Here is a 917,075-nt window from a genome sequence, read left to right as displayed (position 1 = left end):
TCCACTTGTAGAGTTATTGCCAGAAGGTTCTTTTTAATTTGATAATTCTGTGTGGTTGAACAGAACTGAGAGCCTGTTGTCAAAAGATAAAAGGAAAAGGAAATCAGGAAACAGGAAACAAAAAACACAAATAAATGTTATTTGTGCTAATGATTCCTCATACTATAACACACAATGGTCAAATAATCACAAGAAAAGCACGTGATCAATAGGTACTCAACAGATAAAGAAAAAAGCATTTGATAAACAGCACCCACTGATGATCACAAAACAACTCTTAAAGCTAAAAATAAAAGAGTAGAAGAGAGTGTCCTTCATGTGATAGTTGATATTTACCCCCAAAAAATTTAAAAGCAATCTTATTAATTAATGGTAAAAAGTTCAAAGCATTTTCTTTAAAGGTAGGAACAAAGCCAGGAGGCCAGCTATGACTGCTTCTATTCAACATTTTGCAAAAGAGCCAAGCTAAAGGGAAAAACCAAAATTATCTTAATCATAGACAATATGATAGTTTACATAAACAAGCTAAGAGAATTAACAGAAAAATCATTAGAACTAATAAGAGAGTTCAGCTACATTGCTGGACATAAGATATGCATGCAAAAATCAGTAGTGTTCCTATACATTTAGGGTCAGTAAATTTTTTCTGTAAAGAGCCAAGTAGTAAATATTTTAGATTTTGAAGGCATATGGTCTCCGTCTTAGCTAATCAAATCTGCCACTAACGTGCAAAAGCAGTCACATATGATATGTGAACAAATGGGTGTGGCTTTGTTCTTCTTTACAAAAGAAGGCTGTGGGCTGGATTTGGTCCACCGGCTATAGAGTTTGCAACTCCCATTATATACCATTGATGAAAAATTAGAAAACATTATTTAAAAAGAAAAGATACCATTTACTATATCAGCCCAAACTGGAAGGCAGCCCTTCTAGCAGCCCAAACTAGAAGGCACTTATGAATAAATCTAACAAAATACCTTAACAGATGTCAAGATTTATTGTGAAATAATAGAAACTATAGTAATATAGTATTAATAAAGAGACAGATAAATTGATCCACACAGTAAAACAGGGACCCCAGGAACAGACCCTTTGACAAAGGTGGCACTGCAGCTCAGTGGGGTAAAGACTGATTATTCAATAAATGGCACTGGAATAAATGGTTACTATATGGTAAAAAAAAAAAAAAAAACCCTGAATTTATATCCTTTCCTCACACCACACAGAAAAATCAATTCCAGGTTGATAAAGTATCTAAGTAGAAAAATCAAAGCTAAAACCAATTAGAGAGCAATATAGGAGAATATCTTTAAGACTGTGAGAAAAGGAAAGATTTCTAAAACAAGACACAAAAAGCCCAAAACATAAATGAAAAAAATTAAAATATTTAACTACGTTAAAATAGAAAATTTCAGTACCTCAAATATGAATAATGTTAAAAGATAAGTTGTATTAGTAAAGATATTTGCATACACATAACTAAAAAAGGTTTCATATCCAAAATAAAATATAAAAATAAGAAAAATAACCCAATAAAATAGTATTTTTAAAACTGTAGTTGACCCACTAGTGAGCCCTGAAATCCATCTCATGGGTTGTAGACTAGCATTTAATAATATAAAGTAGATTAGAATAGAAAACATCAGAGTACATACCATACATTAAAGAAAAATATTACTTTGTGAAATTTCTGCTTCAGTTATATATCTAAGTGTGTGTATGCATGTGAACATGAGTCACAATGTAAAAGTTCTTACAGTGGTAACAGTTTTAAACACACTAAAACAGAAAATTAATAAAATATATAGGGTTGTGCAAAAGTGTGAATGTGATTAGTGCCACTGATTTGTACCTTAAAAATGGTTTAAATGGTAAAATTTTGTTATATATATTTGATCGCAACATATATAAACAGGTAATTCATGAAAGAGGAAATCTTGAATGATCAAAAACACTTCTAAAAAATGCTTGATACCTGTAATCATCAGAGAAATGCAATTTTAAATCCTAATGAGTTACTCTTCACACTCATCAGATGAGCAAATAATTTAAAAGTCTAGCAATGCCAAGTGTTGCTAAGAATGTGAAGCAACAGAAACTGTCTTACTTGTATCTGGGATTATAAACTTATTATTTAGTAACGTCTAGTAAATTCAGCAAGCAATTCCACCAAGGAGAAATGCTCATTGCAGCACTGTTCATAATAGTGAAAAAAAATGAATACAATCTAAATATTGACTAACAAGAAAATGGATTTAAAAAAAACAATAAATACTGTACAACAATGATAATGAATGAGTCTCATGCATCAACATGGATAAATTCCCAAAATATAACTTTATGCCAACAAAGCTGTAAAAGCATATACAACAGCATGATTTATATTAAGTTTGAAATATTCAGAGGACTACTGCATAGTATTAAAAATAGAAATATTTTCAATGGATTGATAAATATCAAATGGAGGGCAAGGACCACCTTTGGGAAAGGAGGGAGGGAGATGTGATTATGGAGGGTACACAGAATCTTGAATTTCATCTCTAAAATTTTATTTCTTGAGTTGGGTGCTGGGTACACAGACCATTATTTGTGATCCTTCAATTTTTTTTTCTTGCATGCTTAAATGTTTCATTTATTTAAAAACAATCAGTCAACAAGAGATCCTTGACAGTTAATTCTATGCCAAGCATTGTGCTTAGGCAATGAGATATATAATCCAGGATAATAGAATGCCCAGTGATGGGCACTCAATAAATACTCAGTTCATCCATGAAATGAATCACTACAAGACACAGTCAATTCCTAATTGTAAAAACTAGAATAATAGGCATGGGCCAAACAGAGACATGCACATGATTCTCAGCAGTCACTGAGAGTGATTCAGGAAAAAGGACAGGTTTAGGGATGGAGATGATGAGCTTGGTTGAGCCTGAGGTGCCTTTGGGGCATCCAAGCTGAGAAATATGTAGATGGAGTTGGATATATAAGAGGAGGTTTAGATTTGAGATTTGTCAGCACATGGTTGATTACAAAAGCCATGGAATCAACTAAGATAATAAAGGGAACAGGAAAAGAATGAAAAGAAATAAGCCCTGGGGAAAACTAAGGGTTAAGGATGGAGAACAAGCTGGAAAAGGGATTCAGTCCAATATTCCAGCTCCTTGAAAAATAATACTAAGGTGACACCCATCTGAAATGCTGCTGAAGGATATAAACAACGTTCTTAAATTTTATTGTTGTGACTACCAAGAAGAATTCTCCCAACCTCTGCCTCGCGATCTCTCATGTTAAAAATTTCAGATGGATGCTTTTGGTCAGGTGAAGCTAGGTCACATGCCTGTGTTCTAGCTGTCACAGAGCTGGGAAAGTGATTGTCTGATATGTTAGTTCATTATGGGAGGAGGACTCTATTTCCAATATTTCAGTCACACAAGGGAGGCACTTCCCTAAACAGAGGAAGAGGGTTCACATACAGACAGCCCCCCATTTGTAGTGACAAATGTCCACTATAGAAATCTTTTCAGCCTCACTCCTGCTCATCATGACCACAAAAGCCAATGAGTTTTCAGTGAGTTACAACCAACTGAGGACCAAATTATATTTCCAACAATGATTGTGATATGGCTTCTTGTGTAATTGTTTCACTGTACTTTTCAGTGAAAGACTGAAGACTATAAGAACTCATTTAGAAGACTATAAAAATCCTAATGAGATCATTTAAAAAAAAACTTCGTGGTAAATTTTAAACAAACACTGAAATAGAATAGCAATATAAACCCCCACCTACCCATCACCTGGGTTCAATAATTATCAACTCGTGGATAACTTTATTTTTTCTTTACTCCCATCTGCTACATCACCCCTTACTATTCTGAAGAAATCCCAGAAATCCTATTATTTCATTCATAAACATTTCAGTGTGGCTTCCTAAAAGGTAATGACTCTCTTTAAATATAACCACAGTACTGATTATCATACCTTTAAAAATCAACAGTAGTTCTTCAATATCATCAAATATTCAGTAGCTGTTCAAATTTCCAATCATTTCATAAGAGTCATAAATTTGTTTTATAATTTATTTGATTAGGATCTTACGTATTGCCATTGGGTGATAATGTCTTTCAAAACCGCATCCACTCACCCATCATCTGTCTCTTTTTTTTCTTGCAACTTTAAACTGCAATTTAAAATTCCAACGGAAATAGATCAGGGCAATAAAGAGGTCACCCAGGTTTTCCCTGGAGAGCCATTTTGGTGGAAAATGCTTGGTGAGATGTCCAAGCTCATTTTTTTAGCTGAAATTGGAACTCGGGTTTGTTTATACTGTGGTTGCACAGAGCACCATTGCATTGCATTGTCAAAAGCTCTAATTTTGTTGGACTATCATGAAACATCCAGAAGTGCTATGGGATATCTTCCATCACTACACTTACCTCTTCTGAAAAATTAAGGACCAATCATCAAACACTTTTTTAAGGAACAGAAGAGATTGACTTTGGAGGTGCCCTTTTATAGTGACAGATTTCCTGAGGATTTATCTTCCCTAAATGAAGTAGCCACAAGTCAATTTGACTTTAGATAGTTGTCTCAGTAAAAACTGTTAACCTAACAATAAACTCAAAATCATTTTGAATTACTTTCTGAACTGTGGACAGAAATCCAGCCCCACAAAGTAGTCCTTAACACACACTTGATGTTTTTGGCTTATAAGACAATAATGAAATTTTACTTTTAGCATTTTTTAGTTTTCTTTTTTAAGATGCTTAAACATATGTTTATTTTAGCAAGTTTCCATGAGTCCTTAGAAGTGTTTTACTACACAACTACCATGGGTTTCCTCATTGATTCTGAATTCTGGTTTTTCATACATGGAGTCAATATCTTTAAAATTCTTATTGTTTATGCTATATATAAAATGGATAAACAACAAGGTCCTACTGTGTAGCACAGGGAACTATAGTCAATATCCTGTAATAAATCATAATAGAAAAGAATATGAAATAGTATATTTATATAACTGAATAACTTTGCTGTACACGAGACACTAATATGACGTTGTAAATCAACTATACTTCAATGTAAAAAAAAGGAAGAAAGGGAACGAAAATCCTGACGAGAAAAAAATTCTTGTTTAAAATTAAATTTCTTTGTAATGCACCTTTTTGAATATGAACTTTTTCTTCTTGTGCCTCTGAGGGCTTTCAGTGTTGCTGCACACTGAACCCATTTTACCTTGTTATCCATGGCAGCTGCTTTGTGATTGTAATGGAATCTAAACTGAGATTATATAATAAGGTGGTCAGTCCTCACAGGGAGCCCTGGCAGCTTGGACAACGGTGGAGCCCCCCCTCAAGTAACTTATAGACTGGAAACCATTCCTAGGGACTGGAGCGGGAGGATGTAAGAGGCCTCGTCAGGAGCATGTGTATATGAGACACCTGGAGAAACAGCTGAGGGGAGCTGGGACGAGGGAGGGGACGTTGCCAAGATCCTATGATTATGAGGTGAGGGAAATAGGCTGTCAACTCCCAAAGGTCACTGAGGCCTGCTCGTTTGATTTCCAGCAGCTCTAGTGATGAGGGCTTCCTTGGTTGCAGGTCCAACTTCCAAGAATCAAACTCACATTGGCCTAAGCAAAAAAGGAAAATCATTGGGTCACTTAATAGAAAAGCCCAGGAACTCAAACAATGTCACCAGGCCTGTTTTTTCCCCTCTCTCCACATCCTTCTTGGTACTTTCCTGTTCTGACTTCTTAGCCTGACATTCTACAGGCCTGAGAAGCTCCAGCCTTGTGTCAGCCTGACACTGGCAATCTCGGCAGAAGGAATAAATTTCTTTCCATTTAGTTACAGTAAAGGTCCTAGGGTTGGAACTCATTGGCTCAAATTGCGTCACTGAAGCAAAGCTGGTTAGGAGGAAGGAAGACCAGCCAGGCCTGGAACACAAAGAATGGGGTCTACTCTGTTCACATGCCTGAACTGAGCGTAATAGTGAGGCAATTCCTCCTAGGCAATCAGGACGCCGCTACCCAGAGAGGCAGGGGATAAGTGATGAGTAGACAACAACAACATACGTATGCGTGCAATAGCCGTGCTGTGTAAAATATGTGTTGTTTTAAGCCCTTGACAAGTGATCAGTAGAGTATAGAGTGAGGGTAGAAGACAGGTTCTCCCCAGGAACAATGGGGCTGGTTCCTAGTGCAATAGGGAAGGTTTAAATGTGGGAGGAGAAATGCATTGCAGAGCAGAGAGCTAGAAATGATGTGATCTGGAGGTATCAACTAGGCCACCCAGGCATTCTGTGGAAGGACTATCAACTAGAAGGAAGTTGTCTGACAAAGAGCTGAAGGAGGCAGAGGCAGATTCAGAAAGTGTATCAGTTAATACGGTTTTGGCTGCATGTGACAGGACACATGACACATTCCAGAACAAATGGTAACACTCCATTATTCTATTAGGAGATTCCAGAGTTGGTAGATGCAATGGTCTAATGACATCAGGTCACTGGGCCAGCTTTTGTGAGCTTCTCTTGGCTTTCTCCTCATGGTTGCAAGATGACTGCCACAGCGCCAAGCATCACATTCTCACACATCAATGTTCAAAGACAGAAAGAAAGTGATGGGGTGGGTTCTCTCCCTACTTATCTCTCTTTTATCAGAGAAAAAAATCTTTCCTAAGTACTCAACTAATTTCCTTTTATATCTTACATATCCAGGTTTTCATTACAAGAGAGACAAAGGAAAATCTATAGATAGCTTTTCTTCTGATAAATCCAAGTAAAATTAAGCTCAATAACAGTTTTTGTTGAATGGTAAAAATATAGTACCATCCCACTTTTAGAAAACAACTTGACCTGTCCATTCATTGAGCAAACATGTCAGTGCCCATTACACACCAGACACTGTTCTAAGTGTGAGGACAAGCGGTGAACAGAACACATGTAAATCCCTGCCCTGTCTCTCCATCCAGCCAGCTGCCCAACTATTCTACATCTGCTTACGTGCACTAACAGAAGTGTTCCACAGTAAGACTTAGTTTGATTTATTCTTTTCTCCGTTGTATTTCTCTGAACAGCTTTATTGCTTAATATAACTGTTATTTACATCCTCCAGGAAGCAGATATCAAAACGAAGATAAAGGGGCTAGAGTTGTGTCATGGTTAATGCCTGTGAAAAGTAGAGGTGAGAGGGAGCAGGAGTGGGCAGGGAAAACCTTCTGACCACAGTGTCGGTCTGACACCTGCAAAAGAGAGGGAAGGAAGGAAGCTTGGGAGAAAGAGCTGCAGACTGCAGTGCAGCTCCGAGAAGTTTCACACAATCCAACAGGCTGGTCTAGCCCCTGGGCTGCTCGTAGAGCAATCTGCCGGTGTGGGCAGAAAGGCCAGGCCTAGTCCCCCTGCCGTGCTCAGAACTGGCCAGGAGCTGCCTGGGAACAGAGTGGTCTCAGCTCAAACTGTGGCAGCCCCCAAGGGTGTGGCAGCTGGAGAGAGTGCCCACCGTGCTCCTCACAGCTGAAAGGCGAGCTCCTTCTTGAAGTGAGGTCTGAGCAAGGCTTCCAGAGCTGCCACACTCACCATGCGAGACTTCTGGTTTAAAAAGTCATTTCTTAAAAAAAAAATTTTGTAGCCATCATATAAAGACAAAAGAGCAGAAAATAGTCTGGTTTATTTTCTGCTAAATTGAAGAACTGTGAAAGAAAACACAAACTTAACTGCATAACATTTTATAATTTCTATAACTTAAAAAGAACAATAAACAGAATTAAGGGCAAGCAACTAAACTACGGAAAACATTTGAAATAAATATGACAGGCAAGTTAACAGTCTTTAGCTGAAGAGAATTAATAAAAATTGATTAAAAAAAAACCATTTGAACCCCAATAAAGATAATAGGTAAAAGATATTAGACAATTTGCCCAAAAAAGGTATAAAACAAATAGAATTGGAATATTTTTAACTTCACCGGTAATTAAAAATCTGTAATTTTATACAAGATTTTTTTTAACCTAAGAAATTCACAAAGGCTTAAAAAATTGTATTACTCAATACTTGTAAGAGTAGGTGAAACAAGTTATTCTTGTGCATTTCTGGAGATGGTATAATTTCGTGATAATTTTGGACCTATTATTTTCCCTTAATAGAATATATGCCAAGGAAATAATTTAAAATAGGGAAAAAAGCTTTAGGCACAAGAATGTTATTCCAGTCAGGAATCTTGATTATGAGAAACTCAACTCAAGCGGCTTAAGCCAAAAAGGGGAAATTATATGTTCATATAAACAAACCATCAAACCATGGAAAGTAGGGTTTAGAGCAAGCCTGGGGGTAGACTGGATGCAGGAACTCCACAGCAAGTCATGCGCACACGCTCTCTCTCTCTGTCTCTCACACACACAAACACACACACATAGACTCCATGCCCCTCGGCATCTGATGTTTGTTGGCCTCATTCTCACAGCTCCAGGAGAAAAACAAAACAAAAACAATGGTATGTTAATTAGTAGGTATTGAAAGACTGTTTCTCTCAACAACAGTCGGAGTTTTAAAAGGAGCTCAGGTACAGTACATGATGGAGAACAAGGCAGCCACGAGCTTTAGGGGCACATCCTTACAGCTGGAATGCCAAGGGAGTAAGACTCTGCGCTACTCAGCCCAGCAGGGTCATAAGCCCATCACTGAGCCAGTTCACGGCCGGCTTTTCCCCGTCAGATCTCTCTCTCAGTAACCCCTGCCTATTAGTCTTATTCTAGATCCTCACAGTCTGTCACCTGGACTGTCCATATTTGCTCCCAAGAGGTCTCACACTTTCCATAACAACCCCCTACCTCGCCCTCACATGCCACATCAGCCCCCATTAATCCATCCTGTGCACTGTGAGCAGTGTTAGCTTTTTTCCTAAAACACAAATCCGACTGGGTCACTCTTTTGCACCACCTTTTCACCAGACCCCACTGCTCTTAGGATGAAGTCCATGTCCTCATGGAGAAGTCCATAAGGCGACACAATCTCCCCTCCCACTGTTCTCCTTGACACACACGCTCCAGGCCCACACCCTGCCCTTGAGCTTGCTCTGTTTTACCAGTGCTCGGGCAACCAGTTCCAGGCAGACTGTGACCAGCTCTGAGCAAGTCCAGCCATGGCCACCTTGTCTCCGTTCCACACCAGGGGCCTCTGGCTAGATTCTCTGGGGCTCCTTTAACCTCATGAAGTAGGATGTTCACGAGAACCTTCTGTTAAATTAATCAAACACGGAGGCCACTAGATTAACATGGCACTAATGCCATGGCAGCCTACTAAGCAAACCCAAATCTCAGCCTACAAAGACTCAAGGTCACAAAATCAAAACCTAAGGACAACTAATCACAGCCAACCAGGCTTCAAGCTACAGCCAATCAAGCAATTGCTTTGTTTCTGCAGCTTCTCTATAAATGTCTCCCCTCGGCTCCTGTTGGCAGAGTGCTCCTGACTACTTCCAGTTTGGTGCTGCCTGATTCTAATCAGTTTTTCTGCAGATAAACTCCTAAAATTTTTAACACACCGTGGTTTATCTTTTAACACTGCTCAACTCTCAGGCAGGCACCAGCCAAAGGCCCTGAACAACTGAAGCCTACGAGGCCATCCTTGACCAATATCAAAGCCAGTGGATAAATGTCTTCCTCTTTTGTTCCTCAAGAGGACAGTTTTAAGATGTTTCATAAAGCTCCTTGGAAGGCTCCACAGGATGGAGCACCAGTCACCCACGCTAGTGCCGGACTCAGTGGCCACGTGCATGTGTTGGTGCTTCTTCCCCATTTCATGTCCCCTGAGATCACATTCCCAGAAAGTCTACCTGAACCCAAATCTCTGCCTCAGGATCTGCTCTGGGAGACCTCAGGCTAGGACACTAAGTTTTTCCAGGCCAACAACTTCCCTGGAAGGTCATAATCTGACCACCTTGGGCAGGAAGATCCAAAACCTGAGAAAAGAAGGAGGACTACTCAGTGAGAAGACAACTGCCTTAATCCAAAACCTAATTCTAACTCAGGTAGAACTGGGGATCCAAGAAGCCCAGTCTCAGAGCAGTTTGGCATTCAAAGCAGCAATCCAGCAACCAAACTAATGTGAGTAAAATCATTACCATCATTCCTATCAGAAAACATCAGGCATAGGGAAGTGTATTTTAATACACATGTATTTTTTTAATCCTCTCTCTTACCTCCACCACTCTCACTGTCCTCTACATGGAAAAGAACTGCCCGTCAAGTCTATATTCTCTCTCCTTGACCTCCAACTTTCAACTTCAAAACTCCTTAGAGAATGACAAAGTCTTCATAGTTCTAGACTTTCTTCTCCTTTCTTTTCCCCCTTTATCGTCCCTCTCTTTTGCTCTTGGGAGTAAATCTTGGCCTTTTTCTTTGAAAATACCCCAATCCATCTATTCTGTGTTATGTTTTCTACTACTGTCCCAATTCAGCATCACAGAGCCTAGAAACCAACCTAGCAAAGACTGAATCCTCTGCAGCTCTTGGAGAGGAAGAAGAAGTGGTAGCCCCAAGACTCAGAATTCTCTTTAGTGGGATAAAAGAGGCTGCGAACGCTCAAATAATTTGTTCTTAGTCACGCGATATGTAAGTTAAACACAAAGGCAAGTGCACCTCGAGTTTCCTCGTTCCTCTGCAAGGAAAAGAAGAAAAGAGGAGTGAAGGGAACAGCCTTTAAATATTGACATTAACCCAGGAATTCTCGTAGCCCATGTGCTGTCTACCTCTACTTTTGAAGCATATGTTATACAATATATTTTATATTTGTTAAATCCCTGAACGTACTTCTGTCACTGAGTAGTCACTGGTAGCTCAGATATTCACAGGCTGCGGGAAGTAGGGACTAACTCACACAGAAATATGCTAATGACACTAAATGGGCAGCAGGGGGAATTAACAGAAGGTTACCTGGATCACAGTGCTACAAACACTGGAAATCAGATTATAATCACATGCTATTTATGAGCCTGAACTCAGGGCCACAGGAGCTCATGACATCATGGAGCTATGATCGCTGGACACTTCCAACTCACCTCTAGAGCTGGACCTGCCACATAGGTGAGCTGGATGTGCTCCCAGGTTAGGGTGTAAGCTGTGCAGGAGAGAACTTGCCAGGGTCTCTCTCCCTACCTCTCCCTTTTACAAAGCTCTTCCTTTGGACAGCTTAACATCCTTGGTCAAGCCTGGTCCCATTGTGGGGTGATGGTGGTCAGGAGAGGATGTGGCTTGCGCATCACTTTCACAAAGGGTCTCAGGCGGAGGAGACAACTCACTGAACCAAGAGATACAATAATGGGGTTGAAGAAAGATGTGCGCCATATGCCATACGCTTAAACTCAAATCTAGTCCACACTGCCTGAGTGCTTGTGAAAGGATAATTTAATAAATCCTATAATTATCTTGTGAGCAGTGCAATTATATTGTATTATTTGTTAAATGTGTTAAACAGTTAATTGCCTCAATGTAAACATTCAAAACAGCACAGTTTTTCAAGTCATTTTGCATTTCTTCCTCTTTTTTAATAAATGGGAATAACTTAGGCCTGTCAAATTCTGAGCACTCCCAAGTCAAGTAGCTTTTGTCTGGACATTATGCTTCTATGGGCTTCGACTTTGTAGATCTCTACAACATTCATCTATGTGTTGACTAGTTAGCAAATAAGAGAAAATTAAATAACTGGTACCTGAGTGCATACTCTTTGTAAGTCACTGGCACAAATGAAAAAATAGTAGACATAGTTCTTGCCCCCAAGTTTATATTCCAGAGAGGGAGATGGGCACTCATCATGGAATCATGTCATTAATCTAAAATTACACTCATGATAAGTTGCAATAGAAGAATTTGACCTTCTTTGGTGGGAATCAGAAAAGTATTCATGAAAAAAGGACAGAGGTTAAACAAAAAGACAACCTATGGAATGGGAGAAAATATTTGCAAATGATGTGACTGACAAGGGCTTAATTTCCAGAATACAAACAGCTCATACAACTTAATAACAAAAAAACAAACAACCCAATAAAAAAAATGGGCAGAAGACCTAATCAAGCAATTCTCCAATGAAGACATACAAATGGCCAATACACACATGAAAAAATGTTCAATATCACTAATTATCAGAGAAATGCAAATCAAAACTACAATGAGGTATCACCTCACATCAGTCAGAATGGCCATCATTGAAAAGTCCACAAGCAATAAATGCTGGAGAGGCTGTGGAGAAAAGGAAACCCTCCTACATTGTTAGTAGGAGTGTAGTTTGGTGCAGCCACTATGGAAAACAGTAAGGAGATTCCTCAAAAAACTAAAAATAGACTTACCATATATGATCCAGATTCCACTTCTGGGCATATATCTGGAGGAAACTAATTCAAAAAGATCCATGCTCCCCAGTGTTCATAGCAGCACCATTTACAACAGCCAAGACATGGAAACAGCCTAAATGTCCATCAACAGATGACTGGGTAAAGGAGTTGTAATACACACACACACACACACACACACACACACGAATACTGCTCAGCCATAAAAAAGAATAAAATTATGTCTTTTGCAGCTACATGGATGGACCTGGAGATCATCATTCTCAGAGAAGCAAGCCAGAAAAAGAAAAATACCATATGATATCACTCACACATGGAATCTTAAAAAAAGACACAAATGAACTTCTTTACAAAACAGAAACAGACTCAAGAGACATAGAAAACAAACTTATGGTTACCAGCAGGGGAAGGGGGTGGGAAGGGATAAATTGGGGGTTTGAGATTTGGAGATACAAACTGCTGTATATAAACTAAATAAACAACAAGTTTATACTGTATAGCATGGGGAACTGTATTCAACATCTTGTAGTAAAATATAATGAAAAAGAATATGAAAATGAATATAAGTATGTATACGTATGACTGAAACATTATTCTGTACACCAGAAATTGACACAACTTCGCATGCTGAATATATTTCAACTAAAAATTTTTTTAATTAAAAAAAAATTTTTTTAAGAAAGGACAGAGGTTAAACAGCTATCTGAAAAGGGAATAGAAACAAAGTAGGAAAATGTGGCAGGGTTGGGGGAGAGAGTCCAAGGCAGGGGGAAGAGCAAGGTTAAAGGCCCTGTGGTGAGAGGGAGCAGCATAGATTAGAGACTTTGAAGGATGCCCTGAGCCTCTAAGGTACAGAGAACTGGAGAAAACAGAGTCGGGATGAGGCTGGTTGAGGAGATTACTTTGAATCCCCAGGATTTTTTTTTCTTTTGAGGAGGATCATCTCACCGCTGCCCACACACACCACCTTCAAGCCCTGCCCGGAACACCGCTGGCCCCCATCCCATAACCAAAGTCTAATTACCTTTCGGAGCTCAACTTGAGCCTGCGCTCTCTAGAATAAATCTGCTAAGTACTTACTGCTCTTAAAGCAGGACTTTCTTACTGCGCTGCAGATTTTGAACAGTAGTAAAACCATGAGGGAACAAACCCGTAATAGCGAAAGTGTTGTCCACAGGAAGAGGATCAAGCAACAGCATTAAAATGAGTTTAAAGAAGTAGACCAAAAAAAAAGGGAAATATGCCCACACAGGAATTTTTTAGTTTTTACAGATAAGGGCAATTTTTACGTATTCAGAACAACAGCTTTGACTTATTAGGAGAGTTTTCACATCAAAATACTGCAAGGCATGCCAAGGGGTGTGGTGTAAAAACGGGTTAGAACGAAGCTGAAGAGAGAATCCACGGAGCCAAAATTTGCCTCTTTAAAAGACTTTCGAAAAAGTAGACAAAACTCTGGCAAATTGGTAAAGAAATCAAAAGAAGCATAAATAGACAATATTAGGAGTGATAAGCGAGCATTACTAAAGACGCCACAAAGAGTTTTTAAAATAAGAGAACATTTTGGGGAGGATATAACTCCGTGGTGGAGTGCGTGTTTAGCATGCACGAGGTCCTGGGTTCAATCCCCAGTACCTCCATTAAAATAAACAAACAAACCTAATTATTCCCTCCCCCAAAAAAGAACAAACCAACCGAAGAGAACACTAAGAACAATGTTTTGGCGTAAAGCTGTAAACAGATTAAGTAAATAATTGACTACAAAAATATATCTCGTCAAAATTAATTCAGTAAGAAAGTAAGTTAGACAATATATAACTGGAATTAGACAGGTAAGGTAGACTTAACCTCAAATAATTCAGGGCCAGTTTACGGCAAAGGAGAGAAAAGGCCCTCAGGAATTCCCACAGCAGCAAAATGGGTCTTTCCCCCACGCTCCTCCCAACTGCCTACCTGTGATGTACAAGGAGGACACCGAATAACTGAGACTATCAATGAGGCAGATTTTCTTCTCACACTGACATCATGTTGGCCTGCAGGTTTTCCTGAAATTTGCATCAGCAACACTATCCTTAAGGGTCTCTTTTAAGCAGGTGTGTGCGACGAAACCGGCCTAAAGCATCATGCCGGCAGTCCTAAGCCTCTTTGGTTGGTAGGACATTTTTGAACACCAGTGGCACACTTGAAAGGCCTTCAGACAATACCAAACAAGTCAGCAAGAATTATAATAGGATCGTGCTACAGTGGAATGAGGCACTGTGACTGTCAAAGCAGCGCGGTCACGGCTGTCACCCTGCAGCACCATGTCAGTGTTTGAGCAGACCCTTTGCTACCTGACCAGGCTGTACCATACATTGTGAAGGCAAAGACCTGACATCTCACATCCAAGAACAGAAGACCTCTCTCTGGCACCAGCTTGCACTTTTCCTTAAATCTCTTATGTCTTAACCCATAGCAAGTTCTATGCATTGTGTCACACAGCCCTGGTTGAGTTACTCCATCAGAATTGTAACAGTGAGACTCTGTAAACACAGGACTTGCCCCAAGACTGGAAGAGTAATGAAGGCCCGAATCAATTAGCATATTTGATTGGAATTATGGTGTCATGTATGACACCGCCTTATTCACTCATTTCTCTACTGTCTTGGTCCTGGTTTCCCAGAAGTTGGCCCTGAGACGAGGATTTGTGTGCAAGTGACTTATTAAGGAAAGGCTCCCAGGAGAAAGCAGTAAGAGGGTGGGAAAGCAGGTCAGAGAAGGGAAACAGCCAGGCCAGGCTCTTCACGCCCCAGCCTCAGCCTGATCCCACGGGAAACTCTGGAGGGTCAGTTGCAGCACAGAATCTGTCCTGCCTCAAGGCAAAGGAGCCAGCTTTCTACTCGTGTATCAGTCAGTCATTGCCTTTCAGCTGCCCTGAGGGCATGAAAATTCCCATTAACTTTGAGCTCTGGGAAGTGTCCAGTTCAGGCTGCTTCGTTAGCCCTAGGGTAGTTCTCCAAAGTGCAGGTTTAAGCTATTAAGAGCGGAAACCCCCAGAAGCTGTGGATGGGAACACAGCACTGGTAAATGTTGCCAAGGGGACAGGAGGTCTGAGACCTAAAAGTGCTTAACTGCTCTGAGTCTCAGCCTTTGCATCTGCGAAGTTCAATGGATTTACCTCCAACAAGGTGACCTTTAATCAGTTCTAAGATGCATGTATTTTCAAATTTCAAATCTTTGAAATCAGGATACATTTTATAATCACTGCTGGCCAGGCAGTAACCACGACAGAGTTGTTCCTGCCTGTGCTTTAGAGAACTTGGGCCTTGCTGCTCACATTAATGTCACCTTAATTGAGTGATATGCACTGTTAACAGTTTATATATTTTAATCACCATTTTAAAGGTCCGCAGAATGACTCCATTATGATTCAACATTGATATGAAAAGTTTCAACAGAAACACACAGCAGAAAGTGGAAAAAGCAGTAGAACATGTGAATTTGGTATTAAAGATACAAATGTTCCTCTTAGGAGGAATGACTATGTTTACATATTTTTAGCAAGGCAATAAACCAAACACAGCCTTTTTATAGACCCTTAGGAAGGAAGACACTCACAAGTAGATGAATTTTGTTACAGAGAAATGTGCAGAAAGCTTGCCTCTCGTGGCAGAGAACTTGCCCAATCCTTCAGAACAGAAGAAAGAAATTTCAAAGCAGTAAGGGGCTAGTGTGGCCGACTCATGGCAGACACTGGCATGTGTCACAGTCAGCTGGCAGGTTTTTTTCTTATTTCCTGATACATAAAATAATGGTGAACCAGACAGCCAGTGATGCCTGAGACTGAATGAAATTCCCCCAAACTCCAAAAGTCACAATCACATTTGGCTGTGCCCTGGAGCTGACAGTGCAAAGCAGAATGTGAGGAAACAGTGCCACCAGGTAAGAAGAGGCCAGACCTTATGGGTGTGGCCCTGGCTGGCAGCAACAACATGGGATCGACTTATAACGGATGGGAAGGAAACCTTTAACGTCTAAGAGAGAGTAGCTAGAGATGGCTCATGACGAACCAAGTGGTACCTTCTGGAGCTGCTCTGCCTCTGTTCTCTCCCCATGAGAGACTCCTTCTCCTCACCATGATACGCAGAGACTTCATAATCCTCACACGGCCCTAACAGCAGGCCCACTGAAGCCCTGGCTGGGCTGGCTGTGGCCCCTCTTGTTGCTTCCTGTGGGGGTCCCGGGGTCTCACAGGAGGAAGTGGAAGAGCCCTGGGGGCAGGGAGGGAACAAGGGCAGTAGCTACTTACCAGTGTGGAAATCCTTTAATGTTTAGAAAATCATTGCGGCCACATGGGTGTTTACCAGCTGAATGTCAGCCCCGCTGTGACCCTTCCTTCTACGTCTCTCCCTCCCCGTACGACTTGGAGAGGCCAGACAATGTAGAAAGCGTGGGTCAGGGTAGAGTCTGCCATGGGCCTGAATCCCTGCTGGATGACCTTAAGCAAGCCATGAACTTCTCACACTCTCAACTTTTTCATTTATATAATGCAGAAAACATGCAATCCTATAGGTTTCTTAAAATTAAATGCAATAAGGTGGATGGAGTGCTTACTCATGGGACTCAACACATAGCAAGTTCTTCACAAACAGAAGCTGCTACGACATTTATGTTTCTCATGCACAGTTGTCCTGCGGTATCTGAGGGGACTGGTTCCAGGGCCCCCGCAGGTAGCAAAATCCTCAAATGCTCAAGTCTCTTATAAAAATGGCGTGGTGTTTGTGTATAGCCTACGCACACCTCCCGTATACTTTAAATCATCTCTGGATTACTGATTAATACCTAGTACAACGTAATGCAATGTAAATAGTTGTTATACTGTGTGGTTTAAGGAATCATGACAAGGAAAAAAGTCTGTACACATTCAATACAGACGGGAGGATAGAAGACCTAACGTCGGAGTGTAAGTCAGCAGCAACGTCACATTTTCTAATCCCCAGTTGGTTGAATCCGCGGATGCCGAGCCCTGGATGTGGAGGGCGGTGCTAATTTGTCCAGTCACTCGTGGATGACTCACACTAGCCAGGCCATGTTGAAGATGTGGGTTTTAGGGTCTGACTGCTGATAACCATTACAGCACACCCACAACGAGAACATCTGGTTTCATGGCAATTCTAGTCCCTGTGTTCTTTGAATCGGTTTAGGATTTCCTTTTCCACCTCCAAAACAAATAAAAGCTTTGTGCTAAATTTACCATTTCTGAGAGGGTTGAAAACATTCTTTATTAAAAAAAAAAAAAAACAAAAACAAACAAACAAGCTCCAGGACGCTATGGGAGAGAGTTATCTATTTTGGCAAGTTGTGTTTCCACTAAGTGCACATTACAGAGTCAACTCACCCTGGTAAAGCAGTTGAGATATTTCTCACTGACCTTTCTGGCCCCAATTATCTAATGCTCAGCAAAGCTTTTATGGAAAATATCATCACAATTTATAGCTAATGAGTGAGCTGAGCACTCTCTGTGTCTTTAAAATGTGCCTCCTCATCCTATATTAATGCTCATTTAGTACTGTTTTTCATGTTATACATACTATCACAGTGAACATGCTTGTAGTTACATCTTTGTGCCTTCCTCTAATCACTTCCTGAGAAATTCCTAGAAATAGAATGGCTGGGAAATATGCTATACAGATTTTTTTTAACTGAACATGTATTGCCCTCCAGAAAGTTTGTTACCAATTTATGATTTAAGCAGTAGTGTATATAAGTGTCCTCACTCATATTCTCATCAACATCTAACTCTTTACGAGTCTGGTAGGTGAAAATACCACCGTATTGTTTTATTTTGCATTCCTTCAGTTACTCGTTCGTTAAGCATCTTTTTGTTTGCTTATTAACCACATGGATAACTCACTCTGCTTGAGTCTTTTGCTCATTTTTCTATGGGCTCCTGGAATTTTTATTGTTACAAACATTTTAAAATATATAATAAATAAATGTTATTTATATAAATGCAAATACAAATGAAGAACTCATGACTATATACAGAGGGTATTTGAAGGTTTTAGCTATTACAATCTGGCCTGGTAAAAAGGAGTTCGAGTCATTCTTTTTTTTAACGGAGGTACTGGGGATTGAACCCAGGACCTTGTGCATGCACACACTCTACCACTGAGCTATACCTTCCCCTCCAGAGTCACTCTTAGGTTTTAGTTTCAAATATAGTGCTTAGAGTAGATTCGAGATAATTTCGTGCTAGTCAACAAGACCTAGCCACAATATTCTGATTACTACTTTAGAAATCAAGATAAGCCAATGTGATTAGTAATAAATCTTGGCTCCTCTGAGCAGACCTAATAAATAGGCCCTGCTCTTAATGTAACAACCCTGGGGAAGAGAGATGGAAAATCACCTGTGAAGGGCAGACCTTACTGGTATTTCTCTGCTCCTAGTTGATGATGGCATAAAATTAGCAACAACTATTTCTCGGCATGAGACCTTTCAGCTCTTGGCAGTAGGAGGCACAGGGGCACTCTCCACACATTGACCTGCCCTGAGGGAGGATGGAGGGGTAAGGCTGGGGGAGGGATACAGCAGGCAGGATCCTCTTGGGAGAGAGAGGAGCGCTAAAGGTGAGCATCCTACAGGCCAGGCCAGCTCCGTCCAGGTGTGTGGTGGGGAAGGGGCTGGCTGGCAGAGGACAGTCAACCTGTGGGATGGCCATCCGCCCCAGAACGTCAAAGCTTTGGGAGGGCTGGTGGGGCCCCAGTGTTAGTGGTGGAAAATGTGCCCCTTCTCTGTTCATTAAGTTGCCTCAGGAGTAAATCTGTGTGTGTGCTAAGACCATGGTCCTTCCCTGGTTTCTGTGCAGTGATGGAATGCATGATTTTGGTTTTCTTTTTATCACTCATTATTTTTATTCATGAGTGTATACATGAATCTCCTTTCCTTTCCAACTGGGTTATAAACTCTTTGAAGGTAGTATTTCTTTGTAGAATTCTTAATGTTTAGCAAAGTTTTAAGTACGCAATAAATACTCAAATGTTTATCTCTACCAACATACAACCTACTAATAAATAACAGAATTTTTAAAGATTAAATAATACTATATAAAATAAATATTTTATTACTGAACTATTATTTATTTCCAAGATCTGTAAAATGGGAAGGAAGAAGAGAGAATACATAGGAAGGCAAATGGAAAAGAGGGTATGCTTTCTAGGTCACAGAATTTTATAACCAGAGGGGGTCATAAACATCATTAATCTAATACTTCTATTTTACAGAAGGAGAAAATGATATCAGAAAGAATGACTAATCTTTTTGTTTGTTTTTCTTTTTTAAAAAAATAAGATCACAGATAGCAGCTTTTTTTTCACTTATAAAACATGAACAATCTCCCCACATCATTAGATATTGTTCTATGGCATCATTTTTAATAACTTTGTGGTATTTTAATGTAAGAATATGCCACATTTATTTACTCATTCCTGGGAAGGCACTCTAACCTACAATAGAAGTACTACCAGGAGGGATAAACTGGGAGTTCGGGATTTGCAGATACTAACTACTATATATAAAATAGATAAACAACAAAGTCCTACTGTATAGCACAGGGAACCGTATTTGATACCTTGTAATGACCTAGAATGAAAAAAGAATATGAAAAGGAATATATATATGTATAAATAAATCACTATGCTGTACATCAGAAACTAATACAACATTGTAAATCAACTATACATCAATTAAAAAATATTTTTTGCTGCAAAAAATAAATTATCAATTATCCATAGTAAAAACAAAAACAAAAAGACTAGGAGTCATGGAAGCCTCTTTTCAAGAAAATGAAAATTTTGTTATCTTGGTATAAATATTTTAAGCTAGGCCCACAGGTGTTGCCTGGCAGGGGCCACCAGAATTTTGCTTTGACAGCAGATGGTCAGTATCTAGGAGATGATTATCTGTGTCTAAAAGGAAACCATGGGGCTCCCCAGGCTTCCCTCTTTTGCCTTCTCATTTCTTAGTCCCTCTATAATCTTATTTACTCCTACTGCTTGATTTACCTTCACACACACAAAAAGAAAAAAAGAATATTAATTCGCTGTTATTGGTATCATGTAAGACCCTTCCTCACCTGGCCAGGCCCACCTCTCACCCTCACCTGTTGCCTCACAGACCCTACAGGGTCCTGCACTCCAGCCCCTCCCCACTTACTCTCCAGCTCACTTTACATGTGCTGATTGCTTTGCTAAGAAGCCTTTCCTCTAAACCTCATATACCTGTTTTTCAAAACACAGCTCTGAGCTGACTTCACCTGAAGGCCTTCCATCAACCCCCACCTGGAGTGGGGCTAACCCCACCCAACGCCTGTCTGCATTTTGTGCAGCCTGTGCTCTCTCTCTCTCCAGGACTTACTACATAGAATGATAATGCTGCTTCCTTGGCCTTCTCACGCACTAAATTGTAAATCCTTGAGGGGACTGGGATCCTCAGCATCTTGTATATGCCTGGTGTGAAGTAAAGTGCTCAGTGAATGTCTAGTGAATGAAGTAGAAACTGCTTTTTTAAATTTCTCACATTATTTCATTCTTTGGCTCCCCACTGCACCGAGCACAAACCTCCCTGCCAGGTTTTCAATGTCACATCCAATAATCCTATCCCATCCACTCCTGACACACCCCTCCCTCAACTGGACAATCAGTGTGTTGTCCCTGAGCCTTCGGTCCTCAGTCCCACCTCTACCCTGCTCTCCAGCCTGCAGTGTCGTCCTCACACCAACATTCAAGGACGAATTCAGATCTTCCTGCTACTTGAAGTTGTCTCTGATGACTCTTTTCAATTTGTTTGTTTCCTTATTCTACAGATCTCCTTTTTCTAACAGCCTGATTTCAAATACTTAGTCATCTTTGATTTGTGTTCTGATATTTTGTTTGTAAACCATGCTCACGATATTCACCTGGCCACCTCTTACTCTTAATGAGCTTTCCTGACAATTACCACATGATGATTTTCTAATTTCACCTGATTTTGTAAATGTAGATTATAAACAAGTATAATTTCAGGTTCACTTACTGCTTCACGCGGTTACCAGGTCTTCCCGTATAACCGTATCTTCCCCGGGGAAATGTATTTTCCTTCTACATTCTCTTGCTGCTTCCTAAGACCCCTGGAATAGTGTCATATACATAACCAACAATAAATTCTCACCTTATTAGCTGACTTTAGATGGTTAAAGTTTTTCTAAATATTAGAAAATAATAACTAATGATGTAAAATGTTATAAAGGAAAAATTCATCCCACCCCAGTAACAGGATTTAGACTAATTCTAAATCAATGAAGGCCAAAATAATGGGATTTTACTTTATTTCATAGAGTCAGAATCTCTTACAGGAGGAAGGAAACTTCAGAATTACTTAGTCCTTACCCCAACACACCAATCAGCAGTCAGAGCCCCTCCTGCAGCTCCACCATGAAGCTTTGAGGCAGAGCTTCCGGTGACAGCAGGCCCCGCTGTCTGAAAGCAGCTCAGTGAGCAAGTGTGTCCTTGTGCTGACACACAGATCTGTTTCCCTGCAGCTCCTCTCACTTGTCCTACTACTGCCCGTTTGAGGCCAAACAGAACAAATCTAATTCTTCCACATGACACTCCTTCTAGTATTTGAGACAGTTACGATGGCCTCTCTCCTCCTTTCCCTGCCCCATCTTCTCTATACTAAATCTCCAAACTCCGCACATGGTGGCCATTGTTCCTGTTCCCTTGCTACCTGTGTGTGTGTGTGTGTGTGTGCGCACACGCGCGCGTTTCCTGACCAAGATCCATGTTGTCCACGTTCCTCAAAGAGTGGGCCCACAATACTCTTGATTAGGGGCTGCAAATTCAGATACTCCCAGGGGCCAGACCCTACTAAAGGCAAATGCGTGGCTATGGCTCAGTGTAAAGAGATAAGGAGTGATGGGAGCTGACTTTACCCCTGACTCTCCTATGTGAAATCTTAAACCCGTGTGCTGGCCAAATAATATTGGAGCGTGTGAACCATATATGCCATTTTGAGCCACGAGTTATGTGACTAAAGCAAAGCTGACTATCATCTCCCTGATACAAAAGAGGCAGCTGACATTATATTATACCAGCTACTACATGTGTTTGTGCATATATATATACATACATGTATATATAATATTATGTTATATGCATTATATATTTTTGTGTTTTTGTATTTTATATATAATAGTTTTATACTATAATTATAATTTGTATATTATACATTATATAATTTATATATTGTACAAATGTTGATTTTACCTGAGCCCTGTGACCTCAAAAACAACAATGTTAAACCTCAGTTCCCCTCTTTGAGAAAGTCCTCTTATCAGATGAATTTTTTCTTTGATGGGACACCCCATTACTTTTGGCTGGTCAAGGCATCGTAGGATTCTAATTCTCTGACACCACTGAGGTAAGTGGTTCCATAGCATTTACTAACCTGGCCAAAAAGCCTTCAATACTTTTATTTGTGTCATCAATAAAACATGTTCGTGATACAGGGCTGAAAACTGAGTCCTCAGGAACATTTAGAAACCTTTGTCCTAGTCCCTTTTATTGTTAGTTAATGTAGAGTTAACTCTATAGGAAAATAGAGGTAATGAATTAAATATGAAAAATCATTGGCACTTCCTTAAGGCAGAGGCACAAAATAAATATTTGTTGAATTAATGGTCCAAGAAAGAACCACATTTCAATGTAATATTCTTTGATCTAATTGAGCATTTTTATTAAGTTTTATGTTTGTGAATAAAATAATATACTAGTATAGTCATGGGGGAAAAAAGCTGCCCAATTAGCTCTGATCCACTCATTAGTCTTCTGAATATGTGATAGTAGAACCAGTTTTTAAAAATTTTTATTCATTCATCCAACAAATATTTATTAGTATTTATTGCACAACCAGATACCATTTTAGGCACTGAGGATAAAGAAGTAAATCAAACCAAGTTCCTAAACCAAACAGAGTTCCTAAACCAAGCCGAGTTCCTAAACCAAGCCAAGTTCCTATCTTGTTGAGCTCACATTCTAGCAGGGAACACGTAACGAGTAAGTCAACCAATAAATATATAATGTCAGCTTATAATAAGGGCCTCGTAGAAAAATAAAGCAGGTTAGGGGATAGAGAGTGATGGTGGGAGGGGATACTTTAGACAGCATGGTCAGGAAAGGTAGGCGCAAGCAGCACACATACCCGAGAAGAGAGACTCCCAGGCCAAGAAAGGCAAGCGCAGAGAGAGGCCTGGGATGGAGACACAGTTGGCTTATCTGAGGGACAAAAAAAGAAGGCCAGTGCAGAGTGAGGAGGGGTGGAAAATGTGAGTGACAGGCAGGGCCCAGGTTATACAAAGCCCAGAAAAACATGGTAAGGACTTCGGATTTTGTCAAAGATGACTGGAAGCCACTGGCGGACTGAGCCCAGGAGCATGACATGGCCCAATTTTCCTTTTGCAGGCTCACTCTGGCTGTTGTGTAGAGAGTAGACTGGATGTTCTACAAGGGACCAGAGAAGACATGAGTTTTTTCCTTTGTGCCTTTCTTGTATCTCTTTTACAACTCCAGTAAGGACCTTTTTAGAGTTTTTAAATATTTTAGCACCAATGAAATGGATGGGATTAGCCAAGTGGCCAATCAAAGATTCATGAGCTTTAGAATAGTTGCTTCAAAAGTTATTGTAAAGTTCACCCATCCATGAAATGTGAAATGCTTAGGTTGAAAACTACTTCCAGCTGTTCATGAAGATATACGTACCAGGACACTAATGCAGTTCTGTGCATGTCAGAACCCTGGAGGCAAATAGCTGGGGTTTCGCTCAACGATGCTTCTTTTAAGAAAGTGGATGTCAGTGGCCATTTCAAAGAAAACTGTATGGAAACTATAAGGCTATCAAGACAGAGGTAACTAATAATAATAATGAGGAAATAATATAGTAAAACTCTCTGCATTTTAAATATGTTTTGTGTGCTATTAAAAATTACGCTTGTAAATGTAATAAATTAGAACTCCATCTGATGACACTTCCTGCTGGTGATGACTCAAAACCTACCCATCCTCCACCTGATTTGGTTCAGAGAAGCAATGTACCCCATCTCAGGTGGATCAAAACTGGCCTAATCATGACCATGGTTTCTTCCTCTTCCACCTTCCCATGCAAGTGGAGGTGGCCATATGACCCACTTCTGGCCAGTGAGGCATAGGCAGAATCTGCTTGGGAGCATGATCTAAGGAAGCTTTAGCTTTCCTGATAAAAACGGTTGGACACAGCTGACCTCCCCTTTCCCTGCTTCCGCCTGCCTTGTGTTTGGGCATGTCGGCTACTACTCTATGTACTGCAACCATGAGGGAAAGCCAAGAGCTCTACCAAGATGCTGACCACCATCTTTAGCCACCAAACCAACACCATCAGACTCCTACTTCCAGACTTCTTATTAAGTAAGAAATTGAAACTCCTGTGTTTAAACCTCTGTAAACTGGGTTTTCTGTTACTTGTGGCCAAAGAAATTTTTAATTGAGACCTTTGAAGTCACCATTATTCTAGGGAAATGAAATAGCCATCATTATGACTTATAATCTAAAGAACAAGATATGCTGTGCAAGTTCAATGATTGGGAGATATCACGCTAAAGAAATCCCTACAGGATATCATCAACCAGCATCTATCCTGGTCTTTCAGGATTCTCTCAGATTTGTCTGGTATAATAGTTTTAAAATGCCTTTTGGGAAAGATAGCTAACTCTCTTTCCCTCTAAACATAGGGAAATTTACTGCCAGGCTGAATAGGGAATGAGTATCTGGGATAAAGAGATGGACAAACTCAAGAATGGACTCGCTTCTGCTTTGATTAGGCTGGCAAGTTCAAGTCCTAGTACTCTGACAGCAGCTCATCACACACCAGCCCCTCTCTGTGCTTGGAGTTCCACGTCTGATTCTAGATTCGTGAAGAAAGAACCTCCAAGACACAAACGTCCACTTTGATTAGCTCATAACTAGGATGAAGCAGCACGGAAATCTGAATACAAAACATGTGTTACATATAGTCTACTGTCACTTGTGCCAAGTGAATAAATACGCAGGAAGGATTGTAATGGACGTGTGATTTACTAGCATTTGATTGCTTTCACCTGGCTGATGTAGACGGTAAAGAGGTACCCCCGGTTCAAGACTGCCTTTTCCTCTTTGTTTTCATTCCCTTTTTTCTTTTTCTTTCTTTCTTTCTTTTTTTTTTTTTTTTTCCCTTTGGTGGCATCTGTAAAGCATTTCGCTTTCTAATTGTGGATCGCACAGTGCTTTCATGGCTCATGTTACTGTCTTTCAACTTCAAGCCCCTCTTTCCACCCCCACTCTTAAATGAGACATAAAACAAAATGAAAAAGGAGGCCAGTTGGAATTTATTTTCCTCTCTCTGGAGCAGATGTTAAACTCAAACTTTTTAAACAAGGGGTTATTAAAAGAGTCTTCTTTTCATGCCAGAGCAACTGCCCCCGCATCCTAAGTCGCAGCCTCAGGAGGAAGCCCCGCTGACCTTTTCATCTAGGGAGAGGGCAGAGGACGGGACGCCATGCTGGCTCCCAGCTTTTCCTACCGTGGGCCTTGGGCAAAACTTTGAATCTCTCTGGGTCTCAGTTTACTTACCTGAAGAGGGGTTGAATGAAGGAATCTTTGAAATTATTCCAGCTCCTAAGAGTCAATGAATTTTCTCAAAAATTCGAATGTAAAACCACTGACCATTTTTACGAGAAAAGTCACTTTCCCTCTTCCAATTCCTTTTCTCAGTAACCAGGGATCATCTCCTTAGTTTGATTTTATATGGGGTTTGATGCTAATCTCAGTCACTTGGTGTGAAAGCTTTCTAGTAAAGTAGATGTTGGAGAAGCTGCTCCTTTAATTCAGAGACGTAGGTTTAATCTGTTTAGAGAGCCTCACCTGACAAACAGCAGCACTTCTCTGCTTCAGGACTTTTGACATGAGAGCTATTTACTGTTCACGCCTGACCAAAGCAACTGTGTGTTATTAAACTCTCTGTCTCTCCTCTTTCTCTCCCCTACCCCGCTACACATGCACACGAGTGTTACGATCCTTCTAGCTAGTTCAGTTTTCCCCAAATTGAGGTCAAGAATCTTTTGACTTCCGCCCTCCCTGGTAGCTCCCTCCAATTCACGAGTGTCCATCCTGTTTTCTTTATTCACGGTCTGATAAACATCGTTACCCCATAATCCTCAGACGACAGGTACTCATGGATGGAACCTCTTGAGTGTCCCTTTCTAGACAAGCTAACCGGATGCTTCCTATAACAGTGGGTTAGAGAGAAAATGATGGGTTAAAAGGAACTTTCTTTGCTCTTTCTCCGGAAAGGCTTCTAGACTCGTATGCCTGGGCACTGTCACTGTAGTCACGGCCACGACAGTGGTGGTGAGAAAAAGCAAGATCCTCGCTCCCACAATTCCCCTTGTTTTTAACTCAGGAAAATGCCTGAGGCCAGTTCACTTAAGACTGATTTAAATTTTATGGCTCATTTTTACAGCATCCTGAGCCTCTGATTCCACTCAATTTTGTCCTGTTTCAACAAATGAAAAGTGGTTTTGCTGCCAAGCAGCCTGAAGAACAGAAGCATTTGCTCAGGAGAAACGCAAGCCAAGGGACGCAAGAAGCCAAGGGATTTCTCATCGTTATCACCCAGGAACATCTAGCATGCTTTTTTTTCTTCTTCCTTGTTGGGGAAGCTTGAAGCTTCAAGGCCCGACTCAGAGCCACATGGTTTTCATTTCCTGGCCTCCTCCCTGGGCCTCTGCAACACCCGCAGAACACACAAAGGCCCCATCCTCTGTTTGTAGACTCAAGACATCGTCACTGGTACATTTTCCACAGAAGCAAATGAGGCATTAAAAAGTCCATACTCTGCATACGTATCAGCCCAAATAACAAATGGCTGCCTGCTGGCCCCATTCGTTCCCTTGATTTGTAGGAACGCTCATGCTGGTTCAGACTTGAACAGCTTACAAAGCACTTTTACGTTCATTAATCCGAGTCCTTGCTGTAAGCCTGAGAGAAGGGTACACCTTTCGCTTCATGTTACAGACAGGCAGATGACTGTGTGAAGAGGTGAGGTGACTGGCCGAGGTTACACAAGTCAGGGCAGAGCCGCGACTCAGCCCCAAGTCTCTGAATCTGAGTCCAGAGATCATTTTTCTCCCCCACAACTCTAACCTGTGCAATGTCTTCTCTTGTTAGATTGGAGACGTAACATAAATCAGAGCCTGACTGGGCAATGCTGGGTTCCAGAAAAGTTGTCTTGGAAAATACAGTATGAAAAGGTGCTAAGATCCTGGTTGTGGAGTCAAACAGCTTGGGTTGAATGTGAGTGCTGCCTGCTAATGGCTGTGTGCTATTGCATACTTGCAGGGGGCTTCGTTCACATGGTACATCATGAGAATGGGGTCCCTAGAGGTCTCCAGTGCAACTGTCTTGGGAATTACTTGACGTCCCTGTGACTCAGTAGTCCCAGCTGAGAAATGGGCATAATGAGTCCTACTTCCAAGGCTGTTGTGGCAACTGAATAAAATAAAGCATGACCTGGCCCAGTAAAAGACGCTCCAAAATGCTCTGTCCCCCTTGATTCCCCTGATCCTCACCTCCTTGGGTATGTCTCCACTCATACCCCTTCCTGTGGAAATGTTTGCCTCTAGTGAGAGTCTTCCCCTTGTATCCTATACATTTGCTACTATTCCTGTGGCTGGGCCACCCCGACCCCCATCCTGGCAGTCTACCTGGCGCACTGAAGACAGCACTGAGTCAGGCACTGTGCTAAGCCTGAACGTGTATGCCCTCCCTTCATCCCGTGTTCCAGGATCTGCCCCGCCCCATCACTGAACCAGGTCCCCCTGATGAATGAGCAGCATAAGGTGCTCCAGGGGAATCTGGATAAGAAGATTCCCATCCAGGTGACAAACAGGGCTGGGACATCCCCTCTCTGAGTCTCATCTAACTCATCTGCTAGGAGAGGTTTCCTAATACCTGCCCTGTCCCTGAAGAGAACTGCTGTCCCTACAAACACAATGAACCAAGAAAACCAGTGTAAGAGGCTCTGAGTGATTATTAAAAGAAAGGGCCAGGCTCTCATTATTTGCCAAGAGCCCAGTTTTAAAATCTGCCTCCAAGAAGTATAAACAGAACCTAACAGACAGGGAGTGGGTAGAAGTCTAACCACCAACATAATAAAAAGACAGAAAGCTCCATGTAGCAAAGGTACTGCAATGCTGGAGAGACATGAGGAAATTAGAGCTGAACTACCTAGGATTTCTAAGCTAAGAAGGAAAAGGACATCAGAGAACCCTAGAATGCCCTGCCAATTTCTTTTGTATTCCTAGTTTCAGGCTGATCATGTGGGCTGAGGGTCAACATCCCATCAACCAGACCCAGCTCACCTGCGTGTGTCTGAACTGCGCGCACCCAACAGGCAACCACGTGGAGTCTTGCCACTTTTTTTTTTTTGCCACTTTTTCTTTTTGCCACTCTGCCTTGCGTGATTGTAAATAAGAGAACATTAAGAGAGTCCCTGAAGTTAGACCTGGGATAGTGTTTCTAAATGCAGAGTCCTCACCTGTGTGTATTTATGGGACAATTAGATGCACGATACAACTCAGAAACTCTTCCGGGAAACTCACATGTGATCAGAGCAGTGGTATTTGTTTGTTCAATTCCCCACATATTTGCTGGGCACCTGCCTGTCATGCCAGGCCCTGCACTGGGCACTAGATGTAGAAAGGTGTGTAAGGATCAGAGTGGCCCCCAAAGACTCAGGCCATGACAGGTGGGGGAGGGACAATTAGGCTCCAGCTACTTGCTGCCATTGCTTGTTTGTTTTCTTCTTTGCTGTGTGTCTTTTTTCCCCAAAGCAGGTAAAGGGAGGGTAGCCCAAGCATCTGGTAAGAATTTGCAAATCTCAACACACTCCCTAAGACCCGCTGGAAATTCCTCATCCCCCAGCATCATTTTATAAGTTGCTGGCAAAAAAATAAGCACTCATCTTTTTTAATATTTGTAACTGTGAAATAATAGAAAATATATATTGACCCTTGCTCCCAGTTCCTAACACAGAGCTCCTAAATGTCTTGGAATTTCCTTGGTATAGGAGCAGTGTTTGGTTCTAAGGAGGCAAAGCTTGGTGGGCCCCTGGATGGGTGATGGTCACCAGAAAGACCAGCCAAGTTCCAAGTTGGGAGCTTGGAACTTTAAGCACCTTCCCCTATCCTCCGGGGAGGGGAGACTGGAAATGGAGTTAATGGTCGATCATGTCCGTGTGATGAAGCCTCCATAAAAATCCCAAATGTATATGGGGTTGGGGAGCTTCCAGGCTGGTGGCACGTGGCAGGGCTGGAAGCTCTGTGCCCCTTCCCACATGCCTTGCCCTGTGCATGTGTCTCTTCCACCTGGATGTTCATCTAGATCCTTTATCATATCCTTTCATAACAAACCAGTAAACGTAAGTGTTTCCTGAATTCTGTGAGCCATTCTACCAAATTATGTAACCCAAGGAGGGAGTAGTGGAACCTCATATTTACAGCCAGTCGGTCAGAAGTACTGGTGACAACATGGAACTTGAGATCGACATCTGCAGTTGGGGGCCTGGGGGCAGTCATGTGGGGGCTGAGCTCTTAGCCTGTGGGATCTGATGCATCTCTAGGTAGACAGTGTCAGAACTGAATTACAGGACACCCAGTTGGTGTCGGAGAGAACTGCTTTGTCAGAGGAAAAAAACCCACACATTTGGTGACCAAAAGTGTCAGCAGTGAAGTGCTCTGTGTGAGTAGTAAAGGGAAAACATACAGGAGGAAGAGTGAGTTTTTCCTGCCCTAACAAAATGAGGGAGATGATTATTTGCATTAAAAGTTATTTTTCCTTTAAAAAATAATCCTATAAATTATTTATAGTGCCTTCAAAGAATATTAAATTCATAAAATCCAGCATTTACCTTAAAGTCTTTATTCCACAGTGAGGTTTGCCGGATATCAAAGGCTAGTTTCTGCTAAAAATTGTTAAAGGTCTGGCTCCAAAGCTTTGCAAACTACCAGTTAAAGGGTCAACCTTGTTTTCATGGGCTCTGCTGCCCCCTATCAGAAGCTAAGGATGTTACAGGAAATCGAATTTTTTGAACAAAGCTTTTCCTCAGTCACCTGATGAAACAGATTATGCTCACACCTTGTGAATTAAGACCAAAGAACTATTTGCTTTAAAATGTGCCTGCTTGTGGAATCTAAAAAAAAAAAAAAAAGAGAGAAGAAGAACATAAATACAAAACAGAAACACACTCAGACATAGAATACAAACTTGTGGTTGCCAAGGGGAAGTGGGGTGGGAAAGGACAGACTTGGACTTCGAAATTTATAGATACTGACAGGCATATGTAGAATAGATAAACAAAATTATACTGTATAGCACAGGGAAATGTAGCTCACAGCAAAAAAGAAAGCGACAGTGAATGTATGTATATTCACATATAACTGAAAAAAATGTGCTCTACACTGGAAATTGACACAACATTGTAAACTGACTATAACTCAATTCTTTTTAAATGTTAAAATAAAAAAAAATAAAATACAATGTGTCTGCTTGCTTTGCTGCCTAGAAGTTTTGTACAACAGTAATAATAATCACAGCAGGAATAATCTGTCTGAAATAATTTGGGGCAGTTGCCACTCATGGAGTCCGTCAGCCCATGGGCACTGAGCAGCAGGCAGGGGCTGGGCCCAGGCCACAGGCTCAAGCCTTTCCCAGACCGCTGGGCAAGAACACATGAGTGAATGGGTGACTTCAACACGGAGTGAGGAGAGGTGTGTGGGTATCAGGTACTAGGGGAGCACACAGACGCAGCACTTTGACCAGTGGGTTCCAAACAAAGTAAGAGAAGCCCATTCTCAATGAAAGAGCAGGAGCCAGCCAAGAGAAGAGGGAAGCAAAGGGCTCTCCCACATAGTGGCAACTGTGTCTGCCAGGGCAGGGAAGCCCAGAAGAGGGTGGCAAGTGCAGGCCACAGCAAGAGGGGAACTGAATTAACTGAATTAAGTGGTGGGCTGACTCCCAGCAGCCCAGCTGCCACTCCTCCGCCTGACGACTGCTGGCTTTGAGGTCACTTCATCCCATTGCCTCAGAGTCTGCCTGGGTCAGAGGTCTAGACAAAGGAGAGCAAGAGGGATTCAGCAGAGCAGCGAGTCCAGCCAGCAGTTGCCCTGTGTTCCGCAAGCATTCCACTTACATACACAGGAGGTGAAATACTTTGTTAGCTAACTAAGGACACTGTCTCAAGACTTGAATCAGGAAAGGGAGCCATTAAATTGCCAATAAAGATTTGCACATAATCAGAGATACTGTTCACAAGACAACAGAAAGAAACACCAAGGGGTGAGGGGTGGTGCGGGGGAAAACCCTGTGATTTGTAAACTCAACCCATGAGAGAAACTGAAAATTTAGTGCTCACTTCCCTCATTTCCCTTCAGTGTTGGACATACTGCTTCACCTTGTGAAAGCAGTTTTGTCCTTTTTAGAGTACGCACGCACCGAGGCATTAATCATTTACAGTTGTCCATTATTTATCTCATTTCCATTTATGCATCATCTTTCAGTGAGTCATACGTTTTCCCTTTGAATAGCCTTTTGGCAAATTTTTTCCATTATTCTTTCCCTTCTCTTTAGTTCACTCTTTATTAAACATTAAATACACATTTATTTCTATACTCTGTAATAAGATTTTCCATTCTCCTGGTCTCCTAGTGACTTATTTGATTTTATTGGCCCTAAAGGATTTCAGTAAAAAAATGATACCCCTCCAAAAAAAAAATGTATTTATCATTAGTCTAGAAGAATAGGGTCAAAAAACTAATTTCAATATTTAAAATAGTTTCAAATGGCACTGAATACACACACCAGTGGAAAGAGCATCAGCTTGGAGCCAGCCCGGCCATGGTTCAAATAATAACACTACCACTTAACCTGTCTAACTCTTAATTTTCTTCTCTGTACAATGGGCATACTAAATGTCTTCTTCACAAGCCTATTGTGAGGAACGAAGAAGGAAATTGATGATAAAGCACTTTGGAAATTATAAAGCACTAATCAAATGTAAAGCATATTGTTTAATTGCTTCCTGAATGAATATAGGTTTCATAATCTTTCCTTTGAACACAAAGGTTCTAATCATGAAAACATTCTTTACTTGCCTTATCTCACTGTTTTAGGACCTTGCCAAGGTCAGGAATGATTCCCTTCCCCCAGCGAGGCCTCAATTAAGTGATTCTTGTTAAAACCAGCGAGACAAAAATTTCAGCACATAAATAAGAAAACAGCATTGCATTAGGATTTTCCTTCATGTCCTTTTATTTTTTTATGCAAGATAATATTATGTGGTAATTAGCTATTATCCATCCCTTTTCAGGCCTTTTTTTTTTTTCTTTTTGTTCCCCAGAAGTCCAAATCACCTGGGACCCTTTAAGATGAGAGAGAGCGCTGGCAGGCCATGGAAAACCTCCATGGACTGGACCCAGTAACTGCGTCAGAGGGACCAGGTAGTTTGATCTCCTTTAATAACACTTCTTGGGCAGAGGTGATTGATATCACTAACATCTAATTACAACCTTCTTTATCATACTAGAGCAAGAGGAGGTTATTTTTCTTCTCTAAGAAAAATATCAAAACATAGGATCCATGTATAATTTTGAGTGGAGACAGAAATATCATTAAAGTTTGCAGCACATTAACTGCTTCTGCTTCCTTACCTTGTTATGACATGTGTCCATGATCTCTTGGGGTGGCTGGCCAGCGCGCTGTAGTGCCATGCTCCAGGAACAACACTGACAGCTCATCCATCCCAACTCCCATGTGGAAAATGTCCAGGAAGCCACTTAGTCTGCAAGTGAAATTTGCCATGGTCTTTTGAAAGGTTCACTAGTAACCATTTTCCCCTGAAAAGCACAGAATATTCTAGATACTGTGTGGTATAAAAAATCATTTTTCTAACACCCTCCAGACTCTGAAAGATTGGACCTTTAGAGAAAGTAGCAAACAAGTAAGTAATCTGAAGAACATGAAACCAGCTTGATATCAATTCCTTCCCCAATTGGCCCCTGTTCTTCTGCAGTGGTTGGCCAGGTTGAGGCAGTGACCAGCAAGGCCAGTGTCACAGTGAAGGAGGAGGGAGAAAGGTGTTGGGTGGGGTCTCTGATTTAGTCAATCTGAGGGTCTTCTTTGAACTAGTTCTGCTCCGAGGACACTTGCTAGACACACTCTTTATATACATCTAAATGCTGTAGGTAAGGAAATGAACAAGGAATACTGATCCTCCTACAGCATGGTTCAATTCATGCCATTTCCCTGCTTGAAAACCTTCGATAAATATTTGTTGAATAAATGAATGTTGAATGGCCAGTGGTTACTCATTACCTACAAAGATCAAAGAATGGCCTTGGAGGCTTTCCATAAACTGAAGCACAAATACATACACCTCATTCATTCATTTATTCAATAAACATGTATTGGGTACCTAGTAAGGAAAGAATTATACTTGGTGCTGGAGATTCAGGTTGAGCAGACATATGATACTGGTGCGAACTTCTTGGGGCTACATCTGATCTTCCACTATTTCTTATCACTAGGGCTGCCCCCTGGCTCATGCCTTCTTCAACACCACCCAAACTTCCATTACTTTGTCAAAGTTTTTCCTCCTTCCCTTCTAATACCGTGTGTGCAATTCAAACTTCTCCTCAAATACAAGCTCAAGTGCACCCTCCTCAAGCTGCCTTCTAACCACACTTTCTCTCCTCCCTCTCCCACATGAAGCTCTGTCCTCTGAACTCACTGAGAACTTGACCCACAGCTTTGTTTTGGCATTATCTCCTCTTACCATATTTCCTTCAGCAGGAAATACTTCAGTATTTCCTTCACCATCTTTCAGGGAAGGATCTTTTCAATTGTATTTAGAGCAGCTGGCCTTGCAATAGTTGGCACTTGTTAAACATTTGTCAAATGAATTAATAAATGAACGAACTCCTCGTGACTTAAGTTGTAGATGCTTCATTTACACAATTGAGAATGCATTTCCAAAATCCCCTTAAAGCTATGATTTCATGAACGTAAAAGCCAAATAGGTCATTTGTTCAAGATTATTCAGTGCAATGAAAACGTAAAAATGCCCATCAGAAAATGAAAATATGTTGCACTGCATATCTCATTAGTTAAGTACCTGAGGCAGAATCTGTCATTATCTCCAAAGAAGTAAAATTTGAGGAGTGAAGTGTGCTTCTAACCACTGTGTGACACTAGTTCTACTAAATGATGTGAAGATTTGAACAGTAAACCTATGCTTGCAAGTCTTCAATTGCACTCAGCCCGGTCCCCTAATCCTCATCCTCCTTCTGCTGCACCTGAGATCAATCCAACCAAATACCTTCTCCATCCACCCGGGCTGTTGAGCAATACTAGAGAACACCCTGCAATTCCGTGGGACTATCAGGCAATCCTAAAGGTCCCTGATGAGTTCCTTCTCATTCTCCCCCAAGAGTTGTTTCCAAAGTCTTCTCCTCAAGCCACCTACCAGTCTCCATCCCCTCAAATTTCAGCAATAACAAAAGAGATCTCCTCCCTCATGATAATAAAAATAGTAAGCTATATCAACATCAACCACTGTTACATGTGTTAAGCACTATGCTTTGGCATTTTATCACAGAGGCATTATCTCAGAGAATCTTCACAAGGACCACCATTATTATTGAAGCACTGCTATTACCCTCAGTCTACAAATTAGGAAACTGAATCTGGGAAACTGAAGCACAGAGAGGCCGAATAACTTGCCCAAAGTCATAAAGCCACTAAGTGTCTTACCCAAGTTATAAATCCAAGTCCCAGTAAACTCCAGAGCCAATTGGTAAACCGGTGCTATGTTGATTCCCTGTTCCACTTTTCCCTCAGGATATGATACAGGTAGGGAGAAGATTCTCAACAGCCTGTCTGGCTCTTGTCCCATACCAGCTCATACGGGCCTCTAGAGAGTGAGCCTCTATCTGTTCAGCCCAAGGTTCTCCTACAACCAATGTCGACCACAAGTAGGAGAAGCAATGTGGATAATGCACCTATGAGGTTTACTAATGACACTGACTGAACCAGCTTGTCTCAGCTCATGCTGCTCTAACAGAATACCACAGATGGGCTGGGGAGGGGGATGCTTAAACAGTTAACATTTTTCCCTCATGGTTCTGGAGGCTGGGAAGTTAAGATCAAGGTGCCAGCAGGCGCTACTGTCTGGGGAGGGCATGCATGCTGCCTAGTTTGCAGGTGGCCATCTTCTCATTGCATCCTGACAAAGCGGAGAATGAGAGAGGGTTAGCTCTCATATCCCTTCTCAGGACACTAATCCCATTCATGAGGGCTCCACCCTCATAAGCTATTTATCTCCTAAAGGCCCATCTAATACCATCACGTTAGGGATTAGGGTTTCAGCACATGAATTTTGGGGGACACATTCAGTCCATAGCACAGCCTTATTGGAAAAAGCAATTGATTCTACATTAAAAAACAAAAACAAAAAACATTTTTCCTTCTCTTGTTCCCTCCCTATTGATTTTCCCCAGATTTCAGCAAGGTACCATCCTCAGGGGTTTCTGACCACACCTTGGCTATCTGTGTCTATGGAACAACCTGCTTTCACACCTATAATAGGAACTCTTGCCCTTTCATTACCATATCACTACCACATTAAGAATTGAGTAGACCCTAGACTATGGCTTCTCAAGCTTTAATGTACATATAGATTACCTAAGGATCTTATTAAAATGCAGATCCTAATTCAGCAGGTCTGGGGTACAGTATATCTAAAAAGCTCCAAACAGCATTGATACTTCTGATCTCCAGGCCACACTTTCAGTAGCAACAACCTAGACGTTTGGCATCTGAATTTCTTCCCTGGTGATCATATTGGAGCTAAGTGATTTTATTCCCAAATGTGTATATTCTGCTTTGGTGATCCAAATATGCAGAGCATCCAGCTACATATTACACATTGTATACATATTACACATTGTATGCATATTACATACTACAGACACCAGTTGTTAAACTGCATCAGGTTTCAAAACTTTTTGGTTTGAGTATTTTTGTACGTCTAATTTTCCTCACTTGTTTCTAAAGCAGCAATAAAACCATTTGTATATTTTGATGCTGCCATGACATGGACAAACTTTCCATGCCTACAATCTCACATCGTCTTCCTTATGGACTCAGGGAAAATGTTTCTCTTCCTGTCCAAGAAACTTCCTCCGTCTGTGCCGACTTCCACCTCCTCAGAAGCACATTGTTACCTGTTTCCTTTTGCTCATCAGCCTCCTTTTCTATTTTATCTAGTCCAAATTTCTTTTAAGTAATACTGATAGAAAATTACTTCATGAAATTATATTAGAGAGGGCAAAGGCAGCAAAATCTTAATTGTTGAATGTAGGTGGATGATAGATGGGTGTGCACTGTACTATTCTTTCAACTTTTCTCAGTATTTGAAAATTTTTAAGTTTGGGAGCAGTTAAGATAAAGAAACAATGAACAATTTATGCTACTTTTTTCTTTCTAGCACATACTCCGGGATAACATAAATCCCCTCCAGCACCTCTCACTCGTTAAAAACTTCCCCCCAAATTTAACAAAGTTGTATTTGTCCAACATGACATGCAAGCATGCCTTTTATAATCTTTGGATTATAAAATGATAAACTATTAAGAATAAACTTTGAAATCTCAGCTTTTCTAGCATAAGCACTAACCTACCTCTTCTAGAGTTTACTGAGTCTTAAATTGAGTCACCTTAAATTCTACATTCTACAGCTTCCTATCCACATTTTTTTAATAGGGAAAAACCAAGGGTGTGTGTGTCCTGCCTGCCCTCCTCCTCCAGCCACACTACACACCCCACCTCACAAGTGACAACCAGGGCCCTAAAAACTGCAAAGTGGCACACCAAGCAGCTGCAGCTCCTGTCCGTGTTGTGCACCTGGCTCCAACTGTCACAAGCTACTTAGAGGACCAGAGAGCAGTCAACAACTTACGTGTTTTCAGTGCGCTTTTCCCAGGACCAACGCAGAGATTTACCCAATGTAGGTGTTTAAATATTTGTGTAAAGGTATTTCTACTTACTTCCAAGGTAACTGCTGCCTAAAATGTTTTTTATACCACACTTTATCAGCCATATGTGAGCCCTACTTAAATTAAACAAGTCTCAAAATGGTTCTCAAGCTAGGGAGACTCTGCCCTAAGGTACATGAGACAGCATCTGGAGGTGTATTTGGTTGTCACAACTAGGGTGGGGTGCTACTGGCATCTACTGGGTACTCAGGGATGCTGCCCAACAGCCTACAACGCCCAGGACAGGAACCCACAATGATGTCTGGTCCCAAATGTCAACAATGCCAAGGCTGAAAAATACTGTGACAGCTGCAGTTTCTGCTTCATCCAACCTTGCGGGATTTAAGCACTAAACATCAAAGAACCAAACGATTGAACCTATGTCGCTGCAGCTGTCTTTTTCAGCTTCTTTTAAAGAAAAAGCTTTTTGGTTTTTCAACATTAAGTTCTCTTGTTTGGAAAACAACACAAGCTCATTATCAAAGTGGCATAACCACAACATAGTATGATAACAATACAAAGTCAACTAAGATTAAAAACTGGTCTAAGACTTTAGATATAATAAGTTTTATTCATCTGGTAGTACCTGATGCTCACAGGGCACCGTACAACAAATTTAAAAAATACAATATGAAAAAAATTGAACAGCCAAAGAGATCAATTCCATTAGAGGGCCCACAGAAAAACCAACAAAAGCCCACAGAAAAACCCACCCACTATCACCTTAAGAACAATAATTTCTTCCTGCTTAGGTTTGGCTTTAAGAAACACCAAAGAAAACGCGAAAGAAAGTCTTTGAAAGATAGTTAAAATTTCACATAGCGTCTTTCACATGAGTATATCACAAAATGCTTTCTTTATTCAATAAGCATATAAAATAACCCAAACATCTGTGAGCCTCTATTTGGTCCCAACTTTTAAGATCGTAAGCAAGCTTCAGTATTGGCCTCACCTCTCTGTTCTCAAATTTTTTATCAGTAAAAAGTCACTTACGGTGTAGTCTCCTTGCTCCACACTGCCACTACAAAGCATGGATGTTTTATATAAAGAGCAAGGGCCCAAACAAATTGAAGTTATACAACTACCTGAAGTGAAAATGTAACTAAATTTTCCCAAGACTGGTTTAAAATCAAATTTTGGCTTTGAAATCTAATTGTATTCTTCAATTTTCGTGATTAGTAATTACTGAAGCACATTTGGCAACAAGTATAGAGAACGGCCAAGATTTAAAGTTGCATGAGGGTTACTGTTACAAAAAATTAAGATTAATTTTGGAAATTTAAGTACACACTGATATGTGACATGTTACGTCACACAAGAAACAATAACGAGTTACCAACTCTGCCTGGACAATCAACTAATGATCAGTATCCATTTTGTACAAGTCAGTGAATTACAAGCCGTTTCTCAAGTAAGCCTCCAAAACAGGAAGCCCCAAGTATTAACAGTTCAAGGAACAGACCTCCCAGTCTCGGAACACTGCTCTTACTGCGGCAGAGGCATCCCCTGTTTAGGATGCTGCAGAAGCTCATTTCCCATTAGAGTTCAGAGAAGTGCTATTTCATAAGGAGACAAAATTAAAACAGCTATGGAAAGTAAAATGACTAAGACTAAGAAATTTTTGGCCAGAAAATTAGGAAAAACTGAAAATATACTTTATTATACAAAAAACGGTAAGCACTGCCTTAAAGCTTGGTTCCTCTAGAATTAAATGGCATCTCAGTTTATGCTTGACCACTATACATCAACCTATCTGATTACTAACTGTAAAACTACGCAAACCTAGACATTTCAGCTGTGCCCACTGGGTAATGTAAGTACGTTAAGTAACCTGTAGCTAGATGTCTCTTCCTTTCCATCATACGGCATTTCTAAAGGGCGAGGGGGCAGGTCAAAAGCACCTTTGCATCCCCTACAACTGAACACAATGGTTGGTATACATACAGTAGGTGCTCAACAGGTATTTACTAAATACACTGTTGAGGAGTGGCTTATGACATGGGAAAAGAGCCCAAAGATTGTCTTATTCTATTAGCATTACTTAGGTAGCAAGCGGTTTTAAAGATACCTTCCCCACGTTCTAAACAGAATCAAGAGTTGGACATGACATGAATCACTTTCCTTAAACATGTTCATAAAGCATTTTGAGAAATCAAGCGATGAAAGGCGCTACGTAAGTGCAAAATAATATTTCAAGACAGTTCGGCAAAGGTGCTATATCTTCTATGGTGATGGAAGGGTTGTGCTAGTTTGAGGTGAACACCCCAAAGCTACTCTTCTCAGTATCAGTATTAACAGAAAATGGAATTTTGACAAGGATGCCATCACTTTATATAGTTTGCATTCTGCTAACTACTTTCTATAAACCAAGTGACAGAAAATGATATTGAGCCACTTATTCTACACAAACCAATACTTTATCAAAGTTCCGCATTTTACAAGTCATGTTCAAAAAACACACACAAGTTAGCATTTTGTACACAAATGTTTATTTCTCAATTAAACATTCCCTTTAAACAGAAGGAATGAATTCTAAATCTTCATAATGATGAATTAAAAATGAAATCCCTCCAGTATAGTGTGTGTAATCACTGTGTTCTTGGTCACTACTGGCATTTACTGTTTAACATCAAAAACAAACACAGGTTATTTAAAAATCATGCTACTGGATTTCTAGCTCTTCCTCTATTGACCAGTTCTACGCTGATCTGCAATGTTTAAAAGTTTACATCACCAAATCGAAGCAAGTTTAAGGTGTGAAACAGCTGTGCATTAAACACAACATAAACAATAAAGTTATAAGATATAATCAAGTTCATAACGAATATAGGTGTTCTTATCATCATTGTAGATTCTTGGGTAATGTGCTATGAGAGCATCCTGTGAACCAATGTAGATGGAATTGTAAATTTTCCAATATACATCTCTGACTTTCCGGGCTGGATGAAACAAACCCTAGAATAATTAAAAGGTTACATTATTTCAAGAAATACATAACCTTAACACAACAAACAAAAAACCATAAAGATATGGTTCGAAACATTTAAGAGGAAAAAAACCTGACAATTGCACAAAACTGCAATGGGCAAAGACAAAATCTAATCCTCCCTCCCCCTCCACGACTGTCTTCCCATACAGCACAAATATACCCTCCTGATAACCAGAACAGAGACATAATTCAACTAAGTTACTTTGTTCAGTGAGTATCTTTTAAAAATCTTGAACCTACCTGTAAACAATACTGAAGCATTCTGCATGGTCCAATAGCAACTCTCAGACCCTCCAGGGCCCCCATAACTGCCTGAATTACATGGGGAGATGTCTCAAACACATTGGGCCATACATAGTTCAACAAGTGATTCAGCGAATCTTCACAACCGAATCCATAAACCCCAAGTGACATGTGCTGCACCACCGCACTAGCCGTCTGTCTGTGTACAAGGTCCCTGGAACAGGGAGGGGGAAAAAGCTCTTTGTCAAGATACAGTCTCTGTTTCACAGAAAATACTTGCCTGTCCATTAGAAACTAAATCACAAATTCAATGCATGGAATGGATGCAGGGTATCTTTACACCTTATGTATCTGATATAGAATGCTTTTAGAACGACTGATAATTCTACTTGAGAACTTGTTTTAATGACTCAAACCTCACCATGGCTCAGAAACAAGCCATATTCTCCTTTGAAAGTAGTATGAGTAAGAGAGCCCTGAACAGTGTATTTCTGTATGCTTCTAAAAGGGGGATACATGGTCTTACATGTAAATGATTAACAGTAATATCTCATTTTAAACCCTGTAAATTTAAAATCTTAAAGTAATTAAATACTAGTATACAATAAACAAACTGAGATTAAATCCATTCTCTTGTAGATTTTTAAAGTTTCATTCAAGAACTCAATCTGGGGAAAGGAAGAGAAGGACCAATAATTTCTCAAACCTACAGAAGTAAGAACTCTTATCACCTCTCATGGTTTAACTAAATTTGTTTATGACTAACCATCAAGTTATCCATTCCACAATTATTCAACTGAGTACAAACACCATGTGAGTTGGTAGTGGGTATAAAAACAAGCTCACACTCTTTACTCTCAAAGGCAGAAGAATATCTTAAAGGTACAAAAGGAAAAAAACAACAACAAAAAAAAAACCAGAACACCTGAACTTACCACACCCTTATTTCTGTTATTTTATTATAATAATCTACTAGGCATCGTAGTGAAGCTATAATCCTCCTTAATAAATACATTTTCCAACTGAAGTAATGTTTTCATTTAGTAATTTTTGATGGAGTTACTACCTCAACTACTTGGTACATGCAACATAATTTTTTAATGTTTTTTTTTTTAAGTGAAAGTGAGTTTACTTGGAGAGATATACATTCCATAGGCAGAATGAGGGCCATCTGAGGTCAGACAGCACATAACCTTTAACTGCAGGCCATATACATCAATGACTCCACTATGAAGCTCAGGCACACCTCACTGAATATGGAGCAAGTATGAGTTACTCCCACTTTAATGGACCCCAGATGGTCAGACTTTCAGAGAGCATGATTCTTATTCTGTCTCCATGTCTTCCATATAGACCTTGTGGTAACTTGCTGAGTCCTGTTAAGTCTCCCTTTTGGAAGGTCAATAATAAGTAACTTTAATATGCACCTAAGAGTAATTGAGTAATTGAATGAGCTCTAAGTTGAATAACTTATCCTTCCTGAAAAATAAAGAGCCAATGAAACAGTCCTTTCCCTTACTACTTGGACCTTGAACTTTCTCTTACATGTTCTTCAGTAGCTTTTGTGTTTAAAGTTATTATGTCTGCCTAGATGGTTAAAGGTATCAGAACTCTATCAATTCTATCAAGCCATACTTTATTAATGGCCACCATCTGAATAAGTAGGGGCCTGCAATGGGAATAGGGTGGCTTGGGCAGGACGGGCAGGCTATGTTCCATAGTTTAAAAGCCTAACAGAAATCTCTACTTCACCTGCCATAAAAGATCAGGTCTCTCTGGCACACCAATAAGCGCATGCTCATCAATTACATGATATAAATTAATTTTTAAAACAAAATTTGATCAATTGCCGCTTTTCAAAATGTATTCAGCCTAATAGATATAAGAGGGGATTAAAAAGGGGAGGGGACACTTGGAAAAGAAAATTTGGGGAACCACTATAGTATATATAATCATATTTAGTTTCATAAAAATCCAAGCTAGCAGTCCCTTCTTTAAGTGCATGACAACAAACAGGTCATTACTTCAGTAAGTTCTAAAATAAAAGAATTAGTATAACTTTCTTGCATTTAGTTCAAGTCACTTACCTATCCATTAAAGCATCTTCAAGTAGTGGTGTTACAGCATAAATGTAGTCCTTTCCCATTTCGCCAATATATTCAAACAAGAAGGAAAGTGACTTTAACACTCCATTTTGAACATTCAGTTCAGGAACTCTGTATTCATTCATTAAGGCAGGCAGTACTGTGAAGGGTGAACACGTTTCAGCGACAATAGCTATTGCTACAGTGGTACAAACTCTGTTCTGCCTTTCCTGAACTTTGAGGTTGTTTAAAAGTGTAGCCAATACATCATGAGGGCTGGAAAAAAATAAATTTGTCAGCAAACTGTTAGATTACAAGTCAAAAAAAATTTTGGAGGGAAGAAAAAATACAAAAGAATGAAACTTTATGCTAAGTAATTAATTACTGGGAGCTTAGTAATTTTATGATAAAATACACTACTTTTAAGTCACTGGCATTATTGCTTCTACTTAAAAACTTCATTTAAATTAAAATGTTCACTTTCATGAAAAAGTTCAAATGGATTCATTCATTCTCAAATGTCATTTATGGTCTTTAGTAAATTTCCTGAAATACAAAAAAAATTTCATTGAATGTTTAGACTGAGTAATTCGAGTGGCCAGAACACAGCCATTAGAGCTAGGCAACCTTACAGTAGTATCCAAACTGTGGTCTCCCATGCCACAACCTGTTTTCCTTTATTTTCACTCCCACACACCTTTACTACATTTCTTCTTCTTCTTTAAGCATTTATTTTACCACAAACTTAGAGGGACACAGGAGATAAAAAGTTAGCACAACAGCTATTCATTGCAAATTTCTTGACTACATCACGGATGAAATAAATATTACAGCTACCAAAAGAAGGGTAGGGAGACTCTAATATGATTTTTGTTAACGTTGCACTGCTTGAAAATATTTTGTTATTAAGCCACACACATACATGAAATGAAGTATCTCATTTCCTACAATGACTTTCTTCTAGTTTGGCTGTGGTGGAGTGGAAGCAAATAACCACAAATTATCTAACAAAATAGCTGTTAATTCAGTTGTCTGTTGATTAATTTTTAAAAAAAAGTTTTTAAAACACATAAAGCAGAGTAACATGAGAACTGAATTATGTTACTTGTTATTAAGAACTGGCCTTAATATTTTAAGAGGACCAACAAAATTTGAGATTATTCTGAAATGGTACTGTTTCCCTCTCTAAAAATAATGAGGTATGATGAAATGAAATCCGAAACCCTTCCACTATTTTAATTCAATTTAAAATTTAAGAAACCATTTCAAAAATTGAAGTTCAGTGGTAAAAGTCCATTCTGATTTTGCCTTACTCACATGCCTTATAAGAGATTTCTACAGAAATAGAAGCATCAACACTACAACAGGTTTATTGTAAAGTAAAAACACACAAACAAAAAAAACACAGAAGTAAATAATACTCACCCAATGGCCTTTGCAATATAACCAAATGTGTTGACTGTGGCTCTACGAATAGCTTTCTTATGAGCTTTTAAGAGCTCTAAAAGCTCAAAACAAATCCTCATCCATTCTCTTGCAGACACATATTCAGCTCCCCTAATTTTAAAAAAAAAGTTAAATTTTTGGTGACAAGAAGTTTTAAAAGGTAAACCTGCAAATTCAGTTCTCAAAACATGATTACCAATCCATTTAAGCATTAAACATAAATATTACTATTGTTCAGAAAGGATGGTTTAGTTTTAAAAATATACTGCCGTTCCCTCATTACCATCCAAACTGAAATTTCACTGAAAGTATTAATACTGGATAGACTGACCATATATACTTACACTAGCAACATTAAGCAGATTTGCAAAGTGAATAAAAAGTTGCTAAATGTGAAAACCAATACTGCTTAAAAAATATTTAGGTAATCTGCTTACCTATCAGCAATACGTCCAACAAGATCAATACAATTCTCTTGTACTTTTTCATGCCTATTCTTTAAGATGGGGGTGAGTCTAGGCAGCAGATCTTTAATTGGTGGGGTCATCTTATGCATACCTATTTAATAGAAGTCAACACACTATCAATTAACATTTGAACTACAACCTCGGTTCACTATACCTTTTATTCAGCAAGTAATATACATGACTAGACATAAATATAAACTTACAGCTGCCTATGGAAAGAAAAAGCCCCAAATTCTGACCAAATGCAGAATTGTTTTTAACTCTTTATTAACAACTTCTGATTATGCAAAGAAATGAAAGAAATTAGTGAAGTGATTTAAAGAATGATGGATACTCAACAACAAAAAAAAGTTTTATTTGGTTCTGAAATGTATTTGTACACTGACATTTAAATATGGGGACAGCTTATGTTCCGGCCATACACAACAATATAAGCCAGAGGGAGACATGTAAATTAAAGCAAAATTTTCCAGAAAGGGCCCCCTTACCCTTTAACTGCAAAACAAACAGATCTCCAGTCTCCCTGCAATGCAGGGCATACTTGGATGGTATTTACACCTATGAAGAGAGAAAAAAGGAGGCAGCTGGCAGGGGCTCTTGCTCTAACTAGAACTGCTTGCTCTGACCAATAATATGGTTTACAACTCCCTGCAAACCAGAGCCCTCAAGTGGCCCAGTAACTAATTTTTGGCAAGTATCTCCAAGTATAGAAGACAGGGCTGAACTAGTGATTATATGTAAATGCAATGGTTCAAAGATCTCCTATACTGCATAAAAACCTCTTACCAAAATGAGAAAAACAGTGGCTATCACAGCCAGCTATTTTGACCTCCTGATAGGTTATTTCTGCCCTTCCAACCTCTGCACAAGTTATTTTTGCAATAATTACATTCAATGATAATGACGGATAAAACAGGAGACCATTTGTTTGCTCCATCATAAGGACCTTAAAGAATAAAAGCTTTGTTCATGCACTCCCGACAGCATTTGTAATAAAACTGTGTTTTAACTTTGGATTAAGAAACTGAACGGATAGTTTTAAAGAACTGGAACTAAATAAAAATGAGATTATTTGATCAAGTCACTTTTCTCCCTGGTTATTGTTCCTTGAGTTTGATAACAAGCAGGAAAACCTAACATAATCAAGTTTGAATTAAATATATATTTGATCCTAAAGCTAAATTAAAACTTCAGAGTTCTCTCTGTCCCCTCCATCTCCCTTCCCACATATTTTAGGTGAGACACTATTTTTACTAGGGTCCCCTAACCCATGACTTTTTTTAAAAGAGTTTTCTGAGTTGTGACTATTCCCTCCTCTCTTGCAGGTCCTCATCTTGCCCTCTTTTCTCTTTTAAAGTGAAAGATAAATGGGTTTTGGGAGGTAAGATTCTTATGACATTCCCAACTGAAACTTTCAGTGGTTAAAAAAGGTATCAGAGACTCAACTCCTAAGTAGGATTCTGTACTTTACTTTCAAAAAGCCAAAGAAAGTTAAAAAAAAAAACAAAATTAAAAAATTCTTACATGACCAGCAAATTCCATACCTATTACATTTACAATGGCCTTCAGTGCTCCAAGAATGCTGCCCAAGACTTCAGGGTACTCTTCACCCAAATACTCATACAAAACAACACCCAAGTGCCCCATCAGTTTTTCCTGTAATAAAAAAAAAATGTTAAAAATGTTACTGCTTACATTACTCCTTTTGGTGAAGAAATAAGAATCTGATACAAAAGCTTACCTCTTGACAAGTCTTCATAACAACAGCAGTTCGAGAGATCAAGTCAGCTGCCTGTTGCCGAACTTTTGCTGACTTATTATTTAAACGCCACAAAACTGTACCACAGATCTGAGGCAAATAAGGTTTGACTCGTTTGCCAAGAGCATTGACCACTGTGCCAAAGCCGTTCAACATTACTGAGTCCTAAAATACAAACAAAAAGTTAAATTAAAAAACTACATTCAGGGGGGAGGGTATGGCTCAGTGGTTAGAGCACATACTTAGTATTTATGCATGAGGTCCTTGGTTCAATCCCCAGTGCCTCCATTAAAATAACTAACTAAATAAACCTAATTACCTCCCCCCTTAAAAAAAAAAACTACATTCAAAGTGAACAAGAATTCAGTGTGACTAAACAACTGAAATACATTAATATTGTTTTTAAAAATCTAACCTAAAATTCTGAGGTAAAAGAATACTTCTTTGTAGCCAACTAAATGAGAACATGAGCATTTAAAAAATTATTTCAAATTTAATTACTTTAGTGATAACAGTTGCTTGAAAATATGTTTTACAAATATGAAAGTCAGTAGCAACTTGCCATTAATAATTAGTATCATTACCTCTGTAGTCTGTTCTTGGAAAGCATAAAGAATACCATCAATCAGTTGTTCTTCAAGTTTATGATCAATATCTGCTGCTCCCAAGTTGCCCATAATTTTCTCAATTGTTTCCATCACCATTTTTCTGTACTGCTCAGCTTCATCTTTCAGATCATCCACAATCCTGGAGATAATTTCTGCTGCACCTACTTTGTTTGCCAACTCCACAGTAGTATCAACTAACTAAAAAGAGAAGGAAAAATATCATTTAATTTATTGCTTTTCCAAGGAAATAGAGACATCATGAAAATGGAATATTCTAAAGATACTATTCAGCTGGTAAGCACGCTGACAACAGTTGACTCCTATTATAAACTTTAAGAGAAAGGTGACCAAAAAAATTTAAATGAGTCCAAATCTAAGTGATTTAAGGTTAAGACTGTATTCATGCTTCACCTAGCCAGATTAAGAGTTCATTTACTAGATAAAAATGTCAACTCATAGTTAGCTATTTATCCTAGAATGCAAAATCAAAATGGAAGTTAACTGGCTGACTAAAATCCATCTCCTTTCACAACCAAGCACAAACAACCCGTGAGGTTCCCAGAGCAAAAAATAATTTGTATAATATGCATTCTAACTGACTAAAGGATTAGCTGGAAGGATTTTTTTAATTTAAACTTTTCTTTTTAATGAAAGACCACCATTAAAAGTACCCATAGTTTCACTGGACAGTGGTTCCCAAACTCAGCTAATTAATCGCAATTACTGGAGGAGCTTTTTAAAAAACACGTATTCTTGATTCCATCCCCCAGAGCATTACTTCTTAAACTTTAATGTGAAAACGAATCACTAGGGGATCTTATTAAAATACAGATTCTGATTCATAAGTCTAGGATGAGCAGCTCTTGATATTCTGCATTTCTAACAAGCTCCCACGTGATCACATTTTGAGTAGTCATTCCCCAGAACTTCTCATTCAGTAGCTGTAGGTTGGGCCCTATAGTAAAAATGCCCTAGTTAATCTCTCTAATGAATCAGGTTTCAATGGCATATTCTCTAATCAATGCTATAATGTAATAATGCCTAGGGATGAAAGGATTTTTGAAAATACTTAATTTTTTACAGTAAAAGCTTACCTGTCGGTAATTTCTTCTATCCAAAGCCATTCTATGTTGCCAGAAGTGTTTGAAAAAAGGAGGAAGGATCTCTGTTTTAATGTAGTTTGCTTCTACACCATCTGTTCCACAACACTGCTTTACAACCTAAAACATTAAAAAATAATATAAGTAACCAGAGTCCTGGTTTAATATATAGTATTTTTTTAATGATATAAAATTCTCTTTGAACCATGACACACACCCCAAATTAGACTAACAAATCTTGAACAATTAATAATTTGGAACAATTACCTTCAGCACAATTTTCTTCATTTCTTCATCAGGAGACTGGAATTCTCGAATAAGAATTAACATCACTTCTCTAGTATAGTAGTTGGCATATTCTGCATCCATGAGAGGAATAAGATATCCAATAGCTTTTAAGAAAGCAGCCAGACCCTGTTTTAATGTTAAAAAATACATATATACTTAGTAAATTACATTTAAATCACTTTAACTTCAATGAATAGAAATAAAAAGAAAAAAGAAATCAAATTGGTGGATCTACCTTTCCTCTGTGTTGGCGGATACCCTTCCATAGAGGCTTTAACACAGAATCAAAAGATTCAATACCATAGGGAGTTGCTGCTTCAGCCAAGGCAGCAATGGCCAAAGCACTAATGGTCCGAACTTTCTGCTGCTCATCCACGAGACCTATAAAAAAACCAAACACAGGTTTTAACTAAGCAATATTACCTAATTCATATCATTATCAAGATTCTAGCAATGTATCTAACCATTTAGTCAAACTGCAGAATCTGTTCACATTAGACAAAACTAGGCAAAAGCCAGTATAAACCACAGCTTATTAGCAGCTCATATTACAAATTCCATCATAAACTATATGGTGTTTATGTAGTTCACTTCTATTTCTCACTCCAAAAATCAAGAGCCTAATTTTCAGGAAACCTGTCTTATAAGATAGACAAAGTTATATTACAACTCACCATGCTCAATGATTTCAACTAAACTTCTGAGATGTGGCAAGATGGCACAGCCCATAAGAATAGCTATTTGCTGTACAATCTTAATACCAGTGTGTCTCGCTTGCCAGGACTTCTTGCTTTTGCACACAGCTTTTAAGAAGGGCAATAATGAAGGAATCCCCAGGGCAGAGGCGACAACAGCAAAAGCTCTAGCTGTTGTGTTACGGACATACTCATCCATGTTATCTATATCAGGTCTCATGGTAGAGATCATAGTAGCCAGACCAGCAGCCTAGAAGTGCAAGAAAAAAGGTAACATTAACCCTCAACTATTTCCTTCTATAGTCAAATAATCTAATCAACAAATATAAAACTGGGAGGAGGGTATAGCTCAGTGGTAAAGCGCATGCTTAATGTGCATGAAGTCCTGGGTTCAATCCCCAGTATGTATGTATGTATGTATGTATGTATAAATATAAATCTAATTCTCCCCTCAAAAACAATTAAAAAGAAAAAAAACCCAAATATAAAATGTTCTTTTCCAGAAATATAAATACCTTTGCCAAATTAGAAATAATCTCTCGACCTTCCACCCTGGCATAGTAATCTTCATCAATCAACAATGGTTCAATGACCACTAAGATCTGAAAAAGAGAAGGAGCTACATTTTCACACCAATTACTGACACAACGTTCATGTAGCAGACTACATATAGAAATTTATGGGGACTATGTTAGTCAAGGGACAAATTAAGAATTTTAATCACACAATTTCAAACTCCATATAAAGGTATTTGGGAGAATTGTTAACCACACAGACTATTAAATACACACACACACACTACCCTGTAACTGGATTTTATAATTCTAAGCCATAATTACCATCAGTAAAAAGATGGTCCTTAGTACTAAATGGCATGGTATAGAAAACATACATTTTCTCATCCTAATATCAACAAAAGCAAATTTTAAAATATGAATAATATGAACCCATTCTATAAGATGGCAAAAAGTTAAATCTATTTATATATGTATTTATTTATATGTGTGATAACACACTTGTGCAAAGAAAAAGATCTGGGAGGGCATATAAATTTAACATTGGTTAAACAAGTATCTTGAAAGGGGTTGAAATTTCCCTTTTCATTAGAAATGTATAGCTTCAGCTATTACTTTTTTAGAATGTTAAAATTTCACAAATACACCTAATAATAAGCTGGGAGGGGAGAAATCCATGAATTCCTTTTATTTTTAAAAATATCAAATCATTAGAAACACAAATTGATAACAACAAACCTTGTGCACATATGGTCGAACTAAGTCATCAAGTTTGTATAATATTCTATCAATAACTTTCACAAGTAAATGACGTTCTTGATCCTCAAGTGTAGGAGACATCAGTAGAGGAAGAATCTGATTAAACAAAGGACCAGCTCCAAATTCACGAGCTTTATCAGTAATCTGACGCAACGCAGCCTGAATGAAAAGAGTAAAAGGTTGTTTCTTTATAAGTGTTCTGAATGAGCAAATTAATTACTTCATGGTTTTCTGTAACTGAGTATTTTAATGTAAACTTCCCAGACATTTTACATAGGGTAATAGCAGGAATTCAAATAGTAGGAATTCAAAATTACTGAGGTATGAATTCCTATGAAAAGGCTCAATGTTTTCAATTAATTCAAAAGGATAATAGAGCAAGAGTCACACGGGTGTAATACAAAATTCCTTAACCTTCCCTAAAGGATCACCCATCTTCAAGCCACATATGATTCTAATACAATTCCCCACATAATTCCACTAATTAGACCTTAGAATCTTCAGCATGTTTAAAAGGTTTTGAGGATAATATGGAGGATCTCTTTTTTTCAATATCCTTATTAGCATAAAATCTCTGATGAAAAAGCTAAATCCTTCACACACCTTTCTCTCGCCTATACTCTGCCATTGGTAAAGATGAAGAAGTTAATTAGAAATTTCTAAACATATAATTATAATGAACATGATGATTTAATAAACTGGTACTTACCTTTCTCATTGGAGGTGTTCCATTCTTAATCTTTAAAAGCAACTTCATTATTTTTCTCTCTTTTTGCTCTTCTGGACTAAGTGTTGATTCATCAACATCAACCTAACAGTAAAAAGTAAAAAAATTTAAAGGTAGGTGTAGATACTATGATTTGCAGCTGCTAAATAAAAATATTTTATTTCTGCTGTCACTTACCAAAAGTTTATCAAAGTACTGAATATCATCAGGTTTTAAAAATGGAAGATTTCCCGATGGCTGGTCATTAACACTTTTCATAGTTCTATCTTCAGTTTGCATGTGGAAACCGGTCATACCACCCAAAGGTGTTGGAGTTGCTGTCAGTTTTCGAGCTGGAGTTCGAATAGGAACATAACCAGCTGGAGGAGGAAGTACCTAATACAGTTAAAAAACAGTTTAGGATTTTCTTAACTTTATATAGTAAAGAATTGCATAAATGAGTAATATTTGCACTTACGCTTTCTGCTTAGAGACAAAAATTAACATCGATTCAGTTTTTCTATCTTAATTATAAATTTAAAATATATGACAAATATTAATATATCTCATCAAATTTAAATTTAAATTAACTGTATTAGGAGTGTGGGGAAATGAGGAGATACACAAAATGGGCTTATAAAATTCTGATCAAATATTACTCTATATAAACATGTTGGTGAACCAATGTCACGTAAATGGAAATAAGCTCACAAAGTGCACATAATATGTGAAAGATTATATTTTAGTAATAAAAACAAAGATTCTTCACATAAATTTCTGCACTGTAAAAGGAAACCTTAATATTTAAGTCACTCAACAAAAATGAGTTAAATGCATAAAAACTAAAACCAAAATATTTACCAAAGCCCTGTAGAATACACACCATTTGACTAAAACAAAAAAATTCACTAAAGATTCACAAAGATGATTTTTCCCTCCTATTAATAAAGAAATCAATGATTACAACTGAGACAGACACGCAGGCAGTCAAGAGCAGGTTGTAAAGTGACTATACCCACAGCATTACATGGAGGCTGTAAGAAGTTATTAAGCAGTAATTCGTGCATACTTGAAACAAATACTCTAACACAAACCTAATGAGGGGGCAAGGGGAAATACAAACAAGCATACAAACTGTTAAAAAGTAATAGGCCTTGGCAGAAAAGGTTCTTTATATAAAGGCCACCAAATGATTTAGTTTCCAACTTTGGTTATAACATCAGATATGACCCACTTCAGATCAGCAAACGGTCCCTGAGTCCCAGGTACCTACAAGATTTTATAGTTTAAAACAAACTTCAAGTTGTTACGGTAAAGAAAGAACACTGTTTGTGTTCACTGGCAACCCATGAACTTAAATACACAAGATCTTGTGAGGCACCAAGTAAAATAACCGTGATTTAATATGAGCTTAATCTTGGGGCTGCTGATAAACTGAAGCAGCAAGCTATTCTATACCCCTAAGGGAGCAGTTCTTAAATATGGTCCTAGAAGTCCTTGAGAGTTCTCATCTTCCATAAGTAATAAAAGCTTCATGTCTTTCATTTCTTTTCATCTCTATGACTTTTTGGAAATGAAATATACTTGGAAATAGCTAAAGAATGAAATAGTAGTAGTAAATTTGGAAAAGGCCAATGCAAACTTGATCAGTTAATATTTTTCAAAGAATATTTAAAATAAAATTCACATCCTAAAAACCACATTTGTATTCACTGTTATTACCTTATATCCTTCTGGGAACATAGCATCTAATTCTTCGTCAGACAGTGGGCGATTTCTCTCATCAATTTCTCTCTCCCACCGCCAAGCCTGAAGTTGTTCAGGAGTCATACTCATTATGTGACCTACCAAAAAAGCAAATTTCTGTAACAATCTACACAGTGTACTTCATCATACATAGGTCCTTGGGATGTAAGACAGTTAAGATCATTCTAACATTTAATAGTTTTTATATTATAAACTCAAACCAAGACTTCTTTTTATATCCTGTTATTCTTGCTAAAAATTAGGCATTAATTAAGAAAAAACCACAAAGAAAAAATTCAAAATATTAACGGGGGGAAAAAATTATTTATGATAAAGTTCATACCTGGAGTAGGGGTAGCCATGTTCATGGCTGGTGTGCCAATTGGTGTTTTTCCAGGGGTCAGAACAGGAGTGCTTCCACCCATCTGACTAGCTGGTGTTTCATCCCAACGTGACTTTCTTTTACTGGCTCCAGGAGTTGGTGTTTCACCAATGGAATCTCCACCTCGATCTGTTCGAGGAGTCTCAGCCCATCCACTTCCATGCCCAGGGGTATCTTTAAAGAAAAAGAGTGAATAAGCCTACAATTTTAACCACTGTCAAAAAATTACTGTTTATTCTCAAACTGATTAGGTTCATAAACAGGATATTCCTAAAGTGGAGATCCATTTAAGTTTTAATGTTTCCTTTACTATTTTTTGGTTCTTTCCCACTGATGACAAAAACAATAAACAGTAACCACTGAGGAATAGGAAAACAGAGCAAGTAATTTTTTTTTTTTTTTTTACCATCTATAGTATCACAACCCAGAGACTGCCACTTTATGTATCTTGAGCCACTCTTTATTTCTCCTTAAAGTGAGATTACTCCACATGCACAATTCTATACTGCTTCTCCGGTCCATTATATTTTAAACACTCTGCCTTATCATTAGAAATTTCGTAATAAAATTTTAATACAGCAGATGTATTACTAAATCTTAACTTCTCAAAGCTAATCTCAAAACTGTTAACGAAATACAATTTTAGAGAGTTTACACAAAAAAAGAAATTTAGGCAAATTTACACAGAAAGAAAGTACACTAAAGGTTACCAGGGTCTGGGAAGAGGAATGGAGAGTTACTGCTTAATGGGTACAGTTTTTGTTTGGGGGTAATGAAACAGTTCTAGAAATGAACAGTGGTAATGGCTGCACAACACTGTGAAAATACATGCCACTAACTGCACACTTAAAATGGTTACAATGGTAAATTTTATGTTATGTATATTTTACAACAATAAAAAAACAGGTTATGGTATACAAACTTTATTTTCTCCTAATGTTCTTCCTAAAACGAATCTTAAACTTCTTCAAGAAGGGAAAAGAATTAGGCACATAATCTCCTCAGTTTTTTATCTGTCCAGAAAGCAGTTATTTATCCACCCAGGACTAGAGAGAACAGATTTTGACCTGTAAACATACTACTCATCAAATCAACATTTCTCCTTAACATAAACCCAGACTCCAGTAGAAGTACCTCTTTCTGTTTTGGGGGTCTCATCCCATCTGTTTTTACGAGCACTGGAAGTTGCACCTCCGTGGCCTGGTGTTGCGTGCCCTGGTGTATCACCTCGTCCAGGAGTAGCAGCCCCCGCAGGTGTGTGACTAGGTGTAGGATCCCATATTTTTGAGCCTGGGGTTGCTCCAGGAGTCTCACTTCCCTTTGCACGACCTGGTGTCTCATCCCATCTTAAGGAAGGGGTATGTCCAGGGGTCTTAACAGAGCAAAAAAAAAAAAAAATTATTTCATACACCCACATAAAAACAACTAGAAAACTTCTGTTTAAGTAAACAGAAAAACTAAATAAATGTTTCAGTTCATAATTAAGAAAGATTATCCTTCTGCTTAAGATATGTACTTTCTAACAATATGTTTACAACTAAAAGCAATTCAAAGGTTTAATTTGGGGCAATGAAAAAGTCCTAGGTTAAAAAAACCAATGTATTTTGGGTAATATTCTTGGTTTTGCCACTACTAGCTCCATAACTTTGGGAAAATATTAGGGCTTCTGTCTGGATCAGCAAAGAATTTCAGCTTTAATTTTATCAGCACTGCTCAAACTGGAGCTTAGAGACACAGACAGACTCAGGAGTTCCCACTAAGAATATTTTTGTGTTTTTGTTCAATTTTGTGTGTATTTAATTAATATAGGCATGTTCTGGATCACCTGGGTAATTATAACTAGATCCTGCCACATAATTTCAATCTTCAAGATGAGTTTATATCTATAACCACATTTATAAAAATATTACTCTAACTGATGCTGGCAAGATTAGTGAAAAAGATTAGAATTAGACTTAAGTAATCAAAAGTTCCATGGTAGTTCAAATAGAGACAAGTAGTGAGCAACGTAGGGCATCAGAAAGTGTGTGATAGCAAACAGTGCGAACAATACTATATCAAGAACAGTAAGTAATTTAGCGGAAGCAAAATAAATTCTGTATTTAAATTCTGTTAAGTTTTGTAGTATACTTTTATATATTTCCTTTGAAGTTGGATGCTCCAACACAAGAGTCCTACTTTACTTTGTTTGCAAATTTGCCTATATACCATAACAAATATAAGACTCAGTATTTTTCCTTTCAAAAGATTCTACTACTTAGCGGTGAGACAATTCTGAATTAGGTGAGTAAAGCACATAAATTGTTGAAAATTTTGGTAACTGCTCCTCCTGCTGAATCAGGAAGGAAATAAATTCTTCCTAGTATCCATTCTAATTCCCACAGTCATGCTTAGGATGGAGTTATGTTAAATGAGAAGTGCGAAAGAAAAACATGGTCTGAATTTCTTTAGTTTTTATAAGACAGACACCGACTCCTGTGTCTACTTTTCAGTTAAACATGACAGAAGGACAAGTTTCTTTTTTTCAGTTTTTAAAATTTGCAATGAATGTCAGCAACAGAATTTAAGTTAGTAATAATTTATATTCTGCAGAATCAAAGCCTCTCATATATCAAGCAAGCAAATGGGAAGTCCCCAAGATCTAAAACTGAACAGTTCGGGAATTATGTATTAGGTTTAGCATATTTAAATTCTGGATTTGGGGAAACACTGCTGTGGTCTGACAGGTTTTCCCTAATTTGTAAAAAAAAAAAAAAAAAATCTGCAGTAGTCTATGTTAGCATCAACAGTGACTTAGACTAGAGAGGTGGGGACAGAGATCATAAAAACTGGCTAGATCCTGAATATATTTAAAGGTGGGGCCAAGAAAATTTATTTATGAATAGGTGTCAGGTAAGAGAATAAGAGGCGTATAGGATGACCCTGAAACGATTCCTAAGGGTTTTGTTTGTGCCAACAGAGCAGGCTGGAGGGAGTGAACACGGAAAACACCTATTAAACATCAACTATGTCAGGTCAGAGAAGTAGGGATGGATTTGTAAGTTAGGGAGCTGTCTGATACGGACAGTACATAAAGACAGCAGTGAGATCCTAGGGAATAACTTTAGATGGAAAAGAGGACCAAGGATGGAGCACTGAGTACCCCGAAGTTAAGGAAACTGAGGAAGATACAACAAACAAGATTTAAGAGCAGCAGCCAGTGAGGGACGTACTATCAGAATCAAGAAAGACTGAAGCCCAGAGGCTGAGAAAGAGAAGAGTACCAACAAATGCCGAATGCTACTGATATGCTGAGTACTATGAGGACTGAGATCTGCTCTTCGGATTTAACAATGAGGAAGTCAAGTCACCTTGACAAAAGAGCTGGTGCGGTGGTGCACGTAAAAGCACAGAGCACAAGTATAGACAGACAACTCATTTAAAGCATTTTGTGGTAAAAAGAGATAGAAAAAGGATGATAGATGGGAGAGGATGTCAGGGTCAACAGAAGATTTCTTGTAGTTTTTTGTTGTCTTTTTTAAAGATGAAGATGGGTAAAATGTGTTTGCTGGTGATAATAACCTAGAGACAACTGGTGTTACATGAGAGTCCTTGAGTAATAGGAGATAGGAAATGGCACATAAGCATATGGGCTAGCTTTAGATGGCCAACCTGTACCAACAGTTCATATTATAACAGAAGGAAAAGCAAAGGAGATGAGAACATACACAGGCCTACCAGTAGATTTCACAGCAGGAACATGTATACTTTTCTCTTTTAATTGTTTCTATCTGGGGTAAGGGGAAATAGGAAGCAAAGTCATCAACTAAATAGGAAGCAGCTAAGGAGGTACTACAGGTTTGACATAGCATAAAGAAGTCCTCTGAAGGGGAGGGGAACAGAGTTATTGCTTAATTATTACAGAGTTTGCTTGAAGTGATGAAAAAGTTTTGGAAATAAATCATGCTAATGGTTGTACAACATTGTGAGTGTAATCAGTACCATCAAATTGTACACTTAAAAACGGTTAGAACGGCAAATTTTATACATATTTTACCATACACACATAAAAAAGTTTTAGGTAAGTAAATGAATGAAGGAAACACACTTAAATTCTTCTTCCAGAAAATGAGGAAGACCACTATGTTATACTCAACCTCCACATAATGTGACATATTGCATTTCTATATTTAATATTCCAAAAGGAACATTCCTTTACTCCATGTTATGAACTGAATTGTGTCTGCCCCAAAAGTCATGTTGAAGCCCAAACCCCCACTGTGACTGTATGTGGAGATTAGATCTTTAGTGAGATAATTAGGTTAAATGAGGTCACAAAGCTGGACCCTAATGTGATAGGACTGGTGTCCTTATACAAAGAAACACCAGAGCTCACTCTCTTTCCATGTGCAGAGTGAGGATACAGCAAGAAGGCAGACATCTGCAAGCCAGAAAGAGAGCTCTCACCAGACACCAACCCTGTTGGCACCTTGATCTTTAAGCCTCCAGAATTGTGAGAAAATAAATGTCTTTTGTTTAAGCTACCCAGTCTGTGGTTATCTTTTTATGTCAACAAAACCAGACTAACATACAACATGAGAGAAAAAAATTTTTAAATAATAAATAAAAAGAAATTACCTCTGCTTGATCCCAACTTGATAGCTTTTTTGGAGTGGCACCAGGAGTCTGATCAGCTGTTTGATCCCAACGCCGTTTTCGTTTTGAAGGAGGCTGGGATGCTGCTGCTCCATTGACGACTTTTAGTTCTCCAGCTTTAGCTTTTTCTGCTAGCTGTTGCCTAATTTCTCTCTGAAAAATATTTAAATAAGCAGTGAGCATGTTTAAAACATTTTCAATAGACTTCTATATCATTAGTACAGTCATTTCTATTTAATGCCATTTTATTCTTCACTCAGTCTCCTTTCTATGCTACTGGTAGTCCCATTCCTTACTTTTCCCCTCCCATATTTTCAAGTTTTATACACTGTCTTTCTGCACAATAGACAAGCAAATATAGAATTTATAACAGAGTATGCTTATTTATATATAGTTCATGAAGTAAAATCTTCAGTCACTGGTAGTGAACTAAAATGTTTCCAGTGAAAAACAGTTTTACTTGAAACAAATATAAATAGCATTATGTTAGAAAAGTGATAAAGTAAAAATTTCAAAATTATGTTACAATAACTAAATATTATATATATATAGTCACAAAAAATGCACACTTAATGACTTTAAAGTGAGTTCCATTACCCCACTTAATCCATTCAACAAACAAATCTATTATATATTCATAAAAGTTATGGAAATTAACTATTAAAACAAAATGAAGCAATCTTTGCAGGCCAGCAGGATTCTTGAGAATTTTCCACCCACATTCAAACTGAATTTTTTGGAAGAATTAGAGGCTTTTCAGAGAATGACTGTACTATACTGACTTTTCCCTTACACACTGACTTCAGGCACACATCATCAATCCTCCCCACAGATATATCCACTATAAGATATGTGTGTGTGTGTGTGTGTGTGTGTGTGTCTGTCTGTCTGTCTGTCTGTCTGTCTGTCTGTCTCTCCAAGGAGCAAGGAGTCAGGCACTAGAAAAGCATAGAAATATGAAAAGTTTAATTGGGGAGGTGATAGAATTTGGGGTAAGGTTCTTTATTAACTTAATTTTTATTAATATTGTTAAAATACTACTTGTGGAGCAAATAAAAAGGAAATACAAAAGTTTCTCAATCTCAACTTTTTTTTTTACATTCTTTCACAATCATTAAAATAAAGCAGGTTCACGGACCTCTTCTTTAGTTAAATGCTGTTCTCGCATTACATCCATGTAAGTCCTAGCATTCATTTTAGGATCAGGGGTCTTCCCTCCTGCAGAAAAGAACAGCAACAGGACAAGAGTACAATAAATAAAAGATAATGAGGTTCAATTGATTTATCTGCCCTGCTCTACTATTACATTATTTCATAATCATTTAATTTATTTTTTGATGGAAAACTTTAATAATTATACATCTTACTTTTTATTGAGTTTGCTGATCAATTTAACCTGTTTGAACACAAACATATCTACAGCAGTTTAAAACAAATATTTTAATGCATATAAAAACAAAATGACAGCACAGTTTAGAGTCTTCAGAAGTGATGGGTTCCTGGGTTGCTAATCCGGAATACGTACACTTTCGTGCCTTTGTCTCCATCAGCAGTTCTGACTTCAAGCAGCAGAATAGAAGCCTAGAAAATTATCTCTTTACCATTAGTAACACTTTGGAAAGATATTTATATTCAAAACATTACCTGTTGCAAGCTGTTAAAATCCTGACTACAAGTAACTATGACTAGACAAATTCTTCATACAATGTTCTAGAACAGTTAAAGTTTAGAAAATGATTTTCAAAAATATACCTCTAATCTTATTCTGATGTCATGTTACTAAAAAGGGCTTCATGCTTTTTACATTTTGTTGAAGCAGAAACATTTTATTTTCTTAGAAAGTATAAGTAACAACTGGAAACATATTACTTGAGATATATTACTTCTACCAGTTATTATGATGCATACAGAAAAAAAGTGGTGTACAAAGAGATGTGTTAGTCTCTTGGTTAAAGTTTCAGCATTTGCTTTTCAAACTTCAAAATATCTTAAAGAAGCCCAAACAGTATATAACAAGATTCACAGAGGCACACTACGTTTTAGAAATGTGATAATTAGCTATACAAGTAGTATAGCATCACAATTTAGGAAAAAAATAATAAAATTCTAAGACATTTCCTATGCTGAAGATCATGCCCAATTGGTAGTGTCATTCTTTCTGACACTAGCTCTGATAAGACTTCCTTTGGAATACTTTTTCACCATAATCTAGAGAGGATGTGTTGAACTGCACCCTTAAGAATGCAGACAGGACTGGCATATAGCAGTACTGCTGTAGGAAAGAAATTAAGGACAGTTAGTATGGGCCTGTGAATTCTGACATACATGTTTAAATCAATTACAATTATGCAAGTAAAAAAAGAATATCCCTACTAATTCATGCAGGCTGAAAGTCTAATTTGTAAACCTGCAGCAGAATCTAATTTTAAGAAACAGGCACCTAATTTTGATTTTGAAACTCACTCACCTGAGGAAAGCTTCCATCAGGCTCACTATGTCCCTTGTGCTGACCTGCACACTAAAATTAGCAAAACAGACTCCAACTATTAAAAATATCAAAGTCTCTGTATACATACTTCTGTTTTAACTTTAAGTATGCTTAAAGCAAAGTAGGTGCAATTACTAAACTATATTTAGAGCAATATGGGGGGGCTCTAATGTGGAAACAGATTCTCAAAAGTAACAATCCTAAAAATCTAAGATTTGGAATGAAAACTTTCAATAATTTGAAAGTATTCTGAGCAGAAAAACACATTTGTTCAAAGTAAAGAAAGCGTACCCAAAACAAAAGTAAAAGAAAAACCTTTAACCCTTTGCGTTTCTATGGCATTGGCTCATTATTTTCTTGTCCTTCTACCTGGAAAGAAAACTGGCATTATAAAGATGAAGAATATGGCATCTGTGACTTCAACCAAATCTATACAAATCTCTAACGGGGGGATTTTTAAAAAGAAAAGCAAATTCATAAGCATGCCAAAAAAAATCAAAGGGCTAAAGACAACTTAACACAAATAAATTTCTGAACACTTATAGAAAAATGGGAAAGAATTACCATCTGCAAAAGGATCAAGACGCTCCGGGGAAATTATCATGGTCCGCCTATGTTTTTTGTATTCATCTTCCCGGTCTGCAATCTTCGGAGGTCGGTGCTCAGCAAATGGATCATACTGAAAAGGGGTATGTCTCATTTAATACCCACTTATTAAATAACCAAACAGAATATTACAAACAAAAATCAAAACATTATAAAACACATAAAAATGTTTAATAAATGCCTATTAATGTTTCTGTATTTTATGAAAATATGCTCATGTGAAAAAAACAGGGCATATGGAAATGAGATAATTTCCACAGTTCAATTCTTCATGAAATGATTACCCTAATAAGATAAACTGGGGATTATTACTAATTCTCCCAAATCAAGTCTTCTCCATACATTCTAATAACCTGATTGCTAAAACATGTGAGTTTCCATGGGAATTAAGACAGTTTTATCTGAATAAACTCTGGCTTTAATTAAAAGCAAAAACAAAAAAAAAGGCACCTGTTCTGTTGACTGTGGTATGTCATTAAGCAGTGCCACAGGGGCGTGGTATCCTGGCTTCTTTTGCCCGAGCAGACTTGTAGATGATGAGTAGTCGTCGTCATCCTGCAATGAAACACCCCCAAAAGCCACAGACAAAAATGTCAGCACTTAAAAACTAGAACGAACATACAAAGAGATTCAACATAAAATCAAAAGACAGTATGATGAAACTTGTTAACACTTAGGTTTTCTTTTCAACTTGAAAAGCTATTAAGGAAATTCAGTTCACCACATTCTTTTTAAAAATAGTAAACAAGGAATGCTTTCTGTGGAAGTCAATTAAAGTAGGTAGAGACTAGGAAAACCTAAGAATTTCCTTTTCTCAGAGGGCACAATGAAATTTGCTTTGGGAACTACAAACAGCTTCATATTTAGAACTATCCAGCTTCCTTGTCTTTTTAATTTTTTTTCCTAAACATGATTTAACCACAGAAACAAGTAAAATGTAACTAATTTTAAATGTATTATTCCTCTGGTAGTAAGTTTAAACAGAACAATGTTATATTATTACTTTACTAGTGTAAGAAGTGCAACAATGGGTAACTCTCCTGAAGATCTTAACATCTCATTTATTCTATTTAAAAATGAAATGACAGGCTGATCACACTTTCCTAGATGACCTCATGCTCTGGGGCTGCCTCTGGCCTTTTGAGATGGCCTGCACTCTGTCTATGGAGCGTGTATCTGTTTGAATAAACTTGCTCTCATTTAAAAAAAAGAAAAAGCAATGACAATTTCCCCCTCAGCTTCTGGAACATACAGCCATCACAGTCTCTTACCATTAAGGTATGATAGTGCAAATAGACTCTTGATTGGCTTCTAGAAATTTTGCCTTTGGAACTTTTGAATTTTTCTTAAAAGAAAAAAGTGCTAACTATAAAATACGACTTGAATTTCATAAAAATAACAAGTTTCATAAACTACATACAAAAAATGTTACTGAATCACACAAAAATGATTAGCTACTTCACCAAATTTGGATGTTCGGGATGGTCTGACAAAATATAAGCTATGTGTAATATATAAAAACACTTGAAGAGATGTATTTCAAAGTGAGAGGTGGTCATCCTCCAGAGTAACTGAAATAGGCACACAATGCCCATTAGTATCAGTAACAAGAAACAGTCCATTCATATTAAGATACCAAAAGGGAAAAAACAGCATCAAGCACAAGTCAGAAATCAAAAGTCACAAGGACAGAAAGAAGTCACCTCATACTCTAGATAAAGCTCAGCAGGTAAAGATTACTTCACAATTGTTAATGATTTGCAGGTATTCTTCTGGATGAACAAACTAGTTCTAACATAAAAGATTCAGAATTGAGCACTTTCAGAAGTTTCTAAGAGAAGGACACCTTCAACAGTTTTACCCTCCCAAAGAAAGATCTCCCAATCTCCAAAATGTCCTCCCAGATTACACCAGATGACTCAAACAGAAGATTCCTTTATATATCTTGCTCTCCATCAAAACATGCTTGGACTCTTCATATAGTTTGAGACTTACATCTTCAAGTTCAGTCGCAGCAATCGATGTCACGTATCCAGCAAATCTGCTGTCACTTCCACCATAAATTTCCTGGTCATAATAACCTGTAGAATCAAGGCCCACTCCTTGAGCTTCGTCAAGAGCTGCCTTCTTGCCTTGAATTTCTCGAATCTGTGCTTCAATGTCTGTAAGAAAATTAATACAGATTTCTTAATTTCATTTTCCAGAGGGTACTCAATACAACACATTTCTCTACTAGGCATTATCAAAAAAACTCTTCTAAAGAGGGTGGAGGGAGAAATTGAGAGTTTGGGATTTGCAGATACTAAATACTATACATAATAATAACAGAAAGGTCCTACTGTATAGCACAGAGAAGTACATTCAGTGCTTTGTAACAGCTTATAATGAAAAAGAATAGAAAAGGAATATATATATAAAACTGAATCACTATGCTGTACACCAGAAATTGATACAACATTGTAAACTGACTACATTTCAATTTAAAAAAAGTTTAACACTACCAGAAAGGTAAAAACAGTACAATAGAGAGTGGTTCTCAAAATTCAATGTGCAACAAATCATCTACAGATTTTTATTTTGTTCAAATGCAGCAGGCCCAGATCAGACCTAAGTTTCTGCACTCCTAACAAGCTCTCTCGTGATGTCCTAAACATCTTCAACAGTCAAACAATAAAGGATGAAGTCTAAATTCTTAAGCATAGAATGCAGAGCCACAGAGTTTGGCTGTAACCACCATCATACTAGTTTTATAATTTAGAGTGTGAGTTTTAGAATCAAAATGTCTGCCTTCAAATAAAGGCTCTTTCTCTACTAATTAATACATTATTTAACTTATGTGTGTTTCCTACAACATAAAGTTTTAAGGATTAAATGAGACAATGAGCATGAAAAACTTGAGCATTCAATGACTAAATTAACTCTTGCCATATATCACTCCCCAAGCACTGTGTCTATTCATAGGTCTGACAATCAAAACATGCACATTTGGGGGGTAGTGAAGCATCAACTCTTCTTAACTGCTGTTTGAATTTTGAATTTTTTCAAGACTGAAAAACATTAAAACAGTACAATGAACACCCACATACTCCTCACCTATGTTCATCAACTGTTTATGTATATAAGAAATAAATATAGGTGTGTGCATATAACTTTTCTAAACCATTTAAAACCCCTAATATTTCAGCATATATTTCCAGATCTAGTACACTCTCCTACATAACCACAACAGTATTAACATGCTCAAAAAATTAAACCTTGATGTGACATCTAACATACAATCCAGTTTCAAGTCTCCCTAATCATCCTAATAACATTCTTCATAGACGTTCTCTCCTTTGGTCCATGATCCAATCAAGAACCATGCACTGAACTTAGCTGTCACATCTCTTCAGTCTTCTTTAAATATAAACTAGTTTTCCAACCTTTTAAAGTCTTTACTGACACCAGCTAACTTTAAATTACAAACTAACGTTTCATTAGTTTGTAATATAAAATCTGATTAATATATAGATATGTAAACAGTTTTCTACTGCCAGTGGTCTGTGGCCTAATAAATAGATGTTTCAGTTCTTGCCTGCTCATCACCTTCAAATGAACTAAGCCCTTTGACACTAGGCACTTTTAAAATTAAGTTCATGTACTAATTTGCAAGGACCAAAAGGAAAAAAATTCAGTGGCGTAATGCAAGTGCCCAACCTCCAACCCCAGCTGAGGGAGAAAACCCTCCGTAGTTTCTCAAGACGGGGTTGGTTTAAAGCAGAAAATGTAATAACACTACCAAGTCCAAGGCACAGCTTGTGGGAGAGGATCTGAGAAGTTCAAAATAATCCAATAGGTTTAATATTGAAATTAACAGCCCCAGTCTGTAAATACACCTCAAAATTTTTTTAGTGTGTCACAGTCCCACCATCTCCAGTTGCTCATTTTTCTTGCATTTCTTCCCTCAAAGCTGTTACAGCAGCCCAGGCAGCCAGGAGTCTCCACTGTGAGTAACCACAAATATTCTCATCTGAACTGGGTGATGCATTTTATTATTCTCTTTTGTTTCTGTCACAAGTATTAAATACGTACATATAAAGTTTTAACCCACATTTGCTGCCTTCCCCCCACCCCCCAGGAACACTTCTTCTCCTGGAACACAGAAGAAACCTCTCCGGGGTTAGTAAGACTGGCTAAAGGATGATTGAAGGTCTACTCTTCATTTTTCCTTTCTGCACATTTCCATTTCTGAAATGTTTGAGATTTTTTTTTAAACTACTAAGTGTACATATCACTCTTAAGTAAATAGGTTCTTTTAAAGAACCACAAATGGTACTGCCATCAGGATCCAGGCACAAAACACAAATGGGTCAATCAGGCCAAATAGTCTGCAATCTCTCCTCTACAGCATCAGTGTGGCCCGACCACTTGTATTTGAAATCACTTGGGGCACCTGCTACAATCACAAACTCCTAGGCCTCATTCACATTAAATGAGAACCTCCAACTTACGAGCTCAGGTTTCCACATTATTAACGAACACCCCAAGAAACTCATACCTGGCCCATCACTCCTCCACTTCCAGCCCCAGCCCACTCTTACCAAAATCATCTATTTTATACTTTCTTCTAGGTCACATGCAACTAAAAAACCAGGAAAGGGGTACTGTTTCACAAAAATTGCATCATAGGATACCTATCACTGTGCAGCTTGCTTCCCCCCACCCCCATCTCACTTAACACATCACAGCTTTATTTTCCCACTGAAGAACTTTTCCATCCTAAGTTTTCAGGAGCTATTATCCTTTATTTGGATAATATATTTATTCAGAAACTACTTTCATCTACTGAGTCTCCCCTACTGATTTTATGTACTTACTGATAAAACAACAGTTTTCTTACAAAGGTACACAAATATGGAATTAGAATTAGTGTTTATTTAAGCCTGTATGTATTGTGACTGAATATCCATTAAACCAAAATTCAGCAACAAAATTACCTAGCTCAAGGTCTTATGAGGCTAGGCAGCTGTTTATAGTTCATTCTGAGGGGAGTTCATTACTAAATTTCTATAGGTTGTATATTATAGTTTAACCAGGTAATGTTTCTGTATCTTTATGTACAGATTAAAAAGTCCAAAAAGCTAATTGGTCTTGTTCTGCATTGTGAACTGCAGCACATTTACACAAATCATGTTACCTACAATATTACAACAGATCCCACAAAACCCAGCAGTTAAGCAAGTGACAATAATTAAAAACGAGAAAACTCAGTAATTATTTCCAAATAAACCTCATGCCAAAATACCAAACATAATACAAATATTTACAAGCAAACAAATTTTATCAATACATTCATGAACAATGTAGCTGTTTTGTTTCCAAAATAAGTAAGATTTGTGGAACAATTATAGCAAAATATTAAGAACTGGTAAAGCTGAGCAATGGGTTACACTGTGTTCATTATATTTTTTCCCTATACTTCTCTATGTTACATTTCATAATAAAAATGTAATTTTCCATCTATAGAAGTTATTAAAAATAATTTTCAAAATTTTTCTCTCCAGCAAAGTTTGTAAATTTCCACAGCTTCAAACTTTATAAACATTTTACATCTCTACAAAAGGCAAAAAGTTGTCTTTAACTCTTTATTTTCAAAGCTCTCTAACTAAATTATAGCTATTGGTATGTAGATATTCCTGTACTTTCTTAAAAATGAACTGACTAAAAATAAGATAATTTCTGACAACAAATGATAAATACGTAAGACTCATTAGTAAGTAAGAAAACAAAACGAGAGGGAACATACCCAAAATAATAACCAGAGGTCTAAAATATTAAATAAAAGACTTGATGTGGCAGCGAAAGGAAATGTTTATGCTAATCTCCCTCTAGTTCAATCATGAACAACATGAGCAAATCCTCTGTTCCTAATCCCTTTCCAAATTAGAATCCCTGTAATCCCTGTAATGTCCCAAGACATTCGGATGTGAAAATAAAGAAAAATGGATACCGTCTGCTAGAAACTGGGTAAGAGCCTAGGATTGCCATACATGATTACCTGGAGCTGGCACTCTAATCCACCCACCCCATAAATGATTCCAGTCTTCATGCTGTGCGTACCAAGTTTGTGCCTTTTTATTACTAAGTAGCATTCTATTGTACTTCAGTGTGTTTATCCATTCTCTATTTGAGTGGCATTCAAGTTGTTTGCAGTTTGTAGATACAAATACCATAAACATCAGTGTACAGGTTTTTGTGTCAAAATAGGTTTTAGTATCACTTGGGTAAAAACCAGGAGTAGGACTGCTGGGTCTTAAAATAAGCACACATTTAATTTTATCAGAAACTTCTGGAGTCTTTTTGGTGGGTTTACTTATGCAAGTTTAAGGACAGAGGAGAGTTGAATTATTCTGTGCAATAGAAGAATTTTGAGAAACGAAAAGGAGGACAGAAATTAAGGGAATATATAAAATGAAGAAAAACTGGGTTAAGTGAGATTATAAAATTCCACAGCCTTATGATGTTAAAGGGTAACAGAAGGTAGAAATATCTAACATGAATTTCTGAATTATCTGATTATCTGGATCAAACCCTCACTTCTGTTCTCCACTTAATCTTACCCCCATCTTCAGTAAATCTATTGAGGGGGAGGAGAGTTTCTATGGCAGGACTCTTGGTAACTGATGCTGAACACTTAAAAAGAGAGCAGGGATTCCCTATTTTGACAGGAGATTCGGAATCCTAAAATTGAAATTATGGGTAGTCCTCCAAATCCCGAGTTGGTATAGTCTGGAAGTGGTAAAAAAAAAAAAAAAAAAGCCTTAGACAAGAAACCAAAGTACTAGTTAAGTATCAGACTTGTATTTACCAAAGAGCCTAAAAGAGCCTCACTAAAGGAGGATTCTTAAGGGTAAACTGTCAAGGGTGGGGTTTTTCTTAAGTTGGTATTCCTATTTTAAGATATGTGTTATCAGTGGGACTCATTAAAAAAAAATTATTCCAAGTAGCAGTTAAGCTTATTAGAAACCTGTGAAGAGTATATTCCTTGCCATTAAAATTACAGTGGGAAAGGCACCTGAATTTGCAAGTCCTTTATTAGATTTCCTTGCCACGGCCAGTCCAACCTTAATCTTAAGTATGATTTCAGAAATGTGCTCATTCCAAAACCCAATAATTTTCTTGGAGCATCCCATGCTGTGGGCCTCCTGACATCTTGATTTCAGCAGTACTGGTGGGAGAATCTCAGAGGAAGTTGTGGGTTTTATTGCCATTTTCTTTCCCTCCAGACTGTGAGAAACTCTACAGGACAAAGGTACCCCAACAAATTAATTGCAAGGAAAAAGAAAAAGACATGAAACATAAAAATTTAAGACTAATCATGTATGGACTTAATTGGAATGATTCAAACTGAAAAAGTGTTTACAAGGCAATCAGCAAAAATGAACACTTACTGAATATTTTATTATATTAATTTTAGGTTTAATAATGGTATTTTTTTTAAGTCCTTACACTTTAGAGATACACACTGAAAAATGTATGGATAAAATGGTATGTCTGGGATTTGCTTCAAAGTAACAGGAAAGGTGAAACAGGCCAGTGAAGAGATTAAGAGTGGCCAGAGTTTATAACTGTTTAGCTAGATGATGGGTGCAACATGGGGGTTCATCTCACTATTCTTTGTGTATGTTTTCAGTTTTCAATAAAAAGTTTTAAAACTTTTAAAACCTTTTAAGTTCCTCCCTTTTTTCCCCCTCATTCTTGGTAGTTCTTTCTCCTAGCCCTTTTGAAACCATGGAATCTGACCCCATGAAACAGAAAAGCTCTCTCTTCTGAAATAGAGTTCTCTGCTATACACAATTTTTTCCCAGCTCTTTTATGTAATATCTTTAACCTTAAAAGTTTCAATTCTTCTGTCATGTTTTTCTTTTCCAGCTTTACTGACCTTGCAAATGATGTTAATGTAAAATTTAAATGTTAAGATGTAAAAATATTTATTTTAAAAACTAAATTTGCTTCTATGATCTATAAAGAAAAAATGTTATTATTCAATTGAAACCCCCCCCCCCTTTTTCGGAGGGGAATTCTGATCCTAGGAATATTTTCAACTACCAGAGAACAAATCCCTTACCTAAAAGGTGGAGGTTAATGAAGTGTGAATTAATGAATAAATTTATGAACTGATCCACTTGAAATCTCAGTTCATATTCAATAAAAAGATTTCCATTTTTCATTTATGTATAAATTATTGTATTATTTTATAATTCAAAAAATGGGATAACTTAAAATTACAGACATTTTTCTGACATTAATACATTCAATGTCTTCTCTGAGATTTGAGTTTGACATCAAAAGATAGTACTACTAGAACCAGAGGTCTTTTAAAAGATGGGCAACATCTAACCTACTGTTTGTATTTTTAACTAAGACCTAAATATTAAACTGAGATAAACCACCCCTCGTCACATCTGATACACCTATTTAATAACTGTCCTGCTGGTTTCCCCTCCTGTGTCTTCTTTTTCCTATGCCTCAGACAGTCTAAGTCCAGCTTGTAGCACTTCCTCTTCCTTGATGCATCTTTATTCCTCATTTTTAATTTGTATTATTTGCAACTTTCTAACCACTGTTCACTGTGTTACAGAGACACAGCCTCTGGATGTTAATCACTCACTGACACTTTCAGTCTGGTCCACATTTACTCTCCACCAGTCAGAAGCAAGTGGTAAGCAAGGATTTCTCAAAAAGACTCCTAAAAGACATCCAGAAAAATAGAAAGTATATTCTGTATACCAACTTTCAGTCTTAAAACAAAATCCAAGCAGGACAACTAACTACAGTGGTAAATTATTTTACTGAACATTACAGATATCAGTTCCTAAATGATTATTTCCTAGCTAATATCAATTAAATTAATTCCTAAATATTCTACAGAAAAGAATTTTTTCAAAATCTTTAAGCAATTTTTTTTTTCATTTTTATTTTGACTAGCAACATTCATACTGGACATCTACAAAACCAACACAATAACTATTCTGAACACAGGAAAATAAAAATCTCAGAAGATGAAGAGTAAAAAAATAACTATTCCAGCCATTCTACAAGCAAAGAATTAGGGAGAAAACTTTTTCAGCCTTGTGATGCCCCCAAAAATCCATTCAAAGGATGGCGGCAAAACAAGCCAATATATGGGATTTGGGGATAATTCATTTTTCTCTTTTCCGTAACACAAAAGTGTGTGTTCCCTCACTGGCCAAAATCACCAATACATGAAAAACTGATGGATGGCAAGATTATGCACATGAATTACTGTATACACTTGACATAATTTAACATCAAAAAGGGGTTTTTAAGAGACTTATCATATTTAATTATCTCCTAAATAATAGACACTTAGGTAATTTCCAATCCTGTTATTACAAATAGTACAGCAAAAAAAAAATCACTGTTGATAAATGATTTTCCATGTGTGAACATTTGTAGAAGTAAAAGCGGAATTGCTGGATCATGATATATGCATTTAGCAGTTGAAGATATTTGCTATTTGATCTATTCTTCTTTTAACTTTATGTATTTATTTTATAATATTGTATTTTTAAAATTGAAGTATAGTTGATGTATAATATTATATGTTACAGGTATACAATATAGTGATTCACAATTTCTAAAGGTTATACTCCATTTAGTTATTATAAAATATTGACTATATTCCCCATGTTGTACAATTGTAGCTCATTTTATACCTAAAAGTTTGAACCTCTTAATCCTCCACCTCTTTCTTATCTCTTCCCCTTCCCCCTCCCCAGTGGTAATCACTAGTTCCTTATCTACATCTGTGAGTCTGTTTCTTTTCTGTTATATTCACTAGTTTGTTGCATTTTTTTAGATTCCACATGTAAGTGGTATCTTACAGTATTTGTCTTTCTTTGTCTGATTCACTTCACCCAGCATAAAAAAAGGGATTATTTTTGATTTGAAAAGTCCAGCTTCTTCTATATTTCACTCCTGGAAAGCATAAGCCATACTGACCAGGGATTTAAAATTAAAAAACAAAAACAAAAAACTGGGTGGTTAAGGAGGATGTTAAGGGCTGTTCCTAACAGAAGAAACATTTGAAAGAAATAACAGCAAGAAAGAAAAAGTTAGAAGTTTGGTTCAATGAAGGGAAGTAACAGCCTGTGAAAAAAACCATATTAGAAGGTACAACAATAACCTACTGCAGTTTGAATACAGTATCATCTACCTAAGACTCAATTACGAAGTACAGATGCAGCCATTACCTTAATAATAAATTACAAGTTACAACAAAGAAATGTCTTTACCAGGACATTATTTAGGATGAAAAGTTTATATAATCTTCTTAACTTAAAAAGCAACATGATAGAAAACTCTAAGACAAAAATTAAACAACTATTACACATTTTTAAAAGCTGCTCCAGTGAGATTCAAATTCAAGACCTCCTGTCAACTACTTCAACAGCCTAAAAACAGTTGTTCTTACTCCCTCTAGGTCACCCTTCACTCTGCCCACCAATGACTTTCCTAAATCACAGAAGTAATTTGTTACCTGAGAGAATGAGAAGGGCACTTTATCCTGTAGATATTGCAAAGCCAAAATCAAAACCTAGCTCAGCATTCAAAGCCTTCCCTAATCTTATGCTAACCTAACATTTCTTCTTCTGAGCTCAGGAAGTTCCGAAAATAAAGCCCTACTTCCCACGTATCTTACCCAAACAGATGTACCCAAACCTATCTAATCGTTCAAAGATGTGTTTAAATGCCCCCTTTCTTTGAAACTCTTTAATACTTCCAGTATAAATTAATCTCTCAGTTAAGTGTTGGTAAAATATTCAGCACTCATCATGTGCCAGGGTACTAGCGATACCAAAGCAGTTTCTGCACACAACCACCTCAAGTATAAGAGAAAATCAACACGATAGCATATTCCCAGCAATAAAGGTTTGCAGAGTACTGCAGTAGCACAAAAACAGAAACAAACAAACCCACACACACACACAAAAAAAACCCAACCTAAGAAACTAATTCTGCTCCATGTTATCAGAAATGGCTTAACAAGTGAAAACTGAGATGGACATAAAGGACTAGCATTCTCCAAGAAAACGCCACGCGGAAGGAGTTGGAAACTATGTAAATACTAGAAGTACTTCTACTAAACATTTATCACCCTGTCTTATACTCCAAAGTGATGGACAAATAGAGTTCAGATGCGAAACTGAATGTGCCAATACTTTCTTTATGGCATCAGTTAATTTGTACTGATGGAGAGCATATTCTGAAATAAAAAAAGCTGTTTTGGTAAATGAACTGCAATCTTCTATAAACCCAAACTTTCAACTGGGTTTCTAAAACACAGGAAAACTGATCATAACTTTGATTTTCTTATCCAAAAATATTTTACGATAAAGATATCATAAACAAGTAATCAAAAACATAAAATGCCCCCAAATGAATAATCTACTACTGAATGAACAAAAATAGCAACATCTTTACATTTTCCAATTATGTTGCAAAAGATGTTTGAGATAGTCTACAGACAGAAGAGTAAGTGCCTAGAAAACATTTGTGTTTGAAGTGTTTCAATCCCAAATACCTATCAAAAATAGTAAGATTAAAGTTATTGCCAATTTATAAGTTGCAGAAAGCTGGACTTCAGTTCTTAGGGGTGACACAACTATTTATGGTCCCAACCAACATTTCCAGACCCATCTACTTTTTCCCTCCTTGAGCTCTTGCACTCTTCCTGCCACAGCCAACTACTCAAACACATCTTTAACGACTCACTGCCTGGTTACAAGATGTTCTCTCAGGCTCGAACGTCCTCCCCTAATTTAAAACCGATTGATTCTTGCAGACCAGGGACACGTCATCTCCAGGAAATAGCCCTAAGCATAAATTAATCACTCCGTTACCCAGGTTCCCAGAACAAGTTGCTTCTACTTCTGTTAAACATTCATTTGCCTCATAAAAGAATGAAGATGTATACACATCTGTTTCCCCCCTAGACTGTAAAGCTTGATGGCCTTAGTCTTTGTTAACTCTCAGACTAACTGAGCCAGGTACCTAGAAACGACGTGTGAAATAAAAGTGACACTCTTCGAAGCTCCTGTTTGATGAAAATTTCGGATTCCAGGTCAGAAATCAAGGAATGCAGCTCCAACTCCCCATGTCTTATCTTTTCTCAAAAGTAACCCTGTTTCCTGTCATTTCTAAATACTCCTTAACGGATTCCAGCTTATTCCCAACATTTTCCTAATTTTGCATACTCTGTATTCCACAAAATGACCAACTACTTTTAAAATTTTAGCCATTAATTAATGTGCCTTTCCCTCTTCCACCAAAAATCAGTCTCCAAAGAACAATTCTATACTAAAAATAATCGAGAGAGAAAAACTACCAGTTTATGCCCAACTCATTGCGAACAACAACAACAAAAACCAAGAATATATCTCAGACACCAGAAGATACACAAACTAATGAAGGTTAAGAGTAATGGGCCTATTTGACTGAATTCGATTTAGGGCTGCCCGAAAATCGGCTGCTGTGTCTCAGGGCTTTTCTGACCGTCCTAAGCACTAACTATGCCAACGACAGTTCCGAGAGGCAAGAGACTGTTCCCACGCCCGTCTTTCCGATCCCTTCCCCAGGAATCCTCCTTAGCGAGCTGTTTAAAAGAGGCCCTCTGATAAAAGAAGAAAAGCAACTCCTACGTAGCAACATCCAAACACGGAACAAAGCGCCAGTCGGGGGTGTACGAGTAGGACGCCATTACGCGGGGCAGTGGCCTGCGCCGCGAGCGCCGAGCAGACGACCCGGGCCCCGAAGCGCGGCCTCGGGCCCCACAAAAGAAACCACAAAAAGAGGCAGAAACCTAAGAAGACAAACTCTTGGCATGTTGGGTAGCGGAGAACACACGTAACTAGGAGAAAACCGTTTACCTTCGTGAGTCTTGGCGATCTTCGCCATTTTGTCCACCCGAACACACAGACGGAACTGGCGCTCCCAAGAACTTCCGCTCGTCGCCGCGGCCACGGAGAAAAATAGCTGCGGGCTGTTCTCTGCGCATGCACCGGGCGGGAGCGCGCGCACCGTCGGGTAACACGTGACAGAGCAGCCACCTAGGTGGAACAAAGAGGTGCATTGTGGGTGGAGGGAGGATCGGGGCCGGAGGCGGCTTTCGTGGCAAACCCGTAAAGAACTAGGTGAGCCTTAGTGCTTTAAAGTGAGTAACTTTGCCCTGGGGGGAAAGTAGATTCCCCCAGGACAGTTAAAAACCATCATTGTGAGAAACGTTAAGGTTTCAGGCCTGGAAGAAGCCTCAAACCTTCAATCACCTTTCTCCAAACTCACCGGAAGGCGTTTGGGGACCAGACAAAAGCTTTCTTTAGCGTGTCTCAGCTGTTGCAGTGCTTAGTTACGGAAACGATTGTAAGTTTCATCTCTCGCACTGTAGTTCAAGGTCATTTTTCATTCTTTTTAAATAATTAGCTACCATTTGAGTAGGAGTTTGGTATACAGCATATGTTCCCAAGCACTATTGAAATTTACATAAAATGGGTAAATTGTTGCTAATCTCACGAAATGAGAGAAAAACTAGGACGGGGGTATACATAAATTGTGCAAGGTCAGACGGTTATTAAGTTACACAGCAGGAACTCTGCCACTCTTAAAGCTTTTTAACTTTAGATTCTTAGAAAAGCCCAGATCGTTAGCATTAATACTGATTTAATGCCTCTCTTAATCCTAAACATCATTCCTAAACCAGGAATTTTTAAAAGATAAGAATACTGCGGTCTTTCTTCCCCTAAGCATCAGCCATAGGAGCATTACCTTGTACTGGCCCTTGGACTTTAAAGAACGGAACTTAGAGAAGTTCTTTAGAAGCAGTTTAGGAAAGCAGGTAAGGGTCAAGGTTATAGCCATCACGAAGAAAACGATTTACCTCGATGTGTGATAGAGAAATACTTAGTAGAAACCTTAGTAACAAAAAAGTGAGATTTTTGTTAGCATCGATGAAATCATTTTGATGAGCTAAAATTTTCAGGTGTTTGATTTAATTGTTTTAATTTAAGTTAAACTAGCTAGGGGAGGAGGAGGATGAGACAAGAGAAGAACATGTAGATTATTATGCCAATTATTGATAAATTCTAGTTCTTGAATTGGCAGAGGGTCCACAGATATTCCTTAAATGGTTTATAACCTAGACATAGATTACATGTATTCTTTTAGATATACAAAATACCATATTTTAAAATAATAAAAGGAAAAAAGAATGAATGAGAAATAATGAATTAGAGAAAGGTGTTATTATCATCCATCAATAGCAAACAGGGAGAGGGTGTAGCTGGGTGGTACAGTGCATGTCTGGCATGCATGAGATCCTGGGTTCAAGCCCCAGTACCTCCATTAAATAAATAGATGAATAAACCTAGTTACCTCCCTCCAAAAGTTTTTTTAACAACCCAACAAACTAAAAATTCATCCATGTTGACATAAAGAATTGCAAGGGTGTTGCATTTCTTGATTCGTGATTTTTTTAAAAAAGATAAATTCATAAATACAACTCAATCGCAGTCATATAAAAATATATGAAAATTCACCAAAATGTTAATAGTAGATGTTTGTGAATGATCAAATTATGAGTGGTTTTTTTCTTTGTAATTTTTAGTATTTTCCAGATACTCTGCTAGGAGCATATATAATTTTTACAAACAGGAAAAAAAATGAAATAGAAAGCATTTGTAAAGTAGGGAATCACATCTTTTGTTTTTCCAAGATAGACAAGCTGTGCCTGCTGACCACTGTGTACTATGTGCATATTTCTCTAGGTTCCTAAGCATTAAGTTACTTTTGTAGGGCAAGTGCACATATGGGGTAGTGAGATTTAAGAGACTTTGCCAAAGATCAAGGGAGACTCCCTTCTTTTAATTGTCTTCTAAAGATGAACTGTCTTTAATAAAATAGTGACTTAGATATTCAGACAGAAATAAGGAGTTTTCAATAAGTACCCTTTAGTTTCCATTTTCAATATTAAATAATAATCAGGTATTACTTAAAGTGGATTTCCCACCCTTTTCTGGAGAGGTTTTTTATTTCAAAAGTCAGAAGAGGTGACCTTCTCCCCGCTTTGTATAACCTAGACAACTGAGAGTGATGACACCCAATTAATTAAAAGGAAAATCCATTCCTTTTCTTATCAGGGCATTTGGAGGCTTGCTTTTCCTCAAAAAATACACCAAAGTAGCAAACATACATAATTTTTCTAGACAAAAAACAAGATATAATAATTTTCAGGATGTTAATTGCTAGTTGTAACTTGCACAAATTACCTTTGGGGATGAAGCTATAAAGGCCGTGAAACTCCATGCTATTGGAAAACCACTGACAGTTTATCAATCCCATCTTTTCAAAGGTAAAGGGACTGAATGGACCACAGTCTTGATGCATAATGTTAAGCTTTCCAGAAATCTCCTATATCAAAGGGACATTACACTCTACCTTCCCTAGGCCAAGACTCTATTTCCATCTGCCTTTCAGTTACACCTAAATTTCCAAAACTAGAGTTTTCTTTCTGAAAATTTGAAGCATTACTCGGTTAAATAAAAGATAACCCTGAGACAATGTTTTGAGTATGTCAGTCAATGTGCCTAACTTTTCCTTCTAGCTTCAATTGACCTGACCAAACTCTCTGTTCAGGGGAACAGCACTGGTTATTCTCCTGGAAGAGATAGGCACCTGACCAGCTATCTAGAACCTGGCCTCAAATATGCGCATAAACAAAGGAAGTTATTGGCTAAGCCAAGATACCTTCTCTTGGAAATTTTAACTGGAAGTATGAAAGGAACCTGCCAGTTGCTATTGAAACAGAAAGAGTCAGAGGAAAATGTCACTTTAATGACATAAGAGTGAAGAATCACTAACCCCTATTGCTTGAGTCCCCACAGCTACGTTGAGTCCAGAACCACCTCCAGTTCCAAGCATCCAAAGGACCATTCTTGAAATAATACAGCTTTTCTTGGACTACCTTGGGTGATTTCTCTTTCGGCTATACCAGGCCTAACTAGAAGAGAAGAGCAGTATATTAACATATTTGTGTGACTTTATTAACTAGCTTCTTTTTCTAGCTAAAAGTCAGCAAGGAGCTGTCTTTAATTCATATTGGTGAAATATCTAGATTCAGAGCACATGTAAGTAAAGTAGGTGTCCCAGATAGCTAAGGGGATTGGGTCTCAGAAACATTAGATGCCTGTAATGCTGTGATGGACTTCTAATATGTGTCAACTTAGCTAAGCTATAGTCCCCAGTAATTCAAACAAATACTAATCTAGGTGTTGCTATAGAAGGTCTTGTGGTTGTGCTTTAAGTCTATAATAACTGACTTTAAGAAGATTGTCCTAGATAATCTGGTTAGGTCTAATTCAATCAGTTGAAAAGTCTTCAGAACTGAGGTTTCCCTGATGAAGAAATTCCACCTGTGGACAGCAACCTCAGCCTGTGCTGGAGATTTCCAGCCTGCCTTTGCTGACAGCCTGCCATATAGATTTTGGACTTGCTTGTTAGCCAGTGCCCCCAGTTGTATAAACCAATTCCTTGCAATAAATGCCTTGTTTGTTCTTGAATTAATGTCTTAATATGTATCTCATACTGGTCTGTTTCTCCAGTTGAACCCTCATCAAAACAAAAGTTAAAGTTAAATTTCATCACTCATTTATTAAAAAAAATTTGAGAACCTCAATGAGGACCTATCATATACCAGACATTGCTTTAGATGCTGGAAATACAATGTTGAACAAGATACTGCCCTCACAGAGATCTGATTCTTAGAGAGATTAAAAATCTATTTGTATGTTTGTATAATTTCAGGTACTATCAAGTGCTATGTAAAAAATCAGGTGGAGTAAGGGGAGAGCGAGCAGGATGGCAGGGTGGGATAGAAACAATGAGGTGTCTGAGAGGACGACATCTGAGAAAATACCTAAATGAAGTAAGGGAATGAGGCTGGTACCAGAGTGAACTTACATATGTTGGCAATAATAACAACAACAATAGCTATAGTACAAAACTGGCAGTTTTTGATGCCACCCAAAACCCAAAGAAACCTACTAGGCAGTGGGAGGAACAAGATGCAACAGTTTGTCCTTTACTTTGGAGGGGCTGTGCAGGCATGCCCCAGGCCACTATGCTCTAAAACAGTGCTTCTCAACTGGGAGTGATTTTTGTCATCCAGGGAATACTTCGCAATGTCTACAGACTTTTTTGGTAATCACAACTTAATCCTCTTTAGGTTCCTAGAATGTTTGCCTTCCCGTTTCCACCCGCATCTCCCGTACTCTCTTTCACCTGGCTTACTCCTTCTCACCCCATAGGACTGACCAGGTGTCATCCAACCCAGGAAATCTCCCCTGAGGAGTGATAGCTAGCATGCCTTGATATTGCCATGCTCCTGAAATACCAGAAACATCTCTAACTTCTCTAGCCACTTCATATGATAATTGTTTCCATGTGTCTTTCTCTCTGACCTGAACTGTAACACCTAAAGCAACTTCAAGGGAGGAATTACTTGCATCTGGAGGCCAGGGATGCTGCTCAACATCCTATGTTCCACAGGAAATCTCCCCACAACAGAATGTCAGCAGTGTCACCATTGAGGAATCCTGCCCTAAAATATCACTAATGGAGCAGACCCTTAATTTGCATTGGGTTTACCCCCACCCTCTAGAAAATACGTGTCTTTCCAAGCCTCCAACATACCTATCATTTCCTGATCATTTAGTCTGATTAACATGGTTACCACAATGCCATCCATACGGTGGATTAATACGTTTTGCTGTATGTCCAGATGTCTAGGTCCTTTAAGACTGTATTGTGATACCAGTACCTCCATTAAAATATAGAAGTAAATAAATAAACCTAGTTACCTCCCCCCTTTTAATAAAATTTTTTTAAAGACTATATATTGATAATTATTATGATAGACTATATTATGGGAGAGTTAACAAAATTCAGGAGTAAAACTCAATGTATACTCTTGTCCAGCTCAAGAAAATGAATACTATTTTAAATCCTTATTATTAGGGATGGAAAACAACTCTTTCATCAAATCAATTGCTGCTTACCTGAGGTCACGTTGATCTGCTCTGGCTACCACATCTGGCACAGCAAATGCAATGTGGGGCTACCACCTGGTTGAATTTGTGATAGTTTACTGTTACCCACCAGGGTGTGTATAGCCCCTGTAAGGGCCAGACTTCAATTTAGACATGATGGGGACCACCACCCTTCCATTCTTCAGGTTTTTAAGGCACTAATCTATGCCATATTTTCTAGAATATGGTAATATTTTTATTTACTATCTTGGCAGAGAGTGTTTCATTAGCCTTCCCTACTACATTCTTATTCCACAGGCCAAGGACTCATTATAGCATCTGTAGGATTTTCTGTGTATAGTATCATCTCAGCTGAAAACAGTGGCAGTTTTACTACTTCTTTTCCAATTTGGGTTTCTTTTATTTCTTTTTTTCTCTGATTGCTGTGGCTAGGACTTCCAAAACTACGTTGAATAAAAGTGGCAAGAGTGGGCATCCTTTTCTTGTTCCTGATCTTAAAGGAAATGATTTCAGATTTTTACTGTTGAGTATGATGTGAGCTGTGGGTCTGTTATATATGGACTTTATTATGTAGAGGTATGTTCCTTTATTATGTAGAGGTATGTTCCTTCTGGAGAGTTTTTATCATAAATGGATGTTGAATTTTATCAAAAGCTTTTTCTGCATCTATTGAGATGATCATATGGTTTTTATTCTTCAGTTCATGTGGTGTTATCACACTGATTGATTTGCAGATATTGAAAAATCTTTGCATCACTGGGATAAATCCCACTTGATCATGGTGTATGATCCTTTTAATGTATTGCTGGAGTTGACTTGCTAGTATTCTGTTGAGGATTTTTGTATCTCTGTTCATCAGTGATATTGGCCTGTAATCTTTTTTTGTGATGTCTTTGTCTAGTTTTGGTATCAGGTGACCTCATAGAACGAGTTCGGAAGTGTTCCTTTCCTTGTGAGTTCCTAAGTGATAAGAGCACTAGGAGCATCTTTTATTCTATTGAGGCAACTCTGGGTGGGCTCCTGGATGGAATTTCCAGCACCCCCTCCACACTTCCCCAAAGAGGGTAGAGGGGCTGGAAATGGAGCTAACAATTGATTATGCCTTTGTGATGAAGCCTCCAAAAAAAATCCCAATAGTATGGGGTTCAGAGAGCTCCCAGGTTGGCAAACACATCTACACTGGGAAGGTGACGCATACCAACTCCATGGGTACAGAGACTCCTGTGCTTGGGACTCTCTCATACCTCACCTTATGTATCTCTTCACCTGGCTGCTGTGCTCATCTGTATCCCTTATCATATCCTTTAATAAACTGGTTAACATAAATGTTTCCCTGAGTTCTGTGAACCTCAAAAAAATTAACTGAACCTGAGTAGAGGGTCATGGGAACTTCTGATTTGTAGCCAAGCTGGACAGAAGTTGTGGGTAACATGGGATCCTACTCCTTGCGATTGGCATCTGAAATAGGGTTGAAGCAGTCTTGTGGGACTGAGCCCTTAACCTGTGGGATCTGACACTATCTCCAGGTAGATAATGTTAGAATTAAGTCATAATGACACCCAGCTGGTGTCACAGAGAATTGGTGTGAGAAAATCCTCCGCACATTTGGTGATAAGAAGTGAATTGTTTTGTGTGAGTAGCAAAAGAGACACACAGGAGGAATACACAGGTGGAAAACTGAGTTCTTCTAATTCACTGTGTGTTGACTTTTGCTCTGTTGATAGTGTCCTTTGATGTATAAATTTTTAATTTTGATGAAGTCCAATTTATATTTTCTTCTGTTGCTTGTGCATTTGTTGTCATATCCAAGAAATCACTGCCAAATCCAATATCATGAATAATTTAGTTTTCATTCCAGAAAATAATGTATATTACAAGTTATTCAAGTAGTACCTCCCAAAAAGATACAAAATGAAAAGTAAAAGCTCTTCCTCACGTCTCATTCCCCAAAGGTTTTATATATATTTTTTTTTCAAACATCCACAAGAATTAGATACAACACTATTATAAACTCTCCATTACCCATATTCAGTTCAATAATTATCAACAAATGATCAATTTTGTTTCATACACTCTATTCCTCCGCCCTCCAGTGGATTATTTGAAAGCAAACCACAACCATCATATTCTATTTGTAAAATCTTCAGTTTGAATCTCTACTGAAGTAGAGGTTTCAGTTGAATTTGTGTATGTCTTCTTATATTTTGTATATGTCTTCTTATATTTTGTATAGATCTTGTATGACTTCTTATATTCTGTTCAAAACAAAATCCAAATAATGCCTCTTAAATCTTGTAAATTTCTAACAATCCTCCCACCCTGCTAGTCCCCCTTCTTTATTTGACCTTTATTTGTTGAAGAAATTGGGTCATTTGTCCTATAGAATTTCTCATATTCTGTATTTGGCAGATTATATCCCCCTGGTGTCATTTAACATGTTCTTCTATCCCCTGTTTAAACTGGCATATCTAAAAGCTTGACCAGATTCAGATTCAATTATTTTGGCAATAATATTTAATAGGGATGTTGTGTCAAATATATTTTTGGCAGCATCATTGGTTTGGACTCTAAGATACTGCTTCCCACAGGTATCTACTCAGTTTTAAGTTACTATCAATCTTTTCCTATTGCATAGACAGATTTTTAGCCCCCAATTTATGGAAGCGCTGCTGCCTACTAAAACTGAACCAGAGTTTTTTTTTTAATCACCTTTAAGCTTACAGCATATTATTCTTTCCTTTGCTAAGAAGTTTAATGAGTACCATGCACTGTCATTTATTACAAAGATTCCTTTATTTGCCTTAAAATCTGGGGTGGGGAGAATATTCAATTGGGTGACCCAGTTTAGTGGATATTTTCTTATGTCTAGAAAGAGTTCAATGAGAAAATGTTTGGTAGATGTAATTAAAAGAAGGCCTTATATTAAGTTCACAAACACATCAGGAGGTGGGGGTATAGCTCAGTGGTAGAGTGCATGCTTAGCATGCACGAGGTCCTAAGTTTAATACCCAGTACCTCCATTAAAATTTTTTAACTAAAAAAAAAGTACATCATGTATTGTACTGAAAAATATGTTCAACAGGGCTTCTAGTTAACAATACCAATGGTGTGAAATAAAACTTTGTAGAATGTGGCAACATGATGGCTATTATTTTGTAGGCAACTGGTAACCACTGTGGTGTTGAGCAGGGGAGTAAAATGGTGAAAATGTGTTTTAAAGAAAGATACTATGGGCAATATTTAAGGTTTAAGGCAAGAAGGGCAGCGGTTGTGTATTTGAAGGTAATCTGATATAGAATTGTTTGGATGCAGCTACAGGACCACCTCAATTTGACAAGTACATCCTGTATTGTATTGAAAAGTGCTTAACATACTTTGTAGCTGGGGATTTCAACTCACTCCACAAAGCATCTAGTAAGGGATGGCTGCAAAGAACAAAGCAAGAGTAGAAAATAATAATCATACATACACACAGAAGCTGAAATATTTATGTAAATGTAAATCAGATCCAGTCACCTCAAATGACTTCCCCTTACATTTAGAATAAAATCCAAAGTTCGAACCATGGCCTCCCATGTACTATGAAAAAGCCTTCACTACCTCTGACCTCACTCACTGTGAGCCAAAGCCCTGCTCCTCATAAAACAGGATCTTGGTCTGCAGCCTTTGCACTTGTTCCCTCCACCTAAAGACATTCCTCACCCAAATATTCACAGAGTTCACCTCCTCACTTCATTTAGGCCTTTGTTCATTATCACTTCCTCAGAGGCCCACCTGACCACCCCATATAAAATAGTACCCCACTTTACCCCCCTCCATGCTTTACTTTTTTCCTACAACACGTGATTATCTGACATTGTATTATATACTAATTGATTCCCCCCACTCTAGAATATGAGCTCTATGATTGTGAAGAGTTTTGTTCACTTATCCAGCACCTAAAACAGCAGAGTGAGTGCTCAATAAATATTTGTTGACTGCATTTAATCATCTACTTCATTTACTCCTCAAAATGGAATGCAGTAGGTAGTGTTGAGGGACACAACAGGTGGCAGGTTGGTGAACCAGTGACATGCAGACTGATAAAAGAATTTACCAGAGGTAAAGCATGAGAATAGAAAAGGAGTTTATTAGGCACGCTGCCATAGACAACGACGGGCCATGCAGACAAGAGGTGCCTGCGTGAGCACCAGGGGCCAGTTGATGGGGTGTTTCATAAGGTAGGGCCACAGGGTGCCCGATCAGCGGAAGTCTGATTGGTTGCAGATGAGGTAAGAGGTTTAAGGTCCGTGAAAGCCAGTAGGGTTTATGACTGATAAGGTGGGCTGAAAGGAAGAAGCCTGAGCTATTCTGAGATTAGTCATCACCTAGGACTATTAGTTTATGAGGGCAAACACGCTCAGTAAAGAATGCACTTCATCTGTTGAGGGATCACAGACAGACAACTGAGAGTACAGAAATGGGGGTGGATGGACTTTGAAGGACATCAGTTGGCCCCACAGGTAGTATGGCGATCCCCACTCTACAGTTTACAGGGAACTATGACATACAAAGGGGTACAATGTCAAGACTTCTTGACTGACTGATTCCTGAAATGGGTGAACTGAAGCAAAGTCTGGTTTGTTGGGAGTAAGGGACACCCAAGCCATACACGGAAACCAATTAAAATGGCCACACTGTAAGAAAGCAAATAGAACGGAGTCTCTTCCTAAGGACACGACCTGATACTGCCCTCACCTCAACCTCACGGGTAAGCACGGAAAATACTGTGTTAGACAATCATTAACAGCAACACTGACGGCCAGACTTCGCAGCCAGCAGTGACGGCGACGCTGGCCCAGCCCTCACGGATACGTAATTAACACCCAGAACCCCGACTTCCTCCCGCCCCTGGGCTGGGCTCACGTGGAGGTCCTCGCGTCGGTAAGCAGCACATACGAGAACTGCGGCGGTTGGCGAATTGGGAGAAGAGGTCCAGCGCGGGAGGTGTGGTGAGCGGACACCAAGGGTCTTACGTAAGGCGCCCGAGCGCCAGGCGGGAACTGAATCCCCGCCCGCAGGGAGGGGGTGCGCCCAGGCGCCCTGCGCTCCCTCTGATTGGCCAGCGGGATGACGAGCGCATTTACAGGCAGCTGTGGGCGCTGGGAACGTGCGTCAGCTTTGCGCAATCGGAGAGGGAGAAGGGGCGTGTCTGGCGGCTCAGGAAGCCCGCCGATTGGCTGGAAGGCGCCGGCCCCAGGCGGCCCAGGCCTGCCAGCCGAGGGCGGCGCCGTGGGAGGTGGCGACCGGCTTCAGTGAGATGATCATGGCAGCTCGGACCGGTCAGAGGGCCCTGAAAAAGGTGGTCTCGGGATGCCGTCTGAAGTCGGCGGCGGCGACCAGAGCCCTAGCTCCTGCGCAGGGGCTTGCGCGGAACGTCAGGTAATGAACAACGGGGTCGCCGCGGCGAGGGTAGTTTTCCGCCCGGGCCTGCTGAGCAGGGGGACCGGGGGCATTTGGGGTGAGGCTGAGCCGGACCGGATGAGTTTCCGCGTCTCTGGAGAGAAAGGGTCTCCTGCCTTCCGCATTTGAGGGACTGGGGCCCCGCGCATCCCCCCTTGGCCGAGGTTCGCCGGCCTGTCCCGGACCCCCGGTTTTGTGGGCTCTGCCCTCGCGAGAGGCGGTGAATCATCGGCGAAGCTACTTTGGAAGCAGCTGATAAAGCAGTTCGGCGGGGGTGCCTTTGGGCTCTTCCGGTCTCCTCCCCTATGGCCTACTGCTGGGGCTCTCGGAAAGTTTTAATTTCTCCGCTGAAGGGCTGTGAGCTGATGGGCGTGTGGGAGTTCATGGTTTGGCGGTGAGCCCCCTTCGGTTCCCCCAGCGTGCCAAATGCTCTCCCAGTTTTCTGGTAGCGGTCTTTGCCCCCGCCCTTTGTGGCTTGCTAAACTAAACGTAGCCGAAGTCGGAGACTTGGATTTTTCCCCATGCCCCTGTTACTTAGAGGTCCTGTAACCTTGAACCAGTCTTCGATTTTCCTGGTTGGTTTTGTTTGTTTGTTTTTTGGTAGATGATGGAAGTGGAGACAGGAAAGATTCCATAATTTCACCATTTAGTGTACTTTTATTAGTGACATTTTAATAAATTATACTAGAAAATTAAAGTTAACGTTTAACATGAATTCAGTTGTAAATAGCACGTGATGGAAGGCGAAAACACACATCTGGTTGAGCTCCAGGACATTTAGATTCAACGAAGAATTTTTTAAATACCAACATTCCAACCAACCCCAAATCCTTTTAGATATTTATTGGTTGAAATTAAAGTAAAATCATCTCATATCGTTCACTCTTGCTTTAGGAAAAAACCTGAAAAAGTAGTTTCAAGCAGAACATACCTTATTGTCCTTTAGAGCTACTTGTATTACTCTTAAAAAGTGTTGGCTTGCAAATAAAACTGTTACTTTTGGTTAAAAGAATTGCTTTAGTGATCAAATTAAGGCTTAAAATCCTTGATAAGTATTTATTGTTTATGATAATAAAGAATAAGGGAGTTTATGAGGTCATTGCAAGGCTGAAACATTAACAGAGAGTCTGGCCTTTATTTTAATAGAGTATTTGAGATGCAGTATTGGAAGATTAGTGACAAAAAAAAAACTCCTTCATCTGGTCCAGTTTTCATATCATGGTTTAACCATACTTATGAGTGTATGGCTCTCATACTGTAGTTGAAGACATTATTCTTGATAGTGTGTGAAAATGGATGTACTGTCCAGGGCATTGTAACCATGGTATGCAAGCTGATCTCAACAACAACTATTAGCTTGCTTTAAATAGGCATTTTTCTTGTGATTGTAATCAAATTGTGTAAGGGTTTCTTTTGGGGGGGTAGGGGGATGGTATTATATGAACTTGGTACAAAATTCAAAACTGTATACAGTGAAAAGTAAGCTTCCCAGACACCCAGTTCACCTCTTCAGAAGCAAGGATCTCGTTCTTTTTTTTTTTTTTAAATAAAGATTTATCTCAGAGATGCCTTTTCTGGTACTGATTTATCAGAAAATTATTAATAATTGTACATAATGTCTGCTACATAATTGGCTTCCAATAATAGATAACAAGGTATCTATACAAAAAGTGAGAAAAATGGGTAAAACTTACAATAGTTAAAGACATCTAAAGAATGTCTCAGAAGGGCATTTTTTACACTGTTTGCTTTCTGTAATCAATATGACTACCAGAGATCCTAAATTATTTTTTGTGACTTCTTTTTAAAGGGGGAAGCTAAATTAACTGCCTGATTATTTTGTTTCCACTGTTCTGCTTCATTTAGCAGAGTAACTCATTCACTTTCATTGTTATGATCCCACTTTAAAGCAAACTATAGGTTTACTAAAAAAAAAAAAATCACCATAGGCTTTAAAAAATGTTATCACTGCCTTTAAAATAAGACTCACAGGGGAAGGGTGTAGCTCAGTGGTGGAGTGTTTGCCTAGTATACACAAAGTCCTGGGTTCAATCCCCAGTAGTTCCACCAAAAATAAATAAATATAAGCCTAATTATCTCCCTACCCTCCCCCAAATAAGATTCACATTACAAGTCATAGTTTTAAAGATTTTCAGGAACACATAACACACTTATTCTCTCTAGGAGGTGAATCTATCCAAAATCTCTTTTGACTGAAAAAGAATATCATACATCTGTTTGAAATACGCTCTTACCATCATTATAAAATCAAATACTACTTTTGATTCCCTAGAAAACTTAGAATTCACAAAGCCATCTTGTTTTACCATCATTTACCCATTATTCCATCCTTGAAGTGCTGTTAACAGCTGGGTACGTAAGAATTCTAAAATCTTAAAAAGGGGCCAGTAAGTTCATTCGTACATTTCATATGTTTGAGTTTTTCCCATTGTCATGCAGCATTTAGCTTAACTATTTTCACTGACCTTTCTTTCATCATCTCTGTAATGAGCCCATCCAATTTTTATAAACAGCCTTAATTGTTCAAAAGTCCTTTCTTGTGTTTTTATAGCCATATTCTTAAGTATCACCCCTTATCTTCTGGCTGAATGTTCCCAGTTTCTTCAGCAGCTCTTAACTTGATTTTCTCTTCCTCCTCAGCCAGACATTAAGGTATTAGTATTAATATCCTTAAGGAAATTTTATTTATATGTAAATCATATTTTCTATAAATCACGTTTTATATATAACTTAAGGAGATTTCACTAGGTCACTCCAATTCCCTTTAAAAAAAAACTTGAAAGACTTGATTTAATGAAATATCACTGTCTTACCTGGAACTCTTCAACAGCTTCTCATTGAGAATAGATTCCAGATTTCTTTATCCTGGCTAATAATCCCCAGTATGATCGAGCTTCAGCTTCTCTCTAACGTTATTTCATGGTGCTCTCCCCCTGGCTTGCTATATTGCTTTATATATATATATAAAGTCTTTATATATAGTCTTTCTCAGTGTCTGGGTGCTGCCAGGCTTTTTCCTGTATCTACCTCTTCTCTTCCCGTAGACATACACACATACATGTGTGAGAGAGAGATTATATATATGTGCGCACATAGTTATTATGTGCATACATACCTATTTCTCTTTGCGTGGCTAACTCCTTATCCATTATGTCTCAGCTGAAATATAACCTCAGAGGACTTGCTCGACCACCCTGTCTAAAGGAAGTCCTAATTACATGTCCCTTCACCCATTTCTATTTTAGCACTTTTTTTGGATCATCAACTAGAATGTTTCATGTTTGCCTTATTCACCATTATATCCTTACTGCCTGGCACAAAATAGGAGCTCAGTAAGTATGTGAACTAACATATGAATAGTAGTGTAAAATAGTTGTGCAGTAATTTTATTAAAGGCTAAAAATGTTTAGGTGAACAGGAGCATATCAGGCATCTGTATTTAGAAGTACCCTAAACAATTAACATTCTAATTACCTCGGCATGTTTTTACACATACACACTGAAATGGAGATTAGAAGGTAAAGGATAACAGAGCGGCAGTTCTCACGGGGCCATCAGATATCCAATCAGAGAGTGAGATCTAGTTTCAAGTTTCATAGAGTAAATCAAGAATTACAGAACCCCTATGGATCCAGCTGGGAAAACAACCTGGGTAGATGAGTTGAAAATTGGATGATAAATATTCTAGCAAACCAAGGGCAAGAGTATGTTGTAACACATGACTACAGAATAAAAGCAAGCTTCTGGGAGAGATAACCTTTTGTGCTAGAAGTTTCTAATCTTAACTCTAAGGTTATTTTTAGTTTTCTTTATGGTGTTTAAAAAGCTTATTTGTGTGTGTGTTTCAGGACTCTTCTAAGGTTGTAAAGCCTTCTAAGGTGTGATTGTTACTTTACGATCTCATTTGTGTTTCCTCTTAATTGTCAGTGTTACTCTAAATCAGATAATTTTTGTCTTTTTAGATATTTAGCTTCCTGTGGTATACTGATGAGCAGAACTCTTCCACTGCATACCTCAGTTTTGCCTAAGGAGATACATGCAAGAACTTTCTTCAGAATTGCTGCACCGTTAATAAACAAAAGAAAAGAATATTCAGAGAGGAGAATTATAGGGTTTGTATATAATAATTGTTCTATTAAAAGAGCATGGCCACAATTTTCCATAGACTGTCATGCCTCTTTTTCGGGATTCTCTTCTTACTAAGATCTTATTTTTCTAGCTCTTTCTGTTTTATAAGTGTTTGTTGAATGAATATAATTATATGATAACTTTATAGGACATATTTAAATATCAACATTTAAAGGAAATAATTAAACTGTTTATGACCTGCATTTTTGTACACTATTCTTTTTTATACTGGAAACATTACTGATATGTTGGGCCAAATATGTTTGTATAGCCCCCTCACATACACACATACATAGGTAAGGACATATAAACACGCTGAGAGGCCCCTACCAGCTACAGCGGAAATTAGCAAACTTTCTGTAAAGTGCCAGTTAGTAAATAGGTTTGTGGACCACACTGTCTTTGTTGCAACTACTTAATTCTGTCATTGTAGCCCAAACATAGCCATAGACAATATGTAATAAATGAGTATGGCTGCGTTCTAATAAAACTTCATTTGCAAAACTAGACAGCGGGCCAGGTTTGGCTCCTCATCTAGGGATATACACAACAGAGTATAGAGACTGTAGTTCTGCTAAACCCGAAATACAGCAGTCCTTCATGTGGGGAGTTTCTTAATTCCCACCAAGCTGTCAAGTATTACATGAATTCTTGTAAAAGTGCGTTTCATTCATTTTATTCAATTGCTTTTTCCCTTCTGATTTTTCTGTAGTAAAGGAATTTCATCAGACTCATAACTTTTGTCACTAAACTTATCTTTATTATTGGCTAGTCACTGTATTAGTTAAGGTAGTGCTATTAGCTATATAGGTAAAACCCAGAAGTATTTTTCTTTCTCATGAAAAATTGAAGTGAGTGTTCCCAGTACATGGGCAGCAATCCTCAAGTAGTGATTCAGGAACCCAGGCTCCATCCAACTTGTGACTTTTGTAATTCCTTAGTCTTCAGAGTCTCTTAGGAAGAGACTTAATCATATTGGTTTGGAAGTGACGCAGTGTTTACTCTCAGATATTGTTGTCAAGAACTAGAGGGGAGGGTATAGATCAGTGGAGGTCCTGGATTCAATCCCCAGTATTTCCATTAAAATAAATCTAATTACCTCCCCTAGTCATGCTTTAACCTTAGGAATTGTAGCCTCCTGATGGCCAGCAATAATGCCACATAAAGTGAGTCTAAATAGGTAGACATCTTTGCCACAACTGGTGTCTTAAGAGAAATGGCAACAAAAAGATGAGAAATCAGATAGTGAATTGGTCTGCTTTACTTTTGAATCACTAGTAATAGCTTCCTTTTACTGAGTACCTGCCATTTGACAGGACTGCTGGGTGCTGCATATTTGTTGTTTCATTTAATTCTCACAATCACCATGTGAACTAGGTATTATTCCCATTTTAGAGATGATGAAACAAGTTCAGAGAGATAATGTGTGTTGTGACCCCAAAGCTTACTTTTTCGCATCATGTTTACTTCTTACTTGCTTCCTTCTTCCTCATGCTAAAATTCTTATTACAAATGGTCTTATCTAATGATCTTCATCTTCCCCCATATTTGACATAAACACATTATAATGGGTACCATTTGCTAAGTGCTTAGTAAGCATTGTGCATTATGCCAAAACTATTTAACCCTTAAAAGAACACTTTGAAGGCATTTTTCAATTATGAGTGAAGAAAATGAAGTTGAGAGATTAATCGATCTACCCAGGTCACATGACTTACTATGTTTTAGAGTTGATATTTGAACACAGTCCTTTGTGACCACAAAGATCATCCCTTGACCATTGTGCTATATTGCTTTCTTAGTCATTGTAGACTGCTTTTATGGCAATTAGCTTCCAGGCTACGAGGAAGCCTTCTTCATGGGACCTATTTTGACATTTATTTCCAAGTGTCTGAGAACTTGGGGAGGGTAGATTTATTTTCTCCCTCTTTGCTGTGGGCCTCATTTCATGATCATAAAGTTCATAAACATACATATACTCATTCTGTCATATTCCAAAAATACCCTTTTGAATTTAGATTGTGATTGTTTACTATATCAATTTGAGGTGAATTATGTTTTAACAGTGTTGAGTCTTTATATCAAGAGTAGTATGTGTCTGGCTCTCGTTATTCAGTTGTCTTTTACACATATCCACAGTGGGTTTTTGTTGTTTGTTTTTTTTATTTAAACCCTGAATTTTTTTTTGTTGAATTTATTTCTAGGTATTTTGCATTTCTGTGCTAATGTTTTCTACTTGTTCTTGTTAGTATAGGAACAGTATTAATTTTTACACACTTTATAACAGGCTGTCTTACTGAATTCTGAATTGATTCTCTACCAAATTGATAATCATATCACCTGCCAAATGATAATTTTGCCTAATTCTTGTCCACACATGTGCCTCATAGTTCATGTGCTAATTTAACGACTACTTTCAGAACAGTGTTAAGTAACAATGATAGTCAGCATCTTTGTTTTATTTCTAACTCTAATGGAAATGCTTCTGGTATTTTACCGTCCATGAAGGGAACCATATAATTTTTTTATATAGGCTAATTAATATGGTTATAATAATATAATTATTAGTGTTAAACCATTCATATATCCTTAAATGAGTTGTATTTCATTGTTGTTGGTTTTTATCAATATATTGCTGGATTATATTTGCTAATATTTAACTTAAAACTCTGTACTCACAGGTTATGTGGGTCTATAGATTTTGTAATATGTAGTTTGTGAGGTTTGGGTTGGCAGGATGTTAGGCTGGCTCATAAAAAGAATAAAAGGTTTCCTTTGTGTTCTAGAAGTTTCTTTCCCTTAATTACAAAATTATTACATGCTTGTATAAAAAGTAACAATATAGAAATATACCACAAGAGTTAGTCTATTTTAACTCCTACTTCTTTTTCCTGAATTAACAACTGGTAATTGTTTAATCTGTATTCTTCTAGGAGTTTTTAAATGTATTTTCATTACATTCATAATAATTATTTTTAGGAAAAAATCAAATGTTTAAAATTGAGGAAATAGAGTATATACTTATAATTTTTCTCAAATAGATAATAGAATTGTATATATCCTGTCTGCTTTAGTGTGCCTTTTTTCATATAACAGTATATTGTAGTAAAAACTATTAAGTGTAAAATAAGCTACAAGGATATATTGTACAACACAGGGAATATAGCAAATATTTAATAATAACTATAAATGGAATATAACCTTTAAAAATTGTGAATCACTATATTGTACATTTGTACCTTATATAATATTATATGTCAAGTATACTACTTCTTAAAGTATACAATTGACCCTTGAAAAATGGGAGAGGTTAAGTGTGTAGACCCCCTATGCATTAAAAAGTCTGCATACTACTGTTTCTGTCTCAAAAACAAAGGAATTGATAAATCACTTACCCAAGGGCAGGAAGCTGAAACAATTTGGATAGAATCAGGACTCAAACCCTAGCTTCTTCGATTCTGCGTATTGTAATCTCTAATAGAACTTTTCCTCACACATAATTTAAACATCTGTAAATGAAAATACAGGTACTATATTTACTGAAAAAAATTTACTTATAAGTGGACCCACACAGTTTAAAGCTCTGTTGTTCAAGGGTCAACTGTATATTTGATCTTAATCCTTTAAATAACTAATAGAGTTCCACAGTGTGAGTGTACCCTAATTTATCAATCATTTATCATTATATTAAGCAATATTAATGTTTATCATCTAATAAACATTTAGGTTGCTTCCAGTTATTTTTCCTCTTAAACTCTCAATTTTTAAATGCTGGTCATTAATTAAAATTTTAAAAACCACATCTTCAAGCCAGATCCAACCAGTGGTCTGCCCCTTTGCAATCTCTGCTAAACATAAATATTTAGCTCCATTTTATTTTCTTTGTTGCCTTGAAGTCATTTATCCCAGAGGTGGTGGTTTATCCTATTTGAGCCAAATGATTTATTGCTTTATACACAATAAGTTTTATTCATATTCAGTTTAAAGTGTACATATACCATATAACTAGGTGTGGTTAATATCTCTCTCTCTCTTTTTGGTGGGGGGAAGATATTCTATGCAGGAAATGTATGATGTAGTATCAGGAATGGAGGATTACAAGCATTTTGTTCCTTGGTGCAAAAAATCAGATGTAATATCAAGGAGATCCGGATACTGCAAAACACGACTAGAGATTGGATTTCCGCCTGTATTGGAGCGCTATACATCAGTAGTAACCTTGGTGAAACCACATTTGGTAAAGGTAATGGTTTTGTTATATGACATTTTAAAATATTCCCTGAATATTGATTATATCAAGTGAGCTAAAGGTATAATAGCTTAGAAAGATTTCTCTAAACTCATAGGAGGGAAAAAACAAACCATTTATTTTATCTTCTAATCATGTTATTTTATACAATATTAGCATTATTCTTTCCAAGTAGAAATTTAACTGGAACGTGGAAATGAAAAGCTTTTCTTTTGTCCCTCTATTGACTACTGAACCACAGGAAAGATTCAGCCACACAAGTGAGAAATGTTTTAATTTAATCCTTACACTATTTTTTTTTTAAGTTAAGGAAGGAAAAATGGTGAGAGGATGAAGAAAGGTAGAAAGGCTATACATGTGGAGAACATAAACATTGTTGAGGTCATCCTGCCATGTACCAGGTACTGAAATGCCAGGTACTGTTGCATGCATTATCTTAATCATCTTACCTTCTCAGAGGAAAAGTTACCCAGACTTAAACACACAAAAAGGCAGAATTCCACAGAGTAATAGCCATTTCTTTTGAGTTCCTAGAGTGGTAACCAAAGACTTTCAAAGCTGAGTTGCCCACAAGATTTAGTGGCAGTGTCATTTCTTGGTAATTGGCCAGAGCTAAGTGCTTTCATCATCTCTTCATCAGGTGTTGAAGGAGATGAAACTTTCATACTGGGAAGTGTACACTGTCCAGTGAAGCTAAGAACTTGGAGTCCACTCTAGTCTCACTCTCAAAACTTAAACTCCACTTAAAAGCCATGCTCTGCCCCACCCTGGGACTTGGAGATTATTATGACTGTTTCCACCTGTTTGTCTCATAGTTTTTTGGAGTTTTTACCTTCTATGCTGCACTGCTTCTCTCGCAATGACTAACATAGACTGAGCTCTTTATAGTGCTTTACTTGAATTAATTCATTTAATCTTCACAACAGCCCTTTGAGGTTCAAAATTTATTATTCTCTGTCTTATGGTTGAGCACACTAAGGCTTAGAAGAGTTAGATAACTTGTCCAAGGTCACACAGCCAAGACTAGCTCCATCTGACACTAGCGAATAGCTCTATAATCTTAAATTTTTTTTTCTATTCCCTGACATCAGTCTTTGTACCATTCAAATTCTTATAACTTAGATCTTAACATTTTGCTGCATCTAACAGTCTTCGTACCATTCAAATTCTTATAACTTAGATCTTAACATTTTGCTGCATCTAACTAAAAGAACTCTTAAAAAAAAAAAAATCTCATTTTCTCCTCCTAGCTTTCTTCCCTCCCCTGGCTCCTTGACATATACAAGATAAAGTTAGTCACTTTATCATTGCTCATGGGCTCATCTGCCCACTCTCCCCCACCCCTCAAAACACTCTGCACTTAATGTTCAGTCAGTACCATACATCTTAAAAGTCCCATAAATGTACGTGTAGTACTTACACCACAGCCCTGGGCCTTTGCATATTGTTCTCTCTTCTACCTGTAATGAACTCAACTCCTTGCCTATTAATCCTTCAAGTTCCAGCCTGCTTTCTCCCTTTTCCTTTCATATAGGTAATCAGTCCTGCCTGAGTGATTCCTCTAGGCCTTGTACATGCTTTATTTCTTTCTTTTACCACTCTGTAGTATAATTTCTTTCTTCATTTGGATTTCCACTTGACAGAATTGAGCTACTTGAGGGAATGGGAGATCCCTTTTCATCCGTGTTTCCTTAGCACCAGTACTACAGTGACGGGAGTCATGAGAGCTCTTTGTTTATGAAGGTCTCAGCCTCATGTTCTTGGGTTATTGTAGATCCAGAGATGTTCATAATAACAAAGTTATTTCGGTAACTTTCAACACTGCTGAGGAGGGATGAAACTACTAAGAAAAAGAAAATCTTCAAAACAGTGTGTACTAGATGGTGATTACTATCTCAATTTTATGATGCTTAGGGAAATTAAGAGCCTTATACGAATTCATACTGTGTGTGTCTAATTCCAAAACTATTTTACCATTAAAATAAGCTGCCTCAATTAATGTGTTAATTTATTGTTTAAAAACATATTTGAGAATAACACACAACTGTACATATTCAGCTTTCAGTCGTCCCTGCTTTCAGGTTCTGCATGTTAATACCCAGTACACATGTATGACGTACAATAAAAATCACGGTAACCAAGGGAGCAGCAGAAGCTATGTGACGTTTTCTGTGAATTACTAGCTACCCTAAATGTGCCTGTGACTTACTGTGTCCGTGATTCTAATCTATACACATCTGTAATGGCCAGAAGCCTTCCTACTGTTTTCAGTGTCTCTGCTGGTAGGAATGAGGTCTTTGGCAGTATTGTCCTTATCAAAACATACTATTAAAAATCTCTGGGTCCTTTGCCTAGATTATTGATATGAGTATAGCACTGCCACATTTTGTGAAAAAGTAGTCAGAGGAAGGTGCTATATCGTGGTAAGTATTCTCAACAGCTTTTTCTCTTTCATTGTTGAATTTCCTGTAAGCTTCTTATGTGATTATTAAGGGTAGAATGCATTATCTTACAGTTGGATAACTGAAATAATAAGATTTTATTTTGGACTTTTTATATATTTAAAAATTTGATGGCCATTATTGAACTGTGTGTAAAACTGAGCCTTTGAAGAAAAATTTCACTTCTCCCCAGTGATTTAGCATAATGTGACTTAATTCAGCTATTAAAGTAGTTAGTATTTTAATAACTATTATTTTATCATGACTAAACAAGTTTTAAAACATTCACTGGTTTCCATTTTTTTAATTAAAATAATATTTTTTTAATAAACATGTAAATAGAGCATTTCTTTGTAAATGCTTCTTAACATGGATGCATTTGATCTTTATAATAATTCTACTGTGTTACTGTCTGGTTATCCATTCAGAAGGGTTTTAGATGAAGAGGAAGTGAGGAATACACTGCAGATAACTTCTTGGCCCCCAAGTTTGAACTGTCTGTGGAGATATCCAGATACAGTCAGAGAAATAATCCTACATTCTGTGTTTAGGAAGGCTGTAGCTTAGAAGAAAAAGTGACTCCATTCACTTTAGGGAAACAGAGTTTACCCATGCAGGTTCTTATTTTGCAAGTCTATAGTGTATAGCCTGAGAGGGGCAGTCCAAACCCTTGAGGGGGATAAATTATCAAAGAGAAAGGGGGTAGAGAGACTTGATCATTTATTGGCCCCAGGATATGACAGAATTGCTGCACACTTAAGGCTTAATTGAGGAGGAGGGTGTAGACTTTGAAACAATCATTTAAAAAATCATCTGCTGCTGAGAGAAGGTGATATGTACTCCTGAGGTCAGTTGTCTACTGCCATAATAAGACCCAGATAGCATCTTAGGACAGAAAATAAAGAAGCTGAACTTCATTCATGGTCCTTACAGTTCTAACAATGGACTAGTGGCTGTGGTTCTGGCCACCATTTTTCACACTGGCAACTCTTTAGTGGGCCTCAGTCAACACTTTTTAATGATACAGAAGGAAATACCAAAATGCACTGCACATAGTATCACTATGTATTGTGTTCTGGTGTGTACACACACGTAAAATAAATATGGATGCTGATGAGATTAGAGGTCAGAAAGCAGTGGGTCAGGGACAAGGGTCAGAGCCAGACTTTCAGAAAACTGAAACCATAGAGGCCTCTAGAAATAAAGAATAATGAGTGAAAGAAAGACTAAATGTGATTGACAAGAGAAAAATCTTTGGGTAGGAAAGAATTAGAGAATTGTGCTAGGAATCTGTGCCAGATGCCTTACAAATGGTTTAGCCATCTCAGCGATGTATCAAACAGGCATTATACTCATTTTAAAGATTCAGGAACTATGGTAACAGGGAATTAACTTGTTCAGGATCACTTATAAGAGGCAGAGGTAGAAATAAACTTCCAGAAAATCACTCCCTGTTTTGCTGTGAGAGAACTCTAAGTAGCACAGCGGGTGATAGCAGTGGGAGGGAGAACAAGTGGCAGTCTTGGGGATCCCAGGAGAAAAGAAGATGACTTACATTGGCAACAGATCACTTCCTGGTACCAAGCTAACAATAAGCTGTTTTTGTCAACTGTGGTCTGACCTATAAAAATATTTACCTTTTGAAGAAATCATCCTCAGTTGTAGATTCTGGACAATCTAAATGGTATTTTACTGTGGTTTTATCTTTTTCTTTTTTTCATTTTGTTCTAGGCGTCCTGTACGGATGGGAAGCTCTTCAAACATTTGGAGACTGTTTGGCGTTTTAGCCCAGGTCTTCCTGGCTACCCAAGAACTTGTACTTTGGATTTTTCAGTAAGTATCTCATTAAGCCCTTAATTTGTTCCAAATATCAGGTAAAGCTGGTAAAGAAGGAGTAATCTATTTTTATTAGAACTCACATGCCATAATAAATAACCTATATGCATAGCAATTACTGAAAGACATTTTTTTAAATCTCAAATTTCTGAGTATTGAATACCTTTTTCTGCACTAATTTTATAAGAAAGAATGTTAATGAACCTTTCTCTTTCTCTATTCTATTTCTTGAAACTTTGCATAGTCATTCCTTATCTATAGATTAGAAGACACAAACACCAAATGAAATCTCCACATTGACCTGCATCTTATGATTTGCAGAAATAAAGTGCAAAGGAAAAAAATATATTTTTAAATTTAGGGGCTATGGTATTTTCTTGTTCATATCACCTTAGCTATAGAAAACTTAGAGCCATTTGTGTGGCTTTTTCTTTGCCAACAGATAACATGAGATGTTCTGTTTTTGCAACTCAGGCTTACATTTTAAGAAATGGTCATAATTTTGAGTAAATTACATTGTTCTCAGCTCTTAAGTTGCTTTCATTAAAAAATTAGTGGGCATTAATGAGACAGTTGGGGAAATTTGAATGAAGTCTCTATAGATTAGGTAATAGCGTTATTATCTAATAATATTTTCTCTTAATTTCCTGGTTTTAATTGCACTGTGGTTATATAAGGCATTAAAATAGGGGAATCGGGGTGATAGGTGTATGAGAAATCTTAGTACTATTTCTGCAACTTTTTAATAAATAAAATTATTATAAAATAAAAATTGAAAGTTTTAGAAGTTAGTGGATATTTGTTCCTTAAAATCTTTCTCCAACCAGTTGCCTTGAATTCTGTCTCGAGGGGAATATAAATAAAGTTCTAAATCATTGTCTACTTTAAGATTGACCCACCTTCCCCATCTATTTTGTGGATCAGTCTCTTCTTTCTGTTACTACTTCCCATGGGAATATCCTATCAGAAAGATCACTTACCTTTCTCATTTCCTTTTGGGAGGTAGAGTAGCTCTAAAAGGGGCACATGAATAAGAAGCCAAGTGATAAACATGGTATTTAGCAAAGCTTTTTTTCTTGTTTTCTGTAACTTAATAAAAGCAGACTCTTTGCCCTGAAATGAGATTCATTGACCTTGTTTACTTAAGCTGGTTGTGCAGCCATCGTTGTATTTACTGCAGTAAGACTCCCTCTTTTGAGGGATGTTAAGAATCTCATCCAGATAGACCCGTATTGCTATGCCTTAGCTATATGGCTGGGTGGACCAAGTAGCCCATTTCGCAGTGTGAACACCATAATCCTAAGTAGAGATCGAGTAAAAGAAAGATCTTTCTAAAATAGTTATTAACATTTTCCTACAGGTTTCTTTTGAATTTCGCTCCCTTCTACACTCTCAGCTTGCCACATTGTTTTTTGATGAAGTTGTAAAGCAGATGGTAGCTGCCTTTGAAAGAAGAGCTTGTAAGCTGTATGGTCCAGAAACAAATATACCTCGGGAATTAATGCTTCATGAAGTTCATCACACATAAAGGGAAAAAGGAACTGGTCACCTGCTTGTAACTAGTTTATTCACTTTTAGGAAGTGCTTTCATCATTTGCTTTCAGAAGCCGGAAAGCATTTGTTAAACACAGCTTTGATTATAAACCTGTACCATTGAAAATTTGCACTTGGAATATGGAACCACATGTACATAGAATTCAATCAAGTGTAATTCAGAGTAATATGTATATTAGCATATTTGTATTGTATATTTACAGTAATGGGATGTCATCACTTGCTAGAATACTGACATCACTCTTCTGAGCAGAAATTGAACCTGTAAATTTAAACCTTTTTAATATCTCCTGATCTGAAAGAGGTTGGTTGAGATAACTCATGCAGTGTATATTATATTAACCATGTCATGTTTAAGTTATTAAATTGAGACTATTTATAACTTTTTGTCATAGGGCCTGCCTTGTGGCTTAGGATATTTGAGTAATCATCAGATGCTTTAAGTAAAAATTTTGACTTAAAAATACTGTTTGTGAAGGTTCCCTGGCATTTTTCTTATTTTTAAATTGTTCTTATGGGTAGTAGAAGATAATTCTGTGCTATACTGAGGTTAGCTTCCAGAAAAAGTGAAAAAAAAATTTTTTTTTTTTTGGTGCATGGTCCAGAGTTTTAAATTACTTTCCTCATAGTTAGCAACCCTCTCCCAGACACTTTGACTGCTGTTTCAATAATGCTGATTGCTTGTCAAATTTTGTCTACAACAGTGGGCAATAGATGAAGATAAATTGGTTGGTGTGTCTCCAGCACTGTGCATCCCTATTTTTTATTTATTGCGTGTACTCACTTTCAATAATGTATTTCAAACCGGTATTTTTGTAAACAAATCAATGTAAGGACTGAAGTAATAACTTAATAAAGTTAATTTGTTTATTTTTTGTACAGTTATTTTGGTTATTGAAATCCTCCTGGATTGTTTCAATGTGTATTTACATAGACACAGTAAAATTGGTTATTGTATTTTATGTCTTAAAACACTTTCATAGAAACAAATGTGAGCAAAATTCAGTCTTCCTTTAATCAATATTGATCCCCTTCTCTCTTGTCACTTCATACCCAACAACCCTCTTGCATTAGTTACCCTGACAGTCACAGTGCTATTAACTTTGTTTCATCAGATCAAGAAGGGACTCCAATAATTAGTTCCCTACATAAATGCATGTTTGCATCAACTTGTGCAGTAAATGTTTTGAGTAGCTGCTCTCTGCCAGACAGTGGGTATACGGTGGTGAATGATTGCTTGGTTGTTCCTTCACACAGGTAAAGTATCTTTCCACTTACAAATAAGCTATTTTTCCAGAGCATAGTTTGTATATAATTATGTACCTTTTAAATAACGAAGTTTTTTTTTTTTTTAAGTGGCAAAGATAAGACATTTTCTTTTTTCCCTGTACAGTACTACTTCTCTTTTGATGGAAATAAGAACCTATACTTTACCACTATTCCTACAAATGCCACAGGTAAACCCTTAGGTTCAGAATCTAACTTAGTGATTGGACGTAACTGAGCTGATACTATGATACTGTATGTACATGGTATTTTGGTGAGGGAACCCAGGAATACCCAAATATTTCCTTGATCTAGCCATCCCTGTGACCTGTGAGGTTTCCCAAGTACGGTCAGAATGCAAGGTACTAAACAGTTTATAGGAATTAAAATGAGGCATAGTGACTGGTGAGTTTCACTGTAAGGAGATCAGGTGAGCCAGACTTTCTATTGGGGGATTCCTCAAATGGCAGAATCTAGAGGTCTTTTCTCACAGTTTTCCTACACAAGTATTCTCCTATCTGCTGCCCTGGAGAAATACAGGGGTGGGAATAGAAAGGGGGACAGATGGAGTAGAAATAATGCCTGGCTGTTGGCATTTTGTAAGATTAGTAAGGGACTGAGGGCCCCATAGTTAGGAATGTAGGCTTTCCCTTAATCTATTTTTAGCTCCCTCTCTCAGCCTATCTCTGTTCTCTCTGGTGTCTCAGGCTGAGAATCATTCCTATTCAATTTCTACAGAGAATTAACCTCTAGGCATCGGTCCCCTAGTGGTGCGGGAAAGGGGAGGAGATGGGAGTCCAATATCCCAGTAATCCTTCAGCTGATTTCACCCTCATTTCCACTGCCACACCTGGCCTTACCTCACTCCCTAGACCCCCAGTATCCAGCGAGTCCAAATACTACATCTCTGGGGGAGTTCTGTGGGACTAAGTACTTTGCTTCTTGTATTCCTTCAGGTTCTTGGGTTGTAACTATATCAAGTCTAAGTCACATCACTTTTCCATCAATTTTCAAACTTCCTATAGATCTACTGACATCCCTCATCTGCAGTTGTCTCCTTGTCTTTTCTTTGTAATTTATTTCACCACTGTTTAGTGGGATTTTGAAAAGAATAAGAATGGTGAATACACTAGCTTATATAGAGAGATTTAATATGCATTCTTACTTGCATTTTTTCAAACTTAATTTTCATCTTTTGACAGATTAGACTTGTCACTAATTCTCGAGTGTAAATACTGCACATTGAGGAGAGAGAGCTCTTCAAGGCAAGTTTATGGGCCACTGTCATTACCTAGAATCCTAATCTCTTTCTTCCTCCAAGTACTAGTCATTTTTTATCCTATCCATTCATTCATATCCATTGGATGTTACTCCTTCCCCTCAGTTGCCCTGGAATTCCTTACGTATTCCTGAGGACAATTTGGGGAGTTTTTTGTTGTTGTATTTTTAATCAGAGGGGCTCTGCAGCAGTGGGTAAATACTTTTATTTGTCCCTTGTTTAATGTGTGATTTATTAATCTATGAATTTATTAAATAATTAAAATTTTAAAAAATTAAACAGCATGTCTAAGGGGAGGGTATAGCTTAGTGGTAGAGCATGTGCTGAGTATGCATGAGGTCCTGGGTTCAATCCCCAGGAACCCCATTAAAAAAATAAAAATAAATTGAATAAATAAACCTAATTACCTCCCCCCCACCAAAAAAGGTAAAATTAAGTAGCATTTCTTTAGATACTCACATACTGCTTATATAAATAACCAACCTAAGTATATGAAATTTAAATAAATTTCCCTGAATATTTAAATATTGCAGATTTAATCAAGGGCTTCTAAACATTTAACTAAAATTGCAAATTCAATATATCAGATTCTCTTTAATGTCTTAATATGTTATGAGACAGAAAGAGCCCACAATGTTATAATGATACAGTAACAGTTACACATAAATAGGATATGAGTGTTACTATTTCAGCTTCTTGTATTATTATTTCTATTTCTTCTGATGTTGCCTGTGTGAGTAGTTTTTATATCTTTCTGGACACTCAGTATATTAATTAGACTCAAACACTCAAGAAGAGACAGCATCTTAGACCAGCTGAGGTTGCAGGATGTTGGTAACCAACTGTTAAGAGCCTTGAGCCTTAGGATGAGTCCCTGTTTTTCGTTTTTGTATCAACACTTGTTACAACACGAGGGTCTTATATCCTTTGTGTTTCAGAGATTTTAATGCTTAGACACTTGATATCTTTCCTAGAAATGAAGTGCTCTTCAAGTTTTGTGTGGTTGTCAGAACCTAACTCTTGTTATTTATGGTATATTGACCTGATTTGTCAGTATAAAAAGAAAACATGTTGTCTCATGAATATATCAATATTCACGAGGTTCATGAGTTCAGCTCCAATGTTTCATTCCCTTGGGAAGTTAACTTCAAATTTCAAATTCTGGGGAATTTGGGAAATTTATTATCGTAGAACCCATTACTGGACGTTCTTTAATTATTCGTGACCTATGCTAGTTGGCTGCCGTACTCCCTTTCTACGTGATTATTTTATGAGACTCCCAGTCCCCCTCACTCTGCCGTTGGTTCAGTTCCTAGTCTCTATTTGGTTTTCTACTTTATTTTACTCCTTCCTATTTTAACTTGAATGGAAACATGAATATAATCTATACTTTATAAACAGATACATACTTATATGTCTGTACTCTGGCTTTTTTTTTTTAACATTTTTTTATTGATTTATAATCATTTTACAATGTTGTGTCAAATCCCAGTGTTCAGCACAATTTTTCAGTTATTCATGGACATATACACACTCATTGTCACATTTTTTTCTCTGTGAGTTATCGTAACATTTTGTGTATATTTCCCTGTGGCTTCTTAACGTCAGTAAGGCATTAAACATATACCATTTACTAGTTTATGTTGGAAATATCTTTTTCTAGTCTTCACATTCACTTCCTTCTTTTGAGTATTATCATGAACTCTTGGCTTCGTTCTAATTCACTATAATTATTTGTTATTATTGTTACTCAAAATATCCTAACTTGGCCAGTAGACATCCCTTGGGTTAGTTCTAGGGAAAAAAAAAAAAACCACTCTTGATATCCTTGAAAGTATTCTGTCAGGCAGCAAGTTGTGTTTCAGACCCATCCTGACTGTTTTTTCTGTCCCAAGGCAAGGACTTAACTGCTATCCAAGGAATCCTGTTCCCTTTTAGTGGAAATTAGTATTAGAGATGAAAATCTGGTTCTAGGGACATACACAAGAATTGGTGATGGGCACAAATTCTGTTGCTGCTGCCAATGATACCGTTAGGCCATTTTTTTGGTGACAGAGTCAGAGATTTTTCAAGATTACTAAATTCACAATGATTATTTTCAATTTGGTAGTTTTTCTTGTAATTTTTTATTTCACCAGCCACTTACTCCAACAGACAGCCCCTTATATTCAATCCAGTTTGAGAATCATCAGTTTGGCACTGCTGTTTGTGACGAACAGGGATATCCCTCATTACATGCCCCAAAATGTGCTTTTTAGGTTTGAGATTCTCCAAGTCCTGAGCCTAGCTGAGGCTGCCTGAGTTGCAGTAGAAACATTCTATTTTCTCAACTCTTTTCCTAAAACAGCAACATCTGACTTCATAGTGTCATTCCTTTTTCCTTGGTTATTCCTCTATCCATCTTTAAAGCAGATCCAGCTGCCTTTTATTAAAGGTTCACCTTGATGGTCAGGGCTAAATATTGGATCAGTGGCTTGTGTCCCCTCAAATGCCCCTTTTCTCACTCAGGCTCATACATTTGTTCTCCTAACACTCCTGCAAAAATTTCTGCCTTGAAAAGGCCCTCCGTGGGTCTGTACTGTTCAAATGAATCCTACTTGCTTTCAAGTATGGCATTTAGGGCCTGGACATTATATTTTGTGTGGTTTCCCAAGAGATTTCCATGAAGGAAGGCCCTGAGCAGGTTTCCTCAGAGATCTACCATTCCTGCTTCCTCATCTAGTCACCACCATCTTTAGCCTTGACCAAATAAATGGTGTTTGAAGGAACCACCTTGTTTCTGGATACTCCTGCTTCTCGCTAGAATCTCTCCAATACTGGAATCACCTTGTGCAGTTCTAGTGAAGAAAGGAAAAAGGAATTTCCCCAACCACCTGTATTGACTTCTCTGGCTGCAGCTTTCAGTTTTCTTAAAATTGCCTAGATCCTGGCTTATGGGTTCATTCCAGGCTTGCTCTTTGGTTTGAATTTGAGCTCTTCAATCAAACCGTGATTCAAATCTGGGGTCTACCACTTAAATAGCTCTGAGACTTTGATAAAGTACTTAACCTTTCAGAGCCTGCTTACTAACTGTAGTATAGGTGTAGTAAGTAATCCCTAATTGAAGATTGTTCTAAGGGTTAAAATGATGCAAGTACTTAGTCCAGTGTCTAGCACATATAACTTTATATAATTTTTTTCCTCCGTCTCATTGGGCTCATCATTCTCTGAACTAATTAATAACTAGAAATCTTCAAAGAAAACTAGAAAGCAACTAGAAATCTCTAAAAATCCCAGGTATTTCTCACTTTCTTTTCTTCTATTCATGTAGGTTGGCCTTTAAGATACTAATTATATAAAACCGTTTCCCTATAGTTCCTTTTCCTCTAACCCTTGATAGTATTAGCTCTTTTGCTTTCTGCCATGTGAATAGCCAAAGCTATGTTCTAGGCAAGTTTTGTTTGCTTAAAATGCCTTTTATTCATTCAGTCCCCTCTAATCTGTCATTGTTTCTAACCCAACGAAGTTGAACAATGCAGAGGTATTTCTAGGTGCAGAATTTCAAGTGACTTCGGCTTTTGATCTGTGATGAACTTTATTTTTCCTTCTATTTCTGTCCAAACTATTCATACTAGGTAAGGAAAGCAGAAACATTTGCCTCAATGCCTACCTTACATCAAACCTCTTAGCAGCAACCCAAGAGCCAAACTGACCAACAGACTGTTGTTCCTTCCCCGGCAGGTCCAGATTCCATAGCTCTGAGGTAAGACTACATTCTTGGCACAGGTCAGAGTAAAAACTTAGATATGGCAGTTACAGAACTTGCACCTTATAGTCAATCTAGAAAGCAGTGATCTATTTTGCAAATCAGTGTTTGTCCCCAACACACTCACACACACAACCCTCCCCCCAGCTACTATATTAAAAATAAGCCATACCTCTATACTGTGTTATCTAATAAAGACAGTGCACTGAGACAGAAAACCATTTCAAGGTAAGAAACAAAGGTGATCACACTGGGCTGTGCCTGTCAAGTTGTGGATGCCCTTCCCCCACTATACATTATGCTGGCACACACCTCTTTTTCACTGAACACATTTCATCCTACAAACCCCACCCTCCTCACTTGTGAGTACCTAGCAGGGAAACCACTGCTTCTCTGTTATGCTGAAGCTCTAGAACAATAACTGTAATTCTTGTAAGAAACAAGTTGCTCTTTTCTTTATGGTCAAACCCTAAGATACACAATATTCAGAGTTACCACTTTTAAAAATTCCCCCCCATTACCAATGTAATAATGTAATCCAGTCTGCAGCAAAGAGAAATACTATAGGTGGAATAACTTTATAAACTTGTGCGAAACCCCACCCCTCCTCCTTAAATTGGCTTTCATTCCTTGTATCTCTGGATCATGGAAAGGCTAACACAATTAACTTTAAACAATTTTTATTACACAAAGGTTGTCACATAATTGGATATTTCTCTACTCTGTACACAATTATTCTTACTCTCCACAGAAAGGCTGCTTCTTAACTTCTCATCTGGTGATGGCAAGTACTAAAATCCTGACTTTAACAGAATAGTAGTAAAAATGCCTCAGTGATTTAAGTTGAAAGCAGTACATTGGTACATGGCTCTTATTCTCATTTATCAGGAATGTACAAATGTCTTTATTCAAAAAATACAAAATAAATTATCTGTAGGTGTGGACAATGACAGCAGTAAACCATTCCATGTTGTCAACTGAAACCAGTAACTGATGGTTATAGTGATTTTCTTAAACATCAGCCAGCCTTTTCTTCAGTCATCTCCTTCAACCGACCCCTCTTGAAGTTATTGGTGAGGAATGCTGCCTCGAGCCTCCTCTCACAGTTCACTAATGGTAAAGCACTATTCTAGGAATTAGAACATGCCGCCTCCCATACCACCTCCCATTCCACCCATTCCACCCATGGCAGGATCCTTCTCTTCCTTAGGAATTTCTGTGACTACAACTTCTGCTGTAGTTAACAGAGAGGCCACTCCAGCAGCATCCAGCAATGCCGTTCTTACAACCTAGGGGAAGTTTGATAAAATATTACTTTTCCTTAGTAAAAAATAAACTAGACCTAATGAAGAGTTCTTGAAAGTATTCCTGACAGTGGTCAAACTATTTACTATATAGTTTATAGTCACTATTTGATAGTGGCCAATTACTTACCTTAGTTGGATCAATGATTCCTTTTTCCACCATATTCACAAAATCTCCAAGCATAGCATCATAACCAACTTCTGAAGAACTCTGCAAAATTTTCTCAACTATCAATGATCCTTCAACACCGGCATTCTTAGCAATTGTCATTGCAGGAATTTTGAGTGTTCTTTTAATAATTTCTATTCCTATAAAGAAAATAATTTTTAGCAAATTAATTTTAGTTCTTTTGTATTAAAGCACAATTCTACTCGTAAGAGTACGGATATTGAAAAATTCCAACTAGGAAGATGCCACAGATCAAATCATTCCTCCTGAAAGACGTGACGCATCTTTCGTCTCTCCCTGACATCAGCACTATTCTACTTCCGTTATTCTGGAAATTGCTTTGTGACTTCTTGTTCCACTTAGTGGGCAGCAACAACATAATTCTAACAGAGTCTAAAACCTGGCTGCAAATAAACTAATTTCTAAGGTAACTTTTTACCAATTTTTTGATCTTCATTAGCTGGAGTTATTGAATCCAAGGCTGGAATGCACCGAAGCAAGGCACAGCCCCCTCCTAGAACGATGCCTTCTTCAACAGCAGCTCGTGTAGCATTAAGGGCATCAGTAACTCTGTCTTTCTTTTCATTTACTTCAACATCACTTGTTCCACCAACCTGAAGATTAAGAAAGAATTCCAGTTAGTATGGCCTCTGCCATTCAAGATGCTGACTGCCAGGAGTCATTAAAAAGCATCTGGTTTACTTAAAAAGCAATTTTACAAAGGCTGCCTATTAAACAGTTAACAGAGTGAGTTTAGTGTCAGACTCCAGAATGATCATTGAACATCTTCTCCCACACAATCCCCCCACTACAAGTTCAATTCTGGTTTTAAGAATATTTCAGTAAAGAAATTTTATAAATAAGTATCTCCACAAGAAAGTGGATTCCCTAAACATTTTGGTTACATGGCATTATTGGGGAATACCACTGAAACAATCATTCTTGGGCTAGAACCCAAGCAGCTTATAAAATACAACAATGAATCTTACCTTCAGCACAGCTACACCATCTGAGAGTTTTGCCAGACGTTCATTCAGTTTTTCCTTTTCATATTCACTGGTTGTGATATCTAACTGCTCAATGATTTCTTGAATACGCTTTTCAATTTGAGCCTTGTCACCTTTCCCTTTCAAGAGCATGGCATCATCTTTGGTCACAATGACCTCTCCAACTTTTCCTAAGTCATGGGGCTGAACATCTTCAAGATTTAGAGTCAGTCCCTCTTCTCCAAATACCTACAAAAACATTAAAAAAAAAAAAAAAAAAAGGAACCAATTACAGATTATACTTTTTTCATTATATCAAGTTTATTAATATATCACACAGGTGTTTTGAAGAGAGAAACATCTTATAATACTATGTTTCTTTGAAACATGAGATTTCAAGACCATAGCTAGTCCAGACAAAACTGAGTATTGTCTTTCATTACATTTCCAACTGCTCACTTAATCCTCAATTAATATTAGCTTTTTTGAGAAAAGTATAAACTCATCTAAGGCTATACTTTTAGTGGAACAAAGACTAGAACCTAGGCTTAAACTCTGAAGTCCTGTCTTTCTAGTACATTCCTGAAAACATGGTAGTCAATAAGCCCATTCTTGTGCCAGAGTCCTGGCAAGTTAAACAAAGGGACCTTCGCAGTACTATTTAACCCAACCTCCTCCTCCCCACATCCAGCAGAAACACAGATTAGGTGAGCTGACAGTAGTATCTGACTGTGAAAATGTGAATTCTCCTCATAAACCTCAGACCTGGATGTGTGACTAACATGCAGTAAATCAAAATCACATTTATTTTACTTACTGCTCCACCAGTAGCAATAGCCATGTCTTTAAGCTGGTTCTTTCTATTGTCACCAAAACCTGGAGCTTTGACTGCTACAACCTGGAGACCAACTTTCAGCCTGTTAAGAACAGTTATTAAGAAGATTTAAATTTTACAAAAAATACCTGTCTAGTTCTTCAAGTTCTGACTAAGGTTACTTAGGAAGCTGAACTTCTAAAGATTTTTTTTTTTTTTTTGCCACCTGGCAACTTTTAGATAAACTGAGACAGGAAAGAACAATTTATCCACATTTGCTAGTGTCTGCTTACCTTCTTAATATAAACTGCTGACCTTACATCCCTGTTGAAAATGTGTAAGTTAAATATAGTGATAACTATTTTATAGATTGTGAGGATCAGAATTACTCTATACTAAATTTGGGGGTCATCTAGTCAGCAATTACCCCTACTGGATGGGTTCCATTTAGTATTAAGCTCCTATTAAAGTCAAGCTTGAGCAGCTCTTTCTTTTTTATTGAGATATAGTTGATTTACAGTAAGTTTTATGTGTATCACATAATGATTCATAATTTTAAAGGTTATACACTTCATTTACAGTTATAAAATACTAGCTATATCCTGAGCAAGCAGTTTTTAATTCAGTTCCTTTATAAATGTAAAATACTGCTGATAATAACATTAAGTTTATATACAATTTTTATCAGGTAATGAACTTAGAACATAAAATTTATAAAATGCCCAGTTGAGACTAGGCTGTGAAATGGAAGGAATATACAAACGTTTAAGACAGAAATGATCAATTTTATTAAGAAGTCAAAATAAAAATCAGATTTAAACTGATGGTATGCCAAGTAAATTGGAGATCCAACTTTACAGCTACCAGTAAAATGGCTCCATGAAAACTCCTTAGGCCTGCTTTTTCTTTTTTTTTTTTTTTTTACTTCGGTTTCAAATCCCACAACTCTAGGGCTTTTTCATAACCCAAAAAGCAAATCCAGGCTACAAACATTCCAGGATAATTCACTTAGGTCAGGTCAAGGTGTGCAATTCTCTAACATATACCTGCTATTTCATTTGTGTCCTTCCATTATAATAAAATTGGAGAATCTCATTTCTAATATACCTCAGTTCTAAGACTAGGAAGAATGTGTATTTTAATAATGCCCTAAGATAACTGTTTGCAGCATTAATATTACCTGTCTTACACTAGAAAATACATTAAATTATAGATTTAAAAAATTAAGTGAACAGACCTCAGCTTACTTCAGGTAGAGGCCCAATCTCTATTTCAGACTATACATTAACATTTTCTTTTTAACATATTACGTAAAATACCAATGGCTAAATACACTTAGGTTAGAATGGTAGTTGTTTATTTATCTCTTCCCATGCAAAATTATAATTGGGAAAATATTTTTCTCTGGAAGTCTTTTTTTAAAAACAGAAGAAAACACAAGTCAGTCACCTTCAAAACAACTGTAAACTCTTAGGCTATCTTATGAAAGAGTTGCACAAAACATTAGGGCTCTGGGACCCCACTCAAAAAGACAGAAACATGACTGGACTAAGGGTTCATGAAGCACACCTACACAGCTCTAGATACAAACACAAGTGGTTTGGTGTGGAGGTACATACTGGAGATTTCAATCAATACAAATAACTGCCTTTCAACTGGAAATGTAAACCAAATACCACTGCCTATTACCTATTCAAAACGAGTGTACTCAGAGCTTCTCCATCCACATCTTCAGCAATTATGACCAAGGGTTTACGGTGAGCATTGGCAATTTCAAGAGCAGGAACAATGGATTGGACACTAGAAATTTTCTTTTCACTCAATAAAACATAGGCATCTTGGAATTCACATTTCTGACCTGCAAAAAACAAAGACTATTTCTAACCAACTTCAGAACATTATTCTGAAAATGACTACAATTTATTTAAGTGAAAAAGCTCTAAACCAAAGTACCAGTACACTTTATGTTAAAAAAAAATTTTTGGGTTATTCCTGGGTTCTATCCCCGGTACCTCCCTTTAGAGAAAAACAAAAATCAGTTACTGATTTACTTACCTTTTGATGTATTAATAAAGTATGGAGAAATATAACCTCTATCAAACTTCATGCCTTCAATAATTTCTAATTCATCATTCAGTGTTTTTCCATCCTATGAAAATCAAAGAATTCGTTATATGAATTTCACTTAAGAAACACTAAGGTTCCAATTACAGACTAATTTTTATCAGGTCCTCACTTCTCATAAGGAATCCAGGTAGGACTACCAATGCCCCAGGGCATCCAACTCCATATCTGCAAAAGTTTCAAGAATGCATATTTGAACTAATTTTTACATCTATCATTTATTTATTTTTTTTTCTTTTTATATTTTTACAGTATCATTTAAGTCAGGATGGATTTACTCCTAAAGGCAAAGTTTAATAGTTCACACAAAACACAGTAAGCACTCTATTCTATATAGGTGCCTATTATACCCATGAAAAATGAAATATACTTTTGGAAACACATATAGATCAAAATTTTTTTCATTTTGGGGAGAGGAAATTAGATTTATTCATTCATTTTTTAAAATGGAGGTACTGGGCATTGAACCCAGGACCTCATAGATGCTAAGCACACACTCTACATCACTGAGCTATACCCTCCCCCCAGATCAAATTTTTGTATTTGTAAAACTCAGATTTCATTACCAAACACCTCATTCCAATCCATCATTAAAAACACACTTGCCTTTACTGTGATAACGCCCTTTCTTCCAACCTTTTTCATTGCATCAGAAATGATGTTACCAATTTCTTTGTCTCCATTTGCAGAAATCGTAGCAACCTGAAATAATGAAATAACTCTTCCAAATAAGGCTAGTGTCCTCAATCAACTCCCTTACCCTCTCCCAGTTTCCAAATTGATACATCCTTGGTGGGAAGCTAGAAGGACAGTGACAGTGGTGAGACGGGGGAGGGGATTTTATGGCATAATTCTAATGGTTGTTTTCAACTTTTAAAATTCATTATTTACCCTCATTATTTTTGAAAGATATGAAATAAACACACAATTATTCTTTTAAACAGAAACAGAAGAGAAAAGGGAGGCTGACGCTTATTTTTACCCCTTGACAAATGTGGCAGTATTACAAATTATGCAACTTTGATAAATGGACAAGGAACATTTTCCACACATACAAATGAGTTTTTATTTGGAGCCATTTAGAACTAAAATGACAACCCATTTAAGATTCAAATTATGGTCACTGCATTACTTTCAAATGCTTCAGGAGCAAGAAAAATGCTTCCAATGCTGGTGACTGGGAAGTATTGTTATTCTGACACTAGTTGGTAATTATGGAACAAAATCATGTTACTAAAACTTTAAAAAAAAATTTATCATAAAATATTACCAAAAATTTTTGTACCTGGGCGATCTCTTCAGGGGTTGTGACAGGTTTAGACTGCTTCTTAAGTTCAGCAATTACAGCATCAACAGCTAGCATCACACCTGGTTGAAGAACAAATATTACAGTGCTCATTCTCTCATGGCTCCATATCAAGTAAAATTTCTGGTTCACATTACATGTTGCAATGCCTTAATGCTTATGCACTGCTCCTGAGTCAGCACTTCTCACGTGGAGGAAGATGGCATGCACTGGAACGGGAACTTTAATAAATGAAGTCCCACAGTGCCAAAATTATTATGAAAATTGTATTTTAAAAAACCCAAGGTGTACAACTTCAAGAATTTCACCATCCAACTCATTCTGTGTAAATCTTCCCCATAATATGTCGTATATTTCTATGAGGGTCATCCAACACATTTCCCCTCAACTGAATGACACAAAAAGCACCCAAATGGATTACAGTCCATTATTTTAAACAAGTGTAACTCTCAAGGATAAGGACTTTCTTGTGGCTGTGCCCTTGGGTTTTTAAGTGCCTGAAACTTTCTCACTTAAAAAATATGTAACTATGAATAAAACATCTTTAACATACAGCATCCCGATGTGGATTTGAGAAGCCCATTTTGTTTGAACAGGACTAGCTCTTCCCTTCTTTGAGAAATGTTACTTCAAAAAAAAAGCAAGTTGTGTGAAAACAATGACTTTATTTGGGAAGTATCCTTAATAACCTCAATTCAACTTGCGAGTGGTTAATGCAACACACTCATTTGGATCTCAAACACTGAAATAGATGAGATTATGATACCTCAGAACACTAGAGATGCCAGTTCTCACAAAGTTATTAATGGCATCCCCCTTTACTATCCTGGTTTAAGTTTCCTAATTTGGATGATAACAAACCCTAGAGATACATAGCAATTCCATGCCAAGGAGAGATCTTTAAATTGTGGCCCAGCTCCCTAAAACAAGCAAAAATAAACAAAATGCAGACGAATACACAATATGTGCTGTTAAGAGGCAAGGGAAAAAAAAGCAAACTCATTCTGACACCCTGGGTGACATGGTTTCTTGTTTAGCCCTACTTTCCACATAACTAAAGTAAAACATCAAAACTGTATAGTCTCTTTCTGTTCTGATTCTCATTAAATTTACTATTTTCAAGGTACACAATATATGCTGTAACTTCCAATATAAGCTGTTGGTTTAAGGGAGAAGTGGGGGACAGGGGATGACAGGGATGGATGACTGTGGAAAACAGGACTGTCTTAGTCACATTTCCCCCTTTGATACCTAGCACAGAACCCACCACATAGCCAAACGTAAGATCACTACTCAAGAGATTTTTTTTTAAGGATTTTTAAAGATTTTTCAGGAAAGAGGAAAAACAACAAAGAATCAACTAATATAATTTAACTGATAGTTTAAAACACTGTGATGACAATAAAGAAACACTCCTACCTCTCCTGATTTCCACTGGATTAGCACCTTTGCTAATCTTCTCGAACCCTTCCTTGGCAATAGAACGTGCTAGTACAGTTGCAGTAGTGGTGCCATCCCCAGCCTCTTCGTTTGTGTTATTGGCAACATCTTGAACAAGTTTAGCGCCAATATTTTTATATTTATCCTTTAAGTCAATGGACTTTGCAACAGTCACACCATCTTTTGTCACTTTGGGACTTCCCCAACTCTGTTCAATAATCACTGTCCTTCCCTATAATTGCAGAGGAAAAAAAAGTCACAGACTCACGATTTAACTTAAAATAGGAGCAGTTTTTATAATAGGCAATTACTTGAAAGCCTCAGTTCAACACCTGACAGCATGAACCTCAAGGGCAAGCTCATCAATGTTCTTAGTTTACAAAGTGACCTCTTTGTTGCAAAGTACATTTCCTTGGATGAGATGTTATAGGAGATAAAAGTCCTAGAGACCCATGTCATCTTATAAAATAAGAACACAAGATAAACTAATAGCAATTTCGTGGATTATACTGAAATTCTAGAAGTCTTCACATAATTTATACTTAAGTTTTGTCCCGTGCCTGCTATCTCTAATAGTACTGTGAAAACTTTAAAACTTGCTTTAAAATTTACTTTCTAAAATATTAACAGCAAGATAAGTACAGCATACCCTTCCTGAGTTGTTCAACATTAAATCTCAAATATAGTGCAAATAGTATTGTGGCTTTGAATTTGAACCAAAGCTGCTTCTTGTGAGGCACGCAAATACCTTATTTTACAGGTTTGATCACTTCGATATTTGTAATGTCTTCAATCTGAAATGCACTCGACCATGCATGACCCTCAGAAAGGTTTCTTCAAATTACTCATTACCCTTTATTTCCCAATCTATTTGTTAAATGAGACTTAAACTTTTAAATGTGCTTTGGAACACAAGGGACAACAGGAAAACGTTAGGTTAAACTAGAACCTACAAGCACATGAGGTATTATGGAAGTTACTCTCTTCCCTCTATGCTTGGTACTAAGCACTGGGAAAGAAATCAAAATCTAACTCAAGCAGGCAAGCAAAATTAATTCTACCCTGAGTTTAACAATCTATCTTGAGCTAGGAGTTAACAATTTGATTACGTCACATCGTACAAAATAAGGTTTTGCAAATTCGGCAGATACTGTTTAAAGTCACCAAAGCACTGTTCAATAGCTTTGTATGACTACTCGCCATCAACAAAATGTTATTCTTTAACAATATCATAAATAACAACAAAATAACGATACTGATACCTTTGGCCCCATAGTAACGGCTACAGCATCGGCTAAAAGGTCTACACCTTGAAGCATTAAGGCTCGGGCATCTGCACCAAATTTTACATCTTTGGCATAAGCCCGAGTGAGATGAGGGGCCAGTGCTCTGGACACTGGCCTAATCTGGCGAAGGACTGCGGGTAATCGAAGCATTTCTGGAGGAGAAACAAGCAGATTATCAATATAATACTAGCACTACCCGTGGTGTGTTACAACGCGATCACCTGTGCAACAGAACAGGAACTGTTAGAAGCGAGCTGGGCTGACCTCTGCCAGCCACTGCACCTGGGCCTCGGAACGCTCCACAGCCCCGAACACCAGCAAATAGCGCAAGCTTTAAGAAACAGGCCGCCCCACGCCTCATCTAAAGCACGAGCACAAAACATATCCTTCCCCATGGCCACCTACCCCGGACGCTAAAAACGAGTTAATCTTTCACCGCTAAAATGGCCTTGTGAGCAAAACCGCTCCAAATGCCCCTGAAAACCCAAGTCAACAGGGAAGAGGCAGGCTATAAACCCAAATGACCAAGGGAGTAAAAATTCTCCCGAAGGTGCAAACATCCGCTGAGTAAAATGTGTCCTCATGTATCCACTCGGGGATACTGTATCAGGGCGGCATGCAAGGCCGCGATGCTGGGGGCGGCGGCACGGCCCACTCTGAGCGGCCCCACGTGTTTTTCCATCAGGACACCCAAGCAAGGTCAAAGGTGGAGGCGATGTACCCCAGCTGTCCGCGGGGCCAAGGGCGGTTCCCACGCGCAACGACCACCCTCCCCGGCACTCTACACCCGGCCAGAAACGGGCTGCATCGGAGGACCCATGTGAACACACTTCCCCGATTCCACACACACTCCCGGGTAAGCCCTCCCTGCTGCGCCCTGACCGGGCGGGAGACCCGGGAACTCCACTGCGCACGTGATGGGTCCCCTCATGGACCCACGAGGCCTGGCTCTGCGGGCCTGGGCCTGCAGCGCCCCGGGGAAGCTCTGGCTGTCGCCGGCCCGCCAACTCAGGACAGCGGGGGAAGGCCGGCTCAGGGTTCCGAAGCGCAAGGGTAAGGCGGCGCGGGGCGGCCGCGTACCTGCGGGGCAGCGGCACGATGTGCGAGCGGAGAGACAGGCCGACGGCGGCGAGTGAGGGACAGAGCGCAGGGCGCACACGGCAATGAGCTTGTGTCCCCTCCCTCCGCGGCTCCCCCCGCCCCTCCGCAGCGCGCGTGCGGGCGGCGCCCACCCCTTCCCGTCGGCTCGGGCCCGGCAATCTGCACGCGCCGCGCGCCAGCCCCGCCCCTCCCTACCCGCGCTAGGCCAGGCCGGCGAGCTCAGCTCTCTCCGGCCGGCTTAGGCTAGTTCCCGGGCGGCGCGCCGTTCCAGAACTTTCTGGGAAGCGCCGCGCTGTGTGGGTCAAGGGTCAAGTCGCGTCATTTCCGGGAGGGGGGGCGAAGGGCTAGTACTTTCACCTCGGCCGACGGCCTAGAAAAGCCTAGAAGGAGCTCCTCTTTTCTTCCGCCTCCCGGTCGGCGCGTCAGGGGCCTGCGCAGAGCTCAGGAGACGAATCGCGGGGCGCGCTGCTGCGGCCGCCCCCTCTCGCGGGGAGGGGCCGGGGCGGGAGCGAGCGCGCTTGCGCGTTGCATGGCCTTTTCCCCAGTTCACGTGGCCGGAGGGCTGGACTGCGGGTTTCTCTTTGCGGCAGCGGCGGGAGGGGAGAGTACGAACTGCGGGGACCGGAGTCATGGTGAGTACCGCGTCGGCCGGTGGCCCGAGGGCCAGGGTTGGCCTGGGGTGCACGCGGAGCCCGGACGGCTCCCTTTGGGCCTGTTGAGAGGGGTAGGCGGTCACTCAGTGACCGGGCGCTGCGCTAACCCTGAATAGGAGAGGCTCCACTGACCTTTTTCTCAGCCGAGAGCTCTTTGCACGCGCGTGGAGGCAACGTGTGGCGCAGGGGGTGGGAACCCCGACTCCAGCGCGGCGGCCGACCCAAGTGCAGTTCCGCAGGGCCTTAGCAGGTGTGCAGTCGTCTTGAAAAAAGCATGATTCCAGACGGAGGAAGTTTAATGTTTGCTGACAATTTCTAGGAAAATCCGAGGAAGAAGAGTGCTTGACCTTGGATTGAACTAAGGTTGTTCTTAAAGCTGCTCTGGCTACTGACCAGAGGAGCCACAACGACCCCTAACACACATAGGGAATGGAAAATTAAGCTTGGAATGTAGAGTTGAACGTTCTAAGGGATTTTCTTTTAGTAATCTGAATTTTGGCGTTATCTTTGAACGCCACATGTGGTCTGTTTAGCATATATTGTTTTTGTTTCAAGTTTAACATTTCTCTCTCTCCAGGCAGGACAGGCATTTAGAAAGTTTCTCCCCCTCTTTGACCGCGTATTAGTTGAAAGGAGTGCAGCCGAAACTGTAACCAAAGGAGGCATTATGCTTCCAGAAAAATCTCAAGGGAAAGTATTGCAGGCAACAGTAGTAGCTGTTGGATCGGGCTCTAAAGGAAAGGTAAGGGACGACTAAAATGAAACTAATGTTTATGTGATGTGAAATGGAGAGAGAAAAAACCTTGGTTATTATTAAAAGTAGCCTTTTAGATAGCTTTTTTTTTCTATTTATAATAGCTTGTTATCTTAAAGATCATTTCTTTGGGGATTCACATCTACTCTCACACTAGCAAAAATGATTGTGAAATGAAATAGCTTATTTTATATGATGGAGGGTTGCAGAGTGTTAAAATCAGTAGGAATAATTATGCTTAAAGATAACCCGTGGGGGCTTTTTAAGAATTGAAGGGAAATTTGAACTCTTGGTCTAATCTCTAACACTAAAATTGCCCTAATCCTTTAACCACTTTGGGCCTTGGTTGGCATACCTTTGAAAGGAACTGAAATATGCTTCCACGCGTTCTTCAATTACTGTTTAGACCTCAGACTTACAAAAGTGTCAGCTGGATTACACATATGCCCTTTGGGACAAATATGTTAATTGCATTGTTTCAGTTGCCTCTAAGAAAGTTCTAGCAGGGAGTTACCTTATCCTGGAGTTAGGAATAGGAAGGCTTTGGGCACTCTGCTTCTACCCTCTCTGCAAATCTGCCTTGGAGGAAAGGAAATTGAATCACAAATGTATATGTTCCAGAGCCAGAAAACTTTTCATAAGGAAGTTGAATATGCCCATTGTACCTATGGTAGAGTTGAGTTTATGTTACTGTTTAACGGTTAAAAACTAGTTTAGTTTTCCCAGTATAGCACTTTGAACTTTTACACTGAAATCAGGTTTTACTTTAAGCCACTGTGTGTGCATTATTTCAAAATGTAACTCTCTAGTGGTGTTTTTGAGTGAAAGTCTATGATTGTATAAATTATATCACTTGGCCACCAAGTTCTTTTTTAACATTTGATTTGAGTGAGCACACTTATTAAAGAGTTAAGTGTAAATACTTGATCAACTAGATGTCTTTGCTAATAAACATCCTTATTTTCTGAAGGGTGGAGAGATTCAACCAGTTAGTGTGAAAGTTGGAGATAAAGTACTTCTCCCAGAATACGGAGGCACCAAAGTAGTTCTAGATGACAAGGTATGTAAATTTCATAATTTTAAGAGGAAGTTAAGTATTTGCTATTAGTTTTCTTAACTAATGGTTTCTCTATTTGCAGGATTATTTCTTATTTAGAGATGGTGACATTCTTGGAAAATATGTAGACTGAAATGTCACTATTGAAATGGCATCACGTGAAGCTGCCCATTCCACTGAAGTTCTGAAATCTTTTCATCATGTAAATAATTTCCACATCTCTCTTTTATAATAAACTAATGATATCCAAACTAATGACATCCAGTGTCTCTCAAATTTAGTTTCACTGTACTGATAGAAACATTTCCAAATAAAAATATATAAATGAATGGTTAATCTTTATTTAGTGATTTAAGATGGTTTTTAGGGTTCTTAGTTTGGTGGGGGTTTTTGTTTTTTTTTTTCAAGTAACCTGTAGAGAATTCTGGGAAACAAGGTTTTCAATTTTCAAATTGAGTTTAGCTTTTATATATATATATATATATATATATATATATATATATATATATATACTTGATGCTGATACAAAGCCACAGATTGACACTTAAGAAAGACAAGTAGTGACATTCTAATTTCATACATAACAAACATTTAAGTATAGTTCTTCATTTATGAAATCTATATTTTGAAAAACTTAATGAACATTTCCAGTTTTTAAAACAATATTACTACTTAGTCTACTTAACAAAAAATCCAAGGCAGAGTATATAGTAGGTCCCATTGGCTGAGTGCCTTCTGTATGCCAGCTAGGCACTGTGATAGTATTTACAGCTAACACTTCAGGAGGGTTTTCCAGGTGTTGGCAACTGTTGTGGGTATTTTTGCATGTATCAGTTGGTTTAATTTTTAAACATAAGATGTAGGTACTATAATTCCCATCTGGAAGATGAGGCACAGAGGAGTTAAGTAATAACTGGAAATACTCAGTAGGAAGTGACAAAGCCAGGATTTGGACATGTCCACCTGCAGATGCTAAAACTTCATCTTATATGGTCTCTGCTACTTTGTCAGCTAATTCTAAGCACTTGATAGTTGTAATTTCAACCTTGGTGATAACCACTGTGGGGGTGGGGGTGGTACCTAAAGTGTCTGCCAATTAGTAGGTATCAAGTATAAAATTTGTTGAATTTAACATATAGGAAACTGAATCACAGAACTGGATAAAATAGCTTGATTGAGCTATAGCAGCTAGGGAGAATTAAGATTTGAATGTAGAGAGTCCTACACGAGAGTCGATTGCCAGACCCTAAACTTGACTACTTGGCTACCAGCTATTTTCTGCCTTGGCAGTCAAAATTTATTTCCTAGTTTTGGTTCCTTACAAGCTAGTTGATGATCATGTCTTAAAAGTTGTTTCCCATATTTAAATTGTGTAATTGAACTCTAAATGAAATTTTAAGTGGCATGGAATAAAAGTCTCCATTTTTGGCTATGTCCCCATCAGTAAAGTAGTATTTATGTGTACTTATATGTTAGTGCCATTTGGTAAACTAAGGTTTTTGTTATATTTAGATAAAAGATTAAAAGCTCTATTTTCACAGATCCAGAGTTGGTCATCAGTTTCTTACTGTGCCCCAGGCACGTCATAACCTTGTAAGCACAATTTACCCTCTATTTCACCAGTGAGAAAACTGACTCAGAGATGAGGAAACTTGTTCAAGGCCATGTGGCTGGTAAATTGCAGTTAGGAATCCAGTCCAAAGGCCATGATTATGTTTTCCCAAAACCCCAAAAAATAAGTGAGTTTTGAGATCTAAAATGACAGTTTGTGAATCTTGGTTTGTCCTTGGAATTACTTGGTATACTTGAAACTTCAGGACTCCATCCACAATGTAAGTCAGAGGGATGGGAGAATTTTTTGTATCACAGAAGTCCTGTGATGCTTGTCTAGAAGAATTGCTAAAGATACAATTTTAGAGTGAGTCTTGCCTAATATGGGCAAGAGTTTTGGCATGAGATAATTTGGGCCAAAAATGAGGAATTTAGGGGTGTGGAACCATATGTTTTTGAAAAGCATGTCATTCACCTCAACAGAAAAATAGTAAGGAAAACAAAATAGATAAAATTCTGACTGGAATTTTCATGATAACATTACCATTTTTTGAGCACTTGCCAGGCATTGTTTTAAACACTTACCATATAATCTTGCTAAACTGTAGTCATAGCAATCCTTTGAGGCAGATGTTCTTTGCTTTATAGGTGAATGATGCACAGAGAAGTCGAATAACTTGCTCAAGCTGACACAAACTTTAAGTCATAGGTTGGAATTGAACTTAGGTTTGTCTGACTTCCAAGTCTGCCTTCCACTATTCTACACAAAAAATTTGGGAAATTGAGACTAAAAATTACCAGGGAGCTATTCTATCTACTATAGATAAGTGTTGTACAGTAGATACCTGGAACTTTTTCATCTTGCTTAACTGAAACTTTATGCCTGTTGATTAGCAATTCCCAATGTACCCTTCCTCCAGTCCCTGACCTCCACCCTTCTACTCTTCTCCTTCCACAAGTTTGACTATTTTAGATACTTCATGTAAGTGGAATGCAGGATTTGACCTTCTGTGATTGGTTTATTTCACTTAGCATAGTGTCCTCAAGGTTCATCCATGTTGCCAAATATTGCAGGATTGCCTTTTTTAAGGCTGAATAATATTCCATTGTATGTGTACACCACATTTTCTCTAACCAGTAGATGGACATTTAGGCATCCACATCTTGGCTATTGTGAATAGTGCTGCAGTTTACACAAAAGTGCTAGTATCCCTTTGAGATTCTGATTTCAATTCTTTTAGATAAATACCCAGAAGTGGAATTGCTGAATTCCACTACTATGGTAGTTCTATTAACTTTCTGAGGATCCTCTATACTGCTTTGCATGGTGGCTACGCCATTTTGCTTTCCCACCAACATGGATCATAAGGTTTTATGTAACAGAGATATGAACTTGTCACATTTGTTTCCTAATTTGATGTGCAGTTTTTGTTTATTGCTAGTCAAATCTCATTCTTTTGAAAATTTAAGTTATTCATTGATCCATAATTTTAGTGTATAGTATATGTCTCACTTTGGTTTTTTAAACCAATGATTATCTTTTCTCAACTTTATTGGAGTATCCATTCTTCCCTACCACCACTCCCCTGCTCCAAAATTTGAGATGTCACTTTTATCATACATTAAATTTTTAAATAAACATATTTCTGGATTTTGTAGTCTGTTCCATTGATCTCTATTCCACACTGTTTTCAATATAAATAATAAAATTTTTAAGTTTTATATGGCATTTCTTCCCCATACTTTTTCAACAATACACTTAGATGGCTGTGAGCACTTAAGCTTCTCAGTATGGACTGCCAGATTGCTCTCCAGCATTATACTAAGTCATGCCTTATCCAGCAAGTTAATTGCTGTTTTCCCTGCACCCACACCAAAATGAATTTTGAACTTTTGATTTATTTACATAAAGAGTATTTAAATGTTTTCCTTCACTCTTAAGCAATCTGTATGAGAGAGCCCACTCAAACCTAGGATCTGGATCCTGTGTTGCTTACATACTGGTTTTGTGACATTTGACAAATCCTAACCCCTCTTAGTTTAAGTATTAGCTGTAATAGGAGGGCTGTAGATGTCCCTAACATTTTTAGTGAAGTCTGTTATTTTCTTCCCAAACTTTAATTTTACTTAGATAACATGTATGTAGTTAAAAATTCAAAAGGATATACACTGAAAGAGGCCTTCCCATCTCTGTGCCCCAGCCACACAGTTCCATCTCTGGAGGCAAATAATGTAACAGTTTATATTCTTCCTTTCAGGGGTGTTTTATGTATACATAAGTATTTGTGTGTATATGTATTCTATGTATATAAAAAATACATTTTTTCCTTTTAAGAATAAAATAACATTTCATACACTCCATTTGGCACCTGGCTTTTTTTGTATTAACAATTTGTTTTTAGAATTAATCTATAAAGTACATAAAAAAGCTTTTTCATTCTCTTTATAGCTGTATGATGTTTCATTATATGGATAAGCCAAAATTTATTTAGGTGTTTCCCATTGATGGATATTTAAATTCTATTCTTATGCTAATAGAAATACTTCTGCAATAAATAAAATTTTTCATAAATTTTTTGCACATGTGAACAAGTATATCTGTAAGATAAATTGTTAGGCATGTAACTGCTATGTCAAAGTGTTTGTGGACTTTTATCACATACGTACACACATTTCTCCAAGTTGCACATTTGTATTAGTTTTATCAATTAATAGTCCTATCAGCAAATGTAAGACTGCTGATTTCTTCCCACTCTCAATAATACAGGATATTATACAGTTTTTATTTTGCCAAACTGATAATTTGTCATTATGAATGAAGGTGAACAACTCGTGTTTTAAGAGCCATCTCTATTTCCTTTACTGTTAACTGACTGTTCCTATTGAGTGTTAATGTCTTTGGCTCATTTTTCTAGTGGGTGACTTGACTTTTATGATTTGTGTGATATCTTTATTTATCAGGGAAATTGGTCCTTTGTGATAAGCTTTTTCCTCCAGTTCATCATTTTGTCTTTGATTTTGTTTATGCTTTGAACTTGTAGAAGTCACTTTGGTATAACTGAATAAATAAATGTTTCCCTTTATAGCTTCTGGTTATTATGTCAAACTCTGAAAGGTCTTCTCCAGTACTTTAAGGTTCTTTCATGGTTTCTTTAGGTATTTTCATAGTTTGGGTTTTTATTTTCCAATCTTGGCTTTATCTGGAGATTTTCCTGTTATAAGAGACAAAGAATGGATCCAACCCCTCTTCCTTTTTACAGATTAAGTGTAGCTCTTTAAGACATGTTAAAATTTAGCCTAACTTCTTGATCTCCAGAATATGTAAGCAGCTCATACAACTTAATAAGAAAAAAACAAACAACCCAATCCAAAAATGGGCAAAAGACCTAAACAGCAATTCTCCAAGGAAGAAATACAAATGATCAATAGGCACATGAAAAAATGCTCAATATCACTAATTATCAGAGAAATGCAAATCAAAACTACAATGAGGTATCACCTCACACCAGTCAGAATGGCCATCATTCAAAAGTCCACAAACGACAAATGCTGGAGAGGCTGTGGAGTAAAGGGAACCCTCCTACACTGCTGGTGGGAATGCAGTTTGGTGCAGCCACTGTGGAAAACAGTATGGAGATTCCTCAGAAGACTAGGAATAGACTTACCATATGACCCAGGAATCCCGCTCCTGGGCATATATCCAGAAAGAACCCTACTTCAAAATGACACCTGCACCCCAATGTTCATAGCAGCACTATTTACAATAGCCAAGACATGGAAACAGCCTAAATGTCCATCAACAGATGACTGGATAAAGAAGTTGTGGTATATTTATACAATGGAATACTATTCAGCCATAAAAACCAACAACATAACGCCATTTGCAGCAACATGGATGTTCCTGGAGAATGTCTTTCTAAATGAAGTAAGCCAGAAAGAAAGAAAAATAACATATGAGATCGTTCATATGTGGAATCTAAAAAAAAAAAATCATAAATATAAAACAGAAACAGACTTATAGACATAGAATACAAACTTGTGGTTGCCAAGGGGGCGGAGGGTGGGAAGGGAGAGACTGGGATTTCAAAGTGTAGAATAGATAAACAAGATTATACTGTATAGCACAGGGAAATATATACAAGATCTCTGGTAGCTCACAGCAAAAAAAAAGTGATAATAAATACATGTATGTTCATGTATAACAAAAATTGTGCTCTACACTGAAATTTGACACAACATTGTAAAATGACTATAACTCAATAAAAAAATGTTAAAAAAAAATTTAGCCTAACTCTTACAAAATGCTCTTTTGGTCTTAGTTAGCCTGGAGACTTGACTTGGAAGAAACAGTAGTGGATACTTATCTGGCTTGTCACTTTAAAAGGCCAGTTTGTTATAGTATTTTTATGCCATTCATTTTTTTTTTAACATGTGTCAGGCACTGCCTTAGGCCCTGGAGATAAGGGATGAATAAATGGAGGAGGCAGAAGTAAACAACTAAATTAATAGCATAATTTTAGACAGGAGGAGGGGATAACTCAGAGGTAGAGTGCCTGCCTAGCATGCACAAGGTCATGGATTCAATCCCCAATCCCTCCACTTAAAAAATAAGTAAAGAAATAAACCTAATTACCCTCTCCCCTAAAAAAAATTGCGTAATTTTAGAGATTAGTGTCATCAAGAAAATAAAAGTCGAGAATGCTGCTAAGTTAATGAGAGTATCCTATTGAACAAGGAAACCATAATAGTCTGTTGTGACTTATCTCTTCTGATCACCTCTTCCCTTCCTGAAAATTCAGGAATTGCTGTATTAGTTATCCATTGCTGCATAACAAATCATCCCAAACTTAGTGGCTTAAAACAACAATAAGCGTCTCACACAGTATATGTAGTTCAGAAATCTGGGGGCAGCTTATTCGGGTGATCCTAGTTTGGGGTCTTTTGTGAGGCTGCCATCATCCAGAGGTTTGACTGGAGCTGGAGATTTTACTTACAAGATGGACACTTACGCTGGGAGGGCAATGCTTGCTTGGTGTGAGCTTCGGTTCCCCACCATGCAGATCCCTTACAGGCTGCTTGAGGGTCCTCACACATGACAGCTTTCTCACCCAGGGCAGGTAAGCTAAGAGGGTAAAGTAGAACCACAATGTCTTTTATGACAAGTCACACGACATCATTTTCACAGTGTTCTGTTGGTTAAACAGATCAACCCTATTCAATGTGAGAGAGAACCACACAAAGATGTAAATCCCAGGAGATAATGATCACTGGGGACATCCTGGCAGCTGGCTACAACAATCACCAATTGGTCAAATATTCTAGAATTCCAGAGAGGAGAATGAAGTGCTGTGGGAGTTCAGTATCTCACTTATTTGTAGTCAAAGTTGTCTTAGTTTGAACTTTGTAAATCCAAAAAAATTGTCCATAACAAGTTTCATAAAGAGAAGTTAATTTTCAAATAATATGTTGAAAACGTATATAACCACACATACAATGTAACTAATTTTTTCAGCTATGAACGTACATCTCCATACTTCACTGCTGCTTCAACTTTACTTGGAGGAATGAAATCTCCTGCATCTCAGATAAATGCTACTTTAAGGCACATTTCAACTACTTTATGCATCATTCAGTCTGTCAGCTTTGTTCTTAGGCTGCCTTCTTTCAAGTCAAGATGGTTGATGCAGCTTCAGACTTGACAAGGTTCACTGGCAGAAAAAAGAGGCTATCTCTATTAGTATTTCTTCAGGAGCAAGAAAACCTTTCCCCCAAATGCTCCAGGTGCCTTTTCTTATCTCTTTAGATTAAAATGGAGTCACATGCCCATCCTTTAAATGTTGGCTTAGGCCAATAAGGATTTAACCTCAGCTAGAAATGGTTTTACCTTTCCATAGTCATATAGGGAGAGATGGATACTGAGCAAGAGCAAAGTATTTTTGCAAAGAACATGTGTGAAGGGGAACGAATGGCAAGTAGGCAACCAACAGGGGCTGCTTAATACTTAAGACATTTTGTTTTGTAGTGTAGTAATCCATATATCTTCCTTTCCCCTTTATTTTTAAGCTTTTAAAGGAAAGGAGATTATACATCTTAGTCATGTCTCTCAGCACTTGCTCAGTGCCTTACACACAATGGGCATTCACTATTTTACTTGGATTTTAAAAGTCCCCAAAGAGATTTTCATACTGGATGCACATTTTTGAAATTATTTATGATACTTTGGGTTTACAAAGTATTTTCTGCCAAAACTTTAAAAGATTCCAGAAATATTTACCTTTATATTCGCTTTCATACTCTGTGAGGAGAAGGAAGGAAATGCCATGCACTATTTTCATTTAAAAAAAATCCTTTTATTTGATAGATTGTTCAAAGTCTTACAGTCAACAGGCACAAGAACTTAGATTTTCTGAATCTCAACCAGAGTTATTTCCACTTGTCTCTATTTCCTTTAAAAAGACTACTCCTTCTATCACCGAAATATTCAAGTAACCCATTATTACATGTAACAGTTATTACAGATCATGTTCTTTTTTTCTTCTCCTCCTCCTCCCTGCTAAATTAATCCTGGTTATAAAACTGTTTTTGTTTGGAGGTCACAATGTGCAGACTGACAGAGGCATTAAAATGTGAAGGTTATGAGCTAGAAACATTTCAACCATAAAAAGCAAAGTTCTTCCTGTAAACAAGGCCAAAATTGACATCACAGTACAACTTTGCTGGACTTTTCAAAGAGACAAATGCGTATTTTGTTCCTGAATTTAGTACCTCCTTAGGCACTTTTTCTCTTGTTCTTTTCAGGTGGGCTGAAACTTACAAACCTGGACTTACAGGAATATTTAAGATAAGCTCCTTCAACTATAGGTAACTGATTTTTACAGCTCCGGGACAGCACCACACAGTCTGCGACATTGTAACTTAATCATTGGAGTAAGTAAGGTGGGGGGGCCTACCTAGGACTCTGCTCTCCACAGACCCACCCATAACTCTCTTAGGGAGGGAACATTTAGGTACTACTTATCTTAGTTTCTCACTGTATTTAGTAAGAGAATTAGTGATTTGCATGACTGTCTCCATTACTAGACTCTAAGAAACTTATAGTTAAGGACGGGGCCTTTTCATACTTGTACCTCAGAGCCGAATAGGTAGTAGAGCTTAATAAATATTTGTTTAATGAATAAATCTTCTGATATCTAGGAGGTAGTGATGGGATTAAGTCCTTCCTCTTGAAAAGTTACCAGTTTCTACATCTTCTAGAAAGAGGGAATCTTAAAGGCAGGTAGACTTCCTATTGTTAAACACCTTTGAACAAAGTTCCAAGTCACTGACAGTTACTCAGTTTTGCACTCACTCATTTGAACCAACTTCTCCTTCACGCCTCCCTTCCATCTTTGGAGGCTATCTGTGACCGTAGCTCTACTCTTAGCATTTTCAATACACCGTTAACTGTATGTGATGGGATATCTGATAGTTTGCTCTCTTGGAAATCACCCTTCTGTATGTACTCTTTGCCCTTTGAACTGTCTTTCCATCCGGTAACCGAAAGCCTCCCTCATCCTAGTTCAAAGGTTTAAAGCTTCTAAGCAGGAAACAAAAATGTTTGCCAAAACGTCCGTTAGTTCATGACTTAAGAGAACAATTAAAACTTGCAACAGAAGAAATTTGGAAACTTGTGAGATGTACAACTCCCACCGTCTTTCAAGGGGCATTCATTTTCTCCTTCTGCTTCTGATTTGCAAAAATTACAAGCTAATTTTGTCTGCTTAACGCACAATATCAAGTGTCCACTCTAGCTCAGATAATTGGCATGTGGGTCTTTTATCTACATAAACTAACTTGTCATTGAAAAGGTCCTTGGCTTTGAAGTCAGCGGATGGCAGAAATATCATTTGACACTCTAAACTCCAGTCTGATTTGAGATTGGGTCGATTTCAGGCAGGGTCTGTGGAATCTTCCCAGACTGCTGGCCTGTTTCCCACTTTGCATGCCTAGGCGGACTTCGGAACAGAATTATGCTTCTCTATGTAGTCGCCTGCACAAGGGTTTACTGAAAGGGTCGCCATTGTGCAAACTCTGTCCTTCCAGAGTGACTAACAAAGCCCAAGGAGATGCGTCAACGCCGGCCTTGCACATTCATTCGGTAGCCCTCTGCGCCAGACTGCAGGCTTACTCGGCAGCCGCTCTTGGCCGCGGAGGCCAGATCTTTCCCTACCTCCAGCAGCCGCCCGTGAGGCGTCGGCTGTTCCTTCTCTTGTCCCCCTCCCTCCGTCAGCCGGCCCTTTCCCGGACTCCCCCCGGTCCTCCCGCCCTGCTCCGCGCGGGCTACGGCTGTGCCGTCAGCAGCCACCCCTCCCCGGCGCCCAGGCCACAAGCGCCGCTCCGCCCCGCCTCCCGCGCAGGCAGCCGTCCCCCTACATCCGGGTACCGACTCCAGCCGCCCAGATTCTGGCACTATGGTCATGGCGGAGGGGACGGCAGTGCTGAGGCGGAACAGGCCGGGCACCAAGGCTCAGGTACTGTCTCTGCACCTTTGCTGGAGGGGGGCCTCTTGGTGCCGAGCCGTGCCGCGCCGCGCCGTGCCGCTCCGCACCTGGACGGTGGATTCCTCTGGGAGGAGGTTGGGCCGGGGCGGCCGGCGGGCGGGGGCACTGGTGCCCGGCCTGCTCTTCCGGAGCCTCGGCCCCTCGGTTTGCCTGAGGCAGCGGCGGCACTGGCGGCCCGCGAGGCCTGCGGAGCCCTGACTTGAGGGTGGGCGTGAGCGGCGCGTGCGGGCCGCCGAGGCCGTGGGCTGGGATTGTGTCAGCAGCGACTGTTTGTTCTGGCTTCTCCTCGGATCCTCAGCTGACCAGCGTCGGAGGGGCGCGGACGGCCAGGTGGAGACCCCGGGGGTTCTGTGAGGGTTGAGGCTCCGGATGTGGGAGGGAGGGGTGTAAACACAGTCCACCTCGTCCTAGCTTCCAGTCCCTACCTGGCTTGTGACGTGCCCGACCTCTGCCATCCAACTTGTCTAGCCGGATCTGGGAGTCGATAATATACTTTATCCTCCTCCTCCTGCTGCTTCCTTTTGACCACTTCTCGCCGCGGCTGTTCTCTGGTCCAGCAGGTTTTATCATCAGGTTGTGACTTGTTAGATGTCATTCCTTATGAATTTCTTTGTTATTAGGTGTGAAGCATAGGAAATGAACTGAAGATAATCGTATAATCATATCAACTTTTAGTAGGGCTGTGCGTGGGGGTGAATTGGTGCTCGTTTAGGTACGTTTAGGTATTGAGTCGGGATTTGCGAAAGACGGGATGCCTCATTCTTTAAAATCAAATAGACGTTTAGACTTCCTTTTATTAATCTGCCAGGTGAAATGGCTTGCTGTTAGCTAGATGTTCTAAAGGCAGAAGAGGTGTGTTAAAATGTAATTTTAAAGAAAAAATGATCCTGTAAGTGAAAAAAAAAATAAGAAAGAGCCATGGAGCTATCACCGTATGCTAGAGAATAGATTTTAATATCTTGCACAGAATTTGGAAAGGGAGTCCTTTCAAAGGGGACTTTTAGATCCCAGACATCTTCCCATATCCATATTACACATAAGGAAACAAGCCCACAGATTAGACTGCGTTTGTAGTCTCCAAATTCTTAGTTCACTAGTGACCTTTTCTCTTTAACAAGTTACTTCTATTTCTGAATTTTAGAGTTTAGTCTGAAAGTCTTTATAGAGTCACCTATGTCATTTACTTACAGTGGCAGTTTTGTGGTAGTACTAAGAATTTATATATTATTATGCTTTCTTTTTAACTTTTCCAAAATTTCTTTCTTTATAAACTTTTCTCAGATAACTTTACTTCGTATTCTGTGGAAACATTGCTTCCGATTCTTTTAAGTGATCAACTTTATATTTTTGTATTCATAAATGGACTTCTGTACTCACATTCTGAGAGTTACCCATTTTTACTCAAAAGTTCTTAATTTTGAAAGGTTACAAAATCATGTATTTTAAGTCAGTATTGTTAACACATCTGTTTGCTCTGTTATGAATAAGTCACATATAAGAAAGCTCCTTTGCTTTTTTTCCACATTGTCATAGATTAATGTTGTTAAGTAAAATACAGCAGAAAAGGTTGGGACTAAAAAAAAAAAGAACTGCTTAAGTAGCATTCAGTCCTATCCCTTGTCTTTCACACTGATTTCCTTCAATGAAATGGGTCTATTCTAAAATGATTTATTTAGAACTAAAATAGAGTAAGTAGAATATCTTCCTACTTACTTTTTTAAATTGGTTAGATTGGGATATAGGCACATAGTTGGTTTTCAACAAATGTTTGAAATAGATGAGAATGTTCATTAAGCTGGAGTTTTGGCACCTGTTGTAAGTGTTTAAAGTATATCACAGTTATGAGGCAAAGCATTTAATTTCTAATTAACTTTTCAGACATCTTTTCTGTGTACTACTATATGTGTTTTCTAATATTTTGAAAACAAAATATTCTACAAACTATTTTGATTTTTTTAAAACAAAAAAATAGGCAAGCTATATTGATAGAAACATTTTTACTACAAACCAGAAAGGAAGAATTTTAAAACTACTTTTTAATAATATGTAGGTGATATCTAGGAAAAGACATCCTGGAACAATCTCTAGGAAGTTATTTTTATTTCCCAACATGTAAAAATAAAGGTAGTTCATTTTCATTCAGATAAGGCAACTATTAAAAAAAATAGATGTGAAATGTTTAAGACACTTGAAAACGTACATCATACCCATCACCTACCCTCGGAACTAAGACATTACTGATATAGTTGAATCCCTCTGTACGACATTCTTTTGTCTTCTATCCATTCTCAGCCAGTAATGGTGATTATCATTTCTTCTCTTTCCTTTATACTTTTATTGAAATATACATTATCATAAGTATGCTTTGCACTTTCTTAAATTTTTATTCATGTGGTATCATACACTGTATTCTCCAATTTGCTCCAGTTTTTGCTCTAGATATTTGTAGACTTACCCATGTTTATTGATACAGGGTTATAGATCATTGCCTTACTACTACCTTTTCCCCTAGTTTTCCCTTAGACATTTGTTGAATACTTACAATTGTTAAACATTGTGCACCTTTTAAGAATGTATAGGTAAACTGCTGAAAAATCAGTCAAATGTAAAGATTCTTAACCACTTAGGGGAATGCCTGTGAACTGAACTTTTTATAGAAGAATTTGGAACCAGTGCAAGGTGATCCACAAAAATATCTCTCTTAAAAGAAGATTGTTTGATTTGGATGGCTACTTTTTGATGGAGCTCATATTTTGATTTAAATATTTAAAATACCATTTGGAGTTGGAATTATAATTTATAATGTCTGTTTAAATAATACTGAAGGGATAGTAGCTATTTTTAACTCTAGCTGTTCTCTTTAGATAAAAACTGATTCAGTGTTTTGGTGCCTGGGGATTTTTTTTTATTTTATTTTATTTTTTTTTGCATTGTAACTTTTGGAAAGATATTTAACCACTGTGAACAAAAAAAGTGATAGACTTATTTCATCAGTTAAGTAATACATGAAAGGAGCCATATTTGAGGGATTTGTGGTTGAAAAAATGTAACTTGTTCAATTAAATGAAATCTTGGTGTTCATTTAAAAACATAGCATAAAATTCCTTTAATGTATTCATTAATAATCACATTGTTTATAATAGGAGAGCTTTTCTTCTCTTCTAGTATAACTTTGGATCTTTATTAAGAATTGAAGCTAATCATACTAGTATTGCATCTTCTTTGTAATTTGGTATGTGCTTTAACTATGAATTTTTTTTATAGGATTTCTATAATTGGCCTGATGAATCCTTTGATGAAATGGACAGTACACTAGCTGTTCAGCAGGTAATAACAACAGTTTCTTTCTCAACTCCAGTAACCTAAGCATTTTATCTCTCTTGGTATAGTTAAGTATTCATACCTTTTTTTGCACAGCCACAATCCATGGAATTAATGAGATGCCTGTTTAAAACTTTTATCAAACCTCATTTTGTTTTATGATGGCATATTAAACTATAATTAGACTTAAATACATTTTATTACCTGTTAATATGTACCAAATTAGGGTATAAAATTTGATTTTAGAATGAATTTAATTCAAACTGAAATGAAATGAAATGAATACTTAATTAGAATAACATAAGTAGAAAGAAATAGCATACTCATTTGGTGACTGAATACTTGAGAACACGTGTCTAAACTTTACATTTTAATGTTAGTTACTGCTGCTTCTCAAATTTCCATAGCTAATTATTAAAAATTGCATTAAAAGGTTGGTAAAAAGATGACTGAAGTTGGTGTGCACTAGTATATTGAACAAGGCTGTTTGGCTTCATTTTGATAGCCAGATAATAAAAATAGATAGCTATTTGGATATACTATGTTATTTGAAGATCTTGAAAAACAAAATAAAAATACAGTTGAATCCTTTGAGTTTTAAAAACTTAATTCATAATCTTAACAGAAACATTAAAAACCTTTAGAATGGATTCTGTAATATTTAGATATTTAGTACAGAAAATAGAATAGTACTGGTAAGTGAATGGCATTGCTCATTGCCTTTTAAGAATGTATTGTTCAATCAGCAAATATTTAATGGGCTAGCAAAGAGATAGATCTTGTGGAGGATACAGAAATATAAACATGGAGATCTATGCCTAGGAATTGGCAAAAATTAAGAGGAAAAATGTGCAGATATTTTTCCCTTTAAAAGCAGGGTTTTTGTCCTAATACTTTGTTGAATTTGTGTATTAGTTCTAACAATTTTTTTGTGGAATCTTTAGGGTTTTCTACATACGAGATTATTTCATTTGCAGATTTAACTTCTTTCTTTTCAATTTGGATGCCTTTTATTTTTCTTGCTAGTTGCTCTGGCTGAAAATTCCAATACTATTTTGAGTAGAAGCGGCAACAGCAGGCATCCTTATCTTGTTCCTAATCTTAGAGAAAAGCTTTCAGTCTTTTACATTGAGTATGATGTTTGCTGTGGGTTTTTCATATATGACCTTTATTATGTTGAGTTAGTTCCTTTTTATTTCTAGTTTGAGCTTGAGTGTTTTTAATCACAAAAAGATGTTGATTTTGTCAAATGTTCTTTCTGCACCAGTTGAGATGATCATGTATTTTTTTTCCTTCATGCTATTAACATGGTGTATTGATCAATTTTTGTATGTTGAACCATCCTTGCATTTTGGGAGTAAGTCCCACTTGATCATTGTGTATAGTCCCTGTAATTTGGTGCTAAATTTGGTTTGCTAAGATTTTTGCATCAATGTTCATAAATGATATTGTTTATAATTTTCTTAGAGTATCTTTGTCTGGCTTTGGTATCAGGAATGCTGCTCTCATAGAATCAGTTAGGAAGTATGCCCTTCTCTTCAATTTTGTGGAAGAGTTTGAGAAGGATTGGTGTTAGTTCTTTAAATATTTAGTAAAATTCACCAGTGAAGCCATGAGGTCCAAGGCTTTGCTTTGGTTACACAGCGTTGTGAATGTAATTAATGCCATTGAATGTACACTTAAAAATTGTTAAAATGACTATTCTTTCCTCACTGAATGGTTTTGTCATGGAAAGAAAAAAGATTAAAGAATATCATTTAACCTTATATGTATATGTGAGGGTTTATTTCTAGTTGCTGTATTCAATTCCATTGGTCTATATGTCTATCCTTATGTCAGTACTACACAGTTTTTTTATTACCATAGCTTTGTAGTAAGTCTTAAAATTGAGAAGTGTGCATCCTCCAACTTTTGTTTTCTTTTCAAGATTATTTTGGCTATTTGGTGCCCCTTGCAATTACATACACATTTGAGAATCAGCTTTCCCATTTATACAAAAAAGAGTTCTGGAAGCTTAATAGAGATTGTATAGAATCTGCAGATTGCTTTGAGTAGTATTGATATCTTAACAATGTTAAGTCTTCTATGGACATGAGATGTCTTTCATTTAGGTGTTCTTTAATTACTTTGAGCAGTGTTTTGTAGTTTTCAGGATACAAGTGTTTAATCTTATTTAAATTTATTCCTACTTATTTTATTCTTTCAGATACTATTATAGATGGAATTGATTTCTTAATTTTCTTTTTGAATTGTTAATTGATGGTGTTTAGAAACAACTGATTTTTATATATTGATCCTGCTACTTTGCTGAATCCTTTTAGTAGCTTTATTAGCTTCCCTGTGGATTCTTTAGGGTTTCTGCATATTGGATCATATCATCTGTGACTAGAGATAGTGTTTTATTTATTTTTTCTTACTTAATTGCTCTGGCTGGAAATTAAATACAGCGTTGAATAGCAGTGGGGAAAGCAGGCATCCTTTTCTCATTTCTGATTTTGGAAGGAAATCTTTCAATCTTTCACCATTGAGTATGATGTTATCTGTGGGTTTTTCCCAAATGCCCTTCATCATATTGAGGGAGTTCTCTTCTACACCTAGTTTTCTGTGTTTTTATCATGAAGGGTGTTGGATTTTGTCGGAAACTTTTTCTGCACTAATTAAGATGATTGTGTTTTTCCCTTTATATATTAATGTAGTGTTTTCGTTGGTTAATTTTTTTTTTTATGTTCAACTACCTTTCATTCCTTGCAGCTTTCTTTTGATACATGTTTGCGTGGTGTATCTTTTTCCATCCTTTTACTTTTAACCTACCTATAACATTATATTTGAAGTAAGTTTCTTGTAGACAGTGTAGTTGGGTCATATTTGTTCTTTCTCACGGTCCTTGTGTTTTAACTGGTGTATTTAGGCCATTTAATGTGAATGTAGTTATTGATAGATAGATTCAGATCTACCATTTTATTACTTGTTTTCAGTTTGTTTCCTCTTTTTTGTTTCTCTTTTCCCTCCTTTCTGCCTTTTTAACGGTTATTTGAGCATTCTTAGTATTCTATTTAACTCTAATTTTGACAATATTTATGTAATTTTTTTGATGATTTCTCTAGAGATTACTTAAGTACATGCTTAATTTTTCTATTTAGTAAATATTTTACTACTTTGATTGAAATGTAGAAACTATTGTCATTTAGACTCCTTTACCCTTCCCGTTTATGCTGTAGTTGTCTATATTACATCTACATACATTGAAAACCCCGTCAGACAGTATCATATTTTTTGCTTTTATCTGCCAAATATATTTTAAAAATCAAGAGGAGAATGGTTTATTATTTATATATATACCCATATACTTATAATTTCTGTTGCTCCTTCTAAGTTTCCTTGTGGTATTATTTTTTTCCTTCTCTCTGAAGAACTTCAGAATTTCCTTTGGCAGTTCTTTTAGAGCTGGCTAGGAATTCTCCTTAGTTCTCTTTCATCAGAAAACATTTTTAATTTTATCATCATTCCTGAAGGGTATTTTTGTTAGTTGTAGAGGTTTGGGCTGACAGTTCTTTTCTTTCAGCACTTTAAAAATGTTCCATTTCTTCCCGGCTTCTGTGATTTCTGATGAGAAAGCTGTACTTGTTTGAGTCTTTATTCTGTAGATCATGCATGTTTTCACTGGCTTCTGTATCTTTAGTTTTTTGGCAATTTGATTATGTATTTGAGCATGGATTTCTTTGGGTTTTTCTGTTTGGTGTTTACTCTACTTTTTTTTTTAATTGTAGTAAAAAATACATAACATAAAATGTGCCATTTTTAAGTGTACGGTTCTGTGGCATTAATTACATGCACAGTGTTATGCAACCATTACCGTCTCCATCTCCAGAACCTTTTTATCTTCTCCAGTTAAAACTCTGTGCCCTTTAAACAGTAATCACTGCCATAAGATTTACCATGTAATGTGATATTTTAATTAATTCTAAGAACTTCTTTGTTTATAGTATATACAACAGAACATAAGGGCAGATTGTTCCAATATTGACAAGATTCTTGAACCACCTGAAGGCCAAGATGAAGGTGTATGGAAGTATGAACATTTAAGGTAGGTCTTTAATGATACACAAAATAGTTATAGTACTTTTTAGTAATATAATATAATATAATAGTCATAAATAAAAATGGAGAGCACTTTAGTATAATACATCCTCTGCCTTATTTTAATCAACTTTAAAATTAACTACTTGCTTACCTATGGGATTGATGATGAAAATAAGCAAGGGTGGTTTTTTTCACTATAAGCATAATTCCTAAGAAGTAAGAGTTCATTTTAATTTACAAGTTTTTAATTTCAGATCTAAGAAAACCTTTTCCTCCCTATTTAACTTAGACTATGAAATATTTATTATACAAAACTTAAAAAATCTTTGTCATGCATATTCCATTTGTCCTGGTGCTATCATTAATACTTCTGTTATTATTTTCTGAATATTAGCCACTTTGATTTGTATAATTTATGTATTATACATCACATATATATATTCTTTTGTGTCTTTATTATAGTGTATATGTCTTTATAGTTGACCAGGAAGAGTTTTAAAAATAGTTTGGCTTTTTTTTTTTTTTTTTGGGTGCATGCTTAGTGTTACTGATTTGAGATTTAATACTTGCTGTTACTGGTTAACGTGGTTGATTATATTATGATTTTAATGGGAACTGGGTCATGACTTCAGTCATATCTCCTGTAATTAAGAAAAGATACCACTTCCTCTGAGTGGATGTAATTCCATGCCAGTATGCATAGCTTAGTGACCATAGATTGTAGACTAGAATTCAGCTTTGGCTTGTCTCTTCAGCTGCACAACTGTATGTGTTAGCCGTGTATTGAATTAACTTGAAGCTGTTACATTTGCACCATTTGCCACAGGTTGTACCCATAACACTACCAAATCAGTTAGCTTAATTTTGCTATTGGCCATAAGTAGATTGGACTAGACGAGAATCTTCTTTATCACCACCCATCTTTATTACAATTTAGTAGAAAATAACTCAAAAATACATAGCATACAGCTTATAGCTATGGGGCAATAGAGAATGGTGTGGTGATTCAGAAATAGTGTTAATTTTTATAATCTAAGAACAGCATTATTATTAGGCATCTGATTGAAAATTTGACTCTTCAGTTTGCTTTCTTCTATTTTAATGCACTGTAAATAAATAAGTAAATCTAGTTTTTCTTTCATATATATGCAGATTTTTTTCCTTTTGGAACTCTCTTTTATATTCTAGTTATGTAGGTTTTAGCTTTACATATTTATGGAACAAAAGTGTACTCATTTGTTTGATGAGGAAACATAATAGTGATTAACTATTTTGACACGATTTTTTAGAGAGAACACATTCATTATTCTGACAACATAAAGTCAGTTATTTTATGACATAAGGATTAATTGCCTTTTCATATAAATTAGCAAGTCTTTCTAAAAATGATCTAAAGGTCATATAATTTGCCCCATTTTTCATCTCTTCAAAAGTGTTTTTTGAGCCCTCACTATATTCCAAGCATCGTTCTATAATTCTCAGTTTGATAATTTTAGAGGGAAAGGATATTGTGAAAAAATGCCCAAGATCTATTAAGTGACAGTAAAGCAAGTTACAGAATTGTGTATGATATTACCCCAATATATTTTTAATCTGTGCATAGAAAATCAAATTTGCATGTAAACAATAATTATCTTTTGGGAAGAGGTAGTAGAATTATGGCAGACTTTTCCTGTTTTATATTCTATATTTGGTCATGTTTAGGGTTCTTAGATGAAGCATGTTTATAATCAGAACAAGGCTTATAAAATACATAGAAGTATAAAACATCTAGTCTTTTTTCTGTTTACCTGTTTGTATACAGATATATAAACACACATAAATTTTTATGTAACTGGAATCTTACTGTGAATATAAGCATATATCCTTTGTATGTTTGTGTAATACCAACATTTTACTACTTTCCAATTGCTAACACTTCAGAATGTTTCAAAATTTGTGTATATATATAGTTTGGGTGAACGTCTTTGTACATACATCTGCATGCAGTTCTGATTATTTCATTAGAATAGGTTGTTAGAACGACATAGTCAAAAAATATACACTTTGGCTTGGAGGGTATAACTCAAGCAGTAGAGCACATGCTTAGCATACACAAGGGATCAATCTCCAGTACCTCCTCCAAACATGAATAAACCTAATTACCTCCCCCTCATAAAACAAACAAAACAAGCAAAAACATGCACACTTTGTAAGGGTCTTGATAAATATTTCCAGATTACTTCTCAGAAAAATTTAACAATTTCCACTGGGTAACAGTGATCAACTCACTGAACTCTGATATTGAATATCATTAGGGTTGTTAGTTTTGGTAATCTATATGTCTTTGTAAGAAATATGCCACGTAAATTCAGATGGTGTTGATAATGGTGATGAGGGAGGAAGGGCAATATTGATGGCATTCTGTTTTTACAATTAATATTCTAAAAATGTGGAGAATAGATAAGAGTTTTCATTTATATATTTACATTTTTAGGCAATTCTGTCTTGAGCTAAATGGACTTGCTGTCAAACTTCAGGTAATATTTTCTTTAAGTTAAAGCTATAATTGAAAGTTCTGTTTTTTTTTTTCCTGATTTTGTATATTAATGTACTTACAAAGACTTATCCCAAATTTTTAATTATTCTAGAATTTTACATGAGAATGTAGCAACCCAAATGATAAGCTTTTTCATTATTATTTTACATATTAATAAAATAATACATTTTTAAACATTTTTATTGATTTATAATCATTTTACAATGTTGTGTCAAAATTCTAGTGTAGAGCACAATTTTTCAGTTATACATGAACATACATATATATATTCATTGTCACATTTTTTTCTCTGTGAGCTACCATAAGATCTTGTGTATATTTCCCTGTGCTATACAGTATAATCTTGTTTATCTATTCTACAATTTTGAAATCCCATCTATTTTTATTTATGTACAATAAAATTACATATTTTTAACAGAGTGAATGCCATCCAGATACATGCACTCAGATGACAGCAACTGAACAATGGATTTTTCTTTGTGCAGCTCACAAAACTCCAAAAGAGGTAAGAATTTATGAACTAGAATGACTAATAAAAATCACGATAACCTAAATCTCTTCAAGACAGTGATAGACAAATTTTTAGCGTCTTTAGGTCACTTATTTTGTCTTTTGATTTAGAGTTATTTGCTTTAAGTTTACTGCCACAGTGCTATTTTAGGATTTCTTATTGTTAGTATCTTTTTAAAAATTTTTAATTGCAGTATAATTGACCTACACTATGTTAGTTTCATATGCACTACATAGTGATTCAGTATTTCTATGCATCACAGAATGATCACCATAAGTCTAGTTACTGTCTGTCACCATACAAAGTCATTATAATATTGTTGACAATATTCCTCATGCTGTACATTTCATCCCTGTGACTCATTCATTTTGCAACTGGAAGTTTATAACTCTTAGTCATCCTTACCTATTTCACTCATCCCCACCACCCATGTCTCCTCTGGCAACCACCTTTGTTCTCTGTATCTGTGACTCTTTCTGTTTTATTGTTTGTTCATGTATTTTGTTTTTAGATTCCACATGTAAGTGAAATCACGTGGTATTTGTCTTTCTTTGTCTGACTTATTTCACTTAGTGTAATACCCTCGAAGTCCATACATGTTGTTGCAAATGATAAGGTTTTATTCCTTTTTATGATTGACTAGTATTCCATTGTGTGTGTGTGTGTGTGTGTGTGTGTTTATCTTGTTTATCCATTCATTTGTTGATAGACACTTAGGTTGCTTCCATATCTTGGCTATGATAAATAATGCTGCAGTGAACATAGGGATGCATAAAGCTTTTCAAATTAGTGTTTTTGTTTTCTTTGGAAGAATACCCAGGAGTGGAATTGCTGGATCCTATGGTAGTTCTATTTTTAATTTTTTGAGGAACCTCCATACCGTTTTCTAGTGGCTGCACCAGCTTACATTCCTTCAAACAGTGCATGAGGGTTCCCTTTTCTCCTCATCAACATTTACTTATTGTCTTTTTGATAATAGTCATTCTTAACAAGTGTGAGGTGGTATCTCATTGTGGTTTTGATTTGTATTTCTTTGATGATTAGTGATATTGAGCATCTTTTCATGTGTCTGTTGGCCATCTGTATGTCTTTGGTAGGGAAAACATATATTCAGGTCCTCTGGCCATTTTTTAATCTGGTTGTTTTTCTTTATATTGAGTTATATAAGTTCTTTGAATATTTTTGGATATTATCAGGTATGTCATTTGCACATTATCTTCTCCCATTCAGTAGGCTATCTTTTCATTTTATTGATTATTTCCTTTGCTGTACAGAAACTTTTTAGTTTGTTTTAGTCCCATTTGTTGATATTTGCTTTTGTCTTCCTTGCCTGAGGGGAGACATAATCAAAAAAGTATTGCTAAGACCAATACCAAAGAGCATACTACCTATGTTTTCTTCTGGGATTTTTATGGTTTCCTATCTTATATTTAAGTCTTAAATCCATTTTGAGTTTATTTTTGTACATTTTTAAATGGTTGAAGTGGCAAATTTTATGTTACTTATTTTACCACAATTTTTTTAATGGGAAAAAAGACACACCCCCATAATGGCATACACTTCTCCCACTAGAATGACTGAAATATAAAAGACAGATAATAACAAGTGTTGGCCAAGATGTGGAGAAAGTGGACCCCTTATACATTACTGATGGGTTTGTGAAATACTGTAGCCACTTTGGAAAGCAGTTTGAAAGTTCCTCAAAATGATAAGCACAGAGTTACTGCATAACTTACTGATTCCACTCCTAGGTATATATGGAGAAGAAATGAAAACATATATCTACACAAAACTTATGGACTGATGCTGACAGTCACATTATTCACACTAGCCAAAAATGGAAACAGCCAAATTTCCATCAGCTGATGAGTAAATTAAAAATATGTGGTATATGCATAGAATGGAATATTATTCAGCCTTAAAAAGGAATGAAGTCTATAGAGGGAGAAACATATTTTACAGTATTTAGTGTATATTAAAAACATTAAAGTCTATAAAGGTTCTGAATTTTTAAAAAAAGAAAGTGATGAAATACTGATTCTTGCTGCACTGTATCATTAAAATTAGTTTCAGCTGTTTCTTTTTACTTTTTTAATGGAGATACTAGAAAATTTTGAATTAAATGTGTAGCTTACATTATATTTCCATCGAGTGGCACTGATTTAAAGATTGTAAAACCGTCCCATGGCACACCTAAATGACCAATATGAGTGAGAAACACAGTGACATGTGATACTTGTTTTCGACCAAATCACATGTAATCATATATATGGAGAAAGATTTTTTTTTCAATAAATACTGCTCATGGTACTGTTTTAGGTAGTGAGTCCACTAGCCACATATTCCTATGGATATATGGTTAGAAAAGTGCATTTTTTTTTTGTTTTGATAATCTGTGTATTTATAGCCATGCACTAAGCTGTGTTTAGTAGTTAATAGGTTTTAAAATACCAGTTCATTCTCAACACTTGAAAAATACTCTGATTACTGGATTGAACTAGGATCATTTTTATTCCTTTCTCTGTTTTATTTTTCCTTTTTGGTTCCCTTGTTCATTCTTAGACTTCCTTTCCTTTGATGCTTCTCCCTCTCTGCCCTCAGAAGAACTGAATGAGGAGAATTACTTGGCAGTTTTATTTTCCTTCTAATAGGTTTACTGATTTGCCATGAGACAAATAGGTTTCGTTAGTTCTGATAAATAGAATAGGTTTATTTAAATGTAAAGAAACTTCATATTTCACGTTAAATTAAAGCAGATTCAAGGAGTAAGTTTTTTAGAAAGCTGCTAGATTAGTAACAAGATGCCAGTCGATGTAAGGGATGCTTTTTAGGATGTAAGAAGACAGTGATCTCTGGAAGTATTTGTGAAGAGAAAGAGGCTGCTGATCCAATTGGTAAAGTATAAATCAGTGGACTAGGAATCAGTATATCTGGGTTATGGTTTTTGAGTTCTTCTTCCTAACTGTATGAAGTTGCATAAGTCATAAACCATCAGTCAAGGGTAGTCTCTGCTCTGTGCATCATTCTCCGGAAGTCTCCCTCTCATGCTTTGGAGTTGGGATGTTTACATACTTGCTTACTTGAATCTCTGTGATACAGAGTCAGCCTCCTCTTAGCATGCCTAAAGAGCAGACTTTCCTAAGTTGGATTGCTTGTTTTTGAGGTGTTCTTTATCCTTGCCTATAGATTTTTAAGATCTGGGAGGAAACCTGTGCAAACTCTGCAAACTGACCAGCCTCAGTGTCCTCATTTGTAAAGCCAGAGGTTTAGATTAGATAATCAGGTGTTCTTCCCAGCTCTAAGCATTGTTCTCTTCTAGGTAGAATATTGAGAGTGAGAAATTGGGAGACTGATTCACTTATCTTCTAGAAGCTGCACAGCATAGTTCATGGGGATAAGAAAGCCTTATTTATTGAATTGCACAGTCATTCTGATATTGTAAGGCACTTTTTCTTAGCACATGCTCAGGTTTTGGGGATTAGACACCCATGTAATAAATATACCTGACTTCAGAGGTGGAGCTCTTTGTTGATGCATTTCTATATCCTTTCCTTTACAGTGTCCTGCCATAGACTATACTAGACACACTCTTGATGGTGCTGCATGTCTTCTGAATAGCAATAAATATTTTCCCAGCAGGTAAATAAAACTTTTAAACACGGTGCTAAACTTTTTTGGATTTAATTTTTAAAACTGATGTTTTTAAAACTAAAACTAGTTTGATTAATTCATTGAATTCTTTAAACTTACTTTTATCCTGTTGTATATTCAGCTTGTTCAAAATTATTCACATTTTGAAATTAGGGTTGTGGTTAAACTAAAAGCATCAAGACTCCTGAAGCTCACAGGTCAGTTCAGTCAAGAGTAGTCCTGTGCATACTGTAATATATTATATATTATTGGTGAGGTTTGTGACTGGACTTTTATTCTATTTAAGATATTTATTACCAGGTGGGTAGATTTGGAGACTCCGCCCCCCCCACCCCAAATATCACTAACTTCAAAGATCTCATGTAAAATATGTAAAAAAAAAAAATACTTTTTGCCTCAGTATCCTTTATACATTTTTAAAAATCAGTAATATGTAAGCAATTTTTATTTTTACACATACAAAAGAAATTCAGTTCTGTAGAATAAACTGATTCCTTTCAGTAGTTTTAATCAGCTCTAGTGGACAAAATATTAATGTAGTAAACAAATGTCTTAATAAGTTTTGATATGTCAGAATTTGTTTTAATTGCATTAAACCAAGTTTCAAAGCTATAATACTGAATTTCTTAGGCACTGTGGTTAGGTAGAAGGAGCACTGACCCAGGAGTTGATAATGGGTTTTAATCCTGCCTTCACCACTTACTAGCAGTATGACCTTGGACTGGTCACTTATTTTCCCTGGTGTCAGTTTCCACACTTGTGAATTGAGAAGATTGGTTTCTTTTTCCTGAGATCTGTTCAGCTCTATGAATCTGTGATTTCTTTTCTGTTTCTAGGGTTAGCATAAAGGAATCATCTGTAGCAAAACTAGGATCAGTATGCCGTAGGATTTACAGAATATTTTCACATGCTTATTTTCATCACCGGCAGATATTTGACGAATATGAAGTAAGTATATTTCACTAATTGTCCTGATATCTTATCAGAATGACAATAATTTATTTTGATATTATGTCTGGTCTATTTGATTTTGAATAATAAATTAAAATAACATTTTTTTCTTCCTCTACAGAATGAAACATTTTTGTGTCATCGGTTTACTAAATTTGTGATGAAATACAATTTGATGTCCAAGGATAACCTGATTGTACCAATTTTAGAAGAGGAAGTTCAGAATTCAGTTTCTGGAGAAAGTGAGGCATGAAGGGAATCATATAGAAAAAATGTACTGATCACATAATTAACATTAATTATGTACTGTATATATGTCATTTTAGACACATCAATCATGTATCCATATTATAGCTTCTTTGTTTAGTATAGGTTTTTGTATGCTAAGTGTTGCCTTTTAAAATGGGAAATACTTTTTAAGTTATTCATGAGCTGTATATTCACTGGTGTGGCACTCATGGTTTTTAAATAAGATTAGTATTATCTGTTTATAATGCCTGTTAATAAAAGAATTTACAGTTTGGTAAAATTGCTGCTAAACAATCATTGGATCACAATCCTCATCAAATCTATAAAAAGATGAGTGAGCTTGAGGTTTCACACAAGCCATTTACTAAAGAGATAGTAATGTTTTCTTTTGATTTTATCCCTGAGTTTAGATATTCTAGAAAATTCTGTAGTACATAGTTCAGTCTTAACTGTTAACTTTTCCAAATTGAAATAAGAGTGTTTTTAAATTCTGTTTATAGTTTTTGATATACATATATGATTGTGTGTATATCCAAATATAAATGCAAATGAAACATTAGTAGTAATTAAATACTCTTACTATGCTACATAAACTATATTCTAGACCAGCATACTTGGAAAGGATTTACCTTTCTGCATCAGTGGACTGTTACATACAAGATGATGATAAAGCATATAAATGATGTTCCACCGGAAACCTGCCCTGTCCTTCCCTTCTTTTCATTTCCCTTAACTCCCTCCCCAGGCTACATTAGCTGAGAAGCTTTTCACCAGACTGTGATTTAGTGGTGGCTTATACCTATTTATATTTGTATTAATTGCTTACAAATTATACCTCATATTAGCGATTTCATTACACTACAGGAAAAATGTACTGGTATAGGCTCTTGCTTATCTTTGCTTTGCGAAATTGTTCTAACTACTCAGAAAACAGTCTTTAAGATAGTTTGACTTCCTGTTAGTAATATTAATCTTTTCATCTAACCATCTCAGCAGCATTTAAATATTTACCTAGGGTTGAAAAATATTTAGTATTTATTTTACACTTTCTCTCCACAATGTTTACGTTTGAACTATATACACATGTGAAATGTTTTGCAATAATTCACAGTTTCCAAAGGTGTTGATGAACGCTCATACAGATTTTGGACTTAAAATTCAGCATCTTAAAAAGAATTCAACTGCAGATTTTACAGTCTTACCAACTGAATGCAATTTCAAACAAAGCACTGGAGGTCTTATTGCTAAACTGGTTGTAACAAGGCACTAAGGGTAAAAAAAATTGTACATGTAGTGAAGAAAATATTTAAATCTGTCTTTTGAATATAGTTAACAAACATGAGGAACTTCTTTTTCATTTAAATGGGTTTCTTTGAAATGAAGATAAATGTCTTCATTTTTTTTTTCAGATTGGAGGAAGTAATTTATACCACATGAGACAAGTATGTGCAGCAAAAATGTGGGAAATAGTACCGTCCTGAGAGTTTGTGTATATATTTATGCCTTCCCAATCCTGCCAGTACATCAGGCTACGAGCAGTGCTATCCCAGCAGCCAGTCATTACTTTACCCCAACCCACACCTATCTTTTGAGAAGTTTTATGTTCACAGTGAAAGGAATGTTGACTTTGAAATTATGCATTCATATTAATGTCACTATGAACCTATGGGAATAGTAATTTTTACACAAACTTGCTAAAACTTGAGAGACTAAAGTACTAAGGTAAACTATATAGCAGTGCAGCTGTTCTCTCTAGACGATGTCTCAGTGGATTTCTGTTGCTTGACTATTTTCGTAGTGAACATTTGAATTAAGGCAGTGGTTGGGATTGGTGATCTCACTAAGTATTTTGAAACACATTTTGAATAATATGGCTTGGTGTTAATGGGGAAATAAAATATGATTTTTTTCTTACTCATTTCATCTTCCCTGTACTGTGTGTTTGGAATTGATCATAAAAAAAAAAAGTCCCCCAAAGAAAACATCAGTTTGTAGTCTTGCTTTTGTATTCATATTGACATCTTATCCATACTTCTTGCACTATAAAGTTGACTCACATTATTTGGTAAGACCTAAATGAAACCGTTACTGTATTTCCTTAATACCGTTTACAGAATTTTGAAAACATACATGTGTATACCTAAGTGGCATTTTAAAAAACTAACGAGCCTGGCAAACCATTGTTTTGTAAAGTAAGTGTTCTAAGAAGAAAGGAATAGAAAACTCAGTTCTGTGCAGTAAGGAAGTTAGGCGCTACTTTTTGTTTGGATTATACAGTATAGATCCAGAAGTTAAAATTTTCTTTTCATAAAATTATTTTGACCATATAGTCAACTCGTTCTTTTTCTCCTATTGTATCTGGGAAAGTAGCTAATTTTTAATAATTTATGTTCCCATAAGTATCATAGTTCTCTTGTGTGTGTACATTTTCTTTTATCTGACTTGCAGTGTTAAATTTGCATTTCTGGAGCAGTTTCTCACTTAAATTTTTAACTAGTTAACACTTTTAATGTCAGAATAAAATTTTAAATCCATGATTAATTACATTGTTAGCAAGAACTGTGTTACAGTCTCAAACACGTTTACTGACCGATAGCAAATTAATTTTTTCCCTGGGTACTTTGCCCTCTTCGTTATGTGATGACTTCTTTTTGCCTGAAGGCTTCCTATAATTTTACTGCCCAGTTAAATTCTACATTTTATATACTTTATTTTTTAAATACCTCTTGAATGAGTTAAAAGGCTTCTGGGTGTAGTTCTCCCTTACTATGCAAATACTTCACTTTTTAGTAAAAGTAGTTGACTTTTGTATTTTGAATAGTTAATTCTTAACTAAGCAGACATTATGGATGTATGGATATAACATGTTTAGCAGTTTATTTGATACAGTGAAAACAAATGTATTTTCTGAAAAAAAAGTTATTACTGTAGGGTACACTATAAAACCAGATAACTACCAAGTTAATCCACTAGAGGGATAGATTACACATCTGAAAGTTTTAATTTAATGTTTGAGGATGCATAGATCTTTTCTGTGGGCTAAGAATCTAATTACAGTACTTTGATTTTTTTCTGCTATTTACATTTCTTTTTATAGTATACAAAGCTTCACATCAAATGTGAGAACCTAATGTAGTTAAACAGAGAATACTAAGTTTTCATAATAACCCACACTTCCAAAAGAGAAATACAACTGACATCCTGAACTTACATCCATGAAGATAGTATGTCAGTTAAGTGTTGATCTGATATTGATTCTAGGGTTAATTACAGCATCAACATTCAAAATTAGTAAGATACTCATTTTTTAATGAAATCAGCATTTTATCCTGATCTGAATTTCTGTTATAAACATTGGTAAAAGCAGATTATGATTCCATGAACAGTGTATTTACTACTTTATTTTGAGTGGACCTCATGAGAGCCATCTATATCTTGTATAATAATTAGAAATCTTCACTTAAAACATGTAGTTTGTCACAGATAATAGGGTTTTCTCTGCCCTTTTTTTGTTAACAATGTCAAAGGAACTCTCACAATATGATGCTTTATGTAAAAGAATTTTTTACATCTGTGTAATCATTTGCTGATTTAATATTTTTGGTTGTTTTAGTTACCAGTGTCAAGAAGAAAATGTTAGTTTCTTTTTAAAAAACGCTTTATATCTTGTTCTAAAAGTAAGGGATTAAATGAAATAGGAGTGATAGGATTTTGTCCTCGTATCTCCCCTACCTCCCTCAGAGATAGACTGAGGGAGTCAAAGGAGCAAGGCAACCCCAGAGATGTAGAAGCAGTGGGTAAGGTCATTATTGCACTGGCAATGAGATATCACTTCACCCAGTTCTAAAAATTCAACAGTGTCTTTTTGATTTTTTGAGGGTAATCTCTTATTTAACTACCCTAAAAATGTCATGGTTTTAAAATCAGGGGTGTATATAAATTGTTCTTCCCTTTATTTGAATCAATATTTAAGCCACTTTTTAAACTGGTGCGTTTGGGTTTTTAAACATTTTACAAAACAAATGCAGATCTTGGATTCTGATTTTTGAGATACCATGTTAGTGATTATATTAGTTTTCAGTGTCTGCTGTAGTAAATTACTACAGACTTAGCGGCTTAAAACAATACAACTTTATTCTCTTCTAGTTCTTTAGATCAGAAGCTTTAAGTAAGTTTTACTGGGCTAAAATTAGGTTCCCAGTTCTTTCCAGAGGCCCTGGGGAGAATCAGTTCCTTGCATCTTTTAGCTACCGGTGGCTGCTGGCATTATTTATCTTGTGGCTGCATCATTCCAGTCTCCACCTCTGTTGTCTCATTGCCTTCTCTTCAGTAGTGATAGCCTTCTCCACCTATCTTTTATAAGGATGCTTGTAAATGCATCTTTGGGCTCACCTGGATTTCCCTATCTCAAGATTGTTAACCACATTTGCAAAGTCCCTTTTGCCATATAAAGCAACATAGTCACAGATTCTAAAGATTAGGAAGGGGACGTCTTAGGGGGCCTTTATTCAGCCTACTACAGTGACCCTCAAATTCACATCGTTAATCTCAAAAAGTTCTCCATGCTATAGAATTAATTTTTGCTCTGATAGTGGTTTTTTTTTTTATTTCCTGCATGTTATCTAATTCATGCCAGCCAATCACACATGCTTCACTTAAATCTGATTGAAAAAGTTGGACTTGCGATCATTTTCTGCAGACTGCCGTTTACTACGCCCTCCTTGTATTGATCTGTTGATAGCTAAGTTCTTGGCATGATCATTTAGTTGACAGAACTGATCATTCTGCGGTTGAGAACTTGTTTACCAGTTTGTGAAAGACAGAGTAGGAGAGATGGAAGAAAATGGGATGGAAGAAGATTTCCCAAACTGCTTTGTATGTTAAAAAAAAAATGGGGGAGCATTTAAAACAACAGATTCCTAGGCTCCACCTTTGGAAACTGATTTAATAGATTCAGAATGGCAGGGCCTGAGTCTGGGTTTTAAAAGCTTCACAAGTGACTCTGATGTGCTCTCAGTTTGGGAAACCATCGGGGAAATTTAGGAGATGAGGTAAAAGTACAGTTCTTTCAAACCAGTAAGTAATTAATTGTAGCCATAGTTTTCTCAGGGGAGAGATGAATCTGGCAATAGCAGAAACATTCACCGCTAAGGTGTTTTCCGAGGGGAAGGGGTGTTTGGGGCATGCCATCTGCTCCTCCCAGGGTCACCGAGGATGAGGAAGGCTACACAGAGCAAAGTGGGGAGAGAGGGTGGCTCCTCAGCTGACCCTCTGCCTCCAATCAGCTTTGTTGCCAGAGTTGTCAACAACTGGGTTTTAAATGTGGAAGCCTTTTGAGACATGTTGAACCCCACAATTTGATGGAATTCAAAAGCCTTGTTTTATCATAAGACCAGTACTATTTGTGGGGACCTTTAACCATGACGTTGAGGGTAAACGTCCTGTATTTTGGTTTGATTTATTGAGGAAAATCAGGTCTGTAATGTTTTGGTTGCTTACAAGTGAGAATGCTGCTATTGCAGAATTTCCAGGTGCATCTCGGATACAGGTGGGTATAGAGGAAATTGCCACTTAAGTGTTTCTTTTCTGAAGAAGTAAGTATAACTCATACCAGCTGCCTGGAATCTTTAGGGCACTTCGTAGGGATAGTAATTTTTTGCCATCAGTTGTGTGCACTCTTGTTTAGCATATTCTAGACTGAGGAACGTATTTATCTGTGTGAAGGCAGTGTAGATACTGAACACAGCCTTTATATCACCACTCTTGAATCACTTGACTTTATTTTGGGAACCAAATCCTAAGCAAGAGTTGGCAACCTCTTCTTCGCACATCTAAAATGTCTCCATTGTGCTGGTATTATTTAGCAAATCCCAGGGAAAAGATAAGAAAAATACATTTAGAGCTAGAAAAGGGAACTTAGGGATCATTGAGTTGAGCCTCCCTCTTCTTGTCCTCTTGTTTTACAGATTGAAATACAAAGCAGAAACCCCAACAACAAACTAAGGCCTCAGGAACTGGTTGTCCAGAATTCCCGCAGATAGATAGTGCAGAGCTGGGGCCTCAAATCCCTGAACATTGTGAAAGTTAACGTAGAAGAGAAGAAAGGAGAAAAGTTCACCTGATGGGGTCTGGGAAACCAGCACCCCCTCCCATATGCCTTCTCAGTCCTGTATAGATGCACCATCAGGTAGTCTCCATTCTTAAAACACCCAAGTTAAGTTGCATTTTAGATGGGATTCTAAGTGCTTCTTGGGGCCAGAGCTAACAGCAGTCATATCTGAGTCTCCCAGAGTAGGCTAAAGTTGGGGGTTGTATGAAATCATTTCATCTAATAGAGCAGTTGGTACATCAGTGTGTAGTACACTAAGTGGTAGGGATGTTCAGGAACTTCCAAAACCCCTGATTAAGTTCCAGGGCATAACTGATTTTGGCTGATTATAAACAACCCTTCTCCTGTTTACAATTCCAGATTAGAAATAGGCCAATCATCAACTGGCTAAAATCCCATTTGCCTTTAGCTTTCACTAGCTAACTTACCAGTATGCCAGAAGCTTCACAGTGTACCCATTTTTTCCCAGAGCTTCCTATACAACCAAGTAGTAACCTGACGGATTTCTCAAGTTAGACCCAAGTGTGCTTCTTTGAGTCAGAATTGCACATTGCAGTTGTCACTTGGCCCCTAGCCTTCTCTGTTTATGTATCAACTGATTTAATATAAAATAAGAAATTTCAAATCATCACTCTATAAAAATTTAGCCTGTGATAACCTAGATCCACTGGAGTGAATAAATCAAGAAATTACAAGCTATTAATGCAGATGACATTATATGTCATGCATGGTTTCTCCTAAAAGAGGTCTTCCTCCTGATAAGAATACACTTGCATCTATCTAGTTCAGTAAGTGACTGAAGCATCTTAAGGCCTTTACTTACGATCTTGGAAGCAAATTAGAAAATAAACTTTAGGTAACAGCCATGTAAAGAGCAATACTTTCTAGAAGCTACAAATGAGATTACCAGAAAAGAAAGAAAATGTGATGTTTGTGAACTTGGGAGGAATAAGCTATGGAAAAGGATATCTTTAACTGTAGATTTTCAGTTCCTTTTTAAGTAAATGTAGAATATCTTACAATTTTTAGTTCTTCAATTCTACATTTTAATTTTTTTCTGTGAAAATTATCTCTAAAACGTTTTTTAAAAATTCACTGGATAACATACAAATTGTGTTTTATAAAAATGTCTTATTTTAATGTTTTAGGTCTAGTTAGACTAAGTCTTGGGAACAATCTATATTAAAACATTCTTTTTTCTTAATCACATTAATAAGTTTTTTCGAATCAATATTCACAAGTATTCCATTTAGTAATTAATGAAGGTTTTTGTTTGGTGTTATGTTTATATATAGTTATTTTGAATATCTGAACATAGTTAAATGTGTTAACACAACAGGAGTTAAAATAACTTGGTGGTTGATGATTGCTTGGGGCAGAGGAAATGTAGCATGGTGCATCCATAGCAAAATGAGCTTGTTAGTTGTTGTTGAGAGATTACGGCTAGAATGGATGGAGATTGCTCTTTCTTACTGAATAAGATGCCAACTTTTAGGGCAAGGGTAGAGATCAAGTCCTTGTTATTTTAGTTAAATACCAGTTCCCAGATGTAGAGCAGTTAGTGTGGGAAGAATCCATCAGTAGAGTGGAAAGCTCAGATTTAGCAGAATAATAGCAAGTAGAATGTGACCGTACTGATCGGTGTCACATTTCTGGGGCAATGGGAGAGGCCACAGTCAGTGAAGTGAGGTGTTAGGTGTCAGGAAGGGCCTCTTGACTGTGCCTTTCCGGCCATCAAGGCCTCCAAACCCAAGGCCTTGTTTCCCCCGCCACTCTTCAGACACCACTCTCTTGCAAGATTCAAGGGCTCATACAATGAGAAATAACAAGTAATAGACATCACTCGTGTAGAATCAGAATGAAGTGTGAAAGGGGCTCCAAGATAGTAGCTGGAAGTTCAGTGATGATGGTGAAATTGAGGGCAGGTGGAGAGTGACAGGTAGGATAGATTTCTCCTGATGCAAATGTTCTCTCGACCTACAGGAGGATTTTTCATCTTTGTGAGTTCCCTAGTGCCTACTCTCTCCCAACGCCCCTGACATCGTATATCGACTGATACCTCCCTACCTCAGGTCCTGGCATAGCCATTTGCTACTCTGTATGAGCTGAGATGTTCTGTTCTGAGGTCCCAAGACCTTAAAACTAGACAGTTTTCAGTTCTTTTAGGCACCAGATTTCACTAACATGAGATCAAATATATCACAATGTAGACCCATTTCACATTAAATATAATTTTTACATTTAAAAAATATAAATTTGAATAGCCTTTTGTAGTTGATTTTAAGAATTTGGCTATTAGTCACTTAGTTTACACATGGCCATAGTTTCTCATCAATCATCACATATGCCTTGGAATTGAGAAAAGCTACTCTACAAAGTATTTTCAAAATGAATGACATTTTTTATGAATATGAAAGGAAATAATGTTGATGTATATTATGCTTTATAGCTATTTAATTATTCGTTTTGTGGTTTTCATATGTTAGAGCCAACACTTTTTTTAAAAGATCTCAAACACTTTGGGGGACTCCTGAAAAATTCATAGGTCTTCATGTTCGAAATGATCTGCTTATAATTTTATAACACAAACACATGCTATTATTAGAATATTATTATTGTTTATCAAGTATCATTTGCTCAAAGAAGCCTTCCCTGACCTTGAATATGTTAGGTTTGTCTTTTACAGCCTCTCCTAGCAAACTTTGCTTCCTCTGAGTATTTCCATCAACTGTAATTACATAATTATTTCTATTACTATTCATCTACCATCTGTCTCCTCTGCTAGCCCATTGATTCCATAAGGGCAAGACTGTGTCTGTTGGCTCCCTCGTCCCTGGCATGGCATCTGATCAAGAGTTAAATATTTGTTAAAGGGATGAATGGGTGAGAGAGTGAACCTGCATTGAACACTGAAAACTAAAAAGCACTCTTAAAACATATCATCCCTCCTCTGTCTTTTATTAGGGATGTCTGCTTTTTATATTGTCTGTGCCGGTAGCGGAAGCAGCATGGCTTTCTGTAGATGTGATTTGTTCTTAGCTGCTTAGCATCCAGTCTTGGGGCTCTGGCTCTTTGGGAGACCTTGTGAACTGCCTAATACACTTGGCAAAGTAGTGATATATCTTTTTATTTACCACATACAAGTATAAAACTATATTTAAATGTTCAGATATTATATTCAAATTTAAAAGATGCCTTATGTTTATTCTGGAGTTTCTCCAGGCATAAAGTTATTCCCCACATTAAAAAGAACTTCTTTGCAAACTTAAAATGAGACCTTTTGAAGAAAAATAGTGTTTTCAATTTATTGAGCACCTAGCCAGGTGTCAGGAACGGTAGTACATTTCCCACATGATCTCACTAAACGTTCATATGATTAAATTTGTATGTTACTACCCCCATTTTACATACGAGTAAACTGAGCTGCAAGGTAGCTGTTCAGTGTCCACAGGAACGAGTAGCAGGGCCAGGGTCTGAGCTCAGTCCTGGCTCCAAGGCTCAGGCTTCTCTGTTTTGATATGCTACCTCGTATGTTTCTGAGCGTTGCTGCTACCTATCTTTGGAAGAATTAATTCTCATATTGAGTAGGATTGTGTTAGGCAGCATGTGTTGGAATGGAGTGGCTTAACCAAATAAGGTTTTGCTTCACTTTGTAGCAAGACCAGAGGTCAGCAGTCTTGGGCTTGTGCAGTGGCTCCAGGGTCCTGATGCATGGAGTCCCAGGCTCCTCCTGACTCTCCATCCCACCATCCCTGCCTCTCTCCTCCAGGCTCCTGCATGATTATAAGAAGGCTGCTCCCCTCCAGGCTCCATACCCTGGCCAACCCTGGGTATTAACAATTTTTTTAAAACTGCTAACTCAGTGGAAAAAAAAAGGCATCTTTTTTTGCTGTTTGTTTTGCAGTTTTTCATTAGGGAGTTGAAATTGTGGCATGTTTATTGGTTATTTATGTTTCTTTTTTAAGAAATTGCCTATTTGTGTCATTTGCAGTCTTTTCTACTCGATTGTTCATCTGTTTTTTATTAACATCTTTGGTGTACTTAGAATATTAGCCCTTTGTCACTTGATTGTTTCTTCATTCCAGTTTTTTATCTTTCGACGATGTTGATGGAGTGTTTTAAATGTGTAGTTTTAGTATTTACATAGTCTTTTTCTTTATCTCTTCTGAGTTTTGAATTATGCTCTAAATATTTGCTCATATATTACTTCAACATTTTTATATTTTTGTTTTTTACATTTGAGTCTCTAAGTCATCTGGAAGATGTTTTGGAATAAGGAATGAATCTCATTCACGTTAACTTGAGTCCATGGCAGTAGTTCTTTACATGAAGAGGTGGGAAGAAAGGGGAAGTACACATAGAATGTCACCTGTAGCTGCATCATAAAGCTGGAAGTTTTAAAAAATGGGATCCTAACACATACTTTTGGAGAATGTTTAAAAAGGAGAAAAATCTTGAGTCATATGGTTTCCCAAAAGAACAAATTCAAAAGACATGGGGTTGAATGAACTAACATTTACAGGAAAAAACATTGAAATGTTAAAACCTACTTTTTGTTTGCATGGTATAAACATTAAACGATGCCCGAGAAAGAAAAAAGTTAATCTAAATAAAATATCCAAACATAGTATCTTTCAGTTTCCTATTAATCACTGAAATTAGAAGACATGCTTCTTGTGTTAAATAAAAAGTTATGTTACTAACCACATCTATTGCAGTGATGTGAGTGGTTCTATTTTTGAAACTTTAACATATTGAAAACAACCCTGTCCCTGAGGATTAGTATCCCTATTAAGACACAGAGGAGATTAACCTGTGTCCTTGGTAGTTACATAACCAACGAAAGAAACTCTTACGTTAGAAAGCCTGGACTTCAGATTTCCCAGATGTCCATGTAGGTGGTTCTTGGCCAGCCCACCTGGGAGCCAGGTCGCCTGGCCACTCAGACACAGCAGTGATTAACTGGGAGGGCACAGAGCACACTCGATTGAAACTTGGAGGGTCAATTCAGACTTTCTTTTCATGCAGGCAAGTCTTCTAATTCCCAGCTGTTTTATTTAGTGATTCCATTTTTTATGAAAAAATAAGAATAACTCAATTTCCATTTTTTTATTGGTTTGCTTCATTGACTTTTTATGCCTTAATGCACCCTTCGGAACTTAATTTTCAGCAACTGAGAAAATATTTTGCAGGAAGGTGACTCAACAGGTGAAGGAAGTTAAAAAAAAAGTCCGTATGTTACTAGAACTGATTTTCCTTTGAAGCTGCTGTTTAGGGATGTAACAACAAAATGTGGCAGATGCTATATTTGTGCAATCTTCAGTAAAGCCCCCTGAAATCAATTCTATTATCATCCCCATTTTACAGATAAAAAATGTAAATCTCAGAAAGGTTAAGCAACTTGTCCAGGATCACACAGCTAGCAAAGAGCAGATGCACCGAAGATGAGGCCACCTGGTCTGTCATCACTTCTGAAGTGTGGTCCTAGGTGATGATCTCCTTTTAAATTTGTTTCTATGGCTATTTTTCATATTTTCTAAATGTGTATCATTCTTTTTCGTTTACTGCTAGGGAATGACCAACCTATTGTCCTTCTTGAATGTCTTCCTAACCGATCAACAGTGTTGAGTAGATTTTCGAGTGTGTTGACACCCTGGCAATCTCACTGATTGTTTGTGAAGGAGTTGGAAGGATTTGGGGTATGAAAGGAGCTTCTGGGTTCAGGTCTTCCTATTTCTTTCCTAATGCTTTCTAAACTTTCGTCTGTTTTAAGCACTTTCATAACTTCTTGTTGAAGTATGTTCATCATATGTGCTCTATAATCTTTTAAAGATAATTCTAACACCTCTTTTGCTGTGGACATTTATTTATTGTCTTTTTTTACTTAGTTTGGGATCTTTCTGGTTGTTGGTTTCATGAATAATTTTCTATTGAAACCTGGTCAGTTTCATATCATGTTATAAGACTCTGGATCTTATTCCTGCCTTCTGTGCTGATTGGCTTTTTCTGACACTATGCCAGCAGCAGAATGGGGGTACTGCCTAGTTACTGCCAGGTGGGAGTAGAAGACCGGGTACCCCACTCGACCTCTGCTGATTCCTGAGGGTGCTTTATTCACTTCTGCTGGGCAGGGGTGGGCGTTCCAGTTCCCTACGTGGTCTCCACTGAAACCTCAGTGGGAGTGTCCTCACTGATGCTTAGTGAAAGTCCTGACTCTCCACTAAGCCTCCTTTGACACCACCCCAGTGCGGAGGGAGAGAGATGCCTCATTACTACAGATGGAAGTGAACTTCCTACATGATCAACACTAAAACTATGTGGTGAGGGTTGTGGGGCTCTTACTGGCAAGTGGGGATGAACTTCCCGATTTCCTACGATCTGTCTCTGACATCACCCTGCCCAGGGTGTCAGCGCCCCTTGGTATAACTGTGTGAGGGTGGAAGTCTAGGCTTCCAGCTCGGTCCATGCTGGTGCAGCTCAGGGTGAGGTTGCAGGTTTTTCTGTGGTGTTTGGCTGGGGCGAAGCACTCATTGCCTAAATATGTGCTGCCTTGCTGGGCTTTCGTTAGGGTTGTTTGATCTGCAACGTTGGCATTTCTAGATTGCTAGTGTCTTCAGCTTCCAATTCTGAGAGGCAAAAATGAAACCAAGAAACTCACCACTGGTCATCTTATGTTTCTTTTATATATGATCGTCTGTCAGACCTGGCTCTGTAAACTTAGGCTATTGTACAAGGGAACTTCACTCGCAAGGTATGATAAATTGCCACAACAAACATTATTTAAATGGATGTGCTGCAAGTTCTGCTGGTTTGCATTTAGCTAGTTTTCCTTCTCCACCAGTAAATTTTGACTTAACTTGCTCAGCCGAGACTCTCCCCATTGCAAGCACTTGCTCCATCTGAGTCCTCACTCGAAATTTCATCTTTCCATACAGGGGGGGTCTCTGGAGCCCTGAGTTGCTTAGAGAAAGAAATCTTTTTTCAGTCTTAATGCAGAAAGAGCCATAGTCCGTCCAACCCAGAGGGAATGGTAGTGGGGAATCAAGGGGGTGAGGAAAGACCAGGAAAAAGAGGCAGTTCCTCAGCTCTTCCAGAACGAGAGACATGAAACTGCATCTGGTAGATTGATGTTCAAATATACAGACGTCTGCTCCTGATAAAGCAAATGGTTTGGAGATCGTGATTTGGACTGACTGGAGCTCTGCCTCCTGCTTCTATGGGTGTCTCCTGAAAGCCTGTGAAGTCTCTTAAAGAAAGTCTCTTAAAGAGAGTGACGTTTCTGTTCATCTTTAAGAGAACTGTAGTGACGTTGATAGAGTTGCTTCTCAGCTCAGTGTGATATCTCTGGTGAGCAGGTGTTAAATGAACGCTGTCCATGCAGGTAACAGGGTGACAATCAACCCAGATGGGATGGAACTAACAGGTGGTTATTGGAACCTGACACAGAAGTGCCACAGATGCTGTACCAAGGGGACTGACAGAACTTCACACCCACATCTATGGTTTCAATATTTTCTGTCATCATAACTTGTAGGTCTTAAAAATTCACATGCCAGAGCCCACAAGGAATTACATAGTGTTACGAAAAGAACTGATTTATGTGTGTCAGATAATGATAAGGTTAGTCACCTTTAACTCCTTAGGCATACAGAGTCCAAGTTTTGTTAATTTTCTTTTTTAAAAGATAGACTTGGAGTTACTTATATATATTTCGAATGCTCTAGAACCACTTGGTCATTATTTATTCACTATCATACAAATTTGCCACATAACTTAAGGGGAACTGTTAGTGTAAATGCTTATAAAATAGGTTTTGAGGATATAACTGCTTAGATTATTCTAATAAAAAGGTTTTTTTTAAATAAGAAGAAATAACCGATTAAAAACAAGCTGAAAAATTATTCTTCCACGAATCAAAAAAAAAAAAAAAAAAAAAGGGCTAGTCCTGAGTTTTCCTTTAGCCAATAAAATTTTCTATCTCTGTTTCTAACACTATAAATCCCTTCTGTGTCCTGGCAGATCATACTGGAGTCTTGGTCTCTTATAGATCCTGGTATTGGGGAAAACTGTCTGACCTTTGAGTTCATTACCTGTGTCTCATAACTCATGACGTTTTGTGGGCTCCAGAAGTAGTGCTTATTTCTACCAAAAATCCACCAACTCTTGAATATGGGACTCAATTTCATCTAAAAATCAAAACAACAACAACAACAAAAAATTTCTGCAGTATTGATAGCAATTTCCACAGAATAATACTGAACAGAATATTCTTAAGTTTCTTTATCCGTATAAAGGTAATGCTTCTGCCTGGCAGAAGTGGAATAACTCCACGTCAGTCTTATCAAGAATCCATGGAGATTGGCCTAGTTTAGTTACACTAATTGTTATATAATATATAACATGTGAAAATTATTAACATGTGATACGTATCTGTCATACATATAAAACATGTGAGCATTTGTGTTCAATAAAACAGCAGCCCAATAACAAATGAGATTTTATTATTTGAAGGATCTTATAATGTCAACACCAATGCTAATAAAATATATATAATAGGTTGAAATCCTCAATGGTACAGTCCGTTGTAACTCATTGAATTTTCCCACATTTCAAAGAAAGACTTTCATAGACAAATGAAAATCCTCTATTTTGTAAAATTTTGACCCTTACCTGCTAAGGGCTGGGCAAGTCTTAAGGCATCCCCACCAGCAGAGCGAGAACAGCAGAGATGGCACGATAGGTCACCAGACGCACGGCATGTGCTGTGAGCACCTCTGGATTCCTGCAGGACTGGGTTTCTACATTCTTCATGATTTAGCAATCAAAATAAAAGTATAACTCAAATCTAGACAGATGTAAAAGACTTCGGTCTCCATTTAAAGTTGATGTTACCCTTTTCAGACTATTTACAATTTAAAAGAAAGAAAATTAATTCTGTTGACTAAGGTTTTTAAATATTGAGATTGTGGGTTTTCTTATTGAGTTTTATGGGATGCTGCTTCGCTCCGTGTCTAGGCTGTTAGAAGCAACAATGTTTAAGCTCAACGAGTAAGTACAGAGTTGGTAACATGGTGACACTTTAAAACCGAAGACATACAAAAAGGACTTTTTCCCAAAGAATATTTTAACAAATAAGGGTTTGCTTTGTATATACATGCCATAGTTAGAGACAAAATTTGGATTAATTGTTATATTTAGGGAATAGGTATTTTATTAATTAGCCCTTTACGTGTGTGTGTGTATGTGTGTATCTGTGAAAGAGAGAATTTTCAGCTTAAGTAAGACTTTGACTTCCTGAGAATTTTCTAATTATTAGGTAAAAATACTGGTTGAGATGCTTAGTCGTCTTACCAGGAATTTTAAGAAAAGTACACCTTGCACATTCATGAGAAACTGAGTACATTTTCGGTTATTAACCTAATGAGACATCTGCTTAAACAGATGTTTTAGTTGTGAGAACTGTAAACATGATTCTAAATTTACAAATATGTTGGTTATTCTTCTTCGTCTTGGAAGTTGAGCCAAAGTTTATGCAGACTGAAGGAAAGCCTGAGTCCGGAAAAATTGAAAGCATTACATAAATGCAGATAAAATAATACAATAAAGCCACTTGGCAATTATTTTAATAATTATTTACAGGGCGTCTTGCTTTCCTTCACTGCTCACATACAAGTGACCTGAGTTACTCCATCCTCCTGGTCAAACTGTCCGTCGTCTAGTTCCCGAAGGACGCTGTCGCTGCTGCTGAACCCGGAGAGGCTGCCATGCTGGGCGGGCCCCTTCTCCTTCATCCAGCACTCCCGGGAGGGAGGGAGGAGGCGCCCCTTGGGCGGGCTTCTGCTCTCCGCAGGTTGGGACAGGGCCGTGTCCAGCCCGACGCTCCTGCTGGTGGCTTTGCCCCTGTCTTCGCCTTTCACGTGCCGGCTGCCTTTCCTCTGAAACAAGAGATTGGCGGCCAGGAGTTAAAAGGATGGGTGCTGTCCTGCCCCTCTGATGGAGCACATACCGCCCTCTCCCCGCTTCTCTTCCAAGTCCTGCTCTCTTCAAGGACCAGCTAGAGCCACCCTTCACGTCGCCTCCACCCCCAGGGGAAAGGGCACTCCCCTCTCTGTTCATGACCCTTATGGCTTCCTGGCACCTCATTCTCCTCATTGGCAGGTTGGCTGTATGCCGTCTGGGCCCTCAATGACGTCTCTGAGGAGAGAAGCCCGTTGAGATCATAGTTTGGGGAACAAAACAGGTAGAAACACAGTAAAGTTTCCATTTTTCTCCTTGGTGTTAGTTGGGATCTAAGCAGCAGAGAAAGTGCTTCAGAGACCATCTCACCCCTCTCACATAGGAAGAGGCTGCTCAGATAATTCAGACCCAGGTCAGATTGGAAGAAGGGGCCCTCTTCTGGGTAGAGGGGACCCTCTCCTCATCCTGCTGCAAACCGCTTCTGCCTGACACGCTCAGCAACGGGACCAGCTCATCTGCAGACAAAGGAGCTGCGAGTGTTTTCACTATGAAATATTCTGAGGCCTGACTATGTCCTTGGTATGGTTCAGAATAAAGAGGAAACTTTATTCTGCCAAAGATACTCAAGTCAAACTAAGATACCTAAGTCAATAGAAGGAGGGCTCAGGGAGAGAACTGCGGGTGTTCAGACTCCTGATGAGATTTCCTCAATATGGATAACACGACATGTATTAGATCATGATCCTATCCTCTGGCACAAGAACTGAGCAAGGAAGATAAAAAAAGATAAAGATAGAATAAAAAAGATAAATTAAAAAACATTTTAAAAAACCCCAGCAATTTCCCAGAGTACAAAGAGTTTATTTGTTTAAAGTTGATTTATATGTTAGGTGGGAGCTAGGATTACATTTTCTTAAATGTAAGAACTAAAATTACTCTCAAAGAAAAAACAAAACACAAAAACACAGATGTCAGATGCCTAGGCTAGTCTTAGAAAAGTTTGTTAAACCACAGGTTTGCTGAATTATAAAGTATAAAATATAAAAGTATTTTCTACTGGTTTTCATGGCAAATATACAGTGCAAACAAAAGAGCTTAATTACATTGGATTTTGTGGGCTACCACAGAATGCAGCCACAGCTGATTACACTGTTTGTATAGGAAGACACAGTCCTCAGTGTGTTGCATTGTTCTAGGGGGAAGGTAACTAGGTTTACTTATTTGTTTTAATGGAGGTCCTGGGGATTGAACCCAGGACCTCGTGCATGCTAAGCACACACCCTACCACTGAGCTACACCCTCCCTGCTCAGTGTGTTACATTGAAAGGAGTGTGTTGGCAGCTCATCTTTTTCTTGGCTGAGTTACCACAGTCCTCGGGCAAGTTTAAAGGACCGAGCCTGCAGTGGGTCCTGCCTTAATAAAGGCCCACCCTCATAGTCCCAAGTCAGACATAGCTTGATGGTGGTGACATTTTCCATTGGCCCCCTTGCATTCACCCAGTGCAAAAATCAGATCTCAAATCCTTTTCCTTTTTATTCTCATTCACCAAATGTATTATAATTTACTCTCTTAGGGAACAGAATTTGAGAATGGCACGTTCCCCCTGGCATGGGGACACTGGTCAGCGAGGATATAGCCTTTTGGCTGCAGGCAGGGCTGGTGGGTACTGCCAGACAGGGCTCCTTTCTCAAGCCTGGCTACTGGCTCTCTTTCCCACATGTATAAAGAATGTATTCACTCTTGAACAACCTCTCAGGTTGACTGAATGAAATGGGAAGGAGGGGTTGCCTGGGAGCACTTGGCAGCCTGGATTTTCCTTCCTCACCAGCATCGTGGCCAAAGGTGAATTTTGCAATAAATTCCTTATTGTATATGAGCCAACAGAGGCCAGCTCTCACATACTCAATGAGAACTTTCTAAATAAAAATTGGGTATTATTCAGAATAATAAGAGTCATAGTAATTCACTTTTAGATGAGTATTAATATGTAAACAGCTGCCAAATATAAATTTCAAATATTAGAAGATAACAAGTACCTAGTATGGTGACTCTAAACCAGATTTCAGAAGAAACACTTTTCTAGCACGTGACCCTTAGTAAATACATTTTCAGCAATGATGCTGCCTCCCCTACTCCACCCTCACTCCACACAAAATAATATCTTTTCCAACAAATCAAGTTGCAATGTTCTTACAACCTAAGAGTGTAGGAGTCTGGATCCTGAGCAGTCCTTGGAGATCATCTGCTTTAATCCCTATTTCTACAGAGGCAGGACCCAGGCCCAGAAAGTAGATGGAATTGGTCCAAGGTCACGGAGTAGCTGGCTTTGAACCTGAGCCTGAGTGTCTTACCTTATTCTTTTCACATTATTCACTCTGCAAAAATGTGAGTAGATTTGTGGTTGAAGACTTGTGTGTTTCTCAAATAAAAATTTCCAATTACAAAAATAATACACATTTAATTTAGAAAACCTGGCAAAAACAAAGGAAAAAGCAAAACCCACCCACAGTCCTATCTCACAGAGATACCACTGTTGAAATTTGGCGTGTTTTACTATGTATTTTCATATGCACACAGAGATGTATACAGCTCACTTTTGCCCTTAGCACTGACTATATTTTGAGTATTTCTCTATGTCAATTAGGAGATTTTTCCAGCTACATTGACAGGCTTATTCATATATCTTCTCACTTTCTTCTGATATTTTCACTATAAAATTGGGGGAGATTATACCAAGATTTGCATGCAGATCTAATATCACCCTTGATAAAATTGATCTACTTTTGAGAATCATTCTCATTTATTAAAAATGGGTGACCTATTCCAAATACATGAGACTCATTGACAAGTCAGGTGCATTTAGGGTGTCCTACCATTCTATCTTTTATTTTCCACTGTCGGTGTCTTAAAAACAAAAGCAAAAGAACAAAGTCAGAACTATACCAGCAATCATTAGACACTGTATTGTCTTGGACAGTGTTATGATGGACAGAGAGGAAGAGTAGCTAAAAAATACGGTTTATAAAACAATAAAAGCATGGAGTGGACATTCAGGATTTCTCTTCCTTGTGTGTCTCAGGCTTGGGGGAAGGATTAGGAAGCTGCTATAAACCTATGTGAAGTGTAGCTTTAGTACCAGTTAGAAGAGTCAAAGGTTTTGAATCATGCAGAGAAATCTCATCCCTGCTCACTCACAGAATATGTTCCTGTGTCACCCAAGCTTGGGGCTGTCAAAATCATTCTAATCTAGGAGGGGACAAGCTGTAGTGGACAATTGCCTTTCCAGCTAGCTTTCCTCTCCACCTTCTCCTCTGCTGCAGTGTGGCCACATGACCCTGTCAGATCCAATCAGAGTCCTTTCCTGGGATGGCTATATTGACTTTGGGATCAAGACGTTCTTTCTTTCTAGAAATTGAAGTATAGTTGCTTTATGATATTATATTAGTTTCAGGTGTACACCACAGTGATTCAATAATAAAATAGATTATACTCCATTTAAAGTCATTATAAAATATTGGCTATCTTCCCTGTGCTCTAGTAAGTAAGTAGGTCCTTATAGCTTATTTTATACATAGCACTTTGTCCCTCTTAGTTCCCTACCCCATCTTGTCCCTCCCCACTCCCAGCGGGTAACCACTAGTTTGTTCTCTATATTTGTGAGTCTGCTTCTGCTTTGTTATATTCATTTGCTTATTTTTTTAGACTCCACATATAAGTGATAACATAGAGTATTTGTCTTTCTCTGTCTGACTTATTTCAAGAAGTCCTCCCTTTCCAATGAGGTGGCCACACTCACCTCATAAGAAGCCCTCTGCACATAAGACACAGAAGCTGAAGCAAACAGAACGTTCTGGGGGTGTTGACTCTGGTGTCATTCCGTACCTGAGGCTCTGGTCTTTGTAGCTCTTTTTTTGATGTTATGAGCTATGCCAATATCCTTCCTATCTGGAAGCCAATAAATTGCCTTATGTACAGAGGCTAATCTGAGCAGGGTTTCTGTCCCTTACACCCCAAGGGGCACGAATAGGTCATACGGACACAAGTGTGGGTGGCCCAGGAGAGGGCTGCTCTCCACCCTGAACGTCGCCCACTGGCTACAGTGATCCCTTTTCCCTTCTGCCCACACCAGTAAAAAGCCCATTTGCTTTGAGTGAAAAGCATTCCTTAGATGAAGAACTTCTTTAATGATAAAAGCAAACCGCTTTCATCTTTGTTTTCACATGATGCTCTCTGAGGTACCCGACATCCTCTATTACACTGGCACCAGATTTGATTTTACATGGACTTCCACTGAGGACACCAACAGCTAATGAATGAAATATGACCTGCATGACTTTCACATAATTTCAAATGAACTTCAAATGACTGGAAACGTAAGAACAAAGCTTGATAAATAATTATCTCACTGTACAGTAAGGAAAGAAGTTAAGGTACACGTTAAATAGTTCTCAATATTCATATGACTTTATTACAGTTACCTTGGAAAAGATCTAATTCAGACCATTTCTCTGCTGCTCCTTCTCTTCTTGGTTTATATTAGAGAAATGGCTCAATAGATGTGATTTATCTCTTGAAATCATTCATTTTGAGGTATATTTAGAGACAGGAAAATTATTTGAATGCAAAATTGCTCTAAATAAGAAAAATAAATGTAAAATGGGAGCCATTTAAATGTGAACTCCTGTGTCCCAGGGCCTATTCTCTCCATCTTTCTTCTAATAACAGAACTCCGCCCCCGCCTCACCCCCAGTGCCTTGCAGTTTTTAGCTGGGCACATGCTATTTCACTGTGGTACCAGTACATGGTTGCCCCATGACATTTCCCAGCCTCCCTTGCTGACACTTGTAATGACATAAATAAGCTCAGGCCAATGGGATGTGCGAAGAAATATGTCCGTGACTTGGGAATCAGTGCCTTAGAAGCATGCCTGGAATTCTCCTTTCCTACCTCCTGCTTGCTGGACAGGGCAACAACTGCGGCCGCAGCCCTGGGTCCAGGGGCAGAAGCCAGATGTTGTGGGTGGCAGAGTGGACCAGTCATGCGGCAGAGCCTCGCCCACCCTACAGTGCCTGTCCATCTTTAGACTGTTAGGAGAGAGTCCTTTCTGTTGTATTTAAGTCATTCTATATCGGTCTTTATGGCATAGCATCTTAGTAACTAATTAGTGACTAATTAATAACTAACAGAGAAAAAGTTGCTGGCAATCAAGGCTTTTTAGTTTAATCTCCCCCCAACTTTCCAATTATGAAAGATTTCAAGTATACAGAAAGTTTAAAGGATAGTATAATGAATCCACTACCTAATTCAACACATTAATATTTTGCCGTATTTGCTTTACATATATATGTACCTGTGTGTTTTTTAGAACATCGAAAAGCATCAGTACACTACATTTCTACCTACTAGCTGAAGGTAATTTTTAGCTGGAGAAAATGGAGGGTCATTATGAGTTTCTGGATTTTAATTCAGTTTCTCCACAGAGTTAAGTATTGACAGAAAAACATTCCTATAAAAACAAAAGCAACATTCCATGTGCCCAGGCGCTGTGCCCGGCCCCCTACATGTTTTCTCACTGAACTGTCCTTACAACCCTGTGGTGGGCACTAACGTCCATATTTTACAGAGGAGGACACAGAGGCTTGGAGAGCGTGACACTGTGCGCGTGCACACACACACTCACATACATCCTGGAATCCCTTTCACGGCTTGTTGTCTACCCCTAAGAACACCACCGGATGGAAACCTTACTCTGAGTCAGTGGAAACTAAATACTTTTAAATGACCTTTTGTTTCTTGTAAATAATTATCAAAGGGAAACGGGCTGAAGAATTTAACTGAAATAGACTTTTAGGTAATAAAAAAAATCTGATGAGTTTTTATGCGAGTCTTCAAAGGAACAGAAAAGAAAGGAGATCTTGACAGAAAAATTGAGAACATATAATAGATGGAGGGAAAATCCTGGTCAGAGTCTCTTACCCTACTTAGCATAGCTAGCGCTTCCTTGAATCTAGTTAGAGGCCTCCCCACAAAATAAAGAAAAATTTAAAAAATAAAAATAGATAAAAGGAACTGCAAGATAAAAAGAACCTTGCTTTATTCCCCTGCACAGCCTTATGCAGAGGAAGGGGAAGTTAACAACCTCATTACACTTCATAAAAATCCCATTACCCACGGAGAGTCTTTACTGAAGGACCAAGATATAAAAAATATAGTCTACGTGGTTTATAAAGCAAACATGGAAAAAACATGGAAAAGTGTAAAGTTCTATGAATCTTAACACATATGTACAAATTTGTGTACCCACAGTTAGGACACAGAACAGTTCCATTATCCCCCGCAACCCCCCACCCCCCACCCAAGCTAGCCCTTTATCACACCTTACCTCAAACCCCTAAGCCCTGGCAACCATTGACCTGTTCTCCACACTACGGTTCCGTCTTTTTGAGGATGTCATATAAATAGAATAGTCCACTCTGGCTTCCTTTTAATCAGCATGCTTTTTGAGATTGATCCAAGTCATTGTGCATATGAAGAGTTCCTTTGTTTTTATTTCTGAGAAGTATTTCATTGTATGGAAGAACCACAGCTATTTACCCACACACCTGTTGAAGACATTTGGATTGTTTCCAGTTTTTGGAGATTATGAATAGAACATGTAAATATTTATGTGTAGCTTTTTGTGTGAACACAAGTTTTTATTTCTCAAGGGTAAATGCCTAAGAGTGGGATTGCTGGGTCATATGTAGTTGTATGTTTAACCCCATAAGAAGCTGCCAGACTGTTTTCCAGCGTGGTTGTACCATTTTGCATTCCTCTCAGCAGTGTTAGATAATTTCAATTGCTTCTCATTCTTGCCAGTTCTTAGTACTGTCAATTTTAAAACATTGTAGTCATTCTAGCAAACGTATGGTAGTATCTCATCATGGTTTTCATATGCATTTCCCTTAATGATTAACAGTTTAAATATTTTTCTACATGCTTATTTCTCATATACATATCTTCCTTGGTGAAATGTCCAAAACTTTTTAAAAAAATGTTGTTGTTGTTGTTGTTGTTGTAGGGGTAGGTAATTAGGTTTGTTTACTTTTAATGGAGGTACTAGGGATTGAATCAAACCTCATGCATGCTAGGCATGCACTCTACCACTGAGCTACACCTTCCCTCCAAGACTTTTCACTATGTTTTACCTGGGTTGTTTGTTTCTTATTTTTAAGTTTTGAGAGATCTTGATACATCCAGGATTTGAGTCCTTTGTCACGTATGTGATTGGCAAGGTTTTTGTTTTTGCTCTGAGTCTGTGGCTTGTCTATTACTTCCTTAGTGTTATTTGAAAAATAAAAGTTTTTAATTTTGACAAAGTCTAATTTATCATGTTTGAAAAAATGAACTATGCTTTTGGTGCCACGTCTAAGAACTCTTTGCTTAGCCCCAGTTCATGAAGATTTTATTTTCTTCTATTATTTTTTTCTATGAATGTTCTAATTTTCCTAAAACAAACTGTCTTTCAATAGCTAAAAGAAAATTGAGGCAGTAAAGGGGAATAGAAATATTTTGAATTGATATTTTCCATGTTTAAAAAATTCTCAAGAATATTATATAAATCATATCTGTGAAATATAAACAAATTCCAAAACTAAAGTTCATGATAACTTCAGGAGAAAAAATTCCAACAACATACTTTCTTCATTATGCAATTCTTAATTCCCTCCCCCATAACAGAGGCATGAAATGGATTTGCTTAATATAAAATTCTGTTCTATGTTGAGGTAACTGAATATGAAAAGTCTTGTAATCTTGACATTTGTCTCAGTAAAAGAAAGAGAGAAAATTCTTTTTAAGGGTTAAACTTTAGATCAGTTTCTACCAGCCCATGAAATTTATCATTTTATTGAAAACTCATTGACAATCCTAAGGCAACATTTGTAATATCTCAAATTTCCACTAACTGGTTTTTGGAAATAAACACCTTTGAAACAATTCTCTGAAAACCTTTATAAATGAAGCAATCCCCCCATCAATCCCTCACAAACAACAACTGATTTCAAGGTACAAACAAAGAATGGTGCCATTATGGACCTACAACTATAAACATTTTTTTCAAGGTGTTTTATAAATGTGTAACTTTCACAAAATACATATGAGATAGCTACATTAACTCTGTGGTGATATTCATAGTCTACTTTCCCAATACTACTGCTACCTTTTTTGAGATACAATAACAAATTCTTTCCATTAGAGAAAACTAAAAGAATTTACGAATTGGTTTTCTGTTATAGCTATTAGACTGAACCACCTACATGTTCTGTCCTGAAGTAATCTCAGTATTCCGAGATTTCCTGCTAGGAAAATTAAACATTTATTAAAGGAAGAAATAGCAAATCCATTTAAAATCCGTTTAAAAAAAGAATCCTGAGTTATAAAATACAGTACTTCTGGGCTTCTCATTGACACAAAGTGACTACTTGTATACTTCCTTACTACTGTATAAGTGAACCAGTAATTTTATATTTCAATGAATGTAAATATAAAGAATACCCAAAGAAAAGCTACCACTAGACTACTGAGTGGTATTTAAAATTAAACAAAAAGAGCTCAAATATTTTCAGGGAATCAGAACTGTAGCATGGTGAGAAGTTGCTTTGGGGCAGGAGAAAGAAGAATGAAAACCTTTTCTGGCCATTCATTACGTAGACCCCACTCATCTTGCTTCTTCTTGACAGAATATTTCTTGTGAACTAAATGAACTTGAGCCGTCGTCCTCCCCGGGGTTGGGAGGCACTGCTCACCTGCGGACTCTAATGCAGTCTTTCTGATAACTATGTGCTTGGCCGCTCTGCTCTCCTCCCTGGGGAGGCATCTTCCTACCTATCTTTCTACCTCTCTACCTATTTACCTATCGAACCAGTGAGAGTCCTTCCAAAATTAACGTGAGACAACTTGGCATGGCTGTATTATATACACTGTCAGTCTAAAAACAATATTTTCTTAACATACAAAAAAGAATCACTTTAAATAATTAAATATTAAATCACTAATAATTTTCTGGTACATTTGCAAATTTTTTGTTTTAAAAGTTATACTTTATTAATGCACAGATTGCTACATTCAATGATACTGTTCTGGGGGTGCTGGGGAACAGCTCAGTGGTACAGTGTGTGCTTAGCATGCCTGAATTCAATCCCCAGTACCTCCATTTTAAAAAAAAGTATTAAAAAAATGATACTATTCTAGCTGTGCATCTAGTAATGGTCTAGTAAGGATAAGGTGACTTGATACTCAGCATAGCCCTTTGCTGAAAAAATATGCCTTGAATGACAATACAAAGGTGCTGTCAGAGATCAAGACAGGACTGCACAGATCTGTTGTAATATCAGGTACATTCACTTATAAGGCTTATAACTGTAGGGGAGGAAAAAACTTTTCCTTTACCATCTTATGTTCAGTACCTTGGATCTGCAAATCAAACTGAAAAAGATTAACAGGAGAGAAGGAGGCAACTTCACAAGTGGAAATTTGTGTCACCTTTTAAGAAGAGCAATGTATGCCCTGTTTCTGTCAGAAAGGGAGAGGGTAGAGCGTTCCTCCCATGTCTGCTGTTTCCTAATTGCCTGTAGCTCAAAATATTAATCCTTGTGCTCAAGTGACATATTTTGGGGTAATCGTCTGATCCCTTTCAGAGCTGTCTCATGTGCCTGTTTGCTGGCACACTTCCCTTGTTATATGTTGGTTTGGAAGGTTGTTTCTGTATCAAGCCCACACTTCCTCATTTGTCCACCATTTAGAATTACAATGAGAGTTTAAGGATTAAATGCTCCTGTATAACATTTAGTTCATAAAGCACCAATTTTACTCACTTCTGGTGTCTGAGCAGCTGCATTCCACATAACTGGTCTCTGAAGGAACACAACCTGCTTTGTAGCCAAATTGCCTTCACTGCAAATTAAAACAGTAGCATTAGTATTAGTGAATTAGTAATTCTCTATATTTCACATTTGGCTAGAATGTTCCACAGGTATCCTTTAGTAAAATAATCTTCTCATCCAAAAAAAAAATTATGAAATAAGATTCTACGTTAAGTTGCAGCTGGAAAAACGAGAAAAAAAGAAATCCCCCAAAACTAAATACAGTCATTACAATAGAACATTTTAATGTTTAAAACTTGCAGTCTCACTGTGCCAACATCCCTATTTTCATCTCTTTGTGTCCCCTCCTACTCTTTATCAACAAATAGATTTCCCCATGTCTACAACCACTGCATATTTGCATTTCTGTGTTCTATGTTTATCCCATTTCTTGTTTGCACACTGTTATCATATTCTTAATAGCTACAAAGAATTAAGCTTAACAGCTGCAAAGAATTAAGATACCAAAATGTACTAAGCCTTTATTATTGGAAAATTAGGTTGTTTCCAGTTTTCTGCTGATTATAAATAATGCCGCTATAGAAATATGTATAGTCTTTCTTATTCTTTATGACTTATTTCCTTGAGATAAATTCTCAGGAGTAGGGTTATTAGGCCAAAAGAGGGTACAATTTAAGCTCCTTGGTGTGCACTGCCAGATTTGTCCTATAAAAAGAAGAGACCGCTCTGGACCGCTGCACGTGAGAAATTTCATATACATTTTCAGCTGCGGGACTTGAGCCCCCGTTAGTTTCATTTTCAGACGCTTCTTTGTAGTCAGCTACTCAGTATTCTCCTTGTTTAACTATCATCGTGGCAAATTACCCCTTGCCAAAGACTACTTGGGGTTTGGATTTCTCTGAAATGCTTTTCACAGAGTCTCCACGGATTTATGAGGAGGAGTGTCTGTAGCTAATGTTGCTCGGTTACGACTTTTATTATGCAAAAAACCCAAACAAAACCTCACTATTAGCTGCATTTTCTGCTGAGCTCTTTTTCTGGGAAACAAATGCAACATTGAAACTCTGGCCCTCGTGGTCAACCCCACACCACTTGAAAATCCCAAACTTACTGATACTGTTGAATTTTGAAAAACAGCAAATCCTCCCCCAAAGTGGTGGCTGCCTCTTTTCTATTTTATTTTTGAAAGGCTGCTCCTGGTCTAATCTCATTTTAGTTTGGCTTTATGTTTGATTAGAAGAAAAGACTTGAAATATAGCCTAACTTTGGGAACAACTTGAATCATCAGGAGACATCGACTTATGACATAGGTGTTCCAGGAAGGGACTAGCGGGCTACAGAGCAGGCTGGCCTGTTTGGGGGTGCATGGAGTTTACTGGAAAAGGTAGTAGCTTTGGAACCAGATGGGTCCTGGGTTCAAATCTCAACTCTGCTGTAAACAAAGAATGCTGCCCACCATCCCGTTCTGTAAGAATCAAGTCATTAGTCACTGGCCTACAATTCACCCTGAAAGGAATTCAGGCCAAGATAAGGGTGAGGCACTCCATGTTTTGGTAAAACAGGGGAAACAGGTAAAACAGGCCCTTCCATAGTTAGAAATATTTCAGGAGAAATTTCTTCCATGAACCCGGATTCTTGCATATTTAGAAAAGCACTAACAGCATTAACTGAGATATCTGTTCCTCATGACCAACCTTCTATCAAGATGTGTGCCTGACCACTCGTAACCCTTCTCTGAAATCACAGATATACTGACCTCCTGCCTTACCTCTTCGGAGCAGTTCCTCAGAGCTTTCTGAGAGACTGTATCCTGGGCTAGAGTCCTTAGGAAGTCCCCCCAAAAAACAAAACTCACAGCTCTCACGTTGTGTCCCCCTCGCCCCCGGTCGACACTACCATAGTAGGTGACAATACCCTGAATAGCGGAAGACTTTAGCAGAGTTTCAAAATTCTCTTTCGTTTCCTCTCAGGGACTTTGTGAGGAAAAACAAGCCAGTGTGTGTGAAGAGCCTCCGCCGTGCCTGCCGCCGGAGGAGCACAGCAATGTGATTTCCTTCCACGTCCTCCATTCATTCAGCAAAATGTGCAGAGCAGGGAAGTGGGAGGGAACTAGCTCAGAATCAAGAGTATCTTCCAGAGAGAAAAGTTGAGGGGAAGGGTACACAAGAACAGAGAAGAGGCTTCTGGATAGTGCTCGTGGGCTGTGCTCCAGGTAGCGAATCGTAGGAGGGAGCTGGGCCTACAACTATCCACAGATGACAAGGGAAGATAAGGGTAGAATTATTCTTCCTGAATAGAAAGCAGGAGAATGTCAGGGGAGGGATCGGGGTTGACCTGGAGCGATGATAGGATGGGGCGAGTCTGAACGCATCAGGATATGATGCTTGGTTCACAGCAGGCTTCTCAACCTTTTCTGATGGGGTCAAACAATAAGTGTGGAGATAGTTTCTCAAAGGCTGACTATCTTAGGACAGTCTCTGGATGCCGAGATAAGACTTCGGATGGTTGGCATCTTCCCATCTCTTCGGAGGTCCTTAGAGCCAGACTCAATCTGAAATATGTCTGAGATCTCCATCTCCCTGGTTTTCTAAGGGATGTTCTGATTTAAAATAGGTCCTCTTATTTTCAGAACATCTGTGAGATGTGGAATGCCTTTTGGTTTGGAGAATCTGATCGCGGTAGAACTGTAAGGGGAAGAGGTCTGAAGCCTTACAGAGGGACACCTGTCCACAGGGCAGGTGAGTCCCTCACAGTCTGCAGTAGCTCACAAGGGACCTCGTTTACAGAGTGTGGATAGAATATCTGCCCCTGGAGCACAGGTTTCTGAAAGGATTTGACTTTGCGATGGGACCAGAGAGAACTTTAACGCTCTCCTCGATGCTCCAGGAGGACATGGCCTACATCGCTTATTCCCCACGGAAATTTCCATCCAAAAATGTTGTTAGTTAACTGAGTGATTTAGTATCACCCTGAGAGGAAGTTAAGAACCTCTGGATGGGCAGAATGGGCAGTCATGCTTTGATGTCATAGGAAATAAATACAGCTTTTGAAAGATGCTCGATTTACACATAAGCTCTGAGAATGTTCTGGCACAGCCTGTGTTGGTTGAGATTTTAAGCTGCAGTATAAGCTGGTCAAGGGCACAGCCTGCAAAGAAGATGTGGAAATACCACTAGTCCGTCCTCTCTGAGGGCAACACGTCAGCACGAGGGCCAGGGCACATCAGCATGAGGGCCAGGGCAGCCTGAGGGGCTCAGTCCCTGTAGGCAACCGTGGAGAGCCGGGTGGAAGGACGTGAGGGCCTGAGTCAGGGTAGGGAAAGGAGTCATTAGTACAGGAGAAGGACCAGGAAAACACCGCGACTCCAGAGGCCACAGCCCTGGTGGGATCTAGGGCACTGGGCCAAACTGAAGGAGGAAAACCAAAGTCAAACCCCTGAGGCCTACTGGAGAAAAACGAGATCGGTGGGAGAAGCCAGGTCAGGTGCAGGCATCTGACAGACCAAACCAGTTGAAGCAGAGGGAAAGTATGAAGCTGAGTCAGCTACTGGATCACAGGGAGGATCAGGCAAAGCCCAGAGGGCAGGTACGGACCTGGAAGAGGAAAGAGAATCCACCAGCACTGCTGTGATTCCCTGGGACAAGTGGCTTCTGCTCTCTGCCCTGGTATTAAGCTCATCTTTCAATGCGGGCAGATCTGAGTGTGGGATCTGGGGAGAGTGAGCCAGCGGCTGTATTCACAGCACAGGCAGAGCAGCCAGGCCACAGATGGGGGAGGAAATGAGTTCAACCAGCTGTGTGGCTTTACGCTACAAAGTGTCAGCACACCTCGTTTCTCTGTGATGTATTTATCCGAGAGGCAGTCAGGTATGGGGAAACAGCATGGCTTTAGAGTCAATTAGACCCACCCTGGTTTTGCATCCCAGCTCAGTTTGCTAGTGATGAGACGCTGAGGTAGTTGCCCTATCTTTCTGAGCCTCCTGTTTCTCTTCTCTAAAACAGAGAAGGTTCTAGCAGTGCCAGTGAGACGGTGGAGGTAAAGTCCTTAGCCCTGGAGCACAGCAGATGCTCAGTAAATGTCTGCTTCTCCCTTCACTGCCTTCTTCCATGCATTCCATAAGGAAACAAAAAGAGGACTCTCTACTTCGTTGTTTTTAAGGGAGGGGGGTTTGCTGTGGCATCAACAGACAATCAAGAAGAAGACTGGCTTTCCAATAACAGAAGATCCAGTGGACTAAACTAAGAAAAATAACTTCCATGTGTGCAGTGCTTTCGGTGTACTGAGTACTTCCCACGTGCAATAGCACATTTGTTTCTTATGATAGTCCTTTCAGGTGGGCAGAGAAAATATTATTTTCCCCATTTTGTGAATAAGGAAATTGAAACCCAGAGTTTTCAAGAGTTTTGTCTTGAATCATCTCTGGTTCCCCCCTTTCCACAACACAATGGCATCTTGACAGCAAGTATAGATGAACTCAGGGGAGCCCTGACTACAGAGAGGAGGGGCCTCGTTTAATTCGATTCTGACCGGACAACTTTATAGTGAATGACTAAGTGTAAGCTATTTCGCAAAAGTCCAGATTTCTATGTTAGCATCTCCGCAATTTAGCATTTCAGCTTATAATGTTCAGGAGTTATAATGGACAAGAGTGAAGGAAATAAAAAGAAGGGTTCATCTTCCCTGGGTTAACTAGACTGTTGAAACAGAACACACAGATCGGTGTTAGTATGAGAAAAAGAAGAAGAGACAGGAGCAAGTTCATGACCTGTGGCATTTTAGTGACATTTTTATAAAAGATGAATCACTGAAAGCTTTGCCTTAAAAAATTCTCCCCATGAATTCAGTTTTACACAAGAGTGAGTAAGTGTTACTTATAAAAACGAACAAGCAACAAAAACAAAATAAAAAAGCAGTTCTATATTGGTTTGATGATATCTTTAGTGATATTTAAATTTTAAAATCATTTTTGCAGGAAGTTATGAGGACAACTTGAGCTTCCGCTTGATCCAATATTTGCTTCCATTTCAAACATCTTTGAAACAGAGCTGGAGACTTAGAATTTATGGATAGGTGGGAGAGAGGCTTTCTACACTCTTTAACATACAAAAACCAAGGTCACGTTGGATTGGCCTGTGGGAATGGCCCCCTCGACCCCCTGGCCCGCAGCTGAATGGCTGCTTGTGGCATTCTCATACCTGGAATGGCCACACCATCACCACTGCCACTTTCCAGCCCGCCTATCTTTTAAGGTTCATTTTCAAGTGTGACCTCCTTCTGAAAGCCTTCAATGATCCCTCAATGCAAGGGCCACACACCCTTTTTGGGGCTCCCTTTGGGTCCCTCGCATGCAGCTTAATCCCTTTCCCAAGGACTTCTGTGGCCACTGGTACAGTTTCCCTCCTACTAGATCTAAGCTCTCTGAAGGAAGGTCTCCTTAAGCACTACATCTTCCACACTAATTAGCAGACAGCCCCTTTTAAAATGGTTCTCAGTAGATATTTGAAGAATCAAAGACTTCATGAATAAGTGGTCATTTGGTTTCTGTGATAATGTACTGATGCCAGAGAGCACGCTTAAAAAAAACCATAACAAGTGAGCAAAGGCTTGCAGGAGAGAAAAAAGGCTTCCTAGGTCTTCTTACATCTATGAAGTTCATTAATTTTTAGCATGAATCTTTTTAAGATTTAGCTGTTCCTTCTCCTTTCACAAAATGTACTCCTCAGGCACACCAGCCTATAGTAACTGTAGCTTCCAGAATTTTATGTTAATTTAAAAAATTAAAATGTCTCATGTTATGCCCAAATTTAAAAATAATTCACTCCTTGCTTCCCCATATTACTTCAGGTAAGGGAGAGATTTCTTAAATACTCCAAAAGGGGTAAAGATGCATATATTTGCATATTAATCCAAAGGCAAATCTGTTCATCCAAAGGCATCATAAAGAGAGTAAAAAGATAAGCCACAGAATTAGGAAGATCATTGCAACACGTGTAACAAATAAAAAGTCTCACCCAATATATATTTTAAAACTCCTATAAATACAACTTTAAATGTGGACAAAAGATTTAAACAGGTAGGTACTTTACAAAAGAAAAATCCCACTGGTCAATAAACATACGAAAATGTGCTCAATTTCAGTAGTAATTAGGTAAATATAAACTAAAACCACACTGAGATCATACAATATATACACTTACCAGAATGATAATATTTAAAAGTATGACAATTTTTTGTTGTTGTTGGAGCAATGGGAACTTTCATATTCTGCTGGTGGGGGCATAAGCTACAACATTCCACTTGGAAAGAATTTGGCATTTATATCTGATAAAGCTAAAGAAATGCCCCCTGACCCAGCAATTCCTCTTCCAGGACTATGCTCTTAAGAAACACAGGCATGAGTACTCAGGTTCAGAACAGCATGCTTGTCATAGGCACACCTGGAGGCAACCAACCCGTCAGAAGCAGAATGGATAAGTAAATACACACAACATGGATACATCTTAAAATGTTAAGTGAAAGAAGCAACATGTGAAAGAATATACATAATTCCATTTTTACATAATTTAATACAGGCAAAACTAAACTTTGTTTAGGGGTGCAAATGTGAGTGGTAAGGCTATTAGGAGAAACAAAGAAATGATTATCCTAAAAGTTGGGGTAATATTCCTTCTGTGAGAAGGGAGGGGGTGTGATGGGGAAACACATGGGGCACTTCTAGGGTGTGAGCAATATTCTATTTCTTGTCCAGTGGTAATTACACAAGTGTTTATGTAACTAAAATCATGCACATTTGTGGTTTATGCACTTTCTATATGTGTTTTATTAACCAAATTGTTTTAAGAGTGTACGTAATGCTAATATGTAGGAGAATAGTTGTGGATTTATACGTGATAAAAATGCTCCCTCCCCTTTCATATTTATTGGTTTTGGTAAAGTAAGTCGTGAATTCTATGGTTTTTTTTTTTAATTGAGGTATAGTTGATGTACAATATTATGTAAGTTCCAGGTAAAAAACACAGTGATTCACAATTTTTAAAGGTTATACTCCGTTTATAGTTATTATAAACTATTGGCTATATTCCTTGTGTTGTACAGTATATCCTTGCAACTTACTTATTTTATGCATAGTAGTTTGTACCTCTTAATCCCCTACCCCTATCTTGTCCCTCCCCACTCCCTACTGGTAACCACTAGTTTGTTCTCAATGTATAAGTCTGTTTCTTTTTTGTTATACCTATGGGTTTTCAATTAGGAGAGGCCTTTAGGAATTCATTCACCTGTACTCACTTTTCCTTGAATATATCCTACACTTTCCTGATTGTGTTTTTTGCTTAAGAAAGAGGAAATACTTTGCAGGATTCATACTTCAACTTTCCACCTTCCATGCTTAATAGCAGACATCACTGATTCATCACCACATGCTTTTTTGCTCATCCTGGACTTAGAATCCCTGCTTTTATTGCATTTGGGCAGCCACTACCAACAGACCAGCGCTGCTACCTGAGATGAAACCTATTTACTATTCCCAGTTAGCCCTACCTGCCACCAGGTGGATAAATGGTCTCCTCCCTAAAACTACTTTTGGAAGTTCTGTTCTTTCATAACAATGCCCCTCAGACTTCACAAACTTCACAGACCTCCTCTCCTTTTTTACGGACATCCTCTATTCTGTGCACCAACCTCACACTCTCCCCATTTTTCATTATTGCTTCCCCAAGGAGCCTTCGTAGGAATTTTCTCCCCAATTCTTCCCCTTGCCCCATTAAATTTTAATACCAAAGATATGCTGTGTATTTGTTTATGTACTGTGACCTTGTGGAGTGCCACAAACTGTTGTAATAGCTAAGATTTTTTCACCTCTCTGGGGCAATACCTCCTTTATGGAGAACACATGGTCTAGATACCCATTGTGGGGCTTGTCAGGGTCTGTTCCGCATTAGTTACTTTTGACTGTGTCGTCTCTCCAAGTAGTTTATGAGTTCCTGGAAGCCAGGGTCTGCTCCTGGAGTGGGTAAAACATTGCCTTACACATACCAGGCACTCAGTAAATATTTGAGTTGAACTGAAAGAACATTCTGTTTAAAATAAAGCGCAAGAAATGTGAATCAGTCTGAGTACAAACTGAGCTGGTCCCTCAGATGAGTGGCTTATTTGCAACTACTTAGTCACTTGTGAGATAAAAATACTCTTATAAAAAGCTTTCATTCACGGTCCCAAAATCCATTAGACTGGAGAAAACAGAACTGTTAGGTTAATTTGTATCTTCTGACTCATTCTGCATCATCTTAAGCATTAATTAATTGCCATGGTTTAAAACTTGAGTTCCCTTACTGAGTTTATGATTAATCTCTCTATGCAAACTTTATTAGCTTGCTTGTCAGTATTAAAGAAAAGGGGGCGTTGAAACCAAGCAGGACCCTGTGGGGCCTGCTGGTACAAAAACTCCCTGAGTTCCAAAGAGCAAGTTCAAAGAGTTAAAGATTAGGACAGCCACAGGACTCCTAGCTCCTCCTAAAGGGGATATAGGTAACAATCTGATTCCTATGTGAGTTGTTCTATAGAAATAAGATCTCCACCCAGGTGGAGGATGGTGACTACATGCTGACCACAAGCACTGACCCCAGACTGGTTGGAACCAGAAGGTTGAGATTCCCAAACGTTGACCCAGAGGCTGCACAAAATGGACAAGTTGGGGCAGGGACAGTGAAAGTTTTCTCCTTTAGTTATCATATTTCGTCCTTTAGGACTAGACTTTTGAATATTCTCTGTACAGTATAACTTGATTTATTTTACCAAAAGTCCCCACCTTTAAGTTCTGTCTTCTGAGATTCAAATGAGGGTGTACATCTTTCTTCTATCTTGTGTTCTAAAATGCTTTCTCTGTCAATGTTAAGTTATAATTCAGTGTTTCTGCAAGTGCATCAGAATCACTTGGAATTCTTGTTAAAATGCGCACCCCCCTTCCCTGTCTGCCCCAGATTATTACTGAGGAGAGGGGAGCTGATCTGAGATAGCCAAACAGAGGGCACTCTGGCTCCTCCTTCCACTTTATTCCAGTGATTATTTAGAGGTCAGTAATATTAGCTGCTGGTTCAGCTAATTTGATCCTCTATCAGATTTACCCTGAAAAATTTAATGTAAATTTTTACCTTGTTTTTTGGAAAGGATAAGGACTGGGTCTATTTGTATAACTATATAGTGATAAGGATTAAAAAGGGATTCTGGCAAGTTTTCAGGGCTGACAACAATAACCCAGGAATAATGTAGTGATATCAGATTACCACATCATGATGTTTCCACAGTAATATAGCTTTAAACTTTGCTGGTATGATGATGCCTAAGTTAATGAAGCAACAACCTTAACCTAAGGACACTATGGAAAATAACTTATGTAACTGATTAACAGGATATATTTGTTTGTTTTTATTGAAGTAGAATTGCTTTACAATACTGTGTTAGTTTCAGATACACAGAATAGAGATTTAGTATTTTTGCAGATTATATTCCATTATATGTTATTACAAGATAATGAGTATGTAAGCAGATAGGGCAAGGGGTCCCCAGAGAAAGAGAACCAGGCATGGCTTTCTTGACACAAGAAAAGCCATTTTGGCCTAAGCCATTTTGTAATCTAACAGGTCTTGGTAATTAATGATCTTCAGGGAACAAAGGAATGAAGAAACAAAAGAAAAGTAATCAAGAAGCAAGAGTTCTGAGATAAAACAGAGTCCTAGTTTCTCCTCAAGGGACCTACAAAACAATCTGATACATATCTTTGAGGTCTGCAGGAAAACTAGGCCCCACCTGGTGAAGGATGGTAACCCTGTGCTATGTCCCCAGGCAGGTCAGAACCTAAGGAATGATGATTTTGACCTTGTCTGACCATGGTGACTTCAATCAACTAAAGCTTGGCTTCTGTCAACCTTTGCCCCAATTCTGTGCTAAGTTCTCTTCTGCTCAAACCCCTTCATGAATATTCATGTCTCCTTAGCTTAAAACTTCCCCAGTTTTGCTGTTGGGGAGACACTGCTTTGGGAAAGAGCCCTTGTGTTCTCCTTACTTGCTGCAAGTAGTAAGTCCTTCCTTCTCCTGGTCTTTGGCTAGGTTGTGTCTTTTGGCTTGATACTCATCAAGACGTAAACCTAGTTTTCGGGTAACAGGTACAATTCCCTGTACTATACAGTATACCCTTGCTGCTTATCTGTCTCTAGCAGTTTGCATCTGTTAATCCCATACCCCAATTTGTCTCCCCACTCCACCCTCTCCCCTTTGGTAACTACAAGTTTGTCTTCTATATAACAGGATGTATTTCAGTAATGAAAGAAATGAGGAGAAAATACCTTATGTATAGACCATTCAAGTTATGGTAAAGGTGACAGAAAAGTAGGAAAAAAATGAAATTTCTTAAGACACTTTGTTGTATATGAGTCAAAAATATTTAAGGAAGAAAGTTTTCACTGAGTTGTTTTCAGACATGTGGGTCCCAAAAGAAAGAGGATGACAAACATTCATTTTTCTGGGTGAGAGCATAACGTGTAAGCATATATCTTTATGGTGTCATTATTTCTGTCCCTTTTATTGGCTTGTAATACTCAGTGCTGATTTTGCATACAGTGAATTACAGTATTTACATTTTTTTGAAATATCCTGATTTAGGACAGGCCAAGCTATCATGCTTGCACAATTCGTTTTAGCTTCTTAGAGATTTTGGTTCTGCTAAAGGATTAGGTCCCATATTAATAGCTCTATTTTATTAGCCTAGTGTGCACAGGCCCTGCATGGGTACTTTGTATATATTATCTTGCTTAATTATTTTGATAATCCAGTAAAGTTGATATTATTGTACCATTTTCCAGATGAGGGAACTGAGACTTAAAGAGGTTCCCAAAGCATACAGCTGGCAAACAGTGAAGGTATAATTCAAATGAGATCTGTTTAGTTTAAAACCTGGACCACTCTTGTAGTTTCAGAAACTAAAAACTTTCAGGCTCTATTGTCTACCTGGACCAAAATGAACTGTATGTTATGTTTTTATTTATATTTAAAGATGACCTGGCTAAAGGTGAATACAACCTCTTGTGTACTGAAGCAGCTAAGACCGGCCTATGTCTTAGAGATAGCATACTTGGACAAAAATAAAAAGGCCCTGCCTTGTGCAGAGGCTGGGCCAGCCACCGGTGGGTGGGGCTGGGTCACACGGCTGCTGGCTGCGGGGCCTGGAGGGTCCTAGTAGCCCCTTTGCTGTTTTAATTACACATAATGATGAGCTTTCACAAGGAGGGCCTGAAAGGTCCACTCTGACTCCACAGTGTCTTGGTGGATGCTAGGAGTACAGGAGACGCTGGAATGGTGGTGAGGTAGCCGTGCTGCCTCTGCTCCAGAAACAACACACGCAGCCACTCCTTAGTGCAGAGGGCCTCCTAATCACTGCACCCGCCTGTGACCTTACGTATAGTCTGACATGCAGGACGAAGTGGTCAAGCCAAATATGGCTCTGGGCTCTGTCACCTCTCCCATCCAGTATAGTTGAGACCTCTTCCTTCCCACCTTTGGTGTCAGTCCTGTTCTCATTCCCAAACCAAGCAGGAGATACTCAAGGAGCTCCAGCCCATGTCCTAAGGCTCAGCACCCACATGTCAGTCTTGCCGTCTAAACTGGTGCCCAGTCAGTCACTCTTACCACTTTAGGAAATATTTAGACTCATGAGAACAGAAGCCCTGAGTGAACGGGAGGGAGGAATGATAAATACATTTTTCACTGGGGAAAAAGGAGCATGAAAGGTTCAGAACTCAGAGGACTTCTAGGAAGGACTAACTGTAATGGGCCAACAACACCCTAAATTATACACCTAGGACAACCACCAAAAAGAGGTGTGAAGGCCAAATACACAAGTTATTCCGAGGGAGGGTGGGGAGTGGGACAGACCAATGGCTTGGCGGATGGAAGGCGAGGGGTGGCAGGGAAGTGGAGTTTCCCTCTCGCTACCTCCTGCAAAGTTCCTCAAATGTTAATGAGCTTCAGGAGCTTGTGAAAATGCAGATTCATGGCTCCTGCTCTCAAGGCTTCTGACTGTGACACTGGGAAGAGCCACCCAGTACGTGTATGTTCACAGGTTCCCCAGGTGATTCATATTGCTTGGTCTGAAGACCAAATCTTGAGATACTGCTGTACTGTGATCTGACAGGTATGCCACAGATTTTTAAAAGCTGGGTAATAATTCAGAGAGTTGTCACTCACAATTTGAGAACAGTTACCAACAGATCTCTGAGAAGAAAAGCAAATTGCTTTGCTTACTTCTAATGCCTCTTTTTTAAAGCTTGAGTGTCTTTACTCTGTATTCACTTTTATCCCTCTCCCCACCTGAGGGAGGCGTGGCTTTATTAAAGGGCCATGTCAATCAAATGTTCTTAAAGTTTGTGGGGAGTTCGGGTTATGGGAAGGGGTAAGCTGGTAAACTGTAAAAACCAGAGGAGGCCGGAGTGGGGTAGATGTGACTGAGGAAGGAGGAACTGCCTCCTTTAGCTACAGACTGTTAACTGTAGTTGACTCTGCTTTTGGGGAGGCCAGTACTGTGCTGTCCTCTGCAGGTAGGACCAGCCCAGGCAGGACAGCCTTGGCAATCATTTCCTGGATGCCAAAGAGGGCGGGCGGAATGTTTCTGAGTCCAAGGGATAACAAAGCACTTTATACAGAAGGCTTAATTGGTCTCACTCTCTCTCCAAGCAAACAAGCAAAAAAATAACAACTCAATTTTTTCCTTCCCAGGAAAAGGAGAAAAGGCAAAGTTGGTATTTGTGAAGGGCTGGCATTTTGGTTCTAACATAGGTATTTATTTTAGTGGAAGTAGCTAACAAGTCCATACTGCAGCAGAAAATGAACCCCCTCCCCACTGGCCCTGGAGGAGAGGCACGGAGGCAGAGGGGCTGGTGCTCCTCCATCTGGCCCTCTCTGGGCCCCACTGTGGTCCTAGCCCTGCCCGTGTTCTGGGGGGAGGCCCGTTTCACACAGGCAGGGCAGAAGAGCAAGACAAAGAATCCTACACAGGGGGCTGTGTTTTCTGTTTGCAGATTCATATCGACTTAATCTTCGCTCTGGGGAAGAACAGACATCTCGAGTTGAGAAAAAGAAAGTATAGTAAAGTAGTCATTGAGTGGAGAGGCAGCATTCTGAGTGCTGGAAGCAGCACTGAATTGGGAGCTGGTCTGCTGTGCCCCTGCTCTGGCTGTGCCTTCAGGACCTCACACGCCCTTGGGAAGGAGATGTTATAGCTTGTACATACACAGTCGGCCTCTGATAGTGGATAGCAGTTCGGCATCGGAGGATTCAACCAATTGTTGATGGAAAACATTTGCAAAAAAACCCCCAGAAAATTCCAAAAAGCAAAACCTGAATTTGCCAGCAACATATTTACATAGAATTTACGTTGTATAGGTATTATACGTAACCTAGAGATGATTTAAAGTATAAGGGAAGGTGTGTGTAGGTTATATGCAAATACTGCACCATTTTATATAAGGGACTCGAGCATCTCCAGATTTTGGTACTCGCAGGGGTCCTGGAATCAGTCCCCCATGAATACTGAGGGATGAGTGTATGATGTGAAGGGGTTAGATTTGCTGATCTCCGAGGTCCATGAAATCAGATTAGTTCAGTGAAATGCTTTTTGTAGGCATTAAATAAGCAGATACGTTGGAGTTATCTTAACAGATGAGCTGTATTTCAGAATGCAACGAGGCTATGTCACGATACTTTGGCATTACCTGTCATGTCTCAGTATAGGTGTAGGCAGCACGCTTGTCAGGAGCCATCCAAACTCAGCCAGAGTGTGCAGCAGAGGGCCGTAATCTGTTTTGATTTCACAGCCCTGCGTGAATAAGCACAGAGCTCATAGTCTAATGACAAAGACACCCAGCTACACAAGTGATCACAGTGAAGGGTGATGAGTGTTAGGATCAGGGGACTTCACGCTCCATTAAGTGCCGTTTTACAGGCTGCAGTCGTCCTGGGCTTCATTTCTGCTCCCTGCTGCCTTCCTACCATTGAACTGAGTTAGAAACACCGGGGATCAGAGTGGAGCGAGGTTTCCGTCTGGTTCTCCAAGATTTGGGCCTTCCTTTTGTCTTACTCCCTTGGTCTCATTCTGGCATCAAACTTCAATGTTTGGGGCCCCAGGAAGCTCCCTGGGTGATTTGGATCTAAGCAGAGTCCACACTTTCAGAAAACTGGTCTCGGGACTGGGAAGCGAGGACGTGGTATAGAGTGAGGACTGGGGAGTGAAAGGTGAGAGACGCGGGGAGTGTCTGCACTTTTCACTCATTTGGAATTGATACTTACTGGGAGCTTTACCTCTTTTTCCAAATCCTTTTTTCCCCCTCAGTGGGATATCTAGTTTCTTTGAAAACAATCAAATGTGTCTCTCTAACCTTTCCAAGGCCAGAAAGGCAAACGTGTCCTTGAAAGAGGCTGTCAGCAGGGGCCTGGCGCACACAGGACAACCTCCCTGAATTCAGTCTATACACCTCAAGGACTGTCGGCTGGATGACATCTGAACTCGGAGCGCACACCATGATGCACTGTCATCTCTGACTAGGAAGGACAATGTTGTGTGTACATATCTGTTCTGGTGAGAGGGAGAACACCTTTGGATATTTTTACCTTTGAAAGTCAGTTCACAAGGTTAAAAAAAAGTCAGCCACAGGTTGCTTGAAGATAAAATACTAGTTATTGTTTTTTCACTTTCAGTCAGTTGTCATGGCATCGTGGAAAGGGAATCTCAGTGCCAGGGGACTTTGTTTAGGATTAGAATGCCAAATCTTTGGGAATCCTCTGCCATTTATGTATAGATAATTATTTTGCTATCTTACAACAAAGCTGAACAGGAAGTAAAGCAATCACCTTTTCACAAACCTGAAAGAAGTTTGTTCAAGCACTTGTGATGAAATTCTCAACATTGAATAAAACTGTTTGAGAGGGGAGGGTATAGCTCAACTGGTAGAGTGCGTGCTTGGTGTGCATGAGGCCCTGGGTTCAATCCCCTGTACCTCCAGTAAAAATAAACAAATAAATGAACTTCCCCACAAAAAAAAGAGAAAAAAAAAAAAAAAGAAAAGAAACATGTTTGAAGAATACTGAATGTGTTAGGCAATGAAGACCTTTAATGTGTAAGACGAAATACAAAATGGAAGCCAAATTTTCAGAAAACAGTAGTTTACCTCAATAACAGTCCATTGTTCGACTACAATGGCATCATTTCCTTTCCTGCTGGATCCTGGAACTCCAGAGCCTTCTTCTTCATAGATAAAGAATCCTTCCAAAGATTTGGGGGAATGGTCCCCTGTGAGGAAAAGGATACAATTAATAAGAGTAGTAAATGCTAAAAGATCATTGAAAACCTCGAATAACCTTGTAGGAAGCTGAAAGAAAAACATTAATTAATGAACACTTGTTTTGACAGCCTCCTTCTCTTTGAAGGTAATTTTTAATGCTTTTTTTTGCAAAGGTCAAGACAGTTTTATACTTAACTGAATTAAAATCAAACTGTAAATATGAAAACCACAATAAAAACAAGATAAAATAATATACAGTGAGAAGCAAGTGGATTTCCTAAGCCTAAAAAGCATCTGGAAATCACCTTCAACTTGAAATCAAATTTTGGTTTCTGATCTAAATGTTGTATGCATGTTAATTATGTCATTAAGAGAGACAACATCAGAAAGATTAATCCCTGAAATTACAGGTGTGATATTAAAATTAATGTGAAGTAAGATTACTTCAAAAAATATAAACACAGAACAATTCTTTACCTCAATAATGCTTGGAAAAAAAAAAAGAAAGAAAAAGAATGGTAACAGGAAGATCCTAAACAAGAAGTCATTGTCAGAAGAATTCCTGCTAGGAAGGAAGTTTTGAGGGAGGGCCTCTCTGACATTTTTTTGAATAGCTGACAATAACCAGCTGGCCAAAACTAAACTGATTTTTATGGAAGTTCTTTTGTCTCCTATTTTGCAATAAGAGACAATTTTCCCATGGTCATGTGCTGGTTAAACATTTTGGTTTTTGTACAGCTCATTGTCATATCAAAGTTTCCCTGGTTGACAGTTTTCTAAATAACAACCTACAAAGTTTTCAAAAGATCTATTTAACTTAAAGATAAAAAAGAAAAAAGTGATTTAAACATAATTTTCAGTATTTATTTTTATTAACAGGCTATAAACTTCATGAGAAAATCATTATTATTATTATTGTTAATAATAATATTTTATGTCATTTACAGTTAGGGCAGAATATCATGAAAGATTTACATTGTTCAGACTGGTTCCCAACAGCCCAGTAAGGTTTAATTTACTGGTTGGAATTGTTTTTCTAATTACAGTATATATTCCACTTCCTTTAAATGTACTTGTCCACTGTCACACCACAGAGATCAGTGGAATTAAATCTGTTTTTGATTCTAAGTTTAGAGCATCACAAGACTATCTTTAAAATTGTATATTTGCCTCAATTCCTTTTTTAGAATGGGGATATGAACCTTAAAATAATTAGCTATTCTGATAATTATGTAGTTAGTTATAATCTGCTTCTTATTTACTTTAGGATTATATAGTTGGAGACTATGTGTTGTGACTGTCTGTTTTCTTTTTCTCAATTTTGAGATTCCCCAGCACTTTTAAACCTCTTTTGATTTATCAGAATAAGGGTGCTAGACTCAAACCCTGCGATATGACACAAGAATAAAAGAAAAAAATCACTGCTATGCAACAACATGGATGCGTCTCAGAGATACTATGTTGAGCAAAAGTGAGATATGAGAGAGTACCTACTGTGCATTTCAACAGACATAAAGTTCAAGAACAGGCAACTTAATCTATGGTGCTGGAAGTCAGAATAATGCTTATCTCTGTGTGGGAGGATACTGACTGGGAAGAGTCATGAGGAGGGATTTTGGAAATGTTCTGTATTTTTTTTTTTTTTTTTTGCATTTTTCCCAGCTTTACTGAGATATAATTGACATACAAGGAAATGTTCTGTATCTTGAACATTTGTGTTCTGTTCAGCTGTACCCAAAAGACTAATGCACTTTACTATATGTATCTTCTACTTCAATTAAAAACAAAAGTCCTTCCTTCTCACTTAAGAGCTCCCCAGGCTCCCTGGCTGGCTTTTTTAGGGTCCATGCCAGTCAGCAGAGCCACAGAAGAATGATACTTCCTTCCACAGGAGAGAGTAAGTCTGTCTCTTCAGACATTCTCCCTGACAGAAGTGGCAGCTGGGGAGGGTGCCAGGGAAGGCCTCAAGGGGAGTGACCATTTGGGTGCTGGACGTGTTAAATCTTCCAGGCATGGGGGTAAGGTGATAATTCCGAACAACTACTTAATAATTGTCCTGAACTGAGTCATCTCCTAACATTACATATCTCAGAGCTTCCCACCCAGTGTGCCTTGGCCCGTTCGTGAGTTTAGAACAGTCATGGGTGTGCTAAGGCATGGGCGCCCCCTCCTGCCCAGAGCAGCTTTTCCGCATATCCCCATGTGCGCTGCAATGCTGCCATTTCTACGTGTGCATAGTATGAAAAAGTCACAAAGCGTTGGCCTGACCCAAGGCTTCTCATTTTTTTTTTGGTCAAATACCACCAAAAGCAAAGGAAAAAAGACTTGTATCATTGAAGGATAGTCTCCAGGTACAGTTTGAAGTGATTTGTGGCAAACAAAAGGTTTTTTATAAAGTCTAATGTTTTATCTTAAAAACCCACTCAATTTTTGCATTCTCTTCAAATATGTTCATATTATGCGAAAAAGCAATGTTCCTTCTTCTGCCCTGTCAACCCCCAATCCTAAAGCAACATTGACATTCTAGGAAGAGGTTTATCCAGTGAAATTGTGTACTCCCTGGCACAAAGCTGCATACCCCTCGGGTACTTGGACCCTGGTTTGAGAAGCACGAGCTTAAAAATTTTCAGGGAGTGGTTTACTTGTCTGGACATGTGATCATACCCATTCATTTCCGCTAGATATGACATTGACATTTTTGTAAACATGAGGAAATGGAACATTCCAATGGTCCCATTCCAGTGGAACATTTAGTATTTGGGGTCCATGTGTCATTTTTGGCATTAAACTGCCCAGAAGTGGTCCTGGGACCATCTCTGAGACGTGGGGGGCAGGCACATGTGGGAACTGTTATATCTGTATTTCATTCACGAACATTCTGTTTCTTGAATGCATCTCTGCCTGTTTACTCCTCTCCGTCTCTGCATCATCTTTCTGGGTCATTGCAACAGCCTTTTGACAGCCTCCCCACTTCCACACTTGCATTCAATGAGCCATTTCCCAAAGCGGGGCCAAGTAGGTTATTTTTAAAATGTAGGTCAGGTCATAATTCCCTCTTTAAATCTTCAGTGAGTGATTTGAAATAAAAATCCTGGTACGATGGCAAATTGGTTTAGAGCACACACTCCCTCTACCCTCACCTTCTAGTTGCATGAGCACATTACTTAATATTTCTGTGCCTCAGTTTCCTTATCTGTAAAAGGGGAATAATCATATCTGCCTCATAGGGCTGCTGTGGGGATTAAATGAGCTAGTAAATGTGAAGTACTCAGAGCAATGCTGGCATCGAGTAAGTGCAAGTACGTGTTAGTTCTCACTGCGTTATGTGTATTATAAGATCCGCACTGAGTGGCTGCTGCTCACCTCTTCCACCCTGACTGGAGCCATTCCTCTTGTAGACCCTGCTCCCAGCTCCTCCTTCCCACCCTAGGGTTTTCATACATTCGGGGACATTTCCTCTGGCTCTTGAATACCAACTCCTTTCCAGGCTTCCAGTCTCAGTGTACTTGTTACCCTGTCAGAAGGGATCCCCGGCCACTCCTCTAAGTTGGCTCTTCCCTGTTAATCTCATTACAATATTCTGTTGGGTAGCATCACAACACTTTTGTCAAGTTTGAAATTAGATATATGTTTTGATACCTGTTACTGCCTGGCTGCCGGATGCTGCCTGGCTAGCTTTTTGATGTTCATTTTGCTCATCCTTATAAACCCGTGCCTGGCCTAGGGCCTGGCACACACATATATGTGAACTGAACAGACATGTGTTTCACTGTCATCACTCTACCCTACTCCTCATTCTGATACATCTCCTCCACCAACTCCACACAAGTAATTTTATAGGGGTGAAAAGGTTAAAATGAGTATCAAGTGAAGTCTGAAAAGAACTCACAAAAAGTAGCCTTCCGATGTGGGTATACTAAAGGTGGGAAGAGGATGATGCTCTGAGGATGATGGGGACATTGGTAGGTAGTGAAGTGTGAGAACTTCAAGGCTCTGTGTGTGTATGTGTATGTGTGTGTGTGTTTTGTACCAGCTGGCAAGGCTGCCCATCTCATCCATGTCTGCTGCCTGCTGGTTCTCTACCCATTTTGGAAGAATGAAGTGTTTTGTCTCTGTTGGCTCAAAATGGGTAAGCCTCTTGCAGGCTCCCCTAGGTCATCTGGAGGTTCTGTAAGTGTGCAGTGAATCCAGCTGTGGACCAGATGGTGGAGGCCCAGCAATGCTGGAGAAGGTCAGGAACAGGAGGCCTTTGCAGTGAGAACTCTCAGGCTACAAGAACAGCAAGAGGGTCCCTGGGGGCCTCTGCCTATGGGACTTTTTAAGGTAGAAAAGTCTTTGAAAGTGGGTGGGAAAGGGCATTGAAGAGGAATTTCACAGACCAGACAACTTTTCCACCACGACTCTCCTGAAGGAGATGACTTCAAAAAAGTTTTTTTCCCCTCTCTCTCTGTTTTTGGAGACTTTTATAAAGTGAGATTTCTGAAATGAGATTTGTGGAGTAACATATTTAAAGTTCTGAGCAATGTCAGGTTTTGTACTTCTACTCCTCAAGGTGGGCTGACTTCTGACAATATTTTAGAAGAGGATGGAAGCAAGACAAAACAAAATCTACATTGTCCTCTGTGTGCTTTAGATGTCAGGCATCAGATATCCCAGAACAAAGCCATCAGTTCAGCCCTGCTTCCTCTGACTGGCTTCTCACAGTCACACAGGCATTGGTCACAATTTCCCCTCTGCAGCTTCCCTGTGTCCTCCCAGGAAAGTCCTGAGTGACACACCCAGTTGCCAGACCCCACTGACTGTGGTGGCTCTGGTGGCTTGTTAGGGTTTGGCATGGCCTGCAGTACAAAACATCTAACGAGACATTCCAGAGCTGCTGAGAGGCAGGGGGGAGAGCGGGGAGGGGGGCACCACCCCCCATCCCTAGCTCTCTAAATAGCTTCTGAGGCTTTAAGAAACAAAAGCTCTACAGAGCCCCTGGCTGGCATCTGCTGTGGCTAATTTTATTTTCATCAGGCAAAGCCCAAGGCAGGGGTGCCTAAAAGATACTGTGAAAGGAGTGTTTTTTGTATTTCCTTCAGCAGTTAGTCACAATCCAAAATTTGAAATGGCTCCAACTTAGACTCTCTGGAGGGGGGAGGGAGGGAGAGAGAGAGACAGAGACAGAGACAGAGACACAGAGAGAGACAGAGAGAAATATATGAAGTACAAATTGACCTCCAGATAGGTGGTTCATCCTAGAAGTACTGTAGCTGCATCTAGCAAGTAGCAGGAAAGGAAAACAACCCCAGAAAATGAACTGACAAGGGGCGAGGCGCTGAGGGGTTCACTTTGTACATACTATATCTTATTAAATTCTATAACAATTAGGAGTGTTTTTGTCCTCCTTTTAGGAAACTGAGGCTCGGTGAGCTCAACTACCTTCCCCAGGTCACACAGCTCTAAGTAGAGGACGTAGGATTTAAACCCTCGCCTGTCTGATCCTCAAGTCCATGCTCTTCAAATCAGGCCTGGCTGTTTCCATAAAAGATCAACTTGGAAGAAGTTGCTGATAGCAAAAAATGCTAATAAATATTTACTGAGCACCTGTTAAGTGCCAAGCACTGTGCAAGGTGCTGTATTCCTGGGTGCTCCAATGAGCTGGATTCTTAATCTTGGTTGCTAGTTAAAGGGACCTACTGGAACATGACTCGTTAATTTTAAATAGTCATCCAAAATCTTTAGCTGTATTGGTTAAGGTGTCACTAGGCTGATTTAATGATAATAAGGTATATTGAGATTTCCTCATATTTGCTTTCTCATTCCTTCCTGTAGCCTCATTGAGTTATGGTCCCTAGCTATCCTGAGCTTCATAACCTCCATCCTTCCTAATGCAGTTCCCAGTCTCCTTACTATCGATTTTTCTTTTCTTTTAGCACTAACTTCTTTTGAAAAACACTTTCCTTAGAAATCATTTATGGAAAATTTTGTTTATTTTTGTGATAGACATGAATGATTACATAATCCACTGTAACTAAAAGAAGAAGGCTAGAGAAAAATGAAAAATAGGGGGAAGGCTAAATAAATATAGGTTAGTATCATTTTCTGAACCAAAATTTATTTTTCTATACAAATTATAGAAAGAGTCAGGTATAGATTGGAGTACATGGCGGGTAGTGCCCCAAACTGGGCAAGTGTAATAAACTTGGATAGTCATTGTCAAATCCTGTCACAGGCCTCCTGACTGGCCTGCTGTAGTAAGTACACCTTCACTTGGAAAACCTTACTAGTTGATCACACAGTGGTTTGTCCATTCCTAATCGTTACAACCCAACAGCGAACATTACACTGTAATTCTACCGCACAGTATGGTTAAGCTTTTACATTAAAGCTACATAGCTGTGTAATAACTGGAATCTATTTCTTTAGGAATAATATCTGTCCTTTTAACCACAAAACTTGAGAGGCAAAGACATCTCCACCAACTCTGACATGAGGTCCAATTCTTTAGCTATTAATATATCATAATGTAAAACTTACCTTTAGATGTTTCCCAGCACACAAAAGAATCAATTAAAGACAAGCCTTGTTTATAATAAAATGTAGTTAACTCCAGCCAGTCGGCATCAAGCGTACTAACGACAGGGCCTTTTCTTGTCACTTTCATGGACAGGATGCCTTCCTGATAGGTCCAGCAGGTTGATTCATCATCAAAAACATTGAAGACTGTGTACAACTTGTTATCTGAGGACAGGCATTCAGAAGGAGGAAAAAGAGGGAAAACTGTAATTGTATTGAAAAGATTCCTAAAATCTTTTTTTGGTAGTATTCATAGGCTCTTTCAAGCAGTCAAACAAGCATACAGTATCATGAAATTACCCACACTTTATCAAATGTTAACATTGTGCCAAGTTTGCTTCAGATTTTTTTCAAGGAAATGAGAAATGGGTGTAGTTTTAGGCTCATGATTGTATCTCCCCAATCCTATCTCCAGAAATAGCTACTGTAATGAATTTGCTGTTTATCATTCTCGTGCAAGTTCTTTTAATGCACACTTCTATACCCAGAAATGGTGTTTTGCAGTTTAAAAACCATGTTTTGCATTTTTAAAAACTTTTTTAAAAAGGATATTATACTGTGTATATCAATCTATAAGTTGATTTTCTTGTTCAACATTATGCTTCTGAAATGTAATTAATACATTTAGATCTTACTCATTTAGTTTAACTACTACAGAGTATTCCGTTTCCTTTTCTACTGTTGATAGACATACACATTATTTCTAGATTTTTGTTATTACAAACACTATGTCTCTTTGGACACGTATGTGAGAGTGACTCTAGAATGCATACTTAAGACATGCAACTGCTGGGTCATATACTTTACTATAAGTTGGCAAATTCTTAACTTCAGGGTCTACGGACCCACATCTATGGTTGTGTTTTAGGAAGCATATGGGGTGGGGGTATAGCTCAGCTAGTGCATGCATGAGGTACTTGGTTCAATTCCCAGTATCTCCATTTGCAAAAGAAAAAACAAAACAAAACAAAACAAAAAAGGAAGAGTAACACCGCTTGTATCACAGACAGAAGTGTTAGGGATGTGCGTGTTATGTGCATTTTTCTGCGTTGAGCCTCCATGAACTGCACCAGATTCTTCAAGAGGTCTTTTGTATGTGTCTTCGCCCAGCCCCCACCATTATTGCTCTTACTTCCCCTGCACCCAAAGTTAAGAACCAACCACTGCCACAGAAATGTTATTGAAAAGTACAGAATTTTAAAATAAACGAAATAGAAAGCAGAATCTAAAGACTGCTGATTAAATTAAGTAGCACATTGGATTTGGTGGTGAGGTGATGAGAGGGTAAGTTGGGAAATTCTCTGGGTTCTTTCTTAAGGCGGTTGTGTTGACTGTGGCCCAGTGGGTCTCTGCCTTGTGTGAATATTGAGGAAAGTCACCCCAACCCAGAAAGCCGACACCACCAGTGTGTGTGGCCTTAGCACCAACACTGATCAAAGGACCAGTTAATAGTAGCTAACTTAATACAGACTTTATTCTGTGCCAGGCACTAGGCTAAGCACTTTGTAGACATCTCATGTCAACTTCTCACAAGCATCCTTTCTGTAAAGAATTCATCAAAGTAGTCTGACTCCAGACTCTTAACTCTAAGGCGTACATAGTCTTTGATTTTTCTCTATTAGTGCTTTTTAAAGAATGCCCTTAAAGATATCAGAAAACTTAAAAAGCCCAAAATACATTAAAAAATACTCCCAATTTCTTGGAAGATTTGCTAGTTGGCAAAGAAGAATAAAACTATTGTTTAAAGTTATTTAAGGATGCAGGCACTATTGTTATATTAATTGTTTCATCATGATGTGCATTTTCATAGTCTAATTGACGATCAAAGAAAGCCAATTAACTTCAAAGGTGAAAATCATCCTTGAAATGGGAAAGGCCAAAACTAAAATTCTCACACACTATTTATAGAGAAAAACATAAATCAGAACAGCTTTCTTTACATAATCACTTTTTTGGTACACATGCACAGCCTCCAATTTACAGAGGAACTGGTCTATGACTAAATGGAAACCAACTGTCAACACGAAGTTTCATTATGTGGATGGCATTGTATGGCCATGCCAGGGACAACTGTTTGAAAAACTGCCCTACCTTATTTCCAGTGGTAATAATTAAAAAAAAAATCAAGACAAGTTTATATTAGTTTATTCAGTCTTTATAATTTTTAGAGGCTTTTTATTTATTTATTTCTTTGGGGAGAGGTAGTTCGGTTATTTATCTATTTATTTACTTTTAGAAGAGGTACTAGGGATTGAACCCAGGACCTGGTACATGCTAAGCACACGCTCTACCACTTGAGTGTTTGGAGGTTTACTTTGCCTCATATTTGTAAAAAACCAAAAACCAAAAACCAAAAAAACCCTTAAAACCCCCCTCAAAAACTTATGTTTGCTAAATGTCAATACACATACTATTTCTACTCATCTGGACTATTACCTTCTCCCTTCCTTGATTTAGAGAAACTGGGGCTGCCATCTCGTTCCATTTGACACTGTCCACTTTCATGATGGAGTTCTTCCTCAATGCCACTTTCAGATGACTGTCCACTTAATGTCCCCTCATTCCAGCTCTTATAGTTTTCCTCTGAACTGTGTCTCAGGTGTAGTGTCAATTCTGCATCTCCATCCTGGTTGGTTCCATTGCAGAACTTAAGTGGTGGATAATGCTGTGATATGAATCCAACAAATTTCATTCCTCTTTTAGCATCTGCGTTAATCTGAGGTTTAAAAAGAGATGTAGAACAAAATGTAAACTTTGTTTGCATTGATTGCTTTTTCAATTAACTTTTAGGCTCCTTAAGGAAATTCATTAGAGAAGGAGTAAACTGACCAGTAATTAAACTCCCATTCATAAACAAATGAATAACTTCTAATATGGCACCACTCCTAAAACCATGTCACACTATTATCGTGATTACTTCAAATAGAATCAATACACTTTAGAAATTATGAAAACAGGAATCATATTTTCTCTGAAAGGTTACTATTTGGGAAGAACTAATAATTCTATAGCATGCTTTTGCAGCTCTGTTAATAATGGTTTTTTGACTTGGAGAAAAATTTAAAACTATTCCAAGAAATACTCAAAAATAGCATTACCAAATACATATTAATTAAAATAAAGAAGACATTAATTTAAAAACAAAAAACATACAGCCTTGTTTGCTTGATGTGGATAAAGAAAAATGCTAAAAAGACTAATTGCTAATTTTTTTATGACCTATATTATTTATTTTTTGGGGGGGAATTGAGTTTGTTTATTTGTTTTAATGGAGGTACTGGGGATCAAACCCAGGACCTTGTGCATGGTAAGCATGCACTCTACCACTGAGCCATATACCCTCCCCACAAATGATTAATTCTTGACAAATGTGTACATGTAATGCACAAGCGCAATTCATATTAGCACTCTTAAGAAGCTTTCTGATCTGTTTATCTCTTGACACTATTGTCTCCTTTCTGAGCTAAATACACATGATTAGATTCAATTCTATCAGTTAAAGAATAGGATGCAGAAGCACATGACATAATGCCAGTGAAATCATTAGTGACCTAAAGAGTGGCTATTTTCCTATCATCACTTTTCTCTTTCTCTGCTTTTGTGTCATTTCTTCATTCTTTTTGTTTCCATGTCTTTCTCCGGTGTTCAATTGGCAATTCTTTCAAGGGAAGGCACTGTGTCTTACTCATTTTTGTATTGCAATGTTTTGTACCTATAAGTGCTCTATAAGTACTTGTTAAATAGGTTAAAAGGAAGAAATAGCAACATCTTTTATATGGTCACTGTTTTAAACATTTAAATTAAATGTTTTAAATATTACCTGCAAGGGGGAGAAAGAGTTATGATGGAGGTTGCAAGTGCAAACATCTATAGTCAGAAATAGAATGGAATGAAAAAGGCCAGGAAGAAGTGGGACAAAACCAGATAGTAATGTCCAGTCAAAGGAGGCGACTGTAACTCAGCTCCAGCGGATGAGGAGGAGAATTCTGAGGACCAGAGGGTGTGGGTATGTGAGGCAAGGACAAACACTGCTGACACAGTATCACTTATGCCTATAAATGACCACATTAAGATTGTGACACTGCAAGAAGCCTCAAAAATAACCATAAATTGTCCTTTATATCAGGTGTCCCAGGAGAGGAGAAGGAGGTGGTAAGGAGGCAAGTGGAAACCGGTCAATTTATTGTCAGTGCTTTCTCTAGGTCTTATTCGTTGATTTTGGTGAAAAAGAAGGTTTTCTCTATTACTGAAAAGTATTATTTGGGAAAGTCTGGTAACGTATAAAGTATTATTGTCTTTTACATTTTTTAAGTTGGAAGATTGATATTTTTAATGCTTTTTAAATTAAAGTATAGTCAGTTTACAGTGTTGTGTCAACTTCTGGTGTGCAGCATAATGTTTCAGTCAAACCTATACACACATGTATTCATTTTCACATCCTTTTTCATTATAGGTTACTACAAGATATTGACTATAGTTCTCTGTGCTATACAGTTTCATGTTATTTTTATTTAAAAATCCTGGGGAAAACACTTGCAAATCTAATTTTAAAAGAGCAAACATTGACATAATGTTATAATGACTTAAAACCTAGCTGTTCAACAATCAACTTTTTATATAAAGCAGTCATTCAAGAATACTACTTGGCACTCATCTATTGTTCTTGTTCATAAACGAGGCAACGTCCACACATTTCATGTGCTATGTTTCCTGAAGCTTTTCTCTTCATGAAATAACCCCATTACTCTAATTGCTGAAATAACAGTGCTTTCCTGTTTAAACAGATCTTTTACTCAGTCCAGGAAGTCAAATGCAAAACAAGGGCTCTGATGATGATCTATTAAGACTAAATTAGTAGTTACTTTTTGTTTCTGGAGTGCATTTATTCCCAGAAAAAAAAAAAAAAAGAAATTTCCCAGAATAGTAGTAGTAAATAGTGTGTATACCTTGTTTATAAAAATCCAGTCTCAAAGACTGTTTCTGAAAAGTCTTACTGAATGGTGACTTTATATTTAAGTGGGAAATACCATTAGCAGCTATAACTGGCTACACACAAACCACAGATAATCTTACACACACTGTTATTTAGAGCTTGGGAACAATAAACAGTGAACAAATTTCATAGTTGCTTACTTGAAAGGAGACAGCTTAGGTTTTAGGCTGTATTCATTTAAACAAAGGCTAGACCTTACACATATGTCAATGCAACTAAAGTTAAAAAAAATTTTCACCATAATATCTCATCAATTTAGAATACTTATGAATGTACAGTTTTTTTTCTTGGTTTTAATCAATATATATTTGGTGCTCAGTGTTTCACTTAAGGTTCAATTAAGTTATATTGTATGGACTTTTTTCTCTCAACAGTCAATATAATTGTCATTTTTAATGAGCATAAAATATTCTATCATATTTGATATAAGATTGCCCCCTCAGTTTCCCAATTGTTGAGAATTTGGCCCCTGTTTACTGTTGATTAAAATATCTTTGCATAAACATGATTTTTCCCTTTTCAATTAATTTCTTGGAATAGATTCATAAAGAGGAAATTACTGGGTCACAAAATAAAACAAGACTTATGACTTTTATTACCAAATTAGTATTCAGAAACACTATACTAATTTATTACAATGCCAATTACAGTATATGCATGTTTCTTTAAAAGTCTTTCCAACACTGGATTTAATATTTTCAATTTAATTTCTCAGTTAACACTAGTGAGAAATTAATTCAGTTTTGATTTATATTAAAAATTATTAGTTGGGTTGAACTTTTTGCTGAATGTCTCTTTCTTATTTGTGTTTCTTTTTGTACTCTCTGTCCATAGATTCTGTCTACTCAAGACTGAATATACTTTCATGCATTCATTTCCTGTATATTCTGAAAATGAAGCTTCCATAGGACACATTTGTTGTGGATTTCCCCCTGCCTTGATTCTATTTTTTCCTAATAAATAACATGTTTATATACTCAAATTCCTCAATCTGTTTATAATTAAATATGTCCACTCTTTCATTTTCTTTAGGATTTTTTATACTTGAAACACTTCTCTCTTCATCCCATGTGAAATGTGTGGAATCTATTTTCTACAGAACAATTGCCCATTTTCCCAGCAGCACTTACTGAGTAATGGTTGCTCCCTTATTTTATTTCATCAGGTTTGTTATGAAACTCCTTTTATGTGTATAAATTTATTTCTGGCATTTCCTTTCTGTTTCACCGGCCTGCATTTCTGTTTTTAACTCTATGATTTGGTACATGTGCTTCAATATGTTTTAAATTCCGGTAGACTAAGTCACCTATCATTTTCCTGTTCTTTTTAAAATAAGAAAGGAAATTGATGAAGAAGAAATACCAAATATCTCTCAATATCCCATGAAAAAAATGTATACTTTTAGTACCTTTTCTATCAGTTCTTTTGCTACGTCATTTGTTTGTGTCTCATAAGTTAGAGGACATTCCTCAATCACAAGCCTTGGGCGTCTTTGTCCACTGGGTGCTGTCGAATGCTTCGTGCTGCAACAGAGAATATGTTCATGGTTGGAAGCCAACTGCTGATTTTCAGCTAATATGCTCATGTGAAAATGAGTGAGCAACTCACAAATAAGGTCAAGGAAATCCTTTTTCTTTGTTACTTCAACCCTAATGGTTGTCTTCTTATGTAAAACTATTGGAAAAACACAGTAACTTCTATTAATTTAAACCTCTATTAATTTAATTTCTAATTTAATATGGAAGAAAAGTTTCATGTCTGTTGTTCTGATAAAAGTTATGAGAAATGATTTTAGATCACTGTTATACCTCATTATTGTACAAAAGCACAAGTAAAAATCCTATTTAAGTGCAGATAAATACTGTCCTGTCTTTTTCCATTTTCTTCTTTTCTGATTTTCACCACTTGCCTATTCTTAGCCTTGGCAGGGCACTGCTAAATCTATCTGAAGTAGTGTTAAAAGAGAAAAAATAATTTATCCACGGTTTATAAGATTTGTAATTTGAACATATGTGTTGCTGCTGTGTGATAAATGACATACTTACTTAGCAATGCTTGGAGGTGTACATATCTGACGAGGCTCCGTGTCTTGGTGAAAGCTGAGAGCTGAACACACCCTCTAACACATGTGTAAGTGGGTCCCTTAAAAACACATCTGGGATTTTCTTAAAGCCCTTTTACTTTTTTTCAGTTTTCCTGTTTTCACACTTTTCCTCTTATTTCATTTTTCCTTCTCTGCTTGTCCCTTTCATAGTGAAAGTGATTGATTATTAACTAGTCCGTGGCTATAAACAGAAAACACAGTTCTTACCCTGGTCTTTGAGATGATTTTGATATAGTTGAAGAGTTGTGTAAAAAACAAAAATTAATGTGTTAATCGAAGACATTGGTCTGGTTATTTTCATTCTTCACTAGAAGGAGCAGCAGTATTTTGAATACTATCAAACATACAAGCTAAGCTGGCAAAAATGTTTGCAGTATTGTTTGGAAAAGCAGCTATTTTAAAAAGTTAAAAAAAAAACTAAAATGAGTGGCTTTTACATTCTGTTTTTTGGAAACAGCTGACAAGAGATCTATCCAGTTTGTGAGATCTTGGCATGTAGGCCTTTCTGCTGCAAAAGTTTTAGAAGGTAGAGATTGTTTCTGTTGCCATTATTAATAAAATAATATTGGACAGTTAAAAAAATGCTCAGTGAAAGTGGTCCTCGTTGGTCCGGTCAGCTCTTTTAGCCCAGTTATAGGATAGGAAGAATGCCACTAATGGCTACTCCTTCATCTGCTGAAGTTGCTACGGGAGCTTCCAGGTGCTTCTTGAGTCTATTTTCCTTTCTCTTTGTTCCCTGACATTCTTGCACAGGACCTGTGTTGTCTGCAAGGGGCTAAAATCTATGAGGAGTTTTAAAGAAGGAGATTTAAGTTTCCTTCTCTCAATCCAGGTTCAACTGCTGGGAAATGTGCCTCAAACCAAAACCCCTAATTTTCCTTTATTTGCCATTACTTTGTTCAAGCTTTCTTTTCTTTAGCCAAAGAAAACTGTCACTCTCAACAGCTTCTTAGTATGACAGTTTTTTTGAGCACCAGGCTTACCTTAACTTCAAGCGCGACAGGACCACCCTGTATAGGTAACTTGCAGGTAGGTGTTTTTGCTGCCCCACGGGTTGTATAACAGGATGAATAGCCCCAACAATATATCCTTTAAGATAGTAGTCTTCCACTTTTGTTACGATATCTGGAATTGAATTTATCTTGATGACTTCTGGGTTCGGTGAAGCTGCAAAGAGAATTGCACATTCATGTGTGCACGCTAAAATGCAAAGAGAAATTTACACATTCATAGAGATGAGTTATACATTATTTCTATCTATGTGTGATAAAACTAATGAATAGGAAACATATCCATATGATTTACTCTCAACTAAAGTTACACTAACATGTGTTATATATTTTCTAGATTAATTTCAGGAAAAAGCAAAAGTAACTTTGGGAGCTGGTCGATAGATAGTATTATCAATAATGTTTTAAAGTAGAAATACAAGGCCTTATATATATATTTTCAATTAAGGCAGCTTTATTTTTTAGGATTTCATTTGAGTGATGACATTTCCATTAATAGATATTGAAGACATACATAAGAGAAATAATATTATGTTGAAGAGCTAATTGTTTTAAAGATTCTGAACAATATGAGATGCATAATTTCTCAAGAATGATGTTCATACAAATCTAAAAATTAAAAATGGGAGAAATAGTACTTGTTAAGCAAGAAATGTCAAGTGCTTTTCTTCTTTCCAATTACATTTCAAAAACACTTTTTTTAAGTTTCTCTGGGAGAATAAAAATGATCCTTTTTTTACAGCACTTACATAAATACTTGAGTAAAGAAATTGAAAAAGTAAAGGTCCAGAAGTTCTTTTTAATAAGAAAAAATTCTAAATGTAGAGAAAATTTAAATGCAAAATTGATATGCTATTGAGCATCCCTCTGGAGAAAGGCAAATTTGTAGAAACTATAGAATAGTGCGATCTGTACAGCTTTTAGTAAAAGGGAGAAACGGGTGTGTTCTTTGGTTCTTAATGTTCCAGTAGTTTAAATTAATAATTTAAAAAAACAACTTTACTCTCTATAACAGAATTTCTCATTTTCTGGAAGACAACCAAGAATTAATATCTAGAAATAGACCTGCAGTTTGGTTATCTCTTGAGTAAGAAAACATATGAAATTAACTACAGGCATGGTCAGTGCTGACTGTTGGCCTTCTGTCAGCGTGGTCAGTGCTGTCAGAGCAAAAAGCTGCTGCTAATTGCCTGACCGCAGGAAGGAGGTTAAGAAGCAGACAAGGAAGACGAATCAGAGGAAATCCTCACCTCCTCTTAACATTAATATCCATGTGATAGAACAGAAATCCACTATGTGGATTCATGTGAGCTCATGCCAACTTCTTAAATGAAAATAAAGTACTGAAAGAAAAGTTATATAAATGAGGATGAATCCATTGACTCAAATTTTCATCCTCTTGGATTTAAACTAGTCTACTTGTAGTATATTTTCATCATGACAGATAGGAATAAAAAAAAAAAAAGAGAATGATCCTGGACTTGGAAGAAACAGCTGGGTTTCATTGCAAAACGACGCAGTTCTGCCTGGTTGTGTACCAATCACTCTGTGATTCATCTGGTTTTACTTTTTTTTTTTTTTTAGTATTTTAACTACCAACCCTGATTCCCAAACAAAGAAACTAAAAAACTATAAAATAGAATAAACTGTTAAGACTAAGGAATGAAACATAGCCTAAACTCATTTTTAGAACTATATACGAATCCTACAAAATTTTAAAGAAAATTTTGGCCTTCTAATGGATCTCACTGCTTATTGTAGAAAGTGGAAATGCTTAGCATGTTACAGAAGAACCTTCATAGTCTGGCCTCTGTCTACTTACTCAGCCTTTGCTCTTGTCATCCTTTTACTTGTGTGTCTTGCTGGGGCAGGACCGAGCTCCCAGAGTTCCTGAAGCTGGCACACTGTTTCATGCCACCGGGCCTTTGTTTCCCTTCCTGCTCCCAGGCCAGTTAACCACTCCTTCCTCTGTGCTATGTGTGTTTCCTCCTAGTCCCCTTGTCAGACTGTATTACAGTTCCTTGTATGTGTGTTTGTCTCTGCTGTCAGACTGAGAATTCCTTAAGGGCCAGGAACCTATCTTCTCTTTCTATGCCTAGCATTTTCCTTAGGTCACTATGTTAAGTTGGAAATAATTGTCCATAAGGGGAACAAAGAGGCAAAATTACTGCATAAAAAAGGAAAAGCTATCAAGATTAGCTAGTATAAATGTAAAAAGTAAGGTTAGTAAATTCAGGAACAGCTGCACTTATTCTAGGTTATTCCATGGCTTGTGAGAGAGAGACACAACAGAGAGAGACCACACAGGGAGAGTTGTGGGACAGTGACTCTTCTGATCACAGAAGTGAGGGTGGTCAAGAACACTGTGAGGAAGGTCGTATTCACTTCAGGAGGCTCTAGCTTCAGGCTGTACTTTATGTTCCTTAAGTTAATGATACTTTGGGGAGAAAAAAACACATTGCCATTGAGGTAAAAAGTAATGAGAGATGGAGCTACACTGGGTGTAATTACCTCTACCTTGGAGTGAAGTTTGGAGAGGAATTTGGGACAGGACTGCACTGCAGACAAGGAATGAGCTTGTGGACTTAGCAGATCTCTGGATCCTGCCTTGCTACTGTCACTGGTTTGGTTGGAGTCACCATTAGTTCCTATGCAGTCTTATCTGGTCTACTCTGGCATCATTGCTTGGAAGGAAATCCCAGAAATCAAGAACTCAGTGTTGGGAAAAGTCCTCTTTCCTGTAGCCCTGAGTTAAGAGTTCAGAGCGATTTAGGCAGCCTGATGCTCTGCTTACTCTCGGTGATCCTGCCACCATCCCAGAGAGCAGAACAGTGCAGGAGCCAATTCAGAAAAGGCACTTAATGAGCTCAAAGAGGCACTTAAGTTGTCATTAAACATAGAATATTTGAAAATATTTCAGTTATTCTGTATTATCATTAGATGCTCAGCAGTTAGTAATTAATATTGCTAGACTATTTTAGTTCTATCATACCACCTCCATCGTTAGAGATTGTCTATTATCTGGAGATGGATGGTGGTCATGGTTACACAACAATGTATGTGTACTTAATGCCACTTAAAATGGTTAATATGGTTAAATGGTTGATACAATAAATTTTATGTGTATTTTACCACAATAGAAACGTTGTATGTCAAAGATAATATATATTGTACATGTACCTATTCATATACATAATATATATTTATTTTAATTGTGTTAAAAACATAACAAATTTTACTATCATAACAATTTTTTGGGGGGAGGAGGAAATTAGGTTTATCTTATTTATTAATAATAATAATAAGGTACTGGGGATTGAACCCAGAACCCTGTGTATGCTAAGCATGCACTTTACCACTAAGCTATGCCCTCCCCCTCATAATCATTTTTAAGTGTACAGTTCAGTAGTGTTAAGTATATTCACATTGTTGTGCGATAGACCTCCAGAATGTTTCATCATGCAAAATTGAAACTCTATACCCATTAAATGACTCCTTATTTCTCCCTTCCCACAGTCCCTGGCTTAGAAATTCTCTAAGAGTTTGACTACTTTAGATACTTCATCTAAGTAGAATCATACAATATTTGTCTTTTTGTGTCTGGCTTATTTCACTTATTATAATGTCCTCACAATTCACTCATGTTGTAGCATGTGACAGGATTTCCTTCTTTTTTAAGACCGAATAAGATTCCATTGTATGTATATTCCACACTTTGTTTATCCATTTATCCATCAGTGGACATTAAGTTGTAAGAAAATTCAAAGCTTATTGAAAAAATACTACTTACTTGACAAAAGTAAAACACAGAAATATATAGATTATAGCTGATATCTTAAGAAATTTATGAGTGGAGATGAACATTTTATTTTTGTGAAAGCATGTCTTTGAAAATTGCTACATTTAATACAAGAATAAGGAATGTGCCTTGGCTTGGAAATCTTCCCTTTACCATTACTGAAGGCCAGGTGATAATTATAGTGGGTATCACTACCTGCATGAAGCTGGTTATTTTTCCAAACGGTATGACTAGATAATTCAGAGAGCTTGAGGTGTCAGTCAACAAACCACTTAAGGATCATTTGCGTAAAAAAATATGAGTCAGGTTGTTGCCTGCAAACTTTCCATTTGGTAATTTCTGGCAATATCAAGAAAGCCCCCTCTCAAACTTGCAGAATGGGTGTTAGGTACTTGGGAGAAAGCTCTAGCACTCTTTTAAGAAATGTGGCATTGCCAATACTCTTGACAGCTCAGAGGAGAGAAAACTAAGTGGAAAAATGGGGGCATGAGGATTCTTAGTTCATTCTTGATTCAGAAGAATTGGGTCCTGAGTATGAAGAAGTTTTAGGAATATCTTTATTTCACTTAGCTTTCCTTTTTTATATGTGTAAGAGAAAGACAGAAGGAAAAATTTATGTTTAAAAATGTCTAAAAGAGCTTTCGCCACTGGTAAAAAATAAAATTACTAAGTGATAAGGAAATAGTCATAGTTTAATTTTTTAATATGTGCATTTTTTTCCTAATTGGTACATAAAGTAATGGTGTGTTTTACAATCAACAGTGTCTTGGAGTCAGTGGAAAATGGTAAATTATATAGCAAAGAAGTGATTGCAAAGACATTGGCTAGAAGGATAAGAAACTGAAGAACTATTGGTTTGGTAGTATAGATGCCCTCAATTAAAACAAACATCTAACAGGAATAAATTCTTAGTTCTTTCCTTAAGTCTAAAGCTCACAATGAGAGAAATCTGATTTAATTATGTTCATTTGGTGGGGGAAAGGTGGAAACCCTGGAGTCTTCATCTGACCACAGACTAATTACAAATTAGGAGTTTATCTGATGTGATTATGGGCAGTAGGAAGGGGGCTCATGGAATTCTGTGCTGAGCAGACCATCTCTGGCATACTCCCTGCTTATTTTTTTCTTTTTCACATATATCCCTATCTAAATAATATCAGAATATACTAACGTTCACCTGGCTATCTTGTTTAATATCTTCCTCCCTCACCTGAATGAAAGCTCTGAGAAGGCAGGGTTCATCACCATATTTCTATACCTAGAACAGTGCCTACCAAATCAAGGTTCAATGAATATTGGTAGAATGAACAAGTGGATTGTGTTCAATTTAAGGGCCAAATTAGAGACAGGCAGTTTCAAGCTGGAGTATGTTCCAGAGAAAGTGTTCAGGAGAGCGAGAAGTCTGAAGACCCTGCCAGATGTCCTTATCCATGTGCCAAATAAATGAGGAACAGGATGCCATGTGGATATATCTAAAGGGCTGTCACAGAGGAGAGGCTGGCAGGTGTGACACTAACTGAGCAATGGAGGAGGCGGGTACACAGAGGAGGATTCCTCTGAACTGCAGAGGGGCAGGGCCAAACAGGACTCTGAAGAGCTCAGTTCTCTAAATATATGTATGGCAAAGAAATATGGCCAAAAATTAGAGGTGAGAGAGATTTTTGTCCCACCAAACTGGGAAACAGACTGCTAGCAACCTCAAAAATCTAGTACTCAAAATACCCCTCAGCTTACAAAAAAAGTTCTCACAAAGCCCATCCACTTTTTCCATAAGAGAGGCATGGAGCTATACCCCCCAGCTCCCTCTCTACCAAGCAGCCATTGGACTAGGGTGAAATGTTCCACACTAAGTCATTGAGCACAGTTACACAATTTTTTTCACCTCTGAGTACCACCTGGACTTCTATATCATTATATTTTTCCTTTTAATTTTTCATCCTAAACTTAAATTCATTTCAAAAAGAATTTATATCTCTTATATAGCCATAAAACAGACTCATAATCCATAAGTAGAAAGTTACCTACAAATGTATACAACAAAAAGAGAACACTCATCAGATTCTAGCTGGATACCATTATCTGCCAAAGACTCTGAGCCACAATTCTGCCCTCTCTTTGTTGAAAGGGAGAATTAGCCACTAGAGAGATGTTAAAGACAAACTGATTGGAAGGCTTAAAAAGAACTGAAAAGGGCACAGCTTTCTAAGAGATTCAATGTTATTTAATTCTGTGTTTGTGTGTACAACTTAAAAGGCTTGGAGACCCTACGGGGATGGAAGTAGCAAGGACACAGTGATGGTAGCAAGGGGAACAGATGACATCAGAGGGAATAAAATGAATTATAAAACCAGATAAAAGAACCGTAAAAACTTTACAGATTGAGGTCCCTTAAAGGGCTTTTCACATGTCATTGGCCCAGGTGATAAAGACAATGAAATCATCCCCTCCATTCTATTGTTTCAGAACAAAGTTTTCAAAGGCAGTGATACGCAACACTTAACAGCAATCACCAAGAAGACAGCTGTAGCAGAAGAACACTGGTGCTTAAAGAGGTTCCTGTTCAGGTGGAGAATGCATTTATTTCTAAGGAGCACCTTGTTCTCAGGTGATGTCAAAAAAATCTTCTTGCACTCTCAAGAAAGTAAGGTTATTGTCTTAAGTTTCAGTGTGGAAGAAATGTTAATGCACAAAAGACACACACACACAGATACACACACAGACACACACACACACACACGGAATTTTTGGGAAGAATCACAAATGAGAAATCCAGGAAAGTTATAAAGGAAGAAAAAAATTGTACATCAATACTAATAAGCCTATCTTAACCTAAGTTTTTGTAAAGATCATGTCATTTTGGGCCCAGTGCTTTATATTAATTATTCAACTGTCTCAAGTGTGCATGTTCTTCTGTCTGGAGGTCTGTGTCTTTTGATAAATGGCACTCAGCATAGACATGATAATTATGGTTAAGTGCTTCAAAATACTTATTAAAGCACCGACTGAATGAAAAATTGGTTGTAACATTAACATATTCAATAGACAGAGCTCCAGGATGCTCATGGAGCAGCAGTTTAGAGAATAGGACCAGGAGGTTTGGATGCAAATCCCAGCTCTGCCACTTACTAGCCTGGCAAGGTATTTTGCATGCATGTGCCTCAGTTTCTTCATATGCAGAGTGAGAATAATAACAACAGAGTTTACCCTATAGGGTTGTAAATAAATTTATAAATTATAAAGCATCTGGAAAGTAGCATTTGCTATACAACTGTTGGTTGCTTTGTTGAATTAGGGCCTCCCCTGTGGAAAGAGAGGCAGTGCACTCTTCTCACTAAGAGCATTAGGGTCTGGAAGCAAATCTTCTTGGCTCAAATCATGCCATTTACTAGATCTGGAACAAGTTACTTTGCCTTCTGAGACAGGGACAAACAATAGTATTAACTTCGTAGCGTTGCTTTGATATTAACTGTAAAACACGAGCCCAGGGCCTGGTACAAAGTAAACACTCAGACATGATGTGCCCGCTTGTTGCTGGCCCAGCTCAGAAAAGATAGTTTCGAATGAAGCTGTCCTCAGAGATAAGTCATTGTTGGCTTAAAAAATCTCCAGGAAGATCGCTGTAGAGATCTGGATTTATTCCAAAAGCCTGGCCTGGCTCCCCACCTTTAGAATTCTATGTCAGAGGCCTCTAACTCATGCTCTAGATCTTGGGTCCCTAACTCACATTGTAGATTAGGTGTCCCCAACTCAGGGCCCCTAACTCACACTGATCTACTACACTGAGTCCTGGACTCAAGTGTCAAAGGTACCAGGCTGATAAAACAAGGAAAGGGGCCTGTGCTGGAGGAGGGACTTGCAGAAGACTCAAAACCTCGTCCAAGAGTGCAGCAGCCCTGGCCCAGTGCTGCTGTGTGGGCATGTGGGCCTGATGTAACGGATCTTCTAATTTTTAAGAAAACTCCCAAATCCAGATTCTTAGGCAATATCTCCCAATTTTAAAAAGTGATAGTTAATTCAAATATCTTAACACTCTACACATCAAGTGTGACCTGTCTAAAGGCTGAATACAGCCCATGCCTTGTTGGTTTGCAGCTTCTGTTCTGGTCAACCCAGGGATTCTGCAGCCCAGAGCCTGCCCAGGTCCAGGCCAGGCCACCTAGACCATCTTAGACAGTGCTCAGCATCCTAGGACACAGAAAGTGATTCAATTCTTCTTCACTAGTGGGGATGATGGTGACAGGGGAGGGCTTCTTATCCTACTTTGGGACATTAAACATGCCAGCATCATTCAAGAAAGGTAAACCCAGGAGCAAGGAAAAGAGAAATAAACATGGGAACTTTGTTTAGAAAGTCTCTTCATGTAATCCCCTCGATTTTAAGTAATATTTTAAACTGTGCTGAAAGAGACTGGAAGCCTGAGTCAGCTGAGAGATGTGAGCGAGGGAGTGCTCTGCACGCAGAGAGGGATTATCGTCAGTGCCCTCCAGAGGGAATGACTGTGTCTCCACCATAGGCTCAGTGTTTGAAGCCAAGCCTTTGATTCGGTGTCCTTACACTGGGGCAGTAATATCAGAGACTCTTATTACTTTTTAAACACAGGAAATCATGGGGGAGGTGTGGTTGTTTTGGCTAGAATTTGAACAGCACAGGCAGTTAGCAGCAGCTGCAAGCCATCTCGCTCTTCTGAGCTCCCCAACCACCAAAGAACTGAGTTCTTTCTCAGTTCTTTGGGAGAAGGAACAAATGGTGCTGCTGACAGCATTAATGGGTGTGGTTGGTTGCTGTTCAGTTGATGCTACATATTTGCAAAAGCTTTATTATACCTTACAAGGGTCTTGTAAAGAACTGATGAAGGAAAGTATTTTGTAATTGCTTTGAAAACTATACACTTGTGGGGTGGATTTTTATGATTAAAATGGAAACATGCTGAGGGTTATGCAACATTCTATCATTTATCCTCACAGTTTCTAAAATAAAGTATCAATAATAGACTTTATTATGGTGCTTTGCTTAAAAGCTTCACAAAGATAAAATTTTAAACAGAAAAAGTCACATTCCACCATAAAGCTAAGAACTTGTTCAATGCCAAAAGCTTTGCTCTGATGATGCAACTCCGAAAATAGCCCAAGACATATATCTGTTCTTTCCACCAATTTACTTCTGAAGATCGGTATGTATTTTTGAACTATTTATGAAACATTATTTTCTCAGACAAAAATACCATGTACAAACACTGGCAAGTAATTTTTACCATGTTTTCAAAAGGGAACAGACGGTCAAACTCCATATTATATCTAGCAAATACAGTAAAAAAATAATAAGTAACATGTACCAAGTGCATACTTTGTGCCAGGCACTATGCGAAGTGATTTACGTGCCTAATCTTACAAAACTCTATAAGGTAGATATTATCATTATGCTCAGATGAGGAAATTCAGAGAGATTTGATAACTTGCCCAAATTGTCAGTGAGTGAGTGGTAAGTCTGTGATCGAATCAGAGAGAATGCCTCCAGAGCCAGTACATTCTAGTGCCTACAGGAAAGTAAAACTTCATTGATTTGCATCATTGTTAATTCAGAAGCTGTGAAAATTCAGACATAAGCTGGGTGAAAGCTTTTGACTACTATAAACTGTTAAGCAATTTAATGTAGGCATGTTAAAAGGAGGTATCGGGTTTACTTATCAAAATGTTTTAAATTACTTAGAAATATAAACTACTATGTAAACAACATCCAAATTATGTAACCTTTTATGTCTTCAGTAAAAGCTGCCATCTTTGTAGTCACTCGCTAGCATATTTTTAATTGAAATAATACAACTGTAGTTTTGAAATACACTCAAACCCCAATACAGGCAGATATGCAAAAGATCACACCATGACTGTTTAAAACTCCTGCAGCCTTGTGTTTGCTGCCTCCTTCATGTGTTTCTCTCCACCTATTCTGTTCTATTCCTAGTTCCCACACAGACCATCAAATTGTCTCTTGTCTCTGAGTCTGTACATTTTGTCTTTTAGCCTTGTTTGCCTTCCCCCTACTTCCTACTCAGTCTTATTTTTAACCTTTAAAAAAATCTTTCGTGGGGTAAGAAATGAAACATACCCAAAAATGCAAAAAACGTACTTGAAACTGCCAACATTTGGTAAAAACCATCCATTCAAAAATCAGAAAGTGGTGGGCACTCCAGCAGCCTTCCATGCCACCCTTTCCAATCACAGTCCCCCTCGCCTGCTGTGCGCTACCTTGATTTTTATGGGCCTCACTTCCTTGCTCTTTTTAGTTTGCTATGCAAGAATGCAAGTAAACACTACAGTTTAGTTTTGCCAATTTTTGGAGATTTCTGTAAATGGAATCATGCAGAATGTACTTTTTTCTGTCTTCTTTCACTGAACACTATGCTGGTGAGATTCACCCTGTGTAGCTTGTGTAGTTGTAGCTTGCTCGCTTTCATTGCAGTGTAGCAGAGACAGCAAAGCGCAGGGCCTGTTTTGTTGCATATGGCGTGTTGGCACCACAAGGGCTGAGTTGAGTAATTGTGAGAGACCACGTGGCTTGAAAAGCCTGAAATATTTACTATCCAGCCCTTTACAGAAAACGCTGGCTGACTTCTGCAGTATAGTTTTGCATTGTCTGAGCATACCACAATTTATTTTTCCCGTCTCTTGTTCTTGGATTCCTGAGTTGTTCACACTTTTGGGTTATTACAAATAACCTTCTATGAATGTTCTTGTATGTCCACATGGTACGCACAGGCACACTCTTCCACTGGGTATACGTGTCTTCAGCTAACTAGGTGATGCCAAAGCATTTTTTCCCCCAAATGGTTGTACCAATTTACCAACACCTGCGATTAGCAGTCTTTCTACATTTTAGCCATTTTGGATGATTTGTAGTGTTTTCTTACTGTGGTTTTAACATGCATTTTTCCTGATTACTAATGAGGTTGAGCACATTTCATACATCTATTAACTGTTTGGATTTCCTGTTTTACTAACTACTTGTCCAAGTTTCTTGACCATTTTTCTATTGGGTTGTTTGTCTTTTCCTTTTTGATTTTCAGTTGTATTTTATACATTCTGAATACAAATCTTTGTCTAAGTTCCACTCATTCTTTGACCTCAGATGAGGTGGCACTTCTTTTAAGGAGTCTTTTGGGTCCTACCACTCAGATGGAGGTGCTCTTCCTTCTGCTTCGCTAATCCTCATACTTCTGGCATAGCCGGTATCACAGCGTAGAGCACATGGGTTGTAACTGGATGAGTGTTTATCAGGGCCCACTGGTAGGATGCTCACTAGGATGCAGGTTCATAGACATCAAGGACTAGGCTTTATTTATCTCCATATCCTCACTCTTAGCTCAGTAGGTGCTCAGTAAGTGTTAGTTCAAAGAATGAATAAATGTCCACCCAGATGTAAGAAAAAAACCCTAGATTGCCAATAGAAATGTATTTTCTCCCAACATCAATATTTATTTAAGTGGGTCAACTGTATGCTATTATCAGAGATTCCCTACTCCCTCAGGTCAGAATGGGATCTTTCTCTCCCACAATAATCTAAAATTGAGTTTTTTTATTTTTCTAAACCAAAATATCTCACCATTTCAAACATAATAGAACTCCTCATATAGTTTTTTCACCTGGTAGGAATTTGGACTAGGCACCATGACAGGGATTATTATGTTGATGCTTGAGTAAATTTAGTCATTTTTATTATAAATTTCTTTCTACATATAGCACTTTACATTTGAAAATCTTTTGACTGCCTGAGGAAATACCCAAGAACTTATTAGATTCTGACAGATAAAGAAAATTTAGCTGGACTGGCCTTCCTTCCTTCTTTCTTTCCTCTCTCCCTGCCTCCCATCTATCCTTCTTTCCCTTATTTCTGATCCTTTATTCATCTCTTATTGATTTTTTTAGTTTTAATTTTATTTTTTTATTTTTAGGGGAGGAGATAATTAGGTTTGTTTATTTATGTATGCATTTATGTATGTATGTATTTATTTATATAATGGAGGTACTGGGGATTGAACCCAGGACCTCGTGCATGCTAGGCACGTGCTCTACCATTTGAGCTATACTCTTCCCCCTCTAGTTGATTTTTTTTAATGCATTCTCTTCAATGCCACGTCTTTATTCTTTTTGAAAGTTCTCTAGTATTTAAAATTACTGACCATTTCTTTTTTAAAATTCTTTTTATATTTCCTTTTGGGGAGTGATTAGGTTTACTTATTTATTTATTTTAATGGAGGTACTGGGGATTGAACCCAGGACCTCATGCATGCTAAGCACACACTCTACCACCGAGATATGCTCTCCTCTTCATTTCTTGCTTTTTGAAATCCTCCCTTTCCTTATGTTCTCTGGTGCTACCTAGTCCTACCTGTCCTCATTCTTTGTCATTTTCATTGAGTTCTCCCCACTATGGCTAAATATGCCTGATGACTCAGCCCAAGACACTTATGCTCTGCCCGTATTCCTTCTCTTTAAGACCTTATTTCAGTTCCTCCTGGAAGTCATCATCTCTAGCAGTGCACCTGCAACTCTTTCTTCCAGGATGCTCCACTGCCCCCTCACATGCAATGTGCCTGGAAGGGAACTGCGCTTTCACCACACACTGACCCTCTGTGGGACGCCCCTCCTACTGTAAAAGGCATTATTCCCAGTTACTTGGCTCAGAACCAGGAAGTCATCCTGGACTCCTCATTCTTTCTGTCCCTTCACATCCAGCCAGCCACAGGCCAAGTTCCTCCTTGGTAATGTCTGCTACATTCGCCCCCGGCATCCCACCCTTATTGCTGCCCCTCACAGGTAGTCAGTCTTCTAACTTTTCTCCTCACTTCCATCTGTCCCCACCGCAAGGTCACAATAATCTAAAAACACTTCTCTGTATCTATCAACTACTTGTTCAAAAGCCTTTACAGCTATTATTCCCTGAAGAATCAAGGAATCATTCCTCAGCCAAGTAAGAACATTCTGTACTCCATTTATTTCCAGCTTTACTTTCTGCTTCTATAAAATCTCCCTTAGCTCACTCCTCTATTCAATAGCCCTTGAAAGTACCTCAGCCTCTTGATCTTTTTCTAATTATTTAAGCCCATTTTTTCTTCAGGGTCAGTGAAAGTCTTAATTTGAGTTCCAACTGATCCTATTCAAAACTGATTTTTCCTTTTTCTGACACATCTTGTATCTTGCATTGTAATTTTTCATTCATGAATTCAACACAACTTATTGGCCATTGGTCATGTGCCAAACACTGTGCCAAACACAGTGCCAAACACAGTGATTCAAAGGTGGACGTAGCATGTTTCCTGACTTTGAGGAGCTCACAGTCTTGTCCGGTTTGACCAATTAGAATATAAAATACTTGAGGGCAGAAACTATGTCTTACTCCTTTTTGCATTTCCACTACTTATGAGCACCTTCTACAGAATACACACATCAAAGTATTTATTACCGTTAACAGTGATGATAGAAGACAATGAGAATTTCTTGTTCAATAATTAAGAAACAAGCTAGAGGCCAGCAACAGTTTATGCAATATATTTTACATAATTCTACTAGAAAGTCAAATAAGGAAACTACCATCCATCCTTCTGTTAGGTGTTTTTAGTACGGTAGAAACTCTTTTTAATCATAAAGCTATACATGCTCTAAACAATCCTTAAGGCTATGGTGATTCAGATTGTTTTCTGGGATTGCCCAAGGAGGTGGACCAAGGAGGTTTTGCATCATTTGCAGAGTTAATTTAACTTTTCACTAAGAAATTCTATAACATACTCAAATATATACTCATACATACTCATAAATACACACAAATAGATTACTATGCAATAATTCAGAAAATTTATCATAAGAATTGTGCTGAAATCTCACTAGTGTAGTTGATAGACCTGGCATGAAGCCAGAAGGGATAATAATAGTTTTATTAAGTGCTTACTAAGTGCCAGGTACCTTTTCGAGTAGATTATCTTGTATTATTGCCTTTAATCCTCAAAACAACTCTACATGTAAGCACTATCAGAATCCCCATCTTACAGACGAGGAAGCCAAGATCAGCAAAGTTTACAAACTTGCCAACTTAGTGAGTGAAAGAGCCTAGATTCAGAACCCAGGAACCTGACTCCAGAGTCTTATGTGCTTAATGATTAAGCTATTATTTCTCCCATTGAAATATATAAATAATGGCTCAAAGTACCCGCCTCAACGCCCTAAAAAAGTGTGGGAAAGGCAAACACACAGAGAATGGAACTAAATAGAAAACAGATATATAAATTATTCAAGATAATTATAGCCACCACAAAACAGGGCACTGGAAATTTCAAAGGGTCTCCTATTGCCCCACTGGGACTTGACTCTCTGTCCCATGCTCTCTGTTCGGAAAAACAGAGGAAAGCAAGGTAAGAGACAGGCTCTTCAGAGCACACACAGCTATCACCAGACCATCTTGTTTCCTGAAAGGTTGGCTCACTGCACATGGCCTCTGAGACGCAGGAGGTACCACTGTTCAGTACTCCTCACAGAAATCCCCAGCCAGAGGGCCAGTGTTGAACGAAGAGGGCTGGCATGCTTTAACTCCCCGCATGACTCACCCCTCTACACAGTGGAGGGGCAGGTGTGGGGCAGAGACAACTGAAGGGGGGAAGGTGTGGAGCTGGGCTGATAGAGTCTTCGCCTCTGAGGCAAAGGCAAAGGCAAAGGCAAGGACAAAAACAAAGCAAAACAAAAACCATGTGGAACAACTGGAGAGAAAAGGAGCACCACGAGACTAGGTGCCTGACGAAATAGGAACCATGTGCAACTTTAAAATGTGTGCCTGCTATCTATGTTTGCAGACTATGCCCTTACACTTTATAATGTAATACTCTAGCACCTCCTCCAAAAACCTGGAGTAGAAGGTAGAAATGTTACTCCTTTCACAGAGAGAAGGGCTTCTGATAATAACAAAACCAGAATGACTTCTGAAGAAAGCTTTAGATATTTCTGATTCAAGGATGGCTGTATTTAAACAAATTTGTTTGAAATAGCTAGCATTGTTGTGAAGAAATAAGTCAGAAAAAAAATTTTAATTACTTTAAAACCTATGGGGATGGTGCAGCAAATCTGAAAACGCAGATCAAAATGGCTCTGGCCTAAACTTTATGAATAGACAAGGTTTTGAGATTAAGGAAAGTATATGTTTGTGTCCTATGGATTTACAGAAACTAGTCCTAAAAATAATTGACAAGGACAATCAGTGGAGAAAACACAGCACCACATCACGAATATTTTCTCAAATGAAGGTTTTTTAAAACGTGTAGAAAAAATTAATATGCGTGGTTACTTCTGTGATTATCATTATCCAAATTCACTCTTAACTTTCATAATTAAAAAGAAAGCTAAGAATATTGACATTTTCCCCTTTGGTAGTCTTAGCCTTAAATAAAAATGGAAATGTGAATATGTTAAAAGTATATGTACAGATTTTGCATATGTCTCTGGAAGGGAGTTTGCTTGCTGGCTAGTTTAATTTTTGACAAAGAAAAATGGGCTGCTCTTGCTTCTTGCACAAAGATGCACTGTTCACAGAGCAAACCAAAAAATGGAGAATTTGTATTTAAGTTGAAAAGAAATTAAGATCATATCCAAAATAATTTACTTAGTAAAAACTTTTGATTAATTGGTAAAATGTGTGGTTTATTAGAATTAAAAGTAAAACTTTGTAATAAGAACTTAAAATACTGATATCTGGAAATTCTAACAGCAAGCAAGACACTCTAAATTTCATTGTTAATACCCTGAAATTAAAGATATAGTTCTGCTTTTTAAAAACTCAGTTTTATCAATGTGGTTGTACAATACTCTGAAGTTTCCACAAGAAGTGAGGCAAAGTGTTTGTGAAGTCCGTCTGCCTCTGTTCCTTGCACAGGGCTGCCATCTGGGCTTGTTTATTTGTGTTTCCAACTTTCTGGAACAGGGAGTTTCTCTGTTAGGGACAGGGCACCAAGCAAAGGAAGTGTCTTACAGAAGACTATCTCTTTTTTCCTTTTTTACTGTATTTTCAAACTTCAAGTTTAGTTTGGTCAAAAATATCAAATGACTAGCACAATCATAAAATTTAACAGAGTTGGAAGCCTCAGAATTGTCTTAGCAGACACTTCCACTTGATGCAAGTAATATTTCCTACATGCTACCTTTTTGTGCCTTTCAGATCTTTTTCAAAACACAAACTGTCATTAAGGCTATAGCTATTTGGCCTGGAAATCAAATATTTTTTTCACGTACCCTTCTACAAATAAGCATTTGGTTTAAAAATGAAAGAAATATTTCCAAGCAGTTTTTCTAATTTTATAAAGCACATATGAGCCAAATTTACAAAAACAAAGCAAACAAAAATCTTTCAGAATGTAATTAAGAAACAAAGCATTATTGTTAGATTGATTGTACAATCTGATTATGAAGAACAGTTTAAAAATTCACAAACCAACACTGAAAAAAAACTAGTAGTCCCTTATCTTTGAAATCTTTCATTTAACAAATAAAATAGAAACAAAAAGTACCTTGTAAAGTAAAATCCAGCAATACATATTCGTAAGCAAATTCTGTCTTTGTTTCCACTTGCGGTCTCTTCAGGGTAGAAAATATTTTTCCAGGGCTGCTATCATCAGAGTCTTCTAGCTTTCTAAGTCCGCACCCCATGGCAAAATCTGTAAGGAATTAAATTGCAGGATAGGGGAGGGAGAGCAGCAAATTCTGTTGTTTAAGCTGCAAAAAGAAAGTTACAGACTTAACTGCTTTGATTTTTTCAGCTAAACCATAGATACTCAAAAAGAAAACATTTGAGTCCAAAGAAAGGAGCTGAAGACTTTTTCTATCCATTTTTCTGTGAAGTCGTTGAACCCATGATGATTAAGCTACAGCTCCGGGAGGCTGGGCTTGATCTTAGGAGAAACATGCAAGCTGCTACAACTTAGCGGAGAATTTCCATGCCACGTCAATTTACAGCCAGCCCCCTACCAGAGTTCTGTCGCTCAGGGCACCAACAGGGCTTTGTCTATCCCAGTTGGCTGGATGATAAAGGAGGTGTACAAAAACGGAAATAAAAAGGCAAAAGTGCAAATCAGATGGAATAATCTACAAGTAGAGGATATATTCAGACATAATGGCATGCAATTTCTGATTCTGTTTTCTCTTTTCCCTCTTTCCTGTGCCCACCCCCTCCTTCCTCCCTGCTACTACCAAGAAAGCAAAAGGAGAGAGAGAGGGGGAGAGAGAGAGAGAGAGAGAATGAAAAAAAAAATGGATTCTCAATGTGGTTGGAAAGAAAAATCATTTCCAGAAAGGAAGTCAGCTTTATGAGGAAACTGCTTCTGGAGAGTAAAAGGAGAAAATTTAAAGTTAAAAAAACCCCACTTTAGTCTTTAGATAGCACTTTTGAGGGTTTCTTTCCACATGAAGTTTTGTTGTGCTGGAAAAAATCACATAGTAGTTAAAACTGCCACATATGAAATTTTTTATTAAGTATCATAATAAAAAGACTTCACAAAGGAGACACGGTAATATGGATAATTAGTTTCCCTAACATTCTTAAAGTTTAAAATACTCTACTGTTAGAAGGCTTATGATAATAGTAACACTTCCAGTTTCCAGAGTATCCTTAAAAAAAACAACTGACAACTTGATTCATTCCGTCTCATAAAATGCCATTTACCTGAAGTCAAAAACAATTTATAATGGACCAATTATAATGAGTGTTTATTGTATTTTACCATTTATCGTCCAGTAGTATGGTGTACTTATCAAAACTGTGAGCTTTGGCATCAGTCCGCCTGGGTTCAACTCCTGGTTCCAATGCGTACTAGAGACGTGATCTTGGGCAAGTTACTGGATCTCTTCAAGTTTCAATTTCCTCCTCTATAAAATGGAGTTAATAATAGTACTTACTTCATAGGCTTGTTATGAAGGTTGAATGAGATAATCTTATCTCATATCTTAACATCACGCCTGGCAAATAGCATAAAACAAATTTGTTAATGTGTTTACATTATAAAACAGGGTTGAGAGTAGTAACAGAAAGGAAGTGATTCTGCTACCACTCCCATTTACAAACTAAACCTGGATCACATTTCAGATTTTAGGGAACACAAACCTGGAAAGATTTTTCAATTACATTGAAGAGTACACATGAAAACTCTCAAAGGGAGCTGGATTATTTAGTTTGTAGATCCCTATGACCTCTTGTCTCTTCCTTTTGCTTGCTTGTCTTTAAATAGTTTACTTCTCAGAAATGTTTTTCACAGAGGAAAATTCCACAGTTATTCATTCTCAAGGATGAGCATGGTGGTAAGCAACTTCTGGGTAAACTTGGCTAAAAAGACAGCAGACTGACCTAGTGTGACTCATTTGACTATTCCCAGTGCTTTCAAGCCTGTCATTCTTCATGTCCTCTTTTGTAGGACGGGCTATGAGCTTCTGGATAGCAGACGTAGACTATCTGGAGTTCACTAGTCCCTACTGCAGTGGCTGGAAGATTATTAAGTACTCATTATATTTGTTAAGTGCCTGCTATATTCCTGGCACTAAATTAGATGCTCGCTGGGCACACAAGTTGACTAAACATGGCCTCTGCCCTAAAGAAACTTAAGGCTTAATGTGGAAGATAGACTTACAAACAGATAATTTCAATTTGATTTGGTAGCTGCTAAGTTAGAAGTATGCATAGGGTGCTTTAGAAACTCAAGAAGGGTGCTCTAACTCAGCTTTAGGGTGATTTCTGAGCTGTCTTGAAGGATGAATACGCGTAAGATAGAGAAAGGTGGGGAGCACGTGCCAGGAAAAGGGGAAAACATGGGCAATGTCACAGAATCATGAAACAGCATGGCATGGACTTGAAGAGACACGAAGCAATTGAGAATCACTAGAACATAAACTCTGAAAGAAGACTAAGCTGTAAGGGAGGCAAGAGCTAATTGTAACAGCTTTTATATGCCACACAAAGGGGATTTTGACTATTTCATAGGCAACAGAGGAGAATCAAATAATCAAAAGGAAAAATCAAAGGAGGAGTTTGAAATAGGTAAGTGACATTAGTTTGTGCCTTTGATGGATCACAATGGCTGCTTTAAGGAAGATGGTGATCCATCACTTAATCATTTTTCTCTCCCAAAGTCCAACAGAGTAAAATTTTATTTGATGCTTAATGATGTTTCAAAACACATTTGCATGTATCAATATGGCACACACTTCTGCTATTTTAACAATTAAATGGGATTTCACTGTATTAATACAGTGCTTTATATGTAGAATTTTGGCTATTTCCAAAGTTTTATGGTGAAGAATTTTGTAAAGATTACTTTTCCCCCTACTTTGGATTATTTCCTGAATACTTAGATTCTATTTCATAAATGGTCAAAGGAAGTAGTTTACATACAAGGAAATCAGAAAGTAATAAGCAAGAGAAAATGTATTCTAATGAGTAAATAATTCATTTATATTACTTATAGAAATATGTGGTTGGCTATAAACTGTTTAAGGTATTAACCTTAGATTTTTTTTTCTTTAAAACTGTATTTTGGTCAGTAAGGTTTTGTTGGTTATCACATATATTTGCTCCATACCTCTTTAATGCTTGTGCATTTTTTTGTTTGCTTTTGTCATTATTTTAAAACATATTTTTTAATCAAAGTATAGTCGGTTTACAATGTTGTGTTAATTTCTGGTGTATAGCATAGTGATTCAGCTATGCATATACATTCCTTCTCATATTTTCATTATAGGTTATTACAAGATATTGAATACAGTTCTCTGCGTTATACATAGGACCCTGTTGTTTATTTTTTTTATATAGTAGTTTGTATCTGGAAATCCCAAACTCCCAATTTATCTCTCCACCTTGGTAACCATGTTTGTTTTCTATTTCTATGAGTCTGTTTCTGTTTTGTAAATGAGTTCATTTGTGTCTTTTTTTTTTCAGATTCCCATGTTAAGTGATATATGATATTTTTCTCTCTTTCTGGTTTACTTAGAATGACAATTTCCAAGTCTATCCATGTTGCTGCAGATGGCATTATTTTATTCTTTTTTATGACTGAGTAGTATTCCACTGTAATGGGTTTTATATGCCACAACTTCTTTATCCAGTCATCTGTCAATGGACACTTAGGTTGCTTCCATGTCTTGGCTATTGGAAATAGTGCTGCTATGAATATTGAGGTGCATTTATCTTTTCAAATTAGAATCTTCTCTGGATATATGCCCAGGAGTGGGATTGCTGGATTATATGGTAAGTCTATTTTTAGTTTTTTAAGGAATCTCCATACTATTTTCCATACTGGCTGCACTAAAGTATATTCCCACCAACAGTGTAGGAGGGTTCCCTTTTCTCCACACCCTCTGCAGCATTTATCATTTGTGGACTCTTTAATGATGGCCATTCTGACTGGTGTGAGGTGATACCTCATTGTAGTTTTGATTTTCATTTCTCTGATAACTAGTGATATTGAGCTTTTTTTTCATGTGCCTATTGGCCATTTGTATGTCTTCATTGGAGAAATGTTTGTTTAGGGCTTCTGCCCATTTTCTGACTGGGTTTTTTTTTTTTTTGTTATTGAGTTGTATGAGCTTAAGCCTTTGTCAGTGGCATCATTTGCAAGTATTTTCTCCCAGTCCATACATTGTCTTATTTATAGTTTCCTTTGCTGTACAAAAGCTTGTAAGTTTAATTAGGTCCCATTTGTTTATTTTTGCTTTTATTGCTATTGCCTGGGTACACTGCCCTAGGAGAACATTGCTAAGATTTATGTTAGAGAATGTTTTGCCTATGTTTTCTTCTAGGAGGTTTATAGTTTCTTGTGTCATGTTTAAGTCTTTAAGCCATTTTGTTTATTTTTATGTATGTGAGGGAGTATTCTAACTTCATTGATTTACATGCAACTGTCCAGCTTTCCCAGCACCACTTGCTGAAGAAGAGGATGTCTTTTCTCCATGTGTATTCTTGCCTTCTTTGTCAAAGATTAATTGACCATAGGTGTGTGGGTTTATTTTGAGGTTCTCTATTCTATTCCATTGATTCATATGTCTGTTTTTGTGCCAATACCATGCTGTTTTGATTGCTATAGCTCTGTAATATTGTCTGAAGTCTGGGAGGGTTATTCCTCCAGCTTCATTCTTTTTCTTCAGTATTGCTTTGCAACTCTGGGTCTTTTGTGATTCCATATAAATTTCAGGACTATTTGTTTTAGCTCTGTGAAAAAAGTCCTGGGTAATTTGATAGGGGTTGCATTAAATCTGTAGATTGCTTTGGGTGGTATGGCCATTTAAACAATATTAATTCCTCCAATCTAAGAGCATGGGATATCTTTCCATTTCAATGCTTGTACATTTTTAGACAAACCCTTTTAGTCAAAAATTTTTTCCACATCTCCACTTTGTACTTAAGAAAAATGTACATTTCTTCAATAGTATATTTCTCCACTTGAGACACATGTTCTGTTTTCTGTTTTGTTTTTGTTTTTTAATAAATAAACTTGATATTTTGGAATAATATTAAGTTCACAGCAAAATTGAGCAGCACGTACAGAAAGTTCCCATATACCCCCTTGTCTCCCCACATGCACAACTTACCACTGACATCTAGCATCATCTTGTTGCATTTGTTACAATCAGTGAAACTGCACTGACACAACATTATCATCCAGAGTCCACAGTTTAGATTAGGGTTCATTCCTAATGTTGTGTATTCTATGGGTTTTGACATACACTGACATGTACCCACCATGATAGTATCATACAGAGTAGTTTTCACTGTCTTAAAAATCTGTGCTCCATCTATTCATCCCCCCTCCCTTACTTCTTGTTTAACTCTGATGTATCTGGAAATTGTAATACAAAGGGTAAAATACAGATCTAAGTCAATCCTTCCCACTCTGATACCCAATTGTCACAGCCACATTTATTTTCATAGATAAGCTTTTACCAATTGTGTGTCCCCAGGCTTGTCATATATTGAATACTTACAGTAATCAGGATACAGTTTTGAAATAAACATTTTCTAACATTGCTCATTTTTTCTGTATTGAATTATATTTGCAGCCAGTTGTAGATTTCAGGGATAGCTTTCAGTTCTGTATCATAAAGGGGGTTTTCCGAAGTGCAGACGCTTACGTGGCTGGATATGATGCAGATGTATTATCAGTTCTTATCTATGCTCTAGGATGGACTCACTTGGTCTTTGAATGAATGAATAAACCTTATGAAAACACTCTGCATAACTGGCAGCATATTAATCTCATAGTTACTACTCAAGTTTGGAACACTTGAGTTCACCAGTCTTAAAGCTTCTGAGAGATAATATGTATCATCCAACCCGTTTCCTACAGGGAAAAGTTTTTGCATAATAGTAATTTTGAAATCCAATCTATTTTATCTGGCCCTGATCCCCCCAAATAAATTCAATAGTTTTATGGAGTGCATACTATGTATGTAAGGCACTATGTGGACACAAAGATTAAAAAGCCAGTTTATGCTCTCCAGAGTTCACAAGCTAGCAGAATAACATTGAGTTTTAACTATTTAATATACTATTAGTTTCATAATATAATCAAACTTCCTAAGTCATTAGTGACTTTTTGAAAGTACTACTTATTGAAAAAGCCATTCTTTCTTTAATGATTAGAAATGCCACACTCATCACATATTTCATAGCTATATAGACTAAGAATTGTATTTTAACTTTTCACTTAGTTCTCTAGTCTGGCTTCTCAATATCACATATTAAAATTTTTTTATGGCTTTCTAATCTTTCAATATCCATCAGTTCACAATATTATTATTCTTTAAAACATACTGACTATTCTTAACTATTTATTCTTCTAGATGGGAAATTTTCAAACTATGTATACAGAGTCCTCTGGTTCCAAAGAGGTGCCAACTTTGGTGACAAGACTGGGCTTTGATCATGAGGGGAGGCCAAGCACTCTTCCTTTAAACAGAATATCTTAGTTTTATCAGTTTCATATACCAGTAACAAATAATTAAAAAAACATAATTTTCAGAAAAGGACACCATTTACATTATTGATAAACTATGCAGTTTCAGAAATAAATCTACCAAAATATAAGCCAAACTTGTATGTAGAAATTATAAAATTTTAACAGCATTTAAGGGGACTTAAGTAAATGGAGAGATATGCATAGACATTTTAAGGAACACTTAGTATTGTAAGTATATTTCCCCCCAACCCCTTAATACCTATTATTGAGCTATACATTTAATGCAATGGTGACCTTAATCCCAACAGGTTTTTTTTTTTTGCATAAAATTTGTCAAGTTGATTTTAATATTTATGTGGAAGACAAAAGGGCCTAGAATGTCCAAGATACTTCTGAAGAATGAGGAAAGATTAGTTCTTTATATATTAAGACTTATTATAAAGCTATAGTAATTAAAGCTATTTTTAGCAAGGCATAGACAAATTAACCAATGGAACAGCATAAAGAGTCTAGAAACATAAATATGCATATGTGGAAATTTAACATATGATGGAGGTGGCCTAGCGGATCAGTGGGAAAGTGGACTTGCAACAATTAGCTATCTATATGGATAAGAACTGGATCCCTGTCTCATATCATATATAAAAATTTCAATTCTACAGAAACAATTTGAACATCAAAAGCAAAAAGTTTATACTTTTATATGAAAATATGGATAAATATTTATCATGACATCAGAGTACTGTGTATTTTTAAGGCAAAAAAGATAATCATAAAATACTCCTAAATAATTAATTGTAAAATGACAATCATAAGATATATTTTAATAAATTCTACTATATTAAAATTAAGAACTTCTATTCATTAAGCCCCTTTAATGTGAAAGGACAAATTGATAGATGATATCTCAACCATTGAAGGAACAGTATCAAGAATATGTAAAGAACTCCTGCAAATAAATAAAAAGGCAAGCCAATAAAAATAGGCCCCAAATCTAAAAAGTTACTTCACAGGCAAAGAAACATACGTAATTAATAAATATATGAAGAGATTCTTGACTTTACTTCTATTTAGGGAAATGCAAATCAAGACCACAGTGAGATAACATCTTATTGGGGTAAAATACACATAATGTAAAATTTACCATTTTAACCATTTTAAACTATTCAGTGGCATTAAGTACAGCTGACCCTTGAACAACATCAGGGTTAAGGGCACAGACCCTCCGTATAGAGAAAAACCCAACCATAACTTTACAGTAGGCCCTCCATATCAGTGGTTCTACAGCTGTGAATTGTGTAGTGTGGGTTTATTGAAAAAAATTGCATACAACTGTATAAACCCATGTTGTTCAAGGGTCAGCTATACACTCACAATATTGTACAATGATCATCACTATCAAGTTCCACTATCAAGTTTTCATCACTTCCAGAAGAAAATTCATATCCTTTAAGCATTCCTTTACTCTCCATTCCAACTTTCTCCCAGCCCCTGGCAACCACTAATATCCTTTCTATCTCCATGCATTTGTCTGTTCTGAATGTTTCATATACTGGAATCTACAACATGTGGTCTTTTGTGCCTGGTTACTTTCGTTTAGCCTAATGTTTTAAAGATTTATCTGTGTGGTGGCATTTATTAGTACTTCATTCCTTTTTATGGCTGAATAGTATTCCACTGCATGGATATATCATATTTGTTTATCCAGTCATCTGAAGATACTAGCTATTTGGGTTGTTTCTACCTTTTGGCTATTGAGAATAGTGTTTCTATAAATATTAGTGAGATAACATTTTATACTTATTTGGCTGGAAAAAATTAAGAAGTAGATAATATCAAGTATTGGGGAGATGTCTTTAACGGTATGTTGTTGAGGGGAATGTAAATTTATTTAATCATGTTGGAAAATAGCATAACCTTGTGAAATCGAACTTTCACATCCTCTGTGATGGAGCAATAGCCCTCCTAGATATGTACCCATGAGAAATATTAGCATATAAGTACTGGGAGATATGAGAAAGTTAATAGTAGTATTGTTTCTGAGAGCCAAAAACTTGAACCTCTCAAATGAGCATTTCCAGCCATTTCTTTCAAGGAGTTCTGATATAAAGGGAAGAAAAGAAATGGAGCATTAGTGGAGGCTGAAAATTTTTTTCTTTTTAAAATGGGAGAAAAAAAAATAGCATGTATGTATGTAGAAGAGTTGATTCCCCAGACAAGGGAAAAAAGGAATTGGGGGCAGGGAAGAATTTCTGGAGAACCTGACTTCTCAGATATTTAGTCTGGATTTGCCTTCTGGTTCTGGAGGGTCCTGTACATACCATCCAGTTTTAAGTTTTACCTATCCTCTTGCCCTTCTTAAACTGCCGGATCAAATAGAGGACATCAACTAACCACCCAAAGGAAATTTGCTGTACCTACTGTAACTCCTACAGAGCATTTGATTGGTCTACTTTCTATATCACTACAGCAATTAGATCCAACTCACTACATGCCTCAATTAACAAATTATTATACAGCAGTCAAAATGAATTAATAAGAGTTATAGGCAAAACATGATCAATCAACTACATGTAGTATGATATCCTTTTTTAGAATGTTTAATGCAAGCAAAATTAAACAATATGTTACTTAGACATACTATGTACGTAATAACATAAATGCCAAAGTACAAAATTCAGGACAATGATTACCTCTGGGAGGAAGACAGGAAGACACGCAGAAAAGGAGCACATTGATCGAAATCATTGGTAATCTCCTAGTTCAGTGGTTCTCAAACGTTAGTGTGCATCAAAATCACCTAGAAAACTCATTAATACCTAGACTGCTAGGTGCTGCCCCCGAGTTTTTCATTCAGGAGGGGTGATGGGACTTAAGAATATTCCTTTCTTAAAAAAAAGATGGCCACTCACAGACCAAAGATGAGAGTATGTCATATTGCATTCCAGCTTTCTGGATCTCAGTAATCTTTTGCAAAGATTGGGCACATCACAAGTCTACCTCTTTCGTTGATTCAACAAAAATTGTGTTTGGAGGAAAGATTTCTCTTACTTTTTCAGTTCTTATTCTTCCGTCAAGTGCTTTAGGTCATTATTTTTCTTCCCTCCCTCCCCCTCTTCCTTCTGGATTTACTGTGCCAACTAGGTTCTGAGGTAAAATTTATATGCTATGTCAAATCCTTCCGTTGACCAGGGCATATGTAAAGGGTATACTGTTGCAATGTGCCACTGACTGCTGTTTGAGTAATACCTGAATACAACATTCTCGCCCACAAGCAACTCAGCCTGGAGAAAAAAGCCAGACTTATTAACATAAAATTACAACCCAAGGCAGGACACGCAGTACGTACAGAAAGGTAAAGATTTAACTGCTTTCGTAACCTGCCACACACCCGGTTCCTCTAAGCTACCTCTCTTGCGCGCTCCCACAATTCACAACCGCTGTACGGCGGCGGGCGGAGGGAGAGCGCGGGCGGGCCGGCGGCGGGCCGGCTCTCGGGCGGGACTTCATTGGCTTTCTGGCCGGAAGCGGCGGTGCTGCCCGGCTGCGCATGCGCCCCTCACACGTGCTTCTAGAACGCCCCCTCCGCTGCTTCAGTCCGCCGGAACCATGCTGCGAATTCCTGCTTTTCGGCTGTTAGGACGCGCGGGGGCGAGTAGGGTCTCGCTCTTGGAGGACTTTAGCTTACGCCACTACAGTTCGGGCGCTCTCTGTGTCCGCGACGATACAGGCGACGCGCGCGCCTACTTCACGACACCCATTTTCTACGTGAACGCGGCGCCACACATCGGGCACCTGTACTCGGCACTGCTGGCGGACGCTCTGTGCCGCCACCATCGCCTCCGAGTTCCCAGCGCCGCTGCTACGCGATTCTCCACTGGGACGGACGAGCACGGCCTGAAGATTCAGCAGGCAGCAGCTGCTGCGGGCCTGGCCCCGTCCGAGCTATGCGACCGAGTGTCTGCCCAGTTCCAGCAGCTTTTCCGGGAGGCTGACATCTCCTCCACCGACTTCATCCGCACCACTGAGGCCCGACACCGGGTGGCTGTGCAGCATTTCTGGAGGGTGCTGAAGGCTCGAGGTCTTCTCTACAAGGGGCTCTATGAAGGTTGGTATTGCGCCTCCGACGAGTGCTTCCTGCCTGAAGCCAAGGTCACCAGGCAGCCGGGCCCGTCGGGGGATTTGTGTCCTGTATCTCTGGAGAGCGGGCATCCAGTCTCCTGGACCAAGGAAGAAAACTATATTTTCAGGCTTTCCCAGTTCCGGGAGCCTCTCCAGAGGTGGCTGCGGGGCGACCCCCAGGCAATCACCCCGGAGCCATTCCACCACGCAGTCCTTCAGTGGCTGGAGGAGGAGCTGCCGGACCTATCCGTCTCTCGAAGGAGTAGCCACTTGCACTGGGGTATTCCAGTGCCCGGGGACGATTCGCAGACCATCTACGTGTGGCTGGATGCCTTGGTCAACTACCTTACTGTAATTGGCTACCCAAACGCTGAATTCAAATCTTGGTGGCCGACCACCTCTCATATCATAGGCAAGGACATTCTCAAATTCCATGCTATCTATTGGCCTGCCCTCCTCTTAGGGGCCGGTATAAACCCACCACACCGCATCTATGTCCACTCTCACTGGACGGTCTGTGGCCAAAAGATGTCTAAGAGCTTGGGCAATGTGGTGGATCCCAGGACTTGCCTTGATCGCTATACTGTGGATGGCTTTCGCTACTTTCTCCTTCGGCAGGGAGTCCCCAACTGGGACTGTGATTACTATGATGAAAAAGTTGTTAAGTTGTTGGATGCTGAGCTGGCAGACTCTTTAGGAGGGCTCTTGAACAGATGCACTGCCAACAGAATAAATCCTTCTGGGACCTATCCGGCTTTCTGCACTACCTGCTTCCCCAGTGAGCCAGGGTTGGGGGGGGCATCAGTTCGTGCTCAGGCAGAGGACTATGCTCTGGTGAGCGCAGTGACCACTTTGCCCAAGCAGGTAGCCGACCACTATGATAACTTTCAGATCTATAAGGCTCTGGAGGCAGTGTCCACCTGCGTCCGGCAAACTAATGGCTTTGTCCAAAGGCATGCACCATGGAAACTGAACTGGGAGAGCCCAGTAGATGCTCCCTGGCTGGGTACTGTGCTTCATGTGGCCTTGGAATGTTTGCGAATCTTTGGAACTTTGCTCCAGCCTGTCACCCCAAGCCTGGCTGACAAGCTTCTGTCTAGGTTAGGGGTCTCTGCCACAGAGAGGGGCCTTGGAGAGCTCTATTTCTTGCCTCGATTCTATGGACATCCATGCCCTTTTGAAGGGAGGAGGCTGGGACCTGAAACTGGGGTCTTGTTTCCAAGACTGGACCAGTCCAGGGCCTGGCTGGTGAAAGCCCATAAGACCTAGAAACTCAGTTCTTACTAGCTTGTGGTAAAAAAGCAAATGTATTATTTTCTTATTTTGCATTTTCAGGAAAGTTATACTAATGTCTTCTAAAGTGTTGTGTCAAACGAGCACATAAATAACGTCCCTGTGAAAAGAGGTTTGTAGCCTTTCAGGAGCCTACTCCCTACTCCTCAGTTCTCTGTATCCATTAACCACTGTCCTTTGTACCCCAGTGTCTCTAAGAGATCTCCAGGGGAAATATGGGTAAGAGACAACTTTGCTGATACTGTTCCTTCTCCTGGTGCCTCCTTCCAAACCACAGCTACGTTATTTGCCCAATACTACCTCTCATGGCTTGTTTTTCATTGGCCTGGCCTCTGCTGGGCAAATTAATGAGAGTGGGGGTTGGAGGCCCCCTACCTCAGCTTTTACTTTGTTATATATTTTGGGTCTCCTATTAAAAAGAGATTGTTTCATTAAACCGTTAAAAACCAGTGTCCTAGACTACGTGATTTTTGCCCATGTTTATATTTTCAGCTCTTAACTGTGACTCTCTTCTTTGCTAAAGTACAGTAGTTGTGCTTTGTAACATTACACTTCAACCAGTAGATGGCTCTAGTCTCACATATTTAATTACTTAACATTGAGGTTTCAGAATATTTAGAGTAAATTTTCTCCCTCCTAATTTTGCATAATTTAAATTTAAAGAAAAATTTTGTTCCTTTATTTAAAATAAGGATAACTGCAACCATGCTGTTTTACAGAAAGCTTTGAAAGAAGATCAGAATCCTCAGTTTTTATCAGACTACTGAAAAAGGGTATTTACTCTTAAATGTTTAGTAAGCTGATAAGTAAATGTATCAAGTTTGGACTATATGATAAATTATAAAGCTCTCTTGAGGTACTTGGTATGATAAAGTTTTTTTTTTATAACAACAGGTTTATAGGTATGATTTAAAAAAATTTGTAGATAGTTCAGAAAGGCAATATTTTCTCTATATTTCTTGGTCTTTTTTGTTATCCACATACATAATTTACCTTATATGATTTGTTTTGGTCAGTCAGGAACTATAACACAATATAGAAATTGTGGAATAGCTATTATAAATGTTAATACATTTACTTTCAAGTACTCTTTACTGATTATTTCTTTTGCTCCTTTAACTTATTAAAGTTTAAAAGTTTCTAAGTACCTTATTCAGATCTGTTCTGTTGCATTTGTTGAAGGTGGTGGTGAAGGGAGGAAGTGATCAGTGCTCCAGGAATCTCAAACTGGATTTAGGGATCTCTCCAAGTCTCCATAAGAGAATATCACAAAGAAGATGTTAAGGTATCATTTATACAATGACTACAACACAGTAAGCCAGCATTGTATCTTATAGGTGACTGGATAGCAAGGGCAAAGTTTAAAATGAGAACTTGCCTTGAGATATCCATTCTAAGCATGGTAGCAAAGCAGAGAGGGCTCACTATGAAGTAAACTATTAATGCTGGTAGTTCCCCCAGATTTATTCAGCTCATTTCTGTTTATTAATTGGTGTTGTGAGAGTTTTCTGGCTGCTTGGAAAATTGCTTAGAAAAGAATGCTTGAAGGCATTCTAAAGGTGGAAGGACCATTTCTACCAATGTTCCTTCATATCTTCCTTATTCTTCATAATGGAATCCTCGGCTTGCCATATGACATATTCCAGTTCCTGCTGGGATTACTAGGGCAGATTCCTGGGAACTAAGATGGAGTGTAATAATCTAGGGCTGGACAGCAGAGCAGGGAAAGAGATGGGATATGTTTACATGGATGAAGGAAGACAGACTTGGAAAACAAATGTTGATAACCTCTGCCTTAGAAGTGCCATTATAACGGTCTTACAGTCACTATCATGAATGAAGGGACAGTGTCTTCCTCTTGAATGATCTTCCCCATGGCCTAATGCCAGTCAGTACACTGGACCTTGGCTTGCTGGGTATTAATTCCTTTTGTGCAGTCTCATTTGTGCAGGCACTTAACTGCTACCAGAGTATTTGTGGTACTGGAGGACACAAGAAAACAGGGGAACCAAAGAGGAGAGGGCATAATTATTACAGAAGACAGGGTATTTTGAGTGAAGAAGTGAGGTAAGTTGGATGTGACTTACTCTGTGGTGATATGAAGGTGAACCAGTTGGATTCTCTAGGAGGCAAAATAGGTAAAGCAAATATTCTTTGGGTATTGAGTTGATATGTTTAGTTTGATCCAGCAGTTTAAGAATGGCAAGTGGAAGACAGGTGAAACTTAAAACTGGAGGGCATGCACTTCCAAGAGAAGGCATCCTAATCACTTGTGGGAGATGATGATAATAAACTTGAGACATCTAAGAATTCCCCTATTCCAGAAATGCTAACACCTTATCTGGCATCGTGTGGATTCCTTGACCAGAAAGGAAGTTTCTCCCAAATACGATCCTAAGGCTTTCAAATATTCATTTTGGAGTATTCTTGGAGGCAGTGTTGCAGGAGGTGACAGAGCACTGAGCAGGTGTTCATGGGATGTCAAAGTAAAGTAATAAGCTGTCAACCCAGTAGATTACAGCCTTATCTATGAAGTCATGCAAGAAATTGTAGGCAGTGTATATGTGGCACCATTGTATACTAGAGGGCTATTCCACAAGTGAACTCAAGGATTAGGCACCTCAGAAGACAGAAAGCCTATGGCTAAATGGAGGCCAAAAATAGGCAGCAATAATAAATAGTTTCATTTCAATGAAATCTCATACTTATTCTGGAAGTAGGCCTCATTATTTTTTTTAAACACCTGTGTGACTGTCAGGGCTGAGAAGAGCCTGATAAATTGAATATTAAGTTGAGAAACTCAAGAAGGCCTCTGCTGGGACATGGGCTCTGAGGCACAGGCCTTTGTTTCTTCCTCCCATAGTTGTACTTGTGATTGGCACGTAACTCTTTAGATCTGGGAATTTCTGAAACTGAAGTAAAGCCAGTAGTTGGTCAGGTTGTGGGCCTCCAACTAGGATGACTTACCATCACAAGTGGCTTGGGTAGCAGGTGGCAGTACCAACCATTTGACAGATTACTCCTTGGGCATTATGGTAGGGATGGTTTCCTGGACCTCTGATTGCTTCACCCCTAAGAGAGTGTATAGTTACAGTGTCGGCCTGCATTAATGTAACCTTGAGTTACGGTGGAGAGGCCAGGCCTCTTGACTAAGAGTTGGTCCATAAAGCTGCTGTCTGATAATCTGTAATTGCCTCTTGGAGGCAGTTCTCCCCTATCCATAGTTCTACCAGGTGTAGAACAACCGTTCTTCCTGCTGAGGTCTGGGATGCTGTAAACCTTGATGGGTCCTTGCCCTCATCTTTTGCCAGAATGAGTAATATAGTGGGCTTAAAAGGGTGTGGCAGTTAGGTGTCTGTTTTTGCTGAAAAAGTTTACTAGTTCAGAGAGCTTGAGGAGAGCTAGGGCACAGGCTGGGGTAACTAGGAGTACAGGTTAGGGGGATCAGTTCTAGAAAGCCTTGGAGTCCCTTGCAAAACTAAGACAGTATGAAGTATGTCATTTCAGCACAACACAGCTGGCCCTGCCCTTCCTCTTGCAGGAGCTTTGGATAGGATTGGTTAATTTCTATCAATAGGACACAATAAACTTGGAGGTTAATGTTGCTGGAAGGGCCAGAATAGTAACAACCAAGTTAATGGAAGTTAATTAGTGGGGACTTTCACCTTTAAAGGAGAGTGACTCTTTTTTTTGAGACAAGATAGGAGAAGTCCAGCTTAAGCTGATTTTTTTCTATCATCAAGAACTACTTTGAGTTTAGGGGAAGGGACTAACCAGTTTAGAGGTGAAATTGACTTCTTAGTTTTCAGGTAGTCCTAGGTTACCCATTATAGATCCTCTGAATTAAGCAGAACCATCTAATAGAATAGTTAACCATATTTAAAATACCCTGCTTAAGATTGTATCACATTAATCAGTTTCTACTTACATTTCCATGATGAGGAAAGGGGATTAGGAAGAGCTACACACCAAGAGGATCTTCCTATGGCCTTGACAACTAGAAATAATATACTCTGTACTGTACCTCCTTTCATGAATAGCTGTTGGCAGCTTCAGCTTTACTTGGATCTTCACCAAAGTAAGGCGAGACTATAGTATAGAAGTTCCACCCTTGGCTATGAACTGAGTTTCAATCCCATTTTGTCTATGACACAGTGTACTCACCATGGATTTTAAAGTCCACAGCTCTTCACTTAAGAACAGGATAGTATCAGATGTCAGGATGTTTCTGGAAACCGAACATACGATCTGCAAGAAGAAAATTATAGCTCCAAGGAGAGATGAGCCTTGCCTTCAAGTCATTAAGGATTTTTGAATGAAACATCTGCAGAGGCCTGAAAGACTCATTGGGTAAGCAGGACAGCTCTGGGAACAACTGTGGAAATGGATGATGCCAATTTTCTTAGTGTATGGTGTGGGTAAAGCAGTACTAACCTCCTCTAATAAGGCCATGCCTTGTATGTATACACTCTCCTTAGCTGACAGTCACTGTGCGATTTGTGGGATTGAACATGAAGATGAACTTTCAAAACCAGATTTATGACTGTTACAGATTGGAGTCATTGTCCTATTCTCTTAATACATTCAATTAAAATATGATTAATTATATATTTTCCTGATTAAAATATTTTTAAAAGGGTAATAACCTTTATTCTGGAACACATTAAATATGATAGTTCAGTAATCTGACTTCCTTTGAACTAATCTGGAAATGTCTATTGGTTAAAAGGCTATAAATACTAAAAATATAAAGTTATTAAGCATATTACACAATTTTAGTTGATCACTAAAATACTACAAATAGAATGTATTTCTTCCTAGCCAGATGAAATGTTAAAAAAAAAACTCAGTCTAGTAGAAGAGAGGAATGAGAAAAAAAGGCAAAGAAAAATGAAAAATATGGCAAAAGAAAACCCATAATAAGATGGCAGAAATAAATACAAATATATCAGTAATGATAATAAAACAAAATGTCATAGGATGAACTTTCTGTCAAAAGACAGCAATATTCAAGCTTAAATTTAAAAAGTTAGCTCTATGTCATTAAAAGGTATATACTTATCACAGAAAATGAGACATGAAGAAACACTAGGCATGTATTAACCAAAATAAATCTGGTATCATAATATTAATAGTAGATAATCTGTTTTGAGGGGAAAACCATTACTAAAGTGAGACTTAATATAAAAGGAGTAACGTACCAAAAAATTACAACAATTACAAACTTATATGATCCAATGATAGATAGCCTCAAAATGTAAAAAGTTAAAACTGAAAATAACAAGAAATGTTCAAGTTTGGGAAGAAATGAAACTGCCGATTGTGAGTTCGGAGAAACCAGGCAATGAGAAAGTAAAAATATTATAACACTAGACATTAGCATTTCAGTCTTCAGTGCTCACTATTAAGTGTATCATCACTGCTAAGTGTAGAAAAAAATGAAAAATTTATAGCAGTTAAAGTTTTGTGACTCTAGAACTCTGTCCTTTTCCATGCATGCCTCTGTGAAAATAATGACTTGCTTTTTGAATAGAAATATTGGTAAATATAGCTGTTCAGTAAGTCTTCTCTGGATTATTAAAAGGGGAGGATCCCACGGCCACAATTTTGCCAAATTCTCTTAATTATTAGTTCAGTAATAAGTGAAGGTGAAGGGAGGGAACCACCAGTTCTGTGTTCCTTATTTGTGTTCTCTCATTTACTTTTTCGTCAGCCCTATGATGTATTCTTCTAACTCCATTTAACTGGTAAGAAATTGAGACACAGATTAAGTAACTTGGCTAAGGTTATATGGCTTATAAAACAGGAGAGCCTAGACTCAAACTTGTTTTAGTGCCAAAGCTCAACACCATCCTTAGCACCACGACAGTGCCTGAGTGTGTACTGAGGGCGCTGTGTCGTGGGGAAGAGGAGGTAGTAAAATTAGTTCTTGACACTAGATTATGAAAGAGATGAGTGCCAGAATAGAAACTTAGGAAAAATACTTACCTTATGCTGAAATATGGTACATTTTCCTTTTGCTCAGTAGTTTCCTTTATACCTGAAGCCTGCTTATGTGTGCTGGTGTAAATTGTTAAAAGTGTTAATAGCTCTATAGTCTCTGTTTTTCTTTTCCCTTAAGATTATTTTGTTTCTTATTTTCAGAATAGGGTTCCAGGTTTTTGAATCCAACAGTTCTCTAAGTGAAAGTATGTTGTCATAAATTCATGAATCTAGTTATTTAAAAATAACATTTTACTAATTCTTTACACATTTATCTCTAAACATGAAAACATCAATATTCAAGTTTTATTTGAGTTAACTATTATAGCAACAAAGCCAGAGAATTTTATTAAAGGTCACAAACACTGAAACTTTTTCATTTCATACATACAGTTTAATACAAATGAACTTATTAAAAGACTCATCTATTTACTAACAATTTAAGTTCTGTGAATTTACTGAACATTTATTACTGTATTCTTATGACATCTTTCCTAACAAGCCTGCAGGAACCAGATTAAATGCCCTTGACTCCAGTTATTACCAAAGCAAATACCACCATGTTAGCAAAAATGCCACACATTGGATAATTCCTGGTAAATTGTATCTGCTATATGTCATATATGACAGTCAAGTTTTAACTTCTACAAGTTAGAGACTTTATTATGAATTGCATAAAGAATACGCTATTGTCATAGTTTACTTTTTTTTTTTTAATGAAATGTAGCTAAAGTTGGGCTACACCGTGAAGAAGTTCAGTGTGAAACCCATGGTATATAGGTCTTTTAGCTATCATCTAAGTTGTACTTCTAAAAATGTATCAAAAACTATTAAAGTCTTTGCTAACTTGAGAGCTAAGAACATCTACATTTTATTTTGTTTTAAATAATTTCTTCAGAACTGTTTAAATTCAAGCTACACAGTCCCATAGTTAGCAAGGCACGATGGGTACTTTTCCCGTGTTTTTTGCATGGTAGATTACGACTTGTTAATAGAATCAGACTGATGTATTATAAAAAAAACTCTACATAGCATTTTTAAGATTACCTTTGAAAATCACTTACGAAAGGAATTTATAAAGCCTTTCATAAAGCAGAGAATCCTCAGTCCTTGTAAATTGAAATTACTGCATTAACTTTTTGTATTTAAATTTCTATAAAAATTGTATTATGGAAACGCCCTACATTTTTAAAAAGCAAAACTTTTTAGTCCTGAGTTCAGTTTCATTTTACAACTCATTATTGGAATGTAATTAAATAAATCAAGTTACAATGTGTAAGAATCCTATTTTGGTATTATAGAAGAAAATTGTTAAGTACTAAAATAAAATTAATTATTGAAAATATGTGTGGTTAATTGCATGAAAGCTGATGGTAGGATTTTCACACCATTTTAAGACTGGGGAAGAGTATATTTTGCTGAATATAAAGGAAATATTTTTAACATTCATTATGACATTGTCTGACCTAGCTTTAAAAGTAACAATAATCAGTCCTCGAAGTATGAAGTTTTTTCTTATTAAAATTTTGTCCACATAAAAATCAGCTTCTAGAAGGTAGTTAATTCATAACAAGTTTTAAATAAAACATTTTTGGATGTAACTAATGTCATAAAATTAGCTTTCTAGCCTAACAAGACTATATAGCACTTCTTCCTTTTTTCCATAATCCATGGAGACCATCTAAAAGCGGAGCTATCAGTTCTGGGGCACAAAAACCAATATAAATGTATAACTGTGTATAGCTAAGTGTAAAAATTAGGAAATCAGCCTGATCTCAGAAAAACAAAGGAAAAATAGTGAAGACTTACTGCTTAACATCTAATGTAGTGTGAAGGGGACTAGCCAAGTTCAACTAAGTTATCAAGACCCATCATTGGTTAAGTTTGTAGAGGTAGATGTCTTAAATATTCAATATGTGAAGGTAGGTAAGTCTGAGCTCGAGTTTTAAACAAGTCATTCTTTAAAGATAGGCACATAGCTAGGACACAGGTGTAAAAATGTATTTGGTAAACACAGGATTGTTGATAAGCTTATTTTCATTTTTCCTTTGGCTTAGACATTAGGATATTAAATATGTTATTTTATTGAAAGCTAGTCTCACAAACAAACAGCTGGTACATCCTGAATAAAAGAATCCTAAGGTTGACTTTACTAATCAGTATTTGGGTATGTATAGGGTAGGGAAAATTTACATCTATTACATTGTTTAAAAAATAGTTCACATAATAGATCAGATACTAATAAGGATTTTAGGAAGTTTCTTTTAAGTGTTGCTAAAAATATGTTATGTAAGTGGATATTGTGTAGCTTTCTTTGTTTTGGTACCAAAGTTAGACATATTAAAAACAAAGATCCTAAAAATGATTAGCAAGAAACACACTGAAAGTTATTAAAAATCACCTTAAATTGTTAGTGTATACTTTAAAACTATTATCCTTTAGATGTTTTCTCCAAAACACCAAAGGAAAAAAAAAGATATGCTTTTTTAGGTAATTTTTTTATGTTAATTAAACATTTCCTTTATATACTGTCATTGGTTGTTTCAGAACTATATGCGGTTAAGCATGAGGGTTTAGTATCTATATCCTTGTTCATTTTTATATCATGACCTAGAATAAAAAGGACTTTGATAATTAAAAGTTAAAACATTGATCTTTTTATAGTTATTAAAGCTGTTTCTGCTATCATGGATATGTTATATTAGCTATAAAATAAGAGGAAAGTATCACAATTTAGGCAGAACAGGCTTTTTTTAGTACATTAGAATTAATGAACTTTCACATCACCTCTATTTTTTCTGTATTTTATATCTGGAGAGAAAAAGGAAGTAATATAATTTTTACAGAATTGAATGAATGTACTATGGAAGTACATCAGTACATTTTTGTAAAGAGCACAATTATCTACAATACCTTAGCTAAGAAAAACACTAACGTAAATTTTTTTGAAGCAAATGCAATTATTCTTGGACTCTTCAAATTTGTAAGTTTTAGAACAAGCCTGAATTATAAATATGGGATTAAAGTGTATACTGAAAACACCAGACAAGTGGAGTATTAGACTGTTTCATGATCTTTTTGACTAGAGCTTTAATTATAGAACACTGGAACATAACATACAGCATGCTACTTTCAAAATAAATGTAGCAAGTAAAATATTCTCAATAGACGGACTGGTCTTTGGATATATACTATTTAGTCTATAACTGTGCTATTACATTTTATTCCTCAACCTAATTATTTTAGCCCAGAAACATTTTGGTGATTATACTCCAAAAATATATACATCAATGGATAATTAATTCTTCTTTATGAGACAGGATAAAAAAATTAACTTATAACTGGGTTATATCTTTCTAATATTATAAGAAAGTTTTAATATATAATTCTTATTCTTTCCTAACAAGTGCAAACCAACTTTAGTTTTTGGAGTGGACATGAAATTAAAATAGTGAAAAAAGTAAGACTTCTAGTATTGTGCAATCAAATTTAAATAAATGCTTGAATAAATTTCCTTATAGTTAATTTAAATATTGCTTATTTATATAACAATTTTTATTCTTTTACTATTAGCCCAATCTTCTATAAAATGAATATAATGTTTTTGCAGAAGAAACTTGGGGTATATATTAAACAGGCAGCATTTAAAGAGAAGTTGGCATGGCTGTTTTAAAATTTAAAAAGTTCTATTAAGTGTGGTGTTTTTTAATGAAAAACTTTCAATTCTGTAAGAGCAGACAATCAAGCTTTGTATTTAGAACGTGAAATATAATGTTATGGTTAAGTTTTATTTAGTCAAAGTTAATGTTTTGAAAGTCTAGAAACCTTAAAAACTAAGACCTGAATGAAAGATAAAAAGCAGTATTAACAGTGTCACTGTGTGGACATGATAAATGCAGTGAATGCTTATACTTGCTAAGATGCTGTAAGAACCCTTATGCTTGCCTGAATAACAAGAGTGCCAGAAGTACATAAGGAGATAGAGATCTTTAAGTATATTTAAGAATAGTGTCAACTTTGGCCATTGTAATTGATATAAAATAAATGGTCATAATATCAGAGATTTCCAGATATTATATATACAAATTGTTCTTATATGTATTAATATCTGGCAAAATTTCTAATGTAAACCTAGAATTTGAAATGTTTTATCAAAAATATTGAAATAGGTAAAATATACACAAACCTAAATATAGTGAAAATAATGTGGAAGCTAGAATCTTCTACACATGCTATCTCCCCAACAAGATAGTGTTTTTTTTTTTTTTTTTAATTTACCTTATTACACCACATGGCTTGTTGCTATGTATGTTCTGTATATGCCATGCTATGTTTAAGAAATATAAAGCTTCCGGAATAAAACTGTAAAATCCAAACACTAAAGATGTTTTCAAGTGGTTGTATATGACATTATCATGTTGATAAGATAACCAGATGATGACCAAAATTTTCAAACTTTATCAAGATACTTGTTTTATAGATATGACCTTTATTTTATTTGTTACAGATTGTAAGTCTATGTTACTTAAGTGTGTTGAATTATTAAAGGAAACCATGATTTTATCCTGTACCTCCAATATTCTGGCTACTTAGATTTCTTTACTTCCCTTAAAAAAGCAAAAACATTTAACCTTAAGCATGTCCGAAACCCTCACATTTGTTACCAGACCACACATGGGGCCAGTTGTTTTCTATTATTGGATATAATAGTTATCCAAGTCTCTACTTAACAGAATCAGTAGAGGAAGATGCAGTAAGAACTGAATTCTCTGCTCTGAAATCTTTTCTAGGATGAAAATGTGGGCTTCGAGAATATCGAGGTTTCAAACCTACAGATGAAGGCTGAGAAAAGCTTCTTCTCACAGAATGTAACCTTGGTTCCTATTAAGAGATTTAGAGAAAATTAGGGTTTTAATGCACTTTAAATGGCTCTTATTTTATAATTACTTAATGGAAAGATTTAAAAAATAATATTAACTGGGCCTGGATTCTGAGGAGAGAAGGTGTACATTAGGAAATTCCCACTAGAAAGAGTAGGCTACCTTATAACCCACTGCTGGACAGGGAGGCGTCTTAGGGCTATAAAAAAGACTCATAGCAAAGGGTGTGAGAATAGCCACATCTAATAGTATTTCTGAATTATTAGGTTCTACTTCCTCCTTTGTGCCAGCCCTAAACTTTGGTAAAGAAAAAAAGATTTATGTATTTAGTGATATACAAAATTACAGGCAGATCCTATGGTTGAGAAAGTGTCTATCCAGAGAAAATCAGGGAATTATTAATAAACTTTGATGTTAATAGAGGAATATCCTACTATTAAATATCTAATGGATAGACTGTGTTCTAACAAATGATTTTTATTTGATCCACTGTTGAACATAAGGACTGCTGGAGATACTGCTTTGCTCAATATACTTGAGAATAGGAAAATTTTAGCTAAGGCATCTCTAATGACAAATACCTTACTTCAGAGCATCAGTGTTTAGCCAGATCCTTTTGTCTCATCATTTGCTCATCATCAAAAAAAATCTCGTCATTTGCTCTGTCTGCTTTAGATGACCTGAGTTTAAATATTGTGATTCAAGAAGAATGCAGGCATCAAGGAGCCTAAGGAGTCTCTCTTAAAGATGAATAAAACTTTGGAAGTAGCATGTAGGCTAAATCAATTACCCAGCTTGAATTGAACAACAGAAATGTATTATCAAGTGTTCTGGTAGTTCTTCTAAAAACTAGCAACTTCAATATAATTAAGGGAAATTAACTAAAGCTTCTAAGATAAAAAGCCCAATTTCCCTAAAGAGGCATGGTAGATTAGCTATTGTACTCTCCATGATTTGGGCATTGATACTATTCTGTTGACCTGCTAAGACTAAGCATGTCTACTAACAATGAAACAATTTGCCAATGCTAAAATAGTTATAAAAACAATGGGTAATTTTTTAATGGCATATCAGACCTAGATGCTTCTAGTTTTAAAAATGTTTTAAATTGTGCAAGTTACACAGACTTTATTCATATCACTTACGGATCCTTTGCGGAGGTACAAAATAGTCTTCTAACCAGAAAAGAAGCATTTATCAAACATTGTAAAATAATGTAAAAGATAGTTATCAAAATCAGTGTTGTGAAAAAATGCACTTCAGTGACATCAAGCTATATTTAACTGTAGGCACTGTTAGAATTTTTGAGCTAAGGAGGCTTAAGTAGGCAATTATGATAATGATCCATTATCTTGGAATCACACATTTATTAGTATAAAAAGTAGCAAGAGTTTGGTACTGTCATTAGGATGTAAAAAAAAAAAAGAAAGAATAACCCTTTCCCAAAATAGCAAACACTACATAGAAGGTCCATTCAAAGACTGGTAAATGTCTGTATTGCAGTTATAAGCAAGAAGAATGGAAATGAAGAAGAAAAGAAACCAAAGGTGCATTTGTTTTTGTTGGTAGACTTTATGTTTTCAAAAACATGCGGAAATGTGCCATGTTCCCCAAATACAGAGTAGATGGCAATGCCTGTAGGTATCTTGTGCTATCAGAGGTAATCAAGTTTTTCTGGGATAACTTAAAAGGCCTTTTTTCTCACCTTGTGTTCCTTCTATTTCTGAGTGCTGAACTGCACAACTGTCAACACTTCTAAAGAAAATTTTTGACTAACAATCTAAAAAATTCTAGTGTAATTCTATTTCCACTATTTTGGTTGGGAAACTGTTCATACTTAGGTTACTTGATCAAAGCATGATTAAACAGTTTCATGTTAACCACAACTTTTTAATTTTAGAATTGAAACACTTTTTTGACCCTGACTCCCAGATGCTTAAGGGATTATGTTTAGACATTTTATTTGTGTCTAAGACTTAATTTTAGTAATTCAATGAAAGATGATCTATAACTCTTGAATAAGACAAAAATTATTTCTGAAAAGTATCATGTTCTCTAAGGATCTTCCCTTCTCAACTCCCTTCTGCAAAACCACTCCCCATAACCACTTACCTCTTACAAGTGACAGTTTATCAGTGATCAGAAGTTCTAGGTTCAACCTCTTAATAGTAATGTCATCATCTCTGGCAATTCTCTTAACCTTTCTAAGCCTCACTTCTCTTATAAAACATTGTCTGATTATCTCACAAAAAATAGTGAGTGGATACAATGAGATAATCTATGTGAAGTGCCTGTAAGATTTACGGTGCTATATAAACACAAGGTATTATTCTTGTCCTGGAAAAATATAGTAAGCAAAAATGTGATATTCTAAGCATGACTTTAGCGCAGATTATCATCAATATCAACAAAGTTAATGTGGTTTTTATATGGCTTTATATAGTTTTTATAGACTTTAAATAATCTTCAATGACTAAACTGAAGCTTTTCTTTAGAACTACCTAGAAATCATATAGCAAATTTAGTTAACAGATTAATTTACTAATATTTTAAGACTAATATTGTAAGACTATTCCACAGTTATGGACCCTGTAGTCCTTAAGGTACATGATTCTATGATTTCATGTTTATAATATAGGGAAAGAGGCTTATACCTAAACATAATACATTTTTTTTATATAGCTGTATCAGTGGCTAAGCCAGAAAGCAATAAAGCATCAAGGGCTGAAGTAACAGGGGAGATCACACCTATTCCTTGTGGCTGCATGCCTTTCAGACTATACTTTTTGATCCTAGTTTAATGTTACATTCATTTTTTTAATGTCTTAATAGGGTTACCTACATCCCAGTTTCCCTGGGACAGTCTAGGTTTATGGCTTTTGTAATACTAGAATTTCATTTTTGAAAAATAGTCTTTGAATAGAATGATTTAATAGGTTTATTAATATGATAAACTTCTTTGTTGGTCAATAAGTACATATTTCAAAAATTATATAATTTTAATTATTTTTGGTGCCCATTTCAAGTGCCCTGATTTGAATGATAAATATATCATTTCGGCAGATGATGAGAACTGAGAACAGAGATCAGCAAAGTCAAGAACTTCCTGACTACTACAAGCAGCAGAAGTGAAAGCAGAACTTGATACGACTGATAAAATGTCAGAGGGCCTTGTCTATAGGTAAATACCTTTGATTTCTAATAAGAGAATCAAGTCAAGTCTGTTTGCTGCTCATCAATGAAGGTGGGAGTGAGATTCAAGAGGAAATAAATGCTGGAAAACAAGGACTTTTACTTCTGAATCCATATAATCCTATTTCCAAGAAGGTTAAGTTAATATTCATATTGGAACTTGGCAGGTCTCTGAGAATGTAATTATCTCTGAGAAAAGATGAAGTTACATTCTCACACATGACCCTACTTAAACAGACCCTAATGACAAGCTTGTTTTACTAGGATAAACTGTATTTATTAACAATAGAGACAAGACTCTTTTGAAATGGAATGACCTGAGATTAAATCATGTTAGTGAATACTATATTGTTGGCTACCTTTACCTAGAGTGTATAAAGATGTTTGGTTTGAAGGGTGTTTAATAAAGAAAGTAGATCAACTGGATGAAGAAATGATCTTTAGAAATAATTTTGGATATTTTCTCCAATAATTAATCAGTTAGAAGAAAATAAGGGAAGTTGAATTCTCTGTAATAGGTATACAAAATTTAAGCAAAGGTGATGATTTAAAAGTAATTTTCAAGAAGCAAGTGAATGGATTGAAAAGAAGCTTTTAACTTCAAAAATACAAATCTGTTCAAGTGCAAACCAAAATGTATTTCATTATCTAGGGTTGTACCTATGAGATCCTTTGAGGAAACAAGATAGCCTTTTTGAAATATAGTAAGATAAGATATACAAAAAGTATTAAATGACATATCCTTTCTAATTTCATCTGATCTTTAGGAATTAGACACAAAGATACTCTGTCCAATCATCATCTTTTAAAATTTCTTCTTATATAACACATAAAGCAAATGAAAGAAAAGGATATAACATTCCACATTCCAGCAAAAGTTACCCTGGTCCTCTCTCCCTTTTTTTCATACTTCCAAAATGCACTGTTATTAGGAGCCATTTGTGAAAAACATGGAGCTTCAAGAGCAACCAATAGGTTCAGAAACAGAAGAAGGAAAGAAGCTGTGAAATCCAAGAATGACACTCAGGTATGAATTAGGTACTTTTAAGCTGGATATCTTAAGCCAAAACATCTTTCCCCATATTGAGAAACATGATTTTTTTTTTCATGTTGCATTATACTACTGGAAATTCTACTAAATTGGATTGAGTGTTTGGGTTGATAGACATTCTCTTTAACCCTATTCTTAGGGCAGTCGAGGTGGGGAAAGATCCTTTGTTCTTTCTTTCATTCCCAAAATCTAGAATTCAAATTAGTTTTGTTAGATTATATATTTAGCCCAATACTGACATCTTTTCTGGGACTCTCCTGTGAATTTAAATATCATTGCTAATATGGTTGACATTTGGCAAAACTCTTCCCAAAATAAGTATGCTTGATTGCATTTTTTCTTTCAGTTTAGAGCCATATTTGCAAATGAAAGCAGAGGTGACAGTGCATATGTAATGGCTACATTATAAATATAAATAAGCCCTATTATTTTCAGTCAGTGAAAATTAATTGAATTGGGTGGATAAGAAGAGACTCAAGGGTCTCTAAAAATTTGGAGAAATTCTATCCAAAATAGAAAATGGAGGTCCTCAGAATGCTGAGAGCCATAAGGGGCAAAGCCAGATGGAGGGAGGTCTTCCTCATTGTCAGCACACTCAGGTGTTTTTTTGTTTTTGTTTTTAAACTGATTCAAACATCGAGGATACGGTATTTGGAAAACAAATTGGAATAGAGATATTCAGGTAAATAGACAGTGAATTCTTTCCAGACTGAAAGAAGACAACTGGTAGGCTTAGGGAATTCATGAGACAGGAAGAATATACAGTTGACCTTTGAACAACACACAGGTTTGAACTGTGTGGATCCACTTATAAGTGGATTTTTTTCAATAAATATGAACTACAGTACTTCACAATGTGCGGTTGGTTGAATTTGCAGATAAGGAACCAGAGAGGAACCAGAGAGGATACAGAATGGTGGATATGGAAGGTCAATTATGCATTATACTCAGATTTCTGACCGTGTGTGTGTGTGTGTGTGTGTGTGTGTGTGTGTGTGTGTGTGTGTGTGTGTGTGTGTGTGTTGGTGTCCCTAACCCCTGTGTTGTTTAAGTGTTAACTGTAGTTTGATTTTTCACTTGTAATTTTCCAACAGGGAAACTGCAAAAAGCACTGAAACCTGTTAAAGACAAAGATCTAGAGAAAATTCCACAAAACTTGTCAATGGTAAGTAATGGGAGGAAAATAAATGCTAAGAACTTTGAGACACTTACTTTGAAGCTTTTATACTTGACTCTTCTTATATAACAGAATAACACAAATACCATCTCCTCAAAAGCATTATTTTCCTCAGGAAAGAAAAACTCTCAGAGATCTATTTTACCCTCTCTACTCCATGAAGGAAGAAATTAAGAAAAAAGTAAGAGTCTAATAAAAAAAAACCTCCTTTTAGAAATTCTCTTTAGGCCTAAGAGCATACTGGAATCTTGTAGGTACATACATCCCAAAGAAGTATGAGGATCTAGAGTCCCTCAAATTTTCTCTGATGAGGAAAAAAACCAACAAGTAAGAGGGCTGAATTGAGGAAAGACTGTGGGAAGGGCTTTAGTCCCTACATATAGAGAGGCAGCTTCTTACACACCTTCTTTCCAAAGGGGAGAAAGTACACTAAGATGTATGACTCAGATCACCTTTAGAGAAATACTAAATGACCATTATACACCTTGAGAGAAATGCAAAACTGAGGTTAACACACTAGCTTCACTAATTATGCACCAAAATAGTAGTAAATAATCAAGTGTTGGCTTCTTTTAACTAAGAAATACATATCAAATGAAAACTGACAAATCAGTAGATGGAAAATGTAAAAATTTTATGTTTTAAAAATAAGTCAGATGTCAAAATGGTATCACTCACTAGCCTAAGTAAAATGTCTTAATGACTATTCATACTGTTATTGTGTATCTTTACTTTGATACAGTCAGGTCTGGCATTATATTAGTTGATACTATTTTAAGCACCATGCCTAAAAAGAATGACAAAATGAGAAATCCTTAATCTGTTATTTCACTAGTTCAAAATCTACACCTTCTATTTTATATTTGTGATTCTGATGGGTCAGAAAGTAGGTAACATCAAGATAACCATGAAACTAGTTTATAGAAAACCGAAGAAGGATTATGTCATGTGAAAAGGAGAAATAAAGACAATGTGAAATAATGTGATCTTGAATGGTACTTGATTTCTGAGAGGAACCAGGAATGTAGAAAACATTAGCAAACTTATGCAATACATAAAAGCAGAGACAGAAACACACAAAGCAGCTCTAACAACAGCAATAACTTCAGATGCTAATCAGAGAGTAGTACTCAAAATGTAAGTACAGAAGCTGATAGCATATTTTTAGGAATTTATGTAAAGAATTAACACACTGAATAGAGTTGAAAGAAACAGCACCAATTATGAATATTCTATCTATCTTTTGAAAAGAATTTGGCCCTTTCCCCCTGAAGTTTATAGAGATTTCAGAGTACATTTTACACAGGGTACAGGGTCTAGCAATTTATTACTATAACAATAGGGCATATTGACGCATGATATCAAAGTTGAATCAGGAAAAAAAAAGTTGAATTGGATGCCCTCCTAAAATTTTTTTCTAGTCCTTTGATTCTATATTTTAAATAGTATCCAGGCACTACTTTTGGGAAAAATACAATGACTTTTTGTGTATGACCCCAATTATTTTATAGTTAAATATAGCATAAATCCAGGAAATATACTTCCTTAATATATGAAAGTTATCATGTATAAACATGTCTGAAAATACTGTACTGCCATCATTGGCAAAAATTTATAAAGCAATGTTATAAACTAAATCATACCTCTTTTTCTAAGCTATCCTTCTGAAATCAGCTGACAGAGGAAGTTACAGACTTAATTTTCCAAGATGCTTTATCTTTTGCATGCTACCATCTTTCTATCTCTGACTGTATTAGAGATTCTGGGAAAACAGGTTGCAAAGTTACTACTTTGTGATTCTGGTATGGGTACTAATATATATATATATTATTCATTTCACTTTAAAACAGAGTGAACTGCAGATGTCTTAAGATTGGCCTTCCAAAATGGGTACTAAGTAAGTAAAAATTTCTTTTCAAAATTAATCTATAGAAGATATACTACAGAAAAGAAAAAATAAAAATGAACTTTACTTAGTATATGTAGGGAGAATTTTCAACCTCCAAATCTATTATCAGAGAAATATGTTTGAGCTATCAAGCTAGGCCATGAAGAAGGTTGAAGATGTCTTCCATGTATTAGGTTGCAATAAATGCCACCATTTTGATTAGCTTCTCAAAATAAAGCTAAATTGTAAGAAAGCCTATGTGTATGAATTATATACGCATGTATATTTATATAAACATGTACGTGTGTATGCATATTATGTATATATATTACATGTGTGCATACATATAATCTATATAGCTCTGTGGAAAAACACACTTTGGTATCCATAATTATCAAAATTCCTTATCCAACAATACATCATTAATTTTTATTAACAGGTCCGGGATTTGTTTAGCATCATGTTTAACATTTTGAAAATCAAAACATTAACTTTTTTGTCCTCAAAGATAGTACTATTAAAAGAAGATCTCTAACATCAGAGGTTAATAATTTTACTTACAGAACAAAAACTTCTGAAATTTCATTGTGGGCCTTTTAATTAGTCTTTTTACATTTCTAAAAACTGAGAATAATTAATGTACATGGGATCCTCATATGCTAGAGTATATTCATATGGTCCTACTGTTCTTAAGAAACCATTTGACTAGCAAGCTTATTCACTATGGTTTCAGAAGAAACACCCAGACTCACCAGGAAAAACTCGGGGGTCCAAGTCTTATTATTTCTGCTGCTGCTGAGCATGGAATATATTTGGGGATAGAATAAGAGAAGAAAGATATAGATTTATTAAGGTCATGCCAATATTTATGGGTTTTCTCCATCTCTCCTAAAATTAGGAGGTTAGTGAAAGAGTTGCAAATGGATTGAAGGATTTTTTCATACTACAAATAAATTTTAGTGATAAAAACACTTATGATTTGTTCTGTAACTTTTGAACAACAGCTTTTCTTTCCCCACCTATTTTCTAATTTTATAATAAGAACTGGCTTTAGAATAAGAATTTAAAGTTTTCCTTTGGTATAGAAATAGTTTTGCTTTTTATGGAAATAATTAATTGTCCTCTTAGGAATTGGTAACATATATAATTAAATATATCGGTAAAATATAAGATGAAAAGGTCAAAAGGTTAAAGCATTCATAGAACACCAAAATACAGTAGAATACCAGTCAATGTTATGGGATCATGGCAGAGGTGAGCCTTTCTTATAACAAAACAAGTCTACTAGGTGACCCATATTATATAAAATTTGGTACCAAATGGCTTATAGGTAAGCTAGATCAATATTAGAGAATAAAATTTAATATAGTAAAATTAATCACATGAAAAGGCAAGAATACTGATTATGTTGATAGTATTTCTATTTCTAATGTTTGGAAAATGTTATAAAGAAGTATAAATACTATTCAAGTTCTGAAAACCAATGTAGAAGCAACAGTAAATGAGGAATAGCAGTAACACATAAATAAAAAATTAGACAAAAAATGACAAAATAGCAAAGTAGTAGAACTGAGTCACTAAGATTAAACATAATATATACTAAAGGGCAAGAAAGTATTAAAAATTCTATTAGAACTAGAAATGACTCTTACCCTAAATATTAAAATAAATAACAAAGAATATGAAACATAACTTCTAAAAGACTGATAGAAAAAGAAATCACACAAAGCGGAGAAAATGAAGACACCTCACTATTCCCAATGTGGTTATTATTTATGGAATGGATAAAACATGTTGTAGAAAATGGCACTACAGTTAGATTAACACATTAAAACACCAACATGCCACATCTACCTAAATAATTTTCTAGAACAGCTGAAAAAGCAAATTTCATCAAATTTAGACAGCTTATAGTGGAATAAATAAGTATGGCGAGGTATTAACTAACCCTAAGTTTCACAACGGGCAGCTTCTAGCCGGTTCGTTGAAGCTGGATCTCGGCCACACAAGGATCGTTGGATAAGAAATCAGTTGAGCTGGACTAGAGCTGCCCAATTGTCTTAATAATGAATGCTCCACACTGTCTGTTAAGTAAAGAGAAAGAAAATACAGATCAGAAAGACTGAACTGAGGGGAAAAAGAATAAGTTAGAAGAGATGAGTGTAGGACATCAATGAACACTTACTAAATTCCTGCAGAACATGTGGTACTAATTTATTAAAGCGTTAAGAAGTGAAAGGATAGAGATGAGGAGGGGTCCGGAACTCAGGAAAGGCTTTCTCCCTGCTCTCGGAGAGCTTACAATCTATTTCACACAATCTCTAGTGTCACAGTATAAATGTTTCATACATATATAAATGAGTAACAGGTCAAAGAGAAACAAGTGAGTTACAACATTCCTTCTATTTTGAAAACATTATTATGCGTGTGTTAAACACATTTTTTATTTTTTAAAGAGAGTAGAGATTGGCAGAAGGCTATTTAGAAAGTTGTCTAGAACCCCTAAAATTCTCTTCAAGTTTGCATTGGTAGGACAGGTATTTAGGTAGGTGTGTCATATAATACAGAGTAGTTCCATGTATCTGTGTCATCCTGAGATTTTTTAAATGTTAGTATTAGTTTGGGACAAAGAAACACCCTAGTTTCTACTACCTTTTTGACACTTTGGGCATAGGTCAGCTTCTAATTTAGGGAACCAAGTTATCCTATGACATATTTTAAAATTTTGGATAGGCTCAAAATTTTCCATATTCCAATTTCTCTAGAGCAGTACTATCTGACAGAAATTTCTGTGTTGATGGAAACATTCTATATTTACACTGTCAAATATGGTAGTCACTAGCCACACAGGGCTATTTAGCACTTGAAATGTGGTTTTAACAAGCGGTGCTGGGAAAACTGGACAGCCACATGTGAAACAATGAGATTAGAACATTCTCTCACACCATAAACAAAAATAAACTCAAAATGGTTTAAAGGCCTAGATGTAAGACCAGAAACCATAAAACTCCTAGAAGAGAACATAGGTGAAACGGTCTTTGACATAAATCATAGCAATATTTTCTTCGATCAGTCTTTCAAGGCAAAAGAAATAAAAGCAAAAATAAACAAATAGGACCTAATTAAACTTAAAAACTTTCACAGCAAAGGAAACCATCAACAAAATGAAAAGACAACGTATGAGATGGGAAAAATATTTCCAAATGATGTGACTTACAAGGGGTTAATATCCAAAATATACCAACAGCTCATACAACTCAGTATCAAAAAAACAATCCAATCAAAAAGTGAGCAGAAGACTTTAAATAAACATTTTTCCAAAGAAGACATAGGATGGATACAGACACATAAAAAGATGCTCAGCATCACTAGAGAAATGCAAATCAAAACCACAATGGGGTATCACCTCACACCTGTCAGAATGGCTGTCATCAAAAAGTTTACAGAAAGCAAATGTTGGTGAGGATGTGGAGAAAAGGGAACCCCTGTACAGTGTTGGTGGGAATGTAGATTGTTGCAACCATTATGGAAAACAGTAAGGAGGTTCCTCAAAAAATAAAACATAGAACTACCACATGATCCAGCAATTCCACTCCTGGGTATACATCTAGAAAAAAATGAAAACACTAATTTGAAAAGATACATGCACCTCAAATATTCATAGCAGCCCTATTTACGATAGCCAAGACATGGAAACAACCTACATGTCCATCAACAGATGACTGGATAAAGATGTGGCATATATATATATACAATGGAAAACTACTCAGCCATAAAAAATAATGATATAATGCCATTTGCAGCAACATGGATGGACCTAGAGATTATCATACTTCATGAAAAAGAATATATATATGTATAACTGAATCACTATGCTGCACGCTAGAAACACTGTAAATCAACTATAATAAAAAATGTGATACACACACACACATACACAATGGAGTATTATTCAGCCATACAAAAGAATGAAGTACTGTTACTTGCAGCAACATGGATGGACCTAGAGAATATTATGCTTAGTGAAATGAGTCAGAGAAAGACAAATAAAATATATTATCACTTATATGTGGAATCTAAAAAAGAGGACACAAATGAACTTATATACAGAACAGAAACAGATTCACAGACATAGAAAACAAACTCATGGTTACCAAAGGGGAAAGGGGAGGGGCAGGGATAAATCAAAAGTTTAGTATTAGCTGATACAAACTACTATATATAAAATAGCTAAGCAACAAGGATTTATTGTATAGCACAGGGAATTATATCCATTATCTTATAACCTATAATGGAATATAATCTGCAAAAAAACTGAATCGCTATGCTTTATACCTGAAACTAACACAATATTGTAAATTAATTATACCTCAATTAAAAAGAATGTGGCTAGTTGCAGCTGAGGAACTGAATTTTAAGTTTCATTTAATTAATTTAAAATTGAAATTAACTAGCCTCATGTGGCTAGTGGTTACCATGTTGGGAACAGCGTGACTCTAGGGGTTCAAACTTACCTGGTTTGCTGAACTCCACAGACGGGCCAGGATTTCTCTGGGCTGTTCAGTACTGTCCAGTATCACTTAATATCATTCACTGCTGTGTTCTCAGTGTCTAGAATACTGGCTTGCACATGGAGGTGCTCAACAAATGTTTGGTAAATGAATTGAATCTACTGTGGTAATATACAGCTATTTATGCCTAATCAGCTACTCATAGCTTACTGGCAATATGCCCTGGTTCTCTCAGGAAAGATAAAGAAGTGAAGTTAAACTTGTTTCTGTACGTGGAATTGCTTGGTTAAAGACTCAGTATGCCTAGAGAGAACAGGAGCAGTGCTAGCTTCACCATAGCTCAAAAATATGAATAGTTATATGTGAGTAATTTAGGTTGATAATTATGGAAATATTGAAGGCAGAATATAATATGTAATGGCAAAGAATTTGGTAAGGATGTGGATAAGAGCTGCTGAGAGTGATAAGAGGGAAAAAAACTAACTTCAGATTAAAAACTGAATTCAGATTTTATGCATGACTAAAGGATGGAAACTGAAGATAGAAAAGTCTTAAATAAACATACAGTAATCTGGTTAAGCAATAAAAGAGCTTAGAAGAGGGATTTGGCAGTGGGAAGACAAATGAATATATTATTTTTAGTAAGTTAGTGAGCTGAAAAAGGGACACAAAACAGTATAAATAGACCATGTAACTTTAAGAGGTCAGAAAAATCACTGGTGTTTTGATTTCAGGGTATAAGGAGGATGGGCAAACTAACAAGAGGTGAGGAGTCTGAAAATAAAGTGTAAGATATTTTGTATTCAGTTTGAGGAGGTAGTGACCATCCATCCAGGTGTTGTTCTTTTAGTGTTAACACAGGAAGAAAATCAAAGCATTATGGTTAGACTCACTATTAAACACTACTAAAATGTAGAAGACTGGAAGACTCTAGAAGAAAAATTTGAGGGCAAAGAGAATCCATGATTAGTAGCTGGTAAAAGAGGAAGAAATCTATTTTTTTGAAAGAGAAAGATCAAACAGAGTATAAGGAAAGAAAGCCACATATGAGAATAAATAAAATTTGAGCACAGGCTAGTTGACAGTACTGAATTAAAGACAAGCTAAGAGGACAAGAAGTAGAACAAGACCCTTGGGGTTTGACTAATAAATCAAATCTTGGCAATAAATCTTAGGTAAGTAATCTGACTAAATCTCAGTACTGAAGGAACAATAATTTCATATGAGTGAAAAATACACCCCTATACTCCTCCTTCATGCCTTTCCAAAACATAAATTAAAAATATTATTAGTGTAGTGTGGAATACAAAATTCTATTGCTTATTATCCTGTGTCGTCAAAGTGGGGAAAGATATTATCCAAAGAATGTTCAGGAAACCATTCTGTAAGGTATTAAGGTTTGATGAGTTGAATCTTATGTCCTGAAAGTAAGGTGCTCATTCAAGTAGCATGAGTGCTAAGAGGAAAGAAAATAGATTGAGTAAAAGGAGGAAAAATGTTCAGTTAGAGGGAATGACAGACTCAGAATGCAAAGGAAGTAAGTGCTCAAACTAAGAATGGAAATACCTAATTGGTATGCAAATAAAATACATCAGAGAATGAGACAGATTCCCTTCCCCACCATAAAAGTACAAAATTTACTTAGAATACTATATCAGCCAATCCTTATCCTTACCCAGTAATGAACAAATATCCTTATTCACACTTACCCCACATTGATTACATATTTTGGCTGGTAAGAATTTATGGAAAATGTAAAATTAAAGCAGTCCAGATGCGAATGGTTAAATAATCCATGTAGGTTAAAAATAGATGAAAAACAAGTAATTAAAAATAGAAATAACCAAAGCATTTGTATTATATTGCACAGTATACTTTAAGAGGATATACGAACCTGACAATGGGTTTACCCAAATATTGTAAAACTATGGCCTTCAGGCCAAATCTGGCCAATCACCTGTTTTTGTAAATAAAATTTTACTGGAACACAGCCACAATCTTTATTTATACCTCATCCATAGTTGTTTTCAAGCTACAATAGCAGGGTTGAACAGTTGAGTTAGAGACATGTGGGCTACAAGCTTAAAATATTTACTATTGGGCCTTTTACAGAAAGTGCATTGACCCCTGGGGTTGAAACTATTCAGACGAAAAAAAGTTTCAGGCTGAGAACTTCTGAAAATCTTTGAAGGAAAACAATAAGACACTTTAAATTTGAAGAGTGTATAATACTCTATACTGTGGAAACAAATGATCAGCATCCTCAAATATATTGCATTCACCTTGATTAAAGTCAAAATCAGAAATTACAAGTTTAATAGGAACTTGAGAAAAACTAAGATGCTATTGATACTAATGCTTTTCAGACTACAAAGAACAGGGATTAACTAGGTTGTATGTTTAGATACATAAGATAAGTATTTGTGCACTAGTTACCACAGTGTTTAAGTTAAATCTATACAGTACTTATTCTATGTTTTACCATCAGGAAGTTGAGGTTCTAAGTCTACAGAAGCACAAAGAGCTCGCCTATAATATTAAGAAGTTTGTTTTTAATACTTCCAAGGCCTTGACTTTTTAACCTTGAGGTGTTTTTTCATAGAAAATTACATCTGTTATAATGTTTGTTGTAGGAATGTGTGTTTGCTTAATGTGGTAAACTGCATCTGCAGTTTCTGGTTGGTATTATTCCCCATCAGCCTGCTTCCTATGTCATTGTTTATCTAGTCTGAATAACCTCAGCTAGTATGGAAGACTCAAAAGCTCTCTTAGAATTAGGAACATGTAGCTAAAGACATTCCTCCTTATAAAAATTTATGTTACAGGTGAAATAAAGTGACTCTAACACAGAGGTTAACTGTTTTTATTAAAATTTCTTTTTGCTTTTTCTATATATTTATTACAGGTACAATAGAGGTCTTAATAAATAGTTGCAACAGGTTAATTGTTTTTGTGTATGTGTGCCATGGACTTTGGCAGTCTGCAGAGGCCTGTGAATCCTTCTCAGAAGCATGTTTTTAAACATATAAAATACGTAAGAGAAGGGAAACAAGGGAAACAAGTTATACTGTAGTACACTTATATCTGCGGACTCTTTAGGAGGGGACCTTGGGACCAGATTAACTTTAAAACTCAGTGCAGAATCTTACTATCTTTTTTCCTTGAACTCAAGATCAAATGTAAATGACTGGCATGGTGATTATTCTTTAATACCATTAAGAATCAGTGTGTTACTCTTTTTGCTACAAAGATACTCAATGTATCTTTGTAGCAAAGATAGACCCCATCTTGCATACTATCATCATTAACATTTCAGGTATAAAAGTGACAATATTCAGTGACCATCTTAAGGCAATCTTAGTTTAGATTTCAACATTTTAGGAACACCAAGGGCAACAAGATCCAGGTCTACATATTTTCTTAAGAGCAGCAACTGAATTCTGAACTTAATTAATTAAAAATGTAATTCCCTAATTGTTTTAGAAAGTTTGATTCAGTGAGGATATACTACCATTTAAATGTGTCATTAAGATAAAAAAGAAAAATGTGGTGATATAAATTGCCATTTATATGGAAAATAAAAACTCTCAATTATATATTACATATAAATATATATGTTGTGTATATATAAATATATATAATGTGTATATATATGGTAATATACAATTATATTACCTTTCTAGAAGACAGAAATATAAAGAAAAGATTGTCATAATTATAATAGCTGTGAGGGACTAATGGGAAACAATTATTGACCCTGTTTCAATGTTTTCTTTTATTTGGGCACATCCACAATCAACTGTAGTACTAAACATATAAAATCAATAGTTAAAGGTTCTAGGTTGGAACCTGGGTACCTTGATAATTTAAAAAAAAAACAAGACTTATTTTTTAGAGTAGTTTTAGGTTCACAGCAAAAATTGGGTAGGAAGTAGAGAGCTCCCGTTGACTCCTTACCCTCAGATATGCACAATGACCTCTACTCAAAACTGGTACCAGAATTGTGTATTTGTTACATCTGATGAACCCAACATTATCACCCAAAGTCCACAGTTACATGAGAGTTCACTCTTGGTGTCACACGTTCTATGGGTTTTGACAACTGTATGACATGTATCCATCATTATACTATCAAACAGAATAGTTTTACTGACCTAAAAATCCTCTGTGCTCTGCCTATTCATCTTTCCCTCCTCACAACCCCTGACTACCACTGATCTTTTTAGTGTCTCCATAGTTTTGCTTTTTCCAAAATGTCATATAGTTGAACCATACAGTATGAAGTGTTTTAATTTTTTTTTTATTTTTAACTGAGTAATATGCATTTAAGATTCCTCCATGTCTTTTCATGGCTTGATAGCTCATTTCTTCTTAGTGCTAAACTATATTCCATTGTCTGGATGCACTGTTTATCCATTCACGTACTGAAGGGCATCTTGGTTGCTTCCAAATTTTAGCAATCATGAATAAGGCTGCTATAAACATCCTTGTGCAGGGTTTTGTGTGGACATAAATTTTCAACTCATTTGGGTTAACAGCTGAGAGCACAGTTGCTAGATTCTACGGTATGAGTATTATGAGTATTATATATACTAACTATGAGTTAGTATAGTTAGTTTTGTAAGAAACCGACGAATTGCCTTCCAAAGTAACTGTACCATTTTGCATTATACCACAAATGATTTTCCCTGTTGCTCCACATCCCTGCTAGCATTTAGTGCTGTCAGTGTTCTGGATTTTGACCATTCTAATGGGGGTGTAGTGGTATCTCATCTGCGTTTTAATTTGCGATTCCTTAATGACATATGATACTAAGCGTCTTTTCAAATCCTTCTTTTGACAACTGTATATCTTTTTTGTGCACTATAAAATTTTATTTTTTAAATATATTTTTATTGAAGTACAGTTTACAACATTGTATCAAGTTCTGGTGTGCAGCACAATACTTCAGTCACATAGGAACATACATACACCTGTTCTCATATTCTTCTTCACCATAGTTTACTACAAGATATTAAATATAGTTCCCTGTGCTATACAGAAGAAACTTGTTTATCTATTTTATATATATTAGTTAGTATCTGCAAATCTCCAACTCCCAATTTATCCTTTCCCATCCCCTTCCCCCTCTGGTAACCATAAGTTTGTTTTCTATGTCTGTGAGTCTGTTTCTGTTTTGTAAATAAGTTTGTCTTTTTTTTATTTTTAGATTCCACATATAAGTGATATCATGTGGTATTTTTCTTTCTCTTTCTGGCTAATTTCACTTAGAATGATGATCTCCAGGTCAATCCATGTTGCTGCAAATGGCACTATTTTATTCTTTTTTTATGGCTGAGTTGTATTCCATTGTATAAATATACCACAACTTCTTTATCCAGTCATCCATTGAAGGACATTTAGGTTGTTTCCTTGTCTTGGCTATTCTAAATAGTGCTGCTATGAACACTGGGGTGCATATATATTTTTGAATTAAGGCTCCCTTTGGATATATGCACAGGAATGAGATTGCTGGATCATATGGTAAGTCTATTTTTAGCTTTTTGAGGAATCTCCATACTGTTTTCCATAACGGCTGCACAAAACTACTTTCCCACCAGCAGTAGGAGGGTTCCCTTTTCTCCACACCCTCTCCAGCATTTATTGTTTGTGTACTTTTGAATGATGGCCATTCTGACTGGTGTGAGGTGATACCTCATTGTAGTTTTGATTTTCATTTCTCTGATAACTAGCGATATTCAGCATTTTTTTCATGTGCCTACTGGCCATTTGTATCTCTTCCTTGGAGAACTGCTTGTTTAGGTCTTCTGCCTGTTTTTGGATTGGGTTGTTTGTTTTTTTGGTTATTAAGTTGTATGAGCTGTTTATTCTGGAAATTAAGCCCCTGTCAGTCTCATCTCTTGCAAATATTTTCTCCAATTCTGTAGGTTGTTGTTTTGTTTTGCTTATGGTTTCCTTTGGTGTGCAAAAGCTTGTAAGTTTAATTAGTTCCATTTGTTTATTTTTGCTTTCATTGCTACTTCCTGGGTACACTGCCCTAGGAGAACATTGCTAAGATTTATGTTAAAGAATGTTTTGCCTCTGTTTTCTTCTAAGAGGTTTCTAGTGTCTTGTCTTAAGTTTAAGTCTTTAAGCCATTTTGAGTTTATTTTTGTGTATGGTGTGATGGAGTGTTCTAACTTCATTGACTTACATGCAGCTGTCCAGTTGTCCCAACACCATTTGCTGAAGAGACTTTCTTTACTCCATTGTTATACAGTGTTTTCTTACACTAGCTAGCAACCATTTCATCTTTCCTGTTTTTCAGTTTGTAATTATTGGGAGAATGGGATATATTTTTAAAAACTCATTTAAATTCCTCTTATATATGTTCTAATACATAATACATATATATGCTATTTGTTTTTCACTTTTCAGCTTTATTAGGTAGAATTGTTGCAATTTGACTGCACATATACAATATATTTCATGTAAATATATATATACAATATGATTATGCTGTTTATTCTTATCCTCAATGTAGTTCCATATGCAAAAAAATTTTTACAGGACCCCATGCAGTGTATATTTTTCTGTATACTCATCATTGAATGGAGATCTATCCATGACAACTCTAAAACATTGGTTTCATGAGTCCTTGAGTCTCCTTACTGTTCTCTGTCCTCTCTTTTAGTTTCATAGCAAGAAGGAGGCTTGATACACATGGAACCAGTGCAATTACTGGTGCCTTCCTGGTTGAGCCTTTCTTTGCTCCTGCTGCCTAGTTCTCTGACTACTCAGTAAAATAATTTATTTTCTAGAATATGAGTCTATCTATAGTTTGACTATGCACAGTCCATGAAAATTTTTACCTCCACTGTGTGCTCAGAGCTGCTAAGCACAGGTCTTTCTTATTCCTGCTCTCCGGAATACAATGCTTTATACTTGTCCTCTACCCCAAGGACCTGTTGAATATAAGGGAATTTTAATCTCTAATTGCTTAATAAGAAGTGTTAATGATACTGAAATGAGGAAATAGTTAGGAAGAAGACAGTGGTGGAATTTTTATGTAGAGACAGTTGCTAATTTTTAGGCAAGAGCATATTATGGCTCTCTGAGCTAGAAATAAGACACAGTGGTAGTAGGTCATATCCTTTTCCAATATACTTTTGAATCATTCTGTCTTTCCGAAGGGTAAGGTGTAACAGGCCAACAGTTGTTTTTCATTCAAGTCCAATCAGTGCTTTAATTAGAAGAAATTTCTCATAGCCTGGCAAGTGGTTAAATATTATCCTTAATATCAAATATTTTCATGAATCACTAGTATACACTGGACTTAAATAAAAAGAACATTTAACTTAAAGGTGAATTTCAAATTATAATTTACTCAGTTTCCTGTATCTCAATTAATCTTTATAAGAATAAACTTACTAAACACTTACGTTAATGCACAAATGGAGAAACACTGTAAGGAAATGTAAATACTTTGTAATTCTCCATTTATACCTTTCTTACCTAGGGATTTGATATTCATCTTAAAATCATAATAGTTCAAGTGCCCAAACTGAACCAAGATTTTCCTTTTGTTCCTGCCTATAGTCTAGTTCAATGGGATACTTTTGACATTATTTGATTTTGCTTTAATGACTTTAAAAATTAATTCTATATAAGATATGACTCTGCTGAATTTGGGAATGATACCCTAATTAATATCATACTAACCTAGTAGTTTCTGTATTGGTCTGCTTTACAATATATTTGATTTGACAGAGTACAGTAGCCTGTGGCTTAAAGTCAGTGAGAAGTTTCCAGCCGTCATTTCCAGCAGTTACACCTGCGCTCTGAGCTCTGAATAAGGTCTCTAGTTTATTGATTAGATTTGTTGCTTCAAGATAGTTTTGACATCTGAAATTGCTACATACATTTAACATCCTTAAAATTATAACAGAGTCTTAAAAATGATTTACACTTATAAAAACAACAGGCTCAAATTCTTCCAAGGAATTATTCCTAACTTTCTGTATTTTAAGGCACCAAAGATTTTGGTATACAAGGGAAAATTTGCATAGGAAGAATAAAGGCTAATTTTTCAAATGTCAATATTTTAATATTAGTCTACTTAAATAAATTTTAGGAAAAGATCATCTCCTAGTGATCTAATAACATTTGTGTATTAATATTTCTATGTTATAATACAAATACACTATAAGCAAAAGTAGACAATTTTCCACACAGTAAAATGTGTATAGTAAAGCATTTCTACAAGCTGTATAGTTTTAGAAAACTATAGAACTGGTTTTGGATTTTCTGTTCCTGAGTAGGGCACCATTTCCTACTGAGTGCCATCAAATCACCTTAAGAAGAATACTGAGTATACAATACATAGAACATTCAACCTTGAAAAAGGCAAAAGATTTATACGATCTAAAGAGAAACCAGAGTATTAGAACGTTCAACCTTGAAAGATAAAACAGGAAATGTAAAACTCTATACAAAACCCCTGTGTTCCAGTTTTGACTTTGAAAGTTTATTTAATTAAATTTTCTTTTTTCTCCTCATCTCTAACAAAAAGAGAATTGTGGGTATTTTTCCTTCCCCTCTTAACTCAAGCTTTCTATGATCCTGCATCTCTAAATTAAAAATAAAAATGTCAAATCTCATTAATTCTGAGATATATATCTTTTTATGTTTCAAAAAATCTGAATCAGGATACATTCACAATTGATGGCAAGTTTTTTTTCTTTTGTAGTGATACATAAAATAATGGTGTGTCTTATAATCCATGATATCTCAGATTCAATGAAATGATATGACAGTTGTGTGAGACGTGGGCTTTGAAGTAAGCTAGTTAACCACAGTTAATAGCTCTTCAACTCCTCTCTAATCCTTAAATCTTAACTTCGGCAGGACCAAAATATTCCTTAGGATGTATCCCATGTGATAACCAGAATTATCATAAACCTTAACAAGACAGATTAAATATAAATAGAAACAAGTCAATGGTTTTGTTCCCGTTTAGCCTGGGCATAACAGAGCAAAGATTTATGTCAGGATAGAAAGGGTAAAGTTCCACTTTGAAGCATTTTTCTAGACATGCAAGAGGCAGGTTTCTGATTCCAGAAAAAGGAAATATATCTATTCATGCCTCTGTTATGACTTATATTCAACATATGTGTAATTTTTATATGACTAAATTAAATAAGATACCAACTTCTCTTACAATTTCTGCCATTTCATACTCACAGATCTGAGAAAATGTAGGAAACTGTGTAGTCTTAAACTAGAAAAATTAAACTTTAAATCAAGAATGTTTAACATTAATATTCTTTGGAAATTTCTCCTATCTGACTACCACTCTATCCTCTATTAGAATTATCCAAGGAGTACAACTTCAGTCATTTGTGTTTACAATGTCTATGTATGTATAATATATACAATCTGTAACTGATTATCTAGTATGGCATAGCTATTTCAGCTATTTCTAGAGAAGTGTATTTGGAGAAAATGTTAACATAAGAAGCAGTCTGTTTTAGAAGATTTTGATACTATAATAAAATCTCTACAAATAACATTTAGTAACACTTTAGGCTTTGATATTAGGTTGAAATTATGGTTTTACTCCATGTTTGCAGTGGCAACAGCAGTGAAGAAATGCAGTGAGTGGTGAAGGCGTGAGGTGATGAGAGAGTAGGGAGGCTCCTTAAAGTAGTTTAAAGTTACTGAAAGTTGGTATGGAGTTCCAACACATGGGTTGGATCAGAAGCAAAAACATGAGTGTGTAATAGCTAACCTCCATCATTTTGTTATACAGAATACACTGTAAGCAAGATTCATATTACCATTATAAGTTAATCAATCTGGGTTCTTTATTAGACATATAGTAACATTTCCCTAAGTGATGATGTAAGAGTTTCACTAAGAAACTAGGTCACATGGGAATAAGCAGAATTCTCTGCTATACAGTAGATAGTTGAAATATATTGAATATATAAGTGGATGTAACTAGACTATCACTCTTGGCCTGGATCTGATGTAGGATGCATGAGCACAATTCCTAAAGTGAAGAGTAGATCATTAACTGTCTTCATTTCCCCACATAATACTTAGCTACATGTCATTAACATAACATAATAAAAATATGAGTATATGAAATATCCAGGAAAATTCATAGAGACAGACAGTATATTAGAAGCTACCAGGGACTGGGGAGAGGAGAGAATGGGAAGTTATTGCTTAATGGGTACAGAGTTTCTATTTGGGGGTGACAAAAAGTTTGGAGATGGTGGTGATGGTTGCACAGAAATGTGAATATAATTAATACTATTTAGTTGTATATTTTAAAATGGCAGATTTTAAGTCATATATTTTATGACAGTAAATAAAAGTTTTGACCACCTGTGGTTTATAAATTGCTTAAAACTAATTAAAAGAAATTATAGCTAATTTAGAATTGTATTTCCTTCACATGAAAGGTTTCACTAATTCTGTACTTCTGATCACAAATGTGATATAAATAAATATCCAAAGTTGTTTCTTTTTGGAAGAGAAATTTGGAAAACTTGAAATATGACTGAAGAATGACAGAAAAAAAATCAAAACCAACTTCTTACTTTGATCGGTTCGGGCTGCATCACAGGTGCAGGCATAGCAATGGCACTTGGAGCATAAACCTGGTGATATGTTGCTTGAACTCCATGATCAGAATAAGGCTATTACAAAAACAAGGAAAAATGTTGTTTTTCATTTATTAATTAAAAATATTTATTCAGCATTATAACATACTAGGCATTTTGCTACACAATGGAGAAATGCAGATGAGAAGCACATTCCCTGTCTTTAATTAACTTAAAGACTGATATGGGACAGACTAGTCAAAATTACCCTAAGACCTATGAGACACACAGGAAAGCATGGGAGAAAAGAACAGAATTAGTTGATGTAACTTAAAGTTGGGGAGGTGGTCAGGGAAAGCTTTCTAGTGGAGTTGATGCTTGAATTTGAAGAATTCGGGAAAAAAAGTGGAACCAACATGTGAAAAAGCACAGAGGCAACTAAGAACACACCTCATCTGGGAGATCTGTGAGGTTGTTTGGTACAGCTGGAAGGAAGATTATACACTAAACGACAGCTGAAAGATGAGGCAGTGGAGTAACAGGCAGGGAATAGATCATGTAAAAGTAGATTTATGGCTTGTCCAACAGATCATGGTACCGTTCACTGAGATACGGAATACAAGAAACACAAGGTTGATGTTTATGTAATTGTGAGTGGGTTGGAGTTAGGTTTGTAACATGTAAAAGTTGAGGTATCTGCAGGACTTCTAGTAGAGGTATACTGTTGATAGAAAGCTAGATGGCTCTATAGAACAGCACTAATAGAAATATTATGTGAACTACATGTTAATTAAAATGAAGACAGTCAAAAGGTACAAACTTCTAGTTATGAGTAAGTAAGTACTAGGGATGTAATGCACAACACGATAAATAGAATTAACGCTGCTGTATGTTATATAGGAATGTTAAGAGAGTAAACCCTAAGAGTTCTTGTCATGCACAAATTTTTTTCCTAATTCTGTACTTTTGTATCTGTGAGATGATGGATGCTCACCCAAACTTACTGTGATAATCATCTCATGATGTATGTGAGTCAAATCATTATGCTGTAAACCTTAAACTTATACAGTGCTATATGTCAATTATATCTCAATAATACTGAAAGAAAAGAAAAATTTCCAGTAGCAATGTTAGAAAAGTAAAAAGAAACAAATAAAATAAATTTTTGGTAATACATTTATTTTAAACTGATATAGTCAAAATATATCAAAGTGTAATCAACATAAAATTAGTGATAAGTAAAAGTTTTACATTCCTTTTTCATACTATGTCATCAAAACTTGGTGTGTATTTTGCACTTACAACACTATTGAGACCAGCCACAGTTCAAGTGCTAAACAGCCACATGTGGTAGTGGCTATCGTTGTACTGGGCAGTGCAGGTCTAAAATTCAGGAGTGAGGCTCGGGCTAGAGACATGGGTATGGATGATAACCTCAGAATGAGTATGTAGGGTGAAAGAATGGAGAATCAAATATGAAATCATGGGGAGCAAAAGATCAGCTAACAAAGAAACATAAGGGGAGGAAAAAGAATTGCCAGAAGAAAGCAGTATCATGGGAACCAAAGGTAGGAAGAGTTTCAAGGAGTATGTCCAATGTCTCTGAGAGGTCAAGTAAGATTAAAAAGCAAGTATTTGGCAATTAGGGAGTCACTGATGACCTTTATCCAAGCAGCAGAAAGGTAATAAAGCAGACTTCAGCAGGCGAGGGGTGTATGGGTAGTGAGGCAGTAGAAACACTGAGTGTAGACTACTTTTTCAATCTTGGCTTTGAAAGGTATAAGAGAATTAGGGCATCAGTGGGGGTGTGTCACAGGATAATAATTTTTGTTCTACCAGGAGCTAGACACTATATCAAGAACTTCTGTATACAACTCTAATCTTTTCATCAATCCTGCAAAATAGATTTTTCTGATGTCTTTATTTTACAAATGTGGACATTATGAAGCCAACACTGTGAAGAGTTAAGTAATCATCCAAAGTGGCATACTAGTAAGTGGTGAAGCTATGAACCAATGGAGAGAAAATAAAATAAATAAGAAAAGAAGGATAATAGTGGAATGAGGTCTCTGAGGAAGAGGGAAGCGATAGTATCCAGAGCAAAGAGGCAGAAATAACCTTGGACAAGAAAGGTTACTTAAAAAAATACAAGATGCTAAGGATGAGTTATGATTCAGGTAAATTTGTATTTTGGGGGCTGGAAGCTGAGGTGGTTTCCACAAAGTGTTCCCTACCTACTCTGCAAGGTAGAAGGTGAAAGCTATATTCTAAGAGTGAAGGGGTAAATTAGCCACTGATACAAGTGAAAAATGATGCTAATTTATTTTTATATTTTAGGAAATCTAACTATAAAACTTGTAAGAATAAGCCCTATGTTTTTTAAATTTAGGGAAAAAACACTTAAAATATAAACTACCCCACCCTATTCATTAATTTATATATTAGACTTATATCTTCTACCAGAAATAATAATAAATTAAAAATATGCTTATATTATTTTGTATGGAAGTATCATAAAAATTAACAGTACAGTTATAACCTAACATAAACAATATTTCCAGAAAAATCTTATTAGATTCCACTAAATAGTGAACTATAACCTGGTAAGTTATCTGATGTAAGAAATTAAGAATGCAGTTTAGTGTCAAAATAGATTACGGCTAAAAATCTAATGTAAAAGCATTCTTACCTCACTGCTCCCCCAGCCCCCCAAAACCAGAAAACAACAAAAAGAACAAAAGACAGATTTTTTAAATGCCACCATCAAGTAAACAAGGAAGTGCCCATGATCCCCAAACTACAAACAATGCAGAATGTCTGTCAAATGCTATGCAACTTGGACCAATATAAAGGAGGATTCTGAAGCCTGAGGAAGGTTATGATTTCCCTGAAGGTCAATGTTCTGAAAGGTCTATTCAAAGATTCTTTATAGTCTCAAGTGAAGGGGTGTGTCAGGCCAAGGCATAAGCAGGAAAGATCACCACATAGATCTAATTTTACTTAATAGCAGAGGAGGCAGAACTGAAGGAGAAATCATGCTTTCAGTATTTCTGTGATCTGCTACCTTGCATTATGGCTGAGGGACACGCCGAAGGTGAAGCAGGGTGAAAGTGGAAAGTGAAGTAGCAATTACTGTAACCCAGCACAGAAAACCTGAGACAAAGGAGACTTTGCTAGGAGACAAGTGATCTCCAGAATGCTAAAAACTGGCAGAAGAGCATCTCAGGCAGGAGACGTGGCAGACTTGGTGGTAGGGTATTTGAGACAACAGCATGCTCCTCCCACCCTGTATTTCAACAAATAGCTGGTCTCATTTAAGAATTAGTAAAGACAGGAAGGAAAAGGAAGCAACCTGAGACTTCTCATCCTCTCCAACTCCATCAAGGGAAAAGCAGGAAGGGGGAAAGAAAAGAAAATAGTAGAACAGTTCAGATAAGTATAATTCTTTTGATCTCGAAAGAAATTATAATAACACGATCTCTAAAAAGAGCTTCAAAAAGAGATTTTAAGTTAAAAGACATTTATAGGCAATGATGTAAGCAAAGTATCAGAGTTTGGGATTAAAAAAAGCTAAAAATAAAATAGAGATGGAAGCTTCATTAGTCATAATAAAAAGCAGACTAAACACAATGAAAAATATAGTCATAGTTATCTTGAAAAAGCATATAAGACAACATTAAAAAAAAACCATGGTAAATTATATCAGAGATGACAGATATGAAAGACAAAAAGATCTAACATGTGCATCACTGGTGTTCCTGAAGAAGAAGGAATAGAACTGGAATAAAAAAATTTTTTTCAAACTTCTAACAGGAAAAAAGAAACCGTGAAATAAAAACTAGTCTAAAAATCAAAAGGGCAAACTGTGTCCCAGGAAAAATGTTATAAAGACTAATAAATTCCAAGACATATACTGGTGAAGTGATTTCAAATTAAGACAGACTTTTCAGACATGCAGGAAGAAAATGCAAATTATGTATAAGGGGGAAAATCAGGCTGGCTTCAATCTTCCTTATAGCTATACTCAACACCAGAAAAGAGTAGACTAGAAGTTCTAAACGAAAATCATATTTTTATGGGTTGAATTCTCTCAAAACTTTTGTGTTGAAGTCCTAACCTCCAGTATGTTAAGAGTGTGACCTTATTTGGAGAGAGGGTCTTTACAGAGGTAAGCAAATTGACATATGGTCATTAGAGTAGAATCTAATCCAGCATGACTGGTATCCTTTTAAAATTGGGAAATTTGTAAACAGAAACAGGAAAGACAATATGAAGACACAAGGTGATGATGGTCATCTTCAAGCCAAGAAGAGAGGCTTGGAATAGCCCCCAGATGGAACCAATTCTGCCAACACCTTGATTTTGAGCTTCTAGCCTCCAGAACTGTGAGACAATAAATTTCAGTTTTTTAAGGCATCCAGTTTACTGTACTTTGTTCCGGCAGTCTTGGAAATCTTGAAAGAGTATGATGCAGCTATTTTATAGCTAATCTTAATTTCTTTCAGATTTATAGACAACAAACATGTGGACCAAACAAGCCTGTAAGAACTCAGAGAATACAGCACCTATAAACCTTCTTCAACAAAGAGTACTTGCATATTTAGTCAACCAAGTGATAAATGGAGGCTGAGATGAAGAATGGAGAAATTCTAGTAAAACTACTGATAGTAAACATGAAGATTCAAAATTGTGGAAATTATTGTTTCAGAACAAAATTACAACGTTACAAACCTTAGCAATATAATAATAATAAGAAGGCTAAAACAATACACTCAAATTGGGTGGTGGGCATTAAATTCCAAATCTTTCACAACACATTTAAAACATGCTATGTACAGTTTCTGGCATATAGATGATAAGGTTATTAGTAATGGTCTGGGAATATAATTTAAACACATGGAAAATAATATTTACAATTTGTAGTTATAAAATAAATTTGATTTACATTTTTAAAGGAAGAATTTTTTAAAAGATTTTTTTCTTCTTTGACTTAACTTTTATATGCTTTTAATTGACAGAATGTTAGTAACAATACATATTAGCAGGCAAACCAGAAGAAGCATTTGACATCTTACTCTTTCAAGGGGATTGAGTCAGAGATTAGCCTAATAGAGTGAATGACTGAATTAAGAAATGGTTCAGAACTAGTTAAGAAGGCTAAGATGAAGCATTCTTAGATATAAAAATGTGAGTAAATCAAAGAATATACAAGATGTTCAACCTTAATGAAGGTCTTGAACAAATATCTTTAGGAAAGAAATAAATGTTAAGATGAAGTAGTTATAGATAAATTACTTTGAGACTAACACATACCTCTGGAACTGAAGCTTCCATCAGAGACAGTGGAGGAGGAACACATCCACTGTCTTGTGCAATTTCCACTGGTTGATAAATAACCTCTGAAGGTTGCAGGTATAAGAACGGAGCAGAAGAGGCAGGAGACTAAAATGCAAAATCGTATTTCTAATTAAAATAGGATTAGTTATTTCAATTAAACCAAATGACTTACCCAACACATGAAAGAAATATTGGTTTCTTATTTTCCTAAAGTTGTTTTTCAGGCACAGCACTAAAGTATCTTAGCAACAAACTAGTAACTCTGTATTGTTATAAATTCCAATTATGTGGATGTTACTAAAAAACGTTAACACTGACAAGTACTAAAAGTTCTTAGTACTTCAGAACCTCATATATAAATCAGATAATAATTAAGATCACAATTAAAGGTTGTAATAATATAACCTATGGTATTTAAATTGGCATAAATGTCTATTCTCAGCTTTCTGACTTCCCATGGAAATGGGAAATGTCATTAAACAATCTTTTCAGTGGTATACTATTTGTTATCAAAAGTTGGGAGATGGAATACTTATTTAGGAGCACAAATAAAACTGAAGTAAAATCTGAAGTAAAGCTAGAAAAATGCTATATTTTCTAATAATACTAATAGTAAAAAGTAAATTTTCATTTCAGTTTGTATAGCACTTATTTATAAAATGCTTTCACTTACAAAAATCATGTGAGGAAACTTTTAAAGGTATAGTATTACTACTTTCACTTTACAAATGAGGAGGCTGAGAAATAGTGATTAAATGAATTTCCAAAGGTTATCACAGTTAATAGAAGAAGGTCTCAAATCTAGTCCTCCTGTCTTAAATATTCATGCAGTCTTCACAAAAACCATGAAAAAAGTTAATACTTACCTGAGGAACACCCCACTGCCACTGACCTGGTAGACACTGTGCAGGGGCCTAAAATGAAAAAAAAAAAATCCATTCCAATTATAAACAAGGGTTAAAACTGGATATCTACATGCAAAAGTATGAAGTTGGACCCCTACATTTCAAATCATATTACAAAACATTAACTCAAAATGGGTCAAAGACCTAAATGTAAGAGCTAAAATTATAAAACTCTTAGAAGAAAACATAGGTGTAAATGTTTGTTTTTTTGAAATAGACAATTAAATATTATGATCTCAAAAGCACAAGTAACAAAGCAACAAAAGAAAAAAGATAAACTGGACTTCATCAAAATTAAAAATTTCCATGCTGCAAAAGATACCATCAAGGAAGTGAAAATAAACCCACAAGATGGGAGAAAATATTTACAAATTATATATCTGATAAGAAACTTGTATCTGGAATATATCAAGAACTTTTATAACTCAATAATAAAAGGCAAGTAACCCAATTTAAAAACTGGTAAACAACATGAATAGGACATTTTCCCGAAGACAATATACAAAAATGGCCAGTAAGCATATAAAAGACATTCAACACCATTAGCTTTGGGTTATGGAAATCAAAACTACAAATTATTATCACTTCACATTCACTAGGATATAATAAAAAAGGTAGATATTAAGTATTGGCAAGGATGTGGAGAAGTTAGAACTCTCATAAACTGCTGATGGGAGTGTAAAATGGTGCAGCCTTTTGGGAAAATACTGTAACACTTCCTTGAAAGGTTAAATATAGAGATGCCATATGACCCAGTGATTCCACTCCTAGGTATAAGACCTAAGAGAAATGAACACATGTCCACACAAAAATTTGTACACTATGTTCACAGCAGCATAATTTGTAAGAGCTAAAAAGTGGAAATAACCCAAATGTCCATCATCACATGAATAGATAAACAAAATGCGGTATATCTGTGTAATGCCCAAAACAGGAAAATCTATAGACAGAAGGTAGATTACTGGTTGTCTAGGACTGGGATTATGGGAAAGGGAAATGGCTGCTAGTGGGTAAGGTTTTTAAACTTTTTTGGTGGTACAGTTGCATAACTCTTGTGAATTTAGTAAAAAAATCACTCTATTGTACACTTTAAAAGGTGAATTGTATGGTATGTGAATTATATCTAAACAAAGCTGTTATTTAAAAAAAGGAGGGTCAAATTATTTAAGAGTATTTATTGTAAGATGACAATATAACAGACTATTTCTTAAATTAGTTGTATTATTTCTTAATAATAATTTTTTAGCTTATTTTCCACATTTGATAAAGTCTTTTTTTATTATTGAAATAAAAAAACAGAAAAAAAGAAGATCCCATGAATTTACCATCTAAACTTTTAATTTAGTTCTGACCACATCATCTGCTAATGGATGATAATCACTGTACTATAATGATGACCAAGATAAGGTGAGCTCTCTGATCTGTGTACCATGTTCAAAAAGGCAGGATAATGTATAATGTCTTAAGAAAATATTTTAATAAAAAATCTGATTTAAAGATTTCTATCTAGGTTTGTAGATAAACAAAATCATTATCTACTTAAGAAGTGAGAAATAAGGAGATAAATACTGACTGAACCATGCATTACCTGATTTTACTAACAAAAATTGGTAAAGCTGTCAATCTTAGAATTTGTAAAAAGAAGGAGCAAGAGAAGATGCTTATCAAAATAGCAATTTTAGGGGCAGAATGATGATAAATAAATTTATAACTGGAAAGAAATGTGTGAAGTGAAATTATTTCTTTTATTGCAAAATATTAGTATGTTACAAACTGGTACCAAAATCATTCCTGAGTATATCTCGGTAACATACTTCCAATTTTATAATTTGTGTCAAGTGGAAAACCAGAGTCAAAGTATAAAATTAAATTGTATTAGAAACTTTTCAGAACACATTTAGGTCATGTATGTATATATGTAATCAATTAATGAAGGAGGAGCTGGACTCCACAAGGTGTAAGCAGAAAGCAACTTTATTCTGTCTCACCCTTGGCACTGTAACAGCACTGTGTCGAAACTGGTGGTTACCAGTGGTGAGAGGGATGGTCGGTGGTAGGGGAGGGATATGATAAGGGTAGGAGATTAAAAGCTGCAAACTACTATGTATAAAATAAATAAGCTATAAGAATATATTGTACAGCACAGGGGATATAGCCAGTATTTTATAATAACTATAAATGAAGTATAACCTATAAAAATTTTGAATCACTATGTGGTATACCTGTAGCTAATATATATAATATTGTAAATCAACTATACCTTAATAAAAAATGAATAAATAAACTTTTCAAAGAGTAAAACAAACAAACAAAGGAAAAACACAATTCTGTGTTGAGCTGTTCTTCCTTGCCCCTGGATAAAAATTCAGATAGATCACTTCTAGGGGTGGGGCAGATTCCAAGTACTAACACTCCGGTTAGGTACTTTACCAGATTTTTTGGTGATTTCCCTGTTGAGAACTTCTGACTGCAATTCTAGACCTTGATTCTAGAGGTTCACTTCACATAGATTTTTTTCTCTCCTAGGGTAAGCTTAAAGTTTTTTGGAAAGAGTCTCTTCTGTGAGGTTCATATCTTGCTTTGGGAAATATAAACCTTCATTTGCTGTTAGGCATTTAACACTTTCCCACTGTACCCTTCTCGTCTGACTTTGCCTCCATAGACCACTCCAGCTTCTTCAGATACTTTTTAGGTGAGGTCTGGTCCAAGTGGTACTATCTCACAAATTTCAGGGGACAAATATTAAACTCTCATTCTCTGAAGTCATCTTTACTTGATTGAGGAGAATGGGAAATGCAACTCTCTCGTTAAAGAAAGCCTCATTACCAACCTCTCTTATTAACTGCGTCCTCATACGTGCTCAAGGTAGTCAATAAGCTAAGGGTCCCAAAACTGGTTTCACAAGTTTTGGTTTGTTATGCTAAATGGCCTGGTACCTAATGTTCTGTATTTGGGGTCCCTGTCAAAATTTTGAGGCACCTTAGGAAAAGTCATGCTTCATACATACTTTAAATAAATGTCATTTACTTACTTTCATTTTTACTAAGTGAAGAAAACACTCTAGATAATTTTATATTTAGCATAGTAATAGAATTTAAAAATAACTGACCTCCCCAAAACCTAGTCTAATACTAAAAATAATTCCAGTACTGTACTGTAATTTCATGTGGGTCTATTTAAAAAGTTCAAAAAGAAAAAAAAAACCCAGAAATAAATTCTCTTCCACTGTTCCAAAGGTATGAGACAATGTGACTTTATTTGTGAATGCTATTGATGACAAGTTGGCAAAATTTTTCTGTAAAGGGCCAGAGGATAAATAGTTTAAGCTTTGCAGGCCACAGAATCTCTGTCGCAGCTTCTCAATTCTGCCACTGCAGCACAAAGGAGCCACAGACATCATGTAAACGAATATGGCTGTATTTCAATTATGCTTTATTTACAAAACACCAAAGTGGTCTGGCATTACCGTTCACTTATCCCCAATTTCCCACAAGAATTAATGAAATAAAGAGGATTGTTTAACTAAATATATTACACAATATATTACTTATTTTAATATACATTTATTAAGCATAATAACTAGAAATTGACATAAGGTTAACAGTAACATTAAAAAAAATCAGCCTGTGGTCCAAAATCTTTATCTTCCTTTGGGAATTATTTCTAAAGTCTTTTTAGATTAAACGTTAGCCACAGGAGCAAAACTGACCTCATTACATTTGCTAAAAGGAAATAAACAGTCCATCTTCTTGTATGATATTGTTTAATTCCTTCATAAAAAAAGAAAAATACCACTGCTATCAAGGCTTAACTTTTTAATTACTAGAAAATTTGTATGAGAGGGAAGAAAATGAAAGTTACTCAAAAAGGACAAAGTATCAAAGAAGATTTTATAATTTAATGTTTACCTGGTAGTGATATGCAGGTTGCTGATAGACAGGCTGAGCTACCATCACAGGGGAACTAGATATAGAACGTGACTGTAAGAGGAAAAACAAAACAGAAAAATTATTTCAGGCAAAATTCTTTAAAATAGTTTATAATAAAATTTATCTCACACTGTGACCTAAACGCAGCCAACTTACGGTTTATGATGGAAATGTCATTTTTCTACCTCTTATTGATATTGTTACAATTCCATTTAGCTCTAATTTTATAAGTCTAAAATTATCACAGTATTTTTACTTCCACGTGGTTTCACTTCCACAGCAATGCTAAAACCACCACCAGAAAAGCTGCTTTTAGTCCAAAGATTATGAAAATACAGTTCTAAGAGACTATTTAGAAGAAAATGGCAGCTAGACTTAAGGTAACACTGCCTATTTCCACTGTAGAGATCAGCAGTAGAATAATGTTTACATAGCATTTAGAGCTGAATAAATAATCATTATCTGATTTTGCCACTGATTTCCCACTACTTATAAATAGTTAACATCCTATTTCCTTGTTATACATTTAATTAAAACAAATACTTTATTTACTGAAGCATTTGTTAAATTGTATTTATTAATCTGATATTTAAATGAGTTAATCATCCAATAAACTTAAGGTGATTTATTATGTTTGAAGAAAGTACATCTAACAGTTGGTTATTCAAAGTAATAGAGTGAACCCCAAAATTGGTCATTTAAAACTAGATCATTAATAAAATAGTGAAGTTGTATTACAAAATAGGTAAAATAGGCTTTAATGATAGAAATTAAAATTCAATTTCTAACATGGAATATAATTTACATTGTTTTAACGTTTACCCCCTCAAACTAAAGAAAAGTATCATAGTTTTGCATAATTTTCAGACTATCATGTGCTAATAAAATTGTGCCACAGATTAACATTAGAAAATAATAATGTAATTTACTGTACTTAGAATAATGGAGGAAAAAATGATAATCTCAGCAGATACAGAAAAAGCATTGTGAAAATTCAATACCCTTTCATAATAAAACCTCTTAAGTAATCCAAATAAAAAGTAACTTCCTTAATTGATTTAGGGCAATAAGTCACAACCTGGTGGGATTTTACCCTCCTAGGGAACAGTTGGTAATATTTTGGTTTTCATAGATGTGGGGAGGCTAGGATACTGCTAAAAATCCTGCAATGTATTGGACAGTCTCCCACAACAAAGAATTAGTCATTTGGCCCAAAATGTCACTAGTGCTAAGGTGAAGAAATCTTGGTTAAGGTTAAGAGTATCTTCTAAAACCTACATATAAAGCATGAAAGCACAACACTGATAGTGAATCACTGAACTTGTTTCCTTTTTTAAGAACAAGGTTATGGCATTATCACATAAATACTGTAGCAGAGACATTGCCAGTGCAATAACTTGTGAAAAAAAAAGAGAGAAACAAAAGAGCAGAAAGAGAAGAATACTGAGTCATAAATGATTGCCTATAGGAGAGTTTGGCAGGGTTACTGATAAAATATCAACATTTATGAATCAAAAGCATACTACACACCAGTCACAACCTACTGCGAAGTGTGATTAAAAAAAATATGCCATTCATAAAAGTAACAAAAACTACAGAGTACCTAAGAGTAAATCAAACAAATGATGTGTCAAATTTTTTTATGGAGAAAGCAAATTTTACTGATGGATGGAAAGACCTAAATAATGTTTATGAATGGGAAAATTCAGTATTATGCTTAAATGTCCCACATTAATGTATATATTTAATGCAATTCTAATAAAAACAAAGGCTTTTCACAGAGCTGAACAAGCTAAATTATGACATTTATATTTATAAAAGCAAAGACTTCAGGATAGATGAGAGACTCCTAAAGAACAGAGTGAGATTATTGCTCTATCAGTTTCTAAGACTTATTATAAAGCAACAGGAATTATAGCAGAATTAGGAAGGGCGAACAAATATACCAATGGAACGTAACAGGGAGCCCAGAAGGAAACTCCCACGCACAGAAATTAGGCATTTGACAGAAGATTCATTTCAAAACAGTGGAAGAAGATGAATTAGTCAATACATAAGCTTCAGATTTAAGATCTAGATGTGAACAACAGCAACACCATGGTATTTTTTTTTTTAAACAAGACACAAATCTGAAACCATGAAAGAAAAGATTAATACATCTCTCAACATTAAAATAAAAAACTTCTGTATGACAAAAAAATACTATAAACTTAATGGACAAGGCACAAACTAGAAGATATTTACAATGCACAAAATTCATATAATGAACTCAAGAAAAAGACAAACAATCCCAATAGAAAAAAATGGGCAAAAGATACGAAGAGGCAGCTCACAGGAAGAAACTTAAGTGGGCAATAAATAAAGGAAACTATGTTCAGTCTTACCACTGGCTCAGCAAATGAAAGGTAAAACAAGATACCATTTCATGATACTATTGGCAAATCTAGTAAATTAAAGGACTGGCAGATTATGGAGAAACTGAAGCTCTCATAAACAGTTAACTAACTTGTATACTGGTACACTTTAGAAAGGTATTTGGCAACATCTACTCAAAGATGTGTATACTCTAGAAATGTGAAATTCTGCTTCTACACATATATTGTAGCCCAGACCAAGGCAGGGGAACACAAAAATCTTCCAGTGCTACCTGGGCATGAACAGGTTTAAGAGTGCTAATTTTCAGGTATTTCATATGGCCTCCTTCCTGATTTGATCTGTGAATGTATCTGTGTAAAATGGATTCTTCTTTTCAAAATTCCCCTTTCACAATTACTCTTTCCCTTCATTATTAAAGGCACACTTATTCTGGATCTTGCTATAATGTGTTGTTCTGGAATGTAAACACTAACAGGGCATCAAACAAATAGACAATTCAAGAGAGCAATACCCTTCAGAAATAGGAGAGAGCAAAGAAAAGAGAGCTTATATAAGAAATATTAAGGGGGAGTTGGTACCTTATTTCATATCCAGGGAAGAAAATAAATTATGTGATGGTCACAGGAATACATATTAATTCATTTATTTGAACTTAAAAATAAAGCCATAATTTTCTAATAGAAACTAAATTTTATTTGATTGACTAATTTTATTTGGTTGACTGGTTTTGTTAACTGAGTTATAGAGCAGATTTTTCCATTTTTCTAAGGTATAATTGACACATGACATACTAGTTTCAGGAGTATAACATAATGATTATACATATATATATATATATATATATATATATATATATATATATATACATATATATATATACACATACAAAAAATGAAATGATAACCACAATGAGTCTAGTTAACATCCATCACTACACATAGGACATTTTCCTTAAATGAAATCTGTAGCTACAAAGTTTTATAAAAATATACCTAAAGCAAATCTATAATATTTAATATGTCCAAACTATTTTTAATTATGGTAAATTTCAGATATCAACTTAAAAATGAGTGACAGTATTCATAATTTTTCCAAAAAACTTTAGAGGATATATAAGCAGAAACTTTGAAGACCACTGTCCTAGATAAGCTCTCACGCAATATATACCAAATCTAGATGTTCAATGTGGTCTTGATTATAGAAAAAACTGAAAATGCCTATGAACAGGGGAATATATACTCATACAATGGAATATATAAAAAATTGAAGTAAGTGAACTAGATATACTAGGCTCAGCATGGTTTAATCTCAAAAATACAGTGCTGAATAGAAAAACTAGGTTATGTACATAGTATTTAAAAACCACCAAAAGGAACACTGTATATCTATTGTTTAAGGATATCTATCTACATTTGTAGTAAAAACATATACAATTTTTTTTTTAGGAAACAGGAAAGATACTCTGGTTACCTCTGAGGAGGAAAAAAGGGTAGGATAATGAGGGTAAAGAGGCTTTACTTGAATTTATCATATTTTACACCTGCCATTGAAAGAACTTAAGTAAACATGGCAAAATGTTAACATCTATTAAATCTGAGTGGTCGCTATATGGCTGTTATATTATTATTTGTATTTGTCTGTGGTTGAAATAGTTCAGAAATAAAAAATTTAACAGTAATAGATGGAAATCCTTCTAAAATGAAATAACTTACAGGCCAAGGTGGTGGAACAGAAGTTACTTCTGGAGTTTGAAAATAAGCAACACCATTATGGTAAGTGTAAGGATATCCAGTTGAAGTTGTTAGATACATTGTTCCAGCTGCTGGCATTATGCTAGAACCTAAAATGAAGATTAAATAGTAATAACTGAAATGTTCAGTTTAACATTTAAAAATATAATTTCTGAACACTGGAAAATGTTTCTCTTAATACATGTAATATAACTACAGTAAAAATGGAATGTTACAAGTTTTTAAAAAATTCCATATCTTAACACATCTTTGAAGTATATATTTTCAAACCTACTACCTTAGAGCTTTTATTAGCTTAAGGTGAGTAAAAGAAAAAGAAACAAGTTTAACAAGGAATGCTAAAAATTTACCAATTCAGATTTTAATACCGGTATAATGAAACATAACACTTAACTGAGATTATTATTAGCAAAGTCATTATTTTTACAAATATAAATTACATTTAATTTAAAGTTACATCAAGACTCCAGACACTGTAGTGAAGTTCCTAAGATCTTAGTAAGACCTTGACCTTTTATTTGTACAAGGTCAAAGATGATAGAGGCAGTGAAGTTGGACAAGTTCTACTTTCTTCAGGACACTTGTTCCACCCTACAGGTTCTTTGGATCTACTATCAGCAAGCATTCACTCATGCTATGACTAACTTTTATTCTCTAGTCTCCCTTTGCTATAACTGCTGCTGTTGCAAACATGACCACAGATCTTCATGTTGCTAATTTTGGGTCCTCATCTCTTTTCCCAGGTCATGTATACTCCTTTCCCCAAAATAAAAAAGAAATTTTTTATTAGGAGGAGACTAAAAATTTTATATGCCAAGCTAGAGTTAAGTACTTGACCAGCAAGGTTATATAAATTACTGAACTGGCAATTCTCCACCCACTATACTAGCATTTCTCAAAACTTAAAATACATTGTAATAACCTAGACAGTTTATTAAAATACAAATTCCAGGTCCCCATTTCAAGAGATTTTGATTCAGGATTCTAGGACAGGGTCTGAGGAATTGCGTTTTGACAGATTCCAAGTGAACTGTTGGTGTCTGCAAACCACACTATGAGCAGAATTGGCCTACCACTTTAAGTAGCACTATTACTTCTCAGCTTTTATATTTTCACTGCATTTCACCTAGTATTGTTACTGCATATTTTAATGGTTCTTAATTCAATGCTTTTGAGAATTTGATGAGAGTCACAGACCCTTTTCTCAGAAGTATGTACATTCAAACAAAATTTTATACACAATTCAGGAGATTCATGGATTTCTCTCCAAAGATCATTAAGGAACCACAGGTTTATCTGTTAAATAAATAAATTTTGAGTGATTATTATTACAAGGCATTGAACTAGGCTCTGGTGACACAGCCAAAAAGAGAAAAGAAAAAAGTTGAGCATGCCATGGCCTCTATCTTCATAGAAGTTAGGTTCTGGTGGGGAAGACAGTCATCAGCTAATTACACGATTAATTAAATACAGTTTTGACAAATACATGAAGAGGCAGTATAGGGTATTAACACTGGGTAGTATATGATACTATGCTGAACATTTCAAATATATACGTATGTATATATGTAGCATTTGTCAGGAAATGATGTTTGTTTTGGGCTGAGCTTTAAAGAATGAATGGGATGGCAAAAATCATTCTAGGTAAACAAAACAGTATATCAGGAGAATGGTTATGTTCTGAAACTGGAAGAAGGCTAGATGGTTAAAACATGGAAAGAAAAAGGAAGAACAACTCAAAATAAGCAGAGAATAACATAAGATGTGCAATTCTGAAAGATCACTCTGGCTGCTTTGTGTGTGATGGGTTGGAAGGTAGCAAGACTGAATTCAGAAAGACCAGTTAGGAGGTTTTTCTAGTAATTAAGGCAAGCAAAGTGAGTAGCTGGGACTCGAATGTTGGTAATGGAAATGGAAAAGAAATGACAGATTTGAAAAAAAGTGAAGATAAAAATCCTTTGTACTTTGTAAATGTACTTTTAATATTTATTATTTCTTCGTAGAAAAGTAAAAAGAGCTTTGGAGTCAAACTCTCCTGGATTTGAAGGCTAACGCTACCATTTGGTTAAGTTATTTAACCCCATACTTCTCAAATTTGGGCATGGGATGGTATGTCAGGAAATATGAAAAGGCATAAGCTGAACATGGTGATCTTCCTATACAATCAGTTTTATTAGAACAATTATTTTTAGGAAATATTTTTATATTATAAAAAACAATACAATGTTATGGAACAGACTGAAAATTGTGCATGAAGTTTTTACATAAACCATGAGACTTTAAAGAAAATTCATAATTCTGGTATGCTGCACTGGATTAAGACCCACAGCATGCCCAGATTAACTCTCCTCTACATTCAAGAGTATTTCAGCTGAAACGTTTCTAAAACAATGGTTTTACCTTTGTAAGACTATTTACAAAAATAAAGCAAACAATACCTTACAAGTTGCTGTAAAGATTAAATGAAATAAACGAAAACCCGTAACACTGACCCTTGCACCAAATAGTTCTTAAATAACTATTGGTCTGTTTGAAAGCATTCAGCATAGTGCTTATTTATGTTCTATTTTTAGCAACTTGTGGGTCATAATAGGAACAGTACTACTTGTTCCTACTGCTGGTGATAATGGGCTAAAGAACTGTTCCTTGTAGCTTAACTCTTGCAACTAATAATAGTAGTTTGAAGATATTTAGCATTCTGCCAGATTTGTGCATTCCATTTTGGAGTATCAATCTACTGAGGACACAGCAGTTATCTTCTAAATTAACAAATACTAAGCCAAAATTAAACTTGATATTTGTTGACTTCTAAGTCAAAAACAGAACAGTCCAAATGAGCACAATCAATTAGTTTGTTAACAGATATACAATAACTACCTAATGTTTTAAGCATCCCAGTAGACACTAGGACACTATGAAAATTTAGTTACAAATTTTATGTGAAGTTTCTCCTAATCAAAGACTCTGTTAAGAGATTTTAAAAAATAGTATAGGTAAAAAGTTAACTGTTAAGATGTCTAATTTAATAAATCAAAAGAATAAGAAAAAAAGAGTAGAGTTGAAAGCATTATGAAAATATGCGGAAGGCACCTAATTTAGCCAATTCCTAAAGCTTTAGGGACTGTTTCTTCTGATAATTATGCTACACGTGGTTGGGTTAGAGTACACACCATACAGAGTTCTGATATTTGTTCTTTATTTTTACTTTCAGTAGTTTTACTCTAATTTTAAATTACTTTGTTAATTAGAAAATTTTCTAAATAGTAATTCTTAATTATTTCTAATTACTTTTGTAACTTTATATTTTTATCATAAATGATTTTCCTTTAAAGATGTAACTATATGGAATATAGTTAAACATCATTATTTATATAAAATTTTCCTAGCCCCCACACCCCACAATCTAGTATGTATTAATTTGTGGTGAGAACTATTCATTTGACCATCAAATTCACTAAAATAACTTTATTAAATGAAAGAAACTTGATATTTTAATGAAATTCTATCAAAAGTCTAGTATTTCAAAAAAGAACAATGCAAAAATATTGAAAAATACATTAGTTCTCAATACATACGAGGGATCCCTACTTGTTGTTTTCTTATTGCTGGACCAATGTTCAGTTTCTTATCCTTATAATTAAGTTTTTCAGCCTAAAATAAGAAAAAATAAATTATTTTATTATCATTCTTTGAAAGCATCAGGGCATAATGGAAAGGGCAAAGTCTTTGGATTTAAACATCTGGGTGTGAATCTTGGTTCCAATGTTCTGACCCTAAGTTCTCATCTGGCAATTTACCAGTTATTAGTGTGAGCAGAGAGGTGAAAAATTTGAGTCACCTGACACAATGGTCCCAGCTAAGGTCAAACAGGGTGACACTACGTTTTCTTGTTTCAGCTTTTATACTGTAAACAAGTGTCGTTTTCATATTCTATTTAGTGCCATGTTTTTAACACTTTTGTACTTTATGCGGGTGTTTCTGCTATTTAAAATATCCCTCAAGTGTAGTGCTGAAGTGCCTGCCGGCTAGTGTTGCTAGTGCAAAGAGACTGTCATGAGCATTAATGGAGAAAAATCTGTTAGTTGGGTTTAATTCAGGTATGAGTTATAGTGCTGTTGGCCATGGGTTCAATGTTAATGAATCAGAAATACACATTAAATATAATGTCTTTAAACAGAAACACACATAAAACAAAGTTATGTATTGATTGGCTGATGAAGATATTGTGACCAGAAGCTTGCGGAGGCCTAGCCCTGATTTCTTCTAGAAGTACTTCAATATTTGCTACGTGGTGACTATAGAACACAACCACTACAAATAATGAGAATTGACTGCATATGACAATTAAATACAATTCAAGTAATATTTTTTCTTAAAAAATTAAATGTTATGCTTTCCAGATTTAAAGTTATTATACTGAACTGCAGGCTACAGACTTCTTCTAGGAATGCTCTTAGTTTATATGAAGTTTTTCATAGGTGGGAAATAATCTCAGCTAACTTCACTCTAGAAATCCACATTTGTAGTGGTTTTTCAGGAATTTAAAGTGCTATTAACAATTCAGAAAAGATACATCCCTAAATGCTTAGTTTAAGCAAATAAAGTGAAAAATTATATTACAGCTTCACAACCATACTTATATAATCATTTGGAATTTGTTTTTTTGCAGATAAAGTTTTGCTTTAATCTTTCTTTTATTCATTTTTTGGGAGATTAATGTCAATTTTAAGATGCAAAGAAGGTATATATATATATATATGTGTATATATATATATATATATATATATATATATATACACACACATATATTTAGCAATTGATCATTGTACTGGAACCCCACTATTAAATTCATACCTTAAAGGATTAGTTTTAAAGAAAGAAGTTCCAAAAATGAAATTAAATACACCAAAAGATCTTACCTCTTGTAAAATTTTTTGTGCATCTTCTTGTGTTTCAAAAGTGACGAAACCATACCTAAATAAATGCATTAATTATTTTCTTAGAATATTACATTGGAATTATATTAAGATTAAAAAAATTTTTTTTAAGAATAGGCCATGGTAGGAGTGAGCATTTTCTTATGGCACACCAGTATGCAAAACTTAGGTGAATCATTCACAGCTTAACACTATCACCCCCTCTTAAAGTGAGGGGACTAAAAGAGAAAAAAAAGACCCCAAGGATACTGTAACAGTTTCAGATCTGAGCTATATGTAAGGTAGGAAAGCATGAGAGTTTTGTGTTCTGGTTTACAAATTAGGATGCAATAAATTTCAGTCCAGAGCAATAGTCTCCTTTTAAAATGACAGAAGTTTGGCTTAAATAGAAATCAAAATAGAAAAAACCTTTAAAAAAATTAAAAATTTCAACATAATAAAATTTTTTATATTGGTAAGTGAGAATACAAGCATTATTTACTATTATCAGCATATATAAACTGATAATGCAACTATTAGTATATTTCCCAAATAAAATCAACTAAAATATGTACAACACACCCAGACTTTATATCTGCTTTTCATATATAATTGCTACCTTCAGAATATAAATCATATGATTAAGATAAAAATACACAATGTATGTCATGTCCAAAAAGCCAAAATAGCTTCCTATAAAAAGGAACAAAAGAAATAAAAAGTATATCTCCCAAAAAAGTAACCTCTATTTAGATAACTTAGTGCTAAACTACTATTTTCTTCAAATCATAATTACTATTATGTAATTAGTCAATATTTACTGTCTTCTTCAATTCATAATTTCTATATTATATATGAATTTTCTCTTTCCAGCAAAGAAATTTCTCTTTTTCTATTTGCCTAAACATTAAACAAGGGCTAAGGAAATATTTTGATGCTATTTTTTGTTTGGTAGAACACATATACCACCCAGTGGAAAAAGTATAAAATACAGTTTACATTTCTATGTATGCTTTTTAATGACAAAAAATGGACATTACAAATTCTATTAGCCAAATACAAGAGGTACAATCTCATTTCATCCCAATATTGTTTGTAAGTCTGAGGAAGTATTTAATTTGTTTAAAAATAACCTCTCTGCAGGATCCCATCTCTTCTAAAGTGTCCACCTGTCATACTTATATGTAGTTTCCCACTAATATAATTTTTAATCCTTATTGGTCCCTTCTTTTATGCCTATGAATATGTATATATTGCTTATTTTTCAAGAAAATAAACACAATCCTTCATTGACTTCCTTTCCTTAACTTTGCAGTCAAACTTCTTAAGCAAGCACACTATGTTAAATTACCTTTTTCTTCTCTGATATTTGGCTTTTGTATGTATTAATCCACTGAAATAGCTCTAAGGTCTCTAAACAAATCCTACTGCTTTTTCCTCAATTTTCATCCTCTTTGATTCAGCAATTAAAAATCATTCTCATTAGAGTTATATTTCTCAGATTAGTCCCTTAACTAGGTCTTTGAGACACAACCCACAGACATTATTTTGTGTCAGCCTTTTTAAAATAAAGTTCTCTTTAGTCTAAAGCAGGCATACAATTCCAAAAGTATCAGATTCCTTTAGCTTCTGGTTCCTTGGCTACTGGACATTAGCTACTCAATATTATGTGCTTACTTCCTAACAATGAACTGTCTCTCAGACTATGTAAGAATAACTTCCCAACGAATTAAGGAATATTATGGTGTCTCCCTCCAAAATACACATGTGTGCACACACACACACACACACACAAAACAGGAGATCAAAAGGTAGGAGGAAAGATGGCATGAAACTCTGTTTTTAACAATGGAACCAAAGTAAGTTAGCATGCAAAACCTAGTAATCCAATAAAAATACAATTGTTAGTTCTATGTACTTTCTATAGTAATACTAACCCTTTGGACACTCCGGCTCTGTCATTTACAATCTTCACTTCTTTTACAGACCCATATTGGGAAAAAAATTTTCTTAAATCATTTTCATTTGTCTAATGGCATAAAAAGAAAACATGAAAAAAATTTTAATGTATAAATGATGAAACAACTCTTATGCTTGTTTTGGAGATGAAAAAGGTAATAAATGATAATAATATGCATATAAGAATGCCTCTCATAAAAACAGTGCATGAAACCACTAGGTTATTAAAATCAATATGAGTATTTTGCTTTATGCAGTAGCTATGTTAAAGTGTAACATAGCAATAAAAATTTTAAGCTGAATTTGTAAAAAAACTACAAAGAAAGTTCATTATTTAAAGGAATTCTTGTTCTCTAGTTGGCCAGTTTTTAATAAAATTGAATTAGGCATGGCTGTAATTATAGTAAGGGTATATTACTATTGGTTCTTGTGGTTCAGAGAGGCCCACAGTCATGGTAGTGGAACTAGGTTACGCTGGACTACACCAGTCACTCCATTTTAATCAGCATAGTCTCCAGGAAAAGTAAGGTGTTAGGAAGGAAATATATTTCCAAAAGTACTTGAACTCAATTTGTGATAATAACAGAGAGGCTACAAGATTTAAAGTTTTAGATGCTTTATCTGTACTCAATACACATTTCAGCCTAATACAGACATTATGATGATATTCAAAATAAAAATGAGTCATAATTAGACTGTCACGTACAAGATATCTACAAAGATGGTTTGGCATATCTGGTTTTAACTGAAATAGTCTTATACTAGACTCTTATCACCTTTTCCTAGAGTATTCACACTAAATTCACTGTAACTTCAGTTTCTGGTTCAGCTATAAGTGTTTCTCCCAAGAGGAACTTTAAATATCCCTAGAAAAGATTTTCTTTATATATCTAGGAAAAAACACGCCTAACAGCAGAGAGCTATACCGCTTGAGCTCCACTGCTCCCTCACTACTTACTGGTTTCAAGCTAGTAACCTAAAGCGTGCTGAACTGGATGATGACAAATCCTGGGTTAATCAAAGAGTAACTAACTGCCTCTTATTTCAATAAACACAAAATGGAATCAACGCCAGAATAAAGATTTCTATTAGTGACTTGAAAACAAATTAATTCAAATTATTCTCTGATAGAAGAATCAGTAGTTCAATTTTGCAGCTCCACTTCTTTGTTGAAAAGTAAGGAGACAGAAACTCAAAATGATTAAATATTAAAAGGTATGGGCCGTAGGGTTTTAAAAAGAAGAGTTTTTAAAAGTTTGAGACTTCTTGCTACTATGGTAGACTATTTCCTTGCTAGAAATTACCTACAGTTTTGGGAAGGTAGAAGTATGATGGAGGGAAACCTAGCAGTTACCTTAAAGCTTTGACTGCATTGTAGCAATGTTTCCCAAGTTCATATTATAGCTGATAGGCTTCAGTAACCTACAATAACTTAGCCATACAAATTATTGCATTTATGGATGGTTTATTTAAAAAATTTAATAAGCTAATATAATAAATTCTTAACAAGAATATTCAACTTGAATATTTATGGGCCAGCTATTAATAATTTTCATAGAAAAAGAAAATATTTTTCTAAAAGAGCATTTCATACATTGTTTTCCTTAATTTATTTTTAGTGCACCAATCACATTCTTGCTTAAGACTCATAATTTTGACAAATACATTTAGGGTAACATTTCTCTTGAGCAGGATTCCATTCAAATTGTGAGAGACTGACTACGGGAAAACAGTGAATTATAAATGTCAAATATCATACCCTAATCACACAGGATTTTTTTTTCATTAAGACGATTCTTCAATAAATTTCAAATATGTAATATATAAGCTTGGAAATCCTTCTATATATCCACTTGGAAGTAAGAGTATTCCACTTAAAATATCCATGCTTTTCCTTCTTGCTTTTCCTATAGGTGTTTACTACCACCTTCCACATGGGGGTGCTGCATAACATCTCACAAACTGTGCCTCTCTGAAAGAGGGAAATTGGCTGATTACATTATTTAAACATATTACTGTTAAGATGCTTTATTCTGACAAGGACACAGGGCTTTTTGGGTGATCAAATTCTAAATTACGTTATAGAAAGAAATTTACAAAAAAGTTTTGAAGTTACTCAGGAACCTGAGATAAAAGTTGGGATAGAGAAACAGGATTTCATAAAACTGTTTTCTGTTTTTTTATTTTTCCTCTTAATTGAGACTTCTTTTGAAAATTATAATCACTCATTATTTGGGCTACTGGAGTACTATGTAAAAAAGTACAGTTAGTGTGGTATGGTAAAATAAAGAATGTGGAGCTATGAGTCAGAAATCTAGGATTCTAGTTTTCACTTTGTCATGAAGTAGCTATGAGCCTATAGAATACCAATGAATCTCAGTTTCCTTGTATGTGAAATTGGACAATTATATACACTCTACTTAACTGACATTGTTGTTGAAAAGATTCTTTATATTAAGACAATTTGAAACATCCTAAGCATTATGCAAATAGCAAATATGTTATTATTTTTATGGCCGCACAAAGAAACAACTTCTGAGAAAATAACTTCTAATACAAAAAAATACACGAGGTACCTTAAAGTCAATGCCTCCTACGAAGATGCGATTAGGGATCACTGTTCCATATCTTGGGGCACTTGTTGGGTTATTCAAAGGCACAGGTGACACAGGATTAGGGGATGAAGATAATGAATCTGTTTGCATTTGATTTGATGTTTGCTGTAAAATAAAATTCTTGTAAACTCTTAGCATAGGGTATAAGTTTTGATGCAGGCTGAAAGCATATATCCTTCAAAAAGATAAGTCATTGACAAAATGCAGTATTTTAGATTTCAATTTTATTCTATTATTAGGAAGATTATAACTAGAGCTAAAAACTTTTTGGGGAAACAAAAATATAGGAAATGTAGAATCTACTTCTCTACAGAGAATATCTTAAATCTTAAACATATTACTTAAACATGCATGAGTTAATCATTATTAAATATACTATTTAAATATTTTAAGTATTAAGGAGGAATATTAAACTTAAAAAGACGTCTGAGAAAGAGAAAAGCAGCCCTGGACAGCGAGGAACTGGCCTGGCACAACCAACTAGGCCCTGGTGTTGTTAGGAGTTGGCCAGAACTCACAGCTAGGCTGTGCTGTTCTCTTGCTAACGGAACACCAACATCAGGCAAGTCTACTCTGTGACTGTGACGGAGAGAGAAAAAATAAGACCATTCCATAATCATGTCTGTGTAGTGACAAAAACAAAAGCATTGTCCAAACCACAAGAATGACTAAACATCCTTCTATCCTAGCTGATAAGACTACTCCTTCTTTATCAATCACAGCTTTAGCCTCAATCTGTTTTTCTTGCCTTCTAGGTAAAGAATTAACATACCCAATCATAGAATCACTCCCACTTCCTAACAACACGAATTTCAGAGTAAAGCCTTCTTCCTTAAGCCCTCCCAAAAAAAAGTGCTTAACGTAAGTCTAAATTCTATAGTAAATTCTTTCCAACACCCTTTTAAAGCTGAGAGGCCCCATGGTGTATGTTTTTCCTTGTTGCAGCAATTCAAAAGATCCAACTTTATTAAGTTACAAGTGTGTTCACAATGGTTTTTAGCTAAAGGGCACTGACAAGTAAATAGGCTCTGACAAGTTCACCATTTTTCAACTCTAAAGTGAAATTTTTAAATGCACTTGTCAATTTGAAAAGTGGACTGATTTTGAAAAAAAAAAAAAAAGTACCTAAAACACATAGGTAGAAGTGAGTTCAGTACATATTCATATGTTCACAATTCTAAGTCAGGGGAACTAACTTAGATTTTAATCAGTATATATTAACATATAAGCCTTTGCACAATAGCAATATAGAAGACTCTTAGGGTACATCTGAAAAAAGAAAGACTTGAGAATAGAATTTTGAAGAGAAACCAATTTAAGAACTTGCTAATTATTTTCCTTCTGAGAATTCTAGACAGACTTCTAAGATAGTCTAATGCACTAAAAAGCTCCAAGTTTCAAAAAGGTTGATGTTCATAATTTAAATTCTCTGAGAAACAAATTTATGACAATGAATTTCCAACTTAGATAATGGATTTTTCTTTTTCACATTTGCTCTCCTTTCACTTCATTGGCCAATAAAACCATAATCCCTAAATTAATCTCTGCAAGATGTACAGAGAAATGACTAGGTCAGTGGTGACTATGGGGCTATAGGCTGCACCGTATGGGCTTATTCTCCACCTAGTCTTAAGGGCAAAAACCACTCCTCAGTAAGAGAGTTCATAAAAACATCTATTAAACCACAGAGTCATCATATTTAATAATTGCTATGTTGTAGTTGCTAATTAAAGAAATTGGGAATCCAAACGTAACAGCATCACATTTGGAAGTTATCTGCAACTTGTCACTTCACTTGTAAGACATGGTGCCCAGATTGGATGATTCTTGGATGCTCAGTTTTACTTTGCAACTGTGGATTTGTATTGCTAGAGATAACAGAACAGCTCTAGTAGATACAGTCTTTTCTCTCTGCCTGTTTGTTTAGAGAATGTAGAAACCACCTATTTGCAAAGCTTAAAAAAAATCAGTCTTCAAAAAATTCTCTTCTTAAAAACAAAATGAATTCAATGGATGAACTTATTTGTTCTCAGATTTGTTTAAATATAAGTCAACTCCATTATTTTTCATTGAGAGAGGAATGACATGAACAGAAGAGAACAGAGTGCTTTATTTCCAATCTTGAGAAATCAGTTAAACGATACAGAAGAAAGAAAATCATGAACTTTTTACATTCCACTCCCTTCATTCTCCAGTTTCTAAGGTTCCTGTTCTATTGTGGGTTCCAACTGCTTTATTTCTATCTTTACCACTAACCTCTTTCCAACATACTATATAATTTACTTATTATGTTTATTGTCTGTCTCTTTTCACTATAATGTAATAATGTTCACGAAGAGAGGGAGTTTTGCCTATTTCGTTCACTGCAGCATCTAAAGTAGTAACCATACTAGCAGGAATTCAGTAAATATTTACAAAACAAATGAACAAACGAATAATTTCTTCCTGCTCACAATATGACAACCATTAGATTGTGGGCTTAAGAACACAATATAAATAATGCCCTGAAAGTATTTAATCTTGGCAGTAACAAGGCTCAGGTAGAGGCAACATCCAAGTTCCTCAGAGGTCAGCGATTCACTGAGTTAGTAAAGAAAGCCTCAAATTCTGCTGGCAATAATTTTGCAAATGTATGAAAAGCACCTAGAAAAGTGCTGTTTTGAGGTAAGAGGTAAGGGACCTTAGCTTAGTAAAACTTCTAGCACTTAAGAGTTTATTCAGAATTTCCTCCAAAGTAATGTGTCCTCAGTGCCTCCTCCCCTCGAGAATTACCCTCGAAATCTATCAACTACTTTGCCAACGAGACCACGGGAAGAGGGCGGGCTAACCGTCGCTGTCACGGCCTCCGTGCTCCTTCCCCTCCGCGGCCAGCAAGTTGTCGCGCTGGGGGAAATGGCCGCGGCGACAACTTCCTCGGGTTCTCTCGGGTCATCGTGAACTTGAGCACTGACTCGAGGATCCACCCCCTCCCCACTAAAGTGCGGGAGGGAAAAGAAGGCTAGCCAGCGAGAAATTTTGCCCCGCAAACCCGCTAGCAGCAGTGGCGGGAACCCTCAACGGCACCGACCCGGACGCCGGCCTCGTGTGCAGCCGGCCCTCGGCCCTCGCGTGGCGCGCGCTGATTGGCTGCCGGAGGGGCGGGGCTGGGCGAGGCGCGGCGGCACGTTGCCCTCGGGCCTCCTCGGCCTCCCTTAGGCGCGCACCCGTGCTAGAGTGCCCAGGTACGACCTAGTCACAGGTGGCCCCCGCCCCTCCCTGGTCTCTCAGGCCTTCTGGTCTCAGCCGACCAGTAGGGGAGAGGAAGCATCCGCAGTTCGGGCAACTCCCCACGTGGGCAGCTGGGCTGAGTCCGGCTGGACTGAGCGTCGAAGAGGCAGCCAAGCCCGGTTTCGGCGGGAAAACTTTCTCTAGCTGGACCCCCTTGGTGCACAGGGTCCAGCCACCCACTGCCTCCCGAAACCTCCCGGCCGTTTCCGAGGTCCCCCAGCCCGTCTACACCCAGTCCAGGCCCGGGGGCCGCACCTTCCCCACCCCACGACACAACCCGATGGGGGCCTGGCGGCTCTTCCCAGCCGTCTATGGGGCTCCCTGTCCACGTTCCTTCTCGACAAAATAACGGGCTATAGACTCGCCCTTCCAGCCCCTCATGGACGGAGTCCACGTTGCTCCTTCTCCCGGCTCCGCTACCCTGGGGCGCAAGGCCCAAGGCCCTACCGCCGTACTCACCGCTCGGGACTCGGTCTCCATCTTCCTTTCCACTCCTCAAAATCCGGGGGAAAGGAACCGAAGCCTAAAATTTCAAAGTACCTTCACACCCAGGAAGCCACACCACGTTTCTCGACAGAGACTCCCCCTGGCGGCGACGGCGGCGGTGGCAGCTGCAGGGGCGCAGGCTCGGACCCGGGGCCTGAACCTGCCACTGGGGGTGGTGGGAGGGGCAGACGACGTCGCCTCGGGCCGCGGGCGGCGGTGCGGGCGGGCGCCGCAAGGCGGGGAGGGGCGCGGGCGGGCAAGTTTCGGCGGTGGCCCGTGGTCGTCAAGCTGAGCTGTCTCAGGGGCTGAGCGTGCGGCAGGTCGGGGCGTGCGTGGAGTGTGCGGATCGAGGACTCGGTTCTGGGGCCACTCTTGCCTGCTTTCAGACGGCTGGGGAGGAGAGAACGAACGGTTCTGCAAGGCTCCATGCACCGCACGCCTTTCCCTCCTCCCCGTTGGAGAAAAGTTGGCCTCGGGGTCTGGTGGGTTTCGAGAGGTGGAGGTGACCTCCGGCTTCACTAAGGTGCGAAAAGCCGGTTGAGGGGCGACTTCGGAAGGCTGGTGCGGGGCGGGGAGGTCAGTTTGCAGAGTCAAAGTCTGACCCCCGGGGCCTGACGCGCCAAACTCGGGGGCTCCTGAGAAGCCGCGGACGCGGCGCTGCACCTGTTGTCGCCGTCACTCATCCCCGCCGAGCGGGCGGGGCGGCGCGGGCGGCTTGGCTGGGACTCGCCGCCCGCCCCAGGCCCGCGCCCGCTGAGCACCGCCTGGCCGCCGCACAACCTCGGGAGCCGGCCCGCGACGGAGCCACCCGCGCGCCCGAGGGGTGAGGACTGCGCGGCGCGACTTGGCTGGAGTGGCTCCAGCCGCCAGCAGCCTTGGGATCTCCTTTGAAAGAAGACTGCTTTGCAAAAAATATTTCTAAAGGGTAGCTGCGATTTATATATATAATATATATTATATATATATCACCATTATCACATATTTTATTTATAATATATAAAAAATATATAACTGAGTATTAAATAATTACAACTAGGTAGACTTCTGTAATAATGATGATTATAGCTACCATTTATGAAGGGCACACTTTGTGCAAGGCACAGTGCTTCACAGTCAGTATCATCTAATTTCATTCACACAGAAGCCCTTCAGATAGATACTTCTATTATCTTCATATTACAGGTGAGAAACTGTACATTTGGAGGTTAAGTAATTAGGTCAAGATCTAAAGCTATGGATTTAACCAGGGGTCTCTCTGACAACACGTCATGATCTTAACCATTTTGACGTCTATTTTTAAAGAATTAGCAGCAACAGTTGTTAAAAGTTACATCAGTAATGACTTTTATATTCTCTATTGTAAAAGTTTGACTTTTGAGTTATTTTACTTTCATGATAGACTTAAAAATGATATTATATATCTAATTTTTAACTTGTTTAAAGATTAGATCTTCATATTATTTATCAAAAGTAAAATGGGAAACAATTTTTTTCACTGAATACAGTTCAGCTAAAATATCCTAAAAGTTATTGTACATGTGTGCATGCAATTTAGGCTCATTTTCTCATGTTTTAGTTTCTGTGGAAACAGAATACAAACCCGTTCAAACTAAAACTCATTCCAGAACAGAATAATTTTGCTGTTCAATAACACTAGAACTGATCTTTTGGCATTTTTTCCCCAGTAGTAATGATAGATTTGTGTAGTTATTACTATATAAAAGAATATTTTAAAACTTGGGTAGATCATGTAAAGTTATACAATTCAACTTGGTATGTGTTTATAGAGTTCCTATTAAGTTCAGTACATAATACTATATGCTATGAGATATCAGAAGATGAACTAGATCAAACCTCTGTCCTTGATGTGTTTTCAGTCTAGAAGGGGAGAAAAGGCTAATATCTCAAAATAATAATTATACCTAAATATGCTTATAATAAATGGGATGCGTGCAGAATAAGGTAAGTGGTATGAACTATGATCAAAGACCTGTGGGAGCACAGGAGACAGCTTTGTGGAGCACAGTGTCCTGGGCTGGGTAAGGGCACCATCAGAGCCGAAATGCTGATCTGGGGGGGAATGTGAGGAAAGAATTTGAGCCCCTGTTATGTACCCAGCACTGGGCCAGGCACATTCTTTTAAAATCTTAGTTATCATTCTTTGTTTTTCTGGCAATCGGAGCACTACAGAGGTAAGAGTGACGCATTTAGTTACATTTCTAGAAAGTGGTAAATGCAATTTTTTATTCTTATTTTTTATTGCAGTGTAGTTGAGTTTTACAGTTAGTTTCAGGTGTACAGCAAAGCAATTCAGTTATACGTATACATGCATATTAAATGCAGTTTTAAGTTTGATTCATATGCAGTGCACTGTGCCATGTTATTTATACCATGTATTAAGGACTTAGAATTTTATTCTGGAGGTCTTTGCAAAAAGGGGGCCATTGAAGGTTATCGAGTCAGGAATTTATATAATGAGAGTCAAAATTTAGAAGGATAGTCTCAGACCAGAAAACACTTTTTAAGGGACTGGAAACAGAATAGAATTAGGAAGATACTACTCTAGTATCTAGTAATGGGGACTTGAACAGAGGAGGCAGCAGTGAGAATAAAATACTGTGAAAGAGTTAAGGAGAAACTAGAGAGGATTGGAGACTGTTGGGCATGGACAGTGATAGACGGGATTGGTGAGGGACATTCAGAAGTCTCAAGTTTCAGATACTGGAGATGTCATTGACAAAGATAAATATTAGAGTCCAACGCGTAACAAATTGCAGACCTAAGTATCCCATTTCCTTATGTGTCATGCTGGCATCCCAGTGTCTCTCATCTTTTCTCTTCACAGTCTATCAGAGCATAGTTCTCGTTTCAAGGATTTACCTAAGCTTTACCCTCCCTCTTGTTTGCCTTCCCTTACTGGCAATTCTCCTGTTCCTGCCTCTTAAGTTTTCTAGCTACAGATCTAACTCCAGATGCCCATTTTCGGCATTCCTTTCCTTAATAACCCTTTGGATGCCTTCTTGAGCTTATAGACCTAGATGACCATTTGCGAACCTCCTTTGGACCAGCCTTTAAGGCAGGGATATGGCGGTGATTAAGACCTGGTTCTTGCCCTCCTTAGCCTGTGGTCTAGTGGGAAAATGAGCTAAGTAAAAAGAAAATTTATACACTTCTTGTGCTAAGTGGAAGCATAGAAGAGTTTCTAGGTGCAGAGATACCCCAGACCGAGGAGTGACTTAACTTGGTAGATAAAGCAACATGAAAAACCATGTTTAAAAGATTCCTCTGCTTCCATTTTCTTTCTTTTTTGTCCCAAGTTCTATTAACCTCTTGTTGTATTTTGGAGGATTATTAGGTGCTTTCTTTTTCTCCGTAATGGCTGGGTATTTGAAATAGGAGAGGTGAGGGATTGGAAAGAAATCTGCCGTAAGGAAGCCAAGAGGTCAGATTTCCTTTTCCTCTACAAGTAATACAGTATTTACATGTTGAGAGGATGTTACAGAAATAGTCTAGACTAAAGCAAAATCAGATTTATTGGAAAATTCCTCACAAAAATTAACTGGTTTATTTGATTATGCTGTTTACTTTGAGTAACTACTTAGTCACACGAATATACAATATAGAATCTATTGTGCAGCATAAGGTAGGAACTCAGTAAGTATTTATAGAATAAGAGGCCAAATGAACAGACAATTTTCACTCCACCCTCCACTTACTATTTTATTCTTCCTCTGGACTGAAAGTGAAGAACAATCAATCATTGCCAGAGAACCTTCATCTTGATTCACTCACAAAGTATGGTTTGATAATTATACACATTTTCAATTGCTTCTTAGGGGAAGACCTTATGTTTGGAACATCTCACTTGCAGAATCTTTTGAACATTCTCAGATATTTCTCTAAGAGCAAATAATACTACTGTATACAAAAATAAGACACACAAAGCAAGCCTTTAGTACAAGTATGGTTACCCAGAACTCATCGTTCGGTTGTAGCCTCGGTCCTACGGTGTTTGCCTTGGCTTGCCCCTTTATTTTATCCTAACCTGCTTTCACCTCCTGACCACTAACTTTGCTGGTTTTTATCCTCTTTTCATTCTTTTCTCATTCTTAGATTTGATCTGTAAGGGAGGAAAAAGTTTTCCTCAACCTTAGGATCCTTGGCTGGGCCTGAAAATTAAACTGACAAAGACATTAACAGGAGAAAAAGGATACAAATTTTATTGAATTGTCACATTAACATAGAAGCCTTCACAAAAGAATGAAGACCCGTAGAAGTAACTAGTACTGGAAGCTTTTACACCTTAGACAAAGAAACAATAGGTTTATGAAGAATTGACAAGACAAAAGGATTTGGGCTAGAGATAGTAAATGGTGAAAAATTAATGAGGAAGGTAAGGGTTGGTTTAACAAGGTTTGTTTGCAGATTCTTCTGGTACCGTCTCTGGACTAGAAAGAATCTGTCTCCAGTAAAAGGAGAATTAATTTCCTCCCTTTAGGCAGAAAAAGGGGGAGCTTGTTATACATTGACTGCTTCTTCATTGCTTTCAAATCTAAATAATTAGTATGTTGAAGAGGCATATTTTGGGTGACATTCTGATTTCCGTCAAATGCATGAGGTATTTTCACAGCTACAATCATGACACCTTTTAATGAATTTTTCTTATACCCTTAGGCTTCTTGGCAATACATCATATCATTCTCCTAGTGTTCTTTCTCCGTGATGTTTCAAACATCTATATATATAAACATGTGTTGAATTGTCACTTGCTCATTCTACTCCAGCAACCACACTGTGTCTGAGTAGTGGGCAGTTGCTGCCTTGGTGTACTCTGATATTTTGTACCTGATAGGCCACCATGTGCTGTTGTGTAGATTATTCAATGCATAACAGTATATGGTCAAAGGAGTGACTAGGCTGAAACCTGGCCCTTGCTGCTCAACTCACATTATCATATAGCCACCGGGTCCCATCCATTCAATGAAAGAACCTTTTTTCTAATTCATAAAAAGGTGCTCAATGGGCCAGTGGCAGCCCTGTCTAAATATAGCTCCTGTATTGTAAGAGGGTATCAAGAAACACTAGCTTATGTTTGTCATGTTTTACTATGGCATTCTCAGATGTAGGTAGGTAACTGCTTGACATTTGGAAAAATTTTCAACTGGGTGAGTGTTTCAAATTGAGTTCCTCAGGAAACAGACTCTGACATTTGCATGCAGGAGTTTTTTTGGGACCTGTACTTGGGAACAGCACCTGAGAAGAGTGAGGGAAACAGAACTGGGCCAAAGTTGAATTGTGATGTTGCATTAGAGTTTTCAGCAATCTTAGGATGACTTTCAGAGTTGTCTCTAGTGACCAGGATTCCCTGCTTCTCCCCCCACCCCCACCCAGTCTACAGTCTATAGTCACTGGATGCAGGCTGCTCTCAGGGAGTGAACCTGACTTTGGACAAGATGGTGCTCTTTGGCTGAGGGCAGTTTCTGAGACAACTCATACTCCCAGCATCTAGGGAGCAAGGGCTCAGTACTGAAGGTGGATTTGGGCACGCCACAGCATATGCTAAAGTAACTTCATAACCACTGAGTGATTTTTTCTCCACAATGGGATTAAGCAGGTTACTACTAATTGATTTTGGTTGAAGGAACACATGATAGAAACAGAAAAATTCCAGGAAAAATTCAAATTTTTTTTTCTTAGAGCACCTGAGAGATTGAAGATGGGTTGCATACCAGTAACATAGATCCAGTAACATAAGATTGTCTGAAAATCCAGGTTGCACGTTGTATTTAATGACTGCAGGCTTGAAAATGTCTTTCCATGAGTTTGTCCTCTGTTGGTCCCATGCTCAAGAAAATATCTACATTGATTATTATTGGGGAAATATAATTAAAAGACAAAATCTTTTTGTAACCCAGAAAACCTCTCCAAAAGGTGACAGAGACAGAGAACAGTTTCATTATTGAATAAGCATGAAACTTGTGGTATGTATGACAGGCAGTCCACTGAGAGACTGCAAAGACAGAAAGGAATCTTACCCTTTATACAGCCAAGTGGATACAAACTGTTACATCACACAGAATTCATCCCAACTTTACCTGATAATTGGGGTGACCATCTTATTGGCTTTATCCAGAGGAAAAACAAACTTCTCATATCTTTGTCACGGGAGGTAGTTTTGCAAATTAGAGCCAGGCAACCACCAAGGTTAGGCTGTTAACCTTTTTACTGAAACTGGGAGATAGGGGAGCTATAACCTTGGATGTTTGAATTTCCAAAAGATGCATTAAAAAAGATGGTTCTTGAGGAAATATTTCTGAGTTGTGAGACTGGTCAGAGATTTATTTAGCTGTTATAGGTTTGCATACATTTGAAAAGGACAGAGAAAGAAATTCTGAAAGAAAAAGGAGAGGGGGAGAAGTCTCTTCTCTTATTTTCTTTCTTTTTTTTTTAATTTTCTTTCTTTTTTAAAAAATATTTTATTTATTTATTTATTATTTAATTATTTTATTTTGGTAAGGGGAAGGTAATTAGATTTGTTTACTTTTAGAGGAGGTACTGGGGATTGGACCCACCACTTCGTGCATGTGAAGCATGCACCCTACCACTTGAGCTATACCTTCCCCCCTTCTTCCCTTGTTTTCAATAGGAAGAATTAAGCATCTTATTTTAGTTTGTATTTGCCCTTTCATTATATATCTGGATGTATTTAAGTTTGGCTCTCTCTGAAGCACTGAAAAATTTTAGAAGCAATTCAAAGACATTATTTAAGCATCTGGAGTAGCTTCACTGACTATTATGGTAATAAGCTTGGGAGAGGTCAAGTTTTGAGAGGTAGTGTTATAATGTAGTGATTCAGTGACAGGAGTGGTGGGGCTTTGGATTCTGAGTCTGCTGTGTACCCCAAAGGGAGTTGTATAACCTCTGTTTTCGATCCCCAAAATAAGGATGATAGCATTTACTACTTCGGGCTATTGATCAATTGAGATGATATGCACAAAAGCCCTAGCACAAAACCCACATTCAGTAGGTACTCACTGATGTTGTTTTACTGAGATCTGTTTCCACGTAATAGTAAGAATGTTGATTAACTTTATTTATAATACAAATATAGTCACACAAAAACTGCAGTTTAATTTAGTCTTTCTTATGGTACTAGTTACTTTGGATTTATTAGCTTGGTCTGGGTACAGCTTATTTGATTGTGAACTCAGAATGCAAGGTTTCCTTTAGCTTGTTCCTTTTCCCTTGGAGAAAGTGGACATGAACAATGTCCACTGTAGGAGAATGCCTTGGGAAATAACCTTGACAAGTCTGCATTGTTCTAATGGCTTGGATGCCTTGACTATTGTGCTGACACATCTCTATTTATATGTGTATATATACATAGATGAATGTAAACTGAAGTTGAAAAGATGCATACCTGGTTGTTAATTTGACTTGCAAGGAGTGGGAGGGTTGAGTGGATGGAAGAGTAGAGAAATGTGTAAGACAAGTAAAAGAGGATATGAAAAAATTTGTACAAAAATGCGTATGATCACATTCATGCTATTATTTCTAAATCTCATACGAAAGGCAAAATTGGGTTTATACAGCTTAGAGGAAAGAAATGAGAGAAATAATGTCACAGAAATGGAAATAACCATACACAATTTTATTGAATATACAACATTTTTTGGTTTTTACTGGTTTAATAGATGTCAAGAATGTTTATTTGCTATATAAATCAAGCAGTATCTGGTCATATGAACCAACAGCATGGTTGTGGAAAGAACTTAAACTTACACATCTGAATCAGTCAGGAGAGTTTAGATTCTGCTATAGCAGCAAATGACCTCCAAATCTCTGGGGCTTTCAACAAAGGTTGCTTTCTTGCTCATGTTACCTGTTCATTGCAGATTGACTGCAGCTCTGCTGGACCTCATTTTCAAGATCCAGCCTCTATCTGGTGAACAATTAATTTTGTGGCAAAGGAAAATGAGATCATGGTAAGTATATACTTGCTCTTAAAACTTCCGTCCACAAGGGGTTCTTCCATTCATCTTTTACTGGCCTAAGCAAGTCACATGTCTGAGCCTGCAGTCAATGGGACAAGGATGTATTAACTCTCTCACGGGAGAGGACTGGTAAACATATCCCAGAGTAGGAAGATCTGGTTTATGACAGAGTATTTATGAAGTATTTCTATGTAATCATAGTAATGAATATTGTTAATGATTGGTGAGTAAGGGGAACTAATGATGAGAAACAAGAGAAAATACTTTTTTTCTAAATTAGTAAGTGCTTTTTTCTCATCCACTGGGTGTACAGGTAAGAGACACTCCTTTTGATTTTAATTTAGTTTCAGTCACAGATCGTAGACCATTCTTTACATTTTCAGAATAGAAACAAAAACTTCTTTTAATCTATATTTTGCAGATAGGAAAAATTAAGGTAGATGGGAGGGTAAGATTCAATTTTATACACAGATTTAATTTTTCTGAAGTTTAGAATTCACAGCAATCTGTTGATGAGAAATGTAACATTTATCAAAAATCAGAAAAATATTCCTTCCTTTAGAAATGATAGTCTGAAAATAATAGTGTTTGGTACTTTTTGCTTAGAGTTTAAGTATTTGCTCATAAAGAATCTTCCAAATAAATTCTGTCTGCAGCTGTAAGCTTAGTTATTGAAAACTCATTTTGGTTCGGAGAAACTTTAAAGAAAGCTCTGTAACCTTTCATTACACTAATTATAGCATTATACCATGTTTGTTGCTTATTATCTCACTTCACAGTTTAAATTAAATTTTAGTCCTTTGCTGCTGCTCAGAATTTCAGATGACTCCTGCAACACGTTTTCCCCCCCTAATCTTTCAAAAACAATTGTGACATTATCTGAACAGTTTCACCAGTACATTTTATATAGAACAGAGAATGGCAAAATTCCCAAGTGTAGTTCAACAGCTGTTGCTCCTCCACTTGGGTTAAGGGTAGAGGCAGCTGTATCCATGGTGACCTGTCTGAGTCAGTGAGGGTGGGAACTGTGGGATTCTCACTGGGGTTAATGACAGAGCAAATGCAATCCAGCTTTCACTAGACATTTGGCCTCAAAAGGAATTTTTTAGAATAAAGGACTCACTTTTTACAGCTTCTCACTTTTGTAAAGCAGGTGAACTTGTGCTTAACCACAGAGCTACACCTGAAAACTTATTTGGAACTAAAAAAAGGCTTGCAAAAGGGACCATATTTCACTCATGTCTTATATTTGAATTTCAAACATACATTACGATTTTGTGCTTATTTAAATATCACACTCTGCTTCTTTCACCCAAAAGATTTGATGTAGAATGCAACAGAGGCATATTAATAAGGTTAACAAAACAGCTATAAGACTAATACACCATGACCAAAGGAAAGGAGTGCATCAGAGAAAGAAATATGACTCTCTATGTTCTTCCAGTGGGTCCTATGATGCTGAAAAGCATTGATAAACTTCATGTCTTGGCAAAATTGGAGGAAGAACCCCCACCACATGCAGATGAATTAGATTAGGGGTATGTACCTGGGATGGGGGAGGGGAGGAGGACCATACCTCATATTCACTCTTGCATCACAAGTGTCAGGCTTTGAGAGTATGTTTGATTTGAAGAAGTTTATATTATAAAATCATATCTGGGAAACACTCAAGTTGTTAAATAAAATAAATAAATAAGAGAAACACATTTTCATGGGGCCTCACAGGTGCCATTCCAGTGGTACTTTTCATATGTGCCTTTGTGGCTTCTGCATCACTGGGGAGCATAACCATAACATGAGCTCCAACTCCAGGATCTGTGTCAAAGTAAGTTAATACACAGAAAATAAATCAACACTTCACTGTCTATTTTTATAAGACCTTTGCCCTGCACATACAGACTGTTCCCAGATGATTGGCCAGGGGCTCCTGATAGTGTCTCTTAGCCTCAGGGTCGGTGTGGGGTGATTCCTGAGGGGTAGTGTTAATGGACAGACCCCCGAGCTTTCTGTTTTCCTGCAGATAGTACAGGTTTCCCAACACCTGGACAAAGCAGCAGCCATTTGACACTGAAGAACATTGACTGCAATTAGAGATTTCTTAAATTTATCGCCTTCCAGTACTTTGAAGTTTCATTAAACTGGTGAATCTAGATCTGTCCTAAACAATTTGTAACTTCGCATTCTTCTAGGACTGTTATCATGGAGTGGAGTGTACTGTACTTAGAAATAAAGTTAGTTGAGTTTTATGTTTTAGTTACTGAAATTTCCTACGTAATTGCTGATATAAGGGACAAAGGAATATCTGTCAAGAAAAGATAAATCTTGAATCTTAATAGGATGTATTAGGTTTTGCTTATCTTTAATTGACTTAGCATATATTTAGGATACTGTAATATTTATACTACAAATTACCCTGTAAATTGTTTTTTTCTTGAACTAACAAATAAAAATGATTACAATGTGTATTGGGGAGTTCTGTTACTGAATACAAAGATATATGTGACTCAACTGAAAATGCTGTACTGATGTTCAGTGAATCAGTCAGTTTGAATTTATCAGGAGAACTGGCTTTTAATATTAAAATATTCTTTCTTACATATATGTGGATGAGAGGATAAATGTATTTCCTCATGCACTAATAAATCAGTTAGCTGCATACTACATCGTGATGAAAGAAAGGTAATGCTGGTATTAAGAGAAGAGGTCGTTGTGCCTAATGTGAGTGGTCCCAGATCAGAAGGAGTGGTTCTTCAGAATACATGAAGTCTCCAGGACCATCACAGGACATGCTCCTTATGAGAGTCTTGTGTAGCAGGAAGAGTACAAGCTTCAGAGTCACTGACTGGGACTCAAATCCTGGTTCTGTCACTTCTGGTTGGCTCTGACTTTGAGCAAACTAATTGACCCTTTGAATCCTTAGTTTCCTTATCTGTAAAGTGAAGTCAGAGTTCTTTGTAGAGGATTATCTGGTACATAGAAAGCAGTTTTCAGTTCCCTTCCCCAACTGTGATTTCCTGGTAGTGTATGGGAAGTCTTAACATTCTCACTGGATTTTTCTTAGGCCCAGGGTTCTGGAGTGACTAACTCGGGCTGGGACTACATTGATGTATCTGATCTCTGATTCGGGGCTAGGTATTTTTAGTTTTGCTGGATCTGGCTAGGTTCTCATCAGTTGTTTTTCAATCCAATTCTAGATTTCATGTTACTCGAGTTTATAAGCATCCTTCTAATTTTGCAACTGTTTGCTTTGGGTCTTCTCTGATTTTTGCCCTGGGATGGAACTCTAGATTCCTTGACAATGAGAAGTCCTCAGTAACAGAGCCATTTTTCTTTATCAGAAGTGGTTGTTTTATTCAGTCAGAGGACTGAAAAAGTGCAGATTCTGCCCACAAATATTCATTGAGCACCTGCTCTGTGCTAGGCGTGATTCTGGGAGCTGAAGATACAGTAGTGAACAAAACAGACAAGGTCTTTATGCACATGGGGATTATGTTCTCCATTTCAGTGGGGCAGAGACAGGAGGTCAGCATGATAGAGTATATAAGTAAGCAATTCCATGGACAGGACAGTTTATTTACAGTCATAAAATCCTATAAGAAACAAAACAGAATAATATGAATAATATGGTGTGTGTGTCGGGGTGAAGGGGCAACTTGAGATTTGTGGTCAGAGAAGGACTCTCTGAGGTGGTGACATTTGAATTGACAATTTATGGTTCTTATTCACATCCTTTCCTTCTCTCCCCAACCCCCAACTCCATTTTGCCCATCAAGTGATTGCCACATTACTTGGTGAAAGATTGGGAGGCAGGAATTGTGGGTGATAGTAATTTGGAAAGAGGGGGTTGTTCATGGAGGGGTAGGAATGTGTCTATGGCTGCTGAACTAACTGAATCTGTCTAAACCTTTCTCTCAGTTTTGGGAATGGGGCCACAGAGCAGAATCTGTGCCTGGGAAGGAGCAGGTTCAATGGAAGGGTTTATTTTTTATTTTATTTTTAAAAATTATTTAACTGCAAACATGAATATCAGGAGAAGTCTTCTGAGCTTATGCTAGAAGACAACAGTATGAAAGACTATATTCTTAGAGTAGAATGAATTAGACAACAGCCTTAACGAACAGACACTTAGAGCAAAGATTCAGGTGTGTGTGTGTGTGTGTGTTTGCCTTCAGATGATGGTGAGAGAGAAGCCTGCTAAGGAAGAAAAGAGATAAATCCAACTGCCCATCATCTAATTGAAACACAAAAAATTTTATATACTATATGCTATACTTTCTGGCTTTGTGTGTGTGTGTGTGTGTGTGTGTGTGTGTGTGTGTGTGTGATGATCACTGACCTTAAATGTTAGTAAGGTGACACTGATTTTAATATTAAAAAATTATTATCAGGATGGTATACACAAGCCATTTACATGGGAAATCCCTGTAAATGATGCTAATATCATAGAACAAGATATTGAGTGAGATAACTGCAGTTTTAAATTTCTCTGAGGACACTCCAAGAATGGAATTTTTATTTGGGTAACCAAGAAAAATAAAGCTCTGAAAGCAACTGTAGAAGACAGAAATAAAACAGTATTAGTTGAATATCAAAGAAAAAAATGGTACTTTAAAATAGGTTATATTCGTGAATTTAGCAAGTAAAATTCTTCCTATTATGAGATAGATGGGAATTCCCTGAACTAATGGAGAAGAAGGACATGTATTGTTCTTTCAAGTCTAGGTGCCCTTTTATTTCCTTTTACTTCCTTCCATTTGTGGGTTATAAAGGCAGATTAGTTGAAAGGACATTTTTAATTGAGTTTCCCCTCCTCTCTCACATATGAGAAAGAAAGAAAAAGCATTGCTATTGTGGATGCAATTCTCAGGGTTTCACTAGAGGGTAGTGTTGGTTCTAAAACGAGAGGTTGCTAATCTGGTATGTTCATTACTAGGCTGCATTTATATTTAAAGAAAAGGTAAAAATCAGGCCTTTTCGGTCTTCCCTCAAAGTTGGTAAATGTCAAGTCTGAAAACTCCCAAGGGCCTCATCCAGTTCTGGCTGCTTGCAGCCCCAGAGGAGCGAGATAAAGTGAAGAGATTACTGGAGGAGTTAAGTGGCAAGTTCTAATTTCAGCTCCTGCACTAACTAGTAGACAAGAAACTGAAATTTTCTGGGCCTTTATCTCATCTGTACAATAAAAGGGCTGCATCAGATAATCCCTAAATCTCTTTGCATCTCTAAAAGTCTGATATTCTAACAAATTGTGAGTCAGAAAGCCTGAAGAATTTCTCATGTTCTTGGCTGAAGGAACAAATAACACCCCAAATTATAAAATTGTTAATAATTAAATTATAATTTAATGTATAAGCGAGGCTTAACATAGGTTCTAATATTAAAAAAGCCTTTAAATTAAAATGTCAAATCTTCTGTCCTACTAGGAGACATCAGAGCTATCCTTTTCTCATCTGAGTATTCTGCAGGTAATTTCAGTGCCTTAATGCCTCATTCAAGGATATCTCCCCTCTTGGTTGCTAACTTGCTGGAAATGAGCTAAATATGTTTATATAGGATTATCTAAAGAAAGGAAGTTGAACCACTTTCAAATAGGGGTGTTTTAGGATAGAGACTAAATCCCTCACCTCACCTTGTACTTAGCATCCATCACATCTGTGAGGAGTCACTCTCCAGAGGGGTTTAGTTGGTTCAGTTTCCTATCACCTTCACTTCTTTTATGTGATTCTCTTTTCATGTCACATTTTTTCACATTGCAGAGTGAACTGAAGATCTTTTCACGGAACTTGAAGCAGATTACCCAACTCTAGGATCCCAGTAAACCCTGGTTTATCTCAGCACGGACTTAACTTCTAAAGGTGAGAGTCTGCAGTTAACCCCTGATGGTGGGAAGCTGCACTCCGCGTCACCCCAAAGGCTTTGACACTGATACTCAGCATCCCGTTTCCTTGACATTGCTTTGCTTTAAAACGAAGTTTTTCTTTCCCCCTCCCCCATCCCCTGATTTTGTTGCGTCTTCAGGTTCGTTTCCAGCATCTAAACTTCCAAAATATACACCGAGCGCCTCCGGGTGCGCACACGCGCGCACGCGCTCACACCTCGCTCTAGTACACGAGCCCCGCTGGGCCGGCTCCCAGTGAGAGAACACATTCCATTCTTCGCGCTCGGGCACACCCCTCCGCAGTGGGGATTGGTCGGCCGACTCCCCCTCGGCGAGGCGAGGCTCCTAAGAGGCCCAGACGCCTGCCAATCCCCACGGGCTGTCAAAACAAGTCTTCCCTCCCTGTCACAACAGAGCGGAGTGGAGGTCGCCGCCGCCGCCGCCGCCGCCGCCGCCGCCGCTGCTCTTCCTGGGGCCGCTGCGTCGCCGTCCGCGGGCAGGTGGAGGGTGCGCCGGGCCGCGGTCTCCGGCCTTGTCTCCTTTCAGGCCGCGCGCGTCCCGGCCTCGGAAGCCGCCGGGCCAGGCGCCCGGTGCCTTTTGTCTGGCGCAGAGCGGGCGTTTGCATCACATTTCGGACACCTCCCTCTCCTGTTCGCCTCTTCTTCTCCCTCCCGCTCACATCTTTTCCCCACCGCCGCTGCCGTCCCCCAGTGGACTGCCGGCCTCCTGGACCAAAGCCCACGGACGTCTCGACCCGAGCAATGTCTCCTCTCTAGAAAGTTGCCGCCGCCGCCCGGCGGTGAAACAAAGTCTGGCGGGGCCGCCACCCGGTGCGTGAGCGCACCCGTGCCCAGCGGCTGGACTCCGCTGCCGGGCGTGCCGCCTCGCCCGGGGGAGCCCGAAACGCGCTCGGCCATGGCCGAGGGAGCAGCCGGCAGGGACGGTCCCGTGCCGCCAGACGTGGCCGGGGGCGAAGAGGACCCCCGAGTGGGCCCAGACGCCGCCTCCGGGGATGGCTTGGCGGCCGCCCCTGGGGGCCGGTGGAGGGACCGTCGCAGTGGGGTCGCGCTGCCCGGTGCTGCAGCGGCCCCGGCGGACTGCGAGGCCGGCCTCCTGGAGGCGGCGCGGGCGACCCCCCGGCGTAGCAGCATCATCAAGGTAAGCGAGGCCGCGCCGCCCCGGGAGCGTGGCTGTGGGTGGTGAGTGGGTCGGGATATACGGTGTCCGGAGGCATCTCAGGCTTGGCATTGTTTTCTCCCATCTCTTTCATTACTAATCCTTCCTTCCTCGTCCGGAGGTTCCCAGACTCAGCTCTTGGCGGTGGAAGCAGAAGTGACTTTTTTTCCTGATAGCGAAGGAAAAGTTCCGTTCTGCGTCTTTGTGTTTTAATGGATGCGTTTCCTCATTTTCCCTGAAAGCTTCGCTAAACCGTTGATGAGGAGGGAGAACTCAATATAAACGCAGACCCGCAGGATGGTTGTGCGCTGCTCTCCAATGAAAAGTTAGCTTTTCCCGCACAGTAAAGGAAATGCAGTTTACTCTCAAGTGAAAAAACAAAAACAAAAAAACACCAACAATAAAAACCCCAAACCCTCAGGACTCAAATGGTCCTGACATCTCTCGGAGTGTGAAATTTCCCCCCGTAGGCAGGCAGAGTTTTCTTTGGACGCTGCGGCAAAGTAAAGAGCGATGGTGAAGTCCAGAGTTTCCGCGCTGCGGAAATCGCAACCGGAAAACAGTCAATCTACCAAGCAACATTCCGGGTCATTGTGGTTACCACCACATCCAGGGAAAACGCTTCCCGACCCTTCAGCCACCAGTCACGGTTTCCCTCCATCCATTTGACAGGAAATTTGTAAGCCTCGCCCCTTTCCTATCTCTTCATGTTTTCCTTCCACTTGGGGCTTTTTTCCTATTTAGTATTTTATCTTGGGTGCATGACATTGGGATAAGGTCTCCTAGAAGTCAAAACCCTCCCACAGGCTTTGGGAAAGGGCCTCTTAGCATAAATGCATGTGGCTAATCTTGCGTATGTGACATTAAAATCTATCTTGGTAGAGCTATCGGTATGAAACTACTTATATATTAAAATAAGCCAAAGATGATAGTGAAAGGTGGACTTGGAACTGCTTAGGATTCAGCGTACTTGGTGTGCTAATACATTTAAAACGCTTGTTCAGGTTTAAATTGTATACACCACATAATACATATCTCTTTCTCAATCTCTAAATTGGAGCTCCTCCTGCCAGTGTGGGTAGACTGCTCCCACAGTCCATCCACCTAGTTCCAAGTATGGTCTAAGCTTTTCCCCAATCCTGACACACAGAAGTTTAAAACCGAACAGGGAGATTTCTATATTAAAAGAAGAGTGGGCGGTTGTTGCAAATGACTTATAGTAGTTTTGTTATTTTGTGACTTTAAGATTATGTGAAGAGGAGTGTTCTGTTCTGGGTGTGAATTTAGATAAAATGGAAATGATCGTTGTTTTTTCTTTTTAACCCACAGGTCAGAAAGTATATTGTTTTGAACCCCCCCCCCCAAAAAAAAATCACAGTTAGGCAATGTACATTTTGGATTCTAAGATATAGAGAGTACACATGTTGTGTGAAAACAAGAGCCACAAGAAAGTTTAAAATAGAGCATCATAAAAAGCAGTGGGCTTTTCATGTTGTAAAAATAAAAGTAACAGAGTGTAAAGAATATACAAATCCTTATAGCTAAATTTTCAGTTTTTAAATTTTAGTATGTGCTTTTTGATATTCTCAGAAGGGTCCTTACTGAGTAATGGTGACTTTTTTTTCTTGAACTATAATTGATTTGCAATATTGTTAGTTTTTGAAGTTTCTTTTTGTGACAAAAAGGAGGGAGGCAACAGAATAGCAACTTGATCCTTTGCCTATTTAATAGGAAAATAAACAGTTAATAAATGGTGTTTAAAATTAAAGATACAAGAAAATGAAGTCAGTTATTATTTTAGATTAGCTTTAATTGGAAAAGTAACATATGCACAGGATAAAAACAAATGTTGCAAAGGAGTATAAAGGTAAAACTCCCAGCCACTCCATATTCCCACTTACTTAGTCCACTCCCATAACTGCTAACACTTTCTTATGTATCCTTCTGGAAATATTCCAAGTATGTAAAAGCATGTGTATCTGTCCATATCTGTGGTGAACGATTGATGCGACTGATTTATGTAATAAAATTTGGCTAGAGTTTTACAGACCTCATAGCTTCAGATTTGCTCCAAACATTTTGATGCCTAGAAGGTTGTCTAAGGTCATTGTGATGAGTCAGTTAAATTTCAAGGACAACCTTGTAGGTCATTGATGGTCAGTGGTTCTTGGGGTCTATTCCCAGAGGTCTTCATTTTCTTCCATTTTCTTCATTTTCTTTCTTGGGGAAAGAGGCAGGTGGTGGGCTCTATTCTACTCCCTCTGTGAGTTCAAGGACCCTTCTGTTAACATCTTGAATCTGCCGCCCTGTGGTTTATTCACTGTAGCATAATAAAAATGAGAGTTTCTAAAAAAGTCTAGATCATATAAGGAATCAGTAGCATATGTTCTGTATTGAGAAAAAAGATGCATTCTTCATCGTTTTGCCAAGAGTTCTTTTTATTTGGCATTGAAACATATACGAAAAGAAAGGCTTTAGTACATTTTAAGTTAATCAAACTATTACATGTTGTTCCAAATAGCCTTAGTACAATGATAATTGATATTCATGATCATAACACTGAACCACTGAAAGATTGTGAATCATGAAATATTAAATTCCTTTCAGCTCAATTTTGGGTATTGTTTCCATTCTAATTTGACTGCTAATTCTCCATGAATTTGAATATTAGATAAAACAGAACAGTGCATTTCTCTTATCATGCCAGAAACCAGACTGTCTTGTATATTAATAAAATGAATGTTTTTAGTAAATTTGCCCTCCCTAATTTGTGAAAACATGTGTTTAATTGAGAAAATTTCCTTCTGAGCTGATGAAAACAATGGCAACATTTATCTTTATATATCTTTGGAAAGTCTTCATTCGACTATGATTGTTTCTTCCCTTATATGCCCAGTTCTAAGTTTTAAAAAATTTAATGTGAGAATTAAACTAAGTTCTCTTTAACCTGTCCATTTTTCCCTGTGTTTTTCTGTGTGATTATTTTTGACAGCATTGACATTGATAAATGTTGCATGTTTTTTGGTAAGTGCATTGTTGTATATACCACAATATTGCACTAGACTCCATCTTAATTGCTTCTTCATGACTAGTGGTTTAAAATGACAAATCAATTACATGCAAGATTGATACTATCTAACAATTATATACTATTCTCCATTCAAATATATTTCTACTTAAGAAATTAGACCATTTATCTATCTCATACTTAGTATCAAATTTATACATTTAAAATATTCAACGTTTTATAGTTTATAGCTCTGTAATAGAAATTTCTGGAAATAGAAAGGAGTGTAGCTTATTCCGTATACTAGATGGTAGGAATTGAGATACATACATGTTTTAAAAATAGCAGTTGATTTGTCTTCCAATATATATATATATATATCACATATAATCCTTTTTTCCATTTCCTTTTGATTCTACATAAGTGTGAATTCTCTAGAAGAAATTATCACTCAGATCCCGTGGACATAGGTGTGTGGGATGAGGATAGGAATTGGAAATAAGGTGCTGAGACGTGCACTGAAGCAGCTAAAGTAATGACTTCCGTGTTGTTTGTGTCTCTTATTTTATATCATGGCCAGTTATTCTGTCATGTTTATTGTGGGGCTGTTGTAGTGGGTTTCTGAGCTGTAGCCTCAAAGATGCACCTTGGGTACCTGTTGACCCAAATCAAAATTTTGGTACTCCTCAGAGGGGCAAAGGAAATTTTTTTCACTTCATGAAGTGCTGCCTACTATGAGTCAGGTACTATACTGAGAGCTTCCATTCATTATATCACTTAATCTTCATAGCAAACTCTCTACAGTAGAGAAGGGAGGCACAGAGAGCTACTAATGCTATGTGGAGTCAGGACTCATACCCATGTCTGTTTACCATGAGAACTTGTGGTCTCATGCTGATTCTCAGATGCAGGAAGCCCACAATCCATGACTACTTTTTAGATTAGAAACAACATGAACATCCAAGAAAGTGGCAGATTATTGGGACCCCCCAAACTATCCTTTCTCGGCTCCACCGTCTCCCCATTTCAGAACACCTGGATGTGGATGACTCTGGAAAGGGAATGCAAACTCTCCTGCCTTTTGTCATTGTGTTAGGCCTACACTGTATTTGAAAAGGCATAGCAGCTTGGCAGATGTTCGACTCATCAGTGTATGGAGGGCACATCTCCTCTCTTATACCAGGCCCACTTCTCCTGTTCCCATGCAGACAGTTGAGTTTGTGAAGGACTGTATTCTCTTTTAGATTGATGTAAATATCATAGGATATTTAGGGCATAGGAATATGAGTTATTCTAGAGGAGTGATTAAATAGGGTATCTTGAGTAGGAGCTTTGAAAACATTTTTTTATAGAGACAGCTATGAAGGGAATTAATTGTGATTGAAAAATAACTCAAAACTTTTAGACATTGGCCTGGGAGTTAATCAGCATTTATAGACTCTTTTGCCTGTAGAAATACATGTTAAAAGTTCCAAGTAAGCGACTCCTGGGTGAATTTTGGGTAAGCAACCCGATTGTACAGTGGAGCTGGCCAGCCTCTGCTGGGTACCATGAGCATGTCCTGGTGACTCCAGTTGTAGGTGCTCCTGAGGTTTGATTCATAAATAGCATTGAACTTCTTGTCTGGATTTGTTTTATTACCCAGTAACTTCAGTCAGAGTGTTTACTTTCCCTGAAATTGCCATAGAAACATGGTCACATTTCACCTTAGAAGTGGTTGCTTCTCATTGTAGTGCCTTTCTGATGTGATTTATTATAGCATCTCTCAAGAGAATTCAGAATAATATTTAGATAAGGAGCCTCGTCATATTTTGATGAAAGATTTTAGCAGTACGTGTTGATTAATGCTTGCTAATACTATCAGAATTTACACCAATTTTTTCCTTTTTGGAAAACATATTAAGGTTTAAAAAGTAGAAATTAATTGCATACCTACTGAGGAATCAAACATACATTGCAATTAAGACGGAAGAGTGGTTATCCTAGCCTTTACCTTTTCACAGTAAACAGGTGATTAAATTTTGTACAGTAAAATGTCAATTGAACATTTATTGCCAAATAACACCACAGGCACAACTTGGTGTAATGAAAAGACATCAAGAAACAGCTGACTTTACCTTTGGTGCTACTGAACTAACAATCCATTAATGCTTCTAGGTAATAATGCCAGAGTAACCGGTCAGGCAGTGGGCTGGGGAGTAATCAAAGAAAGAATTGCAGCAGGCTTCCCTGCCCACCCCTCCACCCCTGGCTCCCCACCCCAGTGACTTCTGTTCAACTTTAACAACTGAACATTAAACATAACTCCATTTTGGGGAGCAGTGTCTAAACTGAGATATGTATAAGATTGTACATCAAAACAAATTATCCAGCTTAAAATGACTAAACAGAAGTAAAAGGCAGGAGTAAAGTTATTTTTTGAGTTTCCCATTGGTATCTCAGTACCAGTAAATGACCCATTGGTTATTAAATGAGGAGGGAGAATAATCTGATTGCACTTCCAATCTAAATCTAGTAAACCTATCACAGCAGAACCTGTCAGTTTGACAAAATCTCGTATTTTGATGTGTTCTAATAATGTAAAAAGATTTGTTTGTAGTTTTATCAAATCTTATTTATTTTTACATGCCAGTTCATCTTTGTATCCCAGTTCCTATAAGGTTTATGATAGAATATATTGTAATTCATGAATTTACTAAATTGACAATAAAAAAACTGAATGGTTAGCTTCTATAACGACAACGTTCTGTCTTGTGTATTTCAGCTAACATTTGATGGCAGCAGAATTATAGTATGACAAAGTATTGGAATAGTCCCTTGGATTTACAATTGGATTTGATTTGTAGTTTAATCTGTAACATTTTATGTGGATGTGTTGAAAAAGGATATAATCTAGCATTTTCAATTTACCTCACTAATAATTAATCTAGCATCATTTTGAGATAAGTAAGATTGCACAGGTGAGTAGAAAAGAATCATTTTTTATATTATCATTATTGCTCTGGGAAGAAGAAAGGCAAGTTAATTTTGAAAAAAAAAAAAGAAAAAACAATCCATCCAAAACAAAACAACATTAACAACTAAACTACTTTAGTAAGTGTGCTTAGTTCTCAAAGATTTCTTAATTTGTACTTGTGAATTTAGGAAAGTGTGTACGTATTACTGGCAAGATTATTGTGTTTTTCCTTAACCATACAACTTTGTATTTAAAAGTTTAAAATACCTTTCAAAGATAATATTTGCTTTCTCAATTCCTTCACACTGACTTGTTCAAGAGCCTTTTAAAAGATGCTAAATCTGTACTAGACTAAGCACAGGCAGTATGTATAAGCAGGCAAACTTGTATTATTGCATTGTACCATGTAATGATTAGAAATGATGGTGAGATTATATTCAGAACACCTTCCTTGTGAGACTTTGAGGAAGATAAATGTATAAGGAAGGCGAAGAGACAAAAGAACCCTTGGTACTGTTAGCTAGGACCAAGATGGCAGGGCAGAATGCTAGAAATGGACCTGATTGTGTTATAGGTGCTTTTCTCTAAGGCTCAAGTGATTTCAAACCAAAGCAGTCCAAATAAGCCCACATCCCCCATCCCAGATCTGACCGCCAAAGATGAGCCGGATCCTTCGGGCTAGAGAATAAGGAGTCAGCGGGAGGAGAATGTGTATCCCCTCTAAGCCTTTCTTGGCCCAGGCTGGCTCAGGAAAAGGGCAACTGTGTCAGAAGATCAAGTGTAAACTGCCCTGCTCTGCTCCCTTCAGGTCAGCCCGTTGTTGGGTTGAGGGGAGAAAGAGGAAACCACACTGTGTGCACTCTGACTTTTACCTCCTTTGAAAACTTCATCTCCATAAAATAGAGTCTATCAATGTCCTTGAAGTTGCAGTCTCATAGTCATTATCATGACTAATTTTTGGAGGAGGCAGTAGGGGCAGAGGTGAGGGGTGGGAGGTTGGCAGAGTCTGTGCTCCCCCGGAAACTTGGATGCAAAGACATCATCAGCATTTGGTGAACTCCCCTTTTGAAATATTTTGGAATTATTGATTCCATGGTATAATTAAATATTATGTATTTAGAAATTTTATTAAAAGTGAAATGCTTTATTTTTATGTTTAATCTAATAGGTAAAACGCCCAGTACATCCTGAAGAGATATTCCTGTTGAGAAATGTCCTTTATAATAATAGCAAATGCTTATATAAGTTGTATTTTGGGTCTGGCATTGTTCTAAGCACTTCATGTGTATGAGCTTAGTATTTTCAATTGTTATTTCCATTTTTACAGATGCAGAGATGTTATATGACTTGCCCAATGTCACATAGTTAGTAAATGGTAGAGTCAGGAAAAGGACCCAGATAGTCCAGCTCCAGAGGTTGTTTTTAATCTTGTATATCCTCTTAGATAATATTGATTTAAACCTTAGCTAGTACACATGAAAGACAAGACATTATGTAGCTACCTTAAAAACCAAGTTTAGCTGACAAATCAAAAAGGAAATTCTGAAAACAATTTTGGGAAACTCTGTTAAGGATTCTTCGAATATATTTTTTATAATAATATACCAGTTTCATAACCTTTCTTGTAAAATTCCCATGACTTTACAATAATGTTGTACTTCATTTTCCCTTGAGGTGAGTTGAATTCCTGTTACTATATTTTTACTCTTTTACTAGAATTTGCATCTTTACCATGAAGCAAGAATTTATGATCCAACTTTGGTATAAATTATGCAGGCTAAGGATGGACTGTTAATCATTGCAACCTGATATGATTTATTTTATATTTGATAGCTTTGTCTTCCAGCATCAATAAATCAATAAATGTATCTGAGTTGCCAATCCAAGGAAGTTGCAATTTTGATAAGTGGTAGAGGATATGATGCTATATGATTAAGATTTCCACCTAATTACATTTGAGATGGGTATAGTTCATCACACATACAAGGAATATTTGAGGAATTCCATTAAACTGAAAGTCTATTTAATCATTTAGTTCCCTTTTTGGGGGAGAAATTCCAAAGTCAGTATGTGGGAAATTTAAATGCGTGATTATGTAATGAAATTATTGTGCTTGTGGCCACTTTATTGTGTTGAAGGTAATGAGTCCATTCTGCTATGCAGAGATACAGCACCACGCCAAATGGTACCCAGAGGTTTGTCCCCATCATTTGGATACTGGCCAGGTATTAAAGGCACAGTCAGCTCTCTTGTTGAAACACTCCTCATATGGCAGCTTTAATTATCTGTCTGTGGTTATGTTACATTATTGAAAAGGTAAAGGACGTTGGCTTTTTCTTTCTCTTCTCTCTCTCTCTTTTCTTTTATTGCAGCATTTGTACGATAAGGTGTTTGGTCACATTCTTTTTTTTTTTTTTTAACAATAAGTCTTTCCCTGAACTTCGGAAACTTATGAGAAATATTTTTCCTAACATCTTCTTATGTTCAGTTAGTATGGAATCAAGCTGGTTTTGTGATAAATGCAGTCGTGTGTACTTGGGTGTACACACACTAGACACATTGGAAGTCAGAAGCCTCAACATCAGGTGATCTTTTGGTTCCCAGCTTTCTGTCCTATAGCTGGGATGATAATCTTTATCTTTGTCACAAAAGTAATTGCATGGGCTGTGAGAAGTCACACTCAGAAGTATTAGCAGTTAAATTTGACCAGAAATTGAGATTTCTGTGGTTTGGGGAGAAGAGGAAGAAGGATGAATGTGTGTTAAAGAGAATGGAGTCAGATGGGATCATATTTATAAATGGACAGAGTAATAGCTCAACAGATGTCTCTACTTGGATCCTTCTGCCAGAAGTTGTTCATTTGGGAACTCAAATTTTTGGGATTTTCTTGGCTTTTTGGTTCTTGTGGAGATTCTTTTAACTTATTAACACCTCACACCTTAACATGCCCAACAGTAATTGCTCGGCACAGAGCCCTTTGGGCCTAGAGATTCCTGGGAAGGATCTAGCAAGGACTGGTCTAGGTTGGTGATGGGAATGCTTGGCATTAAAGACAAACCTTGTCTGCTTTTCTGTTTTTCTAGGCCTAGCCCTAGGAAAGTCCAAGGAAATTTTTCATAGTTGCACCTTCAGCATGACATGGTCACCAGCACAGAGAAATGGCTTCTGATAAACAAGTGGTCATAGAAGTTGGTGTAATAGGACAGAAGTAGTTGTGAGTGCTGGAATTAGTCATCACAGCTTAAAATAAAAGACAAAAGATTCCAGATTCAGGGGACCATGAACTGTTGTGTTCAACCATCACTTCCAGTCTTATAGAGAGGCAGCCTTCACTACTGCTCCTGCCTACCCTGCGTCTCTGAGTTAAATAAAAGGAGGACTTCAAGGGAGGAGGTAGCCTTGGAAGGGGGTTGTGATTCCTGAAGAGAGCCTGTTCCTTCTACTTTCCTCCTTTTGTGTGGAAGAGCTCATGACCCCTTCTGAAGTTGAGAGAGAAAGAACTCAAGAGAATCAAGTGAGAAGATTAGGCAGGTAATGGTGGTGGCATGCAGCAGTCCCCCTCTCCACAGAGTCTCCCTGGAAGTTGGGACTGATGCCCATCTCTTCTCTGTAAGGTACTGAGCTACCAGACTGTCAGAGCTCTGATGCCGTCCTGAGTGTGGAGAAAGGGAACACTTTAGAAGGTGGCCAGGCATCTTGCTGGTGCCCCTACCCAAAGAAGCCTTTTGAGCAGAGGAACTCTAGTAACAGAAGGCTGGGGCAGAGGCTGGGTAAGGGCTGGGAGGAAGTGGTCAGTGCCCAAGCCAGATCTCTAAAGTCAGTGTGATGAATGTGCTGGAAGAAGGGCACTGTGGAGAACCAGCAGCTCCACAGATGGTCAGCATTTGGATACCTGCCTCACAGAGAGAACCAACAGTCGGTTCAATGTTAGCCTGAGGAGCAGAGAAAACCAGCCCAGTGGGGCCTGCAACATCCCTATGATGCCATCTCTGGGGAGAGCGTGGCCCTTCCCATCCCTAGAAGGGAAGTATAGGGAGGAAGAGAAACAGAGAAGTGGTAGACCAGACCCACCCACAGCCGCAACCACCACCATCACCATCTACTTGCTTTGGGGGCTTTGGGGTAGAAAGAGGACCTTGAGTTGAACATGAGATTAAAGTTTTAAAATGAGTAGAAATGAGTTTTTAGGGACTTGAAAGAACCCTTCTAATAGCTGAAAGATACAGAAACACTGTGGAATCTTAGTGAACTCAGTTATTAGTAATAATTGGAGTACCCGGGGCAAGGGAAATCTGAGATGGCATAGTTGGGAGAGAGCAGTTGTGGGAAAAATAAAACTCACTTGCTTGTGCTCCAGCAGCTTGAGACTGCCCGATTATCCAATTATATTATTATAGAATTGGAGAGCTTAGAGATCACTCTCTAATTCTACCCTTTCATTTACTAAGCATGGCTGCCCACCATCTCTCCCCTTCTCCCCAGGAGCCATTAGGAGATCGTGTATGATACCATGAATAGGTAATGGAGGGTTCTTTTACAATTTCATGATATAGAGTAACAGGCACTAACGTTACCAGGATCTTACATTATTTTAAATTCTTATAACAATCTGGCAAGAAATGGCTAGGGTTATCATTTCAACCTTACAGATAAGGAAGTCAAGGCTCTGAGAGGTAGGGAGGCTTGTTCCGGGTCTCACAGATATTAAGTATGTGTGTGTATGGTAGGGTGGGGGTGGGAAAGGGCAGGATTTTTTTCTCTCTATTTTCTTTATCCCTCAAACCTGCAACCCCTAGTACTCTAAATTAAAAAAAAAAAAAAAAAAAAAACAACCCCAAAAAACCAAAAAACAAAAAAACCCCAAACAGTGATTTAGGAATATATTGATTTGGTTGCATGGGACCAGGGTTAAGACAGAGTTAAGGTGGCTCAGTCTTGCATTGTTCTGTAGTGAAAGCAGCCACCATTTATTGGGTTAGGTGCACATATTTCATTTAAGATGAAAGTCAGAGGGATCTGAGCAACAGCAATAGATTTGCGGGGACCGCTTAGGCATACCTTCTGGAGTGCAGGCTTGGGTGTCTTACTCTTCAAAACCTACCTTTTAGGTGCCCTAAATATTAGTTTTCTGTTCTCGCTTTAGCAAATTACCACAAACTTAGTGTCTTCAAGGAACGCAAATTTGTTATCTTACCATCTAGAGGTCTACAGTCTGAAATGTGTCTTACTGGGCTAAAATCAAGTTATTGACAGGGCTGTGTTCCTTTTTGGAGGTTCTAGGGGAAAATCCATTTTATTGCCCCTTTCAGCTTCTAGAATCTGCTGCATTCTGTGGATCATGGCACCTTCCATCTTCAAGGCTAGCAACTGCTGGTGGAGTCTTTCTTACATCACACCCACCTTTAACTTTTAGTTTTCACTGTGCCCCATTCTAACTTTTCTGTCTTCCTCTTCATATTTAAGGATCCTTGTGATTACACTGGGCTCACCCAGATAATCCAAGATAATCTTCTTATTTTAAAATCAGTTGATAAGTAATCTTAATTCCATCTGTAACCTTAATTCCCCTTTGCCATGGAACCTAACATATTCACAGGTTCTGGGGAAATGGACATAAAACTCTTTGGGGACCATTACTCTGTCATATCCTAGTTTCAGAACAAAGTCATTGTTGTAGTGATGATTTTTTCCCATTCTGGATGAATTTTATTAGATTCTTTAAATAAAAATGTAATTTGTTATCATTATGAACAGTTCATGGCATTAAATTTTAGGATTTTGATAGTAGTTTTAATGGAAAATAATTAATTTATGAATTTTAGGAACATTTCATTTCTAATTGCATTTGCATTTTTACATGATATACTTTTTATACTTTAATATATAGAGCTTTAATAGAAAATTAAACTAAAAGAATCCTTAGAGTTTACCTCATAATAGTTGAATCCACCTCTTTATAGATTTAGAAACTGAGACTTAGAGGGGTTATTGACTTCCTCAAGTCGTAAAGCAAATTGGTGGAGACCTGGTACTAACATCTTCCAACTTTTTATGATCTCATAAAATTTATGAAGAAAGGGATTCAGATTTTTGGATTTTATTCTTAATATGACCTTTACAAGAATTGAAGAATGGCTTTCAGGTTCTCACAACATTCTTATACATTTGATTTGGCTCTGAGTAGAATATACTTCTGAAAACTCTCCAGGAAAAAATTGATTCAACTGATCTATTTGGGCAGATGTCCTTTCTTCACTGTTAAAAGTATAAAACTTCATAATTTATAATTGGAATGAAGGGATGATGGTCCAGACAGAGGAATTTTTTGTGGTTAAAATGTGGGTCTTATGTTTCCTTTTAGAGGTATTTTGATGAGTCCTGGTGACTAGTGTGTGAAATCAGTTCTTTATTTTACCTCTTTCAACTATCTTGAATAAGTTTCCTCAGAAGATTCATATTTTAGAAGCTACTCATACAGCCATACACAAAGTACACACCTACCTGAGCCTCGAGTCATTATTGTGCTCCTGTGTATACTGTCAGAGGAAGGGGGTTTCCAGCCTGTAAGGCAATGCAAGGTGTTAAAATAAGAATAAACCCACATTTCCTCAGTGGTGTATATATTAAAGAGTAATTTCCAGGCAAGCTACATCATAGAGAACCAATTATTATCTGGTTTAATGGACAGACCAACCTATGGAATGTTTTCCATTGTATGAAGCCTGTTAAAAGCCAGAAGAGAACAATGGTATTCTCTGCTGACATTGGGATCAACTGAGGATAGGGTGGGTTTAGTGGCATTAAATAAAATTTAAAGAGTTGAAATCAAAATTTAAAAAAATCCTGGGTGTAAATAGTAGATATTTATTTATATAAAATGAAAACTCTGCACCAGGTATTTTTGTTGTTCTGAACCCCTTCAAGAAAAATGTGGAGGTAACTAAACTGTGACTTAAGTCCTTTAACAACTCTGCCTAATATCTGATTATCTTTTAAAAATCTACTTTCTTACAAGATATAAACCATTGCTCTGAAGCATCTTATGGACATAAAAGCTTAACTTTGTGTCACTCTGATTATGTCTTGAATCCTTCTGAATTCTTATTCATGATTTCAATTTTGATTTTTAGTTTTTACAGTTGAAAATTATTTGAGCACCTTAAAGGACAAGTAGATGACTAAGGTAGATTATTTGTCTCATTCCTATAAGGATCTTGGTGCTATTTCCTTTGAGGGACTATTTTTGTAGTTTTCTTCAAGTACTCTTTTTCTTTTATCATTTGGGTCTTTTCCTTCATAAACTAGTCTGTTTCCAGCTTCCAGAAAATGTATCATTGGTGAGACAAACAAAAGCATTGTTTGCTTTAAATGGCTGGCTCAAACTACATCAGAATTTTAAATTTCACTATTAAAAGTATTTATTAAAAGAGGAATTTAGCTGAGAATATTTATACATGAATCTCTGAGCCTTTGAAATGAGAGAGTTTACTTTCCATATTTATATAATACTTGCATTTATTGGGAGGCGAAGTTGCTCTAACAAACATATATTGGCTTAAACAGATAGAAGTTTATTCCTCTAGTAAGTAACATTTCATAACTAAGCAGATTATTCTGAATTAGGTAAGTGGTTCTGATCCTTAAAGTAATTCAGGTATCCAGTTTCCTTTTGTCTTCTTTTTGGGCATCCTATAAGATGTTGTTTTGTCCCTTTGATTAAGCTGGCCCACCAACATATCCCCCTTCTGTCCCATAAAAAAAGGGGAAAAAGAAAGTGGAGGGCAAGTAGCTTTCTTTTAAGGAAATTATCTGTAAGTTGCACTTATCACTTCTACTTTTATTGTACTGGCCTGTTAGTGATATGGCTACGCCCAGCTGGGAAATGTAATCTCTACCTAGGTAGTCATGTGCTCAGCTTAAAGTTTAGGAGATTCTTATTAGTAAAATGAAGAAAAAGAGACTGTAAATTTTGTTAAGATTAAAATAATTAATCATGGAATATATTCTTAACTTGGAAAAGGAATAAAAATATTCTGTGATATAAGGGAGTTAAACATTACTCTGATATGTTTTGGGCTTCACATTGTTTGAGCTGGGTCAGGCAACTGATGAGACCGCAGCTTATGTGCTACGAGGTCCTATTTCAATACCAGTATGAATCCATTAACTTCAAAATTATGTTTCACTGACATGAACTGCGCTTTTCATCTTGACTTGTAAATTCATACTATATGTGAAACACAAAAACAACCTCAAACAAGGACAATCCTGGATGTTTTGTGTGACTATGACGTGCCGCACATGGTGGGAAGAATCTGATGGACTGTCTTGGGTGAGCCTTGGGAGGGTGTCAGATGCAGTAACCACACCAGAGGAGGAGCCCCTGTAGAGGTGTGGGTATTGGCCTCCAGTCAGCAAGGAGCCCCCTTCTCTTACAAGGGAGCCAATTCCATTTTCAGGCTGCTTTCACTGTTTGAAAAAAATTCTTCTGTTGAGTCCAAATCAAAGTCTTCTCTGATACATTTTCTAGGCAGTCTGATTTCTACCTCAGGAGCTAGAAAGAGTAAGTTTAAGTGCTCATGTGACAACTCTTGATGCATTTGAAGGGAGTTATATGAATGTCTCCTTCCACATTCCCACTGCAATAATAACCCTTGACATTTACTGAGTGCTTACTGTCTTCCAGACAATCTTCCAAGCACTCTACGTATGTTAACTCATATAATTCTCACTAGGCTTATGAAGTGGGAAGGGGATGTCTACCCTACTTTCATAGATGAGGAGGCTGAGAGACAGACAGGTAAAATAACTTGCTCAGATTCACACAGCAAATAAATGATGTGTTCTGATTGTCAGTGTTTCGTTGAAATTGTTGTTCTTAGACTACAACATTGTTGTCACACTAGATGCACTGTGATCCACCGTAGTGGACTGTTTTACCTCCCTTTTTCTGGATGCTATGTTTCTATGAATATAATCATCAGGGGAATTTTCCTTCCAGAAAGAAAAAAACCTAACATGTTCCGCTGACAGCAGTTCAGCAAGTTGTCCTTGTATTCCAGATGCTATGCTTCTAAATTTGGGAGGATCTGATGCATTGATTGAAGGCAGGTTTGATATGGAAACTGTATTCAATTTAATGTGATATATAAAGCCACTGTATTTTTCTTAAATGGGAAGATAATTGGTAAAAAAAAATAGTAGTTAAGAAAGATTTTCCTAATTACTGTGTGAAACAATGGAGATAAATTAGGGATTAAGAGACTGGCTAGAAGTTTCCAGAATTAGGTTTCAAGTTCAAGAGGTAATGTAGCACTGCTGTTAAAAGAGTGGGCCCTGGAAATGAACTACCAGAATTGATTTTCAGAGCTGATTTTCAGTTTATTAGCTATATGACATCAGGCATGTTACTTAATCTCTTTGGCCCTCCCTCAGTTTCATTACTGTAGTAGAACCTACCTCATAGGGTGGTTGGGAGGATTAAATGAGAGGATTCATGTAGAATACTTAGCTAAGTAGTTGGCACATGGTAGACAATCAATAAATACTGGTTATTATGATTTGGAAATGGAAAAGATAAAATCTGAGACAAATGTTGAAATACAGATTGTCAGGACTTTTTAGAGACATAAAGGAATCATTAAGTAAAAATAATTCTTAAGATTTTGATCACAGAGGGCTTTGAAGAGACTGGAATCTTTGAGTCATGGAGCAAAACCTGTCTCCTGGCTGCTGTGTATAACCTGATTAGGGTTGGAGTGGTCACCTTTCTAAAGTGATGGGACTCCAATGTCTCTGCTCCTGGTCTTTGGAGTTGTAGAGGTCAGTTACCATTTTTTCTCTAATTTCTTGCAGCATTACAAAGAAAAATGCACAGATTTTAGTTGATATAGTCACTAATCATTAAAAAACAAAGATTCCCATCCCTACCAAAAAAGTTCTGTAAACCAACCAGCAGTGTATGTAATTACTACCCACTATACCCCTTCTTGACCAGACAATTGTACAGTTTTTGACAGAGGGTCAAGTTTGTGCAAATACGGGTTTCAACTTCCTCAAATTCTAGAGGAAAAGAATGAGCTATATATGAATTTAATGTAACTCTACTTAGTTCAGCAAATGACTGTTAAGTATTTACCACATTTGACATAGAGCTGTGTGCTCGGCTTTGATTATTCTCTTGTCTAAAAATCTTTTATTAATGAACAGTATGTAGTGGGTTCTTTTTTCTTGCTTCTAGTTGATTGAAATTTTAAAAAAAAGCTCCCATAACCTCCACCTTGGCACACACTCAGCCTTAAGGGACACCTAAAACTTAGTAAAGGCATCTATTAGAAATAGCTTCTTCATTAATTTAGATTAAACCTTTCAAATTTCAACTTCATCTTACAATTCAACTAAATCTTTGCTTTTATTAAACAAAAACCTCTCACAGCTAATTACTTCCAAGTTCTTTTTTTCTTCTGGAATTAGGCTCATATTTGGGAAAGTTTGTGAATATAAGCAAGATGTGAGTGAAAATTTGACTAAAAATATTTTTAAAAATCATGTCTGACTCAGACTCAGGTTTTCTATATGTTTAAGCTTCTGTTTTCCTTGTTAGATTGTAAATTCCTTAAAAGCAAGAACTCATTCAAACTGTTCGGTTTGTGGTCTCTAAAAGGAGAAGGTATGGGGGAGGGTGTAGCTTAGTGGTAGAGTGCGTGCTTAGCATGCGCAGGGTCCTAGGTTCAATACCTCGTACCTCCACTGAAAATAAATAAGTAAATAAACCTAATTACCTCCCCTCTGGAAAAAAAAAGTTAAAAAAATTAATAAAAGGAGAAGGCATAATGTTCTGTAAAAATGGGGGCCTTAAATAAATAATGACTAATATTAAAATAAATCCTTAACATTAAGGAAAGAAGTGAACCATAAAATTGGCAGCTATTACTCAATTTACTATGAGTAACAGTACAATAAAGGAGCAGTGCTATCTTTTTTTTTTTTTCTGCAGCCTTTCCGACCAAGGCTGCTGAGAATCTGAGGAGCTTCCTGCTAGTCTTCTTGCTTAGGGGTTGCCACTTGCCAAGCTCTTATGAGAGACGTGCTGGTCAGTGGATGGAAGAAGATATAAAAGATACATTTTCTACTTCTCTCTTTATACTCCTTAGACTTAAACACAGCTTCTGTCTTTTTTTTTTTTTTTAAATTGAGATATAATTGACACATAAGATTATACTAGTTTCAGGTGTACAACACAATGCTTTGATATATGCATATATTGTGAAATGATCACAACAATAAGTTTAGTTAACACTCATCGCCACGTATAGTTACAAATTTTCTTTTTCTTATCATAAGAACTTTTGAGATCTACTCTCAGCAACTTTCAAATATAACATTATTAACTATAGTCACCATTCTGTGCATTATATTCCCCTGACTTATTTAGTTTACAACTGGAAGTTTGTGCCTTTTAACCACCTTCACCCATTCTCTTCATTCCACATTCACAGACCACCCCCCGCCCCGCCTCTGGCAACCACCAATCTAATCTGTACTCCGTATCTATGAGTTCAGGTTTTTTGTTTGTTTTATTCCACATGTAAGTGAGATCATATGGTATTTGTCTTTCTCTGTCTGACTTATTTCACTTAGCGTAATACCCTCTAGATCCCTTCATGTTGTTATGAATGGCAGGAACTCCTTTTTATGGCTGAATAATATTCCATGGTATATATACCACAAATTCTCTGTCTGTTCATCCATCTGTGGGCACTTAGGTTGTTTCTATATCTTAGCTACTATAAATAATGCTGCAGTGGACATGAGGGTGTAGATATCTTTTCAAGTTAGTGTTTTGGTTTCCTTCAGATAAATATCCAGATGTGGAATTGCTGGATCTGTATTTTCCTTTATTAAGACATCCTGAAAGAATTGGAATTTTGGCTGAAATCCTTGTGCAAACCAATCATAGATTCCATCTGAACTAGAGATAATGTATTGCTGCTGAATGACACTGGGCCCAGTCATAACCTCCACTCCCAGTAAACTTAATTGAGGAGCCAGTATTCTTGGAAGTTTAAAGCTGTAAGTCTTTACAGTAGATCATATGGGCAATATTCTCTGAGCTTCTCAGCCATAACCTTGATTTTGACAAGAAGGAACTAAATTAGAAACTATCCTATAAACCCTGGGAAATAACAGCACCCTTTGTTTATTCTCACCAATTCTAAAGAGAGAGACCACATTTTAGACTTTACTGGTGTCTTCTGTAGCTCTAAGTGTTAGGCATATACTTGATTTATTTCTCTCCCAAAATTGAATCAAGATGACGTTTTCTTCCACATTCCTACAGGATCCTTTACCTGAGTTAATGCACCTACCATTACTAGGTTCACTTTCCTTAATAGGAACTTAAATCTTTGGGAGACAGCTTGGGCAGGGAAGGGGACACAGACTTGAGAATTTGATCTGGGACACTGGAAGCTCAGTTTTGCTACTTACTAACTTTGTGATCATGAGAAAGTATTAAAATTTTTCTGAGCATCAGTTTCTTTGTTGGTAAAGTGGGAGTTACAGTGATCTGCAAATTTGCTGTATGGCCTGGAGGTGAGGAATATAATAAATATACCTATATAGATATATCTAAGATATATATTAGGCTGTACCTAAAAAGAGAAGACTTGGCAATCCATTTAACTAGCAACATCTCTAACAAAAAATACTGCTTATTAGCCGGTAGTGAAACGTCTGTAACTACAGAAATTTTAAAGACATGGTTTATATACATTCCCAGTGGCAGTGGTCAATATTTCCTTCGTGGTTTTTCACCCAACCTCCCAACAGCAGTGTGCTAGTGTTATAATATGCAGTCCTATTGGCTGCCACAATCTCTTAATCAAGCCATGTATGACATTCATTCAGTCACATTATCTTTCTGTTATCTGAAAATGACTTGCCCACAATTGCTTAGGTTAATATGTGTGAATGTGGGCCATGTCTGGTGTCCTAGCCCTGTCATCTACCTGTACCTCATTCTGTGAGATACAACTAAAATAAAAGCAATGTTAATTCTTTAGGTAATTATATATAAAGGAATTTCTTAGTTATGACAGATTTTGACTGTTTTATTCAAATACTGAAAAATTGAGTTGATATATAGTAATACACATGCCAGGGCCAGGAAGATGTGGGCCGTGTATCTCATTATTCAATGTTTTATATTATTAAATCTTTAGTATGCTTAACGTCTCTGTTGCGGTGCCAAGGCCATTGAAATTTGACTCTAGTAACAGCCTTTTTGGCAAAGCTCATCAAAATTTTTTTCAAGCTGTAATACATTTGGCAAAGTTACTTTTAATGATTGATTCATTCATTTGTTCATTGATGCTTTTGTTATTTGTGACAAGATTATACTTTGTAATATAGAAATTCAAAAGTGAGGCAGATATAGTTTATACCCAATTTATTAAAATTATAATCTCAGATAGAAAGTAGTTGTTACAAAAATAGGGTATAGAACTGTGCTCCAGGCTAAATGCCTAAAAATACTTATTGAATAAATGAATCCCTCCAGGCCTGTACCTGTGTTTGCTGGGTATTTTCACACCCCAGATTTGTCCTTCTCCGTGTTCCCCATCTCAGGAATAGCACCACCGTGCCCTCAGTTGCCTCTGCTAGCAATCTGGATGTTGTCTTTGGCTCCCTCCTTCTCTCTCCCATCATCTCCAATCTATTCCCATGTTCTCTTGGTTCTACCTCCTCAATACTTCTCACGGCTGCTTTAGTTCTGGCTACTTCCATGCTTAGCGTCTATCACCATAGCATCTACCTTGCTGGCCTTCTGCCTCCTACCACCTTCTTTTTACTAATCTATTATCCAGAATAGAAGCTAGAGTCATATTCCTAAAAGGCAAATCCAATTGTACCATTTTCCTGCTTAAAACTTTGATCACTTCCCACTGCCCTATGAATAAAGTGCAAATTCCTTCATGTGGTTCAGGAGACCCTATACAATACAGACCCTTTTTACCTGTCTGGCTCCATCTCCCACCACTTCCTACTCTCACATTCCGTTCTATGAGATGACCCTATGTATAAAGCGTAGAGTCCTGCCCATTGCCGCTTGGTATATGTTACTGTTCTTATTCTCAATGTGCCTTCTCTGAAAGTGGCACAGCTGGAAAAAAAATATTTTCAGAAGCATTGAACAAGGGAGGTTGGAAGAGAAAGAAGCTCATAGTTGACAAGAGGATATAATAAAATAATCTAGGTGCTGGCAATTAAATGAATAATGGGTACCCCATGATATTAAGGCATTATTAAATCCATTAAACTTCGGAAAACCTTTTTTTGGGGGGGTTGGTTTTTAAAAAATTATTCAGTGTAGCATATGAAAAAGGACTCTGTTGGATCTTAAGTTTATTGTTTCTTCAGATTATGATCTAGTTTAGAAAAGTCGCCAGATATTCACTCTTCAAGAATTATATTGTTTTCTGAAGTTCCCGAAATGGTCATGGCACTGCTGTTAAGTGTTTAGTTGGCTACAGAATTTCCTTAAATTGTGATTTTTAGTCAATAGAATATGATGACTCACAGGGAATGTAACTGCTTTCTGTTTTAGCTTGCTGATCTTTGTGTAGCCAAATCTACATGTCTGTTACTCTCACAGATTAAGACGTGTGTTTGTGTATTAGGGAGGAAATAAAGCTTCATTTAGCTAATATTCTATATCTAGCATGACAAATATTATTAATAACTTGAGTTTGAATCATTTAGGTCATGCTTTAAAGGTGAATAGTGAAGTTTGTCACTACTATTTTTCTGTAATATTGTTATAACTGGGTTGGAAGATTTGTTCTCATTAGTTTGGAGTAAATAGACCTTTTGAAAATATCAGTAATTCAGTGATGTTGCTATTTTTAATGAAACTTTGTGTAAGAGATTGGTCGGTTTATCTGATGGCTGTTGTCAAATATCTTTGGAATAGTATAAATACTACATAAAAGATTTTTTTATGTTGTTACAATATTTTGATGACCAAAATTACCTCTGAACTCAAAACTTAAGAAAACTGACAGTTAAAAGCAAAACAAAACATTTTATTTTAATGGCTCTGAATTTTTAAATTAGATTCAAAGTTTTAATTTTTTGCTAACTTAATATATATGTTTGATTAAGTAGAATTATTATCTAGCATAGGATATAAAAATTCTTATGCCTGGATGATTATGATTTAGCAATCAAGTATGGATTTTGAAAAAACATTCAGTAATGGTAATTTGGATGTTTAGAATAAATCTTTTAAAACTTCTCACAGCTTTAACATGTTGAGGGAACCTTTGTTAAAGTGTCCGCATAGTGATGTGAAATACACTTGTATGGGCAGATGATTGATTGCCTTGATCAATTTTAATTATGTCCGTAAATCCATAATTGAATATTCTAGTCACTGCCATTTGGGTAAAAGCAAATACTAAGAGCTGTTATGCCTCTTTAAGAAGCATATCAAGAATGGCTGGAAACAGAGTGTCTTTAACTGTCCTAAAATAATTCTATAAATGGTTACTGCTTTCTTTCAAAAGTTAGGAATCCTGTTGAATCTATTACAGTTCTTTACATGAGCTGCCAGCTGATTGTGATAATTACATGCCATATAGCACAAAGTATGATCTATGATGTTATCATTACGGTGTGTTTGCTAAGTAGAAGAATGAAAAATAGAAAGTATAGTATTGGCAAAAGTACTGTATGTAAGATTGTCAGGCAACATACAGGATTCCCAGTTACATTTGCATTTCAACTGACTCAAAAAGATATATGCACCCACATGTTCATAGCAGCATTATTCATAATAGCCAAGAAATGGAAACAACCTAAATGTCCTTCAGTGGATGAATGGATAAATAAGTTGTGGTATTTTATATATGTTTCTATTATATATATATAGGAATATTGTTTAGCCATAAAAATGAGGAAATTTGCCATTTGTGACAACATGGATATAACTTGAAGGCATTATACTAAGTGAAATAAATCAGACAGAAAAAGACAGATACTGTATGGTCTCACTTACACGGGGAGTCTAGAAAAACAAACCCGTCCCCTAAAAAAAAAAAGCCAATGCAAATCAAACTCATAGAAAAAGAGATCAGACTTGTGGCTACCAGAGGTAGAAGGTAGAGGGATGGGAATTGAATGAAGGTGGTCAAAAAGTACAAACTGCAGTTATAAGATAAGTACTAGGGATGTAACATACACCATGGATGACCACAGCTAACACTGCTGCACGATATGTAGGCAAGTTAAGAGGAGAAATCCTTAGAGTTCTCATTACAAGGAACATATTTTTTCTTTTTTCTTTCTTTTCTTTTTATTGTGTATCTATATAAGAAGATTAATGTTAGCTGAACCTATTGTAATTATTCACAATATATGTAAATCAAACTATTATGCTGTATACCTTATACAGTGATGTGTACCAGTTATTTTTCAATAAAACAGAAAACTTGCATTTCAGGTAAGTAACTTTTTTTCAGTGTAAGTATGTCTTATGAAAAAATTATTTATTGTTTATATGATTTAACTGGGCATCTTATATTTTTATTTGTTAAAACTGGCAATCCTACCTGTAGGTGATTGGGTAAAATACAGGTAACAGTACAGGAACAGATTTTTCTTAAGGAACTGAATTTCTTCCTAAACTTTCTCCAGAATCAAACAAAGAATAGCTTGGTTACCAAGCTGGTAAGTCAATCTGGAGCCTGGATTTGAACCCAGGGAGTTAGCCTTAAGAACCATACTCTGTATCACTACCTGTCACATACTGGTGTTCATGGTGCTAAAATTAAAAGTAATTCTGGTATTCTGCATTATTTCATCCTGTATTATATTGAAGTTTTGCATTATTAAAGTCATTAAAATGCGTCTTTTATTTTACACTAAGAATTTAACTCAGTTAAACTGAGTTTTTTTCTTTTCTAGTTAGATGTTTTTGCCTTGAGAATTTTCAAAAAACATGTAGATTTTTGCTGTTCTATTTTAAGTGGTGCTTGTTAGTTTAACCAAATGTTTTTGTTCACTGCGTGATTAATAATGCTTTGCTTTTAATTTGCCTGTTAAGACTGAATTACTGTGTTTGCACCATGCAATTGGGAAGCAGCCATGATTTGGAGCTGCACACTGTTCTGCTTGTTTCTTTAGCTTGGCTGGCCTCTGTCTATTCTGCTATAGCCATCAATCATCTAGTGCTCTTTCCATGCTATAGGACACATTTTTTCCCCCCATAAGTGACAGTAGTTGCCCTTTATAACCTAGTCCTCATTAATAGTTAGGCAGGTACTACATATGAGATCTTAAAATAATTCATGGTCTGCATTCATTCATTTATAAATATTAAATATAAATTCATAAAACCTAACAGTGACAAAAAACTTGAAACTGGAACCTCTCAAATATGAAGATGAAAAACACTGCAAGCTACATTGGTTGGTTAAAAATAAGTTCTTGAGAATGGTTGAATTAACTTAGCTTGCTATTTTATTTTTTAATATCTTTTTGTCTTTTCTGCTCTGATGAAACCTTTCTTCATAGGAAAACCCGATAGTAATACCAATTTAGAATATTCAAGAATAAAGGAGATACTTTGATTAAATAATAAAAAACAGACCAGATGATAAAGGCTTATTTACTATTAACTAATTTAATTAAACATACTGATGTTGGACTATAGCAATAAATGGACTAATATCTTTCAGAGTTTTTCCTTAGTTTACATTTATAAACTATAAATAAAATTTATAAAATACAAAGAATTTTTAAAAATATATAAAATATAATTTTAAAAACAAACTCTGTGAAAGAATCTAATGAGATTCTAGTGAGTGGTATAAAAAAGTATCAGTTATGGTGATACAGTACTTGCATTTAAACATGTTTATCATATTTATCATTATTTCAAAATGCAGCTTCAGATAATCTTGAAATTTCCCACTATGACAATCATATAACGTGATTTAAAAGCCTTCTGAATTAAAATTATAAAATTTGTAGGATACCAACAAAATGGGTATGATGTTGAATGCTACTTTTTTATTGTGGTGAAATATACATGACATAAAGTTACCATTTTAGCCATTTTAAATGTACAGCTTAATGGCATTAAGTGCATTCACATTATTGTGAAACTGTACATCTCCAGAACTTTTTCATGATCCCAAACTAAAGCTCTTTACCCATTAAGCAGTAACTCCCCATTCTTTCCTCCCCCTGGCCTGTGGTAATCACCATTCTACCTTCTGTCTTTGTGAGTCTGTGAAGGACATTTTCAAATAGTGCTAAAAATTGATACCCACTATTTAAAGGAGCATCATGAGAAGGTGGAAAAAATTAGGGATTGAAGTCAAACCCTTTCTGCCATTCTCTAGTTAGTAATTTGGACCATTATTCTGTGAGCACTAAAATGGAACTAGTCATTTATTGTGCTTCTGGGAGGATAAGATGAGGTAATGTATGTAAAGCACCTGGCTTTAGTCTATTTTTATACATATAGAGTGTTCTCAAATATTAACTCATTTTTTCAATTAGAAGAAATGACTTCTGCAGGAGCCAGTAAAAAAATAGTTTAATATTAGGACAATGTGAATTCAATTCTACCTATTACCCAGATGGCTTACAATATGTTACAAATGACATCTTTTTTTTTTCTTCCCTTGAAAAGTAGAAATTGCAAATTACTGCATTTTATAAACTGAAGTTTTAAAGTGTTTTCATGTAACTACAGAAGTAAAATTTTTAGCTTCTACCAGTAGAAAACTAAATAGTTATTAAACTCATGAATTTTATATTTGGGTAGTGTTTTTTTTAAATCATTCTCTATTTCACCTACTCAAATTATCCTGTTTATAAACAATCCATATTCATTTGTCCAATTGACTAATTGTCACTTGCATCTTAGAGCATATGGAGGAAATAAAAGGTGGTTTAATTTAAGTTTGCCAAAATTTTGTTAGCTTTGATGAAGATTTATAAAACAGGTCTGTATTACAGGAATCAAAGAGTATGTTAAGCTACCCAAGTAATCAAGTTGTGAAAATTTAGCCAAATATTTATTTTAAGTTACATACTTAACTATTTTTTATTTGCTCATTGACAGATATTTACTAAACACTTTCTTAATGTCAAAGTACTAAGGATTAGTTTCTATGAGGGATTTAAAAAAAATCTAAATTATGGTTTCTTCCCTCAAAGAGTTTACAGTCAATCACCTTGGAGAGGGTTACTGCTTGTGCATTAAAGTTTAAGGTTGTAGTTCAATAAGTTCAGGGGCATGAGCTTTGAGAGAAAGATGACAGTTTAGGCTGAGACCATGTTGTATCTGTGGTGAAGGTGAGTTATACTAATGTAAATGAGGCTCTGGGTCTCAGACCAAAAGACTGGAGAGTTAGCTACGTAAAGAGTTCCATACACATTAACGAAGAAAGTAGAATGTTGACACAATTTGTAAATCTTGCTCCCTAAATACTAAGTACATTTTAAGTGTTCAATAAAGTGATCAAGTTTAATAATAATTTTCAGTTGTTTTTTTCTCTTCGTGGTCTCCTTTTGCTTAGCTCTTTTCTCCAAATCACTAGCTTCTTAAAGATTGAAGAATCTGTATTTGAAGGGCATCAGGAATATATTAAGATTGCACCTCAAGCTTAGTCCATCTCAGGCTGCACATCTTCACCACCTCCCCTCGACAGATGGACGCCAAAGATCCAATCTGGGTGCATTGAGGGTGGGAATTGGAGGACAGGAGATGGAGAGCCAGGGTTGAGTAGGGTGGATAGAAGGCTTCCAGTATGTCCAGGGGTTAAACCAATGACTCAGCTAAGTGAGTGAAGGGTTTCCATACACTCAGTCAGAGAATACCACTGTTTGCTAAAATTAGATTTCTAGGAAAAATTTTTGGGACTTTATTCCAAAGTCTTTGTCAGTCCTTAATTATCATGGGAGTCATTTGGTCCATATTGAAAGTGGAAGAAAACATTCATCCTAATTAGAAATACTATGCAGTTTAGCATCATCAGGGAAGGGAAACAGTAGCAATATTTCTGTTTGAAATTGAGGGCTGCTTCTTCCAGTTACATCTTTCAAAGATCAAAAAGTCATTAGTAAATTGAATTCAGCCATGCATTTAATAATTTTTATATTCTCAAATTTGTATGTGATGCATTAGATTTCTTTCCTCGGTAGCTGAAATTGGCTAGTCAGGTTAAAGATGAAAATACCTGGCATCTAAACTGGTCTTGAAGGACCAGCCTGTTTGTGAGGAAGCCCACCCCCGGGTCTGTGGATTTGTTTGAGTTCTGTTGCTACTTTTGATGCTGGCCAATCATCTTTCAGCATTTGAGTTACCCTTTGTCTATGTCAAGAGATCAAATTTGAAAAACTGGCTTTTGCTTTCCTCACTTAGAAGGGAGGGCCCATGTGATTCTACATTTGAAGAACTTTTAGTTTCTCCAAAGAAAAGTACTTGACTAATAAATCATAAAAAACTAATGCTTTTAATTGTTAATATTTAAATTTTGCTTGGTAGTGGCAGAAAAATCTAGGCAGTGGATACTTCTTCATTTTTAGGGTTGGGGAAGGATATAGCTGAGATTTTCAGGACATGAATGATTTTCTAACTTGGCAAATATTGGATCACAAAGAACACGAAAATGCTTTCAGTTTCTTTTAGGAAAAAACTCAAGAATTAAAAAAGTCTTTAAAAAGCCTTCTGTTTATACTAGGTACTTCCATACTGTTAGGACCTAAATCTGGAGACACTGTTCAAAGGAAATAGAAACATATGCATCCCAGAATGACTGAAATTTGACTTTAAGAGGGTAAGTGGCAGTGGAACTTCTGCTAGGTACCCTTTCTGTTTTGTTTCACTGGGGAGGATGGAAGTTGGCAGCAGAGGAGCTGACTTGATTTTACATGGATATGTCAGTAACGTGAGCCAGAGTTGGCGACATCCTGACCCACAGTAGGACCAGTGGCTCAGCTGTAATTGACCCATGAATGATTTTCTCCCTGATTAATCTGAATAGGCCACTTTGAGAATTTTTTTAGGAACCCACTTTATCTTGGAAATATGACAACTAGTAAAATTGTAAAGATGAACAATCCACCGTTTTAGTGCATAAGCATTTAAGTGGAAGACTATTCAGTGGAAAAGATATTGCCTTATATATTCACTCTATCCTGTTTTTGAATCCCTACTGCTGTTGTCAACTTTTATAAAAGAAAAATAAATACTCAAAAAATTTCACTAATGTAAGATTTATTAATTAATATCTCCCTGTCAAGCATGTATAGGGTAGTTTAATAAAAAACTTTGAAAATGACCTTTAGAAAAAGTCCAGACTCATAGTTCATGTCAAACTTATATTCTAATTAATAATTCTAACAAGCCGCCTTAATATGAAATGCAAGAATACAGTACATTACGAAGTAAAATGTTATTTAAGAAACAGTTTTTATATTTCTGTTTATTTAAAGAAACAGATTTTATATTTCATATCTCTAGTGAGTCCTTTAAGCCAGTTAGACTATTCAGAGAAATTACCTAAATATAATTTAAAATAATTGCATTAGTATATTCCAAAACTGCATTTTCATTTCTTTTGTCATTTTAACCTTTGGAAAGTACAACTAGAAATACCTATTAGGGATGAATTCTAGGAAAATAAATATAAACAGAAACTCAGGCTGAATTTATTTTTCTTCTCTACAAGAATTGTTTAAAACCTGGCAACAGAAGACTGTTTTCTTGTCTACAAAGTATATAGTGGAAAGTACAAGGTCATTTATAAATACAAAAGACTCAATTTCTAAGGGGAAGAAAAAATTTTAAGAAGTGTAATGAAATAGTTGGCTAGAGGGAAGGGAAATTTCCTTATTTCACCCTGAAACTTGGTAGAATTTCTGAAACAGAGCTTGAAACTTGGGGACAAATTAAAGATAGTTTGAACCACCTTCTTTGGAAGCTCTCCTGCACCCAATTTACTTTCCCCATATGAGGTCAGTAAGGTATTTCATCTTCAAAGATTTTGCAAAACTTCTCTGGTTGATTAAAATGCAAATAGCAACCTTTCGGTGAGAAAATAATTTCAATTTCGTCAATTCTGGAGTTCTGTCTGCATATGCCATAGGTGAAATAAAACGTTTTCAAATCTGAATTTTTTTATGTAGGTTTGTTCATTAACTTATGTTTGCTAACTGAAATCTACTCTTTCAAACTACTTTGCTTTGTGTGTAATGGGGAGACTGAGGGTGAGTCAATAAGAGATTTTGGCAGAGCTCAAGCTGCTCAATTCTATCTCAAACAGAACCTGATGAAAAGGGAGAGTTCTACTGTCAGCACCATCTTCTGTAGAAATAGGATGAATAAACTCTCCTAGAATGTATGCAAAGTAAAGAAGAACAGAATAGAGGCCATGGTCTCTGATTCTGGAGAGATACACATCTCCAGCTTATCTATCTATCGATCAATCTATTTATTGATCTATCGATCTATCTGTCAATCCATCTCTGCAGATCTACAGCTCTCTCTCTCTCTCTGCCCAAACAGTTCTGATTTGAATCATTTAATATTTGTAGAACTTTCGTAAGATAAAAAAATTAAGACATAGAGGAAACAATGACATAGGAGCCCTGAATTCCTGCCTTTGAGGAACATCATATAATATTATCAGGAGGATTACAAATGTGGATGAAATGGAATCCCCTAGAACTCAGGAAGCTGACAATTAAATTGAACAGAAAACTTAAGGTAGTTAGGATAAAAGATAAAACATTTTATAATGAGTACTCGGCAATTTACAAAATAATTGTTTCCTAATTTCATTTGACATAGGTAAGAAAGAGGTAGTGCAATATTTAGGGTAAGAAAGAAAAGTTGTGCAAATATAGTGGTTTGATGGTAAATGTTGGCAAGGCAGAGCCATACACAGACGATAGACCCTCAAGGATGTTTTATGGATTTAATATATTGATGATAGGAAATAGGTCCTGGTCTTTAGGGAAGGATCTAGGGAGTTGTGCAGTTGTACTGCTGGTACGAGACTTACGACTTCTTTTCCACATTTTATAACTATGAAGTAGTGGGCTAGGTCATTGAACAAATGTGTGTTCTTTGGTTTGCATGAATGGTATGTACTTTGAATTCTCAAAATAGAACTCCAGTTTATTTTCTCAGTAGTCCCAATGAGAAAAGCTATATTTCTTAAATATGGTCAGAAAGCACTTGGGGAGGAGTGTTTACTGTAGGAACCTGTGATTGTCTGCAGGCACCAGCATAAATATGTTTCCATTCCTGAACCCAGGGGAATAATCTGATTATTAAACCTGGGCAATGTTCAAGTAAGGTTTATTTCTTGGAGCTTGATTTAGTATTATAAAAGCAACAAGTGAACATGAAAAAAAGTTAAAAAAAGTATATTAGAGTATATAATGAATAGTAAGCCCCAGGTCCCCAACACCCCTGAGGCAATCACTGTTAACAGTTTCTAGTGGTCTTCCACACAAAGGATGTTTCATTTTTATGGTGAGAATGGTTTTTATTTTATCTGTGGAAGGCATAAAAGATAACTATAGTTCCCCAGCAATGCAGTCAAAGATGATCTTTAACTGCTCTTTCCAAAGCTGCTTTGAAACATGAGTTTTGATGAGCAGGATTAAGCACTCTAACCTAAGAGACATAGATATTTGGATTTTTGTGAAGCTGTGTCCCGACTGATACTGACATGTAGAAACCTGGAACTGATAGCTTTCCTCCTCCTGTTAGGACATGGACATTTAATGGTTTAGCTCTAATTATGCATTTATATTTTATTCTGAATGATGCACGGGAAAATATTTGACCATTTTGACCATCAGAACACTTTCCCCACTCAAGATTTTCTTCCCACTGTATGTGTGCTGAAATGACAAGCTGCATTTAAGACCGCGGAAATGTTGGCAGTATCTGTCTCAGAATAAGCTTTCGCATGCAGCTTCAAACACCTTTGTGGTTTGGGTTGTATTTTGACAGTTGCTAGGTAGCTTGAATCAGAGAGTACAGCTGTGCAATTTAAGATGATTTTTTCCTGTCCCAGCCTCTAAAGAGAGCTAAATGAAACAAAACTATAATTAGCCTTTTAAAATGTTAAAGTTGACCAAACTATTTGGATCTCATACAATAGAACAAAGTGGGTGAATTTTGACTGAAACACATATGTACTAAAATACACCAGTGAATTTAAGTCAGATGAAACTAGGTAGGCTCAGTGTAAACGGATGAACTTCTGACATTTCTGAACTATTTCTTTGAAAAGAAAACATTGGGTTTGCGAGCATGCAGACCTTTTGGCACAGGGGAGTGTTTGGCACTCATTAACTACTAAATTCCAACATGAACATGCTGTTTGTGATAAAAAGTTAGGGAGAGAGACTAAGGTTTCTGAAAGGACAGAGTAGAAGGAAATGTAGAAATCCACCTTTCTTGGTAAAGTGGAACACTCAGGATTTGAAATGTAGAAATGGGTTTTTGTAGAAGGAGAATTGAAGGTAGCTTATTAAAGGTTTCCTATTCTGAATGTATTTCTTGTGGATTTTCCTGGAGACAAGGACTAGGCTGAGGTGTGTTTGATGTGCACAGGGACAGTCATTTGTTACAGACTGTAATGGACTGCTGTTGGAGAGCAGTGTTCACAAAAGACACAGAGAAGGAAAATTAGCTAAAAACCTTGTGGAAAGTTGTCCAAGACGGATCTTGGAGAAGGGCTGATGAGATCAGCTGGAACAAATGGCAATGGAAATAGACAAGGTCAAGATTTTCCTAGGCAAAGCGGGACAGTCAGATCAGCTACACAGTGCTGTGCTGCCGCCTGGAGTGTGGTTTGGGCCTGATCCTGTGACAGTGTCTGGAAAGCCTGACTTTACTTGCAAAAATACAGGACTGTGGAGATGGGAGAAGAAGTGCTGTGTGCCCTGGGGCTAGAGCAGGAAATCGAGAGAAGGAAAATCCCTTTCTTGAACTAGAGGGGACGGTCCCTGCAGCCAACCTGTGTGTTTTCAGACCTGTATGTCTCTGTGTTCTGATACACCACAAGGTATTTTTTATGCTCTAGGTGCCTGGCTGAGTCGATGCTGAAGGTTTGGTATGGAGGGAATTAAGCAGGCAGGGCTCTGTTCCCAAGGCCACAGTCTGCAGAGTATAACCTGCCTCTCTGCCTCCTTTAGTCCCTGGGTGATGGTAGCAGGCAGGAGAAGAGCAAATGCAGAGAGCGGTAGGTCTGCAGTGCCATGGGCATTCTGCTTTTCCTTGCCTTGAAAACCATAAAAATAATGATACAAAAGAAAGTAGGTTTTTGTTTTTTTTTTTGGAGGGAAGGAGAGTCTTTCTTAAACTTTGGCTTGAATTTTAAAGAAACATTTACTCATCTATATAATCAAACTAATTATGAGCTATCCAGTTGATACAGAGTAAAGGAAATTTAAAGATGTATCAGTGTTGCCTTTTTTAAATTAAAAACTAGGTCCAAAGCAAGAAATTTGTAGAGATGTAAAAAGTAGATGAGTGGTATTTTAAAATAAAATAGTCTCAGAATATTTAATGGTGGGGTTGGGTAGGATGTGGGTAAGAAACGTCACAGACCTTGAGGCAATAAAAAGGGTTTTAGAGAGTGATGAGGGAGATGGGACATGCCTCCTTTCAGATGTGTGGACCTGGCCCTACAATTCGGTCAATTGTAGAAATGTCTACCCAAGCATGATCTCTCCAGGGAGATCGTTAAAGTGAGAATAGATTTTCATGTGATAAACTGGTTCAAGTTCACTCAGGTGCTCCTGAAGTGGCGCTGACTGTTGAAGCTTGTACTTGAAATTGCCTTCTTACCCAAATTTTCATTGCTTCCATTAAACACAAACGGCACGTGCTCAAGTACACACACCTCAACTACACACACACACACACACACACACACACACACACACACACACACACACAAACACACACACACACGGCAGCCAGAAAGCCTAGTTCACTTACCAGATAGTGCCGTGCCTTTGGGCAAATAATTTAGCCTTTCTGAGGTTTAGCAGGCCCTTCATTAGTGGCATGACACGATAGAATCTGATTTTCTCCAAGAGTCTGATTGGCTGAAACCCTTTTGTTCTAAGGCATTGATCTCATCCTCTCTTTCTCCTTCTGTCTCACTCCACCATTTCCTCTTGCCTTCAAAGTAATTAAACTATTCCCAGTTCAGACAGTGAGCTAAGTACTTTTCTGAGCATATGAACTCAAGGAATGCAGGAATGATACAAATAAAGGGTAAATTCTGCCTGGAATCCAGAAAATGTGACTGCCAAGTTGTCTTAATAAGCAGAAGTACGTGTTTGTGTGAGATAGAGAAAACATATAGGAGATGAGAAAAATGAGCAAGCTCACACTTTTTTAGTAGTATTTGGAATGAGGAAAATGAGGGTTGTGCGGTACTTGATGGGAATATGGGTTTCCTAGAGGGAGTAAACCTAAGGGTCATATTCACTCTGGGAGAGTTACTTTTTTGCTTATATTTTTACTTCCCTTCCAGGCTTGAAGAAGACAGGTCATACTGTCTGTACAACAGCTATTCCCAGCTACTCAAGATCTTCATCTTTGGTTGCATATGAATATAACTTTTGTTATACGGAGACAGGATTTCTGGAAACTTCAGACTTTGGGAGCAGTTCTGTGTATAGAAATACGCAGAACAAATAGAAAACTCAGTAACATGTTTTTTGGTATTGAAGTGGTTTATGAATATCAAGCAACCAGCAGCCTAGAACGTGAAGGTTTGTTCTACTGCACGGGGATGGAGGGTATTGATTAGCTGGTTGCAAAGGAGAGCAGGGTTAATGTTTGGCTGCAAGCATTTTTATTTGCAGAAGCATGTGAGGTACTTGGTGTTTATGAGACGGTGTAGTTCCCGAACCACCATGTTTACTGTCATTGTTCTGGGAAATGTTTTCCATAATCCAAATAACACAAGGAAGACTTTTCTAGTGATATGGAAAACCTGGGGACAAGTGAGAGAAGAGAGAGGAGATAGGAACTGGGGTAAGTGGGGGAAAAGCCGCAGAGACAACGGGGGGAGATTTCCTCTCTTTCTCCGGGAGAAGCGTCTTTACTTCTCTCACCCTCACCTGGAGGTCCTGGTTCAGAAAGAGGCCTGCACAGGAGACCTGGTTGGGAGGGTACAGCTTTGAATGAAGTTCAAGGGGCCTTTAATCCCACACAAGGTGAAAAAGAAGGAGAACTGGCTCCATTCACCTGACTCCCTCTCCTTCCAGCTCTGATGAGGGAAGTTCTGCATTGGTGTGAGGCCACATGAAAAATCGCTCGTGGCCTAGCATTTGGATTTGCCATTAGGAGTAAAAGGTGAATGTAGAACGATTTCCACATGACATTCCTCTCATGTATAAATAAGGATGGTTGGCATTTGATTTTGCTGTGTATTTGAAAGCTGCAGCAAGTGCAGTGAATGAATTCAGTGACAGGCTTTGGTCATGTTTTTATTGTACTGGGTGGTGATAGCTGGAGGTAGGAGGAACATAGCAGCATGCAAAATGAGGGCAAAAATGTCATTCAAGGCAATGTGCCTCTCAGTTCCTGGCAACCCCTGCTACACAGCTGCAAAGTGGCAGGATGGGGGAGGGAGCGGGGAGGATGACGGGGCGGGGGGATGGTACCACTGTGAGCAGCAGCAGCCTGCCCTGGCCTGCCCAGCTCTGGCACATCAGCTGGAGAGCACCAATCCTGGCTCTAGATTGTGATCTAATTACATATTACTTTGCACCTTTGTAACTGTTATCTGTTTACTCTGCCTTTTGAATAAATCTTTATGCACGTAGTGATTAAAAGATAGGCAGCACTTAATATGCTCATTCATCTGCATTTATGGGAGGTTAGAGAGGAAATAAAGTCTGTAGCTGTCCTTTTGCTTTCAGGATTAATGCATCACATTGCATCTTTTCATTTAAAATTTTAATCTTTGCACTGATTGATTTTTCTTCAATATTCAAATACATACAGAGATGTTGATAGGTGCCAGTCACTGATAATTAATATTACGATTCTACGGCGGTGGGGTTGTTGATAGCTTTGGACAAAACTCTTTATACCTCTCCTGGTTTGGCCCTCAGGATGAAACTAATTGGTTTCTCTAACCAATTCTCTAGGAAACAGAACTGGGCTTGAATCCCAGTGCAGCCACTAGGACAAATATTTTTAAAACATTTTTTTATTGTGGTAAAATATACATAACAAAATTTATCATTTTAACCATTGTAAATGAACAGTTCAGTGGCATTAAGTACATTCATATTGTGGTGTAACCATCATCTCCATCTATTTCCAGAAATCTTTCATCTTCCCCAGCTAAACCTCTATGCCCATTAAACAATAGCTTCCGTCCCTCCTTCCCCCCAGCCCCTGGTGACCACAGTTCTGTTTTCTGTCTCTATGAATTTGATTACTCTATACCTCATATAAGTGGAATTATACAATATTTGCCCTTTTGTGACTGCCCCATTTCACTTAGCATAATGTCTTCAGAGTTCATCCAAGTTCTAGCATACATCGGAATTGCCTTCTTTCTGAAGGCTGAATAATATTCCATCATATGTAGGTATCACATTTTATTTATCCATTCATCTGTTGATGGACATTTGGGTTGTTTCTGTCTTCTGGCTATTGTGAATAATGTTGCTATGAGCATGGGTGTGCAAATATCTGTTCAAGTCTCTGCTTTCAATTTTTTTGGGTATATATGCCCGGAAGAGAAATTGCTGAATCATATGGTAATTCTGTCTAGTTTGAGGAACTGCCTGTTTTAGTAAATTTGGGTTGCTGTAACAGAATATCGTAGACTAGGTAGTTTATAAACAACAAAAATTTCTCTCTCCCTGTTTTGGAGGCTGGAAGTTCAAGATCAGGGTGCCAGCATAGCTGGGTTCTGGTGAGGACCCTCCTTTTAGTTGCAGTTTGCCATCTTCTCCTGTGTCTTCACATGGCGGAAGGGGAGAGAACTCTCTGTGTTCTTTTTTATAAGGACACTATTCTCATGAGGGCTCCATCCTCATGACGTAATCATCTCCCAAAGGCCCCATCTCTAAATGCCATCACATTGGGGGTTAGGATTTCAACATTCAGATTTGGGGATGACACAAACATTCAGTCCATGATACTGCCATACTATTTCTTGGGACAGATTTTAATCTCTCTAAGTCTCACTTTCCTCATTTGTAAAATAGGAATAATAATCCCTGCTCTGAACTGGGTTGTGAGGGTAGGAGATAATGTGGGTGAAGCTTTTCTTGCCCCAAGAAACTGTAGCAACACAATATGTAGTTTTTGCCCAAACCTCGCTGTTTCTCACCTGTCTTCCTACTCTATAATACCTCCTCTTACCAGGCTCCCTCCTACTTACCCATAAGATTTGCCCAGGGGCTGCTTCCCTAGGAAGCTGTCCCTGCTTCTTCCCAGGCTGTGTTACATGCCCCCTTTTAGGCTTTTGTGGCGCCTCTATTATGGAACCCACTGTACTATTTGGGGATTATCTCTTCACTCTGTCTCTTGTAGGTTCACTCAGTACAAACACACTGAAATACTGACTGTTTGCCCAGTGCTGGGGATTCAGTGGTGACACCATACATGTGGAATCTATCTGCTGAGGGCTCCATCTGGACCAGTTCCTTAGGGTGTGGTCTGTAATCACTTGGCAGCTTTGGTGACCCTCTCTGGGCTCAGGCATCTGAACTGTTAACATTCATCTTGGGTGGCTCTTGTGCACATCAGTTAGGAGATTCTATAAGGGTGGGCCATGTGTCAGTCCAGCACTGCATCCCTAGTTGTGAGCATAATTCCTGGAGCAAGTAGGTATGTAGAAATTATTGTAGAAGTAGAGTGCTCTGAACTGAAATGAGGTTGGAGGGATGGGGTCCTTATGGGTCCTGTAGTAGGCGTGGCCAGCACTAGTATGAGTGGGGATTAACTCTATCTTTTCCCAGCAAAGGGAGTACCAAGACCATTCAGGGGTTCTAAACATTTATTGATTTTTGCTGAATGAGGCTTCTCTGCCCGAGTCTCATCTCTAGGAGATTTTTTGAAGGGAAGAGATGGGCCATTTTTACCTTAAATTACTTCAGATTCATGCTAGTCTTTTAAATGCTAATGCTTCTTTAGTTCTCAGGGAACTTTTCAATTTAGCTTTCGTCAAGGGTTACAATGATTGAAAAGGTGTATAGTGCAAGAATTTCAAATTAAGTTCTCTGGATGACATGATTTATATTAACATATATGCAGAAATAGTTTATATGCACATAATATAAACTTGTTTACTAGGATGACACTTGTATTCTAGGACTTGTAGACTATGCTTGCTTGCTAAAGTAAAGAGATGAGTTTATTTTTGAGTGTAAGTGTGAAGAAGAAAAGGTGGGTAGATATGAATTATTTAAGAGCCTGATAATTACTAGCAGTCAGAATCTACTTCAGATAATTGTGGAGTGGCTCAGTTGGATGGCTTGTCACTTTTTTTGGTATTAATAAAATGCCATTCTTTCTTCCGTCTTTTGGCTTTTTGGTTTAGAGCTTAAGTTAAATATCATTCTGAAAATTACTTGTGTTTAAGATAAAGACAGAGTTTTTGCAGCCAGTCCTGTAGTCATTGTGAATATTCTTTTGGATGACTGAATTGGTCAGGCACTAGGATAAATATCCCTATGGTTGCTGAGGCCCTATTCCAGCTAATATCCTGGAAACAAATATCTTAATAAAAGTCATAACTATTCAGGTCAGTAAACTCATTTAGTTTAAGGAAAATGTGGAAGGAATTCTGACAAACTGAGCACTGGACTGAGAGAATAAGATCTTTCCTTGCATCAGTGCTGGTGATTAGCACCTGGCACTAGTTTCTTTTCATCTGAAATGCTTACTGTTTCTTCTAGAACTAAATCCTCTCTTCATTTTAGCTTTGCCCTCTTTCCCAACACTGCTATTTTTTTCAGAGAGGAAGCCACCTAATCTCTACCTGTGGATTCTGCCCAGTTTTAGGTTTTGGTAACAATCCTTTTCGACAATAAACCTTTTTCTTGTTCCTTGTGACCAAACTTCTCTGTTTTTGTCTTCCTTCCACCTTGTCTGGTAGCCCAGTTATTCTGGGCCTGGGCTCCTATTTGGCTTCTGTAGTCTTCTCTGGAAGAGCCTGGTTGGCTGGGTTTTACTTTACCTGCTGCCATGTATTCCCAACGCCAAGAGCTTACTCCGACCTTTTTCTAGCTCTACTATTCGTGTGCTTGGGCTTGCCCGCTTGATGTCCTTCCCCTGTCTCAGAATGCCCCAGCTCTGTTTGGCTGAGTGTCTATTTCATCTTCGTGGCTACTTTTCCTTAATATGGCCCATCCTGCTTCAGCTGAGTTGGTTCTCCTTTCTGGAGAACCAAGCCCAACTCAGTGTCTAAATTATTAACATCTGTGTTTTTGATCACTGAAAGATAAATGTCCTGGTTAACCTCTGTGTCTCAACTAGTTGTTCAAATGTGCCATGTGAGCACAATAAAATATATCATTTCAGAATGTTACTCAGTATGAGCATCTGTTTTAGCTTGGCTGCTTCTTTTTGACCTAAAACAGAATTCAGCCATATCTAAGCAAAGGTCACCACCAATTTTCTCCCATTGCATAAGCCGTACTTTCTCAGGTGATTCTGCATTGACCTTTAAGAGCATAGCAGGCAATTTTGACTTGCTTGTTTAGTTGTGCTTTTAATTGTTTTGATCCTTGAGAAAACACACATATGTACAGTGTTTTGTATATAAATTCAGGAGTTCATGGATCCCTTACAGGTCTGTAGGTGTAGCCCCATAGACCATAGCAACACTGTGAGGAAACTTGCACTGCTTCTTGTGGTGATCATGTAAACCGTGTAAAGACAACCTATAAGTGAGATGGAAGTGAATTTTTCTGATTAAAGGTCTCTTTTGGGTGAAAAAAGGAGATGGAAGTTGGAGTAAAGTTATTTCTTTAGCATCATAGATTCTTGGATTCATGCTGTTTGGCTTGCTGTTATTACAGTGATGTTTTATAAAAGTTACTTCTAAAAGACAATCTATCAAAAGCTACATATGCATGAAGTAATTGTGAAAAAATAAGAAAAGTATTTTGAACAGAATGTTATTGTCAAAACATTTTTTATTTATTTTGTGTATGCAGTACAAATGACATAAAAATGAATTTTGGCTAGCAACCAGAGACTGTATTTTATTTGAATCATTTGGAATTTTATTAAAATTCAAATATGCCATATTTTAATTGAAAGTTTAGGAATTACAGCTAGCCTAGTGGTTTATATGATGTATAGGATATGAAAACTAGTTTAAAGGACATTTCACTGATTTGTTGCCAAGTTTCTATAACCAACTTATAAAGATAAAATTAACCCTTATTTTGCCATTATATGCCATATTTGCGACTTAGAATTTATCATCTACATATTCTATTGTTTAAACTACTTGTTGAAATACATTTTGTTGAGGCTGTTTGAAGGTTTTTCAAAGTGGTCCAACTTTGAGAAGATTGTGTATAGTATTTAGAATTCTCACACTTTAAAAATACTTGTTGAGAAATGAACACGTTAAAAAAAATCACTTTGATGAGAATAAAGGAGAAAGTTAGTAGATCCGTAGAATTTTATAGCTGAAGGGACCAAAAAGATCACCCAGGCCACTGTTTTAGATGGAGACCCAGAGATGACATGTGGCTAGTTGAGGTCTCTGATCCCTTCTTGCATTCTTTCCACTATACCTGGTTACCTGGCATGCTTTGAAGTCACCACCAGTACAACCTCTGCAGAGGGGTTTAGCTATTTTCCCCAGCAACTTAATTTTTCTCCCAAGGTTAAACCTTACACAGAAAGTTTGTTCTCTGATAGGAACAGGTACAAAGAATAAACTACTGCAGTAGATCAGGACTTCTGACCTTGAAACAGAGCTGCAAAACAGATGATCAGCTGATCGAATCAACTTAGTGAGGTGAAAAGCTAGGAATTCCTTGCACACTAACAGCCTATGTAAATGTTAAGTGAGAAGAAATCTGGTTTCCGTTCACCTGTTTTTTAGTGGAGGTCATTTGAAAGGAGAAGGAGCAGCAATGAATATAGCTGAACATAGAAACATTAGAAATTATGAAAATCTGACCTCACTTTGGACTTATTCTGCAGAGGCAAGTTTAGGTACGTGCTCGTAGGAACCTGATATAGAGACAGACCAGGCACAGGGAGTCCAGGCTAGGGAATGAACAGAAAAGTACAATGGCAGGGGCGTGTAACAGGCAGGAGAGCGAGAGAGCTGCATTCAGTGTTTCTGGCATTGTATAACCTTGCCTGTGAGGAAGCTGGCGTATGGTAAAAGGGGTCCTGAAAGAAAGGAGGCTAAAAGGGTCTCTGATTTAGGGCATTCGGTCTGCAGTTTCTTCATTTAATCAGAGAAACAGACAGGAAGCCAGGGCCTCTTGCCTCTGCTTCATAGGGCTGTGGAACATACCTCTTGAAATGCGAAATGCTTAGATGAGCTCCTTCAGAGAAATTCCATTTTCATGGAGATACATTTGGGGAAATTGAAGTAGAAGTGTTTTCAGTTGATGTAAAACGTGGTGTGGAGTAGATCACAAGGTAAAAATGAAAACATAAGAGTAGTACCAAGAGCACATGTTTTGGAAACAAAGAAATCTGAGCTCAATTGCTGGCTCTTTAGCTCACGGTCCATGTGCCCTAAGACAGGTGACAGCCACTCAGAGTTGTAGCTCCTCTTTGTAAGGTAGGAGTAGCAGTGTTAACTGCTGACGTGGATTTCCTGTGAAGTTAGTGAAGCTTAGTTAATGAAGGCCCCTGGGAAGGGCCCTAGTCCTGTGTTTCCATGCCATATGTTTTTATTATGTTTCTTTCCCTTCTGTTTCTCCTCTGTCACTTCCTCTTGTGTGAGGTGGCACTGGAGTGGCCATGGACATTTTTGGGTTTAGTGTTATATATGTATGCTCTCTGTATTTGTAATTTTGTATTATTATCTTATTTTTGTATTACATATACAATTTTTTCCTAAGGAGAACCCCCCAATTTGTATAAACTTTGTGCCTCACAAAACCTGGGTCTGCCCTGGTTCTTAGATGAAGCAAAATAACCATGTAAAGCACTGTATCAATTACTTCTTGCTAAAAACAGCCCACCTCCCAGATTTAGTGGCGTAGAACGAGAACAGAATTGCTCACAATTCTGTCTATCGGCACTTTGACCTGGGCTCAGCTTGGTGGTTATTCTGCTAGTCTCTCCTGGGCTCACTCCAACAGTAGCAGTCGGTGGGTGGCTTGGCAGGTACCAGATGGTCTAAGATGGCCTCACCCAAATATATGGCAGTTGTCAGGTTGCCAGCTGAATCTCATTGTTTCTCCTCCCTGGGGCTAGCTCAGAGCTGGTCACATGGCACAGCATTCCAAGAGGGAGAGCGTGAAAGTGGCAAGGCTTCCAGCTCCTCCAGGGCCACTTGGGCTGCGTTCTGCTTATGCAAGCACGTCGCAAGTTCAGCCCAGATGTAAGAAGTGCAGAAATAGACTCCACTCTTGATAGAATGACCTGTAAAGAATTTGTGGCCATTGTTAATCTACCACAAACTCTGTACCTAAAATAGAAGATGCTGATGTATGTTAGCTTTCTTCTCTTCTTCCTTTTCCCACCTTGCTTCTTATTTCTGCTGAAATTAAATAAATGTGGATTAAAGAGAGGCTTCCACAGAAGAGAAAAATAAGACTTCCATCAATGCTTCTGATATTTGATTTTGTAAATTCCTTTTTCCCCCCAGTTTTATTGGGATATGATTGACACACAGAACTGTGTAAGTTTAGGGTGTAGAGCATAATGATTTGACTTACACATATCATGAAATGATTACCAAAATAAGTTTATCAATCATCTCATACAGATTTTATACATATATATTTTCCCTGGTGATAAGAACTCTTAGGATTTGCTTTCTTAACAACTTTTATAAATATCTTACAGCAGTGTTAACTATAGTCATCATGTTGTACATTGTATTCCTAGTACTTATTTATCTTATAACTGAAAGTTTGTGCTTTTTGACCACCTTTATCCAGTTTCCCTCCCTGTAAATTCTTAATCTGTCATTTGAATTAGATTGAATTTTTAATCCATACATACCTTTTAAAAAATAAAATACTTAGAATTTTTCTGGTATTTTAATAAAATATGTATGAGGCATTAAATCTCTTATCTTTATTCAGTTTATATCAAGTAAAGAATTTACTAAAGACAATTTGGTTTGGTAATCAAAGTGAACTCATAACATAAAATACAGAAAAAAAGGATACATTGAACAGTTTATTAATAAAGGCTGTGTCATTCTTTTTTACTAGTTTAGTGGAATTGTATACATAGCATTAGGACAATAAAGTGAACTCCTAGAATTTTCCCCTCTAAGTGATAGTTAATTGTCTGCTTATTGAGTAATTAAATCAGTCAGTCTAATGATAGATGAGTTGCATGCTGTGTTTAATTATTTAGATAGCATCTAAAACTTTGAAAAGCCTGTTACCTAGTTGTAAGAGTCAACCGGCTCCTCTTAGTGATGCTGTGATCATAATAATGAGAATCACAACTGAAAACAATCATTTGGAAAATGAGTTTGAAACACTCATCCTTTATATAGTTAACAATAAATGTTTCTCTTATGAATACTAAATTGACTTTATTTCTATTGAAGATAATAATGAATGAAAAGAGATATGGAAAATAAAAGGGAAAGGAAGTATAAGCTGTTAGTTGTCTCTACTTTCTTTAGTTGCAAAGGACAGAAAATGAAAAATGGGAAATTGCTAGCTCATATAAAGGGAGAGTAAGAGGAAGATGTTAAGCACAGCTGGACACAGGGGCCCTAGAAGGAAATCAGGACCCAGTTTTTCTCTTTCGTTGAGTTGTGTCTCCTTCATCTGTGTTGATGTCAGTCTCAGACTTGATATGAGAACAATTTGGCTGTAGTAGTTTAGATCCCTATATCCTAAGAGGCTTAAGTCTGGTGGAAATGAGTGATTGTTTAGGAAAAGCCCCTGAGATTAGCTCTACTTAGTTGTGTAGGGTTTGGCGTGAGTCATGTGCCTGTCCATTCCTGGATGGTATGACCAGGAGGATGGAATACAGTAATTGTTTCAAGCCTCTCCTCTCATGCTTTTCTTCTGGAGCTAGGTCAGTTACCCTTATCCCAGCTCTACTGACTGAGGTGAAGTATTGGACAAATGTAGAAGAAAATATTTTCTCCATTAGGAAATTTTGTAAATTGTATTTAAAAGTACTCAAATTTGATAGCTGTATTTATTTTGTTTGCCCCAATCAATTTTTAAAGATAGTCTGTAACTGTTAGCCTGAGAGATAGATACATGTGCTGTATTCCTGCATGCCTTTGGGAAGCTTGTCATAGATACTATTTGTAGAATTTTGAGACACAACTAATGTATTATTTTAAAAACCAGAATAGATATTCTAATTTATTTTACCTGTTGGTAAAATTCAAGTCAGACATAAATTAACTCCTGCCAACTTGGCCTATTTAAGAAGTTTAGGGACTTTAATATTGTAAGGTATCATGAAATTGCCTTTTATTGTCATAGATTACTGTATAAATAGGTGATCGTATAATCAACTGTCCAAACTAGGACATTGTTGTGAAGGAGAGGGGAAAATTACAATGGGATATCATGTAATCTAGACAAATCAGTGCTTCTAGTCACCTTATGTATAAACAATATACCCTTTATTAACTGTAAACTTATTAAATTCTCTATATGAAGAGGTGTAGCAAGAGAAAAACAACTTCTTATATACAAGGGAACCCCCATAAGACTATCAGCAGATTTTTCAGCAGAAACTTTGCAGGCTAAAAGAGCGTGGTATGATATATTTGAAGTGCTGAAAGAAAAGAACTGCCAACCAAGAATATTCTACTCAGAAAAGTTTTAATTCAGAAGTGAAGGGGAGAGAAAGAGTTTTCCAGACAAGCAAAAGCTAAAGGAGTTTGTCGCCACAAAACTAGCCTTATGAGAAACATTAAAAGGACTTCTTTAAGCTGAAAAGAAAGGGTGCTGATTAGTAACAAGAACATATGTAAAGGAATAAATCTCACTGGACAGGTAAATATACAGAGAAAGTAGTGGATTAATCACTCACAAAGCTAGTAAAAAGGTTGAAAGATAAAAGTAGTAAAAATAACTATGATTACAATAATTGGTTAAGAGATACACAAGATAAAAAGATGTAAAATGTGATATCAAAACCAAAACATGGATGGGGGAGAGTAATAATACTGAGTTTTATAATGGAATCAAACTTAGGTTGTTATCAACTTAGAATAGACTTATAAATATAAGTTGTTATATTTATAACATTATGTTTATAAGCTGTATGGTAATCACAAAGCAAAAACCTATAGTAAATATATAAGAGAAAAAGAGAAAGGAATATAAACATACCACTAAAGAAAGTCATCAAACCACAAAGGAACAGAGCAAGAGAAGAAGAAAGGAGCAGAAAAAAACTACAAAAACAGCAAGAAAACACTAAACAAAGTGGCAATAAGCACATACCTATCAATAATTACTTTAAACGTAAGTGGACTGAATTCTCCAATCAAGAGATAGAGTGGCTGAATAGATTAAAAAAAAACCCCAAAACCCATCTGTATGCTGCCTACAACAGACTCGCTTTAGATGTAAGGACAGGCACAGTCTGAAAGTGAAGGGATGGAAAAAGATACTCCATTTGAATGGAAATGAAAAGAAAGCTGGAGTAGCTGTACTTATATCAGATAAAATATAACTTAAAACAATGACCATAATAAGAAACAAAAAAAGGCATTGCAAAATGGTAAAGTGATCAGTCCAATAAGAAGACACAACATTTGTAAATATTTATGCACCTAACATAGGAGCCCCTAGATATATAAAGCATATATTAACAGACATAAGAGGAAAATAAATAGCAATATAATAATAATAGAGGACTTCAATAGCCCACTTACATCAATGGATAAATCATCCAGATAGAAAATTAATAAGAAGACATCAACTTTAAATGACATATTTGACCAGATGGACTTAACAGATATTTACAGAATGTTTCCTTCAAAAGCAACAGAATACACATTCTTCTCAAGTGCATGTGGAATATTTTCCAAGATAGATCATATGTTAGGCCACAAAACAAGTCTTAATAAATTTATGAGAATTGAAATCATATCAAGCATCTATTCTGACCACAATGATATAAAACTTGAAATTAATTACATGAGGAAAACTGAAAAAATCACAAATTTGTAGAGATTAAACAACATGCTACCAGCAGGTCAAAGAAGAAATCAAAAGAGGAATAAAAAATACCTTAAGACAAACAAAAATGAAAATGTAACATACCAAAATTTATGGGATGCAGCAGAAGCAGTTCTAAGAGGGAAGTTCTTAGTGATAAATTGCTACCTCAAGAAATAAGAAAAGTTTCAAATAAACTAACTTTACACCTCTAGGAACTAGAAAAAGATGAATAAACAAAGCCCAAAGGTAGTAGAAGGAGGAAATAACAAAGATTACAACATAAATAAATGAAATAAAGAGACTTAAAAACAGTAGAAAAGATAATTGAAGCTAAGAACTGGTTTTTTGAAACAATAAGCAAACCTTTAAGCGAGACTTACAAAGGAAAAGAGAGGACTCAAATAAATAAAATCAGAAATCAAAGAGTGGATGTTACAACTGATACTACAGAAATACAAAGGATCATAAGAGATTACTATGAACAGTCATACACTAATAAATTGAACAACCTAGAAGAAATGGCTAAATTCCTAGAAACATACAGCCAACTAAGACTGAATCATGATCAAACAGAAAATCTTAACAGACCTATTACTACTAAGGAGATTGACTCAGTGATCAAAAACCTCCCCAAAATCAAAGTCCAGGATCAGACAGCTTCACTGGTAAATTCTATGAGGAATTTCAATGAAGAATTAATAGCACTCCTTAAACTCTTCCAAAAAATAGAAAAGGAGGGAATTCTTCCAAATGCATTTTATAAGGCTAGCACTACCCTGATACCAAAACCAGACACGGATGCTGCAAGAAAAGAAAATTACAGGCCAATATCTCTGAAAAACACAAATGCAGAAAACTTCAACAAAACATTAGCAAACTGAATTCAACAATATATTAAAAGAATCGTACACCATGATCAAGTGGGGTTTATTCTGAGGATGCGAGAATGATTTAACATCTGCAAATCATTCAGTGTGATAAACCACATTAACAAAATGAAGGATAAAAATCAGTAGATGCAGAAAAGACATTTGACAAAATTCAATATCCATTTATGATAAAAACTCTCAACAAGGCAAGTATAGAGGTAACATAATAAAGGTTGTATATGACAGACCCACCTAACATCATACTCAATGGTGAAAAGTTCAAAGTTTTTCCTCTAAGATTGAGAACAAGATAAGGGTACCCACTCTTGCCACTAGGAAGTCTTAACTAGAGTAATTAGGCAAGAAAAAGAAATAGAAGGCATCCAAATTGTAAAGGAAGAAGTAAAACTGTCATTATTTACTGATGACAACATATATATAGAAAACCCTAAAGACTTCACTGGAAAAATATTTGAACTAATAAATGGAGTCACTAAAGCTGCAGGATACAAAATCAATACACAAAAATTTACAATTGCATCAAAAAGAATAAAATACCAAGGAATAAATTTAACTAAGGAGGTAAATGAGCTATATATTGAAATGGCATTTTCACAGAAATAGAACAGTCTTAAAATTTGTATGGAACCATAGAAGATCCTAGGTTTTATTTATCAATGTGGTCAATTAATTTATTACAAAGAGCCAAGAATATACAATGGGGAGAGGACAGTTTCTATCATAAATAGTATTGGGAAAATCGGACAGGTACATGAAAAAGAATGAAGCTGGACCACTATCTTACACCATACACAAAAATTAACTCAAAATGGATTAAAGACTTTAACATAAAACCTGAAACCACAAAACTCTTGAAAGAAAACATAGACAGTAATACCTGATAAAGACATGTTGATGGCATAATTGATAATATCTCAATAAGGAAGTGGAGGTTGGGAAAACATTGAGAGGTCTGCTACAGTTGTCTCTCGTTGGCCCTACCAATTTCAATATATCACACGGAAGTTACCTTTCCCATATCTTTGTCTCTCAGGGTGGCATTTCAGATTAGAGTGTAATGGAAACAGGGGGCCAAAGAATAAAGGCAGCAAATCTCACGTTAACTCTTCCTTTTTGTTGTTGCTCTATTTCTGTTGTTTATTTTTATTTTTTTAAAGAATGAGCTCTGATTGTATTATGTATCATTTCTGTTCTAGTATAGTAATTTAATAAATATTTAACAGTGTGAATTCATACGTCAGTAGCTTATGTTGATAGTTCAGGCAGAGCGAATGGGAAGCACAAAGGACTGAGAAGGGAGTGGAAGTCAGTCCAAAGATGTTGGAGCGTAGAGAGTGAGAGAAAGAAACTTAGGAGACAGAATCAGAGAGACAGGCAGGGGCCAGATCATAGAACTTCCCAATATGGAGCCCTGTTCCCTTTCAATCTCCTCACCGACTTCTACCTACCATGCTTCCATAAATGCCTTTGCTCATGCTGTTTTCCCTTTAACTGAAATATTTTCTTTTCTCTTTTGTGTCTCCAAATTCTATCTATTCTTAAAAGCTCAGTGAAAGTCTCATGTTCTCTCACTTTGAATGAATTTGGCCCATATCAGTCTTATCCTCTCTGAGTTCCTGTTGCTCTTATGGCCATATCCATAGTTTTGTGTGTGGCTTCTCCCTGCTTCCCAGCTCTCCCACCTACTGGATTATTATCCTTGAAGGTAGAGGGTCTGGGTGTAGTACTTCTTTTGTGTCCCTCTTTGAATGTCTGGTATAGTATTGGATAGATACTGCTGTTCTAGATGGAAGCATAAGATCTGTGAATCCTCCTTGAGTTTACCCCATTATGAATCTTTAAAAACAATTTTGACTAAAAAAAGCCCAAATATAGATGGAAATATTAATTAGCACATTAAAATAAATGAAGCATGTCAATGGAATCAAACGTCATGCTTCAAATGATATATTTTAATATTTTAAATATTTAGTAGATAAAGTTGATAGCTAGGCAGAAATTTATGATAGCTTTTCTTAGATTGAACACTAAAAATATCTTGAACATTTGGATAGGTTGAAAATGTTCTGCGTATATAGTGAGAACAAAGCTTCATTTTTCATTATTTTTTTAAAAAAAGGATTAGTTATATTTCCTAGTACTTTCACATTGGGTTAGTTTGTCACTTACTCTGTGGACAAATAAAAATAGAACTAATTTACCTGCATGTCGATGTGCCAGATGCTGCCAGCACCCGTTCTTATTCCTGGAACCTTTCACTCTGCTCCAGTGGACTTCCAGCTGTTAGCACCTGCATCTGTGTGTCTGAGGGCTGCCCCTCAAAGGCCACTTTGTCCATGGTCAGCAGATCAGTTCTGGGGAATTAATATTCCTCTCTCCCCACCCAGCAGCAGGCCTCATTCAGTTACCCTCTAGGGCTGGTGTATAAAATACCACACCCAGCTCCTTCACCCTCAAATGCGGTAATCTTGTCACTATGTTTTGCACCATTTTCCAAAGTTTCTCCAGAGAATTTAACTCCAGGCACCCATCCTAGCTGTTTGAGAGCTCACCCTTTACTAGATGCCTTCCCCTCCTTTATCTCTCTTCCCCACTTTCCTGCCTTTATTCCCTACACCTCCTGAATAAACAGTTTGTTCTTGAAGTCTTTTCTTGGGGTCTGCTTCTAGAGAACCCAAACCAAATCACAACGTTATGCATTATTTTTATTACATTTCCAAGAAGCTACTAGGTTAACACTATGGAGATCATGGTTTAGGAATTCTCAAGTGTTTTACATAAAAGGCATTGTTTTTAAAGCTAAAGAAGGCCCTGCAGGCACACTAACAGATTGGAGGAGTTATCCAGCAAGGCCTGAGATGCATCACACAAGAAATCTGGTCTTTGGAGGAAGCCCCTGACCTGAGCCAGGAGAGTGAGACTCGAGTTAGAGTGATGAGTCTTCCCTACGCTGTATCAACATTGCGTGGGATTTGCTGCAGAGTTAGCAGTCCACGGAGGATTTCTATGACTTCTTTTACTCTTGCATTTCCTTCCTTGCCTGACTAATGTTGGCAATGATTTCATCTGATTCTGTATTCCTAGATCTTACCCAGTGCTATACACACAGAGAGTGAATACTTGTTGATTAATGGGCCACTGTGTGCTAAACACTGTGCTGTCAGGGACTATAGCAAATTCTACATCAGTTACTCTTAGCATCTGCAGGTCTCTTTTGAACCATAAGGCCCCTGGTCTTTGTAGCTATTATGTTATAGATAATTGTCAAATATTCCATTTTCTCTTCATCTTTGGCACGATCGGCTTCTAATTATTTATTTTTGAAGACTAGTGATAAAATAGTGGTGAAATAAGTACTGTTTCTTTCAGTACTTTTGTTTCAACTGTCATTGGTTCTGTGCAAGGTCTTGTGAATGGCAACTTTCATTTGCTAAGGACGTCTTCCAGTCTTGTCTGGCAGCAGTTTGGCCACCCAACTCTGCGCCTTGCTTTTCTGGCTGTGGTTTACTGGGATCCCCAGGTTAGTTGAAAACCATCATCACCTCCTCTAGTCTGCTCAAGAGTTTCCAGCATGGCTCACCTTCCCCAACCAGGGATCCTTATCTGCAGTTCTTTGGAGATGTCACTTTGTCCCTCTGATCTTGCAGAAATACTCATAAGTTTTGAGAATTGCTGTATGCCATGAATTGCTTTTCTCGATTTGGAGTTATACCTCTTGAACTGCTGTTAATCATTTCAGTGACAACTGCACGAGTGTACTGTATACTTGAAACATGACATTGATCGATCCTATAGGTAAAATATCAAATGATAATTGTAAACAAGGGGCAAGAATTTTTTATAATTGAGAGGCCTATTTACCCCATTACCACTGCAGTATTTATTAGAAATGGACATAATAGATATTATAACCTCCTTTGGAAGTTCTCTGAACCCTCTGTGTTGTCAAAACTGCATACTCTGCATATGTTTATGACTATTGCTTCAAGCTAAACAAATGTTCTTTTTTTTTTTTTTTTCCATTTAAGTACACTGCTAGGCATTTACTGGCAAGTGAGCTGATTACGGCAGCATCTTTCTTATCAGCTGTTGCTTATCTGGCAACCTAAACTAGGTGGAACCTTGCCAGGAAACAGGTAAGAAGCCGAATTTATCTCACAAGATGACCTAAGAGATATCCTAGTGTCTCTGTAGCGCCTATTCTCATGTACTTTATTCACTAAAGAGCCCCTTGAAGACCCCCATGCAAAATCTGTTCTTTTTTATTTTACATATGATTTTAACAGGTTTGGTTCAGTTAATGCGATTTCCTGGTTAGCAGCAAACCAGAAGGGGAGGAGAATAGACTACCAGAGAAAAATACCAAGAAATTATACTTTATTAGTATTTAAACTAGATAAACTTAGTGGAAGAGTGGGGTTTGGCTACATTTTATTTGAAAAACTGGTCACAGTTGTGTTAGAAGGCTTCAAACTGTTTATTCAGTGTCCGTTAACGTGCCAAGCAATGAAATGCATTCTTTACGATGTCCTCTTTTGTCCTTCCATCCTGTCTTTGAGATAGACATTAATATTGCCATTTAAAAAATAAGAAAACTGAAGCTCATATGAGTGAAATGATTTGCTCAAAGCCAAGTAGTAAGTGACTGAGTCAAAATTAAACCTGGGACTGTCTGGTTTAAAAGCCTCTGTTGTGGATGAATGGATAAAGGAGATGTGGTGTTGTATATATGTTGGAATACTACTCAGCCATAAAAATATGAAATTTTGCCATTTGCAATAACATGGATGGACTTTGAGGATGTTATGCTAAGTGAAATAAATCAGATGGAGAAGGACAAATACTGTATGATTTCACTCATATGTAGAATATTAAATAAATAACGAAACCAAACCAAACCATATCAGACACATAGATACAGAGAACAGAGTAGTTGTCACCAGGAGGGAAGGAGCAGGGGGAGGGCAAAATGGGTAAAGACGATCAAGTGTGTGGTAACAGATGGAAATTAAATTTTTGGTGGTGAGCATGCTGTGGTATAGACAGAAGTAGAAATATAATGTTGTACACATGAAACAAATACAATGTTATAAACTAATGTTACCTCAATTAAAAAAAAATAAAAGCCCCTGTTTTTTCTGTCATGGCAAATCACATCCATGTAGAACATTTCATAATGAACTTAGTGGAATTATTGTTTTAAGAGTCATACACTCCTTTGAGAGACTTAATAATAACCTCTTTTGACTCTCCTGAATTTACATTTTGTCTTTTTTGCTCCTGAAAGGATAGGTAGAAATATTGATTATTTTAGTTTTTGTTTATATAAATAACTTTCTCACTTTGTGTAGATTCAGTTTGTGACTCTGGTAATACTGTTTCTGGCCTCAAGACTGTTGCTGTTTGACTTGTGCAAGTCATATACCTGAGTTTTGAATGTTTGTGGTGAGGGAATTGTGCGAAGGAAGGGGCAGCAAGGAAAGCATCAGAACCCTTTCCAAGATAATCGTGGTACAGCAATTAAAGAGAACAGATAGTTATGTAAAAGTAATTTCTTTGCTAAACCCTCGCTGACACGGAGAGCAAAATAACAGGGACAGCTGTGACTGATAGAAGTTTTGATGTTATCCAAGTGTTTGGTTTTAATCCCTCCCCAGCCCTTAATACTGTTGATTTTTATATGTTGTGTAAAAATAGAGACAACAATCCCTTGTAGGTGTGCTGCAATAGTAAGTTTCATGGTGAGACTTCTTACATAATTCAGCGACTGCATGAAAGAAAACCACATTATTTTCTAGCTTCTTATCTGATTTAGTAAAACAATTTTGAGAATCCTTTTTTTCCCCATAGGTATTATTTATCAGAAATCATAGAAACCAAACTTTGTCAAACATGAAAGGTAATAAAAATCCCAGCGTGCCTGGGAGCCGACGAAACGCTATGGAGTTTTCGTTTTGTTTCTCTCTGGAGTTAACTCATTTCAGCACTTCTATTCAACTGTAGCTAAAATGAGTTAAAAAAACAAAACAAAACAAAATCCAACAACTAATTAGAGTTGGTTTATGCCAGAATTAGTGTCAGTAAAGCGTGAAGAAATTGGAGTAAACTCAAAGGGGTTGTCTTCATCTTTTTAGGGTGTTTGTTCTGTTGTGAATTCTGAGCTGGTCACTTGCTACCATCTGTTTGAGTCCAGAGGGATACCATGCAAGGAGCGCTCCGGCCCATGCAGGCTGCAGACCCCTATCTAGTTCTACATCTTGATGAGCCAGGCTGATCTTGTGTTTTGATTTTAGCATAAAATGTAGACTGGAGGCCTGTCTAAGTTATCTATTCTATATTTCCTTTTTTGGGAGTTAGAGCCCCACCCTGGACCTGCTGACTCAGAATCTCTTGGAGGGCCTAGAAGTGTCCTCCTTAAATCTAGTCCCCAGATGGGTCTCGTGAATGAATGTCTAGGAACCGCTGCATAGGCCTCCTGAGTGTGATGGCACCTCCCGGACCTGTGGCACATCTAGACTTCAGCGAGTGTTGCTGTATTTGTTGAGAGGGAGGGTTGAGAGAAAGGTGTCAGTCTTCAACAGTGGAGAACTTCGAACCTCTCTACTTCCCAAACCAACAAGCCCCAGTGCCTTGGCCTAACTGTGTTTCTTTAAAATCCGTATTTTCCTTGAGCTCTAATAGAACCCTTCTTCTCTGGTGTGGAATTGAGGTGAGGTAGATGGGAAGGACACTTTTCCCAGAGCAGGGATCTTAAACAATATTAAATAAAAATTAGACTAGGCTGCTCTCACTTCCCCTCACTCTTCTCATTCCCGATCACTATACCTGGTAACTGATTCAGATGCTCACTTTGGGAAAGAGAGTGTCTTAGTCCATTTGGGCTGCTCTAACAAGGCACCATAGACCGGGTGGCTTATAAACAGCAACGCGTTTCTCACGTTTCTGGAGGCTGGGAAGTTCAAGATCAAGGTGCCAGCAGATTCAGGTCTGATGAGAGCCCTTTTTCTGGTTTCCAAATAGCTCTTTTCTCTCTGTACCTTCACATGGCAGACAGAGATCAAGAGAACTCTCTGGGGTCCCTATTGTAAGGGTACCACTCCCACTTATGAGAGTTACGCCTTCATGACCTCCTATAATCCTAATTATCTCCCAAAGGTCCTGTCTTCTAATGCCATCACAAAGGTGGGTCGGGTTTCAACATATGAATTTGAAGGGGAGTGGGGCACAAATATTCAGTCCTTAAAGAGCTGTTTTTCTAGAGATTAGAATATGTTACCAAGAGTGAATATACTGTATTTGTGTAAAATTTTATGTTTGGGCTGGTGTTAGAGGTGGGGGCGTTTTCCTGGGCCTACTGTCAAACAAAGACTTTTGACATTTACCCTTAAGTGGGAGATACATTCAAGTCTCTAGGCCTTAATTTAGACTCCTTCTCCTGGAGAGTTATTGAGGGGCATGAAGGGCCTGCAGAGCTGCAGACTCACTGGCTTGATTCCAAACAGAACCTGTGCTGAGTCTGGGAAGAAGTCCCTGGTCTTCTCCATGGCGTCTGATGTCTCTTGGAGCCATGCTCATCTGGCTTCATATGTCCCTTGGACTCATTCACAGAATGAGGGTCATAGGAAGAGGAGCAGTGTGGCTTTCTCAGGTGAAAGGGAACAGGCTAGGACAGAGGTTCTCAGGTGTTCAGGTGCCAGAGTCACCTGACGTGCTTGGTGAAACGCATATTCCCGGACACTAACCTGGATCGCCTGCGCGTGGTGTGTGAGTTTCCTGTGGCTGCCATAACACAGTATCGCAGACTTGGTGGCGTAAAACAGAAATTTATTCTCTCACAGTTTTCAAGGTTGACGTCAAGGTGTCAGCAGAGCTAGTTCCCTTTGGAGGTGCTGAGGGAGAATCTGTTCTATGCCTCTCTCTTAGCTTCTGGGGCTGCCGGCAATCCTTGGCATTCCTTGGCTTGGAGACACCTCATTCCAATCTCTGCCTCCATTTTCCCATTCCCTTCTTCCCTGTGTGTCTCCAGCCTTCTTGTCTAAGGACAATAGTCATTGGATTTACTGATCCATCCTAATCCAGGATGATCTCATTTTGAGATTAGTAATTAACTGCGTCTGCAAAAGCCCTTTTCCCAATTCAGGTCACACAGATTCTGGGCAGACATATTTTGGGGTCATTATTCAACCGCCTACAGGTAGTGTTTAGGGACCTGCTTCTAAACAAATTCTTCGAGTGATTCTGATACAGATAGTCTTAGAACTGCATTTTACTAAACACTGGGGTGGGTGTATCAGTGTCTGGGGCTGCCCAGGAAGGATTCTTTTGCATTATAAACACTTGAAAAAGCAAATCATTGTTAGATTTTTCTGTAATAGTAGCTGCCAATTATTGAGCACCGTGTTAAGTGCTCTAATGTACAAGATTTTATTTAATATTCACAATATTCTGAGAAAGATACTATGAAGGACCTGCCAGTGTCACATAGTAAGGGGCAGTGTGGGGATTTGAACCCAGTTCTCTCTGATAGCCAAACCAGAACACTAAGCCACTTTGTTATGCAATCTCCAAACACTGGATTCATCTCAGGCATAACTTTCCCAGGAAACTTCTTTTAACAGCTACCTCCTCCAACCCCCACCGCCCAAACCCTCCACAAATCAATATAAAACAAAAACAACAAAATCTACAACCTAAAAGTTAGAAGTTAGTGGCCCCCTCCCCCAGTACTCTGCCTGCATTTCTAATCAGCCTGGTTGTAACCACGCAGCTGATAAAATAGTGGAGACCACAGTGCAGATGTGCCTGACAAGGAAATCTGTGCTTTCCCCTTTAGCACATCACCCACCACCCCACAAAGGTCCTGAGAAGCTTTTTAGCCAATCAACCCTGTGACCTTTCTAAGTGGCTTGACTTCAGTAGGTGAGGAGCTGGGATGGGTGCTTGACTGCTTTGACTTCTGGTTTGCTCAGCTGTGCCACAGCTTTATTGCTGTTGGTTCTAAATTCCAATCTAGGTTAAAAAGATTTTGTGAGCAACTCTTTGACTAATATTTACAGTGCAGGAAGACTTAAAAAAAGTCAATTGACCTGAAACACTCTGTTAGTATCCACCCCCCCCCCCAACTCCACCTCCCGCTTCCCAGCCAAACTCCTGGCCTAATCCAAGAGCTTTCTGCTTAATTCATCACATTCTCCGGTGACCTTCATTTAGTTTTAGGTAGCAAAGTTCCTGCTCCATGCAAGTAGAGGAAGTTCCTTGAGTTGAGTACAGCAAAATCAGCACAATATCAACCACCTATATAATTGATTTCTTTATACTAAGTCTGGAAGGCATTTAGGATTTTGAATTTCTTTGCCTGCCTGCTTCCTCCATCCCCCTTCATTTATATTCTCAATATCCCTTTCTCACCCTCCTTCTCCCCCTTCGTCTCCCTCCTTCTGCCTCTGTGTCTTCTCCTCCTCCTTCCCCTCCCCCTCCCTCTATCTCTGTTTTACCTCTTTAAACTGTTGGTAGATGTCAACGCCAACCATAAGTTTATACCAAACATACAATTGGAGCCCTTGCTGGGAAGCATTGTGTCCTAATGGTTAAGAGCTATGCATTAGATCCAAATTTGTATTCCAGCTCTACCATGCACTGTCTTGTGACCTTGGCCAAGTTATTCAATGCTTCCAAGCTTCAGGTTTCCCATTTGAAACAGGACAACAGTGATGATAGTGGTGATGATGATGATACCTATCTCCTAGGATGATTGGCAGGATTAGATGAGGTAATCCTTATAAAGTGCTTAGCACATAATAATTTCTCACTTTCTCACTAACTGTTAGGTACTTTTATGATTACTGTTAATATAATAATTTTTTTTTATTATTGTTGCTGTTGTCTAAATTCTGCTTTCTCTATTCTATTTTCTTTAAAATGTATTTAAAGATGGACTTGAGTAAAAGATGAGTTTTCATAATAGAAAAGAAGCCAACGACTACAGAAGGAGGCTGAAATACAATTATTTGATAATAATGAACGTTGATTAGGCTCTTAATAGATGTTAGCACTCTTCTAATGTTGTTTCATATGCATGATCTCATTGAATTATCATGTATGGTAAGAGTTACTACTATCACCCCATTTTTCTGATGAGAAAACTGAAAGCACAGAGAGATTAAGTAACTTGTTCAAAATTTCTACCATGCACCATGTTAGAGTCACTCCACTGGCTTCAGCAGAATACTGGAGGGAGCATTTCCAAATTACTTATTTTTGTTATAGAATTATTCAACATAAAGTTTGTATTTATTCAGTAAAAATCATCCACTACAAAATCATTCAAAAGAACTTTCCTATTGATACACACGTTGTAAACACAGGCGTAGGGGTAAAAAGCCTCAGAATGTAAACATCTAGGCATGCGCCTGTAGACACAGAGTGCTCTTTTTCTCTCTGGTGGTTTTCTCGACAGCATGATCAGCATGGAGTCCAGTGTCCATGGCTATTGGAGGAATAGCACGGAACCTGCTGTGAGACAGTGCCATCATGGCGTGTTGGTCAGGTTCCTAAACTTTGTGGTGGAGAACTCCCTTGCTTGGAGAGGCTCTTCTGGACTGTGGCTGCTCACAACCAGGCTGTAATTGGCTTCTGCTAAGTAACAAGCACATGGGCTCTGCTATCCCCACCTATCTGGCTGTGCGTTTTATGAATATGCAAATAATGGAACGCTTATTTGTGGCTGTCCCTGGGACTTATGCGTCACAACTCATGCATCCATATGGTTCACAGTGTCATACAGCCAGGGGAGGGAGTCGGGGGAATAGAGCGTTCTGATTCAGAAAGTCTGCCTTCATTACCTCTGCCTTGCCACAGGATCAGAGCACCTTCCTTGAATAGGAGAAGCTTAAAAAACAAACAAACAATAGATAAAAGACTGAAATTCATGTCTCAATCTTTGCTAGATTCTTGGCACACCACAATCAGACATTAAATTATGATGCAAAATATTCTGGAAAAGACTTCACTGGATTAAAAAAATGAAAACAAAACTTTGAAATTCAATGGCTCAGTGTTTCTAGTAGTTTTAGTTAATATGTTTGTTTATTTCTTGTTTCTCTCCCAGTGTAGTTCATCTTAACACTCAATTGTTAAGTGATGATAACATTTTCTTCTTCGGGGAAACAATTTTTGTATTTGCTAGAGTTGACATGAGTAACACAATAATTTCAGTATTTCTAGAATGGTTCTTTAACCAAAATGTAAGCATAATTTCAGGCAAGCTTATGAAATTTTATGTATAAATTTTTCTCCCTTTCAAAGATAAAACAAATGGATAAGCCATTTATTTGATGGTTTATCCAAACACTTATACTTTTTTCAGTTGGAAAGGAAACTAGGTAATTTTTGAATATTGCAATTTAATTATGAAATGGTTTTCATTAAGAAGAAAAAAACCTTTATAATAATTATAGTTAAAAATTTTAGAATATGGAGATCATGCATATGTGGAATCTAAAAAAAAAAAGAACATAAATACAAAACAGAAACAGACTCATAAATATAGAATACAAACTTGTGGTTGCCAAGGGGGTGGGTGGGAAGGGATAGACTGGGAGTTCAAAATTTGTAGATACTGATGGGCATATGTAGAATAGATAAATAAGATTATATGCTTTAGCACAGGGAAATATTTACAAGATCTTGTCATAGCTCACAGCAAAAAAAAAAATGTGACAATGAATATATGTATGTTCATGTATAACTGAAAAATTGTGCTCTACATTTGAATTTGACACAACATTGTAAAATGACTATAACTCAATAAAAAAAGTTTAAAAAATTTTAGAATATGTAGACAAGCAAAAAGAAGAAAGTAATAATTCCTTCACCCAGAGATAACCATTGTTAAAATTTGGTTTTTATAGTGAAATGAAATGATTATTAAAATTATTGTTTATTATGGGAAAATATATTAACAGAAAATGAAATGATCTGTTTAGAATAATCTTGAGAGATTTTTCATAAAAAGTCTGAGTCCTACAGACCATTACAAAAATAAGAAAAGCCTCATCTGAAATTTTAAGTGGCAAAATATTCAAATTAAAAATTAAATATTAAATGTTTCATACATAGCTGTTTTAAATTTACATGAAGTTCATGATTTGATGGTTGTATTTTTGTGTTATGTAGCATAATTTTGTGTTGAGATACAATTTGCATATGACACACTGAGGTTTCTTATATAGTGATAGTGTATAGTATATTTGTGCCTGTTTTCTAGGGTTTTAAGCATAATTTTATTGATTCAAATTTATAATAGTCAAAGCAACCAAAATATTCTTTAACATTAAAATAGATAACTAATGGTTTACATTATTATATGGAATACTACATAGCAGTGAAAATGAGTGAACTCCAGCCACATACAACCACAGGAATAAATCTCACAGGCATAAGATTGTCTGAAAGAAGCCAGACACAAACTAATACATGTGCTGTGTTACTGTATTTATATAAAGTTCAATAGTAGGTATACTACAGTATAGTTGGGATGATCAAGATAGTTAGGAAGTCAAGCAGAGTTAGGAAGTCAGGATACTTGTTACTTTTGGGAAGGTGAAAGGAGTGAGTGATTGGAAAGGCAGAGAGAATATCAGAATGATCTGTTTGTTCACCTGGGTGGTAGTTACATAGGTTTATTCACTTTTCAAAATAATTCATTGACCTTCATTTACATTTTGTGTACTCTGCTGTTATGTATGATATACTTCAATATAAAAATGCAAACAGTTATAAAGAAGTCATATTGATATCTACTGTTTGCTGGCCACATGACATTCAATCTTTATATCATTTGTTCAGGGAAATAAGATCTGCTTTACTGTCATTCATTCATGGTTTCCAAGAAGGCCTTGGGTTTTTAAAAAAAAAAAGGGTAAAACTGCTACCATTTGCTTTTCCTCTATTGTGATAAAATTTCCAACTCATTGAAGTATTTTCTAGATGGCTGATACATTTTATTATTTCTTGTGCCCAGCAGATTTGTGACAGGCTGGTACTGCCGTCTCCATTGTGGCGATAAGGGAAGTAGACACAGGGAGGTAAATGTTTGGTTGAGCCTGGAATTGGAATGCAGTTCTTTTGGCATTCCTCTGTGCTGTCTGATTATGGAGCTCTGCTACAGTCGTAGATATCTTAGAATTTTGAAATACCAAATCACCCCCCTGATAAAAAAAAAAAAAGAATTTCAAAATACCTTGGACTCTCAGGGAAAAAAAGATTTCCATGAGCACAGACTCCAACTATAAAAATATTTTTGTAGATTAAATTTACAGTTGTATCTAAGAACTGTGGATAAGCACATTATAGGGGTGGGGAGGGTATTCACTGATGCAAAAAACGTTTCTGAGCACTGTGTATTGTGTCCCACTTTGGGGGAAACAGATCCAGGAACATGACTATAATACAAATGTGATAAATGTAATGGTGAAGCTTTACACAGGTCTTTGTGAGACCACAGAGGAAGGGCCAGTAACCAGCTACATATGAAAGGAACATTTGGGAGGTCTTCTGAAGGAGAGGATGCCTGAGTCTAATCTAAAATATGTAAGGTTGTATTTAAAGCTAGATAGATCAGTTAGATTTTCTTCATTTTTCTCTTGTGATATTTCCACCTCCAAATTTTAGGAAACTTTAGATTCTCACAGAACATGTATCTTTCTGAATTTGAAATAGAAGACTGAATTTCCAGAGATGATGGATGGGAAGCTCCTTGAAGGTGGGGTGTGTTAATAATACCTTGTTGTTTTTTTTTTTTTACATAGGATCCTGCAGATTAGTAGCCAATTCATTAAGACCAACGTAGAGCTGTTTTGAAAGCAGGTTTTTTTTTTTTTTTAAGACAATTTTTTAGAGTGGTTTTAGGTCCGTAGCACGATTGAGAGGAATGTACAGGGATTTCCCATATACTTCCTTTCCCCAGGGATGCGTAGACTCCCCCTTAGCATCCGCTACCAGAGTAGTGCCTTTGTTACAACTGAGGAACCTATGTGGACACATCACATTTATACACAGTTCATAGTTGACCTTAGGGTTCACTCTTGGTGTTGATATTCTATGGATGCAGACAAATGTATAATGACATGTATTTATCATTATGGTATCTGACAGAGTATTTCCATTACCCTAAAAATCCTAAATAAAAATATTTTATTTAAGCCTAATTCTAACACCACTAAATAATGCATATCAAAATCCAATTGCAAATAAATTCAGTTGATCTGCATAGAGCCTTTTGATGGTAACAATTTTTAAAAATAGGCTATACTATGGATTTAATTTATAGGCATTTAAATGAACTTAAACCTCCCAGGAAGCAAAGTCTCAGGTGCATTACATAATACCAACACAGGCAACCTCCCTAAGTTGGTATTTTTGTTTTTCAAATCTGATATCTGCATCTACTCTTATTATTTTTGGTACATGATCTCTTGTTTGTAAACAGGCCTAACCAAGTTCTCACAATAAGATTCAGTTACAGGAGAATGTAGTAACATCGAAACCTCTATTCGGAAGTGTTATTTTTAATTTCTCAATAGACATTTCCTAGCATGTCTAATGACACTCACTAAGGTGGGTCTCTAAAATATTTTACAATCACTTTCAGAGTTATTAGGTAATAGACAGACAATTTCTTGAGTCCTGTTTCTTTTTTGTAGTAAGTGTACCTTGAAAATTCAAGTGAAAAAGAATAGGGAGTTAGTGGTACAGCAAAAGATGAAACTTGAGGGGCCTGTGTCTATTCATGGATTTTGAAAGCTGACTGACCATACCATTAAAAAAAATAGTAAAATGGAAAATATTGGCCCATCTTACATGGCAGCTGAGGGGAACATCTCTTGAAAGTGATACTCTCATCCTTTGCCTTTTTCCCAAGTCCCCTAAATATTTGTAACAACCTATTAATGGACACAAAAGAAGCACTTATGGTTCAGAAATAAAAGAGGCATACATTTTAGCAAGTGAGTGGTAATCTATTCTTAGCCAATACAGTAGCCTAATTTATTTGCCCAGGACTGATCGGTTTAAAAAAGATTATACTTCTCAAATATGAAAGATTCTTTAAATATATGTAAACAAGAAAGGAAATGCATGCAAATATACTACCTTAATTTCTTTTTTTATTGCTTGAATTTTTAATAACAATTACACAATCCCCTTATTAAAAATAAAAACTAAAATATAGACCAGCATAGAAAAAAGTTGATGTAGGCTCACATCAAATTGTTTAGAATTGTTACTTCTGGAGGGCAGCATTAAAGAGAAGGACTTTTGCATCTCTATAGATTTTGTATATTTAAAATTTTAAATGGTTGGATTATGGGCATATTTTCTTTTTTATATATAACATTGTGGTATTTTTATTTTTTTATGTTTTTAAAAATTTCAGTATAATTGACATACAATATCATGTTAGTTTCAGGTGCATGACATAGTGACCCAACAATCAAATACACTACAAAATGATCACATGACAAGTCCAGTAACCATCTATCACCATAAAAATTATTGCAGTATTATTAACTATATGCTTTTCTACCTTGATTTCATAGATCATATCCTGAAAAAATGTTTTTGGAAGGTTAGCATAAATGAAACCAAATGAAACTATAACTGTAGGGTTCTTAAATAAAGGCCCTTGAATGAGCTTCTTCAGGGTGTTCTTGAACCCCTTAAAATTGTGTACACCATGTGGTAAATCAAAGCTTTTTTTCAGGGGCAGGGTGGATTCCTCCACTTTTATCAGGTTCTTAAGAGAGTTAAAAACCACTGATTAAACCAATGTGACCAGGGAGTGTTTGTTAGAGAGGATAAATAGATGGAAAATATAATGAGCCTGTAAAATACATCCATGTATATGGTAACAAAGATGAAAGACACTTAACACTTCTGCGAATGCAATAAAATAATGCCTGTGTTATTAAGACATTTGCGTAGATTACTTTATTCTCTTGGTCGAGTTGCAAAACTTTAATTTCCTCTGCCATGTTTCCTTACTCTTAAACAGTGAGAAGTAACATTCGCCATTATCAGAGCTGTGTGTAATTCAGAAGTTGGGACTTTTTTCTCCTGTTTATTCTCCTCCTGTTACCAATTTGCTTATACCATATCACAGACTGAATTATGAATAAAGGAAGGGCGATCTGGTAGCAGCTAGCATTTGACTTGTCACTGAAAATGAGCTTATTGGATTTTGAATGGGCTACTTCATACCCCTGAGAACAATTTGCAGCTGTTAAGTATATTTTGCTTTTTGTTAAGAGCAAAGACAACTGTAATTAAGCTCAGCCTGTATTTCAGTATTTAAATGTGTTTTAATGGATTTCCATTTTCTTGGTACACACAAGCAAGAATCCCTTAACTCCGTGATGGAAGTGCTTCAGATTTGTAATCCTGGATCTGTGGAAAAACAAAATGTGTGTGTCTATGTGTGTATAAAATTCGTTGACAAAAGTATGGTAGAGAAGTAGTGTCTCCCTTAGGATCCATTTGAAGTTTCCAAAGCATCTTTAGTCCTCCTTTGACTAGACTCCCACAGTGATCTCCAAGACTGTGAATTACAAGTTGGTGGAGGGAGAGTCAAGGAAATATTTTACTTCTTTCTTTCTCCATAGTTTCCTTGCAATCTCAAGCTGGCAGCCAGCTGGCTGAATCTGCCCACAGACATGTTTTATTTGGCCCATGCAGTGCTTTAAAAATTTTTGTGCCAACATTTTAATAGGAAGATTTCACATAGTAGTCTGCATTTCTGGCTTGTCTTGAGAAATCAGAAGATAGGGGAACACTTGGCTGGAGCTGAGAGGCAGCTGTCCCCCTCCCCCTGGGCCACAGCTTCCTTTCTGTAGCTCATTCAATTGCCCACCCCTCAACTCTTCCCCCTCCCCGATGACTTTATACAGTTATTTACCTGCTGGATTTCTGGGGGCATCTGAGTTTGAGACTGATTTAAGGCTGGCTTTGAGACTATCTTAGTTTTCTGATTAATAACCAGGTTTTGTATAACAGCTGTCTTCTTGATCCTCCAGAGCCTTATTATTTATTGTTACATTGACATCTGGGCATCAAATCTAATAATTTTCAGGTTTAAAGGATTTAGAATTCCTAATTTGGGTCCAGGATAGGAAGGGAGTGCAGATAGAACATAAATGCCTAAAATGCTTATCTTTCCTAACACACATTCAGTTGTTATTATCTACCAAAATTGGTCTGGAGCTGTAACTTTAAAACATGTAGACTCCTAGGACATTATAGTTTCTTTATGCTTTGAAGTACAACGGGTAGAATCCTGAGTAAAATTTAGCAGATTTTGGGTTGTCTCTTTAATTCATGAGGCTGCAAATTTCTAATTTCTACACTGTCAGTTATTTGGTCAGGATGGAGAGAGAGGCAAATTCAGGCAGTGTTTCTTTCCAGTTCTTCCAAATAACCCTTACTGGTGAAGACAGGGAACTCTTGCCAAAACTCATACTCAACTTGTCTGAGGGCTAGTCTTATCTTGTTATCTGAGGTCTATGCAAACCATTTTTAATCCCAGTAAATTCTGCATTTAATATAGAGGGGCTGAAACATAAGGTGTTTGTTAATATCATGAATATGAAGATAATTTTTATCTAGCTTTTAAAAGAAAAGAATAACAACTTTTCAAATATGGTTACTGGGAGCAATTATATTCCCTTCAAAACAACTTAAGTTTTCATATACTGCTAGACTAATCATGCAATGGGAGCATAACAGCACAAAGGCTCAAGGGATTTGAATGTGGAAATGGGTAAATATTATATAATGAGAGAGAATTCTTGTCCAACTTTAGGAATAAAAGCTCCACAGAATTATGAATGTCCAAATCAATAGCCTTTTTTATATCTGTAAGTCGTATTTGGGAATGCTTGTTTATGAACAGAGAAATGATCTAATGGTTACAAAATTAAGTGTCTTCAGTTTTTCCATCTTTTTTTTTTCCCTCATAGAGGCAGCCAAGGGACTTTGAGTAAACTACTTTAACTTGCTAAATTTCCCCCAACAGTGAAATTTTGGGAAATACATTTGAATATTCTGAGTACAGATCATATTATTTCTGTGATTTTTTTTAACATTTTTTATTGATTTATAATCATTTTACAATGTTGTGTCAAATTCCAATGTTCAGCACAATTTTTCAGTCATTCATGGACATATACACACTCATTGTCACATTTTTTTCTCTCTGAGTTACCATAACATTTTGTGTATATTTCCCTGTGCTATACAGTGTAATCTTGTTTATCTATTCTACAATTTTGAAATCCCAGTCTATCCCTTCCCACCCTCCACCCCCCTGGCAACCACAAGTCTGTATTCTCTGTCTGTGAGTCTATTTCTGTCCTGTATTTATGCTTTGTTTTTGTTTGTTTGTTTGTTTGTTTTGTTTTTGTTTTTTAGATTCCACATATGAGCGATCTCATATGGTATTTTTCTTTCTCTTTCTGGCTTACTTCACTTAGAATGACATTCTCGAGGAGCATCCATGTTGCTGCAAATGGCATTATGTTGTCAGTTTTTATGGCTGAGTAGTATTCCATTGTATAAATATACCACCTCTTCTTTATCCAGTCACCTGTTGATGGACATTTAGGCTGTTTCCATGTTTTGGCTATTGTAAATAGTGCTGCTATGAACATTGGGGTGCAGGTGTCATCCTGAAGTAGGGTTCCTTCTGGATACAAGCCCAGGAGTGGGATTCCTGGGTCATATGGTACGTCTATTCCTAGTCTTTTGAGGAATCTCCACACTGTTTTCCATAGTGGCTGCACCAAACTGCATTCCCACCAGCAGTGTAGGAGGGTTCCCCTTTCTCCACAGCCTCTCCAGCATTTGTCATTTGTGGATTTTTGAATGACGGCCATTCTGACTGGTGTGAGGTGATACCTCATTGTAGTTTTGATTAGCATTTCTCTGATAATAGTGATATTGAGCATTTTTTCATGTGCTTTTTGATCATTTGTATGTCTTCCTTGGAGAATTGCTTGTTTAGGTCTTCTGCCCATTTTTGGATTGGGTTGTTTATTTTTTTCTTATTGAGTCATATGAGCTGTTTATATATTCTGGAGATCAAGCCTTTGTTGGTTTCACTTGCAAAAATTTTCTCCCATTCCGTAGATTTTCTTCTTGTTTTACTTCTGGTTTCCTTTGCTGTGCAGAAGCTTGTAAGTTTCATTAGGTCCCATTTGTTTATTCTTGCTTTTATTTCTTCTAGGAGAAAATTTTTGAAATGTATGTCAGATAATGTTTTGCCTATGTTTTCCTCTAGGAGGTTTATTGTATCTTGTCTTATGTTTAAGTCTTTGATCCATTTTGAGGTGATTTTTGTATATGGTTTAAGGGAGTGTTCTAGCTTCATTGTTTTACATGCTGCTGTCCAGTTTTCCCAACACCATTTGCTGAAGAGACTGTCTTATTTCTGTGGTTTTTGAGACTGATCAGAGGAGACATTTATTTTTATGTGAAAAGTAAAAACCTTAAGAAAGTAGAAATTTTTTATTGCTTTTCTACTTTTAAAGTTATATTATTGCTTTACTTGTCTTCAGATATCCTAAAATAAAATGGAAAACACAAGGAAAAAAATTGAATTAATTTCCTAGTCTATCAAGGGAAAGGCAATCTACTCCAAAAGAACTAGAGGAGAGAATATGCCTGGTTAAGATTTTATTTAGTACAGCTAGAGTTTAGGATGAAAAAAATTATCTATAGAAGGCAAGTGGAACATTTATAATCTATGCAGTTTGGTCTTGCTTTGTTCCTTCACTCATGAAATATTAAGTACGTTTATACTCTGTGCTAGTTTGTCCTAGTAGGTCTAAAACATAGACTGTCCTTAAGGAGCTTAAATCTCTTTGAAAGTCACTCGTATACCTCTCTTCTGGGAATATCACCTGGGAAAATAGTCAAATTATAGGCATCATGGTCAAAAGCAAACATTTACCAGGGCCTGACAGTTTTTTATCTTCTTGTAGGCAGTTGCCTTTACCTTATTAGTGCCTGATGATTTACTGGTTAGAATATAACTGTATCTGGTTTTTTAAATTTATGCTGATTTATTTCTTTAAAACTATGCACATCTGAACATGTCTAAATGTGCAGGGGTGTACCCTTTAAAGGCAAGTCAGTCTGAATCCAGAACAATAATAGGAAATTTAGATTTACCCCATGGTTCTCCTTCAGAATTACTTGATTAATAACTGTCAGCCCATGAGCTCCCTGAGGGCAGGGGCCGTGCTTATCTTTGCAGGATCTCCAGCTCCTAATACATTTCATGGCATTTGGTAAATGTTCGCTGTACGTTGTCTGACCGTCGAGTGATGGGTGATCAGCTGCTAGGGTTTCTGTTGCTCATGTGTGTAGGTCTCAAGCACCCTGTGAGGAAACTATGTGACTTCAGGAGAGAATTTAACTCAACAGTCATGCAAATAAACATAAAATTCTTGCCTCACTAATCAGAAGATTTTCTCTCTTTTATAAGGGGAACAGACCTCTGAGTTTTGCAGGCCAAGCACAATTTGTGATATAGCCCATGATTTGCAGTTCCAGGTGTTGTCTCTTTTGTCTGAATTCTTGTGCATCTAGTTTGGACTAGCTTCATAGCTTTGCCAGATACCACTCTGCATGGCAGCAGTCTGGAAGAAAGAGCAGTGCCTCTGTGTGTGTGTGACCCAGTCTTCCCTATCACTTCTGCCACCAACCGTGTGACCTTGGCAAGTCACTTAACCTCTAGACTTCAGAGTCACTCCTTTCTAGGTGTTGTCTTGATTTTAAAATGCCAGGGTTGGGATTCACAACTGCTCTGGCCCCTTTAAATTCCAATTAGCTATTTGAGTGCATATGTTAGTTTTTCTATTAGTCTGTATGCTCTTGGAGATCAGAAGCTGTCTGATACCTTGTGTGTGTGTGTGTGTGTGTGTGTGTGTGTGTTTAAACTTTTATTATAGATAATTTTTGAACACATGCAAAGCAGACAGATCAGCTTAATGAACCCCTTAGGATTTATTACCCAGCTCCAAAAATCAATCCATCAACGCAAGGCCAATCCTGTCCCATCATGCCCCCTTCTCTTACCCTCCTTAATTTGGAAGCTAATCTTAGATATATGTCATTTAATCTGTAAATATTTTATATTTACATTTTTTTGCCTCTTAGACATCTAATGTAGAACCTTGTATACATTACATTCGAGGAAGATAAATTTTGAATAAATGAATGAGAATGGGTTGGAAAAAGGTAAGAGGTTAGACACCCCAACACATACCCCAAATTATACATATCTTAATAAAATTTGTTAAGCTTTAATTTTTCAAAGTGGAGGAGGAGAGGAAGCCAAGTTTCCCAGCTATTGGGAATTCTTATGTGATTGGAATATTAACGCCTGTCTTTACCTATTACACTTACTCACCCCATCACTAGGGAGCCCATCATGCTCCGGAAGTTGAGTTACATGACAAAGATCAGCAAAAAGCCATCCAACTTTATGAGTGATCTTGAGGAGCTATCTTAGTGGTAGTAGGTGGCACAACCAAAGGCCACTCTGTGCTTTTCTAATTCATTGGGAACTTGAAAATTCTTGGGAAGGACTCGACCTAGCTACTGCTCTTTATTTTACATTTTCTATTACCTATTTCCTAAGCCCTCTAAAACGGGCTCTTTACCCACCTTTATTTTCTTTTCGTTACTTTTCTGACAATGCTCAATTCCTCAGGGGAGTTTGCTAAGAACATTGAGTTACACAGAATACATTTAGCCAAAGTATATGTGCTTGCTTTGGAGGTATTACTTCCAAATGTGTAGGCAAAGTAGTTTGTATAACTTCATGAATAAAATAAACAAAAATAAAAAGTAGAAAATTTCCCCACTGAAAAAGACTTGGACAACAAGGGTCATATCATTATTTATAATATCTAAAACTGCAAATAATTCAGATGTCTATTAAGAGAATGGATAAATGGAATACTGTGCAGTGATTAAAAAGAGTAAACTATGGCTATTTGGAAGAATATGGGTGATTTTTACAGACATAATGTTAAATGAACATTGTGTTGTTCCATTTCTATCAGGTTCAAAAACAGGCAAACGAATCTGTGGAATCTGAAGTCAGGACAGTAGTTAACTTTATCGGGGGGTGGGTGATGACTGGAGGAGTATGAGGGAGGATTCTAAGCGCTGCAAGTGTTCTGTAACCTGACCTGGGTTGTTAGCACACAGGTGTGCTCATTTTGTAAAGTTTCATCAAGCTCTCCAATTATGATCTGCATACTTCATAATGTGTATATTATACTTTAGTGAAAAAGTAAAAGAAAAACCTTCCTGTTTGACTACTTAGGAACACCTAAGTCTTAAGCCTTTAAGTGTTCTTGACTTTATAAGAGATAAGACTTGCTTCAGTAATCTGATTTTTTCTCTTTTATAGGACAGAACTGGTAGATTGAGGAAGGAGTGATAGATGTCTAATGTTTTTATTGTACAAAGCATTTGTTTCTCTGCTTCAAGAGATAATCATCAATACACATGAAACTGTGGTCAAGAGGAACTGCTTGTCAGATCTGTTGGTGCGGGAGCTCTGGAGAACTTATTATTACCCTACAAGGGGCATAATTAATGGGTCATGGAAGGGAAGGTCCTGGCTCAGTGTTGGAATACTTAATAGAATCCAGAATTACCTTAGTATGGCAAGATGAATTCAGAATGAAGTTCAGCATATATTTAGTTGCAAGAGAGTGCATAATATAAGTACCTAAATATAAGTAGCATTTAGTTAATTAATTGAATGCAGTTGATTTACAATATTATATTAGTGTCATGTGTAACATAGCATTTAACTACAATAAGAAAGAAAAAAAAATCTAGGGCTAAATGGATCAGGTGAATATAGTTAAAAATATATTGCTTTAAAAAAGGGTAAAGTAAACATGATTATAATACTGACATTTATATACATGTAAATAATAACACTTTAATATAGAAGATGATTCTTCCTTATATCAGACTGAGTAGAGCTATTTTGGGGTACCAGGTGCAAAACTGGTCCTAGACATGATTGTGCTATTGGAAACAGTTGACTCTGGTGCCTTCCTTCTGCTTTTCTTTTTTAGTACTGGGTAGTATAGTTTTAAAAAATGAACTTTGAAATCAGACTGCCTTCAGTTTAAATCTTGCCTCTATCTCAAGCTGACTGAATTTGCACAAATAACTTCTGTGACATTCAGCTTTCTCATCCTTAAAATGGGGGCTGTACCAGGTGGCATATTTAACAGGCATATTCATATCTTTCTTTGCATCGGGATTTATCAGTACATCTCCCTGGAATGTCAATTTTTTTAGGATTGTGAGAAAATATTTTCCTATCGAAAAAGTTTGGAGATATTTAAAGTTTGAGGATCTTCTGGATTCCTGAGGGACCGCTTTGACATTAGAGACAATTTAGTAGAAAGGCTTGAGTAGCACTGCTTAAAGGTATTAGCTCTTGGGTGGATATTTGCATTTTAATAGAGAATCCTTCAATCCATCCTGAAGTGTCGGTTGAGGAATTGTGCTTACTGAGTTTAGCCCAAAGCAATAGGTACTGGGGCAATAAAAAGTCTTCCTGAACGTTTGTCTATTCTCTTTAGTTTGCAAAGTGCTTTAACATACATTATTTTACCTAATTGAATTGTTATATCAGCCAAGTTGAGTATAAGCATGGGAGTTGCCTGCAGCCTACAAATAATCACCAGGCATGAAAAAGATTAAACTTTTCAAATAGTGTTAAATTTTAAAATAACTGAAATGTAAGCCCCCCTCCCAAATCGGACTCTCGAGTCCTCAGTTCCCTTCAGTTTCTTGGGTATCTATCCAGAAATATTTTAATATTCTGGCACTGAGCACTAGCTCAGATCTTAGGGTACGATCTCCTTGCATTCTTTTTCATATACAAATGAGGAGTGTACAATACTATTCTCCTTTTTTAAAAATAAAGTGTAGTGTTTTACATTGGACTGCAGCGTTCTATTGTTTATGAGGTACACAAAATTTGTTTGATTACTTCAGATGGGTGGACATTGGGGCTGTCTTCAGTATTTTGCTGCAGTAGCTGATGCTCTCAGGAATATCCTTTACATGATTAGCATTTTTTTTTCTTTGTCCACATAAATAAAATAAATAATAAATTTCTAGGTGTGGAATAGCTGTGTCAAGGCTAACATTTTCAGTTCTGCTCCATGTGTAAAATTGCCCTTCGAAGAGATTCTAAACAGTGGATTCTCCATGATGGTGTAGGAGAGTAACTTCTACCTTACACCGTGGTCAGTTCAGCACATAGCCAATTTTTAAAGTTTTGTTAATACGAGTGAGAAAATGAAGTTTATATTTACTTGCAGTTATTTAATTGACTGAGATTAAGCATTTTTATTTCAAGTATTTCAAAATCATTTGCACTGAATTCTTTGTAAACTCTGGTTATTGTTCTCCTAATTTTCTATTGAGTTGTTAGTCTTTTTCTTTTTCTTTTTTTAATTTGTAAGGACATAACATATATTAAAGATACAAAATTAACTCTTTACTGTCATACATGTTTTAAATATTTGTCCCCAAGTAATTGTTTCAGGTGTTTAGGAGCAACCATTGACTTCAGGTGAAAATGTGTGTCATTTGGAACATAAAGATTTATAAACTGGTGGAATGTCATAGAGAGACAGCAAGAGATTCAGAGGAAAAGATCAGGGGATTGAGTCATGAATCTGGTGCTTTCTAGACTTATGACCTTGGACAATTACTTAATGTCAGGGAGTCTCACTTTCCTCATAGAGTCGGGATAGTTACAATACTTCTTCATAGAGTCATGAAGGTTTGGGAACATAATGCTTGTGAAAGTGTTCCATAAGTAGTACTAAGTGAATATTAGTTTTTATTACTGATTTGATAAGTGAGCTTTTGCACTGAAATACAACATTTTGGGAAATTGAAATTTTGGCCTTCAGTTATTTCTTTCAGAAAACAAAACTAGTTATCACTGTATCTCATATATTTTTCTGCCTTTTGTTCATCTCATGATTTCTTCTAATTAAATAGTTAGGAAAAACAAATTTTTTTCTAGTCATGGAACTAGAGAAACAAAGGGTATGGTTTTATAGTGCTAATGAATAATAAAGAATGATACTAATAATGAAAAGTGAAATAATTATGTTGAAATGGTGGAATTATATCTTTTTCCCTTTTTCAAAATTTTAGTGGAAAAAAATCTGCAAAAATGCAGTTCTTTTATTTGTAGCTTTCACATATTATAAAAGGATGATATTTTGGGGTTGTATATGTCTGGAGAGAATGTGTAGAATTAGAGCTTAAAGGTTTTTTGATCTGGAAAGAACCTAAACATCATCTAGCCCAGTGCCTGTTTTTACAGAAAAGGAAGCCAGAAATTCTGAGAAGCAAAGTAACTAGCTTGAGTCATGTGGTCACTGCAGAACAAAAGGGAACTCATTGTGTCTCCTCCCTCCTAGCTTAGAGCCCCTTTCACCTACTGTGGCATTTTAGAAGCATAAGCTGCATGTTCCAGTTTTATGACAATAGCTACACTTCTAAACTTATCAAATGAGCAGCCATGTTTCTTGAACCTAGGGAGTAATAAGTTGTAGTCACATTTACCTTTTTGGAGGAATTATTTTGAGGTAGGTTAAACAGATGGGTTTAAAAATTCTTGTATTTTAATTTACTGAATTTTAATATTTTAGCAAGCCTTTTAAAGTTTCCCCCTCTATTTACTTTATGTTTTAATGTAGTAAGGATATTTTAGGAGAATCCAAGTAGGAAATGTGTTCAAGTTTTAGATCTATAACAATACATATTTTTCTGTTGCTACTATTTGAGAATACATAAAGCATTCAGAATTGATCCGAACTAATAAAATCTTACTGGTGACTAATGAAATTATTTCTATTGTTTGTCTCTTTGCAAATCTCTATTTTGCTTTTGCTTTAGGTTGAATGTTGAAATTAATGAGCAAAATACCACATTAGTTGACATTTTTCCTGTTGGAGGTATACTTTTAATTTGTTTTAATTATTTTTCTTCAGATCACCTTCTTTTCATGTAAAGTATTAATTGAAATAAATTTTGCTTGAAGTTTTCCCTTAGAGTAGAAGGAAAAAGTCTGGAGGGATCCCTTCATTCTTCTTAGTTACCCCTCTCATTGCAGAAGCAATGCCCCAATTTGGTGACAGTAACTGAAAGTCATTGACATCTGCTAGGACATCTATTTTTGGTATCATTCTAAATGAAGTAAAATTTAGTATTTGACAAATTCATCTTGGACAGTGAATTATGAAAAGTGAGAGAAAAAGCAACAGGGGAAATAAGATAAGGTTGGAAGCCGATTTTCACAACTGAAAAAATCGACAGTAGATAGTTCCTTTATGCTGAGGCTAACTGATGTTGTCAGAATTGTTTCTGCTGGAAGCCACAGTTTTTATTAGAAAACTGTTATGTAATAACATATTAAAGGACATTTAAATATTTTTCTAAATCCCAGACAATAGGAGGAACATTGGTGAGAGCCAGTTGCTAAGGACGGCCCATTTCCTACGTTCTTCTTCTTAGCAACAGCACTGCCAACCTTTGGATCATTGCCAACATTCGGATCATTGCCAGCTTTTGGGAATCCCTGCTCTTGGAAGCTGAATAAGTGAAGCTCTCATTTACTGTAACGACACTCATTCCATAAGCATTTAAAACAGGAATAGCTTTAAAATTTTAGTAAAAATAAATTATACATGCTTATTGTGAAAAATTCAAATAATAGAAAAGAAGAGAATAATGTCATTCACAATCTCAGCACTCGGAATAACTACTGTTAACATTTTGGTGTATATTCTTTAAGATTATACTATGTTTGTAATACGCTTTTTTGCTATAAAAAAGGAAGGATTGGGGTTTACTTCCAATCAATAAATAGTCAATGTCATCCATTTCACTGGATAATTACACTCCAGTTAATTTAGGTAGTTTTCAAATGATGGCGCTTAAGCTTGTTTCAATTTCTTTTTTCCTAGTTCAAACAATGCTGCAGTAAATCAGCAAATATTGAATACTCACTCTGCCAGACAATGTGGTAGATGTGGGGGATACAAGGATACATAGTACACATTTCCCATATTCAAGGACTCAGAGGGCATAGAAACAGGCATAGAAACATGTAATTACAATACTGTGTGAAGTGGACCACAGACGTGTGTATGGGGCTAGTGTTGGTACTAAGGATGGACTGATCCCCTCCTGCTTGAGTTCATCAGGAGGAACTTGACCAAGGATAAGAGATTTAGTCCTGAATGGATGGGCAATTGTTTCCCAAGAATCACATGGGAGAGCTGGTAAAGATCACTCCTTTCCAGTTTTATTCCCTAGAGAACATAATTCAGAGGGTCAAGGGTAGGGTCCCAGGTGGTTCTGTTGCACATGGTCTTCTCTTGACATTTTAGGAAATAGGTATAAGGCATGAGAAGGGGCTAGAGTGGAAAACCAAACTGGAAAAGGGGTTACTGCCAGATGAACAAGTACCTTGACTTTCTAACTAAGGACTTTAGGCTTTATGTGGTAGCTGATGGGAAATCACTGAAGATTGTGAGTGTCATTATTAGAACTGTGTTTTAGATCAATCAATCAGAAAGGTAAAATATTAAGTAAGAGTTTTACCGGTTTCTTGTGCAGAGGTAATTAACCCTTCTTGGTTTGCTGGTTATTTTTAACAACAATAAATCAGAACTAAATGCTGGCTGGGCAGGGAATAGTGCTTCTTAAACTTTAATGTGCCTATGAATCACCAAGGATCTTGCTGAAATACAGATTCGTATTCAGTAGATCTGGGCAGTGGGGAGAGCTGACCTTCTGCTTTTCTAACAAGCTTCCAGGTGATGTTGACAGCCATGATCTGTGGACTACACTGGCATACAAGATATGCTAGTAGAGAGTTTTGATTAAGTGAAGATTTCCTTTTTATTCTTTACATATGAATGTGCCCTGCAATCCTAGGACTTCAATAAGCTAACTTTGAAAATCTATTGTGCCAATACCCCTAACAAAATTGTTTTTCAGTTTCTCTGTGCAAGTAACATTTGTTTACTCATGATTTATTATGTAAAAGCTTAAAAGGGGAGTCATCCAATATATGTATGTAGCTCAGAGCCAGTTTTTGAGTTAAATCTTAAGCTTTTCAAAGAACTGTGAAACGCTATTGGGCTTTCACAGAATAAGAGGCTTGAAGTTGGTTAACAGTATTGAGTCGCAAGGCCACTGTTGCTTATTTCTTGGTATAGTTGTTCCTTAATCAAATTTCTCAATGAAATATAACCAACTAACTGATGAATTAAAAAGTAGGATTTAGAATATCTGTAACTTTAGAGTACCTCTTTTGTTTACCTTGACTATATTTATCTTGTCTCTCATTGGATTTAAACTCCTTTGGTGCATAGATCTTGTGTTGGCTAGAGAGTTAGCATAAATATCCTATAGGGAAGAACAATTAAAAGACCCATTAAGTAGTATCTTTTTAATGCTCTTCAGTAAATTCAGTGCCATAGTATATTTGCTGTAGGATTTGGGGGTGGGAGAGGTGGCAACTAAAGATATACAAGAAACATACAACTTTCACATTCATGATGCACTTTAGAGCTTATTCAGTCAAGTCCTTCACTTGGCCTCATAACAATCATGTGATGTAGGCAGGGCAGGCATCATTATTCTCATTTTACAAATGTGAGAAAACTGAGGCTCAGAGAGGTGAAATGATTTGCCTAAGGTCAAAAGCAATCATTGTCAATGTCTGGTTTAGAGTCCAGTGTGTTACCTTTCTCAGCATGCAAAACTCAAAGTCAAAGTAAGTTAGGTGCTTAAATGCTCTAGGTCAGCTAGACTTTAAATGGGTACTTACTACTGACATTGGTTTTTTTTTTTAATAAAAACAGGAGTTTTTATTCACATTTATTTGCATATAAGTACACATAGCAAATGCAATCACCAAGCAAAAGAAACATTTGTAAATGACAATGCTACTTAGCACCATCTTATATTCAGGTCACACTGTTTTTGATGCAGAGCTGCTTTTCAATCTGTTAGGGAAGTGTTCAACTTCAAGCAACAGAAAGCTTGACTTAAAGTGACAAACAAGTAGATGTCCAATGTTTTCATACGTTTAGAAGCCTGGAGGTAGGCAGTTGTTGGTGCTGGTTGTGCTGCTCAGTGACCTAGGCTCTTTCTGATGTTTCACTGTGTTGTTTTTGTACTCACTAACTTTCATCCTTATGCTTGTCTCTTCGTAGTTGCAAGATGGCTGCCCCAGCTTTCAGCAAAAAGGGATGGAGTGAGTGTGTGTGCAGTGAGGGGATGCTAGCTTTATCTGTCCCTCTTGTGAGGAAAACCAAAGGCTGCCCAGAAATTTCACCAGCTGACCTCCTTAAGTCCTGTTGGCCAGAGACTTAGCACACGTCCCTGAATCTCCCCTCCCCTGCCCACACCTTACAAAAGAGGCGGGGAAAGTCAATGTTAGCTCTGAGAGCCTTAAAAGTAGAGGTAGGCAAGGGAGAAAGGTGGTTGGCAATGGGTGTTGAATGAGCCAGCCTTCAGTGTCTGTCACAGTCTTAACTGCAATTCCATACAGAGCAAACAACATTGGATAAACATCGGTTGAACATCCCTTTACATTCCTGCCACTGTGTGCGGTTTGTGAGTATTGCTTCTGAGTGGTAGGCAGCTTTTTCCTGATCACCTCCTAAGAAATACAAGTTTAAATAACTCTTACAGCATTTATTTTGCTGTAATTATGTTGCGGGTAGTTGTGGGAGGCTGGGTTGTTTGTTTGTTTTGCTTAGTAGCTCTTTACGAGCACGTCTATTTCATGAGGTTATTTGTGAGATAGTTACATGTCTACTTTATCATCCTTTGTAAACGTTTGTTTTCTGCATGCTTATAAATTAGGAAAGAGTAGAATGAAAATGTGTTTGCTGTCCCTAAGAGTGATCGTGTAGGGTCAGTGGGTCGGGATTGTGCGCACATTTACCCAGAGCTGAGTGTTTTTGTGAACAAGCACAGGCCTATTCATAAAGCTAATTTAAGTTAGAGCAAAATGATGGCACGTATTACTTTTCCCAGTTTAGTGGAGCAGGAAGAGAAGTTCTGGAAACAGATGGACATGTGTTATAATCCTGGGTCAACTCCTGAACCAGTCTCCTTCTTTTTCGAGTAGAGTAGCGGTGCTTACCTCAGAGCTATGAGGATTCACGATGTGACCCTCATGCCCGGCAGCACTGCAGAGCTGGGGTTAGAGAAGGTGTTTGTTGAGTTTTTAGCTCCCCTTTCCTCTGCAGTTCCTTGCTTCCCCTACAACACCCTGGCTTGTCGATCTTGGAAGCAGTTTATCTATTTCCCTTGATAAAAAAGATTAGTTTTTGTTTCTTACAGAAAGGGGAAGTAATTTAGAAATTTTGGCCCAGTGGACTTCCCATCTGATTAAATACACAGCAATCCTGTCTCATGAAAGAAAGGCAAGTACCCAATTAAATTATCATTAAGTTATCACTTTGGAGAAAGGCCGTCTCTACTCATGTTGAAAGTGCTCCATCACAGTGGAATCCAGAACTGTCTTTCCCTGCTCTCCTTTCCTCTTCGTCCCACCCCAGTGAGCTCTCTTGAGTCAGAGAAAGTATGAAGAGTTCCATGGTAAGGTCAGTTTGAAAGGAAAACTCTTAATTTGGAGATGTGAATCTAAAATAAGAATACGGATAAATCAAAAATCATTTTAGTTTTTCTTTTTGTTGATAGTTTTAATATGTATGTGAAGTTTTTGTATATAGAAATTCATGTAGTTCTTAACGAAGTCAGTGAAGCTTAATTTCTGAGACAGGTAGTATTGTGATATTTAGAAAGCAGGTTGTAAAGTATAATTAAAAGCAACCATCCTTTTGGTTTGCTAATTTCAATGAACACTTTAGAAAATTTCATTATATTTAGTTTAAACGGTGTGCTTTGAAAGCTTTTTTGGGGAACAGATTTGGTCAAGAAACAAGAAGCACTTCAGTAATAAGTTGGATCTCACCACACAAAGGCCATTTGTACCCAGTAGAAGGGAACTCGGCAGTTTGGTGTTATAGAATGATTAGGAGAACCAAAATTAACATGTGAAATGTGGGCCTTGAGTGAGAGCCCTTGAGGGAGAATGAATCACATCAGTGGAAGTTCTAAGGCAAGGTGGTCTTAAAAGCTTAGTGGATTCCTATTGAATTGATCGCCTTTTGGTGATACTGTCACATGTAACGAAGTCTTTTATCTGTAATTGCCATTCTCATTCAAGGATTATATACCACTTTTTGTTTTTCAGGACAAAATTCATTTTTGAATTGGCTACTTGAGATTAGAATTATAAAGCTGAGGAACAGAAGAAATCAAACCAGGTCTTAAAAAAATGACACGTCTTTGACCTAGTTGTCTCAGGCTTCCACTGAACTCAGAGGCAGATGTAAACTGCACACTGTTTAGGGGAGGCATTTATATTCTTCTCATTCTCTGAATTTTGGATTGTTGGCAGAGATGATTTTATCTGGTGTGCAGATATATACCAAAAGAAACACAAGTGATAATACTTTAAAAAAAAACCTTAAACAGATTAAAAAAAACTTTCATTATCAGATGGGTCAGGTATATGCATAAATAAGTAGAATAGAATAAATAAAGCATAAAGAGAATCATATAGTGAGCTCTCATGTATCTATCCTCAGCTTCAACAATTTGCAACTCACGGCCACCTTGTTTCTTCTCTTCCTCCTTGCACTGCCCTCTTTTCCTAGTTGGATTGTTTTGAAGCAAATCATATCATTTCATCCACAGATACTTCAGTACTTGATTCTAACGATAAGGACTATTCCCAATATTAAGCAGTTTGGAGTGGCTTTTCTGTGTGGTGGAAGTGTAAAATGTGTGGATGGCGTTTAACACCAGGCATATTAAATTGCACATCCACGTGATTTTCACACATCTGCTTGCTTCCAAGCTCATTTTCTACAAACCAGTGCTTTTGCTGCTTAATGTTTAGTGGTCTTTGTTTACATGTAATTTAGTTAAAATGTTAAAACAGCTTTGAATTTATTTTCTTCTTTGGTGACTTTTTTTCCAGATGGAAATTTTTGTCCCTGCAGAGTAGCTCAGCTAGTTTTATATGGGAATATTATCTATGAGAAGTGTTCCACATGACCTCCGGTGACTTTCCACCAGTGCTCTTCTGTCTTGAAACCACTCCCTGTTTTTGAGAGCAGATGGAAAGAAGATAAAAGCCCCTAAATTTAAAATTTGGGACTTAAGACAGATATGTCCATTTCATTTGGAAAACTATACATTGCATTTAATATGTTCTGATTAAACTACAAAGTGCAGTCGAACATTTTCACAGTGACACTTTTAGGGTCAGGACTATGACCCTTTTTTGTTGTTGTTAATTCTGTTATATGTAGTGTCTAGTCATGCTAGATTGGAGGATTTGGTTTGACATGGATGGATTTGCAGGCTAATGTATAAGGACATATATTATAATGAAGCTTTATTTTTGTAGAATAAAATGGAGGCAATATAGAGTGTTTTTGGTTCAGATGGTGGTTTCTGCAATCAAACTGCCCAGGGTTTGAGTACCTACTCCACCAACTAATAGCCATGTGATTTTGGCTAAGTCACATAACTTCTCAAAATCTGAGTTTCCCTTATTTGTGATATCAGGATATTAAGATAACTTATCTCCTGTATTTTTAATATATAGATTAAATGAAGTAAAACACAAATACAAATTATTATTAATTTTGGCTTAAATTCAATAGAGGTATTTATTTGTTACTGAACTTTTTTTCTAGATGCTCTAATTACTTGTTTAGTGATCCAAAACATAAGGATTGTTGGTTTCTGGATGTCAGGTGAATGTGCATTATAAATTGAAAAGTATTAAGAGACAAATTTTTTACTCTGAGGTCTGATAGCTACAAAATATTTTATATGAGAAGTTTCATACTCTTCAGGGCTGTGATCTATTCAGTTCTGGTAATGCACATACCATGTTGCCTCAAGAAGCATTTGGAGGCTGAAACCGGTCTTCTTTGTCATTTTAGAAGTGACTCTAGTTTACCTTAAGTCCCATTTAGATTGAGAAGGTCTTGCCTATGTTGCTATTTTAGTGTGTGTCATGTGTTGTAGTGACAGGTTCAGCAGGCTCACATCTCCATGCAGAGTAGCCAGGCACACTGGCTGCAGAGCTTCTGTCCACTCTAAGGAGCCAAGCTTAGCTGCAGTGTCCTGGCATTTGCTTCTTGAGAACTAGGCCTGGCTGGGCTCTTACTAGTCCACAGGGCTTAATATCCTATCTTTAACAGTAAGGTTAAAATCAGGTTAAATTTCAGTCCTTGGCTGACTTGGTGGGTCCTTAGCTTTGCCATGGAACAGGTTACTAGGTCCAAAGGCCTCAACAGATCAGAGGACAGTGGGACACACTGAGCAGGGAAGCAGTACCAAAATGGAAATTGGAGAGACACCTACCCATTTCATGGAGTTGCCAGATCCCATTCTTGGGTCCTGTGAACTTAGAGCTTGTCACTCTCTAAGTATACTTTGTTTTATTTTTGTCAGGTTGGCATTTCACACCCTAGAGATGCTTAATGTGTCATTTGCAAAATTTGAAACATCATATTACTCAGTCTCTTCTAGTCCATTTATAAAATGTACAGTGAGGCTGATCTTGGCATCACTCCAAGAACACTGATGTTTGGCCCTTCTTCCATCTGAGAAGTACCTATTCATCCCTAAATTTGTGCTGCTTTCCTATTTCATGTTCCTGATGGAACATTTCCTATAATACCTATAATTTGTTAAAATGAGATTTTGTAAGTGTGTGTGTGTGTGTGTGTGTGTGTGTGTTTGTATGTTTCCTTGTTCTTTGACTCAAACATCCTGGGTTCAAATTTCAGTTCCTGCATTTACAAATTGGTTACAGCCTCTGTTCCCTCAACTGTAATTTAAGGATAATGATAGTACTTACTTCATAAAGTTGTGCATACTGCATATTGCACTGAAAAACATTCAGCACAGTGCATGCCATCCCTTAAGGACTCACAAAAGATTATTCATTTTGTCATTGTTATCGCTACACCAGCATATTGTCTCTTTGACCAAAATAACATAGCACATTTCCATCTCCTTTTTGTCATATTCCTATTTACTCTTCAATATGTATTGAGTGTCTAGTGGACAGTTTTCCTAGGCACTAGGAATAGAGGGTTGAGCAAAACAGAGTCTCCACTGTAATCAAGCTTTTGCTTCTACTACTTTGGTAAAATTAAAATGGCAAAGGTTTCCAGTGACCTTTTTGCCAAATCTAAAGAGTTCTTTGGTCCTGCTCTTATTTGATGCTTCATAAAATTTGAAACTGTTAATTATTTCCTTCTTTAAGTTCTCTCTTTCTTCGAGTGCTGTAATACTGCACTCTCTTTCTAATTTTCTGACTTTTCCCTCTGACCATTGACCTAATTTCTTTTTTTTTATTGACGTATAGTCAGTTTATAATGTTGTGTCAACTAATGATGTACAGCGTAATAGTTCAGCCATACATATACATACATATATTTGTTTTCCATTATAGGTTACTACAAGATATTGAATATAGTTTCTTGTGGTATCAAGTATAAACTTATTGTTTATCTATTTTATATACAGTAGTTAGTATCTGCAAATCTTGAACTCCCAATTTATCCCTTCCCTTCCCTTCCTCTTCCCCTCTGGTAACCTTAAGTTTGTTTTCTATGTCTATGAGTCTCTTTCTTTGTAAGTAAGTTCATTTGTCTTTTTTTGAGATTCCACATATAAATGATATCATAAGGTATCTTTCTTTCTCTTTCTGGCTTGCTTCATTTAGAATGATGATCTCCAGGTCCATCCATGCTGCTGCAAATGGCATTATTTTATTATTTTTTATGGCAGTAGTAGTATTCCATTGTAGATATATATCACAACTTCTTTATCCAGTCATCTGTTGATGGACGTTCAGGTTGCTTCCATGTCTTGGCTGTTGTATATAGTGCTGCTATGAATATTGGGGTGCAAACTCTAATATCTTTCAAATTAGAGTTCCTTCTGGATATATGCCCAGGAGTGGTATTTCTAGATCATATGGTAAGTCTATTTTTTGTTTTTTTGAGGAATCTCCATACTGTTTTCCATAATGGCTGCACAAAAGTGTAGGAGTGTTCCCTTTTCTCCACACCCTCTCCAGCATTTATTGTTTGTGTACTTTTGAATGATGGCCATCCTGACTGGTGTGAGGTGATACCTCATTGCAGTTTTGATTTTTATTTCTCTGATAACTAGTGACATTGGACATTTTTTCATGTGCCTATTGGTGTTTGTATGTCTTCATTGGAGAATTGCTTGTTTAGGCCTTCTGCCCATTTTTGGATTGAGTTGTTTGGTTTTTTTTTGTTATTAAGTTGTATGAGCTGTTTTTATGTTCTGGAAATTAAGCCCTTGTCAGTCTCATCTTTTGCAAGTATTTTTTTTGCATTCCATAGACTGTCTTTTTGTTTTGTTTATGGTTTACTTTGCTGCACAAAAGCTTGTAAGTTTAATTCAGTCCCATTTGTTAATTTTTGCTTTTAGTTCTGTCGCCTGGGTAGACTGTCCTAGGAGAACATTGCTAAGATTTATGTCAGAGAATGTTTTGCCTATGTTTTCTTCTGTGAGGTTTATAGTGTCTTTTGTCTTACGTTTAAGTCTTTAAGCCATTTGGAGTTTAGTTTTGTGCATGGTGTGAGGGAGTGTTCTAGCTTCATTGATGTACATGCAGCTCAGTTTCCCCAGCACTATTTGTTGAAGAGACTGTGAGCTTTTCTCTTGCTTGATGGTGCAAGAGAAGGTTGGTTAAAGTGGATATCCTGTCCTCACCCCAACGTTTCTACATTTACTGTGATTTTTTTCTCCAAAGATTGTAAACATTCTTTTTTTAACCCCTGTTGTCAACTGGTCTGGTACTCAACTTTACCAGCTGGGATATTGAAAAAAAGTCTCTAAACTAGGGAAACAGAAAAGTGGGCTAGGTACATATGCATTGAGAAAAGTGATGTCTTGAACCTGTGACTAGCAGGTAATTTGCTCAGTTCTAAAAATATGTGTTTCTAAAATGTACCCCTTTCATGGTGAGGATGACAGGCAATGGAAGTTAAGCTCTTACTAATCAGAATATGGAATTGGTGTATGAGGAGACTATTTTATCATTGTTACTCGGTACAGTTTGAATGATTATTATGTGTGACACACTGTAAGGTACACAAAGCTGAGTAAGAAATAAGAGTTTATAATCTAGCAGAAAGGATAAGGCAAGTATACAATGACTGCAATACAGGTAGCACTAGAATAAATGAAGAAAATAAAAGCTGATGAGGTGCACGAGGCAAAGGGATTGCTCAGAAAAGGCAAGAGGTGGTGTTTGTGGTGGAGCTTGAATAAGATTTTCTGATGAATGGAATGGCAATCCATGTGAGCAGAGGCAGAGGGGGAGAAGTGTGGGTCATGTTAAGGCAACAACATATGTTCTGGAAGAGGCAGAAGGAAATGAAGTCCAGATCTAGGGTGGAAAATTTACCTGTGATAAGAAGGAAGAATACTCCTACTTAGAGAGAGAAACAACGACCTACAGGGTGAATATTCAAAGTGATTTGAGTTGTAGCGGTAGAGGAGATCGTTTCATAGTTTCAATTTCATTAGATTAGGGGGCAAGGTCGTCTGTTGAGAAGGAGGGGTTGGGAAGTTATCTTCAGATCCACTTATTCCAAGAACTTTATTTCAGAGCTGTATGTCTTGAGAGGTTATGGCCTTGTCCAAGGTGACAGTTTGATACAGGAAACTGGAATCCAGGTCCTATGATTTCAACTCCAAGTGTTCTTTCTCGGCAAAAGTCAAAATTCCCCAAAGACCTATATACCAAAAATAATTTTCTAAGTTAAACATTTCTCATTAAGTAAGTAACTTTGATCTGTGAACGGGATAATGCAGGCTATAAAAGAAATAAGATGAACCCTTACAAACGTGTCTTTTCAGAGGAAAACAAAGGAGATTTATTGCTTTCAACTGAAAGAGCACTATGTGTTGAGACAAGGGTAGTGTCCTGGCTGTGGCTGAGGCACTGCTGGGGTCCCTGAGTAGCCCCTTTCCTTTACCACCACACTGTTTCCATAGGCCTGGTATCTAGCTATCCTGGTACGGCCAAAGGAGAGAACTCGGATCTGCTGCTCTTGTGGACCTGTAGACCCTGAAATGGATAGTTCCAAACAGTATCTTAGTTTCAGTTAGTTTCATGGGTTTTGCATAATTTAAAGTTGGACATTCAAAATGATTTCTGGTCAGGGGTGGATATAGCTTAGTGGTAGAATGCATGCTTAGCATGTATAAGGTCCTGGGTTCAATCCCTTGTAAAAAAAAAATAAAATGGTTTCTGGTCATTCATGCCACTTGATCATCCAAGGGTGGGGTGGTAACATCAGTAATTGTTGGACTTCAGGCAGCATTGCAAGTTTGGGGTTGTCAGCACTGTGGCTCAAGTGTGAACGCAGTGTTGCATCATTGGCATCACATGACAGTTTAGAAGAGAAGAAGAAGTTAAGGTTACAGAGAAGTTTCGGCAGACAATGTATCCCTGTTTTTGTTAACCTCTGACAGAGGCAGCTCCCCAGTAGTTTTGTGCTGAAGGATTATTTGCACAGATGTAAAAATGAACTTACTGGGACAAAGAGAAGGATGGACTTACCACCCTTGGCATTTAAAAATTCCAGGCTTTTCCATGTGCAAACATATGTGTGTTGAGACTGAAAATCTCAAGATAATCCTTGGGTCAGCATACGGGGAAACAGAAGATCAAGTCCTGGAAATAAACCTCTCTGATTCTAGTGAGTTGAGATCCTTCACAAAGGGCTGTTTTTGGTTCTGAGATTTCCCAACCTGGATTTCAGTTATGAGATATAGTTTCAGAGGCAGACCTTCCAGGGCAGGAGATTTCTAATTCTGTACTCATGATACTGTTGACCTAGAAGAAGCTACATTTTGCACAAAATTCATGTCTGAAATCTGTTGACATGATTCATGAGATTTTTTAGGTTGTGGGGCAGTTAACCTAAACAGACCATTTATGGAAAGTATCAAAAAGAAATTTTGGTCCATTAGTGGGCCAACTGGTGTTAGCATATTTGGATACATTTTTTCCCCTTCGTATCAGTCTTAGGAGATGTCCTAGCGATTCTCTGCCTCAGGGGTGGGAGTCTTTTCTTAAATGACCAGACAGCAAACTTTTTAGGATTTACAGGCCATATGGTCTTTATTGCAGGTACTTAAGGCTGGCTACTGTTTTAATGCATAAGCAACCACAGACAATATGCAAATGAATGGGCTTGGTTATGTTTCAGTAAATCTTTATTTATAAAAGCAGATGGTGAGCCATAGTTTGGTGACCCTTGCTCTACTCCAGTGTCTGTAGTTTTACTAAATCCCAGAAAAGCATTTGGGTTAAAGGTTACATAATGGCATGCTTGTGACAGAAATCTAGATCTTTTCCTTTTGACTCCATTTAAATTGTAAAAACATTTTAGTTATTAAATAATTACAAAAGAATATTTATTTGAGATGTAGAAGGTATAAAGAATAGCAAAGAATTGAACTTCTTTGTAACCATGATGAAGTCAGCTTAAGAAAGAGAACATTATCATTTCCATTGAAGTGCTGTGTGTGGTCCTCTCCAGTCCCTTCCATTTTTCTTTCCACACTGGAGGTATTCACCTGCCTGAATTTTGGGCTCTTTAGTCCTTCTTCTTCATGGTTTCACCCTATGTATTTCTATTCTTTTCGTAGAGTTCAAAAAGTTATTTTTAGATGCTTTCAATTCATCTCTCTAGTAGTATTAGAAAGTTTAGAAGAAGATAGCCAAACTTTGCTTGGTGAATAGTTGCAGATCTCTCTTTTGTTTACTCTTGGCACTATGCTGAGAAGGTTCAGGAAGCCAGGGTAGAGTGTCTACAGTGTCGGACTTTAATTCACTTCATGCTTATTCTTGGCTTTCTCATGCCAGAGCAGAGACCGTCATGGGCTGACAGACAAGTGTAGGTGTTTAGTGGCTTTCTACTCCCACACCCCTTCCTGAGGAAACTGCTGTGGTAAATCTGGGCTGCTTCTAGGAATGGCAAGGGCTGTTGGTCTGACAGTGATTTTATCTTTGAACTAAATGCATTTGATAGTACTGTACTTTCCCAAGTTATACTAATTGGAGAAAATTTTTTAAAGAAAAATTTTATTTGTGGCATATTGTAAACAAAAGGTCAATCTCAAGCATAATATTTGGTCAACAATCGAAAACATCTAGTGCTAATACTTGTGAATATTAGATATTAGAATATTATTTAGACAGATACATTTCTTAGCTTTCAAACCTTTTTTAGAATCTAATTTTTAGGGCATGCTTTTGGTAATTCTGTATGAAGAGCATTTTGTGATCTACTTACACAGATGCTCCAATTATTTTTCATATGTCTGTAGATAATTCGCCTGGCTCGTTATGGGTTGTTCCCCGGGGACAGTAAAAAGTTTGATCTGATCCATCCACATATCTCACCTAATTCCCTGTGAGACTGGTTGTGACTGGTTGGTGGGTTATAATCTCTGACCATACTTGGGATGAAAAAAACTGGAGTTTTGCCATAAAGGTTGGCAACCATGTTCAATATCTCTTGGAGCTGTCTCAAAATATTTTTCAAATTTATATCCCAACTGTACCTTTCCTAGTCTATAGTTTATTTCTATTACTTTGGTACCTTTCTATCTTGCCTGCTTGCCTCTTTTTCAGTGGTTCTCGGTGCTGGCTGCACATTAGAATCACCTGAGAGCTTCAAAAAATGCTGTCCGGTCTATCACACAAAGATTTTGACCTAATCGGCATGGGGTACTTCAGGTGAGTCTAATGAGCAGCTAAGCTGTGAGCCACTGCTGTAGTGTGAGAGGGTCATCTGTTTTAACCCATCACCTTAGGTAAGAGATATTTGAGAGGGACAGTGGATAGGAGTTGGAGAGTGATCACGTTTGGGATGAGGAAGAGGGACGTGTCTACGATGTTGCCTAGGTTTGGGGCTTGTTCGATGAATGGATGATGGTCCCATTTACTGAGATAGCAAAAATAGGCTGATGCTTAGGAGAGAACATATGATTTGGTTTTGGACTGAGAATTTGAGCAACCTGTGGGACATCCATTTGGAGATAAGAAAGAACATCTCAAATATTAGAATGGCCAAAATTGGAATAGGAGTTTATTCCTTATTGCTAAAAATATTGAAGAATCCTTGCCAGATGCTTATTGATTTTTGCTTAAATATTCCTAGCAATAGAGAATGAATTACCCATTCTATCTTTGAACAGCTAAAATAGGTTCAAAAGTTCTTCCTTATATTGACCCTGAATCTGCTTTGCTCTGTGCAGTGATCCTTTCTCTGCCTTTGGAGCTACCCATTACAAATCCACTTTCTCTTCTATGCCTCAGAAGAAATTTATTCTCAAATGTTTTCTTGGGATCAAGGTTACCAGTTCATCATTTAACATGTCTGCAATACCCATACTTTCTAAGGTATCTTCTTACCAAGCTACCTAAAACATAAATGTTGAACACCTTAAACTTGATAAAGGGAGTAATAAGCATTTCCAATTATGTCTTCATCTTACAACATTAAATAGCACAACACTTTTTAAAAACTCTGTATATGTTTGCAGTATAGAAGTGATATTCTCTGAAATCTTTCTTAGTTTATTTATTATTGTATTATTTAATTATTTTATTTTGGTAGGGGGAGGTAATTAGGTTTTATTTATTTTTAAAGGAGATACTGGGGGTTGAACCCAGGATGTCATGCATGCTAAGCATGTGTTCTGCCACTTGAGCTATGCCCTCCACCCTAGTTTATATACTCTATTACATTTAAAAAAAAAGATATAAAAACAGAACATTTATGTAAAATACACTACACTTTGTTGAGTGAAAGGTCACGTAATTACCTTAAGGATTTATCTTAGTGTGGAAAAATACTTGACTTCTTTTTTTCCAGAGAGAAGAAAGTGACCATTTAAAAGTCTGTAAAGTTATAGAAGAGCATTGTCACTTTAAAAAAGGCCAAACATGAGACTGTTGCTATTCTTTCTGTGGAAGATTTAATCTTCAGGGATAGATATGGCAGTTTCCCATTACTTCTATTCCAGAAGGTATGCACACATTTGGATAACTGATCTCTCTTTTCTTCCCTTGGAAACTGTTTTGCACTTGGAATTTGTTGCTTAAATCATCACTCATATGTCAGAGAAGAACTGGAGAGTCTCCTTTAGGTACTTGGCCTAGCCAGGACATGTTTCCATATATAGCTGGAAAAACCTTTGTTTCCCATTCTGGCTTGAGAGAATGTTATTAAAAGTTCATTCCTGAGTTCTTTTTGGCCTAGGAACAGTAGTGGGCACTGAAAATTCATGCTTGGAAGAACCAGGTTTTTCTCCAACATGGAGGACTGGCTGTGTGTCCTGAGAACCTTTCCTAGGTGTCCTCCGTCACTCCCTTCCCAGCACTTACGTGTACATCTGTGGGTGGCTGGGGTTGATTCCTTCCTGGCCCACTTCCCTCTCCTGCCCCTGGGAAGCCCCACAGACAGCCTCTGTAGAGATGAATCAAGGCAGCGCCTAATCTCCTGACTCATAGCTGGCAGCTCCTCAGTTACTCTCTGAGGATGGGATCTGTTTACCTCAGAGTTCCCTCTCTGAGAGGATATTTGGAATTTTGGATGGTGGCCTGGAATTTTGGAGTGTGGAGTTCTCGAGGGAAAAGTTATGCTGGTAGCAGTCAGCTTATAAAGTTTATACTGTCTGGCCTTTGATAAGGGTCATATGATGTAGTAAATGTTCTTTGGGAAAATGAAAAATCCAGTAGACCTTCAGTTCTGGCTTTGCACAGACTGGGCCCTCCAGGCAGCAGTATGGAGAAATGAGAAGGGAGCTCTCTCTGTACCTTTTCCTTTCCTCTCCGCCTGTTGCAGTTCTGTTCAGCTTTCAAGCTCATCTTCAAGTTGGAGTAAGACTGACCCATGTTTAAATCTTGGTCCTCACTCAAAGTATGAAACTTCGGTCACATTAATTTGCTTCTCTGGACTTGTTTTTCTTATTGGTAAATGAAGGTCAACAGGCCTATTGCACAGGGTGTTAGGCGGGGATTAAATGAGATTAGGTGAGTTAATGTATACAAAGAGGTTAGCACATCTATCTCCTTAGGGAAGCAAGTGTTTTTAGTCAAAAGAGCATGAACTTTGGAACCATTCACATTTGGCTTCTGCCTCGTTCTGTCTATTCTTGCCTAGCTGCATGATCTCTAATTAAAGATACCTGAGCCTTTTTGCTGTGCAGTGCTCAGTTTCATTCTATGTAAAACTGTATTATTCTCAGAGGGCTGTTTTAAGATTTAAGTGGGCCATTTTGTCCTACGTGGGCATCAGTTAGTAGGTGCTCCACATGTTAGCTCTGTTTCTCACTTCTGTTCTCCAAAAGCTTTTCCCAAGCCCCATCTCTACCCCACCACTCCTCAGAGACAATTATTTCTTTTCTTACCCTTCCAGTTTTTTTGTTGTTTTTGTTTGCAACCTTATCCCATAAATTATTTCATTCTGTTTCTCACTGCACGTCTGTCTCTTCTCCACTTGATGGCAATTACTTGGAAGCAGAGTCTTCATCTCTTTGTTCCAATAGGTCTCAGATACTGAACATTTCTTTCTTCCTAGCAATCTGGAAAAACCCCCTTAAATTCTCTTTAACTTGAACTCCAGTTTAATTAAGAGTTAGTTTCTTAATCTTTTCTGCCCAACTCAAATATCCTGCAGTAAATTACTGGAGAGGTAAAGAATTTTATGTTCAATGTAATGCATGTTACTTTTGGCTTTTATTTCAAAGTTCAATAACTTTGTGTCTTTGGTTTTGCTCTGAAAAGTTGCAAGAGAGAAGCTAGAATCAATAAAGACTATCCAGAAATAAAAGCTTTACACTTTGATATAAAATGAATGGACATGGTGTTCATTTAAAACAAATAAAGTTTGTGCACATTGTAAAATGAATCCTAATCCAGAAAGTTGATATTTTGGGTACAGTGTACTTAATTTAAAAGGATCACATATTTGTGACATTGATTTACTCAACTTTTAGTAATAGTTTAGTAATTTGGAAAAGAGAAACCTTTGAGAGAATATTCAAAAATCAGACTTTCTTCAAGAATAGGAAAAAAACAAATTTCCTTCAGAGATAATAATGATTTAAATACAAATTAGAACTGCATGGCACAGTTTATTTTATTTGTCTTTTGAAGATCATCCATTGCTTGCTGGTATGGTATTAGGAAGGCAGAATTCAGGAGTTCCTGATACTGTTAATCATTCCTCTCTTTTCCTTCTCTTCTTTTTCTAGCATCCTATTTAGTTTGTGTGGAATGCATATCATGAGTCTGGTACCTGAGCATGTTTAGAATATACTGTTGATTGGAACAACAGATCAAGAATGGTTTTCAGTAAAACATTGGGTGTTGGCTCAGTGACCTGTAACATAGCCTGTGCTTCTTGTCCCAGGCTCCACTATCTGCTGCCCCTGAGTCCCTGCCAGAACACACAGAGAAGCATTCCAGCCATCCCCCGCCCAACCCCAAATGCATTCCTTGCATGCATAGCAATCTCTGGAAAGTTATGCTTTTGAAGAAAATGGAGAGAGGTGCTGCAGCTTCATACATCTTAACATGTCCAGGGTTATTTCCTAATACCAGGTCCTTTAGGCCTCATTAAAAATAGATTTGAGTGGCTGCCTTGGACACTGCTACAGGGAATTTTGAAGCTATATTCACTGCCTTAGTTATCACACAAAGTCATGGTTGAGGAAGAGGGTGCTGGTTGTGAACCATTAACTTGGTTTTCTGACTAGGCAAGGGATATTAAAACCTTTCTCTTTGTTGCTAGACCTTCGGATTTTGGTTTGGGAAAGGTTCATTGACTTCAGTGATGTAATTCAACAGTGTAATTCAACAGTGAAAAGCTGAAATACTTTACTTTGAAGGTAGAGTGATGGGAGAAAAACTGAAACTGCATTTAATGTAAAGGATAGCTTTTCTGGTGGTGGGACTTCATGGGTGTTCCTCAGTCTTTCCTTCTGGAGGGAGAGGTGGCTTTAGTTACCAGGCAAAAAAATGCCTGTTTGAAAAGACTTGGACGGTTTTCATGTATGAGTTAATCATATTTGGTTTTCCAAGTGCCACTTTGCCAAGTTAAGTGTCCCATACCCTAATGAAATTGCTAATCGTGTTCTCCATCAGTGCTATTTAGCAATAGAAGGCTGCTTCTTAGTTAAAGCTTTCTTAGCATAAATTGCAAATAAAACAAAAGCAGCAATAAACAGCAACCAGTTTACAGGAGTATTGCAAGCTTACCTACGCTAATGTGTAATGTGGGACTGTTAGTTCTTTTTGGTAGATAACAGCTACCAGTAGGTAGGGGTGGGCAAAGGTTAGCTTCTCCACTACAATCCCCTACCAGGGTACAATGACATTAAGACTTGACCAAATTCCACTGCACAATAGATACATTACAGATGTTTTTAGATAAACATTAGACAACTTGTTCTATAAACTTGATGAAGTTAAGTTTTTCCTAGAATCTTCCAAACTTGTGATTGGACACAGGGTTGTTTAGCTCAGCCTTCGAGGACATCTTTGAGGGTGGAGGTGAAGAGTCTCCTAGGTTACCATGCCCTTTTCATGCAAGGGGGGGGGTGCCTCTGTGATATCTTCTAACCAATTCATGTATCTTGAATATCAATAATTTTGCCAGTGACAATCTATTTTTAATATCTATTGTACCAAATAATAAGCCATATTTCTTTCTTTCTTTTTTAAATTGAAGTATCGTTGATTTACAATATTATATTAGTTTCAGGCTTAGAGCATAGTGGTTTAGTGTATTTTCAGATTATACTCCATTAAAAGTTATTACAAGGTAATGGTTATAATACCTTGTGCTATACAGTATATTCTTATTGCTTGTCTGTTTTATATGTAGTAGTTCATATCTCTTAATCCTATACCCCTCACTTGCCCCCCTCCCCTAATAAGCCAATATTTTGACCTATGGAAACTCATTTCTAACATTCATATGCTAATTAGTAAAGCCTGTGATTATGACCAGAGATAAAGAGATTTGAAGCATTTGTAGTAGCCTCTGATAGTGTGGCCTTTCTGATGAAGTGTTAACTAACCATCCCAGGAAGATGAGTCCCTGATTAACGTAACTGAAACACTAGCTTAACTTAATTCACACTTTTATAATGTTAAAGCATTTGAGAGTAAATTACAAACATAGTGAAATTGTATGTAAAGAAAAAAGTGAATAAAAGCAAATATCTGATTTATATTTTCATGCAAATGCATAGGTTCCATTTGCTTTGTATTATATTTTTATGTTGAAACATGTCCCTAGCCCATGAGAGAGAAACTGTTAAACAGATTTATCAAATAAGAATCCTGTGTGTCTCAGGGTGGTTTATTAAGGCAGTTAACTCAAATATTTATTAAGCATCTAATCTGTGTAGGGGATATGAAGATGAAAGGGCACAGTTCTTGCTCTTGGCTCACTGTTACTGGTATGGATGGGGTCATGACATGAAGTAATGGCTTTGCAAATCTAGAAGGCACCACTTCTTACAAGTGAACAGCAGCCCAGCTGATGCCTAGAAAGGAGCAACACAGTGGCTGAGCAAGGCTTGTTGTTTCCTCCTAAAGTAACCTGGAACATGACTCATCTTGTTGGAATCAAGAATGGGATAAAGGAGCATTTGTTTAAAACATTGTTAGGGACATGGAACTCTTTCCAAGGAGCCAAAATGCCATTTAGAGTGCCAAAGATCCTGGATTCTTGTTTTGGCCTTGCTCCTTAGCTTGCAGTGCAGGTAAGAACAATCCCATCTTCCTAATGAGATTGAAGTGATTAATAAACTTGGAGCTCAGAAGGGGTTTAATCTTCAAATAATCTGTTTTTTTTTAATTAATGTTTGGAAGCAATAACAATTCACATGATTAAAGCTGATCTCAAGGATATAATCCATGAGAAGAAGTAATGGCAGCGTCAACCATGCAAAGTAAAGTAGAAGGATTTGTATGTACACAGTCCCATTTTAGAGGAAGCCAAGAAGTCCGCATCTTACTTCCTGCCCATGTTTAAATGGGGAATGAGTTTAGGAGGGATTTTAAGTGTCAGGTATGAAAGAAAGAAGTGAAATAGAAGAAATTCTTTCCAGGAACTCTGATGAAGAGAAGTTTTTGCCCAAACTTAAAGTCTTGCTTTTTAGAAGGAGATTAAAAGGAAAAAAAAAAAAAGTCCTGGTGACAGCTGGATATGAAGTTTCAAGCTGAGTGATGCTGAATCTTAAGCAGGGGAACGTAGAGCATCTCTCTTCTTAAAAGCACACGCCCCTTTCACAGAAGTGGCTGGTAACCCCTCAGGGAGGATTTCAGGTGTCCTAATGATGGTTTCTAGCCCAGCAGCGTTCACCCCCATGTGGCACTGACAATGTGACACCCCCATTTGTGTCTGATAAGGGGGTGGAGCTTGACGGTGGGGAGGCTGGGAGACATTGAGAGGTCATTCAGAATTTTGCCAGTGACACTTCCTAAGGTATCTTAGTTGCTGTGATTTCTATAATTAGCCTAGGATTCTTCAGAGGGCAGTGGGAGACATGGTTGAAGTAGCATCAAACAATACAGCAGCCTTAGTTGCTACCGTTGAAGAACCTGGTAGGCTTGGTTCTGTGCTGCTTGTGGTCATATAATTTCTATGACTTGGAGATGGCGAAACCTTCCTTTGTGCTAAGCATTATATCCTTGGGGCAAGGACTGTGCCTCTCTGTATCGTACTTCTTCTGGGTCTTGCTTGGCAGCAGTACATTTCTAGCATTAAGAAACGTTATTTTGACTACTCATCAGTTGTCATTTTGACTCATTTTGACTACTTCATCAGTTACAGAGACGGGTGATTGTTTCATTCCTGTTTCATAGTTAGTGATGATTTTTTTAATAGTTTCCAAAAATGACTAATCTGGCATCTCAAATGAAGTATTTTTAAGAACTGGGAAAGAATATAAACTGTTTTTAGCTTTTTAACCTTTAGTTTCTAGGCATCGTGTATATTCCATAGTGGTTAAAATCACAGGCTTCAAAGTCAACCTCCCTAGATGCGAATAATAGCCAGTTGCTTACTATTAACACAGGCAAGTTTCTTAATGTTCCCTAAGTATCAGTTTCCTAATTTATGAAACAGGGATGCTGATGGTACCTACCTTTTAGGGTTGTGAAGGGTAAATGAAGTAATCCATGCACTCAGGGTACTTGGCACATAGTTAGCACTCAAAGCATAGTAACATGATCGTCGTGATCATTGTCATCATCATTATCATCACCAGTTACAGCAGCTTAGAGGACAGGACGGAGTAAAAGTAAACAATGCAGGCTTTTAGAGGAAGCCAATTCAAATTGCATACCATGTGCTGCCCAAAAATTAGAGTGAAAGGAAAATGAAGAATGGACTCTGATACCCAGTGCCAAGGAAAATAATTTATAATAAAGAGTTACCACTAAACAGACACTACACTAAAGAAGATGTACGGAGAACAAATAAGCATATGAAAGGTGCTCAGAATCATTTGTCATAACGGAATTGCAAATTAAAACAATAATGTGATACCATTACACATCTTTTAGAATGGCAAAAATCTAAAAAAAACAAAACAAAACAAAAACCCCAACACCCCAGCAATACTAATTGCTGGCAAGGAAATGAAGCAAAAGGAACTTCCATTTATTCTGGTGAGATACTATGGCAGTTTTTTTTTCTTTTTAACAAAGCTAAAATTTATCTCACCATACCTATTCACCAATTGAAGGACCTCTTGGTTGACTCCAGTTTTTGGTGATTGTTAGTAAAGCTACCATACACATTCACAGGTAAGTTTTTATGTAGTCATAAGTTTTCACATCAATTTGGTAAATGCCCAGAGGTACAATTGCTGGATTGTATGGTGAGAATATTGAAATGAATGCTCAAATAGAGACAAAACTAACTTTTTACTGTGAGGGAGACAAGTCAATTTAACCTCTGTTGAACAAGACAGATTTGCGAGTCTATAGATAAGAATTATTTTGCATTGCATTCAGGTATCTATGAATACAGTGTTGTAAAATAACATCTGTAGAATGAGAATCTGGTAAGCCAGAAGGGATGCCTCCTAGACAATACGTAGTTTTCTACTGAAGCACAATTTTTTTCCTGTTCTATATTTTCCCCATGTATCATTTCCTAGGGTGATATTTCAATGTAACTAGAAAATATTGAGGTTGTTCTTGAAAGTTCCACCTACTTGCCAATTCTAATGTTGTTCCTTTTGTCTTTGAAAACCCCATTCACTGACTTCCTTTATGGCTGTCATTAGTTCTGTTCTGAAATATTTTGGTTCTCTGCCTTCTTGGCACATAGTAAGATTGCATTTCACCCCTCCTTTGAGGTTTGGCATAGCTACATGACTTGCAATGACCAATGAAATAGGAGAGGAAATGACATGTTTTTTCCTGGAAGAAATTTTAAGAGCTGCTGCAAGATTTGTCACATTTCTTTTTCTTGCCTTCTTGACTGAGGAAATATGTATGTGTCTTTCGTATACCTTCTGTGTGTCTAATTATCTGAGTGCTTATGAAGAGCAGAACCTCTCCCCTGCCCCACGACCTGTATTGGACTTGTAGCGTGATGAGAAATAAACTCACTTTGTTAAGTCACTGGGAAAAAAGTTACAAGACCTTAAGTCCGATTGCTTGGGGTTGGATCTTGGCTACATCATTTCCTAGTTTGTGATCTTAGGCAAGCCCCTTAATCCATGTTTTGATTTCCTCATTTGTAAAATAAGAATAATAATAATGCCTATGTCATAAGGTTGTGACGATTGAATAAAATATGTCATCCCTTGACACACATTAAATAACAATGGGATCTTTGTTTATCCTTTGGTCTTTTGGTTCTGTAACAAAATTTATCTGTGGTTTCTCAAATTATACTTTTGAATATAATATATTGAAGCACAGTGCTGCTCAGAATAGTATACAGGATACTGTCATAGGGACAGCTGTTCCACAGACTGCCTCAGAATGCTCCCTGGGAGGCTCATTTGATCATCTTTCTGTCTAGTGCTTTTGATGTTGAGTATTTTGTGAAACATAAGGAAACTGGACACCACACTAGAGTAGGAGATGCTACAGCAGTGACAGGCAGAGGACAGAGTGGCTGAGGAAGACAGATTTCTTTCTTGGAATTGGAAATTGTTAACTATTTTTTCTAGCTCCTGAAACGGTATCCTCATCTTCCCTTTGTTATTAACCAAATGGCTGCTTCATTTTATTGTAACATTTCTGCTAAGTGAAGTTAATGAAACGATTGCAAATTAGAGTAAGTGTACAATAAAGTACCTAAGGTTGCTCACACAGTTACTTGTATTCAAATTGTTATAGTTGTTATGGACAGTGTATAGTATAAAAAGTTACACTTGCTGTGGTTTTGTGCCTGCTAAAAGAGTATGTGTGTGTGTGTGTGTGTATATAACTAAGAATGGAATGAGTTGGTGTATTTTCTATAAATATATTGCAGCTGTTTTCCAAAAGTGCACAAATATCCAGCATTATTTGCAAGCCAGTTTAATGCTCATTGCAAACCAAAGTGCATAAGCCCTTTGTATTTTGATTTATGGGCAGTTTAATTTCCCAGCTCAATGAAAAAAAATATAGCAGTGAAGGTGTATTTATGTCTTTAGTATCTAGTGATTATATTTCTTTTGAAAAGTTGGTTTATATTAAATATTAGCAAATATCTTTATTCATTTGGGCTGCTATAACAGAATACCATAGAGGGGTGGCTTACGAACAACAGAAATTTACTTTTCACAGTTTTGGTGGCTGGGAAGTCCAACATCAAGGCACTGGCAGATCTGATGTCTAGTGAGAGCCTGCTTCCTGATTCATAGATGGTCATCTTCGTGCTATAACCTCACAAGGTGAAAGGAGTGAGGAAGGTCTTTGGGAACCCTTTTATAAGGGTAATAATCGCCTTTGTGAGGACTTTGCCTTCATGACCTAATTGCCTCCCAAAGGCTCCATCTTCAAATACCAGTACGTTGGGTGATAGGTTTCAATGTATGAATTTTGTGGGGATACAAATATTCTGTCTATAGCAACAAGCCATTCAGGTTATGTAAGGTGTCTATAATTTGCTGAATGTTACTTATAATGGCATGAAACCTATGAAATAGAAAAAATAAAAGGCACTTGTATTAACTGGGGTCTTTTCAAAGTTTGCGGGTGAAAAATTTTTAGATGTGGTGAGAATGTATGCTTTGATTATAAATATTGGCATGCAGAAAATGTACTCATATTTAATTCTGACAAATGTAAACTTCTAATAAAGGCAATGCAATTTAATTAAACAGATAAAAGTTGAAGATAAAAATATAAATAAAATTTTAATAAATAAACAAGTATTGTTTGAGTCTATGTTTGGAGAAAGACACTTATACTTACCCTCCAAGATCTCTTGCTTCGTCGCTCAATTTCTATGCATCTCCACTCTTGTTCCCACCTCTGTACCTTTGATTACACTGTCTCTCCACATGAAATGCACTTCTTTGAGATTAAGGTCCAGTAGAAATTGTATATCTTTACCAAAATATCAGCTGACTTCTCTGGCCCACATTGACCTTTCTCAGAATTTCTATGAATCTTGTGGTTGGTATCTTACAATCTAGTAGTTATGCAATCTTGTGTTATTATCTCTATATTTTGTGCTTCTGTATTTTTTCCCCTTTGCATTTGGTCTGTGATATTTAAGGAAAGCATCCTATATACAGAGTTCTGGGCACTGATAGAGATATCAAGTGCAGGTTGGTGGATGAATTCTTAATTGCGAGGAAATTGAAACCAGTTATATCGCAATACACAAACATCTTTTCACGTGACTCTTCCATTGGTATTGACAATGGAGGAAGGTCTGATAGATTCACTTTCAGATTTGAGTTAATTTTAATTGTTGTAAATTCTAACAACAACAATAGTGGTGGCTAAAATATAGTGCTTAATCTGCCATGCATTAGTATTTTACACATATCATTCTATTTAATCTTCACAACAACCCCATGAGCAATACTACTATTGTCAACACTTAACAGACAAGGAAAAGAAGCACAGAAGGCTTAAACTGTTTCCTGAAGGTCAAAGAGCTGAGGCTGACTCCAGAATAGAGGCCTCAAGCACCATGCTGACCTGCCCATCCGCATGGAGCGGGTGGCAGCTCAATTAAATATCCTTCTCATTTTGTGGGTTTTAAGTAGAAAAGCACACATTATATTCTGAGGACTTAAGTGGTTGACTGAAAATTCTAAGCACTTAAAGATTAAGCAATTAGGGTTTCCAGAATAATTTGGGATGATATAAAATTGAACATAGAATAAAGATAAGGGAATATAGATTTCTAGTTCTGGTTTTCCTACCAATTTATTGAATAAATTAGGTCAGCAGACCATCCTGCCATGAAGCATAAAATGGCTATTTTTAAGATGGGAAATAGTGGTTTATAAATCAAAAGATTAAGAATTCTTCTTGACTTTTTCTTATGAACTTTTGTGAATAGTGATGTAATCATTAATAATCTCCAATTTATGAATGTACTGGCTAGGAAATTATCAACAACATGTGCAGTTTCCCACACTGAAAGCATTTAAGTATTTAGAAAAAAATCTTTATATTTGGGTAATAAGGTAAAAAATATAAAATAAATTCTTTAGAGTTGTGGGGGATTTATTTATATGCTATAAAACTGTGTTGGGGAAGTTTTAAAAATCAGTTGGCTAAAAAGAAAAAATCAGTTAGGCTGAGTTTTGGGTAGGGTATCTCAGTTCTAGCCATTGGATTGCTTAATGAGTCATCAGTGTTCAGCTTCTGGGAAGAAATTTTGTCCAAGTGAATACAAGTAGACTCTTAGTTTTCTCAGATTTAACATTTTCAATTTCTAGTATTTGGGAATGGACCTTAAGCTCTGCAATGCAGTGATTTATAATTCTGTCAAATTATAAGTATGACATTGAGAATGCAAGGCTGGTTTGTTGGAGCCACTCACAGCCAAGGAGAAAGTTTATACCCACATCTTCTCGTGTGTGTATTTCATAGAGGAAATCATAATGCTGTTTTGGTAAATACAAAAGCCTGAGGACATCCATCACAAATGTTAATGGTCTATTAGTTGTACTTAAATTACATTTTTGCCATTTACTCACTCAGTCACTCACTGAGACCTTCTCTATGCCTGCAGAACGTCCTACCAAACCCTTCCCATATTTTTGTCATTAGCCTCTTCTCATTTTGATTTCTCTTCCAGCCAATGGCCTGATTTTTCTACTCACTTTCAAATTGCTTTTGAGCATAATGTTTAAAGTCACTTCTTTCACAGCACATTCATCTTCTTTTCTTCTGTATTCCAAACCTATTCTGAATCATACTCGATCTTAATTTGAAGGTCATCTTTCATTGTATTCAGTGTCATCTGCCTATTAATGGCGTTTGGCTTGTCTTTGCTTTCTCTTTCAATGTTATGAATCCTTCTTTGCTGCTCTAAATACGTGTGAACTTCCTGTTGACAGCATGTCAGCAAATAACTTGTCAAACTTCAGTGGGCTCTTGGTGATTTCTTTTAACCTCTGAAGTGTATATGGAGTAAACAATATCAGGACAGCAATGCTGCAGAGCCTCAAAACAACCCCTGTGGGAGAGGTCAGGGTTACCCTCAGATCTTGCAGTAGAAACTCAAGAATAAACAGTGACCTCTGAACATGAAAACGTGTCAAGTATAGGCTGAACCCTCTTCTCAATTTTTGCACTGTCATTTTACCTCTTTTACACAAAGTAGGAGAGTTCTGTTTCTTGATCCCAGTCTCTTCTTTTAGAACCTTTGCATGTTAACATTCTTTTCTCTTTGTGCAGTGTTTCCCAAATGTCACCCACTCACAATCACATTTTTGTTATAGGTTTTCAAACTCAAATGATAATTTCCTTGATAATTTAAAGATTTGTCAACCTAAATATATTCATATGAAAATTCTCTTTCTAATCATTACCATAAATTAAAAAAAAACCCACTACTGATTGCCACAAACATAAATAAGATGAAAAGAAAAGTCTTTTTACTTTTTGCTGTTGGCCTGTGCACTCACTGAACGTGAGCCCGTTCTTTTTCTTGGAAAGGGAGAGCAGGAAGTGTTCTGATGATCAGTTGCAAAACAAATCACCCTGAATTTGTGGCTTAAAATTACATTTTACTTCTATCTCTCACAGTATCATGGGTTGATTTGGGTCATCTGATGGTTCTCACTTGGGGTCTCATGTGGTTTCAGTCTGCAGCTGGAACAGAAGTCATATGAAGGCTCGTTTGGGCTGGATGTCACGATGACTCTCTCAGTTGGTTGGACAATAGATGCTGGCGGTTTGCTGTGACTTCCCTTGGGCCTTTACTGCCTGGACATTGCTGCTTCATGTGGTTTGTCCTTCTCACAAATGACAGCTGGGATCTAAGAGTAATTGTTCAAAGAGATATGGGTAGCCACTATGGGATTTCTTATGACCTAGCCTCTGCGGTCTCATAACATCTTTGTCACTTTCTGTCACTTGAGAAGTTACTAAGGCCAGTCTAGATTCAAGGAGAAGAATGGCAAAGAATTTGTGATCATCTTTAATCGACCACAGCTTACTGTTAGAGTGATGTTAAAAACTAGCACCAAACTTATTCTCTATGATGCAATCAGAGCTGAACTGAAAGGGAATGACTTTCTCACTATGTAAGTCAGTGTTATTTAGTTCTGTCTCCGTTCATCACCTAAACTTGTCTTGGTGCTGCCATTACCTCCTTAGTGTATTCACCCTCTTCTGTGTCTCTTGCCTTTGGGATTTCAAGTATTAATTTGGCTGGTATGTTCTCACATTTTCATTCGGAGGGTTATCTTCTTCCTTTTGCTGATGCTAGTAATACAAGGGAAAAAGGTAGAAAGCCAAGAGAAGCAGTGTAATAAACAGAATTAGCTTTTCCAAGGCAAACAGCCAGGTATTATATAAGTCAACTTGGAGGGCGTCTCTACTAAAATTCTGGAGAAATAGCTACACTGGTTTGCAGATTTAGCAGCTTCTCTGGGTCATTTGGAAGGACTCTTTGGGAGGACAGATTCTCAGTATACGTCTTTCTTCATGGGTCAGAGTTCTGATTCAAATGTGTGTGGGTGCGATTCTAGTATTTTCCCCAGATGTTAGATGATGTGGTTCTGTTCTTAAGATAAAATAATTTCAGTATGAACATCTGTGTGTATTATGGATAATTTTAAGGTTTTGCAGTTTTTTGGGAATAATCCACATAGATACTTACAATTAGCATTAGTGAACTTATGGCAAGCTCACATGAAAACTGATAAACAGATAGGGTGTAGTTTTTTTTCTATTTTAGGAAAAGCACAAAGAAGGACTTTTTTTTTGAGAAATACACAAAATACTAAGCTTAAATTTGTAACCAAATGTCATTTTTATTGAAATTTGATGGTATGAAATATTTTTGTATTGGTGTATTGCTTTATATCTAAATCTAGTTTTTATGTGCATATATTTCAACTAAAGGTATACAGTTTCAGAACCTTCCTTTCATACAAGTGTTAAAACATTGTATTGTGGATTAGCGTTTGGAATGATATATTAGCTCTTCATTTGGACAAGCAATTTCTTCTAATTTATATTATCACTCAGCATTAATGGCCTAGCTGTCAAGGTTAAATCTCCTTGGCTCTGTACTCAGCGGCATTAAGCAAGCAAATATTGTTTATTTGGTAGCAAGTCTTAACTGTGAAGAACTGTTAGGAGCTTCCAGGCTGTTACTTATACAAAAATTCTCTCTTGACCCATTCGATTTTTAAAGAAGCAACATAGATACTAGCTATTGCTTGGAATATGTTTTAGATAAATAAGGTTGAGATGTTCTGAGTGGAATCCATGTTAACATTATTGTCACTGGCAGTTTTTAGCTGTGAAGATTTCTGAAATGGATTCTGTTTTGAAAGTGTTGTGTGAAACATGGTTAGGGACCTGTCTGTCTCTGTCTTTGTCTCTCTTAAATTACACTAGATCCCACCATTTAAAAACTACTGATGAGAACAGTATGATGAAATGTTAATGATGGAAATATGTCTTTGAACTTTCTTTTTTTGTGTGTATTAAGTCACTCATGGGTCACTGCCTCTACTTTTGCTTACGTTCAGGGTTAAATTCAGTCATAAAGATGTTAATTAAGAGTTCTTAATTACTCAGGTGGTACAATATTAAATGCAATAACAGGATCACAATTATATACACATCTGGCCATAACAATGTGAAAATAAGGATGCCTAGAAAAATATCTGAAGAACATATATGAGCATGTCAATAATCATTGCCTTAATATGTTTGGATGATATTTTTTTCTTTGGTAATTTTTTCTTTATACTTTTATTTTAACTTTTCTAAAATGAGAACGTTTTAGCATAGACATGTGTCAAATAACCAAATGAAATCCTGCAATTACTAATGTTTATGCTTCAGCTGAATTGATAGTTTTTAAATTATGTTTATAAATAAACAAAGAAAAAGGTTCTAGGTCAGCCATTTTTTAGCTTCGTTTGTGCCATAGTGACATTTATTATTCACACCTCCCCCTTTTTAGTTTTATACACTTTTATTAGAGCTCTTATAAACACTCCAGGTGGAAACAGCTCTGCCTTCCAGGTGATGAGGCAGTATATTCCTCTGCTGGTGAATGAAAATACTTCCCTTCTTTCACTCTTTGTTCGGTGGCCAGGAAGGCCCCCATTCTTCACTTGGAAGAGACTGCAGTTCTGTCGTTAGCAGACCAGCAGGAGCGGCCTGGCCCGTTTCTGCGACTCACGGTGACTCATTGGGATCCTCTGTGAAATTCCTTTCCCTTGTCCTGTCAGCTTTCAGCAGCTTCAGAAGTGTAGGTAGAAGGGATGTGAGTGACTAAAGGGCATTTTATAGGAATAATTGAAAGCTGGGCATTTTATCTATTTTGATACTATCGAGGACAGGAAAGCTATGCATTCAGATTCTGGGCAGATATGAATCTTCAAGAATAACCATGTAAAAAGATAAAAAAGTGCTAGGTAACCAGCAAAATGAGTGATACAGAAGACTTTGTGCTTGTGCCTCCTCTGTCTTTGTTCCTCATTCTTTGACTTGTGTCATCTCTCATCCTTTCTCTATATTGTGAGGTTGTAAAATAATGGGAAAAAAGAGAAAAGAATATACTTAATATCAATCCATTTATCAAATCAAACTTCTTACCTAAAGTTGTTCTGTTGCATTTTTTTTCTCTTGTAATACACACACGTGTCATTGAGTGAGAGAGAAGAGGAACTCATTCCCATAGGTGAATCTGCATAGAAGAGTGTGTAGTAACTTGTGCAAATGACCGCCAGTCATAGGACTCCTGGAGTGAAGAAAAATCCATTACTATTGCTTTGTATAAGTATGAACAATCTAAAAGTTATTGGAATGGAATATGTGACATCTTTAACCAGTATCATGCTTTTACAAGAGATTATAGTGACCTTTTAGTATAAGACTTCCTGCATATCCCAATCTCCCATTTTAAAGAGGTGCTTTTGAAAATATCAGTCAAGGAGAATCTTCAATTATTACGTTACTTAAAGCAACAATACAGTTTTGGTCATTAGAAACACTACTCCATAAGATCTGTTCTTCACAAGATAGTGGAAGTCATCTTCGTTATATACTTGCCTATTACTTTACCCACTTCAAAGCAGCAGTCTGGAATTGGTGCTGTAATTTGAATTATGCTGAGAATATTTCACTTTTAAAAAAGAGAATAAAGTCATTGAATTGGCCTAGCACATGGGGCTCAGCTATTGCTGTAAGCAGTGTCTTATAAGGTTGGTCCTTTATTAAGTTACTAATTTCTCCATCCAAATTTCACCCATTCTTTTCTCTTTCACACAGAAGCTGCCAATATCTGTGCACAAATGGTCTTGGTGGGGTTTCTGCCTTCCTATTTAGAGATGGCCTTACTGAGTATGAGATCAAGGACATTAGGATGGACTTTGTGCCCTCCTCCAACCAGTATACCAACTAGCTCACCAACTGATCTTTTTACCATGGGGCAGAGCCCTTTATTCCCAGGTTTAAATTCAGTGTGAAGTATAAAAGACTATGATAAAATTCTTTCTTGAATGTTTTTATTACTACAAGGTCAGTTGAACACGAAGGGGAAAATGAAAAGTTTAAGGTGTTTGGGAGATTATTGAAACTGGAGGATTGTGGTCATTCTCCACACCGTATATATGTATTCCCAGTTTTGCTTAGACTAGACTATCAAATATCATCCATTGATCAGGACTGGGCTAGTAGAAATTCTCTTGAATGGTGAATGAGTAAGACACGATATAACTAAAGGACCCAAAGAATGACCAGTTTCTCTATTTTAGGCTCTGATGGTCCCTCACACACTTTCTCTTGTCGTTGCTGCTCTTCTTGCAGGGCCCTCTGCTACTTGGTCACCCATTCGACAGTAACCATCTGACGGGATATGGCCAGTTTTTGTGTGGATCCTGTGAAAGGAGGTTGTGTTGGGAACTTGGGTATTTTCTTCAGCTTGTGATTTGAGGAATTGCCATTCTCAGACGTCTCTTTACTGCATTAGACACAGTTATTCCCATTTCCAGGGACTTACAATGCTTTCTTGATAATTCACTATTCTGTGTGTGAGTGTGTGTGTGTGTGTAGAAAGGTGATGTCAATTTATTTTAATTCAAGCATCATTCTTTAGTCATCTAGTTTGAGTAAGACACTCTGCCAGGTGTTGCAGGGGTTCAAAGTGAGGCGTGGACTGCAGCTTCGAATTAATATTAAAGCTGGGGGGAGCTGCAGTTCAGAATGGAGAAGAAATAGAAGACAGCATTTTAAGCATCCCATTGTAGGTGTTAAAAGGAAAGGGAGATTACATCTAATAGGGAAGACATCCTGATTTGCTCAGGTCTGCTGGTTTGGGCTTTTTCCCCCTCCTCCTTTGGTGAGGTTTAGCATCAGTCTATAAAAAGTGAGAAACTTTTATTAAAGAAATATTTTAAAGGAAACAACACATGTATGAGGGGAGCAGTTACTGGCTCTCTGCTTTTTAAAGGCTTGTCCTTGACATAAGGCTGTGGAAAGAGAACTTGAAAAAATTTCAGCGAGTGGTGTGGACACCATTTCTCAGCTGATTCTTAATTATTCAGGAGCTCATTATCTAGTTGGAGTTACCTAAGTTGCCCTCTTTTTCTCCTTTTCTTTCTGCCTCTTATCTGATCTTTGTATCATTTCTATATATTCATTCCCCTATAGCTGGTAGAAAGGAAAATAAAAATATTAATTGCAAATCTTTAGAAAGAGTGGTTGAGGAAAAGGCTGTGATGTTTGGGCAAAATGGGAGTAGTTAGTAATTGGTGAGTTGGCTCTTTGTTCTGGCCCATCATCATCACCAGGGTAATGACTGATGCAAGTCAGTGGTACTGGGCCTGCTGAGTGACTTAAGATCAAGGTGTGTCTTGGACAAGAGTGGGAGGAAGGTTCTTGATGTTCATAGTTTTTCTTTATTTTGTATATTGTCCTGAACTATGGCCTACATGATATAATGATTTTGTAAAGTCTTTATGCTTTTTTTTTTTTTGATACAGTATTTTAAATTCTGAGCCTAAAATAGACTTCCTGGAAGAGGAAGCTGGGTTAAAAATGGTTATAGCTGCAGAGATACATGCTGTGAGATGCTTCCAGAAATCTGTAAGGCAGACGTAAGTGCATTTCGGCTTGATACACTTAACTCTAATGCACCTCAGCCAATTAGAGTTATGGCAACGATCATTCAGTATTAGCAGCTATAGTTAAAAGATGAGTACTTTAAAATGAATGTGTTTACGGTTTCTTCTCTTCTTAGAGAAAATGTTTTGGTTTGCCACCAAGTGGTGGGTTTTTTTTTTGTTTGTTTGTTTGTTTGTTTTTTAGGATCCCTTCTAGGTTGTAAATGGACAGGAAGCTGTCTTCCAAGGGATTTCTTTCTTCAGCACTCTTAAAAGTAGTGTGAGCTAGGGATAATATGATAAAATGCCTAATGGATTCCCGAACCCACTTTCGCTGAGTCCATGGACGTTCATAAATGTGCAGCTGTAGTGCGGGAGTGCTCGTTAGAGCTGAGAAGGAGATCACTGCTGGTGCTTCTGACATTGTGAAGGAAGTATATCCACATCCACAGTGCCTTCCCAGTGGCCACAGAAGTCACGTCAGGGTGTTTCTCTCCCTCTTTCGCTCTCATGTTGAGAAGCACTATTAGGATGATCAATACTGTTTGCATGAGTGTGTTCAGATAAGAGAGGCATAAGTTGACATGGATAAAATTTTGTAAAGCCCATTTCTCTCCTTGTCTCGTCTCTCTCACCAGCTCCTTCTATAGATTTTGTACAGTCCTGAGCACCCTATTGATGTTCTCTGCTATATCGGCCTCTAAATGTTGTAGGGATTGTTTGGACAAAGATATTTTACAAATAAACTTTAAGTGAAGAATTTTGAAAACAAACACAAACTATACACAGTTACAATGAAAGATTAAATAGAAATAAATCAGATGTTTGTTATAAGGATTGAAGAATTTACAGTCATTAATCTTGAAGAGAAAAGGCTGTAAAATAAACACAAGGGGATAATCAAAAGAATTATGAATTTTCCACATAGAGGAATGACTGACTTGGGACCCTGTACTGTTCCCTAAGCATTTAAGATGGTATTTGGCTGGCTGTGCTTCCTTTGCACTTTGTATTTGGGATGGGTCAGGCAATGATCCCACCTCACAAATTACCTCTGGAACAGACTTGTTTAAACTTCAGACTTTCACCTTCAACTCTGATGTGACAGCTCCAGGTTTGTGTCTCACAGCCATCTCAAGCTTTACATGGTTAAATTTCTGGATCTTCCCCTAGAAATATGCTTCTATCTTCATGTGTAAATAAATGCCTTTATCTTCTTAGAACCTTGGGAGCCATGTTTGACACATCCCTCTATATTCATTGTATCATCAGTTTGTGTTGATTGTACTTGCAAAGTGTACCTTTGCTCCACCAACATCCCAAGTCCACCTCCACTGCCACTCCACTTCCCAGGTCCAAGCCACCAACTCCTATGCCTGGATGTCTGCAGTAACCTAACTGATCTCTTAACTTCCACATTTTCCTTTCTTCAAGCTTTTCTCCATACAATGTGTAGTGTATGGGACAGGGTATGCTGCTGTAATCTAGTGTCCTCGAAATAGAGTGTTCCAGACAAAATAGACATTTAATTTTTTCTCGAGTAATACGTAAACTAGGTAGGGGTCTTCAGCTGCTTGGGCTGTTCTAATATTTCCAAGACACGGTTTCTGTTTTGGGCCCTAAACTCCACTTATTACTATCTTCCACCAGCAGGGAAGAGGGAAAAGGCCGGGGTAAGACATACCCAGAACTTCGAAGAGGACTGCCTAGAAGCTTGGAGAGTGTATGTAACTTCCCGAAGGTCACACAGCTCTTTGGTGGTAGAGCTGATTGGATCTGAGGTCTGTGTGACTCAAAAGCCATGAGGCCACTCACAGGGGAAAGAAAGAAAACGTATAGCTGTTGCACTCCAAATTAACACTGAACCTATTAAAATCCATATTTTGAAATAGTTATAAAAATGTTTCAATTATGTAGAGATAAAACGTGGCAGTATTAAGAGAGAAAAGTTAGAGAAATAGAAATAACGTTTGATAACTATATTGTGAATGATAGAAAAAAAAATACTCACCTTTCACTGATGGAGGTGGGAACAGAAATGAGACAGAGCCAAGGGCACCATTTGTTTTTTTTTTTTTTTTGGTGGGAGTTCTTCACTAGGTAGAGCAAAACCCTCAATAAAATAAAAAACTTTATTTTCTATCCAGTGTCTTGGTTATATTCATTTAATAGCTTCAGTAGGGAGATGTTACAGCTGCTCTCAAGTTAACATCAGGTAGAAAGCAGATGAAATCAGACTCCAGGACAGCTAAAGCAGTGGCTCGTAGCCGTGGACACACATGAAAATCACCTCAGAAGCATGTTTAAACTCCCTGATCTCTGCTGCGTCCATGCCTTTGAAGTCAGAATTCTGGCCATGTGACCTGTATTCATTTGCCAAGGCTGCCATGACAAAGTGCCACCATCTGCGTGGCCCATGATCGTTTATTTATTTGCTGTGATCTATTTTCCCACCGTTCTGGAGGCTGGAAGTCCGAAATAAAGGTGTCCTCAGGGTTGGTTTCTTCTGACGCCTCTCTTCTTGGCTTGTGGATGGCGGCCTCTTCACAGAGAACACATTCCCAAGGACAGTCACACTCTGAGGTACCAGGTGTCGGACTTCAACGTATGAATGTGGAGGGGGCACCATTCAGCCCCTAACAGGACCAAAGAGTGTTTTTAACCTCCACTCCCAAGTGATACCAATGTGCAGCCAATTTTGAGTCAGTGCCCTAAGTAGGATTCTCAAACCTTGCTGCATTAGAATCACCTGGGTAGCTTTAAAAAGTGAAAAACACTTGTTAGGCATCACCTTCAAATATTTCATTTGATCTATGTGGGATGGGATATTGTTCTTTTCCCAGATGATTTAAATGTGTACCCAGGTTTGAACACCACTGTTCTAAAATGTGTTTTTTTTTTTTTTTTGAGGGGGGGAAGGTAATTAGGTTTATTTATTATTTTATTTATTTTTAATGGAGATACTGGGGACTGCACCCAGGACCTCATGCATGCTAAGCATGGGCTCTACCACTGAACTATATCCTTCCCCACTGTGTTTCTTAACTGTATAAACAAAAGAATATTTCTTACCTGCCTCTAAGTTTTTTCTTTGAAAATTTGTTAAGAAATACAGCTCTTTTCTATGAAAGCTGTGTATCTAACAAAGTAAAATTCAGATATAAAAAAGAGCTAAATACTTCTAAGGTGGTATAGTTTCAAGTGTCAAACATGGGTTTGGATATTATTTTGTGTGTGACTTACAGCTTTTTTTCTGCTTAAAGAAAATAAATCAAAGGAACTTGGGCATGTCAATCAGAAAGCAAATGAAATGAAGTAACTGACACTTTAATGATTACGTTGACTAAAATGTCATAACTTCTAGTGAAATTTTTTGATTAAAGAAATTACATTTTTCAGCTTTCAGAAGGCGGCTAGATTTTCCTTTCCAGATGATATAAAAATCTGATAGAAATCCATTGATTTAATCAGGCCAGTTTCTGTGTTTTGCAGTAAAGCTACGTATCTGGCATTTTTCATTAAGGCTTCATGACAACTGGCTGCTTCCCAGAATACAGGACTGTGACAGAGATTATTATAAAGCCATGGACTAGCTGCCCTTGTAATTTGCCTGAATTATGTGTATATTTCTTCACTCTGTGGGCTTAAAAGAAGGCTGCACTTGGGTGAGGAAACAGTATTATTGTTTCAAAGACAAAAGACCATTTGTACTGTGCTATGTTAGATGGACACACTGTCTTTCCTATTGTGCCTTAATATTATTTTTGGTTTCAATTTTTTTCAGAAAGTTATTTTTAAATACTATGAATTATAAAGCTTTGATCAAGTGATTCAGACGTGGTATTAAAGATTAGAAAATACATCATTTAAACTACAAAATAATACACTTCCAGGAGAGTAGTTGATTTTTATTTGTCCTTTCTTTCTATTGATTTCTGACACAGAGATTTGGGAATGTGAGCTTTTACCTTAAGACAAAATAAAACTTTTATTTACATCTCTGCAGTAAGTAATCACTTTCTTAAGTTGTGGAGTATCCATGTCTTGCTGAAAGCTCTACAAGAAAGCTAAGGGCTGAGATTAAACTAGACTTAAATGTATCAATAAACTTAGATATCTTATTTAAAAACACTTAAGAATGTAGTCCTAGAAGTTTACTGGCAAAGTACCCAAAGGAGGAACCAAATTATGTGCTTTTCTTTTTTTTTTTAATTCAAACTAAGGACTGACCTACTGCCAGTGTGGACTGAGGTTATTATTTTCTCAGTGATGGGAGATGCTTTTGGTTAAAAACAGGCTGAATAAAAAAAGAATGAGAAATGAGGTTTTGTGTTTTGGTTTTAATTTTTTTTTTTCCACTGTGGAATCATAAGGTTAAGATTTGGTTAGCATCTCAGTGCCACTATAATTCCCAGTTACTGTGTGAATTATTAGCCCCTATAATTCTTTCTCTCTTTCTTCCATTGTTGTGAGAAAATAACAAAACCTCATAGATGTGCCTCATTGCAGATTATTACATTTTGGTCTCACTGGTGCCTTTAATACTGTTTGGAGTTCTTTCATTTGTACCCTGGGGACCCCTATCCAATGGCTTTCAGGTTTAGCTACTCATAGAGATCCCCTGGAGAGCCTGTTAAAAATGGATCCTCCAGTTTCATCCTGGACCTGTGGAATCAGTGTTCCTGAGGATGGGGCTGGGAATCTTTCTGTCTGACCACCTTTCTGGGTGATTCTTGGCGAGATCAGCCTTTCCCTGGTCCCGGGTATGGTCTTTGGGGACTCCTGGTGGTCCACTCTGGGAGAATGACTGTTCTCAATTCCTCTCACTCTTGAAAGTTCCCATTCCTAACTTCCCCCTTAGAAGACAACCGGTCCTTTCTTTCACTCAAAAACTAAGGCCATCCAGGAAATATCACTCATGTTCCCTTCCGTTTACCTCAGAAACATGTTTCTAGATATCATCTTCTTTGAGTTTCACAGGAAAGGATTTCTTGGTTGAAAGTAAACTTGGCTTTTGCTTTTCAGTTTATCCATTTCCACCTTTAGTTTCCCTCTGTACCACAATCTAGCAACTAACTTTTTTTTTTTTAATTACATCTTTTCCCCTTGAATTTGAACAGCTCAGATTTCTCCTATCTGGAAAATTTCTTCTCTCATGACCCTTACTACCACTGAATTTCTCAGTCTTTTTCCACCGAACTTCCAAATAGAATGATTTATTTCATCTGTACCACTAACTTCTAGCACTTTTCCTTACCACTGTAAACCTCCTGCCTCAGTAATTTCCTCTAATTATGGAATCAGTTTTCTTTTCTAGCAGTTGGACTGGCATTTCAAAGCAGAAAATAAAGAGTATGAAGAGAACTATGAAAAGGTTTTTCTTTGTCTTAATGAAATTAGGAATACACAAAGGGTACATGAATTTTATCTATTGTAAACATTTGATGAAGAAGTATGGTTGTCCCAGTAAAGATTCTGGTCTCTTGCAAAAGATAAGGTCAGAAGATAAATCTGTCCTAGTTTATCCTTGGCATGTTCATCACAAGCTCTCTTGTTTAACGGCTTGTAACTAAGTACAGCTTTGATCATGGAACTTGATGATGAATACTCACATAGTTTATTGCAAGATGTTTTAACCAGACCTCTCCTGATTTGGAATTTTTTTTTTTTCTGTTGCTACAAAGTGGGAATCCCTTTATTACTGGAATATCAGAATAACTCCCATATTCTCTAAAGGTGCCTATAACTTATAAACTATTTTATTTTTCTTTATATCTAAACTATCTAAATTTTTAAAATTATGAGGAAAGTATTACATGAAAATAAGTCAAATACTCCTATAAAGAATATTTTTAAAAAACCCAATATTCTTTTCTTTCTTCTCTCACTGCCTTGTTATACTTACTAGAAGAACCACTTCAATAGTTTTAGATGGTATTTACTTCCTTACTTGAAGAGAATATGCTTCTTGATTTATTAATATACTTACCTTAGGGTATGTTAGGATCTTCACACACTTGTGCTTCCTGTTCCTGTAAGTCCAAAATCGTGTCACAAACTGCTGTAATTTCTAAGCATGCCCTGATCTGAAATGTGTGTACTACAAAGCTGCACTAAGTAATTTGGTCTGTGTAGCAAAGTAAAAAAATTTGCTTCCTCCCTACATAATTTATTATGTCTAAATATGTGGTTACATCTTTTTCCAGTATCTTATTATGACGTATGCAAGTGCTTTCTACACTTGAGTAAACTGCTTGTGACTACATTTCTTTTCTTATTTTTGTGGTCATTTTTACCTGGAACAAGCAATTGCCTCATTTTTTCCTTTGTTTAATTTTCTTTGAATGATGTTTCTTCCAGCATCCTCAGTAGTCCTATAAAATGTCTCTCAGTACAGTGTTCCATGTGCTCAAGCAGTCAGATAATTTACCTGTTCCTTTTTTATTCCTTCTTCTTGGAGCCTCTGCCTCCTGCCCCAAGCCCCAATATGCATTGTGTTCACTAGACCTGAGGCATGGCTGTTCCTTTGGGAATGCCCATTGCTTCGCTCTTGTATTTCCTAAATTCACATCCTCTTCTTCTTGATTTGTTTCTTTGTTTTGGTGGGGCATATCCTGTAGTGACTTTTTGAAAAAGGTGCTTCGGAAAAGAATTTTTAGACTTTGCATGTCTGCATGTCACTGTAGGATGATTAGACAAGTTAGCTAGACTTTTCATTAAGACCCACCTTACCCCCACTCCACCCCCCACTGAAAATATTACTATTCATAAATCTTTTCTATGGGCAGTTTAGTTTCTCCAGAGAAGAATGCTCAGTCTCCTGCCAAGGGGGATGCAGTCTGAAGGCAGATGTTCTTGGGTTGAAAGAATGCAGTGATCAAAATACAGGTTTTCATATGTTATCAGCACCATACCTCTCATGTGCTGTCTTTTGTGTCTGTTGTGCTTGAGTCTGAAACCCCCATGGTTCAATTCTCTGGAGAATAAACCCAGATTTCCATTGGGTGGTAAAGATTAAGATTTGAGAGCTATGATATGCTAGTAAATGTTTAAGAATTAGCTCTCCGAAAAAAATAGAACAAACCACATTTCTAATTTGTAGCATTTGCCAATTCCTGTAATGTAAATATTCCCACAATGGTTGATTTCAGTCTGTCAGTGTAAGGTCACAGCACATTTGGCTCTTGCAAACTGGTACACACCAGCTGCAGCCCACCAATGATTGAGACTTAAAAATGTCTTCATTTTAGCAACTACCCTTACTTTCATCTTCCAGAGTACTCAGTGTGTCCATTTCCTTAAACATTTACAGGGACAAACTGGCTTCCTTCTTGGAGTCATTGACTCGACTTTTCTCCACTCTGCTTAAATGTTTCCTCTACCTGCTTTCCATCTTCAAATGTTAAATTATAGTTACTTCATTTCATTGAAGTTGGAGTTTGTGTTTTTGTTTCCTACTGTCTTTGTGGTTTTTAGAATTTTGAGAGCAGAAGGGAGTGAAACTATATTTTGCCATCATGAAAATTCTCATTTTTCTAAATAAAAACTAGAGTTACAAAATAACACCTGTCATTGTTAATAGCATTTTGAATAATCTTATCTAAATGTTTAAAATTTGCAGTATTTTGTGGTATAAGATGCCGAGAAATATTTTTTGACTTTGCTAGACCAAATTTTTCAGTGCTGCTCTGTATATTAGTATTTCAGATCAGGGCATGCTTGGAAACTTCAGCGGCTCATGGTTTTTAAACTTAAAAGATGTAAAGCATGAGTTAGTTGAGAGAGATATTAAATTTTGAGTCACCTTATATTGGACCTTCATAGATCCTTTATCAGTTATTGCAGCCAAAGGTATTATTGAATTTTGAGGTAGAATTTTTTTTTGAGGGGGAGGGGATTGGATGAGGGTGGGGATAGGGACATGATTATTCAATTTTCAGATTAGAAATACAGAATTAGAATACAGAATGTCCCAATAAAATAAGTATACCTTTTAGATGTTAATAGCAAAAAAACCTGTTGCTCCTTCTATTTTGTAGTCAATAATGATTTTTGAGACAGAATGACATAGTAGTTAAGCCGTGGGCTCCTCATTGCTTCTGTCCCAGAGTGTGACTCTGCCAGTTGCTAATCATGGGACCTTGAGCAAGTTTCTTCATCTCTTGGTGCCACCATATTCTCATCTGTAAAAGTAAGATAGGGTAGAAACTCCTCATAGGCTTGCTTTGAGGATTAAATGTGTTAATACGTTTTAGCATTTCTAGTGTGTGGAGCATAATAATATGCTCGATAAACAGTAGTTATTGTTATTGTTCCTTTTGTCCTTGGCACTAGTGATATCCAAATTGGTTTTGGGTAACACCTGTCCACTTTATTATTAAGATGTACATTAATATCTGTTAATGTTATGTTACTGTTATACCTGAACACACATTTTTTGGGCTGTGTTGTTGTGTGATCCATAGCTATTTTGTAGCTTCATCACCCTTCTGATAATTTAACAAACATAGAGTATCAACCCTGTGTATCATTTTACTATGCTAAATTCTGAGGTTACAGAGTTTCCCAAATGGACTTGTTATTTGGAAAAAAATACTAGAAACGTTTTTCAACCTTCACACCAAGTTGATGAACTCCAAATGGATCAGATTTAAACCTTAAAAAAAAAATAGAGCCATAGAAGTACTAGTAGGAGGTATGGGTGAATATTTTAATGTATTTGGAAAAGAGGAAGCTTTTCTGTTTATTGACATTAAAATCAGAAACCTTAAAGTGAAAGATTGGTACATTTGAATAAATAAAATTTTAACTTCTGACTGAGGGAAGAATCAAAACAAAGTCAAGAGTGAAACACAAACTGGGAAAAATAATGACAGAACATATGAGAGACAAAAGTAAACGTAGTTATCCAATCAATTGGAAAATGGCAAACAGCCTAAAAGAAAACCACAGGAACAGGCCATTCACAGAAAAAGAAGTTACAAATGGCAGGTGAAGATATGCAAAGGTCCTCATTATAATTTAAACAGATTTAAATCAAAGAAAAGAATTTTTCATTGATTGGGAAACGTGGTGTGGGTGGAAGGTGGGAAGAGACACATATGAACACACAGCCACTGCTTCCAGAGTCAAGGGAGAATGTCCTTTGAGGGTAGGATTATCTTGACCTCTGACCTGAGTCCCCAGCCTCCTCTTTATCTCTGCTTTCAAGATATCCTCTTGCATGCTCTTCCTCTGCAGGTTTGTTTCCTTGGAAAAACGTCTTGGCAGGTTACTTGAGATTTAATGAGGCCTTCCAGCTCTGCATTAATCACAGGTAGCAATTACTTCACATTCAAGTGAGCCAAGTATGTTCAACATTTTAAAAGGCTCCATTCTGAAAGAGCCGGGGTTGGCAGGGCTTGGTTTGTAGCTGTTCAGCTGGATTTTCATATTGTTTTCTGAGGATCCCTGTGCCCATCTTCTTCAGGGGCCCTATCTCTAGAGGAAAACAAAACAAAACAGAGCCATGAGGCTTCTGGTGGAGGAAGGGGCTAGACTGGTCTGTTTGTGGGTTCACATATTCAATAAATATTTATTGAGTACCTATTGTGTGTCACATACTATTCTAATCATTGAGCATAGGGGTGAACATGAGTTTCCATGGAGCTTATATTTTAGGGGGGTAGGAACAGACAATTAAAAAATGAATAAGAATTTCAGATGACTGATAAGAAGAAGATAAAATCAGGTAATAAAATATAGGGATGGAGATAGCCAGATAAATATATACATATGTACACACGTTATGTACAAACACATACACACTTACAGCAGTGCTCTCAAACTTTCATGTGCGTCAGAAACACCTGTAGGATTTATTATAGCTCAGACTGCCGAGCCCCCCCTCAGTGTTTCTGATTCAGTCAAGGCCTGGTGTGGGGCTGAGGAACTCAACATTTCCCGCAAGTTACTGGGTACTGTTGCTGCTGCTGCTCCAGAGACCACACTTTGGGAACCACTGGCTCAGGGTGTTGAGTGGCCCCTGAAAGCCTCTCCAAAGGGGCCTGAATGATGAAAAGGAACCAATGATGTGAAGAAGATTGGTGCTGGGAGTGGAGGGTGGGAATGAAGAAGACCTTTCCAGGTAAAGCAGAGAAACTGTGGACTGAAGGAAGCAAGGAGGCTAGTGAGGCTGCAGTGTAGCAAATGGAGGGGACAGTGAGAGCAGATGAACTCAGAAAGGGAGGTAGACAGCGGGCAGGCCAGGGAGAGCAGTGGTCTTCTATTCTGAAAGCAAACTTGAAAAACAGTGCCACAGCCCACCTCCAGAGACTCTGATTTAATTCATCTGTGTGGCACCTAGTTATTTTTGAACGCTCTTCAGGTGATTCTGATAAACAGTCAAGGCTGAGAATGATGGATACAGGCCCTTTGTAGCCATGTAAAGTTAAGATTTTGTTTCAAATGTGATGGAAAGCTATTGAGCTGTAGAGGACATAATTGGATTTAGTTTCTAGCTGCTAGAATGGATTTGTAAGAGGTTAAGAGTGAATGAGGAGACCAGTTAGAAAATGTTACAGTTGTTTAGGGTAAAAGTGATGTTGGCTTCATTTAAATGGTAGTGGGGGGATGGTGAGAAGTGGGATGCTGGATGGTGGATGGGGTTTTGGGTAAAACAGAGAGGACTTGCTGATGAATTGGCTGAATCAGATATGAGAAATGAGAGAGAGGAAGCAGACTCAAATATGACTCTAAACTCATCTCTCAACTGGGTGAAAGGTGACACCATTAACTGAAAACATTGGGGTAGAAACTGGTTTGGGGAGAAACTAAACAGTTTTTATTTTGCTTGTGTTAACTCTAAGATACCTTTTAGGAACACTTAAGAGCCAGATTGTTTTTAGGGAAAGGGAGTTGAACTGAGAGTGAACCAGTGCCTTGCTCTTTTGACAGGCACATTGTGATCGCTAGCTCAGATAGGATTATTTTTTTATTTGGATTTCACATGCATCTTGGAAAATGTAGCCTCTCCTATAATGTGTGCCTTTTTTAATGGGTGGATAGAGTCATGACAGGAGCCTTCAAGAGGCTTAAACCTTTGAGCTTAAGCTGGTGGGCATATGGTAGGCACTCAATATATATTTGCTGAATTAATCAATGAATGAATGAGTGAACTTACTTTTATATATGAAGCCCACTTATAATTTTGATAGACAGTGTGTCTTCTGATCACATTGTATAGGGGACACCACATATCCAGTGGTTAAAGACTATGTCTAGATTAGAGTATCATAAAGTATTTAACTGGCCAAATGAATCCACAGAATCCAAAAGGGCAAAGGGTTTTTGGTATAAACAGTGTTGTGTTCCTTATGTTACCAGAGTCTCCTAAGATCTGTCTGGGCTTCTAGTTTGGTGCCTCTGTCTTTTTGCTTATTCTCATGAGCCCGTGTTACCTGTAATTTCAGCAGAATCAGACAGGGTTTGAAACCTGACTTCGCAGAAAGCCCTCTTGCTTCTCTGTGTGTCAGGGCCTGCCAGGCAGAGGGGGGAGAGGGTTCAGGGGCAAGAGGTCCTACAGGCCAGCTTGATGCAGTATGGTATGTGGGGTGGGAGCTGATTTGCCTGAGATTTCGAAGATGATCAACATCTGCCTGTAAGTGCCTCATTTTCAATGAACCAAAAGTCAGAATTTGTTTCTGGAAAGGGGAGTCACTTCCACAACTAGAGAGATTGGAGAAGCAGCTGAGAGCTGTTCCCAGACTGGATTCAGATGCCTATACTTGGGAATGAACAGGAGCTGCTCCCTAGCCAGGCTGCCGTATCCCTAGATTATGGAGTGAAGAGCCACCCAAACTCATTTCTCCTTATTAGCTACATCCAGGGACCAGTGATTCCACTTCATTCTTGTGTAATGGGAGTTCAAAGTTATATCCAAGGTCTTAACAACTGTTACCCACGTTCCTCTGAAGGGAGAAAAACTCTATTTGTGAATGCCTTGATAATTCACTTAGGGGCATGAAGCAGAATTGGAGAGCATGTTTGGAGTCTTGACCCAAGATAGGAGAGGAGAATGGCTAAGTTGACACCCTGACCTAAGGAGGGGAATTCATTGTGCTCTTTCAAAGGGGATAAATAGAAAAAGGAGGGAGGAGAGAGAAGATTGCAGATACTGCAAAGCTGGGTGTAGTGACCTGAGGAAATAATCTGGTGTCAGGATGGCCAAAAGATAACTTAAGAAGAGAGATGTTCATTGTTCAATCTGAAATTATTTACTTTGTCATGTAAGCTCTTTTTACACCTCCCTTTCATTAACTGACAAAATCGCCTATGTTCCTGGATGCTTTATGTGATTGGGGAAGTGGATGGGGAGCTCAAGAAAGCTTGAACTTCATATTGGGTCTAATGCTGGAGAACAGAGGGGCTGTGAAGTAGGCACTGGGCTGACTTTGAGAAAATAAGATCTGCCCCTGTCCCTACCTTGTACACACCTAAGGAATCCTCAGAAATTTTGGGAATGGCTTTGGTGGGAGACCCAAACTCCAAGTGGCACTTGGGTCGTTAAATTTTGGGTAGCAAAGGTGATTTCTCTTGACAAAATTAAGGGTTCTAGCTCCTTTAAAGTGATTTGGGCCCTACTGTCTCTTTGTCAACTTTATTAGCTGTTTCATTAAACCTGCACTCCTGACTCACAGTGTCAGCTCTGCTTCTCCAACTGGTGTAGGTTCCTTGGTCTGATCTCCCTTTGGTTTGGACCGGGTTCTCGTTCCCTTGTTCCTGTGATCTTGGGGAATATCAGTTCTTCAATTCCACACCTGGGGGCCTATTTTACTCTGTTTAGCACCTGAACCCAGGAGACATCTGGACACCCAGGAAGAGCAGTCAGACATGACTAATATTCTGGGAGATTGTTTTCCTGAACATGAGTATGGGTGGAGCATTTGCTTTTCAAAGGTCATGTATTGTATGGTCATATGAATTTAAACTGGTAAGGATTTATGACTAATCAAATAATATTAATAGATTATTCCCTCGAGAAGAAGGCAATAAAAGATTCATTATATCAGCAATACTGTAAACCCCAGAACTAGCACCTTGAAAATATTTTGTATACAGCAAACAACAAAGTCAGTGTACATGTTTTTGGAGGAAATAATTATAAATGTTAATATAAGGTAATTAAAAATATTTAAATATTTTAAAGTCTACTTTGCTACCATAGACTTTGTTAAATATAAGTAGGCAGACTTGTAAGACAGGAATGTAGTTTATATGTGAATACTGACCTTTTGACTTCATTCTAACAGTTGCTTAATATTCTCCTATAACAAAATTGTTTCCAGTAATAAAATTACATTGCAAAAACTTCTTAGGTTATCAGAGGCCAAAATTAGATACCTAGAATAACAAAGAAAATACCTCTTGCCTGAGGGCTACTCTAGACAAGAGAAGGATGGTTGTGAAATCACTGTAAATGGAATCTCTCCTGTAGAAGTGGCTACTTAGGAGGTTTATTGTGTTCCAGCTAAGAGTGGAGATGGGAATGATAGAAATACTGAGCTGAGAAGGTCAGGGATACAATAGATTACCTGACTTGAGTGGCTATAGAATTTATGGCCCATGGTTAAGTTTGGTGAAGGTTTATTTACAAAATGAACAAACATACATATTTTCATACCATGCTGATCCTTGAAATAAAAATTGCATGTATATACCTGTAGTAGTCGGCCATTGTTTCTATCCAGCCCTCCCCTCAGCCTTTCCTCTGGGAACAGTGCCCCCTTTCCTTTGGGAATGGCTCAGGCTTCCAGTGGGCACTGCCTTGTTCTTTGTATCACCCTGCCACTCCCTTTTACCATCCTTTCTCTTACCAGGGCCACAGTGGGCTGGCTGGGTGTGGGCAAATGACTCAAACTGGTCCTTCTCCTGAAGTTTGCAAGTGAGTTAGGAAAGAGTCAGTTCCTTTTGGCTGGGGAATTTACAAGCTGTGAAACCCAGGAGCTTCTGATAGCTAGGTTTGCTGCCCAGAGAAGGAAGTCAGTCTACAGTGAGAGGGTCAGACTGTGGAGAGACGCACACTTCCTGCAGTTTGAGTGTTTAATCCCTTAATAATGTAGGACACTTCAGTGTGCTTCCTATATATCTTTTTGTTGCTTAAACTAATCTAAGCTGGGTTTCTGTCATTTAGCAAAAAGCATCCTGATGAACACATAAGCACACAGGAAAGATGTTTTATTAAAGGCTGGAAGGCTGTAATCCTGAGGTTTATATCACTCTAAACTGGCTGGTTGTTGGACACGACTAAGGAACATGGACTTGTGTTGGTAGAAATTCTATTGATTGAGTGACTAATTGTCTTTTGATAAATATTTAACATTCTACATGACTAGTCCAAAAACCTAAAGCCTAATCTGTCTCTTTTGGTTAGTCAGGACAGTTGTCCAAACTCATTTTGTGTGATGAGCATTCATGATTAATACACCAGAACTGATAGAACTCTGTCACTCTGTCCCCTAGCTGAGCAAATAGGTCCTTCCTGAAACTGAGTCCGGACAGCCTTGGAGGATACGATACATGTGAGGCCATTTATTGGCAATATAGCCAAGTAGTGAAAGCTTAAGTTCTGTCTTAAACCTTCTCAGCCCTAAGTTAATACTCTCCTGCTGATCAGCTAAAGAATTTGATAAACTACCCTGCTGAAGTGAAATTCATTGATAACGGCTTATTTTGTTGCCCTCTTCAGTTAGTGCTTACTTTTAATTCACTAGAGTAAGTTAGTTGTGGATTTAGGGTCCTATAGTAAGAAGAGGGGGAAATAACTTTTTGTGGAAGCAGCATCCAGTTATCAGTGGTTAAAAACCATTAAATGTATGGTTGCTGAAATTCTTCCTAGTGGTAAGCCTCCCATACATCATAACCATTCTTGGTAAATACTATTCTATATCATATATATAAAGCTGGAACAATCTTACTTTGTGTGTGCATGGCTGGATTTTTATTTTTCTGCCTTGACTGTGACCCAGTGTATAGTACTGGGGTTGACACCCCATCATTTGGGTACATGAATATTTAGAACTGCAGTCTTCTGGGAGACAATGTGGAGGGCAGTGGAAGGAACCTTACACTAGTGGTGAAAAGACTTTGCCATTCCAGCTGTGGGACCTTGATCCTCGTTTCTCTTGGCCTTAGAGGGAAGTAACTGAGAGAAATGATCTGCAGGTTTCATTTAAACCTTAAAGCTGGAATTCTGTTATGCCAGGTAATTGGAGATTTGTTTTCTGGTGTCTGATTACAAACCATTTTGGACATAGAAGAAAACAGCACAAATTATGTTGTTCACTGTGTTGGGATAGAAATTGAAGGCAGGAAGGCCTGCAGAGAGCCTCAGCTTAGTTTCTCAGATGGCTTGCCTCCTGTTTCCTTCAAAATAATGGAGAGAGATTTTAATCTCTATCGATTCAGCCTCTGTGGTTTCTTTCAAGAAAAAACATCATAGTGGGTGTCAAGAATCATGTGGTAATTTACAATTATTCTGCTGCATCATGTAATAGGTGTGTATTTGAGAATAATCGTTTTAGTGGTGCTCGTTTGCTGAAGTATGATTATATTCAGACAGGAGGAGCTTTGTAAGTGACAGAAACTCCAGACTTCCATGAATTTCATGTTTAAGCTCATTAATGGCAGAGGCTGTTTTTGGCATTCTGCTATCTGTGCTGTTCCTTGGCCCTTCCTCTACATGGCAGCTGTGGGAAAACCTCTGACAGGAGATAATGGTGATTTATTTTAATTTAGAGGCTAAAAAGTATTAAAAGAAATTATCTCTTTGGGAAGGAACATTTGAGGAATGTTTTAAGAATCTGAAGATGGTATGTTGGGAATTATCATACTGAAATTGGGAAGTTTCTAGTTCCAGTGGGGATAAACATATCCATTTTCTTGGCAGTGAATATGCTAATTAATATCAGAACATTCTACATTTTAGGAACAGGTACCACTTCCATTAATCTTTTCCTTCTCATAGCTATACTCAATAATTTAGTCATTAATTAGCACTCTTAGGGGTTATTGTAGGAGTCTCCTAGTTTTTCTCCCCTCTCACTTTTTTTCTAAATACAACCTTGTACTTTATCAGGTAGATCAAACCCAGCTAAGATCAGGTCACAGCCTTTAGTGGTTTCCTACTGTTTAGCAAATAGATCCCAAACACTGCTGCTTAGCACTGAAAGTCTGTGACAGTCAGGTGAGATTCCAGCCTTGTCCCCCATAACTCTCCAGCCAGTACTCTACATCCTGCTGGATTCAATATTTGCTCCAGTTGCTTGTTCTCTCTTCTTTCCTTCATAGACATCTGCCTGTGCCACTCATTATATATTGTTCTCTTCCCATCTTACAGTCAAGTCAAGCCTGACTGCTCAGGTCTTCTCAAAAGCCCTTAACTTCATTCATTCTTTCCAATTCACTTCTGTTAGAATAATCTTTACTTCCTTTAACTCTGCTGGAATCGTGAAACACACTTAAAGCATTATGATTGTTCCTTTGGGTTATTATTGTCTCCTTTATATATATTATATATATATATATCCTCTGTGTTTATATATATATATATATCCTTTATGTTTATATATAAATATATATATATTCTTTATGTTCTATCCTTTGCCTAGATTATCACTTTTGAGGACAGAGGCTATGTCTTTCTGCTGCTTTTATTTTTCCTGTGAATGGTACTTTGCACAGGGTTGGTCTTGGTAACTGCTAGGTGAATGGGCCAGTAAATGAGGGGTTTTTTTGAAACCTCTTCTCTTGCAGCTTCTTTATTTTTGCTTATTTCACTGAGTTAGAAATCTCTCACTAATGTGAATTTGGTGACTTTCATGGGATCCTGCGCCCATGTAGATGTTGTTAGTCTGCTGTCAGGCTGATAAATTGTAAACACTGGTATTCTTGTCCAGAATCTAGTTCTTGCACTGCTGATTCTCTCACATATTCTCAGACTATCCCCTCTCTAGGGCACAGCCACCCCACCCTTGGCCCATCTGCCTCTGCTCAATGAGGATGCTTCTTCCTGGAGAGCCCCTCCTCGCAATTCAAGGTCCAAATGGAATAATGATACTTTTCATGCCCAAAACCTCATTTTGCCCAATCCTTGTTTTCTTGAGCATATTCCCTCTGATTAGGTCAAATCCTGTAGTTGTTATTGATCTCCATTATTTTTATTTTTCACCTTCAAGCCCATAAGCATGCCTCATAGGATCTGCAAAATTTTCCCTAAGTTTTAAGCTGTCCTAAAGCAGACCCGTTCTACTTTTAACCTTCTCATATTCAAATGTAAATTCAAATGCATCTCTTTGCATTAGAACTAATTTACATCCAGTTCTAAATGATCCAAAAGCCAACCATATTTCTGGCCTCACTTAACTTTCTCTCGAATGGCTCCCCTTTAATTGTGTGTTAGCGCCTGTATTTGTGCAGGATCAGTTTATTAGCTGATAATTCCTCTCAGGTTGAGTTTGGTGGGTGGGATGAAAGATTGAAAGATGAGTGAATTGGGCTTTTTTCTGGTGGGGGAGATAAATACTCCATGTGTCCACATTATTTTTAGCGTCCTTTTGTGACTTCTGTATGCATATCCTTCTTTAGATATCATCATGAGAATTTGTGAAAGAATCTTGGATCAAAGCCATTATATTAGTGTGAAAATTTAATTCAACAAATATTTACATTTGAATGTCTGTTATGGGGACTGTCTGAGCTAATGGCTGGAGAGCTAAAACATAAATAAAATATAGCCTCCACCCTTATAAAAACAGAGAAAGAAGAGGCTCAGTGGACTGCAGAAAGACCATGCTATCTAAGAAAGTCTCTCTCACTGTCTTCACACTGCATGGTACACATACACAGAAAACTCTGTTACCTGTTACAGTCAAATGTTATATTCAGGCTTGACAAATGTTCTAATTTTTAGAAAGTTATTGTTGATGTTACAAGCAAATTACCAAGTTACAAAGAATTTGCAAAAAATGAAGCATATAACCACACTAATCTTTGCTTTAGCAAGTTTTTCAAGATTTTAAAGTGCCACTGTGATCATTACTATAATATCAATTAGCATGATACTGAAAATGTGCCAGGACACCTGTGATGAGAGAGGCTAGTAATAGCTACCGTTAATTAAATGCTAATTATGCATAAGTGTTTACAACCTTTCCTTCTTCAGAGCTGGCATCATCTCTGGGATGTGAGGTGTGAAATGGACTCTACTTTGAACCAGGGGAGAAGTAACTGGCCTAAGATCACTCATGTAACTGGCAAGTGGTGGAACCGGGCTTCAGACCCAGGCAGTCTGGCTCCAGAGTCTTGCTCTTAACTACTACTCTATTTCGCCTCTTAGTTACTCCAGTGACTTCACACTTTGATGTGCACAGGAGTCATCTGTGAGAGCTGCCGAGATGCTGACGCCTGGGCCCCAGTCCTACAGAGCTGGATTCAGCCCATCTGGAGCTAAACCTAGGAATCAGTATATAAATGAGCTTTTGCATGATTCTGTGGGCTGCAGCTGCACTCTGAGAAATACGCGTTGCATGTGGTGTTTCCAGGTGTTGTAATGCATATACACACACGAGGATGTGGCCCTAATCCTGTTGTCCCTCTCCACGAGGACTCCTGCTCCAGTACAGTACACTGGAACATAGTCTAGGGAAAGAGTTAGAACAATTTTTAAAAAATTTCCTTAAACTAGTTCTGTGACTTTGGCCAAATTAGCTGTATTAGGTTTACATATACAAAAAATATATTTAAATATTTATACACAAATAGAGAGAGAGGGAGAGAGAGAGATTTATTATAAATAATTGGCTTATACGATTATGGAGGCTGGTGAGTCCAAAATCTGTAGTGTGGGCCAGCAAGCTTGATACTAGAAGACCTGACAAAGTTCCAAAGCAGTCTTCTGGAGAATTCTCTCTTGCTCATGGAGGCCACTCTTTTTGTTCTATGCAGACCTTCAAATGAGTGGATGAGGGCCACTCACATTATGGAAAGCAATCTGCTTTACCCCAAATTCACAGATTTAAATGTTAATATCATCCAAAAACACCCTCCTAATTGACACAAAAAATTAGCCATCATATCACTTAATCCCTCTGGGTTCCGTAGGTTAAAATCCCCATTGGTAAAATCATCAGGGTTTGTGCTAGCTGATCTTAACTATATAACAGAGGCACCAAACAGGTGACCAATGGGACATACCTTGACAACTGATGGCTTTAGCTTGGCTCACCCAGAGTTACCCCATCTAGTGTTTTTAAACATTTGCATTACTAGTAGTTGCTAAAAAATTTCACATGAATATCTGTATTTTAGGTTTCTTTTTAAAAAAATTAGTGATCTGGCACCCTTGCATGGCCACAGTGTAGCTGAGTCACAGATGCCACCTGTTGGAGGGGTTTGCTGTCTCCCAGATCTCCACCACGCCTGCATCTCGCTTACTCTGTCCATGACATTTCTGTGAGCTTCTGAGTGCCTGTAGGCATTTGCGTTTTTGACCCTTGTCACCAGCTACCAAATGTCTGTGGCAGCTCCACCTTCCTGATTAAAAATGACAGCGGGAGAAGTAGGATCCTGACGCACATGAAAGCCTGTGCCTGGTTGGAAAACAGCTATTTCTTCATTGTGTGAGCAGCGTGGTTTATCACCCTTCCCAGGGTTGCCCTCTCTGGGCTCCTCAGATCACTACCTTATTTTGAATTAATAAAAGCGTTGCTTTTATTCTCCTGTATACTCTTTTTTGGTAGGTGATGATAGAAACTGTGAACTGGCTTCTTCAGAGATACAAAGATGAAGGAACGTTGATGTAAGAAGAGAACCTGCTAATTTTGCATGGGGTTGAATTAGTTCAATAAACAGTTTCAAATGTGAGAATTATCTTTCCTCTAGCCAGGCTGGCTTTATAGGAAAATAGAGTGGACAGTTATTTAAAGTAAGATGTCAAAGGTAACATAGCTTCGTAACTTCCCATTTGCTCTCTGAATGCTGAAATGACTTTGACCGGGACAAAGCCTTTTATTTCATAATGGGAAGGAAAGTTCAGCCTTTTATTCCATCATGAGAAAGGAAGCAGAGACCTCTGAGAGTAGCAATACACGGTCTAAATTGACACAGGAACAAAGTGGTGATATTAGATCCATATCACAAATACATTTTGATGGGGGACTAGGGAAAAGACGAAACCCAGGGGCCTTGCAGATCTGAAAATAGCAGAGGGAAAACGGATACAGTAAGGGGGAGGCTTGGAGGACCAGGATGTTCTTTACTAACAGCTTAGTATGGCTAACCCAGCCACATCCTTTTTTTTTCATGTTAACATGCATATAGTCAAGTTGTTTTTGTTTTTTTTTTTTGACAAAATATATACAAATTTTCTTCAGGGCCTTGAAAATTAATTCCATTAGTCATATGGCTTGCAAACAAGCTCTATTTTTCTGTGTTTAAAAATGTATTTCAGATGTATGGCATTGTGGTTTCTCTAAAAGTTGTTCTTCATAAAAATAATTCAGGAATGTTAGAATCTTTGTCAGTTTCTTGGCAAATGGTGTTCGATTATGTATTTATACTCCATAGGACACACAATTTTAGAAGTATTCTGGAATGTTTCCAGATTTTATTTTGGAATTCAACATTTGGGTACTCTATTAATCCCAATCAATAATAGTTTGTAATAGTCATTAATGTGTTAGCTCTAAATAGCTGCTGTATTCCATCTCATCAAGAATGTTTTCCTTTCCCAGAGTGTATATTTGAATTTTGTATACAGAGTTTTTCTCTTGATACTTGGATTCCTGTGGATAATTTGCATGAAGATTATCCAGAGAGAGAATGCATAGGTTTTAATGTCTAATGTAAGATTTTATGCTTGGGAGGCATGTGCTTGCCTCTAGATTTTCCATTCTTAGAACATTTCCTATTACTTTTTCTTTCTATTAATTTTGAACATATTAAGGCCATCATTAACTCTAACCATTTCATCTTGAATAGATTTGTAGCTTTCTTATGTTTCAATCCACCTAGTAGTTTATTTTTAAATCCCTTTTCCTTTAAATCATAGAAAAAGAAATATTATACTAAGCAAAAGTTTTATGCTTCCTATGCTGTCTTTTGGAGTAATTTTAGTAAATTACTGACTATAGCTCTGGAAGATTGCTTATTATGCCATTCTGTTAGGAACTGTAGTCTTGTTTGGCTCAGAGACAAAGTAAGCTTAGGTCCGAGGGCCATGGCGGTTAACATCTTTTTCCTTCAACCAGATAATAGATTCTATGTGAGAGGTAGTTTTGGAAATGAAACTTTAGACCTCAGAGGGTTATTTTTGATTGACAAGGATAGGTAATAATGGTGCTTTCTCTTGGCCCAAAGGCTAAGATACTTCCTGCCTCTCCATTCAGGTAACGGGTGGAAAGTAACAAGAAATACATTGTGTTTTAGAAAAATAAATAAATGGACTCGGAGGAAGACTGTGTCTGTTTAAAGTAGTAATTCTGCTATAATTAAAAACATAAATAATTTGTATTTGGGATAATAGAAGTGATTAAACCATCCTTGGAATTTACATGGCACAGTGTATAGTAAAGTTTTTCTTTCTAAATGAGAGAAAAATAAGTTGTAAAAGACTCTCTGTCCTCAGAATAGCTTGCAGATTTTGTTCTCAATGCCTTTATCTTCATTCTTGTCCTCCTTCTCCCATTAAAGATATATAGATGCAAAAGGAAAGATGGTTCACGTATGGATGGGTCAGTAGGGTATCAGTGGAAAGACCACCCATGAGCAGACTGCTGAGGCTCAGAGTTGCCATGTGCAGTTTGGGGCATTTAAAGAAGAGTGCAACACATATGGTAACACGTTTGTCTGTGTTACCACTGGACTAACCACAGGTGGATTATCCATGCTGCTTTTAAAATCTCTGGTTAGTTTTTTGCTTCAACTCACAGTTCTTCTGGACCACCCTTCTTTGTGTGCCGACTAATGCCAACTAATTTCTTATGCAGCCTTGGCCCTACAGTAGTGTTAGGATCTGGGGCAGAAGCAAACTTGGAAGAGGAGGTTGCTGCTTCAACTTGGAAATTCGAAGGGCAGGAAGCTGAGCAGGTGTTGACTCTGTGGAACCCCAGGGAGGACTTGTCCCTGCAGCCTTATGAAACCCTGCTTTTCTGTTGTGCAGGAGAGCACCATGTTATGTTAGAGGTTTTGTTCACTTTCTGCTCACTCATTGACAGCTGTCCTAAGTTTAGAAGTCACCTGGGTATCATTAGATACATGCCAGCAACTAGAATACAGTCTAACCTGAGTAATTAGACCTGAAGCTACTAGTCTGCTCAAAGATAGGAAAACCACTTTCCGTGTGGTTTGTTAATTTATTTTAGGGGTTTCTTTGGTGACTCTGATGACTTACATGTGTATTTATTACCTACTTGACAGTTAAAAAGTTGTTCAGAAAGGCTATGTCTCCCTCATGGTCCTAGATGAAAAGGTAAGAAACTTAGAGGGAAAATTACATCTTCTCTCTTGGTTTATTTTTAATATTAATAAAATGTCAAACCTCTTTAAATGCTGAATTTTATAATGCATGTGTACTTTGAATTATTTTGATATAATGCATTTGTACTTTGAAATACGTGTACTTCTGTCAATAGAGAGAAGCATGGGAAAAAAATTACATGGTCCCTCATGTAGCTCAAAGGGCCTGGTCCATCAAAGCTGGTATAGTTATCTTGGATGACTTTCAGTTTCTCCCTTTTCCTTGTAAGGCCCACTATCTTCCACATACTAATCTCTCACACCTTCCCATTGCTGATATGTGTCTGGCTGAGTAACTTCTAGTGAATGTAGCTTAAGTGTCTTTCACTTATCATTCCTGTGACATTCTGTTACCTCAAGATAACTTACAAGCCTTATTTACTTATGAGTGGATATATTGCTTTTGTGCATGACATTATGCTCTAGAATTTCTAGGCTTTGAAATTATTTTCTGTTGCTCAGGAGTCCAAAAATCAAACTGTTTTCTGTTATCTTTATCTTTTTTAACCTTCAAGTAAGTTGAATTAAGTTGGATGCACCTCTGGTCTTGGGAGAGCTTAAGCCCAAGTGGTCACATAAAATTCAGACCATGGAGGCCCCAAGAGGCCAGTCCAGACGTCCCAGCGAGGTGTATACACTGCAAAGAATGATTAGGGACCTCCTAATAATGATAATGACAAGAATAGCTATCATATTTTGGATACTTACTACGTTTTGGACTCTTCCTGACATATTATCCTAAAGCAATCAGCTGGGAAGGTAGCAATACAGTACAAACTCCTTTTCTTTGCATGGAAAGGCTGCCTGCACACCACAGGGGCGGCTTAGTTTTCCAGTTTCAGTTTCCATTCCTCACTATCAACATTACTTTGTCTGATCAGAATGGTCTATTTATGGTTCTCTATAAACACGCATGCATTTTTTTAAAAAGAACTGTTTTATTCTGATAAAATTCTCATAAACACACAATTCACCTATGTAAAGTGTACAACTCAGTCGTTTTTAGTGTATTTACAGAGTTGTGCAACCACCCACAATCATTTTTAGAACGTTCTCATCTCACCTCTCCAAGAAAATCATGCTCATTAGCAGTCGCTTCCCTTCTGCCCTCCACTCACCTTTCTGCAAGCCACTAATCTATTCTCTATTGCTATAGATTTGCCTATTCTGGACCTTTCAAATAAATAGAACCATACTGTGTATGGTCTTTTGTGACTAGCTTCTTTCACTTAGCATAATGTGTTTAAAGTTTATCCATGTTGTAGCAAGTATCAATACTTCATTTCTTTCTATTGCCAAATAATATTTTCTTGTATGAATATATCATATTTTTTATCCACTCATCAGTTGATGGAAATTTGGGTTGTTTCTAATTTGGGGCTATTATGAACATGCTGCTGTGAACATTCATATTCAAGTTTTTGTGTGGACCCAAGATTTCTCTTGTGTGTATACCTAGGAGTGGAATCGCTGGGTCATATGTTTATTCTATGTTTGACTTTTTGAGAAAGTACTAGATTGTTTTCCAAAGCAGCTGTACCATTTAATATTCTCACCAGCCACAGTGGCTTAGGGTACTAATTTCTCCACATCCTTGCCATTATTATCTTGCCTCATTATTATCTGTTTTTTGGTTATAGCCATGTGAAGTGGTATTGCATTGTGGTTTTGGTTTGGTTTCCCTGATGACTAATGATGTTGGGCATTTTTCCTTGAGCTTTCTGGTCATTTGTGTATCTTCTCTGGAGAAATTCGGGGAAAATTTATTCAGATTCTTTGCTCACATTTAAAATGGATTGTTTCTGTTACTGTGTTGTGAGAGTTCTTTATGTATTCCAGATAAACATTATATGAGTCAATATTTTCTCTCCTTTTGTGGGTTGTCATTTCACTTCTTAATGGTGAAGCACAAAAGTTTTTAATTTTAATGACATTCAACATACCTATTTTTTCTTTAGTTGCATGTGCTTCAGTTGTCATCATTAAAAAGCCATTGCCTAACCTGAGGTCATGAAGATTTACCGCTCTGTTTTCTTCTAAGAATTTTATAGTTTTAGCTCTTATATTTATGTCTTTTTTATCTATTTTGGGTTAATTTTTCTAGGGGTCCAATTTCATTCTTCTGTATATGGATATCCAGTTGTTTCAGCATATACTTTGCATTTTGAACTTTTATTTTTCCCAGAATGCTCTTCTGTTTTCTTGGCTGTTGGAATCTTTTGAGTCAGCTCACCTTCTGCTTCCTATAGGATGTCTTTCGAGCACCTTAATTAAAGCAATCTCTCTCCGTTTAACTTACCTTTTCATGGGTATGTGCCTTTTCTCTCCGCAGAGCTGGAGGTAGGGAACTATATCTTATTCTCTTTGTGACTCACAGTGTTAACTGATGCCACTGTCAAAGTCAGTGAAAGGCTGGAAGGGCAATAGGTTTTTCTTGGTTCTGTAATTATGACATTGTTCATAGTCTCAGATGTGACTGTATTTGAGATGCAGGAGGTAATCAGAGGTACCTACTTCATGGCAATACTTTGCACATTCTTATGGCCTTATTGAAAATTATGTTAAATACATTAAACATTCTATTACATACGCATTTTTAAAGAACAGCAATATTGACATTTGTATAAAACCTTAATAATTATCTAATGTTTGGTTTTTGTGTGAAAAGAATTTGAGAACAAGGTTTCTTCTTGTGAGAAATTCTGTATGTTATCATAAGTATCTAATACACTTTAATCTTAAATGATTGACAGAATAAGATGCATCTTCTGTAACAAGGTAGGTCAGTGGATATTCTGCAAATTGTTTTTGGGTTTTTTTTCTGGATTATACATTGGTGACCCTGTCATTTCCAGGGTTAATACAGAATTATCTGCCATTTGGGTAACTGGGTGAAGATATGATTTTGGGGATAAGGTTGTATTTGATGAGAAATACTGTGAGTTATTTTGCATATGTAATGTGCTCCCTTTAATGATTGACAGAATGGGACATGTCTTATGCAATGTACAGCAAATCGGTAGATATTCTACAAGATATAATTCTTTTTCTGGAGTTTATATTACTGAACCCATCCACCTTTGCAGACTTGTGAGGATAAGCTGCCTTCTGTTTTCCATGAGGTATTCCTGGGAAGGTGGCATCCAGCAGTTCTGCATTTCTGGGTGCTTTTTAATGCAATAATCTCATAGCTCTGTAATATCTAAAATATCCCCAGGTATAGCTAACACCTCTCCAAATGGTGTATAAAGGCAAAGGAGAAGGCTTCTCAACCAAAGTCTCTCAGTGACTTTCCGGGATATTGCTTAGGAAATTGAAATTGTCTTTTTGATGCTATGTTTGGTTTTCCTTTGCATTTCTTATTCTGCTGGAGGCTTCCAGAACATGGTGCAGTGTTAGTCACTGCAGATTACTCCCCTCCCTCCCCCTTCTCTGAGATGTTAGAATGGTCCGGGTGATCTGATGGCTGGTTCAGAGACAGCTGTTTTATAATTTCAGAATAAGTGGTTTAAAAGGCCATTTTACACAGAATTACCCTCAAAGTGCATATTTGAGTCCAGTATAGATTGTACTGTACATTTTCACAGGGTGTGTGCAGTGACATTTGGTACTCTGTAATAGAGATGAGAGATATCTGGTTTCTCAAGGCTGGCCTCTGAGTTAATTAGGTGGGACTGTCTTCCAGATGTGTAAGGTAGTTCCAAGCAAGTACTAACTATTTATAGCTGCTTCTCTATTGGTGCCAGAAGTAACTGTGCTCTCTCCTGAACTCCTGTGGCATCTTATCTGTCCCTTGCTGAGTGCTCTCATCACCTTTCACCCCCTGTTGTAGCTTAGCTCTAGCTATTTCCCCCTTTATCTCCCGTCTTGCTTTTCATATTGTTTGACTCCTGGTGTTTACCTAAGAGATGTGGTAATCACTGGTGTTGGGCAGCAAATATTTCAGCTCTCAGCTTTCTGGGCAGGTGATAGGATTGCACTTCCCGCCACCTCGGTTAGAGGACTCCCTTTGGCGCAGAAGTCACGCATGTCACTTTCATGGAAGCGCTTGGTAGCCGGTGTTCAACTCCTGCTTTTCCTTCCTTTACTATGATCTTTTGTTGAGATGGTGCCCCAGTCCCTGAATGACTGCCAAAACCAGAGCTCCCCTGCTGACCTGCAGAGGACATATAGCTTGAGTGAGAAATATATTTTTGATGCTTTAAGCAGCTGAGATGTTGGGTTATTTGTACATGGCATAACCTGGCCTGTTATGACAGATGCACTAAACCCGTGCTTCCAATACAGTAGTCCTTGAAATATGGCTGGTCCAGTTGAGATGTGCTATCAGTATAAAACACACACTGGATTTTGAAGATTTGGTATGCAAAAAGTATGTAAAATATCTCATTAGTAATTTAAAAATGTTCTTTACATGTTGAAATAATATTTTGGATGTATTGGGTTAAATAAAACGTATTATTAAAATTAATTTCACCTGTTTCCTTTGACATCTTAAAAAATTACACACATGGCTTGCATTATCTTTCAGACGGTATGCACTGAACCATAAGCTTATTGAAGACAGGAGCTCTGTCTGCTTCACCCTTATTTTCCCACATCTATCAGTGTCTGGGATATGAGATATGGTAGACAAGTATAAGTTTAATGAGTGTACTTGTTCCCCATTCATATTTAACCTAACACTAAAAATAATGCAATCTTCAGCATGAAGTTTATTTGTATTTTTTAGTAATCCCCTTTTAGGTCCATTAGCTAAAGAATAAAATCCCTAATTTTTTAAAACCATGAGAGTATTAAATTCTATGTTTTTAATGTATATTTATTAAGTTTTACAAATGTAACACACTATAAAAATTCTGGATTTATGATCATTAAGTATTTGTCCTGATCAAATTTTTAGTGAGGTCTCTCTTTTATGACTAGCATTTTCTTATCTTCGTAAAAATAACCAAGTAGTCCCTGTTTGTTCAGTATAATTGTGACCTTTATTTATTTGACCATGGCATCCATTTATATTATTTATTGTATTGTCCTGCCCTTTTCATGAGGCCTTGTGCTACAAGTCAGAAAGAAGAAGAAAGGGAGACACGGAGCAGCCTCAAGGACCTTCTGCAACGTCAGGTGTGGAGGACCCCTCGTGTGAGGAGACAGGGCTTTCAGTTTCTAGATGAGTGAGACAAAGCGAAATAGGCGGTGAAGGGGCCCCTGAGGCAATGACAAATCTTTAAAAGATCAAAGGTGGAGGAAATGGGAGGTAACAAAGATGCTAGAAAAAATTTTAAGCACTCAATACTTTATAGCTATTGGCATAAAAGTGTATGAAGCGGGTATTATGGAAAGACAAATGCTAAACTGTTCCATCGGGGAAGGAGGGGAGCGAGAGGTGGACCAGGGGAAGGGGAGACTGTAGAATAAGCAAAGACTTATCCACAAACCAACTTATATATGATTCCATTTGCATAAAATCGTATGTGTATGTGCATAGTAAGATGTACAACATGTCACTTACCAAAATATTAGTGATGATTCTCTTTCTGAATGGTAGCTGAATTGCAGGTGATTTTTACTTTCTTGTTATACATTTTGAATTTTTTCCCAAATGAGCACTTATCGTTTGTGTAATCAGTAAACAATCTTGCTCCAGCGTTTTTATGTTTATGAGTAACATCATGACAAAGTTTAAGGACCCAACCCAGAAGTTGTCTATATTGTTTGCATTCTATTAAAGCAACTGTCAAATTATTATAAATAAAAAAAGAGAATGAAAGAGGTGAGCAAAATAGGTGAAGAGGATTAAGATGTACAGACCTCCAGTTATATAATAAAAAAGTCATGGGGGTGTAATCTACACCATAAAGGACATGGTCAATAATATTGTGATCACTTTGTATGGGGACACATGGTTACTAGACTTATCATGGTGAACATTTTATAATTTATGCAAATGTCAAATCATTATGTAGCACACCTGAAACTAACATAATATTGTATGTTAACTATATTTCAATAAAAATGAAAAAAATCAGTGAACAGTGTTGTGAACACAAAAAAAAAAATTAGAAGGGGGAGGTAATCAGAATCAGGGAGGTAATGTACTGCTTGAACACATTCATTTCAGTAATCAGGGAATATTTTAAATGGACATATTCACAGGTGTGGTAGTCTCCTCCCTGAATTAGGTTCCAGTTGACTTCCTAACTGACAAAGGGAAATAGTTGGTTCAGCTCATGGAAACATCTTATCTGAAAGTGAACATTTCTTTGGAAAGAAAGAAAATGCTTTTGTAAGATTATAGAGGATTTGGGAATTATGCCACAAGGGCACACGCTGAATAATGTCAGTTTTCGAGGCATGCTGCCAAGTTTTGTCAAAGAAAGGCAAATATGAGGTTTGTTTTGCAATATCAGGAAAACTTGGAACTCTATTTTCTTGGAAAATCTTTCCAAGATAAATTTAGTGTGAAGGCATTCTACTTCAAAAAATTACATGTAGCAAGAGAAAAGGAAAAACAAAATGTAGCAAGATGTGAGATGAGAAAAGGAGGTTTTTCTTTCCCTTAAGAGATTGTGACCTTGTTGAATTTAATTACATGTCTGACAACCTCAGAAAACGTCTTCATAAGGTTAATTGTACTGAACCCTTGAGCAAGAGCAAAATAAAGAAATTATCCTTCACGATCTGTTCACTTTTCTCTACCTTTAAAAATGCAAAAGATAAGATCTTGTGTATGAAAAACATTCTGAATTGCTGGGGGATCTTGAGCAAGTCATTTAAACTTTCTGGGTCCCATTTTACTTGTTTATCTAATCTGGAGGATTTGGGTTGTAAAACCTGGTCTTTCTAAGATTTTATTTTTAAAAGTAAAACAAACTATTTTATTATTTGTGGCATATTTGTATACCATTTGATATATGTCAGCAAAAAAAATTTTTTTTTGACTAAGGTCAAATTCTTCTGTGGTGTGAAAAGCATTGTAGGTGACATGCTTTACAGCATTGCCTAGAACTATGACCTGTCACAAAGCCCCTTCAAGTTCTCAGCACATTTTGAAAGCCTTTGTAGGGTTGTCACTAGAGTCATGGTGATTGACAGGAAGAATCCAACCACTACAGCTTTATGTCTGTTTCTACAAGATACAGAGAAATTCAGAATATGAGATTCAGCAATATTCCCTGTTGCAGGGGCAAATGTCCCTTGCCCCCAAGCCTTCTTGGAGCCGCCCTACTGCTGGTGACTCTGCCTGCCTGGGGTGAGGGGCTGCTTAGGTTCTTCAAGAAACACAGTCTGGGTCTTTGTCAGGAGACTCCTAGCTGCTATGAGAGGCTCTTAGCCAGGAGAGTGGATGCAGATACGAACTGTGAAGCTGCATGAGATTACAAGTGCATTTTGCTCTGAGACTTTTACCTCCATCTCTTCATATCAATTTGGGAGCTGATGGGAGTCACTCCTGAAGATTTTTGAGCAACCTTTTTTTTTTTTTTAAATGGAAGTATAGTTGATTTACAATTTTGTGTTAGTTTCTGCTGTACAGCACAATGACTCAGTTATACATACACACACATATATATATTTTCCTTATATGTTTGAAGGTGAGTTCCAGGTGACTTTGAGACTGGATTGTCCCAAGTTAGGATGATACTTTAAGAAAAATTGTGCGTGGTTTATTCATTAATTCTATACTGACTGAGTGATTACTATATGCCATCTTGGCAACAACAAATATGAAAAAATAAAACAGTACAATTCAACAGAGAAAGACTAGAAGGAGATACTAATTAAGATCGGGACAGCGTCGTTGAGGAGTTGCTCTTTCCTCCTTGGTGAAAAGGAGGAAACAGCCATGAAAAGGTCTGGTGTTAGGCTCTTCCAGGCAGAAGGACTAACAAGGGAAAGGTGAGGACGAGCTTCACACATTCACAGAACAGAAGGAAGGCCAGTGTGGCCAGAGTGCCATATGTAGCGGGGAGAGTGACTGGAGTTGAGGTAGGTGTGACATCAGGCGAACCTTGTAGGGAAAGGTCTGGATTTCATCGCAAGAGCAGTAAATCACTGGCGGGTTTCAGCGAGAGAATGGTACCATCTGATTTGTACTTTTTATGGTTCCTCTGGCTGTTTGGTGGAGAATGGATGGTGAAAGAGTAGGGAGAATGGTAGGGAGCTAGTAATCCAGCAGTCCAGGTGAGAGATGATGGTGATTTAGATGAGATTTGCCACTGGGAAGGAAAGGAAAGGAATGTCATGGCCTTGGGACATATTTTAGGGGGGAGCTCTCAGGGCTTGTAAATGGACGCTTGTAGGACAATAAGAAAAAGTATAAATCAAAGATGTTTCCTGTGTTTCGGGGCTTTAATAACTGGGTGAATGGTGGTGCCACTTACTGAGGAGGGGGAGGCCTGGGGAGGGGCTGCTATTTTTGCCGTGCTAAGTTGGAGTGGCCTGACAAATATTGAAGAAGTGGTGTCAGAGAGGGCTTTTGGGCCTCAGTGGAAAGGTCTGGACAGGAGGTTTAAATTTGGGACTCACTAGCATAGACCTAAGATGAATTGTGAAGAGCTACATAAAATTGTAAACTAGTCTCATAATTTATCTTGAGTGTGTCGTACTTTCAGTCAGGAAAATAAAAAATCTCCTTTATGAAATGATATGGTAATTATTACTTATTACTTAGGCTTTTTGTAGTAGTTGATTATCAGGCAATTAGAGTAACCACTTTTATCTGATAATTAGAGTTAATTTGCAAGTGCTGATAATAGGCTGACTCACTGAATAAACAAAATACGGAGCACAATGTGTACCTCTGTGGCCACATGTGTGAAGTTCCTCTTCAGGTCTTTTTAGGCTCAGCTGCTGAATTATTGAGAGTTTAATTCGGAATTTTCATTGCTAAGTCAGTAGCTGTCATCTCTAATGGTATCGTGTACTTTGGCAGGAATGCCGACGGTGGGATTCTTATGCCTCACTCACCCTGAGGTGTTCCTTCAGAAGCTCTTTGCACTGGCAGGCCTCGCAGCTTGGAAGCAAGCTGTGGTCATAGGTGATGCTTCACCTGAATGAGTGACCACTAAATGGTCCATAGATTATCCTGAAATTTTATTGAAACCCCTGCAAAGTCAGCATTTTTATGTCCGTTTTAACAATGAGGTACCAGAAGCGTGAGGTCACGTGGCTAGTAAATGGTGGAGTCAGGACTCAGGTCTAGATCTACCTAATTCCAGATTTATTTACAGTTTTTATTTTGCCCGGCTGTTAAATGACCAAAATTGCCAGTCCCGTTTTCCCCTATCAACCCTTTTATGTCTTCCTGGCCAAACCTTCAACTAGAAGCCACCCACATTTCTCTCTTCAAAAATGCTTGACCAAGGTACACGTGCCCACCTCTGATGCTTCTGCTTTCTGTCTGTAGATTTCAGCCCCAGCTCCCCAGGCCATACCTGCCTTCTCCCAGCCATGCCCTCTGCTATACCCTAGTATTATACTAGTTAAACAGACTTAATATTCTTAACCTTTCCTTTCAACATTTCCCTACATTCTTGCTAAAACTCAGTCTTGGCTTTAGTCTAAGTTAAGTTCGTGAGCCAAATTCGTCACTAGTGGTCCCTTCGTCCACTTTCTCTGGCTCTCAGAGTGAGGAGCAGGGGTCAGCAAATTTCCTGCTTCCCACCATCACATCCAGACTGTTGTTTGTTCATTGTCTTTCAAGGACTTGTGTTTTGAGCACCTCTCGATCCCACGCTTTTTCCATCTTATATTCAACTCATACCTTGTGCTTCTTCTCACCCCATTAAGAGTCTGCTTCTGCTGTCTTCTTCTCTTTCTCCTGTCATCTTCAGGAACCTGAACACTTATCCAGTGTTTCAGTCCCTGTCCTCAGAGATCTCTTGTTTCTGAACCTGAAGCAAGTTTGTTTCTCTGACACGCTTGCTCCTTATAAGCACAGCTGCACCCCTCGTGTGAAATGATCTCAGACAGTATCAGTTGTGGTTCTGCCTCTTCTCCATCTTTTCTCCTGTTGAATCTTGGCTTTATTTTCACTGAAACAGCAACTTGCCTCTTCCCTTGCCTCCTGGTCCATGTGGACCTTTTGGTGTGCCATTTAAGCTTGGTTCTTGCTAGCTTCACGGCCTTCAGGCTCTAGTCCCCAGGCCTGTTTTACTTGCTCTGCCAATCTTCAATTCTGAGTAGGCTTCACCATCTCGATTTCTCTACTCCTGCTCTCACATCACTGCATAAAAACAAAAAGTCATAAACTCTGATTTTTTTTACAATAAGGAAAATTTATTGTAACATTTTAGCACATGGCCCCAAATCCCATGGTTAATTCAATCAGTAACTCAATAATATCTTCAGAGACCTGGGGTCTTTCCATTCTCCCTCCACCCTGTTGCTCCTATTAGGTCAGCTTCAGTGTGACTAGTTATCGTCTGCAGCACAGCTGCTGCGGTTCCAGGGGCCAGAGATAAGACTCAGCAGAAAAATTGATTCTGATTGATCTTACCACAAATATCAACCCTTCAATTAGACCTTCTCTGGCTCCACTGTGATCTCATTGCTAATTAGCTTCCAGTTGATTTCCCCACTGGGACTAGTCTGAGTCTTTTCCAATCCCAATCTTGTTAAGCCCTACCTACTGTCTCTCTCTTTTTTTTTTTTTTTTTTGATTTCAAAATTTTCTTCCATTTCTGCTCCTGTTGCCTGCACTCAGTTGTCCCACCCATTCACTCCAGTTTACCTGCCCAACAAGGGACTCTTCTTGAAGCATGATGTTGAGCTTTTTTGTTCAGCCCACCTCTAGTGGGTCCCTCAAGTTCATACTCCTTCATGTGTCATTCAAGGTCCATCATGACCTGGGCCCATCCTACATTTTCAGTCTTAAATTTCATTATTCCTGTTCATGTATCCAATGAGTCAATCAAACTGGAAACCCCTGGCCATTCCTTCAGTGCTACCCAGATTTTCCCACCTCTGTCTTTGTTCCCTTTTGCTGAAGGGGACTTCCCCTCAGCATTGCAAGTGAAATTACTACACACTTTAAGCTCTAACTCCAATGTCACTTACTGTGAAAGCTTTTCTGATCTCTCTCATTCCCAGGGGGAAATGGTAGTTTTTCTGAATTTTGAAGTTGATTATCTTAGGCCATTTTTAATTTTGTCTGATTATTTTTATATACCTCCACTATTGATTGCTCTGTAGCCCCAGTTTTCAGTATTTCCCACTAATATAACTTGAAAAGTCCTTCAAGTGCTTGGTGTTTGGTTATTTTAGTTGTTGTTTAGACTTTTTTTCTGGCCTCTGATCCTTCCAAAGCTAAAAGTATCTGTTATGTGCTTAGACGACATCCGGCTTTGGGGCCGTTTGGGACTGTACTTAATTTTGCCTGGAGAGTGCCCAAACTCTTTAGTGAAAATTGTTCCCCTGGGTATCTAGTTCTATCAATATGAGGTTGTTTGTGTCTTTTCAGTTTTAATATAGTTTTTAAGTTACGAAACAGCAAAAAAGACTTAAACAAATATCACTGAGTTAGCTTTGAGGTAGGTACCCAGTTTTTTCTAACGTCCCACAACTCTATTGATTCTACCTTTAAAATACCTATGAAATCTGTCTCCTTATCTTCATTTCCACTGCTGCTGCCTCATTCCTGACCCTCACTACGTCTCTGCCACCAGCTTCTTCCCACTGCTGTCTGTCTGTGGCAGGGTTGTCTCTACCCAACACAAAATGGTGATGCCACTCCTCTGCTTGTACACATTTTCTGACTCTCTGTTGCTTCTAGAAGTTAAATCCAAATTCACCTGTGAGACCTCAAGTTCCCTTTAGATTCCCAGTTGCTTTCCTCCGGTTCATCTCTTGCCACTTATTCAGCTATCCTGGCCATGCTGAGTATTTCACTACTCCCAGAAAAGCCTGTGATCTTCTGAGACCTGAAACATCTTCCTCATTTCTTACCCTGGCCAATTCCTATTGATCATTTAAAACCAGCTCAAATATCACCTTGTCTGTGAGGTCTTTCCTGACACTCTCAAAGAGAGTGGTTCTTTTTCTGTTTTCTTATATCATTTATTAATTCATTTATTCATTCATGTACTGAAATCCAGGTGGTAAAAAATGCTGGGGTACAATGACCTGTATGTCCTTCCAGTTGGACTGTGAGAGGCTGTGCAGGGAAATGTACAAGAAAATGAAAATACAGAGGGAATGGAAGGGATCAAATTTGAGAGAACCCAATGCATTAGAAGAAACTAAGGCTTAGCTATGGTGGAATGCACAAAGTGGAAGAGAGGAGCATGCACCCCAGGTTTCTGCCTTAGTGACACAAGAGCTATGCGAACATCTATAGAGACATCTAAAGAAGAGAGCAGACCAGATGGGAAGTATGAATTCAGCTTTGAGGTGCCGCTGGGATATCTGAGTGGATGTGTCCAGCAAACAATGAGATATATGGATCAAGAGCTCAGATGAAATATACTTTGGGGAGATTCCAGCAAGTAAATGGCAGTTGATGTCTGGGAGATTTCTAAACATACCAGGTATTTGATTTATGCCTTTCTTTTGTTTCCATACCATATTGTAACATAATTATCTATTGATGTGCTTTGGTTCCCCCAGTAAGGACTCAGACTCACTTATTAAATTTCTTGTATCCTGTCACACTGCTTCTGACATAAAAATTTCATTTTAAATGTTCAAATGAGAGAATGAATATATGAGTTCACTCAGCTGTGACTTAATGATGGGTGAGAGAAGAATGCAATTAATTTATTTAACAATTTATTAAGCACCTTCTATGTACTGGGCAGTGTCCTACGCACTGGAAAGATAGTGGGGAAAGTAACAGTAGGGGGACAATAAAAAGTAAATAAACAAGATAATGTCCTATAGTAGCTAATACTATTGCATTTTTATTATGTGTCAGGCCCTATTTCAGTGTTTAACATGGATTTAAAATGTTAACCCTGACAAAATCCTGTAAGATAAGTGGTGATAAATTCTATGAAGGAAATTAAACAGGGTAATACAGTGGCAAATGACTCAGGTGGTGGGTTGGTACTTTGGTGAGAATGGTTGGAGAAGGCTCTCTGAGGTTACATTTGAGCTGAATTGTGAAGAAGTCAGCTATCAAGGGATCTGGAGGAGGGAGATTCTAGTTTAAGCAAATTAAACATTTTCTTTTATTTTCTTTTAATGCTAAAAGAATATAGACTTTTCTTAAGGATTGAGATCATGTTTGCTAGCCCTCAAATATATCACACCTCAGTCCACCTACAGTCAATCAAACCAGCAGTAGTTCTTCCTGTACGCTGTAAGGTTAGGGCAAAAGAGCTTCAATGTACATTAAGACACCTGCTTAGCTCCTGTGGGTGGGGGTTGGGGGGGTTACACCTCATTGCTAATCACTGATGTATAGTGAAGGTTATCAGGGAAATTATATGAAAACAAATGTAAAGAAATGATTCTGATTTTAAAATGGAGTTTTTGATCAAAAAGAGCAAAATCATAGAGATATGCCTGCTTTACCTGCTCACCTGCTCAGACTAAATTATTAATGAGAAAGTGCTCAAGTGCAAGCAAGTATAAGCCATCCCTTTTAAATCCATTGTTTCCTCTTCTACATAGGTATTTGGCAAATAAATCATATTGACACATAGCCATTACTCTTTGTCAATCATTTAGGGCAACCATGATGGCTAGTAGCTGGAATTCTAACTTTATTTCCCTCCCTACTCTCAGAGTTTTTGATGAGACTGTGATGACTAAAGGCCTGATACGTCTGTTCTCGAAAGGAGTCTCCGCTTTCAAAAATGAATTTATCTATAGCAATCAATAAAAGAAATCCATGTAGAAAGACCTCTCAAACTAGGGGCATGGTGAAAAATTAATACCATACTACAGAAAAGTAGCTGAGCAGGGATCTTCTGATTCAGTTTTCCTAGTTTGCAGAGGAAGAAAGGCCAAAGGTCTTTCCAAAGTCACAGCCTTGAAGTCATGGGATTCTGGGTAGCATTTCTTGGCAGACTTGTGTGTTTTCCTGGAACTTTGCATTTATAATTTTATCTAAAGATTTTGATCATTTTAAATTAAAAAGGAGGCTTTGTAATATAATTATAAATTTTAAATTCAATTATATTCTTTTGTCTTAAGGAGCAATGGCTTAATTTATTTTGGAAGTTTGTATTTAACCATGGGAAAGTAAAAACTCTTGTTATTATATTTGGCTTACCAAATTAATGAAGAAATTAATTTCTGCCTGAATTTTTATTAAAAATGACATGCTTTGACCAATAGAATTTGCACATATATTACATTAGACAGCTTGGGCTGCCATAACAAATTACTATCAACTGGGTGACTTAAATAATAGAAATTTATTTTCCTATGGTTTTGGAGACTGGAAGGCCAAGATTAAGGCACGAGTAGAGTTGGTGTCTAGTGAGAGCTCTCTATTGGGATTACAGATGGCTGCCTTCTCTCTGTAGCTCACATGGTCTTCGCTTGGTGTGTGCATATGGAGAGAGCTAATGAGTGAGCTCTCTGTGTCTTTTTTTATAAGGATGCTGATCCTCTGGGATCAGGGGCCCCCACCCCATGACCATATTTATCTTTAAATACTTCCTTAGAGGCCCTATCTCCAAATACAGCCACACTGGAGTTAGGGCTTCAGCATAGGAATTTTGGGGGGATAGAAATATTCAGTCCGTAACATAGACAGAAGTCTAAATCTGACAAAACAAAAAGACAAAGGACATTAAGTGGCCCTGTGTATTTCTGCTATCTTTTTGGGTTCTTATTTTTGCATTATTTCCACTTCCACTGATGCCTAAACACTTTCCAAAGTTAAGTGCATAGTCCCAGAGAACAGTTAGGAATTTGCTGAAGGACAGTAAAGAAGACTTTTACTTTTAACTATCTTTAAACTTCCCCCATAGAAACAAACAAACAAAAATGTCCATCAATGGATGAATGGATAAAGAAAATGTGGTATGTGTATATATATATATCCCACACAGTGGGATATTGTTCAGCCTGAAAAATAGAGAAGTCCTGGCATATGTGACAAAATGGATGAACCTAAAAGACATTATGCTAAATGAAATAAACTAGTCACTGAAGGATGAGTACTATATGATTCCACTTATATGAGGCATCTAAAATATAAAGCTGATAGAAGCAGAGAGTAGAAGGTGGCTGCCAGGGGCTGGAGGAGGGAGAAATGGGGAGTTGCTATTCACTGTGATACAGGTTTCAGTTACACAAGATGAGTAAATTCTAGAGATCTGTTGTGCAGCATTGTGTCTGTAGTTAAATGATACTATATTATGCACTTAAAAACTGTTGAAGGTAGATTTCACAGTAGGTTCTTAACACAATAATTTAAAAAACCCTTCCACATGCTTTCTAAGAAATCAATCTTCTTTTTTCCTTTTTCTGACTTCTTTCTGTCTGTTTCATCTGGTACTTGGCCAACTCTTGCCGTTTCCTGCAGTTTAATCCAAATTATGTTCCTAGAATTTTATAGGTCTCAGAAGTTTGAAGATTGCTGGCATTCTGGATAATGATCAGTTATGGGACTCTCACATATACAAACTTTAATATACACTTCATATTTTAAGTGGGCCTCACTGTTGTTTTGGTTCCTTTTGTAATATGAATATGCAGTAGCCTGAGCTGTTGAGAGAGTAGCTGTGATCCAAAGATGCGTGTTGAATGACTAGCTCAGCATAATACGAGCCAGGCTTGGAGCCTTGAATGAACTTGCTTCCATCCGAGTCAACTGGCTTCTCTTTAGAAAAAGGAGAGCCTCAACAATTTGTTGATTCAAGCATTTTAAATATTAATATTTTTCCTTTAACAGTTTTACTTGTCTGACTTTTAAAGTATGATCCTTCTCTTAGCTAAATGGCTGCTTAATTTTAAAGAGAAATATTTAAAAATTGGCTTACAAATTAACCACTTTGATAGGATAGACTTTTAGTTCATCGTTAGTGAAATATTTTCCCCCCATGTTACACCTCTGTCCATGTGAGGAGTTAGGGAGGGCAGTGGTTATTTGCATCGTGTTTATAAATGGACTTGCTAAGGCACCCCTTGCTAGAGAGAACTCCTTATTTCATTTCCATTATGATTACAACTATATAGGTGAATATATATTTTTCATTTATTTAAAATTTGCTTAGCACTTAGTTGTATCGGGTTGTTTTGAGGCTTTAAATAAGCATTTTCTGTAAAAGAGTTATTGGTGCAGAGCCTGGCATATGGAAAGGATAAAATTACATTAGTTGTTGTTTTTACCATTATTGCTAGACCCTGTGCTAGGCACTGAAGACAGAAAGAAGATAAAAGGACACTATTTCAAAGGGAATCAAAGGCTGGTATGAGGCCTGGAGGGATGTGGTTAGAATTACCATTGTTCTCTGAAAATAGAATTTTGGCTATTTTGTAGTTTGGCTCGAAAGCCATCTGCCAGCTTTTACTCCAGGACTATGCATCTAGTCTTTAAAGTAATATGCAGATCCTCAAAATGCACGCAGGATTACAGAAAGATGAATAAAGTTCATCATGACATAGCGTTAAACCCCAGCATCTTCTAGTTAAGAAGTTTGACTATACTTCACAAGTTTTTGATTTTTGTTTTATCAGTTGCATCTTCCCTACCCCTTCAGGGGAAGCATAACTGGAACATAGCTACCAGTTGTGTTTATATTAAGCTTCATCCAGTTATCAAGGCACAAATCTTGCTTTGCTGAAGAACTTTTTAGATTTGTTTTTATTAGTGTAGTGATTAAGCAGATCTGTGGAAAATGGGTACTTGCCAATTTCTTGAAAATGTAAACATGTTTTAATGTTTTGTTTCAACATGTTTTACTTTATATATTTCAGAAGTTAAAAGCATATTGCTTATTTGAAGACAAAGAAATTCTTTTTAATTACTTCATGAATTTTACATTTATCCCTTATGGTAATTTGTAGTTAGAAAAATTTGGTTATCTTAGAAACATTTGAAGCTAATTTTTCCTAGCAACTAAAATGGTAATGTTTGGATGTGTTAGAAAACCTTCAATAGTGACTGGCTCTGATTTCTAAGGAAGTAACATGCTTTAACTTCTTTGGGAATCAGAGCCAGTCGGTTAGATTTTACAAATGATCTAAGATCCACTGAAAACTTACCAATATTAAGAAAATACATTAAAAACCCATTTAAATATGGTTTACCAGATCCCCAATAAAGAGAGTATCATGTTCATAATTTCTCCCTACTAAATATCTGAATTTTTTTAACAATGGGGTTCACTCGTCTTGTTGGTTGTCTCCTGCATGGTCCATAATATTGACTTTGTTAGATTAGAAAAGTGAATTTTTGTTTCGAATTTAAGCACAAGAGAAGGCAAAAACACGTTTCTGGTGACATTGTTTGTAGCGAGAGAGAATAAGAAGTCCCAGTGAAAATTCCAGAAAAATGATTTCCTACCTAGAAAAGTTTACTGGATTAGAAATGGGCCTGTGATTGGTTCACTGGCGTCTTCTACAAAAGGGTTTGTAAATAAAATTTATAGGCTCAATTGAAAACAAAAGGATGGTGAATGGAATTTAGTCTTACTCTTCCTGCTGCATGATTTATTCCAGCTAAATTTTTTTAATACTCACTTTTATTTTGAACATTCTCTAATGAAAGTTTAATGAGTATCCATGTCTCAGATTAGCTCAGGAATTTTTGGAGGCGTTCAGAAATTCCTGAGCATACCACACCGGCCGCTGAATGCTTTGGTGAAAGGGCAAGGTAGGTTCAGAGAACCCTGGGAGGAGATGCTGACTGCGTCATCCACCGGCTGTGTAACTGAGCCCGTTTAGGAAGCTTGCTGTTTCTCAGTTTCCTCACTTGTAAGATAGGGAGCAAAAGAATCACCTCGTAGGTGATTGCTTTGAGAAGAAAGCAAAATCCATTATGTAGGGTATCTTGCAGTGTTTTGTTTTACTTGTTATCCCTGTTTATAAAAATAATTATTCTTCAAAAGTTCAATACCATCTGAAATTGACTACAGCCCACAGAATGAAGTGAATGAATAGTCCAAGGCAGGGACTGGCGAACTGTGGCCTTCTGCCTTTTTGGTAGATCTCCGTTACGTCGCAGCACAGCGCGCTCGTTCTTTTAGGTCGAGTCTGGGGCTGCTTCCGCGCCGGCGCCGCAACGCAGTTGCCACGGGGACCCAGCGGCCCATAAAGCCTGCAATATTTACCGTCCGACCTTCTACAGAAATAGTTTGCCAAACCCTGGTCTAAACTGTTGTCAGGGGATTGCTTAATTGATATTACGAAGTGTCATGGTTTGCACGAATGGAAGAACGCACTTTAAGTGAGGAGCCATGGGAGTGGACCACAGAATTACCTAGCTCTTCTCGGGGCTCACCAGCGAACTCTGAGGGTTCTCTGTGATTAGCAGTGAGGTTGCCTGGAACAGTTGGGAATAACAAATGTAGGACCCGCAGAAGGGGATTTGGACGGGACTGAAGCTCTTCTAGTGGGGACTGATACCAGATCCTACTCTACGACATCCCTCATCGACCTACAGCTATGGAAACTGTTCAGAGCTCTCATCACACAGTGTGGATTCTGTCATTCTCAGCAGGTCCTTGTGTATCATTCTAAGTTCTGAGTTGTAAGATTACCTACCACCAGGCTATCTGTCCAGAGACCCTGAACTGAGTAGATTTTGCCTTGTTATTGGAATGGATGCTTCACAGACTAAAATGGGCCAAACCAGATTACACTGTGTGTGTGCTACAAATTACCTGAAGGTTTGACACCACATTTCACTTAATTTAATAATTTTGATAAATTTAACGTCAAAATAGTTGTTGGCCCCTGAGAAGTCTCTCTTTCATTTTTTACAGTAAGTGGTATTTGGCTAATCTCAGAATCTGTTTTTTCTCCTGAATTGGTCTTTGGGGAGTTAGACAGCACAGCAATCGTTCCTAAGAGCTGTTTAGTGCTTTGAGTTTACCAAGTGCTTCCATTTACACAATTGCATTCAAATATCAGCATCACCCTACAAGTTAGAATGATCGGAATTATCCCTGTTTTACGGATGATGAAAACTTCAGTTTCTATCTAAAAAGATAAGCCACTTGCCTAAAGCTATACAGCTCTGAAGAATGAAAGAGGGACTTGAATTCATCTTCTGATTTCATATACTGTGTGTTATCTGCCATGTCATTTTGTCTGATAATCCCTTTCAGCTAAGTTTCTTGAAAAATGGATAAAATATAAAATCTCAGTAGTTTGGAAAATAAGCATCCAGAGAAGAACACATAGAGAATTTTATGTAAGAAAGTAAGATCATCTAAACTGGAGATTGCAAACAGTTGGGCCATAGGTGTCATCTGGCCTGCAGGTGTGTTTGGCTGAGTCTACACAGTATCAGCCTATACACAAGTGAGAAGATCTGGCATACTGGTCCCACATTCCTCCATGGCAATAGACTGGATTTAAACACTTTAACACTTGTCTTCTTTGGAGCAGGCATCTGCTCTCCAGTTTCCATCAATCTCTACCACTCCGTATTGTCCTCCCAGCCAAACCCACTCCAATCATCTGTAGTACCTGTCTGGCTCCTGCAGGCATTTGAGTTTGTGATCCTAATCTAGACTAGAATACTCACTTTGTAAATGGAGAAATGAGATTTGACGTAGCAAGGTAATTTGGCAACATCAAATTTGGAACTTGTTTTCCTTAGAGTTCTTTCTCTGGTGCTGGCACCACGTCCATATAATTCTTTATTATTGAAGAATAACAGAACAGCAAGGGAATAGTGATTAGTCAAGAAATGATGCACAGTCTCTAAATAAACTGATAATGTTTTAGTAAGGATCTGCTATATGTTTTAAATTCAGGACATGAGCCATATATCAAATAATTCATTATCAGACTATGGTTTGTAGGTTTTAGTTCAGAAAACATGGTCATGTAAATTGAAGGAAGCAGAAGTATGTTTCTCTTTTGTGTGTAATGGAAGCATCATCAGGCACGTGATAAATATCTCCTTTGTGAAAGACCTGCTAGGCAATAGTGTATGTTAAAGAGGGAAAAAGAGGCAATTGTAGATAATCATGAATATGTACTGAGAAACTGGAGAGAGCAATGTAGGCTGAGGCGGACCGGCACTCCATTACAAGGAGGAATATGCAGAGGTCCAGTGATTGCCAGTGATTTAAAGGAATTGATAGTCACACTTGCTCAGAGATACAAAAGGGTGTCAGGTGTACAAATAGGCTGAGTGAAGCAAAGTGTTTTTCACTTATTTTTTCTGAAGTGTAATTTCTAGGATGGATTATATAGTTTAAACCCAAGGGGATAAATTATAACCTGTTCAGTGAAACAACCAACTTTAGGGGACCTTTCAAAAAGTGACTATAATAAACAAAGAATGGCTGGCATTCTTGTTTTGAATGAATCTTTAAAATACATGAAACAAAATGTTAGATGAATACATTACCAGACAGTTATGATTGCTGTTCTTGTCATTATCCATTCATTCAATAATTATGTATGACAGTTTGCTTTGTGTAGGGCACCATACTAAGCATTGTGGATTCTTAGTGGTTGAAAACTAGTCCCTGCCTTTAGGTTGCTTTTGACCTAGTTGGGCAGTTAAGACAGGAAGGTAGGAAAATTCTATGCAAGACAAGCCTATGTGAGTTAGCGTTTGGCAGTTTAGGGAAAGAGACACCACTTCTCCTGGCTGAATCTGGGGAAAGACTTTCTGAAGGATGAGGACTAAGGACTTGCACTAGACCTTAAAGGATGAGTAGGATTTGATATACCACGGGAGTTCCCTCCAGATATATGCCCAGGAGTGGGATTGCTGGATCATATAGTAAGTCTACTTTTGGTTTTTTAAGGAATCTCCGTACTGTTTTCCATAATGGCCATACCAAACTACATTCCTACCAACAATGTAGGAGGGTTCCCTTTTCTCCACACCCTCTCCAGCATTTATTGTTGGTGGATTTTTGAATGATGGCCATTGTGACTTGTGTGAGATGATATCTCATTGTAGTTTTGGTTTGCATTTCCCTCATAATTAGTGATATTGAGCATTTTTTCATGTACCTTTTGGCCACTTGTATGTCTTCATTGGAGAATTGCTTGTTTAAGTCTTCTGCTCATTTTTGGATTGGGTTGTTTGTTTTTTGTTATTAAGTTTTATGACCTGTTTATATATTCTGGAAATTAAACCTTTGTCATTGTTTCATTTACAAATATTTTCTCCCATTCCATAGGTTGTTGTTTTGTTTTGCTTATGGTTTCCTTTGCTGTGCAAAAGCTTATATGCTTAAGTAGGTCCCATTTGTTAACTTTTGTTTTTATTTCTATTGCCTGGGTAGACTGCTCTAGGAGAACATTGCTAAGATTTATGTTAGAGAATGTTTTGCCTATGTTTTCTTCTAAGAGGTTTATCGTGTCTTGTCTTAAATTTAAGTCTTTAAACTATTTTGAGTATATTTTTGTGTATGGTGTGAGGGAGTGTGCCAACTTCATTGATGTACATGCTGCTGTCCAGTTTTCCCAACACCACTTTCTTAAGAGACTGTCTTTTCTCTATTGTATATTTTTGCCTCCTTTGTTGAAGATTAATTGACTTTAGGTCTGTGGGTTTATTTCTGGGCTCTCTATTCTTTTCCATTAATCCATATGTCTGTTTTTATGCCAATACTAATTTGAAAAAATACATGTACCTCAATGTTCATAGCAGCACTATATACAATAGCCAAGACATGGAAGCAACTTAAATGTCTATGGACAGATGACTGGATAAAGAAGTTGTGGTATATTTATATAATGAAATACTACTCAGACATAAAAAAGAATAAAATAATACCATTTGCAGCAACATGGATGTACATAGAGATTGTCATTCTAAGTGAAGTAAGCCAGAAGGAGAAGGAAAAATACCATATGATATCCCTCATACGTGGAATCTAAAAAAAAAGAAGAAAAGAGGACACTAAGGAACTCATCTACAAAACACAAATAGACTTGCAGACATAGTAAACAATCTTACGGTTACCATGTGAACGTAGGTGGAAAGGGTTATATTTGGGAGTTTGAGATTTGCAAATGTTAGCTGTTATATATAAAAATAGATAAAAAAATGCAAGTTTCTTCTGTATAGCACAGGGATCTATATTCAATATCTTGTAATAACCTTTAATGAAAAAGAATATGAAAACAAATATATGTATGTATATGCATGACTGGGACATTGTGCTGTACACCAGAAATTGACACATTGTAACTGACTATATAAATAATATAATAATAAAATAATATATAATAATATGGTAATAATAATAATAATAATAATAATAATAATAACAATAATATATAAGAAAGAAAGTATAGGTGAGATCCCCCGGGAATGGTAGGAGTTTCTTTGGAGAGGGCTAGCGGCAGGACTCAGGCCTAGCAGCAGTGAGCAGTGAGTAGGAGACCGATGGGGCTGAGGTGCATGAGCGTCCTGGCCGAGTGGAAGAGAGAGTGGGATCAGTTAGAGGATGCACGACTGTGAAGGGCCTTCACTCCCAGGCTAGAGATTTGCATTTTAAAGTTATGGTTTCTGTCATTGATCAAGGGAGGCTGGTGCCAAGATCATGGTATACATTTAAAAGTGTCTGCGAAAGGATAACTCTTGGTAGAACTTGTAAAATGTCTTTGTTAGTAGTCATAATTTAGAAAACGGCTTGCTCAGGAGAGAACCCAAACCTTCCTGTGAAGAAATAACTCCCCAGACTCTCACTTGGAGTCCACTTGCAGACTCCCCAAGGCATAACATTCGCTGTGCAGAGACCAGTGTACCACGTGAAGGGCAAATACACAGGGCAATGCCTACCAGGGAAAGCATACAGTTGGAGAATCCTGTTTTGCTAAAGGCCGTGTGAATCTGGAATGTCATTTTATTTCAGTCTCTGTATACTCCTGTGGGAGTCACCTTCTATTGGAATCCTGGTGAAGTCTCTCATGTTACAGGGCACTCGCTCAACTACCTTATTTTGAACAGCACGGCACTATTTGGGGAAGACATATTAGACTGAAATGACCTCAATCAGTGCTATTTTTATTTGCTCACAGAAGTGTGCTCACATGATGCGTGAAAAAGAGGCAAAGAAATTTAATGCAGTTTCTGTTGTTACTCCTGGAGGGATGAGTTTGCAGTGGCAGATGCTGGATATAATCTTGAACATGTCTTTTAGAGTAGATGTTTGTATTGTGGATGTCATGAATACACACCTCACAACAAAGGGAAAACAGCCCTCTAACCTAATATGACTGGGAACCCATGACTTGTAATAAAATTTCCAGTGAGGGTAGATTCAGAAAATGTTTCTCAAACAAATTAGACAGATGTGAAGATGCGATTTTTAGAAAACTGATTACTTAAAAGTTTGGATAGAAATGGAGAGTGTGGGTAAAACTGTTCCATGAAAATGACAATATTCCAAAATTAATATATAATTTTATAGCATGTGTGTTTTAAAACATGGACAATTAAATTAATCCTATCCATCAGGTTTGAGCAAGTATTTATTATGGAGGATCCTCATAAAGCAACTTAATTTTTGTTACCTGCTGTATTTTTAAACTTATTCTGTGCCCTTACTTCTTGCTCTTATTTGAAGTTTAGATACAGCCTTATGACTCTTCCAGTCACTTCCACTTCCTTCCCTAACAGCTGCTCCATTTTACATTGTGCATCAGTAATGCACGAGGGTTCCCCACCAACACTTGTTATTTCTTTCTTTATTTTGATAATAAAAAATTCTCATGGACATGAAGAGGTCTCACACAGTGGTGTTGAGTTTTGACTTGCATTTTCCTAGCGACCAATCATGTTGACCAAGATTTCATGTGCTTATTCATCATTTGTATTTCTTCCTTGGAAAAATGTGTCTTCAAGTCCTTTGCCCATTTTTAAATTGGGTTTTTTGTGTTTTCGTTGTTGAGGATCAGCATTCCTGTCTGGCCTCTGTGTGCTTATCATCTGGGTCTGGGAAGGGTACAGATGGCATACTTCAGCAGAGGAACTGAGGAGAGTCTGGTAAAGGGACTTTTCACGGAAGTGTGGCCAGGATTGAGAGACACAGATAAGGAATGTGAAACATCTGATAACCGTGTGGAGCCACTATTGCCCCTGGGCCTGGGGAATGAGGGAAGAATGGTGACAGAGAGCCTAGAGAGACCTCTATTTGCAGGAGAGGACTGCCCAGCAGGAAGGGTGAGCTGCGCAAGAGCCTCCTAACTTTCAGCCAGCAGGGAGGGAACTGGGGAAGTAACCACCCCATCTTCTCTCCCCTCCCTTGCTCGGCTGGTTCCTCCCATTGGGCAAACCTAGCTGCAAAGCCTGGTTGATGCAGTCTACAGAGGTCAGCCTCCAGGGCACAGAGCAGGATGGTGAAAGGTGCAGACTAGATCTGGGTTTGCGAAAGAAGATTTCTAGCACATCTGTGGAGTTGTCTTTTGGTCCACAGGACCTTTCATCCATCATAAAAGTGAAGCTCCTTCTCAAACCACCATTACTCCTTTGCTGCCCCAGGCTGCTTCAGCCAGCTGCTGGCCCTTTAGAGTTCTCGGGTGTGTGAATCAGTTGCTGTTCTTACTGCATCCAGGAAACACATGTTACTCTAAGTAATTCTGTTGAAGCTCTTCACCCAGCTTGCGGTGAGGGGCAAGTCCTTCCCAACCCTTCCTTCTTGCGGGGAGGATGAGACTCACAGCACACCAATAGTTTTCTCCAAATATTCTCCTTTACTTTCTAACTACCTACACTTTTATGCCCTCAATAAAGGAGAGGAGAAGAGGTAAAAGCCACAAAACTACAAGTTTTGGATAGTGTCTCAGACTTCATTCTGGAATATATCAGCTCTGCGCTAGGGACTTCAGCAGAAACAGGGGCTGAATTAGTTCAATTTTAACATCCTGTTACGAAAATCATATGCAATTCATATCCCTAAAAGTGGGCATATTTGAGTTAATGAAATATATTTTTCCAAGTCATCTCAAGTCATGGGAAATGGGGAAGATTGCTTCATATTTGGGATCAGATTTGGGGATGTAAGATATGCTTTCTTTGGAAGCTTTTTTGATATAGAAACACAAGTCAATTAGAATATCTCCTGATTCCTATGAAATTTACCTAGGTATTAATTATCCTAAAAGAACTAAAAGCTAAATTATGGAAATCATAATATTTCAAATTGGTAAGATGGGCCTAAATTAAAGTTCCTACTAGAAATATTCTTGTTCAGTTTCTGGTAGGTTCAACAGACTGTCTTACTTGGAATAAACAATTTCACATCTGATTTGTTTAAATATTTTCTGATTGTGAAGGCCTAATTTGTGAACTTCATAGACTGAGCCTTAAGCCATTTTCTTTGTCATGTGTATGATCCCTCCAAGCAGACGTGTTCTAGGAACGCATTTCCCTACCTTGTCGGAGTTGCAGTGGAGAGAAGGGTGTGCTGTCACCCGCATTCAGGAACAATGTGCCGAACTGTCATTTCTCCAAGCGTTCTCCTAATACTTGCCTCGTAGTTTTCAGGTTTTAAATGGATTTTGTGGAACTCTGAAGCTTTAATTTGTGACACATATCCATGACTTTAATAAAGTACAAAGATTAAGTTTTGTTCTTTCTGGTGAAGATGTGTTGTCATTTTGCTCTATTTTCACTTAAAATTTCAGCCTTACATATCTTTTCTAACTTCAGCCTTCTTTCTGTGATTGATGGAGTTTCATGTGCTACTATTTTAGATAAAGCCTTTCCTGTTCTCTCTCGTGAATCTCCTAAGAGCAGACCCATTTTGAGAACCAGTGGTTCTTGGAGAGTGGAAAGGGAAAGGGGCAGGGCTGGAGAGGTGGAGCACAGAGCATTTTTAGGGCAGTGAGACTGTTCTGTAGGATACTGTAAGAGTAGATGTATGACATGATGCATTTGCTAAAATCCATAGACCTATGCAACACAAGGAGTTAACCATAACATAAACTATAGATTTTAGTTTAATAATGCTGTTACCAGTATTGGTTGACATACCCCATATTAATACATGTTCCAAACTAAAGCAAGATGTCAATAACAAGGGAAACTACAGTGAGGAAGGGGAGTATATGGGAACTCTGTGAACTTTCTGTGCAATTCTTCTGTAAATCTGAAACTGCTCTAAAAAATAGTCTATTGATTAAAAATCTTCTGCCTGTGAAGATCGGTTATGTGCACAACTTTTGCAGAATCTCTTTGGTGAGCATACTCTTACAGTTAAAAGAAAAAAATAACACTCTTCTTAGAGAGAAATAATCAGTTGAACCAATCGGTAGTTATCAGAATGCAGGCTGTAGTACATCCTGTTTTTCTAACTCCTCTAATTTACTAGTAAAGCAACCCAAATTGCATGGAGGACAGGAGGACGTTGCTTTTAAGGCTGCGTAAGTGGTGTTAGGGCCCCATTAGAACACTGGAGGGGAGTCTTCAGTACGCCAGATTCTGGCAGTTTGAAAGAGTCTTGAGAGAGAGAGACAGAGAGACAGAGACAGACAGACAGACAGACAGAGACAGAGAGAGACAGACAGAGAGATAGAAAGAGAAAGAGAGAGAGAGGGAAGCAGAGGGAGGATGTGCTTTGGTCTATTATGTGAAGGAGACTCAACTGTAATATAATTTTAGTGTCGTTTTTCATGCTCACTGAATACCAAGTACCCACCCCCACTTCCTCTTTTTTCTGGTCTTGGTGTTGAAGCTCAAGTGGCAGCTGAGTGGTTTTTTCTGGTCTTCTGAGGTCAGCCTCTAATCATCAGAAGTGATAGGTAATGACTTTCCCTTCTTAACCTTCAGCAGAGCTGCGTCTGTTCACATGCCACACTGTTCCAGGTCTAAACAACGTGTAGTAGAAATGGTCCTTTGTTAATGGAGCTTGTTCTCAGCCCTGGTGACTCTTCTGATTCACACCCAAGAGAGGCCTTTCCTTGGCCCCGTGCACACTGATGTCTGTTTCAGACAAACTCCAGCAGGCCAGAAACTTGAATCTCTTCAGTGCCGTGTGTGAAGGGGCTACCTGTTTTCCGAAATTTAACTCGGTTAGATTGAATCAGGTGCATTATAGGTTTGAGGAAGCATTGCCATTCCTGACCCCCACCTGCCATGACCTCAGAGTGGAGAGAAAAACAGAAGAAAAGAGGCCTTACATTAGTCTGATGAGGTTGTGTCCCCTGCAGTGAAATTTCAGGAGCTGCAGAAGGGGCTCTTTGCCCCCCTGAAAAGCATACTGAAGGCTGGTTTCTTTAACTCTATAATGTGTTTAGTAACATTTGGATCAAGGATGATCTTGTGAGGAAGTATAAATATCTCAGTGTATTACTCTTTTCAGTCATAGTCTTTATGGCGAATGAGTTTCTGAGCTCAGATATTGATAAGGCAGATGGAGGAGAAAGTCTGAGAATTTGGTGGCCTCGTTTGAGTGGGAGATGTGGAGACTGTGAGGGACACAGGAAATGAAAACTGTGCTTGTTTATCCTGTTTTCCCTGAGAGTTTCTTTGAGAAGAGTTGAGCTGGGTGTGTGTGAATCATATAAGTGTGTGTTTGTGTATCTGTGCACGTGTGTGAGATGTACATCTATTAAAGGGTATTGAGGGAAGGTTGGGATTGGACATGGCAGCTGGGATGAGCCAGACATCTAATCTATTCTTTTTAACTAACATTCATCTTCTTAGAATGATGCTAGGGTCCCTGGAGATTTTAGGATCATGAGTACTGAGTCTGAGAGTCTTGTGTGTGTGTGTATATGTGTGTGTGTGTGTGTTTGTATGTGTGTGTGTGTGTGAGTGAAGGGAGGCAGGCAGTACACAATGAGACTTTGATAGATGTCCAGCACACCACTTTCATGAAATTACCATTTGTATTTACTTGATCTCTGGTCTGTTACAGAGCAATGTATTTATTGCCACTCAAGCTACTTCCTCCTGTCACAGTGGCCTCCTGTTTCTGCTGTAACCTAGGAAATCAGGACTGTGGATGATATCACATCAGGAAAGCTTTTATCTCCATGTGGTTTAAGCCTGACCAAGAAGTTGGCTGTATTGCACCTCCACAGACAGCTGAGACAGTGACTTCAAATGAACCTGCCTCTGTGCCCCAATTGTCCACCATTAAGACCTGCTCATTCACCCAATCCAAAGTGTACAACTCCTTCAATTCTATCTCTTCACCCTCTTACAACCTTTATCAAACAGATGACACACTCAAAGGGCTAATTAAAGAAGAGTTTACAAAGATGTGATGGGAAAGGAATCAACAAATGGTGGTGAATCACCCAGGGACCAGCAACAGAAGGAAACATTGCCACCCTGAAGCCTGAAGGGGCCAGGGGAGAGAGCGTGTTCTTGTAATCCTGGGTGAGGGGCCTCCCAGCAGGAGTTGTGGCCTTAGGTAGAAGGCAAGCACTTCAAGGCCTTGGCCTGGCGAGGGTAGAGCAGGGCAGCAATCAGTGTCCTGAAATTTCTCTCTCTGGCTGATCCCTTCATTGGCAGAACCGCAAGAGCGAGAGGACTAGGGTCCATGAAGGTGGGCTTCCTGGGACACAGAGCAGGGCAGAGAAGGGTGAAAAACGTTTTGGGAGGGGCAAATAGAAAATAGTACCACCTCAGTTTCCCCATCCATGAAGTGAAGATGTAGACTGCCAGGATTAAATATAATGATTTATATAAGCACTTAGCTCAGCACCTGCAGCATAATAAGGACCCTATAAATGTAGGCAAGTAGTAGTAGTAGTAAGATTAGGATATTTTTTACTACATTTTAGCTATACCGTCCCTGGCTGACTCTACCTGTACCCTAATAATTAACTTCCCTTTCATATTGCAACATTATTATGGAATAGACTCAAATAAGACATGTTTGTTTTGTTGCAGTCATATCTACAGGTGTGAATTTATAGCTACGTGCCTCTTTCATTTTGACAGATGGAAATGTGCAGAGTTGTAATTTAATTATAATTTCAACTGTACAGAATTCTGTAGGCAAGATGCATAGGGCATTGCAGCCCTAATGAATACCTGTAACTAAGAAATACCCAGTCTGTTTCTTTCTCAATTTATACCACAGTGCAGATTTTGGAAAGGAGCGGATGGAACATGAGCTTTAAGTTGAATGGGTAGATGTGGCTACAGAAGTTATATAGAGCCAGCACTTCCCTGTGTGTGTGTGAATCCACAGAGCCTGTGAGTCTGAGAAAGAAAGCAGATATAGATGCCTAAAATAGTGCAGCTGCAAATAACTAAAAGGTCTATTGAGTTGTTAATTATACTCTTGTTTGGAGCAAATTATTAAATGTCTGAATTCCTATTTGCGCTGTTCAATTGCCCAAAGTGTTATCTTCAATGATTTTTGACTTCCCAGAGTTGATGACAATTTTATGCAGAAAGTAGAATCTTTTTTGTGCACCCATAGTGTACCTTAGATTAAGAAAGGTGTTATCAGAACGGTTGGGGAGCGTGGTTTCAGATTTGTCCCAGTTCAGTAGGTTATAATTGCAGTGCCTTGTACCGCATAGATTATTGCTGGTGCAGAGATGTCTGCTTAGTTTGGAGTTTTAGAATTAAAAAACGAATGAGATTCCATTTAACATTAGAGATATTCCCTTCTCCACCAGGCCAATTTTAGTGAGCCCAAAGCGGACAAAGTAATGCTCCAGTAGCATTATGAACTTGTCAAAATTATTTTGACATTTAATACCCATTTGTGGGGTCTTCTGTGTGGTCATGGGGGCCTAATACTTTACATGTTGAAGGGATCAGAGAAGTCATATGGTTTAAAACTTCATTTTATGAATGGGGAAGCTGATGCCCACAGGGGCTAAGTGACTTACTCAAGGTCACAGCACCAGTGAGCCAGAGAATAACTAGCTATCACTGTACTTACTTTCAGTTTTTATTTTGGAGACTTGTATTAAAAAGAAATACTTGAATTTTCTTTTAGGCCCATATTTATGAAGTCTGAGTGTTCTAATTTGCTTATTTAATCAAAAATATTTATTAATCTTCTATTATGTGTCTATATGCCAGGAACTGTGTTATACAAATGTAAAAGCAAGAACTGAGTGCTATATACATCCTCTCATTTATTTAATGGTAGGAGAACCTTGTAGTGAAGATGCCTCTAACACTGACAACAAGGGGTAGTTGAGATCAGACTCTAGAGGCATGATGGGTGATACATGAGGCTGAGTCAGTTTTGTTCTCCAAAGACGATTGGACTGAGGGAATACTAGGGTAGTACTAAGTTAGCTAGCAAGCCAATTATTAGCTTAGTTAAGCTTATTGACTTTCAGAGCCTTGAGTTTTCTATAGACCCAGCAAACTTCATTAGTAAAAATTTGAGCTTTGAAGGCAGAAAGGTGTGGTGTGGTGCTTCTGTTTACTACCTGTGTAACCAACTCACAGAGGAATAATAGCTTTCATAATAGGTTGTTTAGAGGAGAAAATGAGGTAACCTGCATAACGTATGTGACGTTCATTCCCTTTCTTCTGCATCTGTAAGTTGGGGATAATATTGCACGACTTGTCTACCATACAGGATTGCAGTTGCCGTGGATGGAAAAGGGCACTGTAAACAATGAAACATTACAGTTACACCCCTTGTAGAGGGATTTTTTTTTAAGTCTATTTAGTTACTTTAATATGTTTTCTATCGAATTTTATCATGCATACACAGAAGTACACACATAATTACTGTACAACTTCACAGATTTTCACAAAGCAAACATACTCATGTAACCAGAATCCAGATCATAAAATGCAATATCCTAGAAGACCCTGTGGCACCCTTTCCCAGTCACTGCTTCGTCACAAAGATGATTATCCTGACTTCTAACACCATAGATTAGTTTTTCCTATTTTGGAAATTTTAATAAATGGAATCTTATAAAATGTTCTCTTTTGTTTCTGACTTTTTAGCTCCCCTTATGTTTGAGAGATTGATCCATTTTGTTTTATGTAGTTGTAGTCCCTTTATTCTAATGGCTTTAGAGTATTCTGCTGTATGAATATCCCACAATTTATGTGGTATCCTTCTTTAGATGACGGACATGTGAGTTGTTTCTGATTTTTGACTTTTATGAATAGTGCTGCTTTGATCATTCTTATACATATCTTTTGAGAACATATATGTGCATTTTTGTTGTATATGTATCTTGGAGTGAATTGCTGAGTGACAAGGTGTACATATGTTTGATTTTAATAGATATGGGCAAATCATTTTCCAAAGTGATCGTACCAATTTATACTTCCACAAGCAGAATATTTCTTAACATCAGTAAAGTTCTGTTAAATCCATAGTAGGATTTTACAAAAATGCAGTTTGAATCATGTGAAAAATGGATATATGATTTTCTCATTTGTTGACATTTTTTTGTTGACGTGACTCCAGAGAGTAGGCTGAACGAGTTCAAAATGGGCACATTCCACATGAGAGTTTCTTCTTCTGCCTGGGTCCCTGAATGAGAAGACCTGCCCTTGGCCTACATGTACCCCAGTGCCTGATACATAATAAATGTGGGATGGAAGCAGGTCCTGGACTATTGGAATGCTTTGAGGGGCTACCACTAATTGGGTGCCCACTCTGTGAGAGGGCCCTTTCACAATAACCCTGCAAGATGCTATCAAATTTTACAGATAAAGAAATTGAAACTCGAAGAATAATTTGCCCGAGATCTCTCAGAACAACCTTTGTTTAAGACAGATGCTAGATAAATTGCACAGAATAATAAGAAAGTCATAAGAAAATTTTAGCAACCATTATTTTGAATTTATAATGGGAACTTTTTTTTACAATAGACATCTTAATGCAGACTTCTACTAAGATTTCCCAATTTTTTGGTCTTTATAGCTTAAAAAACAAGGAGGTAAGTTTTGCCATTTTGTGCTAACTTAGTCTATGCTGGTCCAACTAAAGAAGGAATGTTGGCCAAGGAAGGAATCTATTATGGGGAGCAGGGAAGACAGGTCTAAACAGTTCTGCATTTATGGGCAAATGAATGGATCATACAGGTGCTTCTTATAGAACCCAAGTGTGAAGACTCTTCTGGAAACTTCCACATCTTGGAGTTAGTTTCTGGAATCCTTTGTTGGTTCAATGGGTTTAGTTATAGCATGATAGAAGTGATAGCCAGAAACATACACCCTTGCTTCTAGCTTTCAGAGTCTTTACTCAACATAAGGACCTACCTATTTCACCTCATCCGCCTTCTAGTATTAGACATAATTTCCCCTGGGTACTTCCTTTGCCCAATTTATGCTTAGTATTTTTAGTTAGTGCCCACTCTGTCATCATCTGGGTGGTTTGCAGAAGAATATGTGGCCTCTGCAAATAATTTCTTACTTTGCATTCTTTATACAGACCTGTACAAATATTTCCATAGCACTTCGGAACTGGCGGTGGAGTCATTACAAAGTGTGGTTGGAAAACATTGAACTTCTAATGAGTTCAGGTATTTCTTCACAAGACCCCTTTCCACCACAGGCACACAGCTGAAGATCCTACTTAGAGAAGTCACTAAAAAGGATTTGACCTAGTCTGTGGCTTAATTTATAGGTGAGATGCTTTTCTGAAAATGAAGTGATTAATATTAGTCAGTGCGTGCATAGGACCAGAAAGTCTTGTTCTAATGTTATTAAACTATCAGAGTGTTAAACATAGGAACAAAATGTGATTTCACTGTTGTATTCCTATAAGTTAAATTAAGCTTTACAGATTATTTAAGACTTTAATGTATTATATTTAGCATTTAAAAAAAATCAAGTCTGGAAGCTAGGCCTATTTCTATAAATGTTCTGCTCAATAGCTAGCCTTTTGTGGAAACAGTAGATTTTAAACCCTTGGCTCATTTAAATTACTCCTCTTTTTGCTTTCAAGAAAGATTGAGAAGCGTTACAGGGAGGTTTAGTACATCAGTCATTCAATTTCTTGTTGGATCATTCATGTGTACCGGTGCCAGGGAACATTTAACTGATTAGACTATTCTGAATGAATTTGGCATTTGAGAGTACTCTTTGAATGACTGTCTTTGTTATTTTGAATGTATCCTACTGGTATTATTTAGTCTTGTTTCCAATATTAATTCATAAGAGACTTTGGCTAACTTATCCATTGAATGTATGTCCAAGTTAAGTCCATGATGTATATGGTTAAAGAATCTTCGTGGCTCTTGAAAGAAATTTAACAGTATTGTTTATAAAATCTAGAGTGGCAATGTTTAAATGATAACTTTAGTTAGATGATTAATTTTATAACTTTTTAAAGGTGAGAAACCTTAAATACTAAAAAGATAGATTCTTTAAAAAATTCCTAATATTTAAAACCCAAATATTTAAACATTTATCAATCTCAGTCTCATATATAAGAAATCTAAACTTACAGCATTGTTTACCAGCATAAGCACCTCCCGCATCCTTTTGTATAAGAGATTTCTTGAGAAAGAATAGATTTACCATGTCAGACCAATTATTTGAAACCTAAGTTCTGTTTCCAATTTCAGATTCTTAAAAAATGTCCGGTTTAGCCATTGAACATTAAAGTGGTTACTGCTAAATTATCTGTTGCTGCGGAACATGAAAGGAAATCATGAGGCCATTAACACATCTAGAAATAGTTCTTTCTAGCCTTCAGTTCCTAAAATAGCTTAGTGAAAATAAAATATTCAGATAAGGTAGGGTAGGGAGGTGAGCTTTTAAATTATTTTCTTTTTAAACTTTCCTTCCTTCCCCCCTCCCTCATTTCCACCCTTCCTTTATTTCTCCTTCTCCATATGTGTTAATTTAAAACTTCACATTCAAGATCTTCCTGGTGCTAAGTGATGCGAGCAGTGAAGTACACGCTTTGTCCCTGCATATGCAATGAGTGAAAAAGATGGGAAATTATAGCAAATTCACCATCAGATTTCAGAAGTTAAATTGTCCTTCTTGTACCAGGGTTTGATGTGACCTTCAGCGGAACACACCCACTCTGTTGTTGGGGAAGAAAAGTTCTCCTTGAGGGGCTGAAATGAAGAGTACACTTTATTTACATCCTGAGTGTCCTTCTAGGCTAATGCTTGACAAAGATCTTTATTTCCTTCATTCGTTTCTTTCTTCAGTACAGAATATTTGTTGACTACCCACCTATGTTAGACACTGAGCTAGTCCTGGGGTCCTGGCCACAAGATTAATGTGTTGAGGAGGAGGCAGACATTAATTAAAGACTCACACAAATCTCAGCTGACACAATGGGATGAAAAGGTGTGTGAGGCCATAAGAGTGTGTAACAGGTGTAGGAGGGCAGGGAAACCTGACACTGGTTACTTGGGCAAAAGGGGCAAAGAGAGTGGCTCCAGGCAAGTCTCCTGGTCGGGGATGGAGGTCAAGGCTAGTGGCCAGGAGAGTGGCCTATCATATAAAGCAATGCCAGAAGATGCAGGGGACTGATGGCTTCTTTTCAGCCGGACAAATGATGCACATTTCTTCAATTCAAACTGTCCCTATTCTAGTAGAAAGATGGGAACATCCACATCTGTATGACACAGCCCACATGTGTATGTAATAGCGGCTTAATAAATACCTACCAAAATAGGAGAGCTGATTGAGGCACTTAGGTTAACACTGGAAGGATGCTTAACACATTCAGAGATGATTCCTGGGTGTCTGGAAAAGAATATTTTAAACACATAAAAGAGGGAGGCAGTTTATTTCTTACCTTCAAAAGGAGCAACATGAAAGGACAGGGGTTGTTAAAAATAGGAGTGGGATGTCTGATGACAGAAAACATGAGAAAATTAAGTTAATGATGTTATGATTCAGAAGTAAGTTATTATTGTTAAGGGTGATAATGGCATTGGTTTTATGAAGATGTCCTGTTCTTTCTCCCATTAAATGTCAACGTGTGTGTGTGTGTGTGTGTGTGTGTGTGTACATGTGTATGTGCATACTTGAGGCCAAATTAAATTTTTGTAAAAGAGTGTAAGGTTGCCAGATTTAGTACATAAAATATAAGATGCTTAAATTTGAATTTCTGGTAAGCAGGTAATTTTTCATGTATGTATGTCCCAAATACCCTACAAGAGAGTCATTTTCCTCCAAGAACTTGGGGGGTAAATTGTCCATTTTCCCATATTTCAAACCACTGCCTATACACTGTTTATATTATTTATTCTCAATTCATTCCTGCCACATATATTTTCAGAATCTGAATTTTCTCTACAGTCTGGAACCTCGAGTGAATGTGTGGCACTGTGAGGACCCTTTCCTGCTGATTTATAGTTGAGACTCTGCTTCCTTGCTTCGGGCTTCTGCCTCTCCACTGTTAATATTAATTAATATTCCAAGAATGAGATTGGATCATTTGGCTGACTGTGGTGCCCTTTGGAGCACTGAAACAGAGGGCAGCCTTTGCTACAAAAGCCCCATAAAATGATTGTTGATCTGCCTTCTAAAGACTGAGCTGTGTCCCAAAGCCTCCAGCCAGTTTCATAAGGCATCTGCTGCTCCTTCTTAGGACAGTCTTTCAGGTGAGCAATGGGAACCCCTTTAGCTGTGCAATGCCCAGTAAGCAGATCACTGCGTGTGGATACCCTGAAATAGAAACAGATCAGTGAAGATAAAGATTAGAAAGTAATCTACACAAATAAAAAAAACTGTTTTCAATGGCAGGATTTTAAAATGTTCCTCAATATTGATGATGATGATTATGATGATGTTGGTGAGTTTATAAAAAGTAGAACCAGATTAGGGCCCATAGAAGTAGCTATAATATACATAACAGTCTGTTTTCTAAAGAGGGAAGTAGAAATTTAAAAACTGGGATGTTAATATGAGCATTGATGTGTCAGATGTAACACTGTCTATAAATATGTCTATAAATACTCATACCCCTATAATTTAAAGGCAACACATTATTAGAATTAATAAATGCCCCAAAGTGAGTAAATTTTTGTTTAGATGTTAGGGCATTTTGAATGAAAATTGTAGACTATCAAAGTCAGCAAGTGGTGTTAAAAATCAGCTGGGCTCTTATTTCATTGATGTGGCTTAGAAAAGAGAAACGCTTGGTCTTCAGGTCGTCTGGCTGATTAGAACCTGGTAGAGAATCCAGATGTCCATCCAAGTGTATTCTCTAGAGCTCTTCCCACTTCACTTGGCTCCATCAGTTTTGAAGTTTCCACTATGGGCCCCAAGTCTGTGCTATTGAAACTTTCATACAAGGACTTTGTTATTTGGCATATTTCACACCCAGCACAGACTATAGCCCAAAGAAATTGCATGGTGTATTAGTTTCCTGAGGCTGTTGTAACAAATAATCATAAACTTGGTAACTTAAAACAGCAAAAATTTATTTTCTCAAAGCTCTGGAAGCCAGAAGTCTGAAATCAAGGTCTCAGCAGGGCTAGACTCCCTCCAGAGGCCCTAGGGGAGAATCCATTCCTTGTCTCTTCCAGCTTCTGGTGGCCTCTGGCATTCCTTGGCTTGTGGCTGCATCACTCCAATCTCTGCCCCTGTCTTTACGTGGTGTGTGTATCTTATCCCCTTTTGCCTTTCCCTTGTAAGGATACTTGTGACGGCATTTAGCGCCCACCAGGGTAATCCAGGATAATCTCCTCATTTCAAAGTCCTTAACTTATTCACACCTGCAAAAACTGCCCTAGAAGGGAATAGCCATAAGCTCCCACAGGACTGATACCTTTGGGGGCCACCATTCTGCCGACTACACACAGTAAGGGAATAAATTTCCTTAGAAACCTAGAAACTGAACCAAAAAGTGTCCTATCCCCCTCATTTGTCTGTATTCTCTTCTGATAACCTACTAGCTATCATATTATCAAGTGGTTCTGGAGGTCAAGAACCCATACAGAATAACAGGAATTACTAGTGTCAACAGTGACAGCTAATATTCATATGTATAGTTCAATATATGTGTTAAAAATTACATGTGTTGTACCAGCAAAAGAGCCCACTGACATGAAGTTTCACCAAAATGGTGCAAAGAAAAGATTTTAATTAAACCACTTTTTCTTAAAGTAAGGAAACCATTCTATCAATGGAATGTTAGCACTCTTTTATGAGTCAGTTATGCTGATTTCATCAACACCCTAAAAAATACGTTTAGCACCTGGCTGTACTAAAGATTTCTATGACTGTTTTTTTTATCAGAAAGTTGTTTAAAGTTCAGATTCCACTCCTCATCCTCCACAACCATTGATATATCCTAATTTATTTATTATTTACACCCTAACTACCTCCAAAAAATATGAAGTGACTTATTAAAAAAAACAGGTGTATACAACTAGAAATAAAATTTCAAACCGTTATAGAGGGAGAGGGAAACACATATGCCTCCCAAACCTAGGCTAATATATTACTGAGAATGAGTACTGATACTTATTTCTAAGCTCCCTGGTAGCCAGGGTGAAAGGGGTCTCCAATAGTAAAATATAATGCTCATTATTTCAGTGTTTACTTTTACTGCTTCCCTCCTTCCTAAGCTGAGGTTGTTATACAGATGTTAGTAAACACTTCCAATCTTAGTTATTAACTCTAGAAATAAATTTAAATTTTGATTTTCAATCACAATATGCTCTTCCCAATTTTCACATGCTCTATTACATTTGATTGAATCATTCTTTGGGCCTGGTTTTGGATTTTATATAGCGATACTAAAAATCAATCCGTGACAGTAAGTGCTATGACTAAATGAGACTGTCATCATTAGCCTTTATCTGAGCATTTTACTGACATGGGTGCTTTTCCCTCAAGGTTGTTTTTCATTTCCAGCTGAATCCCATTCGTTGACTCAAGGCACCTTTTGAATAAATCTTACCTGGAGACTCTAACCGTGTCTGTGTACGATGTTTATAAATGTTATCCTGGAAGGTGGTTTGCTGTTTTATTCAACCATAGCTTAACTGAAAATGTTTTGATTTTCACTAAGAAAATCTGAGAAAGCATTCCATAGGTAGTCTGAACTTAAGAAAAATGTGGGCAGTGATTAGACCAATTACAGGCAAACAGGTCAGGAAGCTGTGAGTATGTGTGTGAGATGAGTTATTATTAAACACCAGTAAAACCAGCACAGTTGGGGATTTAAACATCTATGGGGGCTTAATGTATCCTTTTATATAGCCGAACCAAATTAAAACGGTATTTTGTATGAACATTAAGCTTTTCTTTCTTGAGGCTGAAGACTGTGGGGGATTCGGCATAATGAAATTACTAATTTTCAGCCTAGTTCACACCTACTAGTTCACATCTCTTTTGAGATCTTAATGTAATGTGTTGCCATTTGAGCACCTGAAACTGTGAAGCAGTGAACTCCACATTCTTCATGGCCACAGCTTTTGCCACTAATTCCTCTGGCCTGTTTCCACCTATACATTACTGCTTCCAGGCTGAACCAGGCAGAAGAATGTCGAGGACTGGTGTGCCACCTTTGAGGACATGCTCTGGTTTAGAAATTCTTTGGCTGTCTTAGGTGGAAAAGTTTGGATTTGAAAGAAAAGTGACATGTGTTTTAAAGGAATAGAAATTCTTCGAGTTTAACTATAATTTTTTCATTCAGAACTTTGCTCTGGCTCAAGTGTCAGACTGCTTGAGTTCAAATTCAGATCGCTCCATTTACCATCTGTGTGACCTTGGTCAAGTTATTTTTCCAGTCATCAGGTTCCTCATCCAAAAAATGGACACAATGATAAGATCACAATTTAGTGGGTTCTAAATTAGAATTAAATGTACTAACCTGTGTAAATCAGCGATTAGCACAGTGCTTGGCACATGGTAAGCTCTCAAAGGTATTAGTTCTTTTTTGTTATTTTTGTTATTTATGTTATCTTCATTATTATCATGTGGGAAAGTTTGTGCTGAATAATAAATGATACTGGGTTTTTTTTATAGAGAATATGCGATAGCATCTGTAATGAGGGCATAAACAATTCTTGCATTTCCCCAAGTGCCTAATTCATTTTAAATGAAAGATTCATGACTCAGTTCAAATGTACAAGTAGATTAGCCTTTGCAAATAATTCACTTAATATCAGATGCAACATGTGGCAATTGTTTTAAAATCTGCTCTGTGGGAGGTTGTGCAGAGAAGGTCTGTCTGTGAAAATTGCTTTCCTTTTTATTTCATCAATTCTCAAAACATAGGTTGAATGCAGGAATTTTTTTCCTACAGAGATTTTGGAACTGTACGCAGTTTTGTATAGCCATAGCCAGTGAAGTTATTCTTACTGCTTTCTCTGGCAAAGTCACTGAGTCATTTTATCTTAATGTTTCAGAACTTATTGTCTGCCTTACCCTTGGCACTTACATGTTCAGAGGTTCAGAAGAAAACAGACATCTTTTTTTCTGTTGTTCATTTGTTTTTTTAATGGAGGTCGTGAGGACTGCACCCAGGACCTTGTGCATACTAAGCATGTGCTCTACCACTGAGCTATCCCCTCCCCTAGAAGACAATATAATGAAGGAACTCTCTGATTCCCAACCCACTAGATACAGGGCAGCAAAAAATAAGTGACAAGATGCATATCCTATTCTCCTTTTATTTCATCAAATCTGAAACTTTGAGCAGACTATGGCTACCTGTTGGGCACCTTACTGCTCTTGCCTCTAAATTGATTGATCGATCTATCTTTCTAGCTAGATAGCTATCTACTTGTCTAATATATATCATTTGTTTAGGGCCACAAAAAAGCTTAACAGAATTACAAAAGCACAGTAATGTGTCATTGGAAGATGTATTTACAAGAGTGGGAAATGATAACCACTTGGCAAAAGAAATAGAGAACATTATTTCATAAAGCATAATTTCACAAAACTTTCACAATTTAAACAATCACTTGAAAAATCAGAAAGTACAATTTATTTGGCCTAAATCTAGTTCATTTGTTGAAAATCGTATTGGTTATGGTGAGCAATCAGTTAATAGCTGTTCAGAGATCACTAAGTAAGAGAGATATTGACTGTGTTTCTTGGTATGGAAATGATTTATTTCTTCAACAAATACGTGTTAAGTGGGCTAGATACTGTTTTAAACACTGGTAATACAAATGGTGAATGAAATAATCTACAGTCCAATGGGGGAGAGAGTTCCAAGTTAACAAATAAGTAAAAATATAATCACATATGTAATGCAGGTAATACAGGACGATGACGGGTGGTCACAGTGTGATGGTGGTGATGGTAACCTACCTTAACTAGTGTGCTCGGAGTATTGTGCTTGACAAATTAAGTGGTTACAGCATGTCCAAAACATTGGGCGAACATTTTGAGTACCTGTCTGAAATCACTTTTTACGGGAAAGGCGTCGCGCTTACATGTAGGTGTCTAGATATATGACTCTCTCTCTGAAAGTGACCTTATCTTCCAACTTTGCCTGACATGATCTTTTCAAGATTACAGTGAATTTTATGTGTTGGAAAACATTTATGTGAAAGGTACCATGGGCTTGACATGTAGATTAAAAACATTTAAAAAAATTTTTACTTTCAAAATTGGTACTCTGCCCCATGTAACATCTTGTAAAATAGCGACACGAATGCCACGCTCAGTGGGGAGGCAGATGCCGCTGGATGGGGACAGATGAATGGCTCCAGTTGGCAGCCGCACATTTGAAGTGCCAGCTGATCAACAGTCTTTCACTTCGAGGGTCAGGGTGGTAACAGCTAATTAATAGGAGAGCAGGCTGGAAAAAGAGTGAAAGATCGACACGTTGGTGTTACTTGTGATGTTCGCAAAAAAGCAAACCGGCTTTCTGTGAGAAAAGTGTTTTCCCGTAACTTGACAGCATTGAGAATTTGGTCACCCTGGAACTCTCTTTGATACGCTTCCCTGCAAGTCCCACACGGCTGTCTCCCTTCTAAGAACGTCTGTGTAAACGGAGACGCTCTCTGCCGCTGTAAGCACCAGAGGCTGTGGCCTAGTAGACATGTTTGAGGTCAAAGGTAGTTCTGAATTCAAATCCAGGCTGTGACTCTTTCCAGCTGTGTGCCTGGAGCTGGTTATTTCACTTCCTTCATTGACAGCTTCCTTGACTCTAAAATGGGGGAGAATAAAACCTCCCCGTTAGGGCTGTGTGAGGGTTAGTGAGACGGGCCTCGGGAAGGCGTCTGGTACAGTGCTGGGTGCTTGGTTCTGCTTAATACTTAAGGCTCAACTCTGAAAGCACTCGAGATTGTAAAGCTCAGTGTGAAGTTATTTTCATGTTGTTTCATCTGCAAGACTCATTTCCCCCACAGTGTGGTGAGAATCTTGAGGGCAGGAAACATATTCTCGCTTCTTTTCTCTCTCTCACTGCACCTTGCAGAGTCCTCAGCACCAAGTCAGCACTTAATAAATGTTTTTATTGCCACTTCTGGACTGTGTTTTGAAATGTTTCTTAAAATCAGGGACCATGAGGGGGCATGGAGTGTGGTGCTTTTCACATTGTGCTCCCACAGATTTTGGTGGAGGGTGAGGGTGAGGGAAAGAAGGTGGCATCATGTGAAATCAGCTCCTGACATTGCGATGGGGACTAGAAAATAAAGTGTGCGTATCGCTTGATAGTCTCTATGCGTGGCTGAAACTGCAAAATGTTATTATGACTAAAACCACAGTGAAATGTGTGATGCCCATTTAGCCTGTCCCAAGACACAGTGAGAATTCACCTTCTTAAAGAACAATAGTCATGGAGCCAAGACCTTGGATTCTGGCCAGTTTTAAACATCTGCTTCCTCCTGAGACAGTCTGGAATTATCTTATGAGATTCAGCCTTAGAGCTGGGCTTGGGAACAGAGGGCCTGGTTTAAATTAAATCATGGAGATGTAGGCTGGCTGACCATGTAGAGTGACAATTCCCTTATCCCACTAAATCTGCAGAGGCTGTGTTCTGTCCTATAGTGGAATTTTTCCAGACTCTCCATCAGCACTGCAGTTACCTACCATAATAAAGGATTCTGGGGAAAATCTTCCACATAGGAGGCCCTCAGTACTTATAATAAAGGAAGAGAAAAAAGATGTTCTCTTTGTATATTTCTTTGTAACCCTAAATTTCCAAGCTGATTTTTGCCATTATCCTAACATAATATAAGGATTTGGACACACCCATGCAGTATGTTGTAATTATTTTTGGCTTGTTGATTCTCAGCTCTAAGGAAATCTTTGCTTCTGGCAATAGGGACAGTTAGCAGTGTTCTTCTCTTTAATACTTTGGGAATTACATAGTTGCCCAAAAACCTAAACTCTATTCTGCAAAGTTACAACCTGGAACAGATTTTTAAGCAAGTTTAAATGTATTCTCTGAGCAACACTGGTCAGATATTCATTTATTCAACAGTAATTATTTATTTAAGTGCATACTATATACTGTTCTGGGTTGTGCTGGAGTTCAAAGATGAATGATACTCTATCTTTGCCACTTAAGACATTACAATTATTTATTATATAGACACATACCTTGAAGCAGTTGAAGAATTACTACAAGAATGATATTGTTTTTACAATAATATCTCCTTTATGTGGCATCATGAGAAGTTATGAATAGATGAATTCCCCTAATTAGCTTGATTCCATTATTCCTAGACACTGACATAATTTCTAATGATAGTACCATAAATAACAGGAATACTGAATATAATTTTCAAGACTTCTTTGTGATTCTTTTGATTTCCCATTGGGACGTATAGTCAATATTTTGTATTTTAAAGTCAACTTCATATACAACTAGGTTCATTTATTTGTTTTTTATTTTCAGGGATTGACTTATTTTTTTTCCTTTTGATTTAACTTGTTTTTTAATGATCTAAAACTTGCACATGATCCTAAAATAAAAACTATAAAGCAAGGTACATTTGGAGAAATCATTCCTGTTCACTCTCTACCCGTATTTAAAAAATAACTTTTTAAATTAATTTTAGTTTGTTTTATTTGGCTAGTTTGTTTCTTTTTGAATATATAAGCAAATATATACATATATACAAATAAAAATAAAAGACAAATATGTGAATATTCATATAGATATATATCTACTTATAAATCCCTTTCTATTCTTATACAAATATAGTAAAATAGACACACTTTTTTGGACCTTGCTCTTCTCACCTAACAATAGATCCTAAAGGTCATTTCTTTTTGCAGCTATACAGTACCATATGATGTGGTTATACAATATTTCATTCATTAGGTTGCCTGTTGAAAGACATATGGCTTGTCATATCAGGCTTGGAATAATGTTTCCCAAGTGGGAAAGGAAAAGGGCTGATTAGCTGATCTGAATGTCTATCTTGTTGGTAGTTATATTTCTCGTTGCAGACTAATACTTAATATAAATCAGGTTTGTGTGTGTGTGTGTGTATGTGAGTTTTAATATTATTTTTTCAGTTTTGGCACAACCTTGAGGAAAACAGCAGAGCCCTAGACTTTTGCACCTAGTGCAACTAAAGCTGCCAAGACATAATCCCTCATGAAGAATTAATCATGAGTGGTCTGGGAAACTCCTATGTAAATGTTAAGAACCCAGTAAAAAAAAAGAGTGTTTGTGGGGTGGTAATTATCACTTAGGACTTTTCTGAAAATCTGAAAAATGCTAGATTATAAATTTTCAAAATAGTGATTAATAATATATTTAGATGACTTGTTTTGGAGGCTTTGGACCAAAAGTTTTGTTCAAATTGAAAATAAGGTAGAATTTATATTTGTAAAGGGGTTATTTGTTGTTCTTTATAGGCTTGGTTTACAAGGCTGGCATTAGGGTCTTTTTAAAAAATATTTTCTGGGCACTATGTCTGAGATCTTGGTGGAGGTGATCAGATGGGTCATGTTGTGTGTATTGGTTTCATGGACTCATGCAGTTTTGCCACAGTGTCTTCTTGGGCATGAAGTATATGCCTGTGAACAGAGTTCCATGAACAGATAAATTTGAAAAGTGCTGGCTTAGACAAGTTTTTTAACAGCAAGATTTCTCAGGGCCTTTAATAACTAGTGTACACATGACTTCTGCTTTTCATAGACTTGTTTCTTTGTGTAGCCTGTTTTTCATGGAGCACATTTTAGGAAAGTTGGATGTAATGGTTAAGCTTCTTATAATTAAGGATGATTTAGAGAGTGAGTAGGAGGGAGAGAGAGAATGAATTGAACAGGGTACTGCCATTCCTGTGTTCCAGGGGCTGAGACCATGACTCAGGTGTTAGTGATGAACCTATCCTGGTTTGAAGGCAGATCTTCAGATTGTACATCATATGGGAAGATTTGAAGAAATAAGAAGTCTGGAAAGAGTTTAGTAATTGTCTTCAAAATATCAGTTGCCATGTCTAATGCAAGATTTTCCCAGCCTCCCTGGGAATTTTATTTTAAGAGTAAAAAATTTTCTAGGCCATGTATGATTTCAATAGGAATGGGATTGGGATTGTCACTCCATTTCCCCTTTCTGGATGGAATTTTAGATGAATGTACGGACATCAGAGGGTGGTTCCTTTGCTTCAGATGCCTTGTAATCAACACCCTGATAGGAGGATTTATCCTGTTTTCAATTTAGAAGAAATAAGGAATTATTTTTACCTTTCAGTTACTTTTTCACTCTAGTATTTCCCATCCCCTTGTTTTTTTTCTCCTGACCACAGTAAAACTAGATATCCTTTATGTGACAGTGAAAGAGAGGCCAAGTCATTTTTTCTACACAAACCTTCTGAACCTCACATTGCTGTTGACCTTTTTCTATTCAGGGAGAAGAACATTAATTGCCTGCTTTCTCACCAAGTTCTTTAGCTTCTGATGCTCAGAGCTGTTATAAAAGCAAATTTGAAATTTTGTGGAATTACTTTCCTTGACTGAGGTGACAGGTTTCTAATGTGGCTTCTATCTGACCTGTTCACACAAACTGTTTCCTCTTGGAACTTCCTTTTTCTTTTCATAGAACACACATTTTAAGTCTATTTAAAGAGATTTCAAACAAACAGATGATGATTTTCAAACATTCTGAAATTGAGTACAGTTGGATTCAGATGAATTGAATAAATAAATGAATGACAATTCTTAATTTGGTATATTTACAACATCTAAATGAAGGGGTGACTATGTTTACTTCATTATTCTCAGCATGCTTGTGAATTTTAGCTGGTGTTTGAGAATTCTCTGATGCTGAGACTAAGAGTAATTCATCTTCCTAAAGACAAAAAGTCTTTCCGGCTTTTTGTTCCTGTCTGGCTTTTCTGATGGTTCTCACAACTTAATTATTTTTGATATATCCTACTGCTTACTTTATTTCATTGTATAGGTCCAACACTAGAAAGTCAGATTGGCTTTTGTCTGTCTTACCAAGCTTAGAAAACATAATTGTTTTAGAGTGTGATTTAAAGATTTTCACAAACACAGGGCAACTTTTCTACTACATAACATCATTAGAAATTATATTTTTCTTGTATTGAGGATGAGAATCACATTCTGTTTGGGATCTGAATTGCTTTGGTGTCAGGCAAAGTTCATGACTGTACCTTTGAGGAACAACCAGAGCACAGGCAAAGGCGTGTTTTAGACAACTGATAGAGGAATATACTCTGTGGGATGACGGCCACACTTGGCTTCACCAAATGGAGACTTGGGAACCCTTTGCCAAGGGTAGGCTAGTGGAAGCCCTCTGCAGCCAGTTCTGGGTGGTGGTCATTCTTTCAGCCACGCCCCTTTCTCACTTGCTTTTGTTGTGTTGGGGATAGTGCTGTCCTCTCACTCTATCCTCCAAAGTTCTGGACCCCAGAAGCACTAATAACTAAAAGGCTTTCCTCAAATTGAAGGAAGGAGGATGAAAGAAGTTTAGGAAGCAGACAAAGCAATCATGGAGTTTTTAATAGCCTTCCTTTCTTTGTATGGGATTGATGTGGTTTTTGGATGTACATGTACAAATACAACAGACTACAATCATATGTTGGTAAATGGTAGTAGTTGCCGGGTATTGGGTGCTGACCATGTGCCTGACACAGTGTAACTGCTTTAATTCATTATTGCAGTGAATTTCCTTAACTGCTCTATGAGATAAGTGCATTGTTACTCTTAACTGCAGCTTAAAGAGTTTAGTGGAGCAACTTTGCCCATGTTTAGAGTTAATGTATCTCAGAGGCAGAATTCTAAAGAAAGCATTTTCTACTCCATTTTTTTCTGCTTTGACAAAGGAGGCAGGGTAGGTGTCCATACCTGAACTAGTGAGTGTTGTAACAGGGAACATATACTTCATGTGTTTAGAGGGCACATGGGTTTGCCAAAGATGTCCTCTTTTGCTTCATTTTACATTTTATTCAGAATTGGTAAGCTTAATTAAAATATCATTTTCTTAATAGGGTCCCCTAGAAATGTTTAAACAAAATCCTGTACATCATACCTTAGTTGCTTTAGTCATGCAATGTTAAATATTTTTTTACTTTTTGTGATTGCATCATTGCTTAATTTTTTAAAATATGACCTGGTTTTAACATGGTGAACCAATAGATTGATTTTTGGATTGGGTCATCTTCTGGGTTGTGGTTATCAGAATTTTTTGAGTAAGTGAGTATTTAGTTTAAAGCAACATTTTCAGTATTTTAATTGGTTGTTTGAAAATTATGATGTCTATTAAGAAATATAAGCAATGTTAAAGAAAGGGATGAAATTTTATATTTATTAATTATAAAAATTAATGATTTAGTGGTACATTATCTCTTCTTGCACATCACTTTTGGTTTTATATTATTATTATTTATATGCTTGTTTCTCTCTGTTGAATTGGAGGCTCTTAGAGTTTTGTTTTTTTTCATTTCATAGGCCCTCCGTAAATATTTGTGTCACAAATGATTGAATATTTCACTTATTATTAAGTTTGTGCTTCTCATTGTGTAGGGTGACAACCAGAAACGGATAATTACTGTATCAAAGATAAATCTGAGCACACAATCTCATAGGATTGTTATGTAAGGCTGGTACCTGTGGACTTAGGTTATCTTTCATTCTCTGGGCATGTGCAGTGAATCTGTAAAAATTAGTGGACGTGAAGCTTATTTCTGCATATGTGTTTAGAGAGACATAAAATACTGATTCTCCTCCTTGGAAAAAAAGTTAATGACTAAAGTTTCCTTGTGATCTCTATGACAGGTTTATCATATATGTCTCAAAAAACTAATCATTTTCTAAGAACAAATCTGTCTGTGTGCTAGCAGACTGTGAAAACCTATCAGTTGCCTTTCTTTTCTCTCTTTTTTTTAAATACCAAAAGCCAAAAGAAGTCAGCCTTTAAATATTTGGACATTTTTCTCTGAGATATGGCTGTACTAGGCAAACACACTGGCATTAACATCTCTAAAGCAGGCTCCAAATAAATGAGATTTTAAAAAATCAAACTCCTTCCAATCCCTATGCTAATTGTCATTTTAATTAAAGCTGCTTTGTGTCATCAGTGGCAGGAGATTGCCCCAGAAAGATAAAGTAAGATGGGGTCTGTCTGTGGCTTTCATGAAGGCAAAGGAGAGCGAGAGAAATCAAATGGCCAGATGAATTTGCCATTATATTAAAATAAATAATTTGCTAAGCATCAAGTGAACCACATTATTTGTTGATTAACATCCTTTCCTTTAGATTATTGCATTTCCTAATCTATCTTATGGGTGGATTTCCTGGTTTGGGGGCTTAAACATGTGTATGCTAGACTCTTCTAACACAGACTGTTTCATGGAGATAAAAGAATCTGGGAACGGAAATCACTTTTTTCAGTGGCTTTTGATTTGAAAATTTATTTATTCAGGTTACCACAAGGTTGTGAGATCAAATAAGAACATACTTGAAAGAACTTTGCTAAATGTAAAATATTACTCGTTATCATGAATTATTATTATCTGGACAACAAAGTAAAATCCCTGTGTTTACTCAGCCCCTCCTTCTGACCTATATTGCTCTGTTAGGAAACTGGGACTTGTCTTTGGAGCATTGGTTTAAAAGCTAAGAACTGGGACTTGGAGTTTGCTGCTCAAGGATCCTAGCCCAAGTGTCCTAAACTTTACAAAGCCAAATCAACGTAGGGGCATCAGGCAGCTTGCAAAGAACAGTGTCATCATTCCTCTCAGCTCCCGGCCAGGCTGAAATGTGTTTTATTGTAGAATAGGTAAAATTTGATTCTTGCTAATGGAGAACAAAAGAATAATTTTGATGATGAAGACAAACCTAGAATCTGAACGTCAAAGATAAAATGCAATCAGAGAAGCTCTGAAGACTATTAGGTGCACTCAGTATACAGAGGTAGGACTAGCATGAGCATCTTTCTAAGGCCTTATCTTAATTAGACCCAGTTATCTGAAATAATTTGATGAATGCAGGTTCTCCCCATAAAGGCTCTCATTCCTTGCTGCAAGGAGAGCCACATTTTCCAAAAAATTGTCCCTTCACTGAATGGAACCCAGACAGAGGGACCTGGAACTAACTGGCTTCAAGGGGGTGCCATGTGAGAATACTGAGAAGATGGAGATTTGGGGAGATCAGGTGTTCTCAGATGAGACAGATTTTACTCATACTGTTTTCTCATAGGAGCCAGTACAATGTGAGTCCTTTGAGGACAGCATCCAGGGTTCTGTATTTCCATCATGCACACCCACACTTCACATATTTACAACATACATGTGGTTGAGTGAATACCCTTATCCTCACACTACCAAAATCTATAACTCTTTATCCAACCTTATCTTGTTTACCTCTGTGCAGCACTGAAAATCACCCATCTCTCCTCCTGTTTGACACTCTCCTCAACTTCCCTGCTTCTCCTTTTACATGCTTTATTGCTACTTCTTCTATCTTTCTAAGTCCCAGTCCCCACCCCCTCGTGGCTATTTCCTGTGGTTCTGTTCCCAGTCATCTTCTTTATATTCTTTGGCTGGCTGGCTGTTTATTAAATCACTTGGGAGCCTCCTCTCCCTGCCCCCCGACGTCCGTCCCATAACATTGTGTGTGTGGGGAGTACACTCCTCTGAAATGTTTGCAAGTAAGTTACGGACTTAATGTCCCCTTATACCTCAGTGTGTATTTCTAAAAACAAGGACATTCTCTTATATAACCACAGGACAACTACCAAATCAAAATATTAACATTATCACTACTATTATCTAACCTAAAGATTTCATTCAAATTTTGCCAATTATTCCATTAGCGTCCTTTATAGCAAAGAGGGAAAACCCCAATTTTTGTGGTCTAGGAATTCAGTCCAGGATCACAAATTGCATTTTGCTCTCATTTTCTGTGGTCTTTTTAAATTCAGGGCAGTTCTTCAGTATTTCTTTGTTTTTCATGACCTTGACATTTTTGAAGTGTACAGGCCAGTTATTTTGGGTTCGTCTGATGTTTCCTAATGATCAGATTTAGATTATATATTTTTGGCAGGAATACCACAGAAATGATGTTATGCCCTATTTAATGTCTCATATCAGGGGCACATGGTATCTACTTGTGCTATTATTTGTGGTCACTTAGTTAATGAGGTGTCTCTTATATATCTGAGGTGTCTGTAAAATTATTCTTTTCCTCTTATAATTAATAACTTTCATGGGGAGATACTTTGAGACTTATGAAAATAAGTACAACCATTATGGATAACGAAGGTCAGATTTCTCATTGTTGGAGAAGGAAATTAGAAATACAGAAAGGTAGAAGCCCAAAATGAACCCACGTGGTACTGGATTGGGATTGGAGATATCAATATGAACTCATAGTTTTTATATCTATATAGATGTCTGCCTGTCTGTCTGTCTGTCTGTCTATCTGTCTATCTATCCATCCATCCGTCCTCCTAGCTCTATCTACTTCAAAGATGAAGAAGCAATGGTAACTTAGTAACAATGAGCACAATTGGTATCATACCTTGTTTTCTAAACACCATTCTTCAGTGAAAATCAACTGAATATTTTTCCTTGCTGGGGCAGGAAAAGAACAAGGTAAGCCTGGAACAGCTTGTTTGGCCAGAAAATAAGGCAGTGAGCAAAGAATGATGGAGGCATGTCAGAAGGACTCAGGAGCTAGCTTGAAGCGCTAACTCTGCACTGAACATAAAAATAAATGGTAGGAACAGATAGAATAAAATAAGAATTTACAAGTCCATATGCAAATAAATAAGAAAGGAAAGTTATTTTTTATAATAGAATTCCAACAAATAAATGTAAAAGGAATGACTGAATGAAAATTATCCTTTGTCGGTTACTATAGTAATGGTTGTTTGAGGCAAGACCCTTCAGTGGATTCCTTTCACTTTTAATAATGTTAGATTTGCTCTTTCTGATTCCTTCTCACCCAGTCGTTCAGTACACAGCTTTCAGCATGCAATTATGTCAGATCTGTTCTTAAGCTGGTCTTCCCTCTGCCCATCCTGCCATGTGCCTGAGCATCTAAGTTCCGGAAATACTCTGCTTTTCCAGTATTGGATTAATATCTTATCCCATTTGTTCAGATTCTTTAAATTTTCCAAGGAAACATTTAGCTTATTTTATATCAGTTTATAGCAAGATGAGAATTAGAGAAATTCCCTGGATCATCTTTCCCTTTCAGCTAATATGAGTGCATTTTCAAACATGCTGTTGGTAAAATCCAGATAGCTAAGAGACAGATAGCTAGCTGTCTGGGAAACAGATAAAAGGGAATCTGTTGAGGGTTAATAAGATTTTGGAGCCTCCTCTTTGATCATAGGATAAATTGGTAGCTAATTTCTTCTTCTGCCTTGGAGAAAAGTGTTGAGAATTGACCTAAGTTGATGGTCATGCAAAGCCCTTAGGTTTTTGTTCTGTTTTATTTGTTTCGCTTTTTGTCCCTCCCCACCCCCGCCTTTGGTTCATCATTCAGAAGAGATTTGAGGTGGGTGAGTATTATCTACTACCCTGGGCTTTGCTACTATATTATAATAAAAGCAAGTCTCTGACTAAATACTGCTGCACACAGAAGCATTTATTATGATTAAGTAAATACTTAATAGCTTATTTATATAGCTTATTTTAGAACTTGTTAAGTAGTCCCAGTTTTGTTATCTTGCATAAAGGTTCCTTCAAGGCAGACAGGGCAACAACCAGAGACTGAATTCTGTTAACCTGTATCACAACTATCAGGCAACCCCAACTATTTTTAAACCAACAGATAGAAGTAGGGCCATTTAGATATCAAACCTCAAGTCCACCTCCATGAGCCGAGCCTTTCTGGATCCTTATGTTCCTTTCACACTAGAATGGAGAGTGTCTCTAAAGTATGTTTACTACTCTACATATTCTTGACTATCTTTAATTTTGCTTATGAGAGTCCATTTCTAGATTCTTCACATTAATTAATAAGCCACTAGTTTCACCAATTAAAATACTTGCTAACATTTATTGTACTGATGATCAAAGCCTTAGGTGTTGATATGGATAATGGAAGTAATTACACTATAATAAAAATATGGAGAATGGAAGTACTTGTGGTGGTTGCTTCTGGAGTGTCGCTTCCCTGAATGTGGAGTCTTGTTTAGGGCAACCTACTGTCCCCAGAGTTAAACACTGAACTAACTATAATGCACACAATATCACACTGTCCATGTTAAAGTTTTAAAAAGTAAATTATACAAGTTGTAATGAAATTGGGGAAGGAGGTGATGGTCTAAGCATCAGGATGTACCTAGGAATCCCAGTTCCAAGAGGTTCTTGATGGACACAAAGTCTGTGATCAAATGCATTGGGAAAACACTACATCCTATAGTGCCATCTTGGAAACTAAAAATACACATTAGCTATTTAGAGGTCAAGGTCCTATGGTAAAGGAACCTGCCTAGCTTTGACCCTTCATTTCCCAAACTTAGCTGACCACAGGGTCCTTTTTTTCATTGCACTTTTGAAATTAATTTTCCTTGGGACATTCCTTAAAAAACACTACTTTAGAGATTATAGGAGAAGCTTTCTTAACCAACATCCACTTAACAGACACTCAGCATTCTCTTCCTAAAACTTGGGATTAAGTCTTTTCTTTAACATGAGTTGTATGTTACAAAGAGTCAATTGAGTTTTTTCCAAAACGTGTTTATTCCATTTGTACTTGTAATTAAAATTGCATAACTTAATTAAATATTACATAATCCTGTGACTTGTGAGTGTAAATATAAAGAGTTATTGTTTCTCTGAAAAATAAATCGAATGCTTTGGAAAGACACAGTCAGGGAGAATTGCTGAAAGTATTGTTAACTTAGGTGCAAGCAGGGAAACTATAAAAGACTTGAGAAAAAAATAATAAAATGTAGATTGCTTTGCAGTTTCTTTTAAGTTACTGATGCATTTTAAAGAAACTGCAATGTATCGTTACTCAAGAAAGATTAACTGCGTAACTTGAATTAGTGAGCCATTCTCAAAGCCTTATATTTAAATAAAATATCTAAGTACATATATACCAATTTTTACTATGCTTTCACTGAATTTTTTGAGTGTCAGATAAAAGGGCTTGTGTTCTAGCGAGAGAGAATTGAAGAGGAGGCATATATATATGTATATATTTTTGTTGTTGTTGAAGTATAGTCAGTTTACAATGTGTCAATTTTTGGTGTACAGCATAATGCTTCAGTCATACATGAACATACACATATTTGTTTTCATATTCTTTTCCACCGTAAGATGCTACAAGATACTGAATAGAAAGGGAAGTGTATATACATACACTCCATGGTATGTTTTAAATATTCAACACATATTTTTGTTCATATCTCTCGAGCCAGGCTCAGTTGTCTTTAGAACATACCCCCACCCCTTGACTTCTGCCTTTGTGTTTTTGGCTTTGTTATAAGTCCATTGAATTGCTTACTGCCCATAATGCTGTTAAAATTTTAATTTTTCTCTGGGAGTATTCCATACATACATATGTATGCATCCTTTTGAGTCTAGTCTTCTGTTTTTGGTTTTGTGGCTGGGAGCAAATTTTATTTATTTTGAATGTATTTTTTTCTGTATTACTTTGTAGTAAAAGTTCTTGAAGAATGTGCAGCAAACAACGTTTGATTTCTAACTGGGTTCTCTTAGACCATGGCAGCCTACAATTTAAGGTTAAGGTTATGTTGCTATTTAAGTCTTTTTAGGATCTGTACACATATGTGCTATGTAAATAAAACAATTATTTTATTGTGGAGCGGTTGTTTCTTTTGAAATGAATAGTTCAACATCATTTCTCAGGTTTATTTAAGACTGTACTTGTACATAGATCTGTACTTTATAAAAGTGATGTGATGAAGCAAGGAAATGCTTTTGTTATGTATAAAACAGAACAAAAAGAGAAAATATTGCCTGATCCTTTAGTTAAAGACAAAAAAAAAAAAAAGAGTCAGACAGATTTGGAATTCACTTAATTTTTATTTTATGTTTTTTTTCCCCCACAAATACCAGAAGCAGAGCCATAAGACAGCAATTTGTCAAACTACATATTAAGCTGGTATTTGAATATGAAAAGGATTTTTCCACGCAGGGCAATATTGCTTTTTTGAAACATTGAAAGCCCTTCTGTTAGGGCAGTGATTGAATGAATGCTTTAAAAAAAAAAACCCAATGTACTTCATTTTGATAGATCCTTTGTACACTTTGTTGGAGGGTAACCAGGTCAGGATGTAGGATGAAGGGGGAAGGTGAAATTGAATAGGCGCAAAGGCATAGCTCTTCACTCTCAAGAAGAGAACTAGTTGGCACAAATGTTTTTGGGATCTGCTTGTAGTTTTAGATTCAACATGGAAACATATTATTCTCAATTCTAGTGACCTATCTGCCTATACTTTATGCTAAGCAGTATGGAATATTTGCTATCAACGCTTATAGATTTTTTAGGAAGCCTTCTTGATGATGTGTTGAAATCTTATTCTTACAGTTAGAGCCGTAATTTTCTACCAAACCCCTTGTGGAACTGATACATAATTTATTTCTCAGGATTTGTTATTATAGCGGCCATGGAATCTTTTCTTGTTTCTTGCTGTACTTATACGCACTGTTTTCTTTATTTTCTAAGTCTTGTGAAGGAAGGATGACTTCTTTTTTTGTGCTATTCTAATTGAACTCTTGAACTTCTTTCTTGGGGGATTTTCATGGTTCTGACCATTTGCCATGGTTATCTGATTATTTTTGTTCCCTTAGGGTCAACTTACAGGATCAGAATGTACCATGTTCAGAAATTTGGGGAGCTTTTATTATGTTAAGAAGAGTAGATATTTTAAATGTGTAATCATATCACTCATTCACTCATTCAGTAAACATCTGTGGGTCCGGTAACAGCTAAGAACTAGAGATATTAAGATAAATGAGAGAACTTTCTGTAAGTTTGCTCAATATTCCTTCTTCAGTTGCTACTGTCTCAAAATGGTGCACTATATAAATATGTAATTGAAATGAACACCCTAAATTATTTGTTAGAATGGGCGAACATATCTCTTGGTCCACATGAAAAATGTGAGGGTGATATTACGATTGGAGTTAGGGAATAGAACAATAAGTTGTGTCCTAAATAGTACTCAGTACCCAAATCCAAGAGTAATATCTGCAGTAATATTTCTTTCAGGTGTAGCTCCTTTTTTGAATCTTATTTTGTAGTAGAAGCCATAAAACATGCTGAGGTTCCCAGCATAAGGGGATGGCCGAGGAATGTAGGGGAAAATGTAGGCAAAAATGGGACATGATTTTCATCAGGTGAGCATTGGGTTCACTTGAAAAATTGGCCTTTGGGCTTCATGTTTTGGGCAATCAGCACAGCGATACCTTTCAGTGATTATTTCACAGGAGTTAGTATTTGCAGCTTTTGCTGTTTTAGAGAATACAGCCATTGAAATAGTATGACGTGGTGCTGAAAGCAATGGAATCAGGGAAAGGAGGCCTCTTTCCAGCTTTGCCCTCAGGCCTGTCGTTGGTCTTCCTTGTGCTGGTGGAGAAAGAAGAGATGCAGAGAGCAACCTAGCGCCCGCAGTGCGTCCAGAGTCCCGCTCCCCAGGGGATGGAATTTCAGCTTCTGCACAGGATCTGAGGAGTCTGATAAGCCTTCCTGTGAACTGCTTTCTTTTGCCAGCTTATGAAGGGCTGTCCCCATTCAGGCCCAGAAGAATGAGGCAAATGTTGCACAGCTTTCATTTTGTGGGCTCCGCGATGAGTGGTGGGAAAACATGTTCCCATACGTTTTAAGTTATCTAGGCAACGAGTAGGACAAGGAACGGGCAACAAGCACACTATCAGGGCTGTCTGAAAACCCGGTCAGTAGGGGGCTGGGGAATTATGTCTCTTGAGTAAGTTGCTCCCAGTTAGAAATCTCCTTAGCACACTTGGAAAGCTGCTCTGTGGCTGACAGCAGTGTTAGGCGGAGATCTCTTAATCCCTGTATAGATCAGCATCTCTGTAAAATAAATAACTTGACTTTTTCTTGCCTAATGTTGCAGGAAATGGCTTAGGAGACTAACCCTCAGATCTGAAATGTCTGCAGACACTGCTTCTCTACTTCACAATTTTGAACTTTAGTTAGCTCTGCTGGTCTTTTTAGCTTTCTCAAAGGAAATAGTTTGCCACTGAAATTCAGATATAATCATTGTTATTTTCTCATCTTGTGGAGTGTATTTTTGCTGAAATAAGTGGATAATGTACTGTTTTCAAAGTCCCAACTGCAGTGTTTTTTTTTTTATTACATTCAGTAATTCATGTATTGTTCTTTAGGCAATTGTAGAAAATTTCAGTCAGACAGTAATTTACTAAGCATATATCATGTTTTCAAGTGCTGTGCAAGGCACAGGGGCATGCCAAAGAAATCTGAGGCACAGTTTGTGTGTTTATGTAGGTTACAGTATTTGTAGAGGAATGAAACCAAGTCCGAGGAAACAGAGAACAAGAGTTAGATGTTCAACTATGTAGTACTCACTATAGGAACCACAGGTGAGAAAATACTGAATATGGATGAATGAATGAATGAATGAATGAATAAGAATGTTCATTTCAGGAAGGAAACATTGTGGACTCCGTGTGTCATAGAGTAGATGGGATAGATGGAGCAGCTGAGCAGAGCCATGAAAGATGAATAGAATTTAGCCAGTAGAAGTGGAGGAAGGATGTTCCACGTAAAGAGAGCAAAGGTAAAAGGTGAAGGTGAGCATGCTGTGGTTGGGACCTTGAGAGAAGAGACCAGGCTGACCAGAGGACAAGCTTAGTATGCAGGAGGAATGAAAAAATAATGTTGGGCATCCCCTCTTCTTCCTTGATAACTGAATCTTAATTTTGTGCCTGTCCTCAAATGATGGATGATGATTGGTTTAATCCACCCATGACAGTTCTGTTCCCTACTTTTCCAGCCTCCTTTGCAGATAGAACATCTCTGTGACTTCATTCTGGCCAAGCTGAAGACTACTGATGGCATTTATGGGAAAGTTTTTGTTAGTATGATAACATGTTTATGATAACATGCAGGAACTTCCTTCCACCTCTTCCCTCCCTTGAGAGAAGATGTAAAGTCTAGAGCCATCCGGCAGCTTTGCTTCCAGGAGGAAGGGGCTAGGTGGTGTTGTCTCTGACACCACCAAACTGCTATCTCTGTGCCAAGAGCTGTCCACTTCTGGACTTCCTGTTACATGAGAAAAACCAAACTCTGTTTATGTAGAACACTCTAAGTCATGGTTTTTAAAAGTTATTTACATTATTTTAGGAAGGCTAAGTCTGTAACAGTGTGCAAAGTGACTTGGAAAGGGGTAAAAATTGAGGTGTTTGTCACAGCAACCTAGGCCAGATAGACAAGGTTCCGGACAAGACTTTCGGCAAGAGGAATAGCAGGGAGGCAGATATGTCGAGAAGAAGCAAAAGGATCCGGTACAGATTCAATGAAGTAGAGAAAAAGCCAATCACATCAAAGTTTCTAAACAGGAAAATTAGTGGGATAGCCATGCAGTTTTGGGAATACACAAATGATGATAAAAATGAATTCTTGTTAAAGGCACGTTGAGTTTTGGGTGGATGATGGGATATTTCCAAGTGGATGTGTTCTGAAAATATTGGAAATATAGCATTTGAATTTAGGTGAGTCTGAAGGGTGCCTATGACCTTGGATGTGGACAGAGAGAAAAGCATTAGACAGTATCTCCAGTTATGAGTTGAGGGAAGGAGTAGAAGTCAGTAGTATAAACATGGAGACAGAGAAAGGAGATAACACAGGGTTTGAAGATTAAACAGGGTGCAATGCCGTCAAAGCAAAGGGCACATGGTGGGACATCAATAAATTGCATGTTGCCAAGACGAATGAGGTCATCATCATTGTCCAGTGCTCTAGAGAGGTCAAGGAAGATAAGGACTGAGGAGAGAAGAAGTGAATCTCGTAAAAGCAGGACACCAGTGATTTCTAAGAGTGGAATTTCTGCAGACTTGAGAGCCATATATCAGCTGCCCAGATCTGAGAAGAGGATGGGGTAATAAGTGGGAAGGGACAGGAGTAGAAACTGAAGATGGCAGGAAAGATCATTCATTGAAGGAGTTGAGTATTGAGAAATGCTGATTCTTGCAGGGTTAATAGACTTAGCAAAAGATGGTTTTAAAGATATTGAAAACTAAGAAGGAAATAGTTAGTAGAAAGGTCCAAACACACAGCAAAATAGGCCTATGGGTGATGTTGGAGAAAGACTTTAGTTTTAAGGAGGTTCAGATGTTCCTCTGAAGTTGGAGGCAGGGGCAGCAAGGGAGCTGTAGAAACCAGTAGCTGGAAGCAAATATACTTGGGTGTCTGTCTCCACAGGGTAGAGAAAGTCAGCTGTTAGGAGCTGGGCTGGTTGTGGGGGAGAAGTGAAAAGGGAGCCTTGGGAGGGGTTAACTCTGGATTATTATGAGGATGTGTGTTAGAGAGACATCTGTGCAAGGATCAACAGGCCTAACCTAAGTGAGATGGCAGCAGTCCTCGTCAAGGGCAAGGCTGCGTGATTTGTGTCCTCCTCAGAGATCCAGGAGACCCAGCCTCAGGTGGAAGCTTCGTGGGGAGTAGCCAAGGTGAGGGGCAGAACAGTGTTCCTGGGGAGGGAGGCAGATGAAAAGTCTAGCGTGCCAGGAAGAGGGAAGACCGTCCAGAGGATAGAGAGTGGGTTTGGAGGGTGTGGTGGGGAGGAAGTGGCAGAGGAAGGGGTTCTAACCTGTGAAGAGCAAATGCAGATCTCCAACGTGGAGTGGGACTTTGAGACAGCCAGGCACAGACATTGCCTCTTAGTCCTTGGGCACAGTGGCTTGTTTCAAGTAGAGGTTTATTTTATTTTATTTTTTTAATTTTTTTGGTGAAAAAACACTTGGGCAAAATTCCATGGCATTTATTCAGAATATACTAGTGTATTATTTACTTAAAAATACAATTCAGGCTGAGTGAAAGTTAGGCACAAATCTCATAAGCTTTATGTCACTTTGATAAGACTTCCTAAATATGAATTAGAAGCACTGACATGCCACTTTCAGCAATAGTTTACCCTTCCACGTATTCAGCTACACTCTTGCTGGACTCAGCCCTGGGTTTCCGACAGTGTGGCTGAAACCTGCCATCCATTCACAGTGGCTTCGCCTAGTAATCTCTATGAAGCACAATTTTTAAAAAGTTCTTTTAAAAGCACACTACTTTAATGAGATAGCAGATGGCGTTTTGCATCAGTTCCTAAATGGTGTTGCTTCCACACTGTAACTGAACTATATAAGGGACTTTGCTGTCAACTCAGCAGGAATCCTGTGAAACTCAAGTTTATATCAACTTATGAAGGGACCGTTTCTGTATTCCGGGACTGCTTTTCTTATACATGTCAAAGCACCAGTTTTGTTGTATAAAAACTATACGTAAACCGAAAGGGGTAAAAGTGATATATGCAAATTGTGAGGGCCTTAGTAGGTCTTTATAGTCTTAATTTCTTCTGATTTTTAACTGTGAGGCATTATCATGGCAGAAAATTTGAAAAATAGAGAAAAAGAGAAAGGGAGTAAAAATTGCTCCAATGTCTTGGCGATAACCCACTATTTGCTTATTTTATGTTGGAGGAAGGGGCACTTTTTTCCTGAAACTGGAATCATATTAAACATACCTTTGTTTCCTACTTCAGTAGGTCAATTCAATTCTATGTAGTTTCATTTTCTGAAAACTCTCTAATGTCAGCAAGAAAGGATGTTAGAAGAAGGTAGCTTGCAGCATAAGTGTTAGCAGAAGGCTTAATTGCTGTGGGAGATAAAAGGGTGACTGATTTGCGACCTCCACTAACTTTCTACTAGAAAAATGTGGTTGCAGTGAGTTTAGTCCCCAGGGCCTCTATGTTTAAATGATAGTGATTTAACTCTATTAGGATTTTTACTCAAGTCTTGACAGGATTAACTCTGTAAGTATTGAAAAATTTTAGTTTTGTATCTTGGTTATAATTATTAACATACAGCCTAAAATATAGGAATTAATTTTGGATAAGTCCTTTCATGTTGTCAGATTATTTTCCTTTTAACATTTGTAAATTTTTTTGCATTATATTTTCTAATGGAAATCAAATGTCCATTAGAGTGAGTCAACTGACTATTTAAGTCAGTTTTGCTTTAATTTCTCAGTGTTTATTCAGTTTTATTTAATATTGTGGGGTTTTTTGAGGGTTATGAATTACAGGAATGTAGAGACTATGAAACATACTGAATTATTTTGGGTGGAAGGTTAAACTGTAGTCTGGTTATGTTCTAATTTTTATTCCATAGGCTATTTTCACTGTTGCTGTTTTTTTTTTTTTTTAAACTGTGGAAATATTTGTTATGTCAGTTCATCCTGATTTATAGAATTTCCACTTTGAAATTGAGGGTGAAAAGGAATAATTGTTTTTACATTGATTTTTATTTAACATAAGCACTTGAGAGTAACCAGGAGTGGGAGAGAAGGGGGAAGACATTCATGGATATGCGTTCTGGAGTAATGAATTTTAATTGTCAGAAATCAGCAGGTTTGCCGAACACTCTAATGTTAATTTTTAATAAGTAGACATTTACTTAGGAACTGATTTCTTTGGACTCAAACGAAACATAAAAACAACTGAAAATTGTCAATAATAGTACATACCAGCTTATTTGAGTTTAGCTACAAATATTTGCTGAATAAAATACTCAAGGATGAAGTGGGATGTAAGGGGGCACAAAAATCTTGGAAGTAAGCCCTACCAAGGCACAAATGTACCACTTAATTTGACAGAAATCTTCACTGAGGTGTATATATATATCTTACCACCTTTAATTTCAATTTAACAAGCAGTCAAAAACTTCTTGTGCAGTTGAGTTTGAATTACAGTGTTGACTGGTGAAGTGGTACTATATCATTTGTCTCTTTTGATGTTTTCTTAGTTTAAGTTTGAAGTTGACAAACTGTGGCCTGTAGGCCTAGTCCAGCCTGTGCCCTGTTTTTATAAGTTAAGTTTTGTTGGAACACAGCCATATTCGTTTATGTATTCCTTATGGCTTCTTTTACACTACAATGGCAGAGTTAAGTAATTTCAACAGACACTATATGGACTGAAAGCTTAAAATATTGACTAGCTTTTTACTGACAAAGTTTGTCAGCTGCTGGTGTAAGTCAAACTAGGACCTCCCCTTCTAGTATTCTTTAAACCTGACAGTGTACAATTCTTTATATGTCAATATAGAATCAAATTACCAAGATGCTAAGGGAGACAGAAAAGAAGTGAAAAACCTATTCCCTGCCTTGGAGAACACGTCAGACAAGAAATTTATAAGGGAAATAACTGGAGAAAAATATGACACTTTAGAATCAAGTACTAAATTGTGTGATAGTAGCAAAATAAAACTACATTCTATATCATAAATATGTATGAATTGAAAGTTATGTTAATCTGATCAAAGCCAGTGCTCTCAGAAGTACAATGTGAGCACGCTAATATAGTAGATACTTTCTGACTTTATGTCTTAGAAATGGGAGCACCAATTTTTTGCCACACAGTTACATGGTTGAATGTAGGCTAGCAAGAGTTCTAAAGGAGTCGGGAGCTATTCCGGAAGTTGTAGAGTCAGAGAGTATGATGAACTAGGTTTCTTAAGTATGGGCCAGAAAAGAGGCAGTTGCTTTAGGACAGTTCTGTGTACAGGGATGCCCCACAACTGCTTCTGAAGAACTGAATTTTAATAACACAGGTATGGAGGCTTGGGCTCAAAACATCGTGAATTTCTATCTTCAAGGACTAAACGGAGCTGAGAGAAATAACCTGGCATACAACTGAACATATGTGGGGAAAAAGGTGAACTTGGGAGGAGCCCTAGGAGCAATTATAAAGTGGTGTGAGCTTACATGCAAGCATGAGCAATACAAAATGTTGTATCTGTAATTTGTTTCATTTGCATTTAATTTTGTACGTTGACTTTCTTGCATTATAATAAAGCAGGTCTCAGCTATAAACAGTGGAGTGTTTCTGTTCTGTATTGAAATGGCTGTTACAGGGCAGGGAGATGGGCATCAGAGAGTGGTGAACCCAATCACTCTGCATAAGTCTTCCATGTGCGTGTCGACAGATCAAGAACCTTGTAGAGCAGAACTATTTGGTCACACTGTACTGACTACCAAATGCCATAGGGATCAAAAGAAATGAGAGATAAAGGTGATGGCCTTGATTAGCTGGGAAAAACCTCACGGAGAACATTGGATTTGGTTTCGGTTTCTGAGAAGAGTATGAATTTGGTTTGATAGAGAAACAAGATGGTGACTCTAGGACTTGAGTTAGTATGGTTCATGAGGAGGAAGAGCTTGGCTGAATGAATTTTTTATGCTTCAAGTTAGTAGATTAGTTGAGTAGCAAGAGGGGTGGGGAGAGGGAGTGGGTGGGTGGGTGGCAGAACCTAAAGGAACTAAGGTGCCATTTTGGTCGGCCTGGTTTCTGTGATTCCATTCCATTTCAGGTTGAGAGTTTAGTGCTCAGAAGCATCGCCTGAAGTAAAGCAGGGAGGTCAAGTGGTATAAGCAAGTTTGCATGGTTTGGGAACCACTAGAATTATTTTGTCTGCTCCTGGTTATGACTGATGACAAATCACATCCCTGGAGGGAAGGAACATCAAGCGACTAAAATACAACAGCATAAATCTTCTCTCTTAACAAACAGCACCTGCAGCCTGCTGGCTCTCTCCTCTAAACCTTTTATAGAAGAATGTAAGATGTGAATAGTAAATAAATAAAATTATCTCCTGATTTTATTTCACTGTAGAGCTAGTCAGGAATCCTTTTGGGGGCAGTCAGAGAGAGAAAGAGAAAACGCAGATAGGACCCTTTCTCTCATTTCGTCCAGTGGGCTTTCCTGAGTATTGCCTTTTTAGGAGAGCTGGATGGCACGGGAAGCTTTTCAGTGAAGTTTAACCATAAATTCTCCTGGGGGAGTGCTGTCCAGTCTCCCAGGATATGGCAGTAGAGTTGGCAGAGACTCTAGAAGCAGCAGGTGCTTATAGGTCCAGAAATCTCCAGCTCATTAGGACTGCTGTAAATCACAGCATCTTTCATGCCTTTTGAGTGAAACTTGGCACCTCCAGCTTACTACTGTGTGGTGGTCAGACCATCCCTGACTTCAGCAATATTAATAGATGGCACCTTCCATAGAACAATGAAAGTGGGTGGGCCTGTGCCCGTAATGATGGATTGAGAGCCTGAAAGACTCTGCAGAGAAGAGAGTAAGAGGATGCCAAGAACGCCTGTCTTTTTTGTAACAGAAGACTGGTAAATATGAAAAGTTGTTGGGCACATCTATCACCCACAGTGTCACTGCATCCTGGAAGGGCTTGTATGAAAACTGTGAGAAAGGCTTTGGCAAGGATGAATGCCCCAGCGCCTGGATGAGTGCGGGCCTCCCAGGCTGGGCTGGTTTGGGAGCGGGGTGAGGTTTGTGATCTGAAAGTTGCCTCCTGTCATGCTCAATCTGATTGGAAAGGTATCTGGCTCACACTTGCCTGGTAAGTCCATGGAAATGCTTCTGGCTTAATATTCAGGGTCTCTGTCTGCCAACGCCTGTTTTTCCCCCCCTTCATGATTATCATTATATGTAGACAATTATGGGTGAGATTTGGAAGAAAACAAGAGACTTGAGGAAAATAGACTTTACCAGAAAAATAAAAGTAACTCTTTTCATTATCCAGTAACATGACTAATAGGTAGATGCTTAAAGATCCTTTATCCCTCTTGCATCCCTGGGAGGCAGGGGTTTGGGGGAGCAGAGGGGGAGATAAAAAAGAAAAGTAAAAAAGATGTATAAAATGAAGATCTAGCAAAGGTACCATTTTAGGAACCTTGGGAATAATAAAAAGAACAGAAGAAAACCCCTAATAGAACTCTTTTAGTTTAAAGCAGAATGTTTTGAACTAAACATTAATAATATATAATATAATAACAGTAAAAGATCGTTTTGTCTGATGTGTGCCACAGGAAGATTTTAAAGTATGTCTCATAACGTTCCTTTGACTTAGATAGTATTTAGATTAAGATGTACATATACCAGGTATTATTCATTTTGCAATTTGCCTGATATGAAACAATCTGGAATTAAAAATTCCTCTCTCTAGCTTTCCCCCTAAAAAATCTCTGTCTTCTTTATACTATTTTGTTCTCCTTTGCCTCTTCTTTCATAATTCTTCCTTTGTTTTCTCACATGCTAAAAACATCTGGAAATTCTCTTTAAAGGCTTCTGTGATCCTAGATTCCGCAGTTTGTTACCCAGTCAACACCTTTGGGAGCTATTTTTGATGTTCTGAAATTGATTTTCTTCAAATAGTTATATTTGGAAGTGTTATGCTATATAATCATTTGAAGGGGAAACATTTTAACATGGTACAACTGCAACATAGAGAGTGGAAATTAAGCTGAGTGAGTTCTGTCTCAAGTTCAAATCGCTCGAGTTTCCTGTCTTGAATGCAGAGTGAAATCAGCTTGAGGGATTGGGGATGACAAGAAAGCTATGAGGCGAAGAGTCATTGGAAAGGGGACTGAAAAATGGATAACAAGAGGGACAAACACAGAGGTCTTCCATATCGACGGAGACTTCAACATACACCGGATCTTTAAAAATAAACTTTTTATTTTGTAAAAATTTTACAAATAGAAATATTGTAATAGAAAAATTATAAAAAATAGTATAAATACAGCGTGTATACCCTTTATCCAGCTCCTGCTAATGTTAACATCTTGTGGTTTTACATTTTTAATGGCTTTAATAAACATGAACCTATGGTTTATAGATGTTACTACTTTCTTATATAATTAGAAAAAATTAGAAATAATGAATCTTCTACTCAAAATGTCATCTCCTTATTTACACTTTAAGACTATATAATATCTTTTAGAGAACCTAATGCCCATAGATGTGGTCTGTATGATTTCGGGGGGGAGAATTGCTTTTTTTACTCTGTAACAAATCCTCTACCCCAGACTTTGTACAAGAGTAAAGTTGGTAAGGTTTATTTGGGGTTCTCTTTCCTCTGTCTTCTCCATTTGATCATGATAACTCCTCTTCAGCTCCATGGTTAAGCCAACTCTCAACATCTCTTCTTTCTCTGTTAAAACCTGCTCTTAGGAAGACTCCCAACTGCATTCATGTTAAAAAAAAAATCCGAAACAAAACTAAACAACAGTAAAATCTAGTAATAGCTTCTCCAGGGTTATTTACATTTTAGCAGGGATAGAAAGCTTTATGCCTAAGCTTCCCAAATTTAAGTATGTTACCATGACATAGTATTCTGGTAAATTGCTTTTACTGGAACTTTTTTGGGGGAAAATCTCATTATTTTTATATTAAAATGCTCATGGAGTTATTATAGAATATAACAAAATGCATGCAGTTTTTAAGGTAAGATTTATCTTGAAGTGGGACTTTTTGGTGGTCTCTGGGAAGGTGCAGACCCTGGAAGTAGAAGTTCACTTTGCCTTGAATTATGGCTAAACTTAAGTTGAAACAAAAATTAAAAATCCATAGCCTTAAGCTAACAGACCTAAACTTTCCAAGTGAAACTTTATCACCAGCTAGTATTGGTTCCCCAGCTTTTTATAACTTTCACACTTTGGATGAACATTAAAAAAATGCATACACACCCAGAATCTGATTAACCTTTTATTGAATATTACTGAATATGTACATTTCAGCACTTGATAAACATTTTTTAAATAAACAAATGAATGAAAAGGCGGAGTATTATTTTGCAAGTGGAGTCTTTCATGTATATTCTAAAATCTCATTCAGAAAATGTTCACTTATCCAGGAAAACCAGATTCTGCTGATCTGAGCTGTGTGTTCTGGGCCTTGGTCTGGGAGGGAAGAAGGGACTGATCAGTGCATGCATCATTTTAAGATGCTGTGGGCCTCTGAGTAAGATGTGGTAACTCACTCTTCATTCCTAGCCTGGAAGAAGACTGGAGTGTTGAGATTATAGTTGAGGTCTCTATTTGTTATTTAGAAGTAATCAAATATACTACCCCATTATGACGTAAATGTTATAGCCGAAGAGAGACTGGCAAGAGAAGGCAGAGAAGAGGGAGAAAGAAAAAGGAGTTTATAGAGTTGAGGAGATCGAAGTTCAAACCTTGGTTGCACCATTTGACCCCAGGTATGTTACTTATCTTCCTGAGACTTAAATTTCCTTGAAAGTGAAATGAGTGTATCAGTTATCTATTGTAAGAACTAAATATAATAGAGTATATTTAGCTTATTAGCTGGTCCTTGGCCTTTTTGCTATCAGCTCTATTCCTTGTCTCCCACTCCCCTTTTCTGCATGGCAGAGGGTTCAACTTATGCTGGCTGATTTCCCAGCTCTGGTTCTGGCCAGTGGGAGGCACTGCTAGGAGAATGGAGAGGCAGCAGCTATGTTTGTTTTGTGTGTCCAGCTTCTGCAAAACAGGCCCATTGTAGTTCCAGCTTTTTCCAAGACTCTGGCCTTTGGGTGCTGGTGACACCTCTTCCCCCTTCTGTCCCTCCAGCTAGGAGTGGCGTAACTACCTACTGTGTTAATCTCTGGGTTGCCTCATTGTTGGCTCTTGGTTTCTCAGCTCTTCCAGCACTTGTGTATCTGATACCCTGTGTTAAATTCCCTCTCTTTTAAACATGTGAAGTGGTTTCTGTTTCTCTCATTAGACCTTTACTGATACAACCCATTTCAGTAACCTAACTGTGAGCTAAGGGCAGCTTCAGCTGGGCTGAAGAGGCAAAGATCAGGAGAAATAAGGTAGTTCAGACAGTGGGAACTGCCACCGATGGAGACAGGCCTTTGGAAGACAAGTCGGCTTTCGGGTAAAAGCTATGCATTTGGTATAGAGCTTGTCAAAGAAGAAACTTTGTAATTTCACTTAATCTGCACCTTTTGCCTTTCCCATTCAAGTGTACTGAAGCTGTAGGAGTATTTAGGGACGTGCCTTTCTCTCTTGGGGTAGGCTAAGGGGAGAAGTTCAGAGCGAAGAAATGAGAGCAGTGCGTGGCTAAGGAGAGGCACTCTGGCACCTTGCTGAGCCTGGAACATATCTCTCCAAATCCATTGACTCCAGCCCTGTCCCTGTAACCTTTCTGGAGAGTAGAATAGGAGGCTGGCTGCTCACAACCTGTTCTTTGCCAGTTGGGCGGCAGCTTTCCACCAAAAGGACCGAGATGAGTAGGTGGTTCCTTTTGCCAGTGCAGCATTTGCAAGAAGAGTGCTGTGGGAGTAGAGATGAAAATTGACTTCCAAATGGCCTGCAGGAAACAAGAGACATTTTTGGGACCAGCTTTTACGTCCAGGCTTAATAAACAAAACAGCAGATAGTTGAAGTTTTAATTTCCTTTTGGGTTAAGACAGTTCATGGTGGGGACAGTCCACATTGCCACAGTGTCCTGGGGCATTGTGGAAGATCATCTCTGCAGAAATGAGTCTCCATTTTCAGGAACAATGTTTAGATATATTAAGAAATGACCTCTGGTGGAAAACAAGCATAAAGTCATTCTGGCAAATCAGAGACAGCACATTATGTGGCTTTCATGATGTGTTTTATATGTGTGTTGGGAAAAAGGAGAAGACTCTAATAAATGAAGACAAACAGGAAGCCCTTCCCAAACTCTCTTCCAAAATACTTTTTAGTCACGTTGTGCAGGTCGAAGGTTCTGGGAAGAAACAGCTAGTGCTCTGACCTGCCTTCTGCAACTATAACATTTCCTGTTTTGTAGGAACTTGGGACTGAATAATGCACAAACCAATGGATTTAAACTCTTAAACTCAGAATATTCACAAACTTCAAGTACTGCTGGTTGAAGCCTATGTGTGTGCGTGTGTGTGTGTGAGAGAGAGAGAGACAGAGAGACAGAAACAGAGAGACAGAGAGATTCCAGATGTCCTTAGAGGGTCACATTATATCTAACTTCCAGGTAATCTCTAGTTAATTAAATAATCGATTCAATTGTATTGAATGTTAAATGCATCAATATTCTATAGTTTCCCAAACTAACCTTTTGTTTTCTATGGTCTTTTTCAAAAACCATTTATGTTATGTCCTCTAAAATACAGTGAAGTGTAGCATGGGTTTCCTTGGATTGATGTTTGCATTAATAAAGCCTTTAATTCACAATGATCTAAATAATATGCAATTAAAATCAACTGCTGACCTCAGGGAGCAAGCAGAGGTTTTGATAAGGGTTGTATAGCCACTTTGACATTTCTTCCTTTCCTTTTTAATAAATGATGAAAGCTCCAGTGTTGTCATGAGATCACATTTATTTATACTGATAAGGATGAAGCTAATCCTTGTTTCATCACTCTGATCAGCGGTCACACAAACACAATGGAACCTGACATGCTGGCAGCCTTGCTCATTACAGCTTTCCAACCAACCTTCGGGCTCATGGCTGGAAGTCAAATGGTGTGGGCTGGTTTCAAGTAAGAAAGAAAAATAATTGGCTTTGGAGAGAAAGGGATTATTAAAATTTCCATATGAAATTTCCACCACTTCTTGGCTTCAGATGGCATGGCAGTTACACTAATATGCTTCTGCTGCAATTTTGAAATTAAAAGCATTCAAAGAAATGGAGAAAATTTTTACAGACGACACCACTTCAGTAACAGCACCCTGTCTACATGTTGTTTATCTGATTATTAATTGCCTGCTAATTAAAAGCAAAATAACTAAAAAAATTCTAACAACAAAATTTTTCATCAGAGAAATCTTTCAGTTAAAGCATTTTTCCCTATACTTACAATTTCAAACTGTTTTCTCACCCAAAAGGGAATGGTTAGGTTTTTAAATTGCTATAGACATTGGGGAAAGAGCATAATGCTTTCTATGAAAAAATCAGTGTGACAAAGGCAACTTTTCTGGCCATCTGGTCTTTAGAGACAAACACGTCAGAGTCCAACAGATCCAGACTTAAATCCTCCATAGTCCCTCTTCAGCCTAGGCTTGAATGTCCGGTCGTCCCTGCTGTGTGACTGTAGGCAGTTAACTTCATCTCTCTAAGCCTCAATTGCTCCATTTGCAAAATAGGGATAAAGAAACCTCAACAAAGACCTGTTATGAGGGAAAAATAAGGTAGCAATCTGTGAAGAGCTTACATGACAGAGATCCTGGCACATAGCAAGGTTCAAACCTAGTAGCTGTTATTTTTAAAAATTACAATGCTATTTGCTTTTGTGACTATTAGCATTTGACAGTCTGCTTACTGCATTACTAAATTTTGTCATCATAGAGGAGCCCCCAAGTGATGGTGGAGGCCTCACATTAGATAGAATCGTGGAAGTGCTGGACTCCTATTTGGACCCTAGGACACCTCATTTGACACTCGTATGTGTGGCAAAAAATAAGTTCCATTTCAATCATTGCTACCCACAATCCTTGATTTGGGCTTTTTGAATAAAAATAGGATTTTATGCTTGAGGATGTAACACACTTAGAGCTGCTGAGTGAGACTGCACCTGGCCTTTGCCTTTCATTATATTTTTAATAATACTTAGCAAGAAGCAGAATTGCGATTCATTCTGACAACCAGTTTTCTTGATGGAGATGAGCCTCTTTATCTCTTACTGGTTAATCCCTTGTGGTTCTAAATTAGGGTCCTTGATGTGACTGTATTCCTCCCAAACATTATTAAGAACTCGTTTCACAATGGAGAGGCTCGTGATTCAAGCAGTCGGGTAAGCAAAGTGTTCAGGCTTTTGGTGGCCTTAGGTTGAAGGAGAAAACAAGCTGGCTGGGATATGGCCAGGACATGCTCTCTGGTGTGAGGAAGCTGACATTTATTTACTGTGTATTAGAAGCTTTGTATGTGTAATTTCAGTTAGTCCTCTCAATGGGTCTTTAAGGCATGTGTTATCATGCCTGTTTCATGGGCTCAGAGAGATGATTTATCCAAGATCATTACAAAGTGAGTAGAAAAGCAGTATTAGAAGAAGTTACCAGTTCTGGTTACAAGTGTATTCTGTGAAAAATCCATCAAGATGTATATTTAGAATTCATGCACTTTTCTGTGTCTATACGATATGCCAATAAAAAGTTGCTTATCAAAACAAATAGGCCTTTCTGGCTCAAAGTCTATGCCCTTTTCCCTCTGTTGTGCTGCCTCCAAGGAAGTAAATGATGGATGGCTCCACGGAATTTCCTCCATCGGTCACAGCCGGCTGTGGCCAGGAATAGTGCTGCTCTTAATAACCAGACCTGGCTTTGTAAGACTTGGATATTTCCAAGGAAAGATACACTCAGAGGAATGCAGTTTCCTAAAACTGAGGATGTTTATGTGCATATGAAGGGAATTCTGAGATGGTGTTCTGAAAATGCACTGAGCTTGTTACAGAGTTGTTCATAATTGTGAAAAATCAGGGGGAAACCCCCCTGAAATATCTATCAAAAGGAACTACATAAATAAATACTATGTGGTTTAAAAAGTGCCTATTCTGAATGATTTTTATGATATGTTGTGGAGTGAAAAACGGTTATGGAACTGCATATATATATAGGATGATGTTTTTGTATTTTTGTTTATATAACATATGTTTTCATAAGTTATATAAACATATAAATAAGTGCCTGGAAAGATATTTGCTAAAATACTAATAATGGTATCTGACAATTTGAGGTATTGGTTGAATTTTCTTTTCTTTTTTTTTAATCTTTCCATATTGTTTGACATTATTTTTCTGTAGTTCTGTAAACAGAAATTTGGTTTTAATTTTGAATGAAAGGATACCTTTAAGCAAAGGCTGCATTCTGAACTAAATATACCCCTTCTCAAGTTGTCTGCTGTGAAGGAGGGAACACACATTTTAGTGTATGAATTCTGACATATTAAAACAATACAATCTTATAGTCAAACCAAAGGGGAACATTTCAGGAGTAAAAAGAACCATTTTATAAGCTCAAACACATGCAATTACCAGACTTCTTGGCCTCTTTAAGCATTTAACAAAATCATTTTAAGGAAATGGTTTAAAATATTAAAAATAATAAAATATTTTAATTATATGCTAAATACGCAGGATGTTCTACAGATATTAGAGCAATATCAGATCAGATATTACAGCAATCTGAAAAATAATTGTTTTACCTAACCAAATATATTGTATGGCTCACTTTAAAAAAGTCTCCTTTCTCTTTAGATTTTAGCATAATGATCAAGACATATGGTTATTTTATTTTGCTTTATTCCATTTTATTTCATTCTAGTGACTCTCTTTATCAATCAGGCTAACTAAAGACAGAATTGAAGTTGTACAGATTACATACTCATGCAAAAACAGATAACAAAGCAGGCTGTGACTTTCTTTTTTGTCTTCTTCTTGAAGATTTTCAAAGAACTAGAATAAGAAAATCCTGAGTATATTAATATATGCTATTTCATAATCTGTAACCCCCCCAACGCAAATGGTGAGACCTGGCTAAGTTCCTGTAATTACCACCTCTGAACAATTAGGAGTCTCAACAACATTTTCCCCTTTTGGATAAGTAGGTTCCCCAATTTGGAACACTGTCCCCCACACTTATCTGAATTTAGTTATCAGAAACTGGCTCAAGTGTTTTGGACACGGAAAGGTCTCTCTTTTGAACACATTGTGAACATATATGAAAATGGACAATGTGGTCTGACAAAATTCTCTTCCTGTTGTCAATTGGTATGTATGAAAAGACTTAGAACGTATAAAAAGAAAACCAAAGGTTTGTATTTAACAAATTTCATTTGTTAATGTATGAAGAATCAAGATTTTTTTTTCCTGGAAAATTTAGCTGTTTAGTTTCTATATAGTACCAGTAAAGTTGATTTTTATTTGTATGTTTTACATATCATGAGGTAGGAAAATGTCTTTAGATTAACCATGTCTGACAGACATCATTTCTTTTACATAAGCAAGGCATTTTGTTTGGAGAGAAAGGTGTACTTGGTGTAGAGGCCCCCTGGAGTCTGGATGTGTAGTTGGAAGAAAGCAGTTTTAGCTTTCAGGGAGAAAAAGTTGAAAGAAGACAGGGAGAGTGGGGTTGGAGCCAATGAAATGGCTGTCAGTTAATATCCCCGCCTCCTCCACTTAGGACACGCACTCAGAATCTTAAGTAAGTCATAAAGTTTATTTATGTGTGGATTTCTGAGGAAATTGAGAAAGGTCATGAATTCTATGTTTTGCATGCAGAGACCTTCCAGAATAGAGAGAACTCAGGCAAGCAGAGGCAGGATACAGAGGCAATGTGAGGGCATTCATGTTGCACGAACTCCAGAAATGTGTATGGTCGAGGGAGCTGTGGTCTGTCATGGGCTGTAAAAGTGGATCCAGGCCATGCTGAATCCTATACCTGAAACTGTCAGTGGGCAAGGGTGTCTGGCCACACATCGTGTTACACGTGGGGGATGTACCCTCCCCATGGCCACATGCAGGGATGACATGCAGCAGAAAACTCACATGCCTATGATGTCCTACTGGAGCTGAGTTGAGTCCTTTAAAAAAGGTTTAGTCAGCTTTTCTCACCTCTGTTTCCTTAAAAATGAAAAAATCAGAAGCTACCATTTCATTTAAAATGCTACAGAAGGCCTTTGATGGGTTGTCAGTTAATTTCTTCAAAACAGAAAAATGAACTAACTTTGAGCAACTAAGGTCAGGGCAATGGATCCAAATTCAGTATTCAGCAGAAAATGCCTTATCTATTTTTGATAAAGGTACATGGATTAGTCAGTGAGTTGAAGCTGTTTCTGTATAAGTCACTATAGGTGTTAAGTTTAGCATAGACGTTAAACTCCTGAGACAGGAGACTGCAGAATATTGTGCTGTTAAACACACTCCCACTCAAATGAGCTACATGTTGAGTGATCTCATGTATTTTCCTGCTGAACTGTGACAGTAGTTATGGGTAAATCGGAACACTTCAGCCCCACAGCTCACCCTCACGCTGTCATTTTGTCCGTGGAGGCCACTTATGGGAACGCATGAACACAGACATGCTCTGGAAATCTTGATAGAGGACATCCTTTCCTCCTGCCCCCACCCCCGACTCTCATATAGAACTTTTTGATTAATACATTTGATTATTCATTTTAAATTATGTTTTGAAAATAAATGAAATAGGTTAAATTGATCAGCACTTTCTGCCTTTGTATTGCTGTATGTTTGGGGAAAAAAAAGTTAAATTTGTTCCCAGGTAGCACTTGATTTCATTTCCTGAGGTAACTTGAAAAATATCTTTCTCATGTTATGGTCCTTTAAAGTAACATTAAGCAAAATGAACATAAGGCGTGTTAATAGGATTGTTTTAGGATCAATGCACTGATACTGATATATCTACCATGGTGGTGATTAGCAGAAAGCATTTATCAACACTGTTGGGTATAGAAGATGCAGATCCACTTTTGAAAACACATCAGCAGCTATCTGAAACTTCCTACTTAGCTTTCTTAGTCAGCAACTGTGGATGTAAAGGAGGCCCAACTGGAAGTAAGGACAGCAGATTTGACCCAGTAAGTGTAATGATTAGCATTGGAAATGTTCCACTGTGGGACCTTAGTTCCATCTGCTTGTGAACAAAAGATTACAGGTGATTATAATTAGGGATTCAGTGTGTGGCAATGGATTAGATGTGAAAGGAACGATTGCTGAAAGCCACTGATCATGGGGGCCTGGGTGGGGTTGAAGGTGTAAGGAATATAAAAATTTCACCTGGAACTTGTGCGGGACACTTTTTTTAGTGACTCTCAATACCTTTATATTCTGCAGGTAGGATTTCTGTTATTTCTTAAATACGGGAAAATGCTTGGGCTGCAAATCGTGTTTCCCAGTGTACTTTGTACTACCTGCATGTAGTGGAGATGTTACCTATTCACATCCTCTATCGTGGCCTCTAACAGCGAAGGATAGTAGAGGTGGGGAGAGGAGCAGCTGTTACTGAAGAGGAGAAAAGGGTGGGGAAGGGAGCTCAGGGGAACTGGGGAAACTGGCTTCACTGGTGCATAGTCAGAGAGTGGGAGACACTGGTTCACGAATTAACAAGTCCTCTCTCTCATTCCAATGCATTATTAAGGCCAGTAGATATGTTGACTCCTAACTGTTTACACTCCATACATATTGCATGATACGGAGAGAGATGGTATTTCGCCTTTTCCAGCGCGGCGGTGGTTAGACTTCACTGAAGGACAGCTCCCTTCCTCTGCTTTTGAGGACATTGAACAGTACTAGGAGTACAGTACTGTAGTTTATATGAGACTGTTGTGATGAATTTTCTTTTTTTTTCTTTTTTTAAATTGAAATGTAGTTGATGTACAATATTATATAAGTTACAGGTGTACAATATAGTGGTTTACAGTTTTTAAAAGTTATATACTTCATGTAGAGTTATTATAAAATATTGACTATATTCCCTGTGTTGTACAATATATCCTTGTAGCTCATCTGTTTTATATGTAATAGTTTGTACCTCTTAATCCCTTACCCCTGTCTAGCCTCCACCTCCCTTCCCTCTCCCTACTGGTAACCACTAGTTTGTTCTCTATATCTGTGAGTCTGTATCCATTTTGTTACATTCACTAGTTTGTTTTATTTTTTTAGATTCCACATATAAGTGCTCTCATACAATATTTGTCTTTTTCCATCTGACTTATTTTACTTAGCATAATATGCTAGAAGTCCATCCATATTGTTTCAAATGGCAAAATTTCATTTTTTTAACATTTTTTTATTGAGTAATAGTCATTTTACAATGTTGTGTCAAATTCCAGTGTAGAGCACAATTTTTCAGTTATACATGAACAAACATATATTCATTGTCACATTTTTTTCGCTGTGAGCTACCACAAGATCTTGTATATATTTCCCTGTGCTATACAGTATAATCTTGTTTATCTATTCTAAATTTCATTCTTTTTTATCACTGAGTAATATTCCATTATATAAGTATACCACATCTTCTTTATCCGTTTATCTGTTGATGGACACTTAGGATGCTTCCCTATCTTGACAACTGTAAATAGTGCTGCTATGAACACTGGGGTACATGTATCTTTTCAAATTAGTGTTTTCATTTTTTCCAGATATATACCCAGGAGTGGAATTGCTGGGTCATGTTGTAGTTCTATGTTACTTTTTTAAGAAACCTCCATACTGTTTTCCACAGTAGCTGCACCAATTTACATTCCCACCAATAGTGTAGGAGGATTTCCTTTTCTCCACATCCTCACCAACATTTGTTATTTGTGGTCTTGATGATAGCCACTCTGACAGGTGAGGTGATATCTCATTGTGTTCTTTTTTGGAAAAATGTCTATTCAGTTCTTCTGCCCATTTTTTAATCGGGTTTTTTGTTTGTTTGTTTGTTTGTTTTGATGTTGAGTTGTATGAGCTATTTATGTATTCTGGATGTTAACCCCCTATTGGTCGTATCATTTGCAAATATTTTCTCCCATTCAATAGATTGTCTTTTTGTTTTGTTGATAGTTTCCTTTGCTGTGCAAAAGCTTTTTAAGTCTAATTAGGTCCCATTTGTTTACTTTTGCTTTTATTTTCTTTGCTTTAGGAGACAGATCTAAAAAGACATTGCTACAGTTTACGTCAAAGAGTGTTCTGCCTTTGTTTTGTTCTAGGAGTTTTATGGTAACCAGTTTTACATTTAGGTCTTTAATCCACATGTTGAGTTTATTTTTGTATATGATGTGAGAAAATGTTCTAATTGTATTATTTTATGTGTAGCTGTCCAGTGTTCCCAGCACCACTTATTGAAGAGACTGTCTTTTCTCCATTGTATATTCTTCCCTCTTTTGTCATATATTAATTGACTGTAAGTGCATGGGTTTATTTCTAGGCTTTCTATTCTGTTCCATTGATCTATGTGTGTTTTTGTGTTAGTACCATAGTGTTTTGATGACTGTAGCTTTGTAGTATAGTCTGAAGTCAGGAAGCATGATTCTTCCAGTTCTGTTTTTCTTTCTCAAGATTGTTTTGGCTATTTGGGGTTTTTGTATTTCCATACAAATTTTAAAATTATTTTTTCCAGTTCTGTGAAAAATGCTCTTGATATTTTGATAGGGATTGTATTGAATCTGTAGTTTGCCTTGGGTACTATGGTCATTTTACCAATATTAGATTAATCCTTTCTATTAGGAAAAAACCTGCAAGTTTCTGGACCCCACCCTAGATTCAGCAGGTCTGGAGTGAAGCCTGAAAAATCTGCATTTTTGACAAATTCCCTGATGATGCTGTTGCTGCTGGTCCAGGCACCACACTTTAGGAACTACTGATGTAGTAAAAAGAATGTAAACTTGAGACCAGATATATCTGGGTTCCAATCCTATATGTTAGCTGGGTAGCTTTAGTATAGTTACTTAATAACTCTTACCTTTTTTTCTCTTCTTTCTTTATTTTCAATTTTTTGTGTATGCATAAATAAGTTTGTGCATACAGTACACATAAATATGTATATGTATTGTGTTTGGGAAGTGCAATAGGAGCTACCTTGGTTAAACATGGAGTACAGATGGAAACTGAGAGGGAGAAGGCAGCAAGGGGAGTAAGAGAGGAGGCTAAAAAGTGGGTAAGAGGGAGGGTGAGTGGTCAGCAAAGTGGTAACTGTGGGCTGGAATAACCACATCCTGTAAAACAACGTAACCTGAATTCAACTCAGGAATACAAAGTGAACCTATTAATAGTCAAGCTGTCAATTGTGTGAGAAAAGAAAGGTCACTTGGCTGTATGAGTTTGATAGCATTGATTAATCTGAATGCTTTGAATCATTACTGTCGAGATTCTGTAAGTTTGGATCCTGAAGAGACAAAAATAATGTTGAAATGGAGAAACCAGTCATCTGACAGCTGTTTCCCACGGTAGTAGAGGATAAAATCATTGCTACCTGCTCTCCTTACACACATGACTAATGTGATATTTGTAAATTTAGTTGTGTTCTAAGAAAGAAATGTAGTCATCACATTCAGGGATCAAATACCATTATTTAAACTTGGATACATAGTTTCATAGTTTCTTACGGAAGTCAAACATTTAAGAATTATTTTTAATCTCATGATATGAAAAGTAAAAGCCAATATGAGTGTAAAAAGCCAATGTTCACATAGAAGCCACATAGTATATGGAGATAATGTTCTCATGGAACTGATCTGGAGTAGCTGTTAAGAGAAAGGGCCCAGGAGTTAGATGCCTGAGTTCAAATCTTGCTTCTGCCTCTTAGGCAGGGTCCTTAGCACAGTGCTTACACTATAGTAAATGCTTAATAATGCAGCCATGGAATTTCTAAAGGTTTTATTCAATATTTATCAAGTGCCTACAAGGTGCCAGGCATGGTCCTAGGTACTGGGGACATTTACTTTCAGGGAGCTCTGGGCAACAGGCAATGAACTAAAGATGGAGCAGTGAGCAAAACAAAAAACAAAATCCTTATCTTTGCTAACTTCCATGCCTTATATTTAAGTTCATTCATATTATTCTGGTTCATTACAGGTAACATATAACTTAGATTTCCTGACTAGAGTTTTCTGCTTTAACCAGCAGATTGAGTTCCTTAATTTAATGATTTAGAGGTTAGTTTGCAACTTTAAAAAATCATCCATTTCCATCCTCTCTTAGGCATTAATAGATTTTGTCCATATTACCAGTGCAAATAACGGTAAACTTTCTATGTGTTTACTCTCTATTTGATGTAGCCATAAGTTAAGACTTAGCCACAATTAAAATATTATAGCTATAACTTTAAATTTTTGTTTATTTTATAATAGCTTAGGAATTCTGTTATTTATGATTTAGTTATTTTCATTTACTTGAGGACAGATTTAACTACATTTTTAAATTTAGGAAGCTATTGATTCTTACTAACCTCATCATTTTTATAGTCTTATGTTTGAAAATTTAAGCTAAATTTGTTTCCTGGGCCAAAAGGAGAGTACTATCTTAGTCTTGCCAAAATATACTGAAATTGTATTAATTATTACTGATGACTCATTTATGACTGTACGTCCTTCTGTGAGATTGTAACTAATTTCGAGCAAAGACTGAATGAAAGTCTTCATGTTTTGCAGACAAAAGAGCATCCATTTGTCCCCAGGCTTATGAATTGTTGGAACCAATAATTGCAGGGGACCATTTGGTATATGGAGGATTATGGACACAGAATCATCAACAGGCTGGGAAGATTGCTTTCTGGCCCAGGGACCAACACTAGTTTATGACACACAGAAGACACTGCAACATTGTTTCTGCTTTAGTCTACACACCTGGAGGATTTTTAGCATATTTGTAGCACACTTTAAATGGATAGATTTGCCTGTGGATGTGAATGTTGAAAACTAACAGAGCCCCACAGAAGCCCCCTAAATCAGAAGGCAAATCAGCATAGTGAGAGCGAGAAAAAACAATACTGGAACCTGGAAATGCAAAATAGAAGACTAGGGGGCAGCAAAGATTGTTCTTTAAGAATGCAGATGCACACGCATATGTTATGTACACCCTGCTAGGTGGGCATAGTGAAATGCTCAAAATCCTCTAAGATTAGAACAGAGAGAAGCACTCATCATTTGAAAGAATGAGGTACAATTTTTAGGAAGTAAGACTAGTATATGGGGAGATTTTGCATCTTCTGTGGTAGTCCTCCCTGGATTGGTTTAGATGTCACCTTGTCAGAAAACCTCTATAGAAAACTTCTTTAGAAAACTTTATTCAGTTCCGAAAATTTCTTCAGTCCCAGTATACTCTCCATCCAGGATAGGTAAGACTAGTCATTTCTTCAGTCCAAATGAATAAGAAAGTCAGAAAGAGCTATTTCAAATCTTTATAATCTTTTTCTTAGGGAATTCTCTCCAATAATTGCTTGATACATGTCAATTCAATGAAATGACTTTTACATTGAAAATCTTGGTAAATTCTTTTTTACACATTCTTCAGATTGGTTTTATTAAAAAAAAAAAAAAAAAAGAAACTTCTCCAAATATCTGGCTTGCCAATGACTCATTATTTTGTCACCCTATTTGTGTATGTTGCCTTTGTCATTCATAAGAGTTGGATTGTTTGGCTTTATTCAAGGATTCTGATTGAGCACCTGCAAATGTTTGCTTTATTGGCATTGAGATAAGAGAGAAAATTATTTGTTTCAGTGACAATGAATAATTGCATCTGTTTGTGGCTGTTAAATAATTTAATAGAATTTATAGGGCCTGTTTTCCCTTGGTTAAACTCCTGGCAAATATCAGTCTCTGCCTCATCTTGGATACACACATAGAAGAAAGCCATCTCCTTAATTTGTCTTTTGCCAGTTTAGATGTTAAGACACTGAGTGATCTTACATCCTTTTCACATTTGAGTTGAATGTCTTTAATTTAAACTTTAGACAAGAGAAAGACACAGTAAAATTAAAAGGAATGTACAGTGATTTCTCATATCCCCCTGTCCCCACATATGTACAGCCTCCCCCATTATCAACATCAGCAACCCGAGTGGAATATTTGTCACAGTCTATGAATCTTTATTGACACATCATTATCACTCCAAGTCCAGAGTTTACCTTAGGGTTCGCTCTTGGTGTTGAACATTCTGTGGGTTTGGACAAATGTATAATGACACGTATCCATCATTATAGTACCATTCAGAGTATTTTCACTTCCCTAAAAATCTTATGTGCTCTATCTATTCATCTCTCCCCTGACCCCAACCCCTGGCAACCACTGATTTTTTTACTGCCTCCATAATTTTGCCCTTTCCAGAATGTCATATAGTTGTCATCATGTAATATGTAGTGCGTTCACGTTGACTTTTTTCACTTAGTAATATGCATTTCAGGTTCCTCCATGTACTTTCATGGCTTGATAGCTCATTTCTTTTTAGCACTGAATAATATTCCATTGTCTGGATATATCACAGTTTATTTATCTATTCACCTGCTGAGGGACAGCTTAGTTGCTTCCAAGTTTGGGCAATTATGAACAAAGCTACTCTAAACATCTTGTGTAGGTTTTTGGGTGGACAGACGTTTTCAGCTCCTTTGGATAAACATCAAGCAGTGCAAGATCATATGGTAGAAGTGTATTTAGTTTTGTAAGAAACCACCAAACTGTCTTCCAAAGTGGCTGTAGCATTTTGCATTCCTATCAGCAATGAGTTCTTGAGAGTTCCTATTTCTCCACATCCTTGCCAGCATTTGATGTTTTTCAGTGTTCTGAATTTTGGCCATTCTACAAGATGTGTAGTGCTCTCCCTCTTCTCAGTTATCCTTCCCCCCCCACTGTCCCTGTCTCCAGTTACTCTCACTTTCTTTCCCCTTGGTACAATGGCAAAAACAAATAAAAACATCTTTGATTCATCTCTCTCTCTCTCCAGCCATTGCTCTTTTCTCAGCTCCCTTCCTCAACCAAACTTCTGTGCTCTCTAAACATTCATTCTTCCATTTACTATTTTCTACTCTCTACAGCCACTGCTCCACCACTCCACTGATGCTGCTCTTTCCAAGGCACCAATGGCACTCATGTTATCAAATCTAGTGGACCCATCTCTTCATCTTACTAGCCTTCACCACAGCTGACCACCCCTTCCTTCTTGCAGAGTTCTCTTTTCCTGGCTGTCATGACAACATACACGTCTGGTTTCCTCCTACTGCTTTGGCTTTCTTTATCCATCTCCTTTGTAAGCTTTTCTTCTTCTAACCGATCTCAAAATATTCTTTCCCAAAGGTCAGTGCTAGATATGTTTCTCTTTTTATTCTCCCTTTTCCCCCTTAAGTTATTTCATACAGTCCTATGGCTTCAGATACCACAAATAACCTAACAGTTCCCAGTTCCCAAATTTATTTTGAACCCACATATCTATCCTGAGGTCTAGTCCTCTCTTTGCAACTGCATTCTCAGCACCTCCAGAGCCGCTCACAAATCTGCTCTTTCTCTAGTCTTTTAAAAAAATTTCTGCAGATAGTTCCTCCAATTTCTTCATTGCTCACACCAGAGATCTGGAGGTCATTTGTGGCAGCCCCTCCTCCCTTTCCCCATCTCCCACTCCACTTCTAGTAAGTCCTCAAAAAACCTGCTTCTCTCTAGTTCCCACCCTAGTTTAGTATACTCACATCTCCTGCGAGCACCATCTCAGGGATGGCTCCCTTAGTAATTCTGCATCCCCAAATTCGTTCTCCAGCAGTTAGAGAGATTTTTAATATAAGAACTTTCACCTTTCTGACTTAAAATCTCCATAGTATAAACTCCAGATTTTTCAGAAACAGCTTTCCCAGCCCGGTCTGGTTTGCCTTTTGCCTGACCCTCCAGCTTCGCTTGTTTTTCCCTTCTCTCACCCTGCGTTTGCTACACTGGCCTGCACGAGTGTGGTTACTTCAGGGCCTTCCTGTGTTGTTTCTTCTGTGTAGAATAGTCTTCCCACACTATTTGCCTGGCAGTTTGCCTAGTTTAAATGTCTGTTTCTCAGGGGACCTGTAGGACCCCACTCCAATCTAAATTAGTCCCTGTACCTCAAATATGTTCTATCAGAGCATTTCTTATAAATTTTAATAATGTTTATGTGACTATTCTTTAATGTATCTTTCTACGACAAGTGACATTACAGGACACATACTACCAAGCTGAGTGCCGACCTGCTCACCTAGATGAATGCCTGGCACTAAGTTGGAGCTCCATAAATTTACATTGGAAGAATTTAAAATATTCCAAAGTTATTTTCCATACCATATCCTCTTTTTGTGGTCCCTCTTTTCGAGGGGGCATCTTTCCCAAATAAAATAGCACAGTTGGGAAGAGATAAGTACTGTAAGTGACAGCCCCCTTTACTCAACATTCAGTGAGAGGAAACTGCGAGAGCTGTAAAACGCGCTCCTTACCGCGGCCAGAGGCTGAGAAAACGCCCTGGAAACTAATGAGCCTTTGTAGTAAAATGCAGAGATGGTGTGAGCTCACAGGAAAACATTCAATCAGGAATAGGAATATGTGGGTTTGGTGTCCAACTGTGCCACTGATTTATATGTTTTTGGCAAGTCATTGTCTTTTTGTGCCTCGGATTTTTCTCATCTTTAAAATTTTGTGGAGATCTCATGAGAAAACAAATGTGAAAGCCCTTTGAAGGGTATAAAACTTCTTAGAAGTGTGAGATTCTCTTACTCTCTTTATTTTGGATTTTCATGTATGAATATAAAGTGATTTTACTTGGAGACTGTTGAAGGAATAATGAACGTAGTCACTCTCATAAGTAGGACTAGTTGCCACTTCTCAATTTTTAAAAGTTACTGTTAAGCAACCACCTAGGAATATGGGATTAATAGATACACACTACTGTATATAAAATAGATAAACAACAAGGTCCTACTGTATAGCACAGAGAACTATACTCAGTATCTTGTAATGACCTATAATGGAAAAGAATCTGAAAAAAAAAACATATATATACAGATAAAACTGAATCACTTTGCTGTGCACCAGAAACTAACATAACATTATAAATTAGTTATATTTCAATAAAAAGGAAATATCTTAAAAGCTAAAAAAAGAAAAAGTAAAAAACCATCTAGCGATGATAATACGAACGTAAATGTAGTAAATTCATTATGGATTTCCTTTTAAATTCTTTACATGCTTTCCTCATGGCACTACTAATTAAATTTAAATGTGTTGGGTTGTCAAGTCTCTTTTTCTAAGAGATTAATTAGAGATTAATCTCTAAGCTATTTGTAAATGACTATGCTTTTTCATTGCGAAGTGTTTAGTAGAAATGCTGTTTTAAGAAAATGATTATAGATTATAAATCGTTTCATTAAGTATTTTGTTTCTCTGTCATTCTACCAGTTCTATAGTAATACGTGACTTTAATGTTCTTTTTACTGATAATTTAAATGAGATCTAAGAAATGAAATGTTATTTTGAAACAAGTTTAATTTAACTGACCCAGCATGGCATGGAATCCTTGCTGCCTGTGATCCCGTTATGATTAAGTACTAAAGAAGAATCTGTAATGTGAATCTCTCTCTTAGTTCTTCACCATGGGATTCACGCTCCCTGGGATAAAATATCTTACCCTTTTCAGAGAACATTAGTAGATGTATTAGAAATTTGTCCTCTCAAGGGTGTGCCAGTCAGTTTCATTAACAAATGGAAACTCAAGGTCCTTAAGTAAAACTAATGACCTTATGTAACAACAAAAATCCCTACGCAATTCAAATTGTGTTTTAAATATCTTTGTGTTCAGGCAAATTGATAGCCTAGAGATCAGCATGTGTTAATTTAGAGTCCTGTAAAAGGCTGTGATGTTCATCCCATTTTTAAAACTGCTAAGATGAGCAAGTCTAACTATTTCAAATTTCACAGAGTTTTGTAAACTTCTATCAATGCCAAGAAAGCAAGCCACCTGGCAGTTTTTTAAAACAGTGAGCCAACGCTTAGGAATATGCACCATAATTGACTGTTAGCGTTTCGGCGGAATTTGGCTCAGATTTACACGGGATATGAGAGCATTTTTATTCTAGTTACATAGCTTATTATTTCTCATGATTATATTCTCATGCTGTGGATTTTCTGCTCATGACGCAGCCGTCCCAGTCGTAACGGAGCAGATTTAGTGTGTTTTAATATATTGAAATCATTTTATTTTTCCTGAAAGTGTAAACATAACGCAGAAAAATATTTGCTATTTTAGGTAGCATTCAAGGTGGAATACTGAGTTCATTAGTTGAATTTCCTAAGATTCACAAGTTAAATGCAGAGTTAAGTGTAGTTGGAAGAAGAGGGCTTTAAGTGGCAAGGATGGACAGAAATCACTTTGTAAGTTGGGGTTAGTTGAGTTTAATTAGATAAGAATCCTCTGTTAAAGAAGGGACTCTGTAGCTATAATTAAAGCAATAAAGAAGTGTGGGTTAGGAGACAATGAAAGACACTTTTGTGTACCATGTTTTCCAGAGAAAGACGTGGGAATGTGTTAAAGAGGACAGAACACAAAGGCAAATTTGGAGTCCATATCTGGACATGAAAATAGAGGGTTAGGTCAAGGTTACTGGAGGAGATCTTTTAAGGCTATGCTTTTGTATTTGATGAAAATTGTTGAAATTTTGATAATTAGGAAGTGTTCTCTAAGGGATTAAACTTCTTGTAACCTATATGAAATTCTTGCTGAATCCAATTTCTCTGAAACATATTTAAGTCCTAATTTAATACAGCAGATTTGAATCTCATTATCAGTGGAGTGCATTTAATTGAAATCAAATTGATTTAAACAACTAGTCAGGAAATCTCAGTTTAATCTCCTTTCCTCCTTGGGGAACATTCATCTACTTATACCTACTCTCAAAGCTGAGAGATAGCAAAAGTTTGATTCAAGAGGAGATATACTATACATTTTAATTTTAAATTGATTGTTTAAGTACTCATGAGGTTAATTTTACAGATACATTACAAAATTGAATTGTGTTTTGGACATTCTTTTCACCACAGCTAATTAAAGTCAGTAGTTCTGAAGTGTAAGAGTCTAAAATAATTTCCAAATCAAAGATTTGTCACACTATTTAGGGAATATTTTGTTATACTGTAATAGAGATGCATTGACCAGTCCCAAGAATAATAAATATTTAAAGTATCATATTTAACTAAAATAACATTGGTGTAATTATTTGAATAAAAATAAGGTCATGCACTTTATGCCTCAAGTAAGTCTTTAAAGATAGATATTATTAATTATCTCTACAAAGTGCAACTTTCTGATAATGAGGTAATTATAGGACTAACGCTATGGAAATATCGTTAATATGTTTTTTCATAATATATGCTAATATATGTTAATTTTAAATAATTTGAGCAATGCAGAGAAAACTAATTCTGTAATTCTGCTTCTTGTCCCCTAGAGGTAATCACTATTGCCAGTTGGAATATATCCTTCCAGATTTGTTATCTATAAATGATGAGATCTCCTAGTACATGTATGTACTCTTTTATATTATCCACTTTTTAAAGACACATACACACACATATGCATACAAAGATTATTCATTTTAAGATTTATAGATCTATGTCATTCATTATAAGGGCTGCAGAGAATCGTGTTGCATGAATGTACTGTGATTTATTTTGCCAATCGTTACTGGGAATGGGTGTTTAGTTCATTATTTTATTTCTAATATTTTTAATATTATTAACAGAGTGGCATTGAACTGCCTTATACTTACATCTTTGCCCATTTATTCAAATATTTCCATAAGATAGTCTCAAAAATGACATTGCTGTATCAAAGTAGATGCATCTTTAACATTTCAAAACATATAACCACATTGCCTTCTAGAAAAGTTGTACCATTTTATTTTGACATAACATTATAATATGAAAATCCCCATTTCCCCATAACCTCACAATTTTTAACCTTTGATAATCTGATATGCAAATGTAATAATTTTTGTGTTTTTATAGTACATATAGGTGATTGTATTTGAGCATCTTTTCATTAATTTTGAAGCAATTATATAATTTTGTGAATTTGTCTTTTCCAAAATTAGTTTGTGAACACTTTTTATAAATTCAGGAACATATAGCGAATATTTTCCAGTTTGAAGTTTTGTTTTTTTTTAATTTGGACATAGTTTTAAGTTTTTATGTGCTCAATTCTGTCAGTCTTTCCCTCTGTGGCTGGTAGCCTTGATTTATTTGTTAAGAAGATATCTTCCCTATCCCAAAACTGTAGAAATATATGCTTACATCTTTTCTAGTACTTCTACATTTTATTTCATCTTCAATCCATCTAAAATAAATTTTTAGTCTGGCATGAAATAGAAATCTACTTATATTTTTCCTCAAATGAGTAGTGAATTTTTTCAACAATAATTGTTGAGTAATATATTATTTCCTTTGTTATTTGAAATTCCACTTCCACCCCACCCCTGAAGCAATCCTACTGGACTTTTCATTACAATTTCATTGTATTTGTCTGCTGATTAGTGGAGAATTTGAATTTTGCCAATACTATCTTTCTAGTAGGTAATTTTCATGTTTTCATTTATTTGATCCTTCTTTTTCAACTTCAAACAGAATAAAATTCTATATATAATTTTGCACATATTTTGTTAAATTTATTCTTGCTTGTTTACAATATCTGTTTTTTTATACATTTTTTATTGATTTATAATCATTTTACAATGTTGTGTCAAATTCCAGTGTTCAGCACAATTTTTCAGTCATTCATGGACATATACACACTCATTGTCATATTTTTTCTCTGTGAGTTATCATAACATTTTGTGTATATTTCCCTGTGCTATACAGTGTAATCTTGTTTATCTATTCTACAATTTTGAAATCCCAGTCTATCCCTTCCCACCCTCCACCCCCTGGCAACCACAAGTCTGTATTCTCTGTCTATGAGTCTATTTCTGTCCTGTATTTACGCTTTGTTTTTGTTTGTTTGTTTTTGTTTTTGTTTTTGTTTTTGTTTTTTAGATTCCACATATGAGCGATCTCATATGGTATTTTTCTTTCTCTTTCTGGCTTACTTCACTTAGAATGACATTCTCCAGGAGCATCCATGTTGCTGCAAATGGCATTATGTTGTCGGTTTTTATGGCTGAGTAGTATTCCATTGTATAAATATACCACCTCTTCTTTATCCAGTCACCTGTTGATGGACATTTAGGCTGTTTCCATGTTTTGGCTATTGTAAATAGTGCTGCTATGAACATTGGGGTACAGGTGTCATCCTGAAGTAGATTTCCTTCTGGATACAAGCCCAGGAGTGGGATTCCTGGGTCATATGGTAAGTCTATTCCTAGTCTTTTGAGGAATCTCCACACTGTTTTCCATAGTGGCTGCACCAAACTGCATTCCCACCAGCAGTGTAGGAGGGTTCCCCTTTCTCCACAGCCTCTCCGCATTTGTCATTTGTGGATTTTTGAATGACGGCCATTCTGACTGGTGTGAGGTGATACCTCATTGTAGTTTTGATTTGCATTTCTCTGATAATTAGTGATATTGAGCATTTTTTCATGTGCCTTTTGATCATTTGTATGTCTTCCTTGGAGAATTGCTTGTTTAGGTCTTCTGCCCATTTTTGGATTGGGTTGTTTACTTTTTTCTTATTGAGTCATGTGAGCTGCTTATATATTCTGGAGATCAAGCCTTTGTCGGTTTCACTTGCAAAAATTTTCTCCCATTCCGAGGTTGTCTTCTTGTTGTTAATTTCAGTGGGTTCCTCTCACTTCTAACCATCCCTGCCATTACATTTAGAAACAGGTTGTTATATAAGACAGCTATTAATTTTTCTGTATTTATATTTTATTTTGGCACCATCAGTTTTATTAGTGCTGATAATTTTCAGTTGATCTTTTTGAATTTTCTAGGTAAATAGTTGTCTTCTGTGCAGCTAGTAATGATCTTTCACCTCCTTTATAGTATATTTGTCTAATTTCTTATCCTTGCCTTATTGCTTTGGCTTATGTCTCCAGAATTATGTTAAAATATCGAGTAAGTAGTAGCCTTGTTTTGTTTCTTTTTTATTTTAATGGAAATTCATCTAAATCTTTACCAATTGATGTGATGTTTCCTCTAGGATTCTTTTTTTTTTTTTTTCTCTAGGATTCTGAAATAGGATTTTGATCAAGTGAAGGAAATTATCTTCTTTTCATGCGTTACTGAGAGTTTTCATAAGAATTAATGTTGTATTGCCTTTAGGGAATTTATAGGTAAAATCATATTGTTTTTCTCTTTTAACCTATTCATTTATTGAATTATATTGATGACTTGTTTAATATTGATACATTCTTGCATTCCTGGAATAAACCTGACTTTTTGAAGAACTGATTGCTCTTTTAATATATGGCTTATATTTGTAAGTGAGATGGATCTATAATTCACTGTTTTGGAATTTTATGCTTTTCAGAGTGCTTTAGCATGCTTTATTTCCTTTGATTCTTGAGATAGCTCTATGAATTAGGCCAGAAATTAGTAAATTCTTTTGATAAATATAAACAATAGACATAGAATTTTTTCCCTGTCACAAAATCATGCAAGTAAGTGGTGATGGTGAGAGTAATGTACCCATCCTATGCTTTGGGGAGATGAAATTTTTAATTAGTTCAGTAATTCCTAAAAGTAAGGTATTTATGGACTTTGAGTTTTATTATCTCAGATAAATACTATCCTTACATAGTTTTCTTTTGCATTTTCCTAAATTCAGACAATAGATTTGTTTCTGCTTTGATCATTGGAGCCTTCACTGAGTATCAGGGTGAAGGAGGACATTCACCCTAAAAGAGCTTCTGTGCTGAGAGTAAACATTTTCTGAGCTCTGCCATCTGTTTGTTGCACATGGACAGATGCCCAATGTTCAGTTAAACAGAAGTATTACAATAAGGATTAAAGTGTTAGATGGTTGTAACCCATTCCAGAAGTTATGGATAAAACTTGAAACCTTTAATCAGATTCACCTTGATGTTCAAGTCAAGTTGGCTATTTGAGTCAAAGCTTTTACATCTCTGTGGTTACTAGTCCCGAAGCGCATGTTCTATTATTTCCATAAGAGAAAAAAAAATATTAGGGATGCATTTGTGCATTGCATTGGGTCAAGAGAATTGACATTCTATTTTATATGTGATTCAGGGTTCTACCTTCTATAGAAAGCTCAGCTATTGCTCTTAGGGCTCTATTACAGAAGAAATACTCAACTGTGAAACTTAAAATAATTTAAATATAAATTTTAGAATCTATAAAACTTATTGCAAATGCAAGAAATAGTCCATTTGTTAAGATACACATTTATTTATTAAATGATAGAATAGACTTCCCCAAGTGTAGAGAAAAATGGAATTAGACTATAAATGGATTTTTTTGGTTTGAATAGAATTATGCTTTTATAAAATTTACATTTGATCTCCATGTCCTGAGTCACACATATTTATGAAATGCTTTGATGAAGTAAATTTATTGTTTTTAAATCTCTTATAAGATTTTTTTCCTTAATGAGAAACCTAAACATGTCTGTTTCTATATAGTACAACGGCACTGATTTCTCTAAGGAGAACCACCAATAGTTATATATTTTATATTTACCTCAATTGGAATTTAAAAATGGCGTATATAATCTGAAATCTTGTCCATACCAAATGTTGCACGGAAAACCATGAATTCCTGGAAGTTGACCATTTTTCAAATTCTTTTTCATTAATTTTACTTTATGCTCTGAATTGATGATTCAGAGGCTGATTGTAACCTTATTTCCACTTAAGCTAATATAACTCTAAATGATTGTTTTTTCAATTGAGATTTAATTGACACATAACATTGTGTTGGGTTTAGGTGTACATAAAGATTTGATATATATGTATATTGTGAAATGATTACCAGAATAATTTTAGTTAACTTCTTTCACCATACATAGTTAAAAATTACTTTTCTTATGATGAGACCTTTTAAGATCTGCCCTCCCAGCAACTTTCAAATTCTACATAATTTTGTTTTTGTAAATCATATCTATTTTTGAAATTCAGCTCCAATAATACCCTATGATAACAAATGGTAGAACTCACATAGTATTGAAACATACTGGGTATTTCCTTTTTAATTTTAAATATGATTTATTCAAATTAAGATGATTGGAGAATATGTTTAAATTCCAAAGTGACTAAAATCAATGTAAATAATATATTGGTGTCTCATATTTGATGGTAGATATTACCATTAAAATTGAAAAGTCAAAATCAAGTAAAAACTATTCTGTGAACTGGTTATTTAGCACACAGAGGAAAATGGGAAATTCTTTTAGGAACATTTGTGAAATGAACTCTATTTAATAATGTTCCTTTTCTGTTGATATTTTAATTTTTCAGATAATGTAGTTTAGGTAATATACAACACTGGTTGCAATGAAAAAAGTTTATACACAGATTTGAAGGCCTCCCTAATCATATATCAATTTCTGACCAATGCCCTTATTAAGCATCAATTACGTGGTTATTCCTATGAAATAACTAAGGTATTATATTTAATCTCTGCAATAATACACTGAAAGGGATGTATTAGCAAGATAGGTATTAAAAGCAGACATTACATATTCTTCATTGCAGACTTTCTCTTTCTGGGGACCATGACATGCTGCCTTCCATGAAGAACACTTTCAATAATCCTCACACCAGAAACAACAAAGTTGGCTCTGGCATAAGTTCGGCCAGAATTCCTGGGCCCTGCTGTGCAGGGAGTCTCGTGAGGAAGGACAGAATCACTTCTCAGTCTCCAGGCCCACCTGGTTCTTGGCACCTCTGCTGAGAGTTGCACAGTCCCCCAGTGAATTTTAAATGTACTGTTTTGAGTGTGAGGTGGACATCTGTCTTAGAGGAACAGGATTATTAGCATGTCATTCCGCAGATGCCGCTGAATAATTGTTGGATGACCTTTATTGGTGTTCACTTCATTTTGTCCACATTGGAGCTGCTAAGACACAGCACTGTAACACATTATCCTGGGCCTTATAAAGCAAAACCATGTATTGCATGTAGCAGTTGAGTGAGTTGAAATTGGTTATGTTTTTGACTAGAAAAATGGGAATGTTAATGTACCTTATAACTATATACAAAGAAGTGGCTTCTGAAGGATGCAAGGGAGATTGGCAAGATTAAGTGAGAAAGAAGGCCTTTCCCATGAAGGCAGTTGACACTCTAAAGGAACATCTACATTTGTGGACTTGCAGGGAAATAAGACTTGAGAATAAAGTCTGTCAGTTAGTGAAGTTTCACAATAAACAATGGCAGTGTTTGTGCCCTAATAATTTTGTGGCAAACAGAAATGGTAGAAATCAGTGAAACAATAGGATGAACTGGGCATCTGGAGACATGGGTTTTCAGATCCTTATCTGCCTGGTTTCCTCTGTGGGTAGCTCTCCTCACTTATATGGACTTAATTTCTGTACAGGTGAAAAAAAATTCCAAACAGGTGAATAGTCTTTGATTTTACCTGTGAGCATTGATCTACAATGAAAGGTCAGAGATTTTAAATTAGGTTTTAATGATTTTGCCTCTTGAATGAATCACAGAAATGAGGATATATAAAAAAAGGGTCAAGGAGAGAGAATTCTTCACTGTTGTTGAATAAACATCACATATAAGTAGACTATTTGAGATGTTTCACAAATAACATTTTAGGGTTTATGATATAGTATTCTTGAAATTGTGACTCTGAAAGGGTATTTTGGTATTATTTACTGTTAGTCTTACCATTCCTTTGAGTTGGTTTCTTCCCAGTTTTGTTAAAAATTTCAAACCAAATCTGTTTTGGTCTGTGACGAACATTATGATCTAGGGGAGAATAAAGAAACCTCTTGTTTCAAAATGAAACTGGTAGAATGTGGCTCCTTAACTCTGATTTTGCTATTCCAGTTATTTTCAGAGGCATTATAAAATTATTAAGCTATTAAAAATCCAGTAATATTCTGGTTAATAATAAACTTTCCAGTCTGACTATTAGCAGTTATTATGAGAGCCTGGCGACAGGACTTTGGTGTGACTAACCCCACTGATGCCATCTTCTGGGTTCCTGCAGCAAACTCTTACAAGTCACACTGTTAGTGGTAAGGTCTTTCTAGCACACCTAGGAATAACGGAGTCCCAGGTAGAGCTGTGTAATTTAAGATTTTTTTCCCCATGGTATAAAATTATGATGAGGTTCCATGTGAAAGTCGTATTAGTTTTCTTGTTAAATGGCAACGCTTTTAAAATTATTTTTCCTAAGACCTTTATAGATTTTGAACATTTCAAAGCTTAGTTTTTTCTTTTCTGTTAAGTATCTCAATAAACGCCCTAGCATTAAAGATATAACTTAACTATACTTAATTACTGGTACTTCCTTTTAATATCACCGCATCAGCTCTTGTGCCCCTTTGTGGTCTTGGTTCTCAGACATTCTCAATATTATTTAAAGCTGTTTTTGTTTATTTAGAAGCATTCATTTTATGCTTTGCTATAATTATTATATTTAATGATTTTTGTCATTATTCTATTTACTAATTTCATCTGCTATAAAAACCTATACACTAAAAGAGCGATGGAGAGAAAGCATTTATTCCAGGAGACATTAGTATTGGGATTAATAATTTTTAAAGAATCAATCACTGGGATGGTGCTTAGCACATAGTAGGTGCTCAGTTAATCCTCATATAAGTGAATGCTGTATTTTGAAATAATACATGGTACAAGCATAATAAGCATCATACCTGTGGAAACAACCTAACTGGGTAGGAACCAGGCAGCAGAAGAGCTTGAGATCATCACTTTTATTTAGAGCCACGTCTTAATGAATTCTAATGAATGATTGCAGGGAGATACAGCACAACAGAAGACTTCCTCTGTTCCACAAAACAAATCAATAGTACTGAAAACTCACCTGAAATGGACTCCTCCTATACTTTATCCCGTCTTTGCCTTTAGAATAGCAATGATTTTTGCTTTCAAGTGAGGAGAGTCACTTAAGAGATGTCATTTAAAAGACTATTTAGAGGGTCACCAGCTTCCTATGATTCAATGAGTTTCCTAACACCACCGCAGCGTATACACAGTGGAGTAGATTTCCTAAAGGAGATGGCTTTAGTGCATCTTATTAAATGGGTCACTTTTTATAAAGGAAATGCAGTGTTAAATACAGACATGAAACTTAATTTGGCAAGAGATATGTGCATGCATAAGTTAGCATTGCCTTTAATTAATGCTGTTGAATTGTAAGATGGTATAGAGAATGAATGCTTTCTCTATGGATAATAAAATTCAGCTTCTAACCAAGCAGGCTTAGTGAGAGCCACCAGGGAGAGCATGTGGTTCACAGAGCTTGGGTCAGGCTTCAGCCCCTTCTCAGCAGTGACTATCGGGACCTCCACTCCTGCTGTCCCACAGTGACATCAAGTGGGTCAGATGGTGTTGATCGCAAGTAAGTGATGCCACCTGTTAGTGACTTTGCATTAAGTAACTTGAGTTTACTGTGAGAAAATAACTTCAGAAATTTTAATATGGAATAAACAGTGTAATTCTATAGTTGCAGCCTTTCCTTACTTGAAACTTGAAGGCAACAGATAGAGTGAGTTTTATGTGAAGAGTTAGGCTTTGTGTATGGGGCTGGGTTTTTTCTAGACTGCCTAACTCCCAGACATGGTTGCGGATTTGGGCATAGGCACATTGGATAGGATACATTACATATATGTATACATTCCTTGAGTTGTCACCAATCTGAGTCAATAAAGTCAGCATTATGAGGGTGGCCTTCTCCTGGGTTGTCTCTCCTGGCCTCCGCCTGTTGTTCCAGTCTCCTCTGGGGCTGCTCTGCCCCTCAGTTACTATGTCATAGTCATCCTGACCTTCTAGCCCACTGAAGGACCTTTGTACCTGCTCGTCTATGTTCCTGGAACCCTTTGCTCTCAGCTCCTTTCAGGCTGCAGTTTGGCTTTCCCCCCGTCACCATCCTCACCATTTTGAAGGCAACATAAGACATTCTCTCATTAAAGTTACCAGGAATTATCTTAACAACTGAATCTAATAAGCCATTTTAATATCTTATTTTCTAGCACTTGATCCTTCAGATCTATTCCTTGGTTTCTGTGAGACCCATGCTCCTGGTTCTCTTACTCCTCAGCCTTTTATTTCAGACTTAGGTCTTGTCCTCTGCCCAGCCTTTTCACCTCAGTGGCTCCTAGTCACCTAAACTCCACCAAGGCTTGAAGGAAACTTAATTCCCCTTCACCTTTACCTCTCCTCATATTTCATATCTGTTAACAATATTTCCATTCATCTCTCATTCAAGCTAGAAATCTAGGAGTTGTCCTAGACTGGGTCAAGAACTTCTGATTTTCCCTCCTATTTCTTGATACCTTCAGACTTTTCTCTATCACTTTTATTAGTAATCTACCTCAGGCCATCCCCCATCTCTTTCCCTTAATTCTACCATACTCAACTACTGTACCGTCTTCAGTTCTGTCCATATCAAATCCTTGAGTGCACATCCAAAGTAATCTATTTAACATTAAAGTCAGACGATATCAATTTCTTTCTTTTTTTTTTTAACATTTTTTATTGATTTATAATCATTTTACAATGTTGTGTCAAATTCCAGTGTTCAGCACAATTTTTCAGTTATTCATGGACATATACACACTCATTGTCACATTTTTTTCTCTCTGAGTTACCATAACATTTTGTGTATATTTCCCTGTGCTATACAGTGTAGTCTATTCTACAATTTTGAAATCCCAGTCTATCCCTTCCCACCCTCCACCCCTCTGGTAACCACAAGTCTGTATTCTCTGTCTGTGAGTCTATTTCTGTCCTTCATTTACGCTTTGTTTTTGTTTGTTTGTTTGTTTTTGTTTTTGTTTTTTAGATTCCACATATGAGCGATCTCATATGGTATTTTTCTTTCTCTTTCTGGCTTACTTCACTTAGAATGACATTCTCCAGGAGCATCCATGTTGCTGCAAATGGCATTATGTTGTCGGTTTTTATGGCTGAGTAGTATTCCATTGTATAAATATACCACCTCTTCTTTATCCAGTCACCTGTTGATGGACATTTAGGCTGTTTCCATGTTTTGGCTATTGTAAATAGTGCTGCTATGAACATTGGGGTACAGGTGTCATCCTGAAGTAGATTTCCTTCTGGATACAAGCCCAGGAGTGGGATTCCTGGGTCATATGGTAAGTCTATTCCTAGTCTTTTGAGGAATCTCCACACTGTTTTCCATAGTGGCTGCACCAAACTGCATTCCCACCAGCAGTGTAGGAGGGTTCCCCTTTCTCCACAGCCTCTCCGCATTTGTCATTTGTGGATTTTTGAATGACGGCCATTCTGACTGGTGTGAGGTGATACCTCATTGTAGTTTTGATTTGCATTTCTCTGATAATTAGTGATATTGAGCATTTTTTCATGTGCCTTTTGATCATTTGTATGTCTTCCTTGCAGAATTGCTTGTTTAGGTCTTCTGCCCATTTTTGGATTGGGTTGTTTATTTTTTTCTTATTGAGTCGTGTGAGCTGCTTATATATTCTGGAGATCAAGCCTTTGTCGGTTTCACTTGCAAAAATTTTCTCCCATTCTGTAGGTTTTCTTCTTGTTTTATTTCTGGTTTCCTTTGCTGTGCAGAAGCTTGTAAGTTTCATTAGGTCCCATTTGTTTATTCTTGCTTTTATTTCTTCTAGGAGAAAATTTTTGAGATGTATGTCAGATAATGTTTTGCCTATGTTTTCCTCTAGGAGGTTTATTGTATCTTGTCTTATGTTTAAGTCTTTAATCCATTTTGAGTTGATTTTTGTATATGGTGTAAGGGAGTGTTCTAGCTTCATTCTTTTACATGCTGCTGTCCAGTTTTCCCAACACCATTTGCTGAAGAGACTGTCTTTATTCCAATGTATATTCTTGCCTCCTTTGTCAAAGATGAGTTGAGCAAAAGTTTGTGGGTTCATTTCTGGGCTCTCTATTCTGTTCCATTGGTCTATATGTCTGTTTTGGTACCAATACCATGCTGTCTTGATGACTGTAGCTCTATAGTATTGTCTGAAGTCTGGAAGAGTTATTCCTCCAGCCTCTTTCTTTCTCTTCAGTAATGCTTTGGCAATTCTAGGTCTTTGATGGCTCCATATGAATTTTATTATGATTTTTTCTAGTTCTGTGAAATATGTCCTGGGTAATTGGGTAGGGATTGCATTAAATCTGTAGATTGCCTTGGGCAATGTGACCATTTTAACAATATTGATTCTTCCAATCCAAGAGCATGGAATATCTTTCCATTTTTAAAGTCTTCTTTAATTTCCTTCATCAATGGTTTATAGTTTCTGTGTATAATTCTTTCACCTCCTTGGTTAGATTTATTCCCAGATATTTTATTACTTTGGGGGCTATTTTAAAGGGGATTGTTTCTTTACTTTCTTCTTCTGTTGATTTATCATTAGTGTAAAGAAATGCAACTGATTTCTGAACGTTAATTTTGTAACCTGCTACCTTGCTGAATTCTTCAATCAGCTCTAGTAGCTTTTGTGTGGACCTCTTAGGGTTTTCTATATATAGTAACATGTCATCAGCATATAATGACACTTTTACCTCTTCTTTTCCAATTTGGATCCCTTTTATTTCTTTCTCTTGCCTGACTGCTGTGGCTAGGACTTCCAGGACTATGTTGAATAGGAGTGGTGATAGTGGGCATCCTTGTCTTGTCCCAGATTTTAGTGGAAGCTTTTGAGTTTTTCACCGTTGAGTACTATGCTGGCTGTAGGTTTGTCATATATAGCTTTTATTATGTTGAGATATGTTCCCTCTATACCCACTTTGGCGAGAGTTTTTATCATAAATGGGTGTTGAATTTTATCAAATGCTTTTTCTGCATCGATTGAGATGATCATGTGGTTTTTGTCCTTTCTCTTGTTGATGTGATGTATTACACTGATTGATTTGCGTATGTTGAACCAGCCTTGTGTCCCTGGGATGAACCCCACTTGGTCATGATGTATAATCTTTTTTATGTGTTGTTGGATTCTATTTGCTAAAATTTTGGTGAGGATTTTGGCGTCTATGTTCATCAGTGATATTGGCCTATAATTCTCTTTTTTTGTAGTGTCTTTGCCTGGTTTTGGTATCAGGGTGATGGTGGCTTCATAGAATGAGTTTGGGAGTAATCCCTCCTTTTCAGTCGTCTGGAAGAGTTTGAGAAGGACTGGTATGAGTTCTTCTTTGTATGTTTGGTAGAATTCCCCGGTGAAGCCGTCCGGTCCTGGACTTTTATTTGTAGGGAGGTTTTTAATTGCTATTTCTATTTCCTTTCTAGTGATCGGATTGTTCAAGTGTTCAGATTCTTCTTGATTCAGTTTTGGTGGACAGTATGTTTCCAGAAACTTGTCCATCTCCTCTAGGTTATCCAGTTTGGTTCCATATAGTTTTTCATAATATTCTCGTATGATATTCTGTATTTCTATTTTGTTTGTTGTAATTTCTCCATTTTCCTTTCTTATTTTGCTAATTTGTGATCTCTCTTTTTTCTTCTTTGTGAGTTTGGCCAGAGGTTTGTCGATTTTATTTACTTTTTCAAAAAACCAGCTTTTGGTTTGGTTGATTTTTTCTATGGTCTTGTTAATCTCTATTGTATTTAATTCCTGTCTGATCTTTATTATTTCCTTCCTTCTGCTGCTTTTGGGGGCTTTTTGTTCTTTTTCTAATTCATTCAGGTGGTGGGTTAAATTGTTTATTTGAGATTGTTCTTCTTTTTTGAGGAAGGCCTATATCGCTATAAACTTCCCTCTTAGCACTGCCTTTGCTGTGTCCCATAGGTTTTGAGTGGTTGTGCTTTCATTATCATTTGTCTCAAGGTATTTTTTAATTTCAGCTTTGATTTCCTCATTGATCCATTGTTTTTTCAATAACATATTGTTTAATCTCCATGCTTTCCTTTTTTTCTCCTTTGTTTCTCTGTTGTTGATTTCCAGTTTCATGGCACTGTGGTCAGTAAACATGCTTGAGATAATTTCTGTCTTCTTAAAATTGTTGAGGTTTCTTTTGTGCCCAAGTACATGATCGATCCTGGAAAATGTTCCATGTGCACTTGAAAAGAATGTATATCCTATTTTTTGGGGGTGTAATGCTCTGAAAATATCCACCAAATCTAGTTTTTCTATTGTAGTATTTAATTTCTCTGTTGCCTTGTTTATTTTCTGTCTGGAAGATCTGTCTAGTGATGTTAATGCAGTGTTAAAATCTCCAACTATGATTGTATTCCCATCAATATCCCCCTTTATCTCTGTTAGTAATTCTTGTATGTACTTAGGTGCTCCTATATTGGGTGCATATGTATTAACGAGTGTAATATCCTCATCATGTATCACTCCTTTAATCATTATAAAATGTCCTTCTTTATCTTTCTTTATGGCCTTTGTTTTAAAGTCTATTTTGTCTGAAATCAGTACTCCAACACCTGCTTTTTTGGCTTTTCCATTTGCATGGAATACCCTTTTCCATCCTTTCACTCTCAATCTATATGTGTCCTTCTCCCTAAAGTGGGTCTCTTGTATGCAGCATATTGAAGGTTCTTGCTTTATTATCCAGTCTGCCACTCTGTGTCTTTTGGCTGGAGCATTTAGTCCATTAACATTTACAGTAATTAATGATAGATGTGTGTTTATTGCCATTTTGAACTTATCTTTGCAGTTGACTTGGTATATCCTCTTTGTTCCTTTCTTCTTCCTTTTGTGGTTTGGTAATTTTCCTTTGTATTATCATGGATTTTATTTAATTTTTGTGACTCCTTTGTAAATTTTTGGCTTGTGGTTACCCTTTTTTGTAAATCTATCAACCCATTACTATAACTGTTTTTATTAAACTGATAGTAACATGATCTTAAACCCATCCTACTGTTAAAAAAATTTAAAAAAGAAAGAAAAAAATATTCTATATTTCCCTGCCTCCCTCTCCCACTCTCAGTGATTTGTATGTCTTCTTTTATAATTTCATGTTTACTTTATTTGTAATTCATGAGTTATCACCTTTCCAGTTGTGTGTTTCTCATTTCTGTAGCATCCTGCTGCTTTTCTATTTAGAATAGCCCTTTCAATATTTCTTTTAGCATGGGTTTAGTGTTGCTAAACTCCTGCAGCTTTTTTTTGTCTGTGAAACTATTTCTCCTTCTATCCTCACGGATAGCCTTGCTGGATAAAGGATCATAGGCTGCATCTTTTTTTCATTCAGGGCTTTGAATATATCTTGCCACTCCCTTCTGGCCTGTAGTGTTTGTGTAGAGAAATCAGCTGAGAGCCTTATGGGTGGTCCCTTGTAACTTACTCTTTGCTTTTCTCTTGCTGCCTTTAGAATCATTTCTTTATCCTTGACTCTGGCCATCTTGATTATGATATGTCTTGGTGTGGGTCTATTTGGGTTCTTCCTGTTTGGGACCCTCTGAGCTTCCTGTACTTGGATATCTGATTCCTTCTTTAAGTTTGGGAAGTTTTCAGTCATGATTTCTTCAAAAACCTTTTCAATCCCCTTTGATCTTTCTTCTCCTTCTGGGACCCCTATTATGCGAAGATTGGGACGCTTTATATTATCCCATAGGTCCCTTATGCTATTTTCATTATTTTTTATTTGCTTCTCTTGTAGTTCTTCTGAATGGGTGCTTTCTATTGCCCTGTCTTCTAGATCACTAATTCGTTGCTCTGCATTATCTAGTCGGCTTTGCACAGCTATTAGATCATTCCTCATCTCTGTCAATGAGTTTACCCATTCTACTTGGCTCTTCTTTATAGCTTCAATTTCATTTCTGACATATTTTATATCTCTAAACACTATCTCTTTTAATTCCTTCAGCAATTCGATCACTCCTTTTTTGAAATCTTGATCTAGTAGGCTATCGATGTCTATTTCATTGATCTTTCTTTCAGGGGATTTCTCTTGTTCTTTTAATTGGGAAAGGTTTTTCTGCTTCTTCATCTTGCTCATACCTCTTTGGCACTGTGTTTTGTGGAGTATCAGTTGTTTATTTTGGTCCTTAAGGATTTTATCTATCTGATGCCTATTTAGGAATAGAACTTAGGAAAAAAAGAAAAAAAAGAGAGCGAGAGAAAGAATTTTAAAAGAAGGGAGAAAGAGGGTTTGAAAACAGTGTATAATGAATAATAGAAGGGTGAGTTGAAGCAGAGTATTAATCGGGTTTAAAAGGTTGACCTTTTTAAAAGGTCCTTTTAAAACCTTTACAAAAAAAGGGGGGGGGGGATGAATAGATGTATTTGAAACCTGTGTCTAATCAATAGCAGGACATCAAAACCCAAGAGAAATAGAAGTGAATTAAGAAGTAAAGATTAAGAGAGTAATAAAAAATAGAACAGGTAAAAACAGATTTAAAAAATGGGGGGGGGGGGGTGTTTGTCGGTGTTCTCCTGGAGTCTGTGTGCTTTTAATGTGAAGTCTTTCTGTCTTCGTCCTGTTTTGGAAGCTCAGCTTGCTGTTTTCAGAGGTCCTCCGTTGGCGCCCTCTTCTGTGCTGCTCCCAGCACCTGTCCGCAAGCAGATCGCGCCTCCTCCTAACACTGGGTCAGGTGTAGCTCTCTGCTGTGGGCGGGCGGGTCGCTGCCCCTCCGGATGCCCCAGTCAGATGTTGCAGACTGGCCAGGTAGGAGGGCGGGTCGTACCCCCTCCCAGCACCTCGGTCAGGGGCTGTGTTCCTGCCCGAAAGGCGGGGGGGCCGCTCTCCCTCTACCTGCGCCGCCGGTAGTTCCGTTCTCTGTGCGGATGCGCGCTCCGCCCTGGTCGGCGCTCCGCGGGTGGGCTCGGGGAAGACCGAGGGACAGCCCTGTCCCTGCTCCGAGCCAAAACCCAGCTCCTTGTTTGTCTTTGTGGAGCAAGTTCTCTGAGGGACCAGGATGGAAGGATCCTACCTGCCCCGGGCTGCAGGCCAGTCTCAGTCTGGCCTTTGAGGCTGCTAAGCCCTTCGGTTCGGATGCAGGTTTCGCCTCCACCCCCGCCTGAGTGCTAAGCGCGGAGGAAATGGCGGCTGTGCCTGAGCCCTGCCTCTCTTCCCCCGAAAACTTTCCGCGGGTTTTCAGAGATGGGGGTGTGCACCCTTCCCCCGAGAGCACATCAACCTTGCTGTTTTATGGAGGGCCCAGGTTGTTCTGCCCTGTGCACCCACAACCACGGCGCGCAGCCCCTTGCGTTCCCCCGGGGCTGCCTCCGTGCAGCCACTTCCGTCCTCCGCCTGGCTTGTGCAGCCTGGCCCTGCCCGCCACTGCCGGCTCGCGTCTCAGGCTGGGTGTCGGGGGGGACGCTCTGTGCCCGTTAAACTTAGTTCTGTTAGTCAAGGGCTCCTCTGTACAGATCCGAGCCTCAGAGGCTCCCCCTCCGTCCCGCTGGCCTCTCAGTTGGAGAGGGGAGACCCATCGAGCGAGCGCCAGTCCTCCTTTGCTGCTCCCTCCCCGCGGGACCCGTCCCGCGCTGCTTTGCCTTTTGTTCTTTCTTTTTTCCTTTTCTCCTACCAGATTTTTGGCGTCTTTATCTTTTGAAGAGGGCGATGTTCTGTCGGAGTTCCACAGGTGCTCTGGTTGGCTGAGTGGGTCTGTAGATGTGGGTCTTGGTGTATTTGTGGGAGAGGGTGACCTGCGAGCGTTCTTCTACTCCGCCATCTTCTCTTGTCGGTATCAATTTCTTTAAAACTCTAAAATGTGCCACTCCTTCACATGAAGTAGGTACCTATTATTGTTTGTTGAATGAATGAACAAAGAATGGAGACCAGAGGACTCTCAATATTCAACATTGGGGCTCATTTGGATCCCAAATTATTTATATTGTCTACAGTCCTTGGAAAATTTCATATATCAACTAAACCTTTTATTTCTGAATTTTGCTTGGAAATTCATAAAACTGGAATGAATATCATTAGTATAAAGTTGTAGCTCATAAGTTGTCTATATGAACAAGATAGGCTCCCTATGATGAAAATGAGATTTATGTGCCTATATATATATTTTTTTGTCTTTTAGTTATAATCTATTAAATTCTTATGTGAAGACTTCCTTAAGATACCTCTTCAAAAATAAATGTTTTCCCCCTATACTAAAAAGAAAAAGTAAATGTCACTTCAGTGTATTGGCATTTATGTAGGTGGATTATGAAACAAAGATTCCATCTGGTCACAGTTTGACAACCGATGTTTTGATTGATATTCTTTAAGTTTTTGTAAATTTGTTGTTTTACCAACAAATCAACTTAGAACTGTCCACCTAAAAGTAACCCCCCCCATCCCAAATAGGAGTATGTGACAATACAATTAGATGTTTAAGCATGTTTGTCAGATCAGAACTGGGGAAATATGGGTATTTTTCCTTTACTCTGAAATTTTTGTACAAAGCTTTAGTATGCCTTTCTTTTGTGGTAAAATGTATATAACATAAAGTTTACCATCTTAATGATTTTTAAATGTACAGTTCCATGGAGTTAGGTATGTTTACATTTTTGTGCTGCTTTTTTCTTTAAAGTACTTTTTTCCTAAAATTATTATATTGAAACAATTCATTATTTAGACCCAAAGCTGCCCTTGCATTGAATAAGCAGAGTTCTTTCTGGGGTTTATCAGTGTGTTCTGATGAAAAATGATTTTGTCTGTTGAGTTATGTTAAGGAACTTGCAGCATATCCAGCCTTGTTGGGCTCAGAGAGCAAATGTCAATGGGAACTTGTGGAAACAAGTTTATTAGTTTGATTTATGTGAACAGTTTTCCCAATCTGAGCTTAATAAAACATGTTTAGGGTGCTATAAAGTTTTTACTGTTGTGTGGGAATCTCATGTACTCATGACTGGTATCCTATTCCTAGTAGTGGGTAAGCAACAATGTTGTAGAAAATAATGAAAAATTTAAAAAAAAACTAGACCAACATTTGTCCATTTTCCTTAGTATTTTGAAATTATTCTAAGATTGGACATCAACTCTTACATTATGAGATTAGATAGAAATTATCTTTATGATATGACTATATTAGAAACAGTGTTCATAGGCAAATCAATGTCTTGTTTGATAGAAGACTAAAACATGTTTCTATTGCTTTGCTAGTTTATGAGCCTCTTCTTGATTCTGATGATTAAATCTTTTTTATATGAAGTATTGATTAAGAAGACAGTAGATCCAAAAGGTAAAGTATTATGTGGAAATGTTCAGAGACTATATAAACGTAGTTTGGTTTAGTTATTATTTAACTTGTTTAAATTTAATCCCTTTTTGTGAAATGACAATTTTAAAACTTAAACATAAAATGTTAGGATATAGAGAGAATTGAGCTCAATGCCTGACTAAGTTTTGGACCCCACTAGAATATAAGGCTAAGCTTTAATTTAGGGGATAGAGGCATTACAGTGTGCTGTTTATCAAAATAAATTCAAACTTTTTTTTTGGTCAGCTGTTCTAGGAGAAACTCTGAGGGGAGTTGGTACTTTAGTCTCTTCCCTTCATTCTAGAGTCAGGAAATGTATCTTTGAAGTAAATGTCAAATTCTCATACTGTACAATAATCTTTGTATAATATGTCCTTACAGTCATTGGAGTTATATAGATAACTGCAATGGATTTGCCCATATCTCATCATCAATTTTTTGTATTTATCAACAGGAAGATCTACAACTAGTACTTCAGCTTTTCTCAGTTGGGGCTACCCCCGTCTCTGTATCAGAACGATTCTCTTTCCCCACCACCAATCTGCCAAGATCTTCTTCAGGGAACTACAGAGGGTGTGCAGCTCAGCAAAGAGGCCAGGGTGGTGAAGAAGATCAGGAGATTTGGAATCCCTCATCTTCCTGTCCACTCTAACACAGTTTCCAGCTCCCCTCCTCCCAGCTTTTCAGAGCTAATGCATAGCATGTTCATTGAAAGAACAGACCTAGAGAAATATCAGAGTCCTGAAACTTTTCCAGCATATTTTGAATATAAATAATCTTGGCTCTTGTCAACTGTAGACAAGCTAATTGTTCACATGTGCTATGACCTTTTTTTTTTTTTTTTTGGCTCTTTTGAGGGCTTATAATAACTTTGGATTTTGTCTTCTGTGAGATGACAACTTAAGATCATATCTTTTCCACTAGTTCCAAGTTTTAAGCCATTTTAATAATTAGTAAATTCAAGGGAAGAAATAGGCATTTTGAGGCAGGTGGATTCTTTTGTGGGGTAAGATATAAAACATCTGTCTCTTGAAGACTTATCTAAGTAGGAGAGAAAGTCTTGATTTAAGGAAATATCACCACAAAGAAGAGAGGCTCATAAAGGACCGCTATCCTGACAGCAGTAGTTTTGTTCTCATAAACAGGGGCTCAGGTCTGGAGTGGCTCACTAGACCACGAAGAGGGGGGTATGATAGCATGTGTGGTACAGGAACCTTACACATGCTTTAAGAGGAACACCGATTTCCCATTTAAGCTTTGTTAGGAACCATTAGTGGTTTTATAACTCTGTTGACAATAATCTTATTTGGAACATGATCTGTTTATATAAAAATAACTTTTAATGTGAAAGCTCTCATTAGCTTAAAAGTCTAGTGAAATGGTATCTTTAAAATCTGAGTCACAGTCTCATTTGCCATCACAATTCACAGTTTCCTTCAGTATTTTACTTGGTAGATTAATCCCATCTCAGCAGTGCCATTAGGTGCCTGCCTTGATGGTGTGGAAAAATACACACAGACATCTGATATTTCTGAGCATGTAGGCTGTGACGAATTTAAATGTGTTTAATAGTGCATCTGCATATAAATAACTGAAGATTTATGGTTGTTTTTTAATTTAATGATGAGGAAATTGACCACTGTGGGATAATTAAAAATAACAACTCTCTGGAAAAGCAGGAGCTAAGTTCTTAAATGCCAAGGCACCAAGAAGCGCTATCCTCTAATCTAAATTGAGTAATTTATATCTTTGTCACTTGAAGATCAGATATATGAGTTAATGAATCATCCCACCACCATCCCATAACTAAAGCAAATTTTGTTTCTTTTTCGCAGGCAAGGTTTTAGTCAATTGAATAATAAATCATCCTGCCCTTTTCTGAATCACAGGCTAGAGAGGCTCTTACAGGCAAGACCACGACTGAATAAGGCCCTAAAAGAGAGATTCTATCTTGTTCTAAAAGAATGCCAATGAAGGAGACGGCCTAGGCTACTTTGGCTACGTTTTTCAGTGCTTAAAAAAGTAATATCATATGGCATTTAAAAAACATTTTTGGTTTATCACTGCAGATTTGCCTTAAATGCTCAGAAGTCAGGAGTGAATCAACTTCTGCGTAACCCCCAGTATCCTGGCCAGTGCCTCCTGATGGTCCTACAGTGACCAGTTGCACGAGGAAGTGTTTCTCTCCCTTCAAAAAGAATAACCTTATAAGCACTTACAGCTTAAATAAAATATTCATGAACATTTCTTCTTTTGAGTCTCATGGTAACACTATTATACATAATGATTATTGGTTCCCACTTAAAAGCAGAAATTAAGATTGAGAGGCTAAGTGACTTATCCAAGGTCATATATCTAGGGAGTGGAATAAATACCAATTTGAGGCTAGTTATTTCTGCCATAAGGACAATGGCTGTCTATACTTGGCTGCCTCTTTGATATGCTTTATAAAATTGGGCACTGTCAACATGGATTAAGGTACTTTGGGGAAATGTGTTCCTGGGAACAGTATATGAATTGATCATGTGTTTGGGAGCATTGTTAATTTGAGTCTGTGGTCTGAATAGAGGAACGTATAAAGAAAAATCCAGTCTTAAGTGGCATTGGTCAGGTATTCAGTGTAAAGGAATTGAGAGTGACAGACATAGTGGAAGGTCCAGGACTAAGATGAAATAGATCATCTTATAATTATGAGTATTCAAAAAAAAAAATAAAGGCAACCTATGTTAATGTAATAATGATAAAAAAGAATATTCAGAGGACTGGACATGAAATTTAGGAAAGACAATAGGTGAGAAGGCCTAGACACACCCAAGAAGGAAATAGCCACAAGAAATAATTAGCCTGCTTAAAATGCACTAATCTGCACAGATGAAGTTTGGTGTCCCGTTGGCACTGTTCAGGGACTGGTGAAATGGGCTGAGGAGACTAGAATTCTGTGAGACTAAGATTCAAAGACACTTACAGAAACGTGTGCAAGGCAAGGTGCAGATGCTCCCTGTGACATCTTATGGAAAAAGGCTTTGAGATTTAATTTACGTTGGAAGAACCTCAACAGTTAGTGGAGCCATTCACATTTCTGTTTAGTTCTCAGCAGTGACTGCAAATAGCATTATACTGAAAAGCAGATGTGAAGTCTCAATATTCATTTAAATTGTTTACCTCAGTCTGAAAATTTGCTCAGGTGAGAGTCATTTGTCTATTGCCAGCTCTCAATGTGACTTTCAAGATGCCTTTACTCTTCAAAATAGTTTGAGGAAAAAAAGTGATTTTTCAGTTACTCTATATTGTAAGCCTTTTTTGATGTAGTGTACATTAAGGTAAAAATCTTTTATTTGAAATAGAAGTATAAAACCTAAACTGTTGCAAAGCGTAAATGAGGAACACTTTTAAAGAAATCCAGCTTTTTGTTTTCATGTATCTATAGGACTTGAGCTAGGTTATCAAAGTACCAATAGGTAGAGGTTCTTAGCTAATCTGATTTAATGAACAAATAAGAGTGATTTGCAGTTAATTTAATACTTGATTGTATTTCAGAGAGCACACAGGCATTGGAAAAATAAGTTTTTTCTCAACCGAATAATATGAATTTTCTCAGCAATTTCTCTTTTCCGCAACAGTGCAAAGGCAAATTTTAGGCTAGCTCCTGTCCCAATCATCATCATATCTGAATGGAGTCTGAGGAGTTCATAGAGTGCTACTGAATTTGTTTATTTGCTAAAGGAAATTGATGCATTATCTTCAAATTGTTTTACAGGATCCTTCAAACCAAAAATGTGGTGGAAGAAAGAAAACTGTGTCCTTTAGCAGCATGCCGTCAGAAAAGAAGATCAGCAGCGCGAGCGACTGCATCAGCTTCATGCAGGCTGGCTGTGAGCTGAAGAAGGTTCGGCCCAACTCTCGCATTTACAACCGTTTTTTTACTCTGGACACAGACCTCCAGGCTCTTCGCTGGGAACCTTCCAAGAAAGACCTTGAGAAAGCTAAGCTTGATATTTCTGCCATTAAAGAGATCCGGCTGGGGAAGAACACGGAAACGTTTAGAAACAATGGCCTTGCTGACCAGATTTGTGAGGACTGTGCCTTTTCCATACTCCACGGGGAAAACTACGAGTCTCTGGACCTGGTTGCCAATTCAGCGGATGTAGCAAACATCTGGGTGTCAGGGTTACGGTATCTGGTTTCTCGAAGTAAGCAACCCCACGATTTTATGGAGGGCAACCAGAGCACCCCAAGGTTCATGTGGTTGAAAACCGTGTTTGAAGCAGCAGATATTGATGGGAATGGGATTATGTTGGAAGACACCTCCGTAGAATTAATAAAACAACTCAACCCTACCCTGAAGGAATCCAAGATCAGGTTAAAATTTAAAGAAATCCAGAAGAGCAAAGAAAAACTGACCACCCGAGTGACAGAAGAGGAGTTTTGTGAAGCTTTTTGTGAACTTTGCACCAGGCCAGAAGTGTACTTCTTGCTTGTACAGATATCTAAAAACAAAGAGTATTTGGACGCCAATGATCTAATGCTCTTTTTAGAAGCTGAGCAAGGAGTCACCCATATCACAGAGAACATGTGTTTAGACATTATTCGGAGATATGAACTTTCTGAAGAGGGACGTCAGAAAGGGTTTCTTGCAATTGATGGCTTTACTCAGTATTTGTTGTCACCAGAATGTGACATTTTTGATCCTGAGCAAAAAAAGGTTGCCCAAGATATGACCCAGCCATTATCTCACTACTACATCAATGCCTCGCACAACACCTATCTCATAGAAGACCAGTTCAGGGGGCCAGCTGATATTAATGGGTATGTTAGAGCTTTGAAAATGGGCTGTCGAAGCATTGAACTTGATGTAAATGATGGCTCAGACAATGAACCAATCCTTTGTAATCGAAATAACATGACAACACATCTTTCCTTTCGAAGCGTCATAGAGGTAATAAATAAATTTGCCTTCGTGGCTTCCGAATACCCACTCATTCTTTGCTTGGGGAATCACTGCTCCCTAGCACAGCAGAAAGTAATGGTTCAACAGATGAGAAAGGTCTTTGGCAGTAAACTCTATACTGAAGCACCTTTGCCATCAGAATCCTACCTCCCATCACCAGAAAAATTAAAAAGAATGATCATTGTGAAAGGAAAGAAATTGCCTTCCGATCCAGATGTTTTAGAAGGAGAGGTAACGGACGAAGATGAAGAAGCTGAAATGTCTCGAAGGATGTCGGTAGATTACAACGGTGAGCAGAAACAAATCTGGCTGTGCAGGGAGCTCTCTGACTTGGTGTCTATCTGTAAATCTGTGCAGTACAGGGATTTCGAACTGTCTATGAAAAGCCAAAACTATTGGGAAATTTGTTCATTTAGTGAAACAGAGGCTAGCCGAATTGCAAATGAATACCCGGAGGATTTTGTAAATTATAATAAGAAGTTCTTATCACGAGTCTATCCAAGCGCCATGAGAATCGATTCCAGTAACTTGAATCCACAGGACTTTTGGAATTGTGGCTGTCAGATTGTGGCAATGAATTTTCAGACTCCGGGACCAATGATGGACCTTCACACGGGCTGGTTTCTTCAGAATGGAGGCTGTGGTTATGTCCTAAGGCCATCTATCATGCGAGATGAAGTTTCTTACTTCAGTGCAAATACAAAGGGCATTGTACCCGGGGTGTCTCCTCTAGTTCTTCATATTAAGATCATCAGTGGTCAGAACTTCCCAAAGCCCAAGGGAGCTTGTGCCAAAGGGGATGTCATAGATCCCTACGTGTGTATAGAGATACATGGAATTCCAGCAGACTGTTCGGAACAAAGAACTAAAACTGTACAACAAAACAGTGATAATCCTATTTTTGATGAAACATTTGAGTTTCAAGTGAACCTACCTGAGCTGGCCATGATCCGTTTTGTTGTTCTGGATGACGACTACATTGGGGATGAGTTTATAGGGCAGTACACCATACCGTTTGAATGTTTGCAGCCTGGGTATCGGCATGTTCCCCTCCGCTCCTTTGTGGGTGACATCATGGAGCACGTAACTCTTTTTGTCCACATAGCAATAACTAATAGAAGTGGAGGAGGAAAGCCACAGAAGCGCAGCCTTTCAGTGAGAATGGGGAAGAAAGTTCGGGAATATACTATGCTCAGGAATATTGGTCTTAAAACCATAGATGACATCTTTAAGATAGCAGTTCATCCCTTACGAGAAGCCATAGATATGAGAGAAAATATGCAGGTAGGAAAAATATACTGTTCTCCCCTACCCCTGCTTCTCCTGACCCCTCTCTCAGCAGTGAACATTGTTTTTCACTAATGATCTGATTCCTCAGAAAATGATAAGGAAGGATGTGCAAACCCATGTACTGCTGAACTAAGTTCAGTATTGCTTGTGATGAAGCAGATATATTTTATGCTTCTAATTGTGGATGCTGTGTTAAATTTGGCCTGAACAAAGCCAGTTAATGGAGTATCAGTGTAGCAAAATGCTTTATATACCCGTTAAATATCTCTAATACATAACCAAATTGATATATGGGAATGTGTACATAGAATATAAAATTATTATATGTGTATGTAATATACAAAACTTTATATATACAAACACATGCATACTAATTGTAAGTATATATGTAAAATATTCACGGATAAGAACATAGAAGGGAATTTGAAGTCATATAAAACAAATGTTATGCCTGTTAGATTATTTAGTTGTTTAAATGTATAACAACAATAATAAATTACTCCCCACAAGAGCAAACAAAACTAATCAACAAACAAAATTCAACACTTGAACTTGTTGAAAACTATTTAGTCTTCTAGAACTGAGGTTTAATTGAAAGGACATGGATTCTGGATTAAACTCTATCCCTGTGTGATCTTGAGCAAATTATTTCAGATCTCTGATCATCAGTTGTCTCCTCATAAGGTAAGAAAAATAACAATACTTACATCACAGGACTATTATGAGAATTAAATGAGAGTGTAAGTAAATTACCCAGCTTCGACATACGGGAATTCAGTGTTGTTTTCCTTCCCTTCATTAATGCTTGTAATCAGAGATGGCTGCAAACTTCTTTTTTCTGTGCTACTTATATGCTTATTCTGGGCTCATGTTACTGAGACGCCGCCAAACAACAAATGCTTACTAAGTTCCTGCAATGTGCAAGGAAGTGTTGTTTGACAGAAGTGGCAGTGGTCTATGTATCAGAGCAAAACAGGAGAGGAATATTTTTCAAAGCAATTTATTTGCTCCTTTAGCTAACATTTTTATAGTAACCTTCACCAAAAATCCCTACATTCAAAATAGAAAATAAGATTGAAGAAGTTGAGTAATATTTCCCAAATATTGCATTTAATAGATAGGAAAGTTGAACTTTAAGTCCAGAATTACCTGCCACCAAAACCCAATGATCATTCATGGTTGTTAGTCATGTGATGTCAAATGCCAAACCACGACTTGGTAAAAACTTTATTTTTACATTATTTCGCTGAGAAATTCTGAGATAGGCTTAAAATCAATTTTAAATCACCAAAATATGGGGAAATAAACCACATACAAACACTTAGATTGTAAGCATATAACTTGAGGTGGGTTGCCTTATCCACTATCTTAAAAATAGGCTACAAATATTAGCATTATCTACCTGACTTTTTGTGACGTAATTCTACAACTAGTATGAATCCATGTGTTAAATTAGTGGCAAGTTGTTTCTACATCTAAATTTATATGTTCGAAGTAGATTCTATATAGTTTTATGTAATTCTTGAACTATATCCTTTGCATATATTATGTGTTTAAAATACATATTAGGGAGAGTTTGTGATGGATAAACTTTTTCCATTTAGTACTGATAACTTCTCCCACCTCAACGTATCTTTTTGGTTAAGGATTATTTGGTGCCTAATTAGTAGAAAAATGAATACCATCATTGTCACTAAATTCATCAGACACACATTAGGTTAGGTACACTGTTAATAGGCATAATTCCTACTTCAAGTGAAATTTTTTAAACGCCTGTCACATGGACAAATGTAGCTTTACATGAAATATGTTTTGTTATGTGTGTATCAGGTGCATTTCTAGTGGAATGATAAAGGAACACCACTGATGGTTTCGTTAAGTCAAAAGGGTACTGAGTAATAGTAGGCTGCTACCTTGAGGGGAGAAGCTCAAAGGAGATGCACTCCAATGCGCCACCACTGACGTATTTTCTGCTCATTGTGATACATATTAAACAAGATATTTATGACCAGCCAATGTTAATTTCTCTGATTCTTCCAGAATATTTCAGATTTCCAGAATATTCCAAAGCCATGCTTTGAAAAGCACTGTGTAGCCTTGGGTTGTAATCTGCTTTACTTTGTGGCATATTTGTGCAGCTGCTAACAGTTGAGAAAGGTGAAGTGTAATTTTGAATTAGCTCTGTGTGTGATCTCCATGAGTAGCACACCGTTTTTAGTTGGTTATAATCCAGTTTGCTTCAAAGTACATATGTATTCAAGGGTATTCTTTTAATGAATATACTTTGGTGTAAACCTGGAAGCACTGGGGGTGATGTGTCATGTGGTCAGAAGTGTAATTCCATGTTTTCTTCCCCACAGAACACCATAGTGTCTGTTAAGGAACTGTGTGGACTTCCTCCAATTGCCAGTCTGAAGCAGTGCCTGTTGACCCTGTCCTCCCGGCTCATCACCAGTGACAGTACTCCCTCAGTCTCTCTTGTGATGAAAGACAACTTTCCTTATCTGGAGCCTCTGGGGGCAATTCCAGATGTGCAGAAAAAGATGCTGGCTGCTTATGATCTGGTAGGAAATTGTGACTCTGTTTCTTGTCTGTGTGGGGAGGAAGTCATATGGCAGGGGCTCTTTTGTGGCACTCTAGTGAGTAACCTGAAGTGACTGCCTTTGAAACCTAGATTGTGGGTGACAGGTCGAGCTGACACATTTAGCCTCCCCTAAGCTGCAGTGGAGACCTTTGAGGCAGTGCTTTGAACCCAGAGCTCCACAGATTAAAAATGGAAAATCTCTGCTTTAGCAAAGAATGATGCTCGATTAAGTCCTCAAAAGTATACACAATTTATCATTATCTAAATGACTTTAGCCTGTAATTCAACCATTTAATTGCATACTTATAGGAAGTAAAATTATGTCTCAGTATTGCCTTATGATGGTTGAGACAAAATATTTCTCTGGAATTTGTATTTCTAAGCTAATACTGTTACCCGATTTTTCCAAATATATAATGGAATTTAAGTAGCAACTGAATTTAAGAATAATTATATTTTTGTATCCCCTAATTCCATTAAAAAAATTAGGACCAAATGGAAAACTGGGAAAATTTGTGACATGTATGCCAAATAAAGTGTAAATAACCTTAAAATAGAAAAGAGTACTTTAAAAAAAAAAGAACATAAATACAAAACAGAAACAGACTCAGACATAGAATACAAACTTGTGGTTGCCAAGGGAGCTGGGAGTGGGAAGGGACAGACTGGGATTTCAAAACTTGTAGATACTGACAGGCATATGTAGAATAGATAAACAAGATTATAATGTATAGCACAGGGAAATAAGTACAAGATCTTGTGGTAACTCACAGCAAAAAAAAAAAAATGTGACAATGAATATATGTAAGTTCATGTATAACTGGAAACTTGTGCTCTACACTAGAATTTGACACAACATTGTAAAATGACTATAACTCAATAAAAAATGTTAAAAAAAAAAAAAGAGTACTTAAAATGAATAAGAAGAAATTTGGGGAAAATCTTACATCAATCAGGATTAAGTTCAGCTTTGTGAAACTAAAAATGCGTACCAATCATGGCTTAAAAATACGGTTTTATTTTATAACATAAAAATCTGGAGACCAACCATGCAGGGTGTCACTTCTGTAAAATTCTTAGGAACCTAGTCTTCCTCTAGCTTTCTGCTCCACCATCTCTAGACCATACTCATGGTTCAAAATGGCTACTGAAGCTCCAACCATAATAAATGCATCTGGAATGATAAAGAAGAAAAAGAGGGCATTACCTTTCCCTTAAGGACATTACTCAGAAAAAGCATAGACCACATTTGCTTATATTTCATCAACCTGGAGTTGACACATAGACACTCTTATCTGCAAACGAGAATGGGAAATGTCTTTATTTTAAGGGGTTATGCTCAACTAAAAGTCATCTCCTCTGTTACTAAGAAATAGCGGGAGAATATATATTAGGGGACAACAAATAGTCTTTGCTTCTCAGGTGAACAGGCAATTTATGTGTCTCCACCCACTAAAAAGCAATGAAAATGTTAAAACATAGTTAATCTTAAAATAAGTTTTTAAGTAAAGACATTAAAGAAATATAGGGAGATACTTTCCCTTTCCATCAAATTAGTATTTTTTCTTTTTAAAAATGGTGCCTCTGATAAAGAATTTAAGGAAATGGATACTCTTATCCATCTACTTCTAGTGGGAAAATAAATTGATATAATTTGGGGGGAAGAATTTGGCAATATAATTTGAAATGTTTGTCCCATTTGACCCCTTTATTTCCTTTCCAGGGGCTCATTCTAAGCCAATAGATATGTACATAAACATTTATGGTTAATAATGTCAACATAGAGGGATAAGTTACATTAAAATATCATAAGCCATATTATAGACTCCTCTGAAACCATTAAAATTGTGTATTAAAAGAATAATGATGTGGAGAACTCCTTATAATATGTTTTGTGAAAAAGATTGGTTACAAAAAATACGTTATAGCATTTATATGTGTACACATCTAAAATGCTAGCAGTATATTAATACTGATTATTTTTGGATAAGGAGAGTGAGTTTTATTTTCTTGCATCTGCTTTTGTATATTTTTTCCATATTTGCCAAACTCTTTACAATGAACCAACCACTTTTCATAATTGAATAAAAATAAATGTTGAGAAAAAAAGAATAATATTTTATCATTTAAAACTAGAAGAGAGACATTGGGGATAAGTACCCTACACCAGAAAAGGAGAAAAAGCCCACAGAGTGTATTCTGCTCATGAATGATCATACCTCTTACAAACTGTACTTCATGGTTGCTGGGGAAGAAGTTTGCTTATTACCTAAATCTCATTTTTCATGAAATCAAATTTTTCATCATAATAGTAGGGACTGAAAGCTATTCAGTGAATAGGTATATTCTAAGGTGAAATTAGGGTACCTGTTGCCATAGAGACAGACAGTAGAAATCGCTTATTCCTCCAATTCCCTTTTAAGCTGAGAAAGAAAAATCACTCACTGAGAGGGGAGCCTAGTCCCCTGGAGCTGGCCTGAAATAAGCAAAAAAGCACCTGGCCTGTGGCTGGCTAATTTTCATTTTACATCCCCGAGTGTCCCATGGTGTTGGGACCACATCTGCTGGAGCCAAATCTGAACATCAGCCTGTTCTCATTTGTATTTTTAAAATGCAATTTCTAATTGCAGGCATAACGTGGTTTTCCAAAGCTTAAAATAAAAGGCTATAGTGGAAAGCAGAAATACTTGTAATGATATGTTCGTTTACAGTTCCCTATGGAAATGATTTTTCATTCTGGTAGGGAATTGGGTGTAAATATCCCTATACCCTAAATGGTAAATTTAGCAGACTGTGGACATGATCAAAAATACTATCAATGTCTCGTTGGTTATTTCTTTTAGAGGGTTGGTGGATAGGTGGATAGGGATCAGATACATGCCGTGATGATCTTGAAACGCCATTTTCACTTTAGAATTTGCATAGTATTGATTGGCATCTTTAATCCTCTTGGTGTATTAGTGTTATTTTAAAGAAGTCTTTTAAGGTACTCTGCAGATCCAGAGTGAAAATGTAAATCGCATCACATTATTTTCTTGCCTCCAGTGGCTTCCCATTAAAATAAAACTGAAACTTCTTACTGTGGCCTAGGGGGCCATTTATGACCTGGCCTTGCCTGCCTGTCTCACTTACTTCTCCCAGCCTCACCCCTATACACTCTCTTCTGCTCGCTCCAGTCAGCCACCTGGGCTTGCTTTCTTTCTTCAGACCCAGCTTGTTCCCATCTCTAGGCCATTTTACTCTTGGTTCTCTCTGCCTGGAATATTTTTCTCTTGCATATATAGTTGCTTCTTATCTCTTAATTCTTAGCTTTAATGTCCTATCATCAGAGAATTCTTCTCTTCTCTTACCTCTGTCTCCAACTGTCACTCTATCATGTAACCCTGTTTGATTTCCATCATTTTACTTAGCAGTATTGAAAAATATTTTGTCTGACTTTTGGTTTAATTTCTGTCCTTTTCCTTTACCCTCAGTTTGAATGTCCACTTCATGAGGGAAGAGAGTCTGTCTGCCCTGCTTACTACTGTTAACTCTAGCACCTAAAACACGGCTGTCACGTAGTATGTTATCAATTAAGATTAGTTGAATAAAATGTAAATAGATGTGTCTATTGTTGGTGAAAATAGTGTAGTTCTCATGCTGTCATTGAATGTGTTTTATGGTAAATCATTAAATCCTCAATCCCCAGTACCTCTGTTAAAAAAACAAAAACAAAAACCCAGTTGCCTCTCACCCCCTGCCAAAATAAATAAAATGAAATAAAATAAAAATTTAAAAAGTCAAATCCCCTTTGTTTTACTTCTATGATAATACCCTAGCCAAAATGTTCCCTGTCTTACATATACATATGAAAACTATAGAGTAAGGCAAAACCATGGAGACAGGAAAAAGATCAGTAGTTGCAAGGGGCTGGGGGCAGGATAGGGTGAGGATGGGATGAATAGGTGAAGCACAGGGCATTTTTAAGGCAGTGAAACTATGCTGCATACCAAAGCCTTAAATTATGGATTAGACCAGGTGGACTTGATATTTATAGAACATCCCATCAGAAAGCAGTGGAATACACGTTCTTTTCAAGTGCACCTGGAACCTCCTCCAGGCTAGATCACATACTGGGCCACAAAGCAAGCCTCAGTAAGTTTAAAAAGATTGAAATTATATCAAGCATCTTTTCTGACCACAATGCTATGAAATTAGAAATCAGCTATAAGAAATTTAGTTTTTACCTAATGACCTGAGATGGCCCTATTGCTTACCAAACACTAGCTAATTTAATATTTGGAAATATTTCCTCTGGAGGGTTTTAGAAATTCAGCCTTAAAAATCATTTTAATATTATTGTTGCAATTAAAATTCTATTGTAGCATCTGTGTTGGTGTCAAGAATCAAAAGCCAATTATAATAGAGTGGATTTATTTACATGGCATAATTTCAGGAGACCTCCAACCCCCATTCCGTATCTTAATTAAGACATATGTTTTCTACCTGCTCACTGATACTTAAAATTTCAAAACTACAGTCAATTCCTTGGGCTTACAACATTTTATCTCCTTTAAAATGCAAAAACATTTCAGTGAGTTATCCACTGATAACACATTGGGTTATCAGTAATTTGTACCTTTGGATGAGTTTAACAGATCCTGTCCTATAGGCAGGTTTTTACCTGGGGAAAGGGAGAGATCCTAATGACAGACTGTTCCCTGAGTCTGGGTAGGGGGGCGGTGAGGTTGCCCAAATAACCGTAATTTTACTTAAGAGCAGCCCTGTCTACCATCTCCCTAAGTGCTCTGAATAGAGACGTAGCTGTGTAAATGCCTGGCTGATGTTTAGGGCAACTGAAGCAGAGGTGATTTTCCTGATATCAAACATATGTCACAGCCAGAAGTGGGAAGTGACAGCTTCCAGGAAGCACTAAAGCAGACTGGGAACATTCTTAGTCAATAACACATACAGGAGAGCATACCCTAAAAATGGAAAGTCGGTACCTGCTCCCCAGGCTAAAGACACACAGAGGAGAGCTGTGTGGTCAGACTCCTTGTTGTGGTGCCATTTTAGTGGCCCTGTGAACATCAGGACAGTTTTTCAGAACTCCCAAAACCTTAATTTAAAATCAGACCACCGTTTCTAACTGACTTGTCCCCTTTTTTGTACTGTGTTTTTTGGGGTCATTTCTACTCCGGATTTTCACTTTCTTTAAGAAAATATCCACTAACATAGGTAATATAGTCATGGAGTCACTGCTACATCTTTTAAGGCTGTTAAAGTATAATTATGTTTTGCAAATAATAAGTAAGATTTTCTTTTCTTTCCTCTTCTTCTTCTTTTTTTAAAGATTAATCTGAATCTTGGGGTTGTTAAAAATAAAAATTAGTTACCAAAAGAGTTCCTTAGTGTTAGAGCCAGAAATGGGGATGTTTAATTTTATAAACATATTCTGAGTGCCTCCCATGTGCAAGCCTTTGTGTTAATGCTGTGGGAGGTGCAGCAGACCCTGTGCTCCAGTAGCTTCCAGTGAGGGCAGGCGAACCGGTAAGGTCCAAAGCAGGCCTGTGAGTCTATGATTGGTGATCTGCTTGTGTCCCTCATTGTTTAACACAAGGTTGTAATGGTGAGTTGATTACATTGGAAAATACTTTGCAATTTCAGTAGAACACTATCAAAATTTGTTTGGTTAGGTTTGACTTTTTCCCTTCTACAACAGTGTTTTCATGCATGCACATTTTACGTTATTTTCAAAACCCCTCTGTAGCCTCAGCCCTAAATTGTCACTTTAGTCACATTTTCCACATTTGATTACAAGACATCACCTATGTGTCTCAAGAACAACCAACAGAAATTTAATAAGCCAAAAACTGGGTTAATTTTTTAATTCCCTAGGTGTTCATTTGCCCTTTTCCAACTATTGTAGAAGATAACACCAAGCCAGTGATCCTCAATTCCTCCCTTTCTCTCTCTCCATATTAAGCCAATAAGGTCTTTTTATGTATAATTCAATATCACTGAGATCTCTTGCTTCTTTCCTCATTGTATTTCTCATGTGTATCCATTTCCTTACATTGACATAGCCAAGGTTCTCAGCAGGCTCTCTTCTCCTCCTACCTGAATTTTTCAGTGGGCTGACTAGTCCTCCATCTAGTCTCTACCTTTCTCTAATTCAACAATGGGAGTAACCATCATTGAATTTTGAATTTTAACTAGCCTTGCAAAGCATTTACCCAGTGCTGCCTAATTTTTTTTGCCACCCTAATTTCCCATTTCCTTCTGTCTGTACCCTCTCCTTCAGTCAAGCTGATTTATTTACCATGTACTTTTCATTCTCCACCCTTTGTATTTCTATTCTATACCACCTCGAATGACTTCTTAGCCTTAGTTCCTTCTCCATCCATCTAAGTCTGGCCTTTTGTTCTAACCTCTTGTAAAATTGACCTTAAGAAAAGATTCATATATGACATTGTTCATGACATTCAATGCATACCAACCATAAAACTTTGGTAGATTCTGTGCAGTTCAGAAATGAATAAACAGAGATAGGTATCAGCACAAATAGCCATAGGGTAAAGCATGACAGCTCTTTGGCTCAAGAGAGATGTAACTAAAATGAGATGGGATCATGTGTATTTGCTGCTTGCAGTACAACACTTTCTTGACTTATTATTTTGTCTATGTCTTTAGGCAATGATTAGTCAGCTCAACAAACAGATTTTGTACACCTGTTACTATGCAAATTGCTGCAGGAAAGAAATGATATGAAGCAATGGGAGGATTGGATTGAGAAATCCTGACGGGAAGGCAAGGTTTATACCTAAAAAGGGGAGGGGACAGAGACTCACAGTGTCCAAAGAGTGAACCAGACGGTGTTTTATGTCCTGAGCTGGTTGGAGTCTAAGGACCTCGAGTCCTTATGATGGACTTTTCACAGTGACTTGTAATATAGACCCCCCCTGACTTCCTCTCTATGCTCAGTAAAATTTAATCTGCAAATAATTTTGAAAGACAAAATTGTCTGACTTTTGTATATTTTTTCTTTAGACACCTGAATTTTTACTTTCTTTTGTTCTCACCTGTCTAACTTTTTATGCATAGTCAAGAAGTATTGCCTAACACATTTGGTCCTTTTAAATATTTTAAATTAGCGTGAACACTTTTGGGTAGCTAGTGTTCTGAATATAGCATTCAGAGGTAGAATAGTTACAGGGAATTGAGACTGTAAAAAATAAACCCAAAACATTCTTCAAAGGTGACTTCTGTACTGAATCAGCATTAACATAAAAGTGAAAACTTTACTTTATGGTAAGAGCAATAGTACTTTCTGAACATAAAATGAAAGCAATCTAAAGAATATGATTCAAGGGTTATTTAATCTTTGACTTAGTTGTGTGATTTGCAGAGTAGTTGATTGTGCTAGGAATCTAGCAGAAAGAACTAATTGCTGTCTTTAATCACTCTTGCAGTGGAATCAATATACTGGTCAGTATGACAAGTAAGCCAAACATAATGTGTTGGATTAAATATATTCTCTTCTGTCAGTGTTATTACCAATGTATGTTGAGCCTCAGGATGGGAAAAAATTGTAGGTATGTCAACAGTTCCCCATTGCAGTTTTACTTATTGAAATCAGTTTCAATTGGAATTAGGTAAATTAAAAATATTCTTCTCCCATCACTCTCTCTCATTGTGACATTATGTGAAACTTTGTATTAGTTTGCATTTCAAAAAATATGTTCAGTTGTATAGTAATGAAACCCAGGAAAAAAAGAACAGCCCACTGGCAGTGCTCAACCAGAGCTGGTTGTTTAAAAAGATGTCATGGACCTAGTGCATTGAAACTCCTTTATTCTTGTGTGTGGCAATGTCTTCTGATACATTTTCTGTATATTGGGGGAACTAGCAGCATCTTGAGAATTTCCAGCACTTCCTTTTGGTACCAGAGTCCCAAGGTCACTGGATATTAGAGATGCATCAATGAGCAAGTATTTCAGGAGGGCTCTCCGTGGCACATTAACATGCATCCTCAAAGTTGGCTTTGCATTCCTGAATATTCAAGTTCTTGCAACACTTTTAGTATAAGGCAGCGTGAGATAGTCAACTTGGCCTGAAAATTCTGAAGCAGGTTCATGAAGGTTAATCACCTGGTAATTTTATGAATGAACTAGATTTTAATCATAGTGGGATAAAAGTAAACATTTCTAATGATTACTCAACATATAGCTGACAACTGTATGTTGGAAACAGAAAAACTGGAGAAAAGAAAGGGTAAAATGATTCCTTTATGCAGAAAGCTGTTCACTGAAGTAGATCCTGTCACTATCATGAATGTGGGGACAAAGGTCCTTTGACCTGCTCTGTGCGAGTTCCCTTGTCCTGCACCATTATAAATCAGACTAGGAAATGTGACGCAGAGCTGATCCCAGGGCAGAGAATACTTCATCGCATACACCGTGGGCTTCTAGTAAGCCTGCAAATGTTCTAACCTTATGTGTGTTCCTGTTTCACCAAAAATTAGCAGTCTTACAGGATTGATTCTATTTAAAACTAAAAGATGCCTGTCTATCAACAGTGTTTTTTACCCACTTGATTTAAAATATTTAAGTAAATTAATAATTAAAGGAAATTATCTTCATTTTGGTTAGCACATATATTTCTAATATCAGATATTAAAATGTACCGAGTTTAATAAAATTCAAATCATATTTTAAACAATTTGAACAGATGAATCACTACAGAACTAAAAAGTAAAGCCCAGTGTTTGGATTAGAGGGAAGGTAGGAGATAGGTTAATTTTTTTCAGTCTTCTTAAGGGGAGAGAACAAAATAAGTCTAAAGCAGATTGGCTTTTTATTGACTCACATATTCTTGATTGCCTTTCCATATTTGATAACTCCATCCTTAAAAAACAGCAGATATAAGTAAGTACATTTCTTACTAGATTTCAAAAGAAGAGTATCTATATTGGTTAATGTGTGTTACAAATTAGACCTGGAGGGAGAAATAACCACAACAAAAATGTATTTTCATGATGTTTTACTTAGTAAATTCTAATGGATAAAATGTTTACTATCAACTTGCATTTGCAATAGGAAGTCTACACTTCAGTATAATATTAGCATTGAAGAACAGTTTATAAGGTCTGCTCCTCAAGAAAGCCTGAGTTCTAGTCTAAACTATTTCAGTAACTAGCTGTGTGGCATAAGGCAAGTCAATTTGGGGCTGAGGTTTTTCATCCGTAAAATGGGGTTTTCCATGATAGATGGTCCTTATGGTGACTTCTAGATATAAAATTCTGTGATTCTAAGAATTTAGATAAAATTCAGGAGAACACTGGAATCTATGGAAGGTTTGTGAGTCATGATATGATGAAATCTTATCTTTTCAGTACCATTAAATAATTACATTGACTCTGCAATGATTCTAGGCAGTTAGTCAAATTCCCTATTTAGCTGGAAAGACTTTTTTTCACACAGGTTAGACAATTTAATCCATCTTTGAGTAAAAGCATTACTGCCCCCTACAATAAAGTTTTTGTCTTAAATAAATTATTTTGATCTTAACTGACAACTTTACACACCCCTGTTCAGGACACATCTAATGCTTAAAGTAATGCCAACCTTTATCTGGGTTAAGTCCTCTATTCTGTTAGATTCAAAGCTTTGGCAAGGAAATAAGATCCATTAGGGGATAGTCATGTGACAGAACCGAAGAAAAGCTCTTTGTATTACTACAACAGCAAAGGCACCTGGGAGCTCAGGCTGAGACATCAGATATGGCAATCAGGCTACTGCCAGATTCTATTGATCGATCGAATCAATCCCGCCTCGGCTGGCTGGCTAAGAGTACTGACTCCCAACTGGGCGATTATCTGAGGACATGCTCTCACCTTCTCTCCTTGGCTTTAGCATGTTACATTTCATTTCTGTCGGAATAGGCAAAGACCTAGGAAGGAGGTGAAACTCAAATCAACCATTTTTCTCCTAACAACTTAGATCAATTACTTAGCTGAGGGGAAAGGTTGAAATTGTTGATTTAAATGTGGTTTGGAATTGTTGGTACATTTCAGCCATTCATCTTACTTGTTTTCTCTACAACTACTAATAATTGAAAGTTAATTTCAGAAAATAGAATAAAATTGTTCTCCTAAATACAATGGAAGCTGTTATCATAGAGGAGCCAATGTTCTTATGAGAAAGTTTATATGAGCAATGATTTTAAGTTCTGAGAATATTAATGATGAGGTGTTTTGGAGTAAAAATTATGACTTTTATTACTAAAAGTGTTTAGGTTATCCTCTAAAAATCTCAAAAGGATGCTTTTCTACGTTGAAGATTAAATCACACTTGATTATCTATGAAGTAACCTGTTAGACAACAGGGAAAAAACAAACTTCTTACACTACGGGTTTAACAAATGTTTACATGGGGGATTTTGAAGAGAACTTAAATCATAGGCTTTTATTGCATGTTTTGGTCCTGAATTTATTTTGCCTCAAATAAGTAACACAGTTTTAAAATTTATTTTCTGAACTTGATTGTTATATTGTCTATAGGTATAATCCTATTAAAAGCTTTATGTTTGTTTTTCAGTACTCAATTTAAAAGGGAATTAAGAACACATAAGATTATAGAAAAATAGAGAACCCGGGAAAAGACTAGAGACAAAAAGAGAGGTTAGAATTCAAAAAAGACAATTAAGTTTGAGAAGTGATCAATAATAAATAAAATGTTTTATTGTGTGTACATGTGTAGGTAATCAATCCATAGAAGAAATAAGTATCACAAAGTAAGATAAGGAAAATGTGATTGTATAAATGGATGGATGAATGTGGGGATATGAAGGTGATCAATATTGGGTCCCTGTTCCACTGGAATTACGAGTTACTGCAGAAGTGAGTGGTGACAGATAACATAGGTAAACAATTTTAATTTAAGATAGAAAATAAGAAATATTGTAGACGGACTGAAAAATAATAGAATGTTCTCAGAATTTGGAGGTGGGGGAGAAAGAAAGGGAAAATCAGAACACCAGTAGAAGGGAGGGCACTGAAGTGAGCTGTGAGGCCTGGTAGATTCCGAACCAGGAGAAATGGCTTAGGAGGACTTCCCTAATAGAATGAAACGTGTAGAGGAATGAGTAGGACATGTTTGGAGAAGCGTGATTCACACGGGTAAACTGGAACCAAGGAGAACTGGGAAACCACAGGAGGAAAGCCTGCTGAGGCCAATGGGAAGACTCAAACTTGAGGTTAGAGAACTTTTGCTTCATTCAATAGGCAAGGGAGAAAATGCCCACGCCAGGAAGCAACTAATGCTGTGCTTTTGGATGATGATTCTGGAAGCAGCATTTGAAAGGAGTGAGGTGGGAAGAACCAGAACCTACCAGCAGCAGAGCAGGGATTCAAACCCACCTCTGAGTGCCTCAAAGGGAGTTCTGTGAGAATTTGGAAAAAACAGGAGATTCCTCATGTTTTGTTGGGGATAGAAGGGGCAGAGGGTGAGGTAGGGAGGATGAAATGGAGCAGAAAACGTTTTTAAAGGTAACATTTGACCTGCCTCTGGAAGGACAGTCGGAATTTGACAGATGCTCCAGGGACTGGGAACAAGAGCTTGAACCAGGAGTGCTGTGGTGAAGAAGGAAACAAAGGGATAAAAGTGGTAGGCCAGGCAAGACGTGGTGACTGAGGAAGCATGGGGCACACCTGCAGGGTGCAGTGGAGGCCGAGAGGATGTCTGAGACTTGAGCCTGTGTGTCTGGTGAGACAGAGGATGCTGTGGGTATCTAGCAGGTAGGCATCTCCACTTTTTTTGGTTGAGCACTGTCTCAGGCTCTCTGCAGATAGCACACTCAAAAAGGGTGATTACAGGAGTAGAGGGGGATTGGTTATAAATGTGTGGGCAAGGGTTTGGGAAGCAACAGTGGAGAGTCAACACCCTAGGACAGGCAACAGTGGAGAGCTGTCATCATCCCCAGGCCTAAAAGGTCAAGAGAAGGGAGCCATTCCTGGCACTCAGTAATATCTGTACTTGTCAGAGAGAGGCCCCCTGACTGGAGCTGAGGCCTTGCAGAGAGGCCAGGAGGAGGGAACCATCAAGAGTGTAACTACCCTAAACCCTCTCTCCTTCTGTCCCCAATCGCAGTAGAAATCAGAGGCAAGGAAGCCTGGTTGATACTGTCTGTGGAGATCAACCTCCCCAGCACAGAGCATGGCAGAGAGTGGGTCTGGAGGGGTGAAAAGAGAGGACCCAGCACAGAACTCCTCAGTAAAAATATTTTGAGAATTTGCTCATTCATAAGTTATATAAACAGACTAACATACTGATATATACAGTGTATAACATATCAAGGATAGTAATTAGTATTGGGTTTTCAAGTAATTTTACTTATGAATGATAACATTTTTTTTGCTATCCCAATATGATCAAACATGTCAGATCTGACCAGACTGTTACTGTTTTCACTTCTTAATGTGCTGAGGAAGAACTCATGGTGGGAATAGGGTGAGTGGCAGTTCTCCCGTCTTTGCGTCGTTTGCCCTTGCTTTCATTATCTTCATTTTCTTTTCAAGGATCCATATTGGGAAGGTTTAGTTTATTTGGAGGCAGATAGTGTAAGTGGTACTGACTTTACCACTTTACAGGCGTGCGTAAGTAGAAATATTCTCCAAGAAACCACAACACTGTTGCCACCCCTTTTTTAGTGGGAATTCCCTCCTTTCCTTATCTTTCCTCATTTACCGCATTGGGACCACATGATCTTGATTTGGCAAGAGGGCCAGGATCAATCTGTAAAGCTTAATTTTGTGTCTAATTTTACAGATAAAATAAATGTGAGTTTATTGTTTCTTCTCACACCTCAGTGGATTTTCCCGTGTGCCCCACCACCCACCCTAGGGTGCATACATCTCCCTACTTTGGAAATCACTGGTGTAGACCATTGGTAGTATGAATCTGCAATCTAGAAGAGAGGCCGGGGTTGGAGACATTGATCTGTATGGGTGCAATACTTGATAGCTCCAGGAATGGATAAAATTACCAAGAAGAGAGAAAGTAGGAAGGGAAAGAATGGAGAACAGTGGCCAGGTGGCTTGGAGGATTCCTACGGGTATGGGAATGAAAAAGAAGCAGGAAGCAGTACGGAGGAGAGAGAAGGACTGGAGCAGGAAAGAACCAGAATCCTGGAAGTCAGAAAGGAAAGATGCTCTGTGGTGTCAACCGCTGAGCTGGTGAGAAAGAGGACCGAGGGTTGGCCAGGGGATAGTTTATGATGAGGCCAGGGTTCAACTTTGGGGGTCTCCGTGGAGTCCTGCCAAAGTCAAAGCAATGAGCCTGGGCTAGTTTTTTTAAGGAAGGGATGATGATGACAATTCAAAGTCTGATAGAATATTTTGTTACTGTTTTTGTTTGCTTACTTTAAGGTAGAAGATACTGTGTATGGAGAAGAGAAAAACCAGAGAGAGGTAGAAACTGTAGATGAAAAAAAGGAGTCTTTAAGAATGGGGTCCTGAGGGGAACAGGGAGAGGGGAGACTGGAAGTTGAGGTAGAAGAGGTAGCCTTGGTGAAGAGGACACGCCCTTAGTTTGTTACAAAGACGCTCTGGCATTTTCGGAGGTAGGAATTGTATTCCTTTTGTACTCAACACTGAGGAAATACTTAGCAAAATGCAAAGAAAACTGACAACAAATCAATAAAGGGTTTCTTTTTTTCTTTTAATCAGAGAATGGAATATGTTTTCTGCTAAAAGCAAAACCAAGAGACATGAATGATAGTCAAACTATTATCAAATGAAATTACCTATCCTGTCCGTTTTTGGAGTTTTTATTTAAAAGGACATATTTGCACCCGGTTGGAATAGATTGTGGGCATGCCTCATGTTGCTACTGGTGGTCAGCTGACTTTGGAAAGCTACATTTCAGGCTTGAAGGATGGCACGTGTGTGAAGACATGCACCATCTCAAGGAATGTGATCAAATCAGACAAAATCACAGGGTGCTATTTTTTCATGAAAATAAATGGATGCCAGGAAACTGGGATTGTAATTTTATCATTAATTAGTTCTATTTTTCAGTCAAGAATCTTAACTCCTGTAAGTCTTAGTTTCCTTTTTTACAAATTAAGGGGGTGGTCATGATAACTAAGATCCTTTCAGCCTTAAAATAGAATGATTCTAAAAATGTATAGTATATTACCTATTTTGCTCATGATAAGGTCACAGAACGTGTTTGTTCTTTATGAATGTTTCCCTTGCTTGAATTTCATGGAAAAATTTTGGCTGCTACTTGACTAATTGAAACATCGGATAACTTTATAACTTTATAAAAACTCAATTAGTATTGCATGTGTGGATGCTAAGCTTAGAAAAGACTGAATAAGATTGCTTTCATATTGAATCTTTTTTTGTCTGTAAGTTTCATTCACCTGAACGCTGCAGTACCTCAGGCAACTCTTAGCCATTTGACAAATTGTTAATTGATAAGCATTCTACTTCCTCTTAGGAATTGAAGGAGTTAATGCAGTTAAAAAGTTTGATTCAGCTTAGACCTTCTTGGGTGTCTAGTTTTGTAGTTTTGGTAGTCAATTTAGCCCTCCAAATAAATCACTTCAAACTATCATGTTAGGCAGAAAATATGAGTAATTGAAGTTTGATTAAGAGATCATATTTCATTCATTCATTTAAGTAGACTTCCCTATTAGACCACGAGCTTCATGTAGATAGAAATGTGTCTGTTTTTGCCCATCGATGCATTATATCCCCTGTATTTACCACAGTGCTTACACATAGTGGCTTCTGAATAGAGATTTGTTAAATGAATGAATATATGATTTTACTTCTATGGCATTGTTAGGCACTAAAATTTTGTGATTCAGATGTTCTTTTCCATTTGAAAATCTGTAGTCATAAACCACTTTATATTTGAAAGTGATTGTAGAAGACTGCAATATGTTCAGCAGCATTTCATTATGAAAAATATCTTAGCCAAGACCTTTTATGTCCACTCTGAATTCTGCCTTGAATTCTCTTCAGATTAATAAGAGCCAGATAGATAAAACATGGAATAGCCAGCTTGAAGGAGACATTTATTAAAAGTAAAAGAGTGGCTGGAAATTCAGGAAGAGTTGGTTTGCCTATTGGTTGCCTTCCTTCAGTCATTTCTTCAGAAGGGCCCCAACCCTTTGTTTTTCTGATCACAGCGTCTTCACCTATTATCATCTTCTCCCTTCCTCAAATACAAATTTTTCTTTTCTTTATCTCCCCAACAGTTGTCTTATTTCCCCTACTTTACTCAGTATATTAATTGCCTCTTGGTCTTTTTTTCTTTGTACCCAAATGTAGAGGGCAGAGACACCATTTCAGTGTTGTTGCCTACAAGCTCTGTTGAATTGGTGGTGAATATGACCCACAACTCATTCTTGCCAACAGAGCTGGAGCCCTTCCGGAGGGAGGACCAGACCTCCGCCATCTTTGGGCTACTCAAGTCCAAGTTGCCAGCTTCACTGATGTGTCCAGTAGTCCTTTAGCTCATCACTAGGTGATTCTTTATTCTGATTCTCATTGCTATTGGCCTAGTACCACTTGCCTTGATGTTGTAGCAACTTTGAGGATGAGGGAATAAAATAAGAGGTATTCATAAGTGTGATCTGGTACTTAAAGAATGTGTAGGCATCAATTCAACAGTTATTCATTTGGCACCCATGGTGTGCCAGGCATGTTACATAACTGGAACAACTATAAGGTAGGTGACACTAGCTAGTGTCAGAGGGAGTGGAGGTCTGAGCTGAGATTATCCTTCCCTCTCCCATCTCTTGTGGTTATGGCCATAGCTCCCCATTACTGGCAGTGTCGTGTGGGTCTTTCTGTATGTCATCTCTCCAATGTTCCAGTTTAAGGATTTCTTACAACCACCTTTTTAATGTTTATTTTGTGACAGATGATTCAAGAGAGCCGGTTTCTCATAGAAATGGCAGACACAGTCCAAGAAAAGATTGTGCAGTGTCAGAAAGCAGGTAATCTCCCCCCACCACCCCCTCGCCCCCATTTTGTTTAGAAACCCTAATGATGATTCTTGGTAGACTTTTAAAGTTTCTCTTTTTACTCTTAAAATTCAAATATTTGATGTCATAGTTTAACTATACTTTGAGTTATGCTGAAGCCTTTGTTTGGTACAGAAGAGATCTAGGTGATAGTAGGTGGGTTGTGTGTGTGCATATAGGGGTGGTGTCTGAGGATGCCTAGAGAGGGGAGGGCTTCTGAATTTACCTTTGTGTTTTGGGAACCTGTCAAAACCTTTTACTACTGATAAGGAAACTATGGTTTCACATTACTGCTTAGGAATCACTTTATTTTACACTTTGAACCATGATCCTATTAATCTGCTAGGCTTTTGCCTCATTTTCTAGTCCTCATATTAGATTTCTTCTTTCCTTAAGGATGGGGTGGGCCACATCTCTCTCAGGGCACATCTGCGTGTTTATTTATGGTCACCTTCACCCTCAGCCCTGTATTTTTATCTCTCTTGGATCCATGTTCTCTTTGATCCACACATACACTGATGATTACGATGAGGAAGAGGACACTGACAATTGCTTGATATATATGCATATAATATACTAAGTACACATGCTCTGTTATTTAGTCCTCATAACAACTCTGCAAGGTAATCATCATTTTATCCAGTTTACAGATGAGACATCTGAGATTGTGAGAGACTGAGTGAATTACATCAAGTCCCATGCCAATGTGTGGTAGAGATAATCTTCAAACCCAAACCAAGCTTTAAAAATGGCGCTCTTCATTACTGAGCCAGAGGCTTAAATGTTTCTGTTGACAGAAAGCTTGAAAATAATAATAATACCAAATACTTAGATCATGCTCTTATGTGCCAGGCACTACTTTGAGAGCTTTGTGTGTATTGGCTCATTTAATGTTCACCACAATCCCATGAGGTCAGCACTCTTGTTGTCACCATTGTACCAAAGACGAAACTGAATCACAGAGAATGTCAGGGATTCGCTCACGCTCGTGTCGCTGGTCAGTGGTAGAGCCAGAGTGTAAGCCTGGCCTCCGCAGTCATGCTCTTACTATGTGCTATGCTTGTCATGTTAGCACCAGGAGAGTTAATGTGGTTTCAGGCTGCATTAATAAAAGCATAGTAACTGGAACAAGGAAGGTGGTGGTACAGTCCTACCTCATGTGGGCTGCTTCAAGCCCATTTTGAGTACAATGCTCCCGGACACAGGTCCCTACAAGCTACATTCCAGAGAGTCAAGCAGTGCAGTGGCCCTGCCTGGGTGTCCTCCTTAAAGAGAGACATTATTCGTAAACTGAAACATGCTTAATCTGGAGAAGGCAAAACTCTGATGGACTTTATCCACTGTCTTTCGTCAAATATTTAAAGTGCTGCACTGTGCAACAGAGATTAGACCTTGTTGGTCTGGGTCTAGCGAGCCCCAGGGAGCAGAAGTTGCAGGGAGAGAGACTGACTCGGTATCAGTCATAGCTTTCGAAAGGCAGAATGAGCTCTCCAGAAGAAAGAGATTCCCATCTCTGAAGTGCTAAGGTAAAGGCTGAAGAAACAGATGACAGTGATGTTTTTTATGGTATTCAAGCTTGGGAGAATGGTTTAGCCAAAAATAACTTTAAGGCTATTCTCAAATCTGAAACACTTGGGTGTTTCCAGGAATGCTATTTTTAAAAAACCTTTTTGTTTTTGCTCAACATTCACTGATTGCCATTGTTATCTGTGTGGGCTCCAGGGCCTACTGTCAGGCCATATGGATGGTTCATAAGGAAAAGTAAGATACGTGTATCTATCACATATGGCTGCCATTCACACATTACACCGTTTTATCTAAAAGCCAGGCAGAGGACACACAAGATGGATACAACCTGTTGGAAGAATTTGCTTTTCAACTTCTCATGTGTTTATCTATGGCTCCTGGCTGTTCAAAATCTAATTTAATCTAGCACATTGATTATTTTTAGTTTTCCCTTAAGGAGAGCCATTTGGTGGGGATGAACAGAATGGGAAGGAGAATTCAATTCAGGGATTTAGAAATTATGAGAGAAGAAGGACAGAAATGGGAAATTGTATTTTTACTGATAATATTTAAACAATAAAATGCCTATTTTTTCTGAAATTTATATAAGGAATTCTTTTATGTTCTTTTTTTAAAGGGATGGAGTTCCATGAGGAACTTCATAATCTGGGAGCAAAAGAAGGCTTGAAGGGAAGAAAACTCAACAAGGCAACTGAGAGCTTTGCTTGGAACATTACAGTATTGAAGGTAAATGAAGTACCCAGGTGCCCCTTTGCCTCTGTTTTTCTCCTCCTCATCTCTCTAATGTGTAGGGAAGCATCAGTGGTTAAATACGGTGATTTGAATTTTTAATTAATGTGTGGTCTAATTAATTCATGCTATAAGTGATGAGGAGATGCATACTGGGATTGACACACTTTTTGCCACAATAGGACAATGAGGTTTGTGGTGGAGGCAGAGGACAGCACGACCTAATTCCGTTACCTGGTATGTGTGTGTGTTTGTATGTGTGTTTACTCACACTTCTGTTCAAGTCAATATGACTGTTGTTGTTTGTGGAATGGATCACATAAAATGTCGCTGGAGAAGCACCCAACACAGGTAATTTGAAAGAGCCTTAAACTATAGAACACTTGAAGCCATTTAAGATTGTTTTATTTTAAGAACAATCTCTGTAAATACATTTATTTTTGCAAAAATGTTGGAACTCAGGTTTTTTCTTGAGATTATGATTTGCTCGGCTGAAAATTAATTTTAGGATTTTGAAGTAAAGATGCCACTTTTCATATTTTCATACATGAATGGAAAAATGATTTAGGCAGTTAGAATGATTTATCCTTAACAGTGTGATGGAGAAAAACAGCCAGAAACAAAATTAGTAATTGCTGACACTTAAAGAACACATACTCCAGGTACTGTTTTACAAAGATTTATATGAACTAATGTTTTAATACTTTCAGTAACCCAATACTATTACTGTCCTCATTTTACAAGTGAGAAAACTGAGGCATTGAAAACCGATGTATAAAACCCAAGGTCACTCAGCTACTGAATGGTGGAGCTGGAGTGTGAACCCAGAGCCTACTCTGCAGAGAGAGAACTGTATGTGCTTATGTGACAGTGCTCGGTGAGCTGGAAGGCGTATCACAGAGGTTTATTAAAAATTCAACCCACAAATATTTGTTAAACTCCTACTCTGTACTGGGGTCTCTGCTACGCACTGGGGACCCGTGGAGAACAAAAGTGATACAGACCTTGACCTCCTGAATTAGCAGTCTGGGGCAGGAGGGTAGTGGGGGAAAATAGACATCATTTGCTGAACGGGCAGGAACTATGGTGTTAATACCAAGAGGAGCTTGTTTTATAAAACTAGAGTACAGCACGGCAGTGCGGGCCCTGACACAGATGCTTTCTGTTCAGTGGACATTTACGTGGGCTTGTTAATGTGCCGATCACTGAGAAAGGAGCTAGGGAAACAAATATCAAAAAAAAAAAACAAACAAAAACCTGGGCCTCCAGGACTAGTCTACAAGGGGAGACAGACATGGAACTAATAACAGCCATCGATTATTTAGCACTTCATGTGTGACAAGCACTCAAGACCAAGTAGTTTATATATGTCCCCTCCTTTCTTCTTTGCAACAACTGTGTGGCCTTGCAGCAATTCGTGCTGATCCTGATATGACCCTCGACCTCCCACAGATGAGGAAATTGAGGCTCAGGGAGGTTTCAGTTTCTTGCCTTCAGCTAGTAGATGGCAGAGCTGAGATTTTAACTCATGCGCATGGTTCTAACCCCCTCCCTGTCCTCCTGCCTCCATCCATGTGACTGAGTCCAGGCAGCCGAGTGCAGGGCGAGGGCACAGGCTTTGTGTGCAGATTGCCTGATGGCTGTGAGGCATTAACCAAGTTATGTAATCTCTCTGAGAGTGATCAAAATACCTGCACCCTGGGTTTCACATTTTGTAGGAATTAAATGAGATAATACATACAAAATAGCTAAGTCACAGTGCACAAAACTAGACATAATATAGCTATATCCATACCTTTACTATATATATATATATATATATATATATATATATATATATATATATATACACATATATATATATATGCTGTTGCTTTTGCCAGGGTGAAGAAGAAAAGGCTTTTGGTTTTCATTTATTTAAATTTTTAACAATTAAAATTGGGGTATAATTATTTGTTTCTTTGTTGACTTCTGACTTAAGCCACTGTTTTCTCAGGTCATTTTGTGTGTTTGAGTTAGTGACAGGAGCTGACTGTTAGATGGGGCCTAGCAAATGCTGTACAAATCATTCCAAGACAGATCTTTTGAAACAGAATCAATCGTCTATTACCCTGTCTCGGGTACCAGTGCTGGTATTTCAGCTTGAGCACTAGGAACTTAAACAAGAATAGTGAACGTTCTGAACTTCTTGAATTTCCTTTCTCTCCCCCATTGCATTTAGTGGACCTGTTAATTGTGTGCCCTTTCCCTAAATGCTAAACAAATGACCTCCTTGGAATTTGAATTTTCAGCTAAGGGACAGAGAGACCAGCTCTTCTGGAGACTCTATTCCAGTGGTGCCTCTCTGACAAGACCTTCCTCTGTAAGACCCTTTCTTTCTTGTATCTTGGATCTGAAGTTCTTAATTTTTGCTTTGTTTTTCGGCCTTCTTATTGATTTTCCAAGCTCTTAAAAATGCCCTTTTTCTTAAGTTGCTGGAGTCAATTTCTATTGCTTACAACTGGTTGAATTAGTAATAACCACACTTGTAAGACACAGTCACTGAAATAGTAAGCTATGTCAAAGCTCACCTATAGAATTCTGCATTGCTTACTAGAAGGGTTTCGTTACACACAATTTTTACAGTGCTTCCTGATATCTAGGGGAAGAGAGGGATGACTGACCAATATTTGCTGAATATGTGGGTTCATGTAGCTGAAAATATTTATTTCCAGTGTAATTTCCAACAAGTAAGGGAGGACGTAGAAAAATGAGAAATGTACCCTCAGGGAAATGGTGAGTTGGCAGCATGGAGTGGTGGAAAGGGGCATTGGCTTTAAAGCAAATTGAGCTGAGACTGAAAATAAATTCTGTATGTTTTCTGTGATTCAGTATTACACTGATCTGGTATTAATATATGACAGAGGAGCTAGAGAAAAATGTGCAGAGACAAAGATGAATAGCTTTACAATATAATGAACATGAATTATACCTACAGAGTCCAAATTTTCCAAGATGGAAATGAGGATTTAGAATCCAGCAAGGAGGCTGAAATCAAGATGGTCCCAGAAGCTCCCATACATATGTTTTTCTTTCATTCATATTTTAGCACCATGCATGGGTCCAAAGTGGGGACTTGATTAGCAGATCTTTTGCATTTCCCCCACACTTTTGCCACATGCCAATAGCCAACTGTTATAGTCATTTTCCTCCTCTCCCTTTCTTTCTCTTTCACAGCTGAGCACAAAATTGAATTCTTTAAATAGCTTCTGTGTTCATTTGGGATGATGTGATGGTGCAGGTCTCAATGACTCAGTCTTCAGTATCTTTTCCTGATAATCATTGGAACAAGATAGCTCCGTCTCATCCCACCCTCACATGTTGACAGTTCCTTCCATCTGTCTTTCCTCCATGCTATCCTTCAGAAGTGAGTTTTGTTTAGCTATTAGCATAATATTAAAATCTCACAATGAAAATGTTTCCTGTTCTTTACATCTTTCAGAAAGAGATACCACAACATCACTTCCATAGCCAGCCCATTGTAGTAAATTGTTATCAATTTTGGAAGTATTTCACTAATGAGAATTCTGAAGGTCTCTTGGTAAAAAGATATGAATTTATACCATACCACTGATAAAACATAAAGTATTAGGAAGTGGAATTCATTTAAAGTCCTAGACTCCATCCAGACTGATTTGATTCTTTAAGTACAAAAAGAACTTCTTTGAAAGGTGGTCACATCTATAAAACTGAAATTAGAAAGAACCTGACAGTGACATTTTAGTGAGTTTCCCAATATGTATTTTTCTAACTTGACTTGTTGGCCATTTTAAGGAACTAAATTCCATTATTTTTACATTTTTAAAAGCTTGATGAAAAAATCAGTTTTACCAGACTGGAGAAGTGTCATGTAGAGATATATAAAAATATTGAAGAAATATAATTAGTAAACATTTTATTATAAGGAAAAGCTATGAAGGAGGTGATCACTAGAGCTTAAAAATAAATAAGGTTAAGAAGTGGCTGACTCCCTATTTGTTCATGAGTTTCATTGACTACCAGTTGAATGGTATGTATTAAATAAATTATGAATAAATGATTACTTCATCAATGAGCACTTCTATTAATTGATATGTACCTATACTTTCCCAAAATAGATTTCCAGTTTATAATTTCTGTATTCCATTGGGTGCCATAAAAAAAAACTGGGTTTCTTTTATAGATTTATGTTCAGTGGATATGACTAATCTTTTTCCAGCTAACTTCTTTGCTTTCTATCCCTGAGTAAGCTTTGCTCCTTCTGTTTTTATCTTAACAACATTCTCATTTTCCTTGGGAACAGCAGAGGATGAAGCTTCTCACTTCTCCTTGGGTTCTTGTGTTTCTAACCCAGGCAGATTCTCTCACTTAATCCCCAAGTTCCAAACCCTCCCATGTCTGAGGAATCTTGCAACATAAGGGAAATTACATGGGTGTCAGTGCACTAATATGCTTTCCAGAAGAGACTGAAAACACATTCGAAGTCTGTACTCATTGTTAAGACGGGAGAAGAAAGGAAACAAGATGATGGGCTAATGGAAAAAGAAATATGAGGAGAGGCATCCATCTCTGCAAGGCTGAGTCTCAGAAAGAATGGAGTCACCCTCAGCAGAATGAGCACAGATATTTTAAATCATTCTCTGAGATACTGTGTGTGTTGGGGGATCCAACCAAGCTCTCCTGGTGGCCATCGTGACCATGCTGTGGGGGCTGCTTGGAGGTTATATAAAGAAGGAATTTGTCCAGTGTCCTCCATGTTTGTCCACTGAGAAATTCTCCAAGGGTGTTTCTGTCAGCTGCTGGCTATTGTTACAGTAGAGGCTGGAGAAAGGCTAGGTTTCCTCCTGAGCCAACTCATTCAGAAAAGAACAGCTATCTGTGAAGGCTGGAAGCAGATCTCCAGTGACAGCAGTGTGTTAGTAATAAACTACTCTTTATACTGACATTACAGTTAGTTACTAAGAAGCATAAAACAGAGTGGTCAGGAGCACAGATTCTGGAGCCAGGTACTTTCTAGCTGTGTGGTCTTGGGAGAATTTCCTTTTGTCTCTATGATTCTGAATCACTTGGCATATGCCAGGTTGTGCCATGGTAACAGTGATGAAAATCTCAGTGGCTTAAAACAGTAACTTTTTTCTTGCTCTCACTGTTTGTTCACTAGGGTCACCAAGGGTCACTTAGGAACTCAGGCTATCGGGAGCTCTACTTCAACTACTCCATTTATAATCCTAGAAGTAGGGAAGCACAAACTGGTTTTAAACTTTTCCACCAAGTAGTGTCACGTGTCCTTTCTATTCAAATATGACTGGCCAAAGCAAGGCAAATAATCAAAGCTGACTTCAGTGGAGTGGGGAAAGAACCTACTTCCTTAAGGAAGTTGGGAGCAGATGTTGGTGAATACAATCCGTCAGTGACAGGCTCCTCAGCTATACCCACCTCACAGGGTTATAGTGAGGACTAAATGAGTTAATATATATAAAGTGGTATCTGGGATATAAAAAGTGCTATGTTAAGAGTTTGTTATTTTTATTATTAATAATGAGCATTCATTACTCACAATGGGCAGTTTAGTAGTTTTCACACAACATCTTAAGTAATTTTAAGAGTCACCTTGTAAAGTTACTATTATTAGTCTCATTTTACAAGTAGGGGAACTGAGGCCTGAGAGATTAAGTAACCTTCCCATTGGCATTTGGGTAGTGAGTGATGGAGCAAGGGTCTAACTCCGAAGCCCATGCTGTCAGCCCACTATGTTAGGTTGCCCGAATATTTATGGCACCACAACAATGATGGCTTGTATTAACTGAGTGCTTTCTGTGTACCAAGTATTGTACTAAGTGCTTTATGTTTATTATCTCCATCCCAGAGAGTGAGTGTCCTGTCCAGCTAAAATGAATGTTCCATCCACTTAGGCCGTGTATACCTACCGTGTGCAAAGGTACATTGAGAGACTGGAACTTGGAACCACCAGTTCTCCTTGTTCTGACACTATATGCACTAAGCAACCCTGTTCTCAACTCGGCTTCCCAAGCATACTTTTCTAGTGAAGATGGAATGAGTTGACCAAGTGACATAACCAGTCACATCTGCCTGGGAGACTCTTTGTCAATGAGTCAGTTAACTTTTTTTTTTTTCAATCAGTCCATCTCCCGTGAGCTTGGGTAGCACGAATCAGCTCCCCAGGGCTTGGTCACTGCTGAATGACTGGATGCAATTGAGGCCCTGGACAGATACCACTGAGATTATGAAAGCAAAACAGAATAACAACAAAAATACCAAAGCAGAAAGCCGGATCCTGGACCCACCCTGCGAATGCAGCCAGCCTCCTGTTTCTCTTGGACAGCTTTGCAACTTCACTGGCCTTTAGTCCGGAGGTTGCCAGCCTCCACATCTTGTTGAGATAGAGGAAGCTTGAGAGCTGTGCCTCTAACAAAAACTTTGCAAAGGCCCTGCTCCCTTTCCTGTTCCTTCCCTTGCTCAACCTCCAAGCCTCAGTTCTGCCTTTCAGATCCTCGATCTTTCCTTTATCTTTTGGAGCAGAAGTCCTGGAATCTTCTTCCTTTGAATACCAAACCTGAGTTGATTTAGGAATGAGGTAAAGTCCCTGTAGGTGAATTCCTCAAGCTTCCCTGAGAAGAAAGGAGCCTCCAGAGAGGCAAAGTTGAGGAGCCTTTAAGTCACTTTCTTGAGAGGCAAGGTTCCAAAAGTTTAAACGAAATTTTAAATTCTGCTGAGTCTAAGGAAGATGCTTTCTAGTGATTTTATGCAAAATAAAAAATTCTTGGGCCGTGAATTCTCGTCTGTGCTATCTTAGAATTATCAAAGAGTTTACACCTGTAGGAAGTTGGACTTTGAGTCTGGAAATCTGCAACTAATATAATTTTTAAAAATTACCTTATCTTCTTTAGGACTCGATTTTCTCACCTAAAAATCAGATCAGACTTTATGACACTTACAATCCTTATAGCTTTACATTTTATGATTGTATGTTATCTTCCATCTTTTTCTGTGACTTAACTACATTACATAGCTTAAATACATTGATCCTTTTGTCACTAAACTTATCAATAGAGTAAATCTCTCTACTTTTATATCTTTTCTGTTATGTCTTGATCCCCTCACCTTTTTTTTTTTTTTAACCAAGACACTATGAAATACTAATTATACTCAGTTTCTATCTTTACCTCCCACAATCTCCCACTGTGGTCCCTCCCACTGCTGTCTTTTCCTTCCCTGACTGCTCTTTCCAAATAAGATGGCCTCTGTTTACCATCTTGTTGGGAATTTTTTTTTCTGATTTTGTGTGTGTGTGTGTTTGTGGTAAAATACATATAAAATACATCTTAACCATTTTTAAGTGTATAGGTCAATGGTACTAAATACATTCATAATGTTGTGCAACCGTTACCACCATCCATCTCCAGAACTCTCCTCATGATGTAACACTGAAACTCTGTACTCATTAAACTATAACTCTGTTCTCTCGTCCCCCAACCCCTGGAAACCACCATTCTACTATTTGTCTCGATGATTTTTGACTACTCTAAGCATATCATATAAATGGAATAATGTAGCACTTGTCTTTTTGTGACTGTCTTATTTCACCTAGCACAATGTCCTGAACATTCATCCATGTTGTGACATATGTCAGGATTCCCTAGCTTTTTAGGGCTGAATAATATTCCATTGTATATAAATACCATATTTTGCATATCTGTTCACCTGTTGATGGACACTTGGACACTTCCATGGTTTAGCTTTGTGAATAATGCTGCTATGAACATGAGTGTACAAATATCTCTTTGAGACCCTGATTTCAATACTTTTAGATATATACCGAGAAGTGGAATTGTTGTGTCATATGGTAATTCTATGTTTAATTTTTTTGAGCAACCACCATATTGTTTTCCACACTGGCTGTTCCATTTTACATTCCCACCAAAGTTCATGAGAGTTCCAATTTCTCTACTTTGTCAACGACACTTATTTTGGGGTTTTTTTTCTTTTGATAGTAGTCACTCTAATGAATATGAAGTGATATCTCATTGTAGTTTTGATTTGCATTTTCCTAATGATTAATGGTGTTGAGCATCTTTTCATGTGCTTATTGGCCATTTGTATATCTTCTTTTGTTTATCAGTTGTTTATTTTTGTTGTTGTTGTTGTTGTTGAGTTTTAGAAGTTCTCTCTATATTGTGGATTTTAATCCTTTATCAGGTATATTCCTTGCAAATATTTTATCTCATTCTGTGGTTTGCCTTTTTACTCTGATCATATTGTCTTTCGATGCACAAAGGTTAAAATTTTTCATGAAGTCTAATTTGTCTATTTTTTGTTTTGTTGCCTGTGCCTTTGATGTCATATCCAAGAAATCATTACCAAATCCAATGTCATGAAGTTTTGCCATATATTTTCTTCCAAGAGTTTTATAGTTTTTGGTCTTAATTTAGGTCTTTGATCTATTTTGAGTTAATTGTTGTGTATATTGTTAAGAAAGGGTCCAACTTTATTCTTTTGCATGTGGATATCCAGTTTTCCTCCCATCATTTGTTGAAGACTGTTCTTTCCCCGTTGAATGGTCTTGGCACCCTTGGCAAAAATCATTTGAATGAATATATATATATATATATATACACATATATATATATGTATATATATATAAAATTGTTTATTTCTGTGTTGTCTTTTCTATTCCATTGGGCTATGTGTCTGAGTTTATGCCAGTACTGCACTGTTTTGATTACTGTAGTTTTGTAGTCAGTTTTAAAATCATGAAGTATGAGTCCTCCAGCTTTGTTCTTCTTTTTCAAGATTGTTTTGGCTATTCAGGGTCCCTTGAGAGTCCATATGAATTTTAGGATGGGCTTTTCTATTTCCACAAAAACATTATGGGGACTTTGACAGGGATAGCATTGACTATGAAGATTGCTTTTGGTAGTTTTGGCATCTTAACAATATTGTCTTCTTCTTGGGAATCTTTGCAAACAGAGTGATCTTTTATTCTTTCTTTTGTTCTTCAAGGCCTCCCTGCAGTGAAAATACTCGATAAACATTATAGAGGTTCTGACAATTAAATTCAGTTTATATTTCACAGAAGTCCTTTGACTCTGGAAATATAGGTTACAGTCAGTTAAACTCCATAGGTTAAGTGTTCTATAGTAAAAAGCTAATTGTAAAAAGTGGACCACATAAGTAATCACTACCTCAAGACATACTTGTCTGTCTGTTCACCTACATAGCCAGCTAGCTGTGTATCTATCTGCTGAAAGTCTTACCTACCAACATAAAGAATGTCTTACATTGTTAGGTTAAGAGTGCCTAATAGCTAGTGAAAGGAATGTAGTATATTATCCTAGTATATATCTTGTCTAGGTTATATTTATTTTTAAAATTTTCATTTTATTTTAAAATTTATTTTCATTATCTAGGCTTATTAAATGTTTTTAAAAATTTTGGCAAGCATTTCTGGTACTTGTCTTGCTGGAAATGTTTGATAACTGCAACTGGGAAAGGCAAAATAGTGATGATGCCAAAATTGATGGTCTGATCCTAGTGGCAGCTGATTTAGCCTCACACAGCCTACCAAGCCCTAGATTCACCTGTAATCTCAGCCAGCTGCCTTACAGTGCATATCATTTATCACCAGGAAGAAGGTGGCAGGTGAGAGAGAATGGATGGATAAGTACTAGAAAAACAACTCTGATCTCATGTGTCGGTACTGTTATCTTTACACACAAAAGAGAATATCATTAGGCCTTATGATGTGAAGAGTATATATTTAGAAGGCAGAGCATCTATTCCAGAGGTTTTATAAGCTAAGTTTCAAGTATTTGTACTCAGACCAGATGTTTGAAGAGGTACTCCTAGACACACGTTTAGAACCTTGTTATTGTTTGGCTTATTAGTACAGAATAAAGGCCTTTGTCTCTATCTCAAGAAGTTGTTTTAATTTGTTTCCACTTGAACATTTATAAATAAGAAAGTACACAGCATAAAAGAGACCTCTAATCCATAAATTAGCAAATAGTAATTTTGGTGTTTTGGTGGTTTTTTTTTTTTTTTTTTTGTAAAACCATATTCCTCCATTCAGCAAATTTCTGTAAGCCCCCACTGGGTACTTGCTTCTATGCTTGTGAAGTACTGGTGAATAAAAACACGGTCTCATGGAGCTGACAGTCCAGTGGGAGAGGCAGTCATTAATAATCACATACTGCATATTAAATTTGTCCCTGGGATGAGTGCTGTGAAGGAGAAGTAGGAGAATGTGTAATGGGATTTGACCTAATGGGAGGTCAGGGAAGTCTTCCATGAGGAAGTCCAGTTGAACAGAGTGTAAATATCTTCAGTCTTCCATGGATTCCAAAACCCTGCCTTGTATCCTGATACTTGAGTGTGGTTGCCAAAACAATCTGAGAATAATGGTGAAAAGAAAATAAATCAAAATAAAGATGTGCTAGACAGCCTCATCTTGGTCTGGAGAGTCCTGAGATGTCTGCCTCGCTCATTTAATTACCACTCATTAGCATCATAGCTAATTTGTTATATCAAATCTGGTCATGAGTCATATTGTTAATTGTATGTGAATTTAATCACTCATCTTCTAAAAAATAATCTGCAGCAACATTCTCTATCCATAAAATTCATTTGACAGCTTATCGTTGCAGAGGAGGATGTTGAAAGGTGGGTTTTTGAGAGATTTCTGTGATTTAAAGCTGAAAAGATGCAGAGAGAGAATTATAGAATGTACAATATCAAATGTAATAGCATTAGAAAAAAATAGTAAATTTGTTTTTTAAGAGTCTAATTAATGCATGTATAATAATAAAAAAAAATCGCAAATCTAAAACATTATTCCAAACAGCTCTTGTCCCACAGTATAGGATGATTCAGATGGAAAGTTAATGCTTCTTAGCAAGCAGGCTGGTTACATGGTATCCAGATTTCTGCCTTGGGTGGCTGCACCCCAGCTGTGCTGCCCAAGAGTTTAGTAGAGATAAAAGCCAGGCTGTTGACATGATTATGGAAGCACAGACCACTTTATCTCCAGTAGAACTAAATTTAGTGTCTCTTGGAGGCACATTTTTTTTTTTCAGATGAAAGCTGCATTTTATAATGATTTTGAATAATTCAAAAGTGGCAGACTCCTAATGAATAGATGTATCATAGACTAGAGAACTTGGCTTCCAGTTGTGAGGTTATGGAAGGTCTTGCTTTTCTTGGAGGAAAACTTTCTTTGCAGGAAATTTATTTCTTACACAAAGTCTTAGTCTAAGGTGAGTTTGATGTCTTTAACTATTTTCTACAATGATATGTGGAAAGAAAGCATTAATAACGAAGGGGTTTCATTCTAATTTCTTATAGCCCTTTTAGGTTTTTCACACACAAGCTCCTCTTCTTTCCTTGTTACTCCAGGGAGAAGAAGATAGGATCCATCTATCTAACTTCCTTATTCCTAATCCAAATCAGAGCAACATGAGCTCACTACTCTGAATGTATATGCAGGTGTGTTGTGTACATTGTCAAGTAGAAACAAATCCAGGTTTAGGTAAAGAGAGATTCTATTTGAAAGGATTATTGCAATATGGGGAAGGAGACCATTGTAATAAATGGGGAGAATGATCTTTCCATAAAATTTGTGAGCTTCTTAAAGATCAGGCAAAAACAATTTTTTCATTTACTGGAAGGGGCAAATATAACTAGAAAGAATGGGGAGTGGGTAGTTGGGTGGTGTGATCCTGAGAGGCCATTAAGAAGGGACTGTATGCCGGCTCAGGCTACTGGGTGAGGGTCAAAGTTCAGGACCTGAAGGAAGGAGAGAAGCTTAAGTTTGGCTGAATCCAGGAAGCAGATGTTTTGTCCAGATTGGTTAATGGGTACAAATAGTTCAGCTAATCATTTCTGAAAGGGACCTTGGAGGGTCTGTGTCTGGCCTTGGCATCCAGGAGTCTTATCTAAGTCATATGGGTAAGGGTGGTTCTTGGCAGTAAGCTATTCCCTAGACCACAAAGGGTTGGGGGCTTCTTAACCATTCCTGTTTTCCAGAAACATAGGGCTCATGTAAAGTTGAACATTGTCAACATACACATGTAAACACATAGGTAAGAAATGTTATATATTTGTGTCTACGTGTGTCTATATATATGTGTACACATGTACGTACATATCTGTAAATGTAAATATGTAAAGAACATTTGAGGTCAAGAATAATGAAATTATTATTTTAAAGCCATAGTGAAAAGATCATTATTATCTTCTACTTAATTCATTCTTTCTTTCTTTCTTTCTTTCTTTCTTTCTTTCTTTCTTTCTTTCTTTCTTTCTTTCTTTCTTTCTTTTCTTTCTTTTCTTTCTTTCTTTCTTTCCTTTCTTTTTCTTTCTTTCCCTTTCTTTCTTTCTGTCTTTCTTTCTTCCTTCCTTCCTTCCTTCCTTTTTTAACTTCTTTTTATTGAGTTATAGTCATTTTACAATATTGTGTCAAATTCCAGTGTAGAGCACAATTTTTCAGTTATACATGAACATACATATATTCATTGTCACATTTTTTTCACTGTGAGCTACCACAAGATCTTGTATATATTTCCCTGTGCTACACAGTACAATCTTGTTTATCTATTCTACATATGCCTGTCAGTATCTACACATTTTGAAATCCCAGTGTGTCCCTTGAAAAGATCAATATGGGCAGCAAGAAAATTTCTCTCAATCCAGAAGTGCTTACCTTCTGATTTAATTAGACTGCTCATTTCAGGTAGGTCCACTGTGCTCAAATACACAGCGTGTATGAGATTACATACTCATAATAACAGACTGGGATGAGGGGGCAATTTTTCTCCCTTATTTCCCACTTCTTGTAAAACAGTTTTGTATTGTTAAATCACTCCCCATATATTAGTGATAGATTAAGCTTTTGTAATGAGGGAAGGTACCAATTCCCTAAAGTAGAATAATTAGGGACTAAATTTCCCTTTTAAGGAAAAATCTATGGTTTTATGAGAAGGTCAGTTATTGATTTTTTGAAAAAGAAATCTCTTTGGATTTTTGAAAGGAAGTTTAGTTTATGTAGATTCATAAAAACTTTACACATAACTGTTCAGAAAAGTATTTGAGTAAGAAAAAAACATTCACCATCGTCATCATCATTATCATTATAATCATCATATCAGTGTTTTGAAAGAAGATAATTTCCGGAAGGAAAAGACTCTTTGTCACAGAACTATGATTTCGAATTGAGTCTTAAACTTTTGCATTATCTGATGCTTTTATGGAAAGTTTATCAAATCATTAGGAAGAAACTGCTTTCTTTCATAGACAAAGAAGAGTATAGGTTTCTTTCTAGTTGAAGAGAATCCTTTAGTATGTAGTAAAATACACTAACCCCTTATGATTTTGTTTGTAAATCTTCCAGGACAAAGCTGTGTGTTCTAAAAATAGCCAAACTCTGTGAGTGTTTATTTAAAAGATACTTGTCTCAAAGGACTTTTGAGTCAATGGATTCAGGGATGGAACGTTCTTAAATTACTTCACAATGTCTTCCAGGATAAAAAGATTGCAATCCAAATCTCTCAGAGGCACCCCTCAACCAGCATATTCTAGATCTCCCAGTTGTCTGCTACTCAGCAGCTGGCATTACGGAACAACTGGAATAAAATTGGTTTGTGGCCCCTGTTGCCTGAGAAATATTAATCTTGTGGACAAAAAAGAAGTTCCTGATCAATTCCTAACAAATCTAGTTTCAGAAAGCTGAGCTTTTTTACTGAAACATGCACTAAGAACTGTATTTCTCATAAAAATTCGGAATATACTAGATGCCTGGGTTCCAGCAGGCAATTCTAATTGCCTTGGGTCAGAAATACGGGTTTGTCTCACTGCAATTTTCTGTTTCTCTAGACTTAGATTCACTTGAGATTCACTTCTTTTTAAAGCAAAATATATATATAGAGAGAGGGAAGGTTGAAAGTTTTAGAGAGTAACTTGTGTTCTCTGGTGGTACATTATCCAATCAATCATTTTTTCCCTCACATTGCTTCAGTGAGTACATCTTGAACATCTAATAGAACAGTCATACTGACACTTGAGAGCTATAGACGGTTAATTTGCTGGTGAAATCATGGCTGGTGGCACACCACTTCCTCATTCCTTCATCTTCCAGATGGTTCTTTATACTTATTAAAAATGTGGGAGGAAGCAGGCTCTTTTGTGTATTGTGGATTTGATATCAACCAAGAAACTGATATCCAAGGCCACTAAAAAATGAAGCTGGCATCTAAATGCTTGTGTACGAAGTGTGTTTTAATAGTAGCTATGTCTTAATATTAAATCTGAATAAATGAGACTAAAGATTCTTAACAATGTATATTGTGTATCCTCTGAGTCAGCCCACAGAGTGCTTTCATGTAATCTGAAACCAGAGAGGGGGAAAAACCAGCAACTTCCTTCCTATTCTCTTTTATCTATAATACGTTTTTGCCTGGGAGAGGAAGAATGCCATTGAAAGAAACAATTATGTGTATATATATATATAGCGTGTGTGTGTGTGTGTGTGTATGTGTGTGTGTTATAACAAAGCCTAAAGCTCCCGGTGCTTATATTAATCCACTTACTAACCCCACTCATTGTAAGCTCTATAATAATATATGTTGATACAAAAATAAAAATAAGATTGGAGAAATGACATCTCCTCTGAGTTTTTGGTTATCTAAAACTATCCTCAGTTGTTCTTGTGAAAAAAACAAAAATGTATAACAATATGATAATTCCAAACACTGCTGGGGTGGTTATTTCCATTGCTGAATTTTGGAAAGTACTTTCTTAGCTACTACTAAACTATAGTTATATCACTCAGATTGAATCATTTCTGTCATCCTTCACTTAACAACCACTACCTTGCAGATTATTGGGTTCTTCTCAGAAGCATTTTGTTCTTAAACTTCCTCTCTGGTTAGAGGGAAAGGGAGTAAATAGTAAAGTGATTACTACTGTTTTTATTCTTTAAATAACTGCTCCTGGGAAGGTCATTTCCTTTGGCTCCTTTGTCAAGGATTCCCAGGAAGAGTTTTCACAGGAGACCCTGAACTACAGCTGGCCTTGATAATTAATTACATGAGACTTTATGAATTTCATTGAAGTGAAATAGCAATACAACCAAAATTATCTTCCTGGAGCTCTTAATTAGACATTTCTACACCAGTGCAATTTCCTTTTTGCAACACAAGGTTTAAGGATCTGATCCCCGAATGGGCCAGAGCGGCTATGTACTAACACTACCGTGTAAGTTGTGCACTGCACGGCTCTAGGGGGCGCCATTCCCTTTGAGTCTATGTGAATGGTGCCCTCTGGATTTGTCACCTAGCTGCCTTGGAATAGTCCAGTCATTTTTCTATTTCTAGCCTTCTGTTTTCCGTGAAGTTTGGGGGGAGTGTCTTAAATATTTATTACTTATTTTAATTTTAATTATTGTCTACTACAGTGATTTTCTCTACTAAGATTTACATTTAGGAGAAGTCTCCATAATTTAAGGATCCATGTGTGGTAGTGTGTCTTTTTGTGAACCTGCCACGTATTTGTATATTGAAGCGCAGCAGAGAAGCTCAGCAATCCAGAGTGTTATGTACATCAGATGAGGAAATTTCATTTGTAGCTTAGCTAGATCTTAACTTTAATTGGTTTTGGCAACCAAACTTGGTTAATTCTGTTTGTAACTCCAGATGACAGAAACAAGAGGCACTGGGAAAATAATACCTGATCCTCTTTTCAAGTCTAATACAAGCTTATGAGATAAAATTTAATTTTTTTAATCTTCAGGGCAAATGCTCTAAATTCAAGAGGACTGAAAAACACAAACAAACAATTTTAACAGCCCAAGTAGACTTGAGTGAGAGAAATGTTTTTGATGGTTGTCTGTCAGCCGTAGGAAATAATTCCGAGTCCTCGTCATGGAAGGACGGTCCTCTGCGGTGGGGCCTCTGCCTAGCTCTGCACCTTCACATTGCAGACTCCCTGCCTCCCACAGCTCTGTGTTTCCTGGAACCTGTCAGGCCGTTTCAGGATTCCGTGCCTTTGCACGTGCCGTTCTGCTGACTGTAATGTTCTTTCCCTCCTCAGTCGCCTGACCAGCTCCTCCTCGTCACCCAGTCCAGCACAGGATTATCTGTTACTTTTCTCCAGAGGCTTTTCCTGCTCTTTTCTCTCCTTGGCCCCATTCTTCAGCTTTCCTCAAAGCCAGATCATCTCCTTTTTTCTAAGCTTTAAAAAAAAATTTTTTTTAGGGGAAGTAGTTAGGTTTATTTATTTAATAGAGGTAACTGGGGATTGAACCCAGGACCTCATGCATGCTAAGCACTCATTCTACCACTGAGCTATACCCTCCTTCCAGATCATTTTCTTTTTAGTGCTGTATCTGTAGCTTACACCCAGTTTTATTCCTATGTTGTAATGATTTGTTCCCCTGTCTCTTCGTATGAGGCCAAGTTCCTTCAGGTTGGGGCTGGGACTTACCATGGTGCTGAGCTTACGCTGAGAAAACAGAGGCTTACAGAAGCTAAGCAGTGTGTTCAAGGGGACATGAGTGACCAGGAAGCAGCAGAGCTCCATGCAGACCCTGATCTGTGTGACTCCACAGCTTGTTCGTCACATCCACAGTCACGATGTCCACCGTCACCGCCAGATGCCTGTGTGCCAGCTGGAGGACTGGTGTTTCTACTGTTCTCGGAGGTTCCATTTTCTCGTGGGGTTGACACTTTGTCCCCTTCCTGCCTCCTCCTGCCTCGTTGTCCCTGTCCACTCTTCCTCATGCCCATCTTTTCCAACCAGGGCATTCTGTCCTCACAGAAGACAGGCCGGCGCCCCTGGGCACTAGATTGGTAATTTGGCTTTAGCTTTGTCTCTCAGTAGGTCCATTGCCCACTTTTATTTTTCCCATCTTTCAGGTTCTCACTCATCTCTTGTCTGTCAGGCAACTATTGAGTCTTCTCAGGGTTATCTGTGGAGTAGCGTGGTGACATGGTGTTCCAGATCCCTGCTTCAGCTCTTTCCAGCCATTTTCCTCAGTTCATGCTGTGTAAACGCAGCGTGCACACACGTATGTAAATATTCTGCATATACATCATACACACTTTTTGGTGGTCCTGTTCTACATTTACAACTAGTGCCCACATTCAATTTTTTATTATTGCCACAGAAACAGCAGATGGTATGGGCTCAAGATGTATTTGTTGAATTGAATTATTTGAATATAAACCTAGAACAGATATTAAAAATTGCCCTAGTGCAATAAAACTTTGGTCACTGTTGCCTTTAGTTGCTCAGAAGAGGATGGAAAAGATACTTTCATTATCTTTGCTTTTCTTGTCTTTTTCCAGCATGGTTCAGATATCATTAACAATCCAAATGACTGAACTTTAGAGTTGTTTATATGATCTTTTTAAAAAATCTGGGTGACGTTTATCTGAGTTCCTTCCTCCCTTTGTTAATCGTCACCATCTTCATCACCATCACTCTTTAAATATTTATCAAGAGCTCATCATATACCTAGTGCTATAAATACATGGAAATGCCTTGGGAGGTTGCTCTCCTTCCTAGATTTCACTTATGCTCAGAACAGGCAGAACTTCTCCCACTGGTCTTAGTTCCACTTGTGGAAAAATCCTCTCGTCTTGAGGTCATCGTTATTTTTATCCTATAACTTAGAGAATTATTAGCAAACAGCTTGTGTGCACCAGAAAAAAGGGACATTTTAGGGAAAATCAGAATAGTCACTGTAAAACTGCAGTCAAGCATACGATTGATGGAAATGGATGAATCTGATGCTCTTTCTAATGGTTTGCTTAGTGTGGAATGCACTTTAGCAACAACAAATAATAACAGCCAACAGTTATAAAATGCTTATTCTCTGCTGGACTGTGTTGCAAGTGCTTCATACTTACTAAACCACTCAATTCTAATAACAATCAAATGATGTAGGTACTATTAATATTTGTGATTTATACATGAGAAAACTGAGGGACAGAGAGGTGAGGTGATAGCTAACTTTTAACAAGGTCAACTAGCAAATGAATGGGGGAGCCAGAAATCAAAACCCAGGCTGTCTGGACCCGGAGTCCTTGTCTATCTTATGACAAGACTGCCTCACCAGTTACATATCTATTTCACATATAACATATGAAAAAGCATATTGACAATGGTAAAGCCATACTTTATGACAATAATTAAAATCCTAAACCTACAAATATATAAATGCAGCAGGGGTCTTCAGATGGGCAGAGAAGGGCTTGTCATTGATAGTACAATAAGCAGGCTATCCCCAAATTTTAAACACAGGTTTCCAGTATGGTTGGACGTAGATAGTAAATAAACTGGAGACACAGGTTGGAACATTGGGAAGGGGGTGACTTACAGGCTGGATTATGCTCCCCCAGAATCCATATGTTGAAGTCCTAAAGCCCAGTACCTTAGAAAGTGACTTTATTTGGAGATTGTGTCTTTAAAGAGATAGCTAAGTTAAAATGAGGTCATTAGCGTGAACCCTAATCCTGTAAGACTGTGTCCTTGTAAGAAGGGAACACTAAACGTGGACACCCAGAAGAAAGACCAAGCAAGGACCCAAGAAGAAGGCGGCCATATACACCCAGGGAGAGGGGCCTCAGGAGAAACCAGCCCCGCCCACACAGAACACCAGACTTCCAGCCTCCAGAACTGTGAGAAGATAAACTTCGTCGTTTAACCCACCCACCCAGGCTGTGTTTCTTTGCTTTGGGAACTCTAAGAAACTCATACAGTAACTGTCTTCATCGGCTCGGGCTCCATTACAAGAACACTGTAGACTGGGTGGCTTAAACAACAAATATTTATCCCCCATGGTTCTGGAGGAGGCTGGGACGTCTGAGATCAGCGTGTCAGCAGGTCGATTTCTGCTGACAGCTTTTCTTCCTGGTTTCCTCACATGGTGACAGAGGCAGCCACTGCACTCGAGGAGTGTGCGTTCTGGGGGAGCTGCAAATGTTTAAAAGTCCAAGCCATCCTCAGTTGTGTAGTCCTAACTGTGGCAAGTGCTATGTCAGGAAAGAGGCTGGAGAGAGTGAAAAATAATTTTACTTAATTCTCTATATTCCTGAAGATGGACATCATCTTTTAGCCTTTGTTGTCCAGTGTGGAAAACACTAGCCACAGGTATCTATTGAAACAAAAATAATTAAAATTAAATAAAGTTACATATTCAGTCCTCAGTGGCAGTAGTCACATGTGCCTAGTGACTGTTATGTTGGACAGCAGAGCTATAGAATATTTCCATCATTGCAGAAAACTTCTTTGGCAAACATTGTCTGGGCTCTAGAGTTATGCAGAATTACAGAGTAAAAATAAGAGAATTCTTAACTGTTAATTCCTTAGAGAATAGAAGATATGTATATGTACATATGTTGACCAAAGTAGTCCACTTTTGGCTGGAGGCCAAGGTACAAATCTCATCTTAGTGTGGTCTTCAAAATGAGGAAGGGGCTTGGTTTTAAACTAGAGATAGCTTTCCTTTTAGGACTCTGAATATTGAGGTTTTTGCATTCTTAGAGTCTTCATTTTTATATTTATGAACAATTTGTCCACAGTAACTAGAGGATTTTTTTATATTTTTTCCTTTTTATTTAAAAAACCTGACTCTATAAAATAAACCTCCTGTGGTTTATAGAGTTGAGGAATGTTGGAGACGAATGTTCCCCTAAAATAGCATAACGGCATTTGGACCCTCCACCGCTGAGAGAACTAATCCTGACCTCAGTACAGCCAAGCTCCATTTCCCCAAGTACGAGGGGAGAAAGAAGAGACTGAAATGCGGGTAAAGAAAAAGGAAATCAGCTGTGATGGTTTAATACCCTTGAAGCTGACATTAGTGGAAGACTTTATTAAAAATATGCAACCTGAAACTGAGGATTAAAAAAAATAATGTCATGGTGGGGGATGTGCTTTTGCTGCCACACCTAAAGGTCATCCTTTGAAGGGCGCTGAGATGGCTGCCAGGACCCATTGATTTCTCTTCCTGCTGAAACGTCCCGTGGCAGGTGTCAACTTGGCTGCTCTGACACATAAATACGGAAAGTTAAAGAGTAAGAAAGAGTGGCCCAGGGGCTCCCGCGGGAAGATGGTTAGAATGTGTCAGTGTTTGTTCTCAGTAGAGACGACACACATTTTTACTTAGGCAGCACATCAAACGTGACCCTCTGAAATAAACAAATACGGGTAAACAAATATTTCCCTTAGAGGAATACAACTTCTTCAGTCTCTAGGATAACAAAGTTTAAAAATCCTGCCTCGGTGTATACAGTTCCTTTCATTTGTCCCTGGTGAGGTGGTTTTACCTTGCCGAGTAGGTCATTCTCCTTCATCGCGTGCTTTCATTCTCCTTGTATTCATTTTCTCTTTTCCCCTGTGCTCCAGCTACAGCTATCCTTCTGCGAATCTCCAAATATCCCCTGGTCATTCTTGACTTCTGAGTTGATTTTGCTCAGTGGCTAATCCTTTGGATTTTTTTTCCTTCAAGTTTCTCAGAAAATGAGGAAGGAGGGATAAAAGAAGGAGTGAACATGATGAGCGGTCCCAGTCACAGGGATGTCCCACGGGGCTGTGAGGAGGGAGACCCCAGATCAGCGCTTCTCATTCCCACCCGGGTCCCAAGCCTGAGGGGCCACTGTTCATGCTGCACTAGTAACAAGTTAAAAATGGTAGAGCTGTGTCCTAAGGCTGGCAAGTGAGGACAACTGGTTTTAGCTAGCGTGTGTGTGTGTGTGTGTGTGTGTGTGTGTGTGTGTGTGTGTATGTGTGTGTGTGTGTGTATGTGTGTGTGTGTATGTGTGTGTGTGTGTGTGTGTGTGTGTGTTCTTAGGCTCTTTGTACTGATAGTTGTAAAACCGACCTTTGCCCTCCCTTTTGCTCTGGTATTTCTGGTGTTAGTGGGTGTCTCAGGCCCAGCAGGATGGCAGAGGGGCCAAGGGAAGTATCCAGGGAGTGGAGCTTTCCAATTGCCCTTCAGCCCACATACCTTCCTTATTGTGAATATTCATAAATGCATAATAATAGCATGCCCTGAATGCTAAATCATGCGAACAACCCCTATCGAGTAAAGATCTTTGTGTCTTATAACTATCAACAAACTGCTTAAACCTGAGAGCTTGACATTAGAGGGACCTGTGTATGTTCAAATTCTCCAAACAACAGGTATAAAGATACCACCTTATACATGTGAGAGGCATTGATATTTTAACCTATGTATTATTATGTAAAACACATTTATTAGACATTTTGGAGTTATCAGTTTTTTTCTCCTTTCACTACACTGAGAAAGCAAGTAGCTAGATTTTATTTTATTTATTTATTTTTTTGCCTTTGAAGGGGCATGACTTTCAGATTCTGCTAAGAAAGATATCTTCCACCTAAAAATGCTTACATATGCCAGTTGGTGATACACGAATCTTTTTGATGACTCTGTTTTCTGAATTTATTTGAGGTCACTTTTACATGCTTAAAATGATTGAGGTGCAGGTCTACATGAAAGCAGAGGGAAAAAACCAAGTGGTGTTAGGAGGCCATTTCTGACATTGGAACACAAGCTTTTTGTGGACAGATAGGAACTTCCTACCTAAGCCCAAAACAGGAGAGCCACCTGGTGGACAATGTGAGAATTCTTCATTTTCTGGGGGTAGTTACAAATGTATAGACCATATGGAATCCCTGCTTTTTTACTTCCAAGTTTAGGTAGATTTACTTATATATTTAAATTAACATACTTTACATGTTTAATTGCTGAGTAACTCTCCCATTTCATACAAATAAGAGGCTCTGAAATAAGGAGAAGAAACATTAGGATACCAGAAAAATCAAGTGAGAACAACCATCAATCCGAAAAGTCCAGGCTTTCAGTTATTCTGTTTCATATTTTGCCTTTTTCCTTTCACAACTCATTGCTCAGCCTAAGTGCATTTATACATATAAAACAGCTTTTATAAATACTCTCAGCTCCCCTCCAGCTACTTTACTCCACACCTCTCTCTTCGCCCGCACTGCCAAACTTTAACACAGCTGTTTACACATGCTGTATCCACTTCCTTACCTCCCACGCACTCCTTTAGCCAACTTTCATCTGTCTTCTTCCCCCGACACTCCATTAAATCGTCCTCACAGAGGTCACCAGTCACCTCCTTGTCACGAAGTCTTGTGGACACTTTTCAGCTTTTATTTTGCTTGACTACTTGGGAACATTCTACAGGGCTGATCACTCCCTCCTTTGCCTCACTGCTTCCCTTGATTTGGGGGGACACCCTCTGGACGTTCCGTTTGGCCTTCCTCTTACGTCTCTGGCTTTTTCTTCTCAGGAGTTTTGCAGGTTGCCCTTTCTCTACTTCTGCATTACATTCTGGTATTTCTTAGGGTTCTGTCTAGACTCTCTTCTCCTCTTACTCCATCCTCCCTTCCTGGGTCACACTGTCCATGCAAATGGTTTCTAGCAGCCCCCTGTGCTGTCCAATCCCAAATGTAGATCTTCAGTCAGGCTGTGCTCATCTCCACCCACATCTCTTGCCTGCCCTCGGCGACACCTCTACTATCCCTCCCCAAATGAACGAATGACTACTCAGAGCAATCCAAGCAAGAATCCTGGGAGTTACCCTTGATCTTTCTCCTAAACCTCCACCTCTAAGCAATGACCAAGTATTGTTGGGTCAACGTCCTAAATATCTCCCTAAGAGACCTCCACCCCCATAGCTACTGCCTTAGTTATCACCCTAGTTAGTGACAAATCTCCCTCCCCATGCAACCCTGTCGCCTCTGCAGCACAGCAGCTGGGGTGATCTTTCTAAACGGAAGTCTGGTCATGGCCACTCTGCCCGCTTAAAGCCCTTCCAAGGTTTCCCATGGCTCTTCCTGCAAACTTCCTACCTTCCCCTGTGGAGCTCTTTGTGACCTCCTTACGCCACGGCTTTGACCCTCATCGCCTTCCTCTTCCGCGCGCTACCCCAGCTACACGGGGCACCAGCTGTGCTCTCCTGCTGAGCAGTTACACCGGCTGTCCCTTCTACTTCAAAAGTGTGTCTTGCGCCCCTGCTCCCTGGGAGCCCCTCGCTGTTGTTCACACTCTGCCACGGGCACTTCACCTGTGCTCCAGCTCTTAGCTTAGGTGCCAAGTCTTCAGGATACCTTTTCCGAGGTGGCACTTTCTCCCTCTCCCCACCCCCCATCGGGGTTAGGATCTTTGCCACGTGTTTTCCACATCGCCTTGTTCTTCCCTGAACAGACACTTTCATTACCTCCTTATCTCTTCCCCACTAGACCGTCTCTCTTACTTAAAATAGTTAGGTAATCAATTTTAACACAGCAATTTTAAATCAAGCCCTAATTAATCAATGATAGACATTGGGTATATAAGATGAACTCAGAGGACATCTCATCCAATCCCCATGTTTAATAGAGAAGGAAACTGCCTCTTGCAGGAGTTAGGAATGTTCCCAAGGTCACACAGCCGGTTCATAATTTGTTAATCATCTTTCAACTGCAGACATCAACCACAACCCCTTTATAGCTTTTTGACTGATTCTGGTTTTCCCTACAAGAAGCATGAAAACCTTAGCAGGGACAAAAGCATGATCTAAACTCTATTCTGTTTTGGCTTCCAACTCATCGAATGGTGTGATTAAAATTGTAACAGGCCTGTCATTTCTCATCTAAAGTAAAACTTTTTTTCTTGCCTGAGTTACAGGGAACAGAGACCCATTCAGGCTTCTTCTTCAGGTGAGACTACATGTGACAATGCAGGAACACATCTAGGAGACACATCTCCGGGGAAGAAGAGAAGCCACAGGACAGGCAGCCTCACAGGACCTCGGGCCAGGAGAGCATGACAATTCAAACAGGCTTTAGGGGACTGTGTTCTCTTTTCTCCTCTTGGGAGGAAGACTTTGTGGATTTTCACTCTAGTGCTGTGGCCTCAGATGGGCTCAACCCTCCTGTCTCTTTCTTTCCTCTGTTTTCTAGCACCTCTTTGTTAGCAGCTAAGTTAGTCTGATTGTTGTCATTGCCGCCTGGAGTCAGGCCAGCTCATAGGTCACTGGCCAGCTACTGATTGTTCACTCTTGGGCCAGTGTGATGCTTGGTTTAACCAGTTGTGGCTGGGGAGGCGGGCTCTTAAAGCACAGAGCAGAGCTACCCCAGCTCAAGGTCAATCCAGGGCTCTTTAGCAGAAGTCCTTGGACGTGGACAGAATCATTCAAAGCTTGTTAAATGGAGTTCTGGATTTTCTAATGGTGCTAATTTAAAGTTCCTCTAAAAATGTGGGCTTTTTTGGTCTGCATATCTAAGGCCTAAAAAAATACCAGCTACTGAAATATTGAATTTGAACATGAATGTTCTGTCCCACTAGTGTCTGATAGTTTGATTTCCACGGTCATCTATTCTGGGAAGAAATCTGAGGCCTGGCTAGGGAAAGCAGCGTGACACTCACAAAACTGAATGAGTTTCGTGAATGGACGATGAATTTTTCCAGGCATATATATTTATAAAGTTGATTTAAAAATAAGGATGTAAGAGTGATGGTATTTGACATTCAGAAGAAATGTTTTGACAGGCATATGGGATGATTTAGTGGTGTGTATTCCAGGAAGTGGACAGGAGTGAAGCTGTGGAAATGTATGTCTTTCAAGGAAAGTGAACTTAATGCTGTGAACTTGCTATTGAGTTTCCCCTTGCAATCCCCCATTACACGTGCTTTTATCCTAACTCACATAACTAAACCAGTATTTTCAAAGATGCTAGTGATGTGTGAACCTTGACTGGATTCTGGGTTCAAAAGAAGCTATGAAAGATGTTTTGGGACATTTCGGCTAATTTAATATGCACTGCATATTCAGGTAAAATTACTGAATGAATACCAGTTTTGTGGGGGCAATGATAGTATTGTGGTTATGTTGAAAAAGTCCTTATTTTCAGGATATGCGTACTGAGGTATTCAGCATGAAGTATACACAGATAGGTGGATAGCAATAGATAAGGTGATTAAGTCAACATGACACACTATAGACGATTGGGAAATTCGGATGCTATTATTTTAACTTCTGTGTGCATAATTTTAAAAATAAACATAAAAGGTGTGACAAAAGTGTGTTGCTAATAGTTTGGTGTTGTGGATGGCTTGAGTTTAACATCTGAAACTTGAGCAAGTCTCAGATTATGGAAAGCAGATCTTGACATTTCCTTGGAGTAACAGTAGTCTGGTCTTTAACCAAATGCCCTGCTGGATTCGGGCCACCAACAGTGAATAATTCATGAATGACCAAATCTCCAAACAGCCACTGTGAAGGGAGCTGAGTTGGCTGCTGCTCAGTTTAACTATTAATAAGAAGTAGCCCATTTCATTTGATGGCTGCCTTACCAGCATTAATTTAAAAAAATGACCCATTGGGTGGAGGGTGCAAGGCACTTGCCCATTTGACATCTTGCTAATAGCTGTTTGGCCACTGCAACTGACACTGAACCTAGAAGTCACGCCAGTTAAATGGGTGCCCATAGAGACACTGGATAGGCCAGTTCTGCACACGCCATGATGCACTCCTAATGGGGACTGTTTAAGGCTTTTTAAAAGCATTATGATTTGGCAGAGAATAAGGAATAAATGTCCTTGGTAAAAGGACATATCTAGACCAGATGCAGTATGGCTGTCTTTGGGCTGCAGGGAATGCTATGCACATAGAAGACAGTGTGAATGGTGCCCCTGGAGTTGTGCAACTCAGGACCAGATGTCACAAGATGTTCACTTGCTGACTGAAATCCTCAGCACTGTGGCGGTTAAGCTCCTAAAGTCATTTTGTGATCAGTACACTCTGATTTTGGACCTTTGTCATTGCATCTACGCTCTTGGTCTGGCATTTTGGCAAATTTTTTTTTTCCTGAATGAATCAAGTAGCCAATAGTTTAAACAATGCAATCAGTAATTTCTTAAAGTGAAACCTTATCAAGCAAATTCCAGAATGGGTTTTTTAAATATCCTTCAAGTATTAGTAACTGCCTCTCTTGCATTTCTCTGCTAGGGGTTTAGGGCGTCCTACATGTTTCAAGCCATTGTAAATAGTACGGTTGAAATGGAAATAGCGTGAGTCGGCGAAGTAGAGGTTTCTAACGAAGCTCCCTTTGTGTTTGGCTTGTGGTACTCATGGTAGTTGTATGAAGTCAGATTTCAGGGTCATTTATTATATAAGAAAAATTAATTTGAGGTATTGGAACTTTTAAACAGTATTTGTTTTTTTGTGATGACGACCATCCATTACCAGAGTTTCATTTGAAGTGCAATTAATTACCTTTGTCACCTTGCTAAAGGTTGATATCAATCTTCTGTCCTTTCTTATTAGACCTGTTGACGTGGAGGCAGATGATCCCGGTAATGGGAAGGAAAGAACAGAGAGCGGGGAAATGAACAGGCAGTGGCTTCTTATTGTTTTATTGAATGGTTCTTTTGTCAAAATGACTGCCAGAGAATTCTCAGGACACCAGCATCACCATACAAACCTAAATTCATAAAACTTTCTGCACTTGAGCCACATTTTTAAAGTTTAGCTCTAGGTTTTCTGTGATTCAGCTCACTGGCGTTGAAGCAATTTTGTTGACATTTTCTGTAAGTGGATTAGGCTCACAGTCATTTGCCCAAAGCAGACAGATGGCTTCTTACACAGAGCACCCTCACGGAAACCTATCTTATGATACCTTCAGAAATGTAATGGGTCTGTCACAAAAGATAATGTTTGCCATTAATTTCTTTGGGTGACAGGTTATTTCAGTTCATTTTTACTTTCTCATCTGGCTTAAATGAAACAGCTGCTTAAAATTTGTTTATTCTTATAGTGAACAATGCTTCCAGGTTTTACACAGAACAATGTTGTACCCTCTAACTTACAAATAAGAAAACCAACTTTTGGAGGCGGGAGGATGACACGTTCTGATGTTCTCCAAGGAAAGTTCTCACATCACTGCAATTGTTGATCTTTTTGTTTTAAACATTATAGGGTCTTTCACAGGACAAATGGGTGGTCAGCCCTGGGTTTCGTTTGGTACTTTTTTGTTATTATTGACGAGCCATGGTAGGCATCCCACAGTTTCTTGGGAAGTAGCTGATGTTATCAACCACGAGGAAAATGTCCTTTGAGGTTCTTCTGAGGATTTGGCAGATTTGGTGGGGTGTACGGACATTATTTACTTCCTCACTTGTGGGACTATCGGACGTTTTCTTGTGTGCCTGCCTGGGTATTTACATGTTGAAATACATATTCTTTTGTTTTAAATGTCCATTCTCTTATTTCTCCTTATTTATAGCTAGGATACACATTTACTTAACTTTTAATAATGCATAGAATCAGGTTATATTATTTATGACTTTCATTTAGAATAATGAAGTCTTACGAAATATTTGTTTTAAAGGACCTTGGTTTTGGTAGGGTTGACAACTGTAGGTCAAAGCCTGGCATATGGTAGATGTTTAATAAGTATATGCTTGATGGATAAATAGATGAATAAAGCAAAAATGAAGACCCAAGTCCTAATTGATAGCTAACAGAGATGAACATTATTCCTAAACCAAAGAGAGAAGGTAATGTGTCTCAGGAGGGAGAATATAGCTCAAGTGGTAGAGGGCATGCTTGGTGTGCACAGGGTCCTGTGTTCAATCCCCAGTACCTCCTCCAAAAAGAAAGAAATAAACCAACCTAATTACCCCCACACACAAAAAATTAAAAATGAACAAAATAAGGTAAAAAAAAAAAAAAACCAAACCTAAGGTTTAAAGAGAAGAAGTTAATGTGTCTCAGTTCATATATACATAGCTTAGAACAACATACCATAGGGACAACAGTGGGCGTTGGAGATATTAAATTTCATACTTCTCTTTAAGATCTGGTCAACAAATGCATCTCAGTGCAGTAGGGTTTTGTTGATGAACGCAGATGTTACCTATCATTAACACTACCTGTCATCAGTACTGCTGCTGCTAATTATTAATTTTATTATTATGCTGTTATTTTTCAGCCTTATTGAGATATAACTGACATATTGTGTATGTTTAAGATGTACAGTGTGATGATTTGATGTATGTATATATTATGAGATGGCTTCTGCAATAAGGTTAATTAACACATCCATTCACCTCACAGTTTCCTTTTTTTTATGGTGAGAAGTTTTCAGATCTACTCTCTTAGCAACTTTCAAGCATACAGAACAGTACTGTTAATGATAGTCACCATGCTGTATATTAGATCTGCAGAGCCTACTCATATTGTAACTGGAAGTTTGTACTCTTTTACCAGTGGCTTCACCCATTTCCCCCAATGCCCTGCCCGTGGTAACCATCAGTCTACTCTGTGTTTCTGTGAGTTGGGTTTTTTTAGATTCCACATACAGATGAGATCATCTGGTATTTGTCTTTCTCTATTTCCATTACCGTAGCTTTGTAACGTAGTTTGAAATCAAGGAGGGTGATGCCTCCAGTTCATTCTTCTCTGTCAGGATTGCTTTGGCTATTTGGGATCTTTTGTTCCATATGAATTTTAGGATTGTTTTTCTCTTCCTATGAAAAATGCCATTGGAATTTTGATAGGGATGACATTGAATCTGTAGATGGCTTTGGGTAGCATGAACACTTTAATAATCTTAATTCTTCTGATTCAAGAACACAGAATGTCTTCCCATTTATTTATGTCTTCTTTAATTTCTTTCATTAGTGTCTTATAGTTTTCAGTGTACACATATTTTACACCCTATGTTCAGTTTACTCCTAAGTATTTTATTATTTTGGTGCTGTTGTAAATAGGATTGTTTCATTTATTTCTTTTTCTGATAGTTTATTGTTAGTGTATAGAAATACAACTGATTTTTTGTATGTTGATTTTGTATCCTGCAGCTTTACTGAATTCATTTATTGATTCTAACAGTTTTTTGATAGAGTCTTTAGGGTTTTCTATATATAAGACCAGGTCATCATTTTACTTCTTCCTTTCTGATTTGGATATCTTTTATTTCTTTTTCTTGCCTAATTTCTCTGGCTAGGACTTCCGGTTCTAGGCTGAATAGAAATTGTGAGAGTGGGCACCCCTATCTTGTTCCTGATCTTAGAGGAAAAGCTTTCATCCTTTCACTGTTGAGTATGGTGTTACTTGTGGGCTTGTCATATATGGCCTTTATTATGCGGAGGTACATTCCTTCTGTACTCAGTTTGTTGAGAGATTTTATCTTGAAAAGATGTAGAATTTTGTCAAATGACTTCTATGCATTATTGAAAACATATAATTTTTACCTTTTATTCTATTAAAGTGATGCAATTGTTATTAGTGAGTAGCATTTAAATAATGTTAAACTACTTCATTTATACATAGTATTATGTATATGCATACAAGGACACAAAAGAAAGTGGTTTCCTTTATATTAAAAACTATTTTTTAAAAACATGATTAGTACAAAGATTTTCTGCTTAAGATGCAGTTAATTTCCATTTTGAGGTAAATAAGGTTCTTCATTCTTTCAACATTCAAGTTAGTCAAGACTTCTTAAAAATTAAAAAAAAAAAGACTTCTTAATGAGAAAAATACTGTAACAAAGCAGGATGGTATTTGAGAAACACTTATGGAAAAAGAAGGTCTTATTTTCCAGGTCTTAAAACATATGCTTTCAAATGTAACTTTCAAAAATAATTTTCATTATGATGCATTTTAATAGAGCATGACTTCATATTTGTAGAGCCTTTTTATGCTTATAAAACATGTCATTCTGCTTCATTCTGTAATGTTGTGTGGTCTTGTTGGCATTAAATAATTCTTAAAATTTCTTTGAAATATCATCTATATTTTGTAAATTATTCTTCCTTCAGAACTAAAATCTTAGGTATTAAAAATACTTACTTATGTTCTGTTTCCACAGTCTTTGGAGATTAGAGTTTATGACCAGTACTAAAATTTATCAGTTATAAAACTGATTTTAAAAATGAAACTTATGGATAGACCTGGAGATCATCATTCTCAGTGAAGTCAGCCAGGAAAAGAAAGAAAAATACCATATGATGTCACTCATATGTGGAGTCTAAAAAAAAAAAAAAAAAAAAGGACACTAATGAACTCATCTACAAAACAGAAACAGACTTGCAGACATAGTAAACAATCTTACGGCTACTGGGGAAAGAGGCTGGGAAAGGATAAACTTGGGAATTTGAGATTTACAAATATTAGCCACTATATATAAAACTAGGTTAAAAAATATTTCTTCTGTATAGCACAGGGAACTATGTTTGACATCTTTTAATAACCTTTAATAAAAAAAAAATAAAAAGGAATATATGTATGTATATGTATGACTGGGACATTGTGCTGCACCCCAGGAATTGATACATTGTAATTGACTGTACTTCAATTAAAAACATGAAACTTTATAAAAATTATAAAATCTAATGGCTCAGATAAAATGTCCAATATAATTCACTTTTTGTTCCTATAAAAATAAAATAGTTTAATTGCATTATGCAATAAAGATTTGAAGAGCAGTGTTTTTTCATTTGTTTTGAGTTCAGCATTTTAGAAGAATAACATAAAAAGCTCCATTAAGTCAATACTCTTAGACCAGAACTACTCTACTATTATTTATCCATATTTCTTGAATGTTCATAGAGTAAAAATTCAACTTCTTAAGTGACAAGTAAGATGAAGTTGAAATATTTGGTTGTCAAGATGTTGAAAAATAATAAATCTGAGTGTTGATAACATAATGCAATGAAAACTTCTATTTTTGTGCTATTAAGGTATTTTGTACATAATTCCCCTAATGGCTACATCTTTGTGCCTGTAACTCTTGCGAACATTGTGAATGCATTCCCTACATGGTGAGGCTTTCATTCTGGAGACCAAGAATCCCAGGCCATCTTTGTAGTTTTACTCAATATTCCAGCAATGTAATATCAAGAGAAATGTATCTGTCATGACATCAACACATCTTTGATTTTCTATTTTAATTTTCTCAAATGAAGGACATTGTAATAGTTGTTTCTACTTCTTGGAAGCAAGACGTTTAACATCTTAATACAGAGGTTCCCCAGTAGCATGCTTTTTGAACTATTAAGATGGTAGTGGTGCACAGCCCACCACAATATGTTCTTGTCCACCAAACAGTAGCGGGGACAGATAAAGAGGTGCTAATGCCACCATGAGGTCGGTCTGTGCAGACTTGCTGCAGGATTATCCAGGGGGTGACTCTAGCTATGGGTGTGGATGCTCACATGGAAAGAACTTCAGGGAAATCAGTCTGCCGTTGAGTGTGTGCTGAAAAATACCCACATAGCCTGCCTGGAGACAGAACTACCTTTGTTATGTGTGTCATTGTGTATATGTGAGGGCTTCTCCATCCCCAGAGTCTCGATTAGCTGTTTTAAATATTTGTGGTGTTCTCTGAGACAGCCCACACATTTCCTTCACATGTAACAAGGACACTGGTTATGATCTCCAACTCTTCGGTGCACTCGTATCGCTAGGGATAGTGCAGTTCATGGGAAAAATGGGCTTGAAAGGGCCATGGATGTCTCTTGTACGTTACTGTGCCGGATTGTAGCCAAAACTATTTTCAAACAATGGGGAGGAAACTGCAATTCTTAGTAAGAACAGAAATAACAAAAATTCTAAATGTCATTTTATGGATTATAAAATATATTGTTAATAAATAGCTGACAAATATATAACTAATAGATAACTCACATTTAGAATTCTAGCCCCTTTTATGGTTGTCATAGAATGGAATAATGTGTGCAAATTGGTTTACACTTAGTATCTCAAGTGTTCAATAAATGTTAGCTTCTGTTTAGTGTTGTGATCGCATTTTACTGTCAGTAATAATATATTAGCAGTAATAAAAATTGTTGGTAGTATTGTATACCAGTCCTATATACAATCTAAATTGCGTCAGATATTTCTTGATTTCTAGATAATATATTTTAACTGCAATTTAATGATGTTGGAAGGATTTGGTTATGAATGCTTAATGTCGCTTTTTAAAAAATCCATTAATCATTGCTAATTTTTAGATTCAGAATCTCTATAGCGATCTGATCTCTCTGTGGTTTTCTATGATTCCAAGTGTTACTCTCTGATGTGTTGGGATTTCCATGTGCTTTTACATTTGGAAGCCACACAACTGTGGAGGCTGAATTGGTGGTCATTGCTCTGGAGACTTTTGATAGCCCTGTTGCCCATCAGCATCCGTCTTCCTGAGATGCCCTCTGTCACTCTTACTTGTCTTTGAGTTAAAGGCGTCCTTCTCCCTTTCTTCCCCCTGAAGCATCTCTAATGCCAGAGGAGAGAAAATAAAATTCCCAGGAGATTTCTAGTATATTGAAACATTGGCAACTGCTTGACATTTCTTTCACATTGAGTGTTCAGTGGTCAGATTGTCCATTAATTTTACATCCCAGGCTATAACAATCCGGATTTATTTTTCCAAGAGATGTTGCAATTTATATACCACCAAGTGAAATGCATTCTCCTGGGCTTCTCTCCTTTCTCCTTCTCTCCCAAGACCTCTGTTTGAGGAGAATGTCTGAGCATATTCTTTAGAAAAGCCCCGTTGTCATACTCCTTAAATACATAATACACACCAGTATCTATAGGCGGCTTAACTGATCTGGAAACCTGATATATGCTGTGGGAAATGATACACAGGTCACAGATGTTTTGAGGGAGGAGATGTGACATACGCTGGCCAGTTAGGAGGCGTTTGAGAGGGAGTGTAACAGAGTAGAGAGAAAGAAGCTAGTTGGTCAGGGGAAATCTCTGCACATTTAATGGGGTAAAGTCTGCACCGAAAAGGAATGCCAAGATGAGGGTTGTCAACAATAACCTTCACCTTTACAGTTTTGCCTAGAATGAGTCTTTTCTGGTTCTGCCACCTTAATCAGGGGGACTCAAGGAGTTTAACCACAGAACAGAAAGATGATCTATATGCCTCCTTCTATAGAAAACAACATTTTCACATCAGTTTGTCAAAGTAAACTCTTCTTAGTTTAGTCTTTCATTTTTTCTGCTTCTATTAGTTAATAGTTTAATTTCTCTTCCAGTTTTTTTTTTTTTTTTCCTGCCTGCGCCATGTCACCAGGACATGTTGTCTCCTGGTTATCAGGAGATGATGTCGTTCAGTCTCTGCACTGGCACAAACTGGCTTCTCCAACTGGCCATTGTTTTCTAGAGAGACTGACTTCTATTTACCAGAACTGGCACAGGCTGGCATTTAGGCCTGGATGCCACCTCTCAGAACAGATGAGATGACATTCTGGCTGATTAATTAAACATGTTTCATAACCTGCTGCAGGAAAAGGGACGTGAGAGCATCATGCATTTGTAAGATCAAGCTTGATATTTTTGCATGTTTTGCTGCTCTCTTGCAATTAGGGAACATGGCAGTTTTGCTTCTGTTGTTTTAAAATGCTTGATGAAAATTTCAACACTAAAAGGGAGCACTTAAAAGTAATAATCTGAAAATGAGTGTGGGTATAACCTATTTCCTAATACAGTTTTTTTAGGAGAATCTTTGCATTTGAAAAGCAGTAGCAATATCCGCATCTCTGTAGAAACAGACTGTTGAAGGTGCATTTTAAACAAGTTAGTAAAATTTCTATTAAAATCCGCACAGCACCAAGATATTTATTTTAGTAATAGACTATGTTAATTGCTTTTCATATCATCTAATAGCCTAGTTTACTTGTGATTATTTAAGTCACAAACAGCTTTTCAACATATTTTCTTTAATCTTTAAAACTGTGAGGAAGGCAGAAGAATAGTTTCATCATTTTTACAGGTGAGCAAACGGCCCAGGGAGAAACTGCTGGAGCTAAAAGCAAAACTAAGATACTCTGACTTTTGCCCCTGCCAGCGTATCTTGGTGCAATCTTAACCTTCCTGACTTTCTAGATCCCATCTCTAAATTCTGTCAGACTGTGCCACCTGGGCAATGATTGCCTTTTTGTCTGTGTTGTTTCCATAGGTAACAGTGGCTCGGAGGCTTTAATGTGCTTTGTAGAGAGAGCACAGTTTGCCTTGAAGAGATGCCACATCATGTAGTGGTTAAGACGACAGAGTCTGGAGCCAGCTGCTGCACTTTGTTTAAACCCCAGCTCTACCACTTAGCAGCTGTGTGACTCTTGGAAAGGGGGTCACTAGGCTTCAGTTTTTTCACTATAAACTTAAAATAAGAAAAGTGCCACTTTCATGGGAGGTTGTGATAACTGAATAAAGAACATATGTAAAGCATGAAGAAGAATGCCCGCAGAGAGCAAGCACTTTATATGCTGTATTATTATTACTTAAGAATTGCATTTTTCAAAGTGGGCGTGACTTCATTTTTCAACGTCCAGAGGGGATTCAGTATGTTTATACTGTTCAGAACGGACTCCCTGCTGCTGGTGTAGTGAATATTTTTCCCTTGGAAAGTCCACCTCTATCTGAAAGAGTGTTCGTTCATTCTCTAGTCTCTGGTCTTAGTCTAAATTATAAATGTGGTGTGTGAAATAGGGCAGTGAACCAAGAGGCAGAAGACCTGGACTTTAATCCCAGCTCAGTCATAACCAGCTGGGACCTTGGGTCACTCCCTTCACCTCAGCAGGCTCAGCTCCTTTCTCCTTATGAGGAGGCTCGACTCTGCGACTTCCAGGACTGCTTCTAAACCCCCAATCCATGGCTGAGGTAAATGGGGGTAAGTTCACCTTAACAAAAATATCAAGCAAAGCCCTACTTATTCACCCGCCCCATATAGTTAAAGGCTATTATTAGAAAGATTTAGCATCATGATGTAAGATAGAATTGGCAAGTGCCTCTACAGATTTTAAGGAATGAAATATTCGAAGGCATTTTTTAAGTACAAGATTCCTCATACACTCTAAGGTAAAAGCATCCATCAAATTAAAGAGATAAAACATTGTATCACAAATTTATGATTACCTGGGAGGAAGGGAATAGGGAGGGATAAATTGGGAGTTTGGGATTTGCAGATACAAACTACTATGCACAGAAGAGATAAACAACAAGGTCCTACTGTATAGCACAGGGAGCTATATTCAGTGGCTTGTAGTAACCTGTAATGAAAAAGAATATGAAAAAAAATATATATATATAACTGAATCACTATGTTGTACACTGGAAATTAATACAACATTGTAAATCAGCTATACTTCCATTTTAAAAAGGGGGAGAAAAACAGTGTATCATGAAGTATCTCACATGAAATAGGTGACTTATGCCTTTTCGGAGTCTCTGCTTTGTAGAGGAACTCTCTAGCCCTGAATGTAACCTCCAGTTTCAAGGTCACGCTCTCAGGCATTGTCGTGAGAATGGAGAGGAGAGAGGCGGAACTGCTTCCTCTTTTGTCTGTACACAACAGGAACACGTGCTGGCTTCCCTGCACTGACTCCTTCAGGCCCCTGAACCAGCGTCAGAACACACACTCAATTATTATAACAGTGAACTAAAAAAGAAGAAAAATAATGGGGAAAGCCCTTTCTCAGGCACTGATGTAGCTGACAGCTGATGGTTCCCTGTGATCCTCATTTGCTTTCTGTTTTGATTGGCACGCTGGGTGTCTGGAGCCTCTTTCTCCATTAGCCAGATGGGAACATTGTCCTCGGGGTGATGGAGAAGACAGAAGGAATGTGGGTAGCTAGTACCTTATCAAAAGGCAGACTGCAGGGATAATCCAGTATGTAAAAAACCAGCTCACCAAGTAAAAGGGCATATGACTTACCTTACAGAAGGTATTTTGCTTTGTAAGCTCTTGTACACTGCGAGGGCTGATTTAATTTTCAGTTCATTTAGGAAGAGTGTCTTCCCTTGTTTTCTTCCAAGCCTAGGAATGCTGGGTTGGGTGGGACAGGAGCGTGCAGTGTAGCAGGTCTCAGACCCTGGTGATGGAAGGGCCTGACGAGGACAGCACATTCAGAGGAGGGTCCCCGGAGGCTTTCCCTACCATAGGGGTCTCCGGGGGCTGCTGGCAACCACAGAGTTCACTGGGTATGCTCAGGTTGAGGTCTTTGACTTAAAGAGCAAAGACCCTCAATAATGTGAGAAAAGGACGTTGGCCTAAACCCTGGAAAAGTGGGCTCTCTAGCCTGGGTCTGTTTCCTCACTGAGCAGGAGCGCAAGTGATAAAGAGAGATGGCATCAGGATATGCCTGGCCCATAACTTTCTTCTTTGGTGTCCATTTCTGCCTGTTTGCAGGGCCAAGGAGATCTGTTGAAGAATGCCAAGAATGAAGCTCTAGAAAACATGAAGCAGATCCAGCTGGCGTGCTTGTCGTGTGGACTTAGTAAAGCCCCCAGCAGCGGTGCCGAGGCCAAGAGCAAGCGCAGCCTGGAAGCCATAGAGGAGAAAGAGGGTGGCGAGGACAGTGGGAAGCTGTGACCCCCACGGCACCCACACCGTCACCCTTCCTTCCGGTCAAGGACTCTGGGTTTTCTTTCTTTATGCTTTTTAAGAAGTTCACCAAAAGACGCCCTCTATGGGGTGTTAGACATAAACAGATACTTTCACAATGTCAGTATTTTAATGTAGTTAATTTATCTAAGTTAAAACCTTCAGTAGCAGTGTTTTAAAATTCTGAGATATGTGTACATACTCACGTATGGAAGTGGGTGGAAGTGTGTGTGTGTGTGTGTGTGAGAGAGGGAGTGAGACAGAGACAGAGAGATGGAGAGACATAGACAGAGCAATAGACAGAGAGGAAGAGAGAGTGAAAGTGATTGAGAGAGATGGAGAGAGACAGAGAGAGAGTTCTTGTTAAAATCTATTCTGTGTTACATTATTCATTTAGTAAATTATTACTTTACCATTTTGGGACAAAATTGTTAATCTGAAATTCTAAAGAGCACTTACTATAACTTGTTGCTGTGTTTAACTTTACTTCTGTTTGTCATTTAATTTAGAAATCTTAACATGGCTTATTATTGAAGGAAACCAAATTTACCAACGCATAGATGTTTTAATAGATTAAATACAGATTAGACAAATTCCTAAGAATCACAGTAGAAATAAAAGTGAATGAAAGAGAAACAAATGATCAGAATTTCTGGGGAGATCAGCAAAGTCATATCTTCAGTTAGTGAACTCTTAAAAATACTTAATAAATAAAATCAATTTTTAGAAAGTTTTCTGTAGTTGTTTACTAAACAGATATGATTTCAGTGGAAAAGCTGATCATAGTTGAATTTACACGCACCCATGTGGTACTCTGAAACACACAGAGAACTCTGTTATAATTAAGATTTTGATGTGACAATAATATTCAGTTATGAAATTTCAAGGTTGAGATTTGTAAGAAGGTCTTATTCTTCCAAACTGGGAATCTAACATTTATAATAGACATAGGCAACTAGAGGGTTTTGGCTTTCATCGCATTTAATTTAGAGTACTACATTTAAATTTAAAAACATTGTCCAACCAATATCATATCATTCACCGTGAGCTGATATAAATTCTGTGGGTCAGGTAACATCTTTGTGATGATTTAAGAAGTAATTGATGCAAAATATCTATGGTATCAATTTAACACATGCAGAAAAAAACATATACCTAAAAGAAGCAAATGGCTAATTAGGGTACCTTTATAATTGCATCCAGATCACTTTTACCCTAATATCTTCATAAAGTACTTGAGTGTAATATGTTTGTTACCTCCAGCAGAACTAAATGTTCTATGGTTATGAAAATATATTTATTTAAAACATTGCTTTTATTTTGAAAAGCTTCTTAATTAATTTGATTAACAAATATGCTAATTTGGGGGAACCTAAGGAAGATCATTGTTGAAATTTTGGAAATATAAACATCTTCTATAGCTACTGTGTTAAGTTATTTCTGACTTCTTAACACTATTATGTTCATGTTGCACATTACTGAAAGAGTAAAGATATGAAACAACACTTTTATTGTTCTCTTTTATTGTGAATTAATTGATAAAGGAATGATCATGAAAATGAGTTATGATATCAAAAATATCTTACAGGGGGTGATATATCCATGGACCAGATAAGATGATATTTCTCCTTGAGTTTAAAACTGGCCGCTTGGAAAGGTAGATGAGCTCATTTTAAGGTAGGTTTCCAGTGCTACTACAATAGCCTGAGAAAATGTCTTTACCCTCCAGTATATTTAACCTGCATGGTAGAAGGAATGCAGGAATCTAAGCCCCGTATGATGGAAAAGAGGTGACACATACCGAAACAAAACCCTCCTTACATCAGCCAGTTTGCTGGTTTCGCCTGTGGACCTCTTCACCTCCCTGCATTCCATTCGGAGAAATCCATACCTTTCTTGGGGAGCAGAGAGGTGGGGAGACAAGATAAAGGGTGACAAACCCTCAAAGAATATTTATTCCTTTCTTTACTCTAGGGTCAAATCCAATCCTTGAGAGTGGCTTCCCTAATTTATTCCATGTGTCCTGGGGCTCCATGCACACTTAGGATCTACCCAGTTATTCTTTTTTTTTTTTTTTTTAACTCAATTATTCTTGAGAACATAATATGATTCCACCTCATCTAATGCTACTTCTGGTGTCAGCCACTTTCTGCTCCATTGCGTTGGGTATCCTTGCTAGACAGGGAGCGAGTTGTGGGGTGCAGAAGCTTTAGATTCTGAGAGTTGAGAAGCTGCAAAGGAAGAGGTCCCAATGACAGTTTTGCCTCTGGATGGAATAGCAAAATTAAACAAACCAACCTTTTTACATTATTACATTCTACAAGTGTCTTCTTTCCAGACTTAAACCATGGTAGAAAAAGCCCCCTTCTCTCCTCTTAGCTTTTGGTGATGCTAGAAAGTTTACGTGGTATATATTAATTCTGTTTTTATTTATTAATTTTTACATTACCCAGGGGATGTGAGATGGAGCTGGTAGGTTTTATCACTGACATTTTATAGGTGAGAAAGCCCAAGGCCACTGATATAGTAAATGAAGGAACTGACTTTGAATTCTGGTTTGTCTGATTTTATGTGCAAGAGTATTCAGTGATTTTGATTTTTAATTTAATTCTCAAATTTAATTCTCAAAAATGTAAACTCAACTATTAACTTTTTTCTTTATAACCGCAAATAAAAAGAACTTCATCCTATTTTCTTATAATAAAATATTAATGATCAATATAAAATGGCAAAAATAGAAAAATATATAAAAAAATAAAAATCACCCAGTTTTACATTTAGATTTATACCCCTTCAGACATTGTTTAGCATTTATACATGTACATAAATATGCTTTCATTTTTAATAAAAAATGAGATCATATTATATAAACTTCTTTGTAACAGGCTTTTTACAACAATAAAAGCACTACATCCTGGAAATCTTTCTTTGTCAGTAACGTACATGTACATTGGAGCTCTCAGCCTTTGGAATCTAGACCATAAATGACATATTTTATTTGGTCACTGAATCAAGGCTATGGAAAACTTGTCCAATTTAATTTCCTACCAGGAGTTTATGAAAATGCTCAAATCTTGGCTAATACTAAGTTTAATTTTTCTTATTTTCATCTTTGTCAATCTAGGTTAAATATCTTATTTCTCTTTCTCTTTGTTCTCTAGTGAGATTGAACACATATTAGTATATTCTTTGACTATAATAATCTCATAGAGATTGTCTTTGTTTTTGATCACTTTTGGGTGGGGTGGTATATTTTTATTTTTTTATTATTTATTTTTAAGAGGAATTTACTTAATAAGAATCTTAACCCTGTGTTTGTCATGTGTGTTGCTACTGTCCTTTGATGTATAAATCCCTAATTTAATCCAATTTATGATTTTTTTTCCTTTATGGTTAGTGTGAAGACATCTTTGCCCCTATGTCCATGAAAATATTCTCCTACATTACCTGTCAGTAGTTTTCTTGGTTTACTTTTCACTTCAAATCTGCAATCCCCTAAAATTGATTTTTGTGTATAGTGTAAGATAGAGGTCCAATTTCATTTCTCCCTAACATGGATAATCAGTTGACTGGGCCATTTATTGTGAAGACTGTCCTTTGTCCACAACTCTGTAGTGACACTCTTGTGAAAAATGAAGCACTCATACATCTGTGTGTCTATATCTGGAATCTCTATTTGATTCCATTGGTCTATGTCTGTTCAGGCAACATTACCATACTGTCTAAATTACTATAGCTTTATAACATTTTGATATCAGAGAGTGTAGGCTCCACTTTTCTTCTTTGACATTTTTTTTTTTTTTGGTTATTTTTGGCTCTTTGCATTTCCATATAAATTGTAGAATCAACTTGTCAATTTCTATCAGGCACCTGCTGGAATTCTGGTTGGTATTACATTGAATGTATGTATCATTTTGAGGAGTTCTGACATATTTACATTATTGATATTCCAATCTATTCACATGGTGTATTTTTCCATTTTAAGGTCTTATTTAATTTTTCTTAGTACAATTCTAGAGATTTTTGTGTAAACGTTTTGCACATCTTTCATTATATTTATTCCTAGGTATTTGATGTTTCTTATGCTGTCAGAAATAGTAACACTTTAAATTTTAAATTTCAAAATTGCTTATTTGTGGTATATAGAAAATACAGTTGACTGTTTTCTGATGGCCGTGTATAAAATGAACTTGCTAAACTCATTTGTTAATTTTAATTACCTATGTATTATTTTGGATTTTATGGGTATACAGTCATGTCATCTGCAAATAATAACAGTTTCACTTTTTCTTTCTGATCCTTATACATTTTATTTATGTTTTATTATTTAGTCCTCAAAACAATCTTAGAGATTAATATCATTATTATCCCCACTTTAGAAAGGGAAACTGAGGCTTAAAGATTGTTTAGTTGTCTATTGCTGCAAAACTCATCACCCCAAAGCCTATTGGGTTAAAAAATCACGAACATTTATTTTGTTCACAAATCTGCAGTTTAGGTAGGGTTCAACAGGGGTACCCACCTCTCCTCCACGCAGTGTCAGTGGGGATGATTTGAAGGCTAGGGGCTGGAATCATTTGAAGCCTTTTTCCTGCCTGTGGCTGGTGATGGATATTGACTGTTGGCTGAGACTTTAACTGGATGATCTACACGTAGCCTCTGCATGGGGCCTGGGCTTCCTTATAGCACAATGGCTGGATCCCAAAAGCAAGTGTCCCTTAAGAGAGTGAGGCATGGCGAAGCTGCATCACTTTTTATAACTTATAAGGCACACAGTGCCATTTCCACTACATCACATCATTGAAGCAGCCACAAAGGCATACACAGTATTAAGGATGGGTGGGACAGATTTCTACTTTTGTTGAGGTGTGGTAAGTCTCCAAAAGGGCATGTGAAACCAGAAATGTTACTCTTGCCATTTTCAGAAATTTTAATTTTCCACAGAGAAATTAAGTAATTTTCCCAAGGTCAAACGATAATAGTGAAGCAAGATTTCTTTTTTTCATAGAAATCATTTCTTCTTACATTTTATTGAGTATAAAAGAGATGCTATCTCAAATTTTCTTAAAAAGTTGTAAGTATGACCTTCCATGACTCTTGTGTTATGGTCATGTTCCTTTATGTTGTAGGATTTTTTTATTATAGTTTTTCATGTTACAAAATATTTTTATAAATTCATATGGATTGTATCTTGTGATTGGCTCTTGTAATATTTTATCCCCCAATTTTTTCCTCAAAAATGACATAAGTTTATTCTTGCTAGATTTGCTCACTTTTGCTTGGATGTTGTTAAAACCTTAAAATTTAAGTGAAGAACTAAATCTTTGATCTTAAGCCACAAGATCTGGTGTTATTTTGTGATCTAGTTATGTTAGGGGTAAGCACTCAAGACTTAGCAAAGCCTCAAGTGTTCTAATTCCTAATAAAAAGACAGCCTCATGGTAATAAAAGGGAAAGGCTTTTTACATGGTTTATTAATTTTATCCCAAATGGTGTGGTGTTTTGTTTTGCAACTTTCTTACATTTTGTGATAGGTTCTATAACCTCACTCATCTGTTGAGGAAACCTGGACATATTTCTTTGTCTGGGGGTCTCTACAAGTTACAGTTACTGGCTTTCAATTTGGTGACTTTTAATTCCACTGCTCTTTTTAGTAGTATCTTGTCAACAAGGTAAAGAAAACCAGAATAGAAAGTCATCCAAAATATGTTGAGGTCATATTTAAGCTTAAGCCCAAGAAAGTTCCAAAGATGCAATGCTGGGAATTTCTTTCTTCACATGTTTACATCATGGTGACCATGTTCCTGGCAGCCTGGTGGCTTTAGGTGTAAATGGACTTCTAGGCTCTAAATTTCTCCTAAATTCTTTAAATTTCCCCAGGCCCTAATTGAAATATATATTGGAATATGTTGGAATATATATGTTAGAATATATATATATATATATATATATATATATATATATATATATATATATATATATGAATGCATATTTTATATACATTTTGTTTGTTTGGTGATTGGTGGATTTGATGTTGCTTGTAATGACTCTTGTGTCTGCCTTTGTCTATTTCCAAATACGCCATACAAATATTATCCTTTCTTCTGTACAACCTCTTTATAAAATATAATGCATAAATGTTTAGATTTTAGGATTAGTAAAACAAACAAACATACAACAGCTCCTGGCACACTGCTTAATAGTCCTTTTTATCTATTATTTATGTAACCACAGATTTTAGCATTTCTCAAAAAGGAATTCACAACTGCTTTATGATTAAAACAAACCATTGACATAGGAAAGGAGAACAGAAGCTTTTATAAGAATATTTGATAGCAATTCTTATCTCTGAAGAAAGCAATGAGACACGGCTGAATGACAAAGAATGCTATTCAAGTAAAATCTCAAGGGCAGTGTTGCTGTTCCATGATTAGAAGTTCGCTCAGTAGCTGATATTAATGTCCTGTATTCTTAAAGTTCTCTTTATCTGCTTTGCTTCAGAGACACAGCTACCACTAGTCAGCACGTACAGCATCAGTATCTTGACCTTGTGAGCTGGAGAGTCCAGATTTTAGATTTCCTGCACAGTGTCGTTCATCAGTATATCCATACCTGGGTCACCATGAGTTCTGATTTTTCTTCCTAAAATACAGTCCTGCCAGGCATATGGGGCTGGGGAGTATAGAAACCCCAGCACTTTGGTGAGAAGGCCTGGCTAATACACTGGACTTGCAATATTCTAACCTCCTTGTCGCCATATTTAGGTCGAGTTTCAGGGCATAGCACTTTTATTCCTTTTAGTAGAGCAACAGGGGTACATGTGGGAAAGGATGGAGGTTTATAATTACGGCCCCGCATTCTGAATTTCTTCTGTCTCCTTTCACGGCAGTCTTCCTGCTGCTTCCCCACCTCACTCAGGATGTTTTTCTATGTTTCCACAACATGCTCACTGATTCCCTCCTGAGCTCAAATTTTCAATTAGCCTTTTAAGCAAGAAAAATACCAAGATTTCTGGAAAAAAATTGTTAAATCTTCCTCAAAGGACATCCCATAGAGATAAATCAGTGAATACTCTGAGTTTGCTCCTCCTCCAATCAAATCCACTTTTATCCTTGTACAATCTCCATTTGATTTTGACTCCTGTGTACCACTCCCACTTCTAACTGGTTAATTCTCTGCTTGCTCAGAGGAGAGGTGTGCCTGAGCCTGTTCTAATGGGCCACGTGTTCCACAGCAGACCACCCTCCATGGTGAAAACAAAGGGTTTTCTCACTGAATCTGAGGATTTCAGCAGTCATCAAATTAGGAGGTTTTCTTTTTCTTTTTTGGTTTAAATATCACAATGGATTTCTTTATCAATTAATTTCTCATGCCGTCAGTTCAGTTTAGTTGCGAAGTGGAATTGAACATGACAATTTAAGGAATTAGGATTTTCCTATTCAAAAAAAAATCAAATTGTAAGAGAATATGCTTCAAAAATTGGTTTTTGTATTTGTTCATTTGTTAACTGTGTCAGATTTTACCCCCCCCCCCTTTTTTTTTGCAGAGAACATTTTAACATCTCTGAGATTTGAAATACGTTTCTGAGTAAAAAAATTTGTTCATTAATTCTTTTCTTCTTGAACAGTTTCTAAATAGTCATGAAAACTATATTCCACAGAGAGACTAAAGCTCTATGGATTATGAGCTCATTTTCCAGTCGGTGGTGAATAGATTGTATTCTTTCCTCAGGTATGTGCAAGGAATCATAATATGGCAGTGCCTCTTTGTTGCAGCTTACAAAATAATGCTTTATTTCCTTTTATAGTCATAAACATGCCTGCAGTATTCCCTGCCATTGTAACTACAAGAGATTTAAAGTCAGATTATCATGTAAGAGGTATTGACTACCCACCCCCCCACACCCCTCACCACCCATCCTTCCCCTAGTCTTTTTCTCTCCCATGTCACCATTGCCCCAGGAGCTTAGGCCAGAATCCCAGAGGGCCATGTCCATTCCACCACCCAGATGACGACAAAATGTTCATGAAACAAAAATGGTGTTGCTACAGTCACATCTACAGGTCCTGTGATCATATGAATGGCAGAAGCTTAGTATTGCTTGTCTTAGGGTAGAGTTAGAGACGTGAAAATGAGAAGTCTGGTTACCCCATACGTTACACTTCAGGATGTAATGGTATTAAAATTCAGGTGGTCTGTTGTCATTTTCTCTCATTTTATTTTCTTTGCAGTTTTTGTACCTGCAGAAATAACACATTTCAGAGAGCAATCTTGTAATGCCTGGGCCACGTATGGACTATTTATATATACCTCATTTAAGCTTTCCCTTCCCCAGTTTCCTCAGTAATTATATGAACATGGGGTTGATGTCTGAAAAGCATCCTTTCCACTTGGCTCATGTGGTCCCAGGAAATGTCATAGAATCTTTAGATTTGTTCCCCATGGCAACAGACAACTCTATCAACAAGAACACTGCTAGTTTTTCTCTCTGAGAAGGTTTGTTCTATATTTGAGATTCAAAGCTATCTTCTTTATTACTATTTATTTTTGGATGCATTGTGAGACACTGTGACTACAGAAATGACTTATTTGTTACACACACTTGATATGGGAAGACAATCAATGTCTTTTCACTAGGGAAGCAAAATATGGGTTATGTTAAATGGCTTTGCAAGTGCTGTGGAATGGGAAGTTTTTGTGTGGCTGGGCTGAGAAGCAAAAGGAATATGGATAGAGAGAAAACAACAAACTAGGCCCTACTGACTGGAATATAAACACATATACACAAACTACACGTGTGTGCTCACACACATCAAAAACAAAATAGAGTAGACACCGTAGTATGATGAACAGCTCCTCTGCCTACTTAGAGTGGAAAGGTTTATTTCCAGCCATCTTCACTGTGAAATTCGTCATGGAGATGAAGGTCATAATCAGTGGTGTCTTTTCTACTGAGTGTCTGTGTTATTAGGGATATTAGCAAGGGTCACTGTTTGGGGCATGGTGATTTTTCTGTGTCTGGACTCTTATTATTTTATCACAGTTTCCATGATGTGACATGAGGGAAGAAATTATTGGCAACATTATAAGATTCAATCTATTAAGATTCCATTTCATGTCTTATGAAATGGAAACAAATATGAAAGGCTGCATAAAGGAAAGCCTTGTTTAAAGAAAACAAAACCAACCAACCAAAAAAAAAAAAAAAAAACCCACAATGCCTCTTCCTCCTGAGAATCACATTAAAAAAAAAAATCCAGGTGATTTCGGTGTGTGACTAAGACTGGTTGGTTAATCACCTTAGAGATTATCAGCATTTTGCTTAATAAAGAAGTGTTTCATTATGCATTGTGTAAGAAGACTTGTCTTTCAGCTTGTGCAAGTCGGTTCAATAGGAATTTACTGGGTATTTGGTTTTTGCAGGCATTAAGTGAGTTTTGGGGGGTCATAAAGAACAAGCTGTGGGCTCTGATTGGAGGTATTGACCACCTGGAGTTTGAAGTAATTCTGTCTCTCGGCAAAGGAGCTGAAAAGGCTTATGGGAATGCCAGTTTACTGGTCAGCGGGTGACAAGGGTTTTGAGTAAAAAGAAATAAAACAGAAAGGAAACAAGCAAAGACTTTGACCAGGCAAAGAGACCCCCATTGAAGATTTGAGCTTCACAGCTGCAAGAGGTTCCTTCCACAAAGGATGGATCTGGACCACATGGAGAAGTGATGTCCCTTGCTCTTTGGAATGTAACAAAGAGTCACAGGTGTTTGTTGGTGGGAAGGAATCTGTCACTATGCTCCATACAGACAGGTGTTTGCTGGGAGGTAATGGAGGTGGAGGAGGAGAAATTGCCTTGGCTAACTGGAAACACCGTCTGCCACAGGACTGAAAGTCCACTGAGACTTCTAAACTCAACAGGCATATTTCACCAGCTGGCAACAAAGGTTAGGTAACTAACTGAAGTAAAGTTTCAGAGGGAGCTCCAGCAGCTTCTCGGTGGTCTTGTTGAGCTGAGATATGACCCATTTTTTTCTGGGTCAAGTGATGGAAAATTTTGCTTTTAAATATTTTTAGAAAGAAAAAAATAAATGCCACTTCTTTCAGAAAACACTTGTTTGGCTGTTTAGAAGTCAAGCAAAAACATTGTTTCTGTATATCTCTGATATTCTCATCAGTCTCAAGTCACTGGCAGTTAAGAAAATACCCAGTCTATCCGCGTCTATCGTAGTTCCCACAGATACTTCTCATCACCCTCCCACCCCCTGCATCTCTCTTTCCGTGGACTACACCCTGTGGCTCTCCCTGCACCTATGCATTTGTACATGGGTTTCACTTGCCTACAGTAGAGTCCTGTTTTAAGATCTCTGTTAGAGACCAAGACCAAACCAAATGAAGCAGCTTAAGATAATGATGTTGGTTCAAGAATTCAGGTTTTTCCATTGATGTATTTAGTTACCATATCCAGATTCAGATTTGGTGGTGATTCTGTTTTCTTCCTAATTAAAATAAATTCAGGAAAAGTGCCATTAAAAGGATGTGACCCAATTCATTTTGGAAGTTTTCTGCTGAAGAACCTCTGAAGTCTTCCTAAATGTTGAATATGCAAGGCAGGGGTTCTTTGATCAGTATCTTGTTTCTTTGTGTTCTAGTCCATGGGAATGCCTGTAGATGGCAGGGTGTTTCTCCAGGCTTCCTCGGCTTGTGGATACAAATGCAGCTCACATTGAGCAGAGGAATATCTTTCTGTCTCTTTCCCTCTCAGCTAACGTACGCACTCATTTATTTCTAGGAGTCCACAGGGAACATCACACATGCTCACAAACATCTGTCTCACAGTCTCCCATTCTGACCCTTCTCCAAGAATTTGTCCTTTAGGGGCACCATGTGCAGCAAACAACAGCATTTTCACAGTGCTGCATACAGCAGTGGTTCTGTCAACTTGGTCTGAACTGCCTTCTGGAAACCAAACTTAGTTTGAGTGATAGAGGCTATAATATAAATTCAGATTTCCTCATCTAACAGTATTTTGGCTAATTTAAGAAATAAGTGTGATATGTTTTAAGGTTCTAGGTGCATGTGTGAATTTCCTAACCTCAGTAATTCATTCAAATTTATAATATTATTAAAACAAAAACTTATTTGCCTTCTTTAAACTTAAATAAGAAGAATAAGACCAAGCTTGTCGATGTTAATATCTGAAACCAGGTTGAGTTTTGCATCAGGAGGAAAGTAGGATAGCTAAAAATCAAGGTATCGATTCACATGCTCATTATTTCTCAGCTCTCCTCTTGAAGTTCAGCTAATAATATTTTCCTTTATGCTCCTCCAGGGATTTCTAGAACTGTGATGCTACTATATAATTTATTGTTACAAAGCATTTTATTTATATTTGATCCTTATTATATTCCTCTGGGATAGAGAGATCCATGGGTGTGGGTGTCATTCTCTTTTACATTTAAAGACCTGAGGCTCAGGAAGGCACTTGGGTGTCCAAGATCGTGCACTTTGCATGTGGCAAAGTCAAGCTGGCATACGGAGGAGAGCACGTGATAGTCTTAGATTTCTGTTCCTGGCTTTCTGACTCAGAGGAAAGAAAATAACTTTGAGAACCTACTGTGTACCAAGCATCAGACAGTTCTCACAGTTGCCCTGGGAAGTAGATATTCTCTCCGATTTTTACAGATGAATAACAGATTCAAAGAGCTTTAAGTAACTTGCCTGAAGCCTCACCTGGGGAATAGAAAAGTCAGGATTGAGATCGAGGAATTCCTGTTCTTTCCATCACATCACAGTTGCATCTTCCATGTGTTTAGAGGAAATTTAACAATCAAAGGAGGCAGGACACATTCATGGACAGAAAATACTGTCCTCGGGATGAGCGGAGATGATAGGGTCCTCATGTGTATGTGAACCTTAGCAAAGTTTAGACTCCAGACTAGCCTGTCTCCTAGACAGAGAGGTCACTACCTACACTGTGTGACTTGAGAATCCGTGAAAGATACCTAAACAACCTTAAAAACGTTTCCCCCACAAACATGCTTAAAACTGTGTCTTGGAGTCCTTTTTAAAAATCCATATGCTTCTGGGAGTATAATATATATTCAGGTTAATTTGTTTAACTAGAGATTAGTAGAGCGTGTCTGCTGTGCACGCTGCATTAAGGTCCTCAGGGATAAAGAACACACAGCAGGCATGTTGGAAGGGGGCTGAGGACTGGGGGCGGACAGGGCAGAGCAGGAAGAAGGGCTGCATGGTGGGAGAGGAGCCGTGAGCCGCAGGGCCCCAAGGCCCTCTCTGAGACTGGGGAAGAGACAAATGAAGGAGAGGAGAGGAGACCCTAGAGCCCTGTTATTTGCCTATTTTACCACTTATTCCACTGCCAGCTCTATTTACACTTGTCCTCTGATTTAATTTCCCTGGAAATTCTAGAAGTCTTTCTTCATCATTAAAAGCAATGTCCATTGACAGATGACTGGATAAAGAAGCTGTGGTATATTTATACAATGGAAGACTACTTAGCAATAAAAAAGAATAAAATAATGCCATTTGCAGCAACATGGATGGACCTGGAGATCATCATTCTAAGTGAATAAAGCCAGAAAGAGAAAGAAAAATACCATATGATATCACTTATATGTGGAATCTTAAAAAAAGAAAAAAGAAGAAGTCATGAACTCATGTACAAAACAGAAACAGACTTGAAGACAGTAAACAATTCTATGGTTACTGGGGGAAATGGGATAAATTTGGGAATTTGAGATTTGCTAATTCTAACCACTGTATACAAAAATAGATTTTAAAAAGACAAATTTCTTCTGTATAGCTCAGTGAACTATATTCAATGTCTTGTAATAACCTCTAATGAAAAAGAAAATGAAAATGAATATATGTGTGTGTGTGTATATGTATATATATAATATGTATATATGCATGACTGCGACATTATGCTGTATGTACATCAGCAATGGACACATTGTAATTGACTATACTTCAATAAAAAATAAATATTACAAGATAAAAAAAGCAATGCATTTTGGAGGGGGCTGGGTATGGCTCAGTGGCAGAGCACATGCTTAGCATGTATGAGGTCCTGGGTTCAATTCCCAGTACCTCCACTGAAAAAAAAGAGATGACCTCCTACAACTCCCTGAAAATAAAATTTAAAAAACCTAGATGAAATAAATAATTTTAAAGAGCAATGTGTATTATTTCATAGGCTGGTGTTTTTCAAATGTTCTGTGAATTCTGATTGATTATTTTTCCACACTCTGCAAACCGTATCACTCAACAACAAAACATTATTACTTGATTAGTAAAAGCTCGACCCTGACAGTTCATTTTTGAGAAATAGCCACTTGCTTCTATTCTTGATGTTGTGGCATGCGAGCTTTTTGTATTGGCATTTGGCAAAATCTTACTACTGCAGCAACTGTTCCCTGAAATTCTCCCTTTGTGGATCACAGAGCTGGCAGCCCACGCTCCTCCTGCTGCTTCTGCCGACACTAAGCTCAGAGCACCAGAAATAGGATTCTGGGCCCCTGCTGGCTGCCTCATCATCTTCTTCCAGTTCCCTGCCGCATTACACCTATCAGTCAAGCATACCCACAATTCAGGTATAATTTCTCTTTCTGAATATGATATGCAGTTTCTTCCCGATAGGTCAGGTATATGGTTTTACTTCTTAATTTTCAGTTGGCTCTTAAATCTGCCACCCAATGTCATGTCTCACAAGTGATAAGCCTTGGAAAACGTGGGTAGCCTGCGAAAGGCACAAAAGGTAAACTGGTGAAGTTGATCTGTTTGTTACTATTTAGGGGACCCGACCCAATGTCTTTTCCCATGCCGTGGATTTTGTCCCTAGCAAAACGGTGGAAGAGACCACATCTATATTTTGCATACTTGTTATTTTAATAGTAGTTTTTTTTAAAAGAAATGAGCATATGTAACTATTTTGTCACCACCCCACTCTATAAGGACCATGTGGTAGACATGACAGCATCCAGCCTTCAGCTCCTTCAGGGTCAGCCTCAGCTGCAGAGAGGGGCTCAGCCAGCGTCACACTCTTTCCTAGTCAGCCTGCATCTCATGACTGAGTGAGGCAGGGGTATAAATCCTCAGGCATCTGGACCTGATTCAAGACATCTCTTTTGGGGGTAGGAAGTACTCCAGAGCTCCCCTCCAAACTGGCTAGGGCTTTGCCACACCTCTCTCAGTTGAATTATCTGTCTCCCTAGTCCTGCTTCTCCCCCTTTGCTCTCACAGGTATTAATCCCTAATAAACTTATTGCATCCTAACTTAGCCTCAGTATCTGCTTCCAGAAACCCCAACTTGGGACAGACACTGTTTATTTTAAATAAATAGACACACCTCTGACTTCTTGGAGTCTCAGAAACAGAGATGCGCAGGTCCCTCTCAGGATGTCTGAGGGGCTCCACCTGGTCCAGCTGAGGCAGTCAGGGCCAGATGGGGCAGGCTGAAACCAGGTGCAGGGGGCAAGCACTGCAGGCTCATTCTTGGGGAGGCGTGTGGCTCTGAGGACTGCAGAAGAGTCCTGTGAGGGGCAGCTTGTGTCATCCCAACCAGCTCCACCCACAGGGTTACAACGTTCGGACTGAAGGACTACAGGCTGTTACCACAGACTGGTGTCGGAGCCTGGGGCTTTCCAGACTTCCCTCTGTCAGAAGGAAGGTGAAGCATCAAGGTTCATCGTATGGGCATTGGACTCAAGCAGGTCTAGGTTTTGAATAGCTTTACTGAGATATATTTACGTGTGATAAACTACACACTTAAAGTGCTTCACTCGATGGATACACACCCATGAAATCACCACCAGAATCAAGATAATGAACATATCCATCATCACTAAAATTCCTCCTTGTCCGTCTGTAATTCCTCCCTCCTGCCCTTCCTCGTCCCATCTCCTGTCTCCACACAGCAACTGACTTACACTTTGTCCTTACAGATTGTTTTCTATTTTCTAGAACCTTATAAAATTGGAATCATTCATTATGTACTCTTTTTTTTACCCCCCGGGGCTTCTGTCACTCAGCATAATTATTTTGAGATTCATTTAAGTTGTTGCATGTGTTATTCATTTCTTTGTATTGTTGAGTAAAATTCCATTATATGGATTTACCAGACTTTATACACTCACATTGAAAGACATGTGAGTTGTTTCCAGGCTTTTTCTTTTTTTTTGGCATGTATGAATAAAGCCACAATGGATATTTGTGGGAAGGTTTTTGTGGAGCATTTGCATTCATTTCTCTAGGGAAAGATCAGCAAATTTTTTCCTGTAAAAGGACAAGTAATAAATATTTTAGGCTTTGCTGGCCATATAATTTCTATTCCAACTTCTCAATTCTACCACAAAAGTATGAAAAAAAAGTCATTGTCGTTACATAATAGTGCCTGAGTTCCAATAAAACTCTGTTTACAAAAACATGTGACACCTGATCTCAGGTAAATATTTAAAAGTGGGATTGATGGGTATATGGAAAGTGCGTGGTTATAGGAAACTGCCAAGGTGTTTTCAAGCGTGGCTTCACCATTTTGCAATCTCACTAGGAACGTATGAGGGTTCCAGTTGCTCCTAATCCTTTTTGACAAAATTTAACATGATTAAAACAACAAAAGGAAGTCTCAAAAACTAGGTATAGGAGGGATAAAGGCGTCTACAATGCCTAGGGCTTTGTCCACACTTTAGTGGTATGATGCTGAATGTCCTCGTATCAGATGCTGCTGGACGTCATGCCTTATTCCTGGTCCTAGAGAGCACTGGGACCTTGACTATTAAGAATGATGTTGGATGTAGGGTTTTGTTTTGTTTTTTTTTTTGTAGATGCCCTTTATCAGGTTAAGGTAGTTTCCTTCTATTCCTAGTTTGTGAGACTTTTTGTTGTTGTTTTAATCATGAATGAATGTTGAATTTTTTTCAAATGCTTTTTCTGAATACATTGGTACTATGATGTGGGTTTTTTAACAATTCAATTAATACAATGCCTAACATTGATTTTTTTTTTGTAATACTGAACCAGCCTTGAATTTCTGAGATAAACCCCATTTAGTCGTGAGATGGCATTCTTTTTCTGTACTGCTGGATTTTATTTGCTAATATTCTGTGAGGATTCTTGCATCTACGTTCTTGAGGCAGAATGGCCCATAGTTGCCTTTTTTTGAATTATCTTTATCTAGTTTTGGTAATGCTGCTTCATAATGGGAATTATTTTCTGGATTGTATAGAACTGGTGTATTTCACCTACATTTTTGAAAGAGGATTTTTACTGAGTAAAGAATTCCAGGTTGCTCTTTTTCCTTTTAGTACTTTGAAGATGTTCCACTACTGTTCTCAGCTTACATTGTTTACCACAAGAAATGTTCTGCCACTTGTATCTTTGTTCTTCTTTAAATGTCATATCTTTTAAAATCTGTGTACTTTCAAGATTTCTCTTCATTGCTGGTGTTGAGAATTTGATTGTGATGTGCCTTTTGTTTTGTTCATATTTCTTTGCTTGGGATTTGGTGAGCCTCTTGATCTGTCAGGTTGTGGTCTTCATGAAATTTGGAAAAAAAACTGACCATCATTTCTTAAAATATTTTCTGTCTCCCTTTGCCCCTAGGACAATAATTATCCATATATTTAGCCTTTTGAAGGTGTCCTGCAGTTTTTGGATACTCTATTATTTTCTTCAGTCTTTTTTCTCTTGGTGCTTCATTTTGGATAGTTTATATTGCTATGTCTTCAAATTCAGTGATAACTGTCCTGCAGTGTCTAACTGCTATTAATACCATCCAGTGTGTTTTTCATCTCAGGCATCACTAAAAAGTTAAAATTGGGTCATCTTTCTATCTTCCATGTCTCTTCTTAACATGTTTAATCTTTCCTCTAATTTACTGAACATATGGAATAAAGCTACAGTAACAGCTATAATACAGTTACTATTTATCTACTATTTATCTTGCCTACTATTTATCATCTATATAATTCCTGGATCAGTTTTGGTTTATTGATTTTCTTATTCTTATGGGTTGTATTTTTTTTTTTTTTTTTTTTGATTCTTTACCTGTCTGGCAACTTTCGATTGGATGCCAGACATTGTATACTACGCCTTTGTGGATCCTGGATACTTTCTATTCCTTTAAATTTTCTACAATATTTATTCTGCAATGCATTTAAGTTACTTTAAAATGGTTTGATCTTTTTGTGCCTTGTCTTTAAGGTATATTAGAGTATTTAGTCAGGGGTCACATTTTTTCCCCACTACTTTAGGCAAGAGACTTAGTTCTCTAAGCAATGTTCCATGAATTATGAGGTTTTTCCACTCTGGTTGTTGAGAGCAGGCATTGTTCTTAATTCTGTGTGATTTCTGGGCACTGTTCCTTCCAATCATTTCCATTTCTCTGCCACCTTCCCTCCCTATCTCACTCCTGCCAGACCTCACGTCGTTTCCTCAGATGCATGTGCTGATCAGTGTTCAACTGAATGCTTGAGGGAACTTCTCTGCAGATCCTTGGGGTTTTTGTCTCTGTGTAGCTGTCACCTTTCCAGGACTCTGTCCTGTGAACTCAAGCCACCTTGGGCTCCCTAGACCCGCACCTCTAGATTCTTAACTCAGGGAGACAACTGGGCTTTTCTTGGGTTCCCCATCCCTACATCATGGCCTAGAAACGCTCTCTAGGCAGTAAATGCAGGCATTCATAGGGCTTATCTCATTTATTTCCCATCTCTCAGAGACCACTGTTCTTTGTTGCCTCACATGTACTATCATGCAAGCCTTGTTTCATAGATTTTGTTTGTTTGTTTTCAGTTGTTATGTGTAGGGGGATAAATCTGGTCTCTGCTATTTCATATTGGTCAGAGGTACAAGTTGAAGGCCTAAGCTCCATTTCTCTCCTATTTCCTTATCTTTTCTCAACTCACAAGTCTTGAATCCTTCCATATCCTTTGATGTGGAATTGAAAGGACTTTGTGGAAACAGCTTGAGGCCCATAGCCCTTGGGAACTCGCATCTGGTAGAGTTTGACAGGTACCAGCCCTCCTGCAGTTTGTACCTTTCCAATTTGGCCTGACACCATGGGCTCTCGGACCTTGACCTGTAGCTCTGTGGCATGGCTACCAGGCTATATTCCCATCCAGGGCCGATGTCGGTGTGTTTCTGTTGCTGACAGCCCTGTATGTGAGCAGGTCCTACTACTGGGCATATTTTATTTTTTATTAGGATATAAGGCTCTACCATTTATTTTTGTGCAAATATTTAAATAATATTTCTTCTGCAGAGTAGCTCAAGGATGCCTTGAGTTTACCACAGTATGTCTCCAAATTTGCAAGAATAAATTTTGCAAATATTGGCCTACAACATAAAAAGAATTTGAAGTAGAAAATATAGTGGTGCTGCTATCGGTTGAAGAGAGAGGGACCCTAGATCCTGTCACCTTGTATGAATATAAGTGACTGCACTTCCTTCTCTGGGCACCAACCTCAGGTCCTCCTGTAATAGACACTAGCTGCTCCTGTGTCTCTGAGGCCCAGGAACATGTCTTTAACTACTGCTTCAGGAGAGCACAGAGTGCCCATGAGCTAAACAGTAATATTTTAACTATTGCCAAATTTACTAAAGAACTCTAACAAAATAAAAGCAGAATGATGGAGAGAGACAGAAGAAACAAGAACAGCAGTGTGTTATTCTGCTGGGGCTGCCATAATAGAGTACTGCAGATGGAGCGCCTTAAACAACAGGAGCATGTTTTCTCGCAGTTCTGGCAGCTAGAAGTCCGAGATCAAGGTGCTGGCAGAGCTGGTTTCTCCGGAAGCCTCTCTCCCCTTGGTTTGCAGGTGACCACCTTCTCTCTGTGTCTTCACATGACCCTCTCTCTGTGTGAGGGCATCCCTGGTGTCTTTCCTGTGTCCTAAACTCTTCTTATAAGGACCCCAGTCAGATTAGATTAGTACCCCCCTTTAGTGACCTTATTTTAACTTAATCACCCGTTTAAAGGACCTGTCTCCAAATATATTCACATTCCAAGGTCCTGTGGGTTAGGGCTTCAGCATATGAATTTGGGGGAGATAATGCAGCTCCTGATAAGCAGAATGTTGATCACTGTGATTCTGCACGATGCACACATGGGAATTCATTATGTATTTCTCTCTACTTTTGTGTTACGTTTGAAAATTTGCTCGATAAAAAAAGGTTAAAAATATTCTAATGAAGATAAGGGGACTTGAGCTAAACTGGGGAAAAATTCTGCCCAAGTGTTTCTCTGTATAATTCTCCATGAAGACATTGCTTTCTACTTAGTGTCCTCTTGTGATATCAACACACACACACACATCCTATTTGTAACCTTCAGCACTCTAAGGTCTCGGAGCACAATCCCGTCTATCCTGTCTAGAACCATTTCTCAACTAATGCAAAATAATTTTGACAATAATAAATAACAATGGGCATTAGCATTTGCATGGGGTCTTGAAAAGGGATTGTACATATGTTTCACATATTTCTTGAGTCCCTGGGAGGCAGGCAGTATGACTGACATTGTCCCAAGTTAGTGGTGAGGAAAGCAGCTTCGGGTCAGCGACTCGCTGGGTCACTCAGGGTGGTGTCGTCGGTACCAGATCAAATCTGACTCCCGCCCCAGCCACTTCCCCAAGGATGTGCTTCCTTTGTGATGAAACAAGGAGCTACAACTCCTGCATTATTTTGCTCTCTCGATATTGCAAGAAGCTGTGACTGAATAAATAATGATACCCCTGGAAATGACCCTTTTCAAAAATGACTCTTTAAAAAAAACTGGCTTCTCCTGCCAGTTTTTCTCAAATGTTGCTGCTTCAAATTGGCACTTCAATCTATCAATACCGAAACCTACTTTCATGTTTAGTTGATTGCATTTAATTTCTGAAGTGCTGAGCCTTAAGATATTTTTTAATCTTTTTGGAACGACTGAATTTTTGGAACGACACAGGACAATTTTATGCTGTGTAGTATATTTTGCTTTTAAATGCAATGGGCCCTTTTAAGTATCACCTTTGTTAGAAATACTGCTTTTTCGGGTCTATTAATTATCTTGATATGAACTGAAATGCTGTTCATTTCAAGGGAAGGCTGGGCTATAAATAAGGAAAATCTTTTCTGTGAACTTTTTACCTTCAAATCTTTCCTCTGATATATATACCCTTTTATCATTTTAGTTCTAGAAACAATTTTATATGTACTGCAAGAATTTAGAATGATTTTTCTTCCCCATGGACTAAATTACCAATGTTCCTATCTCAAATAACCATGTGCTGGGGAGTGAACTATTAGAAAAAGTAAGAGGAAGCCTGTTTCTCTCCTTTCTGTGGACTCACTGTCTCCTTTCCCTCCCCACCTCCCATCCCAGGGAGGAGAGACCTATTCCTGGAGGCTGAGCTCCCTCTCCCCCTGCCCCACCCCCATTCCCTCTCCCCACCCTCAGCCTGCTGGGCCGAGTTAACAGTTGAAGGGGTTCTAGATCACCAAGATGGATTATCCTGGATCTCCCCAGAGGTGGGTGGACTTGTGGGTTAGATAAGGCGGAAATTGGCAGACCCAAGAGATAAAAAATCACCTCCAGAAAGTGTAGGTTCCTTGAATGGCAGCATTGTGCCCAGCTTGCATGTAGTGGTCTCATAGCGGGACCAGTTGTGGCACTGGGTGCTAAGTGCTGAAGCCCCGAGGGCAGAAGTGAGGGACTCTGTGGCCATGGGAAGGGGTGCCTATAATGTTCTCAGACAGCAGAGCTTGAGGGACAGCGATGGGCCAGGCACAACACAGCTGTGTTGGGTAACAGAGGGAGTGACAGTGATAATGACAACCCCCATGGACGACAGAGACCCTGTTCTGTTTATGTCATATTAATGCACTCATTTATTGTCTGTCTCTCTCCCCTGGTAAACTTCTTCTTAAGTATCCATTGCTTGTATAATAAGTGATTCAATGAGTTTTTCTGGGAGCTATTATTCAAAGCAGCCAGATTCTTATATGAAACCAGGAAGACTGCCACCATGTAGTTCTTGTGTCTCCAGCCTCCGCAGCGCCCTCTTTCCTGTTGCATCAGTACAGACCCTTTGAATGGTCCTGGCCACCTCTCCACGATGCCACCTCAACACCTGAATTCTTCAGAAGACACTTGTGTGCAGAAAAATTTGTTCATAGCTTCTAGATCTGTGTATCATTTGGAATGCTTCTGGCTCTGTTCTGGTTTTCTATTGTTGTTAACAAAAAACTGAAAAACTGTTTTAAAACAATTATCATCTCTCATGGTCTATTAGTCAATGGAGCTCAGCTGGATGGCCCTTGCTTAGGCTGTTTCATGTGGTTGCAGTGAGATGACAGCTTTGGCTGGGGTCATATGAATACTTGATGACTGCAACAATAGGAAACAAATACAAGAGAGAAGACAAATAATTACAATGCAAAGTAGGAAAAAATAGTGTAATGTGTTTCACATGTAGGGCATTTTCATGTAATTCAAAGTCCTTTCCATTTCTGTGCTCTCATACAGCAACACATTAATGACATTATGAGTTATAATTAGAGAACTAGGCAAATGTAGAAGGTACCTAATGAAGAAAGACATTTACCGGAGGGGCTATTAGAGCACAGTCTTGAGGGAAGAATATGACTTTAGTGAATGTAAACTGTGGGAGGTAGGACTCTTCACCCTGAGGGGAGAGCATGGACAGAGATCCTAGAATATTAAAGTGTACAGTAAGGGGAAAATAGTCTAGGAACTAATGTGAGGGGTGCTTGGGAGACTGGATGAAGGAGATAGTTGATGAAATTGAAGTGAAACCTTGAAACTTACTAATTGGAGAAAGGAGTAAATTGGAGAGAAATTCCTTTACAATTAGGAAGTCCTGGCTAAATCTGACTTGTTCAGAGATGCAGATCTGACCACAAACCATGTCTTCCTACACGTGCCTTCTATCGTGTTACTAAGTTGTCAAATTCACTTACTCAAAATGGCAGCACCTACAACCTGGCTGGAAAAGGTTCCTTTTTCTCAGTTCAGGAACAGATCCCTGAGCAATAGAACAATGTCACATGTTATTAGTGACCTGGGGTAGATACTAAGTCCAGTACAGGAGGTGAAAATCATGGCACATTAAATAACCTTTGAAAACCCCTTAGGAAGTCGTCACAGTGGAGATCAACATACCATCTCTTACAGATCTAGCAGTATTGGAACAGATGTCTGTTTCTGTAATTGAGGACCAGATTAAGAACCTGTGTTTAGATGTCTTACACTACAAAAAGTTAAATGTTTGAATAGCATAGCTCAGCAAGATGTTCATACTGTAAGAGCCATGTGGGTACCAAGTGGGTAAGGGAACAATGGATTCATGTCTCTCACTTGGAGAAGCTTAGTTCAAGGAAAACTATGTGACTATTTCTTATTCATTCACTCATATTTTCCACCCTCTCTCTCTCCCCCTTCTCCCTCCCCATCTCCAGTCTCCATCTCTCATCTCTTCCAACTCTGTCCCCTATCCCCCAATCCCTGCTCCCTCTTGCTCCCTATTGTGGAGCAGAAACTGGTGCAGGTGTGGAAGTTAAGCATGTATGTGATGTGCATCTTGTGACTGTAGGATCCTGAGGTTCCTGCTATGGTTCCCAGATGTCTTTCTTCCCTGGAAAGCCTGGGCTAAACATGCTGGAGGAAATTTTGGAAGTCTCTTGATCGCTCCACCTCTTGAGTCTGACAAGCAACCAGCTTCTCCCTCTCCGCCCTGCTCCAGTTCCTCTTAGCTCCCTAGAACCAAAAACAACTCATAGACTGAAGCCATCTCTAGACCCAAATGGGCCTACAGGTGCCAAAAGGGCCACTAGAGACCTTAAAATAGCTTCCCCGGGCTCTTAAATCTGCTTCCCCACTTGACAAGCATTTATTGCACTCTTCATGGTGCAAGCTCTGATGACGCGGCAAGGACACTGCGGTAAACAAGACTTTTGTCGCAAACCACGACTCCTTTAAAAATCGAATTTAACCTCATGCCATCAGTTGATTTACAGTCAACTATAGCTGTGTTAGTTTCTGATGTATAGCATAGTGACTCAGTTATACATATATATATATATATATATATATATATATATATTCTTTTTTGTTATAGGTTATTACAAGTTGTTGAATATAGTTCCCTGTGCTATACAGTAGGACCTTCTGGTTTATCTCTTCATGCCAGCAATCCTGATACCCGATTTTACATCTAATTGTTTTGTGTTATCCCTTAAATGCTTATTGTGGATATGGATGATTTTTTACAACTTTTGTCTTTTAACCTCCTTACCAGCTTTGTGTGTAAATGATTTCCTACTTTTACTGTATGTTTGCCTTTATTGGTGAGCTCTTTCATTTCGTCATTTTCTTGTTTCTAGTTGTAGCCTTTTTTTTTTTCATTGTAAAGCTGGTTTGGTGATACTGAACTGTTAGCTTTTGCTTGTCTGTGACGCTTTTGATTTCTTCATCAAATCTGAAGGAGAGCCTTGATGAGTAGAGTATTCTTAGTTGTAGGTTTTTGCCTTTCATTATTTTGAATATATCATGCCACTCCCTTCTGGCCTGCAGTTTCTGCTGAAAAGTCAGCTGATATCCTTATGGGAGTTCCTTGTATGTTATTTGTTGCTTTTCCCTTGCTGCTTTTAATGTTCTCTGTTTAGCTTTAATTTTTGACATTTTAATTATAATGTGACTTAATGTGTTCCTCTTTGGGTTAATCCCTTATGGGAGTCTCTCGGAGCTTCCTGGACTTGAGTGACTGTTTCCTTTCCCAGGTTGTGGAAGTTTTCAGCTATTATGTCTCATATATGTTCTCAGGCTCTTTCTCTCTCTTCTCCTTCTAGGACTTCTTTTATGCAAATATTAGTGTGCTTGATGTTGTCCCAGAGGTCTCCTAAACTGTCATTTCTTTTCATCCTTTTTTTCCTCTGTTTAGTGGCAGTGACTTCTACTACTCTGTCTTGCAGCTTGCTGATCCGTTCCTCTGTGTCATTTAGTCTAACGTGGATTCCTTCTAGTGTATTTTTCATCTCTGGCTGTTCTTTATATTTTCTAACTCTTTGTTAAAAACTTCTAACTTCTCGCTCTGTGCATCCAGTCTCCTTCCAAGTTATTTGATCATCTTTACAATTATTACTCTGAACTCTTTCTCGGGTAGATTGCCTATCCCCATGTCACTTAGTTCTGGAGTTTTAGCTTATTCCTTCGTCTGGAACATATTCCTCGGCCTCCTCATTTTGCCTAAGTTGCTATTTGTATTTTCATGTATGTGGTAGGTTAGTTACGTTTCTCTACCTTGGGGCAGTGGCCTTCTGTGGGAGATGCCATGTGCTTCCCAGCAGCACACTCCTCTCTGGTCACTAGAGCTACGTGAGCTAGGGGTTCCCGCTAAGAGGGCTGCGAGGGTCCTTCCACTGTAGCTGCTGGCTGTGCGAGCGGTTGGGTAGGCTCGGTTCTACCCTAGTCTGTTTGATTGTCAGGCTTTGCCTTGTGCGGATGCTGTTGGCTGCTGGTTAGAGGGGACTGGTCACGAGGCCACTGGCTGCAGAACCCTAGGGAGTCCCAGGGGCTAGTGCTGGCTCACTGGTGGGTGGTGTCAGGGTCCAGAAGACTCCAGGGCTGCTGCCCTCCCACTGGCAGGTGAAGCCAAATCCTAGGGTTAGTGCCAGATGACTGCTGGGTCCTGGAATCTGGCCACAGGGTCAGATGGCTGGGTGGGAAGGCACTTCCTGACATAGTTGGGTCTAGGGTCTGAGGTGTCCTGACGTTTGCGTTGGCCTGGTAGTGGGCAGGCTCGGGCCCAGCTGGTCCCAGAGTGGGGTCTGGCCTGCTACGGGGATTGTGGTTCTCTCGGGTCTGCTGTCCGCCCTCGGTGGGTGCGGCTGCTCCAGAGGCGGGCGCAGGCTTCCTGGAGGGCAGACCTGCCCACCGGTGGGCGAAGCGGGGGTCGCGGGCGTCTGGTGGGCCGGGCTGCATCCAGGGGCGTGTCTAGAGGTGACCTCAGGCCGCGGGCCGCTGAGGGGCGGGGCCGGCCTTGGCGCTAACGAGCGAGAGGGCGGAGCCACGAGGGCGGAGCCGCGCCAGAAGGTTCCGAAAGGTGGCGGCCAGCAGTCGGTGCTCTCAGGGCGACCCACAGGCGCCCTCGCCTCTCCGAGAGACTCCACGGCCAGCAGGTGGGTCTGGCGCCGGCTTCTACCAAATGGCCGCTTTCGCCCTGGGTCAGGTGCACGGGAGGTTTGCGCGCGCCCTTTGAGAGTGAAGTCTCTCCCCCCTCCCCCACCCCCGTGGGCCCCGAGATGAAGCCCCGCTGACCTTCAAAGCCAGATGCTCTGGGGGCGCGTGTTCCTGATGCAGGAGCTGGGGAGCCTGCCGTGGGGCTCAGAGCTCCCACTCCTGTGGGAGAACCTCTGAACTATAATTGTTCTCGGGCTTGCGGGTGGCCCAGCCCGGGGTGTGGGCCTTGACTGTCCCGAGTCCACGCCTTCTGTTCGTCTCATCTTGTTGTGGTTCCTTCTTTGTTGTTAGTCGTAGAAGATCTTTCCTGGTAGGTTCTGGTCTTCATGGATGGTGGTTCTGCGGAGAGTGGTGATTTTGGTGTGCTCGTGAGAGGAGGGTCTTTCTGCTCCACCGTCTTGGCCACTTTCCCCTCTTGTCACCAGTCTTTGCCCTCCAAGGCACTCATAGGAAAAGTGTGTTTGTATCACGCACCTGCAGTGCTGCATGGTAGCTTTCCGTAGACTGCTGTCCATCCAGCCTTACCAGGCCCGGCCCTGTGAATGTTAGGGAAGGAGAAAGACATCCACGCCATCCTCATGCTCCAGGCTGGGCACTGTCCTAAAGCCCCCTGTTACCCGCGTCTGTGATGGTCTTCGGTGTTTGTTTTTATTACGGATTGTTTACTTTCAGTTCTTTTAATCCTCTAATGGTAGGGCCAGTGAAGCCAGCTCAGACACACCTCAGGCCCTTTTTTGCCTGAATACCTCCTTCACCTCTGTCCCCTGTCCCACTGCAGGGTGTCCACCCTTACCTGTCCCTGCTACCTCAGCGGACCACTGACTACCACGGGGGAACACACAAACACTGGTGGGGGAATGGAGCCTGGGAAAGCTAATGTCTGTGTGAGTGGGAAGGAGTTAGGAGCTGTCAGAATCCATTATCTCCCATTTCCTTCCATGATGATAAAGACTTGGACAATACCTCTGTTCCAAGCTGGGACCACTTCAAGGTTTTCTTCCTCCTTTCTTGTAGCACTTGCTTTGGGAAGTGAGGAATGGTCCAGATTCTGTCTTTAGTCATTCACACCCATTTCCGTTGATGTTGCAGGCTGAGAAATGACTAACTCTCTGCTTTTCTCTTTGTCAGCTTTCCCAATATCCTCTGGCTTTTAGCATGCCTACAGTTGCCTGTGGTCCAAGTCACTAAAAAGGTTTTTCTTAGCATTCTAGGTCCCCCTCAGAGCTTATTCTTATTTTAAACTCACACACCCACTGCTGCGGCTGCAGTGGAGTTGACTTTACTTTCTTGGCCGGATTATTGCGATCCTTTTCTAAGTGGCCCTCTAATTCTCATTAGCCTCCGTTCCCCCTCCCTGCACCATGCCATCAGCCAGAACTGGCTTTCAGAAAAAGGAATCTGATCAAGCCAGATCCCTGCTTAAAATCTTCACGAACTTTGCCTGCTTGTAAGGTCGTCTTCCTTCATTTACGTCTTTGTGTATATAAATAAATGCCACATCAGAAAGGCCTTCCCTTGTCAGTCTGTCTCAAATAGCACCCACCTCCTCACTCTGTCTCCTTACGTTGTTGCTTCTTAGCACTTTTCACTACATGCTGCATTATATAAGTGTTCATTGCCTGGCACCCTCCACTAGGGTGTATGCTCCATGAAGAGCTTCTGCCTCTTTTATTCACTGCTGAGTGCCGGCATGTACTAAATGTTTGCTCAATAAATAGATGTTGAATGAAAAAAATATTTTTCACAATCAGCTCATCACTCACATTGAGTCTCTCGTTCTGCTGCCCACTCCCTCCCCGCTCTGCCAACCCCCTTACTACCTTCTGCACACACAGAATATGCCATGCACTTTCAGCTATCTGCAGTTTTGGACAAAATTTTACCTTTGCCTGGACTTGTCTTTTCTTCCTCAATATCCCCAACCCAGCTCTTATGTGGAAAATCCCTTCCCACAATCCAGGGTAAAGCCCTGCATCACCTCTACTCTAAACACCGTTCTCTACCTGCTCCCCGGGCCCACCCAAACACCCTCACTTCTCCCACCTGGGCAGAGTACGCCTTCCTTTCTGGTTCTTTGGCACTTGGAACAGAGTTCTCCTTTATCCTGGAACACTCTAGTTAACTGTTTACTTGGAAAATGGCGGAGAATGTCACTTACAAGTATGGGATTTGGATTGCTGAGGTTTAAATGATGGCTTCAGCATTTACGTCACTTTGGGCTTATTGTGGAGCCTGTTTCTCAGTGTGCTTACCTATAAAGTGAGAAGAATAATGGTAACCACACAGAGAGGAAAGCCTTGTGCGTGGTAAGCACTCAGTTAATGTTACCAGCAATAACGATGCTGTTACTCTCCTGCGTGACTGTGAGTGCATCTCGGGCAAAGATTGTTTCCTTTCTTGGTGTCTACCAGAATCTCTGTCCTCAAGGAACCAATCAGTACCCTTTCTCTTTCTTTAATTTTCTCTCTCTCCCATTTCCTCCCTGTCTCTCTTTTCTAACAAAAACTGCTATTGATTTTCAACCCTGGGTCAGGCATCATGTTACATGCTATTCATGTATTTATAAAAAAAGAATTCCATTGCAGTGCAAAAAATATGTTAATAGAGGCAGACACAAACAGTTTGATATTTTGGAAATGGCCTTTGTGGATGAGCTACCTCATGAGCTGAATCTTCAAGGACAGTTAGAGTGGGGACTGAAGCTGTTTAGAAAGTGAAAATTGTATCATTTTGTAATAATAGTTTAAAGGGCATTTTTAACATGAGGGAAGAAGACTATCATAGATAAGTAAGATTTTGTTTTTAATATCTTGAGTCTCTAAAGAAATCTCACATGATTGTGATTTAAGTCCTACTGATTCTGAGTGTGTATTGGAATTCATTTTTGATTGTAGTTAAGGCTAACTTCAGACAAACATTTCAGCAGCCGATGGATAAAATGGAGCTTCTGGTTCTTTCTTGTCCTCCTTTTCTCTCTTTTTGCACCCGTTCATACTCCCCAATCTAGCTTTAATTTAATTTATCCAAGTAGTTTTACAATCTTTAGAAAATATATTCTGCAGTCTCCTTATTTATTAAAATCTTCAAAGATTCAATCTTTATTTCTCACATCTTTAATGAGAGGGAATAATTTTTAAATCGACTCTAGACTCTTCCTTATAACTCAGTATCTTTTGTCTTTGTGTGTGTGGTAGAAAGAGCACAGATACCGTAATGTCTCTGCTACATATTCGCAACTTGATCTTGGACAAATTCATCCACCTCTCTAAACATTGATTTCCTTATTTGAAAATTGGGGCTAATCATACTTAACTCACAGAATTGGATTTCTGGAGAAGTAAGTCTACTTGTAAACATGAAGTGTTCAACACAGTTCCTGACTCAAAGCAAGCAGTTCGTGAGAGCTTGAGCCCTCAGTGACGGTGGGGAACTTAATGTGACAGCTCAGAATGGTGCTATCAGCTGTTTATTCTTCCTAGCATAGATGGTTTAGTTTAATTAAGTGTCTTATCTAGCCTTATTCCAGCCTTCCTTTTTCCGAGCTGGCTTCCATAATATTGTCAGAAAAATCTAGAGACTGACTGGGGGGAGGAGGAGAGCATGTCCATAAAAGCCCAAAGGTTCTTTGCATAAGGGGTGGGCTGTAATGTTGTTCTGCCCTCATCTATGATGTCACTTATTTGTAAATTTTTGGAGAACAGGTACCATACCTTATTTGGATTCCTCCTTACCTTCACCTCAGTTTTGCAGGGGGGACATATATTAGAATAGTAACTGCAATCTACATCCACACGCAATGTTTTAGGGACAGGAGTGCACTGATACAGAATTGCACTAACATGGGAGTCACGTAAGCCTCTTCACTCCAGCAATGCGGGGAATGCAGCACGTGGGGAAATCAGGACTGGAGGGGGGACAAAGCAAGGTCATTGCTGGCTGTCTCCGGTTCCTTCCTTGCTTACTGATAGATTTTAGGAAGAGTGAGGATGAGGAGGAAACAAATGGATAGGTGTGAGCAGAAAGGTTATTCTAGGCATTTCTGCTAGAAAAAAGAAAAGAAAAATAAATGAATGAAATGAAATAAAGCTGCTAAAGGACTGAAGCTTGTCTTTCTCCCACCTCTGGTCCCAGTGTTATCTCACACTCTTGGATACATACCCAAGGCAGGAAGCTTGCTCTTATATGATCAAATTTCTTTGGTTTAAATGGACAAAATATTTTAGTCTATTTATTATTCCCTCTTAGCTAATTGCTAGAATCACAAATTCTTAATAATTTAATCTAACATAGGTGGTAGAGTGTCAGTGATATTTTCCAGACTCAGTGTATTTAGCAGGGTTATAAATGATGGAAATTTGCAGAAATAATACCAAAGTTTGATCATAAAGCTCATATCATTACTGTATAAAGAGCAACTGGGCAAGCGGTGCCAAGGAGATAGCCTGTGTGGTCTGTTGCATACGTAAGCTGATCTGTAGCCAGCAGAGCGTTCAGGTCTCTAAGTACTAATGAGACTTTATTTGGAGGGAGTCAAGTGATTTTTATTTCTGTAGTATAAAGAACAGCCGTGGATAGCCAAAGAATTGAGATCTGCTTTCTCAAAATTGATCATTGCTGTGATGGAGGTTACTAATCATCCACAAAAACTGTTTTGGCTTTTATACTGAGCATGTGGCTGGACTACATTTCCCAGACTCCCTTGCAGTGAGGAGCACCCGTGTGACTAAGATCTCACAGTGGAATGTGAGTAGACGTGAATGTGCCCAGTTCACCAGGAACTCAAGGCACTGGGTGATCCTCCTCTATGTGCTCTTCACCTCTGTTCCCCTCTCTGGAGTGATCGGTTCTGTGGGTGAACTTGGCTAAGCTGCAATCCCCAGTTATTCAATAGAACACAGATCTAGGGGTTGCTGCAAAGGTCTTTGTAGATGTGATTCATATCTGAGTTACCTGTAAAAGAGATTATCCTCAGGATGGGACTGAGCCAATCAATTGAAAGGCTTTAAGAGTAGAATTGAGGTTTCCTTGAGGAAGAAGAATTCCACCTGGGAACTAAAGTGTCCAAGCTCTGCCTGGGAAGTTCCAGCCCGGCCTTTGGGAGAGTCTGCCCTAGGATTTTGGGCTTGTCCAGCCAGCCCGCATAATCACATAAACCAATTCCTTGCAATAACTCTCTTGGTATATAAATTACCCTACTGGTTCTATTTTTCTGGTGGAATCCTTACTGATACACGCTGTCTGCTCTTTTCTCCACTATGTATCCTCGCCCATGTTCTCTCCTCCTTTCCCTCTGGCTTGAACACTATCCTCAAGAGTGAAGGAGCCCTAAGAGGGGAGGCACCTGCCTCCCTGAATGTCCATGTGGAAAAGCACTGCCCTGCCGACCTGGACTACCCATATGAGAACTGTTCTGTGAGTGGGAAATGAATGATTTTGTTCTTTAAGCCATTCTCTTTTATGAATCTCTTCATTACACTACCTACCTTTCCCCCTTACTAATATGATCACTATTTCAAAAGTACTGTTGCTTTTGATGTTTCTACTTAAGGATATTAATCTGGCTGAGAACTCTGATGTCAGTCTTTATATGGGATAAATTTACATAGGCTTTGTCTATGAGCAAATCAAACTTAGTCTGTCAGGCACTCAACAGCTCTTGAGTGCTAACTTACACCAAACAGTCTGGAAATACTACAGCATAAAACTAGATGATGTCACTGACATCACTGAGCTCACTAGTCAAAAGCAGCAGCAGGTCCGAGTCCATAGTCTGTTCAAGGAACAGAAAGATGTTCAGCATGGGAGAAGACTGAGTACACGCAGGACAGGCCTAGAGAGATATGCAAGAAACAGTTAATATAGGGCCTTTAAAGCCATGTGAAGATATTTGGGCTTTATCTTCAGAATATTGGAGGAGTAGCATGATTCTATTTGCATTTTCCCAAGATAATTCTGGTTCCATCATGGAGAATGGATTGGAGAAAAGCAAGAAAATAAGCAGGCAAAGCAATTAGGAGGCCATGGCCGTAATCCAGCAGGTGATGACACCTGCAATTAGAGTGGCAGCAGTGGGTGCAGAGAAAAGTGGTCTGATCCTAGAGATCACAGGAAGGCTGGACCTGCCTGATGCGGGAGCGGAAGGACTCAAGATTGGCAGAGTTCCCTTTGAGGTAGTCAAATGGTCGAGGTGACCACTAAGAGCTCAGAGCTGAGGAGGATGTCAGGAGGTGAGGAGCTGGGGAGGAACGTGAAGAGCTTGCTTTGTGTCTCGTCAAGTCTGACAAAGCTGTGGAAGCAGTTAGGTAAATGGATCTGTACTAGTTCAGGTCAATACTGTGAGCTGCTGAAACAGACAACCTCTTAGTAGTTTAACACAATAAAAATTTGTTTCTCACTCAAAAGTACAGTGTGGGCTGGAGTAGTGGGATGCAATCTGCTCCATAAAATAATTCAGACTCTTTGTATCTAGGACTTTCTTCTAGACGCTGGGCATTTTTTCGTTAACCTGAAAGAATGGGTATTGCACATGGGAAGGGGTTACAGACTAGTCCTAGGACTGGAAAATCTCACTTCCTCTCCTTTCTGCTATCTAGAACCCATCATGTAATCACTTTGAACAGGAAGGTGACTGAAAAATACTTTTTAGCACTGTGCCTGTAAAGAACAGGAGAATTCAGTTATTGGTGAACATCAGCAGTCTCTGGCCAGGCTTCTGAACCTGAGAAAGAATGGGGCAGAAATATAGTTAGTAGTCATTTACTTGTAAATAGTGCTTAAGGTAATAAATGCAGAAGAGACTGCCAATGTGCAATATATAGAAGTGGTCAGAGTGCTTAGGATAAAATGTTGAGGAATATTAACCTAAGGAATGCGCAGAGAAAGAGGACTCACCAAGAAAACTGAAAAGCAGAGCCAAAGATGTCAGGGTATAGTGTTGCAGAATCTAAACGAAGAGAGTATTTCTAAGAGGAAATGGTCCTCAGTGTCAAAGGATTATCTGAAGTGTGTGGATTAGGGAGGACATTCCTGCCGTTGGTCGGAGGTATTGGGGCAGAAATTCTATTTTGGAAGAATGTTTGGGAGATTAGAAGGCAGAAGCAGTGAGGCAGCAGATTAGTGAACTCATTCTAGAAAATAGAAGCAGCAAACACATAGAAAACACTTAAAAAAAAAGATACCTGTGATATTGTGATTTTTAATAAGAAATTTGGTCATTGAAGAGCTCCTAAAACCCTTGGAATTTGCTAAGTGACTAGAGCCACTTTTTGTTATGCTGATGAAATGACTTTGGGGGCTGGTTGCCAGGAGAACTAACCATGTGATTAAAAGGTTAGAACTTTCAGTCCCAGCCCCTTGACCTCTGGGAAGAGAGAGGAGCCAGAGGTTGAAATCATGCCCATGTAATGAAGCCTCCAGAAAAACCCCAAAGGAGGGGGTTTGGGGGGCTTCCAGGTTGGAGAACACGTGAGGGTTTGGAGAGTGCTACACCCGGAGAGGGCACTGAAGTCCGCTGTCCTTGCCACACATCTTGCTCTAAGCACCTCTTCCATTTAGCTGTTCCTGAGTTTTATCCTTTTGTAATACACTGGCAATCTAGTAAGTAAAATATTCTTCTGAGTTCTGTGAGCTGCTCTGGTGAATAAATTGAACTCAGGGAGGGGCCTTTGGAACCTCTGATGTCTAGGTGCTTGGTGAGAAGCGCAGGTGGCAGCTGGGACTTGTGATTGGCATCCGAAATGTTGGGGGTGGGGAGCATTCTTGTAGGACAGAGCCCTTAACCTGTGGGGCCAGATGTTATCTCCAGATAGACAGTGTCAGAATTGAGTTGAATTGTTGGAGAATTTCTTGGTGTGGGAAAAAACCCTGCATGTTGTTATTGGTGCTCAGGATTGTAATACCATTTACAGTAGTGGTAAATAGTTAGTAACAAATCTAACAAATAATTTGCTAAGCTCTCTCTTTTTATTCTCTATTTCCAGTGTCTCATATTGGTCCAGAAGGTTTTAATCTGTAGAAGGGCATACAAATTAAGTTGGTTCAATCAGAACCAATCTGGAGTTTTGTGGAGTTTTTGGAAAAGAGGGGCTCTTTCTTGGGAGGATAATGGAGGCTGTTGGATAGATGCTCCAAGCTTCATGCCATGAGTGGAGGACTTGGCTTGGAATAAAGTCAACACAGAGGAAGCTGAGAGATGGGCAGAGAGTAAGACTTGGTGGCTGAGACCTGACATTTGAGCTCCTGGGTCCATCCAGTTTAAAAATTTGCTCTTGAGCTGTTCAGTTACACAAGTCAATGTCCATTTTATTTCTCCTTAAGCTAATTTGAGTTGAACTTATACCACTTGCAATAAAAAGATCTTCACTTACAAATGCATCAGTAAAATTGGGCTGATATGAACAGAGGACAGAGACGGAAGGGAGTATTTTCTTTCCTGAAGAGAATCACAAGTTGACCATCAGACAGCTCGCTCTGTGTATTACTAGTGTAGGCTGGTTTAAAAGAACAACGAAAGTTGCCTTTCATCTCAAATTATCTTTATACTAGCCCATTTTGGATATAGGCCAGCCTATAATTAGGAATTTATTATTTTGTTTTAAGATAGTTCCAAATACATTTTATTCCTTTGTATTTTTTATTTCATTTCACCATAATTTTATTTTGTTAGGTTTCTAGGTTCTATTCAGGCCTTCAGTTGATTGGATGGGGTCCATTCACCTTAGGGAGGGTAATCTACTTTAGTCTACCAATTTACATGGTAATCTCATCCAGAAAACCTCTTCACAGGTACACCCAGAATAATGTTTGGCCAAGAGTCTGGGCACCCTGTGATTTGATTAAGTTGACACGTAAATTGCCACAAATCCAACCCTTGTCAACTTGCCACCCAGTGCAATGCCTTAAGCCATATTAATCCCCCAGTAAACATAATAACAAAGTCATAATTCCATCTAATATGGTACAGCTATCCTGCATACAACCAAAATGCACCTACCTCTTCCCCAGAAGAGGAGAGAAGGTCCTTTAATGGTGTTGACTTTTTGATATCCTGTGACTTGAGTACTATGATGTGAAGTAAGTATATTTTATATTACATGTTAAGGGAATAAGAGAAAGAAGAAAACAAAGATATTTGTTTAATATACACACTCATATTCATAACAAGGTGAAAGTAATCATGACAGTTACAGTCCTGTTTTCTGTAACTGGTCATGTGTGGAGCTGGTATTTATAATCATCTTCTTCCACTAGCCATTCTGTGGTCCTTTAGCCCTCAGCACGTGCCTCAGTTGGTTGTGGTTCTTTCCGTAGTAGGGTGACCCAAACCTTTACTCCTGAAGGGTCTGGGCCATTAGTAGTCTGCCCAAACTGGGTTGTTTTCCATTGACGTTACTCACAGGGCATGGTGATCCTAAGAGATACTTTAAGGGTCCTCTGTATTCCGGACAAACTCTGTGTTACCTCCATTAGGGAGCAGTAGTCCAGTTTCCCCCTGTAGCAGTCAGGATCAATTACCCCAGCCAACACAGTAACTCCCTTCTTTGCCTATTGATTCAGGGACATGAGGAGTCCAAAGTGGCCAGGTGGCAGTTTTAACTTCCAGTTCAATGGAATAATTGTTGTATCTCCTGAAGGAAGCATCCCTTCCTTTGGAACCAACACTTCTAAGCCAGCAGAGCATGAGGACAGGAAGCAAGAATGTGTTAGTGAGTCATAAAGGGTAATACTGAGGGGTACCACTCCCATTTCCACCCCTTGATTCCTGGCTGTGAGAGAAACAACATCATTTTTGGATGTTGATTTAGAGCATACACAGCCTTCCAGAGTACCTTGCACTGGCCCTGCAATGTATCACCACCTAGCTGGTGCTGTAACTGAGTCTTCAAAAGGCCGTTCTGTGGTTCAGTTAGGGCAGCTACTTCAGGATGGTGGGGACCATGGTAAGACCAGAGAATTCTATGAGCATGGGCCCAAAGCTATACTTCTTTTGCTGTAAAGTGAGTTCCTGATCAGAAGAAATGCTGTGTGGAATACTATGACAGTAAATAGACATTCTGTAAGTCCATGGATAGTTTGGGGTAGTGTGCAGGGAAGGCAAATCCATATTCACAGGAAATGTCTATTTTAGTAGGAACAAAATGCTGCCTCTTCTGTGATGGAAGTGGTTCGATGTAATCAACGTGCCACCAGGTACCTGGCTGATTACTCCAAGGAACAGTGTCATACTGAGGACTCAGTGTTTGTCTCTGCTGCTGGAATATTGAGTACTCAGTGGTGGCCATAGCCAGGTGGGCCTTCGTGAATGGAAGTCCATGTTGGTGAGCCGATGTATAACCTCCACCCTTGCCACCATGGACACTCTGTTCATGAGCCCATTGGGTTTTGACAGAGTGTCTGGGGTGAGAGGCTGACTGGTATCCAAAATGGGTCATCCTGACCTCTTGATTATTAAAATCATCCTCTACTGTTGTAACCCTTTGAACATTTACATGGGACACACATATCTTCATGTCTTCTGCCCATTCTGAAAGGTCTCTCCATACACCTCATCCCCCAGTTTCCTTGTCACCATTTTTTCCAGCCATATTCCTTCCAAATCCCTGACCATCCATCCAAACCATTGGCTCAAACACATGAATTGGTAAATAGATGCACATCTGGCCATTTCTCCTTCCAACACAGTGAACAATGAGGTGCACTGCCTGAAGTTCTGCCCCCTGAGAAGATTTCCCCGTACCACTCTCCTTCAGGATGTCCCAGAAAGGGGCTGTAGTGCTGTAGCTGTTTGCTTTGGAGTAGTCTGCATATTACGCATAACTGCATACCTTTAAACCAGGTTCTAGTCTTCCCTTCCTCTGTCCACTGATCATAGTGAATTTCCCATGAGGCCTGGGCGCAGGCTGGGAGAGAAAAGGTTCTGCAGGAGAAGGGGGAACCGTGGGCATTTGGGCCACTTCTTCATGTAACTTACTGTGTCTTCAGGGCCTGCTTGGACTTGACTGGTTCTCCATTTTTTTTTCAATCTGTTGTGTCCTGTTTGAATATCTTTTTCTTTATGTCCTGTTTTCTAGATTGTCTTGAATAGATCTTACCATACTTCTTTATTATTTTCTAAATTAAACTTTTTACAAGATCATTATAGACTCATGTCCAATTGTAAGAAATAATACAGGGAAATCCCTAACACTGTTTATCCAGTTTCTCTCAATGATAATATTTTGCAAAACTGTACTACAATTTCATAACTAGGCTACTGAAACAGTCAAGTAGAGATCTTTCCCGTCACTGCAAGCATCCTCGCCTAGACCTTTTGGATATATAGCCACACCCACCTTCCTTCCCCACCCCATCCCTGATTCCTCACAACCACTAATCTGTTCTCTATTTGTATAATTTTGTCATTTCAAGAGTGCTGTAAATGGAATCGTACATCATGTTACCTTTTGGGATTGTTTTTTTCACTCAGCATAATTCCCTCCTGATTCATGTAAGTTGTTTAGTGTATCAATTGTCTGTTCCATTTTGTAGCTGAGTAGTACTCCATAACATATTTGCTTAACTTATTCAACTGTTGAAGGACATCTGGGTTGTTCCCAGTTTTTGGCTATTAAGAATAAAGCAGCTATGAAAATTCATGTACAGATTTTTATGTGAACGTAACTTTTTCATATCCCCGGGATAAATGCACAAGAGTGCAATTGCTGGATTGCAGCTATGTTCCTAGTTGGATATTTAGTTTTACAAGAAGCAGTTTAACTGTTTTCCATAATGATGTACCATTTTACTTTCCCACCAACACTGTATGGGTGATCTAGTTTTTCTGCATTCTCATCAGCATTTGACACTGTCACTGTTCTTTATTTAATGCATTCTTATTGGTATATGAGTGATATCTCCTTGTGGTTTTAATTTGCACTTACCTGATGTCAAGTGATGTTAAAGGTCTTTTCATGTGCTTATTTGACATCTGTACATCCTCTTTGGTGAAATGTTCATTTATATTTTTTGCCCATGTTCTAATTGAATTGTCTTTTTTAACTGTTGAATTTTGACCAGTGTGTATTTGTACTTTTATTTTCACTTTCTCTATTTCCAAGAAGTAAGGAGGATCTTTCTTACTGAATTGTAGTAATAATAATTTAAAAATCTTGATCATTTTTTTCAGAAGTACAGTGGCTTCTTTTATATTTTTGAGATTATTAATCTTTTAAAATTTTTAGAGCATTTTGATATCTGCATTGATTTTTTCAGTCCTTGATATTTCTTTCTTTGACTTGCTTTATACTCTTTCTTCATTTTCCCACTGAGGCTTTCCTCAAATCATGCTTTGGGGTTCAGGTCTGCCCCTAATATTGTGGGGCCCAGCACAAGACTACAAATGGAAACCCGTATGTCATATATTGAAGTATTTAGAGGTTATAATTCAAGCCAACAAACTGTTCAATTTTCCTACCTTGACAAGTATACTTTCAAAACAATGACAATAATAATTAAAAAAATGTGTAAAGCTGTATAACTGAAAAAATTGTGCTCTACACTGGAATTTGACACAACATTGTACAATGACTATAACTCAATAAAAAAAGTTTTAAAAAATATGTGAAGCTGGTTTTCATATGACTGGAAATCATTAAAACATCAAAGACGATTGAATTTAATTATTACAGCTCCTGTCTGATTCTTCTATAGCTCTATAGATGTCTGGAAAAGCAATACAATAGAGACATAATTTTTGAATTATTATATGTTCTCTAAGTTATTTTTCTTACCTTTATTTCAGCAGACATACTAATTATGTTGTTACAAGCAAGATTTTTACATAATTTATGTTACTGATAATAATGATCTAAAGAATTAAAAATAGCCATAATTGTATTCAATGTGTATACAGTTCGAACATATTTTCATCAGAAAATGTAAGCTAAAGTAAATGTAACATTTTATTTTTCATGTATATTGTCAAAAATTAATTTTTATTCAAGATATTCAGAATGCATGTTTATGGTTGTAATTCACTGTGCTGGCTCTGTATTAAGTCTGGAGTGAGAGGTCTCATGTGTTCTTGGATACGTTTGGTGTTTTGTGCTTAGGATATGTGGGGATCTTAAATGGAGAGCCAGGCAAGAGGGCAAGGAGTGGTTCTGCTTGGGTTTTCCATTCATACTTGAGCAGGATGCTAAAAAGACATTTTTTCTGTGTGTAGTGTAGCAGTGAGGCTTTTAACCTATGGGTTTCTCTGGTGAACAGACCAAAAATCTGGCCTTTTGTTGGATTCCCAGTTGTCAGTATTTGGACGTTTTCTCTCTGGGTAGGTCATTTTCTCCAGAGGAGAATCCTCTGATCCCCTCCAGCAACTGGAATCTGCAGGCAGAGGAGGGCGGTGGCGGGGTGGGGGGTGGGGGTGGGGGCAGATGTGGGGCTCTTACTCAGACTGCTGCATAGCCCCCTGAGGTCCACACTTAGCATACCCTTCCTTCACTATTCCTGGTTACATTCCTTGAGAGCAAACCCTCCTGGGGAGTCGATGAGGAGACCTGGAGTTTTAATAACTTCATATACAGGCTTTCAGCCAATCCTCCTTGTCAGGGCCAAAGTCTACCCCCTCGCCCCCTGCTTCCTTGATACTTCTGAGTCTTTGCTTTTGAGGGTGTGGAGGGCAGAAGTCAGCTCACTGCCTCTTGGTATCCCCTCTGCCAGGCTGGTTTTCTGCTCTTTGTCATCATTTGGTCGTTACTCCTCCATCCCCGTCGAATCTCCTAAATCTCCCCGCCATCGCTGGTTCATCTCTTCCATTCCTTTCTGTTGTGCATTGCTACCTTTTGAATGCTTTTGTTCTGCTATTCAAAGGCATTTTTGAAGCAACAGAGATAAATTGACCATGTTTACCTGAAAGGGATATCATTTTTCAAATTTTGAAAGCCCCTCTAAAAGGTAGCATATTTTACTTAAGTTTGCTTGTATGTGCCACAGTCCAGTCACAACCCATTTAAGCAAATGCTACTGACTAGTGATAGGAAGATTTATTGGAAAGTGTCAGTGAAGGGTCCAGCAGGAAATGGAATTCACCCACATGGCTCAAATGGACATATGAGGGAGGCTCACAGTGGTTAAAGAAATAAAGAAGGGGTGGTGAGATACCGAGATCAGTAACAGTGGGAAGCCGATACCACCTCTGGCGCTAAAGGCAGAAGGGAGATAATAGAGCCTGGGGTAGTTGAGACCTTGGGGGAGGGATTTCCTGGTAGAAGTCATCATTGGGGTTTGCAGCTACTAGCAGAGAAGGCACTGAAGCATCGAAAAAGGGAGTAGGGGAGAAATACCCTAGCTTCTTTCTTCTCCACCCTCTGATGACCTGCAAGTGCCTCCCCTGGCCAACTCCAGTGGAAGCCAGGCAGCAGGAGAGCCAGAGTGACGCAGTGCCTTGGTGAGCTCCTGGAGCCCAGAGCAGGTAAGAGGAAGGGAGGGAAGACCTGGGGGAAGTCGGGGTAAGTGAAGTATAACCAGTACTGAAAGAGAAAAGAGTATCTTGTAGAATCAATGACAGTTACTGGACTTGAGAAGGAGTGGGAACCTGGCCAGTTTCAGGAACCTTAGGGATTCACTGAGCTTTATTGCTAATGATTTACATTGATATGATTCAGCTCCCTATGCTTAGCCTTTATATCTCATAGGTCAAACTCTTGACAAGGATTTTTACTGGCTGTGAGTCAGCCAGTCTAGTCTCTTTCCCCTGTCAGGTGCCACGCGTGATCCAATTAGCTATGCCTTGCGGCTTCTGCCATGTAGTACAGGCATGGCTGTAGTGGTTCATGCCCTTGGGTAAGAAGGCATTTCAGAGAGAGGACCGTGAATGGGAAGGCACCCCAATAGGTATCCGCTACTCACATGTAGGAGTAGTTATCCTACATCACATGAAGTCACTAGCTGACTATCAGAGCGCTGTCCTCAGGGCAGAGGGTAAGGTGGTTAATTTTAGGCACTGTAACTAAGGGTCAGGAATAAAAGTACAAAGTGTGTGTGTGGAGATGGTGGATGTACTCCACAACTAGGGTTATTGTTAAGGGTATGTAGGCCGTGCACAGTGCAACTCCAGACACCACCATTCTGCAGTGGTGTGAATGGTGCTCCCCTGGAATTCTGCACAGTGGCAACCTTGTTCTCAACTTTGTTTAAGTACTCATTCTACCATGAAATCACTTGTGTGGCATTTGTAAGTTTTGTACCACAAGGCTAGAGGGATCCCAGAACCGAGTTTTACCTCTTACCATGTCTACCATCCATGGAAAGTGATGAAGCCAAACACAGCCTTAAGTAGCTTAACAGGGGTAATGTCTCTAAGAAGCACCAAAAGGCAACAGAACATAGACAAGAGGTTACAAGACTCAGTCATTTGGGAAAAGCACAATACTTTCAAAATATCAATTGTGAGCTTTCCAATGGTATGATAAAATGCTGTTATCTACTCATACTATCTCTATGAAAGGAAGAAAATCCATGAAGTGATTTTTTGATGGCTGATAATTTTAGTCAAATTACTTTGAAAGTTCTATTTCAGTTCGTCAGACACTTATAGTGATAACACGATTTAAAAGATATTGTAGAGGAGTGGTTTTTCATCATGTGGTTTCCAGACCAGTAAGATCAGTGTCACCTGGGAACTTAGACATGCAGATTCTTGGGCTGGGGAAAGTCTGAGAACCACTGCATCAGAATTGCCTGATGGGCTTTTTAAAACACAGCCTCTCCACACCCCTCTCCCCAGGGTCGCTGATTTAGGAGGTTTGGAGTAGGGCTTGGGAATTTGCTATTATTGGAGAGAAAGGTTTCTTAACAAAATAGTTTCCACCCCAAAATCGGTAAATGTATTAGGAATAGGTTTTTTAACTAGTGAAACAGCATGTGTTTCATATAATCCCTAGGAGGACACGTTCCAGAGTGTAGGATTGTCTACATTAAAATACAAAGATTCTAAATTTGGCAAGATTCCCCATTTCTAATGTTATTTGCTCTGGGATTGTGAGGTCTTCAGAAATCTCTTATAAAATATTAACACAAATAACTTCAAGAGCTCACAGATTTGTTTCAAATTTAGAAGAAAAATCAAATAAGACCCTGTGTATTACACATGTAAATAAATAGTCACTACCGTAATTAACTGAATTTGAAAAGTGATTTCTGATGAGTATAAAATAAACAGCCAAGTTCATAGTTCATTGTTATTTGAGAATCTTCTGCCACTATCCTAGAAAAAGAGGAAATAAAAGAAAGAATGCTAGATACACATCTTAGGAAATTGTTTTCCTGTTCTTCAGTGTTTTAATACCACTCATAGGCCCAGCAAGTGCTGTCTGTACACATTAGAGGGCTGTGCGGTTACTGGCACAGACGCACAAAGCCAGGGAGGTGACTTCGGAAAAACAATGAGTCTGTTAGGACATTGGGTATCACCACAGCATCCATTACTAAACTGCTCTAACATCATAATAGATACAAGATTTATGCTTTGTCGTCATTGAGAGCAGCCACGATACACATTTCCCTTCTTTTTATAATTTAATTTCTGTCACTGCACATCATTATCAGCCATTACCACAGACTCCAGAATGTAGAAAGTCATTGGAGCTGGAGCGAAAGAGCCAAGTAAAACACCTGCAAGGAATTTCACAAGTGATTACAGTTTAGTTGCTGTATTTTGAGTGAAAAATACAGATGATGAAGCAAAGAAGCATCTGTTCTCCTTTCCTCAGGCTCCGTGCAATACCGTGTCGTGCATCTGCCTTGTGACTTCCACCCACCCCGCTCCCTCGGAGCACACTGTCCTCATTCATACATACGGTCATTCAACAAACGCTTGTGTCTGATAAATATTTACTAAAGAAAGTCTGATCGAATGTCTGTTAGCAACAGTTTTTGGAGCAGATGCTGTTTTCGGAACTTGGTAGTCATCGCATGGATGACAAGAGTATAACACATTTCTGTGCTAACACCTGACAATTGTGTGATTTTTCTCAAGTTCTTAAGGAGATTTCATGCATAATATTTTGTGTCACCCTAGCCCCAAGCCTGGGATTAGACTGGAAAGCAATGATCCCCAAAGCAGCAGAAACCTGTACTGAGTGACTTGACCAAGGTCTCACTGCTAATGAGTAGTGGGGCAGGCACTCAGATGCAGCCTTTTCATTCCCAAGTTCAGCATTTTAAGTTAAGCCATAATAAAAGCAATGCTGTTAGGGTTCACATTCCCTTTCTAGAATGTTGAGTTAAGCTTCTCCCTTTTTCATTTGGCAAATGAGAACAGATTTTTTTTTAAAGCAATTCCTTTCCCAAGATCCAAAAGGCTGCAGAATTAAGGACAGAGGTAAAAGAAGTCTAACCTTGGTGCCCAAAGTTCAGATACACTCCGGGCATTGGGGCCACCGATGATAAGTGCAGTGGCTCAGGAACTGTAGCCACTCAGTGGAGGTTTCCTTCTGCTGGCCTCTCAGTCCTCTTTCTAGTCTCAACTGCTCTGATCCCAGCCCAGGCAACCTACCAGGAATGTGCTATTTCTATAAAACATTGTGCCTTTTTGTAAAACCAGCTTTAAATGCTTCTCCTTCTTCTGTACATGTTGAAAATTGCTGTTTCTAGCTGGAAAGGGACTGCAGAAATTGCCTTGTAAGAATAGGGGCACAGTATATATCCTGCTCGGTGGTATGGCTATTGGTTTTGCTGCAAGGGAATCTGAGAGGCTTCCTTAAGATTCCTCAAATTCCATACTTAGTTTCATATAAGCTGAAGTAAAACTAGACAAACAAAGAAAGTGTATTCAATTTTAGCTCAGACTATAAAGTAAAACAAAAATAAACAGAACATGATTCAAGGTTTCCCTTGAGGTGCCTGCAAGTCTTGCACAGAGTATACTGGTATAAATACAGTCATATTTGTGCCTGGTGATGTAGATAGGCTATATTTCTAAACATTTTGTATATATAGTGAGTAGAAGATACCATTGTATGTTTATTTTTAAGAAGCTTTATTTTTAACATATTTACTGATCATGAAGCATGCTAGACATTGAAGTCTTATTTTTAGTCAAAAAAAAAAAAAAAAGGCCAAAAACTATTTACTCAGCCACAGAAATGCAGGTTAATCTTCACAGGTCCTGACAGACTCTGTCCAAGGCATCCTTTTCAAGGTAGACAGTGATGTGGTGTTTTTGGTTAGGGCAGGCAATAGAAATTCTACTTAGATTAAGCAGAAAATGGGTTTATTACAGGCCTATAAACAGTTTCCAGAATTGTTAGGAAGGTTAAAAATTGAACCTCAAAGAATTGCTTTAAGAGCCCGAAGGCCAACAACAAACTACGGAATTGAGACATTGCTGGTGCCAAAATCAAGTGGTTCAGCCACAGTCAGAAGGCCAGTGTGGTCAGCAAGCCCCGAGCATCTTCTGGAACTGCTTTCCAGCAGAACCAGCTGAAGCAGCAGCAGCCCAGCTTCCACTTCCCTGCTGTCCTCCAACTGTCGTAAAAGCACACCTGACAGAGCAGCCTCGAGCAGATCCAGGGCTCTGGCTGCAAGGGCTTTCTAGCACTGAACTCAATGACATGCATCCATCCCGTTTTACCTGTTCCCCTGGAATGGGCAGTGAGATTGCTTGCTTTCTGCAACCACAAAACTACAATGAAGATTCTTCTGGACTGTGTTATGTTATCTCTGGGATATATACCCAGGGGTGGGATGGCATTGTTAAAGGGTATATGCACACTTTTTTGTTTTTGACAAAGTACTACCCGAATATCACTCTCTAGAATGGTTCCACTCATCTAACTCCCTAAAGTTTAACATATAAATAACTTTACATTGATACATACTATCATAAGATACGAAGTTTCTACTTTCATGGAAGAGCTTGTTTATATTTAAAAGCAGACAGCAGATTTTTATGAAGTATTATATCTGAAATAGCATAATTAAATAAAAGATAAATCAGTAGGCTAACAGAATACTTTCTTGAGATTTTTATTTTCTTTCATAAAAATGGGCAGTAGAGAGAGGACTGCAGGCTCTTGTGTCTGAAGAATCTTAGAATCTTAGATAAGCTCCTGCTTGTGAGACACTGGACAAGCTCATTAACTCTTTTTGATGCTAATTTCTTTGACTGTCGGCAAAATGGTGGTAACGATACTAAGGATATTGTTGAAGAATTGAAGTTAATGGATAAGAAGCAGTCAAGACAATGCCTGGCACAGTTTTGCAAAAATGAAAGACTTTAGAGATCTGTTGTACAACTATGTAAATATACTTAACATTACTGAATTGTACACTTAAAAATGGTTTAGATGTTAGATTTTCTGTTACCTGGTTTTTACCACAAATAAAAATTAAAAAAAAATTGAAACATTAGGATTCAGAAGTTCTGGCTATTTCTAAGACACTTTAGGTCTTTTTACTAATTTCTTAGCTTGATTCCTGTGGGCTTCTCCACGTTGCTTCCTGAAGAATCCTCATTCCTTACCCCATATTGATGTCTTCTTCATTGATACTTTAATAATACTCATGATACAAATGATAAAAGCAAGCAACTATTTATGAAATATGGTTGCAAAATAAGACATAGTTGTCTTGCAAAAAGGCTCTGCTCTACAGCAGCTTTTAAGATCTTATATGACTAGAATGGCCCAAAGTAGAACAAATTATTTAGGAAACCAGTAGAAACATTTTAATTAGGTTTACAGGACACAGTGAAATTTCTTTGTCGAAATTGTGTGTAGTGGAGCCAGGTTTACGCTGTTCCATGGTCCATTCTCTGTTAAATTGCCTGCTGGAGCCAATCTTTGCTATGCTGCGTCATAAACTTTTACAGTAAATATTGCATTATTGGACACTGGGGTGGAGAGTGATGGGAGGGAATGTAATTGTTTTAGCTTTAAACTTAACCTTGTCCAGATTTGTCTTAGACATTCAGCACAAGACGAGCCAGTAAGTCATGAAGGCGTTCACCTCTCTGGAGGCTGGATTGCATTTAAACCATTCCAGAGAGATGAGGGAAGTGCCCCTTAGGAGAAGGGAGAAGTAATCCCACAACCCTTCTTAGTAACTCATCTCTGTGTTTGACAGATCTTGCCACCGGGGTCTTTGTAGTTAGCCCGCGTCTCATCTGCTGCCATTTCCTCCTTTCCCTTCCCCCTTCTGGTTACATCATTAATGGAGATTGGATCCAGCTGGCCTCTTTCTTCTGTATGAGGCTTTTATGGATGTGAAAATGATTATTCAGTTTCTCTTCGACTACTTTGCTGAACAATACTTTCCTCTAACTTTGCCCCTATAATTTTATTTTTCAGATCCTTTGATGATCTTTTTGATGCTTCTCTGAAGCCTTTGTAATTTTAAACATAGTGCTCTAAAATGATGGGATTCCAGTTTTCATGGAACTCTAATCCATTTCTAAACATTTTTTAGATTAATGAAAGGATTACTCATTCCTATATAATAGTCACTTAAAAATAAATATCATTATTAAATCACCTCCTAAATCTTCATTGTTTTTCTGACAAAAAGGAAAAAATGTCACTCTTACTACTTTCTGCAAAGCTAAAATCCCTTGTAATCTCAGAAAATTAGTTTCTCTTTGAGAGGTTTTTTAATCTATCTGGAAAATTAGATAGAGGTAACAGAAAATATGTAAATATATATTGGTGGAAATGATGATCAGTTCTGATGAATATAACTGTGAGGGATTTTGCCCGTATCATAAAAAGATTTTGTACTATTTTCTTATTCTTTAAAAAAACTGTATAAAGAATGTTAAAAACCCCTAAAATTACACAATTTTGAGGTATCAGGATTTAATGTTTTAGTGACCATCTTTTTGTGTTTCTCTTTATATTTATGACGTATCCTAAGCAATCATGTTATTTCTATTGGTTGTGTTTTAAAAACATTTTTCTGTGTATATTATTTTCATATGATCTCCCTTCTCCCCCAAATAACTGATGTATTTATTCTTCCATTCCTTTTCCATGGACATGTAGTCATATTCTAGCATGTATCTAAAGGCTTGTCACTCTTTGTTATAGATAAAATTGTGGAGTCTTTTATACATCTTTTTTTCTCGCTAAACAAATTTTATAGAAATTTCTGCTAGGCAACCTGTATAAATTTAACTCCTTTATTTTCATGGCTGCATGATGGTGTGGATGTAACTCAGTCTGGCCAGTCTCTCATGTGTGTTTGTAACATTCATATTAGCTGTGTCAGGTTAGATCTGAAGAATGTGATTCCATGGCCACTAATGTATCACGAGTACGAAAGGCATTAAATTGCTATGGCCATAACGTATAAGCAGTTGAATTATACACTTACACAAAATCTAGAGAAAGAATTACAAAGGAAATAAAAAAGCAGTAGCAATGAATTAATAAAGATAAAAACAGAAAATAATTAATTAGAAACATAAAACAGAGAGGAGGTGAAGAAGCACTGATTCTTTGGGGGAAAAAATCAACAAAATAGAAAAACCGTTGGTCAAACTAACAAAGAAATAAAAGAGGAAACTTAGATATACAAAGTTAGAAGTCACAAGATGGACGTTCATAAGAGATCAATCCTTACAAATGATAAAAGACTACTTTGTACAACTCTCTGCAAGTAAATTTGAAATAAATGGTTTTCTGGTGTAATACACTTCACCAGTAGATATGGAATGTATAAATAGACCGATCAATGGAGAAAAAATAGAAAAATCAAAGAGCACTCCACTCTAAATCCCAGATGGTTTCACATAGGAATTTACTAAAACTTTAAAAATCAGCTAATCCTAATAATACTTAAACTATTCCAGAGCATGGTTTAAGGAGAAAAATCTTCCAGATTTTTTTATGAAGTAAATTGATACCAAATCCTGATAAAATTTGCACCAAAAAATAAAATGACCATTTAGTCTCATTACAACTATCAATTAAAATATTCTAAATAAAATTTTAGGAAAAAGAATTGAACAGCCCATTAATAAAGTAATACATTATGACCAAATAAAGTTTTCTTGTAATGTAAAGTCTCAGGATTAGAATATCAGCTAATATAATCTATCATTTTAATAGAAATAAGGATCAAAATCACATGATCATCTTCATATATGCAGAAAAATAATTTGACAAGGTTCAACAGTAGTTCATTAAAATAGAAAATGGTGGATATTTTCTGAACACAATTATATATATATATATATATATATATATATATATATATATATGCACACATATATATGCATAGCTCCACCTAAAGCCAATTTTACTCAATGGGCAAGCATTTAGAGAATTTCCTGCTAAAATGACAAGGAAGGCAAACATTTCCACACCATGCTGGAGGAAACAGGCAATGAATTTAAACAAGACAAACTAATTAGAGATATAAGAATTGAAATGAAGAATTAAAACTACATCTCTGTGTGGTTGATATGATTATATTGCTTGATTCCCAAAAGAATCAATGTGAAAACTACTTAAAAAGAGAATTTAGTAAAGTAGCAATTTATAAAATCATCATACAAAAATTAAACAAAAAATCAGTTCTACAGGTAAATACATATTCAGTGCTCAATAACATTCTTTTTGCCAGTGTCTCTCCAGATTCTAGAAAAGCTCATTTTCTACAAGAGTTCTCAGGAAGTGCTGTTGAGAACAATATTTATCCTATTCTTACATGTTCACAAGTATTTTTGTGGCACTTATACTTAAAGGTCAGTTTGTATATAAAATACTTGGCTCACATTTTCTTTTCTTGAGCATCTTAAGATATATTACTCAATTGTCTCTGGTATAAACAATTGCTATTTTAAAAGTGTAATGTAAATCTGTTTTTTCCCCTTATAAGTGACTTGATCTATTTGCCTGATCTCCTCCCTTTTCTTTTTGAAGTGACCAAATAGTTTTACTAGACAATGTTTTGATGTTGACTGCTTGGTTTGATTTTTTTTCCAAGTATACAAAATGCCCTTTAGATATGTAGATTCAAGTTTTCTTATATTTCAGGAAAGTTTCATTGAATTATAGATTGGTGACTCCTATTGTATATATGCTGAAGCTTCTTTGCCTATCTTTTATATTGTTTCTCTAAAATCTTTACAATTTTTTTCTTTCTTTTCCTTTTGGTTTAAAAATTTTTCTTCCTTTTAATCTCTTATTTCTTTTATGGCATTATTATTTGCTCTTATATTCCTTATAGTTTGTTTTAATTCTTTATTTCTTCTATAATTTTCTTAAATTCTTTTAGCTTGCTTTAAAATGTTATAAATATACTTGTATCTGTCCATGAATTTCCAAATGCCTTTATTATTTGCAGCAATATTGTTTTACTTTTTATGCACTTCCTGCTTGTAGTAACCTTATAGGAAATTCACTTGCAGTTGTCTTTTGTTGCTGGTGTTCAAGTGAGATGTGGTCTCCTGAATTTCTCAGGAGAGGAGGATGATGGGTCAGTTTATTTTGCCTAGTTTTGTCACTCTGGGGCTCTCTTTTGTTCTGATCCTGTTTAAAATATGACAGCCTTGTACTTTCAGAGGTCTGTCTTCTTTACTGCCCTTTTTCTTCTTTCCACCACTGTGCTCTTGCTGCGTCCACTGTTGGAGTGTCCACTGCTGATGTAAATCACTCTTTCTTTTTGCACGGCCCATGGACAAGGGCTCATCCTGCTGACTCAGACTCCCCAGAGTTTTGGTGGGGCTGTAGCTTCCTCCAGGATTTAGCTGTGACTCTCATTTAAACCTTATGTTGGGTGGTCAATTCTCCAGCTCTGCTAGAAGATCACTTTGTTCCTGTTTGGTGACACCTTCCTTCTTCACCTTCTTCCTTCTTCCTTCTCCACCTTCCTTCTCCACAAGTTGGCCACCAGCACTCTCAGCTCGCATCAGAAGGTGCCTGCCTGCTCCATGCTACTGGGGAGCCAAGGGAGACAAGCTGGGGTGCGAGTGGTGTGAGCAATTTCATAGGCCCTCTGTCTGTTTCATACCTGCTCTCATTGCTCTTGGAATCTAAGTATTTCCGTTCACATACTACTCCTTCTCCAGCATCTGTGTTTTCACTCTGGTTGGGGTCAGGAATAGAGCCCTTTTAGATAACTCCCTGTGTTAGCTCTGTATTCTGACCATTTTTACTCTGTGTGTGAATACTGTATTTTACATTTTTTTTTCCTATTCTGAATGCTTCAGATTCTCAGACCTTGAGCTCAACACGTTTGGTCTTTCAGAAGGCCTGGTTTTTGCAATAGAAGATCTGGGTTTGTTCTCTAAGCTTCCTGTGATTGCTCCTACTAGGCATTTAATGATAATATTTAGAAATGTGTCTACCTGATATTTTTCTTGCTCTATCTCACATCCTTTAAGAGCAGCATGTATGAAAAACTGTCATTGTGTATTGCCTAAATACCTGAGGAGAAGGTATGAATATAAATAAGTGTGTCATAGAGATTGTAAAAGAAAATTGCCCCAACTCGGATCTGCTTTGGGACAGAACTTTTGTGTGATGTAATGCACCATCACTTTCCAGCGGGAACATAGCATTCTCGATAAAATGTTTAAGCCATTTCCTGAGGAGCTTTAATGGGATTAAAAATCTGGGGTCCCAGTCACTTATGTACCCAGCTGACAGCTGTCAAGAATAACCAACCACTTTTTTCTTTTTGATTTGAGTCTAACCAATGATAATCTAACCCTGTGCATCTTGACCAGGGGTAATTTTTTCCTGGAGAACATTTGGCGATGTCTGGGGATGTTCTTGGTTGTCACAACCCGGTGGAAGGAGTGGGGATTTCTGCTGGCGTCTAGTGTGTAGAGGTCAGAAATGCTGCGAAACATCCTGTAAGGCACAGGGTAGTCCCACCCTGCAAACAGAGAAGTATCAGGTCCAAAATGTCCACAGTACTGAGCCTGAGAAACACTGATCTAGCTGTTCTCTTTTCCTGTAAATTCTTGATTGAATTTTTGGATCAGTCTGCTGTAGGCTTTTTTCCCTTGAAGCAAGATTTAGTAAAATTTTTATATATTCTCATTGCCGATGTATTTAACAATTTTTTTTTAAATGGGAAATAAACTTCAGTTACTTCCTAAAAATATGATCCCACTACCCTGGGATGAGGCAGCTAAGAACTGATCTGGGGTTCGTGAGAGCATCATTCCCAGGCGAGGCGGGAAGTCTCTGCCTTTTGCTGTGAACAGAGACTTCTGGTGTGAAAGCTGTTAACAAGCTGGCACTGACCCAACCCAGCATGCGGGTGCTGACCGTGAGACTCCGCCCAACAGCACGGTGTTCACTGCGATCTCCTAATGCTTTAGTTCCTAATTTGTCTTGGCCCCCAACCCACCAGCTTTTCTCCTGGTGGCCTGAGGGCTGAGATTTATTTTTTGTTCTCATGCAGCTCCTCCCAACAGCCTCTCTTTGTTGCCTGCCTTTCCTGTCACCCAGGGGATGCTGCTCTGTGGACACTGATTGTCTTTCTGACCATACGTTGTACTGGTAGAAACTCGTCTAATTTCCCTCTCCCACCACCAGGAAGGCCAAACAGGAAGCTCAGCTGGTGAGACGGAGAGCGGGGGAATGGGAGATACAAATGCACTTCCATTTGGCCTGTGGGAGAATGCAGAGGGCACACAAGATGGCTTGTGAAAAAGACAGTCACAGCCTCCTCTCTGAGTTTTGCCAAATACCCAGGAGAGGAGCTCATGTACCAGATCTTCATTTTTACGAGGCAGATGGAGGTATCGGTAGTAACACATGGATTCACAAGATGAGGAAGGCAAGGAGGAAAAATAGCTCTACAGAATTATTTGAAAGAGACTTGGTAGGGTATTTTTCTTCTATATTTTCATGTGAAAGGCGAAATTTTTTTAAAGACACCGTTCACCTAGCAGAGACCCTGTGTCTGAAGCAAACTGACACAGTTGCTTTCTGAAGGGAAAACGGAAGAACAAGAGCCAAATATTCATGCATTCAAGGCTGTAGAAAGTTGATGTGGAAGCTGGGGAAGAATATATTATTCTAACAAGAAAATGCCTTCCTTTAAAATGAAAGGAAAAGTGAGAGCATTCAAAGAAGTACGAGATCCTGAAAATATACATCTTACTAGACATCTTCTTCCACAATATTTTCAACTGGAAAATAAGGCAGATTTCTGGGTATTCGAGATTAGTACCTTGTGCCGTTGGCTTACATCTTACAGTTTTGTTTTTTTTTATGTCATAACAGGCTGCTGATTTTCTTCCAAGCACTCTCAAACCGGTAAGTGTGTAAATCCCAGCCAAAACTGCATGTAATCATCTAAAAATTCTCCTGTGTCCCGGCCAGCGGGCTGCTCTTGTTTGCCTCTGAGGCCTGTGCTCACTTTTCAACTCACTTCCCCTCGTGTCATTTTTTTTTTTCTAGGAAAAAAAAAAACTCGGTAATTCTTTCTGACACAATTTCAGCTATGTTCTTAAATCTTACTCAGTTAAATCTTACTCAGGACTCTTTTTTTTTTTAATTATTAGACCTGGTCCAAACTTCCAAGTCAGTTCTGAAGGTGTTGTTAGGCGTGATGACAGTGGCGTGAATTTGAAGGAATGCGTGTTCTGTCATGGTCCTTAAGGTGGAATGTGTTTTCGTGAAAGAGAAATTATGATACTCGACTCCGTGCCTACCAAAAATGGCAGTCTCTTGATGAAGATGAAAGAAGAGCTATTATCTCCCTTGAAATGTGATTTAGTACCCGGCACTGGGGAAACAACGATGAACGAGAGCGCACTCTCTGTTCTCAGGGACTTGTGTCTGGTGGGTCATTCCAGGACGCTGGAAGACATGTGGAAAGGGGTCTGATAGAGGAAGCAGAGAGGGTGTTGGGACTACTGACCAAGGGCTGTACTTAACTTGAGGGGGAACTGGGACCCTTCCTTGCGAGAGGAGACGTTTAAGTTGAAAACCAAAGTGACCCTCTCCATCAGTAAAATGAAGGAAGAGATATAGTTAAGGGCCCATTATTCAAAGCAGAACTTGGGCTAAGCCCAGAAGATTTATCTGTGTGTGTGTGTGTGTGTGTGTGTGTGTGTGTGTGTGTGTGTGTAAATTTTAATATGGACATGTCTTATCTGAGAACTAAAATTTAATAAAGCTGCAGTCTGCCAAAACACCTGCTGGAGAAGTGGGTAAGTGGTTTCCCTTTCTTGCACTCCACTCTGGGATCTTTGGCCCCAACAGCAGGCTAACTAGGCCTGGGCTCCTTCAATCCTCCTTTTGAGTGAGGGTGATAGTGAGGCAAATGGCTTTTTAAAAGTATCTAAAGTTAACAACTGGAAAGTTCCACTTAGATTTTCTTTGGGGAAGAGAGGCAGAGAACCTGTGATTTCATTCCCAGTGGGAGAGTCACGTGTGCATATTAAGAAGCCCTTTCTGAAAAGACTCTTGGTAGATCAGTGCCTGGTTCTGGGTTGTGATCCTCAGCCCTGGCTCTACCTGACAAGTATCTAGAACTGTGGATTCTCCAGGTATACACAAGACTCATCCATTCACAGTTTCTAGGCATGGGGCCTTGGTATTATCATTTAAGAAAGCTTCCCTGGTGATTTTAATGGACAGCCAAGATGGATGTGCGTTATACCAATGGGTAGCATGCCAAGCATATTGACTTTTAGTTCACTCAGTCTCTCAACTTATCCAAAGGCATTTGGGAATATATCGGGGTTGGTAATAGTTACTTGTATCTACTGGACATGTAAGCGAGTGGGCAGCATCTGCAGACAGTAGGCAGGGCCACACGTTTTTGAAAACTCTGAGAGCGGTGAAGGAGAGCACACAGGGTTCCACCCTGTCTCCCCTCGTGCCCTCAGTATCATGGAGTGTTCATGGGGATTCACAAACCTGCACACGCTGCTGTGTAGCTCCCTCTGTCTTCCTGTGTACTGAGCTGTCACCTCTCAGTACATTAAACTTTAGTCTTCATCCATCAGCATCTTAGAATTGCTTGCCAGCCTTGTGATAATCTTGAAATAAATGCTCTACTCTTAACAGAGAAAGAGAGTATTTGAACCATTAAAACTGTGGCAGAATGAGATTATCTTCCCTTTAACTACTTCTTTACTTCCAATCCTCACCCCTGGAGGAGATGAGGGCTTTGCTTAGAGTAAGGAGAGAATTTGTTAGAACAATAATGTTTTCATGTTTTATCATGAGAGACAGCTTATAGTAGCAAAAAGAAAAATTTGTCCTTGTAAATATTCCACTCTGAGGAATGTGACTGTGCCTCTTGATGGATTATACCTACTTGCCTTCTGGGCAATGTGGGCACAAATAACAGTGTAGATTTTTTTGAAAGCAGCAGTGATTTGTTGACCAAATGTTTGTAATAATTGCTTCCTTTTTAAATACTTAATTCCTAAAAACAACTTGTGATCTTTAAAAACATAACTTTAGTAGCATATAGTCATGGAAGAAAATTCAGAAAGTATGATCAAATAGAAAAGAAATAACCTAGAAAGAAAAGACTAACATTGTTTCATATAGATGGACTTCTAGAAGCATCCCTGTAAACGTATATTTATGTACATTCACACGTTCGTAATAGGTTCTCTGTACCAGGCTTAGAACTATTTGCAATCAGATGCATTCCTTCTTCTGCTCTACATAGAAAGGATGGAGGGAGCACTGCAGACAGCATTTCTGTTTTCCCCCATTACCGCATCATCTGGGTTTCAGAGAGTGGAGGGCCGGAGAAAGGGAGAAGCTGGGGTATTTCCGTCTCCCTCTCTCTGCCTTGAGGAACATCTCCTCCAGCTTCTGGGAGACAAGATGACTGAAGCCCTAGTTTCTGCCAGTCGACCTGCTTTTGGGCTTTTCTGTCACCACCTTTCCCTTTGTTTCACTGCTGTAAGGTCTGGGTAGCAGCTTCCTGGCCTTGATAATCTGTCATCTCATCTTCTGATTTCTCAACTCTTTCATCTCTTGTATATCCAGTTCTCTGGTTTAAATTCCCTCTATTTTAACTGCTAGTGTGGTTCTTGTGCACCTGGCTGGATGCTGACTGATGCAGGTTGATAGTGATAAAAGAATAATTTTACCCTCATCTAGGAGATATCAAAATTAAATGCTGCATTTCATCACAACTGGTTCTAAATAATTAAGTTGATTAAAGACTATGAACTTTGACCCTTGCTGTAACTAATTAAAGATACTTATCAATGAGCTGTGGGCTTTGTTGTTACCATCTGTTTACAGACCGATGGAATTGTTCCATCATTTCTAGGAGGCTAGTTTTCAAAGCTTAATTAGTACAGGTACCACTAAAACCTGCTTTCCCCATGAGCAAACTACTCAGTGATTTCTTCACTGACTTGGGTTCCTCCACCTGCCAAGATAATGGACACAACTTGGCTTTTTTTTTCCCTTATAAATCTCTGGTTGTCTTTGGTTTATTATTTGACACAAATGCTATTTTACTACATGCTTTTTTCTCTATACAATATTTCATGAAAATCTTACTATGTCAAATGTATTTATGACATTTTAATGTCATAATTTCTTCAGTCATTGTTAAACATTTAGTTTGATTCCAAGTTTTTTACTCACAGTGATTAATACCCCAATAGTTAAATATATGAAACTTTTTTCAATTATTTTTTCAAGTTGTAAACTTTTTGAGCAACTCTTTAGTACTAAAGTTTCAAATGACTGTCAGCTAAGATACAAGCTGCCGAGGAAGTAAGACCTGACAGAAAAGCTAAATGAAAAATAAATAGTAGTGGCTATCTTTCAGTGACCTTTTCATTATTCATTTTCCACCTCCTCCCTTTTGTTCAGGGGTCCAGTCCTGCCCAACTCAGTCCACATGTCTCAAGGGAAGCTGATCCCAGCCAAGCTCAAGGTTGGCCCTGTGGTTAAGCCTATTTGCCTTGCCTGAGATTGGCTCAAAAATTGTCATATGACCCAGTCTGCACCAGTAAGCATGGAGGAGAGGCTTGCTGTGGATTGTGGGAAAAGTGCTTCCTTTGGACGTTGTTGGGTGGTCCAGAAGTGCTTCAGTTTTCTTGGGTCCAGCCCAAGTAGGAAGCCACACACCAGAGCCATAGATGAGACTTATGTCTTATGTAAGCCAAGAAACCTATGTTTAAAGACATGTTGAATTAAATTTTCTGTTACCTCTAGCTCAAAGCATCCTAATTTTACAGCACATTAGTAAAATAAGTACTAGAGGTAAGTGTTCTAGGCTCTAATGTCTGAATCTAAGAAAGGAAAAAAAGGAAAAGAAGAGAAAAAAGTCTAAATGATTATATATATCAGCCAATTTAAAAACATTGTTTTTACACCTGACCAAAAAATTGAGACACATTCATTATTTCAGAATAAATCCATATATTTTTTAAAAGTGTGGTTCTGACATGTGTCTGTTGATATTTTTATTTATGTTGACAAGTAGGATGAAAGAGAAATAGCTGTGATGTGTCCTAGAACTTCACTGGCTCATCAAAGACATGAGAGACTTTTTGCTAAACTGGATGATAGTTTTAGAATACTGGGAGAATATTTCTTCAATTTTTATGTACCCTGTACTGTGTAATGACTATACTATATTACATCGTGCTTTTAAGTTTGAGATACATGAACATTTTCTCTATCACTTTAAGTCTAGACTATGGATTAGCAGAGTATAGCCTTAGAGGCCCATTCTGGCTGCCCCTGTTTTTGAAAATAGTGTTATTGAAACATAGCTGTGCTACTCACCTACATTTTGTCTGTGGATGCTCTCTCTCTGCCACAGTGGCCTTGGGTGGTTGTGACAGGGACTGTATGGACTGCAAAACCTAAAATACTTACTTGTCTGACCTTCTGTAGAAAGTGTTTGCCAAATCCCAGTCTGGATGATCAACAGAACAGTAAATCAAGCCCTGATTTGCAGCATTTGTTGGTTTCTGTGGTGTAAATACTACCATCATGGCTGATTTCAAGCTACCAATGTGATTTACTAAATGAGAAGTTGGAAAGGGATGCACACTATCTTAAAGTATTTTTTACCATATATATATCCTAGAGATAACCTCAAGAATAAACGTAATGGTAAAACGTAGTAGAATCATTAGGAAACGATGAGTTTTGAGTATATATACCCATTACTTATAATATAATTTATTGAATTGTAAGTTTATTTAATTTTTAATTGTGGTTGTGTTTAACACCCAGGTTGCAAAATTCCTGAATTTAACAATTGGGTCTTGCAAGCCAATATAAGCCAGCTCTATAATGCCACTGTTTAAGCTCTATATATAGTATTCAATTAGTCCTCAAGTGTTATCAGCAGTTTGCGTGAATGAACTAGGCACTGTATGTTGCCTATTTGCATCCATTCCTCCCCAGAGATCTTGAAGATTGTAGGAAGTTGACTCCTATAGCATCTGAAGAACAGAGATTTGTGGATAGTACTTGCTCGATGAATGTTCAGAGAACAGCTCTAGTAGTTCTGGTCCGTAGACTACCTGTCTGTATGTCTCAGTGATTCTGTAAGCTGACCCTTGTCTTCTAACTTGTTGTGTATGTTACTTTGCTTTTATCAGTTTATGTAAGCCTAAGCATCAGATACTTTCTCATTAATGGGAATTATAATAACTGCATTTATTTTTCCTCCAAAAAGTGAGGGAAAAATGACTAAATTCATTTGCGATTCATTTGTGATTAGAAACAAGTTAAGTGAATTTGGAAGGGAGTTGAGTCTGAATAACCCAACACTCAGATTTTTCACATCTTGAACTGTGTTCAAAAGAACCTTTACTGGAACGATGCTTTAAGGATAAACATATTGAGGGAGTAACATCAGCAACATGGGCTTATAAGACATCCCTTGTTTGTATCTTCCCCTTAACAACAACAATTTGGCATCCATTCATGGACAAAAAAATTCCTCTGTGGGATCTGTGGAATCCAGCACCATACACCAAGGGGCTTGGGGAAAGACTCACTTACACGTGCCTTGGACAATAGACATACAGACCTCAGTTTGACTGTGGACTCTGCAGTGGCCCATGAACCAGCTCTAGCCCCTCTTGGTTGCAGTTCAGGGCCCCTGGAGGGGCCTCTCTCTCTCTCTTAAACAGTCACCTGTGGACAAAAAAACCTTTGTGGAAGTCTAGGTTTCTAGCAGAGAAGTTTCAGCACAGCATTGGAGCAAAAAGATAAAGGGAGAGAGGGAGTTTGGACACATTGGAGGGGATAAGGACAATTTGACTTTACCTCAATCATGTCTTCCCCAAGGTGGCACAACTCAGTGCCAAGAGAAAATGTCTTGGTTTGTGGTTTGTCCTGCAGGGGAAAACGAGAGCATGCAAATGGGTGCCTGGCTTCCCCAGCTGTGCAGGATGCTGCCAAAGAAGCCCATTTTATCTCTCATCCGATCCAGAGCACTGAGTTGGGAGCTGCATGACTTGGTGAGAAGAAGCTGGGAGTGTGGCGGAGAGGACTCTCAGGGGGCGTTAAAAGGATGTGAATACTACTAACTGCATTAAGGGCTCCATCAGGAAGCCCACCCACTAGCTGCTAGAGATGCCCTGCTTGCATATCTCCCCAACTACCTTCAGCATTCTGTATGCCTCATCCACACCCCTTAAACTTGTGGCTGGCTCCTAGTAGTGAGAATGGGCTAGTGTGTTAACACAGAGAGCTAGCCTGAATCTGTCAGCTAGGGAGGAACCACAAACTTGAGCTTTAACTTCACTCTTGGGAAAGCAAAAGGGAGGCTATCAGTCCCCGGCCTGGTTCACTGCAGGGTCAAGAGAAGGCATACAAGCTTAAACGTCCTGCCACCAGCAGGAGCAAGAAGTGTGGAGCAGGAGTATCTCTAAAAGGTCTGAGAGAGCCTCAGAATCCCTAGCAGCACTCGACAGTTGGGTAGTTCTCTCCCAGGCAGTTAGTTAAGACTGGAGGAGGAGACTGCTGCTTCATATGTAAAGACAGCAAGACAGAACTTCAAGGAACATGAAAAATCAAGGACACGAGACACCACCAAAGGATCACAATAATCTTCCAGTAACTGATTCCAAAGATACAGAGATCTGTGATTTACCCGATGAAGAACTCAAAATAGCTGTTTTAAGGAAGCTCAATGAGATATAAGAAAACCCGGAAAAACAATTCAACAAAATCAGGAAAACAATACATGAACAAAATGAGAAGTTTAACAAAGAGAAAATCATAAAAAAGAAACCAGAAATTCTGGAGCTGAAGTATAGAATGAAGAAAATTTAAAATGCAGTAGAAGGCATCAACAGCGGATCAGTTCAGGCAGAATAAAGAGCTTGTGAATTAAAAGGCAGGGCCTTTGAAATTATCCAAACACAATACTTTGAAAGAAGGAAACTGCCAACCAAGAATACTCTACCTGACAAATTTTGTCTTTTAGAAATGAAGGAGAGATAAAGTTGTTTAAGACAAACAAAAGCTAAGAGTTCATTGCCACTTGACCTGCCATATAAAAAATGCTGAATGGACTTCTTCAAGCTGAAATGAAAGGATGCTTGAGACTTGCCCTTAATCATCGCAGTCTGTCTCACCTGCATGCACTCACAGTGGTGCAGACTCTGGGGCCCCAGCCAGGCTCACTGAATCAGAGCTTACAGGACATAGGGCCTGTGAACTTTTAGCAAGTACGTTTGATCAAATATGAAGAAATCAGCATCACCTTCCATGTGACATTTAAACAAAGTCTTTGGATCTCATTTGTAAAATGAAGGACTTGAGTTCTATGATTTTATGTAAACATTAAGATTGGTTGTTTTCTCACAGTACAGGAGGCTCACATGTGAAGGAGGCAAGAGCAGTAATTATGCCTTTAACTCTGTTGTTTGTTTAAAAATACATGCATGCACCCCTTTGCACCATAAGTATTCTAACACACGCTCTTCTCTTGCCATGTGTTTTTGGCAATGGCAGGCATTCATGGCAGGACTACTGTTTATACACAGCCTTTTTGGCATCAAATGGAGCATCATTAAATCCAGGCATGTTCTGGAAGAGAGCGTCCACACTGCACCTGCTGCATTAGCTGGTGAAACAGCGGGGAGGCCTCATGGGCAAGTTAAAGATGGAGTGGGCTACTGGCTGGGTGCTGCCACAGTTGCTCTCAAGGTAGTCACAGTGGACTGGGCAGGTGGCCTGCTTCAACTGGGTACCCCAGGGGTAGATTTTCACATCGGGCTTGCCAGTGATGAGTACATTGATGCCGTGGGACATAAACAACGCCGACTCTCACTCAGCTTGTGTTTACTGACTCACTTTTATTTATTTTTTTTCCCACGGGAGCTCTGCAAATCGCTTGATGGCCAAAACTTTGGTAGTTTCTATAAACACTTCAAGATCAGAAAGAGTAGAAAGGTACCCACAAATTAATGTGGTAGTTCAGAAGCAAGACTTGGACTACACAAGGACACAATATTTTGTTCTTGTTGTATTATTTCCAAGTAGATAAAATTGCTTCTTTAATGTCTTTTGTAATAGAACGTGAGTCATCTTGCCGAGCTATCCTTCACGAGGTGCTTAATTTTCTTGTTTCATTTCTTACTTGTTCAGGACTGTACAACCTCTCCTACTTCTGCTGGGTTTCCTGGGTGTTTTAGCTCGAACAGCTTAACTGAAAAGTGACAAACCCTCTTCACCCGGGAGGCAAGCAGGAAAGGACTTGGACTTCTAGGTTGCTTTTAAATTACTGCCAGCTTGCACTCAAACTTTTCCAGGCACAGTCTGTGGAAAAGACTTGATGTGTCTCCTTACTCATGAAGATTTCACAACAGTCTCCTCGTATCAAGCCTGAATTTATGCAGATCGAAGCAAAGTCTGGGCACTGATGGGAACTAGGTCGTGACCTCTTGTCTGCTCACTTCTCATTGCCCTCTCCACTAAGACGCAGAGTTCAGGATGAAGTAAGATGGAATGAATTCTGAGATCCTTAATAAAAAGAACTTTCCAGATAGAAAGATCTTTCTAAAGTAGTGTTAAAATTAGGAACAATTTCAACATCATAATCTCTAAAACAAACTAGGTACCTCGGTTTGCTAGGGCTGCCATAACAAAATACCACAGACTGGAGGCTTAAACAACAGGAATTTTCTCATAGTTCTGGAGACTGGGAAGTCCAAGTTCAAGGTGTCAAGTTTGGTTTCTCCAAGGCCTGTCTCCGTGGCTTGTAGATACATGGCTGCCTGTTCACTGTGTCTTCACATGGTCTTTGTGCGGGCACACCCCTCGTGTCTCTCTTTTTGGGTGTCCAAATTTCCTCTTTTTACAAGGACAGCAGTCAGACTGAATTACAGCCCACTGTACCTCATTTTAACTTAATCACCTCTTCAAAGGTCCAGACTCCAAATATAGTTACCTTTTGAGGTACTGGGGGGTTAGGGCTTCAACATATCAATTTGGTGACACAATTCAACCCATAACTCTAAGTAACCCAGATTACTAGCATTCCATGAAGAGATGGAGCACAGGAATGATTTTAGTTTTCTACCCAATAATGCCCCTGAGTTGTTTCTTTTTTTTCTTTTTTCTTTTTTTTTTTTTTTTTGGTTTTGCTATCAAGCAAATGCTACAGGGTTAGAAAAAGAAGCCCATTTAAAAATATATATATATATTTATGTATTTTTTACTCTGGTTCCATGGGTTGCATCTGTTGAGAAGCTTCAACCTTACTTCCTTTATTCAGTGAGTTTTCTTTTCCAAACTTCTTAAACTGATCAATTGCAACTGACTCCCCTACATTCAATTGTTCTTTCACCCCATTTCAGCTGTCCTTTCCCATGGTCACACTTCTGACCTCATCCACAGCATGAATGCACACTTCTGAAATCTCGACTCTTTGCATCCACTAGTCTATTTTAGACGTCCCATTCAGCAATTCTTTGACTTCATTGAGACCTTTAGCCTACTGATCTTACCATGATCTAATTATCAATTATCCTTCCCACCCCACTATGTCTTCTCTTTCTCTGTTATCCAACTTACAGTCTAAGATCCATCACTAGAATTATCTTTTCTCCCTTTCCCTACCAGGGTTACAATCCTGCTAAAACCAAGCCCTCTACATCCTCCATGCCTTATCCCCTTAGAAATTGTAGACAAGTACAACTTTTTTTGTCTGTTCTCACTTCAGAGTCTTAGTATATGGTGGAGAGAATAATGTTCCCCACAAAGACGTCCATGTTCCAACCCTAGAAACTAAATATGGGAATTTGAAGATGTGATTAAGAATCTTGGAATGAGCACAGACATAGAAAACAAACTTATGGTTACCAAAGGGGAAAATGGGGGGATGGATAAACTAGGAGCTTTGAATTATTAGGTACACCCTACTATATAAAAATAGATAAACAACAAGGTCTTATTGTGTACTACAGGAAACTATATTCAATACCTTGTAATAACCTATAATGGAAAAGAATCTGAAAAGAAATATGTATATACACACACAGATACATATATATATATATATATATATATATATATATATATATATATATATGTATATGTATCTGAATCATTTTGCTATACACCAGAAACTAACACAACATTGTAAATCAACTATACTTCAATTTAAAGAAAGGAAAAAAAGGAATCTTGAAATGATTATCCTGAATTACCTGGTGGGCCCAGTGTAATCACATAGTTCCTTATAAGACGGAGGTTCAGGGAAGGTGATGTGATGATAGAAGCAGAGTCAGAGTAGGAGATGTGGCAGTGGAAGCCATGGGAGCGGGGAGAGAGAGGGAGAAGGAGGGAGGAGAGAGACAGACTGATTTAAAGATGCTAAGCTGCTGGCTTTGAGGATAGGGGAAGAAATCATAATCAAAAAATGCAGGTGACCTCTAGAAGCAGGAAAATGCACGGAAACAGATTTTGCCCTAGCGTCCCCAGAGGGACGGCTGACACCTGGATTTTAGCCCTGTGAATCTCACTTCCTGAGCTGAGCTCCAGCACTAGGATAGTAAATGTGTGTTGTCCTAAGCCACCAAGTAACTGGTGATTCATTACAGCACCAATAGGAAACCAGTACATAGAGCAAATGCCAAATGCCCACTGAACACCATGTGACAATTGGATCATACCGCCTAGTTTACTAGCTTTTCTACTTTACAAAATGAGTATCTCAAGCCTACTCTCTTCTCAGGTCTCCTCTCACAGCTCTTCCTACCGTAGCAGCTAACACTGCCTCACATTTCACAGATAACCTGGCTCCCATTATAATTGATATATGTACTTCCTTGCTCAGCTACCTATATGTAATCAGTTTCTTGGCCAGGTTACCACCTCCCTGATCCTGCCACATCCTTGCCATGCCACATGACTGGCCATGCCACTGTCTTCAAGAGAAGGGAACGCAAGTGCAGAGGAAGAGCAGAGAAAAGTCGACATCCTACTTTTGAATGTTAGCTGAATATTTTCTTGTGATATAACATGATATACCTGTAGTATGTAAACTAAAGCTTCTTCATATACACATCCACAGAGCAATTCCTGCTTTAATTTTTAAAAACTGAGTTTTATTCTTATAAGATTATAGCCACACATTTGCTATGACTGGCGGCTTTGTGTAATAATATTTTTTTCCAAACAAAGACTTTACTAAAAAAATGAATTTAACCAAAGACTAATCAGTAACTTGAAGTCTTTACCATGACAGACGTAAACCAACATAATTTCATCATTAAGAGGAGCACTTCGCTTTCCAATTTCTTAACTATGTTGAAATCTATTCAGCCATAGACAAAAGGGTGACTCCGTAGCATTTAGAGGTTGGCCAAGAGAAGATAACTTTACTGAAACTGATCTTTAGACCAAGGAGTTGATATCAGGAAAAGAAAGGTAAATGAGAGTGAGATGCATGAAAATAAATACTAAAGGTTTTAGAGAAGAGAGTTGGAAAAATTTGAAGATAAATTTTATGATTGTCTTGCAGGAAAATCATTTAGAAAATCTTGAGAGTGAACTCAAGAAAGCTCACAAGGGCTACAAGCCCAATGAAAAAAAAAAACTATTTCTGTGTGATCAAATTAAACTTGTTACTATTTCTGTGCAAATTCTGAAATGGGAAACTGGAAAAGCATTTATATTAGAGACATCAAGTGCTGGCAGTGGAAGCTGAACTGATCTCCAGAGGAATAACTACAGAAAGTCACTCTGAAAAAGGATTTATTTCCTCTGAAAAGGTGTGCTGAAAGAGAGGACTCTGCCTTTCACCAAGGATAGAAGCAGGGGTAAAGATAGGAAAAGATTCAGGAGATAATTACACTATTTAAATCAAGACCATTATGTTTTACTGACAACACACATTGATCATCTACCATATGCCAATCATTGTGCTTGGTATTAGGATAGATGCGTTTAGAATTACTCGATGATTAATTAAGGTGTTCAAAGTTACTTGAGTGTTTATATTGCATTCCCTGGCATAACTCACATTCATCCTTAGAGTCAGACATGCCTAGGTGTATTTGCAACACTTATGAGGAGACCTGATCAGGCACAGATTTGCCGAGGGATCAAGTTGCTGATGTCAGCATTGATTGCTTCTCAAGAGTACTACTTCATATGTTTATTGAAATAAATAAAACATACATAAAGTACCCTAGAAGTGAACACTGACTACTCACATCCCTTCTGTATCAATAGCGGTCGTGAAGAACTAGGGAATGTTCTTTACATTGGTGGATTATCAGAGAGTATGCTATTAACAGATAACTAATGTTAGAAACTATTATGTTAAGAACCACTCCCTTTCCAACCTTCCATTATAGGCTTTTATACCTGAAGTTCATTTGTGAAATTTAGTTACCTACTTCAGATAGTTTATTAGATCAAACCTCACTGAGCCCCTTTTGGTTATACTGTGTTGTGGGTCAGGAATACAGAGATGCACAAGGCTTGCCGTTCCTGGAGATCAGTTGGGTGGTGGCAGCAGCCATATGGGCAGATAATTACTGTATAATGTGATAAGTGCTTCTGAGAGATAAAAGCAGAAGTGGAAATTCAGAGGAGGGAGTGATCACTTACCCAGGATATCAGAAAAGGATTTATAGCGGAGGGGGTGTTCTGGTCTTAAAAGATAAGTAATCTGACTAGGTCAGTGGAGCCACTGAGTTAGAAAGAGCATGACATATCCAGAGAGCCCTCTGGCATGGAATTCTAGGGGCAGGGGATGAGGCTGGTCTGAAAACACTTGTCAAAGGTAATGAAACTGAGGCTCAGCACATCTAGATGGGCAGGTAGAATATGGTACTTGATTTTTTATTTTTTAAACATCTTTGCTAAAAATGAGCAAAGTCTATATTCAGAGCCTTCAAATAATGAATATTTTTTTCTGAAGTGCCTTAACCTAATTAACTATTAGGAGTTAACAAAAGTTTGATGTAAGTTTTGGAAAATGGTTGTGATTAGCCTCTTCCTTCTGTGTCTCTAGTGAGCTCCCTTGATTCTTACCTGTTAAATACATAAATACATTTTTGGAATGAGCATGAATTACATTATGGGTATGCTCCTAGTCTTAGAGGGGCAGAATTACATTCATATTTCAACTGAAAATTGGAGAAGGTACACTTTTAAGTATGCTGCTTGGTTACAATAAAGTTTAATAACTGTTTATCAATTCCCATTGATGTATAAGTATATTCTAAACAAATTCAGAGATACAGATCCATTTTCAGTTTGGAATAAAAAGTCAGGACCAAATGTTTCACATCTAAGGTAAGGGCAATAGTGGGAACTTGAAGACAACTATTAGGCCATGAGGTGTAAGTAATGTAAGGTGGGTTGGTGTTGGCCATGGGTTAACTGCCCATTACTTTCTCACTTTTTGTTTATCTGAGAATGTCTTAATTTCTCCTTCATTTTTGAAGAGCAGTTTTGTGGGATATAAATTCTTGGTGGATGTTTTTCCCTTTCAGCACTTTGAATGTGTCATTCCATTGTCTTCTAATCTTAGTGGTTTTTGATCAGAAATCAGCAGTTAATCTTACTGAGAATCTCCTGTTTATAATGAGTTACTTTTTGCTTTCAAGATTTTCTCTTTTTCTTTGTCTTCTGACAGCTTGAGTATGATATATCTAGGTACAGAGCTCTTTTGGATTTTGTTGAGCTTCTTGGATGTGCAGATTAATAGTTTTCATCAAATTTGGGGAGTATTTTTATTATTATTTCTCCAAATATTCATTCTGACTTTTTCTGTCTTCTCATTCTGGGCCTCCCATTATGCATACATTGATATGTTCATGATGTTCCATAGATCTCTGAAGCTTTATTCATTCTTCTTTATCCTTTTTCTTTTACTTTCCTCAGACTGGATAACTTTAATTAATCTGTCTTAAATTTTGCTGATTCTGTCTTTTGCCTGTCCAGATGTGCTGTTGAGCCCTTCTAGTAAATTTTTAATTTCAGTTATTGTACTCTTCAAATCTAGAATTTATATTTGTTTCTTTTATTATTCATTTTTATTGAAGCATAGTTGATTTACAGTGTTGTGTTAGTTTCAGGTGTACAGCAAAGTGATTCAGTTATATTGAATATTTGTATATATAGAGAGAATATATGTATATATATGTGTGTGTATCTGAAAAAGAATTTTCATACTCTTTTCCATTATAGGTTATTACAAGACATTAAATATAGTTCCCTGTGCTATAGAGTAGGTCCTTGTTTTTTATGTTTTATATATAATAGTGTGTATATGTTAATCACAAACTCCTAATTTATATGATAATTTATATGATTTTTTTCTCTTTATTCTCTATTTGGCAAGGTATTGGTCTCATACTTTCCTTTAGTACTTTCAGCATGGTTTCCTTTAATTTTTTGAGCATATCTAGAATAGATGATTTAAAGTGCTTGTTCAAATGTTTAAAGGGTCTGATATCTAGGTTTCATCAGAGAAAGTTTCTATTGACTTCCTTATTTCCCCTGTGTATGGGCTACAATTTCTTGGAATTTATTTGTTTTATGTGTTATATGTGTGTTATTTTTTGTTAAAAATGGGACATTTAAAATAATATAATGTCATAACTCTGAAAATCAGATTTTCCCCTTCCCCAGGGTTTGTCCTTACTGTTTGTTTGTTTAGTGACTTTCTTGGGCTAGTTTTGTAAAGTCGCTCCTCTTTGTCATGTACAGCCAGTGGACTCTCTATTTGGTTTTCTTAGTGGTCAGCTAAGGATTGGACAGAGAGTTCCTTCAGTGCCTGGAACCAGTAAGCCTCAGCCTTCGCTGAGGAGCTCTGCCTGTGTGCTGGGGCATGACTTCCATACTCAGTAGTTCAGCAGTTTACAGCTCTCCATTTGGCTTCACTTCCTGCTTGTGCACAGCCTCAAGGTCTGTCAGATGAGAGAAATTAGAGTCTTTTCAAGCCTTTCCTGGGCATACACATAAGCTCCGGAATAGGGTCATGACCTAGAGTTCCAGGAACATATAAGAGTTTTTCAAAGCTCTGTGAACATCTCATTCCCCAGTTTTCCCTTTCCCGTTTTGTGATCAACCTCTTGTTATCCTCACCTGGTAATGTTGCCACAGGAGCTGTGATGTTACACAATTGCTGCTGATTGTTTTCATCAGATACCTTAGGGATAGGTTGTTCTTACGGAGTGAGATCTGAGTCAGGCCGAATAAAGACCATCCCCGAGAATGGAGCTTTTCAGTAAGCTGCCAGACAAGTAAAATAGGGAATGGGGCTTCTGAGGCATTCCAAGCCCACTTTGTTCCTTCCAGCGGCTGCTAGACTGCTGGTATTTACAGCTACCATAGCTACAAGGCTGTTGTTTTTCAAAGATACCAAGGAACTGGGGAGGGGAGGACACGACTAGGACAAGTTAGAACTCACTGTTCTTACTGACATTTACTCGTTTTTCTTGAATAAAATTCCTTGGATTGTTGCAAGTCTTTGGTTAATATCCAGAGCTCTGAACAGGTTGATTTTGACAAGTATTTCTAGTGTTCTTCTTGCTTTTATAGACTGCAGATTTTCAGTGGTCCTTTAACTCTATCCTTCTGGAAGTCATCCATCAGGCTGCAAACTTTAAGCCAGATTTTATGATAAGTTTGCACATAATCAAAGGGAAGTTTAAGACAAAAACATACAACTGCCACTAGGAGGAATGACTTTCTGAATCCAGGGATCAAGACTTCTAGTACTGGGAAGACCTACCAGGACCTCCCTGCTTAATTATAGTATGGATAGGGCTTCTCCCCAGACTATTTTCCTATATCTGGCAATAACTTGATCTTTATTACCAGGAAAGCAACAGAATTTGTTTCTTGTTTGTGGGCTTATTGTGACTTGCTGTGAAGCAAGAAATAGTAATGAGTTTTCTCCCTCATCAAAGTGCAAGGATAGTTCCTGGAACTATCTCCTCAGGTGATTGACAGTGGAAAATCCACTGCCTTCAAGGAAAGTCCCAATACTGCCTGCAGGATGTGGGTATGACCTTATACTCTGGCCTTAGGAAGTTAATCACCTCACAATGTAATGGTACAAAATGAGTGTATTCATCAAAGTCTGGGCTGTCTCATATGAAATAGCACAAGAAGAACATTAACAGACTGTTCTGCTTGAAAGTCATTAGGTTCTGTCTAGTTTCTTTTGGCTCCTTTCCCCATTTTTACTTGAAGAAACCTACATAAATCCTTTTCCCAAGTTTCTTGGTTTCAACTCCTCATCTTGTCTAAGATCTTATGCTCAAATAGGAATTAAATTTTTTTTTCACACAAGCCAGGGAAAAACTTTAGGCAGAACGCATACTGAATTCCAAAGGAAAAAAAAAGCGTTTTTCTCTGCCATCAATTAAAAAAAAAAAAAAAAAAAAAGCAACAATGTCTGCAGAGGCTCCATCCAGTTTGTATCAGCAACAGAACTGCATGTTGCTTGTTCCTAACACCAGCATAAGGGTTTATGGGGCTTCAGACTTGTCCTCAAAGAGAATGGATTCATACTTGTTTTGAATGTTTATAGCTACGTGTGCCTGTTTGTCATCAGAACAATGAAATAGCAGGTCTCAGAAGAGAATTAAAGTTACTCTATCTTGTAAGATGGATTATTTTTGCAGATTTTAAATACAAGTTTTCAGATTTCTTACAGCTTCTTCTACTCATAAGAGTTTCAAAATACTTAGAGGTCTGGTTTTAGAGTTCATCCTTTCGCAAATGCACTATTTTCAAAAAGTTAATCTAAACATACACAAACACAAAAAACAGAGTGACCCTTGGTTGAAAATAAAATACTGAGGAGTTTGTGTTCTCCAAAATTACAAAGACAACTACTTATGAAACACTGACTTGATGTGGGGAAGAAGGAAACCACCATCCCTCCTATTTCTATGTGGAGGGAATTCGGTTTCTCCACAGCTGTAAATTCTAGGTTTTTGATTTTATAAGGTCTTAAAGACCTGACAGATGAAGACAGAAGTATAAACTACTGCAATACAAGTTGGAGTCTTTGGTATCCAGGCAACAGTCATAGAAAGTTCCCTTTAAAAAGAACAGAGAGAACTTGAAGTTGAACTTGGTAGGGGCTACTGTTACAAAGCACTTAGATGGCTAGTTGAGGACGGCCAGCTTGTGAGCAAACAGGTGATGATTCCTTTTATAGTAATAAGCAGCATTAGTTACTGGCACAAATGGAGCACCACCCTGTCTGCCATAACTCCATCTTCTCCCTGCCTAGATGACTTAAACTTTGGGATGTCTTGTCCTGAATGGTTAGAGAGAAGCTCCAACAAAGGCATCTAGTAAAAGCACACACAAAAAAACCCCTAATTTTAGAATTGAGAGAGACCAGTTACATTTTTGCTTTACTCTGTAATCTATTTCACATGAACAGAACAGAAAGTTTTGTTCTGGTTCTATCAAGAGTGATGAAGTGCTTTGATTCTGGACTCATCTTCACAATCCCTGCTGCCTCATCTATCGTTTCTGTAAGTAGCAGTATAATTAATTATGGCATACTAATGTCCTCAATCACAAACTGGAAATTAATATCTGATATGTATGCACTTGAAGGACAAGTGAATAAACCAGATATTATTATTAGGGGTTGCTTTTTTTTTCTGTTACACTTCAGTTGTCTGGCTTAAGGAAATAAAATATGTAGATCACAAACATTTATTTCTGATCACAGTTGTCATAGTGATGAGGCCTTAATAAATACCTGTTGAATGAGTAGGTGAAATAAATGTCAAATCATTGTGCTTTGTGACTGTAGTTGTAGTGCATGGAGGATTCAGGTATGAAGTTGTCTTTCTTTAAAAAAATCACAAAGTAGCCCTGAATCCATCACCCAGGAAAAAAATCCCTGTTTTTGTAATGAACCCTGAGAGAACAACTGTCTCCCTTGTTTTTACTATGAAAAGTCTCTGGCAAATAAATCTCTTGAGGAATTTTTTAAGAATTTACTTTTAGAGCAATACACTCAATTTTCTAAGACCAGTAAGGCTAGAAATCTTGTGAAGACTGCAATATGGAGTACATGTGGGCTAATTCCCCCAACAGTTAGCTTATTTATCCTCTACAGGATATATAGGGTGTGTGCAGCTCCTGGAGGGGACTTACTGGTGGTGTTTGCTTGCAGAGGGGTGTTGATTTACTCCTGCTAGTGAAAACAAGCTATTATCTTATTTTCTGAGCAGCAACAACTCATGGTGTTGGACACAACTTTTGTAACTCATAAACAGTTTGTCAGGAGCAGCATATGAAGAACTAAAGAGAATAAAATAGATAAATTGCATTTATGAATTCTGGAAGTAGTCTTTAGGGAATGTTTCACTTTCTTATCATTAAGAATTAGCAATAATAGAATACTAAAAATCTGAAAAATTCCATATTGAATTTTCTTGGAATCTCATGTTGTCTTAATCTGGAGGCTAAGGGGTCAGAGTAGCTGATGAAGAGGTTTGAGAGGAGAGGCTGTTGTGCTGTTTTCCAGGGTCAGCCAACTATAGGTTTCTCAATGATTTTTCCATTGCAGCCGCTCTTGCCTTCAGCTTACACTTTGATGCTCTTTCCTGCTACAGGGACTTTGCACATAATTTTATTAGACTACTCTTCCTGCTCCCTTTACCTAGTTTACTGCTACTCTTCAGATTTTTTAGGAAAGCCTTTTTTGAATACCTAAATGATCTTATAGTACCATTCTTCCTCTTCTTACCATAGTTTACTTTATATTTGTGATATTAATTGATTAATTGATTAATGTCTGACCTGCCATTAGACGGCTCCATGAGGGCAGGGATGATGTCTGTTTTGACCTCACATTGTATCCCTAGCATAGTACTTGAAATGAGTTCTCTACAACTCAGAGAGGGAAATGATTAATTCTGCCTGGAACCCAGCAAAAGATGAAATAACCATGAAGCATAACATAGATAGTGTATCAGTTTAGCTTGGCAGAATATAGTATGCCAGATAAGCAAGCTATTCCAACTGTGGGAACCACATAAGAAAAAGAATAGAAACAAGTAAGTACATAATGCCTTCAGAAGTCAGAACATGGATGTAGAGGAGGGAATGAGTAGAGATGAGCTTACAGGGGCAGATTGGAACCAGATTGCTTAGAGCCTTGGGCTTGTTAAGGAGTTTGGACGTTTTTTAGGCAATGAGGAGCCATTTGAAGACTATTAAGCAGTAGAATAACACAATCCCATCTGTGTTTCTGATGTAACTCTGGCAGCAGTGTGGAAGGCAGTGGAACTAAAAATAGGATTATAAGTAATGTGCTCATTGCTTTTCCCCTGTTTGCACAGTAACCCAATTTTGAGCCTTGACATACATCCTGTTTGTACAAGAAAAGCCTTAAGCCTGGAGAAGTATCTTCTGATACTATCTTAAGGAGAGTTTTGTTATAAAGCAAAAGGGCAAAGTTGGCCATCAGCCATTGTATCATGTCATGTGCCATTAAGTGTCTGATAATGAAATCATTTAAAAGTAGTTAACCTAATTCACAAAACTGTAAAATTCAGGTATTGTTCAGACATTCTCAGAAACTGACCTTTAGGCAATGTTGCAGAGAAATAGCCTAGAGAATTAATGTTATACATCTTCTAACAAAGGTCTAGGCCAGCAGAAGTCAACCAATTCTAAGAAAGTGATCAGCAGTATCCTAGAAATAACAGGTTATGGAAACCCATGATATATCTTGCTATTACTAGACATCTTGAAAAATGTCAACATTTAGGTGCCAGGAATATAGATAGTTATTTTTCTTGAGAACCTGTTATGCACTGGATGCTGTTCTGTTTTAACACGAGTAGCCCATGTATTCCTCACACCTTTATGAGACACTGATATCAGCTGTATTTTACATAGGAAAACATGGAGATAACAGTGAGGGTAAGTGATTTGTCCAGTGTTTCATAGGTAATAAGTGACAGAGATGGATTCAAACCAGTGAGTCTCACTCCAAGGCCATGCTCTCAACAGTTGTCACCCAGAGCTGTGCTGAGCTTTGGAAAGGCCCCTCTCTCCTCTTGTAGTCACACCTTTACTCATCCTTTATTCTTTTCAGCTAAAGAGAACACATCAGTTTAACTAGATTCATGTTTGACTGACTTTCACATGAAATCACATAGATTTTTGCCTGGTAAGATATTATAAACATTTGATTTTGTTGGTGATTATTTGTAAAAATTGGCTCTGGCTAGTCCTGGTTCAAGAGGTAAGAAACACAGGCTATTAGAAATTCGGACTCTCAAGATGTCTGCGGAGGCTCACAGCTCTAACATAGACCCTAACTGTTCCACTTCTTGGGTGCTGTCTTAGAGTTAATTATATCACTCTTTAAATATTATTTTTTGGGGGAAGTGTACAATGAAGTTATTTTTTCCTAGTGCTCTATTCCTAGAGTTTATGCTGTCAAACAAAACCACAAATAAAACTGCATTTCCTTGTGCTTTGCTTTCACACATCACTCATCTTGCAAAAGCTCTGTAGTAACAGGTATGTCTGAACTGGGTGTTATGCAATTTTCTTTCTTGGTGTTGTGTTTGAAAGGATTCTTGTAGTAATCCTGACAACTCTTGGTGGTTTTGACACAGTAATGTTCAGAATCTTTGTAATAAAGAGAAAAAAAGTTTAGAATACTAGGTAGCATGAGCTATTTTGTTAGAGCCCACATAAGTTCAAGAATAAGAATATTTGGAATAGTTATTAATATGGTACTATATTAATAATAGTAATAATTCCCAACTATTATATGATGGTGCCCTCTTGAGCCTCTTAATTTTATGCAAGCCTTAGTTGCCTAAAATGACTAAACATAATCTAAAGAAATCAATAGGAGCTATTAGGATGCACTCTACTTTTATGTTATAGACTCCTACGACCTCAAGAATAATGTACTTCAACTTCCTACCCTTCTCTGACCGCTGTTCCCCTCCACCCTCACCCCCCGCAGTCGTGTGGATGGCTGCTCCAGTGTCTGTAAACTCAAATGCCTGTAGACATCAGACCATGATACAATGAGGATGATATAAATGAATAAAGCAGGCCTGGAGAACTCACTTTCCCCTAAACAAGCAGTACTCTCTTCCGCATTGTTAGAAACATGGGTCCAGGGAAAAGTTTTTCTACTTTGAAGAAAACCACAGTGTAATTAAGGTGATAAATGGCTCTTGACATTTTACCTTTAGATAGGGATGACCCACCTCCAGCCTGCAACCTTGGGCTCCAGATTGCCCTCTGCTGGCCCTCTTTCTCTTAGCCAAGCCTACCTTTTGGGGGTTTATTTCCTCATTCTTAGTACCAAATTCTGTATCAGTTTGAGTTGCAAGTAATAGAAAATAGAATTATTTCTATAATTCACATTCACCTTGCTTAAATGACAAAATAGCTACATGGTTTAAAAACTAGAGGTTGCGTTTCCAGAGGTTGAAGGTATTCAGGCAAGGTTTCATCAGGGTGCTGTCTCTGTGTCCCTGTGTTTTGTTTGGCTCTGTCCTCTTTCACATGTTGAGTACATTCTCATACTGACTTCTCTCAGGTGGTCAAATGGCTGCAGCAGCTGCAGTATCACCTCGGTACACAGTATTGTCCAGGACACAAAAGGCTATTACCTCAGCCATCAAACAGAAGTCCTGCATATTCACTCATGAGACTGGTCACTGTGGCCTGAAGGATCAGATTACAATTAGGACACTTTGGGGCCATCTCTGGAACTGCAGCCTGGGCTCATCACACCAAACTGTGGCTGTTACTTAATTGGGAAAGTGTAAAGGATGTGGAGGAGCTCTAGGCTTCAAGGCTCACCCAGGTCACTACCCAGAGAGAAGAGGAACAGTCCCCTAGGGGCCAAATATCTTGACTCTACTTGGGGATTTGGTCTTGTCTGTCCCTATTTGGTCCTTGGACCAACCACAGTTTGGAAGACCACTATTGGCAAGGCTTGGGTCACGTGCTCACTTATGTGGCCAAACATCAGGAAAGGCTCTGTAATTGATATTTCGTTCCATATCGCATGAACCTGGGAGATTATTTTCACGATGGAAGAAGGGCAACTAATGGGTAAAAACAGCAGATGCTCACTCTACGTTGTATTCATGTTTTCTGCTCTTCAACAAGGAGCTGATGTCTCCCAGAAGTGACACCACATCCCCAGGCACTGATTCATAATATGCACTATTGTATTTTAAGGCACTATTAAAACACTATGAGAACAATGCATGGAATTTATGTCTAAATGTATCTGACAACACTGTTTGGCTATATTATATACTGCAAGCTTACTGAGCACACTTTGTGAATCATTCTATGGTTCACATATTCCTTAACATATGTCCAAATTTTAGTTCTTAGCACAATGTTCCGCCCCACCCCCCCTTTTCCCCCCAAAGTATATAAACAAAGAACTCATCAGAGAATCAAGAGACAGAAACTAGCCTTTCATTTCAATTCATTCACTCTTAAGAATTTGTCTTTGCCTGCTGTAAGGGTGAACTTCATGCTGGCTCTGGCCATTAGTTCATATTAACCCATCCTCAAAGATCCGTACTGAGTGGATTTGTGGTTTTTGAAAAGTCCCTCCAGGTAATCTTGAGAATTAGCTGTTTTTGGAAACCTCTGAAAAAGGACGCGCTGAGCTCTCCCCACCAGGGTATCTATGGCCCAGTGCACAGATGAAGTAGTGCCAGCCTCCTCAGTGTGGGAAGTCAGTGAGCCTTTTATTCACCATGTGACTATTTGTGCTTCTAATGGAAATGGCAGCCATTAGCTGACTGTAGCGCTTATCTCTCCTTCTCTAGCAGGTTTACCCACATCTGTGCCCCCTTCCAAGACTCACTTTAGATCCGTGTCAAGGAGGAACACAGGTGACTTTGGTGAAGTTCCTACCTAAACCTCCCTGATTGTTTATGGATTATACTCATTTTCTTTTTATGTTTAAAGAAGAAAAAAAGCCTCCCCTTTGCCTCCATGATCCAGCTGATGTAACTAAGTGACAGGATGTCATAAAGGGGCCGTAGATTTTATCACGTGGAAAGTAATAAAAGAGGTCAAAGCAACTCTCCTCTTCTCACCTGAATACTGACCAAGTAGGTTTGTGTTCATATAAATTCAGCTGCAAGTTGTGGGCAACTCCTCTGCCTTATGATTCCAACAACAGAGTGATAAGACCAGTTGGGACTTAAGATAGCTTGGGACTCTGGACGGTTGAAAGAATCCCACCTTCAGGGGAAGGGAGGGGCAGAGGCAGGAGGAGTGCCGTCTAGATCAGCGCTGTCCCACCATGATACAAGGCAAGCCACAAAAGTCAACCATGTAGGTAATTTTAAGTTTTCTAATAACCGCATTAAAAGAGTAAAATAAACAAACATTACTTAGCATTGGGTGTGATAGGGATGAAAGGGAGAGTGCAATCTTTTGACTGATCTCGTTCTTGACAGCTTTCAATTTTTGCTTCATTTCATTAAATGAAGAAAAAATAATCAGGAAAGTTCTGGTCTGGAGAAAGGAGTTTGGCGGACACTAAGACGGAGCCCTGGTTCTCACTCCACGGAGCACAGAGCAAAGCTGCAGAGGAGAAAGGACTGCATGCTGTTCCCATAGCTTGCACTGGGGGCCGCTGTAAGATGACTCACTAGTGAATTAGAAGTGTAAGGGGAGGATGTAAGTTACACAGATTTGAAAGTTAAGATCCACAAAGCTTTGTCTTATAACCCTGTCTGAGATGTAGGAGGTTAGATGATATTTAGACTGCTGTGTATTTGTATTATCAGGGCATGGTCAGATAAACCTACTTGTTTTCAACTTTAAGTGTCACTGAAGATTAGTTTTTAAGGATTTAAATCGACACACACAAGGAGAAGCAGCCTCCCTGCACAATTAAGAGTGAAAATAGCAATCTTCCTGCTGTGATAATGTTACCCCTGTCATGCTTGTTTTGGTGGTATCAAACGTCTACGTTTGTATAAATTAGTGTTCTCAGCAAAGATTTGCATGAATTCCATAGCCAACCTCAATTATAACTGAAATATTGAGCTTGATGCTGATTCAACATCTAGAAATTGCAATAAACTTAGGTTAGCAGCGATGGCTGTATTTCCAAGGGGCATTGAAAGTGAACGTAAACAACATACTTCTACATTCATGAAAGGAGAGTTGGCAAAAAATATCAGGTGTTTCCTAAAGTGACCAAAAATTCCCCAAAGCTATCTGCCTGTTCAGGGAGAATATGCACATAGACCAAGTTCAAGAGACTTGTTAAAGGTATTATATGAGGTGAAAGGGAATTAAATACTGAGCCTAAGCATGATTAATTTTCTTATACTTCTTTTGGTTGTTGTCTTACAGGATTATATAGTCTGGGTGAGCTGGAGGAATAATAAATCTGTAAGAAATAGTGAAGTTAAATAAATGGTACATCATTCCTTTGTGTTTTCCCAGTGTTCAGTGATTAGAGTGCTAGCTGATGTAAGTGGCATTTTTCTTTAAATAAATGCCCAAATGGTACTAAACAACATCATCTTTTGATAATTATGATTCAACTGCTCGGTTCATAAACAGATACTACGAGGCACACTTTGATTACTGCCCCTTTTTACTCCAAGACCTAGATTTGCAATGGTTGCAGTGTTAGTGATCACAAGGTCCGTTCTTGTTTTCCATCCTAAGCTCTGGTATAGATTGGTATGTATATAATATATAGCACTTGCTTTTATTAAATGGAAAATATTTCATTTATTCTTGTCACTTAAAATATTTAATGAGCACCTACTGTGGGTCAGAAACCATGCTAGGTGCTAGAGGCTGCAGAAATGAATCTGATGAAATTCCACACTTGAGAAGCTCACAGTCTAGTGAGGGTAAAACATAGCTATGTCATAATTAAGTGGGATATGAGAAGTGTCATAGCAAAGGACTTTGGAAACATTTCATACCCAGTCAGCACCAGCTACTGTTCTTATGAGAATACTTTAAGCTGATAACATCATGTTTCTTCACTAGTCCATTCTAAAACCTCATTGTGCATTAATTTGTACAAGTTGACAACTGAAATAGGAAAGTGGTCGTTATAGGAATTTGTACCCATATGGGAAGAGAAATCATTTGGGGGCATCAGGCATCACTTAATGGAGTGACTTTAGAAGGGGTGATGATGCAGACAGCGGTAGGCAGCCTCAATGTGCTTTTATTTTTTATTTTAATATAATTTATTTTTGGAGCGGTTTTAGGTCCACAGCAGTATTGAGCAGAAGGCACAGAGATTTCCCACATACTTCCTGTCTTCCCACATGCACAGCCTCCCTCATTATTAACATCCCCACCAGAGTGGTACATTCATTACACTTGATGAACGTATATTGACACACCATTATCCCTCAAAGCCATACTTTATGTTAGGGTTTGCTCTTGGTGTTGTACATCAAATCGTGTTTTAAGAGAGCCAAGAACTGAGGCGGATAACCAGGCAGGGTGTTGAACAGAAGCAGGGAGGTGTCTGTTTCACATTAACTAAGACTGGACCTGACTTGGTTTTGTTTTGTTTTCTTCCTACATGCTCCTCGGGTGTTAAGAAAAGCTTAATAGAGTCAGGGAACCGGTCTTGCAGAGAGCAGTGAGTGCAGTGGCTGAACACTCATTAACATGCAGGACCAGTGCAGTGATGAATATGCTGCCCTTGGGGTCTTTGAGGCTGACTAAGAACAAGTTGAGCCAGGGCACAGCTCATTACTCTGAAAGCTGATAATTAAAGGAAAAGAACTAAGTATTCACCTTGGATTTCTGGTATAAACTATTTGTCAGAGTAATCAAATGGTATTGGTGGATAGGGGAAGTTTTTCCATTCAGAAGAATTTCAGCAAATAAATGCAGAAGGAATAATAGAATTAGAAAAAATGATCATTTGTCAAGTTCTAATGAAATAACATATGGTAATGGTCGTCAACAGATGGTAAAACCATTAGGTGACGTGTTGATGGGGAACTGACCTCTCTGATCAGTCTTAGCCTCACTGGGAGTGAGCCAACCAGACAAGAGGTGCCTCCTGATACGTTGCAGGATGAAACCCATGGCATGACTTAGGAGGTATGGGGGTCAAAAAATCAAACCTGAGACCAATGAACATTAAGTAGATCATTGAACTAGGACTCTAACTTTCAACTCTGGGGATAGAACCAGTTAAGCAGCATAGGATGAAGGTCATCAAGGGCGTGGGATCTTTTCTATTTCAAGTGATCCAGTTTTAAGTTTTAAATCCTTTGAAAGTATGACACATTTTGAGTAACTTGACTTTAGAAAATCTGCTAGTTGTGGTTGTGCACCAAGGTAAATTTAAATTTTATAAACTGGAACATAGTAAATTGCAGAGTCTGAAAGATTTGTAGGCAGATTCATCTGCTAGTGGAGGAACCCTCAGAGTTTCTGCTTATAAACTGGGTTTTTGGATTCCTGGTTTCTGGTCAGAAATCAGTGTAGGGACAAGGAAGAAACGTGATGCATGTTTAAGGAATGAGTTGGTTATCCTGTCCAGTTGACCAGATTAGTCTCGTGTCAATTTGCTGAACTAATATTTCTGGTGAGACTTCAGCAAGTAAAATAAAGAGATGAACCACTTGAAAATGATACCCCCCCCCCCCCCACAAAGAAACAACGCTGAAAGCAAGTATCAGACTTAACAGTTGATCTTGATACTGGAGCTATGGCCCAGTGGGGTCTATCAAGTAGGATATATTTCAGCCATAGTGATGGAGAAATAACAGTAGCTTAAACAGATTAAGGCCTCGTTCTTTCTCAGAAATATGTAGTCTGGAGGCAGGCAACTCAGGGCTGGTATAACAGCTCCCCGGTCGTTAACATCCTGGTTTTTTCGTTTTTGCTGCATGTTGGATTGCAACTTCATGGGGTCTCTAGGTGAAATTTGAAACTGGTCATGTACACTAAGGGCAAGGAGAGATGGAAGAATGAGGCAGAACACTGCAGCTTGGAAGGTGGCAGGTTTAATAAGCAAGGGGATTTCCATACCAGGCTTGTCTTGCAGGACTACAGGATAAATAGAGCTCTGCCCTCGCCTGTCAGAATCTTTAAAGTTTATATAGATGCCTTTATGGGATTCAGTCACGTACACAGTCTAGACGGTCTCAACAACATATTGCTCTGTTAGGGCTGTGCCCTTGAATTGGCTTCTAGATTGGGAACGGTGGGCAGAACGTACATTCCAAGGACGGGTGGGGGTGAGGAGCCTCTGACTGCCCAGGTCCAGTTCGTGGGTCAACCTGTGGTCACATCCTTGTGATGACCTCCTCTGACACCCCACCATCTTAGCTGCATCTCAGTATGTTCTGTCTGTGACCCAGCCAGCAGGAAGGAAGAAAGGAGGAGGGACATTTTGTCCCTCCTCCCAGCTGTGTCGCTTCCCTTCAAGCTGCCTTCCTAGATGTTTCACGTAGGAGTTCTAGTCACATTGCCCTGACCACTGGGTAACATGGCATACCTAGATGCAAGAAAGGCTGGAACTGCAGCCTTTTAGGTGGGTGCATTGCTGAACCAAATAAAACTGGAGTTCTGACACTAAGAAGGAAGGGCCACATGGATTGGGGAGGGGCAGTCTCTGTCAATGAGGACAACAGATACTTGAGAGAAAATAAAAATTGCTATTAAAATAACTTCATTTCTGCAAAATGCTATGAAGTAGAACATTCTATGGAAGATCTAATTTTGTAACATATTTTGTGTTATTTTTAACAGTATGCCAGATTGTGTGATTAAAAGAGTGTAAATCTGTTGCATGTACTATTTTAAATGCTTTTGGGGAAAGACCATTGGCCCTTGTTAGTGTGTCTAATTTTATATGTGTGTTACACCCATTTTGATGACTTCATGGTCCATTATTTTGCTACAAGCTTCTGTGTGATTTACTGAAAAATGTGTTGAGTTCCCATTAACTTCACCATTTTTTCTTTCTCATCCTGCCTCCATGTACGGCCTATTAGGCCAGAACAATGACATTTGAAAATCAGAGGCTGTTGAGTAGTTGGGTAGCGCTGTCATACTTTCTTGTCTCAGAAGTCATAATTGATGTTGGCAACCCTGCAGTGGTATGGTCTGCGGCTTGATTTGTTTTGCATCATTTCTGTCATGGGTCAGTTCTCTGGGGAAAGTATAAGCAGAGTAGGAAATCTGTGTAGACTTCCAGTCTTTGAAATCTCTGGGGCACGGCCTCCCTGACCTTATTCTGCAGAACTTCATTCAGGATTGAGGTAGCTCAGGACTTTAAGTTATTCAGAAGGGCTTTTATAAGGATACATCCCCAGGGAACAGAACTATACAGAGCTCTCCTGCTCCCAAATGCTCCATATCAGAGCAATAAATTTTGTGAAGTTTGATTTATTATGTCAAAAGCTGAGTTATTCTTCTGAGCCAGTCTCTCTTTTTAAATTCATATATCGTGGCTTTATTTGAAAAAAACTAATGGGCTTTATAAACATGTGGAATGAAACACCATCTACATACTATGTTGTAATGAGTAAAACATCGGCTTTGGAGAGTGAGGACTAGAGGGGCTGAGTCTAACCCCTTCTGACTTGTGATCTTTGGTGACTGTAACTTCTCTGAGCCCCAGTTTTCTCTCTGTTACTTCTAACTAGATCCTATTTGAATGGCCAGACATTGCTATGTGCCTGTCACTGTATCAAGCACTGTATTAAGTCACTGGCTGTGAATAAGATAAAGGCAGTTGTGGCCTTTATAAAAATTGAAGCTGGAATTGCAATCTCCATTACTTTCCTAAGTCTCTTGACCTTAAGATGGGGAGCTGTGATATTGTGATTTTAGATAAGGAATATATATTTGGTCCTCCTCCCTACTTCTGGCACAGAGCTCCTAAAACTGTTGGAATTTCCTAAATGTTAAGAGTAGTAAAGGTGTCTTGATGTTCATAACAAACCCCTTTCAGTTGCTTCTGAGTTTGTTAATGAAGTGACTTTTGGAAAGCACCTAAGGATGGAAACTGGTTGCCAGGGGAGCCAATTATGTGATTAGAGGGTTGTTACTTTCAGTGCCCCCCACCCCCACTTCTGGGTAAGGGAGAGGGGCTGGAGGTTGAATCAGTTGCCAGCAGTGAATGATTTAATCAAACATGCCTATGTAATAAACCCTCCAGAAAAACCCCAAAAAGAGGGTTTTCGAGAGCTTTCTGGTTGGTGAATGTGTGAAGATTTGAGGACAGCATGGAAGCCCTGTGCCCCTCTCCACATATATCTCTTCTATCTGACTGTTCCTGAGTTATATCCTTTTATAATATGCTGGTGATTAGTGAGTAAAATGTTTCTCTGAGTTCTGTGAGCCACTGCAGCAAATTAATTGAACCCGAGGAGAGGGTTGTTGGAACCTCTGATCTGCAGCCTGTTAGTCAGAAGCACGGGGGACAGCCTGGACTTGTGACTGGCACCCGAGGTGGGGAGAAGGGCAGTCTTGTAGGACTGATGCTATTCTAGGTAGACAGTGTCAGAACTGAGCTGAAGAGTAAGACACCCAGCTGGTGCTGGAAAAGTGTTTGGTGGTGTGGAGAACACACACACATCAGAATTGGTATTAGAGTTGGAAGAGCTGAGCCTGGATGATCAGGGTGGGTTCAACACAGTCACAAGGGTCCTTGAAAGTAGAAGAGGGAAGCAAGAAAGTTCAGAGTCAGAGGGAGAGGGGACTAGAGATACAAACCAAGCAGTGACATTAGTCATAGAGAATGGAGGGCAGGCATGGTCAGCTCTCCCACCCTTTCCTCTCTCCTCCTCCGTGTGCTTCCCCTCTGGTGCTGGGCTGGGGAAAATGATTGGCAGAGGCTGAGAGTTCCTTCCTTGATGACTGGTTGGCCTTTCCTCTGTCTAACACTTGACTGCCAATTGGGTGGGTCTGTGGGGCAAACAGTGTCCAAAAAAGTGTCCACGTGTGGTTCCTGGGCAGGACCTTTGGGAGATCTCACTTGGGTGCTAAACTCGTCTTCTGTACTCCCCAGCCCCACCCTGTGTGGTGCACTCCATGACCTCTTGTTGTTGGGTCTTACTTAACCAGCAGTGAGACATCTTAGTTAAGAGCTGGCAAGACTGCTCAAACCAGCCACCTTCCTCTGGTCCACTTACCACCAAGAAACAAGAAAATTGTTGTCTCCTCCCCGCCCCACAAGGTGGAAATGTGTCCCACTGCAATTTCAGCAGCATCAGTGGTACCAGGTTTGAGTGACTGGATAGCTTTCAGACCAGAAAGGAGGAGGTCATCATTAGTACTTGACGCACGAGGTGAAGGCACCCCCATTCTTTGAGAGTTATTCTCTCTGGCCCCCTTGGCTTTGGGGATGATAGTAACTCCCTTTGCCCACCCCAGAGTTAGCTTAGGGAAGGGATAATCTTTTCACAGACATAACACTCCTTCAAAACGCAGCCTTTCCCTCCCCTTGGTCTTCTTATTACTTGGTCGTGGTGACAGTGGTGTTAGGGCTGTGGACAGAAGTGGCAATTTCTGGCAGCCCTGAGGAGAGCTGACAGACCTCAGCCATCGGCAGTTCTCTGAGTCTCTAAACTTAGAAGGTGGGGTAGTTAGTCCTTTGGGGTCTTATAATTTCATGAAAATTGGGGAAAAACATCTCACTGGGCATTTGACACCATCCTTTATTACAGGCTAGGGAGGTGACATGGGGTGAGAGCCGTTGGGTCACCAGTTCTGCTAAGGTAGGTGAATGGGAGGGTGGCCCTTGTAGGCCATATTAAGGATTGAGATTTTGCCTTAAGAGCAATAAAAATCATTAAAGGATTTTAAACAGGGGAGTGATTTAATGAAGTGGTCAGATAATTTTTGAAGATTTTTTTTTCCCTCTCCGTTTATTTTCTCCTTTCTTCGTTCAATTCTGGTGTCCAGGTCCTCTGAATCTTCTTGTTTCAGGACTTTTGGTGGGGATGGAAGGTGGGCAAAGCAGCAGCTGTTTAAGTATAAGAGGCATTTCTGGGCTTTAAGAGCTAAGCTCACAGAAGAAACAACACCTGTTTCCAGTGGGGAGAGGGAAGGGGGAGCCTTCAAGGGTGCCGAGGGAGAAAGTAATTTCTCCAGGTCTGGGAAGGGCTTACAGTGAGAGGCTTCTGGGAGCAGCAGGACCTACCTGTATTCCTGACCCTGCTGAGAGTTGATGTGTGGACCTGCCTTGGTGGTGAGTGGGTGAGAGCATTCCAGGTGAGGCTGGCTAAGCACAGGGGCTCCTGGCCTGGCCCCGGGGCACCGGAACCACAGTTCCGCAGACTCTGAGCGACAGGAAGGCTTGGACCCTCCGCATTTTAGCAAGGAGCCTTGCTGGCTGAAGATCAAAGAAGCTTCAGTCCTGCAGGGCCTGTGTATGAGGCAAAGGAAGGGAGATCCACATTCATGACTGATGTTGGGTTTCTTAAGAATGAGTCTGACTAGAGGCTCAGAATGAAATTTAAGCTGATTTAAAGAAACATTATATGTCCTATCCATCTGAGTTTTGGTTATAAACTCATAAGGATAATAGTCAGATACACATTTTTGAAAGATAATTCTGGCTGCAGTGTGGGTTGGAGGAGGGCAAGATGAGATAAGGAATCTTGAGCAATAATCCTGTTCTGGTCAGAATGTATCAACATTTTCAAGTTTTATTATTATACACTCAGCATTGAAGATAAGATTATATACTTGTCAACTGATATTTTTGATTCTGTGTTCTTATTTTGATAGTATTAGTATTGATACTATTAGTGTTGGAACCTGTCCTTGACTATAACTTTATTGACTTACTAACAAAATATTTTTGTGTGAAGTGAACCTTTTTACATTGATTATGTCATCTTCTATTGGATGGTTCAAAACGTTGTGAAGAAAAATGTTCCAAGATATTTAGGAAATTGTATGGTTTAAGAGTTGTTGAAAGAAGGATATTTTGTCAGGTAAGAGAGGTTTGGGGGTGCCCACTGGAGAATTCTGAGTTAGTCCAGAGCCTGCTGAGGACAGACCTTGGGCAGAGGTAAGCGGAAAGAGGTTCCTGCTCCTGGAGTCATAAGAAAATATTAGGTGCACAGTAATATTTTCTCTGAATCTCTTCGGATTGTAATCTGTATCTGATAAGCCGAGAGTGAGAAAAGGTCCTGGGACAGCTGACAATGGAAAGAGAGTATATAACACTTAGGGTACCTCTGCTGCAAAAACAGAAAATCCACCAAGAGTGGCTTCAACAATAAACACTGAATTATCTCACGTAACCAGAAGCCTGGAGACTGGCAGCTCAGAGGAAATGTTTCATCTGCTAAGTGGTAGCCGTGTGGCTGGGGCGTCTTCTATTCTCTCCCTCTGCTGGCTCCAGCTTGACACACTTTTCATCTGTAGGCATATTGTCTTGTGATTGCAAGGTGGCCTCAGGAGTCAGGAAAGTCAGTTTCGTTCATTTCTTCTTTCTTTGTTCCCAGTACCTAGTACAGTACGTATATATAACTTGAGCACAAAGTAGCTGCTTAATAAATACTGTTTGAATGAGTGAAGAGAAGGTTGAGGGGTGTCATTATCTGCTGGTTTTGCAATTAACTCTGTACTAGAACTTTACAGCCAGCGTTAATCACAGCTACCCCATTCTGACAAATGACAGGAGAGAGGTAGAAGATGTAGGTAGTTAGCAGCAGACGGCTCAGCTAGGGTGGGGCCGGACACAGCGTCTAGGCTTTTCATCTCTTCTCTCTGAAAGTCCCAGTGTGAGTGTGAACAGACTTTCTCTGTGGACATGGGATGGACTGTCCCTCCAGTCTTGTGTTACTGCAAGAACTCTGGGCCTAATTTCCCTTCAGCCAGAACACTGGATCTTGCAAATCACAAGTCTTGGTTTGCAAGGTTGCTGCCTCTTTGTTCAAAGGAAGGAAGGCAACAATGAAATATGGGAAGCAGGGAACCATTATGAGATGTGCACAGTTTAGTTAATTCCGATCTTCTAGAACTAACCCATGATAGACTAACTGCATCCAAGACTCTGTAATCACGTAAATAAATGAAGAAAGTAATACCTCAGCAAATACAATGAATTCATCAAAACCCAGAAGAGGAGTTGAAGATCTGCCCGACAGCTGTCCTGAGTCTGTGTGATGTGATGAAATAGTCAGTAGTGACGGTGCTGCTGGTGGTTAACCGGCACCACGTTACACAGCCCGGAATTCTACTCCGAGAATTCCTAGGGGGGATCATGGGGCCAAATCTGTTTCCAGGGAAAACGTTTGGTTCCTATAACCCCTCGGAAATCAGTGACCCCCGCCTCCCAGCCTGAAGGGTGTTTTGGGATTGTTAGGAAGACAGAATGAAAGCCAGGCTACTGTGAGTTTCTTACAAGTGTGTGTCACAGCTCCTAATGAAACAGTGAGAGGTCCGTGATTAGAGGTTGCTCAACCCGATTTGCTTTGTCTTTAACAAAGGTCTGACTAGCTTACTGTTGAGTATCTGTTTCAGTACCCCACCCTCCGCCTCGCCATATGTTTCTGAAGCATTCAGAAGTAGAAATGAGAAGTACTCTGATAGAATGAGTCTGCAGATGATAAAAATTTGGGAGGAATTACAAATAGTTTAGGAGATGTTCTTAAAATGCAATTTGATCTTGATAAATGAAAGACATGGGCTAAAATCAGTACAAGGAAATTTAATAAAGTAGCTCACACAGGGAGAAATGAAAATTCAGCTGAGTAAAATCTAGTTTCAGTAAAACTGCGAAGTAGGCTTTTGGGGATTTGTCTATTAATGAAGTGATTATGAGTCATCTGAGTGTGTTAAAATGACTGTATGTATATTGTTTTACATTGGTAGAAATATCACTAACAAAGTTATTTTAGAAAGACCATTTCACCACACATGGGACAATTAAGTGGCTGCTATAATTTAAGCAAGAAGAATAGTAGATTTGGAACATAAAATAGCCCCCAAACAACTCATGTTGGACTGCACATTCTCTGATGCCCAGAAGAAGAGGACAGTGGAAAGATCAGAACTGAGGATGACACAGCATCTCTCTATTATATACAGAAAATGCATTGAGCTGCTTTAGTTGTGAAAACAGAAGGACTTTTCAGATGTTGCTTCTCTCTCTGCCACAGTCTCCTTTCCTCCACCGCGACTGTTATGTTGGAGGTGGCTGTGTGATCAATAGACGTGTTCTGTGACTGTCTCGAGACTGTTGCGGAGGTGAGCAAATGAATTCTCCCCTCTACTCTCACCTGGCTCCTGGACGTCAGGCACACAGACCTAGATTAATCATAGGTGAAATTCATAGCATACTCCCAACATAGATCTACTTATGTCTCCTTTCAGTATTTAGTTATTTTTATTTTTCACATGTTAGTAAATATCTGTAAATCAACCACTTGAATCAAATAAGCCAGGAAGTTGCAGTAATTTCCATCTTAACCCCAGGGTCTCCCTCCATCCACTCATCACCCTGCCTCCTTGACCTGAGTTGACCATCTAAAATACCATGTTTGTCATTTTCTAAAATACCATGTTTGTCATTTTTTCTTTCTTCCCATTTGTTGCATAGCTTTATTGCATCTATTTAGAATCCTAAAAAGTAAATTTTTAACTTTGCAAAGAGTATCATAGTACATGTAATTTTGGGGGATTTACTTTTTCTCACCTATTGCCAATATGATCCATATCATTTATTTTACTGCTGTATAATGTTCCATTGTGTGACTGTACCGTGCTGTATTCATCTCTTCTCCTGTTGATGGATATTTGGATTATTTCCAGGTTTTTGCTATTGTGGAATACTACTGTGAACATTCTAGTAGATTTTCTTTTACTAGAAAAAAGAGTTCCCTTTGCATCATTTTCATTATTCAAACATGCTCCAGTGTCTCTGATGCTAAGTTCATTTGTCCTTACCCTTACCCGACTTTGTCTTGCAGCTGCTGCTAGGTCTCTATGTTCTCCTTTCCAGCCAAGACTTTCCTAAGAGTTGTACACACACTGTTTTTTCTTCCTCAGTGTCTACTCACTTTTTAGCACAGTTATTTCTGGCTTCTGGCTTCTGGCTTCTGCACCCACCAGTCCACCTACACTACTTTGGCTAAGCTTATCAATGGTCTTCACATTGCCACATCCAATGGACATTTTCCCACAAGTTTTCTTTTTTTTAATATGTTTGAAATTTTCTTTTTTTTAACTGAAATGTAGTCAGTTTACAATGTTGTGTCAATTTCTGCAGCATAATATTTCAGTCACACATATGTGTATATATATGTTTGTTTTCATATTCTTTTTCATTATGAGTTTCTACAAGATATTGAATATATTTCCCTGTGCTATGCAGTATAAACTTGTTGTTTATTTTATATAGAGTAGTTACTATCTGCAAATCTTGAATTCCCTATTTATCCCTTCCCAATCCCTTCCTCCCATGTAACCGTAAGTTTATTTTCTGTGTCTGTGAGTCAGTTTCTGTTCTATAAATAAGTTCATTTGTCTTTTTTTTTTTTTTTTAATATTCCCCTTATAAGTGAAATAATATGGTGTTTGTCTTTCTCTTTCTGGCTTACTTCACTTAGAATCACAATCTCTAGGTCCATCCATGTTGCTGTAAATGGCATTATTTTATTATTTGTTATGGCTGAGGTAGTATTCCATTGTATAAATGTGCCACAGCTTCTTTATTGGAAGTCTTAGGCATAGCAGTTAGACAAGAAAAATAAATAAAAGGGATCCAAATTGGAAGAGAAGAGGCAAAATTGTCACTGTATGAGGATGACATGATACTATATATAGAAAACCCTAAAGGCTCCACACAAAAACTACTAGAGCTGATGAAAGATTTGGCAAAGTAGCAGGATACAAGATTAACATACAGAAATCAGTTGCATTTCTTTACACTAACAATGAAATAGCAGAAAAGGAAAGAACAGAAATAATCCCTTTTAAAATCTCATCCAAAAACTGAAATTCTTAGGAATAAATCTGACCAAGGAATTGAAAGACTTAAATGTGGAGAATTACAAAACATTGACTAAGGAAATTAAAGATGACTTAAAGAAATGGAAAGATATCCCATGTTCTTGGATTGGAAGACTTAATATTGTTAAAATGGCCATATTACCCAAAGCAATCTACAGATTTAATGTGATCCCTATCAAATTACCCAGGACATTTTTCACAGAACTAGAACAAATAATCCTAAAATTTATATGGAATCCCATAATCTTATTAGAGTGGTTAACCATATTTGACTCGAGTGAGCATTTCCTCCTTAAAATACTTTCTTCTTTTAGCTTCCATGTCACCACGTTCTCCTGGATTTCCTCTCTCTGTAATTTGATCCTTTATCCCCCACTTACTACTTAAAGATACATATTGAAATTCATCAGAGGTCCGTTCTCTCTCTCTCTCCTCACTCTGTACTCTCCCAGGGGTGGCCCTGTTTATGCCTACTGTCATAGCAAAATTCTTAATAGCATCCCTTTTCACTCTCAAAAGTGTCCCAGTTTGAATGATAAAATACATTTTCTCCCTGCCTCAATTCCAGTGATTCCCAGTTCACCCATGACTACTTACTATAAAATCCTCTGCTAGCATCTTTCCTGGCATATTTTACAGGCACTTTAAAGTTAACATTAACAGACTTTTGCTTTTCCATTCAAAACTCATTTCTCCCAAGTCTGTACCTCAGGAAATGGCACTTCTACCTACTTAATTGCTCAAGCTCTAAACCCTAGAGACCTTTTGGTTTGGCTTTTGTTGTTGTTGTTGTTATTGTTGTTGTTGTGTTATTCACTGTTCCTCAGCCTATCTCCAAGCCCTGTCCATTCTAACCCCATTAGTGTAGTCAAACCTCTACCCTCTCTTGCCTGGGAGCTGCAAAGTGCTCATAACTAACTCCTGGCTTCCACTCTTGCCCACCTCTCTCACCCTCATCCACTCCCCTACCCTGATACTTTTAAAACATAAATCAAATCATGTCATTACCTGTTTAAAACTTTTCATGACTTAACCACTGCACTCAGACTAAAACCACCCTGCTCTCTCTGACCTCTAAGGCTCAGCGTGCTCTGTCTCATGACTGCTGGTCTAGTCTCAGCCTGGGTCACTGTGCTGCTTCTCACCCACTTCGACCACACCATCTCTGGACTCTTCCCCTGCAGCGAGCTCTTCCCTGTCCCAGCGCCTTGGCACATGGAAGGCTCTCCCACTCACCCTACTGCCAGCCTGGCCAGCATGTACGTACCTGTTCTTGAGGTCACATCTGAAGTGTCTCTTCTACTGGAATGTAGCATCATTTTGGATGTGTGTGTGTGCAGGTGGAATTAAAAATCACTTTTTTCAATTCTGAAATAATACATGTTATTTTTTTAATTTAGAAAATAGAGTTAAGAAAAAAAAGTCATTCACAATCCCACCACTCAAAGATAAATATAGTTAACATTTTGGTGTGTATTTTTTTCAGACCTTTTCTCTGTCGGCATAGCCTATCAGCTGCTCAGATGGGCCCAAGTCCTATAATTGGTGGAAGTTATTCTGTCCTGTAAGTTTCACATATAATTTGCATCAGGACTACTCCTTCATGTTGGAAAACTTACTACCCTTCTCAGTATCTCTAGGGATTTTCAAGTTGGGCAAATGCTTCTCCAGCTTACATCTTGCTTCAATTTCCTGCTACTACTGCTGTCTTAATCTCCCTTGTGTCTAGTCTCTTGTGTAGACTCAGATGTGGGGTGGTGGGGGAGCTGGAATACGTTACAGGAGAGCACATGTTTATCACATCTCCATGTTCAAAACTCCTTTAACTATTTTAGCCTGAGCATGTGTCCCTATCTGAGTGGGTAAGTGCCTGCTACTCTACTCGGCTGATTCAGTCTCTCAGCAAGCGCCTCTCCTCACACAGTCCTCCAGCTGCCCCCGATCTGGTGACTTTCCTTATAGGGAGCCATTCAATGTCCTGTCTGTTTAGATGGTTCTTTCCAGACCCTTTTCTGAACAGTCTCAGTTTCCATCCTCAAGATGTCTTTCCCAAATAATTGGTATTTTAGGCTGGTGAGGAATCGTTCCACTCTTCCAGTGGGCAGAAACAGTTCTGACTAGTTATTGTTTTAAATAGCAGGATTTTTTCCCCTTCTTCTTGGCACATAGAAATGTCTCTCCCACCCGTCCTCAAAAAGATATTATGCAATATATAGTGGTTAGAAGTCTGCCTTCTTCACTTAGTAACTGATGGTGAAAATCTTCTGTCTCTGCTATCCACATAGTGTAGACAGTGAGCAAAGCAAAGCATTTTCTAAGCTCTGGTGCACAGTCTGCCCTGGAAGGTTGTTAGAAATGCAGACTCTAAGGTTCCATGCCAAACCTAATCCACTCAGAACTACACTTTGATCCCCAGGACATTCGTGTGCACATGAAAGTTTGAGACACACTGGAGAACAACGTTTACATGGCTTTAATGAGAACAAAATAGCAATTCTTTTTTCTTCATTAGAAAATCCATAGAAGACATTTCTGGACATTTATATGGCTATTTAACTTGCGCTTTGACACAGCTAGATGCACTTACGAAAGGTGACGTTGCTGCCAAGTGCGGAACGCCTTCCTAGAATGCGACGTCTTCAGCCGCTCTCCTTTACTTCTCTGAAGTGAACTGTAGAGTCTCTGACTGTGACTTTACATTTTTAAAGAAAATCAAAATAACCATTTAGTGGCTTTTAAATTAATATAAAATCACCCCTTAGCTTTCCAAATATTTAGTATAAAATTCTAAATCAGTTTTAAAAGCAATTTGCAGATATCCATATTTAAGACTTTTGCTTTTGATTCATTGAGAACATAATTGCTTTGAGTCTGAGCTTTTTAAGGAGGGACTACCATTACTCATGGTTAGAGCGGAATATACTTATTGGGTCAGGTCAGTGGAGTTGAAAACTGTGATATGGTCTAATTTGGAAACCCAGGTAAATACAGAAAAAAAATCTCACTCTTGGTTCTCATGTTGCAGAAGATGATAATGAAGCAAACTGCTTTTCTCTTGAAAACAAGTAAGTTAATGTCACAAAAACAATACTTGCAATTTGTTTCATTACAGAGCTTTTTCAAAACCATTTATTTAATTAGTAAGCTACTTGCTGTGCTAGGGTAGCCATGTGAAAATTTTAGCTTTTAAAACCGTCTCCAATGAAAAGTCATCTAGCACATTTTTCTATTCACATTTTGAAAAGTTTCAGTTTCCCAGCTGGCAAAAGCATTAAGTGTGTGTATGCTTCCAATTAGAAGCAAGATTTTCCCGATGCGCAGTCCAAGGTCACACAGTGATCCTGGGAGGATTTGTGGAGTCCTTTCCCTCTGTCTTCTCATTTTCTGCCGCTGTTATGTGGACAGTTTGCAGAACTTTGGCTGCTGAGCAAGATGTAAAAATTTCTGAACATTAATTTGTTACGAAGTAGCAATTCAATCTGAAGAAACAGAATGCCGCATTTATGATTTATTTCCTTGGGAATAACTTTCAGGAAGTCAGAGAGTTAAAAACCAGAAGGGCATTGTTTCACAAATGGAAGCTATTTGTTCGTGTGCCAGTGGGAATTGTTTTACAATGTTCCTTTCAGAACAGAACAGGATTAAATAAAACGTTCTGAATTTTCTTTTTACCAAGTACAGTTACAAGTTTTCACAAGTTAAAGGGAGGAGAGAAAAGCCAAACTAAAGACAAAAATTATTCCTTAAGTCAAGCCTTCTTTAGAATGAAGAAATCACTCCTAAACAGGTCATGAGGATATTCAAATATTGCATTTTGTATCAGGAAAAAACAGTCATTTCACACTTTGGTCTCAGTCTGCCGAACGTGCTCTTTTTATGTTATGTTGTTTTGTATTATCACTTTGAAATACAGACCTGAAGGTTGGGATGGAAGCTGCTTTCACATCTTTACGAGACATCGAGGAGCGGTTCCTACTTAAGTTCAAAGGAACTTAAACTGTCATTAAACAAGAAGCATATCTGGAAAGAGTGTATTTCCGAATGTTCAACACAGAGAACCTTTTGCACAAATGATATTTAAGATGGCTGGAATCTGGTTTTTTTTCCTGGATCTATATGACATGCATGTTGAATAAGAAATCTATCCACTTATCCTGTAAAACATTCATTGAATAAAATTCAGAGACCCGTTCATATTAATATTATTTTCAATTAATATTAATATTTATTGAAGCAAAAAGAACCAAGTCTTTAGGAGTTCTAATGTCTGTCAGATAAAGTTTAAAACTACTAAGACATGTGTTTCTATCCAGTATCTTTGTGATTTGAAAATATTATTTACATCAAAAATAGGTGGATATCTGAGCTAACGGTCAGGAGAACTTACATGAAGATTTCCCACTGTTTTGGGTGTGGTCCCGTGCTCGTCCTGTGCAAAGTGCTTGCATGTATGCTCCCACAGCCATGCCACATGCTCTACACTCAGGAGCGTTAGCTTTAAGAAAATTAAATTTACTCAAAGTGGAACCAGTTGGTATAGGAATGTAAGTATCTTGCTCAACGTACTTGTGCTGGTACAAGTAGATGATATTCATGTCATATTACATGTTACAAAATCAGTTATTAAAATGGCCTCACCAATGGGAAGGGTGACCCGCCCTCTCTAGTTCAGCCACTGTTTTCTTTCACCTCAACTCCTGCCAGTCTTCCAACTGGCCTTTCCGCTTCCATTGCTCCCCTCCTGTCTACTCTTCACGCCCCAGCCAGAGTGATGCATATTCTGAAGGTGTCTAGCATTTTAAAAATTGTGGTAAAATATATATAACCTAAAATTTACCATTTAAACCCTTTTCAGATGTACAGTTCAGGGGCATTAAGTTCATTTGCATTGTTGTGCAGTCATCATCACCGTTCATCTCCAGATCTTTTTCATCGCCCCAGACAGGAACTTTGTACCCATCAAACATTGACTTCCCCTCCCTCCTGCCCTCCAGCCTCTGGTAACTGCCATTCTACTTTCTGTCTCTATGAATTTAACCACTCTAGGTCCCTCATATAAGTGGAACTATACATTTGTCCTTTTTGTATGTGGTTTAATTTCATTTAGCATAATGAATTCAAGGTTCATCTACACTGTATCATGTGTGATTTTCTTCCTTTCTAAGGCCAAATACTATCCAAATACTATTCCGTTGTGTGTCTATACTATACTTTGTTTATCCATTCATTGGGTGATGGACATTTGGGTTTCCACTTGGCTATTATGAATAATGCTGCTGTGAACACTGGGTGAAAAACAACTGTTTGAGACTCTGCTTTCAATTCTTTTGAGTATATACCAGAAGAATTGCTTGGTCATGGAATAATTCTGTTTTTAATTTTTGAGGAACCACTATACCATACTGTTTTCCACAGCAACTACACAGCCAAGCACAAAGGGTCCGATTTCTCCACATCCTTGTCAATATGTGCTATTTAGGTTTTTTGGTGTGTTTTTTTTAATTAAAAAAATTAATGATAGCTTTTCTAATAGGTGTGCAGAGTAATATATTTTTAAAAAAATTTAAATGTCTTCCTGCTTAAAACTCTCTATGGCTTTTAGTTGCTCCCTACCATATTCAGCAACCCTGAACATGTCTGGCCCCTGCTTATTTTTCTAACTACATCCTGTGCCTTCCGCCTTGACTTCCTAGAATACACAGAACTCTTCACTGTCTCGGTAATTTTCTATTTGTTCTTCCCTCTGCCAGGACTGCCTATTTCTTCACTTTGCATGGATGACTGCTTATTATTCTTTGGGTCTTTGCCTCCACAAGGGTCCCCAACCATCCTTTGTAAGGATGTCTTCCCTTTGTTCTTTCCCCCAGCACCTTGTTCTTTCCTTTGTAGCATCTGTCACCATTGGTGATGGTTTCATCTTTTTGCTTGTTTCCTGCCTGCTTTCAGTAGAGTGTAAGTTCCATGAGGGCAAAACCAGGGGCTCTTTTTACTGTTGCTTTCCTAGGGTCTCGTAGGCTCTTAAGAATGGCTCAACAGAGAGTTAATAATTGAATTGCAAAAAGGTCATGGAAATTCCTCATGTGTTTATAACTTTTTCCTTCTACAAATGAAATATATTTTTAATTTGCCTGGTTTGTCAAATCCAAAGCCTTCAGAGACTAATTATTGTCTAAAACCTTGTAACATTTTTCTTTTCTTAAACATGTGCTTAATATGAACGAAATTACAGAGTTTGATATTTAGATTACTAGACTCAAAACTGCTAAACAGCTTACATCTAGATCAGCTGCTTTCTAACTGGTGAATAAAGTCATTTCCCTTAAAAAATCTGGTTGATACATTTAAAAGGTAATAAATCCCAAACACCATTTAATTTAAGCACTTTTGACTCATCAAGAAAAAAAAAGTGTCAGTTATAACTGTTGTTTGAAACCACGCCTGTTATTTTCCAGCATTCTTCCGTAAATGAGAAAACACCAAATAATTTGCCAAAACAGGTTTCAAGAGTAATTTGAAGGGTAGGTGGGAGGGAATTTGAAAGGATTTAATCTCTTCTTATAATTCCATATTGCTCACCTTGAGTGGGAGACTAGAAGCACCAACATCAATTATAGGGTCTGTAACTTACAAAGAGTAAGTGAATTTCCTGGCACTCATTGAGCCAAAAGTGTTTTCTACATGGATGATTTTAGAATGATCTCTTTGTAACATTTACAGGCTGGTGTCTGGATGTAGGTCGTCTTCATTCATTCTGCTCAGCATGTAATGTGTCCTTCGATCTGAAAACTTCTCCCTTCTCACCTTCACAGCATCTGTTATTACCTATATGACTTCTTTTGAAAGTCATAGCATCCATTGTTTTACCTATTCTCTCACAATTTCTTTTCCATTTTTTCTCTCTCTTTTGTTATGTGTACGTAGAGACATCTTTACTCTTTCTAAACTAATGGCTCCCAACCTTTTATGCACATCAGAATCAGCTGGAAGGCTTATTAAAAATAAATTGATGGAAGAGACAGACTGGGAGTTCAAAATTTGTAGATACTGACAGGCATATGTAGAATAGATAAACAAGATTATACTGTATAGCACAGAGAAATATATACAAGATCTTGTGGTAGCTCACAGTGAAAAAGAATGTGACAGTGAATATATGTATGTTCATATATAACTGAAAAATTATGCCCTACACTGGAAATTGACACAACATTGTAAAATGACTATAACTCAATAAAAAAAAGTAAAAAAAAAATTAATACTGGTACTGCAATAAATATCAGCTAACCTCAATCAATCAATCAATCGATCAATCAATTGATGGAGTCCTTCCCCAGAGTTTCTGATTCAGTAGTTCTGGAGCAGGGGCTGAAAAATTGCATTTCTAATAAATTTCCAGGTGACTCTAATGCTGTTGGTATGGGGGCCACATTTGAGAAGTTCGCTTCTATAGCCTTGCTACTCAAAGCATACCTGAGGATCAGCATGGCACTTCTAAAAAGCTGCCAGGTGATGAGGCTACTGGTCTTTGATCCATACTTTGAGTAGCAAGAATCTATAACAGTGGTTCTCAAATTCTGAGTCCGGGACCGGCAGCATTAGAATCACCTAATTTGTTAGACATACAATTTCTCAGGCTATATCTGAGACCTACTAAGTCAGAATCTGCATTTTAATAAAATCCCCGGGTGACCAGTAAGCGTAATAAAGCTGAGAAGCCCTGTTCTAGATCACCTAGTCAGTCTTCACTACACCGATTTTATTATATAGCCCATCCATTAATTTTCAGATAAAATTTTAATTTTATGTACCCTTTTAAAATTAAAAAAAATGATTACTCATTTTTTATCATAGTCTAATTTTGATTACGGATGCAATATCATCTCAAAATATAATGAGGCTGCTAATGTTCCAGGTTTCTTTTTCACTTGGTTAATCTTGTTCTTTGTTATTTGTCGGCTGTCCTGTGGTAACAAGTAATCCCGCAAACCTCAATGGCTCATAGGAAACAAAGGTTTATTTCTTGCTTATCTTTTATGTTGGCTGAAAGTCAATGCTGGTTCTACTCCTGCTCCACATGTCTTTGTATCCCAAGAGGCTGAAAGAGGGGACTTCATGTGAGCTATGCCTTTCTTGAGGCAGAAACAAAAGAGCAAGAGGGCTGATGGAAACCTACAGGGGCCCTTAAAAGTTTCACTTGGATACGGGGTTCTTCACATTTGCTCACCTGTTGTTGCCAAAGCAAGTCACAAGGATAGATGCAAGGCCAGTAGAATGGGGAGTTTGCTTTTCCCACAGGAGGTATGTTAAGACTGAATATTGTGCCTTCCATCCCCCAGTTCATACGCTGACATCTAATCTCTGATGTGTAGTATTAGGAAATGGGGCCTTTGGGAAGTAGTTAGGTCTTGAGGGTGGAGCCCTCATGAATGGGCCTCGTGGCCTGATGGGGTCTAGAAAGGACCAGCGCTCTCTCTTTCCACCCTGTGAGGACGCAGGAAGAAGTCAGCAGTCTGCGCCTGCAAGAAGGCCTTCCCCAGACTCAGACCTGACCATGCTGGCACCCGGCTCTCAGGCCTCCTGGCCCCAGAACTGGGAGAAGTAAGTGTGTGATGTTGGGAAGCCACCCAGTCTGTGGTGTTTAGTTACAGCACCCTGAACTGACTAAGACGGGGCACTAGCAAGTCACAGGTCAGTGAGGAGTGTTATGTAATCCTGTCACAAGAAGGGGGAGTAAATAATTACAAACAATGATACAATTTACCACTTTTATGATACTGGCTTTCTTCAAAGGCCTGATACGTAATTAAGTATGTAATGAAGTAATGAAGCAAATATCTATGAATATTTTTATATTCAGATATGCACTGCCTGGTTCACAGACGCTGTCTTTTTGATGTGTCCTCACACTCTGGAAGGGTAGGAGTCTCTCTGGGGTCTCATTTATAAGGGCGCTAATCACATCCCTGAGGGCTCCACCCTCATGACCTAATCACCTCCCAAAGGCCCCACCTCCAGTTACCATGACATTAGGGATTGGGTTTCAACATATGCATTTTAGGGTGACACAAACATTTGGTCTGTAGTGGTGTGTTTCTACAGTGACCAGGCTCCATGGATGCAGTAGTTTTAACTTGGAGGAGACGTCTCTGTTCTCTCTTCCAACCTTCCCATCCCCTTTTTCCTTTCTTCCTACAAACACACACTGCATTAGCATCTCAGTTTCAGTGGGCAGTGGCCCCATGTCCCTGCGTGGGTGGGAAGGCCAGCCTTGGAGCACAGAAACCCTGCTGGCGGGGAGGCCCACAATCTGCTGCTCTGGGCTCCATGAAAATGAGAGATGTATCTTCTCATATTCCTAAAATACCCTCTACTTGTCTACTTAGATGCCAAGTACCAGCAATTTACTATGTGAGGCTTGGCCAAGTCCTTGAACTTAGTAAAAGATTGATGGGATATGTAATGCTCATGCTCTAAGGACTTACCAAGGGGGTTCTTACCCAGAAAATGCATGGCACTCGTTATATGTTTTGAAAGAGTGAAGCTGGACCACTTTTGTGGTTTGTGTTCTGGACACTCCGTGGATGAAACAGAAGAGCAGAGACTATTACGTCATCTCTGTGGCTCAGCGTTACTAGCACTCGACCATCATTTAAAGTCCTAAGCCTTGGCTTTTCACATGCTCCCCAGAGTTAGAAGGCAAAAGCAATAAACTTTAGGACATTTTGTGTAGCTGAGAAGGAAGTAATTTGAAGCCTGTAATCAGGTCAACGTTTATCATGTGGTGTTACAGAATTGGAAAATGCCTTCTCCAAGGCTGTCCACCGAACTAACCCTCCCTTTAGAGTCAGGCCCTGAAAAGGGGAGACGCTTGTCCAGATCTAATTTCAGACCCTCAAAGCTGTAAAGCCACTTCCACACTCTAATGTAAGAGGCCAGTTCCATTTGTGTGGTATGAGGCAATTTGATAAATACACTTGATTTACAAGTGACCATATCAACTTATTATAATTGTATAGAATATCCTTCACAGCGTAACTTATTTCCTTCCTAAGGGTGCTGTTTAAGATGGTGTATTGACAGTGTTTCAACAATTTAACGAGAGGCCAACCTTATAACACAGTTGTATAAAGATATAAAGTAGCATTTAGGCACATTATAATGTTTAGCAGGTTATGAAAATAAGGCTTGCCTTTAAGGATATTCAGAAACAGACTTATTCCAGGGAGAAAAACCATGTGCATTCTTCATTTTTAATATATTTACAAGTCATGGCAAGACGAAAATGATTAATCCCCCCCCTTTCCTTCTTCTTTTTAAATGAACTATGCCCCAGCTAAAGGGGAGCTGGGGGTGGGGCATTTTACTGCACCATTAAAGCTAAAAGCCTTAAAAGCCCTGCGTGGGGCTGAGCAAGTCTCCCACCCATCCTAGGAACATCCGGGCGGAGGGGAGGCTCCTGCTGAAAGAGGTGTGATGGGAAAGACCGCAGGGAACCGAGAGGACTTCTCACAGGAGTTACAAGGCTTCTTTCTTTCTCTCAAAGATAAAATGACCCCACAGACTAAGGTGATGAAGATGAGACCTCGTGCAACTAGAAATAACACTGAGCCCTGGGAGCCTAGAATCAGGACAGACCGGAGAAAATAGGTAACAGTGGTATGGAAAGTCTAGTTTTTCCTTCTATTTCCGCCTTCCCATCTCTTCTTTTCTCTTCTCTTCCCCTCCCCTCTTCCTTCTCCTTCCTCTCCTCTCTCTTCTAATGGTTTGTAGCCACATTTAAAAAGTAAAAAGAAACAGTAATTTCAATAAAAAATTTACTTAAAACAATCTATACCAAATATTGTCATGTTAGCATGTGATCAATATAAAAACCGTTAATGAGGCATTTTGCATTCTTTGGGGATTTGGGGTACAACGTTTTGAAGTTGGTGTGCATTTTGCACTCACGGCACATCTCCATTCAGACTCACCATATTTCAAGGGCTCAGTGGCCACGTGTGCTCGTGGTGACCACGCTGGACAGCACTGATCTGAGGGAAGGGAGGGGGCACTGGCGGATCTCTGGTTGTTTCCAGTTTGGGGAGAGGTATTTTTATGACGCTGCGATAAGAAGTATTATTCAGAGCTAGCCTTTCAGTGCCTTGATCTTTACCACATGTTTAGATATTTAATGATCTCAACCCTACACAGCAATAATGTAGTGATCAAAATTTCCTTCGAGGGAGCCAGGAAATCAGTTTTCCAGGCAGAGCACTCCCGAGTTCTGCTGAGGTCTGTGGGTAGACACAGGGAAATGGGACTCGGCCCGGCAGGGTGGGCTGGAGCTCACACCCAGTGTCCACTCTGGTGATCACGGCAAAGTGAGATGACGGTCAAGGGCTGCCAAGGACTCACGAAATTTATTAGCAGAAACCAACTCAAAAAACCTAGACGGCATCCAGCAGCATAAAGGCTGCAGTGGGGTCAAGTTAAGAAAGAACACTCAAGTCTTTATGTGAGGAAGTATCTCAGAGGAGATATGTCTGGAAAAAAATCGTGGATGGCAAGTCAAGTTTTGGGCTGATTTTGCTTTTCAATTAAATGTGGTCAATTTGGGGCTAAGAAGACAGTCACACTTCCCTTTTTGGCGTTTCCTCAGTCTGAAGTCATCAGGATGCTATTCGGGTTTGCTGGACCCGCAGAGATTAGAACATGGCGTTCGGGGTGCTGTGGCCCATCCACCTGCTTCTGTGATGCACCCCTCCAGTTTCCTCCCCGTGGAGCAGCCAGTGTGAATTAATGAAGACGTAAATCAGAGTAATTTGTTCAAAAGCAAACAGGCAGAAATAGTCAAAAGAAACGGATGCTGTACTCAGGATTCTTGGCTCTAGAGAGGAGTCAGCAGAGAACCCGTAAAACTGGGGCTCAGAGGCTGCATCCTGTACGACGTCCCACATGTTCGCCACCTCCAGCCAGTGGGTCCCTCGCACACCTGCGCTTTTCCCCACTTAGGGGCCTGGGCCCTTGCTCGTGGCGTGGCGGGTTGGGGAGCAGACCTGGGAGCGGTGGGGTCGCAGGCAGCCTCTCTGTGTGCGCCTCTGTTTTCTCGTTTGGATGAGGCACAGCTGCCTCATAGAGTTGATATGAAGATTAAAGGAATTAATGTATGTGAGCACTTTAAATAGTGCCTGACATTGAAAAGTGGAAAAAAAAACATGGGTTTGATGCAAACTCTCTTAGCAGTAAAATGTGATCTGGACTGACTTGAGGTCGCTGGTGTTTATGCTGTTTAGTGTGATAAATAAACGTTTTTTGCAGAATTAGTGACAAGATTATAGGGTTCTGCCCAGACCCTGCCAAGCATGTCAGATGCAACAGGGTGTGGGTACTGTGTTCTATTTCTAAAACCCAAAACTCTCATCCTGAAACTTCTCTTTCCCTAAGAGTTTAGTGTAAGGGATCGAGATCGTTGCTCAAGATTCAGCTTACCTTTCACCCCCTCTGAGAGGCCTTCTGGCCATCCTCCCTCACAGCCCCTCCCCTGCAGTGTCTTCTGGGATGCAACCCTGTTGACTGTTCCTTGTAGGACTTCTCGCTATCCGCAATGATCCTAGTTGCTTTGTGGCTGTAAGGGCCATTTCTTTCCTGACAGGTCCAGGAATGACACCTCCAGCAAGGACCTCTCCCCCAAACAGATCATATTTACAAATGATACCCTAATGTCTCTGCTTGGACGTCCAAAAGCTGAACTTCTGATCCACCCCTCTGCCCTGCTCCTCCGGCACGTTTTCCCGTTGTGGCTCAGGACAGCTCCATCCTTGCAGTGTTGTAGGTCAGGAGCCTTGGAGCTTGGCTCCTCCTTGACTCCTCTCCTCCCATACCCCACAGCCATGCCCCAGTGAATCCTGTCGGCTTCGCCTTCACCCTCTACCTGAGGTCTGGCCCCTGTCACCACTTCTGCCCTTCCTAGTCTGGGGCAGGTCATCACGGTCTGTTGCCTGGATTCCTGCGACAGCCCCGCCACCCCTGTGCTTCCTCTTCTGTCTGGAATCAGTCAGTCCTCCAGGATGATCTTCTGGTCCAGCCCACAGCCATGGGCCCTTCTCTTGGCCTCCTTCATGCTCTGACCTCTCCTCCCACCCCTCCTGCCTCCTTCTCCCTACGGGCCTCCCTGCTCTGCCCTCCAGACCTGTTGCCATGCTCTCTATCTAGAACGTGTATCCCCTGGGCTTGCTCCCTAATGTTCTCAAACACTTGTTAAAATGTTCAGACCTTCCCAGAGGGGCTTGCCTGACTGCTCTCCTAAAGCTGCAAACCTCCATCGCCCTCACGTTGCACCGGGGCCCCTTGCTGCTTATTCTGACATAGTCACAGTTCGGGAGTGTTCACACTCTCAGCACTCTCCAGCTACTCTTCCGGCCCTGGTCTGTGCACCCTCCAGGCTTCATTAGGCCCTGCTTTTGTGCTCAGTGCTACTGATGACTGTCCGGGAAGATCCCCTGACACCACCACATCTTGGTGGCCATAGAGGGGAGGGCTTGATCTGGCCTGAGAGCAGACCCCTCAAGCTTGGCCACCATCGCGGCAGGGCGGCATGGCGGGGTCACTGCCTTGGGCAGCTGGGCCCTCTGGGATGGCTGGATGGCTGCTCTCAGCCCCTCAGGCCCAGCTCAGGCACAGCCAGGGAGAGCTTTGCTCCGAGCCTCACACTTTGGCACCTCTGGCGTTCCGGGAGCCGCTGAGGATGGAGACTTCGCAGGAAATCAGTGCCGCGCGCGTGCCGACGCTAGCTCACCTGGCCAGGCTTTGAGGCTGCTGCCGGGCAGGTGGAGGGCCCAGCGGCTCGCCCTGGGCTGGGCTCACGAGTTAGAGAGGCTGCTGTTTCTGTCTTGGGATCCAGACTCCCCTGCAGCCACCTGGAGAGGCTGGGTGGCACAAACCGTAAGGCAGTGGGGTTGACAGTGCATGGGGGCAAACTCCTATGTCACAAGAGCCTGTGGTTAAATTTTTCTCCCTTCCTGGTTATCAATTACTGAGTAACAAACTACCTTAATGGCTTAAAACACCAGTACTCCACTCTTGGACCTGAAATGTGGCCAGGGATTATTGGTAATGACTCATCAAAGTCAGAGTACAAATGGACGTCCACATGTCACAAATCAGAATACTTCGAAGTGATAAATCTAATACACCATTGGATAAAAGCTTTTCTGTCTTCGTATCTCACCAGTGTGGCCCTTGTGTAATGACCTGGAAGGCCAGGTCTGCGTACAGAACCATCATGTTCTTCTGAGTTACAGACCCTGGTGCCAGCACACAGTGGGGAGGGACAGCAGCCAGTGTCCCCTCCCCTCTTCCTTCTCCAGCTCTGTGCAGCAGCACACACCTTTGTCAGCTCATGTACAGCCACTCTGGGGTCTAGGGGTGGGCACACCAGAGTCATGGCCCCCCAGCTATCTGAGACAGAACCGGGGCCAAGACCTGCACAGACATTGGAAGCTGGCTTGGGTCTCTCTGGGCAGGGAGTCTGGGTTCTGAGTTCTCTGCTTGTTCTGCAAGTAGGAAGTTCAATAGGGCCCCCCTGCCTGAATCTGCTGGCAGCGGAGCTGGACCTACTCTAGATGTGGAGGGAGGAGGGAAGTCTTTGAGCAGGAGTAATCTCCTTTCTGGAGACATACTCGTCTGCAGATAACTTGCAGGGAGGGAGCAGAGGGACGTATCCTCCCTCCGATAACAGAGCCCCCACGGCTACCCCTAGCCAGAATGCGGAGGGCGCGGGCGTGCTGGCAATGGAGCTCCCAGGCCAGAGAGCAGGAGAGAAGTGCACAGAGTGAACCTGGAGGGGCAGAGCCAAGGGAGCAGGCACAGGTCACATCAGGGGACAGTGCAGACCACTGTTCCCCACCTCACTCACAAGAGATGCTTTACCAACACCAGAAAAGAAAAAGGGGGCAGTGCCCATGGCCGGACACTGTCTGGGCCTCGGGGAAAGCCCCCAGGGGAGCCTGGGATCTGCTTACTCTTGACCTTCATGCTTTTCAAAAGTCAAGCCCTTGAAGCTGCCGGGAGGTGGGGGTATTAATGGGCGCTGTCGTTTGGTTAAGTTCTTGAAAGAGTCGTTCATAGGGCACTGTTTACAATTGCTTCATTTTATAACTTTTCATTATTTTTAAGAACACCCTGCTAATCAGCACGAGTAATCATCCACACCGACCGATGTTTATTGTGGGCCAGTTCTGTGCGAGGCGCCAAGTCCACTCAGCCTGTGCCCTGAGGGGCTTGTAGTCTAAACCGAGAGACTTGGACTCTGCTCTGAGACTTCCAATCTCTGAATCTCTCTCCTTTTCTTCCCCTGCCACCCCCATCTCTTGCTTCCTCTGGGCTCTAAGTAAGACAGAGTCAGAGGGAGCTAGGGGAAACTTCTCTGTGTGAGAGAAGGCAACAGGGAGAGAATAGAAGGGAGATTAAAAAAGGGGGTGATGGAGGGGTAGCTCAGAATGCAGTACCCAGTGATGCAGATGGAGTTCCAGGAGGAGGAGGAGGAGGGGGAGTAGGAGGAAGGGAATAAAAAGACCATGAAGCAGTGAACATAAAACAAGTAGAGGGAGGAACAAAGGCCGTCTCATCTTTCACGCATGTGTTCATTTCTTGAGCACCCTTTTCCTCGTTTCTTCAGAAATCGTGTGCATTACCGAGCTCCTGCTTTGGGTGTCTGAGGTCTCTGACGTGCACTGATGCTCTCAGTGTCTCCCACGCTGTTCATTCCTGTGTCTGCACCATTATTTGTAGGCTGCTAGAAATAATCTTATTTTTTTTCAAGACTGAGGTGATAAGAGTGAGATCAGATACCTTGGTGGCCAAAAACCTCAGTAACCAAGACAAATATTTTAATGTAGTACTTTAAAAAAAATCAAAATTAATGTAAAAAAAGTCCATGATGAACAAAATCTCAAAAATTCCAATAAAGGCAGGATCAATACCCTAGGGCTGAAACAACAGAATCGTTATGTTCCCGTCAATAGGGATTATAGGTTCCTTATAATCAAGGCCAAAGGGAAGGGATGGAGGGAAAGACGCCAGCCCGGGCAACCGTAATTATTCATAATGCGTCGATTGTGCAAGTTCTGTTGGAGCAGCAGTCCAAGGTCTCAGGCTGCCTTAGGGACGATTCTGTGGTAGGTTCGTGCTGCCCCCTAGTGGTCAGATGTGATATGACGCAGCCTCACGTCTGGAGTCTCTTCAAGGGGCAATACTATAAAATCTGAAAAGATGCGGGGCAAAGAGATGGACAAATGCCAGAAACTCTCGGGATCAACAGGTTTTTGCAGTTATGCTCAGGTTCAACCCGTCGTTTGGTGTCTGTGTTTTCCCCCTTTATTAAATACAAACTGAGTTCCTTCTGTGTTCAAGAACTGGGCTGGAGGCCGGGTATGGAATGGTGGAAAAGTGGCAGAGTGTTTTTCCCGGGGGAGCTCTTGCAGAGAGGCTGACTAGGAAGGGACTGCACAATTCCTCTACCAGCCCATTTTATTAAACACAAAAAACAAACAAAAAAAGAAGCCTGGCGGGAGCTGTAGGGAGCAAGTGATTTGTCAGAAGGAACCTAACTAGTTAGTTGAGTCAGACATTGAATTCGTTCGGGTGCACTTTCCGCGGCATGCTGTTTCCCTTCTCACCTCAGGGAAAACTGGTCCTTAAGAAGCTGAGACAAGCATTTGAAAACTCCTCTCATGTTCTTAGTGGGATGAGTAATTGGAGCACATTTTAGAAATGGGTTAGGGAAGGAAGTCAGCTGAGTGTCTGCCAGTAATAACTCCCGCAGTCAGTTCTGCTTCGAAACACGCTCCGTGAGTACCTCAAAGTCAAGATAATGTAAAATGTACGACTCAGGTTGGCCGTTTATTTAACTCACACTAGGAAAGGGGAACAGTCACTTCCGTCTCGTCCACGTGCGCAGCTGTCTGGTTCTCTTCTCTGGTATCTGAGCTACTCCCACACAAGTCTCAGGAGGACCCTGGCTTCAGGGGATCACTGTTAGCCCTCTTCTTCCTAATCTCTTGACAGTATCTTCATTTTTCTAGATATAAGGCATTAAATGCTCACTAACAACACGTTATATTGGTGCTTCTTGTTCAAGATATAATAATAAACTCTGACAAAGCCAAAAAAAAAAAGAAGGCTAAGAGCTAAGTTCCATATGTTTCATATACCATAGACTCAGCTTTTATCCTGAAAAAATTTTAAGTATGCACAACTACAGAGTTTGCAGTGAGCCCCTACATCTCTGTCACCGAGTTTACCTACGTTGGCATCACTCACTTAGCAATGCCTTCCATTTTATTTCTGAAGAATTTAAACCTAACCCAGACATTTTACTCTTAGTACATTGTTAAGAATTCCTTAAAAATGTGGACATTTTCTCCCCACAATGCCATGATCATACCTGATACAATAAACAGTAATTCCTGGGTATCATCCAAAATTCAGTCCATAATTTCCTCAAATGTTTCAGAACCATCTTTTCTGCTGTTGGTTTGTTCAAATCTTGAGTCAAACAAGGTCCAACGTTACGTTTGATTGTTCTGTCTCTTAAGTCTCTTTTTGTCTAGACAGCCCTCCCTCCCCTCCCTGCACCTCCCTGCTCCACCCCCATTGGTTTGTTTTAAAAATCCAGGCCAGGTGTCCTGAATAACGTCCCCCTGGTGTTTGCTCCCTTGCGGTGTCCATGGTTCGTCCCACTATCCGCAGTGACTACTGGGAAGGGTGTGGGTTCTAGAGGGTTGGCTGTGTTCAGGTTCTGTTCCCTCCTCCTCCTTTTTGCAAGAATACCTCGTGGTGGGCCGTGCACCTCGTACGCAGCACATCAGGAGGCTCACCATGTCTGGGTGTTTCAGTCCTGGTGCATATGCCTCACCAAAGCTGTATTTTCAAGAATATTTCAAACAGAAAACGTGGCGTAACAGCGCCACACATGCACTCTTCATCTAGTTTCATGCACGGTGGTGTCAGCTGCTCAGTTGTTGCCTTACTTGCTTCATCTCTTCTCTCCTTTTGTCCCTAAGAAGTTGTATGATTATCACCTCCAATAAATTGAACAGTGATACAGCAATACTACCCTATATGTAGTCCATTCGAAAATTTCTCCACTTGTCTCAATAATGTCTTTTGTAGCTTTCCCTCCCCTCCGCATCCAATCAAGGGCCATGTCTGCACTTAGCTCTCTTTTCTCCTAACCTCCTTCACCATTTCCCTTGCCTCGTTTTGTCTTCCTCGCATGGCCATTTTTGAAGAGCTCAGGCCAGCTGTCTCACAGAATTCCTTTTGATTAGGTTTGGGTTAAGCATTTTTGGCAAGAATAATCACATGGGTGATGTTGCAGCCTTCCCATCGCCCCAGATCTGACGGCCACAGCGCCGGTCTCTACTGCAACTGACAAGGCCAAGGTTGAGCCTCTGATTAGGTTGTTGTATTAGATGAGGTTCTCCAGGGACCCAGAACCAGTAGGAGACGGACATGTGAAGCTGGCTCACATGGTTCTAGAGGCTGACAAGCCCCACGATGTGCGGTCGGCAAGCTGGAGACCCAGGGCCACCTGTGGTGTCCGTCCAGCCCGGGTCTGAAGGCTGAGAACCAGGAGAGCTGATGATGTAAGTTCCAGCAAGCTGGAGGCCAAGATGAACCAGTTTTCTAAATCAAGTCCCAAGGCAGGAAGAGACCAGTGTCCCAGCTCAGTGGTCGGGCAGGGGGAGTGGCCTCTACTTCGGGAGAGTTGGCCTTTTTGTTCTCATCAGGCCTCCCTCGGATGAGGGCCGCCCATGTTAGGGAGGGTGATCTGCTCTACCCCGTCTACCAATTCGAATACTAGTTTCATCCCCAAACGCCCTCACCAACACACCCGGAATAATGTCTGACCGAGTGTCTGAGCCCCAGTGACCCAGTCAGACTGGCCCTGAGAGTTGGCCATCACAGTGGTGTCCACCAGGCCCTCTGTGTACGGGGCGGGGGAATGAGCACTCCATGGGATCACACTCTGCTCTGAATGTCCTGCTCCCAGCCTGTTACCCAGTGGAGTTCTAGATCTTTAAACTGCTGGAAGGTACTGCAGGGTGCTCGGGATGATTGAAAAGATGGAGAACCTCCTTCAGTGTCAAGAACATCCTACAGGGTTAGGGTTCAAGGTGAGGGTCCAGATTAGAGAGCTAAGGTCCAGACCAGAGATGTATGTGGGTCAGACAGCAGAGACCCTCTCGGGTCAGATGAGGGCGGGCGCGAGGCGGCCCTGAATGGCAGTGGCACTCCTGGAAACCCAGGGTCAGGCAGAAATTGGGGGAAACTCCGCATTTGCTCACCCAGCTCTCCCCCAGTTGTGGTTGTTTTAGCCACTGTATAAGGTTTTAACCAACCGAGTCACTTGCACGTCACTTTAGGGCCTTCCAACTGCTGTGTTACCTTAGTTTTATTTACCCCTCCCCCCATTACCTAATCTCCCCCACGACAGCTTCTACCCGCCTCATGTTTTACAGCATTTTATACTTTTGAAAGAGGAATTCCACAGCGTTTTATTTCACCCTCACAATAACAAGGAGATTTTGTTGTCAATTTATTTTCTGTAAATTGAGGCAAAGGCAAATAAAGTAACTCACTGGAAATTTCAGAGCAGCAGCCCCGGTTTCCTCAACGTGGCTCTAGCGAGAGGGCCCCTTGAACAGAGGACGCGGGCCGCAGTGGTGTCTCTGAGGGTTAAGTTCCTGCTTTATTGCTGCACATGTTACAGACTTTCATTAGAGCCCTTACTTGGGCTCCAGACGACTCAGTCACTTCTCCAAGCAATGTCTGTTGCACGGAGACATTTTGACAAGTTGGCTCACCTCTACCTCCTCAAAAACCAACCAAAACAAAGCTAACTTTACTGTGTCTTTCTACATTCATTGCTCTAAAAGGCATTGATTTGGAGGTACTGGAAATAGACTCAGTGGGGACATCAATTTCAGGTTAATTTGCTCATAAACTCTTATGTACAAGAATTTCAAGCTAATTTACATGACTGTCTTCAAGAAGGGAATTAAATTTATCAGAATAAGTTATATTTACTATAATGCAAGTAAATATTAATTTTAGAGTGAACCAAGAATGGATAGATTCTCTTTGAGAATGGATAGAGCTCTTTGAGTTTGGAAAAGTATACAAAAATCTCTTCGTGTGGTACTTTGTCAAGTTTAAGTAACCAAATATCAAACTATTAGCGTTTTAAAAAGTAAACTGTTACGTTAAATATACACATGCCACTCACATTTATTTTAAAAATAAATTTCCCCCAGAATTTAAGTAATAGTTGTACACGTAATCGAACACTCTGAACAGTTAATTAAAATTACAAGTTTAACAGATTACATTATTTTTAAAAGATTGAAAACCATTAAAAACAGACCAAATACAAACAAGGCTGATTACTAACCAACTCTGTGGTTGAGTGCTAACCATGATCCTGCCTTTGTGACTCCCTGACCTTGTCTCTTAGCATCACTGGGATAATGGTCCTTATCAGGATTTTGTAATAACTTGAGGATTATCTACAGGTTGTAGATCCCAGGAGATGAGAAAGTCATTCTCTGTGAGCCCTCCTCTTTGGGCATCTCTCTGTTTTATCGTTTTGTAGCACACGGTTGAAACTTCCTTCTAGTAGTTATTTTGTGTGACCTTCAGGTGGTTGACAGTGGGTCCCCAGGATGCTGATCAGCCCCTTCTGTTCTGAGTGGAGTTCCTTCTATTTCTGTGTTAGCTCAGTTCACTCCCAATTAATTTTTCCACTCTTTTTTTCCTGCTTATCCAGACATATGTATATTATACATAGACACACACACTCATATATTTATAAAGTAGCAGCAAAATACATGTGTGTGTATGTACACACATACATTGAAACACTTATAGTAATATATATATATGTATACATCCCTTAATGAAATAATGACCAGCATAAATCTTGTTTCATCCTTTTGTTGTATCACAACTTCCTTTTTGTACTTTTTAACTTTCTCTTTTGACTTGGATTTCGATCATAGAATTTTATAGATCAAATCATTACCATGAACTGTAATATGAAAAGCCGTTTTTAGTATTTAATTATAATTTAATAGGAATAATTGCTATTATTATTAAATACTTGAATTATTGCAACCTTTCAACGAGAACGTCTTTAGTGAGATCCTTTGATCTTTTGTCACCATTCCTACTACTCATGGCATTCTCCTTGTTTGCTGATACTCACAGGGTGACCTGACCCCTCCTGAGTGCCTTTGTTTACCCCACCAACTCTGACTCCCCCTGCCCCTCCATCCCCCTCACCTCCTGTGCTCACATGCCAGCTCCCTTGTGGCTACAGGCAGTGCCACTTTGCTGGTTGACGGTCCAGCCACCCTCCAGGGCAGAATGGGGAATAGGTTTGCCTGCAACTTGTGTGGATCTCCACAGTCACTCTCACTGGCTCCCTGAAAACCTGCTTTTTTTTTTTTTTTTTTTTTGCAAGACTTGGATTTCCCTTTGCAATCAGTTTGCAGTATTTTAGCACTGTATTATTCACCATTTACAACAGCAGACCATGGGGTGTGGGGTGGGGCTGGAATCATGAACAAAGACTTGACTTTACATGTTGGAAGGACCCAGATGGGAGGGCTGTTGGAGTAGGTACTCATTTTTATTAATGGTCAGTGTATTAGTAAATATTTAACGTTATGATGACTTTTGCTCTCCTGAGCAATATGGCAAGTTCAAAAAAAATTACATAATCAATGCTTGGGATAGCAAAGATCTGTTATGTTAAATAAATCAGGTGGACTAAATTCTGAGACTCCCAACCTAACCCACTACTCAAAATATAAAATTAATAATCAGCCTGATTGGCTGTCTGGGAAGGTTGCGCAGCATCCTCTGTCTTCTCTCTGAGCTTGGAAAGGCTCACAGTCTTCTTGGGCTTCCCTGTCCACACCTCTGCCCTTCTTGCTGGTGCTCACCTTTTACTGGAGCAGGCAACTCTCTGCATCTCCATCTCTTGAAGACATGACCCACCGAGTAAGATGCCAGCCATAGGGGCTATTGGATTCTTTGCCTCCTGGTATGGGAACAAGCTTGATGAGAGTGATTACATAAAGAATCTTACATTTTTGCCTCATAAAAAGAGAATTGGAAGACTGGTTCCTCTGGAAAGAGATAGTGGAAACAGGACATCTTAATTAACAAAAGGGCTGATGGACAGACGTTTTTGCTTTCACCTTAGAACGTTCTGGTGGCCCTTAGTGTAAGGGTGCCTCCCTCGGTAGTAAGCTTTGGGCTTTGATAATCTAAAGAAAAATGGAGCTGCACCCAGTTCTAGAATTCCGAGAGAGAGCACATACTGCCTCCTTGAAGGTGATGTGTTTTCCCATAACTCGTGGTGAAGCGGTCCTCAGGTGATCTCTTCTTTGCCAAGCATCTCCAAACGCTACATCCCGTTAGTTTCACCCTAATTGTTACTTATTTAAGGTAAAAGAAAATGCAATCCTTATGCACCATATTCCATGAATTTAACTAATAAAAATGTTTTGTAAGAGCCTTTTGAAGTCCAAGAACACGTTGGAATAATTTTTATGAAACATGAAAAATCTTTCTTAGGGACAGGAAGTTCCGTTTTGCCAAGAATAAATGAACTCAAATAGCAAAGGGACTGGGCTTGACTTGAAACGCCAAACCCACAGTGTTTCGGTGGCTTCCTCCATGGGCCAAGAGCGTTTTCCAGCCCTGCGAGTTAGCGCTAGTATCTAAAGTTTCAGACAAACATGTTAGTACTTATAAATAATTATTTTAGTATGCCAGCTCCTCTTAAAGTAAAAAGTTTGGCTTCTTTTTTGAGCCAATTTGAATCTACAGGCAAGAAAGAGAAAGATTATCGATTTTATAAGTCATGTCTTTATTAGGGTTTGTTAAAATTGTGTGGAAAAAATGAATTTAATTTTCTCTTTGGTATTTCCTTGAATGTTCTTACTTTCTTCCTTCATATGCATTTAAGATAATTTAATGTTTTTTTCATGACAGGTCTGAACCATTTCTAGCGGTGTTTCCTAAAAGGAAAATTATGCAAACAACATAATTAATGTTGGCAGCTATAACAAAATTCATGGAAACGTCAAAGCATCATATTATGTCATATGTCGTCATTTTCAAAGAATTTTTCAGAAAGATGAGTATAAAATAAAATCAATACAAATTATTTTACTGCTTTAAGACAAGTTATTGATTTGAAAAACAAAAACATTTCACCAGTCCTTTTCTCCACTTGGTGACACTTCATTTTCCATCTATACAAGCTTCTCTGGTTTTGTCTGCTTATTCTCTCTCTGTCTATGCCTGACCTGCCACCATTCCTTCTATTTCAGTCTTGCTTATTACTCTTGTTGTTGCTTTCATTATTGTTATCATCACCATCATCATTATAACCATCATCATCATCCATCATCATCACCATCATCATCACCGTATCACCATCATCATCATTTTATTTTACCACTTTGCAGGCTCTACATTACTCTGGTCCCTACTTTCTTAAGTTCAGCCTCAAATGGCTTCTGTCTTTCTTTGGCCCTCCTCCTCCATCAGTCCATATAATTCTACCCTCTTTTACCCTGTCCCATGCATTAAATCCACTTCTGTCTTGTACTCACTCAGGGAGGGCCAACTATGTGCCAGGCGCGGGACCCAGGTACTTTGTAGGCAAAGATGAAAAAAAAAGGGACTGTCTTTGTAATAGGGTGCAATGCAAACCAGCCCCTAGAGGAGGCAGTGATGACTACCACTGCAAGAGGCTGGCAGTAAAGGCTCCCCAGAGGAAGAGATGCTTGCAGTGGGTTGCCCTGGTTGGACAAGCAATGCTGAGCAGACAAGGGGAGAAGACTATTCCAAGAAGAAGTAATCATTTATGCAAAAGTGTGGAATGGGAAACAAGATGCATATGTATTTTACACATATGCATGCATATATATGTTTGTGTTCTAGATATCTGTGTATGCATTATATATATTTATTATGTATGCATTATATACAACACACATATACATATATGTGCATGCGTATGTGTAAAATGCATATGTGTGTGTGTGTGTGTGTATTAGTTGGGGTTCTTCAGGAAAACAAAACCAATAGGATGTGTATATATAGGTATAGAGATTTGTTTTAAGGAATTGGGGCAGGTTGTATCTGTTTGACTCCCCCTGAATGCCCAGCCTGCCAGGAGCTCTAGCACCCAGGACGTGATGGTCACACAGCATGGTGACTTTAGAGTCAAGTTGCTTGTCAGATTCACTTCCTCTGTCTTCCTGTTGCATAACCTTGAGTCATTGTTTGAGTTTTCTGTGATTTAGTTTCCTTTTGCATAAAATAGGATAGTTGTATTTAACTGTTCTGAGGCTCCCATGAAATGATGCTTGGAAAGCCTCTGGAAGTGCCTGGAACACAGGAAGTGTGTTCAGCAAAATTTAGGTCATTATTTATACTCAGTAAATACTCACTGTATAAATGAATGGACGCTAAGGCCAAATTCGTCTCCCTCTACCTTAACTGTACCCATTCAAATTCAATTTACAGGCTAAATTCCCTCAGCTTTGCTCTGCCTCATGAAATCTGTCTTAGACAGTGATATATACACATATGTATATATGCATAATTTATATACCTGTATTAGAATAATATATGTATACTTTGGGGATATATATATATATATGACACATATATGTAACATATATATAAGATAGAAAATGTATCTTTTGTATATATATGTAAAAGAGAAAGTGATTTATTTTAAGGAATTTGCTCACGGGATTGTGGGGGTGGCAGGTTTGAAATCTAAAGGGCAGGCTGGCAGGCTGGCAGGCTGGAAAGTCAGGCAGGTGCTGATTTTGCAGTCTTGAGCCTGAATTCTGCATTGTAACAAGCAGGATTCCATGCTGTAATCTTAAGAAGACTTGTTTCTTCTTAGGGAAGCCTCTATCTCTGCTCTTATAGCCTTCAGCTGATCAGATGAGGACCACCCACACCATGGCGCTCATTCTGCTTAACTCAGTCACATCCAATTTAAATGTCAGTAACATCTGAAAAATAGCTCACAGCAACATCTAGGCTGATGTTTGACCCAGTGACTGGGCACCAAAGCCTAGCCAAGTTGACACATAAAATTTACCATCACAGACTGCTTGCTGTGCTTCCCCGTAAAAGGGGGAATTCTGGTATGTCAAAAAATGTGATGAGTTTACATATTTGTGTTTGGCTCTTATCCTGTACTTGGCTATACTAAGGAGTTTCTGTTTGTTTGTTTTAGTTACGTGCAGTTTAAAATGTGCCTTCATGTACATTGTCTTATTTGATCTTCTCACCCGTCTTGAGGAATATGGGGATTCTATTAATCTACGTTATAGGGAAGGAAGTCAAAGCTCAGAGCAGTGTCTTGACTTGCTAGTGGGGTGAAGACACGCTCAGCATCTTAGCCAGGACTTGAAGCTCTGCTGCCCAGAGCCCTCCCTCAGCAGCTTGTGGCTTTCTAAGACATTAAAAAATTGCTCTAGGCACTTGGAAATGAGAATGAGATGAATAAGACATGCTTCCTATCCTCAAGGAGTTTGTGCTCATACCCAGTTAGCTAAAAACAATCCGACTTTAATTTTAGTAAGGACAAGAACAAAGTTTTCTAAACTCTGAGGAGGGAGGAATCCATTCTAGCTGGGGATGAGGAAGGTTTTGAAATAACCCACACAGAGCTGGAGGATCCAACAAGTCTCTTTTATTTTCAGGCCCATTAGGGTGCCGTCAGATTTTCTGGCCCGCTCATTTGCACTATTACTTCTGTATCCAGATGGTGAAAAGTTTAATGGTGAAAATACTTGGCCAAAACTCCAATCTGGGAGAAAAGGAGTGGGGGCAAGCTAGGAAGGAAGGAGGAGGAAACCATTATTAGATGAAATCCTTACATGTTCCTTGTTGTTTTAATCACAGAAAAGACAAATTTAAACAGATGATGAGTACAGCATCCTGTGAAGATAATATCTGTATCACAGCATTTGACTTATAAAGAGCAGGAATTCTCGTGTGTGTGTGTGTGTGTGTGTGTGTGTGTGTGTGTGTGCATGTGCGTGTGTGTGTATTTCTCACAGCAGGGTGAGGAAATGACCTTGGACTCTTTGCCGTGATGAATTGTCCTCCAAAATTCCTCCAAAGTCCAGACCAGGACTCCCTAGGTTTGTCTTGGTAATTTTGCACTTACCTCTGTTCTCAGACTAACTCTCAGGATCTGAAAAAATTAAAACACATTCCCAAGAATGAGGACATCGTAAGACTAATTACTTTTCGGCCTATGTTAAATGTCTAAACCACATTGATTAATAAACTGCATCTTTTTTCTTGTACTCTTTTCCTTGAGCATTTATTATGTGCGATCTCATTAATGATCAGCGAAGAAAGAATTATCCCCATTTTACTGGTGATGATACTGGGGCTCAGAGAAATGAGCAGATGTGACCAAGGTGTCTGGCCAGTGTGTGCAGAGCTGTGACTGAAGCCTGAGTTCTCGCTTTTATGTCAGACGTCCTCGTTCAGCCTCACAGCTGCTTCTGATGATATCAGCTTCAAATTGCCCCTGTTCTCATAGGTTGTCAATCTTTCTCATGACATATAACGTATTTCTTTTGCCTTTGCATCTTCTGGAAGCTTCTGAAATAGCCCTTGTCAGTTTGCCAGTCCTCTTGCCTTTGGAGTTTAGTGAATTCACTCGGGGAATTTAATGATTCTTGTGGGAGGAGTAAAGCCCATGCTCCAGATGCAGATGGTTATATATCTGAGTACAGTGTAAATATAAATGGATTTTGACGTATGTCATTCAAACTAAATTTTAGAAATGAGAAATAGGGACAGGTTCAGATGATTTGTGATGCAGATGCCAGTTCACACTTATGGTGTGTACACCAAACAAGGAAGTAACCTAGGTGGATGCTTTATTAGATCTAAATTGGGGAAATTAACTCTAACGTGCAGTGGGACCTTCTGTACTGTAATCGTCAACATACTGAACTAGTCCGGACGAAATCCTGTTTCAGCAATCTGTGCATATTCGTTCATCCCTTTGATGGGAACAGCAACGGTGGTGTTAACAACTGGTATCTTGAACAAAAATGTACAGATGCAGTCATTGCAGATAACAAGTTATGGTTTCACTTGTAAAAATATTTTGCATATTTTCCAGTGGAAATCTGAGTAAAAAGTAATACTTCTTAAAGGCTACCTAGAGGAGAGGTACTTTTGAATTAAAAATCTGAAAGTTTAACAAATCCATATGAACACCTACTAACTATAAAAGCAAATGGAAAAGCTTTTGTCTAATCTACAGAAAAGACAGCTCAAATCCTCAGTCACATAATACAGTAATGTTTATTTGAAATGTGAAATTTTATAACATAATATGTGTCTTAACTGAGCAGCATTTTTATAACTTGTGCCATTCATGTAGAGAAGGGGAGTTTGCTTGCTATTGAGTGTCCTCTTGCAATTTTTAGAGATTGCATGAAAGACGCTATGGAATAAATTGCTCAAAAATTCCACGAACAAACTTGTCCCAAATGGACACAAGAGGGCGCCAAGCCTCTATGCCAAACGTCCAGTAGCTGCCGGAGATTTAATGGATGAAATAAACAAACCCTGGCACTTAAAAATGAAGCCATGTTTATTTTATTCTGGGTAATACATTATGCACCTGCTTGTTTTGTTTTTCAGACTGATTCATGTCAGACGACTTTCCAGAAATGTGACGTGGGTACTGGGTCCAGGCAGAGCTAACTAGTCTTTCAACACACAAGCAGGAGTATTATTTTGTGCAAAATATATTCCATGTTATAATGAAGTTTCACTTTATTATACTCATTCTAGAGGGAATTAAGAAAATGTAACAAGTTGTCACATACTTTTCAAGTATTTTTTTCTCTGTAACTCACTTAAGATACAGTTTTTGGCCATGGGCTGTTTCTCTCTCTCTCTCACACACACACAGACACACACACACACACAGACACACATATTAAAACTGCTTTGCTAGAGGCAACAAATAGAGAATCTTTGTCCAGAGGGCTCAGGGGAAAATTTAGGGCAGAAACTTCTGGAAAAAAAGAGGACACAAAATGGCACCTGGGGGAACTGGGGTTTGCTGTAGATGGGGAAGAAAACTAAGGCTTTTTTTTTTCTTGGCCAGGTAAATATTTGATTTGTGTATTAATCCTCTAGGGCTGCCATACCAAAATACAACAGACTGGGCGGCTTAAACAACAGGAATTGATTTTCTTACAGTTCTGGAGGGTAGACGTCCAGGGTCCAAGTGCTGGCGGGGTCGGTGTCTCCCGAGGCCTGTCCCCTTGGCTTGCAGGTGGCCCTCTGTGTCCCCACATGGCCTCCCCTCTGTGCGCACCCTGTCCTGGTGTCTCTGTGTCCAAATCTCTTCTTACTGACATCAGCCAGGCTGGATTAGGGCCCACCTGAACAGCCTTATTTGAACAGAATCACATCTTTAAAGGTCCTGTCTCCAAAAACAGTCACATTCTGAGGCATTAGGAGTTCAGGGCTTCACCACGTGAATTTTGGGGGCCACAACTCAGCCTATAACAACTTGGTGGCGTGTTTGTGTGACTTTAATGTGGAGGTGGGTGTGGTCTCCCTTCTGTCTGAGTGTATTTACTGACCAGCTTTGAGTGAAACCTCGGCCCCGTGTGCCCCACACACATCAGATGCTCGAAATGCATATGTTGAATGAGTGAATTTCTGCCTTGAAAGGCTACCCATTTTGCTCTGCTCAGGCTTGCCTGAGATCTTCAGCCGCCTGACAGGTAGTAATTAACTGCTGAAAGAAAGGCATAAATACTTCCTTTTAAACACTGACATTATGTCCATCTGGTGAAAGAAAGGATAGAGCCAAATAAAGAGAGTTCAGGAAATGCGAACATTTCTTTGAAATAATTTCATTGAAAATTAACAAGTTGATTATTGTGAAAACAGATTCCAGTTTGTACATAATGGCCAATCATCTAGCTTTCCCCGCCTTTGATGAAACCCTTCCTACCCAGAGCGATCTGCTTTTTACCTCGCCGTCCAGGGTAGCCGGGCTGCTAAGGTTAATTTGCCTTTCAGACTTCAGCCGCTTAAAGATAATGCGTTTAACTCAATTATAAGCATTCGTCTTGGGCACAGTGCATTTTCTACTCCCCCAGCAGCCCTGCCCCGAGACTTCTGCTGCCGTGTTCACCTCTTATTTGAGGTGCAGTCACTGAGTTCTTTGCAATTGGACAACTTGTGCAGGCTCTCCAAAACTCAAAACTTGAGTGGGAGCCAGTAGGGCAGACATCAGGGACTCCTGTATCCAGGAGACTTTCTGCTGTTTCAGGAAGAATTTACGTGGACAGAATGATGTCTCCTTGGTGGACCAGCTTTAAGTGGGTCAGAAGTCTGACCTCTTGGGACGACTTCTCTCGACACTACTTGGCAAGCTTGCTCCCTTAGTTCCTTTAGGCCTCAGACAGCAGGCACGTGCGTGGCTCAGCTCAAGGGCCCGGCAGGCGCACAGCAGGGAGCGAGAGACCTTCAGCTTGGGTGCTACTTGTGATAGCATTCCTTCCCTTGAAGCATGTGTCTGTTTCTGCAAACAGCTGATGGTTTATCTGCTGATTCTCTAATTGCTAGCGTTCTTTAATTAGGGGCCAGCCGTGGGCTAAAAGATAAGGAATATAGTTACTTTTGGATTTAAAACAAACACTCCATCTTTCCAACCTCCTCTTTAATGTTCCACTAACCTCTCAAAAAAGATGGCTTCTTCCTTTTGTCTCTTGAACTTCCCCCTTTCAGGCTACTATGAGAAAGTTCTTGGTACTTTCTTTCACAAAAGGCTTCTTAAAAATGTCCCTGTGCTGGCAGGGAAGTAACTCATGAGTAAATGGATAGTAACAACGGCTGACATGTCTGGAGTGCTGACTGTCTGGCAGGCACTGAGCAGAGGGGTTTGCTTGCCTTGTCTCACTTGATCCTCTCGATGACAGCTTTATGATAAAGCCCACTTCACCTGGGAGGAGAGGAACGCTGAGTGGGGTGAGGAGCTCCTCCCGGGTCATAGGATGAGGCTGCAGAAATGCTGGACTCTCCAGTATAGAAGGGAAATGGGTCTGCACATGGAAACTCAGGACACGGAAACACACCCGAGGTAGATGGTCAAAAAGCTCCTGTCTGTTACTTTCACGTAGCAGGGGTGTGTTCAGTACTTCCTGCATATCCTGAGGGTACCAAGGGACCCGATCTGCCCTTGGGGAGATTGCTCATCTAGTTCAAGGGTTCCCAAACTCGGCTGCACTTTGGAAAGATCTGGGAATCTGTAACATCTGCTAATGCCTCCCAGAGTCCCAGTGAATCGCCATAGGTGGTTAGGATGGGGTGTGACCTGAGCTTCGGGAAGTTTAAAAGCGCCCCAGGTGACTCCCAGATGCAGAGACTTGGTCTAGTTGAAGAGTGAAGCTGTAACACATTGATTGGGAAGCAGGAAATGAGATGTGTATCACTGCGTGGTGGGGTTATAATTTCCACAGGAGTTCTCATGAATCCTTTGCCATCCAAGTCACGTCAGCGGACCCTCAGATCGGCTTTTTCGGTGTGTCCCTCACTTTGCTCTGGCTGGCACATTCCTTTGTTCGCAGAGCCTCGGGTCAGTGGTGTGCGCGTTCCTTTTTGGCTAGCACGGGGTTAAACAGTGTCTCTGCCTGGGTTTCTTGGCCCCACCTCTGCTCCTGTGTGTCCCTTGCCGCACATTTCACTCCCCTGTGTAAGCTTTGTTCTTCATTTTCACTGGTTCCTTTTTGCCCACTTACATTTTCTCGTCATTTACTACTCCTCACCTGTCACTCATCCATCTCCCTGATTAAAATTTGACAAGCTCCATACTTTAAAAATAACTTTTTTTTTTTTTAAAGAGGAACAAAGTGTCTTTTGTGCCCTCATTTGGTTAGGAAATGTACACACACTCTGCCTTCCTTTCTGTGAAATTCCGTCCGTTTGTGCCGTTTCCTGTGCCCCCTGCTTAAACCCGGTCACTGAACCATTTTTCACCAGTATCTGCTGATCACCCTGTCCAAGGCACTGCCATTCCTCTTTCCGTGGTGGTTTTAAATCGTTACGAAGATAAAGAATTTTCTTTGCATGTTACCATTACTCCATTTGGTGTTTAACTGTACTGAACATATTGAAAGGTTGAAAGAGACATTACTATTTTGGTTATTTATCTGTTGCCGAATGTACATGAAAAGATGTAGCTTTTCTTCCAACGTTCGTCAACAGTAGCTAGCATTTTATGGCTGTAGAGACTACTTTTAAAGCAATTATAGCTGTTCATGTACTTTTTACTGATCGTTGAATTTTTTACTAATTTGGACGAGGTTCGAAAAATATAATGATGGTTTAAATGAAGAGCCATGAGAAGAAAGTTAAGGGGAGAAAAAAAAAAAAAAACCCAGAGAAGGAGAGTAAAAATTAAAGTACGAAATGAATTCCAAGTAAACGTCACCTGTAGAACTGGAGAGATCAGATCCAGCAAAAGCAGCAGAGACACATACATAGAACTGCTTACAGAGAAATGATTCTTAGGATAAAATGAGTTGGGAGGCATAGTCTAAGGTTGAAGTAAAATACCAGAAATTAAAGGTGACAACGGGAAAGTGGGAAAGAGAAATTAAAATAATTCAGCAGCTAGAGACAAAGCGATTTCTGTTTACAAAGGTGTATATATCAAAGGCAAATAAACAGGAAATTTAGTTGTCCCAGTACTAGTTACAAAGGGACAATGTTACACTTAACAATGAAAGCACTGTATTTGCAAACCTGGGGGAAGATTATTCACTATCCAAATTAACGAACTTCCAGTAGTTTGACAGTAGAAGAGAGGAAACAGTTTATTGGTAGAGCCAGAAGATGGCACTGTTGTCAACGTTTGCAGGGAAGATACCCTCTCGATCCGGAGAGCTGGCGAATAAAACGCATCAAGCTGGTTTCTGTTTGGTTCAGCCCAACAGAATGTACTTAAAGAAGGATTATGTGTAGGTTTCTTTTCATCTGGGTTTTCTGTAAAGTACAACAAAATATTCCAAAGCAATTTAAAATTCAAGGAAGGTGATACAGATAGATGTTTTAGATCCATATGCCTGCTACTCACCTTACCGCCCTGTAGTTACATCTTTATACTGGCATTCTATGTTGGTTAGGTTTTTTATTCATTTTTCCCCCATAATAGGCAAAATCTATTTCTCGCTGATTAAGGGTAGGTGAGGGACTCACTGCATTACATTCCTAAGTTAGCATTATTGGAAATCTGTAAAAATACTTGTGTTGCTATTGTTTCCGGATGTTAAGAACCTCTCTCTTGTCGGATTTCACCTTGTTTTCCAGCTGTGGCTCCTTACCTTACTGTGGTAGGAGATACTCTCCTCACGCTTAGGATGAAAAGCTGTACAGGGAAATGCTTTTTTTATTTTGTTTACAGGACATCTGAATCCAAGGTTGCCTCATTGTTGAAATTCCTTTGCCTTAACATTTTTTTTTTTTTTTGGTTTGTTCTTTGCAAAACTTTTAAAATTAAATGAGTAGCAAGCAAGCTAGACTTAAGAAATAATTCCTAGACCTAAAAAGGGCAACAAGAGTGAAAATTTCCTACTAATTTTTTTTTTCCTGTAACCGTGTGTGTGTGCTGGGAACATGGTGAGAAGGAAAAGTGGGGTGATGGGAAGGTCAGAAGATGGGCGAGTGGAAAGACAGGCTAGCTCGGGTTATTTTAATTTCATACACTAAATACAAAATTCAGTCACATTCTTTGATTAAATGGAACTCTAAATCTATATTCTTAAAAATCACATAATGCTTAAAAAGAACATATTTGAAAATGACTTTAACAATTAATCAATAAAAAATAAGGATACATCCTGCTGTGGGATAACCTTTTTAAAAACTGCACTTGGTATTCCATTAAATAATGAATCCAGGTAAACTTCCCGCATTTATATAAAATGGGTACATTTTATCACAACCCATATGAATCAGACCTCTGAAAAGTAAAAACTTGACATTTTTGGTTAATAATTATTTCAGCGACATTTCCCAAGCATCTTTTATATCATAAACAACGAGGATCCTGATTCAGCTCTTCTGGATTCCATAATAACAGATGGATTTCGAGACTGTTTACTGCTGCTTCCCACAAACTTCCTCTTTGTAAACTACTATATTATTTATGAATCAGAAAAGTTTCAAAGGAGCCTCCTATCTGATTACTGCTTACTGATGGACTTGCATCAGAGAAACTTTTAGTCCAATTATACCAGTTTGTTATAAAGAACTGTTATTATTCCAAAGTCTGAATTTGTTAACTGGTTACTCTGCCACTTCTCTGGGCCATTTGTTCACAAAGACCTTGTCAGACAGATTGTAGTAACTCTATCCACAGGAAACAAGGGATAGTGAATGTATCGGCACTGAAAAATCGAGGTAGTAGTAGTAAAAAGTGTTTGTAAGCAGCATTTCTACACCAGACACTGAGATATATTTAAAATGTACTTGAGAAAATATTGCAAGTAATTTTAGTTTTGAACTGGTTTATAGTCATCCTTGGGAAGAGCTGTATGTAGCTTTCTGCACTGACCCAGTCACAGACATTTAAATAGTTTACAGACATTTCTGGTCACTGACCCTGACACAGAATTGTTGGTTTGAGTGTCAGGCAGGAGTAAGTGTGGAAAAAGAAGAAACTGGAATGTACCCCTTTAAAGTTTATTTGCTGCATCCTGACTTTACAATTTACTTTAGCAATAGAAGCAATTTCCTTTTCTGTGTGTGCGTGAAGTGGGCATGGAGATATCCACCCTCATAGGATTTTAATTAGACACAAGAGAGGACAAGACAAAACAAAACCAACCAAAGCAAAAATCCCCACTGAAATAATGCCCTGCAAATAACTCTATCCTTGCCTTAAAATTTCCATCCTCTGTGCAACATAACGATAGACTACATGATTATGATTAATTCATTGTGACCTTGATAAGAAACATATTTACGGAGACGTGTTGTCAATTACGCGGTTCTTGGGCTGACCCTGAGCCTGTGTGTGTGTGGTGGGGGGCTAGGGCCGGTTATGCCATCATCCGATCAATTGTCAATATGCTGATTGTGAACGAGGCGAGCTCTCGCCCTGCCCCAGGCTGTGGGACGCCGTGCTCCCTGGGGACTCTGCCTTCCTGGGATCCTAATGCGGAGGCTGTTCCAGCTGCATGATCCCTAGATGCCAGACTCAACCAGAAAGGAGCCTGTGACAGATGCTTCTGCATTTTATGCAAATAGCAACTTCATGGATCAGTTTTCCTTCCCTCTGTGGAATATAAGCATCTGGAAAATAGAATTCCAAGAGCCTTAGCACATTAACAAATGAACAGAAATGACCAAACAAAACAGGTAACAGGACTAACCAGGAATGTCAAAGAGGACTGTGTTTACTGAAGCCCTCGTTTTTATTGTAAATTTTTCCACCTCAAACATGTACTTTTATCACTTCCTAGTACTTTACTTTCCATAAATCTGTAGTAATTGAAAAGTATATACTTTCTGTATACATGTCTCCTCGTCACTGTGCTGTAGTTTTAGAGTAACACAGGTCTGTAGTCATGGTGAAGAAATCCACACGTTGGCTGAAGATGTGTTTAAAACAATTTCAAACAAAAACAAAAACAAAACCAGAACATTCTTTCCCAGAAAAAAGGGTTTTTTTTCAAAGTAGAAATAAGTTTCAAAGCTTAAAGTCTTAGATCTCTTTGCAGTTAAATAATTACTATTTTTTTTTTTTTTGGTGTTACTGTGCCTCAGAATATGCTTATAAAAAAAAGTAAGCTTTATGATTAAGAATGTAGCAAACATTTATGTATATTCTGACATTCAGCTTTTAAATGGAGATTACTACTATTTCAATACATAAATAATTCTATAGTACTCATACATTTGCTTTAATAAGGCTTCTACATTATACCTAATTTTATGTAAATGTTATTCAGATTTCAATCCAAGAGTTTTGTAGGGGAGGTTAAAGGGTGTTTATCTTGATTTGTTAAAATGCACCATTAAAATTAAGCAGTGACAAATATTATGACTTTTTAAATTGTTCTAAATGGTTGTATTTGTTTATTAGGCTTGTGTTTATACAAAATATTTTAACTCTTTAAATATAACCTAATTTGATGAATTGTTCATACAGGAGCTGTGATCAGGAAATAGATCTGGTAATCTCAAATTCAACAATCAGCTTATATTCTCAGTAAACTCCCCTTTATGAGTAGTATTTAATGAAATAAAATGATATATATCACATTTAGAAAAATTAATGAAATTAATGAAAAGAAAGTCTAGATTATTTTATTTTTGAATAAAATAGCCTTTATGTGGAGTTATCATAAAGATTAGTGCTAAAATGTATTTCTTGAGCATACAGTTTTAACATTTGGAAGAACATATAATAAAAATAAATGTAAATTGACAAAAATACTTGTGAAAAAATGAAATTAAGAATATTTCATTTGTTCATTTAAAAAATACTTCTGCAAATAATATTTGAAGGAGGAGAAGAAAGTGATCAGAAATATCCTTCCACAAATATACGACTATTATATTCCTACATGTTACTTGTTAAAAGTAAATCAGTGAAGATGGAACAGAGACAAGACATGGCTCTAAGTGAAACCTTAACCAAAAATTCTAATAGCATTTCAGAATCAAGTATTAATAGAATAAACTTAATTTTAGTTTCTCATAAGTGCAGCTGCATTTTCTATTTAATTATGGGTTTTCAATAGTAGTAATTTTTCCTTGACCTACTCAATCTCAAAAGTCAGAAAATTGCTTCTTTTTAAAAACTGACAATGGCACGGTATGTTTCCAAAGAAAAAAAGACAAATTACAGAGAACCGTTAGGTTAAGCATATTTAAATAGCCGGGAAGAAGTTCTAATAGAAAACTTGGTTAAATATGAGGAAAAGTTATAACTTGCATTTATTGCATGGCATAATGTGAATGTTAAGATACTAGATTATTATTTTCTTCTTCTCTAAAAGCAAAATAAAAACGTGTTGTCTTGTTATAAAAAGCCTAATGCATTAAAGATGACTTGTTTCTTACTCTTTGGTAACTGGAATTCTTTACAATTGTAAATTAATGGAGATTTCGTCTGCAGCCTGGGTAGTAGATGAAGAGAAAAAGGTATTTTAAAAGAGAAAAGTTCAGCTTAGTAAGAGTTGTGAGATAGGATAGCAAGAAAAATAAAGAGCAGAGCTTTGGCCTTTGAAAACACAGTAAGATTGAAGCTGAGAATTTACTGACAAATACAGAAGCAAAACATGTTTTTTGACCTAAATTGTTAAATCATAGTGCAGAATGTAAACACTCAGGGGTTTTTTCCTGAATGAGAACCTAGATAATCTTACTGATTTAATAAAGCAGATTTAACCACAAAGAAGAGGGGATGGTATTTTTTTTGTTCATTTGATACAGAGATTTTATATAGTATGTTTTAATCACACTGTTAAGCCTCCTTTTGTGGCCAGTGAAAAATTCGTGGGCTAAGGCTCCAGGTTATTGACTGCAAACAGAAAAATTTAATAGTCAGTGGATAATTATTCACTGTTCATTTTTCTTACTTTTATCATTCTCATAATATTTTTAAATTATACGTATATGTTGAGATTTCCTCTGACTCTTTAACTGGAATTAAGAGCAAATTGCATACAAATGAGTTAAATCTGATAAAAGAATATTTTTTTCCTAAAGCTTAGTTATTAATACTTTTAATTTGTGGTGCCAACATAAATTAGGTCTGTCTTGAGAGCCAAAACAGGGTTTCAATACTCAGTTAATTAAAAGGGCCATGTTATAGAATCTGAACCACTGGTACCCCCAGGATCTGTTGAGAGCAATACATCCAGCCAGGCAGTTTTCAGTAAAAACCAGGGATGTCCAGGCGTTCAGTGCTTTTATCTCTGCTAATTTGGATAGAATTGATTTCAACAAAATGACCCAAGACCGTCTTCTAAGTGCATATCTTCCGAAACCCCAGTTTGCCCAGGAAGTCAGAGGCTCACGTTACTGTAAACTTTATGTGGTGACACCACTGGTGTTTAGCCTAATTTTTCCCGTTAGCGTTTCAGATGGATGTGCTCTATTTTAAAATGTACTTAGTAAAATACTCCTTTTACAATCTATCGTTGCTTGTGAGCAAGTTCCGAACGAGGGTGGCACTCAAATCTCATCAGCTTCCTCAGAAGCTATAAATTAAAAACAAAACCCGTGTAGCTCAAAAAAGAGGCTGCTTCACAGTGGGGAAGAATTGAGAGGATGTCAGATGGGTCAGTGGAGAGCCTGCCTTTAAAAGGTAATCACATCATTCATTCATGGGATAAAAACTTGTGAAAAAAGATATCTTTGGAGTGGAAGGGACCATGAGAATCTAAATAGAAAAATAAATACACATTTGCACCCAAATTCTTGTAAATCATCAACTCGTAAGAGGCTGATCTATGGGTCATAGGCAATGACCATAAATATTGTTACCAGTGGATGACAATATACTGTATTGTCCTCATGAACAGTTGGGCCATAAAACAAATGCATAATAATTTTAACACTTTTTTTATGGTGTCAGGAATTTCATAAGGAAGTCGTCACAAAGCTAAGTAAGTGCGGATTCAATGCCATAATGTTTACTTCTTCATTTGCTGAGATACTGTAAAACGAAAGTTCCAGGTAAAACTGAGCCAGAGGCCGACTAGACAGAGTACGGTGAGATATTTTAGGGGGTCCCAGGATCTAGTTTTGGTCTGACAGAGCCCTCTGTGTCTTAGCTTCTTCACCTGTAAAATGAGGATTTTTGGTTAGGTGATTTCTTGGGTCCTGACAAGCTCTGTAATTCGATGACTTTTGAAATTAGAAATAAAATACCATTTGATGTTTCTTGTAATCTAAAAAGTGCTGTTCGTATTTTTCAGTTGATTGATGCTCTATTACTTGACGGTGTTACATGCCCAGCTTTGTCAAATGAGTTAAGAAGTGCATTCTGGCATGCACAAAGGAATCAACTGAAGGTCACGTAGAGAATGGAGAGGTAAAGGACTCGAGAACAGTGGCATTGCTGGAATGAAAATTTTAGGTATTACCACAAAAACAGAGATGCTGAGAAGTTAACTCTCACTGAACAATAGACGATTCCAAAGTAAGTAAAATATGTCTCCTCTCTCCACTACCGAAAAAAAAAAAAAAGCAACCTAAAGAGATAAGAAGAGAAAGAAAGGAGAGACTAGACAGAGAAAGTGGGAGATGTGGGCTCTCTGTCTTTGGGTGAGAGTTATCACCGGTGTTCCGTTTATGATTGAAGGGGTTTTCATCTCTTGAGTGCTATATTTTGTATCCACTAAAAATAGTTATGCACATTTTAAAAACAGCAAGGCAATGAGCTTGAATTTTTTTAATTCAAAAAATGAAAATGGATCAAAATGAGTTTGAACAAGTGTGTACACAAGTCATTAGGTCAGGGAAATGTCAGAGAGACTGAGTGGCTGAGAAAGAAGGTGAGGGGAAGGGACGTTGAGTGATGGGGAAGAGAAAAAGGTGGCTGGGGCAATACCTTGATGAATGGAAATTACTTGAAGAATGATTCACCCCCTTCACCCTTCTTAGCAGTACCCTTAACCCTTTTTGCCTTTAGTCCTTTTTAAAATAATAATTTAAAAAATGCCACAGTCACTAAGAAAAAAGAGAAAAACGTTTCAGTCTCATGGTTGTGGTCCTGCTGTGCAGGCACTAATTGCTTAGGAAAATCCCAGCTGACTTCTGGATCTGGTACTTTAACCTCAAGTCCTCTGGCGTTACACCATTGGCTGTAGGTGTCTAGCGGGTGGCTAGTTATCAGTAGATCCACCCCATCAGCTTTCATTATTATCTTCATTTACTAGGAAACTCCTGACTGTCAATTGAGTGCTCTGGCAAATTATTTTAGCTGAAGTCTAGTTGTGATAACATTGGCTTAAGTCTTTTCTACCGGGGAAGATTTCTTACAACAAGCCTGTCAGCTTGGACTAAATTTTTGGTGTCCAGTTTGTATTTTACCGACTCTCCAGTGAAAGACTCAAAAAAAAAGGACTCAGTTCTACTGTCTGATAAAGGTGCCATTCAGGGGTGACATCCAAAAATCTTAACAACCAGGAAGGAAGGGGTTCTGACCATTAAGAAAGATGGCCTTGGACTGGTACTTGAAAGATGGCCCAGGTCTGGTACCCTGGACTGTGTAGTGGCTACCAGCCAGCATCAGAATATATTCCTACAGAATGTTAACTCAAAATTAAAGACAGGATATGGGAAGATTCCTTTAATTTTAGGAACAATTATTACAGTTATTATTTTTACTAGTATTTAAGTTAGTATTTCTCTTGATCTGTAAGACTCAGATAGTTCTTATAAGTGTTAAAAAACAAAATTCAACTGAGTAAACTTTAAGGATCTTAGTGGCTTTACTTAATAGTTTGTGAATAGGGCAGCATTCAGTCTAGTAGAAAGGACCTCTGAAAAGCTATACAAGGCAAGGGATTTTATAGACAGAAGGGAGCAAAAAAAGGTACTAGGCAAAAAAGGTAATTGGTTACTCAAGGTTACTTCTCTTATGGGGGTGGCAGGGGCCTCTCAGGCAGATTACCTCACTGGTGCCGATCAGGTGGTTCCTGACTGACTGGTTTAAGATTCCATTTCTGGGAGAGCTGGCACTGTAATTTAGTTAAATCTTGGTTTGGTGACTTGGGGCTTAGCATGAGTGATTTCATTTTGGGCTTGTTGTCTTTAACCTAAGAAAATATCAGAACTTGGGGTAAATTTCTGAGCCATGTAAGAATATTTCAATTTGTAATTCTTAATTTTTTTTTCTTAAATCTCATCATGCTTAGAAAAAATTAGGAGCAGTGCAACTAACCCTCCTCCACTTCAGCTCAAGTCCTTTTCTCGGTCTCAAAGTCACCTGCTCGTTACTGCCACGTATGATGGGTCTGCCGATTGGCTGAATGCGCCTAGGGCTGCCTGTGTTTAACTTTCCTCATCTTTCCGAGTTATTCTCCTTTGGTGCCTACATTTTCATGAGTTTGAAGTTCAGGATATATTTTATTTGAATGAGTCTTTTAAAAGCAGGCACAGAAGTTTGATTAACTTTATGAAAGGAAAGAAAATATTATTGGGTGGTGGTAAAATTTTTGTAAATTACGTCTCATTTTCCCATTTGTTTGAATTACAATTTCAATAAATCTTTAGATTCATTTCAAATATTTTTTTCAGATTGAAAGATTTTTGAACATGAAGACTTTACATTTTTCTCTCTGGTCTACCATCCCCACTCCCCAGTTATTGACCTATAAATGAAACCAACACTTAAACCCAAAAGCACAGCGTTGCCTTATTCAGTTGTCCCTTGGAACCAGACAATTTAGTTTTTATCATATAAAATTTTATAAAATTTAATACTTTGTTATCATAACATAGTGGCTTTACTCGGATTCTCACTTTTTTTTTTAACTAAATGTTTGTGCATTACTTTTATTGAAGTATAGTCAGTTACAATGTCAATTTCTGGTGTACAGCATAATGTTTCAGTCACACATTTTGTATTAGTTTAATTTTTTATTAAGGAATACTTATGAAAAGAACAATTTTATTCTTTCACATTGTCCAAATACTTGGAGAATTGTAATTAGCGTTTCCCTTTGAAACTTTGTATTAATTCATAGCAAATTAAAAAACTAACCTGTTCCCTTACCAGTGGGGAGAGGGAAGGGGTAAGGAATTAAGAAGTACAAGCTACTGTGTATAAAGTAAATAAACTATGAGGATATACTGTACAGCACAGGAAATACAGCCCATAGTTTATAATAACTATGAATAGAGTATAATCCATAAAAATATTGAATCACTCTGCTGTTCACCTGAAACTAATACAATATTACAGATCAACTATATCTCAAAAAAACAAAACAAAACAAATTAACCATAGAAATGTGGCTTTTGAGACTGAACACAGTGACTCCTTCCCGGATAGTGAAGTCGTCATTTGAAGAACAATGAAATGATTTTAATAGCATGAGCTATTTCTGGTTTTCTCTACTTGGTGAAGGTTCTGCTTTAAATTTAGGTTGCTTTGCTTATTATTGGGATCATCTATAATGTCACTGAGAAGAAATTCAGTAAATCTATAAAAACTTGTTAAAAATAGCAACAAAATTTGTGAAATTTAGTGGGCATCCCATGGTATTCATATACACAATATATACTTTTATAAATATTAAAATGAGACACAATATTTCTGGTTCTATTCATGGTTTACACATATAATTTCCTCCCGTAGACAGAGAAACATGGGGAATATTTTGTACAGGAATTTGGGGAAGTGGCATGGAGTCTATAGAACTGGGATCATGGATACAGGATTATATGAAGATCGTTATTCTCATTTTAGTATTTCCTGATGAGTTTAACTTTTTATTAAATTTAACATACCCCATTATTTTCTGTGGCATTAAACACTGATAGGTAAGGGAAAAAATGATCCTGGAAATAAACTCCTAAGTGCAGTTGCTTTTTACCTAAGTGATAAAGCTAATATAGAAAGCGAAAAGTGGCCCAGAGACCTCTTTGTGTGAAGTATCTCAACATATTGCTGTCTGTTATATTGTACCGAACACATGCACTTCTGTTTAGTAATATTTTGGGGAGCTGAGATTTAGGGCAGAAAAGACTGGAGCATCTTCGCAACTAATTCTAAAATTTTATAGGGTTATTTATTTATTGGTGCTGTGATGAACATGTATTATTTGTAATAACATTTTCATTTTAACATTCCTTTTTTATTTAACTCTGATTTTTAGACCCTCGAGTTTTTCTTTGCTTTAGCTTGGGAAAACCAAATAAGTGCAAGTTTCCTCCAAGACACCTCATGAAAACATTTTTTTTTAATAAAATCAAGAGTGAAACGAGTCTATATTTATTTGGAAGATCATCTGACTACTGCTAAATGGAGTATCTCAATCTGAAAGTGAAATCTGTTTCACTGCTAAAAATTGCCAAGAGTTTTTTGACTGAGATTTGGGAATCTGCAGAAAATGTAAAAGTTTTTTTTTCTACAATAATCTGTTCAGTGAACAAGCTGTGAAAAATAGTTCTGTATTTTGTCCATGTGATGCAGCAGACGGTAAATTTCCATTTTAAAGAACGATGTGAGTAGCTTCTGGCATCCGTCTCTATTGCCTTACTCGAATCTACTTACACTGAGTTACAACAATGCAATTTATTATTTCTTTAAAGCAAAAAATCAGAAGGGATCTTATATTCTTACTTTTCTTCTTTTTTAATCCACAGCTCAGCTCTGTTCCTTTATCTGGGATCAGTAATGTGAGGTCACTTAGAGGCCTTATCAAATGTGCCTTAAAAATACCACAGTAGTACTAAGAAGATATCATTTCCTTGCATTAAAGCTTTGTATTTGAAGAGCTTTAGAAGTAACTTACTATTTCTTTCTAAACATACTCTTCTGAGGTAGGTGGTCCCATAATGGACGTCTATTATAAGCTGTTAAAGAATAGGTTTTTAAAAGAGGTATAATTATGATTCTCATGTAAACACAGAATGAACGTGCTTAAAGATTTTATTTATTCATTAATTAATGAGAGAAGCAGTAAGATGTTATAACCTACTTAAAGGAGAATTCAAATTTGCATTCATGTGCATATAGGTAAATAAATGAATGGAATGAATCGGCAAGCAGATACCAAACTGGCCAGTATTTACAGGGCAATGATCAATTGCATTCTGTAGGTCATAACATTTATATTTCTATGGACCAGAATAATTTGCATTATTGTTAATTTTCTACAACTCACAGATGCAAAATAGCTCAAAGGCAATGAAAGAGAGAACCTGGAAGGATGTGCTAGATAGGACACCAAATGATCTTTTTGATTTATTTCAAAGTCTTTCCCAGATTTTTACTTATAGATCCAATTAAAAAGTACTTTTAACATTTTCCACTCAAATTCATCAATTTTGTTTCCTGGTTTATATTTATCTTTTAAATCAAACACCTCCCTAGAACAGTGTCTGACACAGAGTAGATGGTCCATTCATACTTGTTGAGTGGATAAAAAACTTTCCTGTATTGTCCACTGACTGTTTTACAGATAACTCAGAAGTACAAACTAGTATGTTCTTTTATTCCCAAATCTCAAGCATGTCAGAAGGATTCTGGAAGAAACTGGGGGCAAGCTTGCAAGGCTGTGGTATGTGCCTTTCTTTAGCCTTTCATCTTTTTACAGTTAATGATGCATCTTCTGAGAGAGCATGAGATACATAGAAAGAAACCATGAGTCAGAGTACTTCTGTATTCCCAGTCCCCCATGGCAGGGACATGAGCTCCAGTGGGTGAAATCAACATTAAACTGGCTACAGGATCAGTGGCCTCGGGGGGCAAAGTCTTACCTTTCTGAGGACTCTATGTGCCTGCCTTTCTGAGGACTTTATTGCAAATCAGATGCTTGTCACTACTTGGATTATGACAATATTAGGTTGTCCCTAGAATTTTGTTCAGCTCCCATTTATTTTAACTAGATGATAATCCAAGGAGGCTGTTTCGGGCTTCCGAGGAGGGCTCCAACGCCCATCCTCCTTTGTCTGATGCCTGAAATCCTGCCGTTGTTATTTCACCTCTTGGACTTAGTTGCAGTGGTACCACTGATGCACACCGACATTCCCTTAGGAGAGGTAGAGTTCTTTATGTTTTCCGTGTTGCACACTCCATTGGAAAGAAAATCAGTGACTAGTTTGTGATTTGTTATCCTATTAAGATTTTGAAGGGGGAAATGAGTGTTAGGCAGTAAGCACCAAACTCTGGGGACAGGTCAGAGTGAGGTCAAGTCAGGAATGAGAAAGTGGTACAAGGCAGAGTTCAGTGTCGTCAGGAAGTTTATGCACTAACCCTCTTCTTGCTGATGTATCCAGTGTAATGTTTGCAAAATATTCTGGGGTCAGCAGCAGCATTACAAAATGGAGAGCATTCATTTTACCGTGGAAAAATGTTAGCAAAACTGAGTTTTTCGTAACAGTGGCTATTTTGAATCTTTATTTAACCATTGGATTTCTTTGTTACTTATTAAAATTTTATAAACTTGTCTTTCAGATATTTTATCTTATCACTAGATTACCACACATCTGTATAGTCTCTTATGGTTGACAAAGCATTTTCATATACTTCATCTCATTTAATCTTTACAATAATTGCATAGCCTTCAGTTGTGAAAGATGGTCTTTGACTCAAAAACTATTGTTTTCTCCCACTCAAGGCAAGCTTTTCTGTGTAAAATAAATGACTGTCCTATAGTCAGTTTGTCCTCATCAACTGTGTGAGTGCTGGATGTTGATCACACTAATTATTTTTGTTGTGGTAGTCCATCTCCTGCAGGAAGACAACAAAAGAGAAAAGTCCGGAGCCACAACCTGATTCATCTGCCATTTATAGGTGTGGTTTAGCCTTTCCTTCCTCTCTGGCTTTGCTGTTACCACTGAAAAAAATTAGTTCTATAAACACCTCAAGTCTTGACTCACTGTCACTTTGCACTTTGTCATCCAATATTTTCAGGTCCTATAAAATTTGAATGAGGAAATCCTGGAACCTAGGTTATCCAGTATTCTCATCTATAACTCTTTATTAAAGCAGTAGGCGTGTTGGAATGAAAGTTAACTTTGAAAAATAATGTGACTTTTAAAGATAATAATAAATGATTGGATAATTCCCACTGTAAATAGCTAGTGTGACTTTAGACAAGTGACTTAATTTTCTAAAGTGAAAAGAACAATACTTTCAGTTTAGGGCAGAGAAATATTGTGAGAAGTAGGGACAGTGAAATATTCCTACTTGAAAGATGTTATTTAAATGCCAGGCATTATTACTGTGAAAAGGAATAGAGGACATAAGTTACATTATGATTAAATTTGCTTTTAAACTCTTGAACCTGAAAGGCCAAAGAAGTCTGTTCTCGTATATATCATTTTGTGCATGATAGCTGTCTACCTCAAAAGTGACTTTGGATGAATTTTCATTAAATGAATGAATACACTTCATTCAAGGATTCCTAACTGGCTTTGTTCTTTCTAAGTCAGTAGACAGTTTAAAAGTTTGGGTGGGTCAGGCTGTGGAGAGAAATAATTTAGGTGTATCCTTCAACAGTAGTTAAATTCAAATTCTTATGCACTGAATGAAATTCTAGTTTGAAAAATTCTTAATCTTAATGTACTTCAAAACATTTTTATATTTTCATTATTTCCTTACAGTAAATCTAGACCTTGTCTTATCTACATAGTGTGCCAATTTTTGACTGTCCAGAATCTCCACCATATTTTAAGCACTTTTCTCTCCATTTTTTAGGGAATTGTACCTCCACTGTGATAAGTAGTCCTAGGGTGATACTGAATTTTCATCCAAGGGACTAGGTTGTGTCTTTTCTCCTCCCTAGTTGTGTAGAGAGTGACTGAATATCAATTTTGGCCAATTATATGCTCTCTTTGGGGACATGAAGTCTTGAGATGACAAGATCTGGGGTGTGATTTGAGGCTTTTGTAGCAGCGGCGGAGGCAGACATGGTGGCTGAAATGATGGGGGCATTCTTTCCAAATGTAAGCTGTGTGCTGTGCTTTCTGTGTCCTTTTTCTTGGTCCTTTGGAGCATCCTTGGATTTGGCCCATACCTGTAGCCAATCTTTCAGTTTCCTGTTCATTTTTTGAGCTTCACAAAATTTTCCAATAGATTTTTTTTTTTGCCTAAAGAAGTTAAAGTTGGTTTCTGCTGCTTGCATCCAAGAATTCAGACTGAGACAGTGCACCTGTGCTTCTGAGGAACATCAAGTTAATACAGGAAAAGTACTTGAACATCACTTGGTTTTAAGTAAGCATTGAAATGTCGGCCACTGTGATTAGTATTACTCTTGTTTTAGCACTATCATGTGATACTGTCATTATTCCTTTAGTTTGTCAGTCTCATAGATAAAAACACAAGCACTTTGCAAGAACCTTATCCTAGTTAGTTTTGCATGCAGCTTAGTACTTGGAATATAGTTGATATTCAACAAACACTTATTGGGTGGACGAAAAAATAAGCTGAATTTGGCATTATTAAACATATATTATTAATAGGCAATTAATTATTATGTTTAATTAAGTGCAATTTCACTCATTTCTTTGAGCCCTACTATGTTCAAGCTTCTATGAAGAATATAAAGTCATGCCCTTTGCTCTTTTACCTTTAATAAGTTTGTAATTTGATAATAAAGAAAGGATGAAATAAATTCATATTTAAATTTATTCCTCTACATGCACTTTCTGTTAGGGGAGGGGGTGTGGGGGCGTGGCTTTGATTCTATAGTATTGTACAATAAATTTGAACTCTGTATTTAAAACTAGCTTCTCTTAACCATGAGTGTAATTTAATGCTAAATATATTAAAACTGATTACAAGGTCAAAATGTGCATACTCTATGATGTTGTCTAGTGGTTTGCATTAGAGTTGACCTATTATCTCCATAACCTGGGATAATTGAGATTTTACTATATTTAATCAACATTCTGATTTTAATTGATTCCACTGAAAATAGAAACAGTATTTTGTATTTTACACCAGCAGCTTATTTGAATGACCATGCACAGTGTGGTCATTCATAAAATACTGATAAAATTGAATGAACCTGGAAATTGGACTGAGCACCAGGAAAAAATATTTATGCCTACAGGTACATGGCCCTTATCAGAATACCCAAAAGGAATTATAGCTGTATTTCTACACTGTAATATATTATAGGAAGCAGCAGTTAAGACAAGACTGAACACCATCCTCAGGGTCTCTATTCTCAAGGCTCTGACTTCATAGTGACTTACAGGAGGGAGAGATGACTTTATATTATTGGAACTGATAAGCCCCGATCTGAGTATCTTTGAACTACGTTTTTGCAAGTATGGCTCCTCAGACTGTGAAATGTGCTTGGCTGTTCTGGCCTCTCAACTGTTGGTCTGCTCAAGAGAAGAAGCTTGCTCCAGAATGTAAATCATCTCCATCATCAAACACACTGTTAAGTTCAGCTGACTTTTTTTTTTTTAAACAGCAGGATTGTATTAATGAAGGAAGCTATGCTTTGATTTACAGTCTGACATGAGTTCCTTATTTCACTGTAGACTGAAAACCAGACTTTGTAGCCTCGCCGCCTTGAGCAGTGCTGGTTGAAACAGTGTCGGCCAGGCTGCTTGGTGAACTGTGTTTTTAGGGCCACAGAGAACACCTACTGAAAACAGGCATTGGAGGAGGAGAGTCACTGGGAATCTTCGTCTCTAATAAGCTCTGCAAGTCATCCTTCTGCACAAAGTTCAAGAACCACTGTTCTAATATATAGCAGAGTCTTTCTCAGAGCATTCTTCAAAAGAGGGGGCAAATTTACTTTTTCAATTTTTGAAAAATATGAAGTTATATTATTTTTCCCATTTCCATGAAAATAAGACAAATGGTCAATCTCTCCTGGGTGAGCACTAATATCTCTATGGTTTAAGTTGCATTTTTCAGGTTTGTGATGTTACACATACTGAATGCTGATAGCAAGGTTGTAAGAACACCTGCATTAACTTAGAGAGCTTCCTATATTTTAGGGACATTTTCTTGCTTTCTTTTAGAGCTTCATTAATTCAAACAAGGCACTTATTAATTAACCTAGGAGAAAAAAGTATGAGTCTAAATGAGATTTTTGTAAAATTCTTCTATGAGTAGATGAGGAAATTTCTATAACTTTGAGATAATCAGGGGTAAGTTTTTTTTTTTATTAAAGTGTAGTCAGTTTACAATGTGTCAATTTCTGGTGTACAGCATAATGTTTCAGTTACACATGCACATACATATATTCGTTTTCATATTTTTTCATTATAGGTTATACTACAAGTTATTGAATATAGTTCCCTCTGCTATAGAGTAGAAACTTGTTGTTTATCTATTAGTTTTTAATACAAAATAAAAATAGAACTAAACCTCAGTTTGACCTTTCTGATAGTTGAAATTTCTTGCCTCCTGAGGATGGATAAATATTTGATTACTGTCAATTGACCATGAACTATAAAGGTCCTTCAGTTTGGGGACAGCATAAAGACATCCATGATCTGACAGTTTCAGGTCAAGCTCCTCAGAGCTTCGGAAGGCAGTAGACTATCTAAATTGATATCTCGTTGTTGACCATGGGCAGTTGAGGAAAGCCTTGCAACATTAAAGTGGGTAACTTCGTTTTGTGAAGGATTTGAAGGGCAGGTTGGAAGACAGGATATCAAACAGACTGGGCTGAAACGGGGCTGCTTGAGATACTTGATATAGGAGGTCGAGTATTATTATTTTTTGCTTTTTTATTGAAGTACAGTTGGTTTACAATGTTGTGTTAACTTATGGTATACAGCATAGTGATTCAGATATATATATATATATATATATATTCCTTTTCATATTCTTTTTCATTATAGGCTATTACAAGATACTGAAGATAGTTCCATATGCTATACAGTAGGACCTTCTAGTTTATTTACTTTATATATAATAGTTTGTATCTGCAAATCCTGAACTCCCAATTTATCTGTCTACTCCTCACTTTCTTCCCTGGTAACCATTAGTTTGTTTTCTATGTTTGTGAGTCTGTTTCTGTTTTATAAATAAGTTCATTTGTGTCATTTTTTAGATTCCACATGTAAGTGATATCATATGGTATTTTTCTTTCTCTTTCTGGCTTACTTCACCTAGAATGACTATCTCTAGGTCCATTCATGTTGCTGTAAATGGCATTATTTTATCCTTTTTATGGCTGAGTAGTATTCCACAGTGTATCTATAAATAAATATATATATACACACACACTACATATTTTATATGTATACATATACATACCACAATTTATCCAGTCATTTTTTGATGGACATTTAGGTCACTTCCTTGTCTTGGATATTGTAAACAGTGCTGCTATGAACATTGGAAGAACTAATTTTTTTTAATAACTCAATCTATTTCTTTTATAGAGGATGGGATTTAGTGATTTTGATAGGTATTACTAGTGCTCATCAGTATCTGATTCTTCCCTCCTCTCTGGCACATGGAAGTCTGCAAGTCTAAGTTTTGCAGTTGGGGCTGACACAAGACTAGTTCTGGCCAATGGGCTGTCAGTGTAAGTGATGTCGTCTTCAGACTAAAGCCTGGAAGAGTGGGCATCATGTCTCCAGGTGCTCTTCTGCCTCAGCAACTTATAGGACCTTCTATTGAGAAGATAGAGCCACAAAATCAAAGTACCTTAGATTCTCCAAATTACTGCATAGAAGATAGTTGCCCTAAAATGTTGCCTGAACTTAGAACAGGCTTTGCACAAATGAGAAATAAGCTTGGTAGTGCTGAGCCATTGAGGTTATGGGTTCATCTGTTACAACAGCATAGCCTAGCTTAACTGATTCGTAGAATGATTTAATAATAATACCTTGAACAGCTCAATATTTAGGTTCCATAAGTAATTATGAAAAGTCTGGTTAAATAAGAGCTATAAACTATTTAGAACTATATACTATTTCTTTGTATTCATTTATTAATTTGTTCAACTACTCAGCAAAAGATCTAGTGTAAATTGTGTGCCAACCACTGGGCCGTGCTGAGGGGAGCAGAGTATTACAGTGAAGGGCACGAGCTTTGGAATCACTGCCTGAGTTTGAATTCTGGTTCCACTCTGTGTAAGCTGTGTGATTATTGCCAAGTCTTTTAACCTCGCTGTGCTTTTGTTTCTTTATCTCTTCACTTGTAAAATAGCAATTGTAACAGTACCTACCTAATGAGTTTGTGAAGATAAAAGCAGATGATATAAGTAAAGCACTTGGCATTGTGCCCTACTAAGTAAATGATCAAAAACACCACTATTATTATTTGATAGCATCCCTGTCTTCCAGCAGCTCTTATTTCAACTGAGAATATCACAGCCTAGTAGTGAAACCCATTTATATTAATAATTCCTCTATCATATCTTTTATTACTGCCATAACAAATTACCACAAACTTAGCACTTAAAATGACACACATTTATTATCTCACAGCACTACACGTAGGAAGTCTGGGTTGACTTGGCTGGTTTCTGTGCTCCCAAGTTTCGGAAGATTGAAATCAAGATGTCTACTGGCTGATTCTTACTGGAGGCTCTGGGAAGACTCTGCTTCCACCTCATTCAGGTATTGGCTGAATCCAGTTCCTTGCAGCTTTAAAACTCAAGTTCTCATTCCCTCTGGCTGTCAACTGGGGACTGCCCTTAGCGCCTGGAGGCCTTACTCTCATCCCTGCCTGTGGGGCCCTGTGTCCCAGAGCCAGCAATGGTGAGTCCAGTCTTTGTCACGCTTGGAATCTCTTTGACTTCCCCTTCCGCCTCATCACTCTTCTGCCTCCAGCTGGGGAAAGTTCTCTGCTTTTAAGGGCTCATGTGATTAGATTGGGTTTACCTACATAGTCCAAGATAACTTCCCTTTTTAAAGATTTTTAACCTTAATTACATAGGCAAAGTCTCTTTTGCTGTTCAGTGTAACAGCATCTTCACAGGTTCCAGGGATTAGAGGGACCTGGGCATCTTTGGGGAACCATTATTCAGTGTTGACCACAATTCTCCTGGGTCCACAATTTACCTTTTTCCTGTTCTTAATAATTATACTGCTACGTATTAAGTGCTTGCTGTGTGCTAGGCAGTAAACCACATCTCTCTCTCTCTAAATCTCTGTTGATAACTTTCTAATTTCAGGCAACTCTGCATGCAAGTTATTATTATTCCATTTTAAAGATAAGGTGCTGATGCTTACAAAGATTACTGAACTTGCCCAAGGTAGCTTTACAAGCTGATAAATGGTAAAGAAGGAATCCCAAATCAGGTGTGACTGCCCGCCTTGGGACTTCTACTGCACTACACATCCATGACGCCACTGGGGCTCTTTTCAATAACATGCTTAGTCCATTATGCTAGCCCAGTGGGTTCCCAGACTGGCAGTAGCTCGATAATTAAGGTTCTGCTTAACTCTCTAGAGCCATCTAAATGTTTGCATGAGTCCAGAGTCACAAACTTACTTTGGCGCTCTCTGGTATTTCGCGTCAACACCAGAAAGAGAGGCGGGTGTCAATAGTAGGCATTGCTCACATTACAATAATGATTATAATAGCTGATATTTATAGAGAACCAATTGTGTGCTGGGCATTGTGCCAAGCACTTCACATGGAGTCTCAGCCCTCATTTCATTCTCAAAACAAGTTTACCAGGAAGGTGCTATCACCAGCTGCACTTTACAGGGCTTGAAACTGATGTACAGAAAGCTTGTGTAACTTTCCTAAGGTCACACAGCTAGAAAGTAGCAAAGCCTGGATTTGACCCCAACCCCGAGAGCTCCCCTTTATCCTTCAATATTGCCCCAGAAATAGGAGTCGCCTCTAGATTCTTATGCTTTACTCGAGTTATTTGTTGCACTTGAGTTATTTGTCATTCCTTCTCCTCCTCCCTGGAGGGTCATTAGTCAGGACTGGAGCTGGGGCTGTTGGCTGAGGTCAGAAAAATGGTAACCAGAGCAGATGGGGTTGCCCTACCTCTGGGCGAGGGTTTGGCATCTAGCCTGCCAGCTTTTCTCCCTAGCGTGGCGGTGAGTGAGCCCCTGAGAATGGGCCAGCTTGGGCTGCTGTTAATATATCACAGAATCAAGGAGAGGGGCCCCTGTCTGATACCACCCTGACCCCACAGTCAGCAACCATTTCAGAGAGTTACCCCTTCTCCGACCCCAGAACGCTTCACCTGCATGGATGGTTTTTCTGTCCTTACAAGCAACGCTTTCCGGCCTCTCCCAATTGCTGAGCTGAGCAGCTGCTTTTTCTGACCTTTATTCCTTTCCCTTTCAAAAGTGGTGACATGGGAAAGCGCATTCCTAAGAGTCTGCATGCACTTTTATTTACTTTTTTTTGGTTCTGATTTAGACTCTTTTCACAAATATCTTGAAGACAGAGTCTTACATATGTGACTGTTCTAAATTGCTTTTGAGGAAAGTTGTTAAAAAGTGATAAAGATGGGCGTGTGGTTGCAACATGAAAAGCTCTCAGCCAAAATTTAAGAGAACAAAAAAGGAAATTAAATGCATGTTGTTGAAGTTATTATACCCTAGAGAAAAAGGATGTGTAGATATTTTAGAAAGGTTTTTGTTGTCTTCTATACCTTTTCCAGATTCTATTGAATTTGACATTCCACGACTTAGAAGGATGTAAGTTATGATGACAGTGGCAAGTTTGGTCATAATGACAGAATTTTGTGCCACAGGTGAAATCTGTAATGGTGATATTTAAGCTGAATTGAGAATTTCTTGTGATTTTGTATATTAACATGTGAAGGACTCCGAAGGCTTTACATCCTTATGTGGACTAACATTCCCTTGAAAAGATGTTTTAACTTACCACTGCAAAACAATGACAATTAAAATGTATTCTTAATTACTGGGCTATAGGTATAAATGTGTTATAATCGCCTCTACTTGCTTCTCTGGAAGAGCTGCAGGTATCTTGCCAGATGCCCTTGATAGGGCTGGATTTTATGGCCTTTAATCTGAACTGCAGTACTTTTATCCTGAAAGTTTTCCAGGGCTAGATCTGATATTATTTAATTTAACATCACGCAGAAAAACAGGAATTTCAAATTGACAGAAGACAATCTCTCAATGTTTTGTTCATTTTCATTAATATAAAAGGAAACTGTGATATAAAAATGTTCTTTGAGCTCCTGCCAATTAAAAAACACACTAGAAAAGTCATCTGAAATATAATCGAAACATAACACTCAACAGCTGAAGGCTGCTATTTGGAAAACTTTGATGAGCCTATAGAGAGGTGGAATCAATTTCACCTTTTGACAGCAATGGAAATGTGTCTTAGAGGTTTTCAAGTTGTAAGGTATGTTCTGGTTCCATTCTAAAATTAAAAACTGTCAGCTCATTCTAGAAACTGACTCATATTCAATTTGAAGTTCTCCTTTGTCTAATAATAAATTTAAACGGTGATGCAGATGCTACTTTTTCTTTCCTATTTTTTGTGATAGATTAAATCAACAAGAGCTGGCCGAATAATTGCACAAAACCATAAAGCATTCCTTGAGAGAGGCAAATTTGGAATTTTTAATAGGCTTTTGGGTTTTGATGAGCATTTGTTCAATCTTGCTGCATTCTTCATGAAATGGAAAGTTTCAGTTTTCTGTTTATAAAACAACTGCAGACTGAGAATGCTGTTGCAGTTTTCAGCAAAGTTTGATACTGTTTTTGAACTTAGCAACCCTACCACAAGGACTTTAAAGAGGTCCTAAAACTGTTTGGTAAACTGTTTTGAGACAGAATTCTTCCATCTCAATTTCTTTGTATTTTTAGCTCCATAATTTAATACAGCACTAGATGCTGAACACTTACTGACTTGCTGTTTCATTAAAGACCAGCGGTGGACAGAAATACCATCAACAGAAAACAGTGTCAGTCATTCATCCATCCAATAAATAGTGATTCTGGCTGAGTCCTGTAGGCACAGCAATGAGCAGAACAGGCAGTTTTGCTGTTGTGGGATTTACAAGCAAAGAAGCTAAACCTTTTTTCTTTGTGGGAAACACTTTCCATTAAATCTAATGGTGCTAATTTTGCAGATAAAATCTCTTTATAAAATAAACTCCAGCTGATTTCAGGCTGTGGTGTATTTTTAAAATGCCAAATATTGACAAGTAATAGCCACATACTGCTATTACTTTCATTTGCTTTAGTAGAGTTTTTTGAAAATTAACAGATGATTATAAAATACTATGCATGTGCTTACTAGTATATTATGTCCGAGATTAGCTTTCTCTTGCTGCAGTCTTTTTAGCCTAAGCCTTACCTGTATATTAAACAAAATTAAGTCATAGGTATTACCCTTAGGAGCAAATGGGGAAGTAGTTGTAAATTCTTCCTCTCTGGCTTCTCTCAGTGTCTCTTACTAGGTTCCTGCTCTAATCTTAGTAGCCCCTAGGGATTAGCATAATCACTAATATGCAGATAAAATTATAGAACAATAAATTCCATTGATATTACTGTGTGCTTTGCATTATGCTAAACATTTTACATACCTTATTATATTCAGTCATTACAACAACTCTATGAGGTAGTAATTCTCACATTTTACAGATAAGAAAACTGAGCACAGAGGTAACTTAATCAAGATCTCAAAGCTAGGAAAATGGGACAAAGACTTGCACTCCAGAGATGATGCTCACAGTCACTGAGATTAAATATTTGTTGGGAAACAACCCATTTTTACAGCTCTGGAACTTCTGAGATGCAGGAATACAGATAGAGCACTTAGACACAGAATAAATAAACATCTCTCAGGTGCAAAAATAGTGTAGCCATTGGTGTCCTTCTTCTTGCGGGAGCAAGACTTCAGGGAGACTCCTCTTCCTCACTTGTTGGACCTATTAATTGCAGCATCTCTACAAAGGCAGTTTGGTGTTGTTTTCTTTCTAAAGGTCCAAGAGATCACAAGGTTAAAATTCAACTCACTGAACTTTGAAATCAGTAATTTCTTTATTAGAAAACAAATATGGTTAAAATAGCTAATTTAGTAACTATTAAAATAAGAGTCTATTGAAATAACAATAGGAGTTTTATGATTGGGCTAGGCCAACATAACCACCTTAAATAGTCACAAGATAGAAATAACAAAAGAATATTTTGAAAATAAAATATTTTCATATTTTCTTGACTCTTTGCTCCAAGCTTTTAAGTGATTTTCTTTCTTTCTTTCTTTCTTTCTTTCTTTCTTTCTTTCTTTCTTTCTTTCTTTCTTTCTTTCTTTCTTTCTCTCTTTCTCTCTTTCTCTCTTTCTCTCTTTCTCTCTTTCTTTCTCTCTTTCTTTCTCTCTTTCTTTCTTTCTTTTTCTTTCTTTCTTTCTTGTGAGATGGGTAGTTCTGTGCACAAAGCATGAGCATTTAGGTCCTCATGCTGCAGAAGTGAAAAGATGGCTGATTCTCTTCATGAGGAACTTTGGAATAGTATAAGAGTATAACAAACCTTGAAAAGAATGTCTCCTCCAATTTCAATAAGCCGTATTTGTGAGAAGCATAATAATGTCTTCATTTGCTGGAAAGGTATGTTCAAATATAATGCCATAATGAGTTGTGAATTTGGTTACGAAGATAGAAAAGTCTGTTATGGTGGTGTCATGCCCTGATGATACAACTTTGCCTGAAGACACATCCATTACCTGCATCTGTGACCAAACTATTGGACAGAAGGAAGTTATTAGAAGTTTTAACTTGATGCATGGGATAGTGGGTGTCTCCTCATGAATTTGTGCGTGCGCGCGTGTGCGTGTGTGTGTCTGGCAGTTAATTAATCCAGGGTAAAGCCGGTCCTTAGAGATGGGTAGTTTACAACTTCGCTGTCCTAGACAAATCCCTTGAGATGAGAATGAAAAAAGCAAGAGAGATGCTGATCTGATTGAAAGACCAGTTTGACTGGAAACAGAGAAACCTACTACATCACATTGGAAGTGCCAAACACTGTGGTTTTAAAGTGCAGGTTGGCGTGGGAATTTCAGAAGCTCTGTGGCCAAAGAGCTTTACAAATGCCAAGAGTGGATGCTGGTCAATACTGGTACTTCAAAATGCCAGTCTGTGCTTTCCCTCACAGAGAACAGAGTTACATTTGATTAGGAATCATCCGGGAGTGGGAAAGAGGAGGCAGCTCTTTAGGAGAACTTTTCAGATAGAAGTGGAGAGAATTGGGATGAAGTCATTATTAGTATTGCCCAAGACTCAAAGGGATGGATTCTTTGTGAACACAAGCCCCAGGCGTCTCCTGTGGCCCCACACTGACATTCTCAGGCTGGTGATGACACTTACTCTCTTGGGGTGACTCCTGAGCTTTAAGAGCAAAACAAAACTGCAGCTTCTTGCCTTGTTTTAGACCAAACTTCGGGGCATATTAATATCAGAGACGGTTTAAACAGAGCAATAAGACGACAGCACACTTTAACTAAACCCAGCTTGCAGGCTAATTTTAAGGCAGCCCAGTTGGAGGAAGCCCATGCATTAATTTACTCTAATGGGGGGGGGGTAGTAGGGGGAAGGAGGGGAAAAGAGGTTGAAAGGCATTGTTTAAAAAAAAAAACTCAACTCGTGTTCAATTTCTATCTTTTTTTTAGGTGTTTAACACTTGTACAATTTGGTCAAATTATGGGCAGGACAGCAAGAGAAGCTAGTCAGCTTTAAAAGATGGAGAGCGTGTGAGACAGGACATGATTACTTTGCTGAATCCCCACTTTTTTTTTTCTTCCAAAAGAGACAAAGGGAAATACTTAAGAACCAATGGTGACGGCAACAAAGCAATCATTGAGTTGCAGGACACCTTTGTCTCTAGGGGCACGCGGTGATTTTTACATGTCTACCGCTGAGTGTCAAACCTTTTCTTTTCTTCTTCTTTTCATTCTGGATGGCCAAACTGATTATCTAAAATAGAAAATTAGCACACAATGGGTTTACTCCGGCGATACCCCTTATGCAACTAATGGCAAAGCTTGTTAATTGGTTGTAAATGCCAGCAGGTTGCCAGGATAATACTTCAGAAATAAGCGGGTATTCTGATAATTACAGCAATCTTCATCTATAAAAGCTTAAGTAGATGAAGTAGTGGCTGGCTTAAAACCAAGATTTATCCCGCTGCACTCACATTAAAAGAAAAAATAAGATGAAAACAATAATGTAACAAAACAATTATATAGCAGGAAGCTTTGTAGGTTTTAGAGATTGTGAAAACTCAGAAAGTAAAACAGTGCTGTAATAACCAGTTATGGAAAAATAGGCCATTTACATTTGTGTATAATTAAATAGTAGGCTATGCAATTTCACTTTTTAAAGTAAACTGCCTTTTCCTTTTTTTATAGGGCAACGTAGCCATAATTGCTGCATTAAAGCTTTAATGAAAGAAAAAAGCAGCAGATCAAGATGACATGTAACGTCTACATTTGTACCGTGGCGCTGTGCTTGTTTAGTAATGGGAAGCTACTGAGGAGATTGAAATTGCAGAATTCTTCCTAGTTTGTTCTAAAATTGCTATAGGAAGATCATTCAGGGTCTAAAATACACACAATTTATTTTTCCACTTTCAATCTTCCAGAATTTAATGGCTTTCATAACTAGTAGGTGGTTGGAGATATGTTTTATGTTTGAGCGAGAACTACTTTGGATCGTAAAAATGATCAGAAGTGAACGGATCAGGATTTAAGCCTGAAAGGGCCTTCCTTGGTGCTTTAGAATATGGCCCAAATATTATATTATAGTGTTTAACTTTGTACAGTCTAAGGAGCTCTCTTGTTCAAAATATCAACAGGTTGGCTTGTAATATTGTCCCTTTATATTTTGCAGTTTCTTTATCACCCCGACTAACATCAGGAACTGGTGCAAAAGGCAGCCAGCTCATGTAAGAAGGTAATATTCTGGTAAACCGTTAACTGGCATGTGGGCTGATTTAGTTGAAGGAAAGTCTCTCCTGTGAGCTCCTTTCTCATAAGTTTGAAATATTCTTCAGATGTTACACTCCATGTAGGTTGGCTATGTTTTCTGTAAACCATCCCTGGCAAATAATGTAGGCAGAGATTGGAAGTCCTCATTATGTGTTACAGTACTGAGAAGAGGGTAGGAAAACCTGCTAAAAACACATCAGGCAAGAGAGCTAGGGAAAAAATACCAGAGCCATCAGTGCCAAAGGCTAGAGGGTTAAAAAGTAGCCTCAAGGAAGTAGAAAAAAAAAACTGTATAAAATCTACATGATTTTTATCACTCCTTTTGTAAAAAGAGGAATGCAGAAGCAACTTCTTGTAAAAGAAAACCCAAGGAATGAACCCTATGAAGGCCTTGAATTTTGGCTTTTTGTGTTCTCACTTTAAGAAAGTGATGCAGTTGCTCCAGGGTTTTGTTTTGGTGTTTTGTTTCTTGCAGGGTTGATGAAATGCATCTTCATCTATGTGCAGTTCTTCGGGTATGGAAAACTTTAAATACATAGCCTTCTGGAGTGGCTGGCTTCCGCACAGAAGTCAGAATATGGTATTGGCATGGGGGCCGGAAGCGCGGGGGTGCCCAGGCGGCAGAGTGTAGGGGGGCAGAGCTGCCTGGGGCAGGACAGGCACGCCACCACTTCTCAGGGATGGGGCGTTGGCAGTAACTTTCTTTGTGCAAATGCTCCTTGAAGCCGGAGAGGAAAATAATGGGAAAGGAACAAAAAGGGTTTATGGAACACATGTGAAAGTAAGAAGGCACGCTGGTCTTCCACCAAGACCCGTAGCTAGAAGAAGTTCGTACCCTCGCATGCGCTGCCGCTGCGTTCCTGTTGCTCAGACAAGATGCAGCGGGGATGGCCTCGCACCCTCCCAACAGTATTTCATGTCTCGTGGAGGCTGGCAGTTGTTGTAGCATTACGGATGGGGCCAAGAAGGCACTTGTTTTAGGCAGACTGACTTGAGATGTTCTCTCATCCACCTCTTTGGTGTGATTTGAAGGAGCAGAGAAAATAGCAGAGGGAGTCCTTCTTTCCAAGGAATTTGAAACCAGCAGATTTTTGGGTAGCTGGGTAGGTAGAGGTGAGAGGTAAGCTTTTAGGGGAAGAGAAATGAAACAAAACATACTCTTCAGAATAAGAAATGTGTCTGTGGAGTCATCATCTGAGATTGTCTTTTCTGTGTCTATCAGAAACCTTAGACACGACTTTTTCTTACGGTGCACTGAAATCTAATTGAGAGATATGGGAAGAAAGATATCACAAAATAAAATCGTCTTCATTCGGGGAGAGAACAACTTCTTGAAAAGTAAAAAACATTTTTTAAAAATCAAATTTTACAGCCAAGGGCACATGCAATTTTTGCCAGTGTGAGACTGCGGAAATTACTCATTTAATGTAGTTTTACCTTTCCTGAAAGAAGAAAATAGTCTCTTTTAAGTCTGTCTCATGCTTGACTTAAATAATTTATTATTCTTAATGATATAGCATCATTTTCCATATGGTAGTGAAATACTCGTGGTAACCTTCCTGAGGAACAAATAAAAATTAAATGGAAGAATTCAGTGCTTTGTAGATTTGTCTGTCACATTTAGGATGAATATTATCTTTTTCTCTGATTCTTGAATTCTGTGTTGGTTTAAGTCACTCATCCTTGTCGAACTTTTCCTGTACTTTGATTATCTTTCTGAATTGCTCAGTATATGAGGAATGTACATAATCTGATCAATTTACTTGTTAGTTTCTTTATGCTACTAGGGTATTTTTCTTCCTTGTCACTTAAATGCTTTAGTGAGGTACACACTCCGCAGAGTAAGCATTTGAGAAATATTTGTGAATGAATTACTTTTAACTAAACAGTGGAACATTTTTGCCCCACTTCAAGGTTTTAATGATGAACGCACTAAATAGCTAAAAATTTTTAAAGAAATATTTCCAAGCCAGTTTGAAGGTTTAGTACTTGAAAGGAAAAGTTCTTTGATTAGAATTTTCTCTAGGAGAACATACTTTCGATACGTACAAAAAGTATAGCATGCCATCCCGATGGCACACTCCTGCGTGAAACGTGTGTTCGTCCTCACAGTGAACATTTTCTCTGTTTCTGTGTCAGTTGTCACTAATCAGTTATGCATCTGATGAGCAGATCCATCAGGGAATAGAATTTAAGTCATTTTGGCTTTAGCACATATGATATGTTGTACAGGAGTTTACCAAAGCCCCTTTGGATACATTTTCAGAAGGGGACGTGCATATGTTATGGTACCTCTACAGCAGCAGTGACTGAACTAGCTGACAAGTGACAGGAGGGTTTTTTTCCCTCTTTGGTATTTCATGGAAGTGTGCACAAATCATAACAAGTTGCCTCACTTTCATAAGACAGGGAACGCTTCCCTTAAAGTGCACATGGCTATATGGTGTGTTTGTGTACATGAAAATTCATGCTTCTATCAAGTTTAATTTTGCCATTTTTGTTGTTTTTAAATTACAGGTTTGGGGTTTTTGAAGAGATGTAAATAATTGCTTTCCATTTCATCTTGACTGATTTTTTAAAAAAAACTCTAAAAAAGTCAGAGTGAAAAAGTCAAGTTCTTTACCATTGAAAGAAACTAGGATGTACAGGTGACCCATTTCCCCTAGGCTGACTGTTGTTTTCTGTGTTTGTCAAGAAGCCTTGATAGATAGTAAATACCTACTGTATGCCAGGAAGTCCTGTGCTAGATGGCACGCAACAGGCCATGGTTCACAATAATCTGTCTGAATTCTGATCCTTGTTTTAAATCAGTATTATACGGCAACAACAGCAGTAGGAGCCCTTACTTGGTTATTTCTTCATTGCATGCAAGTTATTAAGCTCTGTGCTGTAAGAAACCCTGTGATAACCTTTATGCTTATCCCCAACCAAATACTGTCAAGGGGGAAGAGGGAAGCGGAGAGGAAGTCAGCTTCAGTGTCATCAAGAAGTGCATTCAAATCAGCCTTTAGCACTTAATGAGCTCTGGTTTTGTCTGGGCCTCAGAATCCTCATCTCTAAAACAAAAACTGTTGCGAGGGACCAGTGTGCAAATCACTTACCATGTCACTTGATGATGGATGCCTAACGCATTTTGTTCCCTGAGCTCTCTTTTATCTTGTGACCTCTGAATAGCAAGAGATTTCATGCAGTTCTTTCTAGGTGAACTCCGATCTGGCTGCAGTTTTTTTTTAAGGTAAACTAGGATCTCTCGTGGTAGGTTGCTGGACCTACGGAAGCTGACTGCCTGACTGTGACATCTGTGATAAGTGCCAATAAAATGATCTGCCCCAAATAGCTAATCAATATACACATATAAAGGTGGTTTTCCTTTTTCTGGTCCGCAAATGTCTTCTCTGAAAATTATTCAACCTCTCAATAATTATCTGAGACATGAGATGTACCAGAGGCACTGAATGGCAGCTTTCAGCTGGCACAGATCCCCCCTTGAATGGAGGGACATTCATTTAAACCCAGGGAATTCGAGGGACGAGAGAAAGGAAAGCCCAGGAGAAAACTTGTCGTGAGCTCAGTCTGAATCCATTAATAATCTCATGGTCTTGAGGTTAGAAGTTGCACTGTTCTTTCTGAAGAAAAGACTGTTTCTACCTGCATCAGGGCCTGTGGTGTGATTTTCTGGCATGAATAGAACGAGAGCAGTGTTTCCAGGCACGCCAGAAGCGCTTGTTCAGACGTGGGAGTGAGGTCTCTGCTGTGGCGCCGTCTGCGGTGCCTGTCCTTGCTGTTAGTATTTCCTCTCTCTCTTCGTCCCTCCTCTGTTGCTCACCTCACTCTTCCCCCCGACAAGTGTGAATCTGAGCTTTTGGGATCTTAGGGGAGCGTCTTCTTCCTTTTTCTTTACATGTGAAGTGGCTTTTCTTTCTGTTTATATCTTCATGTGAACATTCTGGATGGTAAGAATGACAGATTATTGGCTCAGTCGCAATTTGCCTTACACATAACCTCACTGCCAATTTTATTAAAAAAAAAAGATGTCTTCCTTTATGGAGGAAATAAGCATAGCTTGGTTGTGGTTTAAAAATTACACAAAAAACTATTTCGTGAACCAAAATCTTCCATAAAAGCAAACACACCTGGTATCTATTGTGAGTCCTGGACAATGGAGTCTTATTTAACCTACTTCTTGGCCTGTCTTCTCGTTTTGTAATCATTATTGCAGGATGATCTCTAACCTCATGAGAGAGAGCTCTTTTGTGGCAAAATAATGATGATGATGAGACTAATAATAATATCATCTTACAAGAGTGCTTTCTATTCCATCTTCCAGGCTGAGCAGTGAGCCCATGACACGGTTAGACAAGGAGATAATACTGCACACTTAATGTGTCCGTGTGTTACTTCAGACTTGTCCAACCTCCTTTTTGCAAGGACTCTGAATGAGGACAATGAATATTCTGCTAACACCCTGGAGAAGACACTGGGAAAGTGTAGACTTTTAATTCAGGAGATTTGGTCTCATTCTCATGCTGATTTAAGGAACCTCTATTGGGAAGCTTTTTAAAATCACAATCTACAACTGAAAAAAAAAAAAGAAATGTTAATTAAATTTCTGAATTATCTAAACAGTTTTGTAGAGAACACCAAATAATGAGCTTATCCATGGTTAGGAGTAATGGGAGATGGGTGAATAATAATTAGCTATTTTGTGGTATATCTTTCTTCTTCAGAGGTTAATTTGATTTAGATAGAAAGATGATGTTAACATTCTTTAATAGATTTCAGATTCCCTGGGGTAGCTTTTACTTCATAACCGCACTGTGCACTTAGTATGACTTTTATCACTGTGTCAATGTGTTGTCCCTTAACAGACTGTAGGATTTCAGTAAACTGCAGAGATTCTGTTTCATGGGATGATTTAGGGTCTTACGCTAGCTCTCTTGAATCTATGTAGAGAGTTGAACTAAACATTTTCTTTTCAAAGTTTTTAAAAACACCCTTGCCTCCTAAAGAGACAACCTTCTTATAAATGATAATACAAAGAAAAAAAGATTTAAAAATACTATTTTGGTTTGTATTGCATTAAAGAAAGCACATTTGATCTTGTAAGAAAGCACTGTAGATCTTGTCATGTTTGTGTTTTCGTACGGTTTTAGGTCCCGCTTTGTTAGGCACTTTAGGAATAGAGTAAGAGCGTATTCAGGATGAAAGAGGGGTTTTAGCTTTAGATGGCAGTCATTGTACATACATTGCAAATGTCAGTGCTTTTCATGCATTGAGAAGTAAATATGCTGCTGCCACTCATATAAATGACATTAAAACTATTGTGTCGTTGGAGATTTATGTGGCTTGCTTATAAAATGAGAGAGGATATTTTGGAGGACACACCATACAGTATGGGCTGACTGATGCATCAGAAGGACAGAGGATCTGTGAAAACAGACATTTGTGCTTAAGGCTACAAAGTGTGTCAGGTGTCGAGTATCTGGCTCTTGTGGGTAGTGTTTCTTTAAGGCACTAAACCTTTTAAGAGGTTTCAGAGTGATGATGTCATTAATTAATAACTGACTGCATGCTAATCAATATGATAGGTACACACTGTAATGGCTTATAAGCATGATGGCTTTTTAATGGCTCATGTATAAATGTTAATTGATTTAAAACAAAGGGAAATTTCTGTCTATTGGGTCAATAGTTTATAGATTATGACTACCTTTTAGTTTGAGATTGCTAATGAATGCTCCTTCCTCGCCCACCTCCTCTCTTGTTCTTCTATGTTTTTTAATCAGGAATGCCTGTAAACAAGAGACATTAGACCAGTTATTGAGACTGGAATCCAATAACACTTGTAAAGCCCCAAAGGCTTTTAGAAGAAGCCACACTGGGATTTCACAATATATATCCTATAACGTGGAAAGTTCTGTATTTACTTCTTTTACAAGATATTTTACACAAAAGATATATGTCATGTAAATATGAAACCCTTGATATATTATTAAAGATTTTATGTTTGGTGTTTCTTAATGTGTGTAGAGTTAAGAGATGTACAGTGGATGTGTTATCTGCCGGAATAAGTGGCTGAGGCTATGTTTTTGCTCCAACACCTAAATTAAGAATCTAATAGACTTAGAACAGATTGAATGTCAGAAGCAAGAATTAGCAGATGGAATCTTACCTGGGAGATTCCTATTGGGAAGCAAGTACAGGAGCTGCTTATAATAGGAGGACTGTGAAGACTTAGGAGTTGGTTATTGTAGTACAGTTTTGTGCTTAATAGAAAAGGGGTGTGCGGTTAATTCTTTATTATTCCAGATGGCAGTTATCGCTTTGTCTCCTCTTTCAACTGCCATTCGAGCATTTATTTTTTCTGTTTTATTGCTCCATTCTTGGAGGTCTGCTTTGGAATGGTGCCAGTTATCTTTTTTCATTCAGGCAAGTTTTACAGCAGAATACTGATTTTATATAGAAGGAACGGGTGGTTTGGAATGTTATCCCTGTCACCTTTTATATGAATGTGCATGCAGTTTAAGGAGCCAACTGGTATCATAAGAGGTATTGTGAAAAACAGCAGTCCTGTGCCCAAAACACTTCTGACTTCCTGCAGTTCTCACTTTGCAGAGAAACACTTTCAACTCTTCTAGCTGATTTTACCCCCCTGGTGTTTACTTCCATATTTAAAATAACTTACTTATATTTCAGGCTCCTAATTTTTCAGTTTTTAACATTATCTACTAATTTCTTTGTGTGGAAGATAGGAATTTAGCACCTTTACGTCTTCCCCTCCCCTTCTTAGAAAGATTCAGTGTTTACACTTCTTTCCTTATTACTTTTATTATTAACTCATACACAAATTTTTATAAGTGTAAATATCCTCTTAGTATGTTCAAACACTTTAGATAGTCTGCCCAAGAATAGTAAGAAAAGTGAGACCAGAAGTCTTTTTTCATAGTTGGCTGCGTGTGTGTGTGTGTGTGTATGTGTGTGTGGTCAGAGTAGGGGACTAATCGTGACAAATGGGAGACAAGAGCTTGTGAGGGAGACTGAGAAGGAATGATCAACGATATAGGAGGAAAACCAGGAGGAAATAGAAGTCCAGGCAGAGAGCATCAAGAGGGAGGTGGTAAACAAATGGCAAAAGCCACAGAGGCATAAAGAAGAGGAAGATGAAAAGGCAGCCACTGGTGGCTGCCAGACTATTGGGATCCAAAGCCTCAATGCAGTGGCAAATAGGAGGTAACTTTGTAGCAGTCACTTGAGGAGCTTGGTTCTGAAGGGAGAGAGAAGCTAGTTTAAAAATAATGTGGATGAAAGATTGAGTTAACATTTACTTTTTTCAGCATGGAAAAGCCTTTAGCATGTTTCTAGGTGAAGGTGTAAATTGAAAAATCTATAGGTGACCAGCAGTCTTTTCCAATCATACTTCTTTGACAACTGCATTATAATTTAATGGTTATATTTTCCTATATTTATATTATAGCTTACAGTGTTTAAATAGCTGTTAAAAGAATGATCTTACTTTATCTTCACACACACACACACACACACACACACACGCTGGAAACTGGCAGTTTGAGGAGATGTGCCCACTTTACAGATTGGAGCCAAAACAAAGAAACTGCTAGTCCAGAGCCCTCACTACCGTCCTGCAGCCGCCCTTTAGATCACCTTTTATCTTCCTCTGCCTCTTGGCTGATCTTTGCTGTTAAGAGTTTACTCTTCCTTTTTTTGGCCAGGCTCATCTGTCCATCTGCCTGCTGTTATCATTTCCTTCAAATCCACAGCTATACCGTGTGTTGACTAACTTCATCACACCAGAAAGCCGCTGTTAGTATTCAGATCATACACAGATCCAGACATTTTGCAGGGAAAGTGATTCCTTCCAGTCTAGTAACCTATTTTGAGGACATATTTTTGTATGACTGTCACTAGAAACACCATTATCTCAAACAACGTGTGGACTGAGAGATACACATGAGGATAACAAAACTATTTTATGTAGCTGGAGTTTAACCCGGACATTGATGGTGTTTTGGTGCCAAATTCTACCAGCAACCTCACTAAGAATATATTTGCTTCTCATTTCACTTTTTAAAATGACTTTGGTCAGCCAGAGCCCACTGGAGGCTAGTTTATTTCATGGAGAGTGAAAGTCAGTAATGGTTTTCATTTCTACCTTATCAATGAAAATATTTGATTATGTGTAGGTTTGCTGGATGCTGGATAATACATTCCTCAACCATTCACCCATTCATTCTGTCAGTCTGCAAAATTTCTTGAGGGTTTACTGTGTTCCAAGAACTATGCCAGACATATTCCTGTCTTCAAGGGGGTCTCAGTCTTATAAGAGAACCAGAAGAGTGAACATATTATTGGACTGTCCTATGATTAGGGCAGGATACCTTTTCACAAATAATGGGCTGTAGGATCAGAATCCTGCACTTAGCCTGAATCTTGGTGGAGCAGCGTTTCAAAGAATGCTTTCTGGATAAAGTGGCACCTGAGCATGGAGGATGAGAAAGACAGGTGAGACTGGCAGAGAAGGAAAGGAAGGCTGCCAGGCAGAAGGAAGGATATGGGAAAAGGCATGGAGGCATGAGCAAGTAGGAGAAGCCTAGAACATTCTAGGGAGAACAAACTGTAACATGCTTGGAGTTAAGGGTGCACATGCAGAGGGTGCTAAGTGGTACTGCTGGGGAGGTGAGCAGGGTCCAGATCCTCAGAAGTCTTGCTTTTAAGGATTAGGATTTTAGGAGAGTATTGGGAATTTGTAGGTTTTTGAGCAAGAAAGTCATGTAATTCAATCAGTCATTTAGAAACACCAGTTAGGAGAAGGTATTGATTAGAACAGAAGCCTGGGGTCATGAGACCAGAAAGCTGGGTGAGAAATTCCGGCCTGAGCTAAGATGATGGGTGTGGATGACTATGAGGGGAATGAGAGAGATGTGAAGAAGAGAGAATCACCTGTGCCTGACGCTGTGCTTCAGTTTGGTGTCACGAGGAGCAGAGCAGGGTCTCGTCGGTGGTCACGCTGCCTTCTCGGTAACTTCTGTTGTGCATTTTTGGAACGAATGGTGCTGAGGCGTGCTCTGCGGTAATCTGAACAGCTGGTTTACACACGTGGAAGCATTCAAGAATTTCCGAATGACAGTATCTAGCGAGCCAAAGTTTCTTAAATACAACATATATACAAAATTCCCAAATGACTATAAATGTTATTCAGTGGTATCTTTAGCCCTGCTGGGTACCTAAATTAAAAAATCCCTGGCCTCGATTTATATCCTGTGACTAATGGTTAACCATATGTAAATACTAATACAGTTCTGAAATGAACATTCTTGCTGTTCTGTCTGAAGAAACAATACTTTGAGTTCTCAAGGATACTTGAGAACTGTTACAGAAAAGCTTTGGAGATGTGTTACTGTAAATGTTAGGCATTTACTTTCTTTTTCCAGGTATGCTATTTGATCCTAGAAACACAAAAGTTTTCAGAACTTATGACAATGTAAATACTTCAGACTCACCCAAAAAGTCAAAGAGCCTCACTTTTTTGAGTTTAACCAGTTGTCCTTGGCATCCTGAAAATGGAACCAGACAATTACATTTAGTCTTTGCATCTTTAAGAGTAGGATGACTTTTAAGTTTTTCAAAGGGGAAATAATTGTTTTGTTACTTATAAATTTAATAAATGCTCATTGCAAACAACAGAGAAACAAACAAAAATGTACAAAATGGAAAATCAAAAGTACCTTACAATCTACCATAATTCCATCACAAGAAACTCTATTTAAAATTTAGGGTGTATCTTCTAGGTATTTGTACACATATATTTATTAATGGAATCAAATTACACATAGTTTCCCATGACCTGTCTTTCTCAATTATGATGTTATGGCTATATTTCCATGCAAGGGTATAGACAGCCAGCCTTTAATTGTATTTTTTATATTATATGTGTATAATTTATTCATCCAGTCCCTTATTAATTTTTTCCACTAAATTTTCAGCTAATGATGTTGCTGTGGATGTCCTTGTATATGTTTATTTATTATGTTTTCCATTCTTTCATTTAGATAAATTTCTGAAGTAGAATGGTTGAGCCAAAGGTTACATATGTCTTTAATTTTGATAAGTATTTTCAAATTAATACCTCAAGCTGTACTATCAGCTAAGTAGGAGAGTACTTCTCACCATGTACTATTACCTACTTTGGTATAGTCAGCTTGTGATTTTCTTTCTTTATGAGATGGGGAAAAATACTTAAATACTCTAATTTGGGTATCTTTTATTTTTCATGATGCTGTTTATCTTATGTTTATTGTTCTTTTCCATATTCTCTTTTACAAATTACTTGTTAAAGGTCTTTGCTAATTTTTCTGTTTTGTTATCATTTGTCTGTTGATTCTGAAAAGCTTCTCATATATTCAAGTCAAACTTTTCCTTGCAGTTTATGATTTGGAACTTTGCTAAGAGAGGCCTCCTCTTCCTCAGCATTAAAAGTAGGGTAAGTTTTAATTAAAAAAAAAAGCTAGGGATAAAAGGTCAAATAAAAAATTAAAAATAGAGAGTTCACAAACAAAAAACTTAACATAGGCAGTTGGAAGGATTGTGAAATGGTCTCTGAAAAAGAGAACCTTGTCTAATTTCACAATAAAATGAAAATAAGGACTAGAGTATAGATCACCTGAGGGTCGTGACCTCTGCCTTGTTCACTGCTGTGTTCCCCCAGCTAGCCACAACAGGAACACAGAAATCACTCACTTATGATTTTGGTATTAATGAAGGAATGCATGCATCCAGCTTGCCTGAATGAATACATGAAAACTTAATTTAGGAGAGAACAAAAAATAGGTATTATTTCTATAAGTACTGAGAAGCTAAAGACCATGACCATTAAAATGGCCACTTTCACTATCATCGTGAAACTGGCAATTTGAGCTTTGAAATCCTTTTCTTTATTGAAATTTTTTTCTTGACTGAAGATCTCAAATTTTTCTAGTATGTGTGAGGAAATTAAATATGTGTCCCTTATTAACTAAGTGTTTGTTTTAGTGTAACATAAATCGTAAAGACGATTAGAGAATTTAAAAAGAATTAATGCTACACTACAGAGACAAGAAAGAACTGAGCTGATCATTACAGTATTCATTATTTAGTGATTTACACCTAAATGAATAAAAAAGACACTTTGGAATTTTCCTCATTTGGGATTCTTGAGCAAGTTCCAAGGTCTGACAAAAATGTAAAGTATACTGGGGAAGTGTAGGAGATAATCTAAGAATTAACCTAAATCTAAAGAATTAAAAGGCAGGAGGATGACAGTATTTTCATTTTAACCAATTGTTTGATCATTTTAAGGTTATTAGACATATACTTATGCTTAAATTCTGAGTTCCAACTTATGGGAAAATACAATAACCTTCTCTTTTTTTGTAATTTAGATACTTTCTTTGATGATTAAAAACAGCTCTTTATAAGCTGTATTCTCTAGCATTTTTTTCCCCTGAAAGAATGATCTTTTTTTTATTAGTATAATAGCTAATTTTAATTCTATGTGACACAAACCCCTTTAACTTTATATGGTATTTTATATAGTAATGTTTATTTCCTATACAAACTCTCTAGGATGTTTTATCTGTTTTATATCCCATTGAATTCTCCCTGAAACTGCACTAGTTTACAATAATTTTATTACTTTATTAATTAAACGTTTTCCAACAAGCTAGCTATGGCATTTCTTATCATCAAGGGTTCCATTAGTTTTTAATGGTGTGAGACAAAATTACCATTTACCCACATGCAATTTAAGAAGCATCATTAACACAGGAAAAGCACCAGGTGGGATTTCTAATAGTTACTGTTTCTCATTTTTGTTTTTATTTAAAAGGAATAACTGGTTTTGAGATTTTTTTTTTTTTTTTGCTGCTATATCGCCAAATCTTCACTTGGATTTTATGATCAAGATAATTTAAAATAATGTTCTTCTATTTCCTTAGGCACTGTTCAACAACATTTTACTTATGTGCACACAGCTCCAGTCTAGCACTTTTTCTGCACAGACGGGTGACTGTTGTCTGCACAGAACAGAACAAAGAGAAACCTACATGGACTCAAGCAGGATGTGCGGCCGGGGTGTGGGCAGTGTCAGTGTGGTGGCCACAAAACTGCCTCCGCCATCATAGAAGCAGGAGTATTGAGACTAAAACGATCTAGGGGTCCCAAAACCCAAAGGAAATTCTAGCACTCTTGCAGGGTAGACGTTCTTTCTTTCTTTCTTTATTTTTCCTACAGATCATACGAACCTTTGAGAAAGAGGTCATATGTCATACATTAGATGATGCTTGCCCTCTGGGAGAGTGGAAAGTACCCATTTCTATAAAATGAATGTAAGAGAACCAATCAGGAATACCCAGGCATTGAAGTTTGTAACAGCATAGATACTCTTAGAAGATGGGGGAAAATAGCATCTTGCAATTCAGTGTATTGTAAAACATGTGGAATATAATACAGACTATTGCCTATAAACCCTAACTTGAAATGGCTGTTTATTCATTCAGGTCTTCAGTTAAAAAAAGTTTCTCAGCACTTGTAGAAATAATACTGTTTTTTAGATCTTTTCTAATTCAAATTTTCATGTATTCATTCTTTATCAGCTATTAACAAAAGACCAAACAAAGCAAAACTCAGATAGTCTAAAAAGAGGTGTTACAAAGCCAATTTGGGCAATCATTTCAGATTTTGCTATTATTGGATCATTTCTGCTCTGGGATATAAAAGAAGCGGAATAGTAATGGAAAAATCAGTTTCAAAGGTTAGGGTTTGGGCAAAACCTAAACTCTTTGATGCAAAATAGACAAAATTTATGAAATGATCAGTATTTCAAGATATTTTTTATTAAAGGGTGGGATGTATTCAGGAATAGTCTACTCACTTGACACAGGAAAGGTAGATTAAAGCATCTTTAATCATCTTCTAGAAAATGTTCTATAAATTTTATTACTTACATAATTTATTGAAAACCTAAAGAAAATTGTTGACACACATCTAGTTTGCATGTCCTTTCTTTCTTTTGAGTAATTTGTGAATTAATGGATGGATATTTTGAACTTTAGCACGTTATAGGGGGATGCTGTTTATCCATCTTCGTACAGAGTGGTCTCCTCTGGGGTATTTTAAATAAAAGTATTAAGTGTAACTCAATTCAATAAATATTTATTGATTGGTTACTATAGGTTTATCATATTATAATCATATCTTGGTTAACACAGCACACTACATGACAAATTTTTGCTTCATTTCAAAGAGAACTGCTATAATAAAAAAGCTTAAAACAAAAAGTGGAGAGGAAAAAATATGAATAAAATCTTATGAAGTTTTGACACATTAGAAAAGATAATTCACTTCCTGAGACTAAGATATATTATATTAAGCTAAATCTACACCTCCCTCTTCTACCAATCTACATTTTTAGTTAATTGCTCAATAAGTATGTGTTGGAGTACAGAAAATACGTAAGCTTCTTCACAGCAGTGTGGTATGTGTGGTTATTTCTTGCTTTGTCTGCACAATGATCCTGTGCTAGATCGTTCTCCTGTGAGTACATCAATTCTATTTTTAGGTTGCCGACGAAAGAAAGAAAGTCAGCAAAGTTACTGATGAGCTTCTGTGTTGCACTTGCTCGGTAGTAGTCTTCTATTTTGAATTTGACCTAAATCAGTTATTAAATTTTAAACCGGTCACTCTATCACTTTGAGTGAGAAAATATTTGGATAGATTGCTTTCAGCACTGGTATATAGGAAGACTCACTCTGAAAGTTCTTCTCTGGAACAGTTACATTATAACATAGTTTATTGGGTAAGTTGTATTTTATCTGGGCTGACACTTACTAACACTGGATTTCCAAGGATCCAGTAAAACAGTGTGGGTGCTGCTGGATTCCTAGCATTTGTTCCATTCCCATTCAGTGTGCTTTTATTGTGCTTGAAGCTGACAGAAGATTGCTATAGCCAATCACCAAAAAGTGCTTATTTTTTTATGACGTTTTATTTTCATTGCTCAACATTAACATAATGAAACTTTAGATTTTTCTATTAAAACATTGCAGTACATGTGAAGTGTCATGATGAATGACAATTTCTTGTGATATACATTTTGGAGCTTATAAAATAAAGATTGACATTAGAGCTTCCTGGATTGGATACTCTCCAATTTTATTTAGAGGCTTTTTGAAAAGCAGACACACCACACACGCGCGTGTGCGTGCGCACACACACGTGTGTAATGTTCCTAACCGGGAGAAAGGTAATAAAAATTATTTATCAGAGCATTGTTTTTTCTGTCAATCTTATTATTCGGCATCTACTAAGCTTCTCATGCTTTGAAAGAGTCCAGGCCTTATTCCTTTGAACTGACATATTCTGTAGAATGGGATGCCAGCATATGTGATTGTATGTCATTGTAGATTCTCAAAAGTGGTACATGTGATATGAAAGAGATTTTTTTTTTGGAAGCAGTCAGAAAATGAAATGCCTTCATTTTCTGTTGTGTGGATAGCATAAAGTTGGTGAACTTAAAAAAAATGTTTCTTTACTTTCAATGAGCTTTAACTGCTTTTGTTTTGAATCATTTTAGTAAAATAGTGTAGAAGTTAAGATATAATGGCAAGAAGAGACCTGTAATGAAAGTCTGAAATTAACATCCAAACTTTGTGGAACAGACACGCTACAACAAATCAGTGACATGTGTCAAAGTTCCAATTCTCAGGCAACTAACTGGGTAAGGAGAAGAATCAGAAGGGTCAGAGGGATGAGGTCCTTCAACTTTTGCTGTCATTATCACACTCCTTATTCTCTGTGTGCATGGGCTGGCAACCTGATTCATGCCATCCAGGGCTGCTCACATTCTACCAGAATGAGAAAGGCAAAGTGGTTTAGATCCAAAAGGCTTTGGGGTCAGATGCCGCTCATTTCCTAGCTTGTCTCCAAGTAATCTTGGGCAAGTCACTTCATCTCTCTCAGGCTTGGTTAAGTTTTCTCATCTGAAAACAGGAAAACAGGGTTGGATCGTTTTAAGGTGAAAATGGTACAAAGCAGCAAAATTTCTTAGCACAAGGGTTGGCACCCAGTGCTGATCAGTGCACGGTTTCCATTCTATGCGTCGTTTGTGTTGCTCCTACTCCCAGTAAAGACATAGTGACCCATTTGGCAGCTTAATGTGTGATTTATATTTATTTATTGAATTTAATTAAATACACAGGATTTTGATAATTAAAATATTCTTGAAAATAATATCTAGCATTTACTATGTGCTCAGCATGGTGTTCAGCATGTATGCCTTGATGTGTGTGGTATGCCAGTGCACACACACACACACACACACACATCCCCAATCTCATTTTCTTCTCTCTAAAGTTTGTGAAGTAGGTACAAATGTTATTACCATGTTAAAAAAGAGGCAATGGAGGCTAGGAAGCTTAAATCTCTTGTCCAGCAGCTCTCTCTTACCAGGTGATGGCAATGAGATTCAAATCCAGGCAGTCCCAGAGCCCGCACATTTAACACTAGGAAGAAAGTTGCAGGTGAAGTGTTAAATGAGCACAAACGGTCCATTTCATTGATGAATAACAAGAAGCCTAGAGCACTCAGAAGGAAGAACCAAGAACAGGAAAAAACAGAGAAAATGGTGGTTGGTGCTTTAAAATGAAAGATCATCTGCAGAAGGTGAATGGATGGGAGAGAGTTTCATTATTAGAGGAAAAAAAAACAGATACATATTTGCAATGGCCATGATTTATGTTTGTCAAAGTTTCTTTTCTCTGGAGCTCAGTTTTCTCAATTGAAAAGAAGCTTGTTGGACCAAATGAACTCTGAGTTTCTTTCTCTAGTTTCTTTTTACATTTTCCTCATGGGTTCTAATCAGCTGCAAATACTACCTCCTACTTCTCCATGGATCACTCAGAGGGGACGCCAGCTAACGCCTGGCCACCTCTTGTACTGTCTCAGAGCTGTAGGTTGACAACTGACTCCACTCCTGTCTGTTTGCCAAGATGTCAAGAGTGGGGAAGTGCGGTGACTAAGGGGACCTCTTATTAATAGTGGAAGCAAATATCGACATAATGTTGGCAGAATTCTCTCCCACACACAAATTCTTCTGTGAATATCCAACAAAGAAATCCAGGTGAACAGAATCTGGTTGCATTTAGTATTTTAAGCCATCAACCTCTTTTTCCCTTAAAATCTTGGGTTTTGTGTTACTCAAGGATGGGCTAAAACAGGTCTTTTATTTAGCCCCACATCAATGGTTAGGTTAAGTCTTTGTCTTGAAGAAGTATGGTAATCAAAATCTTGTCCCTTGAAGTGATCTGTTACTTTAGACTTAATAATATTCTCAGAAAAGAGGCATTTTTCTTTTGTCTGCATCAGCGATGCAATATGAGGTGGAGATGTAGCAATGAACTGTGTGAGCCTGAAGGTAGGAGCAGGGGGAACCAACTCTGTCCAGTGAGTCATCCTGACTTACAGGTGATGTGGTTGAGTGGACCAAGAATCAGTCAGTTGGGCTCTAAGTCTGGCCCCAACATTCAATAGCACTGCTAAGCTTTTATTTCCTTCTCCCAACATGGTGATAATTCCTGACACGTGCTATGAGGTACCACGAGGTATCACGGGGCTGTCCTGAAGAGTGAGATGATGTCGTGGAAGTGCTTTGTAAGCTATAAATCACAGATATGAAGTAATTCTGTGACTGGCTTTTCATTGTGAGAGGGCTGAGTTGAAGGCACTTTTACACAATGATGGCAGCATCACCAAAATAAATCTGCATGAAAGCAGGATAAGTGTTCACAGAGACCCAGGGGCATAAATAACAAAATAAGTAGGACGTTCAGGAAGTTAAGTGCCAGAGAGGTTATATGGGATTAAAGAGGGAAGTTAGCAGTTAAGTCAGCTAAGGTAAACTTCTGTATCACTAAGTTAGCTTAACATTTTAATAGCTTGAAACTGTGAAGAATGAACTGGTTAATGGAATTTTGGAAAATAGAAACTTAGAAAACACAATTGCGACAGGAAATGATGGGCATTTTAAGTACCTGAAGTTTTAAATGCATGCTTAAAACTATGTGCTTATCCAAATTGCCACAGATATTATGATAGAAATTACCCTAGAAAATTCTGTAGTGTCCTCTCTTAAACCCTCAAATAAAAGTCAGGTAAAGATACTAGCTTATCTCATTGGTGAACTCTCCTGGTCAAGTACCTTAGATAATATTATGCAGAGTTCTGAAGTAACTTTATAATAGGGTTTCTCAGCCTTGCCAGCATCAACATTTGGGACCACGTAATTCTTTGCTGGGTGGTGGTAGGTTGGAGGGGGCTGTCCTGTGCGTTGTAGGAAGTTTTAAGCATCCCTGACTTCTGTTTATTAGATGCCAGTATTCCTCTCAGTCATGAAAACCAAGAGTGTCCCTAAATATTGCCAAATATTCCCTGGGGAACAAAACTATTGCTTTTTGAGAGTCACTGCCCTTTAGTAGTATCTGAGAGGCTTCAGCTTCCATGACTCAGAATTCTAGAAATTCTGGGATAGTAAAATTAGTTAGATATATTATATTGCAGTCAATAGATGCACATAGATTTAAATGTTGTGTTACTAACATATCCCTCATGTTAACTCTTAACTTTTCCCTCTCTCCGTTTCCCTCTCTCCGTCTTTTTTTTTTTTTTTTTTTGGTTTTGTTATAAAGATGCACAATTCTCTTCATGGTTAGACAGTGTGCTTCTGAGGGCAGGACCTGGGTTGTGTTTCTGAGGATCTCTGAATGTCTTCATCTCGTCTGGTGTGTAGTCACTCACAGTTTTATACACCTCCTGTGTCTCACTATTACAACTTCTCAGATGACGCTCAAAGTAGATAGAAACAGAACCGTGTTTGCCTGTCTCCCCAGCACTTTGAAATGACTGTTATTCCCACTGAGGTCACATTCCCCTTTGGCATTTGCATCTCTTTGGCTTTTTTGGTTAATTTTTCTTTCTTCCTAGCTTCTCATCCTGTAGGCATCCAGGACCATCTTAGGGTCCACTTTATCCTCTTTCCTTCTTCGCCTTCTCTGCCAGTCAGTTAACAAGCCATGTCATTTCTAAATCTGCAGTCTCTCTCCTGATTCTCCTTCTTAACCAACAAGCTCTCCAGGACACCTCCTAGCTTGTACTTGGACAACTGACCTATCTTCTAACTGCTCTTCCAGCCTCCAGTCTTTCTCCATCATGAATCTTTCACACTGTGAGACTGATATTCCTAAAATCCTCTCACCCCAGCAAATCCTTTAGCTCTCTAAGGCTGATCCTACCTTACTTTTTCAGCCCCGTTTCCTATTGCTGAAGCTAAAAATAATTTCTCTTTAACCTGCACTTCTGTAGGACTTTATCTCTTAATTTCTTTGAATCCTCTCATTTGCTCTAAACCACTTTTTCTTTTGTGTTTTTGACAATTTGGATTAACATTTGCAAAAGAAACACAAACCCCCTTTAAAGTCTGAAATATATATGGGAATCAGAGAATCTACTTTGACTTAAGTACTCTAAAGTTACTTTAAAGATTATTTTAGAAAACTACAATATGCAGATGGTTATAAAATACTTTACATGGAATTCATGCATCCCTGATGTTGATACTGTTTATTTTGCCTCTTGGAATTTAACATACAGCAGGCCTTCTTTACCTCCTCATCTTATGGTGGGACATGAATATGTAAATTTAATTTCCATATTTAAAAAACTGTACATGAATCTTAATCTGAATTCCACTTCAATAGGTATTAAAAATACTTGCTTAGGAGAGGCTGACTTTACCAAGTTTAAAAATGGAGGTAACAGAAAATGACAGAAAGCCATGGTGGTTTAGTGGTGCTTAGTGCTACAGACACGGATCCATTTATTGGTGGGGAGTGAACACACATCGAACTTGCTATTTGTCATCAAGAATGCTAAAGCCGCTCCTTGGAGAAGGCCTTGGCTTGAGCCCAGGTTGGTAGTAAATATAAGCCATTAGTAGTCGATGTCTGTTTGATGGCCTGTATGAAATGAGTTGGTGGTCTCAGTACAGTTATTAGAAGACAGGTGTCTACATCTAAAACATCATGACAAGTGGCATTAATTGGCACCCTTGTTGGGCATCTCAGCAGAGAAATGGAAGAATCGGTTGAGGGAGGGGAGAAATGATTGTTGTCCTGCCCTTTAAGAGTTCCCTTTCCAACAGCAGATGATGGAAAATTCCCCTGCCTCAGATAAAGACGTCTTTGGGGGATTTAAGCAGAAAGTAATACGTACTGCTGGAAGATCAAGACATTTCCAGTACCGAAAGGAATTTTAGTTGTGTGTCCTTCATCACTGTCATTTCCCTTCCCGTTCCCACATCCCTTTGTGTTTTAGAACAAGACTGTTGGTCCCACTTTCTCCTTCCAGATCCCAGGGAACATGTTCTGAGTTCAAAGAGCAGCTGCTCGAGTATCCACTATTCTTAAATTAGTTCACCCTCACTCTTCTTCGTGCTCCCGATTTTCTCCCTGGATTTATTATACTGCCATTTCCATGTACGTTAAAGCACTGAGCGCATTGGTTCAATGGCTACCTATTAATGGCTTTTTCTCCCATGACATATTGAACTTGATTGTAATGGGAAACATGTTTCTTACATTCTGCTGCCCATCTTCCCCACTGTTCTGAGCTCCTCCAGAATAGGACCTTTACTTCATTCGTTTTGCCAGTCCCAGCACTCCATACCCCGCAGGGCGCGTATTAGGTACTCAGTAAATACATAAAGGAAAGACACAATGAATGAATGAATGAATGCATTCTCAGCCTGTTGGAGACATATATTGACATTTAGAAGTGAAGTGAGGAGTAAATATGAAAGAGGCAGATTTTTAAGAGGCAAAGTGGCACGAATTTCTAATTCTCTTCTACTTGGTGCCTTTGAAATTCTCCCACTTGCATTTTGAATGGTTACTTAGTGTTCCAATCCGTGCAAACCATTTTAGACAATTGCTTTGTAATCGGCATAATTGAGCTTCCTAACCCAGGAGCCTGCTCCAGTGTGTGTTTATAAGGGGAATTTCTCTGTTCTTCGTTAGAGTTCATAGCCTCACCACCGCTAAATCCAGTGTTCTTTATTTTGTGTGAATTAATAGTTTAATGAATGTGATTTTGATTATCCTAACCAATAAAATTATTTAAGACAAAGGGGAGAATTTCATAATTATGAAAACCTGACTATATTTTGGTGTTGCAAATAAATATAATATTAGAACTGTTTTACTTATATGTACTAGAACTGGATAAATGTTTCCAAGTGTTTTGCTTTTTTTTTCAAAATATAATTTATCATGAAAATTCAAAAAAGTACTATTTTAAAATTATAAACCTAAAAATAACTGTCAAAATATGTCTAAAAGAGAGCTTAATTTGATTCTTGTTTTGATTATTTATTTGAATACATTACTAATGTTTAAAATAGGACTATTGAATGTAGCAAATGGTGACTATAAATTAGTATATGTTGACAAAAATATGTGATAACTAAAGTACATAGACTGAATAAAATGTTAAAGTTCTAAAATTATTTAAGACTTTTGAGTAGTAAAATGCTTTCTCTCTCTCTGCATATCAGTTTTGACTTGACTAGTTGTCTAGAGATTTTTGTCACCTGCATAATGATTAGAAACAACTTCACAAATACGACAAATTTTATGCTGTAATTTTCAGAGATGTGTTTCCTTACTTCAACATTACACGTTTTTTTTTTCTTTTTTTTTGAACATTAGACTATCAAGGAAGTAAATAGCAAATCTTTACAAATCCTTTTAGTATTAGAACCAAATCACTCTTGTTTTAGTTGCAGGAGTGTGCTGTGTCTTATTAGGACTCACCGTTGCAGGGTATTTGCCAAAGGCAAGGGGAAATCCAGATGCTTAGGTCTGTGATACAGGACTGTATGCATTTGAAAGCAAGGGAAATCAGTTCAGATACTGCAATCTTTAATAGCACAACAAGAAACTCAAATGCGCCATTGTTCTTATTCATTCTTTGATTTTATAGGTAATTTGAAATATCTTGAATTATGAGCTAAATGGTACATTAAGGCAAGATTCCTACCAAGATGAGAGCTTAGTGCCGAGTTCACATGCATATTAGTGCTGTGTTGGATAATTCGGATCGGTTTCAAGCAGCAGAAGTTTCTGCTAAGCACTTACCAAAAATTATTTTCAGTAAAGTATATGATATCGCAGACCCAATATAGACTTTCTATTAACAATAATCGATTTGTAAGCTGATCAATGTAGGATTCACTGTCTAAGGCATCTCAGTATGTCATGCTTCCATGCCTCTTGATATCATCACTAAAAAACTCGTTGGATTTATTTCCTTGATGTTTGTTGCAACAGCCTCTAGAAAGCAAAGCTGAGAGAATGCTTTTAAATTTCATCCCTTATCAGTGTATGGGGCCTCACCTTCAAAGTTTTCATGTTCCCTTAAGATATATTTGTGCTCACCTTTCCTTTGGAGTTGTAATTATTCCTGGGGAGCAGTGGTTTCCAATTAACCAGGAGGAGAAAAGTCACAACCGAAGTTTTATAACAAAGCATTAGGCATTCTGATATTAGACCAATTTATTATGAATTTCTGTGATAGAAATCTGTTATGTATTTTAAAAACAAATTCTTATTTTTTTGTGATCATTATATGGTTGTTCTTCTTGGCAATTATTGAGAAGACAGATATCTTGTTTTTTGAGCTGCCCGGGATTGAATTTCTACCACGCACATACACAGCATTTTGTAACTCATTTATTTCACACAAACAATAAAACGCACACTACCCATTCTGACACTGTGGCTTGCATTTAACAGTCACAGCATTACTTTAAGTTAACGTATTTTTAAATGAAGGATATCAAAGTCCTTTTAAGAGACAAAGAAAGTGACTATTTTAATGAGACAGATATCTGATTTCATCTGACAGTTGATTTCCTGCTATACCTTTGAATAGTGATGATCTATGCCCCTGGTACTTAACTTTTTCTTAAATAAATGTATTATAATTACAAAAGTTTTGGATCGCAACATTTAGAATTAAGATATTTAATCTTTTGCATGCAATTCTCTTTCTGTATAACAAATAGTTCATTGTAGATACTATTAAATATACCTAAGTAGGAAAAATGTGCTACAATTTATCTTTAGTAATCATAAACTCTTTAAGGAGAAGAGAAATGAAATTTAGTATGAAATAGCTTTTGATAATATACTGCAGGGTATATAAAGATTGTAGATTGTTGTTCTATTAAAAACATACACCCGGAGTAGTAAACAATGTATTTGTTGTGTAGCTCATTTTGATACCATATGGGACATACACAGACATGTGTAGGGCTAAAAGGTGGCCCTTCACGGGGTGGTTTAACAAGAATCTTTAAAAATTCTGTCAAAGCTGGGGAGGGAAGCTAATATCTCCCTGACCTTGGAAGTCAGTTTTGATTTCGACGTGCAAAAAGCTAGCATTATGTAGTAAAAATTGTATCTGTAAATTTTATCAATAGGCATGTATTTTTCATGTTCGGGCACCAAGTAAAAATTAAACAACCTTTGTTTGAAGAGAGTGGATTAATTCTGTACCACTTACAGAATGCTGTACACTAGGGTAAACATCTCCTTTGCTATTTGGGAATCAGAAAAGTTTTTGTAGGGCCCCTTCTTAACTATGTGTTTGTGTGTCTGGGGTGGGGGATGAATTGGAATAGAGGGAGCTGTCAATCAACTGTTTCTGCAACATGCCAATATGAGTAAAAAATTTATGTAGAATGTTACTCTGTTGTTTGTCAGATGTATTTTCCCTTCAGATGCAGCAAAAAAAGTTTGCTTGGTGTCTATTCAAGCAACGCTGTGTCTTCAGATTTGTAGGAGAACTCAGAAAGTTAGGATTTTTTTTATTCTTCTTCATTTAAGTATTATTTTTTAATTGCAGCATATTAAACATAAAATCTGGTACAATCTTTAAAAATAAATAGGACCTAACTATAAATGGGCCCTGTTGTGTTTTTATCTTTGACAAGCAAGTAATTGCTTCTCAAATTTATCAGTTTGTTTATGCAAAAACCATTTACCAAGCCTAGCTCAAAAGCATCAATTTCATCATTATCATCTTATTAATTTAGCCAAGCTATAACACAGCTGATTATTCCTGAGTAATATCCTCTGCAGCACATCATGTGTGGCAAAACCATCTGTACAGTACCTATTTAATAAATAAACCCTCGGCTAAATGTCTCTGTTTATTGAGAACTAATGTTTATAGAAAATATAATGGAACTCAATAAATAACTCAGCTTCATCAACCTGCATATGAATCAGTGCGAAGAACGCTGACATCATCACCTTTCAAGTACCAGAGAAAGCAAAATTACCCAAAAGAGCTATAGAGTCAATATTAAGGCATTAAAACTGCAATGAAGGCATATTAATGCTTAAAACTTCATTGTTGGCAGTGGAATTGGCACAATGGACATATTTTATAACTCTAGGAATACTTACGCTTTATGGCTGCTTCTTTGTTGACTGCCTTGCACTTAATGTAGTTTTCCACTTTAAATAAAAAAACCCTCAAGATCTTAAAAAAAAAAAAAAAGAACAAAATTGCTGATTCTAAGCATTCATTTTTAAAATAATGCAAACTGCTGATTCCAATTGTTCAGATATAAGAGAAAAAAAAGCCAACTCCTTTAACTCCATGCTTTCTGAATTCCTATCAGTAGCAGCTAGATATTTTGAGGCAAAGCTTTTTTGAAAAGTCATGAATTTTTGAAAAATGAGATTAATGAATGGTATCTTTAGTACTGAGAGAGTGAAAATGATTAAATGATGTGGAATAAAGCCAAGTTAGCATGTTTAGGACAATTATTATTAATAATGCATATTAATAATAATACTATATATGCCCCCAATTTAAATATGCACAATCGTTTAACATATTCATCTTGACACTCATCACTAGGATATTAAAAAATTAGATTAATGACTTGAAATTTTATGCTAGGACAAATCCAGTGAAGCAAAATGAATTGTTTTGAAATAGATCAAGAAAATGGGTTCATTTCTTATAACGTATTTTAAAAGTCTGTCTGTCCACACTTTGCTTTCCAAAAAGAAAGTTTCATTGAAAAGAGAAAAAGCAAAACAAAACAAAATTTTCTTTATTCATATGTGAGGAATGGCCTTCATTGGTCTTTGAATGCAACTGTACTTTTAAGCATCAATATGGTGCACTTCCACCTTGTCATGCAGCTTAAAAATTTCCCTTCTTCTAACTTCAGATTTTTACCAAGGCCCGACCCTGATGTAATTTGAAATAGCAGGTACTGACCTGTTGCTACGGATGTGTTGGCTTATTCTCCAGGCCTTGCTTCTACTACTATTCATGCAGCTTCAAGATCTACCTGGCTTACTCTTTTCCAAGTGAAGACTTGTGCTCACAGTTTGAAGACCTTTTTTTCTCAAGGCCACAAGAGGTTTGCAGTTTGAACAATAAGGGCACAGAGCTGCTGATGCACCTTTCCCATGGGAATCTAAAAGTAGAGTGTTTTTTGTTTTGTTTTTGTTGTTATTCAAAACTTTTATGTGTAAGTCTCACCAGAAAAGGGGACAAAGTGTAATCACTTAAAGAGGGGTAAAATGCTATAATCTGCAGACATCAGCTTTCTTTCCTCGATGCTGGTTCCATTATTCTAGATGTGCAATTTTGTTTCCTAGTGTTTCAATTTATGCAGTGGGCTCTGTGGTTTGCACAGAGACTACCCATTCCCCAAACCTAGGAGGGCTCGGGGGTAATCCTAACAGAATCCCTGTACCTCCTAAATTAGGCAAATGCCTCAGACAAAATGAAGACCACATCAAAAGAGCAGAAAGATAGTGAAATTGTGCCAGTAATTGCCTTGTGGGGCAACTCAGCTTAAACAACTTAAAGCTTGCAAACACTGCACCCACACGACCCAGAAGAATACTTTTGTTCCAGGGCTTAAATTGCAAGCTAGAGAGCCAACAACTCTGAAACCCCTGTGTTTGGAGCCAGAGCACGCAGTGTGCCTCTGACATATGTCTATAAGTAAACCTGCGTCTGCCGCGTCAGCAGTTTTGAATAGCTTGGGTTTGGTGACCAAAGTCAACTTCCCACATATTTTGTCACAGCTGGGCCCAGATCAGCAAAAAGACTGCTGGATTGACCCACTGATTACATTTCCTTTACGATGACCTGTGGCTGAAAATGGCAAAAAAGGAGAAAGGCCAGCAAACAAACGTCAGACCATCAAGTGGCCCAAACCCAGAGAGCTCCTGAGATAAAGCGAAGTAAATTTTTATCTCTTTGTTCGGAGTCTACTTCACTGTCTAGCCTCCCCATTGTGTAATCCATAAAGTCACTTTCATTCCATTTTAAGAAATCAATTTTAGATATTTCTGATGAGAGGTGATGTCAGGCCTTACCGTTTTGAGACAAGAAATCAAAATACCAATTCCAATCATCCATCCTGCACGGGAGCAGTGAGGCTGTGCGTGGGAGAGCGGGAGAGTGGGCCTCCCATAAAGCATGAGTAATTTGGGTATTTTTGAATGCATTGGCCTGACACAGCTCTTAAACAAATCCACCTTGACCTCGTCCTTAGGGCCAGTTTTTAAAGGGGTAGTCATTTAGCTTATATCTGCTAAGAACCAACAGCGAGGACCACTCAGCGTGACAGACCACAATTCAAGGTTATAATGCCAAAGCCACAGAAGCAAGGACAAACTTTCCCCCTAGGCAGGATACACTCTTGGAGAAATCCAGGAGTTGGTAAACCTGATGTATATCTGCGGAAAATTCTGACTTGATAAAGGGGCACAGTTATGAAATAGGTGGCTTGTTGTTGGCTTTCCCTCATCTTTACAAGAAATGGAACAACTTACAATTCTCAGTTCCAAAGGGAATATTGCAATAAATACCAATAAAGAGTTGGTAGTTTCAGTTGGGTGATTTTAGCCACAGGAAAATATATTCATTTGTTCATTCCTTCAGTCAGGCAGCAATATTTACCAGGGGCCTGTGTTATGGTAGGCACTGCGATTCGGCAGTGAGCACAGGACATATTGTTCCGATGTTGCAGCACGCACAGTTGGGTGGAGAATTGAGAGGTTAGAGAGGTAAATGCAAAATTCAATCCAGAGAAAAACTGCAGGACGGACACAAGATGGATGGGGGGAATGTTTCAAACAAAAGAAGCATCCCCTTAAAACACCCACAGTGGTGAAGGAATCCATGATGCAAGCAAAGAACTAAAAGAACAGTGTGGTTAGAGAGCAGATGGCAAGAGACACCTGGTGAGAGGTGAAGGTGGAGAAGTTGGTAGGAAGTGATGTTAAGAATTTTGGTCTTTAGAGTCATGTTGTATAGTTAATCCATGTCATCCGTGGCCCTGTTGTTCATTGTTTGGAGAACTTATTACAAGGTCCTGTGGCAAAAAATATGTGCCATCAGCTGGCACTAAAATCCATTCCTTCAACTTATATTTTTATTAAACACTGAATCCATGCAAGGAATGAGCATTGGAAATACAGTGTTGATCCACGTGGACATGTGCTCACGAACGTGCATATCGGAGAAGATAAACTTTGAATAAGTGCAGGTGGACCAGGTGTTGTAGAAGCAAGCGCAGGGTTTATGAGAGCGGAGCTGCTTCAGTGGGGTGAGCTGGGGATGCTTGCCTGAGGACGCATAAAGAAACTAGGGTCAAGACCCGCGAGACATCCAGTACCGGCAGCGAGGAGGAAAGCGGCCGGAGGTGACCTTAAAGACAGAGCACAGGGCTTGCCACCTCAGCAACTATTTCCGGCTGACAGTGACAACTATGTTTTTGCTCAACCTGGGACAAGGTGGCTGTCCTTTTCCATTCTTCAGAAAGACCTGCGTTTTCAGGAACGAGGGCCCCTTTGTGAAGTAGCTCCCGCTAACACGTGCAGTTCAGCCTGGGCCGGCCCGGGGCACGCTGCGGTGCCGAGGCCCCTCTTGCCTTTCACCCACTCCTTCCTGATGGGGCATCTTTTGTTCTTGGAGGCCAGACGCTCCTGAGTTAGGGCCACCCAAGCTGGGAGTGGAATGGGGCTGGGGATTAAGATGACCTCTCATTTTTTCTTTTGTTCCCCCCCCCCCACCTTTTTGGGAAGCACATGGAAATGAATAAAATCTCTTTCTCCCATTGTCCTCCCAGGGGAAGGAAGGGAAGGGGTTGGAAATCTGAGGCTGAAGCAGACAGAATGGTGGACTGAGCTGAAATGGGACTCGCAGTTTATACACTTCCCACATTTGCCAGTTCTCTGCACCACCCTGACAAGGAGGAGACTGCCTGGAAGTGCTTCACAGCGTCCAGCCCTTTTTGGTTATAGTTTTGTTGTATATAGAGGCTCAGAACAGAAATGACAGCCATAGGTAGGGGTATTAAAATAGTTGAAAGTCAACCCAGTACTGCAGAATCCTGAGCACTGTATGTTGACAGAGGGTGACAGCTTGGACACCACTGTCCACAATATTGGAGGCTGTCTTAGGTTCTACATCACTCTTTTAAAGGGAGTTACCCTGTGTTCACACATGGGCATGTTTATGGCCTAACGTCACACTGTTCTAGGCTTGTGTTTTAATATGTTCTAACCATCATTTCAGATTTTTACTGGTTACACGTAAAGGGATGGTTATATTAAAGCATATAATAAGTCAGTTGTGGCCGAGAAAATAAAAACTCTTGAGACAATCGTTTAAAAAAAAAAAAAACCCTTGTTTTATACAGTGTCTTTTACATTCAAGACCTCTTAGTGTAGTAAAAGATATTTACTATAAAAAAATTTCAGTGTCAAACTGTTCATACTGCTGAGGTAAGCGATATGGATGTCATTTTTCTTGCAGAAAGAAAAAGTAAGATTTACAAATATTTTTTGACATTTTTTGTAAAATTTACAATGTAGTTTGAGTCCAAGGGGGCATTTCCTACTTAATGCATTTTCAATTATTTGTCTTTATTTTAACCTCTTTTGTACAAATCTGTAGTCCTTCTGGCAAGCCAAATTGTAGGCGTTCTGGTGGTTACTGCTCACTGAAAGGGGAGACAGGCTTGACTGGAGGGGGGTGGCTTGGGTGAAAAGGGCCATTCCTTACACAGTGATAGTCTTCAGACAGCATGGTGATAAAAAGCTTGTTGGAACCATACTGGTTCATCATTTCTTTATTATTTGGTGTCATTTTTTGCCTCTTCATTTGCTGCTGGAGTATCTCCTGATGCTAGAGATTGATTTCTCCTGCTGTCCCTGAATATGCAAGCAAAAGAGCTATATTAGACACATTTCATTACCAGTGTAAGTCAGAACAGGACAATTGTGTAAAGATTTTGCACAATCATGTTAATTCTTACAAAGCAGGTAAACTTGGTTAGTGTCTCTATGATTTAGCATTCCAGTGAAGAAAAGAGCTCCTCAAATCTTGAATTGTTATTTCTTTTTAATAGCATCTGAATAATTTTTATTTCTTTACTTTGTCCTTCAAGTGTAAGAAAAGATTGAGACTGTGCCTACTTGTAGGATATATCTCACCTACTTTTTTTTTTTTTTTTAAGATCTTTGCTTGCTTACTTTTGAATGGAGCTGGGTCTAGATAATATGATATATTGATATGGGCAGTTTGATTTTCTTATAAAAAGTCATTTAGAGAATGATTACCACCTAGTTGGTCACAATGTTCTCAGGGTAATAAAGTAGGTGTTAATTATAGCTGTCTTAAGGTAGATGATGTACCTTTAGTTTTTTTGGTCACCTACTATTATGTAGACATAGTATTTAAATACAAATTACTAATGTGTCTAACACCTATGTGAAAACTAAAGGGAAGCTTACAGTAGAATCAGGAAGTTGTTGGTGAAATTGTATTACTTACATTATTGTTATGCTTTTTTATTAATCAAATACCTTGTAAACATCACTTTGCTTGTGCTAAGGGAATCTTCGCATGAATAATATTAAAATCTTCACCAGGTCAGTGATTCTTCAACTATATTAGACTCAGTGCCCCCTTTTGATAATACTTATTGTGTGATGCCTAATTTGGTCATCTTAAATGAAATTCATAAATGATACCTACCTACACACATTATTTTAGAAAATTTGTAATGTCATAATTATAATACATAGGGAATATGAAAGGAAAGTATATAATAAAATAGTATGTGTGTAATCTGTAAGTCCTCTCACACAATGATGCTAGCAGACAAAAACATCCACCAAAATGTCCAAGTTTCCCCCTAGGTAGCGGGGTCGTCCCAACATTCCAGGAGAAAGGCAGTTCCCAAAGGTCTGGGAACACACCGTTGTATTCTTTGCTCTATGTCCAGTTCCAGACATGCTGTTTGGCATCGACTAAGTGCTCAATAAATATTTATACAGTGAATGTTTTATGAGCGAGAACAAAACGAAAAACCAAAACCCTAATTCCAAACCTTTAGGAATTTATCGTCGAGTTGGGATGGCAGTTGAGTTCAGTAACACACAGAGCAAGGCGCTGGCTCCCTGTGGAGTTCCAGGGTCTGGGTGCAGTGGTGCACAGCAGGAATTTAAGGAAGAGGGCGCACCCTCGCCCCCTGTGCCGCCCCAGGGCAGCAGCTCAGTTGTGCACTTCAGCTGCGCTCTGCCTGGTGCCACCCTGTGCCAGCTGCTGGAACAGACAGGTTAACGAGGCCTGGTGCTCCTGGAGTTGCCATTCAAGGGAATTTCCAATTTCCACGCGCCCTGAAGGAGGAATTAAATGCATGTTCCCACACCTGCCTTGGGCCTTCTGATCTGCCTTTTCAGCAAGCGTTAGGGATAAATTCTGAGGTAGTTCACGGGTCTCACAACCAGTAGGGATGGACAGCACCCCTAATATGTTCCTCTTGAGAATTTTCAGTATTTGGAAAACCGGTAACCACTCTTGGGTGAATTTTGAGAATCAACTTGACAGGAAATTTGTTGTAGTCACTTCATAAATAGGGTGAAGGCCAAAGATGAGAGTATATTTTTAAGACTTCATTTATAAGACATGCTGTTTGTAAAATACTATTGTTTTAACATTCTTGTGACGGTAAAAATAGTTTTGATTATAGGTGGTGCAATTGTATTTACTTTCTTTCGCTAAAATTGCAAATAGTATCCAGGATGAAAATATATTGAGGAGAAAAAGGTTGTTCTGTTTTGCAAGATGAATTTCTTTTGTGGGTGGAGATCTTTAAATATTTAAAATCAAGTTTTGTTTTGTTTTGTTTTGTTTTTTGTTTCCTACTGCCTGCCATCTTTATAAAAGCTATTTTGACTTAAATGGTAATGTGAGGTGTAATGTAATAGAACAAATTAGTTGTATCTTTCATTAGGAACTTTAAAAGTCATTTAGTTAACATTATCTTATACTAAAATTATTTCTCAGGATTTTTTTTTGTTCTTGTTTTACAATTGCCTTTTAAGAAACACTTTAGGATTAACCAGAAGTGTTTGCAGTTTTTCTCATTAGGTTAATATTTTATTTTCATCTGCCTTGTCTGAAGTTTTTAACTACAATTGAAATCATGATGCCTCTCATGACACATGCCCTTTTAATAGTATACATCTGACAAAATTTTAAATAGAATAGTAGCTGCCCTGGTTACAAACAGAACAGCTTAGTCTCAATATATCAAAGACTAATACAGGCTTTTTTGACTTTATATTTTTGATTCTACTTTTTAAAAAGATAATTGGGTGGAAGCAGAAGAGAAGAATTTCCAAGGTTTATTATAGTATACCATGTAGCTCAAAATAAGGGGGAGGCAGTTATCCCTGTAAATGGAGACCTAGAGTTGTGGGTAATTTCATTACTCCTTCCTTTTGGGGGCAGGGCCCCCACCTGGACAATACCTCACTGCCACACCCTCCCCCAGCCTCATCCTCATGAAAATGAATCAACCAATCAAGGAATTCTAATTTTGAATCACAGATCATCTCCTTTTTTTCTAACCACATTTGAATTAATCACAAATTCACAAATTACAAAAGCAATAAAATGATAGCTCAGTCAATAGCTGTGTCTGCATGATGCTAAGCAATTGGTTTTACTAATTTTCTGAACAGAATTTCTTCTTTTATTAACTGGTTTAATGCTATGGATACCCAGCCTTTTTTAAATAAGAGAATTTATTAGGCCCTGAGAATTATGGTTTTCCTTCTTTTGAAACTAGTAATTCTCTCAACACATTTAAAATAAACAGAATGACTGAAAAAAAAAAACCCCAAATATTCTGTTTATTGTTTAAGCTTGTAAATGATAAGAAGGTTGCCTTTTTATTCTTTGGAATAGTCCTATAATTTATTAAGATAAAATAAAGGAGTAGATTCATCTTTATAGTGGAGCACATTTTTACAAAAAGTTTTCCAAAGATCATTTATATGGGGAGAATCTTTTGCTCAGATGATTATTTTATGTATATAAATATAGTTGGGTAGAGAGTATGCTGAACAATTCCTGATTTTCAGTTAGATTTCTTTATTTTATGTGTGATCAGTGAAAATCTACAAATCAAAATTTGATTTAATTTTCATTTGGACTCTTTCCAAGGAGACCAAGTTATGGAAGTGAGCACAAGGTCACATTTTGAGAGGGTCTTCCTCTTTCCTACGCATTCTCAGAATGTGAACAACATTTTAAAAAATGACCCAGTACTCGTTACATTCAAAAAGAAGAATGTTTTTTAACAGCACTATATGCAGATTTTTAGACTTTGATGCTCATGTGATGAGTAAATACTCAAGGAATTAGGGGCAGCTACACACAGAAGACTGACCCAGAGCAGTCGGCGGTGGTGCATGGGACAAACCAAAACTGCATTGTTGGAGTGGAAATGTGTGAAGTCTCTTGCTCTTGAGTTCAGCTCATAGTTACACAAGATGCAGTAATATGACACGGGCAAAGGTCCCTCCTGACTTGTGTTGCACTGAGAGTCCAAGAAAGTTTGGCAAGTAGACCCTAAAGTCCTGTCCAGAGAATCCAAAATCATCACCCATGGAGCTTAATTCTGAATTTCCGGCCCAGACAAAACTCCGATTAAATTCAATGAGTGTTTCTCATTTTAGAAAGCTGTGCATGTGTGTGCCATGTTCTTTTCTTAGATAAAAACATACCCACAGCTCCTTCCATACAAAATGAAACCAAACACATTTAGAACACATGTAAGCCATTTCTCTATGGGAAAGGCCATTTGTGGTTAACACAGAAAGTATTTATGGTTTCACTGTTAATTGTGGTTTCTTTGTATTAGCCAAAAAAGGTAGCATTTTTCATGGTAGGAATAGTATGAAAGCAATAGCTTTTCTAAAAAATGGTGAATTTTCCGGGGCACGAGGAAGTGACTGAATTTATGATCTCTTCTAGACACCAAAGGAGTATATACAACCTACGACTGTGTTTTCAATTTGAATAAAAGTTTATGTAAAGTTGTCTTAATTGCTCTTTGGTACATTTCCACAAGTCAAATCTATATAATCAACATTACATAATATTTAAGGCTTGGGTGCATTTTAGTTTTTTATTTATAATTGTTACCTAGGGATAATAAAATTTCTTTCTGGATCGATGCTATCTTTGGAAATTTTTAGTTATCGTTTTTTTGAGAACTTATTAATTTCATGAATGTTAATACATTTAATTAAATCAGTGGAGTTTCTTTCCCTTCCTCCCTCCCTTCCTCCCTTCCTTCCCTCTTTCCTTCCATTTTTTTAATTTAAAAATTAAAGAACCATTACTGTGTTGAAATATTTTGATGATTTCATATTACTAAAAGTATAATTTTAAACTGCATTTTGGCAAAGATTCTATAATGTGGGTGAGTGAATTCGAAAGGTTAATTAAATATGAAAACAGCCAGATTAATTAATTTCAATGTAAATTTGTGGGGTCTATACACACATTTTTTTTAGCAGGGCCTTTTACACAAGGGCTGTGTTTTAACATCTGAATGCATCACATAAACATTATTAGAAGGTGGAAAGAGTAGACAATTCTGATTATTAGGTTAATAACCAGAATACTTAGAAAGATTAACATATAAAGCAGTTTTTCTTTAGTATTCTAGCTTTTATTACTTACAGGAAAAAATACATTTTATAATTTCATCATTATACAATTTTATTAATAGTTTTAGAGAAAGCAGTGATATATAAATATCTTATTAAATTCTGCAGGAAAAAACAAGTATGTAAACCATATGACCCTAATTGCCTCTTTCTGAATGTGAAACATTCTTCATAAAAATGCTTAAAGTATAATTTATCAATTTAATCACATATATTTATGTATATCTCATGAATGTATGTGAAAATGAGTCTAAACGAACATTTTATGATGTTAAATGCAGTTTTCCCAAGTTGTGCATTTATTCAAAGATCACGTAAAAAGGCTATTAACTTCGCTAAATATTGCTGTGTCCATTGCTAAGCATTTATATAATTCTGGGTTTAATTTAATAGTTACAAACACCAAGTACACTGGTATATTTAAATTACACAAATATTAGAATTCAAAATTTTTCCAGTAAAAAAGTTCAAAGACTTTTGGTATATATTTTGTTTTTCCTATTCTTACAAATGGAAAGTTAAACTGAATAGATTATTATATATGAAATTTATTAACTTTAGTTTGCTGATAAACCACAAAACTTTGTTTCTCCGCTATTATTGTACTGTATATTATACAGTGTATAATATTGAATATTAACATAACATATTTGACACCATATTTATATATATATTTACATAGTATTTTAAAATACGTTGGTAAGCCTTTCATGTCTTCTTGTGATTTTTTTTTCTTCTTTTTTTTTAATCCCAGTCTATCCCTTCCCACCCTCCACCCCCCTTGTGATTTTTATTTTGAAAATCATTAACATATTAAGGGATAATGTTCATAGAAAGTAAACACTTCTCTGTGAAGTCTTTACAAAAAGGAATAAAACCTCAAACCAGAACTTCATTTTAATAAGTATATTACATCTTCTTTTTATGTTCACTCATATCCCATGCAAATGGTTTCCGATCCCAGATATAGTGTTCTTCTACATAGCAGAATGTAATGTTTTTCTTTTCACTCATTTTCACATATATTCAAATGTCGATGTACAATAACCAAAGAACAAAAACAGACTTTACTAATACAAGTATATTTTCCTCAGTTGCAGGCAATAGATGATGATAGTCAAATGGAGGAAAAATTCAGGCAAAAGTCTTCCGTTCTTGCTGTTCACAAATGTGCAAAAACAGGAATTCATAGTGTCCGCATATTTCTTAGACTTTAAAGTCACCTTTTGTCAGCCGAGGTTCCTTACCTTCCTTTCGCTGACGCCTTACTGAGAATCCTCAGACACAGCAGGTCGACTCTCTCCTGGTCGTCTGCTTGCGTTGCGCACGTCGAGCTGTAGGGGGCACTGCGCAGCTGCCACAGAGAGAATCTTGTGCTAAGTCCTTTTTGTGGCTCTGAAACGTGTTTAATATTCATTATTTTATCAAGGCACTTATTCTAAAAAGCCTTCATAGTTCATCTTTAAAGCATGTATAGCCATAATTGCGTACAAAAAAAAAAACTCACGCAGGTATCAAGGTGTGCATTTGGCTTCCTGAGGATGTTAATGAAATTTATAATCCTGCATAGTGCCTGGGTAAATAAATACTTTTTAGAGCTCTCTTCTTGTTGTTCTTTTCCTCTTGGAGTTCAGGGTGGGTCTTATAACACCCAGATTTTTATTACTGTACCTCATCTTGTCCCTTTGCCTTCAGGACTCCCAGAGCGCAGAGGGTACAATGATCATGATTGATGTTTGGGAAGAGGAACCACAGAGTTTTTACGTAGAATTATGTGCTCTGCACTAAAGCTTATAAACGACTTATCTTTAATGGGAGTGAAATATTGAATTTAAGATTGTGTGTGGCCTTCCCTCCACTCTCGTCCCTCCACTTTGACTTCTCTTCCCTCGCCCCATCCCAAACAGACTCTACTTGTGTGGCAGCTCCCCGGACCCTTCCCACACTTAATGACATTGGTTTCTCACACGTCTACACCTTCTGGGTTCACCTCAGCGGCTGGGGCAGCTGCTTTGGCTTTTTATAACCCTTCCTACTTACCTTTCAGAGAGACTGGTAGCATTAACTAGTCTGACATGTTGGAAACTTACCTTCTTTCCACGCTCAACCTCTTACTTGCCTCTGGGCCCACAGCCCTGTCTTCCTGCTGAGGAATACAGCCGTGACTGCAGGCTCCTCACTTCTGTCTGGGGCCAGCCCCCCACCCCACCCCCAACTTGGGTCGGAGATTCCCTTGCTCCCCTGACGTGGGATGCCACTCTGGCAGTTACTTCCTTTTTCTCCTTCTTAACAAACTCTCCCCTTCTATGTTGTCATTTCTCCTCCTTAAACAAGAATTCCCTTTCTTCCGCAGTCTGCAGTGTCTTCACTTCTCAGTATCCTTTTGGAGTAAAGTCCCCCAGAGAACTGTCTCTATTCCGTATCCTGCCTCTCCTTTCCTCCCCTCCTACTGCACCACGGATGCTCCCTTCTTCTTCTTCTTCTTCTTCTTTTTTAATTGAAGTATAGTCAGTTACAATGTGTCAGTTTCTGGTGTACAGCATAGAGTTTCAGTCATACACATACATACATATATTCCTTTTCATGTTCTTTTGGATGCTCCCTTCTTAAGGTCACCAGGGACCTCCATGTTGTAATACCAAATGGTCAGTCCTCAGCTCTTAAGCTACCTAGAGGCAACAGTCTTCCCCCAGCAGTGGATCACTCCCTTCTCCTTAGACTATTTCATCCACGGAGCTCCTGCAGCCCAGACTCTGCTTGTGCTTCTAACTGCCGGGCAGCTGCTCCTCTGCTCCCCCACTGGCTGCATCTCATCTTCTTGAGGGGCTCGGCCCTCAGGCCTCTCTTATCTGTCTGCACTCTCTCTCTCTAGGTTTATCTCATATTCTCTCAGCCTTTACATGCCCTCTCCACCCTGAAAAATCCGAAATTTATGTTTCCAGCCGGGACTACCCCTCTGAACTCTGACTCATGTATTCACCTGCTCTCTTTGCTGGATGTTGCTGCTTGGATTTGTGACTGGCTTCTCAAGCTGATCTCCATTCCACACCTCCGAAAAGCAAACAAACAGAAAAGTGAACAAACACATAACACTTCTTCACGATTTTTCCATCTTAGAAAATGGAATTTTCTCAGAATGAAAGCTTGGTTTATGTGATAGTAGTTCAAGCCACTCTGACCATCCATCTTGATAACTGTCTCCCTGCTCCTGTGCATTTCCATACACCCAATGTCAGTACATAGCAGTTCAGTGTCAGCTCATTTCAGTCCTTTTCTCAACATCCTTCAGTGGTCCGCATTTCACATTAAAAGGCACAGTCCTGGTAATGATGCACTAGCTGTGTTGATCTGGTCCCTGACATAAACTCTCAGTCTCATCCCTTACTCTTCTCCCTGGTTCACGTCTCACCAGCCACATACCTCTCCTTGCACTTACTTAGTAATCCACATAAGTCCCTGCCTCAGAAGCTCGTCACTTGTAATGTTCTTTGTCTGGAGTGCTCCTCCCCCAGGTGTCTTCATGACTCACCCCCTCACATCCATAAGCTCTTTCCCCAAAGTCATCCTCACAGTGAGAAGAACTCCCCTGACCACACTACTTAAAGTAGCAACCCTCCCCTACTGGTCCCTGCATTTCATATTCCTACTTTCTGTCTTTATTATCCTTTTCAATAGCACTTAATACCATCTGCCTAGCAGATATTGCACTTGCTTATCAGCTATTATCCTCCCATTAGTATCTGCATTCCAGGGGCAGAGGTTTTCAAAGTGTCGTGTCCACGTGGCGTCCCCACTGCCTAGAAAGCTATCTGCTGTGTGGTCAGCTCTCAGTCGTATTTGCTGAATGAATGAACATGTCTTCATACATCATCTGTGAAAGAACCTCTGTCCAAATTTGGAACTCAGCCAGGATTTGAATTGTGTTCTCTCTTTTCTGTTTTAAAGCTTGCTATCTGGTTTTAATAAGTTCCTCAAAGCGATGCTATTTTTTCTTGTGTTGGTATCTTTGGTTCTTCCGTTTAATCAGGTTTGAACATCTTGGTCTTTTTACCTTTAATAAATATCTGATGTAATAATCTGTTAGTGACTTCAAGGTATTTTATTTTATTTTATTTTTTTTTTGGCAGGGGCACTTTTTTTTTTTGTAGGGCTTGGAATTACTGAGGCTTAGGAAAGGCAAGTCCCATGAGGATGAAATTCCCCGCTTTTGGGAAAATGATAAAGCACTCCTGACTTTCTTGCACTCAAGCTTTGTTGAGCAGACAAATTCTTTAACACATCTCATTCTACAAAATTTGGGGGAATTTGATAGAAGTAGTTGGTTACCAACCCTTATCTTTCTTGCTCTTCCTTGCCTTCCCCTCATACCTCAGTGATCACAAGGCTATTGTGGCCACACAGGATCACATTTTAAATATTTCACTGACAAAAGATGGCATGTTGAATTCTGTGCATCAAATTATATGACCAAATAGCGCTGCTTTACCTAAGTAAATGTGGAAGAAGCTATGGAGAGAGAAACCAGCATTTGTATAGGTCAAGGATTGTACTAGGTCTTTTTCATATGTCGACTTGTTTAGTTCTTAACACAACCCATTATACAGACTAAGAAACTCAGATTTGGAGAGATTGTGTAACTTTCCTAAGGTCTTATATCCAGTAAATTAGGGTCCTTGGGTTCAGAGATCTGTCTGTTTCCCAAACTCATTCATTCCCTTCAATGTATTATGCTGCCTTCTATATTATCAGCTTAATGTATTTTGCTGCAAACTCTGAAATTCTTTTCAGGCAGTTTTCAGAAAGTAATATGTGTATATACTCAATTTTACAGTCACGAAGCTACATAGCTATGTGAGATAATAATAACTATCGTTTATCGCACCAAGTCCTTTTCTAATCTTTTGTAGACAGTATCTCTAATCTTGACAAGAATCCTAAATGATGGTGCTGTCAGCATCACCATTTTACATACAGAAAAGGAAATTGAAGCTCATAGAAGCAGGTTTCTTTGTTTTAAAGATGCTGATTCCTGGGCTGCTGCCTAGAGCAATAAATCATATTTTCACATCTTTTGCTCCTTCACTTCATTCAGGTGTCTGCTCCAATGTCAGCTCATCAGAAAGGCCCTCTTTAAGCAAGTCATCTAGATAGTTCTACCTAGTGTTGGTGTCTTCTTAGTCTGCTTAATTGTCTTTTAAAACTTACTACCACCTGTACATTACGTATTTTCTTATGTGTCGCCTGCTTTCTTCCAGCTAAAATACAAGCTGTGTGAGTTTAGGGAAGTTGTTTGTTCTCTGCTATATCTGCTGAGCTTAAAACTGCCAAATAGTCAATACATAATAAATGTTAGTCACATTAAGGAGAAGAAGTGTGGAGCTGAGTGTGTATGTGAAATTGGATTAATCTGGGCGAATTGAATAAAGAGGATAAAGGAATCTTTGAATAAAGGATAGTAGAAGAGAGAGGACCAGAATGGACCAGAACTGTCTGATAAGAAGCATCCAAGAAGTGTGAAGGTTTAGATTCTCCCAAAAACAGTCCTTGTGAACACAGGAAGATTTTCTTCTTACACAAGATGATGGGACTTCTGGAAGAAGGTCACATATATTTTGTGTCGAAGAAGACTAATAAAATTCTGAGCATCTGTTGTTTAAGAAGAGTGAAGTTTCGAAGTCAAGAGGTACTCAGAACCTAAGGTAGGACTGACTCTGGAATAAAGAGAAAAAGACTGTGTAAGGGCTACTAATAGAAGGAGATTTTGGTTGTCAAGTTAATCTGAAGATATGTAAACAAAGAGTTGAGGATATCTATAATACTTCATATTCAAAATAAACATTAAAAGAAAAGATGCAGTGGCCGTTAGGTGCAGAGACTTGTTTGAGGTCACATGGTCAGTGAGTGGTAGGGCAGGATGAGAAGCCCTGGCAGGTGGCTGCCAGAGTCCACACTCTGAGCCACTAGGCAACCTGGTCTTTTCTGACAACATTCTATTGACACTGAGCTTTTTAACTTTTTTTTGAAATCCTGTTACATGCACAACTTCTCTGTTTTCTTACCCTGCTGTGGCTTGCCACTGACATCGCTCAGTTCCAGTTAAGCAGCTGGGTGCCATGCAGCACAGAGGAGCTTCCCTGCCTTGGCTGTCTAAGAATGAGAGTCATCAAGAATTCTTTGAGTGATTGAGTGGTTATTATTGCTTGATCATTCAGCTGTGGAAAAATCAATCAGAGACCTTGGCAGGAGTGGCTTCAGGGAGAAGAGGTGTTTTAATTCTTATTAATAAGATTAAAAAGGTCTGATGGAAAGGAGGTGCATGTAGCATGGGAAGTATCAAGATCTAGGTGCTTTTTGGTCGAGGGAGGGGCAACAGAGGCTCCATGTGCTCTTCTTTAGGAGCTGAAGAATCCTGAATGTACCAGAAACATTGGGGAGGAGTGGAAGAAATGTAGCATTTGAATATAAATGGAAGAGAAGAAAATAACTAAGTCACAGTTCTTAAAAGGTGGCAGAGACCGTTTCTGAAAACAGTGGACAGTTTGGTATTTTAGAGGAACAAAATTTAAGGGGAAAATATATAATTAATTACAGCTAATCATCAATCCATTCATCATCCATCCATTCATTCCTCTAATCCCATTCTTCACATTTGGGAAGTAGACAGTGATGGAAATGGAAAGAATAAGTTAATCAGGAATGCCATTGCAGGCATCATGTGAATCATTTACTTTAATAAATCAAAGAGATACTTTATTGGAAATAAAATTTTCAATATTATTATAATTAAATATAAATGGATGCCATCCCGCACACATATTCTTTGTCTTATCTTATCTAATGAACACGTGGCCCTCTCTGTTTCTCACATTCAGTACTAAGAGCATGCACTGACTCTGAGAACTGATGCACAGATATGTGTCCTTTTTAGGGGGAGATAATGACCCAACCACTATAGATACATATTTGTGGCTAATGATAACACACACTCTGCTCCCTGCATTTGTAAGCTGTACATATGGTACGGACTATGTTGGAAACTTGTCCATTAACAGGTAGATTTCTTTTCTCATGAGCTCTTTCTAGTTGTAAAGAGTCATTTAGGAACATGTAAAGAAAACTGTGAAATTAACACTGTGAAAGGCATGTAATAGTGGTGCTAAAATCAAAGTTACCTCTGCCTGGTGCTAAGAGCTTTGTCTGTCTTGTAGACCCAACATGTGGTATTGGGTGAGTGAGTGTTGAACGTTTGATTTAGAAAATGAAGAGCTCTTTTCCCATGTAAGAACAAGCATTCACGCATTCTGTGCCTTTCAGAGGCATTTATATCCGGAAGCCTTTATGTTGCTATTCTCAGCGCTGCTGCTCTGCCTTATTATACCATTTCCTTTTGCTCATATATACCATTCTTTGCCTGCTATGTGGGGATGTGTTTCTTGGCTCCTCCTTCTTCATGACACTGTAGAATTGTGCCACATTTCTCAAGTTGAGCTTGACTTTATCCTTAAAGGATTATTTCTTCTTGTCCTGCCTGCAGTTTTCCCAGTAGAGCTTATGACTTGGCAGGTATCTGGGAGTGTCCGAGAAGTCTGTGGCTTCCTGTACTGTAGCAAGCATCCACTGTGTTTGAAGGGGCACAGCTAGAGCACAGGGCTTCTGTGTTGTTGATCTTCATTTTATTTCCATTAATTTTTTTTTACCCTGTAGATTGCTTTTGGTTTTCTAGGTATTACAGAACTAATTAAGAGGCATGCTATCTATGACTCATGGTATATATTCTGATTCCAACATGATTTTTTTTTTTTTTTGCCATTTAGGAAAAGTTCTGCTCTTCCGCTGAAGCTCGTTGCATGAAAGAACAGTAACTCTAACATATAGCTAACTTGCTAAACTATGCTAAAAGAAAATCTCATGAAGTAGATAGCCTTTTCTAATATGATCAAACATTGGGATTTACAGGGGAGAAGAAGGCAGATGAACAACAGTACCTAGAGTGACATGGGTCAGGAAAGAGAGAGCAGAAAATTGCTCTCATTAGGTGACAATTAAGTGTTTTCTATATACCATGGGTCCAACCTGGACTTTTGGCACTTTTCTAAAGGGCAAGGCAGAAGGCAGAATAGCGATGGTTATCAAAGCTGGTGGCTGGCATTAGAAAGGGCATCTGATCTGGTCTGTTTAGGAACACTGCAATGAATGAGATGCAAAGACTCATAGCTTGAACATTTGGCTGGGGGTAGGGGGGCGGGTTGGAGAAGTGTAACATAGAAATGCAGAACACTCTGGAAATAAAACCACCATTCATCCCAGGCATGGAAAGGTACTAGTCTGACAGAGCCTGCATCTTCCAGTGCTATCCAGACTGTGGGCTGAGGATGGGTTTGCCATGGTTAAAATCAGTATTCTAAGACTTGTGTGTTTAAAATGGAAAAAAGACTGGTGGTTGGAAACCTCATTTTTCTTTGTTACTGTTTTTGAAACATCAGGACATCAGCTTGTCTCTTGGGACCGTGCCCAGGAGGTCTAATTTTGCTGAAGGATCCAGTCAAGGCTTTGGAGTTAGTTTAGTATTCTAAATTAGTTATATTTTGATTTTACTTGGATTTGTGGAAAAACTAAAAAAGTCAACATCTAAGAGAGGCAATTCCAGGTTCTTTCTACCTCCCATGAAATTGTATTTTGGTTGTTATGTTGAACACACAAAAGTAAAAAATATCCCTCTGAAAATGTTCATGCAGCAGTTCCTCTTTGAGAACTCATATTCCCTTGGATGAATGGCATAATTTCATTCCTAGAAGCATAATAGGGATTCCCTTCTCCTGTTCAGTGATTATAATGTTGAATAAATTCTTGCCTCCATTGTCTCCCTAAAGCACATATACCTGGAATAAATACACTGCAGATGACTTTACATCACCTGAGGAATAAAAGGAAGTAGGGGTGAGAGAGGGCAAAATGGAATTAGAGATTCAAGCTAAAACCCAAATCGATGAAGGCAAAAATAGTGAAGCAGAAAGTCAAGAGATTGGATCCAGGAAAGAGTCGGAAGCTGGAGGTCAAAGTAGGGAAGTGAGTCAGAGCCAAAATGGCTTGTACATTGACTTGAACTAGACGTGCAGAGAATGTTTATCAAAGCAAGTGGATAAATATGTTTATGTCTACATACATAAAAATGTATGTGTGTGTGTGTGTGTGTGTGTGTGTGTGTGTATGTGTGTATAGTTTCCCAGTAAGATGACCATGGAACTTTGCCTTACCTGTCATCTTTTGACAGAGGAAGGACCAATGACTTTGGTCGTGGTGTGAGGAGACTGAGGGCTCAAGACCATGCACCTGATAGCTATGCACTCTGTTCTCCAAGGGGTGGGAGTAGGGGGTTCTGGAATGCCCTAAAGGTTTGATTTTGGAAAGGATGCCTGTGCTGTGAATCCTTGCACTTTCTGTAAATTACATCAGCATTCCTTGGTCTATGCCATTCGGAAACATGTATTGCAAATTTAATTTGGTTAATTCACAAGTCTATTTTTTACCTGTTCAATTTAATACCGTTCAAATCTGCCAACAAGTGATATGCCAGTTTCCTGCCAGACTACTCAAGGCAAAATGTGAATCATCAGTGCCTAAATGGCTTTTCTTGACATTGAATAAATTTCCAACTTCCTATTTAGCAATGATGCATGTATATAACTGACCTTAATAGGAAAATAAGGTCTTTCTACAGTTTATCTAACTCAAGTCTTCACGTAATTCTCCTTCATTGTGGACTTTTGTGTACAATAGTATAGCAGGCTTTATCCGATATGCGTATATATAACATGATACGAACACATGTAGATTTACTCATAAAATACCCATGGCTATGTAGAAGAAAATGACATAAAATTATTAACTTGCTGTTTTATTTAATATTACTTGATTCTACATATGTGAGATATAAGAATTTTCAAGCATGTTTTATTGGAGCCTTTTAACAGTTCTTTGAGGTAAGTAATATTATTCCTGTATTCCAGTAGAAGAAACAGATTCTGAGAGGTTAAAACATTTTCTGTAAAACTCCAAAGCCCATGTTTATTTCCATTGTCTCGTGTGGTTGATTTCCTTCCTGTGTTCGTATTTTCACTGACAACATGGATCACTTTATTTTGCTATTGTAGTCCACAGAGCTTGAATGTAAGTGTGAAATTTGTTGCCATAGTACATTCATTATAATTGCCACCTTCCATTTCTGATACCTGAGACTGAATCCAGTGAGGGAAACTAAGGTAAAATGTGCATGCCATATTTATCCTACAAAGAAATGTCAGTGTGTATGAGTAAAACTTATTAGGAATATATGCCTAAGCATATGAAAACTTTCTTGAATTCTTTTTTGATGACCACATGAAAGGTAATTCTTGAGGTTTAGAAAGACAAAAATATTCCTTGGAAAAACAAAAGAAAATTAGCAAAAATTAGTCCAAACACAAACACCACAAGAAAAACTGTATAACTATATTCCCATAAGTATATGTTAATAAATTTAGCAACAAAAATATACAGTGCTTCATGATGTGACTCATTAAAAGTGAATTTAACTAGATGGTGGCAGAATATGAGTGCACGCACAATGGTTACAGTAAATGTGCAAGTGTAGCCTTTCTTTTAGACCAAGTATTAGGGAAGAAAATTGCATACTTGATGTCTGGTGGTTTCTAGAATGCTGTTTTTGTTTACGGGTTGGGCAAATGCCAGTGGTTTCAACAAAATAAGAATAGAAATCATACATTATTGTGAAGTTATTTTAGAACAACAGATGCGAGGCAGGTCATGGAATGTTTTTGTGGCTATTTAGGCAAAGAAAGAGAAGCAGATCCTATGAAATTCTTGAAGGACCAAGGGTATAATTTTTATTGGGATATCACCAGAATTAATATTGTGAATGCCTCCCCTGATGCGCATACTATGCAGAAATATCAGGTTATTGGAATATTTGATCTGAATGGGTAATTGAAAACTGAATACATTTTTTTTTCAGAAGGAAATGGAAGTTGTTTGTTTCGATGAAGTTGGAACGATGCTAAAATCTATAATTTTTTTTAACATTTTTTATTGATTTATAATCATTTTACAATGTTGTGTCAAATTCCAGTGTAGAGCACAATTTTTCAGTTATACATGAACATATATATATTAATTGTCACATTTTTTTCTCTGTGAGCTACCATAAGATCTTGTGTGTATTTCCCTGTGCTATACAGTATAATCTTGTTTATCTATTCTACAATTTTGAAATCTCGTCTATCCCTTCCCACCCTCTGCCCTCCTTGGCAACCACAAGTTTGTAGTCTATGTCTAGGAGTCTGTTTCTGTTTTGTATTTATGCTTTGTTTGGTTTTTTGTTTGTTTGTTTTTAGATTCCACATATGAGCGATCTCATATGGTATTTTTCTTTCTCTTTCTGTCTTACTTCACTTAGAATGACATTCTCCAGGAACGGCCATGTTGCTGCAAATGGCGTTATGTTGTCAGTTTTTATGGCTGAGTAATACTCCATTGTACAAATATACCATATCTTCTTTATCCAGTCATCTGTTGATGGACATTTAGGCTGTCTCCATGTCTTGGCTATTGTAAATAGTGCTGCTATGAACATTGGGGTGCAGGTGTCATCCTGAAGTAGGGTTCCTTCTGGATATATGCCCAGGAGCGGGATTCCTGGGTCATATGGTAAGTCTATTCCTAATCTTTTGAGGAATCTCCATACTGTTGTCCACAGTGGCTGCACCAAACTGTATTCCCACCAGCAGTGTAGGAGGGTTCCCCTTTCTCCACAGCCTCTCCAGCGTTTGTCATTTGTGGATTTTTGAATGACGGCCATTCTGACTGGTGTGAGGTGATATCTCATTGTAGTTTTGATTAGCATTTCTCTGATAATTAGTGATATTGAGCATTTTTTCATGTGCTTTTTGATCATTTGTATGTCTTCCTTGGAGAATTGCTTGTTTAGGTCTTCTGCCCATTTTTGGATTGGGTTGTTTACTTTTTTCTTATTGAGTCGTATGAGCTGCTTATATATTCTGGAGATCAAGCCTTTGTTGGTTTCATTTGCAAAAATTTTCTCCCATTCTGTAGGTTGTCTTTTTGTTTTACTTATGGTTTCCTTTGCTGTGCAGAAGCTTGTAAGTTTCATTAGGTCCCATTTGTTTATTCTTGCTTTTATTTCTATTGCTTGAGTAGACTGTTCTAGGAGAAAATTTTTGAGATGTATGTCAGATAACGTTTTGCCTATATTTTCTTCTAGGAGGTTTATTGTATCTTGTCTTATGTTTAAGTCTTTGATCCATTTTGAGTTTATTTTTGTGTATGTGTAAGGGAGTGTTCTAGCTTCATTGTTTTACATGCTGCTGTCCAGTTTTCCCAACACCATTTGCTACAAATCTTCTTTTTCCTTTTTGACCTTTCTTTCTCTCTCAATGCTATTCTCACAGACTTCGTGGGTGGCATTTAAACTTCCTGAGAGTAGCTCTTTAACTCATTTTAACTATGCCTTGGTAAGACCTCCTGAGTATTTAGTAATATGTGCGTATTTCATCATCATAAACACCAAGGTAAAGTAGTGTAGTCTGTGGAAAGGGATGAGTCACAACACATATTTCCAAAATCGTGTTCCTTTGATTTTCCACCCATGAATATATTTGAAAGGACTAGTTTACAGGAAAACTTACAGAACTGAAATGGATAAGAGGTGTTTACACGGTGAAGGCCTTGGGTCACCAGAAGGTCTCTTATGGAGTGTTGGGGTACCTCATGTATATCTTGTGGTCCAAACAGTGGTTACTGACCTGGCTGTTTTTTCAGAAACTATTGCCTAATTGTCTAATTCATTTCTTGAATAATACATTTACTGTAATAGTTGCCTTCCAGTGGAGAGACCTGAATTTTAAAGTGTAACATAAAATTTTTATCTTTCAAAAGAATTTACAAAGATATGTGGTTATTACAATCTCTTTCTCATTTATAGCACAGTTTCTGAACCATCATGTTGTCTTTCTCAACCCCACCCCAGAATACAACATTAAAATTTTATCTGTGGTGGTTTGATTCCTCGTCGTGGCCCCCGACTGTTCCATGTTTTTCCTGGGTGGGTCACCCCTGGTGAATGGAGTTTTTTTCCCCTCTGGTATCTGCTTGTATCTTTTTGGCTTAACTGTGGCCAAGACATCAAAGGCAGTGTTGTGATACCCAGCTGGTTTAGGTCAGACCAGAGTATTCATGCCTTCATTCATTTCAGCCTATTTTTCCAAAAGCACTAGAGTGATTATCTGAAAACGTAAGTGTGATTAAACCATTGCCCTTATTATAATTTTTTCTAGAAACTTTATAATAGCCTTCCCACAGGGTATAAAACTTCAGGATCTTGTTATTGATCTGGGCTTAACTCTGATGGTCTGACCATGTCCTTGACCATGCTCAGATGCCACTGCCATTAAAGGTAAATCCCTATGCCACAGGGAACTTGGTTGGCTTAGCAGTCTCCATCAAGGTCAGTAGCGAATTCTTCTCCTTCTAAGGTTATACTCAGTGAAAGGTACCCACAAGAGATTTAAATGGGTCCCGACATGCTACTGAATTTATGTTCTTTCATTTGATGATAGGATTCTCCCCTTCCCACAGTCACATATGCCATCAAATTTGCTGACCCCGGATGGGTTCTAGTACTAGCCACAGTGGACCTGCAGCCATTCCTCCCTTCTGACATTCACACTCGCTGGTGGGATCTGCTTACCATTCCAGGCACTTGTTCATATGATACATTCTCTCTCAAGGATGCTATTATCCCTGTTTAGGATTTTGGTTTCCCATTAGGAAGTCAGATAAATAGAAACCCCCAACTGCAAATATTGCTCAGATTGCTTTATATATTCAGAAGCTCATCAGCCACCATGTAAATTAGTGGATGCAGAACAGTGTAGTTGGAGAAAGGGGTGCACCTAGCTCCACATGACTCTGCATGACTTCCTTATATCACACAACACATTACATTAAATGTCACCTATAGTTCACGAAATCATTGCCAAGACAAATATGATGAAGCTTTCCCTTGTTTTCCTCCAGGAATTTTCCAGTTTCAAGTCTTAGGTTTAAGTGTAATCCAAGTTGAGCTGATTTTCTTGTCTGAGAATGGTATGAGACAGTGGCACAATTTCATTCTTTTGCATGTGGATATCCAGTTTCCCCAGTTCTTGACAAGACTGCCATTTCCACCTTGTATATTCTTGGCACCCTTGTCAAAGATAAGTTGACTGGATATGAGTAGATTTATTTCTGGGCTCTTTATGTTGTTCCATTGTTGTATAGTATGTTTGTCTTTATGGAAGTACCAAACTGTTTTAATTACTATAACTTGTAATATATTTTGACCTCAGGAAGTGTTTCCACTATACCAAAAGCACAGGCATCAGAAGCAAAAATAGACAAATGGAACTATATCAAGCTAAAAATCTGCACAGCAAAGGAAACAATCAACTGAGCAAAAAGGCAAACTACAGAATGGGAGAAAATATTTGCAAACCGTATGTCTGATAAGGGATATATTTCCAAAATATACAAGGAACTCCTACAATCAGTAGCAAAAAATCAAATAACTTGGTGAAAAAAATGGGCGAAGGACTTGAATAGACATTTCTCCAAAGAAGACATACAAGTGGCCAACAGGTATATGAAAAGATGCTCAAAATCACTAATCATCAGAGAAATGCAAATAAAAACTACAATATCACTTGATGCCTTTTAGGACAGTTATTGTATATAGTTATATATATATTACATATATAGACAGAAAGTGTTGGTGAGGATATGGAGAAATTAGAATCTTTATACATTATTTGAAATGCAATGATGTAGCTCCTAAGGGAAATAGTATGGAGGTTCCTCAAAAAAATTAAAAATAGAACTACCATGTTATTCATCAGTCCAACTTTTGGGTATTTATCCAAAAGAATTGGAATTAGTATGTTAAAGATATTTTAGCCCTTGCATGCTCATTACAGCACTGTTGATGATAGCCAAATGTGGACACAACCTAAATGTCCATCAACGGATGGATAAAGAAAATGTGTTATATACACATAATAGAATATGGAATATTATTAAAGAAGGAAAACTGCAATATGGATGAACCTTGAAGAAATTATAAGTTGAATAGCCAATCACAGAAAGACAAATACTGCATGATTCCGTATACATGAAGTATCTAAAATAATCGAACTTATAGAAACAGAGAGTAGAATGGTGGGTGTCAGGGGCTGGTGGATTGGGAAATGAAGAGATATGAATCAAAGTTTACAAGGTTTCTGTTATGCGAGATGAATGAATTCTAGAGATCTGCTGTTCAACATAGTACCTGTGGTTAACAATACTGTATTATACACTTAAAAATTTGTGAAGAGGGTAGATCTCATGTTAAATGTTCTTACCACAATAAAACAAAATAAAACAAGCAAAAAAAAAAAAGTCTATTGTCTTCCTCCTCAAAGCTGTAAATCCTTTGAGAGCAGGAGTTACATGAGATTTATTTTTGTCTTCCGGGGCTTTGGCACAGTCCATGCATAATTGTCCGTAGAGGGTAACAGTAGTTGAGCTGCATCAACAGATAAAGATCAAAGCTCTTAAAGGGGAGAATTCAAGGTGGAGGGAGAATTTTTTGTGTCTCTGAGAATGATGCTTCAAGGCCTTTGCTTGCTGGTTTATTTTTCAAAACAAAGTGAAGAAATAATTTCTGTTATATAGACCCATTCTTAGTGGTGTGCATAAAAGTTTAGTATTTCTATTCCCACTCTTTGTACTGGACCTGTTCAGTGGCAATAAATGCGGACATTCCTAGAAATGCTGCTTGGCTATGAATCTTCTATTAGTTTGCATTGCTTTGGCCGTATTATAAGAAAATGGTCATAACTGAATTTATCAAATTTCCATGAGCTGACAGATCTATGTTTGATGTATATTTGATCATGAAAGGTTCATGTGTTATGGCAGTGAATGCAGAGTAAAGATACTTCAAAAAATACTAGTTATGTGAATGCCAGAGATGAGCAAACTGGAAACAATAAATATATATGCACTTTGTGCCTTTGTCTTCATGTAAGAATTGGTTTGTCAATAATCTTAATGAAAATAAAAGTACAGAACGCTAAAAATCAGTTGACAGAAACATAAATAATGTCATAATTACAAATAAATGCTAAAATAAGTTTACATTTTTAAGCATGTAGGTCAGGTTACATATGGAAATGAATAAACAAATAGACTTCATTGCTTCATTGGCAATAATTATTTCCAGTCAATTAGCTTATAAATTCCAGATTCTTTCTTATTTCACAGCATTATATGATGTGAATAAATACCTGTTTTTTTTTTTTTTTTTTTTTTTTTAAGCAGGAAAAGAGTACACTGTGTGTATTGGCCTAAAGATATAAGCATCTCTCTGTAATTTGTCTGTGTGCTGTTTTTCGCTAGCCGTATAATTTAGCCTTGATAAATAACACATGATAGAGTTGGCCCTGCTGGCTGACCACCTCCAAAGAAGATGCCTACAACACTGTCTATAATATTTGCATAGGAGTTGGGTTAGTGACCACAAGACAATGGCCACTCCAAAGTAAATAAGCAGAAGGCCAGTGGTGGTCACAGTCAGTACAGAAAAGGCAAGTCAATCTACAGATGAGAAAAAGTAGAGAGCCCAGTGAGCTGGGAGGCCCAGTCAGCTCTTGCATAAGCACTGCAGAAGGGAGAGAGGGCTCCACCTACCGAGCTTGCCTTCTTTACCACCAGAAACCACTGTCTTTATTTCAGATTTTTAAATATGTTAAAGTTACAATATAAAAAAGAGCAAGGAATTAGATAGCCCTGAACTCAAATCTTCATTTCCCCTATTTTCCACATTTTCTTTGGCTTTGGGACTATTCTTTCTATGCCTTAACTTCCTCATCAGCAAAAATGGGATAATAGCTCTAATTTAGATAATAACTCTAAATCTTAGAGTTGAAAGGTAAAATCGGGTCATGCAGGTGAAAGTACCCAGCACAGTAGCTGGAGCGCCCACCAATGTTTTCTTGCCTCCATCCATTCATGTGTGTGTCTCTCTATCCAACATATTTTTATTGCATGACAGTTGGTGCCAGGTCTTGCTCTTGACTCTGAGGTTTCCAACTGTACAGCTCTATGGGGATCTCATTTCCACTCTGATCCCCTCATTCTCATTTTTGTGAATACAAAGCTTCTAAGAGACAATTTATATTTTTCAGCCAAACAGATGTGTGCAGCATCCCAAACATGATCCTAAACTCCTGCCTCCTAAATCTTTGCAGATGACAGCTGATCCATTTCCATAGTCCTCCTCACTCTTTTCTTCGACTTCTCCTAACTTCTCATTGAAAGCTTGTTCCTAATCTCCCCTCATCTTTGGGGTCTTTTCAGACTAATTCTACCTAATTCAGTTATTGTTGTCATTTTGACCAACTACCTAGAAGTCTGTGTGTAGTTGGATGCAACTCTAATTAGCAGAGCATGTTGAACATGTTTTTTGGCCATTTGAAATATTTACCGTACTACACTTTATGCAGTGAAGTATAGTATTTTTCCTTTGGACTCCCAAATCCTAGTAGCTGCTCTCAAAGCAATGGGTTTTCGAAAACGATGACTGGCCATCCATTGATCTTCCTCCACCCCTGGACTTTGTTTTCATCATGATGGAGAATGGAACACTCTTCTTCAAACTTTTCTTCATGCTTTTCATACTCCTAATTTGGAGTAGTTTCTGTGCTTTCACCTTACTGTCAGAACATCCGTCTCTATTTATCAACACACTTTGCCTCAGTCCTCTCTGCAGTCTTTACTTGAAGCTCATGGCTTGAATTTAGATTCCAAAACAGAGTTGTCAGCAGCTCTTGGTCATGTTGATGGTTGTGATACAATAAATGATCTACCAGCAGTTAATTTTTTTCCATCTGAAATATTTAATGATCAATTTTAATTCAAAATGATGGCATAGAATGACCTACTTATTTAAAAAAGTCAGTTTTTAAGCTTCTAGCTTCACATGCCACGTGTATATATCATGAGATATAACTTGTAGCCAACTAAAAGGTTCAGAAGAAAAGTCGTAATTTAAGAAAATTAGAACTATGAAGCTATGCATTGTGATGCATTAGGATTTATTGCTTATAAGTAATAAACATGCCTTTCCATTATGTATGTTGAAATACATAGACAGAATAGTTTGTGAAATAAGAGAAAAAAGTCCTCATATAAATCCTATCATTGTATTCATTAACCTTCTAGAGAATCTACAGATAAGCCATCATTGTGGATATGATCTCCAAAAGAATTCAAGGAGGAGCCAACAATCAACCATGGGCACTGAAGTTTTGTTGTGTTTGAAACATGTGATATGAAGGAAAGTACTGAAAATCTGATGGGCTTCAACGGAAGAAATGAGGGTTTTCTAGTACTTAAAATCTCACAAAAGAAAGATGAGGGAGGAAGAATAAGAGTTTATGTAAATCCATGGAGTTAGTCAACAGAAGTACAGTCACGGTGGCTGTGAATATGGTGATGCAACAAACACAAGGCCAGTCTGTCCCTGGAAACACATGCACAGCCATCAGAAGGCAGAATTTGCCTTTTAAGCAAATGTGGCAACAGGCAAAACAAACAAGGAACTGACAGCTGATTAAGAAACCTATTGGGTAAAGCTCTTGGAATGTTCTCTAAGCAAACCCATGAGAAGTTTGGAGGCAAAAAAATTACGAAGGAAAAGGAAAGTCAACTTATTTTTAGCAATGAAAGTGTAGTTTAAATGTTTCCTAAATTTCCACCTTTCATATTTATTCTGTACGTATCTAGGTGATTCAGCTAAGGAAAACAGATTTCATCTAACATTATTACAATGGAACATTATATTATCTGGCAGTGTCATTTAAAAAACATACATAGTGAATTCCATTAGGCTACCTTCAATATCATCTAAAACTCAGTTCCATGAAATTAATTTGACTTTTGTTTTAACTAGTCAGAATACACAACAACAGCAATACCTGCTTCCTTTTATTATCACAAACTTTTTACATAGCAGGCCTCCCGTTTGCCTGGCTTTGAAAGAAAGTGTAAGCAAGACACAAAGCAGCCAGGGCCTCATTTTATTCCCTTAAGTTTCCTTATGCCTTGTAAGTTGCTGGTTGATTTAAGACCTGAAGTTGGTCCATGAGAGCCAATTCTGGCTCATTAATAGTCTGGGATGTGATTTACCTTCTTGACCCTTTGTCTCCCCTGGAGCTCAACCTGCCTTGGCTTCTTAGGCTTTTGTGATTCAAACCAGACAACCTGGGTTTGAACATTTGACTAAGAAAATTGCTTAATTAACACTAAAGTGCTGGTCAAATTGACCAATGCTGCTTTTCCAAGCAATTTCAACATATTGAATTCATCTTATACGTGTTTTCAGCAACTTGAGCTTGGGGCAAATACAGTTCTCCATTCTTCACTTCCATACTGTTGCTCAGGCAAAGCCCCTTTGGCACCATCTTTCATTCTTCCAAAGGAAGGTTGAGGTCAAATGTAAGGTCTCTTTGGTTAGGACCACTTACAGGATCTTAACATTTATTCTTTCCTCCCGATACTTTCTTTTTCTAAGGGCTGAACATTAGCTAAATAGCTCCTCTATTACTCCTTCTCTCTTTCTGATTTCATGCTCAGTGACTTCATTCCTTCTTGTTCTCCTATTGCTATTTGATTGGCAAGTTCACTCCTTTTGATTTATTCATATTGTATGTCTTCCTGTACCATAATATTAGGTGGTACAATGATGAACAAGACATATACCTGTTACTCTCTAAGAGTAGCCAGTCTTATAAGGGAGAGATGAAAGGTAGATAGAAAATTACGTATGTGGTAAATGGCACAGTTGTAAATACAGGATAGGACCACACATGCATAGCCGCAAGAATTAACACGAACCAGAGCCATTAATGGGTGTGAGAAAACCAACTGAGTCCATCAGATTCCTTCCCTCAATAATTAGAATCAAGGATGCTGAATTAGCCAGTTAGCAATAGGAATTTAATCAGAAAGGTCACGAAGAAAGAAGAATTCAGGATTATCATGAGGTGGTGGAGAATACAAGAAACAAAAGGACACCAGCAATTGGGGAAAATTAGAACAGGCAGAAAGAGAATGCGCAACACAAGAGTCCAAGCAGCTCTTCCTAAGAGGCATGATTGTTGGAAGGACTGTGGGGATGCTGGGTGCCTGGGAAGGGAAGGGCCTTAGTAGTAGTGCATCTTGGAATTGTAATTTTTGAGGGTATATTGATTTCAGAGGATGAAGTAGGAGGCACCATAGTGTAGCAGTTATCAGCATTGCATCTAGAATGAATGATACGGCCATGTCATGTAACACTTGGCAAACCAGCTGACTGCTCTAATACTTACACTCTCCTCTATAACCTGGAGGAAATAATAGTGCTGAACTCTTAGGGTTATTGTAAGGATTAAATGAGATACTCCATGTAAAGTGCTTATCATAGTTCCTTGTGCATCATACATTCTAAAAAAAATAACTTGTTATTATTTTACAATGCCTCAGTATATTAAAAAGGTATCTAAATTGTTGTTTTTTAAATTGTGGGTTGCAATCATGAGAGCATAAAATAATTAATTTAGCAATTTAAAGAAAGAAATAAAATAGAGTATCTGAGAAGCATTTTCTATAGTAAACATATCATTTGCAAAAAATTTTTTCAGCTACACACATGATTGTGCATGTGTGTTGGTATGTGTGTGTTTTTCCAGGATCATGCTTATAAAAACTTGGAGACCACTGCACTATATGAATGCCAGATAGATAATAGATTGGATCACGATTTATACAATTAATTGGTTTGCCAACTCTCGCTCTGAGAAGGGGGTACCAGTCTATCCATTAATGAAATCAAAGCCCCATGCAGAGTTGTTCCAGATTTAGGTGTTTGCATGCATATGCCTGAATGCACATCACAGTTGTCAGTAACTTTGCACCTCCTGGTGTAAGGGTTTTGGGATCTCAAAGCTTATACTTCCTTCAATCTTAGAGAATTTTAGTGTATCTGCTGGGATCTCTATTGTGGGTTCTCTCTTCCATATTTTTTAGATAAAGAATGATAGGTTTATTGAAAAATGTCTATTCCTGTTCTTTCTATAATTAGCATCTAACAATACAGAGGACATCAGGAGTAGAACCCTAAAATTCTAAATCAGGCACATCATTGATTTATCAGAGTGAAATACAGACATATGCAGTTATGCATTACTCAGATAAGAGATTATCCAACTACTCATCTCAGAAAGGTCGTTGAGAAAGCACCCTTATCAGAAAGCCTGTAAGTAAAAACAGATATCTTGAGATGAGGGAAGATGAAGAAACAAGGAAATGTGTGAATTGTGCAGAACATGTACTTTAATCTAAAGGGTTCCTAAGAATGTATGTATACCATGAAGGATAGATAAAGTATCACGGAGTAGAGGTGACAGTACTGCAAGAAGAAGCTTAATTATAGTCCAGAATCATCAGCACTAAACAGCAGTAGAAAACCTAGGCATGCAGGGGCTCAGAAAGGGGGGTAAATAAAAGTATGATAAAGGTCTCATCATGTTAGGTTGAAGAGGAGGGAAAGCATCTTGACTGTTGGAAGAAAGACACCTTTGCTGGAGATACAAGGCTGGCTGTCGTTAGCATATGGATGGTAATGAGCCAATATATGTAGCTTTCCTCTCCCAGGTGGGATAGCCCTACTCTTCTGTTTTTCCTCTAACTTACCAGCAGTGCTTTGGATCTCTTTTGTTCTCTAACTACATTTATAGTCTTCTTGATTGCATCTAATCTCATCACATTGAAAAATCTAAAGTTGATGTACCCTACTCTGCCCACTGCTCTGAACTCCAGATTCTTGGCACCACCCCCACCTGTCATCTGCTCCACCCACAGACTTCCCTCATGCAGTTTCTGGTAACGCCATCATTCTGGTTGCCCAGACCAAAAATCTTAAGAGTCATCCTGGATGGTCTTCTATCCCAACCCACCTTCACTCTTAACAGTAAACCTGGATGGTCCATCTTCAGAATGTATACAAAAGCCAACCACTTGTCATGCATTCATTCACCCTCATCTGGGTTATGTTAGTAGCCTCCTAACTGGTCTCCCATTTTGTTCCCTTTTCTGTTATTCTCAACATGGCAGTCAGATTAACCCTTTTAAAACTTAGTCAGATCATGTAACTTCATATAAAACCTTTCAGTGCTTATCCACATCAACAAGAGTGAAAGACAGATTTTTTAGTGGCTATCCCACCCTGTGCACTGTGCTGTTTTTAACCTACTATAATACATTGTCTACAACTCTGCGCTTTGCTCTCCAACACCCACTATAGGAAATCTCTTCCTATAGGTGCTTTGATCGCTTAAATATTCCCTCATCTCCTTCAGATCTTTTCACAGATGTCACCCTCCCAGAGGCTGACTTTGACCATACTCCTTAAAATTTCATGTCTGTGATCCCAATCCTCCTTTCTTGCTTTATTTTTCTTCATCAGAGTAATTACCACTTACTCTACCATACATTTTATCTTTTGCAGGGGATAGAGAGTCCTGTATCTTCCACCAGAATGTAAGCACCAGGGATTTTTTGTTGGTTTTGTTCCTGACTGTATCATTAGTTCTTAGGCTAGAGCAGTGCCTGGCACATAGAAGGGACTCACTAAATAATTCTTGAATAAGTGATATCAAATTAAAGATTAATATCTATATAGAGAAAGAGCTCATACAAATTATAAGAAGAAGACAACTCAATAGAAAAAGGAACAAAGAATATTATTCTAATGGTCAGTTAGTCCATCCAATGTCCATTCTCTCCCTCTTCTTTACCACTAAAGCTCTAATCTCATCCAGAGTGTCCTGCATCCAGCTGAAGAGCTGCCCTGTCCCTCCCTTCAAGCTGGGGTGCCCTTGTGACTGGTCTTGGCCAAGAAGGCATAAGCAGAGGCTGCTGTGTAGACTTCTGCAAAAGTGCTTTTGTCTCTTGCACTTCACTTTCTTCTCTAGTTAGCTGGAGCTGTACAGCCACCTGTGAGCCTGGGGATGCCTTCATTTCCCAAGGAGGGGTGAGGGGAGAGCTCAAAGCAGCTCAGGTCCCCAGTGACCTTGGAAATCCAGTGCACCAGGGCTGGACTGCTCACCTCAGTCCTTATTTTTATATGGAAAAAACATCTTTATAAGGAAAAAAGTCCTTATTTTTATATGAAGGAAAAATAAATCCTTGTTACATTACGTTAATTTGGGCTTTCTGTTAAAGGCAACCCAGTTTAATCCCAAACTGATACAAACATGAATAAATAATTCATTAAAGACCATATACCTTAATGAGAAATAACTTCTAACAAGAAGTTCTACCACTTTAGTATTCATTTAAAAATGAAATGAAAGGAACAGAACGTATCACTTTATACCCATCACACTGGCAAAAAATTAAAGCAAAAAGTAGTGTAAGATTAAGGGCTATAAAACCAGAAACCCTGGGTTTAAATCCCTGTTTTTTCACTGACAAACTGTGTATCCTTGGGGAAATTCTTTTTTTTTTTTTTTTTTTAACATTTTTTATTGATTTATAATCATTTTACAATGTTGTGTCAAATTCCAATATTCAGCACAATTTTTCAGTTATTCATGGACATATACACATTCATTGTCACATTTTTTTCTCTGTGAGTTATCATAACATTTTGTGTATATTTCCCTGTGCTATACAGTGTAGTCTATTCTACAATTTTGAAATCCCAGTCTGTCCCTTCCCACCCTCCACCCCCCTGGTAACCACAAGTCTGTATTCTCTGTCTGTGAGTCTATTTCTGTCCTGTATTTATGCTTTGTTTTTGTTTGTTTGTTTGTTTTTGTTTTTGTTTTTTAGATTCCACATATGAGCGATCTCATATGGTATTTTTCTTTCTCTTTCTGGCTTACTTCACTTAGAATGACATTCTCCAGGAGCATCCATGTTGCTGCAAATGGCATTATGTTGTCGGTTTTTATGGCTGAGTAGTATTCCATTGTATAAATATACCACCTCTTCTTTATCCAGTCACCTGTTGATGGACATTTAGGCTGTCTCCATGTCTTGGCTATTGTAAATAGTGCTGCTATGAACATTGGGGTGCAGGTGTCATCCTGAAGTAGATTTCCTTCTGGATACAAGCCCAGGAGTGGGATTCCTGGGTCATATGGTAAGTCTATTCCTGGTCTTTTGAGGAATCTCCACACTGTTTTCCATAGTGGCTGCACCAAACTGCATTCCCACCAGCAGTGTAGGAGGGTTCCCCTTTCTCCACAGCCTCTCTAGCATTTGTTATTTGTGGATTTTTGAATGACGGCCATTCTGACCGGTGTGAGGTGATACCTCATTGTAGTTTTGATTAGCATTTCTCTGATAATAAGTGATATTGAGCATTTTTTCTTGTGCTTTTTGATCATTTGTATGTCTTCCTTGGAGAATTGCTTGTTTAGGTCTTCTGCCCATTTTTGGATTGGGTTGTTTATTTTTTTCTTATTGAGTCGTATGAGCTGCTTATATATTCTGGAGATCAAGCCTTTGTCGGTTTCACTTGCAAAAATTTTCTCCCATTCTGTAGGTTTTCTTCTTGTTTTACTTATGGTTTCCTTTGCTGTGCAGAAGCTTGTAAGTTTCATTAGGTCCCATTTGTTTATTCTTGCTTTTATTTCTTCTAGGAGAAAATTTTTGAGATGTATGTCAGATAACGTTTTGCCTATGTTTTCCTCTAGGAGGTTTATTGTATCCCCTTGTCTTATGTTTAAGTCTTTAATCCATTTTGAGTTGATTTTTGTATATGGTGTAAGGGAGTGTTCTAGCTTCATTGTTTTACATGCTGCTGTCCAGTTTTCCCAACACCATTTGCTGAAGAGACTGTCTTTATTCCAATGTATATTCTTGCCTCCTTTGTCAGAGATGAGTTGAGCAAAAGTTTGTGGGTTCATTTCTGGGCTCTCTATTCTGTTCCATTGGTCTATATGTCTGTTTTGGTACCAATACCATGCTGTCTTGATGACTGTAGCTCTATAGTATTGTCTGAAGTCTGGAAGAGTTATTCCTCCAGCCTCTTTCTTTCTCTTCAGTAATGCTTTGGCAATTCTAGGTCTTTGATGGTTCCATATGAATTTTATTATGATTTTTTCTAGTTCTGTGAAATATGTCCTGGGTAATTGGATAGGGATTGCATTAAATCTGTAGATTGCCTTGGGCAGTGTGACCATTTTAACAATATTGATTCTTCCAATCCAAGAGCATGGAATATCTTTCCATTTTTAAAGTCTTCTTTAATTTCCTTCATCAATGGTTTATAGTTTTCTGTGTATAATTCTTTCACCTCCTTGGTTAGATTTATTCCCAGATATTTTATTACTTTGGGGGCTATTTTAAAGGGGATTGTTTCTTTACTTTCTTCTTCTGTTGATTTATCATTAGTGTAAAGAAATGCAACTGATTTTTGAACGTTAATTTTGTTACCTGCTACCTTGCTGAATTCTTCAATCAGCTCTAGTAGCTTTTGTGTGGACCTCTTAGGGTTTTCTATATATAGTAACATGTCATCAGCATATAATGACACTTTTACCTCTTCTTTTCTAATTTGGATCCCTTTTATTTCTTTCTCTTGCCTGACTGCTGTGGCTAGGACTTCCAGGACTATGTTGAATAGGAGTGGTGATAGTGGGCATCCTTGTCTTGTCCCAGATTTTAGTGGAAGCTTTTGAGTTTTTCACCGTTGAGTACTATGCTGGCTGTAGGTTTGTCATATATAGCTTTTATTATGTTGAGATATGTTCCCTCTATACCCACTTTGTCGAGAGTTTTTATCATAAATGGGTGTTGAATTTTATCAAATGCTTTTTCTGCATCGATTGAGATGATCATGTGGTTTTTGTCCTTTCTCTTGTTGATGTGATGTATTACACTGATTGATTTGCGTATGTTGAACCAGCCTTGTGTCCCTGGGATGAACCCCACTTGGTCATGATGTATAATCTTTTTTATGTGTTGTTGGATTCTATTTGCTAAAATTTTGGTGAGGATTTTGGCGTCTATGTTCATCAGTGATATTGGCCTATAATTCTCTTTTTTTGTAGTGTCTTTGCCTGGTTTTGGTATCAGGGTGATGGTGGCTGCATAGAATGAGTTTGGGAGTATTCCCTCCTTTTCAATCATCTGGAAGAATTTGAGAAGGACAGGTATGAGTTCTTCTTTGTATGTTTGGTAGAATTCCCCAGTGAAGCTGTCCGGTCCTGGACTTTTATTTGTAGGGAGGTTTTTAATTGCTATTTCTATTTCCTTTCTAGTGATCGGGTTGTTCAAGTGTTCAGATTCTTCTTGATTCAGTTTTGGTGGACAGTATGTTTCCAGAAACTTGTCCATCTCCTCTAGGTTATCCAGTTTGGTTCCATATAGTTTTTCATAATATTCTCGTATGATATTCTGTATTTCTATTTTGTTTGTTGTAATTTCTCCATTTTCCTTTCTTATTTTGCTAATTTGTGATCTCTCTTTTTTCTTCTTTGTGAGTTTGGCCAGAGGTTTGTCGATTTTATTTACTTTTTCAAAAAACCAGCTTTTGGTTTGGTTGATTTTTTCTATGGTCTTGTTAATCTCTATTGTATTTAATTCCTCTCTGGTCTTTATTATTTCCTTCCTTCTGCTGCTTTTTGGGGCTTTTTGTTCTTCTTTTTCTAATTCATTCAGGTGGTGGGTTAAATTGTTTATTTGAGATTGTTCTTCTTTTTTGAGGAAGGCCTGTATTGCTATAAACTTCCCTCTTAGCACTGCCTTTGCTGTGTCATATAGGTTTTGAGTGGTTGTGCTTTCATTATCATTTGTCTCAAGGTATTTTTTAATTTCAGCTTTGATTTCCTCATTGATCCATTGTTTTTTCAATAACATATTGTTTAATCTCCATGCTTTCCTTTTTTTCTCATTTGTTTCTCTGTTGTTGATTTCCAGTTTCATGGCATTGTGGTCAGTAAAGATGCTTGAGATAATTTCTATCTTCTTAAAATTGTTGAGGTTTCTTTTGTGCCCAAGTACATGATCGATCCTGGAAAATGTTCCATGTGCACTTGAAAAGAATGTATATCCTATTTTTTGGGGGTGTAATGCTCTGAAAATATCCACCAAATCTAGTTTTTCTATTGTAGTATTTAATTTCTCTGTTGCCTTGTTTATTTTCTGTCTGGAAGATCTGCCTAGTGATGTTAATGCAGTGTTAAAATCTCCAACTATGATTGTATTCCCATCAATATCCCCCTTTATCTCTGTTAGTAATTCTTGTATGTACTTAGGTGCTCCTATATTGGGTGCGTATGTATTAACGAGTGTAATATCCTCATCTTGTATCACTCCTTTAATCATTATAAAATGTCCTTCTTTATCTTTCTTTATGGCCTTTGTTTTAAAGTCTATTTTGTCTGAAATCAGTACTGCAACACCTGCTTTTTTGGCTTTTCCATTTGCATGGAATATCCTTTTCCATCCTTTCACTCTCAATCTATATGTGTCCTTCTCCCTAAAGTGGGTCTCTTGTATGCAGCATATTGAAGGTTCTTGCTTTATTATCCAGTCTGCCACTCTGTGTCTTTTGACTGGAGCATTTAGTCCATTAACATTTACAGTAATTAATGATAGATGTGTGTTTATTGCCATTTTGAACTTATCTTTGCAGTTGACTTGGTATATCCTCTATGTTCCTTTCTTCTTCCTTTTGTGGTTTGGTAATTTTCCTTTGTATTATCATGGATTTTATTTAATTTTTGTGACTCCTTTGTAAATTTTTGGCTTGTGGTTACCCTTTTTTGTAAATCTATCAACCCATTACTGTAACTGTTTTTATTAAACTGATAGTAACATGATCTCAAACCCATCCTACTGTTAAAAAAAATTAAAAAAGAAAGAAAAAAATATTCTATATTTCCCTGCCTCCCTCTCCCACTCTCAGTGATTTGTATGTCTTCTTTTATAATTTCATGTTTACTTTATTTGTAATTCATGAGTTATCACCTTTCCAGTTGTGTGTTTCTCATTTCTGTAGCATCCTGCTGCTTTTCTATGTAGAATAGCCCTTTCAATATTTCTTTTAGCATGGGTTTAGTGTTGCTAAACTCCTGCAGCTTTTTTTTGTCTGTGAAACTCTTTATTTCTCCTTCTATCCTCAAGGATAGCCTTGCTGGATAAAGGATCCTAGGCTGCATCTTTTTTTCATTCAGGGCTTTGAATATATCTTGCCACTCCCTTCTGGCCTTTAGTGTTTGTGTAGAGAAATCAGCTGAGAGCCTTATGGGCGTTCCCTTGTAACTTACTCTTTGCTTTTCTCTTGCTGCCTTTAGAATAATTTCTTTATCCTTGACTCTGGCCATCTTGATTATGATATGTCTTGGTGTGAGTCTATTTGGGTTCTTCCTGTTTGGGACCCTCTGAGCTTCCTGTACTTGGATATCTGATTCCTTCTTTAAGTTTGGGAAGTTTTCAGTTATGATTTCTTCAAAAACCTTTTCAATCCCCTTTGATCTTTCTTCTCCTTCTGGGACCCCTATTATGCGAAGATTGGGACGCTTTATATTATCCCATAGGTCCCTTATGCTATTTTCATTATTTTTTATTTGCTTCTCTTGTAGTTCTTCTGAATGGGTGCTTTCTATTGCCCTGTCTTCTAGATCACTAATTCGTTCCTCTGCATTATCTAGTCGGCTTTGCACAGCTATTAGATCATTCCTCATGTCTGTCAATGAGTTTACCCATTCTACTTGGCTCTTCTTTATAGCTTCAATTTCATTTCTGACATATTTTATATCTCTAAACACTATCTCTTTTAATTCCTTCAGCAATTCGATCACTCCTTTTTTGAAATCTTGATCTAGTAGGCTATCGATGTCTATTTCGTTGATCTTTCTTTCAGGGGATTTCTCTTGTTCTTTTAATTGGGAAAGGTTTTTCTGCTTCTTCATCTTGCTCATACCTCTTTGGCACTGTGGTTTATGGAGTATCAGTTGTTTATTTTGGTCCTTAAGGATTTTATCTATCTGATGCCTATTTAGGAATAGAACTTAGGAAAAAAAGAAAAAAAAAAATAAGAGAGAGAGAGAAAGAATTTTAAAAGAAGGGAGAAAGAGGGTTTGAAAACAGTGTATAATGAATAATAGAAGGGTGAGTTGAAGCAGAGTATTAATCGGGTTGAGACGTCCTTTTGAAACCTTTACAAAAAAAGGGGGGGGAGATGAATAGATGTATTTGAAACCTGTGTCTAATCAATAGCAGGACATCAAAACCCAAGAGAAATAGAAATGAATTAAGAAGTAAAGATTAAGAGAGTAATAGAAAATAGAACAGGTAAAAACAGATTTAAAAAAAAGGGGGGGGGGTTGTCGGTGTTCTCCTGGAGTCTGTGTGCTTTTAATGTGAAGTCTTTCTGTCTTTGTCCTGTTTAGGAAGCTCAGCTTGCTGTTTTCAGAGGCCCTCCGTTGGCGCCCTCTTTTGTGCTGCTCCCAGCACCTGTCGGCAAGCCGATCGCGCCTCCTCCTAACTCTGGGTCAGGTGTAGCTCTCCTCGGCTGTGGGCGGGCGGGTCGCTGCCCCTCCGGATGCCGCAGTCAGATGTTGCAGACTGGCCGGGTAGGAGGGCGGGTCGTGACCCCTCCCAGCACCTGGGTCAGGGGCTGTGTTCTTGCCCGAAAGGCGGGGGGCCGCTCTCGCTCTACCTGCGCCGCCGGTAGTTCCGTTCTCTGTGCGGCTGCGCGCTCCGCCCTGGTCGGCGCTCCGCGGGTGGGCTCGGGGAAGACCGAGGGACAGCCCTGTCCCTGCTCCGAGCCAAAACCCAGCTCCTTGTTTGTCTTTGTGGAGCAAGTTCTCTGAGGGACCAGGATGGAAGGATCCTATCTGCCCCGGGCTGCAGGCCAGTCTCAGTCTGGCCTTTGAGGCTGCTAAGCCCTTCGGTGCGGATGCAGGTTTCGCCTCCACCCCCGCCTGAGTGCTAAGCGCGGAGGAAATGGCGGCTGTGCCTGAGCCCTGCCTCTCTTCCCCCGAAAACTTTCCGCGGGTTTTCAGAGATGGGGGTGTGCACCCTTCCCCCGAGAGCACATCAACCTTGCTGTTTTATGGAGGGCCCAGGTTGTTCTGCCCTGTGCACCCACAACCACGGCGCGCAGCCCCTTGCGTTCCCCCGGGACTGCCTCCGTGCAGCCACTTCCGTCCTCCGCCTGGCTTGTGCAGCCTGGCCCTGCCCGCGGCTGCCGGCCCACGTCTCAGGCTGGGTGTCGGGGGGACGCTCTGTGCCCGTTTAACTTAGTTCTGTTAGTCAAGGGCTGCTCTGTACAGATCTGAGCCTCGGAGGCTCCCCCTCCATCCCGCTGGCCTCTCAGTTGGAGAGGGGAGACCCAGCGAGCGAGCGCCAGTCCTCCTTTGCCGCTCCCTCCCCGCGGGACCCGTCCCGCGCTGCTTTGCCTTTTGTTCTTTCTTTTTTCCTTTTCTCCTACCAGATTTTTGGCGTCTTTATCTTTTGAAGAGGGCGATGTTCTGTCGGAGTTCCACAGGTGCTCTGGTTGGCTGAGTGGGTCTGTAGATGTGGGTCTTGGTGTATTTGTGGGAGAGGGTGACCTGCGAGCGTCCTTCTACTCCGCCATCTTCTCCCAGGGGAATCCTTGGGGAAATTCTTTAACCTCACTGAGTCTCTATTTAAGGAACCTAAAGTTTATTTAATGAATATAAAGTTTAGAATCATGCCTGGAATATAGTATTTTAAGCATTGCTGTTTCGATCCTTATTCAGGAGGGGTTTCAGAATAAAGAGTATTATCACATATTTGTGATGAGTTGGAGCCATTTGAGAAGTCAACCTGGCGATATCTTTTAAAAATAAAAATACATACGTATAACCTCCGAATCAGTGTTACCGCTTCTGAAAGTCTATCCCACAGGAATAAAAGTCTCAATATGTAAGGATATATGTACAAGAATAATCAGTCTGAGGCATCAAGAAACAAAGAGACTCTACTTCCACCAATGCCCAAAATGGAAATAAAGTGAATGCTTGTGACTAGAGAGGTTTTTAACAATTTGTGTTACATTTTTCTGATGAGATATCATTCAGCCATTAAAAATAATCAGTTATATCAGTTAACTTGGAGAAATCTCCGCTGGTTACTGTTATTTGGGAGTAAGAAAGTTTCAAACACCTGTGTAATATGCACATGCGTCTTTGTAAGCAATTATATAAACAGGGAGACTTGGAAGAAGGGTTCACACCAGGTAACGTCAGCTACCACAGTAAGGTGTGTTGTCATATTGGAGGGATGAGAGAGGAAAGAAGAAAAATAAACGGCATTTAAACGAGATGGTCATAATGGAATATGAAGCCACGTATGTAAAGTGGTAGATCTGAGCAGGCTCAGACATACGAACTGAAGCACCAAAAGGTGTTTCCAAAATGTTAATGGTGGCAGGATGGGGTTATTTTTACCTGCTTCTTTATTCTTTTATTTGTTGCCTGCTTTAAAAAATTACTGTATACTTTACATAATCAAAAATAGTTTTATCAATGAAAAATTTAAAAATAGAATGGGAAGGAAGGTAGTCAGGAGACAGCTTCTGTAGACTTTTTTGAAGTTCTTGGCTATGGAAGAAACAGAAGTGACATGGAATCTAGAGCTGAATACAGGTGTCAAAGGAAGTTTGGTTAAAATGGAGTCACTGGCATGAATTTGATGCTCAGGGTAATGACTTTGCACAGAGGGAGAATTTGAAAGTTCAGGTAATAGGGGAAATAACTGAAAGAGGAAAGTTCTGGAAGAGGTAAGAAGGTATGAGAGGATGGGATCCAGAACAAATGTGGAGGCCCTGGGCCTTGGCAAGAGGAAGGACACATCCTCAACACATGGGTCTGCAAGCAGCGGAGAAAGGGGAAGAGGAGTGAAGGGGCAGCCAGAGAGAAGAGATGGGAAGACCTGGAGCTGGAAAGATGAGGAGGTTCTCAGCTGATGGCTTTGACTTTCTCATGAAGTCTGAGGAGTCAGGCACTCACTGGGAGTGGCCCAGAAGGAAATGTGATGAGAACATCAGCAGTCAGAGGGGAGAGAGTGAGCTCACTAGAAAAATGTAGAATTGCTTGGCAGAGAGTAACCCCTGTGTAGTGCATGTCCTCTGTTTCCTGGCCTTCTGCCTTTATGTTCTGGCTGTGCTGGACCAACAAAAGGCGTCAGGATCTTCCAACTCATGGAAAAAGTGATTCCATATTGGATATGAGCTGAAACAAGAATTCCTCCATTGTGTGGCAATGTGGATCTCATCCCACCTCCTTCCTGTGTAATACTGTTTAGCACCAACATACTATTGTACGTGCTACAGCACAAATGCTCAGGAGATAGAAGCAAACATGGATGCTGTTATGGGGAAAAGAACAGCCCATAATTGGGAAATATTTATTGAAGATCTTTTTATATGTAGAATTGTGGGAAATAAACATTTAATATACAGAACTCTGCTCATCAAAAATCACATGAGAACACAGCACTATGTATAAAACAGATAAACAACAAGGACCTACTGTATTAGCACAGGGAACCATATTCAATATATTGTAATAACCTATAATGGAAAAGAATCTGAAAAAAAAAATGTATAACTGAATCACTTTGCTGTGCACCTGAATCATTGTAAATCAACTATACTTCAATACAAATAATAGATAACATTTTTTTAAAAAAAATCACATGAGATAAATAGGGAATAATGGATGGAGAAGAAACCTGACTCATCTGAGATTACTTTTTTCATCATACCTCTGATTCCAAGGGGGTAAGCAGTAATGGTACAAGTCTAGGGTAGGAGTAGTTTAAAGAAACCATGGTCCAGCCTTATCCTAGAATATAAGATAATTGTAGAGTCTGCATCTTTGTGTTTTGATGATTCTCATCCACATAAAGCTATAAAGACTTACGACGGGATCTAACCTACTTTGAACGTACTGGGAAGGGCTGTTCACCCTGCCTCATCCTCTAACATGCTATGTCTCCAAGGGAGGCCAGGTATCTTTCTTCCCAGTAATTGTCTACATTGTTCTGCTAATACCAGTTTTTCTTTTGTCACTCCACGCTATACTTACTCGAGTGTTTCCTATTTTATTACACAAATTTTATTCTCTCTCGGTGTTAAATATGTGCACTTTTGCTACAGTTGCCCAAACCAGGAGTGCACTAGTATCATGTCTCTCTCTCTCTCATCGATAGTTCTTTAAATGTAGAAAACTCTTCATTTTCAGCTTCCCAGAGATTCTGACAAGGTCTCTTCTGCTTTCTGAACCTTTCTGGTTTGTAACAATGTACACCATATGGCCTCAACAAACACTTCTTTGCAATGCCTAATTTTTTTGCAGCCAGCTTTCCCTCTTGAATGTATGTACTCGATGTGATTTTGCATACGCTTCTTTTATATAATGATCCAGATTCTTTGCTCTTCTGTTATGTTCTTTCACCGTTGCTTCAAGGTCTTTAGCTTAAGCAAAATATGACAGTGTATCTACATATTTGAGGTGTCTCTGGTCCTTGAGTCCTTTTTCTTTATTTGTAGAAACCTTGAAAGTTTGCTCAAGGCAGGAGGTGAAGAGTCTTAGTGAGACACCACCTATTAATTCTACACTACAAGCTGACCTTTACCACCCAATTTTCGAGTTAAATGTGACTGTATCATTTGTGAAAATATGTTTGGTGCACTTATCATGTGGGTCTTCTATTGCTTCTCTTACAGGGCTTCCAACAAAGCATCAGTTTCCATTAAGTCAAAATTTTTTTCAAGTCCTACAAAAGCCATACAAAGCGACTTGTTTACTGTCTGTTGTTCAGCCTGCTCTGCAGTTTGAAAGGAAATAAAAAATAATGCCTATTTTAACTACTCATACATGCTGGGTTACATCAGTTGTTACATGTTGTTTATTGTCTATAAAAGAAGTGTATCTCTAATTGAACTTCTGGGCCACAGATAATATTAATCAAATGATTAACTAAGAAGCAACACTCTTAAATGAATAAATGTCAACTAAGGGGGATGGTCATGCTTTCAAATTGATTCAGCTAACACTGTCACCCAATTCAAAATGCAAGCATGAGAAAACAGAAAGCAATAAATAGAAGCTATGTAAACATCAGGAACACTATATACAGACCCACAAAATGCAGATACAACTCATACCCAGGCAGGTTCTGCATACACAGACTCATACATTTAAGCTCAGTTTCCCTTTGGGTCAGAGGATATGTTCAGAGCTGCCTTTACCATATCTTTTGTTCCCTCCCTCCCTCTATCTCTCCTTTCTTTTTTCCTTCCTTCCTTGATTCCTCCCTCCCCCCTCCCTCCTGCTTACCCATCTCCCACTTTTCCTTCTTTTCTTTCTTCATGCCTTCCTTTCATCTTGGTAAGAATTATTTATGAAATAGGATTCTGTAACAGAAATCTGTGTCTGGATGGTTCCTAATGGAATATTATAGGCAGCAGGTATAGAAAGATGCTTTGTCATCTGAGTAACAAATTACTCCAAACCAGCAGGTTAAAACAGCAAATATCTATCACCTTACAGTTTCTGTGGATTACTAATCTCAGTGCAGTTTAGCTGGGAGCTTTTGACTCAGTCTCTCAGGAGGTTGTGGTCAAATTGTCAGCTGGGGTTCCAGTCTCATCTGAGGCTTGGCCAGCCAGGGACAAGGGGTCAGAATCCACTCACAGGTTCTCTTACTTGGTCGTTGGCAGATTTTAATCCTTCACTACATGAAACACGCCACGAGGCTGTCTCGTGAGATAGCAGCTGATTTCCCCACTGTGAGTACTCAGGAGCGAGTGAGAGGAAGAACCCGAAATGGAAGTCGTAGTCTTTTTATAACCTAATATCAGAAGCGACAGGCTTTCATTTCCACCATATTCTGTTTGTTACAAGTGAGTCAAACAGTCCTGACCACACTCAGGGACAGGGTTGCATAATACCAGGAGGTGGGGGTTATTAGGGCCGTTTTAGAGGCTGCCGACTGCAGGGTCCAAAGATTTCTTTTGCTTCCCTGCTCCTCCTTTCCCTTAAAATGGAACTTGAACTTAATTCATATAGTTCCTGCAGTTAAATGCAGAAGTAATCACTTGTTTCCATTTTGGTGCATTGCATTAGTGCTTTTCACAGGGCAGTGACTTTTTCATCCTAATCTCAACCCTGCTTCATCTCTTTGTATTAAAATACTACCTATCCATCAGGTTGGTCCATCTAACATATTTCTGTTATTTATTTGCCAGTGTATCCCTGGTGTCTAGCATACTGTCTTGTGCTCAACTGATACTCAAGATACCTGCTAAATGAATGAGCTATGTCAACTTCTTCAAGAGCCATTAGCAATGATCTCCTTCAGTCCTGATTTCTCCTTCCCATCAATCTTGTGTTTTGAGAGGGAGTGTGGTTAAATACACCGTCTCTGGAGACAGAATTCCTACATTCATATCTTAATTCCGCCACTTACTAAGCTACTGAACTTCTCTTTGCCTCAGTTTCTTTACCTGTAAATTGTGCTTACTCTGAGAGTTAAATTGAGATGGCACAAGGAAAACTTGAGTATTTTCACATAGCTATTTATTATTTCCTCAGTTATTTCTCATTACTCAAATGTATTTTATTACTTGATTATTCTCATTATATTTCTCCTATCAAGCCTCGCAGTGTTGTTGTTTATCAATGGATGAATGATCCCACTGTGGTTGTTCTGACTTATTTTTATCCCAGCAAGTAGAATATGCCAGAACAACTGCAATGGGGTCACTCATCCATCTCCTCCCTCTGTGACTTCCTTACAACTGAGATCTTGTCTGATTTGTCTGAGTGTCTCAGGGTAGGACTACCATACAATGACTTTTTAACATGCATTTGCTGGACTTCAGGCTAAGTAAATATGGGCAGGAATGGTCACTTATCTTTTTTTCTTTTGTGAAACCTTTAAGACTCTAGAGGTACAATGCCTTTTACAAAGATGCTCAGATTTTTTTTGAATTGACTTGAATTAATTGGGTGCCTTGTCCCTCTACTTCCACCAACACTGACTTTTTCCCCTGCAGTCATAGCAGTTTGGCACAGTGACTCCAGACCTTCTGCCATGAGCTATTGTTATTTTTAATATTTCTACCATGAAATATTAAAAATAATATTTTAAGCTGCCATGAACAATTTTTAGACCAAGGTAGAACATGCCTTGAAGTAAATAAATGAAACAGATTCATCATGTATGTCTTTGCTTTTGATTCCCTGTTTACCTTGGAGCATTTCCTGTTTCCCTGTAGTCTCAGGGACACCTCACAATGATTCTTTTTAAAACTTTTTTTATTAACCAAAAATACAAAATTATCCTCTTGTTTAGGATAGATGATAGTGGTTGACTATTAGTGAGCACTAATTAGTGATAAATTCTGAAAATGCTACTTCAAAGAGAGAGAAGCAAGAGCGAGAATTAATGGTATATTAATATTTTTCACAACCGGTTTTTCTGCATCCATTTTTTTCATGCAAGAATTATGCCAAACCTACACTTTGGAGAATGAGAGTCTCAAGGGGCTGATACATAACTTTGAACTTGATTATGCATATAATAAGATAAAAATTTAGGGAATTCAAAGATATAACTAGGAGAAAAGCAGCCTCCAATTATTTATTTTTGATGTTTTAAAATAAAAAGAGAAAATGGCAGCTATTCATTTTTTTATAAGTAAGTACACAAGCTAAAAACCTGGTTAGACACTGCATGTAGAAACTGCTTAGAGGTTGAATTCATTAAAGTATTTCATAGTTCAGTTAGTGTTGTTTCAGGAGGGAGTTCCAATGAAAATTCAAACAAGAGATGTGCCTAGGTGTTCAAGAAAACATGGGATCAAATTTTAAAATAACTCATTTTACTAAAATGTGAAGTATAAATTTCCCATTTGGAGTCAGTTTCTACCAGCTGTCTTTTACGTATTTACGATTATAGCATCAAGAGAGCTAAAAATGAGTAAAGTAGCATGATTCACTTTCTCTAAGTTATTGCAAAGATTATAGACTTTCATTTGAGGTTTGTGTTAGGGACACGTTTTACTTTTTTATCATTGTGAACATGTTCAGACTTACAATTAAAATTTTGAAAACTGCTGGTTTTATGTGAAGGTAGAAAATAACGGTACAGTGATGCCTCCTTTTTAGTGATAGGAAAATCACACCCTTAAATGTTCTAATTTATACAGAAAGCACTCTAAAGTTCTACCATCAGAGTCATTCCAAGACTATTTCAGGTCAGCACACTCAGTATCATTTGAGACTGTTCAGACATCCTTGAGTCCGCTGACGACTTTGAAATATAAAGAAGCTGAAGAAAGAAGGATGTTTAAAGCATTACAAAGAAACATGGGTGTAGGAGATTAATGACAAATAAAATTTACAGCAAAGTAATAACCAATATAGAAAGTTAAGAGAAAGAAAAAAAAGAGAAAATATTTAAATGAAACACCTGCAGTCTGGTCCTAAGCTATAATATCAAATGAGGAAAGCATATTTACAATATTTTACTCATCAGTTGAAAAAAAGGCTACTCATTCGTTCTGTCTCTCCGAAGTTTCATTGGTGGTGGTACCACAGTGGGCTTCTCCTATTACAATGTACCCGCCTCACGTTCTAGTCCCTCAAGGACAGTTGCAGTGTCAGGTGGGGAATTATGGACATGGACATGGACATGTTTTTCCACAATATTAGCACTTGAGAGAAATTAAAATATTTGTCCTTTAAAGAGATGTTTTAGAAGGGATGCTTATACTGGAAGTTTCTAACCTCGTGCCAGCGTTAAGGAAGCGTTTCTTCACCTTTCTGGCAGTTGAGTCAGGCTGCTGAAGACCTCCCTGTCCTGTGGCATTAGGAGAGACAGTAGAGTATTGGGCTTTAGAAGAATGAAATATTTTGCATTCTTAAAAGAGAATTCTAAGGAGATTTCTATTGTTTTAGAAAAGTAAGATGTTACACATGAATAAAATACTGTTCCTTTTTATCAGTAGTCATTGACTTTATATAATTTAGAAGAATCACTATTAGATACCCTAATGTTTCTTGTTTGACTAAGCGGAATAATACATTAATACGATCAACATTGTGTTAAAAATATAATATGGACTCTTAGCTTGCTGCATTTTGTACTGTTCTTAGCTCTCATTTAAGTTTTTTTTTTTGAAGTGTGGTTACAATGTATCAATTTCTGGTATACAGCACAATGTCCCAGTCATGGCATTTAAGTTTTGAATACAGCAAACATTTGGAGTGTACTGAGTATGCACAATCAGAAATAATCATATTTTTGAGAAGAAATTGTTTTCATCTAAATTTTCAGGCCTATCCCAGAAATGCTGAGAAACATAAAAGATGTCATGAGCTGCAAATTGACAGTCTGATTAATAGGGTCCTTCCTGCCAGCTGATGTTAAATTCTAAGCACTGTTTTTTGTTTCTGTTTTGGGGGGTTTTTTTTGGCTTATATTTGGCTTTTGGTTAAAATCTGGAACCAAGATGGTATAGAAACATCAGTTTTGGTTTTTTTTTTGAGCCCTTGTTTCAGTTAACACTGTAGAAAAGGCAGGTTTTCCTTTAATGTCCTTTGGGTTTGTGGGTTTTCATGTACTAGACATTTTAAGTATCAGATATAGATCAAATGATTTGAGAAGGAATGATTTACACTCATCTGAGACTGCCCCAGTGAGCCCAGAGGGGTTGATAGCGTGCTCCTTTCCCTACACTTGGAGGCTGGTGAGGTGAGCACTTGCAGCCACTCCATTGGGAGTCCGTGGCTGCATCCAGCTGTTCCTTTTAATCTTTACTGGCTGCTTGTCACAACTGCAAAAAGGGAGACATTACCTCTGATGATGTTTTGATCTGAATCTCGATTTGGCCTCCAAAATGCGAAAAATTTCAAGTTATTGGTTGAAGCTGGGCATCAAAGGGTCTTCTACCGCTGTAGGGAGGGTAGTGAGATACTGTGAATGAGCACGGGATTTGGAGTCATAGGTTTGAATTACAAGCTGTAAATTGGTTAATTGCTCTGAGTCTCAGTGTTTTTACCTGGGAAGTAGAAATCTGGGATAATAATATATACCTCCTAGGGCTGCAGAGGGGAGTAAATTAGGTGATGGATGAAAAATGTGGAGTCCACAGCTTAGTTTACTGTAGGCACTCAATACTCCTTTCCTCTACTGGGATCTGAAAGCTAGTTTAACTCACTGTGAGTCCTTAGTTGGATATCCTGTTCTCATCAGTCTTTAGGCCTTTCTCTCCAGGGAGCAATATAGATGGTGTTCTAAATGCTTCATAGATTGGGATAAACTAACACTAATCCCAAGACAAAATCTGGGATATATATAGTATACACATATCTGAGGAGATTTATTATAAGGTATTGGCTCATGCAACTAGGGAGGCTGGGAAGTCTCATGATCTGCCATCTGTGAGCTGGAGCCCCAGGAGAGATGGTGATTGTAGTTCCCAGGTTGGGAAGTCAGAGAACTCATGGTATAGATGCCAGTGGTCTGAAGGCCTGTAAACCAAGAACTCTGAGGGCAGGAAAAGGTCGATGTTCCAGCTCAGTCAGGAGGAGAGAGAAGGAAAAGACAAAGAAAGAGAGAGAGAGAACTCAACCTTCCTCTGCCCTCTTGTTCTATTCAGACCCTCAACGGGTTGGACGAGGCCCACCCACACTGGGGAGGGCCAAGTGCTTTACTCAGTTCACCAATTCAAATACTATTCCTTTTTGGAAGCACCCTCCCAGACACACCCAGAATTAATGTTTCACCAGCTATCTGGGCATCTCACGGCCCAGTCAAATTGACACATGAAATTAACCATCACAGCCTCCAAGGGGCAAAGATTGTATCAGCTTACATTGTCATCAGCATTTTAATTAATTTTTAAAAATATATGGTTGTGACAGTGGAGGGAGCTGCAACTTTTTTAGGCAAAAAAGAAGGCATGTTGTTATTATGGCTAATATATGTGAAATACTCTGGTTTCTACCTATTTTGTGAATTCACTATTAGTTTGGAAAAGATGTTTATTCTTGCTATTATATTTAGAGATTTTAAATTATATTATATCCCTAGATTTCTAGGGGAAAATAGATACTGAGTTTTACTAAATATTTGTTTATCCTCTATTTAGATGTTTTTCTCTCCCTTGTCTTTATTTTTTAAAAAACACATATTAATACTTTCTTTGATTAGTTTATGTCTATTCAAACTGGAGCACAATAGCCATAATCTAGTTCCTGTAGGGTCGTATGCAGTTGGGTTTTTATGAAATGAAGTTTTTACTTATCAAATTTCAGTTTCATTCTCTGAATATTCAAATACATTTGTCAACTGCTTTGAGAGAAGAGGCTGTGAAAGGATGATGATAAATCTGGAAATATAATTCTGATCATTTGAAAGATGAAATTGTGATACAAAGAGCAGGGGCCCCATGGTTCTAAATCTAGACCACATCAGAATCACAAAGGGGATGTGACTAAATTCCCAGAGTACCCAAGCCTTGGTCCCTAAGGTCAACTAAGCCTGCAGAGAAGGGCTGAGATGTTAGTTTCTCAAAGCTTCCCGGGTGATCTAATGGGCAACCAGGATGGAAAAACAGCGAGGTTAAATGGATGCAGGTTCAAATCCACACTCTGCTCCTACCCAGTTGTAGCATCTTAGTCAAATGACCTAAAATGCTTGGGCCTTCAGAAAGGGAAGGCGAAGGTAAAGAGCTACTGAAATCTAAACCCTCTACCTGTTCTACAGTAAGCCTGTGCTTCCGTGATGCATGACTGTCCACGGTCTGGTGGTATCAGGAAGAAATGTTAACATCGCAGGTACACGTCTGTGTATTTGATGGAGCATATTTGTGTGGTTTATATACAGAGCATATCATTTGAAATTAAAATAGAGGAAGTTTTAAGTGATTTCACTCCAGGGTCCTTGCTAAAGGCCGGGTAACGCTGCCAGTTCTTCTGTGAGAATTACAGATTAGCAAAGTGAGAATTGTAGCAGTTTGGCTGTAAAGATATTAAAAAGTCTAGTAAGTTTAAGTTATTTTCACTCCAGGAAAACTATAATCATTTGAAAGATCGAAGAACAAGAGTGAAATTTAAAATAGGATTACATATTCACAAATCACTGTGTTCCTGGTAAAGAAGGCATTGATGATTATTTACCTGCTTTTCCCTGTACTAACAGGCCAATATCTTTATATTAAAAACAGTTTGCAATAGCTACTATCAATGCTTTAAACCTGTAAGATCTTAAACTTTGCTTGACAGACATTTTTGGTGGTGGTGGTGGTGGTGTTGTGAGGAAATCATCTCATTTCAAGCCAAGAATAACTTTTCTTTTACTGAGACATCAATGTATTACTGGACATAAATGTTAATGTCACTGAGTACCTTCTTTGTCTAGTTCTCAAGATCTGAGCAAATACAATATTCTTGAGTAATCCTTCACGTAGATATTCCAGCATCGAGAGTTTACTGACCAAACAACTTGAAAGGAAACACATTATAACATAACATTTCAAAATGGAGCTCAAAAAAGAATTCTAGCTGTTAAAAAGTGTCCATATGTCTGAATGTCTGTGTTGATGTGAGTTGATGTACATTTCCATGGCCTTATTATTTAATCTTTGTCGATGTGCATCATTATTAACTTTTTATGCAACAACTGTTCCTGTTTTGAGTCAACCAGTACAAGAGGCGGAGATACCGTAAGTGGCAGGCACAGATTTCTTGATCCAACTCTTAAAGGGATGCTTGCGAGGGAAGTAGCATAAAAGATGGAAGAACCCAGGTTTCTCATGAAATTTAAATTGTATAAATTCATAAACTAAAATGACTGCTTTTAGCTCCCCTGTTTTACCGGTATATTTTCTAAACTAGGGCAAGTAAGCTAAAATTCATAATTTATAAACAATCTGTGGGAAAATTAGTGAATTATTTACAACACTTTTGAAAAATGTGTTTGTATCTTATACAAAAATTAGCTAGTCTGTTAATCACAGTGGTGCCACAAATATGCTGGAAATTAGGACTTGCAAAAATAAGTTTGGAAAAAAAAAAAAGAGTCCTGTAACTCAATCTGAGATTGGAAAACCAAACTGATCCTGAATGGTCTATTTAAACAAGTGCCAATTATTGAATAATTCTCTGACCTAAACAGAAAGTTATTGTATATGGAAAGATTTTTTTTCTCTTGGAGTGCTTTATTCCAGATGCCCTCTTAAATTGTTTTTAATTCTCTATGGGCAGTAGATAACTAAACCTACAGAATGTAGTAATGGCAAGGAGGAAGCAATCACGTTGGCCACTTCGAGTTAAGAGTCATTGGAAAAGGCATCTGTTATATATGAATTGCAGACTATAAGGACTTTGACAGTTCATAGACCAGACCTAATTTATTAAACTAAGTTTCTAATATAAACAGTAATTTGTTTCAGGCACTGACACTGCGGGTCTGGATTATGTGAACCAAATATAAAGAACTGTATTTCCCTTTAGGAAAGCGTGTGCCTTTCGAGCACTGAAAGAAAATAATCTAATATGTCATAATAGTAAATATGATGAACATGGCCCGCCTTCCTGAGCATGGGCTGATTCACACTCTCTCCTTTTAAAATTTTCCAGAAGTTATGTTAAAAGTACAGAGGCATGGTTTATAAACTTCAGAGCACACCTGTGTGTTATATTCCAAAGGGATAAGAAAATGGTGAGCCTACTTAGAGAGGTTCAGTCTTTCCTGCATTTTAAATCTGAGATATAGTTCAGTTTAAATTGGCGAAAACATTTTCACTACAAAATCAACTGTTTGATCAGAAAAATATGAAGATTCCTGTTAACTCTGTTGTGTCATTTTGCAGACAATGTCTGATGGAACAGGGATCCTGAAATTTATATATTAAAATAGCCTGGTCATTTAAAAAAGACTATGGACTAAATATAGCTTTATTTCAAGACCTTTGAAGGTTTGTTCCAAATCAGTCAAATAACATGTGGCTAGATTTTTTAAGTGGCTGTATTCTTTGTTTGTGAAAGCATTGACACATATTCTCACATTCACCCAATACCCTTTGTTAAATTATTTATATGCGGCCAATTCCTACGTAAGGCAAGAAAAGATCTACAAATGCTTATTTTTTTCTTGTTCTAAAGGGCAGCGTATTAGCTAGGATGATTCTGGCTGCAAGTAACAAACTCGTCTTAAAATATGGCTAAAATATAAAGGGCATTTTATTATCTTATAAGAAGTAAGCCAAACAGCACTTCTGTGAGTGGTCGATTCAGTGATGTTCTTCTTGCGTCTCACTCAGCATTATGCAAACACATGACAGGGTGAGTTTCTGTTACATATCCCTTTGTAAGGAAGAAGAAAACTTTCCCTGGGATCTTAAATCAGACTCATTGGTCAGTGGTTGGGTCTGCAGCCATGTCTGTGTTGACCATAGCCAGGAGAATGGAATTACCCTGGTGGGCGTACACTGATAACAATTCCACTCCTCACTGTGAAGGATTAGGCTATATGACATCTAAACAGAATCGAGGTACATTTTAGGTAGCCGAGGAGCAGTGTCTGCCAAAGGTAAGAATAAGAAATGGAGTTAATTTACTTGTAACCTCTGAACAATAGATTGTACTCATAAAAAGAAACTCATACAGTATTAGTTTATTACTTACATGCATCTGGGAAGAACTGTTTTTGTATTTTTCCATGACACATTCTATATAATCAAAGTAAAAATCTTTGTAGCATAATACATTTACAACAAAGTAAAATTCCAGGAGGGGTTGTGTGCTGTAACTGAAATATTTAGAGCATTTTGGTTGAACTGACTATGCAGTTAATCCCAAAAAGATTAGTTTCCTCAAGCCATTTTGGTTTATGCAGCCCTGAATTGACAAATTATTGAATACAGGAATACAGGCAGCCAATAGGTTGTTTTCGTGTTTCAAAGAAGCCACTTGAATTTTTCCCCTACCTAATCACTGACTTGTCAGGGGTAACAGCTTCGCGTGGGGAAAATGAGGGAGGGATGAGGGATGGAGAGAAAGAGAGAGGTGGGGGAGAGAAGAGATTGCACAGACAGCACAGGGGGAGCCAGTTGTTGGGCAGAGTGAGTCATTCAGGCTTCCTTTATTTTACTGTATTGGGTGGCAGATATTTTTGTTCTTGCTTGTAACAAATCCATTTAAATAATTTTCCTTTTTTAAAGTTAGGCTCTTTAAGATACAACTTCAACTCAATATATCTGATGGCCTTTAGAAATGTATTTTCTTCTTAGTAAATGGCTCTCTTTATAGATAATGGCAGTAATCTCTTGGAAGGCGTTATTTGCTGCCACACCTTAGGATCTTGAAATAATAGCTTAACAAAATTATCACCCTCAGTCAGTAAATGTGGAAGACCTACTAGAACTACAAGGAGCTGCCCTAATACTAGATATTTCTGTCTATTGCACAGAAATTGTTGTGCCCCTAATTTCTGAAAATATTTTCAAGGGGTAAGAGAGATAGAAATAGAAAAAAGAAAAAATAGCTCTAATCAGAAACACACTAATTTGGGGAATAACTTTAAACAGAGAGATGATATCTGGCGAATAGCTTCAACTGCTTTCCCCGACTCTACTCAAAATAGCTCCTGGTCCCTCTGTTAGCTGTAGGGCTGTGACTCACCTGGCCATTGATCTGATGCTGACAGCAAATATGCTGTGTCCAGGAGGTAACTGAAACAAGGAAACTGCAAACAAACAACAAAAGCAAACCCAGTCTTATTTACAGCCACACAGGCTCTTGGATTTAGATGTGCGTGTTTACATATGCGGACAATTACCTGGGGAAGGCATATTAGTTACACATAGGTTTGTAGTTCTTAAGACTAACATTTGCTTTGATTGAGATTACTACTGTATTTGTTGTTGTTGTTATTGTTGTTTATAAGAACTTGTTTATTTCTTTAAAGTTTAACTTTTTAATATTGTCTTTGGATTGAAAAGCTTTGGCATAATATCATCAGTATAGAGAGAAGTTAATCTTGGATTTAAATCAGTCAGGAGCTCACATTAAAATAAGCTCATTTAAAATGCTAGTTGATTCAGATGCCTCTCTCCGTGTCTCCTACTCCACCCCAATATTCTTCTTCCTTGAAATAGCATTATAAGAGAAAGTTCTTTACAAAAAGCATTTTACTTAGATTCAGGACACTTGAATCCTTGTTCTGCCATCTCCCTGATTTTTATTTCCATTCATGCTTTAGTTGGGATAATATAATTCGTGTTTTTCTGACTGATTCACATTGATTGACATTTTGGAGAAGACATTGTGCTTCAGTTTCCTCATCTGTAGCAATAAAACTCTGTGATTCTTCAAAGTTTAGATTCCTGTTTATGAACTAATGATCTTTATGTGCACACTATGCCTAGAATCACTTGAGAATTTTTCACATTTCAATGAAAGGATTTCAATTATAGATTCTTTCTTACTGCTAAGTAGCTACATGGCTGTTCAATCCATGAAATGAGGTGCATCTGTCCTGAGTGTAATTTGCCAATTAGAAGAATAGCTTATTTCAAATACAAATTTTCTAAAACCAAGAAACTGCAGATGCAGAACCACACCTGCAAAAAATCTCTAAATTTGAAATTTTTTTGTGCATATGTTTAGCAGTGAATTTGGTTGAAAAAGAAAGCAAATTCTATAAATTCACTATGGTTTTCTTATTAGATTGCTTTTATTTGAGTTTCTCTTTGCTTCTGTGTTATTTCTGGCTTCAGTGTAAACTTTCAAAGGAACCGAAAAAGTTTGGTGTTTGTAATGCTTGTTTCCTTTGAGGAAACAAAAGCAAAATGAACAAAATTTTTTAGGATTATAAAAATTTGTATATTTTTTAAGTTAAATAAACCTTTAACATCTACAAACTTTTGAAAGTATCCATTTAAGTTCAGTATTTTAAAATTTCCGTTTCCTAATTTTAAGACTATGATTTTAAAATAGGGGGATAAAAATACTATTGATATATCTTAAAGCATATATGATTCCTTAATTTTTTTTCACTAAATCTCATATAAAATGAGTAATTATTATTGCCCATTAGTTGCTGCTTGGAACATGGAATCCGGTCAAATGCAATGTGACTTTTTATTTGTGATTCTGTTTTAATTGTAATTGATATCAACTTTTTGATAGTGCATAGGAAACAGGTATAAATGAAAAAGTAGATTATCAGTCAATTATATTTAAAAGCTTTGGGGCTAATCACATCAAAAAGAAAACTTAACTTACAAATTCTAAACAAGGATATAGTATTATCCCAAATGATTTCTTCATCCAGTATTGAGGAAATTAAACCTGATATATCAAGTTTCTAAAATTTCTAATATTTGTCTTCAATAAAATTTGCCCTGATTTTTACTTTTGTTCATGCTTTAGTTGGCGAATATAGTTGGTCTGTTTCTGATTTATTCTCACAATAAGCTGTATTTTTCCTTAAATCTATTGTCCATCTTTAAAAAGTTACCTTAATAGCTCTGTTTTCTCTTACCAATGACTATATTTTATCAATTAGAAAAGTAGCTGAACATCAAAATGTGGAACTTGATTTACAGCCCTAAGTGTGGCAGAGTTGCTGTTAGACTGACAGTCACCCCGCAGTCTAAGGAAGCAGAAGATGCTATCGTTAGCTCACCACCAATGGTTCTGCCTTTTAACCTTGGAATACCAGGTTCAAGTGTGGACTTCAGTACCTCAGTCTGTCTCTAGTTCACATGATCTTTAGGGCCAATAGGCAGAGTCGCTCAGTAGTTGCTTTGGGTCCCAGGGAGGGGACCTGGCAAAAGCAGGCCTTGTTTCTTAATGCATTCCCCAACAAACTCCTGCACTACCTGTGCTTGCCCATCCTGTGCTCTTTCTGGGACTCTGAGAGATTATTTCTGACTCCTTCTTACTGTGAAGCTCTCCCTTACACCATAGATTACGCTTCCTGAACTCTGGGGATGCTACACTGGGAAATGCACGAGGTACATTGGAGCTGTGGGTGTGACAGTTGGGTAGGGAACTGGTGAGACTTGCTTCTTTGCCTAAGATAAGATTAGGAAGCTGATTATCTTTCTAATTTTAAATATGATTTCCAAGAGAGATAGCTTATAAAATGACATTAGGTTTATGTACGTTATAGAGACCATGAGAGTAAGAATAAAGAAGTATTTCTATGCCCTCAAGATCCATATGTTGAAGTCCTAACCCCAAAATGATATTAGGAGGGAGGGCCTTTGAGAAGTGTTTAGGTCTTGGGGCCCTTATAATTGGGATTAGTGCCCTTATCAAAGAAACCCCAAAGAACTAGCTTGTACCTTCTGTTATGTGAGGACACAGGGAAGAGGTGAGGTACCGGAACCAGGAAGTAGTCCCTCACCAGATACCTGCCTGCACTGTATCTTGAACTTTCCAGCCTCCAGAATTGTGAGAAATAAGTGTTTGTTGTTCATACATCACCTAGTTTATAGTATTTTTGTTATAGCAGCCCAAATGAACTCAGACAAATAGAAAACTATTTGGGCTCTAATTCTTTTTTTACACATTTTTATTTTGCATACGGTGCTGCTTTGAAACCTTTGAGAACAACCTGTGTTGTTCTGGAATTTATCTCCTGGAAAGAAAAGTAGAATTGGAATATGACTCTACAAAAGTAATGACAATAGCAAAATTATTTCCTGCTTGGAATGAGAGGTGGGCTGCTAGATGCCTGTTTTGATTATTCCAAAGCAGGGAAAAGAGGCTGCATTATTTTCCTCTGCATTAAATATAAAGAAAAAGAGAGGGCTAGAAAAGAGTTATAATATAATATGATATAGACTAGTACCTACTCTTCAACAATGGATTTTCCCAGACCTCTGCCCAGAACACTGCAAATAGGGCCACTTATGTAGTAGCCTCCACACGCTTAGACCCCAGCATCCCTCATATGCTGTGCATCCTATACACCTGTAGTTTGAGGTTAACCAGTCTAAACACACCTACCCAGTAATCAATCTAAATGTGTCAAGTGCATTGAGTGCAAGCTGTAGCCACGTGGGGAACACAAGCCCTTTCTCAACTGGGACCCAGTGACAGCTTTTTGTTGCCAAGTGGAAATGCAGTTTTGGAGAGAAACCACAAGTTTGGATTGTGTGGAGAATACAGACTTTTCGATGTGAAATCTAACAATTTTTAAGTGTTGGCAACTGAGTACAATTTAGAAAAAAAGAAAAAAAAAAAAAGAACCCACCTACCAATCAGACTGGAGCAATGAGTTTGATAGCTCAGATGTAGTCTGTTTGCTGGTAATGCTGACAATGATAGTTACCAATACTATCTTCCTGACCTGTCCTGGCATTTGTGCCCTGCCTTTAAGTGTAATCACAGATGTATTCAAGACGGTGGAAACATGTGTGGACAGTTTTTGTTAATGTCCATAAAAGGGGAGATGTTGACCTAATCTTTTTTAGATTTTTAATACCCAAAGTTAGTGATACTAGTTTTTGGTATTCTAGTACATATTTTTTAATGCATTGAAATACCAGTGTTTTGCTAGAATAATATCAATATTTTGGCATTTAAAATCCGAAACTTGAATCATTAACATTTTAAGGCATACTCAAGATGAAGTTTTTTAAATCAAATAAAGTTTAGAAAGTGTTTTTCTGTACTTGCATAACCTTTATAAGGAGGAAGAAATATAATTACCAAAACAAGAATTTCTTTTGTAACAGAAATGTATACCATCATTCTCCAAAGACTTATAAGCTAGTGGAATCTATTACCACATTAAAATTATACAAATAACTCTGCATCAGAATCACTATCTAATATGACACTAACCAATGACTACAAAGTTAAACTGGAAATATTTTTAATTGAAATTAACTTATCTTGCTGTTAATAAAATGTCTACACTAGTGGTATAGGTATTTTGATAGTAAATAAAAGTGATTTATGGTACTACTATTTGCTCTGTATTACAACCAACATATGTACTGACCAATGGTGGCTAATTTGAATGAATATGGATACATCGTGTACAAGTGGGGTTTAATAGGATAATATTAATAGTATGATTCTTTTTCCTTGTCTTTTCCTTCTAATGATTTTATATATATATTTTATATGTATATATATAAATATATAAAATATTATTCACTTCTTAAATGAGCTCACATACTTTCCCCTAAATGGTCTATTCTAGATAAATATTCTAGTTAGCTTTCCTAAACCTTGCATGAAATTTTTGCAATTTCTATTTCCCTAGACACATTTTCCCCATAATCTACTATCTAAACAATTGAAATACATCTAAAGTGTGATTTTGTATGAATGTGCCTTCACTATCCAGCATCCCATTTTATTTTTGTAATTCACACAAAATGAATTGTCTTTTTTTTCAAAGCTTTTCCTCGCTATTTCAGGTAATGGGGGACAGTACATGATACCAAATAGTACTAATCTGCTTGGTGAAAATCAAATGTATATGATAAAGTGTACTACTAAAATGATAGTAATTATTAGGGAGAAAGTGCAGTTTCATTTGTGGAAAAAAAGGGGCTAAATCTCGGAGCAGACAGAGTCCATATTTTCTGACTGCCGCTCAGGTGCTCAGCTGAGCTGCTCTGCGCTACTAGAGGGGTTGCTAAATTGCATAATTTACTTTACACATCTGCAATATATTAGTTATTTTGCTTAAAAACATTATTGTTTTCAGCTCATAGAAAAACTAAGGTCCAATAAACAGCTCTTGTTAAATAGAATATATAAAGCAACTACCACTGTGATTTTTTTCCAAACATGAAAACTCAAAGGGTTGCCTTCAGATTTTCAGAACAAAAAGTGATACTGACCAAAAACTAGCAAACTGCAAAAAATGTAATCTAACAGCATATGAAAATTGCATTAAATCTAATAGAAATGTTTCAATAGAGGCTAATAAATCAGGCTAAACTCTCAATTAGCATTAAATATTTTATATACACAAATGAAACACACCTGAGGCTAATTTGACATCAGCATCACCAATAAGGAAACAGTCAACAGATGTAATTACTTAACATTTGCAGTGCTATTGTAGGAGTAAACTGTTCCATAATAGTTTTTGTTAATTGCCTCCTTTGATCCAATTCTCAATGACATTAATCATTTCTCATTATTGGACAGTAAAAAAGTACTAGACCATCTATATCTCATAGAAAGGTTGTGCCTACTGGGTGTAAGTCCATTTTAGTTTTGATGTATGTGAGCACTGGGTCTACATAAGAGACACTTAAACTACTACAAATTAATGGTAGTCTTCTCAGGGGAAAAGTGGGCAGCTGTCACGAAAGGCAGAGGTCAAGGGTGGCTATTTTTATAAATAAATAACAAAGATATTTCCATTTCCTCAAATGATCATAAAATGTTCTACCTGAAAAGAGCCACCTTATGAATATAAAATTTCCTGGATGTGTGTGTGTAAATTATTGCTGAGCTGCTATGAGGGGAAAAAATGTTCTGAGGTTTAGAATTTTAAAAAGCCTTCCTGGTTCTGTTAGTACTTGGTATGAGACCTTGAAAATGAAGAAAGGTTGTGAGGATCAGAAGAGAAGTACCCAGAACACTGCTGGTGATGCTGATGCTCTCAAAGGTCACAGGCGGCATCTTCAGACAAGTCAGGACAGGAGGCAGCCACGCATTGCACTTGTAGATGAGCATGGATTGGAGGGAAGACAAAACTCCTTCTCCTCTCTAGTTGGCGTGGAGGCCTCTGCTTGGGGAGCACTGACCTGACATACAAAGTTTGGGCATTTGCTTTGTCATAGTGAAAATAAGGGCTTGAACTTGTTATTTGAGTTCTCTTTCAGTTCTACAACTTGATAACCACTTTTTCCATTAAATCAGACTTCAGTCGTTTCCTGGCATTGGGTCTTTCTACTGACTCCTGGAGCAAACACCCAACACTGTTAGGAAACCCTTTTTCCTTGGTCAGTCGTGGGGAGGCACTGATTTCTCTTGAGTGTTCCTGGGGGTGGTTGGTGTAGCTCTCTCCATTTTTTTTTTCTGGGGAACGCTCTCATCTCGTGTACTTGGTTATGTTGTAAGTACCTGATCCTTTGCACCTTTCTTCAAGGTTTTTCTGCTTGTATTCCTGGGAGTAAGTATTTTATTTGTAATATAACTACTTTAAATTATATTTGTAACAAAGTTAGAGTATATACATTTAAAAAGTCCAAATATAAAATGAATTTTTTTCCCTTTGAGTACAGTCACTGAACTTTATTTTTTATATGTTTTTTAATTTTTTTTTTTTTACTCATTTTAGTTGAAGTATAGTCAGTTACAATGTGTCAATTTCTGGTGTGCAGCATAATGTTTCAGACATACATATACATACATATATTTGTTTTCATTTTCTTTTTCATGATAGGTTATTACAAGATACTATAGTTCCCTGTACTATGCAGAAGAAATTTGTTAAAATGAGTATTTTGATTGTAAAGAAAGATGAAGGGCTGCATGAAAATTTGTTAAGTGAATTAGAGTATTTTAATAATTATATATATTGTGGATGAGTTGGGATTTTATGAGACTCTGCGGAAGTGAAAAAGGTTATAGGTTCCTTTTCATTGAAAGAATACAACCTTTTAAAAATAATTCTTTTAATGGAGAATAGAAGGTTCAGATTTTAAGAAGATATATGTAACTAGAATTAAGAACAATGCTAACAAACTTCCAGGTATTCCAAGAATAGAGTCTTCTGAAAGCATACATTCATTGAACTCTATTCTATGGGAAATAATATGCAGGGAACTAGTGTGGGAGCCCATGATTGGGTTAACAAATTGTAACAGATCCCAGCCGCTTATCTTCTTAAAGAAGATGTGCTTAGTAACTGCCTTGAGGTTTTAGCAATGACCCAGGCCCCTGGCTATAAATGCTGGGCATGCCTATTGTTAGTCTTCTATCCCCAAAACAGCCTTGGGCTGGAATGGTGAAAAGCTGCAGACTCAGAGGTGAGAAGGCTGGTAAGATCCCCTGAGGGGGGCAACCTAAGACAGGCACAGCCGCCTGAGTCCAAGAAGAATATTGTTAAGAAGCTGTTTCTCATACGTTCCGCCCTGATAAGCTGAAAGGCTCAACACGAATATGACTTACCAAAAAGGGTCTTATGACCTTGAGCCAAACACCAACAATAAACTAAGCCTTTGTACTCATTGTGATCCCACCCTATCCTTCCCTAAATTCCTGCATTCCTCCTTTGCCTGTACTCAATAAATACGGGAGTATTTGAGAGGCTCATGGAGTTGGCTCCCGACTCCCTCTTGCTCTCTTGACTTTTCCATAGTCTTGAGTAATTCATTCCGTCTCGGTGGGACTTCTGCTGGCCAGAACCCACAACTGATGACGAACCCACAAACTAGTGTAAAGATGGTAGGGGAGCGAGGGTTAGAAGTTGGGAAAGATGAATAAGACACTGGCCTTGGCCCCAAGGACCTTACGATCTAGCTGGATGTATGCAGAATGAGAAAAGGCACAAATAAGAGGCTGAGAGGAGGAAGGCTGAGGAAGGGGGTTTGATCATTAGAAGAGCCAATTTTTTATCTCTATTGGAACATGGATTTGACAATAGTTTGGGGTTACTTCTCTTTTGCTTCATAACCATTTTATCTAGCAAATAGGATGTTAATGGCCTGTTTTCAGATATAAGTTATAAGACATAACACCAGATGACTTTAAAAATAAATGGACTTTTGAGTAAGTAGAAATTATTAATTGTATACATCTAAAGGATATACAAGTAGACATTTAGGAAATCAGCTGCTTGTTGTGAATTGTTGCTTTAATTTTCTTTTAGAAACCTTACCAATGGGAAGTAGACTATTCCTAGATTGTTGATGACAAAGTATCAAAGAGATCATTTAAGAGTTTCCTCTGGTCCACTTGGTATTTGTTGTCCCACAGGGTAGGGAGAAGCAGGGAAAACTTTTGGATGTAATGTTATGAAGCATGGAATACTGAAGGGAACTAAGCTATGATTCAGAAGGCTTGGGTTTTAGACCTACCCCTCCAATTTATTTGCCATTGATTCTTAACTTCTCTGAGACTTGGTTTCTTCTTTGATAAAAGTGGGATTATTGGGGGAGGGTATAGCTCAGTGGTAGAGTGCTCACTCAGCATGCATGAGGTCCTGGGTTCAGTCCCCAGTATCTCCATCTAAATGAATAAGTAAATAAATAACCTAATCACCTTCCCTCCCAAAATAAATATAAAAAAATGGGATTATTAATCCACACTTTACCTATGTCATCACATTGCTATCAGGTTAAGATGAGATATAGTATGTGGAAGTTCTTTGAAAACTTGTGAAATACTAAGTAGATGCAAAGAATTATGATGAAGAAATAATAAATTTGTGCCAATTTTCTCAGGCATTTTGCCTCTTCTTTTAGAAAAGTAATATCCCTTTAATCCGTGAATTTATCTTTTAGACTAGTAAACCAATACCTTCCTGCACCTGATAATTTCTAGTTTCTAGTTGTATTCTACTGCTTGGATACCAAGAGCCGGCTGGGCCAACCTGAGTATCAAGGTTATCATAAACCAGGTGGAGCTAGACCTAAAGATATGGGAGGAGAGAGTCCCTACCATGTGGAAAGGGGGAAAATTCCATTCTTAACATCCTTAGAAGAATGTAGAAAGGAAAAATGAAGGTCGAGTAGGATTAAAAAATTACAAGATAAAGTCCTCACTGTCCCTAAACTTGAGCAAGGGCAGGGAGCTGAAGGAGTCCTTAGAAAGACATGAGAAGACCGGAGAACACCAGAGCTGTGGTTCGTGCTCCCAGGCATCCGTCCCGGCGCCTTGTGAGGCTTTGACAACAGAGTAGCTCTGGCAGAGGGAGAAGCAGGGATGACGGTGTTGAAGCTTCTCAACCTGCGGGTGGTCTTTAGGGGATTGAAATGTAATTGCGTAGTACCCTAGTGAGGGTCGGGCAGGAGCAGTAGTGAGGGGTCAGGAAGAGGCAATGGCATGGGCAGCAGTTAGCAGCAATGGATGCCATCTATGCTGGAAGGCCAAAGGGAACTGGTCCATCACCAGGATTCAGGGATAACAGGCTCCTGCATAGACCCAAGGCAGGAAGAAACACTCCAGCCTGAGAACACTGGGCAGCATCCTTGGCCTCCCTTTGACCACTGTCATGAGAGTACATGACATTCTTGCTTTTGATATGGGAGCAACAGGAGGTGGGAGAGAAAACATAACTGTTTAACTATTCATCTAAAAAATACCTTCTGAAGAAGGTAATTTAAATTAGAAGGAATGGAGATAAAATTAATGGGCGCATTTTGTATTGTCTCCATCACCTCCTCATCTTCACATCCATCTCACAGGCTAAAGACTTATGAGGAAGAAAGATCTGTAACAGAAAAAAGAAGTCAGCATAGTTTGAGAAAATGTGTTTTTCTTCCACACGTCTGTTTGTTTCACTCACATGCCATTTCCTGAGGTTTTATCTTGTCAGTTGTTCCTTTTTGTTTTTCTCACAGGTGTTCAGACTATTTTGTCATTTATGGTTACTTAGCTTTTTAATAAAGTCATTTTATTTTCAGAGCAGTTTTAGGTTTACAATAAAAGTGAGAAGAAAGTGCAGAGGTTTCCCGTACACCCCCTGCTTCCACACATGCATAGCTTCTCCCATTATTAACATCATTTACCAAAATGGTACATTTTTTTTTACCATGGATGATCCTGTACTGATACATCATAATCACCCATAGTTTATATTAGGGCTCACTCGTGGTGTTTTACATTCTGTAGATTCGGACAAATGTGTAATGACATTATCTCCATCCTTCTAATATCATACAGAGTATTTTCACTGCCTTGAAACTCGTCTGTGCTCTGCCTGTTCACCCTTCCTCCCCAACTATGGCAACCACTGATCTTTTGTCTTCCTAGTCTTGCTTTATCCAGAGGGTCACGTAGTTGAAATCATATGGTACAGATGGTACCTTTTAATATATGCTTATCTAGTCTTTATTATGTGCTAGGTACTCTTGCGGTTATTAATTTAATCAAGCCTCATAATAGCCCATTGAGTATTACAATTGTACCCATTTTCCAGGTGAAAAGACTGAGGCACAGAGAAATCAGTGTGGTAAAAACAGTCGTAGTGCCAGCATCCTGACTCAGAAAATCTAGCCTCAGAATGCATGTTTTCTATCATGACACCATGTGGCCTTTCATTCTTCATGCCTACTCAATCTCTAAATTTCTTAATCCCTTTACATTTAAAGCTCAAAAAGAGATTAATATTAGTATTGGACGGTGTGGTTTGTACATACTCAGGAAATACTGAATTCCTATGTGGTCTCAAACACACAATCCTGTGTTTGGGGAGCTTAGGTAATATATAATATTTGCCCCAAAAGGCCAGATGTTAGTTAGTAGTTGGCTGTCATAAAATTCGTCTATTAAAAGCTATTTATTACAGTCTAATAAAAATGCGCATAGGCTAACTGTGTGACTTTTAAGCAGCTCTAAGTTTTTATTTGGTGATTTTACCAAGGTTTTGTTTTGATTTTCATTATTTACTTGGAAGCTCTCGTGAGACACATGAAGTACATTTTTTTATGTTCCATAAAATTAACAGGGAATAGCAACAGAAGGCTATTTCTTAGGGGGAGAAAACTTACTTGTGAAGAAATATATATGCTGAAAACACAAATCTTGAAGAAAATTTACCTATTACCTTAACTTTGTGACCATATACACATAAGAATCTAAAAGAATTTGTGAACATAATTATTTTTATCATGGTGTATACATAGTAATATCAAATTACAAAAGAGCTGGAAATGTTTTTAGAGATTAAACTTGCAAACTTGGTGCCTGTCTGTTCAGCCAGAGAAAAGCAATATTTTGCTCACAGGTGTGAAAAGTGGAGGGCTGAATTTGCTGTTGCCAGAATTATCTGAATAGCCTGTTTAGGGAGAAGGCTCCCTCTGTGAGCCCAGCCTCTTTCTGCTGAAGACCTGTGGGTCATGGATTCCTCGTCAGGCTCTGAGGATGAACCAAGAGCCCACCTCACACACCAGCAAGGTGGTCAGATCTTAAAGAAACAGTTCGTTCTCTTCAAAGGTGATACCTTGCGCACAGCCCCCGTTGTAACCATGCAGCTGTAAACAAGTGGTACAGTATTTGAAATTGCTTGTGGTCAAATTACATTTGGGTTTGTACTTTATTTTAAAGTATGATAGAGAATAATACAATTCACCGATGATATATAATATTAAATTTAAAGAAGCAAAAGTAAATTGATATGAAACTTGGCATTTATATTATTGTTAAAAAGTAATTTCTTCTTTTTCACTTTTTTTAAGCTTCTGTTAATTAAAAGGCATGACTTGGTTGCTAATCCCTAATAACAATAATTATCCTTTAGACTAACAGTAGTTGGATAAGCTTGAGGATTTTTTTTCCTTTTAACTAGTCTTCCTGAGTATTAAAATAAAGATTAACTAGTCACTTAATGAAGATTAAATAATCCACGTTAAATGGATTTAAAGTGACAAAATGTGGTATGATTTTTAGTCTTTTCAGTATGATTATAATAGAAAGACCCAGTGGTTCTAATAAGATCAGGACCATTGGTGATTAAACACCTCATTTTTGCAGAAAGGAGAAGTTTCCTTACAAAGAAATGGTAGGCAGATTGTCTTGGGTTTAAGCAAGTCTAAGACAGCTGACAGAGTGGACAGAGATGCAGTTCACTGAGACCAGGCACTATAGGATAAGATAATTGCTGGACCACACGTCCCTTCGGACTGAGGACGGAACAGAGGCTCTTAAACTCATTAATGGAATCATTGTGTCAGAATAGCTGTGCCGCCCACCTCCCAGCAGAGCCACTGCTTGTGTGCACATCGTTTGGAAGGATAAGCTGTTAAATGGAATCTGCTCTTTGAAGCAAATTCCTTTTTTCTCTTGTCTTCCAAAGCACTAAAATGCTATAATACTTGACTCAAATGAGAATTTAGAGTTTCCTTTTCATACATGTGGTGCTGGGTAGGATCTACAGGGACTCTGATGAGGACAGGACAGTGGCCTTTCCTTCAATATGCTTATGTCAGGAGGGAAAATAAGGTAACTCTTAACAGTTGGCACATCATTCATTCATTTAACAGCTATTTCCTGAGCCCTGTGATATGCCCGGTAGCATTCCCGTGGCTGGGAATTCAGCAGTTTAACAAGACTGAGTCCTTGTTTGGAGGTTTGCTTTATGGAGGCCGTGAGCATGGACCTTAATATAGACAAAGGGCTGGGATGAGTCAAGTGGAAGGGAACATGGCACTTGGCTGGGAGGAGCAGGACTGTTTGGTGGAGGATCATTAAAAGGAAACCAAGGGAATGAGAGACCACAAAGGTCGAATGATGGGGGAATAACATGCAACAGCCCTAGAAAGGGAGGTGAGAACCATGTTGCTGAATTCCAGAATTTAGTAGGCAATGAGCAGCCATTGAAGAATTTTGAACAGAATCACAAAATAAAAATACTTTAGGAAGGTTATTTTGGCAAGGGTTATTAACATAGACTGAAGTGAGGCAGTTGAGGGAGGGGCAGCCACATAAAAGGATTACTGCAGTGTTGGAGATGAGCAGTCCTCAGGCCTGGCCTTGTGGAAGCCAAGTGACCAGAAATAAAGATGAAAAGCGAGAGTCTATGGGATGTTTTAGATGATGTGAGGCCTTGGAAATTCTTTGAATTACTGCTCAATGCCCTTATTATGGGTAGTATTACTGCCCACTGTATATTAAGTCAATATTCTTAATGCCTTTAAAACCCATTTGGACTCTGTTTGCAGATCAGCATCGCACTGACTCCTGCCCTGCACCATGGCTGTAATCCACAGGGTTTTCCTTGTGAATCGATCAGTCATTCTTCTTTGCGGAGTTTGTGCTGCAGGTTTGCTGTTTTGGAAAAAGATTATACACTAAAGTTTCTACCATTTAAAGACATAGATAAAATATATTAATTACTTTTAATACTTATTAATATATTATTAATATACATCTTAATTAAAGTAATTAATATATTTTATCTATGTAATACACATGATAAATATAATAACACAACAAAATAATATTTAAATTTAAGATAAAATTAATAATTTAGAATAACTATATTAGTGTATCATAAGATAAGTGCACTACTTACCTTAGGTAACATCTCAAAGCAAACTACACCTTTATAGGGAGGTTTATCATCAGCAATAGTGGATATGAATCCATATTTCAAGTAGTCTTTTTGAAGGGTGTGAAAAATGGACCCTGCCTCATCTCAGATGCTATTCAACCTCGCTTTACCCAACACTGTGGCTGCGAGCTCAGTAGCGGGGGGAGACACGTGGCACCTCTTTCTCCTGTGGTTTGCCTCTACTTACTTTGTAGGTATCTCCTTTGGTCCACAGGTATTTTGCAATAATTTTTTAAGCTATTGTTCTTTTTGTCAAGGTTAGTTTAGTTAAAATTTGATAAAAAAAATCTGTATATCCATTTTTTTGAGTACACATACACTGCTGTCCACTGGAGTAGGGTGATGGCTAATAAAATGGTTGTGGGTTTGTTTCTCTGTCATCCAGTCTGGTTTTTCTTTCTGAATACAGTGACTACTGTGGGGCACACACCACCCACAGAGAGAGACCAAACAAGGGCACTGGTGTCAACCCAAATTTAAGTATTAATTAAGCTTTACTTCTCTCTCACTTTTACATGAATAGTAAACATAAGTAAAATTCCCAGTAAGAATTATCTTGTGGCAGGTGGTTTGTGTTGTTCATCTCCTGAGGTTTAGGCATCTTTTGCTTTGGAGGCTTCTGCTTGGAAAACCAGCAAAACCCTTCCTCAACCCATCTTTCTTACTTGCACCCACTTCTGCTATTTGCACGTACTAATTAATTGATACTCAATGTATTTTATACACTGGTAGACATTCCCGAGATGATTTAGTCTTCCTGGGATTCTATTCCATTTTATAATATAATCAGATTAGTTTTTGAAACTTAATTTAAAACATATATGCACGTGCACGCATGCACGCACGCGCGCACACACACACCCACCCCTCTTTTCTATGCTGGTGTTCCAATCAGTGGTCTGCAATAGATAACATGCAACTTCTACTTCCCTGAAGCTGCCTTTTTGATGTTGATTGGTTTCCTGAATACTTCTTTTTAGTATAAAGACCACCAATATGTATTTTTAATATATTTTAAAATGTAGGTTAATGCTATATATATGTTATGAGTTAGCATATTTTCATTTCTTTCCAAATGAAAGAATTTTGGTTTGTATCTATGAAAATAAACTCAATTTGGTAAAATATAGGGACTCTAGTAGCAAAGGCTCATAAAAACAAACAAATTAACTAGACAAATATGTACAATTATCTTTGATTCATCAATGTTTATGTAACGTAAGTGGGTATAATGGAAACATTTATAGATTCAGATTTCACATGTTGTTCAACTTTGTAGTCAGAGGAGAGAAAAAAACTTGCAATGGAAATACCACATTGACCTAGGTTTTCATAAGAACATGAACCTGGTCTCTAAATAAGGGTTCAGAAATTTAATTTCTGAGATAGATAAACTTTTATATTAATTCACATCCAGAATGAAGAAGTTTATTTGCTTGCACATATTATTAAGGGTTTTTTTTTTTTTTAAGTCTTGAAATCTAAGTGGGTAGATGGATTGAACATTTTCTCCCTGGAAGAGTCATTGTGACTTTTGGTGAAAGCAATAACTTAAGTTTTAGACTTCTCTTCTTAACTCTCAATTGTTTCCTGTGTAACTGAAAAAAATGATTTTAGTCATCAGTGATTTATTGCCCCAGTTTCAAGATAGTAATGATAATTATTCTCACAGTTACAAGAGAAAAAAATTCCATGTTCTCACATTTGACTGTTGTTTTGGTACTTAGGGGGAACATCTGTTTACAAAGAGGCAGCTGTCTTCAGACAAAAATAAGTTGTGAAATGAGGTAACCCTTACTTTTATCAAATAAATTCAGTTTCATACACAATATAGACTTAAGATTTCTGAACAAAGAAAAATTTTGTGTGAAATTAAATAAACACAAATAAATATCCTACATTCAGTATTTAACCAGTTTTAAAATAAGCTAGTTTTTAGACTGAAGCATCGCTACATCTGGATTATGCTGCCCTAGTTTTGAACGTTTTTCACATTTCTCCATCCATTAGGCAAAGACTATTGAATGCTCCATTACAAAGAATGAACATTTTTAACAGCTTTTCCTTAAATTAACATGACAGGTACTACAGTGCAATGTTGTTAATCTTTTCCTAAAAGCTTAATGTTGCTATTTAGTTGTTTACTAATAAATCAAAGAAAACATTCCTTGTCATTTTAACTTAGACATAGATGGATGAATCTTCAGTGTCTTTGGAGATGGAGAGAAGGTCTTACAGGAAAGGTAATGATCATTTCCTTAAAAAGAAAAAGCGTGCACACACCAACTTGCATACCCACACATTGCCGTGAGTACTATGTCTGAAGAAGGTGAACGTAGGAGAGACCATGTATAGGAAAACACTTTGTAAACTACAAAGTAGCAGTATAAATATCATTTTATTTACCCATCTGCCTATCTATCTTTGCATTTATGTATTATTTAATCTTCTTGCTTCTTTGTTGCTTTCTGAAAGGTCTACCAGAACAAAGTACTTGGTAGTTTTGCAAGTTTTTGTTTAGTGTCTTTCTAATCACATTTCAGGCTCTTGTGTCCATTCCTTCTGGAGCTTTGTTTGTTTATTTAAAATTCTCATACAGGCCTATCTTCAGTTTCCTGAACTTTTCTTTGATCTTAGTTTAAAAAATTATTCTGGTTGGGGCTGATAATTTGGTACTGCAGACTAGTAGGAAATAAGATAATATGTACCCTGAGGCTAACAATTTAATTTTGTTTATTTCTTATTCCCTCTCAGTGCTCTGTGGCAATAGACACTGAACAAATATTAATGAGTGAGGGAGGAAGTGAAGGAAGGAAAGGAAGAATAGGCAATTTTGAAGGGTTGAGTTATCCAAATGTAGATTTTGCTTTTATAGTAGCACGTGAGTTCTTAATAAAAATTCTTCTTTTTATTGTGGGTAATGGTAGACTGAAAATATAATATCTTTTTTATATTAGCCTAATTTTTTGCTAAATTTGCTTTAGTTTTTGTACTTCAGTTGATTTTTACTCCACAAAAAAACATAAAAATTTGAAAGGCTGTTTGTAACCAGAAAAATTGCCCTGAAGGATGTCTATAGTTCAGTTTCTCCTCAAGAAGGAGTTAATCTTTGAAACAGTCTTGTAGAGTTAGTTTGGCTGACAAAGTTTTGGCCTGATAATTACATAATAAGCTGGTGCCTTCCCAAGTTATTAAGTTTTTAGAATCATTTTCAAAATTGTGTTTATTGGGTTTCATAAAATGTTAATGTTAGTTATGAACTATTCAAAACCTCCAGGAATTTCAGTATTTCTCTGGTGTTCAAGAATAAAGAAGATTTAAAAGTAAATATATTGAGCAGAATAAATAATACCCAAAATAAAATATTTCCATCACTTTGAGCTATGTTATCATCACTGTTAATGATAATTGATTGACAGACTTTGACAGGATTAGGTGCTTGAGAAAATTTGATTATAAGAGCAATATTTTTTTTTTTGCAAAACTGTGTAAACTAGTTTAAGAAATAAAACTGTATTGATAATGCAAAATAGTTGATCCAAATTTATTGGTAAGAAAGTCACAATAATTAGAAACATTTAAGAGGTTATGATATATGTTTAAAAATATTTTGCTTTCAGTTACAAGCCTTCGGTGATCCAGGTGAGATCCAGGTATTAAATCCTGTCCCTCCCATCTCCTGATTCAGGAACTCTGGGGGTGATGTGGCGTTGGGTCAAATGGTAAATCTTCTTTTTATGACTCCGAAGAATTCATGCCCTATGTCAATGAAGTGGTTTTACTCTCTACTTTGGAAACATCTAGTTTGATTTAAGTTTTTGAGAGCCAGAGAGGACAGCTCAAAAATAGGAGGGATGGGATGTCATGCTGCAAAAATGCTGCAGTGGGCAAGAGGGAGGGCCAGCGGGAACACCAGAGCTGTCTGGAGTGAGTGGCAGGGAGAAACCAGGTTCAACAAGATCTCTGGGGCCATGAGGAGTACCATTTAAGCCAAGTAACTCATTGTGTACCACGATAGGAAAGCATTTCAAGGAAATGTTCTTCTTGTAAACTTAACCCTCTTTCTCCTTTTCTGACTTCTGCTGATGGTACTCCCAACCTCCTTTTTTAAGAATAGAAACTTCACAGTTTTTCTGGTCTCTCACTTTCTACCTTAACAACAAGGCCAAAGATTTGCCAGATCTGAAGATCTAGTAGGATGCATCCAGCATTTCCTTTATTTGGCCGTCTCTCATCTAGTCTTTCCTTCTAGTGCTTCCAGTGCTTCCTATGTTCCAAAAATTAGCCTCTAAAATGCTTCCAGTCTCATCTCCTAAAGCACAGATCCTGTTGATGGCTCCTTGATGACGGAATAAAGTGATCCAAGCTCTGCTTAACCTGACATTCAAGGCCCTCCACGATCATGGAAGCGAGACTCCCATCCCAGTTATTTCCCTTACTCCTTCCTGCCACTGTCAGCAAGTACGTTGGAATGTTAATCATCATCCAAATGACCCCCATACTCTCTGCTTTATTTGGGGAATTTTTTCAGCCTTGTTATTTTTTTGGTCATCTTGCTGTTTGTTTGAAATACTATGCATTCTTCAGGATCCATTTCAAATGTCTTCTCTTCCCTGGAACTTACTTGACTCCTTCAGTTTAAATAACTGATCTCCTTCTCTATTAAATGTCCATGACACAGTTTTTATGGCATTAATCAGACTCTAGTTTTTACTATCCTGTCATTTTTATCCACAGTTTTGTCTCAAATGGTAATGCTATTTGATACATGTCAAATAAACAAATGAATGGTGTATCCATGAATGTATTTCCTTATGAGCTCAGTTTAGAGTATTAGACTAAAAGGGGATTGGTTTTTTTACATTTTTTTTTTTGTGATTTTCCAAGGCCATAGTAACTTAATCAATAGAAAGGGACTTTAATGAATATCATATCGTGTCAGAAAGATCACCCGGGACAATTTAACGTCTTGCCTTTCTTATCTCATGATTCCAAAGACCCTTCTAAGATTGATGTGCTAAAAACTATTTGTGATGATTTTCACCTTTATTTTATTGCCACTGACTTAGTATGTTTAAAGCATTGATCCTTTGTTAGATTGGTCTTAATTGGGATTTTTTATTTGGAATATTTTATTGTGAATTTTGTCCAAATGTTGTCTTTTCTTGCCAGAATGGGCCACCAAGCATTTGAAGCTTTAGTTCTTTATGAAAAAATTTATTCTAAATATGATTTCAAGAGGTAAAGAAGAGGAAATGGCATGTTTGGCTGACAGTAGAGTTTGAGCAAAGATTAGACAAGGTAAAAATATTAGAGTCCTGTGGAAGTTCTGTTTACTTGCCATAAATAAGATGTCAAAAATATAGGAATTTAAGACCAGGAAGTTGAGAATCTCACATTTAAAATCTTAGACTTACAGATGCTTGAGACCCTTGGAAGGTTTACCACCTAGAAAACGAATGAACAAAACCTCTACTTTCAGGTATATGCATGCTTGGGGTGTGAAGGATAGACTGGACTATGAAAAACTAGAGATGAGAAAACAAAATTCTTTTATGATGGGCTAGGTAAGAGGCCCTAAATTGGATGATTAGGAGGGGTGTTTGGGGACTTGTAGCAGAGGAAGACTGATAGGGTGTTTGATCTGCAAAGTGGTGGCATATTTTTCCTGATGTTTCTAGCATGGGTGATAGGAAAGCCGGCTGACATCGGAAACACAGGAGGGTGGGAGAGCGGGAAACTAGGAAAATGAGTTCAGTTTCTTGCCCATTGAATCTGAATTAATTCAGATTATGGACATTGTTATGTAGAGAATCAAAAATGCATATAGGGAATTTAAGAGATAAGGTGCTATAGATTCAGATCTGAAGGTCATAGCATAGATCTGATTGTTGAGATGCAGGGAAAAGAGAAAAGCAGCCAGACAAAGGATGTACAGCAACAGGAAAGGCTGGAACAAAGAGCCTCTGCAAACAGGTGAAGGGAGAAGGATAGAAGGAATGATGGAGACTGAGTAGAAACACACAGGGTTCATGGAAAGGGTGGGCTACCCATGCCTTTGCTGGCTGGGGCTAGGAGCCAGGTGGCAGAGTGAGCGCAGCGGGTCAGGAGGAATGTATGCCCTGCTCTTGCCTATGAGTGACTCATGGTTAAGCTTTCAACTTGTCTTCACATATTTGAAAATTGTTGTTAAGTGTTCTCCTGCAGCTGTTTTATTTTTTTTTTAGGCACAAATGAGTCACTTTCCTTTGATTCAACCTTTCAAAATATAGTCTTCAAAATTTTTAACAGTTTTCTTGAGGCTCTTTAACATTTTGCCTCAAACTTTTCACATCTCATTTCACATGTAATCCTGTTACACATTGAAGAGGACCTGCTTAGCTAAAGAAGAGCAAGAAGCCCTTTTCCCTTGACCTGCCACTAGTTATAAAATTCCAGTGTGGCGTTCACTTTACAACCTGCAGCATCGCTGTACAGGTTCACATTTGGTGTTCAACCAACTTTTTTAAAAAGTTGAAGTGTAATTGATTTACAATGTGTTAATTTCTGGTGCACAGCATAGTGATTCAGTTGTGTATATATATATATATGTATATGTATATGTATATATGTCCTTTTCATATTATTTTTCATTATAGGCTATTACGAGATATTGAGTATAGCTCCCTGTGCTATAGAGTAGGACCTTGTTGTTTATCTATTTTATATATATTAGTTTGTATCTGCAAATCCCAAACTCCCAATTTATCCCTCCCAACCCCATTTCCCTCCTGGTATCCATAAGTTTGTTTTCAATGTCAGTGAATCTTGTTTCTGTTCTGTAAATACGTTCATTTGTGTCATTGTTTAGATTCCACATATAGGTGATATATGGATATGACATTTTTCTTTCTCTTTCTGGCTTACTTCACTTAGTATGACCATCTCCAGGTCCATTCACATTACTGCAAATGGCATTATTTTATTCTTTTTTATGGCTGAGTAGTATTCCATTGTGTATATATACCACAACTTCTTAATTCAATTATCTGTCAATGGACATTTAGGTTCCTTCCACATCTTGGCTCTTGTAAATAGTGCTGCTATGAACAGTAGGGACCATGTCTTTTTTAATTAGTTTTTGTTGGACAATGCCCAAAAAAATCCAGTGGGATTGCTGGATCGTATGGTAAGTCTATTTTTAATTTTTAAAGGATTCTCTATACTGTTTTTCTTAGTGGCTGCATCAAACCACATTACCACCAGCAGTGTAGGAAGGTTCACTTTTCTCCACACCCTCACCAGCATTTACTGTTTGTGGAACCAGCTTTCTTTTGACCTTTGCTCACAATATAATACCCACCTCAGGTTCACTTTGCAAGTGCACATCAAGCATGTAAAATTGTTTGCAATGGATGCTGAAAATGGGTTTAGTCTTAATCAACTTAATAGCTGTTTTTAATGAAGCATGGCAAGACCTAAATGTGTACCTAAAAACCATCGAGTTTAGAGATGGATTAGTCAATGAACTGGTCAAGTTAATCAAAATACAATTAAGGCTAACTTAGTTGCTTCTTCTCTTCAAACCTTCCATATGTAGGTCTATGAAGTATTAGAGAAAAGACCAAAATAGCATGACTTCCAAATTTTTACTCAACCATTTAAAATAGCTCGTTCTTCCCTGATGCTTGAGTGCATTTGTGCCTTTGTGTGTTTTGTTATCTATGCTCTTGGGTTCTAGAGCACTTTTTGTACATTTGCTCTTGTTATTTTCATTCTATATTCAAAATTATATTTACTTCTTTTTTAAAATTTTATTTTATTTTATTGGGGGGAGTAATTCTGTTTATTTATTTATTTATTTTAATGGAGGTACTGGGGATTGAACCCAGGACCCTGTGCATGCTAAGCACACACTCTACCCCTGAGCTATACCCTCCCCTACCAGAATTACACTTACTTCTGTGAATGTTTTCTTGGCTTCCTGATCGTAAACTCCCCTAGAGGCTAGGTCAGTGTCTTGCTTCCTCTGTGGTCTCTACAGCAGTCAGCCTTGTGCTCTGTTTCAAGGACATACTTAATAAAGAGTTGTTCAAAGAATTAATCCAAATAACATCCTAATAGTGTAGAGTTACTCTCTCCATTCTGTATGTCTGATTGAGATTTATTAGATCCTTGAGGTAAAGGCTGTTTCTAAGTTGTCTTTGTGATCTTTTCTTCTACATCTAATGTATTACCTCGCCCATGGTAGATGCAATTATTCATAAAACTGTGTGTATCTGCTACACATCAGGCACTGGGCTAGGCATTGGGATGTATAAAATGAAAAGATGGGATCATTCCTGGATTGGTGTAGGGAGCAGGGCCCACATACTTTTCTGAGTAGATGTTTGGATGTGAAGAAAGCTGAAGGTTTGTGGGCCATATAGTGTAGGCATAGTTATAAAATACCAAGATGTGAAGGATCTTGAAACCCAGCCTAAGGATAGAACTAACCCTATAAACAAAAATACTTAATTTTTTCACTAATTTTTCTAACATTACATGTATGTTAATTTCCATTATAATGTCTTTGCACATAAAGACTAGTAGAGACTGGGATATGTGCCTACCCTAATTCTCATTCTTTTGTTGCTTCTTAGCAACAGACCCTGACTTTTAGTTGGATAGTTGACCATCTGAAATAAAAGCCTCTGTTTCCCATCTAACTGCATTTAGGTGTGTCCATGTGACAAGGCTCTGACTAATAAGATATAAGTGAAGGCAGTTTATAAGTTTTCTGGGAAGGCTGACTAAAAAGAGCTGTTTCAGCAGAGAAGAACCAGTCTTTGGTCCTTTGTCTTTCTTTTTTATTTTGGCTTGTAACAGTAATGCAATGGCTGGAGCTTCAGCCTCCATCTTGGACCATGAGGTGATAGACTATAATCCACATACTAGAATAATGGAGCAGAAAGATAGGAAACTGGGTCCCTTTTGGAGCTGCCTTACCAGTATTAGACTGCTAATCTCCAGACTTCCTTACAGAAGAGAGAAAGTATCTTCTATTTGTGTAAGCTTCACTTATTTTAGAATTTTCTAACCCTCACTAGAAAAGGGCCATTTAAAACATTTTGTATTAGTCCTCTTTTGAATTTAGAAAAATATTATAGTCATAGTAGACCCACTTAAAGCATGCTTTGATTTCCTGGCAGATAAAACTACCTGAGTGAGGCTGTTATCACCCTAAGATTATTCACTCTGGCTACAGAAAAAGGACTCAAAATGTAATTTCTTAATTATTGATCTTAAGCAAGATCTTGTGAAGGAGGGCTATATATTCAGTGAAGAATGGACTTTAGTTTGAATTCTTTTCTGGTGGTGTGACCACGGACAAAGTCATATTCTCATCTGTGGAAAGGAGGTTGCATCTACTGCCTGGCTGGTTGTGAATATTAAATGATTAAACGAGGTAACAGAAGAAGTGACATATGTTAGTTCTTATTTTCTCCTTTCCTTCTCTAAGAAAAAGAAATTTGAAAATTAGGAAATAAGCCAGGCTGATTCAGATAATTAAATGGGGCACTTTACTTAAAAATTGATATCTTTTTGGTACTAGTGTTATACTTTTGGTCAAAAATCAGATGTTTGAATCCTCAAATTTTCTTACTTGCCTTTGCCAATATATGAACTTGCCTACTATTCTTCCACCAAAAAAGGTTTTTTTTTTAGAAAAACTTAGTTTTAAAAATTATTATTAAATAAATAGATATGCTTTAGTTATGATGGTATATAGAAACTGGTAATTTTTCTTTTTTGTGTGTGTAAAATTCAGAATGATTATATGTCAGCACTATAAGGGTCTTCCTAAGGTACTGCCATTAATACTGACGACTAAGCCATTTTCTTAACTAGCTTCTTCATCTGATTCCATATGGAATTGTAAACAGTATAGCTATTTTAATGGCATTAGCTTTTAAGCAGTATAGATCATGTTCTTGTAAAATTTTAATTTTCATCTTATAACAGTCCCAATTTTATAGTTGTGACTTAAACATAAACAATGTTTTATCAGATTTATTTCTAGAAGTGTTCAGAAGTACACATTTTTTTCTTTCGATTTTAAATTTATGTGGCTGTCAATATATAACAGGTGGCAGCGAAGAAAACAGCTATCCTAAATTTATTATTTTCATCATATATTTAATATTTGGAAATTAATTGATTTTTATATAAATGGAAAATAGAACAGAGTCTGATACAGATTAGAAAAATAGATGATGATATGAATAATTAACATATGGGTTTCAGAAGAGATCTTCATTAATCATTAGCAACTTTTATAAATATTTTAGATTTTTATTAAAAATCTAATGCCAAACATTTTATAATTTGCATGTTGAGGAGTGGGTGAGTGGTGCTTGGGAAATGTTTCATAAAATAAACTCTGAGTCAGCTGGAATTCCAGAACTGAACTTATAAACTCAAGTTTTGTTCACTTGATCAATAATTGAACGTATCCTATAGATGCCACAAATAAGCATCAATTTCATTTCTGAAACCTGGTTTAATTTTTGTTCCAAATATGCTGTAAGCTTTATGCAAAACATAGAATAATAGAGTATATGTGATTTTCTCCTTCAAAAGTTATAAAAAAATCTTTTAAATTTTATCTTTGGTTTATTTAAAGATTTTCATATGAAACATTTTTGTTATAGAGTGATTATAAAGAAAGCCTTTGGAAGATCTCTGTTAGAATAAAGTGAAATCTCAGTGTGGCTCACCCACCTCTTCATGAATGCTGGCTTCTGCTGACTTTCTCTGAGTTCCCTTCACCCTGTACCCCACCATTGTGGGCTCCTGTGCTTGCCCTAAGTAATTGTGCTTTCTGTTCCCTCTGCTTGGCAGATGTGGTCCCTGTGGCGAGATCTGTCCCTCCCCCACCTCCCACTCTGCCTGCCTTTGCCTGGTTTAAATCCTGTTCTCCTTCAGTGGCAGCAGAGAGGTGATTTCCTCCATGAGGCTCCCCAGGCCCCAGCCCAGGTGAGGAGCCCTGCCTGTGTGTCCTCAGAGCACCCTGTGCTTCGGTACTGTCGCAGCTCCCACTCTGCCACTCTCTCTAAATTCCACTTCTGGACTGTAAGCCCCTGAGCGAGGACCCAGTACTACGTGGTCTTTGCTACCACGGTAAACCTGCGTCTACCAGAATGCTGGCACATTGTAGACAGTCAGTAAATATAATAAATGCATGAATGAAAATGAAGAAAATGAGACATCCTCAGCTTGAATGTATACGCATGTAAAATGCTAGCTCTGCCCACATTTGTTCCCTGTTACTGACCTGGAGTTCAGCATGGCCAATTTGATTATAACCACCTTTAGGACTATTGCTTGATTCGTTTAGTCACAGCTTTGGTGCCAATTGTGAGGATGACTGTGATTGTCAGAATGATTGTCCACATATGTGATTGTCCACATAACATTATGTTTTGGCTATTCCATTTAGATAGATCAAAATCAAGAGGTATTAATAAAATATGTAGTTTGTCAAGGTTGAGGGAAACACTAATCTTTAAAATATAAATATGAATTCAAATGGTTTTTAATGAACAGCTGGTCATTTTAAAGGAAGGATTTAAATAGAAGAAATTAGCAGCAGAAAAAGTTAAATAGCTTGGGTAAGAATTTAATGAAAAAACCCTATCTCAGCATTATCTCCATTTTTAAAATATCAGATTTATGGATATTTAATTGCACTTAAACTTAAGATAAAGTTGGAGTAAAGGCAGGAGACTAAACACACCACAAAAAATTGCTAGACTTTCTTTTCAGAGTCTACAGTGGCTTTTCTTTCCTTTGTATATTTATCCTTCAGCAGTAATAATAAAATAAGTTGAAGAGTTGAACCATATAATCACTCCTCCATGGCCCCATTTAAAGAACCCTGTCATCTAGGCTTGTCTCTGGCCCAGAAGCAGACTGGGCACATCTTCAGGCTGCCAGGCCACCAGGTTGGACACTGAGGTGACAAGTCCACCAGAGATGACAATCAAATCTAATGTAGAAAATCTGTCACTGGGAACCTACACACCTCCTCAGAAACTTCTGTGTTAGTTGAACATTTGGAGACAAGTCTTCATCTTATTTTTTTGAATTTTATTTCCCTCTCTCTTTGTACTCCCTTCACCCAACTCTGCCCTTGTTTATTTTCTTTGCATTTTCTGTCTCTCTCTTTGTTTCTATCCGCCTCCCGTCGTCTGCCTGCTCCACACTGCGCTGCTGCTGCACAGTGAATGACAGGTCACTAATGCCTTAAAGAAAGGAGGAACCACCTGCTGTCCATGGGCTGCAGACTTGATGAAGCCCCCAGCCACAGAATTTCAGTAGGATGTCAGAAAAAAAAAAAAAAAGAACCTATTCAAATGGATAAATAATTACATTGATTATTTCTTCACACTAGCTGACACTTGTGGGCTTTGTTCTGTGAAAATGCCCAGTGAGTCAAGACAGCCTGAGGCCAGACCAGTTGCGGCAGGTGATGGATGGCGGCACCACTTGTAGTGGCCGCTACCTGGCCCGTGGCTTTGGGACCTGCATACCAGGCTTGTGAGGCAGTGAGGAATCAGAGACCACAGAGAGGAGAGGTATTGTGACGTCACTTACATGTCCTCGCTTGGGGAAGTGCTGTACTGAGAATGATTCCCTGCAGCTCTGTCCTAGATCAGGGGTTGGGAGGGGAGGTCACAGGGTGTGCTCAGTCATCCCTCTCCCTCACTCAGATTTACCACTGCTTCTGCTGCGGTGTGCCAGGACATCCCCAAGGAATCTCTTAATAGGGCTGGATATTTTGTCCCTGTCCGTGATATAACAAACGTGTCAACAAATTGCCCTGTCCTGAATTTCTCACACCTGTGCGATTGGGCCTTATTTATCATCGCATGCTATGGTTTGTTTCAGCCGCTTGGCTTCTGACATCTTAGCTGAAAGCAGAGGGTGGTGGTGGAGGGAGAGACAAAAGAGGAGAGGGGGAGGGAGGAGGGAAGTGGGAAGGTTGAAGAGAAGAGGAAAGGGAAGGGGAGAGAGAAAGAGAGAGGGGAGAGAGGGAGAGATCTTAATGTCAGAAAAGTAACAAAGGAAGCACTTTCTATTTCCTCATTAAAAAAACTAAGTATGTATAAGCATATATATAAACCTCTTAAAAGCAGTTCTTAATCATTTTACTTCTTCATTTATCCCTTTGATGAAAAGACGACAGATAATTAGAGCAGATAGCCATTGAAAAAAATGACTTTGTATTCCTCAAAGAGGGCAGATACAAGTCAGGAGAACTGAAGTGGCACAATTCTTGCTCAGAAGCATTACATTCTCTATTTTGTCATTGAGTCTAACTCTAAGCCTGATTCTAGTATTCTTTGTCAGGGAGAAACTACTTGTTACTTTTGTTCAACAGAAAAACTATTAGTTTGTTACTTAAAAAAAATGGCATGGTGGCTCTAACATATTTGTCATCCTGTGTAATGCTTTTCCCCTTCCATCCTTGAAGCCTCATCAAAGACAGCTTCTCCGGGCTGCTGTGTTGGGTCTTCTTCCGTCTTCTTCCTTGGGGATTGGAGAGAGAGGTGACACAGAAGGGCTGTTCTGGCTGGGCTTGCACGAGTGCTATAATTTGGTTTTAATTCTTCCGGTTGGGGTCTGAACATGGTTGGGAAATAAGCTTGTGTGTGATCAATGAGATAGATACGTGTGTTCTCACTGAAAACCTTACCAGGTGAGATGAGCTCGAAAAATTCTGAGATCCTTTTCCTACTTTTCCATCATGAGCCCCTGGAAATGGAGCTATTCTGGAGGCACAAGCCATCCACTAGGGCTTCTGCTGAGCGGCTGGTCACTAGGGCACATTGAGTAGGAAAGCATCTGTGACTTCTACCATGAGTTTACAAGAAGTGTGGCCACAAGCAGGAAATTAGATAGGATTCTATTTTATAAAAACTCTCTCAGAATGAACTAAATAAATTAAGATGGAAAAGACAATCTAAGTGTAATGAAGTCTAGGGTGATATGCTGTTACACAGTGGTATTTGGGGATGTCACTCATCACTGCCATTATTCTGCCAGTGGCCCAAAGAGGCATCTGCTCCAGCAACTGAAATATGACAAATGTCTCTCTCCCACATCAACCACTTTCCCCTCTATAGTGAATCATTCCTACTAGTATTCAAACATGTTCTAGAATATTCTGCCTAAAAACCCCTCTCCAATCCCACTGAAATAAACCAGCGAAGATTTTCTTCAGTACTCACACTCCGTGTAGTTACTACCTCATTTCTTTTTTTTAAACATTCTTTATTGAGTTATAGTCATTTTATAATGTTGTGTCAATTTCCAGTGTAGAGCACAATTTTTCAGTTATGCATGAACATACATATATTCATTGTCACATTTTTTTTCCACTGTGAGCTACCACAAGATCTTGTATATATTTCCCTGTGTTATACAGTATAATCTTGTTTATCTATTCTGCATATTCCTGTCAGTATCTACAAATTTTGAAATCCCAGTCTATCCCTTCCCACCCCCCACCCCCTTGGCAACCACAAATTTGTATTTTATGTCTTTGAGTCTGTTTCTGTTTTCTATTTATGTTCTTTTTTTTAGATTCCACATATGAACGATCTCATATGGTATTTTTCTTTCTCTTTCTGGCGTACTTCACTTAGAATGACATTCTCAAGGGGCATCCATGTTGCTGCAAATGGCGTAATGTTGTCATTTTTATGGCTGAATAGTATTCCATCGTGTAAATATACCACATCTTCTTTATCCAGTCATCTGTTGATGGACATTTAGGCTGTTTTCATGTCTCGGCTATTGTAAATAGTGCTGCTATGAACATTGGGGTGCAGGAAAGAGGCTGGAGGAATAACTCTCTCAGACTTCAGACAAACTACAGAGCTACAGTAATCAAAACAGCATGGTATTGGTACAAAAACAGACATATAGACCAATGGAACAGAATAGAGAGCCAAGAAATGAACCCACAAACTTTTGGTCAACTAATCTTTGATGAAGGAGGCAAAAATATACAATGGAATAAAGACAGTCTCTTCAGCAAATGGTGTTGGGAAAACGGGATAGCAGCATGTAAATCAGTGAAGCTAGAACACTCCCTTATACCATATACAAAAATAAACTCAAAATGGATCAAAGACTTAAACATAAGGCAATATACAATAAACCTCCTAGAATAAAATATAGGCAAAACATTATCTGACATACATCTCAAAAACGTTCTCCTAGGGCAGTCTACCCAAGCAATAGAAATAAAAGCAAGAATAAACAAATGGGACCTAATTAAACTTACAAGCTTCTGCACAGCAAAGGAAACCATAAGTAAAACAAAATGACAACCTACGAAATGGGAGAAAATTTTTGCAAATGATGAAACTGACAAAGGCTTGATCTCCAGAATATTTAAGCAGCTTATATGACATAATAAGAAAAAAATAAACAACCCAATCCAAAAATGGGCAGAAGACCTAAACAAGCAATTCTCCAAGGAAAGAATACAAGTGATCAATAGGCACATGAAAAAATGCTCAATATCACTAATTATCAGAGAGAAATGCAAATCAAAACTACAATGAGGTATCACCTCACACCAGTTAGAATGGCCATCATTCAAAAGTCCACAAATGACAAATGCTAGAGAGGCTGTGGAGAAAAGGGAACCCTCCTAGGGTGGGAATGCAGTTTGGTGCAGCCACTGTGGACAACAGTATGGAGATTCCTCAAAAGACTAGGAATAGACTTACCATATGACCCAGGAATCCCGCTCCTGGGCATATATCCAGAAGGGACCCTACTTCAAAAAGACTACCTCATTTCTTGAACGTAAACTTCTCAGCTATCTCCTCTCCCTTCCCCATTACTGTTTCAGTTGATTCAAGATCTGCAGTCAACTGCTTTGACATAGAGATCATCATTTAGTAAGTGATGAGCGAAAAAGCTGAAAATCATCAAAGTCCCATAACTACAGATTCATGAGGTACTTTTACTGATAGCATAGAATGAAAAAAAAATCTAGTTATGGGGGGAAAAAAGCTTAGAAAGAATGACAAGAATCGTAAATAATTATACTCCTCTTTCCTAACTCTTACCTAGTACCCACTGAGTCCAGAAAGCTTTCTGGACTCTGGGTCCGTAATGCTGAAGGTGACAGGTTCCTTGATTTCATTGTAGTGAGGAGACCTGTATAGCAACAGGTATTACAGGACAGCGTGGTAAATACCACAGAAGAATGCTGTATAAAGTGCTTTGCTACATAAAGAAGCCAGGAAAGGCTCCACAGATGAGATTTTCAAACTTCTATTTAAGAATCAGTAGGTGTTGGCCAGGGAGAGAAGGTGAAAAAGAAAGAGGAGGGCATTCTCAGAAAAAAAGAGAGGCATGAAGATGGGAGAGTGTGTTACATGTTACGAGAATGATCATTGGGTTGGAACAGAGGGTGCAGGGAGGACAGTATCAAGGGTGGTATCCATATCCTAGCTGTACTGATGTTTCTGTGAAAAAAATGATGAGGGCTTAGCATGCTCCATCAGTAACTGAGTAGGCTGTATAACATGAAAATGTCATTCTCTGAAGGTTATCTCCATTACATTTTAGGTTAATGTCATGATTTAAGAGTTCATAGTCTTGATAATGTTATTATGCAACTGTTTAAATAACCAGCCTGAGCATTTCCTGCCATTTTTCTTTAAGAACAGAGGCTATTAAGGCTATTCAAATATGGTGGTCTTTTATCTATGTATTTCTGCATCTTTAGATGATTTAGGGCCGAAATTTTAGCCTATCAATTTCAGGATCATTTAAAGATTAAACTGAAAATGTTTGGCTTATTAGAGTTCCTGCCCATGATTTGTTTTTTACATATGTCGAGTGGGTGGTCATCTGTGTTACATGATGGGGAGATTCCAGGAATGCCTTCTCGCTCATTTTATTTTATTTTTTTTTACAACTCATGAGTCACAGTGATAGACCTCCCATATTAGAAATTCCATAGGGTAAAAATATTGTCCCTTAAACCCAGTTCCTTTAATTTTCTTTTCTTTATCTTTTTAAGGTACAAATGTCTTTCCAACTGTCACATTCCAAGGACATTCTTAAATTGTCATCTTACTTGACTTCTTCTGCCAAGTATGAAACTCTGAGTACGTCATTTTTCTTGAGGTTTTTTTTTTCTTTCAGTTTTTATGTTCTCTAAATAGTCTTGAATTCCTACAAACTTATGCTTAAAAGATACAAGCCAGGGTTTAGAAAATAGATTTTTATTTAATCCCATTCATTTTAATATGTTGCCTCTCTGCAACCTTCTGTTTGTTTCGTGTCCCCAAGGCGGAAGTTCTATTTAACTTCTCCAGGGAGTCAAACTCCTCTCTTCTGTCTAGGTGCCCAAGGGCTTTTGTCCTGTCTGAATGGGAAGGCAGACAGGAATCTGAGGTTTAAGTTGCCTTTCTTCCCAATTTCAACCAATCCTCCTGTTTTTGCCGCCTTCTTTCTTGTTTCCAGAGGTGCTCGGTTGCTCTTCTTTGTGGCGCTTCCAGATTTTAATGGTGCAGGTCCATTGTCTCCTCATTGATTTCCTCTCCTTTGACACTTAAATCCCTTTTAGCTTTAAGTCAACAACCATTTGTTGAACTTCTTTTTGGTTTTGATAATATAGTTGATAACATCTACTGTCGTGGCCTCTCTCATTCTTTGATCCTCTGAGATTTTAGTGGTTTTATTCCTTTTAGAAGGGTTTTGGGAAGGAACTAAGATACATGCCTGGCTTTAGGCTGCCATGTTTAAATGGAGATCTTCAGGACTGTTTTTCTAAAATACAAAGGTGATCCTATTAATCCCCCGTTTGAATGGTCTTACCTACCATTCCTATTGATCTGAATTCCTATTGTTTAATTTCCAAACTGCTTTAGGCTCTTGGACATTATTTACCTACAGTCCAGTAATGTCCTTTGCTTCTTTCAATTCTGGTCCTCTTAGAAGAGTCAGTTCAGGTATAACTGTCTTTTAATGTTTCCTGGTTGAAAGTTACAGAGAAGTAGGAGACCCACAGTGAATAAATTTCAACACACACTGTGGAGTAAAGACAGACTTTGGAAACCTCTTAATATATCAAGTAGTGAAAGCAAGAAGCAATGCAGAACATGTAGAATAGGATTTTCATCAAGGAAAAGAGGCCAATAAACTCACCAGAACCCTAAAGAGGCTCCAGGATCAGGTACAACAGATGTAATGGGGGATAAGAGAAGAAGCTGATATAAAAGTGACCTTAATTGTGGCATTGTCTGTTTATGCTGTTTTGAGTTCTATCAGTTTTTGCTTCAGGATTTCTGAAGCTCTGACATTAGGTGCATAAATGCGTAGGATTGTTATGTTATTTGATTAAATGAATTCTTTATCTTTATGAAATGACCTTCTTTATCCCTGGTGCTATCTCTGAATAGAAATAGATTCATCTGATTAAATTAGGGGATTTTCATTACATTTAAAGTAATTATTGATAGGCATGTACTTGTTTTGTTAATTGCTCTCCTACTATTTTTGTAATTTTTTTTGTTCTTTTTTTCTTCTTCACTCTCTTCCCTTAGGACTTGTTGACTATCTGTACTGCTCTGTTTGGGTTCCCTTCTCTGTTTTTGTGTATGTATCTATTATAGGTAGATATATGTGTACACACGTATTTTCTTTTTCCATTTATCTGTCAATAGACACTTAGGTTGTTTGCATGTCTTGGCTACTGTAAATAATGCTGCAATAAATATGGCTGTGCAGATTCCTCACTGAGATAGCAATTTTGTTTCCATTGGATATATACCCAGACATGACATTTGCTGGCTTATATGGTAATTCTATAATTGGATTTTTAACCAGTCAGAGAATCTGTGATTTTTAATGGACTGTTTTGACCATTTACCCTTAAGGTGATTATTAGGTTTGAGTCTATGCTCTTGTGATTTTTTTCTATTTGTCTACTCTGTTGTCTTTTCCTTTTTTGTTGTTGTTGAACTATTTGAACATCTAGTATGATTTCATTTTATCTCATTAGCTTGTTAGCTAAAACTTTCTTTTGTTATTTTGGTGATTGTTTTAGGTTTTACAGTATATATTTTAAATGCATGGTCTACCTTTAAGTAATGTTATCCAACTTGATGTATAGTTCACAAACCTTACAGTAATATATTTTCATGTCTTCCTTCCTAATTTTTTATTGCCACACAAATATGTTACATATGTTATAAACCTTACATTGTATTGTTGTTGCTTTCATTTAAAGAATTGGTTATCTTTTAAAGACATTTATATATTTATTCCTGTAGGCCCATTTCTAAATGCTTTTCATGTCTTTGTCTATATTTATATTATATGTGTTACCATTTTCTTTCTACTTGACAGACTTCCTTTTAAAGTTTCTTGTTGGGTGGATTTACTGATGATGAATTATTTTAGCTTTTGCATATCTGAAAAAGTCTTTATGTCACCTTTATTTTTGAGAAATATTTTTGCTATGTATAGAAGTCTAAGTTGCTTTGTTTTTTTTTAATAATTTAAAGAAGTTTTTCCACTGTCTTTACTTTTGCATTGTTTAAGACATGATATCTGATGTATTTCTTGTTTAATTTTTCAGTACATAAAAATTCTTTTTTTTTTTTCTGGCTGCATTTAAGATTTTCTCTTTATCACAGGCTGTGAACAACTTAGTTATGCTGTGCCTCAGTGTAGTTTTCTGTATGTTTCTTGTGCTTGGGTTTTCTTGAACTTGGATTTTTGGATTTATTATTTTCATCAATTCTGCAAAAGTTCCTATCATTATTTCTTCATGTATTTTTCCTGTCCCCACCTCTTCCTGCTATCAAAGACTCTAATTACATGTGTTTTCCTCCAGTTCACTGATACTCTTTTAAAAATTATTTTGATTCAGTTTTCATTTTGTATAGCTCCTAATGTATTATTTTCAAATTCACTAGCCTCTTCTACAATATCTAGCTTGCTGTTTTTTCTGTTCAGTGTATTTTTTTTATTTCAGATATTTTAGGTTTTATATCTAGAAGTTTGGTTTGGGTTATCTTTATGTCTTCTGTATCTCTACATAACTTTTTAAACCTGTGGTACATAGTTATAATAACTGATTGATGGTTCTTGTCTTCTGATTCTAACGTCTATGTCACTTCTTGGGTAGTTTTGATTAATAGATTATTCTTTTTCTTATGGCTTGTGTTTTCCAATGCTTCTTTACTAGACTGCTAATTTCTGATTGGCTATTAGACATTGTGGATTTTAACTTGGTGCTAGATATTTTTGTATTTCTTTAAATATTCTTAAGTTTTGTTTTGGGATGCATTTATATTACTTGGAAATAGCTTGATTCTTTTGGGTCTAGGTCTTGCTTTTAAAATATATTAGGCAGGACCTGATCAGTGTTCATTCTATTATTAATTATTCTCCACCACTGAGGTAGAATCCTTTTGTTTTCTCTATGAAGAGCCCATGAACTACGAGATTTTCAGATCAGCAGTTAGAAGCAGGTACTTTTCCTGGCCTTGTAGGTGTCTGGGCACTGTTTCTCTAATTCTTTTTTGTTAGTACTTTCCTCTGGGTTGGATAGTTTCCTCACTCATGTGTTCTGACTGATACTGAGCTGAATACTCAAAGGATACCCTTTTCAGATCAAGAGTTTATTTTATTTACACACTTTTATTTATATTTTATAGTTATCTGTATTTTACCTTTTGGTGTGGATATTATTTTATTATCAGAGAATAAGCCATTTACATTTTGAAAAAGTAAAAATTGAATGCCTAGAAATTATTAGAAAAATAAATGTGAGCTATCTGTTTTTAGAGTGGCACAGTGCTTTCATTGTATAACAGTAAGGATAGAAACCATAATTAAAATGACTGATATGTTTCAGATAAATCTGAAACTCATGTACTTCATAAAATACCATAAGTATCTTCAAAGGCAAATGACGTTATAATATATTTACAAAAAATTAATATCTTTATGTATAAGAAATATTTACTTTAAAAAGTCAAACAACCTAATAAAATAATGGGCAAAAATATTGACTAGAAAATGTACAAGGATACAAATGCCCAACAAATGTGAAAAAATGGGCATCACTATTAGTAATCAAAAAATGGAAATAAAATACTGCAACAATGAACACGCTTGTTAAAAAAATAATAGTACATCTGTAAGAGTCTCTTTTGGATAAATTCCATGATGTAGAACTGCTGGGCCACATCAATGTAAACTTTTGGACTTCTAATACGTTTTATGCTACTTTCATTGTAGGAAAGAATTCCAGACACAACAACACATCAGTACTCGTGTGTGTGTGTGTGTGTGTGTGTTTTTAAAGTAGGCTAGGGGATCGATGCAATATAATAGTAAAAACAATAGGCTTTGGAAACAAACTCCTGTGTTGAGTCCTGCCTTTACTACTTGCTAGGCATTTCTGACTGCTATTCTAGCCTTTTGGGCAAGTTACATTATTGCTCTGTGCCTTGTTCTATTCATCTGTAAAACAGGGGTATTAAAATAAGGATTTATTAATAATCCCCTTCACAGGGTTCTGTTTTTATTTTGTTAGTTTTGTTTGTTTATTTTAAAAATAAATAATTTAGTACACTTGAAGCACTTAGAAAATTGTTGGGCACAGTAAGTACTCCATATATTGACTTCTTATTATTACAGAAAGCTATTTACATTGTCAATCATCCTGTTTAAAAATGTTTAATAACATAAAACTTTTGAAAGACATAGTCTCAAGAGAGAGAAATAATTTTAAAAAATATATATTCATTTTATTTTTTTAAAAAGTAGATTATGTGCTAAAATACAACAAAAGATTTCAATGAATATTTCTGGGTTGCATTTTTTCCTTTTTTGTATTTTTTTTCAAAAGCTTTTATAATTCAGAAAATCATTTTAATTAAATTAAACATACGCACACAACTTAAATGTCCTCTCTTAGGGCCTTCCCTAGCTTTTTGATCAGAGTTAGTTGCCTCCCTCCTTAGTTCTCAAAGAGCTTCTATTAGGGAATTGTGTTCTAAGGACTGGTTTACAGTTCTGTCTCCACCACTAGACTCTGAGCTCCTTGAAGGTAGGAACCAAATTTGGTTAAATTTATGTCCCCAGTCTGACACTCAACAGACCTGTTAGGTACTAAAATCACCCTTAATAAGGTAAAATCCCAAACCCGTAAGGCAGCAACTTTCAGTCCGTGGCAGAGGGAATAGTGCTTGTAGTATTTGAAAGACATATGCTAGGTTAAAATGTCATTTTATATGTGGAAGATAAAAAAGATGCCAATTACAGAAGGTGAAGTTTAACAAGTCATCTTGGGTGGTAGTGATAGACTGGTATGTCTTCAGTATGGTATGGGACAGGCCACCCTGGAAAGGTTACAGAATTTGAGGCTGGTGATATGCAAGATATGTGTGTGTGTGTGTGTGTGTGTGTGTGTGTGTGTGTGTGTTTGTGTGTGTTTGTGTGTGTGTGAAGTGTTTACATTTAGGAAAAGGAATCCTGGCTTTGTAAAATACTGTTCTTAGATATGCCTTTAGAGGGAGAATCTCTAATTGAGGAAAGAGCACATGAGAGCCTCCTGAGTTCTTTGGATTTCTTGCCCAGAGTCATCTCCATACTGATCTCAAGGGATAATCTGCTCTTTCTAAGTAGATTATAGCTCACACAGAGTCCAAAATCCTTTCCCCTGGAGCTGAGGCTCTCCAGATAGTTTTACTAAATACTTAGTGGTTCATAAAGTACATATGAGTAGTCTATAGGGAGTATAAATTGTCTTGCTTACAAAATGTGGATTTCTTATCCTTTCATAGCTGACTCCCATTCAATTTCACATGAGAGTTATGAGTGGAATAAAGCCCCACACACGGGAGCCCCATTCACTCCATCCCTGCCCTATTCTGCCCTTAGGGCTCAAACTCTTTCTTCCAGGCTTGTTCTCTGGCCTAAAAGACAGTGTCTTTCCCACTAGTTCGTGCCAGAAGGCCCTTATTTTTAGATGAGTCCCTGTTTCTTAGCAGTAGGGATGTGGACATATTTTGGCACAAGTCCAATAATAGAATCAAGAGTGTTGAACATGGAGTTCTGAAGCAAGAATTGAGCAAATATTAACTGAGCCAGAATGAAGATGGAAGATGACATCATGTGGTAGGGCCTCAGGGAAGCAACAGTACACAGGGTTCTCTGCACCCAGGATGACACCAGAGTCGGAGTGGCATATGTCACACAGGTTATCACAAGGAGCTATGACACCTCTCGGTTTTCCCTGCAAAGTAGGCTGGTGCAGAAAGTACAGAAAATGTCAAGGCTCTAGAGAGGTGAAGGTACCTATTCCTGAAGACCAGAGCTGTGCCAGGATGGGAGAAACATTTCCCAGGGCCTGAGGGGTGCATGTTTATGGGACAGGGAGCACAGGGAGGGAGCGGGCCTTACAGTGGAGAATAAAAAGGTCCCAATATATCTGAGCTCTCTGCCTTTGAATTGTTTAAATCCCAAGCTCGTTCTTTGTGATCATATCTGATTATGGGTATAGAAAAAAGCTATACCTCAATGTGGAACAAAATTTCTTTTCTGATTTGAAAAGTGCATTTGCTACAAAGGGCAACATGCAAAACAAAGAAAATTAAAGGGGAAGTGGAAATTTATTGAAAAGAGTTTTGTTTATAAATGGGAGTCATATAATTAGCCTAACACACAAATGCAGCATAATTAATGCTATTAACCAAAATGTATGTTTTAAAATATCTAGGAAAATTATATAATTATAATGTAATTGAAGCCATTTAAAGGGAAGCTCTGCCCTCTTCTTTGGGCTTGGATATTTTTTCCGTTGTCACACCCATGTTTTCTGATTCAAAAAAGTAAAATACGTTAAGGCATATCAAATCTCTAGACTTCTTTTCCTCTGGCAAACAGGCATATTTAGCTTGTTCATAAATATTCTTTGTTACCGAGATCCAGTGTCACATAAAATTCACACTAACAAAATACATATGTGTCACTTTGATGAAATGTATAACTAATCTCAACATTACATGAAAATCCCAAATATAGTTACAAAAATAGATAATAGTATGAGTATATGAATAATCCGTGTTTCTATGGTTGTAATAATGCCAGTCTTTTCATAATAGTCCCTATTTCAAAAATTATAACTTGACCAAAGGATTTTATATTAAGATTTAATGTGGTTTTTGAGCTCTCAACCAGACCAATTTTTTTTCAAAGTGATTTTTCCCAGAAAGATTTGACATTTCTTAGTATTAGACAAGTACAGAAGGAGAACTGACTTGTTCACTGCAGCATCACTTCAATATCCTCTTGTTACTGAAACACCCTTGTATGCAAGAGAGGACCATCTGCATCCTTGGGTCTATGTCATGGGCTGTCTTACAGGGGAAACGACTTCTACAGTTATGAGACTCTTGACTGGGCTCCAAAGCAGCACCTTTCCTTTGTTGCTGAATTCCTCTTTTTATCTGGAGTTTCTGGGCTATTTTTCTAGTTCTCTATTTCAAAAGCCATCAATTCTAAGAATATTTTTCCCCCTTAAATCCTCTCAAGTGAGTAGGTCATCTCCCAAAACCATAAGACGTTTTCTATTATTGACATTCTTTTTTTTTTTTTTTTAACGTATTTTCTGATTTTTTCTTGCTTTTGACGACAGGGGCTAAGTGAGTTTCTCCAAATTAAAATTCCTAGTGACATAATTCAGTGCCTTATATCTTCATACACAATAGATTTAATACCTCCTGGGCCTCTAGGCCCCATCAGTTGGTATGGAACTTTTAATAATAACTTATTATTAATTAATTAATTAATTGCGTTCAGATTATTGCTATAGCAACTTGGTTGTTTACAGGGCTCTCTGCCCTGAGAACTTCTTAAAGGGAGAGTCTCTCTGACCTAATTTTGTGCCTTTTCGTGGGCCCACTTCACCTATGTATGAGAGGCTAAATGTAAAATAAGGCCCTTTGACTCTGGCCTACTCCTGGCAACTGCTTGGACTCTCTAAATTGACTCTGCTCGAATTGTTGCTATATGAGATCCAATTTGAGCTCAATGATCTAACATATCTGACCACAGAAGATCGCTGTAGTACCTACCGTGCACTTTCTTCTTTCTCTCATGGTGGGAATTGGACAGGGACCAAGACTGTTTCCTTTTTGTATGTCCAGAGCTAAGGGCGTAGGAACTGTACACTATATATTTTCTGCATAAGTGAGATGATCTATTAATCAACAAGTTGAGACTTTTTTGTCCACTCTTCCTAGTAATTAATATAATGAGTAGTTAGAATGAGGAACCATCTCTCTGGCCATGAGGCAGAATAAATGGGGATTAAATACATGATTCTATCTGTATTAGCTCCATTCACCAACCAAATGAACTCACCATTGCAGACTGTTCTGCAGAAGGTGTTAATTCACAATGATTCAAATTAACATTAATATTTGCAGACATTGCCTTTCATTTATCTTAGCTCATTTACTTTATCATAAAATAAAGCTGAGTTAAATATTACTATATGCAGAAGAAATTTAAAATGGTTATGTAGTACAGCAAGCCTTGTAAGGCATTAATCTTCATTACTGAGATGACGTTTGACAATTCCCTTAAGGATACACCACTTGAGTTACAAGATTCCTCAAGGGAAAATATGAACGCTTTGAAATATAAGCATCTTGCATGTTACCCAAATAAAGTATTTTTTTTATTATAGATTTGAGAACAGAGCCCAAGAAAAAGTGGAAATGTATATGTGGTAGATTGATTGAATTGATGGCCCAACTTTTTATTTCTCCCTTTAGCCAATCCCTTTGGTATAACTCTCTGACACTAATCTTCGACTTGGCCACATAACTTTTTTTGGCCAATGAGGCAGTATAAATCTGACATAAGAAGAAGCTTAAAAAATGCTTGTTCACTTCCACTTCACTTGGACTTTTGCCACTATCAGGAGAACACACCCAGGCTGGCTGGCTGAAAGGAAGGGAGAGGGTAGAAAAGGTCAGAGTTGATCCTAGCTGAGGCCATCCCAGGCCAGCCAATTATATAGTCCATCCACCAACTGTCTGGACAGATGAGTGAGCCCAGCCTAGATCACGTGAACGCAGCCCTGATCAGCAGAACTGCTCAGTAGAGCCATAGTTTTGTGAGAAATAATTAATAATTGTTGTTTTAAGCCATTAATTTTTAGGGTGATTTATTCAATAGTATTACTGTGGCAATAGACAATTGATACTGTGGCTGATTTTCCTACAAGAGTATGTGAGAGCTACAATTCATTTAAGAATACATAAACTTGTTGATAATTTTGAGTAGAGAGTGACATACAGCAGCGGATAAAAACTGAACTGGAAATTAAAAGTAATTTTGTTTTCAGAAGGAATAAAAAAGTTTGGAGAAAATGAGATAATTTTCAGAGTCAGTTTGTTGTTTCAGTAAAACCTGGGCTCTGGAGGCAAATTGTGTGGGCTAGAATTCTGGCTCCAACTCTTTCATAGTTGTGTGCCTTTGATCAAATTACTTAATCTCTCTATGCTTCCTTTTCCTCATCTTTAAAGTTGGAATACCTACTGATGGTTGAAGATTATGAAAATTTTAAGAGGAGCTGCATGTAGGGTACTTTGAACAGTTTTGACATGTCATAAGCAGTTGATACTGTTAGACAGTATTATAGAATAGGTAAGGCTAAAATAGAGCGACACCAGATCATTACAATGTGGCAAGTGTCAGGATGCAAAGTAGCATTTCAAATAGGAGAGTTGTGTAGCCATTGTCAATCGCTTGTCTCTTCCCTGGATATTTTTAAAGGCTAGCATCAGTTGCAAAATCATTAAACAATAGAGCAATAGTGGGTTATAGGGAATGACAAACATGAATTCAAATTATTTAATGATAGACAAGTCATGAAGCCTTCTTGGAATTCAGCTTATTTATCATTATATGAGGGCTTGGTTGAACAAGATGATCTCCAAGGAAGTGTACATGTTGATGATTTATTACTCCTAAGCTTTTAATAGCAGAGTACTAAAAATAAACAACTGATGTCATGTTATAACTGTGAGTTGGTGATTTTCTTAATGCGTTAATAGCTTTAAATAATAAGAAAGAATAGTGATAATATTTTAAGTAAGACTCCGTTGTTTTATACAAAGACAAAAAATACAGTATGTATTGGTAATATTTCTTGGGGACCTACATTGTGCCAGATACTATGGTGGCTGCTGAGGACTAACAGATAACACATATTTCCATTGAGCATCAGTGCATGCCTTTGGATACTGCAGTGGGAAGAGCTGGGAGAGAAAAAAAATCCTACTTAAAAAGAAGATTATACTGTACAGAAATTATACCATAATAGTTGTTTAAAGATGATTATATCTTGTTCTTCATTAAAAGTTGGCCTTACTGGTTGATAACAGATAAAGTCCATATTTCTTGTGTTTATGTTTACAAGAACATAGACCCTCCTACATGGGTCTTTTATATTTTTATTATTATTCTGTATGAGTATAAAAATAAAAAAAAATTTTATTTTCTATACAAAGCAAAAAATATTGTTTGTCTCTTAAAAAAAATAAAAAATAAGATGGTGCTTGTCATGAAGTTGTTGTCTCCCAGCCCTACACCCGGCACTCTGCACTCCCCTTTGTGATACTGGCGCCAGGACTCCGTAAACCACATTTTAGCTTTGCCGCAGGCTCCCTGTAACACTCTGCCAATAGAGGGCACTAGAGGAAGACGGGGGAGAAATAGGAGACGGACGAGGCTTTTCCTTCTGCTTTGTTCCTCGTGAGCCTCCTGTGGGCTTCCTGTGAGTTTGTGGTTGCCGTGACAGTCACCCTAGTAACATCTAAATCCAGTTTGCAGCTTTTTTCCAGCACATAAGAACCAGTTTTGTGATGTATCAAGGCAGATACACCAGCCCCAGCGGATCAGCACCCCTTACGGAAGTCTGAGTTTCAGCCCCACTGGGCCCGTCCCTTAGGACTCTGTTTCACAGTTGTCTCAGTCTTTTGTTGCTTTGCCCCTAGTCCCTAGGCTGGGAGCTACTTCTTGGAGTTGCAGTTTCTGAGGTACCTTAGGGTCCTCTTCCTACTCTTTGAATTACCTAGTTAAAAACGTCATAGTTATTAATTCTTTATATTAAATTTTCTCCATACAAAAACTGGTATAGTTTCTGTCTGGAGACAGAGTAAAGATCTTAACAATACACTTAAAAGTTTTAAACTGAAATACAATTACACACAGTAAGTGTGTGTCGTAGTCTGTTTGGGCTGCTGTGACAGAGTCCAGTTGACCCTTGAACAAGGTGGGGATCAGGGGCGCTGACCTGTGCGCAGTTGGAAATCTGAGTATAACTTTACAGTCAGCCCTCTGCGTCGGAGATTCTGCATCTGTGGACTCGGCCAGTTGTGGACTGTGTAGTACTGTGGTACGTGTTTAGTGAAAGAAATCCATGTGTAAGTGAATCCACCCAGTGCAAACTATGTTGTTCAAGAGTCACCTGTGCTATGAACTGGGTAGTGTATAAAAACCAAAAATTCAGTTCTCACAGTTTTGGAGTCTTGAGAAGTCCAAGGCCAAAGGCGTTGGCAGATGTAGTGTCTGATGAGAGCTCACTTCCTGGTTCATAGACAGCCATCTTGCTGTGTCCTCACAGGGTGGAAAGGGTACAGAGCTCTCTTTTTATAAGGGCACTTACATGAGTGGGGTCTCTTTTGTAAGGGCATTAATTCCATTCAAGAGGGCTGGACCCTCATGAGCTAATCACCTTCCAAAGGCCCCATCTCTAAATGCCACCATATTGGGGATTAAGTTTCAACATATGAATTTAGGGGAAGGGGAAGCAAATATTCAGGCAATAGCAGTATGTAAATCTTAAATGTAAAGATTGATGTTTTGTGTATGTATAGCCATCATCTGGATCAAAACATAGAACAGTTCTAGCACTCAGATGCTTCTTTGTGTCCTCTCCTAGTTAATACTCCCTGCAAAGGTAACTCCTATTTAACTTTTTATTAATATAACTATACAGTATCTAATTGTGTGTGTGTCTGGTTTCTTTTGCTGAACATAATATTTTTGAGATTTATGGACATTTTGTGTGTAGCTGTTCTCTTTTATTAGTGTGCTGTATTTCCCTTATGCATATCATATTTTGTTTATTTTCTTTTTGATGGACATTTGACTTGTTTCTAGTTTTTGACTATTTTGAATAAAGCTGTTATGAGAAATCTTGCACAAGTGTTTTGGTGAGCATAAGCCCTCATTTTGGGGTATATGCCTAGAAATGGAATGTTGGGTCATAGAATATGTATTTGTTCCATTTTAGGAACTACTGCCAAATTGTTTTCCAAGGCAGTTTTACCAATGTAGACTCCCGCCTGCAGTGTGTAAGAGCTCCAGTTGATCTACATCTTTGCCATAATTTCTTTAAATGTTACTTCTTTCCCGATTTCTCCCTCTTCTCTTTTGGGATGGGATAAATAGAGATTGGCATTTGTGTCCCACATGCGATACTATGTTCTTTTTTTTTCTTCATCTTTGTACTTCACTTGTATATTTTCTATTCATGTCTTTGTGCTAATTTACCCAGTCTTTTCTTGTGTCCAATCTGATGTTAAACTTATGAGTTCTGAATCTCAGATACTGAATTATTCAGTTCTAGAATTCCCATTTCATTTTTTTGAAATTCACTGTTAAAAATTTTCCCTGTTTTCATCTTTTTTGTGCATATGATTTTTATTTTTTATAAATGTTAATCATAGTTATTTTAAAGTCCCTCCCTATCCGACATCTCTTTTTTCTGTATTATCTGTAGATCTCTTTCGATTTTCTGTTTCAGTTGAGATATGTACATTGTTGAAACTATGTATATTGATTATAATAACCATTTAAAATATCTTCCAAAAGATTAGCTCTGATTTAGTGTTGAAATGCAAAGTTATTATGTATTTAGCAAGGCACAGAAGCTGAGGTAAAATGATGTTTATTTTTTTCAAAGAACCAGCTTTTGGTTTCATTGATTTTTCTCTGTTGATTTTCTGCTACTCACTTTTATTGATTTAGGCTTTTATCTTTATTATTTCCTTTCTTATGCTTGATTTGAGTTTAATTTGTTATTCTTTTTCTAGTTTCTTAAAATAGGTGCTAATTTGAAACTTTTCTTCTTTTCTAATGTAAGCATTTTATACTATAATTTTCCCTCAAACAATGCTTTAGCTGCATCCCACAAATTTTTGATATGTTGTATTTTCCTTTTAATTCAGTTCAAAATATTTTAAAATCACCTTTGAAAATTTAAATTTGTTAAAATTTGTCTTATGATCCAGAAAATGGTTTATTTTAGTAACTGTTTTATGTTCACTTTAAGAGAATGTGTATTTTGATGTTGTTGAGTGGAGTGTTCTATAATTGTCAATCAGATCAAACCATCTATATATTTACTCATTCTACCCATTTTACTGATTTTTTTCTACCAATTATTGAGAGAGGATTGTTTCCAACTAATTGTGGGTCTGTCTATTTCTCCTTTGAATTCAATCAATTTTTGCTTCATATATTTTAAAGCTCTATTACTAGGTGCGTTCCCATTTAGAATTCTGTGTCTTCTTAGACTTCTTAGAGAATTGACCACTTTATCATTATGTAATGTCCCTCTTTATAGCTAATAAATATTACTCGTTTTCTGTTTTCCGGCCTTTTCTGGTTTAACTGAGCATGTTTATAATTTAAATTTATTTCTTCTAATGACTTATTAATTACATCTTTTAAAAAACGTGGTGGTTGCCCTGGAGTCTAGAATATGCACATTTAATCTATCATAGTCTACCGTCAAGTAACATTATACTGCTTCATATATAGTATAAGAACTTTATAACAGTATACTCTCAATTTCTTCCTCCCATTCTTTGTGCTACTGTCATACATTTTAGTTGTAAATTTGCTACAAATATATAATCAATTACAATGGTATCATATTCTTCCCTGGGAGGAAAAATTCCTTCTATATTTCTTACAGAGTAGGATGTTTGATGTTGAATTTCTTCAGTAATTATTTACCTGAGATAATCTTCATTTCTGTTTGGAAATATGTTTTTCTTCAGTGTAGAAATCTGGGTTGAGGGCGCCCCCCACCCCACAACATAAAAAATGTCACTTATTGGCTTCAAGATTGCATGGTTTCTAATGAGAAATCTGCTATAATTCTTATTTGTGCTTCCATAGGTAATATATCTTTTTTCTTCTGACTGCCGTCAATATTTTTCTCTTGGTCTTTTCAGCATTTTGAATATAATACGTAGTTTGTTCGTATTTAACTGTTAAGTGTTTTCTGAGCTTCTTCAGTCTGTGGCTGGTATCCGTAATTAACACTGAAAAATTCTTGGTCATTAGTTCCTCAGGTATTTCCTTTGCCTCTTCTCTTTTCTTTCCAGGGTTTGAATTATGTATATGTTAGATCCATTGATATGTTGACGTTGTTTCATAGTTTTGGATGCTCTTTTTTTTTGCTTGTTTACATTTCTGTTCTTTTTCTTTTTTGTTTCAGTTTGGGTAATTTCTGCTGATTTATCTTCCAATTATCCTCAAGTTCACCGATTCTTTCCTTGTCTGTGTCAAGCCTAATGATGAACTTGTCAAAGGCATTCTTCATTTCCATCATTGTTTTTTTAATTTCTAGCATTTGCAGCTGACTCTTTCTTATAGTTTCCATCTCTTTCCTGAAATTACCTAACTAATCTTGCATGCTGTCTGCCTCTTCCATTAGAGACTTTAATATATTAATCACAATTACCTTAAGTTCCCTCCCTGGAAATTTCACTACTTGTGTTATAGTTGAGTCAGGTTCTGATAATTATTTTTTCTTTTAGGTGTATGATGTTTCTATTTGCATTTTTGCTTGCCTTGTAAATTTTGTTGTTGAAAGTCAGCCATCTTGTGTACATTTCTGTCTGGAAATCAGCATGTTTTTCCTTCTGCTAGACCTATAATGTGGGGATTCGAATTAAGGTAGTTAGGAGGTGGGTCTGGTTTTAGATTTGTTGTTATGGTTACTCTCAGCAGATTGCAGCCTTCAGATTCCTCCAGCTGATTCCTTGTGTTAGGTTGGTTTGCCAGAGGGTTATCTATTTTTTTTCCTCAATGAATGCTCCTGTATTAATTTTAGACCTTCCATTGTACTATGTGAGTATTTCTTTATCTGCTCTCGTTCCTCCCTGCCTCTCTCCCAGCCATATTCCTGTGCTGTTACTTAGTGCTTGTTAGCTTGCCTGTAGGGGGTGGTAGTGGGCATTTTCTCTTGTTCACATGAAGTCTGAGTTTTATACTGGGTTGGTATCATGTTCCTGGGTCCTGGAGTATGCCTCAGTGATGCCTCTCCCCAGGCTCTAGCCCTGGGCCCTGCATGCAAGCCTGCCCTCTCTCAGGGGCAGGATTGTTTTGTTGTCATTCCCTCTCCCTCAGCTGCATTGGTTTCCACCAGTGTCCCACCAGTGACAGTTCGTTTGTTTGTTTCCCGTTGCTCCCATAGTTGAAGGCCTTGCTCCGTAGTGGAATGGTACAGACAGAGACCTGTGCCTCCCTTGCAGTGGCTTATCTGCATCATAAAGAACACTTTCTTAAAATTTTCTTCAGTTTTTTTCTGTGATTGTCCCTGGATCATGGAAGTTGATGTGGAATCCTTCAGTTGTCTCATCTCCAAGGGACTTCACAGTCTCTCTAGAGTAAATTTGGCCTCTACCAGTTTTCCAGACAACCTAACTGAACTCTTTATGGGTGTTCTGTTGCACCTGCCACTGCAGATGTCATCACTTCTTGCAGACACCTGTCTTTGCTTAGATTCTGGGCTAGTTGGTTGTCCTGAAATCTCAGCCAACAATAGTTTCAAGAAAACTCATGAATTTTTTTGCTTTCTTTCATTATATGAGTGTAAATGACATTCCTTCCAGCTCTCCACATTGCTGGGTAGAAAATAAGTTTGATATTAATAAAGTATCATTGTAGAAATGATCAGAATTTCATATTTTCTTGCAGATTAACAACCAAGGGTTTTATAAACCTAAAAAAGGAAGATATCCACAAGTAGATGGAGATATGTTATGTTTTGTTCCTGAAATACTTGCAAAAAGATTATTCTCACACTCTAGGCACTGCAACTGAAGGTAGGGTAGATTGCCAAATTCTTTGGAATAGATGAAATCATTTCAAAGCAATGAGGGACTGATGTTATGAATTCATGTGTTGCACAGGATTATCATGAAGGCATCATGTCATGGTTTAAATAGCAGCATTTTTTCTTCCCTGTGGTTTATAAATAAAGGTGTACCTTATAATTGATGGCATTCTCTGTACTGTTAACAAGAGGGTGGCGCTTCACATTAAGTAGGTTGACAGGTGACTTTCAGATTAGGCATTGAGACTTAAATGCCTACGGAATAAAAATATCTGTGCAGAGCTGCCACATTAAATCTTTCTCATTTCTGATTGCCTGAAAAGAAACTTATTCATGAGGTTACAGCTGACACATTGGAAAATGGGCAAAAGCTTTTAATGACTTAGAATGTAGAATAGGTATATTTGCAATGAGGGAAAGTAGGTTAAAAGTCAATACAAAAGCAAATATTATTGGTATCTAAGAAGTCAGCATTGGACATGGATGGCTTGGAGTAGACAGGAAGGAAAAGGGCTGAAAGAGTAACAAAAGGGCCAGTGACTGGAGACAGGAGAACATCAACAATTGTGTTGCACCAGCTTCTCGATATCACTCAGGTCAATCTCTTCACATATTATTCTGATAATAATAAAGTGAGTGTAAACCTATGAGACTGGTCTCTACTACATATGCAAAGGAAATCTAACTCCTCCTTTTGACGACCATATGACACAGACCCTGGGGAGGGGGATGCAGGTTCTTAATCAGTAAATTGACTTGTTCACTCTGCTTTGCCAAGAAGACTTCGGTGTATTATGGAATTCTGTATGCTGGTGCTCTTAAGGTTCATGGTTAGGGAAAGTATGTACCTACAAAAAGAGTCCTCCAGCATTTTACCAAATCTTTGTAGTTCATTTTTTTTTTTTTACATTTTTTATTGATTTATAATCATTTTACAATGTTGTGTCAAATTCCAGTGTTCAGCACAATTTTTCAGTTATTCATGGACATATACACACTCATTGTCACATTTTTTTCTCTGTGAGTTATCATAACATCTTGTGTATATTTCCCTGTGCTATACAGTGTAGTCTATTCTACAATTTTGAAATCCCAGTCTATCCCTTCCCACGCTCTGCCCCCCTGGTAACCACAAGTCTGTATTCTCTGTCTGTGAGTCTATTTCTGTCCTGTATTTATGCTTTGTTTTTGTTTGTTTGTTTGTTTTTGTTTTTGTTTTTTAGATTCCACATATGAGTGATCTCATATGGTATTTTTCTTTCTCTTTCTGGCTTACTTCACTTAGAATGACATTCTCCAGGAGCATCCATGTTGCTGCAAATGGCATTATGTTGTCGGTTTTTATGGCTGAGTAGTATTCCATTGTATAAATATACCACAGCTTCTTTATCCAGTCACCTGTTGATGGACATTTAGGCTGTTTCCATGGTGTAGTTCTTGACATTTAAAAAAAAATTTGTACATCTCTATCCCAAAACCCCATTATAATTTTCAAGGCAAAAAATAAAAATTAAGAGTTGGGTAAAGCCGAGGCTCTATCCTTCAAGAAATGCTTGATATCTTTGTTTTACATTAGGGTGTTTTCTTTAACCTTTGATTCTAAGTTGAATGTAAGATTTGTACATGTCCTGTGTTAGGGAATAAGGTGAAGTTGGGACCAGAAAATATTTGGTTTTCTTGTGTCTAGTTAGTTTTATCATTCATAAAAATTCCAAGTAAAGAGCTATGCCACATGCTAGTGTATTTTTTGTAATCTATTTCTTTGGTAGTATTTTAAATAACAGAGAGTACCAAAAAACTGATCATTATGGAGGGATTTAACCTCAGCTAGCTATTTTATAACCAATGCTTTATTCCAGCTCTATAATTAACATCTAAAATTAACATTTTTCAACATGACTTTAAACATTAAGGAATCTAAGTAGATATAAATACTTAAAGTACTATTGCTTTGCACTTTTTAGGCCTTTCAAAACGGAACTAAAGGCAGTCTCTCTCCACATGAATTATGGCACGGTACATGCTTTGGAACTGTTTTATAGTTTAAAATATTTTTTATGCAATTGGGTATAACTATTTCCATATGTTTATAAAGAGTAAAAGGAGGTAGCAGCAGAGATGCTGAAATGGTCTAGGTTCCTTTGCATTACTAGCCACATAAGAGATCTGGTTCCCTTCTTATCTCTAGTCTATTGGTAAATAGAATTTATTCACTTTCCTTAATGCTAACCTGAAGATGCTGTTTAATCCACCATAAACAAATCTTATGAATTTTTTACGTGATTAAAATGGTCATAACTATCCAATGTTTCTTGCTGATTGAATCTGCCACTTCTGTTTACTAGGAAAATAAATAACACATGTTTGCTCTCTTTCTAAAAGGTTCCTATTTATTCTGTGGTCATTCCCCACTTATAATATTTCCAGCTTAATTTCATAAAACAGGTTTTATATGACTTGAAAAAAAGCCCTATTGTACATTGTCTTCAAGTATTTTGCCTTTGAGCTCTGGACTTTTATTTGAAGAAACATCCCATCATTCAGTTTTTCTTTTCTTCTTTCCTTTTTTTTTTTTTTTTTGTCTGTATTAGAGTTGGAATTTAAAAAGTGAAACAGCTGCATGCCTTGCATATGCATGCTAAGCAGGCAGAACTCAGCTGTTTCAAAACTTTCTCTGCCACCGTATCAGCAATGCTCGTGCCTAATTTATAGTTGTCAAACAAATAAAAACAAGGTTTACATGGCATTTGTCTGTCAGAGGGCTCATTAAGATGAACGAGCATGCAGAGAAGACTGTCTGGCAAGAAAACTCCCAGCGCTATCATCTCTTAAGGCATGAATGCCATAAGAAATGCTGTTTATACTTCCCTTCTGATGGTTTAAGGCCTGGATAAAGTTCAGTGAACGTGGCTAAATCATATTTTCACTAGATAAACTGTCCTATGCTTGATATACATTCAAATTGAGAGCCAAGGTCTGTTTCTGTACCGTCACATTTATATTACAATATGAAACATTTTGGGTACATTTTTCAAAATGTATCTCAGATTGCATCTCCTCAGAGATACTTTCCTATTAGCTGTGCTGCATATGACCCGAGACTTTCACACGACGTGATATGTTCTGCATTGTATTGTAATTATTTGTGGATTTGTCTTGTTTCCTTCCATTTCCACCATGTGAACTTCTACTCTTCTTCTTTCCATCCCTGCTACCCTTATACGAAGACATCTCTCTTGGTAATATTCCTCCAATCTAGAGCAAGGGTTAAGGGTAGGTGTTCTTCATCCACGGAGTTGAAATAATATTTAATGTAAATAAAGAATACATATAATTATACACAATGTATAGTATAACCAGTTAAAAGTTAAATACATAATAAACTTAATTTGACATATTTCTAAGTAATTGTCTGATTTTCATAAGTCATTGAACTCTAGAAATGGAAAATACTTTTTTTTAACTTTTTTTAGTTGAGTTATAGTCATTTACAATGTTGCGTCAAATTCCAGTGTAGAGCACAATTTTTCAGTTATACACGAACATACATATATTCATTGTCACATTTTTATTTTGGCTGTGAGCTACCACAAGATCTTGTATATATTTCCCTGTGCTATACAGTATAATCTTGTTTATCTATTTTGCATTTTGAAATCCCAGTCTGTCCCTTCCCACCCTCCCCCCACTTGGCAACCACAAATTTGTATTCTATGTCTGTGAGTCTGTTTCTGTTTTGTATTTATCTTCTTTTTTTTTAGATTCCACATATGAGTGATTGCATATGGTATTTTTCTTTCTCTTTCTGGCGTACTTCACTTAGGATGACATTCTCCAGGAGCATCCATGTTGCTGCAAATGGCGTTATGTTGTCGGTTTTTATGGCTGAATAGTATTCCATTGTATAAATATACCACATCTTCTTTATCCAGTCATCTGTTGATGGACATTTAGGCTGTTTTCATGTCTTGGCTATTGTAAATAGTGCTGCTATGAACATTGGGGTGCAGATGTCATTTTGAAGTAGCGTTCCTTCTGGATACAAGCCCAGGAGCGGGATTCCTGGGTCATATGGTAAGTCTATAGAAATGGAAAATACTTTAAATTCAAACAATTCACGTTACAGAAAGAGGAAACTGACCTTCAGACTTTAGAGACACATAAGAACTTTTTTACTTTCAGTTAGGAATATTGTAAGACAACACAGTGGACTTCTGATTCAATAAATAACGGCTCTTCTTTCACTTGGACATTTTCTCTGTTAACCTTGTTGAAATTGAAATTGTGTCATTAGCATTATATTACATTTGGCGCTGAGCTGTATGCTAATGATTTAGTCACATTTCTATGACTATGAATTTTAGGAAGCAATCTATTACTATTATTTTTATTCCTGCCATATTTGGTTATAGGTGATTTCCAAGTGATTTACATTGCATTTTAGCCAGTTGTCTTCTCCTCAAAAGTCTGAGGCATCTTCATGGTGCTGACTGGCTGGGACAACCACCTTTGAGAGACTCTTATCATAAGAAGCAGAGTCCAGAGTAACTCAGGGCTTAGTAGCATGGGAGCCAAACTCACCTTGGAGAAAATGTCGTAGTTACTCCAAAGCCTCTGCGCATGTAAGGAGCACGCCCAGTTACTAGCCAAATGGATCTGGAACATTTTGCCTAAACCACAGGGCCCTAAACCACGGGGCCCTAAACCATGGTGTCCACAGTCTAAAGTTAGGCTTGCTATAAGTGATATTCCCCAGTGCCAAATGTGAGAATATTTTTATATAATAATTTTCCACACTTTCTCTTAGAAATTAAATTTTCAACAGGTTATATAGATTTTTTGCTAACAAAGTAAACTCAACTGTATGAGATTCCAACAGAGAAGTATATTATAGTAGCCGGTGAGTGGTACTAGACTGATAATTTCAAGTGTCCTCATCCATTCTTTATCTGTGTTATCTCGTTTGACTTTTGTAGTAACCCTTTGATGCTGGCATCTTTCCCGTTTTACACATGAGGTGCCTGAGGCTCAGTTATAGGGATTAATGAATGATGATGTTGGACTTCAAATCCAGGTTTGTTTTATTGAGACTACATACTCTTCATTACATCAAGCTGAATTCATCCTAAATTTACTTGTAGATCTCTCATTATTTGGAAATCTAAAATTGATTCAAATTCATTTGTGTGATGGAAGAGGCAGAGTTAGTCTTATTTGTAAGTGTAGTTGGCATATTTTATTCCATAATCAACACAGTCTGCACCAACTGCCTTTTACATTTCTGGATGTGGCAGGAGAGGGTTATGTGAGTTATGTGAGACTGAGTTATTTAACCATTAGCAAGTTGCATACTATGGATATTCTGTGTCTACACCAAAAAATGGGAATATAAGGTGTTTTTATCTTTCAGAAACTTAGATCAGAAAGTTTGTGGGAGGAACTAAGACAGCTACATAAGCAGGGCTTAAGGTGGGCTGAAGGGAGATGAGTCCTTCCTGGAAGATTGAAAAAAAATTTTCAGGGCAAAGTCAAGAGGATAAGATTGCTAGAAGTTCCCTGGAGAAGTATCATGATATTGCCCTTGATTGCAGGGTGGTATGACTTTGACCATAACAACTGAATAGATAAGTCAGATAGTGTTACCAGTGAATGTAAGGAAATCCGGTCATGCACAGCCATTTTGTTGTCTTTGTTGTTAATATGTGCCACCAGCCATTAGTGCAAGGGTTAGATAGTTCTCCATAAGCTCCAACAACTTAACCTCATCTTTCCCCTGTGCTCCACCTTTCTGCCTCCTTCCATGTATTAACTGTCCCTGTTCCTTTCCAAAGCCAGTCCTCTACTAGTGCAGTAGATTCTACCATATCTCCATTACTCAAAGACATTGCTCCAGAATCACTCCACCTTCTTCTGCTCATCAGTTTGAACTTTCTTCACGTGAATCTACTCTTATTTCTCCCTGTCCACACTTTCCCTGCCAACTATTGATCCAATTATTAGATAGATTAGAGAGTCAGTCATTGAAGAAGATGATGTATCAAAAAGGAGAAGTAAATATTTTGACATTTGGGACTGATTACAGTCATAAGTTCCTTCTAATGATTTAGGGATAAAAAGAGATTTGAAGCTTCAGTGATTGATTCCTGTAAGTTTTATATATATATATGAAAATTTCCATTGAGAGGTAAAAAATCACTGGGTCTTATGTTGGTTCATAGCTCTGCTCATCATGATGAAAAAGTACTCCTAGAAATCTACTATTGCTTTTATAAAGGTGAGACCACTCTACAGATAAGAAGTCTTCAAGTGGATGACATGGAATAATGGGCTAGTTCTTTCATAAATATACTAGAAGGGAATGGAAAATCTTTTTAAGCTGGAGATTGTCTTAGAATTAAGGAGTTTAGGACTTCCAGCCGCTAACGATGTCAAGAGTAACAAGGATATGTGACCGGTGAAGGAAAACTGTCGTAATAAACACAGTAGCTTCCAAGATGTGCTGGTGGTATATTTGGAATATGTAAAATTGGATCTGCCTAAGTGTGCAGCTAAGCTATAGGCCTGGGGCAATTATGCCTGTTGCACTTGGCAATGACAGTGGACAGTTGAATCTTCAGTGTTTTGAAGGGCAGGTGAAACCCAGAAAAGTGATACCATGAGAAACTCAAGGTCTGAAATTTAGCAGTGGAAATGAAGATAAAAGAATAGATCCTGCCTACATATGAAAAAGATAACATTATTCCATTTCTCAATTTGTAGATATTTCCTGGGCATCTATGTATGGAAGAAAAAAGCTAAGAGAGATTAAAAAATATAAAAGAAATGTCTCCTGTTTTTATTATATATGTAGGTGCATAAGTATATTCACTGAGCTAATCGCAGAGTGATTACCAAAATAAAAACTAAGCTCTCTAGAATTTTTTGAGCAGCTGCTATATGCCTGTTCATACACCAGGCACCCTTTCCAAATCTCATTTAATTCTTATAGCAATCCTAAAATGCTGGTATTGGTAACTCCATTTCTATAGAAGACGTCAAGTAATGTATCCAGAGTATGGCAAGATTGTCTGTTTCTCAAGTTTCAAAGGAAATAATATTCACTCCAGACTGGGATTGTCAAAGATTTAAGTCTTATATTGGACAATGAAGAACGAAATAAATAAGTAAGAGAAGTGGAAAAATGTTAGAGGAAGGAATATTGAAGGCCACGATTATCAAGCTGGCTGGAAGAAAGCATATGTTTAAAAGCAGATGGAAAATATTTTGGAAAGGGGAGTTGGGCCTGAATTACAATGAGTCTGTAAACTTTTAATTGAAGTATAGTCAGTTAAAATGTGCCAGTTTCTGGTGTGCAGCACAATGTCTCAGTCATGCATATACATACATGTATTTGTTTTCATATTCTTTTTCATTAAAGATTGTTGCAAGATACTGAATATAGTTCTCCGTGCTATATAGAAGAAATTTGTGTGCGTATGTATATGTATGTATACGCATATACATATATATATATAGTGGCTAACATTTGCTGATCTCTTTTAAATACCTCCCTCCTATCTCTCATCGTTCTGGTTTCTCAATTCCATTGAGAGGAAGGTCGTTTTGGTTTCGTATTCTCTATTTTACAGTTTTTTTGGGTGATGAAAGATCAAAGATAAAAAAAGAGGATTTGAGTTTCAGATCCTCTTACCTTGTAGTGATTCGGTTTTATAAAAAGATGCCCAAGCTACACTATTTGGACCTAGTTCGTAATTTGTGCCTAATATAGTCTACACTTCAGATATGTATGTATATAAAGCCAATTTCAAGCAACTTGAAAGTAACACAGGAAATTCAGGTTAACATTTGTCACAGTTTCCAGTGGAAACAGCCTCTTCTATTTAACTTGCGATGAAATGAAAATGCTACACCTTATTTTCTCTCTCGGTGCCTTCCTCTGTCCTAGCCAAAATCTCACAAACTTGGACATTGCAAAGAATACTCTCTTCCTGGCCTTTATTGTGAGAGGCTGAGGACTGTTTTCTGTAAGGGACTAAAAAATATGCATTTAAGGAATGGTGAATGTTGCTCAGTGGTAAATCTTTGTGTAAAAATGTGTTAAATTTTAGTCATTTTCTGTGGGATTGTAGCATCAGCAACTGGCATGAGATGAATCAGACTGATGGTTCCAGTTCTTTGCAAAGCAGACAGCATGATATAATGGCACTGAAAAAATCTCCCTTGGCAACTTTTGTAGCCACGAAGTGCAAAAGAGGTGTTAGATATTACTATACTTGGAAAGAGCAGGAGTCCTCATTTCAACTATTGAAATTATTTGAAGCCATCTTTTACCATTTCCTTTAATGCGCATAATGTGGATATTGTCAGGATTTGATCTCTTAAGCAAAACAGTCTTACCTTAGTTTCCTGTGGGGTCCTGGAGCCCTTCAGAAGTCTAAGAACCTTTTCTTTTACGGGGCTGTTTGAACAATATATATCCAGATACATTTTTTTTTTCTTTGCATGCAACCTTGCCAAGTATCATTTCAAGAACTGGATGTCTAGTTTTTTGAAACTGCCATAATCTTGCTTGGAAGGTCACCTTCTGTGAGAACGGAATAGATGTAATTCTTTTAGGAAAAAAGATTAAGATGGATTGTATGATCCATAGTTTAGAAAGAAACACGTGTGTTGCAGAAATCACATAAAGAAATTTTCCTTAAGCAAGTAGTTGTCAGTGCTGTCAGGATATGTTAATTTAGGAGTGGCAGGGATTAACTGACCATCGGGAACTTTCAGTCTATTCATGGAGCCTACCACGGATGCTCAAAGCGATGAATGCTAGCATAGAAGTGTTATCCAAGTTCTGTTGGAGCTTAGAGCAGAAAGAGACTAATTCCAACCAACTTGGCGTCATTGTCTCTTGCCTGATTATATGAAGCTATTGACTATTATAGAAGTGGGAAATCTGTTTTTAGCCACAGTTTGCCTACAGCAGCCAAGTATACTTTCCCCAGCTCTAAGCAGGCTAAATCCTGGGAAACAAGTTATAGAAACCATGTGGCTTAGATTCCTGGAAAATAGCACCAATATCAGGTCACTCCAACAGCATCTACCTGATGCTGCTGGCCTGTTTCGAGGTGACAGAAGCACCTGTGTGCCAGTTAAGATGTGTTTAGAGTGCTCTCCAGCTGCTGTTCCTTTTTGCCCATTACTGTTGCCATTCTGTCTTCCATCAAGCCTCCTCTCTCTATTGTTCATATTTTTATATCTGTGGAATATATAACTTCAAAAGATTTCTCCTTGTGTTCCTCATTCATACCCTATTATACAGGAAGCCGCATACTGTGGCCCTTTAACGTTATTCAACAACTGTAAGCTTATTGCTGACAGGTGCTTGTGTAAGCAGTTTTTTCAGTATTGGTATTTTAGATTTGGAGAGATATTTCATTTTAATTATTGATAAGTATTCTTTCATATTTGAAAGGTGCTTTTCAAAGTAAAGTGTGTTGTGTGTTGATTATAATAAATATCTCAAAGGCCCAGTTCTTGCAAAAGACCTAAATATACTATATGCAATTTGTTAATCTCTTCTTTGGACTTTCTATGAATTGGGGCCATCTAACTGCTACAACAAATGCCAAGTATCAATCAAAATCACGCAAGTTTATTTCTTACTCCTGTAGCAGTTCAACACAAGTGTTTTAGGATTGGCTTTTCACAGGTAGACTTAGGAACTCAATTCCCTTGCATTTCTTGTGTGTCCTTTAGAGTCTCATAGGCTTCTGCTGAATCCTTTGCCTCCAGCCATCAAGAGGATGAAGAGAGAGTCCCATGGGATGATATTTGCAAACAAAACCTGGCAGTGGTGCCTGTCACTTCCATCCACATTCAACTGGTTAGAACTCAGGCTCACATCCTCACTACTTACAAGGGAGGCTGGGAGACGTCATCTAATTGTATTCCTAGTGGGAAAGCAGAACAGAAAAACAAAGTCGTCTCTGCTACAGTCGTTCTGCCTGAATTTGTAAGCTGCTTGTATTCCTGATATTGAATAATTTTTCATAAAATTTTGCTTTCATGTAATAATATCTTTTATTGTACCATAACCTTCAAAGAAAATAACTTCACAGTCCCATCTCCAAAAATATTTTAATGAGAGCTTTCTTATCTAAAATGTACATCCTCCGCTTTTTGTGAGAGCTTTTCTTTCAAAGGATGATGACTGTTCCTTGTGGGCAAGTAATTGGGTTATTTCTGGGTAAGAAATGAACTTCTTGACCATGTTTTTGGGCAATCCCCTCTTTGGCTCCTTACTAAGGGGTTCACAGTTTTCTGGACCTCCTGCCCAAACCAGATACCCATTGTCTTAGTGCTTCCTCTTGGCTCCCTAAAGATCTTCATCCAGGCTTCCATGTTAACCCCCCGCCCTCCGTTAAGGATTTTGACATTAATGGATGTTTACTGCTTGTGTTTTGAAGTTGGCTTTCTGGAGTTTAATGCCTTAAGCTGTTTCCCCTAGTGCCTCCCAGAAGCGCTGATTTCCATGGAATGTTAATAGGTGTTTCACACAGATGCACAAAAATACCGATACACAGACACACACACACACGTCCTCACATGGATTCCATGGCCCTCTATGTTTGGGGAATATTGATTTAAGAAAAATGAAACATTTTTCTCTCAAAATATTTCTTAAAGCCTGTTATGTTAATGTGCATTTTGACATCCCAGTAACTAAAAATAATATGTATATTCCCCAAATTTATTTGACCCTGGAAACTTTTTTTTTCAATAAGGGATTAGTCTGCAGCAAAACCCTACTTGGAAAACACTGCTTTAATCCATAGGCGTGGTCTTTCTATCAAACATGAACATGCTGTGGCAGGCCTGTGTCGGTGAGAACTGGAGACACAAAGATTTTTGTAAAAGGGAAACCATCCATATAGGATATCAGTTCTTTTCCTTCTGCTCGGAAGAAATTATTTCATTGAAGTATGCTTTGTTCCCAGTGGATGCTATAGTTGAGAAGCATATTATCATGATCTGCTAATTCAACTTCTATTAAAAAAAAAAAACACTGAAGTATTCTTTGTGTGAATTCCGTAAGCAACAGTTACTTAATACTTCAAAGGAGAACCAGGAAACTCTGACCCTTCTTATTTTTGATAACTTTATATTGTTCACCACTCCTCAGGAGATAAAATGATGAGCAATTTATTTTTATAGGGCAAGGAAATTCTAGTGGACTTGAAGGACATTTTTGGTCTAAAGAAGGAACTCTAATGACTGGTTGGTAAGGGAGCAAAATGTTGGTATTCTTTTGAATCTAAGCAGCGAGGTTTTGGTGAAGGATTTCAAACCGTAAGCTATTTGTAACCAAAACTATGGGAAATGACATTAAAATATTTTCTGACCTACAGTGTAATTTCAAGTCCCAATCCTGTTGGCTGCATATCTGCAGTTGACATAGAATTATTTAAATTATTAATTTGTTATCCATTTTCCTTTTTTATGAAATTACTATAAATCAGTTTATATCAGAGAAAACTTGCCCTGGGGCTTTAGAATCTTGCATCCCGTCTCAACAAGAGACTAAACAGTGCAAACCACTCCTTTGTTAATGGTTGGACAGAAAAGAGGATAAATGATAAATAGTGGAAAAGTGTAATTGGATCAATTTTTTGGGCATCAATTGATGACATGCCAGGAAAACAGAGGCATTTTCAAATGACATGTTTGTTGACATCAAATGGTCTAAGCAAAGGTTAAATATCTGTGTGACAGGAGCATTTTAAACTCTGTATGGGCCACTGAAACTTCCCTTTCTTCACTGCAACCGGAAGAGGAAACTGCTGACTGATTCACCTAGTTAACATGGCAAATATGTACATACAAGTAGCATGTAGGGTTTTTCTGCCAATAATCCACACTGTTTTCCATTAGTGGTTTTACTTATATATTTCTCACAAGTGTTGATAAAGAATTTATATTAAATATATTTCTTTTTATTTATAGAAAACCTTCTTGACTGGATATCAAACCTGTCAGCCACTCTGTGACTATACTAGAGCAAAGGATGGCTAATGGTTTAAATTTTAGGAAATCATTGGAAATATACAAGAAACCATTGTATTCTCATAGCTCTTCATTAGCTAAATATTATTGACATTCCTAGCTGGTCATTGAAAATCAGATTTGCGTCTTACCTAGTAGTTTGGTTGTATTCGGTAGACTTTTTCAGAAATGTTGTTAAGTTGAAGATTTAGAATTTCACATCCTCAGAAGAAAGTAAGGAACCTTGTACTAGTCTATTCTGACCTACAAGTTGAGGCTACTTCTTGTAAAAATGAGACCATCCATATTTTCTAGTCTAAAGGCAACTTTCATCTTTTTGGAGTGGAATGTTATGGAAATAGCTAAGGAGACATTAATAGGCATGAAGAACATTTTTCCTCAAAGTCACTCATCACACTTTAAAAAAAAAGTTACAATATAATTCTATGTGGAAATCCTGACGATACAGAACATGCACAAAGTTTAACTTTAAAAAATATTTCATTGATGTATTAAATATATTCATACACACAAGTGAACAATGTATGAGTATACTGCTCAACAATTAACACAAAGTGAACACAGCAGAGCAACCAACACCCAGATAGAGGTACAGAGTATCACCAGTACTTTAAAATAAGCAATCATGCCCTCTAAGACTATTTATCTGTCTTCCTTAAGGTAACTAATTTCCTAGTTTCTAATACCATGTGTAAATCCCTTTTAATAATTTAGATAAATAGTATCATACATTATCTATCTTTTTCTCTTTGATTTCTTTCATTCAATATTGTGTTCATGGGATTTATCCATGTTGGTGCATGTAGCTTTGATCAATCCATTTGTAAAACATTCTTTTAATCTAGAGTAGTTTTAAATTTACAAAAAGGTGCAAAGATAGTATGAAGTTTCCATGTATGCCACATCCAGTTTCTTTTATTATTAACACCTCATGTTAGTGTGGTATATTTGTCACATGAGCCAATAGTGATGTATTATTATTATTATTAATAATAATAATAATAATAATAATAATAATAATAATTATTATTATTATTATTATTATTATTATTATTATTATTATTATTTAAAGCCTTGCTTTATTCCGGTTTCCTTACTTTTATCTAATATCACTTTTCTGTTCCAGGATCCCATCCAGGACACCATACTACATTTGGTCAACATGTCTCCTTAGGCTTCTCTTGTCTGTGATCATTTCTCGGATTTTTCTTGCATGTGTTAATCATTTTTGAAGAATAACTGTCAGTATTTTGTGGAGTGTCCCTCTTTGGAAACTTGGCTGATGTTCCCTCATGGTTAGACTCGGGTTTTGTGTTTTCTTTGGCAGGAGTGGGGAAGACCACAGAAACACAGCGCCCTTCTCCTCACATCCTACAAAGGAGCACGTACTATCAGTATGACTTAACGTCTGTTGATGTTCATCTTGATCAGCTGGCTGAGGCAGTGTTTTGTCAGGTTTCTCTACTGTAACTTTATTCTTTGCGCCTTCACTCCTGTCAACCCTGTGCTGTACTTAGAGGGAGGTCACTGTGCGTGGTCAGTACTTAAGGAGTGGAGTTATGGCTCTTTGAAGGCAGAATATCTTCATAAATCTTTTGGAATTCTTCTGCATGGGAAATTTGTCTCTTCTCCCCCATTCATTGATTTATTCAATTATTTATTTATGTCAGTATGGATTCAAGGATATTTATTTTATACTTTGGAAATGCCATTTTGTTTCCAGTGCTATTTTGTTTTTGTTGCTGAAATTGTTCTAGCTTTGACCTACTGGGAGCTTTTTCACTTGGCTTCTATATTCTCATCAATATTGTATGTGTGTTTGTGCGTGTGTTTGAACACTTCTTTTGGCACTACAAGATGCTTCAGGCTCATAATATGTATTTCCTGCCTGAATCCTAGAATCAGCTATTTCTCCAGGATCCCCACTCAGTTCATTTTATTGAAGGATAGTGTTAGAAACCAAGATCTGGGTGCTTGTTGTGCTCATTGCTATTAGGGTGTATATGCTTCTAGGCCCTTTTAGCTGACAGAAAAAAAATGTGTGTATATGAATCATATATATATATATATACACTATCTATAAATATTTCTATATATAACTATCTGTAGCAGTATTAAGCTAAACGGAGTTCATACTAATGTCTCCAACTCTAAGCCATTACAACACGCATCATTCTGGCCTCCTGTCCCTTGCTTCTCTATACACTCCTACTCCAACAACGAGAAACCTGCCTTCCACCATTCTTTATCCAAGTCCTTACTTGTTCAGTTCCACTATTCCTATATAATAGTGTCAGAATTATTAGCCTGTATCCCCAGTGGGAAACAATTTTATCAAGCAAGAGTTTATGTGTACTCCCTTTTGCCTAAATCTAGAAGACTCTATCCATTTCCAAAGTTACTTTTTCCCCTACCCACTTCAGTGAGTGTTTTATACATTTCTAATGAAGTTAGATTCTTTTATGATAGTCTAAATTCTACTTTGGGTTACCCTGACCTCCTAAATGTTTTTTTTTAAAGATTTACATTCATTAAAGTTCAACATTTCTGTTCTAAAATTTTATGAATTTTGACAAATGCATAGTATCCTATGTCCTATTTTAGTGTCATTCATAACATTTCCACCACCCAGAAAAAATCCCCCATGCTTCACCAATTTTCACCACCTCCCCTCCTCACTGAACCATTGGAAACTAATAATTTGTTCATCATCTCTATAGTTTTGCTTTTCCCACAATGTCATATGAATGGAGCAGTAAGAGTATGTGGCTTCTTTGACTTAGCATTATACATGGAAGATTCATCCATGTCTTTGCATGGCTTGCTAGCTCGTTTCTTTCTACTGCCAAGTAGTAGTCCACTGCATGAATGTACACAGTTTATTTATCCACAGGCTTGACTTTTAATTTTGTCCCACCTACCAGTATTTATGGACTGGCTGCTCTGAGCCCATTATTGTCTTAGGTATTGCAGAGTACCCAGAGGACGAATGAAGACACCACTCTCCATGTGGTTATAATCTTGTTGCAGAAACAAGGATTGTTATAAAGTAAGAATTAAATAACAATATGAGATAGTGTGACCAGATGAGGTACATTCCTTAAGTGCTAACAAATGGGAGTAGAAAGAAAGTAACAAATATAAGGAATGAGAGAGAGGGAAAAAGAGAGAGGGCTATGATCCGCAGTGCTCTAGAAGGATTAATAAGACCTTGAAAACGGATGGAGGGAAATGCACCTTGAAACAACTTGAGATACTGCTATGGACACGTTAGAATGTCTAAAACTGAAAAAGACTGATAACATCAAATATTGGCAAGGGTTTAGAGTGACTGGATTTCTTATATGCTGTTAGTGGGAATGTAAAATGGTACAAACTCTTTGGAAAATATATCTGGCAGTTTCTTATAAAACCAAACATATACTTATCATTTCAGCTAGTAGTTCCACTCTTACGTATTTGCCAAAGAGAAATGAAAAAGAATATGTCTACAAAAACACCTGTATAAAATATTCATACTACTTTATTTACAATAGCACCAAAGTATCAGCTTTCCAGTGTCCATCAATAAAAGAGTACACTAACAACTACTTAGCACAAAAAAGGAAGAACTACTGATACATGCAACCATATAGATGAATCTCAAAAAATCTGAGCATCTACAAAAAAGAATACATACTATAGTATTTCATTTATATAAAGTTCTAAAATAGGCAAAACTAATCTTAAGGGCAAAAATTAGAATGATGATGATTTTGGGCATGAGGGTGAGGAATGACCCAGAAGGGACATGAGGGGACTTCCTAAGGATATATTAATGTCCTGTATCTTCATGAAGGTTTGGTTGCACAGATATATGCTTTTGTCAGAATTTTTCAGATGATACATTTAAGATCTGTGTATTTTATTTTATATAACTTGTACCTCAAAATACTGTAAAAAATACTAAATTATGTGATATGCATGCAGAAGTATTTGAGGGGAAGTGTATTGACATTTGCAACTTTGAAAAGCATGAAAAAGAATATGGATTGATGCATAGAAGCATAGGTGTATGCTCCAGTCCATATAACAGTGGAACTCATGACATCTGTTGGATGTTCTCAGATCCAACTTCAATTCTCCCTCATGTCCTGCCTTAAGCCAGGTATGTAGACACTGCAACAACCCATAGTTCAACTGATTAAATATTAGCTTGAAGCCTTATTCAGTGCATCTCAAAATCAGCCATGCTCAGAGAAAAGAAGCATTTGTCCATTGGTTCTCCTCTTTTATTGGTCAGTGGTTGTTCCATTGACTTCCCAGTTGCAAGTGGGTAAGTGTCAGAAGGATGCCCCCCACCAGGTCTCAGTGAAACCCAGGGGAAAGAAGCAAGAGGAAGCTGCTCAGGTGCTGTTAGGTTAAGTCTATGTAAAAGGAGTCAAAACAGATACAGAGCGGTCATCACAGGAATGGCTGGGAAGAAAATGTGCTCCAGAGGATATGAAGTGATGCACAGGTGTCCCATACATTAGGTAAATTAAAAAAAAAAAAAGAAAGGTGGAATTTTATTCAATCCTACAATAATTATTAGAGAGTGAATTATATAAGAAAAATGCAAAACATTGTGGTAAAAGTTCCTCTTGACTACTCCGTTACTGTCAATAATATTTAATGTTACTTTTGCTTACAATCAAGCATATTCAGGCCCCAGGGTGCCTGCTGTGAATGGGGTGCTTGAGCATATGTTTCCCTAGAAAATTCAGCTTGTTTCCCATTGAAACAATGGACTCAAGTGTGAGTCAGAGTGCTTTTATCAACCTCCCCCCACCCCCCAACACACACACAAAATCTGATCACCGTTTCCAAATGGAACGTGTGCATGGAGTTACAGATTAAAAAATGAGTTTTATATTAAATTAGCTGTATGTTATTGGGGACACTTTTAAACTCAGCAAATGACAAAGAATTAGCCAAGGGATAGTACTCTTACAGCCTAATTATAATAAAAGATGTAAAGGACTTTTTTAGAGGCTAAAATCTTGTGTAACTTTTTTCTTCCTAAAAGGCAGATATCATAACACATTTGATTGAACCTAAAAATGTTCAGTTATTGTCATGTCAAAGTATTTAATGCTTAACTATTATGAAATTGTGGCAATTTAGAATAAAACTAAATATTTCCTTATGTCACAAATACCATCTCTTCCATACTGCAAACTTCATAAACCATTTTCATACAGACTTTTCTCCCAGTACCGGGAAGGGCTGGACTTCTTTCCTAAGCTGGCTGAGGTATAAGAGCAAGTGAATACCAGTTTTCAGTGTTATAACTTCCCTCTCTTCTGCTACTACACCCTGCAGCATTAATCAGAACTCTTGAAATATGTTCATCTTGATTCACACAGCAGTGTAGGTTTTAGAGTCATGGGAGAATCTCTGTAATTTTTTAGTGCTTTTGGAAATACTATTCTGAATGTCTGTTCCATTGAAGGTGGGTTGCAGATTAATGTCTATTTGTCTGTCTATCAGTCATATAAAAAGATAGTGCATTTTAAATCAAGATCATCTGTAGCTTAGCAAAGTAAAGATTTGTACTTGGAAAAGCACAGAATTAAAAGCAGAATAATTAACTACTTAATTTATTGTCTAAAATAATGTAAATAATTTTTAATTGATAACTAAAAGATTCTTGTATCTTATTATTTATAAAACTTGTTCAACATTAACAACTGGACATTTAAGCTTCTTGTAAATGTTAATATACTCAAAGACCTTTTGTTATGTCCACTTCTCATTTAAATTTATGGGAAAGATGATTATTAAAACTAATATTTTTCTTAGGAAAATGAGTGTAGTTATTGCTATTTGATAATTGGCTTCCACACGCTCACAGTTATGTGCAATTTCTCATAACACTATTTTGTAGACACCACAGTTAGTTTAAATCAAGCTTGGAGTAGTATGGTATAATATGAATGTCATATCAACAAATTACATGATTAAGTAAAGTTTCAAAAATCTATTAGACATTTTAAGGATAATTTATTTTTTAAAAATCCTACACTTCTGGACCACTGGATTTTCAATATTTTTTTGTTTGTTATCATTTAAAGGGCAAATATATTTAGAAGTGCTCTTGAGGCATAAGAATATGTAAAGAGAAACTAGATGCATTTTATTTTGCACACTTACGGTCTAAAGAATCATTTTTAAGACTGTTTTTCTAGACTAAAATTTTACATTAAAAGAGCTACCAGGAAAGGTTTTCGATTTCTTTTTGACCCTATATAATTTGACTTGCTTATCAAGGATCTCTGCTAAAGATTTTAAAGCCTGTTAAGAATCTTTGAGCCAGGGAATGGAGGAACAAGATTTATCTTCCTGCTTTAAACAACTAAAAATCCCCCCCCCCACCAAGTATATTTTTTTTTAAAAAAGGATTTAGGTGTTGGAAGGCAGGTAACTCAGGAGAGTGATTCCTGAGAGAAACTGTCCTAGCTGCAGCCCTCTTAGCTCACTGCATGAACAGTGCTGCAGTGATGGGAGGGAGAACCTCCAAATGTCCTAGTGATCTCTACAAGGTGAGGAGACAGAGTGTGGAGTAGCCAAAGGGGCTAGACTTTGGGCAAAGCACTGGTGAGAAGAGAGCAGCATAGTGGGAGAGAGAGATCTGGAGTGCAGTCTCCAGCTGAGTGCCCATCACCAAATGAGTGTGAGGAAACTGTATGAGGCCAGGAAGAGGCCCAGAAAGCATGGATCAGACCATCGCTGGAGCTCATACCTGGCTGGGAAAAGTTTGTGTTGCCACTACCAAAATGGAAAGAACTTCTAACACATAGGATATTGAGCTGAGTCCTGAGCACAGTATTGCCTTACCTGTGCAGAAAAACTAGCCCTACTCAGGGACTGGTAAACCGTAGCCCACAGGTCAAATCCAGCCTGTGGTCTGTTTTTGTATAGCACTCTTAACTATAAAAAGTTTGTCAGTTACTATACAATTATAAAAGAAGGAGTAGGAAAAGGAAAAGAACAGAAGAAGGCTGGCTGACACTTTGATTGTAGCCTTGTGAGACCCTAAACAGGAGGCCTAGCTAAGCCATGTTTGCTTTAGCTGCTCAATTTATATAATCTGTTATGCAGCAATAGGTAACTAACACAAAGAGGAAACACCTCCCAATGTATTCTATGAGGCCAGCATTATCCTCATACAAAAACCAGAGAAAGATATTACAAGAAAAATAAAAATACCTGGATAAGCTTGTATTTATTAAAGAAACTGAATCAGTAATTAATACCTTTCGAAATGGAAAGCACCAGGCCCAGATGGGTTCACTGGTGAATTCTACCTAACTTTTAAGGAAGAAACCATATCAATTTTTTACAATCCCTTTAAGAGTTTAGAAGCACAGGTATTACTTTCTTACTCATTCTGTGAGGCCAACATTACCCTAATACCAAAACCCCCAAAATGAAATGCTTAGGTATAATTCTAACAAAGTATTTACAGGATCTATATGAGAAAAACTGTAAAATTCTCATGAATGAAATCAAAGAATAAGGAAATGGAGAGATATTCCTTGTTCATGGATAGGAAGACTCACTGTTGTCAGTGTTATTCCCAACCTGATCTATAGAGTCAATGCAATCACAATCAAAATCCCAGCAAGTTATTTTGTGGATAGTGACACAATCATTCTAAAGTTTATATGGAGAGGCAAAAGACTCAGAATAGCCAACCCAGCACTGAAAGAGAACAAAGTTGGAGGACTGACTTCAAGACTTACTGCAAAGCCATAGTAATCAAGACAGTGTGGTATTAGCAAAAACAAAAACAAAAACACAGAACCAGACAGACCGACCAGTGGAACAGAGTAGAGAATCATAAAATAGGCCCATGTAAATATAATCAACCAATCTTTGACAGAATAGAAAAGCAATAGTGAGCCTTGCAACAGTGAGTCTTCTATCCATGAACAAGGAATATCTCTCCACTTCCTTACAAAGATAGTCTTTTCAATAAATGATGCTGAAACAACTGGATATCCACATGCAGGAAAGAGAAAGAAAGAAAGAAAGAAAGAAAGAAAGAAAGAAAGAAAGAAAGAAAGAAAGAAAGAAAGAAAGAAAGAAAGAAAGAAAGAAAGAAAGAAAGAAAGAAAGGAAGGAAGGAAGGAAGGAAGGAAGGAAGGAAGGAAGGAAGGAAGAAAGAAAGGAAAAGAAAAGAAAAGAAAAGAAAAGAAAAGAAAAGAAAAGAAAAAAGAGAGAGAGAGAGAGAAAGAGAGGGAGGGAGGGAGGGAGGAAGGGAGAGAGGAAGGAAGGAAGGAAGGAAGGAAGGAAGGAAGGAAGGAAGGAAGGAATAAATAAGAAATCTAGATGCAGACTTACAACCGTAACAAAATTTAACTCAAGTGGGTCATAGACCTAAATGTAAAACTCAAAATTATTATACTAGAAGACACCATAAGACATGTTATGATTTGGGGTATAGTGATGCTCTTTTGATATAACACCAAAGATTTGATTCATGAAGGAAATAATTGATAAACTGGACTTGATTTTTGTCAAAAATCTGCTCTATAGAATTAGAAAGCAAGGACAAACTGGGAGAAAATATTTGCAGAAGACATCTGATAAAGGGCTGTTATCCAGTATATACAAAGAACTGTTAAAGATCAACAATAAGAAAACAACCCAATTTAAAAATGGGCCAAAGACCTTAACAGATACCTTACCAAAGAAGATATACAAATGGCAAAGAAGCATATGAAAAGATGTCCCACATCAAATATCATCAGGGAAATGCAAATTAAAATGAGATAATCACTAGATGTCTATTAGAGTGGCCAAAATCCAGAACACTAGCAACGCCAAAAGCTGGTGAGGATATGGAGCAACAGATACATCATACATTGCTGATGGGAGTGCAAAATGGGAACAACTACTTTGGAAGACAGTTTTTGGTTTCTTACAAAACTAAACATACTCTTACCATATGATCCAACAATCGTGCTTCTTGATATTTACTCAAAGGAGTTGAAAGTATGTCCACACAAAAACTTGCACACAAATGTTTATAGCAGCTTTATTCATAATTGCCCAAACTTGGAAGCAACCAAAATGTCCTTTGCTAGGAGAATGGTTAAATAGACTGTGACATTCAGACAATAGAATACTATTCAGAACTAAGAAGAAATGAGCTCTCAAGCCATGAAAAGACATGGAGGAAACTTAAATGTATATTACCAAGGGAAAGAAGCCAATCTGAGAAGGTTGTGTACCATATAATTTCAACTATATAACATTATGGAAAGGGCAGAACTATGGAGACAACAAAGAGATCAGAGGTTACCAGGGGTGTGAGACGGATGGATATACGTTATTATATATTTGTCCCAATCCACTGAATACACAGCACCAAGACTGAACCCTTAGACACACTATGGATTTGAGGTAATTAAGATATGTCAAGGGAGGTTCAGACTTGGTTAAAAAAAAAAAAAATACCATTTTGGTGAGTGATGTTGGTAATGAAAAGGCTATGCATGTGGGAGAAGGGGTCATATGGGAAATCTTTATATTTTCCTCTCCATTTTATTATAAACCTAAAACTACCCCAAAAATAGTCTTTTAAACCAGCCAGTCAACCAACCAACCAAACAAACAAAATCTCTAGGGCAATATCACTCATGAACATAAGTGCAAAATATTAACACATCAAATCCAACAATAAATGAAAAGAATAGTACATCCTGATCAAGTAGAGTTTATCCGAGAAAAATAAGACTGGATTAACATTGGAAAATCAATAAATAAAAACCACTATTTTAGTAGACTAAAAGAGAAAAAACATATGATCATTTCAATTGATTGATGCAAAAAAACTGATGCAAAATTTCATGCAAAAAAAAAACACTTGAAAAAATTCAGTATCTGTTCATGGTTTAAAAAAATAACTTTCAGTAAACTATAAATAGGAGGGAATTTCCTCAGCCTGATAAATGGTATCTGCAAAAAACCTAAAACAAACTTCATACATAAATCAGATTAAATGCTTCCCCCTACTATTTGGAACAAGGTAAGGATTGCTCATACCAGTTCTTTTCAGCATTATGCTAAGGGTTCTAGCCAGTTCTATAAGACAACTAAAAGAATTAAAAAGCACACAGATGCAGAATACCAGCTTTCTTAAATAAACGAGCATAGGAGGAGCAAGTATTCTTGTTTAATGAAACCCTGGTTTAAGTCTCATGCAGATGAATGTAGTTTTCCTCTTTATTTTTTGCATGTTTAAATTCCCATTCATCATTAGATTAAAAAAAAAAAAAGAGGTAAATAAACTTCACAGTGGTACTTTTCCAAATGAAACCTTATTTTTTTTCTTCTACCAGTGAGTGAGTTTGAAAGGCTGATGTCAAATAATGTCTATGTTATAAGCCTGTTTTGTAAGGCCTGTTAATATTGACCAAGTGAGTATTTTCATATTCTTATATGGCAGTCAGCCTACTAATTTTCTGGCTAGCTCTGTAATATCCTTGTATATTCTTATAGACATAATAGCTGCCAGGAACATGTTTGGCCAGGCCTCATTCAAATAAGGGAAAGGATATTCATGATGATGTGACATGTATATTTAGAATATAATATTTCAAGTTAGATTTGGCAAGAAAACAGTCATGCACTAAAACATGTGAGATATCTTGAATCCTTTTGGAAAAACCCTTAAAGGAAAATAATTTAGGAGTTACTAACATTTCTCTTAACTCTGACTTCTCAATAAACTTTAGATTCACTTGCATTTTTCTTGACTGGTTTCCTTTCTATACAAAAACTATGCCTTTCTTTCCAAGTGTCCTTTGTTATAAAAGACCGTGTGACTTATGTTTTCGTATGAATTTGTATACACTAAACAATGATCACTTGTGTATTTCTCTAGGAGATTACCATGGTGTTGGGGAACTTTTCTCCAAATTATGTAAAAATAGTCCGAGGACTAGGAATGTAGGTGCATGTATACTTAGAACATCATAATACATTTCTTGTGTTGCTTGACTACTGTTAGAAACCTAGGACATCAACCGTTCTGCAGTTCTGGCCTCCAGTAGTCTTCAAGCTGTACACACAGAGCCAGACTTTGGGATCTGACTTGCCACTTACGTTTGAGATAATTTCTCTCTAGTCAAAGCCATTTTTTGTGCAGTATACTGGAGTTACAAAGGGAAAAAAAATCCAGCTGGTTTGATTTCAGTTGTTTTGAATCCTTCTCTTTCTCGTAGTATCTCATGTCAAAACCAATTCCACTTGGTTTTATTTAATTTTAAAAGGGCCAAAATTCATGGAGACATCGATAATGGGGTCATTGAAGTGTTGGTGAGAGTTGCAAATATTAGAAACTGTAAACTTGGTAAGCATGGCTTGAAAAGGCTTATTGGCATGGAGATTGGAAGATAAAGACATCAAGTCCACTTATCTCTTCTCTGTACTGTCTGTTTGTGGAGACAGATCTTCAGTTCCACTAACATCATTCAAGAATATGCCTGGGGAGTCTATTCTTCTATGACTCTCTGCCAAAACAGCTTGGGAAACAGCTGGTGATAATTCTGGCTTCCTTCCCCCGCTCCACAGCTGATGTTCAGAAACAGGAGGCAATTGAGTGGGTGTGTTCTGAGCCATGGTATCACTGCTTCCCCTTCAGCTGCTCCTGCTCCCACGCTGTGGAGCAGATAGGAAAGCTGACTTCCTAGAAGTGGCTTCAAAGGAAGGACAGTCCTACAGCTTTAGGTACTGGGGGAAAGAACGATTTTGACAAGCAGAGATCCAGGGGCGGGTGTAGAAATTATCAAGTGCTTCTATCATCCACAGAGGAGCTCTTATTTCATGTACATATTTCTATTCTTTTAAATGGAACAATAAAATAAGTGTGGAATTCCATGATTTATCATCTACGGGTAAAATCTCTCAATTCACATACTTTTCGTTAATTATTTTATTTTTTAATGTTTAAAACTTTTTTTTCTTGTGGGGGAGTGTGTGAATTAGGTTTATTTATTTATTTTTAGAGGAAGTACTGGGGATTGAAGCCAGGACCTTGTGCATGCTAAGCATGCAGTCTGTCACTTGAGCTATACCCACCCCCTCCTTTCATTAATTATTTTAAGTGTTACCTTTTCTTAACCCTGGGCCCTATTGGCTAGAAATTTCAAAAATAGTAGCTAAGGATACTCTTGTCAACTATCTATTTTACCTTTCAGTAGTCTCATGTAGTGGCAAAAGCACCTCCACACCTAGATGTTTCGAGACATGTGTTCTAGTCTCAGCTTTACCAACACCTTATATCACTGTGAATAAATCACTATTTCCTGCAGCTGGATTTTCTCCCTATAAAATGAGAGAATTAGGTTAAAATGAATTCTAACTGCAGTCTGTTGAGCTGAAATAAGGACATTGTAATGATAACTTTGGATCAAGGTAGAATGACTTTAATCACTCTTGTGCTTTCCCATATTTGAAGAATGCACCTGTGTCTATTCTATCTTTTCTCCTTAATGCTCATATTTATTCTTCTTTCATCTCTTTTTCTCACATATCAGTTTCTACTTAAATGAGTTTGAGCATGCTTAAGAATATCACACCGGTTCTTAAACCATAGCTTCAAAACATCACACATGATGCTGAAGATGTGGTCCAGTCAACTCAGAGTAGTGTTAATTTGGGGGCAGTTACATCATCCTCTTGATTTTTATTGAGCTTGAAATCAAGCAACATCACCGAATCATTTAAATGTGCTTAACACATACCTTTCATAGCTGTTACCTTTCAAGCCCCCTTTTTATGTTTTTTTTTACTCATCTTTTTAGTTTTAAGTGCAAATATCTTGTCTATTTTTAAAACGGAGCCTTCATTTCCATTTTATTTTATTTATTTATTTTTTAGTATTTTTATTGAAGTATAGTCAGTTTACAATGCTGAATCAATTTCTGGTGTGCAGCACAATATTTCAGTCATATAGGAACATACATATATTCATTTTCATATTCTTTTTAAACATAAATTACTACAAGATATTGAATATAGTTCCCTGTGCTATCCAGTATAAACTTGTTGTTTATTGATTTTATAAAGAGTAGTTTGTATCTGCAAATCTTGAACTCCCGATTTATCCCTTCCCACTCCCTTACCCCCCGGTAACCATAAGTTTGTTTTCTATGTCCATGAGTCTGTTTCTGTTTTGTAGATAAGTTTGTCTTTTTTAAGATTCCACATATAAGTGATATCATATGGTATTTTTCTTTTTCTTTCTGGCTTACTTCACTTAGAGTGACATTCACCACTTCCATCCATGTTGCTGCAAATGGCATTATTTTATTATTTTTTATGGCTGAGTAGTATTCCATTGTGTAAATACACCACAACTTCTTTATCCAGTCATCCGTCAATGGACATTTAGGTTGTTTCCATGTCTTGGCTATTGTAAATAGTGCTGCTATGAACATTGGGGTGCATGTATCTTTCTGAATTAAAGTTCCCTCTGGATACATGCCCAGGAGTGGGATTGCTGGATCATATGGTAAGTCTGTTTTTAGTTTTTTGAGGAATCTCCTTACTGTTTTCCATAGTGGCTGCACCAAACTACATTCCCACTAGCAGTGTAGGAAGGTTCCCTTTTCTCCACACCCTCTCTAGCATTTATTGTTTGTGGACTTTTGAATTATGGCCATTCTGACTGGTATAAGGTGATACCTCATTGTAGTTTTGATTGCAGTTCTCTTATAATTAGCGATATTGAACATTTTGTATTCATTTCCATTTTAAGAGGAACATAAACTTTTGTTTAAGAGCAAACTCTTTTTTTCTTGTCAGACTTCTGTTTAAATCCTAATTCTGACACTTCATAGCTTTGGGATGGTCTTAAGTCTAGTTAAAATCTTAATTCTCTTATCTGTAAAGTGGGAATATCCACCTAATATTTTTGTGTAAGCATTTACTGAGTTGTTGTATGTGGAGCACTTGGTACAGCATCTAGAACTTAGAGAGTGCTCAGTGAGGAGTAATCATTACCATAGAGAGTGCTCAGTGAGGAGTAATCATTACCATTGCCCCAGATCCATTTTCCATAGTATTTTTTTTAATCTCATTGAAGAGTTTCCTAAATAAACTATCTATATTTTCATCTAGGGCTGTGATAAAATTCTTTAGTGGAAAAACATTGCGGTGTGAATCCTGAAGGATGCTACTAGTGATCTCTAGTCAAGAGGTGAGGTTTTTTATTTGTTTATGGTATTTTTATTAAGCACTCCTTGGACCACATTATTCAATCATTAATCACCTAATATTATTTTCCAAATCTCCTAGCTCTATCTTGTCCATGAGAAAAATTTAAAAGAATTAAGACTCATTCTCACCTAATATATTCCTCGTGATGTTATTCTGGCTTCAAGTGATCATCAATTTCCATTCTAGGTTCTTCCAAACAATCTTTTAATAATTCGTTCTAGATTCTTGTCCAAATCTATGCCAAGTTTATTGACATTGTACACTGGAGCATTATCTTTATTTCCCTTCTGCTCTTTGGCACCTCACACCATCATTCCTGGAAAACTATTGCTGGTGATGAAGTGGTTTCTTCCTGCAGTATTTCTGTCCTCTTGGGACAGATCAGAAGACTTGCCTTTGAGAACATTTAGATGGCTCTTCCCATAAGCTCACTGATTTAGTTTTCAAATTTCTCCTACCTGTGTTTTTTAATACCATGCAGTCTTATGGTACTTCTCTTAATATTTACTTCCTTTCCTTTCCATTCAGAATCATTTTGTTTTGCGAAGATTGGAAGCTTCTCCAGTTAAGTATTATGAATTAGTCAGAGTTCTTTTGGATGCCAGTAACAGAAAATCCAATCCAAGGGAGTTTATTGGGAAACAACTGAACAGTCTAGGAACAATATGGCTAAAACATTATTGGCAAGAGGAATTCAAACACTGCCTTCAGGACCTGTTTATCTTTCCCTGTATGTATGCTTGTTACCTTTTGCAGATATTGGCCCTCCTGTGTATTAAAAGTCTGTGGCAGCTCCTATATGTAGGTCCTCTTGAGTCTAGTGAGAAGGGACACCTGGCTTTCTGGCAAAATCAGCAAAAATTTCCTGGTATCTCTTTGGCTCTATTGAGATTACATGTACATCCCTGAACTAATCCCTGTGACCAGGGAAATTGGAGGTTCTGTTCACTACGCTTGATTGTCTGCTACTCCCTGAGATAAGAAGGATCCAACTTCAGTAGAATCATGTGGAATGTGAACGAGGACCAAGCCTCATTGCAATACTGTCTCTCTAAATTGATACACTAAACCTGAAAACCAGTGTAGAATTGTAATCAAACAAAACCCTTATTTTTCCTGATTATAATCTCTCTCAAAGATGTGTGTGCACATATCCTTATATACATGTGAGTTTGCCAGATACCCATTACCTTCTTTTGCTCTTCTGAATTTCTCATGTATCTGTTTACCTCTTTTGCTATTAATTGGACCTTTGCAAACAAATATCCTTGTTCTAAACTTTAAAGTGATAATTAGCAGTTAAATGTAAAAGCTTGAACATATTTTCTTCTGCTCTTTCCCCAAACTGAACTAAAATTACAGTGATGTAGTAAATACACAAATACAAAAAGAGCAGGAGTAAAGACAATTGAAGACTAGAGATGTAAACAAAATTTGGAAGACAGAAATTTTATAGACAAGCAAAATGGAGAAAGCCAGTATCTCTATGCCATGGTGAGAGAAGCCAATAGGAAACAAGATAATTTGCATTGGAGAACTCCAGAAAGAGTCAGGGAATGAGATATCACACATATCTGAAGGCTTCAGTGTGAAGTGGGACTGAAAACAAGATAATTGTTTGACAGTCTGTGTTAGGAGTTCTTAGACCATGCTTAGTTTCTTGTCCCTGCAGAAGACAGACAGGAGTTGTTTTCTCTGTAGAGATAAACTCTGACCTTAGGAGTCTCAAGCACAGTAGATGGTAAGATGAGGTGCTGGGTTGAAAATATGAAGATTAATCCTTTCCAATGAATCTTGAGATTTGGCCTTTTTCCACCTTGGCCCTAGGATGCTGGTAGCTAAGCTTGAACACTAGACCAGGGGACTGATGTGTTCTCTGGGGATGCTTACCAGTGCAAGAGAAAAGGTTTACATATATCGACATTTAAGAATCCTTTAATAAAGCTTGAAAATCTTGCCCATGCATTTAGAATTTACAATCAGCATTTTAGAATCTTCCTCTTAAAATATGAATAATGAGTTAAGAAGCACAGATATATAAGGAAAGCTCATAACATAAATGGCAAAGATCAAAATATGTAAATAGAAAATAGTAACACAAAGAAAACAGACAAGAGTAGAGAAGACTAAGAGTAAAATCTCTCAGAACTGTAGGACATGGGATCTAGATGAAGAGCTCGCTGAATGTCCAGTATAATGAATAGTAAAATAAAAGACACACTACCCCATTGGTACTCACACAGGTAGTGAATAGTGCCTGTTCCCATCAGCCAGAGTGGACAATTGTGTGATTTATAGGGCATTTGGTATAGTAGAGAAGATCTTGCCTCGGTAGCAGGACCTTGCCTGAGAAGCACTGAGATCCTGCATAATAAATCTTAAAATCCAGAAAGGATCAAACTAGTTCCAAATAACTAAACTACATCTAAGAACAAAGTTCAAAAATATTTATAAAAATATAAAAATATGCAGTACCCAATAAGGTACAATTCATGTTTAGCATCCAATCAAAAATTAAAAGTCAAGCAGAGGAATAGGAAAACATGTCCCACAATGACTCTCAATGGGGAGAAAAATCAGTCAATTGAAACTGACTCAGAATTGATACAGATGTTAACATTGGCAGAGAAGAACATTAAAAATAATTGTAACTATATTCCACATGTTCAAAAAGTTAAGTGGAGCCATGGAAAATTTAAAGTTCTGAATCAGACTTTTAGGGATAAAAGTATAAAGTCTGAAATGAAAATTATACTTGATGGGATACACAGTAGAAGAAAAAATTAGCCAAGTTGAATAAGTAATATTAGAAACTATACAAAGTGGAAAATATAATTTAAAATGAACAAAGCATTAGTGAGCAATAGTACAACTCCAGACAGTCAGGTGGAGTTCCTAAAGCTCTGGAGGGAAGGGGACAGAGACAGTATTTGAAAAATAATGCCTAGAAGACTTCTAAATTTCGTAAAAACTATAATCTTTGATATCTAAGAATCTCAATGAATTCTAAGCATAGAAAACTACATACAGCAGGGTAAATTTTAACCAAGTTTTTTGAAACCAGTGAGAAATAAAAATTAAAAGAAGCCAGAGGGGGGTAGAAAAAAAGCCCACATGCTACATGTGGGAGAAATAAAGATAAGAATGAGAACAGATTTCTTGTCAAAAACACTGCAGTGATAAGGCAGTAGAGCAACATCTTTACTGAAAATAAGAAAACAAAACAACAAAAATCTATTAATGTAGAATTTTATACCCAGCAAAAATATCTTTCACTAACAAATATGAAAAGTTTAGCAAAAATACCATCACAAGTAGAAAGTCCATCAGAGACAAGGAAAATGATTCCAGATGGAAATATGGATCTACAAAAGGGCATACAGAGCACTGGAAATAGTAACTAAATAGAACACATAATATGTTTTCTTATTTGAGTATCCTTAAAACCTAATCAACTATTTAAAAAGTAATAACAATGCAGCGTGGATTTTATAAAATATGTAAAAGTAAATGTGTGACAAACATAGTACAAAGATCAGGAGGAAAATAAAGGAAATATACTTACGTAAAGTTATCATACTATATACAGAGCAGTGTAATACCAGCTGAAGATGGACTGTGATAAGTTAAAGATAAATTCAACCAAGCATCCATTCAAATAATTAAATGAGAAATTATAGCTAATAAGTCAACAATCGAGATAAAATAGAATAATAAATACTCAATTAACCCCCCAAAAAGCCAACAAAAAGAAAGAAAAAAGAAACAAGGTACAAAATAGTAGATGGAATAAACAGAGAATAAATAGAAAAATGATAGTTTTAAACCTAACTGTAGCAGTAATCATACTAAATATTACAGTTTAAACATCTCATTTAAAAGGGAATTATTTTAAAATTGGATAAAAAAACAAGATCCAACTGTGTATTGTCCATAAGAAATGTACTTTAAATATAAGATACAAGTAGACTACAAGTAAAAGAATGGAAAAGATACGTCATACTAATCCTAATTTAAATAAAACTGAAGGCTATGTTAATATCAGAAAAATTATATTTCAGAGAAAATGATGTTACTAAAGATAAAGAAGATCGTTTCATAATGATTTAATGATTCATCATGTGGACATAATATTGAATTTTTATGCACCTCGTAAGAGAGCTTCAAAGTATCTGAAATAAAGTAAGTAGAACTTCAAGTAGAAATAGTCAAATCCACAAATATATTTGAACATTTCTACAACCCTTTCTCAACTATCGATAAAATGAGTAGACAAAGTCCATGAAGAAGTAGCCGATTTGACTGTACTATTAATTAACCTTTACCTATTTGACACATTAACACTCCACTAAACAACAGAATTCATGTTCTTTTGAAGTGCACACAGAATATTTATCAACATTGATCATGTTTTGGGTCATAAAGCAAATCTCTTTAAATTTAAAATGACTCAAGTCACATAATGCCTGTTTTCTGAGAACAACGTAATTAAAAATCCTGGAAATTTTCCAAATATTTGTAAACTAAATAACATAATTCTATTTAATCAATTGATAAAAGAAAAAAATTTACAAGGGAAATTAGAACCTTTTTTTTTTTGCACTGAATGGAAAAACATGTCAAAATTTATGAGGTGCACTAAAGCGGTACTAAGAAAAAATTATAGCACTCAACGCATATATTAGAAAACAAGAAATGTCTCCAATCAGTGACACTAACTTCCATCTTAAGAAATTTAAAACGTAGAGCAAATTAAACCCCATGTAAGTAGAAAACAAGAAATAACAAAAACATGAGCAGCAGAAAAAGAAACAGAAAACAGAAAAGCAATAAAGAAAATCAATAAATCTAAAAGCTGTTTTTTAAGATGATCAATAAAAATGATAAACCTCTAGCTTGACTGACCAAGAACAAAGGCAAGAAGACAAATTACCAATACCCACAATGGGAGGAGTGACATTAGTACAGGGTCTACAGATATTAAAAATATAATAAGAATATTTTGAACATTGTGCTAATAATTTGAAAACTTGGTTGAAATGAGCAAATTCCATGAAAGCCACAAACTACCAAAACTCACTCAAGAGGAAATAATGTGAATAGCTTGTTCTCTTGCCCCACTTAATTTATCACAATTCTAACTCTAACTTATTGATTATAGAAGTTCTTTTTATATTTTAAATAGTTAGTCCTTTTAGTCACATGTATTGAAAATAACTTCCCCATGTCGTTTCTTACTCTTTTCACACTCTTAATAGTGTTATGATGAAAAAATATTAACTTTAGTGAAGTCAAATTTGTCAACCTTATGCTTTATGATTTGTAGTTATTTGTGTATCATTTTGGAAGTCTTCCACAACAAGGTAACGAAGGTATTTTCCAAAGTTATTTCAAGACCCCTTATTATTTTACATCTCACTTCTAGATCTACAACAACGGCAAATTGATTTGGGGTATAGTAAAGGATAGAAGTTTACCTGCCCCTTCCCCCAGTACACAGTTGTCTCTATCAACACCATTTATTTAAAAGATTTTCCTTTTTCTCTGTACTTAAGTGACAATAAAGAAAAGATGAAATAGAAAGAAATTAAGAGAAAGAAAAACAGAAGAGATAAAGAAAAGAAAAATAGAAAAAAGATTAAGAAATAGCATAATTTGGAATATTAATTGGAGTTATGCAGTTAACCTATAGACCATTTTTCTAGAATTGACATTTTTATAATGCTTATTTTTCTAATCAACAAATGTGTATTTTCTCCATTTATTTCAACCTTATTTATATTTTCTTGCAATGAATATTGGTCCGAATTCTCCAGAGAAACAACAGGGGATACAGACACACACACACACACACACACACACACACACGTACATGCAGATATGTGGAAGGACATTTATTGTGAGGGATTGGTTCATGGGAATATGAAGGCTAAGATGTCCCATGGTCTACCACCTACAAGCTGGAGACCCAGGGAAGCTAGTGATATAATTAATTCCTGCCCAGACCACAGTGATTGAGAACCAGGTGTCTGTAGAAGTAAGTCCAGTCTGAGTGTGAAGGCCCCCAAACCAGAGACTTTCTCCCTTGCGTTTAGGTTGGGATTATGTAGAAAATCTTGGCTAACGGGCTGTGAATAGAAGTGAACTCCTCACTTTAACCTGAGGCAGTTAAGTAAGAGTGGGTGTATGTTCCCCATGTACTTTCTCTTTCAGTGATGCCGCAAATTCTGGTGTTGCTTCTTGATATAACAGCATCACAGGATGACGATTTTGTTAGCCTGCGATTCTTAGGTACTATGTGAAGCAGTGTTGCCTGCCAACCTTCGCTGAACATACAACATGAGCAAGAAAAACAACTTTGTTTTATTAAGCCACCAAGAATTCTGGACACTTTGTTTCTACATCATATTCCAGCCTCTCATAAGTAATTTTATGAGTAATCATGGCCACATAGTAAGTACTCTTTATGAGAGAGTTGCCATTTGAGTGTTATGATTTGAAACATATCTTTTTAGTTTTAGCTTTGAAGTTTTAAAGTACTTTAACATATATTATCATTTGGTTTCACAATATATATGAGGTAGGTAGAGAGGCTTATGTCACTGTTTTACAAATTAAGAAAATGTGGCACAGATCTGTTACGTGACATACTCAAGAGCCCACTCATGGGAGACAGAGCTGGGGCTAGACATTTGAAGTTCAAGCCTAGAGTTCACATATTCTAAATTTATAGCAAGTCTCGTATTCTAAATTATTTTTTTCTTCAATGAACATTCATATTTCTCACCATCAAAAGTCAGTTTTGTAATAAGAGATCATATTATCTAAAGAAAGTTGGTTTTCTGTTATGTCTGGGATTTGATATCCTTATTCGGGAACTGCATGTTTCCTAAGGAGCATACAATTAATAAAATGGCTCACTCACTATGTATATATGAGTATATTATCCCTCTTCAGATTTTTTACATCACTATATATTTTAACAACTTTAAAATATTTTTATATATTTCTATTGAACTCAACTAGCACGAGTACCTGTATTTGCTCCTGCGATAAAAACCTTAAACTTACCCACCCAAAATACCTCCATTACAACCTGTTTTAAAGGTAATCAATCTGATTTATCTGATTTAAACTCAGTCTAGTGGACAGTCTTCTGTGGCTTCTTTTCTCCTCCTCCCCGGGGCAGTCTGCGTTGGTGGGGTGGAGACTGAGTTTGCATATCATCCTTCATCAGGAGCCTGGAGGGGAACAGCAGAGCTCGTGGTCCAAGTCGGGGCCTTGGGACCATGCTGACTTCTGCTTCTCCTCTGGTCTGTGGGTATACCATGCTGCCATCTGCTTCCAGTGGCTGTAGTCCTAGCCATGATCCTGGTCACAAGGTCAACCACTCTTGTCCACCTTGTTCCCACCTCAGCTGCCTTCTGGTCTCCCCAGCCTTCCTAAAACTTCCCTGCCTGAATGTGGGGAGGATTGTAGTAGGGAGGGTGTGGGGCAGTTCAGGAACTCTTCCCTGCATGTCCAGCCCTGACAGGGCTTCTGTGAGGCTGCCGTCTGGTCCCTGTTTACAGGTACTTCTGTCCAACATTATCTTGGACATTCACCTTCTCCAAGCCACTTGGACTTTTCAGGGCTATGCCCTGACTTTCATTTTTATTAAATGCCTGCTTCCTAGATCCTAAAGATCAAAATCTTAAAAGAATTGTGCTTTTAGACTACAGTGCTGTGGTGTAAGGGGAAAAAAAAGAAAAACTAAAATTTCCTTCATCTCAACTGACTCCTTTGTCACCAGCTGTTAACTGCTTTCCCCCTGAGGACAGTTTACAGGAAGCTAATTTAGTGTTAAGAGTAGGTTAAAGCTAAAAAGAGTAGGAACAATTTATGATCAGTGTATTATTCTCTAGTACACCTAGGTTTTTCTGGTCATTGGTGTTTTTATTTTCCTCATGTTAAAAATTCTAATCTTTAGCCTTTATCCAAAGAATCTGTCTTTGGCACCTCTTGTCCCAAGTGCCTACTAGGATATAGTAGCTACTTAGTTAATGTGTGCTGATTGCAGTTAAGAGAACCAGCAACTTTTTTGGCTTGGATTTGCTTCACGTTGTACCTCTGTGTACTGTATCTAAACCTAACTGATTCTTCCCAATGCCCTCAGAAGTGCTGAACGTTTAAGTAAGCATACATGTTTACTGATTCATTGGTATATGAATCATAACTCTTGAATACAAGGAATAGAAGGATGACTTGAGCTATAAGACAGAAGTAAGTATTTGAAGGACACTGGAGTATTTAATGCAACTAAGAAGAACAAGGATCCAGTTAGTCGTTCGGGTTAAAGATACCACAGCACTGAATCCTCCAGGTGACTCTCTGCTCTCACTTCCACTCTAAATACTGGCTTCAATCTCTCAGTCCGTTTGGTAGGAAATAATGATCACTGAATTCCCAAGCCTCACGTATCACACCTTGACCACCAAAGAGGAACTACTCCTCATCTCATAGCTCATTTTTAGAGCCTTAGGATAAAACTGTAGTTGATCTATCTTGAGTCAGGTGTTTGCCTTGGGACCAATCCAAACTGACAGTAGGTTGTTGTTACCGACCCCACTAAAGCCAAAAAGTTGCCAGTTCTCTTAAGGGATGTGACCTGGAATGAACAAATAATAACTGCATTGTACCCCTATGTGTTTAGCAGAGTGATGGACACATAGTAGGCATTCATAATTATTTGCTGGTTAGTTGAGCAATTTGTTGATTGATTATAGAAACGAGAGACTTGTCCAAGTCCATATGGCAGTATCACTTAAAGTAGTATTTTTTTGAAGCATTGTGTTTCCTTACATGAGTCCAGCTTTGTTGTGCACTTTATGAAGAAACATTCTCCATATAACTTATGAAAACAATCACTAAAATGATAAATATCCATTAATATGGATATCCATTAATAAGGAAGATCTAAACTAAACCGTGACAGTTTAATTTGAAATGCATTCAGAGTGATTTTTCCTGATTTTGAAGATTTTACAATTCCCTACCAGACCCTCCTTTTTGGATGAAAGCCCAAAGTACTGTTTTTGGGTTTATTTAAGTTCCTGATGGTAAATGACTATTCTCATTGACGCACGTTGTGAAAACATCTTTCCTACTGTTCGTGGGCTTAATTGTCCCAGTATACACGTCAGCTCTGTGCGTGCATGTTTCACAAGACTCAGAGTTCAGTAGCCGGTTCTCTTTTAATACTATAACACATAGTCTCTGTTGACCTAAAGCATCATGATGTGTCAGTCTACTTCTTACAAGATTTGTGCATTTAAAGTATTTTAAATAAGACTTTTGGTTAATTAATTAGGTTGCCATTACTCTAGAAGGCTAGAGAAGAGAGTTTCTATGTGTTCAGGGAAAGGGATACATGGAAATCAAGGATCTCACTCCCATGCTCAGATACCACAAATGAGCCTAAATTGTTTATGGATTCTGGATGAAGGTATTTCGAATCAGACTTCTCATCCAGGGATAGAGTTGTGCACACTAATCTGAAAACAAGGTAGTTATGATTGTGTTATGATTGTGTAAGATGCTGAATGAAGTAGGATATATGTATGTATACATACATATGCATATGTATACATACAACATATATATTTCATATATATACACATATGACTACCTGTATCTGTATTCAGTGTAAACTAGGTCTCAGTGCTATTTAGTAGTCTGCCAAAGATATCAAAGAATTTTCTGCTTCTCCTAAAATTGTGAAGAATTAAGCGGGCCTGTTGAAATAGAGACTGAAATAAAAACTTAAGGATTCCCTGAAATGAAGGCTAATAAAGTGAGCATCACTAGTCAAAGGCTCTGTTTCTTAAAATGAGGATGTTGGAATTTTATCAAATCCAGCATGCTGTTTTATTTGATCAAAATTAAGAACATACCTAAAAAACATTTTAAATTATATTTTTACTACCCTGATGATAATGACTAGTGTTATAATATAATCATATGTAATTGACATTGTCACAATATTTCAATGATCCATGGGATAATAATTACTTTATTCCAAACTATTATCTGTAAGTTCTAAGGACTTAACCAGGTATTTCTATATTTCCCAATTACCATTGATCTCTAGAATATGTAAACCTAAAAATTATAGATACTTATACTTCCTTAGAATTAAGGAAGTATTACATAACGGAAATGGAAAACCTGCCTTTTTGCTGGAAATTAGACCATAATTCATTTTCTGATTCAGTGTTTTTTCATCATATTCCTTTCCCAAAATCAAATGTGATTGTTTCTCTTACTTTATTTTAGTGAAATGCAAATTAGAAGTGTTATAGCTAATTGATGTCACCAAAATAGTTCTTTTAAATAACCAGGACATGAACCCTTTAACAAGATTCAGTCAGTTCTATTTATAGTTCCCCTAAGCTATGAACTATTTGTACACCCATGTTTCTGCATAATGACTTTTCAATGTGGTTTCAGTAATCATTCCAGAAGGCACAATCTCAAAATATCTATATGCATAGAGAATATATTTAAAATAAAGGCTAAATTGGCTGGCCATGCATTAAGCCATTTGCCTGTGAAATCACTTTGTGAAATATCTCCATACAGGAGATATTCCAGTCAATGGTAGGACATAGCAAACTTTTTTTTTTTCCTGCTTACCATATTGTATCACTGTAACTTCTTTTGGAAACACTTCTTCCTATAAGTGTCCTCTTAAAACACTTCTTCCTCTTTTCTCTAGGATGACAAGCCATTTTGAGAATTTGGACTTAGTTGAGCCCATAAAGGATTAGCAGAAGAGACTTTCAAACAACTTGCCCTTAAATACTTAATAGCTGAAATGAGAGGTGCCGATGATTTTGCAAAGAAACAAACAAAAAAGTATGTTAGCACCAGACTCCCTCCCTCAGTTTCAGATATGAGCAGTGCAAAGAGTGAACACTGTAGGTTTCCTTGGAAGAACACTTGTCTTCTATGTTTCTGAATGGAAACTTCTTATTTTTTTTTTAAGACTTTGGAAGGAAAGTATTTAAAAGAGCCATTTTTTGAATCTCAAAACAAAAATAATTCATTTCTTTTAAGCTTTTCTTTCATTAAGCCCATGAGTAAAATCTTTCTGCAGAAATGAATAAAGCTTTTATAATTAAATCTAGTCTTCACAAGACAATAATCAAGTACAGTGTTCCTTACTGCCATCTTCCTGCCTTTGTGTGAAGAGAGATGTTTGATCCAGACTTGCTTGTGGTTTCAGAACTCTAGTAATAGAGAAAAATCTTTCTGTATTATATCCTTCATTTTCAAATTAGTAAACTAATTATAATCTCTTCTCAGAGGAATTTTTATTTACTACCCTCTGCCATTCATGTGCCTTTAGAAAATAAAAATGTAGTTCTACAAACTTGACTGCTTTCTGAGATCTTTTTTTTCTTACCATGGGCAAAGGATCCCAGTCATCGACATGCTAGGGATCTTAATCAAGATACAGGAATACAAGTGAATAAAGGCTCCCAATTTTGTGTTTGGTAATTTTTTCTTGCTGCCACAAAATAATTTTTATATGTCTAGTCTTATCTCTGCTATCTATATGTATGGACATACATATTTTTAAGTGGTACGTGATGATAAAAAATGTCAAGGGTGTTGAAAAATATGATTTAGCTTTAGGTATGCATATTTATAGCCTCTAAATGAAGATACCTGCTCACTCTCTGTTTTAGGTAAAAAAGCAAGTTATATATTCTCCCATCCAACGACTACACCTATTTTCCTTGTATAAGCACATGACATCATCATTTAAATCAAACCGATTTCTAAGCACCACAGCTGTTACTAGTTATTTAGAAGTCTAATTTGAGCAGAATGTGTCACGCCAACTTTGCACACACACGCTCACACAGGCAGTATTCACATTAAAACTTTCACCTCTATTAAATAGCAACAGTTCTTCAAAAATTCCAACACTCTACTCTTAACGACCAAATAAAATATGTGTCTTTGAGGAGTAATGTGCCTATTTTATTTTTATTCCTAGAGGCAAATCATGTACTGAGGGTGCAGTTTTGTTAGCCTGCTGTCGCCTTCATCCGCTGCATTCAAAGATGCAAGCGACACTGGGTGAGTTTAGCCTTCCAACGCCGTTGTTTCACTCTTTCTGAATTGAAGGTACGTCTCTGTGACTTTGTTTTCAATGGAGGTCACATAGATATAGCCATCAATATTGAGATAGCATTTGCTCATGCAAACAGAAGCTTTAATAGCCTCTACAAAGGTTTGCTCCTTGGGGAGACTAAATTCAAAATGGCACAAGCCATCTGTCGTGGTGGGATTTTTCAGTTTGCTTCTGCTGCACCTCTCTCTCTCTCTCTCTTTCTCTCTCCCCCCCCCCCTTTATTTCTTTTGGTTATATAAAGTGGAAGCTTTACAATCCATTCTTTCACGTTGACTGACTCATAAAATATAACATGTCCACAAACCTTTGTAGAGAGGCACTGTACACCCAGGTCAACTGAAAAATCAAATTTGCAGTATTGAGCCCAACAGTGAATTCTGTATCTACTGAGGAGACTCCCTCTTGCTCGGGCCATGGAGCATTTGGGGAGATGGGGAAAGAGCTGTAGGTAGGTCCAGATGGATGACTGTTGCAAGGTTCTCTTTATTGTGTACACCTCTACATCCTGATCTCAGAGGACTTTTGGCTGAGCTGGAATCGATATGAAAAGCATTTTTTAGAAAGAGGAAGGTTTCTTTGGGTGGAACTTCAATATTTCCCCCAAATTCAGAGATGAAAGAACTGATGAAGATTTTTAAGTCCTCGTATTCTGAGATTGCTCTACTACTCTATGCACAAAGTAGAAGTAATTCTAGGGTAGTATCAGCCTTCACCAGTAGATTGTAAGCTTACTGCAAGCTGAAAGTCTCATACATACACAGCTCTAGCAGGGTACCTGGCATATATTAAGTACCTAGTTAGGGATTATTTGTGGAGGGAGGTGAGAAAGGGATACAGGGAAAGGAAGAAGAAGGGGAAGGATGGGAGGACAGGAGAAAGGGGAAAAAAAATCTTCAACAGAAAATGAAAAGTTCTCAACTCTTTAGAAAGCATTGAACCTATGGAATCCACATCAAACACTGAAAGGATGGTGTAAAAAGTGAAATCTATAAGTTATGGAAAATATTCTTAAAACTAAATATCAACACTATGATCAGTTACACTAGGTACAATACAGAACTGGCCTCCAGATTTGACATTTTCTCTTTGAATCAAGAATTGAAATAGTTTTTGAATAACTTAACAACTTCAATTGGTCAAAAATCATGTCTGCAATAAGACTGGGGATGAACAATGCTTTGGGCAAAAGTATGATCTCCCTCTTTTCGAAGACTTTCCATGCTGTAATGAGGGATCAACCAGTCACCAGGGACTCTCAAACTTCATTTAAAAAAAGAGCTCTGGACTATGTCTAATTCAGTTTTCTAGACCGTGTTCACTATATTCTAATTAGTTTTTAGTGATAAGGTTTGCAGGATGTGACAAAGTATATTAAATTAGACTGCTTGAAAAATGTTATGCATTTCTATACAAGTGCAATATTTTCCCTGGGACATGTGCCTTAATTTCCATTTTGTCATTGGAAGGGCATGAGAACTAGAAATCACGGGCTGTACAAGGAATATGGAATATATGAGGGAAGAGTGTTAACCATAGACAGACAGACTGAGGCCAACACAGTAGTGTTTCACTGGGTGGTGCCTTGGCCCATCATCTACATTTGATCTGGTCTTCATCTGGCATACACTTAGGTTGGAATTCAAGCCCCTCACCCCACCCCTAGCGTGGTGTTGCTACTACATTTCACTTGACTAAAATAATACAACATTGATCTTGAAAGAATAAGAGAAGAAGACTTCTGAGATCATCCAGTAAATGGTAGAATGTCTTTTGGCAGCCAAATTATTACTTCAAATGAAGGTTTTCTCAGAAACCTCAAATTAAAAAAAAAAAAAAAACTGATAAATTCTACATTGCTCTGGTTGAAGCTGAGGTGGGCTGTGTCTCTGTCGTCCCCTCTGCACTTCCCCTCAGTCCTGAACATGGATTTGCAAGTTCCCTCATCTGGACGGAACTTCAGTCACACTGTTCCCACCCTACTCAGTATCCTCCCCACGGGCCCCGTTACATGCCTGCTCTTTCGTTCAGAGCCCATTCAAAGCCATTCTTCTAGGTAGGCTTCTGTGGCAGAGTTATTTGACTTTTCAATTCTTCTCCACGAAACTCTACAATATTCTCAATTCAATTTATACAGATGTTATTTTGCTGATTCTTTGAGTAGAAGTTGGGTGTTTTATGACCAGATAGATTTGCCACATTGTTCACTAAGCTGTAAACCCTTTTATGACAGGGATGGGCTCTGGTGACTCATACTTTTGTGATGTGCACCTTTGCCTCCCCCATGAGCAACTCAGTATGATGACTGCCATTTTTGTTTTAAAAAAATGACAGCTGTTTAGAGATTTGTAGTAATTAGTGATGTCCTGACTTACCTTCAACACTTATCCGTGTTCACAGTAGCTTTAAAATTGAATTGTTTGGTCCTGGAGATCTTTATGTAGACCTCCACTGGCTTGAACTCCAAGTAACTGTTATTGTTTAGTAGCAGTTTAATTAGTCGTTCTTCAAATCGTGAGGAGAAAACCCTTATCATTATGTTTAACATATAATTTTTGTTGTCCAAACTGGGACAGTTTTGAGAGTCCAAGGGGGTACTATGAGTGATTTCCAGACACACAGGATTACACCAGGCATGTACCAGAGATGTCCTAGAATACTTGGTCACTCTAAGTATTATTCACCTATTTATTCAAGAAATATTTTTTGAGAGACTGTTGTTACCATGACCCCAGGGTGTTGTAGGAGAAAGCAAAAGCCCTGGGGTGGGAATCTGAAGACTCTGCTGGTGTTAGCTTCAGTGAGTCATTGAATTCACAGGGCTTGATTTTCCAAAAGGAGTCTTTCAATTTATGTACAAGGACTTAGTAACTCCCTCAGGGGTAGAGAAGGTAGCAGCAAAGCCTGGAACTCGGACCTGCAGGCCCTCAAGTGAGTCATCGTGGACACAAGGACCACAGGACACCATTTCTTGTCACTGCATCATCTTTCACCTAGTTTTCTCATCTGTGAAATGGAAGTGCATCACCAGATTGCACCTGGGGTTACTTTATGCTTCCAAGAACTAGGATAAAAGATCAAATTGATTGTTGAGTTCTACAGAAACAGAAGCTTTTCCACTTGATATTGATTGGAAAGTGATTAAATACTATGACATACTAAGAGCTTGGAGATGCTTGTACGTGGGAGCTACTTAATGGCAATATACAGGCATTGCTTAAATGGAAGACTCCCATTCATTATTTGAGTTCTGTTGACAGAGACTGTTCTGACTAAAGGCAGGTGAACCTGACCTGATTTTTTGTTTCAGATTCTTTTCCTCTAGATGTGCTAGTTGCCCACCCAAATCCTTTACCTATCTTTTTAAACATAACATCTGGCTGGGCATATGCCTTCCCTGCTCTAGGCTCTATTTCCTGGCCTCTGTTTCAGGTAGGTGGGTCAGTGAGCCTTGTCAATGGAACGGACACGCAGGGATGTGTTCTATATTCTAATGATGCGTTCACCTATATCACTTACTTAAAAGGAAATTGCTTGTGTCCCATTTGCTTTTTGACTTCCATCCCATGGGCTAGAACAGGGATGTGACCATGACCCAGCTTGATCAAGCAGATGACACCCAGTGTCTTAGGAGAGAGACTGCGAGTAACCAGATGAAGGTAAACTGAGATCCGAATGACTTCCTGGAGCAGAGCTGTGCTGCTAATCAGAACTTCCCATCCACTTCTAGGCTGATACTTAAAAAATAAATAGAATTCTCATCTTTCTCAATACAGTTTTTGACGTCCATTTATTACAGAGGCTTAGCCTGTAACCTGACTAATGGCGTAAGTTTGCCAGCCAGAGGGAGTGCCGTCACCACAGCTATAGACAAAAAAACTAACATTTGAGAGCAGTGACCCAACTGCCCTTCCATGCTTAGTGTGCACAGAGCAACAGTTCCTTATGGAAAACTTAGTTTTTGGCATTTTGAGCAAGTGCCAAACCAAAGTGTAAGATAGACCCTGAATTAAAAAACAGACATCATAGGGCAGTCAGGCTGTATCAGATTAAAGCAATAAGAATGCATAAAGATATAAATGGAGCATAAAATGTCCCTTAGTCATATTGGTTGAAGGTCATCATCTGTTCCTTGGTAAGGAGGAACTAGAGAAGCCAAAACCTCTGTACATCCTTTATAGTTCATTGGATATATGAACTATACATACTTTCATTACTCATGGAATTTACTCATTCTTAATAACTTCATTGCTATCTTCAGGGCACCATGACTTCATTCATTAAAGAACTCATATGGGAATTGCAATAAGACCTGTTCAAGCAGACGCTATCTGGCATCCAGAGTGGATGAAACTAAGCAGTCAGCATTTGGTTTATTTTTTTTCTAGGAATTCTAGATTCAAATTTTATGGGATATGGTACCCTCATCCTCACTTTGATGGCATAATGCAAGCAATATTCATTAACTTTTCTCATACAAAGTATCTTTTTTGTTGAATGATTAGTATTTAGCTCCAGGCAGTGTTAGGCATACTGGGGGTTCAGAGTAAAATCATAGTCCTCCCAATTTAGGGAAGGAGCTGAGAGCACTCTAATTACTGCCATAATATTTCCGGACTTCATTCTCCTGGTTATTTTTGTTTTCTTTGCCTTTTACTCCATTCACTTCAGCAGTGCACTTTAGTACTTTAGTAGTAGGTCAAAGGTGACGGTCATTCTTGATTCATTTATCAAATTTTCATATTCTTTTGTGTTTACATTGATATTGATAGCAGTTTTCATTGGGATCTTTATTGGTGTCCTCATATAAGTCGCTGATTATAAGCAGTGGTCATTTGGGGAAGTATTTCCATTAAAAAATTATTCCAAATATTGAAATTGATATGTATATTCACATGTGTCGTATTTCAATGCTTAATGAAGAATTCAAGGATAAATAAAGGAACTGACATTGTCTTTGGGATGTCCTAAGCTCATATATTCATTTCAGCTTCTGTACTGCATAGTAGAAGTAAATCAGGTGTCTTAGATATTCCTGTTATTTGACTAATGTGCTGTGACTAGTTGGTGGTCGGGGGAAAGCAGGTTGTTTCTCAAGGTGGGTTTTCATCAGCTGCGTGCTCCGGGCATCTCAACAGTTAACACCGAACAACTTACATTGGCTGAGTTCCTTCTTCCATTTGATAGCTCAACTGAAGCTTGATGTTTATGGTGGAAATTGTCTTGATTTCTTTAGATGAGATGAGCATCCAAGGAGTTTGAAAATGTGTTTTAATTAAGATTCTGCTAAATTTTACCAGACACCTACTTGGAAAACAAAGCAACTGAATAATTAACTCTGATGAGAGCAGATGCTGGTCTAATGACAACCTGTTACCGCTCAAGTGCGTCATTAGTTGCTTTACTGCGCTCCTTTAATACGGCCAGAGCTCTCCTCTGTTAATGAATACACTGGTAGCTGTGTGCTTAAAACAGTTCCTCATTCTGGACTGTTGTAAAAGATATTTCTAGCATCTGCAAAATTCTTCATTTAAATAATGTGGTCCCCACCCACCCACCCCCCTTCCTTCATCTCTTTGGCATGTGCTTGGAACCAAACACTTCTTTAGTTCTCCTTGTGGGATTATTTTAGCCATACATCAAGTGAAGCTTACAAATTGATGAGAATCTAATGATGCATTTATTAACAGATGTGCATTTCAGTTCCCTGTAATGTTGTTGAGGGGTAGGAAGAGTTTAAAGACTCTCTCTCCCCACCCCACCCCCACCAATGGTATGGGAATAGCCATGCATTTGACAAAATAAGAACTAGAAATAGCTTCATGTTAGATTTTTGCATACACTTATCAAATGTGAATTGGTAACAAATTCTTTTTAAGTGCATGGTTCATCTTTCAAAATAGCGAAAGACTGTTTTTGTTCGATTTTTAAATTTTTAATGCTGCAGTGACACTGTGCCATGGGTCCCTACTATAGCATGTATTATTTTTACATTAAAAGTCACAGGCATACCATTTAAACCTTAGGCACAGCACAAAACAACATCAATTGTCAAACTGATGCAAAGCAAGAAAATGTAGAAACCAATTTAGGTTCCATGTTCAGAGCCACAACATACATATCCTCATCTTGAGAAGTTTAAATGGTTTTAGGGCAATTCGTGAATGAAAAATGAATATGAGAAGGAGATCTTTTAGATCATCTTATGTAATGCGCTAATCAAACCAAAGCCAGGAGCACAGAAATATGTGTGAAGGGGCGAGACAATGATTCACACCCACGGTGCTTCAGGGCATTCTGTGCTGTCTTCCTTTTAAGTCTGTGAGGCAATTCCTCGGGAGCTGGTCAGACTGTTCAGGTCCTGGGTGAGTGCAGAACAGGGTGTTCTCCTCGCCCCCTGTACTTACTTCCAAAACCCAACTGCCTTCATCCAATAGAAGTTCGTTTTAGTATTCTTTCAAGATCTTCTGACAGAAAAAAAACACAGTGCATAAAAATGGCTGAAGCATTGTACTTCATCAAGTCATATTTCAAAATGGTCATCTCACTGTGGTAAGCAAGGTTTCAAAATACTTCCAACTCTTTCCATTGTGGAGGGCAAAAGGAAACAAAGCCTGCCAGTCGTTTGTTTTAAGAAATGTGCTTCGGAATGGTTTTATGCATTCACAATGATATACAGCTCCGTTTTACTCATTAACAATTCTGGTTGATAGCCAGAAACATTTTAATATAGATGGTGTAGAGAAAGCTGCATTTCTGTTTCTGCCTTCCATCCATCTATGCCAAAGCTGTGTTCAGAATCTGGCTTTAATGTGCCTGCCAGAGCTGGACTCCCTCCTGGCAAACAATAGTCATTTCACTGCTAGAGCTGGGCGCCGCATGGACAGAGGCCTGCTATTCGCTTATAATGGAGAGGGGAGACAGAGGAGATGCCATCGCCTGCTCCAATTCCATCCTTCCCTACCGAGGGTTCCCTGCAATGGCACTCTGGGGTTATTTTCACTTTCTAACTTTTCAAACAATGGGTGATGTGTTCGCGGTCACAAATACATGATTTACGCTCTATTTTATGTGGCTTAGTTTGTGTTCCATCCTGTTTCAGAGAGTTTTCATTCTTCCCCATCTCGGGACATGGAGCGATTATACAAAGAATGGAAGTTAAAGTGGTGAGGGTTGTGAGGAGTCACTGTGATCCTATGAAAAGTGCCAAGCTCATGGCAGGTGCCTACGAATGCACGGCACTCCACTCTCACCCCCACCCCTTGGTGCAGGGAATACTCCGATCCCAGTAGAGGCAGATGGTAAAGGGGGCCCATCAGTATCTTGACTTTCCAGCTTCAAGCTGGCAGTATCACGGCCTGTTTGGCAGGAGATCCAGTGGAAACCACCCCGAATCTAGGCACCCAACACCTTCCAGCATAGAGACTGCAATTCCTTGACGCTCTCCTTTCTGCTGTGGGTTGGGGCAGTGGCAGGTGGGAAGGGGAGGTCAGCTTCCCAGGTGTCTGGGCTGCCTTTTCCTCTTGCCCAGGGTCCTGGCAAGTTAGGTAGCTTGGCCGATATTTAGCAGTTTCTGAAACGAGACCTAAACTCCTCAGAAACAGTTATAATGACACAGTCATTTTGTAAATGAGTTGCCAACTAAGTGTGTAATAACCCCAAGTGTGTAAGGGCACTTGCACATTTAAGAGACCCTCTGATCAGAAAGGTCACACAGGAATTGCTTGTTTACCCTTCTTGTTTTCTGGGAAATACTGCTTGATCTGACTTGCACAGTTGTTCGTCCAGCTTTGGATATACCAAGGAGAGTTGAGAATGAGAAAGGTAGAAATTTTGTTTGTTTGTTTTTTGTTGTTGTTTTATTTTTGTAGCAGAATCAGCAATAATAGCAATAAAAATAAGAAAAAAAAGTTAAATACCTAAAACTCCCTCTTTTGCCCAGCAGTGTCTGCTCTACCCTAAAGTGTGTAGAGTGTAGAGGTTAAAAGTAAGTAAGCACTTTCTTATCTAACACTAGAGAGGGTGAGATGCTAGCTGAGGGAGACTTTTAACTTTTCAAGCCTCAATTTCCTCATCTGAAATTGGGGGTGATAATGAAAGCTTTATGGAGTTGTGAGGGTTCAGTAAAAATATATGGAAGGCACTTAACACAGTGCTCAGCATATGGCAAATCTTTAATATGTACAAAAGGAATTACTGTTGAAATACCACCACCATCCGCATCACCCACATTGATTTACTCAGAGAAAAATCTGCAAGAGAAAAAACAAAGCATCGACTCAGTCTTCTCTGGCTACTTTGTAAGTGATCTGGATTATGCATATCTCCTCTATGTGCTAAGAAAGTAAACACAATTACTAGGTATTAGATAGTAAATTGATACATACTGTAGATGGCAGTTTATATATATCTCCGTGTGGATGTGAAATGTATCAGAACCGTCAAGAACCTCAGTGATCAGGTATTTCAGTATGTTTAATTTATAGAGGAGGAAAGGGGGCTTCCATCAGATCACACAGCCTCTTAATGGCAGAGGAGGACTGAAAACGTTGCAATCCCTCATCTGTCTAATTGGTGTGCAATGAGCATTTAGGTCCTGAAGATTAAACTGTTTTAAATTCTTATAGTTACTTATGGCTGTTACATTTTCCCTTGCTAGCCTATTTTTGTCACATCTATGATTTATGTGATGTGTGTGACCCTTGGTTAAGAATGTAGAACTCCAGTCATCACACCTTTCTCTGCAAAGCATGGTCTACTTTATGCCACCCTGTTTCACAGTACTTTCCAGAAATCCCATACAAGCAAAAGGGACAGCCTGCGTAATCAACATCTCCAATGAAATAGTTTCCATTTCTGCAGTTGATAGTTTTTCTTGCACATATATGAGGCCACTAATATGCCTTCCTTTCGGTCTGGTGCTGTGTGTTAGGGTGGCCCCACAGAACCATGTGTGGTAACACAACACGACGTGAATCGTCTTAGCTCTCGTTTGGCCAGGCTGTACATCAAAAATCTGAAATCAGGAGGCTGATTTTCATTTTGCTTCTTCCCCCAGCATATCTCCTTTAGGTCCAGGGTTGCCATTTACTTCAAAGGGAATGGCCTTCGTAGAGGAGGTATCCAGGAAGGGAAGAAAAATGAGAATCCAACTCATTATTTTCAAGATGGTTAAGATAAACAAGTCAGCTATGTATGTTTTCTTTTAGACGACTCACTTGGGACCTTTTTGTCAAAGCAGGGTAGTTTGGGAGGCTTCCATTATCTGATCCCCACGTGAAGGGGATCAAATGCATTTTTCATTTGATGAAGTTGGGTGGAAGTTGCACTGAACTGAATTATACTGATTGCTATACTCCATAATTCCCAACAAACTTGTAAAGTACACTTACCTGTTGTACCCCTTCATTTTCTGCAGACACTAGCTGCAAAAGTTAAAAAAAAAAAAAAAGACTAGTACAGATACAGACACTCAAAAAAGAAAGCCAGCCACTTGTTTTTATACAGAAACCAACACACTGACATTTTAATGATGCTGGGATACTGCCATAGTGTGAAATTTCATATTCAGAGCACTTAAAAAGGGACTGGTGCAAAAACAAGTAACCCCCAAAGGAATGGATTCAATGAACTCAGTACAAGACAGGTACCATATAACAATCCGCCTCCTTGGGTCACCTTTCCTCCTTAAAAAAGAGAGGAGCCCTTTAAATTTATGGGATGCACAGCTGAGTGTGGTGCCTTTTATGGAGACCTCTTTGGGTCTGATTAATTAGTAATTGGGGCAAGAGCTATGCACTTCAGTGACTCTTGCTGCCTTGATTGTAAATCGCAATCTGGTGCTAAGTCTCAGCAGGTCACATTGCTGTTTTTGCTGTACCCCAGTGACACGACTGATTAAATCTGTGTAAACAGTATCATTATGAAAATATTTTTGTTATAGGCATGAGGAGTTAACACATTTTAATTTTGGATGGAAATTAAAATTATTTGTGGGAGCTTTGTATGTTTTCATCAATTGTCAGTCATCCCAATAGAGCATGTAGCGAAGTAACTGTTTTAATTTTCACAAAGGAAAAAAAAAAGTCTCTCAGACAGAGGGCTTTTAAAACTGAGAATTATGATAATTATGTCATTCATAATACACACAGCTACATTACAGGCAAGTATTATGTCACTTAATAGTTAAACAAGTAAACAGAAATATGGGAATTCGCCTGCGTACTCCCCTTACAACGAGGGCACTTTTGAATGAGTAGGTAATGTTTTAATGGATGCCAGTACACACACACACACCCAGATGCTTCCTTTCTAGTCTACATGCTTCCTGAGTTAGCTTCAACAGAACTTTAATTGAGTTGCCTCTGGACAGGAGCACAGGGGACACAGAACGCACACTCCCAAGGTGATGACACAGGACCCCAGGGACCAGGAGGGGTTTCAGTGGAGAGATAGCGGTGGGCCATGAGATCACCTTGAGCAGTTTGTGTAACATTGTTCACACTTGATTCTGAAGCAAAGATGTTGGATTTTTACACTATCCCCACTTTGCAGTCCGTCCACTGGCACCTTTGGGGGGAAAAGAATGTCTTTTGTGATGTAGTAAGTTTGCGCAAATGTGCAATTTGTCAGGATTGTAAACTATGTCTTTGGTTCTGAATGGCTACCTAATTCTAAGTGAGCGTTAAAACTGTATTTGATAATCCTGATGAGGCCTGATTTCACCTTCGTTTGCTGAGGCTGGTGGTAGGTCCACCCCAGCAAGTGGGTGCTCTCCTGCTTGCTTCATTTCACAGAACACTTACTGGGAAAGGCTTAAATGAACTTTAATCAAATGTGCCTATTAAGTTACTGAGACTTGAGTTGCTCATTGTCTACTTGGTGGCAACTGAAGCTTAGATAAAAGAAAAATAACATTTATTTCTTTCTGTAAGGGCACAAACATCATTATCAAAATATCAAGGCAAAAAAGGGGCTAACAAATCAGTAAATTTGCCCTGCGCCAACCTCCAGATTTAAACAAAGAGTCGGCTGTCTATGTTTCAAATGACTGCCTTCATATTATCTAGGCCTAAGAAACAAAAAAATAAAACTGCCTTTGAAGAGAAGAGGAAGTGTTTACCATACCCTTTAATGCTACACAGATGTTGCAAATGCTTTTGCCAAAGGTGGGAGGGACTGCGTCAGAAAGGACTGGATGGAGGATATTGGTTGTCAGTGGACTAGTCAGAATAACGGGATTGTGTGTTATTACTTGGGGCACACGTGCTTTCCTGGTAAGTTGTTTGGGGTTTCCAAAGAACTTTGGGAATAGGTCAGTCAAGAGAAATCTAGTATTTGTTCATGACTCTCAATTGTTCATTATACATAATTATATTATATATTATATAAATATATTATTATATTTTTATTGCAATGGCTACAGATTATATATCTATGTAGTCATTGCAATATTTGCCTCTAACTGGGAACTCTGAGGATCAGCTGATTAAATCATTTTAGGAATGCTTTTTGTCCATTAGCTATTACAGCTATCTTTCCAAACACCAAAGGGCAAAGATGTTTCAAAGAATTAAAATAGAGGAGAGGAGAGGGAGGGTAAAAAAGAAAAAATGCTGTTATTTACTTTTGAAACTACTCACCAATGTAGTTCAAAGAACAAGGCTAAATCTAGAAAAAAGAGATGAAGGAAAAACAAAGTGCAAGCTTGAGTTGTTCAAACAAATGACAACTAGGAAAATGTGAGGAGAGTTTATTATTAAATATAAACAAATTCTGAGTGGTTACATTTTTCTTGTGGAGTATTTTTTTTTTACTAATTCTAACATTTTACCTTGTATGTAATATAACATATGCAATGTCAATAAAACTTTAACGCACTCAAGTCATTGAGAAGTAACATTTTACAAAGTGTAAAAGGCAACTTTCAATCAGCATTAAATGCCAGATAATTTTTACTGACCTATTCATGAAATCAGGAGTAATTCTGATTTAGGTAAAAATAAATGAAATACTCACTCTTTCCTAGTAAATATTTGCAGAGTAGTTTTTCAGAATATAATATACAGAGAGGTCAGGATACACACATACGCACACCCTGTGTAAGACACTGTGAACTTGCATGTTTTCTTCTCCTGAAGAACAGCCTCAGCGGCACAGAATAAGGAAAAGAAGTTCATTATAGTTCTGTTTAAAAGTATTTTCCATTGTAAGGGTAATGCAAGCTTACTACACAAGTATCAGAGGTGACAGTAAATAAAATAGTGGCAAAATCAATTAACTGCTTTGTATTTGTGGAAACTTTGAGAAATATGGATATTTGCATGTGACAAATCGAGAAGAACAGATTAGTGATTTGAAGTTAAGAAGGGGCGGGAGATGAGAGGGGAGTGAATATGGCTGTAAAAGGGCCACATGAAGGATCTTTGTGGTGATGGAAATGTTCTTTACCTTAAGTATATTATATACTATATATTATATACTATATATTTCTCAGTATTCTGGTTGTG

The 917,075-nt window shown here is 37.8% G+C and overlaps 8 protein-coding genes and 1 non-coding gene across 22 annotated transcripts; 5 read left to right on the top strand and 4 right to left on the bottom strand.

Annotated features, from left to right (window-relative positions):
* Positions 1-39,977: 39,977 nt before the first annotated feature.
* Positions 39,978-84,153, bottom strand: SF3B1 (splicing factor 3b subunit 1). 6 transcript variants are annotated; one of them, XM_010971915.3, is made up of 26 exons: positions 84,034-84,079; positions 73,960-74,139; positions 63,023-63,189; positions 61,478-61,582; positions 60,986-61,100; positions 59,072-59,151; positions 57,916-58,086; positions 54,433-54,670; positions 53,260-53,472; positions 52,893-53,014; positions 51,369-51,566; positions 51,174-51,275; positions 50,444-50,623; positions 49,706-49,792; positions 49,170-49,440; positions 48,731-48,876; positions 48,475-48,621; positions 48,202-48,327; positions 47,084-47,305; positions 46,482-46,664; positions 46,285-46,396; positions 44,711-44,831; positions 44,253-44,384; positions 42,831-43,103; positions 40,741-40,957; positions 39,978-40,466 (listed from the first exon to the last, which is right to left on the bottom strand). In XM_010971915.3, the coding sequence occupies exons 1-26, from the start codon at positions 84,062-84,064 to the stop codon at positions 40,308-40,310; spliced, it is 4,098 nt and encodes a 1,365-aa protein (XP_010970217.2). In that variant the 5' UTR covers positions 84,065-84,079; the 3' UTR covers positions 39,978-40,307. The 6 variants fall into 6 exon arrangements, 5 of the variants coding, with proteins under 5 accessions (XP_010970217.2, XP_010970218.1, XP_045363936.2 ...); XM_045507980.2 differs by lacking the exons at positions 39,978-40,466; positions 40,741-40,957 and having other exon boundaries at positions 42,833-42,987; XR_006720699.2 differs by lacking the exons at positions 39,978-40,466; positions 40,741-40,957; positions 42,831-43,103 and adding an exon at positions 45,229-45,298 and having other exon boundaries at positions 44,261-44,384.
* Positions 84,154-84,326: 173 nt separating this feature from the next.
* COQ10B (coenzyme Q10B) lies at positions 84,327-99,669 on the top strand. The gene is made up of 5 exons (XM_010971914.3): positions 84,327-84,549; positions 88,554-88,703; positions 92,770-92,962; positions 97,141-97,242; positions 98,606-99,669. Exons 1-5 carry the CDS (start codon positions 84,428-84,430, stop codon positions 98,771-98,773), a joined length of 735 nt encoding a protein of 244 aa, XP_010970216.2. The 5' UTR covers positions 84,327-84,427; the 3' UTR covers positions 98,774-99,669.
* Positions 99,670-105,752: 6,083 nt separating this feature from the next.
* Positions 105,753-115,834, bottom strand: HSPD1 (heat shock protein family D (Hsp60) member 1). Of its 2 annotated transcripts, none has more exons than XM_074364220.1 (12): positions 115,815-115,834; positions 114,495-114,670; positions 113,212-113,464; positions 111,772-111,854; positions 111,093-111,188; positions 110,418-110,511; positions 110,052-110,220; positions 108,366-108,465; positions 107,552-107,797; positions 107,002-107,176; positions 106,524-106,702; positions 105,753-106,378 (listed from the first exon to the last, which is right to left on the bottom strand). In XM_074364220.1, exons 2-12 carry the CDS (start codon positions 114,666-114,668, stop codon positions 106,226-106,228), a joined length of 1,722 nt encoding a protein of 573 aa, XP_074220321.1. In that variant the 5' UTR covers positions 114,669-114,670; positions 115,815-115,834; the 3' UTR covers positions 105,753-106,225. The 2 variants fall into 2 exon arrangements, with proteins under 2 accessions (XP_074220321.1, XP_010970214.1); XM_010971912.3 differs by lacking the exon at positions 115,815-115,834 and adding an exon at positions 115,599-115,757.
* A 141-nt stretch (positions 115,835-115,975) lies between these two features.
* Positions 115,976-145,394, top strand: HSPE1 (heat shock protein family E (Hsp10) member 1). 4 transcript variants are annotated; one of them, XM_074364223.1, is made up of 9 exons: positions 115,976-116,251; positions 116,850-117,014; positions 131,439-131,501; positions 135,479-135,579; positions 138,052-138,094; positions 138,533-138,619; positions 142,185-142,264; positions 143,113-143,224; positions 143,349-145,394. In XM_074364223.1, the coding sequence occupies exons 1-9, from the start codon at positions 116,249-116,251 to the stop codon at positions 143,478-143,480; spliced, it is 786 nt and encodes a 261-aa protein (XP_074220324.1). In that variant the 5' UTR covers positions 115,976-116,248; the 3' UTR covers positions 143,481-145,394. The 4 variants fall into 4 exon arrangements, with proteins under 4 accessions (XP_074220324.1, XP_010970212.1, XP_074220322.1 ...); XM_074364221.1 differs by lacking the exons at positions 115,976-116,251; positions 116,850-117,014 and adding an exon at positions 127,995-128,144; XM_074364222.1 differs by lacking the exons at positions 115,976-116,251; positions 116,850-117,014 and adding an exon at positions 128,272-128,504.
* A 12,675-nt stretch (positions 145,395-158,069) lies between these two features.
* Positions 158,070-217,093, bottom strand: RFTN2 (raftlin family member 2). Of its 3 annotated transcripts, none has more exons than XM_010971907.3 (10): positions 216,944-217,093; positions 215,735-215,881; positions 199,371-199,587; positions 197,692-197,806; positions 193,727-194,006; positions 191,252-191,455; positions 184,619-184,740; positions 183,167-183,270; positions 169,398-169,476; positions 158,070-159,520 (listed from the first exon to the last, which is right to left on the bottom strand). In XM_010971907.3, exons 1-10 carry the CDS (start codon positions 216,993-216,995, stop codon positions 159,248-159,250), a joined length of 1,593 nt encoding a protein of 530 aa, XP_010970209.2. In that variant the 5' UTR covers positions 216,996-217,093; the 3' UTR covers positions 158,070-159,247. The 3 variants fall into 3 exon arrangements, with proteins under 3 accessions (XP_010970209.2, XP_010970210.2, XP_074220319.1); XM_010971908.3 differs by having other exon boundaries at positions 199,371-199,554; positions 216,944-217,088; XM_074364218.1 differs by lacking the exon at positions 158,070-159,520 and adding an exon at positions 159,532-160,305 and having other exon boundaries at positions 216,944-217,088.
* Positions 184,379-184,452, top strand: TRNAT-GGU (transfer RNA threonine (anticodon GGU)). Its single transcript has one exon. It is a non-coding gene; the product is annotated as a tRNA-Thr (tRNA).
* An 8,218-nt stretch (positions 217,094-225,311) lies between the features above and the next one.
* On the top strand, positions 225,312-228,027 carry MARS2 (methionyl-tRNA synthetase 2, mitochondrial). The gene has a single exon (XM_010971906.3). It carries the CDS (start codon positions 225,773-225,775, stop codon positions 227,552-227,554), a length of 1,782 nt encoding a protein of 593 aa, XP_010970208.2. The 5' UTR covers positions 225,312-225,772; the 3' UTR covers positions 227,555-228,027.
* An 8,474-nt stretch (positions 228,028-236,501) lies between these two features.
* BOLL (boule homolog, RNA binding protein) lies at positions 236,502-288,498 on the bottom strand. Of its 2 annotated transcripts, XR_012507146.1 has the most exons (12): positions 288,366-288,498; positions 284,601-284,744; positions 282,003-282,094; positions 280,069-280,123; positions 278,725-278,800; positions 275,111-275,238; positions 271,002-271,073; positions 267,055-267,102; positions 266,165-266,293; positions 260,849-260,947; positions 247,697-247,832; positions 236,502-238,441 (listed from the first exon to the last, which is right to left on the bottom strand). XR_012507146.1 is itself a non-coding variant. In XM_010971900.2 (11 exons), the coding sequence occupies exons 1-11, from the start codon at positions 288,384-288,386 to the stop codon at positions 247,809-247,811; spliced, it is 888 nt and encodes a 295-aa protein (XP_010970202.1). In that variant the 5' UTR covers positions 288,387-288,498; the 3' UTR covers positions 245,716-247,808. The 2 variants fall into 2 exon arrangements, 1 of the variants encoding a protein (XP_010970202.1); XM_010971900.2 differs by lacking the exon at positions 236,502-238,441 and having other exon boundaries at positions 245,716-247,832.
* Positions 288,499-288,803: 305 nt separating this feature from the next.
* Positions 288,804-597,432, top strand: PLCL1 (phospholipase C like 1 (inactive)). 2 transcript variants are annotated; one of them, XM_074364217.1, is made up of 8 exons: positions 288,804-288,915; positions 296,288-296,377; positions 302,140-303,419; positions 536,131-538,605; positions 540,972-541,175; positions 557,113-557,188; positions 559,359-559,468; positions 595,733-597,432. In XM_074364217.1, exons 3-8 carry the CDS (start codon positions 303,177-303,179, stop codon positions 595,913-595,915), a joined length of 3,291 nt encoding a protein of 1,096 aa, XP_074220318.1. In that variant the 5' UTR covers positions 288,804-288,915; positions 296,288-296,377; positions 302,140-303,176; the 3' UTR covers positions 595,916-597,432. The 2 variants fall into 2 exon arrangements, with proteins under 2 accessions (XP_074220318.1, XP_010970201.3); XM_010971899.3 differs by lacking the exon at positions 288,804-288,915 and having other exon boundaries at positions 302,140-302,238.
* The last annotated feature ends 319,643 nt before the right edge of the window (positions 597,433-917,075 follow it).

The sequence above is a fragment of the Camelus bactrianus genome, chromosome 5 (assembly GCF_048773025.1).
Source record: "Camelus bactrianus isolate YW-2024 breed Bactrian camel chromosome 5, ASM4877302v1, whole genome shotgun sequence".
Classification (NCBI taxonomy): domain Eukaryota; kingdom Metazoa; phylum Chordata; class Mammalia; order Artiodactyla; family Camelidae; genus Camelus; species Camelus bactrianus.
The sequence above is the reverse complement of the archived record's forward strand: the minus strand, read 5'-3'. Positions and strand labels throughout refer to the sequence as shown.

What these genes read in the sequence shown, in the direction of transcription:
- SF3B1 (XM_010971915.3), bottom strand. Translation starts at nt 84,064, where the DNA reads ATGTGCTGCTTACCGACGCGAGGACCTCCAC. An exon ending in CATGGCTACCCCTACTCCAG is followed by an intron (nt 53,015 to 53,259) that starts GTATGAACTTTA and finishes CTTTTTTGGTAG; the next exon opens with GTCACATAATGAGTATGACT. An exon ending in GAACACCTCCAATGAGAAAG is followed by an intron (nt 50,624 to 51,173) that starts GTAAGTACCAGT and finishes CTTTTCATTCAG; the next exon opens with GCTGCGTTGCGTCAGATTAC.
- COQ10B (XM_010971914.3), top strand. Translation starts at nt 84,428, where the DNA reads ATGATCATGGCAGCTCGGACCGGTCAGAGGGCCCTGAAAAAGGTGGTC. An exon ending in TGAAACCACATTTGGTAAAG is followed by an intron (nt 92,963 to 97,140) that starts GTAATGGTTTTG and finishes ATTTTGTTCTAG; the next exon opens with GCGTCCTGTACGGATGGGAA. An exon ending in CTTGTACTTTGGATTTTTCA is followed by an intron (nt 97,243 to 98,605) that starts GTAAGTATCTCA and finishes ATTTTCCTACAG; the next exon opens with GTTTCTTTTGAATTTCGCTC.
- HSPD1 (XM_074364220.1), bottom strand. Translation starts at nt 114,668, where the DNA reads ATGCTTCGATTACCCGCAGTCCTTCGCCAGATTAGGCCAGTGTCCAGA. An exon ending in CTATTGCTACTGGTGGAGCA is followed by an intron (nt 107,798 to 108,365) that starts GTAAGTAAAATA and finishes ATGTTTTTGTAG; the next exon opens with GTATTTGGAGAAGAGGGACT. An exon ending in ATGGTGTAGCTGTGCTGAAG is followed by an intron (nt 107,177 to 107,551) that starts GTAAGATTCATT and finishes CTTAATCTTCAG; the next exon opens with GTTGGTGGAACAAGTGATGT.
- HSPE1 (XM_074364223.1), top strand. An exon ending in GATCGGGCTCTAAAGGAAAG is followed by an intron (nt 117,015 to 131,438) that starts GTAAGGGACGAC and finishes TTTTTTTTATAG; the next exon opens with GATTTCTATAATTGGCCTGA. An exon ending in AGATATTTGACGAATATGAA is followed by an intron (nt 143,225 to 143,348) that starts GTAAGTATATTT and finishes CTTCCTCTACAG; the next exon opens with AATGAAACATTTTTGTGTCA.
- RFTN2 (XM_010971907.3), bottom strand. Translation starts at nt 216,995, where the DNA reads ATGCCAAAGCTCACAGTTTTGATAAGTACACCATACTACTGGACGATA. An exon ending in GTGCTGGGAAACATCTAAAG is followed by an intron (nt 184,741 to 191,251) that starts GTAAGTTTTACA and finishes TTTTCCTCACAG; the next exon opens with GGGACCATTCCCCCAAATCT. An exon ending in CAGCTGCTCAGACACCAGAA is followed by an intron (nt 159,521 to 169,397) that starts GTGAGTAAAATT and finishes CTCTTGTTTCAG; the next exon opens with AGGAAAGGCAGCCGGCACGT.
- MARS2 (XM_010971906.3), top strand. Translation starts at nt 225,773, where the DNA reads ATGCTGCGAATTCCTGCTTTTCGGCTGTTAGGACGCGCGGGGGCGAGT.
- BOLL (XM_010971900.2), bottom strand. Translation starts at nt 288,386, where the DNA reads ATGGAGACCGAGTCCCGAGCG. An exon ending in TAGGAGGCATTGACTTTAAG is followed by an intron (nt 282,095 to 284,600) that starts GTACCTCGTGTA and finishes TTATGCCATTAG; the next exon opens with ACAAATGAAAATGATTTAAG. An exon ending in CTGTTCCACCACCTTGGCCT is followed by an intron (nt 271,074 to 275,110) that starts GTAAGTTATTTC and finishes TTCCTCTTACAG; the next exon opens with TCACGTTCTATATCTAGTTC.
- PLCL1 (XM_074364217.1), top strand. Translation starts at nt 303,177, where the DNA reads ATGGCCGAGGGAGCAGCCGGCAGGGACGGTCCCGTGCCGCCAGACGTG. An exon ending in ATATGAGAGAAAATATGCAG is followed by an intron (nt 538,606 to 540,971) that starts GTAGGAAAAATA and finishes TCTTCCCCACAG; the next exon opens with AACACCATAGTGTCTGTTAA. An exon ending in GGAACATTACAGTATTGAAG is followed by an intron (nt 559,469 to 595,732) that starts GTAAATGAAGTA and finishes GCCTGTTTGCAG; the next exon opens with GGCCAAGGAGATCTGTTGAA.